The sequence below is a fragment of the Tyto alba genome, unplaced genomic scaffold, assembly GCF_018691265.1.
Source record: "Tyto alba isolate M040663 unplaced genomic scaffold, T.alba_DEE_v4.0 Super-Scaffold_22, whole genome shotgun sequence".
NCBI lineage: Eukaryota > Metazoa > Chordata > Aves > Strigiformes > Tytonidae > Tyto > Tyto alba.
The window spans coordinates 6,630,828-7,701,388 of NW_024881296.1; the positions used below are offsets into that span (position 1 = coordinate 6,630,828).

General features: G+C 40.5%; 7 protein-coding genes and 2 long non-coding RNA genes across 25 annotated transcripts; 7 read left to right on the forward strand and 2 right to left on the reverse strand.

Annotated features, from left to right (window-relative positions):
• The first annotated feature begins 13,392 nt into the window (after positions 1–13,392).
• Positions 13,393–199,337, forward strand: DISC1 (DISC1 scaffold protein). Of its 2 annotated transcripts, XM_033009509.2 has the most exons (13): positions 13,393–14,378; positions 17,943–18,012; positions 53,179–53,329; positions 56,692–56,821; positions 60,655–60,890; positions 76,643–76,697; positions 81,247–81,349; positions 93,784–93,972; positions 150,538–150,598; positions 173,080–173,323; positions 178,997–179,041; positions 188,913–189,030; positions 196,632–199,337. In XM_033009509.2, the coding sequence occupies exons 1-13, from the start codon at positions 13,680–13,682 to the stop codon at positions 196,778–196,780; spliced, it is 2,250 nt and encodes a 749-aa protein (XP_032865400.1). In that variant the 5' UTR covers positions 13,393–13,679; the 3' UTR covers positions 196,781–199,337. The 2 variants fall into 2 exon arrangements, with proteins under 2 accessions (XP_032865400.1, XP_032865407.1); XM_033009516.1 differs by lacking the exons at positions 178,997–179,041; positions 188,913–189,030; positions 196,632–199,337 and adding an exon at positions 177,275–177,352.
• A 197,137-nt stretch (positions 199,338–396,474) lies between these two features.
• SIPA1L2 (signal induced proliferation associated 1 like 2) lies at positions 396,475–676,774 on the reverse strand. 11 transcript variants are annotated; one of them, XM_033009172.2, is made up of 28 exons: positions 676,265–676,774; positions 674,031–674,222; positions 666,205–666,279; positions 551,717–551,835; positions 544,015–544,546; positions 512,203–512,273; positions 479,059–480,758; positions 472,745–472,878; positions 471,167–471,355; positions 465,382–465,556; positions 459,670–459,773; positions 456,894–456,971; positions 453,050–453,207; positions 450,960–451,536; positions 445,382–445,656; positions 432,915–433,172; positions 429,240–429,323; positions 427,634–427,737; positions 427,123–427,226; positions 424,566–424,954; positions 420,721–420,945; positions 417,966–418,119; positions 414,895–415,114; positions 407,894–408,025; positions 401,382–401,435; positions 400,311–400,434; positions 398,594–398,675; positions 396,475–397,712 (listed from the first exon to the last, which is right to left on the reverse strand). In XM_033009172.2, the coding sequence occupies exons 7-28, from the start codon at positions 480,521–480,523 to the stop codon at positions 397,566–397,568; spliced, it is 5,232 nt and encodes a 1,743-aa protein (XP_032865063.1). In that variant the 5' UTR covers positions 480,524–480,758; positions 512,203–512,273; positions 544,015–544,546; positions 551,717–551,835; positions 666,205–666,279; positions 674,031–674,222; positions 676,265–676,774; the 3' UTR covers positions 396,475–397,565. The 11 variants fall into 11 exon arrangements, with proteins under 11 accessions (XP_032865063.1, XP_032865055.1, XP_032865098.1 ...); XM_033009164.2 differs by lacking the exon at positions 551,717–551,835; XM_033009207.2 differs by lacking the exons at positions 456,894–456,971; positions 551,717–551,835.
• Positions 614,613–617,355, forward strand: MAP10 (microtubule associated protein 10). Its single transcript, XM_009976323.3, has one exon. It carries the CDS (start codon positions 614,795–614,797, stop codon positions 617,222–617,224), a length of 2,430 nt encoding a protein of 809 aa, XP_009974625.3. The 5' UTR covers positions 614,613–614,794; the 3' UTR covers positions 617,225–617,355.
• A 47-nt stretch (positions 676,775–676,821) lies between the features above and the next one.
• NTPCR (nucleoside-triphosphatase, cancer-related) lies at positions 676,822–688,589 on the forward strand. The gene is made up of 5 exons (XM_042795743.1): positions 676,822–676,902; positions 679,134–679,296; positions 680,394–680,490; positions 683,243–683,452; positions 688,200–688,589. The coding sequence occupies exons 1-5, from the start codon at positions 676,869–676,871 to the stop codon at positions 688,266–688,268; spliced, it is 573 nt and encodes a 190-aa protein (XP_042651677.1). The 5' UTR covers positions 676,822–676,868; the 3' UTR covers positions 688,269–688,589.
• A 5,925-nt stretch (positions 688,590–694,514) lies between these two features.
• Positions 694,515–855,019, reverse strand: PCNX2 (pecanex 2). Of its 4 annotated transcripts, none has more exons than XM_042795740.1 (34): positions 854,867–855,019; positions 848,355–848,560; positions 846,399–846,516; positions 844,109–844,145; positions 841,973–843,262; positions 833,163–833,310; positions 832,849–832,994; positions 831,542–831,635; positions 817,273–817,408; positions 813,923–814,065; positions 812,338–812,491; positions 812,212–812,244; positions 804,884–805,055; positions 799,815–799,925; positions 798,117–798,208; positions 787,213–787,322; positions 784,920–785,013; positions 778,196–778,288; positions 777,593–777,743; positions 772,275–772,416; positions 767,542–767,719; positions 755,017–755,125; positions 750,231–750,360; positions 735,424–735,482; positions 732,867–733,082; positions 721,347–721,600; positions 716,791–717,024; positions 714,513–714,616; positions 706,444–706,588; positions 705,004–705,234; positions 704,385–704,659; positions 703,157–703,344; positions 698,202–698,650; positions 694,515–696,172 (listed from the first exon to the last, which is right to left on the reverse strand). In XM_042795740.1, exons 1-34 carry the CDS (start codon positions 855,017–855,019, stop codon positions 695,999–696,001), a joined length of 6,369 nt encoding a protein of 2,122 aa, XP_042651674.1. In that variant the 3' UTR covers positions 694,515–695,998. The 4 variants fall into 4 exon arrangements, with proteins under 4 accessions (XP_042651674.1, XP_042651673.1, XP_042651672.1 ...); XM_042795739.1 differs by having other exon boundaries at positions 694,515–696,169; positions 784,917–785,013; XM_042795738.1 differs by having other exon boundaries at positions 784,917–785,013.
• Positions 855,020–856,114: 1,095 nt separating this feature from the next.
• LOC116965441 lies at positions 856,115–857,403 on the forward strand. Its single transcript, XR_004409355.2, has 3 exons — positions 856,115–856,202; positions 856,283–856,431; positions 856,985–857,403. It is a non-coding gene; the product is annotated as an uncharacterized LOC116965441 (long non-coding RNA).
• A 661-nt stretch (positions 857,404–858,064) lies between these two features.
• MAP3K21 (mitogen-activated protein kinase kinase kinase 21) lies at positions 858,065–899,386 on the forward strand. 3 transcript variants are annotated; one of them, XM_042796104.1, is made up of 11 exons: positions 858,065–859,707; positions 877,923–878,103; positions 883,019–883,167; positions 883,908–884,083; positions 888,519–888,759; positions 890,639–890,761; positions 893,414–893,554; positions 894,086–894,236; positions 895,304–895,398; positions 897,024–897,776; positions 898,820–899,386. In XM_042796104.1, exons 1-11 carry the CDS (start codon positions 858,966–858,968, stop codon positions 899,242–899,244), a joined length of 3,177 nt encoding a protein of 1,058 aa, XP_042652038.1. In that variant the 5' UTR covers positions 858,065–858,965; the 3' UTR covers positions 899,245–899,386. The 3 variants fall into 3 exon arrangements, with proteins under 3 accessions (XP_042652038.1, XP_042652036.1, XP_042652039.1); XM_042796102.1 differs by having other exon boundaries at positions 858,067–859,707; positions 896,991–897,776; XM_042796105.1 differs by lacking the exon at positions 893,414–893,554 and having other exon boundaries at positions 858,070–859,707; positions 896,991–897,776.
• A 75,350-nt stretch (positions 899,387–974,736) lies between these two features.
• LOC116965566 lies at positions 974,737–984,535 on the forward strand. Its single transcript, XR_004409473.2, has 3 exons — positions 974,737–974,819; positions 975,994–976,061; positions 981,890–984,535. It is a non-coding gene; the product is annotated as an uncharacterized LOC116965566 (long non-coding RNA).
• A 20,072-nt stretch (positions 984,536–1,004,607) lies between these two features.
• On the forward strand, positions 1,004,608–1,041,750 carry KCNK1 (potassium two pore domain channel subfamily K member 1). The gene is made up of 3 exons (XM_033009479.2): positions 1,004,608–1,005,570; positions 1,036,220–1,036,615; positions 1,039,136–1,041,750. The coding sequence occupies exons 1-3, from the start codon at positions 1,005,216–1,005,218 to the stop codon at positions 1,039,393–1,039,395; spliced, it is 1,011 nt and encodes a 336-aa protein (XP_032865370.1). The 5' UTR covers positions 1,004,608–1,005,215; the 3' UTR covers positions 1,039,396–1,041,750.
• The last annotated feature ends 28,811 nt before the right edge of the window (positions 1,041,751–1,070,561 follow it).

The window sequence follows — 1,070,561 nt, forward strand, 5'->3', positions numbered from 1 at the left end:
TGCTTTGTCAGGGATTCTCAGGTTGCTGTAAGGTTAAAAAAATCCAGCTCCTACTTTTTCCTTTGTATGTAGTGAGCACTAGCAGTAGGTTATTTGTTCTTTTAGCAGATTAAGAATTTTCCTGCTACAGCACCAGCTTTTGCCAATGATAGAGTTTTCCATGGGATTGTCTGGTCCAGGGCCAAGTTAGGAACCATTTCATGTTAGCTAAGGAGGTGTTCTCTGCCTGTCTTGACTATAGTTATGCTGCTTAGTTTCTCCAAAGCACATTTATTATCATCTTTTTCTCTGTGAGGTAGGACTGTGAACTAATAACCAGCATTGCAGTTTTGGGAAGAACAATCTGATTGCCCTTTGTGAAATCTGCTGGCTTGCCCTATTGTTCTTCAGGGCCTCCTGTTTATCCCTTGGAGCATAGTTGGTAAGGTTTTTCATCTTTGGGTTGAATAGGCTATGTATTTTCATGCCATTCACTTTCTGAATTAATTTAAAATAACTTAGCTTTGTTACAACTAGTGGTAACAGTGTGTAGCAACACTTTTGCTGTGTTTCTGGTGAGCTTGGCGTGTCACTGAATTTCTTGATGAGGGTCCAGACCTTTCTACTGTATCTGGACACACACACTTATGTTACTGCTTTCTGTGCTGCCAGGTCTTAGTGAAACTCCGTGTGCTTTGCTTAGGCATTAAGTTGGAAGCTGAGGCATTAAGTGTGGCCCTAGCAAGTTTAGATTGGCTGTGTTTTGAGTATTGAAAAGCCAGTATGACTGTTCAGCGCAAGCCACACGAGAAGTACATGGAGTTGCTGTCTGTCTTCCAGGTCTCTTAAGAGCAATTGTTCTACGTGTTAGCTGTCTAAAAATGATCTCTAATGACTTGAAAATCATGATATAAAATATAAGCTCAGTAGGAGATTATAATAGTAGTAATGATAAAAGCCCAAGCAGACCAGGTAAAGACAATACAGAGGACAACTTGAGGCTATTCTAGGGAATTCTGTGTATGCATCTGAAGCACCAACATTGCAAAGTAGTGGAAGAAGAGAGAGACGAGCCCCATAAATCCCTCAAATTCTAAATAAAACCAAGAAAGAGGAAATGTAGAAATAACTGTATTTGTGCACTCGGTTATATAGAACATATACATCTGTGTACCTGAGTATTCAGGTTTGCCTTTTTCCATGCCCATGTTATAATTAGACTTCATGGACCAGATAGGGTAGAAGCAGTGTTCCCTGGGCAGAAGTGGCCTTCCTCCTTCCTCTGCCAGGAAATTTGTGAGAGGCAGGTTTTGTTGCAGCTGTTCAGCTGTTCAGAGGTGATGTTAGCTGTTGTTTGTTTGTTTGTTTGTTTTTGTGCTTGTGTGTGTAATGCCCTTGGTAACATCTAAGGGATTATGTTTTAAAAAGGCAAGTGTCTTCAGGCAGTTATAGTCTTGCAGATGGCTCTGTCTTGTCGTCCAATTGGCAAGTAGCCTAGGAAAAGGTATCAAAATAGTTCTTAATATACCAAACCAAATAATACCTTGAGAGAAATGCTCTCCAATGTTTGTACAGCCAATAAAAAAGCCTCAGTAATAAACATTTTATGAAATAACTGCGGTAGATCAAAGTGACATTTAAGTGATGCTCATGAGCATCATTTAATCACTAGTTAACTACTAAAGGTCTGCTTCTGTGGAACAGTAGGGGTTCCTATGTTGTTATGTCTTACTGTGTCTGCCTTGCTTAACGTACTGACCATCATTGAAACTTGTGATTTCTCTGTGTGTGTGTATGGATGCTGGGTGCTTAAATGCTGGTTGAGAACCTATTTATTTCAAATACTGAACTTTATTCTTAATTTTGTTCATAGAAAGTCAGCTGTTTCCAGCTTCTAGGATGTGATGAAACTATTGTTTACTAACTTCCTTGTGACTCCTTTGTGGAGTTAAATTGGATAAATTGTTTTCTTGCAAAGTTGGATGTATCTTCACAGATGAAACTCTTGAACTTCTGTTGTGTGTATAGATAACTAGTATAATACTGCAAATCCTGAGACATGTATTTAAATCTTAGAGGTATGATAGAACAGTTCGGGTGGGAGGGCACCTTATGAGGTCTCTGGTTCAACTCCCTGCTCAAAGCAGAGCTGGTTCTGAGGTTGTACCAGGTTGCTCAGGGCTTTATGCTGTTGGGTCTTGAAAACCTCCAAGGACTGCACAACCTCTCTGGGCATCCTGCTCCACTGCTTGGCTGCCCTGAGTGAAAAAATTTTTCTTTGTATCCAATCTGAACATCTCTTGTTATGCTCATCTCCTTCTTGCCCTACCCCTGTGCACTGTTGTGTATGGATTACTGTTATCCTCACTACTGGTATGTAGCATTTTAGGAATATTGTTGCTAGTAGAGGGTAATCAGATGTCATTTATAACATCTTTAAAGGTTCTAGAGTAGCACACTTAGCATTCTTTGGTTTACTTTCTTTCCCATAAGCATAAAAATAGCACCGTATTTGCTGAAATTTACTGTTGCTGCAAATATATCTTTATACCCAAAGAGGGCATTCTAACCTTAAAGATGTTCTCAGTTCTGCCTTCATGTTTTTTTTCTGGTACAGAAGTCCTTGCTTATGATTCAGACCTTAAGTTAATTTAAGTTTAAGACATTTCATATGTTTTTGTTCAGTAAAGCGCTGTAACACTTTTACTGTACAGAAATGAAAATCCACGTGTCTTCTCAGTATCTCTGTTTTATTGGCACCTCTTTGTTTTTGTATGGCTATTAATGCAAGATGTTTGTGTGCACCGAGGGTTGGAGGGAGAGGATGCATTTTATGCTGTGAAACTTTGGCAAGTACCTTCAAAATACTGTGAGTTTTCCTTTTTTCCCCTAGTCAGGAGAGAATTTAAAAGGCTTCCAGCTTAAAGATAGCACTGTTTCACTTGGGAACTAGAGGAGCCAGTCAGTGAACTTTTTCTGACTATGGGTTTATCCTACTGTACTTGCTTGACACAGATATTTTGTAAATATACTTTACCACATCAGCTCTGTGGATTAGAATAGACTTGTTCAGATTTGGAATACAAAAATGTAGGCAGGCGCAAGTCATGTTACAGGTAAGTTAGGAGTCATCTAAGTATGATGTTTGCATTTACTTCAAATTTCTGGTGAAAATGTAAGTTAAACCTGAGGTTTCCAATGAAACTTCACAGTGCAGAATCTCACACAGAACAGTATTAGTGCAGAATCTGCCTCAGGGGGGACCCATGACTCCAAGGCTTGATAGCTTTGAGAATATTAAGATACAATTCTATCTAAATGCTGCTTTTAAAATCTCTAATATTTTTCATGAAGACAGGAGTTCTAGAGGTACAAAGTAGAGGTACAAAGCCTTCAGTGTATTCTCATAGTGAAAGTGCCCCCCCCCTTTTTTTTTTTTTTTTTTTTTTTTTTTTTTTTTTCTGTCTGTCTTTCAGGAGTCCTGTGTGAGTCCTTAGTTCTCTATTGGGTGTGCTTTGTGACTTGTGTAAGTTGTGTAGCTTTTCACGTGGTCTGCTTTAACCACAATCAAATGCAGCAGATTACTGTTGTACCTCAGGACTGATGAGATCAAATCAGTCCTTGAAAGGAAGCTACAGCAGTTCTGTCTGCTACTTCTTAATAATACTACTTGTCAGGAGTACTATGTGTAAACCTGAAAGAATCAAGGGAAGAAATCTCCTGCTGCTACTACACTACTACTACTCAGGGGCCTGTCCCATACAACTCAAGGGGAGAGGCAAATGTGAGCTACCTTGCACAGGACCCTGCTAATCCTGAATTCAGGTGTAATAAATTAAATTAAAAAAAAAAAGTATCGGAAAAAATGTGTTAACTGTCTATATTTATTCTGGAAAACAATTTGAATGACATTCAGAGTTTGCCAAGCTTTTTGTTACTAAAGCAGATCTTTTCAGGTGTGTCTGTTTAACACCATATGGTACAATCTGCACCTTTTTTATCCATTTAAAATGCTATTCTGAATCCCAAATAAGTTGGCCTGAAAAACTGTTTATTGGGTTATTTGACAATCTTCTTTTAATATAGAGAATATTTTTGAAAGATCAGTCTGATTTTTGCATTTACTTCTCATTATTTTTTAACTTTAAGTATTTTGCTTAAGACTTTATTGCAGTATCACAGAGAGTCCTTGGCACCCAAGAAACATCTGCAGGCTATCTCATGTAAGGGTATAGTTTCTTTGAAGATTAATACTGTGCTTTAGTTTACTTGGATAATAAAACCAGTCAGATAAAGTTCAACAAAAGGTGGCAGATCCTATGGCCTTCTACTTAGGTAGGAATACTTAAGTGAATTAAAAATAGTATGTGACAAATAAGTTAAAAAAACCTCTGGCAAAAATCCGTGCCTTTGTTGAGCATCATAGGCATATGTTAATAAGTGTAACCTGTATTATTAGCTAATATATGTTAGCCTGGGGAGACTGTCAGAGTAAATTGTGGCAGGTAATTGTCTTGATTTCCTAGACGTGAATAGCAGTGGTTTACAGTCACAGGAAAGAAGCTCTTACAAGAGTGTTTTTATTGAGATGATCTCAAAGGGAATGAACGCAGCCAGCGTGCCTTCAGCGTGGGGTTTGGTTTAGATGTTCATACAGAGTGTGTGTGTGCGCTGTGAAAGAGGTAACAGGAGCCCTGAGAACTGGCTGAAGTCCTGGTAGCCAAAAGGCTGAGCACCTGGAGGCAAGCAGTGAAATCAGTGGGCACAGCTGAAGTGGGGTTGGGCTCCTATTAGATGCACCTGGAGAAGCCTAGAAACTTCTGAGCCCTGCTGATGGGGCATGTGAAGGGAGTCTGCCTGGGAAGGGCTGGGGTGGTCTGAGCAGACTGGGGAGCTGGAGGGGCTGGTGGAACTCATGCAAGGAGGGTTTTCTGGAGGTAAGTTAAGATGTGCTTGTTTACTGTTGTAAGGGTAATGCTGTTAAGGGGCTGGGGAAGGCTTGTGCATGTTGGGGTTGTGACAAAAAGGGTAAACTGAAAAGGACCAAAGAGGTGGTACTGGGGAGTGACGCTAGGAAAGAGAGTATCCCTGTGTGGCTTTGAACATTGTTTGGGAGCTTTGTGGATAGTTATTGCTATGGTCTGTGTAGCGTTAAGTGTGACCCATGCAGAGTTTGGTCAAAGGTCCAGAGCAGCGATTGGGAAGAGTTCTGGTTCAACTGTCTATTTCGCTTGAGGATAAATAAGCAATTGGTTTAGTGAGAACTAACTGGGGACCAGGAAGAGAAATGCAGTGGAAACTGGTGGAATATAAAGCAGGGTTTGATGGGAGCAGTGGAAAGCATGGGCAGCACTGGTGTTAGTATAGAGACAAAAACGAGTGAATGACATTCAAAGTAGATCTGTTGGTGTTGATGGTGTCCTCCCTCAGCCAGGGATCTGACAGCCTGCTGCTTGAATGTATCCCCTGATCCTTGTCTGCCTCCTGTGGGCATGGCTTTTGAATGTGTGTGAAGACAGGGCTTTGGTCCTGTTGAGACTTTAGTCTCCAGTCGTGGTGTGAGGTGCATGGGGTAACTCTCGGCTTCTGCCTGGAGCCGAATAGGCAGTTGTTCAGATCTCGTGTGAGTTGTCATGCAGGCAGTCTGGTTACAGAGGCAATCTCAGAATTTCACCTGAACCATCTACTTTGTTCCTCCCTGCTAGAGGAAGAGGATATAGCTGATGTCTTCACTTTTGTGGTTTTTGGCCCAATGAAACAAACTTCTATTTTGGCTGTCTGCAGCCTTGGATAAGGTTTGTAAAGGCTGGGCCATATTCTCACTGAAGATCTCAAAAGGAGTGTCATGTGCATCTTTCCTGCTTACCAGTGTAAGTCTCTAAGGGAGCTGCACTTGGCTTACTGGAGCACAGAGGTTTGACCCCTTGCACGCTGTAACCTGTACAGACTGATGATGCTGAGTAATCTGTTTGACCTGATTAAAAAGTTGCATTAACTGAAGTTGTCTGTGTAGCTGTTGAGGAGCGGAGAGCACTGCTGCAGTCTGTGCCTCGATGGTTCAGCTGAGAATCTTCATCTTGCTGCTCAGACTGGTGATTTATTGTCAGCCAGCAAAAGCAATCTACACAATCGTTGCTGCAAAGAGCAGAGAATACCGGAGTACAGAAATTTAGTGGGAGCTTAAGGAATTGCAGGAGTTCGTGCAAAGCCCTGAGATTTTCTTTTTGGGGGAGCAGGGTGAGGGACCAGTGCTGCTCATTTGCCTGCCTCCGTGCTACAGGTGGGCTCTGTCCCATGCATTGCCCTAACTGCAGTTTGTGTGCATGCCTGGTGTTTTCAGTATCTTGTATTTAAGCTGCATCCTGAGGTGCTGTGCTTTCTGTGGGAAGTTATTGCTCAGATTTCCTGATGTCTGGAGCTCCATTACATCTCCCTTGTTGTCTAGACAGCATTGACATTGTGTCCTGACAGCCTGACTGAGGCTGTAAGGTAAACTTCCTTCAGCAGGCAAAGGAGGAGCATTTGTCCTGGGACTTTGATATTAAATTGTAAAGCTAAAAGCATTCTGAGTCCTCACCCTTGGCAATATAGGAACTGCCACGTTGTTTTATTTTCATTATATGTGATCACTACTGAGCTGTTAAGAGAAAATTACTTTCTATTTCAGTAAACTCAATTCTGGTTTCAGACTGACTGTGCATCAGATGCTTAATTTGGAACCCACTCTCTTGGTGAAATTAAAAATTCAAATCTCCAAGCTGGAGCACTCAAACTGTGCTTGAATTAGAAATTGACTGCTGTCAATGTGCTCTCACACGTCACTTTTTTTTTTTTTTTAATTCTTCCCTCCCTTCCCCCCTGATGAGTTTTATATTAGAGTCTTGCTGTAGATGATCTGACTGAGCAGAAGTAGTGGGAATCCACACTGTCACTCTGTAGACAGAGTGATGAAAGAGAAGTGTGGTGTGTTAAATAGACCATTCCTGAAAAGGACTGCTGTGTACTAATTTCATAGTTAGATGCATGTTTGGTGAAATACTTTTATGGGCTATGACTGCAAATCCATTAAGTGTTGTCTGCAAATTAATTCAGGACCTAACCAAACTTAACATTTTCTGTACAAAATCCTCATTCTCCTATTTCAGTGTAATATTTAAAACTGTTTTCAGATCTTGTCTGAAAGAACTAGAGCATTCTCTCCACTCAAGACATTTGCGTGGACTGCCTCTACAGACTTTTGCACTGAAATTGGGAAGAAAAGGTTTTTTCCCCAGGAATTAAAACAATAAACCTTAAAAAAACCCAAAACTCCTGAAATAAGCATTGTTTTTCTGTTGTGAGTGTTCTTTGTAGGCTTGCAACTTCTGTGTCCTCTTTCCTCGTTGGAAAGTGGATAAATTATTCTCAATTATTTAATTCTAAGTTAAAAATAATTATACTCACGGGTTTAAAACAAATTGGGCTGGATGTTTGTGGGGAAGTTAAGTGTCTTCTATTTTTGAGTGTTCTGAAGGTGCCTAGTGCTGGTACTGGTTTGTTTTCCCAGACCTGCTTGTGTTCTCCCCCAGGGTGTTTGGTGGTCCGTGGGATGGATGGCAGAGCTGGATGGATGGTCAGTGGTGACTGGAGAGCCTGAAAAGGTAACCATTATGTTAGTCAGCTGGTCATGTGAGTTTGGCAGCTCCAGGTAGTGTGGGCTGGTAGCGGTGGATCAGGTGAAATATATGAGTGAGCTGTGTAAGGATGTTTGGAGACTGATTGGGTTGAGGCTCATCAGCCAGAGATGAATTTTGAATGTGAGATGTAGTTAACAGCTGGAGAATGAGATGTGTGAGGGGTGTCTGTAACAGGATTACACTGAAGTTTATTGCAATGGTCTTGGGCTTCCCTGTGTGTGTGTTGTTGTTTTTTTGTTTTTTTTTTTTTTTTTTTTTTTGCTTGGGACTTCTGTAACAAACTGACTGCATGAAAACAAAAATGAAAGGAGAAGAAATGTAATTTTTTTGCTATCTAAGTGGTCCTGCTTTATTGAGACAGCACAGAGTCACCTGGCTGTTTTACAGTGAATCTGGCCACTTGCTTTTCTGGCAAATAAAATTACTTTCCATGTAATACCACAGTGGAGAAGTTGGGGGGGGAGTGTGTAATTTTCATTCAGCTTGGAGGAATTCAGTTTTCTGTAGCAGCCAAGCCTTGGGTCTTGGGTTGCTAGCCATAAGGTGTTGATTAGTTATCAAATAGGCCTTCCCAGTGCATCTGCATGCTTTTGCAAGCTGGATATTTAGTATATTTTTAAATTTGAAAAGATCAGAAAGGCATATTTCTATTCTTTTTTTTGTCACATCAAGGTGCTTAGGCACTGATTCAGTAAGGCACTTGCTTGAGGAAGAAAACCCCTGCTTTTGTGCATAGTCAATGCACTGCTGAATACTGATGGATGCAAATGTGTTTTAAAGTGTTAGTAGTATCAAACACAATTACAATATGTAATTGAGGAAAGGTGCTTCTCTTATTCCCCCTATGTAAATAGATGGTTGTTACTGACATGGGAAGTGTTTGATATTTACTAGCTCACTCTTTAATAGATATATTTTCTTCTTTCTTAGTGTTGAGTCAAAACCAGGTTTAAGACACTTTTTTTTTTTTCTTGAGGAGGGAAAAAAAAAGTTGATGGGCATATTGAAATGGGTATCAGCTAATGTGATTATTACTCTAGAGAGAGGTGCTGCAATTTCATCAAATGGCTTAAAATGAGTTGTTGCATTAAGGAGGTAAGTGGCTTAAATGTAAGAACTCAGCGACACGTACATTATGGGAGTATGTCGATAAAAATACAGTTATTTAAACACTGTCTAAGGAAGACCACTCTCAACTTGTATAATGCACAACTCACTGAAGTGTTTTTTAATGAAGAACATAAACTAACATGCATATAATGACTTCAGAGAATATTTTCTATGTGACATCTTGGAAATTTAACAGTTGAATAACTGAACTCAGCCTGCGACCTTAGAAATCACAGGAACCCTTGGTGAGGAAATAATTTGTAAATTGTATCAAATATAATACAGCTCAGCCATAGATTGTGTTCTATAGATACACTTTATAAAATGCTAGATAAATCAAAGTATAGTTAAGATTCAGTAAGTAAGATGAAAAAGCTAAATGAGACCTTTGCATTTTAAGAGTTATAAAAATATTCAAAAGTAACTTTATTTGAAAGCTTGCTTGTGTAAAGAGGTGGTTTGTTTTAATATAGGCTGTGTTGCAATCAGTGCCATCTTATTTTGAATATTTAGTGGTATCTTTGAAATTCAGCAAATGAGTCAAAGCATAACTGGTTAGGAACCTGCAGCACTTTACATATTTTTATGACATAGGAACTGAGCAGTAGTGGTTATTGTCGTGTCAGATTGATCAATCCCTGAGAATGGTTCATTTTTGTTGATAGGTTAAATGCTTGTGTGTCTCTGTAAACAATAAATATTTTCATCTCACTTTGTTTGTGTACAGTTTAATGCAGGTGTTTAAATCTTCCTTAACAGAAGCAGCACTACAGAATTGCTCAGAGCAGTGCTTTGATAGTTGGCTTTGAATGACCAAGTATCTTTTCCTCCACACCACAGTTACCACCCATAAATGCTCTGAAGGTGTTATTCTAATAAAAATCAACGGTGTATGATATAGGTGTATTCAGATAGCCAAGCTCTCTTTAAAACTGCATATATAATTTCTCAGTTACTTTCAGGAACACCTTAATGAGCTTTCAAGCATTCTGCATTATGTGTTTATAGCAGGGGTGGAGAGATAATCACTTTCAGAGTTTCTGTACCGATCTATAAAATCCTAGTGGGCTTTACAAAAATGTAAGGTAGTAACACCTGTTTGTCCATAGGTGCTACTAGGGCATTTGATAAAAAAAAACCCTGAATTGCTGCTTTTGTGGCTGGAGACAGACTGGTTATCTAAAAATAAATTAGATGACTGTTCTGCTGTCCTTTAGTGTCAGGCCAGGTACAGGAAAGTGTTCTCTTTCCATCAGTGGGAAATGCTCTTTGGCTTCACCTCTCCCTCTTTCATCATCTTACTGGTGCAACTAAGATGTGAACAGCATTGCTGGTTATGTCTTGCTTTACAGCAATAGACTCTTTTTACTCTTTTTTTTTTTTTTTTTAATTCTTTTTTTTTTCTTGTGCTCTGCCTTGGAGCTGTTTTTATGAAAAGTTGGTCATCATGAAAGATTGCTATGGTGAAGGAGCTGTTACAACTAAGTTATTTCTGGGCTTTCATAATTTGGATTAGAAGCATTTTGCACATAATCTGACATTAGAATGCATGTTGCATCATCTTCTAGAGTTCTAACACATTTTTAAAAAGTTGGTTTGTATTACTACAGTTGAGAGGCTCTTCATCCATTTGTGACTTTTCTCATTTTCTAAGTGTGTGTCTCATACAATGCATGACATACTATAATGTAGGTTTTTTTTTTAATTACCTTCAGTTGTTTCACAGTGTTCCAAGGTACCATTTTGATAGTCTTGTAGTTAATTGCCATCAGTTATTTGATATGCTTGAAACTGAGGGAATTATTAGAAATATTTGAGGCTTGCCTTTTTTTCAGCAAGCTAGCTGAATTGGTTTGGTGTAGTTTCTGTATCTGATGTGCAGGCAAAGCAAGCTATGGTTGGAAGGCTATGCAGAAAACCAAAGTCTTTGTAATTAAATTTCAGATATGTGATGATAAACAACCGAAATTACTCTGATCTTCAGAACAGGGACATGGCAGAAGGGTAAACAGCACATAGACAGTCTACCCAAAGCCCTAGTAACATCCTGGCTGGATTCTGTGATGGCTGAGGGCACTGCGAGTGCTCTCTGGCTGGAGCTGGGGGTCAGGCTGCGACTGCCTCCTCACTCCCTTACCCTCTGGGGAAGGCGTGGGTGTTTGTGGCGAGGTGCTGGTCCCAGGTCTGTGTCCATCCACTCCTCCTCTGCCTTCCACTCGGGTGCAGCTGTGCTGGGGCAAAGGACCTGCAGCACTCTGCTCATAGCATCCTCTGAACAGCTTGTGGCTTGCACTGTAATCTGAGTATAATTCAGGCTGAGGCGCTGCTCTGGTAGCCAGGCGAGGGACCTGGGCTGCTGGGCTGGCCAGAAGGCAAACCTGGAGTCCATAAAGGAGCTGAATGGTAAACCTGTCTAGGGGGTTACCTGCAATGTTATGAGGAGTGCAGAGATGATTGGGTTTTGTGTGGACTAGCTCAGGATACTGGAATTGTACCGCTTTGGCTCCAATCGTTTTTAGATTTGCATCCAGTTCACTCGGTGCAATTATCTAACACTTTGGCCAATTTAAACCTTACTTACATTAGCTTAGTTTAAATTTGGTGTTTGAAGAGCTGTAATTATCTGTCTGCTTCAGAAATTCAAAGTGATTTGGTGAGATCAGTTTTAAACTGATTTTAATGGAACCAGAGAACCTTTTCCATTTTACAGATGAGGCCTGTGACTAGCCTTTGTAAATGATGATAAAGTATATCCGGTCTTAGAATGACTTTTTTTCTGCATGACTGATTTCTTCTACTGAAGGCAAATTTAGGCTGTTATTTTGTATATAAACTAAAAGAATTAAATTCTAAAGAACATTTTGTTCAATTTTTGTTCCCTTATTCCATGAGCAGTTCCTATTTGTTAAGACTTCCATTAAATTACTCCCAGTACAGCATTTCACTGTCTTTTTATGGTAGACAGGCTGATGAACTTCGTGACCTTTTTTATTTCTGATTTCTGTGATGCTTTTTTAAATCTGACAAAAAAGAATGTAAGAGACAGCTAGGGTATTCTAATTTATGGTGATAGGAAGCAGAATACCGAAGCTTAGCTGCAGTCCCATGGTGAGATGTGCCACTATTCTAGTATGTGGAAAATGTATAAATTGCTTTTGTTGAAGGTTATTTGGAGAGAGTGCAGTGAATGTTGGGAAAAGTCTCCTGGGATGTTTCAGGTCTCACGCTTAAATTTTTGTACAGGATGTCATTGTAGTGAGGTGTGCATGAGAGCTGTGCTATGAGTTGTTGAGTTTAGAATATGTGCACATCTATCAATGTAAAAATTGACAAAGCATTTGATTAGACATGAACACTATATTGCAAGTAAATAAAAAATCTGAAATTTGTGCTTTTGGAAGAGCTCTGCGTGGGTGTTGAGAATAATTCTAACACCTGAGATTCTGACAATTGATTCTGTTTCAGTGAGTAGAGGGTAGCTAATTGAGGACATAATTCAGCTAGTCACTAGATCTCTTTGAAGGGTAATTTTTGGAAAATAGGTCTGGTCAATATGTTTTTGTGTTACAAAATGGATGATGGTGCAGAGCTTGTATTCCCATTGATTGTGTGCAGGACAGATGAATGGAGTACCTTTTGACTAGTGGTAAATCCATAAGAAACTGAAAGTAGTCACCATGTAATCTTTCAACCATGATTTTTTTTTTCCTAGAAATGTACAGAAACCAAAGACAATTTACCATGTTCTGATTTCTCACCTTTTAATGCTTGTTGTGTTTTTTTTTTTTTTATATTGATTCTTTTTATTCTGCTCTACGAACAGCAAATTTATCTTTACATCTGTGTAAGTAAGGTATATGCAGGGAAATTGAGCTAATGAGCAGAGGCTCCTTCTTAATGATATCAATACTGCAGTAATGCTACCAAGCATATGGTGGCATTAATTTTCTAGGACTGGTGGTCCTGCCTGTGAAACTTTAACTTTACATTTCAAAAGATAGATAGTACAGTAAATCCAAATGACAACTTACACAATACCTCACTAGACTGTTATCTGCAGCCATGGAGTGCTATAGAGTCGCATCTGTTCTGGAAGCAGAATATGAATCACTTGCTCATACTAATAAAATACGGATATGAACACAAGAAAATGGACGTGAGCAACAACAGATTACACACTGAGTTTCTTTGTGAGTGTGATTATCATCTTTCTGATGCACATTAAGTCCTATCCTAGATGTGCTTATAAGTCTGAGAATCATTCTGGATCAGAGAGACTTAAACAAGGTCTGTGCTTTAGTGTGCTGCTAAGCAAATTGAGAATGAAGCAGCACAGAGTGGCGCTATGAATAGGGAAGATGTGATTCATTGTATCCAGGTTTGTGTTCTGATGGACATGATTATGTAAGCAAGTTCACTTAAAAGCATGTGCAAACTCTTTAGAAAGTGAATGAATACACACAGTGTTCTCTTATCTGCAGTATGGTCAGTGTCTTTTTTTTTTTTGTTTGAAAGGGAAAGTGATGCACTGTTTGAAATTCCTGAAACTTATTCTCAGATGCTGCAGTATGTTAAACCTAGAAAATCACAAAAACGCTTTAATGACTTTTCTCCCCTCCCCCAGATGGTCAGGAGCACTTAATGCCTGCAGGCTCTCTTCGTAAAAAGAAACTGGCAAAAAGACCTGGATACATGAGGTCAGAAGCTCAGTGACAGATAGAGTTTCAGTCCCTGGGTGCCTGCAAACTGTTCAGGCCAGAGGAGCTCAAACATGGCAAGCAGCGTTGTGGAGACTTTGAGAACTTCTCTCTACACAGACGATGCCAAAATAACTTTGAATTCTTATGCTGTAGTGCAGTGAGTAGTACCGTGGTTCCTGCTAATGGGGTAACAGTGTTGGCCACTACTGGAGATATGGCAGGACGCTGCAAAAATTTTTCATGTTGCAAGACTCCACGGTCAGAAAACACAGAGATAGCGGCTTACCCTGCTGCAGAAACAAGCAAAGGAGATGTTTCTGCTGTATGCTGTACACGGCAGAAAAGCCATGGCGCTGAAGTGAGCAAGCCCCCAAACGCATATACTGTGGATCACTCAGAAGTGAATAACAACGGTGAATATCAACACATGGATGTTATTTCTTGTTCTCTTGGTGCACACGATAGCTTTACTTCAAGTTTCAGCTTCATACAGCTCTCCCTGAACTCAGCCTCTGGAGTAAGGGGTGCTGAAGGCAAGTCAACCGTCAAGGAAGCTGAGTATGTTCTGCATCCCAGCACTGCAGGAAATTTGCAGAAGCCAGAAGAGACGTCGCAAATTTGTGAGCACTTGGGAGCTCTGCATTGCTTCTCCAGGCCTAGTGAGGATTTGGAGTATGAAAATGAGACCACAGCAAATGATAAACTACAGGACTGTGAGACTGTGTCTCTGTCAGATACAGATGCGACACTTTCATATTCTACAGATTCCTTAGATGCAGCATCTGCTGGCTCTTCTGTCACCTCAGGCTATGAAAGTAGCTTTACTGTTAGTGACCATAACTGGGATTCTTTGATGAAAAAATATGAACCAGTGCTACAAGACTGCCTGCTTGGCAACCGCAGTACATTAAAGGTTAGTAGTCTCACTTCATCTTTGATTCCTCCTCCTGGCCCTCAAAACATTTGTATTTATAGTGCCAAAGTCACAGTTGATGTAGGAGTTGGGGTATTAATGGCTTTTGTGGCATTTGTTCATAGAGGTTTACAGTAACACTCAGCATGATAAAAGTGAGAGAACTGGTTTTGTTTTCTTTTTGGTTCTGTAAAAAAAAAAAAAAAAAGTGATGTTGCAGTACCCTATTCCTATGTTATATGGAAACTGTGATCCTCTCACTTCTAATAATGTCACACATCGGTTTCAGAATTCAACAAATAGCATTTTCTTTCACAGGTAGCTGACTTGTCTGCAGTTTGGAGTATATGTAGTACAAAATTTAGGGGTTGTAAGAAATCTTTTCTTGAAGCACCATGATTTAACAACGTTAAACTTTGTAACTGGAAATGTGATAGTTTAGCCAAAGATTTCTTGCAGTGAGTCACCTGTATGAGAGTAGCCTGTAATCTAATAGATGGTACTCTCCCCACATGAAGAAAAATGGGGGTCAAGTCCCTGCTCTAAATCCAACTGGGAATTGAACTTTTTTTTTTTTTTTTTTTTTTACCTCAGAGGAATACTGGGCTGTTGAGTCAGGAGTCTTTTTGCACATGTGTATACCTGCATGTATACGTACTGCATATGCAGGTAGTCTCATTTGCTGTGTTCTTCGTGGGATACGGGTGGGGAAACTTTAAGAATTATCAGTTATGTTTTGTTATACAGTTTTTGAGATGGTGGGGTGGGCTTTGGAGGGAAACCATATTGAGCTTACCTGCAATAAGGAGCCAAATATTGGCTTTATTGTGCATGTAGGAAGCAGCAATCCAGAGATGAATGTGGACATGATGGGTTTCACAAATTTAAGGTGCACTAAGTGGGTGGTGGGGTTTTTCTGTGGTGTTTTTTTGTTTGTCTGGGTGTTGCATTTTTTTTTTGTGGTTTTTTTTTTTTTTTTTAGTGTCTCACTAGTGCTGAGTTTCTGAGATGCCTTTCAGAAACCCAGGTTCTTGTGACTTCTCAGCTCAGACATACCTGCTGAGATGCACTATATTGTCTTTAGGCCTGATGCAGCAACCTGCTCTGGGGACACTTTGCATAACCCTCCTGTCTGGGTAAGACAGAAGGTTGAGAAACTTTTATTCTTGCTTTACTCTCCATGACATCTGACCTGATGATTCTCTCTAATACTTACTTTTCATAGAGGATGCACGTAGGACTCAAACTAAGTTCTCTTATTCACATACTTCATGCACATTGATGTGGAGCAGTTTCTTTGGCTTCGTGCCTGGAATGAAAATGTGCCCATAGTCTGGGATGGTTTGGGAAATTAATTCACTGCAAATTGGGGAATATATAACATAATCAAAACAGGAAATTATTTTTCTGTCTTTTCAGTATGCTTATTTGATAGGCACAAAAGAAACATTGCTGCCTTTAATTTCTGTATTCATTGAATGGAGAATTGGGGATTTGTGCCCTCAGATGTCTTTGCCCTTGGTTAGCCAGTCGTGTATGTTTAATTTGAAGCACCTTCCTATTGTAATGATAATGATCAAGTCTCAAACTTTTCAGAAAGGAACAAAGGCAACTGTACTCAAGAAAAGGAGACAATACTAAAGTTGTTTAAATCATGCTTTTTCTGCACTTACTGAAAAAAAAAAAAAATTGGTCATCACATGGTACAAATATAGGACATGCCACACTGAAGCATCTCTTTGATTAGTTGAGCTCCAAAGGTCATACCAGCCTGCAAATAGAAAGCACTTTACTGTGACAGCATCAGTCAGTTTGCTGTGGGCATGCCTAGGCTGCGGTACCCAAGTAGACTTTAAATGACCTGACACTGTGAGCTCATGATGGAATAAACACAGCAAACAGCAGCAGAGCTGTACTCTCAGTATAGATGGTTGTTATACATAATATATATGAAAAAAGTGTCATTTGAATCATTTCTACTGCAGGCTTCTTTGAAACTCTATCAAAAGTGTGGCATAAAACACAGAAAATAAATTATGGTGAAGATTCAGAGCTCCTCCCTTCAATATGTTACACATTCCTCACCAGCTTCAGGGAAAAAAAAGATTGGAGTTTCAGGTTGTGAAAAACAAAATAAAATAAAGCCTTGAAGAAAAGGGAGTATATACAATGTTGTTTTTTGTTTTCGTTTTTCCTCTAGGGCATCCTATAGCCTAGTGTTAATCAAGCATTTTTTGATTCTTTTCTGGCTTTATAGTTCATTTCTGACTAGTCCACTTTCACATCCCATATGACAGATACTATTAATTTAAATGTCTTGCCTAATTTGTGTGTTGATTGTGCAGTCATGATAACTGAGTGTTTCTATTAAGTTACAGGCTGGCTGTACCTATTTTTCTCTACGCAATTTAGAGTTTAAATATAGGGATTTAAATATGAAAGATTTTCAGGGAGGAGTGAGATCTTTTGTAAATGCAGAATGTCAGAAGTATGGATTTTCTTGTTTTGGAAAATGCTTTCCCAAGCGCTTTCAGGGTTTGGCCAATGAGAATATATGTTGCTGCTTTTTTCGGGCTTACCTTATTCAGTGCTGATAATGGCTTGTTTGGTACTGGTCATGTATAAATTTAATAAGAAAACACTTTTCAGTCTTGTAACTGTAGCCATGTTAGGCTGTGGTTGGCAAGGCAATGAGAGGACTCTCTACCTTCTAACCAAATTCTTCTAACAGTAAAAACTTTTAATGGCCTTTGAATGCACACCTGACCTTCCAATTTTTTTAGTAAATTCAGAACTTTGGTCCAGACCCTTTCATGTTAACAGAGAGAAGCAGTAACTTTTGAAATAAAACTTCATTATTATCACACTTTCTTTGGCTGTGAAAGGGCACTCTGTTTGTGGTAGAGGTATTCTTAGTGTTTTGCCTTTTTTCCCCATGCAGCATTTTTAGCGTGAACATTTCTGAAAATGCAAACTTCAGTGTTATGTAGATGAGTCTAAATGATATTTTAATGTAACTTCATTGGCTGCATATGAACAGAATTTTCTGTGCCACAACATAAGTATACCTGTTCCAAAATATTCATACTGTATTTTTCTTTTTACTTAAAGAAGAAAATGTAGTTTGTATATGGAAATCCTGGATTTGTTCTGTGCAAAACTCATAGGAAAAAAAAATGTTAGAATAGGCTCAAGAATGCACTGTTGAGTACAATGTGATCAGAAGTAGATGTCATGCTGCCAGAATCCTCTAATAATCCTTTCTTTGATTTATTCAAAGAGTGAAAAATATCCTGTGATCACATGATCTCTTTTGCTTTTCAAGAAATACTGTTTGTTATTCTCTGCATGTGTTTGGACTAAAGCCATGCTTGACTTAAGTAGCTGCAGTTCAGCTGACTTCCAAATAGGTCCGTCCACTTAACAAATGTTGGGGGTTAACTCTCAAAATTGGGCCATTCTAGCAATGTAGTAATTCCATTCAATTTATGTTATGTAGAGGTTAATTGCCTAAATATTTTAAAATGTAACTTCTTCATAATTAACTTTTTTCTCTTTGCATAGATAAAATCCTTGATTTTACGGCTTCAGAGGCTTCAGGAAAAAGCAATAGAGGAAGATGACTATGATAGAGGTGAGAGTTGCTCCCCTTGCTCCCCCACTGAATCACGCTGTTTTTTTTTTTTTTTACCTTCCCCCTCCTTCCTCTATTAACTTTATATTTGCTACATAGCAGTGTGTAGGTGTGGAAGGCAAGTTCAATGAACTGTATTGTTTATGCTGTCATATGACAGGAAACAAATTAAAGAAAGAAGTAGGTCAGCAGCAGGTAGCAACAGTTTTTATTTTCTTGAGCCACATCACCATGTGGGAAGGTTGAAATTCAAATATCCACCATCTGGATCAGCTGTTTTGAAGCAGCATGACTTTAAAAAATGCAGAAATGAATGAAAGCTTTGAAGGGAGAAAGGACAGGCACTGGCTGCTGACAGAGTGTGATTTGTTGCTTGCCACATTTAGTTATGACACTACAGCAGGGCTCAAACACAGAAATTAGGTCAGTAGCTATTATAAAAGTGAATGATACTGTCTTGTGGGATTAACTTGATGTCCACTGGGTTGAATCAAAACCAGCTAGAGAATATGGTGGTGATACAGCTGCTGGCAAGTATTTGAGTAGTGCTTTTCCTTTCAAATGCCTTTGCACTTCTGATAAGGTCTGTGTGTGCGTGCGTTAATAATTAGAGCATCTATTAACACACATCTCTGGTTTGTTACTGTTTCCTCTTATGGTAGTCTGTGTTCAGGTACTCGGTGTTTTGATGGTCTTGAGGTTCTAGATGAAATTCTTCCTGCTAAATCTGTATTCATTTGGGAAGCCCTACACCCTACAAACGTTTCAGTAAAATCTGCATGGGTCCTTCAGAGAATAAGGCTGGACAAAGATAGTTCCTTTCTTGCCGCCTTTTTAATCTCAGCTTTTGGGAAGCTGGGAAGTGGTCAGACTTCTGGTTTGCCTTTCAAAATTAATGTGTGAAGCTTTGCAGTTGTACCCATGGCTCTATTTCCTTGCCCCCAAAGGTGTCCCCCAAGACAATTATGTTATAATAGTGTCTAGGGAGTAGGTGTGTAGCCCTTTTGCAAGAGTGGTTCTGTTGGCCTGTTAAAGGCTTGCCTGTATGTAGGAGAAAAGTCTGCTAATGTCACAAGTCATTCTTTTAGTGTGGCATCTCCTGGAGGGGAAAACCTTTTAGGTATGTTAAAAGCTGAGGATGTTGTAGATATTAATGGGTTTAATCTCTGTCAAATAGACATTATTGATGTGTATGCTTTACATATGTAACACTCATAACTCTTCTTTTTTAAGTGCCTGTGGGTTGAGTTCCCAGTTGGAGACTTCCCAACAGCTGTGTACTCAGTACGCGTGGTTCCCACAGATTCCAGCTGGGATTCTCTGGGCAGTCAGCCACTCCGACAACAGTATTTTAGTCTATCAGGTGTGACATCTGTGTGTGATGCCACACAGTTGTTGACTACAGCAGAAAATGGTGTCTTGTCTAACCTTGCACAGAAAACTCTTGTGTAGTTTTCCAGGGTGCTAGTCTTGTATCTTTAAAACAGGACCACCTTTCTGCTGACCATCATTTTATCAATTACCCTTTTCAGTTTCCACCCTAGTTACCAGACAGGTAGCACAGAGGGCAGTTTGCAGAATCTTACACTAATTCCCTTCAGAAAAATGGTCTGGCTGAAATGCCATTTCACCAGGTGTCTTGGACACAGTTTACAGAGAGTAAAAGTGGCAGCAGTAATGGAGAGGAGCATCCACAGGTGGGTTTGCTCTTTTCTGTGCTAAGTCTGGTGTATATATAGACAGAAAACATTTGTCTTGATATAGGACTAGATACTGAGGTTCTTGAGAGGCTTTGTCATGGGTTCCTCCATGCCTTTGAAAACTGGAACTCCATCTTCAAACAACCTTTTTAAGAAAATTCCACATTCTATGCATGTGTGTGACCATGCATCTTTAATTTCATCAATTCCTAGTTTTTGAGTCCTTGACCCGCTTTCTGTCATACTGGTCTTTCTTCATTTTCTGATACAACTGTCAGCTGGGGTTTTTTTGTGACTACCTTTCATTATTTTCGTGGTATCTGAACTGGCTTCTTAAGTTTTTTCTTTTGTGAAACGTGGACAGCATATCTCCAGGGAAAGACTCACATGGAGAAGGTGCAGTGCTGCAAGAAGAATGAGCTGTGACCTTCCCTCCTTCTCTTGCAGTGGCAAGCCTTCCACATTTGCTTTTAGAGCTATGTCACTGCTGCTGGTGGAGAACAAAGTCCTGTCTGGCGTGAAGAGAAGTTTGAAAGCTTATTAAAGAGCTTACAGATTGGCCCAGTACCAATTTCTGTTCAAGTGAAATCTGTAATTAGCCTTCTTTAAAGGGATCTTATTGCCAAATATTGCTAGCAGGGGATGGAATTGCTAAATGTGCAGAGCTGTGATGTGGGGCATAAATGGAAATATATTATCAGGGAGTGGGAGAAACTGACACACTGTATGCGGAGGGCTGATGGCATTTTAACTATAATGCTAAAAAGAAAATTACTATCTCTGTAATTTGAGGGATGACTTTGAGTATAGAGCGAGTCCTCTGTTAAGAGCAGAACTGTTTTGAACTGGATATTGTGGTAGTGCTGTGTGTGTGGTGATAGCACAGGTCATGGGAGTGCTGCAGGGGAAGGAGAGATCTGGTATGGTGTGAATAGCTGTGAAATACCCAGTATGTGAGAGAGTAGAGGAGAGGGGAGGAGTATGGGTGGCTATACCCTCAGCTGGAAAACTAAATTGTCAATAATTATATTATCATTTGTAACTATGCTACTACTTCAGTAGTAGAGGCTCTTCTCCAACTTCAACCACAGACAAGAATTTAAGATTTTCTGCCTTTGTCTCTCTGAGAGCTGTCCAGTCGTGCAGGGGAGGGCTTGATTCTTAACAGGAGTGTGGTGGGAGAGAGGCGGGTTAGCACTTCAAACTCCTCCAAGTGTTCGGGACTGCTTTCTGCTGTCTGACACTGCAAACTTAGCAACTTAAGGGAAGGCAAGCATCTACTGTCTGACATTGGTGCTCTCCTGCTCTCCGGAGCTTTTTGAAAGCTCCCGTAGGTTGAAACTGAAGTGTAAGTAAAGTGGTGCCCCTGCAGAGAGGGGAAAGTGATGTACAGTGTTTTTGGTTGTGGCAACAAGACTAGGAAATGGCACAGAAATAAAGTCAAGTTTTTCCCACTACAAAGCCATTAACAAATACCTTGTTGCAAACAAGGATATATCTGTTTTGTCCCTTTGCAGAAACACAAAACAGATGCTTGCTGCTTGGGTCTGTTAGAGAACATGTGTGTTTTCTAGGTTCATGTTAATGAATTAACATTTATTTCCTGAACAGGTGATTATTTTACTTTTTTTAAGGGATATTTGGACCCACATCTCTCCATTGTTCTTTAGCAGAGAAGTGAATGCCTGTTTAAATCTTCAGCTTGTTTTTTTTTCCTAGTTTCTCCTTTAGATGATATTTGCTCTGTCTTCTTCCTCCCCTCAAGGTTGGGAGGTGTGCAGCAGAAATAGCTTTTGCCATTGGTTGTTTACCTGTGCTGTGTATTCTTAAAGACTTGCCTTGGCATGGTTAGGGTGTTGGTGTAGAGGAGCTTCAGTCAGTCATTCCAGCAACTACAGTTTCTTCTTGTATTTACCGGCAGTGCCGTGTGTGTGTGTGGGGGTGGGATGGGATGTTTGTTCTGAGAGCACTGGGGGGGCTGCTTGGGGCAGAGGCCGCCCTCCTGTCCCATGTTCGTGCTCATCTGCTAGAGGCCACCAAGCACAGTGTTGTGAGACCTGCAGGGTGCTCTCTCTTCATGCTGTAGCCACCATGGGTTGTTTCAGATGCAGATGTTCCTCGGCTGTGAAATGTTTGTGTGAAACGCATATTCAGTGAGACAAATCTCCTTCTCAGTCCTGGCTTATTTTTAAATAGGAACCATTAGGTTGTTATGTGTTTTATTGTTTGTTCTGTGTGTGTAGATGATGAAATAGCCAGTGTATTTACTTGTGGTCTCCTCTTGATGGCCACATTACTGTATATTTTCAAAGCAGGTACAGTACCATGGGAATATGATAACAGTGTTTTGCCTTGCGTAGCATATAGTAAAAATTGGTCTGTTCTCCAAGGATCACTTGGAGTGTTGTCATGGCTCATTATTCATGATGGAGCTTGACAGCTCCAAGGTTAAACACACTGCTGAATACAGGAGGTAAAAAAAAAAAAGCAGTGTATTTTTGTGTCTGTGGGAGTTGTGCTTGCAGTGGAAGCAAGTGTATTTTGCTCACTACAAATCTATTGCCCAAACACTTAAAAACACTTTTCCTGTTCTTCGCTTCTTGAACTCCTCAACTTTGCCTGGTACAAGAGGCAAAAGGACAGGTAACTAAGCATCAGGATTGAGTCTTGCTGTTGAACCCCACTACTGGTTCATGTGTCATCTTGTTACTTGTAAATACAAGTTTCTGCAGAATTACTGATTTTTATTTTTTTTTTTTTTTCTTAATTATTGTGTGCAGGAATGTGAGTGTACAGATTCACTGCTTGCAGCTGGCAATATCCCTGTGCAACCAGGTTGTATTTGTAGTTAAAGTTCTCCAGTGAACTGAGTAGATTGGAGCAACTCCTCATCAGTCCAACATGGCAGCTAGAATACAGAAACATTTACGCTTGTTGTAGCAAAACTTATTGATCTCAGCAACGAAAATTAATGCTGCAGATACATTTAACATCATGTGAGCCTTTGGTTATTTTAGTTGAGGTCTCAAAGCTTGAGCAATATGAATTGGTGAGCTGCAGTGGACTTGTGCACCATGTGCACTGCAGAAACATAGTGCTTGTATGTTTGTTTGGTTGGTTGCTTTTTTTCCTCGTTTTGCTCCTGCTTTTTGAGACCTCTTCATGCCAGTTGTCCTTTCCATGTTTCAGATCTTCAGGGCATCAAGGACAGAACCCTGTGCTGTGTGGGAGTTGGACTCTCATTTCACATGTTTTTTGTTAATCACAAGCATAGGAAGGAAAAGGAAAGACTTTGTAGCAGTTATCCTTCTGTACATTTACACTATCATAGGTGCTGTTGCTCACTTGAACCTGCTATTTGTTTTAAGGCAACTGCAGAGAGAAAACAATAGAGTGTAATGTCTGGGTTGAAAATGTCATTTGTTAAATGGTATTCAGAGGGAGGTCTTGGCCACTTCTTATGTTGGTACTTGAAAATGCTGAATTATACAATAACCCTAAATTCCTTGCCAGATGTATAGTTGTTTGGTCTTTCTAAATTTCTTTTTGCAGTTTAAACTGCAAAAAAAATATTTTTCCAGTTTAAAGTGCTATTTCTGATCATAGCTCTTAAATGTAGCTCTTAAACATTTGAACCAATCTGATCTTCAAGCAGGTGGGTGGTGTTTTTTTTTTTTTTTTTTTTTTTTTTTTTTTTTTTTTCCTGGAGGAGCTATTTGCAAATGAGGGTTGGATAGAATCCCTGCTTTACTGTAGTTCTAATATATTGAACTAAAATGTGGCTTGACAGATGGTTGTTAGGACACAGAAATGAAGGCAAGTTAGCTTCTTTCTGAGGAAGGACAATGAATTTGAAAGAAGCTGTGTCTGAAAAAACACATTCTTTGAGAGTTAACTTTGGACTGTACCTGTTTCAGGATGGCATATACCTTAAGCCCAGCTGTATTTTGAGTGAAGCTCTATATCTGAGGCTACTGATTAAATAAAAGGTGGTGGATGCTGGAGGAGCAGGATTTCTGTGACACAGGAGACTTACTGTGAGCTTGTAACTTGCAGTTGCAGACCATTGAGTTGGAAATGGGTTTGGGGTGGGTGGGACAAATAAGGCTTTCTGTTGTGCTGTACTGACAGAGCCTTGTTCCATCACAAGCTTGTAGAAGCTTCCCGAAATGTGTGGGTATGTCTTTCAGGGTTTCATTTTTAATTTTTATAACTTTCTTGTAAAGCTATTAAGAGGATGGGGGGAAGGGCCTGTAAATGTTCTTAAAACCAAATCTTCCTTGCATGGATCTTGTTTATCCTGCCTTTCTCTGACAAACTTGAATAACCTCCACAAAAGGGTTTGGGTGGTTAAGGAAAGTAAGTGCTTAAGTATAAATTAGACTTAATTTTCCTTGCAACAACGCATAGGCAGCACAAGCCTTGCAACTCTCCCACCTTGTCTGTGTTTCTCTATCAAGAGATTTCTTGACTGGTATCTCTAAGATACCAGTATGAAATAAAAAGATAGAACTGTTTTTGTCCATATCGATTTATTATTTGATGCTAGCTGAAACTGTAGACCAAGATGCTGCTGTTCAAATGTTTGGTTTTGACTTCTGTCTACTAGCAGCAGTAAGGACATCACCATTTCTTTTTATGCAGTCTATGTTGGGCTTATCCAGTTGCTATTGATTTTTCTTTTTTTTTTTTTTTTTTTTTTTTTTGTTACAAAATTGGGACAGGAGTTGAGCCAGTCACAATTTAAACGTATGAAACTCCTTATCTCACTGTTAGGTAGACAGATGAAGAACTGTCAGGGTTGGTTTTTTTTTTAATACTAAAAGAATATAGTAATGGCTAATGTTTGTGAGAGGGAGGTCTGGTATAGGTTTCTGTGTACTTTCACTTGTTTTTACTCACTGCATATGTAGCACATGCATCTTCAGCAACTTCTTGAAATGCTTTTGATGTGAATCCTCATTTCAGCCCAGTTGTTCAGTTTCCGTCACGTCAAGGTGTGTCTTTGAGGTAGAACAGCATCTTGCTGTTGATCTGCTTATTGCCCACACATTGAAAATGCAGTCATGTCTTCTGCATCTTTAATTCCTTAGCCAATATTGGAGAGGAAGCTGCTGTAGTCATGCAGTATCTCGCATAGACTGTGCAGGCTAAATATTTTTAGGAAGCGGTAGTATTTTGTGGGATTCTACTATGCTCTCTTATTTTAATCTTGGCCAGCGTGAAGAGGTTCAGCTACATCTTGTGTTTCTGGAAGCTGCTTGACAAAAAGAAAATTGCTGAAGTTTTGGCATACCATGTGCTTGGAAGCTTTCTCTACTCCCGGCCATCTGCTGTCTAAAACTGACACAGCGGGCTACCCCTCCTGTGATAGTCAGGTTCTATTTCTCAGTCCGTGATGCAGCCAAGCTGTTCCCAGACAGCCTGGCTAGTCTTTTACAAACAAACAAGCAACGAAGAAATCTGAACAAAATAAGCGATTATGGATAATTTAAGAGCTTACTTGCTGGATTGCAGTTTGAAGCATAGAGCTCTGATGCGTGTAACTTAGGAGAAGTGTTGATGTGCTATCTGGACAGTACCCACTGAGTGAGTGACATGGCTCTCCTGCTACCCAGCCCATCTGCTTACTTTGCACTTGCAAAATCATGCAGCCCAATTTTATATTCAGGACAGACTTATCTTTTCCTTGCTCTTTAGAAATATTAACTCCAGATCAGAAAATTGTGTTTCATTTGCAATGTGACCACTGGAGACAGTATGACTACTAATTCAACCAACAACCAGAAATTGGTTTTGCTGCCCTTGTCTTATACTTAGGATATAAACATTTTAAGGGAGTGGGAGAACACCTGCTCTTTTTAATTATTGTCTGTTTAATAAATGACTGGACATGGACAGAAGCTTCTAGATGGCATGATAATGCAACTTCTATCTAATTGGAGATTAAGAAGGTGCTAAATGACTGTTACTACCATTTGAAAGCAAGCACTAAGTCTTCCAGTGCAAGTCCTCTGTGGGGAACTGATAATGCTCCTTGGTGGTTGCTGTCTGGTCAAATTCCTTAATAGGATGCTTTTGTTGGAGATCTCTGCAGACCTTCCATCGCTTGCCAAACTTGTCTGCAAAGTGGGATTGCCTCAAGTCAATTAACTTCTCCTTTCCCCTGATATTTCCCTCCTATCTTCCCTGTACGCATGCCTAGACCCAATTGCCTGTGCTGGGGTGTGTTCATAGTTCTGCAGGCACGTCTGCCCTCTGATGCTTCCCTGCCCTGCCTTTGGCCTAGGCAAGATTTTGTGCATTCCTTTCTTATCTTTAGCCTGTGGAAAGTAAAAGTAGCAAGTGCACTGTTTTAAGGACATCTTTAGTCCTTTTAGGATTATTGACAATACCAAGTAAGTTACAAGTTTTACCTGCTTCATTGCATCTGAATAACTAAGAGAACACAATAGATAACTAAAATCACTAACTAGGGTTTCTTTTTATGAAAGAAATACTGAGCATGTATTAGAAAACTGGAAATTCAAAAGCAAGTAGTTTGGAATGTCCCATTGTGCATACCAATAATAGTAAAAGAAATGTTGGTGGAATTAAAAATACTTTTAGGGATGTCTGGATGAATTATTATTAGCAAATAAAGTTCTTGGGTGTAGCAAGTACTCGAGAAACTGTTTTTTCAATTTTGCTTTCAGCTAGCAGGTGTCTTGGAAACCACTTTTTAAAGATAAAGTTAATTGTTTAGTAGGAATTTTAAAAACTAAAATTAAAACATTTGTAGATTGTGTACATTGTTTGGCTGCTGGAATTCTTCTGAAAGCACAGGTGGAAAAGGTGGTGTCACTCAATGATTTGACTTTTTCATTTTTAGTTTTCCTTACAGAGGAGATCATCAGCCATGCAGTCACACTAATGATCTGTCACTTGCAGGATTGTACATATTTTGAAATTAATCGTGGCATCAGAAAAAGGCATACGGTTAAGGATGTGAATATCAGCCTAAATACTGAACTTACTTCTACTTTATCTGTTTTTGGAGTAAACTATTTTTAGTCTGAAGAGCTTTATAGTTTTAAATTAAGGTATAGGATTAAAAAAACCCTGAACAATACAAGCTGTAAGTGAATCTTTCCTGTGTTGTCAAATGCATATGAAATGCTTGCATGTATGTAACATTTCCTTTATTAAAAAAAAATAAAGGTGATTTGCTATTTTCATATTTCACCAATGACACTTTCTTCTCTTCATGTCTGGCTCTCCTGTGTTTATGGCTTGAGATAATAATTTCACTAATGTAATTAATTTTTCAGGAAAAATGCAAGGCAGACCCCTAATTATGTACAGACATACTGTGTTATCCACTGAGAATGTATTCCCAAACAGTATGCTATTTAGCACTGTGATGGATAGATAAACATTTTTTTTCCCATAAAGGTTTAATATAAGGGGGACTTTTGACATACAATATACATTCACAGGGACAGTGTAGATGATATGGCAGATAGAGCTGCAGAAAGAGGCCCATCAGTAGGAGGAGATGCTTGCTTTCTGGAATGTGTTGCTGTTCTAAGAGTTCTCGTCTGCTTCAGCCGTGAGACTGCATACCCAGCATTGCACTTTTAGGTCCTTCACCCTTAACTGGCTTTATTCTGAATCATTTCAGAAAGGTCATTAAAATGTTAACCGTTCAGAAGCAGGCAACAAGAATGCTTCCAGTAGAAGACTTGCATAAAGCCTTCAGTCTCGGGTGAAGCAGTCGTGAGCTTTATGAATAGCAATCCTCTCTAAAAAGCCAGCATTTCTTTCAGCAGACCATACTGAAGTTGCTGTTGTGCATCTCCATCTTCCACATCATATATATAGTCCCTGTGAACTTGAATTGTGTGTATTCAAGTCCCTGCATACATCCCTCCTACATTATATCGGTTCTTAGGGGAAGAAGTTGCTTTGTTGTCTGCTCACCAGAGCCATGTCATCTGTGAGACTGATGGCAGCTTGTGGAACAGGATATTAAATGATTGCTGATGGAATGCTAAAATAATGGAGATAAATGGCAGAGGCAGTAGGGTCTTGCGGTACAACGTAAGCCCTGTTTGACTTCTCAATAATCTTACAACCTGTTGGTCTGTCAGTGCATGGTCTCTCTTCTTTGTATTTGTTGGCTCTGGTGTACTGCATTGAGTGCTTTGATCATGCTTTGGTTGGGCCTAGCATTGAGTAAATCTAGGGTAGATTTGAGCATCAAGGCCCTCATTAGAGAAGAGGAGGAGGGATCTAGGTGTGAGCTATAGGTCTGGGGACATGTGTGCATTGGAGGAGATGACAGGATTTGAGCATCTCTTAAGACTATGGGAAATTCTGTAGCCAGGAAGCATAGGTTAGCATTAAGTTTATATGTGTGCATTGAGTGAAGTCCTATATATAGCTCGGCATTGATGGAGGTAGCAACTCATTTCTATCTCTAAACGAGGTCTGAATTATGAGGAGATGTTACAGCTAGGCTTCAGGAAGGGAAGGGATGAAGTTGAGTTACAGGAAATCATCAGTACATTTGGATTTTGTGGAGGCAAAGAAGAGTTCAGGGAAGCTGTAAGACTGCAATGAATCAGGCCCACATAAACTGCGATGTGTGTGACAATATCTGTCAGAGCTCAAGTAGCAGAGGGTGTGGTTCTCCCCCCCAAATGACATTCAAATGTTTTATCAAAGAAAGTTAGTTGGTTTTTTTTTTTTTTCTTATTCTTTTTTTCATGTTTCAACTTTTACCTGCCCAGTCCCAAGGGTATGTGTGACTCTCAGTACTGGAAAATACTCTGGTGTTGAACTGGAATGACTTTTTGGCTGCTGCTCTGTATGGGACTGCACCTGTGCTCTTTTCAGTATGAACCTCAAGCAACAGCGAGAACTTTCTCAGTGGCAGTAATCTGAAATTAAATGACTCCCTTAATGACAAGCATATAGAAATACAGAGAAAAGAGGTTCCTGCTGTACACCATCATGTAGTGCAAAGCCTGCTAGTGGGGTTTATTGCTGAAAAATCCTCATCTATCAAATACAATTCAAGGGGAACAATTTTTCAGTCCTTAATCTGATGAAAAGTCAAACTGGTGAACTGGAAGCAGAAAGCTCAATAGCGCATTCGTAATTCTCCTGAAGTCTTCTGTTTACAGGTTTAAGGAAGTAGCTCTGGTGACTTAAGGGTGCTATGCTAATCCTGACCTCCAAATGCGTACAAGCAGTATCTGCTACTCTATATTCATAGGCCAAATGCCATACTTTGTTGCCCAAGTCATTGAGAATCTGCTGTCCTGTCCTTTCCAAGAACAAAAAAAAGGAATGAAACAAAAAAAGATCAGCTCTTCTAAGTGCGCAGTAGTAACTAACATCAAACCCAAATTCATATTGAAGTGCAGGGGGTATTGGTTTGAAATATTTTAGTTATGACCTTTTCTTGTTGGGCAAAACACTTGAGCAAGAGCTGAAATTGCCCCAGTCTCAGGCAGGCTTCAACAGCTGGCTATTCTGGTGTTAAGTAATAATAAGAATGAAAATAATGAGAAGTTCTCAACAAAGACGTTCCAGTTGTGCTATGTTATCTGCCTTGCAGGACCAAGGGCAAGAAGAGTCAAGATGTATGAATGTTTTTATAAAAAATTTACTCTTTTTTTTTTTTTTTTTTTTAAAATGTCGTATAAAATGACAAGATATTCCAGGGAAAGAAATGCTGAAGATGCTGAGAAGGAGAAAGAATGAGAAATATTTGGAAAAAAAAAAAAAAAAATTGAAGTAGAATTATTCCAGAATTAAAATTTAGTTCTGTTTTAGACCACTGTGCCTGCACAAGCACTGGTACTGGAATAGCTTTCTGATATTAATTGTTATGCCATCACAAGTCTGTTCTTACTTGCCTGTAGATAAGCCTTCTGAGTTTTGTACAGTTTAGTATTTCCTGTCTCAGGTGCTTTTTTTTTTTCCACCTATAACTCCCAGGACTTGTAACGAGGAATGCACAGGATCCAGGAGGATGCTATTATTTAATTTAAATGACTCTCATGTTTTTTCTTGTGGACATTTTCATAAACTATCATGCAGTTCCAAATAAAGAAGAGGAGAGAAAACTGGCAGAGGAACAAACAACCTTCATTCCCCATGCTATGCACTGTATTTGTGTGATTATTGAATGTTTTACTTTTTTTTTCATTTATGTACCACTTTGCTTGTTGGTTGAACCTGCCTGTTATTGTATACAAGAGGTGTTTCTCGCTTCCCTCCTCCTGCTTTCAAAATACTTAGGCTCTCCTTACCTATAGGTGTTGTATTGACTGACCCATTCAGTCTGAATATTTAGGGGCAGCCTTACATGCTCAGCAAAACTATTTTATTGCTATTACTTCTCTTAGGGCAAAATAAAAAAAGAAAGAAGGGAAAAAAGCCCTTTCCTTTTAAATCAAGTAAGGAGAAGGCAAGGCTGCATGTCTGTGTGTGAATGCCTAATGCCTCCCCGGTATAAACAAGATGGGAGTTAGAAACAGTGTGGGTAGCAAAGCAGCTGAGATGTATTTGACTTACTTTCTTCTATTGTGGCACGCTTATTTGTTGAATGCAGGAAAAAAATAATGTCAAAAAAAGTGAAATGAAGCTTTCTTTGCTCGTTGAAGTGTCCTGAAAAATGTTGCTTTTGCTCAGATGAGGGAAAAGAAATAATTCAGTTCCTATGCAAGACAGAGCTCAGTTAGGTGGTGGCTACAGGAGGCATAGGTCGTGTAAGGGCTGGAGTCATTTGGGGGAATAATGCAGCAGGCCTGGTTCTGCTGAACAAGCTTTCCCTGGGTTGTAGCTTTAAGGTAGTAAACTTGGACTTTGACTTCAACAAGCCTGAGGTGAGAGGTTTCTTGTACCCCCATGTATGCTCCTATAGGGACTGTGCTGTTCATAGAATCATAGAATGCCAGGCTGGAAGGGACCTCAAGGATCATCTGGTCCAACCTTTCCTGGCAAAAGCACGGTCTAGACAAGATGTCTTAGCACCCTGTCCAGCTGAATCTTAAAAGGAGATTATTCCAGTAGCTGATTGTTCTCTTTGTGAAAATTAGTGGTGTTGGCCACATTTCCTGGCCTCCCTTCTGTGCAGGCAACAGCATCATGTCTCCCGTCTCTCTGGAGTTAGAGGCCAAGTCTGCCTTGTGTGATGTGCTTGCTTTAATTTGTCTAGAAGCCCTTTTTTCACTGCTTTAATTTTACAGGGTATAATTGCTTAATAGAAACTTCCTTATGAAGTGCCTCTAATTGTCTTTCAGAGTGAATGCTGTTAAGAGCAACTAATAATGAACTGAACGGTTGCCTACAAAATCAATTTTTATTTCAGAAGTTAGGAGGGATGGAAAATTAGTTTTTCAGAGAAGCTTACCCTCCTTGCTCCTGGAAGCTTTCTTGGCTCTCACTTTCCTCTGTGTTAGAATAGTGAACTTCTGTGCTCCCAATTCCCTGCTGCGGAGTTCGGCGTGCTGCCTGGCCTTCCCTGCACTTACCCAAGCTATTTCTTTCTGTAACAGATGTGGGTCAGTGGCTTGTGTACCCTCCCCACTGCTGGAACAGGGATCATAGCATCTGGGGTGTTCTTAGCCAAGATAGATGTTTTTTTTTCTTCTTAGATGAAAGGCAGATGCATGTGGGGTTCATATTTCTTTGTCTGTAGGAAGATCTAAAGAGTTGTTGGTAGGTTGTTCAGGTATGTATAGTTGATGCCTATGAGTTCCAAGGAATGTCATCTTTCTCATGCTTTTTTATATGATCTTACATTTCCTTTCCCCCATCCATTACAAAGATATTCTGTATGTCTGTCATGTAATGTACATGTTGTTCCTAATACCTCTAATGGCTACCTAAAATAAATGGGTAAATATTACCTGTGGTGCAGAATTTCTTGAAGTACCCTTGGGGAAGCAAAGAAAGCATTTATTCAGCCCTGGTAGGCAACCAGAAGGGCTACGTATACCAAAGTACACTGGATAACCATTGGAAAAATCAAGAAAACTGTGAAATACTAGATCTTTTTTTTCAATTCTCATCCAATTGACTCTTGACAGTTGGAGGTCTTTTTTGAAGTGATGTATCATGCACAAACATATCATCTCAGCTTCTAAGCAAGTAGAGGGAAGATACTGAGGCCAGCTAAAGGTCACAAAAAATACCAATCACCCTTTCTGTGCAAAGGGATTTAAAGCAACAGCCCAAACCAACTTGCAGGAGAGAGATACAGAAAGGCTTGGATCTTCCTTGATGTTAATATTCTGCTCAGGAAGATTAACTAACTGTTGCAGATTTCTTTTGAAGGTTAGGGTGAAGCTGTGGCCATGCTTATTTCTAGTCAGAGAACGTTTTTTTGGGGAGCTCAAGGTAAGGTCAAAAAGTTGAATGAGTTATTTCATCGCTGCCAACTCTCACAAAATTCATGACTGTCCTGCTTCCTCCTATCAGTGAGGAGGCCAGTTTGGCCATGAATACCTGTTTGAGAAACGTCCTGTAGATTTGGGATATGTTTAGCAGTATTATGATGTGTTCAGTGCCATACTGCCTGTGCATGGTCTTTGTGCAGGTGATGCTCTTGCCATGCTTGTTTTTCAACTGATCTTTAACCAACCTCTTCTTGCCTTATTGCTTGGCTGCTTTCAAGTATAGGCAACTGCTTGCTATTGAAATCTGTGGGAATGGCCATAATGAAACAAGGAGTGTTAATTACCAGGGTAACTCCAGTGGGAAATACGGATCTGTCAGAACTGCTGTCCCAGGGTGGATTCTGCGGGTTTTGCACTTGCTCATTCAGAAATACGCTGCTTAGAGCTCCTTTTTGGTGAAAGGGCTGACAAACGGCTATTTCTTTACTGTCTTATCTTTGGCCACGAGGAGTTGCCAGGACTCCTACTGTCCATATTCAGTCCCAGCAGATGCTGTTTTAAAAATGAAGAATTCCAGTCTTTTAGGCATGAGAATTGTGCATATCCTGCGTGCACATATGAGGAACTTTACTGACTAAGCTTTCTTTCCCTTGTCTCCCTCTCTAATGTCCTCTGTTCCCATGCCCTCATCTTACAACATTAGAATAATTCCTGGCAGCAACTTTTCTTCCCTCCGCTTTGTGTTTTAGGAAGATGCTTGGAAAGTGTCTTTTGTCTCCTCCCCTGAGTTACAGTTTCTTCCTCTCCCGTGTGCTACTTACGTATTTATTTGGCCATCAGGCTTTGTCAGCCTTTGTTGCTGCTGTTTCTGCTTGTCACCTGGTGAGCAGGGATTGAATTTGCTCCTTACCTGATAACTGTGGTCTCCTGGGGGTGGTAGTAGATGTTACCAGCCTGCTACTATGCTGCATTTCTGTGGTTGTAACTGTACTCTGGGCTGCAGGCTCTGAGCTAGTGCAAAATAGTCACTCTGCTGCCTCCCTGTAATCTGAAATCAAGATTAGGGGCATGATGACAAGGTGCATCTTCCTTGTCCCTTTCTCTCAATGAGTTAATTTTCACCAGACTGTAAAGCTATTGACCTTTTCTTAGCAGGTGGTGTTTTCCTGCATTGCTGTATTTTCAGCAGCCCTCCAGGAGCCTGAGGAATAACAGTGCATGTATGAGAGGAGCTGGAGGTCAAGCCACTGTGCTCTTCAGTAAGGGAGGGAGCCTCATGCAGTGTATCTGGATGCATCAAAATTAGATGCTGGTGGTTTGAACCTGTGCTCTCAGGAAACTGGTAAAAAGGATTTGGGTGGTGGTGGTGTGTGTTTGTGTGCTGTGTTTCTGCTGGCTCTGAATGGTTTGGATCAGATTTTGCAAGGCCATCCTCTGCTCCTAACAAAGTTCCCTGTCCTTTCCCAAGGCTTCAGGCCTTTATCTGTGATTGCAGGAGAAGAATTCTGGCTGGAAGGTGTAATGAGAGGTTTGGTTAAATTTACCCTTTGCCAGCCTGGTCTCTGGGGAGTAAGAGAACAGAACTGTACTTCTGGCTCGCTCTTTGCCTGTAGCTTTTGTCCTTGGGTTTACCAGAGCTTTGTATTTTGAAAGAACAGTGGGATTATTGTGGTTGTGTTATGGGTTGTTTTGTTTTGTTTTAGCAAATATTTGCATTAAGGTTTTTTTGCTTTCTTTTTTTCCCCAAGAGATGGTGGAGGATGCATGAAATGTCTGGCCTCAAATACTCTTACTCTACTTTTCTTCTAGCTTTCTTGCTGCTTTCTGTTATTTCCCAGCCTAACCTCTCACCTCAGCGCACATTCCTTGATACCTCTCTGCCCACTGCCTACAACTGCTGTCTTTTGTGCTTTCTGCCGTCCCTTCTACTGCAGCTGGCAACATTTGCACCATCTTAATCATTTGCATCACTGTTCCTTTCTTTCATTCTTTCTCTGTTTTTATTAGTTCCATGCAGTCGCTCTTTCTTCCTGTAGTATCTCCTGGAAATTCACAGGCTACCTTTAGTACTGGGAGCAGAGCACCTGTATTGAGCTATTGTGGAACATTTCTGCTGATCTGTCTCCCGAAGCTCACGCATATCTTCATTTTTTTTTTTTTTTCTTTCCAAGTCGCTGTCTGGAGCTAAAGCTGCTTGTGGTCCAACTGCTTCCTCAGTCCCTGTGGTGGCAGGCGTGCCGGCTGCCTGCAGGTCTGGGGTTCAGCTGGAATTGCCCCTTGCTCTAATCACACTGGGAGAGCTTCACACCCTGCCCTGATGAGAGCCTCATGGCCAGGCACCAACAAAATTTTAATCCTGTTTCAATCCTTTTTTTGCCAGAATTTGAGGAAATCTGTACTCATTTCACAGCTAGGACTCATTGTTAATGGATTTATGTAAGCAAGCCAAAGTCTTGTTTATATGTGAAGAAAATAAAGCCAAGCTAGGAAAGGAGAAGAAGCTATAGTGCTAGAGGATATCTTAATATCTAAATATCTTAATCCTTCCCTTAGAAAATAAGTAATTTAAAGGGTCAAGTAAAGTATAAGGACAAATGATGGTTTGTTTGGTTCCTAAAGGAAGATTTGTAAAACCGGATGGTGTGACCAGGAATGTCTGAATTGGTCAAGAGATATTTTTGCTACTTATAAAAGGTATTATTTCTAACTCTTTGGGAATTTCATGTTAATTCTCTTGTCTAATAACAGTGGAGGAAGAAGGTGAATATAAGTTAGAATGATGATAGTGCAAATTTAGAAGTGTCAGGGAGAACTTCTGTAGAATTTATTTGAAAAAAGAAAAAAGGCTTTTGATCATCAGTGAAGTTCAGTAACAGGGTTAAGAGACAAAGTAGTTGTACCGAGGGAAATATCCTATAGGAGTTTTCTGAAAGAACAACATTCAGACTCTTCCTTTCTTTATGCAAATACTTTCTTGCATTTTTAAAATTATGCTTTCATGTATTTGACACATTACCTCTTGTACCTTCTGCTTAATCTGTTTAAAAAAGTATTTCTGGAAAAGGTTTTGGAAACTTAGCACAGTGGAATTTTGTTTGAGGGTTTATTTCTTAACATTCTTCATAGCATAGTTGTATTAAGTATAGGGTATCACAGCCTGGTAATCCCTGGAGCCTGCTGATGAAATCCGTAAGATTTGCCAGCACCAGCAGAGTGTGCAGCGTTCCAGAGGCTGGCAGGCTGCCCCTGTAGGCCTTCCTCTCCATCCTTTGAAATGCTGAAACATCCAGTTGTCACTGCTACAGGCAGGATCCTGTGCTGGATAGACCTGAGTCTGATCTAGTCTGGCGATTCTTGTCAGTTCAAGACTTTGTTTCCTCTGCTGGCGTAGTATGCTCATGTTTTGTTGTATGTACTTACATGCTGCTGGATTGTGCTCAGAAAGGTATAAGGTATTGTCCATAAATATTTCTTTCTAGTCTCTTTATAAAAAAAAGAGCAAATTTTTCTTATGCATTTTAGGCTCATATAACCACTTCAGGTTGCGCATAGGCTGCACACTTGAGACTCCTGCTGACGTCAGTGGATATCATTCTTTAGATTATGGATTTTTAAGCTTTCACCTCCTCAGGTAGGAGACAGCTGACCAAGAGCAAATTTTATTTATGCGTAATGCATCTTTTTGATGAAGTTTCTGTATACACATAAATAACATTCCCCACAATAGGGGGGATATATTGTATTGTGTTAATGCAGTTACAGTTAAAGCATCTACATCTCAAGGGGCATTTGTCAAACACAGTGCTTTGTTAACCTAAAAGACTTTAAAATGATACTTCCTGTCTGTTACTGAACAGCTAGAAAACACAGATCTTCGGGACTAATTTTGTTTTCTTCTGGATGTGCGTTGCTGCAGCTGCTTGCAATCTAACATTGCGATGCTCCCGTCATTCATTGTGCTTGTCACTGAAGAAACAATCATGGCTTTCTAAGGGCTCAGTACTGTTGTTATTGAGTATCTCTGAATAGCTAGTTGAATTTGACACACTTAGGAAATGTGCCAAAGGGTAAAACAAACATCACTCCCATTCTTGCATGTGGCAGTGAAGAGGTCTGTGAAGAATGCTACCCTGTCCTTTGGCCAGCTTCCAGCCTCCCCTTCCCTGTGGAATTGAAATCTATGAAAGAAGCTATATGTTACTATGCTGTGCCAGATCTCTTTTTTTTTTTTTTTTTTTTTTTTAAATAGAGCAATAATTCTTTGAGAGATATGTGGCTTCAAATACCTGTACTGTATCTCTTACAGTACTTATAATCAGATAGCCTGATTCTGTTATTAATGTTGAAAATGTTAGAATTTTCATTAGCCTCATTCTGGAGACATTCGGGTATTTAATGTTTATTCTGTATCTTAGGGACAGAGTTACAGCCATCTCTGGTTAACTGCTTGTTTCTTTAACAAAGTTGTTTCTTCTTGATTTAATCTAAAGCTTGCTTAGGATGCACACAGTTTTTGGTTATATTCATCTGGCATCTGGGAAATCCAGCAAGACCTGGATTTCCCAGATATAAGTGTTGCAGCAAGTCCAGAAGCCCAGTGCTTACAGTCAGAGCGTTGATTGCACACTTTGAGAAATTTTCTTGCAGTTTTTTTTGCCGTTAGAATCCAGTGTGTAAAATATTTCTACTACTCTTCCCAGTAACTGCAAAATTTCTTCCAAAGTTGTCTTGATGATACAGGATATGATTCTTATATGCTAATGTTCAATTTTTAATCTTTCATTAATAATGGAAACTGGGAGTACACGGAGTTGTGTATGAATTGCTTTTGGATTGATGTAGTGAGACAAGGTGAACCTGAATATGTTCCTTCCCCTTCTCTTCCACCATTGCACAACACAACCCAGGCTTTTTTGGGTGACAAGATCCATGCGTTTCTGTAAGCCTAAGTAAGACTCACTTAGCCTTAGGATTTCAGCTCCAGCATTGAAGTGGCCTAGTACTAACTTCTGTATATGTATACATTAATTTTACATTTTACAACACACTGTAATGTTCCAAATGATAGTGACACTTTTTGTAGAAGCAGAAAAAAGTTTTGATCAGAGAGAATGAATTATTATATGGGAACAGGGAGCTGAAAGAAAAAAAAACCACAACCCACAACAGATTTCCTTTTGTGATGTTGGTTTCTTTGGGTGGCTTGTTTTTTTTTTTTGGTTGGTTGGTTTTCTTTTTTTTTTTTTCTTTTGTTTTTGACTACATGATCATATTTACTTTTTGCTATTTTAATTGTAGGCAAGCTACTTCAGTCTGCTTCGGTTGAGCTGTCCATAAAATGGTTATATCATCACTTGCCGTACTTCAGTCTCTTCAGAGTTTTACTTGAAGACCATAAAGCCCACTGAGCTCCTGTCATGATTGGAGCTTCAGAGTTGTAAGGTGTTACTGTCAATAAATGCTGACATTTTAATTGTCATGTTTTTATATAAAAGTTGTCCTCATGTAGCTTCATGTAGTATAATTGATGCACTTGTGAAAGCTATAGAGCCTGTAGGTTAAGCTGTTCTTGTTAGACTGTATATGCTGCAAGAAAATTACAGTAATGTTTGTCATGTCTTAGAAAAAAATTAAGGGCTCGAACTGCTTTTTTTTTTCCTCTATCATGTAGATTACAACAAAGTTATTTTCTGTAGTAGCAATTATTGGATGGAGTGACCTTTACCAATTTATGACATTGATGTAGTGGAAGGGACGTTTTTCCACTTGACCTTTATGCAATGTGTCGGCTTGTCCTGTAGCACCAAAGGAGTTGCAACTGACAGGTTTGATGGAATACTAACTTGACAGGAGCTTATTGTTTGGAAAAAGATGTGTGTTGAAATGTGGAGCCTCTAGTAAATAACATGATAAAAGTTATTCGCATGTCTTCCATCACTGGGGAACAACTTGCTTAGAAGTGACTGCTGCCTAAATTGCAATTTGAACATTGATTAACTGAGATTCTAGCAAAACAGTTATCAAATAGTGATATTTCAGAGTAAAATCTATTGTTTTAACTCTTTTTCCTCTCTTTGTTCTGTAACCAAATAACAATGTTTTTCTATATTTTAACCTTGCTTCTTGTCTTAACACCTCTGTCCATAAAAGGAAGAGGAATAAAAGTCAGATAAACAGTTTTCAGTGTATGACAAAGACAACATGTCTGCCAAGAGGATGACAGGATGTGTATGTTATATATACACTCCACCCGAAATTGGATATGTGTATGAGTAGCTTCTTTAGTTATTTATTAATATATTAAAGAAATAATGGTCAGATATAAATGAGTGTGTGAGGGTGGGTAGTGTAAAGAGAACTGTAAAAGAAGTCCAGACCGTCACTGCCCCACTGCTCCTGCCAGGAACCACAGCGGTCAGCAGCTCTTCAGATATGTCAAAATAAAGCAGGGAGAGGATTGTGCTTTTTGAGGAGAAGTTTAAAAACAAAGAACAAAAGTCAGTTATTTCAGGTGTTTTGTTATAATCCAGTTTCTCTTTCTGCCCTAGTTGAAGGTTCTGATACTTCCATAAATAAAATAATTCCACTTAACTGATAAGACAAAGTTGTAGTGGAACCCAGGAACTATCTGAGCTATTCAAGTAATGAATTATCATTGATTTTTAAAACTGTTGAGCAGCAGGATTGATAAAAGAGCAGCAAATACTGTCTGTCTGATCTACATATTTTACTATAGTTCTTCTCAGGCTGTCCAGTTGAGGTAAAGTAAAAGGGAGCTGAACAGGTGTGGGAGGGGAAAGCAGCTCTGCATTTGCAGGAGGTATTTGGAAGGGAAAAAAAAAATAGACTTTTATAGAAATTGCTGTTTTAGACACCTTAATGTAATCTCTACTTGTTATTTCAAAGTCAATCTGCTCAAACAATTTCAATAGAAGGGAATGCTGCTGGACAGAGTCAAGGTCGGAGGCTGGACAGAAATGTTTATTTTGATATGGCAAGGTAGGTGGTGTAGGTGTACTGGCATAGAGTGAAACTCATAGCAAGATTCACTACTGTTGTAATACTATTTAACTCATGAAGAAAGATATTAGTTATTGTGAAGCTTCATGCTAACAAAAACTTTATTTCTTGCAGTGTTTTCATTTGTAGTTAACACATGCCACAGAAGACAGTAGGCTTTAATGCAATATTTTATGTGTTTGCAGGAGATGTGTAGAAAGCTCAGCTGCAGGGCTGGAAGCAGAACCCATGTTTGGTGAGCTGCAATTCTGGGGCCTACAACAGGATCATACTTGAAAGATGTCCTGTTTTTTCTATGAGGGCTCATATTAAAATAGCAAATCCCTCACCCTTTCTGGAGCACCAGCTTTTCTGAACCCCTTCTGGAGAGCATGGCAATAGCCAAATTTCTTTCCCTGAGCTTGGATTCTAGTAGGCGCTCCTGCCCTTGCCTCTATAGGCCAAGTCCCATCGGAGCCCCACTCTGCTCCCCTTTCCCCTTCCCTCCTGGCTCTGATTCTCACTTGGCTCTCAGTCAATGCACGTGCTGCTCTGGCAGCTTTGATTTCCAGCCTGAGGTGGGGAAGCTGCTAGAGGCAGTGAAACTTCATGGGCTCAGGCTGGAAGAAGGCAGTGAACCTGTATTTAAAATTTTAAATAAGTCTCATAACGTGAAGCGTGGAGACCAGTGAAGGTGCCTTGGCACTGCTGTGCTCCACTCAGGTTGGACGTGCACGAGGTTCTTCTGTGGATCTGCATGCTGGAGGAGGTCGGGCAGCTTGGCAGTGGCTGTTGGGTGGGCTCTGGTGTTCCTCTGTGACTGCAATCCAGCTGGGCCTCTGACTGCGTTTGGTGGTCGATGGGATGTTGTCACATTTGTAGCTGCTTTGCTGAAGGGGGACCAAAGTAGGGTTGAAGGGCTGTTGGAACTTGCTTAGAGAGCCTTTTGGTCTTCTCCCCACTGATCTCTGCCAACATTCTTGGGTGCAGCTCTGTCTGCTGCCCTGTGTGCTTGAGGGGTAATTCCTATGCCTGAAACACTTCCAGGAGCTCTGTGCTGGGATAGTGGAGACAGCTGCAGAGCCAGAATGAAAAGAATATTATACAAGTGGAAACAGTAAACTTTGTGTGTGAAAGGGAGGAAGGTAGGGTAACAATGATTTAAAAAAAAAAAAAAAAAAAAAAAAAAAAAAGAAAAGACTCTGGAATCCTTTCTGTTCAGATAGGAAAGAGAGGCTGGGCTTTATCTGTTTTTGAAATTAGAAAATTAAGAGGTGACTCCAGGGTGTAATAGGCTTTTGTGGGGAACAGAGCCCTGTAAAAGAACAAAAGGGCACTAACTTTTAAGTAGAGGTCAAATTATGAAAGGAATAATACAAGGTTTCTTATGCAAGAAGCAGTTCAGATTGTGTAATTACAGCAATCCTTTTATCTGAAGATTTCACACAGGTGTTAATTAAGCCTAATGAGGCCCCTATGGAGCAATTGTTACTATCTAAATTTTTACAGACAGTGGACCTAGAAACTGAAAGAAATGGGATTAATTGTTGGAGAACCTGTAACACAGCACAGTAGAATCAGTGCTCATGGAGAGAATAGTCTGTGTAACTTCAAGCCACCTGGCACAGACAGGGGCAGAACAGAACCCTTTCCATGAAACCATGCTGTATATCCCTACTGTGTTTTTTTGTTCTTTTTTTTTTTTTTTTTTTTTCTTCCCTCCTGAATATGTAGGTATGTCTAGATGCATAAAAAGAACTTGTGGACTAAAAAGTTCCTCTTTCTAGATGGGCTGTCTTGACTATGCCTGTAACTATTCCTGTTTGTTTTGTTTTTTTTTTTTTTTTTTCCTTTATTTTTTTCTAATGCTATGCTTAAACTTTGCAGGTTCCTGTGATATTTTGGTTAGCATTCAGTGTTTTCAGAGCCTTATGGGAACCAGCAATAAGGAAAATTTACCTATGTTGGTGAGATTTTGTATGCTAATTCCTTTCATGTGTTCATATTAGTCTTTCCAATGCAGAGCGTATTGATAGATTGTTTTGTGAGCTTCCTGAAGGGAAATCAAACAACTCTTAATTGTTGTTTTTCTTCCTATAACACTGTTAAGCTGTTGATAATTCCTCAACAAATTCTGTTAAAAGTACTGGTGAATGGATGAGGATGGGGAAATAGAGAATTTTGAGATACTCTTACAGTGCTTTGTTTGTAGGGTGTTGGACTTTTGAGCAAGTCATCCAAGCTTTTAATCTGTTTCTGATCATACCCCACATAGTGTGGGTGGTTGCCTGCCTTTTAGTTGTTTTATTCTTTTTCCCTGGTAGTGGCATTTGGGCAGCTCCAAGACTAAGGCTGTCAAAATTGCCGTTGTTGAGTCTGGAAGCCTCCCTGATGGGTTGAATGGGTGCATTGACTCTACCACTACCATGATGTGTTGGTATAGATTGGTTTCAGAGAGGTGGTGCCCCTGAGTTGCCAGCTTTGTTTGCACCCTGTTGTCGTACTGTATTGACTGGATCTTTTATAAGTGACTGTGTTGCAGTGGAGATCTCAGTGTTTCAAGGCTTTGTTCCTCACATGCAGGACACACAGCTACTGTTTCAAGGGAAGTGTTTTATATCTGCTCATCTTCTGTAACACAGACTTGCAGGCCATGAAAGGGGAAATGGCTCAGCAAAGTAAGCTTTAGAATAAGAGCCTGCTGGGCTGTTTGTTTGTGTGGGTTGTTTTGTTTTGTTTTTCCCCAAGTGTTTAGATAGGTATAAATGAACATCAGTCTGTGAAAGTCTATCAGTTCCAGTACGGAGTCGTCATCTGAGAGGGATACCTGGGACCTTTGTTTACTGGTAGGCGTCAGCAGCTGGTCTATGCTACTTGTGAAAACATGACCACTAGGCAACATAATGGGTAAGAATCTGTTCTGGAAGGCTTGAAAAAAATTTAAAGCTAAAGACTGCTTGTGGCAGCGTGTATCCCTTCAATTTCTGTGCCTGCTAAGGGAAGGTCTCCTCATTTTCACAGAGTGGAACAATTCATAGCAGTAAGTAGGTAGTGTGAGGGCTGTAGCACAGGTGTAGGGAGTGGGAGAAGCCTTTGTTCCAGGGCAGTGCTTTGACGGAAGGTGGTGACTCAGTGCAATATGTTACACTACTGCAAAGCTGCTGACACAAAGCATGACTCGATAGCTGAGGAAGTGCCTCCTCGGAGGTTACTGCAGTGAGATGCAGCTTTGTTCCAGTTCAGCTTGAGAACCTGTTTCTGTGGAGAAGTTTACTTTGCACAGCACTCTGAACCCCACAAACTTTCTGAATATTTTTACAGAACTTGGTGCCATTTTGGGGAATGTCAGGAAATATTGAATATTTTGAAACTGGGGATCAGTTGGACAAATTGTACTTGAGATACAGTTTCCAGGAAAAAATAAAAAGGGATTTATAGCTTCTACATATGATACTTTTTTTTTTTTTTTGTCTTCTAGAGTTGAAGGCTCCAACTACAGTTGTCACTGCCCATAATTATTTAAATTGTTTTATGTTTACCCCATGTATGCTCTGGTACCAAAAGCAATCTTGGAAAGCAATGTTGAAGATGGTAGTTAGGAAACAGACAAGAGCTCAGTATTTGTACATGTAAAGCAAATAAACTGTGCATGTAGGTCAAATAGATACAAAACTTAATTTTGTTATTTTTTGTGTTTCTGTGCCCTCCCTCCTCCCCAGAAGTTAACTTTATTCTAACCTTTGCTCACAATCTGGAGTGTGGTGTGGGAAAAAGGAGTTTTAATGGAGGCCTTTGTGTAAATCTGGCAGTGTAATTTGAAGTCTAGCAGAAATCCAGGAGAAATTTTTGGGAAAGAAAGGAGACTGATGAAGCAGGTTCTAGCTGAGGTGGAGGGTGTGGGAAGGGAAGAGGATGAAGGGGCAGAAAAACAAGAGGGGGGAGAAACTGAGGTGTAAGTGTGTTTATGAGCTGCTGAGGAGAAGGGGATTGGCTTGCGAGGCCAAGGTCAGAGGGAAGGGCAGGAAATAAGTCACCAGATATTAACAGCAAATATTCTGTGTTTAAATTATTTCCTTTGCCACTGAATTGAGATTCCTTGAGCTGGTGGAAATTAGTGGATCTGACTAGATATAAGGAAGACAGTTTTTACAATGTAGGTGGGGAAACACTGGCACAGGTTGCCCAGAGAGGTGGCAGATGCCCCATCCCTGGAAACGTTCAAGGGCAGGCTGGACGGGGCTCTGAGCGACCTGATCTAGTTGAAGATGTCCCTGCCCATGGTGGGGGGTTGGACTAGAGGACCTTTAAAAGTCCCTTCCAACCCAAACCATTCTATGTTTCTGAGAAATTTTAAAATTTGTGAATTGATTTTGACTTACAGCAGGCAAAATAGTCTGAGAACAAATTACAAATGTTGTAAACTGTTCTTTCTTACTGCTTGCTTGCTTAGAATATGGCCTTTTCTGGATGAAATAGATCATTGTAACTTCTGGGTGCTAAAACAGTGATGGATGGTAGAAATTGGAAATGTGGCTAGGCTTAACTGAGTTAGAATCTGCAGTAGTTTTTAAACAGTTTTTGGTTTTTCATCTACTGATTCAAAGTGCTTGGGAATGGTATCAGCTTAATTTGAGAGTATAGTCTTAATTCTTGATGAGCACTGGGGATAAGGAAGGAACAATGAAAGAGGAAATCAGATGTATATATTTGAGATTATATAGAGTACTAAATCTGAGAGTAGAGACCTGGAATACGAGAAAACACTGAGCACTATTTTGAGAACTTGTGAAAGGGAATGCAAGGAGAAAGGGAGGAAGAAAGAAGATTTTCTTTAACCAAAGACAAAATTCTAGCATTCAGGTACTCATCTGTAACGAATGGATGTACTGTTTTAGTTCAGCTACCACAAAGGCTTCCCTTACCTTCCCTCTTCCCTTTTGTTTATAGAGCTAAGCTTCAAGTTCTTGCAGAGCTCTCCGCTGCAGTTTTCAGAGCAGTTTGGGGTTGTGTACACATATTTATATTCTCTTTATAGTTCTCTGTGTGTAATATCCATTCTGTGAGAAAGAATATTTGATACCTTTTCAACAGTGTGCCTTGACACAGAAGGAAGATAATATTGTCTAATTGCATTTTGGTTTTGGTAGTGCTGGTCTGTAGCATGTGGCTTAAACAGAACTGCAAGCCGATTTCTTCATGTATTATAGTCATTGGGGAATGTTGCACGATTTAATATACGCCACGTTTTGAAATCTGTGCTGTTTTCTTTCAAACTTCAGTTTAAAGCAACTCTACACCTATTCATTGGTGCTTCTTAGCCTAGACTTAGTGCTGCTTTGTACATTTTTACAGCATGGCTTTTAAAAGTATGAAGATAAACCTTTGTGGAACACTTGCTATCTATACTAGCTTTGGACTTCTGTCACAAAAAAATAAAATCTTTCAAACAGTGTGCTTTAGGATGGTGTTCTCAATATATTCAGGTTAGGCAATAACAAAGGAGCCTTTTCTTGTTTGACAGCTGGAACAAAGCACTTTAGATTCACAATATATGCTTAAATAGAGGCTGGCACAAAAAAATCTCAACATAATCTGACTGTGTCTCTAGTCATAAAATCCTTGATATAAAAGCCTGGATATAGTCCATCAGCTTTTTAAAAATTTCTTGTTAGATTATTTAAAACTTGCTTTATAAAAATGACTGGTATCTCACAATATAATGCAATTAGTGATAGAGTATTGCGTTGTTTCACTGTTAATTGACTGACCTGTCTTCTAATCAAACTGTGGCATTTATTCAGAAGCAGTGAAGAAAGGCAGATGTTGGTTTAGATTTTCCTGGAGCAAGGAAAGGGACATAATGAACTGGGACTGAATAGTCCTCAGTCGACATTAATATAGAGCTGACAGTTGTTCATGTATGTGAACTGTGCTGATTGGAAACCTTTACCAAAGCTCTTCCTCTACCATCTCCAATGAAAGAAGGAGCTGTACTGCAAGCCAAGGAGCTTTGCATTGATTTCTGCTAGCTTCCTTGTCTTGAGGGATCTTTTTAAGAGTGGAATTTAATTCAGAATAGGGATCTATGCCATTGTGTTGCACAGCCTTACTTTTTAAAAAATGCAGCCTGGAATCAATGGTACGTGTTTTTCTTTATTTCTGTACAATTTCATATGTAGTGACAGTACTGTCAGCACTGCTTACAAAATAATGTTGATATCAAATAAAGTGTACCAGCAATCAGTTTGGTTTTTTCTTTAATGTATCTTTTGATGTTACTGTAAATTATTTTTACTGTAAAGTCATACTGGAAATGTAGGCATCTCAGTGGTTTCATTGGAAATTTGATATTTACAAAAGAATATGAAAAGCAAATAGTTAACAGGGCACAGTTTATTTTGTATTGTGACTTCACTAAAACAGAAATGATGTCTCCAAATATGCTTATGGATTAAAACCCTTGTGCTGTTCGAAGGAATTTACAAATGTATCGGGTCTGAAGATAAGGACTGTGGGTAGACACTGTATAGAATTGTACTTTTGTTTCAGAGCAGTTACAAAGATGAGTTAAGGGGTTGTCACAAACCAACCCATCCGCTATTTCAGCAACTATTACAAATGTCAGGCACTTTAAAAAATGTAATTACTACAGCACGTAGAAAATTATGGAAGTGGGTAGTTTATACTACAGTACAAAATGCTTGCAAAGATCTTACTATTAAAAATGCTGTTATTCAAAATACTATAAAAAACTTAATGTTTTTCAGAAGTATCAGATTAAGAACGGGGGAGATTAATCTGCTTCTGGTAGACTGAAAGAATTGTGCATTGTTTTCACCCATAGTGTGTGTCTGATGCTTTGTTCTCTCAATTTGTGTTTTTGACTGTCATTTGTTTTGTTGATTTGTAAATTTATTGGAGTAGTAATTTTTTTTTTTTTTTTTTTTTTTTTTTGCTGTTGTCTGAGCCTAGTATGATTGGATTCTGGCCTCCATTGGAGGCTCCTCTGTGAGACGACAGTGGCAAATAATAACTACTTTGCTTTCAGGATAGTCACGCTACATGAAATTGTGATGTATGTTTATCCAGATAGTCCTGATGTGCCTTAAACTCACCTCAGAAAGAACAACTGTGAGGATAGTTCAGCCTACATCGTTGCAGGTGATAATGAGACATAAACAAGGAAAAGCAAAATGTTTTTAACGCTGGCCAAGTAACTTGAGATTAATCACCCAAGTCAGGACTCTGACATTTCCCACTGGGCTCTCACCCCCCTCCTTTCCCCAGAGGTGTGCTGGAAGAACCTTTCTGGCTTTGTGGCTTCTTGATGTCATCTTCCTGCTGAGTTTGAAAGTGACTGTACCTACACCCTCAGAAAACCTACTGAGTCCTACGGCTTGTGCCCAAATCACTGCTCCATTTAACTTGTTACTAAGAGACAGAGAACATGTTGCAGATCCAATCTGTCAGCGGTGTTGCTGCTTTGGATGTCCTATGAAATAGGGGCAGCGGTCAAAATTTACATGGAAAGTCTATACTATGCTTGCAGTAGTGCTCTTCTGGGAAGAAGCTTCATATACAGCATAGACTTTTCAGTGTTAAAATGTAAACTGAAGGTGGGAAATTTGGTGTTATGCTTTGGGGGAAGCATCTGTGAAACTTCTGAGAGTTTAGCTTTTTGTTCAAAGCCTAAATGAATGCTCTTAAATTCAATATGAATTAGAGGGAAGAAATCAATATCTGCCAATGTGTCAGGCTTCTTTTTATAAGTAGTATAACAGCTGAAATGTGTTCTTGTATTTTTTTAAAGCTTTCAGACTTCCTAACTGTGCTGCAACACTGACATTCAGTACATTAAATCCTGAAATGTTATATATGTTTTAAGGAGGCAGCAATTTCCTGGCTTGAAACTGGTATGAACCGATGGGGGAAAAATGCAGAACTTGCTGGGAGGCAGAGCACCTGCTTGAGCAGTCCTTGTAAGAAATCCTTCAGACAGTGTTCTCCATTGCTTCTCTCACAGGGGCTATTTTGAGTACCAGGTTTTCTTGACTGTCCTCTCCCATCCGATTTATGGATACTGGTGTCTCACTGCTAGCAAGGAGAAAGGAGCAGAGAGTTGGTACATAGGTGATGTTGCCTGCAGCAGAGGAAGTTTGTGGCATCAAACCTGACATCAGGTCATTGCTGTGCATTTTGGCTACTCTGCCTTGAGTCTGGCTGGAAATGCAGGAGACCTATTTACTCTTTCACTCTTCAGGCTACTGGTCTTTTAACTTTAAATAGCACCAGAATTGGAGGCGAACATCTATCTAACATCTCAGCAGGGTAAAGCAGGAATTAGAAGGGTTTGTCACCTGTACTAAGAGCGACAAATAACTGAGGAATATACACAAAACAAAGAATTATGGAATTGTAGCATTCCCTCTGTGTTTTGGCCCTTCTGCTTTAGAGTGAATTCTGTAGCAGTTGCTTCTGGCTCCAAAGGTGTTCAGCAGCCAGGAGTTTGATTTCCTTAGCTGTTCCTCAAGGTAGTCTTGACAATTCAAGAGCGCAACTGGAGTGCTGAATTTCACAAAGTTACCCTTTTGGTTGAAATGAAAAAAAATATAAGTGGTGGATAAGCAGTGTAATTTCATCTGCATTTTGCTCTAGCTCTTTATGAACTGACCAGGAACATTTGGCTGTGGTACCCAGGGGGTTGTAGGCTTGTCTGGAAAGCTTTAGCCTCTGCTTACTGGCCTTTCCAGGAGCTACTTTTTTTTACTGACTGCTGGAAGAATTCCAAGGACCCTGGCCCAAACAGCATTTTAGTTCAGATTAGGTGTGTGAACTTTTGAAAGGAATCTCCCAATTGTCCCATTTACCATGCTTTGCTTTGCATTGTAGAGCAGTCTTGAAGTGCATGGACTGGTTTTCTTCCAGGTGGAAAAAAGTCTGAAGATGTGTTCTAGAGGTATACCCGAGGAGCTCCAACTACAAACTGGCCTTTGGTCCATGTTGTCTCATAGATGTGCTCCTTTTATTCCACATAGTCAGCAGGGTAGGTGTAGCTCTGTAGTACAGCTGCTGCTCTTTTCGCTTCAGAGACCTCTTCCAGTGCCTGCCTCCAGCCCTATGCCTTCTCGGAGCCAGCCTTGCCAGCGTGTGTACTCTGACTCTGCACTGGGTATTTTGCTGGCTTCCCTATGCAGGGCTGAATGGAAGGTAGCAAAGGTTTTGCTCTGTACCAGTAACCAGACAGCATGTGGTAAGGGCTTAGCTGATCAACTATCCAAATGTAATATAAAGCGCCCTTTTAAGCATGTCCAGTGTGTTAGGACTTGCAAGGAATTGAATATTCTCTACTGTTTGGTACTGTTTAATGGTTAATTATTCTTAATTTAAGAGCACACACATATTCCAGTTGCTTGTAATGCCTTCAGTTCTTATCACAGTATATGTATTTACGTGCCATATTTGGATATTAATTTGTCTGCATGTTCTTCTGCAAGTAATTTTGTAGGAGGCCAATGCTAGTAATTGGGCTGTAGACACCTTGCGTACTAGTCTGTTCTCCAGCTGCATTTTGGTCATGTATTCAAGCTTGATATTAGACTCCTCACTTTCTAGCCTTTGTGGCATTGCTTTAGCAAATATAAGTGTCTCTGTCCTGGAAAATGAGCAGTGCAATTTAAGCGTGACAATGTGCAGGGAAAGTGAAGGAGGAATGTTTTGGTTTATTTACAGTGGAAAAAAAATAAAGCAAACATGTAATAAGATCGTCAGACTTGAGGTTTAAAATTACCAAGTGGGGTATGTGTTTTAAGTAATTAATAATTCCATTTTGAAATTCTCTGTTATATTATACTTTGGAGACCAAAAGGATAGATAGCCTGAGAAAAGAGGTTTCTGGTGGATTTATGTATACCTATTGGTGACTTTTTCTTTTATTCCTTTTCTCCTCATAGCAGTGAAGTGATCTAGGAGTAGTGTCCTGCTCAGGAAGTCTTTCAGCTGACAGACATTAGAGGCTCAGGAACAGTATCAGGGTAAAGGGGCACTTTGTCTCCTGGTTCTTGGTCTCCTCTCTAAAGGCTTGCTACTTGTGTGTGGTTGGAGACGTGCTAGAGGGTTCTTTCGATCTGAATTGGGTACTTCTTTAGTTCTTACAAAAAAGGTAACAATATATTTGATGCTGAGTATACAAAAACACTTCAGTAACCTTGGAAGCTTTAAGTTTTTAAGAAAGTGAATGCTAGGGAGGTTACCTGGATTTGGAATTATCTAGCAGGTAAGAATAAGATTTTTAGGGCTGCAGTGTGTGATTCACACATGTAAATCCTACACAAATCCTGGTTTAGCTCCTTCAGATTTTTGGGGAAAGGTAAGGATAGAGGGGGAGGGGGTTGTTTACAGGATTGTGGGACAGGATCAAATGGCCTTCTATAGTTGAACTAGCTGAAGAAGCACTTCCTTAGTTCCAGCAATTTGTAGAATAGCACAATTGATCATCATCCCACCTATCAGCAAAGAGGAGACATACATAAACAAAAACATATACAGTATGTAACAAATGAGGTTCTACCCTTACTGTGATGATTTTCTTAGATGTTTTTTAAATGATAAATATTTCTGATAAAGTGAACTGTGTTTACAAGGGAATAAAACCAATATCAGAATATGTAAAAAGTAGAGAATTAGACAGATGTTCTCATATGGTCAATTAAAAATTATGGAAATTGATTCCTTTACTCAAGCTATTACAAAACATGTTCTTTGGAGACAATACAATTCTCTGATTGCTGTCTGTTTAATTGAGAACAGTAGTAAGTCAGCATATTCCAGGCCTGTACTCTGTCTTGGCTTTAAATTGAGTGGGATGTCTGAAGTGCACCAGGCAGTAATAGATTGGGATGGAGGGTAATTTAAGGGTTAACTTTTGCTGTGTGCACTGCAGTAGAAGCTTTGTCTAGGGTATCTGTAGGTCTGCTGCAAGGCAGCAACAGAATATAATGAAATAAAAGGCTGGTGAAGAAAATTAAGTCTTATTCCAAATGCTTCTCTGTAAACCAGTATGTATTGAATACACTGAAGGTCCTTCACTTAAGAACTTCATCAGATGGGAAGATTGCTTTTGGCACGTAAGCAATGTGTTAAATGATATATTTTGAGATGAAGTATGGGACAGAGCAACAAAGCATTAAGCCTTTGCATGTGATGGAATTATCTGAGCTCATGTGGTTTCTTTCAGTGTCTCAGCCCATTGGTGAGCTCTGGGGTTCTGTGAAAGTCTTTTCTGTGTTGGAATAACATGCTTAAAAGACTAAAATGAAGGTAGAAAAAAAGTAATGGCTTTGAGTCTGGCTTACAAACAGCAGAGGCCTTCTGTGTCTGCTTCTTGCTGAAAAATCTTAGAAAATATGGTGGGAAGGTATCTCAGGAGAACACATTTGATCTTTCTGGCCTCAACCTTAAAAACTATGCCAGAGCTATTCCTGAGAGATGTTTGTCTGACCTGAAAGCCAATGCTGGTGGTGATTTTCTGTCTGTGACAAGTAGTTAGTTTTAGTGCTTTACTATATCTAATGTTTTCCCTCATCTCCTTTGCTGTAACTCAGGTTTGTTACTGAGGACTCAAGTTCTGAGGCAAGGAGAAAAGCATTGTATTACATACCAAGAAGCTGCAAAGAAAGCAGTAGTAGTACTGAGAGTTACTTCCCTCAGTCTTTTATCTCCAGTAGGCCAAGGAACCCTGCTTATTGCTCTCTTTTTCACACGTCCTATTTGCTAGGCTTCTGATTGTTTCCATTACTTCTGCTTGATCCAGATCTCTCCTGAGCTGCAATGATGAAAGCTGGACTGAGATGAGCCTTATTGTCATGGTTCCCTGCTCTGCAGCTGGCACTGAGGTGCCTTGGTCTCTCTACGTGCTGGAGGCATCAGCCAGGTCTCTTTTCCAAGAGAGGAGCCTAAAAGCAGAGTGCTGCACTGTTCAGCTCAATGGTGCTGGGATCTCTTGAGATGTAACCCCTAACTGCAATGCTGAAAGGATAAAGAAAATAATTTAGTGCTGACAGATAACAAGTGGATGTAGCCAGCAATAGTACTAATGCCAGTGGAACAAATTATTTAGAAATGTCTGTTAGTAGAAACTAATTGAATACTATGTAGACTGGAATATATAAAGCGGGATGCAGCCAAGAATTAATGAGAGAGAGAGAGAGAATGAATTGGCATGTGGATCCCCTCATCTGTTTCCCTCCCCAAAATAGCCTGTTTCTAGCACCAGGATGGGTAGGAATTTCTATTCCTATATGAACAACTGGACACACAAACACGGTGTGAACATGATTATGTTGAAGAGCAATGACAGTGTCCTTAAATGGCTGTAGAAGGTTGCCACAACTCCTGCTCAGGTAACACAGGAAGCCCAGTGATGAATGGTTTGAGTAAAAGGAGGTGTTTCCACGTGTTTTGGCATTCAGTGGTCACAATCCAACCCTTTCTTTTCTGTTTGTAACAGTGATATTTTTGATGGCTGTGTTTGAGATTCCACACAAGATGCGAATGCTGATACGTTTTTCTGGTCAAAATATGGGCTTGGAAGTCTCGTCCAGGCCCAGATTCCAGTTTTCTTGTGGTGATAGGGAATCCGTTCAGCTGCGGTCCCTGAGAAATGGTTCACCTCCACTGCTGAAAAGGTGTTTCTCCTTTGCAGGAAGAGTATGCACACATGTTCACGTGGTTGTTGGGGCAAGGCCTGGACCCTGCAGTAACTTGGGTGGTGATCATTTCAGCTAGAGCCTTCTGGCAGCATTTTGTACTCTAATACTAACAACAAAATGAATTTAACTACTCTGGAACAGTCTTCTGGTCCAGGGAGAAGATCTAGTCTCATCAGTAAGTTTTGTGTCTTTATTTCCACCCCGTTGGCACAGAAGCAAAAGGAAGATCCATACTAATGATAGATTATTGTAAAACTGAGTAATTTCATAAAACCAGCAAATGTAAACAACCCCTCTTCTTAAAACCCCTTTCAGGATAAAGAGAAAATAAGCAGTATAAAGCATGCACAGATGGATGTTATTCTGATAGTAACATGTTGTATTGAAAAATGTTAGAAGGGAAGGAATGCTAATCATGCAAAATTGTAGGCAGCGAGGTCATGAGGAAAGTACTGAACTGTAAAGGTTTTCCATTTGTGAGCTAGCTCAAAACTCTCTTATTTGACTAATGTATCATCAAAGGTGTTCTGGCTTGGACCACCTAGGCTTGTTATCTGTCATGTATGTGATTTTTCTAGTATACTGGCACTATAGAGAATATACATACCAGAAATAAGAATTTGTAATTGGAACTATGTTCCTTTGTTTTATACACAGGGAAAGAAAACAAAGAAAGAACTAATTTATGTAGAGAAGTGTTTAAGAAATTTATAGATCTATGATGGAGTCAAAGCACTCTCTTAAGGACTACTGTTATTTTTATTTAAAGATGAAAGTAAATCTTTCTGTTGGATGATAGATAAAATAAGCGTAATTCAACAGCGCCTGGAATAAGATAGTTGTTTAATTGCTATAATTGTGTGTGCGTTTTCTGCTGAAATATGTTGCTGAGATATCATATGCGATTCTTCAGTTCTTGACCTAATAACAATGCATTTTGTCAAAAGATCAGACTTTAAAATGTATAACTGCCATCTAAGTTTGTTTTAAAACTGGAGTAGTGAAGAATATGAGTTTTCTTAGAATTGAATTCAGAGCTGTTACTCTAGGAAAAGAGCACAGATGATAACTTTGAGTCAATTTTTTGGGGCCTTACCAAATTAAAACTCTGTGAAAGTGCTGGGAAGCCTGCAGTTTTGTCCTTGTCATATGATGCTAAGCTGCTTTCTTCTGGTTATCTGGTGTTTTTCATTGTAGTCTTAGCAATTCATCCTTGAGGAAAACATACCGATGTATTTTATCAAAAGGGGAAGAACCGTCTGAGGTAGATTTTACTTTTTGTTAATGGACCTTTTTTCTTCAAGCAAAATGGAACATTTTGGTCACTGTTAAATAACTTTTTTTTTTTTAATACTTCATTTCTAGCTGATAAATTTAGACAGAAACTGGAAGAACTGGAGAAAGAGAAAAGTTCTTTAAAATTTCAGCTTCCTTCAAGGCATCCTTCAGTTAGCAGTTTTTTGGATAGGTTCATTACCCAAGTTCAAGCAGCATTGCGCTGGACTGCCGATCATCGGTAAGTTTGTTGATTCCTTATTATATAAAATGATGCTTCTGTTTTTCTCAAAATGCATAATACAACTTATGAATTATTTTAATAAGGAATTTTAAGGACCTTCTAACATATTAATATGGAGCTTATTTATGAAAATTCCCCCCCACACCTTTTTTTTTTTTTCTTTCTACAATGCTTTCAGAATTGACCTCAGAAACATCGATCATGATGAACTGGTGAAGTAAATGGAACTTTTTTCACTGTTGTTCAGTGGAAATGGGATTGAATCCTTGACACAGCAGCTTGAGCATACAACAGCAAGGCAGCTTGAGCAATGGTTCCCTGTGGAGTTAATTCTGATGCTCTTTTTCAGGCAATGAAGGGATATTTAAATATAAAGAAAAAACAGATTCTTTTTTGATATGCATAGACCTTTGGGAGCTTCCTTTTATGCGTCACTTGTTAGGTGGCAGTAATGTGCTCAGCACTGAACAAAGTCGCAAAAATAAATTCCCAGCCTTGTCTTGAAGGGATAACAACTTCAAAGACTGGGGGAATGTGAGATGTGTCAGATGACCCAAGGGAGGTAGTTAGCTTAGGAAGAAAAAGTTGTCTCTCTTTCTAGGTCTTTCTTCAGCTATGCCACTGGTTACTGTTGTTACAAGTAAGAGAACTCTTCATAACTATTGGAAGCTACTCTCAAATGCAGTAGCACAAACGAAAGAAGAAAAACCTTTTGTTTTCTCTCAGCTTGTGTGTATATAAAAGCTGCAGTGTGGTAGTCAGTACGTTTGGTTGTAATCTTTGATATACATGAAAATTACTAATCAGAACAGATAATGGGATTTTATTGCAAAATTTTACACTTTTAAGGGTATTTTTAGCCTCTATTTTATAGCATTTAGTAATGAGGCAGGTTTAAAACAAACTGCAATCTTAGAGCTGTTTCCTTCTACTTTCTGAGAACCTAAGAAGCTGTTTTACCATTCCTTAAAGATTAAAATACAACATTCTGTATTTTGTCATTAAGACGTGTTTGCTTTATGCATTAGCTTGTAATGATTTTGGCTGTAGGGGTGGTGTTCTCTTTGGCGTCATAGAAATTGAGTCACTAAAGAATCCTTAAAATACACACTTTTCTTATTTTTTTTTTTGCTATATAATGTGTATATATAATATGTTTTTATAGGTATTTATATTTTTTAATATAAAATATACAACACATATACTGTATATAATTTATGAAACTGTTGATGTTCTTCAGATGATTATATCTGTAACTTTTCTTTGCACAGGTCTGAGAGCAGTGCCATTCTTCAGGGTCAGATGAATATCCTCTTCACTTTTCTGTCTTGTGCACACTCCTTTCTTTGAGCTTGAGTTTGAGTGTTGTGACACCTTTCTTTTTCTCGCTTGATACTTGCAGCCTTTCACAGTGCTTTGCCTGTGGTCTGACTGTTGTTGATGCACCAAGCATACCCTTTGTCTTCAGTAGGGGCATTTAAAAATTTTTCTGTTGTAACAGTATTTTTAGATAGTACAGGATGGAAGACATGACCACTTCTTCAAGGAAAATGCATAGGCTTCAGTTCTTATTTTCATTTTGAATCAGAACAAAACAAATATACCCAAGATTTCTTTTTTCACCTGGAAAATTAAAAAGGTGATCAGACTTGCCCCAGAAGACCAGATCATTGCAGTTTTACTGCAGTTAAGACAGTCTCATATTTTTGCAGGTGAAGAATATTTTAAATAAAGAGTGTCTATGGCAGGTTGCTTGTTTAATATGTGAGACTAAAATTCATGCCCTGGTTTTGCTTTACTGGATTAAATTATGAGATGAGTTTTTAGGTGAATGCATTCGGTTTTGACACAGGATATTGGGGGGCAGGTGGTAGGAGCCAGGTTTGGTTACGTTTAGTTTAAGGAACAGTACCATGTTTGTGTAATCACCCAGGTTTGGTGAGATTAGAGAGACCTTGTTCCTGTTTCCTCTTTACCAGATGAGATGGGATAGGCAGATGTATATGGGATTTCCAAGGTAGTTCTGAGAATAACCTATGTTTATTGTGGAATGTTTACTAAATTTTGACCAGCCACTCAGACATTTCTATTGCATAGAGCTCTCGGAAAGATGCAGCTCTTACTAAAAGAAGTTGGCTTCAGAGCTGCTGGGAAGTGTGGTTGGCTGGAGCCACAACAGTCAGTGATGATCATAAGACATGTACGTAGTGATGGCCTAGCACCTCATAGTATGGGTGTCTCTTTGATCTATTTTATTACAGAAATGCAGTTATGCTGTCATTATGTATATTTTAAGTATTAATGCCATTTATTTTAGTGGCAGGGGTTTATTTTGCATTTTCAGTACATTCTTCAGCCATTTTGAAGGGAGTAAAGCATGTGTGCCTTCTGGTGGTCCAGCAGAAGAGACAGGAACCTCTTTTTATACACTTTGTTAAACAGCTGCGCATGAAGATCATTATTGTGTGATTAATAATGCTTAAACCAGACTTGTTATGCATGTTTTGTATGTGGCATGGATGTATTTGTTTTGCAATATTACGATGGGAAATCATGCTTCACAAACATTCTTCATTTGAGACAAAGTATTTTTTTAAAACAAGACATTGAAATGCACCTCTACCCTTTATGTGGAAATTGTCTCTAGAGAGGGACACAGAGATGCAATTAGCCTTGCAAGTGTGCATGCCCTTATGCAGCAACATGCAAGATAAAATAGATTTTCATTGTTTGCAGGTGCATTTTGAGAGGCTGATTATAGACTTGACACTTAACGTAATGCATTGATTGCCTTGGGGTCTAATCATGCAGAGATTTACAGCTGAGGATTGTACTGACCATTGAGAGGAACCACACTGACTGTGATTTTCAAAGAACTCGCTGTGCAAGAGAGAAGTAAAATTTGGCATCATGGAGCAAACACTCCAGATGATCTATAATGTAGTCTCCAAAAGCTGACAGAAGCTGCAAAAGCGACTTTGGCAAGTTCCTAAACTTCTGTCTGAGAGATTTTTCTCTGTATTGATAGAAATTACATGCCTTAGTTTTGTCTCTTTCAAGGCAGTGATGGATAAATTTCTGAAATATGAAGAAGCTGGGGGAAGCCTGAAGCTATACAAGTTTTCCTTTTTCCTTCTTCAGCGTGTTGTAAAAACAGTGTAAATGTTTGAGATAATAAAGGAAGATATGCCAAGGAAAAATCCCTTGTTCTCTAACTGTATCTGTTTAAGATATAATCATTCTGGTGATGAAGTGCTATGACTCTGGTAACATGTAGAATTCTGATCTATTTAATCTTTGACATGTCAATATTCAGTGGTAACGCTAATTTTTAGCTTTTGTCATTTTTTTTTTCAAAGGGTTAGACATGAAGAAATGCAGCTTTGGCATGAAAATGAACATAAACTTTTGAGATCCACTTACCAGGAGAGGATGCAGGTTTCAATCACGAAACGAAACCAGCTTTTTCAGGAAAAGAAATGGTTACAGGTAACAGGACTACAAAATCATCTGTAAGAACCAGTGCTCTGTGGGGAAAAGCTTCTAAGTCATCACACAGAATTAAATAAATTTATTGTAATAGTGACTTTGCTTCTGTGCAGCAATTAGAGCCTTGGCTGTAGTCCAGTTGATAATCTAAGTGATGATTTGAGATGGCAGCCACAGGAGTTGTGTTAATCTCATTACGGAAAGCAGAACTGGAAGGCTTGGTGGCTTGTGTGCGTGCTTTAACTTTCCTCATTATCTTTAAGTGTGCTCTTTATGTTCTAATTTGACATTTTAATATTTTACTAATCTTCAGAAGTTTTTGTTCAAAGACAAAAAGTTTTATCAATTTCTAGTTAAAATTGACTATAAATACATGATGTACCACCTTTTGTTCCTGGAAGATGATTGATTCATTTCATAAGGATGAAGGAATCATCACGGAGCAGTCAGCTTTTGTCAACAATAACTTTACAGTGACACGTGATGTTACAATGTGGTGATTTGGCAACTGGAATGTTTTTTAAGATGGCTTCTGTCCAATTTTAAATCTGCAAGCCTTTTAAGCAGAATTTAGCTCTTCCTTTTCACTGTCCTTCAAAAATCTCAGTTACTGTCTAGTACAAGTCTTTGCTCCACCTCCTTTTAAACCTTATTGATCACACTTGTCAATGTGACATCTTAGACAGCTAGTAGGTCCAGTTTCCTTTTTTTCTTGTGGTCTTGTCTTGGAATTTCATTCTTTTTGATACTTTTCTTCCTATTGGTGGATTGGATAGTATAATCATCTGTGTGTTTGTATACAAAACCTAGAAAGAAATAGAGAAAAGCATCTTAGATGACCATTGCAAAATCTTACTCAGATGAAGAAATGTCTTTTCTATCCTAGTCATTACCTTGGTATTGTTTAGATTTATTTCATCAACATATAAGAGGACACATAGTGTAGTTCAACATTATCAGTGTCCAGAAAACTATTTTTGATAATCTGGACATCTATCCAGCCACCTTAAGATATTCAGCTGAAAACTGCTGTACTTAAGACTCTATTCCAGGTAATGTTTTTGTATTTGCTCCAGGTGCATCTTTATTCCTAGGTAATTATACTAGGGACAAATTAGCCACATCGTTGTACAGGCATGCTATTTATGAGCATTTGATCAATATTCTAATGAATTCGAGGTTCTGAAGAAGGCTGACCTGCGATGTTTGGTGGCTCTCGGCATCTCTTAAGGATTACTTCTGCCCAAAATCTCACATGATGTGGAATCATCATTATTATTTTATTTTTTTCCCCTCATCCATACTTTACTTTTCCTTCTACCCTCTCTTATGTTGGTTCTGCATTAGTCTTAAGGGATTTGAGAACCTGTGACAGTATCTAAAATTTGCATATTAATGTTTCTACTGCAATCTGTACTTCATGGAGAACACTAGCCCATAAGTGAAGCTGGATGTTTACAGTCACTACACATTAGCCGTTGTGTCAGAAATCTCTGTTAAAACTCAAATCCACAAAGTAAAATTCCAGTTTATGTTTAGTGAGCTGAATATAATCTGCTGGTCCATGCTGAGACTATAAGTCCTTTTTACCTGTCCCTGGAGGCTGACCAAGAGCACATTAAAGGCTTCATGGCATTTCTGGAAAAGAACGCGGGAGAATTCCAGTTTACTGACTAAAACTTCCATTTTCCCAAGAATGCTTGTGAACTATTCCTGAGCAGAACAGCTTTCTCTCTGTGAATGCAGATTGTGTGCTTCTGGTATCTATTTATGTTGTAAAAACATTTCAGTACTAGAAGTGTGTTTGTAAAACGAAATTCTGTTCATCTCCCTTTCTGTTGTCGCATAGGTTGCTTACTGCAGTGATTGCAATTACTACGTTTTCACAGAATATGAAGGTCTTTGTATTAAGTAGGACCTATTAAGATTTTGGCAGTATTCCCAAACCCATAACACAGAGGCAGAATTGTCCTTTGTGTGCCCTAAAAGCCTAATTTGAGACTGAAAGAAACAAAACTGATGTTTTTGGCCTGCTGACCTTTCTGTCCTTGACAAATGCCTGTGGGTTGAAACATGGGCCACTCTGTTCTCTTGTCACTAAATCTAAAACCAAAAAGGGAGGAAAATAATTGATGAATCTCGTGTGCAGCACTAATATAAGCTGAAATTTTTTAGCCAGTCAACCTTTTAACATGCAGGGACTGTTCCTTCTTGTTTTAAATGATACTCAGAGAGCTTGTTGCAGTGCAGCAAACCTGGAAGTATGTTTGCTGACAAAATGAGCATTACTGAACTAAATTTCACTTAAATTACATTGAAAACTTTAAAAGAATGTTAAGTTTCAAAATTAAGTACTCAAAAAACAAAGAAATTCGAAAGTTGGTTATCTGTGGATAGTATGTATGTTTTATGAGAGTCTTTTAATTATATGAATATGCCTTTTTTTTCCTGAAAGATTGCTGAAGATGGGAAGTGCTTGTTCAGGTATTCAGAATACCATTTTATCTTCATTACTCAATATTGTTCTCCAGAATCCTTTTACTGTATGTGACTCAAACCCTCTTTTGAATGCAGATTTATTAATTTGTGAATGGGCTCTTCATATACAGCATTTATCAACATGGCATCTGGGTGATTCAAAACCACTCAATTTTATCTCAGTTACATTGCTTCGGGTGAAGAGATAGTCTTATCACTATTTTACAGATAGAGAATGAAGATGTGAATTGCCATAAAAATCTATGTGGTCATTCCTAATGTCAGTTTTGTAATTCCTAGTTATTTACCTGAAAAAGGTTTGGTTTTTTTTAATGTGTTTTTGTTTTGTTTGTTTATTTTTTTTTGCTGGATTTTTGAATATGTAGTCTGTAGTATGTAGTTTTGAATACAAGTCTGTAGATAGCACTTCAAATACCCTTCTTGTTGGTTGTATGGAAAATGATGAACGTTCAGTCTGTGATTGTGGGGGGGTTATACCTTCAGTGGCTTGCAAAGTTTCACAGAGACTGCAAGAACCGTAGGAATAGAATAAAATTCTCCAGTATGGCATTCAACTACTTCAGTAGCAAGTAGTTCTCCTTTGATTTTTTTTGTGTTTTTTTGATTTTTTTTTTTTTACTCACTTTTCAAATTCAGGTACAAATGAGCCAAGGCCCGTGTATTAAATAGCTTCATTAACTCAGCAACCCAGACTCCTTCATGAAGTGCTCCTTCCTTGGGTCCAAGCTATCTGTTGGGGTTTCAAGGCAAAATTTGAACATGCTCTTGCAAGAAACACCAGTATCATAATGTACAGAGCTTGAACTGCTGGTAAGACAAGTGCAACTGAGGTTGAAGCTCTGGTCATCTTAAGTCAAGGGAGGGACTTTGTACTTTTAATTAAAATTAAATATTAATAATCAAAAGAACTGGCCAGCCAGTGATGCTGTATTGTAAGCCTAGAGAAACCATTGCAGGGGTATTCTGCAGGAGGACAGATAGATGGTTCATTGCTTTATCTGCCAGTCTGTAGCAAGATTCTGTTGTCATGGTTGAACTGAGATTTTGAGGTTTTTAGGGAAGTTTTTAACTTAGGGGAAAAAACTGTGTATTTCATAGGTAAAAGGTGACCGGTGTAATGGAGATGGGGAGTTTCAGACTGTGGAAACACTAGTTTCTAAATACAACAGATGTAGAATTTTTGTGTCAACAAAAGAATGTCGTCTCATTGACTGTTGTGCTAAATCAGACACCCTTCATTCATGCTACTTCTGAGATTTGTTCTGCGTTTTTCAAGGGGCAGAGGGGTTTATTTAACAGGGTTCATAGTAAACTCAGGTTTCTGTTCTGTGCAGAAAGAAATTGAAGACCTCCGAGCAAGACTGGCCATGTTAGAAGCAAAAGATGAACAGTTAAGAAGAGAAATTGAAGAACAAGATAGGCTTATTCAGTCACAGGATTGTGAACTGACTGCTTTACTTGGCTGCATTTCTTTGAGAGAACTACAGGAGATAAGCAAGGCTGTGGATGACACTTCAGCATCTTCCTGTCAAATTCCATTCAGTCTGGATCTTCCAGGGACAATAAAGAGGTATTTACATTTTTGTATGTTGTAAGTGATGTAGAGTCTTGTATCTTCCCCGATGTACTGTTGAATTGGCTGTCAGTTGCTTTCTTCATACTTGTGCCAGCTAATTAGCTGGATTCAGACACTTGAAAATTTTCTAAGAACAGATGTTGAAGTTATAATATTAATATACTTCCTTAGGAAGGAAGACTTTGTAGTTATTTGAAGGTCTTGCACTTCATATCTTTTATGGTAAAGAGCCACCTATAGAGCATATGTATCCATCAATACCCATCATCATTTTAAACTATTTCTTGTTAACTGGTAGAATTTTTTCCCTATCTTGGTAATTAATGCAGTAATTACAACATATTTCTCACAGCCTGAAAGTCTGCACTAGGCACCATCCAAATAAATACTAGAGATGCTTCTTGCTTCAGTGAACTTCAAATCATAATAAAGTCCAATGTGATGAGTGTTAGGCTCAGAGAGTGGACTCGAGTTAGTGGGGGAAGGGATGCAGCATGAAGACTTTTGGGACACCTCCAGTTAAACGCAAAGCATACAGTTCCTTTAAATGAAAAAGTAGCTACTCTTGTTAACCTTTTGGAAATAACCTCATCTTTATTTACAAAAGCAATAGAAGTGCTTAGGGCCTAAACTGTACTGGCAGTCAATGAGACGTTGGTGATGGAACTTTTGAAGTGTTACTGCTGCTGTGTCACCAGGACAAAATAAAATTCCTGTTTATCCTAACTTGCATTTCTTCCAGATAAGCAATAACTATGTTGCTTGCATTTTTTTTCTCCCTTCATGTTTATTGGATTTAGTTTGGTTATATTAACATTCATGAGAAATTGCTGCTCATGTGTGCTAATTTATACAGATTTTTTTTTAAAGTCAGCAGAACATTTTGTAGAGGACATAGTCCTCACTTCTGAGGTTTGTTTAAAATTTTAAATTAGGTTATGGGAAATAATTTATTGAATTAAGTTTAGTTTGTTTTTAATAGTATGTTATACCTGTGTTCCCAATATTGAGGAATAAAAGGTCTCAAGCAGTCTGTCTGAGAACCAGCGCTTTGATTTGATTTTTCTTAGTTTTCGATTTGCTTATGAAAGAATATTCAGATTTTTTTTTTCCTCACATTGCTGATGAAACATTTGAGTTGCACTTAACTCTTTGGGAAATTATTTAAAGATTAATTAAATTAGTACTGGTTCAGGAGGAACTTCATCCGAGTTCTTCGATCACTAGCACCATGAATAACACAATCACTTGAGGGAAAACAGGCCTTCATTATTTGAAGTAGGTTCAGAATTTTAATGAAGATCTAGAATTAATTTCTTTCCTTTGTATTCATTTTTAAAAGATGTCTGGAACAGAGCTTTTCTGTTTTGGTTTTGTTTGTTGATCGACTTTGTGTCAGCAGGGCCAATGATCAGGTGCTTCTGCTTTCTTTACCATAGCTGGAGTTCCCCTGTTGCAAGTCAGGACAAATACTGGTGGTTTGGGCTGCACAAGTAAGCATGCTTAGGCACACATCTGTGACAGCCTTTGGGAACTGTTTAAATGTCCTATATCAAGTTATAGTTGGGCGTTCTTGTCAAACCCCAAAGCCTTTTCTGACCAGGACTGATGGCAGTGATGTAGATGTCTACCTATGGCATGGTCCTATGGAAGCTAGACTCCTTGGTTCAGAACGTGGAAGCTCTGCATTTAGGTCCACTGCAGCCTGACTGGATCTGAACCTACAGCCTCAGAGCAAGCTCTTACCTATCAAGGAGTTCAGTGTCCTGGCAGGGAGTGCACTGCATAGTTCTGAAGCTGGGCATTAATGTATCAAGGAATGCAAAAGCAGAAATCTAACAGGCAAAAGGAGACCTGACTCTGGGAAAGTGGAAGTGGAGAGGAGTAATGGTTATAGCACTCAGCTGAGATGAGAGAGAGACCTGGTTGTCACAGCTGTTGAGGGAGTTGGTGACTGTCCATCCATGAAGTGCTAGATTTTTTTTTTTTTTTTTTTTTGTCTTCCCAACTTAAAAGCGAAGTGAGCTGATAGGAATGTGTCACAACCTGGCCGATGCAGCCTTTCAAAGAAACAGTGAGTGATAACTCGCTGGCTATTCAGCAGCTTCGCTTCTCTCTGCAGGAGATGGTGGTGCTCTCTGAATTAAAAATGTCTTGTAGATGTTTTCTCTACATGATGTGGCTTCTTGGTCTGGTACATCCTATTCAAAATCTGTCCAACTCCTGTATATGCTATGCCTGCTGCTCTACTCAAAAATGCACAAGCTATCTTGGGAGCACAGACTGAAATCTCCAGCCCAGCTGTGTGACTCAACTGCTTGACTTCATCATGTGGCCCCTTCCTTGCCTTCTGTTCTCAGATCTCTTCCCCCGAACCACCTGCTGCTTTAGGTAGCTGAAAGCATCCCACAGCTGTGCTTGTGTGATGATCAGCAGGCACATTTCCAGCATGAGTTCTCTGCCACTTTCAGGGCAGCGTATATATCCAGAGGGGCTGAGGGGAAGAAAATGCTCCTGCAGTGGTTGCAGTTATTTAACGGTGAGAATTAGTCTCACTGTCAAACTGAATGAAGTGATGGGTATCTTCCTTTTGAAACCTTCCAGTCCATCATACATCAGGTACAGTGATCTTATGTCTGCATCCAGTCATGTGCTGGTCTCTCTTTCTGCAAGATGAAAAAGCAGCAAGCAAATAGTAACACATCTGGTGTGGATATATGTATGTCCTGTGTGTTTATGGGCATCCCCTATGTTGTCATACAATTAGAGAATAATTTAGGAAGTCATCTTGTCAAACTCCTGCTCAAAGCAGGGCCACAATTTCCAAGTGAGATCAGGTTGCTTAGGACCTCATGTGAGTTTTGCATATCTCCAAGGATGGAGATTTTGCAACCTTGCTTAGGCATCCTACATTTCACCACCCTTGCTGTGAACTTTTTATTTTCATTTTGTGTCTAGCCAGAATTTCCATCTTTGCAACTTGCACTGGCTTATCCTAAATCAATACTTCTTGCGAAAGGCAATTGTATATTAGGTAACAGGTTAAAATATTCGATGTAGCCAGCTCAGCATATCAGTTTTAAATTCGAGAGTCTTGGGATATTTAACATGAAAGAAATTTTTATGAAAATGTACATTTTATTTTATGAATTATGTCACATAAAAAAAAAATTAGTCTTCTGAAGTTAGGGCTATCTGTGCCAGAAATAAAGCTATTATTCATGTACGTATAATAAAGACCAGTGCTTATGTAGAAAGTTGTTCAATATTGATGGGCTGTAAATTACAAGCTCCTGGCTATTGGGTTGCAAGATACTATGCGTGTATTCTAACTGCATTGTGCTAGTCAGTAAAGTACTGCTATAATGTGCTTTTGCATAATGATTTTTTTGGGTACATGAATAGCATTCAGCACTGGAATAACAAAGGGCTGATGTAAAGCATCTTTAAGACAATCTGTGCTATAATGAAGTGTATTGAATGGCTTGCAGGTCACTATAAAATACAAATTATTTTGTGGTCTAAATGCTATTAAATAGCAGCTTACTAAAGCAAACTTCAGGGAATGTGAGAGAACATCTTAAATGAAGAGTAAGTGCACATAGAAGCGTGCTGAAGCAAGAGAGCAAGTCAATGTAACATTGGGCTGAGCATTGTTTCAAAGCTTATTTTTCTTGTCAAATGTTGTTTTCAGGAAGATTAATAATCCTTTGTTTTGTCTTGGTTTTGGTATGTGGTGGACTTTTTGGAAACAGAAAGCCTTTGTCAATAACTATAGCATGTTTTGAGTTTGAAGAACTGAGAAATGTTAGACACTGGACCCTTTCTTGTGGGCTGTTGGAAGCCAAGGCTAAAACCTAGCCTGTTAATGCGTAGACAAGTATGTTAGCTTGTGTTTTGGTGGGGATTTTCATCAAGATTGAGACCACAGAATGTGGTCACATCCCTCATCCAGACAGGCCTAATTGACCTTGGTAAATGAAAGGGTGTAATCATTATTATAAAATGAGGAAATTGCAGTGCAAAAATCTCAGTTCACATGTGTGGGGTTGTGTGGAGATGTGTTTAAACAGTGGGAGCAGCTGGTGTTGTGTGCATCACAACACAGGTGTCTGTTTTAACTGACGACAGCATACTGAAATCGGAAGAAAATAGGTCTGAGTGTTTCAGTGTGAAGAACTTTCTCCTAGAGATTGCAAAAGGTAACAAAATACATAATTTCTATGTCCTCTACTGAAGAGGACACCATTTCAGAAATATATGTTTTTAACTAGTGTAACTTGAATTTCTAATTATAAAATAAGGCCATGTTATTTGACTTATTCTCTTCAGTACGTGTTGTTTCCTTTATTTGTTTCTTTTTATTTCACATTGAAAACTGAGGAAGTCTGTTATACTTCTGTTCATATTTAGTTTCACTTAGCATTTTCTCTGTTTTATCCATATCTACAGATGCATGTGACTGTACTGCGTGTCATCCTTAAAATAAATTGCGCTGATCCATCTGGACTATTGTCTGGGCACTGAATGATAGTTGAAAGGAAGGAGTTAAATATCTTTCAAAATATTTGAATACTCCACCTCTTCTTCCACCCTTTCCATCAATTTTTAATTAGTAGGAATTTGTTCCATGGTTGGGTGTGTGGGATCTTCTGAAGATAGGGAAATTCTCTATTCTGTATATTAGTTACTATAGTACTGTTGTGGCCAGTGGTGCAAGGAACTGAAGTTTTATGTAACCGGTTCACTCTGCTTTAGTGATGCCTGGAGCTCATCTGACAAAGATTAATTCAAAGTGAAATACAGATGCTCAGGGGGATGAAAACCTTATTAGTTGGAATATACTCAAAGCATTCAGCAGCTTCTGTTGAGGCTAAAGCCTGATAAAGGCAAAAAAAAGGTGGCATTTTTTAGAGAAGTTGATTTACTTAGGAAAAGTTAGGAAAAAAAGAATTATACGTAGTTTTACATATTAACTTAGGAAAAGTGGCATTCAGAATGGGCTGTTATTAGGAGAGACTGCTTTGTACATGTTTTGTTGTCCTTCAAAGTGTATGTCCACATGAAATTTCTAGTCAAATTAGAAAGCTATGTGAAATTACTGAAGTCTGAATGTAGCCATGTTTATTCGCATTGGTGGCCTTTCAACAAAAATCTGAGTTTTAAATAATTGTATTTAAAAGAAGCAAGACAAATTGCACCCTATCCTTTCAAAAAGATACCTGTTGTTAGCTAGATGACATGCAGTCTGTCCAGGAAAATTTCTTTTTAAATCTGTTGTTTGAGGTTTTCTTTGGCTATTTCTGTGAAAATGCATGCATATCAAAAATATCCTCTGGGAATAGAAGGGTAGCGCAAATACAAAGAGCAGAGGGATGAAATGGCTTTATAGCATCAAAGGGTTTCTACTACAGTGCACAGGCTGCTAATGTTCCTGACTCTCTGCTGGGCCTGTGTGTCGGACAGGCAGCAGAGAACTGAATTGTATGTTTAATGACAGATACTCTCAGAGTTTTTACTTCTGGGTTTAATTCTTGGGGTTAGGGGTTATTTGGAGCTTTTCTGTTGTCTGCACTTTTGCCTGATTTCACAACCTTTAGTAGTGCTTAATTACAAGTAGGAAGTGATGTTGGTAGGTAGGTTGGAAGCAAAAGAATCAAAACTTTTCTTTATTTGAGATCTTCCTGAATATTTTCAGGAGAGACTCCTATCCTGTGTTATGAATCAGACCAGGAAGACCCCGATGGTGTAGCAGACTTCTTAGCACATTGCATTATGTAATTACTTCTGGCCTCATTTGGTGCTGGGGTGGTTTCAGCTGATCCTGGGAGTGGCTATACATGGAGCTGTTTTCAACAAGTCACTGTTGATTTCAACTTCTCATGAAACTTAGTTTACTTCTGGGTCTTTCACTTGGTGGGTGATTTTCACGTGCTGCATCATCATGTTGCTGCCCTGGGAGGATATCAGCAATCCTGTGGTCCTCCCGTGGCAGAAAGCCTTTCTGCCCTGCTGACCAGACTTTCCCCCTCCTGTTATCTCTTGTCACTACCTAATAGTAACTTGCCTTCTCATATACAGTCGTATTTCACCAATGAAGCTGTAAGCATGTGTATTTGTGTGCATATGTGTCCGATCTGTTGTAAGATTCTTGCTCCGGTGCTGCATGAGAGGATAAGGCTTTTGGGTTCCTTCCTCTGTGCTGTTCTCTGCTTTGTATGGCAATCTTTCTTCTTTTTTCCCTTCTTAAAAATCTCTCTTACACCCACACCACACTATCTGTCCACATGGTACTTCTGTAAAATATCAAAAGTCCAGGGAAAGGATAATATTAAAAAAGAATGCAAGTAAGTAAAATAAGTGAGAGAAGAGAGCTTTTTCCCTCTGTTTCTCTCTTCTGAATACGCATGATGAAATGAGTGTCTTGAGCTGCCAGATATGCAGAAAAAGCAGTTACTTGTGTAATAGTCACTACAGCTAGGGCTTCATCACTCAGTAATAGGAGTGAAGAAGAGAGAGCTCTCAGTCACCTAATTCAGTTACTTTAGCTTTGCAGGTCTGCAGGAATTGAGAAACAGGGTTTGCGTATGAAATGTACCAGATGAAGAAGCGCTGCACAACCCCAGAAACTGTTCTTCCTGTTGTTCACCTCTGTCCCAGTCATAAGCCCTGGGCACGGGAGTCTTCAAGGCTTCTGACAGCTTCAGTTCCCCCCCCCGGCCTGTTTAGTGATAAATCATCTTCCATGACATGAGGACGATGCATAGGTCACTTTGATTATTTGCCTTACTGCCTTGACTTAGGGCCCTTTCATGCTGCTCATATTCTATTTTTTTTAAAAACTTAACACAGAATTTTAAAACTGTTTTCTGTGGTAGGAAACATGTCTCTGTCTATGCTACATGAGATGAACCAAAATGTAATTACGAGCTTCTTAAATTATAGCTGATAACCACTGCTGCTACTGTAGCTAGGTATAATGAAGATGGTATGGTGCCCTGTTTTTTTAGTTGTAGTTCTTTTGTTTAATGATCCATTGATCCATTTTATTCTGTGCACTACAGCTTCGCAAAAAGCTGTAGCAGTGGGATTGCAGCAGAGGAGCAGAGCCAGAGAGGATGTTCCCCAGCACCTGGGGGGGACTCTGCTTTGGAAATACCCCAAACCCTCCGGCCCTCAGAATGACTGGCTGCACAGCCAGCTTCCTCTACCACAAGGGGCTTTTTGAGGGGAAATTCCAAATTTCATGTCAAATGTCATACCCCAACCTGAGCTTTGATAATAGGATTGTCTCATTCTCAGTTAATCCCACAGCTGGGTTTGTGTTTTGAGGAGGTCATCATCTTGGCTTTCTCAAAGAAGTTGGCTGCAGGCTTTTGTGAAGAGGCTAAGACAAGTCATAGGTGAAAGCAGAGGTCTGCCTCTTCCTTTTGTGATCTGACTGATTAGGAGGCTCAGCTTTCTTTTTGTAGATAGATAGGTGTTTTCCTCTCCATTTTGTCTACCTAGGATTAATTTCATTCCTTTGTTCTCTGACTAGGATTGAAGGGGGTAGACTCCTTGGGCAAGTGGCTTTGTTTCCTTTCTTTTTTCTCAGTTGTGGGAGCAACTCTAGAAGAAACTGTGTACTGAAAGCCTTGGATACCATGCAATGTCTGCTTCAGCATGTGAAGTGAATTTGCCTCTTGCAAAGGTGCAAGCAAAAGTCATTGGACAAGAGCTGCCAGAGTTTAAAATTCTGGCAGAAGACTTCTTGGTTGAGTTGCCTGTGTCTGAGCTGAGTCCTTTGTTCTATGGCTCAGCAGTTCATAGTGACTCTGATCCCACCCGGGCTGGTGGGGACCCCTGTTGTAGGGAAGAAAAAGGGCTTCTGCAAAGTCTGCTCCTGCACCATAGGCACTGTCCTTCCTTGAGAAGGACGGGAGGAGACAAAAATACAGCAGGGAAAGGAGAGAGCAAACCTTTCAGTTAGGAGGACAGAGCCACTGCTAGCAACCTGAAGTATTTCGGAGCAATCTTAGAGGTAGTTTTTTGTCTTTCTAAGCAGCATTATAGAAGGAAGAAGTCTCAGCAGAAAGATGAGTACCACCTGCTTGAGTACCCACATGTGCAGTGTAATGAAGAATCTGGTTTTCCCTGCTGAGCATCTGTTTCCCCCTGCTTGCCTGAATAGCATCCAGTGGGATGTAGCAGCCTATAAAGTCCGGGCCACATATGTGCTGATTCCTCTGGGTATGCATATGATGAGATTTACTTCTCTTTGGGGAAAAATGACCAGCTGTCCCAATCAGTGTATGATATGGAATTCATTTGTATATAATAAAGAGAAACGGCTAACAACAATATCTAGGGACAGACCCTTTCAGTCAGTGAAGTACAATGGATGTTATTCTTAGGAGAATAATTGCAGCTGCTATGGGCAAGCTCTAGTTTTTGTGCACTCCAGACAGATGTAGCAGAAGTATGGAGATCTCTTAACACATCAGAAAATCTGGGGAAAGTGTTTGGATGTGATGAACTGCTGCTGCAAATAGGTGTTTGATTGTGCCTTTGTTTTCAGTCTGCTCCTGTTTCAGGTAGCAGCTGGAGCACTAACTGCCACAACTGCTCTGTAGCAGCAATTGACAGAAGACTGGTGGGAAATACAGCACCACATGAATGGTTGATTGAAACAGACAGCCAGTTCGGCTGTCTGAATGCTGTGTTATGGACCAGAAGATTTTCTTTTTTTAATACATGATGATGAAAATTCAGCTTGGAATCATCATTAAAGATGCCAGCAGCATCTTTCAAGTGACTGTGAAATGGTTGTTCCCGTTGGAGTGTTTTTAGCTAAAAAAAGCAGTTACCATACTACATAGACTGAGGTGCTGCCTCAGTCCTTCTATTGTGGTCATTAAAAAAAAAAAAAAATTCTTATTGATCATTCTTACAAAACATGGTGAAGTGTTATCTAATGCCCTGATTTTTCTGCAAGCCTCCCATAATTTGGGCTAGTGTCTGGCAGTACTGTGGCAAATCAGGGTTGTCTCAGTTTAGAGCTCTTGTGTATGTGAGAGCTTCTGGGCAGAATGACGAGTTATTGTAGTCCACTTTATATAGGTATAACTCTTGAAGAGTTGACAAAGACAAGTGCAGTCACCAATCAACCCACGAGTCAATGGGAAACCTTATTGGTAAGCTGAGGGTATACAAAGACATTGGGAAAGTGTACTTCTAGTTCTGCCTCTTGATAAATTCTGAGTAGGGGATCACATGTATTGAAGCAGTCCTTGACATAAAGCAACAGTGAAAAAATACTGCTCCACAAATGATAGCTAGAAGAAGTGCAAATTGCTGGAGCAAAATCAGCTCTGTGGTGGTTCAGAGGTAGGTGCGTAATTTTGGGTTCTCATTCATATGCCTTGGAGAACTCTGTAGATTGAAATGTGCAGAAGGTCCAATGCTTCTCTACCTTAAAGTACATCTCTTGACAATTTTTGTCTCCGATCAGATTAATTTTTGAGGTTGGAAGCTTTCCAAGGTGACACTTTGCATTTTACTTCTAATTCAGGTGACTAGTCCTTGCAACTGCCACACATTTCATTTTTAGTATGAATTAAACACAGCTATGCTCTCCTTCTACTTAGGGTCAAAGTCCATGCCTCAAGAGCACTGACAGGTTTAGATAGAGAAATTGGATTTTCACCACATCAGTTCAGCAGAAATTTTGTGTTTTTTATCATTGTTTAACCAGTTCTGTGATCTTACAGGTTTTCGGTGGGCTGCGTTATCTAAAGAAAAATCAGAGTTTGTTTGGAAAACCCTGACTTCTGTTTAAAGGATGATTTTTACTTCCTAACGCAGAGATATGCTGCTGTGAAAATTTCATTGTTTAAAGTCCCATGGATTATTGCATGAAGATGAAAAGGAGTTTACATGATTTACTGAAAAATTGCTTTACTGGTATGGTAATAACCAGATATGTAGCCCAGCCAGGCTTATGAACAGATCACATAGAATGAAAATCTTGTTATCCAATGTTTTCCTTGATGAGGTAGAATCAAGCTTTGTGGTGGAGGATTTAAAAAGAAAACAAAAAGTGCTGTTACACCTTAGTGCATTTAATGCAATCTAGTTCTGAACGTTCTTAACTGAGCAGAAAGGTAGGACTGTCAACACCCTTGTAGGTCTTGTCCTAGTAAAAGACTGGACATGGTATCTGTAATAATGAATCTGTTGATATTACTCAAGAAAACTTTGGGTACGTTTTCTTTTTTTTTTTTTCTTTTAGACCTAGTTGTACATGTCTAGCTTAAAGCTGCCTCTTGTTAAGTATAGTTTTGTTCAAAACCTTTTTTTTTCTGATTTGTCTTCAAAGCTTTCTGAGATATGCACATCAAGGGAAAGTAAAAGTACAAGAAAGTTATTGATTGTTTTATTTGCTTTTGTATTGTGGATTTCTTCCTTAAAGGCCTGGTGAAATGCCTAGACTTAAGATTTTTTTTTGGTAGATTTTTGTTGGATTTTTGCCTTGATGTACATTGTAGCAGATGTTTACACCAAATGTTCTCTGAATAGCACTTCTGATTTCTTTTGCAAAGGACTGGACAAAGGCTTTTTCTAGAAGGTCAGCTTCTGTTTGCTGTTAAAAGCAAGATTACAAGTGTAGGGCTTGGTTTGTATTCTTTTAGAAGTTGAAAATATACAGCTTCTTGTGACTTCAGAATCAGAAAAAGAATCATGTTAGAAGACTTAAAGTTGGAAAAGTCATGCTCTCTGCACACTGTGACCATTAGAACTGACGTTATTCTTTGTAGGCAGTCTCATTACTCTGGTGCAAATTCAGGCATACTGTAAACTGTTTAAATGTGTTGGTAGTCAAGAAAATACTCTTCAATAATTTATCTAGGAGGGAGTACATATTCATATGAATCGAGGGTTCAGCCCATCATGCTTTCTTATATGCATACAATCTGAGCATAGGCTTTTAGGCTGTTGTTCTTGAATTAGAAATTTACATATGGGTAATTTTAAATTGTTCTGACTTGTGCTTAGTTTTAAAGAAATGAAAGTGCTTTTTTGCTTAAGCACTGTATTGTAGTGTGGAAATAGGGAGTGAAATAACAGTATCTAGAATAATCTTGCAGGTGACAGTAACATAAAGAAGAATATTTGCTGTTAACTAGCATCCTTTTGTCTTTCAGTCTCTTCAAACAGAGATCAGAGATGGCTGCTTAGTTTCTTTATGAAAATAAGAATTGCCAGTACAAAATGTATTTATTTATTTTACACTGATACTACGCCCATTGTATGTTCTATTGTGAAGTTATGGAAACTGCATTCTAATTACATTTGTCACTGTATGTATGTAATTTTGTCATTAACACAGGAGCTGTTTCTGTTTAAGCAGTATGTGTATTTATATATTGTGAATGTAGAGAACAGCATGACTTGCCTTCTGCCCATTTTCATTCTTTGAATATTTTCTTAGGAAGTAAAACATAAATACACAATAGCCTGGTATGCAGAGGGAAGTATACTAGTTAAGTGGAAGGAAAGACATTCAGAAACATGCCTTCCTTTAGTAGAAAGCCATTCTTCCCAGTATTGTACTAGTCATCCTTCCTTTGAACAAAGCCACTTACTTCCATAGTATCTGTAATTCCTGCATGTAAATCATAACTTCTCAGAATACTATTTAAAAGGCTTTTAAAACATTTTCTGTTATATCGACTTTTAATATCCTCTGTGGTCATGTGGGAAGCCTGTAATAGAGCAAGGAAAACATGAACCAGACCACTCGATTCCTAGTCTTCCTTCTGTCCCCTATTACGTTGAATTGGCTTGCTTTATTTCGTCAGCACACCATTCCTGATTATGAACATCATTGTCTCAGCAGGTTTCAACTGTTTTATTACAATTCAACATACTCAGCATGTATTTTTTTTTAAGGTCACTAAAATCAGATACTTAAAAGGCACTGGCTTGTTTGAAGTATTTGAATCTTAAAATTTTTCTCGTAGTCTGTTACTACAGGCCAAGTCAGCCTCAGCTCACGCGGCATTCTCACTTCGTCTTGCAGTTCTCTATCTGAAGCCCATGTTTTGCCAAAGTAATACTTCATTTGTCATCCTGAAAGGGTAATTCCTCAGATCCTGTTTTCCTGTTCTGCTCTAACATATATGCAATGAGGCCCTAGGATGTAGCAAGTTTACATTCCTTTTCATTTTTCCTTGTTACGGATCCTAATGTGTGTAAATCCAATGCAAGCCATTTAAATGATAAGCCCGCATGGCCATCTGCCAGGATAAAGAAATTGCACAGGATGTATAGATTGTGATTGGTTCTGCAAGTGTTAAAAACCTTTCTTTTCCTGTATTTAGTCAGTTAAATTTGCATTAATTGAATTCCTGTCTTATTCTAGTCCTTCCATCAGCTGGGTCAAGAACTTTTGCTTTCTCTGTGATGGATTTAGCTTATACTGAATTTGAGAAGTAACTTCTAAATGGTCCTTATAATACATTTCAGAGACTGTGAGGACAAGAAGTCAAATTCTTGATTAGCTGTTCTGCCAGAGAAGAATAGTAATGAGTCAAAACTAGGGGCATCTTCCTAGGCAAGAATTTAGTGTTATTCCAATGAGCTCTTTTTAGAGCTATTTTCCCTGGAAATAATAAGTAAAGCAACTTTTAAGAAGACAGAATACCCCACTTAAAATGATATATGATACTCCAGGGTGGTGGTAAAAGAAAATACTATTTCTGCTTCAAGTCACATGTAACAGATCATGGCTGTTAAAGCCCTTTGTAGATAGAATGAATCTGTATTGACTGCCTGGTTTCTCTTGTGGGTCATTAGCTTGTCAGTTAATTGGAAAGCTTGTGAGGGGCTTCTCCGTGACGGTGTTTTGTTGTAGAAGAAAACAACCCAGGAATAAACTTAGTTAAAAGCTGTTCATAGTTGGTAACTATGGCTGTTTCGTACGTGGTTTTTGAATGCTGCCTGTGAATTGTATGATGGGCTAATCTCTAAAAGGGATAAAAGGATTCCTACGGTATTGCTCTGTAGGCTAACAAGGATTCGAAGCAGGATGCTACTGTGAAATTCATGTTAGAAATAATACTGATACACTTGTTAAGAGTCTACATGAATGCTGTAACTGTAACAAAAGGATTCTTTAGATTCAAGCCTGTGGTTAATGTGACTATCACTGGCTTGAGTGAAAAATGATGGTTTACTAATGGTATTCTTTATTGATACGTCAGATTAATGTAAAATTCTTTTTAAACTATAGTTCTGCTGTAATTGAAATGGCAGTATTGCAATTCCTTATTTATTTTTCAGTGACTTGATAGATGCTCATAAAAAAAAGAAATCTGAGTATAAAGAGGGTGTTTTCTCCCACTCCAGCACCTGGACCTGAAAGTCTGCGTGAGCTTGTGCATCCTTGTTAGGAATACAGATTCTACAGCTGGATCTTAGTTTGTAATGCTGTTTGGATGTATGGTTTAAAAAGAAATTAAAAATTGATCTCTCTTCCTGTTACATGTGTGAGTTCTGCAGAGGAGTGAAATGTTGTATGAACCTGGGGGGTTTTCTGTGAGGAAAGTAAACAGATAAGAGCAAAGGCACATGGAAGAGATTTGTTAAATAGAGGTGCCATCTTTATACTGTTGTTCTTCTGGCTATAACTGCACTTTACATTTTAGCATGGCCTGGGCCTTTAGAATTGAATTTTATAAGGCAGTTTCGGAACAATTGGCTCAGTCACCCATTATTCATTCAATTACACACCATATCCTTGCTGCTCCCTGTTGACATCTGTACACAAAGCCTAGCTCTTTTTTACATAACCTGACCAGCTCAGATACCGCTTGTGGGAGATCCTGAAAGCCACTGGGAGCTCCAGAGCCTGAGAAAAGAAATGGCTAAATAGTTCATTCCCTCTGGCATGCCTAGAGGCAGGCAGGAAGCTAATAATGGCATCATTACACATGTAATATTTTGTGTTTTGCCCACATATTGCTGTAGAAAAGGGAGAAATTGGAGACTGCTATGTGGGAAATGTTGTTAAAACACTTTTACATAGCTAGCCAGCTGCATTTATGTTTGTTGCCTTGAACAGGCATCGATTTACACTGTCATGAGCTATTTCTGAGGGAGCTGGCTCATCTGGAGCTGGAGGGACCCCCATGTGCTTGGATGGTAATGGGGTGACTGGTCTTGCTGGGCTGGAGATTGAAAAGGTGTGTGCTTCATGAAGCAGAGTGTTAGGGAAAGCAATGAAAATAGCTGTCTTGTTAATGTGATTAAATGATACACTGGACAGCTGAATTCTACCTCTGAGGCTGTCTCACTCCTGTGCGCAGCTGGACGAGATGGTCTAGCCAGCCTTTCTGTAGGTGGTCAGTAACTGAGTGCAAGTCCAACTTCATGTGCTTTGGGGTTCAGACTTACATAAATGTTGACTCTTGAATTGGGTCTCATTAAGTGCTCTGCTTGAAAAATACGAAGGAGCAAGTTCTCAAAAGAAAACTGAAATGCATGGCAGTAGGAAGCAGGGACTGCGTACATGTCAAAATGGGCACTTGGTCTTAATGTGCTTTTTGAATAAGGGACTTGTGTTTCTTCCACCTGTAAAATGAATACAATGGTGCCTTATCTTGCAAGAGTATCGCTGAAATCCAAGGATGCTTCTGAAGTGTTTGGATAATTCAGTGCCAAACACTAAAGAAAAGCTCAGAAATAAATTAATAGTACCTTATTTGGGAAGATTATCAGCAGTAGGCCTTGAAGGAAGTACAGTTTTTATAACACAGCTAAAAGGAAGAATTGAAATGCTGCTTGTGGGGAGCGATGATGGTCCTGTCCAGTGAATTGAGTTGTCTGACAGAAAAGAAAATAGTGTGTGATAAACTAATTGAACACTGTATAAAAGTGTATGCCTGTTAAGTTAGGAGGGAGGGAAATATTAAAGTTGCAACAACAATCTCTATACTAAATCTTAATGTTTGATTTGACTTGAATTTTTGAAATTTATGATAAAAATGCAGCTTGAGATTTTATTTACAAGCACCAAAGGCACAGGTTTCCGTTATGTTCAGTAATAGCAAAATACTAAACCTACCTATTTTTATATGTGGAAAAAAACCTTGAATTTGTTCATATAAGCATGGACGATGCCTCAGTTTCATCCCACCTTTGAATCAGTTTGGTACAAATATTTTGTAGGTTTTTATTAAGCTAACAAACTGAGTAGTGATATTTCATGTAAAATTACTGTGAGAACAAGTGACTAGAGTTGAACTTTTCCTGCCAGATTTGGAAACCGGGTTGTAAGAGGATAGTTAACTGCAAACTCTTAGTGTCAGAAGCACCTTTGTGTTAGGTGTTTGGATGGTAGCCTAGAAAAGCACCAGTCCTGGGTACTTCTGGGAACTTCTGAGATATTATGGTTACACAAATAATTGTATTTCAAATGGTAAGTAAAAAGCATATAAACTCATCAGTGAAGAACTGTAAAGCTAGTGTATGAACAGTTTTGCAAACAAACAGGATTAAGTGGGTAGAAATTGGGTGGAAAAAATACTGGTTAGTCACTATCAACACTGAAACCAAATATATAGATTTTATCCTTTTATTGGCTCTTTTGTGTTAGTATGAGTCATCTTAAAGCCTTTGTGCTTCCATGTGAAAATATGGCTTGTGTAGCAGACCATGATGAGCAGAGGTGATCAACTTTATTTTATTTTAATCCCTTCTAGCCTTCAGGAAAAAGAACAAACCTTCAGCAGGTCCATTAAAGAAACTACTGCCAAAGTAAGTACGTCAGTTTCCAGTTCTTCAGAGTATTTAGAGAAGCAGATAATAGCTTGCATTTTAATAAATTGTTTGTGTTTTAGAAAGTTGTTTTGTGGTGTTTATTCTAAATAGATTTTGCATGTAAATATTTTTAAACATATGCTCCAAAAAAAAAAAAAAACCAAACCCACAAAAAACCCCCCAATTTATATTTGTACAGGCCACAGAGATTATGCTTAAGGAAGCAGATGGAGGAATTTATTGTTTCTTGGCTTATGTTTAGTAGTGATCAGTCTCCTCACTCGTCTCTATTTAGGAACAGACTCCTTACCTTCATGAAATTAAAGTGAACCCTGCTCACAGCTGAATGTTTTTACTCTTAATTCAGAGGTTCTTACTTTCCTAGCTGACTGGTTTCCTTGGTGTGAAGGAAGAGCATAAATAAAGTATCTCTTCTTCCCGCCCTTTCACTGATAATAAACTAGCAATCTAATTCTCATCCGCCTTTAAAAATACAAAGAAAAGTGATGTGGCATATTTAGCATACCTTCGGTTTCTGACCAGAGGTTAATGCTTTTCCTTTAATTTTTTTATTTCTCATGGCCTCCTTCCAAGAAGGAGAATACTAAACTTTTTATTTTAGAATGCCACCGAGCATCTTTGCTTCAGGAGCGCTCTAGGAAAAAAAGGTCTGTCTATTGTAGCTAATTCATATAGGTCTATATGGAACTGGGAGTGGAAAATATTTCTGGGTTTTCACAAGTAATGAATTTATACTCTCAAGTTTATTTTTCATGTTCTTTCTCTAATAGCACTCATCAAAATTAGTGAAAACTTTATCCTCTATAATGTATTGATCCTAGATACCTTGACTAGCACTTTCAGCATGCACTGTTAAAAAGACCATTAAAGACTGCATCTCAATACCCCTCCCTCCTCCTCATTTATATTGAGCTTATTCTCCTCTATTCCTTGCTTATGCACACATCTTGGGAAAAAATAGTATAGACCATTATAACATGATGCTCCTCCCTGTATTTTTTTTAAATGCTATGAATAAAGTATCAAGGAAAAGTTTGTAATTGACCTACAGCTCCTCTACTAAAATGAATGAGACATTCAGTACCTCAGAGTGATGTGTTGTTTGAAGCTATCTGCAAACTAAAACATAAGTTACAGATTTTTTTCTCCCCTGAAAATGTGTGCTGCTTGAAGTTTTATTTATAACCTTAGTATCTAGAGACTTTTTCAATAAGAGCTGAGACATTGGGTAACAATTGAGAAGTCTGTGAGGTAGAATTCCACAGCCTGTTTGTTTGTTTAAAAATTCAATAGATAAAATATTATTTTAATTTCATTCCATTCGTATGTGGTGGCTTTTCTTTATTAGAGAAGATAAATAGGAAGCACGTAATGAGACTCCTCCAAATCATTCATTATTTTATTTGTTCAAGTTGACTCATCCTATTATTTTCTTCTCAAACTGAATAGAGCTAGTCTTTTAAACCTTTTCATTGTATGGGGAAAACACCGCTTTGTCAAAGGTCTTTTCCTTCCCTCTGTGTCACTAGTATTTATATGGCCTTTTCTGCCTCTTCTGTGTTGTTTTCAGCTGAAGCTGCAAAAGCTTAGATTAGCACGTTAATGAAGAGAGCAATCTCCCTTATCCACCACCTTTTTGCTAATAGCAAGATTGTGCTATATGGAAGATCCAGCTGGGCTGTCCTTTTCTTCAAGTAGTGTAAAGAGAATTTTTCTTTATTTTCCAATGTGCTGTTGTAAAGCAATGTGAAGGTTACTCAAAATTCATTTTTTTTCTTGAAATGGTTGGAGGAAGAGTAAATTTCAGTGCTTTATTCAGCATCCTTGTCCCTGTTTCTGCTGCTTTAGATTAACATCATATGCTGGCAAGATGGAAGAGGATGACAATGGGCAAATTTACTTTTGATATTTTGCTGCTTTTCACCTTGATTCCACCTGTCTTTGCTAACCAGCATCCTGCTGGTTTCAGATAGACTGCTTTTCTGAGTAGTGTATATGTGTCTGAACACAGATCTGTAGGGTATATTCCTAAACAAGAGCCTTTTTTGTTGTTGTTGGCTTGAAAAGTTTGAAAGTCTGCTTCAAAAAAGACCTGCAAACCACTGAAGAGGATTTTTAAATAGATACGGTAATATTTGGCTGTAAAGAACTCTGATACTGAAAGGGAGATTTTTTTAGACTTGGAACGCGTTGGTCCCTGTGGGCTACAGCAGAGCTGGTCACTGGGAACGGGGAAGGGGCATCACTGGGGCCACAGTCACAGGTGCTGGTGATCAGACGGGTTAGGGGAGGATGGTGGGTTTTCTGGGAGCAAAGGAGGAGGCTGGCTTTGTGCGTGTTCATCATCTTTGATAGCCAAGAAATAACCTCAGTAGCTGAGTAAACTACTGTAATGAATAATGGTAGCTGTTATTAAGATAAAATAATTAGAAAAAAATAAAAGAATTAGAGCTTGTAGAGTAGAACTGATGTAATGTTGAAGCAGTGCTGTTGGTTTAGAGGATGTTATATTATTTTGCCTTTCCCTGCTGCTCATTTAGTTTTGTCGAACTATGGCATATGATAGCTGTGAAGATTAATGTTGTTCGTTTATCTATAGAATGCATGTAACATAGATACAAGCAAAGGCTTGGTAACATCCTTATCTCAAGTTCCAGAAGAATTATCTATGCAAGCTAGAGGAACTTCCTTTCAGTCTCTGGTCCCTGAATTTGGTCCATTAATAAAGAATGCCAGTGAGCTTCGTTCTGACAGTAGTGTTTACAAAGTGGACAGTGTTCAATAGAAACTGATTAAACCTCCCAGCTTATTTTGCATAATTGCCAAACAGCTGTCTACTGGTAATGACTTTAAGTTACTACCAGCATGGGATATATTCATGCAGTTTTCCTGGAGCTGAAAGATTCCCCATCTAATTGCAATTCACTGAGCCGTTCAGTACTCCTAAAGGGAGAGTGCTGCTTTGAAAAAAGTCATTAAAAACTTTCAGATTTATTTTGGAGATGTGAGACAGAAATGGCCTTTGGGTTCTTTGGGCATGTTTGTTCACCTCTGACAGGTTTGGGTTTTTTTAAAACGTTTTAAGTGAATTAGCAGACAAGACACTTAGAAGGGGGGTACTGAAATAAGGTGAAGTATCTTGGAATTGAAAAATTATAATAGGTCCAGAAGTGATGAGATCTATGTGTTTTTAAATTAATAGGAGGACTCTGAAGTCTTTAGATAGTAGCAGTTATGGCTTGGAGGATAGTTTTGTTGACTCAAGAAAAAAATATGACCCATTTATGGTTAACAGATGCTCTCAGATAAAGCAAGAGGATATTATCAATTTAAAAGGACTTACAGTTAGTGTTGCATCTGAATTATGATACTTCAATTGTACAAACAGATAAGCTATTAGAGCTGTAAGGCTTTTGCTCTTAAGTGATAGCTGTGTTTCTGTTAATAAACATGGTATACGCACACTTGTTTTTTTTTTGGTGGGTGTGTGTGTGGGGGAGTCAGGGAGGTCAGGGAAACTTTCCTCTGGAGATTTCATTTCACATCTCATCTCTTCACAACTGGCCTATGCCTCTCTTGACTATTTCTTTACCCTTTGTTCCAATGAATGCAATGTCCGCTACAATTTTAATCAAGTGTTTGATGTCTGCATTCAGAACAAGATCAAGATATTTGCCTTAACTTGACAAGGGACTTTTCTGTTTGCTCATTTTGCTTTCCTTCAAAAATGATGCAATATGGAGTAAGAACCAACATTTTTGAATATGTGGGAATTCTGTGAATTGTGTATGCTGTATAAGGTCCTTCTGAGGTGGTAATGTACACTTAAATGTAAAGTATAGAAAGAGTTGAACTTTCTTTCTTTTTTTTTCTCCTGTCTTTCTCCATGTTTCTAATACCAGTCCTGATCGATTGCTGAAGGAACTTCCAGTTAAAAAGATAAAAAAGAGAGAGAGGAGGAGTCATAAAGCTGAACCCCAGTCAGCTGTGTCTCCTGATTGTGAAACAACGTACAGTATGGAGCTAGTATAGCCTTATTTATTGCCTCTGCAAATAATTAATGATGGCTGCTTTGCCTTTTTTTTTTTTCAGTTAAGATGTGTGGCATGGTATATTTTGTATAAAAATTGCTGTACATTCTGTATTATGACATCTTGAACTCCAAACAGTGGCTTATTTATGCTCCACTCCAGGCATCAATGTTAATGCTAAAATTGTACAGAATTTGTAAGATGGCCTTTCTTCTATGTGCAGTCTCAGCATCTAATAGTGAAATGCTGTCTGTCATGCAGGTAGCTAATGGTCATACTGTTCCCTATTTTTATAATAGAATGTGTGGCAAAGCCTGGAAATTTTAATTCATGTTGGGTATTTCTGTAAAGGCATCACTTTTTATTAAGCTTCTTCACATTGCTTTAGGATGTTATGTCTTGTCTATAAACCAAGAACATTTGAAGCCCTGTTTAAATTGCCTTATACTTTTACATGAATGAATTATATATCATGGCTGTCTGCCTCAATCTAGGTTTGTACGAGTCAGAAACTCTGCAGTACTTTGAGGAGGAAAGTGAGTGATATTGAGACTCAACTACCAGCTCTACTTGAAGCCAAAATGCTGGCTGTTTCGGGTAAGTTTTAAGTGATGAGGAGGACTAATGTTGATGAATGGTATGTTAGAGCAGTTGTTGACCTTTTCATAGCTAAGCCTTCTTAGGAAAAGTCATTGATGTGCACATGTCTAGATCCCTTGAAGGCAAGGCATGACAAGTCTGGCCAAACCAGCCTGTCTTGTGTTAAGGTACTGCAGGCCCCTCTCCATGGCTGGGAACTACTAGCAAAGTGGATGCTGCGTGGTAGGCAGTAAACATGCAAACAACATGATATTTTTCCAGAGGTGAAATTGATAAATAATTATCAATTATTATTTTGTAAGTCCAGTTTCCTGGACCTTACAAGTTAGATGCCTAGAGCTCTCTAGCTAAAGGCATAAATTTACAACAAAGGTATAATAATTACAAGTGTGGCTTTAAAATGGAATACAATAATTGGCAGCTTCTGCTGTTCAGATCATTAAACAACTAACGTTGGCAGCAAAAGAGCGATTTGGTCCTTGGTGCACTCGTGCATGTTATTTACAACCAGTAAAACACTGAAATGTGATTACAGAGCCTGATACATAACCGCTTTACATGCCACTTACTTGGGATTACTGCACTGTTCACTAAGGAAAAAAAAAGCAAAGCGCAGTTCTGTCTCTTAAGTTTGAAGAGGTGATTTTTCTATTTCAGCAAATTGTTTGCAGATGTGTAAGTAGGTGTCTCTTTGCTAGACACCTGCCTCAGAGAGGCAGCTGAATAGGAGGGAATGTAGACTTGGGCAGAAGGAATTTTCCCATGTTACACCAAGTAAAGAAAGGGTAGTGTTTTTTTAATACGTGTTAAGGTGACATGTTGTAGCTATCTGTTGGTGATTTACCTTCTCAATTAGATACAAGAAGCTACTACCAGCACACATAAATTATTTTAAAATGAAACCTTGTGCCGTTTCACATGTTTTGTTTGCCAGGAGTGTATAACGTCAGACTAGAGCAAAATCCTAAAGGAAATTAAAGACCCAGTCTTGTATTGGTGCTGAGCATGCTCAATTTCCTTGCTTCTCATAACTCCTGTTTGAAATGGAAACCTCTGTTTCTGTGTCCACCTGCGAGAGGTAAACTGAGCAAAACCCCCTTCTCTGCCCGTGGGCTGTTTGAATGTAGGTAATTTTCTTGCTTTCAGAAACAGAGTCAAAGTTTTCCCCAGCCATTTTATGACTTTCCTGAGAACAAAATAGCCCATTAACTGGACATGCGATTGCTTCATGCTGCCAGTAGGAAGTAGTTGGCCAGAAGAGATGTACCTCAGTCTGACTCTTTGAGAGAGTAAATGACAACTTGAGGGCGATTTCCAAAACATTCATAACAATATTCTGTACTTGTTAGCTCTTAAAGGTTGCTTGTTTCAGGAATTACTTCAAAAGACAATTTAATGCTGATGTTTCTAGAAACTGTTTTCATAGTACTGTGACTATGATTGCCTTTCTGTGCTTTTTAAGAAGTGTCAGTGCTATTTTGTAGTACAGATAAACATCACTGTTTCTTTTTTTTTATTCTTAATCTGGGAAAAAAAAAATTCTTACTTCAGGGATTTTTAATGACTGTGAATGGTACAATCCTAAATTGTTACTAAAGCAAAATTCTGGAGGGAACTGATTGAAAATCCAGGATGAAAGGTAATTTGGTGACAGTGGATACTGTAATTTTTTTACCGCATTGCAAGATATGGATACATTTACTTGATGCAATGACACTTGTTTATGTTAAAGGCAGAGTGATATGTGGAGGATACATGGGAAATATAGGAATTAAATAATTGGTGGTCTGGAGACCTGAAAGTGTTAAAAAAAAAAAAAAAAAAAGGAAAATATTTTAGTCTTAGAGCATGAAAAAAATAAAATCAGAAAAGGCAGGATGCACAATGAATCGCAACTAGAAGAGAAGCAAGTCAGGAAGAAAAGATTTGGTAATGCAGAAGAGGAAAGAGGAAGGAAGAGATAAAAATAGCTTGCTTTTTTTTTTTTTTTTTTTTACTTAACAAGGCGAAAACAGTGAGCAGTGGATAATATAGAAAAGTCTGAATTATTCAGTTTCTGTGTATTCCTGTGTTAGGCATAAATGAATGACACCTCTTAAATAAGGCATGGTTAAGAAGTAGGTCTTAACCTTTTAAATACTGGTTAAAATTTAAGCAAGATACTGCATGCATGTATCCCCTGAACTGTCAGGCATCTAATAGAATATGCTAGTGAACAGCTTGGATATATTAAATTGATAGAAGGCGAGAGAGTCTTCAGTTGTATAATACACAATTATGCAAGGACAGCCTTGGAATAGTATGAAATTTAAAGGGAGTTACAGGGTATGTATAAATATGTAGTAATAATAAAGTTTGGTGGTCATAGTTAGAGATTTTCATTTATTCTGGAAGCATCAGGCCAAGGATAAATGTCTGTTACTTCTGCTTTTTTACCGTAGCAGTTTGATCATTCATTCAGACGATTTCCTCAAGCAACAGTATTAATGGATGCTGAGAAAACTGTTTTTCTCTAAACAGATGTTGCATCATTTTTGTTTAATGTAGCATTTTCTTTGAGGAAGCAGTCAGAGTTAAGTGATTTTGGAACAGTGTCAAAGCAAAAAGGTAACTAAATGCAGTTGCACACATCTGGATTCATGTATCTCAAAAGTTGTTAGATGATCTTAAGAATATAGTTATTAAGTGTTACATTAGCTTGTAGAGCTTATGTGTGATGATGTGGAAAGCATGATATATACCTCAGCCTTTAGTGGCTACCTTGATAGCTTCAGACAACATTAATCTTCTATGTGAACTATACTTTCTCTTCCAAACACATTGATTTACAGTATTGGTGTATTTGCACTAAAAAATGTAAGAATATAACGGATCTTGTTTTGATAGAAAAACACCACAGTAAATGCAATGTAAGCATAACAATTGTATTAGTTCTTTCAATACTTTGGATTTTGAGACTGTATGTATCATAAACAATACTGTAAAGATGTAAGAGTCAGTGCTACATATGTAAGCATCTTTCTATTATTTCCTCCTTGGGAGAAGTGTAAAATTAAATTTGGAGGAGAAAGAACGAAGGTACGTGAATCTCTGGATTATTGAAGGCCATAGAATAAATACAGTAGATTAATTAAATCCTAATGATATTTCATATAGGGAAAAAAAAAAAAAAAAAACAAAAAAACAAAAAAAAAAAAACCAACACCAAAACACAAAAAACCCACCACACCCATACTTAAATGTTCAAGAGGTATTTCTGGCAACACTTACAATTCAGATCCTTTATATCAAAAACTCCCTTCTGATTGGCATTTGCCTGTTGTGATAAATAACTTGCAGTTAATACTCCTAAGATGCTAGTCCAGAATTTTTCTCTGAACATAATTAGTAGGATCTTATTATATTGTTCACAGTTTTTAAATCAGTAGCTTTAGCTAATTATAGCTAGCAAGTACTCCTGATTGCATGAGATGTTACTGTTGACATACACATTTGTAAATACTTATCGATGAAATCTTATGGTTTAGCATTTAGTGTGGTTTTTTTTTTTGTTTGGTTGTTTTTTTTTAAATTGAAACAAAACACCTTAATGTCAGTGCTTAGAAACCTACATGTGATTATAATAACAGTTCCTTCTTACATTCGCTCTTAACATGCTTATAAAAAATTTCTTACCAGTTATGGGAGAACATGGCAGTACATGATACTCTATTCTTTCTGTTAGCATTGTGTGACTATTTAGCGTGAAATTTTGGAGGGGAATAAGTTGCAGATGAAATAATACTAAACCAGTAAGAAAATTAAAATAGGGCAATATGTAAGCAAGTGTGAATGTAATGGTAGAAATATTATTAAATTTTATTTTCCTACTTTGGGCTGTTTTGCAGGAGAGCAAATCATATGTGAGAAATGGTTTGTTTCTCTTTTCCTTAGTGAGAAAATAATCTGGTAATAGGGAGGATGTAAACTAAAATGAATTTGTAGTCATCATTTCATCAGTTTTCTATATTTGAATAAAATAGGTTGTTTGATTATATTTTTACAATGTCTTCATAGACTCTGAGAACTCTTTTTTCCTATTGAGAATGCGTAATAGCATGAGACTAGATAGTCAGTGAGTGGCTAGCAAGGAGCTAAGCAGATGTGAATGAAATACTGAATTAATTATGTAGTTATGAGGTGCGTGTCATTAACTTGCCTTATGTCTTTGCAAATACAAATTAGATCCAAACACAGAAGTTAGGATGGGATGACTGGTAAGCAGTTAAAAAAAAAAAAATTCTGATCTTAAAACTGTCTATACCAGTAAAAGATCATGTGTCATCATCCTATAATTAGCACTATTTCTCTTTCATTAAATATCTGCAAGTGGGAGCTGCTTGGAAATACTGTTGTGGGATGATTTCCAGCAGTACAATGAGAAGGGCTTTTTCCTTATGTCAGTGTAGAACTGTAGTTTATAAAAAGCATGGCATAAATACTAGATACCATATTTTCACAAAACTTAATGCTAGGACTGTTGCCTCTTTGCCTGCTCTTTGATGCTCATTTAGGGAAGTTCTGCATGGCTGAGAAAGCCACTGTAACAAGACAACCCCAGGTTTCCAGCTTTAATGCTAAGCATTCCTGTTGGCAATGAGTGTGTTAGAGAGGGGACGGAGCAGTCAGGCTGGAAGATGCCAGTGCGGGCTGAAGGATATTTTCAGACATCTGTGCGTTTTGCTAAAGTGGATGTCTTGTTTTCATGCCTGTGCTGTATTCTGTCATATCATGCAGAAATATATATGTGCATGAAGTTCTTAACATGGTGTTGAGATCTTCCCCAGCCACGCTACATACAGCTCTCAATTTGTCTTTTGCCTTTCGTTGGAAGGCAGTGGTGGTCCTGTTGTTGTTTCTGGGTTTTTTTGTGTGGTTTTTTTTTTTGTTTGTTTGCTTGTTTGTTTTCTGTTTCCGAGAACTGTTGCTTGGTAACAGTTGGAGAATTTGCCTAGTCTTAGAGGCAAAAATACCAATGCCTCTTTGTGCCTTCTCATGAAGGCTTAGTTTTTTAATGATTGGAGACTGATAGAGGTCTGTGTTTTGTCAGATGACATAGCTAGTTCCCTACTTTCAGATTCTTGTTTCCAGCGGAGGTCTGGGTTGATGGATCAGAGGCATATTGAGATTAATTCCTCTTCATGCCCGTATCGCAATGTCTGGCTCCAGCATACAATGCTGTGTATTGGCATGTCTTCCCACAAAAGTCACTTTATGCTCCATGAAGTAAAATTTGCCAGAGTGTATTGGTGCAAGTGATGTACTTATTGGCAAGCCTATTAACTCATTTAAATAATGCCAGTGAGCCCCCCAAACTCTCAGTCAGTCACACAGATCTCAGACAGCTATGCTATTTGTCTTTTTCACTCATTTCCAAATGAGACTCCTGGATGTTACTTGCTTTCAGTGAACTTCAGGGATAATTTGTTGTAGCTGAAGTTCCAGCATATGTGACAAGACAGCAGAAAATCACTGATTCTGTTGCAGAAGTCAGTCAGTCAGTCATGTAACAACTTTTCTTCTCTCCTGTTACCTGAGCTGCCATCCCTGGAGTGGGAGAGAAGGTTGAGTAATCTCTTTGGCAGTTTTTTTTATTCCCAGGGTTTTTTCCTCAAAGGAGAAGTGTTAGATGGGGAGGGCTGTGAAGGTGTTTTGGTTTAGGCCTGGTTGGCAGCCAACCACAATGCAGCAGCTCTCTCTCCCTTCCCCTCCGGCAATGAGAAGGGACAGAGAGCCAGGCTTGGGGTTCGAGATAGGACTGGGATGGGGAAAAATCCCCCTTTTATGATCACGAGCAAAAGGCAGACTCGTTAGGGGAAGAAAAAAAAGAACATACATTTATTACAGACACTAACAACACATAACAGAGTAGGACAGTGAGAAGCATTGCCACATCTTGAGAACACCTTCCCCCCACCCCTCCCTTCTTCCCGGGCTCAGCTCTGCTCCCGATATCTCCACCTCCTCCCCCAGTGGCGCAGGGGCAGGGAATGGGGGGTGCAGTCAGCGCTGCCACTTCCTTCATCTTCGGTGAGGGGAGTGTCCGGAACTTGTTCCTCCTGCTCCATCGTGGTCCCCCTCTCACAGGAGACAGTCCTCCACAAACTTTCTCCAACATGAATTCCTCCCATGGGCCGCAGCGTTCCCCACACTGCTCCGTCATGGGTCACTAACTTCCTCTGACTGGATTCCCTCCCACGGCTGCAGCCCTTCCCGAGCTGCTCCGGTGTGGGACTCCCCCGCATGCTGCAATCCTCCCAGCGCTGAATTACAGCAGTGGGGCTACCTTTTCCCATGAGACCCCGGCCTTCTTCGGGCACAGAACCTTGTTCAGGCAAGCAGGAGCCACAGGCCATAAATCAATGTCTGCTCCACCGTAGATCTTCGGGGGGGGGCCGCCCTGCCGTCTCACCACAGGATACAGGGGGGTCTCTGCTCTGGCACACCTCCCCCCTCCTTTCTTCCTCCATTCCTCCACTGACCTTGGTGTTCATGCAGCTGCAGCAACTCCTCCTTACCAGTCCCACTGCCCGTCACCACGTCCCTTCTTAAATACGTTATCGCAGAGGCGCAGCCGATTGGCTCAATTTCCCAAACAGAAGTGGAGCTGACTTGGAGCTGGGGGAGCTTCGAGAAGCTTCTTACAGGGGGCCACCCCGATAGCCCCCTCCCCTGCCACCAAAAAACTCCACCACTCACTCAACCCAGGACAGAAGGGAAGGTGTTTTCGCCCCATGGAAAGTCTGCTGTGGTCTGGAGGGGATGTGAGAAAACCCCTGTGTGGTCTGTGGAAGGAGGGAGGCAGTTATGTTCCTCTTTCCACTGACCAGGGAGCCAAAGTGATAAACCTCTGAACCTCAGCATGTGCACTTTAGGTGCCTAAACCTAGGTGGCGTGAATATTTCTCTCCCTGATCTTTCTATGGTCTTCTTTACTGGCCTGGTTAGTAAAATGGAGGGTGATGATTTCATGCAGCCATCAAGATCGTGGAGATCAGGTCTGGGCTGTTTTCCCATGTCCCTTCCTCTCCACTGGTAGTGGTAGTGAGTGGAGGCAAAGGCAGGAGAGAGAGGAGATGTAAAAGAACCAGAGATTGAAAGGCATAAGGTGAGGGGGAAGGGATTATGTAGGGAAGCCCCTGTGAACACGTGTCTGTGCTATTGGGTGACCCTTGAGCCTTGGAGTCACTTTCAGTCGGGCATCCTTTACCATGTTGAAAGAGGATTATACATGACTTGCAACAACCATTTCTTGGCTAATGCACATAGTACATTGCTGGGACTAACATCCTCCTGGGCTATACTCATCACCCCCAGTGCAGGCATTTGAGAACATTCACCAGTAGCTGTTGCTTCTTGGAACAGGTTATGTTTCAGTATTGCTGAATTTTCCAAACATCTACATTTTTCTTCAGGGTTTTTGTGCCTTTTCTCATTGATAATTTTCATTTGAGCTTTTGAGTTGTTATTACTGATTTAAAATTTTGTTGTTGTTGGGTTCAGTCTGGGTACAAGAGGCTTTCTGTGGCAGAGAATTCCTCCTATAAATGTATGTCTGTGGGGTCTCTTGCCTGCCTCTAGATGGATTTTCTTACTTTACCTTTCAGAATCACATCAATCATTCAGTAGCATTATGCTTCATAAAAGTGTTGGCACATGTTATTGCTTAAAAACTATAGTTGTGATTCAGATATGCTGAAATTCTGTAACATGTTTCAGGAGATGGTAGACTGTCCATCATTTGCTATTTGCTTTTTTTTCAAAGTTGGAAACACACTGGCAGTGCTTCCAAAATCTTACATTTCTGTCATGTTTTTAGCTTTTTCCTTTGTGAGCAGCTGAATGATATTTATTTTCTTCAGTTTCTGTTCTGGTGTTGGAATCAGTTTGTATTCTCATTAATCACAAGGTGGAAGATTTTCAGCCTTGAATTTCAGTGCCATTGATAAATACCACGGTGGCAAATGCCTTAAGCTAAAATGTAAATTTTCACTTTCTTATATATTATTAAAGGTAATGTTAGTCTATGAAGAATTGGCTTATAGATAATGATAAATGATGACCAGTCTATTCTTTCCTACATGAAAGCCAATGTCCAATATATGCTTTACTGTAATGCAAAAACTGCTCCTTTCCTTGTACTACAAGGAACATAGTTTCAGAAGGGATGGGACGTACCTCTCTGCTTCACGTATGAATAATGGAAACTATGAGTGTATGTAATTTCTGGCATAAATATGAGGAAAAAGTGGGAATAAAAGAGTTGTGAGCCATTAACTTTGTCTTGTATTTTAAGGAGAAATATTTAACAAAGCTTAAATAGTAACACATTTGTTGGGTTTAATAAAAGTGGGACACATTTCAAACCATATTTTTAGTTAACTTATTGCTGGCAAATGGTAGCAAAATAATATGTTAGTTTGAGGCTTCTAAATGGGCAACAGTCTGCCCAATACAGTAAAATCTTACAATGAGCTGTTATAATGGACATGAGTTTGTGGCATGTAACTATGTATAAAGAAAATATACTTGGTATGCAGAGCACTATTTAGCTGTAGCACATAGCCATACAAGTGAAATTTTGGGAAGAGAGGAAAATAAGGTTAATATAGTATTTATATTTACAGTGAATAAAAGCAATTATATAACTACTTTGTGCCTTGGGATAACTTAAAAAAATAAAATACAATTTGGGTTGTTTGCTTGATTTGGCTGGTACTTTTGGCCTTAACAGCAAGCCATTGGAGCTTACCTGATGTCACTATCTGTAGAGAGCTGGGAATGAAGGATGTATGTGAGGAGAGATCCCCAGAGGGCAAGATTAAGGAGGAAGCTTAAATGAGGTTTTTGTTGCTGTTGTTTGAGAGAGGGAATTAGCATTACCCTTAAGTTACGTGTACATATTTGGCTCCTTATGACAGTGTACTGCAAGTCTATGTCACTCAACCTAATCAGAGCACTGGATACTTTGAATTATCTGGAAAGTGAAAAATACAACTTTCTAGTGTTGAACTTGGCTGAACTGATTGTACTTCTACAAGTACATGTGAAACAATTTCAGATTTTATTATAATTCCAACTTTACTTCACAGTTATTCTTCCCCTTCCTCACTCCGCCATTTTATCCAAGCACTGTTGATTTCCATGTATTTATTCCAGTTGAAATGGGATGGATTTAAGATATTGATAGAGCAACAGACTTTCTAGCCTGGACATTTATAAACAGTTTTCTGAACTTGTGGGTTTCCCCACTCAGTGTGCCAGTTTGTGCCCAGTGTGTTTATATGATCATGTATGCAGTGGCTAAAATTGCACATTACTAGTAAGGATCCTTCAGTCCCCTTCATAGAATCCCTGTCTCACTTCTTGGTTTAGACCAGAAACTTAGCTTTGGTCTTAGACTATTAATTCCTTAGTTTTGTTGTGTCTGTACAGATTTTCTGAGTGACCATTAGAATCAGTGATTTTTAAGTTTCCTGGGAAGAGTTAGGACTGACTTTATCTAATGATAAATAAATGACAGACTCTATTTAATCTCCCAGCAGTTATGGCTATATAAAACATAGCTCTGAGTGGTTGACAAAGTAACAGTTAATGTGTTCACTTAGGCAAAATAATTATTTTATCATCAAAAGGAGGAATTTTAATATTTTCAGGATATTAGCAGAGTAAAATATTTTGACACATGTCTTCAGAGTGTTTCTACTGCATCCAGTGTGACTTTGTCTCTTAACAAACAAAAAACCCCGGGAAGGCATGTTTTTTAACGCTGACAGCTAGGGATTATATATCAATATTTAAATCAACCTTCTTACGGCATTTAGAAAGAAGTTATTTTGGTTGCTGTGATTGAGGTCACTGATGGCACTTGTGGGGCATGAGTTTGTATATTCTCTTCTGAATTTTCACTGCAGACTTCCAGACATTTCTGGTGTCACGGGGGAGCTGCATCAGGCAGATTTGGCTTTTGGGTATGTATATTTGATGCCATTTCCTCATAGCCTCAGTTTTGATATAAACTTCCCCGCTGGGAATTGAGATCCATTCAATATGTATAAAACTTTCATATGTAATATCATGCCTTTTTCCTTGCTGTCTTCTGAAATGTAAGAGCAGGCTCTGGATCCTAATGAAGAATCTCTTGCCTTCATGTTTTATTAAGGCCAAGGATGATGCTTGGGATGAGTTCAAGTGAAGTAAAGGGGTGCTGTTTAATTTGTAAGACTTGTTGCCTTAGAAGCATCTGAATCTCTGCCATTTTTCCAGTGATGGTGTCTTGCTTATCTTGCTGCTGTGTTTTGCTCATTTGGAAACACGTGACAGATTAAGATAATAAAATTTGTGCTGTTGTTTCCCAATAAGTGCACTAGTAAGCCATAAGATCCTACTGTTTGTAAAGCACATTTATAGTCATTTAGTTGTATAATTCTTTGCAAGGTAGAACTGGCAAACAGGAGTTTAGCTGAGAATTAGAAATAAGGGAGTTTGGAACTCTTAAAAAGAAACAAAAAAGGTTCAGCTTTAACCAAGGAAAAGGGGTTGGCTGAAACTACCATAGCCTTGTGACTAAATTAAAAATAAAATCAAACAAGGCTACCATACTTAGTAATGTTTAATCTTTAAATCTGATTTGATACAGTCTTTTCCAAAATTTTGTAAAGTGCAGTCTCCCTTTGGTACACCTGTCCTCACATGGCCACTTGAGTTTGCAACAGCATCTTTCCTCCAGGAGGATGGTTGTAATTATTTGCTGGAAGTGCTTCCCTTCACTTTTATGCTTGGGATGAATGAAGCTGCTCTTGGCAGCTGGTGGTGGTTTGCTGTCCTCTGACCGCAGTGTAAATACCTCCATCCTATTCTTACTCCCCTGTCCTGAAAGAACGGAACAGCAGCCAAACCATTCCTAAGACTTTGTGACTAACACTTTTGAGACATCAAGTAAAAAGGATGCAATGCCACAATTTATAATACTCTGATATGGATTTGATGTTTTGGATTATGTCTTAATTTTCTAAAATAAACTTTTAAATTGATCTGTTATGTATAAGCAACAACTTATTATATTCCTGAAAAAAAAGCAGCAGATCACCTTTCTATCTGAGTAATGCAGGCGGTACTATAAAGTCATTTCAGGAGTCTAAAGTTATTGCACATGTTTCAGAAACTGATGAGATATCTTATATGTGTGACTGGATGTGCTTTACATTAATATTTGCTTCAAGGATAAATTTTCCAAGTGCCTTTAGTTACTAGATACCTGTACTTATTAGATCATGCCACCAAATTTTTGCTAAGGTAGTTTATAGATCTTGTGTTAGAGATCTTTTGTCTTATATTGGGCAAATCTACATGGAAATTAATTTTGTCGAGTAGTCTTTAGATTACAGTGGGTTTTTTGTGTTTTTTTTTTTTCTCTCTTCCCCCCCTTCCGCCCCCCCAGCCAAGTAGATGAGTTGTTGAAAAGACACAGGTACAGCTGTATACATTTAACATTGTAAGAGTTACTCTACTTCTGTTTAAAAATTTTTTAATAGCTGAGCATCTCAATGTCATCATGCATTTATACTGAAGACTTCTCTGTGTAGTAAGGAAATGTTCCTCTCCAAATTCTTACAAAAATGGTTTTCAGAAAGGTTAAGTGGGCAGATGTTACTTGGCTACACTGTAAACTATTTGCGAGTTGGACTTTTGCCTCCAGGTCCCTGTCCAAAGGAGACAAACATTTTTAAAAACTCCAGAGCAGTGTGAGCTGGTGATACTGAGGTATTCTGCCCATTCAGGGAGAGCCGGAAGTGGAAAGTTTTGACTTTTAAATATGTTCTCTCAGATGGTCTTTGCACAGGGTGCATGCCATTTAAGAGATGCAACATGTCCTTTATAAACAACCTTCTGATGCTTGTTATGAATAATGGTGTAGTGCTGCTTTGTTCAAGGAGGAAATACTTCAGGGTCTAGCAGGCTGATAGCATCTATTTCAAAAGTATTGTGAGTTGAGGTGTCCTCCAAAACAGGAAAATGGTCTGACAGATCACACCGCAATGATCAATGAATTACAGTATGACATTTTCTGAAGTGTGGACTTTAGAAAAATGTTTTCTCCAAAAATGTAAATTGTATCAATAATAAAAGTCTATTTCTGTGTGTATAAGTTAAATGTGCTACAATTATGATTCTTTTTGTACTATGTTAATGAAATGGATGCTTGCAAAGCAGGTTGGTTGTTTTGGTTTGGTTTTTTTTTTCCCCTTTTTTTTCCAAAATTGGTCTATCAGTTGCTGTTGGGAAGTATAATTGCTTAATTTCCCTTGTTTGTTCTGTAACCTACTGATGTTGCAAGTGTCTGCTTCATTGTCCCTTTCCTCTCTCTTCCCCCTGCCCCCACAAAACATGCAGGAAGTAATTTCGGTACTGCAAAGGACCTGACAGAAGAAATCAGATCATTAGCATCTGAGAAGGAGGGGCTGGAAAGACTTCTCAATGAACTGTTGGTTCTGAGTGCCAGAAATGTCCGAAAATTAGAGAGAATTAAAGATGATTACACCAGACTGAAACAAGAACTTGAACAAGGAGAGGCTGCCTTTGGTAAGTAGTTCACACTCTGTTACAGCTTTTGCTCAGTTATGAATGCCTGGAAGTCTGCTGGGTTTGATGAACTATCCTACATTTCATAAAATGTATGGATTTTTCTGGGGAAGGTTTGACCGGGAGCAATATGGTCTCAGCTGTTTCCTCTGGAGGGTGGGGGGAGAAGGGATATTCCAGCAATATGCAACTTTTGGAGATCTATCTTCGCCCAGTTCTTAAAAACATTATTTTCTAAGCCCACTTTTGTAATAATGATGCTGATGCTGTGCATTTGTTCACATACAGAGAAACATATGTAGTCTTTTATGTGGAAGCAGTACATGCAGTTGGCTGTCACAATAGAACGATATTTAGTATATGTAACTAAATGTTTAGTATATGTAACATATTTGGTGATGAGTCAGAACATATAAGGTAGAAATCTGAACCAGGATGCCTGGTTCTGAAGGCAAGAGTTCTCTTTGTAAATTTATGCTTGAGAGAGAGTTTAAACAACTTGCCAAACACAGCTCACCTGTAACTATAAGCAGCATGCTTGGGTTGTAGTGTCACTGTGGAATTGGGAAAGTTCTATACAATTACTGGGAAAGCTACTGACAACAAAATAGCAAAGACGTTCCTAGATTTGGCTTATTTTTTCTGCTGTACCTGCTCCTGAAGTTAAGCAGCTGAAGTGGCCTTGCTGCTTGATTAAATGAAAAGGCTGAATAACATTTAATTGACTACAAATGTACAGTTGCTAGTTACCTCTAAACAGCTAAGTATAAATCGGAGAGTTGCTTTAAAGCTCTGGTGGTTTGAAATGTCTTTCCTTTTTCAGAATCTTATGAGTAGTAGGTTGGTTGGAGAGGAAAGTGCCCCTGTTTTAAAAGTGTATGAAGCTTCTTCATAGGCAAGTGGATGGGCAAGAGCTATTTTAGAAACAAAAAGTTTTGCAGGCAACAGAATACGTCAAAGACAATATTTTAAAGATGCATGGAGGAATATATATATTTACACTCACACTCTACTAGATAAGAACTTTAGTAAAACTAGATGGTTACAAATTTTAAAAAATTATTCCTCCAAGTAGTGCATTGTTACCTAAGCTGTGTGATTTAAACCCACATCAGGCAATACTTCCTCATTGCTTAGATTTGCAGTGAGTTGAAGGGGAATGAATTCTGACTTCCCAATCTGTTCATTTTTTCAGTTCTTTGTTTCTAGGACAATTAAACTTCCTGTAATACACGTTTACCTCTCGTTTGTATTTTTCTTCAGCAAGGTTTTAAACAAAACCTGTGTAAAACTGTTGCTGAAGCAACAGAATTGGTTGCAGTTCACAGATTCTTTTTTTCTCCTTTGCATTTATGTAGCTGTAATGAGGTGTCTTCTTGGTCTGATTTCTCCTGTCCTACAATTTATGAAAATAAATAGCAAAATACTGGGTATTTACTATGTGGATTGTTCTTTTAATTTACTGTGATTCTGTAGGTGTAAGGAGAAATTTATCTGTGTGTAAATTAAAACTCAAACACATACTAGTCAGAGATACATAAATTGAAATCTGAGATCTTGCCTTTTCCTTGTCCCTGCCCTCTTGCATGTAATCTACACCATTTTCTCCTTTAACAAATGGAAACTCACTTAGATTTGACAACACCAGCATGACTTTGATACCAAGACATTTAACTGAATAAAAGCCCTCTGATACTCTGGAAAATAGTAGACAGATTGTATCTTAAAGATGGCATCCACTTCTACGAACCAGTTGTTAGCTTGTACAGTACTTTCATGTTTGTGGAATAAACCGTAAACAATCGGGATACCACTTCATTACTGTTGGTTTTTGCTGCTGTCCAAAAGAACTGGAGATAATGGTGTTGGCCTTGTCTGTGCTATGAAAGGTGTGATTTGCGTTGGGGCAGCTGAGCTGACTTACTGCACAGCCTCAGGCTTTGGGGGTTCATTTAAGCCGGTAAAATTTGTGTTGCTGCTGAGGCGAGTGGTTTTGCCTTTTCCTCCTGTTCCTGCCCCATCCCATACGCCAGGTCAGGGCTGACCAGAAACCTGATGTGAGCGGGGCGTTAGCACACCTGTGAGGTCCACCAGCCCGTGCTGGGAGTGTCGGCCTGGGCGTAAGGGACACAGCAGCGGTGGGGGGCTTGTGATGGGGAATGTGTTGACCCGCTTCTGTCTGGCAGGAAAATGGCTCCTAAAATGCTTCTGCTGCTTGAGCCAGAAGTGCAGCATGGGCTCAGCTGCTTTGTGCTGTGGGTTAAATTAGTGTGAGCGGTTGGTCCCGTTGCTTGGTGCACCCCATTCCTTGTTAGCTTGACCTCTCTCTTTAGCTACGAGCCGGGGAGAGAAATACTTCTCCATCTAACTCGACTAACTGAGCGTGTTACTGTCCTCTGGCTTTCTCTGCTATTTGTCTGCCCAGAGTTCATTAGGGAGCCCTTCAGGCCAAATTAGCCATGCTAACTTAAACAGTGAAAATGAACTGGGCTAGGCTGGCAGATCCATGTCCTGGTGTGCAGTAGGGATGTACCTGCAATTCTCCTTGCAGCACAGTTGTGCTACGCTTTGGCTCAACTCTTTATGAAATAGGTGTCCATCCATAAACTAAACATAGGTTACTGAAAGTAATGTAGAGAAAGAGGTCCCTTAAGCTTCCCATATTTGAAGGTTTATGCTGCTTTAAATAAGTTAGTGGGCGTGTATGTCTTCAAGTGTAGAAAGGAAATGCTTCCATTTTCTCCAGGAAAGGTAATGGGGTTGACTGGAGCTGTTGTCTCCTCTCATTCTTGCTTTTGTGTTGTTTCCAGGGAACAATATTCTTTCTCTGCATCAGGAGACCTCCCTCTTTTTGTAATATAACACCTTTAGACTTTCTGCAGAGGTATTTCTACATCATCTGGTACTTGAACCAGATCAGAACTTGAACATCTTTTGTACCTGTGAACTTCTTGAAAACTTGTTTTGAAATGTGGGGTTTTTTTGTTTTTATTTATTGAAGATAATACCACTTTGGAAAACATTAAACAAAGAAACAGAAATGCTAAAATGTGTGTGTATGTTTGTCTTTCCCTTGTGTATAAATTGATCACCTATTTTTTACTTCATTAAAAATTGTTGATTTCTCACAGTAATGCAGATATAAGAAAGCAGACGTCAAGGGAAGAGACTTAATCACACAATAATCAGAGCTGGAATTTTAAATAGGACAAATCATTAGCATGTTAATGAGTTTTCTCACTTTGTGCCAGCTGCCCAAGTATAAAAGATATTGCAGATGTAGTGCAAAAATCATGCTTGGCTTACTGTGCTGAGAGCTGTCAGTGCACCCTGTAAAGGAGATTTGACAAAAATCCTTTCATATTTTTAGAGATGCTCAAAAATATGTTTTTCTCATTGGATAATAGAAGCGTTGACAAGTAATGCTATTTATTAGCATTTTAGGATGAATAGTACTAATTTGCACTTTATACAGTAACTTTCTTCTGAGGGCATCAGAATGCTTCTATAGAAGTGATCAACTGTTACTGCCATTGTACAGATAGGAAAGCCAGGGACACACAGGTCACACCTGAAAGGGTGGTGAAGCAGTTTTGCCAGTTGCTCTAGCATCAATCATGATTGAATTAATCACTTGTAATAAACAGATTTGAAATCAAGTGGTATTCCGTGTGAGTTTTACATTCTTCCAGTTGCAGGTATTTCTATAGCCTAAGTCATAATCATTCTGGGAAAATCGCTGAAGGTCTTGTGCTTTACTGTTGAGCTGATCTGCCTTATAAAGTTGGCAGGTTCTGTTATGTCAAGGAATAGAACTGCTTTGCAGCCCAAAACAACCAAACCTGTGTTCGAGACAAGTGAAGCTTAATTACTTGCCTGTCTGCCAAACGGCTGGATTGCATTTATAAATCCCGTCTTGGGTTGATTGGCATTTGTAACCCAGGGCTGGAAAGGAAACCTACCCTCTTGTCTTGGTTTCTGCGTTACCAGTACTGACGGGCAGGTTTTCCTGCCTCATTTACTGAATTCCTTTTCTGGCTGCACTCAGCCTTTTTCTGCCCCCATTACACTTTTGGGAAAGCATCACCTGGTAAATAATGTATGTATGTACAAAACTAGGGGGGACTGTATTTCACGATCTAATTACTAGGTTTTGCTTGCCAAGTCACCTTAAGTAGAATTTCTATACTGAATTAATTACTAGAGGAAATATAAAATAAAGGCTATCATGCACATCAAAACAGCTTTTTAACCCATTTTTTTAAAACTATTGGTTGGAGGCTGATACTTCAGTCTCTACTGCTCAACTCTCATTGACATTGTTGAGTTTTATTGTCTTAGAAATTGCATGTGTTAGTCCTAACGCTCCTACTAGCCTACTTGCAGAGTAAAGCTTTCTGGAATTGAACAGATATATTCATTAAATAATGAATTATATGTAGCAGAGGGGGTTTCTTTGAAAGCTCGAATTTTCTTTCACACTCAGTTTTTCTTTCTCTTGTTCAATGCTCATACTCTGCATGCTTGCACAGAATCTCTCACAGATTTTTGTCCTCTAACAGAAGATAAATCTGTCCAAGTGCGTTTTTTAATTTGCCTTTTCTTAAAAAAAAAAAAAAAGTATGTTGTGGCTTAGCTACCTAAGAATAAAACATATTCAGAATGTACCTTGAAGAATAACAAAAATTCTCCTAGTCTTTTTACAGTCATTGATCAAAAAGCTGCATATTTGGACATTATGGAGGATGCAATTAATTAGTTTAAAGCTTAATATCATGTGGACAGCAGAAACCACTAGTGGTGCTACTTAAAGTAATACTGGCTTTGCATACTGAAATATTTATGAAAAGCAGGTTCTGTGTTTCATATACAGTTGCATAGGATGTGATTTACCAAACTGTTAATGCCCATTTACTGCGAAGCATTTTTATTCTCTTTCATTGTCACATTTTTATTCTGATAGATTCAACACTGAAAGTCTTATAATAGAAGCACAGGCAATATGCTTCCTACTGGGAAACCTTTCTTTTTTTTTTTTTTTTTTAGTTCAAATATTTGTTTTTAATAATAGCTGCTATGCAAAAGCTTCTGTATTTCTCTTCATAACTGGTTTTTGTAATGCTTTTTGAAAATGTCTAAAGATTATTAAAAACTTTATACTGCTTTTAATTATTTAAAAAAGTACCAACTCGGTATCTGCCTATGACATGACTAAAATGATTCCATGTTTTGCTTTACTGATGTTTTTCAGGTTGTGGTTTTAATTTTTTTCCTCAGTGCTGTTTTTTCTCTACCAAATAGGCTTTCCATATTGTTTCCACCGTTCATTCTGTGTCTGAGTGATTATCTGATTCTAAACTGAAAAGCTGAACCTTTTGATTGCTTCTGTTTAAATAAATCATTAAAGGAGAACCACATCGTGTGTAACAGATGGGCTTCCATGAGGAAGAAGCTGTTCTGAGTCTCATTGTGTGTCCACTTCTAATTTGTGCAAGGTCATTACGTTCTGTGTGTCATACCTATATGAAATGTTTGTTGTCATTCAAGTGAGTGGTGAAATGAAATGGCTTATTGCTTATGTCTGTGGCTACCTCTATTTAAACAGTGATCTTGTCAGATTTAGCCAGCGTTCACTCTATTTAGCTTTCAGAGAAAGTATAAAACCCGCAGTGCTGATGCAGGAATGGGACTGGCACTGCAGCTGGTAGCACGCTTTATTCTGAGCTGACATTCAACTGATTCTCCAAAGTAGTGCTCAGCAGCATTGTCAGTCAGCATGTAAAAGCTGGGTCCACATAAGAAAAGAAAAGGAAAAAACAACAGCAACAAAAAACCCCAAGAAGCCCAACCTTGCAGAGCTCCTTTTGTGTTGTCATGGCCAAATACAGCATGAGTAATTGCACTCTGCTCATCAGTATTCTCTCTGCTGTTTGATTTGAAAAATTGGTTTTTCTGCATTTGCTTGGACTTGTACTGTTATGCATATTGTGTGCTTGTCTGCATTTCCTTGATTGTGAGCATGATTCTCATTTTCTTGGGTCATTTTTAAAGCACTTGGGATCTTTCAGGTTAAATACACCCATATATATCTTTTGGTTTTATAATTCTGTAATGGTAGTCACTGTATTTCTAATTGTTATCAAGCTTTGAGGATCAAAATCAGACTAATGGTTTTCATTCTGTGTCATGCTTCCACAAAATCTATATAAAATAATTAAACCCACTTTTTAGTAACATCATTTCTGTTAGATAATGTTTAGTTGTAAGTAGTTGAAAGGTTTTTGTGTTATGGAATTGCCTTCTTTGATAAATATTATCTGTAGAATTTAGTAACACGTAAAGAACAAGTTCTGCTAAGTATTTCCTATAACTACAGTGTGTAATACATTTTTATTTTAGACACCAATTTTTGTTAGGATTCAAAGGATTGGGAACTAGTCTGTTTTAGCATAATTAAGTTTGCCATATGTTTTGAGTCACTTGTAATTGTGTTTCTTATAACGGTGATTATAAAGGTCATCTTGTCTGGTGGTGTTCATTTAAATATGTAAAATACTTTATGATTTTCACTTGGAGGATAGAGGTTTCGTTTATATAAATGCAATGGAGGTATTAAATTTAATCTGGTCGTTCAGTATAATTAGATGCAAATATATGTAATGCAGGAAATATGAAATCTGTGTTCAGGCAACTTAAACTGACACAGCAGGTTGGTTCAAAGCCAGCCGGTATCTATGGGGGTCTTTTGATCAGGCCATTTCTCTATTGATGCTCAAAAGTGAGTTTCTCTTCTGTCTCTTCTGAGATCTGATGGTATTAACTTTATTGGAACACTATATATACCTGTGTAGTATTCCTTCTTTGTAGACAGCAGTATGACCTAATTACGCACAGCATAACTACTCCTGAAATGACCTGGTACTGATTTTGGAGAATTAGGGGTGGTTATGTACCAGCTACAAGAAATAGAGCTTGGTCTGAAGTTTTATGCTGTCTCTCTTCAAGGAAAATGATGATCTCTTTTAATTAGGAGAAGCAGTAAAGATATTGAGGTTTCCTAAATTGTAGTGCTACAGGAGTATAGAGTGGCTCTGTTGCAATTGTGGAAGTGCAATCTGATGGTGAAAAGTGTTACTGAACAGCCTTCTGCTGCTATGAGGTATGGACAACCTCGACCCCGTAATGCAACATGCATACTTTAATGTGCTGGTGTACATACAAGCAAGCAAGCAGAAAGGTTTGATAGTATGCCAGGCAACTTCTTTACGTCTACAACACTGTTGCCAACTATATACACAGCGCATTAAACTTTTGGGGTGTGCGTAATACCAAGTTATTCTGGGTTTGACATCTTTGCTCTAGGCTTCTGCACTTTTTAGTTCAGCTGCTTCAGCTGATTGAGTTGCAACAGGATAAATATAAAGCAACACAGATGAGTGATTTTTGGAATGAATTTGGAAGTGTATACCACCAATTTTAATCCTTTTTCATTAGATTCTAATTCTGCAGCTGCATCTTCTGAGATACTGAGCTCAGATTGAACTTTCACAATTATTTTTTTTTTTTTAATGACTGTAGCTAGTTTCAGAAAGAATGAGGTGCAAAGTTGCCAGAAAGCTAGGATTAAAAAAGAAAGAAAAAATAAAGTATCATCTGCTCATCAGACAGATGGAACAGGTTCCCATATGCAATTCTAACTACTTTAGCACACTAGTCCTGGTGATGACCAGCAAACATTCTTTAAGTTTTGCCACTACTTCTGGAGTTTGAGCAGCTAGTACCACCATGTTACTGAATTTTCTGTTTTATTTCATTGTGAAGCTCTCTTTTTCCTAATGGTGTACAGGTGCCATTTCTACATGCTGTATTAAGAGAATTCCAATTTTGGCAGAAAGATAAAGTGTCTGATTGGAGCTGCTCAGAGGCAGGCAGGAAGGTGGAGCCTGTCTGAGAACGGTGGGGTGCTCAGAAAAACTGCTGATGTATGTAGTTACACTTAACAGATAGGATTTAATTACTCTTCAGAGAAAAGTAAATACTGCTTTCCTTGTCTCTCAGATGAGATAACTGAGACACTCAGGTAATTGGTTTTGTGGTTCTGTACATTTTGACATTTCATATACGTACTGCCTGTATGTATTTGTTCAGAACCTATTGGATGGGATTACAGCATGTATTTGCCAACTTGATCCTGAAGCATTAACAGGTTGGAAGTATGAAAAAATATTTGGCCTGTTAGAAGCCTGGACTTTTATTGAAAAAAGTCATTAAACAGTTGGCCTAGAATTCACAGGTTGCTTTATTTTCAGTTATATTCATTTTGGGCTTTGTTCTCAAGGTCATACAGCAGGCTTTTGCTTTGTTTTCTTGAGGGTTTTTTTGACATTGTTTAAGTTATGTTAACAGGGCATGATATTTTCAGGTCTGAAAAACATGCAGAGGGATCTTTAGGATGCTTTGCCTCATTTACTTTGAGGATGAGTACAGAGATGGATAGGATATTTAAGGAATAGTGTCAGTTTGTTTTCAAGTAGCACTTGAGCGAAACCAATCTCAGGCAGTTATCCTTCCAAAGATTCAGGCTTTCTGCAGATTGAAAATAAAAATAGTACAGCATTTAACATTCAGTTAATGTTTTGGATTTTATTTAATTTTTTTGGCTGTAAGCAAGAAAATGTTGCTTTGAGTCATCTGAGATCACTGATGTAAAATCGATGTCCTAGAACAGGGTTATACTGCAGCAGAACCAAAGTGTGAATATATTGTTTAACTTTGTAGTAACAGGTATTTTTTTTCAGATACATGTGTTTTGATTTGAAATGTTAGCACATTAATACATTTCCACCCAAAAGTTTTCATTTCAAGAGTTTTGGTAGTGTTCTCGAGTTAGTGTACAAGTCTAATTCTGTGTTTGGATAAAAGCATGCAATTTGTAAGGAATTGTACCTCCTTACATTGGTGGCATATTCACCTCACTAACTGAATGAAAAGTCAGATAATTTTCTGAGACATTACCTTTCATTTCTGCTTTGATATTGACTGGCAATATTCAGATACAGCATCTAGGAGTACGAACATCTAAGCGAAGAAACCCCAGGGATACAAAATACAAGATGTTCCTCATGAAATACAGGTTTTTTCCAGCTTTTGTTCCTGTTGATTGTCAGATGCAGAGTAGTTAAATCCCTTCTGCCTCATTGTTTCTTGTTGTTATTGGTTTAAGGTTTTCTTTGAGGTATTTGCAAATACAGTAGTAAAGATACAAACTAAATGAAGGTTTCTGTAATGAAGGTACTGTAAAATAGGGACGTTATCATCCTCCACTGAGTTTTCACTTAATAATTATATACTTAAAATGAATGAAATGACTGTCTGCTGTATAGTTTGTTACTTTAATCACCACAGGGTTCCAAGCATGCTGCAGGCTTTATACCTACAGATATGCAGAAGTATAACCAAATCTGGAGTAATGGAAAGTATTTATCAAGGGATGGGGGAGATATAATATCTGATGATAAAAACAGAATAAACCCACTGAAATTGTAATCTTCTCTCGAACATCTGTGTTTTGTACCCCAAATTATTTTAATGCTGCATGCATTATCCTAAAGAAGGCTTTACAATAGAAAACCTCTTCCAATTCACACCTTTTACCAAGATACAGAAGTGGAAATACAGAGAATTTAAATGGAAGAAAGAGAGATTATTTGTTCTGACTGTGATTCCCCAGAGAAAATGTGTTTACAGTTGTTTTTTTTTTCTGTCAGCTTTCGGTCTTTTTCTGTACTTCCATTAAATCATAACTGATTACTCTGAGGCAATGGAAATCTTAATATTTAGAGCAGAGTTAAGTACCTTGTATCTTCTGTTCAGGAATTTAAAGTTTTCATCCAATAATTTTTTTCCTCCCTCTGACCTTGGAGATGTAAACTGGAGTAAAAGGAACTGCTAATGCCTGGAGTTGGGAGCTGGAACTCTGTATCCTTCAGTTTGATTTCTCTTCTCACTGGATCAGGGACAGAGAGAGTTTGTTCATGTTTCAGTTGATTTGTGCCACAGTTTCCTTGTATGAGGAGGGGAGGTTACGATTGCATCTGCTACAGTTATGTTGTGAGGTTCGTGGTCTGTGGACTCAAGCACAGGAGATGGTAGTAGCAGGCATAGTGTGAGACCAGGGATTTTGTCACCTGTAATTGCACAGAATCAGTGGTCTGTATGCAGTGGTTAATATTATTTCTGATCACCTGGCAGATTTCAGCTTGTAGGCTGAGATCATGTAAGAAATACATCAAACTGGATATTTGAAAGACTACTCTTTTTCTTTTTGTTGTTGTTGTATTTGAACCCTGGTTTATTTCTTTATATAAAAATATTGTAATAGACAGAATATAACTAAAACTTTGGATGATGCTAACTGAAGATTCAGTCACCGTATTTGTGGAAGATACATTTCATTTGATGTGTATGTTGAAGGCTTGGGTAAAGATAAACAGGCAGTGTTTGCCAAGCTGCATAAGATTAGACAGTTCATTACCTGTTGGAATTATCAGCTGGAAGACACATTGCATAATTTGGACTACAACCTTTATACACTTTTGTCTGGATTATACCTCTTATCTAGTGAGGTGCATTGAAATATAATTAACAATGTGAGATGGAAATGACAGGCTGAAACTATGTGTATTTTTGTGCAGATAAACAATCCTATATCTAGATCAGAAGTCATAGTAACATTTTCTTTCCTATTTTTTTTTCCCAGTTCCTGTATTCTAAAACATTGTACAGAGAAAAATTATCTGTGCTCTGTGCCAGAGGAAAGCACATAGGCACCAGCCATGTTTCCTCTGGGCTTGACTTTAAGAACCTTTGGAAAATGTTAAATCCTACAGAAAACAGCAGGTATTGCAAATCTCCCGTATTAGTGATTTTGAATGTTTTGTTTCAGAGAGAATTTTGAAAATACACGGAGGCAGAAATTCTGATCCATTGATATCAGTAAGTTTTGCCTCCACTTTCATCAGAGTGTTCAGGGTTTAACCTCTGGCATTCTGCTCTATGGAAGCTGCAGTGTCCATTTCTGATCTGAGCTGCTTGGATGCAGGTTGTCTTACTTTGGAAGTGCTGTCCATGTAAGGAAGATCAGCACTTGATCAGAAATTCTTTTAACTAGGAAATCCTTCAGTTTTATCACAAAATGATACATTTTTCAGTTGATAGGCTTCTCCTGTTAAGAAACAGGTGTTTTATTTTGTATTTTTTAAACTGAAAGCTAATTATTTTGATTTTAGTTCAGTGACCTTATAGCCCTTTGACTTCTGCAATGGGTTGGGGTTTTTTTTAGTTATTTTTATTTTAAGACACTGTTTCTCTGTAGTTAGGAGAAAAATTTTTTTTTTTACAAGTCATTATTTGCAATGTGGTATTCACGACAGAATCATCTGTAGCATTTATTCTTGTTACTGCAGTAAAAGAATGTCATGAATGAGATGTACTGCACTCATATTTTCAGGTTTCCAGTATACAATTTTGTGGGTATATAAACGTTCTTGTAATTCTCATCTAGTGATCAAAATAAAAATTTGCATGTGACAGCAGAAAAATGTTAAAAGCCTGGCATGAAGTTTATTCTTTATGTATTCCTTCAGTGCCTGTGAAGAAAGCTGTTTAAGTACCAGTGTAACATACTATTGTTCATTAGTTCATGAAGTGGTCAGCCATATTCTTAGGTGGGATGATATTATTCCAGTGGGAGAGATGCCCTCTAAATAAGCCTTAGACACTGGCTGAAATATCCAAAATGGTATTGTTCTTATTAGCACCTTAGATGGCATTATAAAGGCATAGCTGTGAATATTTGTTAGCTTGGCTCTTTTTTCTCCATGTGCTTTCTGTTTACGTGCTAAGTAATGACTATCTTGGGAAAGCTTAAAAACAACAAAACTGTAGAGAGAGGGACACAACCATTCCTGCAAATTTCTAGTGCCTAACAGAGCTTTCAACAGTTCTGCAAGTACTTGGCTTAGCCTTCTGTCAGACCAAAAAAGCATGGGTGGTGTGTCAGTGTTGTAGCCTGAAGATGCTTCATGAGCAAATTGGCCAATACTGAGAAAGATTTTTGCCTACAACCTGTCTGCAGTATGGGTTGTAGACCAGAGGAAATTGAAGAATAAAGCCCATGTATCTGAACAGTTTTTGTCAGTGAGTCTGGTTAAAACCAGTTCCAGGTAGGGGCCTTCTTTGTTCTGCCGTTGCAGCCAGCCTGAGACAGTATTGTACTTCTGGTAGGTAAAAGCATTCTCTATTGCGGGGAGTTTGAGTGAAATGTGAGTGTATTTGCACTGATCACAGAATTAGTTTGGAGAGCTGTTGGAAGAAAAAAATATATTTGAGATTGTCATTTGAACCAGTCTTTTTATTTCTCTTTTTTTCTTTAATCATCCCCCCCTTTTTTTTTTTTTTTTTTTGCATTATGAGTAGCTGTTTCCCTAAGGTCAGCAAAAGATAGAACTTGTAATTTTGAAGCATATTTCTTTTTCTTACCTTTTGGAATGTCATAGCTGGCACTCAATGGTGGAATGAAGCCAGTACTTTCAAAAGTTAAAGAGAATTTGTAGAGCAGTCATTGGAGATTAAAGGGTTGGGAGACAGGCCTAGTCATGGAAGGCTCAAGGTGCTTAGTGCGTCTGCTCAGCTTAATTAACAGAAGTCTGTGATCACTCGATGGCAGTCGGCAACTGTCTGCTCAGGGACTAGAACTTGATAGTGGAAAGATCTTTATGGTGATAGACAAAAGCAGAAGTGATCACATCTAATGACTAGCAATCGAAGCTTGACAACTTTAGATTAAAAAATGAGTCATTCAGCTTTTAACTGGCAGGACAATTAGCTTTTGCCAGAGTTCAGCAAAGATCGTTGTAGAATTCCCAGTAACTGTTTGGGGTGTTTTTTTATACCTAGTTCCAGCTGGAATGAATTCAGAAATTTTACTGCCCGTGTTTTGCAGGTGATCAACATCAGTGAATGCAGTAATCTGTTAGACTTGTGTTCCAGAACTGTTGTTTTATCAATATAATGATAGCTGGACAAGCTATTCTTATTTTGGTATTTTTTTTAGATGAATGAAGCCCAATGCAGAATGTTATTAATATTTTCTATTAGTGTTACAATTCACTGGGTTCTGCAGTAACTCCTGGTTCTCTTCCTTTCCCCTTTTGTTCTTTACTTTTTCATTTACTAGCTCTCAATACTTTTTTCAATCTCTGCATGGTTTATTTTCTCATCCAGTTTATGCTATATGAAATTATTTTCTTGCAATTCAGTAATTCATTGAAGTTCTGTTCATCTGAGCTCCTAATCACGTGGAGCACAATTTCACACCTTTTCCAGGGTAGAGCACAATTCACTAGGGCCACTCTTTCTACCTGATTTAGTTATTTTTAAAAGCAGCTACCATGTCCAAGTCTTCTCTGACTTTAGTTCCTCAAAGGCACAGTATGTAGGTGTTATCTCATTCTTATGCTGCTTCCATTTTGCCTCTCATGGTGACCCCTGCTGAGGTTACTTATGTAGTGTGCGGGTGGATTGGTTAGGGAAATGGAGGCTGCAGAAAAACACAGAACACTCTGAAGTGTAGAGCATTTTACAAGCTGTCTGCCTGACCTTGAAAACCAATATTCACTGGTCTAAATGGAAGATGCATTCCCAGTTTTGCAGGTTATAAAGTACCAAGGCACCTGGATCTTTTCCTGTGTTAGAATATTTTGTCACAGTGCTAAAATGCTGAACTGCAGCTGAGAACTGCTGGGCTGGGCGAGCCGAGGACGCAGGCCAAGGAGGAAGAACGCAGCCGACTCAGTATGAGTGATAAAGCATGCTTCAATTTATTGATTTTCATTACAGCCTTTTATAATCCTTCTGCTTAATTATGCCTACTAGTCAATCATTGATTGGATAAAATACAAGCAAGCCATGCCAGGGCTTGTTGGCCCAAGCCCTGGGAAAGACCCAGATAAGTTAGTTTAGGAGAAACAAAGAATGCTCATTTCTCCATCCTCCCCTGATTAAAGAAGAACAAGGAATGCTTCCCAACCTTGACGAGATAGAGAATGTTTCATCTCAAAACCTTAGTCAGTACTTTCCCACGGGACTCACTCTTGCTGTTGTTCACTCTTGCTGACTGAGGCCTACTCATGCTAACTTAAAAGAGACTCTCGTCGCAAAGAGGATCTCTAGATCCATGTCCCTTTTCCCTTAGCCATTCTCCAACAGAGAACTATCAGAGTATATATTTATTAGTTAGTTCTGCTTCTGTAGCATCCCCCTAGGTAGGGTGCCAGCCATCCTCTTATGCCTTTCAAAGAAATATAAAGTAGGAAAAAAAAATCATTATTTTCTAAAATTCTCTTGGGTTTTGGGAGTTGTTTTAAAAGTTCTGAACCCCTAGAGTCTTTGGCATTCCTATGTTTATTTTATACCCTCTTTCTAGCATTAAGCATTCTGTGAAATGTGCTTTAATGCTTCTCCATCTCTGTTAAATGCCATGCATCTCTTCAGCAGAAAAAAAAGTTTTAACTTCTGAAATCTGCTTGTTGTTTACAACTTTACCTTTTTTTTTTCCCCATTATTGTTCTTCTTACTTTTGTTACTTTCATTGTAAGCCTTCAATTCCTCGTAAGTCCAGTTGACATATATTTTTCCTTTATTTATCTTTTATCTTTCCTCAGCTCTGTTCAAACCTTTTGCATTTGCTGTAGACTTTTTATTTGTATCTGTGTATGTACAAAATAATTTCATTTATTATGCTGTTCTCTCATTTCTAATAGTTTTTTTCTGATGCAAATGGTTCCTGAAGTAAACTGCATGGCCAGACTTTGCTGTTAATTTTGTTTTCTAGTCTGTAAATTATTTTTGTTGTTATCTTTAGTCTTCCCCAGATGTCTTGGCTTTGGAATTATTATTTCTTTCTTTCTGTCTTGATTTCCTCCATGGTGTTTTGCTGCTGAACAGTAGAACTGGTGATAAACTTGTATAGCTAAGATATTTCTGGAAATTGCATTAGCCATAAAGTTTAAAAACGCAAAAAAGATACATTTCTGAAACAACCTAACTAAAATGATTGTTTAATGAAGAGTTTTGCATCAGTACATAGGGTATTATTCAGGGAATAATTTGAGACTGAGTATTGTGAGCGTTTAATGTTACAGGTGAAAGGCATAGTAATAGAAGGGTTGCTGTTGTGGTAAGAGGTTAAGTAGGAAAAGTTATCTGTCTAGCAGTCAAAGGTCAATAGCACAGGAAAAACTCATTTAGCTTTTGTTCCCCATTCCTACTGTAGGTGATTGCCTTCTTCAGATGTTATTGTTATTTTGGCACACCGTGTGTGAGTGACAGCAAGCTCTTTAACTCTGCCCAGTTTTCGCACCCCTCTGCCTCTGAAATGACAGTCTCTCTGTAGGTTTTGATAAGGCATTCTTTAAGAGAGAGCTTAATCTGCCATCATTTATTTCATTAGATTGAAATATGTTCTTGCTGCCCCCTTTGCTGAGAGTTACTGCTTCAACAATCACAGGCAAATCTGATTTACTGTAAACAGCTGTAACAGCAGAGTAGGGTTGTGGGCTGTAAATTGTTTGGAAAACGGGAGCAATTTGCTAGCAGAGAGAAAGTAACATTAACTTAAACTGTTGTAGCATTCACTGGAGTCTTGTATCATCAGCTACGCTAGCTTAACTAAGTATTACAAGAAGCCCGTTCTTGTTTTGCCACTTACTTTGTGCCTGTGTTATCAGAGAGCCCTGAGAAGGCTCTTCCCTGCCTGGCAGGGTATGGTACTGGCTCAGCTCAGTTGTGACTGGTAGTAAATCAGTTGCAATGAAGAAGAAAAAAAAAGGAAGGGGGCTGTTTTTCCCTTGTCCTGAGGGGGCAGCTGTGATTTGGATACTGCAAATAATTTATTTTTCATTTTGTCTAATGAACTGGAAAACTGAGGGGGGAGGAAAAAAAAAAATAAAGCTTCAATGGAAGAACTTAAGCGACAGCAGGGAGGAGGCATAAACACAGAGGATATATTTGAAGAGAAGGTATTGTAGATTGGAAGAAGCTCTTGATTTAGTAATGCATGAAATGCTTCCTTCAGCTGAAATTAAAGCTTAAGTCTCTTGCCATTGCAAACCTCCAGAATCAGGTGAATTCAATTTTTGTTTTCCCCTGAAAGAAGTAGTGGAAGATCAGTGGCCCAATGGTTAGGGCGATATCTCAGTATCTGGATTCGTTTTCTCCTGTGTCTGGGCTTTCATTCCACCTCTGGCTCCCCTGACCCTCGGGACAGGGGCAAGGCTGGAGGTGGGTGGTGGGTCCTCAGCAGTTGAATGTACTCTGGAGGGGGTAATGTGCTATCACCTTTGTGTCCTGACTACCATACTAGAGCTTTCTCCTTTTAGGAGTTTTAAAAATCATCCCGCTTTAGCATTCATTGCTTTTCCTAGTGCAAACTGTCTCTGGAGCCATGGGAAGCTGTAATTATGCAATTTATATGATTTATGGCTTGCACTCAACAGCCACTCTGCACTGCTGTTTCCATTACTTCTGAACTGGATCCATTTAGAAGTCTGATATTCTTACAAATATCACATAAATATAATTACAGATAGGGTAACATTATTGCCCAGTCTCGTTTGGGAAAGAATCAGTTTCAAGAGAAAGTATTTTCAAGAATGATTTAATTTAGGGAAAAGCCTCACATTCGCCGAATTTTGTTTGGTGTGTGGGTTAAAGGGTCACTATTTTTGCACACGGGAGAAGACACCTTCCTGCAGGGCTTTACACTGTGTGGAGGCAAGCTCTGTACTCATTAAGGAGGCAAATGCCAAGGTGTTTTGTTTTTTTTTTTTTTTTTTTTTTTTTGGGGGGGGGCTGTGGTGGTGTTATTTGTTTTTATATATATATATATGTGTGTATATATATATATATATATATATATATATATAACTTTTTAACGTTATGCTTTCTTTTCCCCACCTAACACCGTCTGTGCTGCCTCCAGACGCTGCCCCGGCCTCGGCGAAAGGCTGCGGGGATGAACCCGCGGGACCAGGCACGGCGCCAGGGGGCGCTGTTGCCGCGAGGGACGCCGGGCGGTTGCGAGTGGGCTGGGGGGGGGGTGGTGCGTGGGGGGGGGGGGGGGGGGGGATGGGGTGTGTGTAGGCGTGGGGCAGCCCGCCCGGCCGCAGCCCCCCCAGCGGCGTCCCGCGGGGCAGAGCGGGGCCCGGCCGCGGCGTGGGTCGGTGGCCGGGCGTCCCCGTGAAACCCGGTTTGCGGCGATGGTGTGCTGGGTTTTGGGTCGCGGTTTTGGTGTGTCCGGGCTCTTCTCGCGTGCACACCTTGCTGTAACATCCCGGATGGCTGTCGTCTTAACAATAGATAAGAATTAAGAATGGTAATAGGGGATATTTGATTTAAATCCACTTCTTTATGTTTCATTTTTTATTCACATTCTGTTATACCCCAGTGCTGTATTCAAAACACTTGAGGATTTAACAAGGGGAAAAATAACCGTTTAAATTAGGATATTATGTTGGCACATGTCCTGATGGTAAATTTTTAAAGCAATAGTGCCGCATGGAAGAGCTGGAGCTGTTTCACATGGAGGAGGGTGTCTCACAAACTCAAAATTTTGTTCAAGTTGCACTTACAGGCAAAGAGTTAATTCTGAAAGAGGAAAAGACCAACTTACATAATTGGGTGGGAAAGTGTCACAAACAGGTATGCTCATGGACCTCCTGTGTTGCTAAGCCATACGACTGAGCTGAACCTTGTTAATCACGCTAATAATAGACTCTTAAAATCATCATAGGAGCACAGAGGGAGCATACCACACGTGTATTTTGTGCTACTTCTACCGCTGCATAATGGAGTAGTGATATTCTACGTTTCCTTATATACCTATTCAAAAACAGGGTAGAGAGAAGTGTGAGGCATTTTCTCTTTTGGCTGCTGAATGGAAGAGCACATGGTACAGGCTGTGTAATAAGTAGAACTGGTGAGAAGAGACTTTTTGTAAAAACTTTTTTTTTTTTATTTGTTGGAGCATCACAGAATGTTTTGCTGAGACTTCTGACTAAAACTTTCTCGAGCAAAGGATGCAAACCAGATAGTAAATACAGTGGTCTGGGAAATGGGATATCCCTGTGTAGGTCCATGCATGTCTTGGTTCAGAGCGATCTTGGATACTGATTTCTTTACAGAATGAGGTGGTGGAGGAATAGAGAGGTCATGCTGGCCTTTCTTGTCTCTGCACTAGATTTGCTGTGGTGCATGGTTCCACCTTCTCACTTGTAAACAGACACTTTGAGAGAATTAATGTTTCTTGAGACAGTGACCAGAGGAGTCTGGGCGTTTCCTGACCTGACTTCAGAATACCAGAAAGTTGCTTTGAAACTGAATTATTAATTGGTCAGTGCCGGTGATGCTGCAACATGTAATGAAGCCAAATTTTAAAATGTCTGTATGGTAATGAGTGATTGTCCTTTGCTTGTGGGATCTGAACTTGCTAAAACAGTTTATTTGGTTCGTAACAACTGTGCTTAGTTTCAGAAGGACATGCTTCAGGTAATTGCTAATGAAAGGCAAGCTCTTCTGTCCCTTGATTTCCATCTTCAGGATGGATCTGCTCAGGGCAGATTTCTGAGTTGTTGGTAGTCTAGAGAAAATGAGTTGTTGCTCACTGTCCACTTTCCTACAGCTCAACCTATCGTAGTATTTTATACCCTGCTGATAATTGCACATGAGAACTAGCACTGCATTATAAGCATGGTGATTGAATTCTATCTTAGGTTTGTTCCCTGGAAGTCAGGATCTAGGTTCATTGGAATAATGAAATGGAATTAGGGGGATGCTGCAACTGAGAATACTAATGCTCATGCTGCGGTGTCTATGCACCCTGACTTTAGAGTGTCAGAATTAACATCTTTGTAATCCATTAAAGTGACATACATTGTTAATGATTAAAATCACCCTCAGTTGTCTGTCTCTTGACTACTAACATTAATGCAAACTTCTGATTTTAGGATCTGTGTTATAAGTGCAATTCCAGTTTTCATGAATGTTACTGCTCACCTGTATCTTGATATGCCCATGCAACATAACCTGCTGATACAGTGTCAGGCTTAGTCCTTTGGCAAGAGTGAATGTATTATCCATCAATCTGAACTGGAACTCAGTGGCAGTGTGCTAGGATGAAAAAATATCTGGATTTGTATAAACAGGGAACCTGAAAATATCAGTGATTTGACAAATTTATGAAATATGTGTTGGGAAAAGCCATCCTTTGTGATACAGTTACTCTCTTGTAGAAGACACAAACAGCTGATTGTTGTTGATAAATCTAGTGTATCACGTTCTTAGCAAGGTAGTGGATATACAGAAGAAAAAAGCCTGTAACAAAAATACTTATTCTTTTTACTTAGCACGCACTACCTGCATGATTTTGGAGCTCAACAAAATTTCAGAATGTGCATGTGTAGCTAAAAGCTTCATCAGACTGATTGAAACATTTATAAAACACTCCAGATCAATGGAGTGAAGACAATGTGAAATATGTTTTAAGGAGAGATATTATTATCTGTGAGAATCAATACAAATGTTGCAGGCAAATTACTGTTTCGTAATATGATTTGTTATGTTGAGGTATGCAGCTGTTTTCCCTTCAGTGGTAGTGTTTAGCCATTTGTTTAGCAATAAGAGGAAAATGTGAATTTAGTAGTTGACTATACTGAAATGTTTCTTTTTCCTTTTATTTTTTTATGAGTTCACTTTATTAATTCTATTGTATGGAAGATAGGAAAACCTGCGATTGGATTTGCAGTTGGATTGAATTCCTCTCTGGACTTCTCTCTTCTTTGGAGAAAAATACCTGGTATAAGATGAAGTGTGGACAGTTTTAATGAATGCAGGTTTCTGAACCCTTTTTATGCACAATTAAAATGACAACTAAAGAAAGAATGAGAATAGCTCTTGCAAGTTAAGTCATTCACCCACCTATCCTGGAAATGTTGTGTAAGAGAATTTCAAAATAGTGGGCAGGATCTAGAGCCGCTGTGTTTTTTGAACCCAAAGCCTTGCAGTCAGCAATTTGTCTTCCCATGGGTTTGTGTGGCATGTCATGAGTTAAGTCTCTTTCATAAAGGACTTCTCATCAAGCTTTTTTTTTGAGTACAGCTCTGTTTTGCTCAGTACAATTTGTTTGGTCTGTATATGCTGGGACACATCTTTGTCTTCCATCCAGAAAGGTTATCTAGGTGGAAATAAATTAATTTAGGCAATTAAAAGTGTCCTTAAAAGGACACTATAAATGTACTTGTTTAACTGTATGCATGCATGCACATCAATCTAGCATATCCAAAATACCTACCCTGCTGTGCCCTGTTATCTCCAGTTCACGCTGAGACTGGACAAACGTAGAAATATGAAGCCAAATTTGTGGCTGCTGGAAAGCGTACACCCATACCCCTGCCTGTATACGTGCAAGTAGTTATGTCTGTTCAGAGTGCAATTATTGATGCAGCAATACCATGCAAAACTGCATTCTCTTCCCCCTGCACCCCCCTCCCCCTCTGCCCCCAAACCTAATTCTGTAGATTTGGCTGTTTCTGACTTGCCTTTCCCAAGGGAAGCAGGTGCTTCAGCAGAGGTTTTGGTAGGTGTGCTTCTTATGGACTTCTGACAGACAGCATGATTTCTACCAGGATCATAGAAATCAGTATTTGTTGTTCTGCATCTCAATTTTGAATGTTGTGCTGTGGGTACAATGAAAGCAATTTGTGAAGATCAGTTTAGGAAAAGAATAAACTCTCAATTACAGTGTAACCCCCTGAAGCACTTGGCTAGGGATTTGTATGGAGACGATGGGAACTTCTACTATCAGGGTGAAATGAGGGGGGCTGGAAATGTTAGAGGGTGATACAGGAAGAGGTTGGGGGTCTCTTGTGAAAACCATTAGTAAGCAGGTCACTGTGTTACGGTCCCTGTTTCAGCTGGATTTGATTCCTTAGGATCATGATGCAAAACAGAGTTCCTGTGGAAGCTGCTGTGAAGACAGCACTTTTTCATAGTTTGCCCAAACGGTTAGTTTTATGTAAAGATTTATAGAAGTCATTCCAAGAGTTGTGTTACTGCTTTTGCTGTCAGATATAGATGAGATTAAAGCTGTGAAACTATTTACAGAGATCTCTGGAATTCAGAATATGATTAAACTTTTCCTCTTGAAAGGTTTTTATGACAAAAATGCTTTTGGGGAGGAGTTTATGGAGTGTCCAGATCTTATGCCCAATAACTAATGTGTCTTATAAACTAGCTTAGCATGTAATGCAATATGTGCATACAAGGCATTAAATTGTGAAGTTATAGTCAGGCTAAAAATGATGGTTTGATCTTCATGATAAGTTTGAAGGGCTGCAAATCCTTGTGGAAAATGCTTATTAGTATTCATTGGTTTTGTCCAGAGGACTCCACTGAAACATTAAGTCATTTTTGCCTTTTTGCCACTTTAATTGTGAAAGTGGTGTGATAGCTCAGAACTTGGAAGGGCTGAATTTTGTATGGAGGATCTCGGGGGCGGTCAAAACAGTGCTGATGGTGGGGGTTTTGTAGGCACTGTGTGGGGCTCATTGGTTTCCCTCTGTCTTTGATTTGTCTTCTAGTTTTTGCAAGAATGTGTGTGTACTAACAGCATAACAGACAGCATCTCTTTTCTCTGTGCTGCTGGTCACTACATCCTTCTATGATGAGTAGGTTTTGATTTAGGTTCCCTTGTTATAAAACTGAGTTCGCATTAAATGCAGCTGTTGCATGCTGGTTTTCAGACTGGTCGAGCGTGGTGTGTGCAGGGCTGTCCTTTGAGCTCCAAACCGGAGCCCTACGCAATGTTTGGTTTCCTTCTTTAATTCTAAAAGGTCATGAATTAAAAGCAACAAAATAATACTGGTCATCTAACAACTTAGGCAATTGCTTCCACTCCTCTTTCCTTTCACCCATCTTCCCTCCCTGCATTTTTTTTTGTCCCTCTTTTGTTCAGACTCTGATGATCCTGTTTTGGTCTTTAACTGATTTCTAAAGAAAGAAACAAAGAATTGCTTTGGGAATCTTGCAAGGATAGGCTTTCCAATGCAATCCCAGTCTCAGATCTGTTTGTTGAGATTTGTTGCAGTTAGGCCCTTACTTGTTGCTGTGGTAGCAGTATGCTAAAAGTTTTTGGTTTAAGTGCAAGTGGCATATATTTAAGGCACTGTAAAAAAAGTATTTTTAAAAGTGAGGAAAAGAAGTCCCCCCAAAAAACTTCCAAAATATAACAGCGGTGTGGGCAAATATTTAAAATAATGTTGGAAGGGTGGCTTTAAATTTCCTTTGTAGTCTAAATTATTTAGAAGATCAGCTAGTCCGTAGCTTTCTGAGCAGCTGTTACCACAATGTCTAAGTCAGTTGCAGGGCAACATGAAAGGTGCAATTAGGTTTGACAAAACTGAATGTGAGGTTAGAAGTTTTTCATCTTCAGCTGGGCTTCTAATTTTTCTGGCAGCCACATAACCACTGTAGATGGAAATTCAAGCTAATATTGGACAAATACTATTAAAAATACTCAAAACCACTTGAGATGACAAAATTTATCCTTTCCTTTTTTATTTAGAGCTTGTTTCTCACCAGAGTTACAAAATCTGTTGTTGTGGGGGTTTTTGCCCCATCTTTTAGGAGTTCCAAAAAAAACGTATCTACCTGCAAGCTCTACTTGGCAGCTGAGATGGTGAAGGTGGCAGCAAGCTAGCCTGGGGTACTGCTGTGTGTCTTAAGAGTTTCCCTTTGCTTGGCTTGTCCAATGGAGTAAATTACCTTAAGTGCTGAAGTCCCATTGACTTGGACTAGAATTTAAGCTGTTTAATGACATAAGTGATTATAAAAATAAGGTTTACATCTTCTCTATATTGCTTCCAATATATTTTTAGACATTAATTGTTTAATGAAAAGTGAGTAAAAAAGGTGTTTTTCCATTTCAGTAAAGTATTGCAATATCTTTTTTAAAAAAGTGTAGTTCTCCTACTAAATGAAAATTTGACAGGAAAAATAAATTTCTGTGGACAAAGTCATGAGTTTTCCATCAAAACATGGGATTCATTTGATCAAGTATTAAGGATTACAAAACTGAGCCAGAGAAATGAAATTTTCTGAATATGTGTTTTAAATTCTTCTAGCTAATGTTATCCTTGGAAAGAGAAGCTACAGTGCAAATGTTTCTGAAGTTAGCAACTCTGTAAATGCACACAGCATTTGAAGGCTGTGGCAAATGAGGTAGGAGTGTTCATCTCCCTCACTGTACTACTTTAATGTAAATTACTTTCCTGAATATCCATTTTGCGTGCAGAGAGCAGTACACAACAGATGCTTCATATGCTTAACTAGGATCATTTAAAAAACAAAGCATCTCTGTAAAACCTGTCCCTTCCTTGGCCACCAGTATTTCATTTGGCACTGGCATGTTTCTCAGAAGAAGGTTCATCTAAGAGCAGCACAGGCAGTATCTTTGCCCCCAAATAAATGTTCAAGATAATGGAGAGTAAAGTTAGTGGTATGTGATTCCAAGCTGGAGTTTGTAACCATGAGGAGTCTGTAGAATATTAATACACAGGTCAAATATTAAATAATAAAAGGAGGAGTTTTAGAGGAGTATCCAGGTGTGTCATGCAGGCTGCCAGCAGTAACTTGCTCCCACTGATGTTATAAGTAGTCTGTGGCTTGTTATGTTTTATTTCAGAACACCTTAAAGAGCAACATATCAATGTATAACTGTGCATGTCCCTGTATGCTCTTTCAAAAATTAACTTTGGCAGATACTAAAATGGAAAGCAGACTTGCTGGCTCCTCAGACGGGACCTGCTTCTACCAGAGTTTTGCATGAGCCAAAGTAGTGTCAATAAATAGCACGAGCTCTGGTTGAAACATTTGCTTGAGAAATAGAGAACAACACTGATACGGTTGGTTTTAAATGTACCCCTGGTGATGAATTGTTGTTGTTTGAGAAGTGATGCCTGACTGTGCTTTTGAAGATGGTATCATGATGCATACAAATTGTCTGTATGTGTTTTTAAAGAGGGTCCTTCCTCACACGTGCTAAATTTTAGTCTCAATATTTAATTTATTTTCTTCCTTTTCTAAATAATTTGTATCCTCCTTGTCGCTGCTTCCTGCCAATTTCCATCCCTATCCAAATGATAGATTTTTCTTTAGTGTTCTGAGGCATTTGCTGTGTTTGTAAAGTTCTTTTTCTTCCTGAGAGAAGTAGGAGTTATTCTTCTACTGGAATGTATGTGAAGACTCACAGCTCTATTACTAATGTAAGGGTTCATCCCTTGAAAATAACACTGCACAGCGTGTGCTAGCACAGACTTCTTCCCTGCCTTGGAACTGGCTATTATTTGTTGAGCGCTGTCAACACACTCGGCACTGTGTAATATAAAGAAAGAGGAGGATGGGATTTCTGCCCCAAAGGGTTTACAGTCTGTTAGGTGCACAAAACAGATTAGATAATGCTAAATATGGCACCGGTCAGATGCACAGATTAGTCTGAAAATGCCACAGATCTTTTTAATATAACTTCCTCCTTTGATGGATGTAGTCTGTGTTTTAATGAAAGTATAAAAATACTCTTGGCTTCCCCAAAGACTTTACAAAAAGCTACATCTGAATAACTGACAGGTAGGATCTATCATGCCAAGCTTAAGCTTATTGCTAAGCCAAAATATCTGATAAAGATGGTTTGCCTACTGGCAAAGAATTAATTGGATTTCATAGTTTGAGTCCTTTCTTTCGCTCCATCATTATTATCATGGAGTTACAGGAGGTGGAGATACAAAAGACCTATTAAGTCATCCAGGCGGTAGACTTCTCAAAGCCTGCCTCCTATTACCCTTCTTTTTTTCTCAAAAGTCAGACCTTTCTTAATTCCATCTTGCTATTCCTAATTGTGTCTAGTTTTTGCCATCCTAAATAATTAATTTTCCTATTCGTGTATGTATCCTTCAAATATTTATTCATAGGCTGTTACTGTGTCCCCCAGAAAGTTGTTCCTTAGCCAACCTTTATGCAGTTAACTTTTAATGTCTTGATGTAATCAATCTCTTCAATCTCCACTTATCATTTCTGTTGCTTCTCTAATAACTGTCTCTAATGTGTTATCTTTCTGGTAATGAGGTGTCCAGAGCTGAAGGCAATATTTCATACGTGCCTGCGCCAGAGCTCTGCAGAGGGGGACTTCTAGCTCTCTGCTTGGAGAATTGATGCATCTGCAAATGTGGACAAAACCCCTCGAGCTTTATTGTTCTATATTGTGTAGCAAACAGGAGACCAATTGATTCGGATGACAATGGCTTTGTATCATTTCAGGTGATAAAACGATATTATTTATGTTTTTCAATGGAAGTGTGAATAGGATTGTCTAGATTTTTATCTCTGCAGAAGTGAACTACATTCACTGAAAAGATTTGTTTCTTTTATCCCCCCCTTTATAATGTAGACAGTTAAAAGCTGAACAGACAAGTGAGGTTAAAATAACACCGAGGTGATTGGCAGTGCTCTGCTGCCGATCTCTCCTTTGAACATCGGCTGGCACCCTTGGGAAGGGGGGGAATCGTTGGGGTAGGCATGATTTCTGCTGACTCATTAGGGTTTTTTAATGCCAAATTGAATATATTGGCAGCAGAGATGTGTCTGGGGAAGTGGCAGTTAGAGGAACCAGTGCTCTGTAGGTGTGCTTTATTTGCTTGTGATTAAAATAAATAAATCCTCACACTGGAAAGGGTGGGGGGGTTGCAATCAGGGTATGAAGTCTTGGGAAAGATAAAGGAAGAGTGCTCCTGCAGTAAACCCTCATTATTTTGAGGTGCGTTGAGGGCATTGCAGCTGTGGTTCGTACCCTCTGTGTAGCAGAAGATACGAGAGGATAGAAGGGCGATGAGGAGGGAGAAGCAGCTGGGGAAGTGCAGCCTGTCCCAGCAGCGTGCTCCAGGCCAGTGCCCTGTGCCGCCCAGCGCTGCGTCAGGCTGCTGATCCCAGCCCCCAGCTACAGACCCCAAACAAATAAATCGGGGTGAATTTAGAACCAGAGGGTGAAAAGAAATGGTCTGAAATTGGGTTTGATATTGTTATGAAGAGGTAGAGAACTGAGCTTGTTATGACAAGTTAAATACATTTTTCACATTTAGCTGCTCGTGCACAGAATGAAACTATGTCCAGTTAAAATTTTAACAGGAAAGTGCAGCCACTGATCTGAAGGGGTGTTTGGACTCCAAGCACCTGGGAGTCCAGTTTGTTTCCAACTGAACTTTTGACATCACCTTATCTTTCTTGCCTCCCCTGAGATCATTTTCTGTTTCAGTTTAGTGGCTGATTTATTGAACATGGAGGAACAGAGTTAAACTAGTAAGAAACTTGTTTCCCCTCTTCCAATCTGCAAATAAAAGCTGTGTTTGAACACACACGTCTGCCAGGGCTGTAATCTTGGAAGAATGTGAGACCCAGAACTGTTTTTGTCCACTCCCTAATTTGAGGCAATGTTTCATTTTGATCAATTTAGAATACAATTTTGGATAAACTTAGCTTCCTTTGTATGTGGAGAGCGTCTGACTGGTCCCCAGACTGGCAAGCTATGGTCTTTCTTGGCACTGCTTTGGCATAGTTTGTTCCCAGTCTCTGGATTAGTATCCCAGTATCTAGGACAGTTTTAATTCAGTGTTTAGTACTCTCCTTTGAGTACCTAGTTGGGGCCAGATCCTGATTTTGAACACAAGGCATGGTAGGATGTTCCCAGTGTTTTACCCTAATTTGGAGCAAGCCTGGATCTCCTGATAATACAAAAGGAAATTAAGCCTCTCAGCTGTACCTAGTTCTTTTTTTTTGTTGTGGGTGATCATAATCCACCACAGATGAGCAGGCATGCATTGTTCCCAACTTTCTGGCATGTTGACGACAACAGAGAGGAACAAAGGGTGAAACTGCTCGCCTCATTACAGTATAAAGTTTTAATTTATTCCTTAGCTTTTCAGTCAGCCTAGCATATACAGAATATAAAAACAGTGTGTTGAAGCAGTATATGCAATCATCAGCCTTGAACTGCAAAGCGTCTTCTACTTCCATGCTTTATTCAGTGTGTCTTACTGGGAATACACTGGAATATGCTAAGGGAAAAGGAGTCTGAATTAAATTAACTGAAGAAGAATGAATGCTTTGGAAGCAGAGTAGCATCATTCTTCCAAGTTTCTGAGGAGTTTTTTTTAAAGCACAAATTAATTAGTCTCTCAGCCCCTCTGAGATAAAGATCCTTTTACACAAGACTGAGGCCAGGAGAGACTGTTCCATCGTTTAGTCTGCCTTTGCCCTTAGTGTGTGCCAGCAAATGCTCTCTTAATATCTCTCGCAGACAACCTAATGTGACTTTTCCTACTGGTCTTCAGTAAGTTATTGAGGACCTGATCTGAAAGAACTGGATGCTGCAAGGCAGATTGCTGGCTTCTAGACGCTAGACCCTCCAGTGTGTGGTACAGCATGCTGTCATGCATCTGGGCATCCTCTACAGCGCTTGGGGAGAATTAGTGCCTTGGATGGGGATTTGCAGCAACTGCCTAGAGCTAGCCAGTAAGAAATGCTAAGGAGAGAGGTGAGTCCCCAGCCTTGTGTCTCTCCAGTGCTTAGGTATTTAGCCCTGACCTTCAGGGAAATGTTTCTTTCCATTTGAGTTCATAGCCTGCAGCCCTCCTCTGAAGAGAGGACAAAGTGATTTTTTTTTTTTTTTTTTTTTTTCCAAAACCCCAAGCAAGGCTCGTTGTCCTTTAAAGTATAGGCAGTATTTAATTTCTCTTATCTCCTGGAGGGATAGAGCTTGACACTTGACAGATTTCACTTCATTGGAGAATATCCAGACTGCCAGGGAAGAAAAGGGAGCCTGGGTTTATTGCCCATTCTCTTTGTCTCTAACCAATAGGATACACAGTAATATTTCCTGGTGATGTCTTTTTCTTCTTTAATGAGCAGTGAAACATTTTGACTAGACTGATACCCGAGATGGACGTTGAGCATTGTGCCCTTGCAGAAACAGGGATACTAAACTCAGGAGGCTTTAGCTCATGGCGGAACTCAAAGGTTAGTGAACTCGTAGGCATGTTGAGTGGCTTAGACCACCAACAAATTACCAGGTTGATATATTCTGTCATCAAAGAGCTTGTGTAAGTTTTGTAATGTAGGTTAAATTTTAGTAGAGATGAAAATGTTTGAAATGAATTATTTATATTTTTCCATGAACTGACTCCTCTTGGTTAGAAAGACCTAACAGCATATTGTGTCAGATCACTTGCCTAGAACGCTTTCTGCAAGGTTTCAGGCTACAGGTTTCATAAGTCCTTAATTACTTCCAGTTTAAAACTTACATGTTTTTAAAACATCAAAGAAATTCTAGAAACAAAAACTAATAACACAGAGAATACATTTGCAAAAGGCAAAAGGTTAGTTTCCCCTAGGCTTTTTCTTGAAAATATTTTTTCAAGTTTGTTTTTAAAGCAAAACCTTTGCCCATTAATCTCTACTGAAACATCATCAAAACTTACAGTACAAAGGACTGGTAAATTACTTTTGAATCTATTCTGTTCTTGCCAACTGAGTCAGTGCTGTCTGTCATTTTTGCTAAGATAGCATTGTATTTCTTATGTGACTACTCTAACATCCTATCTACAAATTACTGCAGAAATTATGAAATAAATTAAAATTATAATGTAGAAAAATATCCCCTGTAACGAGGATGCTTTTAATGTAAGACACAGGACTTTGATATCAGGATATACTGCACAAGGCTTGTCTATCTCTCTTGGGAATTAAAGTTACCATATTCTCAATGAAACCAGTTAAACTACGTGGCAAAAAAACAGCTGTAGTGTTGGAGGTAGAGAGAGAAAGACTTTGATATCAGGATATACTGCACAAGGCTTGTCTATCTCTCTTGGGAATTAAAGTTACCATATTCTCAATGAAACCAGTTAAACTACGTGGCAAAAAAAACAGCTGTAGTGTTGGAGGTAGAGAGAGAAAGGGGGAGAGATGGAGGTTTGTCTTAACTACAACCACATCTCCTGTCCTGAGGAGAGTTTTGTTCTGGCTAGGGATGTCTTAAAAAAGCATCTCTTAGCGACTGAGCAAAGAGGTCATGGCTTTCAAAAGGTCCAGTATGATTTGGAAGCTGAAGTCATACATGCTGAACAGTTTTGGCACTTCTGAGTACATCTGTGGATGTTAGTGCAGGTTAGACTCCCTTGTACCTATGTCACTTAAAATGAGAATAAGGCATTCTTTGGAAAATCTTAACCTTGGTTTTCATTCCTTTGAATGCTACGTTTTCCCCTGTCCCTTTGAATAATTTTTTTAAACACTGTTGGTTGGCATGACTCGGGGGCTCCATTACAGTACCAGTCCCTTCTCTCCCTGCTTTCTCATTTGTTCCTCTGGGCAAGCAGGTAGTTCTTATAATAATGGGGACTTTGGGGATTTGGGGTAATTACAACATCACTTTTTGGGATACTGACAACTGATATTTCAGAAACCTTCCAAGTCTGAAAAGGCTAGTATTGTCTCAAAAATCAGCATCTAATATTTTTTTTTTCATTCCTCCTTTATTATAGTACCATTTGGATTGTCACATAATGATTTTGTCATGTTCCAGAAGAGGCAAGCTGTGTAATACTTCTATTTTTGATAACTTAAGTGAGATTTCTGGCAAAATTGATCTTGGTGGTTCTGCTGAAGTTTGCTGATCCCTACTGCTTATTCCCTTGCTGAATTCCAGTCTGTGATACTGAAGAGTGTTGCGGTGGAAATATCAATGGCATTGTAAGTGAAGGGTGGCAACTTCAGAAGGTAAATGACCAATTGCAGTCAGTTAATTCCGTAAGAAATTAAAAGTCAGGACGTGCAAAATCATCTCTTAAAAGAGTAGCTGTCATGATCTGTAAGAGATTGTTTCTAAACAGATCAAACCTGATAAACACTGAAATCTAACATTAGATTTTATGGGAGAGGGATTTCTACTTGAATTTTCTCCCCTGCTTTTTTCTCCTCCCAACTGTAACTTAGACTTGTGCCACTAGTTTTACCTACGCAATATGTGGCTTAGGGAAGGGTGTTCAGATCAATCACTTCTGAAGAGAAACAGTGTCAGGAAGATCTTAATGAAATGGTTGTTTCACGTGTGATAGGACACTTACTGTTATAGTAGGGGAGCAATCAAGTGACTTCTCTTCTAATATGCTGGTGACTGCTTTGCTACCACTTCAAAATGGGTGTATTATCTTCTCATGCTTTACATTTAATGGTCAGATGAGCCTCTGCGCTGCAGTTTTAGTTTGTTTTTAGCATCCCCTTTTTAGTCATTGTTCTAGACAGCATATTTCAGATGAAGTTGCTTTATTGAATCTCTTTGGGGAAATTAGAGGAGCAGGAGATTAGAATTAAATTGTTAATGCAAAAACGTGCTTTCCTAAGTTACTGAGAGGTACTTTTGGGATCCTTATTGCTGCAGCATGTGTAGCTGTGAATGTATTGATCATGCACCAAGCAATCTTTTGCAGACCCTCCCTTGTTTTTTCCACAAAAAAAGAATATCTATTTATGTGTATGTATATCTTGGTTTTCTTTTTGAAAGCTTTATTTTCATCCTTGATTCTGTCACTCTTAGACAGCAGTGGTAGAGTTTTTTTGCTTTTACTCCCTCATTGAACAGCTTGGCATAGATGGGTTTTGAGTTATCCTTCAGTGAACAAGTACAGACCGCCACTTTCACACAAAAAACGCTGAATGAATCATCTTGCTTTCCTCCTTCTTCCTTTTTTTCCCCAGTCTTCAGCATATTTGTATTGCCTGAAAAACAGCCTTGCTGTGAAGTTTTGCAGAAGTTCATTATATAATCTCCAAGCTTGGGTTGCTGTCAGCATTTTGCAGTGAACTTGCCGTGGTTGCTTTTCTTCTTTTCCAGTTTGCTGCGATAATGGTTTTCAGTACCTTTTGTGATATCTTCTTCATTTATCTGGAACAACAGAAGCTGTTGTGGGGGTTCAAACTACGTGGTAGGTGAAGCCCATCGTTGTATTTGCCTACCTTGGTGGCAGTGAAGTAAAGAATAGTAACACACTTTTTTTTTTAACCTTTTGCTGTTTCCCTTATGTTAAGGGGTAATTTCCCTGCTCCTCTCCTGAAAAATTGTTGTGTGCAGCTCCAGTGTGAAAAATTTTAAAGCATTTGATTGCATTGATTGCTTAGGCAGAATTCATGTCCACAGCAGGAATCTGGTTTTCCTCTTTGTTGTTAATCCCTGTCAATTTTGCCTGATTAAAATCCCCTCCATTTTTAAAGGCTATATCAAATCACCAATTTTACTATGAATGTTTGTTTGAATCACACACTCCTTATTTACTTTTGAGATTTAACTATTGCTTCATGCAATAATGCTAATAATTAGCAATAACCTGAAAAATAGTGAAACTTGGCACTTCTCCAATATAAACAACATCAGAGCACCTGAATTATAACTTCTCATACTTTTCAGATGTCTTTTCAGTTTTCTTTCGTACTTAAATATCTTGGAGGTACTTCCTGTTTGTTTAGTACATAATTCTTACCTTCGTAACTCAAGGCACAGTGTTCTAAAATTGCATTTCATCCTGTCAGTCCTGCATCCTGGCTGCTTCCCTCACCTCAGCATCTGCGCCCCTGAGAGAAGTAACTGGCACAGCTGCTGATGTTGCCCCCCTTTCAAGCTGTCTACCCTTTCACCCTGACTTCAGAAGAGGGTAAGACAACTGACACTTTTCCATGTCCCATGTCCCATTTAAAAAAAAAAAAAATTAAAATTAGTCTGACACTTCAGTCTCTGTGAAGAGTAATTAATTTCTTACTGTCTCTCTTAATATTTTTGGTAAAATACATGGGTGGAGTGGGAATTACTTGGAAGATGATGCAGGCTGTTTTTTCAAATAAGGAATTTTTTCAGTGTTTTTAAAAAACCCACAACAACTACTATGACTATAATCTAAAGTATGAGTAATAACAAATTAAGCATGAAAGAATCATGTGCCAAGCAGCTCTTTGGCTTTCTTTCTCCTTCTGCTCCATCAGGTGGCCAGTTAATGCTGCTTGGCCGGAAAGCACAGAAGGTTTGTGATGAGTATAATATATTGCTGCATTATTCCCTAGTTCATGGTAATTATTAAATTTCAAAGTATCTGAAAGAGAAGATGGAGCAACTGTGTTTCTAATGAATCTGTAATGAGTTCTAAGGCTGGGTAACCATGCAGAGTTGAGGGATTTGCATAATAATTATTATAACTGGACTAAAACTATAGAGCTCTTTTCCTGAAGAAATTAGAATTGTCTTAGAATTTAGTGAAATTTCAGCTTTTGTAGCTTGGCAAGTGATACCACAACTGTAACTAAAGAAAAAGAACTGTAAGAAGGATGAAGTGATGGCACTTCACTTGTGCATGTGTAAAAGTGTGCCTGAAAGCAGTGGCTTTTGTGGCCTGTATAATTACGAAGAAATAAATTTAAATTTTATGCTAATTGGATGTCCTTCATCCAATATTAGGATTCAGAAGAGTTGAGTAACTGAGAAGTATAAAATGTAGGTAAAAACCTCCCCGGTGTCCTTACACACTGATAAACTGAGACGATTATTTAGTACGAGGATCACCAATAAAGGAGAAAGAGTCTTTAACTTCATTTGTAGGAGGAAGGTCTTTGCTTATCTCTGAGGTCTTGCATGCTAGCAGTAGTGGGTTTGTTTTGTTCAGTTTTACTTTCTAGTTAGGTTCTTACAGTATACATTGAATGCTTCAAAATGGCATTTATTAGTTTTCTGTAACGTAGCAAGAAAGAGCTCACATTTTGTATCTTGACTAGTGCTAGAGGATTCTGAGGGCTCTAAAACAGTGAACTGGAAATAATGATTTTCTTTCAATACTGACTTTGAATTTATTTTTCAGAAATACAGTTGTACAGTTTTCCAGGCAGCCAATGTTCTACAACAAAATTACTTCATCTATATGCTGCCTGTTGTATTGGCTTATTCCATCTTTTATTCTGTCAGGACCCATTTTTTACTTTGTAAAAGTGTAGCATTTTCTTGCTAGTATTAAAGAGCAGTATTAAAATGAACCCTGTTTCATCTCCAAATGCTGTGATTGGGGAACACTTGGTATGCAGTATTATGCTTATGATTTCAAGCACTATGCTGGCCTAATCATTTGCAATCACAACTGGGACTGCAAAAATAAAGCTCTTGTTATTATTCTCTTAGGTTTTCTTTCTCCTTCTGCTCCATCAGGTGGCCAGTTCATACTGCTTGGCCTCATCTCACAGCCAGGCTGGTTCTCTTTCTGTCAAGATCCTTTCTGCTGTGGCTTTCCGATAACACTTGCTACTGGTAAACTCACAAACTTTCTATGGCTTTACTGATCTGATTACATATCTCCAGAAAACGCTCCCTAGAGCAATTTCAGCTGTGTCTGCATTTTTCTGGTCTGACCCCAGGTGACTTTGCTGGACACGAGGTGCTCTGACAGTACAGTCAGTTCCCGGGAAAAGTTGGCAGACAGTGAGGGAAAGTTGCTGATGTTCAACCCCACCCCAAAAAATCCCCCCGATCTGCAAGGATGAATAGGACTCTCTAACTCAGTTATAAGCCTCTCTATAGAGTGAGCAACTCATGAAGGGGTGGTTGACCGACTCCTACAAATAGTAGAAGTAGGTCAATCATTACCCATATGTCCCAGAACTCATTCTTGTGCCTCAGGTTTGTTCTAATACCAGTGCTGGCTTAAAAAAAAAAAAAAGGGGTGGTGGGGAGGGAGGGGCAGGCAGTGAAGGGTAAAAAAGGGGAAAAAAATTCCAAAGAGATCCTGCTGTGGGATGGTGGATGTTGTCCAGCAGTGCAAGAGCAATCACTGATGTGTTATAAAAACCTGTGTAAATTCAGGTGGTTCGTCACCAGGTGTAGCAGGTATTGTCACATTTTACTCACTTCCTTTGCCTTTCACAGGTACTTAAGTCTGGCTTCTCCTTTTTTTTTCCCTGTGCCCTAGATGTGAGTGTACCATGGTGATCCATTACTGTTATGCCGGTGAAGGATTGAGGATAGCAGCTACCTACAGTGCTCAGAGCAGTTTGTGTGTCTGAGGTCAGCAAAACCAACCAGCCCACCTTGGCCTCCAGCTGCAGGATAATAAAATAGATCATCTCAGAGAGAGATGTATGTTGTCATTCACACTGTCTTCTTATCAGGGTCAGTCTGCTACAAAGACGCAAATTCCACTTCTGACCCCCTGTCTCCAGCCAGAAATCTTGAGGTCAAACTAAGTCAGCGTTGCATATAGTATCAGAAAATACATGAGTTAGCACAATGCTCATCCCAATCTCATAGCTCTAGAACTATACAGAGGGAGCTGTCATTTCCTTAAAACCTGTAATCCCAGAAATGCTGGTTTTGGATTGATGAAGTTTTTTTTGGAAGCTCCTTCCTGTGTTCCAAGTCTGGAGTAGCCTGAGTCCAGACATGGTGTTTTGAACTCACAAAAATACTTAATTCAGATTGATGTACCTCTACTACTGAGATAAATTGATCTGTTAATAGTGTCCAGAACAGTGAATGAATTGATTAGGAAGAGAAAATCTGATTGATAAACTTCTTATTTTATTGAAGAATAATATGTCTTCTTTGAAGTAGCCTTGCTTTTGAATCATTACCATGGTATTATTTCTGTCTGTGTCTGTACTCCCAAAACTTCTTTTTTTCCCTTTAAAATGTGATCTCTAACAAGCTGTATCAAATACTTCTTGCTTATGTGTAGCCTTAGGAATATTTTGAGAAGGAAATAGATATATTTTCTAGAAGTAAATGATAGTATTTTGAAACTGCCCATCAAAGTTTTTAGTTTATCTCAGTTGGAAAATAATTGAGTACTGTGTTCAGCTCTGGGGCCCCCAATGTAAGAAGGGCAGGGACCTGTTGGAGTGGGTCCAGAGGAGGCCATGAAGAGAAGGTTCTGGGGAGACCCGATGGTGGCTTTCCAGTGCTTAAAGGGGGCCTACAGGAAAGATGGGGGGGGATTCTCTATCAGGGAGTGTAGTGGTAGGATGAGGGGTGACAGTTTTAAACTGAGAGGGAGTAGATTAAGATTAGATACAAGGAAGAAATCCTTCACTGTGCGGGTGGTGAGGCCCTGGCCCAGGGTGCCCAGAGCAGCTGTGGCTGCCCCCTCCCTGGAAGGGTTCAAGGCCAGGCTGGACGGGGCTGGGAGCCCCCTGGGCTGGGGGAAGGTGTCCCTGCCCGTGGCAGGGGGGGTGGGAACTAGATGAGCTTTAAGCTCCCTTCCAATCCAAACCATTCTATGATTAGCAAGGCAATGATTTTTGTCCCTAATTCCCATATCAAAGCTGTTTGTGTTAACTAGATAAAACACATTCTGAGGCAATATGTATAAAGGCTTGTTTATCCGCAAGAAGTATAAAGTTATCCTCACTTGACCTGAAGTGGTTTTCTTTGTGCTTTTTCTGGATGCTTCTAAAACATTTAAGGGGAAGAATTATTTATATTTGAACTGCACTAGCATAATTTTATCTTCATTTTGTGTTTTATTGCTTAATTGAAAACAAATCTGTAAGAAGTAAAGGTAATATTAATAAAATAGTGCTTTTCTTTCAAAGAAACAGACTAATGCTACTGTGACTCATACATTTTTAAGTTTCATCAGAGAACAGTGTTATTCAGTAAAGAAAATGGTGACTTCCTACTTCTTAAAATTATTATAAACTTAAATCCATCTTATGATTGTTTGTATGAGAGTAGCGTGAAGGGTATTACACAAGAAAACTATTTCTGTAGGTTTGCTGTCTTATTTGAGCCATTTCTGTGTATCCCAGTTGGGCCCTGGAACCACTACATTTTGTATTTGACTTCTTCCATATGGGTTGTCATTAGGAGGAGTTCAACCCTCTGACCCCTGGCTCCATCCTTGTTACATCTTCTTGTGCCAGTTACCTACTGTGAACCATGAATGCTCATCAGGAGTTGAAGCAGTAGGCTTCCAGACTCTGGGAGTTTTATGCAGGTGGACAAAGGAGCTGTGATTGAGGCAAAGAGATTTTTTGCTTCTTTTTTTCCAGTGGCAGTATTGTGAGCACTATCTATTTGAACTCTTTGATTCAATCTGCAATGCCTCACCCTATCAGTAATTTGTTCTGGTGTTCTCTGTCAAAATGATACAATCTTCATGGAAGAGATGAGAGAGTCCTTTCAAATCCTAGAATGAAGAGATTTTGTTCCTTTAGAAATTCAGAGTTTTCTCCTTGTTCCTGACAACAATTTAAAAAGGATATTGTCTTTAATTGTTGTTATTTTTATACTGTATGCTGATGTTTTGGGGCTATTTTGAAGCAGAGCTTTAGTAGCATCACTGAATGCTATGGGAGGTTGTTGAACTCAAAATCCATTATTATTGGAGAAAAGGTTTAATTGCTCAGGAAGAGCAATTAAAGGGAGGTTTTTAAGTTGCACTTTTGCTCCCCAAGAGCTGGAAGTGCTGAGAAATGTTGATCTCAGCAGATGACCATGAGAAAGGATTCCAAGCGGAACACTGTCAGTGAGAGAATTAGTAACTGAAATTACTGAAAATGAACATCAGCGTGAGTAATGAGATAGGTGATTTTTTTTAAAGTTAATTTCACCAAGTGTGCACATGCCTTATCTGGAAGGAGGGGGCTTTCTGTCTCTTGTGAGGAATATCGCACCTAGATAACACGGAAGTGCTTGGAATTTGTATCTCAAACTTGGTTTGTGGGTTTTTTGAAAGATTTTGGTGTTTTTAAGATAGGTCAGTTTTAAAGACACTTGATTCTGTTGAGCTGGGTCCCCTGTGCTCTTTGTGTTTTGTGTTGCATTGATTCTTGAGGACAATCTGGTTTTCTGTTTATCTATTTGTTCCACTGATAAATCAATAAATGCTTCAACTTAGCTGAAGCTGATCAGAACAGGAATACATTTTTCAAGGGGATTTTGGGGGGGATCTCTTTTAATTTTTTAATTAGTTCTATTAGAAAGTCTGAAAACATTGTGCTTGGGGGTGGAAGAATTTCCATTAAAATTCTAAAGGGAAATGTGAAAAAAATATATCAGTAGGAAGAAATCTAAACAAAAGTGTTGGTTTGAAATATCATTTGCTTTGTGCTTGGATTGGGTGATCCTTATTATGCCCTATGGAAAATAACTTGCCTGTGGTGAGTTCTGCTGATGCAGCACTAGAAACAGCTGCTCACACTGAGGTTGGCCATTTAAGTATGTGAGGGGATAGTAGTGTTGTGCTGGAAGCATATAAAGTAATGCATCTAAACCAGGATTTTGTGGAAATTATTTCTATTAGCTGTTCTTTCAAAGACAGAGACACCTTAATGTCCATGCAAAACAGGGAAGTTTGTTTTGTGCCAGGGGATCTTCCCATTTCTGTTTTGCTGTCTTCACCCTTCTCTTCCAATAGCTATCTATCAGATTGTTGTGATTTGAGCTCAGAAGGCAATTGAGCACCATGCAGCTGCCAGCTTCCTTCTTCCCCCCACAGCACTGAGGAGGAGAAAATAAGCAAAGGTTTGGGATTTGAGATAAGGATAGGGAGGGATTAATTACCCATTACAGTCATGGGCAAAAGACCTACTCATTAGGGGAATTAAAAAAGAACGTAAATTTATTACAGTCACTAACAACAGCACTTAACAGAGTAGGACAGTGAGAAGCATTTTACTGCATCTTGAAAACACCTTTTCCCACCCCTCCCTTCTTCCTGGGCTTGGCTTTGCTCCCGATTTCTCTGCCTCCTCCCCCCAGAAGCGCAGGGGGCAGGGAATGGGGGTGCCTTCAGTGCTGCTGCTTCTTTAATCATGGGGGGAGGGATTTCCCCCTGCTCCAGTGTGATCCCTCTCCTCCAAAAACTTTCTCCAGCTTGAGTCCCTCCCACAGGCTGCAGCCCTTCTGGAGCTGCTCCAGCATGGGACACTCCCGCATGTTGCAGTCCTCCCAGCGCTGAACTGCAACAGTGGGGGCTGCTTCTTCCCACACGGTCCCAGCCTTTTTCAAGTGGAGCCACCTGAGATGATGTGGGGTCCCCAGCAGACCACAGGTCGGCATCTACTCCACCGCAGACCTCCATTGGTGGTGGTGGGGAGGGTGTGCTCCCTGCTGTTTCACCACAGGATGCAGGGGAAGGTCTCCGCTCTGGCACACCTCCCCCCACCCTTCTCACACTTTTCTTCTGACCTTGGTGTTCACATAGTTGTCACAACTTCTCCTCCCAGGTTCCCCTTCTTAATTACATTATCGCAGAGGTGCAGCCACCGTCACTAACTGGACCAGCCTTGGTGCAGAGGTGGGGCTGACTTGGAGCCAGGGGAGCTTTGAGAAGCTTCTCACAGGGGGACACTGCTGTAGCCCCCTTCCCCTGATACCAAAAAACCCCTACCACTCACTCAAACCCAGGACACAGATTAAAAATGAAGCACTTTGGTACCTTCTAACCCCCCTCTCTCTGAAGCAGTTCCTGTGTTCCCCAAAGGCTGCCTTCCCTACCAGCCCACCTTAGCTGCAAATGTTTTGCATATGGTTTCTGGGTTAAGGTGAATGCTGACACTAACATTATAGGAACGCAGACAGTTGGTGCAGATACTTAAAGCTGTGACTGTAGATAGATGAAATACCTTTGTTAACAGTCCTTTGAAGAAGGGTGAATGGAAGTGGAAAAGAAATGAGGAAAAAAGCAGATCAGAAGCAGAGCCCTGCTGAGAGGATGAGAGGAGTGAGAGTTTGTTTCTGTGGTATGTACCAGCTGATTAACTTTTTGCTTCGACCTCTGCAAGTTACAGTCTCCGTTTGAGGGGAGTTTGAGGCCCCCCTAGGTAGGCATTGTCAGCCACGGTTGGCAGACCTGCCGCCTGGGGTGCCCTGACCTCCATGAACTGTTGGTATGTCTCGGGCCTCCTCTGGTGAGGGGTGGTTTATCCCTGTGCAGGAGGCTGGAAAGTGATCTCTCTGATCACAGACCATTTCTGATATCAAGGATATTCTCACTGAGGTTCTGAATCATTCCGGTCCTTCAGGTGGCATGATGATCTGGCCCATCTCTTGTAGCAAAATGTGTATTGGCAGGATGCAGCATATCCTCTTTTACAGCCGAGGGGTGGGATTTGGTTTCACCTCACTAATGCTTTTAGAAATGAAACAGCAGAAATAACCTTAATTTTGGTTATGTGTTTAGCAGACTTAAGCTGTGGGTCTGTTGAAGCAGTGTGCAGTTCAGAGCAACAAACTGAGCAGTTGGTCGCTTGAATTCAGCTCCCATCTCTGCCTCCTCTTCTCTTGGCTGATGCTGACACAGTACCCACGTCTTTCTGGGTTTGTTCACGTAAGTGTGCAATGGTGAAACAGTTCCTCTCTCCGTGAAGAACACTGCTTAGTTTTTGGGATCCAGCAGCGAAGGGTGCTCATTTAAAGGCAGGAAGCTGGGCAGTTCTCTTGGCACAGGAACTTTCTCATGGAGGAGGTAACAGCCATCATCTGAAGGCTGATGGGTTGGGTTTGTCTGGTGCTGGGCAGAAACCTGAGTAGTCTGAGAGCTGTTCTCTTTTTGTCAGAAGATAATTCCCAAAGGGGTGTTCTATTAATTATCCTGGCCAGTCCAGAAGACACTTTATCCACTCACTGTTTTAGACAAAAATGGGAATCCTTGCTTTGTTTCACCAGTTGCAGTGGATGAAGCACACTTATAAGAGGCTGAGATTTGCTTTTAAATATAGTCCAGACATACAAGCTGTCACTTTACCCTAAAGGTCCTTGATCTGAAATAGTTGTGGTTCCCATCAGCTAGAATTCCCATTGTGGTAGCCAAAGTACATTGCTGCCTCCGTGCTTTTTGTAAGAAGTTTTTTCCTGAAATAGATTTTTTTTTTTTTTTTTTTTTTTTGAACAGTGAAGGATATTTTTCTCTGTTGTCCATCTACTCCTTCCCCCACATCTGGAATGCTATGATTACCCAGTCCACAGCACCAGAGATAATTTAAGAGTCTCGAAAAACCAGCAGAAGTTTGTGGAAAGGATTTATAGCCTATTAAGGTGCCTGTATATTTTTTTTCTCTGTCTAAAGAACCTTTGCATTATTGTGTTGTTTCTGAGGATGAAATTGCCCTTAGGGAAAGCTGAAGTCCATCATAAAAATGTACTTGAGAGTAGCATTCCTTTTCTAGAAATCACTGTAAATAAAAGACGCACTACAGGTAAACACTGAAACTGCAGAATCTGTTTTTTGGACAGTTTAGGTCAAAGCAACAAACATACTTCAAATAATTGACAAAGTAGGATAATGACTTTTATTTTTGCTATAAAAGAGATGAATTATATTTGTGTTGTTTTTTCTATGCCCCGGCAGAAAGCAGATTACATTAACACCTTTCAGAACTGACGAAGTCTCAAAACAGTACACATCAAATACCAGAAATCCAATGTCATTTAATGCCTTTGTTGCTAATTTCTTAGCTAAGGAGGCCAGGAGATAAAAGGTTAATCAGAAATGATTCTTACTAGACTACGAGGGGATTTTTATGGCAGGGTGGCAAGCTCGGCAGCTCTGTCCGGGGTCGGAGGCCGGGTGAGTTGCCCCCCTGCCCGGCTGCGGGAGGGGGCTGGCGTGCCCCAGGAGCTCAGGGCGGTGGGTCAGAAGGTGGCACTGTTCCCCCTCTGTAGGGCTCGAGTCCTGCCAGGGTGCTCCGAGCCAGAGACCATCCTCTCGGGTGCCCGCTGCGTAATGTGCTTCTGGTCCTGCATTTCCATGAACAAGAAATTCCTGTTTTCCAGGTAGAAAATGAGTGACTACAGTAGTGACTGAAGGCAGGATGGAAAAAAGTTTTGAGGAGAGCTCCTCAAACCATACAGAAAGTGGATTTTAAGAAATCCTTAAGAAGCCCAGGAGAAAGAGGTGGTGACTTCGGGCAGCAGGAGTGGAAGTGTCAGAGTTTTCTGAGATGACCGTACCTGGCCCCCTGTTCTCTGTTTGCCCAGTTTGGCTGGCCAGTAACTCTTACAGATCATCTGATTTGGTGGGAGAACAAGCGTTCAAAACTCTGTTAAAAAAATTATGACAATATCAACATGTTTAATGTTTTTCAAGAAATCATAGCTGTCCAAACATCACAGATCTTCCCACAAGAATGTATTTTGAGCAAAGATGCAATGCCAGAAATCAAGGTTAGGCAGCTGTATTTTCCTTTCCTGACATGCTCCACTTTGTTTTAGTGAAGCGGTGCTCGCTTCCTGCTGCTGATTGCAGTGTTCTGCCTTGTTTAAATATCTTCTGGGGAAGACCAAGGAGAATGAAGCTATTAAAAAAAAAAAAATCCCAGGTTCTCTGGGATCATTTCAAATGAATCACTATTAAGCAATTCTGCCTCACAACTTTTTAGAAAGTGAATATTTAATTGCTGCTACTGAAATGCATTTTCTTAGGGAACAGTTCCCCTTTGGACATCTCCTTTCTCTTTGGGTAATTGAGTTTTAAAAATGCTGAAAATTGGAACAATACATGATTAAAAATATTAGTTAAACCAGTCATTAGGGAAGTGATAGCAGACTGAGTCTCATGTGAAACACAGAGAAAGCAGAGAAGCTTTTTTTCTCCCTCTGTGCTTGCTCTGATCCTGAGTAGATGCATCTTGAAGAAAAGTCTGACACAAATTCCTATACATTTGTGTGCCTGTATATGTTAAAGAGAAACTTTTAATTTATGTTTCTGTGGGGATGTAGAAATGCAGAATGACAGATTTTTTTTTTTTTTTTTCCTCAGAATAAAATATTTGGCAGTTTCTCTGCCTCTTTAATGGATGTAAAATGCGATGGGAGTAACATTAGCCATCAGGAACCTGATGGAAAAGAACAGCAAATTGAAATGAACAGCTGTAATTGAAATAAAGAAAGAAAATAACTCAGGAGTTGATTTTTAAAAATTTGGAGAATTCAACTGCAGCTGAATAGTCCTTTAAAGACAGAATTTTCTTCACAGTAGATCCTATTGAATCTTGTAGTAACATGTTGCTTCCCTGCCTCTGCAAATTCATTTGTGCTTGTAATCTAATCCTTCTAAGGCTAATCTAAGCCTTCCTGTGCTACTAAATAGATAGATATAATAAGCAGTCTATTGATTTGTGCTATTCTACCTGGTTTCAGAAGCACTTATTATACCAAATAGCTTTTACTTTGCTGGGTACTCTAGCTCTTCTGTTTTTGCTTCTGAGTTTTCATGCAATAGTAAGCATCTTATAGTGCTTACTTTCTGAAATATGCCTTTTGTGTGTTTGTATTCTGACAGCGTATTAATTTTCTTTCAATTTATGTATAGTTTCTGATCTTTCATGTGTTACTGTCTTCCATCTAAAGCATTTTTCGCCCAGCTGAGTATTTATAAGTCCTTGCCAGCTATTTATAATTCACTAAAAGCCTATTTTCTGTTTCACACATCAGTTTGCATTGCAGGTAGGGTGGAATCTGTTATGTATTTGTGTGCTGGTTTCTCCCCAAAAGCATACCCAGTGTATTATACAGACAAATCCGTTTATTCTTACCACTGTCCATGAGGAGGTTACAGCTATTTAGCTGGTCATGTTTGTGGACCTGGAAGCATTGTGCAGAGGCCCATGACTCAAACATCCAAATTAATTTTCAGTGTCTCTTTATTTTCATACGTTCTACCTGGTTTTGCATATATCACAGTCACTTCTTCCAGGATTTACCAGAACTTTGGTGAATTCAGCCCCTGTAGATCCATTAGGAAGTTGCCAAACAGATGTGTTTGAGGTACGAAGAAAGAAATTGATAAAATCCTCTTCTCTGTCACAGCTATATCCATCCTAGTGTATGAGGACCGACCGTTTTTATGCAGTTGACTATGAAACTTGTCCATTGAATGATTTATTTTGTGTAGTCTGAAATCCCTTTGGTTTAAGATTACATAATTTTGGAGTCACCTGGATGTTATTTCAAGTATGCTTCTGCAGAGAATAATGATGCATCATGGGTCAGCATTTAGAGAATAAGCAGCTTTATAAGGCAGTTGTTTAGCTAAAATTTCAGAAGCTAACCACAAAGTTATCTAAAGAATGTATTTTAAGATCACCTGTGGTTGGGCAGAGTTATAGCCAGCGTACTGTGATGACTTTATGGCTTGATAAGACTGACCTGAATGGACTAGAGAGTTTAGACCAATCAGATGACTTGACCAAAATAATATCCTATGGCCCTTTCTTTTATTTTTATGTGACATCCTTTGGCTTCCCTAGAGTTGCAGTCCTGTGGTAGAACTTCATTAGGATAGCCCTTCTGTTGTGTCTATATGCTTCTGTTGCAGCTGTTTGCCCAAAAGGTAGGTAGTCCTGCAATACTTGTTACTGGGAACTCCCTGCCTTAATTTGTTGTGGGCCTCCTCTCCTCATTATTAGACTGTGACTTCTTGGTCTGTGGCTGTGGGATGGTGGTGCCGGGTTTATTTCTGTGGTAGAAACTAAATAGTTTTTCTGTGTTAGTTGAATTTTCATGTAAGCAATGTATTCTATGTTAAATTCCCAGATCCTCTAAGTTTTCCTCATAGTCAGCTGTTCTTTTAATTTGGATGGGGAAGAAAGTGTCTCTGCGGGATTCTGAGGATTTCTACACCTCCTGCAACTTAATTTTACCCCCTTCTTTAGAACAGGCCAGTATTGCTTATCAGGCATTGGGGTCACTGGCATCAGACCACACTGTTGTGAGCTGAGGCATTCTGTTTTTTCCCAGAAGCGAAACCAGACTTCTTTAGAGAGGCACTTAGCCCAAGAAGGGAGAGGATTTCCTAGGATTTTAATCATACCCCATATGTTTTCACCCAAACTAATGTGCTTTAGAGCTGTGCTAATTGACCTGATGTTCTGGTTTTAGATTCGTGGTAGTAACCCTCAGAGCTAATTTACACAATGTACTTTGAACTGAACTTGGTAATGCAAATACAGTGTCCTATTAGCAAACTACGAATGGTTCCTACTGGGATTTGTACAATGATTCTGAGCTCATTATTACTGTCATTCAATACTGGAGATGAGTAGAGGAAAAATAATTAAACAAACTAGTACTTGAAATCCCAAAAGGAATGTAAAATCAACAAAGTTGAAAACCCAGAAGTCTTAACTTGTGTTTAATATATACACTCTGTGGAAAGGGAAGGGGAAGCATGGGTATGTGTTAAACACTCAGCATAACTGCCCAGCCTAATTGAATGGAAAAATTGATACCCAGTGAATCATGTATTTCCCCCAAATGATTCCATATTTCGCTGAATTTAAGACTGATAATGTTACATGGAAAATAGTGTAAGAAGTATTTTATTCTAATCCTCTTTTAAATATGTCATCTTCCAAAAGTGTTGCTTGGGGATTTAGCCGTGTGACTCCTACTGATATCACTGGAAGTTTCACAGCTAAAATGCACACACAGTGCTTTGAAAAAGTCTCTTGCAGTCCAACACCGTGGAAGCATTGCTGCATGAGCATTTCTTATTTCTACAACTTTACCTGGTCTGAGCAGCAAAATCTATGGGAGACCTTAAAGTTCAGAAAACTGTTGAATGTTCCTCAACTTTGCATGCAAATACAGGCTGGTACAAGTCCACTGCTATTAGACTGTGGGCATTTTGGCCCAACCTTTAAAACTCAGCTGGGGAAGGGGGAGGTGGGAAAAAGAGACAGGCTAACCACTCTGACTGTTCAACTGATGTATCAGTCAGCCAAGCAAAGAGGTAGCGGCTCAGCTGAAAAAATACTGTCCAATCTGGTGCTCTATAGCACTTGACTCTAAGGCACTCAGTTCAAGTCTGAGTAGTGGGCTATAATGTGCTCGTCAACTGCAGACCAACTCAGACCATCAGAGTTCCTCTTGAGCTCAGTTCTTCCAGCAAGGCTTTCTAACCTGCTCCTCATTATGACTCTTTTTTTCCTATTTGACTCCATCTACTTCTTTTTTCTGGCACTACTCCAGTCTGTTCCTGGGCAGACTGTCACTCTTATACTGTTAACTGCCCAGTAATTAGACCAGATATCTGAGCAGGAAACCCAAGTCATCTTCTCTATGTTCAGGATGTGGGACTGGTGGAAAATTTAATTTCCTAGGTACAACAGCTCAAATTTGGTGTGATCCAGCTGGTGGCCTGCAGACAATTCCATCTACCTGGCCACCTTTTCCATGAGAGAGTGATGAGAAATGTGTAGATGCTGTCTGAAGAGCTGATTAGTTTCTCCTGGCCAGAAGAAGTAAGAGTTACTGCTGCTCTTGCACCCTAGTGAGAAGATTAGGTTGAGAGAGGAAGCATAAAATCCTAGTTTTGTACGTTTTGGAGCAGCCTCATAATACTGCTGTTGCTATGGGTTTTGGGATGTCCTGAAGATTTGGACCTTGACTTTTACCAGACTTGGACTTTTAGTTCATGTCTTCAAAATTTAAGAAATTAAAACTTTCCAGGAGCCCTCAAACAACAATTTGGTCATGAAGATTAGATCAACCGAGCATGTGAATTCATACCTAAAGAACATTTGTTATTAGAAAATGTTAAATTAAGCTACTGCAGAAAAAGTCCACATCAGCAATTGGGAAATTATTTCAACATCACCAGAATGACCAGTAAAGTTTCTACAAACTACCAACTTGGGAGTCCTTATTAGATTGTGCTAGAAGTTTTCTTTCTGGCAGTAACTTAAACACTGCAAATTTGGTATGGAGAGCAAAACCAGAAGTAAAATTCCTTGTGGTAATGAATGATTTACAGCTTAAGTGAAAGAGCAAAGCTGACAAGAACTGAAAAAGAGGGATTTAAAAGGCAGAGGAGTGGAAAGAAACAAGAATGATGGAGGAGAAAATGACACAAACAATGTGGACTTAAGAGTTGGGGAAGGAGAAAACTAGGGTCATATGGCAGAGAAAATGTACAAAAAGGAAAATCATAGTCAAAAGTCCAGAAGTTTCACCTCCTCCAGAAATGGTTCTTTTCAGTGGGGAAAAAAAAAAAAAAAAAGCCACTGCATTAAAGCATTGTGCTGCTTTGAAGAGTGAATCCCCTCCATTCTACTTAGAATATTGCAGTGCTGAGATTCCATGCCAACAGCAAGGTCTTTAATTCCCTTCTTTTATGGACATTAGTCAAACAGAGGTCTTAATTCAAATAAAAGATTTTTCTATTGGTGCTGAAACTGCTTCTATCTAGAAAGAGATTTTGAACTAGTAATAAGGCTGTTTTTTTCATCAACTCTCTAAGCAAAGTATGACTCAAGTCTCTTTTTTAGCCAGAAAAAGGGCTATGGGGAGCTCAAATATTTTGTAATTTAAACAGATAAGGGGAAAAGGCAGATTTATATCTGGCTCTGGTGACAGAAGAGGGTATCAAGGAAAAAAAGATATGAAATGCAGAGTATCATAGGTGGAAATTACATGGTAATCTGCAATGTAGTAGGTTTTGTCTTCCATTGGAATGTCATTGGAATCTCTTGTTTATGGTGCAGCTGAAAGCAGTGTGTGCAACTCATAAAATGTAATTCATCATACATTTTGTTTCCTATATCGTTATGGGAAGTCTTATGCCTTCATTGGGACCATTTTACCTTAGAGATATTAAACCTGTTGCTTTCAAGAGCTCTAGTGTAGCAGAGTTTTGCACCAGGAAGTTAACAAGAAAGCTAACAAAGATTTTAGGGTGTAAACAATATTTGTAAATCAGCCAATTAAATTAATGATCCTGTCTTGAAAGCAGCTCAAAAAATGCCCACTCAACAGTGTGCACTTGTGTCTGACTGCCCTTTTGGGTGCTCAGGATTAGTATGAGCACTTAGTACACATACATTCTTGTAACTATGTCTGTTTTGCTCAGCTGCTGTAATTTTTCCAATTACATTTTGTAAATCTCTGCTCTAGCTTTGTGTGTTAGTAGCAGACATCACTACGTGTTCATGCTCAAAAGCGTCATGTTTACATTGATATGTCAAGTATAGCCAAATATTACTGATGGGTTTAATGAAACTTGTAAGCAGTTGTGTGCAGGTTGCACAATGCCAGGAGGAGGAGGAGGTGGCAGTCAGGGCAGATTATTAGGGATTAAGGAAAGTGATATACTAATGCTGTCTGCTTTACTCCTTGTGCCTGGAATGACTACAGAACATGCTCTGCTCAGCCTCTGTGCTGGGCAGCTTCACATTTTTTCTTGTTTAGAAGCCCTGTAATTGCATTGCCGAAAAGATGCCTGGTGTAGCCAGCAGTGACCAAGTTGTTTACAAAGAGTTTCTGAAAACTGCAGTGTATTGGACTATGTGGGACACTTTGTGTCTCTATATCAGTGCTCATTGTCAGCTATTTTTCAAAAAAGAAATTGCTGCTTCTCTGTAGTTTGAAGACCTGTTCTAGATCCTTGGAGAGAACAGCAGTGCAAAAACGCAAGTTAGTGCTATTTGCAGTTATCATTTGTAAGCGTTGGTACAGAAAGTCACTGCTTTATTTGATGTCATTTCAAGGTTGTTAAAAAATAGCTTGCAATGCTGAATATTCCTTTTTCTCATTGCTATTGCAGTTTGTATTACTTCTAACCTTCAGTATATACCTTTGAGCTCTGCTTTGCTTTCTTTAAAATAATCTGAAGGACTGATGTTTTAGCAGCCATTTGTTCTACTGGAGTGAAGATAAGTGTTTGTCATTTTCCTTTGTCAGTGGTAACATTGGCCTTTTTTTAACACTTTTTTTCTTTTTTGTTGATTTCAAAGCTCTTATGCTTGTACTTGGCTCTTCCTTTCATCTCTTTTAGTAGCTAGATTCTGTGGCAGCATTTGGGAGCAAATTCCAATTTTTTTTTTTTTTTTTTTGGTCTGTGTTGCAGTGCTGTGTTTCTGTTACATAAAGAAGCATGTCTGAGCACAAATGTGTAAAATAATTGTACTTGTTGAAGCACAAAATATACTTTATTCTCTGTATGATGGCTGTTTCTTTCTAGGTGCCTGAGTTCTTGCTACTTTGACTGGCCAACATGTTGAGCTGTAGAAAACATAATTAGCAATATTAAGAGTAGCATGAAATTTTGTAGAGGCCTTTTGAAAGAAAATTTCTGGAGGGGTTAGGGTAATTCAAAGAAATCTTTGACCATCTTCCCTTTGTGACCTTAAATTAAAAGCCAAAATGGGTTACTCAGTATAATTTTTTGGTTGCAGTTCAGGGACTAAAACATTAGGTGTAATACTAAATACTTGAAAGTTCAGCAGAACGGTCACTGTGGGAGAACTTAAACTAGCTACTGTGTATTTTAGAAGCCTTGATGTTGCTCAGTGTCTCTGACATATGTCTGATGGATCATCCCTCTTAGCCATAAGGTATCCTGTTAAGCCCAAAATTGAATTGTGATTTCGCTTGTCTTGTAGTTTGTCTCCTCAGACAAAAAAATGTGAACTGTTCTTCCTTTTCATAATATAGGGATTAGGTGTTGTCAGTTATTGTCATGGAGCTTAGACCCTGCATAAAGCCTAATTGTTCTGTTATTTGTCTTATAGCTACATAAAATGGCTCATTCTGGCTCTTTTTGTTTTATCTAACAGTGTTAAAATAAATCTTGCTCTCAGGAAAAACTTGTGGCAATTTGAGTAACAAGTCTGAACTCTTTTGGTGCCTATGCGCATGTCAAGTCTGGCTGCCTTGTTAACTTGTGTAATGGTTTCCAGATGATCTCTTGTGACTGCTGACAATCTACAGAGGGCAAGTTGGACACATGGCTCTCCTTGATGTTCAGGCTTTGCTTTGCAAGGAGAAATGAGAAAAAAGAAAATGTTTTTGTTTTTTTTGGGGGGGTGGGGATCTGAACAGATGGTCAGCAGAGGACTGAAGTAGTAGGTTGTGAACAGGCAGAGAGGAAAACCAGGTAAGAGAAAACGTGAAGAAAATGTAAGTAGATTGTGCTCTTTCCCTCTGCCTTCTTCATTTCTCCCCAGTTGTTCAGTGAAGAATGGAAGGGAAATAGGAATGGAAAGTGAGAGGAAACATTCCTCATGGATTTTGGAAAGGATATGATACTTTCAGTGCTAAGGTACATTGATAAATTATTGTGTAATGTTCTACATAGAGTGACTTGAAGAGAATCTAGCAAAACAAGAGGGTCCTATCCATGGGATGGGGTGGGGGGGTAAAACTCAACCCTTGCCTTGCCTGTGGGAGAATTCAGGAGCCTTCGTCCTCTGAGGATGTTCTCAGTGTGGATCTCCAGCATCCTTCCAGAAGCGGTGCTGTGCAGTCACTCTGGAGCTAAAAATTGTGCGTGGTTCCGTCTTAACTCATTTGAAATGAAGTAAAACCCGTCTGTAATGAAGAAAACCTTCCTGGGGGAAGCTGAGTTATTTATGTTAGCAGTTTAAAACAGAGAGATCGTTTGGGCTTCAGTTCAGATTTCCCTGCAGTGAGAATGTTGCCATCCGGTACCAGGCACGTTAAGAAGTAGGAATGGTTTTCTCCAGGTCTGTGGCGAATTTAAAGCCCCATTTGGTGTACCCCAAACATTTGTAGCTTTTGAATCATTTGTGGAAGAGTAACCAAACCTGTGATAGAGCGTCTGCACCTGACCTGTGGTTACTGCAGAGGTATGTGCAGTAGAGAAGTTGGAAGGCCTGGAGGCTGCTCCCGGAACCATGGCTGGACAGGTGGGTGGTCTTGCACTAATCACTTCATAACCCTCCCCACACTTATATAGCCTCTTAAAGTATCAAGGTAGGCCTGTTGTCCTGTAACTTCAGTGCTGTAGTCGCTTCTGGGTCAACATTTTACCTACCGCCCCTTTAATTTAGAAGCAGTATGCTTGCTTTGATACTGCATCATAAAATAATTCATAACATTTCAGATTTTTTTTTTTTTTTAAAAGGTAGATTATTTACTGAAAGTATTTAGAAAGTAATTTGTGTCCTTCCCCCTGCTGTCTCCCACATGTAGCACAGGAGGAACCACTGTGTGTCAGGCTTGCCAGATTTTACAGAAATCTGAAAGAAGCTCAGAAACCCTGTGAAAGTATGGTAATTCTCTTCAATTTAGGCAATTTTAATCATCACAGAACTTGAAGGGTCACCTGTCTCTTTGGATGAAAAGTACCATATACAGTGAAGAAGGTTCATGAGGTAAATTCTGGGAATCTCTGTTCTTCAAATGTGCCTTCTTATGAAGGGTGGTTCCCCCCACCCTTTTCTATTCTGCAAACTTCTTATGCCATGCCCAGAGAGAAAGAATTGTAAAATGTTATAGGCAGAGTTGCTGGCACCTCCTGTCATTTATTTTTGTAAGGTCTAGTTTTTTGGTTTTATTTCTTTGTCAAATTTCTATTCGTGCTGAGATTTTGTATACCTTATATCTGCCCTGACATCTAACTTGAGGGCAGGGCATGGCCTCTTTGTTAAAAACAGTATTTTCTATATACTATATATGTTTAGCTGTAATTTTTTTTACTTCAAAGGCAAGTCATCACTGGACTTGTTGCAGGCTCAAATTAATTGTTGCACCAAGGCCTACAAATGAAGCTAGCTGTAAATATGTTGGGAGCCTTGTAGGCAGAGACACAAAGCAGATGGAGCATGTTCTTTGCCTGCTTCTGCTACATGTAAAACCCTGCCATCTCTCCAAATGAGCTGGTACTTGGCCTTTCTAGGGTCTCCTAACCAGAGGAAGCTGGTTGTCTTGGGTATTGCAGTGCCCACCCACTCCCAGCATGTCTAGAGGTTAGACTGTGTGCTTCCTCCTCTTCAGGATGTACCCATGTATTTGAGAGAAGTTAGCAGTAGGTCTTCTGTATCAACAACCCCCTCAGGGAACTTCCTGAGGAAGATCAATTGTTCACTTTGTACTTTTCCTCTTTTCCTGTTTCAGTGCAGCGTAAGTGGGAAAATGCTATGCTGTCCTGTGTTCTGCCAATTTTGTATTTCTTTATTACTCTTCATATATTTTTATTACTTCCCATGTTCACACAAAGGTTGAGGGTATGAAGTAGCAGTATGCTGTAAGATTTTAAATGTAAGAGTGAGCAAAGTATTTGAAGACAGTGGTGCTTAAGCTAGAACCTTTAATTGTTTATGTATCAGAAGAGTTGCTGTTACGGTATCAGAGCAGTTGAACACCTAATACTGGAGAAGCAACTGAACCTGGTGGCAGAAATCTTCATATGAACACGATGCAACATACTACATCCATCTGAGAGCTGTGGAAGCAGTGGAGTGGTGTTTGACAGTAGATCCCTGAAAGTCCCCTGTTGTCTTGTGGGATGGGATTATGACAAAACCAACATTACCAAATGACCCAGCAGTTGCTGCATATTCTCTTCCATCCAAAGGAATTCAGGCTGTCTAGCAGCCCTGCTGCATTCTCACAGCTCAGTTCCAGCAAAACTGCTGTGCTTGAATTACCCGCTGGTGGGACGTCACTGCAAAGCATGACTTTGCATTTGTGTGGCAGGACAATATCTTGTTCTCTAGGCCAGCTGCTTTCAGGAGGAGGAAGAAACCCTGTGGTTGAGTTATGGAATCATCTCCAATTAGGCAGATAGTATCTTCAACTCGATCAAGTAAGATTTGATTATGTCTTCAAATGTGTGGCTTCAATTTCATAGATGTTAATTACCAATTTTGTTGTTCCAGTTCACCTTTATGTAGTCTTCCTAGTCACAGAATAGCCAATCTATTTAAACTTCTCCTAAATTTTGGCCACCTTATTTGTGGTGGCAGTAATTTCCTCAGGCTAATTTTGTGCTGTCCTGCAATGATATTTAGAGGATTAGCACATTCCTTAGAACAAACCAAAGTTGCTGGAACTGATAGGTAGTAACTACATATCTCAGAGTTTACTTATTACTGGAAGACAGTCAGTGAACCAGCATAGAATTTAGTTGATTGACTTAACTCAGAATGTTAGCTTTTTTGGAGTATTTGCATGTCTTTATCAAGGCACGTATTTTCCTCTCTTTAATCCTGGCCTTTTCTTTTCTTTTTACTTGAGTTTCCTGGGAATAATGCACTGGAGAGAGGCTGTTGTTCTTTATGCAGAGCTTGTTCCTTGGGTTTTTCCCGTCTGTCTGCAAGATGGAAAATTCCTTACCATTCTGTAATCCAAAATCTTGTTACTGGGCCTTGATAAATCATCTTGACGTGTAGTTGAGCAGCTGAGATGTCATCTCTGAAGTTTGACTGGCTTTTCAAGTTAACCTTTGAATATGTCAAAGCCATTCTGCAGTTTTCCAGATCCCAACTTCACACATTAATGCAGCACTTCTTCCACAACCGAAAAGAGCCAGATATTTTCAACTAATCATGCCCTGCTTTCACTTTCCTTAGTGATAATTTCTACATTTAAAAAATAGAATAGTGACAGGATGAGCAACCTTGTTCACACCTAATTCTGCCCTCAGAGTTTATCCCAGGTGGATCACTGCATGTCCATGCAGTTACTTCTATTTTTATATCATTCTTAAGAGCTAAATCTCATCCTAGTTCCTTAAGTTGGGCAGAAATCTTACTGAAAGCAGCAGGAGTTTTGCTCTACCTGACTAATAAAGTATTTGAGAAGGAATGTAATGCTTGTGGATTGGAGAGGCAAATAGGCAATTGTGTAGGCTTCAGGTTTGTTGTGCAGGCAGGTAATGTCTGGCAGTTCTGTAGACCTGTAGGCTAGCGATTAAAACTGCTGTGATATTGGCTACCAATTTTTTGAGGCACCTAATTAAATTTTAAAGATTTATTCTTCTGTGGTGCCAACCATCCACATCTGGAACTTCCACGTGGACACTGGGCTCAAGGTGTTCTCCAGTCAGATACTCAGTTTTAGAGTTTTTGAAAATATTGATCATAGAATCTAAAACATATGACGTGGTCCATAGGTCTTTGTAAGCTCAATTTGTGGGGACCAAGACTGAAGAATAAAAATTATGATACACCTTCATGCTTAAATATTTGTAAGTAAGAGAGATGGCATTACCCCACTGGGGCAGCTTTCAGATCAGAAACAACATGTGATGTTATTTTCAAAGAACACTATGTAGGTTAATTATTGGAAGGTATTTATGCAGCTTGTAAAATGGCAGATTTATGCTCTGTAACAACTAAAAAAGGCTACCACAGGAGCTTACCGCTGCCCCTTAGCTCTGTCTGACCAAGACTGATTCCAAGACTGGACTTTGCTGCTGTAAAGAGGAATAAAAATATGTGATGAAATAAGAGAAAGAAATGCTGAATCACTTTTCTTCAATTAGGGCTTCACAATAAAATTCTATTTTTAATCTTAGCAAATACCCTGGTGTCTGATCTTCTGTGAGTATTTATACTTCTTTATTTTAATAACTCCCCCCGAGGCCAATATGAGCTAAGTATGTAGACCCCCAGAGAACTGATGAAAAAAGCAATCCCATTCACTTAAATGTAAAAATAAACCATTTGGCATGTTTATGCAGAAAAGAATCTCATAAATTATTATTACTTTTTTTTTTTTTTTCCTCTGTCATCTAGGACTTTCTTAGCAAGATTGAAGGCACACAAAGCTTCCTGTTTGCATTTTTTGCTTTGAAGTGATGGTGAACAGATTCATTAAATTAGAACAAAAAAAAAATCTGCTAATTTGTTGCTTGTCTTCTATTTCAAATGGATGATCTAAAAAGCTGAAAGTATTTCTGTGTTTGTGGCAGTGCTGCCTGCAGTTTGTTACAAGGGAAGTAACCTGCATCGGATTTTTAAGCAGTGTTTTCCTTCCAGCAAAATCTCCAGGTCACAGCTCTTCCAATTACATGCAGAAGGCGGCAAGGAGACAAAGCTAGTCTGGGGAGCTTTCTCTTTCAGCAGCAAAGTTTGCATTTCTTTTAATGTAGTTAAAGCATTTGACAGGAGAGAGTAGGGTTTAGTGATGTGAGGTGATTTCCAAATGAGTGTTAGCTTTTTACTGACCTACTTTTGACTGGTGGTGTATTCTTGTCCATTACTTTTTGTCATTGAATAATGCTGATATATTAAGCCGTGTGCTTCAAGGGCATTGTAAAATTGCATGTAAGGGCAGGACTGAACTGTGAAAGTGCGAATTACTCTATCAAGATCACACCCAATTAAAAAGTGACAAGCACAGCAGGAGAAATTGAAAGCAAGGTTTATCTTTCATGTAACATAAGAAGTCACTATATCGGTAGGAAACAAAGTGAGTGTGAAACAGATTCTCCACCTCTTCTCATCCCCCTCCAAAAATTAATAATATCTGCTGACTTCATTATCTGAAAGAATAAGTCCCTGTGTTGTAATGGCTCATGCTGAAGGATATTACAGCAATGGTAAGAGAAGGGGAAGTACAGCAGCCGTACACCTTTAAGCTATCTGCTTTCAAAGCATGCACTGGTCCTTGGGTCAGCACGTTGGGGGTTGACAGATAGGGAGTTTGGAAGAAGTGGTGCTAGTTTATATAAAGCTGTAGTGTGTCATTAAAGGAAGACTTGCAGTCTTGCAGGCTCTCCACAGTTCCTCAGGAAGCGTAGGAATAAAAGCAGGGTAAGGAAACAGAGCTTCTACTAAGCCCTGTAGTTGCTATAGAACTGCTACAAGCTAAGGAAATGTAGTTTCCAGTTCCATTCCAAAAATCTTTATATCACCTTTTGCATGACATTCACAAGCACTCTTCTAATGGTGAGATGAGCCTGTGAATATATAAACAAATGCAGTTGTCTATGTACAATATAGTCTTCCAGAATTCTGCTGGCTCAAGATGTGTTGCGGAACCTGTTCTGATGGTGAACCTGAATTCAAGACAAAATTACGGACAAAATTGTGGTGCTTTCCAGAGTACCAGGGTTGTGGTGGGTTTTGTTTTTTTGGTGTTTTTTTTTGTTGGTTTGGGTTGATTTGTTTGTTGGGTTTTTTTGCTTGTTTGTTTTTGTGGTTTTGGTTTTTTTTTTTTAGTTTCTTTTTGTTTGCATGGGTTTGGTTTTTTTTTTAGCTAATTGATAAACACTCTCATAAAATAAACAGAAAACCCACAAAAAGTAAATCAACTTTTCAAAATGTGTTCTGTAGTTGCTGTTGGGATGCAGACTGCTTCAGTGATGTGTGACTACTGTCTGACCAGGTGAACACCACCACCTGCAGACAGGTGATGTTACATTGACCCTGATGCTTACTGCTAATGACATTGCTCCAAGTGGTTTCAGTTAGTGAACTCCTCTGTGTATGAAGACAACTTTAGCACATCTGATTTGATTAATGCTGAGTTTTCAGATTGGGTTTTAGTGTGTGGCATTCTACTTTGTGAAATAAAAAAAAAATAGAAAAAAATAAAAGAGAAAAGTGAGAAATATGTGTAAGATGTGCTTGGAGGCATTGTATTGTAGGGAATATAGGAGGAGATGGAAGGGTAAATTTACAGGGTACATGATCCATGTAGCAAGCTTTGCCCATAAAGACAGTGATGCTCTGTAGAATGCATCTTCATATAAAATAAATATTTAACTGATATACAGCAAGTTAAGAGTTTACAAGCGACCAACTGATTAGCAGTCCTAATACACTTGGAGTGGGCAAGCAGCTACTGGGGAGGGGGAAAAAATTTATCATAATGTGAAAATGATTATCCTCTAAAAGCCTCTGTTTTGCTCAAGGATATTTACCTTTTCCCCCATTTGTACTGGTGATGGCCAAGGGTCATCCAAAAGAATGGCTTTATTATTGTGTGTTATGGTGAATAAGTAGTTTACTGGAATTTCTTCTGAGTAAATAAGTTGTACGGATTCATATGCAGGCAATATTTAGATCCCGAGTTTAAAAACAAACAAAAACTCCCAAAACATGACACCACAAAAATACCCCCAAATCTTGTAACAATCTTGAGTGGTAATTCTCTTTTCATTCTATACTGTTTCACTTCTATCAGAAGATGTTTGATGCAAGATTCATAACATTTTAAAAGACTCTTGTGCATGGACCGATGAATTTGTTAGGCTTGCTTGCTTCTCCTGAAAGTAAAGGGGAGGGCCTATCTGTGTGGGTTTTCTTTCTTTTTTTGTGTGGTGGGTTTTTTTTTGGTTGGTTGGTTGATTGTTGGATTTTTTGTGTGTGTGTCAAGAGGAAACTTCTACAAACGATGCCTTTGTTAGTCTTACCATTTTTCTGGCACAACCAGGAGGTTAATACATTAATTACTAGATATATTAATGTAATATAGATATGATAGGCTTTCAAGAAAAAGGGGAGGAGACACCCACACGGTAATTTGAATGTGGAAAAGATAATAGAATTCTCATTTCTAACTGATATATGTAAAATTTGTGGGTAAGAGAGGTATTGGTTTAAAAAACAAAAACAACAAAAAAAGCACAACAAACAAACAAAACTGTACAGTTATACTATTACCTAACATTGACTTTTATTTTGCAGTGACCAGTGTAAAAGAAAATGCTGAAAAGTACATGGAGATCCTGGAGGACAAGCTACATAGGTAAGGATGGTATCATGGAAACCTTTTAAAGTTTAAAAATGCTTGTTAATGCAGCATTGAGATGCATAAAAGTGTAGGGGAAAGTTTTAGAGCTTGCATTAGAATAATACTAAAAATAGTTCAAAGTTGGAAATCCCATAAATGTTATTGTTAAGACCTGTGTTCATGGTTATGTTCAGCAGCTTTGTCATCAGCCTGCCAATGAGTGCAGGTTAAAAAAAAAAAAAAAAAAGAATTTCTGTGTTCTCTAGTGGGTAGGACTGCTCTGGAGCAGTGGTGGCATGTCCAGAGAAACAGGGGCACGTGTGCGGTTGGTGCATCGCTCCAGCTCCGCCTGCAGGTGCGGCAATCCGCAGTGTCAGCGCTTGATCACCCGGAGGCCCTGAAGTATTGGGGATGTGACAGCTGGTTGAAAAATCACCTCTCTGTTCCTATTGAAAACCCAACTCTGAGCAGAGCCAAGGGATCCCTTAGCAGAATTCTGGGCATCTTTAACAAGTAATGACTCTTTATATAACAGTTTTGAAAGAATGCCATTTGGGGGGATTGTGGAAGGCAAATAGAAACCAAGACAACAATGGAGGTATTTTAAGAACTGAATCCCAATGCATGACACACTTATTTTTATGCCCCCCCTTTTTTTTTTTCTTAACCAAATACTAGCATTTATATTTTCTTCTCTTGCTGTGTGAAGGGGACTCTAGATCACCCTCAAGTTTTAGGCTGTTCCTTGAAATATGATTAGTAAATGTTGCTCCACTGTTGTAATGCAGTTTTTTATTATAGTGGACTTTGCCTTGCACAAATATATTTATATTGGAAACAGATTGCATAGGAAGTCATCAGAGTTTAGCTCTTAATAAAATGCAGGCCACCAAATTAGTGCTACTTCCTTTTCTATTACTGAGCAGGTATAATTAATAAACTCGTTGCCCTCATTATTTTTTGTTGTATTGATAGAGAGAGGGTTCTAGATCTTTAGATTTGCTCACTCATACTTTTGAATACAGAAGTATTTATTTTGCCTAACTCTCAAATTTTAAAGTCATTTAGAGAGCTCACTGAAAAATGATGGAAAGAGACCTTAAAGATCAAGCTATGTGTCTGCAACCTGTCTAACCACCCCCCCCTTAATAACATATATACTCCAATCCATAAGTGTAAGACAAGTTGTAAGAACTTTGTGGCTTGTCTTTTTGAAAAACATACTCTTTATTAAAAAAATAAAATATGAGGTATAACAACATGTATTGATGCTTCTAGGGCATATGGATTTAACTGACATAGGCTCCCAGAAGTAGTAAATTTATCTTTAACAATTAAATACCCAGTATAGACTTTTTTCTCTTTCCGAGAATTTATCAGGTGGAATTTGCAGTTGTGGCTTTTTAAAATTTATTTATGCCTTTTGTGTAATTTTTGGTTTGTCTACCTGGAATTTTGTGCATCAGTATCTTAAGTTGCAACACTTTTTTACGTGTCTTGATAGGTGGTGTTAATGAGCTTGCAGCATGCTTTTTTCCCTCTTCCTGCTCTCTGAGGGAGAAACTTACATGCTGAACTGCTGGTATTCATTCTTCTTCTGCGGCGAGTATCATTTTAGGGGAGGGATTAAACACTAAACCCTCTTTTTGGCATTGAAAGCATTTTTTTATGAGCAGTAGCTGACCATTTCAAACTTCCCTTAGCAGATTTAAGAGTTGTTGAATATTGTAATGCAGTTTGTTGCTTCTGTATGCAAGGGTTGCCTTCCTCAATACGACATAGACCTGGGCCTGTTTCAGTCTAGGTTCTCTGTTGCAACCAGGCTACAGGCTTCAAAGTTTTGCTGTTGGGAAGTGTTCTTCCCAGCCTGTGCTGAGGATACAAATGCAGGAGGTCCAAGTGTATCGCTGCAGCCATACTGGTGTATTTAACATGCATTTTAGAGCTTGCCATCAGCTTCTCTGTCTCAAACAGACTGTTGAAGTGTTGCCAAGCTTCTGAAATTTCCCTTCCTGCCCTTAAGAGTTTAAAAAAAAAAAACACCAAAACCTACAACAAAACCCCCAAAAATTCCCAACAACAAAACACCCTAAAACTCACCAAATTAACCCAACAAAAAACTCCCCCAAAAAGCCCATCATAGTGCTGGCCAAGTCCCCAGATGGTGAAGATTCAGTACCGAACCAGTGACAGTTTTACTATATGTACAGATGGTATTATTCTAAAAATAGTTTATCTCAAGTAATTAAGGACTAAGAATTTATTTTAATATTGGTGGGAAGAGAAAATCTCTAAGGGTTTTAAGAAAAAGAAGTACTACATCTTTAAAAGATTTTTATATTTATGCTAATAAAGTGCTTATAGATACTTGGTTTTTAAAGGTTCTTTGGACTTTAAGTAATTAACTCCACCTGCTTTACAGCTTGAGTAATTAAAAAAAAAGTAAATAAGAGCCCAAGAGGCTGCTTTTTTTTTTTTTTTTTTTTTTTTTTTTCCTTCACTCATAAGGGAGTAACTTGAGAGACTGTTTCTCTGGGGTTTTTTGGGTCTTCATATAGATGCTCAGATTACTCCTTATATATCATAACCTAAAGAAAGGCTCTCTAAGGGAAGTTTAAAGACTGTTTTAAGTTTGCATTGTAGACAGAGGTAAAATTTGCATCTGGCTCATGGATGCACATTTCTGGATGCCTTTGAAACCAATAGGGGATCAAGTCTGTGCAGCATGAATTCAAATAAGCTTCTAAAGTCTTTCTCCAGATGCAACATACAATTTTGCTAGCTGAAGTTTTAAATAGAAACAATCTAGATTCAAACCCCTTCAATTTAAGATACAACTTAAAAGTAAGGTAGAACTGTTAGAAGTGTAATTTTTGACCACTTTTATAGTAGAAAATAATTAATGAAGAAAGCACAGTCCAAAACAGCTTTAATTGAAGAATAAAGCTTTAAAAGTAACAATTTTATCAACTGAAATGGTTCCTCCGCCCTCCGCCTTTTCTCTTTTGTTTACTTTTCTTAAGAAAGTTTGGAATATATTTCTTTTGTGATTATTTGTTGTTATTCTTTTTTGGGGGGGAGGTGGGAAGGGAACCTAGCTTATTCACTGGAGTGTCTTTCTTTGGTGTGGTGTGTTGGTCTGTTGGTTTGTTGTTTTTTTTTTTTTTTTTTTTAAACACAGTGCTCTTGACTGCAGCTTAGAAAATGCATCTGTTCTCAAGTAGCTTAATACCTTGTTAATGTTAATCTGCTTGATTAAGAACAGTACTCTTAATAGCCTTGCACCTACATAAAAAGAAGGGAGAATCATTAACAAAAAAGGAAGTATTTTCACTCCAAAGAAGGCTAACTACCCGTTAACTATACAGATTATTTGACACTGGGTTTTCCTTTTAAAATATAGCTTGTGTTCTGAGCAGTGGATTGACAGTTGTTGAGGACAGTATCCTTCAAGAAAAGAATAAGGAAATAGCATGTTTAATAATCCTGCAGGCTGTCTCTTTCCCAGTCACCACTATAAATCAAGCCACTCCTAGAATTTATATGTTAAATTACTAGCTGCTCTCTTGAGAGTAAACGCCGTTGCCATCTCTTCTGTAGTAACCTGGCAAATCGCTTGCCTTTTATTAGTAAACCAGAAATGTGCAAAAATGGTCAGAGTTGGGATAATTAACCTGTGTTCAGTGAAGACATCTGTCTGTATGCATATCTGAAGTGCAAGAATTTTTGCTTAGATAACTTCAGTTTATCATAAGAACTATTTAAGAGGGATTGTACAGAAGTTTACTATAGTTTTCTGATCTAGCTCATTGAAAGTCAGCTGAGCATCTTCTTATGGGACCCTTGTTCTTCCACAGAAAGTGTATTTCTTAATCTCACTTCTTTCTACTCCAAGTGAAGGCTCTGCTGGGGTTTTATATCATTACCATGACTAAAGTGGGCTTCAACAATCCAACTCTTTCAAGAACCACCAAGTTGTCCCATAAATGAGCTTAAGTCATGTAAATGGTTGAGGTCCATGAATTGACCCCAGGAAAAAGAGTACTATAAAATCATAAGAGCAGAAGATTTGGGTTGGGATTTTGTGCTTAAATGCTGTCTCCTAAATCAATATTTTGCAAAATCTGGCCACTTTTATTTAAAATGTGCAGGGTACCGATAAACACCTTTGAAATCAGTGCAGATGGAGAGAGAGTACCAAGTTATGTTTCTTTCGATACTTAGATCTGGGAATCCAACTCTGTACATGGGGTTTGTAAATATCCACTTGTTTTTGAAGATACCAAAAAAATCACCTGCCTTTTAAATGGGTAAGAAATCTTTGATATATGTATTTCTGCATGAAAAATCATCATCTGTGTTATTTGCTAGATCTTACATATCTCAATGAAAGTCATGTGAAGCAAGAAATTGTGTGTTGATAACATTTTACATGTGCCCCTGTATCTCATTAAATCTCTGTCCTATCTTCAGTCTATTTCTCTTCCATTGCAGAGGGGGTTGTGAGAATGTGTATGTATAGAAAGATTGATCTGTGTGAGAACGGTATTTTGATAGCTGGGGAAACAATACCAAATGTGTGGAACAAGGTAAAATTAAAAAAAAATAATTATCATTTAGATCATTGCCCTTGCAAAAGCTAATAAATGTTCCACAGTAAATACAGTTATAAAGTGCTGTTCAAAACCAGGAATTTGGTTACACCGCTGAAACATGCGAGCAAAAGGCTTTGGTTCTTTCAGCTCAATGTCACCTTTGGTGACACTGCCGTTCTATTCTTGTAGTAGTAGAGGCAAATAAACCATTTTATTTATAAATAATATATATTTTTTAAAATAGTAAAATATTATTTTTTATACTTTTCTTTCTATACTTTAAAAATATTTCTTTATACCAAAGAAAACTAAGATCAAATTAATGGTGCAAATCAGCTTCATGAGATTTAGGGTGAAATAACAATGCTTTTATTTTTTAAGCATCCATCTGCTAAATATCCATAGAAACATATTTGGAATACATTGCCCTTGTGAAACTTATTAGAAACTGATAATCTGTGAAAGTTTGCATTCTTAAGCAGATGGAGTAAACGCTGCAGAATTGTTAGAGTGTCATCTGAGGATTTCTTTTTTCGTATGCTGTGAATGATTTGACATTTGCCCTAAGAACTGGGGTTTTTGGCATATCAAATATTTCCTGAGTGGCACTGCATGTTAGCATGAAAGTTATGCCTGAACCGTAGCCTGAACAATTAATGATAGATACGATATTCAATGAAGGAGCCATCTCACAAATGAAAATACATCTTTAGGGGAAAGGAGGCAGAGAGCAAATAAAACATCATGAGAAACCGAAGATCTTGAGATCATCATTCATTCTTCTGCACGCACTCAGAATGTAAGATCCAGACCTGTCACGGAGTGTTGAACCCCTGAGGCAGTAGAAATGCCCGGGAGGAGCTGCCTTCATCGCTAATTAAACAATTATCCATTAAAACATTTCTCAAGACTGTAATGATTTTCTGCAGTGCAGTGAGGTCCCTGCATCCAGGTGGAGCTTTTTAGCCTCCTGCACCCACCCAGAGCCCTGTTTGAAGGCTGACCCTGTGCTGTTGAAGAGCAGCCTGGGGTATCCAAGCCTACAAGTACAAGCTTGCAAATATCGAGCATTTTAATGACAAAGCCTCTCTGAGCCCGTCTACAGGCTCTTATCTTCTGTAAGGGTAAGATTTCATCTTGGGCTATTAGTGTCCTGTATGTCATTGTGTAGAAAGCCTGATGTCTGCTAGAGGAGAACTGCTGTTCGAAGGATGCTGAGTAAGGCTTTCCAAAAGCTTTTCCCTCTCCTATGCACAGCAGCGCAGGCATGCCTGGGAGCACCAGATGGCCGGCGGTAGTTTTGTGTAACCTGTGACCTGCCTCAGTTCAACTGAGGGCCATTTCAGCTGCTGGTAGTGTTTCAGGAGTGCACAGATAGGGCTAAAGTGCCATCTTTGCCTACCTCCCCCCAAGACCATGTGTGTTCTACTGTGTTTTCAACAGTGCCCACAGCCCCGTCCCTTGATGGATAATGATCTGATCTTATTTTTCTCACCAACAGTTCTGCTGCAGGAGTGTTAAATGCAGGTTAGACAAAATACTAGATCCTTCTTGTGACTCATTTAGTCCCTTTCTTCTTCACAGCTGGTCTAAGACATACACAGCTGCGAGAACATTAGCTCTGAAATTGTGAGCAGCAGACACTTTATATGCGGAGATGCATTCCTTTATATCTCATGGCCCGCACGGTGATGGCTTCTAAATCCCTTATCATAACTGCCTCAGGCTGGAAACAATTTTTCTGTACCAGCCGATGTAAAGATGACATTTCTTGAGCTGAGGGAATTTAATGTGATTGTACTGTTCTCCAGGCCTCAAAAGATTATGCTGTGACTTCCATTCATCACAAAACTGGGGCTTTTTAGTTGCTTTTGCTAATTCCCAGATAGGAATCATGAAATTATTTTGGGGGAATAATATTGTTCAAGAATAACTGGTGACAATTACACAAAGGTGTTTTATTGAGCTATTTTCTGTGTTATTCTGCAAGAATGGGGAAGTGAATAAATACACCTGCTAGTAATATATAATATTGCAACGACTGTGCTTTACCATTGTTGAATGAAATGGCACTTGGTAACTTTGCAAATGTATGCAAACCCTTTCTTCATTAATTGGCTCTCCTTTGCTATTTGTCTTGATTCATTTTCTGTTCAACAATGTTTGTTCTCACGTTAATGGTGGCCTTTTTTTTCAACTCATGGATGCACACTGTAGGAAATGTAGTGGAGTCTTACCCTGATGTAAGGTGTGCTCATCTGCACAGCTCCTTGTTCACTGAGGCTTGAAGGGGATTGTGTGTGTTTAGGACAACTTGCATTTACTGAAGAAGCAAAAGTTGAGCCCAAGCTGTGTTTACCTGATCTCATACATCTGTGATTTTTTTTTTCTTTTTAAGGGTTTCGATCAAATGTCACTTGAGTAGTTCAGAACAAATGTGGCTACAACCTGGTTGCTCAGACTGCTAGTGCATGCATGCATTCTGTATCAGAAATTTGCGGTTTTCTCATGCAGGCAATGCTTTTGATGCGTTTGGACATGTCATCTTCACTGAGCTCCATCCCTTCAGACAAGATGTCCAATGTCCTGAGAGTTCCATGCTATACGAGGAGAAGTCAGGATTAATTGCTACCACATTGCATTCCAGTTTATGTGAAGATGAACAGTCTTAAAGTAGTTGTTCTCTTCACTTATTATTCCTCCTGTTAGCTCACATACCATGTGTCTTGAATCTTCTTTATAACATACTAAGTTTCAGAAATGTTTTCGGGAGCAGAGCTGAGTGTGAATGTTCTGAATAGCACACTACACTGAAGGGACAGTGTTTCGTACTACTGATGGTCTTAAAGCTGGTCTAAGATGGTCTTGGAGCATACCAAAAGGGCTGTGTGTCCTTGCAGGTGCATAGCACTCTCATCTGGTTACAATTTCTCTACTGTTCCTGTCTGTAGGGGATTTTTTTTTTTTCTTTTCATATAACACTGATTATATAGGGGTAGTTTCCAGAAATGTGCTTGCCTGTGACTTCAAGCTGTTGCTTATGAGTGATCCTTATCTCCCTGAACAAGTGCCCTTGGATGACAGTGAAATCTCTTGTGTTGCCTGCCCTTGCAACAGAGGGCTGCAGGACTAGGCCCAGTATGATTATCTTAAATACTGAAAATTGGGAACATGGTTAGAAGTTGATGCCACTGAAGGTGAATATGGTAAATAACTTACCAGATTTGCAAAATTGGAAGAAATTTTTGCACGCTTCTGTGACATCTGAAGGCGTTCTGTCTCAGCTGTGGTTTGCTGTTCTTTAGAGTAAAACAGTCTCTTTTGAACATACTGTGTAGTTTTATCATACTGTTGGGTTCCCCAAAAGACTTCAACCACCGCCACCAACAAAACACTTGTCTGGTTTCAGTGATGTTGAAAAAGTATTGCAGTGTCACTAAACCCACATGGAGAGGATCAAACACATTACTTTGGAGAATCACTTCTCCTTGTGAACAATGCATTTGATTTGTTTCAGTTACCTTATTCTTCAGTCTACGTGAGAGACACTGTCACAAAACCAGGATTATTGTCGCTTAAAGGCTCGTGTTTTCCTGATATTCTTTTCCAGCATGAAAACAGCAACTTTTGTCATAGCACTTACTTTGCTGTGGAAAGGTTATGATATCATGAATTGAAGGATTATCACTTCAGCTGCATAACTGGTAACAAGAGCACAGGAACTTGTGAACAAACATACCATTTTAAATAGATTTCTATAGGGGAGGGGAAAATTGGCAAGATCCCACCGATCTTTTGTTTTGGTACTATTGTAGTGAGGGAAGTTTACTTGCCCAAAATATTTATGAATAAAAGGAGCTGTGAATAATCAAAAGCAAACTACTAAGTGTACTAGTTAATAAAATACATGTGATTTTTTGGTTTCTGTATTGGCCTAGACTTATTTGGGAGATATGTACTCATTATTTAATAGTTTTGGAGACTTAATTTCCACAATAGTGAATCCAATTAATACAGAAGAAAAACTTTTGTCCTTTCTTACTTCATTTCCTTCTTTTCCTCTGTTTCAGATGTTTGTGTGCTTTCTTGTTTGCTGTTCTTTAATGGCTCTATCTTGAAGGTAGCATTCTTAGAGAGGCACCTTTTTGATTCTTCTCCTGGTCTTTCCTTTATGGTGGCTTCTCTGTGTCCCTTCCACTTGTCTCACTTCCATTATGTAAATTCTCACCTTCTTTCTTTTGTTTCCAACTTAGCAAACCTATTTTTGTGTATCTCCTCTCTCTGTATCATGGGAAGGGTGTGGAAGTTGGATAGTAGGAATAAAAGAAAGCGCTTGATTCACAGAAAGCCTGTTCCCAACTTTAAAACACAGCGAATTATTTTTCAAGATATCTTAGATTGCAGTTTCTTATTAAATGTTCTTATTGTCTTCATAATCATTTGCACTGTATGTGAAAACGTCTGCAATGCCCTGACAGAATACAGTATCTTGTAAACTCTTAGTAAATTTAAATAATCTCACAAGAAATTTGATGGTATTTCTTTGTGGACATAGATTAGCCTAGATTAACTGGATCTGCTGTTCCTTTTGTTTCTGAACGTGGAAAGTGTAGCTAATGCTGGTAGAGGGTGGAAACTGAAATCATCTCTCTGGAAGTGCAGCAGATTAGAGTTTGTAATCATGTGTCTGCAGCATAATACTCATTTCATCTTCAGGGTGATCTGATGCCACGTGCTAGTGGAGATCCTTTGATAGACAAACCTGTATCTTGTGCCAGGATGCAACTCTTGGTTCCCAACCTGTAACTTGTGTCTTTCAGCACCAACAGAACTAATTTTTATACCTATCTATAGATGAAATACACATTACATGAGCAGTAAAAATGAAGGGGGGCAAAGAATGCAATCTGCTTCTTCCACCAAATTAGAAAATATATATATAAAAACAAACAAACAAACAAACAAAAACAAAACCAAAAACCCACAAAAAAAAAAAAAAAAAAACCCAAAAAAACAGAAGGCCTCTATTGCTTCTGTCTGTGACCTCTGCAAGATAGGAGATAATTGTGGTGATGGAACCCACTGTGTCTTTTGTGGGTGTAGCAAGGATCTTCTGAATCTGCAGTGATAAAATTAATGCTTGCTGCAAGGAATGGAGGACTTTGTTTTAATTTCTGAGGAATCATCTGCTGGCTGAAGGTATGGAGGGAGATTTTTACAGAAGGGGAGGGATGCGATGGGGTGGCTTTTGCATCCAGCAGTTGTCTGAGGGAAGGTGACATAACACAAAATTTACTTTTCCACTTTAAGTCCTAGTAAAGAGTTAGTATTACACCAGTGCATATTTGGTATATATCGTGACTTGAACATTTTTTAATGACTGTTTGGCTTCTATATGGGATGGTAAGAAGTGAAGAAGGGCACAAGAATTACAAGCTTAGCAATTGTTGTTGTCTTTTTTTTGCCGTTTTTGTCATTTTGCCTGTTCAGAGATGTTGGGTCACAAATATTGATTTCCTTTTTTCCTTTTTAATTGGGTGGTGGGGGAACAGTGGCACGTGATTGTACTGTTTTATGAGAAGTTGGGGAAAGCTCTGTTCTTCTTAAATCTAATCTCAGCATTGAAACTAAATCTTTTTAGAAAAAAAAAAAAAGGTCAGATTTGGGGCCAGTTTCCAGTCTCTTTTAAAGCTTTAGAAAAAGCAAAGCACATGGTCACACAGCCTTTAGCAAATCTCTGTCCATATTAATCCAGGCTAGGGCTTTTTCAGAGTTACTGAATTAACTTCAGTAGTTAGTGTGCAGCATTGGCAAAGACAAGGTGACAGGGGATTTTGCCGCTTATTCATGGAAAAGCTTGCCCGCTTCCCTCCAGGCTCTTTGTCTTCCATTCATTTTATACTTAGCATAGCAAAAATCATCAGAGGGAAGGCTGGGTCTCCCCTTCTAAAAACAGAAAGTATTGCCCTTGCTTAAAAAGAAAATGTGCTGAAAGTTCACAGCCTCTCTGGTTGGTTAGTAATTGTGCATTTTGTTAGGACCTTTTCTTATTCTGTATGCCTCTTTCTTACGCTGCATTGTTCTGGTGCTGGCCAGTTATGCCTGCAAAGCTAGAGTTGAACACTTTGCTGAAACTCATTAATGTCACAGTAGTCCTCTCTGCTGCAAACTCTTGCCTCATCGAGAATAAGTAATTGTACATCACTTCGCTGCTTGGTGTGTTGAGATTTTTGGTGTGTTGTATTTTGGAGCAGAAGTAATGTTTTTCTTATTATTTTTCAATCAGTTGTGTTCTTTCCTGTTTTCTCATCTCCTTCTATTGATGTAATTACATGAATTTTATTAAGAGTTTGAAATTCATATTCATATTTTTTTGTTTGTTTGTTAATCAGTAATACTTGTGAATGCGGAAGGGATCCCGTTTTGTGATTAGTGAATATCTAACGTGACTGACATTAGTCATACTAGTTTCTTCTTCCCTGAGAGTATGTTGTGCAGCTTTGACCTGGAAACCTATCAGTTTTTCTTGTAGATATCTCTGCTAATACGTGTTTGCATTGATGAAGGGAAGGCTGATACAGTGAGCTTTGGTGATTTGCTTTTAATAGTTTTCCATCTCCTATGTGAAAATGTTTTGGCTGTCAATTATTTCTATCTCATAACTACAGTGTGCTTCAGAGTGTTCAGCCTCTGACCTCATCCCAGGATTTTCAGAAGATGTTTGAAGGTAAGGTCCAAGATCATCAACATGAGGATGAATTTGCAGTGTGCTATGACTTCTGAAGAGTTACCTTTTGATACTCTGCCATGCTAAAGGGCAGTGGTTTTATCATCCCATCCAGATAATGGAGATGATGTGCAACAGGAGGTGCTAGTGTTATTTGCAGATGTGTAGTAAGAGCATAGTGTCCAGTGAGAGGCACTCTAGAAACTAGGGACTGAGCTTGAAAACTTGGTAAGATGACATCCACTTAAGCAGAAGACTGTTTCCAGTGATTTCATAGGACTTCTCCCAGTCTTATTTTTACTAAGAAAAAGGTGACTGTATCATGGCTGTAAACTCTTCAAAGTGCTTCTCTTTGCCCACCAGCATCACCTGTGCCTTGCCTGGCTCTGGCCTTCAGTTGTCTTCTCTGTGAGCTGATTTCATGCAAACTTCAACCTGTCTTAGTTGTGGAGATAAGACTACGTGAGGGAAGGGAGGTGCAAAGCCATTTGTCACCTCTGTGTCCATGGCATTAAGCTTATAATGTCTTACCGGGTCTTGTTGGTGACAGCATGTAGGTGCATATAAATAGTGACAAATACCCTGCTCCCTTTTGAGCTTGACAAAAAAACTGTTCAGAGATGGATATGTATTTTCCTATTGCTACTGGTTTTGAGAGCATCCCTGAAGACAGGACTTGAAACCAGTTTGTGTGTTTCTCAGAAGCTTTATCATCTCTCTTGAGCAAGATTGCCATCAACAGTAGTAATGGGTGTAGATCAGTCAGGGAAAATGAGGATGGAAGTCTGAGATCATCTGCCTGCCATATAGCAGTGCTGCTAAATCCTCCTGTCCTGTGTTTGGAGGGTACTTTGCACAAAGTCCTGACTGGCCAATTAAATACAAGCATCATGATACTTAAACAAGTAGAAAATAAATAAAGTATCACCACCTGCATAGCATGAGTATGAAGATGTAGGGATAGCTCTATCTGGCATGCAACCGGGACAGTCTTTCCACTAGCATTTGGAAGCATTCATTACTTAATGTACTTACTGCTGGGAACATACTCTGCCAGTTTGGGAAGACATGCAGGCCCCAGAAATTTAAAGTGTGCTGTCAGCAGCAGCGCAGGGTTCATTGTAGCTATCAGCGTCCAACCAGGGAGGATGTGTAGACCCTGCCCTTTCTCTCTTGGTCTCTTTGAACCAGAACAGGATTTGGCTCCTGACCTTATTTGACCCTGCAGCTACAATGGGTCCTATTGTGCCCTTGGACTTTTCAAAGGAACTCCGTAAGCAAGCAGCTATTGACATCTGTATTTGGCTAACACTCTCATTTTTCCAGGTGTGTCTTCCGGGTTACAGAGGTTGAATTTCAAGGTACATTCCCACATGATGACAATATGTCATGTCTCCCAATCTCTTCTAAAAGGGCACTTCATTGTCTTGTTGTTTTTAATTGTTATGCATGCTTAATTCCTGCTCAGTCAGTAGTACACAGGATGATTCACATTCCCAAATTCACTTGACACTGAAAATCTACATCTGTTATCCTTTCAGAGAGGGGAGTACATTATAAACTGTTGAATTTTATATCTGAGAACAGAGGTTAAATAAAAATGATAGGAGAATTGTAAATTCCTTCTGTATGCTTCCTAACACTTGAGGTCAGAGAATGTAATAAACAAGAGATCAGGCTCATTATTATAATTGCTTTGTGATAAGAGTGCATTCTCCTCTTGGTATAAATAGCCATGGCTGCTGTTGCAGCAGTGCGGATTTTGTGGCAGCTGGGAATGTGGCCTCAATGCCAACGCTGTGCTTTCTTCCTGTAGCATACTTTTGCAAACAAATGTACTTTCTTCAATTAGAACTGGTTGTGACTTTAAAAAGCCGATGAATTGCTTCAGTTTCAGTGGAAGTCACTAAAAGTTGAATCCTTTGTGGGGTTCAAGCTCATGAAAGTATTTAGGCGTGTGTAGCAATGCAACTACTTGAACAGAGCTTAGATGAATACGTGGATCCCGAGATGCATGCTTTCCAAATCAGGGCCTAATTTGTGCCTCTCCTTTAAATCTGATTTGGGATCAAATATTAAATAGTGCAGAAAAAATATTTAATTCCAGCAATTCCCAGTCCAGTCAAAAAAAAAAAAAAAACCAAAAACCAAACAAACCAAAAACCCAAACCCAAAAAAACAAAAACCCCAACCCAACTGTTTAATGACATTGTGGGGATTTGCTGTTATTGCAGGAGCCAAAGGCAAGCAGGATGCAGACTGTTATCAGAGTTAGTACCAAACTTGAAGGTGCTTTATTGGATTAGGAGTGAGGTGAATGATAAACTAGGGTTGAGAAGGTGGCTTTATGTGAACTGCTTAATAAGAAGAATTCCCTGGTAGCTTTCTCCTCATCTATCAAAGTTAAGTTTTTCACTCTTGGAATGGATTATTTATAATAGATATTTCAGTGGAGGTAGGGGCAGGGGACCATTACTCTCTTCCTTTTTTTAAAGAGAAATAAATAGCCCTGAAAGCAGGTAGTAAATTTTTACATTATAGATTAGATAATGTAGTAAAAATAAACTGTACAGTAAATGTAGGGACAAAATTGAGTAGTAAATTCTTACTACAAGGTGCCTTCCTTCTCCCCCTGTAAATTACTTAATTTCCTGCATTCGACATGTTGGTCCCATTCCCGCACCCACCTTGCATTCAGAATCAAAGTGAAAACCATCAGCTGCAGCAGTCTGTCATTTTGTGTTTCCAGTGGAGATAATTTAAGTATAACACAGTGACATTGACTATTGATAGAGAGATGACAGGCCATGATTAAAGTTTTGTGCTGGAGGATTGAAGAGAAAAATGGCAAAAATATTGTTCGGTATTGTATGGTATCTTGTTTTTTAATAACACTAATCAAATGCCCATTATTGGTTTTAAGCACTAGAAAAATTGTTCTTCCGCCTTGTTTTCGAACAGGCCTTTCAAGAAAGAAAAAGTATACATAAAATCTGTACATTTCACATAAAATACAAGGTGGTAGTTCTGTCCTTAAGATGCTGATACCAGGTTTTTTCTATGGGCAAGGGAAAGATGTCGTGATCCTTAGCAGACTGTTTTTAGATTTCAGTTTAGATTCTAATCTTTCACTATCCTGGATGCAGTAGGTAATGTTTTAGCGAGTAGAGGAATTTCTGGATAATGAAGGTAGCTGATAGGCTTAAATATTTTTTAATCATTTGGCAGAAAATACTGTCAGATACTTACTTATATTCTTCTCTTTACTGAGATCATTGTGAGGGGCCATGTATTTTTACATTAATATTATTTCTTATTTGTTGTTGTTAGCCTCTTTCTCTGAAAAATTCTGAATGTCTTAATGGGAAGGAGTTTTTTAAGAAATGTTTTATGAAGTAAGTTCAAGTTAATAGCATTTAAAAGGTCTGAGAAAATTCCATAGGAATCTTTGCACCCATCCATCATAATAGAATCATTTATCCATTTTTTCTTAAGTGTACAATTTATAGAATTGGTGGTGTAGCACATACATATGTACAAAATGTCCAAAACTGATTTAAAATATTAATGTGAGAGTGTAATGACTCTTCATGTGAGAAATATTTTGATGCATTACATATAATTTAGATTTTTTTGGGGGGTAGCAGGGTGGAATTTACGGGAGAGAGTACAACTTCCATCTGGTTCATCACTTTGTTAGCATACAGTTATTGCTGTAAAACATAATGCTTCAATAAATGAAAATCTGTAGAACCAGAGAGAAAAATGGAATTCTGGAATATCAGATATGCGGGTCCTACTTGTAGTTGGTCCTGGGTCGTGGTTAACTTCCAGCCCTCCCCCCTAATGCATGGTTTGTTTTGCCTTCTGCACTAAAGGCTATATTCTCAGTAATGTATCTCAGCTGCTGATAGAAATCATTCAGCTACAAATCCAAAGTAGTAAACTGCCTACACTCACAGCTCCCCTTTGTTTACCCAGCTTTGACAATTTGGCATGCAGGTTTGAATACTCTGTCCCTCACTTTGTAGCACTGTGAGATATATGATGGTTACATGGTATGCTGATTTTGCTTCAATGTCACTACCACTGTGTTAAAAGGAAAGTATTTATATAAGTTAAAAAAGCTTATTTCCTTCATATATGTACATCATCACATACTATGAAGTCCTTCACACAAGGATAAAACGATACAATTAAAATTATTTACAACTAGCACATAATATTTATAAACATAACATAATTTAGATGTTCTCAGCTAGTTAATTCTGTACTGCATATGCGCTTATTCTGTGCACAGGCTGTCATATGGCAGTGTTACCTGCTAGGTAACAGCACGGAGATGGGGAGAAAATAGAAGCAGGGAAAAGAAGAGTTAAGTTTTTCACTGGAAAGAGTATAGAGATCTGTGGAGGTTGTCCCTGTGGCCAGACCTACACAAATACACCGTCCCTGCAGCGAAAGTTCAGACAGGGGCAAGGCGAGATGAGAAAGAAGCGAGGTCCAGGCAGCAGCAGCCTGAGGGAGATTGTGCAGCGTTCGAGTGGTATAGTTCCAGCATGGCATTTTTCCTTCCAAAGTGGTTTTGTAACGTTTCAGTTCCATTCTGTAGGTGTTTTTTATACTGGGCCTAGGGTGTCTACAGTGTTAAAAATCGCAGACGAGCAGATGACTGCTCATGAGATGTCTCACAGGGTTCTCCACTAGAACGCTTCTCAAATTTGGTGGATGGGGTCAAGGAGGTAGTTGAACTGTTGCTCTTCTTTTTGCCCCACAAAGCCAAGAAGTGATAGCTCCTAATCCTGACATGATTTAAAAGACTGTGGTGGGTGCTCCCTAGCAGTCTCGTAGAGGGTAGATCACTCAACAAACATGCGGGAGACCTGGCTCCAGGCACTCTTCCTTCTGCACCTCCAGGTATACTCTACCTTGCTACAGAGTAGGAGAGGAGGATGCCATAGCCACCACAGAGAATGCTGGACTGGTGGCTCTGCTCACCTGTTTCCTCACATCTGTCCCTTTCTGCACATTTGCCTGCTCCTGGGACACTGTAGAAAGCAAGGCCACTGCTATCACCCATTCTTCCAGCTGCGTGAAAGTAGTGTCCACCACATCTCTGTGCTGTACTATCATGTCCTGTCTGGGTGTGCTGGATGTCTTTTGGATAGGACTGTTGTGCAGAGGACTTGTCTGTGGCTCATAAGGTTTAGATATTAGAAAAGTCAGCTCAGAGCAAAATTTTTAAGTGTTGAATATGTAGGAGTATGGAAGTTAAATGGGGATTGTGAGGATTGCTTTCTTAGGCTCTTACAGTTCTGGTCCAGAGTATTCTCCATGTAGGTCAAACATTGCATTGAAAGAGGGTCAGCTACTTGTTTTCTGGATAATATTCTATGTTTTATAAGGGAGAAGGCAAGGTCAGAGAAGAAAATTGCTTGTGCCAGAGAAAGGTACTGCAAGCTTCAGACTTTGTCGAGTTCTAGCTAGTCTCCAAGGTAGGTGTTAAAGCAGGTTGTCATCTGACCAGGGGAGTGTGGAGTCTCCTCATCTTCTGGGAGAGTGCCTTGTTTTTACATGAAGAAGTGCAATAATAGCACTGAACAGCAAACAGCTGTTATCAGTGAGCTTTGAAATAAGGGAGTAGGAAGAATGTCTCCCATGCTGGGGGACAGCCACCTGATGGGGACAATATGAAGTCAATTCATGCAATTTTCAGTTCCTGAGGAGATTGGAAAGGAGACACAATGCAAGGAATTGAATTGTAAAATTGAGGTTGTATGGAGGGGTTTATAGGATTAGGAAGACTTGCAAGAAAAACAAAACAAAACAAAAAGGTTTTGATTTCAGATGTTTAGAAAAGGTGATTTTCTAGTGTGCAGGACAAGGAAGAAAAAAAAAAAGTTGCTGTTCAGCCAGAGTCCAGGTTTTCTTTGTTCCTTTTCCTTCACCTACCTTCCTTCTCTCTTTTGCATTCATCAGCTGAGAGCCGTGATCTGATGAGCCCTCACTGCCCTTCTCCCTTATTAGCCTGCCGTTGCACACCAGCCAGATGGGGAAAACAAGGTTATGTGTCTCCCTCTCCTTAAAGCCCCATGTGATGCACTGAGGGGAACACTGTAGACCTTGGTTTGTTCAGCAGATTGGTTGTAGGCATCTTAACAGCTAAGGTTAAAGATCAAGAACTGAACAGGCTGGAAACCTTTTTTTATGAAGGAGAGAAGCAAAACATATTCCTGAAGTAGTAAATACTTGTTAAAAATAAGAAGGGCTATTAATACATGACTGTGAATTAATCTGATAAACCAAATCAGAGGGCTGGATTTCTGCTAACAGTAAAGCAATACGGTTGCCTTCCTTTAAGTATTATTGCTCCATACTTTCTTTTACTTGCTTTCTTTGTTCACTGCATGGCTGTTGCCTTAAGAAAAGGAAAAAAAAGACATAACTAAATGTAGGGTAAGAAGAACTGGTTCCTTCCCTGTGGTGCAAAATATCAATAGAAGCGAGTGACCAAAATGCAGAGAAACTTTCCCTAGTTTGTACAATAGATCAACAAAGAATGGGGATATAGAGCAAAGTCTTTTGATTTGCATTGCCATTTTCTGCAAGCCTCAAAACTTTCCAATCATTTTAATTGCTGTAATGAAAATCTCTGCTGTTTCTGTCAGACTATTTTTGTTGCTTTTTGTTTGCTTTCTTGTCAGAGAGGGTCAATGAATGCAGTGTTAACATGTGTGCCAGGTACTGAGGTACTGGGAAAAGATAAATACGTTCTTTCCTGAATCTGCGTCTTAGTGTGGCTCACCTAGTAGAAGAAAGTTGACTAGAGTATTTCTTCTTAGTGATGATTAATCTCCCCTCATAAGTTAGCTATTGTTTATGCAGTTTCTAAATAGAAGTCTTACTATGTAGCCTTTTAACTTCAGTCTCACTCTCTTGGATTTCAAGATGTGGCTTCATACAGGGATTTCCCTTAAAATGAGCAACATTATCTATCAACACACAGTGTTAACCCCAGGTTGTTATAAATCACTTGTTAACAATTCACTCACGAAGGAGAATTCCTAAAAACTAGAGATGATGAGATTTACAAGTAGTGTCACCCACCTCCCCATGTTGATTTTGATTTACTTTTGAGGAAATTTTGAGGGACTTTGTTTTGATTTCATTTTAAAAATAGGATTTAATATAAAATCTTTTGGCTATATTTACACAGGCATGTTTTCATTTAGGCTATAATGTTCAGGAACTGAATGTGCCTTTTGTGTGTATGCAGAGCCCTCAATAGGAAAGTCATGTTCTTGTAGTTCCAGTTAGCACTATAAATAGCTTTAGAATAATGTTGTGCTGAGAGCCCCCATTGATATCTCTGGGAATCTTGTGAAAAGTCAGAAGAGCAGTGGTCTTTGAACTTCAAGGAAGAGAAAGAGAATCCTTGCTGGATATGACTCTTGACATGAATTTCACCCAATGTTATGTGTAGATTAATGATATCCTCTAGTTTCCTTGTTACCCTCTGGTCTCCAGTGTTTCATAAAAAACTACTTGCAACTTGGTAAAGGCATCTTCAGTCACAATTTCAATTGCCACTTTCTGAAGAGAACTCAAAGATAAACCTTTCTGTTCCGCATTCATTTTCTCCTGTCCATAAACAGCTCTGTTTCTCTGACAGCTCTTCCGTCATCATCAACTTGACCTAATCCAGATTTCTCCCTGCGGCGTCCTTTTCTGTTGCTCTCGATGTCTCAGCCAATCTTCAAGTCAACTTAGGCCTGCTCTTATAGCGTCTTCTGCATAGTATCCTTGAGATAAGATCTGTGCCAGCTATCCTTCCAGTTAAAAAATTACTTGGGTTGAGTCTTGCATCTCCCTTACTTCAACATCCATTTCCCTGGCCGTGATTTGACAAAAGCAGTCTTGCTCTACTCTCAGCCATTCAAAGTGCTGTTGCCACTGCAATGACTGTTCTTTCTTTCTTTCTTTCTCTTTTTTTTTTTTTTAATATATTCTGTGTTTCTGACCATTTCACTTTGTTTGCTTGGTTCCCTCTATCCTGTCACATCAAACATAACTGCTGGCCTTCAATGTCAAGGCTGCTCACAGTCTTTTACCTACCTACTCAGTCTTTTCTTCCTTTTTTTTCTTTTTTCTTTTTTTTTTCTTTTTTTTTTTTTTTTTTACATATCAAAAGAGTGACTTCCATTTGCAGATGTTAAACCACATTGATATCAATCACTTGCCTGTTTATGATTTTATACTTTCTTACATCATTCCTCTCTGGAGGGATGGAGATCTTAGATATCCATTGATCTGTTTCATTGGACTGCTTCAAGTCCTTAAAGTGCTTATTTACTGTGATACCTCAGTGTGCTTGATAGTGATTAGGCTAGTTACTAATTTAACTAATTAAACTGTTGTACTGTAGCTAAGATGCCATGTTCAATCCACTGTTTTCTCAGTGCTTCTTTGAATATCCTCATCTGTATCCTAGCTCTTGTTGCTTGTTTTAAACTTTCTGAGAAAAGGGCCATCATTGTAATCTGTTTGGTGTTTGTACAAAGCCTGGCACTTTGCCCTCATGAGCACTCTGGCACTTGGAAGTTCACAGTCAGTAGGTGATTAAGGTATGCTTTGTTGTTGCTGGGTCTATATAAAAGGTGATGGATTGTGATTTGTTGTGGATTCCAGCAAATTGTTCCTGGCACCTCCACTGAACTTGCCACGTATGCTACTTTGATAGTAATGTACAGACATGCATATAACACTTAGAGGTTGATACATCATAAAATATTTATAAGTAGAGGAATAATATAAAACCTGATCTAATCTTGATCCATCATTTTGAAAAGTTGCATACCTGAAAAAACTTACTGTGTTCAGTACAGGCATCCGCATACTTTTGGATTCATGGAGACTGCAAATGCACTTTTAGTGTGGATTGAACATGAATAAACCAAACTATGAAACTCAATTGAGCTTGATTTTACACCTGATATAAAAGCTAAAGATTTTTGCATGCTGGGGACAATGTAATTTTTAATAACTATTTGATATGTGTTTGTGTCAGCTATTTGCAGCTTTCAAGTAATTTTCATTCCAAAATTGTGTTTGAAAAATGGTTCTAGGCACTGAATTTCAAAATACAGACTAAAAGATGCAGAGTCCTTGGGCTTAGTTATGTTCAGAGTATCTAAGTATATGTGCGTTCACTGATTTCAGTTGAAAAGTTCAGCGTAACATCTCGTACTTTAGTTCAAGATGTATCAGAGTTTTACAGATACAATGATAAAACGAAGATGTCCTTAAATAAAACCAAGCTATTAGCGGTATGTTCAGTAATTGCTGATTACTAAAATGGGTGTAAAACATAGATGCAATCAAAAGCATGTTAACTTATGAGCTGACTTATGGCCAAATAACGGCAGTCCAGGCACCCTTATGCTGTACTTTTATGTATGCTATACATCTTCTCCACTGTGAATACTACATAGATCACTATGTCTGCTCTAGTTTTGTCAATAGAGTTCTTCATTAAATTGAAGAGCCAAAACAAGCTATCCACTGAAAATTATTATTTAGGTCTCTAGTGTATTTTCTGAGCCTTTAATAAGCCATATATATCAGCAAACAAACTTTTTCAAAAAGCAAGTAAATGGGCATATGTATGTCTGCAGGGAAATATTTTGACTGTGTAACTGTGATGATGTGACTGACAAGCAGAGAAACAGTGGGGGTTAGTTTATTCTTCTGGCTTCGTAAGTGAAATGCTACCTGGATGGAACACAGAAGTGTAATCCAGTGAAGATTTTTTTTCCCTTTCTAATTAGTGATACTCTGAACTCCTTGGGGGAGACCAATTTGTGGACCTCATGCTGCATTCTGTCTTCAATAAACATACATACTGACTCTAAGCACGGATCAAATAGCTTCTGGAGCTTAATTTTGCTCTCAGCCTCAAAACATTGCTGTGTGAATTTTACAGCTTGGCATCTTGTAGAGTTTGTAGAGTTAATAATGCAACTTTGTTAGATTAATGAATTCATTGTGAGCAGTGTAGGTCCTTTATCCTTCATTTAGAATAATAGATAAGCTGGTATTTAATTTAGTCAGAAAAGTCAAAATCAAATAATTATTTTCCTTTAGTCACTTACAATTGCTTACAATTATATAGCGAATGATATAATTTGAAAAGCACTGTGAAAAAAATATTGTGGTTATTAGATAATAACATTCAAATCTTTCTGGAAGTGTGTACCGCCATGGGAATCGGCGTTTCTGTGTCCCATCCCAGGCTCTGCCACTGATCTGCTATGTTTTATTGGGCAACCTAATCTTTTGGCTCCTTAGAGACAACATATATTAAATGGAGACATGACTACATCTCTTACAAGCAGTGTGCTGTTAGTATTCAGTGTCTTGTTATGAAAAACTATCTATGCCTAGAATTCACATTTACTTCAGATTAAAATACCTATTGGATGAATCTCAGGAGCAGTATTTGTAATGTCCATGGACATCTCTGCGAGATGATCAGTGGGTTAAAAGTATGAAGAAGTTTGATATTTTGAATTTCTTCATACTTTTGGTTTTTCTTTAGTGGAATAACAAAGTAGAACAAAGCAAAGCACATTAGTTGAGAGGTAAGGACAACACTCAAAAGTGTAAGACAGAAGGAAAGGAAGAGTATTATACTTTAATCTAATCTGAATCACCACAGTTGCAGCAAGAATGTTTCAGTCTAACAAGAAATTGAGTGTACTTATTTTCCAAAAATTAGAGCGGATTTAATGCAGTAAATAGTGGTATTTTTCATACATGATCTTCTGCATCAAATTCAGGAAACCCATATGACTGCTTTTAGGATGACAGACCTGTGTATCCAACAGCATGAAGGAAGCTCTGGCTGTGATCGCAAGAGCCCTTGAACTTGTGTCTGATCAGGAGAAGGTCACATGTAGCCAGTGTACACAATTGGCGTTATAACAGGGCCATAATTTTACTACTTTTCAGTTTGAAATAGCTTGTGTTATATATGTGGAAGTATTTGAGCTCCTATTGTTTTCTTGTTGTTTTTATTTTCCTGTCTAATAATAAGCAGTCACCCAAAAAATTACTTGAAATAGCAACTATTCTTCCTGAACTGCAGTTTTATTTTCTTTTGGCTTTTATTTCAGCTGCGGGAGCCAGCTGCTCCAAAGAGTGTGGGAAGCTGACTTGGAGGCCTGTCAGCTGTTGATCCGAGGGTTTCAACTGAAAGAAACCAGTTGCTGTGTTTTTGAGGAAGAGGAGAACCAAATGGATGAGATGGAGATGACTACTGATGGCCCATCTGATTCTGAAAAAAGAAAAGAAGGTTGCTTTCCAAAGGGCACAGAATGGGGCACTGTTACCTGCCCCAAACACAGCGAGCTAAAAGAGGTATCTGAAATATTCTATAGCTGCATTTCAAGTCATACTGCTGGTTTTCCTTTTGAGAAGAGAAGTTGAATCTGGGTGATGGGTCAGCAGGGCAGGTTAAGTATGAACTTAACATCTGGCCTCCAATCTGGGACATGAATAAAATAGCTTATTAGCTTCTCAGAAGCCCTTCAACTCCTTTTCCTTTCACCATCAGTCTTTTTAAAATGTGGAAATTATTCAGGCAATAAGTACAGAATGGACATCAGGATTTAAAGGAAAAATTTTTAAGTGTTTAACACAAATTATCAGCTGTTCCTCATCTCACCAGTTTCACTCTGAGTTAGTTCTGCTGACTTCTTAGCCTGGGTCTGTGTTAGCTGAAGTGGGGAAAGATTAAGTTGTCCTCCCCTAGTGAAATGGTCAACGGCTTCCTAGCTTAGATTCTGGTAGGCTTTGACAAATTTCTTTTAAGTTTTCATGTTCTGTTCGGGAATGTCATCCTTGCTTGAAAAATGTACAGCTACTTAATAATCTTACAGCTGCACTGCCGAGGTAAACAAGCTGTTAAAAAGCTTCATCACCCAACAGTACCACTGTGACAAAAAGGCCCTCCAATAGCAATTGCCAGTTTTATTACCTTGGTATTTGGTTGACAAAAATTAAAGGTGTGCTTAACTGTATCTGATGTTAAGAGCTATTCAGCTGTGTGTTACATTGAAAGCTGGTGCCTAATTTTGCATTTATTCTGGCTGAGACCTAGTGGGAAGCGGGCCCTTACCTTATTGTAAAATCTCCTCTTGTTAGTAAAATTCTGTTTTTACATTGGGCTTCAACAGCATTTTGCAGCCTTTTCCTGGGAAAAATGGTTTACAGGCTGACTCAACATAAAGAGCATTTTTATTGTAAATGGTCAGATGTGGCTTTGATGTTATTTTTTTTTTCTTTCCTCTTCCCCCCACCCCTCTTACTGTATTCCTGATGAGTCTGCTGAAGTAATATGAGGAGTTCTGTTGGTTATGGAAAGCTGTGCTCCCCTTTCAAAACTGCAACTGAGAAGCTCTGGAGGGTTTGGGGGTTTGTGACTGTTTCTGTAGCACTCTTGAGATTTGTACTGTAGGTGATCGTCTATTTCACCCTGCAAACCCAGATTGTTTCCCTGGAAATCAGCATTGCTATCCTAGAATGACATCTAGGCAGCTGAAGTGAGGTGACTTCTGGTTCTGGAGAGAGGTGTAGGACTCAAGAAGAACAGGTTGCCCATATCTTTAATGGAAGAGGAAAGCATATTTGCAGTGCTTCACTTAAGCTCCTCCTTTTGAACTTACTTTTTGATAATTTCTTGCCTGTCCCCCTAACTTCAACTCTTCATCTGGGTGCTTAAACTTTGTGGTATAAACGCCTTTGCCTGGGATCTGGCCTATCCTGTTATCCTGAACAAACTCCATTTTGAGAACATGCCAAAATCCATTCGTAAGCTGATGTGTAAATATAAATGTGAAAATGCCCATCAGTGAAGGGCCTGTGGAGGTACTCCTGCATCTATTCCCACAGTGCTCCTAGGACCGACAAACTTGCAAGAAAAAAAGAAGCAGTTTTGTTAGTATAAGAACGTTCATTCATTTTCCAGCTTTTAGGAGGAGTTGAGCAACACAGCTATGTTTTATCATGACTTACTCAACTAGCCTTCTTCTGTTTCAGTGCTGCCTGCAGCTTTGACCATTGAGGCAAAGTTATGCATCAGTGATGACTGAAACCCACTGTAACCATAAAAAAACATCAACATATAGACTGTATTCTGGTTCTGGAATTAGGATTGGTCCACTTGCTTTTATTCTTTCAGGAGCTGGGATTTTTTCCTTGTTCTGGGCTATAGAAGCTTTAACCAAATTGAGTGCACTTTAGGTAGTAAAGCTGGTAGGATCTCAGTAGGAGTGATAGGCAGTATCTAAACTGTTAAGAGAAGAGCTATAGCATAACATTCCTTAACACCTCCTAGTAGTTTGTTAGAAGGCAGAATATAAAAACAAACAATCTCACACATTACTTACAAATCATGCTAACTTCCAGTTTTGAACTTGTTGAAATGCGAGATTTGTCTTGATTTGTAAGTGGACTTAGCTGAAAGAAAACCCACTTCTATAGCATTTAAGTGCTCTGTTATATGGTATTGTATTTTTTTTTATTTAAAAATAATTTTATGTTTGTGACAAAAAAACCCAGTGGTGTGACTTTTAGTCTCCAACATAGCCATTCATGTGACTTTCATGGAAAAAACTTACTTTTTTCCATTAGTAGAAGAGCATGTATTTGTCGAAGTATTTCGTTGGATATTACTTAACAAGGCCGTGGGGTCCCTGTGAGAGGAGTAGCCTGATGTGGTTGTCATGTTTCTGGAATGACTATTCTCTTCAACTGCATCACCTCTGTTCCCCATTTGGGAATTTCTGGAGAGATTTCTAGAGATTCGATTTCAGTTGGTCACTGAAGCAGAAGGAAAGACTGGCGTTCTTTGTATTGAGAGATTACGGAATTTCTTGCTTCAAATCAGTATAGCAAAGGGTAATAATAGCATATGTGCATGTATGCCTCGGAAAGGTACATTTCATCCCCAGGTGATTGATTTACTTTATGATGAAATGCTATAAATGAAGCTCTCTAGTTATTTATTATGTCATACCTGGCTAAGTACTACTGTGGAGTGGATATTGGTTTTGCTGATGTATACTGTAAATACCGTTTTCTTGCATATAACTATCTTACTGTATATGTTTAATTAGAAAACAAATAAACAAATAAGAAACATAATAATATGAAAAGCAAAATAGACGAATGGAGAGAACCCTTCACTTAGATACTCAGATACTGCTTTGCAGAGGGGCCGTTTTTCATTTTTAATTAAATATCCTCATTGGATCATAAAATATGACATGTTCTGGTCTAAAATATGTAAGGTATAAATTCTTTGAAAGTTCTGATATTTTACTGTCGTGTGTGAGCTCAGGTTTATTAACTGTCAACAGTTACTTTATAGTCTTCATAACTGTGTTTTCTAAGACAGTACACATTTTTTTTTTTTCCCCAGTAGTTTGTTTATGTGGTAGACTGGCATCCCAAAGCAATCCAGTAAATCAGGTTTCCTTTATAACACTGACTGTTACTCAGGGAATACAATCCCATGCTTTGGCAGCTTAGCTTGTTGAAACATCACTACTTATTTGTTGGTCAAAACTAAATAAAGTGAGGCCAGCAAAAATCATACTGTGGAACACTCTGAGTTAATTAAAAATTAAGATGTACTCCTCTCAATTACAGATAATTCATTAGATTACGGTATTTAAAAAAAATGCTGAAGTTATAGACAATATTATTAGCCTGAATCATGTCAAAGTCAGCTTGTTGTCTAATGTATTTGAGATAGATTCTTGAATTTTCATATAAATATACTCTCCAGCTGATAGTTATCTTGATGAAATTAGGGTGCCTTATCATTACAGTTCTAGTTTGTCTTTGACTGATTTGGCTTGATTTTTGCCCAAGTCTGAGGAATTAAAGATGGGTTCTAGTTTTCATCTCAAATGTTCCATGCTTTTAAACTGACTGCAAATTATTTTGCCCAGGTGACAGGTGAGTGAGGTAGAAGTTGCTATGATCATTATTACACAGTTAGGTACATATCTGGGTGATTTCTAAAATATACAGTAACATTTCATTTCTCCTCAGACATTAACGCCTGCTTGTTCCACTCCTTATGATATCTTGCTTTATTTTTTGCTTGTTGATAATGTATGTGTAAGCAAAACCTTTTTATAACACCAGAAGTACTGATGATAACTAATGGAGACATGTGCGTGTGCAGGGACCTCCCTAACACCGAGTATCTTGATGAACATGAGTGTGTGTGCACCTGCAGGCTTCAGTTCCTGACCTATCCTTTTTTCTTCTTCTTCTGCAATCTGGCATGCTGTGCAGTGCTCCCTCTTAATCACTATGAAGGAAAGAAACACCTACTAGATTTCAAGAAAATTAAGGTGATTAAAGTTACAAGGTAAAAATCAAAATTCAGTAGTGTTACCTTTTGTAAGTCAGCATTTTTGGTAGTTATCCCAGCAGAATTCGTTGTAGATTATTTCTCACTTTTTCACCATAAAAGAAGCGGAGAGCAGGGGTGAGAGTAAGGACTGCCGTCTTTTCCTTGCCTCTGAATACTTCAGTTTTGCCATCTGGGACAATGTTTCAGGGTCTTTTATAGAGTACTCTGGTGTTGGGAAGACATTCTATAATTGCAAAGCCTTCATGTGATTTCCTCGTTTTAAGATACTGAATGTTCTAAGTGATACTAAGTGCGCAATTGTGAAAAAATAACAAATAATATTTAATGTGGTGTATTTTAAAAAGAAATCATCACAGGATATGACACAACATTTTCTCCAGAATTTAGCGATAGCAAGCACCAAGAAAGCCCCTGTCAGCAGGGCTGTGGCTCATTACTGTGCATTGAGATAGCCTATGGTCCAGGAGTAAAGTCTGCAATGTGCAGAGGACAAAGCCTTTAGAAAGCTAAGTAAGCTGTGCATTCATTTGGGTTTTAATTAAACTTTGTATTTGTAGAGCTTCAAAAATAATTTGGAAACTTTAAATTTAATCTTCATTTTAAATGTCAGCATTAAGCATCAGTGAAAGTCAGCATTTGAGTGTTTTGTGTGTTAATCCAAGCTGGAAAGGATTTCTGTAGCAACAGGCAGCTGGCTTGTACACAGTGATCAGATCCTTGTTGTACAGTCGCACGCATTCTTGTGCAGTAAGATGCCCCTTAGCTGCATGTGATGCTGCTGTGTAGTATCTACTGGTAAAAATGCTAACTCTTTAGCTAGAGATCATAGCATCTTAGTAAGCTTAATGCAGCAAAAATATAATCAGAAAGTTAGTATTACAGGTAAAAGAAATCTAAACAACCTCTTTTCCGATAGATTACTGAAATTGGTATGCAGTAATAATAATGATTATATGGCAGAGTAATGATTTCGCACTTTATTATACATATATGTACATACCCGTGATACTAAGTATTGCCCTACCAAAGCAATATCCCTATCTGGTTTTTTAAAGATTATCAATACTGTTATTTGTGATAAGTATTAATGATTTCCCAATAATGTTAGCATCAAATTTCTTTGCTCCTCAGCCAATCAGTGAAATATTGGCTAATTTCTCATAGACTTTACAGATGAAGCAAGTTTTGAAAGAGGAACTGACTAGTTAGCACGTTACCAATGCAAACTATCAGTGGGGTCTCTCACTTCTCCTGCCCAAAATCATTATCAGGGTTTGTGTAAAAAAAAAAAATTTCTGTCGACTCTTGAATAGTGTATAGATCCATAAGAGCTTGATATAAAAGTTTGTTTCAATCTATCAATAGTCCTTCAGCTTGAGGCAGTATTCCTTGTGGGTTTTAACTGAGAAGCCAAAGGCAGGCTTTAATAAAATACATTCAAATTTAGCTTTAAATATTGGGTGGCTGCCACTGCTCCATTTTAAATGGAATTTAAATATATCATGAGTGTGAAGCAAAATGATGTAATTGTTCAGCTTATATAACTTCTTAATGTGCTCTATGGTTCTTACAAGTACCATTGAAATCTTACTGTTTATATAGCATGTATTATTGTATACTTAATAATTTATCTCTAACAGGTTGTGGAAGACATTTCATTTGGAGCAGAGGCTCATTTATCTGAGGTAAGTGTTTTCTAGGCAGTGTAAAGTGGTGATATTGTACAAACTTTTCTGGGTCTCAATTAGAACTAATGACACTTGTTTTTACAGTATTACCTTTGAGTAAAAATTGCTAGAGTATACGACCACATAGAAAAGCAACACAGGTACAACTAGAGTGGGCCCATTCTTTTTTTTCCATTGAAGATCACGGCAAAATTCCTGTGTATTTTGAGGAGTTTATAGTTGAATCCTGTGCTAGTGCATGCTAGCACTTATGACATACCAACAACAGGATGATGCTTTACTTGTTTCCTTGTCTACCACTAAAAATGCCTTGGACCTTACTTTTGAAGTATAAAAGCATACTGCAGCAGAATAGAGGGTAATAGGAATTTAGGAATATAATCTGAATAAAAATAGTGGATGTTTGTCATTTTTCTTTATTTTCATAAATGACGTGTAATAATATGTAAAATAATACAGATCCTCATCTATATATTTAAGAGAGTCTAGGATAATCAAGTAACATGAGATTCATTTCCTGTGGAGTAAGTGATGAGAATCTACATACGTACAAACTAAGAGTTTAGGTAATATGTGTGTAAGGAGACTTACACTGGTTCTAAGAGCTGTGCTGATTCAGTCTGATCCATTTTTGTATCAGTATGCCTTGGGTTGCAACTTACATATTAAGGAAATTTACTATCCAAGCATTGTGTCCAGCCAGCAAATTAATTACATGGATAAGTAACCTCCAGTTCACCTTCAATAACAACATACATGTCACCTGTCAAGTAGAAGTGACAAGTGCTCAGCCAAGCAAATACTAAATAAATAAAAATTGCAGGTTTTGGATAACTGTTCAGATAAGACATTTCTTTGGATTCTCACCAATGAATCCAAAGACTGTGGATCAGCTGGAATGCTCCAGGAAAAATAATCTAACTGCAAGACCAAACTCAGATTGTTGACCTTGTTTACAAGGAGACTGTGACATGAGAGCATGCTGGGGTGGACTGCTTGGCTGTGTTGTGAGTTCAGCATAAATAAAAAGAAGAATCCTTGAGAGTGAAGGTGAACTTTGCAGAAAATGCAAATAGCCTTTCTTATCAGTGAACTTTGCTGTGAATTAAAGCAAAATTGTGCAGGTGCTTGTGTCCACAGATGACATGAAATAGGTGCAGATAGTCCCAAGGGATAAAGGTAGCAAAATCCCTACTGCCAGCAGAGCAAAATACTGAGGGCACGTTGGTAGTGATAGCTGCCAAGACAGCAGAGTATTTGCTGGAAACTAAAAACGATGTATGGTCTGGACCAATGCAATTGAGCGTACAACTGCATGCTTGTGTCCAGCAGTAGCCTGCACTGAAAGCTGTCGTACAGCCCAGCCCTTGACTGAAGAAGTTGTTCTTTTGCTTACCAGGAGTTGTGCCCTGTGCACGTGTGTTGTGTGTGCTGGGTTTACAGATACACCAGAGCTCACAGGCATGGAGGGCTGCCGCTGCAGAAGTATTCACTAAGAGCTTAATATCTTAAAGTCCTCACAAGCAGAGAAACTTCGCCCTTTTGAAGTTTTGAGGAAAGAAAAAAAAGTGCACAAAGAGAATAGAGCGCAACAATACAAATAAAGGAAATGGAAATTTGCTAGAAAGCCAGGCTCTACCACACTGCCACAGCTGGATTGATGCTGACTTGTAGACAGCTCTAAAAAAGCTCTATGAGACTGTCAGCACCCTGTACCATGTCGAGGCTTTGCCTAAATGTTCATTTGATGCTCTGGTCCCCTAATCTGCTCTTGTCAGTCTCCTCGCTGCCTGCAGGAGAGCACCCTGTTAGTCATTTTGGATTGTTGCATCTTAGTGACTTGGGAGCAGAGATGGGAGCGAACAGTGCTAGGGACCACCTATAAATGATACCCAGCTATGCTGACTCCTAGCACAGCAGGGTGTGGACCCTAGCAAACAATTTGATGCTTTTGTTTCTTTTCCAAGTCCTGGCCCACTGTGAATTTTTATTGGTAAGTCAGTAAATAGCCTCATCCTCCCACAGCAGGAACTGGAGTTGTCCCAGTTTAATTAAATGAGCCAGTGCAGTGGTGTGCACTGATTTTAGGAAGTCTGCAGTCAGGGAAGATCTTCAGTCTACTAGAGACAAGAATGAGAAGATTGCTGTCACCCAGACCACAGCAGGGTGCTGGAAGGCAGTGGAAAGCTCTCTTCCTGCATAGATACTTTTCTAAGGACACTCCTCCATAGCTGTAATGGAAGATACACAAAGGGAAGAATTACCAACATCAGGCTGTAATTTTGTTGAGTCATTTAACACTCCCATGTGTTGTTGTATCCCTGCGGAGGAGGATCAGTGCAAGCAAAGGGAATATGGGAAAAGTGTGTGATGGTGGGGAGGAGGTACGTCACAGTTGCAAAACAGCTATCTGGAAAGCTTTATGCCTGAATTGTTGCATATGAGAAACTGAGGAGCATGTTGTAGTGCTGCAGTCTCCTAAATAGACATAAACAGGCTGATGGAACAAGCTAGAAGGTGATAAGAGCAAAAGTAATTGGGAAACAACCTTGATCTCCCTTCTGAGAAAAGGTGGGTAACTACCTCTGCGAGAAACTCACCAAAACAAAATCAGGGAAGTAATGGGTGAGTTTATGTGGGATGAACTCTGTAGGAGGAGGAATCAGGAGATGATCTTTGGTGCCCTCCAGAAGACATCATGATTATAGTAACAGCACCATCTTCTTTAGGTGCAGAAAAGAGCACACACAGTAACAAACTACATATCTGTGTCAGCAGCTCTTCTGTGACCCAAAAGAATTTTGAAAAGGGAAGGACAAAACTGTTGCTAAGGATGAGCCTAAAAGGGTGCTGGTAAGAACAAACCAGCAAGACCACTGTACGCACTAAGCTACTGTAAACGAAAGACGTGAAATGGCAAAGGAATTCAGGGACAAGCTGTATGTAAGAGATAGGTGAAAGAAAGCTTGCGTGTCTTCTAATAAGAAGAGTAAACAAGAAAATAATGAAATGAGAGCAGAGGGCAGAAACACTTTCTTATTTTATTTGCTTTCGATCTTTCTAAAAATGATAAACTCTGTCCATCTATGTAGTGCTCTTAGTATTCACAACAAGGTAGCAAGAGACAAACACAGTAAAGGATCCTAAGGCAAGTAAGATGTATTCAAGTCAGGCTAGACTGATGAAATATCTTCTGAGTACACAGGAGCCAAGAAAAACAATCTCCAAACCATTAACAAGCTTCTTTGAAAACTCCTAGAGGAAGCATGAAGTCCCAAGGGATCGGTAAAAGGCAGACTTGGTATTTGCCTTTAAAAAGGAGGTAGGCCAGGAGTTTATGTGCCAGTCAACATAATTTCAATTAGGATTAGAATTCCAAATGCTCTTGATAGATTGAAAGAATAGCCTGAAATCAATAAGATGGAATACTTTAAAAGACAGGTGCAAATTACATTTGAGGAAGAAAAATGTCGGATTTATGTATACAGATGGTAAATAGCAGCTAAGATGACAATGCTGCAGAAGCAGAATCTAGGGTTATAGTGGACTACAAATAGAGTGCGATTCATTATGTTCATCCTGTTGCAAGAAAGGGCAAATGTCATTTGCAGCCTCATTAATGGGAATGTCAGTTGTAAGACAGAAATAATTACTGTGCTTTAGCTGAGAATGTCAAAGCCTCCAGAGGACTACAGCACTGGTCTGGGCACCTTGCTCTGTAGAAGACAGGAACACACTGAAGAAGGAAAGGAATAATAAAATGTTTAGAAATCCTGGTCTGGTTGAAAGTCAAAGTCTTTAATCACATAAAAAATAATGATGAAGAGGACAACTGTTAATTATTATTGTGTGTTGTATATAAGGGTAGAATGAAATGTAACCATCTTGGTTCATAGCAAGGGAAGTTTGCAGTACAAAAACTTGTTTGCTGCAAGGGCAGTTTAGCCCTGGAAGCAGGCTCTACCCTGCAACCAGAACCACAAAATCCCTGTCAGCTGCAAAGATCTGTGTAGATAGGCACCAGCTGAGGGCAATCACAGTGGGCTTGATCGCACTGCCAGTCAGAGTGGGCTTTGGTGGTCCCTGGTTGCTTCCTGGTCAGCCTTGTCACGATGCTAGGATGGTGTTGGTCATGAGTAAACATGCATTGTTTTCAGAGTGAGAGATTAGGCCTGTTCTCTCTCAGTGGCCATTTTGCCTTGCTCATCTACAGGACCTGCCCAGGACAGTGCACAGAGGGCAGGAAATCTGGGATGCAGAGCAGGGACAAATGCTTCTTCCACCTGCACTTTGGACACTTCGTGGCCATGTAGCTCATTATCTGAGGGCGTGTGCCCGGAGCCTGCATGTGACTGAAGCATCTGCTCAAGCAGGACAAACATATGAATGTTCCCATTTTGTTTCTAAAAATTATTTAAGAGGTGCCCTGGCTGGATGTTCTGGAGTTTCAAGTGCTCACAATTTCCATTAACTTCTGCAAGGGGTGAGGCTAAGCATCCAGCACTTCTGCCAACAATAAGTCACTATTCTAAACCTTGTGCCATTATGTGAAGAATCTGTCTGCAAGGGCAACTTTTCGTAGTTATTGATGTTATTTTGAATTATTTTAACTATTACAGGAGACAGAGAATTTAGTACAGGTGAAAGAAATCTGGCTTTGTTCTGCAGAAGGTCTTCTAATGCTTTTAACTTATTAGGGTTATGATATTGGTAGTTGGAAGTAAGGCAATGCCTTTTTACAAAAGTTCCTCTGTAGGAAGAATGAATTTTAAGGATATGGTCAGGAAATCCTTCTTCTCAGCACAACCACCAAAGACCCTATTAGAGACTCTAATCCCTAATAGAGTTAGATTAATCTAGCTACTACAATACCGATTCTTCTATATAAAATTGCTGAACTAGATCCAAGATGGCATGGAAGGTACTTGTACTGGAAAAGCTGATCAAACATTTTCTGTCAGTAATGCTGTTGAGGAGCTGTTGCTCGTAGGTGACTAAAATGACTTTTAAAAGGGTAAAACGAAATGCAGAAGACTAAAGTGGAAGCCACTCCTGTTCTTAATTCAAAATGCTGATGCTCCAGCTGTGCATTAGCTGGAACATTGTCTGTTCTTCCTGTTTCTTGCATCAGACTCTTGCAGCTCTGGGAGAGAATGAGAATTTCTACTTTGTGTGAGAAGGCAGAATTATTTTACCTTAAAAAAAAAAATAACAAAGCACACCGACATTTGTGCTGTTTCCACCTGCTTAAGGATTTAGAGGTGAAAAAAAAAAACAATCCCAACCAGCTACATCCCCTGTTCACAGAAAAATCCATAAAGCAATATTGCATCTCAGCTCTTTCCTGACTCCTGCAATCTCTCCCAGCTACTTCCTAAAAATGCTGTTAGTGCAAAAATAACCAAAGTAGTCTTAAGACTTACAGTAGCTTGTAGCATTGACATAACCCACAAGCTTGGGCGAGTTGTATTTTATTAATATGTTGAGCTGGAGGCAGAGTCCACTCTCCTCTCAGAAATGTTGTTGATCAGTGTAAAGTGCCATTTTCCAACCAGGAGCAGTTCTGAATAGTTTGTGTGTCACTGACAGTGGTTTCCCTGCCTATGTAGACAAATGTCAAATAACAATGTTACCAGTGACATGACTAGGCATGAAAGACTCAGAGAGAAATCTTTCCTATCTACTTCTCTGGGTTATCAAAGTTTTTTTTTCAAATGAGGGCCTTAGGACAGAAGCTGTGGAATTGGTTGAATATTTAGAATTATTCGTGTGTATTTTTGAGAGTAGTATGTATTTTTTTCCATTCCATTTGTAACTCTTCTTGATGTTAAACTAAAGTTAGAGTTCTCTGTGTGACTGCATCTTTCCAATCTGAAATAAGAAAGGCGATATATATATATATAGATATGTATGTTCTGGAAAACCATAATTTATATGATGATCCTCCTGCATTTTTCGTGTGATGCCTGTAAGTTCCTGAGAAATGATGCTTGTCTAAACTATGGAGAAGATCCTAATTTCAAGTAGAAGGGCAGCTGTGTCATGCAGGTGCAAAAATAGTTTAGCTGTACACTGTTATTGCTGTATTAAAGAGTAATTAAGCTGCAAAATACCTATTAGGGGTTTAAGATTAATAGTATATAACCTCTACCTTATAGAGCTATTTTAGTTACACTGCAGTGCAACCATAGCCATATAGTTATGATTAAATGGGTTTCAAGAATTTAAAGACCTAAACGAGTTTGATCCAATTTTTACTTACTCAGATTTCCCTGCCTTCCCATATTGTGGTAACAATTTTGCTGTGAGGACATTTTCCTAGTACTCATTGTTCATTTATCTTAATTTCCAAAGTAAACAGGATTTTTATTACATTTTTAGACAATTCATTATGTACTCAAAGTGTGATCACTCAAAAAGAACACACTATATTTTTTTCACATGAGATAGAATGGACATTTTACTTTACGTGAGAATCTAAGTGTTCAGTTGACAAAGGAATTCAAGCCAGTGAGTTGAAAACAATAGTCTCTTATTTCTAAGCATGTTTAGTGTGAGACCAATGCACCAATAAAGTCCTTGCCTGGAATTGCAGCAGGGTAGAAGCTACTAGCCAAATCTTAGAACCCCGAAATACAGGTTAATACTGACGATGCAAAGCACCATGCAAAGCCTTTGCTACAAAACGAGTATTCATCTGAAATGCTAGGGTCTCGGGAGGTTGTCTGCTGGGTCTTCTGTCCTTCCTGGGACCTTTCTTTACTTGGCTGTAAAGTGTTATTTTAAAAGGGAAAAGAAAATGTCAAACATGAAATCAGAGTATGTAGCAGTACACCAGTAAGTGTAGTCATCGAACTGTACTGTGATGGTGGATTTCATATATATTTTATCTCAGGTGTTCAGGATCTGTGCACGTTAGAGCTAGGCCATGCTGGCAACTTGGAGCCTGTTTTGCCAACCAGGTATCTAAGTGCTGTCTCCAGCATCTTTTAAACCACCTGAAGTTCAGTGAAGGGGGTAGGTCTAAAAGGCCTGTTTTGCCCTGTACATTCACTGACACAGTGAATAGGGAAAAATTTGCAACTGTAGATCTTCACAGCAGGGCTAGACAAATCCAGCCAGTCTGCTTATCATTTAGATTAGCTGCCCAGTGAACTCCTGGTATTTGCACATATGAGACAGGAAACATGAGGGCAGTTTTAATGTGGATGAAATAGATCTTCTCTTACAGCAAATGATGATAGTACTAACTGGGTGAATGATTATCTGGCTAAATGTTCCTACCATCAACAATGCCCTAAAAAAGAAAGGGATACCCTACTGTAATGCATATCTTTATAATGCTTTTTATATTTAAATATATTCAATGGCATAGGTATTCAGGACTGTACTGTAACATTTACTTTAGTTTCTGTCTGCAGTAACTGATGATTTCAAATCAGCACTAGAAGTGTCATCTTTCTTGACAGTGTGAATGGGATCCAAAATCTCATATAGTAATAGTTCTTGATAAAAGCAGTGACTGGATCAGACTAAAGTATTCAATATCTTGATGTTATAAAAGCAAGAATCTGCTTTTTATGTGTCACTATAACATATCAGTTCTTCAGGATCTGTACAGGACTAACTCATTTTATCAAAATACACAGTCTGTAGAAAGAGTCTGGTCTGAAAATTTCACTTACATCTTTCGTCTGCCATAGAAATATGTAGGGGTTTGTGCCTGAATTAAAAGCTGTTCTTCCTAAATTATCAGTTCAATGACTGTATATCCCTGAGTGTTTTTTGTCTTGTTTTTCGTGTGTTTGAGATGATGGTTATGTGAACACCTGATTTTCTTATGTGTAATTAACTCTTAGAGAAAAATCAGTGTTCAGAGGTCAGCTTTTTCTAGACGGTTGTAATTTTAGATGTGCTTTCAGAGTACTAGGTTTTTGCAATTTACTGACTCTTCTAGCCTGAGAGCAAAGTTCTGTTAGACAACTGTCATCTGTTCTTGCATGCATGTCACAGAATGATTCCCTAAAAGCTTTCTATTGATATAAATTGCCTGGGTTATCCCACTCCCTAACAGCATGTGGAGTCCTGCTGGTGTACTGAATAATGATTTAGCAGCTGGATGGGAGACTTGTTCCTCATCTTCTGACCCTGGTCTTGAGAAGAGGACAGGACATTCCTAGTTGCCGCAGGGAGAACGTGTATCTTGTCCCCTGTTCTCATTTTAAAAACAATGGGTCATTTTTATGTCTATAAATTTTGTGGACTGCTGCTGTATATTCTGATGTTTGGTAGTGGCTCTGAATATGGTTGCTCGGGTCTCATGCACATAGCCAGGGACTCAGCCAGTTGGTTCTCATGCGCTTCTCTGTGTCTAAGCTGCGGGTGTTTGCAATGTGACCTCTCAGCAGCAGCTTACTTGTCCAGGATTCAAGCTGCAGCTGGTCGTGTACCTGTGCGACCTGCTGCATAGCCATGTCTGCCAGGAGACCTAGGAAAGCAGAAAGGTCAAAGCTCTGTGCTGTAGCAGAGGATGTGCCAGCAAGCAGAGCTCTTCTGACATTTGACTCCGTGATGCACTGTGTGACGCAAAGCGTAAGGATAGCACAGAGCTGAGGTCTGGTAAATGTGTTAAACAAAAATCAGATTGCTTCACAATGGGCAGTGTTCCAGCAAGTATTAGTGTCGTTTCTTTGGAAGGCCTTTGATTGAAGTCTTGACTTCTCTTAAACAACCACTGATGGCTGCTCTTGCAGCAACAGATCAGTGCAAAGGACTCCATGTACTTTAAAGGAGAAAAATTTCTGAAGGTTGTATATGGCCACATGCGCAGTTGGCTTTATGGATGAGTGTGCAGACTAAGTCTAGAGAAAATCCAGTTTTCTGGATTTCAGCTGATGAATGACTCCAGTTTTTCTGACGTGGCTCCAGCAGAACTTTATCTTGGCACCGTAATATTTTCCTTACAGATAACCCGTCATTCACTGTAGACAGCACTATGATGCCTTAGGAGGGAGAGGAGAGGCTTATCTCAGTGCTGCACAAATTGGTTGATTTTTTTTTTTTTCCTGCTCCCCCAGTATTTGCTGCTTATTTGGGTCATTTCTCAAAGTAGTACTTGATACAAATGATAAAAGATACAAATTACCCTTGTGCAGTATATCTGAAAGCAGGCAAACTCATTGGAAGTTTAGAATACTCAGTTTAAAATAGAAAAAGTGTTTTGCTTTGTAAGTCCTAAGTAGAGAAGCATTATTTTTGAAAATTTAATCTTGTTTCATGGTAACACAGTAAAAAAAGTGTAGTTCCCTCTTGTAATCTCTGAGACTTTGATGCATTTTCTCTGATCAACTGAGCAAAGTCCCTAAGTATTATATTCAGAATTTTTCCTAAAAAAGTAAGTACATTTTGTGTTTATAAGAGATACCAAAAGTGATGCTGCTTGAAATATTTAAATGGCCTAAAAGTGTAAATCTTATTTACATGAACATCATCAAATTTAGGAACATAAATGGTGTAGTCAGCATGAGATTTTCCTCCCTTGCTGTGGTGAGACAACAGGGAAGAGGGAGAGCAACTCAATCTTCACACGCCTTTAATCCTCTGCTGAAAGTGGGATCATGACTCTCTTCTGCTGGGAAATAGGCTGAGACCACAAGCTCATTCCATTTCATATAAATCACCAATTTATTATATAGTAAGAACTTTTTGTCTCTGTAATGGGAATTTGTTTTCAGGCAATGCCTTAGCACTGCAAATTATCATATCCCCTTACTAATATTTTATTTCCCCCTTAATTTGATGCAAATTTGGTGTAGAAAAATGCAGTCAGCAGCAAACATGCTTTCTTTTCTTTTTCAACTTCCTGTAGGAGTTCTTCATATTTTCTGCAGAGTTGGGAGAAAAATGTGAAGCAATAAGTGAGAAATTGGTGCATCTGGAAGATCAATTGCAAAGTTCCGCCTGCAGAGTTGATGAAGGAGTTATTCATATCCTTTTTAATATAGCTATAGATATTTATCAATCTACGTAAGTATATATGTAAAATACTTGCCTTTCAGGTTCACATGGAATACTAGTTGTTAATGCAGATTAAATCCATTAAGAAGGGAAGAACTGATTGTCATGATGAAGTGGTCATTTTTGTTGTAGCAAGTTTTCCTACAGAGCATTTTCACTGTGATCTGATCCATCTTTAGCTGATTTAAATAAAAGTTAGTTCTTTGTAAATTGAGATTAGGCACTGAAAAGCCTTTATTCTACTGTTAAAATCCTTTTGTTTGTAATGCTCATAAGTAAATACCTAGTGCACCGAAAGCTGCATGGATACAAGTGTCCACTTACCTGCATTTCCCAACATGATTTAGCTAAATTAAGTGCTACAGTATTGACTCAGACTGTGTATATTGTCACATGTAGTTTGGGATTTTTTCCTGTTAAAAAAAAATGAGCAGCAGATGCATCATGTGGCATTTTACGCAATTTAATCTGCCTCTAACACTCCAGTGCAAGTAACCAGATGAGATGATGTCTTATAAAGCACCCTTATCTCTTTCTGTGCTTCATCTGTCATTTAGTATCTGATTGAAAATTGCTTAACCTTTAGGAAGCATTCATTGGGCCTACACCTGTAGATATTTTTCAAAATTTAAGAGCACAGAGCATTGTATCATTTGTAACTTTCATAGAAAGATTTATCATAAAAGAGATTTTGTTCTTCTAGGAAAGGGAAAAGAGAATAAGAAGCAGTGAGGCTAAGGAAGATAGAGTACTTAGCTGGTTAGGTTTTAGTAGAGAAGAGGTGTCAGACAATGGAATAATGAAGAAAGATGAGTTCAGGTTGGAGAGATTAGCAGAGTAGCCCTTACAGACACCTGAAAGTGACTTTAGATGATGACGGTGCCAAGGAGGATTCAGTTCCTCCTAAGCTGAGGCAGGCAGTCCTGCAGGAGTAAGTTTAGAGAAAGGATAATAAATGGAGTGTGTGGAAATACCGCTGTGTTTTAGGTAATTGGGCATCTATTGCCAGTTCACTGCAAAATTCCTATTCTAGAAACTTGGTTTCTTTAAAGGTATCAGAATGATAAACTTTAAGCGGGGGTGGAGGGAAAAGGTGCTGGAGGGGGTTGCATCAGGGGGAAGAAATCAGAAATCCATTCACTAATTTGTTACTAATTCAGATCTTTCTTTTCTAAGCATTTAAATGTATGGAAAGAGTACTTTCTTATATTTACCACAGGCCAGTTTGCAATATTCTTTTAATTATATTTACAGCGTGTTTTGTGTTCCCCAATGCTATCTGTGAGCATTCTTTTCAGAGCAATACAGATGCATGTGTCTTATATGTGTGCAGAGCATCTAATTCCTTCCTCCCTTATGTATATTAGCTCTCAAATGAGCTTTTCTCATTGACCCTAATGGAAGAACACCGATGGTTGAAGTTACAGGTTCTCTGCAGTGGACTTAAGTTCATATTCAAATCAGTCAGTCTGATCATAGTTACAGTTTACTAGGTAAGGTGAAATTAGCTGGAAAACTGATTTTTTTTGATTCCTGAAAGAAAATACACTACAAGTATGTAAAATAGCAGTACTTGTATTTTCTATGGAACTCTCAAGAGTTGGTTGAAAAAATAAAATCTAATCATAGAAAGTTTGAGAAGAGTTGTAGATTAGTCTCATTCTAAGCCACAGTTGTCTGATACGGATCTGATTTCTTCCATCAGTGAAATTCAGCTCACGTTATCTGAACACAGAAATGCACACTCTGATAGCCTGGTCTGAGCAAGACCATCAGTCACAAAATAAGAAACCATGTTTAAAACACAGGGACACACAGAGAAGCAGTTCAGCAATTCAGCTACCCCTCATTAACATTCAGTTGCTATTTCAGAGGTAGTCCAGATCAATGTGCATAAAATGTTACCATCTGGTATATGTAATCACTGTGCTACACTTCAAAAAGGAATGAGAAAAATAGCTGCCACAATGCTGCAGACCTGTAGATTGTTTGGTTTTTGTTTTTTTTTTTTTAAATAAAAACTGCTCAGTGCCTATAAAATAAACTTTTACTCATTGGTAACGTGTATATTGCAGGAACTAGCATAGTGCTAATTATTAGTAGAATTTATGATTAATAGATGGATCTATATTTTTACACAGTACTTGATTTGGTTTTAAATAAAACAATTTCTCATCCTAAATATTGGACAATTGTGTGGTCTCCACTAAAAATCTGTAGAACTCTGAGAGCAGGAGCTTAAATATCTGGAACTGTAATGAAAGCAGGATACATTTTTCAAATACTTATTTGTTGGTTATTTTCACCCTTCCCTAATCCCCAAAAAGACTGCCTTACACTTGAATGTTACAAACTGTATTGGGTGAAAAATCTAACTGGGGGCTGCACAGATGTAGATTAGTCCTGTTGTCTGATTATTAAAAGACTTTTAAAGACTCCACTGAGAAAAATAAATTCCTGGTGCTCTCAAGCCATTTGCCAGTGTTTAGTGTGTTTCATAGCTTTGATTAATAATTAAGTTTGTATTAGAAGAAAAATCCCAGATGTCATTGTTTTTCATTCTACATTTTGATGGCATAGCACACTTAAATCAACCATGCTGCTCATTGTAATTGCCAGCACGACCTGAACAAAGGAGAAATCCAGTGATACTTCTTGGTCCTGAGTATAGGCACAGATCCACTTGGGATTCTCATTTATTACTGGAGCCCTTCACAGCAAATATGAAACTGTACTTTTGTATAAAAAGCATCAAACAATGGAGGGGGTAGAGAAAGAGCTCCTCTGTAGCACTATGACATACTTTCTAAATTCTATGTAGTATAACCAAATAAACCCACAAAACATTCAATTATGGTTAATCATTGGTGAGTGTATAAAAACAGTCCACATCATTAATTGGAAAAACCAAAGGACAAGAGGTGACTCATTCTGGTGTCTACAGAGCTGATGAGAGGTGTTACTTTCCTGACAGTGTAAAGGCCTGGGATTCCCAGTAAAATTAAATGGAGCCTATATTGCAATTTCACAGTCATTTTTGTTCTTAATTAGCAGTTACATTTTGATAGACAATTTAAATGCTTGTAACAGTTCCTCCTGGTGAAAATGCTTTTGTTGGAAGAAAACCTGACTGGACTATTTATTATTATAAAAGCAATCTCCATTCCTTGCCCTAAAATGGTAATTTTAAACAGTTAGTTTGATAATAGAATTTTGTGCCTAAAACATTCATGAGGCATTGCGGGTTGCCTTGCTAACCCTTCACCGTTGTTGTACAAGAGCCTGTCATACAAGTCTAGCCCTATACCACTGCAGGTTTTCAACAGAATCAGGAGTGTAAATTTTAGACCTGACTGTACCTCACTGAGGAATCTCACCCTTGGTGAACCGGTAGGAAATTTTGGGATCCCACAAGAGTGAAAGGTGGCAATGGTGCCCTCTTTGATTTTTATTATGGATGACAGGAGGGTGAGCCCTTCCCAGCGTGCATCATGTTGAGAGAATGTGGTTCCACTTGTGGTGTTTGTGTCATAATGGAGGTAGGTCAGTGTATTTCCACTCATGTGCTGCAGCTTCTTTGTCTTCCATTTTCTGCTGGAACAAGTGATGTGGAGACAGCCGATATCCAGACCACCGAATTGATCCATTTTTCAAAATGTTGCAGTCATTCTGTTGGAGTTTTTTTGTTTAGTTGTTTTTTGAGGGAGTATTTTGGTTTTTTTACGTAGGAGGGGTATTATGTTAGTTTGTAGAAACACATTCATGGATATGAAGGATGGAGACAGTAATGGAGGGGGGACATGGGAAATTTCTAATCTGGTTTCAGTACCACAAGCACCCCTGTATTTTGTAAGGAGAAGTGAGTGATGGACTTCCAAAGGCTGTTTTGCTTTCTTGCTGGGAGACCTTACAGGCCTCAATATAGGAGCAGTAGGGACTTGGTCAGTGTCTTTCCTCACTCTGAAGAGTATACTTCTAAGAGGCCAAAACCCAGGTCATTCCAAATAAACATTTAATTGTCTTGCCTTTTCATTGGTCCTTTGGCACATAGCACACACAGTCACAGAATCGTTTAGTTGGAAGTGACTTCTTGAGATCATCTGGTCCAATGCCCCTGCTCAAGCAAGGTCACTTTGAGCAGGATGCCCAGGATCACGTCCACTCAGGTTTTGAAAATCTCTAAGGATGGAGACTCCACAACCTGTCTGTGCAACATGTTTGAGTGTTTGATCACTGTCACAGTAAAAAAAAATGTTTTCTTGTATTCAGATTCAATTTCCTATTTTGGAATTTTTGCCTGTTGCTTCTTGTTCTGTTAGTGGACACTAGTGAGAAGAGTCTGGCTCCCTTTTCCTCGTTCCCACCCTTTAGCTATTTATACACATCAGTAAGTTATGTAGCAGGACATCTAGCTGAGTTTCTGTCTCCAGCCACTGTAATGTTCAGCTGTTGGAAACAAGCAGAACAGTTAACCAGGTTAAAAAAAAAAAAAAAAGTTTCTGATTATTTCTGTTCTTCAAGACTTAATTTCCTCTTTAGATGTCCAAAATTAGTTATTCTTCAAAATCCCATAGGCCCTTATGTCAGCTCTGCGGTAGTCCTCGACTGTCCTTCAAAGGCCTTTTGTCTTAACAATATACCCTTCATTTCTAACCTTACGTATAGGAAGGCAACTGATTTGTGATATCCACCTTTTGTCTCTTTTCCTTAAACATCGGTGCTGAGACAACAGAAGATACATTGATGAGCCCATTTTTTCTAAAAATTAAGTAAATCTACAGTAAGTAGACTCTGTCATAATGATCAAGTTTTTAAAGAGAAGTCATCAAATAGGTGAAAAGCTTCAACCAAAACAAGGTTAGAGCTGCAGCATTGTTACAGAATAGGGATTATGTTTGTGTGAAGCTGTTCCCAAGTACTTTAATTGTCAGTTTTTTTACAGGAAGAGAGCAGGACTGGAAAATGTTCCTAGTTGAAAGTTGTTTTGGCTCCTGCCTTTCATACTGGCTCAGTATTTGTAGCACTGGATAGAGATTTTAAGCATGAAGGACGCATTTGCCTGTGAACCCATGCAAAACTAAGTTTTTTGCATTTTTAAAATTAGTAAAGCTGTTCCATCCAGTTATAACCTCTCTATGTAGATGGAGATTCCATGCTCAGCCTTATATCGTATATTTTGCTTTGTCATAAAGGCTTATTTGACAGTTACTGGTCTACAGCTGGCTGTGGTGTTATTTATGAAACTTGCTGTAGGTAAACTATGCAGTCATGTTTCTTGTTGCTCTGTTTTTCCCTTGGTTAAGAGTTTCTTTCCCTGTATCCTTCATCCTTCAAGATTTCTGATCCACTGGCAGCAAAACATTTTAATTTTGCTTTTTCTCTCTACCTGAAAAGAATTTTGTAATCACTTGGGATATTACAAATAACAGCATGTAGTCAGAGCCTGCGCATCAGAAGTAATTAAATTTCAGAGACTTCATGGTGTTCATAAACTGAAGAATTTCTCTTTTGCCAGTTGGGTTTTCAGCAAAGCATCTTAATTAAATTGAAGAGTGGTGGACAGTCCAAGACTGTTTATAAGAGGATAATGTTTCTTATTTCAGAGAAGATGCAAAGCGTGGTTAATTTGTCCTTGTACAGTGCTTTGAGATCCTAGGAGAAGTTTTGTGTGTACTGTTAATACTTGTAATCAGAGATAGAATCCCTTTAGGTTAATAGAGCTGTCCAGACATTAGAAGTATGCATGAATACTCCTGGTGAATGTACTAAGAGTACAACAACAGTAAATGTGTGTAAACAACAACAACACAGTAAATGTATGTAAATACACAAAGATGAACTTTTGAGGAACTGATAACAGAATCAAAAGCAGCTGAAAGGCTTTTCAAAGGCATAGCTGTGACTGCCTGAAATAGCAGTGATTTGTACAGCTTTCCTGTGGTCCTCTCCAGTTGCAGTTTTTTCAAATGTAGCAGCTCACTTTTTATGTTCACATAACCTGAGGGTGTCTTTTTTTCGTGACATTGCATTGACATTGGGGTCGAGCAAAACAACATTTCATAATGGATGAGCTCTGCAAAGGATGAAGTCCTTGTGTGTGTTGTATTTTTGAAATTGAGTTGTTTCAGTGTCAGCCTGTTTCACTTCCTTGAAGTGAGTTTCTGGTGCTCTCGGAGATCGTTTGATGTCTTACTGCTAGAAATTAACTTATTTCTCTCTTCTTTGACCTGCTTGGGTTAGTCTTTTGGGATCCTTGCTCTTCAGCCACACCTGTGCAGGAGGCCTCAATGTGATGGGGTGGTCATAGACTTGGTCACTGGTTTAGAGCATCAGCAGGCTCTGACTTGTCTCATGCTTGCTTTGCTCTCTACATAGGTTAACCTGTGGAAGAGCATATAATATTGGTTGTCTCACTGAGCTACACCCAATCCTTGCACTTGATTCAACAACAGGTAGTCTCACTGATGCGTAAGATTATCAGCAGAAAGGCTGATGGATTGATAATACAAACTGTGCTAATTCCCAGGAGAGACTAGTCATCAGAACAAAAAGCTGTACTGCCTAGGAAGCCCAGCTACCTAAAAACTTGTGCGTGTCTCAGCAGTTGCCATTGTCTCCATGCCTGTCCTACCTCCATCTGCTGCACCCTTCCTATTCTTGGTGTCGGGTGGTGGCAACTTCCCCTGTCACTGGGGAGCTGGGGAAAGTCTTGTAATAGGCTGAGCCATTAGCCACCATTTTCTTTGTGAGTGCCTTACAGGAAACTTGAACTAGACAGCAGCAGCTAAAATGTGGAAAACTCTTGACCAAATAAAGTACTTTTACGGAATTATCAGATGCTTTTCAGGTGGCCTTTTTCCTTTTAATGCATGACAGCATGACCTTGCTACTGCTAATCTCTTTGCTTTTCAACTTGTTCAAAGCATTCACTGTGGTGCCTCATATAGCTTTGTATTTGTGTTTTCTATGCTATAATTATACTGATAATTCAGCTAAGATTAAAGCCTTCTGGAGGTAAGTAGAGCAGAAGCACTTTCTGTGCTATAAACTAATTTTGCTACTTGCCTAGATTCTCACCCCGCCTTGCAGAGCACACATTGCTGAGCTCACTGATGCCACCTGCACTGTGGTCACTTGGTTTATGTCTCAGCCTGGTCCCGCTGCCCCCACGCCTTCGCCTGGGGTGTGATCCACCTTGGTCTTTGGCTTAGAAATCCACCCTCCCTCCAGTGGGGAACTTGCAGCTTGTGCTGCTGCCTCCATGGTACAGTTTCTTCATCTCCTTCCTTCCCCTGAGAACAGTATCCAAGCAGTATCCCCCATCCCCTCCCTTTTTTAAAGTGCTAAATAATGCTACTTGAGAACTTCAGTTTGCCTGGATTTTTTTTTTGAAAGCAAGTGTGAGAAATGTATTAATATTTAATCCAAACAATTTGGAAGAACTTGAAGCTACAATTAGATAGCCACAGCCATCTGTTGTGAGCAGTAGAACAAGAATTTATTTAATAACTTGGAAAGAGAAAAGGGACTGCCAATCACCTATAGATTTGTTCCTTAATAAAGCTTGCACAGTCTCTGCAGAGGGAGATCCAGGTGGTGAAGGAGACACTCCAGACCGTGCTGGTGCAGCTTCAGCCAGCCAGGGAAGCAGGAGAAGAAAAGGCTGGAGACTTCCTCTGTGACAGCTGGTGTCCAGGAAAACAAGACTTGAAGGAATAATGAGCAGAAAGAGCTGGTAGGATGACATTAATTCACAAAGGACTGCTTTTAGTAACTGAATACTGTTTTACCAAGCCTTAGGGATCTCTTCTCTCCCTGCATAACTAATAACTAAATCAATTACGGAGAAACAGAGCCTGGAGGTCTATCATCAGAAGTATTCTACACAGCCTTACATGTTTTGGCACAGATTGGGAAACAGCTTTCAGAGCAGAGCAGCCCCTGTAAATGTGTGGCTTACAAATTGATACATTTCAAGTGAGTCTGCAAAGTTGCTTTTAATGTCAGTGAAATGTTCTCTTGAAGACTCGTAAACAGTATCTGTCTTCCTTACTCATGGATTTTTTTTCTTCCCTGATTTAAAAATGTAGTGTTAAAGCTGGAACATGTAGTATTTCTTGAAAAATAGCTGTAAGAATAATAAGCAGGTTTTTTTTTTTTTTTTCTTTTGGCTTTAACAACTTTCTTACACTGAATGTATTTTCACATTCTGGCCAATAATTAAATGAATAGGATGAAATTTAAACTAACCAAGTTGTTTCAACAGAAATTTGGACCTCATTTACCCTGTAGTATAGAGTAGAGTGGAGGTAACTAACAGCAGCCGCTATAGCAGTAGTTTCACTTGCTTCATTTAGATATTACTATAAGCTTGCTTTAGTATTGCAGGGGTTGTAGAGCACAAAAAAATTACTGTGTTGGTGATTTGCGTTCCTTATATTTAGATATTGTATGAACAATAAATCAGTTAAGTGTCCTTGTAAAGTTTATTACTATTATTATATTACTTTGATCTTCCTTATAAACTTCATAAGCAATGCAGAAATGTTTGCAATAGACATGTGTGTGTATCTATACATACTTAAACATGTCTTTTTATATGAAATAAAAGCAATGCTCAACTGAAGCCAACTAATATAAATGACCTATATTTAGATCATTGTTCAAAGCAGTTAATGCCTTTAGGAATTCATCATGTACTCTTACCTGGATACCAATATGCCTCTACTATCACAAAAAATTCTGTTTCTGCCACTTTTTGCAGAGGGATACTTTTAAAAATAGAAAGTATGTATGTTTGTTTGTTTTTTAAGCCAATAGATGAAGAAAATGTCTTGCAATTCAATACTGTACTTTTTTATACTATTTGTCTGACATTTTTAGAATTACTTTATTCTGCTACTTCAATCACTTTATAGCCACATTGCAATTTTGAATGTCACTGGACTACTAGCCCACTAAGAATGTGTTCCTTTTCTTGCTGTGTTTTAATACTAGTTGAAACTTCTACCTCAATGTTAAATACATAAAGAGGGAGGAAAAAAAAAGTGCCAGGCAGTCTGAGACATACAACAGGATTATAATTGCATCCAGGAGTATATGGTTGTCAAACCAGGGGAGCAGAGCTCAGGTGGTTTCTGTAGTAATCAGATCCTCAGGGTGGAATTACAACCCTGTAATTCAGAACACAGTTGACTTTTCTCATTGTGTAATATATGGGCCAGCATCCATGTTGCGGTAAAGACTTTGGCTCTTCACCTTGTGCGCACTCTGCTACTCTGTTCCCATTCCCAGCCTCAAATGGAGATCTCTTGCTGCTCTGCTTGACAGATTTCTTTCTCCAAGCTTTTTCTGGACAGTCCCTGTTCAATACCTACCTCCCCCTAGTAGATGGGCACTTTCTGAAAGTCCCCCGGACAGATGAGCAAGGCCTTTGTCTCTGGCTCAAGGCAACCTGACAAGCACGGGCAGCACCCTGCAGCACCCCAACATTCAGCCCATGCCTGGGACCTGCTCCCCTGGGACATTCTGGCTGGGCACACATAGCCTGGCTGCCAGAATGCACTCATAGAAACCCACGTGGGCTCAGGTAAATACAAGAGAAAGCACACTGAGAAGACAGATCTCTTTCTTACAGATCTTATTTCCTTAAGGTCTGTAGAAGCTCCTTGTGGGTTGACACCACAGCGGGCCTGGGTACTGAGTTACCAGCTGTGAGCATGTATATGGGACAGCAAGGATGCTCCCAGAGACGATGGCCAGTACCCTAAGGTCGCATGAGGGCGTATGGAGTTTGGTCCTTTGAAGAAGTAATGCCTGCAATGTAAACAGTCAAGGGGCCCTATAGGTGCCTTAGAGACAGGATCAGTCCCATCCAATGCATGAATTCTGCTTCCTTGCAGCAGCAAGGGCTCAACAACAGGGGTAGTAACCAACCATCCCAGGGGCAGAACAGCACCCTCATTCTCACTAGTAAGGTTTCTTGACAACATTTCCATTCAATTAAAAAACCTGTGTGGCTTTTGTGTTTCACAGCTTCAGAGCACCACTGTGTTTTAGTAAAAATTCAACTTATGCAACCACTCTAATAAGACACTAACTCCTGAGGAGAAGGGAAACTGAATCAGTCATCATTCATGTCATATTTTTATCTCTTAACATTTAATTTATACATAAATGGACTACTACTACTACTTTAATTTATTATTCCATTAACTTCACTGTTTGTTGTGGGAAGTTAAAGCCAGTAATCATTCCTTTTCTCAGACATGCTGAATAATAAGCATACTAAAAAAAAAAAAAAAAAGGTATACTAACTATGCAATGTATCAGCTGCCTTTTTTATCTGTAGATAGAAAACTTTCAAATAAAGAGAAGTATGTTTTTAACTAAACCAGTGTCTGTTTATGTTCTGTGCAGTGTACATAATTTTAGAAATTTTATTGGGGAGGAGGAAGGGGGAAATGGAGAAGGGAGGAAGGAGAAACCATGTGTGACTATTGTGCTGTTGACAGCAGTGATTCCTCTGCTTGGGAAATTCTGTGATGCCTTCTGGAAACAGTCTAAAGACACATTCAAGACTAGAGTCTCACAGCAAAATGTAACTATTTTCAGTGTGAAAGGGAGAGAAATACTATGCAGTGAGCTATACGAATAGGTAAAACATGTGCTTGAGTCCTGGCTTGGCTCAGCTGGTCTTGCTGTGCAGCTGCATCCTTCATGCCTGCAGATTAAAATGGAGAAGGGTGGAAGGAAGGGAATTACGACTGTGTACCAGCTACAGCAGTATCTGAGGTCAAAGTCATGCTCTCATACACCTTTGTTGCCATGATGAGAGGTAGCAGAGTACCCGTGGTGTCCCACAGACCATTTTCATTCATGCTTGCTAGGACTGTCACCTCCACAAGGACTGTTCTACCACCTGCAAACATGAATCTCACCAGAAATAAGCCCCTTTCCTGCCAGGGACACATGCTCTCCTTAAGACCCCCAGCCCTCAAAGGTTTGAGGAGTAGAGAGAGGGGCACATAGGCTTTTTGTGCAGAAACTTCAGCCAAAACAATAGAATCGTAGAATCATTTAGGTCGTAAGAGACCTTTAAGATTGAGTCCAACCATAAACGTAACTCTGCTAAGTGCACCAACTAAGCCATGTTCATAATCACCACATCTGCTTGTCTTTTAAATACCTTCAGAGATGGTGACTACCACTTCCTGGGGCAGTCTGTTCCAATGCTTGACAACCCTGTTGGTGAAGAAATTTTTCCTAATACAATCTAAACCTCCCTGTTACAACTTGAGGCCATTTCCTCTTGTCCTATCACTTTTTACTTGGGAAAAGAGACCAGCACCCACCTCACTACAACCTCCTTTCAGGTAGTTGTGGAAACTGATAATGTCTCCCCTGAACCTGCTTTTCCCCAGGCTCCACAACCCCAGTTCCCTCAGCTGTTCCTCATACGACTTGTGCTCTAGGCCTTTCACAAGATCTATTGCTCTTCCAAAGCACATGCAATGGACTGCTCAAGGAGACCTGCAAGATGAGGAAGCAGCTGATGTTGAGTAGTCCATTATGCATGCTTTGGAGTAGTTCATTGTGTTTCATACACATGCACCCCCGCTGCACAAACATATTCTCAAGGGACTAAAGAAGAAAATGAGGAGGGGACAGCACCCCAAATGGTGTTAAACTCCAGCCTAGTATTTCTTTTCACAATCAATTAGTTAATCCGTTCTTTTTAAAGCATGACAGCTCAGGCTTTTGCTTTTATTACTTGTTAAATCAAGATAAGTGAATCTTTTCTAGAGCACTGAAGAAGGCAGTTCAAAAATGGGTCCCAGATAGGCAGTAGTGCTGGAGAGAGCTCCAGGGTAAGATTAGAATAATCCTCATGTATCCTCTTGGTTTGCTATCCTATTAAAAATGAGACTGGGACCAAGAGATTTTTTTTTAGCCTCAGAGATTAGCAAGCTACAAAGAAGCTCTAAAATATTATGCACATGTGGATATTTTTCTGCACTGTTAAGGAAGATAATACAAGTTTCTGGAAAGATATAAAAAAAAAAAAATTAAAAAAAAAAAAAAGAAAGAAAAAATGCCTGTGAATATAGGAGATTCTTTCTAAACCCGAAAAGCAGCCAAGCCAGCAGCCACAGTAAAGCATTTCTCTGAAATTTCTAATGAAGGCTTGATTATGAGGCCTGGGAAAAGAACATCTGGTGTTGAGTGACTAAGGAAATGTCTGAGTTCTTCACATGCATGGCATTCAGTCACTCCTTGTTTTCTTGTCTGGAAGAACAGTGTCTTAGGGAAGGGGGTGTTGGGGCACTGTCAAAGACACAAAGTCAATACATCTTATAATCACCTGGAAAGTTGAACAAATAGTTTATAATAAGCAGCTGTACAGGAATACTAAGTGGACAAAGAGAGAGAATATTAAAATAATCAGAGTCACAGCTAGGAGACACATTGTAAGAGATCTCACTGGAGAAATGGATAATTAAGAGTCCTTTCCACAGTGACAATCCAATTTACAAGGAAAACCACCTCAAAATTATTACTTTTCTGACAATGAGACTGTAAAACACCAAAGGAAGCACCTCTGGGTTTTCTTGCCAAGTCAGCTCAAGATTTTAAGTGTATCAGCTTGATCCCAAAACCTAGAGCTTTGTGCTCACTCTCAGGCTTCCCCGTAGGAGCAGCCCCAGTGCAAGACTGGGGAGCAGCAGCCTGGAGCCCGGCACAGCTCCACCAGTGGGAGCTCCACCAGGACTGTGCAGGGAGTCAGTGTCACAGGGGTCGGGCTGGGGATACCAGGGCTGACCTGTTCCACTCCTAGGGGGCTGGGAAGGGCGGCAGGGACACATTCATCTTACCATTTCTGTGCTCTTCTAGAAACTTAGACGTTTTCTTCTCCTATTGTTTTTGCTTTAAAGTGTATTTGCAGAATGTTCCTCGTGAATCCTCTATGACATGAAATTTAAAAGGACCAGGATTGTATCATTTCTCCTGGCTCAAATACAGCAAGGTGAAGTAATGATACCTATTTGTTCTTAGCTATTTTCTGATGAGTTTGAATCAGTTTACTCCTTTCCTTTCAACAACATGAGTTCCTGAAGCAGCAGCTGACTGGTTGACCAGGCTATTTCCACCACCTAGATGGGCAATGTTGAAGAGCAGGAGCATAGCATTGCCATTCACACACGGCCCTGACAAGTCTTTACAATCACTGCCAATTCCACTGCCCACACAAAGCAAAAGTGGGCAAGGTTTCAGGAAAATAGGTACAAGAACAGTTGGAGATTAGGAAAAACTAACTTCTTTTCAACAGAAGACCAGCAAAGCTCAGTACAAGTAACTTAACCAACTAAAGACCAAAAGGTGACCATCTCATGTCCTTTAGTATTTGCACGGGGAAATATTTCCAATGCCTACTGGCTGTTTCATCTAGCAAAACCCTCCACAATGAAAAAGAAATAAGACATTCATAGCAGGGAAAGTAATTGACGGTTTGGAGCAAGAAACTGTCTCTCAAAATTAAAGCAAGATTGAGATTTTATTATTTTATTTTTTCAGAAATTGTGAAGAAAGCCCTCCTGCATCCCAGATATAACACACCTGATTCAGAAAACACCACAACACAGGTTTGTACAGCCTGCATAATAAGTATCCCTATGAGGAATAGTCACAGTGCTTTACCTTAAATATAGGCATTTTCCTCAATGGCTTTAAAAAAAAAAAAAAAAAAACAAACAAAAACCAAACAACCCACCAACAAAACCAACACAAAGAATAAATGCTTTGATAAATTGTTGTTTAGCTGCAGTTATGAAGTTGGAGGACAGGGCAGCTGAGCATCTGCAAGTTGGAAAAGCCTATTTACCTACTCTCTGATCTTGACCTTAGCTCAAAGGGGCAAGTGAAACCAAACGTTAAGGAAGGGCTTATTGTAAATCTTTCCTGAGATGTCAAGACTGAAGCTATTACAAAATGGTTCAGAGCCTGACTAGGCAGAAGCCTAGGTTTTCAGGCCAAATTTCCTGCCTCCCAGGGGCAGGCAGGTTAAATGGGGCCGGGGGTGCCTTTCACAGAGCAGCCCCAGGCAGGACGGGGTGACACTGGCACCACAACTCAGTGGCCGGGGACCTGAGGCAGCACCCCAGCACTCACCCTGAGCTCCAGCCTAAGAGGCAACACAGCCATTTGCAGCACTGCACAACATCCCCTGCAAAAGAAGAAAACCCAAAGAAACCCAACCAGCACCATAGTCATTGGGCACTGCTTGTCTTGGCTCATGGTGCTGGCATTTGATCAACCTATTGCTGCTTGTTTTCATTAAACAAGAAGGAAAAGGTGAAAAGAGCACCCTGCCTCTCACAGCCATACGTGATTTGTCATTACCAATTTTCTATAATGAGCTGTAGCAAGTGAAACCAGTCTCTCTCCATTAATCCTGACGGGAAATGTTTCTTCTTTGTCTTCCCATCAAGTGCCCCAAATTCTTTCAGAGAATATGTGCTACAGCTGTACCAAACCCCCACCACTCCTTAAAACTTCTCCCTAGCATCGTGAACAGAAGGCAGCAACATAGAACAGCTCTTTCAGCACAGTAATACTCCCTGGTTATGACATGGGAACAGTAAGGCATCGCCAGCTTTATTTCCTCTTTCTACTGTGCATATTTTTTATTATCCCGAATTGGAAATGTAATATTGATTGGGTCTGCTTAAATGTCAATGCTTAATAATCCTATTAAAATAAAGAAGACATTCTGTAGTGGAAAAAAAATGAAGCAGCAATGTTGCCTCCTGAAAGATAAATAAATCACCAGGCCTTGTTAATGTCTCATCTTCTGCCACCTTAGTTTTTGGGCTTTAGAAAGTTCTTCCCAGAAGATATATTAAGGCCAGGGGGACAATAATTCAGAGATTTCTTTATTCACTTTCCCTATCAATTGGTAACAGAGCCTGCTTCTCTTACACAAAAGATACTGGTAAGCTTCAAGTTTTGCCTCTAAAACTGTTAACAGTTACTGAACCATTTACTATGGAAGGTGGTATTTAGCTCTATAAGGTGAATCAATAGGAAAAAATAATCCCAGCTCCTGCGTACAGACAGTCCTCTTCAGCAACCTAGGCAAAGTCAGCTGAAGTCTCATGCTCAGGAGCTCCCAGGGTGCTCATCCGTCCCTCCAGCCAGTCCACTCCTGGGTAAGGGCTCAGGCAGACACGTGTGCTCCACATTCATCCCTTTAGCACCTTAAACATATGGCTTATGTGTGTCCTAAACAGTGCGCGGATTTGAAAGAAAGGAGCAAACTCCATACTGGAATTCAAGGATTTTTTTCCACCCACTGCTAGTCAGCTTTTCATTTCGGCTCTCTTCTTTGATCTCCCTGCACAGCGTCCTGCCCCTGCAGGGGCTGGCACCTTCAGCTCTGAGACACAGGTGGCTGTGGCAGTCCTCACCCCGGCGCTCTGCAGATGTGCCTGGGCATGCACACGCCTCCTCGCACACACGCCCCGTCAAAGGGAATAAACTGAGCCCAGATGCTTCACAGCAGCTCCTTTGGGTTGAAGCCTGCCGAGAGCCTGATGCTCAGGGGAGGCAGGCATGCCTGTTGGGGATTAAGGACCCCCGGAGGTTAGCTCCAAGACAGCTGTTTTCGGCAGTCTTGCACACATCTGCCTCTTCAGAGGTTGAGGCCAGCCAGGCACAGAGTAGAACCGTTTGTCTCTAACCACACGCCCAAAGCGTCTATAAATCTCCCTATCGCTGCAAAAACACTGACAAAACACCACCAGATTGGCAAGAAAGTGTAGTTTCACAGGTTGCAGCAGGAGGCAGAAGGTACATTTTGGGCAGGCAGGGGCTCGCCCCAGCAGTTCCCCTGGAGGAGGAACTGTGTTATCCCGTTGGCACCACGCAGACCTGAGCTACCAAGCTCAGGCTCTGACAGGGGCTTATCAGCTTCAGTAACACATTCACACGCCTTCTTTCCCATCTTTTCAAGGGCAAAGCAAACTCATCTGCCTGGAGATACAACAAAGTCAAAGTCAAGGATAGTCTGGTTCTCCACCTGGCCCTCCTGAAGCTTGTCTGCGTGATCACAGGCTTTCTGCACCTCATGGTACCAGGCTCAGCTAGAGTTGATCTATCAGTCCTGCGTGGCTACTGTGTAGCTCAGTTACTGGTTGTGAAGAACAGAAGAAGAGAACATCTCATACTCGATAGGCAGCTCCAGCCTATCTCAAATATTTAGTAGTGCTGCTCAGTGCTATCCACACTAAAAGGAGATAAAAGGGCAGAGGTCCTTGTCCCCTCAGGGCTTTTAAGAACATCAGTCATTTCAAGGATGTAAACCAAAGTCCCTAGTAAATTTTACTGATGTCCTTACTACAAAAACATTGCAGGCTGGATGGCAAGGCTGTTCACGATGAGCTTTCTAGTTGGTCTTTTTGCACTAATGCTAGGGTGAAATCCATGTGCTTCTAATTCTTGTCAGTCAGGTCTCCTGGCCAGTCTGTGGGAACCCCGTCTGCAAGGGTGCACTGTGCACCTGGCACAGGCTGTTTCACCAGGCCTGTTTTGGGGGATCTACATCTCTTCTAACTTGGGAGTCCAGTTTGATTTTGAAAATGCCTACAGTGTTTTAAAGAGGTTTGAAGTAAAAGAATCACAGTCATCTATAGTTAGGCAGAGATTTCTGTAATCCCTGGGTTAATGAAGAGGAATGACGCTCACAATACATCCTTCAGGAAGCATGTGCTGTAGGAAAAAACAGACTCTGTGTGACTACACAAACTGCAAAATTCAGCACCTGTTAGAGGTCAAGTCTTCCTTATAACTTGGTGACAAGATTTCAACCATATGCTCTTGTAAATCTGTGACACTGAATGCAGCTTAATTCTCACCCAGAGTGAACAAGTTGCCCCAGCAGGAGCCTCAAGTACAACGTTAAATGCCACTTCTTCAACCCGAAGCCATTGGCCAAGAGGTTATGGTGCCAGCATTATCTCACTAAGAGGTGAAACAACTTTCACCATGTTATTTTGGGATAAAAGGAGGACTCGGCACATTTTACTACATCTCACAGAGGAACAGTGTTTCTCTGGAGCAGATCTTGAGCTGGGAGGGACCTGGATTGAGTTTGGGCAGGCATCTCCACTTCCCACTGCTTCAGCTGTTCCTTAAGAGACTGACATTTATTTTCAGCTGCTCTTTCTACCTGCTGATGCCCTCTGGAGACCCTGCTTCCTCCTTCAGAGTTTCTCCTTGCAGATATCCAGCCTCTCTAGCAGGGGACATGGTATAAGACTTGATACCAACAGCTGGTGAAGGGAAACCTTTGCCTGCACATCAGTATATATATTTCTACCCCACTCTCTCCCAGGATAAACGCTGAGTCTTGAACCAAAACCCACCTGCCCTCCCAGGCCTGGTAGGCAATCTAAGAGCTTTCAAAGATAAATAAGAAGCAAAAAAAGCCCAGAAAGCAAATTTCACTTCTTTGCTGAGAGTCTCAGATCTGCTAGGTGTTCCCTGCCACTTTTAATCACAAGTCAAAGTAACCCCTTAAGAGGTTTTGCTGGAGGAAACATTAGAGAGTGCAGGATCATGTAAAGTTCTTCAAGAAGAGTCACAAAGTGATGAGGCAAGAGGCATGACACTGACGTGGCTCCCAGATTCTGCTCTTAAAAATGCAAGGGAATCCTGAGATTAGGCAGATATTCACACAGGATGCTTGTAATAGCAGCCAGTAAGTGCATTTCATTTCTGAATTGCATCTTTACAAGAAGCATTGACCCAAACATAAGATTTAAGCACCAGGAACAATTTACTGCCCCTTTTGGAGCAAAAGCTGAGCTGATTAAGGAAAGTTGGACCTAAGGTGACAAGATAAAGAGCTCTGAAGTCTGCAGCCGCATCCCTACAGCATCTGAACTCTGCTCCTCATGTGTCTCTCCCCTTTGAAACTGGTATAAGACAGCCCTCTTGGTTCATCTGTTTCTTGCTCATAAAATAACAGGAATGACGACATTTGTCACTGAAGCTTTGCACCAGAAGGTAGACATTGCAGAAGTACAAGCCTGGCTCCTCCAGCTCAGAGACAGATGTGAAGCTTTCAGAGGGTGATAGGAACTTGCTCTTCTTACAATAAACAGAAAACAGACTCAGGGCAGACACTGCAGAATTTCTACAAATTACCCACAAGCCTGACACTTTTCATCCAGTGAGTCAGGAGATACAAGACAGGTCCCTTCAAAGGACACAATTTAGCACAGCTTATTTCATGGGTCTCTATGCAAGGGCTTGAAAGACCTCAGAGCCCATTGTGCATTTCAAGGTGGCAGCACTGCCATCATTGGATTTGCCAAAGAAAATACTACCTTAGATTTTTTTTTTTTTAAATTTATTTCATCTGCCATCCAAAAAACATTGTGAACATTTTCCCCTCAGTTGAAACAAAGACCCTTTTGTAAATGGTGTGGGAGTCACTAATGTAACGATGCACACAACTGTTTTAAAAAGAAGGAAAGATGTAGTCCTCATTTTTAGCCACAATAACAGAATGAAGTCTAAGTCAGCAATATTAAAGATTGTTTGGGAAGAACAAGGTATTTATTTTTCCAAAACAGGATCTGTCTTTAGCCTAATTAAATATCGACAGCCACAAAGGGGTACAGACCCATCTTCTCAACAGCCCTATCATGACAGAGGTAGTTACATATGAATATGTAATGTAATCCCACACCACTCCACAGCATGAGTCACTGGTATCACTATGTCAACAGCAAGACGGTGCAGAAGGTGGTGTATGTCCCATTCCTTGTGTTAAATGGATTAATAATAATAATAATAAAGGAACAAAACCCCAACCTTCTTGCTGAAAAGAGGAGGGGAGGTAAAAGAAACAGTGATGTAAGGAGTTCAACCCCTGTCTCCTCACACACCTGGACTTAGCAGCAATATTATTCATGCTAGACTATTTTTCGTGAAACAAATTTTGTGTTTTATGCCAAATCAAGGACAGTAACTTCCTTCTCCCTCACAAGGTTTGCAGTCTTGCAAGCCTTGTATAAAATAGCCAAAGAGCCTCCTTTTACCCAGCTTTGCTGACCAAGACAAAAACCTTGTGCCCAAGCATGGAGCTAATCCAAAGAAACAAGGGTCCCCCACTATTTGCCTGGTCTGCACAGGAAGCTCTTACTGAAAGGGTTTCTTCCATCTACTGCTCCTTTCCATTCTGCGCCCCACACTGGAAACACCTTTCTCACTCCCTGAGATATCCTCTAACCCAGCTGATAAAATGAGTAATGTACGCTTGCAAAACAGCAGCCCACTCCAAGGCAGCAAAGAAACCCTCCGTGCCACCTGCTCAGGGGCAGGAGTAGGGAGCTCACCCTTTCCATCACTGGATCCCATCAGCTTCAGACCAAGAGGGGAAGGGAAGGATAGTCCCACCACTGACCCACCAAGACCAAGAGAACTGAAAGCAGAGATGAGCAGATATCAGCTCACAAACAGATGTACCATGTTTCATGTCGCAACCAGGGCAGGGATTATCTAGACCAGGGCAATGTAATTGGGACCAGGTGGCAGACCCTGCAATTCCCTCTTGGGAGGGCACACTATCCCCAGTTAATCTGCAGGGTCATACCCTCCTTCCCCACTCCTCAGCCCTTCAGTACTACTCATTCCTATCTGCACATACAAGATGCTGCTTTCATCATGGCATGGGCTAATTAACCAGTTCTGACACAGTAATTAGACAGTAAAAGTAGGTCTACATTTTCTTATTTAACACATAAATGCTGTGGTTCTTGCGCCAGGGAAGTTGCAGACAGCAACCAAGCACACGTTGGACGGCTGTGCCACCTCCTGCGCTGCGGCTTGCCCCGTTTGCGCAGCCCCACGATGCTGAAGAGCTGCTGTGCACATGGTGACAGGGCGCTCTGTGTCAGGAGAGGCAAGCAGGCATGGCAGGACTGAGGGAAAGTCCGTATCTGCCTCAGAAATCACTCCCCTGGCGCCTCCCAGACATCCTATTGAGCCAGGTCACACTTTAGCACATCAGACAAGTTTTGTACGAGCGCTCTGGCATGTCTATAGTTGTGTCATAAGATGCTTAACTAGTTTTAAAGTAACTCTTGTGAGAGTCACAGAGCCTATGAGCCTGTTTTGACTCAGTAGCCATGTCACAGGTGGTGGTGCCATATAGTCTGCAGACAAGGAGTAACAGCTCTATCGAGCCCCACTGAACCAGGGAACAGGATGCGCATCCCCAGGAGTGCTGGCAAAGCAGCATTTCACATGCCATTTTGAACCACAGATATCAGTTTACTCTGCAAATGCTGCCGAGTTTTAAATATCAAATGCTCTGCATGAACATGATATTTCTCCTCACTTCCCCCCTGCTCCCCACCCTCAGGGCCATATTGCCCTCTCTATTTCCAGCTTGCAGGCTTCTCACTGAAGTTTCAGTACTTCTCTTAACTCTGGTCAGCAGTGGATGGATAATATTGCAGACCAGACACTATCTTTTGCCCAGTGAAAATGTACTGTGTGACTAAAACAGAGGGAATGTCTTATTTTTGGAAGGAACTTCTAAACTTTGTCAGGATAGAGAATATTGACTATCTTGGAGCAAGCCAGGACCAAAAGACTGGTATCCACTTTAACACCTACTAGTTCACATACTCTGAATTATGAGGTGTGGCTGTTAGGAGGCAGTAAAGCACTAGACAGCTCCAGCCATGGTTCTGCTAAGCCAAGCAGGGCGGGATTGTCTGTCTGCACCCCTGTGCTGGGTGTCTGATGTGTGAGCCCATGTAGGCACGTCGGTCTCTCCCCTTCTCCTGTACCCCTCACCAGAGGTATTGCATCCCAGTGCCACTGAAATTAATGGTATTTTACAGCAGCTAGAGTCTGGGACAAAGGCCGGCCATGCTCTGGATCAGCTCCTGACTTTTGGCTTCACAAAGGACCTTTGGGGAGCCTGGGGAGGGTACTGAGGACTCATCCACATTTGCAGAGGAACACATGAATCTTGACAAGAGAAACCCTGTTATTAGCCACAGTGAAGATGCCTCCATCTCATAGCAGATGGCAGCATCACATGCTGAAGCATTTTTTAAAGTGCTCTATGTGCCAGGAAGCAGTCACATCAGGTTAGCAGTTCACAAGCACATTGGAGTTCAGAAATTAGTTTACCATTGTTCCAACACTTTCCAAACTTAATTTGTGAGCTCTGCTGCCCCTCCATGACTATATTGCTATTTCTCTACCCCCAATAGCTGCAAGAGGCATTTTGCGGGTTTTCTCCCCCAACACGGATTCCTACAACCGTACGACTTTTCAGAAAGACTCTGCAGGCTGGGTTACTCCACAGCACAACTCATCTGCCTTGCCTGTTTTTGTACATCTTTAAAGAAAACACATCGAATAGATCCAGGGTCATTCAAGATATGGTTGCAGGACCCACAGGAATGTGACCTCCATGGGTTGGCTTCCGTCCACATTAGTAATACAAACTCTGTAACACAAAATATAGTCCAGATACATATCGAGCTGATGTTATCTTGCTTCTGTCCCCCAGTTAACACGAAGTGTTCAATACTACAGGTGTTAGATGTTCACATCACAGGCCCCTCCAGCATACTCAGTTTCAGGAAGTATGGAGGGTTCTCAACAGATCAGTGTAAGGGTCAGTTACTTTAATTTGTGTCCTGATCCCTTGAGATTGATGATTTTTAAATTTATCTTACAGTCCCATTTAATCATGTGTAAGGTGCTCCAACTTGGCCACAATCTCCTAATACAGGTTGCAGGTGAATGTTGAAGTAGTCATATTTCTCAATAGCCTCTGTATTTTTTAGAGGCTTGGATGAGCATATGGAACAGTGACTCCTCTGTCCCAGCAGAGGCATTAGCAAGTTATGTCGGATAAAAGATTTTTAAAAGGGTACTGTTAGGGATATCTGAGCAATTGCCAAAGCTAAGAGGGAGATCAAGGATTCAAACAGTGGAATACCAGGGAACAGCCTGAATCCCTGTGGGTACTAGGACCCTGAAATTGTAGTATTAAGCCAGAGAATAGGAAGTGTTAGAAGTCAAATAGATGAAGCTGGGGTGAGTTTGTTCTTAAAGGTGAGCAATATAAACTGTGATTTTAAGATTGCATTCATTTGCATAACCAACACCGCAGTAAGAAAATAAGAACACATAAGTAAATTCCTAGATTATATTTAAAACAATCCCTGATTGTGCTGTCCCTTAAGGCAAGTTTAAAGGGTGGTGAGGTATTCTGACTCCTAAACATATAATTGAGGCTACACTCCAAGACAGAAAAATTGTTACTATCAACCAAAACCCAAACTGTGAGAGAGCAGCAGAACCTTACTAGAAAGGTCCTACTGGGGTTAAGAATAAACCCACAAGTCATATACTAGCACATCACAAAACAGTGTGATAATTCTGCATTTCTCTAATCCAACATCGCCGGGTCCCATGGGTTACAAATTCATGGGTTGGTACAAACCATACAATTGTATTTACAGATCTTTATGGCTCTTAGCAAGCTCTGCATACTGGCTATGTGTAGAACTACAAGAACTTCTCTAATCTCATTTTCTGATTTTTTTTTTTTCCAAAGAACACATCACCAAATCTTCCTTTATCCAGACTGAAGTTTGATGCTTTTGATCTGTCAGAATGGAAGACTGTATGCTGCCCAGCACAGAAGCTCATTTTCCTTATCTCTTCTTCCATATCCTTTTCAGTCTGTATGGCCACAAGAAAACATTCAGAGCAGGTGTCAGGCCATGAGACCTGTAATGCCAGTCCCAGAATTAGCCTGAGAGGAGCATGGTGTCTGTGTTAAGTGCCATGTGTGGTTATACCTGGCAAAACCTGGGTGCTGGGGACTGCTACCGTATCAGAAGTGGCTGTAGCTGGCCCATGCCAGCAGGCCATACAGGTCAAGACCTTCTCTTTGCCCTGTCCTCCCATCTGAGAAGCCTTGTGCAAGGGCTAGCTCAAGGCACTGCGAACACGAGATCAGGGGCACAGAAGAACGAGCATCTCTCTCCTACATTCAGGGAGGAAAGGGGCTGTTTTCTGGAAGGAATGGATCTCCCTGGAGGGCACTGTCATCTGAAACACCTTCAAGTGTCGAGTCCAAGACCTGGACAAACCTGTGCTACACTTGCCTCTGGCCCTACATGCATCTAATTTATATAGCTAAAACTCCTGTGTCATTTTCAGGTGCCACAGTTAACCCAGGATCTTCCTTGTAGGACCTGTGACTTGCCCCTAGAACAAGCGCAGGGGACTCTTCTGCCCTTGTATTTTCTCCACCAAATATGCTTCCAGTCCCTCCACTTGATCCCTGACCTGATATTCGGGTATTCCCAGTGCTGGAGAGGAAGATGAGACTTCACCATGCTGTCACACCATTGCAGGAGGGAGCATGTTGTTTAAATTGGCAGCTTGCCCTGGCTCCAGTGCCTAGTTACTCTGGGAAGGCAGAGAAGGGCAAGCTCCAAGCACAATTCAGCATCTCTTACCACCCAGCTCTGCAGGACGCCTACAGAGGCTGCACAGGTAACAAGCTACCGAGCGTCGGTTCACCCCAGAGGCTGCTTCAGGAACAGGCAATTAAAGAACAGCAATCAGTGGAAGTTTCCAGCCTGTCACCCATATCACTCTCTCAAGCAGATGTGTGGAGGCTTTAAATACTGGCAAAGGATGCTCTTTCGGACAGCCTCAGGTCTCGGTGCTCCTAGAGCAGACAGGGAGGTGGACCAGCTCCCGCTCGCACAACCAACACACTCTGTCCCCATGCTGAGGGGACACCTTCGAGGGGCACAGACAGAGTTCGCTTTCTCTGACCCATTATATTAATAGCCCCTGTGATGGAGGCAGACAAGAACTGTGCCAGTTAATAGCAATTATAATGAGGGAGAGAAACAATCCTTTTTCGAGTTGAGGTCGATAACAAGGCTCCCATGGGTACCTATAGGAAGTGGATTAGGACTGTTACAGGAAATTAAGATATACGCAGAAGAGTGTCAAAGGAACCCTGGAGAGGAGTTTTGAAATTCTTGCAGCCTGATGAGAAATGATTCATTTATTTTCCCAGATGGATTTTAGGAGAAGAGGCAGAGTTGCATGTACAGGAGAAATGCCATGCATTCACTAGAAATAGGTAAACCACAAACATTACTTGCTTGGCTCTAAAGCTCTTCTCCATACTCCAGTGGATGTAATTGCAGTGCTGCCACCTTCCCCTCCAGCTAATAAACTCCTCACTTGCAGTGAGCCTCACCTGAAATAAAGGTAAGGAGCCAGTAATGATTGGCCTTATTCTCTACCAACTTATTGGACGCAGAGTTTCTTTAGCAGAGACTCATGGCTCAGATGTGGGGACAGCAGAGCTGCAGTCCTGTTGCACAGACACCAGTGGCCCTAAAGCCTCAGCTCAGAACACTACTGTCAAGGCATGCTGTACAAGAACAAAGCTTTCTGAACCACTAGCACTTTCTGCAAGCAGAGAGGTCTTAGTTTCAGTGAGCTATGACATACCGTCCCAGCTGGAGAGACTTTACCCCTTCACAGTCTCCACTGGCCTCTGGGCTTCAGTTATCACTTAATGAATCATATCTCTAGCAAGCCCCAGTGGCCATTAAAGCAAATTCCATGCCAGCCTGACTTCCCCACTGCTTTCAGTCCAGTCAGCAGCAGAGGCAGCATCCCTGGCTTGGAGCCTCTCCTCTCCCAGCCCATGTGCCAAGGGCTCACTTGCCCTCCCTCTGCACGCAGATGGCCGGCTGCTGTGCCAATTAGCACGAGTTCCGATTTTGCTTCCTGATGTGAACACGTGCATTTGGGACAGAAGCTAAACAGCCTGCCTTACTTCACTGAGCTGCCAGGTCCCAAACAGCTGATGCTGCATTGTCAGCGAGGACCACAGGTATCTGAGTACAGGCTCGTTAGTTACCAGTCCTCCAAGCCATTCAGGGCAAACTGAACAGAAAAAGCTTCTGGTCTCTGAAGAGCTGCTCCTTCTTCAGTTCAAGACTCACCGCCATTCACTATCTTCCAACACCTGAAAAATGTTTGTTTTCCCCCTTGAAGTAGGGCTTTTCTGTTTTGAAAAGCAGGTGATGGATGCCATTTTTCAAGGTAGCTAGGTCAGGACAAACATACAACTCCTGTTAGGACAGAACTGTGTAGTTTTTCCCATGATGGTGAGCTTATCACTCCTGCCCAACAGGAGAGTGAAGCAGGTAGCATTTATAGACCCAGGAGCACCAGAGTGCACTGACACTCTGGGCTGCCACCACCTCCCAAATTCTTCTTGGACAACAACAGTAACCCACAGCAGTATTTCAAGTGAAAAAGAAGGACCTCCTTTGTCCTGTGTAGCAGCTCATTACTTTCTACACTCCTGGCTGCCAAATATAACAGCATAACCAGGGGGCTGGAGAAAAGACTCTGCTTATCTTTTATTCATGGAAGTGGGACTGCAGAGACAAAATAGAAGAGAATAGAAAAAACACTTACTGCTGCTCCCCTCCCCCCCGCCCATAAAACCTGTGATTAGATTTTCTCAGCTACCTCTCACTAGCATCTGAGATTCTATCCCTTAAATGGACAAAAGCTATGTTTCTCCTGTATTGTCTCCTCCTGTTTGGCTTCAAGGAGTCAAAAAGGCTGTACTGATTTTCCAAGGAAAGGAGTACTCAAGCCTCTCACCAATTTCTGTGGAATCTGCAGGTACTAGGACCTGTGAAGATCAGGCTCCACCATATCAGGTGCTTACACACATACTTCGAGTCAAATTTTTCAATTTAGCAACAGCCTGGATCAGGGCAGTCAGTGAAGGGAGGAACAAAATGACTGCAGGGCAGGAAAAGGCTTGGCAGTCCCAGAAAGAGCTATCTCTCAAAAAGGCTGGGAAAGAGCAGAGTCAAGTTGAGTGCAAACTCCCATTTTTGACCATCCAGTGTCACACTGAAAACATGTTCATTTTTAAGAACTATTTCATAGAAGATACTCAATTAGTGGTAGTAAAATCCTGCAAGTGCCTGCAATCTTTTAATCTGACTTTGAGTCCCTTCAGATTGAATTTCCAGGTATTGTTACACTTACAAATGGCACCTGGAAAACAACTTCTATTATGGGCTTTTGTTCCATCTCAAAAGTAATCTATATTTTTTTTTATTGTAGTTACTGGTGAAAAGAGATCCTTTGGAGCTTTTTTGAAATGCTGACATCAAAGCCTGTCTAAGATTAGCAAAGTACGTGCTTGTTATATGGCTTTAAGGACTCCAGCAAGCTTCTCTATTTACCTGCTATATTCAGCTCTCAAACATTGAGTAGTCTGTCTTACTCTTATAGCTATCAGGGGCAGATAGAGGTGGGAGAACAGAACAGATGCAGGGGATACCTAATTCTTTACCATACAGAATAGTAATAAGTTTCAAGTGAGATCTCCCATCCACACCAACCATACACAGCAAATGCAGCTGGTGAGGGGGGGAAGAAAAAAAAAAGTGCATTTGTGGCATGCAGGTCAGAGGCAATATGGCCCTCCTCCCCTTCCTCCACTGGCTCAGTCACAGATAGAGCATCTGCAACAAATTAATTTCCCTTGGTGCGTTGCAGCCCCCTTGGCTGCACACAGACCGCACGCTCAGCATCTGCTGCCTTTCCTCACAAGTTCATGGCATGCTTTCAACCAGTCGTCACAGTGCCTACAGCTGTGGACTTTCAAAGGCTTTTACAACTGGATACAAGATGGACCTTCAAACCTAAAGTCAAGAGAAGACCAGTATGTTAATTTTCAGACATTGTACAGATGAGAAATTGAACCTGGCTCTTCTTACAAGAAAAGCTAGGTACAAAACTTCAAAAGGACCCACATCCCTTCAAAAGCCATATCACTGTATCTTCCAAGGGAGGTTGGACGGTTAAGTTCCTACTGTGGAACATTGTTTTATTGAGCATATTTCTCTCTACCATTTCAAACCTAAGTTAGGATGCAAACAATTTCAATGTACTACAAGTTTTTGCTACCATAGAGCAGCAGCTATGAGTAATGAAGGAATAATGGTTTTGAAATTGCACCCTAGAAACTCACCAAAAGCACTGTTCTGTAAAGTTTTGGGAGTTTGTTTGGTTTTTTGTTTGTTTGTTTTGGTGTTCTTTTCCTCCCTAAAAAAAGTAAAGCACAAATTTCAGAGAGAGCATCAACCTTTGACAATCCTTTCACATGCAAGGTGCAAAGCTCAGATGAACCTGATATAAACAGGAAGAGGATGTAAGAAACATAGAACTGACAGATCAACGTGAGTTACAGCAAGTCAACCAGAGATGATTTTTCATCCCTTAAATTCATACTTCTCAAAGTTTCCTGCTGCAGACAGGCCCTTCCTCCTTTGTTAGCACCTCCTATTTGGTTTCCTTTGTCACCAGCTCAGAGGAATACCCAAGTACAGCCCACAAACACATTCCAGCTAGGAATTAACTCATCCAGCACTACATGCTAGGGGATGAGATTTCCCTTTCCCAGAGAGGGGATGCTGTTCTGCACGTTTCTGTGCCATCATCACTGGGAGGTGGCTGCAGAGTCCTGAAGGTAGAAAAACAACTAGTGAAGACAGGGGAAGAGGAGCAAAAATGAAAACTAGAGTGCTCCCTTGCTGAAAGGTCATGGTGACACGCAGCAGCCCTCTGGAGACCTGGTCTGCAAGCCCAAACCCACAGGCAGGAAGAGCTGCCTCAAATAACTGGCCTCACACCAAGCCAACTGATGTTCTTGGGCATTACACCAGTTGGCCTTGATAACCCACCTGTGAGGGACCCCTTGTTGTGGTTCTGTCCCCCAAGCTAGGCACAGGGCCAGAGCTCAGCACACCACCCCCAGGCTGGTAGGGTGGGCTGTGGGACATGCCCTTCCCTCTGCTCTTGTCCACAGGTTCAGTTTTCACCACTGGGAACTGGAACATCACAATTTGTTCAAGGTTGTGGTTACAGGACCCCAGTGGGGCTTATGCTTTCTTAATTTATTTTAGCCTGAAATAAATGAAGAAGCCTGGACAGGAAAGCCCAAATATTAAGCAAAGGGTCTGGGATATCTATCATGGCTTTTCCTCTAACAAACCTGAGAATCATGCTGCACCTTTAGTACATGCAGAGTCTCAGCTCCCACAGTTAAAAATGTCTCTGCTATCTAAACGTGTCCTCCAGGCATTTGTCCTTCCTGGCTGTTTCTCCAGCACAACCTTGCATAACTTTCTTCTCACCCAGTACTTCACAGTGCAGCTTACTACATAAGAAGGAGAGAGGCTTCATCCTCCTTTGCCAGGACCAGCAGGCCAAGAGGTAACTCTGCAGACATTCACAATCTTACAGCTGCAGAGAAAGCTCATGGTGAACAATTAAGAGTCAACAAACTACCACCAAAAAACAAGACCAAAAGGTACACCACCAGCAGTATTGCCATTTACAAGTTACATGCATGTGACAGTTTATACAGAATGAGAGGAGGCAGATAGCATTTTGAATTTCACTGGTAATACAGATGTAAATTGGCCTAGCTTTAATGGCTTTCATCTGTCATCTAATGCTTCAGCTTAGATCAGCAAAGGCTTCAGCTTCTCTTTTTAATGACATTTATTGTGTTCCATATCCATCTTTGCTGTGCACTAGAAATTGCTATCTGGGGGAAAGCTAGCAGGGCTAAGATCCAAGGGGGTTGGGGGGGGACACAAGTAAGTCTAGCAAAAAAACCACATTTCCTTGATGTAAGGCGGTAAGCAACATGGCTTTCTATTAGGGAGGATCCCCAGCAGCTAAGCACTGAGGCACAGGATTTGTTTGCAGGTTTATATGATGCCAGCGCCTGCTTGAACCAACCCGTACACGTGAACATCTACAGAGACAGTTCCCTACCTGGCTGGAGCAACCCAGCAGGGCCCAGAGCACACCCTGCCCAGCCTGTGCTGCGGTGGGCTGTCCTCACAGCTGTGCAGGAGCAGCAAGCAGCAAAACAGCACACTGAGAAGCTACAGAGGAGGCTGGGACAGAGGCAAGGACACCCTTCAAAAGTGACAAGTCATCCCTGCTCCTCCCTGTTACTCACTGCCATTCCAGAGTGCTTTCTGCTTTGCTGGTACTTGCTGCTCTCACCCAGAGGCAAGAGCCAAGTTACTATCATCTCTGAGGGAGTTGAAGGCTTTCTCTTCTCCACTGACAAGAGCACCAAGGCACAGGCTGCCATAAATTGCTTTGATGAACTTGGATGAGGGAATTGGTGTTGACAGAATAAGAGCTATTGGCCAAAACAAAGTTCAGCTCAGACTGAGGCTGAGCTGCCTTTAAAGCCTGGTTAACCACAAATATTAACGATAAAGCCTTCCCTTCCTGTGCACCTTCTGCCTCCCCCCCTGGATCCTGCGAGAATAGGGAGTGAACATAGATGAGACACCACCTTTGACTAGTTCTAGACTTGAGCAGGAGCCAGAAAATACCGGAAACAGATTGTTTTAAGGGGAATTATTTTTTCCTAGAAGTTTCCCAAACGTCCAGAGACTCTGCTTACCTGAAATACTGTCTGAACTAGCAGAATATTGCTATTAGGGGTGGGCAGGAAATACTTTTCCTATCCTACGAAATCTTCCTTTTGTATCCCTCCTGAGGAAATCATGCTTTGTTAATCTTCTTACTCAAGGAAAGAGAAAACAAAACAAAACAGCAAAAAATCCCAGCAATTAAGAAACCACCTGTGTTTCCCACCATAGCTAGTAGACAAGGAATTGTGCACTTCCTTGGAGTATGGAAAAATCAAGCTCAAATTCTTCACCTCCCCAAATCAGAGAGACTTTAGTCTTGCTCTTTCTACATCCCAATAATCACCTGTGTCTCAAGGCTGCTGATACTTCATTGACAGTATTTTCAGGAGTTTTGGACAACCTGAAATACCCTGCAGGGTGGCAACCCCCCCTGGAGCCTGACACACACTATTGAGTCAGAACATGGAAGTTCACAGAGCAGTTCTTGTGACTCAGAGCCATGGAAACTGCCAAAACAAAAACCAAAGAGCCTTCCACAGTGCTGATGAGACAATTCTAGATTCCTTATAAACCATGTTCTGAGTAACAAAGTGTGAGAGATCACCAGACTTATGCAAAATACCTTGCATCTCATGAGGAAGTAACTTATCACAGACAGGTAAGGAAGTGCCCCAGCCTGTTATTCCCACTGTATTCCAGTCCAAATGTATTCATCTTGCTTATGAATCTTGAAAGGCAGTTTCACACCATACAAATTCAGAGATTCTTCAGGCTCACGCCTGGCTTCGTAAGCTGAAATAAGTGAACCCCTCAGGCAGGATAAAACCAGTTTGGCAGCTTTGCATAGGGAAATGGTTGTATTGATAGGCAGTGAGCTTTTGAGACAGCAGAGGCAGACACCTAAGGTGTACAGCTACAATTATAACCAAGGTGTTTCGGAAGGACTTCTGAAACTACTGACCTAGAGGAAGAGTGCTGTAAATTATTTTTCGTATTGCTTTGTAGTTGTACAGGAGACCTGACAAGGCAGAACTTCCCTATATACTTCCCCCCCCTCCTTTACTCATACAAGGGGAATGCCAGGAATATCCTGGAGCAAGGAGTTCTGCAGGTGGTCCCGTATAGCGCTTGAGTAATTGTCACTTTTGTCTTAGACCTTTGCCTTATACGTTGAAGAGCACTGAGGACAACAGTGCATACTTCAAAGCATGCAATGCTCCAGGACAAACAGGTTAACATCTACAGGCAGAGAAGGAAATGCTTTAGTGTTACAGATAGCCAGATCCCAAGAGCAGATTGAAGTTCTTGGTTTAAGAAAGAAAAAAAGGTTTTATTCTCAGTGTCTTTAACCAGCCCATGAAGCATAAAGGCCTTTTACACAGAAGTTGTCATACATGCAGTTATAAGAAACAATAGATTTAACCTACAGATCAGAAACAATAGATTAATCTGTCCTGATATAGATTGAATCAGATTAGTGCCAACACACCACAATAAGAACTCCAACTACAGGCTATCCTTTCCATCACAAAGCTGAAATAAACTTGCACATTCACACATGCAAAGGTTCTTTTATATAACTTATGTAGATTCAACTAAGATGCATCAGAAATGAAACCAAGTATTTGTTCAGCCATATGTTTGTTAATGAATATATAAGTTGTCTCAGGTATCTATTATCTCTAAAATAAAGTGACATTGTATGATATTTGTTAGGGGATATCTAGCCACAGAACTTACTTTTGACTTGCAATGTTAATGTGAGAGTAGAGTAGTTAAAGGCAGTTCCAGGTAAAATTAGAGTAGTTCTTGATAAAATTTGCAAAATTCTAATTTACATATTCTTAACTGAGAAAAAACATTTTCAAATTTTCAAGTTGAGGGTTGTTTTTTCTGCCACCATAAGAGGTCAGAAAAACAGACTGTATTTTTATTATCTGTTCACAGGGGCATTTACTAGAGCTCATTAAAATGTGAGTGCCCATGATAGCATGACTGAGCCTCAACTACTTTCCCTCTGCCAATTCATGCTCCATGCAAAGTCTGTGCCCATTTCAAACTGGGGAGAAGAAAAATAATATCCGTGGGTTTAAGAAAGAGAGAAAAAAAAAAAAAATTGTTGACCCATGGACTTAGGGTCAAAGTTTCCAGAGGTTCTAAAACCTGACAAATTCAATTACGTTAAAGTCACAGACACTCAACCTCCCTGAAAAACCAGCATCTTAAACAGAATACCTAGAAGACAATCTGGTTTTAAAAACTCAGGTCAGGTACACCTCTGATTAGCGTTCTTGTTCACCATCTGCAAGGCTGTGGCAGTCATGAAGCCAGAAAGTTTGGTAGGTAAACCCCTTGAGACTTCGGCTTCATCACCCAGTGCTCACCTGTTGCCCATCATCATTGATGGAAGCCAGGAGAGCCAACCCCCTGACCTACCATGCCTGTAGCACAAGTTTCCTTCACAAGCCAACCAGTAACAACAGCCTTTTGAGTGGCTGTTATTTTAAAGATTGGTCATCTTTTTCCCTGCCTTATCCCCACCCTCAGTAGGCTAATTCTTTTGTTCAAAGCTTGTAGAATATGGTCTCCTTAAAGACTGTAGCAGGTGGTGAAGATGCATTATGGGAATAACAGCAAAGACAGTGGCATACACATGAGATCAACATGAAGGATCACTTGAATAGCAGCGATACTGGGCTGTGGCATCATTTATCATTGTAGAAGGCAAGACATAAGGTTATCTTGAGGGATTAATTGTTTGAAATCCCACTAGGTCTTTCCAACTGTTGCCCTGCAGTTTTGGCTATCGAGCAATTCCATTCCCTGCCCTTCAATCTGGCTACTTTGGCATCAGGGAGGTGCTTTATTGCCCATGTAGCTCTTTATACAGTGAGACGAGCAGCCTCACACAGTATTAAGAGCTGAAGAAGCAAGTGCTCTTAAAACTAGGAAAAAAATCTCAGGGAGAAAAATTGTCTATATAAAGGCACAGTGTAAAAACCAGGGGCAGAGCAGGAGTGAGGAGTTACCCTGGCCCTCAAGCACTACTAATCCCCCTGGACAGTGCTTATCCTCACTTGCAGAAAGATGAACAAAAGCAGTTTTCCTTTGAATGCCAATCAGCTCCTTTACCAGATACTCTTAAATCTAACTTTATCCCCTGATTGCTGCAATTCTGCCACATTAAAGCAATTCTCTGAAGTAACTCTGATTTATTCACAATACTGCTATTTAGCAGCCAGAGCATCAGAGCGGTACGGTTATGTTTTGATTTCAATTCAATTACCAACAGAGTAGAAGCCACAGCACAAAGCTGAGATATGCACAGCACAGCTGTGGCAGCGGTCACACACTGGCAGCTTGATGCCTCCCCTTCCCCAAATAAAAGACTTTCTGGAAATACCGCTCTGCCACATGGCCCTGGGCCAACACATGGGGGCTCACACAATTTACGTGGGTAGATCCCCAGGTATGAGAGGGCAGTTTTGCTTTCTGAGAAATGGATTGAGACCCCTCCATGCCAAGAGGGACAAAGCAGGTTTCTAGAAGCCAGTGTTTGAGGAAAGGGAAATACCACATCTCAGGAGGACACAGGCTCTTCACATGAAGTAGATCTAAAAGTTGAGATTAAAAGAGCCATTCAAAAGCAGCAGTTCTCTTTTCAGAGGAGAAAGGAGAAGTCACCTCAGACCAAAGCAAGAACAGCTCTTCCCACAGACTCATTTCAGCATAGCTGAGACCAGTTCCACTGAGAAAAGAGGATGGGTGCCCAAACCTCAGCAGGGTCAAGAAAAACCTGACCAGGAAAAATGACTCAGATTCATCTCTGTTGCAAACTTCAAATATCAGAGCACCAGAGCTTTAACATGCAAATATACAATTACCCCCTCTGAAAGCAACACTTCTCAAAGGACCCTGCCAATCAGACAGCAAAAGGGATGCTCAGTTACAATAAGAGGACACAGATGCTTCCAGCAATCAGCTTTTACCATGTTCTGTTCTGCTAATTGTAGCCAAGCTGCTTTAGAAGGTAGAAAGCAACACTCACCAGTACTTTTTAGCAGAGATTGATGAAGTCCAATCCAGAAAACTGCTTCTGTTGCTCTCACCACCTACAGCAGACACCCAAAAGTGATCAGGGCCCACCTCACTACTCAGCAGGACTGACCTCCTTGCTCTAGGCTGTGTGGCAAAGAGCCCTTCGCAGAGGCACCTCATCATTAGCTACAGCTGATGAGCACTCACCACTGGTGGAGGCTCCAGGGCTGGCAAATCACGATATTAATTACAGCTTTGACTACCACACTGGCAAATTAAATTACTTCCTTCAGGTGGCTTGAATGAGCAGAAATACCCCCACCCCCATGCACAGAGAATTAAAAAAAAACCCCAAACCTTCTAGAAAGTAGCAGCCCAGGTTAATATCTCAGTTTACCATTCTACCAAAAGTCTTAGTGTTTGTCTTAATCCCGTTTCTTTTTTTTTTTTTCAATGCCGCTGAGTAACCAAGGATTCAATTCTGCATGTTCTAGATGTTGCTTTTTACCCAGAGCTGAAGAAGCTCACTGTTTTGGGAAGGTCTGTATTTTACCTGGAGGGATGAGCTGCTTTTAAGTAGAGCCTGTTAATGTGACAAAGCTCTAGCACCAAGGACTTCACCAGTGCACTTTGGGGAAGCAGCTGTATTTCTTTACAGTCCCCCCGGGAAGCTGTGTCAGCTCTGATGGCTGCCCCAGAGCTGCTTCTGCAGTGCCGGGAGGCTGCTGTGGGCTCCAGAGAGCAATTCCCTCACTCTTCCTTTTCTTCTCTGTGCCTGGGAAAGGCCTTTTTACTGTAACGCTGAAGACTGCAGCTCTATCTAGGGTGATACCTCAGATTTTTTCACCCTTAATTTGAAAGTAACACTGTTAAAATAGAAGCATCCTGCCCTGCCGCCTCTTGGAGATAGAAATGAGGCCAAAGCCATTAATTAATTTCTGTTTTGGGGTCCCTGGGAGTTCTCAGGAGCTCAGCATCCTGCTCTCAGGGGCCATTCCCAGTCAGCTCCCTGATGGCTTAGTTTCTGATTTACAGGAGCAGTTGAAAACTCAAAGAGTAAACGCAATTATTCTATTTTACATCTAGGTTTCTGTGTGTCTCATGTTCCATGTAACAGAATGCAGTGATTTTTAATGAGGTAAAGGGTGTTTTCTTAGAGCAGGACTTTATGAACCAGTTGATTGTTTAAAGTAAATTCAACTATGGAGCCACAGAAATTCCCCTCACTAAATTTTTAGAGTTCTGAATCACCATCTGGAGGAACCGCCCTGCTGCGGAGGAGGCCAAAGGATCAAATTCAGATTGAAGGCCTCATTTGGGAAGACTAAAGTTAGGTGAGAGGAATCCCAACCAAGACACTGCAACAGCTGAGAGTATTTGTGGAGCAGCCACTGAATGAAATATAACACGAGTTTTTAATGGGATACACTGCTGGTTTTAGAAATTAAGCTTTCCAGCCCTGTTCCTGTTTTGGAATTCTTTTAACTGTAGGAGATGCGGGATGTACTTTGGTTCATCACCTCCAAGGCAAATAGGGGCCTAAATCCCAATGATTTTGGTAAGAGCTGAGATCTTCTAACTCTGGGGCTTTGTAACCCATTTAGTTTCCCATAACTGGTTTATCTGTACACGTAAGTAAATGTGAGATTTAAATCTTTACCTAAGGAAGAAACTGGTAGACTCCATGAGTTTTCTTCAAGCAGGATTCACTGAAATTTGGGAAAAAAAAAAAGAGGAAAAGTCCTCTCCTATGAGGTACGGATCTGCCAGTGTATGGAAGAAGATGTTGCTCCCTGCACTGTCCCCCCTGGCCCAGGCAGTGGGAGGCAGCAGCGGCTGGGTGCTGGGCAGCTGACCTGGCTGTGGACCACTCTACTGCATCCCTTTTGTGAGCTGATGCTGCCAAGCTTAGTGTAAACTTTGTAGGCTTTTTTTTTTTTTTTTTTCTCCTATCATATCCTTTTCCATCCAGTCATGCTTACCACTATTGCTGGATAGCAGCCATAAGTAAATTAACAGATTATGCTATCTGTGAGCTCTGAAATTATCTAGTTAGCAGTCATCCTACACATCCTGTTACTGCAGCGATATCTAACTGGTTTGTGTTCGGAATTACTTTTTGTCTGTTTTATCCCCCCTTGTGCATGCAGCCAAAAAGGGCAATAGTAGGTAATTGACCAAATAGTTTTCTGCAAACTATTTATGTGTTCAGTAAAAATGGGCTGTGCACAGCCCCTAAACATTAGATCGCTTGCTGACACTGCTATATTTGTATTTGGGATGTACCTAGGGTATTGTGTCTACATTTGCTGACTCTGAATGCTGTAATGTTCACACATGAGCCACGCTAGAAAGAACTGTCACTTCCTAGACAGCATTTATTGTAAGCATTAATATGAGAGTTTACTTCTACACTTGATACCCACTGGGGTAGGGTGAAGAGGTTTTAAAATTCTTATTTAGAAATCAGGAAGAGGAAAAAAAAGATCATTTAAACTATCTTCAAAAGATTCTTAACCTTCCCTAGGCAGTTATTTTGGTTGAATTTTCTTATTTTAAGTGTCAAGAGAAAAATTAAAAAAAAAAAAAACAAACAAAAAAATGAAAAAAAGATTAGGCATGTCACATTTGTGACAGTAGGTTAAGAAAGATCCTGGGCTGATCATTTAACTTGCAAAATCAGACAATATTGACTTGTGAAGTAAAAAAATTCTCAAAAAATGGTAATTCCCTGCAATGTTACCTTTATTCCTGACTGGCATGAAACCAATGAATGAGGGTAGGAAGCAGTGGTTAGACAGTAACTTGTTTTAGTAGCCTGTCAAGTGTTCACCAGATATTTGGGTAAACCAGCTGTCTATCAGGCATGGCATCATACAATTGCTGGATGTAGCTCTGCACAGATGGCTGCAGTGTTCTGCTTATAACATAACATAACATAACATAACATAACATAACATAACATAACATAACATAACATAACATAACATAACATAACATAACATAACATAACATAACATAACATAACATAACATTGCATCTTTTTGTATTTGCTGCATTACACCACACCGAGCACGGCGTGGCGGTGGCCCTCATTTCCCACTGCTTCCTACCAGGAGGTTATGTGGGCACAGGATGGCAGAAGCTCAGTCAGCCTCAAATGCAAACGGTAAAACAACAGCTCGTGAAAGAGACACTGTGTTGTAAACCATGACAAGTTGCACTCAGAAAGGAGCCCAGCTGGAGTTCAAATAAGACATGACTGCAGATTTGAAAAGGCCTTTTTGCTGGAAAACAGCTTGATCCTGCCTGAAAACACATACCAGACTGCAGAAATTTCTATAAGCAAAAGGAGAAATCTGGCTGTGAGCAAAGTGATTAAACAACAACTTTAAAGTTCAGTGACAAATTTCCCAGTGGCAACTGAAGACATCCAAGTGGCCTGATACTCCTTGTTTTACAGATTGCCAAGGAGAGAAGAAATGCCTTTAGAAAAGCGATAGAAATCCACTGTGTGTAAGAGCAAAACCAGGCTCATTCAAACACTTTGGGACAAATCCTTATGCTCTTGCTTACACTCAGCCACTGCCTTTGCTTCCAAAGGAAGGTCCTTTTTTAACCTCCTTGAAGCGATCTAACGGCAAAGCAGCTTGCTGCGTGCCAGAGCATGCTGGAGTCTGCGGTGACGCTCACAGTGGCAACACAAGCTGGAGGCCCAGCTGACCCCTCTCAAGCCACCAAACCTGTTGTCTTTGGGCTCATCTTGTTAATTTTTGAGGATTCAGTGAGATCTGTGAAAGTTTTCTGGCCTTCAGCTTCTGGAGCAGGGAGCAGTGATAGGAGCAGGAAGGCAGGCAATGGAATGGGTAAGAAATAAATTATTTATTTCCCTCTAAAATAAAGTATTGGCTGACTTTGGCTAAACTAAAAACACACACATGTGCACTCACATATAGTTGTCACTGACATAAGACAAAATAAAGGAAAAATTATCTCAAAAGTAGTTTAGCTTTTCTAAGTAACTAAATTAACAGAGTTAGGCTAGGACTTGATTTTAAAGCGGATACTAGACAGGCATGATATAATACTATTTTTGGATTGTTAAAAACTACTAAAATCTTTCTAAGACAGGAATTCCTCCAAAATGTCTTGCCCTGCTTGGACATGAACATTGGGAGGCTGGATTCTCCCAATGCATCTCTCCAGTCAAGGGCAGCATTTGGGGGCTGAGAGTCTGGCTGAGCCTTTCCAAGTATATAAACCATCTCCCTCTGGGCGTCACAACTCGGTAAAGCTCAGTTGACAGAAGAACCTGTAAGGTCTAAGGTTGGTGGGTGTGATTTATGACATGCTTTATATTGTTCTGGGGGATGAGAATTAGAAAAACTGGTTCCCTAATCTCCATCCTGAAAGGCCAGTTGAAGGAGCTGTGAGTCACTGCCGTGACAGGAAGCCTTGCTGACACTGGCTTCGTGGGGCAGAAGGAGACCTGTACCCTCCGTGAGGACTGGTGTCATGGACTCAGAAGGAGGAAAAGGAGATTTCTGTCTGTGCCTTACAATCCTCAGCTGCTGGGGCAGGCAGGGCATCACTCAGCCTTCAGTGCAGGCTGCAAAGCAGTACAGCTGGCTGCTCCGGATTCAGTTGCTACCGCATATTTTGAAACAAGGAAAAATGCATGGTTAGAGTAACCCCTGATTTGAAAACCTCATCCTCTAGGCTCCCTGGGAAGATCTATCCCTTTGGTTTTCAATGGAGCAGAGCTGCTGGTAGTGGCTTGGTGGTGGTGGGCTGGAGGACTGGACTTGGGCTTGCCATGCCCAAGGTACACTGCATTTGGGATGAGGTATCTGTGAGGCTGCTTCTTACCTGGGGCTTTGATAGAAGGGGAGTATCAAGGACTGCCTATTGCTGTAAGCCCCTTTCATAAACAGTGTCAGATGCTCTTATTTGCTATTTGTAATGATGCCATTTGTTCAGATGTGTTTACAATGTACGCTCCCCAGTCCAGGCTCTTGCCTGTTGCCTCTGGATGGAACTTGGCACCGTAGGTTTCCACCCAGGGCTGTGGCTGCAGGCACTGCAGTGATGCAGACTGTAACACCTCTGAGACTTGCTGGTGTGATGATACCTGCAAGTATCATCACACAAACACTGTACCTGGATGATGAATCAAATCCTCGATACACTCAAAGGGTGACTGGGATATCCCTGTTTATAGTTGCTTAATTATCTTGCGTGGCTTAGAACAGCAACTGCAACAAGCACAAACAAGCTAACCGTGACAAGGGATGCTTCCTACCAGCTCCAGGCAGCATCTACGATCTTTCCACAGTATGCGTTTGTTTTTGGGGGTAAATGAAGCATCTAGGTCAGGGTACGCTTTTAATAGGCAGAACTAGTTCAGGAAAGCCTTGTAATATGCTGCTAGTGACACGCTAGGCAGAAATGACAGTAAGATCATGGAAATATATGGAAATTCCACATTCTGCCTCTCCATCCCCCTCCCCACCCTCTGGTATGTATGACTTTGAATCTGCTTTCGAGAGCCCCTGCTGTGCAGGGGTTGTCCATCCATCTGGCAAGGTTACAAACACATTTCAGCGCTGTCTACAACATGCCTGATGTAACCTCCTTTCTATAGCCTCTGCTCTCCTCCTTGCAATCTTTGTTTGACGCGGAGGAATGAAGCCCTGCAAAGCAAAACCAATGAACCGTGAAGAATCACAAGGCCCAAACTGCTGGATCCCAAGAGGGAAGAAGGAGGGGGAAAAAAGCACAAAAGGAAGAGAGGGGAAAGGAGGTGGGAGAAAGAGCTAAAAAATACAAAGAAGATCCTACATAAGAGGGATGGGGGAGAGAGGATAAGGAGAATGCCAGCAGAGATGGGCTGAGCCCTCTCTACAGGGGTTTAACACTTGGTTATTGCTTGCTTTGCAGCTATGTTACATCTGTCAAAATCTCTGATTCTGCCTGTCAAGGTATTTACATTATGCTCACTCATGACAGCAGTGAGCCTGTCGTCAGCTTCTCCTCTCCTCTCTCAGACTGTTAAGGAGGGAGAAACCCTTAGTTTATTTGCCAATTGTTATTTTCTTTTCTGCTGGGAGACTTTCCCTAGTCAGGTCATGGAACGTACCCCCACTATAGAAATTAGGCACAACGACATTGCAGGTATTGGTGGTTGTTATGGCAGTTGGGATGAGATGTTGAGGTTTCTGTGTTAATCAGGAATTGCATTTACTTATTTAGCTAAGAGCTAAAGTGTTAATTTAGTTGTTCAGTAATTTATTTTGTTTTCTTTATGGCACTGAGGCAAACTATTCTGTACACATTAATCAGAAGTTCTATGGCCCATGACTTTAGGACATTTTATTATAAATTAGCTAACAAAAAATTAGGAACAGTCACATCTCTCTCTGATATGACTCCATGGAATAGCTGTTTATATGTTGAGAGCCAGTGCACTGAACACAGAATATGTGAGTCAGAAGCATTTAAGATTGAAACAGACTCTTGGTTTTGCTTCTCTAAGAAAGAAATTTAAATTGTCCTGATAATTTATGGAGGAAGCTTAGGTATTTTCAGCTTGATGCTTTTGAATGAGAGCATAAACAAGGGAAGCTCTCCTGAAGAATCTGCAGAGGGAAAATTTACCCTTAGGAAACACAAAACTTCTCTGCCAATTTATTGTGGGGTGGTGGGACACTGGGACACTGACAATGGCCTGATCTCCAGAAAGCCAGCTTCTGCTCTTGGGAGCAACATGCAGGCACTGTTCAAGTGCAAGTGCCAGTCTAGGCCGTCATACATCTGTAGCAGGGGAACCAAATGTGTTAGCAACTAATACAGGAGCATCTTTCCACTTTTCCACTGCAGTTGTTTTCAAGAGCAAGTCACACTGTGACTCAGCCTCACTAAAAATACGCCCTTCAAAAATAAAATATTCCCCTGTGCCCCAGATACTGAGACAGTGGAGCTTCCCGGCACAAGACCTCAGATGGGCCACCACTGACTTTAAAAAAAATAAATTCATTTCTTTGACCTTCACTATTCTTATGTTGCACTGCTCATACTAAAAAGGGAGCACCTAAAAAGGCAGGAAGAAAGGCTCTATGGCTATTGCTTTTGCTTTTATTTAGAGCTTCAAAGGCAGTCTGAAAAAAAAGGCAAGGGCTGCAAAACTCCCAGCCAGGTCTGCAACCTTTAGAAAACTGCAGCTGGAGCCAATGGAGCCATCTCCCTTGGTAACAGTTCAGGATCTGGCCCCAGGCTTCTATGTTTCAAAGGGGACTAATACGCAAAACATTCCTCATCCGTTTTGTAGGGTTTTTTGCCTTTCTTTCTACCTGGAATCGAAGCTCAGTTTTGCTTATTCTCTGCTGAAGCACACAGGTTACTGCAAAGTCAGAATCTGCTTACGTAACCATAGAGGAAGATCATGTAGCTACTTGCAGCCTTTCATATCTACTAAACTTAACCTGGTTTGCCAGGCAACAAATAAGAGATGGGATCACTCCTGTGCTGTATTACTCCACTTAAAGGCCTTTTAACGATTTGCTATTGTTTGAAAAAAATTGTATGTCATCTGTATTAGTCACACTCTTCCTCACAGGAACATAACCTTAATTACTGTTACTCGGTTTGTGTGCCTAATGTATTTGGTCCCAGTTATTTTGCTCATGAACCTGTTATTTTCAATCACTACCTTAAAAAAATAAGTACTTCATTATTATGGCTGTGTTGCTTCTTTACTAAATGCCATGGTATTTATTTTCCTCTAGGCTGGAAGGACAAGAAGAGTGTTTCGACTGCTTTGTTTGGCATGGTAGCATCCCTGGTTTTCCCTGTTATTCACAAACTATATATAGAAATGGTTCAAAATAAAAAAAAATTAAAAATGCCTCTGGATCATTCTCATTTTATGACTGGCTGAAACCAAAACCCTCACTCTTGAAATGGGAGCTTGGGAAGGAACATGGTGACAAATGCCCAACTGCAGCAGCTATGTGCTTCAGTGAGGCGCTCAGAAATAACCCCACTCACCAACAAATCTGAGGGCTTCTCATATATGCCTCACCACGCTCCCTCTTGGCTCCTTACAAAGAGGTGGCACCTTGATTCCTGCTGCAGGATGTACAGTGAGAAACTGTTTTTCTCTCCCTGTCTGCACCATGCCATGGTCATGATAACTTCTTCACCTCACTGCTGGGCTTTGTTTTGTTTACTTTCTGATTGTAATATTGTCACTTTAGTATGTGGCCTGAGCACACAGGGCTATTTTTCCCTCTGACTTGGCTTTTTTTATGATGTTTTTTCAGCTTATGTTGACTTTGCCTATAATGGGTATTTTGGAAGACATTCATACTGCTGCCACATTGGCTTGGTCTTCGCTTTTCCTTTTTCTGCATTTAATAGGAACTGTGTATCCAGATGCCACAAAGACTAGTTAGCTGGCCATCCCACACTATACAGAGACAAAATGGCTGGAGGAGATCACAAATCCTCTGACCCAACTACTTTTTTTTTTTTCTGAAATTATCCTGATTTACAGTGTTCCAATTATAATTTGTTACCTTAGTTGCGTAGCAGAAGTTTCCTACCTACTGGTCCCTTTCTTTCTCCCTATTGTGAGACAGATGCAACTTTCTGAGGAAATTCCATGTCTAATGCCCAATACCAGAGATCATGGGAGAAAAGGATCTGGAGATAAACGTTTGTTTTGATGTAAGACAATCCTTCAGATGCATTTTACCTTGGTCTCCAAAGGTGTCAGATTGGGACTACATTTTCCATCAACACTTTTTGCATCTCAAAGCCTGTCACAGTGAATAATTTCTTTAGGAGTTTAGATTATTTAACATGGAATTAGGCAATACTTGTACTTTTAATGTCATTCCAACCCAAAGGTGATAAATGTCTAATTGTGCTCAACACAGGCATTGTTTGTCTGAAGTCTCACTATTTTCAAGAGTCCTGATGAGTGAGGCAGAATATATTTTGCTTTTGTCCTGGTAAGGTGATGAAAATTTCCCAAATGCCAGTCATTACAAGGAAAAGCAACACTGAAAATTGTTATTAAGGTTGCCAAATTACATACTCAAAAAATTAGGTAATTAGGAATACATCATGTCTGGAATCACCTTGCCCACGTCTCTTTCCTTACTGTAAAGCCCATTGCAGTTACTATAGGTGGTGGATTGTGCTTCCTTGATGGGCAGATATTCAATATTTTCTGTTTCAAATGCAGCCTTCCGCAAATGAAACCTACTTTTCTGCAAAGTACACAAACCCTTCTCAGAAAGCCTGGTGATTCCTCATCTGGCTGTCTTCCAGTTGAGCACTACAGACTTTGAACCCATCGCAAATGTTGGTCCAACAATTCCCAAGCTGCTTTTCCCAGTACAGCCTTTCTGGTGAGCCCAGTAACACTCCTCTGCCTTCACACCGTGGCTGAGATGGCACGGTCTGTACGTGGCCTGCAGCTCTGCCGTATGGCTCCCAGCTCTGCGGCCGGGCTCCTGGACTCGTGGTGTGTCCCACGGGCCACCCATTTCCCTGCGGGATGATTCACACATCGGGACCGGCTGTGTTGGTGCCTGACAGCCGTGCTACGAGGGGTGGAGGCTGTCTGATCCCTGTTTCACAGATGAGGCATAGAAAGGATGAGGTCAAAAGGTAGCATTGATTTCAGCACCTCATCTGAAGCGATGAGGGTGTGATGATTTGGGCATATTTGGCAATTTAGAGCATGAAACATACCCACTAGCATTGTCCATTGTCAGCCTCCACAGCTGGGAGAGCTCCAACATCTCAAGTCAGGCACCGAAAAATAGAAAAAGACACGACGTTATCAGTGAACACTGTTGCCAAATTTGGTTTGAGTGGTGTGTCAGGCATGACACAGGATCTCTTTGATGATTGTAAAGACAGAACTGGATTTTTCAGAGCAGAGATCAGGTGCTTCAACCTTGAGATAAGCTTTTAATTTCCTGTACTTCAATGCTTAATTCACCCTGTACCTGCCGATTTCTGCAGCAGATGAGGCTTCTTTCCTTCCCCAGTCTTCTCCTCTCCATCAAATCCACTTTCTCTCCCATCCCATCCCAGTTTCTGCTCCCTGGGTTTCTCCTTGTGCCAGTGCCCTTGCCCAAGCTGCTCCTTTTCTTCAGTTCCAGTCTCCTCTCTCCCCAGGTCCTGGCAAACCTTACTGCTTCCCAGTGCCTCCACCTCATCTGGAGGGCCATCCCTCCCCAGCTCTGTTCCTGTTCCCCTTGCCAGCCCTGTCTGTGCTCTGTGCCAACTTTCCCTTCCCCCTCCTGCCCACCCCAGCTTGCCCACTCCATCCCTGTCTCCTCGCTGCAGATGGGGTCTCACAGGGGGACAGGGGCAGCAGCCATCACACCAGCCACTTCCCACCATAGAGGCGGTGTGGGATGAGCCTGTTGGCGACATGGGATGGGGTGGGATGACACCCTTCGCTTAGCATGGACTGCTGGCTTCAGCATCCGCAGTATCACAGTGGGCCCAGAGCGCAGCTCCCTGCTGCTGTTAGCAACTTAATAGTCAAACTAAACTAGCTAACTAAAATGGTTACGTGTACAGAAATACAAGCTGTTTCCTGCTATACACAGAGAGAACTCAAAGGCTACTTCAATAATAGTAAAAGTTGCCTGTGTTAGAAGTGTTGCAACCTGAGAACATATCAGAAATGCAAGGGAAGGTGCATGTATGTAAACTAAGACACATGTTCATTTTTAAGACGTGGCCATTTGTTGGTTTTTTTTCCTTCTAGTCATTCTCCTAGTCAGAAATATTTTATCAATGATAAAACAAGAGCAGAAATCAGAAAAAATGTGTAAGGTGATAAGAACAACAATATACAGGACTTAGTATTTCAAATTACTTGAATAATCTGCTCAAAATTATGAACTACAAATAATCACATGTATGGGAATAAAGATCACTTTTATCCCTCAGCAAACTGTCGTCATCTATTCCTTTCATCTCCCTACAGTTTGTACTGCGAGTTATGGCTGCACTTTCCTTTAGCTACATTCAGTGTTTGTTTTTCCTTTTTTCTGCTCTTGCTTCAGAATCATTCCCTGATGCTTGCATGCTTTCCCTTTGCTATTCTCCATGTAAATACTTTTTCCTCCTATTAAAATAGAAAAAACCCTCTGTCAAACAATGAATCACCCCACAGCAAAAAAAAAAAAAACAAAAAAACAAAAAAACAAAAAAAAAACAAAAAAAAAACCAACTAAACATAAGCAGAAGACTTTGCAAGAGTTTCCAGTTTTGAAAGAGTCTCCATAAATAGCTAACATGAAGAAGTGAGAAAGGTAATGAAATTACCACAGCTGTGTGGAAAAAAAAGGAGAAGTAAGTTGATACAAGAGTGTATATGATGTAGGAGTGGTCTGTGAGCATTTTCACTGACTTTTCCAGTTTAATCTTAACAATTTGATGAAGCAGAAGTTAAGCAATATTAGCTCCACATGCTCTTAAAACTTATTTGTGCTTCATCAGGTAAGCACTCCTCCCCTTGATAAAGCAAACACTTCAATGTACAGAGCTTTCTGCAAGACTGTTTTGCCGGGGAGTACCAGCCACTGATCACTTTCTGCACCGGGACTGCAGGACTCTGACCAAGGCATCCTGGTCCTGGGCCAGTCAAGACTTTAGTGGGCTTCAGTGCAAAATACCTGCCTTCCCTCTGATGTTCAAAATTTGGTTGGCTGGCTGAAGGCTGGCTTGTGCTAAGAAAGATGGCATGAACTGAGATATTGTAAAGGCAGACATCTATTCTCTTCTGATGCAGGAGTTATCTCCAAGAAAGGGTCATTAATCAGATGATGGGCTATTGTGAGGTGTTAAGCCACTATAATTGCTTACTGTATGAACAGTAAACAATGCCCTGAGTCATTACACAGCCTGATGAAACACTTTGAATACGCAAAGCATGCACTAACTGATACAAGGCTAGATCAGAGCCTAATGTGCCCCCTGAAAGAATCTGTGTCTGGCCTAGGCGGTCAGGAAATGACCAGAGATGAAGATGCATACATTGCTTCTCAGGTACCCCTCCAATGGTTATACCTGATCAGGGATAGAGCAAAGCTCTTCAAGCCTTAGTGCTCCTTTCCCAACACAGGACTGGGGCAGTATCAGTGACAACACTGCTACTGCCTTTGCAACTCTGAAGTTATACGTCTTGTTCACAGGAGCACAATGTGAGCAATAACCTGCCCTCACTTCTTTGGTCCATAACACCAAAGGTAGGTGGGTCTTTGGATATTTGTAAATATTAGAGCTGCAGTGCTATAACCTTTGGTCTGTCACAGGTGCATTCAGTATAGCAAAAGCAAGTCAGTTAATGGTACAAAGTCAATAAGCACAAGTTAAAGTGCATTAAACTCCCATGCAGATCCCCTCCTCTGGGAATAAAGTCATCTCCTAGAGAGGATTATGCTGCAGTGAAAATATAATACACTTCTGAATGAGTCTACTCTTCTGAGGATTTTACACACTCTACACCCTGTAATTTAGGTGCATTACATCACACTTTGTAGTCATTGACTGTGTCCCATGTTTACATGGTCATGGTGTGTTCCATGTGTGTACCTGCATGCTCTGTCCCTTCCTCCCCTTCTGTGTCTTGTGAAGGTAGATTTTCAACATCAGTGCCAGAACTGTCTTTTACCATGTATGTCTACACTGCCTACCCCTGACTCTGCATAGCCCCATGACACTACAGACCTACAGCCAATACATGTGGTGACCCTATTTCATATTAGTAATTTCGGGAAACAGGTCGGAAAGTGTGTCCCATATGGTATCCAGCACACATTTTGTATATAGCACTTCTAAGCATATGGACTGGAGTTAAGGCCAAGTTTGGTGCGTGTGAGATGCCACGAGTACTGTATAATAGCAGGTAGAGCACAGACACCCATCCACACTAGTTCCAACCCCAGAAGCCCTATCATCATGTCATTATTCTACCAATATTGCTATAGCTGATTAGTTCTGCTGACAGGCCAGACTAATTACCTGAGGTACAGCCCTGTTATCTTCCAGTTATACATCCTTAGGGAATCAAACTAACATTTTCTATTGCTAATAAGCTGCAGCCCATGTCATAAGGTGGCCAAAGACTAGTCAATGGTACCCTGAGACTCCTGGCACCGTGCTCATGTGTGAAATAGAGGTTACCCCAAGATCCCACTGAGCATTCCCCAGAGGCCAGCAGTGATGTTTTCCCTTCATCAGAGTCTGGGTGACAACTTTTGTAACATTTCCAGTAACATAATTTCAGCTCACTGGACAAAAACAAATCTATGTGATTTTTTGTTCTGGTAGTTCCCTTAGATATGATCAGAATTTTTTTTTTTTCCTGATGATCTATTGATCTAATATACTGCAGTTTCATTGCTATTCCCATGTTGATTCCACTCTTGTCTGGCACCAGAGAAACTTTTTCTTGCTCATGCAGTGTAAATTAGCTTCAGCTCAATTAACCTCTTGACATATGTCGTTTTTTCCAATTTCTTTTCAGACCTGCTAGTTTTCCTTCAAACCACCATCATTCAGCTCCTTTGGTGAACAGTTCCCTACATTGCAATACTGTGCTGTTTCAGCAGTGGCTGCTACAATACAAGGGCACAACACCACTTTACAGCACAGTTTTCTGAGGAAGGCAGCTGGGTGACCTGGTGCATAAAATTTTCTGGCCTCTTGGTCCAGAAACTCTGTATTAGCTCAGTGAAAACAGAAATTAGAGAATGGAAGAGCACAGAAGCTAGGGGGCCTAAAATGCAGTTTGTAAACTTACATTTCCATTTAATGCCTATGCATATATAAGAAGAATTTGTCCCAGTACTATCAGGGTTAGCTTTGTACAAGATGCAGTATACTGAAACAGTTTACCCTATTCATCTTCATTAGTTCCTTTCCTTTAATTTCCCCCCTAATTCAACAGAAAGCTGCACTCATTATGGACAGGAAGAGTATTACTGCATGTGAAGAACATACAGATTTCAAATGGTGAGCTCCTATTTAATTTAATTCAGTGAATGACAACACCGTGACATTGCTAAGATTAATGACTCAATAATTTTTGAGACAAGGCAAAACGTGAAGTAAATTGATTGCATTAATTTTATTTTTTTTTTCCATTGGAAACAGTACTGCATACCATCTCAGCAGTGTCCTGGAAAGGACGCTTTGCTGTTACACAGTGAAGCCCAGCTACCCCTTCTCCATTCAACTCTTGCACTCTGACATCGCTTTGGAGTAACTTTGAATATAATTTCCTAGTTGCAGAGATGCAGGCTGACAATAATTGAGCTGAGATCTCAGCAGAATAAATGATTAATGCAGAGGGCTTTTTGGAGTGGAAGCTTCAGTTATTATTAGATTATTCAAGAGAAGAAGAGAAGGTGTCAGAGCATGGAATGGGGGACTTCAGTGACTGCATATCTCACTCTTGAAAAATTACAAATAGATTTTAATTTCCACCATCTTGTTAGTAACTCTTATTCACATAAAAATCAATTCTTGCCTAAATGCAATGTCAGATGTAACATCTTGTTTAAAAAATCCATTTGCAGAAAATGAGATGGCTTCTCCTTTCCTACATGTGGCGTAAGTTGAAATGGCTTTTCACAGAGTATCTGTAACAGCATCTGTCAAAAGTGCCTCTGTAAAATGTAAAGTAGTGTTTGGTATTGTTCATCATCATCTGTATTATTGCATTGTTTTTTTATAAGATAGTCACAAAAAACAATGGTTATAAGCCTAGCGAGAAGACCGGGCATTGTTACACAGACATAGTGTTTAGTTTGTCTGCAGAAGACAGTGACAAAGACAAGTATTCCAGAGCTAAGATTTTGCTAATTAGGGTATAGATCAAAAATGTTAATCAAAGGATCTTGAGGAATAGGGAAGACAGAAGCAAGGTAACTCTTTATATGATGCTATGTGTAGTCCAGAAACTAATCACAGGTGGTGAGAAGAAAGTTCTCCCAAATAAGCTATGTGAAAACTAGGGTGTTTGAACTTTGGATGGCATAGAAAAACAGATTTAGCTTTTTCCCTCTACCCTTCCCTCCCTTGGGTGAATGGGGAGTGACAGATGAGACAGTAGTGGAAACAGCCATCTCTGACAAATAAACTCCATGTTATGCCAATAAAGGGAGATTCTGGTGCCTAACATAAGATAAAAGAAAAACATAAAACGGCTGAGATCCACAAAAGGTCTTTACCAGTAAGCATAACCTTAACAGTGGGAATTTTATTACTTTGTCTGTTTGTATCCTATTACATCACTGCAAATACTTTTCCCTTAAATTTTGTCTAATAGTTAAACTTACCGAGAGTTAGGTAACATATGACAACATGTTCCTCAGTCAAAGTTTTCTAACCTGTAGAGCAAGTGTCCTGGTATAGCTGTCCTGCTTCCCAACACAGGCCTTTCAGGAAGAGATGGCAGCTCAGGATCACAGAAGTTGTGCTGTCCCCTCCAGGATCTGCCTTCTCAGGGCTCATCAGGGAAGAAGGACCTCTTGGAAAGCAGACACAAAAGAAAACCTCCAGGCATGTCTGAAGGGAAGCACTTCTGAACCCCATGAGTCCCAGAGAAGGTGGTAACAATGCCATATTTCTTGCTATTTCCCCATGAATTCTCTGGGCTTCTCTGCTTTTAGTCCTCAAGTAGATCCAAATGCTGTGCGATAGTGCAGAACAGACCCTGCTGAACCAGAGCCTGAGAAGTTCAGGGCTGGTCACCACAACAGAGCTGTCAGTTCCTTTGGCAAAAATTGGAATGGGTCCATGACATTGCTCCTGTGACAACTGTGGAAGAGCCAATGCCTCTGAGAAACTGGGTCCTTAAAGGCTATCTACGTCCTTCTGGCTAGGGGCTGTCTTCTTGCAAAAGGTCTCTAGATGTGGGAATTTGGGTGGTACTTTGGCAGGAATAATAACACGGGAAAAAATACCTGAATTCAGGCCTACTGTGATGTGATGTGATGTGATGTGATACGCCTTTGAAATTTAATGCAAACCAGTTGTTCATTCAACTAATATTTGGGGGCACCTGTGGCCTAGTATTTCATCTTTCTTGTTTGCTGATTGAAGAGAATTTCATCACTGTAGACATTTATATGAATTGCTGTTATTCTTCTGCCCCAGCATGTCTTGTTTTGTGAGGGCCAACACTGAAGGAAAAAGAAAGTCTTTCCAGTCTGAAAATAGATAATTTTCTACCTCAATGGCCAAATATGATCTCCTTGTTTTACTGTTGTATCATTTACCTTGCTGTCCAATGGCAAGACACCTCACCCAGACCTAAATGCACAAGAGATGGCATGAGCAAGGAAAACTGCTTCTTTCAATAATATTGCAGCATCACAGAGAGTTTATGACCTTGAAAAGATGAAGGTTTATAGCCACAGAACACTGAATCATTACAAGTTTTGAAGGAAAAAGGACAAGGACGAGATTTCCCTGAACAATAAATAAACTTACAAGGTTCAAATACCCTTTGGTATGAGTCAATGATCAACACTCAGTGTCTGAGACTCCACTGCAAAGGCAGAACTTCTGCATTCAAGGATTTCTGCAGCACTGTTCTCACATGCCTGGACAAAGGTTTATTGCACACTTACAGTCATATTTCCATGGGTGCCTACTCCTTACTTTGGGATACTGTCAGTTGTGCAGTCCCAATTTCAGGCACTATGGTCTGTCTCTGAGTAGTGCTGGGGGCTCAAAAGTCTTCACAAAGTTTACAAGAACTGAAGTTAAAGATTGTCCCTGCAGGAGGATCTTTAAGGCATGGCTGGGGAAGCAGGGAACACAATGAGGGAGCCAAGTCAGCACTGGCCAAAGGCTCTCCAGGCATGTGGCCATCTATAAAAACAGTCTTATTAATCCTCCTCACACTGGGAAGTAGGCAGGATGAGGACCATTACTGTCCTTGTGAAAAGGGCTGCCCCAGCAGTAGCCACTGCCTTTTACACTCTTACTTTCTCTTCCTGGCAGGAGCACCAGGAGCCAGCCTGGTTTCCCAGGGTGGTGGCACAGGTAGAGCAGCCAGAAGGGAAACCAGCAAAGACCTGAACTAGTGGGATGTGAATCCCTTGGAGATGCCGTTCCCTCCCACCTCAATCACAGCTGGCTTTGTGACCTTCTTACTCTACCTTCTCCCTTCCCCCTCATCTATTAAAGTTAAGGATTTTGTTAAGTGCTTGGTTGTCAAAGAAGAACATCTCTAATGCATTCCTCATTAAAGTGACACAAGTGGGCAGCACTTCAGGAAGCCACACAGGATATATAGGACTCTGTGTTTTATTGCGAGACAAAAGGCCAGGGATCTCATCAGGGTTACATTTCCCGTCAATAATTAGCAGAACCAAAAATCCTTCAGCAGTGCTGACAGTTCCAGTTTTGGCTTTCTGCTAGATTTAGACCAAATGTGACTTGAGTAACAAGACTGTTGTGGAAAAAATAATAGTTGTTCCTTCTTATTTTGTAAGTGAGAAACCTGCAGATGCTCAGCTCCTGATTAAATAATAGTGATAGTGAAGTGTATTGGTGGAGGAGACGTTCAGATGTATTGCTGGTTCTTGGTTGTATGTTGCCAGATGTCTTCACTGACTTCAGCTCAACCGATAGCTAGTTTAGATGGAATGTTTCCCTTTGATTTTCACCCTAAACCAGAGGTGGCTCTGCTTTCTCTCCAGGGGCAGAATATGGACCACTGGTACCCTCTTAGGAAGGAGTAGCTGAACAACTTCCCATCACAAGAATTTTGAGTGCTTGCAGAGATAATTGAGGAACCCTTCTCTTGCAGTGATACCTGAGTAATCCTTTTTTCAGTGCTGGCCAATCCTCTCCCCTCTTCCCACCTTCTCCTCCACAGAAGCAGCAGCAGCAGTGATTCCTCAGAATTCTTCTATGGGCAAATTAGGACATGGGGCTAGTCTTTTTGCTGCATGCTCACAGGCACCTACCATAGATAAACACTGTGATGACACCCAGTCCTGACCACACTCTGCCTTATTTCATGATGCAGCTATGTTGGAAGGAAATGACTCAGAGAGTTCAGCCAGAGTCCCTTCTCCCTTTTCTTCTAGATGTTTGCTAAAAGTGACACCACCTATTCAAAACATTGTCTGACTTTCCTCTGAATGGGCCTGCACCCTTCAGGGCTTCATAGCCATTGGAATTTGTATGGGGTTTTGTATGTACCCGATTTTGTTGTGCCACAGCTCAGGATGGTAGACTAGCCAGTGCAGGAGTCTTGCAGTACTCCTATGGTACAAACCAACTGCAAATGCACCTTATTCTGCTGTCTAATGAGGGTTGTCCTTTCCTTTGTATCACCATGTGGAGCAGCAGTACCAGGAAGTCTTGATGAGCCTTGTCATATCATTTATCCAGTGGGGAAAATCAGCAACCGTAACATCCCTGGGTTGTACGCACCATCAAATTAGAAAGAATCTGTGACGTAAATGCTGACAACTGATTTATTTAAAGTAAAACATTCTTTTTAAATGTCCTGGTCTTACACTGATTGCACTAACTGTGGGACTGAGTTTACCAGTAAGAAAATTAAGTGGGCTCCAAGATGGTTTTACAAAGATTTCTGGCATCCATTTTCTTCTTGACAGTGTCTGCAGGACTCAGACCCATGAAGAGCATTTACACAGCCGCAATAAATTCTATTTTTATTTGAGGTAATTTGCATACATTTTTCCAAGTTCCTGAAACAATAGGCACAGTATAATTGGCCTTCAAGGAGTCTCTGGATACATTAACAACTAACAAATGGTGAGGATGTTGGTATTATGTGGTGTCTTTCATCCAAATAAGACAATGTTCTCAAAATATTGGGCAAGTCCAATACCACTGTACACAGTCATGAATTGCCTGGCTACAGAAATTTTATCTGTCCTGCAATCCATGAGGAAGTGTGGAAAGAAAGGTAGGAGGAGATGTATCCCAGAGCAGTGGGTCTGGGCTGTGCCTGGCAGCATTACAAACACACCCAGCAGATCAGGGAGCAATAGCTCATGCCAAGAAACATCTTCCAGCTTTGAAGTAAGCGGCAAAGGGCCAGCTGAGGCTAGGAGATCTAAGGCACACACGGGAGTGGGTATTCCTCTCCTTGTCTGTGTCCAGTGAGACTGTAGATGAGGCACGATACAAGTTTGTGTGCGATGTGTGTATGGGTATCACTAAACCACAATCTGCTCTGAAGTGGTAGATGGATGCCTCTAAACTGGGTGCATGTCTACAGAAAAGGTTTGTGATCAGTACTTCATACAAATAACTTATAAGGAAATTGAGACATGTAAACTGTAATAATGTAACGGGAACTCACCCAGGACACTCAAGGCAGCAACCTTTCATTACTGCTGTGAAGATTGACATGGGAGCTGGAAGAGCTCTTCAAATGGCTAGATGTTTATAGCTTCTTCAAAAGACTGCACCTCTGACAGCCAGCTGTCCCCTGGTACTATTTTATTGCATTGAGTGAGAAGGCAAAAAAAAAAAAAAGGCCAATTGCTGACCTACTTCTCGTGGCACCTACATTTGCTGTGTGCAATTCCAGGGACTGAAAAAGTCCCAAACTCACATCATTTACAGTATTTAGCTGTGCTTCAGTGCAAGGTTCATAGCTAAGCTGTGGAGGAGGAAATGCACAACTATAAAATAAAACGTGCTACAAATAAAATAAAATCACTGAGGCTAGAGGATAATAGTAAATGTCCAGGTAGCAAATAAATAATCATTTTACTACTTTGAATTACAACATATCAAGGGAATTGTCATTGAGTCCAGTTTTATTAATGCAATACATAACTGATTCAGAGGAGGCAAAATGCAAACTCCCTCCTGAATTAGTTTAACCAGTGTGAATTTGTGGGTAGACTAGGCCTCAGTCAGAACAAAAGAGAAAATAATCCCTTGTAATGCAGCATTTAACACCTAGCAGGCAGGTGATAATTGCTTCAGTCCAAGGGGATTAGCACATTGTAACCTCATTATAATGTAAAATGTAACTTCCCTATATGGGTTTGTCTACATGGAAACCTTATACTGGCATAAACAAAGGTATGAATTCAAACTGATTTAGTTTTTCTGCAATAATTCCTATTGTGAATTTATTTATTTGGAGAGAATAACATGTTTTATTTGTGGTGCTTTTTTTTTTTTTTTTTGAATTTTTCCTTTTTTTCTCCCTTAGTTTAGTCAATATTGTTTTAGAATTAATTTACAATAAATCAAAAACTACCACTATTATTACTGAACAAGAATGATCACACAAAAAGTCCAGTCTGATGTAAACTATGTTACTTAACTATACATTTTTTACTAACATAACTAATAAAATCTTTCTGCATAAACACCCTTTAGGTAAAATGAAACTTTGATTCAAACAGATGGTAGAGTTTCATGACATGCTTAAGCAGCCCTAGATTCATCTTGCTACTGCCCTGAGTAATGTCAACAGAATCTGGGGTCTGTATATCCAGACAAATCAGGTACTTTAAGAATAATCTTACAAATAAAGAATGAGGGGGAAATAAGAGGGGAAAGAAAGAGGAAGGATTCCTCTTCTCTGTTTTGGGGAAGGATCAGTCAGGGTAGGAGAGAGAGATGTCAGGTTGCCTCCATCTGGCAGGGGTTTAGACTGATGTCATCTGACTGTGAAACAACACAGTATTTTTCTTATATCCTAAGTAAGGTAACCTAAGCTACCTAAAAAACAGACCCCATGGTCTGAGTTAGTCTTTCAGATTTTTTCTGTTGTCAATGGAGAGACACAGGTTTTGCAGGGTCTTGACCTGCCTTAGGCACTTTGCTTGGTGCACCCTGTGCATTATTTGATGCTAAGTGAGATGAACCGCAACCTGAATGTCCAATAAAATATGCTGAAGCAGTTCAGTCAACTTCACTTTAATAAGTGTAGTGTTTTAAGAGTTGGCCCAAAATGGATGCCAGACAAGTCCCCCACCATTTAATGACACCAGAGTATTCTTAAACTAAAGAAGTACATGGTTTGGGGGAGTCAGTTTTTATTAACTAGTGAACTTCTTTAATTGTATAGAGCCAAGCAGTAATGCATTGAAGGAATGCTCATACACAAAAACATTAGACAAACATACTTTTTTTTTTTATTTTAATGGGATTTCTGATCTTAGTGGGAATTTTGGCTTAATTGCTGCTGCAGGATCAGGTACATGAAATACTTGTGAGATGAAACTATGTGAAAAAAAAAACAATTACCAGTGGTTCAGTGCAGAGAGAAGTCTCACCATGAGAGCTGGTGCCTGAGCTGGCTGCCAGGGCCCCCTTTGCTGCCCTGGGTTATCCAGAGCATGTCTGGAGCTGGCAGAGGGGCAAAATTCTCTGAGAGAGATGAATGGTGCTAAGAGCTTCAGTAAAAGCTGTTGTTGAGTAATAGGTATACTAACAATTTCATGCCACTCTAGCCACCCTTGTACTCTGAGGCTGCTCTGCTTTTTCTGATGGTGCAATAAAATGCTAACAAGTCCTGAGGAGAGTTTCCAGGTTATACTTTACTTCCTAATGTATTTCTGTTATTTATTGCATCAAGCCGGTTCAGTAGCAAATAGCAAAATCTCATTTTATCAAGGACCCTGAACCAACATTAATTGAGGCCCAAATCCACTATGAAAATATGTTGTGTTATGCTGATTTCATAAGTGATCTAAATGAGGAAAGGGGTTAAGAGAGCTCTGGCCTGCAGCCACAATGTGTGGAAATGGCGGAGTGCTGGTTGTGAGGGTCTTCTCCCAGATAATGGAAGAATCAGGAGTTTTATCACACACTTCTTTCCATTTATCCCTAAGGAGCAAGCCCCAATGAGGTCTCACCCAGCTGTCATTTTATGCAGAGCCAAGGTCACAACAAAGAGTAAAATATGAAAATCTAATCTGCTTTGCTAATGCAAAATAACTTCTTTCTGTATGTAACCTCACACAGAGTTCAGCCACTCAGATATAACAGGCTCAAGATTGCTTTCAAAGGCTTAATTCAATTTTGGTGAGCTTGCTGTGAACTCCCAAAGAACAATGCGGGTGCCTCCCTGCATTCCCCAAAAGGAATACATTGCAAAGCTCTCCAGGATGAGATCTTTGATTTCAGATGCACTGTTACACACATCAGTCAGCTCAGATGCACCTTTCAAATTTGAATCACCTGGGGATTTGGCCACCTTATAAACAATGTGTGTTGCCACTTATGAGACATTTACATATCATAGAAGCCTAAGGAAAATTCTTCCATGTGCTGTAAGCTTTCTCTTAGCAAGTAGGAGTATACACAAGGACACATGTTTTTCTAAGTAGGATTTCTACTATAGGTAAAATAGTATGTAGTAGCCCAGCTATGTTTTGCTCTAAAGAAGTAATCTAAGGTTCTTTGGCCCTTTTTGTACATGGGTGATCAAAAGCATTTGTTAATTATTCCAGTAACTTCTCACTGCTTGCTGCAGACAATGGAGTTAGGCACCAAGGATCATCCAAAAATCCAAGCTAGAGGTTTGCCTCTTTAACCGCTCTGAAGATATTGTTTCAAACACTCAATGTGCAGTTGTTTGCAGCTTCCTCTGAAGAACATCTCATTGATAGTACAGAATACTGGCTACACAGGTTAAGTTTTTATCATTTTTTCCCCTCTGTATATAATACTGATGCCAATGGGTGCTTGTCATTTTGGGATACATGGGATCAGCATCAAGGCCTGTATTACTTCCTGGTATGCCAGGATGACAAGGCAGAAATGACTGTAAAGATAGAAAAGTGGTGGTATAAATTGATCAAAGTGCACTTCCTTACATTGGAAGTGTAGTTGGGAACGCCTTCTCATCTTCCTGTTCAAGATCTTGTCAGGTGGCTTTATAGACAAATACATTCCTTTATAGTGGCACTACTTTCAAGTACTTAGGGTTGGCAATTCTTTTCATATAAATTTTAGCATCAGTATCAAGCAGTAAAACATCTGTAAAAAGAAACATGTTGTTCTATTTAATTGGAAGTATCTAAAGAATGTGATTATCTAGAAGGTATTTTGCCAGGAAACAAACACCTCTCTCCCTACAGCAAATACAGTTAATGGTTTGCTAATTATTTATAAGAGGCATTAATCTTTTTGTGCTTGTTCCCCCCAAACAACTGTAAGAAATTGTTTCTTTTTAATTACTCTGCAGCATCTTTATTACATTACCCAATTCAGCTTTAATAATAATAATAATAATTAGCACATACATAGCATTTTACATCTTCATAGTGGCCTACAGCATTAACTATTGCATCCCCAAAAATCCTGAGCTAAATTGAACTAAATAGGTACAATCTGCAGGTAAATGTCTAGTTCCTCTGCACCTTTGTGGTGTAATTCAAGATTACACAAACATAACAGAAATCACATTCCTGTCATATGTCTAGGACCAGAGACAGGTCCTAGGATTTCTCTCTATTCTTTTTACCTTCAGCTGTTGTTTGATGTAACTTTCCCATCGTATACTTCTGATGAGGAGAATAGCTCTTTGGGGATAAAGTATGTGCAATGCTCTTTTAGGAAACTATAAACTGGAGGCAGTTCTCCAGCCTGGGAAAGGAGATAGTTATTTTTACTCTTAAATTCCTCTGGGGGAGAGGCACTCAGATATGAGTGTGACGAGAGCCATACAAGTACATAGAGTGAGAGAGAGTGAGAGAAGGCAAGAAGTGATAAATGTGGCTCGGCTACTCTACTAGCCAGAAGATGAAACTGAACCAGCAAAACCAACATTTTGACAGAAAGATTTCTTTCCAATTATGGTCACTTTCAAGCTAAAAATACCAGCAGCACTATTAACCCTTGTTTCAAACATTTCTGACAATAGCCATCACCACCAGCTAGGAATGACTCCTCTTCCTAATGTAAAGAACTAGAGATAACTGGTACCAATCGCTCCTCCCAAGCTGCCCGGTATGCTCAGATCACTCCCCGGCTCCTCTCAGGTCTCGCTGGAAGTGGCCTGTCTCCAGGGAGGCCCGTCATAAATCAGCTGAGAGGCGATGCCTCACTCAGGCACCAGCTGCGAAAGAGCTGGTCCTCGGTGAAAAACGGTACAGGAGTCCCTGCGCTGTGCCACAGCCAGGACCCTTGGGCGCCGCATCCTCTCCCCTCCTGCTCTGCGGTGCTGCTGAGAGCCAAGCTGCCAGGTCTGGCCCCTGCATCCCCCCGGGCAGCACCACGTACAGCCCCGCCAGCACGGGAAACCGTGCGGGACAAACAGGCATATGCAAGCACAGACAGGGAGAGGTCATTTCTTCTAGGCTTTTGATGTGACTCCAGAGCAGGTGCCCTGGCCACCGCTAGCCCGCATCATGTAGGCCAAACAACTCTGACATCGGTAGTGGAGTAGTGGGCATGAAGAGAGAGCCTCGTAGCTGATTTTGCTTTTGGTTATTTAAAGAAGACAGAAATGTTTAGAAAGTTCAGGCAGCAGATTCAGCGGTGTTTCTAGGAAGGTTATGTATTTTTATGCTTTGTTTTTTTTTTTTTTTTGGGGGGGGGGCGGTATCTGTGAGACTTCAAACGTAATTAGTAGATGTATCAAACTGCAGCCTAAAAAACCCTGAAACATTTTCCACAGTGTGGACATTTCTCCTCCGGAGCTGTGTTGTGACTCACTGTTCCTGTCAAGCAGGTTAATGTGCCTCTAAATTTCACCTGACAGAAAATGTATCACAGCGTCAGCTGCATTAGGGGATGATGAACGCTGCCCGACAGTGGTACTGTTGGACACCTTGAGGTTGCTCTCAGCACCAGTGGAGGGACTAACTTGCCTCAGTTCCAACAAAACAAAAGGACGTGACCAGCTCGAGGACACACTACGACAAGTTCAGCAACTTGTAAAAGCACTGATTAATCTCCCTAAAATGAACCCTCCAGGTTCTCGGAGGGAGGGCGTGTTCAGGTGGAATTTGTGTGACCTGCTTATAAGCAGAAAACACACTTAGAAACAGCATTTCATCTCTGAATGGTGTCTGCTGTTTTGACATCATGTTCCTCCAGCCCATCGCCCATGGCAGGCGCAGGGAGCTTGCTGGCTCCCACGAGTGGCTGGGACATGCCAAAATGAGGCACGCTCTGCAGTGCAGGGGCCTGCATGCTGCAAAGGTGCTCGTGTTGCTGTTGACCTGAGGAGCTCCTAACAGCTTTCCCTGCTTTTGGGACCCAGCCTCGTAGCTGTCTGCATCATGGATGTGCCAGTCTTCCTGGGATTAGCTGGACATATCCCAGTGTGTGTCTATAAACTGTTACTGCCTCTAAGTGAGAAGACCAATGCTTTTAGCTCTGGGCATGCTGACTTCAGCTTTTGTATTGAAAGAGACAAGTTCACTCCCTGCACATATCCTATCTGGAATTAGCATCAAATGGGCCCCATCCAGAAATAGTGTTTATTTTTCTGGAACTGGGATTTCTGAGCCACAAGTATTCTTGTTTTCGTACTTCAGGTTCTTGGCTGTTACAGCCAGGACCAAGTGCCATCTCCTGTGCTGATGGACCCAGGGGCATGCTACACCAGTGACCGAGGAGATGGAGTCATGGATCTGGAATGAACTTGGGTGCAGAGAGGGCAGTATTCCAGCTCTTGTCTTCTCTGGCTGCTCTGGGAGTTGTTACAGTGCATTTTATTTGAGCTAAGACTGATGCCACTAGTTTCCACTGTGAGATTTAAGTTCCCCTGCAGAGCTTGGCTTATTTTCCTTATTTTTTAAATCCTTCTTAAAAAAATCTGAAGAGTGAAAAAAATATACTAAAACAATTGCAATCAGATCTCATTTATCTATCTATATATCTTTATCTATTCACTGATGCCTTTTTTGCATAGATCTCAAAAAAATGGATTGTGGATGCAGGGCAAAGAGTGAATGCCTCCAGCCAGACTCTAAAAAGGTATAGAGGTAAAAAAAATCACGTCTAAGCAAACTGGTTATGATCTAATAACAAAGGTCTAAACTGAACAGAGCAGATAGTCTGGACAGCCTGTCTGCACTGTGCTTGTTCTTCTTCATCCCTCCTGATGCAACACAGATGTCCAGCAGCACAAACCTCTGCCTGTGGCACACCTCCCCAGATAAGCTGCTGTGGGAGCTATGGTGGGTAACCCACAGGCTTCAGTCAGATTTGTGGTGAGTCTATTCCATGAGTAATCTGCGAAGTCTTTGAAATCTCTAGCTTTCTGGATTCCTTCAGAGTCCCTTCTATAGTCCCACTATAAACAAAGACAAACACTGTAAAAAAGATTTACTGGAACAATGGTATCCATCTGCTGCTACATGTCCACAAACCCACATTTGATAGGTTGAGATTAAGCAGTTGGCCAGACAAGATAGCCAATGAATCAACAAACAGCTGTAGCATAAATAAAACCAGTGTACGAAGGCAGTTAATAAGAAATGGGCTTGTTTCTCAAAATCCCTGAAGTTCTGTCCAGAAGCCTGAGGGGTCTTTCTCTCTAGCTGCATTCCTCCTGACCCAAGAACTGCCTTGGCACCTGGCCTTTTCTCTCCCACAAACAATCAGACTGGATTAAAAAACCACAGAATCAAACAAAAAGTTGCATTCTTTTCAAACTCAGTGTGTTGGGTTTTTTGTTTGTTTGTTTGTTTGTTTGTTTGTTTTGGTTTTGGGTTTGTTGTTTTGGTTTGTTGTTTTTTTTTTTTTTCTTTTTAATGTGAAAATCAGAAATGTGTCTGTTGAAAAAAAAAAAAAAAAAGAATTAAAAAAAAGCCCTCAACTGTTCAGGTAACCATTTGTTTCTACAGCTATTCTCTGATTAAATCATCAGCTATCACAAGACCGCGGATGAAAGATAAGAGTTGGCAATGTCAAGATGTCACATTAAATCACAGCTGACAGAGGAAGGCTGGACAGGGCAGCTGTAAGAGAGTCCTTCGAGTGCCTGTACCCTGGGGAGGGTCTGCTCACTGTTCGGGGTGCTGTGTTACACACTGGGGATCTGCACCTCAGAGGCAAAGGGAAGGAACTGCTGCAACCCCTATCAGATCCTGTGGCTCAAACCCATTTCTCACCAATCTCAGTGAGGATGCTGCAAATCAAGAGGAGAAATCCTCTCTTCTCGCAAGGCTATGCGGGGTGCCTTTCGGCAAAGCTGCCTTGGCCCCATCTCCTGCATGCATGGTGGGAGTGAAACAGGTTTAGAGACACACTCATCTGTCCAGAAAGGATGGTGAGGATAGAGCAGGCAAGCTTGCTTATCTGTCACCCACAGTGTTTCTGTCCTGTTGCCAGAAGACTGCACTTCTTATGCAGCAGAACATGGCAATAAACAAGTATTCAAAGCCTTGGGGGAAAAAATAAACACGCTAGTGCTTGGAGGAGGTTTTAGCCCACTGCTAGTGAGGCCCTGAGGAGAAGATGCTTATTTTTGTATTCATGTCTCAGGCGGGAGGCCAAGCCACCACTTCAAGGCAAGCATGCCACCAAGGCCACTGCCTTCCCATCTGCACATGGCGTATTCCACCCCGCCTACAGCCGTGGTGCTGCCTGCTATCTCTAACAGTGGGTTTGCCTTCTCGTGGTGGGGCAACTGTGTGTGCCTGCCGAGCACCGCTCATCACAACCAGTTTAAAGCCCACATTTGTGTGAAGTTTTCACTCTGCCCACTGAGAGGGAGAGGGGGGGGCTATGGAGGAGTCAGAGAGAAGCCACTTCACATCATCTTTGGTGTCTGTTGACTTGGGTGGATTTAGGTTACTGTATATCATTGTCTCTTTAAAGCCCCCGGTTCACAATTTCTCACTTTGTTGTTTCTCAGGACATCAGTTTAACCCTCACTGGCATCCCACTGCCCTCTACTCCATACACCCTTTACCGCAGAGCCATGGGATGGTGTCTTCCACTGCAAGCTTTGCCTTCAGGCCACCAAAGTGTTAAACCTCTAATGTGCTCACAGACTGGCTGTGCCTTTCCATCCTTGAGCGCAGATTTGTATTCAGGTCCAGATCCCACTTCCTTGGGCCACTCCAAAAGCCATTAAAGTTAGTGGAAAGGCATGCTGTAGACAGTGACAGGATCAGGTGGGCAACAGCTTCATAATTGAAAGGACTTTAAAAATTCAAGATCAGTTCATCAGAGGTGGCAACTCATTAGCAGGCAACTGATTTTTGAGATGGTGCCAGCCCAACTTTCAGGAAGCATCCTTAATTCCCAGTGTGCCAGCAAGGATGAGGTGTGTTTGGCACTCCTGAAATGAGTCCCAGGAACATTGTAATAATCAGCACCCAAAGGCGTTTCAAGTTTGGAGTCTGTGGAACTCAGAAGCTGAACTCATTCCCAAAACTTTTTCTCCAAAATGTTGGTGGAATTGCTTTGCCACATAGAAGTCAGATCTCTTTGTTGGAAGCCCTCGTGGTTACCCCTGCTGCTCTACTGAGCACACATTGTTACTATTTTTGAGAAACAGCATCTCACTAAGTTCTTCCCCTGGTCTAAGAATAGGAGGTTTTCAGGGAAATGGCTTTACTGCAGAGTTGCCTTGATGGAAAAATGTAACTGTCTCTGCTCAAGACAGAGGCTTTCCAAGTTTGTTAAAAAGTATATGCATTTGACAATTTTACTGTACGTTGTTATGAGTGTGAAATAAAATAGGGGGGTTTTTGTGGTTTGACTTGCATTTCTGCACTTATATATGGTAATTAAATGTAAAAAATGCCAATTAAAAACAAACTTTGGCAAGAGATTAGTCAAAATATGTGCACTTGAATTTTTTAGGGGCTTGAGGGGGCATTCCTTTGACATTTGGTTTTTTAAAAAATGCTTTAAAATATGACACTTGAAAAGCAGCTGCTTTGTATGTTCACAAAGCTGTTTCCATATGCAGATTTAATGTCGGATGTACAAATGTGTGTGTGCCCAAATGGCCATAACCATTAGTAATAGGTTAGATAATTATTTGCATAGTGCTTTCTCAAGGCTTGTGGATGTCTGTTAGTGCTCAGTTTATAAGAAACGATTAAGGACAGAAGATGAACCTTACCAGTAATAAATGCCCCTATCCAGTGCAGTGTGCTAGGAAATGAACTACTGTTGGCACCATGAAAAAAAAAAAAAACAACCAAGTGATCTTATACAGCTGTACAGCTGTCTGGATTTTCTGGCCTTTCTTACCTATTTCTGTGAGCACAACTGGGTCTTATCACTTTTCTGTATCTCATCTTCCTTATTTGCAGAGTAGGGATAATTGTCTCTCTAAGTGCTGTCCAATATAACAGAGCAAAGTGCACCAGAAGAGCAGGAAATCATTATGGGAAAGGGTTGTTCATTTTCATACATAAAAATTGCCTGATTAGCCAGTACTGTTGTGAAAGATAGGAAGGCAAAGTGCTCAGATGGCGTGAGAACTTATCAAGTTTTTTTGTTATTGCAAAGTATTATTTCAAATAAGCTGAAGGTTCTGATGTTCTACTGCAGGAACATGTTGTGCCCAGCCTGCCATGCTTTGTTTCTGTCCTGCGGGCCTTTGCTCTCTCGGTAGGCAGCAGCCCCAGCTATGATCTGTCTCCACTCCTGCCAGAAGGCTCTTTCCAGAGACAGTCCCACACCTGCCCTGGGGACCGCTCAGCTGCTGGGCTGTAACAGTTCCTCCTGTTAGAAAAAATGCAGCCTCTGAGAGCAAAACCATCTGCTCTGAGAAAACCCCTGCAGGAAAGCCAGGCGAGCGTGAGGTCTCATGGGGACTGGGAGCGTTAGTGCAATATACAGTCATCACTCGAGACAATTAAGAAATCTGCTCACAGGAGAAGCAATGGCAAGCAATGTTGTGTGCTACCCGGTGTTTATCACAGAGATTTTGAATTTAAAAGATAACGATGAAGGTCTGGTTTCATCAGAAACAAGGAGACCTGCCCTGCTTGTGCCAATGCATTTATGCACTTTGTTGCTGAGAACCCTTTGCTTCAATGCCTTTACTAGCCTACAGCTCCCTTCCCCTGCTCAGTAACCTACCTGAATGTGGAGGTATTCTCGGTTCAGCTCCTTTTATCCTCAACTTTCCTTCTGCTCCAAACCCCATAGCTGAGCTATTTGCTTTCAAGTTTGCAGAGCTTTCTGGCCCCTGGGGCAGTGGCACCTGGGTGCAGCTGCAAGCTGCTGGGCAGGGTGCGGGTGCCAGGGTGCCCTCCCTCTCCCTGCCCCAGGGGCTACAGGGTGAGCTGGGTCTCCTTTCCAAAAACTGAGCAGGTAAGAAGCCAAGTCTTCCCTCTGGTGACTTGGGGACTTTGTGACTGCGGAGGGGATTTGCCTCTTTCTGCTGGGCATGGGCAGGTGTATAACTTTGTGTCCCTCTCACAGTGCTAGAACTACATGACCCAGAATTGTTAAGTATAATCCCTCCAACAGGCCCCAAATTCTTGAGTCACACACTCGTTGTGAAGTCATTTCTCCTGTCAGCTGAGGCCATGCCAACACTGGGAGGTGGCAGGCTGGTGGATGTGTCCTCCACCTCTGCTTCTCCATGGTGTTTAGGACAAGCTGGAGTCTGATGGCACAGACACAGCCTCAGTGAACCAGCAGCAGTTGATGGGGGAAAACTTCAGCCTTCCCACCTGGCCCTGCCACCAAGGTGTTCCTAGTCTGCACTGATCTGCAATTCAAATCAACAAGATTGGGGCATTTGGGGAAAAAAATGGCAAATAACTAGACATTTGTACTAGAATAGTGTCTAGCAGATTTATATCAAATATTAATATTGATATAAGTATTAAATATCAAATATAATTAGCACAGTAGAATCTTCCAGTCACTAACTGCAAACCAGTGACCCTAGGCATCTTCAGAAATTAGGGTGAAAGCAGGTGGGTAGGGGGAGGAAGTAAGAAAAACGTTATTTGTAAAATAAGATTCAGACATCCCCATAATTAAAAGAGGAATACAACCTGAATATCCAACCACGGACATTAACACACAGATGAACATACTTATAAAAAAGATAATAAACAAATAAGGATGTAATTTCCCCCAAGCATTTTTGGCACATGTCTTCATTCTATTAGAGCCCAGAGGATTTGATAGAGAAGTTTTGTGGCAGTGCTTGGGAGGAATGTGTTGCAGTGCTGGAGGGAGGATTTTTCCATTCTGTTCTCTGTCACTCTGGTGGTGAGCACCAAAGAGGCATGTTTATTCCAAAATGTGTTTTTGGTTTGCTGGTTTTGGTGCCGGTAGTGCTGCAGGAGCAGTGCATTTTCCAGATGGATTCTGAAGGCGGCCTCTCTCCTGGCTGAGCCATCGGAGGTCTCTCAGGAGACAGGACCTGTCATAACCAGCTGGAGGAAGCATCCACTTGCTCAGGTCCCCATATCTGGTAGTCCTTTCCATGGACTGCTTAGGAGGGATACAGCAGTAATCATGTGGAAGGCAATTACAAACTGCACTGCTCCACATTTCCTCTTCATCTCTTTTTGAAAATTGCAGTGGAAGGAGGCTTCCCACATTCTTCAGAATTCCCTAATCCTTTATAACATTTACTTTCATCTTTTGGCAAAGAGCCTCACAGGCCATGAGCCCATTCTTTGGGAAAGCACTTTCGTTTTCCCTTTGTACTAGTTGGTTCACCACTCATGTGGGACCAGATGCTGAACTAGGAGAAAGCAGTTTAAAGCTTGTCCAAACTAAAACATTCTTTTAAAACTCACCCTTTCAGGCCTTGTCAGCAGCTCCAGGCATCGCCAGAGCATATTGAAAAGCAATTTGTGACATCTGCGTTCAGCAATTTAAGTCTGGGTCTTGCCACAAACAGCTTAAACTGGAAGAGCATTAAAAGGTTAAAAGGACAAATCTGCACAGAGCAAGTTCTCCCCAGGGATCCAATATTAGTTGGTTGCGTGGTCCTGGAGGTAGAGGGAGGTTAAGGAACAATTGCAGACATACCACTGAGTATGGCTGAACAAGTCACTCTCCTGCTGTGATCCTAAGCAGGCAAGGAAGTAGCTGAATCTCGAGAAAGATCAGCACTTCATCTTAGCTGAGCATCTTCACGTTTCCTGAGCAATTTAATTGACTTTCCTTGTGAATGAGCACATGGTGTGGATAGTGCAAGCTCATGGAGGGGGGAACCAATAGCATGGAGGAGCCAGATCCCATCCCATCCCAGCGCTGTGGAAAAACACTACCATCACTCATGATTTGGCCCCAAATAGCCATGCAGAAAATGAGAAGCAAGGAGATGCAGCAACCGCACAGTGGTGGAGGGGAGCCCTCTCCCCTCGCCCCTTCCTCCTGCCCCAGGCGTGCTTCCCTCCAGCCCCACACGCAGCCCGTTGGCTGTGGGGCCAGGGCTGCCCACCAGCCTTGTCCTCCTGGGTGACGCATGCTGCACGGAGCTTCCCTCCGAGGCCCCCATCCCAGCCTACTCAGGGCCTCCATCCCATCACTCCCACCGACCCTGGCACCCCCTCAGTCGCTGACAACCTGCGGTGGTTGCCCCCTGCAGTGGAGCGGGGCACAGGGGGGAGGCAGGGACCCCGTCCCTGGTGTGCTGCGCCTGGAGTGGGGAACGGCATGTTGGGAAACTTCATGACTGCGATTTTCCGTGCAGAGGGACAAGAGGAATCAGACACGGTTGATTTTGTTCTTTCCCTCTTTCCCATTGTACTGCCACTGCTGAGCAGTTTAAATAGTTTTGTTTTTTTGTTTTTTTTTGTTTTTTTTTTTTTTAAAGTGGATTTTGCAGACTAGGCTATGATCTTATTGTATAACATTTAATGAAACTATGTTGGTTAAAATTCTGTTGCTATAATCCCAAACTGAAATGTTCTTCTACATTGTTTGAAATCAAAGCCAGTTCTTTTCTCTGGCATACGGCAACTAGAAAAGCAGGAAAGAAAACAACAACTGTCCAAGCTAAAAAAAGACCATTCAACACTCATAAAATAAAAGAAAGAAATATCATCAGCCAGAGGAAAAGAGATTTGGTTTTAAAAGCTTGTCTCTGTCATTTGTAATACGGGTATATAATTTACTTAAATATATGAGTGTAAGTCGTCTTATTTCCACCCATACAATTGAAAACAGTTTGATCTCTACCATGTTATACATAACTGCATTACATACACAGGTTACATATAATCATATGGCAACAAACAGAAAACAAACTAAAGGCAACTTGGCGTGGGCTTGGAGTTTTCCTTCTGAGAGATGAATTTTTATTCCCCCTGCAAAATATGATTTCATGCTATGTGTGCTAAAATCATCACTTGTTTACTAGCAGGTACAGTTGGGAGATAAAAACAAAGAGCACAGGGTAATATCAATAAAAGTCCTTGTCCACCAACTGCCTGCAGAGACCAGCAAGAAGATCCCTGCACAAGAGCCAGCAAGGCGTGCAGCACTACTTCAGATTTCTTCTCTTCCCAGATATAATTTGTTCCACATGCTGTTTACCCACTGATTCTTCCAAACCACATCTTGGCTAGAAGGCAGGTGATGACAGGTCATGGGAGAAGCAGAAGAATTTTGCAGCTTGTCTTGGCTGTACCGATTATGCCCTCGTGCTTGGAACAAATCAAATGCTTTGTGCCACTAACAAACTGTGGCAAGTCCAGCGAGCCTTTCCTCCCTGGCAAGGACTGGGAAGATGCACCAGTATTCTAGACAACAGAGAGTTACGGGATGAGTTCAGTGCATTGACACTCACGTTGGAGGAAACAAGGTACTGGCTGGCTTTCTAAGGACAGATATGCAAGTGTGCTTCACTCTGGGTAGGTTGCCTGGGACAGGGAGAGATCGTTCTCCATGCCCAGGATGTGTCATGCGTCTTCCTCTACTGCCTGCTCTGGAGCTGCCCTTGAATAAACAACAGTGCCCTCATATTTTTCCAGTTTTCAAAGTCATCCACAAGCTTATCCAGCAAATTCCTTGTCCCACAAGACACTGGGGTATCACTTGCTTAAAGATAAACTCTGGGAAGTAGCTTCTGCAGTTGGCGAGTATGGCAGGGTTTACCTATTTCATTGTGAAAATTTCACAATTGCGCTAGGTATCAAAACTTCACAGCCAGGGACATCTAACTAATACCATCATGAAAATGCATAAATTACAGCCCATCTTGCACAAACCTAATCTTTAACAAGTAGACATGAGGAAAACTCCCTCTTTGCAAGTTGTCCTTAATCTGGAACATGCAAAGGGAAGGAATGATGTACTTCTGTCTCCATCAGCTCCCTTGGAGAGTAGAAGAGATATGTATTTTTTTGGTAATATCTTCTCTGCTTCTCTGGACACCACTAAGGGAAAGCCCAAGTTTTCACATGTCCAGGTGTGAGCAGTGGAGGTGAAAGGCTAAGAAAGCAGGGGAAGAAATGTGACAGCTGGAGGCAGTGTGGCTCCAGTGCCCACGTCTCTGTCCCTGCCTGCACACGGGGCATCAAGAAAGGGCAGTGCAAGCAATGGGACTGAGCCCGAGCATGGACTCAACAGCAGCTGAATAAATGCGCATGGATTTGCGTCAGTATGTTATTTTTGCTGTTGGACCCCACTGAATTTATTTGACCTGGAAGTCACCAATCATCTCCCCAGCTGGGAACAAAACTGCAGTGCATGGTGTGATCTGTATAAAAATCTAAGCTACAATGGCCGAGAGAAAGAGAGGAATTTGGTGAGGTATATTTATGTGTCTGTGTCAAAAGATCAAGTCTACAAAATCACTGGATTGTTATACCAGTATGATATGTCTCTGTAGCTAAAGATGAATAGAGACAGAGATGAAAAAATGCCTGTTGTGCCATGCAGTTCATGTAGTTCATCCCCATGACAATGTATGTCCATTTTTTACAACTCATTTCCTAGTTTTTGGCTAGTTTTTTAATGTCCCAAGAAATTAAACTTCCCCTCTTCACATAAGAAGTTACTTCACAGACTCATGGAGTTTATTTTGGTGGTTTTTTTTTTTTTTTTTGAAGCTCAGTCAAAATTTTAAACTTCATAATTTCATCTCAGTGCTAATAGACACATCATTCCTAATCTCACTTAATGACTGAATCTTTCAAAAATATTCAGATAATTAGCCCTTTACCAAAATGGTTCTTTTAATTGGTCTTTTCAGTGACAGAATTATGTCATCCTGCCTGAATTCTACCAGTTTTTGCCTGGTAATACAATGCAACAGTTCCTTAAGCCTCAGCCGCCAGCTACCCTGCAGGTTTATTTCCCACAGCAAGTCAGTATCTGTCATTGACTCTTGGCTGACTAAAGAGTATAGAATATCTTAGATTTCATTGGAGTTCATAAGAATCTACTTTTAGGGAAAGCTAAAATAATCCAGCACTTCAAAGGTGTTGGAATCCGGCCATTTATTGATATGAATATTCTACTCAGCTACACCCCCTTGCCCAGCTATTTGACATGTGCATTTCCCTTCCTGACTTAAAAGCTGTGAGTAGGTTAGAGATTGTCCAAAGGAGTGAGCTCACTGAACGCCATAGACCCACATTACTTGAACTTAGCATAGCCTTAACTCCCAGTCTTCGTCTTTCAATTTATTTCCCCAGTAGGACTTACTGGTGTGCTGAAATCCAGATGCAGTCATCCAGAATCCAGCTGTGCCGCTTCTGGGAATAATTCATAAAAACATGTTTCTAGCCTAAAACCTGATAAAATTCCTGCCTTCGAGTTGTCTCCTTATCAGGTTGTGATTGGCAGTTTGGAGTCAGTGTATCAGTATTTTCTTGCACGTGCCACCATCGAAGGGGAAGTACATGCTCCTGTCTCCAAATAAGAGACATTTTCCATATGTGCACTCTTCACTCTGTCCTGCCTAATGACTATACATTAAGATATTATGCAGAAAAGGTTGCAATATTTTGCAGCATATGTCTGCGCAAGCAAGAAGCATGTCTCACACCTGCTTCTTGGCTTTGGGACATTACTCCTCATAATGCTCTTACAGCCTGGCTGGCTTGCAGTGCTGGAGGCTTTGAATGGCAAGCTGGGGCAGCAAAGCAAGCCCTCCCCTGCTAGGGGTGGCAAGCTATGAGAAAGCCTGTGGTCTCTTCCCCAGTCTTGTGCTCACGGGGAAGGGGTGCTCTGTGAGAGGTAATGGCCAGCTCCCTTCAAAACAACACTGCCAAACCAATTCCAGAGGAGCCTTACAATTATTTGCATGGAAAAACGCTTATGACTTATTTTCTCATTTGAAATTCAGAGAGATGGTCTGAAATAGAAACTATTTTCCTTTAAATAACATAAGCAGTGCTGGAGCAGGACTACATCTGTCACAGATAAAAATGCTCTATTTATGCCTTATTGTAATCCATTCACCAGTTTATGGTCCTCGTGTCCTTCAGGGAGTGTTGGAAACCCACACAGCGTTCCCGAGTGCTACATTTCGCATTCAGATCTCCGATTCTGTTGACAGATGTGTACAATCACACGCAGCAGTCAGACAACTCCCTCTTGACTCTGTATCAGAGGAAGAGCGAGAGGGCAAATTATTTCAGCTGAGGTCAGCATTAACTTAAGCTCAAAATTACTCCCTCCAGATCCACCTGTTTCAGACAGAAGCATGTGAATTGCGGTGGTCTTTAGTGAATTCCAGCCACTTCCCTATTTCACATCCCATTTTGGGGCTCTGCCATCACAGATGTAGACAACACACATGTACTCAGTTAAACAAAAAAGGCTGCAATCATCCTGATAAATGAAAAAAAAAGAAAAAACACCTTCACTCTGCAAGTGTAATATAATGGGTTAGTAAACACATATTTCCAATTTTATGTATAAGCATTGAATATGTAAATACAGTCATGTTCCTGAGTGCTTTAGGAAAAATATTATCACTTTATTCAGAGTGGTCCATTAAAAAAAGAGACTGATGGTTGCAGTCATGTTAAATTAAACAAAGGTTTCTGAGAACATACCCTTTAAGCAAGAGAGTTTCCAGTTTCTCTTATAGTTTCAATTTCTGAGAGTATCAGCTTCCTTCTTCCCTGTCTTTCTATATCAAAAAATAACTTTTTTCATTCCTTGTGGTGGGCCATTCCTAATAAAGCTAAGTGGTTCCAAGGAAGCGCAGTGAATTACTCACCTTTGTTCCTTGTTGCCTAGCCATTGAAGATCCATCCATCCTTCAGGGCTGGGACTTTTCTTTGATCATGTTCCACTCAACCTCAGGTCAGAGGGCTCCTGGCCTGGTGGGACCATGCTGAAGATGTCAAGGAACATCTGGAAATAGAATCCGGTTCTTGCTGGTCCTCATTATTGATACTGGTGTGTACTAGATAGTGTCTCCCAAGCCCTTCAGGGCTACTTCTCAGAAAAAGTCACCTGGAGTTTAAGCAGAGGTTCTCAGAAGGGCTTGGGAAGCAAAACCAGGGCCCTGATCTTGGAACCATCACCACTCTTGATATAAGCATAAATCTGTTCTCCTTGACATCCACTTAAACAAAAGTTTAAATCTCGAGAACTGGGAGATTTTCCCTGAGTAACCACAAAGCTTCCTATAGCTGGAGGCCAAAGCTGAGGGGAGCTTTTTACTATCATGTTAACTTCAGGCAGCTTTGATATTTTTGTTGGCTGTGTCCTCAGAAAATAATGGTATTAGCAGCTCTGACTAAAATACAGAGAGCTGTGACTCCCTCACAGCAGGTAAGCAGTCTGTGCAATTGGGCACAAATGCTGATAACAAGGCCTCCTTCCAATTAGGAAGCAACAAAACAAACTACATCAGCAAAAATTCCTGCGAGGATATTCCTTAAGGCTTCTTTGTGCTCTTTATAAAACACAAACATTTTTACCATGCAATACCCCCAAATTCATCAGCTGCCCACAGGAATACTTAAGCACTGCTTCTTTGTGAAACTGCACAGAAAAGATTGCCTGGTGCTGTTGCAGCTAAACCTTGGGGTCAGAACCAGAGGGACACATTTACATGGGAGAGGAACAGAGTGACATGCACAGACAGAGAACTGCAGCCTCTCTGTGCAAGGGGAGTTTGCTAGGGTAAGCTAATACCTCTGTGTAGACATTTTAATTTTCAGAAAGCTGCTTGAATGAAATGTACTTGAAAAACAGATGTGTTTTGAGAGCAGCCAGAACAAATATCAAATATGGGTGATGTGTGGGTCTGAGATTGCACCATCAGAAACACCCCATCCTTCGTCTCCTCTGTCTGAACATGGAGGGATGGTTTCTAATGCTGCAGAAAGGCAGGAGTGCTCCTAAAGACATGCAGAACACAAATTTTGCAGATAATTTTTCATCAATGTCTACACAGTTTTCGAACACAGACAACTATATTGTTTGACCGTCTCAGCCATTTGTTACGTTGTCAGAGCTCCTTGGCCCACATGTGAGCCTCTCTGATGATGGTGCATCCAGTGGGTCTGTGATCTTCATCTTCCCCAAGGCCCAGTTCATGGTCATTGGCAGCATGTCTGTGCAGTGCATGTGCAAAGCAATTGGATTTCAACCTTGCACTGGAGTGGTGAGGAAGCAATGAAGGGAACCAAGGAGGAACTAAGACCATGAGTTACTGGACTCATGGTGAAACAGTCATTGACTGTATTTGAAGCTTATTCCCAGTCTCTGGAAGGTCATTTGTGAATAACATTGATGACTCTTGGAAAAATTACCAGGGAACAGTTAATTGGGATAAGACAGGGTTCGGGGGATAGAACACATCATCAAAAAAAGGTTAAAAAAAAAAAAAAAGACCAAAGAGAAGAGTTTATAAGATGACACATTACTTGATGTCAGCATTGGTAACTCTGGAAAACAGCTTTTTTTTTACAATGTGCAGTCATGGTCACTTTCCTCACATTGCCTGAAAGGGAGTTCCCACAGTACACTTGGATACAAAGGGCACTGTCAGAAGAAGAGCTCTTTCTGGGGCAGAGGCACCCAGGGGGTCTGCAGTGGGAGCAGGAGAGGGGCCATGGTGTGGTGACCTGGCAAAATGATCTTCCACTCCATTGGTGCAGTTGACCTAGAGACTTCCAGGCCAGAGATTTAATGGTGGGCTAGGAAGAAGCAGTTTTCCTAGCAAAAGGTAGTAGCACTGCCTCTGAGAGACTAGAGTACAGTGGCAGGGAATGCAGTTTGCCAAAAGGGGCTTTTAACAGCCAGTTTGGCTGTGATCTTGACAGACATTTCTATCAGACCGGGCTGATTCATCTCCAGCACAGCCCTGTCTAGGCAAGAGACATAAGATTTGTAACAACGTCTTGGAACTGTCTTGTAAGTGCTTTGTAAATGGCTCCTTTGATTTGCACATCACCTTGTTCAGTGGAGATACTGAGCATCATTCAAGTGATGCAGCTGTCTGTGAACTGGGTAAATATGAGCTAATCCCCTTTCTGGTGGCAAAGGCCTTTACTGCAGCTCACAGTGGGAAAGGTCCCTTCGATTATAGTAACGATTCATGATTATGTTGAAAGTTGATAGCTCAGCAGGCCTGTGTCTATGCCAAAAACCTGCATGGGATGTCTGGACAGTAGCCCAGGTGGGGGAAGGGAAATTGAGGTTGGCCTGGCTAAGACACCCAGCTGAGTCCCCAGAATTACTTTCAACTCAGATAGCACAGTAAGGCAGTTCAGGTTGAATACTTGTGTTTGGATATGGGTATGAGGCTTAGACACCTCTGCCATGTTTGGATGACTGTCTCACAATATTGAAGAGGGCTGGAATGAGTGGGAACTGTTCTGTATCAGCAAGACTTGCCCTTACACAAACAGTGTGGCCCTGTTTTTTTTCCACAGTAATTATCAGGTTCATAACCTTTAACAGTGAAGCATCAAGCAGAAAGAGAGTTCATGTGTATTTTCTGCATGAAGTTTGCCCTCCTGGAGGAAGACCCACTTGTAAGTACATAGCCCTTAAATAGTCAAGATTTTTCAGGGATGGAGTTAAAATTTCTTTTAAACATGGAGTTTATCACCAAGAGCACCTGAGAATCTACTCTGTGCATTTTCTGGACCTTCAGTGATTGAAGCTTGGGTTTTCCCACATGTGGACGGGTAGAGGATGGGGAGATAGCTGCAGTTTATCTCAAGGACAGTATTTATAGGGTGCAATGGTAACAACAGAGGCCTTCAAAGGTGTTGCACAACTAGTAAGACTTATTTTAATGGTCTCTTTCCTAAGGATTCCTTAAGGGTAATGAAAAGGTAATAATGTGAAAACAGCAAAAGAATTAGGTGGTATCAAGTGGCAGATGGATGCGAAGAAATGTTTTGTTAAAGAGAAGATGGAAGGCAGTCAGATATTTGTGTGAAGTGTGAGGTGTGACTGCTGAAAACCCCACTGGTCTTTGCAGGTTTTACAAAAGTGGGCTGTTGTAGAAAATTAAATGCTAGAGACATTTCTAAGGGCATAAACAAAGTCAAGAGCGAAGTTGAGAAAAAAATCCCAGGTTGTCTGATCTTCACCAAAGCGGCAGGGAACAAGACCAATCCCTGGATGGAAGGCTCCAGGACAGCAAACAGCACATGGAAGGACAAGGAAACAAAAGGGTGCACGTCCAGAGCCTACAGCAAGATGCGTTAGCCTGCTGCAAGAAAGTAAAGAATCAAAATCTATAAAAGGCTTTATTGAATAGGATGAAACAGATGCACCACCAGGAATTAATAATAAAGGACTGTTGTAAACACAGTTCATACTGTTGAGGATCTCCACAATTTCCTTTGACTAAAAAAAATAGGTTTTGGTGGAGCAGTCCAGAATATGTCTGTTGAAAAACACTCAGTCATAAAAATATTGTTTTAACAAAAGTATTTAGATGTGCGTGTGTGTGTGTGTGTTTGCATGTGCATGCCTGTGTGGATTTGGACTGACATGGATGAAATTCTCCAGGAAACAAATCATAGGTTTTGAACTGATCTACTTTTCAACACTAGTGCTCATTTTACAGACTTTTATTGCTTTTCAAGGATTTTTCTTGTACAAGCAGATTAATTGTAACAGTTCTGCACTTTTAAAGAGGTGTTCTCATATGATGTAAGGATTATTTATGTCCAATTGAAGATTTCTTGTGATTCTTTTTTTTTTTTTTTCTTTGCTTTTATTGAGTGTATTAAAAGAAAAGCATACAAGAGTTAAAAACTGATTTGATTTCCACACAGATCTTTGTGCCTGGAAGCTAACAGAGATACGTTTGTTATGAAAGAGGAAGCACCTTGTGTAGTGCCGTTGGAAATTTCCACTGATATATACCCAGGTATTCTAATTACACATGCTGCAGCCATGCAGTAGAAATGTGAACCCTTTCTTTCTTTTTTACCAGAATAATGGCAAGTAGATGACATGACTGAAATATATCAGTGAGACTCTTGTTATAACTGTGGTAGTACAAGGACATGGGTAAGACAAGGCATTTGTTTAGAGCTGCCTTCACAAGTATGCACCTCCGTTTTCTGCTCATGTCTTCCCCTGAGCTTTTCTCTGAGAGCCACCCTGCCGCAGCAAAGGGGTGTTTAGGAGTGGTGAGAGCTAGGTACCTCCCTACTCTCTGTAACTCTGAGACTTTCCCCCACGGGCTGTCTTTTATTAGACTAAATGGTATGGCTGGAAAAGATTAGACAAAGTTTCTAGCACATAACACCTTTGCTAGGTCTGAAATGCAGCAGCTGACTTCAGAGCTAAACCAAAACCAGTTGCTCAGAATTTGGTCCCGCCATGTACTTTGCTCCCTTATCGTAACATTGCTTTCAGTCACTTCCTCTAGCTTAATTCAGCCGGTATCATACTGAAGCCTGAAATATTTGCCTGAAAGACTCTGTTCAAGGGCAGCATTTGGCAGGGGACAGGAGCAATAAACAGGCCAAATTCACTACTCTGGGAAGCGGGCAAAATTTCATTGGTGCTGATAGTGAGCTCAGTTATGGGCATGACGCTGGGAAGGAGCAAGCAAACAATTAAGTGTATAAGTACTTAGGCACTAAGTGTATAAGTCCTTAGTCAGGCATTAGACATCATTCATCTTATTTATATATGTTTTAAAGGGGACAGCCTTGCAGCAAATAAAATTATGCTACAGAGTCTGTTACTGTGGTGCTTTTTTCTCAGGATGCTTCCCTTGATTAACAACAGGGCCAGGATGGCTCAGCAGCCCACTGCTCTGCTTCTGTAAAAGCAACCCCCCCAGACCGTCCCAGAAACCTTAAGCTTTCCTCTTTCTTAATGGGTTCCTGGCCCCTGAGTTTTCCCCACACTTCCTCAATTAAAATGTTCCGGCCATGGACATGGGAAGCCATGCACAGCTGCACGCCTGGCTTTCCAGCCTGCCGCTGTGATGGCTGGAGCTGCTGGCCAAAACCTTGAAAACAGATTTTTAATTTAGATTTTTGGCCAAGATGTGGCCTATTTTAAGCCTTTAAGAACACTCTGGATCTCATGCAAATCTCCATTGCCTTGAAGTAAACTGGCAGCAGCAGCACAACTGAGCTTCCCAGCGGCAGCCCTGGATAAAACAGGGAGAGAGGGGATCAGGATCCTGCCCATTGTTTTACTGTTTGCACAGAGGGTAGAGTATCTTCAAGTTTTTTTCCAGACTCTCAGCAGAGGCAGACCCTCTGCTGTTTTGTGAGTTTAATGGGAATTTAATGTATCTTTTTCTTCTCTCCAGTTGTGATAACTGATACATAGATCGGCAGCTTTTTAGTCAGATCCCTGAATGAATGTGCAAAGAAGATAAGGGTGAAAAAAGCTTTCCCTTGTCCTCTCCAGAACATATCACAGGCTGTCCCAACCCCCTGGGTGTCCCTGCTACCCATCCTGTTGCACTGAAGGACCTCATGGCCGGGCTGGGGAGGGAGTGCCCGGGGGCTGGCAGCACCCACACACCAGCTGAGACCTGACAAAGGGGCATGCTCCCTTTTGCAGATGTCTGTGAGCAGTCCTCTTGTAGGGCATCACAGCACTGTTATCAGCTCTCTCCCAGCAATCTCTGGCATTTTGCACAAAATAAAGTCCCCCTAACCCAGCGCTCTGTATCTGGCAGGGTAAGAGGAGGCAGTGGGCAGGGGAACCACATGAGCTTGACCATTGCCTACTGGCCAAGGTAAGTATTTCCCAGTCAGGAGTATCTTTGGTTGGGAAACATGAAGGTTTTTATGAAATCAGAAGAGTGAAATTCTGTGCTGGACTTTTAAATAGGACGGCCAAAGACTAAGCTCGTATAAAATGTAGTTTAGGAGATGACTGGGCTTACATGGTGTAGTGACCTGTGAGGCAGGGGACCCGGGTAGCTGGGCTGCAGAGCTCTTGGATGCCCCGTGCCCTGGTAAGCCAGCCTCTCCAGTGCAGGTGGTGCAGCCAGGGATAGGCCGGGTCTCATTGCCGCAGCCTCAGAGAGGTCTTCTGACAGAAGCAGTCTCCTCACAGGAGAGAAAAGCACTTTGCCTCATCTTTTACACATAACAAGCAGAGACATCAAACACTAACTTTCCTCTGCTGCCAGTGAATGGGGTTAGAGTTTAGATCAGAGACCTAAGGAAGATGGTCTGAACATGAACTCTGCTCCTCTTGTTACTAGCACAAGCTTTAGGGATGAAACTTGTCTCAGCTCAAACAAGTTCTTGGTACTTATTTGCTCTGTGACTAAGTTCTCTGCAAATGGAAACCTGTGACAATGACTGTGTTAAAGGCCTAAGACGGATATGAAGCATCACTCCTTTGCTCTGGGTGACACTATTAATTGAGCTCATTTATGCAGCAAATATACTGTTTTTTTTTTAACAGCCTACAGTTGGGCTGAGGTCTTTTGTGCCAGGCAGATTAAAATGCATGCAGTGTTGTTCATTTTCGGTTACTATTCTTCTCCTTTGCTGTTAAAAGGGGAGCATGGATCTATAGTTCAAATATAAAGGCTCCTGGTGACTAATATGTAGCACTGGCTTTCAGATTGGGTTATTCTCTGCCATCAGGGATGGCTGTGGAGGCTGAAGCATTGCTATAATCCGTAACATGCTTTTCTCTGTGAGTAATAACTGAATGAAGATCGTGAATGAATTTGCTGTGGCAGTTTTATAAATACCTCTGCAAACCTAACACTTACTAAGATTGTGTTCTCCTCAGTTGGACTTTCTTACAATTGTGTCTTGATGTTAGTATATTATGTCACCCATCACTACAGGGAAAATGACAACAGCCAATTTATGTATGATAGAATGATATAGGCTAGTTATAAGGTGTCCACTGTGATTCAGCATTTGCTGAACTGTTAACACATTTCTTTTCAGCTGACAGTGCTCACTGTAACTGCACGTCTAATTGGAGTAAGAAAGAGACTTGCACAAATCTGCTGTCCTATAAAATCTGATTTTGAAATCAATGTGCAGTACAGTCAGAGCCACTGATGTTCTGATTTCTTTCTTTGTCAATGTTTGTCTTTTAAATAGTGTGCTGCTTGAAGTGTAATCAGAATTCATACAGAAAAAAAAAAAAATCCAGGGAACATGAGTGAGACAATGCAGCTGCACAGCAGCCTTGAAAGCTCTGCAGATCCAGGCAAGTAAAGCAGACGTCTCATGATCGTCTGACCTAGCAACTCTCCCAGTAATGAAGAAATGTGTAATAAAAGCTTTTGGGAGGAATCAAGACTTGTGTTCTGCAGCGTTAGTTAGGATCAGATTTTAACACAAATTTTCATGTAGATTCTCCTCACCAGATTGTAGTACTGCCTGACCATGCAGGGTAAGATTTTTGCTCAGTGACAGCCACTTGCTCACTCCATCCCTATGGGGTGGCCCAGGGCCTCTCACCTATGGAGCTGCTTCTGGTCTGTTTTGGGATTTGGCTGGAGGAGTGAAAATACTGGGGCCTCAGGGTGGACATTTGGGAAAGGGATAGAGGGTGATTGAAATGGACCAGAAACTGGAAGCTGATGGTCCAGGAGAAGAAAGCAGAAAGGCAGTGTTGCAGGTTTGGATGTCAGAGGTGAAGTCATCAAAGGATATACAACACAAACCGATAGCTAGCAATAAATGCAGGAGCCCAAATATGGTGATTTGTAGCCAATAATTTTCAGTGAAAATACATATGGCACCTTTCCACAAGGGCAGCTATAACCAGGGAGGAAGTAATTTCACGAACAAACATGAGCAGGGATCAGCTCTTCAGCCTAGGAGAAGTGGGGAGCATGGTCCCTTCCAACCTTGAGATAACCTTGGCGTAAGGTCCAGGCTGGGAGGGAAACAGTGGAAGACAATGTGACTTGGCATTGACCATCGCCAAGGGAATGTGATATGTCAGACTCATTTCTAAAAATCCTGTCTCTGTCTGTCTCAATTATCAAGGACAGAAACGCAGGCAGTTCTTGTGCAGACCGCACAGGATGGGGCATGGAACTACAGTGGCTTCTCAAACCTGTTCTTTGGCTTTGCCAAGGTCTGTCCCCTCAAATAAGGACCACTTGTCCCTTCTTTCCTCCAAGGCATATATCTCTTCAGAAATAGATGGGAAATAGGCCACGGTTCAGCTGATCATAATTTTTTCCCTTCTGCCTCCACCTTATGATTCAGGCCTCAGGAAGGGATGTAGTCTCAGTCTTCAGCCCCAGCCAGGTTATGTGACAAAAGGTGAAGATACTGTACAGATACTGATCAGTAGCAGTGGTGGGGTTAAACTTCTACAGCAGCCTGCAATATCTATGTCTTGTCTTTAATTAAACAGTCATTTACCTTTTGATCTTCATTCAGTGCATAGGGCCGGGTGGTAAAGGATTGATACAAAAGTTTACCGGCACAGAACTGTAAATGTAGCCTTCTGAAGCAGCAGTTACTTCCTTCCTGTGTGCAAGTTAGTTGCTGGTTTGCATATAAAAGGGGTAGACTGCTAGTGTAAGGGTATTAAGTTCTAAACTCAAAAGAAGGTTTACTGTGGAGTTACAGGACTGATCAGCTTTTCCATTTTGCATTCATCACTTTAAAAACCAGAGGAAAGATTGCTTGCTTGCTTTCTGGTTTCTAAGAAATACAGTTTAATACATAAAAGTATAAAAATGTATTACATCTTCAAAACAACCTATAGTAAACAATATCTATTCATACTCTATGTAAATTCATGCCCTAGATATGCAAACACTAGTTCAGAAACTTGTTGGCAGGAGCTGCAATAGACAAATATACAGGCTATTGGCAGAAAAAGTACTTCCATTATTCATTTGTCACTGGTACCCAGGACTGTGATGTTATTCAAGGTAATGTACTGTCTCAAAATAAATCTCGTATCACTACTCACTTCAGCAGCTGGAGCTGGTGATGTATACAAGAACATACAGATACAAGGCCAAAAGACAGCCATATCTTGCTGGAACTGCTCTACTGCAGCATAGTTTTATTTAAATCCTGTGCACTGTTCTTTTGGAGTGTTTTATCAAGCTAATGGTCAGATATGTCTGCTGATGTGTACAGTGCCTTGTGTGCACAATATCTAATAAGTCACCTTTACAGTAAAGACCGAAATGTGTGGGAGTCTGCGCAAAGTAGTAATGGTGAATGACTGACAGCATTGGAAAAGGTGAAGGGATTTTGTGCTTCCCTGTAGTCTGGACCACAAGAGTTATAACAAGACCCAGAACAGAGAAGCATAAAAATAATTTTTTAAAAAAAATATTTCTTCTCTAGACTGGACTGATACCAAGTAAATGAAAACTCCTTTCATCCCTGAAGAGATGGAACAGTCTATGGTATTAATAATCTTGGTCCCAACTCAAGTCAATCTTATTTGAATCAGATCAGGTTTTTCATCAAATTTAGGTGCTAGAATAGCTTGAAAATTGACAAAAAGAAGAGCAAAATGTTTCTGCTGAAGTTTTGCATCACAACACAGGAAATACATATGCAAAAGCACATTTAACTACAATTCCATATAGCAAAAAACAGAATGGCAACTTTGTCTGTGATCAATAGAGTATTTAAGTTTAAAACTTAGCATTCAGAGTCCTTTATTCTGTCTGAAACATGGTGGAGGGGAATTGGTATGTGGAATCTGAAGCATAGTAAGGGAGGCTATTTTATGGTGTAGAAACTCAGGGAGATCAGAGGAACAAGGCAAAGAAAGATGGATCACACAGGGATTGATTCACTTATTTTCTAGTTAAGTGGTGCTAAAGGTCTCTGTACCAGGCTAAAATACTAAAATGGGAAGTACTAAATGCTTCCTAAAAAATTTTAGTGGAGATTTCATGCAATGATGGAAAGTAAAGAAGGCATTTCTTGTGTGCTTTGGGTCTAGTTCATAACACTGCAGCACAGACTTTCAAATGCAGTTGTATTCCTCTGCTGTCTCCTCCTCCAAACACAGAATAAGTGAATAAATAGTAGCAAGAAGAATAAAGGAAGAATTTTTGGGAAAAAAAAAAAGGTCTGTTTTTGAAGAGGAAAAGGAAAACAGTTGTGGGGCATGAGGCACACAGGAGGAGCCACTGCTCACATAGTCATCCTGGGACAGGAGGATGCTCCAAAGAAGTAAAGCTTGGCTTCAGTAGGTTCAGTTAGGGCTGGTGGTGGCAGGAGAAGGGGCTGTGCTTTGAGGAGGTGAAAGCAAGGCTGGGTGCAGGGGAGCCAGCAGCAAGCACGGAGTGGAGCATAAGCAGGTACGGGTGCTCCAATAAAATGCAGGTTATTGTGCAAACAGCATTAAAGTGGGTCATGAGTGGGACCACGGTGGGAGAGCACCTACAGCACTGAGCGTCTAGAAGAGGGAGGTTAGGACATATAAACTTCTCCTGCGTAGTGCTGCTTATGGCAACTGGAATTGCCTGCAGTGTGTGTCAGGCCACTGTCCCTGCCTCGGGATCCCCCATGCCCCAGTGGCTCACAGCAGGACCACTGTTCTCAAGGAACACCAGTCCATGCAGGGACTCTCTAGGGGCTTTTGCCTGCTTCCTTGCTGGTCCTTGAAGCACTGCCGGGCACTGCTGGTGCTGGCCTACACCTCTGCCCATTCCTTCCCCATGCCACCAGCTTGCACCAGTGCCTGCAGACATCACAGTGGGGCTGCGGCCCCACAGCTGCTCCTCATGAGCCCTCAAGGGGTTCCAGGATGGTGACCAGAGAGAGGAGTATTAGCTTCTTCCTGGCCAGGCCTGATTTTATACAGGAGGGACAGAAAATGGCAATTAGATATGCAGATGAGTTGTCTGGGGGCTAGCATATGCAGTGTAACATGCTTAAGATAATAGCATATGTGGTTCTTGGAAACTCACTCCTCCAGGGTTTGATTAACAAGAAACTCATTGCTTCTCAAAACGCTGATGAGGGAAGTTGACAGAGATAGTGTAGCTTTAATCCAGACAGGGAAAATATTGTCTTTGAAATTAATTTCACAGTTCCCATCATTTGCTGCAAAGACAGCAGCAACAGTTAGAGTCCATTTAGTAACAGTAAACCCCTTGTTTTTCTTGCCCAATTATTTATTTCAATATATAGATATTTGTCCTTCAAGATCCTTTGAATGCTATTCAAGTCTCCCTGTCAGTTGAAATCACTGTATTTATTGATCTTTTACATTTTAATTCACTGTTCAATAAAGTATGTAGACACCACAATTCAATAGTCTAAGGAAGAATCAGTGCCATGGTATAAATTTCTGGTCCATCTTCTGATGAGTAAAACAAGATTGCCCACTTTGGCTGGAGAGATAGTGGTCCTGCCTGTTCTGCTTCATGCCTGTGTAATCTAAAGACATCTGTTTTTTTGTGGAGTGTGACCATTTCTTCTGAAGGTGCACTCTGATATTGCTCCACCTCTGATGACTGGGCTATGAGCAATAGCTAAGGCCTCAGTTTTAACCTGCACTGCTAAGTCTTTTAACACAGGCAGTAGAAACATTGTCTATGCATTGGGATGATTAACATTTTTTGGTGGTTCAGATCACAGACACTATCAATAGGAGTCAGGTGAGACTTGGAATAGCTGTTCAGAGGAGAATTCCTGCATTTCAACATTAGTATTCTGAAATGAGATGTCAGATTCCTGTGGGGCAATACATTCCCAACAAGATGTACAACATCGGTAGGATCTTAACTTTCACTGGTCTATAGCTGGTTGTTTGTTGTAGACATGGAATGAATTGAAAGGATGGTTACAGAAAACCAGAAGCAAACAACCAAATTTCCATGCAAGTGGGAAGCCTCTTAAGCCAAACCTTGCAGCAACCAAAGATCCCACATTGAGGTTTTAAGGTGTTTGCTAGCATCTGTACAAACACATGAACAAAATGACTAATCAGAGAGATCCACTGGGCTTCCTCAAAGCTTACGCATCGTGTAGGCCTAGGCCATCTCAGCAGTGGCAGCTTCCCTGGAACAGGAGCAGGCTTGAGCATTTGCCTCTGTGCCTCATGGCAATCAGAGCAGCTGACAAACTCAAACAGGGCCTGGCAGCTGAATAATTGATTCTTCATTTCTCCTGACCTTGGGAAAAATGCTGGCATGGAGGTGGAGCTGATCTCCTCTGCTTAGGGGAGAGGGGATCCAGCTGTGGGTTCAGATGGCAGCTAAGACACCAGGCAGACCAGTGAGGCTGTATTTTGGAAACTGTATTTTTCTCCCCTGTGTAGCCTGGATGATTACCCAGGTTTTGTTTTTTTTTTTTCTCTCCTGCACTGTCCTTCCTCCTTCTTTCTCTCCCATCCCACCCTTACCTCACTGCTTGCCTCCTCTCCAGCCTCTGCAGCACCAGGAGAGGCTTTCTATTTGCCAATAGAAATTTTATTTTGCACATAAGATGTCTGTGGGCTACTAACACTCAAAGCCTGTTGTGGATGAGCACCACCACCGTCCAATGGTGCAAGCAAGTCCTCACACTTCCTCCAGCTAGCGACACAAAGCCAAAGAGGGCACAGCTCTTCTCCTACCCCACAGTGTGTTGCAGTGTCTGCTCAGGCCTTGGCTGTGAGATTCAGCAGGCAAGGTTGAGCTGACTGAAACTCAGACTGCCACACCATGTCTCTCTTCATTTTGGAAGCACCTTTCCCACTGCTTGTCCATGCATGTGACTAATCCAGTGGTGGCTTCCCAATGGAAGGAACATGTTTGGAAACCTTGTGCTTCTGCTGGGCTGAGACAGGGGTGCTGGGTGTCCTCAGACTCTGGAGAGAGAGTTGTGCAAACCCATTGCCCTTGAAGGGGAGGAAGAGAAAGGCTTCTAAAGAGCAGCAGAGTCTCTGAAACCCCAGGAGTACAAAGTTTAACACCAGCTCTGACAAAGAGCCACTCTTCACAAGAAAAGTCAGGAGATGCCAAGTGATGTACCAAGGGAACAAGAGCTTCACATCTTTCCAAGTAGGGATCCCACCATCTCTCAGTTGTCACAGCAAGGAAAGGGGATGGAAACTCCAGTGCTGCTGCTAGTTTTTGTCTGCTCTGTCTGGCATTGATGTTTCAGCCTCAGGGTCCTTCAAACACAGAGGACAGGGGAAATTATGTGCAGGTTATTTGGGCTGGCATTGCTGCAGTTGTCCAGTCTCCACCAGCCAGTGTCCACTTCTGTGGGTTCTGTTCCTGTTAATACCCAAGTCAAACAGTGACCTGGGAATTTCACATCTCCTGTGGCACTTCCTTCCTTTGGATCGTGATGGGCTGTGGTAGCCATGTGTCAGCCTTCCTGCCATGCAGTTCCTCCTTCTGCTACCTGCCCCTTACTTAATATTTGTCACTCTTGACTCATTCAGTTGCTTCATGGCAGTGGGGAGAGCCTTCTGCAGCAGTTTTCCATGCAAGCCCTGACCTCAGCATGACCTCTGTTACAACTGCATAACAAAAACTGGCTAAAATGGTCACAGTTTGCTTTGTGCTACTTCTGCAAATTTAAGAAGTGCCTTATGTAGCCTTACCAAATAGCAGGATTTTTTCAGAGAAAAAAAATGACAAAAAACAAAAGGAGAGGAAAACAGATAAGCAGAGGCAAAGCAGTCCCATGAGCTTACTGAAAGTTTGACATCAGAAGATATTATTAAGCTCTTCAAGCAGAAGATACAGATGTAAACATCTGGAAACAGTAGCACCTGCAGAGATACCCACTGCTCTGTTTCAGCTGCTACTGCCCATGAGGGACTGGCTATGCGTGCTACCTATCCTCTGCCCACACTCCTGATAACTTGCTCTGACTCTTTCCTGATGTCCTCTGCCTCTTCTTGGTGGTTCCAATGACCACAGTCATGCCCTCTGAGTGCCCCAATATGCATCACCACACACAGAATCATGAAGAACCTTCATATGCATACAAAATTTCTGTAGCTAGACCTGCATCATAATATGAACATAGTGTTTGATGGCCACAGAAAATCAGAAACCACCAGGTACAAATAACTGCCACATGTCTGTGAGCCTAAAGGCTACTGACCATTTGCTACAGCATCCATTCCTGCTCCTTTGTTGCCCTGGTTCAAGCCAGCATCCCTTGTTTGTGCTTATACCATTCAAGTGGAGCAAATGAAAACAAGCATTTCTGTGCTGTATTTGTAAGAAGGACTTAAATACACTGGGAACATCTTCAATGAGGAGAGAAAATGTGGGAGAGTATGGGCTTTCATGTGGCATCACACTAATTAAGGGATAAATGGTTGCAGAGAAAATGGTCTTGTGGGAAGCTGAGCTCTGAGCATATGCAAGTCCCTGGGCTCATCAGCAGCTTTCTGTAGTACATCGCTCCTACGTTACATGGTCAGGAAGTGCCATAGGGAGCCCTATGTTTGGTAGGGCTGTACTGATGGCTATTAATCTGACAAAATTGTCTTGTGTGGGAGGAGTCTGTGTTCCACAGCACAGGGAAGGCTCCCTGTGTGAAGCATGGAGATCACAGAGAGAGAGAGAGACCTGAATATGGGCCCTGTGTATGGATTTAAGGGTTGGCACCTGTGTAAGGCTGGATGTGTGGCCAGTGCCTTTCACCCTAATTGCCAAAAGAGTATTTCACCTTAAATATTCATCTTCAGATCAAATTGCTCATTCACTTAAAATGTTAAGCCTCACCTTCCATATCTCCATGCTGTCATGGGGTGCACCTCTGGGATGCTTTCACACAGTGCTGTACTACCCTTGCAGCCAGTTGCTTTCCTAAAGCTAATATAGTTTACTCATGTGGTTGGATTTTTCCCAGGGCTTAAGCTCATTTGATCATATCTGCCTCAGTGTGATGCATCCCTATGCCATGCCCATACATAACAAAAGCCTGCGAGGCATCTCCACAAGCAAATTTCCACCTCTCCACAGACTTAATTTCTGAGGCATTTTTGGCCTTTGTTTTATGAATCTGAGTCCTTGGTTCTCACTTTGATGACTGTATAATCAGATAGTTTAGCCTAAAATTAAAAATCTTAAAATGGCTCCAGAGGCAGGTCACAATTAGATGTAACCCGTCTACCTAAAACTTCTTCATGGTAAGAAATTACTTTGCTCTGTTTATGATATTATAAAATTTTAAATAAGAAAGCACAGATGCTAGTTTAAAATGAGTAAAGAAAGTCTAATGAACAGCTGCTAATCTAATCAATCCCCTCACTTAATTGGCTGTTCAGGTTAGATTTACACATCAGTAACCTGATGGGTAATATCTTATATCATAAGATATTTGGAATCCAGGAAATTTAGAATTCAGATTGAATTAAGAAGAAAAACAACACCAAGTAACTCAACAGAAAATATGTGGAAACTGCCAGCTCTTTCTCAGAAAACGGATGTGAAAAATTCCAGAAATACTGAAATACCTTGCCTATTCAGAACAAGAAGTGTAGCTGGTTCTGCCCAAGATGAAAATTCTTTGTAATAAACTGCCGAGCAGCAGCATCCACTAGTACTTTATTTCTAGCTGTACATACTGTGCTGAGAAAGACATTGTTGCTAAATAGTTGAAGCTTTTCTCATATACAGCAGTCTGGCATAATTGTATACATCCATTAATTTTGGCAAATGTTTTTCTTTCCTTTAAACAGGTGAATAAAATCCTGCTTTTTTGTTCATATTCCATACTCATGGTACATATAGGTTAATGGATTTTGAGCTTCATTTGGTGAGTTTTCAGAGCAGCTTATCAGTAAGAAAGGAGTTAAAAAATCACAGTACATTAATTGGTCATAGTCTCCAAAAGTGGTGTTGGTGCTGATGTAAGGGAAATGTTGTGCACACCACCTACCTCTTATATTTGGAAATGATAAACCTGAGAAAAACCCCACATACACACATGTACGCACACACACACACAAATCCCTGCTGCTGCAAATTCAAACAAAAACTGCTTCTGTGTGCAGTTTCAGTTCTCTGTGCAGCTGGGAGGATGATGAGGCCTAAGCATCGCTGGGGGCTGTCAGTCACTGAAACCAGTGCCCCAGGGACTATAATTACCCAAACCCAACTGTTCAGTAAAGGGTACTAAAAGCAAAGGCTTCTGAATAATGCCATCTTTCTAATTACCTAAGGGTTTCTATCTTCAAGAGACTGACTGATCAATTCTCTTTTCAGAAACTCTGAAGCTAAAGTTCATGCTGTGCTAAGGGAACAGCTTGATGAATCTGATCGTGTTTACTTTCCTTGAATATCTGCAGTGGTGAAAGCTATTCCTCATCCTAGTGGTTCTGCTAGAGAAGAGTAAAGTCCCAGCTGGAGGGTACTATATCTACATAAGTAATCAAACATCAGATGTTCTTTCAAAATGTATCTATAAAGTACCTCAGACTCTTGTGTCTGCAAATTTAGATGAAAACCTCATGACAGTAAGATTTTCTGTGAAATTTCTGAAATGTCTGCTCCTTAATAGGCCAGAAGTTCCCCATGAACCACCCTGACTGCTGTGCAGAAGTCTAGCCCCTGTTTGAGTCCTGCAGTACCCCTGACATTTGGGACCTCCTGCAGCGGCACATCCACATGCTTCATTAGGCTGTGGCTGGAAATGGATTCCTTCATCAGGAATATGTTATTTCCAGACTCTGTCCCCTTTTCCTTTTTGCTATAAAAAGGATGAACAGAAAGGCCTGAAATACTTTCTCCGTACCAGTAATATTTTTAGTTCATTCTCCCCTTTCTTTTCAGTATTCATTCATCCCTTCCTCCGCTCCTTATATCTGCTGTCTGCTCTGTCCTGTGCTGATGCTCTGTACCTCAAACTAGCTTCACCCTCCAGCTCTGACATGTAATCCTTCTCCCCAGCAAAGAAAACCTGTGATCCCCACTCTGCACCAAAGGGAGCCCCTCTTCTCCCCTCTCCCCAGCCCAGCCAAGTTGCCATTACCCCTTGCCTGGCAAGATCCCTCCTGCCTGTCCCCTCTCTCTCCAGCTGCTCCACCAGCCCCAATGGCTCTGGCTGTCAGGGGTACAGATGAAATGTCTGTCTGCACTGAAGCGCATCTCCCCATGGCCCACGTACCCAGCCCAGCATGAGCCATGGATGCAGTCCCTGTGGAGCATCCTCTTGGCAGGTGCTGCAGAGGGAGAGGGAACAGGCACAGAGAGGAGGCAGGACCATACCCACACCCACGGGTAGTACCGCAACCACAGGGCAGCCTCTGAGACCATGGTCACTCCATCCACCGCCCCATCCACCGCTGCCCATCCACCCCTGGCTCCCCACACCCTGTGCCTGTGGCTCAGGACAAACACCTCGCTCTCTGTCCTGCTGCCTGGGAAGCAAGAGCACCTGGGCCGTAGGGAGACAGGAGACACAAGGGCTGGCAGAGGCTCCAGGGTCCCCGATCCTCCCTCCTCAGCCTCAAGATCTGCCCTTGGCCTCAGCGCTGAGCCTCTCCCCTTCATGCAAACCATTCCCAGCAGCTAGGGGATTCCTAAGCTGCTCATCGGAACTGCATCCCTACCTGCATGCCATTATTTATTTGTTATTCAAAGCATGACAGGTTTGAATCTTTTATTCAAAACATTCTTGCTTCTGCAGTTTGCCTGGGCAAGTGAATCCATAGAAGCAGGCCCAAACACATCTGTCTCAATGCTGAGACAGTTTTACTCTTTTAAGGAAGCTTATGCAGTGATAGAACTCCAGAATGAAACACTACCTCATAATTAACATTCATTAGATGCATTTATGTCAGCGTGTAGCCCCAGACGTGTAGGTTGACGTTGAGTGAATATGTACAACTGTGCGTGTACTAAACAGGTGTTCAGTCGCTTCAACTCTTGATGATTTAAAGTCAACTTTAATGGCAGTCTGCATTTGCAGGTTGGTCTGGCTTGTAAGAATGAGTCACACACAATTTTTCAGCTGAAGGGATGGCATTTGATTCTGTTTCAGTGGAAAGATAGCAAAGCTCTTGTTGTCTTCTTTTGAGCTGGATAAAAAGAAGAAAGGAAAAAAAGAATATAGAGATTTTCCATGCCATGACTAATCATTGCAAAAAGATTTGTTTCTGATAAATTTCATAACTTTCATAAAACTAAAAAATAGGTGTATGAGTTTGATTCGAACTTTTGTAAAATGTTGTCTTTGGCTTAAAGGAAAACACACATAATTTCAACTGAAAATAAGAAATTTTCAGGCTTTTACAGGCAGAAGAAAGGAGAGTTTTATAATTGAAGTCCCAGAGCAACCTCAGCTAATGTTTTCTGTACCAAGGCATGATAGAAAGAGGAAAAGCTTGGGTTCCACATACACCAAAAGCACATTTTTAACAAGCTGTTCTTTATTGTAGTGAATCACACTGTTTATATGTTTTTCCCTCTACAAACAATTTTGTGTGCTTCAGACATAGAAGGGAGGAACAAAGAAATTAAGAAAAAAAAATCAAAACAAAGCGACTTATAAATGAACTCAGATTCATTCAACTGAGATAATCAACACATGCTGTACTTCAGAATTGTTGGAAAGGACAACAGAACGACTTCATTAGACAGGCTATTGTATAAAAAACAGACCAACTGAGGCAAAATACCTTGTGGAACCGTAGAAAATATGTATCAGCAATTAGAGCTGGGTTTCTTTCCCTGTGGTACATCTTGTCCTGAATGGACAAATGTGACATTTGGGTTGCAACCACTAACGGCTGGCAAAAAGGTAACCCATTTCACCTTGCATCCTTCTCAACAGCCCTTTTCCCAAATGTATTCCCCCTTCCTTCTCACTATGGTGCTTAACTGGCATTTTCAATGCAGCACTGCAGACTCTGATGGTTTTCTCAAGACAGTCACTGTTTTGGGCCTTAGGGAGCCCATGAGAAAGGCAACGCACATTAAATCCCACAGCTTTCATCCTGAACCACTGCTGCCACATATTTCCCACAGCAAAGAGAAGATCTCCCCCTGGCAAATAAAAGAAGAGCTGTATCCTTGAAAACCTACCAAACCCAATGATCTGCAAAGAGTAGAGACGATGGAACAACATGGGTTCTTTTGCCTGGTGTTCTGGTGGATGATATCTTGCTCTCTGGCTATTCCTCACTTGCCAGGCCTTTCTGGAGGCACGATGCCTTGAGAAGACATGAAATCATTGGCTCCTTCCTCTGTGATTGTCCACCAGCCACTAATTACAGAGATGTAGAACAGTAGGATGTTTTTAATGTTCATCTGACCAACTTTAATTATCTTGCAGAACTAACTCACAAAATTTTTTCCTCTAGTCAGCAATATTGTTTCACATGTGCATGGAGGTCACACAAAACCCAAGGAGCTTGTGGGCCAGGATGCAGTGAAGCATGAGATGGACTCCATCTCTGCACAGATCAAGGGCCTACGTTGGCACAAAGGGGGAAGAAACACCTGGGTCTCACTGCTTTAATAAACAACAGCTTGCAAGTGGTGTGGCAATGGGATTCATAGATGAATTTGGAAAATACAAAGCAATAATGAGTAAGAAAGAGCCATATGTTTTCCTGTGTGACAAGTGAAAAGGTGTGGAAGGAGCCATGACCTGCAGAAAACTGATTAATACAATGAGCTGTGCAAATTTTTATGTGGAACCCAGAAATACAGCTCTGATAGTCTGCCACAGAGGGTAACTGCTGCTCATAGCTGCTATCAGGTGCCAAATTTTACTAGGGAAACATGATTTTTACACGTTGCTTTAACTAGACTGGTATCTTTAAGGTAGCCCAGTACTTTGAAAGAAACTGCATTACACTGAGTATGGTAAGGAAAACCTGCTACATGGATAGAAAAAGTCATTTGAATGTAGCCTTACTAGAAGCTGCATGTAGGTCTGCTACACTCTGTGCTGATCCAGTGTGGAAATCAGTTCACAGCTGATTTAATAAGAGAACATCAGGGTATGCTTGTGAGGGCAAGGAACACAGCCGATGCATCTACAGAGCTGGTCATGCACAGTTATGAGACTGGAAACAGAAGCTGGGGGTTCTCAAATGTTTTGACTGGCAGGCCTGACAACCTTTGGGCTCTGGGCAGCCTTCCCCAGAGCGTGAGGGTCGGGGATGTTCAGGCAGCGCAGGGTGCCCCATCGTCGGCACTCTGGGCTGGGGATGCTCCGTCCTTGTCACAGTCAGCTATTGCAGCCCCTAATCTTAACCCAGGACTTGGCCTCTGCAGACAGCACAGTTCAGATGCACACCAGGCTCATTGAGCAGGTTTCCATAGCAGGGCACAACGGGAAAAAGCTACAGGTATACTTTGTGCCAGTGGTCAGGCAGCACAGGGTGGGGTCTGGTTGTCCAGCAACGTATGTTCAAAGAGAGGCTTTCCTTTATATATATATATTTAATCTTCCCTACATTGCATAATGTATTCTTTGTCACCATCTTCTATCAGACACCTACTTTACATTGTTTTAGTTGGCTAAATATCTATGCATTTAGCACATATGAATGTTACAATCACTAGCAATACCTTTACTCAGTTAGTGTCATATCACTGGATAATATATTTGAATATTGACGCATCCACTCAGTTTCCTTCACACAATACTTTGAGTATCTTGTGCAGACCCCAGCTGATGACAGATATCATTGGTCTATTATCAGTTGTGTTTTCAGGCTTCTTAATACTGCCCTTATACAACTGCAAGAGTTAGATGTCACATTTTTCAGATCGCAGTGCTTTCACCAGCTGGGATGACTTCTCCAGATTACTTGCAGCATTCGAGACAGTTGCTTGTGCAATGGTTAAAGGCAGCATGGGAGGACCTGGCACCACCTCTTCACAAGCAATGTAAGGATCAGAAATAAATCTGTATGAACAAATCACCATGTAGATGGTACTGGTAGCTGATGTGGAAGGAAGGATCATGATAAACCTAATTGTCCAAGCGGATGGAAGCTGAAAATTGATGAAAGTCAAGGTTGCTGAATATCCATCCACATGTCTTTTGCACCCAAAAAGTAGAAAGGAGGAAAATCACTGAACATCCCCAGATGACAGAGAAGAGAACTTGGGAATGCCCCAACAGTTCCTAGGCACAGTAGTAAGAAACCTGTTTTGGAGGCAGGGATAAGAGTAGAAGCATAAAAAGGTCCAAATGAAGTTGCCATCTTGTCTGTGAAGTAGTGACTTTTGGAAGTATTGACGTCAAACTTCTCCCTGACATTTGGGTACCCTCCCATTTTCCATCCGCAGTAAATGCCGGTATATACATTTCAGTCACTGGTAGGAAATGCAAGTGTGCACCAGCCCCTTGTCAGCCTGCCCTCAGGACTGAATCTGCTGTGTGTGTCAGGCAGGCTAAGCATAACAGATGGGACTGGTGGATGGATACTTGCCAGTAATAGAAATCAAACTAGGATCTGTGTTCCTGTGGCTGGATGAAAGACGTAAACAGGCAGAGCAACTTATAAACCTGCATGGCTGACAGACAACCTGCATCTCTCACGCAACAAATTCCTCAAGCCCTCCCCAGGTGGATGGGGCTGTGACTGCAGAGCATGTGTGCAAACATGTGGATCAGATTCTAGACCTGGTGAAAACGTAGGATTTCTGGGTCAAAGAGAAATTCAGTTTTTTAAAATGTATATTTTGTCCCTCTTGCACTTGTCTCATTTACTCTGTATTCCCTTTTCCACATATCCTCTCCATGCTTATTTAACCTATACACAGAGAGACAGAAATAAAATAAAGCACTCTCAAATCAATATGATGCATGAATATTTCTGCTTGCGTGTGTTAGATGCTTTTCCCAACCCTTTTCCTCTCTATTGAACTGTAACTTCTATGGGTCAGGGACTGTCAGGTAATCTTGTAGAAGAAGGATCCATCCATGGCTGGTCTTAAGACACTAGCACAATAAACATGAATAACGGTAATGATGATACATCCTGCACAGCATCACACAATTAGCTTCTCTTTGACCTATAGCAAAACAGTGAATCAAACTCGTGGCTTGGCCACTTAGTCTAGAGTTTCTTTGGGCTCTGCACCTTCAGGAAGCAAAGTTTGTTCCCTGAGCATTTTTGGGGCTCATGCACCTCAGAAACATCTCCACCTAGGTCATTAAAAGCATGATCTCATCCCTAGAAAATAGTAGAGATGGAAAATAATTCAGATTTAAATATGCTTTGGCAAGTTTTGCACTGGCTTTTTTTGCAGTGTGGTGTAAAGTGCATTTTAGCTAGGTGGCTCATGCCTTTTCCAAAGATTAAGAAACAAATCTGTTCCTGACAATCCTTTGTAACGCTATGCCAAGTTTCCTGTGCTGTGACTCAGGGGAATGGGAATAGAAAATATTTTGTCAGAAGAAATACAAACAGTATCCTGTGGTGTAACATTAAGTCAGCTCTTGACAGGGTGTTACTGCAGCTTCCCAGGGTCCCGTGGAAACAAGTCACAGCAGGGCATGGTTGGAAGCGCGTGAAGTGGGGTGGCTGTTTGTCCACTCTTCCAGTTGTTACCTGCTCTGCTATGGGACTGTTGACTGTCCAAAAGGAGATGGAAATCAATTATCTCTGAAGCAAAACACTTGCAAAAAGAAAATGCTTTCAGATGGGCCAAACCTCTGCCCTTTCCTAGTGTGAGGAAGGGCAGTGCATGCCCTCTGGTCCCTGTGCTCCCAGACTGTGGTGGAGGGGAGGTGGTGAGGGGGTCCTTGGGTGAGCCACGATGCACAGAGTGGTGGCAGTGCTGAGCTCCTCCAGGCAGAGACTTGCCCATGCACTGGGTAGGTGCGCCTGCCTGGGTGTTACTTGTCCACAACCAAGAGCAGTGGAAATTGCTGCAGCAGGGAGAAAGGAAGCCAGAGAGTCCCAGGGGCTCATCATTGGCATATCAGAAGAGAGGTCACCCTAAGTTATCCTGGCGTTGTACATCACTGCTGTACATAACACTTTGGACCCTGAATGCATGTGAGAGGTAGGGACACCGTCAGAGACTGAGGAGGTAAAAGGCAGTGCTGGATGGATGGCTCAAAGCAATTAAATGGTGGGGTTTGAGATGGGTTCGTGTGTTTCCCTGTAGGGTAAGGCTGTTTTTGATAAGTGAAAATTAAATGTTTTCTGCTAATCCCCTCAGGATGATGATACCTGTCAGACGTATCTGTAACTTGCACTCAAATCTCTCTCACTTCCTCCCACTCTTGAAAGTAATAGTTATCTTCAGCACCTCTGGGCTTGTATACTGTCACTGAGCTGGAAGAGACCTGAAGCTGCCATCTGCTGAAAGATGGACAAGAGGAAAGAAAAGGAAAAATAAAATGAAGGAAAGAAGATAAAAGAAAGGAGGAGCAGAGAGCCCACAAAGTTTTCTTGTTGGCAAACTTTCCAAGATGTTCACTGCATGGCCTTGCTGGGCAAGTTGTTCTATGGTCTCAGTATTCCCAGTACTGGAAAGCTTTTCCTGCTATCTAATCGGCATCTCCCTCAAACCTATTACTTCTTGTCCTACTCCTGATAGATTTCTAGATTCATTATCCCATCCCATTTTGCAGAACACTTCTACACAGTTGACGACTCCTAGCATACTTTCTCATTCTGAGATCTAAATCTGCCCTCCAGTGACTCACTGAACTACCATGCTGTACTATGCTGTTCAGGCCATTAACAAAAGCATCAAATAACACCAATGACAAGAAAGACTCTACCCCCCTGGTTTGTCCTTCCATTTCTAGCCCAATAGAAGCTTTCCCAATCATTTTTTTTTCACCCCTCCTATAGCATGTTTTCCCAATTTCCTTATGAGAATCTGTGTGATATAGTGCAAAAGCCTTTCTAAGATGAGTTGTAAGACAACAGTTCCTCTCCTATGTCTACAAAGCCCCAAGCCCTGTTGCAGCAGGAAATTAGATCAGTTTAACACAATTTCCCTTTGAGAAATCTACACCAGTTCCTATACTTCTTTTCCTTTCCTTTTATTTTTTTTTTCCCCGTTTCTTACAGGGATGTATAGATTCTCTTGCTGACTGGTTGTTGCTTTATTCTTCTAGCAACTGAACTGTCAGGTCTGTAATCCCTGAGATCCTCTTGTCCCTACCCCTTTCAAATAAGATGCACTATTCACCTTTTAACCACCTTCTAGTACCTCTCTTATTTTTCACAAGCTCTTAAAGACTGTTAATGACTCAGATCTAATTAGACAGGACTTTAAAGGGCCCAGGATGAAATACATTAGACCCCATGAGTGTGGAAATATCATTCCTCTTGGTGCATTGTAACCTAATCTGGCAACACCTCAGATTTTTGCCTTGCACTACCTTTGGTCTCACTTCATGCAAATTTGGATTTTCCCTGTCTTCAGCTGATATTCATCAAAATAAGGTTCTAATATAGTCAGAGAAACAAGGACAAAGAAGAGAGACTTCGTGACTTGGAGAATATTTCAGATTTTCACCCTTTTACTGAAGCTTTGCAGAATGGTCCATGCCAAAGAAGGCTGCTGGGCCAACGACTCTGGTGCTTCCCCAGCCCCTCATACTGCCAGGGAGCTGCCCCAGTGTGGGAGCATGATGCTCCATGGGACCTTATGGACAGCCTGTCATGGTGATGCAAAAAGAGGCACCCTTATCACTCAGGGGGTTTTGTCCATGGGCACCAAACAAATAATAAGGTCAAGTACCCCAAAAAGGAAGTTCAGAGCCTTAATCTGTGGCAGCAAAACTGAATCTCCAAAAAGAGGCAGAAAAGGCCCTTCTCTTACTAACATTGGATTCATTCACAGGTAATTTGTTGAGGTCACTGGCATTGCTCCTGGCATAGCTGCTCCGAGAACAAAGTTCCTGTGCAGATTTTATTACAAAGCATTTTGGGAAAGTGGAAGAGGGAGGCTAGTGCTTAGGGCAACCAACTGTCATTGACTGTCTAAAAGTACAGAGAGCACAGAGAAAATCTATAAATAAACAGTTTATAGAATAAGGGGTTTCTTGATCTACAGCTAAGAATAATCAGAGCTGCAGCCAAGGTGGCTAGAGATATGGGTGGCAGTAATTAGTTTCATACTGGGTTTAGAAGATAATGTATTAGATGTAATCATCAACAGCTCATGAGACGGCAGAGGACATGTTCAATTAACTGGTATACAGAGAAAGAAGGTACATCAGGTTAGCATTGTATGAAATAATCAGTTTTCCTTCTGCCTGGTACATATTAGTGAAATATGTACAAAAATATGCCCAAATTTGATGCAAAATTTGTTTTACTTATTGTTCACGGAACATAAGCTTTCATGCTGGGACCAGCAAAAGCTGCCAGTGCAAGGTTTCAGTTTCAGGCTTGACGTTGTTCACTCTCCCCAGTCTTTTAAAAGCTTTGTTTTATAAAGATCCAAGTTGCCCACTTCTCTGCTGAGTGAGGATCTTCAGCCCAGGTGCCCAGCTGGCTGTGGGGTTGTAGTTGGTGATTATGAATCGTCCGAAGATCCACCTCCCTGCTTCACCCACTCTGCTGCCCAGACAGTGGTGTGTGACACAGCAGTGCCAGCACTGTTCACACCAGCTCTGGGACAGTGAAGGACACTGCCAGCCCGGGGGAGACTACAGTAGCAAAGTAGGATTTAGAAGAGGATCTTGTTTCCCCTTATCACCAGAGCAAGACAGAGAGGATGGAGAATGCAGGCCCTGTGTTTCTGGATGACTACCTGGAGCACAGGAGGAGGCAATCTCACGCTGGGTTTTCTGTGTCACAGTGGCCTCCTGTCTTCCAGCCCTGCTCCTGAGACATGGCAGAGCGGGGAGGAAGGCAGCCCAGTACCAGCCAGCAATGGAAACTACTCTCACAAGGTGGTCAGGAATGAGGAGGTGAAAGCCTGTTGGTGCAAGCTGGAGGAAAATCTTAAAAAAGGCAGACAGTGTTAGTTATACAAGCTGGGAAGTAAGGCTGCTTCTTTTCTGAGTGAATAACAAGTACCCTGATTGTGGATTTTGGAGTAGTGAGGCAGTACTTTATTCAGATTCACATTCTTCTGCTCATCTCACAGATGACTTTGTAACCTTACTCAGCAGGATGAAAGAGACACTGGTGCCTGAAGAGATGTTGTGTGAACTGTACAAACTTGAAAAGTTTTCCTGCATGCACGGAATGTGCACAGTGTGCACTTTTTTTTTTGCTGGTAAGTGGAAGAAACATTTCTGTTTCCAGCAGAAAACAAGCAGAAAGTTTTCTTCTTGTGCAGGAAAGGTCATTTCCTTTGTGCTATATTCAGGTAAGAGAGAGTTTCAAAGGCAATAGCTACCTGATGTGAAATGGGTAGCAGGTATCAGCTCTGTACCATGTGTGGGGATTGTTATGTGTCCCAGAAGGGGATTCCCAATAGCTGGTAGGCTGGACAGGGCTGCCTTCATGAACCACTTACTTTCAGGCTTAGCTAACTAACTGCTATGCATAACTAGTTAGCTGAGATGTCTTTCCTAGAAGTTACCCTACGAGCTTAAAGAAAAGCATCTCAATGGACAAACTTAAGTTCCTGGAAGGATAGGAATTATCTCATGTTCCTTTGACGTACTCATTACCTTAGGCAGTATCATAAAGAAGAAGCTGAAGGTCACTGAAAAGAAAGGAAGATTCAATCTGAAACAGTTCCTTTTGTCACTCTGAAATTAAGACATTTTCTCCTTACTGCATGATAAAGCTTCCTAGATTTTCAAATCAAAATGTCTGTTATATTTCATTGATACGTAGCTTATCTATTTTCTTAGATTTTACTATTAACAAATGTGCTTACTGGGGTGTAATTTCATTACAGAATGATAGCAGAATGAGGCTTTTTCCTTGCCCAAGAACTTCAGAAGTCTTCCAGCTGCTTTGGAATTACACAGTAGTGATGCTAAGTGCACTTAGTCAGAGGCGCAGATGAAAAGCTCTGTTACCCATCATTGACTAATTTTTTCAAATTTTTTTCTTCAATTGTAAAAATGGGATGCATATAATTTTATATAATACAAAACGTGTGAATTAATGACATTTTGTCCGTTTCTATAGTTTGTTATTTGGACAACACTTTCCTTTTTCAGCTAAATGTTCCCATATTCTTTCAATGGCTTTCTAAATTACTCTTATACTACTACTAGCGAAAATATCTCTACAGAAAACAAGAAAGAACACAATATTGAGGGAAAAAAAGAAAATACAAAACATATGGAAAGAGCAACAAGGAAAATAGTCATGACCTTTTTATTTATATCAGGCAAAATTTATTATAAATGTTATATATACTCTATTTTATCAGCGCCTCTGGGACAACTGCCAATATACTAGCTTAGCCAATTAACGGGAAAGCAAAGACTACTCCTTGAACATCATTGTTGTAGCAAATTTTTCATCTAGCAAGACATACAGAAGATGAGAAATCCTAGACAGTGGGATTTAGACAGAATAACTGATAAATCAAGGGCCTGATTCATCACTGTATTGCTCTCATTTTACATTGGAATACCTCTGTCAATCTCAACAGATTTCTATAAATATAAAACCCAGAGAAAGATGTTGGTGAGTCAAGTGACCAAGACTGATACAATCAATACTTTTTTGTTAGTGTTTTTTTCTTAGTTCATTTGAAGTCTTTTCAGAGTGTCTTTCTGCCTCAAGGAAATAGTCATTTAGGACTTGATCCTTCCCAGAATATCTGTGGCTTCCACAAGCACTTGTTATGATAAAAACAGATCAAGGAGCCATGTATTAAATAGATTCACAGCAATCAAGTCATCCTGCCTGGTAATGGGTGTGAAGACTAAGAAGAAGATGTAAAATTAATGCCTGACCCAAACTCCACTGAAATGAGTGATTCAGGGAGCACAGAGGGACTTAATTCTTCTGCTGAGTTTAGAGGCTGATGCCTCACAAACATCACTTTCACATTTACATGTAGAACCTCAGCTCTGCAACCTCTGCTGCGCACCACACAGAGACCTGGGAGAAAAATGTTGTCAGTCAATGCAGAAAGGTGCCAGGCTATTTTAATCTAAGACAACTCTCATTTAAAAGTTGTGGCCAGCATCAAAGGAAAGGGACAGCCACAGTTTTAGAGAGAAATTAAAATACCCAACATAGTGTGTGGAAAAAACTATACCATGCAAGACTCGGTGCATTTTGCTACTAACAGTAGACCTTGATTGGTATCTGCTGACGGTCCCCTTGACTTCCTCAGAGAGCACAGTCCAGATTTCCCCACCATGCTCTGGGAGACCCAAGACATCTGGGACTAACTGGAGACTCTCTTTGACAGAGATTCCAGGGATTAAGCAATGTTTAGGCATCTAAACATTTAGGGCGTGATACTTGTTGTGAGGGTTTCAGGATACATAGACAATAATTAAAATAAAATTTATTTTAATACAATCAATTGTCACTCTAAAGATCATTCACAAATGGCAGATCCAAATATCCGTGAGAGGAAAAAACTATTACTGCACAAACTCCTACGATTTAACAACAATCCAAAATGCTTGGTCACTCACCTAAAAAGTGAGGGCTCTCCACTCCAAGGAATTTCTCTGGGCACCAGCCCAACCCATAGGGAAAATCTCAAAGAGTTTCCTTGGGCAATGTCCCATTGCAAGGGGAGAGTCCTCGACCACAGCACACTGCTCCAGAGGGGACAGGCTCAAAACGGCTCCCCCAGGGATCTCCATTCATACCCAGGCTGAATCTGATCTGTGATCGATATCACCCCTTATTGGCTGAAGGCCCTAATTATCATAAAATCCTGAGAACAAGGGCATGAAAAAAATTAAATCAATGGCCACTATATTTCAGCAGCCAGGAAGCCCCATTTTCATCGGGTGGGTGCACCTGCCACAATGCCAGTGCTGAAACACAGATTTCTGGTGTCCTTTGAAATGTCCTGGGATACCCAAGACACCCTCCTTGACCAGACAGACATGACACAGAAGAGTTCCGGGGAGAGTTGCACCCTCTGTGGCAGTGCTGGAGGCCTGGTAGTGTGCCCAAGGCATTGCTAGTGTCACCAGGTACATGTGATTGATGGCACCACTCTGTCTTAACTATGCTGGGGAGCCAGTCCTCCCATATAGTGCATGGACGGCAGTTACCTTGCTGCCTCAGGTTTCAGAGAGGCTGGGTCACTTCAGGAGCTTCCCATCACTTTCAGTTGAGCATGGAGTAGGTCAGAGCCGTAATTCAGATAGCTGGAATGTATGAGACTCCAATCCTTTATACTGCATGGGAGAACCTCATTTGTGAAATTATGAGATCAACTTAAAGGACAATTTTTACGGTGGATAATCTAGGAAAGATGATCTCAGTAATCTATGCAGTTTTCTAACTCTAAATTAAGCCACTTCACATGAATTGCAATGGAAAACAGTGGATGGGGTTTGTTTTAATTTTATAGTTCTCTGGAGACAAGTGGTTCAGACAGAGTCTAAGGTATCAAGTATACTGGTAACTAGGCATTTAAGTAAACCTTATTGTGGGACGAGAAAATCTGCAAGCGTGATGGTTTTGGCTCGGATAGAGTTAATTTTCTTCCTAGTAGCTAGTGTGAGCTATGTTCTGGGTTTGTTCTGGAAATAGTGTTGATAATTCAGGAATGTTTTAGTTGTTTCTGAGCAGTGCTTACACTGAGTCAAGGACTTTTCTGCCTCTCACATTACCCCACCATGGAGTACTCTGGGGGGCACAAGAAAGTGGGAGGGGACACAGCTGGGACAGCTGACCCCAGCTGACCAAAGGGATATCTTGTACTATATGACATCATGTTCAGCATATAAAGCCGGGGGAAGAAGAAAGAAGTTCAAAGTTATGGCATTTGTCTTCCCAAGTAACCATTACACATGATAGAACTCTGCTTTCCTGGTGATGGCTGAACACCTGCCTGCTGAAATAGTGAATGAATTCCTTGTTTTGCTTTGCTTGTGCACCTGGTTTTTGCTTTGCTTATTAAATGGTCTTTAATTCAACCCACAAGTTTTTTCACTTCTACTCTTCTGATTCTCTTCCCCATCCCACTGGGGGAGAGTGAGCGAGTGGCTGAGTGGTGCTTTGTTGCTGGCTGGGGTTAGACCACAACACCAAGGAATGGTGTGACAAATTTCATAGGCAAACAGAAATATACTGTGAAAAAGAAAGCACCTCTAGAATACTTGACATGGAAGAGGTTTTGAAGAACAGATGAGAAAAACACCTAACAGAAAGCACAGGGAAATAATTGATCCAACCACCAACTGGGAAGATAGATTCAGTGGCAAATTATAGACTTTCTGCTCCTTGATTAATTCCCATGAGACCCCTCAATATACCATGACATTACAATTTCTTATAATTTCTTTGTCCTATGGCTTCTACATAAAATATTACATTCACCTTTTGATACTTCTTTCAGTGGATTTCTTCTCCTTTTAAAGTGCCAGACAGTAATTTCTGTAAATAATATAAAGAAACAGAGGTTAGATCAAGCTATCAAGTGATTAAAGCTTATTTGTTGTTGTGTTGTGGGTTTTTTGTTGCTGTTGTTGCTGCTGTTGTTTTTTTAATAAGAACTGAGTGGAAAATGAAATAATACGCTTTGGATGGTAACTAATGCTTTTATTTAGTTAGGTGAACAAGCACAAAGGAACATACATTCAAAATATCTTATTTAAGATATGTAGGATGAAAATCTGCAAAAAATCCAAGTTATTTCACTTCACAGTGTACTACAGTGTGCTTCAACCCTTGCCTTTCTACTGTTGAGAACTGCATGGAGTGTGAACTGCCTCTGGCTCCGATTCTAATCTTACTTCTGTTAATGCAAATCCAGAATAACCACTCTGAATTCAGTTTAAATGCTGTAATTGAGATCAAGATTAAAGCTTTAGGGCCATTTTTAAATAGGGATTTAGGTACCAGTCTCGAAAATATCAACTGAAATCAGATTAAAATTTGACTCTGAGGAATTTATCCTGCTGTCAGTTACATGTTATGGTGATCCTAGTGACATTAAGTGCCTGGGTATTTCACAGACACAGCCCACATTGTCTCAATAAAAGCCCAGTTCATCTTCATACAATTTCTGACCTGCTGATGCAAGTGTTTACAAATCAGGTTTTGCCCCTTGCCTGGCTTCAGAAGTAAGTGTTCATTTTTGGTTAAGCTTCTTAAAAGCTTAAAGTCCCTATCGATACACATTGATTTTATGTAATTGATACACATTGATTTATTGATACAGGATGTGTACTAACACATGACATCTTTGAATATTCCTTTCATTTTTTCAAGGAAAGCTCAACATCTTGGCATTTTTCCTTAGCTGATATTTGGATGAACATACATTTCCTTTGCTTTGCCCTTTTGTCTGTGTAATGAAACTTGTTGACCTGGCAGAGGTGTTCAATTAGTAGAGGCATTGAGATTATTCACTGTAAATGAATTATCAGATAAGGTCAGCTTTCTCTACAATACTTCAGTACAGAACTTACATCTAAAAAATCTTTAATTATTTCCAAATATTCCCGATAGTTTACATGCGTTTATTTCAGCCTGCAGTATTTTTTGAATTCATTCATTAGACCACAAATTACTTATTATTTTCAGTGCACAGTGGTCACCTAGCATTATTTCTTCTCCCTAATTAGATAATTACATTTTTTCAAATCAGGAATTAAAAGAAGGCAGATGGGGATATTTCTTATTATGTTCAGATTTGGCACAAAAACATCCTTAATAACCACTTACATATTAAATCATAATTTCATTCCTGTGCAGAGTATTTGAATCATCTGAAATCTGAAGTGTTACTTTGCACGGAGAGATGCTGGTGCATGGTTGATCTGCTTTGTGTGATTTACCCATTTCTTCACAGCTGATAGAGGTGGCCGACTGTGGCTGCCAAGGGACCTGGGGCGACTGCCCCATGAGACCAAAGTGATGGGAGTGCAGCACATGCCTCAGCTGAAATGGGCAGATGTTGGGCAGACCCCTCCGGTGAGCGGCATCAGGGTGCTAACCGGCGTGATGGTGGAGGTGCAGGTCACCCCACTGCCTTCCACCTGGTGTTACAAAACCTGTTCTGTTTTCTCCCTGCCTGGCAGACATGGACAGTCACTCGGATGCACATGTCCACTCTTAAAATACAGATGGGCTGCACAAAGCTCCTGCTTTCTCCAACTGGTGTATTGGTTTCTGACTGGTGCCTTGTATTTGGCAAAAGGTACCTGTGGTCTTCTTCAGAAGGGGGCTGTTTCCCTTGTGTGACCCCATTTGTGTGTGAGGTGCCCCTTTGGCTCTGATAAGGTGGCTGACTTCCTTCAGGAACAGCCATTTTCATGCTGTTGGGATTTTTCCATATTTTTAATGAGGCAAGTTTGGGCAATAACTGTTTTCAGTATTAATTAAAGAATAAATCAGAATTCATAAGAATGAAGGAGTTGAAAAGTGAGGCAGAGCTCCTGGGCCATCAAAGTCACTTCAGTTAGTCTAAACTTTCTGGAATTTTTGAGTCACCCGCCTGCTGTGGGCAAAAAGAAATGGTTTTGAGTCAGGGAATTTCAATCAATTAAATTTATTGAAAATTAACATAAACCTCCGATCACTGATTCCAGTATTGAGGAAAAAAAAGAAACAACCAACCAAAAAAAAATGCTTATGGAAAATACCTTTTCCCTCTTGCCAGGGGAGGGGAGGAGAGGAGAGGGGAGGGGACAACCTGAGAAAAGCAGCACCTAGAAGTGGGTATACATGACTGGGGAATCTTTGTCAAATGAAATAAGAGATCTGTACCCTAAATTAATCTAGTGAACAGCACTGATGGGCAGAACACCCAGAAACCACTGCAGAAACTAATAAAAAGGTTCAAAAGTGTAGATTATGAAACTAGGTAGTGTTAAGATAATAGTAATATATCTCACTTGTCATCTAAATTGTAACACAGATATTGAAAAGTATGCATTGATAAGGAACGGCAGAAATGAAGAAAAATGTCATGGAGGAGTACTGCAATAATGCAAGAAATAGGACTGAAAGAAATCTGAAGAGAAAATGGGGGGGGAAAAGAATCTGTTTAAGTCAAACTCAGTTCAGAGAAGGACGGTTGAAAAGGTTTTAGCTCAATGGTGCTATGGGTCTCTGGTGAATTCCTACAGTTAGAAATGAACACAGATCGCAGTATTATTAGAGAGAAATACCGTCAGATACTTTGGTGGTATAGTATAGTGTAACTGGATGATTTTTTTCGGTTTGATCTTGGACTGCATGTGACTCACAATCCTACATTTTTCCCAGATAATACTAATATTACTGTTACATTAGCCTGTAATGTTGCTCATAATTTGATTACATTTAATCAGTCTCTGTAACTGGATAGGTTAAAAAAAGCCTCCAAAGTACCTTTCTAAATACATTATTATTATTTCAAATTGGCAAAATTTGATAAATTACAGGAAGTAAACGGTGAAGTGGATTGGATTTGCATTGGACTGGTGGTGAGCACAAGGTCCAGAGTGTCAGGGAAGCACAGAATTTCCTCAATCAACAGAACCAAATCTATTTGGACCTTGAACCTCCAGTGATGGAAAGAAGCCTGTATGTAAGGGCTTCTTAAGGATAGTTGCAGGGTATAAGGAAAAGAAGAGAGATGGCAAAAAAGCCTTCAAAAAAATCAGAACTAAGAAATATTTTTTTTATGTTTTAATAAAATATTTTTCTTATATTACATTCTTCTCAATTTTTAATTTCTTTGTTACCAATTTGCATGGCTTAGATTAACTTTAAAAATAAAGGAGAATGAAGGGACGCCATTTCTGAAAAGAGTTCTTGAGAGAGCTCTTAGGTTGTATTTTTCTTTTGTCACACTCTGTATCAGGAAGTAAATGTGAATAAATGGCACCAACAAGTGTCTGAAGAACCCTGTAAAGTGGAAATGACATTTTCCCAAGGCACTGCATAGCTGCCAGTATAAGTCTTTTCATATCTCTCCTTGGACCCATCATGTGGTATGAAAGTCTCAGGCAGATGGGGAATGGAAGTGAGGAAGGAGTATCTGCTCCCTGTAACTCACTCCCACAGCAGAAAGATGACAAAAGCTGGTGGTGAAAACAGTTTGACTTTCTCACATGTTTTCTCATGGTTCATGGGGACCTTTGCAGAAATAGGTTTGCAAGGAGAAACCCAGACACGTGAGATGAGCTTGGGGGATGCCAAAATGTCCAAGCCCAGAATATAGCTGGACAGGGATCCACTGGCTTCAGATTACTGCACTGTGCCAGGCCAGGCATTATAGCCCATCCTGCACAGATCCTCCCCAGTCACCAGCTCTGTCTGAGTATTTGTCGTGGTTTTTTAACGAGGGAAAGAGGGGGAAGGTAAAACCTTTAGAGGTGGAAGTTGAAGAAAAAATCTTATTAGCACTTGCAGCCTGCTCTGTGTTTTGAGATATCAGATTGTCTAGGAAGCCTGGAGGGGCAGATGCTCTCTCCTCCTTTGTATTGTTGCAACACTTGGCAGTGAGGATGAGCAGTTCCTGTTTGGGACATTTGGGAATAAGACAACACAAATGAGACTATTAACTCTTCCTTGGACAAATGCATCATCCCTTTAGTGTCTACTGGAGTCTGAAGTGTACTTCAAATAAAAAAAAAAAAACAAAACAAAACCAAAAACCACTCCTCAAAAGTGAAACTGATTTTGCTTTAAGAAAGCTCAAGGGTAATTCGTTTCCTTTGCCTAAAGGAAATCTCTTGGCTATATTGTCATTTCTTATCTTATTATGTGATTTCCCCACTAATTATTACTATTCCTTCTCAATTTGGACTTTAATTATAAAATATCAATTACAATTTCTGCATATTTATTGGTTGGAATGGCTACCTGATCCAACAATTATCTGGAGTACTACACTGAATTCAAGTTCAAAATTCAATCTCTCGAAAAGGAAAGAATAATATGAAAACCTACCAATCCCCTTAACTGACCACAGGAGATAACTCCTTTATACCAGTTTTGATAATAAACTATGAAAATTGACTTCTGAATATCAATTAAGGTGTTTTCCAAAGCAATTCTCCTGTTTTGATAATTTTTTTAATGGTTATTTTTATTGAAAGTATGGGGAACTATTAAAAAGATAATTACATAGCTTTCAGCATGGGGAAAAGACAATATGGAACATTTTTATTACGCAGATTTGAATATGTTCAGTTTGGCTGTTTCACTGCTTCATCAAATGCAGGTTCCAGGGCCCAGCTACTGCCGCTGGCTACACTGTCCAGGAAATGTCCACATTCATATTCTAGAGATGAATGGCTAAAAGAGCTGCAGGGTAAGTTTGTATTTTAAACAGAAGTCTGGCTTCATTATGTAAAACCACATGGGTATAGCACCATTCGCTTCAGAGGAGATTTTTGGATTTGCATTAGCAAAGACTATCGTCCTTGTTGGCCAGTTTTTGCTGTGCTTGGGATAAGCATTGCACCTGGGGTCTTCTGGCTGCCATGGGACTGCTCTTGCAGTAAAACAAGATTCAGCATGAATAAGGGTGGCAGGAACCAGTCCAGTTGAATGGATGCAGTGCTGGAGTCCTCCATACAAACCTCAGAGCATTGCCTCTCTTCTCTGAGTCTGTGTATTTTCTACCATGACACTACTGTCTTCAATTCTAATTAATTTACCCACACTTGTTTTGGTACAGTGTGACTGATACAATTAGAAATCTGTCCAGAGTAGGAGAAAAATACTGTCAAAGTTGTGCTGGCCTGGGGATAGGTAGGGATGGGTGGAGAAGTATCCCACCCTTGGTGAATTTTCCTGTGGCAATGGCTGGATGTACCTTCCTCTTCCATCTTCTTAATCTCACCCAATACATGTTCAAACATGCTTTGCATCCAGCCTTTCTTTTCCAGCGTGCTTGTGCCCCATGCCTCCAGTGAGAACTTGCCCTCATGTTATTCCTGCAGTTCCTGCCTTCCCACTCCGAAGGGCACCTCCCCGCCCAGCCCCACTTTCCTCTCTTGTTGAGCTTTTGCTGTCTCACCAGTGAAGCTCCAGGTCTATAACCAGTCATGCTGGGGGGAGCTGTGACAAAGTGAGCTAGGCTCTGCAGCCGTGATGCTCTACCCTAATGAAGCCTTTGATGCCATGCCATGATCCTTTCTGTCCTTCATCTTCCTCTTCCCCCTTCCTCCACTAAGTACTTAATGTTTCATGACTTTTAACAGATGGCCAGGAGTGCCTTTTCTCAGGCTCTCTGTTTACCCCTGCAGGCAGGAACGCAGCCATGGCTCCTGGCCCCTCCTGTTGGGGCTGGGTCCTCTGCTGAGATCTTGAAACACCACCTATGCTCCTGCCTTGGGATTTGCCTTTGGCACTTCCTACAGAAGTCCATCAGTTCTGCTGGTCTATGAGGAAGGAGTTGCCAAAGAGAAAAGGGAGGAAAGAGGGGACCCTCTGGATGATGAAGGAGAAGAAAGAATCAAGTGGAAGTTTGGGGGAAGGAAATGAGAAGTTGGACTGAGATTTGCAGAATGGGCAGGTTGGGAAGCTTGTAGCATGGATGTAATTTTGACATCATACTGCTCATCTCTTCCAACACACGCTGAGACTTCCACCCCTTCTCAGGGGTACCAAACAATATGAGTTTGTTAGTCAGTCTTTAGCAGCCAAAACCAGAGAAATCTCTCGTAGTGTTTGTTCTGCAAAATATCTGCAGCTACCACTTCAGCCAAGTATCAATTTTAATACACAATGTCATATGAAAACATTTGTATACAACAAACTTGGTAATCTGGAGCCACACAGTGATGGCAAAGAGCAGTGTTTATGTGAGAGAGGTTGGCTGAATATTCTCTTTAACTGTGGAAGCGCTTGGGCGTTGCAAAGCTGATGGTCACGTTGCCTAGCAGTCTGTGGAGTTGACAGACGTATTGCTCAGCAAATGGCTATATATGGATGGTGACATTTCATCAAGCAGTTAGATGAGAAGTATTTGTGGACAGGAGCCACCTTTTTCACTCTGTGTTTGTACATCTAGCACAGTGAAATCCTGGTCTTTTTTGTGGGTGGCAAAGTGTTGCTGTGCTACAAATGAATAACAAAAAGCACAGCAGGAGGAGCTGATTGTAGACTTTCCTATTAACTGTATGAACACATATAGATAACAACATACATCATGATTGTATCACAGCTTCTTGGGTGCCTTTAGCATGGTTGCCAATTAATCCTTTTCAGTGCCCGTGCTCATCTTTAGGTGTCACATTGTGATGGAGGCAGCAAGATTCTGTTTGCCACCAGTCATTCTGATATCATGCCAGTCTGAGCCGTCCCAGGTCTTGGCATGCTGCTGATGTATTAAACATACCCAGATGAATGGGACCACAACAAATGCCTCCATGATGTGAAATTCATAAATATTGAGCTGTATGTAGCACACAGCTGGAATCTGGTACTGTTATTGCTGTGCCTGGCTCAAGTGACAGACGTGAGAAATCTCTGTGTCTTGGCAAGTAACTGGCATTCTTATGATTGTTTGCAACACACTGTTGATGATGAATAAATGAGCGCGGGTGCAAACATGCTTCTGAGTTCATGACTGGACTGCGCCCTTTGCAGGCATGTTTCTGCCTGAACTGAGCCACAGCAGTGACTGCAGCATCTCCCCGTTGTTCCTGTCTATCACACCCACTGGCTCAGTGTTTACAGGTCATGGGAATAGATGGATGAGTTACTGTGCTCACTGGATGCAGAGTGCTCCAATCTGTGTATTGTAGTTTGCCACAAGTAGTCACCTCACAGCTCTGTCTAGAGACAACAGTGATATCTAATAGCCTTCAACCAGCATTTCTACCCTTGACATTTCTTTCCCTTTTCACTCCTTGTGCTGCTTCATTTTGTTCCAGTCACACTGAATTCAATCTGTTTGCCCTCATCTGCACAGACACCTCGGCAGCCACAGACCCCAGTGTCTGAATGTGATTGTGCTTTGCCTTCTATTCTTGGGAATAGTATGAGTGGTATCCAAATCTTCTGTTCCGCTGCAGTCTGACTTGTCTGACATCAGCTACCCTTTCAAACCACAGATGCAGAAATCACCGAGTTGTAAAAAATAGAGCTGAGAGGGCCTCCAGACCTCCCTAGACTATTCCGTGTTCCTTGAATAACACTTTCAAAAACAGGCTTGCATATGTTTGCCTGTACAGGGACCTCATTATCCTCAGAAATCTCTCTTACCTTGTATAAAAATGTGTCTACTAGTGATTTAGTTCATCTTACCTTCTCTCTTCATTGCCTGTTTGCCAGTACCTTTTTGGGACTCCTCACCCTCATTCTGATGATGAACCCAGACAAGGGTCTGAGTTCTCCTGCCAAAGTGTGGCAAGCAATTTGGAAAAGCTTCAGGGTACGATGCACCGAACTCAGAGAATTTGATGTCAGACATCCTGACACTGCTCTACAAGCATGATTGCAAAACTAATTTTGAGGATTCACTTTTATGGATAAGAAAGCAATTAAGAACATAAAAGAAATTAAGAAATTCTGAAGAGGGTCAGAGCAATGGACCCTTTTGCCCAGCATGCCATTTATGACAGTGGCACTGGGAGATGTTAATCTGGAAGACCACGTGAAGCTGGCCACTTTCTGTGGTCCATTCCCCTCATACTCCACTGGTATTCAGTCTCCATGATCAGAGTGGGAAAAAAAGTACCTACTCTGAGGAGATCCATTTCATCTAGGCAAAGCACCGGGATCTGGGATTTATCTACTTTATAGAAGATGAGAAGTGCTCACCTGTGACTACTTCCAAACTGTGACTTCCAACTAATCATACCTGCTCCACTGGGAATACAGCATATGCTACAGACAGACACATCACAGACTCTCCTTCGGAAATAGACCTAACACTGTCTTAAACTACTTAGGATTTTTCATTCCTGTAAGTCTGCTCCACTGCTGTAGCTGTCATCAACTTATCTCTTATTTCCTTCCCAAATTCATGACCAGCAGCAGGTGTTGACCTATTTTTTTTTCATATGATCTTCCCTTGCTGGTGTTTCCCAGCCCAGCATAGGAAGCAGTCTTCGACTTTCAGCTTTCATTTTGCTGGGCTAACCAAGACAGGCTCTTGAAGACTGTCTTTTTCTCTGGATAATATGAATTACCCTTCCTTGCCCTTTCCTCCAGATTTATTCCTGTCTGGAATGTTTTCTGAATTAGCCTGAATGTGGTTATGTCAGAGTTTAAGGGCTGGATGAAGATGACAAACTCATTTCATACCGGCTGTATCAAAAAAGGCTCCAGAGAAATGATTTTCAGTTACTAGCTTTGGCTAGATTTGAATTATCAAGCTGTTTGTCTCTAGTAAACAGCATCAGTCAGATTTTTAGGTCACATCAAAGTGGGCCAATCAGGAATTCATGGTTAAAAAAATGTACCCAACAACAGAAAACCCAGATGGTCTCATGAGGATTCCCTCACCTTGGGTGGAAGTCTTATGCAAACCACTGGGGCTTTTCTGATGTTTTTCTTAAGCTGCAGCTGTGTCCAGCTCTACACAGGAAAACAACATGACCTACTCCCCAGTGCCCATTCCTTTGCAAGCCTCACCCTCTCCACCACTTTTGGTTCCAACAGAAGACCAAAGCCATGGGGGTGGGTTCAGCTTTACATGGTTGTAACCAAACTATGGAAAAAAATTTTGAAAATTTTTCAGTTACAAGGATCAGATTTTGGCTAACATTCATTAACACTGTCAGCCTAGGAATCTAAGCTCACATTTTGGGGATAAGCATGTTCTCAATGCAAGATCTTGGCTGGAGAGAGTAGTGCAGATCTTCGGGATTTTTTAATCATTTTTCTGAAGAAGATTTTAATGCTGAAAAGTCTGGAGCTGCGCTATCAGACACTGTGGGTCACTTCAGCAAGGCTGTGAGGGGATGACCACAGAGGGAGGAAAACCAACAGAAATCAGGAGTGGCATCCTCTGAGGTAGAAAAAGTAGCTCTGAGGTAGAAAAAGAAACTCTGAAAATTTTTCTGCACAAATATCAGAAATCTCAGTCTATATAAAATAAGGCTCCTTTGTTTCCAGTAAGTCCATGTTTACAGAAAGGTGCACAGCTACAGAAAAGCATAGCATAGGTGGCCTTATCAGTGTGTGATAATACGACATGAAAGCAAAGAAGAAAAAGCAATTTTTTTTAAACACAAAGTATCTGATACAGGAAGGTATCTGTCAACACTTTCCTAAACCTCTGCTTCCAGAGAAGCAAGAAAGTTCATTGCTCAAAAAGACTTAACATTCCCTTCAAAGTCACAATGCCTGAAATTGTATTTATGTGTTTGTTTGTTTGTTTGTTTATTTATTGTGGAGATATGAGTATGGTGTGGACAACAAGGCTGTGCTAAGAAAGTCTTTTTGTCAACATTCAGCATACAATCTCTCTTTTCTGTGTTCATTCTCCAGTATGATACGCCTCACACAACAGAGCCATGAGTAAATCATTGACTTTATTTGAACAGCAGTTTTTAGTTTCATTTTATGGTAACTCACTCAGCTGAGAGTTTTCCAAGACCAATATAATTAGTCATCTGGGTATAGCATTTCAAAATGAAGGCACACCTGCATTTGCTGATTTCATCTGAAGAAAGGTAACTAGCTATTAACACTCCACCCAACTCCATTTTGAGCACATTTATTCCCATCCTCATTTTCTTGTGCAGTTTATCCAAGCTTTAGGGTATTGGGTTTGTCTTTGGTACTTATGTGTAAGAAAAATTGGTCACTTTTCAAGATTTATAATGCAAATTAAGAATCTTTCAAAAATTATAGGCTCGGAGTGTTTTAATGCCTGACCTGGAGGAATTAGCTGGGAGGTGGAAATGTGGACTCTGCAAACCTACTATTTACTGTCCATTACAGGGAGCATCTAAGAGTGAGCAGGGAATGCAACACAAGTTCTCTGCCATTAGGAGCCTAGCAGCTTCCCTCAGACCCTGGTTACACAGGCTCGCACACAAACACATGCACATATATCTATGTATACATATGTATAGGTATGTACATACAAGTATATGTTAGACAGAGGGAGGAAGAAGGAGAGATTTTGGTGCAGGGAGAGGAAAGGGAAACTTAACCCTTTCAAAAGAGTCATGCCCTTCAAAAGCTCCATAAAAAAAAACCTGGTGGGGTTTGTAGCCCCACTTCTGGACTCTCCATGCATTGGGGAGATAGATAAAAGACCCAAACTGATATTCGATCTCTGTTAAAGGAGGTAATGATCAGATTAATGTCTACATAAGGGATTCATTATTGCTTCTTGATAGTAATGGTGTGGCAATTCTAATTACTTCTGTAGCTCTTACTCCATTTACTATTTTTGAACAGAACAATTAGTTTAATTACACATTGTTTCCAAAGTGGCTGAGCACTGGTCTGGCTCTAAATGCACACAAAGGTTAAAGCGTCTCAGCTGTTCTCTCAGAATGAACGGGAACATCATACCCCACGGGGGCCAGTGCAGCCCCGATGAGCTCATCAGCTGCTCCACCCAAAAACTGGCTGCAAAGCCCAAACACAGCTCACTGCTTTCGAGCTCTCTGCGTAAAACACGGATGGGGAGTGAGGGCGAAGGAAAGGAAATGCTGTGTGGGAGCGATGAGCTCAGTCCAGAGCATCTCTCAGTTCTGGTGATGATGGGTTTGACTGCTTTTGGAAACACAGTGGAAAAGCGATGCCCGGTAGAGATGGCAGGGAAGCCCTTCTGCGCAAGCATGGGGAGAAAAGAAATCAAAATGACTGGGGTTTTTTGGGGTAAAACTGGGAACAGGTAGGGATTTGTTGTTTCACTTCCATAAGGCAGTGATAGCCCTACCAAAGCTGAGGAAGGGTAAAAGGTAAAGGAAGAATAGATGCCATGCTGAGGTTTCATTTCCTAAAGGCAGAGATAATCAAAAGGGAGCTGCATGAGGGGAAAAGATGGGCCTTTTGGGCTGTGCTTTTGCATCAAACATGAAGGATGGAATAAAGAAATGGAACAATTAAGTCCCTCCAAATAGCAGGTCCTCATCTGGGACAGTAAAAGCCGAGGAGGAAGGGTGTGCAAGTCTCAGGTTGTAGAAAGCCCTGGGAGGGAGGTATGGTTTGTGTAGCTGGATGATGTCTTCAGGATCAACACTGGGCTGTTATGTGAGCGCAACACAGGCTTTCCCACAAGCTGTCCCACAAGCTTGAGAGATCAACCAAAGAAGAGTATTTATCACTTGCTGTCTGATGCTCACATTTTACAGTGTTCATAACTTTTCAGCTTGCTGGACTTAATCAAATATTTTAATTCCCATCCTTCATGGCAGTGAGTAAGCATATGGTTTTTTGAGAGCCCATGCTTTACTTTGCCAGGTCTGTGGCAAATGTTGAACATGTGACAGGGTAATGGAATTCTGTAATTACTCCTGAGTACTGAAATCACCTCAGACTCCAGTTTCTAAATCACTTACACCCTATTGCCTCACGCTGGGAGAGAAAGGAGTTTGTGCATTGACCTTCAGTGCTGCTTCTGCAGCTGCTCAGCCTCATTGATGTCTCTGGAGGTTGCAAGGGACTTGCTGGAAAAATCCAAATACTTCAGACACAGGCAGATGATGGAGAGCAGGTGCAAAGACCTGCACATCCTGCATTCAGTGTGAATAAATGCCATTCATGGATGCCTGAAGACTTTCCCACAAACCTTCATTAAGCTTGCATGAGGGTATCTTATCAGAAGATCTCTGAAAGAAACAGGGTGTGTCTATTCATTCATACCAGTGGCAACCACAATAATGAAGTCATCCAACACGATGTGCAGCATGCAACAGTGCCTGTTCGCAGGTGCACTGTTGGAGGTGAACATGAAGTGTGTGCTGCAGCCACCCAGGACTGTTGTGCAGAGTTGCCACTTTACAGCACGTCATTCCAAGGAAAGCAGGCTGGAGAAATAACCCAGCCTTTCCACACTGTGGTGGTCGCAGGTCCGGTGAGTGGTTTTCCAAATGAAGACCCTGTCACTGTTTCCATTACCAAAGCTCTGCTTCATAATAGCAGCGTGAAATGAGTCTGCCTGTATCGTGCACATTCTCTCCCTGTTCTGTGCTGAGGTTATCTATATCTCTACCTATGCCACTGCTCTGAGGCAGGCCCCTACCCACTTTCTGCATGCCCTGAGCCAACTTTGTTTGACGTTGCTGGTTTATTTTTCTATCAAAATAGCTGCTTATTTCTGAGTAATGAGGAGTGAATGTCAGTGCAAGGAGGGATAGCCTTGACGGGGCTTTGCTTTGCTGGGGAGTTCCTACATGCGGTCCCTCTGCTCAGCCAGGCAGGCATCAGCTACTTCTTAATCAGCATTGCAAAGGGATCCCCACAGTTCAACTGGGCAGGAGCAAAGGAGGAGTAAGACAGGAGGACCTCAATACTTCACAAGCCTGAGCAGCTTTTGGAGAGGTGAGGACACAGGAGTGAGAGCAGCTGTTTGCAGCTTTGGCATGGATCAGCCACTTCCCAGTCACTGTCAGTTTGTTTCCCCAGGGTATGGAGTATGCAGCAGCAGAGGCACCCTCAACATCTCCTCCAGCATGCCTTGGACTCCCAGCTGGAGGAAGGATCTGTGAACTCTTTCACCCCTGTTGCCTCAGTCCCACTCTTCAGGGCCTAACTGGTTGAGAGGGAGATGGTAGTTTTCTGCAAAGGGCAGTCTGCAAGCTTTCAGTGAGGGAACAAATATTTCATGCTGGATCACTGTATTCACAGATGGAAGAGGCCAAAAGAGACCAGAGGGAGAATGGTGATCCTGTCACCCATGTTCACAGTGGAGCAGGTCTCACGAGGCTGATGATGTTCTGCTGCCCTTCCTGGACCCTCTGCAACAAAGAAGTCACACTCCAATCCAGAAGTTTCATCAGCTGAAGCATTTCTATTATTTATTAAGCCACTTGCTTGTTTTGTGGGTTGCAGTGGCAGAGCAGAAATGAAATCTCACTGGGGACACCGAGGAGAGAGGCTGAATGAAGCCAAAAGCTCACAGACCTCCAGGGACCTGTCTGGAGGTGGAAAGAGCACCTGACTCCCTTGTGGGCTATCGGCAGCAAGAGCTGATGAGATGTGCATGAGCTTTGCTGCCTTCCTGAGGCACCACAGCTTGGAGTAGAGCTTTGTACTTGCTTTGCAGTCAGTTGCTGCAAGAGAAACCCATTAGGAGCCTCTTTTTTATCACAAGGCTGCATTCCTACCTTCTGTGTTATTAATACATCGGTAAAGATTACTTGTAACGTTTTTCACCTCTGTAACGTTCTATCTGGGGAATCTCAGAACATTTTGCAAACATTAATTAATTAGGCTTGCAGCACCACTATTTAATAGGTAATTGTTGGTCTTGTTTTTAAAGAAGATTAGTTTCCGCCTGCTCTAGGTGCTCCATCTCCCACATCCAGAAGAGCCTATGTCAGGACATGTGCAGCAGATGGACATGGTATTAAAATGCCCACACTGCCCAAATCCCTTGTCTGTACTGTGGCATCAGATTACGTGCTTCAGAAAAACGATCTACTCCTAGAACTGAGATACTTGGATAATCAAAGTACTGTACGTGTTGTAACAGCTGGCTTAAAAAACAAATGAATGAGTTGGTGGCTAAATTCAGATTAGGGTTGTACTGCATGGAAAGAGGTTTTGCTTTTTGAATTATAAACCTTTTTTTTCATGGGCTTGTGTTGCCTAAATTGAAACTAATTTTTTTTTTGCTTCAGTTGACCTGCTAGTATTGGGAATTTTTAACCGTTTTTAGCAATGAATACAATTTGAAAAGGTTGTATTAATTATTATCTGTTAATTATGTTTCTCTATAAGCATCTTGTTTTTTCAGACATCTCCATTCCTCTTGTGTTTGTAGACCCTCTGTTTCCATACTTCTTATACAGACATTGGGATTTCTCTGACACAATTACAAAGAACAGTCTTTTATTTTTCAGTATGTTCCTTTATTAGTCTTCATCCTCCAAATTCAACACCAAAATTTTTTCTCAAGAAAGATATAAAGACTGCCAGAATTACTGTATTTGGTTCTTGACTGCTCAAACTTTAAAGTGATACTTTAAAGGCAGTTCCTCTCATGGTCCTGGGTTTTATTTTCTTCCCCATTCCTTTTGTGCATTTCTGCATTTCTGTGCTGAATCAATATAATGCCACATGATATGGAAAAAAAACAAAACCAAAACAAACCAAAACAAAAAAAAATAGAAAACAATCTATGGAATGATAAATAAATCTGTCATGTATAATCTGAGACTAAGCTTTAAAAAAGACCATTACCAGCATCTGACACAGAGGGAGAAAAGCATACTGCTGCTGTTGTTATTGCTGTTGAAACCATTTCTTGCTGTTTCCACTTACCTTGAGTGTATCTAGATTTTGCTGATGCCCCACTTCAGACAATTTCTATGAGCAAAAAAAAAAAAACCAACCAGTTTTCATGTCCCCGACTGTTTCTCAACAAAATATCAAGCCTCTTCCCCTCTTCTATCCCACTCAAGACCCACTGTTTCTGAACAGCAAGAATTGCTGGAATTGATCTGCTTTAAATGAGAAAGTCCTACTATAGAAGGAGCTGACATGCCACAGAAGGGCCACAAAGTTGAACTGTATCGAAATTCTGATTACTTTACCTTTTTTACATCCTTAACAACAGTTGGGGCAGTAGCAAGAGAGTCAGTCCTCTTACCCAAGCTCAGCAATACAATATCCCACAACAGCAGTAGGGTAATAGAAGTGCTGTGATGAATTGATGGGTTCATTAGTCTACAATCAATGGATAAGACTTCATAATAGAATAGACCTCACAGGAGCCAAATACCAGCGCTTTAATTGCAGCAGGTGCTCAGTGCCAGGGCATGTATTAAAAAGAAAAATTAAATGTTTCAGTGGAACAAAAAATCCCTAGAATCAAGTAGACTACGAGAACAAAGAACAAGTTGCCAACAGAGAAAAGAAAGAAAAGGGAACACATTAACCACCATGTTCATTTCCAGCTTTGCAAACTGGAGCTGTATACCTGAAAGCTGAGTATGTTGCACGTTTTCTGACCTCTGCTGCAGTAATATCCAAGTATATGCAACCTGAAACATACTTGTCCCCACAGCACCTTTGTGAGGCCGGGCAAGCTCTTTCACAGGCAGAGAAGTGGCAGCTTGGAGGCACAAGTGTGCCCAGTCCCTTCACCTCTGCTGGGCTGAGTGGGGACCCAGAGTGCAAGGGGTTGGGTGGGAAGGTGTGGGAAGGGCGGGGATGGAGCCCAGTCCCGCTGGCCCCCTCTGCCTCTCAGCACAATAAACTGCCCATTTGCAGGCACTGCCGTTTTGGGAGCAGAACATGAAAACAAGCTGTTGTGCTTCCTCTCCTGCAGAGATTTCAGTTCTCTCTGCGGTTCTTCTCCTTTACAAGATGTTCATTACAGACAGAGAATTAGGCTGTGGTTTTAGTGAGCTGCATCCTCTTCCTGCCTCTACATCTGGGCTTCTGTCCTCACCTCCAGGAGCCACTTTGCATCACAGCTCCCTTTGCATCACAGCTCCCTTTGCATCAGGTCCACGCACAGCGGGACCCTCACTTCAACTGGCTGCAACTGTAACACAGACTCCAGGCAACTCTAACAGTAAAATATACACCTTTTCCTCACTCAGTGCAGGTGAAGGACGTGTCATGTTGAGGTGTTTAGCCCCTGACTCCTGCCGGTGTGGTGGAATGATACAAACAAGTGGGAGAAGAGAGCATCATGTGGGTGGTGCAGTAGAGCACCAAGCTACAAGGAAGGGAGACATAAGTACTATCAGGTCAGGAGTTTGTGGTCTACAAGACACACTAATTATGATTAGAGAGATAATCATTCTAGCATTTGGGACAAATTCTCTTCTCAGTTACTCAGGTTTGCCCCTACCGAGGTTCTGAGGTGCTCGAATGCTGGTGTAGTTGGTCCCAAATGGACAAACCTAGCCCTGATTCTAATCACACCACTTACTTCAACAGAGGTTATGTAGTTTATACAAGAGTTGATTATTTCCTATGGTACACAGTCAAGTTCCCAAATAAATATATGGTAAAAGCACACTTAGAAAAGTTAAAGGGAACAAGCTAACAGCAGGTGTCCTTGGCGATGTCCCTTGCCAACAAAAATGTGGCTGAGTACAGTGCTTTAAATATAAATGCAAGAGAGGATATTTATATAAATAAAAGCAATCCTGTTTTTAAAAAAAAAAAAAAACTATGATAACTATACATATATGTTAGGGTATCTACATACATATGTTTTTGTGCTTGTCTATACATACATGTGAGGATGTTTATATATAGAAAGATATGTGTGTGTATATATATATGAACAATATTACAGTGTATATGTGTGTGTTTCTTTCAGAGTATTTGTATATATCCATATATAAACACACACACATAATGTGTGAGACTGTGATACTTATGAAGATGGCTGTTCCTGTAGTTATGATAACCTCTGTAGTGGAACTGCACACTGAGAATATTTTCATAAGATTTAAGTTTTTCATATTTCAGACCTTGGAAATCAGCATCTGTTCAATTTACTCAAAGCTGGCAATTTACCATAATGAAAGTGGAAATGAGCTGCTTACGACTGATCTCTGTCTCCTCATGTGGTATGTCTGCACATCACACTCTTGTACGTCTTAGATCTGCCAGTTGTCCATGGCATCTACTTATCTGTGGGCACCCATGGTGTGCTCAGGGACATGCTGTTCAGTTCTCTTAGCAAGGAGGGTCCAGTGGACGCACATCTGCTGTCACCATGAGTAAAACAGTCATCCTGGACATAGTCGAGATTCCGATCTTCCCAATGAAGCATCTGAAGAGCCTGATTCGCCTGGTTTTGTAGCCTTTACTGGTGTTAGTAGATCTGTCTTCATCTTTGGCTTCATATGAGTAAAGAACTGGAGAGATGAACTTTACTGCTGTGGGAAGAAAAAGGAAAAAAAGGTGATGATGATCCAGGCAGAGAGGACTTATTCTTTTCTCTGTCACAGGCTCTCCTTTTCATCTTCAGAGAGTCACTTACACCAGTGTTTTCAAAATGTGGCTACTGGTTCCTAGTAACAAATGTAGGGCAATTAATTTCAATACTCGGGTTTCAACACCTATCTTTGGCAGCCTGGTCTGAATAGTTATCCTTAGCCCTCAGTGCTTCTTATAGTGTTAAGAAGGCTTTACGTACACCATCAAAGACAAGAAGCAGTCGCAGTAAGAGATGCTCTTCAAGCACAGAGTGACTGGTATCAGCAACTACTGTATTACTTTATATGCAGTGTGCATACACTGAATATTATCCACTGCAAATTCCATTTTAGTGAGACTGCTGTGGGCAATTGTTCCTTTGTGCTAAGTGTCCTGGGAGAGCACAGCTATAGCTCACTATTGTCTCTTTCTTCCATTGTCACTCGAGTTCATTTTGTACTTTCTTGAGCTGATAGCTCTGTACCACTATTGGTCCAATTCAGATAGGGTAGAGAGGAAAAAAGACTTGGGATCAGCTCTACTTTTTCTAGCGCCCTACTGCATTTTATCAGTTTGTTGTTAACAATAGCTGAAGGCAAGGCCTAATGATATGCTGTTAGAAAGCATGAGCCTGAATGTGTGAGGGAGAATATCATAAAACAGAAATAAAAATAGGGGCAAGAATATGAATGTTTTATCTGCTATGAATCTGTTGAAAGATAATGGGTTGTTATTGAACAGCCTAATGAGAATGAATAAAATATGTATGTCATAAAAACAAAGGGAATAACTGAAAGATGTACTAACAGGGAGTGGGGGTCTGAAATGGAGCAGGAAGTAACTTCCATTCAACTTTATAAGAAAATGCTGTTACATGATTTGCTTTCTGCATGGCTGATGAATTCTTTTCAGGAGCTCAGTATTACCAGCAAAGCCTCTGCCGGCAGCTGGACATGGGTCAAAGGTAACAAGGATTTTCAGGACTGTGGCTGGGGAGCTCATGGGCTATTTAGCATTCAGGAATAGAAATGAAGGGAAGCTCTGGATACTGACAGCTAGAATAAGAAAGTGGGAAAATCTTGATTTTTATTTTTTGGGGGACAGAAGTGGTAAAATTTTCATTAGAACACTACAAAACAAATTATATTTTACCAGCAGGACAGTGCTTTAGTACTCTCAAGGTGGATGATAATAGGAGAATGAGCCCTAGAGACAAAAGAAAAGCTTCCTACAGGAAATTAAACCCAAGCTTGGCAAATAAGAACAATAGCCTACAATCCAGGTAAAACTACAGACACAAACGAATGAATACAAAATGAACATTAGCAGAGCCTGAAGCAGCGACACCTCAAAATACAAAAGAGAGGAGAGTGGCTTCACAGCACCTACTGAAACTAATTTATAACAATATGCATACTAATGAACCTGAAACGCCACTTAGTTTTTGCATCCATTATTCATTGTTCAGCTTTATAGGAAATGCAGCCATACAATGGAACGATTACAGGGAGCATCACTGGGAGTGGGATGATAACAGGGCGGAAACAGGAGAGGCATCTGTTCCTTCACCCTGGTCCCCTTGCATGAAAATTACCATAGCATTGGAAAAGAGAAAGGTTGCATGAAGAAAAACCAGATGAGAGGCTCAAGATGTAGAGCTTTTTTCTTTTCCCCCTGAAATCTATGGGATTGCTGTCCCTGAAGGAGCAGGAGGGGCCAGGAGATGAAAAGAAACATCCTACAAGGGCCTGTGCTCTCCCTTGGCTGTCTGGGCATGTGTTGGGGGGCTGATATATTCTTCTGAAAGCAGAAACTGTCTGTTGATGAATAAAGGACTTTATGTAAGAGAAACAGTATAGATAATGAGTGGAGCCAGTTCAGCCAGTCAAATCTATTGAAAGCTCATGGGCACAGGGAAGCTGGAGGAAGGTGTTCAGAGAGAAACAGACGGAGGCAGCAGTGATAGCCCAGGGTATCCCAAGTTCTTCCGTGGTTCCTGTCCCTTTATGTCTGCGCAGACAAAGGCTTTCCTGAGTCAGATTTCTCAGTCACTTGCAGCACTGCAGGACATGTTGAATCTGACCTGCTAGTGAGTTTACACCACCAGCCAAGACAGACCTATAAAGCATCCTTTCTAATGAACTGGGTCTTTTTTAGTCCTAGGCAAATTTATGAAGAATTATTTATATATACGATATATGTTTCAAAGTTTCTAATGTTTCTCCGAAACTATGTGCCTTTCACATTTTATTTTCTGAGTATCCAGGGCCACAATAAAAGCACAGGGGCCAACTCAGACCTGGTGGGATAACAGATACCTTTTCTGCACTCCACTGGCTTTATTTGCACCCCTTTGAGCAGACTGCAGCTGCCTTGTTTTAATGCAAGCTGGAACATCACCAGTGGGACTAAGTTTATACACTGAGAGCTTATTTTGCATAAATAAACTGGAAACAGAATGGCTGAGGTTGGAACGGACCTCTAGAGGTCATCTGGTCTATCTTTCCACAAAAGATGGGGCACAGGCTTCTTCAACTGTGAGGGCCACAAGGTTCCAGGCACTGTGTTAATGTTTCCAAATATACAGAATATTCTGCATGATTACAACTTTGGATGTAGAATCTGTGGCTAAAGTACAAAATTTAACAGGGAATATATGTTTTTTACCTGTCAAACTACAGAGAAAGGGGATAGGACAAACAGATTAATTGAAATCATAGTAGCTTTTGCTCAGTTTTGTGTTTAGTGTATCTTACAACATGAAAATGCATACCTTTGAGCGCTACACATTCTGCAGGCACACTCAGAGGGTTCATGGAAACTACAGCATCCACTGGTATAGGCATCAGAGTCAACCTACTGGAGCTTTGTAGCTGAAAGTGTTGGGCAATCAGATGTTATATTCACTGGAGTTCAAAGCTGTGCTGAAATCTCTGGAAAAGTTTTAAATTTTCATGAGCTGGAAAAATTTTTTCACACACCTGGGTTATACAAGCGTGGCTTGTGTATATTTCTCCAGGAGAACTGCTACACCACCTGGATTTGACATTGTAAGTTCTTACTGAAAAGAAATTAACTGGTTTTTGCAATTTCACATTTTAGAAAGCCAATATATTCAGGGGAAGGATTTTCTGACTTTGTTGTGTTTTTTTCCCCAAACCCAACAGGATTTCCAGTTTTTGACTGTTGGAAAACCCATAATGTTTTACTTGCACTACAAAATGATTAAAATCAATTACAACTAAAACTTGATATGACAATTATCATGTCCAATATCTATATATCATTGCTACTTTCTGTGAGAAGGTTTTGAGCAGTTTTACTGTTGAATTTTACTCCACTGCACTAAGCCTCTGTCATGCAGAGGTGTTTGCAAAACTATGGCTTCAGTCACTTTTAATGAGTGAATTCCCATTTAGTCCGATTTTCTCAGTAACAGGAAAAAACAAAGCAGGTGTATAATTCATGTAAAAAATGTTTCTTAACTTGAAGATATAGTCTGTCTGTCTGTCACTCTGTGTGATAGCATGCTTGCTCTCATGAAGTCTACATATTTATTTTAAATAAAAGACTAACTTAAAAAAAACTCCTGACATCTCAAATACAGTATACTAGGAAGAGAGCAGAAGGTTTGTTCTCGTTGGTTTTGTCTCTACTTTGTCAATAAAAACCCTCAATGAAACCTGGATTCATAGCATACAGATGTGTTGTTCATTATCTCCTTATGCATATAATGAATAAATCATAAAGTCCAAAAAAAAGTATAAATATTTATATTCAAGTAGACATGCAGATGGGATTGCAGTAAATCAGTATTATTTGCCCTGCCTTGTGCTATCATTTCATTATTATTAAATGTGTAGGAGCTGAGGAACTATGTATTTTCCTTCCCATCCCATTGCTACACTATGTTCAGATTTCCTGACACCTGCAATTTACAGAGTTTGCATTCTTGTTGTGAGGGGAAAAAAAAAAAAAAAAAAAAAGAAAAGAAAACTCAGCTACTTTGCTGATGGAATTGAATCAGACCTAGATAGATGGGATAGTAAAACGTTTTTCAAAAATCCCATCAGCTTGAATTACAGTTATACTCAGGAAATGCCTGGGGATGCCCTGCGCCAGTAAGCTCTGTCATCTCTGTGTGGGCTGCGGCTCCGGTCCGGGGAGACAGGCGGCCTGACACCCGGGTCAGGCACCACGGCGTCAGCCCCAGCCCTGACACAGGTTGACCTGGGGCCACTTCATCTCCCTCCCTTGCCAGCACATCACTGGTATTAGCTTGCCTATGTTGAATTTCAAGTGTCTTTGTGCATTCAGTTCCTAAAACACAGGGCTTTGGTTTTAACTGGGTCCCCCAGACCCTACGGTGATAACAAAGCAACACCAACTGGGTGCACACTTACGGGCGGATGTAGCCTATTGCCAGCCCTGAACAGCAGGGCATATACTTCTGCATCAGGTGAGGTGGTCAGAGATAGCTGAGGTTGAGTGTTTGGTATCAACTCTTTTTTGCCATATGTATACATTTCCAGAAAGCTTTGGGGAAAGTCTAGTTCTACTGAAGCCAGTGGCAAAGCCTCCTAGGAATAGGTGGGTTACAGATCCCTATTTTAGTTTGCAGGACTACCAGTGGTGAATAAAATTGTTTTTTGGTTTGCCATTGGGTTTCATCTGAAAATTAGGGAGAGTGAGTGCAGCAGCATGCATCACCATAGTGTAATTTTTCAGCAGCCGTTTTTTAACTCTGTGTCAACAATTAATGTCACACACAGCAAGTCATACTGAGTGTATTTTATCACCCCAGTAGTGCCATCTCAAGACCTGGCCTGATTAGTCTGTAGCCTCTCTGTATATTGTCTTTGTCGGACATTGTCAATTGTCTAGCCATATATGAAGCTGGAAAGAAAAACTTAAGTACTCCATCCTCACATGGCTGTTCATGCCTGTAAATCTTGTTGATTAGAAATAAAAATAGGCTGCTACCAATAACAAATACTTCTTACAGGTGACAGTTGACTACTGTGTGTGATGCTTATAAAATGATCAGGATTCCTTTTAGGAGGTAACTCCATCGTGCTCAGTGATGGATAGAAAAACAGACTGCCACTAAAATAAAATTCACATTACACAGCAGGCCACGGTGTGACTGAGAACAAACATTAAGAAGGTCATTCTGATCTGATTTGTCAAGTTCATGTTGTTATTCTGAATTTCTTGAAGCAGAAATCTGAATATTCTGATGGATGGTGGTTTAGGAACCTCCTTGAGCACAAATTTGTAAGAAAACATTCTGGACAAATTGTAATTTTGGGTTAAAATATCACATACTGCCCATGATTTAATTCCTCCTCCATATTCATGTGCAGAACTCAAAAGATGATGATAGCTGTTCATCTGCTTCAATAACTACATCTTCAGCTCTTGTTGTTTCCAGCGTTGTAAATACACAAATGAAAAAAGACATGCTGCTCCATTTATAACCAGCAATTCCTTTGCTTCTGTCTTCAACAGTGTGAAGGAAACTTTTTCTTCAGTTTCACGACTTGGCCTGGAGCAAGAGTAAAGGTAAGGGATGTGGTGGTGGAGAATGTCAGGCTTTTTTGAGGTTCTAGTGGTCTCCTCTCAGTGCAGTCACACAGGCTACCACTTACCTCTAATAGAGACCCCATCTCAGGGTCTCCCAGATGGCTAGGCAACCCTCCTATGGAATTATAGACTAGTGATGCAAAATGCTACAGTTATAAATATTGTTCTGACATAAATCCCAAAGTAAATGCAAAACTTCCCTTCCTCCACCTTACCTCCTTTACATGTAAAAGACTTTTTGATTGAATTACTCATTTCCAGTCACTTCCCCAAAACATTCCACCTTCACATTATCTCTCTTGAATACTGCATCCCACTTTCCTACTACCCTCTCTTCCTAGCCAACCTACCACTTTCCCTAAGCACTCCCAAACCCCACGCCAGCTGCTGTGACACACCATTTTGCACAGCTGTTTTCCTCCTGCAGCTGCCTTTCTCCCCAGGCTCCTTTTCTCTCCCTCCTCATCACCCAGTCCTGCCTGTTTGATTCTAGTTTATTCTGTGCTGGTTATACCACACTAAGCAGCATAATGCTTCACGGTGGTTCATTAAGCAATACAACCAACATCTGTTGTGTGCTTGCTCTCTCATCCCCTCCCCACAGGAAGATGTGTGCATAGCAAAGTGTTCTCCTCTGAGATTTTATAAATCTATGTACGTATATATGTATATAAATATATACATGCGTGTGCATACTTCTATATGTAAATATGTATGTATACATATATAAACACACACACACTTTGCCTTGCATTTATATGAAAGAAGAAAACAGCACAGAAATGTGCTTTGCCTGTAAGCACAGCAGGGAATGAGGGATGGGAATGTCTTTATTTTCCAGGGAAGCTTTTTATGATCATTTTGGGCTAACGCTTGAGAAACCTGTCTCTCACAGGACTTGGTTTTCCCTTGGTTGCATCAAGTTCCAGGTTTTGCTTCGGTTGCATCAAGTTCTACTGGGCCAGAGGAGCAGAGCGTAGATCACTGCCTTTGTCCCAGAGCTTTAGGCAGTCTTTCAGAGTCTTATGTCCTTTCTCTGAAATCTGAAAATTGAAGGGCATCTGAGAACTTGGGTCCATATTAGATGGGGTGCAGCACTACTCAGCATACAGAGCAGGACTCATTCCATAATAGCTGGGTATGCTGTTCTGTTATCTGCCATTGTTTCATTGAATGAGCGATATTTCCACCTAGATATTTTCAGGGCCATGTAAGGGATGAAAGAGTGCAAGCCCGCTGTTTTGGAAACCTTTGGAGAACAGCTGCTTGGCGAACACAAGTACAGTGTTTTTTCTACGCAGTTCACCAATTGCACACTTATTAGAGTGGAATAATTTAAGACATCCCAGCTTTTACTCTTTCCTCTGCTATCTTTGCCATTTTACTATGCTCCATCCAAAGCCACCTTCTCACCTTCTTTCAATATGGATCTGTGCAAGTCTGACACCTCAGACAGTGCCTTCTGTACTCTAGGGCACTGAGAACAACCAAATCAGGCTGGGTGCGTACACCTTCAGCTAGCTGCCTGCAGGGAGGGGTGCATTGCTCTGCATTGGTACACTGCCTTCCACTGATCTAAGGGCTGGTATTTGCAACCGACCCGCACATGTCTTTGCAAATGTCAAAACCCAGGAGTGGGAAATGAGCCCACCCACCTTCTTCCTGAAGTCTCCCTGCTTGTCCCGATGGCAGGGGAAGTGTCTGCAGGACCATGGTCCTTGCTTTTCCTCTAGTCCATGGGGATGTTGCACAGGCTCCCTGGCACCCCCATGCCCCTGACACCTGGTGCCCAGAGTGGTGTCTGCCCACGGAACAGTAAAAGTGGTGGAAGTCTGGGGTAAGCTGCAGGGTGAGGTTTGGGGCAAGCTTTCAGTGTGTGATTAGGGAGCTGCATGGGAGAAAGACAGTTTTACACAGTTACAGCCCTGGGTATAAGCTTCTGTTTCACATTAACTATGCTTCTGATGGTCATATACAAAATGCCTCACTGTATAAGGATATTAAACACATTGTTATCATCAAGAATAAAACGGATCCATTTTAGTTAGACTGTATCAAACGTATTGGCTGTTCTCCCTTCCATACCCTTTACTGCATACTGGATGCTTATCTCTTAAAAATACCATAAGCTTGGACAGGACACATGAAATTTTCCAATGTAGAAATAGGATAGGGAGGAAAAAAGGATTATCTCAAAAGTACATTTTTGCACATCAGTCTGCTGTTATACAGTATCAAATCAAGCTAATCCTTCATTTCACGTACGTTCACTTGGCTTCATTTCTTAAGGCTATATTCTTCCATCAGATTTACAGGGCGGATCTTAGATAAGTTAGAGAAATTAAGGATGTTCTCAGGCCTCAAAGTTCATCTGCTGCATGCTCCTAGACTCCAAGTAATACTTTTCTCTGGATGCTTTACCATTTGATGCTGTGGAGTAAACGGATCTCAGGGAGGGGCTATAGTTTCATGGAAACAGGGTATTTTTAGTTCAACACCAGCTGAAATTTTGCCTGTTTCAAGTGCAGAATGCCTGAGGTGAAATAATTGCCGTGCAGCCGTCTCCTCAGATGTGGTGCCAAGAGCCACATCAATGGCTACGCTGGACTGAGCTGCATGGCTGCAGCCTCCTTGAAGTCACAGCCACAGCCGTGCCACCCACCGCGGCTGGCCCCTCGCGGAGGGCACCCTTCCAGACGCAGCAGCCCTGACCCCCCGGCAGCTGCTGCCCTGGGCACCCCAGGAAGATGCTGGCTGGGTCAGCTGCATTTCCTCACGCTCCCTCCAGCAATGCCTCCTTGAAGCCACAGTCCGACGCCTGTGAACGAGGCCTGCCTGTGAAGGAGGTGGTTTTGGACCCTGATAGCTTTAGCGAAGTCCCATGGGCTCCCTCTGGCCCTTTCCACTTTTCAGGCAAACACAGTTTTAGCGAATAAACTATTTTAGGAGGGACCTTCTCCTTGTAAATGCAATTCAGTTTAGAGATTCTAAGCCAAATCAGGCTGCCCTTGAGCCCTGACAGTTTGGGGTGGAGGAGGAAGCACTCTACCCTCATACAGGTTCAAACTGAAAATCGTGGGCATATGAACTGGTAATAGCTGGGGCCAGACGCTTCAAGCTTGATTAGAAATTTTTTGCCTGTAGATTTCATAGAGAGCAAAAGCTAGTTTTGAAGAGAGTCGAGTTCAGCATTTTTAAAGCAGCAGTTATGTAAACCAAGCATTAGATAGAAGCACATCTCAGCATCTCTGTGCCTTTGTAAATAAATTTTAAGAGATGCATTTTTTTAAAAAAGTTCTGTAGGTGAACATATGTCTTTCCATTGATAAAATCCGGAGGCTCAACATCTTGAATAACTTTGAATCAAAACTTGTGCATGTCTTTGATGAAAATTCAGTATAAAAGGCGTGCAAAGTTAGTAAAACATGAAGTGACTTAATAATTGCTGCTACAACTGGGAGCACTTACTGGGGAAAATTGCAAGTTTTGTTCCAGAGGAGCAGCAGACTGCAGCTGCCTCCAGGGACCTGGTGGAGATAAGCCCTCCTTACCGCAGGATGTGTGGGCTAGGAGCCTCCTCCACTCCCATGACAGGCTGCGCCTCGGCTCCTGACTGGAAGCAGCATGCAGGAACCTCCAGAGGTGTCCCTGCCTTCCTGAGCACCTTCCACGGGCTTCCGAGTGGCAGGGGACGGTTTGACACAGGGGTCACAAACAGCATTACAGACATGAGTTTAGTCAGCAGCAGGTAAACATCCCCGTCCTCCTTGTACAGCTGTTCAGTTGGACTCCCAGCCTGGCTCCAGAAGCATCGGGGCTATAGCAATAAACATCCACATCCTCTGCAAAGAGGGGAATCTCCTGGGAATCAGAGCATGGTGTCTGACGAAGGAAAAGCTCACCCAGAGCCAGATTACAAGAAAAAAAATGATAGCTAGTGCTGCTTTGGACTGGCCAAGACAGTGCCTCCATGCTCCTGTCTTAGATTGGGTCTCCCAGGCACTTGCCCTGGCTGTGCTTGGGTTCATAAGGCATAGGAGCATCCAAGAGCATGGGCTGGGGTACTTCGGAGTGAAACAAAAGCAGAAGTCGCATTCTGGTTGCTAGGGGTAGCTCAGCCTGCTATAGAGTCACCCTCCACCGCAGAGAGGACATCTGCTTCTGGACACCATCTCTGCCGCTCAGGGGTCCGTCCCTGCTGCCCCATGCTGGCCAGTGGCACTGGAGGCACCACCTCTGTGCTCAGATCTCCTCTTTAGCTGAACCCTTATTCACTGTTCCCAAGGAAAATGTTGCACAGAGAAATGTGTGCCAGGACAGCACAGCAGAGCTGAGAAGATGGCCCAGGCCATCTTCACCTAGGACCAGACATCACTCAGTCGCTTTCCCCTGTATCTGTTCAAAACATGAACCTCCACAGACACTAGCTTTTACCAGGGAAAAACCCCATCAGGCAGGGACATTGGGGAAGCCCTCCAGGTGTGCCAGTCCCAGCCTGTGCCTGCTGTTCTGCTCCGCCCAGAGAGGGACAAGGAGCAGGGCAGCTACTGGGTACCTTTCTGACAGGGAAAACAAAAGGGAAGAGAAAGACTGAGAAAAAAAAAAAAAAAAAAGAAAGTCATCTGGACTCTACCATGAATGCTTCATCCTGTTGTCCTAAAGACAAGTTTTGGACCTGTAAGGCATCAAAGGCTTATAAATATCAGTAGAAGGATGGTCTTTGTCTGCTAGCTCTTACAAAAGAAGCTTGTGGGAAAAAATCTATACTTTTCTTCTCCCTAAAGGCACTATCTTTCACTATAGTTATGTGGCAGGTTTGCAGATTTCATCAGTGGGACAGCTTTTCTGCAGTTAATTAGCTATGTTCTTAATAATAGGTATAAAAGTCAGACAAAGGGAACAACAAGGAAGCCTTTGCATGCTTTTCAAGAACTCTCCATGGCTCTAAAACTTGAATTTGTTGACAGCAGACCTTTAAGAGCGTGCACCTATGTATGTGTGGTCTCTAGCCATGCAGCACATATTGCTGCATCTGTCTCTGTAAGAAGTGCAAGACACAAAAAATATTGTATGGAATATCTGGTTTTGAACTCTTCACAATAAACAGCAGCTTTAATGTGCTGCTTTTCTTCACAAGGTCATTGCTGTAGTAAATGCCCTCTGCTTTGATTTTCAGGTAGTACAACAATACAGATTAACAATTACAAATAAACTGCCTGCTCAGAATGAACAAACAGTGCACTGATAACCGGCTTTAGATGATATCTGTGTTTGGTGTTGCTCAGAGTCTGAGGATATAAAGAACACAGAATATGCACTTCAGCTTTTTCTTGCCCACCTTTTCCACCCCAAACTCCCAGTCTAACATTTTTGTGATTTGTGATAGAGGTCCATGGGAAGAGAGGAGCCACTGTAGTGACAGCTTTCTACTCAGCATCATACATCACTGTCTCAAGTTATTCTTAGTGATGCTTGGAAAGCAGTCAGAGCAATCTGTGAAACTAGCCAGTGATGCTGACAGCATCTTACCACTATTATGATGATGTATACAGTGCTAGCTAATAAGGCCAGGGGAAAACAAACAAACAAACAAACAAACAAGCAAACAAACAAACAAAAACAAAAACAAAAACAAAACAAAACCAAAACCAAAAACAAACAACCTCACAAAACCAAACAAAGCAAAAGAACATACTCTGTTTTCCATTTTTTTCAGAGGCATCAGCATGAGGGATTTCAGGGAAGGGAGGGATGGAGTGAGTTAGGACTGAGAAAGGACACTGAAAAGGACACCAAAAAAATGTCCAAAATAGAAAGCCTCTCTTCAAGCTCCCTTCTTGTTCATTATAGATTAATTTGATTGTCAATAATTCTGACTCAAAGAAATGAGAATTACTGGGCTGGATTTAGGAAAGCTTAAAATTCAGTGTGGTTTCAGAAACAAGAAGAGAGAAAAATTTGACCTTGTTATACAGGGAACTGAATGTCTCAGGGAGGTATCCTTTGCTGATGTACATGAAGGCAAACTTCATGCTTGGCAATGAAACTGTGCTGATTTATGCCAACTGAGGCTTTGGCCTGGGTAGAGGAATCTGCTATTGCATTCCTTCCACTGCAAAGGTTTTCAGAGCTCCACATCTCTCGTGATGCCCATTATAAACAGTTATTGTCAAACGATTATACTAAAACCTAGGCATAGAAAAACAAGTAAGCTACTGGCATGAAAAGAATGCAGGGGAGACATCAGTGAAAATACAGTCATGGTAAGATCTATTAAATTGTTGAATGCTTGCTCAGGGAGCTGAAAAAGCAACATTACTTGAATCTTTGGTCTTTGAGGGGCCAAATGCATATATTACAGGGAGGAATAATCCTGCCCCTGTGTCATGAAGAGGAGGACATCCAATTTTTTGCACGGCTGACTTCTGCTGTGTGTGGAACAAGGCGACTGGGAGAAGGATCAGTCAGCACGAGTGCTTAGTGAGCCTGATGTCCTTGTGCTGTCGGAGTTGGTAACAAGATGAGCAAGGCACAAGGCTATTTTCCATCCATGATAGTAAGACCTAAGTTCTGATTAAAATGTAGGATTTTTCAAGTAGTTTGTAGCTGCCTTGGGGGCAAAGGGGCTGTCCAGCAGAAGTTTGTTCTTATTCCAGGAGATTCCATCAGCAGTGCTGCTAAGGGGCTGAGAGCACAGTCCTCCCACTATACCTACCTTTGCATCAGACTCATCACAAAGGCCTACAGCTGCCCCATGGACACGGCAAGCATATCTTATTCTCTGTGTATAGACTACAGTCAGAGCCAAACATCTCCACAGGAGCTGATCAGATACTAGTAGCAAGCACTTCCCCAGTTCAAATCGTTATTGTTTGCTGAAAAACAAACAGCAGGAGCTAAACAGAGAGCTTCAGTTTGTAAGAATACGGTAGAGTCTTGACCTCATAAATCTGGAGGGACTGGTTCACCCCAGGCCCTGCGCACACTCTGTGGGATCTTACAGACACAGCATGCATTGAGTAAGGATTTCTAGAAACCCTGGTACACAGACTCTTTTCCAGCCATCCTTGGAAGAGGCAACCAACAACAGTAGACTGATCCAACAGTCCTCTCTGGCACCTCCATAGGCACTGGGAGCAGGATTCAGAGACCCAAAGAGGGACTTCAGTGATCTAAAAGTGAGGTGTTTAATGCAATCGGATCAGCCAGACTCCCTCCACAGTGCCTGGAGGAAGACAAGCACATCCAGAGGACATGTCTATGAGCCTTGGATGTCTGCTGTGGTATCCATCTAAATCAGTCTTCAGAGGTGGCTTTCCACTGATGACTGCAGGGCCTGAATGACTGATTGAGAAGAGATGCCTTGTCTTACTTTTATATAGCTAACATCAGATTAAATTAATTGTCTTCCCCTCTTGTGTTCCAGTTCCCCAGAAAGGAACGCAAAACTTATTGAAATCATGATTTCTGAATCAAGCCCATCATGGGGAGAGACAGACAATGTTAGAAGCAAAGAAACTTCAGCAAAGAGCACAAGTGACTCCAAATGATGTTCATCTTTCTCCTTATAGATTTCCTCATGTCTCAGGGGCAGCAGCAATGAAAGGTGTACAAATATTGGTACTACAGCAAAAGGCAGAGACATTTGGAATAAGGAGTTCACTTACTGTTACTCATATCAAGCACCATAGATTCACAGCACAGTTAGGAGCCCTTCCACTAGACAAGGCCAAGAAACACACATTTCCTGGCTCACCTGGAAATCACATTTATCTTGGCTTTAAAAATTCTAGCTCCCAAGGGACTGCAAAATCTGTAAAACGTTAAAGAGAAAGGGTAGCCGAATGCTTCTAATACTCCAGATGGCAACAGTTAAGCTCTGAGCAATGGCCTTGTTCATCCATCTTGAGTAAGTCTAGTGTCACATACCCGCTTCCCTGGGCATGAGTAAGAGAAGCAGAGGAATAGCACAGCCTGTCAACTTGGTGTGAGTTCTTCTGCCCTGGGAAAAGGTGATGCAACCTTCCTGAATACGTGACAGTTGCACAGGAGTGCCCAGTTGCTTAGCAAACAACACATACCTCAGTACAAAAAATCTGAACATGCATTCCATTTTACTGCTGAGGCGGCTCCAAACCAGCTGCTCTGTTGGAAAGAAAATGGGGATGTGTCTTCCTATTTTCATGATGCCAGTATTTAAAAATGCTGTGCCTGGACCCCATCGTGCCAGCTACTGCACAAACAAGAACAAAAAACAACCCCAACAGGCAAACAAACTGCCAGGAAAGAAGGAACAGCTACTCCAGTCCCACGAGGAAAGGCTGCACCACTGCATATCAGCCTGCTGGGTGGGCTGCCGGGCTCGCCTCCAGCCCCACTGCTCTTGTGCCCGAGGAGGGGGATGAGGGCAGGCTGGAAAGAGTACAAATGAGGTAACTTTGCAGGTGTTGGAGGGGAAGCATGGGAGAAAACCTGAACCCTCCAGCCGCTCACCAAATGGGACGTGAAGATCATGTTACCAGCCCTGGTTCATTCTCACAGGCACGCTGCAGCTCTCTGGTGCACTGCACAGCCCAGCCCCAAGCAGGATGATGTGGGTAAAGCATAGGGTGCTATGCCTTAACACGCACTTTCTCAGCCTTTGTGGTGGGTTTAGATCTTTGTTGCTAGCTTTTATGTCGAGTATGTTAGGACTTTTTCAGACTAATGAGTTTTCAGTGTGTCTTTGTTCCTTGCCAGCTCTACACACACACACACACACACACGTACATGTATACTGCAGCTCATCTTCCAAGTTCCAAGTTCAACCATTTCTCAGAAGGATTTGGAATAGAAACAGGAGATAAAGCACTCAAAGCAGAAAGCAGGCAGGTCGCTACAGCCCACTACTGTGGCAGCGTGGAGAGTACAACCTTAAGCAGTTAAACCAGCATGTGCTATTGAATTAATGTCCAGTCCTGGTAGGCAACCCTCTTCATGCTCTGCCCTCTCCTTCTCCTGGTGTCTACTAGTACAGGTGCAGCCAAGAAAAAGCCATTCCCAGAAATATCCAGGGTTTATTGTGAGCAATGGGCAACACTGGGAAAAGGAAGGTTTGACTTCTAGATAAACTCGCAAATCAGTGCTGGTGGAGGGCATGGAAACAAAGGAAGTACCAGGCACCACTCTATGGAGATAAGCCAGTGACGTTCCTCAGTAATGCTCTGTCTTGTTTTAAAGTTCAAGGGATACTGCAGATTAACTTGCTCCCCTTGACTGGAATTCATCACTGCTAATAGAGCAGAGCCACGGGGTGAGCTGTTAGACATGCACTGGCAAGAGCAAACTGTTACTGCATGAAAATCAGCCCACATTAATGTCCTTGAAGAACCAAAGTCTGGGTGGAGGATGCACTTCCCTGCTATGCCCACAGGGGTTTCTATTTACTAACTGGCTAGAGGGTCCACAGTTCCGTTTTTCTTGACTTTCCAGTGTCAGAGTTTGCCTTTACTACCCTCTGTTCAGCTGCACCTGCAGAAAAATTATACAAAGGAGAAATCACAACACTGAAGCTTCAAAATCCCCAGGCAGGGCATTTTATATGTGCTTGCATGTGCATCCTTAGAAGGACTGTAATACATCTGAAGGAAGAATTTCTTCCCCTCAAAGAATAGAACAGTTGTCAAATGGTTTTTGCAATGTTTACTTTTTTGACACATCTAATTAGATGCAGCGTTATGTCTGCAATCAGACATACACCAGGTGAGAAGCCTTTCCTGTGATTTGGAGATGAGTTGTAGCTTCAAACTGTGATGCTTTTTGTTTCCCGTGTACTTGCATTGCTATACTGCTAAGATTGCGACCGTGCTGCACAACAGATCACCCACTTTGTCCTTAGAGCTGCTGAAGCCTTCATACAGCGGAGATGTGCTGCACTCTCTCATCAAGACCTAACTTTTGTTCTTTTTACTTCTTTTCTTTCTTCCAAGTTAAGTCATAAATCAGTAAATAAGGTTGCTTGCTTCTTGATAGGAACTTTCCCTCCATAAATCACTGTGTCGCACAGAAGTCGGCCATCAGTGATACAGGCAGTGGGGCTGAGCATTACGGTGCTGTTGGAGCCCAGAAACCATGTTCTGGTGTTTGTTTATGTACAGTCACTTCCCTTCCTCCCCTGCACAAAGTCCTCTGTGGCTTTTAAAGCAAGATTGAGTGTTCTGCTGCAATTCCCCCAATCCAGGAACAGAAACACCCGCGGAATATCTGATTGTATGTTATTTTATCCCAATTATATAGCCTCTTTATACATTAAAAAAATCTATGAAAAACATCAACACAACTCCTAAGCATGCAAGCACTCCTTGAAAACCAATTTAAATTTGTAAACTCATTTCCCACAGCTTGATGTTGCAATATGGACTCTTTGAATGCAGATATGTTTAAAGTGAAGAAAGGAAAACTGTGAAACCAAAGGATACATGCATAGAAACCGGATTTGCACATTTGTGATAAACACTTTTAGCACCTTGAAAGCATAATAACATGTTCACCTTCAAAGAACACCTAAGCAGTGTATCTAAAACAGTTTATATGCCATGATTGATTATAAAGCTTTTCCTCTTGCAAACACAGCATGTTATAGGTAAATTTTATTTTTTGTATTAGTTTTAAAGAAATTAAGTAATTATTTTATCTTAACATGATTTATTATTTTCAGGTATATCTATTAAACTGCAGGCTGAATCTGGACCTGCCAGTGCTGTGGCTGATGATGTGTTTGTCCAGCATACAGCTTCAAATAAGGAAAAGCAGCACGCAACTACAGTAAGAAAAATCACAAATCCCCCTCAAAATCTGCCATAGAAGCAACATCACGGGAGATAATTAAGTCAAAGGCTCCAAGATTTTAATCCTAACTTTTTCAAATCTTGCGATATCTGTGGATACATTTTCAACTCTTCCTACTAAGAAGACCTGGAGGTGAAGTGCAGTATTTTAAAGCTCTACCACATGAGTTGTCCAGTGCTGGTAGGACTATGCATGACTGATCAAGAGTTTTCTCAATTGCCTAGGAAAGTAAAAAAGCATGAATTAGTGACATTTCCACGGGCCTGTGTGCCTCAGTCTCTTAGACATTATCGCAAATCACAGTCCTTCTTTCCACCTGTGTTAAATTCAGCCTCCATCTCAGGGGAGGATGAGACTGAAGGACAAGAAGAAGATTCTAAGCAACAGAAGAGACAGTTTTTGCCTGGCTGGGCAGAAGACATCAAAAAAAGAGAAAAGACCTGAAGACAGGGAGCAAAAGCAGGAAAGGATTGACATCGCTAAGGAATTCAACCTCCAGTCAATCCTTCCACCAAGGGAAATGAGATTGTTTTCTTTTTGTCACACAACAATATGCAAATCAATGTAACTGACTGCAAAACATGCTTTTATTGAATGTAAAAGATTTTCTTTCATAAAATTAAAAAGTGATGTTTAGAGAAAGACTTACAAAGACAACAGATTTTTTTTCCATCTCATTTAAGTTGTGATTTGCCATTCATTTACGGATACAATTGATGGCTTTTTTACGTAATATTTTAGTAAGAAATAATTAATAATATGTTCTGAAACAAGAAAATAAGTTAAAATGCACATTATTTTTCAATACCCGGGAGATTTAGAACATTTTTTTCAATGGAAAGTCCAACTATTTTTTGTAATGATTTATTTGTGTGCTAATCTCTTCAAGTGCTTCTGCATTTGTTAACAATTATTCAGTGCTGATTACTAGAGGAGTTTTGTTACTTTGTTCAACCCACTTTACAACCTTTTTCAAAAATGCCTCGCTGTTTTGCTGTCTGAGAAGGAATGCAATCTTTTTTCAGCTGACTATGTGGAAATTGATGAAATGATCCCCAAGCTGGGGCATGCCTGTGTATGTGTCAGGGAGACAACACAGACTTTCTGCAGTGTCACCTATACAGTGATTTCTGGAGTGATAGAGATATGATCTAGAGATGCTGTTCATGTTTGGACCAAATTGAGAAATCAGGATTGTGACCTAATGTTACTTTTCGGCCACATAAATCACCATCAGCACCACTGAAATTATCAGACTACATTCAAATGAAGGATGTAAAACTGAGATTAGAGTTTATGTTTATAATTAACCCAGGACAGCTTGACAAACAAATTTTAATGATAGGAAGTGCAAAATACCCAGTTCTATCATCTTCACTCTGCACATATCATCTGTTCAGATGCTCCAGATGTACTTTAAGATTTATATTCTCTGTCTACATATTCCTGTCAATTAAAGCACACCTTACTCATCAGTGAGAGTTATTATCTTATTGTATCACTAGGGCTTGGATAGTGAAGAATTATAAATTTACAATCTATTATGAAGTGATTTCCACCCACTGGGGCAAGTTGTTTTCAGGCAGAGCAATTATTTTTTGTGGGTTTTCAGTGGCATTCAAACCTTAGCCAGAGGTTGGCCTCTTGCTTGTGCGGGTACAGATCAGACCTAGAATCAGAGGGAGGTATGCAGGACAGGTGTTCAACTGCAGCGTTAAGATCATCTCATCTGTGTTGAGAACTGTTTTAGAACAGCTATTCTCATATGGGCCTTTCTCTACATTGTCAGAAGTGCAGCAGAATAAAAGGGCTCAACTATTCAAAGAGGTCATGAAGCTTTCGAGTCCTTAGCTGCAAACTTGCAAGCTTAGTGGTTTGCAGATATCTTTTTGGACAAATGCATATTGCATATTGTCAGAATAGAGCTGCTTAGTAAAGAGAAAAAAAACGACTAACTGTTTTTATTGTTGGAAATGCCACATGACAAGGTCAAAATGTTCCATAAATGGCTAGTTTTAGAAAGCTCTGGCAGAGCACAGGCCTGGCTGAACCCTGTCCCATTTTCCACCATCTCCTCTGCCCACAGGGACTCTGCTCCCTCCCAGGACAAACGGCAGCCTCGGAGGTTTCATTCCAAATCCAGACAAAACCTGCTTTGGAAATCCTGAAATCTCCTGACAATAGGATTAACCTGTCAGCTCAGCTTCCACTGTTTGATCTACGCTGACAAAGAGTGCTTAGGTAAAAGATTTAAGCTACAATTCACATCTGAGCCCCACTTAGCTCAGTCCCTGGGCTTAGGGGAGTGCTTTGTGCTCCCCATCATCGATGGCGTGAAGAAACAAACACACTGCCTTGAGTTAGGTGTCCAGGGTGGACATGGCAGGAGTGCCCAGGGACATCCCTGAGCTCTGTGTCCTTGCTGGGTAGCTCTAGGCAGAGCCCTGGCAGGGCACAGAGCTTTTGTGTTGTCCTACCAGGACTTCTCATTCTCCCAAGCAGATACCCTAGGAGAACCCAAGAGGGATAGAGATCAACAATTAAAGTATTCCTGTGTCTAAGATGGATGTTCCTAAACAGGTACTCTGCACCTCTGGGTCCCAAGGCACCTTTGACAAAGGAGCCTGGAGCATCTATATGGGCTTCACTCACTTCTGTCACCCATCATCCCAGGGAGTGGTAATGCACAGGTAGCTCTTATGACACCTTTTAATCAATAATATTCATATAGGACTTTGGCATCACTGACCTCATTTTACAGTTGAGGGAAAACAAAATTTGAGAACTGAAGTGAGTTTTTCCCCAAGGTCACCCACAAGCCAGTGGCAGAGGCAGAAGAGCTCCAGGTCCCCTGAATCCCAGGGCAGTGCTCTGTGCAGAAGAGAGCATCTCCCCCCAGAATCAATTTGGTGCAGACATCCAAGACCTGCTCGATCTGTCTGGGTTGCAAAGGGCAGAAGACAAACAAGGTATCTGCAGATTCCCACTTTCCATCATATCTCTCTGAGGTGTGAATTGTGCCTGTGTCAGCTTTCTTAAAGGGATCATAATCTAACAGAAAGGAGCAGAAAAGCTGATCTGGCTGCTGCTGCAAAATGATAATCCAGAAACAATTAGGTGTCTATCCACCCTTCTTTGTTAAAAGCATGAATAGCACATGTGGGGAACATACCCTCAGATGGCTGGAAAAATGAATTGTCTATTTTTACCAATCTTTTATTTAAATCTTGCAAGTAGTAAGAAAGCAATTTTAATAAAAAATGCTATGCATAGAAGAATTGCTCCTTTTCATCCGAAAAGTGGCAAAGTGAAGAATTTTTTTTATTTTTACTAATTTTCAATTTGATGCAGATGTGATTCCAATGCTAATTATGCCCCCCACTGCCTCTATGCTCCAGTGAAATGTGACTCCCTGATGTTTCTCATTGTCTTTTGTTTACAATTATAAGAAGTTGATTGAAATCATCTGGGTTTTGCTTCTGTACTGCTGTGGGATTTGTACAGCAGGAACCTGTCAAACGCATGACCTTTAGCATGAGAAACTGTGGCCGATTCAGGCTGCACTCACAGCTGAAATCTTAGCATTGGACTGTTTCTCTCTCACCCCCCATATATCTGTGATGAAACAGTTCCTGAATCATGGAAGGATGATTTCAAAGTTAAGGGGAAACAGTAGGATCTTCATGAGTGAATTTTGATGCCCAATTTTGTTAAATGTTGTCTTGCTCAAGACTGTTTTTTTCTTGTGTCTCAGTTTTCTCCTGAAAAAAAAGAGACAATAATGCAGATGTGCTGTAAGAATGATTTCATTAATGTTTCCAATGCTTTGGGACAGGCTGGAGACTGGAGGGCTCTCTCAGCACCTACACACTATCTCCAGAACCAGGATCCATTAAATGAGAATGCCTGTGGCCTGGGTTTGAGTGAGTGGTGTGGGTTTTTTGGGGTATCATTTGCTGGTGACCTGCTCGTGACGTTGCCCAGACTGGACTGTCTGTGAATGTATTCACATTTGCTGGAAACGTATGAATATACGAGACATCTGTGCAACAACCATGTATCTTAGGGACAAGCAAAGTTTACATTCTAGGAAGATAAATAATTCAGTTCACTATTAATTATATATAATGTACCTGGGCATCTTGTACATACACGTGCAACTACAATCTTTGTACTGGCAACAAAAGCATTACCAGGAAATGTTATCTGGATTTCAATGCTATATAGAGACCATTAGACAACTACAGCTCACTATCTAATGGGACAATTCAATTAATTCTATCACTTTGAAATGAAATATGTGGTAAAATTAACAACTGTCAGATTGCCTTCTGCACAGAGGAACAAGAGAAGGCTTTTTCCCTAGTTCCTAGAGATTTTTGTCCTACTTTTTCTTAAATCCTACTCCCTCCCTATAGTCCCCGGTTCCTCCACTATTCCCAGTGTTTCCCTTCTCCCAGCTAGGGCTCTTGGCTGGGTGAGGGCTGCTCCTCTGGAGAGACGGTTACAGCTGTGTGGTGCCAGTGGGCCTTTATTCGCCTTGCTCTTGCACTCTCCCACTGATTTTCACAGTACAGTTGGGAATTTAATGTCTCAGAGCTACCTCTAACACTTCATCAAATGTAACTGCAAAAAATCTAAGGGGGTTAAAAGTTTTTTGGGAGGGTAAATAATAGGCAGCTGTATAGATGGACAGAAAGGTGGGCACAGATGGGTGGATGAATGCTGCAAACTCTGTTTTCTTAGGACACCAAGCTAACATTGAGACAAAGCTGTCCATCAACACTAGTAAAATATATATATGCCAGCAAATGAATACTTACTTCTGAGTGGGAGCTTCAAAAAGCTTCACTGTGAAGCTGAAGTCTGCACAGGCTGGCAGAGACCAGCGATGGATGTGGTGGCAATGAACTCGTGACTGGGGGCAGGAGGCGGAGGGCGGAGCAGTGTGGAGATATGCTGCAAGTCCAGCAAGAGCTAAAACTGGATGATTGGGCACTGGGATTCCCTAGTGAAAATTTATCTCAGCTCAGCATCTTTGGTTACCCCTGACTGGTCACAAATGCTTTACGCAAAATATTAATATTAATAATGTCTAATAATAACAATGATGATGTTTCTAACTGCATTTCATAGGTTCAGTTGGGAGCACAGATAGCCAGCTTGGGTATCAAAGTCAGAACTGAATAAAGCTCGCTTGGGTTCCAACTTACTGGAAAAATGTGTCAGTCTATTTGAAAGTAGACAGACGTTCACATGACCCCCTGTTTTGGCATGTTCTTCCTCTAGAAGAAACCATGGACTGAGCCAACATGATGAATGAATCATTTCAAATCACTGGAGGGTAAATCTGAAAAGATTTCAACTTCATGATGCAATGTGCAATCATCCACTTTTCCACAGTCCCCTGAGACTGGAGGCACAGACCTTAAACTCACTACAGTTTCACACCGGTGGTATGAGTTTAACTTCAATGGATATTTGAGATTTAAACTACTGTAAATAAAGAAAGTCAGATACACTCCGTCTTAAACATACTAATGTACAAACATTTTATATTAATTTTTCCATGAACCATTTCACCAAAGCTCAACCTAATCCCTATTACAAACACACGTGAAGCAGTGGGGCAGAGGCAGCCTCTTCCACTGGTGAGCAGGCAGATGAACCCAGGCCATGCCTCTACATGAGCACCCCAGCACCAGGAGTGCTCCGGGTGTCTGCCCAGGGTGTGCAGCCTGCTCCCAACCAGCACAAAGTAAGAAAGATGGTGCAGACTGAAGTTCTTTTAATTCAAGCAAAATGAATTTTTACTGAAATTACTGAGTATCCGGGGACCCCCATTCCAGGAACTGACAATATCTTATTTTGTGATTTTGGGCTGGACTTCTCTGTGTCTCTATTAGTGCATTTGCAAACACATGGTGCTCAAACAGGACACTTGTGATCCATGTAATACAGAGCGTTTTACAGAGGATATTAAACACCATGGTTCTCACCCAGACAGTAGGCAAAAAGAGGCCCAGAGACTTTAAATGAATTGCCTAAGGTCAAACAGCAGCCCAGTGGCACATCTAGTATGCCAGATCTCCAAAGTAGTGTAATAATCCTTTATTCACTAGGTAGTATTGCCTCCCTCAAGCTAATATAATGATAGTCACTAATGAGGTTGTTAGGTTTAATTAAAGCTGGTAGAGTGCATTACGTAGCAGGAAAGAAATTATTGTTTCATTATTGTATATTATAATAATTACAGAATAGCTAGACTTCTGCATTAACCACAGAAAAAGACTACCCAAATTCTGTGTCCTATAAATTTTTAGACACATCGCATAGGAATTTCAATGGACAAAAGAACTGATGTTCTCAACATTGTGCTTAAGTACTTTCTTGAACTCTTCTGGCTTATTAATCACTGTTTTTTTTTAATAATGGTTTAAATAAAATTAATTAATTAAAAACTATTCACTGAAAAGACTGAGTCCATGAATCTCCAACTTGTTACTGAGGGTCTGTTGTGCTACATCTATGGACACCTGATAAAATACTTCGGGGTGGTAAGACTTTAAAATACTGGAATATGAGGTATGGCATTGTTTCATTTTTGAGTAAAAGGTTCTGCTTTGTTTCCAATTCAAACTGCCTCCTTACTGGAAAACGTAAGCAGAGCTTAAAGCAAAGCTAAAGATAAAATGGCTAAAATTGGAATAGAAGTTTTCTAAATTACTTTCTTTGGGTCCATTATAACTTTACAGTTGCATTAATACAGAGTGACGTGTGTTCTTTTACCAGATGGATTTCCCTGAGGACCAAATTTTGATCCTGTGTGTGTAACCTCAAAGAAAATAAATATAATTTGCAAAGGAAGATCTGTAGTCTTGGCTCATACTGAGAAGCCCCTTATTCCACAGAATTCCTCTCTGAGACTTTTTCTGCTGCTTTATGCAGGGAAGGGTGTCAGAATCAAATCCATAACTTACTAACTTAATAATTCCCTCATATTTTATCCCTGAAACTCTACCCATCAGACAGCAACAGCATACAATACATTCTTCACACATTGACACTCAAGGTGACAACTATATCCTATGGGATCAGAAACCATCCCAGGGCTCTTCCTTGTATGTAGCCACAGTGGCAAAACAGAGTAATGCTGCTTGAACCATTTTCAAATTCAGTGGAAGTGGCATGGAAGGAAATCATCAGCAGCCTATGGAGCATATAAATAGCGCCAGGTTTTTTGGTTTCCTATCCCTTGCATATATAAGAAAACCAAGAACAAGCAAGACAGCCATAAGACCATGTGGAACCATATTGCACAAGTCGCATTTTTATTATAGCAGCTAACAGCACAGGCAATTAGAAACTGCTAAGAAGACTTCTGCCCTGTGTAGAGTCAATGTTCACATACTTCAACTCTCCTCAATAAGGCAACACCCTTAAAGCCTAAAAAGACTTCCCATATTTACTACCCTTTTTGTTCATCTCCTTTCCTCCTGTCTATATCACAAATGGGGCAAGACTTCCTATTTCTGTATGACTGTTCAGATTGTTCTTGGTTCACAGCTGAGCCCCAGACATTTGTGGTTTGTCCTAGGCCCTCTCTCTTTAGCACATCCCTTTATTCTCCAAACACATTGGATCATTTTAGTCTTACACTGACTATGGTCAAAGACCATGCAGATGGAAGCCTTCACAGGCATATAAATAAAGAAGTTCATGTTCCTGGGTACATAGAGTAATTGCCTGCTCATGACAGATAAGGATGTGTGCATGTGTGTGTCTAACTGCTGGGTTTGCTCCTGCAGGAACATCTTTAGGTGTGCAATTTCCTACCAGATCTCTTGAAAGGCCAGATCAAAACCCCAAGAATTGCAGAAGCAAACTCTTCACTGATTTTTGATAGCTTTGAGTCAGGCACAGAATTTACAAAAGTAGCTCTTTTAATAAGCTTTTTCAGAAGCACTTAACTTTCCAGCTTAAGAACATGCTGTAGTCTCCATTTTCTACAGAGAGATGTAAGTTCAGTGTACATCAAGTGGGACAGAAATGACCCATAAATACCAAACATCTCAAAACATTTCACTGAAACTGTGAAAAGCCAGGGAATGTCCTTCCAGCCCCTGAAATGAGGCAGAAAGCAAGGCAGGGACTCTGTCTCCAACAAAAGGGTTATGTGATGGTGCAACATTCAGGGGTGCTCTTGCAATGTTTGAGCCTGGTTTCCCAAGTGGGATTCAGGGGTCCCACCGATGTTTACAGCATCTGCATCACAAAGCCAGAGTCTCAAAACCTGCCTGATGTCTCAGTCCTATTTGGTTTTGCAAGCTAATGTACCCTCCCCATTTTTTCAGCGCAGATAAGTCTAGTAAACACACCCTTGGGATGCCCAAGTCCTCATGGAGTGATGAGAAATCCCTTTTACATGGTCACGCTCTTTGGCCACACGAGATCAGGCCTTTGGACAAGTGCATCCTCACTTCCAGAGCAGTGCATGGCTCCCCGAGTTGCATGGCGCTGAAGAGCCCATGGTAGCACTGCCACTTTCCCCCATGCACCTGCCCGGGGGATGCACCAGGGACATGGTCCTGTGGGTGTATGAAACCCAGTGTAGACTAGTACAGCTTCAAGGAGAGATCCTGAAAACATCCCACCCTTGTGAGCAGTGAGATCAGACGAGGAATACCTGGGAAAGGTGAGACCCACAGTGCTGGGGGGTTTGGAAGCACATATCTGTTCCTGGAGAGAGTGCTTCACAGGCAGACAAACACCACCACTTTCTGCAAGAAAGGGCTGATCTAGATCAAAGGCTGAGCTCATGAATAAGTTTCATGCCAGATCCACCCCCCTTTCCTTAGTGTTTTGCTTCCTACCATCTATTTTAGGCCATTCCCAATAGGAGCGCCGGCTTTCGCGAATCCCATTTGCGGGTACCCGCCTCACCCCACGAGCTCAGACTTCTCCTCGAGCTTCTTTCCCCGCACGAGTGGCTGTGCCGTGGGCACGGGGCAGGCGCCAGGCTACCCCATTGCGCTGCAGACGGGGTGAGATGTAACCCCAGATAGAGCTGCGGGGGTAGGTGAGGCGGGAGGCTGCGGAGCGGGGCCCGTGCTCGGCACCCGGCCCTTGCCAGCCCTGTGCGTCCCACGGTGAATTCCATCAGGGCACCTGAGGTTACAGCACTTGGCCCAACCACCCGCTGAGCTAAACCTTCCTCTCTGCCCAGATCACTATCAGCCGACACTCAGCTCATCTGATGGATCCGTGCATTTAATCCTATTTCCTATACACAAGGAGCTGAGCAGTGTGTCACCCTGAGCCAGGAAATGCAGAGCTTTAGCAATTTGCGTTCATGCAGGAAATGTTCCTGTGCCGGTGGCAAAGCCACATCAACCCACAACCAAAAACAAGTTTTCAAGAGTGATGAAGATAACATCTTGTTAGCAGCAAATACAGAGACTTAATTTAATTAATTATAATATAGCAGCTTTTCAAAATGTCTGAGAAGCCTTACTGGAAAAAAAAAAGTACAAAGGATAGGAAAAATAAATCTGTAGGTATAAAGCAGGGGAAATTTCAGGCATCCACTCTTTTCTTTCTCTAACTCTGTCCATGCTTCCCCTTACTTGCTCTCCTCTCACTTTCATCTTCTCCTGAAACTGATTCCATCATTACCAAGATGAAAGGGAGAGAGAGAGGGAAAATGCTGAAGAAGAGGTAGATCACTCATAACTGTATACTATCGGGGCAAGGTCTGTTTAGCTTCATATTAAGGTTGGTCTTGCTGAAAGTGTTTATTTGTGACCTGGAGGAAAGGAAAACAGGCTAAAGCAGGCAAAGAACCAGTAAAACAGTTTAATTGAGAGTGCATGAGGAATGGATGGATCTCAAATTGCTCAGACATTTATCTCAGCTTTTAATGATTTATCTAGCAAGTTTATGGATAGAAGGCTGAGGTAAACAGTTGCTTTTCTATGTTTTTCAAGGCTTCCTGGCTTCAGTTAGACAGAGGGTTTGCAGAAAATAATCTTCTTACAGTATTTCCAGATCATTGTCATAGCTGGAGCCACAAGCAAGCAGTCGTATGTAAGGACTCATGTATATATGTGGCCATTTTCTAAGCTCAGAAATATCTTGAGCTTCATTCCATCTCTAAGTAAATATCCGTATCAACTATTATGCTGGCTGAGGGGTTGACCCTTCTGCATTTGTTTTTGGTTCCATTCTGAGACTGAGAAGAAAACCGCTGTCAGATTTACACCTGAAATATTCAATATCTTGTTCTTCAGCACTTGATATTTATAAAAGGAGCAAAATGTTGCAGTGAAGATACTCTGTGTGGCAAGGATCCAAGAGGGAATTTAAATTCATGACAGCTGTGATACAAGAAATGTATTTTGCTTTTATAGTTGGATTTCTTTTTCTCCTGAAAGCAAAAAAAAGCAGAATAAAATGCAGACAAAAATGTTTTGCTAGAACTGGGCCACCAGTAGTTATTTCCTCCAAGCTAAGCCTTCACCTACAGAGACTATTCAACTGAAGCACAGAAAAAACCTTTTCTTACATTGCACAATACCTCCAATAGATCAATTTCTTGCAAGTGGGTGACTTTGCACTTAGCACAAAATTCTTAAATCCACAGGGTAAATTTTGATTTGGTTATTCTGCTCTTCTTTTCTATGCTGTGGAGCTGAATGATGGCAATAATGGAGCAGAAAACAAAAATATTATGACTATAACTTCCATGACACTTGTTTTTGCAGCATTAACCACATGCGCTTTTTTCAGACCAACTTCAGCTAGATGGCTACAGACATAAGAAATGTCACCAGACTAACGCTATCGGTACTAATTGGCCAAATAATGAATGACTGCAGAGTCTGTACTCTCAGCATGCCTAGAGGGTGACTCTTCCAAGGCAGAGTTAAGACACATTGCCAGGGCACCAGCTGCATAGGAAAAAGCCTGCTAGGCTGTGCCGGCTCAGTATCTGAAGGGAAGAGTACCAACACCCAGGGCGATTCAGCACAGCCTCTCTCGGAAGATCTACATTTATCTAAATAAATTTCTTAGAGGGGTCTCTCACTGAGTTGCCACCTCTAGGTGTAATTCAGCAAGGTTTAGAATCAGATCCAAGTTTCTCCCCATACTTATTATTTTACATTTTCACACAAGGCTTCATGATTATTGGTTTGGAACATTAAAATGCAAATGATAGAGGAAGCAATACATATTTAAATGTACAGTGTCAGCTTCGTATAAAAGCTCTTCTGGAACAGAATGACACTATTTTCTTCAGTAACTTCTAAAAGTGGCAAAATAAAAATGAAAGGGAGAAAAAAAACTTCAGGCCTATTTGCATTCATGCTTTATTGGTCATGCTGAAAGAAAAAGCTTAGTAAGCTTGGAGAGGGGGATGGGGAGGAGAAAAGCAGTCATTAGTGTAAATGCAACCCACAGCTAACTCTGACTTCCCAGGCAGCATGAGGAGGAGAGAGAGCCAGGAGCATTAGATTTGAAACAAGGGTAACCTCCTCCTTACAGAAAAACAAAGAGGAGCTTTGATTTGATCTTGTCTTTCTCACTTCTGGAATCAATATCCTCTTCATGTAAACACAAAGGAGAAAGGATGGAGAAAGGACAAATCCAGGGCAGAATGCAAAAAACCTCTCTGCCCCCTATCCTATCCTTGTAGGATGCCCTGTTTTCCAAATTTAACTTCTGGCTAAGGAGTGACAGAAGGTCACTTATTCTCATGATGTTTTTTTCAAAGCTTGTGTGGTTACCAGGGCAATACAGAATGTTTCCAATTTTACTTTTTTAATACCACTTTACCACTGCCATATTCAGTGTTTTCTGAAGAGATAAACCAAGACTGTAAAAGCATGGAAGGCATTTTTCATAGTGTAAAGCTGTAGCTCACAGCTGTGTGCCTTGTACATTCCCCATTTTCACTCCAGAGTCAACATGAGGACCTCAGCATCTAATGTTATATGTTAACGGGTAAAGGAAGCAGGTGGCTGAGCTGTCACTACAAGCCATTTCTGCCCCCTTTACTCATGCTGTGATAAAATATCCATGCTAGCTCCATTTACCTCCTTGGACACAGTTCTGCTTCTCATGGAGGAACTGCAGAATTGCATTCTGCTTTAGCAATAGCAGGTGTGAATACAGATTACAAACAGCCCCAAAAGGTAAGTCTGTATTTAGTCTCTAAACTCCATGAGGCTGAAGAGCATCTGGACCCAGGCCTGGATTGGCTCTCTTCCACGGAACAGCATGTCTTGATGAACTGACAAAGTCAGCAGAAAACCTAATTCAGGCCCCCTCCTGCATGCACCCCCCCACACAGATATACACACACACAGGTACTAACAGTCCTTTTCAGGTAGAACGTAAATCAGTTCCCAGAATTTAGTCTTAACATGTTGTCAGAAATGTTTTTGCTGGAGGAGTTGTGTCTGCATGAGCTTTTGGCAGGATAGTGAGGAGAGATGGGAGAGTAACACCCTTGGTTGAGGGAGCTAATGAGCTGGCAGAACTACTGTCATGTGTACCAGCCTCTAGTGAGAGCAGAATTAGGATCTTTGAAACTTGTAGCCTTTGCAAAATTTACATTTCAGTTATCACAGGATTGGAATCCAGAAGTTTGCAGCAAAGTAAATTTGAAAAAAAAAGTAGGAAAACCCCCCTCTTTTTAGAAAGCCTGAAATTGTTACAAGTTAAGTTAAAATCCTGGCAAATTCATAAAGGGAACATACACTACTCACACCATTCAGATCATCTTGAAGTGGGACTGTATTACTTCCACAATTTTTAAGTTTCACTTGTTTCTAAGTTGAGGATAATCAAGCCCCAAAGTGAATTCGTTTGCTTGCGTTTCCCTTTATTACCACTTCAGCCGTCTTGTGCTCGCTCCAAGGACGTGGTCACTGTGCCAGGGCTGCAGCCAGCAGCTGTGCGTGGGTGCCTGGGAGGGGAGCTTTGCTCTTTTCTCTGCTGTTCTTTCCCTTCGGCGCATGGAAAGCTGAGCCGTAAGTACACTTTATGTCTCTTACCCTTCAAAAAGTCATCTTCCATAATGCCGATTTATTCTTTTAAATAGAAATTCATTCCAAATAGTGTCATCCACTCCTCCACCCCATCCCCACGCTGGCATTACACAAGTGAAAGGCCTCCTGTTCCCTGCTGTCTGAGCTCTGGGGTCTTCACAAGGGTCACCCTCGATTCGAGACAGGCAAAACTTGCTGCTCTGGGATTCCAGCTTCCTGTGCCAGTACATGAATCACACTGGAAAGTATTATGAGTGTGAATTAAAATAGCCCATGAAAACATATTAAAAAGCTCTTCTTCATTAGCCAAATGTCAAAACCAGGGTAATGGTCACCAAAGGGAATCTGATGCTCCACCCCAAAGGATCCAGTCAGTTAGCTAATGCCTTTCTGGAGGAGACGCCGTCCCAAAAAGAAGTCAATTAATTATTTGTGTTACACTCAGTAAGGGTCAAACTGGGTAGACACGATAACTGTTTCCTTGTAAACTAATAACCCCCTTCCAAAACATGCTTTGGTTTGACCTGTTCTGGATATCTTTACAGGTTCTTATTAATTGCTGGTAATAAGTTTCCTTCTGAGACCTAATTACAAATAGCACTGCCTAGAGTGAGGTTTAGCACCAACAGAAGAGGTTCCTCCTGTTTTCTTCATCCTAGAGGATTCTCACAGACCAGGGAGCATGGTGGTATTATGCTTAATTTCTACCTACATCTTTTGTCTTCAAAAGTTGAGCTTCTTATACATCTGCATATAAAGTCCTTATGTCAGTTCAGCTTTTCCCTGGATGTTCCTTAGTTTGCAGGGTTTTCATGCATCCACTCATCTGGGTGTCTTCTGCAGCATCTCTATTTCAGTAATCTAATCCCAGTCCTTGGATTCACACCTCTCAACCTCTTCAACCACCTTGTTTGACTTCTCTATTATTCCCTCTACATCTTTTATTTTCTGTTTCCTACCTGCTGCTGCTCTCTTCACTCAGTAACCTGCTTCCAATCCAAAGAATGATGGAAATGGAAAAAAGTCTATCTTGTATCCATATAAGAAGTCTACAGAGGTGCAGTTAGCAGCTGATTTAGTAAAATGGAGCAAACTATTGTTAACTCAACCCACTCTGTAATCCTATGTTAACGCAGTGTCACAGGAATGGAGAAGACAATGAGGTTTATCAACAGCCAGAATGTACAACTGGGGCACAGATTCCTACACAGAGGAGCACAGAGAGTTTGGTACCAATTCTATTACATGTTCTTGCTCCAGAAGAACAGCTGTTTTCATAAATAACCCATTGCAGTTTCTCAGAGAGTGCTAAAATACGGGTAAACTGTGGTAAATCTCATCCTCAGGGTACAGAATTGGTAGAAATACAATCTAGGTAATAATTAAGGATAACCAGAAGGCAAACCAAGTGTTTCTCTTTAGCTTTCCAGAATATGGGATGAATAGGACATCTGAAGCTGCTGAACAAAGCATTAGTTTTCCAGTATGCGTAATAAGCTGATAGAGATTTAATGACGTGATACCACTGAGACCTTGATTTTTAGAGTAAGGAAAAAGAGTCTATGTGTATATATGGAAAGTAAAACCACTCACAGTTACGTTAGATAAGTTTGGGATTTTTTAAGCAGGAATATGCAACTTCATCCTTCTATGGGTAAGGCAATGATCAGCACAAGTAGATTGAAATACTTCTATTATGAGTAGCTACAGTTCAATCACATAGCACAAGTACTGATCTCATTGTGTTTGAAACCAGGAGGGTAAGTATGATGGTATCCTTCACCATCAAGGACCTCCAGCGTTTGATGATTTGGGGACCACTTGCATGTATTAACCAGCAATGCTGCACTTCTCTGCCTGCAGCCTGGTGTGGCTTCTGCTCCCGTGTAGCTCATGCTTCCTCTGGGAAATGCTCTTAAGCTTATTTTGCTTTCATTTTAGGATCTAGTTCTGTTTCCCAGACGTATAGGGAATTGGCTGGGTGAGTCACAGGGAGACACACCAGCCTATGCATTAGGTGGCCAAATGGGCTGGCTCAGGTCCCTCTACTTCTTTAATCAGAGAAGACACCCGGGCTCAATAACCCCAGGGAGTTTCCTGTGAGCTGGGGAGCTCGGGGAGGGGGGGGTGGAGTCTGGCCCCTCAGCCAGCACACAAAAGGCTTCACCTCACCCAGATGTACCTGGCCAGAAACAAGGTCTCTCATCCCAGCTAGTGTCTGCTCTGCCTCTGTAGCCAGCGGCAGTGGAGGGAGGCAGCTCTGGTTGATTCATCCCCTTTTAAGCCAGGTATATGGATAGGTGGGATGAATCACTGTCTGGCACTGACTCCACTGACTGCAGGAAGAATAAGGCAACTAACTTAAGTCAGATGCTTCATTTCTAAGTGAGTAAAATTAGGTTAAATTAATCCCTCCCTTTGTTGCACTGTGATGGGGAAGGCTAATGATTGCACTTTATTTGGAGAGAGACTTATCCTCACCTCAGTAAAATAAAACCACTTTGTTATTTGTTTTCCAGCTGTGCTATATGTTCTGATGGGTGGATCACTACTCTCTAATACAGCAGGTAAAATGAGAGGAGACATCTAAATCACTGATGCAATATTGCCAATTGTTTGCATCTTATTTCTGGTCTCTCATGATATGTTCTGTTTCTTGAAGCCTTGGGCATTGAAAACAAATGAGAATACCACCTTCCTTTTTTAATATAAACCAGAAGTTTACACTTCTAGTCATCTGGAAAACAAGCGTGAAAAAGCATGATCTGCGTGTACTATACAAGAAAAATAAAAGTCAAATGCAAATAAAAAGTACCCAGAATATAATAAAAAAGAACAACTCTCCTTCATTTGAACCTGATTTTCAAATCTGACCCAAGATTTTCTTCCTTTTGCTTTCAGTAGTTTGTCTTTATCTATAAAAAAGCAGAATGAACCCTAAGAATTCTTGCAAACTTATAGTTAAAAAAAAAAAATCTTGAGCTGTAGTATCCATTACAACATGGTCAATGAATGGCACCAAAACCAGTAGCTTTGCCACCTGTTCCTTCATGAGCCAGACCCTTCAGGATTTTGCTTCTATTTTCTTTCACACACAGGGGCCATGTGCAAAGCTCAGAGACTGTCTCTGTCTGTTGCTTATTAATTGGGCAGTTGTGTGAAAATAGAAGAGTTCAAAAAAGGTTCCTTAGCCTGTTGTGTTTCCCTGCGCCACAACAAATGCAACCAAGGTTAGATGGGTCCCGAGTCACATAGAAGAGTCACACGGCAGTGGGCCAGACAAAATAGTCCTACTTTGACTTGTTACCTCATTAGTTATCCATTCCTTCAGTCACAAGGCTCCTATAATCAACAGCAGGTCAAAGCCATTTCCTCCCTCCTCCAAACAAGAAAATCTTCTGTTGTATTTCAGCATGTGCCTTAGGGTTATGCCCAAATCCTGAGGAAGCCAGTAGAATTAAGGCTTTAACAATGAGAATTAATGAAACGGTGTACTTTAGATATTGAAGGATGATTCAACAAGGTACAGTCATCCCAACAACAAGCAGCTTTCTTCACTCAGGGACTTGGCGGAGGGAAAGCATGCAGAAGTGCAGTCTTCAGTTTGGAAGCAAAACTTCATAAGCATGGGGGTGATGGAGTAGGAGTCAAAAAGGTTTATCCTACTATTTTGCTGACTTCTAAGTAGGGTTGCTGGTACATATTATGTCTAAAAATGAAATTAGAAAGATATTTGATGAGGAAGGAGTGTGCATATCACCCAGCAGTTGGAGATTCAGGAGTCATGCCTTGACAGTTGACTTCTGTTTTACTTGGGCAAGTTGCTGCTCTCTCAGCCTTCATTAAGTAGCTACACTTGAAATGGACCTGTTCCACTCTGTCTTTCACGGATAGTGGATATTTTAAATCATCCTTGAAACACTCTGTAATTCTGCAAGGCTAGGAATTATACGCAGTGCAAAATATGACTAATGTTTGTGTGAGTCATTGACTGTGTTACCAAAGATAGTTTTAGAGAAACGAACATGCACAAAATAAGGCTGATCCTGCAAAATCCACAGTTCTGCTGTGTACATGGTGGATGTGAGGACACCAGACGGTGTGCTGGGATTTTCCCAAGCACCTTGTGACAGACTGCTTCAGCCTCCTTCCACTGTTCTGGGAGGGAAAACTCTGACTGCCAGGTCAACATGGGGTGCTTTGGATGTCCCGCTATGCCTCCTCATGATCTGTAAAAAACCAAGAAACTCTGGAAATAAGAGGAAAAAGGTGTCTTATCCACAAGCAGAGGAAATTTTGGGAATACTGACCTCAGATGCCCCGCCTAGCCACGCTGCGCACAGAAGTGTGTTGATGGAGAGCTGACCCCGATGAGCTGGCCATCTGGTACACGCAGTGTGCTGCAGCAGGGAGAAAGGGGTGTTGTGTTCCAGCAGTACTGTGGCCAAAGAACCAGCAACAGTGTCAGCCAGGAAAATGGCCTTTTTCTTTTGGCAAAAGCCTCTCCATGTATACATACGTCTGTTCCCTCACCCACCCCCTGTCTGAATGAGAAATCAGGGCCTTCTTGACATGAGGCAGAGCACACCAGATGCTGAGCAGTCAACAAGACAGATGCTGCCAGGGGGACAAAAGAGGTAATCATATAAACACTTAAAAGCTCCTTTTAATCAAAATGTTCATTGTCCGTTTTAAAAGGAAGGTACTTTTTAATAGCTATTTAATTCCTTTTGAAGGCAAGAAAGGGGTGGAGGAAATATTTCTTTACAAGAATGAGGCACTTTTTTTTTTTTTTTTCCATAAATATAATAACTTAGTTGAAACTTTCTTCCTTTTCACAGTGATTTTTCCCCATGAGAGCTTATAAGGAAAGCAAACGGGGATACTTCTTTGCTCATGAATATATTGATCTTACAAAGAGTATGAATGGTGTGTAACTGAGGAAGAACCATCCCCTGAGGGGACAGCAGAACCCTGGAAGAAACTGATCCGCTGCAGCACCCCCAGCCTTCTGCAACACCCAGAAATCCGCTAGTTGCATTAGACCCATGGAAATCTGCCTGGCAGTCTCCTCTGTCCATATCTGCTGTTTGGTTTTGTATGTATTTCTAATCCATCCGTGGACTCCCAGTCCTGCTTTTAAGGGCATATAAAAGATAAGCCTCTCCCCCATAGAGGGTGAGAGTGAAGGGGGAATGCCTGCCTTGCCAAGCAGTGCCCAGGCCATCAACAGGCAACACAGCCACCACTTCCCCAGCGCCTACAGCCCCGCGCTCACTGGTGTGGGGTTCTGTGCTCCCTGATAGCCAGGCACCCTTACAGCTGCTGCCTGGGCTGCCGGGGAGGGCAAAGGCTTTAGTAAACAAGAAGCGGATGCAACACCCAGGCTTGATGCTCAGTCCTCAGACCAAGAGTCCTTGCTCTGAGGAAGGCACAGCAGCAGCTGTCTAAAAGTTCACTTTGATTTCAAAGTCCAGCTGCCCCCACAGTCTTGGGGAATGGCGGCATGGGCTTTGCCCTTTTCAGCTGTGTGGAGGAAAGGCAAAGAGGGATGGCACCAGAACGTGGCATCCCAAGTCAGAAGCGTTTGCCTGCTTTATCCCAGCCTGCCCACTCCCCTCCCCTCTCCCCAAGAGGATGCTGGCACCGATCATGAGCCCGCTGAGGTCCCGGGGGATGACACCATCTGCAGTGAGGTTGATGAATTAGATTCTGCACGCCAATGGCAGGCAGCAAAGACAACACCCTGCCCACTTGGCTGATGCAGAGGTAATGAAGGGGGAAGAAACCTTGTTTTGTCATTGTGTCTCTTCCTGAACATATTCCAGCCAAATGTTTCCCTACCACTTCTCATTTGTGAAGGCAACCCCCGCAATGACTCCCACAGCAAATTCAGCACTAGCAATGACAGCTTCCATGCACTGGTTCTTCTATGAATCCTGTCTTTATGATCCTACAAGGATTAATTTGGCTCTGCTAAAGTGTCTTACTTTGGGTACGTAAACAGCATAAGAACAGAGTCATGTTTTTTTTTCTCGGTCTGTCTCGCTTATGGGTTAAGCACCTCTTTCGTGTGGGACAAACAATTCAAAAAGGTGTAGTTTCGTTAATAGTCACAGTCATACCCAACACAGGTGCTCGTACTCAGGTTTTACGTTGCTTTTCACGTGGAAAGCAATGCCAAACTTCTAGCTGGTGACGGATTTTTTCAAACCTGAGGAAAACTTTGCAATGTGACCCCAGATGATTACTCAAGAGCATGTCCCAGATGTGTCACATCTCCATGACTGATGGCTGCCAGATGGTGGCTTTGGAGAGGGGAGAAACAGGTACCATTTTAACATGTTTTTGTCTAATGTGAGCCCTTGATCCTCAGGAGAAGGCAAGCACATGGTATGCAAGAGGCTGTGTCCCTGGAGATGTCAGATTAAATACAGAACCTCAGGAACATCTCATTTTGACTTGCACCATCGGCACTTTCTAAGTTTTGTCCCAGGATCGTGAGGGCTGATCATCTGCATACCCCAAAACAGACAAGCAGGGAGAAAAGGGAATCCAGGCTGTTCCCATCCTGACAGGAGCTAGGTCTTTGCAGCACACAAACCCTGAAAAAACCCTTTACAGGAAACACAGTGAGAACCACTGCTGGGGCAGGCACAACCCTCGGGGGCTGAATTGCTCCTCAGTGGTCAAGGGATGTTCTGGTGGTGTGGCAAGGGCACTGACAGCTCATGGGGGTCCCGCCATGCAAGAGGGGCATGATCCAGCTATGTGTTTTGGCTGGACTGAGGGGCTTCAGTCGTCAGAGTTCAGGTTTCTTCATAGAATCCCACTATGTATAGGAAATGTCACTCACAACACATTTACAAAGCAGGAAATTATAAGAAAACACCAGCTGATATGAATAATTAACATATTTATCAATTGCTGCTTGATTTCACACATGAGATCCTCTCTTCTGAGATACGGCCCCTCCCAAAATGCTTAAAATCTATATGGAAAAAAAAATTGCAGAAAATTTGAAAAAAATTCCTTGATTTCTCAGACCAAGGACTAGGTCATGATATTCCCAGCTAACAATGCCAATAATGCAAATCAGTTTGTCTTTCTGTGCAAACCTCACTACCAGCAGCTTGGGTGAAGAGACCATCTCCTTTCATTAGAGACACTGTGAAATAACAAGGGGCAAACCTTCCTGTGGCAGAACTTTCCCGTGGTAGGTAACTTCTTTTTCTGCTAGTTAAGTACACAAAGAAACCTTCTGCCTTCAGTGAACAGCCTGGTTTGATACGATAACAAAGAGCTGAAAGGTGCCTGTTAATAGCAGATAATCCTATTGTAGGTAAGCAGACAGCTGTTTCCACAAAACCTTTCAGAGGGATGGAACTTCTGCCCACCCTAGCCCATGCCTAGCTCTTTGTGCCAGGAGGTAGAGAGACAGCACACCTTTTTTTGCCTCCAGACCCTGGCTGCAGGTTCAGGTCCCTCAGTAGCTTCCTGCAGGGTCAGAATTCATTCCTCTAAAGTGAACACTCGGGACTACAGTGCCTTGAATTATTTACTGTTACTAATTTATATAATGAATGCAACTTTTTGTTCCCATTCATGAAGCCTCCGCGAAGAGGAAATGCCTTTTACAAGCATGTTCTTTCTTTACAAGAGTTTGCATTAGTTCATGTTTTGTTTTAGAGCTAACAGCTCTGAGAATTAGCAGTCAATTGCTGTACAACCTGTGACCAAAGCTGCCATCCAATTTTTTCTTTGATTGGGACAACCAAAGAATTTCAACCAAGACTTGCGTCCTCTCCCAGCAACTGCTGAGTAAATCTAACATGATTTTTAGAGTTGTTTTTTTTTTTTAAATAGACCCAGGAGTGCTATTCAGGCACAGCTTTTTTTTAATGATGGTATTTATGATGTTTGGTTTTTACAAGTAAGTCTTCAAGTCAGAATCCATTCTTGACTGTAAAAGGCAATAAAAGGGACTAGAGGCACCAGTGATGTAAGTCAGCAGCTTTTATTTTTACAGGCATTTCTAAATACTCATTTGTTGTATTAAGCAAAGAGTCTCTCTTGCCAAATAAACAAAAGGTGGCAAGTTGTAAGATAGAGTAAATACTATCACAGAAGCTGTATGAAAACCTTGTCCAACCAGATGGACAAGTTAGCAGCCTACTCAAAATCTTATGTGGTAGCTTTAGATACCATTTTGAAGTGAGTGTCCCTCCAGCCTTTTTGTCCAATACAAGAAGAATGTATGGGTCAGAAGAGGGGATCCAAACTTCATTCTTCACCTCTTAGTGCTCTTGATGATCGGGCACACACACCCCCATGCATGCACACAAACGCAAAGGAGACAGTTGCATACTGCATCACCAGTCTACCTGGTGAAACTGACTGGTTTCAGTGCAGATAATCCACATTCCTTACTTCTCCAAACAGCACAATAGAAATGTCAGTGACCCTTTGAGTAGTCTGACATGGACATGGCAAACTCTCTGTCAAAGTCCCATTGAATTATTGGGAGCTGGATCAAACCAGAAATTTCTTTCCCTGCTATTGGCAGCCTTTTGCAGTTCTGAAATGTGTCTCTTAAGGCCTGATTTCAGGTGCTGATGTTCAAGCCAGTGCAAAAACAAAGGCTGCAGAATACATGTATCTGCAGTAGCACATAACATATTCAGCTATTCCTTGCAGTAGGAGCCAGCTGATTCATGCTTCATTAACCTGCACAAAATTTGTAGTCTTCCCTCTATCCCTAAGCAATAATTAACAGCTGAGTGCTGTAATGACTTCATGTTTTACTAAGACTGCATTTTTTACTAAATATAAAACAGAACATTAAGGGGTATTACCATCAATAATTAAAAACTGAACTACCACTATCCAAATAAATGAAAAGAGTATGTTTTATAATGCATGATTCTTGCTCTTATATTGCATTTAGTCGCTTCCTAATTTGCAACACCTAGTGATTCACTGCAAATTAATGCTATTCTAATGCACATATGTTTTACCAATGAATCTTTAAACATCTGTTCTTATTTTCTCTCTGTCAAAGGTACCTGTGAGTGCAACTGGGAGAGAAAGCAATTGGCCAGCAGAAAAGAATGAAAGGTATAGAGACACACAAGAAACCCATAAAGCATGCAGGAAAAGTCTTGCTTCACCTGTCTTGTCTTTTAACCACCAGGACTCACCAGAATATATTTTGCTGTGCAGGATTTCTGAAACACTTCAGGAGAGCCCAAAAGACTGACTAAGCTTCATTGACTCTGTGCTAGTAGAAGGGAGTGTCATTGAGTGAGGACCCCTCGTGAGGTTCAGGGAGGGTGGTGTAGAACATCTGAAAAGGATGGGTGTGTTTGCAAGGCTTGTTCGTCAGGTGGAGTCGTGACATTGCCACACACCCCACAGGACATGGTGTGGGGCCACAGGGCTGCCCACTCGCATGGACGGACATCAGCTGCAGGGACAGCAGCAGTGAAGGGCTGGAGGGAACTGGGCCTGCCTTCACTTCCAGCTTTATGCACTGCTTCCTACATCGTGGCTGAGATGCTGCGCAGCCTGGGCGAAACACTTAAAGGAGCACCCATCCCCTGTTTGAAAGTGAGTTGGGCTCTACAGATCCTTAGCCGCAGGGAAAATCACGGCAGCTTCCTTAGGACAGGATATGACTTTGCACAGTTATTTAGATCAACTCATGGACTGAAAAGAGAGAGAAAATGTGACAAAAATAAGATTGATAATCACAATTAAAAGTCTATGAGACACTCATATACGATGCTTTGTTACTGGAGTAGGCTGTATTGTCTCTATGCCAGTGGAACTTAATAGCAAGTCATTAGCCATCAAATCACTAATACTGATTTTTAATCAAATACTGTCTCTTTGAGATTTATCTGTAAGAGCTTGGATGTCTGAAAAATAATTTGCTACTTAATCATTAGACCAATTAGGGGCTGCAGGTTAAATATGTTACGTAAAGGAGAGCCACTTTTTTCTGCAAGACAATAGGTCTGGTTCTGATTTCATTTACCAAGGGAGCCCCCACTAAATCAGATCTGTGAAATCAGAATTGGACCTACCCTTTCAGATTTTTATCTTTTTTTCACCCAGTGATTAAAGACAAGACCTCATTAGATGTGATCAGCTGCTGTGGCATACTATTTTAAATGTAAATCTTCCAAAGTGTGAGGAAGTGAGAAAAACAAAGAGGATCAAATAAAAACATGTGCCTTTCTTTTTTGCCTTCTGGTATAATTTACATATACTCACCTTCCTGTTTATATTGTAAAAATAGTCAAAACTAGTGAAAATAAAATCACTTCCTAGCTATCACTTTGAAAGGAAGCTTGAGCCTGGAGGAAATTTCACAGCTGAGCTGTAGGCTCCTGGGGAAAAGGAGGCTTTATAAAACAAGTGCTGCTGACACAACCTTCAGTTCAGTGATGCTGGCAGTTCTTATGATGTGTGCAAGGTCTTTTAGTCTGAGAAGTGTTAAAAAAACTTGAAGGCAGTGTGTTTTCAAAGGCATCACTCTCCATTTTATCATGGGCATGTCGCAGTTAGAGGGATGTGTATTTGCAATCCCTGATCTCTCTGACCAAGCCCTCTTTAGCTCTTTTTTCTCCAGACAAAATTTCTTTTGAAGTGAGTGAGAAACTCTGAACAGGATATAGTTATATACAGTTATACAGCAAAGCCCAAATTACTGAATATAATAGGGAGGACCATAAAAGCTGCAGATTCCTTCATTGAAGAGGAGAGAGAAGGAATAGATGAAGCAGCTCCTGTGTTTCCAGCATGGTACAGATTTTCCTACATGCTACATCCCTACAGAGGACTCAGCGCACTACGGTAATACAAGCTGGTCTCTTGTTCATTTGGGCTGTACAGTCCCTATGCATCATGTTGTGTGACAGGTTATTATAGCAGTCGCTGGAGGAAGTCCTGGCTACTCTTTCTTTGGTCAGTGAAAAAATTCCAGCTAAGGATTTCATCCCAAAGGTCAAACCCAGAGAGAAACAGAAGAGTGAATGAGGACGTGGATTTACAGAGTTTCATACTATGGCTTCAGTATTAAGGCAGGATGGTTCAGGATGTACAAATAAGGCACCTTTTGGTGCCTTCAAAGACACTGAAACACCGACAGCTGGCATTTCTTGTGCTCTTTTCTTGGGGGGTACCTCTAAGAGGCTTAATGTCACCTCACTGATAATCTGCAGCAGTCCTCCAAGATGCATTTGTCTAATTTCTTTTCTACAGCCCTCAAGGCAGAAAGAGGGGCTGGAAAGTGAGACAGGTGACCGAGACACAGAAGTAATCTTACATGATTTTAAAGTGAGATCTTTGCAGAGTCCGACTGGGTCTCCATGACAAAGAGTTACTCTGATATAATGTGTGCCAGAGAATCACTAATGACCATTCCCACATCAGTGCTCTGCAGCTCCACTGACAAACAGCAACATCAGCCACACAGGGATCCCTATTGCCCACTGGGTTTACTGGTTTAATACTTCAGCATGAACCATCATGTTCATTTTCCACTGGTACCTGCTTGTTTGCGAAGAGCCCTCATGGAAAGAATAATGAAGAACATACACCCAACCCACAGTAGTGTGTGGCACATGCACATTAAATGTGCTCCTTTTAATGCCACACAAGGGACTTTTGTCCAAATGACTTGCCATACATAGTTCCAGGCCTTATTCTTGCAGGAAATCTTTGTATCTGAACAGAGAGCTGAGCTTTCTTAAATTATAACTATCCACCGCCAAACCCACACTATATTTCATGATGTGGGCTGTGGGCCTCTTATTCTGATGTTTGTAATCTAGAAAGTAGAAATTAAGCATCCTCCTTACCTGCCACTTAGCCTCCAGTTTCAAAAGCACTAGCTTTTGTTTTCTTCACTGTTAACCATTTCCTCGTTATTTATCCATTACAACATTTTTGTGGGGAAACATTCATCTTTTGCACTAGCATTTCACATAAACCAAAGCGGAGCCTTGAGGGTATGTCTGGGACGCAGGCGATGTCTGCAGCGTCAGTTGGTTTCGTCTCTCTGGGAAGTCATGAAGCGGTGAAAGCCCAAATGGAAGAGCCCTTCCCTGTGCCTAGGGGTTATAACCCCGTCTGCCGCGCAAGCCGCTGACCTCCAGCTCCGTGCCACCCGTGGCCAGCACCGGGGGAGGAAGGGTGGGCAGCTCTGCCGAAGCTCCTGCCCCCAGGGCTTGACTGCAGATGGTCCGTGGAGCTGACCTGCCTCTTTCCCCTCTTGGCTCCATCCCTTCAGGGAAGAATTGCAGACCTTGAGCTGCAAAAAGATACAAGGACATGGTTTGTCCTTACCTTAACTGGGAAATGCTGGAAGGACCCAGCTGGCCATCTGGCTTCTCCATCAGGTTGCTAGCACTGTTTCACAGAGGAGTCTTTAAAGTCAGGAAGCGACCCTGGATCACTGGTGTGGAAAGGAAGGAGCTACTGGCCAAGTATTTCTGATTGCAGCTTCTTGTGACCCCAAGAATATCACAAATCTTTGCTGAGGGTTAAAAATCAGCCCATCAGAGTCATGACTTTTATTCAGAAACCTGTTACTTCAGAGATCTGGATTCTGGAAAGGCATAAAGCAAAAGCGAAAGATTTGTACTGCAGATTCCTGTTCAGCAATTATGCCCATCCATAGGAAGCCCAGGAGTTAGTAAATCTGTCAGAGGTGTCTTAATAACTCTCAGCTAAAGACTAATTCCCTAATCTGTCAATACAGCAAAGCTTTATTGCTGTGGTAAAGTAGATCCACCCAGTGCAAGCATGTATTTTGTTAAATGTGGGAGGATTATGGATACAGATAATCTCCTACATTTGCTGCTGGTTTATATTGTTAATTAACCGTCCACTTTTCCAAAAGCTTGTCTCTTGTCACTTGCCAGCTTTTAGGTGGAATTTGTAGCATATGTATAGTTATAGAGAGACACCTACACACACAGAATTACACATATGTGTGCACCTACATGTACAGTTTTCTACGTTGCAGAAAGTGCTGCCCAGGCATTTCTTTTTGAGAAAAAATAAATAAAATCATATTAATTGCTGAAAACTTTCTCAATCATTAAACTTTCTGGCTCAATTGTGGCAGATCTGAGCAATTTGCTTTATCTCTCCGCTTCAGCTCTGTGGCTGGAAATGGGGAAAACATACCCGCATAGGCAGCTATTCAAGGTGTCTCAAGTGCTTGAAGGAGAAAGTTGGAAACTCCCAGGTTAAAAATAGAGGACATGAGACATGTTCAAGGTTGCATAGGAAGTTCCTGATGATTGATACGGGCATTTCATCAGGCTCTGCCCGAGACACTGGGCTATGCATTTTCTGATAAGGCTAGAAAGAAAACCAGAACAGGTACACTGTTCATTGCACAGATGCAGAGTGTCCATCCTTCCAAAGGATGAGGTAAAGGTCCTGACAAAACAATTATGTGAGGGGTGCAGTGAAAGTCTGTATTGTAATGGGTACACACACACACACATGCAGGGTTACTGGTGTGAAAATTCCAAGGGCAACTTTATCACAGTCATTTCCCTGCAGCTGGCTTCGCAGCCTTGAAAACCTAAATGTTCTTCTAATATTGGTCTTCTGATATGGTGTTTTATGACTTCATTTGTCATATAGTTTTATCTTAGGTACTGCCTTTATTTGTGCTTTAAACCAGAAGATATGTGGAGAAAGGGCAATAACTTGCCTATAATAGGGGGCAGAAAGAACAATTTCCTTGCCTATTTTTGCACAAAACAGAGGCAAAATATTCAGTGTAAGAGAGTTTTGATGATACCTTATCTTTCAAGTCTTTCTCATATTTTCCAGTAATGGTGCTATTATGTATCTTTGATTCTTTTTATGATTACAGCCTGTGACATCCTAGTGCAGTGCATGAATTTATCCGTTTGCAATGATATTGAAGTTTTCATTTCCACTTCACTGCTTCCCCTATCAACCAGCTGCATGTCATTCTCTGTCTCTTTGGCATCTTCTCTTTTTCCTCAGTCCTCACCCCCCTCCCCCCAAAGAGAAGAAATCAACTTTCAGTTGAAAAATAATCTTAGTATGATAACTTTCTGACCCTGAATGGAAATACTTGTTACAAATGGGACCTGTTTGCCCTGTGTCAATGAAGGGGGGAGGTAAGTTAAAGACAGCACCTAAAAAGGAGAGTGTATAGAAGTACAGCAGATGTGCACCAAGACTACCTAGTGCAGGACTGGCAAGGCTGGAGAAAGTATGTGCCTTTGCTCACGTACATACTTTAATTACAGTGGCCAAATGAATAGTGGTTTTCTTTACAGCCTGGTAAGGACACAGGTGGCCTGGAAAGACTATTACTTTGGTGATAGGATACACATGAATAACAGTGATTAATAGATCAGAATGCTCTGATGCGTCCTACCTAAACCCAGATCCCTAAACTCCCCAAGACTGCTCTACATGCAGGGAGGGGGAAGAGGAAGGGAAAGGGGAAGTAGTACATATCATGGATGTGGCCCATTGGGCATGGCACAGAGCTGGGAGCTGACCTGCTGCAGGGTGATCACACTCTCTAGCTGCAGGCAGCTAGTGGGAGGGCTCTGATTTTTTTTTTTTTTTTTGGAAGAAATCCTCTCACCATTGACCGTGGACAGAGTCTAGGAACAAGTCTCTAGCCTTGACACATAAATTAAAGCACTGTAAGCATTTACCATTCTTCTCTCTTCTCTTCCACATGCCTGGACACCTTTTTCAGAGAAATGGATTTGTTTTCATAATCTGGTCTTTTTAAATAACATGGATAAAAAAGACTGAGGGAAGAGTGGGGCACTATTGACTTTATGCCATTAAAGCCACTGAACCTCCCAGAGGCCTGTGGACTTGAAACTCAGCCCTATAATCTGCCTGCCATGAGCTGCAGCACACTGGTGATGATGGCTGGGTTTGTAGCTAAGAAGCAGATGTCAGAGTTGGGCAACATGAGCTCTTCCACTGTTCCCCTCTGCCACCTTGGCCAAGTCACTAAATCACCCCCGGTGCCTCTCCTTACTGTTGTTTTATTGAATCCTGTCTGCTCAGGGGGTTCTTCACTGGGTTAACAGGTGATGGGAGGATGGTGCAAGCCACAGAGGACAGACTGACCACCACATTTCTCTGGTTCCCACCTACTATGGTGCCAAGGTAAAAGCAACCGCAACACCCTGGCAGTGGAGCTCCTCTGCTTCACCACTTGCAAATAGCTGTATGATTCACTTAGCAGCCTACAGACCACAGCCTCTCCTGCTGTAAAAGGCTGCTTCATTGATTTCAGTAAGCACTTCGATCCTCTCCCCAGGCAATTTAACCACAGGTGTATTTTATCTCCACATACTTTCCTGGAGTTACACATGACCTTCCCAGAAGCAAATTTGGTTCATTGGGTTTCACCCTTTGATATAAGCAAAATATAGCTCAAAAAGGTATATTTATCACTTTCTCAGTAGAATTGAAGAGAAAAAGCCACAGTTTATTCTGAGGGGAGAAAAAAAAAAGCTGCTCAGTCTTCAAAATTTTCTGGATGAAAATTAAACAATCAACGTAAGTTCTATTTCCTCTTCCCTTCCACAAAATAATATCAGTTTCTGCTTCCACAAAGCATATAGATCATCCTCAGCAGGAAGCACATTAAAGAATAAATGATATATTGGATTGGGGTTTCTGAAGAGAAGAGGCAATGCCTGGTTGGTCTAACCATGAAACATTGTCTGGCTGAGGTATGTTTAATCTTCTGCTATACAGACACCTTCTAAGCAACTTATCTTCTTATTGGATATTTTTAATAGCCTTTCTGGAAGTAATGAATAAGGCCTTTCTCAGTGTCATGCAGTGATCCAGTGTACTGCAAATCCTTCTAACTACTAGATGTGCACAGACCTCAGGAATTTCACATTTGCAATAAATATTTGCTCACTAAGACTTGCTTAGAGTTAACCATAAGGCAAGGTACTGCCCCAAAACAGCATTCTGTTCAATGCAAGTTCCATTTAAATAGATTTAAAAAAAAGGAGACAAAGTTTGTATCCCCATCCAGATCAAAAAAGTATGCCAAATTTAAGCAGCATTTGGCATGAAGGCCTTTTTAAAAACACACAGTAGTCACAGGCTATAGCTCAAATATAATTTCAAATAGCTGGTGGTCAAACAGGAGATGTTTATGTCTGACTCAGCATTGACTTTGGCCATGTTTCTGATGAAAGGTATATCCACGTCCTTGTGAGAATTTGAGGGGAGGAACAAAACAACAAATCTTATAGCACAAGCAATCCAAAAAGGTTGTTGAGTAAGAAGTGTGCTTCTGGGCTCCGTCTCTGTTTCCCCTCCCTGTTTACCTCCTCCAACATAAATCTGTGGACTTCAGTCTGAGAAGAAACCTGTGATACCAGACCCTTTCCTACCACAGCACGGGTGTTGAGGAAGGTCCTGGGTGACTCACGCACTTCCACCTTCAGCTCGTGCTCCCGTGTGATCCAGGGAGTGACCTCGTGCTGGTGCTGACTGTACATGAGCGAGTGCTACAACACACAGCTGGGAGAACTACAAGTGACAGAAGTGGATGGGTCGCAGACACATCTGGGCCAGCAACTTCCATCTGGCTGGTAAGCTGGTTTCACCCAAAGAACAGATCTATTTAATTACAGGCACCAGGCACCCTTGGTCACTTCATACATAGCTGTCATTATGTGGCCAGGCCTGGAGGAACATCTTTTCTAATAAAAACTGTAAAGGGGCATTTATGAGCTCAGCTTTCTTCTGTCTTGCTGCTGTTTTGGGGCATGATCCAAAATCATCCAAAAAAATGCTGGAGTTGGATTTGTCTGAGCCAGTTGCCTTTGACTCTCTCTATGCTCTGTGGAAAGAGTGAGCCATGTTAGGTTAGCTAGGTTTCCTCTGCTCCTGCTTGTTGACACCTTTGAAACAAACCATTGGTGACAGGCTACTGCTTTAATTGCCACCTTCCAAATGGGAAAATAGTGTTGCCTGTCTCCACCTCCCAAAGGTTATGCAAGATTTAATTCATCCATTCATCTGTTCACTCCTCTTGTAAATGGCTTTGCGATTCCTGAAGGGGAGGAAATTAGTGGGTATGTGTAAGGTCAGGTTAGCTCATCCACCCTTTGTTATCATGCAGCTCTGTGTGATCATCTTCTAGAGGAAATCTTGTGCTCAAACCAATGCTAAACTCAGCATGGGTGAAAAATCTTGCATCACTGAAGAAAGGGTATTTCTGTTTTGGCATACTCTAATATGCTCATTCCTCATAAGCATTCATGGTGTTAGCTCTGCTTGCCTTGAGATCTCAGCCATAAGGAAAAACATTACAAGAAGAAAAAAAAAAAAAAAAAGACCTTTCTGGACTGGTCTGTCATTTGAATTTTTGGTCTTGCAGTCTGTGTGTCGAGGTTTAGAGGTTTTTCCTGAAAGTTTATTTGCTCTGGGGAGTATCTTTTTTCCTGCTATGTCTTCATCTTTACAGCTTGCTGTGCCTTACCACTGCCTGGCCAGGGACTGCCTGAGTGCCAGCAACACCTAAAAGGTGCTTTTGCTCTAACAGCCTCCCAAGGGCCCAGAGATGCCAGCAGGTTGGCACTCATAGGACATCCCCAGCAATCGCCCCAGGGAAGTGTTAATGTCAGGAAGCATTTGCAAATGTTTCTTTTTTGGCTGCAGTTGGTGGTAAGGACAGGGGCACACTGGCAACTGGTGAAGCCAAGTGAAGCACCTGCTTCAGTCACTTCGGCTCATGTACCTTTCCCCACCTTCCAGTCCAGAATTTTTTCCTGCCAACATGGGAAACGGGGCTTGAGCTGCCATGCAGGGAGCTGTAGGGTGCCAGTGGCTGCCTACCTTCCCAGCTGCCCTGAAGCTGCTGGCTGGGATGTGCTGAACCCAGACCCACACATCTGCTCAGCCCTGAGGTCTCCCAAGGGGGCCATGGCATGGGGACCGCATGTTCCTTATGGGAGGTGTCCAAGCCCCCTGCTCCCTGAAGGCAGGCAAGTGATGCTTTTCCCCAGCACAGACCCTTTACAGGGTCTCTTTGGACCTTTGTGCATGGCAGAGCTCCTTCCTCCCCTATCAGCACTTGAAAAGAAGGAAAATAAGAGCATCATGTTTTAAACCAAGCCAATTCCGCCTTGGTGCCAATTTGTTAGCTTCTTGTGATAGAGCCACCGAGCTGGATCCTTCACCACATGCACACAAAGTCCCTGCTGGCTTCATCAGGGCCCTGGCTGGTGCCTTGGGTATGGGTGCTACCAGAAACACAGCAAGGATAGGGTCACAAGCCTTTACTCTTCTGTAACTACAGGATAAGAAAAGTTTATAGCCCCTATGCAATGATAACCTCATGCTACTTCTGAGAGTTCATTAGGTTTCTCTTCCAGCAGGTCCCACACAGTGTAGTTAAACCAACTGCAGTGAGGGGAGGGAGCACATACAGGGTCACAAAAAGTGGCCAGGATAGGGAGCAGATAGACTGTGTGTCTCTTGGCTTCCTGTGTATATGTGAATGACGGTGCCCCTCTGACAGCGTCCGCTTCTCTGTGAGAGGAAGTATGTACTGCCTGGGCACAACTCATCTTTTATAGGGGTGGGCTCTGGCTCTTGGCAGAGCTCCTGGAGTTTGTCTTGCTCCTGCATAGCAAGCCCAGGGAGCGCTGCTAACACACAGAGTTTTCTCAGGAAAGAAAAAAAAAAACCTTTTCAGCTGAGATTACCATTAGGAAACTTCCGCTGCCAGACAATATAGGTTTATAAGTATATGTATTTAAGGTATTACTGAAAGGAAATATACTAACATGAGGAAAATGTCCAAGGAAATGATGATGCACACTAACAATGTTCCAATTAATTAATAGTAAGTGACATGGGAAGGAAACATTTGATGTGGGACCATCTGCTCGGAGCTGTGGCAGTTCTGCAGCGTGGGGCGAGCCTGAGCACAGGAGCCATGAGTAAGCGAGGGCTCCCTGCTGCACTTTGACGCAGGTGGCTCCATAGCTGTGAAAGGAGATTTTTGAAGGACACAGGAGTTTACTAATTAAAAAGATAAATCTTCTGAACTGCACTCCTATAATTACATTGTCATTACAACAAAAGCAGCTAAATTAACTTACAGGAGCATGGCTTTTGCCTTGCCCCACTATGTTTACATACAAATCCCTTCATGTAGCAGCACCTTGACTGCTTTGCTGGCTTGTTCAGTGCCATATGTTTCATCCTGTACACTCCAATGGGCAAATCCAGTCATCTTAATAATCACAATAACAACATCACAAAGTCCAGAACATTGATTTTGGTCATATGGTGCTCTGTCTCCCTGGTGACAGGGGAGTCTGACTCACTTGTCTGAGCTCAGGTCACCTGTCAGAACTCATCTTTTCTCCTTAAATCATTTCATTTCATCAAATTATTCTTCTGCCGCAGCAACACACTCAGACTTTTTCTTCTCCCAAAGCTCAGCCCTGCTTCCCCTCAAGTTCTGTGCCTTGGGATTTTGTGCATGGCTCTTTGTGACTGTGATTTAAGTGAGGCTGGTTCACACCATGGGAAGCAACGCTGGTTTGTACTGAAGCTGGGGAAGAAGGCAAATGTTCAAACTGGGAGCAGAGGAAAGGAACAGTAATACCAAAGAACTGGCTTTGCAATGAGAAACGCAAGAATGGTTAGTAACAGCCCAGTTTCCCCTCCTGTCCCATTTGGGTGATGTTGTCCTCACTGCTGTCAGCCTGTGAGCTGGCAGGAGGGTGAGGAGCTGCAAAGAACACCACGTGGGACGGAGAAAGGGAACACCTTGTTAAATGTGTTTAATATCAAATGCTAGAAAAAAAGCATCTGACTTCCACTGAAAAACATACACGAGACAAATAACAGAACATTTCTAGTCCTCTTCCCTGCAAAGATAACATTGAAAAGCTTGACAGACTTAAACCATTATTTAGCACCACAAAAAAGGTGCTAAACTAGGCGTGGCCCAGGATTGTCCTGTAAAGCTAGGTTCTGCTGGAGGATGCCAAACCCATGGAACCTCTGGAAGAGCTGGTCTATTTGTGGACTGCCAGCTCACCTAGTGGCTCCCTGCAAGCCTGAGTTTTCCCAAGGCAACATCCCTAATTTGCCCCTCTGTACCAGGTTCCCTGCACTGTGGGTCTGAGGCTTGGCCACGAACTGAGGAGCCCCATGGACCACAGATGAGCTCAGTGCCTGGGCATTGGGCTCTGGGGTCCAGTCCACCTCAGCCAGCCAAGCCAGATCTTTACTGCTCCTGAGATGAACCAATGTTTTTCTTCCCAGGGCTCTGCAGTTTAGTGTGACCTCAAAAATCAAACCCCGCACCATATTTATTCGACACAAAAGCACAATGATCACCAGTTGTACAACAAGAGCTGGATTTCAATAACCAGCTTATGCATGTCAGGAGGCATGCATACTTTCATGTTGTGTTTGTGCTGCCAAGCCTGATGTCTGTCATCTTGTGCCACCTTGCAGCATGGGATGGTTGATGGTGCAGCAGTCCATGGTGGCACAAGTGGCCCTGGCATATGGGACTTGCTAGTGCTCTTTAGCAAGGGAGCACCAAAGCAATTGCCCAGGTCTGCTCCCTGGATCTAGTGGCTGCCTCTGACCACAGGCAAAGGTGATGATACCCAGTGGCTGCTGCTTTGATGAGGCCTAGAAGAAAGCTGCTAGAAGGAGAAAGATGGATGGAAATCACCCTCTTTCCTCTCCTCCCTCTTTCACAGTGCACCAGCAGCACCTCAGTCCCTCATCTCTGCTGAGCATGGTGAGGAAATGTGCAGCAACCAGCAGCCTCAGCATGACTGACTTAGAGGCTCCTACATGGTGTCTGAGGTAGGTGGGGTGAGGCCCTCAAGGTGAGGAGGAAGCTGCCAGACCAAAGCAGAAGGAAATGCAGAGAAAAAGGGGAAGAACACATGGCTGGTCCTGTCATTCTGGCCAAAGGCAGGTAGGCACTCCCTTCCCTGAGGAGCGTCCCCAGGAAGCAGATACCTGGTGGTGGGGCACTGCCTGAGCGGGAGACACCTGTGTCCAAGCTGCCCCTCCTTCTTAGTGGGAGCAAGACCTCTGATTCACACATGCTGACCAAGCCAGCGCTGCCTGCCCCTCTTTGCCAGCACTGCTGGTGGGATCCTGCAGTGGATTCAGCCTCTGTTGATGCCCAGCATGGTCCATCTGTATTTCCCAAGCCAGGAGCAGGGATCTTCCAGCGGTTTTGGAGCCATGGGGAGGGTGGAAACAAGCGCCTTGGAGGCTCAGCCACTGCCAAGCAGTGTTTTGAGGGCAATGATGGTTGTGCTGGCCAAAGCTGAGCTGGGAGAGAGGCAAGCACTGCCCTGACAGAGCCAAGCACTTCCCTCCCCAGCAGCCAAGCACCTCAAGGGCAGCAGCCCCAGCCGCCTGCCACTGCCAGTGGCAGCAAATGTGAGGCTTGGGACTGAGTCCTGCCTCCTTATCTTCCCTGAGCAGCCTTCTGATGGAGCAGAGAGGGAAGCCACTATTTAAGAGCCTTATTAAACTATCCAGGGTCACAGTCTGTAACAACATGAGGGGTTAAGAGTCACATAAATTTCCAATCCCAAGGCTTTTAAAGGCCTGGCATAAGGGAGGAGCCCTTCATTTCATGTCGCTTCATGGAATAAAATGTCAGTGCAACAACAGCTCTAAGCTCTTTGTATGTCTTTGCAGTTCTTTCTTTTCTGAAATGAAGCAAAACAAAAGGGAGTTGACTCCTGCTGTTTGGTTGGCTAGGTGTCAGAAATATCTATAGGTCAGCCAAGTCACACTCGTATGGAGGGAGACACCCTCACTGGCTGCACTCTTTTACAGGCACAGGATCTTGGTCCCAGGAGGCAGAATTTTATCCCTTGCATAGCATGCTGTTAATAATCAACAAGGTCAAATGTTCCACTAGGACTGGACTGTAGGTTAATCATGGCCTTTTGTAGCCAGGTTTCAAGAGGAGTGACATTGCTCTGCGCCCCTTGTGTTGCCTAGCAGGAAATGTGGGTGGATGGAGAGGAGAGAATGAGAGGGAGGAGGACAAGGAAGGCATAAAAGGGTCACAGTTCAGAAAGGAGGTGAACCTGCTACACCTTCAGCTTTTAGCCAGCTCTGAAATAGAGTGTAGGCAAGTTTGATACTGACATTCATTGATTTGCTCTTCAGAGGATCTCTCTGCTGAGAGCCACTCTGGAGGCTTCCCTCAGATGGTTTTATTCCTGTGTTCATGACAAGAAACAAAAGCTGAGTGGCTGCAATGGCATTTTTGTCTTGGGTGACTTTTGTCTGGCCCACTGTCTGCCAGAGCTTCCCATTGTGTTCAGTGATGGCAACTGCAAATTGTATCTTCTTCCTGGTATTTTTTCCTAAGGGACTCAGGGAACAGAATCATCATAAAGAAGAGCAGAGGGATCACCACCTTTCCCTTTAACTGGTGGAAAAATCTGTACATTGCACACTTCATTGCCCTTCAGTGCCCATGATAAAAGCAGATATATGAAGCTTTGCAACACCGGAGGTGCACAGGTACCATAAACTGGGTACTCATGAACACAAATTTCAATTCCCCTGTTTTCAGGAACCACACACAGAAATCAGAGAAACAACAGCTGTCCCAGCCTCTGGCTTCATATTTCTTCTCCGTAAGTACATCCAAACAGGAAAAAAACACAGCCCAGCACAAGCTTTTCAGCAGTACCTGTAAATAACCTGGAAATATCAAATTGTCCTGCTGTACTTGTTCTCCACTTGGCAAAGCAGAGACCTTCGTAGTTCCTCATGCTGCCACAATGATACACTTGTATGCAGTTATTGCATCTCTGCATTGCCCGTCAGCTCTCCTCATGAATCCCACATAGTTAGCACCATATGGATACAAAATAAAAGATGATTTGGCATACAGATGGAAGTAAAAAAGGCAATCACAGGTGAAAAGTCTGCTGTATGGATGTAATAGAAATAGGATTCTGGGCTGAAAGCAGTCACTGAAAGCATCATTCTTGTTCATTCTTCCTTCCTGCCGCAAGGCATGAGAAATGCTCCCAATTCCCCCTGGGCTGTGGGGTACATAAGGTGCTATTCAGAATGAGAAAGTGCCACAGGGGACAGTCTGCTCCCTAGTTGCCTTTGATCCCCAGAGGACCCACGAGGCAGCTGTCCCTGGCCAGGTCACGATGGCTTTCCCCCCCGCACAGCCCTGCTCCCAAGCCCAGCCACCAAGCTCAGCGCTGCTCACTGCTGTAGGTAGTGCCAACACATCAGCCAAGACATCCTCACCCACCCCACTGCTCCCCCGACCCACTGGTGAGGTGGGCTCAGGCCCCAGGAATCAGAAAGGCAAGCATGCCCAGCAGAGTCACCCTCTGGGGTTTGCTTTCTCCTCCATGGCAGCACGGTAAAGGCTTGTGCCCCAGTCCCATCCTGTGAGAGATCTGCAGAAGTAACCATGGTGCCTGGTGGTTTGCATAGTGTCCAAAACCAGATCCACCATCGTCACAGACTAAGGTGAGGGAACTCTCTTCTAAGTGAGAACTCTTTTCTAAGTGAAGTGTCTGTGTACCAAGGTATGTGTATGCATCTATGAATAAATACTCAGTCAATGCTGTTATTGTCAGACACAAAGACTAAAAAAAAAAAAAAAAAGGGGGAAACAAAGCCAAGCCTTTCCATGTCCAGCACCATCCAGTGAAGCAAGCTATGCATTTAAATATGGCTTCAGGCCTGGGTATTCTTTGATCATTTTTTTTACTTAGATCATTTCTTATTCATTTTTATTACATGTATTTTCTGCACAGTAACCCTGTCAATGAAAGGAGTGATAAGTTCATGTGCCTGTCATGTTATTTTGAGCTGTTTCAGGAGACTCCTGGAGATAACACCTTACTGTAAACCTTTGCTTTTTAGCATATTGTACTTCTGTTTGGTTTTGGGTTTTTTTGTTTGGTTGGTTTTGTGTTTTGTTTTGTTGTTTTTTTTTTTTTCCTGAAATGTATTTATGGGCTACTCCTAAAGCAAGAGTGTATCTGCATTGTTGTCATGCAACAGATTTCCCTATGGGCTGATTTGGCCAACACCAAGCTGTGTGACACTGCCAAAGCCAGTTGAATTAGTCCTGGCTCATGAATTTGCACATTAAACTGTGGCCCTGTCCATGTGGATATAGCCAAGGGTGCTGCCTGCCCCAGCCATGCGCTGCAGAAGTGTACGGCTTCGTGGCATGGGGAGCACTCCCACACCAGATATTTGGACTCCTGAGATCAAAGGTGGGAGCGGGGTTATCTCCAGGAGATGTGGCCACAGCATCAGGGGAAAAGTGTAGTCACCTTCCCCTCCTCCCTGGGTGAAGGAAAGAGCTTGTGCTGAGTCTTTCAGGCAAGTGGAGGAGGTGCACCATCTTGCAGAGGATTACCATCCCTCTGTCCTCCAGCATATCCACGAGCTGCTCAGCAGCGCTACCGGAGCTCCTCAGCACATCGTGGTGCACTTTGCAAAGCCCTAGGAAAGGGTTTCAAGTATGGACACAGCTCTGCCTTGAGTCTATAGCTGCTTTTTGCCAAATCACAGAGTCTGGTTCTTCTCAGAACTATTCAGCTCCAGTTTTCAGCCTGTATGGTCTCAGCTCACAAGCATATTGATAAGCAGTTGTGCACCTTGTCATAAAGGTTTTTTTAAAGACAGGGTGCAAAAGAGTCTGGAGTGTGTTGGAGGCCTAAGCCATAACCAGCATCTTGGGAAGGAAATGGTTGGAGACAGAACTGGTAAAGTTTTGCTATCTTGAGTTTGTAAAGGCAAAACCACACAGAGCTGTCATGCCTTTGTTTCACTTAGTAAGAAGTAGTACACTGGAATACTTTTTTTCTTTTAATATATTTGCTGCAGGTGTGCAGAGCTCGATAATTAAGAACAATGCCATATTCAAGACATATCCACCAAACCTTGATTACTATAGATGCTTCTCCTTAATTTAAATTCAGTTGAATCTATATTTAACAGGTTCTTGTATTATTGCTATTGTCATACAAAAGTTCTTGGCAGCTGCAGGGAACAGGGAGAGCCGGATGACTGAAAAGCAAGGCGGCGTCTGTCTCTTCCTTCATGTCCTTTCTTCCTAGCTCCTGCTTCCTCCCCTCCCAGAAACCCACACACTTCTCTCACAGGTGAATCACACTAGTACTGTAGAAACACAATCTAACAGAGTATATGAGGCCTTATAAAATATAATTTAGATGTATTTTAAACTGAACTGGTAGTGTCACTTATTGTTGAGACTACCTCATGCTTCCTGATATAACCCTTTTTTTACCTGCTGATTATAATTTCAACAAATGCTTTAAGGCTTTCAATCCTGAAATTTTGTGTCCTCCACACAGTGAGGGAGAGCTTCAGTCAAAAGAATCTTATCTGGTTTTGGAAAAGAAACCCAAAAGCCTAAAGAGCATAGCCAAGCAAAAATACTCTGCTGAAAAGTTACCTATTTTTGGTTTGGTTTAAAGAATCCACAGCAGCATAGTTCAAAGTCAAAGCCTGAAACCTGCAGCAGGAGTTTCCTTTTGTCAGGGACAAATTTAATTTTATCGTTCCCATAAAAAGCCACCTCAATTTGACCATAATGTCAGTTTGACGAAGCTCATTAAAGACTGCTAGCTGCTTGGTTAGCTGTGGCCAGGGTCTGGCCCTGGCAGAGCGTGCATTCCCACAGTGATGGATCTGTGCTCACAGCATCTTTGGCAAGCAGAGGTGGGCCCTGTCCTCCCCCACAACATCTGGCTGTCTTACACCAGCATTGTGCCCCACACCGAGTCCTCTGCCCCGCTCTGTGCAGCCCCAGTGGGGCAGATAGGGCAGAGCAGGTTTTGGGGCATAGTCTCTGCACTTCTGAGGCTCTGGAAGAGCTTGTGAGACCCTGTGGTGACTCACAGACTGCAACACATCACTGGTGCTATGAGACGAAACAGGGAGCAGGGCTGTGGCAGATGACCCTCACTCCCACAAGCCCTATCCTCCTGCTTACCTCTCCAGTAGCATCCTTCTTTGGGTCATGGTCACTAGAAATGAGGAGCTTGCCTCTTCTAGCCTCTCCATCTACCTTTATGCTAGTGTACAAAACAAGGTCAGGGTGTGGGCTCAAATACTAACCTTTGATCATCTGCACACAAATAACGTGCATGCTCCTTGGCACAGTGTTGGCCCATGGCCAACAGTATCCAAGCACAGTTCAGTGGCATGTGTCAGGGATGGTTCCCCACATGCAAAGCTGCTGAGGGGCAGGAGAAAGCTTTGGTGGTCAATACAAGCTGTGCTACACCTCTTAGCCTCAGGAGCAGGGAGATGTCCCCAGGTTGTATAGCTAAAACTTCAGCTGTGTCACTGCTGGGTGCAGGCAATGTGAGGCTGGGAGGGTACTGCCCAACTCCAAACAACATGGTCGAGGAGAGTTACCTGGGAGAAGGAGAAGGGAAGTCAGGAAAACTAAAAAGGTTTGGCCTTTTGCCTCACTCATTAATTGCATACAGTCTTTAGAGCCATTTATTCAGTCCCTGTAGCACAAGGTATATGGACATCTTATGGCTGCATCATGGCTGAGTAAATAGCGAGTTTCCTTTGGTGAAGAAATTTTGTAGTGAATGAGTGAGGGAAGGGACTTCAGGAGGAGAAGGAGCAATTTCATGGGGGTTAACAGATTTGAATACTGTCCAGGCCCTTAGTCCTGCCTTTGCCACAAGATTCCTGTGCAAAGCTTGTGTGAGTCACTTAACCCAAAGTTCACCGTACTTTCTTGTTTTCCATGTACCTAACTTGAAATCTAGGTTCAGTTTGTAGCAGAGATGAGCCCTCAGAGCCACAAAGCTTTTCCTCTTGTTCCCCCTTCCTCAGCCTCACAGGGCTGTTCTGGAAAGGATTTCATTAACGTCTGAAGTCTTCCCACGTCACAGTGATGAGTCCCATAGAAAAGCCTGGAGGAAATGAATAGCTCCCGCTTGACAACAGTGCTTACATGGCAAACTGCAAATAAGGCATGGGGCCACATAGCGAACAAAACACCAGGCAGTTGCTTCTGAAACCACTTCTGGCTTTTCTGTGCACTCAGGCAAGCAGGGATGTGTAAAAGCAATTTAAAACTTCTCTTCCTTGAAATGCCTGCAGGAAATTTGACAGCGATAAGGAGGCTGGTGCTCTAGGCTTCTGGCTTGCCTTGTTGACGGGTGCTTTCTTCCTCCACTCCCTTGTGTATGTATTTGGATCCATCGTTTGCCTCATCTACCACTTTGGGGCAGGGATGGGGAAGGGGATGGCTTGTGTTGATACAGCTCTGAGCACCACAGGAGTGCCAGCCAAAATCAAGTTTCAGAGGCTACTTCAGTGTGTATCCTTCGACTGCGATAACATAAACATGTACACAAACCTCGTGCCAGTCTTCCCTCTCTCTTGTGTAGTTTCCTCTTCGCCTCTTGTTTTCCCTCTTTGTTTTAATGAGGCTACAGTTCTGCAATGTTTTAACTCAGATCATCATAGTGCTTGGGCTTACAGCCAGCCTGGGAAAGAGTTGTGATGGGAGAGCTGGCCGGTCACGGGGCCACAGCAGTGGGGTGGGTATGGGAACGGGGGGCAGCTCCTTGCGCTGCTTACAGCCAGCATGCAGTAAACACCCAGTGTGAAATTTGTGTCTGACAGCTCAAGGAAGATTAAATGTGGGCCTCAGATCTTGGCCCAGTAAAACTTAATATCTCTTTTTATCTTCAAAGCACTTTCTAAATGTCAAAGATTTCACCCTCATAATACTACCCTGAGCTGGGTGGGGAAGTTAAAGGCTTGGTAGGGGCAGAGCTGAAGGAGATGGGCACTTATAATTCAGGCTAGAGTTTCTAAAACATTTAGAACCCCCCAAAATTCCTCAGCACGAGTCAGATTTTCAAATGGGTGTTGATTGCAGCTCCAGACCTGTAATGGGGCTTCAGCAGTGCCTCCTTCCCTCTGCTGGAGGATGACTTTTGGTGCTATTTGTCTCCAGCTCAGATTTGCACAAGGAGGTAGCACTGCCACCTCCCACAGGGGCTACATGCCCCTTCTCAAGGGGGGACTCCTAAGGCTTTTTTTTCCTGTAGTCTTTCCTGGCTCTCAAACTGCGAACCCCCTACCCCCGACCCAAGAGGTGCTGACCCCATCAGCCAAGCACTGCCTTGTGCTGAGCTTTATTACGTGAGTGCAGTGCTGACACCAAAAGGCCTCGCAGCATGAAAAATGTGCCCTCTGGCCTCTGGCTCACCCTGCCCTTGTCATCGAAGCGTTTCCTCTCCGCCACTCATCACGCTGTTGCACCAGCAAAGCAGAATCTCATTGTTTCTCCCAATTTCCTGCAGCCTATCTGCCTTCACACACAAAACAGGCTGTCACAGCCAGCAGCCAGGTACACAAAAGGGCCCGTGCTCTTCACAGGGGCTGCGTTCCCACCTCCTTCCCCTCACTCAACTGACAGGACACCAGCAATGGGAAAATACTCATGCCAGAAATATCCAAGCCAGGGCAACAAGTGCTTTGCAACCCCTCTCCAGCTTGCTTGCAACCCGAGGAGAGGAGAGACAAGACTTTGGATCTTTCTGTCCTGTGCTGCTTGCTGTTTGCTGAGTTGACTCCTGCCTCTTTCAACAACCTATTTTTTTTTTTCTGCTATGTCTCCCAGCCGCTTGTGTGAGTGTGTTTCTACAAGCCCATGTCCCTTCCCTGGCTTCAGGGCTTCCCTTCTCCCCGCAGGCAGGGTGCCCTCCTGCCTGCTCCTGCCCAGTGCCAGCAAGTGCCACCCCCAGCCTACCTCTCGCCTGGGCTCTGATGGGAGAGCTGCAGGTGGCAAAAGGTTTAGCTTTCTTTGGTGAAACAGATGCTGTGTAGCAGAGTCACCCCCTGACACACGCTCCCCTGGACGCTTGCTGGAGCAGTGTGGGATGTCATGCTCCGTTCGTTTTGCACTGAAGAGTTTATGGGAGGTAGGGCCGTGCCTTCCCCTGCCCACACACCCAGCACAGGGCAGCACGTTCAGGGTAAGCCTCTCCACTCTCAAGTAGCTTTCAGGGAAACTTTGCCTTTCTTTAGCAAGAAGAGCAGGATGTGTCTTGCAGCGGCTTTGTGCCTCAGATCAGGGAAAAGCCCATAGCTGAGGGAAGTCAGAGGCAACTCACACCTTTGCAGAAAGTGGCTGGAGACCTGCTGGCCTAGAGGTGCTCTCAGAGGCCCAGGCTCAGATAATGGTGCTGTGATCTTAGTCAGTTTTTCCCCTTCCAGGATGTAAAAATCTTGTTGGCAGTGCTTAAATAGGGCACTTGTTTTCCTCCCTCATCTCCAGGTTGACCTAACGGTGCTGAAGCAATTTCTATTCCACCCAGGAGCAAGACTCCTTCCCCTCACTTTACAGCTTGGCGGCTTCTCACCAGTGCAGAGTCCCAGATTTTGGCCTTTGGGAATGATAATAATTTCCAAATTATTTTCCATTTTGTGGAGTGAATCCTGAGCATGCAGCCCAGCTCAGGGCTCCTCATGTAACACTTGGGGCTGCTATTTCCTCCCATGCTCCCTGACATCCCAAGAGCCTCCTCTGAACAAAACCCCAGACAAACAGCCAGGGAGGCTTTTCAAGAGCCTGTGCATGCTCTGAAGTGAAAAGTACATTTTGTCTGCATTTCCCAGGGGGCCAGGGTGTGAGAGCTTTTGCACTAAAGAGGAGAATAAGCTGGGGCACACAAGGGGCTGCTGACCCTTCCCAAAAAAAAGAAAGGAAGGGAAGACATTACCAGCAGCTATACCTCAGTGGAACACAGCAGGTGGGATGGGATTTGGGAATATTGCAGTATAACCACAGGTACTAAACAGGAGGGGAGAGAGACTGGCAAGCACTGCAGCTTCAGTAGCAATGCATGGATCCAGCAGCCACAGAGGTTCCCATATTTTTTTGGGTGGCATACAGTAACCGTGGAGCAGGTTTGGAAGGGGTGAGCCTGCCAGGCAGAGACCTGCCTTCCCTCCACAGCAAGACCAGGAAAACAGCAGTGGAAGGCAGAGTCCCCTCTCCCCTTGCAGGGATCTCCATGCTTCTCTCAAGTAAGCACCCACAGACAGCTGTGCTTGCTCTGCAAAGGCACCAGCTTAATTGGTGAACTGGTTGTTTATCTTTAAAAATACACAGTTCCTCTTCCTGTCCAGCCTTATGTCAGGGAACACAACAGCTCTGATCTGACCCAAAACACCCTTTCCCTCATTTTATTATCAATAAAAGCTTTCCCCTCACAGGACCTCATTCTCTACCTGCCTTGGTGTGGTGCACTGTCCTGGCAAACCAAAGCAAAGTCAGCTGTACGACTCTGTGGGGAAAAGATGTTGCTGGCGTGCCTCATGGTGCTGCACTGAGGCATCACCGAGGGCTCTGCCATGATGGCTCTGCTTTCATTCAGCCCACGACTTAGGGATGGATTTTCAGAAATACTGACAGGTTGCGATTTACAGATAAGAAGCACAGGTTTTCTTGAAAATCCCCACAGCACCTATCTGCTCTAAACACTTGGGTTTCTAAATACATTTGAAAATATTGGTCCAGAGACATTTAAACAACAGCAGCAACTCCCCCTAACCTAACTAGCTTCCAGGCATTTCTCAAAGTGACCCTTGGCAGCTCCCAAATGGACTGAAATACGTTGCCTGGGCTCAGATTTTTAAGGAAACAAAACAGCAGCTGAGAACATCAGTCACAGCAAAGACTGTTTTGGAAACACAGAGAAACTCTGGGTTAGGTCATATGCAAATGACACATGTGCAATTACTCCTTTAGTTACAGGGTGAAATTTGTGTATCTCACACAAAAAGGACTTTTTTTTCCCCTCGACTAAGTATTTTTTGAGCTTTTAAGTTAGAACCGGAGAAAGGGAGCTGATGTGAAAGGGCAATCATCATGTAATGAAGTGGCGGTCCTGTCACATGTCAAATGTCTCATGTTAGAGTGTGTGGAGGAGAAGGAGGGACATGGCAAAAAAAAGTCTCTAACATCAGACCACATCCCCAAATACAGCCAGGCAAACATGTATGTGCATGTGTATTTATGCCTGTGTGTAAAAAACTGGCAGAATCCAGCTGTGCTTACTGATCCTCCCAGAGGTACTGTTACAGCAATGCTTCTAACCCGGAAAACTCTATGGCTTTAAAGCCAACAGAGAGACAGGCGGCAGTGGAAGTTAGGCAGGGGGAATGGGATCCTTTAACACCAGAGCAAAGTAAGAAAAGGGAGTTTTGCTTTCCTCTATCTTTGCAGAAATGTTGGCCTTGCACAATGCAATGCAAGGCAAAAAGGTTTTGCTCCTCCTTCATTTTTCTTTAAAATTTTGCTAGTGCAATGGCAGCATCCAGACCACTGTGTTTACAGGAACATCCATTACATAGCCCCTCATGTAACCAAGGTGTCCAGTGAAACTGCTGATCCATCACTTCTCCTGGGTGAGGCTGACACCTCACTGCCATCAACGTTTTCATGGACAGCCAGGCCACTGCAAGGAGCTGGACTATGCTGGGAATTCACTGCATTACCACATCTCTGCTCCTTGAACGGAGCTATGGGCTTGGCGCATTGTGGGACTGCTGATAAAGACACTGGTTTTGCTGGGAGTAATATCCAGGTCACAGTGTCCTTGGGAGACCGGCTGCAGCCCCTTCTGCCCCCAGGTCTCACCATCGCCCTACGCGATGGGCTCGGCAGTGCTGTGTTGCCTGGCTCTTGCCCCACTCACAGCTTGATAGAGGCATGGGGGGGTGGGCAGGGTCGTCCTCCCCATCTCCCGCAAGGTGTTTGTTTCTGGGAGGCTGCAGCTGTAGCTGGCCTCATGAGCTGGCCCCTGGCCAACACTATGGCTTTGGTGAGATCACTGCCTCAGAGGGATCAAAATAAAGTGGCCAGAGGAGAAGCGTAGAAAACAGTAAGATTTGCTTCCAAAAATACTCTCCTTCTATTCCTTTTTTTTTTTTTTAATCCTTTTTAACAGACGTATATTAATGGCAGATCTCTATTAAACTATTGTAGCAGATATGAGCCAAATATACACCAGAAGTCTGTGTCACAACGCTATTCCTAGCAAATGCTACTTCTGTCTCGCCATTCATTAAAGATACACATCAATGTTCCTGCATTGTCTTGCTGCTACTTAGGATGGAACCCTGTCTTTTGCTCCCCGAGCACCCAGATGCACAGCACGGCACAGGGTCAGGCCCTTGGGAAGCGCTGAGGGGCAGGGAGGTAGCAGGGAAACAGGGTATGTTTCCAAACCCCACAGCAGCCACTGCATGGAAAATGCATTTCTTCCAGTCCTGGCAGATTAAGGACAAAAGAATTGGATTGAACATAGAAGAGTGTAAGAGAAAAAATTCTGAGTAAAATCAGTGCTTTGTCATTGCAACTCCTTAGGATGAGCTTTCCATTTAATTTTTTACTTATTTATTTTTCACTACCCAGGTTTCATTTGTGTTTTACACCCACTGTACGGCCCCAGTGGTGCCACTGCCCTTCCTGCTGCAGGGATCTGGCATCCAGCACCCACAGACCTAGCCACCCGCCTCCATGGCCCTGAACAGGGCTCCTGGGAAGCACTGCTAGCCACTGGGCACCCCATGGGGCCACCAGGGGCATGGGAATTGAGTCGAGTACAGACCCAAGACAAGCCCAGGGCCAAGCGTCTAAGAGGCAAAATAGTAGCTCAGCAAGTATCTGATGTGCATAACACAATAATCGGGAGGTAAATCTGCTGTTTGGATAATGATGGCTCCTCCTTACGGTGTCAAACAAAATACCACTGAAAACCCACAGAATCGAATTACTGTCTAGTTTTTCTAGCGCCCAGCTGCAAGAAGATCCAAGATTGGTAATGGTTGGAAGGACATGGTACTGCAGCTCATAACTCCTTGAACTAGGAGCAATAAGTGTTTAGCAAGGATTTCTGCCGTGTGACTCCTGCCAGGAAAACAGGCCCCTTGGGCTGAAAGGCTTCCAAGCATCAGGATTCTAGGCTACAGCTCCCCTGAGCCTACATATTCAGTAGTACAGCAAAGAGAGGAGTGGTAGGGTCACCAAATGGGGACAAAAGGATGAGAGATGGGGAAGGAATCAGTCCATCACAAGCTCTGCCTGTTTCTGTATTTCCTCCAATGTCTTGGAGGTAGCACAGCCACCTCTCCTTGGGCCAGGAGTAACACTCAGGTTTGAACACTGGAGGTTGGAATTCACCTTTCTCAGGGGTCTAAGGTTTAGTCTTGGCTAGTCTTCACAGGCTCCCATCACAATCATAGGAGAACAAGATTCACTGACTTCTAGAAGTCAATATATGCCACCCATTTTGACAACCTATGTTATGAAGATGACCCTAGGTGGGCTGCTGCGAGAACAAGCTTCAGAAAGAAAGTCTAAAAAACTAAGAGTGCCTCCATAGGTAAAACAAGCTCAAACATGGGCTGTATCTCTGAGACCTCCACTCTGTCACTGACCACCAGCAGTGCCATGGGAATGTGAGTTTACAGTGACAAGATAAGCTCTAGGTATTGGTCTCTCTTCTTCACCTCCTCTAAATTATGGAAGAACAATTAAATGACTGCAAAATCAAATAAATAGCAAGAAAAAGAGAAGTTTCCATCTGTTATGCTCGCTAGAAGCCCTAGGGACACCTACTGGGTTAATGACAGACCAAAATGCTTTCTATTTGCCTTGGGAAAATGGCATCCACACAGCACACAAGCTTAAGAGAGCAACATGTGCAGGCTTAGCAATGCCATTGCAGTCACACTGGTATGCACAGGAGAAGAAAGTCAGTCTACCTAAGGGAAGAAAGGCAAAATCCAGGCAATTAGCTTCTGAGGTAGCACAGAAAACCTGGCAGCTGCACAAGGAAAGTGAAGAAATCAAGGGAAACACCAGACTGTGAGGGTTCAGCTGTGAGAAACACAAGCCAGTATGAAAATCTCTTCAATACTTCTCTAAATAAGACCTTGGGAACAAGTTAATCTGTATAATATTGATCTAATGTAATAATATGGCTGCTCCTGAGTGTATAGCTGGAGATGGTTGTGCCTGGGACCAGGAAAGAGCTGCCATGAGTCCACAGCTGTCACAAGGCAGAGCATGGACCAGCTCCTGGGCTGTGCACCAACAAGATCTGGCTCAGGACCTGGAGATGTAAAAAGCAAGGCTCTGAGTACACAGAGTAATTTCTTGCTGCCTGGAAGGTGGCAGGGCAGCAAAAACAGCTCCTTAATGTTCCTCCCTTACTTTGGATTCCCAATACTCACTTTATAGCACAGTTTGGACCGCTGCCGAGTGTAGACTCCTAAGCAGAACAGGCCACTCTCCTTTCTTGATGGTAACATGGTCTTCTCCCCTCTTTGCTGTACTTCTTTCACTGGGAGCTTCCCTCTTCTTCACCCCCCTAAGGGTCAGTGGTGCAGGATACTTGGGTTTTCACTCCAGTGGGAGGAGCAGCAGGTGTTGTGTCTCACCACCTGCTGTGGGGCTTCACCCAGGGCACCTCCTGCGTCCTGGACACTTCTCCTTCAAACCCCTCCATGAGGGGCCCAAGTGCAACACACTTATAGGGTGACTTTGCAGAGAACAAATAAGCTTTTGACTAAGAAAGACAGATTGAAATAAGGGAAACCAAGGAAGGAAGATCTGTTGGGTGGACAAAACCAGTGAAATAGAGAAGAGCAAGAAAAGTTCACACTGAAGTCAGAGGCCATCTGACTTGTGCACCCTTGATCCCATGCTGCCCAGACAAAAGTCCCAGCTACCTGAAGGCTGCTGTAATTTATTGTGGACTGTCAATAGTCCCGTGAATCAGCCACAGCCACTATTAGCACAAAAGAAAAGGAAACTGTGAGTGATGTCCTGGCTGTCAGGCAGAAAGAGCAGGGTGGGAGAGCAGTGCCTGCTCTGTGACATTATGGGAACTAGTGTGGCATTTCATCATGACTGCAAAGCTAATGATGAGCTGTTGTCTGCATCTCAGTCTTAAAAATACGGGATAGCTTCAGCTCCTGGGCTGTTGTATCACTTTGAAGGCTCTCAGGCTTGCAGGATGTTGGGATGTTGCATCTAGCCAGAGACAGGTACTTCGCACCACTTACCCCAGCATGTCAGCACAAGGCATAAGGAGATATGATTCAGACTGAAATTGAGGTGTTTACCTTAGGGGAAACTGCAAGGAAAAAAACCAAAACAAAACAAAACAATAAAACAAAAAACAGATTTAGAAAGCTTTTAACACCATAAATGAAAGTCGAGCTCACCACAACAGAGCTCAGGGTAAGTGCTGGCTGTGGGAATGTTCCTGGAGGGGAGGGCAGCGGGGCGAAGCCAGCATTTGGGAGGACGGGTGCAGTTTCCCCACCTGCCCCGCAGCAGGCAGACGCAGGCTGCAGGTGTGAGCAGCCAGCCTCTGGCTCCCAGTGGGCCTCCCCCGTCCCCCGGACCAGCGGGGCAAACGCCATAAACAGCTTCTTGGGTGGAGTAACCAGCTACTGCTGATTTCAAAGAAAGTAATTGGTGAAAGCTTTACCTTTTTTTCTGCTGTTCCCATGATATCAAGGATCACAGAGCCAGAACCTTACTTGCCATGATGGTGTTAACTCTGCCTGCGGAGCTGGCCTGTACCTCCAGCTCTGGATAATGGCGGCTCCTTCAAATGCTCCAAGGATCGCCAGCAAAGCTCCCACTGATGCTCACCTGCTCCTTGGTGCTGGTTAAGCGCAGAGAACATTTTCCTGAGGACTTTCTTTGCTGCCATTAGATGTGCCGTTTCCTTAGGAGCACAGAGGACTGCTGTGCTTTCTGGGGGAGCGTGACAAGCCATGCCTGGCAGCTCTAGGGGGACAAGAGTCTCGTTTCACAGTGGAGAGTCAGACAAGAAAGCGAAGGTATGAGTGACAGCCCAGACATCTAGCCCAAGGAGGAGAGGTCCCTCTGGGCCTTGCTTCAAAGAAATAGCTCAGAAAACACCAGAGGAGAGCAGGAGCAGTGACCTCGAAGGTGCCTGCAAAGGCAATGTCGGTAGGAAGGAGAGGGGAGGATGGCTTGGGAAGAGCCTGGGAAGAGCAGAAAGTTTTTCACACTGTGTTTAAATGGTACTTGGTGTCTCTGTAGCACCACATTTGAAATGTTCTGGTCCCTGCAAGCTGTTAATGAGCTTCACATCATTCGTTATTTCAGCTTTCATCTACAGCTGAACAAACACTGTTGCGAGTGGGCTGTGTGCAGCTCCCGAGGAAGGTGGTGAGCGGAGCCATGTTGGCTTCCTGGGGTGGGTCGAGCCTGAGGAGATGGCAGCACCTGGGTGGTAACACTGTGCCGGAGCAGTGTGGCACATTTCAGGCCTGCCATCTCTCACCCTCTGACATCAGTACCTCTTCTTTTTCGGGAGAGACTCTAGGCTCACTCAGAGGAGGCCTGGGATGAACTTTACGCTGCTGTAAGTGCCATTGCTTTCTTTCTCACGGGCCAGCAGTTTTGTGATTCCACTGAGGCTCAAAGCTCCCCATCAGCTGGGGTAGCCATCTATGGAGGACTCGCTGATGATATTCCCCTGTCTGTGCATGCTTTTATGTGTGTATTTATGTGCATCTTTATCCCATAGTGCATAACATTGAGGTGCCTTTGACAATTGAGGGAGAGTGAGGATTCGTATAGATACTGAGAGAAAATGAAGCACAATTAGACCGAAGAAAGACAGGCAATAGCTATTTTGAAGAAAAACAATAACAATTTTAACAGTAGCTGACATCTTGTTTGGAAAGACAGCAGGGACATTTGTTATCTTTTCTGCCAGAATGGCCAGGTCCTGGTTTATTGATGTTATCTTGAAGTTGCTATCTGAAATGAGAATCTGGGCTTTGAGAACAGCAGTTGACACCTTCTGAGTGATAGAGTGAGTGAAATCAATCACATTTTATAACTCTCAGCAGTTTCTGTAAGTAACTCAGAGATCCAACTGCCCCACTATTACCAGTTTTCCCTCAATGGCTACAATCCGGCTGTCAGAAACAGCTCCTCAGCTCAAGTTATCCTTGCAGTAATGGTGGCGAATGAACAAAGCCATATGACCCCTCCACACAAATGTCTGTCAAGGTGTACAGCAGTGTGAGGAGGCAGAGCTGACTGAAGACTAAACTGGATTTTTTCATCCCGATGACAAGGCATACAAGCCAAAGTACTCCTCACACATGAAGGGTAAGCTAGAGGAAGGAGAATAGACTGAGAGCAGGCTGCAAGTGGAATGGGAAGTGACAATTTGAACAAGACAGCCATGAAGTAATCTTGCATGGAAGGGGTCTCTGGAGTTCACCTAGTCCAACCCACCTCTCAAAGCAAGCCCAGCTTCAAAGCAAGAGCAGATTGCGTAGGGCCTTGACAAGTTGGCCTCTGAACATCTCCAGAGATGGAGATCCAGCCACCTCCAGAAGCAATATGTACCAGTGATGAATCATTCTCACTGAAATTTATTTTTCCTGATACCTAACTCAAATGTCCCTTGTTGCATCTTGTGACAGTAGCGTCTTCTCCTTTCTGTACCTTCAAGAAGAGTCTGTCTTTCTCTTCTCTATAACCCTCCATCAGCTAGTGGGATCCTGTAATTATTTCCACCTTGACCTGCTCTTCTCCAGGCTGCACAAGCCCATCTCCTTCAGCCTCCCTTTATCTGTTACATATTCCAGCCCCCTAATTGCCTTGGTAGTTGTCTGCTGGCCTTGTCCCACTCTGTCCAAAATAAGATATGTGGCCTCAAAAGTGCCAAATAAAGAGGCATAATGTCTTCTTCTGCTGTGCTGGTATGCAGCTAGTGCAGCCCAGAGTGTGGTTAGTCTTCACGTCTGCAGGGGGTTCTGCTGTCTGCTGTGCAGCCTGTTGCTCACCAGGGTCCCCAGTACTTTTCTGCAGAGCTGATCCTGAGGCAGTTGGTCCCCAGCCTGTGCTGTTGTATGAGTGTATTCTGCTCTAGATACAAGTCTATCTTGGTCTTCATAAAGGGTTTTATCAGTCCATCTTGTTGGATTGTGGAAGTCCCTCTGAACATCCAATATGGTAACTGCTCACCACCACCGCAATTTGGTGTCATCCCATCATCCCATAATCCTGATTTCTGCTGGTGATGCTAAATAGTATCAGCCCCAGTATCAACCCTTGAAGATGGGTGCTCATAACAAGTTGCTTAGACTTTGAACTGTTGACCACTACCCTTTCACCCTGATGGTCCAACCAGAAGAATCAGTCTTGATGCCCTCCCCTCCTCTCCTCCAATTTTTATTTTCCTCCATGTATAGTCTTTTACCTGGTTAGTATTGCATGTGAAGGTGGGGAAAATGACTGACAGAATGTGCAAATGTAGCCCAACATCACACATGTTTCCTTTAAAGTAACATCTCCATTTGTATGTCTCACAGTACTGCCTGTGCAATTCCCTTCTGGTTAATTAACACCATCGGCAGGAGACATCAAATATTCGTAAGAAATACAAAAAACATGACAGTTGTCTTAGCAGGTACCAGCCTCACATGCAATGCACATACTCTTCTCTATTGATAAAGCCAAAAAGGGGCTGATTATTAGTTCTTACCAACTTATTTACATAAATGCACACAGACATCCCACGCAAGAGACTCAAAGAACAACATTGTTGTTTATCAATGGTCCAAAGGCGGCAGAAAACACCCTCCAGCATGCGTCAGCTCTGACACCCAGGGGCTGTCTAAAGCATTCAGCTCCACGTCACGCAGGGTCCCACACTTCCACTGGGGTCATTAATCAGTGCTTTGCTATCATGGTGATGTGGGGCAGAGCTGAGGAGAGGAGCGCGAGAGCAAAGGTGCCAATTAGTGCTAGGTGGGATATGAGCTCCTGTCCACCGTGACAGGGACTGGGGCTTCATTCCTGCTTGTCTGTTTAAAATGTCGACTTGTGCTACCCGTTTGTACAACGCATGCCTTGCCAGGAGCACTGATGGAACTGATGGCGATCGAAGACGCCTGCTGTCAGATGTACAGCCACAGCCTGAGCTGATGGCTCTGATACTGTACCTCTGACGACTTCTGTCAGCAAAAAGTGACAAGGATAGCCTCATGGTAAATCCAGAGGGTTGAGAGAAAAACACCACTGTGGTCTGATATATTTGTGTATGGCAGCTCTTCACCATATACAGTTACCACATCTGCGCTTATGAAGTGCAAAGCCTACAGCTATTAAGCACGAGCATTTTGTTATTTTCACAATCTTCTTAGTAGCAAAGATACCCCTGTTTTATACCAGACTGAAATCAGAGACTTGGAGGAACTAATTTTCAGATCACACCGTGCTCTGAATCGGTTTTGAATGAGAAAAGGCTTCTTATCCCAGGCCCTCACCCTGGACATACAGGGATGAAAGCCTCCCTGTGCCTGGGCTGGTGTGTGCTCTGCAGCTGGTGGGGTCAAACACACCCGTCCTCTCAGCTGTGTCAGCTTTGCTTGGCTTTGAGGCAGCACACTGGTCTGTCAAAGTACTTGGATCAGGAGAAGATATGTGTGGGGCTGTGAGGAAAGCAATGTAGGCAGCAGCACGCTGCTGCTGCAGCTGCTGCAGTTCAGATCTCAGCCAGCTCAAATACAAATGCCAGCCTGCTCACATACTCAGCCTGAGAGCTCCTGTGAGAGAGAGAGGTGTGTAATTAATTAATTAGTCAATAAAATTATACACTTGGTTATTGTTTGTTGGTCACTACTCATCACACAGAGCTCTATTTATCCAACACCACTAGAAAGATACCACCAGAAAGACCCTGTCCCCACCCTCTTGACTGCCGACCTCAGCAGAGATGGCATCAGGCTTCGGGACTGCTGCATACCTGCATGGCCGGCTGCTTTGTCGTGGGGGGATGGTTGAACCAATCCAGACCTTTACTTTGGGGAAATCCTTCATTTAGCCATAGATCTAGTTTTCTCAGTCAATCTGGATGCCTTGAAAACCTCCTGGAAAAGTTGTGACCAGCCCTTTCTTTTGCATGGGCAAAGGGATGCCAGATCTTCAACTCTTTTCGTCAGCAGGGGTTTAGCAAAGTGGAGCCGATCACTCCTCTGCTCGGTGCTCCCTTTCCAACCTGCACAGGAGGATCAGCCCCACAACTGATGACCCTGGGAGCTTCTTAGAGAATACAAAAACCCCTTGTTTCTGTTGTGCCCTGATGCTTCACAACTGAGGCTGCAGTAACTAAACATTTTAACCCTTCCCATTAACTTTGCCTTGAAGAATGCTGTAATATTCCTTAGTAAGTTTTAATTTAGATAGGAACAGTATGTACTGGAATGCAATTCTTCTCATACTCTGATGCACTCTCTTAACTGTAATATTCAGGGAACTGAGTAATACCAGCAATGTATACCCCTAATTCAAACTATTTAGTGGAAGGGGGATCTAAATTGAGTTTCTGAACCTGTTCTTCATTAAATGCAGCTAGGACCAAAAAGAAATTGTTGGCTCACTGCAAAACAGCCACCCCAGAACTTGGCCTTATGAGTCTTGAGTTCCCTTTATCAAACCTCTGAGTGCACAGGAATTTGTTGGCTCTTTCCAGAGCAACAGTGGTTATCATTTGCGCTCAGTGTTTTCTGATGAGTCTGTTATACCCACGGTAGCATTTTTAATATGTGACTTTTTTTTTTTCATGACTGTGTTTCTGCCTCTATCAAATTGAGTTGATTATATTATTTATGACTCAAATCCAGCCAGAATTTTCAATGTGTATTACATGGACTTGGTACACACGATTTCCCTAGTAATTGAGTAATTACTGTGGATGGGGCATGCCTTCAAACATAACGCTTGGAGTACCTCTGTTCCCTTTGCAAGTCTCGTCATACATAAATGTGCCTTGTCATACCACACATCAGAAATTCAAGATGCCTGTACAAATTTGGAAAAGGAATGGCAAGCAAGCTGTAAGCACAGCAGAGGCTTAAACTGATCACCAGTCATTGGACTTGAGGCAAGAGAAACTCTTTGGCACTGCTTGACACCGGAGGTCAAACGTGGCAGATGCTGCACCCCATCTGAGCCTGATCATTTATGAATCAGCTATCTTACCCTAAGGAGAGCCAGACCTGGTCAATCTGCAGAGGGGGAACCTTTATAGAGCAAGACAAGATGACTCTCTCCCACTGAGAATGCAGACATCCTGATGGAGACATCCTGATGGAGATGTGGGCAGTGATGTACTGAGGAAAGCCCTACGTTCCCCAGAGGCTGTTGTCTGGCCACTCCTAAGGAGAAGTGCCAGACTTTAGAGTGTATCTATAGCTACAGTGTCTTCTGCCTCTGTAATCCAGGATAGGACTGAATCGGAGCCCAAGTCTAACGCAGCTGATCTTGGTACATGTTTATGTTGGGGTCACCATTTCAAACCACAACCCAGATGCCTGGAAGGTTTGAGAGGTGTGGGCAGTCTCCATCCTTCACCACCCCTTGTACCTGCAGGTGTTGAAACCTGCACCTCGCAATGGTCACGTCCACTTATTGTTTCGGGATGCTGTCAACTTTGGAGAAGGTTAATGAAGGAAAATAACATCCATCGCAGTTTATAAGTGAGCTAATTCTAAAACAGATTTCTGTAGGTGAAGGCAAGGTATATCTGTAGATAAACACCTCTCCAGATGCCAAATTCTAACGATCTGCTATTGGCACTGACAGAAAAAAAGCCTTTAAAGAAATAATCTCCTGTACGTGAAAGCATGCAGCAGCCCATCTATATAAGTAGGTATCAGCAACGCCCAGGCTGTACTATTTTAAACAAAAATTAGGAAACTGAAGAGGAAAGCACCTCACAAAGCTCTTGCTTTGTTTGAATTTCTGTGTTTCCAGTTACATGCAGAGAATGAGATGAAAACCTGTCAGTGAAAATCTACTTGGATATTTATTTTTTAAAAAATGTAAGTCAAGCTAGATTATATGTTGTCTTTGCTGGAATACGGACATTATTGCAGGACATTGTCATGTAGATTTGAATCTTCTTATTGAAGCCCACTGGATCTTTTCAGTAGCCCTCTTTTGAGTTACCTCCATAGCTGTGCACTGAGTGCTGAGCAGCTATGTCCCACAAACCCCGAATACGTGGCACTCCCACATGAGTGGCAGCAAAACCCTCATGTGGTCTACAGGACTTTTGTTGTTGCAGAACCATCTGAGGACAGAGTCCACAGTGCTGAACTAGAAAACTGGAGATGAGCTCTTCAGTCTGGCAGTGAAGAAGACCAAAAAAAAAGAAAAAAGAAGAAAAAGAGGAAGAAAAAAATATTCTTGTGAACCGTACAACACTAAGCACATAATAGTATTTTAGCAAGGATTCCTATGATGTTTGTGTCAGATACATCTTTCTGTATAACCTGCCCCCCTCCCAACACATATATATACACACTTTAAGATACTCAACAACATGACATATTTTTCTGTAGTTGTCAGGTCACACTTAAGATTGCAACAAGTAACTTTACTAATGTATTATTACTGCCATTATTCAGGCAATTCCTCCTTTAGAAGTTATGAAATATGGATCATTAATAGAATCTGAATAAGCACATATTTTCTTTGTTATGTTAATGGCCTGGCTGAAGTCCACCAAAACAGACTTGTGTGTGCAGCTGACTGTTTTGTTTCAAACCTCTGGATACTTTGCACATACAATGTAGAAATAAGGTGTTCAGCACAGATTTGCTCATTTGATGCGACTTCAGCCAGAACAAGAGCCGTGTTTGAAAACTGTTTTTTAATCAAGACATTCTTACACTAAATAAAATCATCTCATAACGGACACTTGGAGAAAAATTCACCTAGCAATAGGCAATGTGAGAGGTGTCTTTGGGCTCCTCCTATAAAATAGCAGTGACAATACATGGTCCAGTAAAGTTACAGGATCACACAGATGAGCCAGCTACTCTAATATGTTCTAGTTTCTGTGATGTGAAAACTTGACCAGACAATGAAAAAACAATTAAAGCACAAGCTAAGTAGATGGGTGAAATTTCTAAAGGTTGGCCACTAAATCCTTTCAAGGTATGCCCACCACCTTGATTTAGGAAAACTGCTGTAAATAGAATTTCTTTGAAGGCTCACAGCATTTTTGGCCTGATTTGAATAACACAGCAGTGAGAATATTCTCATTTTTCCACCTCCCATTTTGGTGTCCTTGTATTTTAGCCCCTCACCTGATCAGCATCCAGGACTATAATTGTGTTTTCTCAGACTGCAAGCTCTCAGGAATCTGGCAACAGACCATCATGAACAATTTTTTCCCAACACAGAGCTGGTCAGATCGTACAGCTGAGTCTCATGAGATGCTCAAACATCTGGAAATGGAGGACATCTAAGGTGGCCAAAATAATATAACTGCCCTTCGGTCTGAAAATTTCCAGGAGGATGCGAGATAGTCTCCTGAAGTGTTCAAATGGCAAGACCTTTTCATCCACAAAGTAGTCCCATGGACCCCGGGCATCTGCCATAGCCCTGGCAATTTGCTTTGGAAGAAATTCTCATGATCTGATTGCATCCAGCTGGATTAGTAAGAGAATCTACGCCAGGTAATGTCTCTTGACGTATGTGATGTTCACCTTTTTACATTCACTTAGAGTGTACTATCATAAACATATAGTTCCCAGTGCTCTGGGATTTTAGGCTGGTAAGCACACCAGCCGCCTTCACTTTTGTTTTATTTTACTGACATGGATTTGGAGCTTGTGAGAGCCTCCTCACTGCCAGCCCTGACTCAGCAGCACTGTGCACAGCTACACAAGACACGTGGAGCTTGAACAGACAGTGGATGAATTCCCTCACTCCTTGCAATGACCACATTTCACCTCTGAACTGGATGAAGCTCATTTGTGTTGAGTCTCCTGTCTGTAACTCAGCCTTTTGTCTCTTTCAAGACTGACAACAATAGTGCCCGCTAGCATCAGGTGTGATATTAATATCTTTTAGAGACATTTCTAAGTACCTAATTGGAGTATGACAACATACTGCCTCACCACATCTAGGCTACTGAAAAACCTGCTGCTTTCTTCGCTCCCTGGAGCTCAGGGAGGAGTGCAGGGAGTGGGGCAGGGAGGAGGAGGGAAGACTGCTGCTCTAAGCATGTAAGGTACAACCAACCCCTTGAATTCTCCTCTTTCCCCATCCTTTACTTTATTCTTAAGCCAGAAGTAGTTACTGTCTTTCTGAACACAGTGTTAAGTCATCAAAGTTGTTGTGCCTGCCAAATTGCTCACTGAAGATGGAGTTCCTCTGAGTGGTGTTCCTCTGGAGCCAGTGCCTCCTGAAAGCACCATGCTGACACCACACCAGGTAACTAAACAGGAGAACTAGTTCCCAAGGATTTACAGGCTGTGGGATCTGGCATCTGACTCTGCTTTTATACCACTGTGTAAATCAACAGTAATGCCTGGCTGTGAGTGACCTCAGATCTGGGCTCCTGAATGGAGACATTCCACCTCAGCTCCTAAGAGGAGCAGGTGCAAGCCCTTGAGCTATATAAGTGCAAACCATTTGATGAATTCTCCCATACAAAAGTTTCAGAAGACATAAATACAGACCTGCAATTTCACTTTGGGGCTGGCCAGAACCCATGTGTTCAAGGGAGGCACCTGTAAGTAACAAGAGAGAGGAGGAGTGAACCCGTCAGACCTCTCACCCAAAGCAAATGCCGTCTGCTGTCCAGGACTGCTGCTTCACCTGCCACGTCCTGCCTGCCCTTTTCTGCTTGCAAGATCCCGGTTGGAGCTGGAAGAGACAAGTGAAACTCTCTGTCTGAGCCATTTTGTCGGTGAGAAGCTTTCTTCAAGGGAGTTATCCTACTCAGGGAATCTGGCAGTCTGTAAATCACACAACTAATGTTCGTTGTAAATTAAGGCAGAATCAGCCAGGCAGAAAACTCCAGTGGTTGAACATTTCACGCATTATAAATAGGAATAGTTGCCTTGTACAACATGAAATAGCCAAGACACAACAGGACGTCCCTTACATTGTGGCTGTGGGGACTCCCTTCATGCACCTGGAGGAAGCACACACTGTAATAGTATCATATATTTTATGATCAATGCTTAGGCTTCAAAGACAAATTCAACTCCTTTTTCTTGGCTGCTCTCGGGTGAAATTGAGTTTGTTGTTCACTTCCTGCACTTAGAGAGGGAACAAAGCTTTATGCATTGTTCATCTTTTATCAGTGTGGAAGAGAAATAAACAGATTTCAATTTAACATTTCCCTGGCTCCAAATCCCATCAAAGTGCCACTGAACCTGCTAACAGATTGAGACTTAATGACATGCTTAGACCAATGGAACCACACAAGTCTGACTCAAGGCTTCCTCAGGGCCAAGAGAGAACCCTAAGGACGGGGCTTGGAGCAGGCTGTCAGCAGAATATATTGTGGGGATAGCAGTGACTCCAGTGGCTTCCAGGACAGGCTCCCCATCTTTTGCTCAATTTATCCCAATTCCCTCTCCCAGGTCTGGCTGTCCACAGCTCTGGCAGAAGCAGAGAAAACACTGACACAACACTCATTTTTAAGACCATCGCTACCCCATCTGTCTGCAGCTTGAAGCAGCTGAAATCAGCTGCTGAGAAAAGTGGTATAACTCTGGAAACAAGTGTCTGACATTAATGAGTTGTGTCACTGTTTTTTTGTTCTTAAAACAAAAATTGGTATGCCCTTATGCACGGTGATGGTGCTTGAGCCACAGCTGGCCATGGCGCTCTGCACGTTGGGTAACCCTGGGAGGTGTGACAGCCTGCTCCACCTGGGATGGGAAGCCATATGGGACCACCAGCAGATGTAAAAACACATCAGTCCAGAGCTCCAGGAGGAATAACTGAACAGAGCCTGTCACTCCCATGTTCCCCATTGCCTCCTTGTTGCTGTACCTGCACTCACATTCTCCTAACCTCCAACTTCTATTTTTTAAAAAGCTTTAGATATTCACAGCCAACTGTCTTTGAAGCCCCCCTGACATTCCCATGTATCCACAACTCCTACTGGTGTCTGAAATGATGAAGTCAGTGGTCTGTAGTGTGAGCAGCCAGGTCAGGAGTCTTCACTGCAGCAGTTCTACTTAGGTGGTAGGAAAATGCCATTCCTGCCAGGAAAATATTCCTCCTCATTCTCTATGGGTAAATAACAGTCTCACCACGTTTCTAGGGGTTCTTCATATTTTTTTCCTCACTTGTCTTTATGTCCCAGATATCCAACCTTTGCTCATCCATGAACAACACAGAGCAAAATCACTCTCAAAGTAATGAATATCGTGCTTTGCTCTCCCTATTTGCGATTACAGCAGCATCAGTGGGTCTCACATTGTTTGCAGACATGGGTGGGGTAACCCACATTCCCTGTCAACCACTGAGGTCTTCACAAAATACCCTTTCATGTCTTCAGTGCCTGATATAAGAACAGGAGTTCATCCAAGTCATTAGCAAACACAATGCCAGCTCAGCAAAAAACCTGATGAGCACCCTACTGACAGGCAAAGTGGAGGCAGAACATCCAGAGGACATGTAACCATGACTCTGTGCTGAGGAATCTGCTATCATTGCCCATCAGTGGCTGTACTGCTTTACATCACTTGCCAGCTTGACCCCCTATGTCAAGAACTGATGTGGTGTATGAAGGACCTCAAAGTCACAGCAAGCAAGGAGGTACCCAACTCCACTACGCTTGATGTGGGTTAGGCAAGGAGGACCACAGAGTTCAAATGCTCCTGCTTTAACATGTGCTATGTGGCTTCACATGAGTCCCCAGGATCAGCATAGGGCTCCTCAGATCTGGTAGCTGACAAATGTGGTGAAGTTACTCACATGGGCCCACTCAGGCTGTGTGGCTGCAGTCACAGCATGGGAAGTACATGGGACCCTGCACTCTGCCACAGGATGTTAATGGGAAAGGTGGAGATTGCACCTCAGTAAATCTGTCTGATCATTTACAGATTCATGGAGCAGGGGTTTTTTCAGTTTGCACTCTCCTACATGTCTGGTCCCAGACCTAGTCTTGGAAAACTCTTGTATTCCTTCCCTATAGGAGAAGAACCAGATATAGACTGGAAGCCAGGAACAGCATGGTTTCCCATTCTGAAAACAGGTTTCCTCTGCCATGACACTAGCAGTGTGTATTCATACTTAACAACAAAATCTGTTTTTTTTCTGCACTGGGAACCTAAAGCACAGCATTCAGGTTTCAGCTGGTTTGGCTTTCTTCCACAGCAATGCCTGAAACAGCTTTCTGAAAATGGGAAATGGACATTTTCTCAGTGATAATCAAAGAAACTCAGATTTCACAGAGACACTGGGACTTTGACTGTCATCTGTGCATAATGAGGCAAGCAAGAGGAACGGCATGTTTTATGCTACTTACTCTTTCAGTGTGTCAGCATATTCACCTATATATACACCTTACATCATCCTGTGTATATTGGCTCAAACATAATTATTTTAAAAAATCTGTGGAAAAAGTGTGTGACTGAAAAACTGAAATGTGGTATAATCCTAATAACTCCTTGGTAACCTTACATAGTTCTTATCACAATCTCTCTGCTCACTTGATTTTGCTACTAAATCCCTCATGCTTTCTCAGGCTACTTATCCTTGCAGACTGGAGGTCAGGTTGCACCCAGAATGGCAGATTCTTTGATAGCATGTCCAATATAAGGGAGACTCCCTGCCTTCAGCAAGTTTTTTAAATGAGATTATTGATTTCACTTTGCAAGTGAATCAGAGTAGATCACCTGACCGAGAGCACTGGGATTTAATTTGAGGGGTAAGGACAAAAGGTGAAGGTTTTTCTGTGGAGTGACGAGCAGAACAAGCAAAGACTCCTCTAGTTTTGAAACTCCCAATTCTGCCTTGGACATTATCAGAGAAAACAGAGAGCAACAGAGACCTCAGTTCTTTTAGAAGCTCATTGAGTTGTGATTGTTTTAAATGATGTAAGATTTTCCTTAAGACATTCACCTAATACAAGATTCTCTTCTTTACATTGGTTATCAGATCTATGCACTGAAACCTTTAAGTGCAAAAGTCCTTCATCTCTGAGTCTGTGGAGCACGTGGAAGGAAGGCCATATGACTTGAAATACAGGGTAGCCCCAAAAGGAGATTCCCCTGCAAGGTTTGCATATAAACTGTTGCACTATCTCATAACATCACTGTTCCTAAACACAACTCTGGGTAAGCTACTGGAGAAATACCCGTAAAAGAAGGAAAACTTGTAGGCTGAGGGTAGTCTTGCAAAAAGCAACTCATTTTGGAGAAACAAATATGATCTCTTCACAGTGGTTATCACACACACTGTTCCCATAATCATCATTGGATTAGGGGTCATTTGTATCCCTCAGGCCAGTGCCTGGCACCAGTACATTCACCTCTGGGGTAAGGGGCTCTGTCAGCAAAACCAAGGATGCCCTGCCCTCTGGTTTCTGGAGGGAGTGACAGAACTCCAGAGCTGGGCTAGTTTTCCTGCTACAACACCAGTTTATATCAAAGGTATTATGTTCTCTCCTGCCAGATTGAAGGCAGGGCCTTTCAATGCCTGTTTCTGTTTGGGGAGTGCATGTAGTTCTCTCCAGGCTCTGAAGAAAGGAGGCTAAACTCAACCAGCATGGCCTGCCCCAAGCACAGCCCCATGTTAGTAACTCAAAATAACGACATTCCCAGCCAAACACTTCCATGGGCATAAACAGGAGAGGGGGAGAAGCCTTCAACCTCACTAGAGATGTGTGGCTAAGGCACTCCAGCCTCCTGGGATTCAGCTCTAAGGCACATATCCCAGGCTGCAGCCAGGGAGCCCAGAACATGAAGAGGGAGAGGCAAGCAGAGCTGTTGCTCTTTCAGCTACTCTGGCTCTTGAGATCCTGGCTCTGTTCCCCAGCATAATTTCCATTACCTTGAAGAACGATCCAAACAACTCCAGTAGCATGATCAAAAGAGTATGGAAAAGGTCCAGAGGTGACTCAGTATGTTGGTGCCACAGAGGCATAAATGTATTGACGTATCTCAGTCGTCCCCATTCTCCCCTGCCTCCCACGCAGCCGGAGGGGCTCGAAGCACCAGCTCCCCTTGTAGTAACAGAGAAAGCACAAATTCCATAATGTATTTTCTACATTTGCTATATTTGGCCACTGATGGCCCCCTTTGGAGAGGGCAAACCCAGAAACATATCACTGTTTTACATTGCTGTGTCTTAGAAACAACATCCTCTGGAACCATATGAGTTAATTTACACACACAGTTATTGGGTATTGTATATTTTTGTTCTTTAGAGACTTTCATCTGTGGAGTCTATGATAAAGGCATAGGAAAAAAATTCATGTTATTGCCTACTTTTCTGTTTGATGATGCTTCTGCTTTGTAGCTAATGTCATTTACAAACTGATCATAATAATGAATCCACTTATTGGTTACTTGAATCATGCAGCATATTGAGTTTCAATACAAGTATGCAGAAAACATTTCTATTCAGATAATTCTTTATGGTTTTAATGTTTGAGGATCAATTTGTCTCACAAGATGAAACCGAAGTCAGAAATTCAACGCACTGTGACAACACTCTGTTATTCCACTTACTATTATGGCAACATGCACTGGTACCACGAGTGTTAACACTTGCATAAACATTCCAATTTTAAACCTCATATTTAGAGATCTGCAGCTCAGTCATAGAGATTGGCTCTAGGCAGAACTTGTCATACAAATATTCAGCCTAGAACTAATTTTCTTATACATGTTTTAACATCTTCCAAAACAAACAAACAAAAACTTCAGAACTTTTAAAACCACTGTTCTCTGTATCCTGATCAAAAACCAGGACTTGATTCAACAATGGGCAGCTCTAGTTTGAAGCTAATATAAAGTATAATAACATCAACTGAATTGAGTTACTCTAGAAGTAAACTAGAATAACACACTGGTAGATCAGGCTCAAAATCTCTTTATTAGATACTCTTTTAGAGCCTCTACTAGATTCTACTTTAACACCAGTTTGAATCCAGCTGACTTTGATCCTCATAATAACCTGTCCCAAAAGGACAGAAATCCTAGGTTATAAAAATCTGTTCCCAGATGATTATATATCATTTACTGAGGCATCCAACAACACTTCAAACTTGTCTCAGCCAAGATAAGTTAGGTGAGTGCATCTCACATCACCTGATCTCATTTATTCAAAATGAAAAATCACCTTTGAGGGATAATACCTTATACAGAACACAAACCTGGGCTGACTTCAAATAATCTGAACACTGATCTTGCTTGCTGGCTAAAGCAGGTCAGGGTGTTTCTCATTTTGTTCAAGATGTTAATAAACATCCATTTAAACATTAAATGCAATGAAAGCAATGAACAACAAAGAACTCTGGAAAACAGACTATACTGCGGAACTCTACACCTGAGCTCCTTTCTCAGTGCTCCTCTCATGTTGAAGAGAAAGAGGGCCTGTCAGTGGGTGACTCACTTCAGAGAAGCTCCATGATATTGTTCAGCTGAACCACCCTCTGCAAAACCTTGTTCTCCTTCTTCAGCTATTAGGAGAACATACATATTGAGTTCCGACGTAGGAGGCTTCATCCGGACAGACCCTCCTTGGGAATCTGTAGTAGAAAGACAAGTGAGAGGATTTCTACCCAGTACCCTTCTTGGATTTGTAGCAAATAGCAACAGCATGTTTGAAAACAGTCTTAAACTAAAGAATGTTTTTCCCTTTCAGTAACCACACTCCTCTGGGGAGTTTCAGCTAATGTGGATCTCACAGAAGGTGTATGTACGTGTTTTTTATTTCAACTTCTGCCCAACACTAACATTTTTGACTGTGTCTATCAGGACCGTGTGTGTATCTGTGAATATCTGTTCCCTTGTTGCCACCTCCATGGATGACATAAATAGCAATGCATCTCCTGTCCTCAAACCATAGCCAGACAAAATCCCAGATGTAACAAAAAGAAAAAAACCTTGCTGCATATCCAAAGATCGTTGGGGTTGGTGGGAAAAGGAAGGAAAGTGGAAGAAATTACAGTTATGCTGTGTGTCCCTGGAAATATGGGGTAATTAACTGGACTGGTAAGGTTTCAACTGGGATACTGTGTTCAGTTTTGGACTCCCAGTACAAGACGGATGGTAATAAACTGGAGAAAGAGAAGAAGAGCAGTGCTATGATGGTGAAGGGCCTTAAGCATATGGCCAAAAAGGGGAAACTGAGAGAAGTGGGCTTGTTTAATCTGATAAAGAAGACACCTTAGTAGTCTACGACTATTTGTGGAGTATTTACACACATGAAACAGCCAAAATCTTGATACTGACAGATGATAGCAAGGCGCAACAACCACAGATTGTAGCTTGGGTGGACATTAGTTAAAAAATAAAAAAACTTTATAATACAGGGTACCCATGGAGGTTGTGGAACCGCTGTCCTTGGAGTTTTGTAAGACTTGGCTAGACAAAACCATACCTAACCTGGTAAAGTGTTGGTGCTAGTTCAGGAGGTTGGACAGGATGACCTCCAGACATTCCTTCTAGCCAACATTTCTGTCACAAACTATAAGTCCTGTTAACTGACAGTAACTGAAACAGCTTCAAAAGGAAATGTGCTTGCTCAGAGGGGAGGAAAAAATGCCTATGCGTGTATGAAAAATGGACTCTGGACCCTGCAAATCCATACAGGCCAAATGAAGAAAATGCACTTAGAGATGAAAGAGAGCGTTTACTTTTCTGGCAATGTTGCCTTAGCAAGTTTAAGGTCATCAGATAATTTTAAGAGAACAAAAAGCAGCCTCGCTGAAAACTAGAGTTCTCCCTATTTCCTGCTCGGAGTTGGAATATAAAGCCCCAAACATACAAGGTTCATAGAGGAGGGATTTTCCAGACAATACAGTACCTTATGCATATTGAGGGTTAAATAAACTTTCAAAGGAATAGCTCTTCAGCTGTACAGTCAACTGCTTTGGATGCCAAAAAAGATGCTTCATTCACACTGAATATAACTCCTATGGATACTTCCAAAATAATCTAGGAACCCTGAATTTATTTGTCTGCCACTAGGTAAAGTTCTACAATCAAATTTTGATTCATCTCAGGGCTTCTGTGATAGTTCGTTAAAAACATAAAACCACATAAAAAAATTAACAATTATTCCTATTTAGCCAGTGAAGACCAGCTGGCTGAGGACTATAGTTATTCCTCAAAATATCTGAAGTTTCTTGTGGTGCTTGTCCTTGCAGATGACTTTAATGAGACTAAGCTGTTTACATGTTTAGAAACCCACTTTATTTTCCGAATTTCCAGCTGCAGTCCACAGTTTGTGCTCAGTACCAGTAACATCAAGTTGTCCACAGTTATCATTATATGACCACAAGCAAATGTTTCAAAAACACTTAGGTAAGTGGGAAGGATAGTATCTCTTGTATTTTGTAGAATCATAGAACACCAGATTGGAAGGGACCTCAAGGATCATCTGGTCCAACCTTTCCTGGCAAAAGCACAGACGAGATGGCCCAGCACCCAGTGTTTGTTCACTACTGCACGCGTATTGTGTGTTACGGACAGTTTAAAAGGCTACAGGAGGACAGCAGAAAAGCAGGCATGCAGGCAAGCAGCTTGCTGCAGCACATGGGGCAGGTAAAAGCCACTGAAAGAAGAGAGCAGGGAGCCTGCAGGATGGCTGGAGACTCCCGAGAGGAACGGGAGATTTGCTTGTAACAAAAACACTCACAAATAACCCACAGGCTGCCAGGGGAACAGACACTTTCCTCAGGTGTCAGAAGGGACCATGCAACCCAGGAAGCTGCTCGAAGCTCCACAGTATGAGCAAGATGAAAAAGCCAGCCCTCATGGCCAGGAATCAAAGTTTTGGTTGTGCACACTAGGAAAAAAAAAAATCTGCCTCCATCGGATCAGGATATCTGTCGGCAATTACCTTGTTCACATCTGTACCCTCATCAAATCAAGCATCAGAGACTGGATGCCCTTTTGATATTTCAGGCATATTCCACCAAGGAAAGGTGGGTGCAGGCATCTCTGCACCTCTGATGCCTCTGAGCATCTCAGTTTCCTGTCAGCAGTTTAGCAACCTCACTCTCATTCACAACACTGACTGAGGGGTTCATACCATTAACAGTAAGTGAGCATTTCCACATCACTTTAAAAAAGGCAGCTTGGGCATTTTTGAGAACCTCCCTAGGGATGAAAAATAGTGATTTTTATGGTGGTATTTTGTAAAACCTCTTGTAAAACATGTGGACAAGTCATTATTACCATATTGTTAGCCATTCACTGCAATGTGGTTTGCTGTCTGCATGACTTGACAGAGAACCTGTGTTGCATTCAGGAATTATACACTGGCCTGTTAAATATGCAAGCCTAGTTACTTCTCTAGAGAATTATTAAAGCATCTCTATGATATTATAAAAATGTTTAAAAAGGAGTCTTATCTGTGCTAGTCTGAAGATTGATTTCATTTTCTCTCCTTAGGTTTCTTTCTATTCTCCCCGGATTTCTTTCGTCCTCCTTAGGTCTTCTCTATTTCATGTTTGGTTTATGCAAAAAAAAAAAAAAAAAAAAAGAAAAAAAATCAGCAGCTGAATAACACTGGGTTGCTTTGCAATAACAAACTAGGATAGACTAGGAAGGAAGGCACTGACACACAGTCTTAGCAAGAATTCACACATCAAGAATCCAAGAGGATTTTATGCATGAACCTTAATAAGGCTATTTACAGATGATGAAACTCTCCTGTCAGCATCCCTTTAAAATTTCTCTGTATAAATATCAACAATCTTGCAGGACAATTGGCGAGACGTTGGGAGGCTTACTGCGTGCTGTGCTGTGAAGCTATCTAGTTTTAAAGAGCAAATGAATCATTTAATAGATATGGTTCTGTTGAAAGAACATTCTTCAAAGCTTAGAAAGAAGTTTAAACCACATTAACATTAGAACTCAATGATCCAAAAAACTGTGGACTACTGAGGTCATGGTTAATAAAAAAAGGCTTCAATTTTATTTTCATATCCTGTTTTTGGTCTAATCACTTGACCTCATTTTTAAACATGGTCTGGATGTAATTCACCATTCCACACAAAGAGAGTGATTCTTTTTTCCAGTTTTACTCTCTTCAGTAACTTCAATTATATTAAACCTGATTTACATTTGAGAAATTGAATACATTTGCTGATATTTTCAAAGAAATCAGCTACTCAACCACAAAACACAGTCCAATTTAATGGTGCCATTTGGATCTTTTCTGGCTACGTGATATACAGCTTCTGTTGGCTATGTGACATTAAAACACATAGGAACAAGCCCACTGTTTGCTTTCTCCTTTCAATGGCAGATTACTCATTCCTCATCATCCAAGTCAATGTAGACTGGAATTGATGGAACGGCATTTCCCTCATTGGAAACAAGGTTGCCACTGGTCTGTATATAGACTAAAAGCATGCTGAACAAATTTTTATGTTATTTAGTGCTTATGTTTAAGGTCCCCTATTCATACGTAAGCATTTCAGCAAACAGGCTTTGAATTGTTCAAGCACTGATTCATGCTGAAGTTCCTTTTTAAGCTTCCTGACAGAAGGTGGCACAGAAATGAACAAGATAGGATACTTGTACCTTTAAAAAACCCTTGATTTCCTACATAATGAAGACACTGCAAGTCTTAAGGAGTTTTTTAGTTTGTGCTTATTTTTACTGAAACCCCTACTGAGAAACACAGTTCTTTGCAGAGGAAGGGAAGACCAAGAATCTGGGAGCTATGTGGCGGAAGATAGTCAACCTTAATCACAAACAGCTCAAAGTTGCTTTAGTGCTAGACTCTGAGGGGGGTGAGGCCCTGGCCCAGGTTGCCCAGAGCAGCTGTGGCTGCCCCCTCCCTGGAAGGGTCCAAGGCCAGGCTGGACGGGGCTTTGAGCACCCTGGGCTGGTGGAAGGTGTCCCTGCCCGTGGCAGGGGGGTGGGAACTAGGCGATCTTTAAGCTCCCTTCCAACCCAAACCATTCTGATTCCAGTGTACCTCCTGGAGCACTGTTCTAACGCACAAGAGAAATATTTTGTTTTGAAAGGAAACACTGTGTCTTGGGTTCATGAAAGGAACATCCATCATTTTGAATAAAACACCTGTGCTGAGTGAGAAACACAACATTGATCAGAATGCAGATAACTCAGGTTTCCACAAATAATTAGTCAGAAAATATTATCTATCAAAGTTATGCCTGAGCTCAAAGCAAGACTGCAGTATTAGTGGTAACAAGAACCCCAGATAGACAGACTAGTATTTAGGACTGGACAACCATAGGGTCACTTATTTATTCTATTATTAACACTGGTCACTCAAATGGTCACACACTTTCACCAGTTTCAAAATGGGAATCAAAAAAGGAGTGAGCTTCTAACACTTTAAATTTGGGTTCAATATAACTAAGCCTCACTGCTTAGACATTGTCATAACTATCCAAGTACTGCAGACCTTGCTGAGTTCTGGTCAGGATTATCTCAAGACAAAAGTTTTTCCTGAGGTATTCTCACAATTGCTTTCTGGGTTCCAAACAGCAGATTTACAAAAGATAAACAAGTTACATGAAAATTTCCTCTTATTGAAGTTCAAGTATTTGGACATAGGGTCATCTGTCACCATAAAAGCACAACTCATATAATGCCCATGATTACTACTGGTGCACTTCACATGTCTCACTTTCTGACATGGCATGTTTTTATCTCCTTACTTTCCATCACCTCTCCTCAGATTTATTTTAAACACCTACAGCTGATAGCTAGACACAAGGACACCTGACCCAATATCAACAGCATATTCAATAATTTTTAAAATTTTTTTTCTATGACATTGGTTAGAAAATGCCCATCTGCTGTTTTTCAGCTTTTGAGATTTAGTGATTTGCTATTGTATAGTAGGAACACAGAAGAACATGAAATAGATTTATAGCCTTTCTGCAAAACTAACACATTTGTATTATTCATCAGCCCCAGTTTGTTCCAATGAGGACACAGTCAATATGACTGCTACTAGATTAATTCTGTGATGCTATATAGCAAAGAATCCTTTAAATATCAATGGTTAGCAGAGGAAAAAGGATCATGTTAATTAAATTGAACAAAGAACATGAAACTATTTCCCTAGAGAAGTCAATAAAATAAATAGGATTCCAACACTGGTATGTTTGAAACCTTTAAGTGATTTCTAAAATGGAAGGCTATGAGCAATTTGGCCTGATCATTCCATTCTCTGGTCCTGCTATGTCCCCATAAGTTGGTACAACAGCCAGCAATGTCGGTTGTCTGTCCAAAAGGAGAATCAAAATAAAACTAAGAAAATGTCCTCTCTATCCCCGACTGCCCTCTTTTTTTTTCCTTTTTTTTTTTCTTTTTTTTCTTTTTTTTTTTTTTTTCAATTGCTTCTCTGGTTTAGGAAATCTGCTAGAAACAATTATTTTCGAAATAGACATTCTTGACTAGTTGTTTTACCCATGACTCAAAAACTGATTCAGAAAGATAGTATTGTGGTAAGACAGTGAGTGACATCAGAGTCTTCAAAATAGCGAAGACTTAGATTTGTAAGACTGGTTGGAATTGTACCTACCTCACTTTGTTCTGCAGCAACTGTAGAGAACAGTGTACGAGCAAAGACTGCAAAATGTTTAGGACCCGTCTCTCCATGGCTTCGTCTAAACCCAGACAGAGCTCCCTCCCCCTGGCTGGCCAGGCCAGGAATCTATGGCAGAAATGATCCTTCTGGCTCATGTGCCATTGGATTCTTTGCTTACATTTTTAATAGCGGTCTCAGAAAAAATTATACATAATAAAATATAGTCCACATTGTGAGAAATGTCTCAGTAAGGATCCCTTCAATAATGAAAGATCAACATATAAATTAGGGTGCCAGTTCTACAAAATGCTCTACTTCTGCCTTAATTTTGCCATGACTTGTATTTGTCCCTTTTAAAGAAGTAGACACCCGTGCTGGCTCACATTTGATTTCTGCATCTCAGTACCTCACAGCATAGCCTGCTGTGCTGGGAGGAGCTTCTTGGCATTTAAAACACTTCCATATTACTGTTTTAATTCAGATCACAAACACGTCTTTGAAGTGAATTTCCCAATCATCCCCACTTAACTCTGCTTTGGTTCATATGGATTGGTCTTAGCTTTGTCTGGAAGCTCTGTGCTCTAAGCCAGAGCCCACCTAGCATGCTATTTCAGACACTAAAAGGTGTTGAGTCATGGAACTGGACAGAAAGAGCCTGAAAGATAACCTCCCACTCTCAAAACCTGGGTTAGCAACACCGAATTTTACTAGTGTCCATACTAGTTGCTTATGTTGACATAGTCTTTGCCTCCATGTGTCTAAACCAGACGTTTTTGTTAGCAAAATATCTGTGAGAGGATTATTCTTAAAAAACAGTTAATGAATATGTCCAATTAAAAGTCATTTACCTGCCAAAACTCTGTTATGGTCTCTGATAAATATTGTATTCACATGCCATTAAAACGTAACAGCCAGACTAAAAACTTTCCCATGGCGAGTTACTTAAGAAAGAACCATATGCCTCTGACACAACTGCTTTTGTCAGCAAAGGAAGTAAGAGATTTGTAGACAAAGTTTTCCATCACTTTTGAAAATCAAATGTTTTCAATTGGATGGGAAAAGAAGAAAGATAGCTACTGAAAATCATGTTTGTGCAGGTAGTTAGAATAACCCTTGTTTTCAATAACTGAGAGATAAGAAGCTAAAATTACTATTGGACTATAAACTCTTACACAAATCTAATAGCATCCCTTCACAACAAGGTTATTCTCAAGTTCATTTCGGTTAGCACGGCTTTTTAAAGTGGACAAAATGATCCTCATGGAAACATGTTCACAGACAAACTGCCCAAGTTGTTCAGCACTGTTATTTGGCAGGGTCTCCAGCCAGATGGGTTTCCTAATGACTCCTGTAAGGTGCTTAAATCAGAATCTAGCGTAATACGACTGCCATGTTTAATTACTCTGTTAATACATCTTAATGGATATTGTTTGATATGTAAAAGTCAGAGTTTTTGATGAAATATACAAAGACAAAATAGTCTTTTTCATTTGAATGTCAGGATATCAAAGCCTTGATTATCTGCCCATGTACAACCTTTCCTAGGAGCAGTCATTCAGAACAATTGTTACAGCAGAGGCAGATATTTGTCCAAGTTACAAAACATTTCTTAGCCAAAGTACACTAACAGTGGACACAGAATTTTACTTGCATTGGCTGAATATATTTTTCAACTATTCAACAGTTTTCTGTAGGTTTGCCTGAATGCATTCAGCTGCTGAAAGGAAACTGGGATACAACCATGATCTTGAGCTGTTTTGTTTTTTTTTTTTTTTTTTTTTCCTCGCAGAAGGATAAGTCAAATGTGCTCATTAGCTTCATTTGATTTTGCAAAACTACTTTTTTTGGTGTAGATTTTAAGCTCAGTACTATACACAGAACAGCTCACATATGTGAACACTTCCATCAATTCCTCAGTTGCAGGCACAAGAAGATGGCAAGCTATTTGCTCCTACAACTAATGTAAAGTAGTAAGAGAAAACTAGATCCCTTTTGAAAACTTTCTTTAGGACGTATTTCGGGCAACGCAGTTTTTTTCCCCGAGGTCACTAATCAGTGCCTGTGAACAGACAAAACAGCTTTTGTTCCTTGACCTGCAAAGACACCTCCTCAATTATAGGACAAGATGCACCAAAGAAATTAAGTTTGATAATGCTGGTAGCCCCTCCTTGGTAACAAGGTCTCATGAAAACTCAGGGGGGTTGGACTGTCTCTGGACTGAGAACCTAGTGAGTGGGCTGAACAGAAACCTGAGCTGTTACTGACAATAGTGATCATAGATAATACCAGATAAAATAATTCAGGTTTAGATTTTTAACATTTATTAAAAAAGCAGGATGTATGTTCATTTCAAATTAAACAGATAAAAATGTTAAAGCATACAAACAAATCAATTGTGTACTAGCAGCATCCAATTGTTAGAATTTTCTAGAACTCCTCAGTACAGTCTTGGCAAGCTAAAAATATTACAACTTGCAACCAACTGATCTCACCATAGTGCAGATAAAACAAACTTTATAAAAACAACAATTTAAGGTTAAATAAGCTTAAATAAAGGTGTTAAATACAAGACACTTGATCAAAGCTTCTGTACAAAGATAAACAAATTTGGCATTGTACAATTGATTGGCTGGCTCACACCGTACATGATTTCAATAGTTAAGCAATATAACTGTTTAGCTGAACATCAACTATACAAAAGTAACTGAAGTTGGGAGTGGGCTAACCCCAGTGAGCCATTTACAAGGCATGTGTATTTTTAGAAAATCAGAACACTGTTTATATTCAGGCACCATTTGTTCCTGCAAATAAATAATCTCTAATGTATCTGCATCCAAACTAGTGTTAAACACATCAGTGCTAACATTTTATAAACACAGCTCTGTGACTATTCACTATACCTCCATTCTTATTGCTATGACAATGTGGACTGTGGAAATAAAACTACTGTACATACAAAAAAATAGAGCACCTTTTAAACATTAAAGTTTATGTCTGGTTATTCTTTTTATCTTACAATACTGAAGCCCAAGCTAATGTAAATTGCTTTAACATCTTCACCAGCGCACCTGAAATGCAGGAACTAAAACCCCCAATATTCTTCTTCAGGCAAGCCCCAGCCAGAGCATTTCTAAAAATGTCTAAAATGACACTAAGGATTTTTTACATTCATCTGCACACAAACAAATATCTGCTATTCTCTGCTTTCCTCATATGAATTTACAGACTGATTACCACAGTTCTCTCTCCTCTCCAAATGAATAAAGCTGGATAGAGAATGTAGCAGAAACACCTAAAATGGATTGTGAACACAGTGAAATTATTACCCCGCTAATTCAAAAATACAGCTGTTACATTGTTCAAATAAGTATGTTCCAGGGGCCCAGTCATTAGGATTTTTTGTCTATCGTATTGAAAAACCATTCTGTAAATTTCCTCAGCTGAGCAGCTGCTGTTTGAGACTCCTCCTGAAGTCTCATGTTATCTTGTCTCAGATGCTGTACCTCTGCTTGGAGAACTGCCTTGTCCTGTTTTTCCTGGTTAATAAAGATAAAAGTTGAGTAACGTGAGTAGTTGTGATAACAGCATTTATTTTTGTTGTTAATATTTCTGTGCAAGTCATACAGCTATGTTTTGTTGAGCTCCCTAATCCATTCAGACAACTACTAACTGTAAGTTAATTCCCCAAATGTGCTCCAACTTCCTCATTCATTCTGAGAAAATATTGCAAGCTAAAAAGAAAACTAGATATTTTAATACAAAAATTATAGGAGTTTACTCCATTTAACAAAAAAATTCAAACACTAGAAGGATAAGAAGCTTCCAGCTATTACAAATCATAAGTGAGAGCCCAATCCATAAGGAACTGATTCCAAGCATACGCTGAGGAACAAAAATACCCAATTTAAAGATTTCTCCCTTAGATGATTATTTTCTTACCAAAAGCAGTCTCATTTCTACCAGTCCTGCTGGCATTGCCTCCAGCTCAGAAATTAGACAGCAAATGAGACATGAAGCAAGTCATTGTTACATGATCTAGATACCACAAGGCAACAAGGACAACAAATCTAGAGTGTTAACTACATAGCAGTAGTGCCTGTGTCCCCACCCCATCCTTTGTCAAACCCAAGGTACCACGAGTGGAGATAACATGCCTCGTTCTCTCTGGGCTATGACTGTATGTAGGACAGCTATTCTGGAGTAAACACCCATGAGCTAGCCTTGTGGCAGCTTGTTCATATAACCATTTCCACAGGACCTCCTGCACTGAGGTGTTCTGATCAACCACTGGGCTCTACCTTTCATTAATTACACCGTCTAGTTTAACTGATGTACTTTTTTCAAGCCCTTGATGAACTCCGCATAAAAATCTAACTATTAAAACCGGAAAGTAATAATATCTCTCATGACCTCTTACCTTTCTCAGGTCAGTTTGTAGTTGGCGGAGAATGACTTCTAGCTGGTTTACTTTTCCAGTCAGAGTACTCGGAGCATGTTCCCTGTAAAGTAAACCATTACCTTCACTCTGGTCAGTTATAAACATTTTCTCCCCCAGCTTTTGTGGAGTAGCATTTTTAGTGATAGCAAAGGAGATAAATTAGTTTAGGCATAGTTAGGAAAACACAGACAAAAACAGCATCAGCAAAAGACTATTACTGGAACGTAAACCCACTGCTGCAGTATTTGAAATATGACACTGCCTCTCATGCAAACCAGGTAGAAAATAACCTGATTTTAAGAAGGAATGTTTTAGGAATTATTTGCACATACCCTCACCATGCAAGTCAAACTTGCTGCTAAATAGTGTGCCGAGCACATTTGTTAACAAGCTCCCTTCTGATAAGGACTGTACTAATCCTGAAGCAAGCTGCAGCAGCAATTACTGTAAACCGAAAACACCAAGAGTTCTTTGGTCTGCAATTGTGTCATTTCCAGTAAAGGATAAACCTATGGCTTTATGGAAGCAAATATTTTGTTTAAAGATCAAAACATGAAATATTGCCACAGGTTAAACAAATGCATGACTGAAGGAAAATACTGATAATAGCTTCCGTTTCCTGTATGACAATGAGCACTGTGTGGGAGACAGTTTCATTTACGTTATAGGGGAAATCAGCCATAATGTGAATCATTTTGTCTATAAGAGAGAAACTTTATATACAAAGCTGAATCAACTGCTTCATGCAAGTGCACAAATCTGACAGATCTGTCGATGCTAAAAGCAGAACATCTTTAACAGTCTTTTGCAATCCTTACTGATCGCTAGGCTGGAGAAAGATGTGGATTTAGAAGTCATTACAATAAATGCGCTTTACCAGGTAAGTTAATTTGTGTAAAATTGGTTAAAATTAAAATGTGATAGTCTAACAAGCAAGAACTTTTCCCTCCATTTCCTGTTCTTCCATTCCTGAAGATGAAGAGCAAAACTAATCAAAGATGTGCTTTTCTTTTAAAGTGTGCTAGTGGACAGATTTTACTGCTGAATATGTGTTTTTAAGAAGCATACTCCTTACAGCAGGGAAGACGAGGGTGGGGGGGAGGAAAGAAAAAAATCTCTCCCAGAGCACTGGGAAGAATTTGAAGAATTGGGCAGTTTGGCATAAAAGTTTCCTGCAGTCCTCAGTTACAGGTTATTTGATTAATTTACCTCTGTATAAATGAAAACTTATGGATTTGCAAGTAGCAAATACTTGCAAAAGACAGGTAGCAACACCTGTTCCAAGGTTGGAGACATTTGCTGCAGATAAGGTTACTGCATACTAGAGTTGAAATTCTGTTATGGGTTCTATTCAAATGAAAATAGAAATAAGCGTAACACAAATTATTATTATATAGGAGGAATACAGTGAAAAATTTTGTTCGCTGAAACTCTGCACCTAACTGTACTCTACATCAGAGGCCTATTCTACAGAGAGTGCTTTATCTGACTATACTACAAATTTTCTAGATAGAACTGCTCAGAGGTTGATTCCAAGAAACAACATTTTTCTAAATTAAATACATGATCAGTCAAGGTAACAGGTCTGCTATCAAACTGCAGTGAAACATGCATACAAGCAATTTGACATGCAACATTAAAAGAAAATCTTTTCTTACAATATTTTTGTAAGAAATGCACTTTAATTCTGACATACCCAGTAGCCTCAAGGAAATCTTTTCCATCTGTGGGACTCTCATCCAAAGGTAACTCTTGTGTTCCTTCCAAGCCCTGAGCTTGCTGCATATCATTCAAGGTGCAAAAAGATGCTACTCTCTGATCTGTAAAAAAGTAATGTAAGGATACGTTTAAAGCTGGACATATACACAAAATAAAAGGCTATATTACAGCCATTATCCTGCTTCAGTTAGAGAAATGGATGTAGGTTTCTACATCACAGCTTTGAAGATAATCAGCAGATGTAAAGTATATTCCAGTTAGTTGGCTTCCCCACATCTGCATCCAAAGGCAACCCCAAAGCAATTTTTTTGCATCTGTCAGCAGAGTAAGACAGATTTGTTTGGACCAGTTAATGTTGATATGAACAGTAAATCGGTCTTGATGAAATCTGCAGAAAACCATTGGAGAATTCAGGGCCACAACCAATGATAATAATAATTCAGCAAAAAGGTGTGCATTTTCCATGGACTTTAAGCCATCAGATTCCTCAGAAATCTGCACTGTTCATTTCGTACTGTTTTACTGTCTCAAGCATTTGCAGAGCCTAATGGTAATCTGCATACTTTAAAAACAATAAATTCCCACTGTTTTTATCAATTGAGGTTTTGTTATATATAGTACTAAGGCACGCTTTATCTACATTGGATTCCACTAGAACATAATCTAATGAGCACAGATGTAATTACCTATGGATATACAGTGTGGTTGCCAAAATACATCAGTCACCACATAATAGAAGTATGCCATGCAGATCATCATTGCACAGAACAGGAGTAAATGATGCATTCATTAAGATTTAATTTGTCTTCTTAAAAAAAAAATAATCCATATTCTGTAGAGATTGATTTAGCTTAACTTATTTCTGTCAAACAAAATCCATGTCTGTACGCTTGTATAAAATCTGGCGACAACATGCCTGCCTTGCCCTTTCTCCCCTTGCTCTACCACCCCACAGGCCCAAAGCTTGCATTATCATGCAAACGTGCAAACATAGGAAATATTAAAGAAAGTTTACAAAAGGCATAAGTCATCAATCCCAGACCATCACCTAGAAACGGCGTGTGATGACAGAACGGCCCAAATTCTTCATCTGAGTCAAAACCTGGAATAAGATTTAGAATGTTCCTATAAACAAGACAGTCCATCTCCACTGGAGCAGCTGTGGCCCTCACGTACAGCGCACACAGTGCACGAGTGAAGCTCATGCTGGCTCTTACTCTCAGCCTTGCAACGTCATTTTTACATAACACCAACATTACAGTAACGCATGAGGCGTCACGCCCTGTGTCTCTAATCGTAATGCTCAGTATTGCAACACAGCATGACAACTTGGCATGATACATGAAAAGACAACCCTCCAAACTCTTAAGCACTCAAACAGTGAATACAGGCCAGGTATTTTTAACTAGGAAGGAAATTTTGGTTTACAAGTTCTACCAAACAAAAATAGGAAATCACTAACAAGCTCTTTAAATGGATTTTTAAAATGAATAGTTTTAAGGAATAGCAGACTGACCATTCTATAATATAATGAATAAAAGTTGCACGTCATTTTTTCCTCAATTTTAAAGACCACAGCTCATTTCTCATATTTTTATCCTTATTTCTGACTAGTGATGGATCTCAGCCAATATGAACATGACTTTTTCACATGTGCTGACAATAACGTAAGAATATAATTTTAAACACATAATCAATGACATCATTTATGGACTTGAAACTTATAAAGTAGAATAGATTTAATTAGTACAGATAAATCGAAACTAGTTACCCAGATCAAATGCAGTATGTAGGCCAGACACAAGACTTTGTACACAATCAGTTTGAAGACCATATCTAATTATTGGTTTAATTATTGGTTTCATCTTTATACTGTTCACATTTTCATTACCACGTGATAGAAGAAAACAAAGCCAGAAGCAAATGTTATAGTATTGCTATTTTTTCTATGGCCAATATTACTTGACATGTGACATTGTGTCTCAGAGGCCATTCTACTGTAATATAAAAAAAATCTGCATTTTTCTCCCTCTGTAGACTAAACTTAATTAAAGAGAATGGCCACTTGTCTGTTTTACTTTGTCAGTTAAAAAAAACCCAAACATTTTGCCAGTTTGATCTCTCCAGGAGGATTTGAAAGCACCTTTTTCCTGATGAATAAAAGCAGGTGCAAAAACAGGTACATGCAGCTGTTAATGAAATCACATGATCCCATTTTAAAACACAGTATTTTAAAATATTTTCATATATTATTTCAACACGTAACAAAAACATAAGAACATGGATGCTTGCAATGAAGATTAGCTCTTTCTTCCTGTGTAACCCCTAATGAATTTCAGCTCCACATAATTTAAAAAGAATATTAACATTTAGAGCAGGAAATAAATTGTTAAACCTCTTCTATTTTGATAGAATAACTTAAACATATTTTTCCAATATTCATATCTTTATAAAAAATGAAATCATATTCTCACATTCATCAGGTGAGGAATACAGTCACTACATGGCCATTAATAACCAGAAGTCTCCAGTCATATAACATACTATGTAAATTCCTGTGTTGGTCTTGGAAGAGCAGTTCCTTAATTTTCAAAAGCCACGTTAGTGTCAAAAATAATTCTCTGAATAAGTTAGTAACACCATAAATCTCTGTAATAACTAGTACACCAACAAGATCCTGGACTAGCAAAATATTTTGCCTTTGGATACTTTTCAAGTACTTTTAAAGACACATTTTTATTTTCAGTAGCTGTATCAAATCTCCCTGACCTCCCTATAAGTATTCATGCTTAGCAATAGTCTCCCCAATTTACGATTTAAATCAGAACTGTTTTTAAACCTGAATTGTGGTGAAGGTTGAACTTGTGCTTCAAAGAGCAAAATCTTCCTACTGATTTTTCTTTTATTTGTTCTTAACAGAATTATCTTGACTCTATATTCACAAAAATGAAATCAAAGTTACCTTCACCGACAGTTAATTTTTTGAAAGAAAAATCAAGTGTATTTCTGACTATGATGCTGTAGACATAAGTTCTGTTTCCTCCAAACTACAGGGGCACCTCCTATTCAAGTGATATGTGCCTACTGAACAGAAGAAAATACATGTAAATCTTAGAGCTCTTTTTTTTATCTGGGACATCCTTGTCAAAGCCCACATAGTACCCACGCATAGAAAACTATTTGCAAAAATATATTGGTGTTTATATCAAAAGTTTAAGCAACAGTTAACTTGGCAAGACCAAAAATGAGACAAAATTAATGTTCACTTTGAAGTAAGAGAATTGTACAGTTGTAACCAGTATGAATTTGAATCTAGATTTTCATTGTTCTAGGCCATTAACAGAGGCCAGAAAAAAATCCAGACAATTTTGATGCACTGGAGAGCAGAAAAGGTTGAAATGAGCATAGTGCATGAAGCCACTGTCTCATCATTAAGGCCAGGTCTACTCACAAACATATACTGACATATGCACTGAAGCAAAGAGAGATACACATGCATGCACTAGAAAGGATCAAATGTTAACTAAATATTTTCATTTTTTTTCTTTTTCTAGCAGTTTAACATACTAATTTGGTTAAAATAATTATCTCTAATGCTGAATGCTTCACTTCTTTCTCATTATGTGTAGCATTACTTGCATCAAACTATAAAGATTTTAAATGGAAGTATTAAAAGAATATTAATTATAGTAGCACAGATGTTTCTGCAAAGATAAATTGGCATTAGGAAACACTTTATTCTGATTGGCACTAGAATACCTTCATAAAAATAACCTGGAAAAAAAAATTAGAAGTTTAAACCACCTATTTTAATGAACTAAATCAGAGACATTAGAGGGACTTTCTTAGGCTGTTAATTCCCACAGTATGATTTGCCAAACACTAAACAGCTTTTTTTAAGCATAATAAACTCAGTTTAAAGTAGCACAAATAGTACAAAGATCTATTCATAAAAATAATCAATGTTTATGTTTGTGTCAATTCTCTTCTATAATGACAGTAACCGCTACGGGCATCTATAAAGACTTCTCCTTTTTTTCCCCCAGAACATCAGAAAGTTCCAAAATTAGCCATCAGCAACATTATACACATATTGAAAGCCAGTCCTTCCTCCCTAGCTTGGAAATCTATTGGAATGATAATACAAGGAGAATTAAAAAAATACATTCTCTCCTCTTCCCTTATTCTTTTATAAGATTTCTTTGTTCTCCTTTTTCTAATTCAGCTTTCCAATTTACTTTATAAATCCCTATCTTTATTCAGCTCAACACGCTTTGTATCTTTTGCTTCTTTAACTTCTCCTTTTTCACCCCAACTGCCCTCCCTAAAGCTCCACCTCTTTTGCTGTACAGTCACATCCAGTTTTATCTATTTTTTATTGTTTGCTTCGGGGATGGATACAAAAATAACACAACAGGGTACTTCTGGCATGTCAGCTGCTCCCTGGTTACTGTCTCTCTGCAGTCCTCAACAAAATAAGGGAACTGGAAGTAGCCTGTCCATGTATGAAAGAAATGGAAGGACACCCCTTGCTACTGAGCGCATGCATGCTAAAAATGATCCCTGGGTAAGTATCAGAGTCAAATCTATGCCCTGCAGAGGAAGGCAGTGCAATGACTTAAATAACGCTGCGCTGTGGTCCAGCTTGTGGACACTGACCCTCAACAGACGCAGTTCAAGCAAAACCCCTTACTGATGCAGCTTCTGGAGCCTGTGGAGTTAACACCTGCACAGCTCTCCATTGCACTGTGTAGACCTGTCTTAGGAGAAACAGAGAATTTTCAGGAAAACTCTGAAGTAAATATTCAGCTTCCCACAAAGGTTCTTGACAAGCAAAAGCAATGAAAATTAAATCCTCACAAAGCAAAAAGCATTATCAGCACACTTTCAGTAATAACTTCCTCCACCCTCACCGACCACAGCTCAAAAACTGCTGTTCTACATCGGACCAAAGCTTCAGCTGGATAAAGGCTAATATTAATAAACAACCTAGTCAACTGTTCATTTGGGGGGATGGTGGGAAAGCTAAAAATTAGATCGCTGTTCTTGTTACACACATGAGTAAACTCTGAGTACACATGATAGTAGCAAAAATCTTGCTACTGTATTTAATTCTTAATCCAGTTAATGCCAACATTATAAGCACCTAAAAAGGCTATATTTAACATTATTTGAGATACAACTGCATTTGAAGGCAGACAGATGAAGGATTGTGAGGATCACATTATGGATGTTGAACTGATCAAAATGCGTAGGTTGTCAACATACAATCTAGAGATATCACAGGGGAAAAACCCTGACCTTGGAATCAGATTGGTAATTCTAATAAACTGGTATTAAGAAAAGACCTTGTATAAAGAAAAAAACTAAAATTAAGTCTTGTATCCAGGCTCTAGAACAGAACACAACTTTGAAATAACAGGATGGCAAAGTCAAACTAGAGAACAACTCTAGCATTAATTTCTTAAATCAGTATTAAACAAGTGTTATCCATTTTGTGATCTTTTTCATTGAAGGTTTGGCAGGGTGGGGGTGGTGTTGGTGGTGTTTGTTTTTTTTTTATGAGATAGCCTTATATAAAATGTGATCATATTTCCATCCAGTTTAAAAAAAAGATCAAATCAGTTTTATATTCAGGACAAATTTTAGAACCATCGACTCTCTTTTTCACACCAATATAATGCAGAACAGTAGTTCCAAGCTATTTTTAAATAGCAAGTTGAAGCAACAGCTAAGTCCACAACATTAAAATACACAAGGAAACTGCATCTGCTAATTCATATCACACAAATTCCCTCTCAGTGATTTTTTTAATGACATGCCTATCAATTATTCTTTTTAAAATGACTTTCAAATTGCAAGACATAGGATAGAGAAAGCTGAACAAGGGCTTAACAATTCAATTCCTTGTAAAAATTTCAAATTGCAGAATTTAGTCAAAACATTTTATAAATAATCTAACATATACACAGATGTTTCTATTGCAGAGTCCTAAAAAAAAAGAATTATATTCCTTCATACAAAACTGAATTATTATTTACTACCTAAATTTTGACAATAGTTCAAAAAAACCCCAGTAAACAGTTTCTCTCTTGTATCTCAGGCCATCAGGTCTTCAGCATTATCTATAGATATTCTCCTCCCTAGGGTAGGGCACTGGAGATAGCTATGTTGCTCTACCTGTGTCTCTCAAATCCAAATGGTAGTTACACTGACATAACACTTACTAAAGCAAAATTATTGTCATCATGATATTAAGTAGTAAAAATAAGGAAAATCTATTAAAGTTTTCAAAGAAAGCTAAAAATACGGGAGCATAACTGGTACAGAATGACCTTTTAATCAGCTGAACTCAAAATTTTTATTAGTACTTAACAATATTCCTCAAGTACAAAGTTACAGAGCTAGTTATTTACTGATCCAAATCTATTTTCAGTTATTTAAGATGTCAGTAAGAAATAGCAATCAAACAGAAATGCATGGGAACAGCTGTCAGATTCTCAGGTCACGGTACCTCCTGCCAGCTACAACAGACATGTTTGAATAGTACTGAACAGAAATGAATGCATCTACAGTTAATCAGGTTAAGAAACAATACAGTACTTTAGATTTCTAATCATCACTGCTGGTTTGGGTTTTTAAAAATGCTATTTAAATCAGTACATTAAGTAGCTCCAAAGAGCTTTTGATCAAGTTGAAATTTAATCACTTCATACTTGGGGAAGGAATCGGGTACCAGAAAAATGATTCCCATGGTTGCTTTTAGTTAAAAAAACAGAAGACTTTCTCATCACTAACTTCACAACTGGTTCTCCTCATAAAGTTAAGACCTGTATCTTACATAATAATGACTGTGGTATTGTTATCTTTATTTACAGATACCTCTGACTTCCGACATATTCACTAATGAGAATAACACCAGTTAAGAAATGTCAGAAATTTTAGGACAGCACAGTGACCTAACCAAAACACCCCCCAGAAACAACACAACACCAACATTCAACTGTATACATTCATGTATACACTCAAAACAACATCCGCCTTTCTGTGTTTACATATTATATGTCGGCTTTTAATTTAATAATGCAAACCTGGTCTATAGCCTGCACCTCAAGTTCTGCTACTGGAAGATATAGCGTACATCTTGTTTTTCAAGGGCTTATTATGAAAACTGCAACATCATTTGGACTACACATACAAGTCTATAAACACAACACAATAAACTCAGGGAAGTGTTACTTCCAGTTTAATTTTAAACAGCTAACTTAAATGCTTTGAATGTCTCCTTCAAAGCACCTGCTTTTTCCAATTGACTACAGAAGGAACTTAGGCCCCTAGGTGGATGAATTGTATCTAAGACAGATACTGAAAGTATCATGAATACCCCAAATTTTCAGTGACAATCTTCTGCACTGAGAAGTGATATGGCCAAAAGAACTAAAGGGCTATAGAGGCAAACACTGGATTTTTGTAACTCAAAATGTGGCTATAAAATATATATTAAGAAAAAATAATAATTTGTGTACTGAACATTGATCTTTATTCAAATTTTCCTGTTACCTTCAAACGCTCGTGCAGCATCTACCAGGTGGGACCAGTCTAGCCCTGTGGCAGTGTCTGGCAGGGGCATCAGGCCAGGATCATTGAATTTGGCTTTATCAGATAAGGACCCATCTGAGAACCAGAATTCATCTAAACAATAAACACAATAATTAGTCCTCCTACAGCAATGGTGCACAATTAATTTTGAAGCTGTTATAATGAACTGTAAAAAAATGTATAAGCAAGGAGTGCTTATCTTCATTTCTCTTGTTTCTGTCTTTTCCTGTTCAATACTCAGTATGGGTGGAACAATTTTTAAACTTTGGCAGAATAAGATGGGAAGGGTTTTTAAAGGTTTTTTTGTGCCACTTTGCACATGGTGTGTTCTTTGCATTTTCATGTGAATGCTGTGTGAGTAGGCAGCATCCATTCTTAAAGCATACCATATTAAACCTGAGCACTGAGCAGAAAAGTTGCAAGCAGAAAAGTTACTAGATACACAGAGTTATATTTTTAAGGCTGTGAAACAACATGCGAGATATTGACATGCAGAGTTTTATTCTGAAACATAAATATTTTAATTCCAAAGCAATTTAAAAAATATCACCTGCTTTTCTTTTAATGAATTTACAAATTCTAGTCTATATCCAAAGCTCACTTTCACATTGAAAATACTACCCTACTAGTTTAGTATTTGTAGCTGTATATCTGAGGATGTAAGACTTTGTGTGTCAATCTCTAAGCTCCAGAGTGAGCTGTAATACATAGGATACTGTAGATAGATTGTACATTAATTGAAATGTATACGCTATAAAGTTTGTTAAAATACAGCTTTCAATTATGTAGTCTTTTAGAAAGGTGCTACAAACATACATCTTATAGGAGATGTTAATTTTCATAATTATCTTAAATATTTTTATATTTTCCTCATCTATCCATAGCAATCTTCACTCTGATCAATGTAAATACATTAAAATGAATACTGCTGAACAGGCAACACAGAGGTTCTTAAAACCGAATATAAACCAAATACATTATTTACAATCGCATTTCATCTTAACCATAAAGCTAGTGATACAATATTGTACTTTTATTACATGGTATAGTCAAGAAAAAAGAAATTTTGCTTCAGATGTATCTACTTCTATTAAATAAAAAGGTCAAAACAGTAATTTTCCTCAAATATTTCAGAAGGAAATTTCCATCTAGTTATTCCAGTGATTCCAACTATAATATTTATGAGGAATATTTTATCAGGAAAACACCAAACACAAAAATAAATGAAGGAAAAAATGCACACATACAAGTGGGAAGATAAATTACAGTTTAAGAAAATGGCATGTTGCCATTGTCCTGATACCAATGAAAAAGAATACCAAAGTCCATATGAATTAAAAATTTCTAACATAAAAATCCAAAAGCGGTAGCCTGTTACAGAGTATTCTACTGCACGAGGCAACAATTAGAGCATATCATATTCTTTGAAGAAAGTTAGTTTAAAGAAAAATAAAAATCAAGAACAGGAAAATGAAGGTTTGTAATCCTCTGTCAAAAATTAGGAGTCCCACAAAGCAAAAACAGTGCAGAAGAGGTAGAAATCCTTTTTACTGTGGAATTTATCTTGTTCTACAACTTAGATGCAAGATGCAGTATTATTACCACTGGAAGAGGTTTGACAAACCTCTGGAGAAGTATCTTTCTCAATACCCACTCTTAGTATGCAAAAGTAGTTGTCATATGAAATGGAAAATGTAATATACAAATATATTCTCCCCATACATCTGTACTAAGATTTTATGTTCAGTTCCTTACAAACATACATAAAATCCTACATCTGAGGTTACCTCGGGTTGCAAATACACTGGCAACTCATCAGAGCAGTCTCTGAACTTTTGTGTATGACCCGGGAATTATAAGAATCATATTTATGCAGGTACAAATGCTTTATACATCCCTGTTGTGGCAAATAGGCAGAATGCCTTATTTGAAAGGCTGGCTAGCCAGCTTTTGGTTCTAGACCAGTAGGCAGGCCCTAAGGGACAGCCCTTGCTTTTGTGTGATCAGCCTACAGAGGTGATTGTGAAGCCTGTCAGGAAGATGTCTGTTCCCAGTGTGACTCTGCTGGCTTTCCAAATTAAAGTGTAGGAGTGATACATTCACCAGTAGTCATCCTTCATTATGCATTGTCTTTGTGGGAACCTCAGTTCACCTTAGGGTGGATCCTATTCGGTCCTGCATAAGACCTGACAGAGCAACTCAACGGCAGAAAGCCTGACAGTGTAGAGATTTGAATACTGATAGCTCTGAAAACGCAAGTGCTCATGCTGATGGCTGAAATTATAAGTGGAATAACTGAACAGGCATGAGTATGCCAGCACAGAATAATTCATTTTCAAGATATAAATTATGTGTGCAATGAAGGGGGAAGGGGGCGGAGGGGGGAAGAAGGGGGGAAAAAAAAAAAAAAAAGCTCTAATGATATGGGCCTCTTTGTGCTTTTGAATTTCAGAGAATATTGTTTGTATTTCAGGAGTGATCTGGGTGAGATTAATTATTTCTGGCCTCCTGTATTTGCATTTCCTCCCTGCTCCTCTTACTTTGCTGTTAACTCCACTTTCCCTCTGTATGACTGCTGTGTTAGCAGCTGCAGGCTGCCTGCTGTATTCCTTTTTGATTTGTGCAAAGGTGGCAAGTTATGCCTGAGCATGCTCACCTCTGCGAGTCCAGGAGGATATGCCTATCTCATAGGCCACTATCTTCATTGCCCACAAGATTGGTTTTGAAGCCACTCAGGCTTACCCCCTTATTTTCTTTGAGGAAACAATGTAGGTGTTCTCTTTCAGTTTTAAAGATTATCTTATTTGCTGTACTCCTTTTGGCACAAAATCATTGACCTTGTGGTTTCTGGTCCTTTCAGTTATTTCACTCTCTTCTCACACTTAGGAATTTTCTTTATTTTTATTATTGATACATAAAAGTATAAAGCATTTTGAAAAGTCCTTATTTTCACCAAAATTATACAGTCAGTTCAGTTTCCATCATAGCTCCTCAAATTGACTGTCATCAGTCCCACATACCTCTGTATTCAAAGAGAAACTAATTATACAGAAGTAAGAAAGATTCACCTGCCTTAACCTTTTCTACTTCCAAGACAAGTATCCTGCTTCAGTTGGAACTGCTACTTTTATGTAGAGACTGTAGATCATGAAAAATATCTGCTAAGTACTCCTCACTTACAGTGCTCAAACTAGACATGTCATTTAACAAGTAGATTACTAAAAAAGATGTTGTAGCTGAAGGAATACATCAAGTCACATGCAGGCATAAATCCCACTGTCTGCTTCCTTCTTCTTTCCTGCAATCACCAATTCTATCTCTACGGTCCTCTTAAATAACAGCTTCTGCCTGCTGAACCCTTCCTTTCTTCAGTATTACCTAGGGTTGCCCAAAGTCTCCCTTCAAAGATGCCAGCCTGCTAGTACACTATCTCATGGACATAAACTCACATAAGTGAGACGTAACAGACGTGTTCCCAATAACTACTTTTTCCTTCCCTTTTGTTATTGAAAACAGTCTCATAGTATTCTGGATTATTCACTGTGAGAGAGTCTGTAACAGACAATATATGTACTCCTTCAGTTGCATGAATTATTTAATCAACGGCCTTTATTTGCTTACTGAAAAACTGATTTCCAAATTGTTCACGATGTACATCATCAATACACAGCGATGCTCTTCCATTTTAATACTGCTTATCAGTGAGGTTAGTTTTGGATTAAAGCTAACACTGGTAGTAAACCAGTTTTAAAATAGACTTTAATCTAATAACATTGTTGCAGATATATCAGCTGCTTTTCTGACAGCCTTTTCCCTGTTGCATGTATAATCTGAGAACTTTCAGAATTTGTTAAGTGTGTCATTGCAAAATACTCCTTTCCTTATGACCCCTTTCACTGCAAGTGTCCTGCACCTTGTTCCTTCCCTCACAGCACAGGAATCTCATGCCAATGTATTACTTTGAGCAGCTTTCCTTTCCCTATCTTTTTGTGTTTCATAATAGGAATGGACCATGGTGCCTGCGATGTCAGTCAGACTGCCTCTGTGTGTCATGCTGGGTTTCTGACTTGTGCTAGTACACTAGCTCTGTATCAGCAGTTCTCATTGTTTTCATTCTTTCCCTGCTGGTTCAGCTGTCATGAATTTGCAAGACAGAGATAGATTTGTACCTGCAACCATGTATGGCATGCTAGAGTCACTCAACGTGAACAGCACTGTTTCAGGGAATCTTTAATGTCCTTAAGGTAAAATTCCAGAGTTCTCAGCTACACGAGTTCTGCTTTCCGGTTTAAGTTAAAAAAAAGATAAAATGAAATAACTCTTTCTGCATTTGTGTACAATCAACAGCACTCAACTATCAAAGCTTGCATTTCAGGCTTTACTGAAAGCAACTCTTCTTTCACTTCACTCCCCCAGTGATAAAATAACAAAAAAAATCTTATAGCTTCATTTTCTCATCTCCTTCCCACAGTCAACATCACACATAGTTGAAGTTTCTGTTTCCGTATTTGCATGGCCATTCAGTTTGATAATTCTGATTTCACAGTAAACTGAAACCCTTCAGATCACCTATTAAGCTTTTGTTTTGGTGACTGCCTTGCTTACCTATTAATCACACTCTTTTCCTTGCTAAAGGGATCTCACGAGACTTGGTGTTGCGACAATATTTCATGTAATAGCATGCAAGAACATATCTTTCTAAAACGAAATCCAGCCAAACCCACACTATTTCCACTGATTTCTATAAACATTAAATATCAGTAAAATTAAAATGTTTTAAGATCACAAACATATGTATTTTACACAGACATTACTGTGACAGCTAAGAATCCTAGTATCTAAAACTACAACCTCGAGCTAAAATTATACATGAAAAAGAAACCGCTGCTATGGAATGTAAATACCTGCTATGCAGCAATTACGAAAAACTTCCTAGCAAGAGCCAAAGTTAGTTTCTTACATGGAGATACTGACTAATCTTATTTTGAAAACAAAGGTCAGCAAGACATGATGTGTTTGTTTTCAGTGTAATTACAGGTAAACAATTAAATCTTCCTTGAAACAGACATCATAAAAGATCCTATACCACTGGCATTGAAAGGTGCTTTTATAATACAAAACCAGAAGCAGAAAATAAGAGGTTCTATATGAAAATAGCATGAACTGCCATGGATATCAACAATTAGCTTAATTTTGACTAACAGGATACTGGTTTCATGTTTTCCCATGTGAAGCTACTTTCTGTATCTAAGAAGCATCAAGAATGGAGAATAAGGTGTTTAAGACAGAACTAATACACAAAACACTAAAATTTCATTGCTTGGAGGAGCAGTATACAGCTTGAATGTACACTGCCTTGTGTTACTCTTCAGAATAAAAGCACGCTGAGGGTTTCAATCCATTGCATATTTACCTTTACAAGAAATTACTCTAAAAACACAGGCCTATCATAGTAAAGGGCAAAAATATAATCAGGATGCCTGATTATATACATAGCTCCTTCACAGACTATGAAATCTACTGAATTAGTCTCAAATAAAACAAAATGGGTCTTCATTCTCTATCAGTAAAAGCAAAGGAACTTTTTATAGTAAATTTATGGTAAAGAGTTTCACTCCGATAGAATAATATTTTTCAAATAACAAAATGTACACCAAGCATGCATTCCCATCTGAAGCAGGAATTTAGCACTTGTTTGCGATACCAGTGTAAAATTAACCAGTGGTTAGTGACCCAAACTCACTTTCATAGCTGAGGCTACTATAACTGGAAAAGGATTTTGTATATAAGGCTTACTTAAGAAAGTTATCAAAGGACTGCTAGTTCCTGAAGACATGATGAATGACAGAGCCCTTTTTATTACTCTTTCCTTTAAGTCATCTGTCTACATTCTCTCTGGGCACGCGCCGACAAAAGTCCTTAATGCTTTCAGGAAATCTACCCACAGAGTCCACAATTGCTTTATGATTTTTTTAAATTGCATTCAGCTGTGATGCAATATTAAAGTAGCTAACTAAAAGTGCCTTTTTTTTTTTTTTTCCCCTAGATTGGGTGTCCCCTATAGGTCAGCCTAAAATAATTGAGAAGTAAAGAGATTTAGCATTTTTTAAAAAACTATTCACTCTTATTGAATATATAAATATGGATATGTAGCCTAAAGGTATGTATCTGGCTGTGAAGATTTGGGCTGTGGTATATAAGCATATATATTTTTCATAATTTCCTTTTTCCCCCTCCCCTCCCAAAATTACTACAAACTTTATAGTTCAACACTCCATATTGGTATTATTGCAAGATAAGCATATAATAAAGATCATGCTCATGAAGACCTCACAAGTAAAGAGACACTTTCATAAAATAGTTTAACACCTCAGACTACTCTTTTTCTGCCATTAAAAAGGAAGTGTTATTTTCAAAGGGTTTAATAACATGTTAAAAAAGTATCAACAAACTCAGTTTTGAAATTGGAGATGGCAACAACTATTGTGCACTCACTTCCTTTTAAGATGTTATGAAAAGGATCATCTAAACAGAAGCTGTCCTGTTTAGCTATTCCTTTAAATATATTTGTGAATATTTCATCAATTTGAATGCACACAAAAAATAAACAAAAATATTAAAATACAACAGGCCAGCTTGGCTTAATTAAGTCACTACTGGAAAATATAAATGGTAACAAGAATCTTCTTTGGAGAAATGTTTGTTGCTTATCACTGGTCTCATGAAAAAATTCTGTGGGAAGTAAAAGCAAATTCTATCTCCAAACATGATAAATCTGAATTGATCACTAAGGTAAACAAACATGCACTGCTGACCAAATACACTTTTACTAAGATATCTAGAACACTGATTTGTCATTTCATAACTTTACCTTAAATGTAAAATCTCATTTAATATTTGGTGATTTGTTTGAATTTATTACAAATATTCCAAACTCAGCAATGACAGAAACAACCACTTACTTCTCAGATTTCCCATTCCAGGAGTCAGGTTCATTCTGGGAGGCAATGTGCTGTGATATGGCGGAGTAGTGCTGAATAAGATATCATTTGGCAAGGCTTGGTCTAGCATTGAACTTCGAGAGCTAGCATATGAAGATCCTCTTCGATTGCTACATATACTCTCATCAGATAGGGTACGGTAAAGTGTCCTCCGTGGAGAAAGGTTTCCATAAAATGAAAACTAAACATCAAATTTGAAGATATAAGAACAAGTAGTACTGGTTAAATAATTAAATAAATAAAGTATTTATGGTTAAATAGAGTATTACTGGTTAAAATAATTCACACAACCATATCCCATCATTAGTTCTTGGGATTAATATTCTGGGAAGGCACTCTGGAATTCTTGTGCTAATACAGAAGATCAGAGATTTATTCCACCATATCAGATCTAACGGGGCCTCGAAAGAATTACTGAACTGGATTTTCATACTTCCTCTTGATATTTTGGAACATATGACCATGAATTTATTAGATACAGTATAGCTTTATTAATTCTGAAATGTTAAATGAAACCTCCATAGCCTTATGACAGCAGTGTTTTCCAAAAATATATGCCAACTCTGGCAACATTTATTCAAACTATACATAGAACTGTTTGATTTTAATTTGAAATGACTATGCTTTAATCTGAACATTCTGAACTGATACATGGTGTAATATAATTAATTGGACAATAAAAGTGACTTGTGACACTGCATCTCTCCAGATATCATGAAATAGGCTTAGAAAAGAAGATAACAGAGTTCAGTGAAAACTGTTTATGCATTTTAAAAAGTTACTTAAACCACAACTCAAATATCTACAGCAAAACAAGATGTTGCTGTATTGTAAAACTGGGCTGTTCCATTTCATAAGTCATTCGGCACTGCAAATCCAGTTATTCATCACATCTACAGATGTCAGTTATTGCCTTAATTATTTTAATTGGGTTGTCCTGCATATAACAATTTAATGTCCTGTCCTGTTTTCTTTGTAATTAAGTATGAGTTGCACACTCCCTATGCAGAATGTATGCTTAAGAGCAGTAGCTTTTTAAAACAGTGAATATAGCACAGAATTAAAGATATCTACATTGTTAGATTTCCGACAAAACTTGCTCACTGATGAATACTTCCAAAAGGAATACACAAAAACACTCAATCACGCCACAAGACACAGTCTTTACAAAATACTTAAATACACTTCATAGTGCTACTTCAGGAAAGCATCTATCTTGATGACAATACAGAACACACTCAATTGTTAGAATGCTTAACTGTGTCCCAGAGAAAATTGAGGGAGATATTCAGATTCTAATCTAGGAAAGCATCAAAATTCTACATCAGTTCTAGAGATTTGACTGAAACAGATATGGGCTGTGCAAATAAACATCGTCCAAAGCTTTAACACATGTGTAAAATAAGCATAACAATAGACATAAGCAGCATCCTTAAAAAAATATGGTATGCCTCTATAAGCAGTGGTTAAAGAATATCAAAAGACTCTAAGCCTAATTGGGCTTAGGGACCACATTGGGCAAAGGGTTAAAAGCTTTCATCTTCTGAATTGAAGAGTCTCTGATCCTATTTCCTGCACTCAAGATTCCCAGCAAGCATGCTGCTGCAATTCTTGGCTGTTACTCAAGTCTCAACCTTATACTCCATCTTCTGTCTATAAAGATTGTTCACTAGCTATCCAAACATGTTGAATGCTAATTGTGGGACCTTTACAGAGTTTCCTTTCAGGCTGTGACAAAAATGAAACATTACATAGAGGGCTCAATTATTCCCTGATCTATGAAGAAGGTAAACCAAAACCAAACGAAAAATGTAATTTGATTCTGTAGAATCTTACATATTCAGAAAATTCCTTCCTGGCTTTGCCATCAAAAACAACTGACTCACCTGTACCAAGATTACTACCCTCTATGAAGGCATAATCAAAGACTGGATACTGCCGAGTCCTACGGCTGGGGATCCCCTGGGACTCAGGGCCCACAGTCTCTCTCACTTAGTGAGCTTTTGTTTGGGTATCATGGTGGGGGGGAAAGGACAGCAGTAATTTATCTTAGAATGGCCACATCTCCTCACTCCTTGTTGTTTCTTATTTAGGTAGTCAGAAACATTGGTAGCTCTTGAAATCATCACAAAAAAAACAATTATTGTATCATTGTAAATCATAAAAACCTCTATGACATTATTCATGAGAATTGAAACACATGTAACGCATGTTTAACATACTGCATGTTAAAAAAATATATATGATCTGAATTTTAAATTTAACTCTGCACTTAGAGGATTCCCATGCGTTACTTTTGTTCAGACACAATGATTATGCTATTTAGCACATTGTATAAACACAGTGGTTTAAGAGAGCATTGAGTTAATATCAAAGTGTGAAAATTATCTCAAGTAATTTAATCGCTTTGTGCTTTATTCCACATTAAGCACAGAATTCAGAATCATGTATACTTTGGGGAGTAGTAAATTTTAAGTTCTCTATCCACGTTTTGTGAACTTTTACATATTACCAATTGTCTTCATACTATAAAGATCAGATATATGCTCTCCACCATCGCTGACAATTATGCCTTTTGAGCAGTTGCCACTGGTACCTAAATGAAATTCTGATTCAGACTTCAGACTTGTTGGTACTGAGTATCACAGAGAAGGGGAAAAGCAGGCTACTTTTATCCATGTGTCTTAATATCATATCAGGTGTGTAGGTTTAGGCATCTAACCTTGAAAACGTTACTTTTAATCTTTGAAATTATAATTAAGTAGCTCAACCTGCACCTGTCTGCTCAAGCTATGCAAAGACATATTTAAACAAATACCGTATTTCATACATAATAACAAAACTAGATATCATTTTTATATGGTGGGAAATTATATCTTGGCACTTATGGTCAGGATTAATAGCATCCCCATGGAATATACTTAGCTTATACAAAATGGTATTGCCTTCTCTATATCAATTTTGGGAATACCAGAAATTAATTTCTGAGGTAACTGTGTCTGAGATACACAAAGTTGAAGAAGGTAGCTAACCTTTCTTCTCCCCTCCTCCATAGAGAGGCTGTCTGGCAGCATCAACTTCAAAAAATCTTCTTTGGACAAGACTTGCTGGCTTTCAACAATGGCATTCCGCACAGAAGTTTGGAGTGGACTCGATGCAGACACAGCATCAATATCATCATACACTCTGTTGAGACAATTGGTGTTTTGAGCAAGAGAAGCAATTGTGCTCTTGGATTTGAAAGACTGCATTAATTTTCCATCACAAAGTAAAAATTGTTAGAATTCCATCCTGACACAGCACACTTACTTAGAACAATTTTCTGATCATTTTATATTTATGAAACTGTGTGTGGGTCCAAAATGAAATTCTTAAACCACTGAAAAATCAATTTTAGGAATTCTAAAGAACAAATTTAGAAAGCATAATGCTTGTTTCTCCTAGCTTGCATGTCTCTTTTTCACACACCACAGTTCTCTATTGTTAAAGATGTATTTATATCAGCATTTCCAATAATTCATCATAAAATAGTTTAACGTTTACTTCCTTAGCAAATAAGAAAATCAGTATTTTATAGTGTGGCATTGTATCCAGCTTCACGATCTGGCAAAATTACTATGGTCATCAATGGCAACGTTTGAAGTGTATTGGTAATGGATTATGCCATGTGGCAAGTATGTTTTATTATCAGCAATTTCATAAAGCTCTGTAGATAAATAAAACAGCTGTCTTCCTTAATTACCAGCATATAAAGATGTATTTACAGTCAACAAAATACTGTCAAATTGAATTATTATCTTTCAGTGTCCTTCCAGTGAGAGAGGAGAAAAGGAATTTTAACAGGTTTACTCTGGAAACACAATCAAAGGAACTAGAGATTCCCAATCACATGGAACATACATTTGAAGCCATTACTTACTGCCAAGTGCAGCATAATCAGTGACTCTGTCTTCAGCAGAGAGGAAACAAGCTTTGCTACGGTAAAGTGTAATTCTCAGTAAATTATATTCTACAGTGGCACAACATTCAGCAATTGACCTGATTTTCATCATCGTTGCTAATTAGAGATGTTATTTTATTTCAACATAATTATCCTCAGAGAGATGTTTCCTCTCTGTGATGTATATAAAATTTTCCTAGAAAGGAAGAGGTGAAGCAATGCTGTATGTCGTGAAAAAATCTGAAAATGTTTTCTGATATATGAAGTGCTGCCATATTCAATTAATATTTCTTAAATAGAACTAGCTCTTGAAGATACTTTTCTAAATTGCTGTGGTTTCAGTCTAAATACCATGGTTCATTATGCAATTTTGTTTTAAGGGTTCCATTCAAAATAAAGATAAATTGTTTCAGGAGTTCATCAACTTCAAAATGCAAAAATCTGTAGGAATCAGTGAAGTTACCACTACTTAGGTGCGATATTACTACGACTGAACAATTTAAGCAATTAAAACATTGGGGAGGAAAAAAATGAAATCAGTACAATAACACTTAGAAACACAAATAACCAAGACAGGAAGGTAGTAACATCACCTACTTTTGAAAATTAGGGACTTAAGAGTTTAACTTCAGGCTTATATTTCATAGCATATATATTCTAGCTTATATTTAAAAATATTAATCTTGTCGTAAATATGCACATACATGCAATATGAGATATTAGATGAAAATAACGCATTCCCATTAAACAAAGAGTAATCCCATAGTAAACATTTGAAAATCAGGTACTGAATGTCGCCTTGTCAATTTATCGAGATATATAGGGCTGACTATGATTTATTGAGAGAGAGAACTGAACAGCTTACACACAAAAAGAAAGGAGGTTATGAGAAGATGATTTTGAAGATAACAGGAATTTGAAGTTTAGTTTTAAACAGCAGATTCAAACACTACTTATTACTGCTGCAGTACCGAGAAAGTATCATCTCGATCTATATTTGAGATACTGCAACCTTTCCTTTGAGTGCAAGCCTTTTTCCTCCACCTAAAAAGAACACATTTCTCATGAGCTATTCCTGTGTTAAGCTGTACATGTAGCTGGTCGTTAGAACTGCTCTGAATAGCTATGTCTAAATGTCACTTGCTAGAAAAATACATGGTTTTACTGAAGCCTGCACACTTTGTAGAGTCTTGTGAAGAGAGGGTCAGATTATCCACAGTTAATCTTTGTCTTGAGGGGTCCTAACCACCAGTTTGTACCTGTTCATTAAAAATAAAGTCAGAAAAAGATATCAAAGAACCACTAACATACCCCCAACTGGCACTAATTTTTAAAAACTATCTACCATAGATCACTTATATGTTTAGGGTCATCTCTCTAATCTGTAATGTATTAGGCAATGTAATAGGCAACAAGGTAGTAAGGTTTAATACAGAAACATCAGGAAGTAAGCTTTTTTCAACTAACTAAAGTTCCTCAAGATTTGCAGAAAAGGTCTTTAAGACCTTAATAAAATTGTACCTTCCCAACTGTCTCCTAGAGGTTCAAAATGGGTATTCAGAATGTCTGATATAGCCATACATTTTTGCCTACACACACGTTCAAAAACTTTTGTCAGCTTGCTTTATTTGACACAAGGAAAAAAGATGCAGCTGAATATAACAGAGGAGGAAACAGCATTCTGTGCAGTCTTTTCTTCTTTTTTTGGATGCACCTTTGATACATAAAGGTACAGAAAAATTCCCAAACATTTGAAAGCAAAATGGAATTTTTAGTTTTCCTATTCTATTTTAGAATTTATTTTCATTACTCTTCTTTCCCCAAAAAAATTAAAACAGAGTTCTTACTCGTGGCATTCAGAAACTTCAGATTCTTCAGGTGTAGGACTTCCTTCTGATTTTTTCCATCCAATGACATATTTACTCACTGCTCCTTGTCTGTGGTATGGTTTTGAAACTGACCCAGAAATCTGTTGACTACTGTTCTGTGACACTATATAGACTTTAGAGGTATCTAGAGAGCCACTCTTTTTAGAGCAATGTGTTGATGGGCTTCCTGAATGATGTGACCCACTGAAAAGGTAAAGAAAACACACAAAAGAGAAAATGAAATTTGCTATACAACGACAAATCAAAACTTTTTGCCTGGTATGAAGCTATAATTCTTAAGTTTTTCTCACAGCTAAAATCAAGATAGCAATATTGGTACAGTAATTCTGTACATAGCAGCAGCACATACACTAAAGCTCTTTGAGAACACAACTGCGATGAGTTGCTAAACCAAGTAATGTATATAATTCAACTTGCTGAAATGCCAATGCAAACTGATTTGAACTAAAATTAAAAGACTAAGTTCAAAACACATATCAAATTTGTGTGTGCAATTTTAAGTAAATATGTACACACACATTCTAAATGGTATAATTCCATTTACATTAAGAACTATATAGGGAATTACTCAAATATTTCTCTAATTATAAAACTTATGTGCTTTTCCAGTTCATGTTAATTTTGCCAGTTCACACCATTTTAAACTGTGTCCTTCATTCAGTATCACTGAGAATTTCATATTAACAGAAGTAAATTTCAGTTCAACAAAAACAGTCCTCTGGATAATTTTAATAGGCTCTTTTATTATGAATAATAGCACTACTAGGCACTAATGAAACCTTTTACTAAAGACTCTCAAAATTATTTAAAATTAACTAAAGCAAACACTTCCTTGAAGAATAAATTTCTTCTTTTCATCTTGGAGGTGAAGTAAGCAAAGCATTCAGAAACTAACTGCCTCCCCTAAAATCAGAGGCTGGAACCTGAAGCAGCACCTCATAACTTTTATTGTTGGTTTATGAATATCAAATACAGTGCCACCTTTTAATCCAATCCCAAAAGCACTGGATTCATTCAGGGAGGACCAGATGTTGCTGAAAGTGTAACAGACACAGCTACTTTGGTGTCCATGCAGAGTCAAATACAAGAAATGCTCATGCATAGATGTCATTAGATCAAATCAAAATGCCTACTGGGGAAGAAAATTGAATCAATAAAGCAATGGATTAATAATTTTGATCACGGTTAGTCTGTGCATTTAAGCTTAAACCCAATTTATTTTCTCTCCTGTCATCCCTCTTTCTCCCCCAAAAGTAGAAACAAGATTATGAGGTTTTGGGAGAAGAATATAATGCAAGTGATTTTAAAAGCTTTTTTGCTTGCTGTCCTTGCAAATATGCAAATAAATTATGTAAAGATGTGGTGAAGAAAATAATTCGGTTATGAAAAATTGAAATCTAAAGATGAAGCAAACATTGAAGCACAATGTGAAATGCATATCAGATCAATAGCAAGGACATTATCCAGAGGATTAGGATATTTGTAAGTATTTGTAACTAAATTTAAGAAAAATTGAGCATCCAACCTTGTTCTGTAGGTTTTAAATAAGGGAATAATTTTGAAGTGAAGAAATAAAATACCTGTAAAAGATTGGTTTTGGATATGCAATGGTTGGAACAAGCAGTATATTGTTTTTTAGGAGCCAAAAGATGAAGCTAAGCTGTTTCAGCTACAGTAACATGAAGGTATTTGATAATTCACGTGCATAATTAATATCAAATAGGACAGATAAAACCATTAATAACAGAGATGTGAGACATAATGTTGTGCATATCTCAAGTCAGTCGTCAGTCTTGTAGTTTGAGATACTGCTTTCCGCAGAAGGTATAATTCCATAAATCTTACTTGGATACTATAGTATTAACTTTTTCAGGGGGTTCTTTATCCCATGATGTTAGAGAATCAGGCCAGTATCTTTCAACCAACCAACATCTTTGCTATGCATCTATTCAGTAAACAGAATATAATTTTAATAAAGAAATATTGCAATTATAGATCAATGACATTTTATCAGTCTGTGTGCTTGCTTCTTGAAGTTTTACACTGTTCAGCTACTATAGAACAAGTTTATTATTTAACATTCACAAAATAACTGAGAATTAATACCTCAGTAGTATTAGAATTTTATTGTTCTAGATTATGAAGAAATACAGACTCAGTGTCTGACCAGTTGGAAAATACATACAAGATTCAGCAGTAAATATCATACTCTTAAATGCTAACTCAAGTATCTTATGCCTATTTGAACATGTCAGTGTTGAAGCATCACAGTTATAAAATGAGGTATTTTTTAATAATGTATGCCTGTGGGTGTTGTATAGGTGATGCCAGCTTTTAAATCCAACTGCAAAATTATTTATCACTTGAATGTAATTTGAAGGATATGTAAGCAAAGTTTAAATAAAACAGTTGAGTCACATATCATAAATTTGACAATTTCCTATAGCAAAAGGATTTGGCACACAAATTAGAAGGTGCTCATTTGAAAACATTGCTATTGATGAAGTGGAATTGAGCAATCCTAATGTGAGTCATTACTTCAGCAATAACTGCTACTTCGGAAATGCCTAGGTAAACTCACTCACGATCTAGATGCCTTTATTTTTTTTTTTTTAATTTAATTAATCCATAAAATGTTTATTCAGAAGTGAGCAGCAGATTACTTAATGGCTGCCTGGCACTTTAAATATGACAGCTGCTACACAGGTACTGAGAATACATATTCTAGCCATTAGAAATCTATTTCAGCTCATTCTGATGAAGTCCTACAAACACAGAGCATATCTCTAGTGCTTTAGAAGTCTCAATATACAAAATTAAATCTCAACACATACAAAGCAGAGTAAATCTGGAGCTTCTGCATTACTACACAGCTAGTGAAAGCTTAATGTAAAAGCAGCACTTACCTAGTTTTCACAAGTCTGCACAATAGCCTATAAGATCTATAACTTGTGAAGAAAAGTATCTAGAAGTCAGATAAGTATACAAGACTAATTCACTCATATCAAGCATATAGAGAAACAAGGATACAAGGTATTATTTTGTTATTTTCCTGTATTGATTGACATTGAAAACAAGAAAATCAGAAGGAATGAAGAACAAACAATTTCCTTCCATCCTGCACAGAGTAAAAACCTTAACACATAGACCAAAACTTCAACTTCAAAGTCACCATAAAATGGGAACTGGGAGATAAAGGCAACCAGCTGTAAAGGCGTTCTTTCAAAGTTTGCTTTACAACAGATGTACCATGCACACATTCCACTGGTAACAAAAAAAAAGAGCTGAAAATCAATCAGAAATTCAATCCAACAAACAAAATTGTAAAGCATACATCATAATAATGTAAATTAGGGGGAAATGGGATGCAATTCATTTTCACTATATGTAAAAATTGTCCACTACAATTATAGTTTCCCTCAGCATTAACGCCCACGTAATTTGCTGCACCGTACTACAAAAAAAAAAAAAAAAAAGTATGTAAAATAAGTTCTAGGTGCAAGCTTCACTTTTACTCAGGGATGTTTCCCAACTTTTAAAACCTGAACAATATGCACAAGGTCACATACAAAGTCTCCATAAGATCTGGGTGTAGGGCTAGCTATTGCTTTTTAGGCAGACTCATCAAAAATTGCCTGACAGTTGCTCATACAGGCATTTAAATACAAAAAAAAAAAAAAAAAAAAAAAAAAAATCAGTTAAGTGCACTTTGAGATAAAGGTAAACAGAAAAACAACAATGAAAAAGCATTCTCTCTATGTTAAACTATGATCCATAATCCCTAATTTGTAAAAAACACATACCTGGAATGAGAGGAGATTTCACTTAGGTCTCCCATACTGCCTTCAGCTGTGTGACTGGTAGAAATAGCAGAAGTATAGCTATGAACAGCATAGATTTTAGCAGGATCATCATCTGGCCCAGGAGTTTCAGAAGACTCAGTCCACTGCTCAGTACGACAGTGCACTCCAGACCTGCTGCCAGCAAGGTGCAAAGGAGCCAGAAGAGGAGTAGGCATGCAGGGAGCTGTATCAATTCCACTGTCAGTAGAAGCCCCCTTTATATATGTTAATCCAAGCAGCTCAGGATCCATCAGATCTCCAGAACCAAAGTGTTTTTCATCACTGTTGCTGGATGTATTACTGGATAGGGTGTTGCTGCTTGAGTGGCTTGAACAGCTTTTGTCTCCAATCTTAACAACAAGAAAAGAAACAAAAGACGACCCCCCCTCAAGTTAATAGTAAAATATTTATTTTCACATAAATCACTGAATTTGTGCCATTCAAAGACCTTTTTTTTTTTTTTTTTTTTTTACAGGATGCTATAATATAACTGCAAAATATGAAAAGAGCTAATTATACCATCAGTTTCTATGAAATGAATTGAACAGCTGGCTAGACACATTAAAGGTTGATGTCACTGCAAATAAAAAAGCTTTAGCTTCATCTTCTATGGCAAATCTTAAGATCACACTTGAATTTTCTGATTATAGGACTTGCTTAACATCCATAAAATTGCATTGCTAGGCAGTTAAAATAAGCATTTGTTAATGTTAGAAGCATTGGTAATTATTTGTTTAAACAAGTTCTACCACAAATCTGAAAAACACCAAAGACTGAATTATCGTTTTTTTCTCAGTGTGGGTGAAATATGAAACTTATTGGATCAAAACCAATGGGATGTGTGGCTTGTTAAATTGAAGCCAATTGCAATGTATGTGTACCAGATGAAAGTAACTTAAGTCATAGGGCCTTAACCTAAGCATGGCTATTGAAGTGGAATAATTATGTCAGGCATTTGTGTCAATAAAATTGGGGGGTTTTGTTGTTTTTTTCACAGAGATTTTATAGAGAGTTGGATTAATTTACCTATGTGACAGAGTAGCCAGAATAAGGGCAGATGGAATTCTATTAGGGCAGATGGACTTCTATGAGGCAGAATCTAAGTGGGAAGGATTCCTAACTTTTTTACGAGACCCCTCTCCTAGAAGTTGCATAAAAACATAGCTGCTTCTCACATATTAAAGCAGTTAGACAAGGCAGCCTTTCCAAAAATGATACTTCTATTCCATATGGAAATTAACAAGCCTCAAAATTTGAGGAAATTATTTCAGAAAAAATAGGAGGAGTTACATTTGCATTCATTCTAACCTTTACAAGATGGCTGCCACCTTAAAAACAATGGAACAATTGATAAAAATACAACGAGCAGCTTTTCCAAGGAGAAGGACTTGGAAAAAGGTGTCTGGAGAAAAGGCATGTCACTTCTTACTGTAAATGTAAAATGTAACCAAAGTGGAAAGAAACGGGGGTGGGGAATAAACTCAAAGGCATAAAATTAGCCTCAGAAGACATATTATAGGTATGAACCTTCCCCAAGATTTCTTGTATATTGCTGAACATACATATTTAGGCATATTTCCTGAGCCTGCTGGAGGCAAAGAATCTGGACAACAGCTATTGATAGAGACATCTTGAACTGCTCAAAGCTCACTATGGCCATAGCTTAGGATAAATTTATGCATTTCCTTGTGCTAAGAGAAATTATTGTATGAAAGCTCAGCATGGCCCTAATTGTTACATGTTGTTAAAGACTGTGTCATGGATCAAGCTTTAAAAAAAATCCAACCCAAACAACAAAAACAAACCCCAAAGCCCAAAACAAACCCAAAACCATCAGAAACATGATATTTATTCCAGGAAAACAAAGAAACCTTGAAGATAGCCAGTGAAATTCCCCTCACCATCCTTCCCCCAAGTTAAAACTGATAAAAAGACAGCACAGATATTTTTTTCTAATGGTTAAATATTTTACAGAGTTCTTGTACATTTGCTGTAGCCCTCAGCATGAATTTCACTGGCTGGCAGAGAATCAGATGGTAAATTGAGCTGAACAAAAAGGGGATGCACAAGAGAACATTACAAGGTCCTTTACAAGGACCTTTTTTTTCTCTGTTTTACAGCATCTAACAACAAAATAGCCTCATTTTATTATCATTATAATAATGCTGGATCTTACTTTGTACAATATAGTTCTTAAATGCTTCACAGATTAAGCAAGCCAGTATAAATGAAGCTGTGAATACAGAGGTGAGTGTAGACTATACTAGTTTTATCTCCTCAGTGCCCCTGATGCAAGCTCTCTTGGAGTTCTTAGTTTATGAACACAGACTAAGCATACTCAATTCACCCCACATCTAGGTGAGAACAGTTTTTGTCTCCCAAAACACACAATGGTGTTCATAAATTGCTCAAATGTACTTTTAAGATGTATTCCTTTAAGTCCAGGGTGGGGGAGTGAGTTGGTTTGGGTTTAATTTTTTTTTTAGAGTTTTGAATGACATCCAAGTAAAAGACTTACATGTGAAAGTTTGTTTGGTGACTCCTTGCCACTGCCTTCTTTCTGTAAAGCCCGGTCTTTGTAGGAGCTCAAGACTTTGGTCGATGGTACATGCCACTTGGTTTCTGCCATAAATAATTGTGTTTTAATTTCTGAATGCTAAAAAGATGAGTATACTGTACAAAGAAAAAAGGCACATGGCTTAGCATCAGGTTTCAAACCTGTACCCTCTTTGGAATCAGAGACATGTACCTTCTCAGAATCTCCTAGGATCTAATTTTTCAATGAAAATTAAATGAAGTTCAACCTGCTTTCCATCATTCATGAGACTTTCCGAAGTTCAGGCATAGTTTGTTCCAAGTATTATCTAAATATCCCACATCATATTCTGTTACAGTCTGTAGCAGTCTGCTTTCACTGTCATATTACATGCTCTTTCTGTATCAAACCTCCGCATAAGAGGGTGGTTGTACTTCAACAGGCACCGCATTACAAAGAACATTCACTTTTAAGATACAGTGGATTTTATTACCAGAATGTCTATTTCCTTCCAAAGTTTCTTCTCGTTCTCTGCCTCCTTCACATTCCAGCGAGCCTGAACCTTGGTGGTGTTCATGAAGCAGAGGGGACTGGCACCTTTTAATGTAAGCAGAAAATTAAGCTGGTTTTTTTTTTTTTTTTTTTCTCCCTAGAAAACTAGTTACATGATGAACAACAACACTGTTTATTTTTCAAAGCAAATATTTTGTGATTCGTTTAAACAATCATCATCACTCCCACCAAGCAAGTATAATAACGTTTCCAAACACTGCATGGAAATATTTACATGCAATTTTTTCAACAGTATGCTGTTATATCTTAAGTGTGAACAGGCCACGAAGACACTGAACTTTAAGAAGAAATGCATTCTTAGGGCTATATATCCAAAGATTTTTGCAATGGAGAACTATGGTAATATATGCTTAACTGCTTTATGAACTAAGCCCCACAGAAAGTAACTGTAGTTTTTCAGGTTTTCACAGTCAGAACATGTAAGCTAGTACCAGGTCCATTGGTTTGTATTGTATTGCAAGTTAAATTATTTTACAAAGCAACACACTAAAACCAAGGTCGCTATTAGAAGTAACTGTGCTGGAAAAATGACACAAGATGCATTTTCACGTGTTTATTGTAGAAAAATTTGCTACAGTTTTACTTGAATTATTAGCATCTATTTAGCTGCCAGAATTTCAGTGAGTATCCTGAAATTCCTTGAGGAGTCTCCAAGATATTGCATATATATCTGCTACATGGAATATCTTGACAGTCCTGCCAAAGCAGTATTAAGCTTACAAGGAGTCAAGACGATGTTTTCAATATTCATATTTTTCCTGCAAAGTAGCTTCTGAAAGCCACGCGGCAAGTCTGGAATGCCTTTATATTATGCTATGTAGATACCTCCGTAGCTCAACATTTTATAACCGGAGTGCTTTTGACAGCTATATTTATATAACGAAGTGATAAATTTAAAGTAATTTAGAACAGATGTTTCACATAGTATTCTTATAACATGTACAGTATATCGGGGTGGCCTTTTATACACAGATAGCTAACCTCTGAAACTTCAGCACCAAGGGATTAACAGGGATATGAAGGAACCATCTATATACTGCAACTGCCTTTTAGGTAGAAGAGACTTCTGAAAGAGTGCTACTTTTTTGAGGAAAGATGCTAGAAAATGGATGCCACTGGAGCAAGAACAGTAGGAAATAAAACCTCTGAAGACCATAAAGATAATTTTTTTAAATCAAATACCCTTCCACTGAAGCAAAAGGAGCTATTACTATTTTATTCCAATTCTGAGTTACTAGCTGATTCTCGGCCTGTTGCTGGGAAAGCAAACCTAAGAAGTGTTTGTTATTTACCTGAATCGCAAAATAAAAATGTGGTCCTAAGGAGCTAAAGTAGTTTGGCTTTAAAATTGTATTGGCATACATGTTATGTTAAAGATCAGTAGACCTGTACATCTTAAAAATATACTAACAGTTTGCAAAAATAAATCTATGATACAGAACATCCGCATAAATTTTGCTTCAGAAAAAGATGCACGGGAGCTATAGCAAGATTAAAAAAAAAACAAAAAAACAAATCACCAGTACCCGTCATATCCCACTTGCTGTCTCCACTGGCTGCTCCCGCTGGGTCCTGGATCACTGGAGGAGGACTGGTTGCTCGGAGAACTTCTGTAATGTTGACTAGAGTCACTAACAGTGCACTGTGGTATTTGTGGGGTTTCAGATTTGAACTGGGCTGAGCTTCTTTTATGAAATACATTCATTCTTACAAATTATGAAGATGCAGTATGAACACTTAATTATATTCATTTTGGGAATTTACAGTTTTATCTTAGTTTCACAACACTTATACAGTCATTTTTAAAGTATATTATTAATTTCATCACTAATAAAATACATCCAACCAAATATATTAAAAAGGCACAAAGAGAGAAAGCCTAAGTGCCAAATCCTGTTTTCCTTATATCTAGATTTACTTCTGAACAAGTGGGATTACTCAGGAGTCAGAGCAGCTGGATTGGGTCTCTAAACTTATGTGTGAAAAGCTCTCATGATGGATCAGAAACGATTGTTAGTTGTTTTGCATGTATTCCAATTTTCAACATGGTAATTAAGAAGAAGTAATACCAGCATTTCTTTGATTTTATTGTCTTTGACATAGAAGAGCAATAACAAAACACTGTCATAAATAGTATTATTTTATACTTATTATTTAAACTTTTAAGCCTCATGTCTTAACAATGTCTCTAAACACTCTTCTTGGATTTCTGGACAGTTGAACGCTCAAATTTGGTTTTGATGACCCTCCTATCCTTTGCTTCTCTGCATATCAGTCCATAATTACAATACAGTATTTCCCTCAGTGACATTACCTTGAATTCCCCTTATTTCCTTTTTTTTTTTTTTTTTTTTTCTTAAGGCTATATGTAGAGATGAATGTATGTACTCAGGGAAAAGGTGAAAAAATGTAGTTTTGGATTTATGCACAACACTTTTACAAGGACATGACATTCAATAAACAACCCCAGCGTTCAGCTTGAAAATTTTAATGACATTAGCTGTTCTATTTTGTCTAACAGCCAAACACATACACAATTAGTAGATGGTGTAGTGCCTAATTTTTCAGCATGTGTCTCTGTGATAAGTATTGACAGGACTGAGTCTCTCTCAATCAAGTGAAATAGTCTATAGGGTACAGTGGAATTCAGTTTTATGTTCTTGCTTCTTACCACAAAGAACATTGCATTTCTTGCACAGCTTAAGTGAAACAGCATTAAGGAATGGGTAAGTTATGATCCCATGTGTTTCCAGCCTCCAGGCTGATGTTTAGGATATTGTCCTCAAAACTGGGACATTGGTTTGTACTACCCCAGGCTAAAGAATGTCTAGATCCCAAGTCTCTCATCTGCTGGACAAGTGTCTAGCCATTAGCCTACTAGACAAAAGGCGGCTACAAAAGGAGGATCACAGAAATCCAGTCAGTGAATGCCACATACAGTTCCTTTACAGAAGAGTTGCAGCTGCCTGCTCTCCAGACTGGATTCCAGCCTCCAGGTGAAAGAACATGCTCACCTACAAGTGCGACTCAAGGACAGAGACTTCTTGGTGTGAAAAAACAAAAGAGTGTGTCTAAGTGAAGTTTCACTCTTAGGCACTCACTATGAGCAGCTGTCACAGAATTAGGCATTTTGTAAAAACATGAGTAGAACTCAAGGATACCCATGTACTTCTTAGGGACTAATTAGAGGAAACTCCTTGATCAACAGAAAAACGTTTGGAGTGGCTTCTCAAAGCAGAACTCTTCTGTGGAACTGCACTAGAAGCGTAAGAGTTTAGTTCCCAGTTTTTAATTTCACCCCAGGGACCGGGCACTTAACTGTTACATGTCACAGTAGTTGAACTGTTGCTGCTTAAATCTTTAAGTACTATCTATCCCACATTACTGTTGTTTCTTCCTCTTTTTATCTCTAAAAACAACCATTCTATCACTGACTTCAATGTTGGCTCATTTTCAGATCAGCTGCTACAACTTTCCTGTTTTATCAACCTCCTTCTCCTTGCCTGCACTCTTCAATTTGTCTAAACTGATACTGGCTCCCTGACCGCCCCAAATCTCTTCACCATTTTTCTAGCCTGAGTATAAATTTTCACCCTTGCAGCACTATTTATAAGTACTAATCAAGCTTACTTCAAACTTCTTAGTTTTAAGCCCATCTCTCTGCCAATCTCTTCCCATGTGGAAAGACCTTGCCAATTAGGTACATTTCTTTTCATGTTTCAAGACCCACATGTCACAGTTCATCATTTTCCTCTCTTTTCATTACTTATACTCTGTACCATGTCTTCCCCAGAAGAGCACTTCTGCATGGCACTTGTTTTGTTTAAGTGATACAGGAATTTCTTCATGACAGGAGATAGCCGCTGTCTTTGCATTTTTTCACATGCTTCACTGAGTGTTAGAAAAAACGCAACTTATATTTGTGAAGTTTTTTGGAAATGAGTAGTATGTCAGAAAGCTTTCATTTTTTCCTCTGTATAGGCATACAGTATGCTTAATAAAGCTCCATAATCCCAAACTATTTCTAAACAGTTGATGCATTGTCTCCTTATGCTAGATGCTTCTGAGAATTTCAGTAAGAAGACATTAGGAAAAGCCTAAGTCCTATAATGGTATATACATGCTTACAGGAATGCACCTCTCCTTTTTTTGGGGGGGTGAGGAGGGGGCTAGGGAGGAAGGAGAATACAAATGGTCAAACAGTCATAACTGGGAGTCTGCCTTTCCCAGACCATGATATAGACATATTTTCAAGTATGTACTACTTTTACCTGTATATATTTCAAACAATGTAAAAAGTCACAAATTCTTCTCTACTGAATAAGACAGATACCGTAGCAATAGTGGTATTTCAGGATTTCATCCAGAATTTTTAAAAGCTACTTAAGACTAGTATTTTAGATTTTCATATCAATTAGATATTTTCAACATGAAGTGGTTTTTAACTTGGAAATTAGAAATACATTACCCCATAGAAAAAGGGCATAAGCAGGGATAATTGCAAACAATAAAGGAAAAAGAGTTCTGCTCAAGACATATGGTTTTCCTAAATAATTCAAAGGTCAAATGTATGTACAAATTTTTAACTTTAAAAATAAATTTTTATCTTAAGAAGAATTATGATTAAATTAGAACAGAGCTAACATTTAAGGATACCAGCCCATCATCTAAGAGGTGTTACATATTCAAATCACAAGCTCTGCTTTGTTTAATTAAAAGCAAAGCCAAGCATAAGGACTGGTAACAAGTTACAGACCCTTTTGAAATTATGCCAGTAACTCAGTAATGAGATTAAGTAATTCATTTTTAAAGGAATAAGTTCATTTTATTTACACTCATTATTTGTTTAAATAGGTTCCCAAAAGGTGGGGGACGGGACACTGTTTAGATCAAAAAGGCATAAGGCAGTTTCCCACTGATTTGATTCCCATTGATCTGGGACTAAAGGGAAAGGTTAGCTGTCCTCAGCAGTAGGATCCTCAGTACACCCCACTGCTATCACAAACAATAGAAGTCACTTGTTTCAAGCAGAGGGAACCGGGCTCAGTGAATTCTTTTAATACAGCCTCGGAATTAAAATTACTGTCGAAACTCAACAAAATAAGGTTTAAAAAATAAGCATACCAACATTCGAGAAAGCAGAAATACCTAACGTAAGGCACATTAGGAAAATGACGGGCATTAAACAGAGAGTGTATTACCTTGCGCCATCTGGCAGTTTTCTATCAAAGGAAGTGCTGCGAGGAATGGCTGTCTGAGCCTGCTGGAGAAGCTGCTGGCACTGCAGTCTGTCGGATGTTCCTAGGATTGGAGAGGCACGAGAGAGAGGCTGCCCAGCGGGAGTCGGCACCCGATGCCAAGTGGTATTCCTTCTGAAAGGGGTTTTATACTCACATGGGGTGCCTTCACTGTCAAGTTTGTATTCCACCATGGGTATACGACAAAGTTCTGAACAACCCCTGCGGGACAAATGAAAATGCTGATCAGTCTCACTGGAGGGAACAGAAAAAGAAACCTTGCATTCTACAGTCAGAAGTATAGGCATATGTTTCTTCCAGGTGCCCAAAGCTGTTCATATAGCACTGTACAGCCCTTCAAACATTTCAAAAATATGCCAACCAGGTAGGAAACGTTCAAAATAATGGAAAATCAAAATTTGCCCTCATGTGCTCAAATGATTTCAAACTCTCTCCTTGCCCTTCAAAAAGGAGAAAATACTAAGCTTTCATAACTTAATCTACAGCTTGAATTTTACATAATAAATCCCAGTAGAAACAAAGTATTCAAAAGTCAGAAAACATCAAGTTCTTCTATAACAGTTTTAGTTTGTTTAAACCTAATAAATACAAATAATGTCTTAATGTAAATATTTATACATACACCATTATAAAGCATATCTGTTGCTTTGCAGCAAACTAAATGTTTCTTAGTGGTATTAAGAACCTTCCTTTAGAATCCCACCTTGTCCCCACCAAATAACAGAGCGTATACACTGCAATGGAAATGATGACATGTCATCTAAATGTTTTTCTATTTGCTTTCAAAGTGTACTTTCTAATGTCTCTCTTCCTGGGGGTGTCTATGCCTGGAAGAGAAATGGGGAAGTGGAAGGAAGAGACAAATCAGAAAAAGTCTGGATTACAACCTCTGCTTGAAGCTTACAGTGTGGTTAAATACCAACAGTATTCCCAGAATGTGTAAATTCAGGTAAAAGTAGCAACAGTGTTCCCCAAAAGATCAGTCTGCCTGTGAGATATTTGCTGTACACTCGGGTTGGACTTAAATTGTGTTACTGTTTCAGAAATTAAACAGAACCTTCACACCCACTTTAAGCCAACACTATCATTGCAGATATTTTTTTATTCTCACATACCATCTCCATTATTTGTCTGATAGGCAGTGTGTACTAAATTAACATCTATAACTGAAGACAGGTCACTAGAATGCTCCAAAACAGAACTCATAATTCCTGGTTTTTTCAAGGTTATTCTTTGATCAGGAATATCAGAATTAAATGCACCAGTAAAATTTGACATGTGTAAACTCTGCTGACAAATCATAGATGGACAAGCTGGAAGCATGAGGGAATTTCACAATAATTACCTTCTAGTCTTAGCATTCCTATGGAGGTAAGACCACCCTGATAGTCTCCTCCCACAGAGAAGGAATGGAGCTACAGAGAAACCAATGTTATAAAATTATCAATTAATTTTAGAAGGTCAATTTGCTATATCTGTAGCCTTCCTTTCACCCTGAAAATGCCAGTTATCCAGTCCACCACATCAAACTACCTCAGTTCATGTATCTATTTTTTAAAGTTGTTTCACACTGCTGAAAATCACAAAACACACGTTGAGCTCTTAGAATGATGAATACCATGGAAAGGCCAAGTTAAGCGAATTGCATAGAATCGTGCAAACATTTCTACTGCTGAAGCATCCATAGAATACGTTTCTCCAGTGCAGTATTCAATTGCATATACCCTAAGACCATTCTTCTCTTCCTAAAATTCCCTGCCTCATTCACTGTCTGCAACAAATAAGACCAAGGTATCGGAGACAATAGCCTCCAGCAATGCAACCTTGATTCATTTCCAGAGCACGTCCATGTTACATGAACATAAACAGTTCTTAAAGAAAAAAACAACGTAAGATTGATTGTTCAATTAAAGACCTCCCTAAAGCTTTATATACAAAACAAACAGAACAAAGAATGCACAGATGACATAGCAAGGTTAATATTAGTTTAGTGCACTGCATAATTTTTCATGTGACCATATATATACAGTTTGTCATTATTTGACTGGGAAGTTGAACAATTATGTAGGCTACAATTCAATCACCCTTCTGCTGATTTCTTAGTGTTGTTTCACCCCCTTCTTCATTCCTATAGAGCTTAAGTGTTAGAAACAAAACATCCCCTCCCCACGTTTTATTATTAAGATATCGATTTCACAGTTTGTCTTGGTAATTGAGAAAGTGATAGCATGTAATTGTTATTGTATCCTTTATTAGATACTCCTTATAAAGTACTTTAAGTGCTGTAAAAATAGCCATGGGTTTTCAAGGCAAAAGGGATTGTTGCCACTATTCAGTTTGATTCAGCTCTCTAACTAAATAACTAAAGCATGATACAAAAATAGCTGAGAGCAATCTTTCCTGCAAAGAATAAGAATTTAAAATTTTGTAAAATTTTGTGTTTCTTTACATCTTGAAAATGTATTCTTCTGACAAATGAAAAAATTATTTGGGACATTGTGCCTGTAAAAAAAGGTTTACAAAACAACCGTATTTGAAATCACTAGAAAAATCTAACAACACTACTTTTAAATTCAAAATGGAGCCCAACATAACTGTTGTAACTGGACCCCCAGAAACTTCCGTGATTAAAATGGAACTACTTCATGTGGCTTCGTCACACAGACTTTTTAATTTTAATTTAGAAGTGCCAAAGCAATCAGTTCAACGTTTATATGAAAGATTATGCTTCACTGCTTCACGAGCACTGCCTAAAAGAACATACTGCAGTACACTGAGATATGTAAAGTCATAATTGTAGCTAACTCCTATACCAGAAACAAAGAGAATCAATTACTTCATGCCTGTGATCCAGTAAGGATCCCCATCCCCACCCTCCATCATGAGTCAAACTGCAAGTTATCGTGCATGAAAAAAACCCCACAAAATGAAATGTAATTTCCTATTAAATATTTAATTTGACCATTATCTAACTTCTATTTATAATATTGTTACTTATTCCACTGGATGAAGAACATACATTGGCACTGGTATTGAATGATAGCTTTTAATTAACTTTTTAATTTTAAAATTCTTAAAAAATTCACTTTAAAGAATATGTAAAGACAAATCCATATTTTATGGTCTTAAAAAGATATTTAAATTTATGTTAAACAAGCATAGGATAAACATATTTCCCAATGATATTTAATATAACATTTTGAAAAACTGACTCATGTTATTTATCAAGCAAATGTGACCAAGTCTTAACCACACATCAGAAATGACAGCACTCTGTGTCCTTCACTATAGTTTGGTATTAATTAAATCAATCCTTCAACATAAAGCACAGACTCCTACTAATATCTTTGGTTCAAGAGCCATATTATCCTATAAAAAATTTGGTTAATAAAACCCACTCTGCAATTACACAGAGCATGACTCTATGATGCAGTTAGCAGGTCATGACTGCATATTAAAATTTAAGAGTCCACTATAAAAAATCTGCAATATTCAAATGTTACTGCAAGGAGCATTATGTTCTGAAACAATTATCAAGCAGTCCATTAAATTTTTCAAACTATGTTAACCAAACCTTTCTATACTCATTTAAGATTCCATATAAAGGTTCTCTAAAAGGCTCTGTGAAGGGCCTATATTAGACAAGGACGCTAGTTAAAAAAAAGTAAATGTTCATCTCCATGGAAAAGTTAGAACCTTTCATATACTATAATCAGCAGTTTGCCACCTTGATAACTACACAAAAGCCTTCTTTTCTGTTATATCCTACCACTACCAACTACTGGGTATGACTTCAGTATTTGGACCCCAACTATCTACAGTTTTCATGCATCATTAATGACTTGTTAGGGTAATAACAGAACCAGAATAACTGGTCACAATTTAACTTTAGTTCATTGCATCATGGATCTGAACCACTAAGGGGATGTAGGGACAGAGAAGTAATCATTGGCGTTCACCAGTTGTACTACGCTGATAAATTATCCTTTGCTATCACCATTTCAATTCAAAACATTTAATCTTGCTCAATAAGGAGTCTTAGACTATATCTAGCAGTACAATAACTAATTGCATTCTTTTAATTCAAACTTTGTGTTGTGTTTGAAAGTAATCACTTCTATTACAAAGTGTCACAATAAGATTAAGGACTCATCGTGCAATCTATTAAATCCACATAATAAAGCATTGATTAAATTCACATAATTTAAGGACTTAACTGAAAAGCAGAATTCAGTAGCTTAGTTTTGCTTAGACTCACCATGTAGTTAAATAAAACATACATAGATCGTCCCTTCTCTGACATTCTGAAGTGCCTCCTGGAAGTAACCCCTTGACTCCAGTGACTCCCTGTATCAACTTCAGTGCAAGTCCAAGACATTGGATAAAATTCAAGTGATCTAAGATAACTTTGGTCAAAAAGTCAAAACAAAAATTCCAAGTTCTGACATCTCAGAAACCTATTAACAGTAGTCACACTGCATCCAAAAAGAAAGAGATGTCATTTGAAAAACAGTACATCAGTTTTACTTTAAAATAACTTCACAGCACAATAGATGTATGTCATTCATTATGGCAACCTCAGATATGGCTGCTGCCCACTTTATCACTCCTGGTTTAAGGCAAGTGATAACTATCTGGCAGTTCCTTCATAGTGCTGAAGAGTTGAAGCTGACAACCCTTCCTTATGAAGATACAGTCATTGTCCTTTTTATCTTTGTTACTATTCAGTTTGAAACAGAATCTTTGTGTTGGTGAGTTGACAAACAATTCAGAGGCCTCCTAAGAGCTTCTACATCTGCATTGCTGTATGAAAAGGACAAAAGAAATATGGACAGGATGTTGGATGAAAGGAGCCAGTAAAAAATAAAAGAGGAGAAAAAACCCCAAACCAGCCAAGGTGATTGGCTTACTTGTATGATCAGCAAGGCAGTAACAACCCCTGCAGTCTCTGCTGATAGAAACTAGGACACAAGCAGAGCAAGCCACATTTCCAAATCCCAGAGAATAGAAAAACAGCTACATCAAAAGACAACAGTTATGAGGAACAAAGGCTTGAGAAACTATTGGCAAGAAGGAAGAATCACTGACAAAAATAGAGAAATAGGAAAGATATTTGTTATGTTGAAGAGAAAAGCCTTCGAAATTCACCGTAAGATTGCAAAAGAAAGAAAAGCTGGAAAACCAACAGCAGGGATGTAAAAGTGGTATTATGTTCCAACTTAAGAAATGGAAATGACGAGTAACAGAGAGGACAAATGAAGTAGGGGAAACAGTACCAAATGGAGATTTAAGTCTTTGAAAGGATTGAGTTCAGAAAGAATCCTGATTTTGAAGTAGTCTTTAAGATACTGGAGAGACAAGATTAGGAATAAGACCACACATGATGAAATACAGGAAAACACAAATGATCCTCATAACAAAAAATCAAGCAGAATATGTTTCCCAGAGAGAGGTCATGCAGTCTCCATCCCCGGAGTTTTTGAATCCCTGACTGGATAAAGCCCTGAAAAACCTGGCTTGACCTCATAGCTGACTCCATTTTGAGGAGATAGTTGAATCACATAATCCCCTGCGGTCCTTCCCAACTTGGATAATCCTATGATTTCATACCCAAAAGGTCTTCAACAAGGTAAAGATCAAATTACTTGCAATTTCTGCAGAGATGTTGTGCATTCCAACCCAGACATAACAAAAATGGATCCTAAAATATTTTTAGATAATAGTACGTATCTATACCCCAAGTTATTTACAATAAATAACTTATTTGCTGACCAGAACTGAGTGGGCAATATGTTAGGTTTCAAAATGCCAAAAAGATGTGGTTCTCTTGAGTTTTTTCAATCTTGTTGAATGATAGACAGAAGGAAAAAATAAACAAACAAACAAACAACAGAAGTCTGGAACACATATTTACATCTCTCCATAAAGACAATCAGAGCTTTTCCTGGTATTTTTTTTCTGCTTGACTGTAACAACTGTACACATAATAATCTTTAGCAATTATAACTAACTACTGCTATGAGTTCATTCATAACTAGATGTAAGAAAAACTCAAAGACTTTTTACGTGGATGACAAATAAGATAAGCATCAGACAATTGTTTTCAACTATGTACCTTTTTAGTTTATAGTTCTTTTGTTAGACTACTACTGGGTGGAGAACATATGTTACATACCTTGCCTAGGTTTTCCTTTGCTTTGATGCAAATCAAAATACAAAAAGATACTCGTACAATAAAGTTTCAGGTTCCCAAGGATTACAGCAACGCTGCATACTTAGCCTTACTCCCTTAAGCACAGTGAATTTAAGGAAAGATGTTAAAATGCAAATTGTATATACTGGCATAGGCCAAGTTTACACATCTTTTCTTTAAAAACTATATTGGGAAGAATAAAGCTCAAAATAATTTATAAGAAGTGACAGAAAACTTTTTTTTTTTCTTTACCAATAAAAAAGTCTTTTGCTTTAATGCAGAAGAGAACCATGATGTTTTGGTTATTTAGAAAAGAGACAAAGCACATGGTACATGATATATTAAAGATGGGGAAGAGGGCAGCCCATACCCTATGCCTAAACTCTGTTGTTTGCTGGTGCTGCCACCCTTCCAAAGGCAAGAAGAGTGGCAGAGCCTTTACAGTGAGGAAGAGTGCCAGAAGGTCTTATAGTGACATTGACCTTTTATTAGGACTTGCACTTAGAATGTAATAGCCTAGGTTAAAATCTCTGATGCTAATCAGAGTTCTGACAGAGTTTGTTTTTGCCCAGAGTCTCCATCAGGCTAAATCACAGTGCATAAGTTTCGTTCCCTGAATCTAATAATGTTATAAGAAGTACAGTAATTCTGACAGTAAAGAAAGTTAAGCATTTGCCACCATTTTATTTTTTGTTGGGTACAGAGGATTAACTTTTGCAAGTGATATGGCTTCCAATTAATGTAATTATATTTTCTTAGTGCTGGTTCTTTCAGTTACCTCTAAACGACGTAATCGAGAGTTTTCAGGTACTTGCAGCTTTCTTAGGTTAGTAACAAGGGTGGTAATTAAAAGCTTTGGTACCTCCAAATTCTACTTTTACATCCAAAAGTTGTTTCAGTTTTCTTTGCTTTAGCCTGCCTCAAGTGTTGTTAGTCTGGCAGTATCCTGCCAATTCTAGATCTGACTTCTTTCTAGCTCGGAAGGCTTAATTAAAAAAAATTAAAATAAAATTAAATAATCTGAAGGACCTGTGAACTATCCCACCAGCTTATGGCAAACAGCCTTGGGAGAAGATATGAACTCGTCCACACACTAAACCCTTCCACTTCCTAAAAACACTTTTCTAAACATTCTATACTCTACTGGTTATCTGTTACTTAAGCGCTTGTGATTTTATTAGACAGTTGTGTTTCTAGGGCTTTTCTTAAGAGGAACAAGCATCAAGACTGGAAAATACAGAAAGTCATTACACCTATTTTATTTGTAATAAGGAGTTTGCAAAGTTCAAGAAAATAAAAGAACCTCAAAATAAATGTAATAGTACTTAATAATGTCCCACAGGCAGTTTCAGTCATAGTTACTAAAATATTTCCATTTTCAAAATTACCTACAACAGCATAAAAAAAAAATTGTTACTTGTCCAGACCAAAAGGTAGAAACTACCACTGTTATATCTCTTACAGTGATTGTCTTGAGCATCTGTTTCTCATCCATATGTGGAAATTTTGCTTAAAGTTTTGTTCATTTTCTAAACTTTCTAGAAATTGTTTCCTAAACAGTTATTAAGTAGTTTCTTTTCATATACAACGGTAGTTGAATTAAGACAGACACATAAGTTTCAATGCAGTAAGCAAGATTCTAGTGGAATTTACAGTTTAAAACAGATTTAGAAGTATCTGAATTCTTTGATTGGATTTGGCTGATTAAGGATATAATGTCCTTGAGCATTACTGTGACACCACCAGTGAAAGCAAATTAGAGTGAACATCATTATTCTCCTGTTAAAATGCGTACAGTTCAAGCTACTAAACTGCAGCACTAGGTAATATTGACAACAGTAGAACAAACTGACAATTCTGAAGGGAAAGACATTGCATAGAAACAAATCTGACACAAGGATACTTACTCAGATCTGAATACAGTGACCAGCATGTTTGTTCCAGTACTGCTTCATAATTTAAAGAATTTATGTTTTAAATAGCAGTTTCTTCTTTCTACCTAAATATCAGCCTTGTGCCATGCAAATAATACTGATTTCTCAATTTGCGCATGATTATTTAATTGCTGGAGCAAACTGAAAACAGCATGAGCTTTGTCTCAATTTCATTAATTTTACAGGATAGTAAATGAAAGGCCTTATTCCATGATTACTTTTGCATACACTGCTCTCAAGACTGCATGTAGAAGGATCTACATTAAGTAATAGAATACATTGATTGAGCAGAATTTTCCTCTGTTATTTCCTGATCACTCTACAACATTCCTTCATAAGCACCTTCAACATCCCAAATAATTATTTTTCATGCTGAAATAAATTAATACAAGACAGTTTTCAGCAAAAAGTAAATCAATTGTTAATATTTCGTTGCTAACATTCTCAGTGTAGGCACGCTTATACTTTGTTGGTTTTCTTTTAAAATATAAAGGGCTGATGGACTGAGGATGATTTGTGGGCAAGCTAACAGAGGGGGGGAAAAAAAAAAAATCAAGTTAACAACTTGAATAAAGATATCCAGCTGATATTTTTCCAAGGGACTGGGACTGCAACTGAAACACCCTTGCACACTTGAAACTCATTTTCATTTGAAGGGTATAATTCCCATGAGACTCCATGGCACTCATGTCTAATCTTTTATCATTTCGGTATTTTATCCCATCAAGGAACCGGTACCAATAAGCAACCTAAACTCCTCATTGCTTCATACTCCTAAAGGTCAGAAGGCAGAGCTAAGCAGAAAATACTCTTTCAAGCAGTGAAGATCAGCCGGCTGTCTTAGTAAATGAAAGACAGGTAGTAATAAAATGATACATGAGGATTTTTCATGAAACTATGAATTAATTTTTTTTTGTTGCTAAAATTATATTTATATTCTTGTTAATGTATGTCAACTTTTAATGCAACTGATTCTTGTAGAAATAAAGATGAATGTATTTTTATATCTATGCACTGTGGACAAAAACTTATTGGCTGAACTTGAAACACCAGATTATGGCATTTAGAGTACAAATTTTTTATAAACTACCAATATCTACCCTGAGAAATAATGCTGAAATACAGACAAAAAAAAAAAAAATCTGACTCCCAGCAGATCATATGCACTGTAAGATGAGTCAAATTTTCAAGGTACTTATTTCAGCCTCCAAATCGACTGTTCTACATATGTCACATAGACTGAAGTATCATTTCTTAGAAGAAACTCTCTAAAAACAGCTGTGAATGAAAGCAGTAATTATTGAAACATACATGTGAAGCTTTCTCCTACTTTCGAACTATCATTCTTCCAGACATGTGCAGCATGTGGGTCGAGGACTGATGAACCTCCAACTTTGAAGGAAGTATCTGTATGTCTGGTTTTGAGTATTATTTGATAGTTATTAGAGCTACCTGACAGCCAAAAAGTTCTCTTCTGATGAGCTGACACCCCTGCCTTAACTGTTGCTCACAGATACATGTTGGAAACCACTCAGAGAGACCCAATTCTATCTTATATAGCCATGCATGGATTCTCCGAGAACAGTGACATTTCTTGTTAAATGATAGTGAAATGCATTCTAGTTCTCCACATACTCCTGTTTTACATCAAAAACTACTGCCTGTAAATTTCTGGGTAAACCTGATACCAGGGTACAAGAGAGACATGAACTTACTGGAGCAAGTCCAGCAAAGGGCTACAAAGATAATTAAAGAATCAAAGCATCTGAAACACAAGAAGAGGCTGAGAGCCCTGGGATTGCTCAGCCTGGGAAAGAGAAGGCTCAGGAGGGATTTTATCGATGTGTATAAATACCCAATGGAGTGATGGGGAGAAAAGATGACAGAGTAAGACTCTTCAGATTTGTATCCGGTGAAAGCCCAGGAGGCGAGGTACACAAATTTAAATACAGGAAATTCCATTTAAGTGTAAGTTAAAACATTTGTTACTGCAAGGATGATCAAACACTGGAACCAAAGTTGTGGAGTCTACATCCTCAGAGATACTCAAAACCCCGTGAACGTGTCCTTGAGCAATCTGCTCTAGTTGACCTTCCTTTGAGCAATGGGGTTGGACTCAACAATCTTCAGAAGTCCCTTGTCCCCTCCAGCCTCACCTATTCTCTGTTTCTACTGCAAGATAAGACGTTGCAGATGGCTATGACAAGCAACTGAGTAGAAGACAGGGAGATGGATTTGCACAAGTTCTAACTAGTAAGAAGCCGTGATAGACTATCTTCTTTCTCAAAACCTCTGGTAATTTATGCATTTCTGCTTTCTCATTCTCTTGCTCATTAACATATTTTACAAACAATGTCATAGGTCATGTTTGACAACTGTAACTCTCAGTCTTGTCACCTGATATCTGTATTGCTGTCTGCTCTGTTTAGATCATAAACATTGAGAAAAGGCAAGCTCAAAACCTGGATATTATACCTTTTTCAAGTGAGGCAATCAAAATCACTAATCATATTTTGAGGATATAAATAGGAATATGAGGAGCTTTCTGTTTCAGTGAGAAGTTGATATTTGAGAGAAAGAGGCATTAATGATGATTTCTTTTTTTATACTTAGAGAGATAAGGCTGAAAAGAACTTAAACATAAATGCTTTGGTGTTTTTCGTATTTTAGAATAGAAACATAGTTTTAAAAAAATAATTTTCCTTAGTAATTAGTCACACCATTTTAAAAATGCAAAAAATTTATAAACAAGAACAGCTTTTGCAGATTTTTTCCCAGTTTGGTGGCACTCAGTTAAAACTCCTCCTACGCATAGACTGAGTGCCATGTATCACACTGATTTGGGATTTTAACATTTTCTTTCTAAAAATGTATATCAAAGAAGATACAAACAATTCATACAGCATGCATTTTTCCATCATGACCTATAAAATACACGTTTTTACCTTCAATATAATAGGATCAGCTCATTAGGCTTGTATTCTGTAAACAGCTTGGAAATGTATACCAAACAAGCCAGTGAAAATTCATACCCAGAAGCAGATGGTGAGAATAGCAAAGCTAAGCAAAGAGAGGCTTAATTGCAAATTCTATCCAACTAAGCAAAGAGGTGGTATTATACATTCACAGGCATTTTCTTCAGAAAGGAACCCAATTCATCATCATGCAGGTTGAGGCAGGGGAGGGCACTTCTGTGCCATTCATCAGGCCAATGACTACTTGGAGAATTGCCACCAATTAAACAGTATTCGTGTACAGTTGGCACCAACTTCATAGTGCTGCATGCTACGTAAAATTTTATGGCTTGTTGTCTTGCCAAAAGCAACACATCTAATGCTTTTTCTGTTAAATTAAAAATCAACAAGAGATTTAAAGTTGGCCTTCTACAAGAAGACAAGTAATTCAATTTACTCTGGTACAGTTCTCATTTAGAATGAGCCAAATTAACAGTGCCTAGACAAGGTATGTAAGAAATAAAGTCACATTATTATAAAGTTTTAGTATTTCCCTACTTCTTCTTCACCTCATAATATTCAAACATGGAGATAAGAGAAAAAATCATTTTGTGACCAAAAAAAGAACACTGATGAAAGAAAAGTGCATTTCATCCTTGAAAACGATGGTACAATCACTATAATAACCTTTATTGAAGCTTTTCCTGAGTGTGTGAGCATTTATTCCATATTCCAGCAAGATTTCTTTGCTTTAACTGATTATTTCATTGATCTAATTTACTATTTAACATGACTACACTAGATATCTTTAGAAAGCGAGGACTCCAAGACCTGGTACCATATCTGTCCAGAACCCAGTATGTCATTACTTTTGTTAAAATTTCAACATAAGAAAAAATAAAACAAATCTTTTTCAATAGGCAGGTGTCCAAGGAATGCCGAAGACAGACAAGGGACAGCTTTCAGAGAATGATTCCTTATTTTTTAAATTTAGTATTAAAGTATAAAACTCTCCTGTGAAAGAAATCACATCAGCTTTCATAACAGCTCAGTCAGATTGCACTAAAGTTTACTTCTTACTCTTTCAAACCCATATAAAAGTAAATTCCCCATTAAATTTCTTACAGGATCCTGTTTTATCTTCAATTACAAGCCAAGAGGGGTTTGGGGGAAAGGATTGCTTTAAGAGATTCAATAATATTATTACCAAACATGGGAGATAATATCCATTTCCTGAGGGCCTCTAATAAAAGAGCCATCATTTAAGCAATAGCAGAGGAAATAACACAAACAGATACAAATGTCACATTGAGAACTGTTGCTCATTACCTTCTAGGTGCTCCATCCTCATGTGGTTGAATAATCACCACTTTTACTGTTACTGATGTACGTAAAAGGTCAATCATTTGTTCATGAGTCAAAGTTGCCACAGCCACTTTACAGATCTCAACCAGACGGCTCCCCTGCCGTAGGCCTGCCTTCCATGCAAAACCAAAGGGCTCCACATCTGCCACTATCCCTTCAAAGTTCACGTGGAATCCAAGTTGGCCCAACCCATTCCTCCGAAGGGTCATTTCCGTGGTTTCACATCCTCTGGTCACTATCTAAAAAAGTATCAGACTGTTACACCATTGTTAGGACACTCACTTCTTTGGACACACAAACAGATCTGTTTTCAAATGCAACAAAGCCATACATTAAATATCTTTAATAAACTAATATTAATCATTATTTTAACATTTGTGGTTGAATGAAAGTTTCTGCATAAAATAAAATTAAATGAACAAAACATTTCTTAATGCTAAAAATCTTACATTCCCAGAGCAACCAGCTGACCTGTGTCAAGTCTCTTCCCTCTTGCCCAACATTAACATAATACCATTTATACCTTATTAAAAATTTAACAGCTGCTTTAGTTTCAAAACACAAAACAAGCAAAATGCTGTCCTGTCAGTTACTTCATTCTTGTTGGCTGACTGACTGCAGGTGTGCAGGCATTTTTTCTTCAGTATTAGACAGTATTAAACTTGAGATATAACATGAGCCAAATTGAGTGAAATGTTTCAGTTCTAGCAGCTTTTCTTCCTCAACAACATAGCAGTGAAGATAGTTTTGATTTATTTTGCCCTGTAGACAGATTCCTAATGACCACCATCTCCAGATGTGGACGTCACTATGGGAATTTAGAAACAAAAAAAATCACTTTCTTCATATTCAATGAAAAGTAATTCTGTCATTACAGAGAGTAGCCAAAATCCTTCAAATTCAGGCTTTGCTAAGCAAGCTCATTTCTATGTAACAAGTCCTCAACAGTTTTGCCCAGTAAAAAATAAACATAAAATAGTGTGTATGCTGGGATATTGTACCAGACTCTGAAGACCAAATACTAGTCCACATTACAAGGTAAGTTTGTGAGTTAACCCTAACATTCCCTTCTGCCAGTGTCATAAAACCAGTATGTATTTTAGCTCCATTAGTACCATTAGAACAAAAACTTAACCAGTATGAAACATTATCAAAAATCTTTGTTAATAATGCATATCATTCAAAGATCTCACACTCTAGCAAGGCAAATATCTGCCCTTTAGAGATGCATATGTCACAGTACAGATCCAGGGATCTTCCCAAGGTCATGCTGCATTAAGAGCAGTTCCATAGAGCACTTTGTTCCATTAAGATGTTCATATGGTTGCTTTTAGCATGCATTACAGAGATACACACATTACGCAACTTCAGGAATCTAATTTAAGGTGCTTAAATTAGGACGCTAGTGTCTTGCACAGTCAGTTGTACAGGACAGGTTTTTGCAAAAGCTGTTTTATAGCTTGAGCTATAATTCAGGAGGCTATTTTGGAAGAGTCATTTCCCACCTTCATTGTCTACTTGAGCCAGAACCTGGGCAGCCTAGCTCACTAGTTTATTGTGAGCTTCCCAGAGCAGCATGACCCAACGTAATCCCGGGCTGCATGGCAAGAGAGCGGGACTGTGCATCTAGTGAGATGTTGGCACTGTGACTGAGTAAAGCTGTCACAAAACTGCTCCTTTCAATACCTGAGTCAGATACAGTTGACTCAGTGCAGTTCCATGGGAGGTTTAAACTGATCTAAGACCCTATTACCACTACACTGTCCCTTGTACTGCATTAGCACTTCTGCACCCATGCAGATAGATCAGAGATGTGATACAACTGAAAATGAGGTTTTTTTTTTTTTTTCAATAGAGTTCCAAAGGGGTGGCAGGGAGGAAATTGATGGGACTGTCTCCTTCACTGGCAACTATTCTGAAAGTACGTCTCCATCATCAACAAAGGAACTTAACACATAGCAAATATTAACTTGTAAGTTACTTTTGTAGCTTCCTTTTTACACTTCCTGTTTAGACAAATCTTTTGTCCAAGTCTCTTATAGAGTCAGGGGTGAGAAGCCTAACTTCTACTCTTTTCCCAGTCCAATGGCTGGGCTGACTGGAAAAATTCTGAAGCATTTGTGTAACTTATGCTTGCAACTTGGTTGGTGACTGAAAGTCACAGTTTCCAGTACCTTAGTAAGTTTTAAAGCACTATTGTCTTTACAGAGTATTTCTAACATGGATATCTGTCACTCAGTAGAAAAAATTAGAACTTGCACACGTGAGAACAAGTGCCACAAAACCACAAGTTACTCTAAGTTTGCTGATCTGAGGGAGCTGATCCATGCTCATGCTTTTAACCTGCAACAAATCAACATAATGAACTACAGTTAGCCCCTGTTCATTAAGGGCTCATCTTCACTTAGCTGTGAATCACTGGAGAAAGATCTTGCAAGGATCTGATATTCTGAGAATCATTGCTTGGCAAATTTAGGCTACTTAAACTGTAGTGCTTTGATTTCATAAATCTTCCAGTTATTTCTGAAGATGTAGAGGCTTGAAAGTTAAAACGTGAAAGTAATTTTTGAGACATCCAAAATGTACTCTGGAGGTTTTGTTTCCAAAATCGTGTTCTGGGTCTTCCTATCAGAAAAAAAAACAGCTATTTCCTTCATCATTATTCAGCTCTGTTTCTGGCACCTTTTAGAAGCTTTGTATTTTAAACAGAACTTTGTTGTGTTTATAACTGTGTATATAGTATTAGAGCTATATGGCATGCTGATAGCACTAAGTTTTAACTCTATTTTTCCAGCTCTGAGGTTCATCTTCAGTCACAAATAATTTTCAACAAGACTTTCATAATTTCTGAACTAATCGGTGAAAATGAAATTTTCAGCTCTTTAGTTTCCCTACATGTCTGTCACAAGTTTCTAAAATATATACAATATTTAGTCATTCGGCGAAAAGAAAAACATGCTATTAGTCAGGAGCCCAGCTGAGGGATGAAATATTATCCATATGAAACTACACAGTAGTCTTCTGGGGTTAAAGACGCCTCTTTATCCTTATGTCATAATTATAGAATACTGCAGAATGAAGGCACCAGCCAAATTATATGGATTTCCCCAAATTAGAGCACTCAAAATCTCCTCTTCAAGTTAGTCAAATATTCACAAGTTAAAATAGAAAGAAGATAAACATTCCTGACAAAGATTCATCAATTCCCAATGGAAATGATTCCAGGAGATCAAATCCTCCACAAGTATATCCCCTAAAAGGTGACACTGCATGTTACATAGTAATGTCACACAAAGCATAGTGCTGTTCCACTTCAAAATAGGTCATTTGGCTTACTTGGTTGCTGTTTCACTGAACGTGTGACTGTGCACAAATCAAGAGCCAACTTCTCTGAATGCACTTAATACAGGTGAAATTAAAAGACAGAAATTTTGTTTACTCAGATTCTTGTCTAAAGGTCCATTCAGGGTTTTCATTTAATCTCCTATGTCTGCCATTCTCTGTTATCTGAAAGCTCAGAGCAACTGCTTTTTCTGCCTTCGAACACATCCTGACAAGTTAATCTATAGTTTGCTTTTGCTGCTCTTTCTACTTTATATCACAAGATATTTTCCCCAACAAATACAGATCTGACTCTAGATTGACAAATCTCAGCTCTTTTTTCAGTCCTGAACTGATTCTTTTGGTTCAAACCAAAATTAGTCTCAGCTCTTAATATCTTTGCTTTATCTGAATGACTTAAACCCAGGCAATAAAATGTAGTTATTTCTTTGACAATCTCATTTAGTAACTGCAACATTTTATTCACTGGTTTTAAGAAATGTTTCTACTAGTGACTGAAAAGGGTTAATCAACTGGTCACTGAAGTTTGATATTATGTCACAGTTTGAGATTTTGTCTTTAGCATCTGCTGGCACATGTGGTTGTTAACTTTCACTGTGTTCTGAGTCACTTAAAAGGTTGTTGAAGGATGCATATGAAGTCTGGAATCAGAGTTTTAAATACTTTTTAGTGGTTGTAATGGTCTCCTCTGAGCTTCTACATCAAAATGTATATAAGGACTACTTAGAAAGCATTCAATATCATAAACCAACTAGGGGATAACATCAATAGGCAGCTTTCAAAAGAGAAGAAGCAGCAGAGAAAAAGAAGAAAAATATGAGGTAAGAAACATGGATGAAAAAAGTTTTAAAACAAGTAAAGACAGCTAATTCTTTTAAGTAATGTGAAAGTTGGATAGGTGGCAGTGAAAGACAGAAGGCAGACAACGTTAATTGGAATAGATACTTGAAGCTAACGTTTGGGTTAACTTGACAGTAACTGATGATAACTTTTTGAGGCTGAAAGCCAATTTGTCATTATTTAACCCTAAATCTGACCATAAAAAAGAGTAAGTATTCAGGCAAATACAGATAACCATTTGATTTTGTGGTTTTAATTACTGAATTTTAAGGATCCATCCACAGCAGCTGGAATATTTCCATGTTCTGTGAAACCGAAGAAGTGAAAGACAGCAAAAGAAATTGTCATTGATGACAGAAGTTTTCACTGGAACTTTGAATCTTGCCTTCTATCTGTGTTAAGCAATTTATATTGTTCATTTAGCAATACTTACTAGAAATGAACTACCTGTACACTATTTTTCAGATGAGAAATATCTGCCTAAGGAAAGTGAAACTGAAGACCTCAGTGAAAAGGATAACATAATAGTGGCAAGAAGAGTTTAAAGACATTCATCTGTCGAAACATTAATTGTGCTTTGGAAGAAAAAGGTTATTATTTAGAGCATGATACTGAGCAAAGCTAAATGTGACTACAGAGGCCCTAAAACATCAGCTGCAATCCAACTGTTCCAGTGTAAAAATGGTAAGCATAACGATTTCAGTACTGGGCTTTCTAATATAAACAAAATTGAGACCATCCAGATCTCTTGAATTACTATCAAATGGTGAATGAAGTAGATGCATGAGCATTTTTACCCTGAAGCTCCTGTCAGTTCATTTGTACTGACTGAATTAGCTACAGGACAGTTGTGCTAACAGGGTCATCTAGGATCTGAAAACCTTTACCCAGTCAGCTGTAATAATTGGTCTAGTTTTCTTTACTTCCTGCAGTTGCTCAGTATAGAGGAACAAATCAGCAGAATCACTTATACAAATTTTTCTGCTAAAATTCACATGGGCTAATATAAAAAGTCCAAGTGATAAATTTTACACATTAAGGTTTTGTATCTACCTGCAAATGTATGACTAGAGGAGAGACTACAGCAAAAGGAGACAAAAGCTTAGTCTTTCAATCCTGATTTCAGCACCAAAACAATCCATGGCCTTGGGCAAAGCTATCAGATTCCTCAGGCCTGAAAATGGGTTGATAGCACTTATCTCATATGCTGTTGTGAGGATTATTGTCTGTAATGCTCTCTGAAGAGTGAAAACACTCCTGAAGTATAAACATAGGACATCTATAATTGTATCTCAAAGGAGATGTAGACAAGTAAATCTTTATAAAAAGTTTGGAATTCCAGTTTAGAAACTGTACTTACTTCAAGTCTTTGAACAATTTCTCTGATGTCTTCAGTACAATTATCTGCTGCAGACAGAAGAATACATTCTCCTCTTTCATAAAATATTTTGATGCTCATTAATCCAGACGTCCATCCAATAACATCTCTGCAGGAGCAGTTAAACACAACGTTTTTTGATTCCTTTTCAATCAACATGATAAACTCATTGGAGATTCCAAGGAGACACTCAATGTCAGCAGACTGGCCAAAATCTCGTGCAATCACATTCCACATAATCGCTCCAACACTGAATAGATGTGCATCTTTCCTTGGTTTCACTTTTTCCTTTTTTTTTGCTCCTAAAGTAATAAAGCTAAACTTTGCGGAAGTATCCACTGTAGCTGTGGTAACAAAATTTTCTGCCAGATCTTTCAAGTATTCTTGACGTGTCCTTGTGGCCATGGCTCGAAATTTTTCTGACTTATGTGCTGCATTTTCAGCATTAATAACTTTGGCTAAAAGGAAGTCCCTAAAGACTGCTGATTTGGGGAAAGTCACTCCTTTGGGAATGGGTGGACCGAATGGAGGTACATCCTTTGATCGTGAAACACCAACACTGGAAATAGAAAGAAAAAAACACAGTGGTTGATTCCTAAAAAAAAAAATCAGATGATAAGCAGAACTGTGATCTGTGCAGTCCATTTACGCAGGTAGGTTCAACTTTGACACGTCAATTTTCAGAGATTTTAGACACAAAGAAACTGATCAGCTTATCTGTTTTAAAATGGCTTTTTTCTTTTAAATATATAAAAGACATTATGAATGTATCTTACTAACACAAAAAATATCAAGGATGACTTCTTAGGGTGTCACTGTCTCCTTTAATTAAATAAATATAAATATGGTTTGCGAGATGTATTTTTAAAAATTATTTTCTTTATGTAAGTCTGACTATCATTTTCAGCTGACACTCAGCTGCATGATCTTAAAACTAAAAAATATATAAATAGAAACAGAATTTATTAAAATCCTTCGGACATATTGCTACAATGAAGTGTGAAGACAAAGAAACTGGTGTCAAATGTGTCCATAATGGGAGCATTCTGCACCTGTTTAAGTTGCCTGCTCTATGCTCATAAAATTAAAAAATACCTGTCATTCTTGATATGGACAGCTCACAGCAAGATGTAAAAGAAACACAAATATTTTCTCATTGATACAATTATACCTACAACTGATATCTACATAATGTATTTCAACTGAAAAAGGATTTCAAAATACTGTGCAAACTATGTACAACTACTACTAGTTTGACTGAAATGCAGTCACATTTGGGATGACAGACAGACATCATTTAGTAATAAGAAAAACGTAACTTATGAAATGTCATGTATCATTAAACACAAAAGAGCTACTGAAACAAAATCGAGTTCTAAGAGATAGCTTAAATTCTAAAATACAGCAATATGACCCGATCTCATAATGTATTTCAATTTGATTCTAACCAATGAATTAATAACATTTATACATGCTAAATCTATGCTATTATGATTCAGGTCCTTATCATTATTTGCACAATTCCCAATCAGTTCAGAACTATGCTTCCACCCTGGTTATCTTGCTAGAATTCAGGATGCAGTAATTTAAATGTGAGAACTAAGGTCATGTGAAATTTTAAATGCTTTTATACTCTCCAAAAGTCCTCATTCATGTGCTTAAAGGCCATGACTCATCCCAGTAACATACTGTCATACTCAGGGATTTATACAGGCTAATAGCCTTCCAAAATACTTTATTTTAAATCACTTTTTTTGAAAAAGGAAATGTGCAATACAAATTCTAAATTAATTTCTATTGTTATGTCTGCAAATCTTATTTTCACTAACTTGTTATATTCTCATTTTGTGCCTATAAATCAGCAACAGAGTCCTGCACATACCCACTTAAGTCTACAAACTGTCCTCCATGACTCTAGATGTGTGTGAGGGAGACATTGGGGTTTCAAACTCAAAGAAATTGTAGCAGAAGTTTTAAAATTGTATACATAATATCTCTAGGAAATACAAAACTGTTAGAAGAGGCAGTTCCATTGTAGTCTTAACAACAAATAGTTATAAGGCTCTACTCACCTATAGCACACATTTTCAGTGCAAGGATTATGCACTTTGACTATGACAAATACATGTTGAAAGTGGGAACGAATATTTTTTGGAGTAAAAGGAAGTGCTCCTGGCTCTTGGAAGACAATGGTAACTATGTCATTTCCTATATGCCTTTTCCTTAGCAGCTAGACAAGAAACATGCATTGAAAAATTAGTTATAAAAAAAAAATAATCACAATTTCTTAATTTTAGAAAAAAACCCAAACAAACAAACAAACAAAAAACAAAACCAAACCAAAATAAATGAAGCTTAATTTTTCAGAAATAACTCTTAATTAATCATATTCCCGATAGTTATAAATAAAAGATACCAGACTGAACTGCAAAAAAGATAGGGAAAGGAAACTGAGCTAAGTTCATAAAAATACTAGTGAGTTCTCTTGAATCCCCACACTGGTTCTGCAAAGTTTCTGCTTATTTCTCTCTTATTCTATGAGAAAAATATATTTCTCTTACTTTAGCACATCACTTCAGTAACAGAAAAATGTTATATCACTTGACATTTCTCACTATCCAGAGAACTCTACATCAGTTCCCTCTTTATAGTGTAATATTTGCTTCTATGTGAAAAATATAATATTGCTTTTCTTTCTCAATAAACCTTCCTTTCCCATGTTGCATTTTTATTAAATGTTGCCCTTAATATTATGATCTAATTTTTTTTAAAAAACAGGTTATCATGAGTACTCATCACCAATTTTAACAGCTGCATAATTGAGGAACAGAGTTAAGACTCATGGAGAAACAATAGCTATCAGGAACTCATTAATTACTCTTGTAAATGGTAGCTTTCATCATCAAAATACAATTAAGGACTAATTTAAAGTACTAAATCATTGTTACTGGCTAAAACTTAATAAAAACTACAAAATATGTCCGGCAATAAAGGACCACTTCTCTGTCTCCCACTCAGAAAAACCCAAAACAACACAGTAAAATGATGTTCTTAAATACCTTTGCTTATAAAACATCCATGTATATTACCAGATGGAAAAAAGTAGTCTAGCATGTGCTACATTTAAGTCTGCCAAAGACCTTGCACTGAAAACTAACAGCATACAGACACTTAAAGCTTTACCTTAGCTCGTGTCTACCTAAAAATGGTATAATAATAAATGTATTTGAAAACTTTGAGAGAACAAGTAAAAATTTCTCTATTGAGCTGATTTTACAGAACATTTCTAATAAAAGAGTATTTGCTTGTATTTTCTCAGTTCCATTAAAAGTTAGAATTTCAGCTACCAACAAAATAAGCAAAGTTGCACATGCTAAAGCCTAAACCCCATAAATACGTATCATTATATGTCTTAAAATAACACCAAGGATGCTATTCTAAAGGTAGTAAGAAGGTCCAAAGCCACATTTTTAAAGCACTCAGTATATCTGTATTACTTTAAATATAATAGAAGTCCCAAATGCAGATTAAAGAAATAAGACTTCTGATGAAACTTTAAAATGGATATAAAATCAGAAAATAATATTTGGTATAAGTCATGTGGCTCATGAAGTTTTCAGGTTTTTAAGACTAACATCAAAATAACTGGCTATTTGAGCAATTTAAGATATACATCCTGTTGCATACAAATTACAGTGGAAGTACACTACGTGGAACTGATCACAGAATTAAGTGTGTCAGGTATACTTTAATTTGCTGAGCTAGTGAACCATACAATTAGATTGTAGTAGTGAAGCACATGTTCATGTTTAGAGGTTATTATTATCTCACAGGTTGGAATTTATACTGCAGTCCAATTTGTAAGAAATCTCCCAATTATGAGGTACAAGGTGATTAATTTCTGCCTTTGTTATATAACTAACTGCCCTATTACTCTTTCTCGCTATAGTGGTTCATGCCTATGCCTATATGTTTCCATAGAAGAAAATTACAAAAAGTGGAAAGCAACAGCCTGTTTAAAGTTCATTTTATTTCTCAAGACAATCACCATTTTCAATAATATTTTCTGCTTTTGTAGACCTCCTTAGGAGGTTCTGCTTGCTATCATAGGTTGCTTAAACAAGAAAAGCAGTCACTTAATAAGAGGTAAGTTTTAGAAATGTTTGAAATTTTACTAGCAAAAATAGTCTTTTCAAAATTATGACAGTTCACATATCCTATTCCTAAACTATTTTTCAAGAGCTTAAACCCCTAAGAGGCACAAAAGTAGGAAGTAGGAAGTCATGTCATCATTTTTTAAGAACCTTACCAATCTTGCAGAGATCTTAGTGACTTCTTCAACGTTTTAAAATAAAATCAGTGTAACGCTGTTATAAATAACTGTCATGCAAAAGTGGTTGGTGAACTTCAACACAATGCAAAGGCAAAGCACAGTCATGGCTGTGCAGAGAATATCATAATGCAAAGAAGTTGGAAAGGGGAGAGAAGTAAACTGAGGTGATCTGGAAGATGGAAAGAAGTGCTCTGGATAGGATAAAGGAATAGGAAAAGAATAACGTATCAAGTGGAGAAGAAGGAGGGAACACATACTTCCCTGGGAAATGTGAGGTAAGGATAGCATACTGAAAATGAAAAAGGAATTGAAGGAAACCGGAACTAAGCAAAAAGATTTCTACCCTTTTCTAGTTTCCATTCTATAACCTAGATTTTCCTCCCAACTTCTACTTCCTTGGTTTTTTTTTCAGGTTCTCAGTTTCCCCTTCCTCTCCCATTTTGAGGTCTGCTCAGGTTTGGGGGTTTTGGGGGTTGTTGTATTGCTATTTTTTTTTTAATCTGCCTTTCTACCATACTCTGAAGAGTCTCATGCCAATGCAGGGCACAATAAGAACTCTTAACAAGGTGCACAGATCACAGAGAATTACTTATAGTAAGGAAACATCAAACACAACTTGACATCATTCTATTATCAATCTAAATTGGCATAATAGAATTTGAAAATGAACCCAATGAAGTACAATAGGCAGCCAAAAGGAAATCACTGAAGTTTTATGTAAGTACAGAAGACACGCAAAGAGGAGTCCAGTTAGGAAAATATGTTAGAAAAGCAGAATCCATTAGATTAAAATTATTTATACCAAATAATAGTTACTATATTAATTTTGAGATTGTAATTACTCAATTCTTAGTTTGCAGATATGCATCTCTGAAGAAAAGTACTGTCTTAAAATTTTAGCATTTTTACAGGTTATGCCCAGCCACAAAAATCTATCCACTTCTGTGGAATTTTAATTGCCTAGTCAAACCGCAAAACAACAAGGAATTCTTGTTGAAATAGCACTGAAATGTATTCTTTATTCAGTTAAATGATGAAATGTTAGAAGTCAAATATAAAAATCTTCAAACTTATTTAATACGTTTCTAAAATAAGTGGTTTCAGAAGTTTTATTTTTAATTTGTGTTCTTAACCAGTACCAAAACCAGAAACAACTGGCAAAAGATATTTCATCAGATCTGGTTAAACCAAATTTGGTATAACCATGTCTTGTTATCCCACCCATTTTAACAGTAGCTCAAATTCAAGAAGTTTATTTCATTATTGCATATCTGTTTAATTTTTAATTTTTCATTGAATCAGGTGAAAACTGATTATTTGAACTAATTTGGATTAATCAGGTCTGACCATGTGTACACAAGCAGACTGCAAATGTGTGAATGGGAGACTTGCAAGGGAATGTTTTGGAAAGGGACATTGCAAAGGTAAAGTTTAAAGGGGAAAGCCTTGAACTATGATTTGAAGAAAAGGCCAGTAAAGGAAAAGAAACTGGCCACACCAGGGCTGGTAGTCTTTTCTGTCCTAGGGAAGGAGCAGCTGACTTGAAAGTTCCCAGCCTATGTTGCAGCCAAAGTGAAAATTACCTTGCTCTTTCGATCTCCTGCTGGCTCTAAAACTAGAGGGATGTCCTGATCAGGGACCAAGCAGGGCGTAGTTATGTCCTGGAAGAAGCAACAAACAATTCTGGTGTGGCCTATTTTTGGCTCACAGGTATTTGGAATCTAAGCAATGCTCAGTACTTGCTTGTTGAAGATCATAGTCCTAGATGATGAAGAGGGACTCAATACCTTGCCCCGTCATTACCAAACAAGGGACATGGGGATAGGACACCATAACCTTATTGCCAGTACATACACAATATGCTAGCAAAAAGTAACTATTGAATGGGGGTCTTCATGGCTAACATAACCTAAAAGGAAAATTACCATGGGGTCTAACCTCCCCCTTATTTGGGTATGTAGGGTTAGTGAGCTGAACCCTGAAGAGACAAACAACATTCATATTCCACAGCACCTGTAAGTCTCTCTCTGTCTTGAACACAACTGTTACAACTGCATCTGTGGTCTTCAACATCTAAAATGTCTCAGTGAAAAAGAACTAATTGAATTTTATCGTAGCTTAAGAGAAATAACACTGTTGATACACACTTCAGTATGTATTTTGGAAATAAACATTAATAGAAGAAAATTAAAAAATCGTTAGAGATCCCCTATGCACATTAAGGCTGGCTAAATTCTGGTTGTTTGGGTGCACTTGTCACATTTGATTAAGACAGTGTCCATGCTGTGCAAATACCGCTAGATCTCAGCACTTAAAAAAATAATGTGGTGGGTCTTCAGATAAGCATACTACTTGAACTACTTGGAAACTGCCACTTTATTTTGATCCCAAGAAAGCCATGAATAACAACATGGTGATTCTACTAAATATTGAACCTGTTAAAGTGATAATGACGAGAGCTTACTAAAACACTGTGGAAGGGAGTGCTTGTTGCCGGGGAAAACCATGAAGTTAAAATTGGAAGATCTTGCTGTACACAAGAATCGTCACCTGACTATAAAGACAGACACATAAGGAAATTAAGAGAACGAAATGAAGGCACAGGAAGAATTGAAAGGACAGTAATAGAGGGTGGCAACACAGCAGTGAAGCTGACAAACAGCAAACAATTATGAAAATTAGTGAATCCTGGCAAGAGGATATCCTGTTCTCACAAACAAGGGAAAGTCATGAAAGATAACAACAAAAGTAATAAACTCCAAGTAAGGCCATATTTATTGTCAGTGCCTGTGATTAGCTATGAAAATATTATTTTTTCCTTTTAAGGCAAGCTCATTCAGTGTATTATATCTTCTTAAAAGCGTACAGTTTTCTCTATTTACATGTGCTTTCCAGTCAAAGATTGCTATGACTGATTACAGACAGAACAACTCCTAGTGTGTTTACTAAATTAATCTTGCATTGTAATAAGGTATAAGTGAAAGTTTAGAGAAGTGGAACAATCTCAAATCAGTGATGATGATGCAATACCTTGATTAATAGCTATTGGCACAGTTGAGTGCATGAAACAGCTGAACATTCTGACTCCTGAAAGCCACACATTTTAAGATGTGAGTCACCTAAACATTCATATTATTCATATGGTGAAGAGTTTCTGTCTCTTGCTTTCTAATTTGGTTTCTTTAAACCACATCTAAATCCTAAGTGTAATGGACTAGAATTTGCAGTTGTCTTAACTGTTCACTTGAAACAGTTCTTCAAACAGTTCAGAACATTACGCACTATTTAAAATACATAAATATTTTTTTCTAGCTCGATTCGCATTGATAATTTCTCAATAATTTTAATTGTTTTATTTTATCTTTTTCTTACTGCCTTGACATATCACTTTTTTCCCACAAGACCTATTGATAGGGTAGACATGAAAGATACAACTCATATATGGTTTAACAATCAGTAACCATTTTTTGTATGCTCTTCAATAAAAAAGTGAGATGGCATCTTTATTTCATGACAACCCTCCAAAATGACTGAAATCTTTGTATCCTGCATGGCAATGAGACAATATTCTAAAATTAACTAAATAAATCCACCTTTCATTTCTGCAGACCTAGAAAAATGTGCAGTAGTAGCACAGAAAGTTACGAATCATCATTAGTCTGACCTATAAGCAATTCTACTGCCTTTTTTTTTTTTTTTTATGTGTAAATGTTGATATATTATACCAAATGTGCTTGTACTTTTTAATTTAGTCACAAGAAATATCAGAGACAGGCAAGACAGAGTAACCTTACTGGTGCATTGCACACTTTGGATGTTGTGATGGTTTTTAGCCATCCTTATTACATAAACAAAGGAAATCCTCTACAAATAAAATAAGCACACTGAGGTTTTCTGTCTTCACAAGCAGACACCTTGAAGGATACAGTTAAGCATTTATTACTAAGCTAACACATTAATAAACATTTCAAGATCTGTAATGTAAGGATTAAGTGTAATTGTTCTAGAAATCTTATTACATGCATATTTTAACCATAAGACTATTTTCAAGCTTCATTCCATTCAATGTTTAAAACATACATAAGATGTAAATCCAGTCTGAACTTGAATTAATTCATTCACCATAGGCAACATTACTTTTTAAGAATATGAAATGGGGGAGATAGAATAAGTTCCTGAATTACATAATATAAAAATTCCATGAGATTTCCAATGCCTTATAATATTTCAAGGAAAAAACCCACAATTGAGTCATACTTCATATAAACCAATTCAGTTTTAAATCAGTATTACTTTAAAAAAAATCCTCAGGGTCAACATTTATAATGTAAAATTACAATGAGAGTTTAAAATACATACCTGTTGCCTGTTACTGGGCATGTATGGAAGCATTGTTGATACATGAAACATTAATTCATAATCTTTATAGGTAGTATAGAGGGAATGAGTTCCTGTTGAATCAGCTGAAAATGAATTTAGTCACAAGAAGGTCAGTAAAATAGAACATTCTTACTACTTTTTAGGACACCACTCTGCATGCTATGATTTAAATCTATTAATTTAATTTAAAACTTTTTTTAATAGAACAAGAACAGTTTGCATCAGCTAAAGATCTACTCTTTAGCTTCATATTACGACATAGGAGGGTCCTGCAAGAAACTGCCCAACAAGTTTGCTGTCTGAGGCCTAAATGATCTATTTTTTAATATACTGGCATTTCATGAAAAAAGAACAAAGATTTAGCTACTTTAGTTTTATATAATATATATATTTTCATCATTTAAAACATTAATGACGACAATTGATTAATCCCATACTTTACCAAAAATAAACTGACAATACTACTTCAAATCTGATATTGACACACATATTGTAGGTCAGACATTTTAAAAACGTAAAACATTACATAATACATTCTAGAACAATGTCAAATCATTTTACTGGCATTTTCAGATCTTTTAAAATTAATAAAATGCATTTAATATAAAATATTACTTAATATTTTAATCTTTTATTTAGCATGTTTATTAATAGTATTTCAGAATGTTTACAGCAAATTAGATGAGTTTTACTCTGTAGTCATAAATTAATCCTTTTCATTCACCTTCTTTAATATGTATGGATTATTTAAGTACGTACAATTAACTTTAAAGGAGGAGGTTGGAAACATGCTATTGAGTCAAAACAACTCAAATTTTCTTCTCTTTTCCTCACTCTTTTTTATGCAATTTTATATTTTCTACACCACTAAACATCTTCAGCACACTCTTCCACACACTGTTTAAGGTTTTGGGGTTTTGTTTTAAATAGTAACTGTATTCCCCCAAAAAATTGATTTGCCATGTTACTTCTCCGGTTCAAAGTATATAAACATACACAGAAGTGTAAAATTCAACAGTAACCATACTGTATCTGCAGCCCTAAATCTGAAAATATTTATGTGGGTGTATAATTTTGAACAGATTCATATTACAACTGGCTTCATCAGTTATGTTTGTACAATAATAAAATTAACTTCGTTCATTAATATTGATGTAATATAATTTAGTTACATAAGAAATAGGAAGCATAATTTCCACTGAAGTGTCTTACTTAAAAGTTGCTACAAAAAAAGAGCAAACATTATTGCACTCCTCTGTTTTAAAATCTTTGTTGAAAATATAATTCCATTACAACTTTTCCATGGCATTTGAGAAAGACAGAGTTTTGAAGAGATAGAATGAGGAAATAAATTATATTGTGAAATACAAATATCTGCCTAAACTACATTGATCTCAGCAACCCTACTCCCTGACTCCTTTTGCAATTAGATATTAAATAAAGTCAAATTACCTTGAGCAGACATGTCACAAAACAATCCCTTTAAATATTGACTACAGAAAGGCAGATTCCTCACCCTTAAATCAACTCTTTCCTAATACAAAATCCTACTTACTTCTGATTTAGCACCTTGACTTTGGAAATGAGCTAGCAAGATTTTATTCTGAAATTTAGTCCCTTACACTAACCAAGCTAAAATATTCTAACTTGACAGATGCCTTACTGAACACCTACTAAGGCTCACTGTGATTAAATTTACATAATGGTTGCTACTACAAACATTACTCTGCTGACAGTTTTAGTAGAAAAAAAAAAAATATATCTGGGCTGACATTTTTGCACCTCGTTCCTTTCTGAACATTAGCTTTATTTCACAAAGTTTGAGAAAAATTGGCAAAACTTTTTTTTTTGAGTTATGAAACATTTCTACTTTTTTGCAGAAAAGCACCTTTTACCAAGCAAAAGTGAAACTTCACTATTCCTCTGTTGATAGAAAATTCCAACGTTTCCTCCATTTCTTTCACCTTCATTTTTCTTTTACAGATATAAGGAAATGAAACACAAACATAATCTAGTTTGTCCACAATATAATCCATAACTGAAGTCTGAACATTAGAAATGAGAATATTAATGTTCAAATGAGATATTAATTCCTCACTTCTAGTAAATTAATATGTTTTAAAACATATACGAAAAAAATTATCTAGTTTTGAATTGGTAAAGGTTCCTCGAATATTCTTGTTTCTTGATCTTGGGATTTAGAATTGCATGCTATTAAAAATACACTAAAGAAGGGCAGAAAAGACTTTGTAGTTAATATATTCCACACATTCTTCACATTTGTACTGGATCTAGCTTGGTTGGAGTTAATTTTCTTTGCAGTGGCCACATGGTGCTGTGGTTTTTATATGTGACCAAACAGTGTTGATAACACACCAATTTTTTAGCTATTGCTGTATACAGCTTGCATAGCATCAGGGCTTTCTCTGTTTCTCACACTGTCCCCCCACCCTACCCTGGGGAGTACAGTACTGGTGGGCAAGAGTTTGGCAGGGCATGCAGCCAGGACAGCTGACTCAAATTGACCGAGGATGTATTCCACACCATATAATGTCATGCTCTGCAATAAAATCGGAGTGGGGGAGTTTTTCCATTGAAGTTGTTGCTCAGAGGCTGACTGGGCACCAGGCTAATGATGGGAGGTTGCAAGTGATTGCCTTTGCATCACTTGTTTTTGTGGGTTTTTTTAGTTAGTTGGTTTATTGCTGTAGCGGTGTGTCTTTTCTTTGCTGCTTTTTTTTTTTTGGGGGGGGGGGGGGGGGCAGAGATGGTGGTGTTTGTGTTTCTCATTTCTTTCCTTCACTTATTGAACTGCTAAACTCAACTCACAAGTTTTTCTTGCTTTTGCCCTTCTGATTTGCTTCTCCATCCTGTTGGGGGTGAATGAGCAATCAAGCGGATGGAGGCTTACCTGACAGACAGGTCAACCCACCACAACATTCTACATTCCATAAAAAATGGCCCAACTAATTGCTTATCAAAATATTAACTAAACAGACCACATTTTTTAAAAAAATAACATTTTAAAGATAAAACCTGGAGCTAGTCAAACATTTAAGAACAGAAAAAACTTAATAAATGTGAATCCTACAAAAACTGAGCAATAAGTATTACTGAAACGTTATGCCTACCAAAAATGCAGCTACTAGAGATTAAATTATTACGCTATTCTGAACCTGTGGGCAGTCAGATCAATGTATTATCAATTTATAAATAAGACATGCAGTAATACTTGTTGTGCCATTATATTAAAGAACCTAGTCTAACACAAAAAAAAAAAATACAATTAAGTCAGTATTTTACATTTAGATAAAACTAAAGACTGTAGCTTTGTGAATTCTTAAATCCATTCTGTTTATTGCAAACTATGAGAACATATTAAGACAGGCTAGTCTCATTAATGGCACATTGCATTAGTAAAACATTATGTTACCAAATGATATGTACAACGTACATTCATACTGAAGCATGGCAAATATAGAAACTGAATTTGTTTGACAGACTAGCATATATTTTCATATGTAAAAATTACTAGGTGATATTCCGTCATGCTCTGACTGGGGGGGGAAAATCAAAACCAAAACACCCCTTATCCTTTTGGATTTTTCATCCCTATTTATCAATTCATCCCACAGGTCTGACATCCACAGTGTGTTAATAAATATTTCTACACAGTAATTTGAAAAATGAGTTATTATTCTGTACTGAAATAGGATGCAATAGTCTCTATCAAGCCTGAATTATTAAAGTGAAACAAGCATGGATTTAAGCAAAGGGGTAATAACATAATTGCTTATGCAATTTGATAGGGCTACAGAATTGCAGCTTTCTGACTTTGTAAATCATAAATTAGAACCTGTCATAGGATTCAGATCCTTTTTTTCACCATTTCCCACCACTGCTAGAGATGGAGAATGTTGAAGGTTTCTTGAGTGGCAAAGCTGGTCTCCCTTCATTGCGAAGCATGAGGTTTTATCACCAACATCGCGTATCATTTCCTACTGGAGACTGGCCTAAGGACAGTTTATCTGCATTGGGTACCAACCACAATGTACATGCACTAGACATCTCCAGAAATTTCTAGTACAAGTCGTTAAGTCTCTCTCCTAATGCTTTACAGGAGATGACAGTCCATCAGGGCACTACTGGTTTGATAACAGAAGATAAATCCTTTTATGACTATGACACTGATCAGTGTTACAATGTACCATTTTTAAAAAAAATAAAATCCAGATGTATTCCAGTTAAATGAAGACTGATGTTGAATTAGCAAAACCATGCAAGAGATTCCTAAGAACCAGGCTAGATCAGGTGGATAAGTGGCAGGAGGAAAGAGAAGCAAATAAGAATACGGATCAATTCCTAGGTCTCTGTGACTATCTGAAAGGCAAAATATCTCTTGCAAGGAAAAAAGATCTTAATTCCCTTTAAGTACACCTAAGCTTCCGTCTTGGCAGCCTAACTCTAACAGTTCAGGGAACTTTCCCATTTGATTAGAACAGCAAGTGCAATACACACACAAGTAGCAACATTTGATAGTTTAAAAATATATAATTTATCTTTCCTTTTCTGTCATACACAGCCCATATACAGTATATATAAAATAATTCAATTTTCAGGATGTAATATGCAAGCTACAGCAAAATTAAGGATACAAATCAAATCACAGAATAGTTTGGGTTGGAAGGGACCTTTAGAGGTCCTCTAGTCCAACCCCCCGGCCATGGGCAGGGACATCTTCAACTAGATCAGGTCGCTCAGAGCCGCGTCCAGCCTGGCCTTGAACGTTTCCAGGGATGGGGCATCTACCACCTCTCTGGGCAACCTGTGCCAGTGTTTTGCCACCCTCACTGTAAAAAATGTCTTCCTTATATCTAGTCTTTATATCTATAAAAATAGTATGTGACAATAAAGTAGATCACAGCTCACTGCGATCAGCTGTCAAAATCCTGTTAAAACTACATTAAACTGAGAATGAGTTATGTTTAATTTAAGGGCAGTGAAAAGCAGTGCTAATAGAGAAGCATGTTAACGTATCACTGGCTTTTTTAACAGCAATATTTCAGTTCCTATTTTTGCTACAAAACCCAACAAATTTGTACAATTAAATTATTATACTATTGTACTTAGGAAACTGAAAGACCTGAGGCAATGGCAGTAATAACGCAGTTGTTAGGTAGATGAATGTTTATCAACTGCTGAATGATAACATGCTTACTGTGCATGTGTGAGAAACTAGAAAACTGACAAAACTTGATTGCTCCTCAAATATAAATACCAATGTTAATTAAAAAGAAGCACAAAAGATTAGTTGAAATAAGGAAAATGGTCCGTTGTCATGACTCCATATTTTTTAAAAAAAATTTCTTTTGCCTTTTTAAGAATAGGATGTTAAAGTGTAGCTGGGAACTTCTGAAATGTGTAAAAAATATCACTCACGTAGTATAATTTTAACTAAGTCCAAACAAATAAGTTGCTTTGATTTCCGCTACTACCAATGCCACAGAAAAAGTACATAACCTTTCAGACAAGGTGTGATACATGCTCTTATCATATGCTTCATCTTCCCCACTTACCATATAATCTTACTAATCAAAACCCATATTCAAGAGCATGAAAAGACAAAACAGGATTTGCAGAAGATCAACTGGATAATTATAGCTTCTACCACATGTTGTAAACTTAACTTACTTTTATTATCTAGCTGAGCCCTGTATTTACTAAATCCTTTTAGCCGTACTCTCTGGCCCAGCAGATCAAGAAACTCTTCAAAAGCTGGTCCTGCCATCTCATTGTTATACATTTCTTCCTCCGTGCTTTGGCCTGCTTTGCAGTAAAGGATACCAATCTTATGTTGAAAACTCAGCTGAAACAAACAAACAAACAAATAAAAGAAAGGAAAATTACAGAAGCAAAACAAAGTCAGTACTAGAATATAAACAATTAGAACATTAACACTGTTATAACCCCTGGCAGAAGTTATCTGAAAGTGAAAAAATAAGTGTTCTGACTTGGGAAACAAAGTCACCGCAGAAAAAAAGAGAAGAAAAGAAAATAAAAACAAAACAACCCCCAACAACTATCTTGACAGAAAACTGGATTGTCACTATCCAAACGTAGATAAAAGTAGTACACGGAGACTTTTAAGTCAGTTATCTATAAAAGCACACACTACTGCATGTTATGAGAACTTTAATTGGCAATTTTTGTATAACTATCATCTTAGGTTCAAAACAAGGTGAGCTTATTTTTCCTTTATTTCTACCCTTTAAAGTTCAGTGCTGTTGGCCCTCAGAACAGTAATTTCTATTAGAAGTGATCTTTTGCCATCCCCATAAAATTGTCCATTGTTAAAAATGATTCCCCATTTTCAAAATTATACTTCAATCTAGAAATCAGTTTGCAGTTGAATAGTTTTGTTAAACAGACTAGAGTCTCAATTCAAGAGCATTAAAAAGAGATAATAACTTCTATAAAAAATAAATATAAAAACTATAAAAAGTTAAGCATAGAAAGAGATGATTACTTCTTGAGCAGAGTATTGTCTTGTTTTCTGAGCTTTTTATGCATACTTAAGACAACAAACAGGAAACCTCCATCTGAATAGATTAGTCCTACTATTCTTAACTGACAACTTTTAGAGCTTCACAAACTGACAGAGACCATCAGTCACCACATTTATCTATATTTATGATTCGAGTCAACTCTCCAGCTGCAGACTTCTCTTAATCTAACTTCATGATTACTGTATAAAATGTGTGTTATGCAAAGACTGTATATATTCCTATTACAGCAAAGGTGACCAGAACAGTCTGCTTCACCTTAGTCATATGTAATGGATTGTCTGCCATGTTAAGTATAATGTAAAACTCAAATCCACAGACATGCTACTGCATTGATGTTTTACCACAGCAATTTTGAGTAAAAGCTATGAGACAACCAAAAGGTACAATCAAGAAAACATACACAGAAAGAAGGAAGTGTCAAAGATATAATTCCAGACTTCAAATAATCCTTAACCTTCCCTCTTCAATAAATGCTCCATTTCTCCATTGTAAATTGAGACTTGTATATAAAACAGTTGCCAACAGTCAAAAAAACCCCTAAACATAAAAAAGAAAACCATTACCCGAATCCTCATTATCCCTGGTGAAAAAAAAGCTTTCACTATGCTTTTACTAACCTAGTCTTCTGGATTTTCATGATGCTACTGCTTTTTTAAGCTAGTATTCTTTCTTTGTCTCCCATGCAATCAAAGATTTAGCTTGACAGCATTCTTGGTTTGACTGTTTACCTTCACGCGCAACCAACAGACAAAAAATCCCCAAGATGTCCAAGTTAACATAGATTTTTGAAGGTCTTAGATAGAATCACTGACACTAAGAATCTCATGCTCAACAGGTAAATAAATTAAAATATATTAAAATACAGGGAAATGCTAGGCTACTAAAGTCAATAGCAAAACACTTCATAAGATCAATTGGGCCCAGAGTTCTCTTACTATGAAGTTAAGCCTGTCAGTGGGACAATTTCTTCTCATTTTAACTAGTACAAACAGGCCTAACTCCATGATTTCAGCACATCTCTATTCACAGCAATGCATACTACAGAATCTGGTCTACTGGTGTAGAAAATCTGCAGCATAGCAGGAATAAGAGTAATGTATGGGAACAGCCCTCCCACCTCTGGTGAGCCCCAATCCATCGACTCCCTTTGATACCTGCTTTATGCAGGGATGAGCCCCTGTGGAACATACTCTGGCAGGAGGCCACTGACCATGGAGCAGTTAGGAACAAAGAACAGGCTTAGTAAGGACATGCATGAGGAATGGTGCTGCAATAAGGTTTCACCCGGGCAGCACAGAACACAGAAGAACTAGGACCTGTGCCAAAGTCTGATGTGGAATGGGAGGGATGACCACCTGAACTAAAAGGAGATTCTGGGTTAGGGACGCACTGCAGGAGCTGCCTGAGTCAGACTGCTGAACTCTGGAGCAGGCCAGGGTTAAGATACCAGTTTGTTCTTGTCATTTCCTTTTGACTGGCATTAGATGCTATTCATCCAGAGTGCTTCTTTATTTGATCTACATTTTGAAGCACTGCCTGGAGAGAGAGTTAGGTATTTAACAAAAGGTTCCAGATTGCACACTGGTGACTATTTTATCAGGGGCAAGATAACATGAACATTTCATGGAGGAAACTGCAAGAGAACTGCTCATGTGAACATTAGATTACAGGAAGCAGTGCTGTTACTTGACACTTCCCAACAGAGACTTAAAATGATTATGAGCACACTGCCACCTCTGTCCCAGCTCTGTGTCAAATAGTTTAGCTGAAACCACAGGGAATTTAAGTTAATTTCCTTGACTTCACACTAGAATTGAGAAGTGCAGAAGTTAAATGCTAATTGAGCCACCAACAATAGAAGCATCAACTAACTGTAGAGAAGCACCTGGGCAAAATATTCAGTCTAGAATTATACAGTCACACTCCTCCATTCTTTCTGAGGACACCAGTCATTCCTGAAGGTGTTCATGAATATCAATACAGTTCTGAACAGGAGTGAAGTATAACTCTATCTTCCAAAACAACCTACCATCTCATGGCTTACACATTGTCCTAGGAGACACTGAAGATGAGGATCTGAATCTCCCCAGCTCAAGGAATAAATTAATCCTGGGTTTACACATCATGAACAACTACTGTAAACACTAGGCAATTATGTACAAATTTGATTCTACCAATACCACTATTCCTAAACAAGGCAGCAGCTGCAAGCTCATTTACAGTAATCTGAACCTCCTACACGTGTGCTAGAAGGACTCATGACTATGAACTTAGAAGACTTAAGCAAAAGGACTCTCATGCCAAGACCATGGGGACTGTGCAGAAGCAGAAATCAAGGTACATTTATAATGTCAATGCCTAAGAAAGTAACTAAATGAGATTTGGCAGGATCTTATGTGGCACATTTAACTGGCATGAAAAATTATCAGAATATTTAAAACTGATAAATTTTGCCAGATTTGAAATGGTACCACATGCTTATTCAAGTCTCTTTAAGGAAATAATTGCAGACAGGGTTCAGATTTCATGATTTCTAAGTTAGAAATTTTACATTTAATGTAACACCAAGAACAATTTAATAATGAGAAAATGATTTCTAAATTCATTTAGTTATTTAGGTATATGATATGTATTAATGCTGCATACCAGTCCTTCCTGACTCGAAATTACTATGTTCTAGTCAGAATAACTCATTACTGAAGCTTGGCATCTTGGCATCTTCTTGTACAGTATAGATTCTTTATCACGAAACAACAACTTGTTGACTTTCATCATGTGAATATTTTAGAGTTTTTCTGGCAAGGAACCTCAAAACATCAGGCACTCAATAGCCACTAAGTATCACTTCAATCAAAGCTCCTTATTTCTTTGGGCTTTTTGTAAACTTTAGCCTTTGGTCTAGAGAGGAGTGAACATTCATATGCCAGAATAAATTGGGAACATACAGATTGTTCATTTCTATATTCAAATTAGGTCAATCATTCAATTTGCATCTACTTTCTACTGTCATTATAGAGACAAACTTCTAGCCACACATCTTTCCTCCATAATCCATACTAGATTTCACTGAAAACTATGAAACTATTAGAAAATTAAATCAAAACACTAAAACAGTCTTCACTCTGCTGAGGTTGCAAAATTTAATATAGATTGCAAACATTTAACACACTGTTATGCAAAATGAACATTATTCTGGTGACATTACTAATCCTCTAGATCATGGTTCATATTTTTAATTTCATGATACTTCAACCAGTCATCACCTTCAGTTGCCAAGCATTACATGTTTTGTATTTGCTTGATTAATAAACTGAAAGCATCAAGTACATAAGAGGATTAAAAGCATAAATGGATCGCATGCCAGTTCTATGCACAGCTTTCTGTTTATGTTCAAGTAATTATCTCATAATAAGCAGCACTTAAGATACATTAATATTACATTTTGCCTGGTGACAGCCCATTTCATAACAAGATTGAATTTTCAGAATTGATCACCCAAAATAAAAATAAGTGCTATATACTGTTGTTTCTCAAAATTAGGAGTTGATGATTAAAGAATTACTTTGGTCAGTTCAATGGACAATCTCCATTTCCAATTCTGAGGAAATACTTATAGTGAATTTGGAAAATATTCAGGTCATGTTAAATAAAGCAGCACTCTATACTGCCTAGAACATACTGCCCCTCTGTGCAGTGTGTATTATGTATTAGATTAACCTAAGCTCACTCTGGAGCTCAAACAGGAAAGACAGAGTACAACAGACAAACTGTTAGATTCAGAACTGACTGCTTCTAATAACCCTTCATTGTTTTACCAAAAGAACTGATAAACACAGAAGAAAATAAGGACATCTGGCAAAATGAATTTTCAGTTAGAAGTCCTCCTCAAAGACAACACTGAACAAAAGTAGTAAAATATACATACAAAACTAGCTTAACAATCCACCCCAAAAAGCAATTCTCTTCCTCTGTCTACATTTACTTGGTTTTGAGCAATTGTTACGGTCACAAGAAAAGACAGAAGAATTCTGGTAGACACCACCAATGTTAGATGCAATCACTACAGTCAAAACTGAATTAACATTAAAAAACTAATTATACCACCATCATAATCAATAGGATCCATCAGCTGATTCAACTTCAACAGATAGATACTGACTTTTGCTTAGAAAGTGCAATCTTCACTTTAAATTAACATTATTTAAAAACATGGTTTTAAAAATTGATTTAAAAGCCATCACAAGCCTGTCCTCCACAAAATATTCAGAAGCTATACATTTAATCGCTAGCTTTGAATTAAGGAGATTCACTTTATTGAACTCAAGAAGCCTCACCATTTTCTCTCCAAATTTAAGCCATATGAATATCTCATTGCCATGCAGCTTATTCAGTAGTCTCAATCATAATTTCGGTTGTTTGAACTCAAAAGCATTCTATTAAGACTACTGCAAGTTAATCAGAAAACATTATTGTAAAAAACAACCCAAAATTTTAGATGTAGTCTTAATACATCATATGCTTTTGTCTCCTTACCTATATATAATATTAATAAAAGATTAGATGTATTTTCGTTTGTATTCAGCATTTTTACACATTGAAGTGCAAATACAGATTGTGATAATCAATTCTCACCAACATTAAAAGTTTAGTTATAATAGTTCTCTCACTCATCTAAAGAGAATCTTCATAGACCGATAACTTTTTTCCTAACCTGCGATGTATTTTTAAAATAATTTGATTAGAAAAGGAAATCTAATTTTCTCAATGAAAACACACAAGTAGCTGCAGTACCAAGAAAGTGAACGTTTTGCATTACAGATCCAGCTTTATTAACATTGCCTGCAAAATATTTAAGATTATTTATTTTCTTAAAATTAATAGTCTTTAAAGAAAAGTAATTTTCTACATACCCCTTGTTCATCTAGTTTAAGCAGTTGATCAGGTACTTTGGGTGAGTTGGAAGCCTGCCTCAGACACTGAATGCTCAGCTCTGGTATTACATACTCTAGTACCTCTTTGAGAGGCAGACCTCTTGCTGTGCCATGCCGGGCAGTGGATGGTATAGCATCTTCTAAAATTGCTCCTCTAAGCGTAGTAAGCTGCAGTAAAGGTAAAACACACAAAACATTTTTAGTTCTAATACTACAATGACTTTTAAAGATACAAAATTCAGGTTTTAGCAAAAGCATGGGAAAAAGAATGGGAAGAAAATGTTCCCTGGTTTTATTTTTTTTAAGCAGTAAAAAGATTACTAAATAACTTTTAAAGAGGAGACAGGCTCTTATTGTCTCAGTGACAAATATATTTTTTGTTTAAAGAAACTCACTGATTACATCATTAACTTATTCTAATTCTGAAGACTATTACTTTTTAAGGAAAAAATACTTAACACAAGAGGAGAAAACTAAAAAGTTTTAATTTTAAAGCCATACTATCCTAGCAGATGCAGTAGTTGAATGTGAGGTTGGACAGGTGACATAAGCCACCGCAAATGACACCTTCATTTAACCCATCCACCTATTTTTTAAATCTTGCTGCTTCATCTTCATTGGATTTGGCAAGAAGCGAGTGATTTCTTACAAGTGAGTCAGCTGAATCACCTCTCTGCACATAGATACAGAGACATTCCTTTTTTTGGCAACAAAAGAAAAAACTAGTCTCCCTCCCCACAAGTTTATATAAATCTGTTTCTGTATGTATTTGGAAAAGCATATGATCACAGAGTTATTAAGAGGTCTAGATAACACTTATGTATGTCTTATTCCCAATAAAGAGCAGTAGTCCCAAGGATTATGAAAATTTATATTTGCTTGCTACAATAACATTCTGTATTTTCATACAAATCAAAGCTAGTTGCTGTGATAAAGAATAAATTAATTTTCAAAAGATACTAATTCACTTGAAATAGAAGTTATGAGATATGTCCTTGCACAATGACCACAAGCTAGCTATTCTTCCAAATAAGACCGCTATTTTTATCAACATATTAATATTCCTTCCAAAAATCGTGTATGTAAAAGTATATAAAAATGTCTCATGGAAAAAAAAACTTCTGAGAAAGTATTCTGAAATGAAACAAAAGATACAGATAAGTCATAATACTAGCTTTCATATTTTTCCTGTCCCTTTTCCCCTACATTTCTTAATCGTTTACTTCTATCATTAGAAACCTAAGATCAAGCAGCTTGATCCAAACTTATCTTCAGCTTTGTTCTTGTCATCTCTTCCCTTGCTTGACCCTTGCAGTTCTCTTCAGCCAACTTACCTCCTTTTGGGTGCCCACTCAAAAAGAGAAAAGTCTTATGCAGTATAGAAGAGGAAAACTTTGTTCCAGGAGCAATTACATTTACTAATGGTACAAGAAACATCCCTTTCCCATTAACAGATTTATTTTCAAAGTTAGCAACATATCCACAGACAAATAACTAGTATCCTAAGCCCTAAGTTAACTTTGCCATTCCTTTGCAGAATTACTGAAGGAACATTACCTCACTTGTCCTGAAAACTATACGATAGTTGAACTGAGATCCTTCTTTCTCCTTGACATCTTCAACCTTCTCCCTCCGAATGCTGATTGCTACAGGTCCAAGATTTTCATCTATTCCAAAGTAGTTCTGATGCTCTTTTGCACAAGAGTGAAGAGAGAATAATGAAGTATGAGTGTCCTAGAAAATGTTCATCAAATCTCATTAAAAATTTCTGCAGCCAGAAAAAAAAATGTTATTTTTAATTAAGTTCTGAGATCTGCAAATACCCTGGCTTGCAATCTTCTGAGCTGCACAGTAAGTATATAAATCACAAAATACTGGCTTTGATGAGCAGAATGGTCACTCATATCACATAACCCAAATTACTGCAACTGCTTTTACTATGAAATAACATAGAATTATTCATTTTGCTTGATGCTACACGAAACTACTTTGGAGAAACTATATCTACAGTAAGTCTCCAATGGAAGCTAACAGTCTTCAAACAAATAAGGTGCTGTGTAGTTTCCCTCATTTCATTCAATTCATTCCAATTTAAAGCTCCACATTCAAAGAAGCAACTCCATAATAACAAGTGAAAACTGAGGCTAGTAACTTTTCAGTCTTTAGTGACCAGTTAAATTCATCCTTGAGCCAACTGGCCCAGTCTGGGAGAGTAAGACACTACCAACAGAAGAGGAAGAGCACATTAAGAGACCATTTAAGCAGACTAGACACACTGAAGTCCATGGGACTAAACAGGATACATGTTGAGGGAACTAGACAGAGTCACTGTAAGGCCACTCTTTACCACCTTTGCAAGGTCATAGTGAATGGTTACATCCACCTTTAAAAAGGGCAAGAAATAGGGTCTGGGAAGCTACAGACTAGTCACCATAAACCTCAGTCCCCAGGGAGATTAAAGAACAAATTCTCATGGAAGACATTTCCAGGCACGTGAAGGACAAAAGGACACTGAAAACAACCTGCATAGATTTACCAGATGTAAATCACACATGACCAACCCAGTTGCTTTTTACAATAAGATGACTGACTTTAAGGATGTGGAAGGAGCAATGAATGTCACCTACTTGTACATTAGCAATGCTTTTTATGCAGTCTCCCATAGTATCCATGTAACTAAACTGAAAAGACATGGTTTGGACATGCGAATTACAAGGTAGACATTAACTGGCTGGAAAGCTGGCCTCAAAGGACTGTGATGAGTAACATGAATTCCAATTAGTGCCCAGTTACTAAAAGGTTTATCAAAAGTTGATAGTGGAGCTGTTACTGTTTAATAGTTTTTTAAATTATCCAAATGATGGAATGGAATACACCCTCAACAAGTTCAGGTACATGACCAAGCTCAAGGAGAGCAATTCACGTATTGGAGGTTAGGGCTGTTGTTGGGTGCAACAGATGAAGGGGAATAACCATCAGGCTTTTAACAAATAAGTAATATGTACATAGGGCATAAACTGAAATGCATAAACCTTGCAGTATTTTACAAAAGCTGGCAAAGGCACTTAACGCATCCACACAGGTAGAGTCCTACAGCTGTAGGGTGTCTGTGCTTCACCTCCCACTTCCCCTTCTCCTGGAGGCAGCTGCTGCTGAGATGGGACAGCTGAGCTGCACGTGAAACAGCTCCTAACCCACTGAAGTTTTCAAACTGACACGTTAAAACAAATTCTCCCTTTGAAAATCTGAGCAAATGGACTGACCAAAACCTTATGAAGGCCAGAGCAGAACAAGCTCATACAACAGCACAGGCTGGGGACCAACTGCCTCAGGAGCAGCTCTGCAGAAAAGTACTGGGGACCCTGGTGAGCAACAGACTGCACAGCATCCAGCAGAACCCCCTGCAGACGTGAAGACTAACCACACTCTGGGCTGCACTAGCTGCATACCAGCACGGCAGAAGAAGACATTATGCCTCTCTATTTGGCACTTTTGAGGCCACGTAAGTAGTGTCCAGTTTTGGACAGAGTGGAACAAGGCTGTCAGTCAACTACCAAGACAATTAGGAGAGGCTGAAGGAGATGAGCTTGTGCAGCCTGGAGAAGAGCAGGTTAAGGGGGGAAATAATTGAAGAATCCCACTAGCTGATGGAGGGTTATAGAGAAGAGAAAGACAGACTCTTCTCTGAGGTACAGAGAGAAGGGACAAGATGCAGCCCTTCCTTGAGGGGAATCAAACACTGGAACAGGTTGCCATGAGAGTTTGTAAAATCTCCATCCTTAGAGATGGTCAAAAGCTAAAGGGCAACTGAACAACCTATTCAGAAACTACCTTTAAAGGCAGCTTTAAAAAGGGAATTAGAGTGGGTGACCTCCAGAAGTGTCTTCCAATCCAATTTATGCTATAAGTTCATATTTTAAATAACAATGAATAGGCTAATTTCTCCTTTTAAGACTGGATTAAAACACACTTTCCTAGCATTTTTGAGCTAGTTTGGTACTTTTTTTTTTTTTTTTTCTTTTATATAATGTATTTATAGAATGTGTAAGGAAGTTTTTGCAAGATGTCTTTCACTGAGAAGTCATCCATACTCTCAGAATGGATACAAAAAGATAAAATTATCTCTACATAAGTGAGAGTCTTATTTGTCAAATCAAGTTTAAGTTTTCAGTAGGCCAGTTTTCATGCTCACCCACTATCTTCCTTCCCCAGCCTGAGCATTCTACCTGCATAGATGAATTATATCTCATGGATTTCCCAGTATTAAATTAAAACTTTGAGCCTTAATGGGCAAATTTATCAAATGGAACAGGATTTTAAAGACCAGAGAGAGAGAGAGATTGATTCAGAAGCCAAATACTTTCAGCAACATAAACAGTCCCCACAGCTGCATATTCAGGCTTTGACAAAAGGTAAACTTCTCAGTTATGGTTTCTATAGCCTTCCATTTTGATGTAAATCTAGAAAAGGGTATTACACAGTTACTAGATTTCTTGCTTGCAGTATTACTGAGCAGAAAAACGCAAGCTTTGCAGATACCTGCTTATTCCCTGTACAATATGAAAGACACAAACCCAAAGACGTAATTTATGTACATTTAAAATATAATATATAAAACAGTTTCTAGAATGGGACTTAAAGAAAATGGAGTAAATTAAAGAATAGCATGGCTACTGATATTCTGGGATTTGGGGAAAACATTTTTAATTCAAGATTTTTTTTAAGTTTCATAAAGTACAAAGTCATTAAGCTCATCTAAACGTATTTATGTTGATATACAAATATTGACTGAAGAGAAGAAAGTAAGTCCTGTTTGCTGGCTGATTAAAGAGAGGTGATAAAATGGTCCTCATTTTGTACTTTTGCATTTTGAGGAATAATCATCAACTTTTCTTCTAATACAGAAGTCTGACATACAAAACTGAGTTAACACCAAAAACTTGCTAAGACCCTACATTTCTTCTAGGACATTTTTTCAGTTTCATATAAGCAGATGGATAAAATAACATATTAAGAACAAGCATCCCTCAAATAAAAAGCACAGCAGTAATAGTCAAGTTTCGAGGTATTATGAAGATAATTGCACAAGGTGAAAAGGGCAAATCATTGATAATAAAAGCATATTTCAATTATCTTTATTAAAAATCATCATAGCTTTTTTTTCCCCTCTTATCCATTTTGATTCCATAAAAATATAGTTCACTAAAGGACACCATTAATAAAACTATGAGATAAAATAAAATATTCCATCTTTTACAAACGTTAACTGAAAACTGAGAAGATATTTTCCATAAACATTAACATATTTTACATCAGTCATGTTGGATTGGATGTTAACAATAGTTACAAAGCTTATAAATATGCAGTATAAAACTACAGCTCATTTCAGAAGATACTGAATTCCAAATCTCGCATTTCTTGAAAGGGAATAGAATAATTAGTGCTACACATGCCAGGGTGTTTCTTCCATGCATCTTAAAACAGAAATAAAACTTGTATGCTGACAAGTGCCAATTATAAAACTCTGAATTAAATCAAATATTCAGAAAGTTATTTCTTTTTCATAGATATCTTGTTAAAGGCAAAGAAAATTGGTGGCATTACATATGTCTCTATACAAGTGACTATTGTTTTCTAAAATTTTTATTTCATCCTTCCACAATTATTTTGCTAAACTCAACTCTGCTATTAAATCTACAATTTAATGATCAGCTAGGACAGCTCACTGTCATGGAAGAGCATCAAGTAAGACTCAGTATGCATATAAATGTCACTTTTTCTTATACGGGAGATCAGCACAGCAGCAAGACATTTTGGCACCCAAAGCAAAATGCCTGTGTTTTTTCCTCTATCCCCAATAAACATTGCTTAGGTGAGAACTGTGTTCAGCTGGAAGTAATCTGGAGATTCCTTACATGCTTGATCCCTTGAGATAGTAGGTACTGAAAATTAAGTTTTTAGTTTCATCCACATTTGCCCTCACTTGCTATCTATCTCATAAGAGCCATGCAAAGCAGATTTCTCTCATGCAGCTTCTGTTACAGCTCTATAGAAAGATAATAGAGAACAGGGCATGACATATATCATTGTAAAGGTGAGAGGCTAACAATTCATTACTGGATATTAAATGTAATTACATCATATTTACTTTGGAAGAACTCTATCTACACAACAGTTAGTAACTAGGACAATAACAATTCAAGTTGCCTAGTATTATACTATGTGGGATAAAACTCTCAGGTACTATTTTTTAACTTTTTAGTACTATATCAATATAAGTATACTTCACTTTTAGTCATGAGATAATATATACATAATAGCAGAATAGAAGTTAATTAAAACTAATTACATTCGCATCAACTTTCCAGAAAGGTCATTAGGTTTGTTTATGGTATATTATTTAAAGTGGTTTTGAGTATTTTTTGTATTTTCATTTTTTAATCCTTCTGACAAGATTTTTCTTAACAAAAAAATGTTCAGAATCTGTAACTCATCCATGATAAAAGCATTTCACAAAGAAGCCTTCTTTCATTTGACTTAATTGCTGTCTTTTTTTTTTCCCCTATACTGCCACCACCTTTGTCCATTGACAATCTTCCATTCATTTCCATCTATGCCAATCTTTTACTCTCTCTACCCCTCAAAAAATAAGCCACTCTTTTGTTACAAGTTTCCCTTCATTCTCTTCCACTCTGACTACCTCAACACTTTTTTATACTTTACAACCTGCCTAGCTTAAAAGTCATTTTGAACCTCTGAATTTACTGCCCATTCCTTCATTAGCTCTGGGTCTTTTTCTTCCTCTTCCATGATAGATCCAGATTCTTTTCTTCCTTGCCTTTTAAATACAGTGTTTATACAGCCAATATGTTCTAGGTGTCTACCATTTTATGAAAACAAGTACTGTACTGGATCTTCTTTCGAGTCCCTTCTTAACAGTCACAGGAGGAAGCAGTACAGCACAGGGCTTATTTCCTGCTGTTCAAATATAGTTAGAAAGCAGAGGAAGTACAATTTCAGGAAAACTCAGGCAGTAATAAACAATCTTTTAAGGACAGAAGCACATTTTTTTTTTCTTTTAATATCAGCAAAAAGACTGAGCTGTAATTCATAATACAGAAAGGACAAGAACAAGCATTTTGGGGTTCTTCCCACAAAACCAGATATTTCACACACATTGCACAATGAAATACTGACTACAGACAGCCAAAGTGGAAACAGTTTATCTGCATAACAATTCATGCCAAGATAATTACTCTGCTGAGAAGAGCACCCTGGCACTTTGCAGTGTGAACATATCCTAAAAGAATAGGGCAAAAGGCTAGGAGAAAGGCATAGAACAATATTCTCTAAGCTGAAAAACTAAATATCATCAGAAGCTCTCTGTTTAAGGAGTATGTATATCTGTATATGGAATGAAAGACCCCCAGAGACACCTGAAGACAGTAGAACCTAGAAGAAGGGAGTCAATAAGTCTCAATAATAAAACATTCTCTTTTGGAGGCACCTTTTAGGAAAAATTATTTCCACTCTGGGTATCAGTATTTCCAATGCATTTACTGCATATAAGTGTCTTTTCCTCCTGCCCACAGAGAAAGTTTGGTTCAAATAAGTTAGTTTACATAGTAATTTAAATGACCCTACACTTAGTGAATTTAAACAAGTATTGCATAACTTTATACACAACCCACTGGTTGTTGAATATCCCTCTGGGAGAGCAAGAAAAACGGGCTTAATTTTAGTAAAAAATTTCAGGATCCCCTGTAATACTTAGGTCTCTCTACAAAGAAGAAGGGGAAAAAATAATTTTTACTAAGCAACTTAAATCTAGTGCATGAATATCTCAGAACAGTTACATTAGAAAAATTTACCTTTTCCATAGAAGAACTTGCGGTAATAATATGCTCCAAGATCAATGTGTTCTATGATGTAACGCTTCACTTTCTCTCTGTGAATGGACTGGTTTTCTCTTGGTACTTCCAGTACTGAAACACCAGCATTTGTGCAATGGGAACTCAGAGATGACTCAAAAGAACAACTTTCACCTGAAGAAAAAGATGCTGAATTTGCCCTAGAAAGTGCAATCCGTCTATCTCCTTCTCCACCAGTTTCATTCCTGAAGTAAGGGCAACTCAATACTAAATCATTGCTTTTCCCATCACCCTCATCAGCATCTAAATTCTCTTTTGAATTGAGGTCCTCTTTGCTTCCCAAAGGAGATTCACAGTTTCCTGTTTGGCCTGCTGGCATCTGAGTTTGTGATGCAGCTGAAGCCCCAGTGGTTATATTTTTTCTTTTTCCTACGTTTACTCTGGTAGCCATTGCTTCATTTATGTTAAACAAAACGCTCTGAACATCATAATGTGCAAAACATTTCTGACAGTTCCAAGAACGAACATTTCTGTCAAGTCTATCATCCAGATCAGATGAAAACTTGAAAGTTTCATGCTCACTTTTAACTGTTCGCAATTTTCTAAATAAAGATGTTTCCACTGCTTCTGATTTCAGTCTCCTCTTGAAAGATTTCTCCCTGTCTCGACCAATAAGTAGGGCACTATCCATATAATCCAAGCCAGAAATCCTGACAAATTCTCCCCTGGAAATCTGCGCAGCAGCATGTAGACTTGGAGAAACTGTAGGATCACAGTGGAAAAACTCAGAAAATCCAAATGGAGCAAGGGTTTTATGTTCAAAATTTTCTACTCGGTATCCTCTTAGCATTGCAAAAAAATTTTCTCCAGACAAGCCTTGTCTATCAATTGAAGAGGTACTACCATATTCTCTGTGAAGAGCTGCTCCAGTATTTGGGTTAACAGCATTCTGGTCTAACACATCTTCAGCATCAATATCACTTATTGTCACATCACTGTTGCTTCTTTGCCTTATGGGATGAAGCCCCCTTTGAGGGGAATGTACAAAAAGATCTCCAATAGAGTATTTTCCCTCCGTAAATTCCAATTCTAGCTCTTCTTGCTGTCCATCACTTTGGTCATTTTGTCCATTTGGAAGTACTGAGCCAACACCTTCGTAACTGGTTGGAGGTCTGTTTTCCCAAGCAGCTTTACTCAGCTCTTTAGAACAATCCTTTTTAGGAGGCCATTCAGATACCCTTGCTCTAACACCCATCTTAGGCACAGCTGGTGTACCATTTGTTTGATTATTTTCAGTTTTGCTAGATGCATTTAAAGAAACAGGAGGACCCATGCTACCATTCAAAGCTTTAAGTTTTCTAGCAAAATAATCATCAGATTGCATGCTTCTTGAAGACTCCCTGAACTTGGAGGAAGTTCTACTAACTTTGTGCTTATCTTCTTGCAAAGATCTTTGATCACTCATGTCCAGTCAGTGGGAGGGGAACCGCTACTATTGCATAAATTTACTGTTACTTCTGTTATTACATTGTCTTTTATGGGCCAATAAACTGGATATAAAAATACAGTCTTCCCAGAAGCGCACGTAGAAACCTCAGTGTACCATTTTTATACAACTTCTGTCAGGAGAGTAATCTTAAAATATTTCCTTCAGTTCAGATGCATTCAGTTCAGTATTAATCCAGACAAATTTCTTTTATCTGTTCATAAAAAAAACAGAGAAAGTATATTAAAATGTTTACAGTCAATAACTGTAAGCTTCCAACATTGCTTGTATATACACAATACCCCATGAAACTGGAACTAATGAGACTTGCTTTGCATGGTTTTCTATATTCTGTCTCCTTAAAACCAGACAAATGCAATAATTCCAGTTTCCCATGTGATGCCTACAGAACACGAGCAGTTTGAACCTGCATCTCTCTCCCGGGCTAACCAGTGCACACACACTGAATAGTGGACCACATTATGCCAAGCAGACTAGCCAAATACAATTCTCTCTGTGTTTCCTTCAATACTGACAGCAACTTAGATGCCTATTCTCTGTCTAATCAGAGCTTTTTTACGTAACATGAAAGAACAAAGCCATCTTTGAGACACCATTTTCAAGTTTGCTTGAAACTGGCTAATACACACAGGAGCTACTGGGGCAAGACTGGTAGGAAACATAAGTAGAATATATGAAACAGAACCTCAGGCAAAGAAAAGTGTTTTGTCCCATTTAAAATATAAATAACCTCTCCACTATGATTAATTCAGTGAATAACTGTATTTCATGCTTTTTTTTACTCTCTCTCCCTAAAGGAGATTTACTTACATTCCTTTATTTGGAGTGTAAACTATTATTTAGCTGTGTAGAACAATTATAACTGTTTCTGTTACACGCTATTCCTCTGATTGGAAAACTAGACTGCTGACTCAGTTACTGTGCTAAAGAACACGTCTGTTGTCTTCCGCAAGTAACAAAAAATAGTAGCCCTATTGATGTGTTAATTTGATTACAAAATTGGAATTGTAAGGATATAAAAATATTCATCAATAGCTTTAATCGTCTTAAGAACGTTCATGACTCTTGCTGTGAAGACGCATTTGCAGGCAGAGCCCATCCTTTAACCAATTCCATAAAACTAGACTACAATAAGAGGTAAGACAGCATGTTATATACTTCCTTTTCAGCTTGTGTTCACTGAACAAACATGCCAACATAATGATCTTTTAAGATGCTGCAAATAAGCATAATATACATCTACCAGAGTTTTTTAAAAAAAAAAAGGTCAGGTCAAATTAGCCTGGAATATGAATTCTCCCCTTATACTTTCACCGAAATAAAGTGATAAGAAGAGCTCAGAAGGTAAGTGTTTTTTCCACTATATTTAATGCCATAAAAATTCTCAAAAAAAACCCCAAAAAGGAGTGAGGCAGGGGGCAAAGGAATAATATAAATCAAAACTTGATTATTTTTCTGCTTCTCAGAAATCAACATGAAATTGTATTTGATACAGCACACTGTAGGACTCTTCTACCATAATGGGTTAATAAACAAGTTAGAGTCACAGTGGCATCATGACTGACAGGGCTTCTATGTAACTATTACTAGGAATGGGAAGTCATAACAATCTATCATTGCAGCTTACTTTCACTACATACAAATTCCTCAGAACTCCTGCTTGATGGTCAACTATGTCAATTAAAACAAAGTTTTTGGTTCCTTACAGGAGTCTAAAAGATTGTTTAAACAACTGACATGTTTATGAAAACAGTATTTCAAAAGCAGCATGTAGGACTTTTAAACATTGACTTTTGAAAATATAGTACAAAAAGGAAAATGTCAGTTACAGAATCATAGAATAGTTTGAGTTGGAAGGGTCCTTCAAGGTCATCTGATCCCAAACCTCTGCCACAGGCAGAGACATTAGACCAGGTTGCCCCAAGCTCCATCCAACCTGGCCTTAAATCCTTCCAGGGAGGGGGCAGCCACAGCTGCTCTGGGAAACCTGTGCCAGTGTCTCACCACCCTCAGAGTGAATAATTTCTTCCTTATATCTAATCAAAATCTACTCTCTAAGTTTAAAACCATTACCCCTTATCCTATCCTTACACTCCCTGATAGAGTCCCTCCCCATCTTTCCTGTAGCCCCTTTTAAGTACTGGAAGGCTGCTATAAGGTCACCCCAGAACCTTCTCTTCTTCAGGTTGAACACCTCCAACTCTCTCAGCCTGTCCTCACAAAGGAGGTGCTCCAGCCCTGCCCCCCCACCCCCCCCACCCCGATCATCTTCATGGCCTCCTCTGGACCTGCTCAAGCAGCTCCATGTCCTTCTTATACTGGGGGGCCCCAGAGCTGGACACGGCAGTCTAGGTTGGGCCTCATGAGATCAGAGTAGAAGGGGAAGAATCCCTCTATCTGCTGGCCACACTCCCATAGTAGTTATCCTTTAAGGTTTTTCTCTTTGCACAGTAAGAATTTGGCAACTCACAAACATAATTTCCCTATAGATGTTCGTACTATTTATTATAAACCAATTTTGTTTGCTGAATTTAATAAACTATTACTTCCACAAAGAATGCTGTCAATATGACCATGAGTACCTTTCTCTTCAGGCCTGTACAGTCCTTTTGGTTAAGTTCTTCACTTCTCTCTCTTCAGCTCATCCTAGCATTTACAAATGGAATCACTGACAGATATGGTCAGAAAAGAAAAGCTGGATGCCTACCCTGCTGTTGTGCTCCTGCCAACCCTTCCCACTAAGGCTGCTGGATGTTATGCAAATAACTTAAGTTCCTTCCACACAGCTACAAAGACTTCCTTCTGAGCTCAATACAGCAGCTGGTTTGTTAGCCACAGTTACAGTTCTTTAACATGGAATGATTCCAAGTTTCCTGGGGACCTGGATATATGCCCACAAATGTTCCCGTGCCAGTAGCAGAGCAATGAATAAGAACTTTACTATTGGACTATCCTGTCAAAAGGAGGCTGTTTGGTAATGCTGCCTCATGTCAGCCTTGATAGATGGAAATGAATTATTTAAGAAGTCTTTCTGTGATCATTTTGTTGATCAAGACTTTGGAAATCTGCCCCTATTATTATGTAATGTTATCATCCTAAAAAGAATGCATAATTTGGATGAAAGCATTAATCTCTACTATTTATCAAGATGACAATTCTATAAACCATGACTCTCAAGCTCTACTAATCTTAAAAAATTGAAAGTGCAATTTGATAAAATAGGAGCATAGGCAGGAATAATATGCTAAAAGCTGAAGATCAGACATTTAATTTGCATTCAATTGATTCTACTCAGCATCTTCTGTGTGCTCAGAGTTTGGTTAGTTTCCAGTCTTCAAAGAAGCACATAGTAGGTAGCAGCGTTACATATTTTGCCAGTAAAGCAAAGTAGCAGTTACAAAATGGCTACTTTATGGGAATCCCAAGTTTGCAATAAAATTCTGCTTTCAGGCCCATACTTTTAAATGAAGAAAAAAACCCCAAAACAAACAAACAAAAAAACCACCCCTACAAAACAAACAAACAAACAAAAAAAAAACAGTGCAAAGGAGAAATTAATATGCTTTGTAAGCTATCTGTTTTCACAAGTTTTGGACCAGATAACCCACTGAACAAATCTGTCATGAGATATCATTTCCTAAAAGTAAGGTTGCCACTAGAAAAAAAGATAATTAATTTCTGAAAAAGAAGGAAAGCATACAAAAGAAGTTTTTTAATGCTAGTTCAAATTTGTTTCAGTTTGCTTACTTTTGAAAGCAGACTACATTAGCAAATGTTTTTAAATTTACATATTTTCAATATATTTATTAACAATATCTATTTCTTAACGATTCCTAAATCGGAACTATCCAATTTTCAGAAGCAAAATGAGGGGTATGCCTGATTTTCAAGCCATACTACTTATTTGTATTCCCAAGTCAGAAAATTCTGGTCACAGTGAACTGTGATATCATATCATAGGCAGTTGATTATGATGTCACACAGGAGAATTATTACTGCAGATAGGAATACAGAAGAGAAAAATGAGTTCTTCATGCATTTGTTTTCATGCAAATGTCTTTAGAAAAGCATGATATTTAAGCATAATTGTCTTTAAATAGAATATTTCTGTCAAAGTTTTCCATGAGGCACAGTGAATATTAAAGGATAACACTAACTATAATTGAGCCATTTATTCATTTTGCAGCTGTGGAAAATGGATTGGAAATAATACAATGAACAAATTATGAGCACAGTTCATGAAAAAAAATGGTTCAAATTATTATACATCAAATTTACAATTAAAGCTATAACTACTACAGTATAAATGGTTACTTCTCATATGCATATTTCAGATACTTGATTAATATGCAGACATAGACAAGAGGCAGAAGCAGCATGGGAAGCTCCTCATTTGACTAATAGCAATATATATGAGCTGCTGTATAGTGAGTATTTGTTGCACACTTCCTTAGTTGTGCTGTATTTCTTCACATTTACAGTTTTGGCTTGCAAGAGAAATTCAAGAGTAGAATCTGAAAAGAATCCTTTGTTGAAATGACAGTTACAGAAATGTATCTACAGAGTAATCCACCAACAATCATTGCAGAGCTTAGCTAATTTGGGGTTTGAGGGGAAAGAGCTACAACTAAGAGTGACAACAGCCTTCATGATTCTCAGTGCTGGTGTAAGACCATCACATTTCTTATCAAAACAGTGGAATTGCACTAGTTTGGGACTGGTGCAAGACTTGGGGTAAAACTAACTAACTAGCTAAATCTTACTCGTTCTTCAAATACAGTTCCCCTCTTCAACAAAGAAAATGGCAGATACATGTAAATATTGAGACAGAGATGCAACATGTAATTTTTCAGCAATGGATCTTTGGAACAGAACTTTGAATTCCACAGCAGTTCGGTACTGTTCAATGAAAGGTTGTTTATTTTTAAGAATGAGACCTCCAATCATAACTCTTCTCCTTCATTCACAGGCTGAGAAAAATCTCATCATCATCTACGGGAATAATTGTATAAGATCTAACAGTAAAAAAACCAGACTCCTCAAAAATGTTATACTTATGTTTATCTTGTTGTAAAGATTACCCACTTGTCACACTGGCTTTTCCAGAGAAAATAATTTAATAACTCACACCACTTTCCAACTACTAAATACTAAACTGGGTGTTTGTTTAAAAAATATGCTACAGCCATTTACTAAAAGAACTAAAAAAGAGATTACGAAATATATACTTGCTTTGGTGTAACTCATTATACCAAAGAATACCTATCACAAAGCTGTAGCGGTTTCTCTTTAGCATATCTTCCATTATCTTCCCTGAATATTCTCTCCTATACATTGTATCTCAATTCTTGCTTTGTTTCATTAAAAACCACTCTTTAAATTTTTCTTCAAGCAACCTAGGTTATCTCTCAGTGATTAGCAATGTTTTATATAGAACTATTACTGACTATAGCATTACTGTCACTGATTTTAAACTTTGATAGAAATCACCTTCTGTTACTGAAAAACATATTAATCTAAATTTGTGACTGTTTTAGCACTGTATTTTCTTAGAATATTAATATTGTTCCATTAGCACAAGTTTTGACACTGAGATGCATCAAGGCTAATTCAATTTCCAGAACAAACTGGATATCCTCCTATCCTTACAGCTCTATTATAAACAGTTCAATTATGCAGCCTATGTAGAGTTTAACTATGAAACTGGAATTGAAGTTATATCCTGTTCAGGTTGAACCATGTAAAGTAGCAGAGTAAAATCACAATTATGTTGAAATCAACAGCAAAATTACCACTGACTAACACACTGAAAATCTGTCATTTGTACTCCTCCAATTCAGTTCAGTTACTTTTAACTGAAATTATGGAACCTAACAAAATACAGTAAAGTCTACAACATAATGTAATTAGTGAGGTAAAAAGGAAACATCTTAATATGGAGTTCTTAAACCAAGGAATTTTTCCAGAAAAGGGTTGAACCAACCTCTTCATAGAATATTAACCAATATAATTTTTTTGCAGTCTTTAATAATTGCAAATAGAAGCTATATACCTGTCAGTCAAATTCTTGTAGCAGTAAAAATGTTAAATAAACAGAATCCAAACTGTCTTTGTTTCCTTTCATTCTTTCCATTCATGAACCTAGGTGTCAAAGGGAAGGATAACAAAAAAGAACCCTATTTATTGCGCATTAAATAATCTGTTTTCTACAGGGAGACTAAAATGACATCCAGAACAAAATTTAAATGCATGTGCATTATCTCTTCAGGACAGAAATAAGTATGGCAGACTGGATGACTCTACGACATTTCCCTACCTTAATGTATTTAGATGTACTATCTCTATGCCTCCAACATTTCATAGTAATTACAATTTCCTTGTAAATATATTTATCCTTAAAATACTGATAATACAGAATTTTAATTCCAGTTTCATCTTTGAGAATGAAGTGTCTTCAACACATAATGATACACATGTCATAAACAAGATTCATACAACGAAATACCAGTCAGAAAATAAATGTAAGTAAATTTTGTATAATACTTTATATATTCAGTGTAGTTCAAGAGCTTGCTAAGTAAGGAGTAAAAATCTGTTTGTGTGACATGTATTTTTCCTCAGCTAGTAGAACATATTCAGTAAGACAGTTGAGAATAGCCAGAGCATGAATTATTCTGGAAAAGTAAAGACGATTCAGTTATAACACTGAAACATTGCATTGAGGCAAGTTCCACTCAAAAACAACAAAAAAGTAATTTTCAGTGGTCTTAAGATAGTTGGACAACCTCTGAATCTTCAAAAGAAACAGTACTGTCTACAGGCTCAGAAATTGTCATACGTCCACTGATTCTTGAATTGCCTCTTCCTGCCTGAATGCAAGTATTCTCATTTAAATTGTACAATCCCCAAGGCAGGGACTATTTCTTTGTCCTGTTCCAACAGGATCCTCATACGATGACCCCACTGTACAAGATGCTAAATACTATGATAATCCAGTTGGTAAACAACAAGTGTATCAAGTCACTTTCAGAGGCAAAGCTCAGAAAGGTAAAGACAGGACTTGTGCACCACATTTACATCATTCAAATAGAAGGAAAAGGACTACCATGTACTGACTCTAAGCAGTCATTTGCATAATCCAAAAGGAGAGTCAGTAGTTGCTGAATAACCAGTTGCATGAAAATGAGCTTTTACCAACCAATTGTATGCATTGGGATAACGCTCAAAAGAGAATTTCAGCATCTGTAAATCGATTAGCAGAAGATTATGCAGAAAGAAAAACATTCATACTGTATATTGAGAAAAGAACATACTACATCTGTTCAATTTCAAAACAAATTCTTTACCATCAAGTTGATAATACACATTGACAAATACTAAGAATGCTATGGGTTTTTTATGTAGTTTTCATAAAATACTCCTAGAAGCAAAAAGCAGCTCAGCAATTTAGAAGAAATAATGGAAGCATATCGCATTATTTTCAAACAATGAAAAGAACCTATTCTACCTTTTTTGAGAATTAGTCACATCATAAATTATCTTTTTTGTTATAATTCTAGCTCAGTGCACAAAATGAATTTTGAAATTCCAACAGAAAAGCACTCTGCCCAAGAGTAGGTGTAGAGAAAACCAGGGGCAAAGAAAAAAACAACCCACAGAATATTAAGAAATGTCTTGTCCCTTTCCTAAAAACAAAACAAAAACCAAACAAAAACAAACAAACAAAAAAACAAGAACAAAAAAAAACAAACAAAAAACCAAACAAACAAACAAAAGAACTGTAAGAATTTTTGCCCTCACAATATATAATAAATTGCTACACATGGAATGATGTGGTAGAAAAATTAGGAATTGTTAAATATTATCTACACTTACCAGTCTACAAAAATTTGAACAGAGGGGGAGTTCTAACATAAAAATATCTTCAGTTAATTTCTCTAGAAAATATAGTGTTAACACATTCAGCCAAAGTTATCTCAAATCTTTTTGGGGATATGCCTGTAAGATTGTTTTCACATACTACATAAAATCATTTTTGATTATTCTGAAAAAAATTAAGAATATTGAAGTTGGCACCTCCTGGGGTATCTGAAGAAATGGTTTTTAATTCAAGGTTGATAGTAAAAGAGAGATGTGCTAACATTTTAACCATTTTTCACACTCAGAGGTAGAAATTTGGAAGCCGGTTCAGAGGCTGCACTGAAGTTGAATAAGGAGTCAAGTACTCAAAGAGGAGAAATTGTTCAGTAAGAGAGAGTAAGATTGCAAACTTTAACTTCTCAGAGTCAATATGCCACAAAAATTCCAAAGAGGCAATTCCACTTTTTAGAAGTCTACTACAGTAAGACCCAGAATAAAGCTTTTTCATCCACTCAGTGAAAAGATAAAACAATAAATCTATTAAACAGCTGAGGCTGCCTATTCCACAAAGCAGGTTTCAGATTCTGACACAGTACTCAAGAGAGCTTTTGATACATACAAAGGCATTTTTAGCCAGAACAAGAAAGTTCTTTTATATGTTTCTATTATAACTGTTTCACGGTAAAATGATGCTTGAGGCTGGAGCAGAGATGAAGCCTGCCATGTTCACACTGGAGAGGTCAGACTATTTTCATTGTCCTAAGCACTTGGATTCCACAGTATGAGCTCACAAACCCATACACTGGACATCATCTTAAGAGATCACCAAATTCCTCCAAAGTGCAAAACACTAGCACTAGAACAGTATTAATGCTACTTCCACCAAAAATCCTCTCACCCATGCATCATGAGACATACTGCATATGACTTTTAACGGCATCTAATTTTTTGAAGTAGAAAGAGCGATCCTCCTTAAAGCAAAAGACACACACTGTACATCCATCAGTAAAAGAGATAACTAAAGAGGGTACATGAATTTTAATCCTGGGGACACAAACAGCTTGATTCTGAGGAACAAAATCCCTGTTCCATTCCAAAAATCTTCTGTTTTGAAAAACTGAAAAAGGTTGAACTTTTGTATTGTTTATGTTAACAAGAAATTAGTATGTCATCCTACAGGTCTCCATATACTTATTTGCAGTAGACCTTACCAGCTCAAAATAATCAGATTTTTGCATTTACAGTATATGTACAAGAATGTATTTTACAGATAACCTCCCAAAGGTCCATCAACTGTATAAAACTACAGGTACTACAGAACATCTGGATATGACATTAATACTCAGTGCCTACAAAGTTACATTATTTTGTTATACATACTATTTTATCCCATTTCCTGTTATACGTAGATATCTGAGAGAAAACTGCAGTGATTCAAATAACATTTGAAAACCTTTGCTAAACATAGATTTGGTTTAAATTTGTCCTCATATTTTCCCCCCAATATCAAAGACACATTCGTGTTCTTTGTGAGTTTTCCTGTAATAACACTGTATCTGATGATACTCAAGCTGGTCTACCAGAGGACTCCAATTTCTGTATTTATCAGAAAGGCTCACACAAAGTTAATTGTTCCAGCTTCTTTTGAAAAAGCACCCAAACTATTCCAGAAAAACACTATTTTGGAGGTGCTCTAGAGAATTCCTACGGACAGGCCTTACAACTGCAGGCCTGTGACAGCAAGAGGGTTATCCTCCAGCTCTTACCTGTTACATGACCAGGCAAATCACAAATGTGCTATACAGCCTCTCCACATATATGCAAGCATCATCCAGTGATTCCTCAAACAATCTACAGCTGCCCAACAAAATGCACAAATGCAATGTGCTGATCCCCTTCCCTTCTGCTAGACCTATTCCATTCACCTGACATTTCCAAACATCACCTGGCACCAAACAATACAGTTTGGGCAAAAAGCACCTCTGAGACAGACAGCCTAGAGGTCAGTAGTTCTACACCTTCATACAGTTATTACCCAGTTCTTATCAAATGAGTATTTATAACAACAAACACAGTGTTTCTCAACATTTTTCAGAGTGTAGCTCCTGTTAGAAGTCCTGTCTTTGTGCCATCCCGACCAGCCAGTTCCTCTAGGATGGATGAAAACAACCTGTAATTATTAAATGCAAACATAGGTGTTCACTTGAATGTTCTTCAGAAACTGAGCTGCTGCAGCTAACACCAGTTTTTCTAACATTTTGAAACCTCTGGTCAAAGAGTGAATCACAAAGTGGATAAATACAGTTTTAGAACTTCAAGTTAGTTAATTTCGGGGGGGGGGCACATGGCAAAAAGATCCACTTCCTTGTTAAAGCAAAGAAGCATTTGAATAATCTCACCTATCATGAAAGTTCACAACAATGGAACAAACCTAAAAGAACGTGCTCTCCCACTAATTAATAAAGAAATATTTAACACTGCCCATAACAACAGATGGAGTGTTCAAAAACTGAAAACACCCTAGAGCTTGGAAGAGATCTGAACTATTCAGTAGGAACACAGTACAGAAGCACATTCTATGGAAAAAATAGAGATACTAGCTTTGCTTCTGTTTCTTATGTTTTCAAGAAAGCAAAACAGAAAATAAGTTTTATGCCATGTCATTTGGCAGTAGAATGGCTCTGATGTCATAGTTCTGAATTATTTTTAGTAGTAATGAAGTGGTTGATTAAAATAAGTTTTAAAGAAAAAGGAAACATTAGCTTTTTTTTTTTTTTAATTTTTAAATGGAAAATGTTTTAGTTTGACCTTGGTTCTTTACTGACTGGCAGGAACTGTGAGGTAGCATAAACTGACAATATTTCTGACCAGTTTTAAACTGTCTGGGGTTCCGCAATTTCAGATGTCATCAAGTAATTTCTCATGTACTTCTGCATTGCTTTAGAGCTGTACAGTATTTTTTCCTGTCACTGCACATCAAGATATTTTAGAGAAGCTATTTTCTGAGAACAGAGATTTTACTTTTTTCTATCCTTTCTCTGAATCAAAAGAGCAGAAATTCCATACGGAAAGGAAATACGCTGAAATTTATGGTGATCATAATACATTTAATTCATACAGTCTTACTACATAAAAATAATTTTGTTATTAATTGTACAGTTTAAATTTCGAAAGCAGATTTCGCAATATTAACAAAATACATTAAATATATTGGTAGTTACCAAATAACTTGGTAACTTGTGTCCACATGATGTTTCCAAGCACATGCAACTGGACCACCTGGCACCAAATAATACAGCTTAGGCAAACAAGTGCCTCTCTGAGACAGCTAACCTACAGGCCAGTTGTTCTACAGTTTTGTAGAGTCACAGTTCTTTTTCAATAAATAAAATCTTTTCACATAATTCTAGGCATAAACAGAAGAACAGCAGCTGGAGTGAGAGAGTTGCTAGCAGAATGTTGTTCTTCATTTTTCAGCAGTCCACTCAAATTGAGCACAACTTGATAGCAATAAAAAGTCATTACCATCTGTTCAGTGATCATTTGATATCTTATCTAGAATGAAATTGTTGTTGATCTAAAAAACTTGTTATCAGTGAGACTTAAAAGGGTCGAAACATAAAATAATTTTGGTTAAAGTTTTATGTAAACTTTATGGATCACTTCCTTCCACTCCACCCGCCAAAAAACCCACACAAACAAACAAACCAACCAACCACAAAAAAGCCCCAATAAGATAGCTTAATCATTGTTCTACAATTTTGCACTTAGTTAACTGAAAGCATGTGTCAAAATGTCAGAGAATTTTCTGTAATTGTTCTGCTGAGAAAATTTATTATGTACTTTCATTTCAAATAGGAAGAAAATAACTGTCTTCAAGATTATAGTGTAGAAACACAACTCCAAATTTCTGAGCCAGATCAGCAAGACTTAATTTTCCTAAATTGTAAAGAAGACTTCTCATTGTATGTATGCATTTTCCAGATAAAGTCATCATTGTGAATGATGTTAAGGAATGTAGATTCAATGTTGTATTCCTTCCTGTTACAGAGACATTAAATAAAATGTCTAAGCCTTTCTTGATTCTGAGCATGATGACAATGGAGTAAAGTACAACTCTAAAAGTAAGCTTTAAATATTTCACAAACCGTATTTCTTTGCCCTCCCCCCCCCCCCCTTCCCTCTAACTATTCTCAGTCTTATCTCTTTCTTTGGATTTGGAAAAAAACCTCTCATACAGGGTGACACATGAGATGATAGCTACAAGCTATCATAAGTGTGCTATCATCTTCCTAATGTACTGCTTTATGATGAGGGGCCAAAAGGCAAAAATTTTGGAAAAAGAAGTCTTGCTTTAAGATGACTTACTGAAATATTCAGTAATTTACCTTAAAATAGCTCTCTGAACACACTAATAAGAAATAACACTATTAGGAAGCACAAAAAGTATACCAAAACCAATTGGTCCACTTTTGGTAAGCATGGGGAATGTTAATTATAAATTCACATTCATCTGGAATAGCTTGCTTTTATAGGGCCAATTTAGTTTTAACTTTTGCTTTTAAAATTCTGATTACATAACACCCCATCCAATAATTCAGACACTGAATTTTATATTTGATTTATCAAGTTCTGCTCCTTATGTAAATTAAAACGTTCAAATAGGAGGGTATAATTAACCGATCCAAAGTGTTCACACACAGGCATAGTAATGCAGTGTAGGCATTGTAAAAAATCTGCCTCTGAATTTCATTATTGGCCTTGATTTAGCATAAAGTTTCTGGTCAGCCAACAAACTGTATATCATTCATGTAGACTGCACATTTCTGGAACTGTTTTTACTTGGTGTCAGTGCATATCTCCCTCTTTTTTGCAGCATATTTGCATTATGGAGACTACAGATTTATTTTGAATTTAGAACAGAACAATCACATTTGCTAAATTTCTGACTCTTGGAAAGCTCATATTAGATAAGAGAAACTACACAGTTGACATATAACCTAAGTAAATGGCATTCCTTCTCTTTCCCAATGCATACTTATCTACTTTATCAGTAAAATCCAAAAATTATTTTTTCCCCTCAAATTCAGGATATTATCAAATAAATTCTATTTTCTTTATACCTAGAGAAATGTTTTCCCCCTAAATTGGACTCTGACTGCATATTTGTCAACAAATTATAAATTGCTTACAAAAGATCTCAGCTATTCATGTCAACATAATGCATGACCTTTTAAGAAAAGTATCCTTATCTAGGGCAATTCATAATGCAAGTGATTTTAAAGGATTTTCTACAGAATCTGTTCAGCTAGCTTTTCTGTATTTTTAAACAAATAAATGTACATGAGAGTTAAAAACCAAACCAAACCAAAACTACCAAGGCAATTAAAGATGCACTAAAATATCTATACAATAAGTTAATGTGATTTCTGCTGGCTTAAATAAAGTATAATCAGTAGTCCTCTGCAATGCAAAAGGCAATAAAAATCAAAATAGTCGAAGACTTACAAGCCATCAACTGTGATAAATTATTTTTCACCTTAAAAAAAAAAACACCGAAACAAAACAAAAAAAAAAAACAACCAACCACCCAAGCCCCAACCCCAAAGATATCCAGATTCTTAATAAATACTTATGTTTCTATGCAAGTCTGTAGTTCAGTTATTTTAATTTCTTCCAGCCAAACTGTATGGGAGCAAAGTTTTGTGCATGTTCAAGGCTGCATTCCTCAATATAGACACTCACTCTACAGTGTGTGCATAAAGTAAGCAAAAATATTTTCGCATACAAATGCATCCATACTGTCATTAGTCTGTAAGTCCATGTTAATAATGATTTTACAAAAAAAGTATATGTAAATTTTAGTACCATTTTTAAAGTTAAATATAATCACAAATTTCCTTTCATCTTGTTTGTTAACTATTCTAACACTGTTTTATAGGCTTAAATTGAACTAAGTAGAGATTACATAGAATATTTTAAGACTACGGTATCTAGGAGAAAAAAAAAAAAAAAAAACAACTCTTCTTCCTAGATGATAAATAGCTTTCTGAAAATGCAGACTAAATTTCTGGTCAACAGTTTTGATTTTACATGAAGCAATAATTTTTCCCCCCTTAGCTAGAGAACTATGTTAAAATAAAAAGCTTAGGCAGCAATCTGCACAAAACAGAGGGGTGCAAACTTGCTAAGTAATTATCTAAAGCCATATTTAGAAAAATTAAAAGGCTACATGCTCTTCAGACGGCTTGATTACATGAGGCCTGCGTTTGCAGTGACACAAATTTAAATTAGTAAATTGTAGCAGACTGCTCTGAGAATGGGGGTGTGGGGAACACCCGCTAGAACTATGTTTTAAGGAACCATGTCATCCCCCTTAAGAGGGTTGCACAGCTTCAGTCTGTTTTTTTCTTATTAGTCCTATTCAGGAATCCGCTCGTATTTTCTATCCAAAATGCCAAGTCTTGAGGGAAAAAAGTGTCAAAGTCTCATGAATTGCTATTTCAGCATATAGCAGCCTTTAGCCACATCATTAACTAGGTTGTCCACATTTCATTAGGAATATTTCATAATGCAAATTTATATTTACAAAATAAATAGCATGTAGATGGTTTTCCTTCCATTCAAAGGATTTGTTAACTTTCTGAAAAAGTGATGGTGTGCATCTGCATGTCATGTTTGCTGCATACAGCAGGAATTCTTTGCCTCTCATGATGTAGCTTCCATCCATATCTATTCCAGTGTTTTCCTTCTAATGCAGGAGCCTTTCGGTCTCCCATTTTTATCTCATATGTTGAGTATGCTGTGTGCTTCTTCACTTCCTCTTTCCTTTATTTCCATATACTAGGAACCATGTATTCACCAAATGATACCCAATTCATGTGACATTTTCCTTCTCAATCCATGCTTATATCATCCTCCTTTTAAGGAGCACAAGCCAGACAGTTTATGTGTGTTAGGACCATGACACCCTTTCGTCTAGAAGAAGAGTTCAGGCGTAGCTATTCAGAACGTAAACAGGACAATAAGGTAAATTAAGATGCCCAGCAAAGGTATTATGGTAATGGTTGTCATCAGCCATTTATTTAATTTGCAGGCAATTACAGAGATGGAAAAGCTAGCAGCTCTGCTTAACACCAGCCAAAAGCTCCCACATGTCCACACTATCTTCTTTCAATTTTCTACCCAAATAAATTGGTTTCTGCTCACTGATGCCTAAAACCATCACAGAAAACTCAGAATTAATCCAACCCCTCATTCAAAAATCATGTTATCAAGAAGTGATCTATCTGGTCTTGTCAAGTTCAGCCTCCTATAACATCTTGAAATCAAAAGAAACATCCTATATCATTGTCCCCAAGCCCATTTCTTCCTCTTTTATAAATATCCTTTTCCTTGTCCTTTCCAAGGTCTACTGCACTGACAAAAGGTCAGCTTTCCAACATGGCATTTGATTTCATCTGACTTTAAAAGCAAGGCTCTTTGCTTTAGCCTTCTTATCTAGAAATATTCACTTCAGGTTCCACTTTCATTCCGAAGTTTTACTATTAATTTCCTCACTGAAAGCTTTGTCCTCTTTGATGTCACTACTGTTCCTATACTTCCGCTTTCTTCACCTCAATATTTTTTCCTGTTTATTAATACCTTCCTAAAGTATCATTCATCAGTTCCTTTCTATTCTACCAAGATACATCTTTGTGGTATGCAAGACAGTCACACGAGGCACCGTACAACATTACTAGCATCAGTTACCTTACTTTCCTTTATTCTTCTTTTCCAGGAGAGTAAGGAAGCTATGGGAATTTTTAAAATGTTCACTATGCTGTATGATTATTTAAATGTTGCTTCTTTTCCTTTAAATAAGAAGTGTCTGTACCTACACTCAACAGTTAATACCATGCATGACACTTAGGTGCCTACACTTAGGCAAAACAAATACGTACTTCAATGTGTCAGCAAATGTTCTACTTCAAACAATAGCCCAGAGAGAATTCCGAGGAACGGAAGGCCCTCAGAGAACACACTGTCAGCAGCCCTCTTTCAATTACAAAAACTGACAAGTCTAGTGAGAAAATGAGTAAACACAAACAAGATGTTAAATATCACAAATTACACATTTTTAGTATAGGTAAACTAAAAGGAAACATTAATGTGGAAAACAGAAACAGAATGTATGGTAACCCTATGGTACTATATAATACTTTTTTTAAATCTAAAATTATTTTTAATGTTTCACTTCTCATCTATTATTTTTAGAGGAAATAGAAATATTTAGCCTTTGCTTTTGAAAAATAATAAATAAATACTTTAGAAACTGACTAAAGCTGCTTGAAAGCATTCAATTAATCTTTGAGTTTAAATAATATGTAAAAACCTCAAAGATGCATATCGAAGCCACAAAATAATTTGAATGGAACATCTATGAAGGAAAAAAAAAAAAAAAAACAAAACAAAACAAAACAAAAAAAAAACCAAAAAACAACCACCAACAACTGTATCAAGAGAATAACTGAAATAAGTGTTCTCGATCAAACTACTTTATGAATGCAAGAACTCATCCTGAAGATGAAATGGGAATGCTGCATTATTTTGCCACATCTTCCTGGAAACCTGTGTCTCATAAAAGGAGTAATGTATTAACTGGAATTAGTTTTCTGTTGCTAAGACACTTCAAAAATACCATTTAATAATAAAGACTAGACTTAGTGATCCAGTCAAAACAATTCTTCCACTAATTAAGTGAAACTGGGGTCTCCCTATGCTTACTAATAAAACTCCTCGTGAAGGAAATGAAGTCCTAACAACTCACTAGTCAATCAGTTCTTCCATTCTAATAATCAGTGTGGAAGTCCTAAAATATCTGAAACTAAGCCAAATATTATTCCTTGCCAATAGCTGCTAGTTAGATAGAACTAACAGTATTAGTTGTAGAAAGAGGCAGCAGACTAATTTGTTAATCTTTGCAGAAACTTAAAAACAAATCTATAGTCACATTTCTCAGGTAAAACACTGCCCCTTCCCCATTTGCTTGGTTTGTAACTAAGTTAGAAAAATGTGTATTATTAAACAAATGCACAAAAATTGAATGCAATTTGCTGATATACAATTAATTGTTCCTACACACACAATGACTCTACATTAGAATGAGAAAGAATTCAATACATGATGCAAACTGCTTTACACATAAAAAAAAGTTGGGTAGAACTACTATAGTAGCATATTGTGCTTAAGCTAAACAAGACAGGCATTATTTCCATTGAACTCTATAGAATCCCAGTGACAGTGTGAAGTGACTGGGGAAACAGTACACATTAACATAAAAATTCTGAGCCTACACGAGAAAAGCAGCTTTGTGGAAAACTGTAGAACTGAAGTACAAATACAGAAAAAGTTATGGAGAGCAGCTATTCAGTACAACACAGTAAACATCTTCCTACCCTCAAATACTCTGAGAGAAACTGAATTTGTGTGAGTTTTGTTGGTTGTGTCTGTGTTGTGTTTTTTTCTTTGAGTGTTGAGGGGGAGGGGTGTTTGGTTTTTGTTTTAGAAAAAGCTTATTTTCTTAATTAAAAAAATTTAGTGCAGTCTGTCCAATATACAGCTTGTTTTCTAAGCAACATTTATAACTAGGTATTCCTGCTGTATTGCAGTATCACTCAGGCTCCAGTAAGAAAAAAGTTCTCACTTCTCTGTGTAATACAGGGAAATAAATTCAATCTCATTGCAACAAGTCTACAAAACAGAACCTCAGCAATCAACACCTCAAAATATATACCAAATAAATACCAAAACTACCGAGCAACTAGTGACCTCAGAGTGGGAAAGCATCTAGAAGAATGTTTGCTGATCTCCATCCTCACCAAATACAGAAACACTCAGAAACCAAAATATCAATGTAACAGGAAAAAAAAAATATTTCTTCCCAGTTCTAGCTATCATCAACATCTAATAATTGTAGACAAGACAACGGAAGTGTATCCCAAGTCTCAGTAATGGACATGTAGGCAGTACTTTTCTGGAAACGTTTGCTTCCAGAGAAGGAATGAATACCACTTGACAGACGACATATGTGGTCAACAAAGATTTTTTTAAACATGATTCAGTATCAAAACCAGATGTCTTCTGATTCAGTTAGTAAGTAGTTTTCATAACAATTGAATAAAGAAGGTAGCACGTATGTTACAGAATAAATTAACTGTGAATGATACACAGCAAAGATTTGTCCATAGAATACACACAGACACTTCTATCCTGCCTTTGTAATTTCATTTTTTGTAAGTGAGCACAAGAACTGAAAGTGCTCAAACAAAAACAACAACCCACCCCCAGCCCATCGTACAGATAGCCTTTGTAGGAGGTGTGGGATACCAGTAAGGCCTCCTTCCATTCTATGAATCAAGGTCATTTTACAACATTCTCCATTTGTGTTTAAATTACAGACACATCTGTTTACACTGCACTTAGCTCTACTTCTGCTAAACTAAAGTAGTAAACACAAGTAAAAAACTATTTTAGTAAAATCTTCACTGAACAGTATGGCCAACATAGTTGGGCAGTTGCTGGGCTGAATACTTAATAGAAATGGACCATGTAAAAAGGACAGAGCATCAAGGTGGTAACACTTGAATCAGAATAATGGGGGTTACTGTGTGCATGCAATTCAGCATGGTTATTAGGGGCTGAAAGGATAAAGGAAGTATATTCTAGTCAAAGCTGACACTTAGATGTGAGTAGGAACAATAATAAAAAAAAATAAATCTGTCAGTTAGAAAACTGAAGTTGTATGTTAACAGTCCAGGCATGGAGTTGGCAGAAGGAGGGAAAAAGAGGAAGAAGAAAGTAAGTTAACTGTAAAGAGAACTGCTAGAGGAAATAATTTTTAATAGGACTAGACAATTAAATTAAGCACTACCATTTCTAACTAAAATTATGATTTCCTCACCAGTGTTTCTCTCTAGCTCTAAGTTTACACAACATCCAAAACAAATCAGTTTTGCAGTCCCAGTTCTACCCACTTCTAGCCTGAGCAAGACCGGATTGCTTGATCCATCAGGTTCTGAAGCCTATGAATACTTATGCCTAAAATACACAACAGATATAAATGTATGCACCAGTAGGGCCAGGAGGTTTGCATGTGTCAACTGAGTTCAGTTCTCTTCTCTTTAGCAACCGTGTCAGTCATGTGCATATAACCTTGTTGCTTAACTAAAGCAAAAGGAAATAAGCTGTTGGACAATTATTTTATTATTTTAGGGAATGAATAAGAGACAGGGGGGAGTATTGCATTACTGGCTGAAACAAAGAGAAGAACGAGTATGAGAAAGCTCCAGAAAAGGGAGCTGACGATGCACACACAGTAGAATGCAAGTCCCAACAGGATGCACTCTATCACCAGCCCCTTGTCACCCAGCCCTTGAGCTTATGGCCAGCACTGGGGTGGGTAGTATGAGGGACTGATTTTTTTCTGGCAAAAGAAATTAAAATAAATTCAGTTTAGTTAAGATTTATTCACATTTAATTCAGCACCAAAGTAATAGATAAAAAATCCAAAATAATTTAAAATCAACCAGGTGAGTGAAGCATTAATATGACACCATCCGCTTCAGTTGAATATACACAAAGAAGAGACACAAGATATTATGGAGGTCTTACTGGGATGGAATTCTCATTTTATCTCAATACTCCAAAATACCATTATTTTTGATAGCGATCTACACAAAGATCTATAGCTCATGTGACCCCGAACAAAATGCCTTATAGCCATATATCCATCCAGAATAGTTGTTTGATTATATTTCTACAAGATCCTTCTAAAATAGTTACCTTTATTCATCCTCATTCTAAAACTAACTTTTAAGTTTTAATGTCCTTGAACTAAAAGAAAGATTTTAAGTTTTCTGGATGATGAATTTAAAAGTTTAGAAACTAACAAACTACATCTCTGCAAAAAGTTAATAAATATACCCCAGATCACAGCAGCACCAAAATACTCTAAAGTTTTCTTTTTTTTTTTTTGGCTTCAGAAATACAGTCACAGGTATAACTTTGCTAGACCCTATACTTTCTGTAGACTTGCAGCTGTTCCACTGGCAACTGTCATGCTGTTTCTCTGCCATGAATGTATCTGGTTTCAAATTGTGCTTTAGTTCACTTCTGTCAAATCAGGAAACCTGAAGCTTCCAACAATGAAATAATTACTTCAGTATATAGTTCTAGAAGCAATGCACACAACACCTCATAGTAAGTCACACACACCTAACACAATGGAGAGTTCTATTTTAGTTTCCTGTGTGAGCTTAATAACAAAAAAATACAAGGGCAACAGGAATATAAGCATGGAGGTTCATAACAAAATCTTATTTCATAAAACACATTTGTCAGCTACAACATAATTTCAGTACGCAGTCTGTCAATTTTTGTATTTTCACACTTCTTTAAAGAGACACTGCTAACTTCAAAGAAATAAAAGAAAAAAACAAAGCTTAAATTAAAAAAAAGCTTTAATTTTAACTTTTTTTAGTTACATCACTTCATTAGCTTGATACAAAATGTCAATCTCAACAATTTATTATAGTGGTAATAATCCTATGACAGAATAAATTTCCCATCTACCTCATCCAGTAACACCACACTTCAGTAACACAAAATATATCATGGTTGCATACACTAACCTGTTCAAGAAAAATTATTTCAAACACTTGTTTCTATTGTGTAGTTTAAGAACACTGTTTCAAAGTCAAACTATATCAAATGCAAGTAAGAGAGACCCAGGATTACCTTGCTAAATCTGAAAGTACTGTAAATGTTGGCTGCCCTTGAGACCAAGTTAGCTGAAATGCATACAGCTGTCATGTAATCCACACACTTCCTCCTCCTCAAAGCTACCAACTGCCAAATGTAATCTAATAATTAGCATATGTAAAGCAAAAGGGCTAGACTCTGACATCAGTTTGCCTGCGCCTTAGAAAATACTGTTGAATTAAACCTGCAGCCCACTCTGACCTTCAGAATTCTAGGGGGAAAAAAAAAAAAAAAAAAAAAGCTTGTCAAAGGAACAAAACGGGACAAAAACCAAAGAAATCTATTTGCAGGTGTATTCTACACTTTAAAATGAGCAGGAAGATATTTCTAAACATTCTCTTAAAAAAAATCCCCACAGCTACATAAATCCTACTTTAGGGAAAGATAAAAACAGAGTCAAAAATCAAAGTCACATTCAAAGCCACAAAGTGTCTGGCTTCTAAACATGATACGAGAGGAACATTCATCACTAAAGAAGAGAAATTAAGTAAATATCTGGGAATGTTGCTTTTGGAGCGAACTGGAAAATAAAGAAGGGCAAAATAGAAATAGACAGTCTATCTAAAATGTCAGTCACCCAAACATAATTAGCTGTTATCATCAACAATAACGAAGATTACTTTTCTACAACCTCCAAAAGACAAAAGGAAGGATGTCACATGCAGAAATGGCTGAACTCCTCCTTTATTCCAAGGAGACAGTCAGTATATATGCTTAACAAAGTACATGAAATGGAAGCATATGTTCCTGCCCCTCTTAAAAATAACCGCTTCAAAAAATGTTTACAGATTTAGTTTATATTTTTGAAAAAACTTTGTTATTGCAGTAGACTTTGATCCTCAGCATTTGTTGGCATGTAGCCCTGCCCTTCCTGAAGTTGTCCAGAACAGTTAATGTCACTGGTCTTAAAGATGACAGAGAAATCTCAAAAAATTGCAAGAAGAAAGTCTTCCTGGTTTGTTTTTTGGGTTTTTGGTGAATTTTTTGTTGTTTTTTTGTTTTGAGGTGTGTGTGTGTCTGGTTGTTTTTTCTGATTTTTTTTTTTTTTTTTTTAACTAGGATTCCTTTCCACCCATATCAATAAGATGAATCTGAAAAACTGTATAAAAGTGGACACTAGATGAAGCGCAAGATCTGGGGAAAATTTTGTATTTCTCCTTCCATCCACCCCCTCACCCCCACCCAGGCTGCCATGCATGACAGAGTACACACTCCATTCATAAGGAGGAATTTGATGAGGCAGCAAATCAGGTTACTAGGCTAAATGACAAGAGTGAGATGGCAAGACAAAAACCTGTAAAAAGTCTAACAGGTAAGAACTACTAAGTATTGTTCGTAGCATATGAATAACTTTAGAGGTCTAGCAAAGACAGAGTACTTGTAACATTTCTGGTTTTGAAACTAGATGCTTCCTTGACTCCCTCCTCTCTCTCCTCCCTCCCCCACCCCACCCCCCTTTGCAAATAGAGAGGGCTCAGAGTGTGCTGGGTTAATAACCAGACCAGGTCAGCCTGCAAGAGATTATTTTAAGCTGTCTGCATTTTTTAGATAGGAGTGGATGTGACACACTACCCAAGAGACGACCAAATATAACAAGAGGTCATCTGTATCATATTATTTATATTTTAAGACTAAAATTTACTGAAAACAAAATCTTAGACATTCTATAGACAGGGTAAAAATATTACAGCATAGCCAGCTTCATAAGATCCAAAGCACTGATAGTTCTTTTAGACAATCCATTTTAAGCCCAAAAAATTATTCCAAAACCTCATTAAATCTTTCCCCTCTAATGACCTGAGCCTGAAAAAAAATTCTGATGTCTATTACCCTGCCATCTAAGCTCACTAACCAACAAATAAATGACCTGAGCTTTTTCCTCATAAATTGATTAAGAGATGAAAGTGTCGTTGATTTATCTTTTTAAGTAAGGGAATTTTTCTGTATGTTCTATAATTTTTTCTGCTTGGAAAATACATATCAAATCTTCCCCTCCTCCTCTAAATTTTCTCACAATTACACAGAATCACTGAGTAGCTGAGGTTGGAAGGGACCGCTGGAGATTATCTAGCCCAACCTCTCTGCTCAAGCTAGGTCAGACAGATTGGCTGTTCATGGCCATCTCCAGTCAGGTTTTAAATATCTGCAAGGATGGAGGATCCACCACCTCTCCTGGAAGCCTGTTCCAGTGCCTGACCACCCTCACAGTAGAAGTCTTTTTTTATGGTCAGATAGAATTTCATATATTTCAATTTATGCCCATTGCCTCTTGTCCTGTCACCAGGCACCACTAACAAGAGTCTGGTACCATTCTCTTTACACCCTCCCTTCAAGTACTTATACATTGAAGAGATCCCTCTGAGCCTTCTCTAGGCCAAACAGTCCCAAGCTCGCTCAGCCTTTCCACATGAGAGATGCTCCAGTACTTTAACCTTCTTTGTAGCCTGCACTGGATGCTCTCCAATATGTCCATCTCTCTCTCGTACTAGGAAACCCAGAACTGGACACAGTATTCCAAGTGTGGCTTCACCAGTGCTGAGGGGTAGGAACACCTCCCTCAATCTGCTGGCAACACTCTCCCTCATGCAGCCTAGAACATCACTAGCCTTCTTTGCCACAAGGACACATTGCTAGCTCACGTTCAACTTGCCGTACACTCAGATCTCCAGGTCCTTTTACACAGTGCTGCTTTCCAGATGGTTGACCTCCAGTATGTACTGGTTCATGAGGTTATTTCTGCCCAGCTGCAGAACTTGGCATTCTCCTTTCTTGAATGAGGGAGGTTCTTCTCTGCCCATTTCTCCAGGCTGTCAAAGTCCTTCTGGATGGCACCCCAACCACCTGAGGTATCATACACTCCTCCCAGTTTGTGTCATCAGCACGCATTTTGTGTAATTTGTACATACAGTCCCATCATCTAGATCACTAACAAAGACATTAAACAGTACTGAACCCAGTATCAGCCCCTAGGGTACACCACTAGTAACAGGCTTCCCACTGGACTTTGTGCTGCTGATCACAACTCTCCAGGACTGGCAGTTCAGCCAGTTTTCAGTCTATATCACCATCCATTTATCAAGTCCATCTTCCCTCATCCACCAAGCCAGCCATCTCATCATAAAAGGCTATCAGGTGGGTTAAGCAGAATTTTCCCTTCCTGAATCCATGCTCACTACTCCCAGCCACATTCTTGTCCTTCGTGTATCTGGAAATACCTTCCGGGATTGCTCACTCTGTCACCTTCAAAAGGGACAGGCAAGGCTGATCCACCTGTGCTTCCCCAGATCCTTATTGGACATTTTCTTTTCTCCAGTCCTCAGGAACCTCTCCAGATTGCAATGACCTTTTGAAGGAAATCAAGAGTGCCCTCACATGGACATCAGTCAGCTCCTTCAGCATTCATGGGCACATCCTATCATGTCCCACAGACGACTTTATGCTCAGTTTGTTTAAACAGTCCTTAATTTAATCCTCTTCCACTAAGGGTAAATCTTCCTTTTACACTTGCCAGATTCCTGAAGGCCAGTCTCACCAGTGAAGTCTAAGGTGAAAGATGTACTGAATACTTCAGCCTTCTCTGCATCCTTTGTCACCATATCCCCTGCCCCATTCACCAGTGGGCTCACATGTTCCCTAGCGTTCCTTCTACTGCTTATGTACTTGTAGCAGGTTTTTTGTTGCCCTTCACATCCTACCTTTAATTTCAGAAGGGCTTCGGCTCTCCCTGAAACATTTTCAAAAATTCTTGTATTCTTTTAATTTCTCTTTTTTCCTTTTCTGTTACATGTTCTGTTTTACCACTTTGCTGAGATGCCTCTCTTTCACAAATGCATACCTCTTTTTTTCAGCTTTCCCATGCATACTGCACAGTTCTGGTACCAACCAAAACCAAGCTCATAGGATATGTTTTCGACCCATTCTTCAGTCTATCTCTAAAAGTATTTGCATTAATTCTTAATTATTTCAAATATTTCATTAGAGATCTTTTTCTGCATGAGTCAGAAACAAAGGTCTTCAGTTATTTATTGTAATCCTCCGCTTTGTATAAAAGAACAATACACAATTCATTTTGCTGAAATAAATTAGATTATATGAATTAAGAGATCAAGATGGTATGCACTCTCTCCCCCCTCCCTCCCAACATACTTTCAGTTCTTTTTATTTGGTTATTAGGGCATTTGTTGTTTTCTTCTTACATCTTTTTAGTTAGCACCAGTGGTGCATCAGCCTCTTCCTCAAAGAGGAAATACATACTGCACTTGCTGAAGGCTAGGGAAAGAAGGTTTTACAGGAGGTTCTCCCAATTTTTTCAAAATAGTCATCTCTTTCCCTTCTAAGACTCATTCTCCAGCTCTCGATCGTAGCTCTCCTTGCCTTATACCCAACCTGCCAACACTCCCTCTGTTTTCCCCATGCCCTCTCCGTAACAGCTTGTATAAAACACAAATTAATAAGCTCTTCCATTTTATTAACTTGCATGTTAATCCACCTTGACTTCTACTTTCAGTGAACCTCACTAATAATGCATGCCTTCACAAGTGGTGAACTAGTGCTTCTTACTGTTGCCTCTATTACTTAGAGTGATATGGCATTTGAAAAGGTGAGAGTCCTACTACCTTCCAAGCTTCAGTAAGCTGGACAGATCCAGCCAACCTAATATATCTTGCCAGAACCACAGACTTTGTGAAGCCCAGTGCAGAGAAACCTATCATAGCACAGGTATTTTTTTGGCTCTCTGCCTTTAGGAACCAAAATAGCTCTCTGCCTGAACTGGTAAGTCCTGCCAGATTTATGTCAGACAGAAACGAGACTGGGAAGACCAACTCTGCAGTCTGATATGATTTTATAAAAACAACCAACCCACCCATAGCATTAATAGTATTTTGTAGCATGTGTTCTAATAACATTTTGACAAAATATTGGATCACTTACCTGTGACCTTTCCACCTAGGTGACAGGAATGAACTATTTTGACTCCACCACTCCAAAACTGAGGTATACAGCATACCATGCCTTGAGAAATAAAGCAGCTTGATATTTTACTTATACCTGACTAAGTATATTTTCATTCTTTTCACAGAGGAAATAAAGGGTAACGATTTGGAGATTAAAAAGGGATATTTGAAACATCAGACATCATATGGAATTACTGAATATATTACATTAATATTGACAAAAATGCTATGTGCCTATCGGCATTTCTAGCCAGTTATTTTTATTTTTCACTTAGTAGTTAGAGCTAAAATTCTATCATTATTCCTTCATCACATCTGTGTTCTGGGTTCCCCAGTACAAGACAGACATGGAATTACTGGAGCAAATCCAGTGAAGTGCCACTAAAATTAAGGGATTGGAGGAATCACATGAGGAGAGGCTGAGAGCTGGGACCATTTGGCCTGGAGAAAAGGAGGCTCACAGTGAATATTAACAGTGCCTGATCAAGGGCAATGAAAAGGGAGCCAGACTCTTCTCACTGGTGTTCAATGACAGGTTAAGAGGCAATAGACACATGAAACTCCACCTAAACATAAGAAAACACTTTATTACTGTGAGAGTCAGACAACAGAACAGGTTACCCAGAGAAGTTGTGGAGTCTTCACTCTTGAAGATATTTAAAACCTGACTGGACTTGGCCCTGAGCAAACTCCTCTAACTGACCATCCTTCAGCAGGGCAGTTAGACTACATGATCTCAAGAGGTTCTTGCCCACCACAACAATTCTGTGATTTGTCCAATATAGTTCAGCTTCAGAAAACAATTTTCTTTGCACCAAATGCATGCTATGTTTTCCATGAAAAAGTTATATCACGTGACATATTACTGGATCAAATTTACTGCTATACATTCTTTGTTTGTATTAAGTTTCTGAAAATATAGTATGCTTATGCATGAACTACACTGTTCTATCTACCCCAGTATCGTAACTATCAACACCATATACAAGCTGTCAATAGCTTAGGTTTTCATTAATTCACATAAATACATAAGCCTTTAGAAGCAGGTTCTTTCCCAGATCACAAATATAATACCAAAATACCAAAATTCAAGATTGCGTAAGTTGTCCCATGTACCTGTATCCCTATACAATAACTATCAGAAATATGAAAGGAATAGCAGTTCAGTAACTAGTGGTTCAGTTTATCAGTACCTAAAGGTGAAGATGGGTGGACTTACTTTAAATATATTTATTTATTTATTATTATTAAAAGGGAATACGTCACTGGATGCAAAACTAAGATCAAATGCTGCATTTAGGTTTACTGATTCTATATTCACTTCATATATTTGGACATATACTCCCAATCAAAAGGTCACCCAGGAAGCAGATGATGACTTTGGCAAATACGGATAAGTTTATCATTTATATCTGACACTTACATATTCTATGTGGATATACATCCTCTAATTTTATTATCTGTTGCTCTGCCTTAACAGTACATCTACAGACATAATGCAGGCCCATGCAGTTGCAAGAGCTAAACAACCCAATGTAAGTCATTTAGATTCCCTTTTAAATAGTTGAAATTGTAAACATTTCTCAAATACTTAGCTTTGTATGAACATTTTTAAGATACCTCTTAAATGGAAACAAACTGCAAGTGTTTTTTACTTTTTAGTGTTAACATTCTTACAAATGTTTAACTTCCTTTAGTTATAAACCATTATCAGTTTTCTACAATGAGAATAATTTCCTTTCTATCTTCTTAAGCCTGTACTTATGATAGAAAAAGAGTGAATAACTTCTTATGGTCTACAAAATACTCTAGGCTTATGTATTTCAAAATCAGAATTACCAAAGCTGCTAATCAGTACCAATGCTACCATAATTGAAAGCTATACTCAGAGAATTATTTTGGTATAAGGATTTTAGTAGGATATATGGAACAAAGACAAACAAAAAATAAAAATCATCATGTACTTAGTTCATGGATGAGCAAACCACAAGTTTCTTCTTCCTGCTGTAAAAGGCAATACTCCTTGTATTACATACCTTGCAAATTATGAAAGAGCAATGAACCTCATTAATGTAGCAGCACATACAAGATTAGACATCTGCAATCTTCATTCTTTTTGTAGGTTTATTGTATTACAACTATTACTTTGATACATAGAAAGAGAGCAAAAGAGAATTACAAGTTATGTTTTTCAGCTTCTTCCAGATTTTTTTTACAAAACTACTATGCCTTGGCTAGCTACATATCCAAAAGATAAAGCAAATGCAGTACTGTAAGTGGTTATCAAACAGTACTAGACCAGATTTACCAGCATTAAGTTCTCATTTGCTACATAATTAGCATTATTCAAATGAAGACACTCTTGATAACACAAAATATGTTACAATATTGTCCTCAGTCTGACTATTTCTGAAGCAAAACACACTGTTTATATGAAAAGTTGTAGGTAAGATTTTCAGAGGTATGTTCTACACTGCCATTAATATAGCAGAGCTTCATCAAGCTCAGTAACACAGGAGTCTGAGGATCTTATTTCATATTACAGAACAGACCATTTATTAAAAAGTGGAGTCTTAGATGAGAAGGAGAAAGAAACTGTTAAGTTGATGTGAGCAAAGGAAGCCACTTAAAGCTGGATAAAGGATACCATGTAGCTATTGAGCATCCACCTAGTTTAACTGAAGTAGCGCACAGAGGGCAGAGGGGCTCAGGTGGCTGGACAGAAAGTTCAATTTTGTTTCTTGCATCAAAGCATAAGCCAACTATGCCAAACCACTGGCAAGGAAGGCCAATTAATCAGACTCTCTTAAATCTATGATTCTTTCAATAGTTTGACAAACCTGTACAGAATCCAAAAGCAGTTATCTTACTCCATACAAATCTCTGAATGCATAATAAATGCAAACTAAAATTAAAAAAAAAAAAAAAAAAAATCAATTCTTCTTTCATATTTTTTTTTTTTCCTGGAAACAATATGTAGTTGGAAATTAAAGTTAGAGGTTTTACTGGTGTCATCAATACAGACAGAAAACTACAACACTGGGGAAAAAAAAAATGTACAAAGTTCAATGTGGAGTATTATGAAGTATAAAGCAGAAATTATCTTCAAGCCTACATTTGGAAAACTTGGAATATTCTGGAAGGACAGCCCTGTCCTGTATCTTCAACAGGCACTGGTACTTCACAAGCAGCTGCTAAAAATCCTGCCCTCTCTCTGCTTCGTCTCCCATGTTTGTCTGGCCACCCTAGTCAGATATCTCGTTCGTGCTGAAGATGTCTGTCATGGGAACTGTATGACTATACCTGGCTCAATCAGAAAGAAAACTATTGCTTCATACCAGATACAGCCTAGTCCGAAAAGCTGACCAGTAGCATGGACATTAGATGCTTGAACAACAGCTCTTACAAGCTTAGATTGCCTCCTAAGCAAACATAGCTTAGTGCTGAACTTACAAACAGTAAAAGATTTTGGGATATTTCCAATTTAAAAAGAAATAAATAGATTCTACTTTTATTTTCCTGCCCCAAAATAAGAATACTTTCGGAAAAAAAAAAAAAAAAAAGAGTCATAAATAATAAGTTTGTCAGAAAAAAGAAGTTTCTAACCAGCTTCAGTAATGCTCTTTTACATTCTTCCCATGTAAAAGAATGTAGAGTGGTGGAGCATTGTATTAACTGCAGAAGTATGGTACTTGAAAATACTGGAAATGAAGAGACTAGAATGAATACAGTAAGAATATTAATTGTAACTTTTTAAGTATAATTTCTTTAGGATCATAAATTTTATATAAACAAACTATAAATTATATATCGACTCTTATAAAATCCAACATTTCAGTTTTAAAAATACTCAGGAAAAAGCTAAATTGGACTAGTTTTTCTAAACATTTACTTTTTTTCCCAAGTATAAGGGTATATAAAGAGTTTTAAACTGAAAAACACTAGATTTAGATTAGATGTAAGGAAGAAATTCTTCCCTGTGAGGGTGGTGAGGCCCTGGCCCAGGTTGCCCAGAGCAGCTGTGGCTGCCCCCTCCCTGGAAGGGTTCAAGGCCAGGCTGGACGGGGCTTTGAGCAACCTGGGCTGGGGGAAGGTGTCCCTGCCCGTGGCAGGGGGGACTGGAACTAGGTGATCTTTAAGGACTCTTCCAACCCAAACTGTTCTATGATTCTATGATAATTCCTTCTTTTTGTGCTTTGTGCAAAAAAAGAAAAAAAAAAAAAAAAAAAAGAGAAAAAAGTGACTACTACAATAATTAGCAGCCTAGCTTAGAAGTTTTATGTAAACTTCTCTGTGTCTGCTTTTAACCCAATTTGATTTCACATTGATCATATCATCATATTATTAACATAGAAAGAAGGGAGGTAGAAGTTACTCACCTTCCCTCCCCACCTCCCCCCCATATCTGCCCATTACATAGAAAGAAGGAACATGAGTACAGCACTTCTTCTTATGATACCCATTGAAGGGTAATTTCAGTGCTAACATGAAAGTGGCGAAATTTTGAGAGCTTCTATTAAACAAGTTTCCAGCATTTTACTTTCTTACTTTCTCCTACAGTAGCTATAAAACTGAAAACCCAAGTTGTATCAAAGTGTAACCTTAAATCTACAAACATTCATTACATTTAACTTTTAATTTTTGGTACACACTTCTGATACATGCTTGACATTAGACTGTCCCAGGAATGTTCAGTAAGCCACAAGACATATTGTGGCCCTGTACTGTTCTATTTCTTCTCTACAAAAGAAATCTCCCACAAGTATTTCTCCTTCTTGCTCCACCTTGTAATATGAGAAATCCATATTGATAATTTTGCATACATATCATTGAAGAAAACTAACGTGAAAGAAAAGCAAACAGTTTACAAAAGACTGAAGATTTTTTTCATCTGGACAACAAGCAAGTAAGCATAATTCTGAAATGCTTAATCAAGTCTCACACAATTATACACAATTTATTTTCTGCTTTTTATCATTATCAGTATGATAATCCATCCTCCAAAAAAAAGTAGTTACAGTACATATTTACAATGTCTCACAGTGACCAGACTAATAGTTGTATTAACTGAAGAATTATTTATGTGGTGGATTTCTCTAGATTATAGTATTCTTAGTAAACTCATGAAGTGAAAATAGAATTAATTAATTTGATCAAGTTTTTCCAGTTTGTATTGAAATACTTCCCAAATGTTTGCATGTTGTTGAAAGTAAATTATAAATTCCCCAAAGCAGGGTTTATTCAGGAGTAAACATGCATGCACACATGGACAGGAAGGTGCTCATCCCCCAATAAATTATTTATTTGTTCACTGTACTGCAGGGAGCATGTCTTCATTAGATGACAGATTGTGTTCAGCCAACGTGAAGTATTTCTAAACCTGAGCCATACGCTAGAACTATAAAGCAATCCAGTTGGACTAGATCAAGGAGGTTGCAGAATTAGGAGCTATAGGGGGATGACTGCACCTCTTAATTTCTGTTGCAGAAAATATCAAGATGTCATGATTTTTGGCAACTGTAGGCTCAGAATTTTCTACAAGCAGTCTAATTAGCCCTCGCAAAGGACACTCTTTCAGAGTATTATGCTAGTGTCTATTTCTGGTCATATTAGCTCTTTTCCAGAGGAAGATTACCAAGCTAAGAATTTTCAAATCACCAAAATTATGATTTTATTTTTGGCTTATCCAATGCAGTAAGGAATGCAATCACCCTTCTGTATAGTAACATCTGTATAATAAGCATTGCCTCACAGTGAGTGTGCCATACTCTTCAATATTAATGAGAGGCAATCTGCCAAGTTACAGATTTCAAAAAACACTGAACTTCACTTGTATGCTGAGCCATATAAATGATTCTATTCTGGGTTTATCAAGACGCTTTAGATATCCCCAAAAAATTCAGTTTGTGAACTGTCAAACATCAAGCCAGACGGTAGCTAAGCTATCATTTTATTTAAAATGTAGTATAATTCTACAACATACTAAAAATATATTTGTCACCAGTTAGAAATTATGCTTACCTTTGGCTAGAAGGATTCCCAAAGGATGCCAACTTGAGTCACTTTTTATGTTTTCAGTAAAATGTAGATACCTGCAAGTCAAATGAGAAAGGTTTCGGTATTTTTAGGTGAACATGTCCACTAACAATACTAAGGCATAAGTAAAACCAATAATCTTAAATGAACGCTTCTGTAAAATGAGGCTCTACTAATTTATACATTAAATTAAAATATAAAAAAAACTCAATTACTTTAAAATTCAGCATAATGTAACACATACCATATGTGTGTGCTGAAACAGATAATTTAAAGCTGTTTTCTGTGTAAATTCCTGGAAATAACCAGAAGAAAATCTTTGCTAGGGGAAGAGGTCATGAACCAGTAGCTGCTGAACCATCAGACAATTTCATTATGGCTCTGCTTCAAAGTTCATAATAAAGGGTCCACAGCTACTCCTAAAATTGTATTATAAAAAGCAAGTAGCTTAGTAATATTTTCAATTACAAGTATGAGAAAAATTTTCAAAGTTCCATAAAATGTTTTGAAGGAAGATAGTAGTCAGTTCATCCAAAAAGTTTAGAAACAATCAGTAAGAATCTGTGGGATGACTCAGAGACAATAGACAGTATCTAACCATGTAAACTTTATATTTGACATTTTTATATTTACTCCTGAACGAAGTAAAATAATACTATATGTAAAGTAAAAATATTTTACATAGGTCTGTCTGATCAACATACAGAAATATAGAACATAAAACTAATATGCACCAATAAGGTGATTTGCTTTCTATTTCACACCTGTGCCAAGACAGTTTCAAAGTGAGTTCATTTTAGCATGACCTCAGATAGTAAAATCTAGCTTGAAAATACACAATGTAACATTCATATTGAAAGAAAGGAAAAAGAAAACACACACAGCAGGAACAGATGTTATTTCCTGTACTAAATCACCACCATAGGGATAAAAATAATTCTAGTAAGTATTTTACAGAATAGTGCATACAATGGACAAGAACACAAAGCCTCAAAATCCTAAATCAACTGTAAATCTAGGCATTATAGACACCAGTAACATAAACAAACGAAAGTCCATTCAGATGGAATGCAGGACGGTTTACTACTATCCTTACTTTAGGCCTAGAAAACCTAAGCAGCCATTAAAGTCTACTTTTATCAGTATGCTCACAGTAGCAAAAACTTCTTGGTGTAGTTATAACCTAGAGCTGAAGCAAACACTTTTGCCAGTGCAGCTTTTATGGGAGAGCTAAAACAAAACTAAACTACACCAGTAGTAGTGTTGCCCAACATCATTAGATAACTAATCTGTTTGCCAACAGAAGACACAATTGAAAAACCAGGTTATTAAAAAGAAAAATGTCATTCCTAACCTAAAAATTGTATCTGAAGAAGACAAATTTCAAACATAAACCTCACTCAAGTAAAAGCTGAAACTAAAGCCAGAGACAAAACTTTTTTATTCATGAATCCTGGAAGAAACACAGTAACAACCCATAAGAAATATGAGTATCCAAATTCTAAACAATCCTTGCATATGGTAAAACAAACAAACAGCTGAAGAATGAAAGGAAGTCCAGCGGGACAGATTTGTTTTCTCACCTAGATTATTGCTGGGAGCAAAACTATGTATCTTTGTACAAACTGTAGGCATGTATTTTATCATGTAGGCATGTATTTTAGTCTAATCTGACAAACTGAAGACAACAATTTAAAACAAGGATTACGACAATTTATAAATGATACACATACTTTCTATATAGGTACAAGTCCATAGTGTAGTCTCATAGTGTCACTGCAAGATGGACATTTGTTTCAATGTAAAATTCAAATTGATTCATAAACTAAATCAAATATATATATATAAACACACAAAAATATTCAATAAACCTTTCCAGACAGATAAGAATAATCAAAATCCATCCTTATTTTCTAGTTGGAGTGTCTGGATTCATAAATTATATTATCTGGATAAGAGGAAACATCAGCCATTAGTCAGCACTGAGGGATAACCATAAATGTAAATAAATAAGAAAGCAATTGCAAAAATGGAAAATATTTTTTTTAGAATGGCTATGGAATCTGGTCAATTTCCCAAAAGAAGCTGGTTTCAATTTTCTGTAAATAATTTTATGAAAATATTATCATTATTAGTGTTGTCTTACAAAAAAAAAAAAAGGTATCTTCATACATTGAAAATCACTAGAAGAGCAAGCTTCAAAATATCTGTCTCAGAGACAACTTCCAGATCGATTATTTATGGGAGTAGAAAGTGGAATCAATGATCCATAGTTTAAAGTAGGATTTAGAGGATTATGTAGCTCTTTTGTGAGGCAGTCAAATAGGAAAACACTAGGTTTTGTCCACAAATTTTTTTTTTATATCAAGTTGTTACACAGAACACTGCATCAAGAAACAAAATATATTTTAAAATATAAAAGAAAAAGAATTTCCTATATTTTTAAAATTCATGATTCCATCAGCATTCTAAGAGTTTTCTTCCTAACATTTTGCCCCTACATTCATTAAGATCTACAAATGGGAAAAAAAAAATACTCAAAACATAAAATAATGTATGCTCTTTTAAACTCACATAAAGTAACAAATTCTGAATCAGAAATCAGAAGTAACTATGCCTATTTTCTTAAATGCACTTTAAAACTTATTTGCAGCATTAGATGCCATAAGAATCCTGTGTGTAAGGCGATAATCATACATCTGTTTTTCCTGGACATCTCATCTTTATTCTCCAGAAGTAATACATGCATTTCATTTGCTGGTTTGCTAGCCTTTTTGTTTTCTAAATGTCCTCTGGAATTGAAAACTAGAGCCTTGATTCTACAGGGAATGTTACTGAGGAAGCCAACTTGGCCAATGACAAGGCAAAGAAAAGTTCACATAAGATATCTGAAAACGCAGGGAGAAGTAATTCCTAAATAGACTAGGATGGCCAATCCTCATTAGTACTCCTGCTTGGCAAAAGGTGAATTCATAACTGTTGCCTGCCATATACTGCACTTCATTTTCAACTACGAAAACATTAATTTTCTGCATGAATCTTTGGTATTACTTATGTCCAAACTTTTAATATTTTCTATTCCTATTTTGTTACCACAGGAAAAGTGGAAAGAGAGAATAACATCAGTACCAGATGTCCGATTTTCTCTGGGCAAGTTTTCTTTCTCTACCCAAAATAGTTTTGGCTATGCAGAAGAAACTGATTCCAGAAAGAATGGGCAGCATCCTAGTCGGGAGAGTCTATTTCGAAGCAGACTTCCTAGTGCTCTGAAGCACCGTACAGATGGTCACTGCAGAGATAACCTCCTCAGCAAGCTCAATAAGTCCAAAGTATCAACTTGCCACAGTCTACACAGTAAATCTGATGTACCCTGGACATGCTCGACTTGTATAGGATCCATATTTCTGCTGGGATATCTGAGGGAAAACAGGAGAACTTTCATGGGGAAGAAGAAGCAGCAGTAAATCTCTGAAAGATAAACCTAGCAAATCTACTATGAAAGTTTGATTCAAACTCACATACATACAAAAAGAAGATAGATTGATTACATTTGCAAGATGTATAAGGAAAGAGTTTCTTACATGTGAAATATAAACCTAAGAGTTTCCTCATTAAAGAATACTCAGGACAAGAATCTAATTCTATCCGAGATCCCTTTCACTTTGAAAAAAACATGATGTTCAGAATTATACATAGTCTAGCAAAATAAATTGTACATAGTACCATAAAGACTAGCTAACGCCTTGTTGAGTTATTGAGTCTAGATTGTAGGATACTATTGCCATTTGTTTCTTCAAGACTCCAAACTTTTAAGAAGAAATCTTATGCTTTCCTCTATACCTAGACAAAGTCTCATTCATGACTGCAGTAGCTCTTCTGGTAACACTTTACCTAGAATGAAGAAATAATTCAAAAGTACTAAGAGAAAACAAACAAGCAGGCAGATATTTCTGGCCTAGAAGAAAGGAAAACCAAATATGAGCAAAGGAATCATTCCATTTCTTCTGTAAGGACAAAGACAGAAGACATGCTGCATTCACTGAGACATGGTAGAAGATAGACCACTCTCAGTTGCCATTTACATACACATACTCCAGTCTTATTTGCCAAATATCCAGACATTAGGATTTCTGTGTGATGAACTGGATTCATCATGCAGGGGTTAAAAAAAAAAAATTCTATAACAGGGAACACTGCTGTTAAGGCTTTTTGTATTTAATACCACTTTTGAAACCAAAAGTGGAGTTCAGAATCTATTAAGCAAGCAAGATTTTTTACTTTCTTCATTTCCATGTTTACAATTGCCTTTTTTTGGTATTCAAGTATTAACTACCTTTAACATATGGAGCAGAAGAAATGATACAAACCGCTACAATAAATTTTCATTATCAAGTGTGACTACAGTAGAAGAACTGCAGATAAAATAGACACAGCTAATGAACAAGTAATATTGTATGCATATTTTTCTCTAACCTGCTCAGTTCTATTGGCAAAGCTATTATCTGTCCCATCAGCTTATATATACACCGGAGGTTTCAAGAAAGCCAGAGTATTCTATAAGGCTTAAGCAGAATTTAGAGTTGAACATCTAAATCCACAATTCTTACTGGTGATAAAGGTTATTGCTAGTGCTACAGAAGGTGAATGAAAATCAAATATCTACTCACAGAAATGAATTTTCTAACACAGACAAGAATAAGATACCAGAATTATAATTAATATATTTCAAAGGAGTAGCAAAACTTTGAAAATATATACACTCTATATGTACATTTGAAACCATTACTTTAAAGAAAAGTCCAATCATGACATTTCTCTAGCAAAGGCAACTGTATTTCAAAGACAGCCAGCTGGAGGACAGATGTACAAAAGTAACTTGACCCAGTAATTAAAAGTACAAGAATCAAAAGTGCTTGTTTTTAAATAAAAGCCACATTCCATAAGCTCTTTGCTTTTATTTTGAAGTGTAGCCCGTATCTTATCAAGTTCTTACAATGATCACAGGTTACACATCGGATTTGGGATCAAACCAAAGCACTCCATGTCCTAACTCCTGCTTTGATTTCAGCAACTAACGAGGGGATCTAGCACTTCTTAGGGTCAAGACTCAAGTGATTACATGTATTTTGCTGTTTATTTCCCCTCCAAACACTAAACTGAATTTAACTCCATACAACTTCAATACTCCCAACACAATAGGCTGATCCCTGTAAAGGCACTTTTCCTTCCTTTCATAGAGAAAATATCCTGTAAACAGCCTACTTCCCACTCTCTAAGTGACTCCTTTTGTTTACAGGAATGAAAGACAACAGAAATCTTGCCATAAAACAGTGAGAGCTAAAAAGTTCTGTTTCATTTCCTACTGTGCAGGTGTTTCATACATGAAATCTACTGTAGTTCTTCATTTCAGAGAGAAAACATGATGCTTCTTTTTGAAATACAGACTGAGAAATAGAAAACAATAAGGTTAAAGAAGTCGCAGCATGCTTTACAGTGAAACAAAACAAAGATATACAATAAACAAGCTATAAACAAGATTGACAATGTATTTTTTCCCACCTTCACTCTCTATAATGAGACACAGAAAAACGAAAGGCACTAAGATTTAGAAAGTGAAATGTAATAAAAGCATGGACTCAAGTAAACAGCAGATATCCCTGATCAGGCATTCACTTTGTATTGCTTTCCAGTTCTCCCAAACTCCACCCTTTGTCTTTCCTTTTGCCCTGTAGTTCCTGCTGCAACACACAGTGTTTTTTCAAGGCCCTAAATGTAAGCTATACAAGGCAGTATCTTTGCTTTAAAACCTGTAAATCTCTGGCTTCAGACACCACAATTCTTGTATATGTTGACTGGTGAACTGGGTTTTCCTTCTAAATCCATAAACTCTTTCTTAATTGTATGCTGCCCAGATAAACGTGTACAAATCAACATGCCAGCCAACTCTTGACTACAGAAAAAAAGTAAATCCTCCCTTACCTGATAAGTTTTTTTTTTTTTAATACAAATGCTGGTTGCAATGTTACAATGTCTACTGAAAACCCAAACTGGAATTCCCCACGTACAGATTTTTCTTGGGCTCTGTATTCTGAACCACTGTACCAAAGCCATGATCACAATGAAAAATATTTTGTGGTGGTCAGGATGCCTAGCACATTGATCTGTACACCTGTCTGTGAGTTTCAAAAATACCAACATCCACCATAGTAAGAATTACATTCATCTCTCTAAGTTCTATAATTCTCTATTGCCCAGTGGCGTGCAGAAAATCAGTTTTAAAAAGTCAAGCAGATGAAGGCACTAATCATGTAGAAGGCTATCCATATCACTCAGTTTAAAAGGGAACTGAGAAATTTATCACTATCACATACTATCACAGCACATATATCACAAATGCTGTCACAATATAAAATTATATAAAGTATAAAAATACTATCACAAAGTTAAATTTGCCTCTGTGGAAGGGGTACCTTATTTGAAGCAGGCTGGCCTAACTTCACCAGCAACAGGTCAGTTTGCAAATATTTCACTACACACCAGCCCCTGTGCATGCAGCAATGCGTTTTCAAACTTTGAGCATCTAGCTGAGTGTAGCACAGGGAACAGCATTCAATTACCAGAGAGCACGCTCCCCAAACACCCGTCTTAAAGCAACAACAAGCCAGCTGGAAGGACTGGGTGGGCCCAAGACAATCTGAGGGTCATCGGATCACCACTGTTTCAATCCAAACACTTTTCAATAGAACATGCAATTACTGGGAGTTTGTTAAAAGCAGCCTTCCATACCAAGCTGAACTGTCATGTTATGCTATCTGCTACCTGGGAAAACAAATTACATCACTGCGGTCTGAATACTTAAAGAAAGATTTGCTAATTAAGGGCAAATAATTACACAGCAGTACTAATTTGAAGAGCAATATCTATTCAGCTTTTGTCTGCTTAAGTCTCAGATTGACTGCTGAGGAGAATTGTTTATGGAACCTGCAGAGCAACCTGTAACTTTGGATGATCCTTTCTCTAAAATGGATAATAAAGAGCACTTATTAAGAAACATATAAGGTGCACGGTGCAATATTCACTATTGGTTCACTCTCCAGTGTAAGTAGCAGTGTTAATAGGTCTATCCTTAAGCCATCATAATTTTCTTATAAACACTCAAATGTAACTATACCTTTATCCTAAAGATGAAAAATGAACTAACCCTGCTCTGACCTGGAAGAGTTCTATCATATTTTGATTATTACCTCAAGTAAAGAATATTCTTCATTATGAAAACAGAAAATGTAAGCAAGACTACCTTCTGAACTTCCTTTTCAGCTGGGAAAGGTTTTGTGCATTATAGCAAAATTTGTCAGAAGTGAACAGAACACCCCACATTGCCCATCATTTCACTAGATGTCTTTTAACCTACAATAAACTGGCAATTAATATGGAATTTAATTATTTTTAATAGAAGGTAATAAACAAAGAGCTAAATCATTATCATTTATACTTTCAACATGCCACTTCACATACTGCCATTCACGTACATAAGGTGAACACCATCTTCATTCCTACTTTTTTATTTTTCTTCTATGAAACAATGTTCAGGTCTAGACTTTTTTTTCTCCCTTTGCAACACCTCATTTTGACCACACAGCAAAAGCATGTAATAATCAAGACCACAAAGAGAGTATGAAACATTATCAATTCTGGCACTACAAAATATCATGCTTAGACCACAAATTACAGGAAATCCAGTAGATAATATAGAGTACATTGTATAGACACTTTCAGATCTATTCTGTCTGCTGCTTTTCTGTTCTCTGCCAGGAGTAGCTCAGCATTTAGTCCTCATATTCTTTTTTTTTTTTTTTACTTTGTACTATGCCAGACTTCATCACAGAAATTAAGAGTTAAACAGCTTAAATGTGAATGGCTCGGTATAACCACGGCAAAGTTGAGTACCACACTCAAATAAAACAGAGGGAATAGAGGATGAACAAAAGCCTAATCAATTTAAGTTTTGAAGTGGCTGCAAGAGACTTCTACAAGTCATGCAGTCCAACCTTGTGCTCAGAGCAGGACTGTCATCAACACTAGAAAAGGTCAGGCATGTCTATCTCGCCGAGTCTTCAAGATCTCCAAAGATGGAAAATTCAAGAGCTTCTCCAGACAGCCTGTTCCAGGGCTGTATTGGCTTCTCCAGTAGTGTTCTTCCTCATGTCTAATCTGAACATACCATATCACAGTTTGTGGCCAGTCTGGTGACACTGAGAAAAATTCAGCTCCACCGTTTTTTAACTACCCTCCAAGCAGCTACGGAATGCTCTTGGGTTACCCAACAGCTGCTTCTTTGTCAGCGTCAACAAGCCTAGCTCTGTCAACCTTTCCTTGCAGATCATTTGCTCTAAGCAGTGGGCCTTCTACCCATCTTATTGGTGCTCCCCAGTTTCTTAACATCCCTCTTGAACTGTGGGGAACAAAACTGGATATTTAACATAAATCAAGATCTTCAACGTACCATCCAGCTCTCCTACTGAAATATCTGAAATTTAAAGAAACTAGTTTGCTGCATTTAGAACTGAATTTGATCATTTCTTTTACATAATTATAACCTCACAGTGCTTTTCATACACACTGAACTTACGCATTTATTTGAAAATTTGATTCAAAATTCTGTACAGTCCTCTTTCAACCTTAACTCTGAAACAACACTGAAAAGGTTGACAATGTTCAGAATTGCATTTGAATGTCTTCCATTTCCCTTCGAATAGCAGAGACAAAAAATAGTATAATTGGTCATCAAATTCATTCCAAGAATACGAATCTCATAATTCACTGCCATTTCTTTTTTAGTCAACACTCAATTACATGGTGTAATAGTGGAGTGGAATAAGCCAGATTAAACACACACACACAATGCAAAACAGCGAAGCATATATAAGGTAAATACACAAGAGAAAATAAAGAATTAATGGTGATACTTTTGAGGAGTACAGAGATCCGAGCTATCATCTGAGTTGATAAATACATTATAACATACTGTAACAAGAACACTATTCCTCTTTCAGGTCCAGAGGGACTAACTTGGAAGCAGCCCAAAAACTCGCAGCATCCCAAATACCATTAATCCATATCCATAGATCAACAGGATTGGGTGACAGACTTTGGGTACATGTTGATTCTAGTTTCTCTGAAGTCAAAGAAAGTTTGTCATAGACAAAAATCACTATGATTTCACTCATTAAGGGAACTGGGGAAACTAATACCTTTTATGAAGGCTCTAACTGAAGCCCATGAAAGTGTAAATTTTATATAACAATTTTGATTTGAATAAACACATTTTGGAGGTTAGAATGAGGTAATAGATCTTCACATACTTTACAAAATTATAAATGGATTCTTCTTCAATTACTGTGACTAAGGAAGCATTTTTACTGCATTTTGGATTCTCATTGCAAGTAAAGCCCAATATTTATATATTTACACTGCAGTCTATGGTATATTCTGTTTGCCTGACCAAAGACAAAAAAAAGAAGAAAAATCTGCTCACCACTCTTTCATTCATCCACTGCTTCTGTCTGTTACTAAATAAATAATTGATATTACCTGTTGGGGGCCAGGGGAAGTTGTTGGTTTAGGTTGGGGTTTTTTTTTTGTTTGTTTTTTGTTCTTATCCACCCCCATCTCCCTGACAATGCTGCAGAGAAGGCTCATTCACAAGCATATTTAATACAGGTAATTGAAATTTCCCCCTCTACTGCTACTTCCCAGCCTTTTGTTCTTTACTGAACCGCAAGACAGAAGAATAGTCAGTGAAGAAACTTAAATCTAAAACTTGGTTTCTGGTCAGGATTGCCTCATTTTGATTCCTTTGTCATTTATGTCTGACAGATACATTTCTCCTATTAAAAAAAACCTCAGAATTCTGATTGTACAAAATTTCCAGTTTAAATCCTTAAGACCATTGTTCTTGTAGATGAAGCTTCAGTAACTTACTTCCAACATGGCATAGTTTGTGTGGTTCTGAATGAAGAATGCACAGTCTGTATTTCAGACATGCCTAAATATGCCAGGCTGCCAATCAAACTAGAAGCATCCCAGAGGCACTACTGCACAAGAAGAGAGATGAGGAAAGACATGGATGGTAGCCTGCCTCCTGTAAAACAAAAATTTACTAACAATAAGGTCTGTTTTCTGTACAAGAAAGAGGTGAGAGCAGTATTTGTCATGGGCTTTTATAGACTTTATTGTCTGGGGAAAAGAAAACAAATATAATACATCTAAATTACTGAATAATTAACAGGACAACAGTTTCACTTCACCATGTGCCTTATACAGTAATCTTCTTTCCATCTTCAGTAAGATAGTACCTGGGTTTGTGTATATAAAGAGGCCATCTGCTGCTGAACTTTTATAAATGTCCTTAACTGTGGAGCAGTTACAGCTATTTAGTATTTGTGAAACAAGAATAATAGCCACTTGTAAGATGGAGAAAAAAAAAGTTGGCCAAGAGACAAATCCACTCCCCATATTTTCACACACAACTTAGAAATCAGCATGCATCACAGAAATAAAAACAGTGCTAAAAAAGGCATTTACAACCTCAGTTTATAACTCCACCAGTTAAAAATGAAGATTTCAACATGATTCAGATATGACCTAAGATACTTCTAAATAAAACAACAGTAAGTAGGTTTTTAACGTATTTATTTAAGAGCTTCAAAATAAGCATAAATATAAAGCATAAATCAGGAGACTGCATTAGGATAATACAGTTAAATTTATTCAAACAAGTTTTCTGTGAACCAAAATGCAAATGACTACAGAAAGAGAACAACTCAGAAACATTAGACACTGAGAGAGTAAGTCATGAGTTGTACTTTTTTTTCCCCAAACATTAGTTATAACAGCTCTCTTTTAAGGTTCATGCTCCTAGTCCATGCACAGAAGAGACTGCAAATTAAAGTAATGAGTGCTGCTTGTACCTTAATTCTGACTTAAAAGGACATCAAGTTTCTTGCCACCTTTTGTACCTAAACATTTTATAGCTAATATTATTTGAGAAAGACAGCAAGGGTCTGCACCTTCATGCATTCTGCTAGCTAGCATAGGCTGAGCAGAGCTCAATAGCTTTGACACCATGCAATGCTGCATCTTCTGCCTTAAAGTAAGTCTGCCTCACTCATTCAGTATCTTGATCTTCAGCGTAGCCTTTTGGTCGTGTTAAAAGCATTTAGTACCTAAGAGAGATTTAACCCAAGCTGAAACAAACTTTCAAGGTTGACAAAGTTCTAGAAACACATTCTTTATCTCAACTGCTGAATCAAAACTAACTCAAGACAAATACTTCTATAATAAAGCTTCAGTTGCTACTAGGAAGAAGGCTGGAGTAAAATACTAACTGATTTACAAGGCATTTTGAAACTGTGTGAGCCACCATACAGTTTCATCTCAACAATGCACTTCAACAATTTACACCCATTAAGGATGCTACCTACATTATATTCCATTCTAAAAACTGCAATAGGATGAAAGAATAATGAAAACCAGCAGTCAAGTAGTATAGCGTTTCCACCATGAATAGATACCTAGCAATTCAAAAAAACCACACGCACTAAATCATAAACATCACAGACCAAGGACAAACTGTCTCTTTCTGCTGACATAAAGCCAAGATCACCAAAATAAAAAAATTTGGTTCTCTATTTCAGATCTGAGAGTGTTTTGCTTCTTTTCCACATGTGGAACGTACAATGAAACAGTCACAGTTATGTTTTATTTCTCTTTCTACATTTCAGATGTGTGCACAGGCATGTACACATACACACCCCATTCATTCACCCCTCTCATCTGGCAAAGATTTCCCTGCTCCCCAACCCAACAGCATTACCATTTTATTTTATTTCTTTTTAGTAGAAGGTTCCACCCAACACATTCCTACCACTTACCTAGAATGTTGAGACTGGCTTAACAAGAAAACAGCATATCAAGTCTGAGCAGTACTGAAAAAAAGCTTGAGACAACAGTACAATTGCAATATACACACCTTGCAGCTATCACAAGTATCCTGAATACCACCCAGGCCTTCCTTCCCCTTCCCACAAAGGGATTAGTATTTCTTGTTTCAGTCTTGATTATCAGCTATAGGATTTTTAAGCAGCTCATACTTTTAAGAACTAAATAGGTACACAGCTGCTTTTTGCTAAAAACATAAGTATTTTCAAGTTAAGGTGTATAGACAAAAAGAAAAAAAATAACATAAGAGACCATATAACATATTTTTTTAGTATGAAGAGAGCAGAATGTGTGTTCGACAGTTTTTTTTATCGCCCACTACAGGAGAAAAATAGTATCTAGTGTTGATTGTTGGAACAAAGATACTTTAAAAACTGTCAATAAACTTACAAAACAGAAAAAAGTCAGGATTCTAGAACATGGCACTGATGGGACAAATGGTCGATAACCTTGCAGGTATCAGACTTGGCTTTAGATAAAAATCAGACTAGGATAGCAGGAGTAAGCCCAGGCACAGGCTGCATCTCTTTTGTACTGAAAGCGACAGCTGAAAAGGGTCTGTATCAGCTAAGCAGAGCAGTGACAGTTCTGTACAAAGAGAGGCTCACTTTGCAAGTTCATAATTTTTCTCAAATATCACTCAATTGCAAAAGTCAGCATTAAGTTTCAGACATCTTTTTGTGTTCTGTTAAGGCTATAAAGTTAGGCCATTCAGCCTAGTTACTTGTGAACTCCTACACAAATAGGTTATCATTTTGTCAAACTGCTCCCAATATAATAATGGAAAAGTAGTCTTGAAAAAAAAAAACAAAAACCCACAGACATGCAAAGCAAGCTTGAGGTTTGCTTAGTATAGAGTCCAAATTCTCAGATATTCAATGATCATAAAATATAGATCTGCACTCCCATCTGTATTGGTCAAACAGCCAGGAAAGAGCTGAAGGGGATTCTTTTGATATAAGAAAAAAACTTATCTAAATTAATCTGATACAGTGCTTAATATCTAACAATGAAACTTGAAGTGGACTAGTTTGTTTTTTGTTTTTTTTTTTTTTCAGATGAACAATTCTTTTAATCTAACAGAAAAATTGAGAGCATTTTGTAAATACGGAGGGTATTCTTAAATATTCTCATATTCCACATGTGTTTCTATTCACTTGGTCTTCTCACTCTTCCTTCATTTAAGAGCATCTTGAAGGCAATAAATACCCACATTTTATATAAGGTATATAAATGTGGAGAGCTAAACAAATGAGGACCTATTCTACAGCCCATTAATTTGTGGAGAGAAACTGCTGTTAATATATTAACTTCCCAGGTAACATAACCTTACAGCTTGTTGCCTCTTAAGCATGAGTATTATCAACTCTTCTAGCAAGATAATGGCATCTTTATTAACTTACCTTCTCTATGTGCTAGTAGTTTGTAAGTTTTACAAATTGCTCATCTTTGATTATAAAAATATTATTAAAACATATCAGTGACTATGGTAGTGACATAGGAGAGAGGAAAAAAGGAAAGTAAAGGAACGAGGAATCTCTGTCAAGGATACCAGGATTATTATTAAACTTATGAGTAACTTCCAGAGTATACATACTAACTGTACGTACCAGGCAAGATATTAAAACAAGAAAAAAAGAAAAAAAAAAAAAAAAACACCCCACTGATCCCACAGGACACAAAACCCCTCAGTCAAATTATTCAAAATATTGATGACATACAGAGCTCAGGAGGCTTTCATCACCATCATACCTGAACATCAGACTGTTTATTTACTTTAATATTTCATCCATGTGATAAAGGGTGCTATTCCTGTAGGTATCAAATAGAAAAAGAAAAAAAAAAAGCGCCAAGACTTATATCCTGAAAAGTGCTTAGTCATTTAAAAACCATTGAATAAATAAACAAAAAACCCACCATCATTGTGAACCATATATAGACTTTCAGATCTCTGGAACCCCTTGTAACGTTTTTATTTCCTCTAACTGATGAAACAGAAAAATCATTTAAAGTCTAACTAGCTTGAAAGGACTCCATAAATTTAGAAAAAAACATACCACCATCTACTATATTGACTGGACATGCTATCACAGCAAAAGCTCCTCGTTCTACTCTGAGATCTCTTACATTACCTACTGCTCAATTCCCATAAAACACATAGCTGGAAAAGGAATTTCACTAATTTGCCAATGCTCATGGGGCATGCCCTCTTGGCAGCAGTACCTGTGAAACCCCCCAGGCAGGAAGCAGACGTGAGCACACGCTGCCCAGCCAGAAGGTACACGGGAGCTTGACGGTCAGCTGTCTTTCACCCGCAGGTACCCACGGCCTCCAGCCTCTGGAGGGGCCAACAACACCCCGTGCCCCTCTGGGCACCAGGAAACACCCAGAGCTTAAGTGACTTACGCTGTTGTACCACAGGCCTATGCTTTTTAAACAAAATAGCGATTTTTTTGTTCCACAAGTGGGTAACGGCAAGTCAGTAGAGAGGTGTGGGAGACAGAATAGACCGCAAGTGAAGGGCATGAAAAGTTTTACTGTAGAATGAAAGACTGTGTGGGAGGAGGAAAGTTTTAGAGTAGAAATTATGTTATTACAGTTTAAAAAAAAAAACTGCATTCTAAACATGTATTTTTAAATTTATTGCCAAAAAGGTTGAAGACCATAAACGTTTTATTAGAAGCTCAGGTTTTAGGTTTCATAATATCTCATAACTGCTAGGCTTTACTGTGGTCAGCTCAACTATGAGAATTTTTATATTATTGCTATAAATCAGCCAGACTACTGGCAATTAGTTGCCATTTTTTTGAAATCTAGTTTAAGTGAACAAAAAACAACAGCAAAAAAACAGTAAAGAGATAGAAAAATACAAAGCAAATATAGGAAGCTGTATGTTTATTTTGGTGTATGTAACCAAAACACTGGTATTTGATCAGATCCGTGAGTTAAACTATTACAGCAAGGAAAAGCTATAAAAATTAAACACTGAAAAATGTAACAATTACAAGATAGTAATCTGTGATCTTTCCATTAAGAATTTAAAGGACAGCCATACTGCCTTCAGGAGGAGAAAAGGGAGGATGAATGGGGGACAGCCCAAGGGATACATGTTTCTTCCACCTCAAGCTGAACCTTAAAAAAAAAAAAAGAGCAAAGTAGGTGCCGCTGATATAATGCTTTTAAATCTCCAGTACAACAGTTATCACATTTCCATTCTAATGTGGGGGTTTTGATGGGTTTTGTTTGTTTTGCTTAAGTACCCTTCCCGTTGAGTAACTATACCTCAGATAACTCAATTTTAGTAAGCCATCCAAAATGAAGACGCAATACTTTTTATAATTCTGTTCAAGAAAAAAAAAAAAAAAATTGACTTCCTGAATACCTAGAAATTACTGTGCAAACTCTGTTTCCTTTTGTTATTTGCTTTCTTCTCACGTATTCATCTTAAATTTTTGCAAAGCGTGTCACCTTCATCCATGTTGTTCTTAACTTCCATTTCTCAATTACTCAGTCACACTGTATAGCATTCAGAATTAGAAATGTAGTTTATGCTAAGGTCAACATTTTATTTGTGTTAGTTTCATTACAAAATAATATAATTGACATTCTCTGAAACTACTCCATCATGCAAACAAAATATAGGTAAGTGGGAAGATCGGGAAGTTAATTTCAAAAAGCTTAGTCCTGCTCTGAAAATAAAATGCCAGCAAGCAGACTTTTTAAACTCACTAATGAATGGAAATCATGAGTAGCTGACTTAAGAATCAGAGTCAGAAGCCTTAGAAGAAAAATAAAACTCAATGCTCCCTGTAAGATAATTTTCAGCATAATTTACAGTTTTCCAGATGTCTATAGAAGTGTTTGGTTTTGTTTTGGTTTTTGTTTGGTTGTTTTTTGAGGTTTTTGGTTTTTGTTGTTTTTTTTTTGTTGTTTTTTTGTTTTTGTTTTTTTTTTTTTTTTTTTTTACTTATTTGGAATTACTTAGTTCCAATGGTTTTACAAAACGCATATACTTACAAAAATCTGCAACTCTGCTCTATCTCATTTGTGAGCTGACCAGCTGCAGAACTTGGTTTGACATCATGTTCCAAGGACTGCTTTGTCCTGTATATTCCATTAGCAATTGTACCAGCCTTGATAAAAATCAAAATATTAGTTAGACCACATGGAACAACACAGTTTATAGGAAGGAAGCTCACAGTTCACAACTATGAAAATTCTAGGTAGACTGTTTAAATTTTCAGGTGAAACACTCTTTGGGACTAAACCTAGCACCCTTCAAGAACTAGACGGATTAAGTGGAAACCCATAGTTTACCTTCTGGCTTTCCAGTTTGACAGCATCACTTTATACCCTTTACCAAGTAGCAGTTACTGTGTTCCATATTCCAATGTATATTCACATGTGGGAAAGCAGATCATTGCAAAGTGAGCAAGTACTTACAGAGTGTTCAAGCTTTTTTTTTTTATTATTATTTTTTAGGTAAAGGTTTGAGAGTACACATCAGGTAGAAACAGACAGTTACTGATTCTGGTATCAGCAGCTAGGATTAGGTTCAGTAAAGGTGAGGCAAAATTACTAGTTTGCAAAACACAGAATCAGAAATCAGGATTCATTATTACCGTTTGAAGGTTCAGTGTCAGATTATGTCAATATACTGAGACCTAAACAATACTGGAAGCTACTCTGCATGTGAAAACCTCATTCTTGCACTAACCAAGGCCACACATTAGGACACCATTTGGCACTTAAGGTACTATTCTGCATCAAAATCGTAATACAAGGGCATTAATTTGGAACATATCTGTATTCATGTCAAAGCTGGAAGAGTGTTTTAAATAAACAATGACTGGTAAAATCAAATCGTTTCAAAGACATAATTCCATGCTGATTTTGGAACCTGCTTTTCATGGATTACTTTCTACAACTATTGCTGTGGTGAGGCAGCCTTCCATACTGCTACCACTGTATTTTAAATTACTATACTGTCCCTGCTTGGTACATAAGCCATACTATTTAGGAACTCAGAAAGACCTATTGCTTCAGCTGGGTTCCCACAAGCATCAAGGAAAGACTGCCTCAGGAGCTGCAGCTCTACACAGTAGAAAGGTTCCCTGGATCATAATTTTTATAGCAAAAAAAATCCTGTTGGTACAACCTGGAATTAAGAAAGTATCTGTACAGGACCATACTGAAAACAGAAGTAGTAAAGAGACAATACTCTCCTGAAGAAGATAAAAAAATTAAAGCAGTTTATTAGATGAAGCCTAAGATCAATCTTGGAATCAGTCTCACCTCATACTTTCAGTAATGACTTTGACACAAAGTGGAAGTTACTAATGAAATCTGAATACAAAACCAAGTTGAGAAATACTGGCACTGCAAAGGAAAGTAAAAAAAACATATATACAGACATAACTAAGAACAAAGTAAGTAACAATTTCATTCCACCTTTATTTTACTCTTGTAATCACTCCCTCAAGAACTACAGGATAGAATTTTGATCACTCTGGTAGCTGATCAGCAGAAAACACCAGAAAGAGAATAACCATGACATCATACTCAACACGAAGACACAACTGCACAATATTTCCAGCAGAGACAAAGCTTTAATGCCATTTTATTTACCACAGACAAGACTGTGTAGAATGCTGCTTAAATTCTTATTAGCCATAAGAAAAACATGAACAGAACAAGCATAGAGAAGGGCATTCTGTTCCCCAGCCACCGTACTGTACAAGAGAAAGCTAAGTAATTGTCTTGTTTAAAGACTGGCTAAAGTTTGGCTAGATTAACCTCCAAAAAATGAAGTCTGACAGAGCAAGCTGTCTGTAAGTATCAGGAAGAAAAAGTATTTAAGTTAAACAAGCATATTGGTAAAATCAAACAAATGAACTCCACAGGTTCATACAGGTTAGAAGAAAATTCTAGTCCTCTGTAAAGTGAGTCCCTAAACAGACTTCCACTACAAGTATGAGATGGGAGAAAACAAAACAAAACCAAAACAGCAACCCATCAGTAAATCAAAATTGAATGCAACTGATTTATGGAAGAGATCGGTGATGTAGTTGTTTTCTATAGCAAGTGGATTAGAAAATTCAAGTCCTCTCACTCTTAGCAAAAAAATCTTCCGAAGCCAAGTCATAACCCTCTCTGCCAACTGACAAGCACTATCTATCAGGGTTATTTCAACTTTATGGAATTTTACCCTAAAGGAAATTCTTTCATTTGCCTTTCCTGTTTGTTATGCTTAACTCAGAATGCATTTACAACCTCTTTCATACCGAAGCCGAATGTTATACAAAACCCTGAATTTTTAAACACTTAATAAAATGGATTACCAAAACCAAAACAGGGATCTGAAGGTCTGGTTCATCCTTCGGTAAACACAGAAATACTTAAAAGCATAATTACTGTGAAGTTGGATGAGCAAGAACAAGAATCATCTCAATCTTCTGAGGTTCCGCTGGCTCTTGTTTATAGTTAATGAAGCTAAGAGGTTGACTGAACACAAAAAGGTACAAACAGCAGCTGTTTTCAGAACTCATCCACTTTAACTTGGATTTTTAAATACTTTGACAAATTACAACATTTTTTTTTTCCAGCCACATGGATAGCATTAGCATAGATTAGCAAAAGTTTCACAATACTAAAATTAGTAGTCAGAGCAAAAGAACTAGATACAAATGTAGGTTTGACTGGCTGAGATCCAATTTCAAACTCGTATGTCCTGCTCTTTAAGAGTAAAATAATCTTTTGGAAGAGATCCAATGGAATCGCTCAATAGAATTTCACACATTCAAATTCTAATATTGCTACTCATGTTTTAGAATTCAGTGACAAGGTGAGCAAAGCATATCTGAAGTCAAATCTGAAAGGATGCTATTTTCTTTAAGTGCTTATTCTTTTGTTAAGTACTATAGTTATAAAATATTAAAGTGCCAATAACTTATTTGAGAATTCTTGTCAACTGGTTTAAACAAAGGAGATATGAGTACATAATAGTCTTGTAAAAAGATCTTCCCAACATCATAATAGAGAAATAGTCTGTACAAATACTCCGTAGTATAATAAAGTAGAATCTCAGTACACAGGAATATCAACTAAAATTCTCAATTATCAGATGAACTATCATTCAAAAAGTTGTAATATTTCACAGAGTAATTCACCCTGGAAGGCACCACAGAACATCATCTAGCCCAGCCTCCTGCTCAAAGCACTCAATTTGGACCAATTTGCTTAGGGCTTTTGCCAGTCTGGTCTAAAAACTGGCAAAGATGTAGATTTCAAACCTGCCTGCACTACCTGTTCCAATTCCTCGGTGTCGTCAGGGTGATTTTTGTTTCCTAGTGCCAAATCAGAACCTCACCTGTTTTAGACTACGACCACTGTCTCTTTTTCCTCCTGCCATGCATCTCTCTAAAGGGCCTGGCTCTGCCTTCTTAACAACTTCTCAGGTATCACCTTATGAGGCAGCTATTAAGTGTCCTCTGAGCTTTCTGTTGTCCAGGCTATGCAAAGCCAGCTCTCAGCCTCTCCTAATGTGCTCCAAGTCCCTCGTTCTGCTGGCTCTCCACCAAATTAGCTTCAGTTTATTCAATGTATTTGGGGAACCAAAACTGGATGGGGTATATCCAATGTGGTGGTCAGTTGCTGAATACTGGCAGTCCACTGGCTATGCTCCTGTTCATAAAGCCTAGTATTTTCATAAAGCTAGCATTTTTCACTGTCAGAGTGAAGACTGACACGCTGACTCATGTCTGCCAGAACGCGCAGGTCCCCTTTGGCAGAGCTGCTTCCCAAGCAGTCAGTCCCCACCCTGTAATGCTGCAAGGCGTAAGAATGGGCATTTATCCCTGTTGAATGTCACCAGGTTCATTATGGTCCATTCCACCAGCATCTCTGAACTGCAGAGCACTGTCCTCGAATGTGTCAGCTACTCCCCTAATATGACGTCACATGCAAATTTGATGAAGATACACTTCATCTCCTCCTCCAGGTCACTGATCAAGGTACTAAACAAGATCGGTCCCAGTACACCACTCCCCTTGTAACTAGTCTCCAGCTAGAATACGAACCATTAACTGCTACGTTTCAAGCCTGACAATCAAACCCATCCTCCCATGCAAACCATAACATTACAACTTAGTTATACAGATGCTGTGAAAACCATGCTAAAAGCCTGGATAAACTCAACGTAGATGATGGGCAAACTGCCATAAACAAAATTAAATCTAATCTGGTGGCATTTACAGTTTCAGCAATACACAGAAAGGTCCCAGGGACTATCAATAAGCATATAAAAGATACTCAGGAACTTCACACAAGGCCATTTTAATTACTGTTTAGGGGAAAAAAAAGAAAAAAAAAAAAAAAAACACCACACAACAAACAATTGCACTACATATCTTCCTATTATGGAAGAAAATGTAGGACTAAAGAAAAATATGTTTATGCATATAACAAAGGTTTTCAGTTTCAGAATCTTTAAATACAGTCCATGAAAATAAAAATCAATTTCAACCACCCAACCAAAGTCATTATCCCCTTTACACGTGAATGATGAAATGGGAAAGACTTCATACTGTAACAAACAAGGCAATACAAAGAACTACTTTAACTTGCATTTAACTTATTTATCAATGTAATTGATGAGTATTTCATATACAGCTGCAACAGATACATTGACCTCTACTTAAGGGATTTCTAGTGGAGCAGATTTTCACACAGTGACCCATAGGAGACTAGAGTCTGTTAAACACTTGCTGAGAGTCCATGAGGAATGGTTTGTCCAGTGGAGTTGTTTTTTCAACCCTATAATCTGTTGTTAAATCACAGACAGGACTATCTAACATATTTTAGATGTCTCTTATTATTACTTTTCCCTATAGTAATTCCTGTAACTGCCACAAAGAATTCATACAATTGTACCGAGAGATGTGGTTGAGACAGGTGTTACAGAAAAAAAGTGGTTCATCAGAATCTCAAACTTGCAACTTCAAACACCTCCAGCATACCGAATGTTGTAAAATGAGTGAACAGGAACATTGACGCTGCTGAGTACAGTCTACATAAAAAGAAAAACATTACCATTAAGCATCTATTCTCCCAGGAGAAATTATTATTACTATGCATATATGTAAATATTCTATGTTAATGCTCAGCTACAGTATTTTCATAGGCACAAAGCAAGGCAGATATACAATTAACTATTTGTGAACACAAAGACACAGTTTGTATGCCCATTACCAGGCACAAAGGTACACTCTATACATTGATAGTCCTAACAATCTTACACATTTAACAATACTTTTAAAATGCAGCAGTAAAATTCAAAGTAAAACCAAACCACTTTACAAAATGCAGTATTCACTTGCTGCAGATCAGTACGATGGAAAGAATGGTCAGCTATTTTTAAGAGTTATTTTCTAAGGAAACAAGCCTTATGCAATCACCCAGTGCAATACCTCCCTCCATCTCAAGATTTTTTTTTGAGCCTGTTGTTTGACTCAGCAAAATTTGATAAAAAACAAAGTTTACAGGGAAATTATGCTCACAGAAACTTCACTTAAAGATACACAACCACAGAGAAAAAGCACAAAGCATCCCAAGTGTGAGAGAAGCACTGACATTAGCAAAATTATCAAATCTGACAGTCTCTAGGACTAACAATGTACTGCTTGCCTTTCACTCAGAAATCTCCACCAAAAATAATGATTTCCAACATTAGAGGCCAACAAATGCACAGAATCCTGGAAAACCCCTCTGCTTTAACAGTAGAAGCCTCATCTCATATAGAAAACATTGCTGGAGCTCAATTTATATTTGATAGCCTGGGGTTTTTCAGTGTAGAGCAACCACCTGTACAGCTCTTGACCAAATCAGATTAAATTACCTGATTCCTTCTTGTAGAAAACTGGTCAAATTCTACATTTGACGAGAGGTAGAAGTGAGCAAACTTGGTCCTACATTGTTATGTATCACATCAATCACTATATTTACCCCACATTGTCTCACCAGCTTTAAAAAGATACATTTGAAACAGTTTCCTATGCAAACAAGGCTGTGTGATTCAAACAGATGCACAAATATACTAAGGAAGTTGTTGGGGGTGGTGGCAGCAAGTAGCAGACAATCTGAGAGGGGGAAGACACCCACCTCTGGAATACTTGCCTGATCTCAGAAAATTGGCAGCCAGATAAAGGAGAAAACATTTTGAGCATTGGCAAGTTTATCCCAATAGCTTCTGTTAGCCAGCTTCCACAACTGAATGCAGATGCCTATGTATCTCTGCCAAATTACTCTGTGAATGGACTGTTGTTTCAGTTGACTGAAAAGGGAATTTGAAATAGAAGGTTACTGTTTTAATAAAGGATTTTAACTACCCGGACATCTTAATTGACTACTACAGCTCAACAACAATAAAAAGGAAGCTATGGAAGTGCCAAAATAAATTTTTGGCATATTTTATGAAATAAAAAAAAATTTCCTCAAAGTTGTTGGAGTTGTTATATTTCATATAATTCTCCCTACAGAACATCCCAACAAGTTTTCCACCCCTGAAGATGCCAATAATCTAACACTTATTTCAGCTGAAATTAGTGCACCTCTTGCATATAACGACCACATTCAGAGAAGCACCTTTTTAGTCATTTAGCTTGCTATATGTAATAACAGATATTCTTTTTCTCATTTACCATGTAACAAGAATAGTAGCTCTTTTAAATGACAACACTAAAACAGTTACAGTATGGCTTGTCATTGAACACCAACTTCATACAATGTTTTTGTTGAAGTCATGACAAACTAAACCTAACAGAAATCCCCAGTGGCTTCACTTGTTAGCTCTAGTGTCAGACTGGAGCATACTGACATAACATAGCCTTAAACTAATTCCTACCTCGTCTTAACTCATACTATAGGTTCCATACTGTCAAACATAATACGTTTTTCTCTGAGCCTCAGATGGAAGAGAACAGAGGAGTAATGACTATACTGCTGAGAAAATACACCATGGGTTTGTAAATACAATGGGTTGTTTTGCATTAGTCCAATGAACAAAATTATTCTCACACTGGGTTTGCATTCATCATCAATTAGGATTTTTACATGACAAACCCAGAGCATCATGCTGAACCCAAATCACAGCTGGCAATCCTGCAGCCCAACGTGGCAATGCAGCCACTCTCTTTGAGACAGCTCCCTCCATAGCTATAGAGAAAAACTACCAGGAGCAACAATAATAATAAGCTGTTGTCCTGACAACCTTACAATGCACAACCAAGGCTTACTTTACTACAGCAGAACAGCAAAGACAACTCGATCAGCATAAAATGCTCCTAATTCTTCAAAGGCTACTGCAATAGGGAAGACCAACACAGCAAACTACGTATGCTTCCCTGCACACTGTAAATGACATCCACATTATGCATGAGAATGCATGCATATACACAGACACACTTTTTTTTTTCCTCCACTTTTTTTCTACTTTGTGTCACACTAATATGGCAATGAGATTTCATGCTAAAAGTCAAGTATTCATTTTCAGTTCTGAGAGCCTAGAAAAATACTTAGGAGTGCTCTTTTCCTTGAATGTACAATGAAAACAACCAGAAAACAGTGTGATTAAATAACTTGTAACTCTCAAGTTAAAAAAAAAAAAAAAAAAACAACACACAGAAAACACACACCACACAACACAAACCCACAAACAAATTAAGTAAAACAAAACCCCACAGACTGGAATTTCATATCTTTCTTAAATGCCTTCTACATAAAATATAGGGGACAGAACTGCTTTTGCAATTACAGTTTTATTACCTATGCGTTAATTGCAGGATTCCTTCTTACTCCCCCACATGAAAGGAAAAATAACATCAAAAGTATTTTAACAGTACGTCCATTTATAACACCTATAGAAAACTTTACTCTGTCCTCACTCACCATAATTGCCATTTCATTCTCACATCATTTCACAATTTATCCAATTTGACTGAATGTAAAAATCCAACATGAAATACAAGGTGGCCCAGAATCTCCTTTCTCTCCCATATATATGGAACAAAACAAGTGTCAAAGAAAATAAAGAAAAAACAGCAAAAATACAACCCACCATAAAAATGTTATGAAGGTGTTCAAGAGCATATACTAGATTTTAAAAAAGCATTTTATTCCATTTGAATTAACCTGCCACAGAACCTCTAACGTTCTGAGTACCTTTCCTTATAAATACATTTCCTTAAGTACTGCAATCTGTTTATGTAATCTGTAGAAGAGTTCTATAGTTTCATCACAGATAGTATCAGGTTTAAAATAAAAGTTGGCAAACCAAAAGGGGAATGGAAGGACAAATTGTTGAGTTGTACAAGAACTTCATATCTCTATTATGTGTACTCTAACACAAATCCCATCAAATCATTTTCATGTAACTTAAGCCTGAAAAGACATATTGTGAAATACCTATGATTCAAAAGCCTACCTAAAAGACGAGGGAGCAGGCAGACATTATCACAATCCATAGCCACTGTGCCAGAGAGAATTCAGGCAGTGAAGGGAAAGGGGGAGGGAGGAAGGAACGGCAAATAATATAGGAGGATTATACAAATATCTGCAGAGCTGGATATGTCACTTGCAGGATTCAGTACAACAAATGGAGACATTATATAAGAAAAGATTCAAAGTCAATGGCAAAACTCCAATTCCTGTGCTCAGAATTTCACCTGAGCTGCTGAGATGGAGGGGAAGTCATGACAACTTCAGCTACCACCACCTTCCAGCCACTACAGGACGATTTACTGTCTTTTCTCCAGCCTCCTTGATTCCCTCACTTCCAAAACAGCTACAGTATCTTTCTACATTACATCTCTCAGCTTTTCAAAAAAAAACCCCAACCAACCAAAAAAACCCACACAAGTGAATAAAGTGAATACAGGTCATTTTCCTAAGTAACACAGGATCCCCAGTTAACAGCAACTAAACCAAATGCCTACCTCCTTTCAAACATCTACTATTCTTAAACTGTTTTACAAGCATCAGACCAAATAAAGCTGTTTGCTTGCAGATCCAAGATGGGACAGCAGTTGCTTACATTTATTAGGTGTTCAGAAGACTATCTCCATGAGGATTCAAGACATTTTTTAAACAAAACCTTTAATTATATATGAACTGATCGCTATTTAACAAACTCCAGAAAAGCAGTAGAATCCACTTATAAATCATGAATAGCTAACCGCTGATGTAATTGCACTTTCATGATCCAAACAAGAGTCTATATACCTTCTAGTAAGAACAATGGTGCAGTATAATCACAATGACATTTCTGCCTACCGCTCGTCCTGCCTTTAGCTAAAAGTTAGACGAGGATCACCAACTATAAGAATCCTTCTCAATCTTCAGTTCATTCAATTTTGCCTGAAAATGGCTTTAAATCTGGGGTCAATGCTTTACTACAAAGGAAGTCAGGGTCTCATTTAATTGTCAGGATAAATCAGATGTTTAACATTAAGTTTGCTTTTCCACAACAAACTAAAAAAATAAGACAGCTATTCATGTGAAGTCCTAGCAATTCTTTTAAAATCTAACCAGTCATACAGCATCACTGAACATCATGAGGAATTAATGTTATTCTTAATGCAATCTATCTGAAAAAATGGTATTTTTAAAGTTAAAAAGAAAAATGTGAAACTTACTTTTCAATCTACTAAATACAAATTCTGTAGTCAGAGCTATACATCGTAATGGTCCGCATGAATTCTTACTGGATTCTTGCATTTGGGAGACGGTCCTCACAGTACTTCCTCAAAATTATTCAGGTAGAAAAAACAGGGTAGAAAAAGACTGTGAGGGTCACCCCTACTCTAAACTTCCTGAACTGTTCAGTTTTATAAGAGGATGAAAATTCCCTTAAAACTAACAAGATAACCTGAAGTTTGTATTAACTTTGCAAGAGGTAATGTTATAAAGAATCAGATATAAATTATGCTACATAACATACCAAAAATTTCTACTATGGAGTACAATATTGCAATACATAAAGTAAACAGCCATCTCCTCTCCACTTCACTGAGTCACAACCCAGCTTGCCCAAGCATTTTAAATTGCAAAGCAAAAACTGCATGGAAAGAGAAAAGAGCATTCATCAAACCACGATTTCATTTCAAGCTGTCAATACAGCTACTGTTAGTAATCTTGGATGAATAACATGAGAAACTAGATAACCCAGCACCCCACCCTCTTTCCACAATCTGAAACTTGTATTTTCAAAATAACATAGCATTTCTCACTCAATATTACCAAACTAGATCACTCATCGGTAAAAGGTATAAACCTTCTAAATATGATCTTAATTCCAGCCAAAACAAGGATAAAATATTTACTTCCTCCTGCAGTTCAAACTGCTGATCTGCATGTAAAAAGCTTAGGTGCAACATCTGACTACTATGTCCAAAACGAAGTTGAAAGTGAAAAAACGAACTGCCTCAGTTCCCTTGTGAAGGTCAAACAGCAAAAGAAAGGGATGGGTTTGCCTGTTTGACCACTGCTTTGCTTAGTTCCTCATTTGACTCTTCATTTGCAAGAGTATTTCACAACGCACTTAAGTAATGGTATGTCAGTTAAAAAAAAAAAAAAAAAAAAAAACAGAAAACAAAAAACTATATTATCTTTCTTTCAGAAAAATAGAACAGAAACCTTTAAAAGTACTGATTTTCACAGTAAGCAAATACCAGCTACAAAGAACTGAGGTTTTGTTTAGTACTAGGTTTCATGTTATACCCCTGGCATATATGAATGACTTGATCTTTAACTGATCCAATACGATTGGTGAAACAGTCTGGCATCCTTACAGGTATTCCTGTTCGCTATATCTAAGTGCTGCATGACCTAGTAAGGTAACCCACTGGGCATGTGAAACCAAGACAATACATTCAGGGACTGCTCTGAAATCTAGCTTTATATGAATGCTACATAAATTTTACATGAACTGTTGTGGAGCCTAAGTGATGTTTAAATATCCATACTGCATTAGAGCTCTTGATGCTTTAAACATGTTTGCATTAATAATAAAAGATATTTCAAAGATCAAATTTAAGACTGAAGTATTTCAGAGCCACTACTGAAGAAGCAAATGGGGGGGCAAAGAATGCATTCCACTGACAACAGGCACAGTTTAAGAAAAAAAACATGAGAAATAGATTAGTAAGGCATCAGGCCTTGGCATTCCTATATCCAGCAGACTGTGATGCATTATGTTTCTGAATCCAACTCCAAAATACTTCAGTCTAAGTTAGGTACAGAATCTGGGGAAAAAATAGCTGAACAAACAGTATTAATGCACTACAGTCCTTTTAAAATAAGTCCATTCCATCAAACTAACAATTGAGACCGAATCATTTGTGTTTTCCCATTTTCAAACATCCCTCCTTATCCAGCTGCCTTCCTTTAAAGCAACCTAAATATTTTGCCGAGTTACCTACCAACCAAACAAACTTCCTTTAGATATTGGTATCACATACATAAAATACTGTCTAATAAACAGCAAGATGAACTGATAAAAACAATGAATTATGTCAGCCAGCAAGCAAGCTTCAAATTCTGCTCTGGTCTAATCAGTGCAGAACTGATCAAGAAGGTAGTTTACTATTCACGCAAGGAAAAAAAAAAAAAATAGACAAATACAGAAATAGTAATCTGTCTATGCAGCCTACATGTTTCCCTCCTCTGTTGGATATCTGATATAAGAAAGCCATCTAGTGTTAAGTTTTAGAAGTGAAAATTGCGCACAAAAGAGCTCGGGAAAATTTACATGTGCAATTCTCTTTAACTTTGCATGTCTTCTGCATCATAAAAAAACAAAGCTCCTTTTCTCTAGTAATAGCAGGCTGAAAGCAAATATTCAAATCGCTAATATGTTAAAACAATCCAGCACCAAGTACTTAGCTAGATTACTGACCCACTTCGTGAACGTTAGTATCCGTACCTGAAATTTGTCAACTTCAGAGTTGTCTTTGTCAGGACTGCGTAACCCTACTTCCACATTCACACGGACGTACATGCACCACCTCAGCAAAACGCTGCCGAGCACCACAGAGAAGGGACAGAGCCGGGAAAACAAAATCTAAAGCAAAGTTGATCTCAACTATCATTTAACGACTCGAACACCAAGTTTGGAGAACGGACCACTGAACACGTATCAGTGTGTTACAAGATAACAAAGAGTGCAAAAAAAGATCCAGGTTGCGCCTCGTACACAATAACTCAATAAACAGCAGTAAAACCGCGGGCTGAAGGATCTTCCCCTCTGCCACCCCAGACGCTTGCCGGTCCCCATTGCACCGTCTCCGCTCCGAAAAACAGCGATACCCCAGAGATGTCCGAGCCCGGCAAACTTACTCCGTAATTGCCATTATTCTTTCAGCGGGCTTCCGAGGCGGGGGCAAGGCGGCTGGGCGCGGAGCCGCTCCGGCCGGCGGCAGACCCGCCCTGCAGGTGACTGGCGACCCGCTCTACGCCCCCGGTCGCCCCCACGGCCACGATTTCTACAGCCGAGCACAACGCTGTTTTATAAAAGCGAAGTGCGGGAGAGAGCCACCCCACCGGGCCGCGGCGGGGACGGGGTGCTAGGAGGAGGGAGAGGGGGTGGGAAAATGGGAGCTCGCGGCTCCTCGCCGCTTCCACCCCGCCCCCCCCCGCCCCCCCCCCCTCAGCCCTCCGTCCTCCCGCGGAGCCCGGAGAAGCCGAGTCTCCGTCCCAGCGGCACCTGAGGGGAAGAGGAGATGGGTCTCGCCCCACAGCAACCCCCCGCCTCCCAAACCGCTCCCGAGTCCTTCCCGGGAGGGAAAACACCCCGCCCGCGTCCCCCGCCCCGCCGCAGGGCACGGGAGCCGCTCCTTACCTGCTGCTGCTGCTGCCGCCGCCGCCGCTCGCGCCGCTGCCCGCGCTCCGGCTGCTCCCGCCGCGGGACCCCCATGCTCACCCCGCCGTCCCTCGGCGCTCACGGGCTCCTCCCCCACACCCACCCACCCACCTCCCGCGGGACACGCCGCCCGCGGGGCGCCGGAGACATTAACGGAACCGGGTTGGGAGGGTGGGGAGGAGCGTCCTTTGAGGGTCTCGCGGGCTGGCACCGCGCCGCGCCGCGCCGCGCTTCACTCTTTCGCCTGTCGTGCTCCCACCCCCGCCCTGCCGCCCGCTCCCTCGCGCTCTGCCCCGCGCTGGGTCTGGCGCGCGCCTCCCCCGCCGGACGGGGAGAGGCGGCGCGAGGGGCGGGGGCAGCGCCGGCACGCTCCCGCCTGCTCTCCCACGCCCCGCAAGCCCCGCCCTCCGGCCACGCCTCCCACGGGCTACACCGCCCCGGCCCCGGGGGCGGGGGGGGGGGGGAGGAACGGGGCGACCGCTAACTCCGCATTGGTCACTCTCGCTGTCGCGCAACCAAAACACCGCCCCCGCGGCGTGTCCACCGCCTCCCACCTCCCCCGCTCCCCCCTCCCTTCTCCCCCCGCGGTGGCGGGAGGGGGATCCGCGGGGCGCCCCGGGCCCAGGCTGTGAACGGGAAGCGAGCAGCAGGTGGGGCGGGGGGAGCGGGGAGCACGGGACCCGGGAAGGGCCCGTGCCGGGGCAACGAGCCGGTGAGCGCGGGCTGCCGCCCCGGCCCGGCCGGATCGGGCCCCCGCCAAGCCCCGGCGGAGCGGTGCGGGTGCGGCGCGGCCCCTGACCCGCACGGGAATGAGGGGGGCGGGGGGGGGGGGCGGGAACGATGGATCCATCTTCGTTTTCAAGACCCTGGACAACGCCGCCCGGCCCGGCCCCGCCCGCCCTCGGGCCCCTGCGCCCCCCCGGCTCCCTCCCGCGGGAGCCCCGGGGTGACCGGGCCGCCGCGTCGCCCCGCTGGGTTCTGCGTTGCCTCAGCGAAAGCCCCTCGGAGCCCCTCCGGGCTCGCGGGGGGGGGGGGGGGGTGGGGGGGGCGACCCCCGCCAAGGCTTTGGCTGCCTCCGGCTTTGTTCGCGTCCCGCGGCGCCCCGGCTCACCTACAGCTTTAAACCGGAGACACCTCTAACGAAGAAGCGGAGCCCTCGGAGCCGTCCTGCGCGCTCTGCCCCCTGTATACCGCTCTGAAACTGCACACGGTCAGGAGCGGCAGTGCCTTCCCTCTCTGCTGCGCGGCCCTGAACGGGTTTAGTTTGTCTGCCAAATAAGCCATGGCTAGGTAGCCGCATTTCCTCCACCTCCTCCACACGTTCTGCTAAGCAAACCAAAGTCTGGTTTGGGAATTCGAATTTCCCTATTTCTACTTTGCGGGCCAGTTCTGCAAGGGACTGTATCTGCAATCATAGGGCCCACTTCTACACAGAGGTTGCAAAATAGATGTTATCGGGACCGATGCGGCTGCTCCCATCTGCTACCCCAAATTACAAGGCCTGCAACATCATTGGAATAAAGTCTACTCATCCAGAAACAGCCCAGGATTCTTTTATGTTTTTCCAGTCCTCTCTCGCTTGCTTTCCCCTCCGCCCGCGCCCACCTCTCGTGGGTACGTAACTTTCTGGTTGTACCAGTTCGCTCAGCTCTGGGGAGCAGGCTGCCTGTTGACATTTACAAGTCTTCCGCTGCCTTGTAAACTTCTCCTCACTGTCTACCCTTTGCTGGAAACAGAGCAGAAGGCTTTAGTGGAAAGGAACTGCCACGTGTATGCCAAAGATCCAAAACACCCAGGGTAGGCCAAATTTTAGGTTACTGTGCTTAACTGTTCCTTTTATATACTTTTTAATTCAAGAAATACAGTCCACAATCACAAATTTAAGCATAGGTTCACCCAGGCTTATTAGAATAAACTTGAAGGTGTCAACGCTTCCTCTAAAAGCACTGGCAAACATTACATTAATTGGTTAGTGTTTAGGTGCCTTCTTGAGTGCTATTGTTTTAGTTAAAATGATATTTTTGAATGTTACAATTTCCACCCAAAATCACTAGTCCAGGTAGGCATCAGACCGTCTCTGTAGTGAAGCATGACCACAGGAATAATATTCCTGTCTTGACAAAGAGCCTCAGAAAAAAATACACTGTAAGTGAAAGGAACAGTGTATTTTTCCACTTTAATTGTGTTATAGACAGCATCTTTCTTGCAAGGATCATTCCTTATAAAACCAGCCTGGAAAATGTCCATGGAAGGACAGGGAACGAGGAGAGGTGTGAGTGCAGCCCAGAGTGTAGCAGGCAGTCCTTGCCTCCCATTTCTGTGCTGGCCAAGTGCTCGTTACTGGAGTGCTCTGGCCGCTTATGTCAACGCGCCCCTTTCGCTCCGAGGACAAGCTGCCTTCTGGAGTTCAGACTCTTTGCAGCGACTGCTGAATTTCCTCTCCTTGCTGTCACTCACGTTGTACGCTGCCTCCCTCGCTCTGGCGGAGAACTGGATGCCCAGAACAGCTGTTCTCCCCGCTCTCAGGATCTTCTTGAGCAAGAGCCCTTCCCGATTTCTCTTCTCCTTTTCGCTCTTCGCAGCTAGCCCTCACACCCACCCACCCACCCACCGCGCTATGTCTCCACGTCCTTCTCCTCAGGTCTGAAACCGCCCCTCTGCGCCCAGCCATTGGCACCCCCCACCCGGGAAGCGCCCGGTGACCCCACGCTCCATGAAACACGCGTGACGGAGCGCTGCTCCCCGCGCTGCCCGCTCCGGGCTGGCCGCTCCACCTGACCGGCTGCCTCCCCCCCCCCCCCCCCAGCCCCCGCCGCCGAGCTCCGCGCAGGGGCCGGGCTCTCGCTGTGCTTTGCTAAACTTGGCCGGTGCAAGGCCTGACCTACCTCTGCCGCGGCTGATCCGCTGCCGCCCGTATCGTCAGGGAAGAGAAATTGTTCTTTGACGAGCTCGGCTGCGTTTCACGTGCAAACTTAGGAAGCTGACGGCGTGCCACGCTGATAGGTATCAGGGCTCTAATAATTTGTATGCGAAGAACAATATTTGCGTTTACTGAGTTTCCTCTTAAAGGCTCGCTTTATAAAGTGCCTTGGATGCAAACCAGTTTTCCCCACGAATACCTCCGTGTTTCACCTACTATCCCAAAGCACGCTATGCTTGAAAAAACCTGACTGAAGTTATCTGTAAGTCACGGCGCTTCCTTATCCTCTGAAAAAAAACGCTGGTCAGCCCCTACCAGACTGCAGCGGTGAGATTAACTCCTTCCTGCACGTAGGGCGAACTCACCCCTCTGCACCCAGTGCCCACAGCCTGTGTAAGCGGGCTGTGCTGGGACGTGGGAAATGCTGAGGCATTCTGCTCTGCGGTGCTTCTGAGGCTGACGTCCACCATTAAAGAAGAGACTAACCGTGGCACTGCCTGTGAATAAAAAAAAAAATATTTCTCAGCTGACAGTACTTCATGACGGAACTGTGACACCTTACTTAATAGGTCTAAACATTTACAGCCAACAAGCTAAATGTTGTTTAGGTTGCATTCCCAAAATGATACATTACCTGCATCTTGACAAGATCCAGCACACTGATATGTATTAGGGTTTTGCTGTTAGGAGAGTCTGGAGGCTTGCTGTGATCACTGCTTTTTTTTTCTTTCTTACTTTTTTTTTCCCTCTCTCACTTTTTTTCCCCCTCACTCTCTCACTCCTCCAGTATCATTCCTTTTGGCTTCCAGGCTACCATCTGTGTACCCTCAGGGAGTCAACAAGAGAAGAACAAGGGCCAGAAACAAGGACACAGGTGAAAAGAGGTAAACAGGAGCTTCTTGCAATAATAAAGGGCTGTTCAAGCCTCAGGAGCAGAAGAGCAAATTAGATAAGAGGAATCCCTTGCCCAAACTGAAAACTGTTAAACAAAAAAAAATGTAATTGAAAAGGGTGGGGAGAAAGGAGGAGATTGATTTTCCCTTCAGCTTCTAATTCTTCCAGGTTGCATGTATTTTACTTGAATTGTCTCATGAAGGACACTCACTTGCCACAGATTTGGGGAAAGTCCCTTACAGCAGGACAGTCCAGTCTTTGACAGTATGGACCCGGAAGGTGTTGTACCAGTTCAGCTATGGGCCAGATAACATACAAGCAGAAACTGGACAGGAGACATCCAACAGGCCACAGCCTGGGCAGCTCTGGTTAAGAGGGGTGCCAACTTTTTCCTGCAGTATCTTTTCTTTACTTCTCCCCTTCATATTTAATTTCAAAGTACCCAGCTCAGCCACATTTGAAGCCAGTCATCAGACACTATTAATATGCAGGGAATTGTTCCAACATCTCCTACAGACTGTTTGTTCCCAGTGATGCAGACAACTCTAACGACAAAAGTGGACTTTTCCATTCATTGTTGGGGAAGTGGGTCAGAGTGGGATCCTTGGAAGTGGTGCAGGAGGTGGAGAAAACATCCGGTAGCCACATGATGAGGCACGTTTTGCTGACACAAGGCACTCATGAATAGGCAAGCTGAAGAAAGTTTAAGTTTGTTTCTCAGCCTTGGGCACAAGCCTAGAATCCAGGTGAAGTAAGTAAGCACTGAGCACAAGATCTCACCAATGCATAAAGATGTCATCTCACTCACCAGTCTTTTTGCTGACACTGCTCGGTATTTCCTGATGCAGTTAATGAGGTGAGGTGCTCTATAAGGGAATTCTGGTTAGGTCTTTGGAGCAACCTCAACTCCCGCTGGTCACAGCAGAGGAGGGCTGTGAGCAGTAGCAGGGAGGCAGCTGCCGGCGTTGCACACTGCCTGTGAATCACCGTGCCATCCGTGCCATCCGCAGGCTGGTGCCAAGGTCAGTGCTGCAGGCAAATCCACAGACTTCAGGTTCCAGTAGATCCAACAGCCCCGGAGCCACATGCACATAGCCCGGGGACACAAGAGCTCTTATTCCAGTAACCACGACTGTTTTGCAGTTTCTTGAGTAGGCTGAGGGTGGATTTTGCTCTTCTAACCCCAAGCTGCCCTTTCATTTGGACATTACGTGGGTGAAACCATCTACTCACACGCTGTGAAGTGCCTATTTCACATGTTGCTCTTGAAGAACAAGCGCAGTTTACCACAATACTAATACTTCATCCCAGTGGCTTCCCTAGACTACGAGCAATTCAGTGAAACAAAACATCCTCTGTATCCTCTGAAACTGGTTTTGAAAGCCCAGATGGAAGAAAATACTATTGGTTTTAATCAGCAATATACTTCACATGAATCCCCTATTAACCAAAGGCGCATACTATATTTCATCTCACTTCCTCTAGTTTACTTAATACTGCCCCTCTTCTCTGTGGTTTACCAGCAGGAAACCACTGGAGGGGACATATCCAGATAAGATTAAACAACATAATATTATCATCTTTACTATAACTAGGCTGGCAGTTTTTCTGCTAGATGCTGAAATGAGATTCACAGCCACTTTTGCTTCCATTCACTGTGGAAAGAAGCTGTTCTTTTAAGTCCACACTATTTCACGAATTCCCCAACTATTTCAGTTGTGACCACTTTATTTTTGTTTTGTTTTGTTTTGTTTTTCACTGAAGTGCACTTCAGACAATAAGCTAGGTCCACCCTATTTGAATGTAACAGGAAGCAGAACCTGGGTGTCTTGACAGTGGATGTATCTCCAAGGGTAAGACTATGGTAGAGCAAGGCAGCTGTAGCCTCTCCTCCGCTGCAAAGCTCTTGGGAAGCCACCAAATGGCTTTCTTCTGGTGGTGCTGAGACAATAGTGTGCCTGGCTCCATACATTTCTACCACAGGTTCCACCTGAGGGTCTTTCAACGGACACAAAGCCTTAAGAGTACAGATGTGAAAGAAGAGAGGCAGACAGAAGCAGGAAAAATTTCTCTTGCACCATGCTGATCTCACTGTACCGTGGATATTCCCAGTCTGGATTCTCTATGCATTGTCATGCCGGGTAACATATACCACTCCTCAGCAGTGTGAGTTGACTTGCATAAAACCTGTGAAATTTGCAGCCGTCACTTTTCACCGGGACTGGGGCAATAACAGCCAATATCTAACATGAATATTCAGTTCCTACTTGCAAAAAATCTCCCATAGTCTTTCATGGGATCAGTACTCTCCCGCACTTCCGGCAAAGTGCTGCTGTGCTCTTTATCAGAAACCTCCAGTGACTTGAAAAGACATCTCTAATCCCTTAGCTGTTTCACAGATCCTGAGACTGCATTCATTCCCAAGGAATTCCTCCTGCCAGGTAACAGAAAGTTCACCCAGCAAGAGAATCTCCTCACTGTAAATAGGTTGCAACATCCAACTCTGCTGAGGAGGGAGGGGAAAGGACTGGAGTAAATTGGCATGATGCGGCTTGTGGGTGAAGTCAGCCAGGGAGAAAAGACAGCCTGGGCACCAAGAGGCAGGCTGCTTCAGCACATCTCCTGAGCAACTTCTGCTGGCAGGTCTCTTAATGTCTGCATCTTAGGTCAGGCAAACTGGTAACAGGAACCAAAATTCCTTTCTAATTATCACTGAGTTCAGTTTTTAATATGACCACTCCTTTTCTGGTTGCTATTAATTTGACAAGCATGTTTTCTGGGACTGACGTTTTCCAGACTTTGTTTTAGCATGTGACAAAGTTTGGGGTATTTGAAAGATGAAAGAAAGTCAGCAGGGCTATTAAAGCATGTAAAAATTATTTTCCACATGGTCCAACCAGAACTTTTGCACTTGACTAACTCAAAAAAATCTGAAATTAGAAACTGTAAACAAAGTTATTTTGTAAAAATACTTAGCCCTTGATAGAAAAATGTTCAGAGCTAATTTTTAAAGAAGTTTTCTTAGTTGGTAGTTTTACTGTGTTCATTAAAACTTTCATTTTAACATGCTTTAATTAGATATAATTGGATGGGCTCTTTCTCAAATGGAATAAAAGATTGTATATATTTAGGCTAGATAGTTCTTTCAATAACTGAGGCAGGCTGAAAAAGAGAAGATGCTGTGAAATCACTATTGATCTCACTACACTAATCTAATTTATTTGGAAAAGACTTAAGACAGTGATGGAAATTATGGAAAATCCATTGATAGATAGAGAGATTGATCTTTGTTAAAGACATTCTACTGGAAGAATATTTGTTAATATCTTTTCAATCTCCCATAAATTCTCAGACTTCAAAGCCCTAAAGGCCTATTTGTGATAATCTAGTCTGACCTCCTGTATATGACATGCCATTGAGCTCCTGTGAATTAATTTTTGTTTCAGCTGTCTTTAGAAAAATCTCCAGCCATTCTATATGTATCCTCATTGATGGAAGAATCAGTGAAGTCCTTGGTAAATTGTTTCAATTACTTTCACTGTTAAAAATGTGTGCCTTATCCCTAGCTTGAACTGTCCACCTTTCAGTTAATGCATCTTGTTATACTTTTGTCCATTATACTGAAAAGCTCATTTATGCTGTGTGCTTAGTGCTGGTATATAGAGACTGTAACTCTGTTACTCCTCAATCAGTTCTTTTGTGATGGAAATAGATAGCGTGCTCAGAGTTTTACGCTATGATCTGTTTTTCATTTCCCATAATAATTCTCATGGCTTTTCTCTGAATTGTTTTCCCTCTGAGCTCATTCTAAATTCCTTCCTGAAATACAGGAGAATGTAGATGCCATACTGTCAAGAACCCCGGGGACATGTCTTCCTCAAGCATGGATCTTTGTTAAATTGCCATTGAACTGTTTAGTTACTTTTCAAATTGTGCAAATATAATCTAAGCTCTCATTCTACCTTGCATCTCCCAGTTCTCATTAAGGCATTCAGTTTGAAACAGCTGAATGACAGGAACCGATCACAGCTTATTCTGTGGGCCTATTGTATAGCATTGCTCTGCTGACCAACATTTGGAGTTGAAATACAGAACATTTTAATTTACAGGCTGATTCACAAATCTTAGAAAAGTTATTTGTTTTAGTTCACCAAACTATATCAGTGTAATAAAAATGCAAATTCACTTACTTTTGGTGGTTCACACATGGCCCAAAGCTGTATTTAACTCTTTATCTTTGGGGTTATGTGGTAGATGATGAAGCCTTACTTGGATCGCATGCACATGAAATGAATTTCACTGGTAAATCTGGCTCACGTAAGAGAAGCAAAGGTGAATAATCTTCAACACGGGCCTCATAATAACCTCTGAACTTCTGCTCTTGTTCTGTGCTGTGGCATCCCACTGATAGGACTGTTTTCTACACTTCGTTATCAGGAAACACTTTTCCCCCATGGAATTCACAAAGGATGCAAACTGAGGATTACTAGAGCCTAAATGTTTGCCTTTCATTTGTTGCCAGATGCAACATGTATCTGATGTATCTACTAGTGGCCTTCGGAGAAGGCACCTGCTTCTGCTCACCGAAAATGACTGGAAAGAAAGACAACTCAGACTTTAATTGCTCGAATGTTTGAAGAACCTGGACACACCCTTTGCCCACATAGCGTGTCTCCTGGTATTTTGTAATTGCTGTATCCTGTCTTTCATCTACCCCGCAAACTGTGGGCATTTTTCACAAATTATCTCTTCTTTGTCATCCACAGCTCCATTTTCTCGTTTTGCAGCCTGCTAAATTGGTAACAGTGTAGCAGGAAACAAAGAGTTTCTGAGTCATCTATCATGAGACATCTAACAGTTTGGTGAGGTTTGTTTTTCTGCTATGACTCTTCACCCGGCACTTGGAGTAGTGTAACAACATTACCTTTATGTTTCTTCTGACGCTGCATTAAAACTTGTGAATTCACCCAGTACTCTGCTTCAGAAATGAGCAGGCCACAGAAGAAACACTGCAAATACCCTCAGGCTTCTTTCCGCTTAAGTTATAAGGGATTCAGACCAAATTCTGGAGTTTTTTGACCTGATTTTGTTCTGCCCCGATGAGCTACTTGCACGACTTTGGCAGCAAGGCTTGGCATCCCAGCAGACAAGGGCTTGCAGACTTTCTGCACAGGGGCAACAACGGGTTTGAGCGGTTAAAAGTTTGGGGTAGTCAACCCAAGAGGGAATGTTATAGCAGAGGCTTTACTGCTCAGCCAGCTGGTGTCAATTTGAGCAGCTCTGCTACCCACAGCTACTCAGGTGGCCGGAGACTGCAAAATGATGCAGCCGCCAGGAGATGCATTTGCCCTGCCAGGCTCGGAGAAGGGGGGCATTCCAGGTTCTCTGGGCTGGCTGACCACACGGGTGGGGCTCCGTGGGAGAGTTATGACAGGCACACATGGCAGGAGCTGAGCCCTGATATTTTCAGTTGCAGCTCTTCGATCTTTAACTACTTGTGTATTTGAGAAACTTAAGAACACATCAGCTGTTGTTTTTTTTTTGTTTTTTTTTTTTTTTTTGTTTGTTTTGTTTTGTTTTTTTTTTTTTTTTTCCTCCCCTCTCATTTATCATTTCCATTTGTTGCTGTTGCTTTTCCCATTTTATGCTAGAAGGTTATTTTATGTCAATTACTGGATTTGACAGCCTGCCACTGTGGACATAGGAGAACTGGAGCAGCCAGGCAACAACATAACCCTGCTCTTTTGGCCTGACTGAAAGCTTATTGACGTTGTAGGAATCTTTTAGTCTTCTTCAGTGAGTTTGCTATTGGAGTCTTACAGCAAGAACCTGGTGCACAGAAAAGGAGAGAGAGATGAAGTACACAGCTTTCAAATGCCCAACAACATCGGTCTTTTCCATCTCTTCTCCTCCCTACGTGAAAAATGTCACAGAGCTTGTGTACATTTGCAAATCGCCGTGGAGTTGCCCTAAGCTTGGAGAGGCTGCCCTAGAGCCAGAGCAGGAGGTGCAGTGCAGTACCCAAAACAGCAAGCCCTGCTGAGGGGTAGGTCTGTGGGGTCTGGTAGCATAATGGTCACAGGGCTGTGCCATTTTCAGGACACATGGGTCCACGCAGTGCTAAATTTAGTCACATGCCTTTAGCAGTGCAAACTTGGTCAAAAGTCAGTCTTTGCATGGTGCCTCACAGAACAATGCAAACATCCCCATCCCCTTTTTTCATGGTTTTAGTGCTGTTATTCTATTTTGCCTTCTCTCCTTTACAAATCAGATGCAGGTGAAATGAAAAGAGCATTCATCCATTAAATAGATCAGTGGAACGGTAGCATTCACCATGGGTTTTTGCCTGTTTTACTGGTTGGTTGATAATGTAATTACTCTTTGCATAATAGCCAAAAATGAGCAGGCATGCAGCTCAAGTTTCCAGAGAGTTTTCCACAGATTCAGTAAATGAGGTAGTGACACTCGGGTAATCTCCTAATTCTTGTTGCTTTTGAAAGGCTGGTATTTTTGTAGATACTATCTTCTCAGTTTTGTCGAGCAAGCATGACTGTACTAGGAGAAAACTGTTTCTTTCTCTGGCCTACTTTCCTTTTCACATACATTACAAAGGGACATTCTGGCTACTCAGAAATTTCTCCCTCAGTACAGTGAGCTATACTGTCACTCACCTGTCAAAACGACATCACTCCATGGTGAGTTATAGAAGAGCTGTAAATTGGCTTTTGTTTTTGCACTGTGTCTTTTAACTTTCCCAAAACAGGAACTCCCACCTCATTTTGCATATGCTGCTACTGTGGATGGAGCCAAGCCCAGGTATTCTCTGCAGAAGTGATCACCAGCTCTTAAACTTCAGGTTACTCCAAAATTGAGAAGGGTTGGGAAAACGGTTCTGAAAGACCATGTAACTCCACTCAGTAAAGGAACAAAGACAACAGAAAATAAAGGAAAATGCATTTAGTCTGGTTGTTTGTTTTGGCAGTTGAAAGTTAGTTTTAATTATGCCTAATGCCTCATGAAGTGCTGTCTTACAGCCAGTTGAAACAGGCCACTGTCAAAATAATGAAGACACAGTAACATGAGATAACGCTGCTGTGCATAGTCCTAAATCTGTCCTGAGCAGTGAGGCAGATCCCTCCTTTCCTCATGCAAACTGTGGCTCATGCTAGCTAAGTGCTAAATATAGCAAATCAGCTTCAGCTCTGCCATCTCTGTCTAGCTTCTTGAGCACGGCTGCTTTCACTGCATGCAGTGTGGCAACCTGGGTGCCAACCTGCTTTGCGCAGTGGTGAAGAAAAGGAGGGGGCAAGCACCCTTTTCTGCATGGTCTGCTCCCAAGGAAGTCAAATACAGTTGTCAGCCTTGCTCACAAGTGTGGCACAAGGCACCCCAACTCGGGGCAGGGCAGCGCAAGGACCTTGTAAGCAGAGAGCGTCTCCCCAAGACTGGCCTACAGGGGTCTTGTCCCATGTGTGCTGGGAAGCTTCTTGGAAACAGTCTAATACCGGGTTCATGAGCAACCAGGCAAGTGTCACATTTAAGGCACGGAGCACCTTCCCCCCTATTCCTCAGCAAGCGGCCTCAGCTCTACCACTGCCTCCTGCAGTGCAAGGACGCAGCAGCAGCAGCATTGCGGCAGGGCTGCAAGGCACGACGTACTGGAAGCGGTGCTGGTGCAAGCAGCATGGGTGCTGAAGAAGAGTGGTGATCATGGGGGTGTAAATCAAGGACTCCAGCACAGGCAGTGGCCCTAAGACAGGTTTCCAGGGGACTAGCAGTGATCCTTTGGGAAGGAGTGCAGAGGAAGACAAAAGCACCCGTAGGGGAATGAGGCTTTCTTGCAGAATGGCTTAGCGAACCCCAGCATGGGAGGCTGATTAATTTCTGCAGTCTGCCCCTGGCTGACTAGTCAGAGTCCTGTGTTTTCAGACAGAAAGGTACAAAACATGCTTGCCTTCCCCAGTGCTCTGGAAGTGATTACCTAGCTGGCATTGCTTATCTTTAAATGTCACTGCTAGCTTTCTCACCCCAGCCCAGATCCCCATGAAATTAGCAGCAAAGCTCCCATCACCTCCAATTGGAACAAGATCAAGACCAGGAGAGAGATGACTTTTTGAATCTCCAACGACACCAAAATGCAGCTTTTTGTTTACATAGCATGGTTTTCTTTCAAATGGCTACATGCATGTTTTGCCTGAAGTCAAACCCCAAGAGATCTGTGACCAACAGACGTTACCCATGAGCTGCCTGTGCCTCGCTGTTGGGTTCCAATGCATTGGCAGGGGAGGAGAGCTCTTTTAACAAAACTATTTAATTACAAAACCAGGAGCACCTCTAGAATAATAAGGAATACTATAAAAAGAAACTGGAATAAGCTTTTACCTCTCTAGAAACAGGAACTTCTGTTCCACCCCTCTCATAAATTGTATTACCAGCATTATTACTTTTTATTAATAGTATTTGAATGTTTTCTTGGATTTACCTTCACAATTATTCTGTGAGGAGCTGAAACATATTCTCCCTATTTTACAGATGGAAATAGTAACAGAAGATAAGTAAGGCACATATTCAAGGTGACAAGAAATCCTTGACTCAGCCAAGAACTGAACGCAGGTACCAGTGTCTTGCCCTGCTTGCCCCCTCTCCCAGGCTGCAGGGCCAGGACCCAGCAGGGGCTGTGCACAGGGCAGCGCTGGGCAGAGAAACCTGCAGTAGCATACTGAGCCACGGTGTGCTACCCAGCAAAGCTTCCTCTGGGTCTCAGCAGCACACCATCTCTGTCCTGCCTTTTATTTTTTTTTTTTTTTGAATGTTGCTTTCAGTACCTAAAATAATTTCTTGCGTATGTCTATCCTAGTGCAGCTGCATTAGCCAACCTCCTGCAACTCTCCTCCAGCCTCACATGTGGATGTTCTGTACACTGGAAGATCAGACAGCACTGAGGAACCTCAAGGCCATGTAAAATCAAAAGTTGTTGCATCTCTAACAGTGCCTAAATGTTACACCTGACTGACAACAGGTTTTATTACTGCAAGACCCCAGCTGGAAAGATTTGGAAAGTCAAAGAGCGGTAACAGAAAGTTGTCCTAGAGGACAGGACCTGCTGTTGAAACAACTGACAAGACTATAAGAAAATCAAAGGAGAAGAGAGAAATGAGAACGGAGAAAGAGAAGAATAAGGTGTACTGGACGAGCCTGAAACAAGTTTACATAAGGCTTGATGGTGATACTCTTATTCATACTTAATGGTATGTTAGCACATGTAGGGTAAATTATTACTGACTTGAGGGCATCAAAATCAGACCCATCAGGATCTAGAAGTAAGAAAGCTACTGTCTGGAAATATCCTCTAAAATTAACAGGTCAGGTAAACTGCTTTAGCATGGGGAAACAGGTCAACCTGCTTTGAATTTGTTAAGCAGATGATGCTTTGAAATGGCCATGGTTGATGCTTTTAAGAGTGATTCACAGATATGCTTTAGAAGCAATGCTTGAATTGAGAAAGAAAAGGGACTGCACACTAAATGTATTCCAAAAGAGACAGCACACCCAAATTTAGCTTTAGCTTTTCTTTTTCAGTCATCTGGCAGCAATGGGAAACTATGGTGGGTACAATCTTTTCATACAGCTTAAGCTGTCCAAAAAATAAAAAGAGAAATTGAGAAAAAAAGCTAGGCACTGTATTTTGTGTCTAAAATATTCTGAGTCAAGGCAGCAGATGACACTGATATCTGGACATCTGCTATGTTGCATCTGGTGGATCCTCCAAGTTGAAAAAAAAATTTGTCCAATGACCTCTCAAAAAAGTTGGCTCAAGCCCTTTAGCAACTCTGATTATGCACCTTTGAATTTTCTGAGACGAACACTGACTCTTTTGCCAGGAGGCTGCAAGGAGTGGAGAAGAAGGTGTATATGTTGCATTTTGGTAAATAAAACACACAAATGGCACTGTGGAAGAGGAAGACATATTTAAAAAAAAAAAAAAAAGTGGATGCAAGATTATCAAAACTCGTAATTTCAGCAGCTCTCCGCATGAAGGAATGTGTTTTCCTGCAAAAGAGATTTATAGTAGGACTACTCATTTATCCTCTTTTTATGCTACCTTATATGGATTCATAAACTGCAGTCTAGCCAGCATCTGTTTAAAAAAATTATTAATAGTAATAAATAAGCATAGATGTGTTTGTGTTTTCATAAGTGTGTGTTGTCAGCTGTTTGATTTGAAAATTTCAAGAGGAGAGCTCAACTAATTAATACAGAAACCATCTCCAAACTAGTGAAATTTGAGTTCAAAAGGACAACTCAGATGAGAGGACATTAAGAGACTTTTGCTGGAGTGCCTGTCAGAGCAGAGGAGTGACAGGCCTCCTCTCCCACATCACCGTTAAGGCATCATCTATCTATTCTCCCTGGTACACACCGGGGAGGCTGCCAACCCACCCTGCAGCGCTGGCAGCCCTCTGCTCCTCAAACAAAGCCACAAAAGCGATGTTGAGACCAGTGGTTGGCACCAGGAGAAAAGCCAACCACCCCAGTCTGCCAGACAAGATAACAACAAATGGGGGAAGATGTGGAAAGCATTGTTAAAATGGTTGGGAATGCTCAAAGTGAAGAAACCAGATAATTACCGACATAAGACCTGATTGTCCTGTCATGCTGGTTTTATGATAGCATAACTCTGCTGACTACGAAAGAGTTCCTTCTGATTCAGACTGAACTAAGCACTTTGTAAGAATAGTGATGAGCATCATGAGAAGGTCTGAGCTTGCTGTTGACCCTAGTACACCTCTGTGTATCTGAGTCACGAGCTGGTATGGGAGTCAGGACTTGAGAATCCTTGACTTTTCCTCACTCACTCTTCTGACTAGACAAACCAAGCCTGTATTCAGGGTGCTCTCTGCAGAGGGACCAGTTAAGCCCTTTCTGAGAATACTTGAGATTGAAGTGCACTTTCTTTAGTCTCTACAATGCAGAACCAAGGCCATGGCCAGTGAATTCCTTCATCTGGCTCCTTGCTCTTGGTGCCTCCTGTGTACCAACACCAGTGTTGGGCAAGCACATGCAAGTGACGCAGCAGACCATACTTTCAGGTGAGGTACCTTCCAGCTCCATCTGTTCTCCCATCTGATTGACCATGCATCGTATCAATGTTCATGTCACCACAAAAGAGGCAGCAGCAGGCACAGATGGTTGGTGAGGGTTATGAGGGGGAACACGACCCCATGGCAGCACAAATGGCAGCACAAGTTTATGTCAGGTTAAAGCAACCACATCAAGCAACACACTTCATGAAACGCAAACTTTTTTCTTTTTTTTCTTTCATCAGCTTTTGAGAGAACTTCTGTGGTTACAGTTTTACTAGTGTCCTGGAGACACTGACAAATTTTGCCTTGTTTGGAGGTTCCACAGCAAGGGCATTTCTTCTGCTTCATCCCCCGGGACAGTTGCTTGTATTGAGCAGCAGTAATATCTACTCTTGTGTATAGCTATGCCATTTTAGTGGTGAAAAGGCCAATGAATGTCATGACAGTCTTTCAACTTCTCCCTCCTGGTTCTGGTTGACAGACCATAAATTCAAAGAACTGGTCAGGCAGAAAGTGCCATTGCTAAATTCTACACCTACTGCAACAATCTGAACTGATTCTTCTATTTTAAAGAGGAATTTCCTCCAGGAATAAACTATTCTAGTCCTCTGTGTCTCTCTACCAACACCATCACGTTAAATAACACCTATAACAAATGCAGCTTCAACTGAAAATTAGCACGCATTGAATGTGTGACGTATCGAGACAACTAAGATTTTCATTTCAGGTTTAAAAAGCCAGAAATCCTACATTTTGTTTATTTTTGAATTGCAGGCGCATCCTGAGGCAAATAACTCAACCAAAGGATTTCCAAGAGCCAGCTCTTATCTAGAGGACATGAAATGGAAGTGTTAATAGCACCAATATATAGGTGTCAGTGTCACTGCAATAATTGCACTATAAGTCAGAGGCTGACACCTTCATAAAAGAAAGTGTCAAAACAGTAGAAATCAAGGCTGTGAGATTTTCTTCACTTAGGAAAACAGGCCTTGAACAAGTATTCAAATGTTTAACTGAAATTTGCTACTATATTTAAGACAACAATTAAAACTGACCTCTTTTCACTTAAAAAAATGCATGGAATTGTTATATCAGCATCATCAGGATAGAAATAAAGGCAGTAAGTATCTGCCTGAGGTGACAAGCACTCATGGTCTGTGAGCCACATGTTCCTATGGAGGTATGGCTCTTTCTCACTGTGGAACAAAGGCATTTCCAATGTTGCAGCTGGAGTCACCTGGAGACCAACATTTTTTGTAAAAAAAAAGAAAAAAGAAATGCATCAGCAATTGCAAAAGCAGAAACATTCACAAATCTATGGAAAATGCAATTTTATCAAAATGGGATTTGTAATTCTAAAGGGGGACTCTTTGATTGTTTAATTATATTCTTCTTTTAAACTGTGTTGTTCTTATTTCCTCTGATCAGAACTGACCAGAAGGGTTTGGACTTCAAGAATGACCACCTGAAAATTTGAAAATAAATGAATGCTAATAAAAGAAAAAAAAAAAAAATTGTTTGAAATGTTTTGATTTTGACAAATCAGAAAAAGTCAACAGATTCAGGATGAATAAGCTTCTGTCTCCCTTCAGTTAGGCTTTCACTAAGAATTTATTGTTTATTTTGCCTAACCACAAAGAAATTAATTACTCTCAACCTAGAATAAGTTGGTAGAAATTAGGATCTTAGCCCAATTTGAAGTCAAATGACTACTGTTAGCAATAGGACTGTGTGATTTTCTGATCTTCTCAAGGCAAAATTGACATGATGGACTGAGATAGATTATTTGTCTGATCATTTCCCTTGACCTTTGATGCAAGCATTGATTTCTGTATGGAAGTCTTTTGCATTCACCCTGGTCTCTGCAAATCAAAACTCATAAACAATGGTAATTTCCTTCAATGTAGGGAAATAAATCATGGGGCAGATGGGATTATCAGACATGATCAAGAGAGAAAAGCAGAAAAAACCTGCACATGTTTTAACTCCGCAAATGCAGCTGCTGAGAATAAAGAAGGGCACATCTTCATATTCCCTGCTTAATTCTGCTCACTGGGGTGACAAGCTGCGATGGCATTGCAACAGCAGTTCACAGGCAGGGAGCACAAGCCCAGGGAGCACTTTGTAAGGCCAAGTTTTGTGTCTGTGCTCTGGCAACTGAACTATTTCCACAGAGTTGCCAGGAGATGCCATCCTGAGGCAAGCAAGGTTTTTAGCAGTTGACAATACAGGCAGAGGGAGGAAGTAGGGGAGCAACTTGTGAGAGTAAGTAAAAAGAGGGAGGGAAAAAGAGGAAAATAAGGGGGAAAGGTGGGAGAGAAAGGTTGAATGGGGACCCATTTGTTGCTTGGCACAGCAGAGCATAATGAAATCAGGGAGTCCGTGGCGTCACTTCCAACATCCACATGGGTATGCCCCAGGCCTGTCTTTGCTTCCACCCTGCAGGCTGCTGGGTGAGTAAGGGACCCTTTCTTCATTGCCTTTCATTTCACTCTTGATTCCTTGAGTTACAAAGGCTAACGGCAGGTAACAGTTACAAACCTAAGTCCATCCTTAGTGTAAAAGCACTGACTTGAGGTATGCCGGCATGAAGCTGTTCTTGCCTTCAGAGCACTTCTCAAAAGATCCTTGTAACCAGGAATCCACCTGCAGCATCTGTTTGCTTTACAAAAACTCCAGCATATTTGCAGAGCCCCTGAGTTAAGTCACTGATGCAAGTCATTAGTGTGCCACTCCATGTACGCCACCTCCCAGAAACACCAGCAAAAATATAAACTAAGTGTGTGAGGGGGGTTGCTTTCCTGGTCAGCTAGGTGATGACTTTTTTCATATATGTCCCTGGCTGGATGCTCAGAAAAATGCAGACATCCCTCACCCCATCACTGTACGCTGTACTTGAAGAGTGCTCGTGAAAAAATGGCTCTTTCATTTAAGAGACTAATGGGCATTGAGCTCTTTAAAGAATCGAGGGAATCCTGTTGTAGGCTAATTCAGTCAGATTGGAACCCATGAGACATCAATTTTCATTCAGATCTCACCTGTGCAATTAAAGAAATCAGTGTCAAGAACTTTGATTAGTGCAGAAATGGGGGAGCAGCGGAAGCGCGATATGTTTCACAGGTAGCAAAGCCCATTCTGGCCTCTGCAGCGTGGAACAGATGGACGCTTTGTGTGAAGGCAACACCTACAAAAGCAGCAAATGGAGAACTGCAAGTACAACTCCTCACTCCCCAGACCCAGCTCTGTTACTCCACTGGTGAAATAGGATTTACTTCTGGATGCATTTCTAAAATGAGAAGTTGCTCCTACATTTGAATATATACTAGAAAAGAAAGCTGTGAATGGAAAAAACTGCCTAATGTGCCCCGACACTGCAAATGGCCATTACATTAGCTTCCAAGGATGCAATTACGTTTCAGCTAGGTCTGTCTTGTAGCCAAAAATTCAATTGTGAGGTTTATTTGAATTTAACATTTTTTCCCAGCTCTGAATATTGTACTGTGTAATTCTGCAGATTAAAAAAAAAAAAAAAAAAAAAAAAAAAAAAGCTGTAAGCACTAGGTTCAGTTTAAAAAAAAAAATAAAAACAAAACAACAAATCAAACCAAAACTGGCCTGGATTTTCACAGAATTGTGAGTGGATATTCTGTTAGTTGGTGTATTTATACTTGGGATTTGCTATGGATTTCACATATCTCACCACTTCATAAGGATTAATCAGTTTATCTTTACAAAACCAAGTGACATAGCCTGGTTGCCTTGGGTCTGTGTGTTCAGCCTATCCCTTACAGTAACGTCTGTCTTTCCTTTCATTTGTTGCCTTCTGCACCTCAGCAAATGCACGATTTTAGCAGGATTCATTTGCTGCAAACAAGTTAACCCTCTGTCAATGCTCCTGTAAGGCAGGGCAGAGCTCTTACCCCCAACACTCACAGAGACACTGAGCAACTTCTCCAAGATCAGAAGGAACATCTGTGGCCTAGGCAAGAGTTATCTTGTCTCTCCTGGACCTCAGTACAGTGTTTTAACCACAGAACTCTGTTATCCCAGTAAATAATTGGTAAGGCAGCAAAGTATTGAGGGAGAACTTTCTAAATCTGACTCCTAAGTGCTGACTGTGCCGGTACCTCTTGGCCAAAGGAGAACAGTATAGATGACCGTATATGCTACAGATTCTTTTATCTGGTTGTCACAGCTCCAGAACAATAAACTCAATATATTGTTACTGCCGCATGCCTATATGAAGCTCTGCCCTAAATAAACTGGTGGCATCAATCACATACAAAGTAAATAAGTGGTCAAGGTGCAGAAGTTACTGTCACAACTGGCGCTCACTGACACTGATGAATGATCACTAAAGAGGCCAGGGGTGTGTGGACAATGCAAAGTGGTAATCACAAACAACGTGCCAGGATGGAGCGTGGAAGCCTGAACCTATGTGGCCAGTGTCACAGCTTTCGGTGCATAAGTAAAAGATGGACCAGCATAAGTATCGTGGACAAGGAAGCACAAGCACAAAGTTCACCCCAGTAGAAAAAGGAAAATTGAAAAATTAAAAGAAACAAACCAAACAAGGCAAATCAAAGCCAGTGCGTGACAAAGCTAGCGAGTTTCCCAGGAGAACTGCATGCAATGATAGTTAGGCATTAGCAACGCACAAAAGCATTCATTTCTTGAAAATCATTTGGAAGCAAACAAATGTTCTTTGACCCACAGAGAGCTGCTGCCAAGATCTCTATATACAAAATATCCAGTTGATTTGCACAAAGATGAACAGTTGGCATTTTGTCTTCCTCTAATTAGACTGTCCCAAATCTGAGCATGGATCTTGAGTCCTCCAGCTTCAACATCTTTTCCCTCTAAGATGCATGCTTCGGTTTCTCATGCCCATGTTATTCTACAGTCTCTGCCCTTCCTTCCTTCTAAGCTTTGGTCTTTTTCAAATCATGTAGAAGAAGCATCATCTGTAGTAGAAAAATCTTTAGCTGTCTCATTCATTCCAAACCATCACTATCCAAATGCATAGTAATAGTTAAATCAGTATGAGATCCATTGACCTCAAAAAAGTTACGACTCATACCAGTTGAAACACAGTCCTGTGTTTCGAGACAGTATGAAATACAATTTTCAAATCAACATGGCATTTAACATTTCCTACCTCAGTTCAAATATTTTACCTACTCTGTTGTGGCTTGAAGGGTTGCAGAAGTTCACCATTTATTGTGATTTTAATGTAGCAATCCCCAAAGGCCTCTACTAGAATCAGGATCCTGTTCTCTTTAGTGCTTTTAAACATACAAGAAAAGGAAATGGGTTGGGAAAATCTTACAATCAAATGAGTAGGCAACACCATCAGGCTTATTCTAATGAGGGAACTGGGAAGCCTACCAACAGTTCATGTTAAGCTTGAAACACCATTCCAGTTGGTAAAATGGAAACGAGAAGGAAGATCTGCCAGCTCTTTTAAGCAATTGTATGCGCTTACCCAAAAAGCAGGACTTTACACTCCAACTCAACTTACTGAGTAGAAAATTCCTGTGTAAAAAGAGATAAATTAAAATATTCCCTCTCTCTAGAATTGTCCACTCAGTTTCTTATGAAGAATGCCATAGCAAAATAATTGTAGCTGTAAATAGGTCTTATTGGTGTAAAATATGAGGACCTTTTAAAAGGCAAGTATTTAGGTGGGAAAGAGACACAGAGGCGAAGGAACTTTGCCTAAGATCTGTCAGCTGCCCCTGGCATGGCCAAGGTACCCACTGATTTGCAGGGCAGTACAACAGCAACAAGATCACATCCTCCCTCTTTTTAAAAACAGATGTAGTCTAGAAGGTGCAGACAGTATCAATAAAATTTTGCATGAAAATGCAACTCTTTTTCAGGTACTTTTCCCTGGATGCTAGTAGCATCAAATACTTCTGTAGTCCAACCTCATCAGGCAATAAAGCAAGAAGCTTATTTTCCTATACTTAATCTTGCATGTCAGTGTAGTTTGATTTATGTACAGGGAAAACAACAAGACCATTAAGGATGAAAATAATTGAACACAAGGGCAACGAGGAGGAATGATATAAACTTACCTGATAGAGTGATTTTTCTCTCCTTACAATCCTTACATCTTGCATGAGATTTATGAGCTTGAGGAAATCATAAAACTAAGGGTACAAAGAGACAGACTATTGGGAAGATAGCCTTTGTTTTAGCCTTTGCACCCAAAGAGCACAGAAACAATGATCTTATGTGTTATTTTTCATGTACAAAGGGATTTGCATTATTGCCTAATTCATCCTCATTACCACTCTCAGAGTAAATAATAATGTTGTAATGTGGTTACAACAAAGGCTTTGAAAATTGGTTCCAACACTTTATCTGTAACAGTAGATAAAACTACCATCTACTTATTGCTTGTAACAATTTAAAATCACTCTACCTATGATGCAACGTTTTATACATGTGAGAGTTTGACAGGTTTGGGGTCTGAGTGCTTTGTCCCATGGCCTGCTTAAAGGTGGATAAGTCATGTCTACATCAATGAGATATCAGTTCATCAAGTAACTAAAGTATATGATAGCTTCAAGTTATGCACTTGATTCAAACTGGGACCTCTTGAAATCATTTTTCCATGTTATCTGGAGGCTAGAGATAATTCAGGAGAAGGATTAGGAAGATTGTAGGAAAGTATTTCATAGCCAATGAACATTGCTATCTGACTCAGTTGCAGGCATAGAGAGGGGTCCTGGGACAAGAGGTGCAGGGGTAGCGCTCACCTCCCTTAACTGTAGAGGATTGCAGTGTAGACGTGTACGCCTCAGCTATCCTTCAGGGTCTCCCTGTAGTCAGTGGAGAAACAGGCTTTTGTAAGTGCAGCTGTGATCAATCTCATCCTAAGACAGATGGTGTGACAGGGAAAACCAATCATGATTCTTAGGCACCTCTTTCTCTCCACTTTTTATGAAGGAGGTTATCCCAAAAGCAGGCACCTACACTGCAGTTGTCTAATATTAGGTGAGATTAGATCCCTTTCTTCTCTCCAGGAGGAAAACTCTTACTCAAAGGCCTGGAATTACATTTGTATTTTCCTTGAAATAGTTTCAGATCCTACTTTTGCCTCTAGTCAACCATTCTACATAGGATCTAGCCTCCCGATCCTATGCCATTAAAGATCCCCAAATGTGAGCCTGACACTGGCAACATGTACTTGCGCACTCTTTATTTCATGACAGTGGCACTACTAACTGCAGCTGCCAAGACCAGATGTGTCCTCAGTGTTCAGCTAGGAATTCTGCAGCTGAAGAAAACATGGTAAAATATTTAGAAACAAAATGAATGACTGTCAAATCCAATGAAATGCATTATCACTTGTGTAGATCTATACTCTTCAATACCAAAAATACAATTCTGTCAATAAATACATGAACAAATAAATGGCCATTTGATTCCTACGTGTGACTTATTCCTACTTAAATTCAAAGCATTTATAGAAGAGTCTACTGTATCTTGAGTACATTTTATCCTGGTGATTCAAATTGCTCAATTCAGTCAAACAGAAAACCTTTCTTCTGAGATATGATTAATTTCCCCGGTGAAGTAACACTTAGTCTAGAGCTGAATGGAAACTAGAACCCAGTTTTGGGGGGGTTTAGTGATATATTTAAAATATGTATTTTTCAACCTGGAATCTAAAACTCTGGCTGTTTTCAGAGACTTCTACAGGTTCTTAACTGTACTCTGGATATCTGTCTCCACAGACGTCACTAGGATTGTGCACAGTGCCTAATGTTAATTGTGAGTATGAATCTTGTCAGATTGGGTCTTAGATACTCAATCCCACAAGGTTCTGGGCATTCGGGCCCCAATCTATCAATCAGAAGAATTATTCATGTCATCTACTCTTTTCACTGTAGTAATAAAGATCCAGTAAGTACCAAAAAATCTGTGATTCGAGATATAGTATGATTTTCTATGTAGTCAAACAGTAGCTTAGAGCTCATTCTTTATATGGTAAGATTTTCCTTCTGCAGAATTCAAACTGAACTGTATGAAGTTGAGGTGAATAAATGAGATGTGTTGGTAGCAAAATGGACAGTGTACAACAATGTTTATTTCCCAGAAGAAAGTACTCAGCAAGGGAATTGCATCAGGAGTGTGAATTTCAAGAAACACACTCTGTATTCTTTCCATATTCACTGAAATGACTTTTATTCAGTACTCTGATAAGTGTTTTGTGCCATAGCTAAACCAAGTTTGTTAAAGTGAAGGCATGCATTTTATAGACAACTTAATTTTTCTCCTGCCTTGTCAGGTATATCAATTTGCATCCTACCAATTTTAACATAACTCAGCAGCTTCCTCATGTGCAAAGTACATGATAATACACAGGTGCACAACTATATGGATGCTGATTGTGTTCTAAAAAACAGGAAGGTCAAATGCGGTCATGGGAATTTCCTTTAAACCTATATAAGGCATCAGCCATATGTAGTCTTCTGTGACAATTTTATGCTATATCAGATTTTTTCCCATGTCTAAAAATGCCCACAGAGAACAGGAAACATCATGTTCTTTTTGTGCTGAGTGTGATGTTACTAGCAATTTGCTGAATTAAGGCTGATTTGTCAGTTCTGTCTAATTTGAACAGCTATTCCCTTGTTCTAAATCTGGGGTTGGCGCTTCCTGCAAACTGTAAGTATCCTCAGCTCCCCTTTGCATCCTTAGAGCTATCGAGAGTGGGATTCACCAGACCTTCAGGCATCTGTCAACATACATTTACAACTGAGCTAAGCTAAACTAGGTCCTCTTCATATGCTTTGGAGAGAAATCAATAGTTTTAGGGAATGAGTCATCTACTCAGTTTTGGATACATGAAAGGAAAACACTTCTTATTTGACTTTAAGGAGAAGTTAAAGTTACTAACTCAGGGATACCTATTCAGAGTAGCTCTTTACTAGTGTCATTTATGAACTACCTCTATCACTTTCTCATGTCTCAGCACAAGTTGAGATTGATTCCCTGGAAGATGGAGTTTACTTTCCCATATGCACATGCAGAATGACGTAGATTCAAAGATGGCAAGCATCCAATCTGTACAACCAATGCCAAGCAAGGCTATATCCTGCCAAGGTAACTAAAAACTAAGTATGAAAAAGAAGGTCAGAAAAGTCTTTCATTTTGCTGCCTACTATTTCTCCCTCTCCTATTTACAGGATCCCTCAGCAGGACTTTCAGGCCCTGCTTCTTTACCTTCTGAGAAAGCTGAAAGCTGCATAAGGTTCAAATGTGCATTTGCCAAATAATTCTCAGCCTCAGCAAGAAATGGCAGTCAGAAAATGGTACTGAGCTCGCAGATCATAGAAACATTCAGGTGACACCAGAGATCAAAGGGGAGCACAGGAAAGTGATGGTGTCTCTGCCTCCATTGCTAACAGCAAGGCAAAATTATCTCCCTGTGTGTATAGCTAATCTGCATTTAACAACTATGCTCTTGAATGAAAGTGTGTTTCCAAACCAAGTGTTCTTCTAGGCTTTTGTCAGTAGTTATTTCACTTTTTAATTTCTCCTTCTTAACAAGGAGAATCTCAGAAAGAACATTCTGGAAGAAACACCTAAAGGCAATGAAAGGTTTACTCCACGATCCCAGTGTTGGTTGTAGAACTAATGAAACAAACATGATTTCTTTAAATAAATACCCCATGATGCAAACGTCCCACTAGGTCAAGTACCATTCAGGATCAATGCCAAAGGCAAGCAGGCCTAATGCACTGTAAACATATTTCACAAAAAGAAAAAGAAGAGTTAAGTCTTGAAAATAGTTAACCAAACAAACAGCCCAGCTGCTGTGTGATGGAGACTGACCTCAGAAGATACTTGATTCTCAAGCTAAGAAGAGATCTGACAGGTAATGAGAAAAATGAGGACTATTAGGCAATAAAAGAGTTACTTCACAATTGATATTTCATTTAAAATATCTTCCAGCAATGACCTCTTTCCCCTTTCAGTGAAGAAACCCATGGATACATCAGTAGAAGACGGGCCCCAAAGAACCAGATGCTGTGCAAAAAAAATCAGTTTCCTCTACTCAAAGATATGGATGCATTTCCCATTTGCATTTGCATTAATTTCCCTGGGTATTCACAGATGAAACACCAGGCACAGCAACTATTTTTGCGGGTTTTGTTTCTTAAGGTCATTCTTTAAAAGCCAACTTTCTTTTCCTCTACATTTATCATTGTTTGCCTGCAAGGAATCTGAGAGCAAGCCACGTACAGCTGTATATACTGTAAGTGTGGCTAGCCCTTTTGCTGTAGCGAGTGAGCAATAAGAAAAAGGAAATAAATAGATAAAAATAACCACAAAAACATCCAACTTATCAAGCCAGCAAGAACTTTCAGACAGGGACAAACACACTTCTCCTTGTTTGCACAAATCCATACCTGAAGGAGTGCTGCCAGTGTATTGTGGCTTTATTCCAGACTTACATCACCATAAAATGTGAGTGATTTCTAGTGTCCAAAAAAAGTTGAACAAAACTGGAGCAAGCCCGAGGCTCATGTAACATGCTGAATTGATATAGTACTGCACTTCAGAAGCATTGTACCAAAGCGTACCAATAATAATCAGCCATTAGCAGGGCATATTCATCAACTTAAAGCTTTTAAGGCCTTGAACTGGATGGCTCACTGGTATACATTGCCACAGCTCCATTTAGTTCAGTGAAATTGCACTGACTTGTGCCACCTTGCAGGTCTAGCCTCCTCTTTTTTTATTGCTGATTCTTAAATCAAGGTAGTGAAATCAGCCAAATTACTAAGGGCAAGCAGGTTCCATATTCATCACTGGTTTCTGCATATGGTTTTCAATAGCTTTTTCAAACCTCCTAGAAGTTTGGCTGGCAAGAATCAGTGTGCCATACTCCTCAGAACAAACTTGCTCTAGACATTGAGGTAATTTCCGTTACGTATTAACACAGAGCTTTGAATATAGAGATGTGGCTCTTTCTCATACCCCAGAGGAGGCAAACATGCACAAGTACCAATACTCAGTCTCCAAATCACTGTCTGCCGAGGTCTTAGGACACAAATCACGTGCTGTCACCCATGGCTTGGCCACCACAGCACATCAAACTACACTGAATCCTGCAGTTACAGGGCAAAGCGAGCCCTCCTGTATATGTATACCACAGTGACTAAATAGAATACAGTGAGAAAGTTAGGCACCCCTCAGACAAGCACCTTTATTCTCTCAGTTTAGGTCAGTCCACAGCCTTCCCAAGTACAAAGGCTATCTGAAAATTAACAACAGTCAAAGCCCTGGTCACTGAAAGTTGCGAGAAAGTAAAGATCTAAAGATATTCCTCGGTATACATTAAAGCAGACATTACTGCTACAGGATTAGTTAAGGAACAGATCCCCACCCCACCCACAAATTCTTCCCAAAAAGCAGCTTGAAAGCTACTAGAAACTGGTGAAGCTTTGGAATGAGGCCCAGAAATAGGTTTTTGAGTTATGCCTATCATTGAGAGAGTAAGACAACTGGTGATGGGTCTGCAGGTAACTCCTTCGGGGTTGTATCAGGACTCATTAGGGGCTCCAGGGGACAGTGAGGGATATTTGGGGCTGAGGACACCAAGCTGCTTCCAGGGACATCCCATTTCCAGGACTGTCATCTTCAGGACAACACTTGCTTGTGTGACCAGATGTAAAAGTACGGCTTTCAAGATGAATTTTGTAGCCTGGCTCTCAGGTTGCCATTTCACCCATGAGGTGGCTCTGCATGAACATAGCTTTGGAAGCCTCTATCCTGGAATTACTTCCACTAGGATAATGTGTTAGCATAGTTATGTAGTCCTCTGCAGCCACACAGGTCCTGCTTTGACATCAGCAGCCTGGTATTTTCATCATAAGTGAAAATGTCAGGCAAGCTAAGGCAGCCTAGTGACAGTCATACCAGTGCTGACTCAAGAGCAACCTTGGAATTCCAGTTTCTGAGTCAGTGGTGACTGGACACATTACACTGGTAATGGGCTTCTTATCTGCAGATGAGCTGCCATCCTATTGCAGCAGCCCTGTGACTCATCCCGAGAGTATCTGCGCTACTATTTGTCTAGCAGGGAATGCTGATAGTTAGCAAGGGGCGGGGGGGGTGGGGTGGGAAATGGCCTTGTTCCAAAGGAGTAAAGTAATGGTATGATAGTAATAATAATTTACTTCTGCAAAGTGCCTCTTATTGTGAAGAATCACTCAACAGATTATATACGTGTATATGTAGGGATCAATCAGTCCCCTCTGCAGGGGACATGGTAAGCATTCTGCATCAGCAATGCTGCACAAAAGCATTTTAAAGGAGAAGTGAAGAGCAGCTTCTCCCAGTGAGCACACAGAAAGAGGATATTGTGCAGGGAAAAATACCCAAGACATATTTACAAATATTTGTCTCTTCAAATAGGAGGCTCTCTTATCTTCTGCTTTCCTAATGTCAGGGCAGTGCCAGGGCAAGGCTTTGTGTGAGCTTTAAAAAACCCAAATGAAGAGAAAAAACCCAAGGCACAAAGAAAAATAATAAATACATGCACATTTGAGAGGTGGAAGCCCAGCAGCCTACCCGCAGTGTTACATTCAGTCTCACCCCCCATGGACCCCCTATTCTCTGCAGCCACAGAGCTCACCACTGAGCCTTGCCTTGACAAAGCAAGAAGGCATCACAGCTTCCCCCCTGCTCCGAGGATGCAGTTAGATGGGATCAGCAAAGAAAGGGGGAACCCCAGGTGTGAAAGTGTGCCCTCCACCCACGCAAGAGTGGCCACCACCTCTGCCTCACACGCTTCCCCCTGCTGCTCAGCAGTGCTGGGTTTCACACAGCCATAAAGAGGCATAGTTTCAGTTCACTGAGATGGGGCAGCTCCTCTGAACGTCGTGATTTTGTCCCAAGTTAGGCCAGCTGAGGATGTCACCCCTCAGCTCTCCTCCCCCGCCAAGGGAGGAGCGCAGGCGGGCGAAAGCCCCCTCGCCCCAAGCAGCCGCCGCGCAGCCCCTGCCCTGCCCAGGGCAGCAAGCAGTGCTCTTCAGCTGGGGCCACCCCACCCGGGACCAGGGGCCTCCTGCGCCCTGCCATGAGGTGCCCAGGCTCCTACACCCTTCCTAAACTGTACTTCAGCTTTACGGCTGCTGTGAAAAGGGGTGAGCCCACCTTCCTTCCCACCTTGCCAAACGCCCCACTCCTTCTGCCGCTCTGCCATTCGGGATCATCTGGCTGCGGGGTGACCAAGGGAACGGGGCAGATCCAGCTCAACATAAATAAAATGAAATCAAATTACATTTAACACAAAAGTTGTCAACTCTTTCAGTTCCCTGACCCAACTCACAGCGCAGGAGTACTTATGCTGACACAGCACAGCCTCTGGCACCTGCCCTAGTCCGCACCCTCTGCTTTGCAGCAAATGAGCAACCACAACCCTTGGTCTAATTCTTACTCACACCTGAGGCACCTGTGAGGATACCATAAGTAGGTGCAAGTCACCACTAGATAGTGTTAGAGTGCCTCAAAGGAAGGTTATTTCATATCTTCATGGCAAACTGGTATTACCTTTTTTTTATTATTTTTTTTTTCACAATAATCCTACAGGAAAGCACAGTAAGGTTCAAATAACTGTGCTTATTAACGCTGTACGAGGTGTTACATGAATAGTTTGCAGTGCTAGCAGTCTTTTGAACCACAGTAGGGCCAGGAAACAGGTTGCATACAATTTAAAAGAAAGTTGGCCTATTCTCATCCATTACAAGTAGGCTTTAGTATAAGAATTACTGCAGTTAATGTATGTAAGCAACCCAGAACAAAGGAAAAGAAGCCAGTAGGTTTTTCAGGACAATGCCAGCCAAGCAAACAATAGACATACACAGTGTGGGAATTCAAAGACAACCAACAGTGACCTAATTGTTCTCCCATCAAAGTCTATGGGGGTTTTGCTATTGATTTCCAATATAGCTACTGTTTGCATAGGGCTGGAATATAACAGTGGTGAAAAGAGCTCTCCTCCACCTTCAGTTTTACAGACTGCCTCTTCCTGTTCATAACTGTGGAGTCCTTTTTTCATGTCAGCTCCAAAACTTTTTTTTATATAGAAAAGTCATAAATATTCAACCGTATTGAATTTTCTCTTGGTGCGGTTTGGAAGCTGGAAGCAAGGCAGGAAAACCAGTATCACATATTCAGAAAAAAAATCAGCAAACATTGCAGAGTCCCTCTGCAGCAAACCACATCTACTGTCTGATTTGTGTTTTTTTCAGAGCGTTGCAAGAAATTTTAACCTGGGATGATATGAGGTGGATTCAAGGAGTGTCTGACTTGTTTGGCAGAAAGAGTAGGTAAGAGCCTAGACTGTGATGCTATTGTAGTCCAGGAACCATTGAGATCAAAATCCTATCAGATTACTGGTATAATTTAATTAAGTGCTCAGACATACACATACTCGCCTTTATGTATACGGGACGTTACACCCCCAAACCTCCTGTGAAAGCATATTAGATATTCATATTGCAGTAATGGCTAAACAGTGTCAGCCATGGTACTTTTTCATTTGTTCCCTGCCATTAGGAACACCATGCAAGATGGCATGGGAAACAATCCCCCCACTACAACTTAGGGCAAGGACAAGACACCCTGCAAGGAAAGATGAGCGAATTAACAATGCATGGGTATTGTATTTTGCCACCCCCTCTGTTTGCACAGTACAGCTCACCACCTGCCCAGCAGATTTTTTTCATACGTGATTTAGAATAGGTCAACAAATGCATGTTTATGTATAAATGTTAATTTTGCCAATGTAAAGGAAACCAAGATGATATTAATGATCCTCTCTGCACTCCGCTTTGATTTTGTTTTCATTTGATTCATGGAGTTGGCCTCGCTGTGAGTCGCAGGGTGGCTGAGGTTTAAAAGTGCACATGATGGATCTCTCAGGCTGAACTACCCAGCAGCCTTTGTAGCGAAGGTCATGTCTTAAACCATTCCTTGGCTCGTAATCATGTCAGAGTCAATAAACATTTATATCTGAATAGCAAATGTAGCAGTGCTGGTGGTTTAGATTAGGGAGGAAGGAACACGGGTCAGGCAAAGCGACCGCTCTATTGCTTTTCTCTGTCACAATACCTTTGATCAATACAACTAACATCTCTCACCACCTGTCCCATGACCTGAGAATATCCTACCTACCTCTGGAGAATAGCCTGCTGGAGTCTCTTATAAAAAAATACGATCACTCTCTCGGTATTTTTACAGAACCTTGAAATATGATCTGTTCTGGTCCTTCTTCAAGGTGAGACCTGATCTTTTCAGCCATGAATTTGCAAAGCTAACAAAACAATTCAGACATGTTCATGAGGGTGTTTCCAATGTCACCAGGACAGATCATAAATTTTGCCGCTTCTGCCAAAAAGAGGAGATAAGCTCTAGGCTAAATTGCAAACTCAGCTTAGTCAGCTCAAGGCTGAGCCCGAATGCTTCTGACACCCCCGCACATATGTTGAAGTACGCATAGTTAGCCTCTGGCTTTCAAAATTGGCATTTAAGTAGATAGAGTTTGTGCTCCTCTGGGTCTCAAATAAACTTTACTGAGTGGAAAATAAAGTATGTAAATTATTAGTCCCAAGATTTGGGTAATTAGAGGGTTAGTCAATTTATATCAGCAATTGCAACAACAAACAGAATGCTGCAGTGTGCCTTCTGCATCTTGCTGGACCAACTGGTGCTTAGTGACAGCAAAATTCAAGGTATGCTGCTGACACACCAGCCCTCCTGAGTGACAGCTGGAGTTTGTGAACTGCCTTCTATGGTTTTTCTGCCAATGCTGTGTGCAGGTTGCTTTAAATGTCACCTTTGTGGGAAACTGGGGAAAATGAGGGACTCATGACTGACAACATTCTCAGACTAAATTTTGTCTGAAGCAATGGCTGTTTTTAAGTGGTTTCAAACCATCCACTTAGAGCAGTCGCTGGAGGGATGGGTTCACTGTGGCAAAACAATAACGGTTTAGGAAATGTTTTCAGTAAATTTCAGTAAATTTTGACGACCCTTCTGTGTGTCTTTCCTTTGAGTAACTGATGATCTAGATAATCTTAGAAGACAAAAGTAGGGAAAAAAGAATAAGCTAAGTTTAAAATCCCAACGCGATGCAGCGTCTGTTGCAAGCTGGGTGCCCCAGGCCTAAAACAAAAGCTATGGTGGCGCAGCCAAGATGGTCACTGTTATGGACCTTTCATGCCAAGGAAAAATTGTGAAAATTACCCTCCCGCTTTGTAACATCATACAGGATCCCTTCTGTGCCAGTAGAAATACCAACATAAAATGCAGAGTAGTAGCAATCCAAGCTGGTAGCAGTGATGGACATTCACCTGAACTTCAAACATAGCTCACCTGGACCACACACATCTCTGCTATCAATTGCTATTTACTCACATGACAGTCCATTCACCTCAAAGCTCTGGAAGCCCTGGGAACATGGACCGGTGCTCACTCTCCCATGATGGCAAAGACACCAATAACAGCTGAAGGTAGGTCTTCAGCTGCCTTGAAAATTCATACCTCCTGAGGATTTGGACCCATCGCCTCCCCTTACTGGTGTTTTTTTATTTGTTATGCTCTTCACTAAGTTTTACCCATCAGAACCATGTAGTTTGGTTAAATAATTCCACCCCATGAAGTAGATAGTTTGAACACCATGGAAATTTGACATTTTCTGTCATGTTAGTAATAGTTGCATTTAGGGGGTTAAAAAAAAAAAAAAAAAAAGAAAGAGAGGAAAAGAGAAAAATTTGAATTCCCTAATTGATTCACAAACCAAAAGGATCAAAACCACTTCGGATTATTTATTCACAGTTAACAATTTATCCATCCCTAATTACAGCTGCTAGAACATTTTCTTAGCTGCAATATTAATTATACTTCTTTCATGGCTGCTATTTATATGAGCAGAAGATGAAATATGCAATTAGGTGATCAGATGCTACAGCGGTATCACTGATAATATTTTTCACAATAGGTATCATTATCCTCTTAAAACGGTGCTAAAGGTTGGGCGTAACCGCTGCCCGTCATTCACCAGGGAGTACAGAGAGTTCCAGGAGAGCCCTTGCAGAACCAGAGGGCGGGTCCAAGGCATCCCCTGTAGCACAAGCAAGCCCAGATCACCCAAAACAAAGGCACATGTGTGCAGAAAGGCTTCTCTATCTGCAAAGGCTTGAGTATCAATTAGAAACACAAAAGGAAACAGAGAAGCTAAGGGAGAGGGCTGCCAAGAAACACCAGATCAGAGTCAGAACAACACTAGGTGCACAGTCCTGAGAAAAACTAAAACAAAGAGAGTTCTGCACCTATGTGCTGAGAGGAAAGGGGCTCAATGCTGCAGGCAAGGACACTGACCAGCTGGAATCCCTGTGCCATCAGAAAAACAAGACTCTGGCTCGACAAAAAAAGAAGAAATGAAAAGAAACCATTGATTCCATCACTATTTTCCCCAGCTATGGAAACAATCTATCATGACACTTTATATTTAGCTGAACACTTGCGTCAAAAAGAATAAAAACAGGAAGAGCACTAATACCTTGGTCTTTGATACTGCTCCTTGTATACTGCTTTTCGTAAGAGGTAACACGTTATTTCCATTTTGTGAGTAGTAAAACTGAAGTGCAAAAGAAAATAAAAATATGCTAAAGCATTACTGTACAACACAACAGAAGAAATAATATTTCCATTATAGAAGCTCCTATAAAATCTATTAAAGCAATAAGTTCTTAAAATTACTTTTTATGGCATGTTAAAAAAAAAAAAAAAAAAAAAAAAGGGGGAAAAAGGCAAATACAGAGATACAGCATATTTAGTTCCATAGAATCTTGGAGTAGATTATCCGTATGAAAAGATCCATATTAAAATTTGACAGAATATATACTGGCATTATCTCTGCTTATTTCACATCTTTACATCTCATATGTTTTCTTTCCATAAAGATCTTCTTCCCTATAAAAGAACAGAGGAGACCTATCCCAGGGCTTCAGTTTTCTTCCTTGCAAGTTTAAGAAGGAGGGGGTTTGCAAACTATTTTTTATCCTGTTCTTTCAGCAAAAGTCTATTTTTGTCAGTTTTGTGAAACTGACTTCTAAGGTTAGTTGACTGTTTGCTCTTTCTGTGTGGAAAATGAGAGCGCTACCACAGATTCAAGGATTTCCTTTTAGAAAGAGAAGTATAAATATAAGAGGATTATCACGCTTACCATTTAAAGTTCCAGCAACCTGCAGGATTTATTTTTATGAGTCCTGTTAATTGCCACAGTTATAGGAAGCAGTAAACTTTAACTAAATGAAATGAAGCTGGTTTGCTTGTTTTTTGCAATGAGAGGATAAAGTTGAGCCAAACTTTTACTTACTGCAAGTGTGCGTAGTTTTGAAGGCCCAAAAAGACAACGTATGTTTGCAGAAAGTAAAACAATTTGGTCTGTGATTTACTGCTCTGGAAGGGCAGCTGTGAGGCTGAATCTCAAACCAGTGAGAGGGAGACTATCACTTGCCCTTTTTCTGGAAACACCATTTCACAGAGTAATGGGCAGCAGTCAGATTGCTGGTAGGAACACCCCGAGCCCACCACGCTCCAGCAGGATGCAGTTGTTACCCTAGTGTTGGTTAAAAAATATTTGGTGGCCAAATGTTTCTTTAAAGCTTCTCCAGAAGTGAAACTTCTAAAGGGAATGTGTTGATCTGGGCCAAGATACAAATAAGTGAAAGCTTAAATAAATAATTTCCACAGCTTTGCGTTTACATCAGCTGTTCCATCCCGCTAATGCCAAATTGTTTTTGTGAAGCAAAACTTTACATTTAACCTGATTATTCAGACTTTCTATTTAAAATACTAAGTCGTTATGTTTAATAATTGATATTAAACTATCGTAATGTGACCAGAATGAGACAACTAAATCTTTTCAAATTCATTTTAAGCAGGAATTTCCTTTTCAATACTTTTTAAACTCTGATTCCTACTCAGATATGAATTTTCAAATATTTGAATTTCTATTTTCTAACCAATTTTGACCTGTCAAAATGCTTTATAGTTTTATAGTTCGACCTAATTCTCACTGTTTCTTTGTCCATTTAATAAATCATACCTCTTCCCACAGCTCATTCAGAGTTCATTGCTGGAAGTATATTTCTGTAGGGAGTTCTTTTTTTATGGATGTGACACATTTCCTTCCAAAATTTAACTTATTGAATTCCTTTGGTTTCCTTAGCTGGCCTGGGCTTGCCAGGGAGAAATATGTAGCTTAATATATTTGAGGCAATAAGAGCCCTCACGCAGCTGATGAAGCAGCAGCACTGGCTAAGGTTAATGGGGAGAAAGAATCCCCTTAGAGCATGCTCGGTGTGGTACCATGGAAATTGGAACAATTTTGCTGAGCAAAGATGACATTTTTCTTTGAACATTGTCTCCTTCAAAGCAAACTAAACTCCAGTCCCGCTCCTCAGAACCGTGCACTACTTTCTAAGGCTCAGACATATGATGGATGGCCCACATTGTTTGAAGACAAAGCTGTTTATAAATATCTCAGCCTACGACAAAGGGCCTGATCTCACTTATACCAATTTTAGCCCAGTTTTACATTAACTTAGGTGAAAGAAGATCCATAGCATATAATCTCCGGAGACTAAAGTTTTTATCAGAAATGTGATCTGCTTCCTGTGTGTAAAAGATATTTATGCTTCCTCTGTAGCAAGCTGGAGTCTGCAGGGATTTTTTTTTTTTCCTGAGGAAAGATTGATTTATGATGCTCTGTTCATGCTGCTATATAGTCAGTCCCCTTTGCATTTAGAAGGTCTTTACCTTTTTACCTTCACCAGCAGGATTTATCAGCAAATGCATACAGAAAAAGGGGATCGCCAGGATGAGGTTCTCACCTGACGACATCTGGGCAGACATGATGTCATGCACATTTCTGTATCTCATAATACAGACTGTGAACAATATTGCTCAAAAGACCAGGTATGTGGATAAAATAGCCCCTGCTCTCATTTTAATGAGCACAAGTAATTAAGATATCTTCCCAACTCATCCTTCTACACCCTTGCAGCCCACTGCCTGCTTGCCCTCCTTTCCAGGATTGCTTGAAAGTTTCTCAAACGTGTACCACTTAGGCTGATGGACTCATGTGTCCAAAAACCAGTGATGAAGGCAAGCTGGAAGATTAGAGAAATGCCACAGTAGGTCATCCAGAAGAATCAGCTCTGGAGGGGAAAGTAGAGTCCATTAATAACAGACTTTGTTTCTTTCCACTTCAGAGCTCTCAAGGTGCAAAGCTTCAGATGTGCAAGACTTGACAGGCCTGTAGCACTTACAATTAGGGTGTGTAGACAGGGGCATTTGGCACCAATGAGATAGTTTGTGGAGAAAACGTACTATTTCAGTCACCTGAAAATGTGATTGTTAGACACTTGTCACAGGCAGAAATTGGAGGGAGACAACAGCCAAACAAGGGCCAGGACACTTGTAGCCAGGTCAGTGAGAAGCCCAGAGTTTAGGCAGTGGGAGAGGAGTGCCTTGGTGATCAAATACCCAGAGAAGAAACCCAGCTGTGAGGAACGTCACAGGGGAGCAGCAGTGCAGTTGGAAGAGGGGTTAGTATTGCTGAGCCAAAACATGAGACTTCTTAGGACCCAGAGGAAAGAGCCAGTGAAGACAAAGCTGAAAACCAGCAGGCTCCACTGTGGCCAGAATTACAAAAGTAGGGAAATCTGGCGACTTTCAAGGTGAAGCAAGGGCTCAGCTCTCCACAGGTGAGTCTCTGAGCTGCTGCCTACCGGGATGTGAACGGCCCGTGCCCAGCTCCGCTGCTGCGCCCACTCCCAGGGAAGCAGCTCTGGGGCTCCACAAGAGGCAAGCACGCAGGGGCAATGCCCAGTTAGCACAGGACTGATGGTTCTGGTTTCTCCAGTCTGAAACTCACTCTGAGTAAGTTAGTGTCTAACATTTGTGGAGTTAAAAAAAAAAAACAACAAAAACAAAACAAAACAAAAACAAAACAAAAACAAAAACAAAAACCACAAACAAAACCAAACAACCAAACAACAAAAAAAAACCCAACCAAACAAAAAAAAACCAAAACCAAACAAAAATCCTCAAATTTCACACCTCATACATAAGCAATATAATATTAATCAGCTTCTCATCTGAAATACACTGTAGGACTCATGATGCTTAGGAAAAACTCACCAATACAATCTCCATAATAAAAAAGAAATGAGATAACTCATTGAAACAAGCAAACTCTTTGAAACTGAAATTGCTTACTTAATTGTGAATTATTTTCCCCTTCAGCTCATTTTTTTTTTTTTGATTCCTTATTTCAATGTGACACGAATTTGAATTTTGGTGGGTTTTTTTTTAACCTTTATAATCTCTGCAGGGCTAGATTTTGATATCACCTTCCACACTAAGGTCCTGTTGGCTTTGTTGGTCTACAAGTAGTAAAGTTTACTTTACAAGGTAAATCTAGTTTGATCCTGATCTTTCTCTCATTAATATTAACAAAAGATGGCTTCATCTAAGTCAGCTGTCTAAAACTAGTGAAATAGAGCAGACGAAAATAAAACCTCCACCCACTACTGTTTTATTAAACCCTGGTGAGACTGAGCAGCTATTTTCTCCGTCATTACTACTTTAGCAATAAGTTCCTAGCCAACCCCCTAAAGCCTAGCATTATGTCTGCTTTTTTAAAAACTACACCATATCAAGGATTTAAACCCCATCTCTTGAATTATCTTGGAACATAGACTTGACTTGTATCTGCCCAAGAATTCTTACTTTAAGGCATCTAGAACATGCTGGTAGAAATACATCCTGTATCAGGGAAAACAAACTGCAAAGATTAGATTTGATTTTATCCATGAAATGAGTTAACATAGCATGCATGGTAGCTATATACAAAAGGACTTCCTACAGAAATGTGGATTTATTTTACTGCAGGAGGAAAATAAGAGAGCATATTAGAGCAGCCAATGTGAGAAACACAGATTAACAGTGTGTTTGGCACTAAAGTCACACTGATGTAAAGTTTATTCACCTCTGATTTACATAAGTGCAAATTCAAACTGGCTGTGATTTTTTGGTTAATGTGACTGTAAAGCTCACTAGTCACTGATCTGAAATGTTTGCCTCAGGGCAACTGTGACAGAGTGATGACTTCAAGAAGGCTGTTATCATTATGGCTGTGTCTCTTACTGTCCATAGAACAAAACGAGCTTCAGAAACCTGAACGATTAATTAAACCATTGCATTGTGGAACTGGAAAAAAAGAACATTGTATGAAGAAAATAAAAGGCCTTGCACCTTTATACAACTATTTTCTGCAAATAATGCAGGTGGAAGAGAGTAAACTCAGACCTCCCCATTAGACTATGTAGATAACAGTTTTCTAAATCATCTTTATACTTGTTTCTCGCTGGTGAATCACTTCCTGTGTTCTTGCTACATACTCTTCAGTAATGATGACGTAAACTACTGCTGTAAATGATGGAAGAAAAAATATTTCCTTTCTTTTGACAGAAAAGTGGAAGTCCTCATAGAAAAGGAAGAGCTCTGACTATTCGGCATCTGCAGCTATGGCAACCTGCCAGCACGATCATCTAATAAAGGACAGAACAGTGGTAAACTTCTATTGCAGTCTTCCCATATAAAATAGATTTTCAGCATAGAACAACACGTACCTAAAACTCTGCAAAGTGGTGTGAGATTGCAGCAACAAGCAAAATCAGAGCAGTATGTCACAAGCAATCACACGTCCTGGCCAGTCTTCCAGAAGACAAGCAGACATTTTATCTCTCAAGAGGGCAAAAGTAATGAAAGGGCTTAACCCATTCATTCTGTACTCAAACGCAGAATCCAGTTCTAGCATAATAACACAAGAAGCATCTGTTTCAAGTTGGCCATCGGTCATTTGTCAGCATTTAAGCCACCATAAATTCATCAACCTGGAACGCACCTGAGGGAAATCCTAGGACTGGAAGAGCAGGAATGTTGCCGGTCCAGATGAAGATACAGTGACAGCTCTAGGTCGGGAAGGTCCCAAGCCCCAGTGTCAGGCCCCCTCCTTTTAAACATGTGCTACCAGACCTCATCCAAAGCCACGCATATGCATACCACGCAAAAAACTAAGATCCTTTCCTGACCAAGGAGAAAATGGCCTCCTCAGGGCCCGTCCAGCCTGGGTGACTCCATGACCGCACGGCGTCAGTTCTTGCCGCTTCCCGATGCTATCAATTGCACCGGGCTGAGCAAACCTGAGAACGAGGTGCAGTACAAGGCACCTCTGGCGGGGCCAGCGCCTGTGGCTGCTCCCCGATTCCCCGGAGGTCCCCAAGCAGAGCAGCCGGCGCTGCCCTCGGTGCCAGGGTGTGCTAGGTTGGCACAATTTCGGCCTTTCCTTCCGCTGGTATGAGGAAGGTGTCCGCACACTGGATATGAAAAGTAACAAATACACTGGCGCTGCAGCACTTTCTGTCGTTAATAAGCACGTAGGAAGGTAGGATGGCTGGACTGCTGCTGCTTCTCCAGACAACTAGGTTTAATGTCAGGTGTTTAAAGCAGCCTAAATATTACTTTGCTGGGGCTAACATTAGGTACTGCCATCTGTGACTGCTGGCCTTAACTCGGCGATCAGACTGACCAGTTATATTGGAGCAGGTGTGGAGTTACATTCCTGGAATAAATGTCCTACAGTACCTCCCTTTACAGCGACAGTTCCCATGAATGCTTTGCTAAAATCAAACTGCATGTGCGTATACCAACAACCGAGGAAGCAATGACTTAAATTCATGAAAAACACTGAGTTTACCCGCATTTCTGATTTCACAGTTCCCATGAGGCTGACATTAAGTGCACCTGGGATGACTCCGATCGCAAACTGAGCTGGGAGGCAGCTAGGAGTGACTCTCACCTTCCTCTGCTCCACCCTGCCTGTCCGGCCACCAGCCGAGCAGCAGGGCCTGCAAGTGCCACCCAAACGCACCTCAGGGTGCAGCGTGGTGCTGAACTGGAAGTCTCTCCCAACAGATTTGGCATCGGTACATCAGTGAAAGCTTCTAGAGGCAGCCTACTTACCATCTCCACTCCTCACAGTTCGTTTTTAAAGGAAGCCAAACATGGTGTTACAGAACAAAAGTCTTGAAAGCTCTGTTGTACTTCAGGGATTTGTCTGCCCTCTTCCTCTGCCCCAGAAAAACTAATGTTTCCCTATATATTTGTCATTCTCAAGAAAAGAGTGCACATTTGGTGCACTCGGAATATTTGACTTAGAATTCATATGAATAAAAATTCACTGAAATCCCATTTGCATTTACTGTTTTTTTTAATACAGGAAAATATTACTGATATTATGCAGGATGGCAAATGTTTAAAAAGATCATTCCACGGGTGCTGGAATTTTCCAAAAAATTGGATTTTTTCTGTTGGGGTGAGATATAAAGTATATTAGACATATCCAGCACCATTTGAGACCTCCTATGACATCCAAGCCACATCTGACACAGGATTTCTGGGAGGCCACTGACTTCTGGAGAGGGAGGTAGGAGGCTAAGTAGAATACTGCTAGACCATCTCAAATGATGCTAGATTCTTGCAAATTGCTGAATTGTTTCCCAAATCTTGTTTCTTCCAGTGAAGAAAAGGAGACAGTTTCCTAGCTTAAAAAATCTCTGCCAACTATCCCAGGAGACTCCACATCCAACCCCTCTCTCCCTCTGCTTCATTTTAAAGTCAATTTTCCACTAGGGACAGAAAAACATTTCCTTAGCTGCTAAGTTCATTTGTGTGTTCAAAAACCTGGAAACCCCTCAGTCCATATAATTTAGTTTTGAGCTGCCACTGAGCTCTTCGCCTTCAGAAGCAAATTAAAAATCATAACAACCTCAGATAGATAACTCATTATAAATGTACTTTCTCAGATTTATGGATGCACGTGCAAGAGCTCTGATGGGTCTTGGATGCCTCTGTGTAAAACAGGCCAGGCCATTTAGAAATTTGACATTTGCCAAAACTGCTTATGGGTGCCCCAGTATATTGAGTGATAGTCTCATATATCCAGGTAGTTTTACTATAGAGGGCAAAGTTCTATTGAAGCTGAAGGCAAATGTTTTACTTTCATAAAGTGATGGTTCCTGGATCTGAATCTCACTTATTCACAGTTATTAACATTTCTCAGGCTAAGTGTATGTCATTAAGAGTATAACAATGTCAATGTAACAACACATAACAAGTAACAAACCAATTTCAGTGAAGCATTTATAATGATGGATTGTTACCAATTTTAAAATGCTTGTCATACTTCCTTATGTCTGGAGTTAGGAGATATCTTCACAGGCCCTTTGACTGATTTAACAAAACACAGACCTTTATCCCTGTGATAGCTGCCTTTGGTCTCTGCACAGACAGGGGAGCAAACAGACACTTGAGGGGCACGATGCTCGTGTCCTGGTATGGGTGCCTGGAAACGGCAAATGAATGGAGGCAGAAAAGGGCCTATTTCTTCCCTTAATGATAACGGCTGTGCAGGGTGATCGGCTCAGCTCGTGGAGACTGTTCAGCAAGGAGGGTCCCACCAGGAACGCCTGGCCGCCTTCATTTTGGTAATGGCCCCAGGCACTATGACAGATTAAAGGGGAAGATATACAAGCAGAAGGCCAAGGGCTTGGCCTAGATTATCTGAGACATGGTAAAGAAGCACATTCCACTCTTCACATACATTTTCTTATTTTTGAAAAGCAAAAAGTGAGTATTATTATTTTTTAATGTGGGTCTCTTCCCATTAACCTCAACCAAGCTGAGAAGGACACCTGAGGTTGAGCAGTTACACTGAAATACAGGACATGCTCTGCTTTCTCCATCCAGTAGGCAAGGCTGGGATGTTTGTAAACAGGAAAACAACTTTGATTTATGCTCTTCAGGAAAATGTATTTGTCTTTATAACTGGAAATGCAGCTCTTCATAAAGTCAAAATTTCTGTGGGTAAAAGTAATTTTTCACTTTTTCATTAGAACACAGAAATGAAATGCCTCTGAATCATGCCAGCCTGAATAGAAACGTCTCAGATGAATTTGTGGTGTGTCAGCTCAGCACTAAGATGCATCCACTTCAACTGCTGCAGTACTACACACAAGATTTCAGGACAAAATAAGCTCTCTCAAGAGGACAGTTTCTCACGCTGCCCCTTTGGCTGAAACATTACACCCAGATGGGCAGTGCATGACTGTGGTGTGGCTAAACAGGTTCAGTTCAGTCAAGGCACTCCACTCGTAAAGACAAATAAAAAGTAGAGGAGCTGGAAGTAAAGGTCCCACAAGACTCGGATTCTCAGTCTTCTGGACACATTAAAGGTGGGGGGAAGCAAGCAAACAAACAAAAAACGACAGATTAAAAGAAGCAATTTATTTCGGTTAAAAAGTGCTATGAGTAAATGTGAGACTGGAAAGTTTGGGACTTCCCCAGACTGTCTCAACTTTTCATTCCAAGTCATGAGGAAGAAAAATTAGAAGTATCAGTATTTCCCACAGGATGGAAATCCTGGTCATATGCCCACCTACAAGAATGACCTCAGGTTTTCTGCATTTAAGATGGATGTGGACAAGAAGTGAAAACATTAGATTTTTATTTCTCAACATTAATATTTCAATTTATCAATGACCCCAGAAGAACAGAGTCTATTGATACACATTCAGAGACAGCTTTTTAAAAATAAAAATAGCTAGCTTTTTTTATTAGATGAAAAGTTATATTTAGCAGAAAATAAAAGATAGAAATCCTGCAGTATGTATTTCTAGGAGCTATAATTATAGATCACCTCTTTTCAAGAGAAATCAAATCCATGATTAGTATTGCTTTTTCTAAGAACCAAAATGGTATTTAGACCATTCTGTGACTCTTTTTTATCTTGTTACACATCTAAAGATGAGATGCTTTCACTCATGAAATATTCCCTGAAGGACAGGTATTTATAATGGAAGTGACAGTGAGAAGTCGATGATTTTCATGTTAATTTAAAAAATAATGTAAAATCATTTAACACTAACTCTCTTTAATTATAAAACAAGAACATATTTTTCCTCTGATTTTGAAACAGCACAAGCAGATCTGTTGCTTTAAATTGATGCTTGAGGCAATCTCACACATTTCCTGATCACCTTAACGTTTCATATACGGGTGGTATGTGCATCTACTCGCACTACATGCCCAAGGGTCAAGGTACGGTATAGGCTGCACAATTAGAGTTATCAAATATTTATGCAGATGTATAACTCTGCTGGATATGCTTCAAGTGCTCCGGTGCAAGAATCAAAATATGTGTGTGGAGGAAAATAATCTGCACAATACAAATGCTATCCACATGCAATAGTTGATGGGAACTTTGTTCAAATAGCAGTACCCGCCTTATGTTGTTTTATCCCAGGCTGTCCAAGAAATTGTATTACTTAAAAAAAAAAAAAAAAAAAGGTTGCAGATCCTAGACTTCTGCCTCACTTAATTCACTCCTTTCTAAACATCTATATTCTTAAGTGATATGGCAATACTTTTCTTCTACTTCCTGCTGGTGTAACTTGACACAGTGATTGCACATACACAGATAAAGTATTGAAGTATGTGCTGTCTTGATCATAGGTAACTTCATATGTCTTGCCAAAAGGCAATAGGTTTCCCCCTCTGGGATGCAGAGTCAGCCACAGCTATTTCCAGATAATTTACGAAACAATTTTATAGTCTCAGGATCCCAAATTAAGGTGTAATGAGGTGGAGGAGATCTATGTGCTATCACAACATCTTGTGATAAGTAACCTTCAAAGGAGTGTTAGATAAAATGGTCAGATGCATACTTTACGTGCATCGTTTCTGGGACCTATTCCCAACTCTCTATGTCTGGAAAAGAGCAACTGGCAGACTACTTGTAAAAATGAGGGAGTTCCTTGGTTAGTGACTAAGGGTCCCTGGGAGCTACCCCTGGGAGCATGGAGCTGCTTAATCAATGGCAGGAATTAATGCCTGGCTAAGGGACTTCCAAAGGGCACCTCATCATGTAGTGGCTTTCAGCCTGGGATCTGCAGACCTGGGGCATGCAAAGTATCTTCCTAAGGTGACCACGAGGAAAGGTTAAGGAAAACAAGACTATTAATGTAATATATGTAATGTACATACCTCAGTACCTCTCTGCTGGAGGATGTGTCTGGTCCATCACATAAAAACAAAAACCCCTCTGCCTGCTCTAAGTGAGTGTGTAGAACAGCTCCATCTTATACAGAAAGGTAGAAGGATTGCCTTCAACAGAGTTAGAAAAAACTGACATTTAATGACAGTTGTTTCTAACATGTTCTCTGGAATAACATCAATCTCATCTTTTAGACTGCATACCATTTGTTGTCCTGTCATCTTGCTGCTGTTTTCGTATCAGAAATAACTGTGCAAATTAAATGTTTGTCACAAGAAGCAATGGAAGTTTCAGTTTGGTGTCTAGCTGTGAAGGTTGACTTTTTCACCTAAGTGAGAGTCGCAGATCCTTCTGACTTTACACAGCTTAGTTTGTGATCAGTAGGCACAATTCTTCGTGACTACTATGTCTGCCATAATCTCGAATATTATGCATGCCCACTCTATTTTGTAAAATACACAGTGACTAAACACTGGACTGTCTTTGAAAACCCCCCCGACCCTCATCAACTGAATACATTTTCTGGGCTCTTTGCCTACATGATTGAGTTCTGCATACCACCCTTACTCCCCCTGAATTTTCACTGACTTGTTTTCAGGGTCAATGCCCGCCTAGATAGCTGCAAGCAAAATGGATGTGTCAGAAAGCACAAACAAAAGTCTAAGGACACAGTGACTCTGGTAATTGCCACTCCTGAGGAGCTGTGCTTGAGGGGGCCCTTTGTAACCCCCAGAGCAGGGTAGTTGGTGTGACCAGGTCAGAGGAGCAAACCTCTGCTTGGCAGTTCTCACAGCCACAGCTGGATGGAGCAGAGGACTAGCAAGGGCTAGAAACCTTCTTTCATATCATATCTATTTCCCTTCTCTCTCACAGAGAGCAGAATAGGACTTATTATCCCTGATAATTAACAAACCCAAGGGACCACTGCTGAACAAGTACTATGACCAGCTCTGGCATAACCTGATTGCAATCGCTTCTGCTTGGGCTTGCACTGAAATTGGCTCTCACGTATCTCTATGGGAACAGTGCCTGAGAGGCAGAACTGAAAGCACTGCACATATCTTTTGGAAGAATCAACACTTGACAAAGTATCCTGAAATGTGTTTCTCTGCCAGAAGTTATACAGTACCAGGTTGAACCAAAAATTCCTTGTTGCTATGGTTGCCACTTGCTCTAAATCTCCTTACTACTCCTTGTTGAACAGCAGCAAAGGAGAATAAAAACATATACAACACTTGTAATTGCCTGGTGCATATTTTAACATTTCTCTTTGGTGGTTGCTTTAAATTATGCAGCAATATTGCTGGCACGTTTCTCCAGTCCCTCTTCCCTAAGAGGATACATTTTACAGTGCTGAAATTGGACACTGGGTGTAAGAATCACACATTTGAATATTTTTTTCAGTAGCAGATGTGTCACATGCAATGTATTACAACTCAAGCTGTAAAAATTAAGTGGCATTTGCATTCATTAAGCATACACGAAATCTAATTCCATTAGGTCCAGCAGCATTAAGGTCTGTCTGTTGCTGCTGATGTTACAGCTTAAGGACATTATATCTTCTGGCTAGATTCTGTTTCATAACCTAATAAAGCCAGGAATTACACCCTGGCTTGATGCCTTTGCAAATCCAGCTCAGCGAACATACAACATGAAAGCTGTAGATGTAAATTATTTATATTCATCATTGTCCAAAATATTAATTTACCAAAAAAGGTTTAACAGATTAAGCAAACTACAGGCACCATGCCCACAGCAGAACTAATTTAAAAGACAACAATATGATTTGCTGAAGCCAAAACTCACTTCTAATCTTCCCTCTTTGTTACAGATACGATACAGAAGAACAGTTAACATTTCATCAAGGCTATTTAAAGAATCAAAGGCTTACAGCTACATTTCAGTCAACTTCCCAGAAACGTTGATCTGCACAATCCCCCAGGAAAATCAGTGATACTTTACTTTATAGATTTTGATGTTTTTAGCTGACATAGAAATTATAGGTAAAGAAAAGGAAGGCAAAATGTGAAACAATTTGAATTGCAGCTTTTATAATTTATTCTGCTGAAAGGATAGTTTGGATGCAGTACTGTAAGTACAAGCCCAAATTCAGCAAATAAACCAATGTGGACAAAAATCACTTAGGTCTGCATGTAGTTTCACAGAAGACATCATGACTGAGAACACAAGACTGCCCGCCTTACTACTCTGAAATCAAATCTATCAATTAAAAAGCATGAACTGAACTTTTACTGGCATTTTCTGTGAGGTGAATCCAGGTGCCAGTGTTTGTTCTCATCTAGAGTCCTTAATTTCCAACTATCAAATTAACAAGGGTTCATGAAGTAAAAGTGATTATCTTCCAAAGTCTTTGATTTCTTCTCTGATTCTTAGTGGCCTCTTCAGGCTAGTACTCCTGATGGAAGTACCACCAAAATGTTTATTTTTAATGATCTGAACAACAGATCTATTTCCATGGAGATGCGAGAAACAGAAAGGATTTACTTAATTATGTACAAATGATGCCTTATTTTCCTTTAAGTAACTTCCCAGTGGTCTGAGATGTTATTTTTCAGAAATCAAATTTCTCAGCTGTATCTACAACATAATGGCATAAGTGTCCACCGTAAACAAGAGATTATTATTTTTCCCCATAAAGGACTCTTCGTGAACAATTTTATCTTTGTTTCATTTTAAAATGTGCTAAGTATATATATTTTATTTCTGTATATAAATATAAAAAATATAAAATATAAAAAAATATTTTAAAATAATTATATAAAATTAGAATATAAAATGAAACTAAACCCGTGGCAGCTTTACTTCCATTTCCAAACCATTCCACCATCTCTAAAAAAATCCCTCAAACTACCAAGATAGCCTTTGAAATTCTTCAGATCCAAGCTAAGTCACCCGTATCTTTTTCCTTAGTCAATGGAGAGAGATAAGAACCCTCAGAAAACAGTTAATCTCATCTTAAAACAGGTGGCTTAGATAAGAGAGCTGAGCCATTTTTGAGGTCACTGTTTCCCTTTAGGAAAGCATGCATTGGACAGCTTAAGTCACTAACTCTTAGAAAGCTCAACTTAACTGAGGTCTCACCTGGTATCTACTTTAACTGGAATCCGCCCGGTGAGCTCAGTCTCAGCAGTATGGTACCTATTAATTTATTGCAACATTGTGGGAAGAAGTTAAGCAGCTGTACATCTCTATTTACGAGTCAACGTAAACCATATAATCTATAACAAAAAAGCACGCAGGGGATGACTTAGCAACAAAGAGTCCAGGCTGCCTTGTATCCAACTTAGAGAAAAAGCCATAAAGTCCCCATCATGAGAAATTAAATAAATGTTTTGTTATGAAGTTGGAAAAAAAGTTATATTTCATTTTCCATTTCCTAGTTGTCATGTTTTTATGTTGTTGTCTGTCTGGAACTTGACAGACCACAAAATATGAACCTATTTCCATGACACTCAAAGCTGGAGAAACGCAGAAGGCTGTGATCAGAGGCTCCAGCCGCTTTGCACTGCAGAAGTGGTACAAAACATGCAGAAAAGGCCAGTTGGGGGAAGCTGAGTTTGCTCCCATCTACAGCTTCTCTGCAGTGTTGATCTCTATCAGCTGATCCCGGCCCTTCCACCACAATATTCTGTGCCAGACTGGCATAAAAACATTCGCCTCAACGCAGTAGGGACCTTGAGCTGGGAAACATTTTGGGCCAGGGTGGTGGTGGAGGGGAGGAAGATTTTTCATGAGTGCTCATGGCCCAACATAGGAAACTGCTCTTCATTTACAGAGTGCACTTACCTTCCTTCTCTTTTCCCCTCTGGCCCAGCATAGAGCTCCTGTCTATAACGAGAGAAGCATGTTTTATGTAAATCACTTCCCAATAAAGTCACACATTATTAATGCAGACAGCTCTAAAGGGAGAAACCCATGGCATTTAGCAGCAAGAACTGTTAATGAAAATGTCATTAAAGTAGTCAATCTGCAAGCCATGAAATGGCCTCTCTGCCTTTTTCTTTTTTTCCTGCCTTACACACCTCTGCATCCCTGGGTACATTTCCCTCGAGTCAATCTTTTTTGACACCAAGTCACAGTTTTACCTGGGGGGGAGCATTAGTTTCTGGTCATATTTGAGAGGAGGCACTATTTAAACATTGTGGAAAAATGTCAGAAATACATTAAGTAGGTATGGGTCTAAATGGCAAGGCTGAGGAAGCAGAGACTCCAATAACCAGCTCTATATTAGGCAATTTCCAGCAGCACTGATCTGGAAGTTGCAATGTAGCCCTGGTTTGCTATGTATTTTGCAGAGTTGATGACTGAGCATCTCACTTCCTCAGACCTTGCAAGTTCTTCATGACTGAAACTCATATTGTTCACTGGAGTATCTTTCTGGTCACATCTATGTTGTAGGAATCCACTTATCTGATTCAAAAAGCCTAATCCAACAATTCTGCTAAAAATTTCCCTACTCTTTCAGACCAGTTATATCTCAGCATAATGGACTATATTAACTAGAAGCAACTGTCTGATAAACTGACCCAAACTGGCAATGAACACCCCTTTTTTCACAGTTTCCTGGGGACTTTTCATTTCCACATCTGAATGTTGAGGGCTTTCCTTTGGAAAAAGCAGCTATTGGTATCAGGGAGGGGTCACTTTGATCTATCTGCACATTTGCTGGTTCACATTCATAAGCTATAAAGGAATTAGTTACCTTTCTCCTTCACTCTGAAGGCTCTCAGGATCTGCATTGTATGCAAGTGTTTATATTAAGCCAAAAAAAGAATTTGTGGATAAAGTCAGTATCTCTTATTAAAACGGCCACCATATTTATAAAAATACCCAAGATTTAGGCACATAGAACATGATGAAAGCTTATGTCCAAAAGACTGACCATTTTTTTTTCCTAGCAATATTATTGATGTATTAAAAGATAATAGTACCCTACTCACAAACCTTATCTCCTTTATGACCTGACAGAACATACAACCTGTAACAGCCTAAAGTCCATAATCACAGGATAGAAGGTTTGAGGCTAGAGGGGACCTCTAGAGGTCACCTTGTCCAACCCCTCTGCTCAGGTAGGGCTACTTAGAGCTGGTTGCCCAGGACTGCGTCCAGACAGCTTTTGAATATCTCCAAGGATGGAGACTCCACAACCTCCCTGGGCAACCTGTGCCAGTGCTCGGTCACCCCACAGCAAATAAGTGTCTCCTGTTGTTTAGATAGAAACTTGTGTTTAAATATACTGTTTAAACTTTACATCGACCCTTATTTGTGCTTAGTACACACCATCCTGGCTTGCCAGTACATTCCTTTTCCCATCAGCTTGGAGACAGATTCAGGCTTTTACACTGCAGTATTACAACCCACTGGTGGTAAAAGGGAAAATGACGAGTCTGTTTTTTCTCAGCATCAAGTGGCAATTCAACAGGATGTGGCAAAAAATGGCAAAAAAATGAAGATTCATTTCCCCATTCCACAAAGAAGTGGAGGCACGGAGAGAGTGCCACCGGCCTAAGTCTGTTCCCCTTTCCCCTGTTAGTGCACTTGGCAAGAAGAAGGAAAGAGTACTGAAAGTGTTCACACCAGGCAATAATAGACAGCCAGTGATGGGCGGGGAAAAGAAAAGCAAAGCTGTTTCTTGCTGAAGTGTTAAGAAATAAATTAAAGTCCAACAGACAGACAAAATGTAATGAGCGTTTCAGAACGCTGCTCTTTTTGCCTTTGAAATTTGCAACCCAGTTTGGCAGCTGGCACTGGGGGAGGCCACAGCACGTCCCGGCTGCCGTGGGATGCCCACGGGAGAGCTGGCAGTGCTGTGTGATATAGCCCGCAGTGATTGCTGTGCATCGTCCCTGCACCTGACTGCTGTTTGTTGTGCAGGACACATGCAACGTTATGGCTCAGTGGATGTACTTCACCGTCATGCCTGATCAAAAGTGTTGCCTTGGAGTGATCTTAGCTTGAGAGACCCCAAGCAGTTTTAGAACTAAGAAGCCACCTCAAGGTGACACTTGAGAGGAACAATGCTGAAGTGTACTCATCTCTCTTGTGTCCCTGGCTACTTCAGAAGATCACAAACAAAGCCTCGCTCTGCTAGCTGGTGCTTGGAGAGTAAAAGGACCCTTATGCCCTCGTTCATGTTCTATCAGTGCTTCCTAAGTAGAAAACTAACTAAAAATGCTGGTTCTAGTCATGAACACTGGAGTTTTAAGTAACAATAGTTAAAAGATTTATTTTAAAGGTATTTAACCGAAGATAAAAACATGTAAGCTAGTGAGCTCACTCTTTCTCAAATCCAGGGAGAAACCAATGGCACAGAAATGAAAATTCAGGCCTGATCTCAAGGCACATAACAGATTAGTTACACACAGAGCAGCCATATAGCCATGCACACATGCAGGCAATCCCCCTGAGCAACGCAAGCTGCAGTCCCCCAAGTATTTTCCTTCAGTTCTGAGGAAATGTCTCCATTGTGCATGGAGGTGTGGAGCAGAGATGTCTGAGCTAACTCCGGAGCCAGCAAAAGCACAGCCAGTACAGGGCAACACAGCATCTGTCCTGAAACGCGTGGCTGACACAAGCCAAGTGCATGTTTTCCATATGCAGGGCTGAGGCACGGTGCCATCTCTGCACCACACTGCTACTGTTCAGCACAGAGACGGTCTCAGCGTGGAGAGAAGGAAATGCTCGCCCCGTGAATCCACTGCATGCAAAGAGCAGACAGTCCTTTTGAAATATCCTTCTGGTCACCGCTTACAGCATTACTGCCAAGACCACTCTTTCTTGCTCCTTGATTCAGTCTGCCAACAGTATCCTCACTGGTCTATCTAAAATTATTTTCTCCCCATTGGTACAGTACCCACAGGCAGACAAACAGATTAAATTCTCTTTATGCTTTTGTTGTCTTCTTCCTAGGCTTATTCATAGAAGTCAGGCTCAAGTGTTGTCTTACAGCCCTCAGTCAGCTCTGTGTCCATCTGCTGAAACCAGGAACACAAATCCCAGATGACGGGCTGCAGCCAGCAGTCAAGAATGGGTTAAGCGAGTCTCTTGGGCAAAATATAAAATGCTGCCTCTCTGTTAGTAGCTGAGATAGGACTTGTCTTGGGCAAAAGCACCTGGGATGGGACTGCCAGTGTTATTTATCTCCCCAGTCTGACAAACAGCTGAAAAGAAGGATTTGTTAAAGATTCACCAACCTTTCCCATTTGCTTAAGAACTGAGAAATCCCACGCAGGAGCTCCCCTTCTGAAGTAGGGGAACGTCCTCCAGTGAGAAAACAAGCAGGGCAGCTTGCTTAGGAGCAGGAAGAGCCACACTTTTCAGGTAGCATCCACTAGAAAGAAGCAAAGCAGGCCACCTTCTCCTTTCCCAACCAGGTCAGCATGGGCTGACCATGTGGTGACCATGACCATGGCAGAAGTCACCACAGACACTAGAACGGCCTCTCTGCTTTTAATCTGCCCATGTGGTAAAGCCACCAAAATTATCCTTAGTCATCAGTCAGCCCAAAAGCCTTCTGTGGTGTCAAGTATCCTAATAGATTTCTCTTAATTTGCTCTACTGAAAATGGGAGAAAATAGCTATTTCCTCTCATTTTTCATCCACACGAAAGTGTAAATTTTTCATGCTTTGGAAATTCTCTTTCTTTGTACTACACAGTGCACCAAGGTCTTGTGTCCCCAAGTCCTCTGAAGAGCTAAGATATCAAAGATGTGCATCAGATACTACGAAGCTGTGTAAAATGGACCAACTTGAAAAAAAAAGGTCTTTGGAAACCTACCAAAAGACTTTGCAAACCACAATACAGTAAAATAAATTTAATTCTTCTGAGCTTGCTGAAAGATCCAATGCTGCCAAACACTTCGAGATAGTTCATTAAGTTCTTAAATTAAAGTCTGGGGTTTTTTTTTCATCAGAAAGTAGCAAGTGGCTGAAACAAGTGTTTTGCAGGGAAGCATAGCAGCATTGCCAGAACTTTTGTCAGGAAAGATTTTTCATCTCTAGGGTGTGATTTATGGTCAAAACCCAAGAGAGGCTTAGAATTGACAATAGCCTAAATTCCGGCACTCTCACAGACCTGAACTTAGGACCCCTGTGCACTCAGCAGCTATTAAAAATCACCAAGCTATTAACTACCTACCAAAGTCAGCCTCTCACTTTCACAGGTTGGCACTGCTCCATTTTGCATAAAAAAAATTGAAGATTGCAGAGGAGATCCCTGATATTTCTGTGGTCAGAGCACTTTTCTGGAATGTGGGAGGCTGGCAATGTTGAATTTTTTTCACCTGATGTGAGTTGACTAATGAACTGCTGGCTATGCTAACTGAGGATCTTTCCTTCTGCATTTTTTCCCCCATAGAAACAGAAGGAACTGGGTTTCAGCCCTATATGGAAGAGAAAAGAGTTTGTTTTTTTTTAAAAACCTCAAAGTTGTGTACAACTAGAAGATCAACTCTCACTCAGCTGTTAGAGATGACTCATCCCTGTAAAATGGCTGTAATTTTCTTTTGGGACACTCGGTAGATTCCAGGTGAGCAGCAGTGAACTTAATGGGCACATGCTGAACTGTAGGAGCTTCTAAAGCAAGCCTGGCTTAAATGAGGCTCCTAGGAGTCTGGGAGCAGAGATCCAGTTTTAACAGACTTAGAGGGAGAGAGCTGCAGGAGCTGGGAAGTTGCAGCGTTTATACTTCATCTGTCTCTTTACCAAGGCTCTATTGCTCCATGCTCAGGGGGGATCAGGATTCAGAAATGAGATTTTTTTTTTTTTTTTTTTTTTAAGCAGCCTGATTCAGATATGGGCAATGAAATGAAACATTTGTTGCAGGAGGGCTATGCAGTTTCACAGTTTGGGTGGATCTAGGTCCCATTTTAGCCTTAAATCAACCTTGGGATATAACAGTTCATTCTAGTCTAGTGCCCCCGCATTCACCTTACCACAGGTTAACTGAGGGCCATCATACAACCAGTTATTGTTTCTTTTAACCAGCAATAAAACTACCTGTCTGGATCACTGCACACTTATATATCAACAATAGGACGTGATTTAGGAGTCCTTGGTTCTGCCGTTTCAGATATCAAACAGCAATGAAGCGTAGCCACCATGTCAAAAGCTGCTCTCGGGGCCAGGGTTTGGGCAAAGTGGAGCATACCCAGGAGATTTCAGCTTCACCTATGCAAAACAGCTGTTTCTGAGTTGTGCCATTACAAATACAGTCTGCATATATACATATGTGCACATTCCAGCTAAGTGAGGCAGGAACAACTGCCTGCAGCCCGGAATTTTTACCTTTGAGCATCCCACGATGGCTCAAAAGATGGGCAAAAGAGAAGCAGGCTACCTCCTGCATCCTATGGGCAACAAGGTATCTGCACAGTCCAATTTGCTGTGTTTTCCCATGTAAGCAGAGCTGGAAGACTGTGTAGCATTAAGCTTCTCACAGCTCTTCCCAGAGTACTTTAAACCTTCTCCTCCTTCTCAAACCCAGGCAAACCTTCCTTCACAGGCTGTGAGCAAGATGCCTGGCCTCAGGTCCCACCAGCTCCAGGAGTATGTCACTTCCATGTCAATTCTCTTGCAGCCACTCAGCAGGCATAAGAGCATATCATGCCTGGATGTATATTGTCGCTCTTGTCCCTTCGCTCTTTCACCCCCATTTCCTCAAGCAGTCACGGGGAAAAAAAAAAAAGAACCAGTAACTTTATTAAAACTACCTGCTTCACCTGTAGTGGGAGTATGTTCTACTGAGAAAGTATTCCCTTTGCAGATTAAAAGTCAGTTGCACAATTCTTTAGGATAGAATAAAACCGAGTCCCCTCCAAGCAAGAACATACTTGTGTGTCTAGGGATCTCCTGAAAATCTCCAGCTCATCAAAGCACAGAAGTAGGTAGAGAGCTGGAAGAAAACATGGTGAAAGTAGATGCTGATCTACCTTTTCCAGTCAGTCCCCACCTACATCAGTCCCAAAAAAGAGCATGTAGCTGCCCTAGCATTCCTCCAGCAATTACTTAACCTTTTCTTGAAGATTTCAGATGGCTGAAGGCCCACCATCTCTTTGAAAAGCCAATGACACTTGTTCTTCCCCTTTTGCTCCTCCAAAATAACAGTTTTAGACTGGCTCTTGCAAACATGAAATACCATTTTTCTTCTGAAAACTTCCCGTGAACATGCAATAACTCTTAACACCCGGGAGTTGAGTAGAAATCCTCTGGGATGTAAACGGTGCTGCCTTCATCTCAGATGTGCTAGCTGACAGCTGACATATACTGACAGTAAACATGAAATAATACAACTGTTTGTCTGCACATACTGTTTAGCTCATGGCCATCATCACAGTAGGTAAAGCTCTCATGTCCCATCTGAAGAGACAGGTAAACAGATTTAGCTTAAAATAAGAATATCAAGCACCTACAGTATTCCTGTGTGACACACTGTATGTGTGCATATGTGTATGACAGATAGTGCTGGAATATTTTAAACACTAAACTGCCACATCCAGAGATTGGTAAATTAAATAATCATTCATTAGTTACCATAGCGATGCAGATGCAATCACAGTGAACAAAGAAGGAATGAGGCAGAGAGGGGGGCGGGGGTGGAAACAGAACAAATGCTGACAGGAGCAAGACCCTGCATTGATTTTTGTTAATATATTTTTATTTATTAAAATCCCCTGACTGCAAGATCTTGTTCCATATTCATTAGTGTTTCACCTGCTTGCAAAGGGAAACGGCAGATTCTCTGATAGAGCCCGGAAGATCCAAATCCTGATCTGGAGCAAACTGGTATAGCTCTTATAGCTCTATTGACTTTGGCAGAGAGCAGCCAGTTTATGGCAGCTGGGAATCTGGCAAAAAAAAAAGAGCATCTAATTCTCTTTAGCTTCTGCAGCAACTGAATACTACTGCATCCTCTGCTAGTTTATAACTTCTTGCAGTATTGCTCTCCAGTAAACAAGCACAGACAGGGGGAAGCCATCTTTCCCAGAGCTGGTAGGTTTAGCCGTATAACTGTCATTAATTTCAATGGCAGCTATATAGCTCAGTCTTTTAGTCATCTCATCAATAATCCCTTTGCTGCTGATAAGAGAAACAGCATGGGGTTAAGTGTAGCGCTCATCAGGCAGGGTTTGAGCAGAGGGGGGATGTGCCAGGGCCTCCTGCTCGCAGGTAGCACTGCACCCAGCTGGGTCACCCGGACCCCCGAGCACCCAGGCACGAAAGCAGCAGCACTCACCTGCAGAGGCTCGAGGAGAGAGAGAAAGAAAGAGGGCTCTGCCCTCCTTTGTGCCACTGGCAAACACGCCCATGGTCAGCTACCTGATGACAGTGCCAAGCGACCGGCCTGCTGAAATGCCAATTAAAAGTCCTTCATTTATTTCTGCATGTGTATTTCGATAGGAGAAAGTGTGCTGATAGATAGAAACTGTGCTGAGACTGATGCCAAGGTCTGGGCCCAAACCAGGGCAAACTGCCTCAGCCCTGTCCTCTGCCCTACGTCCCCTCGCCCCAGCCGGTGGCAGCGGCCAGGTGAGTGCCTGGCCTCCCCCTCTGCCCAGCAAACCAGCAGCCAAGGGCAGTTCGCACTGAAACACCAACAGCAGCACCTGACATGGTGGCAGGTCTCTTTTTTTACTCCACCGCCACTTATGTGCTGGTGATAATTATGACAAAGGAATGCGGCGGGTGGCTGGGACAGTAGCAGTTCGGATGCAGCAAACACAAGAGGAGACACCAGAGCATGTGTGTCAGACATGGAGTGGCCTTAGAACAAATCCCCACCGCAGCCTGAGTTTGCTGCTCTCTGGGCTTCTGACACCCCTCCAAAGCCAGCGTAAATCTCCCAAAAGCTGTGACCAGAGTCAGCTTTTGGCTAGTGATTCTCAACAAAGTACATATAGAATGGGTGACCTACTGTGATACTTTTTAGCAAGTCAAATATATCTCCTATATATCAGAAATATTATGTAGATGCTCCAAGAAAAATCATTAACAACTCAGAGGCAGAGGTGAAAGTGGGAAAGTCTAGATACCCACTGTGAGATCTGGCACACTCCAAAATGTAGGAAGAAGGAAACCAGGCTGAGATCCCTTCTCCCAGCTCTAGATCGGTGCTGTAAGAAAGAAAGGCCACAGAGGCGTGAAGGAAGCACCAAAATATCCAGTGGCTACCCCCACTGCAAATGGTGTAAGATGCAGCTGCAAGTGCCCCTGCCACCCCGCAGCAGGCACTGGCAGACAAGCCCCACACCGGAGGTGCAGCCTGAAACTGCGCAGTTCAGCGGAGGCTGCCGGAGTACGGCTGATGAAAGGACACTGCAGCATGAGCCAGGCACTGGGAGCAAAGCAGCCCTGCTGCACTTTGGGTAGCAATTCAGTCTCAGTCCCTTTTCTTACACTATTAGTCAAAGATATCTGCTCAGTAATGTCTTAAATCCCTCAGCATCATGTAGCTTTCGTTTAATCGGCCAGTGTTCTCTAGCCCTTTATATAAGTAGGCATTATTAAATCTACTTAGACATCTTGAATACAGTAAATAATAGCCATCTTTACATAGAAACCTTCTTGATGATTATCCCACTGGAAATTACCAACCTGTTTTATCTGGAGATAAGAGAACCAGTATTAAGCTTTTACCTACTTCAGTGAAACAAAAAAATACCCACTTCATTGCTATATTGTGAGCTGTGAGAGGAAGAAAGCTTATGTTTACAAATCGTATTTTGTGTTACATTTTAGCTGGCTGTAAAGACTCTTTATATATAGCCCAAGTCCTATAAACAGGACTCTCTGCAGAAGAGAACAGTCTGAGGTTGTCGGCCTGCATTTTTTTATTTCTATTATATGTGTAAGTGGCTAACAGCCTCAGAACAACCTCTTCACATTCACAGCACTCTGAAAAGCACAAAACCTTGAAAATGCGGTTTTGCTTCCACAGGTACTAACTGAGAGTAATGCTGCTGGATACAGGAGGAAAGGAGCATCTCCCACATGCTCCTGTGGCTGCTCTGCCCATACCACCCCGTGGACATCACAGCTCCCCGGGGTTGCGGCCTTTTACCAGGATTCACCCCTCAGGCAGAAATCCCTCCTCCCCCCGCAGCCATCAGCAGCAGCAGATTAAACAGCTCCCCATTTCCACTTGCAGCAAAGCAAGCGCCCCTCCGCAGCCGGGCTCCGTCCGTAGGACTTGCTGTTCTTCTCAGGCATCAGCACAGCTCAGGCTGTGAACACTCTTCCCAGTATGAGATGCGGCCCGCGCTCTTACCCTGTGAAGTCACAGAATGGAACCACATATGGGGAGCACGTTGACATTGTTAAGGTTAATGATATAACAACAGAAAGCACATTTACAGGCAAACGGATTATAATAATTGCTGGAGTGAACAACACAAGCAACATATTGCAAATTGGCCTTTGGTGTGCTTTAGCAGCGTTGTCGTCATCATCCTATTTTCACAACGGGTAGTACGCTACCTCTGATCCTGGGGGTCGTGATACTTTCCACAGAGACTCTCTGTACAAAACTGTTGGCCACATGCAAGACAAACATGCACCCCATACCTTACTGTATACCCTAAGGCACTGTCGGGTGCCCCTCCTGCAGCTCTGTGGCATTCAGAGAAAGAGGCGACGTGGTTTCAGCATCACGTGTCTTGCCTTTGACTTCCCAGCCAAATGATCAGCCACTGATTGCAGGTGTTTGGCAGCAAGAGGCCTTCGGCGTGAACCCAGTGAGGCTTTAACCGCTATAGCGCCGTGCGCTGAGGGGGCGCAGAAAATAAAAAGTGCCTAAAACAAGAGATTCCCCTCCCCATCTGAAACCCAAGGGAGGCTGCTTCTTGATTTCTTGAGATGTTAGTCCTCTTTCTGGATCTTTTCAGTAGCGGTCATGGCTTTTTAATGGTTTTCTATGATGAAAGCCTTTGACAAGAGCATTGTGTCACAGCAAGCGCAGTGGTGAACCATGGCTTTCATATATATGTTAACCAGCCTTTATAGCATTACAGGGCCTGGGTGACATGGGAGTAATTCAGTTAAGCTGCAGCGAAGTATACGGATTCTGTACTATACATCAGAAAATGGAGGAGCATGGGACTGAAAGGCAAACAGTCGGAGAGCAGCCAGCTCCACGGTGTTCCACAGCACACGGTTAATATGGAAATGCTGCTGTGCGAAGCACGTGGGGCACACTCTGCTGGGGACAGTGCTGCTGCTGGGACTGCTGCGTTGGGAAAGCAGGCTGTGAAGTAAAGCCTTTCCAGCCAGACAAGTGTTTATGCACAACTTAATGGTGAAGTGAGAATTCGGGACAGCTTGAAGTGCTGAAGAATATCACGTTTCTGCTACAGATAGCCAGATTTGCCCACAAGCAAAATTCACTCGGAGACATACACAAAGTAAATTTGCTTTTCTGTCTGATAATGTCCCCCTCCTCCTGCAAGAGGAACCTCTGGCTGGTGTAAATCTGTCTTTGAATGAAACTCATGCCTCTAAACTCCTTAGGAGCCTTTTTGAAAATCTGACTTAAAAAGTCCTGGTTTCCACCAAGATAACAGTTGTCTTATTCAGAAAATGACAATAGACTCAGCAACTGTCCACATTTGCAGTCTCTAAGGAGAGCTACTGAATAAATCCAAGTATTTTGCTTTGTTGTTTTTTTAATCTAGTATTTTCTACAGAGGTTTAAAAAGTACCACCTACTATAACACAGAATTTTGAGATGAACAGAATAGAATAACACAAAATCAAACATTTTTGAGGTTAACTTAGAGCCATTTATTGGATTTCTATTTCTAGCCTTCAATTAGAGTAACATAATTTGTAAAAAGCTGAACAGGTAATCAAATTGCAATCAGCAAATCTTCTTTTAAAAAAAAGAGACAGAGAGAGAAAAGATTCAAACAACAAGCTTTACAGATGGAAGAATAAAAGTAAATTCACTTCTACAGCCCCATGGGAAAATCTAGATGTAATCAATTCAGGTTAAAATTTAATTAAAAGACAGAGCAATGGGATAGGGGACAAAATTCAGGTATATAGGAAATCTTTGAGAAATACTCCTGTGAGAACACAGGAAGATCATTGTTATTCTGCTCGTACAGTTGAATCATATCAGTAAGCAATCCATATACATGCATCACCCAACTTACAGGGAAGAAAAATAGACTCATTTTCTCCCCCTACCCAAGCAACTCCCAGCGTAGAGGCCATAACAACTGCTTGATAGCATTCCAAATATTTCTGTGCCTATCCCCAAAATAATAACTGGTTTATCAGTTCTGCTTTATCTAAATCTTAGCTCCTCACTGGTCTGCCACATAATTTGGGTTGAAAACGACCTAGAAATTAAGCATCATAATAATTACAAAAGGGAGAGAGAAAGAGAGGGGACACTCAGGGTTTTCTTTAACTAAAATCCAGTATTGAGCTCCCTGAGAAAGAAAACTTATTCAGTAAGGCACATAATTCATTATTAAAGACAATCTTGTAACTCATAAGGAACATTATGTTAATGTACACTACTAATAGCAAATAATGTAATACAGCTTCAACTATTATATACTTATTATAATCAAAAGTTTATACAGACCCCTTAGAAAATACTTGGGAAATGCTAGCCATTGAAAGATGGTGGGAGGAAAAGAAATGAAACATAACAAAAATGGAAAGGGGTCTGAGGTAGCTCAGAAAGTGTTACATTTGATTTGAAAAGCATGCAAAAATAAAGCATGAAGTGCCAAGAGATAAACTGATTAAATCCTTCATTGCAAAGTGCAGATTATATACTGCATTTCATTTATTGGACTTTTTTCTGCCGGGACACTGCGACGCATGATGGGTCAGATCCTCACCCAGTGACAGTTGTTACCAACCTGTGACTCAGCTCAGGTACCAGCACTGCCCACAGGAATGCTGAGAGTGGACCAAACAACACCACGTAAGCAGTTCAACACCAAGGGCATGCAAACAGAAACAAAAGGCAGCTGGTAGGCTGGTCAGATACCTCCAGCGATCTGGAAACAGCACACAGCACCTCTGCAGCCATGCTACAAGTCCAGACGAAGACCAAAAGAAAAAATTTAGTGTTTCAAACTTCCACCCGAGCAGAGAACATTTTGTCAGGATTGTAAATATGTATTTCGTCACTCCTAGTAGTGAGAATATGCAGGATGATTTTCACAAGGCTGGTTGGTTCTGCCAGCTGTGTGAGGACACTCAGTGTGCTATTCCCTGGGAATTCTTCCAGTGCAGAAACAAGCACAGCCAGTGGTCCCAGGGCTCTTCGTAGTGGACTTCTGTGGTCACTGCCCAAAAATATAAATAGCTCCTATCCATCACTCCCACTCCTTGTGGGCTACTCACTCCCCAGTGTCTGACTTCCCTGCTCCTTCCCTGGTATATCTGTGCCTTTACAGAGGCCTCCAGGTCACGCTGTAGCATGCAGCTGCAGGAGGAGGGAATTTGTGGGTGAGAACTAGCCCCATCCACATCAGACCTATTTTCCAGATAAATATAGGGTTGTCTAAAGAGTAACCACTGAGATTTTCAGATAAACTAAAAAGCAAAACAAAAACCCAACCCTAACTTCAAAACAGCTTTACCGCTGTACACCTGTGACTCCTGCACACATACCAGAGTTCTGCACCTGTATGCTTGGCCTGTGCCTTCGTTGTACAAGGACAGGGAGCTCAGTGATAGGCTGTAGGGAAACCTTGAGGCTAGGCAGTGAGAAAAACATTGTCAAAAGGAGGAAGTAGAAGTGAAAAATAAGGAGAAATATATCTCCCTAAGCGCTCAGTAAGTTTCATGCTGTCCTTGTAACAGTAAGAGGTAAAACATTTCAGGCACAAATGTAGTTGTCTAAGTTGAGAGTGCTTCTTCAAAACTCTGTATTGTGATGATAATGAAGAGTCTGCTGTTTGTGTTTTCTTGGCAGAGGTTTCCAACTTCAGAAGGAAAATGAGAGAATTTGCAGAAGAGAGATTAAAAAGTCCCTTGTTGATAGATGCAAAGAAGACATTGTTCTGTTTTGTTTAAATGGTCTTTATAAAATGTTCATTGCCTATCAACTGATGTATTAATTATTGATAGGGGAAAACTAGCAGGCCGCACTGCACTCAGTTTGATTGAGGGTAGGGAAATGTCCTGGCTTGTACCACCAAATGCAGAAAGTGACTGATCCATGGGAAGCTGTCCCAAATGCAAAATCATTTTTAAGGGGAAATTTCTACATGAAAGGATGACACTGGTAAGAATAAATCCCGTTCCTCTCTCAGTCCCACTTTCTCTGAAGACATGCTTATGCTGTAAGGCAAAATGGTGTATCACATTAATACACTTTTTCAAAGTCATATCCTAAATGCTAGGAAAACAAAAGTGAAAAACAAGTTAAAATCACTCAAAAAGAAATGAACCGCAAAAACCCTAATGGCCAACAAAGGTTCTAATACAAAGCAGAAGAAATACAGTATACAATATTTGCTGGAAGCTTGCAGGAATTATGGATGTGCTGGAAGAGCCACAGTCAGATTTTGGTTAAAATCAGACTACAGTTCAGTGTGCCATGGGTTAAACTGTGTGTTACAGAAACCTCCTAGGATTTTAGGCCTAAATAGAAAAAACTCACGACACCAGCTATATGTAAGAAATTTTGCCAGCATGGTGAAAAGTTCATCTGAATAAAAAGTCGAGGTGTATGCTGTGTGCGTGCTGGATAAGTAGTGCCTATTGCCCAAACCAAGATGAGTTTTGAAAGCTCACTCTCAAAGACAACACCGGGGATAGTGTTTTTTCCAACCTAAAAAAATCCTTCTATTAATTTTCTTCCCTTTAAAGAAATCACATGCCTACCACATTTCAAAAGAAACCGTCCATCCTGCATAAGCTCTTGTTTTTCTGTGGTTGCTTTTCCCCAGGTCTCAGTAGGGGTGCAGCTACACACTTGGAATGTGTATACAGCAGGCCAGCATGTTGCTCACCCACTGTATAGTCAAAATCCCTGCAGGCAGGCAGGCTGGCCTTACTGCAAACATCAACTGCAGAATAAGAGATTCAGAAGCACGAATGAAAGCCCTGATGAAGAAACTGAAGAATTTTTCAGACACTATAAGCAAGCAATCTGTAACCGGGTGTATAATTACACATCATGGTCACACACAAAGTCCTACCTAAGCTTCTGGCCTTCCTGGCCTTCTCTGCACCCTAAAATCTTCCTTCTTCTTTTTTTCCTTTCTCTCTTTTCTTCCTTTCTTCTAGATAAACTGTGTACTTGGCCTTTGAGCAGATTTACAAGATCTACTCCCGACCTACTTTTCGATTGTTACTCCTGCAGCTCTCATCAAGAAACTTGGCAGAACCAAAAGGCTTAGTAGCAAGGCAGGGAAGTCCTCTAATGAGCTACATCAGTGAGCAAACCTTCCCTAGCCTCACCCTGCCCTTGTTTCAGTTTCTTTGTCATTCAGGTCAGGAGCAAGCTCTCAAAGGAAGAAGCCTGATGTCCCTCATGGAGCAAAGACTCCGGAACCAAGCTCTTGAATTTAACCAGAATAGCAGCCCGTGCAGGACCGTAGGAGCAAGCAAGGACATTCTGAACTTTTAGGGAAGAAATCAAACTCACTCGTTCTATTTGGAGACTTACAGCTTTGAAGCAGAAACTTCTGATGTGGTGTAACACGCTTGGAAGCTGGTAACATGACAAAACCTAACAATAAATGCAAAGATTCAAATACAGTCAAGGACAAGGAAAAAGGACAATGAGGTTAACTTGGATATCACACTTGTCCAAAGAGGTAATAAAGAAAGTGACAGTGAAAATGAATAGTTCTGGGTTTCCTTCTGCTCATTTACTTTTTGCATCTGGCAGAACTTTGTTGCTTTTCACTCTTTCATCTCTCAGCTGTTCTCCATCCCTGCAAGATAACCCATACATCAGGTGCCCACGTGTGCATACAGCTCCCCCAGGGCTCTGACAGGCCTGTACACCAGCACAGAGAGGCACCCCATCAGCCAGCAGGCAGGATTTCCAGCATGATTAATATGTTTCACCCTTGCTGAAAAAGTCCTTTACAAAGCTCCACCAACCTCTACCATTCCTAAATAGCAAAGGAAAAAAAAAAAAAAAAAGAAACTGAAAGGAATTTTAACAAGAGAAGTTGGTGCATGCTCTTTTTTTACAGGGTGTTATACTAGAAATGGAAATCTTTTGCAACTTAAAAAGCAGCTAGACATGGAGCATAACCAACACCAACACTTCTTACACTGGGGAAGCTTCAATTCCAGATCTGGAGCTTTACATTATCTCTAGCCTTTACACATCCCGTTACAGCATCAGGGCTCCAGAAGGTGCAATCACTGGCACAATATAAAGGAAAGTTTTTGGCTGTCTGGGCAAAGTTGATGTTTCCAGCTTCCCCATATTCTTGCTAAGTTACAAATATAAGCACTGTTCAGGAAGAGAAGTCCTTTATTATGTACAGTACAGCAGAGCACAGTTTATTTTCTTCAAGCAAACACAGAATATGTGAAAGTGGCCAGAATTACTGCTGTAGAAGCTAAAGTACATTTTCATCCACAGTATGAGTAGACTCACTGACACCATGAGCTGCACTTGACCCCTAAATTGTACTAATATATATCTCGATCCTGAAGCAAAGGGAGTACCTCTCAGCAACACACAGAATTTTTGGCCATAAGGGCCTATTATGATAATCTAACTTGGTCTCCTGAACAGCACTGACAATGCCCATTAGTCCTTTCAAGAATACCAGCAGAGAAACCAATTAATTTTGTTTGTGACAGCAGTGGTTGTTTGCAGAATACCACCTCTCGCCTACTAACAACTTCAGAGCAGCAGCCCTCCTTCTCTGGGGCCAAGCCCTTCAGCCCCCTTTTCTCTGGGACCAAGAACATCCCTTGGATCCCTGTGATGGAGTTATGGAGCTACAGGCAAACCTGTGAACAATAGCTGAAACTCTCTGTAAGTAGTTACTGGCTCCCTTTGTGATCCAATATGTTAGTAACAGAAAATCACAATCAGCATGTTTTCTTTTAGATGGCTTTAAGTACCTGCAAACTCTGATTTCCTATTCTAGAAAGAACGCATATTCATGGAGCTGCTAAACTGATAGCCTCACTTATTTAAGCTAATACAGTCTCCTTTTTGCCTGTGTGATTTCAGAGGAGTTTCCAACACACTTCACCACATCTATGCAAATTTTCTGCCATAAATTATATTGATGATCTATCTTCCACCTTGCAGATCAGATAAGAACGCAGCACATTGTTTAAAGATCTGCCTTTTATACAACCAGAGACTGCCAAACAGCAGTCCATTACAAAGCAAAGCTTTTGTTTATAAAAGAAAAAATAACACCCCCCCACTGGAGATCACCTTGTTGTATACATGGGAAATTATAGCAGTAAAATTAGACCAGTATATTTTACTAATTAAGGCTATACTCCCAGGGTTGACATTTTTCTTGAATTATATACTTATTACTGACCCCCTTAATCTTTTTTCACAGGGATTTAAGATAGACTATTTTACTTCAGGTTCGTTCAGTTAAGGGTGTAAACATGGTCACTGAGACACAAGGTTCATCAGTGCTCCTCAAGGTATCAGCATCCATCAGCTGTGTGCGCCTGTTCACGTGCTCAGGGTTGAGCTAATCGCTGGGTTTGGAACAGGGAAGCAATCCTCTCCCAGATTCGCTCATCAGAGGCTGCTGGGTTTTGTTTGTTTTCCTCTGCAGCATAGTGCGTGGTCCAGAAGCATCTGCAAATGTCAGCCAGCAAATCTCCCGCTAGCCGGGAGGACTTAGAAATGCCCTTGGTCTCTCCTGTCCTCCTCCTGTGGGACAACTGTTGTGGCATTTGGTCTTCTAGCGCAGACTTGGAGTCTGTTGTGAGAAGGCTGAAAATGGACAGCATCCCTGGGGTAAGATGAGCTACAGAGCACAGGACTGCGCATCTGCAGCATGCCTTTCTGCAATTCAAGAGGCACTGATGGGCTGAGTCAGGTGGTGCCCTTCAGTCTTGTACCTTTAGTTCACCTGTGTGGCTGATCCTTTGCTCTGGAATGACTGCCGCGGAGGGAGCTCTGCAGGTATTGTGGATGCAGTTCACTTACGTATCTCTAGATGTACACGACTACCCCTGAGCTATTGGCTCTAGGCTCATTTTCAGTGTGAGGAGTGGAAGAGTCTTTCAGGGTTCACCCCCATCCCTCTCTGTGTTCAGTCTGTACTTGGTCAGACGAGTTCCACCTGCTATAATGACACCATTTCAGCCTCCAGCTTTAACTCCCAGCATTGATGTAAGCAATGCGCTGCGCTTTGCTTCACACTCTGGTTGTGAAAATGGCCCTTAAAATTTAGTGTAAGAAAAATAAAGCAACTGACTGCTCTGTTTGCCTGCCAACTTTACCAAAGATTGAACTGTGGAGATCAAGATCACCCCACGCAATTGTAGACATTTAACCAAGCCAGCTAAGCAAGCCTTGGTTCCTGTACAATCAACAGACAAAAAGAGGCTCCTCAGAGAGGGAGTCTGTTGATCTGAAGATCTGACAGCTCTGGAAGAGCCTGTCTCCCTCCCTGGAGCAGAGGGCAAATGTGACTAGGTTCCCTCCGCTAAGCAGGGTGAATGAAGGCCTTAGAGTGGAGATGAACAAACTGGGAAGACATACAAACGAGAGAAGGAGAGAGTGAAACGAAAGCTGCTGCAAAGCTGACATCTGTTTTGTGCAGCTTGTGTTTCTCTCACACAGATTGGAGGTGCAGGGGCTGCCCTTCGCTCACCCCCCGCTGAGACGCCCACACAGCCACCCATGTCTCAGGTGGGCTGTCCCCCCACTGACAGACACTCCCACGCCCTTCCAGGTCCTGACACCGTGTTCTCGGTGCACTCAAGAGAATGAGCCTTTCTCCTGTTTGAGATCAGGCTGCAAAAGCACAGCTGAGTTTTCAGAAAGTATTTTACCCCCTGCCTGCTTGCAATGATACAGATAGCTTTCAACAGAAGTGAGAAAGTATTGGGGGGAAGGAATCGTCCTCTGAGAATTTCCAGTGTTAAGGCCTTCATGAAGGATGTCATTATAAAGAAATGAACGAATGCATTTGTCAGCCTCTGGGAGGTTTCAGAGTGGCTTCTATTTTTATCTCTTTTTATCCCTTGAAGGAACTGAGAACTAATATTTGCGATGCCTGACTGAGGATATTAATGTTTTCAAAAAGCTGCCATTCCTTCCAGGGCAGGAAATAGAGTAACCTGTTTGGGTTCTTTCACTGGTTTGTCTCTTAAAATTAAATTCTGCAACTTTGTTTCCAGTAAGATGTGCCTGCAGGACCATCCAAACCTTCTACTCCTGTCTATTTATCCAGCATGGAACCTCAACAAATATGAATGATGTGTGACCAGCTAATACATGTCCAAAATACACTTCTTTTTCTTTTCTTGCAGTATTTTTGCTATGCTATGCTATGCACTGTTGTTTAGTTTGGACTTACAGACAGCCCAGAGACCACAGGTTCATGTAAAATCATGATATGTGTTTACTTAAGATAAAATGATGAGAGGACAAAAGAAAAAAAAAAAAAAAAAAAGAATGAAAAGGATGTTTTCAGAGCAGAAAAATCTCATAGCTAACTGTTATGTCCGTACCAAAGTCTCTGAGTGTAATGATTTGCCTGCCCGGAGCAGAAATATTTCTAGTTGTAGTTAGCAGAGGGGGAAATCATTAGTCCAGTTACTGGTACATTCATGCCTCACGCAAGCTTCCACAAATACGAGAAGGCTTTTTGAAAAATCTTCATCCGCTACTGCAAGACTAGATGAGACTTGTCTAAAAGACTGTTGATGTTGCATTTGATGAAGCAGATGGGTCACTGCTGAGCACACACTATTACCTTGCCAGAGGCTAGGCGTACTGTCAGAGCAACACTTCTGGCCTCCATTGGCCCGAACAGCAAACGATCTGCAGCGGAAATTGAGACTGGAGATCCCATCAAAAGGAGATGGCAAAGAGCTCACTGCATAAGGTTATATTAAGGACCCTTCCTTTATCGAGCAAAGATTTCATATATATTTTTCATTCATTACGTTTCAAATTTCACTCTTCATGACATGAAACCATTACCATGACTCACACGCTCACTGTCTCAGGACTTAGCGTGGGGAAGAGGACAAGACACTGCAACCTCTGAGTGCCCTGCAACAGAAACAGGGCAGGATTGCATTTTTCAGAACTTTTTCTTCTTGATTATTTCCTCTGTAAAATTAAAATAAGCAATTTAAAGGCAAATTTGAATTAGCATATTGAGGACAGTTTATTATTTATGAGATGGAAATCAGGATCTTGGATGACTGAACTCATTAAAGACCATTTGGAATAGTTCCCATCTATTTCTTCCACGGTACCCACACAACAAATAATTCACAGAGTAATTAATGCCACGTCTTCCCAAACAATACATGCTTCCGACAGGAACTGTTCAAATAGGAAATGCACGAAACTGCACTGAAATAGCAATCAGCTTAAAATACTTACCAGCAAAACCAGGAAACTTTATGTTAGGGCAATCACAGCTGCTTTAGCTGAACTTACTGGCCCAAAGACACCCCTGAACTAGGTCAGAGAAGGTCAGTGGAGTTAGACAAGGGCACATTTTGGCTGACCAGGCCTCTGCACTGGCACCTCTCTTGTCTGACCTTGCGCCAGGGGCTTACAACAGACAGTGCCCTGCCTTTCTGCTCACACAGACTACACGGTGTAGCATAAGCGACACGAGCCTATTTTCCTCCCTAGCTGTAGCCCACAGGGCTATTTGCATAGCAGTGAATTAAACACTTTTCCAGCATTGCGACTACCTGTGAAAAGTTCCTACAGGCATAGCTACGGCCTGCAATGCAGCGCAGATCCCCCGGCCGGGGCCAGCTGAGGAACCGGCAGCAGGACAGCTGTGTCAGCACAGTGCTGTGCCTGGACTAGCCTTCTCAAGAGCTGGGGAGATAATTAGCTCCGGCAGGCTGCCACGTTTTTAGCACCTAAGTGCCCTGCCTGGCAACACAGCGAGCTACGCAGACGCACCAGCCTCAGAGCGTCTCCCCTTGTGCTGCAGTGCCCACTCCTGAAAGGCGGGAAGGAGCTGGTCGGGTCTTGCAAGAAGGAATCGCTCACTTCCAAACACTCTTCACTGCTTGTGAAGGGCAGGTGGTCTCGGCGCCAGGCTGTGGTACTGCATTTCAGGGGCAAGGAAAACAATCCCGATGATAGCCGCTCGCCATCACTCCCCAGGGCAGGGGTCTGGGGGCTGACAGAGGTGCTGTGTGCTCTGTGAATCCCAGAGATTTGCTTCCTTCCAGGGGGTACTTAACCACTCAGCATCTCTATGAAACACTGGTCGTGTCTTATGAGAGGAACTCAAGCACAGAGAAACTATATCTTCCCGAGGAAACCTATAGCAAAAGAGAGTTGAAGCTAGATCTCCAGATTCCCACTTTTAACATCCTAAAACATACCTTATTCTTTCCTTCTAATCAATAAAGCATCGTAACAGGCCACGATTTTGCCCTGTCTGTACATTTAAGCTTCACATCACAGCCACCACCATGGCAAGTAAGAGTCAGCAAGCTACAGACATTAGCAGGACACCAGTGGGAAGTACGTCATACTCATCACCTGGCAGAGTAAGAGTAAGGACAGAAGCTTGAAGGGATGAAGTATGCGGGAGGGACACTGCTGTAGAGATCCCTGGAACAAAGCTGTTAGCCAAGACAAATACATCTTTAGAGTGGAAATCTCAGGGAAGACATGGACAAACGCTCATTAGAGAGCCATTTTTCTCACAGGCCACCTTACTGAACCATGGGATTGCCATCACATCTCCTTGGAAAGCAAGAAGGGGCACGAAAAACACAGGGCTAATTGGTTCCTCTTTTTGTGAACTCCACAAGCAGCTTCATGCCTCCTTTTCACTAAGTGGGATGGAATATTTCTGCCCCCTTCCTCCCAGGCACAGGCACTTAAATATCACTCAGCAGCACAAGCAGTGAGGAGGATCTGGTCCAGCTCTGCAGCTCTGCGTAACAACATCCCTGGTTCTTTTTGTTTTGCTCACTGTAAAGGAGAGCTCTCAAAGCAGTCAAATTGATTTTAATTCGTTTTTAAAGGGAAAAAGAGAAACAGCTTAGAGGTTGGAAATGTGCAGTGAACAAAACAGCTGTACTGTGAACCTCTGAAAAAACATCCTTTACAGTGGTAATTATGACAGATTAAACAATGAGTGTCATCAGTGTGATGGTACGATGCACACAACACTAACTGTTTCCTACTCAAATATTTGCAGACATCTCCAATTTTTTATTTTAATGAAATCTCATCTAACTATTGAATTGACTTTAAGAACCATCCTGAGGCTCACAAGAGCTTTTGCTGTCAGAGGCTCTGTCAGATATTTGAACTGCAATTTGCCCCCAGTGGTTCCCAGCTTGAGCTAGAGGAATGCTGCAAAGGTAGCTTTTTAGGAGGTGGCGAGTCTGAAAATTCACTGCCCACGGAGAGAATGCTAAACCCTGAGAGGGGCTGAGGACCTATCCTGCTCTACAGTTACAACAAGAATTGTAAGGACCCCCACACCTTGAAGAAAACTTTTAGAACAGATTTTCACCGCTTTTCAAACATATGTACACAACTGTGCTGCTCTGTGATTAAGCTGTCCTCTTTGGATGGCTGAGCACCTGGAATCCTTTCGTCATTCAATATATACATGCATGACAAGTATGGACTGCAACCATGAAGCCAAAGAAAATAAATCAACCCCTTTGAGAACTTTCTGAGAGCTTCCCAGCTATTGGATGGGAAGTAACAGGATTTAAACAATGATACATTAATTAATGCTAAATGACAGCATGCAAACCCATGGGGTTTCCATTAATACCAAATGAGTTCATGATGGTTTATATCAAAAAAAGGAAAGACTGATGGTAAAACCTCCATGTGCTAATGACACTCAGTTATTTAAGGAAATTGGCTTTGCATGTTGCTGGGCATTATGCAAAGAATATTCAATGGGCCGAATCCTGAGGTTGACCCTTCACTATTGTTTTCTTTTAAGCAAAAATGTCTATTGGCTTTAAAGAGAACTTTTTTTAAATGAAGGAAATCACCTCAGATGTGACCCTTCTGGATATGTCTCATTGTCGTGTTCAATATAGTTATCTAAGCTCCTGTATTTGTGACATCCTGCTTCCTGTTGGCTTTCACAGTGTCATTCTCTCTCAAGTATTTGCCAGCTTTTCCCATGTTTCCTCTAAGTGTCTGTTTGGACTGAGTTTCCCCAGATTCAAGAAAGATGATGAGGACTGCTCAGTACAGAAGGAGAAGCTGTGTTTTGTCGCAGTTCCATTAATCCTTGAAGAAGTTTGGAATCAGAAGCCAAGCTGGCATGGGTTGTATTTCCAAGCTGGCTGTGAAAGCCATGAATTCACACATATCTTAAAGGCCAACCATTTCTCCCCCATGAGGTAATGAGAAAACAATCCTGCATGCCACCCCTGCTGAATTTGCAGAAGTAACTGCCATAAACCTTAATTCTCACCACTCTGAGAAAGTAAAATACTAAAGGTGGCAATGAAATAATTAAAAACACAGGAAACAGACTGGTGTTTACCAAATGGAGAAAGGCCACACGACTAGGCAAATAATGTTTAACACTCCCAAAGTCTGCTAAAGATAGTAAAGGATTAAAATAAACATGAGAGCTATCATACTGAAGAGGAGTTAACAAACATCTTTAGGGTAGCAACGGGAGATATTTTGGAGGTGTACATCCGAATAGATTCTGTACCAGCTGTTCTGACCACCCAACTGATGGGGCACTTTGTGGACAGGAGGGTACACTCTGAGAAGTGGGGATAAACCATGGTATCCTTCATTTTGATGGATATCAATATGCCTGTGCCAATAATAACACTGCAATTGTTCCTAGGCTGCTCCATACATCACTAGGTCTGGGTCAGCGTAAAATTAAGGATAATGAAATAGCATTTGGACACAGGAAACAGCAAAGCTCCATGAAAAACTCTGCACAATATACAGAAACCCATGCAAACAGTAACTTCTGAAGAGATTTAACATTCTCATGTGACTTCATCCCTTTCAAAACCTTTTCTAGGCTCTTCAAGAGAGAAACCTAAATATATTGCAAAAGCCTCAAATGCTTTGCTCATGTATTTTATAATTTTTCATTCTTCCTGAACTGAAGAGAGTTCATGAAAGCTGAGAGCATTACCAAAGGCTGTCATCCTTACTCCTGAATTTCTTCCTGTTTATTGCCCTTTCGCAAGTGGGTGACTCAACAGACAACTGAGAAAAGACTAAGTAAGTCTTCTCTGGGTGGCATTTTAAGCTGGAGTATTTTAAGAACTGCTAGTATGTTGCAGCTGAATATTCCAGCAGACTGTCTGACCCCCTTCTGAATCAGAGTGCCACCAGGCTAAATATTTGCACAAGTTCCAAGCATCGCCCTGCAGATTCTGCACAGACAAGAGCAATTTTATATCCAGGTGAACAATGGCTCTTTACTGCAGCATTTGATCTGTAAAAAATGCAATCTTTAGAATGACACCAGAATAGTAGATTCAATTGTAGATCTACCAAAATCTGTGTTTTCTCAAGATCTTTTTTTTTCCTTTAATAGGCATACTTCTCCATTCATAAACAAATATAAAACTGTATAGAGAGATATCTTTGTGTAGAGATCAATAAATATGAAACTTTACAGAAATTAAGGGCAAAAGAAGGCATTTCAGAGCCTTCAAGAGATAGATTTGAACTAAAGTTGCTGAGTTGCTGCTAATGATACCAATTGTCTGGGCTGAAATTTTCTGAGACACAATGTTAGTACTTCAAACATACAAATAAGGACAGTGAAAGACTTCACTGAATCAGCAAAATTCCTCAGCCTTCCAGTCTTTTAGAAGAAAATGGAAAAATTGAAGTCTAGTTCTAAGAAAGGAGCACTGAAGAGATTGCACTGAGAAGAACTAGAGTTATTTTAAAAAGATTACTAAATGTAACTAATGTAGATCCTAACTATGTACCTGCTGTCTTTGGGGCAGTAGCAGGTAATGAAACTAGGCTCCATAACCCTGCCTCTCTGAGGCATGCCTATTTTCTAAATCATTCTTTTGTGACATGCAACCTAAAGAAGTGTTATCATAAGTCTCCTTAAAATGGTGGTTAGTAGAAACTAGAAATATTGGAAAGAAAATGGTCTTTTTTTTTCTAACTTGCAACTCAAAACCCCCAAATTTTGTTTTCTGTTTATTTTGAAGAGAAATATGCTCTTGTGACCAGAGGATTGACTTAATAAAACACACCACTACCACCACCAAACTTAAAAATCCATACCCCATTCTATTTAAATTGTTTTGTCACTAATTCACTGACTGATCTTACACAGCTTATTAACACCTATAGTTTTCACAAGTACTCCGTAATTTTTTTTATATTGTCTGTACAGAATGAAATACAGGAATAGGGCTGATTTTCAGGGACATGAGATTGAAAATTTCAGTTTCACATGAAACTGTTGGGAGTGCAGGGGCTCAGCATCTTAAACCCAAGGCTTTGGTTCCTCCATAATTTACCCCTTAATTCCAGTCACCGTTACCACACACAAAGAGATGTCTTTGCCTATGCGGACTGGAAGCTTCAAAATCATGAGGTTAGAAATTCTGGACTAAACGTCACAGTCAGAGTATGCCAATCTGTAAAATGGAAAAAATGCCTTATTCATTGCCTTCCTAAGGGACCTCGAAAGCAACTATTTGACCACTGTTAAATACATCTGTCACTTTCAGTGTATCAGGGAGTCTTTTGTCATGGTTCCCTTATGGAGAATGACAACTAAACTGTCAGCCCCTCCTGGGATGGGAACTTGCTTAAGTAAAAGGAAACACAAGGAAAGCAGATGACTGATGGCAGGAGATGAATGTGGCAGCAAAACAAACTGGCCGTTTGTTTAATCTGCCACAATGCCAGTACAACGGCAACACCGGAACACAGCCTTGACAGCAGACTACTTGTAGCTCTTAGACTCGTGTGCTTAGAATAGAGGCAGTGGAGGAACGGAGAACAACTTAATTATTTACTTCTTTAGCACTGGTCACAATTCAGAGGTCAACCTCCTTAACTCTGTTCTCAAACATAACCACTAATGAAGAGTGTCCTCTAAATAATAATAATCAAGGGACCTGACCAACAGCAAAGGGTTGGACTCTAACCATTTCCTGATGGTTTCTGCTCTTGTAAAAAGTGATTGTGATTTGGCAGAGGAAGGAAAGGAGGGGAAATGCAGGGAATAAAAAGAAAGGGAGAGGGGATTGGTTTTTCTTTTAGTCACTTCACTGGTAGTAACTAGGTAGGTAAATGGTATGGTAATGGTGAGGATATACTGTAAATTTAACCGAACACCAGCAATTTAGGATACACTGTTTTTGGAGTCAACTTACTAACTGAACAAAACAATTTTCTTCTCAGCTGGGCCAGTATTTGCTATGCCTGTAGCAAAGAGACTCTTGGTGTAAGGGAAGGGCACTCTCTTTGCCAGGCAGGTGGTAAGGAGTGAAATTCTTCAGTGTCCACTGCAACTCCCACTTTACATGCAGACAAGAGAGAAAATAGGCATTTATCCATGCATGCCCAAGGCACTCAGGCATTACAGAGATGGAGACATTAAATATGACAAGGTGACATTTACAGCTGATTAGAAAAATCTAATTAATGTAGAACCACAGTTTTAAAAATCTCAAATATGTATGGGCCCTTGACCGTGGAGAGACTCTTCAGCCCACAGCCCCTGGCACAGGCCTCGATGTTTCTCTTGGGGTGGGAAGAGGCCACAAAGGTGCAGGAAACAGTTTAACGTCCCTGCCTGCCTCCACAAGCACTCCTGCTGACTGATGGAGCGCAGTGCGCCATCCCGCCCTGCTCCTGGGGCTGTTACTCGATCCAGGTGGGAAAAACACGGCCAGGGCCTCGGCCGCTGCCTTCAAAGCCGAGGGCAGGGGCGCGACAGCAGCCGCCACGCCACACAGGGCGCTTGTGAGCAGACACCGGGGAGCACCTGGCTTGCACCGGCTGCCCCAAACCCGGCCTGTCCCCGCAGCCCCCGCCCAGGGCAGGCTGCAACAAGGCTGCCGCGAGTCCGCCGCGGGGGGCACGCAGGAGGACCGCGGAGCACGGCTCAACGACCCCCCCCCCCACACACACCCGTGGGATCAGGGGCTGAGTAGCCCCTCGGAGTCCCTGGGTTCTGCCGTGCGGGGGGGTGGCGGGTAGTGCCTCCCGTGCCTGCCCCGGGACGCCGACGCCCTCCCGGACCGGACTACAACTCCCAGGGGGCTTTGCTAAGGCGCGTTGCCGGGGGCAACGACGCCCCAGGGGTTGGGGTGAGCGCCGCTCCTCTCGCGAGAGGGCCGGCGGCCTCGCCTTACCCAGCCGCACGGCTCTCGCGAGAGCCTGGCGCGCCATGGCGGCGAGGGGCGCGGAGGAGCTGTTCGCGCTGGAGCTGTGGGTGGAGGCGGTGCGGGTGGCGGCGCCGGGCCCCGCGCTGCGCCCCGCCGTGGCGCTGCGCCTTTTGGGCTTCCCCACCCTCCTGCTGCGCCCCGCCGCCGCCGCCGCCGCGCCGCCCCCGCCGCCGGGCCGGGCCTTCCCCTTCGGCCGCGGCAAGCGCTGCCTCTTCCGCTGGCGCCGGGGCTCGCTCTGCGCCGCGCTCCGCCGCCGCCCGCTCCGCGCCCTGCTGCTGGCGCTGCCCGCCGGGCTGGCCCCGGGGCCCCCCCGCCTCCTCGGCGGCTGCGACGTCTCCCTGGCCCCCGCCGCCGCCGAGCTGCTGCAGCGGCCCGGGGCGCCCGCTGCCTGCGGCCGCCGCGGCCGGTTCCCGCTGCGGGACGCCGCGGGACGCCCCGTCGGGGAGCTGGTGCTGGGCTACCGCCTCGCCAGCCTGGGGGCAGGCGAGGAGCCGCCCCCGCCGAGCTCCGCTAGCCCCCGCGCTGCCACCTCCCCGGAGCCGGGGGGCGAGGAGGAAGAGGAGGAGGAGCTGGAGGGCAACATCTTTTGCCCTCCCACGCTCTATTACAGCCGCGAGCCTGCTGACCCTCATCAGCCGCCGGCAGCGGCGGCCGCAGGGCAATGGGAGCGTGTCGAGGCCGGGAGACAACGGGAGAAAGACGAGGGCCGGAGCCCCCCGCGTCCCAGTGGCGGGCCCTCACTGCTGCGCCCCTCCAGCCCTCAGCAGCTCCACGGCCCCCTAGGGCAGCTGCCGCTACTCCGTGCCTTGCTGGCAGAGCTGTCGGTGCTCACCCACAGCGCTACGCCTGCTGCTGTCCACCCCTGTCTTGCCTGGCTCTACCAGGCCCCCGGGAGCGGTGGCATGGCCTCGCAGCCCCCCTGCCCCCGCTGCTCGTCTGCCCTCAAGCCTTCAGAGGCACCTGTGGGCCCTGGTGGCAGTCAGCCCTCAATTCAGGCTGGAGCTGCCAGCCCTCAATTCAAGCAAGGCCAGCAAGAGTCCACCTCACTGCTGCGTTCTCAGGCTGGGAGAGGACCTAAGAAAGCTGTACCCCAGGGAGAGATGAGCTCTGAAAGGAACTGTGAAACTAAGGAAAACAGACCTCCCAGGAAGAAATTGTTGTACGGGCTGACGAATACACTGAGGCTACGGCTGCAGCAGACCAACCCTGATAAGCTCATAATTCATGAAAGGAGAGAGCAGTACAGAAAAAAGCAAATGGAGATGCTGAGGGAGAGAAACCCTTTATCCAAAAGAAAGCTGGTCAGAAATGCTGGAGAACAGCATGTGGTTTCTCACAGGCATTGTAGCAAGGCAGACAGTTCAAAGCAGAATAATCGGTTTGATAAAACTGTTGAGACTTCATTACAAAAGGGTGCTCTCACAGAGTGCGTTTCTGTGACAGGAGATGTGTCCCCGGGCCTGCAGAAACAAGCTATTGCAAGTGTATTGAAGAACAATGAAATTGCAAGCAAGGAACGAACATGCAAAGTAACTACAGCCCCCTTACTGGAGGAAACTGTATTAAAATCTGCTCACAAGGAAAAGTATGTGAAAGCCCAACTCCCAGCAGCTTTCCCATCAGATGCTAATGCAAAGGGAAGCAATGAGGAAGCAATACACTTAATCCATCGTAAAACCACAAATGATGATGATGTGTCAGTTCTAAGTGATCACCAACCAAGCCCCAGCGGGAGTCTTGAAAACCGCTCTGAATTTGTATACTCAGATGACTTTGTTGCTAGTCCTGAGAACACAGTTTATTCAGAAGATTTCACCAGTGCTGAGTGTATAGGCAGAGACTCAGAAGCTCCTGACAGCAGTCCTGAACCTCTGTGGCTTGAAAGCCCAAAGCAAGGCTGGTCAGATACAGAGCCGGAATCCAGCAGGTCCAGAATTTCAAAGACAAGTCAAAGAGCTGGAAGTAGTTCAGATCTTCTGCCAGTTCCTTCAGCTTCATCTCCAGTCCAGTCTTTGAAGAGAAACTGTGACTTGAAAATGAGCAAGAGAACTAGGGGTGAATCTGTTGATTCACCGAACCTTTCTCGACTGGAGGCCTTGTTATTAGATGAAGAGCAGGAAACCCAACAGATCAGCAAGGAAGAGAACAGCGGTGATCAGCATATTAAACAAGTATCTACACTGAGAAGCAAACAAGATAGCTCTGATATTGATCTGAATGTAGGAAAGGGGCAGACATTTGCAGGAAGAAACCAGTCAGTAACTCAAGTTGGCTCGTACTTGCCATCTGACATGCGTGATCTTGAACTTAGTGTCCTGGAAAACAGTACGTCAGACAAAGAGGGTGATTTTCTGGGAAAACTAAGTGTTCCTAATCAATACAAAGACATCAGTGAACTTGTAATAAACAAGCTTCCAGGATATACAATGTAATTGCAAGTTTTCACGGTCTGGATTAAGATATATTTTAACTTTATAAGGCCTGATACATTTAGCTGCAGTATATACAAGTTAATTTAAGACTATCATGCAAATTTAATACATTGGTGAATTTACTTAAGTTTTAAAATAAACTACTATTTGAATCTCTAACGAATGATTCTTAAGTGGTACCTACAGCATGACTTCAGCATCAGTATCTTAATACAGAAGTAATCCAAACAGCACAAGAAACTTGCTGTCAAAAGCAGAAATTAAGACAGAAGCAGCAAATGCAGTCAGTACACACAAAACTTGCCCAGGGTAGAAGTAATAACGTACTATAGGAACAGCCAAGTACAATCTATGTTCCTAACTGAACATTAAGTTTTTATTTCTCATTAAAATAGTTCCATGCTTCATTTTCATTACAAATAGTTATTTAAAACACAGTCACAGCCAGTTAACAGCACAGATTTATCAGCTAAGGTGTATAACGATGTGTTTGTTTCACTGTTCTATCGCTAAATACAGTAACCAGAACTAGATGAGCCCTCTTAGACTTTCTCAGGTTGAAGTTTCTTATTTAAGTCAGATTTTCACAATTTATTACAAAATAGTTTAAGAATTATTGATGACAGTAAATCTATATAATCTGGGAGAGTTTTGAGAGGTTGATGGAAGTTACTTGACCTTGAAGACGAAGGGTGTGCAAACAGTAGGGAAGAGCTCAGTAAATTTTCAACGCTTCACAACTCCCTGATTGCATTCTCTGACACTGGGGAAAGGTGGGGGTCAGCACCCACAGTCCAGAAATTCAGAACAAATGAGTGTATTGCATCATGATTTAAGGGTTTGATATAATGAAGAATTTGCCATGTCCCCTTTTCTGTTCCATTGGTTGAAGTACTAGTACCTGCCACATCCCCTTTTCCGTTATGATGGTTGAACTACCATCTGATGTTCACTTTTGATTTCTGGTTTGGTTTTTGTGACTTCCAGTTTGATCACTGAACTTAACAACCTTTATTTTGTTTAACTACTGAGTTTTTTAGAGTCCATATCCCTATTACAAGTTTCAGAGATGTTCTTTGACTTGAATCTGAAGAGAGCTCAAAATTCCTTAGTTTTTAGATCTCTCTTGACCCCGTCTTTCCACTCTGTGTAGTTTGTCTCATTTGCCAGCTTTACATTCCTAACTATCTCATCACTTAGGAATTTATCCTCAGGGTTAAATGACAGACTTAAAATCTCCCTTTTTCCTTATAATTTACAATCTTACTTTTTCCCTCAACTTCTTCATTTCTCACTGTAGTTCTCCATGTACTTACTGCAAGAGCCTGTGTTTACACTTTAACATCCTGGAGGGATTTTTTTTATTTCCATCCTACTATGTGTTTATTTTGTAGGAATGGCAGTACCTCTCCTATTTAAAGTAATAACATCTGTGAGGATTATTCAAGTATCTGGTGTTGACTTCTGAGAACACCACTACTAACATTTTTATTCTAAAGGTAAGCAGCATTACCCATATATCAAAGGAATCTCTGGCCAGAGCAATTCTTAAATGTTTAATTAGAGCGCCTCTGTTTCATCAGCTCCAATTCCAGACCATTTTTTTTTTTCTTTTAATACCATGGATTTCTTTAACACACATGGATTCAGACTGTCATTTATACATGGCAGTAATTCTGATTTTACTGATTGCATAAGATCTTGCAGTTCTCACAGGCAGAACTGTCATTGAAATACAATGCTGCCCAAACATTTTTACTGTGCAGCTATTTAAATGAGTTGCTAACACTAAAGTCCACGATTTGAAGATCATCACTTAAGAAAAGTTTATTTTTAAAAGAAAGTTTATTTTCAACCCCAAATGGGTTGAAACTCAAGGGCAAATTCCCAGGCTTTTTTCTATCCCCAATGCCATCTTCACTTCTCAACTTCCAGAAGCAAATGTGGTAGGAATAATATTTCTTTTGTTTAAATAATGAAACTAATTTATTTTCAGCTAATTTTATTTGGGATAACATTTATAATGTTTGTTGTTTAATAGCGTTTATGATTTTATCAGGAGACTGATGAAAATGACAGAAAATGCATAGTAGGAAGACAATAGGAGACATTGCACATGAACAGCACATAAGCATCATGGTTACATGTCTTAGCTTGGTTTTGTCTTTTCACATATAGACTTAAGGTAGTTATTATTGCATGGAGAGGTTAACAGATACTTTCTACCCTCTGAGATAATAATCTTTTCAGATACTATCTATGTTGTAAGAGTAAATGAAATTTTACTTAATATTCAAACAGCAACTCTCAGTCAACAAAAATGAGAAAGAACTTCATGTCACCGGTTTATCATTGAAAACTCACAAACCAATATATGGGCAAGAAGTACCTGCTAATGACAGGAGGATTCTATACATCAACCCAACAGAGCAAAACAGAGATATTTACTATCAGTATAAAACACACACCAAAAAAATGGCAGCAACAAATTCCCTTTTGTACAAATCCTACAGTAATCTGCACTCAACTACATTATACTAGCTAGCCAATTTTGTCATAACTTGCATCCTGTACCCCTGTGATCAAGTTGTTAACATCAGAGGTTCAATAAGAGATTTCTGTAATGGAAAGTATTACAATAATTTTTCATAAAGACACCATTTCTAAATTGTCAGGGCTAAATCGCATGGAATACGTTTGTGCAGGGGACATGGCAGTATGCTGGGAGAAACACATAATAGCATATCCCCTGTGGTTGTTGCACAGCCTTCCCAAAAGTAGCATAGCTACTTAAGAATACGTGCCTGTTTTTGAGATACCCCATAAGCATCCCAAGAAGTGGAACCATAGTGGTAGAGCTGGCACGTCCAAGTGAAGTAGCAGAAGTGTCAGTACTCTCTCTGGTAGCTCTGAACTATTCTGATTCAGGCCTAAGAAAGCCAAAGTGTTGGAAAACTACTTTCCTAGAAACACCTCTACGAAAACTGTTCCCTAAGGACTGCTTCACAGACTAGAAAAAGAAAAGATTGGTGAAGTATCAAATCTTGTCCCACTGCACCCGAAAACCCTGATTTGAAAACTCAGCTTTTTGAGAACAGCAAATTTTTCCACATGCATTCAATCCATGGCTCTTTGCCAGTGTTCCTGGAAAGATTATTAATTAGTACTCATTACAGTGTGGGCCCTTATCCACTGGGAGACTGACAAAACCAAAATGGTTTCTTACAGCCCCCCCAGCCATCTGCTTTTAAGTGTTTTCAGTCGTTACTGAAGGCTGAGCAATCCAGATAAACATGCAGTCTCTGTTACAGATTTGATACGTTGCTTGTCAGAGCCAATGGCTAGTCACAATGCAAAGTGTCACAAACCCAAAATATTTACTAAAAGCTCCTTATTTCCTGATTTCCCATAGTCCTCAGAGATTTCATATATAATCACATTTTGACTGAGTTTGCTGTAGTTTTTGTTTTGGTCTCATGGACTCATTAACTAAAATTTTCTTTGCTCCACACTATTAAGCAGTAAACTGTAGTTACTACAAATTCAAGTTTTACATTGCTGTTAGTTCCACTTTAAACTTTACTACAGTGAAATTAAAATGTGAGGAGTAATTACCTAAGTTTATTATAGATCCTGACTAAAGAAAGCCATCTAGCTTCTTACTTTTGACTTGTTACTTTAACAACTGATCTTTGCTTTAAATCTGTACAATATTCTAGAAATAAAATAGATGGGTGTTCAAAACGATAGTTTTATTGCTTAAGATAAGACTGATTAAAAGCTCAAATAAAATTGAACTTAATGTTTCACCACAAGTCACAAACTTGAGAAATAAGCTCTTAGATATACACATTAATTCCTTTCAGAATTTATGACCCTAAACCAAGTGTGCTATGACTGTCTTTTAAACAGTTATTTCAGCATACTATTTATTAAAATAAATTTAGATAGCCAGTACTATATAACGGATGGTGCAACGGGAAGAGCTGGATACCAAAAGCTGACAGTTTCGGTCACTTTACCTCTTCTACTGTAATGTTTTCCTGCTGTTAGGTAGTTCTGATTAGTCTTTTTACTCAGAGTGACTAGGAGCAATTTTAAGAAGTCCCAGCCAGGCACATTTCCTCCACTTCATTTTTTATTCCTCAGCTCTCAGAACTTTGATTAGATGACACAGTTTGTGATTTCTCTGATGATAGTTTCTCTCACCTATTTTACAATTTGTAATCCCTTCATCATCCTTTTCCTCAGTTTTTTGAAATCACACCCAGCCTTGCTAACTGTATGACTGAATTTTTTGACTGGGTTACTCATTTTTACTACTTTAATTTTTCTGGGTCCTCGTATTTTATGATGCCTGCTATTATAATACTTTTGTTTTGCTTTGTGTAAGTGCTTCTTAGAGTTAAATGCTAGTCATTATTTGCAAATCTTTGGTACTATTGCTTTCCTTTTCTCAGCTTTTGTCACCAGCATCTACTTTACTGCTTGCTCAGCTTTATCTAGAAAGAAGTCAATTCATTGAATCTTACATTCACAACCTTATAAGGTTTTGTTGACTTCTACATGCAGGATCTTCACCAGCTCCTGTGAAATGTAACACTGCTCATTCAAAGCTGCAGAATAACCATCCAGGACTGTGAACATTTGCCCATGGTTACTATCAGACACTGGGTTTCTCTACCTCTCTCAAACCCTGCCATTAATCCTTTTCTAAAGTTTTGATGTCCAAACTAACTTTTAAGATGACTGAGGCCATCTCTGTGAGAACAGATACTGGCTTTCATTTAACATGCATTTAGAGCTAATAGCAATCACATCTGCTATAGCTAGTGTTTGCTATCAGCTAGCTGCTTGCATTTTCTATCCTCCTTTTTAGTCAGTATACTGTTCGATTTTAATTTCAGTTTTGCTCATATTCAGATTCTTCCCTCATTTTGAATTCCTTGTATGTATGCAGTTCTGTTATGTTGAAATCACTCAGATGAGCTGCAGCTTCACTGCCTTTTTCTTGTTTGGCATTGACATTCACCTGTATTAAACTGTTTTTGTCTTGTTTTGGCTTTTATGATTTCATGTGTCTGAATTTTTTATGACAATTGTAATGTAAACCTACCCTGACTTCATGGAATTGCTTGTATTTTCTCAGAAGGGTAGTCAGTGTTCTCTATTGGTTTCTAGAGGATGAATTTGAATGTCTCATGCTGGAGAAAACAGTATTAATCTTCAGTTCTGCAGAGACCTCTGCAAGCGATTCACTTACCAATTTTTTAAAATAACATGGCTTGGTAGAGGAAATGTTTAAATAACAGCTGAGATATACATTACTCCTAACTAAATTAACATTTAAAGATTGATTTAGGTACAGTTAATAAAAATAATAGAAACAAACAAACAAAAACCTAAAATGTTAAGTGAAAAAAATTCAGATGTCTATTATATGTATTTATTCTAATCATAGACCTTTTTCAAATGTTTTGGGTGACAGCCTAGTAAATTTCCTTCATATATTGCAGTATCTGAGGTAAATCAGTGAAGAATTGGGTTTTCTATGTACCCATTAACAGAAGGTATCCGGTTTTCAAAAGTAAGTAAATGTATTTACATGATCAAATCGCCTGAAATTCCACAGGAATTAGTCACTTCAAAAAAAGGTTGCAGAATATAAACCCGTGCAGAGGGCTCTAACAGTATTATCTCTTGGAATGCAGAAAAGTTTTTGAAAGAAGATAAGTCTGCTTCAACAAATATTTTCAGAGTCATTTGGAAAGTTTAGTGGTATCATGATTGAAAGCAACTCCCTTGGTATTAAGGAAATTCCAGCTCTTTTTCTCTTGTCTTTAACTGTTGGCAGATTCAGTATTTTTCCTGTCCCTTATGGTTATGTATTAAGAGTACATAACCTTTGACTCTCTCCTAAATTTCAATGCCACCACGCAGTCATGCCTGTTATTCCTCACAGTATCTCCAGAAACTTTTCAGGGACATCTCTTCCCACCCCCAAATCCCTGTTGTGCCTTTCACCTTCATGCCTTGCCTGTTCCACCTTCTCCTCAACACATATTTCATGCCACCTCTAGAACACAGCTTGCCCTACTTACCATTCAAAAAAATCTCCAAACACTTGTCAGACACCTTCACTGGCTTGTTCTCACCTTTGATATCAAACTGAAGCTCTGCCCATTATCTGCCAGGCTCTTCATGGTTTATCCCCTTCCTGCTTCCATGCACCATAGTTTTCTGCTATGTGCCCATTTTTATGTAACTGTAACTTCTTCCATTCTTAAAAAAAAAAAAAAGTAAAAATCTGGAAATTGCTGTATATCTGTGTTTCCTTCCTTCATCTCAGTCCTGCTCTTTCTGCCTGTGGGTAGCTGCATTGCTTGGAGTTCTTGTCCACAGGAACATGCCAGACATGGAATTTAAGATAGAACCACCAGACCATGGTCTGACCTTCTCCACATTTCAGTCCTTAACATTTAATTTGTTTGCTCCTGACTGCTGGTGTCAACACTGGGATACAACTATACTAATGATAATGCTGATCAAGATTTAATGGTATATGTAGTGAAGGAAACCCTTCAGGAAACATGGTCAAGCCTTGCTAACCTAGAACACAATATAGGGGAAGCTCTGATATACCATGGGATGTGGTCTTAATTTTCTTATCCATAACTTTAACAGGACTCAGCAATAGAATTATAGTATGTAATAAAATCTGGTTTCTGATTCATAGCCATAATTCATAGCCATTGTTGTACTCTTCTGAAACACAATTAACAGCCTTTGATTGTTGCAGGTTTCTCAACTCCTACTGCTCCTGTAATGCTACTTTACAGCCCTCCAAACATTGTGCAGTTTTATTTGTAAAGTGGAATAGATGCATAGGGTTTCTTCAAAACAAGCATCTAACCAGTTGTCCAGGGTCCTCCAACAGAAAGGCAAGAACCAAAAGGTACTTCAGTACATTTCCTATATAACTATTTTTAATAACAAAATATTGGAGTAGATTTTCCGTTATCAAAACCTTTTATCAACAGGAAATCTGGCTCATTTTCAATGAGAGCAGCAGATTCACTATCCTGCTGCTTTCATGGTATTCATCACTGTTACAACACCACTTTAGCTGTTGATTGAATTCTGTCAAATTACACACATGCTGTGTGAATTTAGTATGGGTTGATATAGTCAAGGGCTGCATCGAGGAAGGCATTATTCACAGTAGAGTCCTAACAAATTTGCTTTCCATTTTTCTGAAACCTTATAGCAGCACAGGTGTCAGCCAAAGATACATCTCTTGTCTGCTGCTGGCATTTATTTCTGGACATTTATATGTCCAGAACAATGAGACATGGGCAAACTTAGAGAAGTTTGGTGTCGAGTTGGAGGCTAAGTTTCAGATGTTCCTCTGAAACTTTATTTGCTTCTTTTGAAGTCCTAAAATGGAACTGAAATTTTGTTTTCTCAGCCTCTATGAGGTTTCTAACAAACCAAATTTTCTAGAAAGTATCCCTGTCTTCTTAAACACACCAAACAAGAAAGCTATTCAAGGAATGTTTACAGAAACCATTTGAGAAATATTTCTAAGCACTCTCCCATTCCACTTAACATCCCGAATAGTTTGAAAACAGCTTCCTTTACTGTATTTATTACTTCTACTTCTGATCTCAATAGGAAGAACTGTGAAGATATGCATTTTGTTTTGGTTTGAGTTTAGCAATAGTGTAGATCCCAGCAGTCCTGCTTTTACTGGAGCCATCTCACGCAGGCCTGCCAACAGTTCTGCAACTGGAGTAAATACCAAAGTTATGGATCAGTTGTACAGCATAAAGCAGAGTAAAGCTGTAATGATGCAATACTAACAACAGGAGTTTGCTCTCTGCACTCCAGGTCAAAGAAAGTGTGTCTTTCTGGAACAGCCCCACAGGCCTTGCATTTTGACCTGCAAGACATTAAAATGAAGACAGGAAGGAGGGAGTAAGTTTTAGGGACAAGTCCCTCTTGGAGGGACCCTAGGTGCATTTGCTTCTCCCCTGGCTAACTTAACCATCTCAACTGGTCTCACAATTACCTTCCTGATTGCACAAGGATGAGTTTGTCTTTTAAGACAATCTAGATAAAAATTACTTATATATCAGAAATGACATCTTGGGTTGGACTCTTAAAATGAGTAATAGCCCATCCCTGCACAAACCACCATAACTTGCTCATCTTTTACTTTTCAGTTTGGGAGTTGTTCTGGACAAAGAGTTAAAAACAAGCAGTACACATAGAAAAACACACACCACCGAATACCCTTTGCCACCCCAATTAAAGACAATGAAAAAGTAGCAAAAGCAACGAAAACAGCAAAGAGGAAAGCCCTGCCACTTGAAGTTTAGAAACTGCTATAAAGCCACCAGTGGTGACAGGGATTACTTGTGCTCTCTTTTTTTCATCATCTTCCTAATGGCTGTTGGAGAATATCAACAAGAATTTTAGGCACATCTGGAGGGTAAGTTGAAGCATGTCACTTGATCTCTTGATGCAAACGAGTTGCTCAAATGCATCAGCTGGGAAACCTCCGTCCTCAGTCCTGCAAGTGGTCAGGAAGTCCTTCAGGCACCATACCATCTATTATTATACTCTGTTTTCCAAAACCTGTCTTTGTGATTGTCCTCAGTTCCAATGTCTAAGCAGGCAGCTGGTTCTGCCATTCAGTACCACGCTTGTTACTCCTGAAGGGACCTAAATCATTATGTCTATTTCTGCATGAAAGCTCCCTCTCACCGTTTACTCAGAGCAGGCCTGATTCTTGCTCTTAGAAGAATTCCTCTGCAACCCCTTTACCTCCTACTGCTTCATCATCCCACATGCAGTCAGAACCAGCTACGAGGAAGTGGCCAAGATACCACTTCTTCATGTATATGACCAAAAGGGAAAAGACCTCCAAGGACACAGGCAGGCAGGGAAGCAGGTTCCAACCCGTGCCTGTAACTTTAATGGGCTTCAGTGATCATCCTCCCTTTCTGCCATGGACAGGCCTGCCCTGCTGCAGTGAGCGAGCTCATGACGTGCATTTTCTAAGCCCAGCACAAGGAGTGTATTTCTCAACCCAAAAGGTCCTGAGCAAGAGTTTGAGAAGTATGAAGTCTGTTGATGCACATCGTCCCTGTAGGTATCCTTTCTTGCCTTTCATAAACCTGCGATGGTTGGCAGATCTTCTCCATTTGTTTGTCCTGTTAACATCTCCTACATCTTCCCAATTTGGGTATCCCATCCCACATCCTGGAAGCCATTTGCCTCAGGATAAGTGTTACTTATGTTGCATGTATTGATATGATGAGACAGTGTGACTTGAATTACCTCCCTGATCGGATCACAGCTTTTACAATCTCAGAAATTCTGATTTTTTTCATAAGGACCCACTAGTTTATTGTGGTTAAAAAGCTGTTAGAGTTCTATTTATGATTTAGAAAACAAAACTACCAAAAAATCCCAACTTTAAGAGTTCCCTGTGAAAGTTTATTACTTTACACTGGCTAATAAATACTGAAGCAATTCTTTTTATATTATTTAAACAATAAGATATGTATATTAAAAATTTGCAAAATACATGTAGCAGTTGTCCCAGTAACATTAGCACAAACAACGTCTGCTGCAATCCGGCAAAGAATATGGGCTATAACAATTAGGAACCATCTGGTGACCTGGCACTTGCTGGTACAGGAATGAAATTTCAATTAAGTTTTGTTATCAGAAAGTATAAGTGACAGCTCCAACTTGAAACCCCAGAGCCAGTAAACTGTCCAAATAAAGAGAAGGATGTCACCCAGTTAATGGGTTGGATCACACTGCTTGATTACATACTTTGGAAGTAATGTGCTCCCTTCCCATGTTCTTGGGCACAAATTACTTATGCAGTTGGATTTTTAAGAAGAACTGGCCATATGGCAGGTAAATTGGGACTCACACTGCAATTTACTGAGAACAGGGCAATACAATAGATGAATCAATCATTTCCCAGGTTTGACAAGCCAGGATTGCATCTGGTGCAAGATAAAAAGAAAAGCCCAACTGAAAAACTGTATTTTAACAATAAGGCCATGCCAGCTAGCACTGAAACTGTGTTCAGGTTTACCTGGAGCTGTGAAACAAAACTCAGAAGTGCAAGGAAAAAACTTCTCTCCTACCTCAACGCTCACCTTACTATCAGACAGTGATTCTGGTGGTGGTCTTCAGGGTCCCAGAAGAAAACCAGCCCATCAGCACTAGATGAACAAGCCCTAGTTTTCCTGTCCTCTCTTGGCCATTCATAACTATTATTGCTATGATTGTTTTCTTTAATATTTAGTGTGTAACACCAAGGGTCTGTCAGAAAATATCAGTCACCTCATCCAAAAATGCTTAATCTTTTCTACATTACAGTTGAGTTACAATTCCAGTTCCATTAAAGAAATTGACTCTGCAGCTACTGACCCATTAAAGTTATTACAGATCTCAATTTTGTAGTCAAGAAACCAATTTGTGATACAATCACAGCACCTGGAGAAGGTCTGTTCTGCTTCAACCAATCTCCAGTCCTCTAAACCAGAATCAGAATTTACAAATAAGAAAATTAAATCTAGAATGTGACCCACTGCACTTTGTGTTCATTCAAGAGCAATTCCACAGACCCACACTGCTGAAGAGAGTTAGTCTCAATTTCTGGAGAATTTCTCCACAGTGCATTCACAAATATGCGGATACACTTGCCTTTGCAACATTAACCACTGACCTTAGAGCGTCCATCAGCCTAAGAAGGAAAGTAGAGGATTTCTATCAGCTTAAAGTTTCAGCAATTTTCCTCTTTTAGCAAAGGTGACCACACAGACAGAAATCACTGCCATCCTCCACACAACCAAAGCATGAAAGCCTTTAGATTAAGCTTCGTTACACAAGTCAAATATTGGTTATTGTTTATATTTATGCTTTTGGGGCACTTTGTATTATGTAATATATTTTTCACTCATAAAATTATTTATCACAGGCCCTATGTTTAGTTTAGTAAGGCAGCAAGCTTTGTACAAACAGAAACTATTCTCAGTGTTGAAAAACCCTAACATAAATTGACTCTATACTCCTAAATTCAAGCAAACATCAGTAGCATAATCCCGTAAGCTCTGTTTAGAAACTAAGTGGCCAAAGTGCTCCCAAGAGCAACAATTAGTATTTTAGCCAGTGGAATCATTTGGGGAGACTCTTGTAAATTTAATGAATTCCCCAGTAGTAAATCCATCATAACCACTAATATGCTGTTATACTGCTACTGTTAATGTTCCAATACATTATAAGCCCTCATTTATTGCCTTAAATTTTAATTCGGTGAATTCTGCATGTGCACTCTTCTCAGGTGGTGATGCTTTGTGCTAATGAAATCATAGATGGGCCATTTGAGAGTATAACGAGACAACTCTGTACACTTGGCAGGATGTCACTGGGAAGGCAAGACGTTTCTCACCCAAGCTTCTGTTCTTTATCTCTTGCCTCCCTAATACTTGTGCCTCTAAACTGGAACATAATTAGAACCTCTTCTGGGCTTCACTTTATGGATTAGAGGAAAGCACAGGGGAGAGGTCTGAGTGAAAACTTGGGCTCCTTATGTATTCAGCCAGCTTTTAGACATGAGTATGGAAGTGCTGAATTCAGCAGTTACATACAGAACTACAGATGATAGTGCTTGAAGGACTCAAGACTTCATCTAACCCATCCCCTTGCCCTTAGGCAAAAATCAACTTGTAACTACATCAGTCCTGACAGATTTTTGTCTAGCTCATTTTTTAAAAAACACAGGAAGAGAGATTATGCATCTTCCCCAGGCAACATGTTCCAGGGCTTAATTATCCTGAATGTTCAGAGTTTTTCCCCATGTCAAACCTCAGTGTTCCCTGATAAAATTTAAGACCATTATTTCCCATCTTACATGCTACAGACAAAGAGAACAAATTATTCCCTTCCTCTTTAAGGAAGCTTTCTGTGTCTATAAGACTTGCCTTTCCTCTTGGTTTTATCTCTGGACTAAGCAACCACAGCTCTTTCAGCCTTCCCTCACAGCCCACTGGTCATTCTTGTTGCTCTCCAATTGCAGCCATACACATCTCTTGAAATACAGTACTCTGAGCTATACACAGTCACTCCAGTGGACGTTTCCCTAGGACCTTGTAAATAGGAAGAACTAGCTCACACACCTTTCAGTCTCTCCCTGTTTACTCTTATTGCAAGTGTAATACACATCCTTCCTCTTCTATCAGTTAGATGTTAACGAAAATACTGAGTATGCCCACAGTCATACCAGACCCTTACAGTGCCTCACTACTCCTTATTTCCATTTGGACAGTGACCCATGGTGAACTATGCACTGACACAAAACCAGCCACATGAGAAATTTCACATCCAACTTATCTGCAGGAATGTCAGAACATCCTAATGTCAGGACTCGTGACATCTGTTGATTCTCCCTTATCCAAACAGCCTGTTACATGGTCATAATAAAAAATAGATTAATCTGATATAATTTGTTCTTGACACATCCATGCTGGCTATTACTCATTTCCTTGACAACTACCAAGCACTTACAGGATGTTTATGTGATTATTTGTTACAGCATTTTTCCTCTACTATTTCAAAATGAAAACAGTCAGGCAACATGCAGGTAATCAGTAGTAGGAACAATCTGTCCAGAAAAACAAATGGTGAGTAAGGGAACACAACATACCTCAGTGGCTTAGGCCTAAAAGCAGCCAAAACTCTAACAGATCAAAGTACAGTTGAATAGCAAAAGAAGAAAAAAACCTTTAAACTGAGGCTAAGGAAATCCTTTATGTTCCTTACTCATCTTTACTCGCTGTTAAGAACACACAGAAACTTAATAATGATAGCATTGAGCCATAGCAGTATGATCAGACTCATTCAAATCCCTGAACAACTTTGCCTTAACAGGATAACTTAACAGTTACAAAACTACACTAACAAGACAAGCGGTTCAAGATGCTCTAAAGAGAAGTAAGTATTTACATGAGTCAGAATTGAAGTTGCATTTCCACTAAGTAAAAACTGCATTTCTACGTGGGCTGGAAATGGCTTACGCTACAGATTTCTCACCATCAGTGCTTAGGAAGAAGTTTCCTTCTGGGTAGAATCAGGAAGAGGATTTTCATCATCTGTGAAGCATCAGGCACCAGCTCTTACTGGCAATGGGAGAACTCAAATCAAAAAGAAATTCAAATGCTTATGGAGACATAGTACTTGGGCTCTGTAAAAAATAATAAACTAAGCAGGGTCAGGGCACAGACCTATGCCCTGGTAAATGAACGACCATGCTGTTTAACAGCCTGCACGTCACCAGCTGGGCTTTAGTTGCACCCAGCACCCCTGTCCCACATGTGCAGGCTTGGTTTGGGGGCAGCACGGGCTGGGGGCAGCTCCCAGGAAACAGACCAGCTAAGACTGTCCCTCTCTAGAAGGAAAAGAATGTGATGATACTGAAATGATCACAACTCTGCCACTTGATGATGGGCTGGAAGATAGATCTTGGCCTGCTGTGTTTCCTATTATACATGTAGCCTTGGAGACCAGCCTGGAAACAGAAAAGGTTTCCCAGAGGGGTGTAAAGAACCTTACTGAGAATCTGTGACAAGCTCAGAGCATGTCTCTACCCAGCCCCTCAGTGCCGTCTCGATGTTGGCTTAACCTGGCAGCAGCTTTGCTCTCTGCTCATCACATCGAGAGGCCAGGCTAGGCATCCAGTGGTTCATATGGTGAGAGCAGGGAAAAGGACCCAAGTCCCTACAAGGCTTGCCCACAGATCCAGTGCACGCCTGGGTAGAGGAGCACAGCTCCCTTTTTTCCCCATTCAGGAACTGCATATCTCGCTTCAGCTTATGGCAGATCCCAGTCTGCAATCTGAGAGATAGAGGTATAAGCCCATTTTCCCTAAGGAAGAGCGTAATGTCAAAGTGATCTTTTTCCGCAAATGACAGAGCCCATCCAAATTCCCACGTTCATAGTAGAGAGTCTTGAATGTAGTTGGAAGGGCAGCTATATTTCACGTCTTCATATAAACTTAAAAAATAAAGCAGAAGATGAAGCTGAAATGTGCTTTCAAGACTCCACATCCTACTATCTCCAATCTTTGCTTTCTTTTTGGACCTGAGACCTCCAGAACTTCTCTTCATTCAACCCAGTAGAACCAATTTACTTAATCATTGCTTTAAACCTCCCGCCACTATTTCCTTTCACTCACATATTCCTTGATGACATTTTACCTTCCTACCAACATTTAAGCATTCTCTTTTCAAATTTGTACAAGCTCTTTCTGAATTTTCACAGCTGGACTCAGATTATATTTCCCCCAAATAAAAAGCTGCAGCATCCTTGCCTCCTTCAATTTTTAATACTGTTTGGATTCAAAGCTGCACCAAGTCACACAGCCCATGCAAAAGACAGAAGCTCTGCAAAACTTCTGAGTTTTCCATTCATTCATTTTGACCATTCAGTTAGCACTTTCATACCTAGAAACTATTTTTTTAAACAAACATATTTTCAGTTTATTGTTACCTGACAAACTGCTGTGCATTGAGCTGAGTGACAGATAGATTGATCAAAGGCAAAAGTCAAGCTTTATGTCTCAGCAAACACTAGTGGAATCTGTAAAATCTAAAAGATTCTTTGGAGTGCAAGGAGACAGTGTTTCAATAAATGTTTTTTTTTAAATAATTCCAAATTTAAACAATAATATCGTTAAGCATATGGTATAACACAGACGAACCAACATTTGCATTTCAGTAAAGGAAGAGAGAAACGTAACTGGGGAATGGCTTTAAAAGTTATGAACATTAAAACCAGCAGCAGAATTTGCAAAACCAGAACAGAGCTACAGCATGCCTGCCTTCATTGCCTATGCATGACTCCAGCTTTAGCATGCTTAATAAATCATTTTGAACCTGGTATTCATACTGGATTTTTAAAAAGATCTATCAAACAGAAAGTTCTTTACCTTCTGTATTCAGAATCAGTTTTGCTTTCACCAACCAAAATGTATCCTTTAAATATACACTTACATATGTAACTATCAGAGTAGAAACCGCTATTTTTAATTTTAAATTTACCCCACAACCATATTAGTCCATTCCTATTCCACAAGGGAAAAAAACAGTACCACCCGTAAATGTACTTTGCATTTTCTGATTCAGTTTGACTTCACTGTTCATGGATAATCGTTAGATAGGATGTAAGAGCTTAATACATGTTTTCTTAACACTCTCCCTACAGAAAGTTAGTCCACAGCTGCTGGGGTAGCACAGAATATGTTTGTGTGTTGTGCTCTTTTGTTGCATGGTCCATGATAAGAAATTAACTTGGTTTCTGTTCTCAAGAGGATAAAGTACAATGATCCAAATCTGAAGTGGATTTGCTTGGGTGTCTTGGGATTGCAGTAACTATTGCTCTAAGCATGGATATGGGGCTTTTAATACCATTCCTGTTACATTATTCAGGCTTGAATCTACTGTCAAAAAAGTGAATTTGTAATTTGTAAACAAGATTAAAAATTTCTTTACTAAGTTAGATTTCCCAAAAGCTTGGACTGGAGACGTCTTGGCAACAGCAAGAGCTTTGTTCTCTCCCTTAGGCAAAAGAGATGAGTTACGTGCTTTTACAGTGTGGAGATATATTTATTTGATGTTGATTTTTAGCTGGAACCGATAAGATTTAACCACGGAGGCAACTTTGAATTCCAGGAGTAAATCCTTACTTAGTTGAAGCAAGGAGGGAGGGAGGTGCCAGATCTCAGTGTTACAGATTGGCAAAAACATGGAGAATGTGTCATCTTATGAAATAGATTTAGTAAGAATATTTTTTGAGTCAGCTATTCTTAATTTTCTTTGGTTACACCACATTTAAAGGTGTTAGCCCTCAGAGCATAAAAATTCAAGAGTAAGAAGTTGTAAATTATGGAACAGATCTCCCTTCAACAGAGGGCAAACTGGAGAATTTATCACAGAGCCAGAGCACAATAAAGCCCTGTCTTTCAAAGATAAGCTGAAAAGACCTTTCCACTGGGAACTAACCACTTAGTTAAATAATGATATGCAAGTTTTAAAAGATGTTTTATCTAGGACTTTACAGAGTGGCTGTATTGAGTATAACTAAAGGTCCAGTAAAACATATAAGAAAAGGGCACATGTACAGTAGCCCTTCCTCACTGTATTCCCAGCCTTGCTGGATGCATTGTCCTAGCAACGCATCCTTGACAAGATGCTGATGATCCCTGCAGCACTAAAGTAATGATTTCAGCCAGCTGCACCCCAGACACCCTTGGCTCCATTGATTCTGTGGGAAAGCACACATGGGGCTCTCTCAGATCCTTCTGACTTCCATTATTTTCCAAGGGCCTGTGGTGGAAGCAGCTCTTCTTCTAGAGGAGAGATGGAGAAACCAAAGGATGATTCACAACACACACCTTGGTTAAAATTTTAGAAGATAAACAGATCAGGCTAACTAGATTTGTAACACTGCAGATACTTTTAGTCTGACCCAATGGTCAAGATACCTCAGACCAAATAAGAAGGATTATACATTTAAATTAGGTTATTTTAAATTATAGTTATTGTTCTCAGCAATCTACACATACATTAGTCAGCCTTTATTTCCAGTGATGCTGCAGTGAACCTTGGAGCTTGAGACCGCTAAATGGATAAAGGTTGGATGAATCGATAGAATCGTAGAATAGTTTGAATTGGAAGAGATCTTAAAGATCATCTAGTCCCAATCCCCCTGTCATGGGCAGGGACACCTTCCACTAGACCAGGTTGCTCAAAGCCCCGTCCAGCCTGGCCTTGAACACTTCCAACAACTTCTCTGGGCAACCTGTTCCAGTGCCTCACCACCCTCACAGTAAAGAATTTCTTCCTTATATCTAATCTAAACCTAACTTCTTTCAGTTTAAAACCATTACCCCCTCATCCTATCACTACACTCCCTGATAAAGACTCCCTCCCCATCTTTCCTTTAGGCCCCCTGTAAGTACTGGAAGGCTGCTATAATGTCTTCCCAGAGCCTTCTCTTCTCTAGGCTAAACAACCTCGACTCTCTCAGCCTGTCCTCATAAGGGAGGTGCTCCAGCCCCCTCATCATCTTCGTGGTCCTCTGCAAGACCTGCTCAAGCAGCTCCATGTCCTTCTTACGTTGGGCACCCCAGAGCTGGACACAGCACTGCAGGTGGGTCTCACCAGAGCAGAGCAGAGGGGCAGAATCCCCTCCCTCGACCTGCTGGCCACGCTGCTCTTGCTGCAGCCCAGCACACCGGTGGCTTTCTGGGCTGTGAGTGCACGTTGCTGGCTCATAGTCAGTTTGCCATCCACTAACCCCCTCAAGTCCTTCTCCTCAGGGCTGCTCTCATTCCACTCATGGCCCAGCCCATGTGCAGGACCTTGCACTTGGCCTTGTTGAACTTCATGAGGTTTGCACGGACCCACCTCTCTGGTTTTAGAATGGCTGCTGGTAACAGGAAGGCTCAGTGATCAGGCATCTCCATCACTAGGTTCCCACAATGCCCCAACCTGCTGTGAAGCTGTGAAAGGCTGTGAAATTTTGCAAGACTAACTGAAGGGGAAAACAGATCACTGGGCCTTTAAAATGTCTTCAGTTTTCTCTGTCATTTAGCACTGGTTCTACAAATAGGTGGAATATATAGTTTTACCAGGCTGTTTTAGCCTCCTGAGAGTCCCTTAAGCATAAAAAGGAGGACATTTATTCTTCCCTTAGATACCCAAGAGTTCAGAAACAATACAGGTTATTCATCAGTGTCAAGTTTTGAGCTTCTTGCTCTTCACAATAGATTTTCAAATAATAAATATTCATTTATTGACCTAGAAAATCTGACTTTTTTGCAGTCTTTCTCACTCCCGAGATCAAAATTGAATACTGCATTTTCATATGGATATTCTCCACCCTCAAATACCCATCCCCCTTTAAAAATTCTATGGGTAACAATAGTAATAACACAGAAGTAGTCCCAAAAATAATCCAAATCCTTGTGTAACTTTCAACAAATCAAGGCAGAAGGGTTATTGTGGCAAAGGAATTAGACCATGAGGGACCAAGAACAGGGTTATAGGATAAACTTCCCTTGGGCAAATGTCCCACATGGTCACTGAGTCACAAGTGTTCCATACTTATTCATAAGTTATATCTGGAAAGACACAAAGCTTCATAGAGAATGTAGTTATCCAGGTAAGCCAAGTAGGTGAAAAGCAAACACTTCAGTAACTTTTCAAAATCAACCCAGCTGAGTAGTGGTGAGAGCTAACTCCAGCCTAACTGCCTTACGGCTCTTCCAGTTCCCTCAGTATATGGAAATAAATAGCCTAAGACCTACAGAAACATCCACTAACACTTCACTCCAGCAGCCCATCACCCTGCCCTCACTCAAAGCAGTGACTTCTTCCCTGGATTTTGACTGTCACCACAGGGACAAGCCAGCACATGGGCCTAGCTAAGAAGACAATATAAAGCTGGAGATAAGCATTGCTGCAACATTACTAGAGCAGGGACTGATGGCCCCAAGGGCTGAAATGGGGCCATGGGCAAGGTGGTCCCAGGTAAGGCTTATGGGGCCATTAAGGTCTGTGGGTGCCCCCAGGGCCACGACACTCTTCCAAATATCTTTATCCATTACAACATAGATCTTACCACTGCAGACACAGCTGGTGTCAAATTCAGAGCCAGACTTTGGTGTAGGTCTTCCAAAGACCTTTCAAGATGAGATTGCCTAAGGGGTTGCAGGGCTATATCCCCATCCACACAGCTACCCCCAGCATGAGATGCCTTCAGCCATGTGATGGGGAGCAGCTGCAAGATTCTTCTTCCTCATCCAAACCCATCTGTGGCTGCATTCACTCCTGGCCTTTCCTTGCCCACTCTGAGGAACGGAGCCAGCATGAAAATCCCCCTTCACTCCTCCCCTGTAGCCCAGGCTGGGGTTTGATGTGGCACACCAGCCTTAGGCACTGCTCTGAGATATGTTCGCAATGTAAACGTTGCTGGCTGGAACCTAGAATGAGCTAGGCTACAAAACCCCATAGCAGAATACTGCAGCACAACAGTACTGACCCTTGTAATACCTGTCTGCAGATTAACCCTCTCTGCTTCATCACCACAGCACTTGGCATACTATATTAAGCACTTACTTTTTCCATAGCTTCCCAGAAACCCAAGCAGGGGAATGGCAGTGACAGTAGCCATTTGCCATCAAATGGCACAGGGGGGTTTCCTGCAAATACAGTTTACCTAAATGCCATCTGCTCTCCCACACAGTCAGGAATGTTTTTCTTGTGTAAGGAGTTATCCTGGATCTAGTTTATGTAACCCTCTGAGGCACATTAAGCCCAAAGCTTAATTGTTTTGGAGATGAAGACATATTGTTTAGACAATCAGGGTCTAAAATTATGTGTTCTGAAACCTAGTTGTGGTTAATTACCAAAAAAGAAAAAGGAGTAAAAAAAAAAAAAAAACAATTCTCTTATTTTTTCCTGGCTTTGCCTCTGTCTGAACTCCCCCAGTTTGCTTGTGCTAGCTCTCCTGTTTATAGTTAATGTGGGTCTCACACTGGGTTGTCCCAAGATGCATTAATATTTCCAAAGCGCTCTGTTCTTCTGTGTATTCCTCACCCTTGCTAGAAGAGCGTTATTAATCACCTAACAATCCCATATGTTTCCAAACTGAAGAGCCTGTCACTTCCTCCAGAAGCACCTTCCCAGAGCCCATCCTCCCTGTGCCTTCCTCCACTGACCCCAGAACATGTACAAGTTGTGCTGACTTCTTAAAAGAAATGACTGCAGGTGCCTAGCTCTTTGTTTATTCTGGCAAGGCTGAAAATAGCAACTGCTAACAAATATTTTGCCCTTCACAAGGCTTCTCACAGAGATGCAGCTGTTATCTCATCTAGTAAAAGTGCCAGCCCTAAGGGGAAAACAGACACTTAATTAGGTTAGGATAAGCTTCAAAAAGGCGACTATCTAAAATTAATACCCATAATGCTGTGTGGGCTCAGATCCTTAAACTGAATACTCACTTGTGTGGTAGGGAACAATGATTTCAAGATTTTTGTTTCCCATACTTGCTTCTCATAGATTGATGGCTCTGTTTAATCATCAAAAGCAGCATGTAAGAGGAAAAATTGTGGCTCTGTCAAGGTGGACAGACCCCTGGGACTTAACATCAAGCTTCTGGGGAATATATCGCCTTCTGGATTCTTGAATTTACAAACCTGCCAAGGCAAAGTGCATCCACAGAGAGTCCAGTGCAGGTTTTACAGTGAGACCAACATGTTACACAGAACTTCAGGGTTTTTTTTCTGCTCCCTGTGAAAATCCACACAACAAATGGTGGAACCTGTGACACCTTTTCCCCAGTAAATTTCAGCACCCTAACATGAGAAGCTTCCTGTAATTAGGGACACGGTAGTTGGTGCCAAATTTGCAAGGAACAGATTCAGGACAGATTCAGTTATTGATACACATTCCAAAATATATTGGGCTTTGGATAAATAGCCTCCAAAGTGAGATATGAAATTTTATATTCTGAGCCTCTACCATCCACACCAAAAGAAAACTTGTTCAAGCACATTGCCATTTTCATGAAATAACAATTAAAATAATACTAATACAGAATACAGTTTGTTCTGGAAATTAAGCCACATGTGAGAGCCCCACCAAGGAATTTCTATCTCACAGTCCACTGCAACTGTCTACAGGAAAAGCTCCAACAGAGAGACTAAGCAAAAGGTCATACCAGAACATTTATTATGGCTTAGTCTGAAGGATCACAAAGCTCCAGGTACAATCCATTAATCCATTTTGCAACACCCCATCATCCCTTTTTATAGATACTCAAGAAGAGAGACATAAATCATGGGCCTTCTGATTTATTTTTTACATTACGGCTGCTCTGAAGGCTTGAAAGCTTGCCTCAAAAGTTTATGAGGACAATCAGGGCGGTCTGTCAAGCCTATGTTTCCCTGTTCACGTATATGAAACTATTTTTAAAATGATGGGGTACTACAGCCTGGTTAAGAGGCAAAAGGGATTAAGCCTGATTTAAAACACTTGAGGCTAAACAATGTTTGATATTTAAACTGAAATACCTTCCTGGGATTTCATACGGGGCATGTCAGTTATATCTATAGTTTCACATAAGCACATAGACACACATTCAATAACTTACTGCAGCTAAAAATAAACACGCTGAGTCCTTGCATCAATCCTTGAAAAAGCAGATGTAAAGGGGACTACAACCAAGAAGTTCTGGGTTGGTAAGATATTATTTTTAACAGTTTTGTCTATTAATGCATAGGTTGAGAGAAGATTAGAAAGCCAAGAACCTGCATCAAATAAGAAAAGACGCCTCAACACTCAGATTCCATTTTTGATTGTCTTTCTGTTTTTCTTCTAACCTGCAGAATTCTGTGCCCCACTGTTCCTCCGGCAAATGCTTGTAATAAAGATGGACGTATTCCCTTGCCACTGCCCCACGTAGTGTATGGAAATGAAAGAAATTGCCTTCTTTTCTCTGGATAGATTCCAGCCTCTGTACATTTTGATAGTTAAAACAACAATAAACATTCAGATCCACCAATAAAATGAATCATTAAAATCCCACAGTTTCTCCTCTCTCACCAGGGGAAGAAATTCAGTCTGAAAATAGGCATTGTTATAGAAGATCACAGGGTAAGTACAGCAGCTTCTCATCCAGAGAATTTTTTGCAACTGCGCAGGGCCATGGCTCTGTTTTTTTCCATGAAAAGCATACAATAGAAAATGCACGGACAATCAGTCAGGATCTAGGGCCACATATTACAGAAGGGTAATGCGCATCACAACTATCCCTTTTGTAACAGTACAGCTCAGTCATCAGCAAGAAGGGCTGGAAGAAGCTGTGGCTCAGAGCTCCCTCAGGCCAAAAGCAACACCCGTGGGTTGCTCTACAAACTTAGCTTATGCTGGATGATAGCTCACGTAGAAGAGCTGTCTAGCCCAGTTTCTATTGCTGTTGCAGATAGCAACCCACAAGTGTTTCAGTTGCTCCATCTTATTCTCTTCATTTCACAATGCTGTGATTCATGACTGGATGGTATCCAGAGTTCCCACTTGTAAGGCAGTACAAAATAATGAGCAAGGGCTGTTTGAGGGGTCCTGACTGGCCTGGCTGCCAGGCACACTGAGCCCACCCTAACAGTCCTGTTTAAGAGCAACAACAGAGCTCCAAGCATGGTCCATGCTGAGCACGCAAGGGGAAATAACCCCACTGCTTCATGGAACTCATACAGCTGCAAAGGCTTCTGTGCCCAAGGACAGACAGATCCTGATGTTGTAACTCCTCAGAGAGCTGGGCAGGACACATCTGTTTCAGTTTTCGAGGATATACCTTGGAAGAAGTCACCATGTCACAGAATTTGAGAAATTCAGTAGCAAATAGTAAGTCAAAAGCACTTATATTTACTTCTGCCAAGAGGGATGGTGGAGGTGGAGAATAAGTAAAGGGAGAGCCTTAAAATGTTCTGCAAAAAGTAATCACTGCTGGATCTTGTCTGTAAAATATACATTGCTGAGGTCAGCTGAAAACCTCCGTCACAAACTTTACTGAGCCTTTTCCCAAAACCACATCGAATTTCAGACTTCACAGTGAGACCAGCTGAACTTTGCCTGATTTCTAGTTTTTGGCACAACTATTGGACAGCTTTAGTTATCATAAGCCAAATAATTATTCTTTCAAGATAAAAGGTAACATGGATCACAGTCATTCATGCTGCAAAAGTACAGAAGTGGCTGGAGTTACACTGGGGAGCAGTCTGACCCACCATCTTCCAGCCTTAAATTAATTACATGAGAAAATTTACCATTTTTATGTTTTACTTTTACAGGTCATTAAATACCAATGTAATTGCTGCGCTGTTTCATTTCTAGAACATGAATTCTAATTAATAGAATTGCAGTAAGTTAATTTAATATGGTAATAGCTTCAGAATAGCTTAATTGTTGTCATTATAGAGCACCTGCAGATGTTCAGCCAATCAGCTCATTCATTATCTGACCATTCTCATGCATCCATACATAGATTTGCCTGCAGGAAGGGTAATGAAATGTATCCAGCATTACTACTGGAAAAAGCTTTGCCTTTTTTAAGGGTGAAAGGTCTAAGGGGAAGGAGGTTGTTGTAGCTATATAGGAGAATTTTTTTTGACATCACTGACATTTTAGGAAATTGAACTATCTCTCAATGTCTGTAACCAGAACATGCTGTCCTATACTGCCTTCCACCTGCACAGCTATTATAATTGTTTAAATTCAGCCTCATGTTGCAAATGCCCACAAGCTCCGTATAAGTCAACACTGGGCCATTTCTACATCATTTCAAGCAACTTCTCATGTGAGTATGATTGGGAATAACCAGATGGCAATATTCTTGCTCCACTCAATGGTGCCTATCTAGATGAAAAAAACACGTAGTTTCTGGAGAGCTAGAAGAAAGGGGAAAATTGACAAATATACTTTATAATTTCAATCCCTCTCATCAAGAAACCTTTTTTTTTTTAAGGTGTTACAGTAGTGTCAGAATATTTGAACTACTGGCCTGCATTTTTTTCAGGTTTTTCCTTCCTAAAGAGTGGCATTTTCTTTATGGGTTGTATACGTCGAAGTGCACCCTTGGAACTAAAAAAGACAATCAAAATGAAGGACACAAGTTTAATGAAAGTAAAATACTATTTCCAATATGAAGGTAAGGAAACAGAGGCACAGTGAAGTGACTTTCCACAGTCACTTTTGTTAAGAAATAACATACGTAAAAATCTGTAATCAAAGAAAAATTGAGGTGGGTCTGGAGCTTGTCTAGTCCGACAACCCACTCCCTGCAGGGACACCTTCAAAGTGGTAGCAGGTTGCTTAGGGCCTTGTCCAGTCAAACTTTGTATACCTCCAAGGATGGACACCCTCTACCTTCCCCGGGCAACGTGTCCCTGTGCTGCACCCCTCTGGCTGTGACATTTTTGTCCCTGTACTGAGCTGCCGTTCGTCTCATTGCAGTGTGTGACTGATGCCACTGCTGGGCCTGTCACTGTGTGCCTCCGGGAAGAGCCTGGCTCCATCTCCTCAGTCCTCCTAGCTGGAGGCTGCAATCAGATCTCCCTGAGTTTCCTGCAGGCTGAACAGACCAAGCCCCCCCCCATCTCACCATGCGCTGAAATTGTTTCTATTCAGAAGTGAGCGTGCTTTTATTTTTGGCTAGAGCTATACAGATTTGTCTGTCCTTGTTTTCACATAGCTTTTCGGGACTGGCATGCAAAACTGTACTTTGCTTTCCTACGTTAGAGATTCTGTGTGCTGGTAGGAAGCCAGCAGGAGATGCTTCCTCTATGGCAGGTAAGACAGTGCCAATCAGCCTACAAGTGGTACCAGGCCCCTTTATGAATGAGTGGCTCCTGGTAAGTGTAGGTCCTGGGGCTCCTCTCCTTCCCAAATGCTGTCTTTCCCAAAATGCTGCAGGCCCCAACTCTTTTCTCTGCTTAGAAATTTGCTAGCAGTTAGTGCTGCCTGAGCTGCCTCCCTCATGACTGAAATTGATGTAACCTTGTTTCCAAAGCATGCTGCCGTTATGTAAAGCATGAAAGGACTGTTCATCTCTTTATGAAAAGCAATGGGAGTTCTTTACAATTTATTCAGGTTCTTACTCTGCAAGTTAAAACCTACAACGTTAATAGAGGCTCTAACCTGACAGTCTTTAAAAAAGAAGGAGGACAGATGACCTTTGAGGCATGAGCTTCTGTAGCACAAGAAACATTATAGCATTTTTAGGAGAGACGAGACAAATTTCTGGCAAAGGAGCAAGACTGAGTAAAACAAGCTGAATTTGCCTTGCAACTTTCTCTCCTCAGCCAGAGAGATCTGAGATTTGTTCAAATACATTAAAACAAGAGCAGAATTCAGCAAAGGATAGACTCTTAATTCACAGCTAGGTAAATATGGCCTTTATTCTGCTTCAGTACTGAACGTCCTTATCTATATATTTGACATCCAGGTTCACTAAGTCCAGGGACTGTTGTGCAGCAGAACTATAAAGGAACATTAATTCTGATTTAGTTTTGTAATTAATCAGAGGTCCTTGGATCTAATTCAAGGCCATCTCACTCTCTCAGCTTTTAGAAGAGTTGCTCCTATTTTATATCAGCATGTGTTAAAGAAAATATTGGCCTCTTTTCCTGGAACTGGACTTGTGCAATGCTTACATGTAAAAATAATCCCACTGAGACCCCCATAGCTGCTTTGATTGCAAAAAGCCAAATGTTCCTATCTACTAAGCAGCGAGGAAGGGAGAAAAGGGCTCTGCAAACTGGAAGAAAGGACAAGACTAAAGCACAGATGAGATGGAAGAGAGCTTTGCCCCATATTCCTGGTGCAGAATCTCTTCCATATTAACACTGCAAAGTTTGATACCCGCACAGTTCAGAGGAGCCAGCAAGGAGTCCCTGGCAAGGGCATAACCCTTAATGACCAGCAGGTTTTTTCAGTCAAAGTTAATGCCCCTTGCAGCAATGTTTGCAGCACCTCAGTGCAGCTGCAATTGCCCAGGGCAGCACAGAGCAGCAGCAAAACAGCTCTGGGAGGAGGGATTTTTAAGAACAGGGCTACCACTTCTTGGGATAGAGAGCAATAGCAAACCAGTCCCACTGCCACGATGGAAATAGTGCCCTACTGAGTCTACCTGGAACAGGCGTCTCAAGCCAAGGAGAGCCTGTGCCAGGTTACAGTACTGTGCAGAGGCGAAGGTGAAGTCTCCTGAGCAGCCACAGTGCACACGGCATAGCCCTGCCTCTCATTTCTTGCTGCAGGGAAGCCTTGGATTTGCAGCATGTACAGTCTATTTATGGAAGGCTCTCCGAATCTCTCATGCTATCACAAACCTCTTCCTGCTTCGGGAAGGTGCTTTAGGTTTATGTCAGTTTCGCAGAGCATTTCAGATAGTTTCTCCTTTCTACCGAAGTAGGAAGGTAGGAGGCATTTCACCAAGATGAGCAGGAACTAGCACAGAAGCAGAGAAACGACTCCTTGCAGTTTCACGGGTGCTAAAGTCTGACCAGCTTTTGGCTGACAGCTAGGAAAAAAATGTGAGCGATCTGCTTTCTTTGCCTCCTTTTGCTCTCAGGAAAGATCTTGAAAGGTCTAATTTCAACGAGACTGGGAAATTGAAGAAAAGAGGCAAGGGAGGTAGAAAAAAGATGACCCCAAAATGACTGTTCATTCTCTCTGTGATTCATTCCAACTCACCCACCTGACCTTCAGACAACCCCTTTCAGAAAAGGGAGGAAAAAATCTCTTTAAGGGACATTTTTCTCTGAATAGAGAATGCTTAGTCATCTACAGTTTGCTCCCTCACTGTGTGAGAGATTAGAGTCCAGAATGGAAACAGGACGCCTGTCATGGCATGAATGGTAAATAGGGTAAGTTATCTGCCACCGAAACAAACGGTGTCTCAAACTGAGGGGAAAAAAAGAAACATGCAAAAAGAGAAAAAGAGATAACCTGACAGATCAGACATGAACACAAGAGTCATTACTTCTCTGAGAAAAGTTACCTGTGTTCTGCCTGCTATCTCATTAGAATGTCTGAACTATCTCAAAGGGAAAGAACAAGTGTTAGCATACGAACAAGAAAAGCAGTAAGAGCAAAATGGTGAAGCTCTGTGTGACAGAAATCAGAAACTCAGAGGCTTTCAGGCCAACACACAATAGTGACAGTCCTTTCCAGCTGCCCTGTTTGACATCAGTCCCTAGGTGCGGTCTGTCCTGGGTATGTTCACCACTAACTAGCTGGTCATGAGAGGTGTCAGGCTGAGAGCCAGCCAGCCGGACGTACCTCCACTGTAGTGGCCTCTGGGGAGGTGGCTGGAGGTGGAAGGAAATGCATGGAAGTGGAACTGCTTCTCCTTTCATTTAATAAAATGAACAAACAAACAAACAAAAAATTATGATAATAAGAATAGTAAAAAAACAACAACAAACAAACAACAACAACAACAAACAAACAAACAAACAAAACAACCAGGAGGTGTTTCCCACCCTCTCCCTTTCCTGGATCTGGGCAGAGAGAAAGCTAAAATAAAATCTGGTTCAAAAGGATAACAGATTTTCAGTTCCAGTGAATTATCACTATCATGCATCATTTTTACTTAATGATACATTTCAAACTACTAAGTGTGCACATTACTTTTTGTTAGTGCACGTTAGTGCATGTGAGAAAGTAGAGAATAATCTAATCTTAAATCTTAGTCTTCCTTAAATGTATGTCTTGTATTTAGAAAACCTTGTAATACTTCAAGCTTATACATGCAAGCTATAACATTTATTGTACCATACTGTATTTTGCTCCATCTTAACACAGTTCTGCAACAGTCAGCAAAGAGTATTCAGAGATCTTCCCAGTTCCAAATTTTCCAAAGAAAATTCATTTTCCAGCATCATTTAAAAAATATATTATATTCCAAGCTGTTGGAGGACCTTTTTTCTTTGAACTGATTTCACTCTTTGTTCTCCAGCAGGCAGCCCACTTGCAAAGAGTATTTCCAAGACTTGTTATTCACATGTGAGATCCCAGCAACACTGCAGAACCCACCACTGAAGATGTGTGATATGGAATCTGCTCTCCAGCAGACTGACCAAACCTCCATAAACATGTCATTAAAGGTAACTACTTCCATCCCCCATCTAGCAGTCTGCACACAGAGGGAACGTTAATCTTGAAGGCTCTCCATTTTATTCTCTGGGAATATCTGAGCAACTCCAAGTTGCGGCAACACTTTAAGTGACTATGGAAAGATGTGAACATAGTTTAAGTAATTGCTCAAGTGCCAAGACTATTTTTTTCTTATTCTGCAGCCAATTCTCAGACCCCTTTAACTGATCAAAATACAGTTGTCCCTTGGGATTTGGAATTATACCACATGCCGCAGATTCAGCTAAAAATGCCTTAGCTGCTGGACTACAGTGTCATACAAAGCACATGCCAATTCCCTGAAAAACTGCTCAAGCCTTAGACAGGCCATTTCTTTTTCTAACCATGATAACTGACTCGGTAGTGAGTGATTCAAATGGAGAACAGCAAATACTGTGTCATGGCTGCGAGAAAAGCTAAATCTGTTCATCCCGTGGCTGAATTTTCCCTTTCTGCTATCAGCCAAGGGTGACAGATGAAACATTGTGTTAACCTGATGTAATTAAAAGATAGACCTGGGGGAGACAGTACAAGCGGCAGCTGTCAAAACAGAGTTCAGGCACAATATTTAAGCATCTCTTATCAGTGTTTATTCATTCAAAGGTTGTACTAATAGAGAAGAACTTGTGTACAGCTGCACATGCATGTCTGTACTTGGGAAGACAAGCAGCCCATGCAAGCTTTTCATGGAGCTGTGCAACACTTTAGAGCTGGTTGTTCACACACCAGCTCAGTACTTTGTATCTAAGCCTACCTCTAGACAGTGTTTTATGTTTGTAGTGTTATGCATCACAGAAGTGGATCCCAGAGATTCCTTGCTCAGCAGTCCTGCTTCTCCATCCCAGTGATACCCAATGGGCTTAGCTCAGCAGAAATTGTCCCTCTGGATACCTTCAGCTTACACAGTTTCTGGCCTGACAGTGCTGCCTTTGTAGTTAAATCCAAGTACTACAAATGAAGAGTGTTTGGCTAGATTTCACTCTCTGTAGCAGGGATGGTCAGGGGGACCACTGCCCCGTCTTACAACGGTAGCTTGGCTGATTCCTTGGCAGCCCTGGGTTGGCAGGATTCATCCTAGTTTCTTTGAGCACAGTTTCTTAAGGAGTACTGCAGAATTTGATCCAAACTGAAAAGTAGTCTTTCACACTTCAGTCTGAAGAAACAAATTCTAGTGTCTGAGCCATTTGCCTGACTCTAGTCACAGGGAATGCTTCCTGGTACCCTATACAGCCCAACACAGGGAAGTTATACATGATCTACTTGCACACTGCACGTGGCACAGCAGCCACAGGTCTGTTACAGTACAACTCTGTCACAAAAAAGAAAGGTCATCCTTAGATGGATGAAGCTAAATGTCATACTAAGCTATATAAATAGATTAAAAGACATTTCTAAAACTTCTGCTCCATGAAGTGCTGGTAAGGCATGGTCTGGATTACCACATTCCATTTTGGTGTCCCACTTCAAGGAAGAGATCTAGAGAAAGCATGCAGCAGGGTATGATCAAAGGGATGGGAGAGATTTAATCTGGAAAAGAGAAGGCAGAGGGGAAACTGTAAGCTTCGTGTACACAGAATGCTACTGGAAAGCAGGGAACTGACTCTTCCCAATGCCTGTTGCAATAGGACAGAATTAATGGATTTGATTGCACAAGAGGAATGCAAATTTGACATTAGGAAAGCCTTCTAGTGGGAAGGTTAGTTTAGCACTCAAAGACTGCCTGGGGAGGATGCAGAGTCTCCATCAATGGAGGTTTTTAAGAAGAGATTAGACAATCATCTGATCAGAACAGTTAGGGGGAGTGGATTCATGGAGCTCTCATAGTCTCCTCCGATCCTATTTTTGCAGTCATAGGAAAGATTTTTTTGGTTTGGTTTATCTGCAACTGTCTGTTTCAGACTCCTGCTGGCAGGGATGACATTTGAGAAATGTGATGGGTAACACACCTCAAAATGGATGTTTTTACATTTGCTTTGCATACTACCATGATCACTGAAACTCCCCAAACTTTAATGTGTTAATCCATCAAAACAGTGTTTTTTCGTTTCAAAACCTGTGAGTCTGTAGTGGAAGAAGGGATGGATGTTAGGCATAATGAAACCTTAACCATAGAAGCTCCTGAGTGGTTTTCCTTGGATTTTGTGATCATAATAAGGTTTAGACACACACACACAGAGGTATGATACAGATAGAATTAATGATATGCTTTTATAGCACGAAAAGTTCATTTGAGCACAAAGCATTCATGGTTTTCCTCACAAAGATCTCAGTTCCATAATCCTCACTCACACAGGTAATCCCCTTGAAATTGAAGGTGCAGAACCCATGAAGAAGACAGGACAACTCATCAGAACTGGAGTCAGGACTACGAGATTTGTAAGGCTAAGGCCCCAGTTCATACCAGTAAGCTACTACCCTTGCAGGACATCCTTGTAACTACTGGCAGCTGGAAAAAGGAAGATGTTATCTGGAATGAAAATCAGAGATTAGGCAAAATTTATTTTCCTGCTGCCAATGAAAACACCAACACAGGAGGCCAGATTTTAAAAAAGAACATGTGTCAATATGTGGATATGCATGTGTTATCTTTTAACACTGGGTGTTCCCTGCTGCTGTATGTAATTTAAAGATCTGTTGCCATCAATAACTTAGGTATCCAGTCTTGCTTGCGCTCCATTGTTACATCTTACTGTTCCTATTTTCAATGACAATTTAACATTTTGATACATATCTTTTTAAGGGAAGCTGTACTTTTCCTCTATTTTCCTCTATTTTCTTCTGAACTTTTAACCTAAGTATAGACTGATTTTAGGTTACCATATTTAATGCATGTATCAAGACAAAGTCTCATCTGAACCTTTCTCATCATCCCTTTCCCACACCTTTTTCCCTAGGCTTTGCGTTAGATTTCAGGATTTAAATTTTTGTATGTGACAATACAAAGTGAGTCACCCTTTGGAAACTCTTCCTGCAGTGGTATAGCAGTTTCAGTGGTAGTGTGATGTGCCTTCACAAAGCATGGACCAGGAGAATCTCTGTTTTATGATTCCCATTTGCCCATGCAGCACACATTTCAGTACACATTGCATGCTGAGCAAGGGATCCTCTGGTCTTAAAGTGTAATTCCCACTTACAGCTGCATGCATTAAATTAAATTAGCAGGTGGCAAGAAGTTCAAACCAAATAAAAGATTCTTGATGATACAATACATAGTTAAGCTGCAAAACATCTTAGCACAGGAATACATGCAAAAACATATGTATGTTCAAAAAAGGTCAAATTCACAATGAAAAATCTGTTAAGGACTCTTGAATACAAAGATACCGCCACTGTTTTAGGGAGTCCCTCAGCCAGAAATCCCTAGATCTTGGGAGAGTATTGCTAAAGGCTTGCTCTGTTATTACACTCCTCTTCAGGCTTCCCCCATTTGGCTATCACTGGCAACAGGCTTAGGTGACTCTTTCTCCTGGCTTCGGGTGGCTTTTTGCATTTTCTTACACAGAATTGCCTGTATAAGATACAGGATGGACTCTGCCTCATACTTTCTAGTTTCACACTGACAGATGACTCTCACCTACAAAGTCGACAATACAATGCAGATCCCAGCAAATATACTGAGCTCAGGACCTACTCTTTGCTGAGAGTGCAGCCTCTCACGTGCTTGCAGCACAGAGCCCCATCGTGCTCGGAGACCCCCACAGTGCACCAGCCAGCCCCAAGGGCAACGGCTGTGCTGAGTGGCTCCACCTGGCATGGGAGGGTCCTGGAGCAGCACAGACACCAGCACTCTGCATCGCAGGACAGGAGGTATCTTGGCAGGGCACACTGCTCAGGAAAGGCACACAGAGGTCAAAGGCTAGCTCCCAGCTAGAACATATCTATCATATAACCTGGTGTGACCATTCTGGGACCCCTGAGGTCCAGAATCTGTGCCTCAGTTTCTCCTGAAAGTAATGCAGACACAAATAATTAGTGATACCACCTCTCTGGCTTGATATCATTTCAAAGACACTCAGAAAACAAATGAAAAATCCTTATCATAGCAACTACCCTGTTGCTAACCCAAATCTGAGGCTGCTGAAATCTGTGGTCATGGGTATTTTGCCCTGGTTCTAGAAATGCTGTGATTCCTACTGATACCAACCACATCCCCTTCATTCAAAGTCATGCACAGACCAAGCATGGTAGATAGGAAGAACCAGAAGAAGAAGGTCTCCACTCAGGAAACCAGCAAACCATTCCTTCAGCAAGCTGCAACGGGCCTGCTTCACACAGTGTAACTGCACACAGACAGACAGCTCTCTTCAGATCCTTCTACACAGTGGAGAGAAAAATCTAGCCTTCTCAATTAGACAGCTGCCTACCCTGCTGGTGCTTGTCTTTTTGCTCTCCTGTCTTCTCCTCTCTCTTACACAATGAACACTTTGGAACAAAAAGTGAAGCAAAAGCAAACATCAACTTAGATCAAGAGTTTGACATAGGAGAGTTGAAAGTGAAGCTCCCAAATTCACAAGCAAACATCTACTACACTTTCAAAAGCACTGTTGGGATGACTGCTGCCTCAGCCTCTAAACAAGGAACAATCACACACCATCAGTTACAAGCCCAGCCTTGAGAACCTGGCCCCCATGACTGGGTCTACACTGCATCACCTCCTTGAGAGATCAGCAGTGGAGAGTAGGCACCCACTTCATGAGTGTCTGATGGCTTTTACTAAAGAACATGGATGAGCCCCAAATCCAGAGATGCAAGTCAGTGAGAGCAGTTAATGGAAGCCTCTGTTCCAAAGTGCACGACATAAGCTGCCTTTATCGTGTTAGGGGAATTCATTAGTCATATTGTTCTGGGGATACTGTGTCAGGTTGCGTTCAGCCTCAGAGCCCTGAGCCCCAGTCAGAGTATGCTATTTGGAAAAGCCAATTTCAAACCATTTCCTAAAGAACAAACTCTTATTTGTGCATATTTGCCCAAACAGACTTAACATTAATTCCCAAGTCTTCGTAGACTTCACACAATTCATCAATTTCTCATGATCAGTCTGGGGAGGTGCAGAGGAAGGCTCATGGTACTTTCATGTTTTCTCATTAAAAAACACCCATTGGTACATTAATAAGACAAGAGCATCTCGGCAGGACATATAGCTATGTGACATTTCAAGCCTTTTGAAGAAAATGCACAGAAAGGAAGTGAATCCCAGCAGCTACAGTCAGCAAGAAAACAAGTAAATGAGCTTTTGGTGCAGAGAACAAAGAGGTAGAGAGCCTGGAACGGATAACAAAAGTGCAGATATGACAGAAGAGGGGAGATCATTCTGCCTGGGAGCCTCATTAGTATCAACAGACTTGAAAGAATGAAAGACTTCAGAGGTCAAACTGTTCTGATGTGTCCACCTCACTTAGACTAGGAAAAAAGACACCAAAAAAGCACTGTCCGGTTCTTTTCAGCTTATCTTAACTTGTAGTGAGCCCCATTCTGAAAGGGCTAAACAAACCGGTTACATTTATTGAGTGTATGTATTATGCCCTGTTTATTTTTTAAAGTTTTTCCTTCAGACTAGCCCTGCAGAGTAGGACAAAGAGGAAGAAGCCGTGTCTCACGATAGGACTCTAGGAACCAGTACTCCTAGATGTAGTCACAGTAAAGCCAACACATCTCCATCTTTTTGCAGACACCCCTCCCTGTTTGGGCCTATCCATGTGATTATCCTTCCCTTCTTTCAAACAAATCTGAGACCATGCAAACCATGCCTTTATGGCTATCAGCAGTAAATCCCCCACTTTGATGCTACTGCCATGTTGATCAGCACTTCTCCACCGGGAGCAGCCGTTAAGACCCACCCGGCTGAGGGAGTGAAAAGCATCTGCAAATACTGGCTGCAAGTCTAAACACTGACTCCCCTGCTCCGGAGCATGAGCAGCTGCTGGCAGCAAAGCAAATAAATGCATGCTTTCCTGAAGTATTTACTAGTAGTGAAAAATAGTTTTTAGAAAGTAGATTCAACTGTTCAAGATTGCCTTTCCATGAACCCCATAGCTTGAAAAATACAAGTTTAGTGTGTACCTGGCCTAATGCATTCCTCACCACACTGAACCTGGTTCACCTTTATTAGAAGAGTATCTCGATTTTGGAAGAGGAAAACATAAGCCTTTTTTATACTCCCTTCAATAGTTTTCACTTATTCCTGTGTGCTTGACAGCCATCCTTCCAAGCAGCCTCTGTACTTTGTTAACATACTAAGTATATTAATCCCATTTTACAGCTTGCTGAACTCACCCCCTCTATCTCCTCACTTTGACCAAGCAATTCAACTTTTATAGTTAAAAGTAGAGAAATATCTTAAAATCTTACATTTTCCATCATACGTCCCCAGGCCTTTTAGATATATTTGCATATTTTTTGGAATATAACTTTTTGGGGGGAGTTCCCATAAAACACATAATATTCTTGCTTTTTTTTAAACTTTGGGGTTTTTTTCAAAGTGTAGGAATAAAATATTCTCACAGATATGCCACATAGCATAACTAAATCTTCCAATGTATTGTACTGTTTTGGAAATTTTCAGTCAGCAAACCAGACAGTATCTGTTTTAGCTGTCTTAGAAATACCGAAGTTTATACATTTCCAAAACATTTTCCTCCTGATCTAAAAATATCCACATTTAGTCTCTGAAAAATGATAGGGTAATTTACTTGCACAACTTGGTCAAATTGCCTTCAGATTTTAAAAAATATGCTTCAGTTGATGTTAAAAAAAAATGCTTCAGTGCTATGATCTTATAAAACATACCTCAATAAATAAACTTCAAGATATGTAGATACATTTTTTTTCATATAAAGGAAATCAGAAAGTGAAGGTGCTTGAACCCACCATAAAAACAAAACAAAACAAAAAAAAAATAAAGAAACTGCATTGGTAAAAGGTAAAAAACCAGAACTTTTAATTAAAAGATCTGCTTTTCCCCTTAAAGAAAATCCCTACATAGTTGTGGGACTTGGGACCTTTTAGGGTTGTTTGATTTTCATAAAAATCAATCATTTTCATCTATAAAATTATTTTCATGAGGAAAATAAGCAATTCTCTGACCAGTTCTTTAAAGCATCTTGGATTATCTATCCATATTTGTCATGTACAAGAAAAGAATAAAAAATATCCCACAGGTAGCTTCTTCCAAACTGACTCTAATACAAAAATGCAAATACACAAATTCAAATAATTAATTTATGAGATGATATTTATTGTCATTTCAAGGTGATTAGGAATGTATGTGTGAAGTAATGGAACTTACTAGCCTTATGGAACCATTCAGCATACCCTGACCCAAAGCACAGCGCTCACATCCAGAAAACCCGAAGACAACTAGCAGAAAAAGATACCATGAACAGGAAGCATTTCAAAATAGTATGCCTATATCAAAATTAAGTTGGAGGAGAATAAATACTGGCTTTTAATCCTGTATGATATTAAGAAACAAAGGGGATTTTTAATACTAAATACCCTTTGGTATCAAGCTGCAAATAAACTTTCAGGAAGAACTCCCACAAATCCACTACTGATAACGGAACTGCTGACAGTCATTGGAGCAAGAGTTTACAGTATGTTAGGCTGGCAGACCACAACTACAGATAATATGGTAAGCATACTGCCAGCACAACTATAATGTGTAAAAAGAATTGTTTAGGTAATACCTAAGCTTGTTTTCCTCAGATGCACAGTCAGAAAATACTATTTCCTGAGCGAACTCCTAGACAAAAAGTATTCACATTTTTCTTCCTCAAAGTTATGCTAATAAGGGGATGTTATTATTAATAATGTTCTTCTGACAAGATTCTGATTTGCTGAACTGTCACCAGAAATTGTCTATAGATACCAAAAATGCCACTGGTTTTGATAAGTAATCAAACTAAAAAGCTCACTGAATTATTTTCCTTCCATTAAAAGAACAGTGACTTCTGTGATAGTTTAAGGAAGCTGACAGTCTGTTCTTACTCAACAGGTACAATACAAACAGCCCCCACACCTCTGGTTAATGGCAACAACCCTGGGAACTGCTTCTACTCCTAAGTAGAGAGACTAAAGGAAGAAATTGTCTATGAGGGTGCCAGGCTGTGGAGGAACTTTTGGTAGTTTGGACATTTGAGCTAACATTTCCAAATTGTTCCCATTTAGCACTAAATGGCATTATTTAGATAACAAAGTGGAATCCAAACCACACCTATTGTCCTTCCAGTTGTTTGAGCTTTATTAATGTCCCCCTTCAGATAGCAGCCATCACTTCCTGCAAGAAGCCACACCAAATATCCATTATTCAAATATCCTTGATTTATCCTTGTGGCAATTTGAAATGGCTGCAGAAAAAGTCCAGAGCAGAGATATAATGAAGTTGGTTAAAAACAAGGGAGGCAAACACTACACAATACCACACAAGGTGCTCTAGAGAGCAGCACCTCTGGGAGGAGCTGCATTATATTGATGCTACGAGCTGAAATAGGAGTATGGTGCTGTCCCAGAGAGATAACACATCAAACAGCAAGAAATAAAATTGGGCACAAAAATATATTGGTCTCAGTTGCTGTGTTCTGAGAGTACTGCCTCATACTAAGCTGCACTCTTCTGAATAAATGTTTTATGATTATTTCCCTATCTTTGTTCTTTGATTTTTTTAACTGTTGACACACAGGAAGTTTGCACTATGCACTGCCAGTTTCAAGAGCCATCTAGTTTACATTTTGAGTCAGGCTTTCTATGTGTATGTCTGTCTTCCATGTATCTTTTCAATGCCTTGGACAATTTGAAGCAAATTTGACAAAGATGCTGATAAACAAAAAAAAGCAGGCCACTGGGTAAGAGAAGAAGACCACCAAGAGTGCGATGACTGAGGGAAAGGAGGCTGGGTGATCTCACAGGTTAATGGACACCAAGGAAGGCACATGGGAAAGTGAGACATGCCTAGTGCTCTCCAATCATGAGAAAGTCTGAATTGCTGCACTTTCAGTTCAATCACAATAAACAAATCCAAGGGGCTCCTTTTGGAACCAGACCTCAGTTTATGGTCACTGGATTGTCACAGTGCCACTGAGGACACGTAGCAGGGGCTTCCACACAAACACTCTTGCTGGGTCTCCGGATCTCTGCTTGATGCCTGGAGACATCCTGCCAGTAGGACCAGCAGAAAGGGAGGGCACAAGGTTATGCCATTATTCCAGCCTCCCCACTCCTGTGCTCTCCCCCTCCCTCCTTCTTGTGCCATTCCCTGGGAGTCTTTGGGAGGGTCTGTGCTGCCCAAGTTTTAAACCCTACAGAGTTCCTCCTTCTCGCAGGTGTGTCATTCTACAGTTGCACTACTGCTTTACTTAAATGGATACACAATATTTTTAAAGTAAATTTTAAATACTAAATATTAGTATCTGGTCAGTCAAACTGCTTGAAGGGAAAGATTTGAGTACATAGAGTTGGGTGTTGCTTCACAGTTCTCTGCTGTCCTACTGATCTCACCAGTCTGCCGAGGTGGGAAATCCCTGTTAATGAGGGGACCCAGAATGGTAAAATTGGATGGTCCCATCAGAACAGATGAACCGAGGAACACCTCCACATCCTCTGAGAATGGGAGATGAAAAATGAAAATATGTATGTGTCCTGTAGTCCCAAAATGAACAGAAATGCTTTTCTTCATTCTCAGAACCTCCATTAAAGGAAATTACTGCAATTGTATCAATATAAACAAGCAGTTCCACAGGCAGCAAAGGTCATCAACCCTATTTTACTATGAGTTCTGTTTTGTGGTTGGATCTGCTGATATTTAATAGGATGGCAGAGCTGCTTATATAACCTTTTGCCATTAGGCCATTATACTGTTTTTCTCCTATGTGTACTCTCTGGTGTCTAAAATGGCACAAATCTGTACTGCAGATTTTTTTCTTGTGGAGACACTAATAAGGGCTCTCTCTCTCCACTCCTCCTTGGCTTCCTCCTGAAGCTTGTAGTATTATAACACCTCTGAGATCAATGCCCTCCTGACAACATGCCTGAACCTGTTGGTTCATCTCTAAAGTTGTTCACAGGGAAGGTGGGCATGACCCCAAAAACCTTCTTGACTTAAAAAAATGCTGTAAGAAGACAAGACAGCTGTGCTCACTTTTGCAGCTTCATTGAGAGGTAGAGGATGCTCTTGTACCCCTTCGCACTGCACAGATATGTAAAAAAATCCTACGGAGTTTTCTTCACTGAACTTTCTTCTGAATGAAGAGGGGAAGTATATGATTGAGGTATACAGCACCAGAAACGTTTTCAAAATTCATTCTGAGAAAATAGCATGACACAGCATTTGTGCTCCCAGATGAGAAAACTGACTAGTTTTTTCTACAGCCACACCACCCACACCATCAGTGGGATTTGTGGTTGTGTTTTGTGGCTGCTGAGATAGCAAGGAGCCAGAACTGGCAAACCAGCTTACGGAGTCAAAAAACAAAACACCCTTCCCCCCCCCCACACCACCACCCCAAACCCACTAGACTTTTACAGCAGGACTAAGTTGTTATTTCTCAATTAACTGAACAGGACTTGCAATTTCTGTCATTAGTCTGACTTCTTCCTTGCTATCTCCAAGCATGCATCCTTGCTTTTACTTAAACATTTCCTTCATTGGCTGAAGGGGCCAGAAAAATTTCTTTGCAGCCTACGTCACCCTGTTCTTCAAAAGCTTGCTAATATAATAAAAATTGAACCCTAAATAGCCAGCATTGAATGGATTGGCAGAAAGTCTCTATAGTACAATACAGTAAATCAATACTTACTGTGTGACAGTGTGATGGATGCCCCAGAATCGTGTAAAACTCAAAAAGAATTGTATGAACTTTCTGACAGCTGTGTGTACAGCCAAGGACTACTTACTGTCTACAGAGCTAGAAAAGCAAGATAAAAATCCACTTCCTTCAAAGACTTAAGACAGTAAGAACCAGTTATTGTAAATCCTCTATACCAAAATAAGGAAGATAATAAGTCTTTTGAAGTTTCACATCTTCACCTCATAAGAAAAAGTGTGTAATATTTTGACTAGATTCATAGGCCTCTGTCAGTAACACCTACTGGTTTGAGGACAGTGAGTCTCCATTAACAGGAATGAACTCACAACCAAGCAGAGCCGGCTGTGCGCAGCGCTCTGCGGTGGTGGCCTCTGAAGAGCCCTGGTGAAAGGCAGGGGACTAACTGCTAAGCTATGGATGCTTAAAAGAACAGGGGGTTACTCCGAAACATTTTTGTTCTGAAGAGATAATCATCTGGTTTATGAGTCCTGACAGGTCATGAGCAATACTGTTGATTTAACTTGTGGTTTCTATGGCAAATCAGATCTCTCAAGGTAGTCTAGGCACATGTCCACAACACACACTGGCAGCAGACAGCAGAGATGCTGGAGAGAGAGCAGAGACCTCATATGCTCTGTATCCAGATGCAGTGCAAGCATGTCAGCAATGCAAAATACCTGTCTGCAACTTAGAGCCTTGTTAAAATACAAAGATTGTGCTGTTTCTGCCTTCCAGAGCTATAATCTGCACATGGACAAGCACAGAGCAGATAATACCAACTCAGGTCATTTATAGCTTTGTCATCTCCACGCCACAGTCCACTGCAATTGTAGAGATGCATCCTCTGAGAACTGCAGACAGGCTCGGCCTGGGATTACACAGTGGGGAGAGTACAGCAGGACTATCCAGCAAGGGAGACATCCTCCTTAGGTTGCAGCAGGGGCCACTGGGAAGTCAGAGATGGAGATGCAGGTAACTTAGATACTACAACATATATCACTACACCCATGAAGGTGAATGGATGATTTCCTCTTCTCCTGTATCATTGCTTCAATCCTGAAACATGATTAAAATGTGAACTGAACACAATGCTGAACAGGACTGAATGAAAAAGAAAGGCAAGAGTCTCTTTGAGACCCTTTCTCTGAACCCACTCATTAAAAACGTTCAGAGGGAAAAGGTGACTTTTTTTTTTTTTTTTACTGCACCACTCTCTTGAGTGATTCTGGGCAGCGTGGGGAAGATACCTTACACAGCTTTGAGAACTAACGCATTTCCCTGTGTTGGGGACTTTACCACAGACAATTTTCTCCAAACCAAGCTGACCAAAAAACCACTCATTTTATAACATCCAAACAAACAAAAACCTTGCTGTGATGAACCACCAGCAAGTTAGTCCAGAAACCACAATATTAAAAGATTTATGGTACAGTAGTGACTCATAAAAGTAGGAGAGATTACTCTGACAGGGAGTAAAGTGGTTAGCTAAAATTACAGCTAATAAAATCATTCCCTTTACAGATATTTTCCTGTGAGATGGAACAGATGCAACTAAACCTGCTATAATATTGGATGCTTTGCTATCTTTAGTTGACCAGTTCAGCCAAGGTCAGGTTCAGGCTGTTTCTGGATCCTACCAGAACTTCTTCTGTGCCCACAGAACTGATGGGGGCGTCTCTTGTGGACAGGATCTCTTCAGCACAGCAGGCTGAACTGAAGCAGATGTGCAGAGACCAAAAGTAAAATAAAAGCAGGGGCAGCAGGGGGAGAAAACTGTAGGCACTATAAGACACATTCTCTCTTGCAAAATTAAACAGGATTTTGATTTTCCTGGAGCTCCCTCTTGCACTGTTGAGATGTGAGATGGGTCACTCCTATCAAACACGAGCCTATCTATGGGAAGGACACCACAGGTTATGTTGTGTTCCCGCAACGGTACAATCCCATGCAAGTAACACAAGTATCAGAGTAGAATGTGTCCCCCCAGACATCCATCTCTTTTGGGATGAAAGGTAATTTCATTACTTCCCCTAACCACTGCAAATTATCTGTGCTGAAGTAACTGCAGCACTTGCCTTCAGTTTGTTATAGTCAGCTTTGAAAAAAATATACTTTTACACTTAACAAAAGCGGATTGAAAGCTACAGTTAGAGAAGATGGAGTTGAACAACTTCTCCTGAATTTGCAGCAGCATCTAATTCTTCCAAAGCTGTATATATACTTTAAGAGGTTTGAATCTGATTTCCCATTCTGTCACACCAAAAGTACCATTGCAGCATTCAGTGGAATTTACAGGACTCTCTACTAGGGCTAAGTGGTGTAACAGTGCAGGAAATCATGCTCGCATGGTCAAGAGCTGCTGAAAAATAGTAGCAAGAAGACAGCGATCTGCCAGGTCTCACTGGAGATCCAGTGAGGACGTAGGTGATCGAGATGAGCAGAGATCACACTGAAAAAAGTATTGCTGCCTGAGACAAAAACCACAATGAGGGAGAGTATTTCCATTCCTGCCAACACAGGTTCCAATGATCTGCCATTTTAAAGGCAGTTTGTACTTCCAGTAAAATTGAACATTGGAACTTTCTGCAGACCAGGACTGTACATCAACTACAGGTAAGTTTAAAACAGAACATACTCATCTAGCCAGAGCAGACACCCTCACCCAACAATTTCCAACTCACTTTAATAAGCTGCAGTCAAAACTAATTGTATGGAGAAGCACACAATCAGATTTAAAGGTCTTGGAAGTGATGGAAAATCCATCATGACTGCTATGTCCCAGGAGCTAATTACCTGCCCATTAGAAAATCTGGCACTCTATTTCCAATATAAGTTGGTCCAATTCCCCTATTAGAGCTCATTAAATCTGCCTTACTACAAATCTTCCTGTGCATATTAAGAGTGATTAAGTCACCTCCAGTCACCTGAATGGGTGAAGTTGAGACCTTACCTTTTATTAATGAGTTTGCTACAACACCCTTCTCTCGTCTCTCCCCTCCTAAGTGTGTTAACACCAGCACAGGATGAGCAAGCCCAGTAACAGCTGCACCAATGCTGCATAATGGCAGAAGGTGCTTCTCCATCCCTGCTCTGGATTCCCCCTGCTACACTGTCAAGGACTCTGATAGCTACTCAGACTCAGCATAAAACCAGGAGTACATGCTCAACCAATTAGCCTGCAACCTCCAACCCTTCCCCATCCTTCCTGAAGCTTTCTTTCTCAAGACACAGCCCCACTGTGTGAGATCTACATCTTTTTGCTTCCAATACATGCAGCCTTTCATTTGTCATGTGTAAATGCACCTAGTTCATATTGAAGTACCAGCTGCTCTTCTGAAATGATCTACCTTGCTCATTTTTTTCATTCCACCAATTTTTATCATGTGCAAAATTCCATGCAATGGACTTGTATTTTCTTCATCTAACAGACCAAAACTAATCCTCCAGATAAGGCATTAGTACTTTCTTAGCCTCAAAAAACTGCAAGCTAGACTTGTACCTTTCCTGTACAAAAGATGGCCAGCAGCATAAAGGAAACCAGTCTTTCTATTGACACAGACATGCCACAGCTCCACTAAGATATCAAACACAGTACAAAAGGCTGTTGCTCCATCCACCCCTCATAGATCATTTCAATTTAGGTTTTTTTTTTAGGGAAACAACTCTAGCCTCACAGTTCTTCCTTTGGCTGCGGACACTGCCAAAAGTGATGTTCGGTGACTACAACCTGCAATAAGCATACAAAATTCATAGCTGATTTTAATTATAAAGAGTTTAAATTTTGAAGCTATGCATTCTCTGGTATTTACTAGGAACATAAAATATCTAGGAATGAAGAAAGGGGAGAAAAATTACTAACATCATCTTTATTATGGGATATGTCCTGAAATAGCTTTTCTATAAGTACAGACTTTTCAAAATCACATGATCTTACAAAGGAAAAAGAAGACTGTTACTATTCCTGTTGTGGTTTTGTTGTTGCTGGGTTTTGATTGCTTGTTTTAACATACACTAGAAAACCCTTTTGGCAGAAAGTTCCACAGGAAAGTCAAAGATGGTTTTCTACAATCTGTGTATTTTTATGATATGAAAATACAAACAGGTATATAGAATTTATTGTCTGTCTGCCATTATCTAAAGTGTATCTTGCCACCAGTTCTCTTTTTCAAACTATGTTCTGTGACACATAAGAAGACTGGAGGAGTAGATTGAAATAGACTGATGATCCTTAACAAGAAGTTTCACTGATTTGCATTTCCCTCAATTTGAATGTTCCAAGCAGATTATTCTTCTAAAGTCTGGTTTCCTACAGATAATTATTTCCCTTACCTGCCTCTTAAATAATTCTTCTCCAGTGTCAAGGAGAACACTCTCTTTTCTAGATAGTTCGAGACATTTTGTTAGCAACTCAGCCACACCGTTCTCAGGTTCCTTCAGAGCCAGACCAATAATGTAGCTCCTGGTGACTCGCTGCATTCCAGTTTTCCTGTGCACTCCAGTATGTGTTCTTGTTCAGCGTATTCATACACTGGTGCAGCTTCAATGCAGAGCAGGAGGCAGCACAATGGTTCAGATGTCCCCTACTGCATGCCCCTAAGTGCCTACTGTGTCAGACTAGTAATGGCAAGGAGAGACAGAAGCTAGGACACAAACTTGTACAGCCTCTGTCTGCCTAAACCTGCCCCTCCATCTCACAGGACAAAATATACAGAAGATAGGTTCTTCCAGTTCTACATGAATAAAAAGCAGGGAAATAGAAGATGTTCTGCCATCCTGTCAGAACACAGTGAGCCAAATTTTCTGCTCAGTTTCACTCCAGAGGCCACATTCTGCCTCTTATTTTTGGCTTTAGTGAGGCTGTAAAGTGCATAAGCTATTACCAGACATAAGAGACGGAAGTAATTTTTAATCCAACTCTGTGTGAAAGGAAGAAAAATTACAGGAACACAAGCTTTTAAGTGTTTTTATAGACCAGAACCCCTGAAGACCTACCCCAGCAGAAGATTAAGGAGCAGAAACAAGGCTGAAAAGGAAATCTGACACTAAAAATAGTTTGCGTGGCTGTTTTCATTTCAGAGTGCATCACTACAAAGACAGAGACAAGTCAAAGAAACCAACTTTTCACACCCCACAATTCTTCCGGGATTCCACATACATCCAGTGCACCATAAACTGTAATTGTGGAATAAATGAAAACACCCAGCTTTGTTCATTTCTAAGCACCTGAAGGTCTCTCCACTTGTACCTTCTCCCTTGCCTTGCTCCTGCTGTTGGCTGGGAGATGTCATGGAGAAGCAGCTGAACACAAGAAACATCAAAGGAATAAGAAGTCACAGGTAGGAATAAATAAGTCAGAGTTCAGTGGCTCCTATGAGATAATCAGTGCATCACACTTGCTGGAGGCTAAGATCAGAAGATAAAAAAAAACCCCAAACCCACAGTTTTGAAGTGGTAAGTAGTTCAGGAAAAGCTACGTTGTGAAGACTGAAAACCATCTGCAAAAACTTCCTCCCATGGGTTTTATTGCACGTGTTTGGGTTCAGCATCTTACTGAGAACCCTTTATGATAAGAAGTCAATACCTTCAACAAACGGTAAGATACCTCTAAAACTTCAGCTACAAAACTAAAGATTGCTCTTTCCAGTAAGAAAAATACATCAATCCAGTAAGTTTTTACTGTGCAAGGGGTGAAAGACTGTTTACATTAAGCAACATTGAGCTTGTACACTATTTTTAGCCTCTTTAAGTATATGCAACACTTAGCAATTATCCTGACAAAACAGCAAAAGCCTCAGTAACACCTACAGATTTCTTTCTAATTCTTATTGATGTTCAGAAATCTAAAATGAACAAATAAGCATTGTTCATCATCTCTGTGATCTGTGCTGGATTCAGTCCAATTTATATGTCATCATGAATTACTGACACACTGTAACACTGATTTTCTGTGTATGACAAAGATAAAAAGCAATATGTAATTTGCTGACTCATTCTCAAAAATCAACCTTTTTAAATGCCGTCTGCTTTGGAGAAACAATGATAGAGGAAAGAAAATGTATGTCACAATGAGATTATTCAAGTATTAATGCCACAATTATGAAAAAACGTGGTCAAAATAGGTTGTCTAATGCACACATCTGCATGGAAGTGGACATGCAGCTGTGAAACTTGACAGGCTAGAGACACTGTCACAAGGTTAAAAATTTCTGTAAATTCTGGGAAATCATCTAGAAGCTGCATTGCTGGCTCAGTCCTGACCTGCAGACCACAGACTCTGTATACTGAATGTCTCAGCTGAAAAAATAAAACTTTTCACTAGCAGATGAACTTTCCTAACACTGACCTGGATAACCAAGAAAGGTGTAAAGAAACTTCTTATCTCAAGAGGAAGAGGAACTGAATTTAATGTCTCTTCAGTGAGGAGAGACAAATGGAAGAGTGGCCTATGGACAGGCCAATGGGATTTGTGTGCAGTTTGTTCATTGTTTTGAGGATCAGCATCTACATTGTTAACACTAGAAGTGGGGTAGATGTAAGAGGACGTACAGGCTGAGGATTGCTGTGAATATGATGTACGGAGTGGAGAGCACTGGAGTTGTTTTCACTTTATTTCACTTCATTGTATGGTACGACTATTTGTGTTCTTTCCCTTAAACATTAATTTTCCACTTCAGCAAAACTCTCCAGCACTCTGAACTGTAGCATTAAGCAGATGATTATATTCAGCAAATTATGAGAGTTTTCTCCTACCGACAAGATAATCATCATCAAATCAAATTGTCCTTATGGATTCCAAAAGCCAACTTAGATGTCACATTTAAATCAGACTTCTTAAGGGGAACAGAAACCTTCCAATCTACCAACATCTCCATCGTGCACCATCATAGCAAAGCAATTTGAGCCACACACTGCAAACGAGTTAAATTAATTTAGGAATTTACTTAAACTGGTAAAGAGTATTTTTTAACTGTAAACAGACATCTGTTTTGATACTGACAACCATTCATTAGCCCTGGTGTTTGCCAACACAGTGCAGCAGATGTTATTTTCTTGTATATTTTCATAAGATGTGGTCATTGTTTAAGCTACATTCTAACAAGGTCTCAGAATTAAATGAAACTAGTTAAATTAAAAATGGAATGTTATTCTCCAATATGAATTAATTACAATGACACACTGAAGTGAGAAGAAACAATTCATGTTCTGCAAATAGCTGCAAAATGGTGGTAATGTTAACATTTGGCTGATATTTATGCACAACTGGAAATAAGAGTATACTGGAAATGCTTGTTATTGTGTATCTGAGCATTCTTATATAACATAAATGTGTGTGTAAATAATGCATATTTGACAGAAGCATATATATACATGCACATATAAACACAGTCAGGTATTTAAATTCTGGATAATTGTCCAAGACGGTGTATTTAGTGGGAAAGGACAAAATAACTTGAATAAATTCTCAGTCTCTCTAAACTGAAATGCAGCCCAGTGTGTTAAGGAAACCTCCCAAAGTTCAGACAGTTTACTTCCCATTTCTATTCTGATAGAAAAATGGTGATATGTAATGAAGAAAGTTGTCCTCACACTATTTAAGTTTAACAGCAAAGGATGTAAACCTATGTAAGATATCTCCCTAGATTTGAGTGGCTCACATATATATCTGATAACAATCTGAAGTGCTGGATGCTCATTTGGACTGAATTTTAAATCCCTGAAGGTTCATCCATCAACAGCTTACAGTCTACAGGAACAAGGACACTATTTACTTCATTTTTTTTTTTTCTTATCTTTTTTCCGATTTTACTGCTTGTGAAAGGTCCAAATTTACTGTAACTGGAGACTAGGCTGGATAAAAAGATGTTGTCTTTATCACTAGAAAAAATGCTCTACCTTGTCCTCTCAACAAAACTTAAGTCTGAAACTTAAAACCAGCTGCCAGATCCTGACCAGTAACATGTCTTTCATCATTGTGCATTTAATAGAAACTTTATGGCCCAGTTTGAAGCTCCCTGTTCAGCATTCAAGGAATACAGAATACGTAAAGAATTCTACATCTAAGGACAACACAAAGCTTGTAGGTCAGTGCAACTTCTTTTATTAGACCGACAGGTATAGCTTTTTGAAAAACTTGAATAAGCTTTTGGACATGCAATCTCTTCTTTGGGTAAGAAATATCTAATAGAAACAGCCTACTTAAGAACTATATAACAACAGAGAAAACTGAGAACCATGACAATTACAACAAAACACTGCAAGACCATCCAAGACACTAAATTTTGCTCTTTGAAAGTGAGACTATACAAGATAAAGGCAGCAGCCAAGTTAAACATGACATCTCTTTCCTAAGAGATCAGAGACACTGCTATTAGCCCTACAGTTAAAAGCACATGACTAAAAGCCAGTTCATGTCTCAGGCTGTGCAACTGCTATTCTGTTGCTATCTGTAGAACTGTAGTGTCAACTTTCTACCTGTTTCACCAGAGCAGGCTCACACCAGTTACATTAATCTGTGTAAATCACATATAGGACTTCAAAGGAAAGAACTGTAAAGTACAAAGGATTGTATAATGAATAACACTTGAAAGAAAAGCAGAAAGAACATGCAGTGTTAAGCCCGAAATATCCACAATTATCCGATTGTCAGGTTTTGCCTCCAGCTAGAGTTCTGAACAAAACTTTGGAAGAAAACAGTGGAAGCAGAAATCACAGATGACATAACAGGAATGGACCTGAAGACCATTCCATTTATTGAGATCAGTGGATCTTGCTGAAACTACAAGATCTGAGCCAGTGCAGGTGAGAACGGGAGAAAACACACGTTTGGTCTAATAAGCCCCTTCCCTCCCAGGGTCAGCAAGCACAGCAGGCTATTTGGAGGGCGCAGGGGCTCAAACTTGCAAGCCTGCTGCTTCTCACACTGATGGGAAGTAACTGCAGTCACCCAGAGTTTCCAGCCCTTGAGGCAGGCAGCTTAAGTCCAAGGTGAAACCCATCTTTTGTTTTGATTCCAGTTGCTGGGAAGGAATGACTTTCCAGAAGCTTTAGTTATGAAGTAGGAAGCAACAAAAAAGGACAATAGGAGTCAAGAGGCAACATAACAAGTTAGTAGAAGGACAACATGCAGGATCGATCGATCTATCTATCTATCTATCTATCTATCTATCTATCTATCTATCTATCTATCTATCTATCTATCTATCTATCTATCTACCTACCTACCTACCTACCTACCTACCTACCTGTGTGTGTGTGCGTGCCTGTGCTGCACTATTGCTTCCCATAAAACTTAGCTATATGACAGAATTTGGCTCACTGTTGATCATGATAATTCAAGACATCAGTGACTGCTATTCTCAGAGGACATTTAGTATCATTGTTCACGATATATAATGCCTAAATATCTTTCCATCCCTTCAGGAATTATATGCCAAACTTAAGATGTAAAGTACTTTAAATAGTGGTATATTCTTTGCATGCAGTTTTGATTGATACAGGTTTTATAACAGCTAATAGCATCTACTGGAAAGGTTCTGGGACCAGCTTGTGCTGAATAATGGTTAGCTGCAGGAGCCAGGATTCTCAGCTTATTCTCTTTAAATAAAACCCCAAAACATTAGGATTAGAGAAGAGTAGGAAAAGCTCTGAAGAACTAGCACTACCAGCAAGGAAAAAGTGTCAGAATTATATTTAAGACTCTCCAAGCAACATTCAGGTTTTTATAAGAGTCTTGATAATGATCTTACATCTACAGAGCATCTTTCATCCAGAAGGATTCATTTATGGGCTGTATGCATACCATGGGAATATCTGTCCTCCCTTCTGCCAACTTACACAGTGAAATGCTGTTTACACATCTGGAGGAAAATGTTGTGCTGTGCAAATTGCTACATCACAACCAAAATGGATTAGGACAGTCAGTGCCAAGTGCTACAACAGTCAAATACAGAACATAGTAGTGAATTTGAAAGAATCAGAACATAAATAATCAAAACCATGTTCTGGTCAGGACACTGAGATTAACAGAGAAACTTTCAAAATGTATCATGGTATTAGTCATCGAACATTTGCTTTTAAATTTCCATTGGACCTTTTGGGTCTCACTTTGATTCTCTCAATGTATACTCACACAGGCTGCTCTCTAAAATATTAGCAACCAGCCAGCTGAGCTTGACAGAGCTGTTTACAAAACTTTAGATAGTTATATTACATATAATACATGGTAATGACTGGCTTTTTGATTGTAACCAATGTAAACCAAGGATTTTAAATCAATATCAAGAACAAAAAGCATTTATAGAATAACATTCATATTTTAAATGCATTAGGATAATTCTCTCTAGGTCCAACTACCCTCTTTAATTCAATTTGTTTCTGACTTAGTCCCAGCATTTTTACTTACATAAGTTGTTTTTTCCCATAAACGTGGAAAAGAACATGATTGTCCATCAAGATAACATGAGCAAACACAGGACTCCTGCAACAGAAGAAAGACGACAGGAAAATGGTATTGACTGCAACACTGTAATTAAGGCTGGGGTAAATTTGCACTTGTCAGGGTTCAGTGGGGCTTTGTGGGAGTGGATATGGGCTGAGGCCAGGGCCCTGGAAGTGCCTAAAGCAGAGACTGAACTCCTCACTTTGTCACAGGGCAACAAACTTTATGGTACAATAAGGAGGCAAAAAGCCCCAACCCAGTCTGAACTCCTTTAACTCAGTTTCCAAGCAGGGAAAGTGTTCCACTTTCACTCAGCAAGGGGAAGCAAAGCCTCAATAAAGCTTTTCTGGCCTTGGGTTCAAGTGACCCGGGGCTATACCCTTCCAACCAACCAACCTACCTACCTATAAAGGCCCTGCCCACAGGTTAGGCACTCAGGACAAGAACAGAGGAAGAACTGTTCTTGCTATTCTTTCAGCACAACACTAGTCTACAGCACAATCCAGGTAAATACTATAATCATTGATCTATTAATTTAAGAGCATGGGTCAGGAGACTTATGACTGAGGGAAAAGAGAGCATCTCCCTGAGCCTTAAGTGTTCCCCCCACCCCCATGTCTTCTTCCTTTCATGGTTTCCCTAATTAAAAAAGGATTTTGTCACATCATCTCCCATCAGCTTAACAAGTCAGAGTAGTCAGATCTCCTTTTGACACCAGATTGCTCAGGTGACCTTTAGATGTTACTTTCCAAAATGTACTTTCCAACCATTAAACTTAATTCCAAGTTAACAAAGATTTAGACTTTCCCCCCCTCTGAAATAGGAATACTACTAAATGGGGGAAAGTTTCCTAGTGCAAAAGTAGGTATTTCAAATGGGATTGGAAGAAAGGAGCCTTCCACCACTCCTAGGAACAGGCCATGGTATTGCTGGTCCATGGACCTATTATGACAACTAACAGTGGCAAGACTGAATACAAATCCAGGTGCCTGCAGGATGATGGCCAGTCTCTGACACAAGGTCATAAGGCAGGGATCCATCCTTTATTAAATTTTAAATGTTAGATGTATTGCCTTGCTATGATATTTTGACCCACTTGGTGTTGATCCACTTGATTCACTCATGAAGGATTTTTACTTGAAAAACACCTAAACTACAAATGGATCCAAATATCAGTCATGCAGGCAAAGCACGTATTACAAACAAGTAAATAACAAGCTTTTCTTCTGGGAAGAAAAAAAAAATCCTCAATTCCTGGCAAAGAGGCAAACCACTGTTCCTAGCAACCAGGACTTCAGAACAACAATCTAAACTGATGAATCAGAATTTGTAATAACAGAAACAGAATTATACACAGCCCTCTACAAGAGTTTATAGGAGAAATTAAATATAACTACATTACCAGTAACATGACAAATGCAGCTAAGCTAGAAAACACATGATAAAAAATAGTAACTAAAGCAAATGGTAACCATGAAGATGGTTTTATAATTTTAAAAATAATTTCATCCATCTGATTGCTCAGATTACTTTTTTTTTCCCCCTAGTAACATTGAGCTGAATTGGCTATTCAGCAATTTCAATACCATTAACTGCTAATGCTGAAATAGGGTTTTGTTTTTCACATGAGGCAAGAAATGATTGACAGACATGCCAGAGTTTGTATAGATTTTAGCACAAGAGAGACTGTTTGTTTACTCTCTGTGTCTTTCCTCATTGTAGCTGGGCAAAACCACAGGTGGCACTAAAAAGAATTTATTTAGCAAGTAGAATTTCTTTCCTTTGTTCTTTTCTTGGTAGAATGGCTGTGTGGTGTTTAGCTGCTGACCAGGCTCAAACCATGACAGAAGGAATAGAAAATTAACTACCAGTGACTGAATTTTCTTGGGAAAATGTGTTTGTTCTTGTAACAAGAGCAAGGATACAGTATCTCCCTTAAACTAACAACTAGGGTGAGGGGGGAGATGTAACAAGTGAAATGTACAGGCATTTCTTTGATACTGGCACAAATGTAAGCACACATAGTATCAGATTAGTAGCTTTTAATTAAACAAAGACATAAGAAGATTCACTGGCTGAAAAACAAAGCTAGAAAAATCTGAACAGGAAGAAAAATGTAAATTTAAAATTAAGCTAATTAACTGCTGGAATATTTTACTGAAATGTGTTGGTAGATTCCTCAGCATCCCACTTGCATAGCTTTGTAAAAGATAAACCCTCAAACAACCATAATGTATTAGGCTTCACACGGAATAAGTAGGTAATATTTCATGGCATCTGTTATAACACAGATATGAGTAGATGTGCATAATGGTCTTTGCTGACCCTGAATGATTAAAAGCTTTAAATCAAACCGAGTATACAAAAGAACAAGAAAACAATTTATGGATCCTTCTGCCAACTTCATTTATGCTGATTAGTATCCTACTGGACAATAAAATCTAACTGAAATAATTTCAAAGTATCACTAGTATGAGTAAGCCTGAAAAAATCAGAAACTTCCTGGTTTATGGAAATCAGATTTTGTAGTTATGCTGTCTCTCCATTTCTTCAGACTTAATAACTTTTGAAACTAAAAACTAATTTAAAAAACAAATGGGACACTGAGTGTCTGGGAAATTAAATTCTTGAAGCTCAGGGGCCAGGTGTATAATTTGCTTTTCCTCATTACCAGCAAGAATCAACCTATTGACATTACCCATGTCTGGAGACACTACAAGAATGTGGTCTCTGGTCCTGGCAAGAAACCAGTCATATTTCACAGATCTCCTGGATTTTGTTGGGGCACATGAAAATAAGTAAACCAAATTACAAAGCCTATTTGGATTTCCAGAAGGCCTTTGAAAAGGTTGCTCATCTAAGGTTTTTGAAGAGACAAACCACCATGGAATAATCTTATTATGGATAAATAACTGCATAAAATGTAAGAAAATAAAATGTAGGGGTAAATGGACATTTTTCACAGTGATGAAGTTCATCACCAGATATCCATCTGGATATACACTAGGGGTTATTTTATTCAACTTCATCACAAATTATATAGACAAAAGTGGACAGTAAAGTCACAAGTTTTGCTGCTTATGCTAAATTATTCAGGATGAAAGAAAACAAAAGCTGAATGGCAAGCATTACAGAAGTACTTCAAGATACAGAATGGCTAGCAATAAAATGACAAATATGGGGGAAAACAATGCAATTCATTGTAAATATGCAGAGTCAGAGCAAGAGCAGATCTAGTTTTGCAACCAAACCTGAATGACAGGCAGTGAAGAACTTTACTACCTACAGATCCAGCCAGTGGGACAGGACATTGGATCCTTTTGCTCATTTATGAAAGACTGAAGTAATTTTACCTAGCAAGTGGTGGGATAGACTGTATTGCCTCCTGAAATGCTTTGGGAGGGCAGAAAAAAGCTTGTCTGCTCACCTCATCTGTTCAGTCGTGATTAAAGGCTTGTCTCCATGCACACAAAGGAGCACAGAGGTACGGTGGCAGGCAGGCGAACCCAGATAACCTGATCAGAGGTACCTGCCTCAGCTTCTCCAGAGCCACCACAGGACAGGAATCAGCCCACAGGCAGGGTGTGGAGCCTCTCAAGGTGAGTCAGTGGAAAACTTCCCCCAGAACACCTTACAGATTGAGGGAGGTTACCACCTACAGAGGTATGCGACTCACTATGGGATGTAAGGGAAGAAAATTTTGGGATTGCACCAGATTTATGGGATGAACAAAAGGTGGGGGAAAAGCAAGGATGGAAAAAATAGAGGGATAAAAGGGGCTGGTTGTATGTAAACAGGTTGCTGGTCATCACTCTTATCTGTCCATGCCCTGCACCTGATCAGCTCAGTCTGTCCCATCTTATTACTAAGCCCCATTTTAAAGTATTTTCTTGGGTGAGGGCACCCTCTATTCTGTGTGCCATTGTGTGTCTAAGTGCCAGCAACTGGAGCCAGACCACAGGTCATAAGAGCAACTGCAGAGACTAGAGGGAGTGAGGGGTCTAAGTGCCAGCAACTGCAGAGAGCACCATAAGGGCCACTATGTCTGGGGTGCCAGCAGATTGGAGCATATGGAGGTCTAATTGCCAGCAACTGAAGTGAGAACCAAAGGTCATACTGACCAGTGTGTCTGGGGTGCCAGCAATCATAGAGACCAGAGCATGTGCATAGTTTGTGGGTGCACTTGTCTATGCATGCTCATTAACTGAAGCTGGGTTACCCTGCAAGTAGGAAAAAGAGGCTTGGGAACCAGGTATCAAAGTAGCCACAAGACTGCACCAGATACTGGAAAGACCAGAGTGTCTGAAAATAGGCTACTGGAGGAATCCAGTAGTCCAAGCCAGCTCCTGGAGAGGCTGTGAAATCTGTGGGTCAGCTGAGAGACTCGTTTGCATTTATGTGTCTGTGCACAAGGCAACTGGAGACAAGAGGATCTGGAGCCAGCTCCTGGATAGACTGAATGTTTATGGCCAGTTCCTTGAGGATCCAGTGTGCCTGTCTGTGCGTGAGTGCGTGCATGTGTGTGCATACACAAGAGGGTGTAACAGCAACTGGAGTGGGGCTGCAAAGCCTCAGGGGCTTGTACATCCAGCTGCCAGCAGTTGGGAAGAGTAAAAGCCAGCCAGGAGCCAGCTACTGGACAGACTGAGTGGCTAAGGCCAGTTTCTGCATGGATCCATATATTATATGTGTATGTATATAGGTATGTATATTTTCTATTAAAGGGCTTCACCCCGATCAGCTGGAAGGGAACAAGATGAATCCACTGCTACTGTTTATGCTGTGTTTTCTGGCGGTGTTGACCTGCATGGCCAATCATTTGTGTATTTATATATGTACACTGTGTGGGGGTGTGTGTCTATTGGGAATACGTGCTCACTCTCACTACTGGCTGAATGGGGGAACATGGAGCAGGAGCTGCCTTTCCTCTCTCAAGATACCAGATTCAGCAGCTCCTAACAGCCTACATGATCACTCCATATTTGCCCTCTTCTGTGCAGATGCCAAAGAAACATGAAGGCCTTCCTAGAACATCTTCACACTTGTCCACCAGTATACTGCAGGGCTTACCACTGCATCCTTTATGCATAAAAGCTGTTAATCAAAAAAGGAACATCTCTGAGAGAAATAAATCTGAAAACTACATTCTTCTAAATACATGTATATCTATAGCTTGTTGGACTGGTTAAGGTTTTCTTCTTATTCTCTTAACTATTCATGCCTGTTAACTTTGATTTTTTTTTTTTTTACTGCATTAAAGGAGATTAGGCCCCAGTGGGAGATAATTTGCTTCAGTTTCCTGTGATTTTTGTATTCACTTCATCCTATGGTTTCACTGATTGAACTGTCTTACAGGAATTACTGCCTGATGCACTTGTTCCAGTACAGCAGCTTGTAGCAAGCACTCTGCCAGCTGTCACTCAAAGTAATATAGAAATTCACTTATGTTCCTGACTATGTAAACCAACAATCACAAAAATGACATTTTCTTGACAAAGCTGTTACACCCTAAAAAGCAGCAGCTGAAAAAATTAGCCATACAATCAAATTTATTCTCCACTGCAGTGAAGTTCCTCCTCAATTACAGATTATTCCATTGACATCTAACAGACAGCAGTATTCAGTTGAAATCTGAAATCTGCAGGTGAGTATTTATGTCAAAATAACAGATTAACGTAGTAATTTTATTTTTATCATCCCATAACAACCAAGCTGGATTTTTTTTTTTTCCAGAGTGAATGCTTCTTGCTATTTCTTTTAAAAATATAAGAATACCATACAAAATGTCATGCAGTTTCAAGGAGACTATTCTCTTTTTGAAGAAGTAGGAGGTGGGAGATTACTGAAAAGAGCAAACAAGCAAACTGGTTCATCGAGAATGGGAACAGTGAAACCTGGTTTCCTATGGATTTATGCTATGGGTTGAGCTCTATGTGGCTTCTCTCCTGCCTCATAAGGATTCTGCTTATGCTGCATAATTCCCCTCAGACCATTAAAAGGGTCTTCCCCTTATACCCAGACATGTGTTTAAAAAAAACATATAGCAACTTACTAGATTCTTTACTTTCTCCTCATTGTCAAATTGGCTACAATTGCCCGGGAGGTTCCACAAGCTATGCTAGCAGAGACAAAGGACTACATTCTTTGAAGGTTGGTTGGTCTCTGTTTACAACAGTAAATTGAATTTCACAAATATTCTCCATCTTCCATATAGAGGATATTTACAACATTTGATATAATTTATTTCTTATGTCTCTATTTCCAGGAAATACTTTTAGGAATTTCTTCTGTTCTGGAGAACACAACCACTGATGGAACACAAAGGATTTCTACTGCATGAACCACACACAAAAAATCCGAAGATAAATCACTGATAGAGGGAGTACCACAGTTTTCATCCAGAGGAGGCCCTGCATATAGCTAATGGCTTATCTCTCTAGGAAGTTTAAAATTAAAAACTGGCAGGCTGTAGATGCTCAGTGCTTATTCTCGGGCACCTGCTGATGCCATGATTATTCCACAGGCAAAACAAAGTCAAGTCAGAAATACCATCACTAATATCATTAGATGGCCAGTGGCATACTGCTAGGTCCACCAACTGTGAGCAGGAGCATTTTTTGCAAGTAAGAACAAGGACAAAATAAGCAATGCTCTAAAATTAAATCTTAAAAAAAAATAAAGTGTACTTCCCTATCCTGACGTAAGCAAAATGCATTACAAACTTAAGGTACCATGAATCAAAAAGACAAGTTCTGTTGGAGAACAAGAAAAGGGTTTCAACCTAAACATTCTCTCTCCCATGAGGGAAAAAAAAACAACCCCAAACCTAATACCAAATATAAACCAAGGGCTGAAACTCTAACAATTTACTGAGCCTTTCTTGAGGCTAAGTGCTGAAATGTAAACGACTGCCCAGTTGAGGGTGCAGGTCAGAGATGGTAGATACAATCTCATTCCTTCCAGCTTCTACTCTAGGGAATGTATCATAAAGATCACATATGACCTCTTTTCTTAGCCACTGCTCTGGAAACTTGCAGTTAATTAATTTTACCCCATTCAACATACAGGTCTAGGACTCTACCCAAGTGTTTTTTAGTGAACATCCAGCAACAAATGCAGGCTTCCCCACGCTTAGCTAACAGTTTGTAACAATGATTAGCAGCTCCTTCCAAGGTCTCCACAAGTCACTCAGAATCACAGCCTGCCCCTGGCACTCTAGAGGGGGTCCTTTCCAGGCACCAGACTTCTGCAAGTAGTAAATCTTTGACAAAATATACATAAAACTTCCAATTCATTTACCCAACATAGGGTCTTCTTAACATCAAAACTCTACAAAAGCACAACTGGCTTAACTTCTTCATGGTCTTGGTGCATGTAAATTACTTCAACCTAGACAGAGCATCCAGAGGAGAGAATATTTTATGGTACAAATTACAATGGATATCAAAGTGTAATGCTAAATTGCAGCATCAGGGTTTAAATACTTTACTTACACTTTTGTTTGCAAGACCAAGGTCTTAGCCACAGAGTGAAATAACTGTCAGAGTACTGTATCTGAAAATAGGATGAAATGGTTCTTAGAATATAGTACCAGAAATCAAGGGTTCTGTCAAACAGTAGTAATAGCCCTAAAAATCTCCACATGAACTTCTGAAAATGAAAGGTTGATTTATAAAACCTAGTAAAACTCTATGTCAAACAAAACAACATTGTCTAGGTCTCTTTATGTGGCCTGCCTGGGCAACCAGCCAATAGACTGAAATAGTTTAATATTATATAGAAAAACCTACCTGTAAAATCAATCACAGTAAGCTCTGTACAGGAAGTTCAGGGCAAGGGTGAAGTAGCCAGTTATAAAGCGTTGTTCTTGTGTTAATCATCTAGTAAACATGCAGTTCTTCTCTGTGGTTCTTTCTTTAGATTAAACATGTCTGACAAACACCCACAGGAAACCGTAAGTAAACATCACCATTTCATTGCTCCTGAAAAAAACACAAACCAAAGTATCAGAATATAAACTATAAAAATGCAGTTTTCATTTTAGATGGCATGGGAAGCTGTCTTTGTTATCTACATGTTATCCCGCCAAGAAGCATGCCATTGCAGTCAAATTTTTTTAATTATTTAAGCATGAAACATGTTCCACACTACTCATATGAAATGAGGAATAAGTCATTATGTTTAAGAGCAAGGTAAATTAACTACATCTGCTTACTGGTGAGAGTAAAGAGCAGGCAAACAGTAACTTGGAGTTATGACCTCTCCTCTGAAATGACTTCTGGCCAGATCCAGTGAAGTAGTTAGGCCAAAGAAAGGTACAGATGTTCTAAACTATGATATGAACAATCTCTGCTCTGCTCGGAAGTAACACTTAAATTTTGCTTCTGATGACTCCCCAAATTTTACATAAAATGGAAGTGTACTGATCATACATAATATATCCAATGACTATACAATGCTGTTGAGGGCAGAAACTAGGTCTTTCCCCTTCTACATTAGCATCTTAACTGTGCTCTGTCTGTCCCAATCAGCTTGAATCTACAGCTGTGCCCTGTCTCAGCCTTAATAGGAAAAGCCTGTGAATTTGGTTATAAGGATACTCCTCTGGCAAATGGACAATATGGATTTCAACTCCCTTGAGGCTGCAGTTGAAGAGGATACATGTTTCCTACTACTTGACTAAATGGTAGCCTATTACATAAAGCAGAAGTGTTTCACTTGCAATTATACAGCAGCTGTAAAAGGTTCTGGTTTATAAATCTCAGCAAAAGAGAAATACTCCTCTACCATCCTAAAATACTGCACCAGACTTCAGGGTAGGAGGAAAGCATCCTCCCCACATTTCCTACTGGCAAGCTTCCTTTCCCTCTGTATTGTCTTGGGATCCTAGGCATCAGCTCTGGTTTTCCATGCCACCCAAGGGACCAAACGTGTAATTTATCAACCCCACCTATTAAAATCTATTGCAATTTCTCCTTCTGAAAGTAGTGATAATTTCTACCTCACAGGAGTGCTGACCCTTTACTGGAGTGTAAGTAGAGACCGAAAGAAACTTTTGCTTTCCTCAGAAGCAGAGTAGTACAGACTACTCTCATTATACAGTGAAATAGCTGATTGCATCCCTCATGCTTTTAGATGACCCACCATTCTACACAAACCCCAACCCTAGCTGACCTGAAAGTATTATATATTTAAAGATGCAGACCCTCTAAATAGAGGGTTGCTCTTCATCCTGCTAAGAATAAAAAACAATACAAGGAAGAGTGGTCATATGTGATGTACACATCAGAAATATTTTGTTCAATTTATGGAAATACCTGTCTATTGTGATGTACATGTTACCTGCTGATCTACACATTTCATCTGGCTGAAAAGGATACTCATTATGTTTGTGACAAATAACCTTTAAATCCTTGGGAAATCACTGAAAATGAAAGCCCCACAAAGACGTGCTGAACCTGAAGAGATCCATTCTCGCTGAAGCAAGCAACAACCAGGATGTATCCCTATCATAGCTCATTATTTCTGGGTAACCATTGTGGTGCTTACAGCCAGGCAGGGATCAGCAGGCCTTGGTGGCAGGGCATCACTTCACCCAGACTTCTGCCTGGGCACTGCAGCTCTCCACACAAAAATCCTTCTTCCTGCTCTTCCAGCTCCACCATTGCTCGAGCCTAAATAAGGCGGGCACATGCCTTTGGCGTTTTGGGATACAGACAGATGTCTACCAGTGCCTCTGTTAAATCTGCCAAGCCTTTTCATTTCTGACCCAAGTCGCTCAGCTCTGTAACAACCCCCTCGCTGTATATTAAGCCCCTAGTTACATTTGCTGTCTCCACTGAGGTATCCGACAACCCATTCGTCTTTTGACTGGTTTGCAGCATCCTGGATCACCTTGTTTACTGAAACGGGTAAAAAGCTCTAGAGAGAGCTTTCTTAATATATTCAGAACTTAAATAGGTCAAGACGACTGGACTAAGAAAACGCTGACCCGCATTTAGGAAAATTTTTCCCCTCTCCTAACCTTAGATAACGTCCGTTTTCTGGGCCATACCACGGCAGCGGGCCACCCTCGGAGGCGGCCACAGCCGGCAAGGGCCCGCCGTCCCTCGGCGCCAGCCGCCCCGGCCCCGCGGCGGGAGGGCCCCGGCCCCGCGGCGGGAGGGCCCCGGCCCCGCGGCGGGAGGGCCCCGGCCCGCCGGCAGACACCGCCCGCCCGGGGCCGCCTTCGAGCCACCCCCGCCCGCGGGTTTCCGCGGGAGAGGCCGGGCTCCCCTCAGCGGCTGGCGGGGCTGGCGCGCAAACCCCCGCCTGGGCGCCGCCGCCCCCTGACACCCTTCTGGCACCCGCCGATTAAAATGGCGCGTCGGCTGCTGCGACACAAGGCCCCACGAGCCGCCATGCCAGGCACCGCCGGGACGGGGCCGTGGGCGAGCACCTCCAGCGGCGCCGCTGTGGGGAGGAAGAGGGTGGGCAGGGGGGCAGAGCTCCAGGCCGCTCCGCGGCACAGCGACCCGGCCGGCGTTTCCCGGCGGGCAGGGGAGGGCGGCGGGGCGGGGCCGGGGGCGGGGCGAGGCGAGGCGGTGGCGGGTGGGGAGAGGGCGGAGCGTGGGCCGTGGTCCCCCGCCATGGCCAAGCACGTTTTTCTCACGGGACCCCCAGGTAACGGGGGCAGGAGGAGCGTGGGGAGCGGAGCGGGGCTTGGGGGGGGGGCGGCCGGCCGGCCCGGCCCGGCCCGGCCCGGCCTGGAGGTAGGCGGCCGCCGGCGGGGCTGTGAAGTGCTTAAAGGGGGGAAAAAAATAAACTCTGGTATGGCTAATCCTGCTTCAATTAAACCGCAACCATTAATAATTTCTGAGCATTCATCTCTTCTGTAACTTAATTGTAATGATTTAGTGCTTCCAAACCTAAATGATCAGTTACAGGGTAATAATTGGTGTCCCAGATGGGCAGGCCCTGATTGAAGCAGTGGAGTTGTTTATCATGAGAGGGGAATCTGATTATTGCAGAGGTAGAACGGGATACAGTATGAGGGTCGAACTATAAGGTTGATGAAGAAATAAGCCAGTTACGATTGCAAAGCTTTCTTTTGTGGCCTGGAAGTAAGGCAGTGGGCCTAACTCTCCTTTCTGTGAGCCTATTGCAGATGCCTGTCTTGTCTGGAATTAATTTAAAATGCTACTGCTAGGCTGAGATAGCAGTACATTCCACCCACTTCATTCTGCCTTTCAATTCATTTGAATAAAGACAGCCCTCCGGGGGAGGCAGAGGTTAGGCCTGCTTAGGCCTCCCCTCTGTCCATTTAACTGAAGGTGAATGTACTGCTTTGATTAGCTAAATGCATAATGTTAAGCTTTCTTAAACTTAGTTTGAAACGTTTTCACTTTCTTTGACAATTTACTGAATGGAGGTAACCAAATTAGAGATAGCAAATCTATTTAGACAAATTAGCGTAAAGTCATGTCCAGAAACAAGGCCTCGGGAAGGTGGTAGATACTGGTGGTGCCACATTTGTCATTTTATTTTTCAAATGTCAGGAATCCCTTTGGCTACAGTGTTGAAAAGTTTGCTTAATAGTTTGACTAGGTGCCCTTGAAGCCACAGAATATTTTGCCATTGATATTGACTGTTAAGAAAGTAGTTCCTAAGTCTACTTAAAATCTGAGGGAGGAATTCGGTATATGCATATTGGAATGATTTCTGTTGACATTTTTAGGCACCTCACACTTGGTCTATATTCCTTGTCTCTAGGATTTTGAAGGTTTATTCTGCAGGATATTTTCTATCTTCTGATTTTTTTTTTACAGCGATGATTAAAAATTAAGTAGTAACACTAAATTTTGTGAGAGGCAATAAAGTTGAGTTTAAAAGGAGATTGTCAAGAGATGTACTTGTGCAATGGCAAAGGAGAAGAAATAGCTCCTTTGTGGGAACTGAGAGGATGTCTGGAACATGGCCAACATTCATGTCATAGAAGATACATCAGACTGTGCTAGGAGACATCATATGGTGAGGGTTTTGGGGATATGTCTTAGGGTAAGAAAATGGATTACGGGACCACAGGATAATTGATGTGAGAAAGGACTTCAGGAGGTGTAAAGGAGGGTCAGCTATGAGGCCAGACCAAGTTGCTGAAGGATTTTATCCACTCAGGGCTTGAAAACCTCAAAGAATGTGAAGACTGCATAGCCTCTTCGGGCAACCTGCTCCAGGGTTTGATTGTCCTTGAGATAAAGAAGCTGCTCCCTGTATCTAGTCAAAACCTCTCTTGCTTCAACTGCTATAAGAAGCATGCTGCTTCTTTTGGAAATACCTTCTGCCATGTAGGACCCGATATGTCGGGGACACTGGGTGCTTCTGATTTCTAGGACATCAGTGGAAGTAGTGTGTCCTTTGTGACAGCTAGGCTCCTGGTAATAGCAGTCAGCTTTGACCTTACGATCTAAAAAGGGGATGAATTCAGCTCTGATCTTAAAAAGTAGTGAATAGAAGTGGTAGAAAGGGAGATTCATCAGTCAGTCTTCAGCTAGCTTGGATATCAGCTCTGTAACAGTAGGGCTCTCATATATTTATGTGTCTTGGGGCAAGCTTTAAGGTCTACCTGTGCACTATCTAAGCTAACAAGTTCAGTGGTCTCCTTGGATATTTGTACCATTCTGTTTTGACTTCACTGTAGACATACTTCTTAAAGGCTAATGAAACATGACAGTGTCAGTACAGGATGAACCTCAAAAGGTGCTTCTGTTCTTTCCTACCATTAAAAAAACCAATTTGTAAACTTAAAAAAGTAATCAATATTCCTGCTGAACGAAGTCATTACTGTGGTGTTTAGAAATAGGCTTTTAGTGTAGGAGAATAATGCTGTGTGCTTTTTGTTTTATCTTTATTTTTAGGGGTTGGAAAGACTACTTTGATCCAGAAAGTCACTCAAGCTCTAAAATCCTCAGGCGTTCCTGTTGATGGATTTTACACCGAGGAAGTTAGAGAAGGTGGCAGGAGAACAGGATTTGATGTTGTCACTTTGTCTGGAGAACGAGGACCTTTATCTAGAGTCAGGTACCGAGGTTTTAATAACTGTAAGGGGCTTATTGTTTTATGTTTGTGCTCTGGTCTGTCAACATGTTAAATGCTCTTCCAGAAGGTCATTTCCAGCACACGTATGACTTTCATGGTCAGGTTCTTTGTTCAGTTCTTGTGTCCTGACTGATAACCTGTATTGTGTTTGTAGACAGTGAGTATATTGCATAGTGAAATATTGAAAATGTGCTAGGGAAGGGTGTTTCTCTTACTGCCTATTTTACACCAAATATAGAGGAAGCACTGCTGAGCCTTTTATTGTGAGGCCAAGTCCCTGGGATACAGCAAGTAGCTTATTGTAGGCAGAGAGGAAGATTTTTTGTTTCCACCAGCTAAGTTATAGAGATGGAAGTGGAAAATAAATGGGAAATTGCATATGACATTGCTTTAAAGAGCCACTGACTGGCCCACAAAACCGACATGGGAGTTTTAAGAAAAAGAGGGTTTCAGACCCCCACTAAGAAGGATGCTTCTGAAGTGCAGAGGGGCTCACAGTCTCTCCTGATTCACTAAACTTAGCTTTTCACCCTTTATGCAAAACTTAGTCTAGGTCCTGGTGTGACGTTAGCACCTCGTTCAGACATAGTTGATCTGACTAAATAGTTTGCACACTGCTAATAAAGAAGGTTCACCTAGGATATAGCATGATGCAGCACATGCAAACTGAGTATTTTTCCAAGATTGGTTAGGGGTTTTATAGGCCATATGGAAATTTGGGGTACTGCTGTGGTGCTGTCTGTAGTGTCACATTACCAAATTCAAAGATCTGAGCTGCGGGCGTGTATTTTGATTTCAGTGTAAATAAACTTAATGGCTTCTAGATCCCATTGTCCTTCCGTACACTGTTCAAATTTGAGCTTACATAGTTGTGAAGGTATCTTGTGGTATATTTATTATCTGAAAGAATGGTATCTGCAGTATGACTTAATGGATGGATTACAGAGTGTATTTCCTTTTCTTAGAACTAAGGGGATTTGACTTTAATAACTTCTCATAAATCCACCTGAAATGACTGCAGTGTATTATCACTAAATTTAACACTTAGAAGGAATTGTGTATCTCTCTTTCAAATTTAGTTCTGATTCTTCTACTTCAAGACGTGAATATCGGGTCGGACAATATGTTGTAGACCTTGTTTCATTTGAGCAGTTGGTTCTACCGATGCTGAGAAATGTGAGTATTCTATGAAAGCTGCTGAAAAATGGATGCTTTATGATAATAGGTGTTATTGGAAGGCCCTTCTAGAGCCCTAATTTTTGATATTAATAAATGGCTTGTTTGTTGGTTATCACTGCTTCTGTCTGACTTCAGGGTCAGGAAGCTGGTGGGGCAAATCTGTCTTGTTCTCTTGTGCTTATTGTGGTGTTGGAGAGATTGCAATTCCCACCTCAATTCTTAATCCGACATTGTCCTGTGAGCAGGACCTCCTTGGCCTGAGAAATGGCTGAGAGGAGGTTTCTTCCTATGCCACTGTCTTGTATATTGGAAAGCAAACAAAATGTAGAAGTGGCTTAGCATGCAGAACTGGATGGAGTCAGTGGGTCAAAGAAAAATGCTTTTGCTGCTGCTTTTCTTCTTTACAGCCTTTTTTCCTCCCTTTTGTTCTGTTTCCCATCTTGTTCCAGTAGAAGCATTAGTTTCTTGAAACCAGTGGTTATTTTTGATGACTACTGTCTAAGTACCTGCAGACTGGTAGTTTTTAACTGAAAATAGCAGTGTGATAGTTCAGGATTTAGCCTGCTGCACAAGGAGTGCTCTGCCTGTGAAAAGACTTTCCACACAGTCTTTTTCCTATCCTCCTCTGACATTCTGTTACTGCCTTTTTCCTTCTCCTTCCTCTCTCAGTCCAACCTTTCCCCTCTCCAAAATTAAACAAGAACAGATCTGATTTTGGCAATAACATATCACAAACAGTGTGCAGCAGCTGCTGAACTGTACTACTACGAAAACCCTATTGTGATTTTTCTACACTGCCAAAGCTCAGGGGGCCAAGGAAGAAGGCACTGCTTAATGAACTTCAAAAGAACAAAATGCCAAAGAGTTGCAAGGAGCAAAAATGAGATTGAGGATCTGATTCTTGTTTTTGTCAAGGAACATTAAAGTCTGAGAGTAGGGAAGCAGAGACGTTGTGGGCAAGGGAAAAAGGAAATATGAATAAAATAGGACAATTTTTATATGTTTAATTTTACTGTAACTTGATTTACTATGTTAGTAAATAGAAGGATAGTTTAATAAGCCTTCATTAAGCCAGTGCTGTACTTGGAATCCTTTTACTGCTGCATTAATACGAAGTCCAGGAGAGATCTTGCTAGAAGGGTGTTAGCAGTATTGAATTTTTCTTGTTGTTTTATAGCTTTCTGCAAGTACAAGAGAAGAATAAAAGGGGCCAGCAGGGTCGGACAGTACATGGCCCTGTTCTCATTGAAAGCACTATTAATCAGTTTTATGGGAATGTGGTCGTGCGTGTAGGTGGCACAAAATGGGAGAGGAGGAGAGTGAGGAAGATCATAGAACTGAAACAAGAAGAGGCAAATGAAGAATGAGGGCAGGAGAGTCACAGGTATGGTCAAGTTTGATCAGAGAGCAGCACAGAGTGGGCATGTGCCCATTTAGTTTTGAGAACAGCTTCAGCTCTTAAGGCTTGGATCTCCTTCATTCCAGTGAGAACAGGGGTAGATCCTACAATGGATGATCCCTCTGGTTCTGGAAACTTTACCAGGCAGGACTGAGGATTTTTTTTCAAAGCAGAATGCTCTGTTTCTGAGTGTGTGACCTAGTGACTAGTATTGGCTTTTTAGCTCACTGATCTGTGAAAGGATTTTAGATAAAACGGTTACTCAGCAGGGACTTAGCTTGAAAAGATTTTTAGGATGCATCTTACACAGTTCTTCCACTTCCCCAGAAGCAAAATACACAAGGCGAAGCATTTAGATTTTTTTTTTGTTTTTTTTTTTTAGATTCTGTATAATATGGCTTATATTGGTATATATTCATGGATCTACAGTGGCGTTTTGACTTGAGGTGGTTTCCTCCTCACTTCTATAAATAATGGAGTACGTTCTTGGTTACTTTTACCAAGAGAGGGTACTTCCTTCTCTGTTGAGCTTTCCAAGTTGCCTTTCCCTCAGTGGGATGAACTTGTGTTCTTTCCTAGACTTCCCTGCTGCTCACACCAGTCAGCAGCACGGTACTATTCGGCACAGTATTCACTTCATGAAGAACGCAAACATGCCACGAATGTGGTTAATCGCTAGTACGGTGCCTATCCTATCTATGATCCAGGGGGTGAGCTAGGACTATAGAGTAAACTATATCTTGACAAAGAAATATATGTGACTGTTCTAATGTGAGAGAGGCTTGGAAGCGTCTTGATTGTTATCCAGATAGCTTTGAAGCAAGCTAGTTGTTCAAAGAGAAATTCTAGTTTTGATCCAGCTACAAGAGGAGAAACTTCCAAAGCTAGATTTAATGCAAGTCTTTTTTTTTTTTTTTTTTTTTTTAATACTTGTGTGGTGTGGATATTGATCTATTCTAAATGTATAATTTGATGGGAAGAGTGAAGTTTTGAAAAATTGGTGTCCTTCTGGTTAGAGAGTGCTAGTAACCAAAGTGAAATTCTTAATTGTCAAATAGCTCGTGTGGGACCACTGTGAGAATTCTACTTTGAAGAAAAACTGATATTATGGCTGTTTCATATTGTAATTGGTATTTGTACTGTACGTGTATTTTTATCTTTCCAAAAATCTGTGCTGAAATAGAAATGTTAGATTTGTAAGTCTGTCAGCTACCAGCAGCCGCTTTCCCCAGTATTGCAATTGAATTGATTTGGTTTGGAGGTCCTTTTTTTTATTAGCATAGAAATTATTCCTGTTGCTTGTTCTAAGTTCTGTGTTGTTTACAGTCTCTTGATACACTTTTCCCACAGGTAAACCATGGCAATGATGCAGAGAAAAAAATTTGTGTCATAGATGAGATTGGTAAAATGGAGCTCTTCAGCCAGGCTTTTATTCAAGCTGTTCGTCAAACGCTGACTTGTTCGGGGACCATGGTGCTTGGAACTATTCCAATACCTAAGGGAAAGCCACTGGATCTTGTTGAAGAAATAAGAAGTAGGAAAGATGTTAAAGTGTTCAATGTGAGTAATATTTAATATCCTTAAAGAGCCTTCTGTTCTAGGTTGCTGGTTTGTATTTGGCTCTGTTTAAAAACTTAACTGTTACTACCAATGATAGCTGTGGGTAGCTTGTATGAAATAAGTTTTTTAGTTTCCATTTTATACTTAATGGGCAGGTGTTCACCTTATTAAAAAAAAAAATCACATTTGGCACTTACTGTAGCAGTCTCACACAGCTGGCTTTGCTTGTGAGGGGCTGTAGAAGTAATGATACAGTTGTTTTAAAAGGTTTTCTTGCTATAGTATTATTGCCATATAAGTATTCATTATTCCTAAGAGTTAAATCTTTTAAAATGCAGTCAGATTTCTTTTTTTTTTTCAGAATAGCTTGCAGAAATATTGCCAGTAATCATATTCAAGGAAAAAAAAAAAAAGGGGGGGGGGGCAGAAAAAGGCAGCAGTCGATTTTGCAGAAATGATTTCTAGAAGAAAGACACTTATAAATGGAGTGTACTTTTTCTGGAATCAGTGAAGCAATTTTGGAACTCATGTTATTTTTATAGACGTAATTTTCATAATATTGTGGCCTCAAAGTGCATTTCTGATAGGTTACAGGGAGGTTTTCAAAACTTACCACAGCAAAACATAGCTTGTTCACGAGAATACATGCATCAGGTTTTCTTAACATCTGTAAGTGTCCTGGATGCAAAAACAAAACCAAGCTAAACGCAGCCCCCACTCCTTTGATTTATATGTCTGCTCAGTGCATACTATTTGTAGTAGAGAATAAAGATACATATCCAGTACTGAACTGTGTATCTCTATAAATTATAAATTCAGTAAGTGGGACTTACATATCCTTACTTACTAACGGGGGTAATATGCTGTAGAGCAGTATGCTGTTGCAGCCTGTTCTTTATCAGAGGCATGCCACAGTGAGAATGCATACTTTGTTTGCATCCAAATGAATGAGGAAGGCAAAAACACTATCTCAACAACTTTATACTGGATGATCTTAATTACTGCAGAGAAAGCAAAGGCTCCATCATTTATTTTTCTCTTCAAAGTGAGATTAATAAAATTGCAGTGCTCAGAAAAGTTCCTCAGCTTTCTTTTAATTGGTGGTCCCATCATCATCTTTAATTTCTGTTTTTTAAATTAAATACTTGTTTAATTAAGTGCTAAAGCAATCTTAGGAGCAAAGATGAGAGAAAATTCCTTTCTTCGTGTAAGCATTCAATTCCTACCAGTGCTTTTGGAGATAAAACCTCAGGTTTCCCACTGGCAAGCTGATGTGTGTTAGTTGTCAGGCTACTGAAGAGGGATGCACGCCAATGGGAGTTTTATATGACTTGCTTTACCAGTGGTAGGACTGGGGAAGAGGGAATGGAGAATGCCTTACTGAAAGTAACAGTCATTCAGTGCTTTGGCCGCAGTCATGGCGAGGCAGGAGTGTGCACTTGGCCCTCTCAGGGGAGGAAACTGAGTGCTAGAAAACAGCATTTGGCTTTTCAAGAAGCTTTTGAGGCTTCCGCTCTCTATCAGGTGATGTTCTGAGGGCACGTGCCACTCAGCCCCAGGTTCTTAGCTGTGTCTACCTGCCGATACATGTTTCCGTTAAGTACTGGCTGCAGCCAGCAAAAGTCTTCCTGAAATTTCAATGGAGCAATGTTTTCTCTACCAAAAAAAAAAAAAAAAAAAAAATTACTAAAAAAAATGAGCCATCCTGTTTGTGCTGCTGAGATTAGGATGTGCAGGTTTCTCTGTTTAAGTAGAGTTCTCCGGTGAATCCACTAGCCAAAAGCATGGATGTGAAACGTGTGACAGACTACAACAGTTCCAGGGTGGCAGAGACCTCCTGTGCTGAAGGCTCGTGCAGGAGAGCGTCTGCCTCGCTTGCTGCAGTGACGCGCTGCGTGCTCTTTCCTGGCTAGTTAGAACGTGTACGTGAGCAGGAGCAGAACCTGCCCGTGGGGAGCCAGAGGTGTTACTGGCTGAAGTAAATACGGAATTGCCATCTCTGTTCTTCAAGGGCTGTGGCATGGTGAGAACCTGGAGTGCCCAAATGCTCATGGTCAGTTATTTCTTACTAAATTTTATGGTGCCTGGAAGTGTGCAGAAGTAGGTGGCTACCTTCCAAAAAAGTTCTGCCTGCTTTGTTACTTAATACAGAGTTAGGCTGCATTCAAGTAACTCAGCAGAGTTTTCTCATCCTTCTCTTAGTGTCACAAGGACAGTTGTGATGTTTGGCACTAATTGCAGAGAGACGGCTGTTTGGGGTTTTACAGTCCCTCTGCTTTGAAAGCGTATTCAGTTGGTGTAAACGGGCCCAGATGCTCTAAAAGCAGCCGAGCATTTGGTCCCAAATGTTTATTATGTTTAGAGCACTTCACTGTAGGAGCTCTGATATTTAACACGTTTCTTTCCATTGTTGCCCAGTTCCATTTTGCTGAGAGCTAAACTTTCCAATGAAACTACAGAGGCTCATTTTGCACGGCCCAAGTCTGTGTCGTTTTGCAGACACAATGTTATAAATAGGATCAGATTACCCTTAGCTGCTGGCACATCTTCATTTTCTCCCATTTTCCCATCTATTAATGTTGATTCCATTAAACCCATTAGTGAAGTTCGGGTGCATATATGCCTTCTAAGAAAGAAAAGAAATAATTAAATGGATCAGAGGAAGAAAAGGTTCCATTTGAACAGACTGTACAAGAGAGGTTTCCTTGACAATACTTTTTTCAACAAGTAAGGGAAGAAAGCTTTTGTCCTCTGCAGTTACTTGCTTAGAGTCTAGGTAGTAGTTTCTTCCCGATTACCTAAACGCTTAGTATAAGCAGCATCCACAGTTATTTTCAACTCCCTGTCTAAAAATGTACCCGTCTGTTTGTACCTTCAGTAGTGATACTGGGAGATTTGTTCTCTCTGGGAAAGCTGCCTGCACAAAATGTCTCCACAACTTAAGAGGAGACTTATATCTATCAAAAAGCCTTTGTAAAACAGTTGTGAAAATTTCCCAGCACTTGGCACTTTCTCCTTGCTGCTCTCACTGGGCTTCTGGCATGGAGGTATGGAAAAGGGATAGATAAAATGTAGTATTGTTTTTGTTGGCTGTGAGACAGTGAGAAGAGCTATTAAATGTTCTGAAGGTCCTTTGAAAGTCAGGATATCAGACACTTGCTGTGAGATTCAGAATTTGGCTGATCTATGCTCTGTGCCTTGTTTACCTTGGGGTGTCTCAATGGCCTTACGGAAGAGCTGTTCCATTCTTTGTTGTCTGGCTCTTATTGTTACTGTGGGGTTTTCTGTTTATCTTATAATAGGCTTGGAATGATACTCGATAAAGACAGCAACATTTTCAGGCAGATCTTCCCTTTCATTCCCTTTCTTCGGTTTGGTTTCTTTTTTTCATCAGACCCATGTTGATCTGCTCTCTTGAATTCAGGTGATGTAGGTGAGACCGCAGTCTCCAAGTTGGTTTCCTGCATTTGCATAGGTTGTCTGTGACTGTACATAGCAGTAGGCTCCTAGGCCCAAATTCTTCAGGTAGGACTGTCACCTATTTAAAAATAACAATAATACTCTCTCCTGCTTAGTATTGACTGTAGTACTGAAAGGGATACAAACCCTTGTGCTCAGATCTGAGATGCAGCTACAGGGAATGCAGTGAAACCTTGCTGGTGGAGAGTTTTGTGCCATGGGTAGTGTGGTGTCTCTCCTTCCTTGTCAAACAGCATTTCTCAAACTTTGTTAAAAATATGAACTCCCTTACTTTTTTTTGACTCGTCTGCCTTTGTCTGATTTCTTCCTGCCCTCTCTGCAGGGATCTGAACAGTGGGGAAAATTTCTTAGGCTTTCTAAAATGAGGCTTTTGCTGACACTTCACAATTGCATGTTAACCCTTTCACCACCCCAGCCATCTCCCCAGGTTTTGATTGAGTTAGTAATGCCTGGCACTGTGGGTCACAGGGCTCTGTATCAGGACCCAGTCTATCAGGAAGGGGTAATTTACACCCCCAGCTCCCTCTGTGGCCCCCCCAGCTCTGTGCTCTATCGTTGCGGCACCTGGGAGCTGAGCTGACTAGCAAGTGCTAACATTTGCCTGGCAGTTTACAGTAATCTGCATGTGCTGCAATGCAGATGGGCCCAGCAAAAGGCAGGACACTGGACTATATGGATTTTCACATGTACTGGTCTTAAAGCCCAACATTTCCATGGACTGGTCAACCAAAGGTGTACCTTAGTGTGCTACAAAAGCCCCCCAGCTTTCTCAGGTAGTCTTATTTCTTTTTCAAAGTGTTTCTGTCCTACAATGTTAAGGTTTCTGCTTTAATTTTTTTCACTGCAGATGTTTTTGTCTAGGTCTGTTATCCTAATAAATACAACCCTTTCAAGTACTGAAGGCATAAGGACTCCACTTTGTAGTAGGAAAATTGTATTTAGTAATTAAAAAGGATTTCTAGTAAATGACAAAAGTACATGCTGGTTCTTCGAGTGATTCTTGCTAGTTATTCAAACCCTGAATAATACTGCAAAAAAAAATGTGTAATTAAATCAAAAACATCACTGAATGTTCAATTTCATATGCAGGTTTGTGGGGTTAGCTTTATTATGTTCTCAGTAGCAGAAGGCAGCAGGTGTTTGACACTCATCATTCCTCCTCTGAGAAAGAAATGCGTTTGAATTTCTGCTTTGTTTGTTTTTGAAGTAAACACCGATACAGAGGTTATTCATCAAATTACATCAGTTTTAATTTCTCTTTCTCTAGGTTAGTAAGGAAAACAGAAACAGCATTTTGCAAGACATCTTGGCAGCTGTAGAATCCTGCAGAAAATGAAGACCTTTTCTTGCCGTTAAACACAAAAGGTTTTATTTTAACAGAACATTACAATATTTTGCGGATGTTTTGGAGCCTGTCCTTCCTGCTTTAGCCCCTGGAGGCTTCACTGGAGCCTTCTGGGTAAGCAAGGTAAAGCTGGTAAATACTCTAAAATGTGAAAATGAGATAGCAGGATTCTTGTTTATTAGTTCACAAGCTGATCCATTCAGAAAATTGAACGGATGTGTAGTTAACGTCCAGTTCTAATCTGGGTATTTGGGAGTTAGGCGGTCTGACTCTGGTCTTAGTTACACCAAGTAAAAGCAATTAACTGTCAAATCTATTGGAGATCTCAGTCTTTCAGAGTGTGGTGTGGACTGTTCTGCCTGGAGGGCAATTGCCTATCTGGAGGGTAGCCCTGGTGTGACAGAACAGAACCCTGCCCAAGGCGTGTGCTCTGCCCGGTTTATGTAGCAGTGTCTTTGCTGCCGGTGTCGCAACTTTGGCGTGTCCCTGTGTGCCTCAGCATGGCTGCTGACGATTCATGAGGTAGAAGGAATAAGCAGATGCTCTGCCCCTACCCTCAGACCCCCTTCTCTCCAGTTGCAGTATAATAAACGTTATCTAGAATTTCAAGGAAGTTTCTTGGAGTTCCAAGTGACATTTACAGAATTCCACTTCAGGAGGAAAAATAACCAACTCTACCCTTTCCTGAGTGGCCCAGACAGTAGTTGAGGGCCACATTTTGTGTTTATTTTCAAGTTTCTGGTGGCAATTCTGCCTCTCAGCCCCTTAAACATATATATATATATATATAAATCTTCAAGTCCATGAAGTTCAGTCAAATCTTGACTTACATGTTTCATGTAGAGTATATTAAGTCAGGATTGACTTAATACTGCATTTGTCTATATGGGTTTTACAGTCTGTTATGTTTATTGATACTTTTTGTTTGGTTGGGCTTTTTCCTTATTCAATTCTATACATATTTAATGGTGAAATAAGAAGTGTTTGAGAGTATTAGACAATGTGTTTCCATATGAGGTGTGCAAATGTGTTCAGGAAAAGTGCTGCCATTTAATCAGAATTGCACGTTGTGAAAACAGAATTCCTTCCCAGCTGTACACTTCTTCATTGTAGAATTTATAGTCACCTCTGGCTGTAAAAAGTTGTTAAGAATTCAGTTGTTTCTTTTTTTTCTGTTCAGCTCAACAACTGTTAAAATGAACAAACTATTTAAAGACATTTTCAAACACCATTTTAGTTACTTATTTTTGTAAAACTGACACCCAAAGCTGTAGGGGGCTGGATGGGGACAGGTGTTTTTACAGGTGCCTTGGAAACACTTGGGGCATGGAGGAAATGTCCTTTCACTTTCCTATATTCAGAACAAGGGTGTGGTACAAACATTGTGCTCCACAGATGGTAGGAGGTGGGTGCCATGTTAAAGAATGCCATGGTGTTGTTCCCTGGCTGCCCCGTTACACGTTCTGCCCAGATCTGTTTGGGTGGCAGTAGCGTCTTCATCCTACTTGGCAAAAAGAGAATTCTTCCTGGGATCCCACTCCTTTGAAAGTGTACTTGGCTGCTTTTTGCAAAATAAGGCTGTGCCCTGAAGGTATCGCTAATCCATTATTTACTTCAGGCATCCTGCTCAGACAAGACACCTTGTTAGAGGTGCTGAAGGACTCGGGACCAAACTTCAGGGCTACGTGCCATAGACTTTGAAACAGAAACCTGTCTGCGCTTAAGTGTTGGGTGTCCTACTGTTTCAATGTCAAGTTTCTTCAACTGTGAAATATGCTGCAAAAAAAAAATCATTCTTTCAATAATTAAATAATTACCCAAAGTCTAGCAAGGTTTTAATGGAACTGCAGTTGAGTCTCACATGAGGACTGACCTCTAATGCTAAGAAAAATGGAGATATTTGACACTTCTCTGTAGAGGCTGGGGAGGGGAGCTCCTTCAGGAGTGGTGGCAGAGTTCAGTTTTCCAAATTCCAGTTCAGCCAGTATTGTTGGGAGTTCATCACTTATAGTGGTATTTGTTCCTCCTAAAAATAGATATATTGCCCTGCATATAGTGCCATGATGCCTACTGTAGTCCCATCATTTAATAGGCTGGAAAAAAAAAAAAAAGTAAAAAAGAATCATAACAAGTTTGGGGAGCTTTCAGCCAGTGCACTTCTAGTACTTTTAAGCCATTGTCTCATTGTGCAGGGAAGCCCTTCTGTAGCGAGGGTGGTTAGTCACTGGAGAAACTGGATTTTTCCTTCACTGGAACTGTGAGTGAGGTTTCAGCCCTTTTAAATCAAAGCGTGTTTTTGCTGTTGACATCAGTGGTTCTTGCTTTCTGCTACCTATCTCAAGATTGGTGAGAGTCTTTAATTTGTTGTTGTACTTTCTGAAAGCCCATCTTCTCCCTGAGCTAAAGTGCTTTTCAAGAGAAATAAAGAGAAATTTTGTGGACCGTGTTCAGCAGGAGATCCTAGATGACCTTAACAGTCATGTCTGGCCTTTAAATCTGAGACAGGCCTGAAGAAATGATTTGCCTGTTTCAAATATACATCGAGTGAGTGAGTGAGAAAGTAATATTTCCAATTGAAGTTAGTTTTTTATGATGCCCTGTGTTTACTTTTGGAGGTAGAGATTTATTTTCTGGTCTTGAACTAGTAAAATATTTGGAAGGCCTTGAGAGCATTGTAACAACAAACAGAGCATTTGCTATTCCCCTGATGGGCTGATTTTACTAATAGCACACATTTGGTGAAAATAACCTCTGATGTACCAGCAAGATTCCAGATGACAACATTAGTGCACCTGCAGGTTTTAATTGGTGCAAAAAAGGGGAGACTATGAGGTACCAATTATTCTCTCAAAGCCTAAGAATCAAGGATGTTTTTGGCAAGGAGGCTTGTAATTCCAACATAAAATTGCACACAGCATGGAATAAACAGGGCCTGCATTATTTATCATGCATTAGACAGTTTTTGACTTGTAAAACTCTGAGAAGGCTGAATGAGAGAGGTGAATCTTTAACACTGGACCTACTGCAAAGTTAATTAAAATAATATGTCTGTGTTGCAGATTTCAGGATGTACAAGCACTAGTGAAACATTGTAATTAAATACCAGCTCCCAATCCAGGGAGTAATCTAAATATGGCAATAATTGGGTAGTTAAAAAAATACGCATTGATGAGAAGATGATTATTACATGCAGGAGAATTTCACTGGTAATTCTAATGTTCTAAAATGAGCTGCACAAAATTCAGCTAATCTTTAACTTAAATTCCCCAGCAAGAGAAGAGCAGTCAGTTGGTGGGTTGGAGCCAAATGCAGATGACATTTCTTGCTTTATTCTAACAAATAGCTTTTAAAAAAAGCTGTGAATGACATCGCAGAGACTCCTAGGAACTTAATAGCTTCAGAATGTCATTCATAGATACTGAGAGTATCTGGCCATCTTGTCGTGGGAAAAAGACTCACAACAGTAAGTCCTTCTTGCTAACATTTGTCTTAAATGCAGTGAATGCCAAGATTTTCCATCTATGGGAATGAGGTGAGATTTTTCAACAAGAACTCCAGTTCCTCACACAGAAGTTTGTATGACACTTCAAAACGGAGGGAACGGCAGGATCTCGAGCATTTGTATTTTTGGATGAACGGAAATGAACTTGGTACACTGCACCCATCTCTGTTTCCCACTCGCTCGCTGCGGCGGGAAGCGGCCGGGCTGGAGGCCAGGCTGGAGGCCAGGCTGGAGGCCAGGCTGGAGGCTTGCCAGCGTACCTGGTGGGGGGAGCAGTTCAGCAGGCTGTGGTTGCCTTTGGTAAAGTGCTGCTAAAAATCATCTCGCCAGATCTTCGGGCCGTGCTTCAGCCTTAGGAGTGTAGCACCTGGCTTTTACCGTGTGAGGGAAACAAGAGCCTGGTAGCCAGAGGAAAGTTTAGGAAAACAACATGGGAGCGGGGTAAGTACCCCACATTTGATGCAAGGGCTGAAGCCCTGTCTTTGTGTTTGTTTTACCATCTACTCATTATCGTCCTTCCTGTAGCCTGCTGTACTGTACGTGTTCCTCTCTGGTTGTGAGGGCCCCGCCGAGCCCATGTGCATGAAAACACTCTCAGTGTGTCTTTTCAGCTGTGGTGATGTTATCTGGGGTTAAGCTGGGGGGAGGCAGAAAGGCCCTCCATCTCTTCATCTCCTCTGATACTTCTATGAAAGAACTGCACGTACCTAATGCTCTTGTGAATTCAGTGCATCATTTCCTCAAAGGATGCATTCAGCTCGCTAACGAGATGGGAGTGTCACTGCTTCAGGTTGTGGAAACAAGAAGGCTCTGGGCTGGCTGAACGAGCATTGAGCAGGTTTCTGCCTTCAACCCCTGCTCAATAAGCAGCCTCTGCAGCTCTGGAAAAATCAAAGCGTAGCACCTGCATCTTCAAAACTGACACAAAGTGAAACTGCATATAAAAGGTAGTCCTGTGTTGGTGGTGGCCATCCTTCCTGCATCACAGCTGTGGTAAGAGATCAGACGTGCAATGCAGGCAAACTGTTCAGCCTGAGCAACTGCAGGGCCAAGCTTTAACAAGTGTCATGCTTTGTGAAACCCGCCATCGGTGCCACAGCTGATTTAACAGCAGTGAAAGTTGCCTTTGCTTTTAATTCAGAGCCCCAAACTGCCCAACAAGGGGGGTGCTGGACGTGTCACAGGTACCTCCGTCTTGCAACTCTGAAGCACCTTGTGCGTGAGGTTGAGTACCCAGCTGTCGGGAATAAAAGTGTGGCTTAAAGCTGTTGTGTGTCTGTGGGCACTGGTGCTGAGAAGAATATTCCTACGGACTCAGGTGACTTTTGGTACTGTGCAGAGCTGTTCTGAGCAGCTTACTGTTGAAATTATGCCTTGGGTAAAGGTTAGGTATCTGTCAGCTTTGTGTGCATCAGAGCCTTAAATGCATCTTCCATCGTGTACAGAGTAAACGGGTCTTTCTCTACCTCACACCAACTTGGGGAGAGGTCGAAGATGTGTTTAATCAGCATGACCTCATACCTAGCGCCAGGTTTGATTTCTAACCATCATGTCTTAAGTTTCTGTAGGATTGGCCCATATTTACAAACACTGCACACAGCAGCAGTCTTATTGATAACAGCAGACTATCTCCGAAATTATAGAGAAATGTAATGCGAGAGCGTGTGCTGTCTTTGTTACTGTTGTTAATGGTCACTCTGGGATCTTTTCAACCCACTGTGCTACAGTAACAACTCTAGGGCAAAACAAAAACTGTGGAAGACCTGGCTACCAAAAGGAACTCATTTTTGAATCCTACCTTGACTCCTGCTGTGCCCTGCGCCTCAAGGAAGGAGTCAGGACGTGCCTTCTGGCAGCCGTCCCGTGCAGCAGGAGGCTGAGCTTCATGGCACACTGCCGTCCCCAGGGAGTTCTTGGCGTAAGGCAGGGACTGTGAGGCAGCTGCATTCTCTGAGGGTGCAGTCCCAGAGGGCACGGAGATGGGGGTCTCCTACAGAAGATGTGGTGCTGGGCCGCGGCTTGCCGCTGGGAGGGTTTGTGCAGCTGTTTCCCAGTCTCGTCCAGTGCGCTTGAGCGGGATACCGAGAATAATTTAGGCTGATTGGGACTACTGGAGTTACTGATTTTTGATGGAAATTAATTCAAACTTAAGTTAAAGATTTGAAAATTGGAGGCCTAAGTGAGGCTAGCGAAATACGGGAAGGTTTTTAGTGCTTTCCATGGCTGCCTGTTTGCCCTGCCTCCGCACAAGGCAGGGTTTAGGAAGACAGAGCAGCGATGGTTTATTTTAGTAGACTGCCATGTGGAAGCCCCCAGGGCAGAAGTGGGGCTGGTGGCTGTTAGTAAGTGCCCTCCGCCTACCTGTATAACCTCCAGCCTTCATTTGTAATGAAGCACTTCATGAGCAGGGTGGTGGGAGGGGAGGTGTGATCTGCCAGAAATGGTCAGAAGGGAGCAGCTGAATTCAATTTCTTCTTCCACATCACACCTGGATGCTGGAGGAGGCATTAGCAGGGCCTAAACTGCACTGCTGCCCGTGTGGCTCAGGGGGCTGTACCTGAATACTCTGCTTTTGCCCTTGGGAACATGAGCAGAATTTTGCCAAGGTTGGGCTGAGCTTTAGAAGCAAGCAATTCACCAGGATCCGAAGCGAAAGAAAAACAATAGAATTCTCAATTTCATAAGGCAGAAAGCAAGTGAAGACAATTCAAAACAAAAAAACAGAACCCAGAAACTGCTGCCACACAAAAGATACTTGGATCATTTTATTTTCACTAGGTGTTATTTAGTTCTGCTACTTATAATCTGGAGTGTGGCACAGTAGGAAGCTCGGAATGCAACAGTGTATTGCCTAACAGTAATGAGACGTAGCTACAGCATCTCTTGTTAAATCTTTCTTGTTAATTGGGACAAGACAGCCTGGCTGCACCTCATCGTGTTGAGAATTAGAAGCAATCTATGGTAGTTACAGTAAAGAGGAACAGCAAGACGCTGATAGCTGCGATTTTTTTAATTAAAAAAAAAGAATGAAAACAGGCGCGTGTATGTTTAGACGGTATAATAGAGGAAGGGTTTCTTGTAGCCTTTTGGCTTCCAAAGTAGTCATGCATTCCTGTAAATCGGTGTTTCTCAAACTTCATGAAAGCGTGGCCTACCCTGTTTGCCTCATCTGTCTCCATGCAACTATTAAATTGGCAGCAGCTCAGTTTCTCTGGGGGGAGGGAAATCAGAAGGCTCTGTAATTACTGGCTACAAGTGTTTGTGGACACTGAGCTGTGTCCAGCAATTAAAGGCATTTAGCTGTTGCCTTCCTAATACAAACACTTCCAGACAATAATTACAGCCTGCTTTGCACTTTCATGTCCTTGAGGAGGATTCCCCTGGGCCCTTCTGCAACTCCCAAGGGGGCTGTTGCCTGGAATTTGAGAAACACCGCTGTAAACCAAACAGGAGCACGAGATAATACCTAAGAGCAGCTGTTTATGCAAAGCTGCTTTCTTTGCAAATAAAGTGCACTGTATGCTTTGAAGGCTTTCCATGCACTGGATACTTTCTTTTCTCACACTTGACTTTTGTTTACCTGTGTAGCATGGCTTGTTCATACAATAATTCATTATGGCTGCATGCAGTATATCAGTCTGTGATGCTATGTTGCTATTCAGAATTACCACCTGCATAACGTGTTAAAGAAAAATAAGAGAGATTTGCTGTTGGAAAAAAAAAAATAATCAGATTTAGCAGTAATGTTACAGTACATGTTGTACTGTCCTTTTCTGTATTCACTGCTTCTGTTCAGAGTTGCCTTTTGCTGTACATTATATATCAAATGCCAATTAGTTTGCATGCAATCAGCTGTTCAGTTGTCTTGTGTGCTTTTCAGTGAGTTGTATTAATATTTCCCACTGTATTCATTTGTGATTCCAAGTGTTCCAGGGGAAGGAACGTTAAACAGGTTGTATTCATTGTTCTAGGATTTACAAGAACCTGAGATGAAGTGGCACTGTGTGTTTTTTAGGACGTTTTCCAACCCTACCCATGCCAAGGCCTTTAGCTGAAGAACACCTGCCCCACAGTATTCTTGTGTAGAAATTAGAAAAATAAACATTTCGAGGTTGCTTGTTACACTTGAAAGAGCCTAAACCCACATGCAGCTCCCTGACCTAACTCGAGTCTTTATTTAATTCTAAGAAGCACGCGGCCCTTGCACCAGGCATCCTCCTTACTGCTCCTCAGACAGGCTTTGCTGAGACGCGGTGTCCTCCAGGGCCATATCTTCTTGGCTGGCCCTTCTGCACTCCAGGTTCCGGCCCACGAACAGGGCGTGGGCCGGGCCTGCCTCTGGCTGCCCTCTGGGTTCCGTAGCATCGGCTGCTTCGCAGGTCTCGGTGAGCTGCTGGGAAGAGAGGAGGAAAGAGTCAACTAGTTTAGGAAATTTCTAAGTAACACTTCAGCTATTTTTTGAAGTGACAGGTGAAAAAAGTTAAAAATTGATTTAGGAGTGTCATTCTGTGAAACTGCATGGGATTCTTAACATGCATTATTCACGAGGGACTTCTGAAGAGATACTTGTCACACTTTGTGTAACGCATAAATTTGGAAAGAAAAGCAGACCAGGAGCTAGAGGTTTAGTACCACAGATGTACATGTATAGAGAGCTGTAAAATAATTTGGCTTGAAAAGGACTTCTGGAGGTCATCCAGTCCAAACCTCAGCTCCAAGCAGGGCTGACTTCTAAAAAGTTAAACTGGGTTGCTCTGGGGCTTGCTTTATATGCCAATTTTTAAATCCAACTTACAAAGAAACCTGTTCATCAAAACTGGAAGGCAGTTTTCAGCCTGAAAATGTTATGTGTAGCGTCACCCCATTGTACAGAGTCCATCAGTATAAAAGCTTTCCAGAACTGTGCTGTGCTAACATTTAAATAAAACACTTCCTCCTTACCACTTCCAATCAAATAGGCACCTGGATTCTGAGCTGTTCCTTTGTCCAGGATTCACCTCATCTAAATTTAACCACGTAGTCTTAGTGTATCATCTAGGCTGTCAATGGTTGGCAGAGACAGGAGTGTTCCAGGGGAAGATTTCTTCCTGACAGCTGTCAGGATGAAGTGGATTGTCCTCTCCACTGAATAGAGGCACCACACCAACAAGCTACAGAGATTTCATGCCCAAGTTTTAGGTGGCTTAAAGTTAGACAAGGTGAATCCTACCATTAGTACTCAGTACTGCAGGCTGGCTGAGTTCTTGCAAATTAGGCTATAAACTCTTGAGAGTTGGATTTACACCTTGTCATCTGGTATGTTCAGCTGTACATGTAGAAATATTATTAATGCTCATTAAAGTAATGAAGCAGGATTGGACCCAGATGAGTAACATTCAGTCAACTTCTGTCAAAGTTCATGGCAAAACTCGAGGGAACCATACCATACATGGTATTTTTGGGTGGAGAGCAAAATACACACAGGCTGAGGAGCTTTTTTCCCTTGAGGGTTTGGAGAATTCTTTGAAAATTAGGGAAGTTCTACACCGTTCAGAATGATCGTAGCAGAAAAGCATTTTGGACTTTCCATATCCAAAGTCTTGCCATCTTGCCAATTTGGTTTCCATTTTGATAGGCCAAATGTGAAAGTCTGTCTTAATTATGTTGTCACTCAGCCTCCAGTTGCAGTCGCCCTTTCTCTCTCTTCCATCTTCTCACATTACTGCTCTCTACTGCTGAGGTGAAAGTTTCAAAATTCAGGAAAGCAACTGATGGCAACCAAAGTTAAATAAATATAAAGCAGTAACATGGCTATGTGCATTGAATTTTCGAGGGAAGATGGGACTAGAACTGGAAGTTCTTTGTGTGCACTGTTTTGCTGTTAGAAACCGCTGAATCATAGGGCATGCAGGTTTCCTCTGGGAAACATTTGCTTTGACCAACCCTTTCAGCAACAAGGTTTTCAGGACCTGGATTGAATTTCTGGTCAGAGAGAGAGGCAGAACAAGTGCACTGTTCAGTGGGAACTGTTCATCTTTGTACAAATAATTAAGTCCTGTGTAAGCAAGCAAGGAAGGAGCTATTTAGTTTGCTTATGATGGTCTTCATCACCTGGGCTGCAGAAAATGGAGACCCAGGTCCCCGGTCTGAGTGAAAGCAAGAGGGACTTTGGCCCAGTTGCCAATTTCAGGTGCATGTTTAACAGCCAGCCTGTCAGTTACTTACAAATACATCACTCTCATACACACACCAATATTAAACAGTCTCCTTGTGATGCAGGAAAATCCAAAACAAATGCCCAAAACCTGACGCTGTTTTGGAAAAGACTCTTTCCTGACCAGTGAGAAGGAAGAAACCAAACAGTGGTGAGGACAGGTCAAGAACCTGACAGGAAAGCAGTACAGGAGCTCAGCTTAGTACTGCTGTTTTGGCTTCAGCCTTACCCGAGCTGCTTGGCTTGCTGCTCTAGCAGATGGACCCATGGCAATATTCATACTGCTGGATGACTGGGTGTCACTGGTGTTACCTCCATCTGCGGCCGAAAGCCCCGAAATCACCAAAGCACTTGAAAAACTTCTCTTGCCGAACAGCAGGCTGAGAGTTGAGCTGGTGGAAGAGGCCAGGCTGGACCTGAGCATTGCCGCGGCTCGGTCCTGCACAGTCAGCTGGCCAGCCACAGGAGCAGCGGGGGACTGGGAAAACACCGATGTTGCCGAGTTGTGGAATGACAGCTGACTACTAGAGAGCCTCTGGGCAATTTCGTGGGCAGATGTAGATGTCTGGATGAAAGGCTGGCGGCTTTCTGCAATTGCTCCAGAGTGGCTTGAAGCAGGGGGCCTTTGGTTTAAAGCGCTGTGTGCCTGGACGGACTGGCTCCTGGGTTTTCTCCTGCCTTTAAAAGGAAGATTAATATATTTAAGTAAGTGGCATCCTGATGAACTCCATGCTACTGACAGTGCATATTACTATTGGCATATTACTACTGGTTTTATCAGCATAAGAGTCCCAAGAATAACAAATAATAAATTGCTAAACCTGTGAACCTTTCTGTGTTTTCCGCTACAGGGGTTCTGACTTTTAGTCAGAATAGCTCCAGTGGTTCTGCATTGAGTCAAAAGAGAGGAAAATGAGAAGGCACCCCAAGGTAACTACTCTAATCACAGGCTCACACCTATTCTGCCACGTATGTTTTAACCTGGCCCGTGAATGATTGAGTGCAGTGTTGCTGTAACTCCACGCCCCTTTGACAACCACACTAAAGTAGGAGATGTTGAATATCCACCATAAATGGCTTGGTATAATTAAACGCAAAAATAAACCCAAAAAACTGTGAGTTAAAAGAATGGCACATGAAAAAGAATTATTCCTGCATATGGGGAAAGAGAATTTGAGGATTCAACCAAGTGGAAGACCAGAGCATTCAAGTCACAGGACTGTTTTTAAGATTAATACTAAATTACATCCGAGTTCCATGAGTGATATTTACAGTATATCACAGACTGCAACAATGTGAACACCTCTAGTTAGGGAAGTCTGTTGGAGGTCTGAACGAGGCCCACAGAAGGTTCTTGCCCCGTTCTGTGAAGCGTCTCAATGCAGCCACTGATGGATACAGAGAGTAGATGAGATAAGCTGTTCTGACAGGCTGAGACAATTTCTATCTTCCTGGACATACACACCCCCATTTTGAACATTTATGTCAACACCTTATATCATTCAAACAAGCAATTCTTGTGTTTCTTGTGCTTGCATACTTAAATAGGCATAGAGTGAAAAATACATCAACTTACTGGCCAGGGAACCCACCAGAGACCTGCTTGTACCCAGGTCCTCTGCAAATGGCATGCAGTGGGCTGGCACGGGCCCCGGGCCCCGAAGGAGTTCTCAGTTCCTGCAGACAGGCTCTAGCCCGGGCTTACGCAGCAAACGCCCCGTCACACGAGTGCCTGCTTGGCTTTTTTGCTTTCCGGGAAACTCCAAACACTAACGCGAGCTGGCATTTTGGTTTCCTAGCTATAGCTATGGGGTAGAGAGTTGATGCCAGAAAATCTGTTGAAAGCCATCAATGCAGAAACAAGTTTTTCTGACAGGCGTTTCCAGGTTGTTGGTAATTTTTTTTGCTCTGGTTTCTCCCAATACCCCAACTATGCAGGGGAGGGAAGCACTGAAATTCCTCCAGGTACTGAAATTTTGCAGGCATGAAGGAATATAAATCTCCCACTGTTTTCTAGAAACATGACTGCTGAATTCACGAGGGTTCCAGTAATGCAGAATTTCATATCCAGACCATTTATATTATATAGCCGAATTTTACATCCACAGACCAGCCTTCCAGAGGCTGGTATCATTAGCCCCGTTTTTCAGATGCTGAAGCAAAGAGAATTTAGGTAACTTGGCACAGTCAGATGGCAGAGCTGGGCCAGAACCTAACTGGAGCTCTTTAGCTGGACTAAAACCTCGTTGGTTTGGCAAATGCTGGACACTCTCACACCCCACTTACAATGGATCTTTAGTTCTACTTCTATACTCCAAACAATAAAAAAATCATTTTCCTAAGATGGCACACAGAGCAGCATTCTCTGCAGTGAGAGCCCCAAGATCTCTGCTTGAGGGACAGACCCGCACGGCTCCTGCGTGCCGGTGTGTGATGAAGAGGAGGGCAGGCACCGTGCCGGGGGTCAGGCCTGGCTGCCGTGTGCCCGTCTGGCCTCTGCAGGGATCCAGGTTCTTCGAACTCCGGGATTTTAAGTGCTTTGGTTTCTCCATCTGATGGTTATTTTAATGTGTTACCCTTTTTAAATAAAAAGAGCGGACTGGAATTAAGAGCAGAGGGGCTGTGGTGTGTTAGCTTGTGCAGGGGCTAACGTGGCCAAACATCTGTTTGTGATTTAAATTGCCAAGCTGACCCCTGTCCAAAATTATTCTGTATTCATCCCAAATGCAGTGGTTAGAGCATTGGACAGGAGACCACCCGCGTCTACACATAAATAACTCTGTCCCTGAAAACACTTAGAAACAATGGCTGTTCTATAAACTGCATCATGAAACAAGGACACTTTGGGGGAGAACCCCTCACGCTTCCAGTGCTCCCGATTTTGGTCGCACTTTTATACAGGGCTTTCATTGCATTTTGCAGACTCAGTGGCACCATGCTGCAAATGAAATATGAAATATGAAAACATTAAATGCACTTAATCCATAGATTATGAGTCTAGAAGGGATTTCTGTGATCATCTAGTCTGCTGTGCTATATAGCATGGGCCACAGAAATTCCTGGAATTAATCCCTGTATGGTATTACTGATTACTACGATTGTTTTTAAGAAATGCATCCAATATCCCCAATCATGGAGAACCCATCTTAACCCTTAGTCATTTGTTTCACCGTTTATTTACCCTCACCATTAAAAATGTGCACTTGATATAAAATCTGAATTTGTTTAGCTTTGTTATATCCAAGTCTGCTTGAATCAGCTGTCTTTGGTCACCTTTTGCTGCCCAGGTAAGTACTTACAGACTACGATCAAAGCATCTGTTACTATATAAATTGTTTGAAAGCTCCTAATCTTTCACTGCAGCAGGACACATTTCCCAGATCTTTGATCATTTTTTGGCTCTTCTTTGAACTCCTTCCAAATTAAAAATGTCCTTCTTAAATTGGGGCACTAGGACTGTGCGTGGTAGGCCAACAGTGTCCTGAACCAAAGTCGGATTGACAGACATGCATTTCCCAGGCCAGCCTATTCATTCTGCTTTTTTAGCGACAGGAAGAGTAGAAATTCTTTCCCGGTCCTCTGGTATTGCCTCAGTGTCCCGATACTTACTGAAGATCAAACAGAACTTGCTTTTTAACCAGCTCTCTTAAAAACCTTCTTCAATGAGAGACATACGGATTTGCTCAATTAAGCACACAGCTTTGATAGCCACTCTTTCATGTTCTTTGTAGCTGTTAGGATGGAAGGAACTACTTCATGATCAGACCACAGAAATAAATCATCTGCAGTTGTCCCAATACAGACCAGACATTTCTTTTCCCATTCCTACGTTACTGGCCACTCTGCCTTTCTATACAGTGACGGATCGTGATCACTGTTAGGATTTCTTTTGTTTCTAATACCCTTTAAAAATAAACAGCCACAAACCCACTTTCATCTTTTTGTCCCTAATGGTGCTAGCAGGAAACTTCTCCTTGTTTAATTCTCTTATTAATGGTCTCTCAGGACTGAATACTGATTTGCATTTGCTATTTTCCATTTCCTTGCATTTGTTGTGCATTTCTTCATTTACCTCAAAGTCAGGTTGCTTTTCTTAACTGAGTGTGACCTCCTCTCGATCGTGGTTTTCTGGGCAACCAATACATTCTTTTAACCAACCCTCAATTAACTTTCCTTCTTGTATGGCATGCTCAGTATCATTATTTTACAATTAAGCTTGCCATTCTGATTACTGCAGTGTCAAGTTATGAGTGTGCACATGGGGATTCCTCTAATGCTGGACTCAATTAAAAGCAGCAGTTATTTTATTCTTACAGCATGATTTATATTCGGGGCAAGATTTTCTCCAGTCCTGTCCATTATCTTTAACGACAGGTCAAAATGATCTAACAGGAAACAAACAAGTGTGACACCCCTCTAGTTCTCTGCTTTAATTTATACAGTGATACCACACCTTACTGAAAGGTTGTGTTAAGTGGCTTTACATTACAAGTCCTGATCCCACAGTGATGGGTCTCACAGTGACCCACTGTCAAACTTCACGTGTATTTCCAATGTGAAGGCCAGTGGTTCTACCTCGTGAATGCAGGTGAAGTACTTTCAAATCCATAATTTGAGGAGGGCTCAGGTGTTAGTTGACAGAATGACTGACAACGTTTCATTTTCTCCTGATAACTGCTGCATAGACTTCAGAAATTATTTCCGATTTGTTTGTTCTCCACATGCGCTGATGAACAGCCAAACCAATTCCTCAAAGAAATCGTGGTGGTCCTTCCAAGATAATAAAGATTTTTGCATACTTTCACTGATGCTGTTCCCAGACAACAACAAGGACAGGTTCACTGTGGTACGGGCTCCCTGCGTCGCACGGGTAGGCTCCCTCCCATCTGCATTTCTCATTCTGGCATTGTTAGTGGCACCTCCTAGTTCAAAGGTTACAAAGAAAGGAGTTTGACAGTGGAACCCCTGATGAATCACATTTATCTTCTACTCTCCCAGTACATACCTGGAACAACATCAGGAAGCTGTCTCCTACATTTGCTTGGTCACTGGGAAAGACAAAGCTTTCTCTTTCTAAAATTAGTTTTCCACGGGATGTGAGCGTGCCCCAGAAGCATCTGCTTACACGGCCCCTCGGAAGACTACCAAAAAAGCCAAGTAAATTGTGAAGTAAATTGTGCATACCTGCACGCTGGACCCCTTGAGACGAAGCTTGCAACTGAGGGGTTCCATCTCTGGTGGGCTGGGAGCTACTGCTCTGGCTGGAATTGCCTGTGGAACGGCTGCTAGACGAAGACCCTCCTCCTCCTCCGCTATCCACCTCGTCAGCGTTGCCTCTCTCGTGGTGAGCGGCGTGGCAGTCCTTCCGCATCCTGTGTGCAGGGACACACGCGTGCTCGGCCATTGGTTATGTATGAAAATTTGTGCCACCGATATTAGGTGCCCTCGAAATGTGTAATTGTGCTCTCTCACACTGCTGCAGGCCTTCTGACGTTTTATGAGATAACAAAGGTGATGATGTGGTAAGCTTACTTGGAACAAAATCGTATATGACACAAACCAAATCCTCCCTTGTCTGTGTTAAGTGGCTTTGGAGCTCTGCAAGACCTGAGGACCCTTTATCTAATGTTGCAGCGGTCTCTAAAGATCAACTTTTGCATGAGGTAACCAAGTAGCAAAGCAGAGGAATGGGCCCGAGGGAGATCAGTGGGAATGAGCTGCATGGTGGGAAACTAGCATATTAAGCCACTAGATTTAATCTGGGAATTTTAGCATAGGTTTTAGCATGCAAGCTGGCTCCCATAGTCTCTGCATGGTCCCCTGCCTCTCCTCAGCCACAGTGGTGACAGGGCAGGTGGAGGGAATGAGACAAGAGCGAGTTACGGCTGTATGGAAAGTGCACGTAGGATTGAGAGATGGAATGTGTCAGATACCGGCCGTGCATACCTAGGGGGTGTCAGGCAGTTGTGGTGGATAGTAAGTACGTTTTCAGATGTGTTTTGGTCAAGAACAAGGACTTGGGGATGATCATCTATACTGCCAAAGCTTTGGAGCGTAACCCACCGTTACCCACCACCACATTTACTCATGTTCTAACATGTCACTGAGTTACAGAAAAGATACCCTTGTTTGCAAGGCATACAGAGTAAAATTCCCTGGAAAAAAGGAAACGTCTGTAGTATTAAGTGATTTGATAATGAATCTTGCTGAACATGTAGAAATATTTACTTAAAAGACATGAATGAGTTAATGAATTTGCTTTCTACTATATCTGTAAGGCTATTTTGTTATACTCTGAGTTATTGGCAGTTACTTCTTCACTCATAGATAACAGTATGGAATAACTCTCTTTTAACAGAAAATACAGTGGAACTGAGGCTGCATGGTCTGGATAGCCAAATTTGACACCTACCTTAACCATTTGGACCGGAACCACTTTTTAATGTTGTCCAAACTGACAGGTCCCCCCCAGATGTTCCTCAGTTGGCTGTGTGTCCCAAGGTACGAGGTGGTTAAAGGGGAAACGTACATTGGATATCCCAGTGGCTGATCGCATGAAGAATTAATTAAGTTCCGCAAGACCTGTTTATTGTTCTGGATGCTTCCTCTCTCTGGGTTACGATTGCGTAAGAAAATCAGTTCCTGCTGCTGCCCAGCCCAAAGCCCTCTGACGCACTCCTTGTTGACCTACGGGTAGGTTAGAAACATGTGGATCAGGTGAAAGCGTTTGCTACTCAAGATGCGGAACTACGCGATCTGGGTAGCACGGCGGTAGCTGTGTGCCCAAACACCTCCTGTCTCGGCAGCAACAGGTTTTATGAACCTGTGCAGCTACACCCCAGTAAAGCCTGGAATGTTACTTCAGATACACAAAGATACGGGCACAAAATGGAAGTCAGCTGAAGAGAGCTCTTTTAGCCTCCCATCCCTACTCCGATAACTACAGCCAACCTCTCCTCTGTGGCCAGAATACTCAATATTAGTTACCACGGCCCAAAATTACTGCAGTATTAGAAAGATGGTGTATGTACCTTGATAACCTTGAAGCTCAGGTAGCTTTTGTGGAGCATGATAACTTTATATTCATCTGCTCCTTCATCTACCACGTGCCTCAGGGTTAGCAGCTCCTCTCTGTTGGAGAGCACAGCACTGCGCCAGGCTGGGTCCCCTTCGTGGCAAATCACAACCTTTTCTTCAAAAGATTGGATTGCTTCATACAGAACGGCTGGGTCCTCATACTCATCTGGGCAGGTGAACTGGTCCTGGCAGTACAGGACAAAGTATTGGAAAAGTCAGGTATATTTGTGAAGACACAAACACCATTAACAATAACCCAAATCCTCTCTTTCAAACACTTGCTGACCCCCCAAGTGACTTGCCATTGGATGCAGCGTGTCTCTGGGGAGGTACAACAACTAATTTAACAGTAATATAGAAAGGTACGACTTTTGTTTTATTGTAACTTGTTCTGATCTCACGTCTCCACTGGACAAAGGCACTCAGAGAATGGCAGCTTATTCACTTTCTTTTTTATAAGGCAGGAAACCACAGGAGGCAGAGCTTTTGGGTAAGCTGGAGGGAGATTGGCATCACCTGGGGAGTTCCACAGTTCTTATGGAAATCCTTATTTTTATTCACGAAAAAACACCAACAAAAGCACAGGCTGGGAATACATCAGCAGATACCACAATATTGTGTTACTACACACAGCAACACGGCCAGTGATAACATGAATAAAATTATTGTGTCAAATTCTCAGATATTAATGCACAGCAGTTCCACTTCAGTTACACTCAGAGCTATTATAAATATCATGCATGATAAAAGCATATGATACTAAATCATAACACGGCAGAGCAAGAACAAAATCAACTCCAAGCTATACAGGGCTTGACCTGAAAAAATTGGAGCAACTTCAATGGAGACATGCCAGATTTTTACAACTGAAAACAGAACAGGGTCAGAAACAGCCTGACATAATCAAACAAACAGTCGTGACACTAACGCTTCAAACCACTCTCCTCTCAGCTGCGTCTCTTAACGTATGTGAGCGTTACATGTGAACTGCCATTCGTGAGAGGACTGGTAAATTAGCAATGAAGTTAGTCTAATCAATGTATTTCTTTTCAATCTAGAAACCACCTTTATAGTATCCACGCAAGTAAAACACGACGTGACCATCAGTTTTGTTTTGTTGAAAAATGCAGGGTCAAGCTCTGCAATAGGAATGGTTTCAAATGGGCAGCTACGGGGTACAGAAAAGAATATCAAGTGAATGCAAAATAAATAAATCCTAAGCTTTGACATTTTGGTTAAGGAAGTTTCTTAGAATAAGGCAACAGATACTCCGTTTCCCCTTATTTTTTCCGCCCCCCTGCCTCTTTTGGACAGTTTCTAAGGTTTCCTGTGTTTCCCTAAGAGAAATGATGCAGTAGTAAAAATTAAAAATAGAAATTAGAATAAGACCCTACCTGGTGTAGCTTCAGAGACATTCGGATTGCCGGGGCAACAACCGTATGCAATAGATCCATATCCGCAAAGACCCACTCGTCCTTCGCCGCTATCCGGAAGTCTCCTTTGAACAGCGCGTGGAGCCCATGGAGGAAGGAGTCCAAGCTGTAAGAAGACAGCAGCAGTCACTCCCAGGAGTCACCCCCCTCTCACCAAACCAGCCCCCGGCCCCTGGCTGAGCGGCGCAGCAACCGGTGCCCTCCGGCGCAGGGCGAGCTCCCGCCGAGGGGATAAAGCAGGGGTCACACTGCCCATCTCTAACGAAAAAACCCATTCCTCGGGGCGGGTGGTTCTCCTTCTGCTTGCACTGCAAACGACTGGCCATGGCGTGAGCATGGCACCTGGAATGAGGGATGTCCCAAGGACGGGTGGCCGGGACACAGGGTGCCTCAGGGTGCTGCTTCCCTGTGGCTCTGCCAAAGGGACCAGCCCAAAGAGTGCCAGCAGAAGCTGCCCCCTCCTTTGAAAGTTTATTGATTGGCCCCATTACCTGTTCTCCTTGCAAGGTAAAAATTAAAAAAAAAAAAAAAACAAACAACCCAAAGACAAACCAACAAACCAGCCGTAAATAACATTTTCAGCAAATCCGAGGCTTTTGTCATGAAACGCAAACCCAAACATGAACATTAAACCAGATGCACTAAGAAGAAGACTGAGTTTCAGGAACTGTTCAGCAAACCGTGTGAGAGCATGACTCTAATGACAGGCTTTTCATACTGAAACAATGAGCTCCAAAGCAAACGTGCACTGGGTTTCTCTTTTCTAATACAAGAAACTAGATGTAGCCAGTTCTGCCTGACCTTGGGTGGCGGTTTGCCTGGACCTGAGATTTAAGCAAGAAATAAAAGGTACAAAATCGAGTAGTAGTTAGAAAAGGGATGCACGAGGGCCTTGTGAAGGGAAGCGACCCAGGCATCAAGCTCCAACCTGCACCCCGAATCACGAGCTTCCCACGACGACACCACAGCCACTTGTGTAACGCTTACGCAGCAGGGCTGCTGCCCTAATGCTGCTCTGAAGAAGTGATCTCGAAACTGAGGAAAACAGAACCATCTGTTAAAAACAGGCATCTCTTGCAAACCCACAGGACGTGGTTTCATCTACCTGCCAAGATTTTGCTCACTCTTACAACAGCTGATTTTTCAGATTGTAAAGGCTCTGAGGAGAAGCTGCATTAAGATGTTGGTGGTTTTCATTAGCGCCCAGGCTTTCTCTAGGGAACGCATAATCTTTCCATATAATTGAGCTTTCTTAATTATTTTAGGAAAAGAAAAAAAAAAAAATATCTGTGAAATTTTTTCCCTTCTATGAGAAAGGGAGAAGAGAGATCGGGAGAGTGTTTGGCCTGCCTTCAGCCCAAACACATTCTAATTTTGCCCTTGGTGGGTAGCATGTTTTAGAAATTAAACTGGAAAGATATATGTGTTGTTACCAGAAAAACAGCTGGATACTGATTTTCTCCACAAAAGCACTGTGTAAGACAAATCAACTAATCAGTGGGACCAAGGCCAGTCAGGAAGGCAGGGCTGCTGTCGCTGCTGGGAACATGAAGAGTGCAGGGAAGCTCTTGTGAATTCTTAACTGATTTGCATTTATTAGTACTAAGTTACATATTAAAACATACCTACGTGAGACAGGCACTTACACTCAGATCTTCGAAACATTCAAGCATTGATTTCAATGGGAGTTATTATGGGTCTTCAAGGGGTGCGTCCTGAGCCCCACTGACTTCAATCATCTCCACAGTTTAGAAGATGGTAATATACCCAAATCTTGCTTTATAGCTAGGCAAGCCCTAGAATAAACCAGTTAGAGGGGGAAAAAAAAAATGGTGGGTGCAGCCAGCGTGGTGAAATATGTGCCCATCCTCTCTCTTGAAAAGGCCAAAAATGAGGAAGGGTCTTTTCACTCACCCACCCACTGGACAACACCCAGCATACACAGCTGAATCCTTGCCTGGAAAAAACACTTCTCTATCTAAATATTCTTCTCAGGATGAAACTGAAAAAAGCCACCCTGAACTCTGCACCCAATGATGATCTGTAGTATAGTTTTTCCCCACATAACACCCCCTGTATTTGCTCTGAAAACCTGTCTGGGACGAAGGGAGGAGTAGGCAGGAGAGAGAACTGGTTTTTACATCATCAAAGGCTCTCAGAGCCAAATCTGAACACCAGAGCAGACAGTGAGTTTGCATCCACATCAAAGTGTCTCACGTGCTGCACAGGCTGCTGTGAACAGCAGTATCTGGTGAAAGCAAGGCCAGGACTAGGACAGGTATGCAAACTACAGCTGAGCATCAGCAGAGGGAAGCACGTACAGCTCTCGTGCTTAGTTAGGGAAGACTAATCCATTTCTCATCCCTCTGCATAATAAGTTCTCTAACAAGTGTTTTTAAGGATAAATATGACTTCTACAAGGAGCAAAGCAGTGGTGTCAGTAGTTGTGAGAGGCTGAGAGTCAATTATTTTATATATTGTATTTTCCACCAGAGAGGCCTGGAGGAGGTTGCTGTATTCACAAAACCATGGACATCTTTTATTCTCCTGCCAATCGTAATGCAGCTTTTGGGTACATTCTGCCTATAATGTGACACTACCTCAAGCCATTACTTCTGTAACAGGCAGCCCTTAATCCACATGAGATACAGTAGTTGTTATTCTTCCCATTGTTATGCTCTCTCCTGAAGACTCTTATGAGATTATAAGGAAGCTGTAAAGCCAACAGCTTTGATCTCAGGCCTGGCTCAAGGTTGTTGCTGCTTTCTTGGCCCAGTTTTAACATACCTCAGTTAGTAATCTGCTGTAGTTACAGGCGTGTTCAAAATATTTTAAAAACTGGTTAAGGTAAATTCACATGCCAAAGAAACAACATTAATCAGGAGAGACATAACTCCTATTTTTGGCAGCGTTTCTAATCCTCTGAGCTAAGAACCTGAAAAGCTGCTGTCACAACTGTGAGCTATTTTAGAACAAGACTAGTAGGTGTGTGGGAACCGTCCTCCCCTCGAACGTGCAGAAAGGAGGGGATTAAGTAGCACCACAAATACCAGAGGGAGGGCAACGGAGCCAAAGCAAATACTCCCTCCTACTGCACTCCTTACGTTGCTCCAACAGCTGAAACTAAGAGCATTTGATGCAAGCCTGAATAGAGTACGGAAGAAGACTAATGAGCTGGTGAATACATCTGTGTCTATTTTGCACAACAAAACCCATCCTCTGCACTTTATAGACCTTTCCCAATGGTAACTGTAGATCCATTTCAAGAATAAAGAAACAGGCATGCCTGTGAGCTGGTAACGACCCGAATGTCGTAGCTCACCTGAACGAAATACCGTCAACGGTAGCCCTTCTAAATTTGATATTTTAGACAACAGTGGTTGTGAGCCGAGCCCAACTTTCCTCCCCTGCTCCTGCCCTGCTTGGCCCCGGGAGACACAAAGCTGCACCGGCTGCCGGCACCCCTACCAGCCGCGCCGCGGCACCGCGTCCCGTGCCCCCACCTCCTTCCCCTCAGGTGCCGGGCAGTGCAACCTGGCGCCCAGGAGGGAAGGGGCAAGCGGGGCCAGCTGCTTCCCCCGCCTCAGCGTGGGCAGCGGCTCCTCCAGGCAGAGCTGTTCGGGGGGGGTGACCCACGCTGAGTGACACCCCCCCCCGAGGGAGCTGAGGGGACCCGAGCATCCAGGCTTGGTAGTGTTGGAAGTATCTGATGAGAGATGCTTTATTAAGAGATTTTTATGGTTTTCCAAACTTGAAAGGTATACTAAACATTTATGTATCAGTAGGTCTAGTGGCTGAACGGGATTATTAAGTAATTCTTTGCAAATGCACATCTAAACATATCACTCGTATTTGAATAAATGAATGGTAATGTCACATCGTTCTTCAAATTGCATTTTGTGCAGGATGCTTCCTAATGACAGTTTAAAAGAGCAATTTGATTTGCATAGCAATGTTCTGCCTTCTTAATGAATGCATTTATTGTGTAATCTAGTGTTAATGTTGGGTTTCTACTGACATTTACATGAACAGGTACACTGAACAATTATTTACATACATTATATAAGAGCATTTCAAATCCTGGTTTACACAGTGACATTTACTGATTAATAGATTAGACAAAATCATGTGTACATGAGTGCAAATTGATAGTTTATATACACAATGTAAACTTGAATCTCAGTTCTGTAGTGCACAGGCTCAGTGTAACGTTACCTTTGGATTACTATTTCTGTGCAGCAGTTGGATGACTATCACTCCTCGAGACACAGCAAGGGCCAGACTTAGTCTGGAGGAAGTCTCCTACCACCTGCACGGCTACCCCAGAGAACAAAACATGGACCACAGGGCACAGGTTCTTGGCTAGTTTGCTCACGTTGGGACATATATGAAACTGTTCATAGAAATAATTGTGAGGAGGAAAAGACTACAGTGCCTCTCTGGCCGTTACATCTCAAACTCATCACAAAACCTCCAGGAATGTTGTACACAAGATGCTTCGCAGTCAGAATTAATAGCAAGTCCTCATATGACAGGATTTGACTTGCTGATATAGCAAGTCATTTCTAAGTGCCTATTGGAGTAATCTAAATAATCTAAATTTTTGTGATCCCACACTTGAGTGTGACAGAGCATGTGTTAGGAGCCCTGATCTCTTACCAAGTGAGCCAGCTCCAACAGCCGCTCACGCAGCACAACCCCTCACACACACGGCTGGCTGTGGGGCTGTCTGTTCTGCCACCACCTCTGCAGAAAAAACATCTTCAGCACCAGTAGGCTCCAAGAGCCCCCCAAAATACCCTGGCACCTCTTCAAGGAAAAGGACAGTGAAGCATCACCTAGAGGAATGACTCCTCCAACTTCCGAGGACCTTCAGTACTCCTCCCCCATCTGACTGAATGCAGACCTGCAGCAGCCCCGGGGCCAGGACCAGCAATAACGTCCTAAACCACCCCCCCACCACTGGAAGAGCTTCTGCATCACCACCAAACACAGAGAGAGGGGAGGGAGATCCACCTGCAGGGCCCAGACCTGGGGCACATCTGCTGGCCTCCGCAGCGTTGCGGGTGTGGGGCAGAGCCTCCTTGCCCCTGGCACGCCGCCCTATAGCCGTGCTCCCATCGGAGCCTCGCCCACCGACAGCTGCTTTGTGTTCAAGGAAGTTTTGAAGATCCGTGTGGAGCAGTGAACACAGTAAGTACGGTAAGAACTTCCCTCTGTGCCCAAGGAAATGTATTTGGGGGATTTTTGCTGATAAAGGTCTTGATGCCAGGGGATGGCATACCCATCTGGCTCCTTAGTTAACTTCTACTGAAGTATTTTTGTCAATTAAAATAAATATATAGATTATTTAAGACAAGAATAAACGTATTTCACCAAGCTAAAGTCATGTTTTGCCGCTGTAGCAATTTATAACTTGAGTTGTGCTACTCAGATTTACTTTTTCGCCCCAAATCTTTCTGACAGTTGAAATGTATTAAAGGTAATTTAACCAGGTGGGTAAGTGACACAGTTTTTCCACAGTGAAACTTTTCTAGGGAACGCTTTTGTGAAGTAGCACTGAAAAAGATACTGACAGAAGCTTCCACTTAATCCCTTTTATGTCACAAAACACATTTTAAAAATATAGTGATTGAATACTGCCCTAGAGCACTTGCTTAATAAAAAGAAAACCAGGATGTAATTAAAGATATAGGATTATATAGAATAGATTCAGAAAAACAGGGATAAAGCTGTGCACTGCATACAACTACTGGATTTTTTGCCTTTCTACAGACCTTCTCTCCCCAAGAAAAGTATTTTTAAAGCATGGAGTGTCCGCTCACCAAAAGAGGAACTAACTTGTTTGACTGGTAATTTTTCAGATTTTGAAAAGATATAGTATAGCTGACTCCTGCAATTATTATTATTATTGAAATCTGTACAAAAGACTTAAAAAATAATTATCCTCAACATTCATACATTCCATGTTAAGCTTTAGAAAGTCTCTGATAATATTATCTCTTTGCAGTAGCTAATAACTATGTAAGCCAATACAAATAGGTGACATTGTTACTGTATTTGTACCAGTGCCAAAAACACTGTAATGAAGATTTTAAGATCTGGCAGAAAGTACCTGCAACATGATGACAGTTTTAGGAAGCTTTTGTGGTATTTTTAGATGCATTTCTAATCTCACTGTGACATATCTATTGCAAGCCCAGATCAAAATCACTTTAATCTTTTCTCAAAAAAAAAAAAAAAAATCATAACTGCACATCAACTTTTCTATCATGTCCCCAAACTCCAAAATTTGAAACATGAAAAAAAATGGGGCAATTTTAGAAGTATCAATGACTTACTAAACATCACACTAATTTGAGTGCATAGAAATGAAGGAAGAGGAAATTCAACTCAGAAGAAAACTACTGCAGGAAGGGAATGTGCAAAGACCAGTAGAAAAGAGATGACAAATGCCACTTTAGAAAGCAGAAAGAAGCAGCACAGCAAGAAATAAGCCGTGTGGGCCACAAACATTTTGTGTGACTGACTGAAAGAGGAAGACATAAAACCAAGCATTACAAACGTCTCAACAGATAACAAAGCTAGAATGAATATTTAAAAGGACGTTTTTTTGTTATAACACAAAATGCATTCAGAATCACACATGCTGTCTTTGTTTGCTTGTTAGTAAGACAAATCCTCTCTAAGGAGCAGGTTGATAGAGGGCTAGCTAGCTTTGCTCAGGGTTTTGTGCCAATATAGCAAGGTCACTTAGAAACTGTATTTACTCAACTTCTCTACTGTTACTGAACTGCTGTGAACACAGGGAGTTCAAATGCATCTAATAAAAATCTAAAATTAGGTGAGAAATTAGACTTTATTAAAATAAAGATTATTTCGTTAATAAAATGCCTTATCTAAGTAACAGTGTAAACGGTACTTTATAAAGCTCAAACAACTCAGAACTCCTGGTGAAAATGGAAAAATCCCTAATGAAAACCTAAGATGAAGAGCATACTCAGAAACAGGGTTAACCCAGCATATTTTAATTAACCAGACTTTCTAGGAAGAGTGTTGGAGAATGGCTAAGGGAAAAGGGACATGGATCTAGAGATCCTCTTTGCGACGAGAGTCTCTTTTAAGTTAGCATGAGTAGGCCTCCGTCAGCAAGAGTGAACAACAGCAAGAGTGAATCCCGTGGGAAAGTACTGACTAAGGTTTTGAGATGAAACATTCTCTATCTCGTCAAGGTTGGGAAACATTCCTTGTTCTTCTTTAATCAGTGGAGGATGGAGAAATGAGCATTCTTTGTTTCTCCTAAACTAACTTATCTGGGTTTTTCTCAGGGCTTGGGCCAACAAGCCCTGGCACAGCTTGCTTCTATTTTATCCAATCAATGATCGACTAGTAGGCATAATTAGTAGGAGGATTATAAAAGGCTGTAACGAAAATCAATAAATTGAAGCATGCTGTATCACTCATATTGAGTCGGCTGCATTCTTCCTCCTAGGTCAGGTCCTCGAAGCTCGCCCAGCCCGGCAGAAGAGGTGTTTTGAATGAATGAAAGAATGAGTAAGGTAGACTGAGAACAGACAAAGCTGTGGTCTCACGAGATGTGAGGTTCTCCCTCCTTCAGTCACCAGAACGAAGTGGCACAATGAACAAGAACACAGCCCTGAGGAACCCAGGACCCTTATGGATTTATTATTATTTAGCTAACTAGATCAGATGACTTAGCAGTTTCTTGCTCTTCTGGAGGAAGCCAGCACTCCAGTAGCCAGGCCAGGCATGAGTGAACACAAGCAATAACCACTGGTACCCAATTCTTTCAATGCAAAATTTGCTTTGCCCTATGGAGTAAAGACTGGTATTAGTCATTTACCAGCTACCAAAGTAAAAGGTGTCTGGGAATGGCAGAAAACAAATTATTTTATGGAGGGAAGAGACTTTTCACCTTGATCTAATCTTCTGTCGAGATTCCACACTGAGTGAAAAAACACAAACAGGTCTTTGCTTTAAGATGAGGAAAAAGGATTCCTAAAAATTACCTGATGGCCATATTGTGAGCTGCAGTTCCCAAAGCTCTTCTACCCAGTATACACAAGGCAAAGGAAAGTGTCACTAGAGGTGAATCCTCATCGCTGTCCAGGTGCTACAAAGTTTAAAACCAGCGTGTTATTCTAAATGCAAATACCATCTTTAAAAGCACTGAAATACTATAAATGGTAACATTCATAAAATTTGCATGTAGCTGGACCTACACACAAAAACATTCTTTGCAACTAAACAGAACAAGAAGGAAGATCATCGTCATCAGAGGCTTTCTGCAAAATGCAAGCTTATTTTGCCCACTGGCTAGAAACAGAGTATTTCAATCTTGGGTGGCAAGATCCCAAGGGAAGGGACCTTTGGTGGTGGTGGTGGGGTTGTTTTTGTTTGATGTTTTGGGTTTTTTTGCTTTTTTTTTCCAGATCTGACATTCTAAAACAGAGCAGAATCCTTACTGCTGAGAGACACTGCAACTGGAGGCAGCCAAACACGTTTTCATCCAACACAGTGCCTATGAAATGCCACCACAGATTCCAGAAGAATCTGTCTGGAAAAGTTTGGAGGAACACACTTTTAGTGAATAACAATATTCATCTAAGTTGTATACCATTGATAACACTGACCTCATGTTTTAACAAGCAGTCAGTACATTTCATTTACATTTACTTGCTCAGAAGAGTTTCTTTACTGACTTTTTTTGCAAAGAAAACTTTCCTACCAAGCAGGAAGAAAAAACTGAAACAACCTCTCCTGAATGTGAATCCTTAGGAGGATACAGACTATTATTTCAGTCCGTGCAATGAGTGATTTCTTACAGCTCTCTTTGACTGTAAAACTGAAACCAATTATAATGGAGAATGTAGCTCCTTCTATAAAATACACTGATTCCCAGGGCTATGTGTACAGTAAAGCTTTTTCTACATCTCATGTCCTGCATGAACTTCACTTCTATATAGTCAATGAATTACAAAAACAGAAGTAAAAGATGTAAAAAAAATGCATAAATAAGTGTGTGTGAACACTGGTGCAGTCATTCGTTTGTCTTTTTAAGTCTAACTGGTAAGTTTCAAGTCTACTGGGCATCCCTAAACCTTTTATTCTATTTGAAAGTCTCAGCCACATAACAAGTGAAAAAGCATCATTTAACAGTGGCTTTCCCTGCACTGTGCAATTCTTTGTGTGTCAGAACTTGGGAGCTGAGAGATGAAGATGGGAAAGAAAGGAGGTGAAGTATTTCCAGTAGACGGAGCCGGTGGAGAAGGCTCAGAGGACAGTTCATTGAAAACAGCATCAATGCAGTGATGTGCAGAGGGACTGGTGGAATAGTATTCAGGGTTAGAGACATGAGAAGGAACCGAAGCAGAGGAGGAACATTAAGATTCAGCACTGTTATGTCAGCTAAGGTCAGTGGTAGCAAATGGGATGCGCACTCAGCGACCCTGAATGAAAAATGCACAAATAACAGTGCATGGTGGCCAGGAAATACACACTTCTCATTTGTTACCACTATCAGCAATAATCAGAAAACTAAATCAAAGGAATATGCATGTTTGAAACTGTATTCTCTCCCTCTGGACTATTTTGAGTATTCCATGGAAATACAGTAGTGCATTTCCGACAAATGACTGCTGGCCACGCGTGATCTTAGTGGCTCAAAGCACGTGAATGTGCAGCTGTAAACCTGCCCTTGACCTCCCAGAGCTGCGAGGTACTTTCACACGGTGTTGTGGCATGGTTCACGTTCCAATGACGAGCTCTCAGAGGTGACCGATACCACCAGTGAGCTTATTTATGCACTTCCCTACCATTTGGAGACCACAGCCAGTGTATCCTTTGGGAAGGATATGCAAACACCACAAATGTTGGGCAAGTGTACCCAAACACTGGTAACACTGAAGGAACAGTAATGCTCTGATGACATTCGCCGAACTGACCTTGCTCGAGCAGTACTTCTGCAAGCACTTGTTATATCCACACTTGCTAGAGCTGATGAAATTAACGGTGTTAGAAGAGTGCACAATAAGGAACTGGCTCAGTGTTCAAAGACTAACAGTCCTTAAAAGTCTAGTTTTTGCACAAGGGTGGTCCCCAAAATACGTTTTTTCCATTCCACAAAACATGTATTTTCTTTTTAAGTTAAATCTGACAGCTGAAATGAAATAAATTTTATTTTATTAATCCTGAGCAAGCAAAAGAGTAACCATGCATCATATAACTCCTATCCCAAGAACTAAAACTACTACTGCTAAAAATAAATAAAAAAAAAAGCAAGCTTACCTCCACCCTTTTTCTAGCACAGAACTGAATCCAATCCAGATAAACACTGCAGAAACTGGCCCTTGTTATTCCTTGGAGACATGGAACATAATCTTCATCTATGTTAATGTTAAACATTGCAAGGTCACGTTCAATATAATGCCACTTTGCATAAGGCTGCAGTATCTTTTGGATGGATTCATCTTTTATCCAGTCAAGGACTTTGGGAGAACTTGCTGTAAAGTATATGATACTCTGTTGACAAAATGTGCAAATGTTAGTCACTCTCTGATTAAAGCAGATCTATTTTACACAGAAGAGAATAAATCGAATGGGACCACATTAACTACTCATAATGGTACATATTTTTCCTATTTTTTACTGCTTGGCATCACTGCTTCACAAAACTGTTCAAGTTAGATGATAATAACTGATATCTAAATAGCAGACAACAGAAAAAGAAGTAGTATTTTCAATACCCTTCTGCCTCACGGGAAAATTAATACAAACAATAGACTATGATAAGAATACAGAGTTCTGTCATTCAAATGTGTTAATTACTGAATATTAGTGGGGTTCTAGAGTCTATCACCAAGTAGGTGATACTGATAAAAGTTTAGGCGTGTTTTGAAAAAACAGTAGTAGATGGTCACATGCTCAAAATACAACTCTTTCCTCCATGGACTTCCCGTTTTTTGGAGACAAAGCTTTGCTAATTCTTTAACAAAAACAGTTCCCCCATGATTTAACCACAAACATGAGATCTGGCAGATGTGTACAACAAAAGTCAGAAAATCCCTGTTAGAATTGCTGTTTTCTTTCTGCATTTAGTAGCATCACTATTTTTGTTATTCGTCAATGAGGCCAGTAAAGAATAATGGATTTTTTCCTTATATGTCGGGTTAAGAAGCTGGTAACTGATGTAACTGTGTTTGCTTTTCAAGCACTGAAGGAGGAGCGGCATTCCGCAGAAGTTCTTTTACCAAATGCAGAAATACTAGAAAGCAGCAACACTTGCATCTCATATCTGTGTCTCAGTTCTTAACTTTAAGTTGTTGTAACCGCTATGCCTGGAGCCATTAAAATAAAATAAAATAAAATAAAATAAAATAAAATAAAATAAAATAAAATAAAATAAAATAAAATAAAATAAAATAAAATAAAATAAAATAAAATAAAATAAAAAATGTAAAAAAATAATCTATCCAAACCAAATTTAAAGCATATTTTCAAAAGAATATGAAACTTAAGGAGAAGTTCCACTGCTGCAAAGGAAAATGGCATCAGCTGGAAAGTCCCATTATGATGCTTTATGATTATAATTCTTGTTTTAATAAAATATATTAATTTAGAATTGGAATCCAAAGCAAACAAGGGGCAAATGAACATGACTGAAGATGATGTAGTTCTACTTTACCCATGCACTGGAAATACTATGAACCAAATAAATGTATAAAATAAAAATACAATGGATTAAAAAGGGCAGAAGCACTATCAGCCTTTTTAAAAATCTCAGATGCCTCCCACAATTCATCTTTCAAATCTATTTGAAATACATAAGCAGGAGGAGAATTAAGCTCCAGATGAAAAAGACAAGACAGATACAGACTGAGGATGGATCCTTAAATTCTGGGCATGTGGAGAACAATACACTCTTTAAAAAGATGCATGCAGAAACAATAGGAGCTGAAAACACAGCACTCAGTGAATGCAGACTTCTTGAATACTAAAAGACGTTTAAATAAGAATATATTGAGAAGACATGGAGGAGACACGAGGGAAAAATATCACAATAGTTGGGCAGGAAATGATTTCAAAATGTATGCAGAAGGGCTACAGAAGCTGACCCACTGTATCTGTGGAGAATAAAAATCCTTTCATAAGAAGAAATATGGGCCTTTCTAGGCTGCCAATGAAACTGCAAATGAAATAAATACAGTAGGAATAAGACACTCAGTGCAACTCACTGGAACTCATTGTTTAAAAGACCAAAAAGGTAATTATTCTTGAAGGATAGGAGAACTGAAACAAAGCAAGATCTTCATTGATTGTCAAAACAAAGATTGCTTTTTTTATTATTCTCACCTGTGTTTACAAAGAAGCAGTTTCAGCTGAGAAAAAAAAAAATCAGACTTGCAATCAGACATAAAAACAGCAAAAACTTCTGCTACCTAATTAAATTCTGCTTTTAGTAGCTCTTCCTAGATATGTTTTGTGCATAAGTACATCCTCAACTATATGGCAATTCAGAAATAGTATGGTAAATATTTACAATACTGTAAGCTACAAAGAATAAACTAGAAGTACTCCCAGTGCTAAGTGCAATGGAAGTGCAGTTGCTGTAGAAACTCCGGCCTAAGTGTTTTCTGAGCTTGTGATTTATGTGACCTGAATACTGCATTAACTAGAGTTCTTCTTACAATTAGTTTCCTACACAGTTAAAAAGAAGGTGTCAGGGCTTTGAAATGTTCACAGTGAAATTGCACAGGGTCTTCAGAGCTCAATATTCCCCCATAAGAAAGAGTTGGGCAAGGAATGAATTCTCACCTCTGTTTCTGATATTGTTTGTCTGGAGGTAAGTACTAAATAAACAGGATGAAAGTTGATCTGATACATAATATAATCTTCTCACCTTCTGAGGCTGTACCAAGGATTCTACCACATCTTATCAAAGATCCTCTTTATGGAAGAAACTAATAACTTGAAGAATAGGAGAAGAATATCTCCACATAGCTTTCTTTTGGAAAGTGTCATTCTAAAGAAGGGATCTCCTGAGCATGCTCTCCCTTCTCTCCCTAGCCCAGGCTAATATCGAAGCTGCCAACAGGTTATTATTATCTTCTGTTCATCCTTCCCCGAGAAGCAGATGAAAGGACTGACACCTTTCTGAGAATGAAGATCTGTCAATGCAGTGTTACAGTGCTGGCTCAACTAAATCCAACCAAAAGAGATTGGATTTTCACACCTTCAAATCCATAGGTGGTGGACATTAACAAAATCTGCATATAGTGGAGATGGACCCACAGCATAGCTCCGTCGGGTGGAGATCCTTTAACTTACCTCCCTTTTACTCAAAACAAGATAATTAACCACACCTGTATCACCAGGGACACAAGTTTGTCCAAGCAATCTTACCCACATCAGCTGCTTCTCAGCTATGTCCAGAACCAGAAGCCCTACACTACCTTTCAGCTAAGTTATACTTCCCATGTGATGAACTTCACACTTTACATAAGTCCTCTACATATTTGTTGACTTAAAGGCACTAAAACAGTTCTAGTTTACAAAACACAGTTCTTTACCGCTTGAAACTAATAAGCTGCTGATTTGATTGCAGCTTAGACTGGGATATTTTTCAGTCTCGTTCGCCGTCAAAAGCCAAGTCAAGTTTATGTTCAGGTTATTCAGGTTGCCTTTTAAAGTAAAGAAGTGAAGCGATTGTAGAGACATACTCATTTCAGTTTAAATAAAGGTTTGATTTTTTTAGCTTAGATGAATCGCTTAAAAACTACTTACTTTATAGCCACAAAACCAACTTCTAAGATTAAAAAATCATGCTCACATGCAGTTTTGTTTCTAATTAGTTAATTAAACAAAGCAGATTGGTTACCAGGCCTTACTGCCTGTAAAATTATTTTACAAAGTAATCGACTGCACGATCAAAGCAGCTTTGTGAGGCAATGATCTTGTTTTTACTGCATTAGCTCACTTGCAAAAAAAACCTGATTAGCTTATTTACAGCAGGTCTCTCTCTAAGGTTGACAGTATTTTTACAACTGCAGAGATGTAAGTAGGAAGGAGATGGTAGGGATGATTGAGAGCTTTAGTGACTGCCTTCATAGCAGTACCAGTGGCATAGGAAGCAGCATCTGGCTCTTGTTTCAGTAGAAGACAATAAAGCGCAGACATTTCTTCATTTTCTGGACAGAAAACCATTTGGCAGAGGATGAAAATGTCTTGCTAGACTATAAGGTTCAGTTATTTTAACAAATTAGTATCTTGTGACCATTGTGTTCTTAATAACAGTGCAAATATAGAAGTGATGTAAAGGAATTACCGTTTAATCAATTGAATAAAACAACTACAAATGTGTTGTGGTATATATACTAAACAGCAGGTAATTTTTTTGTGCTACTAAAAAAGCACATTTGAGAAACAGCTCTTCAGAGATTTCCTAAGAACCTCATGCTTGTTGATCTTTTTTTTTTTTTTTTTTTGCCAGAAAAAACAGTGGAAAGGCCAAGTCAAGAAGAAATAACAAACTGTCAGTGAAGTTTTGCTGTGTAAGAACACTTCCTCTGACTTTATTGCTTAGAGGATGTTAACTCTCTTGATTTCTGCTTAAGCATGCCTGCGATCTTCTGGACTAACTGTAAGTATAAGTGGTCAGAATCAAATGTAGCGAAGGGAGGTATGAATTAATTATCCCTGTCTAACATCAAGTCAGCCTGACTGCTGGTAGTGCAAACGAATAAATATAAAGCCAAAAACTTCAAATGCTTTTTCTTCTATAGACAGCCAGCACTCTATTTGACAAACCTGCCTAGGAATAAAGTACATTTACCCAACGAGTTTACCTTTATATAGTATCTGATAAGTATTCTCCGCAGATCGAACACTTGCAGCATTGTTGCAGCGTTGTTATCAATGATGCTATACCCTTCCAGGATGTACTGGGTTCGTGTTATTTCCCACGTCAGCCATCGGAGGTTGAAGGCTGCATTACATGATAACAAGTGAGGCAAGTGCCCGGGCTTACAACAGCAGCAGCCTTCGTTGTCTTCATCTCCTTCTGTTATAGCTTCCACTTCTCTCTGCTGGCAATATGTCCCTTGGCAGTGAGGAAAAGAGAGTATGCTGCCAGTTATTGGGGGAGGAGGAAACAAAGGACTTCTTACAAGCTGAAACACTATGATTGAAGGCTCTATGCACTTAGCAAAATTCTAATAGAAAGAGCTACAGAAACAAATTACATGTGCCAATTGATTGATGCGCAGCAGCAAATAAAGGGCTGTACATCATTTATTTACCATCACCTACAAAAGCCAAAAGGACCTGATCTAATGTTCTAGGCATTCGGTTCTGAGCTGAGCTAAACTACAGACCACAGCTTCTGCCTTAGTAAAGACTCACCAGGAAGCAGCACTGAAGAGTCCTGCTCCATCAGGCACATTAAGCAAATTGATCCAGGTCTCAGTCTGCCTCTTCAAATAACGTACAGGATGCAAACAAAGACTTTACAGTGTGTCAGAGCACTTGTAAAATCTGGGGTTTAGAAAACTATCTTGGAAAGCAGGTTCCAAAAATAACATCCACCAGGTTGTTCTCCCTCCCACTGGTGTAACAGCTACTCTGGATCAGACATCTCTAATGAATAGCACTAGCACCAGTGTATGATGAGGACAGAACATCTTTCTAATTAGCCTATTAAACAGGCTATAGATCAAAATAGAGTAAATCTTTCTGAAAAAGGCACGTTAACTCAAAAAGAAGTCATGAGACAGATGCAGAAGCATCTATCTGCTCTGCAGACTCTGCATTTCTGGCCTGTGCTGTGCACACTAGCTGGTCAAGCTGAGCCCTTCAGAATTTGAAATCTGTGAGTGTGGCTTCTACACTATGTAGGGCACTACGGATCAAAACTGAGGTGGACACCTATCCTCTCCCTCCACTGTTCTCAAAATACATGAGTTCTATGTTCTGCATGGATGAACCTTTTTAAAATTTGCTCTCTGTGGGCTGTTGCAGAACTTACTCTCCACTGAATTTGTACACAAACCATCTTTCAAGGCCATCTCCTATGATCCAAGTCACACATATGTCTCGCATGGGCCTTCTGCCAAAGGTTTAGTATCACCCCACGAGAGAGCTGGCTCCGCCAGCTTCCAAATGGTCTCGGTAGGAGAGGAAGGTGCTAGACACTGTGCTGCAGTTCAACAGCTATCAACCCCCCCTGCCAGGACCAACAGACCCGTTCCGCTGTGTCACGGTAAATGGGAGAAGATTTTGGCTATGTTCATCCTCTGAGCGTTGGACCAGGACAGAATAGTGCCAGCTCCAATCCCCCTGCAGTTTGCCAGCACCCCGAAAGAGAGCCTGGAGCAAGGCAACATCCCAATGGCCTTTCTGTGGAGCGTCGTGACAGTCGCCGTGCCCTCGACTGTCTGTCGCGGTCCCATCACAACTGTCTGGTCAACAACCTGTGGACTTTAGCTTGTACCGACAGAAGTAGCACCCAGAAAATATTCCTTTCTCTGCCCTAAGAAAAGCCTTTCAAAATATAACAAAATATGTTAAAGTATTGGTTACCACCTCTTTTTTTGGCTGTACACCTTCTAAAATGTATTCAGCAAGCAAAAACACACCAGAAAAAAGAAGAACAGGAAGATCTGAAGGAAATGTGTGAGAAAAAAACAGGATTGTAGCCCTAATAGATGGGAGAAAAAAAGATCCAGTATATTCCAGCATTCTCCGTTCAATCTTCTATAAGTGAAAATTTACACTGTCTATCCAGTTCTGTTCACACACTGATATGTATTCCTCTTTGGACTCCAGAGATATACAGTATGACAAATTATTAAATGTCTTCAAGTCACCCAAATATAAACATCTTTCCTTTCAACACTGCCATCAAGTACAAACATGGCCTATCAAGCTGACATTTTCAGTTGGACTGGACATGCACTGGACTGCTTCTGCTTCGTATTTCACAGATTTCTACATGAATTAACACTTATTGCTCAACAGCAAAAAAGCAGCAACTTGTCTGGGTCAGTGGATGCTTTTCTGAAGTCAAGTCAAAACACATTGTACTCAAACTGAAGTAGGGAAAGGCATAGTCCTTGCACATAGCTCAAAGAGAGTAAAATATCTACTCCATGCTGGTGCTGTTACCTTTTAATAGAGTCATGTTTATTTTTGAAAGTTTAAAGGTCCTTCAGTATTAAACTGAATTTAAGAAAAGATACATTTTCATCCCAGGTGCTAAATTAAGTATTGCCAAATGTTTATAAGCGATGAAAAACACAAGCCTAATAATCAGCTGCCACTGATCCCCTTACAACTAAGGGAATTAAAGATGGCTTTGCTCAGTCTATGTAACTCTATTTTATAATATTTTATTTCTATTTTAAAAGTCTATGCAACTCTATCATATTATGTAAAAATATTTTTTTTCTTTTCATACGGAAATATCACATTTCATTCCTATGGAATGCTGACTGTTTCTATGTGCTTTTTGTACTATCTCTATTAATAAATACAAAATACTATTACTGCAGATTCTGTAATTACTAGTTCTCTTAAGCCACATATTTTGTAAAATATGGGGCCTAAAGCAGCTGGCAAGGCAAGTAATAGGTGAATTTAAGAGACCCTCAATGTTTGAAGGAAGCTGTCATCACATGCATAACAAACAGAAGATGCCAGAACAATTATTTGCATTCTCATCTAAGTCAACAGGTAAAAATGTCTCCAAGTCATCTTTGTAACATCATTTTAATTAACTAAAGTTAAAATTATACTACAGTGGACACCATCGACGTTGAACCTGAGGAGTGAGAGACATTCTAACTGGGACCATGTTATTACAGAAGCTCTGGGAACCAACCAAAGGTCATTTTGCAGATTTATTCCAAAGAATGAAATCAGGGCTGTGCTCTTCAACATCTGGCAAACACGCACTTGCTTAACAAAAGCTCTTTGATGGACTTGGGTACTACCACCTTGGAGATCTGGTGTCTCTTGACTTCTTGCAGAGCCTCTGGGGTGCCCCTGTTAAGTGTAAAGGTATAATCTGAGCCATGGCCTGTGATCTGACAAAACACCAAATCCCTACTATCATGCTGATGATGAATATTTCCAAGCGATATCTAATAAAAGGGCTCAAGTCTGCAAAGACAAAATGCAGGCTTGATGCTCAAGTGCACGTTGGTTCTCTCCCAGTTCTTGCAGTCAGTTCTAGAAAGACTGCCAGTAATCTTCTCTCATCTTCAATTGAGCCTTACTTTAATCCATAATGCACTGGCTGGACTTCAATGCCACAGATTTGCATGTTACTGCGAAATTTCATTTTACCAGTGTCTACATCAATCGTTTTTGGTTCATTACTCTAGACACTGGCACTGCAGAGACTAAGAGCATGTGCTCAGCTTTATGCATTGAGCCAAAAGGGACAAGTCACAGTAAATGAAGTTAAGCATTTATGTACATCTTTTACAGAAGGGTGACCCTAAACTTCTGTGTACATGTTATAAGCTGATGATTTAAATGACAATTTTTATATTGCTTCTCAAAAAATTATGAAGTTCAAGCCACTCAGAGAAAATTATTCATAAAACCAAAGAGCAGGGAGCAGAACGTGCACTTCAGTTCTGCAATATAATTAAGTGTAGTGCCATTGAATATTAAAATACAGGAAAATGTTTTCACTGTTAATTAGTCATTTTAAAATCTGAGGGAAAACATTTTTTTTACATTTCTTTCTGCAGTAGAAAGAAAATAAGCTCTCGCACTTCACTCAAGCTTAGACATTCACTGTGATCCTTGCGAGTATAGATGAGACCAATTCATTTGTAAGATATCTAACACTGGATGGCTGCCAAAAATCCATCAACGCAAAAACATGTGCCAGCTGAACAAAGCAAGGTCAATCTATGTGAGTTCAGGAGAAAACCAGGGTGAGAACCTGAAGCTCCTGCTATTTTCCTGACACATCAAGACTCAAGGACTGACTTGGGCTCTGACATAATGATCTGACCTAAATGGAAATGGGAAAATTGAAACTGAAGACTGTAATCTCATTTCTAGAGGATACATAAAATACACCTAAATTAATGACCACCCAGCCTTCCAGAATTTAAGGCTGAAATCAAAGTGTGCTTTTGAATTAAATTTTGAAAACAGTGAGTGAAAAGAAAAGCAATTTTCCATTTTGAAGGGCCAGAAAAAAATGCCCTAGCACAATCACATACTTCTAAAAGCAGTTTTGATTTCCATAAAACACTTCAGTTTAACAACGCATCTAGAACGGGGACTAATTATTGTGGCTAAAGGTAGTGAGTGATTGCTTGAGCACTAAGGATTGCTGACATACAATAAGCAGCCATGGTGCCAACGTACACAGAAAGGGCTGATAGGGCTTATGCACTAACCCCAACCCAACGATGTTCAGATGATCATAAATCGCTCTCCTGCACTAGGCACCTCAAGCTTTAAACTCTGTTACCCCAACAATCAGTTTTGCACTAGGGGATTTAATTAGGTGTTAAATCTGAGAGATGGAGCTAGATGCGGAGGTGGGAGCCATGAAGATGGACTGAAGCCCAAGGTAACTCTGTCCATAGGCCACAAAGAGGTCTCTTCATCTACAACTCCACAAAAATGCCTGGTTGCTCACCATTAGTTTGGCAAAATCAGGCAAATGAATATTTTACAAATAAATACATTACACTGGAAACATCTAACTCTGCTCTACCAAGATCTGCCGCAAATCTGAGTATTCCCAAATTCTGATGGATAAGGCTCAGGATAGCAGCTTAATAAGCAGCAAGTTATCACCCAAACGAGGCAGAAAGATCATAAGTACAGTCACTGAATGGCCATCTGCTCCTGAAATGAAAGTGTCGTATCTAACTCCAGAAACACAGAAAAACAAATACTTCAAAAAGAAGTGAACCGAGCTCAAAAATGGAAACTCATGAACCCCAGAACTGGACATGTTCTGGAAACCAGCAACTGTCTTGCCTCCTTCCTGCTCTTTTCCTTGTGGAATTGGGATTAAGAACAGTAATTTACTAACTCTGATAGTCTCAGGTTGTTTAAAAGAAAAATCTCAGGACTTAAAAGACAATATGAATTTCTCAAACATCAGAGATATTGGTTATGAAACTGTGGTTTGGTTTTCAGCTGCTTTAGGTGACTGTATGCCTGAAAAATAGTGTGGTTTTCAAACCAGATCAGTTGGTCTAGTAACAGGCATCCCCCTTTCTTAGAAATCTTTCCTTTTCTTGGTCTATAGAGAGACATTATGGAAGCCCAGGTGGAAGAAAGCATTCTCTAAGGATGCTAGTTGTTAAACTTTCAGCTACCAAATACCAAGAAAACCTCTCAGTTCACCTCTTTTGGAGTGCAATGCAAGAAACATCATCTTGTTTCTGGCAAAGACTTTTTTCTCAATAAAAAGGTTGCAGTGCACCAAATAACATTTTCCTTCCTTCCAGAAGTCTTCTCCAGCGCACCTATATATACATAATAAAATTGTGTAAGGGAGGAAAGGAAAAAAAGATAACAAATATTTATTCTAGCCTGTGTTACAGAAACTATTCTAAGTCAAACTGAAATTCATAGATGGCTTCCACTGCTGGAGCACTATTGTACACCTAGAAAGATTTGTACATCACAGATTTCCTGCATTCGACAAAGTATCATCTTCCCTGTTTCATGTCATTTTTCCCAATTAAATCTCCAAGATTAAAGATACCCTTTTGCATCCTTCCTGTTCATGCCTCTAGTATTTCTGAGCATTGTGTCTCTCAGCCTTTGTTCTTTCCCACAAATAATACACTCTGTTTTTTAATCTCTTCTCCAAAGAGATGTGTTAAAAATGGCTCTTTTTCTCTGAACTCATTGTAATTTATTGATACCTTTAGATGGTCTGGTGCATACATTGAACATACTTCAAGTGTGGTCTCAGGAAAGAAATGAAGGTGGGCACTTTTATTTCCCAACAACAAGAAGTGATTTGTAAAAGCAAAAAGTAAAAGCTGCAACCGCTCTTTAAATAAAGAATGATTCTTGCTAGTGCTGCAGAGCCTTCAGACACAAAAATCAGACACCAATAAATACTCCTTACACTGGTAATGTAATTGCTACTGTAATAAAACTATACATCGTACACATACACTGCAGAAATGAGTAACTGTCCTTATTTCTTAGATGACTGATATTTTTTCTTAGATATACTGTGCCTAAAGTGTATACCCTAAACTGGCTGCGTTCATACACCATTTTGCGTGTGAAATCAGCTAGCTAACACATAGAAAGCCCCACGGGCAATCCCATCCTGCTGTCACAGCTGCCTTCCACTACATACAATTACATCCGTGTCTGCTCTGCGCTTCTTTCCTTGATTCATCTAATGAAGTTCCAAGTGAAGCATGAACATTGCGCGTGCAACAGGCAGTAACAAAAAAACCACAGCAGAGATTTAGAAGTTAATCACATGATTGAAGAGTATCGGGCATAAGTTAGAAAGCAGCTCTTCAAGATTTCAGCATCACCATCCATAAGTAATTTCTGCACATGTAACACACCTAACTGGATATTCTCCAAAAGACATTTTGTAGAGGCACAGACTAAACAGAAAAATATTTTAAGTCTTCCCTGTTCTAGAGGGAACTCACGGGAGCTAGATATTTTGACGTTCTTTCTGCTTGTTCCCTGATTGCGGGTTTTCCCCTGTCTCTTCCTTTCAAATTAGATGATACATTATGCATTTCTTCCAGCAGGCTGCTTTTAGCATACCTCTGTGGTCTAACACAGACAGTAGAGTTAAGTTACCAAAGGGCTTGATTATCCCACACCAACATGCAGCCACCTGAAAGCTTTCACCTAACCCGAACTCATTACTACCCTATCTTCATTTTTGGTAAAGGAGGAGTTGGGTGTCTTCTCTCAATGCCCAGAGGTATTGAGGCTCCTCCCTGCTTAATACACAGGATGAATGACACAATGGAGGCACATCCCCTCTCTGTCTGTAGAAAGGGAGTGCAAAGAACCAATTCATACAAGGTGCTTAATCTGAACAGGACTAAAAATGGATGAGAGGAATCTCAGCTTTGCTGGCACCTTCTGCCCACAGTACACTTAAATTCGGAAGACTCTAGGACCCCTTCTTCAGGCACCACTGTGGCAGTATTGCCAACACAGCTTTTCAGCTACCACAATGTGAAACACCCATAGGAAAACCCAGCACTCCACAATGCAAATATTGCTTTTGGTTTACTCATAAACAGAAAACAGTCACAGACACAGAGAACACTGTTGTGATTCACTAATTTCTAAAGCAAACATAGACTTCCTATTTAAGGAACAGCAGATTTTTAGGCCCTCAGTTAAAATTACTTGTTTGAAATTGAAGTCAAGCAGCCAAAGCTCAAAAATCACAGATTTCAAGTTCCACCTCTAGCCCTTTTTTTTTCCCCCCTTGTGGGAAAACATTCTGTACAATGAAAGGAATCAGGGTCCTATGTGAAAAACACTGCATGACCAGACAACTAAAAATAGGAATGTGAGATGCCCAAAGCAGAGGAAATGAGCCTAGTGCTTAACAACTGCCTCTTGACTTCATAACCACCAGGTTCTTTCAGGGCATACACTCTTCCCACTTACGCCAAAAAAAAAAAAAAAAAAAATCCTACTGTATTCAGTGGTACCCCACACCAGTCATTTGCAGGGTTTGAAAGGGGGAAGAACATGCCTAGTCGATGCAGGAGATGGCTCTTGGTGCTGCATGGGGGCAGCCCACGCTACCTTCCTGCCCCTGCAGGCAGCGATCCTGCTTAAAGGAAGGAGCCAAGAAAACCTGCTAAGGAAGAGTTTCAGCTCAGTGTCACCTTTCACAGAGCCTCCTTGGGACAGCCCTTGGCCTACCCCCTTAGGCAGCTTCTGCCTTCAGGTCCCGTGTCTGGGCACCCCTGCGTAACCCCTACGGCCCCACCAGAACAGCCCGGCTCCCTGCTGACGTCAGGACAAAACCTGTTATGGGAAAGGCATGATGCTGCAGCATAGTTTATCTGAAGCACACCAGTCCTGATGGGTTACCTGGAGACACAAACAAGCCTCCGGTGTCAGCACACCACCTCAGCAAGGCTCCACTGGGCACACAGCAGACTATCTGCCCACACTTTGCAGTCCATGGAGCTCTGGTATTAGTCTGCATCAGACAGATCCATCTCATCTGGCTTGTGCCTGGTTACCCTCTGGGCTTCTCTGTTCTTCCTACTCCATCCTTAAGCAGGCTTGTAACTCCTGTGGTTTCTCTGGCACCCATTCTGCACAGTCCAGTGGGGTTCAACTCTCACATGGCATGCCAAATTCTATGTGTTTGAGCTGTTCTTTCCTCAGGTATGTTCCTTTATTCAATCCTACCTGACTTCTCTGTTCCAGGCCAAACAATGTAATAACGATACTCACACACTGCTAGTTTCTCTTCCCATAACATCTCCTCTACCCAGAGAAAATATTCTGAAAACTGAAGTAACTTCTTTATATACCACATCTGTAAGGACACAAATTAATGACACATTTTCTCTTATTAGAATAGCATCATCCAGTGGATTCAGAGAAGAGAACTGGGGGAGCCCGTTTCCTTCCCATTTCCATCCTTTTCCTCTCCTAATATTGGGGAATCTCTTCCCTCAGTGATACTCTGAGGGTGAGGAGGAATAGGGAACTGGATTTGCACTGACGATGAGCTAAATCTAGGTGAGATTCCCATGCCCTTTTCCCAGTTCTCCTCCAGTAACTTGTCTGTGCTTTCCCAGTTCAAGGTTTGCTGCTGCTTTCTTGGTCCAGGTTTTTTGAGCACTTAGGTAAGGGCTCAGACCCAGCTGAATTTAAAGACCTGTTGCAGCCAGCAGACATGTTGGATCTATTCACAAAGCAAACCAGCTACGGTACTAACACTGAACAGCATTAGGCAATCTGCATGGAAAGGTCCATTTCCACACCCATTTGATTACTTAAACTGTGATTTTAGGGAACACAGGGATGCTCTGACAGGTGGCACACTGCAATTTTTGAGCTTTACTTTCAGATCCAAACGCAAAATGGCACTTTCATGGTAATGAACCATCCTGACTCCAAGTCAAACGGTCTTCCCAAACCACTTTGCAACAAAACTATCTAGTTGTTCACCATTCAACTTCCAGCTCATTATGCCCATCTGCTAGGCCCCATATCTTTTTATCCAGCTAGCACACGATTTGAGGATCCTCTCACATTTTTTCATCTGTTTCCAACATTTTTCTTGAACTGCCTGTGGTGATGATGGAGAGGGACCCAGCAGTAAATGGCAACTGCATCAAGGAAAAAAAACACAAAACTCATGCAATTTAAGCATGAAAGTGATTTTTTTTTTTCTTCTGTGTGTTTCACATGCTACAGTGAACTATTTTAACACAAAAGGATGATCAGCAAAGATAATTTTCTGAAATTAGAATGCAAGTTAATAGAAATGTACATGGTCCTGCTTACTCAAAATCCCAACAAATCTGAACAAAATGTCAACATTGTCCAAGAGATGTCTCTTCTTTAACACACATAAATCCCTCCTGGAAGTCACTTTTCTTTCCAGATCTGCAGAAATGAATGAACTATGTCTTGCCTTCACAGGGTTTTCATAAAGAATTGTAACTGAGCAACCTAAGAGGAGCCCAAAAATGACAGGCTTACTAAAACTCTCTTAATAAAAAAAAAAAGGCAATTATCTCAGAGATTTACCAGCCTGTGAAACCAGTGGTACTGTAACTAAGAGATATGAACTGCCACACTATTTAACTGTTCTTGCAGAACACCATAACTCTGCATTTGTCTGGCATGGATTTGAAAGAAGTAATAACATATTCCAAATCTACCCAAAAAAAGCTTTCCACCTGTGAACTCTGTAGGGTACTTAGCCTATCCCTCACACAGCAGCACCACTGCTTACCTTGGGGGCACACCAGAGAAGATAATACTTACACTGATGTCTTTGAAGAAAGCCACACAGCCACACATACATCATCACCATCATCATAAACAACAAGAAATTATAAGGCTAATAAACAAATAATTTATTTTCCTTTCCAGCTGCTTTTTCTTACAATTTGCCTTTATACAGAATAGCTATCTCTTCAGGTACTACAATATCAAGATGTTTCAGGTATTCACTGTTTTCTACACAACTTTTCTTAAGATTCAGGAGTGTCATCTTTGTCCCCACTATACAAGAAGGAAAGTGAACATTAAGCATTTACCACAACATGTTCCACATCCTACAGGGAGTCTGTCACAGATTGAAGACTTGAGCCCACACTTGTTATTTCCTAGTCTAATCTTCCCACACCTAAGTGCATTCGAAGAGCCAGTCTGTCTCTTATTTTCTCATACTCAACCTTGTTGAAAAGTTGCCTTGATTATACACTCCTCCACACATTGCCCATGAGATGCTTAGCCCTTGAGCCTGGGAAGCTATTTACTCTGGTATTTCAAAACTCCCATTACCTATAATTGCAAAGTGGTATCTTTGAAAAGTTACAAACCCAAGCAACAAACCCAGGCAGCCAACATGTACAGCACAAGCAAAATTTAAAAGCTGTTTAAAAGTTTTGTGGTTTTACTTTCATTTTTCTTCCTACTCTAGGGACAACAACAGACAAAACAACAGGAGTGTGACACTACGAGCAACTGGCCTCACAAAAGCTACACCACCGAGGAAGGGGATGCAAGAGCCATTCCTTAAAGAGGAGTGTCCTGACAGAGGAAGATACTAAACAAGAAGAAAGTGAGGTCCTTACTTCAACAGAAGTCCAAACTTCCTAAATAAAATAAATATGAAGCCCTCATTGCTTTGCTTCTCCTCTCCTGTTCTGCTGTGACCCAGACCATCTCAGCACTGGCATCTTGCATGATCTGACATAAGAAGTTATCTGTGGGAGAAGTCCTATGATATTTGGGTTTTTTTCAAATACAAGTTTTGGTGGGTTGAACAATTTTAAGAACAACTTTGGTTGGGAAAGAAATAATCTGAAAATACAATTAAGCGTAACCTAAAAGATCTGTGAACCAAGCAGGTAACTCAGCATGGCTTCTTTCTGAAAGTCTTATGATATTGCAGAATATGACTCCAAATTTCATAACGTTTAGGTCTCAAAACATTGTCATTCAAATAACAATAGAAAGGACTAAAGAGCTTTTAGAGAGACAGACAAATATCTAAAAAGAGAGAGAGAAAGATCCATAAACTCCATGTCCTACTATAGAGTTGTGATGGATTAAAAACCCAGACAGGGTTTGTTACTGTTTTTGTTGTTATTTAAATCATCAGGGATCCTTACCTCGAAATTCCAGCCCCCTGAGCTGAAAGGTGACAAGGCCATTTCCAATTTCGATCAAGTGCACAAATGCATTTAAATAATCCGATGCCAGAATAAAACAGTCTCCTGTGTTGTAGTTTCCCCAGCGGCCCAGAATCAAATCTCCACAAAGAGACTCCTGCAGAGATCTTGTCAAATGCTCATAAAAAATGGAGTTGAGATTATTGTCATCATTTCCTACAACCAAAGCAGCACACATTTGTAAAGAATAAAATTTATAATACACTAAGCCATTCTGCATAAAATTCCACATTCTTTTTTATTCCTGCATAAAGCTTCTTCCTCTAGCTGGACGGTATTTTCCTGATACTTTATACAATCTACATTTCCTAGGTAGATTTTAGCCCTTCAGAGAAACTGAAGCTTTTGTTTAATATGAACAATATTGTAAATAGAACATCAAACTAGTGATAACACATATTTCAGACTGAATCAAGTCACCTCCACGTTTTGCAACATCAAGCATTTTTTTGCTCCACTGAAAGCCTCTGCAATGCTAAGTTAATGTCTACGTATTTTTCTTAATTTTAAGAAACAAGAATCCATTATTATTCCAGAACATAAGCTTAAATTTGAATATTATTTCAGAGATTTTTAAATAATTCAGTCACACAACTTTCAGTAATTTCATTGGAATTTTTTTTCTTTTAGTCCTCCAGGATTTTTTCAAGTCTTTGTCCATAAAGTATCTGTTAGTACTTAAGATGAAGATACATATTTTAAAAGAGTTCACTTAGTATATGGAAAAAGAATGAAACAAGGTTCATTCACCCCTAGAATTGCTACCACTTCTTTAAAATAGTAGCTGTTCGATTACACATTGCGTCGACCAATTGTCCAGGTGAAAAACACCCCATCACAGCCTAGAAGTGTCATATCATAAAGGTCTATGGCGTTTAACTGGGTTAAAAGTAGCACTTTATGATGTTCATCTATGAAAGGCAATGAACCTTTCACAAATGCTAACATGGTGCCACATAACCCAACGTGGCGTTCATCTTGTGCTTGTACCCTTTTACATAATACATGCTTGACATGAGAACTGCTTTTATATGATGGATCGGTGTCTCACCTTCAAGACTTTTAAAATGCTGGTGCATGAATAGAAATACATGCACAAACCAACATCTTGTAGGTGTATCTGCATACATGAAAGTGTATGTGGATACGTATGTACAGCTACACATGAATATTTATGTATGTGCATATTTAGGAGCTCATCTAACATGGAAGAAAAAAAACAGAGGACATCAGGCAATAGCTTCCCCTACAAATAGCTCCTCAATACAAGAGCAGCAGTGGGTGTGTTACTGAGCTGTTTTACATCACCACGGCCATTATGTATCCAGCCCTGGTACGTATGTACACGCAGGTGTGTCTGCACCTACAGACATACTCAGATATTCACCTTCAGGAATATATTTGGTAAAAATCTAAACGAGTCATAAAATGAATCTTTTAAGCACACACACAAAAGGAATATTTTGCTTGAGCAATAAGCTTTAAAACATAATTAACTTATTAGCATATATAATCATGCTAAAGGTTATTGCTATCAGATGACAGAATGGCCTTGGGAAACATCTTAACCCCCTGCCTTGAAATGATAAATAATGAAAGAACACTATATATGCCTCAAACTGCTAATAACTCTCTCGCCTTCTTGGGACACCCTGGATTATACCCATTACTGCTTGAAGATACATATTTGTTCATGCTATTGATGTAACGGATAAGGATAAAAAGGGCAAAATAAAATCAGAACACTAAAGTGGAAGAAACCCACATATGTAACCCTGGCCTCTCTCACTAGGACCAGGACTTGGCACGAAACACTGGTATCGGTTTCCCCAAGAAAGGGCTCTGTCCCGCCAGGCGCTGAAGAGCACCAGCTGAGGTACCACACGCTCTCTGCATCCTCTGACTTGCCAAAAAATGTTCTTGCTTCCCAGTCTCATAGGAACCACTCAGTGCAGCCCAGGGAGGTGCTTTACATTGCCATGGATTGGGGCTCATTTAATGCCCCGATACCCAGAGAAGTCCACCATCCTTCCTACTTCTTCCTTTTACCCCCTCCTGCAGATTTTCCAATTTCCTTTTCCCTGCTCTCCAAAAAAGGTTTCTCTCCAGGGAAGAGGAGATACCTGTCAGCCCAAACTGCTCAGCAGTAGGGGAACCGTTAACCTGATGCTTTTTATCAAAACCTTTCCCTGCCCACAGTTGACCTTCAAGTCTAGTCAGGGTGTCTGCTGCATTCTCCACACAAACAGCAATGTTAAGATTAACCAAGCAATTTGCAGCCCAGCAGCTCTCTGATCAGCTACACAGAACTAAAGACTGAATTTATTTATCAAGTCACATGACTTAAACTGGTGCTCTGCTACATTTAAAACATTCTGGTTTGTTCACACAACATTTAAACCCTTTGCATCTCTTCAGCTTCCCAGGCAAAGCCTCGACAGTGTAAATACCTTACATTTTGCAAATCAAGCAAAACATTCAAACTCTGAGGTCATACCTGCATCCTTTTCGATCTGAATTGCCAGTCTGGTGTTGGAATGGTCCGATCTTTTGGTGCTGGAAATAAAGACATGTTGTACAGCCAATTCTGTTTTTTTTTTTTAAATAAGATTCACTCAAACCCACATTTTTATTTTTTTTTTAATTTATCTTCTCATTTTTTGTTTATATCATTACGCAGTTCACACTGTAATCCGTTCATTAGTTTACTCGGAGTAGGCATATATAGTTATTTCAGTTCAGTACTGCTATCAGCACACAAAACAAAAGTGTTCGTGTCCCTTCCTCCTCTTACTCAAACTCTTCCTTCCTCATTTTCCTTCTTGTGGGGCAGAATCCATTCAGAATTTGGCATCTGTGATAATACACAACAGTACATACTTAAATAATTGAACTGGCTCCAGAAGCACATCAGCCAGGTGCCACCAAAACAGCAAATAGAAAGAATATTAACTCAATCTTCCTTCCTTCCTAAGCCTTAAGAGAAACAGCTGGACTCAATGAGTTTTCTTTTTGCGAAAATATATCGGTGTGTGTGTATAGCACCTATGGGAAAATAACAACAACAAAATTCACTTTACTTAGTTTCACATTTAGCTAGGCAGCAACAAGAGAGTCCCTGGTCATTCTTATCACCTGGAAAAGAGTAAATTACAGGGTCTTAGTCCATAAGACTCTCCATGAGGGGAGCACAGGGCACACTGGAGATTTTGAATGGGCTGATGGCTGGCCAGTCAACTTACAAAGCCTGAATTTGGCTACTCACTTTGAGAACTTAAGACATGCCCCCAAGGAGACTGTGCCAAAGAGGGTGTAAGTTATATGGGAGGCTTTCAAACAGCTTAAATAACACTGAAAAAAGGACTGTGTCAAGCCACGGTAATGTTGTCTTTGAAGCACAGCAGAGAGTCTCTGAGAGCCTGTTTGTCCTCACTGCAGTATTGGCTCCCAGGATTTTGTGTGTCAATATACAGGTTATTTAAAACATTGGAAGTTTCTGAGCTGAAGCTCATGCTGAAGCCAGCTGGGAGAAGGATGCCATTGATGTCCCTAACGTTAGAAAGTCTCTTCATCCACCCTCTACAGCCTCCCCCAAAAAGCTGTGGAAAACAGACCAACAGAAATTCTGCATGCAGGCTTCTATGTAGTAGTCACAAGAGGAACAGAATTGCTCTACTTCTACTCCCCCAGCTTTAAAAATCATGTTCTTTACTTTGCAAGAAATATAGTTGGAGAGAATACAAGTCTTAATTAAAATTATTTGTAAGTAACATTAGTACATTATCTACATAGATTAACATTTTATTTGATGTATTATTTATCTTCTTGCCTTTGGTTGGCTTAGCTTATTGTAACTGCAGTTTTCATTTCCTATGCAACAGAAAATGGGAATGAGGGGGAAGGTCTTCTAAACAGTCCAGAATATAAAGAATGATTTTATTTCAAAAAGGTTGTCAGAATCCTTCTACCCTGATATACATCCACCTGCAATTGCAGCATATGCAAGAGTAAGCATAAAGATTAGGTTATGGAATTCAATCAATTTTCTATTCTCAGCAGAGAAATGCTGCTGATTTCCAAACGCGTATGTTTTAAGATTATGAGACTCCTTATTAACTTCAGTCCCTCTGAAATCAGTGTGGCAGTGTAAGGTACAAGTCAATACTATTCTTTACCCCAATTTTTTACCGACCTATAAAGCATTTCTGTTCTTAAGGCATACTGAGACCCATACAAATCAAGCAACACTTCAGAAAATTCTAATCTATAGTAAGTAGAAATCTTTTTGCCCAGCATGCAGCTCCGGCTCAATTTCTCTCCATCTTTTTTTTCTTTGAGAGAAAGATTCATGAAACAATCTGGGAAAATCAGGAGTGCTTCAGGACACTCCGAGAGGGATAATGCAGCCTGACTGGGAAGAAGGGAAGGAAACAGAACAGCTCTCACAAACACAACAAAACCAGGCTCCCTTCTGGCTTTATCCTCCCTTCCAAGCACAGTAACAGTTTCTTAAGCAGCTACAACATGGGCCTAAGGACATGACAGAAGAAAGTATTTACTTTTTCAGACACTACCAGAAAAACTCAAATGTTTATACAGACCTTTCGAAGCATATTTTTTTTTTCTTTTTTTAAGACTGAGGATAATATAGACAGTGCGTAAACATCTGTCCCAAAATTCAGTTTCGTTGAATAAATTCAGTCAGGTAGTCCATTTTGAACATTAAAAATCTTCCACAATTATTAGTACCCAAAGCTACGCCTGTACCTTCTTGAAGGCAGTGGGAATTTGCATAGCATTAAACGATAACACGCTGCACCTAACAATCAAACCAGCAGTGCCTTTACTCCTCGGCTTTTCGCTGTCACCTAGGACCTCTCAAAGTGAACTTTTGAGACTACTGGGTGATTTGGGCCTTCCTCCAGTGGCCTCTTGCTTTAAATTTGGTTGTTACCACTTATCCAAGGTGATAATTAGCTTAGTAATTGGATTTCTTCCTGAATTGCATTATTCTATGCAAACCGAGTGCAGGTCCTTTGGCACTTGCCCTAGAGAGCAAGTGATTGTGTTTGAACGTCTTCAGCAATTTTAAAGTCAACATCCTGCATAGTTCCTGAAATATCTACCTCATGCTCTTTCAACCCAGAATTTACATGGGCACTGAGATAATTCACCGGTTTGCATAGCACTGTTCATGCCATTATAACTATCACTTCCCTCTGCAAAAGGATGAAGTCACTTCCTATACTTTCCTTGTCCAAAAATACTGCCTCACTTTTCAACCTGGAAAGACTTTCTTCTCCCACTTTAGTCTCCTAATTTTGTTAGAAAGGCAGAAAAAAAGACTGAGGGGGAATTCAGGCAGCCTGGGGAACATACAGTGGGTGGTGAGAATTGGGCAAATTGAGAAGGATAAAAATAAATAAATAAATCATTGCTATGCTTATTTATAGAAGATGAAAATCAAATTGCAGCTGTTCTATCTGCCTTGATGTTGCTGGGTTCTGTCCCAAAACACAAACTCAAAATTTCCAGGATTCCAGCTGTGAAGGAGGGGATCTCTACTTTGACAGAACAAAACAAAGAAAAGCCGTTCTCCTCTGGGGGGTGCAAGAGATGCCTTTCTAGGGTAAATGCAAAGTTTTTCTTTGTCTGTGTCCATTGAATTTTAATCCTTCTTTCCATGACATCTAACAGGCAGATCTAACAGATAAACTTTACTGTGCTGCAGCCCTGTGATTATTCATGGGAGTCTGGAAAAAAAAATCCTCAACACTTCCGTGTGAATGCTTTACGCTGCTGGCACTATAAATGGAAGGCTTAGCATTAAAAACACAGTAGTAGTAGCAGGCTACAACAGAGAGGCAGGAGGGAGAATGAGGAGATGGCAGCATAAGCAGGCATCCATGAATATTTGAAGGACACTAGAGGCAAAAACAATGGTACTAATTGGAAACACAAGGATGCCCAAGCAGTTTTAAATTAATTTCATATAAAACACAGAATGATTTCGGTGTGATTATAACAGCAAAGGCTGGCAGCCCCTTCGTGCAGAACCATGCACAGGTTTTCTGGGGAGCCGGATGAAAGATACGCCTTAGGTTTAACTCACATTAATAAAGAAAGATCTCTTAAAAAGGAAAGCAACTTCTCCTTCCTGATTTTTATTTTTCATGCTTTCTTCCTCCCCTCCTTCCCTGACTGCTCCAGTGTTTCATCTAACAATAATAAAAAGTGGCTTTGATTGCACACTAGGAAACTGGGGAAAAGCTAAGGTATAAAAAGTTCCAGTTGTTAAAGACAGTGGTGTTGAAGGATCCTTTTAAAGCACAGGAAGATCTTATTATCAATAGCGTTTCCTGTTCTTAGGGTTTTTTTACTTTCTTAAGTGTTTTTATATAATTCATTCTGAGAGCTTCTTGGGTTTGATTCTTTTGGGGTTTTTTTGATGGGGGTGTTCGTTTGTTTTGTTGTTTTTGTTTTTGTTTTTTTTAAAGTAGGTGTAAAAATCAAAATTGTGGTCATTTGCTGAAATAGTACTGAGCATGTTTATTTGACATATCCTGAAGCCTTTCCTGAAGAGGAGTCTTCTGTGCTTCTGGAGCAATAAGGATGCAAATGAGGTGTGAATTTGAGATCAAAAGATGAGTGCCCAAACATGGATTAAGCAGACTACCTAAGTGCTCTGACATTCAAAGGTTTAGCTGGGAAGCCATCTCTTATTTGTAAAACAGGTCATTTAAGCATCCATGTACTAAAATATTTAAAATATTTTTTAAAAAATTAAAATATTTAAAGTATTCACTAATGCTTTACCAAAACGTCATCAATATTCCTACTTTTGTTGTATTTGTTTATCTTGCTACCTAATTTCCTTCCTCTTGTCCAAGTAAGTTTTTTCTTTTAAAAGGCATTTAGTCACTAACTTCAGATGTTTTATTCTAAGCAATACAAGAATCTTTATAAGTAGGATTATGCCAACTGCACAGAGATGTTTGTGCTCGCTCTTGTGTCAGTAAAAAAGGGCTGGGACCCTCACATTCCTGTAAGGATGGGGCTTAGCCCAGGACCCTGCATCACAGCTACACCTCACCATTTGCAATTCATAGAGGTACTCTTAATTTAAAAGCAAATGACTTAATTACACACAAAAACATGCATTTGAAACAGTGCAGATGAGTTATTTCTCTGGTTTTCCCATCATCTGCCAGTGCAAACATTATAGGAAAGGTACGATGCTGTGCCCAGCTCTGGGTAAAGTGCTGTGCAGGACTAATTCACTTGGGCTGTGCGCTGGCCCGTGGGCCCATGAGTGAAGCGACAGGAGCCTGAGAAACTGTAAGGAGCTGGAGGGTAGGAAGGAGGTGATGAGGAATATCCTGGTGAAGTTTTCACCGGCAAAAGAGAGTGAGATCAGGCAAAGAAAACAAACAACCACCACCAGCAACAAAAAACCAAAACAAAACAGAAAAACCAAACCAAAATGTTGGGAGCTGCTTCAGCAAACGAGGCCAATATGTTTACCTCCTTTATTCCATGCAGACATGCACATGTTGTTTAAATATGATAAAAGGAGAAAAGGACAGCAAGGAATTTCAGAGATCATTCTTAGTATTCTTTATTGCTGATAAAGTACTCTTATGCTTTTTCAGTGTGCAATATTAAAGTAGCATATACTTAAGATGTTTTAGTTGTCACTTTCAGACTCGAGGTGTCTGCTTAAAAATAAAATTAGGAGGTAGAGATGGCAAGAGAGTATGAGGAAATACAAGAATAAGACATAGACTAGTAAATGATGTCTTGCAAAGAAAGCCTACATCAGAAATACTAGTTTAGTTTGATGCACTATAGGGTTTTCCATATACATATTTCTCACCAAAAGATGAAGGGAGGCAAAATGGAAGCTAACCAAGTCTTTGAAATTCCATAAACCAGCGAGTGCAGTATCAGTGATACTACACTGAAGAACAAGACAACTACTACTGCTACTGTGCAGTTGTACAAAATCCAGTCAGAAACAAGGATAACTTTTAATATCCCTGTCTTTTTCATTGCAAGGACTGTTGAGAGTGTTAATCATTTACAGCAGTTGTTATGATAGTCTCTACAGTACTCTTCATACTGAAAAAATCTCTGGTATTTTGAGAGCAAACACTGCTAGTCAAAGGATTAAAAAAAAATAATCCCTCCAGCATTCATCCAGTATTTACCTAGTCCCAACTAGCACAAAGCTTCAGAGACTGCTCTGAGTGGCAGCGGCGACATAATTCTGCATTTTGCATTATCTCAGAAAGAAGCCAGTGATATTTTACATTTTGCTCTTACAACCCCTGAGGCAATTGGGGTCCAGTACATAACCTTGTACGTCAGGAGACAACCAGGACTTGAGCAAGCATGAATTATTCCCTGCTGCTATCTGTACACAACTTACATATCCCCTCAGTTAGAACCGTTACACTTGCTGAACATGTCCTCTATGATCTCAGCTTTTCCCCTGTCTTCACATCTTGACAAAAGTTGCTTCAGTAAGCATCTTCTTGAATCAAAGGTTTGAGTTTAGTTCTCCGAAAGTCAAACTTACCCCAGAATGTTTGACCCTGTTCAATCTAAAAAAGGAGGTGATCTACATTATCCAAGTAAATAGGATGAAGGCTTGCTGAGAACTCTTATGCTTATGAAAAATCAGTCAATCCATTTCAACATATTTCCAATGCCCAACATGACAGAAATGTCATGAGTTTACCTGATCTCATTAGATTTACGTAATTTGGAAGCTAAGCATTAAATGAACAGCTTATAAAATTTTAGTGCCAGTGTGTATCCACATAAGCCCTTAAAATATTATTACATGCTTCCTATTTCTGACTGATGAGTCCATTCTCCTCTTTCTCTTATGTCCTGTTGCTGTCTTCCTTTCCAAGGATCTTTAAAAGTCCTCTTCTATCATGTTCATGATTTCTTTTCCTCTATAGGTCTGCTTATCGATGTCTGTTGCATTATCCTCTCAGATTTTTTACTGCATGCCTTTTCCTTTTTTGCCCATCCCTTTCCCTTTTCACTTGTGCTGCTTCTGGTTTTGATCTCTGCTTGTGTTCCTGCCTGGCCTCAGCATGCATTCCCTCTCTGATGCCTCCCTTCTGTCTTTATTCTGTCCTCTTAGAATGATTCAGTGAATTGGAGTTGTGAATGCATCTTTAACTCGGCAGGGAACTACAGAGCACTGAATCTGAATGCACTCCCAATTAATTATCACACATATGGCTCCTATTCAATTAGCCTCAATTTGTTTTATTGACTGCCAGGGGCAAAATTTGAGAAGAAGAGATGTTACCAGTTAAAGAGATACTGCCAAACCGTTAAAATAAAACTTTGAATTTTGTATAGCCCCCCTTGAGTATGAAACACTTGGCAACTCAAGAAACACTTGATTAAAGGTCCCTGGCTTTCCTCGCCTGTCCTTTACCAGACAGCTCTCACATTTTCCCAGTTCAGTGTGACTCCACACATGGAGTCAAGCAACGAGGTGAGGACTAGGCTGGAGAGGAGATGTACAATATCTCTGTGCTGCAGCAAGTGGCCAAAGGGAGACACCTACACACAGGGTCACTTACTCCAGGGGAGACCAGAGTTCAAGATACTGAGGGGAATGTAATTTCTAGCAGGCCTTCTTTTAGCCTGAGGCTTTACCTGAAGCAATACCTCCCACACCTCAATGCTGTGGCTTTGGCACTCCTTAAAGCCCTACCAGCCTGCTGAAAAGGATTAAAGACTCCCAAAACAGGCAAGTGTTGCAGGTACAAGTCCATGGGCAGTACTGGTAGTGTGCAATGTGAAGATAGGCACCACAGCAGGGAGGAGACAGGGAAGGGTCTTGAGAAGACAGTCAGATAATTAAGTCTAATGAATAATATGTCACTTCAGAAGGCTCATGAAGAGCTAAGGCTGAAGTGCAGACCAACATGTTCCTTGTTCAAACATTTTTTCTCTATTCTCCCCCTCAATGCCAGAACCATGGCCACACATGCACCTGGAAAACAGGGTGCAACTTCCCAAAGACCAGTTTATACTCATTGTTTCAATAGAAGAACATTTCCCGCCCCCCCCCAAATCTTTAAAAAAATCTTTATTGGAAAATCTGCCAGTTAGAAGAAGACAGTAATGAAGGCAAAATAGCAGCAACTTGGTAACGTTTCAGCTTTTGCATCACAGCCAGCCAAGGTGTGTCACTACAGTCATCAGGAATGCTATACCCAAGGGCACCCAAGCCTGGCCTAAGCATGCCTCAGTACCAGTCCAGGCTGGATGCTCAAGGATCTAAATCCCTTTGAAGTCTCCAGAAAGACTCTCACAAAATTCCACATGCTTTGTGAATAGGACCAGGCAGCCCTTCTGATTTGAAGACAACACACCAAAAATTCAGACTAAAACCCATTCATTCATGGGTCCTATTTACTTTGACTTCTCAGGGCCAGGCAGTAATAAGCACCCATTTTGGTTTTATCTACATGCTGATACTTACTATACTAGTATTTTTCTGACTTCTAAATTAACTTAACACTCAATAAAAGCCTAGAGCCCTGAGGCCAACTCAGTGAAAACCTCTCTTAAAAGAGCCACGGTCATCAAAGGAGTTAGCATTCATAAAAACTAAGTAATAGCTGATAACAAAGGAACTAGAACCTCTAGAGTAAAGTTGTGCAGTGGGAATACAGTGCTTCTTTCTGGTCAGTTCATAAAAACCAGTATAGAAATAGAAGCAGCCAGAGAGAAACACAGAAATAAGCAGAGAAAGAAAAACAGTTCAAAAGAAAATAAAACAATTGCCAATAACAGTAAAACTCATGGCTGTAATGTGACTTTCATGCCAGGTGGCTGGAAGTATTCAGAAAAGTTTGAACCCTAAGTAAGGAGAACAGGCAGCGACAGTAGTCAGAACATAACATTTCTGAAGTGGTATTTCTGAAAATAAGGCAAAGACTTACTCCTGTCAATTGCGGGGGAAAAAGGTTCTCCTATGTTTAGGTTATGCTCCAAGTGTTAGCTTCAGAGGTTAATCTACCTTTCTTTCAAGTATTCATTATAAATCAATGTCCAAGGCATTACTGAACTATAAACATCTGCTGCAGTTGTTCCTCTGTAAACACCACCACTATGGAGGTCTAAGAATACGTGAAAAAAATCAAACAACATAGCAAGAAAAGACTGAAAAAGAAATGCAGCCCTGAAAGGGAGAGCTTGAAAGGTCTGAACATGCAGCTTCCAAACAAGGCCCATAGACAGTTATGGGTGAATGACATTTTGAATCATAGAATCATTTAGGTTGGAAAAGACCTTTAAGATCATTGAATCCAACCACTAACCTAGCACTGCCAAGTCCACCACTAAACCATGTTTCTAAGTGCCACATCTACATGTCTGTTAAATACCTCCAGGGAAGGTGACTCAACCACTTCCCTGGGCAGCCTGTTCCAACGCTTGACAATCCTTCTGATGCAGAATTTATTCCTAATATCCAATCTCAACCTCTGCGCAACCTGAGGCCATTTCCTCTTGTCCTATCGCTTGTTACTTGGGAGAAGAGACTGACACCCACCTCACTACAATCTCCTTTCAGGCAGTTGCAGAGAGTGATACGGCCTCCTTTTCTCCAGGCCAAACAACCCCAGTTCCCTCAGCCACTCCTCACAGGATTTGTGCTCTAGGCTCTTCACCAGTTTCATTGCTCTTCTCTGGACACACTCCAGCGCCTCAGTGTCCTTCCTGTAGTGAGAGGCCCAAAACTGAACACAGTAGGTGAGGTAGGGCCTCACCAGTGTCAAATACGGAGGGACAATCACCTTCCTAGTCCTGCTGGCCACATATTTCTGATACAAGCCATGATGCTGTTGGCCTTCTTGGCCACCTGGCCACACTGCCGGCTCATATTCAGGTGGCTGTCGACCAACACCCCCGGGTCCTTTCCTCACGAGTGCATTGGTGTAGATGCACTTCAGTTGGTCTACTGGTCCTGCCACCTTTTGCGGAGGAGAAGCCCTAATTCCTATGTGACCATTCCCAGGCACTTCTGTGGCTTCTAATGCATCAAATAACCCCTGTGTCTTTGCTGCTGCACGGATCTCCATCCCTTATCTCCACTGAGTCTGCAGACCAAAGGACCTCGTTTTGTGTTCGGAGCAGGGCTTGTAGCAGCTTTAACAGATGAGCAAGCTCACAGGGAAACCAGATCCACTAGGATGTATTAAAATAAGCATTTAGAAGTGGAAAGCCTGTTATTTTATGAGGAAAACGGAGGGAGCAGATAGGTACTTTTCACAGCTCCTTTTCCCACACATAATGTGGGATCAACCCAAATTATGTCTACACTAGGAAAACGCTTCCCATTCCACCTGCAGGCTGTCCACAATAGGCAGGTTAAGTGAGATGGGAGGAAAAAAGAAAATGCCAGCTGCACCAGATCTGAGGCAGGGCAGGTTTTCCTCACCCTACATTCCCAGCTGTATTAACCTTACAGATGGCTATTTTCCAGACCACAATGACTGCAGCAATAACACATTGATACACTTTTTACGAAGATGGGGAAAAGAAATGCTTGCTCACATATTCTCAAAGACAGAGTGGTGTCCTGTAATGCCATTCTGAGATAACTGGCAATTTAATCACAGCCTCTTTAGAGACACTTAATTCAGTTACACCACATTGTAATTTACTCAAGACCCTTCAAAGCAAATGCAAGCTGTGCCTTACCCAAAAATAGGCACTGAACCCGGTGACCAAGAAAGAATAAAAGCAGGAAGGAGCAGGAAAGACAGGCAGCTTGTAGGCCGCAAAATCTCCAGATTCCTGGTGGCAGTTTGTTGTTTTGTGGGGACAAGTCACAGCTGCAGCAGAGAACAGGCTGCTCGATGTGATCCAGCAGTTAGACCCACTGGGGAATGAAAGTAAACTTCCTACTCTGTTCTGTCCATTGCCATATCCAAGATACAAAGCAAGATAAGAGGAAGGGAGGAAGGGGACAGAGTCAGGCTTCAGCGTGACACAGTATTTAATAAAAAAAAAGCAAAGCAGAGGAATGGAACAACAGTGTTTGAACAAACACTTTATGCTTTAAAGTGCCTATACATTAAACAAGATTTACTGCTATTTCCTTTTCTCTGACATCTACAGCCTAATCATTCCCACAGCTGTGAAAATAAAGACTAAAACAGGACTTTTCAAAGCGGGAAGCAGGACCCAAGCTAATGACAGGACAAAGGCAGTGTTGCATCAAATTACTTAAAAAAAAAAAAAAAATTCTCATAGTAGGACTCCCACAAGGCAACCAGCTCATGAGCATCAGGTCAGCTTTCTGATTTTACACCCCTCCCTTTTCAACAACAATGGCAGCAAAAGCTGTTAAAAAGTGGTTGCATGAGAAGTTGTTCTTTATTACTCACCTTCTTTATTGCCTTTTTTTTCCTTATTCTTAAAGTCACCCTTCCCTTTCCCCCCTGAAAGATCCTTGACCCCAGGGATGTATTGATGCACTAGACTGCACACAGTGAGCACCAAAGTGCACACTATAAACAAACAGCATCTGCTGATTGCAAGGAAGAACAGCCATGCTCTGCACACACACCACAAGAGCACAAACAGGCACAGTAGGACTCCTGAATTTTGAAGAGCTTGCTAGAAATTTCACAGTTTGCTTACTGTCAAAATGAGTAGGTTTTGGTTTGTTTTTTTTTGTTTGTTTTTTTTTTTTTCTTTAACCTGCTGGAATTCCTCCATCTCCTTAAAAAAAACAAACAAGCCATCATCTTAATTCTCTAAGACCTTCAGCTGACATCATTTAGAATGGCAGATACCCAGTCAGAAACATGAAGAATCAAACTCCTCTTTAGCCAGCAGAAGTGGGACTTAAAAGAAACACTGGAAATGCAAGTTGTGTATGTGTGCCCTCAGAAAACACCAGGTAGAGACAACCAAACCAACACTTTAAGGAACAGATGGAGCAGTTTCTCACTACTCAGGCTGCTGGCCTAGTAGCCCAGCTCTATTAATAAACATGGTACTCTCTACTTGCTACTGTCCACAGCGTCAACTTCGGATTCATTTTACAGAAGATGAACTGGATGTTTTTTCCTCATCTAGTTTCACACTGTTGGCCCAAATGAAATGCAAAAATAAGTTGTCCTTAAGCAAAACAAAGTAAAAATGAAGTTTGCTTGACAGCAGTGAAATGCCTGTATACTGATGAACAGAAATGACATTCTAAGAAGGCAACCTAATTTATGACTTGGAAGAAAAACAAAACCATGATATTTTGGTATCTAGACTGCTTGTCAAAATATTTCTTTTAGTTAGTCCAATTAAGAGGTTAAATTATAAAAACAATATTACCATGAAATTGACTACCTCTAACTTCTTATAAATGTAAATGAGTTTTTGTGTTGCTAATATAAATGTTATAATTTAATGTAGTCATCAATACAGCAAGGAAGTGTTTGAAAATGAGTATGCAAAGCAGGCAAAACAAAAAAGCTATATAAAGCACATTGAAGGTGGCTTTCCCCTGGGCAAAAGTTCCTGTCAACAGACAATGAGTATGGAAAATAGCAAAAAAAATCTGCCAGAGCCTCTGCTTCATATGAGCATATCTCAGACTGCACTGTAGTGAACCTGTGACTTTCCATGAATACCTTGAGCTGAACTTGGCAAAACTGATTGTCAGTACACTCCAGAAAGGAAATCTATACACCAATTTGCCCATCTGTTCTGTTTTACCTTACAGCACCCGAAAACTCAGTGTAGAGCTGGTCATGGGGCACTGCAACCCAAAGATGGGTCAGTGCAGGAACCAGAACAACTTTCCACTCCAGCTCAATCTCTTGATCCCATTTAGCGTCACAGCTCTGAAAGAAAGCACTTATGGCTATCACTTTGAATTTTTAGATGTTGAGGGTCAAGATTCAAAGCAGTAAGGCAATGCCCACCCCACTTCTCTCAATTATTTTAAGTATTTTGTAGAAAATTTCCCTCCTCCCAATACAAAATTACTCCCTTCCCTTGCCTTTTTATGTCTTTTCACTGTGTCCCTTTAATGAACCAGAAGTTTTTCAGTCCAACACTCACTCGCTCTTATCAGTTCTTCATGTGAGCAATTAAATGCTGAAATGGAATCAAGGCAAAGGATAATCAGAAGTGCTAAAACCAAAATGACTACAAATTTAGGAGGGGTCATTATATGTACATATTGCAGGATGCCACACATTCGTGCCAACATTTATGCACTTTGATGACTATCTGAAACTTCTACAAGGCTGTCTTTTAGTTCTGAAAGGTTTTTGAGGGTCATAGTAGTGGGGTTTATGTTTTAAGTGACAAGATCATAAAAGATACATTAGAATTTCTAACAAACAACAAAGCATGATTTTTTCACAAGGAGTCTAACTTAAGCATTCATGTTGAAGACAAAGTTGTAGTTACAGCTCATTCGAAAGGACAAGTAGCGGTGGTTTAAAAGTATTAGAAAGGTTAGGGTTTTTTGCACTTGGGGTTTTACAGTTTATGGGTGAAATAATTATCTTTGCTTTCAAAAATTATTAGCACCAACCTTCTTCTCTTCCCTTAGTGGGGGTCACAGATCCTCAGTACTGACAAAACAAGACACACACTCTCCCCCTTATTTAAGTATCAAGCATCAACCATCTTTTGAAATTTCCTTTAAATATCTTCTGTTCATCTCATCCCAAAAGCCTTAGACAAGCCAAAAGAAAATGAGAATGGTCCCTCCATTTCCATCTACAATAACCTACAGATCCTACACTAACTTAGCTATATGGAAGTGATGTGCCTACAACCGAGTTTGATTCTCTGGCTTGTACCTAGAAAAAAAGCCACGTCTTCAAAATGCTCTGGTGGAAGTAAAATGTAACAGATGTTAAATCTTTACTTCCAACTTAATATTGTTCAAAGTTTCCATCCAAAAACTTAAAGCTGTCTGGGGGATTAGTGGTAGCTTCCTGCCGTTCCATGACTCCCCTCAACTTCACTCCTATGAAATAATGACCCTGTTGACCGCCTCAGAAAAGATGTGTGAGAATTTTGTCAAGATCTGGCCCCGGTGTACACAACTCAGCTCCCCTCAAAAGGTTTCCACATACCTCATCATATTCAGAAACAAACACAAAGCCTTTTTATATGAGTTGGCTTTATCTGAGTAATTTCTTTATAGATGAGTACATACTCACTCACAGTCAAAATCAAACAAAATAAGACTCTTCAAACTAATTAGACTCTTTCCCGTAAAAGGTGGAAAAATCAATCACTATAATTTTTAGTTTTGCATTCTCTTGAGGTGCTCATATACATCAGTGGCACCGATACAATAAGTGTGGTAAGCATACAGCACTTCTCACTGGACCAGCCAAGTGCTGATTCGGCCAATACAATTTTTGCTTTGTGCTTCAAACCGCTGTTCCGCAGCTGCAGTAAGTTACTCCGAGCCTCGTTACAAATTAGTAGGGGGTAAAGAGCTCATGTACTGCCCAGAGCACAGGACTCAGAGGACCCTCCCTTAGTCACTGAATCCAGCTCCTAATGCTGCAGGCCCCTCAATCATCCCCTGCAAAAACTACCTCCACCTGGAAAGGGAAGTGTTTTCTGTCTCCAGTAATCTTGCTGGGAGCCCATTAGATCCCTGTTATCAAGGGCTTTGAAATCCTGCCAGGTAAGAGGAGCGGAAGCACTTTATTCAATCTTTTCAATATTCTATGTTTATGCCCTTGTCAAACTGAATGAATGGCAGCTAAAATCTGAAAAAAACCAACCAATTCTTAAATCAAACTCTAAGATCAGATGTAGCAAGTAATGACAATGCACACTCATCATCACTTCACACAGTTACTTGCCACAACCCAAACAGTAACATTTAATCAGGCTAGCATAAAACACATTAATGCAGCCCAACTTCTAGGGCCCAAGGCCTCATAGATTTAGTTGCTAATGCTAGCTAGCAAGACAAAAAAAGGCTGAGAAGTGGGACTTCTATTGATTTTTTTCAGTTTCATTACTGTATGGCAGTACAACAAATGCAAGGTGACATCTCTTCTGTAACATACTGATAATTGTTTAAATACATTTTCAGAAATAACTAAATAATCATGAAATAGTAAAACACCAGGATCAAGATTCAAATATTAACCTCTCATGCCCTACAACAATGTAAGGATTATCTTAAGAAAGAAGAAAAACCTAAAGATATTAAACTAATGAGAGCAAAACCTTTACAAATAACAAGTGTAGAAAATTTTTGAATAGTCTTACTTGTAGTTTTTCTCCCAGAACTTGACTGGTCTTGCGTATGATGCGATAAAGATGACACTACCAAGAAATGGACTCAGTGGTGTAGAAAAGACTGAAGTGGCCAGAGTTTGGAAAAAAAGCATAGCAGAGTCTGAAAATTGCGAGTTAAGGTAACACGAATGACTTCATCATACTTTTAAACCATAGTTGAGGCAGCTGTTTGAACTACTTATTTTTGCTTTTTCATAGTTATTTCTTTTACCAAAGAGGTGGTAAGGAAAGGAAGGCAGACAGTGCCACACTGCCAATTACCAGCACGTCATCGGTGGCTCTCCATTGCTACGTGGTTGTAATGGAGGTGACATGTCTGAACAGAGGATGTTATTAGCAGGGTGACCCTGTCTAATCTCTGCCTGAGGACAGATACTGAGCACAAGTAGAGCAGAAACTGCCCTTTTCAAGCTACCTAGTGTACCTTCTATAACACAGAGTGCCTATCCAGAGTCTGACACAGTTTAAAACACAACCCCTTCTAAAATATCACTTCCTTGAAAATTCTTTGGTCTCTGCACTGGCATCTTGCTCCCAGTGTGTCCAATATTCCTTTCTGTGAGTTTCCGCTTATTTTGGAATGACCTAGTACTTGAAGAAACAACTATGCCTCTATAATCCAGCCTGCTGGCTTAAAATCATGCTTTCATGTTAATTCTTACTGACAATTTAATACTCCATGCTGACTGAAAGGTAAAAAATGTTCACCATTTCATACTTTTTAAATATATATCAAATGAGGTGAGGACAGGGGAATAGTAAATATCACACATAAACATCATAATGAATGCCTGCAACCATAGCTTACTTTAAATGTAAAATTGCATTTCAGATTGCTGGAAAGCAAGTTAGGAGATGGATAAGAATACTGAAAAAGCAGCAAGTTAAAAGGTACATGATAAAAAAAATGCAAGCAAATGAAACACTAGGCTTTAATTCTTCATTAATTCATAACACATCCATGAAATCTCAGGAAAAATGTTTCCACCTTGGTATAAGAGACCAGTTATCTTTCCTTACACCCCTCTTGGGAGGAAGGAAAGTGAAGAAGTCATGAACTAAGGAGCTGCTATTCAAGTACAGTGATCAAGTACATCTTAAACTAAAATTAAGATCAAATCACCCAATAACCTGTCTTTTAGCTTACCCTCCTATAGTAATATCCTGTATGTGTGTCCCACAGTCTCTAAGACTTACAAAAAACATTTTAACACATGTAGCATCATTCATGGTACAGTATTTCCATAGAAAGGTTAGCTAGCCATGCCTTCAAAGCAATTTGTGAAACCTACAAACACGTATTTCCCAAAAGATCTCTCTCAAATCCATCAAACTTATTAAAAGAGAGTGGTCTGGAACAGTGTCTCTGTGTATTAGAGAGACTGGAAAATGAGCTGCCCTCAGAGTCTAAAGTTCAAAAAGCAACAGAAAGCACAGAGCAGGAAGCAAGTGCATCAAAAAAGTTAAACTGTCACATCACAATTTAGTCATTGTCTGTGAAAGATGAACAAGTACTTGCAAGTGTCAGGTAAGGGAAGGAGGCATGGGAGCTGAAAAGAAAAAAAGAGAACAAGGAGAACAGACCAGGACAGCAAATCAAGTTTTCTAAATAGAGTTCTAAAGTCATGATTGATTTAAAATTGTTACCGTCATGAATTAAGATGTGTAGGACTCCATTGTGTGCCCAAGACATAACCAGTAACAACAATTTTATTTTTGCTAAGACATAATGCTCTACTAAATGTACACTGGAAGACACTTTTCATTTGACTTGTGAAGAGTGATTTTAACTGTTTCATGTGTGTCATGACAGCAAGTAACAGCACCTGGCTCGCTTACATATAGTTGATGTGTACAGTGGGCAATTATCTGTCATCACGGGTTTTTTATTTGATGGTGTTCAATTTGATTTTATTAGGTAATTCTTTTCTTTTTTTATACCAACATTTTAATTATGTCTAAGTGAAAAGTATAAAAGGACCAGCGCTTACAGGCATACTTTCCTTACTCTATGTCCCAAGCCTATTTTTCCTATGTACCATCTTTGTTAGGTTATACTGTGTAGAAGTGGAACTTGTTTCTTTGTGAATAATGGTTTTTCTTTTGAAGATGGCCAAAATCAAATTTTGAGAAAAAAAATAACTAAAAGCTCTTCAACATGAAATAAAACATTGTATTTGAGGATTAATTTTTATGATTTAAAAATCTGTTTAAATTCAAATCAGCCGCAAAACAAGTAACTGAAAGACTCACATTTTCAAAACCTTCCATCCCCTTCTTTTAACACAAACTATGCAGTAAGGCCAGGCCAAATCATCTGTTTCTGAAAACCCACATTTTTAATTGCAATTACTGTAGGCCAAAAATGTTTCGTCACTTCCAGGCACACGATTGCCTACAGGATGGGAGAACTGAGTGTCACAGGGCTTCCTTTTCTGGTGTTAGAGCTGTAACCCTGAAACAACCAAAGCAAAAACTCTCATAAACAGGTTTTTCTGAATTACAAAATCCTTTCTTTCCAAATCTGTTCACTTATTAGGTGAAACCCTCCTCCGACTACAATCTACACTGACTTTCTCAGCGCACTGATAATTATAAACACATAACCTCATTTTACCCATTTAAACATTGGGAAGCGAAGTTGCAGATCTCTCCTCAAGCCAGAAGTCCATTCCCGTTCAAGGTCTTTCGGGATCAGGAGGGACTTTGAGGGCTCACCTAGTCCATCTAGCAGCCACAAGGCAGGATCAGCTAAACCTCTATGACCCCTGATAGACATTTGTCTAAAATCCTGAAAATATCTTAATGGTGGAAGCTCCACAACCTCCACCAGCCAAAGCTCTGCATGTGTTGCCCTTCACGCCCTGCATGCTGGAATCAAATGCATTAAAGCATGCAGAACTACTCCTATCACTGAGCTCTATGGCAAAAGTTCACCGAGGCACTGCGAAATTTAAAAATTTATGTCCCATCTGCAGATGTGATTTAGGCAATTAAGAGCCACAAATAATTAACTCTGCAAAGAAATGGAAGGCTTAGTGCCTCTGCAATCTGCAACATGCATTCATCATTACTGTTTGCAGGGTTATGGTAACAACAAATAAAAATACTGTGCAAAAAGGCAGAGTTATTGTTGTTGTGGGAACAGTAACTTGGGCATTTAACCAGTATCTTAATTGCAACATTGTCTTACAAGACAGATTTGCATTTACAAAGTATACTATAAATATAACTAATAGAAAGCTAATAGCAATAACTGTGTAAACAAACTAAACCCTGCTTAGTTAACTACTAGCCATTTTGCAAAGCTTAATTGGTACTTCTATCAAGAGTAAAGTTATCACTGCACAAAATATTTGTGACCAAAGGGAAACTCGCTGAAATATAGTCTTAGTTCTTAAATGTTTTGCTAAATAACCATATATACACTTCTCCTGCACTTCACACCTACAACAAAGATGAAAATACCTTTTTGTTCTGAAATTCTCTAATACTTTGCTACAAATCACTCAAAAATGTTCAGACAGAACATTGTTTTTATAATGCTTTCCTTTCATAAGCAGACATTCTAAAGCTTTCTCTCTGGGAGTTATTCTGTCTGCACTTGCCTCTGTCCAAGACTCCCAGTTTATTCTTCCTATCTAGAAACATAAGCATTGTTAATCAATGCTGCATATGATTCAACATATTACAACAGAGAGCAGAGGGTAGAAATCACTCAAGGGGAGGGAAAAACACTGTGGGACGAAAGAGACAAAGACTTAAGTGCGTATATCTAATAAACAGTACAAAGTAAACACTTCAGTAGGTCTGAACTAAAACCACTTTGCCAACTCTTCTTCCACAACTTTGGTTGGGGGGGAAGGAAAAAATGAAAAATTAGTCTCTGAAAATTCTTTAGATGTCAATAAAGTTAAATTTGTTTAGTTAAAGTGGTGGGGTTTTGTTTTGTTTTATCTTTTTCTTGTATTAAATCAAGTTTCTAACTGAATTAGACAAAGCTGAAAATTTTTTGTCTCAGAAATCCAATATATATGTATTTTAACCCTACTGACATCTGAGGGTCACTGAACTCTGTGCTTTATCCTCCATATCCACAAATCCAATGTTCACAGACCTGGAACAGGCAGTGAAATGGACTGCTTCCAAAGGACTGCTCTGGTGTTGACAAACATATATTGTTACTCATAAAACAGAGTAGAAATGTTAAAAAGGAGAATGCTTCTCAGCAACACAATGACAAATGTACATTAAAACGTTAAAATCCAGGTGCTTCTAAAATGGAAAAAAAAAATAAAAACAGGACAGTTGCAACAGAAATCGGCTCACTGAAATGAATTTTCATCTGAGATACCAACTGGAAGTAACTAATATTTAAGAGCTCAGTCAGCCATGTGCCCAGCACTTTACGAAACTAGCTTCTGCATACATAAATGTCCACCCAGGTTGGACCTAATATGTCAGTCACAGAGTTTCCTTCTTGATGCATCAAAAGTCTGTGATGAGGACTGTGTAAGTAAGTGATCTGCAGAATGTTACTGGGTGGGAAGTCAGGCAGCATGAACGTCTAGACTGGTTTGAGTCAGGGTTCAGTTTCCCAGTTTCAGATCCCATGCAGCCAAGAAAGAGAGAAAACTCTATTTCACATTTTAAAATAAGTTATCTAGGAATTCTTCACCTTGTTCAAGCACTGTAATTAAATTACATACATGAAGAGGAATTTAAGAATAAAGAAAAACAAATCTATAAAGGATATGAGGTATTGCAAAGAGCTGAGCAAAAACATGGAACGATGATCCCCAGGCAATCTGCCAGGGAGCAATGTATGTCATGATGAACTGCAACTTCTGCAGTAGGTCCCACAGCTGAAAAGGAAAAAGAAAAACATGGTGACTTTTCAGGCACTGAAATAGTTTCAATACTGATACCTGAAAGTGACACTTTTTAGAACTGTGCCTTGGAATTAACATGAGATAAATGATATCATATTGTTAGCTTTCATGGGCATTAAGGCCTCACTTTAGTAAGGCACAAAAGTATATTCTTCATCTGAAATTCAAACTTGCAGTGAGGTGCATTTTTAACCACCTTACTGAGGTAACTCCCAGGTTACCCTCCTTCAAAAGTATGCCTGCTTTAATTAGGAAGTGGGAAAACAGGTTCTGATATTTACTGCATATATCATGCTGCCAGTCAGATGGTTACAGAAGACTCCAGGAGAAAGTGGATACAGCGAACAGAGGATGATCATTGTGCAACATGTGTGGCTCTGCACATGAAAATCTGACTTATTTCTCAAGAACACGACGTTTTCATTTGTTGAATCAATGGGAGAAGCCATCATTATGTAAGCATATGCTCGGCATTAACCATGAATTGTAGCTGCACTTCCAAGATCAAATCATACTACCCTAAAAACACTGCAATATAAATTCTTATTGTTGTGCGGTACAAATTGCGAAAGACAATTAATTTACTTTTTCTTCCTGTAAAATAATTCCTGCTTCCTTGGCGCTGCAGCTAGCAGTTTCTGATTCAAGAATGATGTGTATTTATTCCCTAGAACACATTTTTTTCTGCCAGCTCTCCTGGCATCAGGCCAAAACAGATCTTCTGTCTCATCTTCATTCGGCCATCACATTCATATTGCAGAGCAGATTCCTGACAAACTGTCAGGAAAGATTTGGCCGTCAGTAGACATTAGTGCTCAACACACACAAAAGTTGACAGTGAAACAGGAGTATATGCAATATTTCATCCTCATATAGCAAATATATGTTGAATTTCCTATAGTAAATTTTTTTAGTTAATGTAAAACAAGACATTGCCAACATCCTGAAAGACAGCAAGGCTACACTAATACTCGTATATTATAATGCTTCCAGGAAATGTTCCCAGGCACTGGTATTGTGTATATGGTTAAACTGTTAGAAAGGTCCCTGGAAAGGTTTCAGTCTGGCCCAGCTAGCACTATTCCAAGCAATCCTCAGGCATCCTTTCAAATGAACCCCCTCCGTGGCCCATTACCAGGTGGCAGTTCCATACTTCCACCCTGCCTATAGACTGGGAGAGTTTATCAGCATGGACACAAGCCTCCCCGTGGCAGCTGGCCTCGGGGACAGAGCCCGGTCCGAGGCACACCCCACACACTGATATGTCAACAGTCAAAGAGGATGCACCTTCATTGGCTAACTCATTTCAGCGGTCCTTAAGTTCCTACCCCTGAAGTAACACTTGGCCATCTGTATCCACATTGGCAGTGCACTTACAAGATGTTTCATTGAGCTCCTCTATGATTTGTTGTAAATAACTGCAAATGAATTAGGAGGGAGGTAAGAACAACTAATAGCATTAATCTGTTTTGGTCTTCATGCTACCAAGTGATCACAGAAGCAGCTGCTAACTCCAGTTATAACCAGTGTCACGCTAACTTCAGTTACAATTGATAAACCTTCCAGTTGAGATGCAAGCAGTGCTTCACATGCTTTCTGTGCTTTGGCATGACTCGAATTAGGAGCAATATGCAAAATACAGATTATGTTAGCTTTGCACAGGCATACTATTTAAAACCAGCAAAGCCCTGATAAAAACAAGCTGTTACGATCTCTTCAACGCACAGCCTGGTCACCACTGTTTAGTTTATGTATGAGAAATTAATATCTTGCCAACTTTTGTTTTCTCTCAAAAATACTGCACGTGACTTGAAAACTACAACCTTAGATAAAGTAGGCAAGTAAAAGTGAAGTGAAAATAGAACAGACTTCTATCTATTTGAACCTTGTTTAGACGCTTATGGAGTTGCTTTGTTTTGCTTAGTTTTTATTTATCTGAAATGTCTAAATGAAGAGCTGGGAAAAAAAATGTAACTGCTAAAAGATTTAAGTGAAGGGCTGAAAAAGCTAATGACTCCCATCTGAAACCTCAAAAACTCAAAACTGCAGCACAACCCCGCAAAATTCAGCCTATTGTAGATTGAAATCACAAAGCCATAAATCACCCCAGCTGTGCTCAAAGCTCAGGGTTCATCAAAAGGTTTTCAAACCTCAAATAAAATTCAGGTTTTGCATTTGCTAGGAAACCAAATCCAGGAAGAGACCCTTCTGGCTTCTTGTTCTACTACATCATTTTAATCATTCTTTAATATTTACACATTCTTGCAAAACAGGCCATGAAGCCCAAGTTCCCTGTTGCTCTAACAAGTCCAACTACTACATTCACCATTGCTTGAACTTGCTGTTGTTTCTTTCAACACTTGCCTCTTGGCTCATGTTTCTACAAGACACACAATGAAGCTTATTTCCATTTGTAAGAACATGGTACATAGTAAACTTCTTGGGTTTTGAGAGCCTTACAACACTGCACCTAAAGGCCTGGAAAAGTGCGATTTTCAAGCTACTGCTTTCATTAAGAGTTGTCAAGTGCCTCTATTACCTCTTAAATTACTGCTTCCAGTGCATGTTCTGCAGAACACCTTAAGCATAATATGCCAGTAGCATTTCACATACCTAACTGTAACTGCTAAAAGTGATGTCACCTAGCAACTATAAGATAGATATTTAGGAAGAGGGGACTTGGCTTTACATTTTCTCATTTTAATTTTGCTAGAACCATCTGAAAAAATATTTCTCCTTGTCAGTTTTACCCAATTTACAATATGCTTTCTCCTATATCTGATATAGGAACTCCAAGGATTCACAAAGAGCTATTGCTGTACTCACAGAAAGAAACTGAAGCTGCTAAAAATTGTCCTCACAAATAGGAGGAAGTGGATCCTCAGAAACAGTCATTCCCTTATTTCAACTACAACTAACTGCATTTCAGTCTTCAATAATTGTAAGATGCTAGCTGAAGAGGAAAACCTTCAACATAATTTTTAAATTGTCAGAAACAATATAGGATTAGAAATGGTCAGAAAAGCCAAAGCCCATCTGGAGTTGAATCTGGTGAGGAAAGTAAAAGGCAACAGGAAGGACTTCTACGGATATATCAGCAGCAAAAGACAGAGTAGGGATAAAACCCATGGACCCTCTACTGAATGGGGCAGGGGACCCTGTGACAAAGGGCCTGGAGAAGGCAGAGGTACTCAATGCCTTCTTTGCCTTGGGCTTTACTGGTAAGCCTTCAGGAATCACAGGCCCAGCAGACCCCTGTGAGAAAGCACGGAGAAACAAAGACACCCTAAGTAGCAAAGGATTAAGAGTGCATTTAAACAAACTGGACAAAAACACTTCCAGGGGACCTGATGGGACACCTCAGACCTTCTGTGATTCTGTGAAACATGCAATTTATCCTCAGTAAAGTTTGGTTTGAACGAGGGTAATAACTTACTACTGAGGGTGTTGCTGCAAAAGGATAAAAGAGCAAAAATTTACCAGATGACAAAACCCACAATGTTTCTCATACAATCTGTAGCACAAAATCTAAGTTTTGTTCTGTAACCAGGATCACAGTATGTAACCAAATGATCAGCTGTTAGAGCAATGGCAGAAACAGATGATTAATCTTGAAACAATCCTAATATTATTGTGAATACCTGACAAAAAGTAGAAGCCTAGGTAGGATTAATGGGAAGCAGAGAGAGCAAACTGCAATGAACTGTCTGTCTGCCAAATAAGGAACGCTCCCTATGCGGAAACTAGGCAAAAGTTAATTCAGGCAGGGGTACATCGCGACCACCAACACCGATTACTCAATTACTCAGACTCAAAAGAAGGCGGAGGGGGCAAACAAGGCATGCGTGCTAATTTACATGCTAAGCGTAGAGATTATGACCAATCACTTTGTAAATATGTATTGAATATGCATAAACCATGTGTATAAATAATCGTAGTTTTCGGGACCGTGGTGTGCCATCTTGGGACAGGCATCCATTCATGCACATCTATGTAATAAATAGAATTATCTCGACTCTGTGTGTTGATTGGCTCTTTGCACATCGGATGAAGGACTCCCGTTTTTAGGACAACAGTCTGAGGTATATTTTTTACCAGTGCCAGACAGAAAGGGGGGACTTTCCCTTCTCAAGTGAAAGTGTAAAAAAAGAAAATAAAATCTGTGATAAGCTTTAACACTCTCTTTATAACTATTTCCTTAAACATGGATAAAAGATTAATTTTACATTAAAACTTCTGCATCCCAGTTTAAGATGATTTATAAAAGCATATTTTTCTTAAGCCTTCTTAGATCTTCAATATTTTCTACAGTTCACTAAGCAGAAAAATTATATATTATTTAGGAGACAAAGTTCTAATATTCCTAGATATCTTTATTCATGTGACAGTTGTGCACAGTAAACAGTTTTAAAGTCCTTGATAAAGCATTTAAATTATCAGTATATTCAGTGAATTTAAACCACCACATTCCCACTACTGTCAAGTGAAAATGCAGAACATGCATCCATATTGCATATTTACTTTATGTGGACACACACATTTTATCATATTAATCATCCTTAAGTCTTTTATGAGTTCTGAAGCCCCTACATAACTCTGGCACATATGCTAGTCTTCTATATATCTATAAAGAAAGCAAAGTCAAAGACTTAGCTTTTCAGAATTTCTTTTAAACCCAGTTATTCTCAATTAAACAAATTTAAGTAACATTACAAGCTATAAGTTAATGAAAATTATTAACATACATTAAAAAAAAAAGATTTGGGGAGTCTGAAACATCACTAAAAGGTGATCTCATTTTCTCACTTTGGTAGATTTCAGTAAACTAGCCAGAGATTAACACCTGAATTTAAATGACACTGAATGTGAGATGGAGGCTCTGCAATGCTTTCAGCTTTTGGCAGCCTTACTATCTGTTTAGCATCTGTTGGGACTCTGTGTGGGCAGGCTCCTTGGCAATACTGGGACTAAATGCATAAACATTAACATTTTCTTGCTAAGCTTGAATTTTGCTGTGTTTTTAAAAAAGTGTATGTACAAACTGGTTTTAAACAAAAATAACTGTCACATACATATGGCTATATGCTCTATGTGCAACGCAAAATTGAGATATTAAAAAAGTTAAATGCAGAAAGTAATTATTTCCCGCTTTGAACATGTATTTATTTGTATTCCTGTTTAGATCCTGAAAACTTCAGACAGATTTGAACTCAGACTCTCAGATGCCAGCTGGATATTTAGTTTTTCATGTTAAACTAATTCCGGTCAATTGGTAGCTCCAAATCTTGGAAGTAAATCCTAATACCTATTGGTAATTTTTTTTTATTTTTTTTTTTTGGTGCATCAATAAAAATTAAGATACATTAAAAAGTTGTGAGCATGGAGCATGTATGTGTTTACAGGTATGAAATTAAACTTAGGTGGAATAATTTTATTCTAGTTCATGGCTTTGCTTTGCAAATCATTGACTTGCTGTTTTTTACTTAATGGCATTTAAAAAGAAATTTCACCTATGAAATCCAATAAAACAAGATTTACTAGAAATATTAATGGCTTTTAATGTTCATGTCCTAAGTGATTATGACATTCTATTGGTGTATTTGAACAGCACTACGTTTGAATCTAGAACAAATACTTTCCAGGATGTCTTTATTTGCATCTGCTTACAGACATCTGAAGCCTTTATGTTGTGGGATTTCAAGATCATTGTCTAATGCAACACGTGTAGGAGGATCAAAATATAAGCAGGCCAAGGCTCTGCTATCAAACCTTGGAGGAATATATTTCTGAAACACAGTGTTCAGCACTTAACATTGACAGTGTTAAAAAAACAGGCATGTTTTAAACAGTTTGAGTAACAAGCCTCAAAAGCCTTACATTTGAAGTTAAATGTTAACCATCAGGCAGAAGTACGTATGATGGGTATTATGACAATAAGATGATGATAAAACCTAACAGCCCTGGATCTGCTCATGGCAGATGCTGCTTCTTCCTACATTGTCAGCTGACAGCAAGAGCACAGGGAAGGAGCCTGTGTTACTGTAAGAAACAGTCTCCAGTATTTCCCAAGGTGGGCAAAAAGGACAGGATCAGAACTAACCAGCTTAATTTGCAAACAAGCAAAATAAATCAGCTGGGAGCTGCACTGACCCAGCCTCTTCAGTGAAGCCTTCACAGGCATGGCTTCTGTCAAGACTGTATCTTCCCAGAAATATCCTTTACTAAAAGTGGACATGAAAAATGCCCAGGGTAAGTTGTGCACTGAAGTGCCAGATACTCAAGATCTCTCTTTCAGTGCCTGCATCAACAGATACAGAACACTTCTCCATCAGCATGAACGTACACAAATGTAGTCCTCAGTGCACAATGAGCCAAACTGACCCAGAGAGCAGGTGCACACTTTCCTGCACTCTGAGTGCATTTGTCCCTTTCTAAAGGAAAAACACACACACACACAAAAAAAAAAAAAAAAAAAAAAAAAAAAAAAAAGAGAGAGAAAATGCAATTTGGGAATAGTGTCAGGAATGAAGTCTGACAAAGAGGTCAGTGACAGAAGGCTGAATGAAATCAATTAAACCATTTCTCCAATATTAAAAGGAAACATGAACTGTACAGTGCTCAAGAGAGTTAAGGAGTCTATGGAAAATACCACTGGGATTATCCTGTCAAATATCAGATGTAGCCTTGGGTATTTTATTCAGCAGAAAGTGTCTTAACAGGGTTTATATGCCAGATATCAGAAGTTGAGGAAACGGCTGTGAGCCAAGAGGGTGCAGCTGATTAAGACATTGGATTTCAGTATGCGCAAATGGCAAGAAACAGATTAAAATATGAATTAACGACTTAGTGCCAGAAGCTTTGAAGTGAAACATCAGATTTAGAGAACGATGAAAAATCAGATGGGGAAAGGAAAAAGAGTGAGGCTTTTGACTTACAAGTAGCACCTAAATCAATCAATGGGACATGCCAACTAACCAAGAGTTTTATTGCCACAACGGCAATAAAAAGATCCACTAGATTAATTACTTGACTTCAGCAAAACACCAAGAAGGTCAATGCACTTGGTATCACTTTCTCATAAAATGAAGAAAACCAAGATGACATGCATAATTATTTCTTTCCTGTCCAAGGGATTGTGTTGTGGATGTTAAAAGTTAAGCCTCATCAGCACAGGTCTGGCAGGTTGTTACAAACCGGCTGTTTTAGCCAGAGTCACTTTGATATGAAGATCATCTTTCATAAATGTGTGACATTGTATACGATGGCAGAAAGAAGTATACAGAAAGAGAAAAATTCTTATTAAAAATGTGAGTTCCTTATTAGCTGGAAAACGTATTCTGAGAAAGAAGAAAAAATATCAGACAGGGAAATTGTATTCTTAAGTGATCTCAGCAGGGGTAAGAGTACTTAGGCAAATGAATTCAGTGTTAATGAAGGCAAATTTAACAAGCTCTAGTTCTTTGATTATTTTGCCTTATGCGTGAAGACAAATTCAGAACCCTCAGAGGACTTGACTATAAGAAAATATAAGGTGATTTCACATTTTAGTATTGCTAATTAGTTCATCCACACACACAAATTAAGAGGCCATAAAATTGCCTGCGAAAGAGACAGGAAGTTGTAATCCTATATGTTAAAGGGTTAATGACACTGGGTCTTATCACTTCCATCCAGATTTGTGTAGCAGATGAGTGTGTAAGCTTGGGATGCTCTTTTCTTCAGGGCTTAAAGGAAGCTACACAGGTTTGTCAAAAGTACACATTCCAAAGTACAGGTATCATTTCCCAGTTGTGCTCGATAGATGAAAGAGTTGCTGGTAAAAGAGCCAGTATACCAGTTTGGCATCCAGGAATCTCCAACATGATGCTGGTTGCTCCCAATAGTGAACAGACCAGCAAAAAAACCCCACCAGTTTTTTGTAGTAGCCAAGAGCACACTACTGCCAGAAGCATCCACATTTACACTACCAATCCTTTTCCCCTTGGCTCAACATCAGCTCCACGTGAGGTTCCAAAAGCAGTTCAGGGAGACACTATAACCCCTCTCCACCAGTAAGATTTAGAGGATGCACATGGCACTGAATGAAATGGAAAGCCACATCTTTAAGAGAACACAGCAAAAGATTTGGGGACAAGCCTTGCCCTGAGCATCTTTGTTAACACTCAGCCAGTTCCAAACTGATACCCTTGCTGTGTGAACAAATTGCTTTGGTTTTTACTTCACGCTTAACAATACCTGTTCGTTCTTGCCTTCAACAGCTGTTATTCCAGACATTATTTAAAAGCAGCTCACACATCTGACAAGGAGGGAAGTGCTGGGCACATTCCTGTTTTACTTATTTATTTATTTATTTATTTTTAATCACACTGAGGAAAGATGGACTACATGAGCTGTAACATGCACTTAACGATTCATATGCTTTCCCTCTCATACATGTTGCATGCATTAGAGTTTTTCCTCACTTAAGTATTACATCAGTAGACATCAGAAGGGTGGGGTGGAAGAAAGACCCATCCTTTCATCATACCCAAATAGTCTACTCAAACCAGTTAATATTCCCACATTTTTCACCCTATTACAGAAAAACTCTCAGAGTTTTTCCTATCATTAGAAGTTTAGGAAGAAATCTCTTAAATGCTGTTATATATTCCATCATAGGCATAGTGAAGATGGAACACATTCTCAGTTACATGTGATTTTCCATTTTCAACTAATACGAACATTCTTATTAACCTCTGCACTGACATCATCTCCTAAAAAGTCCAGGGAGAACAACTGGCTCATCTGAAAAGTTTACACAGAGTCATGTAGACCAAGAAGACTGTCTTGATTATCTGGTTTGACTTCCTGTAGAGTATACATCAGAGCATCACACCCACAGTTTTTCAATGAGCAACCACATATTTTTAAAAGGGTACTAAGCTCTAATTTAAATAATACAGACAACGGGAGTTTTGGACAGAAGAACCCCCTCTATAGCCAAGGTCAAACTGGGCTGGCTACATGGAAAGTCTTAGCATAAGAAAGATTGAGAAGTCCTGTTCCACTTGAATTGAAAGCTGCACTCATTCTTAAAAATAAATAAGAAACTCTTTCCTAAACGTTTATCTTGCTCCCTTCCCAAAGCAATTTGAAAGACAAAACAGCACATTCTGCATATGCCTAATCAACTTTTAGCATTAAGTTTTCACATTCCACCACTTGTCAAAATGTAAACAGATAATGATTTTTTAAAAAGAAGTGAATTAACTATGTCGCATTAGTAAGTTCTATAGAGTTTGAAAAACAAAAAAAATCCAGGTTGATTAAAAAAATCCTCAGGAATAGAACTGAACAGACTTTTGTTCTCTGTGTTATCCCAGTGTGGGTGGCTTGGCTATTTGCAGAGATAAAAATCTGTGAGCAGCAATTCGGACTTCTATGCCTCAACTTGTTCAGGAAACAATATGCTAATTTGGAGCATGTGATTTAACTAAATTACATTAAATCAACAACACAATGGGGAAAGTGAGTAAAGCACAATCAGTGAGATATTCAGAAATATTCTACCCAACATTATTAGCAAAGTTTTATTCAACATATCTGCTTCAAGAGTCACTAATGCAGTTGTGAATGTCTGTTGAATTTAGATGCCTTCTTCAGCAATGCCTGACAGAATAAAATAAATGCTTACTACCACAGTGCTTTGAGAGTATGCAAATATTTTGGGGGGGAGGGTAACCATGCTTAAAAATTACCATCACTATGACTTAGGCACAGGACTTTTACTGTTCCCTAATTCATGAGGGTGGTAAGTTGACAGTTTCAATGAGTAAGCAGAAATCAGTCACGCCTGTGTCACAAGTTCTGCATAGTCAAAGGTCATGGTAATAGAGACCGTTTCAATTTTTGTTTTTCTTTTTAAAAATAGTTGCAAACATAAAAATGACTGAACAACAGATGGACAGAATCTGTGAAGACCCATCAAGCTTTTAGGAACAGAGGTGGATGCAGCTTGCTTCCTACAGTATGGAATAAACACACATCCTCTTTATTATCCTCTAGTGATCATATCCTTTAGTAAAGTTCCATAATACTGAGATAATTAAAGCTCAGACCTTAATGAGAGTAAAGAAAGCTTATGCCCTTTACGATGTGAAATTAATTGCTATCATCTGCAATGCTATTTTTGGCTTTAATGATAATTGTGTAACTGTGCATGTGCTTTTGTAATATAAATAATTCAACCGTTTAATTCCAATTTTTTAACATGGAACATGGACAAGTCCACTTGATGAACTAATGACCTGCAAAATTTCAGCTATTATGAGATATGATGAAGATGGCAGATCAATGCTAAAACTACATTTTCAAAACATGTCTGTACTACAAGCTTTCAGACTAGTAGAGTAGCAGTTATTCTAACAAATATCTCTGCTTATATCTATATAAGCAATATTAATATATTTGGTATGCATCCTTAGTTATCTCATTCTTATTGCTATCACTAGTCTTTCTACTGTAAACAGTAGCTTCAAACTACCCAAGCAACTCTGAAAAAAAAAAACAAAACAACAACCAAACCACAAAAAAGCAACTGAAAAGCCTTTACATCCCTCTCTTCCAAAAACATGGAATAATCCACACCAGTATTTCACAATATACTCACAAGCTCAATATTTTCAAAAGAATTAATGAGTAGTGAGACCTTCAATTCTGGGGTGCTAATTTTTTGATCCTGTGAAGAGGTTTTTGGAGTATGAGTTGTAGGACTAAATAAACCATTACCCAGACATGGGATGTCCACTAATGCACATCACTGACAATCTTCTCTGGAGACAGAAATTCATGCCTTACTCTAGGGAACATGGTAAGGCAACAAATACTGAAAACTGCCACAATGCTACCAGCCTCCACATCACTTTCACTGCTCATCTTTCAGTCTAAGGTAAGAAGCTTTAAAAATTACTCTAACCCTATTTTAGGATCACAGAGCATAGGGCAGAGGTTCTATTTAAAGCAAGGCTTTGTATTCATCTCTTCTACTTCTTTTCTTCCGTCCTTCCTCCCCAACCCAGCAGAGAGAACGGAGAACAACAGGTCTGAGGGTTGAAGGCTTGAAACCGGTGAAACTCCTACTGGAGCCTGGTCTAAGGGTTCAGAGAAAAGAAAGAGCCCAAGTCCCTTCACTGAGCTGTTATTCCTCTCTTCTCCTCCTCCCTTACAGCAGCACAGAAATAAAGCAGGAAAAGCATTTAATTTCTGCCTCACTCTTCTCCTGAATGACTGGCAATTCCCAACATTAACACTAATGAACTGGGCCTTTCCTTAGGAAGCCTGAAGCTTTCAGGAGGGCACGGACAGCAGTGTGAGCTGACGCTCCTTGTGTGGAAGGGCTAAATATCTCCAGAGCACAGGAAGCAATCAGTATGGAACCACGTCTTTCTCCTCTCAGAACTTAAGTGGTGCTAGCTGGGTCATACACATGTAGTAGGAATATTCTAGAAAAAGAAACCAACCAAACAAGCCTGACAAAAAACAAACCAAAACAAACAAAAAAACCCCACCAACCACCACCAACAAAAACAAACACCTCACCAGAGTTACCTCTGGACAAACAGTATCATATGTTATGGCAACCAGGGACCAAGAAGTTTAAAAACAAAACAAAATACAAAAGAATTGGTAAAATGTTTAGGCAAGTCTTTAATACTTTCTTGGGGTTTATCAACATATCAGTTAAACTTGCTTCTTTCAGTGAAACTGCATACATAGCAAATCAAGACAGGATCTGATCTGACTGATGCAGAAAGGTTTTCTTTAAAGTAAATTCAACTAGAGCACACTCCAAGAGTTAACAATGTAAAAGAGAGGAAGGACCTCCGAGGTTAAGGTTAAGGGCAGCATCACAAGGATAACAGACTGAAAATAGGAAAAGAAAAATGCTAAGGTTGACATTAGGAAAACATTTATTATCATGAGGCTGATTAGATAATGGAATAATTTCCCAAAGGAAGTTGTTGAGTCAAACACTAGAGGCATTCAAAGGAAACCTAGATAAAAACACCAGGCAATCGATCTGGAGGACAGCCCTGCACTAATGACCCAAGAGGCTCTTTCCAGCTCCTTGAGGATTTTCCTCTTGAAAACAACAATTCTGAACTTTCTATGGCAACATGTGAACAAAAAGTAAATGTAAAGCATTGCACAAAACCAGAGAAGACATTTAACTGCAACCTTGTTTCAGCTTATAGATTTTTTCCTCTATAGTATCAATAATCTATGTCTATATATGCTTTCACTACTTCTAAAAAATCCTACCACATATTGATCAGCACAGTGACACTGAGAAGATAAATAAAGCTGTGAGACATATTTTCCAAAGAAATGTCAGAAGCTATAAAACTTGCCTTATGAAACACAATGGACATCACGAAGAAATCCAGCAAGAAATTTTCTGAAATGTCTCTATAGTCAAATCTGAAGAAGATTACAGTGAAGCTCAAAGTAACGAATTGATTAATAGGATTACAGAATGAGGAGCGGAGGAGTTTCATCCCAGCAACTGTTATGAGGATAATATCACAGCTGTAAGAAAGGCAGAAAGAAAAACCTAATCAAGTCAAAGTCATAAAGCATTAAAATATGAAGCTCTTAAATACAAATAGCTGTACCAGATGTATTTTAGATTGCTATGTATATCTAAATCTACACATCTTACTGATTTCTGATATTAATCCTATGTTCTTTTAATAATCACATTTATTTTACCCATGTGCAACTTTGTACTTTTCCTTTATTATCACACAACTGTAATCTGTAATACAGAACTCTGTACTAAAACCAGTAGTATTGACTATTCAAAAACAAGAATCTAGAAAGAATATTTTTGTATATCTCTTAAAATAAAACTTCAGCTTCAGAAATATCTAGGCACTTCCATTAATACATTACTGTAATTTGAAAAAACATCTTGAACACGCTCCAGTTTTTTTATTACTAGAAATTTCATTTGACAACACAGTCTATAATTATTCTAATTTCATTACACACAATGCCAAAATTCTGGATAGAAACACAAGTAGACACGAAGTGCTTGAAATTCTTACCATTGTTCTTGATCGGAAGATCAATATAGTAATTAACTCATCAGTTGAAAAGAAATGTTGTGCTGCATCTACATGTTGTACAATGCATGCGGTCTTCATTTTACTCTCCCTTACTATGTTCCAGAGAGAGAACTCTAAATAGTAAGTGACCACACAGAAAATCAACAAGTCCAATCTTTAAAAATTAAAGTGCTTGCTGCTCTATCTCCAAGAAGATAACACCCCTCTTTTAACTCTCCAGAAAACTATACAGTTTTCTGTGTAAGAAAATAAAACATAATTATATGACAAGGAATGATGGAGGTAACATGTCGGCACCCCTTCAGTTTAAAAAAACCACTCCAGTCTCTGGATATATATCTGAACTTACAGACTTGAGGTTGTTCACATTTTTAAGTTTTGTTTTAAAGATATTTTACAGAATTAGAAAGATGGTCTTGCTTGGACAGAAATTCTGATCTCTTGATAAGAGAGCCTATTCTGGGGGTTAGACCCTAGAAAGGTCTCAGACACATTAATTTTTGTACCATCTGGGTAGACAGGCACTTCCCTGAGATGCGACACAGTACGGGGCTCCAGACCATGAACACTCCTATATGAACTTCCTTACCATCAAACCAGGAGGAATCGGGAGCAAACCTGCCGTAGACTCTACTTTCTTGGTAAGTGCTTATCACTTGGGCTCTTGTTAAATGAAATGGGCAACAATACCTTCTCCATCAAGGTTTTGAAAAGGAAGGAAATCAAAGCAGTATTTTGTGAATTCAATCCTGATCACATACTGGGGATGATCCAAAACCAGCTCTCAGCTCGTAACTTTTGGTTTTCTGGGTTCTAGTCAGGATGAGTTAAGAGACAAGTGATTTATTCAGAAAGCTCTGGGCATGTTTAGAACTCAAGCCTCTGAATAAACCATCAACTCAAATTCAGGAGTATTTAGTGATATTAGGTACCCTCAGAGTTTTCTGGCAGCTGAACAAGTATATTTAGATTGCAGTTTTGCACGGTGATGCCCAAGAACCATACTGGATCTATTCCTGAAAAGACAACCCCAACCTAATAGGCACATACAAGTAACTCTCTGTTAATTGAGAGCCAGGTGACCTCTTAAGTAAATTAAGCACTTTCACATTTTGGGAGATGCATCAGGTTTTTTGATGCTGGTGATAAAAGATAGGGTCCTGAGTGCATAATGAGTGACTCAAAGTAGGCCAGGTATTTGCAAAATGCATGGAAGGTTCTCCATCCTGCTGCGATCCAGGAGAATACCTGCTGCCATGACTGACACTTGACAGGCCAGAAAGCTCTAAAGAGGTTTTTATAATTCTAGAAAGGCTCATAAGTCTGTACATTTCCAGGCTGATTTTACTTTATGTGGCATTTATTCAATATTATGTATCTTCCTTAATGCAGTTACAACTTTATTTGATCACAGGTCATTCTAAAGGATCACCAGGACATCGCCTTTGGAATGAAATGCCAACTTGACCTTATTTCTCACCTTGTCAAAGCTGCTCTCTTCATTTTGCCCCAGATAAATGAATGGAAGACCTAGCAACTAAGCTAAATCTATTCCGAAGCCCCTAGAAGCCATCCCAATGTGTCCTATATGAACTGGTTAGATCTCACATTCTTCAGAAAGAATAAAAATCTTGCAACATGGAGGAATTTTCACATGGAAAACTTAGAGATCATAGAGCAAAAGGAAGACTTCTTCCTCACCGGATCTGTTAACATGCAGAAAATTCCACAAAAAAATTACGTTTTATAAAATAATGCTCTCAGGGGTAACAGAAAATAATTTGCTCATTATCCCTTTCCTTTAAGGATATTGCCACACAAGATGCTTTTCCTGGGGCCTTAACTCCCAGCAGAGAGAAAGCAAGAGACATAGAGAAGGGGGGCTGCTTTCTGAAGCCTCTGTGGCAGGTAACGTGGGGAGGCTTTTCAGCTTGTCGGCATGGGTCCCATTAATAACCAGCACATCAAGGTCTGAAAAGCTCAAGCAAACTCCTGACTGTGAAGGAGCTGTTCTGTCTCCTCACGAAGCTAATCACTTCAGTCCTTTAAATCACAAAGCAAGATGAAGGTTCCTTAAAAAAAAAATACATTCAAATTGAGAAAAAACAAAATCAAATCATGCAAAATGTACCACCTCAGACATTTTCAGACACAGAGCAGGGAGTGCCACCTTCCCTTCGCTAAGGTACAATGCGGCCCAATCTTTGGGTGGTAAATAACTAAGGAATGTTCCAACAACAGAAAAGGTGTATTTATGTATTATAGCAGGGAACGTACAACCCTCAGTAATGCTGTATATGGAAGAAGCGAAGAGAATTCAGGATCCCTCACAGGCTTACAGAGTTAAAAAGTAAGGTAGGATCTGAGGACAAATTCTTTGTGTGTGGCATTTACATTGCAGCTTCAGGGGAAGTGTATTAAAGAGGACTGCCAAAGAAGAGAGACTGAGAGCGTTGTGGATAGACCTCAGTTACAAGGAGAAAACACAGGTTTTAAACACCGAAGGTGAACACACAGACACAAGAGGGATGGGGAAGGAAAAGATTGTCATGGTATTCCCCTACAGGCCAAACAATCAGAGGCAGACAAATGTAATTACTTTCTTTAATCTCAAGATTTCTGGGGGACTGACTCACTACTTCTGAACACTTGAGGGAGGTGATACTTCAAAGTGCAATCTAGCTTGAAGGAACTAGTATGTAAAAATAGCACCTTCCTAACCCTACATATTTGCTCTGTGCATGTATTCAGTCACGTCTGCTAACTAGTGAGAAATGACATTTTGATTACTTTTAAGTTCTCACAGCCTTACAGAACCAACTAGAGGGATGAGTGTGAACTCAGTTTCACCCTAGACAATACACTTAAACTCCTGAAACACATTGGCTTTAGCATCTCCCAAATGCCTGGCGGGAAGGTCAGTGGAGAACTAAGGCTACCATAGAGTGACTGGTGGGAGTCTCTCTGGAAAAGCAGTTGTCTGGGAGGAATATGTAAAAAATTTGATGAATGTCCTAGTCCTAGTTTCAGGCCATAAAAGCAGGGACCACCTTTTCCTTACAGTTATGTAATCCCTAAAGCTGTGTTGCTCTTCAAGAGAAAATAATAATTAAAACAACACACAATTTTTACATCAAAGTTCTTTAATATTTAAAGTTAAGAATCTAAAGTATTATTAATACTGAGGAAATCCCCCTCCTCCAGCAGTTTTTCCTGCTGCTGGAAACTTCCTGAACACAGACTGTTTCTTTGTTTTTATCATCTGCATCACTGTCATTCTGATAAAAAGACTGCAGAAACTCTGCTCACTGAAGATACCGCAGTCACTAAGCCTGCTGAATATCTGCAGTAGGCAAGTCACTGACCAAAATATTTACCATAAAAGGCTGTCTGCAAGGATCATACTGTGTTTTCATGGATCAGCATCACCAGTTCTGCTTAATATCAGACACATCAGACTTTGGAAAAAACGCATATCCCTACCTTTCTCAAATTGCTTTTAATGAAGGAATACCCACTGCTCTACACTGCCGAATATTTTATTCAGACTTGCCTTGAAAGACTTGTGTGGTGAAGCTTCTAATAACTCCTTTGGGAGACTACGCCATAGTCTTAAAAATCCCCAGTTAGGAAATGTTTCCTGATATCCAGCCTAGATTTCTCATTTTTATCTGATTAATTTTAGTTACCCCACTGTGTTTATGCCCATCAAACACCTGCAGTCTGGCATAGTGTATCTTCCTTTTAATTGACATTTAGACATTCCCTATATATCTATATATAGCTCTTTAATCTTTTAATTTCTCTCTCACTGGAGTCATGTCTTAGCATGTGCTAAGGTAGATTTGTTTTTTTCTTTCAGCAGAGCCAATGATTATTGTATACTGAACTACGAATGCATGAAAGCAAACTGTGACAAGCAAACAGACTTAAGATACAAATTTAATTTCTCAGTCTTCAGTCTAAAATCAAATATTCTACTAATCACATGCTTTGAGTTATAATCTACTTACTGTGTACCAAGCTTCTTGTATTTACTAATTGAGAAAGCATCAATGGTGAGGGCATTCAGTATTATAGCTGGATACAAAATGTATTTCTCAAAGCACTGAAGCCACACATAGAGCCTTTCAAACCACATCAAATGAGCAGCATCTGAAACAGAAATTCAAGTAACAGATAATTTCATCCAATTATCAGCATTTTTTGCATTGCAATACCATAGAAGTGAGTTAGCTCACATTAATAAATATAATCAACAAACTAATTTATGAAACAATGGAATTCATCATTCTTTTGCAACACGGAAATTATTTTGTTCTCTGAATTTAGAGAGTATCTGTTTTGCTGCTTGTAACGGCACTCATGAGAAATGCTCAGAAATGAAAAGAGATGGTACTTGCTAAATAGTAGTTTCCACATAATCCAATTACTAGTCACTATACTAAATAGCACTTTTAGTGATGTAATGACTCTGGAGAGGCCCTCTTCAGCTCTGGCACTGATGTGGTAGATGACCTAGGGAACATAATTTGAACTCTGTGCCTCTCCTTCCCCATCTTAGTGGCAAAACAGTTCGTGAGACTGCAAAGTATCATTGACCTTACTGATAAGTGAAATATCCTTTGAGACCTAAAGACTGAAGAATTAACAGGAGCTAGAAACCACCACAGACGTTCCTCAAAACACTTCAACATTGTAAAAAGTATCTGCCAGGGTCACATCATTCACCAGTAAAGAATACTTTTTTTTGCAGTGGACTCTTAACAACATCACAGTGCTTAATATGAGTATTAAACAAGAACTGAATGCTCTGTGCAATTCAAATGCTATGAGATCTTAGGTGAACTGGGTGCAGAAATGCTTGTGTACAGATAAAAATTATGTCTTTATTCTCAACCAAGCTCAGCTAGACAAGGTTACTGGAAAAACAGTGAACACAAAAAGGCAGAACTTGGTATTGACTCAGAAATAACAATGCCAGCTACTGAATCTCCAACACTCTTCCCTGCAGAAATGAAAATAATTATATGTATACACATCCCACCCTCCCACACACACCTTTTCAATGAGAGGCAAAGAAGACATGTTGAATCAACAGATTTGTATGTTCTACAGGCACAGTTGTATATTTTATAGGCTCACAGAGAAAGATCTAAAAGCAATTCTTCCAAATTAGCTTTAAGTCATGCTTTGCCAGTATCTTAAGCTAACGCAACGCTCTTGCAAAAATCTGCCTTCAGAAAATACGATCAACTTCTGTTTCTTGTTACAATGTAAAAATATTTCCTTCTCTTATTACCTAAAGGCCACCTCCTAAAAGTTCATACACACAGCAAAATGTCCATTTTGGAACCTAGCTGTTATTCTCTGTTTCTCTCTCCTCCTCCTGAACTACAGATTGCTCTCAGAACTCCACTCAAGAACTTCATCCAGCTGCCCAAAGCTGAGCGTTGTGTGTAAGAAGTCAAGCTTGACTGTGCATGTCAAGTAGACCTAAAAGAAGGTAGCTGCAGGAGCAAAGACATATGTGTGGAAACAATGCAGACAGAAAAAAAAAAGCTCACGTTCAGAGGGGGCCCAGGGAAAGATGTGGATGATGTGAAAATGGCATACATGAATCAGTGAGGTATAAAAGCAGTGGTGGGGAGGAAGGAGAAGAAAAAATAGTCTCTAGTGTTTCAGGGTTTCTTTCTCACCAGTCCTGCCCTACTATCTACACATCTATTACACCATAAGCTCATACATCTTGACCTCAGCCTTTCTTCCTGCAGTCAGGCAAAACAATGACAAGTAATAAATGAGCCACCTCATACAGGCATCATGAGAACTGGTCTAATAATTGCTATTCTGTTGAAGGCCTGAAAGTTTGAACAGCTCATCCAGAGCCTATGAAACAAAGCCAGGAATAAACTTGTGGAACTGTCAATACCAGCTGCTAGTCTAATTGCAGGCAATCATTTGTTTCCCCATAGCAGTACACTTGTCAAAAATTAGGAAGCTGAAAATTAAATTCTATGCAGTAAAAGCTTCTCATAGACACCTTGTTTTGTGTACTTGTCCTTTCATTGTCCACACCTGACAACAACAGGATACTGTCCTTTTCCAAGCTTCTCTTTCTTTACAACCAGGGAACCTTTAAGTTTAGCTCCTACATTTTTCTTACAGGGTAAAAGAAAGAAGACAGTCTGTCAGACATATCTATCAAAGGGACTACACAACCTTTTCCTCAGCCTGCCTCATCTCAGAACATGATAAAAAGCCTCTGCAACAGCCTAAGGGACTGAAATACATATATATATATATATATATATATATATAATTTTTTTTTTAAACTCTTGTTTTCCAACACACAACACCAGATACGTTGCAATAACACTTAAGCCCAAAAATGCGGAAATGGACCACACATAATATTAGGACTGCAAAAGAAGGAAAAAAAGCCAGTTGCCCGCAGCAGGTAGCACGGGAAATGCAGTTTATCTCAAAGCAGAAGGAAAACCATCTGTGGAAATCAGCCTGGCAGATCTGTACCCTCAACCTTTTCAAAAGCTGAGTCATTGCATTTAGGAAAACAATGTTTTCTAACAACTGAAGACAGACTTAATCAGGACAAAGGAAAGAAAACCTACAGTAGTCTTTCATGATTAAGTGATGTAACAAACAATAAAATTTGGGTATTCATCAGAATTACTGATTATCAGTGAGAGGAAGACCTGAACACTGTTTTCAGTTGGGCATGATCCTTAATAAGGTTTATATTTCTACCACACTTTCCTTGGCATATTGCAGTAAAACTTCAAAGGCAACTTTCAATCAAGTCTCTTGAGTACTTTTTTCATTCTCAAATCTTGTTTAGAAAGTATTCATTTCAAAAGACATGCTTTAAAAAAAAAAAAAAGATTTAAATCCTCAATGTATGGTTTTGCAGAGAGTGATCTGAACTCTTTTGTTATCTAGTTGAAGAACAGACTAAAGTCCCTCAGCAGACTGTGTTCTGACAACACTGTCTTCAAACACCTCAGGAACATATATTGAGAATGATTAAGGCACAGGATCCATCAAGAAGTGACAAGCAAGCTTTTGGCTGGTAGCAAAGGCAAGATGAGAGCTGGAAGGGGGCGGGGGAAAGAGGGGGAAGCTGTGCTTCTCAAAGTACACTGGCTGCTTGCAGAAATAACTGTATCAGAACAGGAAATCAGACTTTACATACTAAAACATTTACCGATACTTGCATGTGTCAGGGCAATATTCACTGAAGCCAGCAGACATTAGCAAGAACTAATCTTCAAGAAAATATCACTGTTCCTTTCAATTGTAAATGTTTCTCTAGAAGTGTTAGAATGGAAATTAAAACTTTAAGTTGCACTACCCTTGCTGTTCAAATGGATGGTTGTACTCAAAAGAGTTGTGGTCAACGGCTTGATGTCCAAGTGGAGAGCACTGATGAGTGGCGTTCCTCATCGGCTGGTATTGGGGCCAGTGCTGTTTAAACATCTTCGTTGGAATGGGATCGAGTGCACCCTCAGCAAGTTCACCAATAACACCGAGCTGTGTGGTGCGGTCAACATGCCGGAGGGCAGGGATGCCATCCGGAGGGACCTTGACAGGCTTGAGAGGTGGGCCTGTGCAAACCTCATGAAGTTCAACAAGGCCAAGTGCAAAGTCCTGCACATGGGTTAAGGCAATCCAAGCACAAATACAGGCTGGGTGATGAGTGGATTGAGAGCAGCCCTGTGGAAAAGGACTTGGGGGGGTTAGTGGATGGAAAACTGACTATGAGCCAGCAACGTGCACTCACAGCCCAGGAAGCCACCCGTGTGCTGGGCTGCAGCAAGAGCAGTGTGGCCAGCAGGTCGAGGGAGGGGATTCTGCCCCTCTGCTCTGCTCTGGTGAGACCCACCTGCAGAGCTGTGTCCAGCTCTGGGGTGCCCAACATAAGAAGGACATGGAGCTGCTTGAGCAGGTCCAGAGGAGGCCATGAAGATGATGAGGGGGCTGGAGCACCTCCCTTATAAAGACAGGCTGAGAGGGTTGGGGTTGTTCAGCCTGGAGAAGAGAAGGCTCTGGGGAGACCTTATAGCGGCCTGCCAGTACTTACAGGGGGCCTAAAGGAAAGATGGGGAGGGACTCTTTATCAGAGAGTGTAGGGATAGGATGAGGGGTAACAGTTTTAAACTGAAAGAGGGTAGATTAAGATTAGGTATAAGGAAGAAATTTTTTATTGTGAGGGTGGTGAAGCACCAGCACATGTTGCCCAGAGCAGCTGTGGCTGCCCCCTCCCTGGAAGGGTTCAAGGCCAGGCTGGACGGGGCTTTGAGCAACCTGGGCTGGGGGAAGGTGTCCCTGCCCGTGGCAGCAGGGTTAGAACGAGGTGATCTTTAAGGTCCCTTCCAACTCAAACCATTCTCTGATTCTATATATAGTTATATGTCAGAAAGCAGGAAAAGTTCTTCCTCAATTTCATCTATCATTTACATTTTTAAATAATATAAAACACCAGTGTATTAAGCATGACCTATAACGTATCAGGTAACACAGCAAGTAACAGCACTGTAATGTAAAAGCAAAAGGCAGATCAGACAATGGCTCATTAAAGACCACTTAGGGTCAGTAAAATGATTAAGGGACAGAAGCATCTAACATGGGAGAAGAGACTAAGAGAGCTGAGATTGCTTAGCCCTGAGATAAAAAGGTTCAGGGGGCATGTTATTAATGTTTGGATTGGGAGCATTTCTGGGGTGTACATACCTGATGGGGAGGGTAAAGTTGATGGAGCCAGACTGTAGTACCCGGTGTCAGGACAAAAGGAAATAGGCACAAACTGAAATTCTATTTCAACATAAGGGAAAAAAAAAACAAAACCAAAACAAAACCCACAAACAACAAAAAAGCCTCCAACAAACTGAAAAGCCCCACAAACTAAAACAACCTTTTTTACTGTAAGGATGACTGAGTGCTAGAACAGGTTGTCCAGAAAGGCTGTGGTGTCTCCATGCTTGAAGATATTCAAAACTGGACACAGCCCCAAACAACTTGCTCTAGCTGATGCTGCTCTGAGCAGGGGAGTTGGATGAGAACCTACAGAGGTGTCTGCCCAGCCTCAGCCCTTCTGTGCAGTGGCCTCAGGAGACAATTTCTATGGGTTCACAAATTTTCTGGTGATCAAGGGAAAAAATAGAAATGATGGGCTATGCATGCTATTCAAAAGAAGGAAACATAAAGCATCATTTATTCTCCCTGCTCTGTTCCTTCTGGATTATTATTTTTTCAAACCAAGACAAGCTGCAAGTCATTGCATCCACTGTTTAGAAAAGATTTTATTACTAACCTCTCACTTCCCGTTGCTGGTGCTCTTTGCTTTTAAGTATGGGGTGGGAGATCCACAGCCAGGGGTGATGCTTGCGAAGCTGAGGAAGTACGTAATGTGTTACAAATCCCACAGTCCATGCTAAAGCAAACAGAACAATGCTGAGAAATGGCTGGGCCAAAAGAGAAAAAACAAAACATGGTTATAATTTGCAAACAACAATTTTTTATAAAACATCTTTAAACAGTTCCTATAATTATATTTTTGTGCAATTAGTTTTTATTCCTATGTTTTTTGCACTCACAATTAACCAATTTTTTCCTCCCTAACTGGCGGAAAAAAGGCAAATGATCAGACTTATTCATTCTGTCTCTCAACATTCCGTATCATAAAAAAAGCTGTGGATAGGCAGAGGTTTGAGGAAAGAGATGTCAAATAAGTAACACAAATTAATACAAATATCCATAAACTAACTGCCTTGCACAAAAAAATGTTATAATGACCAGTAAATACATTTTCACTAGCTTCTCTTCCCACAATCTCTGTTCTTTCCAGTTAAAGCACCCTGTGGTTTTGCATAAAATAGATAATACCTTGGGGGGGTGAGGAAGGACAGATACTCACCCTTAACGATAGAAACACAGTACTGGCACTGACAGCAAATGACAGAACAGCAGCCACTGTGCAGACAATAAGATCCGATTTCAATATTTCTTTCTGTGAAAATAAGTATTTTATACAAAATTAACAAGCCAATACTATTTTGACCAAAGTAAATGACTCTGTTCTCAATTACTCACAGTCTGCATTGTGATAGGGCTAATCAGCATTCCCTGATACAAAGGTATTTTCTCCACTCTGGTTTGGGAAATTATTTCTTCACACTCTAGGTTTGTCAAAGTAATCATGTTTAAATTCATCATGCTTAATTTTACATTATATTTTAAAATAACATAGTTTTAAGATTGGGGAAATTAAAGCAATGCATTTTCATACCAAGTCTGATTCTGTTTAAGGAATATAACTCTTCTACATTATGACTTTTTTATTTTTGGGAATCAAAATTCTAGTTCTGTTTCCTATTTGCAAGCATTAACATTTCTTTAGATTTACTTTATCCTGCACTACTGAAATGACCCAAGCTTTTCTGTAATGTCTTCAGAGACACAAAGTTAATACATTTATTATATTCTAAAGTGACACATCCCATTCTCTGATCTTCTATATCTGAAGCCAAATTTTGGCAAGATTTTATGGATTTTAGACATGGCCTTTTTCACTGAAATGATAATGAAGGGACACGTCTGCCTTTACATAAAGATCTATATAACTAGGGGTAGGAGTAATTTTGTTTCTAAAGATTGGACAATATCACTGTCTTTCCAGCCCATTTTTCTTGTGATTAAAATGTCATTCTCAGTAAACAAATAAACAAGATAGCTTGTGATGTGTACGATCTTCTGAGTTGTACTTTGGAGGTCACCAAAATATCTTTGTGAGTAAATGAAAATCTTGTCTTAGATTTACGAGAGGTCATTTAAGTTCAGCACTCGATACTATTGCTAAGTTATCAAACGAGTAAGTATTTGTAGTTCTTGGTTTAGAAACTGACTTACGCTTTAATTCAAAGACATCTAGGAACAACATGTGGAATGCAACACTTGTTAAAATTAGAAGCTCATTCTATTTCCTGGTGCTGCAATCTAGGTAGCCTTCATGTATTTCATGAGAGAAATAGAAAGGAAATGAAATATAGCAAACCTACGAATACAGGAGATAAAAAGAAAGCAAGCAGAACAAGTGAACAACAGAAGGGTTGTGAATTACCCAGAAAGCTGGTAGCAACCACTATATTTAAGCTGCCTATCACTCCCTGTTATGAAAGATGCTTCTCAGTAAAAGGTCACAAGCATCAGCACTTTCACTTGCTGCAGCAGGCCCTTGGAAATGCAGCAGGACTAAAAAGCCTTCAGGCTCAAGAATTACTTCTGCTTTGTCCCAGGAAACTTCAATTTGGTTTGGCTGAATTCTCAAGCCATCACCACCGTCCTTCCCTTTCCCAGGCTACTCAGGAGCACATACCTCCAAAAGAACCGTGCTCCCGCCCCTCCGAGAGCTGTGCCCTCTCCATACAGCCCTGTACTCCGCATGGATTATAGGTGGGAAGGTGTAGGAGCAGAGTTACGTCTTCCTAACTCTTCCCCACCTTCTTTTCAAAACATAGCCCTGTTGGCTTGAGCCTTGGCCATCGTATGCAACAGGAGAACTACAACATGATGGCCCTTACAGGAAAGGTCTTCTCTTCCCTGAACAAACTTTTGATCCCTGCCTGTCCCCACAAGGGCTCTCCATTCAGTTCAGACCTTCTCTCACTAGAAAGCTGTGTATCCATCTCTAACTCAAGTGGTTTTAGTATTTGGAGCAGTACTGAAAAATTGTGGTCAAAACCCTGATAAAGATGGATAAGTGAATTATTACCAACGCATGTAATGGAAATAAGTCTTTTTTTAACATTTCCAAATTGTTTTAAAGATGTTGCATACAAAAATCTACGTAAAGCAGCTGTATTTAGCTTGTAAAATTCAACATCTGAGAAAGTTAAGCAGTGCCAGATTTATATAGAACTATTTCACCCTTTCGTGAATATGTATTTTGAAAAGTCTTGATTAAGTATCATTCTCTGCACAGTTGAATCCAACTACTCAATAATCTAAAACAAGCTTATAAGAACAACAAACACACTTCAATCGTATTTTCAAGCTCTTCTCTACAGCCAGAAAGGGATTACTATTAAAATTACTTATTTTCTCAAAATCAGGTAACTGAAGAAGCTGTCATTTTAAGTATATCAAATATCAAGAATTTAACTGTAGAATCAGCAGAGGTGATAATAATGGACATTTTGGGGCAAGGCAGCATCCTAACTTTCCATGCTGTGCCAGGTCACCAAAGATAATCTTTTCAAAAGATTACATTCAAAAGAGAATTGAACAGATTATATTGCACAAGACTGATATTTCCCACCTTTCCCATCTTTGAGTTTGTAAGTGTTCTTTTCAGGGTGCTCTCACTGCTTTCAACACATTAACAATCCCATACAGGAGAAGACCTACGTTTTTAAAACAATGATTATTATTCAGGTATTTAAATCCAGATTTCACAATTGCATTCCAATTCTGGCAAGATCTAAAGTATTTGAAGTATGATATATGCCCAGATTTGCCCTTTTACTCTTGCACAGAACTGCTTCAAAATATAAACATACTGCTCAGCTGCTGATTTGCACAACGGTCCCCACAGGAGCTCCTTTTTGATGGAGCAGACACATTTAAGTTTCTCATAATTTTTTTTTTTTCCTTCCGAAAAAAAAGGCTGAGCAGTAGTTGTTTCTGTGTCATGTCATAGCGGTAGGTCGGGGCCCCTCAGGAAATGGCTGACCCCGGGGCAATTATCTCTGGCTGAGGAGGATTCAGAGCTACCTTCCAGAAAAAACCTTGGACATCCACCTACAGGCTGCTGTGGGTGAATCTGCAGCTTCTACTCTTCCTGCTGAAGGCATCCAGCTCCTGCAAAGCACATGCTTACTTTGGATGCAACTGCTCCCCATCCTGCACTTAAACCCAGCTGTTTAAAGCAGGATTCTGGATTCCATTCCCAAGGCCAGGCACTTTTGAACCGAATATTGAATAGCCCTATGATCTGGTGCTTGAGTTCTTCCCTGCAGTTGGTTCAAAGTGGAAAAGTTAAGTTTTGATCACAGTGCAAAATCTCTGCACTGAGATAATCACTGTTATAAGTTTGGCCTGAAAGCAGGTGTTCTTCTTCTCTTCACTTTATACTCAAGGAAGAAATAGAAACCCCAAACGAACATCACTACATTTGATGTCTTGGATTTTACAAGCAGAATATACTATAGTGGTGGGGTTTTTTAATTATTATTTTCAATGATGCTTTTGGAGCTTTGTACAAATCCTTTTACTAGCTATCTAAATGTTTGTATTAAAGGCCAGGAAGGAAGCTGAGCTTGAAAATAACACATTAGCACCCTCAGGTCACTGGTTAATCTAGTAATCAGCCATGTGGATGCCTATAGAAATTAATTATAATGGGAGGAAGCTCCATTCTCAAAGTTGAATGGTCAATTATCCATCACAGCTGCCTTATAATTCAGGCTTCCAAAGCTGGCAATTCTTACACAGCTATTCAAGCAAGGGAAAATAGTAAAGGTCATGTAACTAAACATTAGAGATGCTGTATTTATTATTTCTAACATCAGTGCAAAGCCCCTACAGAATACAACACATTAATTTTCAATATTAACCTTGTTTGCTTTCAGCTGCTCAAGGAAGTGATTTGGTTCTGTATGCCTCAGGACTTCTGATTAAAACAGGTCTTATTTAAATGGCATGTTATATAGACCATATGTGTGTATATAGACCAGGACAAGGCTGGCTGTTTTGTTACATCCTGACACCTCTTGCCACTGAGAAGGGGTTAGGAATACTCTCCTCACAGATAAGCACTCCAAGAGGGGAAAAACAAACAAACAAACAAACAAACCAACCAACCAACAAACTACCACCATGGAATCTCCTTCAAATACTGACATATCATTTCATCCAGTTTCTGAACTGTTTGAAGAGCCCCTTGCAGAAGTTCTGGAAGCTATTTACAATTGGCTTTTAAGAGTCAGATGAGTCCTACATCCTAAACACAACTGCTGTTGCTGAAGCAAGTCAGCAGAGACTGTGGCTTGATTGTGCTCCTCAAACTTGAGGCACACACATTCTCTCCTGCCTCAATTCTTCCCTACTTGTTCTATTAGCACTGCACTGTGAGACAGCAGTGGGAGTCTCCTGACAAACTGGTTAGTGCTTAATTGAGACAGAGGAACCAGATAACACAGGGGTTCAACAAAGAGCCTGCATTAATCAGAAATTGCCCTCTCTCCAAGAGATCTCCCAGTGTGGAAAAATTAGCACCACTAATTGACATTGTAAGCAAACACATTTGCTTACAGTTTTCATACAGATTGAGGGAAGCCTGGACAGGAAAAGAGAGGAAAAAAAAAAAAAGGCAGCAAAGAACTAGTGAGCTCCAGCAACACCGAAGGAAAGCAGTCTGTCTAAAAGCAGCAGCAGCAGCATGAAGCATCAAGTATACAGAGCAGAAGTGTGTCAATCTCCAAAACCAGATACATTCTAGAAAGCAAAAGGTACCAGGAAAAAGGTACCAGTGGCAAAACATCACAGGAACGAGACATGGTGAAGAGAAGAACCAAAGTGCTATGTCTGGCTAGTCCCACCACAACCCTCCCTGCACTTCTGCATCTTCCATCCCAGTGGCTCAAGAGCCCAAGCGCAGTTGTAAAACATGGTACCTGTGCTAGTGTAAGGCATCAGATCCCTGACTGACGCAAAAATAGGTCGAGAGTCTGTGGCATGACTCCATTTTGAAAATACAGACAGGATCTTAGATGCTAATTTGTTCACTCTTTGGTTTTGGTTTTTTTTTTTTGTTTTGTTTTCAATATATTGACGCCTTGCTCAAGGTTTCCCTCTGCACTGTGAAACAAAAACAACTGACAGCCACAGTAACTGCTTCAGTCCCCTGGCAAGGCTCCATCTGCAGAACAGATGAGATCAGACTCTGTTCTGCTCCAAGAAGGGTACTATCAGCAAAAGATGTGAATGGGATACAAATACTGGGGAATGAGAAGCTTTCCATTACATCTGCCATACAGTGCCAACATACAAGAATGGGCTGACAGTGAACCACCCCAATAAACTACACACCAGAAATACCACAAAATATAGTAAAACTTTAACATAAATACTTTTTTTACTCTTACTAGCTGGACATTCATATTGCAGTGTGACTCTGTTGTAAACAGTTTAGTTTGCAAGAAACTGTGGCTGAATACAAGCAACAAGAAATAGATGTATCACTTAAATCTTATGTGGGCCTTAGAGTAAGCAGTTGAAAATAACATTACACATGGTGGAAAATAACAATCCAAGCAGCAGATTAGCTAAGAAAAGTAGAAATCATTGGTAGCGTGGGATCAACTCATGTGCTGAATGTAGGCTGTGTAGCACCTTATAAAATATCCAACGAATTATTCAAGATGTACGGGAGATGCACCCCTTTGAAGGGACATCTGGAGGCCAGGCTAGCTACCCACTAGCAACCTGTACCACTCGGCACTATGGACTCTCAGGTCATGTTTAAGGGTCAAGAGAAGGCAGTCTGTCTTCCAGGCACTCTCTGAATGCTTCTTGCTTCTCCAAGCATTCAGGAGTTTAAGAATAATTGACTAGATTGCAAATGCTCAGATGCAGGCATCAGGGATGTGGTAAGGAGGAAGGGCTGTCTGACAGCTGGGAAGCAGGACAGTTCATGACTCTAACAAATGCCAAACAACCCTTAATATTTCTGGAAACTTGACTATTTTCCCACACAAACTCTTAATAAGATCAGTCTCTCCTGGGGAAAAGTTAGCAAGCTGGGGTTTTTTTAATGTATAAAGAGACACAAAAAAGAAGGTGGGTCACTTTGGATGTTTAGGCTAAAGTGGGAAATAAGCTGACAAATTTAGAGCTACATGCCAGAGAGTAGGAAATAAACAGCCTGCCAAACAAAGAAGAGATGATGAGATGGCAATGCTTGGCACCAGACAGGTACCTCCCTCTCTCATACTAGTCAAGTTTCACATGCTTCTTCCACCTCTAGGTGCCAAGTCTGGTCTGTGCTCCACCTGGCTTGGCTGGGGTGGAGGGCATACAGCCAAGAGTATTTTCTGGCACGAAAAGACATTCCTGAAAACCAGGTCAACTACTAGCCATAGAAAAAAAATTAATAAGGGCTGTTTTAAACACACTCAATTCTGTGGACCAAATCCTGTCTGCCTTCAACATAGACATGGAGTTTGGCAGGACTGCTCACCTTTTCAAATGCTTGTTGAACAATCCAGCCTACCTTGCACACACCAGGTTGCCAGGCTGCAACTCTCTGCACAGAACCTGCACTAGCTCCCTGAGTACCAGGATGAGATGCCCCATTCCCCAAGCCCTAAGAGTGTATTTCCCATCAACTACATTAAGGAACCAATGTTGCCAAGTCCTTCAAAGGAACCCTTCAAAAAGAAAAATTGCAACATCCCCCTTCTCCCTTCTAGGTCTCTCAGTTTCTATCTGTGGTTTTAAAGGAACAAGATATATAGCCTCCCGTTTTCTGTGCTTTTAGTAATTTAAATTACTAAATGAGAATATTTAAAAGGTTCCTCAATGGAGAAAATGGATGGGAGAAAGCTATGAACAGAAAGTAATGAAAGAAAAGGTCTCACCACTGATTCTCTCATCTTTTCGGGGAGTGGATCTGCTGATGAATCTTCAAGCTGTTGACGTAGACAGTGAGGGACATATTTGCATTGAGTAAGGGACCTATTAAAAAAAAATCCTAGTTAGGATACTTCTGAACATGTCCAACAGATATGAATATTCCTGGGGGAGCATGGGAGGAAGAACAGCCTCAGAATTCCTTCCTCATGTATGCAGTAGCTATCTTATCTCTGTATAGCTGGAGAGTGTCACAAACCAGCTCTACCTGTGATTGGGATAGAACTTCTTCATAAAATGTTAAGGAGTCTCAGCAGTCCAGTCAATGTGAGAAATGAGCAGAGGGTCCTGTTGCATTCATGCCCTTTATTAACATTTCAGCTAAGCTGAAACCAATATGGGAGCTATTTAGACCCACATTACAAAGGCCAAAGAAACTATTTCTGTATAAATTGTATATTAATCCTCAGTTCAAGATTTATGGACTACCTCCTCCCCTCCATCTTGAATTTTATGCCACAGGCCATCCCTTAAATACTGTTTCCAACCTCCTTAACTTCCTTTAATTAAGGTTCAGAGCTGTTTAAAAACAAATCTTAAACCTCTTTTTTTAAGGATTGTACATTTTTATCATGATTGCACAATAAACATTTGATGTTGTTCTACAGATATCCTTAAGATTAATATAGTTAACAACCATTTCAACTGCTGAAGATTTGATTAAGAACATTATGAAATCAGTAACTAGATTTAAAAGTTAAAATGGATTTAAATGTTTAAGATTACTTCCTTGAAACTGAAGTTTTAAGGAAAGACAAGTTTCTCTTTAATAAAAGAAGTTAATGAACTGGTGCGTCATTCCTGGGGAGTGGGAGAGAAGAATACATTTAAATTACTTCAAAATTGAGAGAGCTCACACTTCCATGCTGATTTGCAATCTACCTGCGTATATTTTACTCCAAGGCTAAACGAATCTCTCAAATACAGTGCACAGCTTCAACTTGCTTCCATATCTGAATTCCATACTTAACAGTTGATGAACTACACGCTACCTACACAAAGCTTGATCCAGGTCTAATTGGCATCAATGCCAGACATGGTAAGCTTTGGATAAAAATAATGGCAATAGATATAAGCAGTTCTTGCTGTTTTGCCACATCAGAACCTAGCAGTCTATAAATATCAGATTCCCTGAATCTTCTTGACGGTAGAGAAGAAATTTCTCAACTCTTTAATAAGATTTACTGGTATGCCTATCTTCTACTAGTGCCCTATATCCTTCCCTTCCTCATCAGAATTCTCCTTTTCCCAAGTTTCTCCCCCCAGATATAATCCTGAATGACCTAAAAAGCCTTCCACTTCCCCCTTCTCTCTCCTGCATTACAGAATTGTGCATCCAACCACCATGACTTACCATATGTCTACTACAAAATTCATACACTAAAGAGCCTCACCTCAAGACACATGCAACACACCTCATGAACCAAAGGAGTGACTGTGGGTTTCCTCACAGGCCCTCTGCACTGTTGTAGGATAAGACCAAGCTGTTTGTGAAGCAGAATCCCAGATGGCATGGTGTTACCAGCTACACAAAGCCCATTTGCTTGCTTAATCCCACAGGTACACATGTAGATACCCAGGCTGCTTGTGGACCAGCACAGCCCCCATGACAACTCTATAGCTCAGCTGGCACACAGGAAAACTCACATCTGTGCCCCTGAGCTGACGGGCCTCTCGTCACCTTAACCTGCAGATCACAGCGGTGGGACTTCTCCCCTGATCTCCCTTGTTTGCAATGTCAGCTCTTAATACACACTACCTTTCCTCAGCTCTAGCAGACTCTGTCAGAGCAGAAAAAGAAGGAGTTAATCTCAAACAGAGAGGCATAGCCTACTCACAGTGTCCCTCAGCAAGACCTGGAATTGATCCACTGTCCCAGCATATCAAATGTCCTTCCTCTTTGCCACAGCACTATCCAATGCACATTCTGCAACTCCAGTAGCCTGAGCACCCTCTCAACTAAATCGCTATCCTCCAACATGGCAAGCACACAGTTTCAGAGGGTAGAATCTGCTTCAGAGAATTCAGATAGTACTGTTTAAAGAGCACCAACTTTACTGACAATATGACTGCAGCACATTCATTTATTTACAAGACTGATACCAACCAGGCAGAGATGTTGAGGAATTGCCACCTCACCACAGTACTTTCAAGAGACAATCCCTGTGGTTCTGAAACCCAGGCATCACTCTGGTTGCGTGCTGTACAGGAATAATCAGCAAATAACATTCGCAGGCAACTTACATCAGTACAGATGGGTCACTGCTTTGTCTGCTGAGGTGATAAGAAAGTGCAACTAGCAGACCACAGAAAGCAGAGAACAGCGCTGGAATATGTTGTGCATCCCAGGGTTCCTGAACAGAAGGACAGAAAGCAAAGTATTTGTAAGTCAGAAATGCAGAATTGAAAAAAAAAAAAAAATTAGGTAGGCTAAGCCATACATGAAGTATTAAAATGCACAGCATCTAAATCTGTACATCATCTACCAAGGACTGAAAATCTTTTTTCATATCAAAGTCTATTATTGTGAAAAAGACTGCGATTAGAGGCATGTTTTGTGATCATATTATATAATTCCTCTATAATCAGCAATTAGCTAGGAAACCACATGAAAGGCAGGTTTTCTTTCCTCTTTAATGAAACACTGGAGGGAAATTCTCATTAAAATGAGATGCAAATGAAATGAACTGCACTGTATTTGTCTAAACTCTCAACTGATACGTAGTTACTTGACCTGCAGCCAGACTGGATGCAAAAAATACCAGTGTCACCTGAATCAGGCAGGGGTGTACAGTTCTGTCATCTCACTCCAAAATCTTTCTGCTGCTTTGTATGTTACATCCAGGCCCTGTACAGGATGTACACTGAAGAGGGAGAGAGCTTGCCTCTGTATGTGGAATCCTCAAGTAGGGAAACAAGAGAACATTTACACACTCCCCTGCACGCTCTGGGCATAACCAAGATAAGAAACTGTCTCTGGGTGACTTAAACAGCTAAAATTGGCTAGAAATAATAACAGAAAGAACACGAAGCTTAAGAACACAAATTAAGCTTCATCTGTGGAGTTCTCGGCTACGAACTAGGGATCCTAAGACATACTTGCAAGTCCTGGCTGCAAAAGACACAAATTTTGGCTGTGAAGGACACAGAAATTTGGTGAATCAGATCCACAGGCATTTCACTTACCAGATTTGTTCAATGCCTCCACACAACTTCTACCTGATCAACTGAATGTGAGGTTACCAAATCCTGAAATCACAGCACTTTCTGGGTAGGTTTTGAGAAACAATGCTTGTAGGATCTGTGAAACGCTAAGCTAGTACAAACAGGCATCTTCTGCACTGTATCTGTTTCTTGAAAAGCTTCACAATTTGTACAGGATCAATGTTTTCACAGAATAAAGTAGGTTTATTAGTCTTATTTTTCCCAGTGATACATGTGATTTCTTAGCAAAGCTGACGTACCTTCAGAAACACTCCATTTCTTTCAGGTGTAATGAATACTTGAGTAAGACAAACTAATTTTCTTTTAAGGGACAAACATCCACCCCACTGCAACATAAGGCTTCTCTGGAATTGAACCCTGAAATTCTCGTTATCCTAAGAAAAGTATCACAGGAGTGAAATTTATTTCCAAATATCACCTTCCCCTCATCATACTACTGAACATCATGGAGATGAACAAAAGTGACTAGTTCTATCAAGCAATCTTACTCAAAACAGTCATTACAAACAAAGAGAGAGTTGCACGTTATTACTGAAAGAATCCAGCAACATTTGTTTGACAAGTTAAGCTTTGCCATTTGATTCCACTCTTCATTTCATTGTTCCCAGTTTTGGGGCCAAATACATTTTGGGTTAGCTTTTCCCATGCTTAGTCTCAGGTCAGAAAATCATATTCTTCAAAACATTAAAGAACACTAACTGAAGCAAAAATGTTCTGAAAATGGTTGAATCACAGCCTATCCAAATATCCATTGCATTTCCAGGGCAATACAACTGCACTCAGATCCACCCAGCAGCTTCTAGTGCACGACTGCCCCTTTGCCCTGCAACTTCTTTTAAAAGGAAATTACTGTAGAGAGCCCAGCAACATACCTGGTTTTGAAATGTATCAATAGTCAGTTTGAGCAATCATCCTGCCCTCCTTCTACTGTAAAACTGCACATGGCTGATTTCTCATATTAACCTCTCAGGAACTTTTTACTTCTGTATCTTCTGTATATTACACACAGCTTCTGCATTTGGCTGGCCTGTGCTCCAGTCAAAGTGTCCTTGTCCCCTCAAAGCTCAGCTGTCAGGGAGCCAGGAAGGCAGGCAGGACAGGTGTCAGTATTTGCTGTGTGTCTAGAGAGCAAGATCTTCCAGAATAATGCTACACAATGTTGTACAAAAGATGAGAAGGAACAAAGGTGTCATCTCTCCAACATCAGTGTGATGCACCCTGCTCCATTTTGTCATTTTCCTCCCCCACTAATGATGCCTGGTAAAGCTTTAAATTAAAAAGATGAAAAAACACAATATAGCTGATAATTGGACAATGATTCTTCTCAGTGGGAAAACAGGAATGACAGGTTTTAGTCTTGGAAGCTGGTATTATCTGTCATACTAGACAGGGAGTTTAACTTCCTACGTTACCTCATTTGGTTGAAGTGACATGTAGTGCTTTCATATACAGTTTTGACTTTGATGCAGACACTCGCACAGTCATTTTTAAAACAAGTGAAATGGACTTACAGGGTTAAGGATCAAAGTGATGAGTTACAAGAGACCCAGTGGTCGGGGGGTGCTGTTCCATTCCAACCACAGAATTGCCTAATCCCAAAGCAATCCACTAAAAAGGAAGATAAACGTGTCTTTGAACTTACAAGCCTTTTACCACTGGTAGAGGTGGGGAGGCAAATGTATTTTTAAAAAGTGGCAATGGTAGTTTTCTGTCCTACATTATTTATCCTTTTGCTTCTTTCTTCCCTTAAAAAAAAATAAATGCATGTAGCACACTTATCTTTCAAAGATATGGTCAAATAAATCATACGTCCTACTCAAGAGACAAAGAGGTGCTCTGAACAGATAGCTATTTGTGGTAAGTAGAAGTTCTTGTTACTTCCCCCCCACCCCACCAAATATTCCTCTTGACTTTAAAGATTGCTGCAGCATTAACATCATTGAAGGTGAAGAAGTTTGGCCAGTGGCTGGCTTTTTAAACACGGAGACAAACTCTAGTTGCTCTTCACAAAGCACACAAACCTCCTGATCTTCCACTCTCCTGTGATTTCATCATTATTCATAGAATCATAGAATGATTTGTATTGGAAGGGACCTTGAAAAGTCTTCTAGTCTAATCCCCCCTGCAATTCAACCAAACTTTTTTTGGTCCTTCTCCTTACCTCCACCCCCCAGCATCATCATGCATCTATGATATTGCTCATATCCAACATCACACAGGACAGCTGTTGACAGAGAGCCATTCCACACATGCAATGGTAAATCAAAATAAATACTATCATCCTATTTCTGAGCATATAAAATATTTTCTGAGTGAGACTGTAAAAGGGAATCCTCCCCGCCCCCGAAGGTAAGATTAAACGATAACAACTTGTTCTCTGAAAGGTTAACTATAAGCTTAACTATATTACCACGGATACCCATTTTCAGTGAACACTAACAGCCAGGAAATGTGGATTATTCACAAGCCTCGTGCTACACTGGCTAGAGACAAATTCTAGGGAGAGATGCCCACAAGCCTTATCTTCCCATCATCCATGAAAAATAAAACATTACTTTCCCAGAAGAGCTCCAAAAACTTGACAAGTGATAAGCTACCAGAATACTGATATCACTGTCCACTCTGAGCAACATTCTCTCTCTTTCTCTGCACTCCCAGCTGCTATCCATGACCGTATTTTCATTGCTGAAATTTAAAATCCATAAGGATGGGACTGATGCAGAGGTGTGCATGTGTGTGCGCACACCACTTTACACAACAGGATCCCAGTCTGTGACTACGATTCCTCACCTAGAGAGTAAGATGAGCAAGAGCTTCAGGCAGGGGGAATGGATACTCATGTTTCACAGAATAGTGAGCTTATCCTAAACATGAAGTGCAGATTTCTACATTCCTATACAGTTACATACTTCTGTAGGAGTAATCCTAGGCCATATCAGACTCTGCAGGCATAATTTACTTTTTCTGTTAGATCTGGACAATAATTTCTTAATATACACAGAAAACTAAGAGCATAACTACTGAAGTTATGCCTAAAGTGTGAGTCTGACTATGGCTGCAAACATCACTCACCAAAATGCATATCTGACAACTCTCTTCAAAATTAACACTCCTAACATGTCTTGCTTGAATCTCAGGGGTCTCTAAATTGGCAAGTGCATAAAACTGATGAGCCTTGTCTTCAGAACCTCCAACAGGGCTGGAAGTCTTTTATGCAGTAGAAACAAAGCTGTCTAATAATCCTATACTTCTATTTTTGGTCACTTACACATCCAGGAATTCTGTCTATACACATGGGCCCATTCAGTGCTGTTTAGAAATTTATTTGGTCAGTCTTAGCAGATTGAGGGAGATACATGCTTGCAATTCTTTCCCATTATAAAACCCTAAGACAAATATTTCAAAATTATTAGTACACAGACGAAGCCTGTGTTGTTGAAAACAGGAATCAAGAAGCATTGTTATTCTGATTAATGAGTTTAAAACTCATTAAACAGCAAACCAAACTATACCAATGTGAGCTGAGAATGTTTTAAAATACACACAGGAATTTTAGTAACTGCCCATTGAAGTGATAAATAAGTTAGAGAAAATACTTTCTTCAGGTATAAGGTAATGGAAACTATGTAACTTTCATTAAAAAAAGTATGCATTTACACAGAGGGGGAAGAGGCAGCTGTGCCACATATGAACACATTCTCATCAGTTTAATTTTTCTGACCCAAGTCCAAAATCTATAATTTTTGCAGGCTGATTAAGGTAAACTGCAAGTTCCTTAGCAGTTTTTTTGGGTTTTTTTGTTTTTTTTTTTAAAACCCAGCCAAGCAAGCAACCAACCAAGCTGGATGACAAATAATTAACTAGTTCTGGGTAAGTTTCAAATCCAAACCAGCTGATTAGAACAGAAGGCAGAAGGACTGACCGATTCTAGAATCCTTCGGGGATGTGCTCTTCTGCCCCAGAGCAAAACGATGATGCACTGGAATTCAAGATGGCTAAATGCCAGACTGAATATTTGTGGAAAAAGTAGGAGGGCATACCTAACTTTTTTTCATTATGTTAAATATTTGAACACAGACCACAAAACAGATGGAGCGGGAGACAAAAATCAGCACATCACGTAATTCTAGTCAAGTGAAAAAGATGGCACAGAAGTTCCCCTGTCTCCAATCTGATGGATGTAAAATCTGAAAATAAAAACACCTCCTCCAAGGAAAAAGAGATAACCCTTTCATATATCAAAGGTAAGGTAGCTATTAGAGCTGCCAAATTCTGTTCAAGATTATAGGACTGAAGCTGAGATCAGAAATAAAGCCAGACTGAAGTGAACACAGATAATTTTAAACTAACCTCAGTTATCCAATAACTTCAAATAAGCAGCAAGCTGAAAAATTGTTGTTATTACATGTAACAACCCGAGGAATGACCAAAAGAGGTGATAAAACCGTGTCTAATAAAAAGTTCTAAATCCTAAACAGAAGTAAATGAGAGCTTATGGAGGACCTGGAAAGAATTAGAATAAGGACTGATGATATCATTAAACAAGTCATGGGAGACAAAGAAAATCTCAAAGCAAGCAGGAGACATTCAGGTGTTTGCACTTCAGAAGCTAAGACATTTACCGTCTCTCCTGTCTGAAATCAAGTTTACAGTGTTGTCACATATAAAGCTGGAGAAGCAGCTGGGGTCCTATCACTCGTGACAGGGATATGTCATGGGGTAAGATGTATGAAGAGATGTTTTACAGAACCCGAAAGCTGTAGCCAGACCACTTTTGCATCACTGGGATAACATGACCATAAAACAAAAATCTATCCAAGTGATTTTGTGTCATCACCAGAGGGAACAAGTGCTGTTCACCAGCTATGAAAGTGACTTGAAAACATGGTCCACCGACAATATGCTCCTTTGACTGACAACAGTGATCAACAGTGTCCTGTCCATCGGTCCTCAAGGCCTTAAACACATGGACTGAGACCTGGAATTCCAGCTATTTTGTGTTTTGGGGTTTTCTGGAGAAGTGATCTGTCATAATTTTAGATGCAATACTCTGTACTTCTAACCGTAAACAATTTTGGGTTTTTCCTTTTTTAATTTGTCAGCTTTAAACAAAAAGAAAACTGATCAGTCCAGCAGTAGCACCATCAGAGGAGGTCCCGACAAACTGCAGACCCACAGTTGCTCCTCACAAAAATGAAGCAAGGGCCAAGCTTCTGAGGAGCATCCTGAGGAGAGGGACTGATCACTTGGCCACAGCAGGCAGGACCCCTTCACTTCTCAGCCACCTCCAAACAACACATCCCTTTCCTTCTCCAAGTATCCAAGTCACGCAATGAGTTTGCATCTGGCCTTCTACCAGATTCTCCCTCATTTTAGTTGTGTGCAAGGTGCATGTTTGGTCACACAGCACCCTGTGTCCGTCAGGTGAGTGGTTTGCAGCCACTCCCCAAAACACTTCATACGCTTCTGATCGAGTCCTCTGATGGGACATGTAAGCAGCCTCCCACATGATCCAGCCTGCACGTCCACTGTTAGCACAACACTAGAGATCTGTCCATCCTCTTTTGGGTGATAGGCACATTTTATCCATCAGAGAAACATTTCTGGTGATGAGATGGCAAAGATGCTGCAAGGTCATTCAGAAAGAGTGGCAGGGCCAGATGAATTCATTGAGCGTGCCAAATTTTGTCTATAGATCATAGGATGAACTCTCAATTGAGAATACTGCATAATAATTTTCCTCAGGCAACTCATCTGAACAAAAATCAATGACAATCATTAAGTTAAACTAATGATACCTCTATACCACAGCTGCTTTTTCATAGAGACACTCAGTAGGTTTTGTACAACATAATTCAACAGCAAAATCAGTCTGGGCAAGGCACAGGATTTCAGCACAGGCCTACTTGTCTCAGTTCTCAGAGATGATATTCACATGTTGAAAGTTAACTTAAGTACTTGCATTATTTTGTGGACATATCCCAAAACAATTGCTCCATTCTTTTTATTATTTTCTAAAATTGCAGTTCTAGAGCAAATAATTAATTGCTGTGAATTTACTATTCTAAAATAACTTCCAAATTTAACCGCAACTAAATCAAACTATTGTAGGGATGTATATGTAGTTTCTGTTCTAAAAATGAATAAGAAAACTCAAGAAGACAGATCTATTATCAAATGAACATTGTTTATTTTAATAAAAAAATAATATTTTATGGTAAATTAATTATTCTTCTAATGAACTTCTTCAGGAATAATATCTTTCCCTTTGGAATAATTAATGTACACAGAAAAATTAGACTAGACTACTTCACCCTTCAAGATAATAATTAGAACACAAGAACCACTTAGGAAAGGAAAGGCTCAAGCCTGATATCACTGGAATGAGTCTTCAGCCTGGGCATTTGATGTGAGCAATTGTTCACCAGTAAAAAGCACACAACCACTTAGAGATCCATTCTCCTCTGCAATTTATTTCAGGAAATAGAACTCTGATAGTTATACCCGCTGAGCTCTAAGATGTTCTGCCAATAAATAGAGTTTACATTTGAGGATGCTACATTTCAGCCAAAAAATAAGCTTTGCAACCTAGAAATCCTGTGCCAGAAAGACTATGTTTCCCTGCCCTGAATCTTTCTGATTATGATGATTTTTTGACCTCCATAAATATTGAAAATTTTGCTCTGTTGGTTTTGGCAAACTGACTAAAAGTGAACAGTAAAGTAGAAATAAAAAATAAAAAATAGCTGTAAAGTGCAAGTGTGGAAGAGATGCCACTTCTATCTTAAAGAAAACCATATACTTATCACCATTGTGCAAACACCTCAATGAAAGAAACTGTATCGTTTGCTAAGTTTTGAGTTAAACTCTGCAATTTTTAGTGCACCAAAAATCCAAACCTTCATTTGATAAGGATCAGAAGTTGTTCCTCACTACACATCAAAATTATTTTAGTTTCTTACAGGGGTATTACACCACCTTCCACAGTGGTCTCTATTCGGGATCAGATTCTTCTCTTAACATTTAGGCCAATTCCTACTCCTCCACCAACTAAATAATCATTCTCTTGCAACGTTATAGACAACAGTCCAAAAGAAAAAAAAAAAAAATCTCTGTGCATGTCTGAAGAACAAGGAGGGTTAACCCAAGTGCTTATTTCATACCTTCTACAAGAAAAAATGTATGAAATTTCAAGCACCCCAGTAGACTGAGATTATGAGCTGAAGCAAGTGGAATCATCTTCACATGCTTTAAATTAACCTCCTCAGAAGTGCCTTCATAAGAACAGTGCCATAAAAATTCAAATTAACTGTAATTTTTGTGTGAACAGAAAGTCTGCACTTAATATTGGTAATTTACAACAGATATCTTGTAAATCTTTCACAGCATTCTACAACTTCAGGGTAGCATTAAAAGCATATTTCTAAGCAGTTTGAAGTTTAATCCATGAGGAGATTGCTTATCTACAAAGCCACCTGCATGCTGTAATTTAAGGTATTATGATGAGAAAGGAGCCTGTAGAATATTTTGAGAAGCTTTTCTTGTTGTTCACAAAAGCATTTTTTAAAGTATCCACCACAAAACTTCATTACCTTCAACTATTGAATCACCCTCTGCTAACCTTAGGGGACAAAAATTATAATTTCCCCAGATTTTTGCCTGTTGAACAGTAATTTAACTCAATTCCTCCCTTCCATACAGCTCTTCCCATTTTTCTCAGTGTTTCTCCCTCCTGTTATAGATTTTTCGCAGTCTGTTCATCCTTACAAAGAACCATCTTCTCCATCCCAGTTGCCAGTTCCCAAATCATTAATATAGCTGGAAAACAGTAGCCGCATAAGAAGCAGTTAAGCTTTCTAGTATCACACAGCTGGGTCAGTTCAAACCAGTATGACTGATACACTGGGTGAGCCTGGCAACAGCAGATTCCCCAGGAGTACACCACATGTTCAAAGACATTTAATTTAAAGTGTCTTAACGCAGCACCACTCAGCAGCTGCATTGCCTTAATTTATTCTGTATGGACTCAAGGCGCGCAGGGGCAAGATGAAATGGTGGCTTAACACATTTTACCTTACTATTGGGAGTGGTTAAGAACACATGCACAGCCAGTTCTGATCATCTGCAAGAGACTGTTACGGCATTATAATTGACCTTTTTTGATTTAAGGCTCCCATTCAAAATTTTAAGCAGAAAAATGTTAAAAGCCATAATAGAAATGCCTATGTTCCTTAAAGAATTATCTTACAGAAACATCTGATCACCCCTCTCATATGTGTAAATCGCCAGCCTGGGTGTTGACATGATACAACCTTGGCTGCTGTAGAACCTCATACTGGGATCTGTGTGTGTTATGCATGTGTAGCACCACAAAGCATCACCTCACATGAGCCCACCAGATGCTGAGAGCAGCTTGTAAATCACTGCACACCTTGGTGCACCCCTGCATGGGCACTGACAGCATCTAGCCTGTAATGAAAGATTGTCAAAAGACTGTCCCTTAAAATATAAAATTTATCACAAGCCTAAGATGAAATTCTGGTCTTGCTGTAGTCACTGGGAATTTTACAGCAGACTTGAAGGCAGACAAAATTTCATTGCTCTTTCTTAAATAAAACAAAAAACCGCAGAGGATACATATTAACTGAAAAGCAAACAAACCAACAAAAACCAAACCAACAAAAACCAAACCAACAAAAACCAAACCCACAAAAAACAAACCAACAAAAAACAAACCAACAAAAAACAAACAAGAAACAAAAAAACCAAGCAACCAAACTTCAGATCGAATAAGGCTCAACATGCAGCATCTGCCAAAACCCCCCAAAACATTGGGCATCACTGGGAAGGATACTGAGAACAAGGCAGCCAGTCATTTTGCCAGCATATAGAGCCATGGCACGCCCACATCCCAAGTACCATATGCAATTTACTGTCCGCATCTGAAGGTCACAATGGAGTAAGAGAGGGCACAGAGTAGGGTGACTAATGTAGCTACTCCTGAGAGCAACTGCTCTACAAGGAGACAGTAGGAAGGCTGAGAATCTTCGGTTTAAACAGAAGATGGCTGGGGGGGATATGGCTGATGCCTACAAAACTGAGAAGGCAGCGGATACAGTGAATGGAGAACAGTTCTTCCACAAATCCTGCTATGCTAGGCATAGGGAAGACTTGGTGAAATTAGCCGATCAATTTAAAACCAATGAAGGACAGCACTGCTTTGCACAGAGCACAAGAAGCATCTGGAATTTGTTGGCACAAAGCTGTAGAGACAGAGAGGATGTTCAGGAAAGGACTTGGCAAATTCAGACAAATCCAAATGAAATAAGAAGGGACACACTCTCCAACATCCCTAATCCAGCAATTGTGGATACTGATGGAATATTAGGGAAAAGAGTAACAGCCAGGTGACTGTTTGCCAAATTCCTAAATTGCACTTCCCTCTGAATGCAGACACATTACTGGGTTAGATGGCCCGCTGGTCTGGCCAAGCTGGACATTTAAGTTCTTAGGCATACTGTTATGAAGTAACAACAAAATCATTTACTTTTTTCTTTCAGAAACATGGACCTCACTAGAAATTTTGACCAAATTGAGACTGGCTCATGCAGGTCAATAGGATTTGCAGCTTTTTAAGCCACGGCTGCTGTTAGTCTATGTAGGGGAAATTCCAGTGGATCATTTCAGACTGACACATGTAAGAAGCAAACAGTCATAGGTATTAGACACACATTTACTCCAGTATTTATACTACAGTTTCAATCTATTTCAGTGTAGCTAATAGGCAGAACCTGAAGCACAGCTTGAAAAGCTTATTTTGATAAACAACGTCAATGTAGCAGCAAACAATGTTGGTCTCCCTAGATTATATGAATTTTCAGCTTGAAATTTTGAATGTTTGCAGGGTTGTTTTTCTGGCCTACCTTCACTGCGCTGAAGCAGAAAGCATATAGGACAATCAGAACCACTGAGCTTCGGGAAATGCTGTATAGTGCAGATACGAACCCAGCAGCAGCTGAAATACAGACATTATCTGTTAGATAATTTCCTCCTAAATGAGAACGTGCAATCAAAGGAAAAAAATGAAACACCTCTTGCATCACAAGAGTTATAGAGATTAAAATCAGGTATCACAAAGCTGACTGTTGAGAGAACACCTTTAGTGCCCCAAGTAAGTTCACAAAACTGTTTGCAGCTAAGAATGAAAGTCTGATGCCACTGTACTCCATGTGTTTTCCATTGACCTGAGGTCCCACACTATTGCTTTTTGTACTGAACACTGTTTTGCCAAAATATTAGTATGCTTCTTCACGTTGCTTTCAGGAAGGAATGAAGTTATCTACAAAACATGCAGTTTTATAGTCAAACTCCATGTGGAGTTTTCCTCCTTCCATTTGCTCCTCAGACACAGGCTGTGGTATCATTCAAAAGCATCCTAACTTGCTCTGTCAACCATGATTTGCACCATATTAAGACACACAAACGAACTTAAAGTGAGAGAAGATGCCAGCTGATTTCTTGCTATAGCCTCCTTTGAGAGCTTCCAGAAGCAGGGTAGGAAAACCTGTCAGACCAAATCAGGAGTTCAGCAGTCTCAACAATGAAGACATAAGGGCTGCAAAACAGTGCTTTAATTAGGGTTCAACATACACTGGAATCATCATTATTGATAGGATGAGGACTTTATCCAACATGTTATTTCCTCCAGGTCTGATACGTTTTTTATGAGACAAAAAGCAAAGAACACCCGTATCAGCTGCACTAGTTTTAACCACTTGCCAAAGGCTATGTCTATAGTAGCAAGTAGAATGATGCAGCAAGCGTGGGTCTGTGGAATGAAAAGCGCTGAGGATGTTATCTCCATGATAGACATACATGTTTGAGCTGCCTCACTGCAGACTATCACTAGTCTGGTCGCACAGACTCTATGCTCATTAGTGTTTGGAGTGCAATAGGTGCACCCTTACAGTGCACCTTTCTCTTAAGCTTCATCCAAATGGAATCCAGTTTACATACTCTGATATCATTCTATGATGCAAAACAACATGTGGTAAGTGGGAACAAGGAGGAAGTTTGTTTCTGATCCAAACTGATGCAAGATGACAGTGTAGATGCATCCCAGTCTTCTCTGTTACTTAAGCTATAATGAAAAAAAAAAACCACCACTACCAACACAATGATGCACCATCTCTCATGGGCCTTGTTTAATCTCCCACTGAAAAAGCACCCCAAAAAAAATAATTCACAGATCCAATATCTTGTGAACATGCCTACCTATGCAACAACGCAAACATTTCTTTATTTTTTAAATTGAGTTTTAACAGAAAAGAAATATTAACATTTTTCTTTTTTATAAATATAGTACAGATTCACCTCGTCATGCCAGGAAAGAACTCTTTGATGTCAACCACATTCTGCAGCCTATAGTACAACTTGTATGTAACTTCTCAAAACAGAAATCTGATCAAGGGGGTCTTATTAGCATCCCCCCCCCACCGTTACATTAATACCTTTAGCTGTTTAAGCTTTAACATGCACTGTGCTTTAGAACATGCAATGATATACTCTAATCTAAGGTTAAGCCCAGAACGGGATAGTTCAGGCTGTAACTGGCTACTTACCAGAACCGCCAAAAAGCAACATGTCTATTTGCTCCAAAAGGTATATACAGAAGGTGTTGATTTGAGGGAAAAGACCAAGAAGCGAAATTGCAGGAAAACAATATAAAAAAACTAGAGAAAAAAAGATATATGTTAGAACACAGTCATACATCACAACGTATGGAGAACAGAGAAATATGCATCATACCAGAATAAGAAATCATTGCAATAAATTCTGAAGAATATTTAAGTGAGTATATCTTGACCTTAGCAGCAACGATTACACTTTCCTTCTCATGTATTCAACATAAATTATGCTGTTTTACACGTAAGAAACTAAAGCTCAGAAGTTAACTTTAAGCTTTATTTTGGACAAAAGCAATGGCATAAAAAAATAGCATTATGTAGCCTCCTTACTGCTTCTCAAGTACTTTCAATGTTATATTTCTTTAAAGAACTGAGATTTTAATTTGCAGATTTCAGAACTTCCTCCTTGAATCAGAGATGGTTCAAGCAGAGGTATAACAATTCAATATAAACAAACAAAAAATATTTTAATGGCTAAGATCCTAAGTATCTTGGTTATCACAGTATCCTGCCTCTGCCAGCAATCAACAGCAGACATTCAAAGCAGCATGTAAAAATGGGACAAACCTAGAGTGAAACCTCCCCAGAATATTTCCCCAGCTTCCAGCAGGATGGACCTTGGCTTTTCAGCAGTGAAAGAACATCAAAAACAGTAAAGAAACTCAGGGGTAAAACCCAGTCTGACATCTTTACATAGTTTCTTTCCAAATAGAAATGCTAATTTAAATGGCTGCCTTACAGTCAAGGAAAAGCAGGAGTCGTAATTCAGGTAACTGTGCTGCTACTGTTCTGTTCTGTTCACTTCCAGCCACTCCTCCTTCCCACCCATTTACTCTTAGCTCCACCCTACAAAATGCTAAGCGCAGTTGTCCAGCAAAGCACCTAAACACACACGTGACCCCAGTCTCCAATGCTGTCAACTTTCAAGGACATGCACACGTTTAATCATATTCTTACTGCTTCGTTATACTAGTACCAGAATGTTCTGTGCGGTGAGGAAGAGAGATGTCAGCCACTCTTCCTCATGAACAAGTATGTATTTGTTGGTTTACATGCTAGGAAGACTGCCGTTTCCTCCTATTCATTCTCATATAAAGCAGATTAAACAAATCACTAGTACAATTTATTCCCCTTCCCACCCCAGTCAAATTTAAGAAGGTAACAATAGGATTTGTGTTCTTTGTTGAATGCTAATTTAACATTTTACTCCCAGCTCCTCTTACTAATGCATCTTGTGCTAAAATAAAACAATACACTGAGTCTGATCTGACAGTTTTTATCTTCATTGTATTATACACTGCTGCTATCTAATATTCTAAGTCTTGCTGAGGAATTCAAACACGGAAGAAAAAAATTACATACTCAAGTGTTAAACACAGACAGGGCTCACTTAAGTATACTTGCATTCACAATGCACCCTTCATCACAACTTCCTGCTGCTGGCACAAATTATACATACACAAGAACATGAGGAAACACTGTTTTCTCAATCTTTTACATGCAAATGCCATTATTAATCTCCTCTTCCTTTACTACCCTGCTCTTTTAGATATTCCACCAAGCCATACCAAGCCAAGCAAGGACACTCTTGAAGACAGACAATGGCATGACAGCGAACTGCCCAGCAGACCATGTGGACTCACCATGGGATCAACTATCCCCAAAACTCACTGCTGTAACTCACAGGAGACCTTGTTCCTTGGGCAAAGGGCTTGCAGAACTGCCACAACTCAAATTACTGACTCACAGTCCAAAAGACTGCCTTTGCTGTAGTAACCTCAGAAAAAGCTTAGTAAGAACAGAGGAAGGAAGGACAAGACCAGAGACATTATCCTGTCAGTACACCAAAATATATAGGGGTCAATGTAAACAAGGAGGGAAAAGTTGGTTGGCTACAGCAATGTCCTCACCTCACCCTCCCTTTATTAATACCTTGAATAATCCTAACAATTTCTGTAGCTAAGGTAGCTTTGTTTATCACATCCTGCACAAAGGAGCATACCAGAGAGGAAAATAAACAGTTGTCACTTACAAAAGGATTGAATTTAGGAGCAGTGGTTTCCCTTGTGGAAAGCAGACAATGAAAGTAACTGATTAATCAGTTGGAATTGCATTATGAATTCCAGAGAGAATTTGCTTAAGCATCACACATTTCCATACAGAACACCACCTTTAAGAGCTGGACTACTACTAAGAGATGCTTATGTGAGCTGCTGGCATTTAACACTGGAGTTTTAAGGTTTCCTCTAAACGAGTAGCTACCAGGAAAGTGTAGGAGGGAAACACAAATTTTGACTTTGGAAACTTTGGGTCTTTTGAGAAATGTAGAACAGTAGCTCAGTGGTAATGTCACTGAAAATATTTTAGAGGTCTAGAAAATTATTGTTTTAAAAATATATATATATGAGTACTAGTCCATTTATTGTGTAATAATACATACTTTTTCACAGGGAAAAAAAAAATGCGCTATTTCAGTGAGAAATAGTCTCTTTGTTCTTCCCCTCCTGAACATAGCAGAGAATAATGTTCAGAGGCTTTTTTCCCCTCACAGAAGCTCAGTCATCGTTGAAAGTAGCAGGCAGAGGACTTATCACAAAATTTTGCCACTACCAAACATCTCTCCTGAGATATCTGCGAAATAATTTCACTCATCTAACGAACAGTTTCATCACAAAAACTATCATACATTAAGTGCGTAACTACTTTTGTCACTAACCACACCTGTAACACCCAGTGACTAAGGTCAGCTCTGTCTTTGCCCTTATTTGCACTATGTACCTTAATCTAGCAAAAAAGTCAACTGAAATAAGGAATTCAAGATGAAAACCATAGTTAGAATGAATTAAAGCCATAATCCCCCAACTAATATAAATCACTAGCAGAACCACCATCAATTTCAAAACAGAATCAGTTCCTAGATAGATTGCTTGCACAGGAACAGAGCTGTTAAAAACCACATTTCTTAAGTAATTAGGTTACACATCTAAAGTTTTCACTGATTTTCTTTTATAACTTCGTTTCAAGACTTTTAATGTAGTATGTTACACAGCACCACACTCTTCTTTGGTAAGTCCTTTATATGATTTCCATCACTTCAGCTTCGTACCATAGTAAGTATCTGAAATAAGACCTTCTCTTTCCTTGGTATCTGTAGTGTGTAGTCAAAACTCCCTTGATATCCCAACGTATCAACTCTGAATACTACAATCAATTCTGAGTAAAATATAAATTAAAAGGTTACCATATAATGACAAAACAATAAAGAGATATCAAAAATACCTAGGAAACAGGCTAAAATGCTAACCAGAAACACTCCATTGGTATTCAGTGGGGCCAATTTCCCTCCTGATTTTACTGCTGAAAAGAAGTATTTCTGTACCTTCAGTGCCTAAGGAAATCTATACTCCAAGTGCTGCAAGGTGCTGGAGGATGCCAGACTGCCACGGTTTACAGAAGTAGCTGCACTGTGAACACGTGCAAGGATTTACCGCAGCCAGAAGTTGGGACTCCCATAAAGACAAAACAAGGAATAGCCAAAGCGCAGCACCAAGCATCACTTGAACAAAAACACCTTGGGAAAATGAGAACAGGGGACAAGCAAAAGGGAAATTGTTTCTTTTCCCTCTCTCATTAAACAGATGCCAGGTGGGGAGATGAGCCTGTATTTCTTCTCCCTCCAACCCCCTCCAGGCTGTTTCAAGAACCTGCTCTACCATCTCTTCTGAGGCCAGCCAAAATTAGCACATTTATAACCACACTTTGTTTTCTTATACTGGTTGCTATAGTTTTTCATTTATCTCCATCCCAGGCGTCATTTAAGATTCTTGTTGAATTATTTATCAGCATTTTTACCATTCACCTTTGACAGGCAGAGAAAATAAGATGTAAGAAGAAACTTTAATGAGACCAAAAGAAACTAATGAAAGAAGCTAATGAAAATAAGTGAGATGCAGGTCTTCATTATTCCCTTGTTTCTGTTGAGAAGGATTGGGAGTCAATGAACCCATATAAAGGACCAGAAAGCTTTCCTAAAAATAGTATGCCTTTCAGGCAGCAATAGCCTGACTTGAGTATAGCAAAAAGCAGGTACAACAGTAACAGGCAAAGAAAGACCACAGAGGTCATACAGTATATCACAGTTTTTTCCTCTACTACAGCATGTTTTCCTGGTTCTAAATTCACAAACCAACAGGTCATCTTTGGTACACTACAACACATATCTTGGGAAATTTTTACAACTTTTACAGTAAACTTTAACTTTTCTACTTCATACCTAACAGTGTTTCACTACTTGACCAGAGTCTAGTTCAGCCCTTGTTCCTGTAACACAACTAGAGAAGCATCACAGTTACAGACTGCAAATGTATAACAGGAAGAAGTGTGCTGACAGAACTGAGTATTTCCAGCTATGAACACTCCGAATTAGCACCAAAGGATCATCAGTCCTGTTTTTGGGCAATATCTGAATGTGCTCAGACAGCTCAGAACATGATTCCGGAAGGAAACAGGTTGAAAGAGCTACTGCAGCGTGGCCGCTCCACACTAACTCATCACACGGACAAGAAGATTAAACTAAACCAAGAAGCAGCATGTTCTTCATGAGTGGAAGAATGTCCATCTGAGGACTTGTCACAGATTGGCTTCCAGGCATTAAATTTAAAACTCCGCTTGTTTTGCAGTAACTACTCCGCACAGACAAGCCCTTACAAAGATTAACTGCATTTCACAGATGATGGCTTTTGCTAATAACATCAGTGACTGTTAGTTTTCTATAGAGACTTTTCTATGAGCCTCATTTCATTAAGAACTATTTTTACGTGAGGGAAGGTTGCCAGCTGCCCCCGTCCCCCCGCACCTGTCTTAAGTCATTCCAAATGTTTCTATCAATTTGACTTAGAGTTGTGCCTCCATAACATGCATTTGATTGCCAACATGGGAAAACACAGACTTCCCTGGCTAACACTTAATTCATTTTTATAGTCCTAGGAAAAATATTGACTCACCTATTACATGGTCTCTGGCTGACTGGAGAGATGTAGGTGAAAAGAGCTTCAAACCATACATTGTATAAACTGGAGGATTTGTGTCTTTAGATCCAGCATCTAGCAGCAAAATAAGGCCACACAATATACAAAAATATACAGGTCTGCTGTAGGTTATGATTTTATTGTGCCCCTGGAAAAAAATAAAAGAAAAAAGTGTTTGAATTTTGTATTCATTATCCTACTATGTGCAGTGCATTAAACTGGAGAAAGGGTCAGGAGCCAGACAAAATATTTTAATGATTTATACATACTAATTAATAATAAAAATGTTACAAGGTATTTTATCTTCTCCAGAGGAAACTTTCAAAAGGCACAAAAAGCAGTTGAGACTAACTCCAGCAATCATTTACGCCTTTGAAAATCTAACCTTCTGGACCTTTCAAAACACACTAGTTGTAGAAGCCACCATTTTCTGTGGAAGTTAAAAAAAACAAACAAACAAAAAAAAAGAAAAAACAAACAAACAAACAAAAAAAACACCAAACCAAACCTCAATCTGTCCAAACCATTCTTTTCTCTATATTACTTTTATTTTAACAAATGTTTGCTTCAGGTATCTTGGCTTTTTTTTTCCCCCTTTTACTTTATGAAATAGAAAATTATTTTTTAACTGCATCCTAGGAAGTAAAAAAAAAAAAAATATAGTAGAGCTCCTGGGTACAGTGTGAGGCACAGAGATTGATGTTTTGTACCAATACAAATCAATTTTTTTTTGTTGATTTGAACCACCTGACAGCAAATCAGTGTCCCTCCTGGAGGGGGTGACACTCATCAGCAGTTTCTGGTCTCTCTCTCATGAAGCAGTTTGAAATGATGATCCAAAGGAATTATTATGTGGAAGGATCCTTATCTTAACGTCTTTCACACACATATCTCACATGATTGATTCGCCCTAATCCTACAGAACACCGCTGTGGGGCTGACGGCCAGGGAGAATAACAGACACTTAAGAAAAATATTAATAGTTCTGGTAGCAAGCTTAAGGGTAAATAAGACATTTGAAATGCTGGTGAGTCAAAAGATTCCTTGAGTGTGAAGAGCCAAGAGCAAAGTGACAAGGATTCAAGTTTGCCTTGCATAAATCTGCTGTGAAACTGTTCTTATTTGTAAAACGTGATTTAAGTGAGTATAATAAAAGACAATTTCTTTTTTGAGTCTACTTATTTGAAACAGCAGCCATATTAGTTTGGCTGCTAGCCAAGCTCATATGTTAGCACTGCTATTAACTGATCTGTATTCTCTTTAGGGATCAATCAGTTAACAAGGTAGCAGATTGCAGGGAACTAGCAGGCTTATATTGCACCTCACATTCTTGGTATATGAATCAAGTCAGACTGACAAATCCTAGCTGTTTAATCAGAGTTTCAATTTTACTAATGTCTGGTGGGTTTGTTTTTTTTTTTTTTAAATAGGACAAATGCCCATGAAAGAAATCAAAGGAAAATTAAAAAGATAAAAATCTGATTTAAAAAAAATACACTTAAAATATTACTTTCTGGCTGTTAATTTATCATAAATATGAGCCATGCCTTAGCAGAAGAAACCAGTAAATATTGCATCTAAACAATTGCTTAATGATTTATATCCTGACATGCACTCCAGATCAAAGTCTATTTTATCGTGATGTTACATTCTTGTCTTATCTCTTGAATTACAGAACCCAGGTTTCATTTTTGCATGGCAATTATTTGAAGGCAGTTGGGTAAGACCGAGTTGATGACTGGAAGTCTAGAGATTTAACTCCACACACCTTTCCTATCCAAGGAGAACACTGACATACTCAATTAGGTATACAGTGTATATTTAACTCCTAAAGTAGCTCACGGTGCCCTGGGTGAAGACCTGGCGGAAGGGCAGCGCTCAGAGGGCTGGAGTGCACGGGGCTACATCTGGCTGGTGACCAGTCACCGGGGGTGCTCCTCAGGGCTCAGCTGTAGGGCCAGCTCTGGATGCAGGAGCTGAATGCACCTTTAGCAGGTTTGCTGGTGATACCAGACTGGGAGGTGCTGTTGACTCTCTTGAGGGACAGGAGGCCTTGCAGAGGAATCGACAGATTGGAACACTGGGCAACGATTAACGCGATGAAATTTAATAAGTTGGACTGTGCACCTAGGATGGAGTAACGCCAGGCAGAAGTATGAATTAGGAGAGCAGTGGCTGTCGAGCAGCCCTGCAGAAAGGGATCTGGGGGTGCTGGGTGGCAGCAGCCCGATACGAGTCGGCCGTGAGCCCTGGCAGCCGGGGGGAAACCGCGTCCCGGGGCGCATCAAACGCAGCGAAACCAGCCGGGAAAAAGGGGATCATCCCGCTGTACTCGGCGTTGGTGCGGCCTCACCTCGAGTGCTGTGTGCAGTGCTGGGCCCCACGATTTAAGAAGGGTGTGAGGGTCCTTGCATGCATCCAGAGGAGGGCAACCAAGCTGGTGAAGGGGCTGGAAGGCCTGTCCCGTGAGAAGAGGCTGAAGACTCTGGGCAAGTTTGGAGAGGAGGAGGCCGAGGGGCGACCTCACGGCGCTCTGCAGCTTCCTGGGGAGGGGATGTGGTGGGGAGGTGCTGAGCTCATTCCCCCCATTAGTGGGAATGGTTCAAAGCTGTGGCAGGGGAGGTTCAGACTGGTCATTAGGAAGCATTTCTTCACTGAGAGGGTGGTCAGAGACTGGCACAGGCTTCCTAGAGAGGTGGTTGATGCCCCAAGCCTGTCAGTGTTGAAGAGACATTTGGACAATGCCCTCAGCAATGTGTTTAACTTTTGGTCAGCCCTGAAATGGTCAGGCAGTTGGACTAGGTGATTGTTGTAGGTCCCTTCCAACTGAAATAGTCTATTCTATTCTAAATAAATCACTCTTACCATGCTAACAACAATAATGCTAGTTAGGATTGAGGAAATAGCTTTCAAAGGCTCTCTGAACAGTCTGAAATATATGAGCAAATACTACCCCCCTTATTTTTCAGGTGGCAGTGGGGAACGAGACCGAATCCTCAAAAGGAAATTTTGCTTACTATCAGATCAAGAGGAGCAAAGCAATGCAGCAGCGATGCACTTGGAAGGACATGGGCTGCACAACTGTCCCACTGCTTGGGATGCACTCGACCTGAATGAGCTTCCCAGAGCACAGATATCCAGTCCCCATATCTGGGGAACAGGCAACACAAGAAAGAAAAACTGCTGTGAGTGTTAGCACTTCATTTCACTGTCATCTACATCCTTTGTGTGAGGGGGATTATTTAGGATTGGTTTGAGGACAACAGTGGACACCTTTCAGGAGAGAGAGAGGATCACTGGGACAGTGCATCACCTTCTGAAAGCCACAGCCAGGGGATGAACATTACACTTCCTCTTTTCACAGTTTTAGAAACAAAACCAAACCAAAATAAAAAATGGGGGGGGGGGGGGGGGGGGGGGGGGAGGGTGAAGCCCTCTTGTGCCTGCCACCAACAGGCCAAGCTAGGCAGCCCTTCACCAAAATGAGCACAAGGCAACGCAACCTACCAAGATATTGTTGATATTAAGGGCTCATTTTGTTCTACTAGACAAACTCATCACATTTTGACATGCAAAACTAATTTAATCTTGGTGGAACTACTCTACTCTGCCTTCTCCTTCAGAAGAATTTAAGTAATGAAGAAGGATTTCTTTTATATTTTACATCTCATTTATTGAACAATCATTTTTTTTCTCCGCTGATAAAAATTTCAGTGAAAATGCTTCCTTTCCCTAAGTCTGCCAAAAAAATGTCACTGACTTTTTCAGGTCCATGTTTCTCATGAATATGTTTCAGAAACATATTCACATCCTACAAACACAGCATTGGTCCATCTCGTATTTTGATAACAATAATAATATTTTCAATGAAGCTAGAATAATTTTATAAACACTTGCATTTATTAAAATAGCCCTTTTGACTGCAAAGCAGTTTGACGGGGAAATTTCAGGAAGATCTAATTATTTTGGAGGGTTTGAGTGCACACATGCAAGAGGAAGAAGACAGAAGGCTTTTTATATAAAGAAAATTGTGTGTGCTCAGTTCTACAGAAAAGATTACAGGGACAAATTAAAAATACTCCGAGTGCCTTATGGGATTTATGAAACTGCCTATGGTAGCTAACTGAGTTCACTACCTGCTTTGGCAGGTAATGGGACCGAGACAATGAAGTTATGCAAGCAATTCTGTAAATCCTATGAAGAGCATGACCGCAGTCTTTCAAAGCTCAAATGCCTTTATAAACCTGAGCTAGATCCTGAGCTATAAAGGTGGCTTATGAGGGACCTACAGACCAGCCCTCATGATCCTTCCATATAGTCATTTACTATAGACACAGCCTTTACTGCCCAATCTGCTGCTGCCTCCAGCCAATATTAAGAACCTGCAGTCAAAGCCACTTGTCTAAAACCTTGAAATGCACACAACAACGGCCTCTTGGATCTCTGAATTTAACACCCTGCAGTCACTGGCACCTGCCTTATATTCTGCTGCTAATAAACTGATACAACTCACACTTGGGATAGACTTTATCTTCTTTCCACCACTCCAGTGAGGAGGCTGTTTCCAAATTTCACCATCCCAGAACCACATACCCCTGTGAGAACAGCAGATAAAGGCTACCAGCTTCAAGCAGACCAGAACTGGAAAGGCTGAAGTACAGGCTGACAGGAAAATTTGATTCTCATCTTGTAGCAGGCAATAGTACTAAACCTGCAGCTACCGTAAATGCCAGTAGCCAGCATTAGCTGTAGAACCTGGGTAGTTCCAACTTAAACACCAAAGCCAATCAAAACAGAACTACTATCACAATTCAGTGAGTATCAATTAATATAAAAATTCAGAACATTAGCTACAATAGGTTCTTCCCTATATATACACTGAAACTCATCCCTTACCACAGTGACAGTACACAGACAATACAGGGCGTTCAACTTGGAGAACCTAGCTGTCACAGCATGGTATGGAGGGCAAGAAATAAGATTATCTCCAATAGAATTGTACCAGACTACTAGCCTTTATAGGGTTTAGTTAGCCAGCTCTTCCTCAAAACCAGGAAGTAAATACACTGGCACTCAGAAGGAGTTCAGAACAAAAGCTTATGCATCCCTAGGCACTGTATTTTCTCAATTCACTGGACGGTATTTTAAAGCAGAGTCTTTCAAAATGGTATAGGCTAGAGATGACTAAGTCACATCAAACAGTAACAAAGTCTGCATGTGAGAGATAGGGAATAAATGTGGAACCTCCTTGGCAGGCCTGGATAACGTAAAGCATTATCGGCTACTCATGGATCCAAGACTAGAAATTAATTCAGTGTGCAAGTCTGTGGCTCACGATGGTTTGTTTCACACTGAAAAATCTCATCTGCATTTTTATTCATGGACATGGTGCTGATCATTCTTTAATCCCTCTGCTGTTCTGCATCCTTACGTTAACATCAAGAGATGTTATTCTCTTTAATTTTAATGTAGTCACATGAATTATGAAACAGTACATGGAGTATCTTTTCTTGCATTCTTGTTGTCTTATTTTTGTGGTGCTTACTAGCTCAAGCAAGCCTTTACAAATATCTATTGTGTTAAAAGGATATAAATCAGCAATAGCTAATCTTCTATCTTAACTTGATCTATAATGCCTCCCATCTTTAAAACCCTCTGTGGAAAACTCTCTAAATTTTATTTCCATTGGAGTCTGTATAGTGCACCAAAACGTTCGCAAGAAAACATCCCTGAAAGTTTTAGAAAAGCATAAGAAAGATGGGAATATACCTATTGTTACTTCGCTACACTGATGCAAGACTTACAGAATACAACATGGTGAATAATACCTGTAACAGTATTGTGAGAGTCTGAAATGCAAACCCGGATTCTGCACAAAATACGTTCTGTTTAAACTTCATTAGCTACTTTGTCTTTAATACTATAAAAAATATGGGCAAGATAGGTTTATAATGAAGTTTTGATTAAACTGTATGCCACCCACTTTAAATAAATGTACACATTACTAATGTCTGAATAAGTGCAAACTATTTGATTACAGTTCACATTATTATGTCTAGACACATGCCAATTGAACTGACAAATGATATTATTTTAGTCCCCAAAAACCTCAAGTTTTCACTGAAGTAGGAGTATTTCTTTAATGCATTGAAAATATTATCCTACAATGTATAAGTTCCTTATTAAGCAACTTATGTAAGTTATGTAAGTTTATTAGCCTTCCCTACTTTTTATGCAGGCAGGTATTTCCTGTTAATGCATTATAACCAACAATACTGTAAGCTCACCCCATAACAACTGTCATGGAAAAGAAACCAAGAAACTTCTGAAATCCATCTCAGTGAAATGTGTAGCATACACTTGTAAATAACCTCAATGTCAAGTTCAGCCTGTACTTCTAGCCTCTAAACTGACAAAAATAATTGCTCCCTGCCAAAGGGAAATGATCCAGCAGACCTGCAGTTTTTAACATGCTGGTTTTGAACCCTGAAGGAAGAGAGGGGGTCCTCAAAAACATTCGAAGAGCTAAATAGGAGATGTGAGCAACTAAGCAGCCACTGTATAATCAAGCAAGGGACCGCACAACCACGGGAAAGAATCTGGAAAGAATCAAAATTTCCAAGATCTGGAAAGAATCAAAAATTCTGAGACACAGTGAAAGGTGGAGGGCTCAGGTTGCAGTTATAGGATGATGCTCCTAAACCAGTCCTATGAGGACAGAGTTGGGTAAGGAACTGTTTCTTTGCAAGGTGGTTGTCACCGTCATAGTTCAGTTTCTCAGAGATGCTCAACAGATGAATAGTAAGCAGCAAAGGTCCTTACAGCCTGCATTCACCCACGGATTTGGGTATTTCTGCAGGACACAAGCACAGAAATGGTGACCATATTATAACAAAGGGAAAACACCTGTGCCATTTGATGAGCTAGTAATACTACTGAGAAATATATTTGCAATACCAGATTTAAAAAAGAAATAAATAACACACACACACACCCCCCATAAAAATCAGTCCTCAATTTAAAGACCCAACTGACCAGTGGCTGAGCTGCTGGAACTAGTCCAGCAAATTCGTGCAGATGCATTTGTTTTTACTGCATATTTTAGCTTAAAGAAAAAGCACTTTTCTAATAGCAGCGATAAATTCAAATAGCTTAAAATTAAACACAGTACAGAGTCTCAAAATCACAGACAACACCTTGCTTATTTTCATAAATCACCCAAAACAGCAAACTAATTATACCTGTGTTTCTCTGAACACAAGTGATAATAAAGGAGAAAGACTTTTCTACTGGCTGAGACTTACATGTATTGGCGAAGCAGGATCAGGCTGAACACTCTGAAAACAAAACACAAAAATAAGTTTGCTTACAGGATTTTGCCTTCATAGAAGTTACAAGAAATTCAGCAATTGCATATGAACTTGTTCTACCTTTAGGAGAGAATACTGGCAGCTGGCCATCACAAGACAGAACAACAGAACCCAAATGTCTTTACAGAAGCCTTGATTCAGAGTTAGGAATCCAAGAAGTGAAACAAGAATTACTAGAAGGACAGCAAATACATTCTCCTTTATATCTTCTGTCCTATGTAAATAAAAGTGTTAAGAGAATTACAATTATTTATATATTCATTAAAGCAAGGCAGGTCCATCCGCAGCTGATGTTAACTGTCACTGCTGGAGCTATCAGAATTTACACAATCTGAGGTTTTACTCCCCAAACTACATTTCTCTGTTCGATGATATTTCACTCACATGCCAAAGACCTTATCCACGATGATAGCTAAAAGGTATAGAGAAGGTGGCATATACACTGAAGTCCACCTGCCTCCAATCTCACTTCCCAAATAGAATTCCATGGTGGAGCTGATTTGAATGTAGGTAAGTGTATATTTATTTTTAAAAGTCCAACAAAACAAACAAAACAAAACAAAACAAAAAACCAAACAAACAAACAAACAAACAAACAAAAAAACACCACACACAAAGCCACAGCAATAACCACAAAAAAACACCACCACCCAAACACTTTTAAATGAGGAAATAAGGCATCCCTTTAATAAAAAATCTATGTCTAACAACAAAGAATTAGATGAAAGACCAAATTTGTCATCTGATGTTCTATTTGTTTTATTTGTTCTATGAGAACATGGAAGCTGAGATAAAAAACCAAAGTTACTATTCAGGCTATAACAAAAGAGTTTATCAGCAGATGCTTTTCATGCAATTGAAACAGAGATAAGACACCACAGATAAGTAAGCATCTGCTCTGGACCTAAGCTCCCTGACTGTATAGCCTGATTTCTGCAGCATGTAAAACTGTCATCTGAAATTTCTGCTGTGGAGCACATATCAACATGTATGGCATAGCACCCATCCAAAAGCAGAGACAGGAGAGCCAGCAGCCATTAGGTTTGCAGGCTGACATGTTTGAAAGTCCTAGTAGTCCAGCAGATTGCCACATGAGCTCTAATAGCAAAGGGTACTGCCTGCAGAGTCGATGCCAAATGAAACTGAGGACTAGAAAAAGAAGAGATGCCGAGCCAAGAAATTTTCTCTAAAGAAATAAACCTGAACCGGAACAGGAAGCAACTGAAATACCTCCTGAATATCACAATAATTCTTTTTTTAAAAAAAATTGGAGTACTTTGTTTACAAATCCCTGGGACCCTTCGGTTGTGTATTTTTGCACAAAACCCTGATTTTCTCATCAGAAAGCTCAGAACCATTGGATCCGACAGCTGAGAGTCAAATTAAAGACTATTCTACAGGCCTGATGCTCACATGAATTAAAGCCCCTTCTTGAAGACAAAGGGTAGCAAGAACCACCAAAACCAACTCTGAAGAAAAACGTTTCCTTCAACTTAAAGTAAACATGCATCTATCTACTCAACCTGAATACTGGACACTAAAACAATGCTCACATTTTCTTTCTCCAGTGGCCTGCATTGCTCTATGGACATGTGGAGCCACCCACTGCAACACTACATTGAGTTGCATTAAAAAAAACCCTTACCTGTCCAACAATGCCAACAAGGTAAGACGATCATACCAGACTTTAATCCATTTGCCAGGGAATATAATAAATCTGTAGAAGTGCCTGTTCAGTTTCTGTTGTGCTGAAGAACATGAAGAATCCTCAGGGTCCTGGCTGGGTTGCTTTAAAAGCAAACAAACAAACCAGAAATACACAAAACTCTTTCACATTGACATATGGCTGCCAGCAAAACAGGTGTTTAAAAGGCAACATTTACATGAAGTTTCAGGTTCAGTTGGTTGGTTGGTTGGTTGTTCCCCCCCCCCCCGAAAAGGGATTGTGGGAGCATATTTATTTTCTTCATTTTAAATCAGAAACAAAAATATCACACCAGCTTAATTACTGCAGAGGGACAGAAGCTATAGCAATTGTGGAGTTGAACAGTGATAATATGCTTTAAACATAAATACTAAATATTCATTTAAAAAATAATTATTTTTTAGTCCAAATCCACTACTTGTCTGAAGTTTCCTTTTGAAGATTTTTCCATGCATCAGGCTATTTATAGCACAACACAAAACCACACGATAGAACAAATCCTTGGTTTTAATAAAAAAAATTATGTACGCTTTAAGGCCTAGTGGTGTGACTTATCAACTCTCCTTCCAGAACACAGCTTTATCTTTTCTGAGATGGTTCTAATACCCCATCAGATGTGCATCCTCAAGAACACCAAGGAGAAAAAAAAAAAAAAAAAGGGCAAAAAAAACCACAAACAGCATAAACATCACTAGTCTCTAGTCTTACCATCACAATTATAAATTCACCCTTTTGAATACTGCTTTTGTCAGATTCTAAGGCCTTTTCTTCTTGTCAGTTTGAACTATAGCATTTCAGATCTCCTTCAACTCTACACCTGTACTCCTTCACCAACACTTGTGGGGAAGGGAGGCTTATCTACAGACCATCAGCCAGGCCTGAAAAGCTAGACAACAGAACAAAAAAATCCTCGACAAAGTTGTGATTTCTCTCCAAGGTACACCAGTCATTCATGGTGGGGCTGGGGCGTGGTGTGGAAAATCCCTTTTTCTTTCAAGAAGAATTTGAGATTTCTAGTCACTGTAAAGTCTAGTGGTTCTCAACCTCCTTCTAGCCCCTATCCCCATTGTTAAAGAAAATTAATCAACATTAGATAACAAATATACATATTATGGAACTCTAGGCAATGTTTACATTAGAATTATTTGTGTTAGATTAAATTTCCTAGTCAGAGAAGGTGATTTCTGTGTGAAGTAATTGATCACCTTCTCGAATGGTAACTGTTAGCAAAACAGTTTTTTAAACAACCTGTCCACCTGCACAAGGAAATTGTTAAATTTTCTCTCAGATTACTCAATTTATAATCTACACTTTCCAGGAAAAGCAATTTTACACATAATTTACACGTGACTTAATGCACTGCTACATGTCAGATGGGAACCCACTCACTGATACCCTCAGTCTGCTGGCAAATGTGAAGTAAAACAGGCTAGCTTAAGCTGTAGAGAAAGAAATTAAAGTTTATGCATTTTATCTCGTGCTTCCAATTGACTGAAGTGTACAGCCACGCAGCGCTGGGTAGCTCAGCCTCTCTCAGCACAGGACAGTAACTCACTCATGTTTCTGAGCGTTCAGACACGCAAGAGGATGCCAGGATGTTTGGCATTCTTTCATTTACTAACAATTCCAAGTAATTTAAAAGCTGTGAGACTGATTGCAATCCTTTCCCCACGCTGATTTTAAAATTTAAAAGTTGTTTAGGTACTCCAAATTTTAATATTTCTACTACCACTTTAAAAAGTTGCTTAATTATGGAGTTAGGGCATTTTTCAGGAAAAAATATTACAGTTGCTAATACTGGCACACTTTTTTTTCTCTTGGGTCCTCTTTCCCAACAGAAAGTAATGTGAAACAATCAACTGCAATCATTAACTTCACTCATCTAATCTAGATTGCTCACTATAACTAAATAAAAAAATCAAAATGGTGGCAAAGAGTCCATTAAAAACACCTGAGGATCTGATTGTTCAGTCCTCAGAACAGCTTAACACATATTTAACTGAGTGCGTAAGTGAACATTTTGGCTCCTGAGGAACTGTAACGTTTGGATGAAGTCCATTACATGAGGCTTGCAGTATTTGGGCTGGAGTCAGATTTTGAAGCTGTATTTGGGAAACTCTATGACTAGCCTTGAGCAAATCACTAAGTCTAATTGTGCCTCCTATCAAAAAGGGGCTTACAAAAATTCACTTCATAAAATTATACTGTGTCAGACACAGTCTGAAACCCTAGCTTCATTTAAATCAATGACAAAACTTTTCCTAACTTATATAGGCTCAGAATTTCATGTTTAATATAAAGAAAATTCAGAAACCATAACATTATGAAATTACTGCCTGTCCTTGTTACAAACTTGCTATGTGATCTTGAGCAATACATTTTACTTCTTAATGGTGCAGTTTTCTCAGAAGAGGGGAAAAGAAAAAAAAAAAAAAAAAAGAAGGAAGGCAGCATGATAATTGTTCTCTAATTTACAGGCAGTTTACAAGTTTATAAATATCTGGAAAACATCAGAGCCTTTAGACGGAAGTTTCCATCCAAATCTGAAGTACACAATTCAGGACAATTTCCTGATTTTTAATTTAAAATAGTTCCTTGATACAAGTTGCTTGTGGCTTTAAGTTCCCGTGCAAAATCTATGATGAAAGTTAATTTACTGGCATTCTAAGGTTATTCATAAATATCAAACTAGAATTTGTCATGGAAGAAAAGAGAAGGTTAAAGTTATTATAAAAGGAATTGTAGAAACAGATGACAGCCTTAAGCCATTGGTCACAGACCCCAAACACTGTAAAGTTCAAGGATGTCCACATACTACCATACAAACTGAACTCTGAGGGCCTTTTTCTTTTACCAGCTGCACTGAGGAGGTGGCTTTGACATTCCACAACAGACATCCAGAAGTCTGGTTGCCCAATTCAGAAAAGTGAAATCAGACATGAGGTTTTAGGATAGTAATGAATCTGGAATAAACACTTCGTACTATTAAAACCTGGTGGTGTGTCTAAAATCCTAACAGCTGTGTCCTCTTTCTTTCAAATGACATAAGACTGAAGACAGATCAACTTTTTTAGGTGATGGAGTCTTTAAGTACTCCCCTAGGACACTACTCAGTGTCAGCTGAAAGCAGCTGAATTGCATCCATCAACATAAAATACATCTTCTCCCACATGAGCAATACCAGGCAAAGTAGTATAGAAAATCAACAAAACTGTCTCAGGAACAAGCCTGCAGCATTTGCTTATAAAGCAGTTTATCAAAATGCTAGAAACTGAAATATTACAATGTACCCGTGGGCTTTCTGAAAGTGTCCTTCGTGCCACCATCAGTAGGAGCTGCTGCTGAAGCACGCTTGCTGCTTGATCCCCAGAAGATGGTTCTTGGCTCTCTGAAGTGGTAGTACTAGAGGAGCTGAACTGCATTTCACTGTGCACAGAGGGGATACAGGAAAAAAGACTGTTTTAAGAAGCAGTATTTTCCCAGTACTTCTGAAACATTACAGGAGGAAGCCTGTAATTACATTACTAGTTGGCTTACAGGACATGGAGCCTTCCACCTCCATACCTGAAATCTAGCCCAGGCCCACAAAGCAGTTAACACCCACATTTAGATACACATGGTCTACTATATTCATCACAGAGAAACAAATAATTCTGTATCATAATTTTTCTCATCCTGAGATGAACACCTACAATGAATCACACTTCAGAATTGCCTTTTTCTGTCCACAGACAATAATTCAGGTCAAAAGCTGCATATCTACAGAGCAAAACTGCAGGGTAGCTACTGCAGAGGTCCTGGATTAGCTTTCAAACAAGCTCACTTAGGTACCAAGCCAATCTGGCCTCATCTGCATAGAATTCGCTCAGTACTAATTTATCCTACTGAGAATTTAAGATACAAGAACTACCCTAGCAAGATGACAACAATACATGAGTTAGTTCACATAAGGCTAGCTCAGATATCCCGCATACTGAGCATAAACTCACTCCGGGAGGGCCCTCAGCTATTTCCCCCCCTGCCACCCCACCCCGTGTTTACTGCTTTATGTTGTGGATACAACACTTAAAGAGTTTACTTGAGGACACCTGCACTTACGGCAGCAATAGCTGTTGGGTTGCAGAAATGGTGTGCTACTATGACATGACTGACTGGGTCTCAGTAAGAACTATACTGAAATGAAATAATTGTTACTTGAGGAAAAGATTTATTTTAAATACTTCTTGGCTCTTCTCTTCAAAATGGGGTTTATACATCAGGCACCCTGCTCTGAGCATATTACCACCCTGCCTCTGGATGCCTGCCTTGGGCTCTTATTACTTCCATAGCTGCATGAGGTGAAAGCGCCTCAGTGCTCATGCAAGGTACCTCAACACCTATTGTTCCTATTTTCCATAAAGGAAAGACAAGCACAAAGACACTAGAGCGATCTGCCTACTGTCAGCTGGGAAGCCTGTGGCAGGGAAAAGAATAAAACTCTCCTCTTCCATATCCTATGCTTGTCCCCAAGCCACATTATTAATTTTAGTTAACTCAACCTTCCTTGCCTTTGGGTGCCAATTCCCAAAGCCTGTCATGTAACCCTTGCTAATCTCAACAAAAGGGGCTTTAAATTGTGGTTGTCCTGCACATAAGTGGCTGTTAATTTACACTGCAGTGGCTAGTGCTGTGCTGGAATCAGGTTCAATGTCTGGATTACTTAGAAGCAGGGCTAAAGAGTGATGCCAACAGCTTGAAACGCACACACTCTCTCCCTTCCTCCAGGACTTGCTAGCTCTGCTTGGACTAACAGGAACACCAGCAGCCGCAGGATGTCACCAGAGGAGCCATCCTGCCTCTGGTCTCTGAGCCAGACACTTTATTTTTTTCAAAGCCTTGATTGCTATCAGGCTTGGATCCCAGACCTGGTATTCACCATCTGCCACTCCAGCGGAGCTATCAGCTGAGTAGCAATGAGAGCGCCCAATGTTCCTGACCCTAATAGCTTCCCCCACACTCCCCGCTCCTCCTGCTACAGGCAGAAGCATGATCTGCTCCACAGAGTCAGGACAGCTGTCACGTTCCCTTTGGACAGTACTAGGAAATGAGGACTTGGTCCAGCACAACCCACTTGATGTCCTGGCCACCAGGCAACCCTCTGTAAGAACTATCTCTTTCGTGGGTCTTGTTTGGCACCTTGTCAGCAGTCAATAACAAGAGAGTACAGAAGGGATGGGAACAGATCCAAGATCCTGGATCACAATCAACAGATTTAGGCAGGCAGAAAGAGGAGGAAGGCTAGAGGCATGCCTCCCAGGTGGAAGATTCCCACAGATAAGGACTACAGAGGACAGGCATCCTTTACTCATATTCTGAAGGGCAACCTTGTCCAGCTTGAAGGAAGGCAATGGATTTTTTTTTTTTTTTTTTTTTTTTTGTTTCCTCAGGATGAGCTGTCCTGTTCCTCATCATTGTGGGTGCAGCACTGGGACTCCTTGTTCAGAGCAGGAAAAAGACAAGCATGGACTAGGGTATGCAGGAACACTGCCCTGGGAATACCTGTCCAATAAAATAACCTGACAAAACAGCAAGGTTATAGAACAGTGGCTGCTCATGCCTTCCTAAATGAAGAGTTAATCTTCAATAACTTACTGCATCTTTAGCTGTCTTTCTACAAAAGCCAACTGCAGTCAAGAGTATTTCTAGATTGGACCATGTGTTTTATTCCATGTTTACCAAGAATAGAAATGGCAAAAGGACAGATAGATAGGTCAAGTTATTCCCCTGGTACTCTGCTCTATCAGTTCTGAGAAATCAAAATTCTTTTACTCATAAGACTTCCTCCAAGAATAAACTTGAGAGAATAAATCATCTCCCATCAGACTTGAAGATAACTGAAAAGTCAAGAGAGCCCATAGTCTGTTTTCTGTTTACACACAAAAAAAAAAATTAATTGCTCCACCTGTCAGCAACTGGCAAAATAGTCCGCAGGCAACTGGGACACTGATTGTGGGAAAAAGTCAAAAACTTCATTGGCCTGAAAAGGCAATTAGGGCAGAGAAGTTGGGAAGGCGGAGCTAGCAAAGCAACAGTTCCAAAATCAGAGGCTATCATCTGGCCTTCATCTGCCTCATCTCTCTGTCTTCTTACTCTTTCCTCATTTTCTGTTCCCCTCAGCTGCCATTTGCTGTTTTTTTCTTCCATATCCCTACTTTCCACACAACCTGACATTCTGACATTCACTTGACTACCCCCCTGATGCTGAATCGCTTGCACAGCTACTTAGAAGCTATATGTCTCATCAGATGATGTTGTTATCACACAGAGCAAATACCAGTAAGAAATGCAATGGCGTTGTGTTTTTGTAAGCCTATAAACTAGATTCCATAAATTCATTACCATATAGAAATAGGAGCAAACACACTCTAATAAAATCATTGTAACAGTGATATCATAGTATAACATGGAATCTTGCCAAACAGAAAAACGGTTCATTTGTAGAATCAAATTAATGTTATCAGGATCTACTACAGTAAACTGCACTGCTAATGTAAGCAAAGGTACAACCGAACTAAATTTTGAAAAATAAATTAACTAAAAATATCTTTGATAAACATACAACCTATGCAGATCACATGCAAAAGATACATAGTACCCTCTACTGGTAACTGGTAATAAAGTCAGGGATTCTTTTTCTGGCTCATAATTCAGTTTTATAAGCACACTGAGTAAACATAAGCTAGTTGAGCAATCATACAACAATGTGAATGTTTTTGTATAACCACGTAACACTGGAAAAATCTTTCTTCTCTCTTCTGATTACTCTGTAACAGTTGCCTTATACCACTGTCAATTAGGCCCAAGCCATTCAAACATAACACTGCCTAGTCATCCCTTCTGTTAAGCTTTACCTAGCCTTGAGTCTGAATATCTCTCAAGGTAAGTTTATTATACAGGCACGCCACAAAGAATTACCCATTAATAAAGTTGTTTTGCAGGTCTTGGTTAAATTTCTTTTTAACCTGCATATAGGAGAAAGGACTGGGAACTTTATAACCAATGTCACAACAGTGACAACAACAAAGCACCTTCCCCTTGGTCCTCACATGCCTAAAACCAGACTGATCCCACCAGACTGCTTCAGGCAGCTGTCCGGGTCACAACCGAGCTTAACAGTGTGTCACAATTATCCACACAGCGATAAAGCTACTTGTAGTACTCAAATACTGCTCAAGTCAAAGCAGCTACAGCTGATATCTGAAGAAGAGCCGGAGTGCAGCTCAGCATTGGGAATCCCCCCTCCTGCACAGTCAGCGAGCAATCACCTCTGAGGTATTGGCCCGAGGTGCGTTCGAAGTACTCACCGAACTGAGACGTGAGCAATCCACTTGTACAAGAGCGAGCTAGCAATAACGACATTAGCAGGAACTCCAAATGCCCTTACTTTTGTGTCCTTCCAAAACAGTTTGTGGTATAAACGTAGGTGTCTGAACTGACATTGGAAGTACTGGACCAGCAGCAGCCCACAGCTCGTCAACGGTGCCTCCATTACTCAATGCTGTGGCTGATGTCTTCCTACCACCACCTCAGCAGCTTTGCTCCTTCTCACCTAAAATGGCCTCCCTGCCATTTCATGTCCCAACTGCCTTTACACCTCATCACACAGGCCTCTTGCCACATCTCTACTCATTGCTTATCAGGTCTCCACTACAAAGCTGCCAGCATTAATCTGACCACAGTATTATACAATTCAGGACTGAGATTAAATCCACTAGCTGTGGATATTGCCTTTTTCAGTAGCAGATGATTTACATTTCCCAATTGCACTACTAAATAACAAGACCTGAAAAATTAAAAAGCAACTTAAAGTACATAAGATAATGGAAATATGCAAAAGTGAGAGCAGCAATAAGATTGGATAATGATGTGACAAATCCAACCATAGCAAACATAGAAAAAACATGAGGGAGGCAATCTTCACTTTTCTGGTAAGAAAATAATAGCTTCAAAAAGAATACCATTAATTCAGAATGCACTGCACCCTTACTTCTCTGTACTCGGATTTTTATTTTTTTTTATAACAAGCATGTAAATTGATAATTTGTAAGCCTATTACATTTCAGAGCAAAGATAAACATACGAGCAACTTTAAAAACAAACAGCATGTTCTAGCTAATAAATCAGAGCATGCATTTGGAATAGATGCAGCTTTACTGGAATTAATGTATTAACGGCACCCACGGTTCCATTATCTCCAGAGCCTTCTAAAATCATCCCTTTTAGCTCTCCTTATGAAAGGGTGGGGGAAGAGAATCCAGCCCCCAAAAGCCAGAGGAAGCTCCCAGGCTTGAGCAGGGTTCTGCTGCCATCATGTGGCAGCAGGGCCCCTCTCACCTCCGAGCTCGCCTCCCTCCTGTGTTCTGGGTGAAAGAGGGGCTAGAAACCCCTACAGATACAGGAGGGGATTTTAACTGCCCAAGCTAACACAAGGGTTTCCTCCTGTCCCTGGCAAGCCAGCAGGAAAATGCTACCGAGTTTGTAAAGCGCAGTTCTCAGAAAAATCCATGGCTTCATTATAATTCAAACGTAACTGTTTTCAGTGCGCACATGCCCACACCACGCTCCCTCCGGGGTTCAGGCAGCACTACGCTCAGGTCACCAGCTCATCTGAAATCACAGAATCCCAAAAGGAACGACATAATATTTGTCACATCCGTTTCAAAATGTGCTCGGCTGCAGAACTGCACAACCTGCCAAGCAGCTTCAAGAAACCTTAAAGAGTCAGCAGCCTGTTACTAGAGCAGGGGGTGATCTTATTTGGGTCACCTTGCTAAGAAATATAAAGATGTTTTAGTGATATAGTTATTTTGTCATTCTTAAATGGCATTTTGAAACACTAAAAATGAAGAAAAAAAAAAGTCTACTTGTAAGTCTACTTTCTCCTATCAGGAATAAACCTCAAAGGTTCTAGGAATTTTCCAGCAGTGAGCATAATAAAGTATTAATGGATTTGTACAAGAGACATACAGTACCGCTGAGACATTCAGATAGATACTTTCACATAGTGTAATGCACTTAAGCAGCTTATTCAGGGGTGCAAATGTAAACCAAGTAAGTTAACTTATTGATTTGAAGTTCTTTCTTTTGCCCAGGGCCAGAAACACTAGCACTCCACAGCTGTACTGGCAGGTAACGGATTATTTTCTTGGTACTTGTTAGTCACTATTTTTGCTGCAACTACTTCATTTTTAACCTATTGGCCCCAGTGTTGCTGAAAAAAAAATAATATTCTCAAAACAAACAAAAAAGATTAAGTAAACATTTTTTTCTTAATAGAGTTCTTTATCAACTGCAAAGCATTTTAGACTCAAACTACAATATAGCTTCTTAGAAGCCTGGTTTTAATGTCAGAGCCTCGTCTAAAAATGTGAGGAGTTTAGAGGACCAATTGCTCAGGCAGAACATGCAAAGTGCAGTATGAATGCATTAATCATACTGGTATGGATGAACCGCGTGTAATAATAAAACATAAACACAATTGCATACATAAAATTATGTTAATAATTATATACATGAATTTTAAAAGATATATGACTAAGAAAGCAGGAGAAGGCTCAAAGTAGAATATTTTTTAAAGGTGTATTACAAGTTAGGAGTATATACAATCTATTTCAAGTGAAAGCCCAAGTGTCACTTAAGCAGGAAGGAGAAACTACAGCTAAGGTAGAAAGATGTGGTGTTTCTCAGGGCTGGGCAACCATTCTTTCTGCTTCAGTTCTCAGATATTTCAGCTGCATGCCACACATCCATTTCTGCAGCCTATGTTACATATTTATTTTAAACTCCAGCTTCTATTACATATACGCAGCACAGTAGCCTCCTGATGCAATTTATAGTTACTGCTGACAGTTGCCAGACACACAAAGTGATAAACCACAGCAAGAAGTCCAGCACTTAAATCTATATATGCACTTGAATGAATTAAATGGTTTCAAAATACGGAGTTGTTGTCAGTAAAAAAAAACTTGAGATTGTTCTAAAGAGACACCGACACTCTCTCTTTAAAATCAATTGTCCTGGGTTGAGTGAGTGGTGGAGTTTTTTGGTGGCAGGGGAGGGGGCTATCAGGGCAGCCCCCTGTGAGAAGCTTCTCGAAGCTCCCCCAGCTCCACTTCTGTTTGGGAAATTGAGCCAATCGGCTGCGCCTCTGCAATAACGTATTTAAGAAGGGACGTGGTGACGGGCAGTCGGACTTGTGAGGAGGAGTCGCTGCAGCTGCGTGAACACCAAGGTCAGTGGAGGAACGGAGGAAGAAAGGAGGGGGGAGGTGTGCCGGAGCAGAGACCCCCCCTGTATCCTGTGGTGAGACGGCAGGGTGGCCCCCCCTGCCACCCGTGGAGTTCTACGGTGGAGCAGACATTGATTTATGGCCTGTGGCTCCTGCTCGCCTGAACAAGGTTCTGTGCCCAAAGAAGGCCGGGGTCTCATGGGAAAAGGCAGCCCCACTGCTGTAATTCAGCGCTGGGAGGATTGCAGCATGCGGGGGAGTCCCACGCCGGAGCAGCTCGGGAAGGGCTGCAGCCGTGGGAGGGAATCCAGTCAGAGGAAGTTAGTGACCCATGACGGAGCAGCGTGGTGAACGCTGCGGCCCATGGGAGGAATTCATGTTGGAGAAAGTTTGTGGAGGACTGTCTCCTGTGAGAGGGGGACCACGATGGAGCAGGAGGAACAAGTTCTGGACACTCCCCTCACCGAAGATAAGGGAAGTGGCAGCGCTGACTGCACCCCCCATTCCCTGCCCCTGCGCCACTGGGGGAGGAGGTAGAGATATCGGGAGCAGAGCTGAGCCCGGGAAGAAGGGAGGGGTGGGGGGAAGGTGTTCTCAAGATGTGGCAATGCTTCTCACTGTCCTACTCTGTTATGTGTTGTTAGTGTCTGTAATAAATGTATGTTCTTTTTTTTTCTTCCCCTAACGAGTCTGCCTTTTGCTCGTGACCATAAAGGGGAATTTTCTCCCCATCCCAGTCCCATCTCGAACCCCAAGCCTGGCTCTCTGTCCCTTCTCATTGCCAGAGGGGAAGGGAGAGAGAGCTGCTGCATTGTGGTTGGCTGCCAACCAGGCCCAAACCACAACATCAATAAATGTATATAATTATACCATCCTGCACAGAACTGGGAGTTTCAATATGTTTTTTTTCTTCTCAGGAGTTTAACACAGGAGAGAAGGAAATATAATCCATCAAGAATATGAGCAGTATTCTTATAAATTGCATTCACTAAAACCGAGAGTGTTTCTTGAAAGAAATATATATGGCCAAATGCTTCCACAGCCTCTGTGGGCACAACTCCAGTTGGCTTTAGAAGGTCTAATACTGGATTTGAGACAGAGTTGTCCTATCCTCAAAAAGTAGCTCTTAGCTTTTCTTCTACTTAAGACAAAAACCTCCACAAAAAAAAACTTCTTTCCTTGGAGCTATACACATCTCATTTTTTCAGTTGACACAGAGACCACTCCCAGGTTGGTATAGACATACCCACAACAGGATTTTGTGTGCAGACCACTTCCTGTAGTTTTTGAAGTGTAGTCAACCATAGCATGCACATGTCTGCACACACACCAAAGAAATTTCTGTGCTTTGAACAAAAAAAGGGGGCAAGAATGAAAAGTGCTCAAAACATCCATAAATACTGTTCAGTATCTAGCATGACCCTACACTGGCATGCTCTTCAGGGATGTTTGATGATCTGTTCTCATCTCAGACTTGAATACTCATCAACACGTCAGAGATGGACTACCATATACCTGAGCAAAGCAGCATGGGAAAACTGCAAAAGGATTTTTGGAAATAAATCCATCTTTTCTTGAAATTAAATTTGTTCACACTATCTAGCAAAATGTTATGCTGGAAGAGAAGTCATGGCAATAGATCATCAGTAAAACTTACGGAGGAAAACATCTGAGTTTCACAGTGCTATCGTGCCTATGAACTGCTTCAGGCAGTTGGATAGTTTATTCCTGATTGGAAATATTTGCGAAATTATTTGAAGCCGAAAAACAGAAAGAACAAATAATTTGAATGCAAAATCATGAAAGCATGTCACAGATTATCATGTGAATATAGCCAGTTATTTAACAACTTTATACCTAACCGCATTATATTTTGATATTGGATGTTGTGTTCAAGGTTTCTCCAAACACTGTTCCTTTCACTACCAAGAACATAATTTTACACATAGTAAACATTTAGAATAGATTTTTGGTAGGAGTAAAACTACATAGAAACTATCAAAATCATAAAGTGTGTTACACTGTAGCCCTCAAGTTTATTGTAAGCTTACTTTTTCTGTCTTTCACAACATAAGCAAAAGAAGCAGATACAGGCTATACATTCAGGCAGTAAACTATTTTAAGTGCAGTTTACATTAGTCAGAGTTTTTCATAGATGTGAAACCAGGAAGGACAACATGCCTATAGACCAAACTCCTATATTTAAATAACTTAGAAAGACAGATAAGTATTTCATACACATGTTGAGGACAGCTACATTACTGAGAGGTATCAAATACTGACATGTTTTTCTCCAATATGTATGTACACACATGCTGAAGATGCTCAGCCTTCTAAGCAAGAGCTCCAGTATGCAAAGAATGCACATTTGGAAAAGTAGTGAAACATTTAAAAATGTATTAGCCTTGTACAGCAAGTGTGCACAGAATACATGATTGCTGTTAAATTTATATATTGGCATTCATGGCCCTATTAGCCTCTGTACTGGGACAGATCATGCAACTCATGCAAAAATTACTGTAGTTTCAGGGGTTTATGCTTTCACTGGTATTTATGAGCCATTTCACATGTAATGCCTAGATAACATGATAACTAACATTTATCTTTTTGACTGCTTATCAAAACTCAGTTATTTAATTACAAGAGAAATTCAAAATTCAAGGTAATTAAATAAATTCCTGGGAAACAATCTGCTTTCCATCACAGAGTGGCAGACAGAAAAGGTGTGTCAGTGACATCTTATTTGTAAGACCTTTATTATCTCAAACTTGTTTCTCCAGACCCCAGAAAACAGCTATACACCTCAACAACACTTTAACGTATACATTCTTTCACCTCATTTTTTTTTAACGATGTGTGCTTGTTAATGATTGTAGGTTTTACTTTGTATTGCCAATCTAATGGAAATAATTTTAACTTGAAATTGTAACTGTTCTATGCCAGTAAATTGTAAACCCAGGGGCCACTTGGTGCGAAGTCAAACTAATAATGCAAAAAGGCAGTTCATGCTTATACCAGGCCACTGTTTTACACAAGTGTGAACTTTCTCATCCTTATCTGCCTTGTCAGAAGCCAAGCACATATCCAAAAGACACAGCTTAGAAACATTTAGGATTCACTGTAAGAGAAACAAAGGCTGGTAAAGAATTTAATGCAATGGGGCAGAAGAATGGTTTTCAGCATGAGAAAGCTATTTCCAATTTCTCACTCCAAAATAGATTCAAATGGTGTTCCTGTAACTAGTTTCAAATGTAATCCATGAGCTGATAATACAGTTTACACTTTGTCTTGTCAAAGCCTGTCACAAAGCAATTTATGGCTAGAGGTGAAGTTGGCAAGGTAATAGGAGCATCAAATTTAGAGGCAATTAGCTCAGCAGGGAACCCATTCCACAGAGGCTGCTGGCAAGAGGCATTGCTGGCAAGATAACAGACAAAAGTGGGGTCAGGGTAATTACATGGACAATAATTGGGGAATTGATTAGCTACCTGCCAACATTTAAATAACTTACACAACTCAGTAACAAGAATCACCTGCCAAAGGAAAGGTTAAGATGAAAAAAGGAATTACCTTTTTTTTGTGAACATTAAATTTAAAGGAGGTTTTTATGCTCTAATTTGGCTAACAAGTTTTTAAGTATTTTAAAAGCTGGACTGCTGAACCAGTGAGAGACAATTTGGTGAGAGACAAATATGGAGACAATTTGAAACAATTCTAACTCCCAGTAACCTTTGGCAGAATTTAGAAATTATTAATAAGAGACTGTTTATGCTACATTTAAGAAGCTCTGAAAATTTCCAGGACAAAGACTGCAGATACATGAAATATCTTTTATTAGGACAACTATTACAGTTGAAAACACAAGCAATAAAACAAAAACAAAAAAAAAAAAAAAGAAGAAGAAAAATTATAACTTGGTGGAATACTTATTAACATCGATAAACTGGAGAACACTCCAAAGATCATCTCACAAACACTGGAGAGGCAAAAAGAGGTGATGGACCACTGATATTTAACAAGACAAAGTGTAATTCCTTCAAACAGTATTGCTTCTAATGTCAAGGAGCCTCTGAAGGCAGAGAGCACAGGCTCCTTCAAACTCGGACATCTGCTTTCTCTGACACATTGTAATCTACTGTTGTCCATGTAGCCCTTTACAAGCAAAGGAAGAACAGGAAGCATGCAAAAGCAAAGAACAAAAAACAAACATAACACAGCATCACTTCTGTAACAGAGTGGCATTGTTAAGATTTTGCATTATTTGTGAGAACAGATTTCAGAAGCCAGACCAAAAAGATACTATAAAATGTTTACAGGCCATAGAAATACTACTTTAATTTCAGTTCCTAATAATCTGTTGCTAAATGCCAGACCAGTTAGGACTTTACTACTGGAGGAGACAACAGAAGAACTCAATAGACACCAATAGCAAGTTATAATTTGAATTTCAGATTGTTAAGCATTAGTTAGTCTGCCTCAAGGCTTTCTTTAATGGCTTCTTTTAGCAATATTTAAATACCTTCTACAGTTTTGCATAACTTAGTTAAAAGGTATTTACCTGTGGCCAATTCATAAGGCAATTACATTATTCTTGACAAACGAGCCAGAGTTCATACCCTCCCCAGTCAAAATTCCTCCCCCTTCACCAGAGGCAGTGTTACCCAGAAGTGCCACAGCTCCTAACATGCCAGCGCCTCTGATCTGCTGTTTCTCCCAACAACACCCCCAAAGCAAGAGGCCTCTTGCCATCACCTGGCCTGGGCCAATTCTCCTCCTCATAGAGGAGCACAGCAGGGCTCAGTCCATGCACATCCACATAGTTACCCTACTGGTTCAACTCAGTTTGACATTTTCCCTTTAGATGCAGCTTAATCTTAACACTATAAAGCAGGCATGATTGGTGAAAAGTGTTTTAAGAGCTTATACACATGTACTGCAGACCTATCCGTTGTGCTCCGTAAACATATTCCAGATTCTGAAATCTGGGCTCCCCGAGATCAAAACCCTATCCTTCCTATTCATGGGAGATGCCACCTCTTATGCCAAGGCATTCATTTTCTCCTGCACACTTTGACCTAATAAAACCTAGTTTGGATGGCTTGTTAATGGATTCAGACACCAAAACTAAAGCTGCTGTTTCTGCACTCTCAAGTACTCATGAAGAAGCACTGGCAGAGTCACTGTCTTTTCCTCAGTTAACTTTCTGATGGGATGAGAGATAAGCCAAGGACACCTCAGAGGTGCTTTCCATGTCTCTTTTCTAGTATGCTTTCAAAACAACAGCACCTGCTGTTCGTACAGACTACTTGCACAATGAACATCACCACCAGAGGAGAGGCCACCTTCAAGGGAATAATTTCTGTGAAGAGCTATCCACAGATAGACATAAAAAAGAATAACTGAAACAATTACTGACTATACCGTGTGTTTTGTTTGCCTTTTGCTTCAGTAACAAAAATATCACTAGTTAATAATGGTGATTATTTGGCTTATCTTTAACCACGGATAAGAAACTAAGCTGACATAAGTGATGTGCAAACCAGAAGGTGGGGATAAGGGAAAGAGGGGAAGGGAAGATGCCTCAATTCCTGAACTGTCTTTAAACCAGATTTGCCTCTCTATTTTCCATATGCTGTAAGTGTTCCATATGGTCTAAATACAGTTACTTGATGGTGAACACCCAAAGAAGGAAAAAAAAGTAAAACCCCTTTCCTTCTTGTGCTACCCTTCAATCTGTGCAGGGATGGTAGGAACTGTCCATTGAACAAACAGCTCTCGCTAATCTCTCTGGCCTAAACATATTACAAACTGCCCTTGCAAAAAAAAAAAAAACCAAACCTGAGCATGCTTCATGCTTCCTTGTTCTCTTTCCCTGTTTTTTCATGTGAACTTCTGCATTATACTTTCCTTCATACTGCTCTGTTCTTGGATGAGATCTTGTGTTCTGTCCTCCCACTGAATCCCATAGAGAACCAGTACTGGGAACCTACTTGTCTTTGCTGATTTGTCTCATTCCCCAGTCTGAACTGTTACTGGACTCTGAGATTTCTGGCAAAGGTGATGATCTTTAGAAATTAAATGCATGTAAATGGCTGCAAACAATATCAGAACTTGCTTTTGTTAACAACATTTAGCAGACCCCCTAAAAATAATTCACATCCCTAGAGGTCTGCAAACCACAAACCAAAAAACTGCACTTAACATTGTACAGGAAGACAGAGATGTCACGTAAGCATCTGGCAAAATATGAGAAGGAAGATTGTTCTTTTGATAAAAAAACAGATCAACTGATAAATGTCAGGGGACAGTAAACTATTTCTGAATTTAGGACAGATTCAACTTCATAGTTGTATGACTGGGGAGGAGGGGAGTATTCTGTGCAAGGTGAAACAAAGTTGCAAGAGTTAAATGGCCCCAAAATAGTAAATTAGGGTTTAGCTCAAAACCGAACGAGGTTGAGTTTTTTTATTTTGCTAAAGACAGAACATTTCTACTGTAGATGAACTCAAATTATTTTTTTTTAAATCTTCACACACTGACTACTAAAAGCATTATTCTCGTGTCTCTCATAATAGCATCCTATCTAAAATGCTAACACTGCTCTTAACATCGTCCCAGGCTTTTCAAAAGTCACCACTGAAAGCCAAACACTTGAAGAACAATAATTACTATTAACAATGACCCTTCTCATCCCCTCACTCAACTTTCCCAAAACCAGTTATGAATAGTTAAAATTCTTTTTTTTCAGATATGCAAACAACAGATCACATTTCCACTCTGAAAAGACCTTTGAAAAAAGAAAATTGCTCATATACCTTTTCAGAGCAGCAAACTATCACTAGAGATTTGATGCAAGGTGAAAGTCTCTGCTGCTAGAATCCACAGGAGCAGTGTCACTGACTGATACTGATACAGCACTGAAAAGCTACAAAGGACCCAGCAGGCATGGGAAGTGAGCAAGACAAGGTTGAGAGAAGAGCTGGTAACAGTCCCACTTTGTTTTATTTATAATCCCATTTATAATGATCACACTTGAATTTAGCTAATCCTTGAAAGTAATGAAAGCACACTGGATAGTTGTGGTTTTCTTTTTCACCTTTCCTTATCAATATTCTTGCAAAGCAGTCACTGTTTTCACATAAAACAAAAAAATGCATGCTCTGACATCTCTAGAAGACGTTAGCACATTTACTCTCCAGTATTCCTCTTCACATGCATCTTTCACAGCTACAATCAGTTTTATAGCTTCTAGCAATGAAAACTTTAGTTTCTAAAAATAAGGGCTTACTTACTGAGCATTTGAAATGCAATCACAATTTGATAGCTGATGTCGAAAATTTCCTTCCTTCTGACAGCCAGCCTTTAAATAACAGGATCTAATTTCCCCTTTAGAAAACAGAGGTAAAAAAAAAAAAATCGGTTCAGTGATATGATCATTTGCTTTACACAAAGAGTTTATAAGAAATACATTTTAGGTCAGGCACATTGATAAATACAGATTTCAGTCTGTGCACTAGCTTATTTTAGACTTCAGAAGGCAAATTAACATTTGAACAACGGAAAACCTGAGACAAATCAAAACACAGAAGTTACAATGGAAATCTAAAAGGTATGTAAAGTGCAAAGCCCATCTATCAACGGAAGTTCACTGTAAACTGTGAAATCATCAGATTTTTTTATTTCACTTCACAAAGTTGAGATCAGGACATCCAAAGCTGGGAAAATTTCTGCTAAAAGCACTGGCACCACTACTCCCTCCTTGCACATGCAGCAAAATGCGAAGGGTCACTGCTCATGGACCCAGAGGTCATGCTGTCTGCCTGACCGGCAGGGGTGGCTCCCAGCCCCACAGCCCACCGGGAGCTGCAGGGCTGCAAGCAGGGCCAGGAGGAATCGGCAGAAAACCGAAGCGTCTCTGCGGTCACAAACCCAGCGACCATGAGCACTCACTGCACACTGGTTTTGAAGGCAGCTTTAAGGGAAACACGGCTCTGGGACAGGCTGCTGCTTTTCCGAGCTATGGGCCGGTACCTCACAGGGCACTACACGGAGTTCAAACAAACCACCACCAAGTATACTACGACTTCAGCCTCTAGGATTAGCTGCAGAGCAGGGGCATACCAAGCACAGGCATGGGGCAAGACTCATTAATTCTCTTGAAAGGGTTAGCAGACCACAACTCCGAACAAGAGCAACCACCACGTGATCAGAAAGAGTTCAGTCTGAGCCAACCGAAGAACAAAAAGAGTAAAAAGGAGGAACGTTCTGCCCAGCCAGATCAGTGGAAAACTCCTCACCAGGCAGAAAGCGCCAGGGGTTCCTCTGCAAAGACAGAAGCAGTCTTCTAGCCTAGCCAGCAGTTTTGAGGATGATGTTTGGAAGATAAACTTCATGCAGCGTGTAAGCCTCAGGTCTGTAATGGTCACTGGTAGATTCTGAAAACTCTAGCTATTGCTTATCTGACTTTAAATTACTTTTCTTTCACGCACACAGAAAAACATGCAATTGCTAACAAACAGGAGAAACATCCTTGCAGGGCTTCTAAAGTTTCTTTAGAAATTTCCTCACACATTGTAATTATTCCAAATAGGAAACTTACCATTTTCATCTATGAACACATGCATTGCATCCACGGATAGTTCATCTTGCACAGACGCCTCAGGTCCACTTATTACTTGCAAGACAGAACTGTCTTGCTGAGAAGTTACCCGGTAGATTATCTGCCTTTGCCTGTTGCCCTGGTAACTTGACACAAAAATGTTTCAAAACTACTATGAGGAACTTTTTTCTTGTTCTCAATAAAACAAAAAGAAAGAGAGGTTAATTAAAAGTTTATGTCATTTCTACTCAGTGAAACAAAACAGCTTACATCATATCTTTGAAGTACAAAATTGTAAAGTAAACTGGCCTTACAGTGCTGCAAATTTGGCAGGCTCTGGTAGCACCGGACTAGTACTAGCACGATCTTGGCTTTGTACATCTGATCTTTCCTGTTTAGGAAGTTGCTCACAGTGCTTTTCTGTTCCCACCATTTCTTCTTTTCTCTCCGTCATATGGCTATCTGGAAAACAGGGCAGTGAAGTGGAGCCACTCTCCACAGATGACTGTCAAGAGTTTCATTCATTAACTACTGAACAAGAGCATCTAAAAGAGAAAAGCTAAAATACTACAGAAATCACTGTTTTTATGGAAAACACTAAAATTACTGAAAACAGTACAATCTCAGAAATCTGGATGAGGAGGTACTCTAACTCAAGGAGGCTGTGTGAATGGGTTGTTTCAAGAACAGGCTGTGTGAAGCAAAGCGCAAATGAGAGAGAATTTCTGCTTTGCTTCTCCTATTGTTTCACAGGGAAGCAATCTGTCCCTAACCTAGAATGGTAAGAAGCTGATTCCCTGGGGGCCATAATTTGTTCCCAAACTGTATATGACGGCAAAGGAAAAACAGAAGCACTGGCTCATTCCCCTTCTACAAAAGGGAAAGCAGTACTTTCAAAGGAAACAGAGCTCTTGGATGGGAAAGCAGGTAGCTGCCTAATCCCTCTTTCCCACCGGCCACACACCTGATACGGGACAAAGGACAAACTGGATAAACAATTTCACAGTAGATTTTCCTATGCTTGGAGAATAGAGAACTATAGATTTTAAAATACATGATGAACTTGTCTGATTCCTACCACTTTGAATGCCAGTTTGAATACCAATTATATTACCTCTCTACACATTTATGTCATTTACTTATATGTGTTCAACTTTCAAGTAATTGTCTCTTAGTTACTAACATTCATGTTGAATAGTGAAACGTTTTGCAACTGTGCTTTGACTGTAAACTAAAAAAATTATCTGTTAGGATTTTAAAGTGCACCTAATACAGTGATTTCATCACCATGTGCAGTCGCACAATTAAATGCTTTAAATAAAAAAAAAAAAAGTTTTTTGGAAATGCTTCAGTGAGTCCTGTAGCTTCTTGCACTAAGCAAGGTGTATTGAAAAGTACTTACCCAAACTTCTTGCGATGTCTGCTGTTTAAATGCCTTAGAAATTTAATCATCAATAAAAAAAAACACAGAAATTCCCCCACCTCCCCCCCCCAAAAAAATTCCATTTATTAAACCATATTTCCTACCACTCTAATTACCATCCTAACCTGCAAGAGTCACAGTCAAGAAATAGTGGTGTCACCACTAAATTGGTCTAAGGATAAAACAGATTCAAGGCTTGTAGAGACGCACTATCTTTTATTTGGCCAACTGATATAACTGAAAGAAGCAAATAAGATTTTGGATATGCACAGCTTTCATATCATCAGTCTTGTTTTCCTCCAACCGTATCAGCTGATCTAATAACACATTACTTCTAAAAACAAACATACCTTCAGCAGTTAAGACACCCCTACACCAGTTTCAATTCAGAGGACACACCCCTCTAATACCCTAAAGCCTCAGACAGTCACACATAACTACTTTTCACTGCAGACACCACACAGTTACTGTGGGGGGTGGAGGGGGGGAATCCAGAAGTGCAAGAACAACTTTAATTGTAGCACCACATCTTGTCACAGCAGGTCCCGGCCCTCAATGCGAAGCACAACAGGCACCACCAAGCCTGAAGAGTCTCACCAGGGCTCCAGACACTCACCAGCCAGGGGACCAGAAGCAAGGGGGAAAGGGGCCGCAGAGATAAAGACACCATGTCACTCTTGCCTGGAGTATCAGTGTTCCTTCAGCTTCCACAAGGAGGGGAAAAAAAGAAAACCATCTCACAACACCACTGTCAATGCTCCAAGTCTCCTGCTCTCATTCTGTAGCACAAGACAAACAAGGATCCTGACTTCTTGTGCAATAAATACAACTAGCGTAAGTTTGGTTTAGGGAAATCTTTTGTATATGTTGTGCATAAAGACAAAATTCAGTAGGCCTTCCAGACCTACCTACTGCTATTTAGGAAAAAAAAACAAAAAAACCAAAAAAAAAAAAAAAAAACCAAAAAAACAGTAGTAGTGAGTGGAGTGGACAACACTTTTTTCCTTTCCTAAAGATTTAAACTCCATTTTAAGCAGAAACTGTGGCATTACTGAAGTATCCCCTTAATGATGTAACTGTACCTGAGGGAGGTGACAGAGCCACAGATACCTAATTGAAATCACTTTCCTAAAGGCTTGAGCTGTTCAAACTGTAAGAATAATTGATAGAGATCAGAAACTGTGGTTTAAATAATCTAATTGGTCCCATATTTCCCAAAACTAGCTCTAGGGCTGGAACAATTAAAAAGATTTTTTAATGTGATTATCTAGTGGTTTTAGAAAATGCCTCTTTCTTCTCCATTCCAAACCACAAGCCTTTCAGACTTCTTTTCTCTACAGTGGCGAAGAGTCATAATAATAAAAACATAAATATACTTCTCCTTACAGGCTCTATATGCCAATCAGAGAACATCATGGTGACGAGCACTTCCAGCACTGGAAAGGTGGGCCATGATAGGTTTGTGACTGGCCTTTGTGATTACTACTCATTTTCTTCCAAGTGACTTACGCTTTCAGTGTTTAAATGGAGATAGAGATGTCTAGACTAGGAGTGTTCTGCCAGGGTATGTAATTGGCTCTACGTCACCAAATGCTCCTTGCGTGGAAATTCTGCTGGCAAAGGTCAAGTTACCAGGAAAAACCCTCTCCAAGAGCAAGAGAAGAGTAAAAAGCACAACACGGCAGCGTACCTGCACCCTCCCTGTGGCCTCCTACCAGAGCCATTTACCCCGAGCTACCGATCCCCACGTCTCTGGCATATACACAGCTGGGCTCACAGAAGCTCCAAGCTCAAACCCAGGCTCTGCAAGTAACTTCATAATTTATCTGGGAATTATCTGCCACATGACTCAGATGTGCGAGGCGTAACTATCAGGATTCATGGATAAGCAGGCTTGGGGAAGGGTGATTCAGAAGAGTCCTGCACAAACAACCAAGCTTTGGTCTGTACACCATTTTTGTATTTTGGTTGAGCACAACATACATCCTTTAGTTATCCTGTAAAAGCCTTATCAAGATAAACATTTCTTAAGTGTCCCCTATGGGTATAAGATACTTCCTGTAAACATTTTGAATTGCACTAAAGAGTTGTAACAGCATAGCAACATTACTTAAAAATATAATATCCCAATGCTGACAAATGAGTTCCTAATTTAAATGCAGTTATACTACCAAAATTTCCTTTGCCATGTAACTTTTTCATTTGTGGAACAGATTTTAGGTATCCCAAACCATCTTTGTAGACAAGCCTTTGGTCCACACTGGGAAGAGGCTGAAAACAGTTTCAGTTGAAATGGAGCAGCCCTTGTACGTATAGTAATCACAGTAACTGTCAGTGTACCTCCACTTTAAAGTTGCCTTATTATTAGATAATTAGAAAGAAATTTTATTGCTCTGTAACTTTTCTACAAAATATTTTTACTATTTTGTTGCCTCTCTTCAGTCTCCCAGAGTTTTTCCTTGTGTCTTACTTGTATATCCCTATCCCAGTCAGCACAACTCACTCCTGTAAATTAAAATGCCACTGTTGTCATAATTCCAAATGCCATCTGGTTTGAAATCTGGTCAAGCAGAATTAAGCTAATTAAGCCTGAGTCTCTTCTGTTCATTAATTGCACTGGTACAGAATCTACTTCCTTCCACACTATACTCCAAAATAGAAAGCTTCACTTCAAAATATATTTGTTGCCCATTCTGCAGAGATAACGGATTTCAAATAGCTCTATATTCTTGTCAATAGCATCATGAAACAAAAGTTCTATGTGTTGTGAACTGCCCCATTTGTATCTTTGGAGAATATAACCTAAGGACATTCCTAACCCTTTCTTCACTGACTGCTGTAGCAGAAACATCTAGCTTATGTACTTTATTCTCAATTCAAATTTGCCTCGTATGCCACAAATACATTAAAAGAAAAATCTGACATTAAAGCCAGTCACCCACCAAAGAACAAGAGTGCCCAGGGAACCTGACACAGTCCAAGCATTGTTACGAAAGTTCAACACGGGCACTGAAGAAGCACATGGGACTATCCACTAAACAGGAATACCACATTACTTCTGAAGAGATAGGAAAATTAGCAATACTCACTGTACCTGTTACAGTGTTAAGGGAGATGTAAGCACAAGTGTGACTTGCTTAAAACAATCTCCTAGGCCAGCAGCAGACCTGGTAATAAAATCAAGGTTTTTGAGGTCTCAGGTAAGTAGTCTGATCATTATACCTAACAATTAAATCAGAATACAGACCTCTGAAATAGCCTTATAGTTTCCTTACAGGTGCCAGCCTTGTCATCAGACATACCATCACCTCTTTGATTTAAAGACTGAAATTTTAAAACTTCAACCCATCAGGCTTTATGCATCGAGTATCAGATTTAGAGAACTGAGTTCTGTACCCCATTTCCTCCCCATCCAAAGAGAGGCATCTAGTGCCACATGGTCCCTCTCTGGCAGGACAGTCAGGGACGGCACACAGCCGCTCCGACAGAAGAGCTAGCTCCTGGCAGGGCTGTGGGTCCTTGGCACTACCAAACCCCCCCACTGCCGCCCCCCTCCACCACTGTCCTTCAGGCTGGTGACTCAACACACAAGATCCCTCTTCTCCATGATTACATGGAAGGTGACAGCCCTCCTTCTCACATGCAGGGGAAAAAAACAAAACAAAACAAAACCCTAAGGAGTCTAAAAGTATCCACAGGAGTACATTTTAGCTTTTTATAGGAGAGAAGGGCAATTGCTTGGGATCTAGAACTCACTCAAGGTTGTGGTTTGCACACTGCCCAGAACGATGAGTACCTTTTCTAAAAAAAGCCTGCAAAACACCTAAATTCAGGCCACGCAGTCCTGGTTTAGGCTCTCCCACACCAGTCCCCACCACTCCCACAGCAGGCTTTGCTCCCTGGGTGATAACACTGCCTGTCCTAGATTACAAACCAGAGGGGACATACATGAGTTTTTGCCCTGCCTAAGTCTGATGCACAGCTGCTCTTACTCAGCTCCAGACACATCAGAGGGACCCAAAGCAGCTGTTGAACCCGGCTTTCCTTACGCTTCTCAAAGACCAAAGAAAATTTGCAGTTGCCCTTCAACAGGCTTTCATTACGTGGGTGGTGCAAGTTTGATTCAAAACCAAAAGGACACTGGTCTGAAAGTAATTTTTAGCAACAGTCTCAGTGGTACTTTCTCACAATCTAGAAGAGGCGGGGTAGCACCAGAACAGCTCTTAGCTTTTTTTATGTCCTGTATTTTAACACATTAAATCTGGCATCCTTGGTAGCGTAAAGCAAGGCTTTAATTTTCTTGTACTGCATTTCACTGAGATGTCTCCTGGCAAAAGCTTGTGTGGTCAGAATGATCACTCTTCTGTTTCCACAGAACTCAAGTTCTGTGAGGGTGCACCCATAACAAAGACCTATCTGTGACATTTGCTCACTTGCAAGACTGTTCTGATGAACGCATTTCTTCGCCTTCTCCAAATTATGCAAAGTGTCAGTTTTCTTACTCACAGCTCTGAATATCCAGCTTTCCAGGAATTTGCCAAGTTTCTCACACTGCCTAATAAACACCTTTGTGGGGTGCATTTCATGCTCATTTGGACCAGGCATCTATTATTAGCTTTTGGCAATTAGGTAGTTTGCAAGGTTAAAAGAACAAAAAACACACACAAGAAAACCTCCTCCCTCAAAACAACTGGCACATAGCTTGACTTGCTCTGTATTCCCCACACATACACACACTTTTTTTTTTTTTTGAACAACCACTTTAATGTGGGAATAATGTTTATTCAGATCTGTTCTAAGATGCTGTTTTGTTAAAGCATATTTGTAATTGCAAGGCTGTAAACAAATTAGAGTCTTTCTCATTCCTAAAATCCAGACTTACTGTGGGGAAGCTGCCAGTAACGACAGTAATTTATTTTAACAAACAGCACGTTCTGACTGCGCTACAAAACAAAGCCTACTTGCTCTTAAAAAGAACTGCCTTTGAACTACCTCTCCCTAGCTTAAAGACTTCCAATTTAATCTCCTTTTTCCCACAGCGCCATCCGAGGTGCAGGAGACACCTCGCAGCGACAGAAGCTGCAGCCACCCCACCATCCCCGATCCTGCAGGGCTCCCCTCTTCCCGCTCCTTTCCCAGGGTGACACGTGCTGGGCCCATGCCAGAAATGAATGGGGCCACTGAACCACTCACGTATGCAGCTCAACTTCACCATCCCACAAACATGCGGATTTAAGAAAATAGTAAAGTAGGGAATTCAGTTCAGGTTGCTTTAAGTAACACCTTGGTTTGAGGGACAAGCAGAATCCTGTTTCCTCACGATCTTAGATTCCAGTGAGAAGAATTTCATTTGCCAGATCTAAAGCATAACAACTATACATACACTAATAGTTTTGGGGTTGGTGTGTTTTTTCTGGTCACCGCAGAATCCAAGTGATTTATCCTGATCACCCATTGCTTTCTTTTATACAGCTATCTTCGACACTCATATCTGAGGATACTTGTCTGAAAGCCCTTTCAAGATTAGCTGCACTCTTTCCTTTTTGTAATATAAACTTACCTCTGAAATTTTTATCATTTCTTTTTCCCAGCTAAATCATGCCACATGGAAGTCAAATTACGGTGTAAATACTCATTTTTACAGTTGAGGGGTAGCAAAAGTCGCTATCTGCTTGCTGTGACTCTCGTATTGCTGTGTGTGGTCGCAGAGGGAGGCGACCCTGCACCCCGGGGACCTGGCAGGGCTCTCACAGGGACTCAGCTGAGCAGGCCCCAGTGAAAAGCAGGGCTTGCTCAGCACACGTCTTGGGCAACCACAGAGCACAGACCAGAGCCAGCAAATAAACTCAATAGAGCAGGACAGAAACTGCTCTGCAGAACAAACAGTCTGAGAAGGCGGGAGAGATGGGTAGAACAGACCAGAAGACAGGCACCAGGCCCAGGTGGAACAAAAACTGAACAGGGGAATGGAGAGGAGGGTAAGTACAGGAGAAGTGAATGCAAGCTGTGGGGAGACAATGACTTTAGGAGAGTTCAAGAGAGTGGAAAAGCCTAGAAAAGCAACAGTGGGGATTGCTAGGATGAACAGAGGGAAGGATGAGAGAGAAGCAATATGAAGAGGAAGGCAATTAAGGAGGTTGCATAGGAGGGGAGTGGCTAAACTGAGAAGGGATACATGGGAAAGGGAAGGCACAGAACAAGAAACACAAAGTGGAAGAAAAAATGGACACAAGTGAAAGATGGAATGAGATAAGGCTGTAATGCATTGGCTAGGACAGAGAAGAGGAAACAGGAAAGGCAGAGTGAAAGGTAAATCAAAATCTACACAAAAAGAACACACTGGGAAGATAAATTTACTTTTTTTTTTTTTTTTTTTTTTTTTTTTTTACAACAAGGAAAAAGTGAAAATTTCACATCTGCTTTTAAAAAAAGCTGACAAACTTGGAAATCAGCGGTGCATTTTTCACGTAATGGAAGATTCTTGCAGGAACGAGCCAGGGGAGCACAGACTCCACAGAGTCTGTCTATGGACAGGGATACCATTGTAAAACAGCAGTGCCAAGCTGTTCTGCTGAGCGCCATTAAGTTTCTTACCTTCCATGCAAAATAGGTATTGAGATTGCATCCTCTTAGGCTGTCTTAGAACAGCTTATTATAGGATCTAAGATAAACCAAACATTTTGGAGAAGGGGAAGATATGGGTTGTCTTATTTCACTTTGGCCCAGATCTTCTAAACTGATTGCACCGATCACTTGGCAAGTACCCTGAGATTGCATCTACCTTCACTGCATTGGATCTTGCATCCTCGCAAAACAGTCCTGCTAGTTTTGCCTAGAGAGCTGCTAAAGACAGTACAAACAATATTCCTTCCTAACAGAAAGGGGTCACAGAGTTAGGTGACAGCAATGAGAATGCTGATTAAAACCAGATGTTTCCATATAAGACCTATAAATTGGATTGCATACAGGTTTTAAAATCAGCTGAGATTTTAAATAGAAGCCCTTTTGATTACATAGGAACTTGCATGGGAAGATACCATCTATTATTAAAATACCGTGGCTTTCATTGAAAACAGTCACCAAACTTTCCTCCTTAAAACCCAAATATTTTAGTTTCAAGCAAATACAAAAATCAAAACTCTTCCTATTGACAAAAAATATACGGGGTTTTTTTTTAGCTATAAACTAACCCATGACTGTGCAGAAAATTTAGGGATGTGTGAGTGCACATATTAGCTGAAAGTTGAGCCATCACCAGTGACAATTTCAGCTTTTTACATACTTACAGGCACATACAGACAACTCTCCAATGTGCACCCGATAAGATGGGAAAGGGCAGGTGTAATGAGATATACACATTTTTGTGAGATATATTTGTTATTTTTGTGAGATATTTTGATGTTTTGCATGCTATTCTAGTACAGAATACTAGATACATACCGGATGCCCACTGAAGTTAACATTAGGCTTTCCAAAGGAAAATCTTTAAGAAAATAAAAATATTCAAAGAACTGCAGCTGACAGTCACACTTTCACTAAATCACCTTGTCGTACCAAGTCCAGCCCTTGCCTGGCCCCATTAGCAAAACCAGTTCTCATCTCGTAATTTGCCCTACTGCAGATTTCAGGCTAAGCTGCTATAAATAACGTACCTAGTCACAACTTCTTTATTCCAAAAGAGTTGTAAACCATGCATCATACCTCCAACAAGGCCATTTTCCTTTGTCATCTCCATTTTGATAGTGGATTGATTAGACGCCTTCATCTTTGAGGTATTAATGGATTCCAGGAGGGAGACAAACTCTAGAAAGTTAGATTCATTGGGCACCTGTCCTTCTTTAGCTTCTAGATCAGATTTAGAAGTTGGTAAGGTCTTTTCTTTGTCAGATACCTCCATGAAATTCTTACTTAAAAGCACGTCTGTCCCACTGTCTACACTCAACACCCGCATGTGCCTCTTCTCATGAGTAGTTCTACAGGACTGCGGGTCTAGGTTCTGCAGCTCTTCCTTAGATGTTAAATCCAGAGTCTGGTCGTTTTCAGAAGCATTCTCCCGATTTGGATCTGAAGAAGTGTTAGTTTCTAAAGGAGTATTTGCTGGGTTGCTGTGTTCCTTTACTGCATCACCCGATTCATAGCCAGAGCACTGGTTGGATGACAGCTCTGCCTTGAAAATTTCTGGAGTTCTATCGCTTTCACTAACTTCTGGGTACGCCTTACCTTTACTGTCATCAGACAAGTTGAAAGTAATAACAGGGATTCTGAGCTGTTCATTAGTTTGCTGACTTGGCCAGCCTGCTGTAACTATACCAGATTCAAGGGCTGAGCTCGCTTTCTCAGTTCCCAGAGCCTTTAGGTGGACAGAGCCCGCTAGGTCACTGAGGGTGGTGTTTGGTGTAGTACTCATTGTGATGACTATTTTAATGGGCTCACATAGCTGGTCTCCAGGAACAGAGTTGTCCACAACCGCAACAGCAGTCTCACTGTCCGAGTAATCAAGGTCCTCGTGAGTATTACCAGCACTGCAAGAACTTTCTGCGTGCTCAGGATCTTTGGTTGCAATGGCATTGCACTGGGGGCAGTTACTGGTGAAGCCTGTCTGTGGTGATCCATCTGGCAATTTCTCTCTTCTGTAGCTTTTAGGATTACTCAAATGGTCTGAAATAACTGAGTTTTCACTGTCCCATGGCTCTGAAGAAACTCCAGTCCTTAAAATATCACCTTGTGACAAAGAAATATTGGAGAAGTTTTTAACTACATCTTTGTCCACAAGAATATCTTGGGATCCATGTTGTCTATATGGCTGTCTGCTCCCTCCTTTTTCATTTATTCCATTACCAGAAAGTGTTTCCATAGCAGCTGGTTTTGTCACTATTGCTGATGTGGTGGCACCTGAAACAGAGGCTGTAGAAACAGGTAACATATCCGCTTTCATACAGGGTGAGGTAGATGAAACTGGTGGTGCAGCCTGGTCTTCTAATACCATAACACCTAATAAAAAACATGTGGGAGTTAGGTCTCACAAACGTCAATACTGTGCATTGTTGAAGTGTAATCTTAAACTAGCAAAATCTGATCCAGAGCAGAGCAAAGCAAGGGTCTTTTTTGTTAGCTACATGCGAAATACCATAAAAGGAAGCCGGAGTCCTTCCAGGTCAGGTGTAGCAGCATGTCTATTTAATTTAAACAATCAAAATAGCTCAAGCAACAGCTAATATCAAAGCTGAAATGTTTTGCAGAATTATCCCCATTTAGGGAGAGATGAAAGAAAGAATAATCCAGTGTGGCAGAAGTTTGTTACATCACTTTGTGCAGTTCCTAAATGGTCCCAAAGGATATGATGATCAATCTTAACAAAAAGGAGATAAACTATTTTAGGAAATATATTTTCTATATTACAGTTTAGGAACTGTAGGCAAAGCAAGGTGTGCTGAAGTATATACTACAGAGCCAAAGGTCAACAATCACAACAGGAGTCTGCAGTCAGATGTTTAAGGACTTTAGGATGTGATCTGAGTGTTGGCTTCCTGATTTAAGGCTTTACAGAGACACAGAGCTTCCCAAGAGTGTGGGAGGAAGGCTCCTTCGCCTCCTCGTGCCAAAACGGGGAGAGATACCTGCATGCTCACCAAAAGGCTGCATCCCAAACAGCCTGGCTGACAGCTGAGGAAGCTTAGTCTGTTAGAATTCCCTTGAGATTTCACTCTCTTGAGCTTTTCCATTCAGCTCCTAATATGAGCTACAGCAGAACCTGCCATGGGGTGCTCTGTGTCCCTTTTTTTTTTTTGCAGCAAACAATGATTAAACAAAGGTTTAAAGGTAAAGTCTTTAAGATACCTCTGAGATCTTCAATAGTTTCCCGTGTTGGCAGCTCCTAAAAATAAAAAGAAACACACAAAATTAGCATGGGCATTTATTAAATTCTGTTGAAAAAAACACTTATCAGTGCAAAAGCTATCTAATCAAAGGTTAATTACAGCATTGATAAATTGCTTAACATCACTGAAATTTGGACACGTACCTTGCACAAAATGCAAGGAGTGGATGAGGGAGATGGTTATAGAACAGTCATGCTCTGAACTGCATCACTGCAACTGTGTGTGTTTGGGAAGGGGGGGGAGGGGAAAGTAAGAATTTTATTTTAAAAAAAAAAAAACAAACATTTTGCAATGCCTAATTTGGATTTTTTCCTCTTTTTTTAATCATTAAGGAATACATTGTGTTCATCTGACATTTTTCCAGCTATGTGCTTCCAAAGCACTAAAATTAAAAGTTTGGTCTCCAGCACTTGGTAACAATTTCTCAGTGGAAAACTAGACATCAAAGCCATTAAGTTATCATAGAATCATTTAGGCTGTAAGAAAGTTTTGAAGGTCATTTAATCCTAATCCCTTCCACCATATACACACACTCAAAGCAGATACAGTTAGAGCAGGTTGCTCAGGGCCACCTCCAGCAGAGCTTTGAATACCTCCAAAGATGGAGATTTCACAACCTCTCTGGACAACCTCTTCTAGTATTTGACCACCCTCTTGGTGGGGGGGTGGGGAAGAAAAAACACACACACAAACCCCATAAAATCTAGTAACTGTAGCTTTTCATGGCTGCAAGTTGCAGCCACGGTCTCTTATCCTGTCACTGGGCACCTCTGAGAAGAGAGCACTCAGTCTTCTCTGCATCTTACCATTAGGAAGCTGAAGACAGCAGTAAGCTCTTCTAGTCTTACAAGTCTTCGTAAGGCTAAAACATCCCATCTGCCTGTCCTCATACATCATGTACCTCATCCCCCAGTCACCTTTGTGGCCTCTGCTGGATTCTCATCAGCAGGTCAGTGTCTGCGGAAACTCACTGGGGAGCCCAAAACTAAACACTATACTCCAGAGGAGTACTTTGGGAGTCTAAATTCAACAGCCTAAGTGCGTAACTAGAAAAAAAGTTATTGGATAAAATTAACGTGGCTCTACTCTGCCTGACAGGCACCAAAACCAAAGAAAATAATTATCTCCTAAAATTTCATGATGGCATCATGGCAGCAAAAACAGAAGACTAGGTTTGACAAGACCCAACCTACATGTTTGGAAGTGGGAGACTTGAACAAGATCCCAAGAAGAAATGGGTTTGCAGAATAGACAAATACAAGAATACTGGGGACCAGAACAGAAACAAGGTGAAAAATATTTTACCTCATGAAAGAAAACTGTTAATGTCTGTGAATCATACAGATGCTACAAAAAGGTAAAAACACTCCAGGAAATGAGGAAATAGTTCTGATTCAGACTAGGATTTGAATAGTTTGCAGTAAATAGGGACACAGGGTGGGGGTAGAGGGATATGAAGACAGAATGAAGTATCAAATAGCTACTTATTCAGAGATCACTAACCATCCTCTGCACTGACTGAGGCAGGAGTCCTGTGAAAAAAATAGCATGGGATCACATAATTAAAGATTTTATCACAGTATACATGGGAGTAGCTTAATATTACACAGACAGCATTATTCCGTTTCTTAATTTTTTGAATACTTAACTCATCAACTTTCTCATGGGTGTTTCCTATTTTTTCTTTAATAACATCTACATACACCCCTTTCATACACTATTGATTTAGAAAGCACGGCCAATGGCATGGCATGCACATACATGTATTTTTAGCTTCATGTAGACATCTCCTAGATTTAAATAATTGTTTTTATGCTTTGTTTAAATACTCAAGAGACATGTTGGGTTCATTTTATAAGTCTAGTTACACAAAAAACAAATTATTAATGCTCAAGAGCAGATCCCTTCTAAGGCAATGAGGCTGCTCTGATTGCATTAGCCTCTCCCTCCTCTCAAAGCAGCCATGAAAACTTGGCAAGATTTTAAAAAACCATTTGCTATCTATAGAGCAGACAGACTCCTCCTAAGAACTGCAGAATTATGTACACCAGTTTCAGCTTTGCAAACCCAAACCTTTAGGACAAGGCTGACTGACAGCAGTGGTATCCCTAGTAGATCCATGGAATGACCCTTCTTCCTCAGGGCAGACCTACGCTTCAGGGGATCAGTACCTGGCAATACAAAACTCCGCGTGGTAAGCTGTGGACTTCACAAAGTGAGGAGACTATTACAGAAAACCTCGTACTAACCGCTGCACCAGGAGAGTTCTGCAAGTGCAGAGCCTGTACTCTTGAACTGTCGTGAATTGTTTGGGTAGAGTCATTTTGGTTGCTCTCACAGATGACACCATTATCCCCGATATTATTGCTGAAAAGGAAGAGAATGAAAAATAAAGCAATGCTTCCTACCACAGGGGATCACAGTGAGTTTGGGGAAGAAGCTGAGGAATAATAATAGGAAGTAGCAGCACAGCACAATGAAGCGATAGCATGTTTTTCCCCTCCAATGCTAAAAACACAGGCCTGAAAAATACTGTAACCCCTTTTTGCACCTAATTCCTCACCAAGACAACTCGCTAAAGATAAATAAATAAAAATCCTTCAATATAAAATGTTTCACATGTCTTGGGAAGTAGAGCATTACTATGTGAAATACGACATCTCTTCAAGCTCCCTATGTGTATATAATGTCATTTAGCCTGTCTGACATGCACACAGATTTACTGGCACAAAAGGCTGTTTGGGACTTCTCATTAGACATATAATAGTCAAACAATACTCCTTCCACAATTTTTGTTTGTTACATCCTTGGACTGTACTCTTGTGTACACATTGCTTATCTGCCTGTTTATTTGCAAACCTACCATCAAACAACAATTTGAAATGCAATACATAATATAAATTAATATAATCATTAGACCACAAACTAAAGTTGCTTCTCAGGTTTCAGTCAAGGCAAACATATAGCCATTACTAATTTCATATGTTGTAAGGCAACTTGTTGATCACTTCCTTGGTGGATGCGTTCAACTGCCACTAACTCTTTTTACACGTATTTTCTACTAGCTCTTCCATGGATATAAGCAAGTATTTTTGGACAAAGCAGCACAGACATACACAAACAATCATGATACTACTTAGCTTGCACAGAGCTAGCAGTAACAACTGCAAATACACCAAAAAATACTCAAAGTTAAGTTCTCTTATACAGAGCTCTCTGTTGAAGCTTGACTGGTAGTCGTAACAAACCTACTCAGTTTACGCTTTGTTTGGACATCTCTATGCTGCCATCACTATTGGATGTACCTTATTTCAGCATTTTTCACATCTGTCATAACCCTTGGGAACACTGGAAGCTGCTTGCCAGCTTCATTTGTTTGTATAACTCAAGCTTGAAAAACCAGCAAGAGAGGACTCCATTTATTCCAGAAAGTGTAGAGTGGAATATTCTACCTACACACAAATCTGGAAAATGTCAGCACTAGTCTTTAGCCCAATACTATCTCTACCTTTAATACCATCTCAACCTGGAAGCTGCCTTACTGACTTAGATTGTTTCTCTGCAGCAAAGTCATAGTATTTGGCTCCTCAGTAGCGAGGCTGCAAACACCTACCAAACGGCCCCGGAGAAATAAAAGCGGTTGTAGCTTTCCTCACAAACAGGACCATGGAAGCATCACAGGCAGTCATAATAAAACATAAGGGGGAAAAGCAACTTACACATCTAGGTTTGACCTGAGAAAAAAGTTGCTATAAGCTTGGGAAGGCAACACAAGCTCAGGCTTTCAAAGCCATGGTGTTAAAACATTTTCTTTGCCAGCAGATGCGTGACGCTTCCTCTCCTCTTCCTGGCAGGTAAGCGCAGCAGGAAGAGGGAAGAGCAAGCGTTTAAGGCTTCCCCAGAAAACTTCTCCCTGGTTTTCTCCAGGATCTTGTATAGCACCTCCCAGACAGGTCTCTTGCTGCTGCCTCCACGGTGCGCGGCTGCTGCCCCACCTCCAAGCCAGGTGCCCCTCTGCCTGCTTCACTGCAAGCACGCTGCCGCCGCCAAAAATAAAAAGCACCAAGCAGGTTTTTTAAAGTGCCATTCCTCACACAACTGTAATGAGTTTTTCTACAGTCAACAGGCATTTCTGCTATGCAGGACCACGATGCAAACTCATCCATTTTACAGAAAGTACCAGCAACGTGCAATGAAAGCCTTACCTATGATTTGAGGGCTGAACCGTGTTTCCTTTTGGAGCCTCTGTATCTTTACATTGCCTTCCATTTTTTCTTGAGAGCTTTTGTTGAATTACTTCGCCTTTATCAAACATAAGGTGCAGGCGGTAACTGATCACCTTTATCACTGTGAAGAACACTGTCACCGAGCTGCAGTACACAAAAACCGTAACTGCATTTGCTGGAAAAGCCTATAGAAAGAAATAATAAAGACATAATCGTAACAATTTATTTTGAGAAGATGCTACTAGAATTTTTAAAGTAATTTTCAAACCTTTTATTTCATATTGTCTATTATTTGTGCATCTCCTAAGTTTTGCAAACACAAGAATTAGTGTATCTTCATATGGTATACTTGAGTTCTGCTCACAAAAAAAGGTCTAAGGATTTGTTCAAGCTTCAAACCATTTTACAATATTTATTCTTCTTTTGATTAGCTGTGGATATTATTTCTTATCAAAATCGGTAAAATCTCACAATTGAAAAACATTGTAAAATGTCTTAAAAAACTGCATTGCCAAGATAATGCAGCTGCAGCCTTTCCTAAACTATGAACTTACAAAAATACAGACACACAATGAAACAGTCATCTACAAACAGAGAACACCTTTTGAAAAACTATGTCATCTTACCCTGTTTCTCAGTTATGATTTAACAGTAAAATGCTCTATTTTGATCTTCTTTTTCTAACACTTCACAACATGTTCCCATGTATCTTTACCACTGAAGAATTTTAAATAATTAATCAGGACTAGTAAAAACAAATCAATAAAATGCATTTGGAGAGACAGCCTCTTTGAATTCCTTTTCTGAAGTTCATAATTGTTAATTTGCAGCTGTGTGATCTGTTTGCTGATCTGTGATGACCACCATATTTCTTAGTCATTAAAATTAATTACAGTTCAACTACAGCCTGTAAAGTTCTTTCACAGACATGACATACTAACAACATTTTTATACATAAATACTTCCTTACAGTAAAGGACAAATTATAGCAATGGGCACTTGCAGTTATAATTGAAGGGCTGAAGACTTTATCATTAGTCATGGAATGCCCTTATGGATTGTTGTCATGCAGTTACAGTCTCACAATGAGTTTAATCTCTTCTCAGGTTTTTGTTTTTAAACAGAAGGTTACTACATCCCTACACAATTTGTAGCAGGGGGAGTGGGGGGTGTGGTGTGGAGAAAGGAAGATTTTCAATGCTCAGGATTTTCTAAAAGCCTACTAAAGTTAATTTTTAAGAATGGTCTTTACTTTGGGCTCAGATCTATCATTTTAAGTATCAGTATTGCAGGTCAACGAGCATTTGGATGTAAAATACTAGAAGTCTTATCAGATTCACAAATAAACTACAATGACCACTTTAGGTGAAGGAAAAGAAGGAACAAAGCACACTTACTTCATCTCTAGAACAAATCACCGTACTTATCTTGATGTTGAAATTAGTATGTTGAATCATTTTTGTGTTATTACAGACAAGTAGGTTGCTATTTTGCTGCTGCTTCTGGCTTAGTGAGACTTCATACCTTCAAGATGCACATGTGAAAATTTTCAGGCAAATCTTTTTTTATGACTATTCTGATTCATATACAAAGCTTCTATTGCACAGAAGCGGAGAAGCCATCTAACATGTAGGTACTACTAATGATCCATAATAAGGAAGACATTACTTTCTACAAGTTGAGGCTTAGTGTCTTAGGAGTATATCATGGTACTATGTATATACTGAAACTAAGCACAGCCTTCACTTATGCAGTGAATCTGGTCCAGAAAGAGGATCAGTTGGCAAGGCCATGATCTCAGGGTGTAAAGTCTGGTGGATGAGGCTGAAGAATGTGTGGTTTATGACTAATGTATTTGCAAAACACAAGTTAAAAATTGCTTGGTTTCACAAAGAATGATAGCCAAGTGTCTGTAATGATTTGTTTAAAAGAGACATTTGTTCACTTTCCAAGGAATCTCTTCAACTATACACTAAAAAGGACAGGCCAACCACTCATGAAGTAACAGCTCAGAATGAGCCACCAGAAAAGATGCTCTGTAGGCGATGTTCATAAAGCTTAATAAATATTACATGAATAATGTCAAGAGGACACAACAAAAATAGACATCCAGTAATGCAGTCTATGCGTGCATAGAGCCTGCTAGAAGAGAGCATCAAAGGAAGCTCCTAGATTTCAAAGTGAAAAAGAGGGCCAGTTTTAGCAAATGCCAAGTACCGCACGTCTTCACCCCTGCCTTGTGACCAGATCCACTGGAGATGTGTCCCGAGCCTGCCTGTGGCCTCCCTGCCCACCCACCCACGACGTGCAGTGCTTCCCCCACGCACCTGCCATGCACACTCAAAACCCCAAGCCCGCCTAGGTAGAAGGCCAGCGCATCCTTAACAGTCTGAATCCTGGGGCGAGCTAAATAGCACAAGCCAGCAGCTTGCTCCCTGTCCACGTGAGGAATTAGGAGAAAGTTGAAGCTGAGAATGGAAAGCTCTCCATTTTCTGAATCAGGCCTCTTGCATAAGGATACAAGTGTCATGTGACCACAGTCAGTGTTCCCAGGTACTAATAGGTGAAAGCTACCAAATCTGCTTGAGCTAAGAAGGAATTAAGTTACAAACCACTGAGGAATTAGATATTCGAGAGATTCACTTTTGATGCATTATAGTTATAATTAGCCTAGTCTCCTATGGAAACGAGGTTTTATAATCACACCATGTGTCTGTGTATTCATCCTCTCTCCATCCCCTCTGCTGAATAACTTTTTAACTCTTCGGCCACTTTCAACTAACTTTGAGAGAATGCACCCCACTGGGACAAGGTCACAGAAGTACACCTCCTGCATTAACAAAGGGAACCCACTCAGCTCTCTGGCCTTTTGAATGTGCTGCCCTAGTGACAGGAAAAGCTTCAATTGAGCTGACATCATATTAGAAGCTAGGAAAAAAAAAAAAAAAATAAAAAAAAATAAACCCACACACACACAAAAAAAAAATCAACAAATACAAATTTGTTAGAAAGAAGGCTTCATGACATCCCAGGGGTTTCTGTGGGAGCTGTAGCTCTAGATTTCTTTGCTCTCGCCCAATTACAAACTCTACCAAAACACAGGTCTTCCTATGTTTACAATTACAAACTCTACCAAAACATAGTAGCTTCCATTGTTATACCCCACACCAGAACCGCGTGGGGTCACAGGCAGAAATGCAAGGCTGGCGTGTTCCCAATGTGGCCTCACTTACCACTGCAAACCCAACAGAGCTGACCTGCCCCTGCAGGGAGAGCCTTTCCCTGGGGCTTCTGCCCACCCAGAGATTGCTCTCAGGGGAATGGCCAGATTCTTCTTCACATATCTACTAACATTATGTGAGTTGTGCAAAGGCAGAGGTGACTGAGGTATACACTTCTTAATATAAAGGTGTGTAACCTTTGAACAAAATACCACACCTTGTAAATTGGAATGACTGATTAAAGTACATTAGACCCAGATGTATCCCACCTGATGCTTGAGCACCTGAGGCACCTAAAGCAAGATGGTGCTGCGCCTGGGTCTCACTGTCTTTGTGTACCACACAACACAAGTGAGGCCACTACCAAATAAATACACAGCCAGCCACTGCCACCAGGCTTGCAGAGGTACGAGTGAGCAATTTAATACTGGAGCCAAAGATAAATATTTTTATGTTAATTTAGCTGAATTAATAACAAAGAGATGTCCACCACATAGAATAAAATGTGGGAACACAGGTAGCAGAAAACATTCCAAGGGTGTACACTCAGTTGTGAGTGCGCATCCTATCACACAATAAATACAGCGTAGCTTACCTCTTTTACAGAGGTATATATAACCTTACTTTTACAGAGAGATAAAGTGGGGTAAAGTGTGGCCAAATGGGACTGGAAACAGCTGACACACTGCAAGTTTTATTACAGATTACCTGTGAGTAATTTATGTGCCCACACCCTTATACTGCCATGCTGTACTTCTATCACAGCATGATTTGAAGATGTACTTCGTAAGAAGTAACAACCCTGTAAGTTCAAGGGCTTCCTGTCTCACAAAAGGCAGAAGAAACACTCACTAAGACATTCTGGTGACTCACCAAAATGTGGATGTCCATTCTCTTGTGGCTTGTAAAATAAACTATGGTACCAGCATTCCCAAAGTTGCATCTCTACTGTTACCAGTCTTTCACTGCTGGTGTATTCAGCCCAGTGGCTTTGTATAACAATTACCACTATTTCCATGCACAGAACTCCTGGGAACCCTGAACTGTTTGGTGGAATGAGATAACTTTAATTCATAATCTGAGAGTTGACATGGCAAAGTTAGAAGAGATCTTGTTACAATTTTGAAAGTAGATTTTAGCAGCAATGGTGCTCCAAGTAATATCCAACATACATTTTTAATTGCATATTTACTACTGCAAAGGATAAATGAGAAAGAAAAGGAAGAGATGTAAACACAGATCTGCATTTTCAGGGTGAGGAAGCTAATAACGGAACAAATAGTACCAAAGTAAACTATGCTGACAAAGCTAGAGAATGAAAGCCTTGATCCACGTGACAACTTGCCAATATAAGCTTCCTGACTACTGTCAGCACCTCTACGCTGAGCTAGCATGAAAAATCTAAAGACAGCTGGATAAGTTCTGAATTTCATTCAAACCAAACTGTTTCAGAGAGACTGACTTTGATGACAATGTGATTAAGATTACCCCAAGCAAAGGAAAAATTTTAAGTACTAGTACTCTGATTTGACTTTGCCATTTCAAGAAATGGCAGTGACCGCTTTAGCTGAATCCAGAAGTATTGGTGTTGTGTAACATAAATATCATCCCAAACGTTACTGAATGTAGTATTATAAATGAAACTCCCCAAAGAAAACCTTTCGTTAAAAAGCAGGTTCAAGTTTCTGAGTGGAAAGAATACACGTCTTGCACAAAGTTTACAAAGCCCAACTGCTTAAAAGCAAGAAAACAAATACTTAAGGACATCATTACTCTCAAGCAGCATAACATATGCATTACACTTATCAAAGATAAAGAATTCCCATAGCAATACATTAGCTCAAGAACACGAGTCCTGCATTTAACCAGATGATTCATCAGAAAGTCAGCCAGTCTGCAGAAAAAGCAAGTCCATCTAGACAGGCAAAGACAAAGCCAGAAAGAGAGCTCAGTAGATAAGCCAGGTTTTCTCCCCCTCCCTTTAAATAATGTCTTTCTTTACCTTAGCTCTGACCTACAATCTTCGTATCCAGTGTTCTTTCGTGCAACTCTGCATGCCTTCTTCCATGCTATTAGTTCAGAAGTTTCCCACAAGGAAATACATACCCTTTCAGATACATACTTATATCAACTGGAAAAAAATTCACCTTTACTCTTTTTTTGCTTCTTCATCACACATACCACTTTGACAGTCAATCATACAATATAAGATTCTCACTAGTTTGCATAGGAAATAGACCCTGTCAATCAGAAGAAAGCATATTGTTATCGTGGCTCGTTAACCCCATGACCCATGCTTACAAGAATTCACTGCAACCTGAAGCGACAAAATAAGTGTGCCAATTGGTTTTTAAAAATACAAGGTTTGCTTTTTACTGGGATTGCAAAAGGACTTGTGAATGCTCTTTGCTTTTGAAAATCAGGCCAATATCTGACCGTAGGGTGAAGCGACCTATTTAGAAATTTTATCCAACAAAACAAGAATTCTACAGAACTTAGTTAAGAATTTAGTTTAGTCACTGTGAGAACCAAAGGGATAGAAATTGTTTCCAATGGAAGTAATATTATGCTACAACCACTGAGGAACACAGCAGTGAACAGATGCAATGATCCAGCAAACTATACTTTTAAGCTTTTCTCACACACTAGGAAAACACATAGAAATAGAGCAAAAGTTTTGAGTTTTCACGGAAAATTATCTTAAAGTCTGGCGACCACATTCTAGTTATTAAAATTATTTATCTGCAACGTTTAAATTCCAGCACAAAGGGAGCTGCATACCACGAAAAGCCATGTGACTCACCAGTGACATTCAGTGAGGCATATTAATTACCTGATATTTGAATTTTCCCAGTTATTTACCCTTCTCAGCAGGTAAGACTAGAGCAAACTTGGGGAAAAAAAAAAAAAAAAAAGTCTCTAAAAGAGATTTTTTTAACCAAACGACCCCAGGGTCAGTAGACATTCGCTGGGGGCCAGCATCGCACCCCTTTCCCACTCACCCCTGCCCAACTGCTTCACCAGGGCTGCGGTCCGGCCCCGGCCTCACGCTCCCAGCGCACTTACTCCCCCTCAACCTTTAGGCACAAAATCTTCACAGAAAACCCGAGATGCCGAGTTTTTCACCTTTCCCCGCTGAGGTCAGTTCGCTCCGGGCTGCGCTCACGCCTTGGCCGCTGCCACCTCCAGGCTGAGGCCCGCGGCGGCCGCCCCCCTCAGCCCCCCCAAAACCCCCCGCCAGCCCCCCCACCCCCCGGGGCCGGGGCTCACCAGATGCAGGGCCATGGGCAGCGTCAGCAGGAAGAGCCACAGATAGAGATGGCAGCTGTTGGTGAAGGCGCCCTGCTCCGGGTCGTGGTACCAGCCCCCGGTCAGCGCCGCCCACACGCCCTGACCCACCAGCCGCGCCGCCGGCGACACCATGGCCGCCGCCCCCCCCCGCCGCCACCGCCGCCGCCGCCGCCCCTCAGCCGCCCGCCGCCGCCGCCGCCATGCCGGGCGCCCGCGGATTCTCCCATGGTGCCCCGCGACGCCGAGCATCCCGCCCGCCCCACCCCGAACCGCCGCCGCCGCCCCCCGCCCCGGGCACAGCCACCCCGCTTCGTCCCCGCCGCGGGTGGGGCGAGATGCGGTGCCACGGTGGGAGCGGGTCGGGGGAGCCGCGCCTGGCTGCCGGTAGCAGGCCGCAGAGGCGGGGAGAGGCCGGGCCGCGGCGAGGGGCAGTTCTGGCGCGGAGGCGTCCGTCACCGCGGCGTCCCGCCCTGGGCGGCCCCGAGGTTGGTTCACAGGTGCGAAAAACGCGCGGCAAAGAGGCAGCACCGGCGTCAGCTCCTCACACACACACCGCCCTCACACACCGGGGCCCCCTCCCCAACCTTCGTCTTGTTTTCAGTGCCGGTTATTAATTTTGCCTGACACATCACGAGTTTTTGAGCTTTGAGCTCTGCCCAGCTTCAGCACTGACCTTTTTGCGCTGTTTTGAGCTGTATTTTGGGCAGGCAGGTGGGAAAATGCCATCAAAAATACTGGGTTTCTTTCAAAAAGGAGTTTAGGGCAAAAGAGTGCTTTGCGTTGAAGAATTTGATGGCAGCTGACCTCAAATTAGCAGAGTGAAGAGGTACAGGGGTGAGGTGGGATGGGGGGGAAGCACAGGTGTGCGAAGCAGCGGGGAGTGGAGCAGAAATGGAGGATAGAGCCCCGTGGAAGCCTTGAGCAGGGGCGGCCAAAGGCAGTGAAGGATGTGGGGCATAAGGGCACAGGGCATATCCCTACAGGATGCCCCTCAAGGAAGGGGTGTAAGGCTGGGCTGCGAACACCAGATCTGATCATACACAGCACTCCTTCCCTCTCACCCTCAGCCATCTGAAAATAGCCATGAACTTCAATTGCACGTGTCCCATCAGCCCCTTACAGGGACATTCCTGCACGTATAGACTTCTACTGTGGTCAGTTTTCTGAAGGATGCATGTATGAAATGGAGGCAGCCAAGCAGCTTAATCATTACTTCACCAAATTTACGCTACTTTCATTGTTCCTTGCTGTGGCTACAGTTTCATGGACTAAACACGCTGTTCTGGTGTGCTTTGTATGGATTTTTTAGACAAAGGTAAGAGACCAAAGATGATACTGTACCACTGTAGTTGTGAGCTAACGAACCCTATCTCATCCCGCTTCATGCTGTTGCAGGTGCTGTGGCCAGGCTGGGTGCTTGTGTTGGCTTGCTGGGAGGGAGGATACGGCTGGGAGCAGGGGAGGAACGGCACCGTTTCCTTCAGCGGCGCAGGCACCCTCGGGTGTCTGTGGATCTATAGCCACAGGACTTGTGTACTTGCTTGGTGAGTCCTTGGCAAGCAGCGAAGCCTCTCGACCTGTACGAAGGAGGCACGGTCCCAGCAGTGACTCCTGCGCTGCCCCTGTGCACCCACCTTACCCAAGCCTCTCCCTTGTTGAGTGGAAATTTTTTATTTTACCCTGTGCAGATTCTTTTCAAAGATGACAAAGCCTGTCAACACAAATGTAATGATTGAATCAAGTGCAGTAGCTGGCTATGAATAATATTTTTGATGTGTGATAATTAAAAATGTTAATTTTTCATAAACTACTGAAGTTGTTTTCCACATGTGTACTAGCAAATAAGATCATTCACATGTACAGCTCCCAAAAAGAAAGATGAGCAAGCAAAGGTGGAAAGGGAAAACTTCAAAACCTCATCCCTTCTGTTTTTTGAGACCTCCTATTTGGAGGTTATTATTTGGAGGCCCCAGGTAGTGCACGATTCATTGGAATGGATATAACAACGAGTCTTATTAGGATGACTTGTCCGCCCATTGCTCAGACCTTCCAACTCTTCCTCATCTTTGGATAATGGGGTTTTTTTCTTGGTATCAGGGTACTTCCAAGCACGAAGGGTTCCTGTGATTTCCAACTCAGGACAGGCGTTCTGGACACAACGCAGACGCACAGTACCACACCTACAGCTGAAGGAGCACCCAAGAGGACAAACGTGACCACTCTTCGAGAGAGAGAGAGAGAGACAGAGAGCCACTGGTGAGAGCCGGAGCAGAAAGCCTCGCCCCACGGTATGCCGTTCCTCCCCGGGGTGAGTAACCCTGCTTGGTGGTGCCGTCAGAGGAGCGATGGGCGCTTTGCAGGGCTCGCTTCGACATCATTTCCATCCCCAGGACTCCTTGGAACAGCAACTGCACACCGAGATCCTAAGCGCGGGGTGATGCAGAAACTCTGAACAAAGAATAACCCAAGTGTAGCAATTGCTAGTGGGTAATGGTACTTCAGAGAGCAAATTTTGGAATAATAGCTCTAAATAAATATTTAAACTTTTCACTGTACTGCAACCAATACCGTGTCTGGCCCAAAACATTCCACACTTAATTAGTTCCTGCAGATTCTTTTAGATAACAGATACAGTTCAAGGTGGAATTTGTGTGGCAGAATGCTTGTATTACAACATACTTTATGGCTTTTATAATAAGGCAAATATGCAGATAAGGAAAAGGCTTGTAATTATCTCTCTGAATAGCTGCAAGGCAATCCCTTATATTAAAGGAAATAGGAAAAGACTCGATAGACATGCTGCTTCTGCATTCTTTATTTTTGGTTAACATGGTTCAGGAAGTCGCTTTCTGCATGATTTTATTTTTGCCCTGCGTGTGCAACTACAGACACTGTTTAGACTGTAGGATAAACAAGGATTTATGACTTTCGGATACTGTAATTTTAATTTTTTTGAATTACTGCCTTTATATTGGAACCTTAGTCCTGCGACATCCAGCCGCCAACCTTGCGTTTCTGTAGGGGCGCGCAGTGCCTCGGCCGCGGGATTTTGGGCGAGCAGCTGAGACGCCTTCCCCACGCCAGCTCCTTCTGCCCCCCACCCGCAGGGCTTCCGCGGGCAGGTGCCGCGGCCGAACCCGCCTCCCCCCTCCGGCTGCCAACCGCGCTGCCGGCGGGCGGGGGCCGCCCCCCCGCCAGCCCACTCGCGTCCCTCGCACTTGCGAGGAAGCGGCTACAGTCGCTCGGGAAGCGGTAGGGTTTTTCCACTTCAGGCCACGAAAGTCTTTCTCTGGAAATAGCAGCCGTACGGCGTTCGCTATTTCCAGGCAGCGCCCCGGAGAAAGAACGGTGCGACCGCGCCGCGCAGAGCCCGGGCCCCCCGCCCATGCGCAGCCAGCACGGGGGGGAAGCCCAGGCGCGGTGGGGGCGAGCGGCGGAGGCAACACGAACCGCGGCCGCTTGGTTTCCTCAGAAACCGCCTGGCTGTCATCCCGGTGAAGCTGCCGGCGGAGGCACCAACCCTCAATCTGCTCCGCCGCCCCGAGGGGCGGAGCGGGCCGGGCCAGGAGAGGCGGCCTGCACCCGGACGCCAGTAGCCGAGCGTCCGGGGGCCAAGGGCACCGCCCGGCTCCGGGCGGCGGGGGGGGCCGGGGGTGCCGTTACACCGCCCCCCCCCGGCGCTGACCGGCGCCCCAGCCCCGCCCACCGCGGCGGCCGGAGCCTGCCAGTCTGCGCGCGTGGGAGGGCGGGCGCGGGCGCCTACCTGCCCACACGCCCGCCCCCGGCGCGCGGCCTGCCCCACGTGACGGCCGGCGGCCAATCCCTGGGGCCAGGGAGCGGGACAGGCGGGAGGGCGGGGGCGGGGCGCCGCCACTCCCCTCCCCGCCTATCCCCGCGCGCGCTTGCGCCCTACCTGACCGAGACCGGTGGCGGCGGCGGCGACCGGGCCACGCCCCCTCCCCCGGCCACGCCCTTTCCCCTCCCGCGGCTCCCGCTCGGCGGCGGCAGGTGAGGATGCGGCTGGGCCGGTGCCCCCGCGTCGGCGGCGCTCGCGGCCGCCGGGGCTGAGGTCGCTGCCATGGCTCTGCCGGGCGCCGGGGCGGCGGCGGCCGCCGGTGGTGGGGGTCCGTGCCCGCTGTGGACGGCGCTGTACGATTACGAGGCGAGCGGCGAGGACGAGCTGAGCCTGCGGCGGGGGGACGTGGTGGAGGTGCTGTCGCAGGACGCGGCCGTGTCTGGCGACGACGGCTGGTGGGCGGGGAAGATCCGCCACCGCCTCGGCATCTTCCCCGCCAACTACGTGACCCGCCAGCCCCGTAGCGGGGCGGCGGGGGGCGGCGGCGGCGCGGGGCGAGGGGACCCCGCGGGGAGCCTGACGGAGATCGACTTTCAGCACCTGGAGCTGCAGGAGATCATCGGCGTGGGCGGCTTCGGGAAGGTGTACCGGGCCACTTGGCGGGGCCGCGAGGTGGCCGTGAAGGCGGCGCGGCAGGACCCCGACGAGGACATCACGGCCACGGCGGAGAGCGTGCGGCAGGAGGCCAAGCTCTTCTCCATGCTGAGGCACCCCAACATCATCGCCCTGCACGGGGTCTGCCTGCGGGAGCCCAACCTCTGCCTCGTCATGGAGTTCGCCCGCGGCGGCTCCCTCAACAGGGCCCTGGCCGCCGCCGGGGCCGGGGCCGGGGCCGCCCGCGGGGGCCGCCGCATCCCCCCGCACATCCTGGTGAACTGGGCGGTGCAGATCGCCCGCGGCATGCTCTACCTGCACGACGAGGCCATCGTCCCCATCCTGCACCGGGACCTCAAGTCGAGCAACAGTGAGTCCCGAGCGGGGCGGGGGGTGGTGAGGAGGGGCCTGCGGAGGCGACGGCGAGGGCGTCCCGGTCCCGCTCCCGGTCCCTCTGCCGCGGCCGGGCTGCAGCGCGGCGCCGGCCCCCGGGGCTGTCGGGGCCCGGTGCTGGCGGTTGCCGTGGCCGTGGCCGTGGCGCGGGGGGCGGCTGCCCGAGGAAACGGGCGGCCGGGCACGGCCGAGGAGCCCCGTGTCACCGGGAGAGGTGGGCGTCGCGACGGGGGTGGCGGCAGGTTAGCTGCCGTGGCTGTGAGCCGGTCACGGGCGCGCTGTGGGGAGGGCAGGGAGAGAGTGGGCTTCACTTGCAATGCAATGCTGGGCGAAGTCCTGCTTTCTCGGGTGGGAGCTCGCTTAAAAAGCAAAGCGAGATGAAATCCTGTGCACAGCCACAACGTTTCTTTTACCCTGATGTGTTGTGTTAGTCCTAGCTTTTAAGAGTTTCAGTAAAGCAAGCACCTTGTAAGGGAAATGTTTAATAGGGGTATCACTTCTGTTCTACTGCCAACCAACCATATGTGTTTCTGGTTTTCATTGCACGCGTTTAGCATTGCTAAAATCCACCCGCTTAGCGAACATTGAGACAGAGAAGACAGTAACTTAAAAACAGTAGAAACTCTTGTGCGGTTGCCAGATCTGCTTTCAGCCGTTGGCATGGACAAAAGCACCTGGAAGAGTGAGGGAGTTGCTCAATTCATGCTTAATGGATCCTTGGTCCATCTGTCAATACAAGAGCATCTAAGATTTTGGCAGTTGTGTTGTTGGAAGGCTGGCTTACTAGAATAGAGGTGTTTATGACTTGCCTTTATAATTGTGTTCTGAATTGGTGACCTGAACATGGAAATCGGCCTGCTTCCATAAATATCTGAAGCCATCTCGACTCTCTCTTTATTCTGAATGTGCCAAATGCGCAGCAATATGTTACTTTTTTTCCAGTTAGGAATCTTTAAGTAGTCCAGCAGAAATAAAAAAGCTTCATTCAAGTTTGAAGCACTTTGTTTAAAAGGCCTTTGCAGCGTGTCTTGAAGGTCATCATGCATGGCTTGTTAAGAGAAGGCTCAGTCATGGGACTGTTCCCGAGAACACTTTCACTGTTTGTTTGATAAAAAAAGGACCTAGCTCAGCTACATTTGTGGTTCTGTCTGTAGCACAAAACAATGAACTCTTGGAATGTACCTTTAGGGTCATGGCCAGTACCTTAATTTCTAGCAAGCTGTCTGTAGGCAGCTTGTGCCCTCGTAGTTTGCTGCTGTGTTCAGAGTGAGCTGCTGTACCTTGAGTATTTAGTGGCTTTTCCCAGACAAAGTGGGTTGCTGCATGCTAGCCTCCTAAATTGACAATGGCAAAGTCCGTATCTGAAATGAATTCATAACCCTGTGGTTTAGCGTAGCACCTAGACCTGAATTGGTTACTGCTATGAACTGATTACAGTTATCATCTAGGTGAATGTACCTAATGACAGGACGTTTTAAAAACGTGCTTTTGATTATAATCTCAACATATGTGGCTATTCAGCTTTCATTACTGATGCCTGTTACATATGCGCTTAACTTTAGCTACTTAGTTTTCTCACCCATATTTCTTAGTGAAGTTTGAAGACAGTATTGAATACGTTAAATAGAATTATGTCTCTCAATCATCCAACTAAATGATAACACCAGAAGGCGATGGTGTGCTAGTGGCACAATCTACTATAGTAATTTTTAAGTTCAATAACATGAATTTAAAATGACTGTGAATCATGAGTGTATTCCCTGTTCTGATAACTCATCTGTTCATTGAAGATTTCGCTTGATTCTTTTACTGTAGTCTTTTCCAGACTTACATAGTAGGAGTGGAAAGCTGCCAGGGTTGACTGATCCACTTGCTTGGTGTGGATAGTAACAGTGCAGCAGTGGCTATAGCTGCAGAGGGGGATCTGGCAGCACCCATTCCTCAGATGCTCATCGCTGTTTTCCATGGACTGCTAATGGTGGTGGTTCAGTGCTCTCCATTAAGCAGCTCTAGGTAGCATACAAGATGTTTTGTGCTAACTCAGTTATTTTTGTTAAGAAGTAAATTTTCATCCTTTGACAACAAATTAGAGAAATGACTGCCCTTAACGTGGCATTGCAAGGAATGCTCCCGAACTATTTCCCTAGCAAATAGGCAGGAACTAATTTTTCCAGCCAGGGGAAGGGAGCCCATTCCATCAGGATATGTGATCCAGAAGGGATGTGTGTCTGGGCTCGTGGTTGGCAGACAATAGGCAAAGCAAGCATCTCAAAGGCAAGTGTGTTACTTCTCCTCAAGCAATTTTGTGGAGTTGGGATCTATAGGACACCATATCTAGTACAGTTTAGCTGATGCCAAATTGTCATGGCTGGAGAGGAGGTGCCACAAACAGAAAAGCCATGAAAGCAGCAGGATTTTATTAACAGCAGTGACCGCCTAGGTTTGTACATACAAGTTTACTTGGGCTCCTTTTGGGAGGTGGGAAAAGATTTTTGTTTCTGCCAAGGCAAGAAAAAGCAAATAAATAGCTATGCAAATGTCTTCTATATTGGGAAGAAAAACTAACAAACTTGGTTGGGAGGGAAGAACAAGGAAGTAAGGGGTAACTCTCAAGTTTTGTTGGTAGCAGAGTTTGTTCAATTCTGGAGTCTATGTGAAATAATATTTAAAGGTTATTCAAAAGTAAATGAAACAAAGGTGTAAAGAACACTTTTAGCTTTAGGTATGTCTGATAAAATGAAACATAGTAACCATGTTGATTTGCAAATTGTGGGTGCTTTGTAAAACCTTGTGCAGGTGACATTAGGAGAAGTGACTCTGAAAAAGAACATGGTCTATTTTGAGAAAAATTACCTCATAGTCAGTTCTTAAGTTCTTAGATACACTTTCTAGATTAAAGAGATAATCTAAAATTAAGGAGTAAGAGGTGGACTTTACCTATCTAAAACCTGAAGAAAAAATTTGAAAGAAAATTTGAAGTTTTTCAAACCATCGTGGATGGTCAGGGAGTTCTGAATTAAATGATACGTTAACTGAAAAGCAGATACCTTAAAAATTGTGAAAATACTTGAACATTCTTAACTGTATCTCCTGGGTGCAAATTTAGCATACCATCTGATTATGAAGAAGTTAGGTTTCACTGGAAATAAACAGGAATTCATCTACAAGACTGTACAGTAATAGTTACATGTGTATTTTTAGCTCATCTCAGCTGTTTTGCTGACTCTTTGAAAGGGCAACTTTTTTTCTCTGGGGGAATCAAATTGCTTTCTTCTGGTCAAGGACACCCCATTAGTTACGAGACCTGTGATTGTTTAAGAGCTCAGTACAGCCTTTCTTGATACTTTTTTAGTATTCTGAGGAAAGCTAGTAACGTGTTCAGGTTGAGTGTGTAAGTTTTTTACTTTCTCAAGTCTAGTGTAAAGAAAGCAGAAGTTTGTGTTTCTGGGATTGATTTCAGACTGTATAGAACTTCTGCCTCAAAAAAAAAAAAGGCACTTTAGTGCAGCTGCTTTGTTTACGTGTAGGACATTACAAAAAGTTCAGAATATCTTGGTTATGGCATAGACTGATCCATGAATACAAAGTAAAGCACGAAGTTGATTGTGCAGATTATGTGTACTAAGACAATACTGATAACGTACTCTGTGCTTGTTTGTTGTAGATGGATATGCGAGTAGGGTTCAGTTTGCTATGGCTTTCACCAGGTCCTCTGACATCCCAGGATCCTTTGCAGCCTTTGGCCCTCTGAAGGATGTTGCGTTTATATTACTTTTTGAAATTGTCAAGGACAGCTTGAGTTTCAAGGATTGTTGAATAAGGCCATGGACATGACAATGCTAACAAGAGCAATACTTGAAATTTGAAGGAATCAAACATGCAAGTGAACAGTGAAACTGCAGTTAGACAATCCACTTTAATATGACATTCTTCAAACTTGTCTCATGAAAAGCAGGCAGAAAATAGAAATGACTTGGTTTTAAAACCTCAAAAGGAAGTGTGATGTGGTTTGACAGAACTGTTGAATCAGTTGTTTTTGATGAGGGAACGTGTCCTGGAGTTTGAGATCAGCAAGAACAATTATCTCTGATTCCTTGCTCTTACAGGTTATTTGCTGCAGAATCGCTCAAGTTATGCTATTAAACACCTTTAAAATAAGATGGAGATATTTTTCAAGAACTCATAAAAAGTACTTTCTCTCCAACTTCTCTGCCTAACAACTTCAGTCTAGCTGTTCGGGGAGAGGAAGAGAAAGAAACTAGATTTAAACCTATCTGACATCTTCTGATCAGATTTTATTTATTCTGAAATCACTGGGATGCATTATTTATCTCTTGACTCTGTACTGAAGAGGGAAGACTTGCTTACATCACAAGAAGAGATGTAAGGGTTACTTATATGTTATTAAATGTTTGAAATTCAGGATCTTCTAATGTACAGTTACCAAGAAAAAATCAAAATTAAATTCTATTACAGTTGTCTTTGGTAGTTTTGAGGGAGAAGAGAGAGATGGCTTTTCAGCAGATTTGAGCTTCAACCTAACTTTCTTTGGAAATAAAGTTCCAAGATGACCTCTAATGGCAATGAAACTTGGAGTTGTTTCTGTCAATAGCACTGTGCCAATTACTGCTCACCCGTTATATTGTAATGCAACTAAAAAACCCCCTGATATTCTACGGGTATGCATTCTGCATCTCCCTCTCCTCATCTGCAGCATTTCTGTTCTCCTGTTCCCTTCCTTATCCTTTGTGTCCCTGCTGGGCTAAGCCTGGCTGTCCCAGAGTGCCCACCTCCCGGACTGGGTGACTCCTGCACCTCCTGCAGCAGGCTGCCTATGCTCTGGTTGGTTTGAAACTGCTTGTGTTGCCAGGCTAGCTGCTAAGCACCTACTGGCTGGCCTCTCTGAGGTCTGGAGAGGAATGAATGTTTTTTTTTTTCTGGCAGAACTAACTGAAGTTCCTCATCTGTAAGGCAGTTGACTTTCATGAAACCCATAGGAACCTTATCTCCAAGGACCTGGTATCACTTTGACTAATGTTAGTCAGATAAAGCAGTGGGCCAGAGGATATTTAGCAGTTTAAAATTGTTACTAGTTTTCCATGCTGTGTTCATATAGGAAATCATGGCAATTAAATGCTTTGCACTATTCTTAATTACTTAAATTGCATAAAGCTAGAAACTGTTTCAGGTACACCAGCTTCCTATTCCATCCATCTCTGTGAGTGGCAGTAACCCTGCCTTGTGCTTTGCTGTAAAGATAATGCTGCTACATTACAACATAAAAACTGGTCATACATCCTGCAGCATCTGGAAGTGTATAGCAGGAAGAAGTTCTAGTTTTAATAACACTGTCCACTAGTATTCTTTTTTTTTTTTTAAAAAAAAAAAAAGGATGACCAAAAAAAAGCAAAATCAAACCACCCACATGCAAACTGTGGTAGGATTGCAGAATTTTGTCGATTTGGGAAATAGCATCTCTTTTTGAAGGTGATGATCTATAAAAAGTTAGTGGGCCATTGAATTCTAGTAAGTTTTTCTCTTGAATGTAGTTATGTCACATGAAAATGTTGCACTTCGTTTCATAAAATGTTGCTCCCAGTAATTTGTTTCATTATTTGATGTGAGCTCAGACTATGTAGATATGGTTTTTATTCTTTTAGAGACCCTGAAGGCTGTTTGGATTCTGTGGGAGCAGCAAATGCTTAGCAGCCTTGAGCGATAGTGTGTCTTCTACCAGTTCATCGAAGGAAATGTTTTGTGTTATGCCTGTTTCATACTCACTTGATATATTTACTTGCTGCATATAAGTATGTTGTATATTTTGTGTTTAGAAAGATACTGGAATTCAATAAAGGACAATTTTGAGTAACTGATTGCTTCAGTTATCTCAATCCGCAGTAGAAATAACTACCACTAAAATGTCATAGAGGCTAATTTCCAGTTGAAGGATGTGTTTCAACACTTAAAATTAGTATTCAGGAACTTCATGGTTTTAATACAATATCTGTCAAATGAAATTTTGTCAACTACTGCTCTGTAGCACGATATTTGTACAGTCTGTAAGCTTCCAGAGGAGGAGTAACATCCAGCAGTTATTTTATTTGTCGATGAAGACTTAATGGCAATAACTATTAATTGGAAAACCAATGTTAATTAATTTAGAACAAATTCCTTCAAAGTTAACAGGGCTCAAGTATATTTACATACAGTCTTTAATGCTGAAAACAAGATTCTAGGCTGAAACAGTAGCTAAATGTAATACAATTAATTAAAAACCCATGAAATTTTAATACTCCTATTTATAATTCATTTTTAATACAGACTTTGATTTTAATGCTTCCCCAACTATGTCCATCTGACAAGTGTAGTGTTGTTCTTTATTTGGTGTTGAGACTCTGCATCTTTAACAGGTAGGATTATTAATTCAAGAATAATGTTACTTCGATCTTTTTCTGGACCTTACTTGGTTCTTCATATCTTTCTCTTCTCTCTGTCTTTTCTTTCTTTCTCATTGTAAGGCACCAAGTGATCAGGTTTACAGCTGGTGGAAGTTTTTTCTTTTTTCCTGCTCAGTGTTGGACTCTTTCCTAGCAGGCTTCTGCAAGAGGCTCATTTTCACCAAGATTTCCAGTGACCTCTTCATGTTCAACATGGGTAGTCATGTCACATTTGCTGACTGTCTTTGAAAGAGTTTTGTTTTGGCACAGCATGATAAATTGAAGTATAGGACTCTGGATTAGAGTGTTTGTGTGTAATATTTGTATATATTGAAGAAGACTTCAAGCATTTCTTGGCTCAATTTTTATTTTAAAGCTGCCACCCTAAGGATACGGTCACACACGTACCTGCCTCTGAAAATTGCACTGAGCTAGCAACCCATTTCCATAGAAGCCAATGGAAAAACAGGCATCTAAATACCTCCAGTGAGCTGTTAAAATACTGACATAGTTTTATTAATTCCCCTAAACTGTGGGAAGTTTACCTGCTGACCATATCACTTGTGAAATGAGGTATTCTACTTAAACAAAAGAATGCAAAATGGGGATGTAATTTGGGCATTGATAGTGTTAGCTGAGATGTGACTGAGTTTTCGGTTACAGATTTTTTTTTTATTTTTTTTTTGCTTCTCTTGGGACTGCAAGCACAGTGCATGCCTTTGGACCCTCTTACCAAATATTAAAAGTTCCATTGAAAAGTTATGTTATGCAGCCTCAAAATAATAGACAAGTAACATATCACTGAACTGTATTTGGATGTTGAATGCTGTTTTGTAGTTTCTTTGACCTTAGGAGAGAATGGCTTTTTGTTTGCAATCTGTAAGTTTTCTTATCACTAAGCATAAACTTTCTTCTAAACATGTTTCAATGTTTTGAGTTCTGAAACACGATGGCCTTGTACAGTGAACATTTGCAAGGAGTGTTTGCAGCATGGGTGATTTCTGTCCTTTAATTTTATTTCTGATGATTTCTCAACATTTAAACTATGGAAATTCATCTAAGTGACCTTCAGTAACAATGCTTCTAAAAAGTGCAGTGATTTTTTTTTTTTTGTGAGCTTTTTTTGTTGTTCTTAAAGGCAAAATTATAGCATTGAAGTCAACAAAAATAGAACTAATAATATATATAGATAAAAATAGGTAAGTTATCATAAATACGAAATGACTTGGCAGTCTGTAGTAGCAGTACCAAAATAAAAACTTCTGTCATAAGTGTACATACCTGGATTGGGAGTTTAAAACTAATTTCACCATTTTTGCCTTGTTTGACCATGTAACTAAGAGCTAACCTCAGATCAGTAACTGAATGAAAGTGGGTGTTTAAATGTTGACACACTTAATGCATCTTAAAGTCATGGGTTATATATGGTAAGATGGAAAAGTTAGGTATTTGTATAATGTCACCACAGAAGTATTCTTCCTTCTTGGAGCTTCCTGCCAAGTTTAACTTTTTTTTTTTTTTTTTTTTTTTTTGTGTGGGGTCATAGCTCCAGTTAAATCAGTCCTAGACATGCCAGTGTTGGCTATATAATCACGCTTTGTTCTCTTCATAGTGACTAAAATCTCTGTGTTGGCAGGTGTGCTATTAACTTGGAGCTGATAAGTTGGCCCTCCCTCTCGAAAATGCGGGAGTAACTGCTTCGTTGCTGTGGTTCATTATGGAACAAATTAACCCTTGGAACTGGTTATATTTTAGTTCTAGGTGCTTGGGCAGTTTTGTGATTTTTCTTTTCCATTATGATTAGATGCCATTGTTCTCTCTGAAACTAATGGTGTTTATTTCCTTGTGTGTTATGTAAAAAGGAAAGAATTGTACTTTTTAACTCATTACTGAATGTTATGCTAATTATTGAGTCAAAAGAACAGGTTTTCCCTTCCATTTTCTCCTCCCAAATAGAAAGAGAGCACTGCCAAGTTTTCAGAGTTCTCATTTTAAAATAAGTGTTTTGCCTTTGCTATTAAAGAATAGAGTTCTTGGAAATGCAGAGTCCTGAGGGGCTATTGCTCAGCTGCTGAAGAAACTGCAAGGACAGATCTCGGGAATACTTCTACCCCACAGAATATATTTCGGGTTTTTTTTTTTTTTTTTTCACTCCCAAGTTTTGTATTAAAAAAAAAAAAAAAAAAGTGGGCTCAAATTATATGTGTTTTCTTTTTTTCTGCTTTGTTTTGAAGCAGATTGTTTGGCAAAAATTGCTTTAAAGCACTCTTTAATACTCTTTCAAATATTCTGATAAAAGAAGCTGACAACCAAAGTCAGAATTCTTTATGGAGTGTAGCCTAGTAAAATTGCTCATAGAAATTATATTAAAGGAGTTTCATGTTAACTGATGAGGTTCTAAGGGAACTCAAGGACTAAACTTGACTAAGCATCTAGAACCAGAGTTTGGATTCATACCAGTAGGCATCTTCAAGGCACAGAGGAATTTTTTTTGTCTTCAGTTTATTCAGCTGGTCCTTTTCAATAGTAAATTTCATCAAATATGATGTTATAATGGAAAGAAATAGCAAAGCTGGATTCTATCTTTAAATCTCTGACTAAAACTAGATGTAAAAGAGTTAGATCTATTAATTTTGAAATCTTGCTTGACTTCTCAGTACAGCAGGTGATGTGTGGCTTCATTTATCAGCTAGCTGGGTGAAGAGGCTTCCCCACCCATCTCTAGGCACAGGTTCTCCCTTCTTCCACATGTCAGTGGAATCTAGTCATCTCTGCCTGCACAGTCAGGAGGTCTGGGTTAAATCAGCTGAGGAATCCATCAGGAAACCACTCTTAAGCTGGCCTATTTGCAGGCTTAACTTTCTGCTGTCTGGCTAGTTGAGTCTCCCAAGACTACCCAGTTGCTAGATTCAGTGCGGGGGGGAAGCTGTGAGGATGGAGGGCTACAACTGGAGAGGAGGTTAAGTACTTTAGTGATAGCAAACTCTTACGGTCTCGGTTGTGACATCAGCCTACACCCTTATGCTTCAGTTTGGTTAGTAAGTCACCTTTAAAGGTAGAATGTGTTTTTCATTTTTTATGTATGTATCTATATAAAACTTTTCTAAGCTTCCTTTGATTTTGAAGTGATTTTCTTGTGCATTAAATATTCTAATTTCAACACATCAAATGCTCCTTGATATAGATCACAAAAAATAAAGCAACAAGGAAGTGTGTAATTGTCGAGTGTAATGTGTTACAATCAGGAAAAGTATGTCAACTATGTAAATACTTGTGTGTTTTCAGAAACCATGTATTCTCCTGATTAGTTTGAAATAAAAAATTGTATCAAGTCATGTTCTGTTTACTTCAAAAAATTAACTATAAATCTAAAACAAAGTTGAATGAAATAATCTTGTTTTTTAAATCTTGAAAAAGGGATTTGACTAATGATAGATAAGCTAACTTGTTAGTTCTGAAGAAAGGTAACCTCTGTCAGTTCTTGCCACTGCATGCCATTTTTGAGATTATAAACCTCAGATGTGTTGCCCTGGTGAATGCTGTATGTTGTATGGCGTATGTTGTTTTCTTTAGTTCTGAAGAGAATGGCCAGGTGTTGACTTTGGAGTTACAGTGGCAATTAATACATTTTCTGGAAGTTTCTGTTGGAGGAAACTGTACCTAATGCATTATATATTGGCTAAGACTCCCTTTGCAATTTGAATATAATAGCTTTAGCTTGCCTTGCATTTTTTTTTCCTTAGGAATAGGAAGAAATTCCTTAAGATATATAAATAAATCACTCTTTTATAACAAAGGTAGTGTTCTTTAAGGAATGAATACACAGCCGCTTTGTTCTGTAGAATTTGAAACTACAAGATTATCGTAGTCAGGAATGACTGATTCACCACCTAACTATTATTACTAGTTGTTCTTAACATTTCCTTCTAATCTACCTGCATTTTGGTCACTGCTTTTATTGCATAGCTGCCTTTTATAAACTAATAGCAAGCGAAGAAGAAACACCTTAAAAGAAAGTAATTGCTGTTTCAGATAAGTAGGGAAGTTGTTGCTAGATGATACATAACTGAGTGTTTTGAGTTTTAAAGCTAAGTTTCAGTGTTGACTGATTTCCATGTCATTGTAAAACTATGGAGGAATTGCTGTAATGAAGTAACTTTTCTTAAATGTACTATTAAAATAGGAGAACTAAGCCTAATATTTTATTAAACAGAGAATTTAAGAATGTTTAGTGTGCAATCTGCTTTTAATTTTTTTGCTGTTGCAATATCCAAATTCTGCATTTTCAGAAATTACTGTTTGAATGATTATTATTTGAATGTCTAATTATAAACGCTTGTTACCTCTGGTACTTCCTCTTATGGCACAATAGAAATTTCTGTTTTGCATTACAGAACTTTCTGAACAGCAAGTGAAGCACAAATGGCAGGCAGTAAAGTAACTTGCAGCATCTGCAGCCTGTGCCAGAAACTTGTTAAAACTGCTTCTTTCTCTCAAGTTTCCATTTGCCCAGTTGCTTTCGTAATGGTTATTAAAGAAGCGAAGGGGAAGCAAAAAATGGTGATGCAAGGTGTGTTGAAGCTGTTGAAATCTCTCATCCCTCTTTCTTTCTCCTCTTTTCCCTTCATCTCCTCCAGATGGCCCGGTGACTCGCTGTCATTCTTATGCTTTGGTGATTTTTCTTGTGCCACATGTCCCGCTATGGGGTGTGTTTTTCGTATGGGATTGGTGTGGATTTGTCAATTTGTGCTGTCAAGGTCTTTTTCTGTCAAGTCTTGTCTTGTTTTGGCTTTCCAGTTGGGAACACTTTGCTCGGGATTTTTTTTTAATATATGTTGGCTCCTGTGAAGTAGGATTATTTTTTACTTTTTTTTTTTTTTTTTTAAAGCTAGAAGTTTTTAGACAGATACATTTAGGAACAAGCAGTTGTTGAGTTCCTTTCAATTTAGTGTGAAAATTAAGAAGTGGTTGTGTGCTTGCTGTAAAGGGAAGTAAATAATGGAGCAAAGTCTCCCTATAGTAAATAGTAGAGAAATTCCTCTTGCATATGTAATCAATGTTTAAAGGATGAAATTCCCTTGCTGATGGTGAGCTCTAAACTTAATCTAGTGAGATGATTGTAGACAGCATCTGTCAGATTACAGAGATGAAGGTAACAGTTGTTATCCTGAGAACCCATAGGAGAAAAGCAAGGTATTTAAGCAGCAGTGCTGTATAGGCAAGTGTATCTTTTACATGTATTGAAGATGTCCTGATCAGTTAAAGTTTTCACTGTGATAGTTAATTTGTGGTTTAAAAACTGCACATAGCTTCTATAAGCAGTGTTGAACTTTTAATTTCTAATTATGACCAGAACCAAACAACAGCTCCAAATAATGGAGGTACGTCTCATGACAAGGTACTTGTTCTGTTAACTGAATATGCAACGTTTAATAAGTATTTTTTTTTTGTGCCCATTATTTCTCAGGTAAAGATACAAGGTTGCCCTGAATTTGTTGACCGCTGATTTAGTGAATTAACAAGAGCCAGATTCACTTACAAACAGTCAGAGAGGGGAAGTGACTGGGGAGGCAGGGGCCAGGGAACAGATGACATTAGCAGCATTATCTGGGTGATCTCTATTTGCAAGTAGAGGTATATGGTATAACATCTTTCATTTCTGTATGGTATTCTCTAAGAATGACTTTATCAGTGGTGGTAATTGTAGTGGGCATGTAGGCAGTCTTAGCTATAGTCATAGTAACTTAAATAGCTATGCTATTAAATGGCTTTATATTTGCAAGAAACATGCTAGTCAGCTATTTAGCAAACTGTAGATAAGGTGGCAAGAAGCAGTTGGTGGCAAATAGCTAACTTGTGAAAACATGGTTGCCTAACATTTTTTCTTTAATAGTAACAAAATAGAGAATAAATAGAGGGTATAGTAGAAGTTACAAAGAGGATAGGAGGGGTAGAAAGGGCTTGAGTACTTAAGAATGATATTGTTTAGTTTTAAGCATTAAAAAATTGATTCCAGTACATCTAAGCTACTAAAAAGGTGTTCACTGCTTTGACTTGGCTTCTTTCAGAATACCTTGTTTACTCAATTGGTTTGAATGGTCACCTGAAAGTTCTAGAATGCATTATGAAATAAAACTGATTTTAACTGCATAAAGTATTTGGATTTCAAGAAACATGTAAAGTGGGATGTTGTGTTAAATGGGGACTTTGAAATAGATAAGGTTAGAGACACATAAACTATATGTATTTAGCAAAAAACTCCCATCAACTAAGACTGTAGGAAATAACCTGCATTAGAAGAGCAGCACTGAAGAGCTTAGTGTTAGGTGGAGGTTTCCTGGGTAAGCTGCCAGCTAAAAGGTCTGTAGAAGCTTCTGCAAATACTGTTTCTTAAACTATATGAATTTTAAGAACTAAAAAAGAGAGAAGCTGAGGCAAGAATGTGAGCCTTTTGTTTAAAATTATGCTTTAAACAAAGCACTTGCAATTTAAACAAATTCTTTCAGTTCTTCTCTAGAATTTCAGCTTACCCCTAGTGCTTTCAGGACTATAGTTCTGGACATGTCTTAATCTGGTAGAGCAGGCACACAATCCAGAAATCTTATTTGTCTAAATGTGCTCTTTTCTATTATTTCTTGACCGGTTACAGCTTTTTTTTTTTTTTTTTTTTTTTTTTTTTCCCCTAATAAAATTTCAACCTAAGCTCACAAGAAAAGAAAATCGAGCAGAGAAGGCAGCTCTTACCCAAACCTGGCCACACCTGGCCTGCCACTTTATGCATCTCTCACCTGAGCTGTTGCAGTTGATCTCTTACCTTTTGCTCTCAGTAGCTCAAAGCAAGTGTTCCTGCCAGAGGGGAGAGTTTTTGGAGATGGGGCTGTGGGAAAGGAAGCAGACAGGAAAGCGGGGAGACTGGGAGCCTTTGGGTGGGATTTTAGTGGGACTTCTACCTCATTTTTAAGCCTAAATTCTCTGTGTTTCCTGACTGAGAACAGCTTGCATGGGAACAGAGATATATTACTGGTTCTGTTTTAATTAGAGGAACATGGACTTGGGAAGTAGTGGCTGGCTCAGCAGGTCCAGTTCTGTTGCAGACCTGGGCAACTGTGTGATAGACTTTAGTTTTTCTAAGTATGCAGAACACCTTGTCTTCATATTGTTACACCACGAAATACTTGTAGTGTGCTATAAGATTAGTAGAAAAATACTCCAGCTGTAACTATGATAATGCAGAGAGAAAGCAAGAAAGATTAATGGCATTGCTATTTCGGGAATGAGTAGGTTTCACAGGCGTGTATGTTAGATCTTGTGACTTTTATGAGGAGTAAACTCTGCCGTACGCTGCAGAGGAGAGCCAAAAGGGGGATGGGAGAAAAGAGGCAATATCCTGAAATCTGATATGATTCTTTACCCACCCCAGTAGGTCTAGATCTAGAACTGAGTTTATTCACGAGTATGCCAGTAAGATGGATCAGCCAGGGCACCTAGGAAAATATTTTGTCAATAAGAGCACTAGTGCTGTAGGTCTGCATCCTGTTTATCTATATGGATAACTTTTGTTCTTGTAACTGTTCTCAACATTTGTTTAGCCTAGCAAAAAGGACAAGCTCTTCTGAATTATCTAAATAAAAGACCTTACAGGTTCCTAAGTATTCTATTTCAATTTTCTGCATTTGCTCCAATTTAAGTTCCTGTTGTTGAACACACACAGTTCTAATATTTCATCTCTGGTCTTATGCTTTGTACACTTCTATTGATACTTTCATGTTTCTACTAAAAGAAACCTTTTTGGTGCCTTTTAGGATTGCATGAGCTAGTTGTGCAATTATGTGTAGCTGCTGTTTTGGTTTTCTTCCTGTTAGCCAGAATAGCCAGCCACTTCTTCCTTCACCTTTGCTTTATAGATGTAGGTTTTATTATCAATCCCTTCCAACTTTGCATATTTTCTAGTATGATGATCTGATTTTCTTCAGAGTGGGCAGTATCTTCTGACTTTGCTGTCAGTTCTTGAAACACACCTTGTATTTTTTACTCTGATTGCAAATTGGCATGTGAAGCAAACATGCTTCCTAGTGATGATTCCTTTTAATCCTGATAACTTGTCTCTTAAAATTTTCTTTCATATAACTACTGTATAGAATTCTTTGATGAATCCTTAATCTGTCTGTAACATTAAACTTCCTAAAAAGTAATCACATCTGCTCAAGTCTGCTACTTTATCCCTTTATAAGAAACCACCTATGAGGACAAATTGGGATTACTCTGACATGAGTATTTGTAATGTAACTCTTCTATAATTCTGCTGCTTTTTCTATGCCTTGATGTCCCTAATTACTGTCTTTAATTTTCTCTAAAGTCTACTATAAAATGACATTTAAGTTAAATTTATGTCTGTAGTTGAGTGACTACAGTACAGTTGTTTTGAATATAGATAGTGTTTACTTTTATTCTGTCATAGTGCCATAACTTTACAGATTCATAAAAATGTTTGATGGTAGATTTACAGTTTTTACAACGTTAGTCCTTCTCTGAGGGAGGGGTTTGAAATCCTGAGGTCTGTTCCAACCTAAATTATTTCATCATTCCATGAGCTGCTTCCTTAAGTGACCTAGGATGAGTAATACTTGGATTTCCATGCTCTTTCTAGTTACATTAGACAAGAATGTAAGGTTTTTTCCTCTCTATGGTTAAATAGCAGTATCTTTGCTAGAATTGCTATTAGAATTTTCATGTACTCTTTCTGCTTTGTCAAAAGTTTCTTTTATTTTTAGGCAATGTGCAAAATCCAATCTAACAGTTTTTATACCACTTAACAACACAGCATTTGTATTTTTTCATTTTTCTCTCAGACCTAAGGAATTTTTTGGCTTTTACCTTCAACCTATTGATTTATATTTCATGACATTATTGAAAATAACATGCAATAACATCTCTTTATTCCGCAGCTGTAAATAGTTCTGGGCATGTGCTGTCTATTATATTTAAAGAGTGCCCAGTATATGGCACCCCAACCTCTGCTGCTATGATGTTAATAAATTTACTTTCCCCTTGATCTTACTTCAGAAAGGTAGAGTCATAAAAGGAGGTGTGTTGAGTTAAGTTGAGAATTGAGTTGAAAGTGGTGTAACTGGTAGGAAACACAAACCACCTTAAAATATTTAGTCAAATGTTTATTTCGGGCTGTAGCACATGGAATGTGTAAATAACAGTCCAAGATGAAGTTTTATGATAGTTTGCAACAAGTATTCTTCTCACATCCAACTTAGTCTTCTTCTCTTAGATTTTTTTGAATCATTCAGAAAGTCATAATCTCTGATTTTGCTTATGTCAAACTAAACGAGGTGGACATAGAATTTTCCTGCACTTCTGCATACCTAATCTAATTCTCGGGTTTTTTGCTAGGTTTGAATTTATTTTCAAATGGGCTTTGTAATTCTAGACGTTTCAGGCTGTGTTTGTCAGAATGATAGCGCTAATGTAAATGTGAACTTTGCTCTTTGTGGAAAATAAAAAGTTTGAAAAATGTTAAGGTAAACCAAAAAGTGCTAAACTGGTTCTTACCCAACTTAACACTGCAGGTGTATTGGAGCCTGAAAAAGCAATTTACAGGATTTGAAAAAGAAACAAGTGGGGGCTGAGTGAACAGGGTAAGCGTGAGATTGTAAACTGATTCCTCACAGGTTAGCAGCCAGCAGGGGCTGGGAATCTGTGGCAGTGGCGGAAGGATGCTCTAGTAAAGGTTGCTAGGCTACTGCGAGGGAAGCACTTACGGAGCACTGCTCAGCTATGCTGAGCATTTTTACTACCCAGCTGCTACGTAATCTGTGTATAGTATTGCTGTTTTCCTGGCTACGGGCTGGAAAGGGAAGTTTGAACTGCTAAGAAACATTGTCCCTTTGTAGGATGAAACTTGGTCACATTCCAGTTATTACCTTTTGCAAGACTGACTGTTTTTGGTTTCAGTCACATTGACTGACAAGGAATGTCAGGAATTCTGCTGAACATGTTTGAAATGGAATAGCAAACAATAGGTCTTTGATTCAAGTATAAAAGTATAAAAACTCTTGCATGAATTTAACTTGTTCTGGTGGTGCTGACTGATGAGCTCTTGGTTTATCTGTACCAGTTTGGCCTTCGTTTCTTCTGCTCTGTTAAGAAGCTTACTGTAAAGAGAATGTGGCTTCTCTTTTCTTCATCTGGATTTTATGTCATTTTTGAAATATTTGTAAGAGTGTAATTAATCTGTACCAGTAAAAATGATTTATTGTAATTGCAAATGCAAGGTCATTAGTTTTTCCTCTGCAAGGGAAGGTAATTCTTTATCTGCTTTTTTATTAATGGGTTCCCAGTACTGGGTTTTGCCATACATATGGTTGGGTAACACATGTGTTTATGATTCTTTTTATTTGTAGTTTAACCTTTGATCTTTGTCCCAGGAGGTCATTTTAACAGAAAGTTAAAGCTAACAGTTGCTACCACAGACAGTGACAGAGGAACTGAAAAGTGAATTAAAACTACGGTGTGTTAATAATTATTCCTTTGCATCTGTTATCTTTCTCCTTGTGAGCATTAATACAATAACCCAGTTCTCTTTTAACACAATTTTGTGAAAGTGTATTACAACTCTGCCAATACTGTTGTTACAAACAAGTGAGACATTGAATATACACTGTAGGATGGAACAGCAAAAAAAAGATAATTTACTCTTTAACATTCATGACAGTGCAGTGGATATAACATAGTACGGATTTGATCCAAGTCCAGTGTCCTGTTGCCAGCTGGGGACTCCCAAGGCAAGCTAACTCCCCTGGTATACAGTCTCCCAACTTGTACTGATTTGAGGCCCAGGGATTTCTTGAACTTAAACCCATTTTTTTTACATACTCTTTACGAAGTAATTTTCCATTAATTTTTGTAGGTGCTTTTTAAATCTATGTTAAATAGTAGTATTCACACATGATGCCAAGAATTCCAAAGTTCACCTACCTGTGTGTTGTATGAACAACTGCCACGTGTTTGATTCTTATCTGCTAATTTTGTTCAATGATGCCTGTTTCTTGTGTTGAGAAATGGTGAACAATGGTTACCTACAGCTTTCTTCATTCCATAAGTTTTATTATAGATTCTGCTCTCAGATGTTTCTTTTCCCGGGGAAGACTCCTTGTCTATTAACCATTCCTTGTAGCTGCGAATATGCTGTTTTGGTCTCCCTGGTTTTGTCCTTCTGTGTGCCTCTTTCAGTTCTGTTATGTACTTTCTGAGATGAGTAGGGGCCAGGATTGGGTACAATATTAAGGATGGATTTTATACAGTGACATAATGTGTCCCACTTTGTTTTCTAAGTCTTTCATAAGAATTCTTCAAATTCATTTCTGTTCTACTGCTATTTTTATTGCTTCAGAATCTCATTCCAAGGTGAATACCTTTTTCACAGCCTGTCATCATCTGTGGGATGTTAGGATTCTGGGCTTTCTTAAACTTACGTGCTTTACTTTGCATCTCTTGTGCTAGTGTAGTATCTACTCACACAGTTGCATAAAGAACTCATGACACTGTAGGTGTTCCTTTCTTTTATAGCTTAGAATACTTAGAATTATCAAAAACCTTTTTCATGTTTATAAAAATTGCAGTATTTTCGCAACATTTAAAGTATACAATTATCCGTGCAGTACAAGTTGTATGTGAAATTAGTAACAGGATTGGATATTTTGATTTGATTCCCATTACATGAATTTACAAACTAAATCTTTTGCAGTTTTGTTGCTAGAGAAGATGGAACATGATGACATTTGTAATAAAACTCTGAAGATTACAGACTTTGGTCTGGCTAGAGAGTGGCACAGAACAACCAAAATGAGTGCAGCAGGGACTTACGCATGGATGGCTCCAGAAGTTATCAAGTCCTCCATGTTTTCTAAAGGAAGTGATATTTGGAGGTAAGTTTGTCTGCTGAAGACCGTGCTTAGTAAAATTATGTTGAGGTTTTTTAATGAATTTTTATTTGATTTTTTTTTTAGTGGCTTCCTAGGTTATTGTCTCAACATATGGCAAGCATAGCTGTTCTAAGAAACATACTGATTTCTCATCATCTATTTCATAGATCTTACAATTCATGACTTACAAATTGGTGGAGGGAGAGGGAAAATAACAGAAAAACTTTTTTATTTTTTTAAAGAAAGCAAGATCTCATTGAGAGAAGCCTTTAAAATATCTATTGGTTAATATCCCTAAGTACTTTATCTAGAGTCTTAATCTAAACAGCCATATGTTCTTGATACACTAACGTATGATTGATCTCATATTGTTATCTCTATAACATGTCTGAAAAGTCTCGTTCTGCATAAAGAAATGGGACCAGCCAGCTATTACCTTATATTTCTGATAAATAAAAATAAGAGGCAAACCAGAACTTTGTCAAGTGTTAACTTAAATTAGTGCTATTTTTAGGAATCTAGAATGTCATCGTATGTAAAAGTGAACATCAGATCTAAGTTTTCACATTTATAGAGATTTTGCTACCAGTAGCTGGAGTGAGGATAGTGTATTCAGCACAAAATTGTTTTAACTTACTCTATAATTTGAAAGGTGGGGAACTTCCTATGTTAAACTTGTTAATTTCTTGTTAAAGACATGATTGTGGATCATATACATAATATGGCTCTCAATACTGATGCTATTTTTGAGTGGTGTAGTGTGAGATACATGTATTGTAGAAAGGTTATTTAGCTTTAATTTAGTTCTGTTCTGTTTTCTGTGGGGAAAAGTAGTGATTGCACAATAGGCTCTAAAAGCTTCTGTGCCTCACCCTAAGAAGTCTACATTTCCTTTATTTTTGAAATGTTTTCTCTCTGAAGGATCCAAGATAGCTATTTGGGGAAGGAAGGGAGGACTTTAATCTGTTTTCTCATGCCTTCTTATGCATGTTCTGTGTTGTATAATTCTTAAATAGGGTCCTATTTTGCTTAGATGCCTGATATTCTACATCATGAAGTAATACTTTTGGTATTCTCAGGATGATTCTATATCTGCACTACTGTTTTGTGACACCCGTTTGTCTTGTGTCTGGAACCAATTTTCAGCATTTTGTTTACATCAGTCTGAGTCGATGGCCAGCTGAGAAACATCTTTGGCTTCATTCTTTTTTTCCATTCTTTTTTCCTTTTTTCTTTAATTTTTTTTTCTTTTGCGGGGTGGAGGTTGGGTGTAGGCGTTTCCCTAATCAGCTGTATTCCATGCTTAATTACAGGTCCTGTCCAGTCTTGTTGCTGTGATTTTAGGTATCTGAGGGGGTATGCTTTGGTGCAATTAATTTATATTCTGCTGCAACATTAGTTTACATTTTTGGAACCTACAATATTTCTCTTCTTCGCCTTCTCTCCTGCACGCCTCTCTTGTAAAAATGTAAGTATTTAGCTCAATGATGGACGTCTACCAGGAGAGGTTTTTAAGTAGAAAAGGCTGTGTTGTACAGTATAGTTTAGGCCTTCTTGGCTTCTAAAGATTTTTCTGCTTACTGCATCTTGATCTATTCTGTTGCTTATCTTTACTCTTTCTTTAAAAGAAAAGCAAATAAAGAATACCCTGATTATAGGAGTGGGTTTTATTTTAAGCAGCATTCAGGTTACAAATTTAAGTATGGGCCTCTCTAAGACAAGAAAACAGTATATTTCATAAAAGTTCTAAACTTGCGTTATACATACTAAGTACTGAGTCTCCAAAAGATATCTGCAGACCTATTATTATTTTTTTTTTTAAAAAAAGCAGTCGAGGCTGCTCAATTACACTCACACTTGCTGCTAGTCTTCAGGAATCAGGCAGTGCTCGGAAATGTGGGAGTATTTTCATGCAGAGCCCTTCAGGCTGCATGTTCTCAGGTGTCACCCTAGACAGCAGGACTGGTGCTTTCCAGGCCCTGAATGTGTATCCTCTTGCTTCCCAAACCAGCATTATACTACTGCATTTATTATTCTTTGGCATATGCTTCCAAATTCCCAAACAAGAATTCTGTTCTTTCAGCCCTACCCTTCTATCGATCACTACACAATGTCTTGGTTTTGTGCATGGAGCCTGAAAGTGCAAATATGCCCACAGATTTCCAAGTGCTGATGGTGTACTTCAGCAGTGGTCTTTACGGTAATGCATGCTTCCATTGTACAAGCTCTTGGCAAAGCTAGGAGGCACTTACTGTGCAGCAGAATTACCGGTTGCTTTTGCCTGGGACATTCATATAATTTTGAAGTGATTCATGTAGCAACACTTGGTAACCTCTGCTTTAGAAGATAGGGTAAAATGAACTTTAATTACCTTAATTTTTATCAGCTTTTACAGTATGTAAAAACAGCAAGTTATTGCTGAAATTAGATACAGGAAGGTTCAAATCACATTTGATGGCAGGAGAATAATTTTTTAATAATGAAAATACTTAAAAGGACATCTTTTTGAAAGTGTATTAGTTTTCATGCTTTAAAAATATATAATTGAAGCATATTAGGCCTGTATTTTTGACCTTTTGCTGAAGATGGAAAAGGACATGGCTTTTGCTCTTTCTTTAAAAGCTATTTCTTAGAAGCTCTGACTGTATGCATAGGACAACTGCACATGGACTGGTGAAATTTAATACACAAAGTAGCTACTTCTGTAGTTGAGAGAGTTAGCAAGTAGTTCTTGTCCTAGATAATGATAGAGTAGTACCTCCCGAAAGCTCCAACGTGGCAGGACTAGCCATGTCTCTTGTGTTTTTCCCCACAGTTTTCCCCCCACAGTGCAGGCTCTTAGGACTTGATGTTAAGACTGCTTTCATTAAAAGACATGCTTTCAGGCTATTACTGTGTTGGTCATTTAAAATTTTACAACCACCTCCTTGGCACTGTTGAGAATGATTTAGGATTAAAGGCTTGAATTGTAAATATAACTAAAGCTAACAGTGTGACAAAACTTTTTATAAAAGGTTATTTCTTCTTAGTTACATTGTTCTGCTTCAGAGTTCATGCTAAAATATGTATAGAATAGTCTGAACGAGGGAATTCTTTAAGAACACTATGCTTGCTGAGAGAGTATGACATTTTTACACTTTCTGTAAGCACACAGACGAGATGTAGTTCAGTAGAATTCCTCCATCATGCATAAGATGTACTGTAGGAAGTGTTGTACTCATTATTGTCAGACATACCACTGATTTAAAATGAAATTGGAATTCGTTATTTTATCCTTGAGTATACAAGCGAGTGCAGAGATTAGACTCGAAAAAATCAGGAGGAAATTAAGAAGCCCAAGACTTTTTTATTCTATTTTAATTTTTGGGGGGGAATAGACTGTATTCCTCAGCTTTTGATTAACTGATAGCACTATAAACTTATTAATTTTCCAAGATTTTATGATAGACAAAACTTCTTTGATAAACAGAGTATAGATAAACAAAACACTGCTAATATTTGTGCCGATATTGTGTAGTTTATTGGTTTTATTATTTAAGTGATGTTGTAAGGTCTTGTACAATGCTGAATGACTTATTAAGGAGAAAGTGATAGAAAAACTTAACTAGCGTGCATTCTTCTCCCTGTCACATCTCATGTAGTTGAGATGGTATTTCTGGTACCAAGAGGTGCACAGTAAAGGAAGGGGTACACATGCTGCATGGATTTTTCCTCATGTAGGAGAGTTCAGTCCAGTCCTGCAAAACTTGCAGGTAGTTTCTTCACACACCTGGAGAGAAAGGGCAAGAACAATATTTTGTACTCTGTTTTTTAACCCTTCACTTGCTCACTTTACTATTCAAAAGCAGCAATAGGTTGTCCTTTGTATTCTTGTTCTACATACAGATAGTGGTTCCCTGGCAGGAAGAGAAGGGGGCAGGGGATGGGAATGGGACCAAACCCAGTCATAAAGTCCATTTTAGGCTTACATTCTGGAAGGCATGTAATTTCTGCATCCACAAAAACAACTGTGAAAGCTGTCCATTTCAGTGATGGTGGAATAGGAGCTCTAGAGCAACAGCAGTAAGTGTACTGTCCCAGCCCTTTGTAGAGGCTTGGATCGTTTGAGCAAGACGGGCATCGGGCATACAGACCCAAAGAAGGTAAAAGCAACACCCAGCTCTTCTAGAGCGGAGAGCATAGCAGAAATTCTTGCAATAGGAATTACTATGGTTCTTGATTTCTGTACCTGATGCTGAGAAAAGATCTATTCATGCCACCACCATTCACTGGAGACAATGTTGGTTTGGGCTTTTTTTTTTTTCCTAGTATGGAGAAATTAGTTGTGTGTGTGTGTGTGTAATGACTTCTCAATCTTCTTTTATCTTCTGTGGGAAGTGAAAAGCTAATAGGCCTTTATATAACATACAAGGGATTAGAAATGCAAACTTTTAAAGCAAGCTGGGGCTTTTCTGGTGTTTTTTGTTACTATTATTTAAAAAAAAAAACAACCACATGTACATCTAGGTAAATTGTTGTGAAATGTTTAGAAAGGGGAATGGACTGAATGCTCTGCTGAGGTTTTTTTGGCTTGGTTTGGTTGGTTGGTTTTTGGTGGGGAGGAGGTTGCTTGTTTTCCTGTCATTCAGACTTCTGATTGTGAGATTTACGTGATATTAGCATTTCAATACAAGTGACTTCATTGGCTACATTGTGAATAGGAGTGTGAGCCAGTCTTAGAAGCACATCCAATTTGGTTAATCACTATTAGTGGAAAGGTACAAGATGTCTAAAGTAGAGCTGACTCTTAAAGGCATTTGCCTTTGACATGGGAAATCCTCATGAATTTCAGTACATGGTTGGACAGATACTTGCTTGTTCTTGAGTAAATGATGTGTCAGTAATCATAAAATAACTGTTAAAAAATTACCTTTTGTAGTTATGGAGTGTTGCTGTGGGAACTGCTTACAGGAGAAGTTCCTTACCGTGGCATTGATGGCCTTGCTGTGGCTTATGGAGTTGCTGTAAATAAACTTACTTTGCCCATTCCATCCACCTGCCCTGAACCATTTGCAAAACTAATGAAAGGTACCTATGTTGTTTCTGCCTGTGTATTTAAATAGTGACATTTTGGGGGAATGTATCCTTGCCTGTAATAGTGATGTAGATGCAAAATAAAGCACCTCATTTGATAATGTGCTGTGTGCAAAGTATTTTGTTTGTCTTTACACAGCAATCTGATGTTAGAGACTGTTGAGTGTGTTTCTGCAGAAGTCATACAGTATTACTGTGTACCACATCAGTTCTTCAGTAGTGACAGAGTACTTATTTTTTTTGTTCTGGTTTTACTGATTTCCTTTTACACTCAAAATGCATTAACTTTCATTAACTACAGCATATACTGCAGATCAATACAAGATCAAGATTAAAATTCCAAGGGGAAGAGCTACAAATGCCATTTTTTGTCATTATTCTTCCTGTCAAAAGTGTTTTGGAAATACTTTAGAGAGAAATAAACATTGCTTGCTAATGGCTATTTCCTTGTGTTTAATAAATTTATTTACAAGTATCCCTTCTGTGCAGTACTGCTAGTTTTGCTATTTCAGACCTTAAAGATGAAAAAAATTTGACTATTAATACAGAATCAGTCCTCTGAGTACAGGTAGGTAGATGTCATTTCTGTAAAAGGAAAAGGAACTATGGAAGCCTTGCAGGTAAAGAGAACACATTAGAACTTGAAGTACAGTACTAAGTAACTTGAAATTCATGTAGTTCTTAAAAAATTTCTATGTACTATTAAAAACTGATGGGATTTTAATAAATTCTAGAATGCTGGGAGCAGGACCCTCATATCCGACCATCGTTTGCCTTAATTCTTGAACAGCTTACTGCCATTGAAGGGGCAGTTATGACTGAAATGCCTCAAGAGTCTTTCCATTCCATGCAAGATGACTGGAAATTGGAAATTCAGCAGATATTCAATGAATTGAGGACCAAGGAAAAAGTAAGTTCATTTTTTCAATTGCATGTCAGTGAAGGGAAGGGTATGTGTGTATGCGCATTTACGTGTTACATCAGTTTTGAGCTGTTGAATTGTGGTTTACCAATAAAATACTAGAAACCTGATTTAGTAGTGGAGATAGACTTGAGAGGATAAACTACTTGGAAGAGAGGATTGACAGGAAGCTGAATGTTATTGTAGTGAGTGTTAACATATGAATGGTTTATTCAAGAATTACAGGCAGTTGAAACAGAAACATACCTTCACCTGTCTCCCCACATGAAACAGGCTGTAGATCTGTAAATGTGGTATGTAGGCTCTTTTTAAAATGTGTTATTTTTATCTTGGATACTTGAATATATCCCTTAACAAACAAGCCAGAGTTTATTTACCCTTTAGCTAATCTTTATAACTATTACAAATTCTCAGCTGCAGCTGAACATCCTCCTCAGCTGTGGGAGTGAAAAGCTTTTCATCCTGTTATATGATTGTATCATGTGGGTTTTTTCCAAAAATGAAATATTGCTTTTATCTCTCTTCTTCCTGAACAGACTGATAATATTTATCTTTTTCAGTGTTGCAGTTTTGGAAAACTTCTTGCCATATATTATTAAGATTGATTAGGTCAAACTTGTACTCATGAATCAGCAAATCCAGTTTCTCTCTTATCCAGATTCCTGTCACTGATCTTTCCATATTCTCATGTAATGATATGTTTGTGGTAAATGAGTGCTCAATGTTAATTCTCTTTACCCTCTCTTTTAGTTACTTCAGCTAGTTTTTAATCACCCTGAGGTTTATGTTTTCCTTTAGACAACTTGATAAAGATAGCAGTTGGAATAGGCCAGGTATTCTCTTGAGTTCCTGTTAGAAGTGCTTCTGGTAGAAACAGATTCCTTCTTTGCAGGTCAGTCTTGCAGTATAATTACTGCCCAGTACATATTTGTTGTTATTTTTCATTAAGTGGTAATAAATGAAGAAGAGAATTGAGATGCCATGCCTTGTGGAGAAGTCTTTATAAAAGATGTATTCACTTAAATTTGACAAAAGCAAAAACTAAACTCTTGTCTTGCAAGTCACTGTCAGTAGCCTTTGTCTTTCACTGCTTCTCACCAAGAGCCACAACTGTCTGTTTGTGGACTGCTGGCTGGTGATGGGTCTGACATAACAGATCTACTGTAATATCAGCATATGCAGTATCGGAATTTATTGATCACCCTGAGATTGCAGTATTGTCGATAATGATCTTACATACTTCCTATCTGCCTTTTCTTCTGCCCTGTGCTTTTCCCTCTTCCATTTCGGTGCACGGAACTGGGTCAGTGTTGTCTGTGTGCTCTCTGTCCTGCCTGCAGTGAAGATGCAGGTTGCTGGAGCTGGGCTGTGTGCCTCTGTAGCTGTCAGATCTCTTCCTTTCCAGGTGGGTTATAGTCCCTCTACAGGGAGTAGAGACTTTCCTTTTTACTTGCCATGGGGTCACCAGCCACTGTGTTTACCTGCCACAGCCTACTATAGGGCATAACTCTCTTTTCTGCCTCTCCAGCAACTGCTCAACCAACCATTTCCCCCTTTTTCCTTGGGGAGCAATTGTAACAGGTGTTCCCATTCAGGTTTTTGTTTATTTTTTTTATTTACTGGAGGCATTAGTCCAGTATGAGATTTCCTATTGAAAAAAATCTGACTAAATAAAGTTTAGGATTAAATAAGTCATTGAAAAGCTTTGGGAGAAGAATCATATTTTTGCTGTAAAAGTGAGTTAAGCTTAATTAGGTAGAGGAAAAGATAAAATAAAATTTACTTCTCATATGCCAAAGTAAATGCATCTCCAAAGGCATTTGCCCTAATTAGGTAAAATTGTTTAAGAATGAAAACGTAAATTTGACTTGGACAAGATTTTCAAATGTGCAGTCTTATTTAATTTGGCACATTATCAATTTTACTGTAAGGTACTAGGGAGAAAGTAATGTCTATGAAGTATTTTATATAGTAATAATAAAACAAACAAAAATGCCCTGCATGGAGTCACATGCCCTGTTGAAGAGGAACTTCTGTAGCTGGAGGAATTTCCTCAAGGGCTTGCTGTAAATGAATGATGGTAACGCCCACTCCAAGAGAAGATCACAATCTTCTTTTGACAAACGTTCTTGAGCAACTTAAGTATAGAATTCCTTCATAGCTTCCTTACAATGGGTGTTTTAATTGTAGAGTGGTGTAGAAACATTGCATAACTAATTGCAGTAAGCCTGTTTTTAATTAGTTTATTTGGAAAAGAGTAAATACTTAATCTCTCAGTGAGGAAGCACTATTAATTTTTCTAGTCTGACTACCTTTTCAATATGGGCACTCAATTTTTCCCTAGTTACTGAGCTTTATGAAACTTGGATTTGAGGACAACAAGAGATGGATAATCAGTGTATCCTAATACATCTTTATTACTATACTAGTATAGTAATTGTAATACTGTATTTTACTAATTTATATTACTATACATTACTATACTAATATAGTAATAAAGATCTTTTCTACTTAAACTCTAAAGTACCTTTATTCTAAATTTGAACTTGTTCAGTTTCTGCTTCCAACCCTTTTTTTAGGTTGTTCAGTTTTGACTGGATGGGAGAAAGAGGAAAGTGAGAATTTGCAGCAATCCTTAAATTAATTATCTTAAAAAAAACACCACAACAACAAACAAACAAACAAGAAACAAAACAAAAAACAAAACCTTATTTGCTGGTGTAAAGATAGGCGCCTTCTGAATTTCCAAGAGGCAGAATTGCCTTTTGCAAAACTGTGCAATAAGCAGAGTGAATTTAAAACAAACAAACAAACAAACAAAAACAAACAAAAAACAAAACCAAAACAAAACCACAAAGCAGTAAATTTTTTCAAATATTGTGTTGAAACAACCTCTCTCAAAATTAGCAAACCGTATGAAATTTGTCAATCATTTCAATTAAATTTGAAAGTAGCAATAAGAAGTGTGGCTATGTTGTAAAGGAAAAACAAGTATCTTTCCTGAGGGACAGATAATTCTCACTGAAACAGTTTGCTTTAGTGCTAACCTGTCTTTTGTCATCCATAGTCTTTTTGGCAAGAACAGAGAGGTTTTTTCCCCTCATTTGAACACACCAAAGTAGTATAGTTCAGGAACTAATTTAATCAAGACAAAGCAGGAGTTAAAGAGCAGAAAAATTGGGGTTTTTTTTTTTTGCTTTCACTGTATGTGATAAGCAGTTGTGCTGGCATACAACATTGCTGGATACCGATGAGAATAATTAGGCAGTCTGCTCTGGAAAATAAATTTACACCACAATTATTAAATTGTACCATGACAAAAATAATGCATTTTAAATAGGAATAAGATTCTTATATTTACAGAACTTTTAGCTTAATTTTAAATGCTGGTTTTCTATTTTGAATTGAATTTCAATTTCTATCTAGGTAGAATTTACACAAGTGTACGTAACAATTTAAAAATTATGTAGTGAAAAACATACAGTATCACTCGCATTGTAGCTTCTCCTTTTCCTGTAGTCTCTTTTATTGGCAGTACCGACTACAACACTCCTGGGTAAGTCTGTTTCATGTATAATACACCCCAATCTATGAAGGGAGGTCTACTAAAATTTCAGATATATTAACAGATTTTGGTAGGTGAAGATTAAGATAATTTTAAGATGGTAAATTTGTACCTGTTTAGCCTTGGGGATTTTTTTACTCGGAGAAATTAACTAGCTTCCTTACTAAAACTTCTCCATCTCCAATATAGAAAATAATAAAGGGAGAACAACAACTACTCTATGGGATTGATGGTTGGAAAGTCTACGTGGTACAATTCAGCGGTTAGTAGCAGTTTGATGTTATGCAGATACCTGCTAGATTTTAATTAAGAAACAGCTGTCTTCTGCCTTATGACTTGGTTTATCCTGTTACACTAATCCTCATCCGGTGTAATACTGATTGCTTTTCTAGATAGAAAAGTGCTACTTAATACATGGCTGAAAAACAGGAAAGGTTAGAAAATTTAAGATAAAGGCATTCATTTGTGTATTTGTCAGGTCCTTGACTTTCTGCTAGTGCAGAGGAGCTATCTAAGAGCACCCCTCATGCTATGAAAGTCTCTGATGTGAAGTAGTTGGAGCATGTTTTCTGTTAGGCTGTAAACTGATAATCTTTGGTTGGATGCATTGTCCCTGTTGCTCATACGTAGGCTCCTTAAGTAAAATGACTCAAGTTAAATGATTGAAAGGAAATTTGTATAATGCTTGATTGAGTCTGGATACAGAATCTTGGTTTATGCAGGACATAGGACTGTCAGAAGGCCATATGTGCATCATGAAAATAGATCAGGAAATAAAGCCTACTCTGCACTTTATATATCCTTTAATACAAACTTCACATTATTACTTAGTTTCACTTGTGTGGATCTTATCTTCAGGAGCTTCGATCACGAGAAGAGGAGTTGACAAGAGCAGCTCTTCAGCAAAAATCTCAAGAAGAATTACTTAAGCGCCGTGAGCAACAGTTAGCAGAACGTGAGATCGATGTATTGGAGCGTGAGCTGAATATCATGATATTCCAGTTAAATCAAGAGAAGCCCAATGTAAAGAAGAGGAAGGGCAAATTTAAAAGAAGCCGCTTAAAACTTAAAGATGGACACAGAATTAGTTTGCCTTCAGGTTTGCAATTTTTTTGAAGTTCACAATATATATTACGATTAAATACGCAGGATTCAGTTCCATGGTTGGTGTTTTCAGTATTGGCTACTATTTTAATTCATTGCCAGGTCCTTCTACCCTAGTAGAGCAAAAGGGTGTGGTAAGAATTGTATAGTGCCCTCCCCTGCCCCCCCAACCTTTTTTTTTTTTTTTTTTTTTTTTTCCCCCCTAAGGAAGCAACTTTCATGTTTCATGTTCTTGTGGAATAGTCCTCATTTCAGCTGGAAGAATCTTTCACCTGATTCAGGTAGAAGTCCATTGTGTCTGGAGGGAAAGGTTACTAGGATGGGATCCAAGTGTTTAAAGAGTGTTTTGAAGTTCAGATTTTTCCTATCATCTTTTTTGTGCAGATATAAAAGTACCTTTTTATCACATCCCAGAACTTTCGAACATGATCAAATGTTAGTGCTGTTTGCCGTAAGCTTGCAAATACATAGTAGAAAACCAACACTTCATAATGGCTGGAGGTACAGGTGTGGTACGTCCGAATTCCATGCTTATTGCAGTCACAAAATACAGCACAGCGGTTAAAATCTTCAGTGCCTTACTTCTTCTAAGAAAACACTGTGTAATAGAACAGAAGATATTACTTCAGTGTGCAAGTATGGTATCATATGAATGTTAGAGTGTTTAATTCCACCCGTGAACACATTAAAATTCCCCCTTTACGGAGGAGGTGTGCTGTACAGAGTCGGGGTTTTTTAGTGTCAGGGGCTGCTTTAGTGGTGCCTTTTTAATGTTGCCACGAGATGGCACTACAGAAACTCAAGGTTCCACCAGTGGTTGGAAAGCCTTCAGTAGAGGTACCAGCATCCTGCTGTTCATAGGCTTCCTTCCACTGGCTTCCAGGTCAAGTCTGTCAGTTTATTACTAATGCAGTAAGAACTGAATGCCACGCTAACATAGGTCTGAGGATATCATAGATGTCTGGTAGATGGAAAGAGAAAAAGAGGACAGTAATATTTAAAGTACTATTTCAGCACTTGTGAAATAAGCTTATTTTAACTTTAACAATAACAGTAAATAAAATAAAATCACACTACAGCCTCCCAGACAGGCATACGAGATTGGGTTATGCTGGATCACAAGCTTAAACTAAATATTTGGTCCTTTGTTTCAAGTTCTTCTCATATTTAATTTGAAAAAGTGATAGAATAAACAGTTTTACTCAGAATACCACTTAGCTCTTTGTCAAGAATCATCCAGATGAACTTGTATTTGAGACAATTCTGTTGTAAGAATAGCATGCAATCTAATCGCACTGATGATGGGGATTAGAGAGGGAAATAAATTTTATTTCATAATTTTTTTCCTACTTGCAAATATTTGTTCTTGACTACATTTCTATAAATATTTGTTTTTCTGTAGTTTGGTGTATTGTTTTTCTGACATGTTAATAGATGTGAATTTCTTGTTAATGATACTTTTTATGTCGTGTATGAATTAGATGTTAAAAAAAAAAAGGCAAACTTGATTGCCATGAATATTGATTGGTTTAAGATGAAATATTGAGATTTTTCGTTCCCTGTGGAACAACCAACAAGATTGAATGATGGCTTGTGATGTCTATGTGTCTCAGTTTGGGTCTACTTGGACCTACCTGCTGTTGTTGGTGTTACTGCAAACTATCATATAGTGTCTGTAAAGGTGTGAAATCCTGCCTGTGTGACTCAATATCTAAATTATTACATTAAGAATTAGTTTGTCAGTGGTTTTAATATGAACATCTCTTACACTACCAATTCTAATTCATTACATAGCTTTATTTTTTTTTAAGTAAAGCAGTATAATCTGCTCAAGATTTTTTTATTTGGAAAATTAAAACTGATTTGTTTTACAGATTTCCAGCACAAAATAACTGTGCAAGCATCCCCGAATCTGGATAAGAGGAGGAGTTTAAACAGTAACAGCTCTAGTCCATCAAGTAGCCCCACAATAATTCCTCGGCTTCGAGCTATACAGTGTAAGTCTCCACCATTTCTATTTGTTCATTTGGTCAACAGAGACTGGTTGCTCCATACACTCACTGAAACACTGGTCGTAGTATCAGATTCCAGAGAGATTTCTGTCTGATCTACAGGTTCCTTAACTTGTTTTAACATTTACAACTTGTTCTTTGATGGAAGGGATAATCTTGCTAAAACGTTAACTAATTTTCATTAATTCAAAACGACTGTGAATGCTTTAAATCATATATTTCCTTAATAACTTCAGGAATTAATCTATAAACTAACTAGGATAAAACAGTGAAGAATGAAAATTCATAACGGCAAAAGGTAAAGTGTCACATTTAGGACCCATGTAAGATGGAAAAAAAGTTTTTATTCGGTATTGGAGTTGATAAAGGAAATCAGTTATGGTCTATAAAAAAAAATATATTCAGAGAATGAGGGAGTCATGGAGTCATGTAAGATGGAAAGGTTGAAGAATCAGCCAGCAATCCAGCTTGCTTATGTTAAAAGAGAAGTAAGCTTTAAGCAAATACAAAGACAGAAGGAAATAAGAAATCTAGCTTTAGGCTTTTTGAAATCAAGAGAAAGAAAAGATAAAAAAACCCAACTTGTGGGTATGATTGTAGGCCTACACTATTCTCTGTAGTGGAGGTATCATGAATATGGGAGAAAACTGATCATATTATTACAGTGAAACCCACATTTATATTTGGGAATGATATGTGTAGAGTTAGGAACAGGATTCATACAGGATTTACTGCTTGCATTTGTACTGCCTGATCTATTGTGCAAAGTAGATTGTCTAATTATCCATATTTAGTGTGGAATGCTACGTGGCATGAAAAAGCCTCAAGTTTTTCTCTCTATGTGAAATCAGTGGAACCCGTTCCAAGTGATTGCCCATGGACTGTGACTGTCTTCTCATCCGAGAGTAGTCACTTCTGAAGGAAATTACTTCAGAATCTGGCCTTATCAGATGTAAATGAGGAGGATGCGAAATCAGAATGCATGGGGATTTTTTTTTTCTGTTTGCTATTCTGTAGCTAGTTTAAAGATATTTTTATTCTTTTTTTTTTTTTTTTTTTTTTTTTTTTTTTTACCAGCCTGAAAATTTGTTTAAAGTTTGGATAGAAACTGGATATCTCATCTCTTCTGGAATACCTCTGTCTTATGAAATCCTTTTCATTATTAGTGTCTAAAGGAGAAGTGATGTCTTTTCTGGCAGTAACTTTATTATTTGCTTGAACTGTAACTAATACAGTTCCCTGAGTGAAGGCCGTTACTACCCATATGTTGTGGATAAAGGAGAGAGATGGACAAACCGCGTCTTTCGTAATGAAAATTTGAGATGGAAGGAAAATGATATACAGTGTTTTTCAGAAGTTATCTGACACAGTATCTGTGTTGATAATGGTTTCCTGATTTCATACTGTTTGGTGGGGTTTTTTGGTTGGTTGTTTTTTTTTTACTGCACTAAGGCAAGAAAGGTTTTTCTTAGTCAAATGTCATAATTACACATAAACAAGACTGTCTCATTTTGATTCTCTTTGCTCTGTATGGAAATGCTTGGAAACGAAGCAAGTGACAGGTATTGTCATGATTCTGAACACTTGAGGGTTGGGTTTGGTTTTTTTTTTTTTTTTCAAATGTATATCCTTAGGTAAGCTATAGCAGTGCCACTCCTTGCATGTGTGATAAATGCCACTGGGGATTCTTCTTTTCTTTTTTTTTTATTTGAACAGGCATTTGTATTTGTAGGACTAGAACATACAGGACAACAGAAAGGCTCTCCTTTAAAAGAAGTACCCTTCTGTTTCTGACTTTGGATCCCTAAGCTTTACCTAAAAGTTTATCAGATCTCTCAGGAGTATCTAGCTGAAACAATTTTGCTTCCACACCCATCTGCACCTGTGCAAAATAAATTCTCTTTCCCACAATAATGTTTTATCTTGATTTAACTTCAAAGTGTCTTTGTTTCAAGAAGACTTGCTGAAATACAGATGATTTGAACAGGCGTATCTGACAATTGGTTACTTGATTGCTTCACTTTGTCATGAGTGAGTCAAGCTTCCAAATCTAAAAGTTTTTTAAATAAAAAATAAAAATCTAGTTAACTGTAAATCTTGTTATTAAAACAAATTCAGCTGATTTAGAAAGGTTTTTTTAAGGGAGGAGGAAAACCAGTAAGATATATATTCCATAGGTCCTGGAATGTGGTTGAAAATGGGAGTGTAAAGAAGGGAAGTGCCGTGCTGCAGGGGAAGCCGTGCTGGCGAGGAGGCGTGCGGTGAGGCAGGAGGACAGCACTGTGCAGTGGGGCAGCGGCAGAACCACGGGCATGCAAACACACCTCATCTGTCACGCTGTTATAACTGGCAAAGTTGTTTTTCTCTTAGGTGTCTCCATCATAGCTGTAAGTGTGCTACATTGATAGCAAGTTACTTTTCCAGTTAGTCAGTCATCTACGAAAATCTACTTGCCTGAGTCTGGTCCTAAAAAGAGGATCCTCTAAACCCTACAGAAAAAAACTGCTATCTCAAGATCCTTGGTGCATTTATAGATATGGGCTTTATGTCCCAAAGATGAAAATATAAGGGAAACAGTTCCATTTCTGAAATCTACTTGACTAAGATCTCTACTACATTCTCTTAATTTTTCCTCAGTGATTCCCAAAACAGATACACACACAACTAATGGCCGAAGAAACAGTGTATATGTGTACCAGCAAGATGTAGATATCACAAGTGAATATGAACTTCCCAGTGGGGTTATGAAAAAAGGCAAGATTTCATTATGTTTCAAAGGTGCTGGTTCTGTTTAATTTAACAGTTGAGACAGTGACAGACTAAGCATTTAATGAAGGGTTAGACACTTTAAAAGTATAATTTGTTTTGGTGTAGTGAGAAGGAAAACACTAATTACAGTCACAATTGGAATATTTTGTTTCATTTTATACCAGTTGTTCCACAGCATTTCTTTTTTTCATTGGAATTTAAGTGCTCAGTCTAACTCACTTGTCTGAATTACCTGAATATAAGGTTCTTAGTTAAAGGAAGCATGGAAAATATGATTGTTTTACTGCTTTATCTTTAATTTGGGTCTCTTGGCAGCTCATAAATTATTTTTCTTGCTTGTTCATCTTTTTGGATCAATGCAGTTTGAGTGGTGGGTTTTGTAAAAGAAAAAAAATCTCAAATTTTGTCTACTTCTCATTGTGCTACTGTGTCAAAATGGTTTTGCAGTTGAGAAAATATTCTGTTTTGTCAAAACATTTTGCTTTTAGGAATACTATTTATGACTGGGGTTTTGTTTGTGTTTTTAAATCCAATCTCTAGTAACTTCAGATGAAAGCAACAAAACTTGGGGAAGGAGCACAGCTTTTCACCAAGAAGAGTTTGAAGATGTGAAGAGAAGTTTTAAAAAGAGAGGTTGTACCTGGGGACCAAGTTCAGTTCAAACAAAGGATCGTGCAGATTGTAAGGACAAGTATGTCTACTACATTTTGTTTGTTTGATAATACTAAGTGTTCTTCGTAACTGAATCACTAACATAGGTAGTGAGTAAGAGAAGTTCTGCAGTCTCTAGTTTACAGCTAAAACTGAGTGCTACCTTTCAATTAATTTAGGAATTACGTTAATAATGAATAGCTTCCCCATATAGGCTTGAGAATAAAAAGCTTACTTACCTTATTTAGTAGCTTTTATCAGTTACCCTTTATCTCTGGTTTTTGAGGCTTGGAATATGCTGGGATGCTGAGCTACTAATGCATACCAGACGTTCACAGCTTCTCTATCTTTCTTGCCTTTCCTAAGATGGACTTGGGGAACTGCAAGCATGGCCCCCAGTGGGCACTCCCAGTATGATTACCTAAGACTGATTGACTTTGCATAAGCAAAGCAAAATTCACACCAGCAACATCATTTACACTGACAAATACAGGGTGAAGCAGTTCTGAAAATCAGTTGGACGCCTTCACTTTCAGATTATTTTTTCTGATTGTTCAAAACTGGAGATTAGCAGTTTTTCTGAAGCAATAGATCGTTTTCCTTGTTTCTTCTAGTATATATAATTATTTATAGCACCTTTTTTTTTTTTTTTTTCTTGATAGAGACATCCACTCATTTACCTGCAGCAGCAGTTGGTTCCAGACCATCTATTGGAACTGGCTTTGTAGTATTTTTGTTTGTTTTAAAGTCACTGTTTCATAAATTCCCAATATTCACATAATTTCTTTGACACAGTGAAACTGTTGTCCAGGTTTTCACCAACTTTTGTTCTTCAGTGGGTAGTCAAGGCCTAGTTTTCATTGGCTCTCTTAGACCTGAAATTTTAATCCTCTAAAGAATACCCAATACAAGACATGTATCAATTTATAACTATATGACTGTGCTATTATTTACAGGGCTTTTTTTTTAACCTTTGGAAAGCCTTACTGTTCTCAAATTACATACTACATGGTTATAGTTTAAAAAAAGATGGTTTAGCAATTTTCTATTCAAGTGTATATAGGCATGATATTTTCTATAATATCAAAATAACTACTGTTATTTCAGAATAAGACCCCTTTCAGATGGCAGCAACCCTTGGTCAACCCTTTTAATGAAAAATCAGAAGGGTGTTCCATTAGCTTCACTATTTGTGGACGAAGGTAAGAGCTGTTTTTCAAAAAGTGAGTTACCTTATAGTGGCATTAAGTCTACCTCCAGTGTTATAAATTCTATTGCTTTAATTTCTCAAGGATTATGCAGATTGTTAGAAAAGTAGTCATGCTACTGTGCAAGAAAAAAACTATCTATAAAAAAATGCAAGTGTTAACATCTTTAGATTTCCACCATTAGCAGCTAAGAAATATACTTGATGTGTGAGCAGTACCACATGGAGATTTCTTCTTTTTCCACGTTTTTGGGTTGCAGGCTGATCTGTAATTGAGGTCCGCAGTCACCACTTTTTAGTTTCTTTTAAAAAGAAATAAGTAAATCAGTCTTGAAGTTTAAATGATCATTAATGATTTTTATTGTTAGCGGGCTCTGCATAGTTGTTTAAAAACGCAGAGTTGTTTAAAAACCTGTAAGCCCTGATGTATTCCTAGATATTAGTTCCCTGGTTTTTAAATGAGACTTATTCTCTAAATTTTCAAGAAAAAATAGGGAGATTTCAAGTCTTAAAGTTGTTTAGGCAACATTTTGGGATTTACAAGTAAATCACAAGGAAAAACATACTTAATCCTCTTAGGATCAGGAACATAATAGCTGTATGTTGCTTTATATGTCCATTACTATAATGTGCTGTGGCTATACAGTATTCATAATAATTTTAAAATTTGCACACTATACTACAGATTCTCATATATATACTAGTAAGGGTATAAATCAAGGTTTCACAAATAGAAATTTTATAGATTTATTAGCTTACTACTAAACCTCTATATACAGAGAAGATTATACAAGCTTACATTTCAAATATTTCTGTGTTTATTGTATAGCATTCAGTAGTTTACAGTAGAATAGCACATGCAAGTCCAATTATACCTTCCATTTTATTTCTCATTAGGTATGAGAAGTCAAATTTACTTTCTACTCTAGACCACCATGGCCTAATGAATTAATTGTAAAAATTTATAGTAACTCACTGGATTTTGGAACATGGCTTAACTGAAAGTGTTGTAAAGAATGCGTTCCAGATCTTATCTGGCAGTTTCTGTATAGTAAATTACTGTAATCCACACACAGAAATGTTTGCCATGTTATTTGAAAAGCATTACTGAAGTGTTGCAAATCCTCAAATATCACAGAAACTGCAAAGACAATATCTGCTCTTCAGCTGTGTTGAATGCATAAAAGTTGGGAGATACATTATGCCTCTCTTAAAATAAAGGTAAGTCTTTCAGATGTGGAAAAAATAGTTGTTTGCAGTTAACTTGTATACTCAGGAAGATTGATCTGCAAGTTGCTTCTAATAGAGTTTGCTTCTGAGTTGCTAAAAAGATGAAAATATAGCAAAATGGTACTTTTGCTATTGTAAGGACTATCAAGAGTATATGAAGGGGATTTAGGCTTAGGATGTATTTCTGAATCTTACAATGTTGCATCTCTGAGCTTCTGACTGAATCCAAAGGGGGTGTGCAGAACACCTCAAGATTAATACTTGTGCAAGTGAAAGGAAATAATGGTGTACATATGCAGACATGCAATAGAAAAATAGCTGAATTGCAATCTTAAAGTATACTGTAATGTTTTATAGGTGTCTGTACTGATAAGAAACTTCTCCCTGAAGGTTTGGACAGTAAAAGACCAAAGCCAATTAAGTTGCCGAATCAGGCCTACATTAATCTACCTCTTTGGAAAGATGATCAGGGTGAGAATACAGTAGAACATGAGAGCTTTGAAGAAGGAACCTCTGCTAGCTCTACAAACAGTACTCCTCAAATGACACCTACAAACAGTCTAAGCAGGACGCTGCAGAAAAAGAAAACTGATTCGGTGCTGTATGGGTGTGCTGTCCTTCTTGCATCTGTTGCCCTGGGCTTAGATATCAGAGAGCTGAACAAGACGACGGGTCCAGATGAACTCTTGCCTAAAGATGAGAAGAAGAAGCGTGATGGAATATTTCAGCGTGCTTCAAAATTTCGCAGGAGTGCTAGCCCTACACGACTGCAGTCCAAGAAAGAGGAAACAAGTATTCCATCCCTAAATCCAGCTGCAAATACTGTGAATCTTCTCTCTATGCCCTCCATTTCCACAAAATGCCTACTTCAGTCTGACAGTGAAGACGCCCTTATAAGCACTGTGGTTGGTGACTGCGGTCCATATAGTTCCACAGATGACTTCTCATCTGAAACCTGTGAAAGTAAGAGAGAACAGAGGTTAAAGTTGGCTCCTAACACAGTTTCTACACAATTAAAACATCAGCCTTTTAATCTTTGTCTGAAACAAGAATCTCAAAATGTGCCAAAAGATTCCTGGATGAAGTTAAGTGTGTTGGGTCACAGACGAGCCTTATCAGATGGGAACGATTTTCAGACCACAGGTGGGTAGTTAGGAATTTAAAATGTAGGGGATTTTAAGTATAGAAACAGAAAATGTAGGGAAACCAACCATTCACTAATGAGTTGCTAAGATTTTTTGTTACACTGTTATGTATTAGCTGAGCCGCCATACCTGTATGTGGGTAAGCCCTCTGTGTCTGAATCCTAAATAAACTGCCTACGCTTGGATTAGTACCCTCTTAAGGAGTGTGGATATGAAGATTTAAGGGGAAGAGATGGTTCATTTTAAGGAGAGATCTATTTTTCTCAGGTATTGCAAAAATAGGCTTCCCTAGTCTTTTCATATCAGCAAGAAGCTGCTTTTTGTGAAATGTACAATACTAGCATTATGTCTGAAATAAACTGAGACCGTGTCAGGTGCATGCATTGTGTAGTTGTGGACTTCCTGAGACTGGGAGTACAGTTGTTTAATAGTTTCACAGACCATGTAGGTGAGTGAACATCATTTTAGTACTGCACATTTATTAACTTCAAGAAAAACAAGTCTGGTAAGTTTTTGTTTGCTTGCTTGACCTAGGAGTAATGTCACATGTTCTGCAAAGCCTTAAGTTAAGCTGTTGATAAAAATTTAAGCTGAAAAAAAAAAGTCTTTAAATATGGTTTCCATGTAAACAGATAAGTTCTAAATTTAAATACTGATATTATATGGTGGCTTAAATGAAATATTCTTCATGGTACTCTATGCATATGCAATTAGTCATAATAACCAGACAAATTTGGGGGGCTTTATTCCACTATTAAAATGTATCCAGTTATGGGTGGTTAATGCATTCTGTCTGCATCTCTCTTGTAGCAGTAAAAAATAAATGGTTATAGCCTCTAGCAGAGAGTATAGGTGCAAAATCTTTTTGAGCACTGCTGGTCCTCACTTAGGAGATTGTCCACAAACATATGAGCCTCTTAATTTTTCTGGAGGAATAAAAGCTACTAGTGTTTATGGCAACCTAGTTTTACAAATGGCAAAGAAATCAAGAAGTTACAAAAAAAGACAATTTAAACCATGTTTGGCCTTTCCTTCCCCTAGCTAATGGATTCACTTCAACCAGTGATGTCTCCCCATTACCAGTTCTGTCAGTTACTAGAACTCTGCACTCTCCATCTGTTCAACAACGAAGCAATCACAGTGGTGTTTCAACTGAAAAGCAAAGCACTATCAATATTATATCAAGGCCTCGACCTTCTTCTCTAAGAAGTAAAATCGATGCATGGCAGATTATTCCACGTATTATTAAACCAAACTCTAAAGACACTGAGTATTTAGAGGGCAATGTAGATCCAGATGTTAACTTCTTGGCAGATACTGAGGAAAGAACTAACTGCCACATGCCCTCATTACTTGATATTGATGTGGAAGGTCAAAACAGAGACTGTACTGTGCCTTTATGTAGAATGAAGAGCAAAACTTGTCGGCCTTCTATATATGAACTGGAGAGAGAGTTTCTGTCGTGAGTGCCTTTCATTTTAAAAATGTTTGCTTTTTAAAGGGGAACAAATGTAAAATTCTTGTCCATCTAATGCTTTGTGCTGCTGTTTTCTGATGTACTGTGACAAATAGTACCAAAATCATTAAAATGGGCAGCTAATAAAGAAAGTGTAGTAGGTGCCTTTTTCAAACATTCCTTGGAATCCTAGCTAGTAACTCTAAAAGCACAATGCTGCAAAATCGTATTCTACATGAACTTCATAAGCTTATCTTGAATTACTAAAATAATATGCACACCTCCCTCTGCAGTGTCACAGAAGTTTTCCTTAGATTTGAGAGGCTTTGCTAGAAATTCAAGATTTGCACATTGAAAAAGTGAATGTCATACAGTAAGTTTGTATTCTGTCAAGAAGAGTTTCATCTAAGTGGTTGTTTGCATCTTGCTTCTGTGGCCTGTAGAATTAGTGAGGGGTTCAGGGGATTTAATGTGCTGGTGCAGGAGGCTCTGTTCACTCCTCATTAAGGAGCTGGTTACTTTTTGGCATTTGATACTGAAATTGGTTAAGGACCAACAGCTGAATTTGCAGTCTTTGCCCTTGGTTTTTGTGCAAACTTTGAACTGTGTGCATTAGTTTCTCCAGAAAGTTACACTGCTTGTATAAACACTTAGGTTTCAGCCACCATATTGATTTGAGAGGGTAAACTTTTAGTATTGAAATTGGATTCAAAGCATTTGACATACTTTATAATGTGAAGCAACATTCCTTGTAAGTAAGGATACACTGGAACGTAAATATTTGTACTCAAGCTTTTGAAGACTACAGTGTTTGCACTGAAAACAATATTCTTGGATTGGGATTTTTTGTTTGTGGTGGAGGGATTTGCCCTTTTTGTTTATTAAACTCTGATGCACCTTGTATTGAGGAAAGATGATGGGTTTTAAGTATAATTGGTATTGGTTTTAAGTGAGCCAATGGTGTGTTTTACTGCACTCAAATTTTAAAACTGCGGTAATTTAATATTAAATCTTTCAGTATAATCTCTGCAGTTTTTCTTCCTAATGTTACTACTGAGTGCCCAGTTATTCATCTTTAGGAATTAAAGGACAGAAACAGTTACGCTTAACTGATTTTCAGTGATAGAAAGGTTTCAGAAAATTCCAAGTAGTTAATTGTGGGGTGAGGAACATTTAACCTTGATAACACTGATAGTTTAATTTTTTACAGTATCACTTACTGATTAAATAAATCCAAATATACGGTATGCTTTCCCTGGTGAAAGCATTTCTAGAATTAAAGGAATATCCCTGATATTTCAGTATTTGAAGTCCTAATTTTAAATATCATTTGACATTTAAATAGTATTTATAAATAAAATTAGATCAGATTAGAATAAAACTACTGTGTTTCCATTACAACACTCTTTTGTTGAGACCTTTGTTTTAAATGTTTTCTTCTCCTTTACTCTGGGGTCTGGGAGTTAAGTTGTTAAATAGAATATACAATTGCTTAAAGCTTCAAAACCAAGAGATTAAAAAGGGAAGTTTCTGTCCTAAGACTGATATATGCAGTACACTGGCTACCCTGAGGATGACAAATAATTAAACACAATAAAATCATGAAGTCTCGATCAGACAGAGCAGAACATAGAAAATACAACTTCCCAGCTCTCAAAGTGAAAATAGAAAAGGATTTCCTTAAAGTATTAGTTTACCAAAAGTAAAAACATAACCACTGGTTATCTGTAAAACTAAATGCCTGCACAGCAGATCTGTAAGTTATTACACTTTGTTCAAACATATTTCTATTTCAGTATTCTTAGTTCTTTGTTAACATGATTCAAGTTGCATACTGTTCTTTGTCTTTACTTTAAACTTTATTTTCATCGGAATACTTTAATAGATTAAGTCTATTCCAGCTTTAATACAAAATGTTTTCATAAAATAAAGTCAATTAGATAATGCACATGGATTAAATTGTAAGTGTAGTTTGATAGCAGATTTATCTTCAGGGCTTAATTAGAATTTTGCAGCACTATATGTATTTCAATTCTTGATTGATTATTCCTATGTAATACTGAGAGAAAATGAGTTGATTGTACTACATCTTTCTGAAGAAAGTATCTCTGGCTTTCTACAGGAAAATCTCAGGTGCTGAAGTGTTTTGATTTGTAAACGTCTGTTAAGTTCTATTCTGTACTTTTAAGGTTTATATGATTTTAAATGTTGAATTTTGCACCCTATGTTTTGTAATCAGTAGTATCAGCATAAAAAGCCTTTTGTGAGCTGTATTGTTTTCACTTACCTTTGGATTATCTCTCTTGTAATTGAACAAAGATTTCTATTCCTGTTCAGTGGGTAATTTCCCATAAGAGTGGAACATATGATATGACCAGCCCAGTGTGTTGTAACTAATTTAGGAGTTTGTATCTCACCTCCTATTCTGAGACAGTTTAGGTAAGCCACCTCAAATATTTTTCATACATGATGCAGGTTTTTTAAGCTATAGTCTATAGTGTTTTATCACTGTTTTTATACTTCTAAATTATAGGCCAGTCTTCACTGAAATTAAAAAGAGAAAAAGAAAAAATTATTGCAATCATGGTTTCACAGTCTGTATTTCACTTGACACCAGAGAAACTTTGTATAAAGGTATGGTAATCTGGTGTGCATTAAGTGATCTGTCTTGGTTAAAAGTATATTTATTTCAATGTAGTTAATAGCCTGACCAAATAATAAATTATGTTGATTGTTTTAGCATAAAACTGCAGGTGCTTACACTACAAAGATTAAGATAAACACTTGACATGCTGTTTTATAAAACCTGACGATTTAAATGTTTTTATTTAAATAATAAATGTTTTGTAGCTACTGTATTGCAAAGTGACCTGAATTTTCTTGTAAAATATATTTTAATGCTTTCTTAACACATACAAAGGAGTTCTCTGGTGAATAACCAGGAACTATAGACTATGGACAGCCTGTTCTTGGAATATTTGAATGTAATTGTTACTTTAAGATAAATTATCTTAACGTTCCTGTAATTTCTTGTAAATGGTGTGAGCAGGAACATGATATCAACTTTTTCTTTCTTTCATATGATCCTAATATGTCTTTTAATGCTTTTACAATGTTGGCTGGGTATCTTAGAGGAGGTAGAGCAGTGGATATAAATAAATTCTGCATCTGAATCAGCATCAATAATACAGGTAAGGAATAACATTTCTGTTTTTTTGGGGGGGAGGGTTTGTTGTTGTTTGAGGACATTTGGTACTTTGTTTTTTTGTTTGTTTGGTTGGGATTTTGGGGGCAAAAGAAGCCAGTATTTTCCTTGTAATATTTTCTAACACCTTTTGTGAACTTTCCTCTTCTCCTCTGCTATCATGCCATGGGTGCATTAGCCTGTCCTTCAGTAAGAAGAGGAGGTACCCATTTGCACAGCGGCAGCAGCCAAGATATAACAAAATCTCTAGCGGTGCAGTGGAGTTCAAAGCTGTAAACTCGGTCTTATAAAGACATGCCTGAATGGATCTTTCAGTGCGGCTGGCTAGATAACAAATATTTACATGGCTTGTGAGGTCCAGTATTGAGTCCAGATTATAAACCAAGCTGCACAGACACATTGTGCATAAAATAAAACATTATTTTATGCACAATGTTATAATGGTAATATTAAAATCTGCATATATGTGTGTGGTAATGAAAAATATCCCCTTCTCACTAGCCACCTCCATTTTTAATATAACGATTCACAGTGAATGCATTATGATATTCTGCATAATGAGATTCTGTTATCTAGTACATTTTTTGATGTAAATTGAGGTTGATTAAGATGGCATTATTAGGTATTCTACATTAAGGCCAGAGTCCTTGCAAGCATGTAATGGATTTGTCCCTGAACATAAATGAAAAGGAGCGAACCAAATACGAGTTGTCATCTCAGTACTGTTAGAAATCCAGTATCCTCCATATAGCTAGTTTGATAAAATCACATTTTTAACCAAAATAAATGATTTTGCTAATAGCCTGGAGAATAGACCTACAAAGCTAGGCAAGTAGGATATATTTACTTTTCTGTTTCACAGAATCCCAGGATCATTTAGGTTGGAAGGTTGGAAGAGACCTCTGATTATAGAACAGTCCGACCTCCTCTGCTAGAGCAGGTTGCCCAAGACCATGTCCAGTCAAGTTTTGAGGATCTCCACAGATGGGAGACTCTACACCTCCTCTGGGCAATCAGTTTCTATTTGATCCACCCTCATAGTAAAAATATTTTCTCATGTTCAGATTAAATTTCCTGGGGTTTGGGGATTTGATTTTTTTGGTTATTTTTTCTTTGTTACTTGTTTGGGGGGGTTTTTGTTACTTGGGTGGTGGTGGGGGTTGTTACTTGTTTGGGGGGGGGGTTTGTTACTTGTTGGGGGGGCGGGGAGTGTTGTTGTTTTTGTTTTAGTTTGTGCCCATTGCCCTGTCTTTGGACACTGGTGAGAAGAGTCTGTTTCCCTCTCTATTCCCCCTAATCAAGTATTTATAAACAATTATAAGATCCTCCTGGATCCTCCTCTTCTCCAGGTTAAACAGTCTCCGCTCTCAGCCTTCCACATATAAGAGATGCTCCAGTCCTTTAATTGTCTTTGTGGCTGCATTTGTTCTAGTAAGTCCATATCTTTCTTGTACTGGGGAGCCCAGACCTGCGCCCAGGACTCCAGGTGTGCCCTCACCAGTGCTAAGTGTCAGAGAAGGGTAACCTCCCTCAGCCTGCTGGTGACACTCCTAATCCAGAATGTCATTGGCCTTCTCTGTAAGGACACATTGCTGGCTTATATTCAGCTGCTTGTCTACCAGAATCCTCATGTCCTTTTCTGCAAAGCTGCTTCCCAATTGTTTGGCCTGCAGTGTGTATTGATGCATGGGGTTGTTCCGCCCCAAGTGCATTTTCACTTCATGAGATTGCTCTAAGCCCAATTTTCCAGCTTGTCCAGGTCTCTCTGGCAGCACAAATATCTGGTGCATCAGCCACTCCTCACAATTTTCTATCATCTGCAAACTTGCTGAAGATACACCCTGTCCCAGTATGGAGGTTGTTAATGGAGATATTAAACAGTATCAGCCCTAGTATCAACCCTTGGGGTACTCCACTGGTGGCTTGGTGACATTTAAGCAAGTTTTAGTTAATATCATCTCATATTTTATTCATGTCATGTAAAACATTTCTCCTAAGTGATGTAGGTAATTGCTATTCTTCAATTACTTTCAAATGCTTTTTTTCGCATTTCAAAAATAAAGGCATAATGACTATTCTTACATCTAAGCTTTAATAAATTGCTTTCAGTAGTTGAGATCTAGCATCAGAGTGGCCGGGTTCAATGCTTCTTAATGTAACAGCTTGTATCTGTTCAAAATCTGTAGTTTGCTTTAAAAGTAGTCATCAATGCAGCCTGGGTGACCGAAGTGGTCAAACCTCAGCCAAATGTCTAATTTGGTGTTATTCCTTTGAGGATTCATTAATATGGAGACTCATGCTCTGCAAAACTGCTAAATAGACTTTTAAAAAACATTTGCATTATATCTGAGAACATCAGTCTTCCCTTACACCACACCGAAGTATGCAGTTACAGGGTCTGACAGCTTGAATCTCTTGTGGCTGCTGGAGACATTCATGAATACTTTGGTCTCCAAGGGGGAGATGGAGAGAGCACAACAATGAACTCCTTGGCAGAAAGCTGTTAATGCTTCTCCAAAGCAAGCTGCCCAACGCAGCCATGCCTAATGTAGCTGCTGAGTTCTTTGCATGCCAGAGAATTTATGTAAGTGCTGTGTTGTCCTTTCTCCCTGCCAAAAGTTCAGATATACCTAGCTAAGATCTTTGATGTACTAGTAGTCACTATGAATAGTCTAGTCATCTGAGGGTTTGCCAATCATGAAAGCAGGTGGGAGTCTGCATATTTGGAGCCCAGGAGAAAACAGAAAGAAAAGGACTATTCATTCCCCTCACTGTTTTGCAAATCACTTGAATAATTCAAAAGCTTCTAAACTGCTTTGTGGCAGACAGGATTAGGCAGTAATATTTTACCAAGCCTTTTTACTCTCTGCTACCTTCCAGACCGAAAGTGATGTTTGTTCCTTGTGTTAGATGCCCCTTATTCTGCCTGATAAACATTATCAATAGTCAGAGATTAGTCTCTGACTATTGATAGTCTCACAGTAGCCTCTGATGGAGAGCAGTAGTTGTGCTAGGAAGCAGATGGATCAAACATCAGGTGTATCTGCCCATAGTCCAGGTCAGTCAAAGACATATACTAGATCTATATTGTCCAATGATTTAAGCTATTTTGAGTGCATGGTTCCTGACAGTGCTGGGTAATCTCTTACAGGCTATTTTCAGAGGCAGGGTATTCAGCCAAAGGGAAATCCACTTCTGCTCCAGAAGTGGCCTGCAAGTGGTCAGGTGCCTTCTTGACTGTTGTTAGGGAAAAGAGTATGCATCTCCATCAATGCATGTGCCACCTGAAATGTTTAAGGAAGAAGTAGCAATGGTGATTCTATCATAGCTACCGTAGTTCTCATCGAAATACTTTTCTCACAGTGGAACCCCTGAAACTATTCGCATTGCTGGGTCTGCTCTTGATATTGGAAGTTTTCATCACTGAAGTCCTGATTCCTTCTTGTTTGTGGTGCGGCTGTTTGGCTGGCTTTGGGGCTAGGATAGAAACACCCTAGTTTACCCACACAAAATACTTGTTAGATGTTTGTGGGCAAGGGAATCACCTTGTCTAATTTTTATTATACCTTAGCCAATTTTGACCCACTGAAAGTGTATCTTGTAGCTGTTTATCCAGGTTTGGGTTTTTTTTACCATGACTGATTTTTGGCTAAGCAAATTCTGTTGTTTTATAGAACCAGACCATTAAGAACACCTTTGCTGTCATAGCTAGATGATGTAAGGAACAGACACTGTCTACATCAACTGTGTAAGGCATATAAGATTGTCATAGTATGGGGTCATCACCTATGATCACTTTAGCAAGTTTGAGGAACTCCACAGAATATATTCTTCTCTCAGGCCTGCAGAGCTGCCATGGGGTATAGTTTCCACAGCTCTGCTAAGCATTGCACATTATATTTAGAAGAAAAGTGTGCCTGGCACCATTTTTTTTTTTTTTTTAAACGGGGATTCAGAATCTCTTCCAGAAAGTCTGGGGCACTCTGTGTTTGCATGTTATGTGCTTGTAGATACCAAAAGGAAAGAGCAATTCTCTTGTAGCTGTAAATATGTTCCTAGAATATTTTTTCCCCTTTTACCTTAAAACCTTTTAACACTTTCAGAATTTTGAAGGAAGAGGAATGGGCACTACTCTCCCTTCCTAGCTGTATGTGAGCCAAATAGAGAGGTCTGGCTTATATGTGCCCCAACAGATACTGCTGAAGGTAGTTTGATGATAAAAAGCACTGTGTAAATGCCTATACTGTATGAATATAATATAGTTAATGCTTTTCTAAAAAGGACAGTTTTCTCAACTTTTGTGTGCAATGACTATGGTGCTTGTTTTGGTTTTGAAATTTTTTTTTGGGGGGGGATACCTGATGATCTTGTGCAGTTCCTGTAATCCACAAAAGCCTTAATTGTAAAATAAAGTACACTAAAAATAGCAGTTCAAACTGAGTGTGAGAAGCAGTGAGATTAATGAGATATACATACTGCATATGGAAATCTACCAGTATCTAAATCTTATAATGCAAGCCAATTAGCTTTTCTCATTGGAAAGAAACTGAAAGGATCAAAACTAGAAAGTATTCATTCATCATGGTATAACAGAAGACAACAGATATGCAGGAGACAGATTGTATTATAGAGACCAGGTATTTATTGCCCTTTCCCATTTGCAATTACAATATGGCTGAACCTTAATTTTTGCGTTCTGGGCAATGCCAAAGGATGTCCTACAGATTTCTTCTGATGTTCAGGTTGTGTGCACCACTGTCATTGCTACGAAGGGAGGCAGGAAAATGAGTTCACTTCTTGTCCCCTGCTGTAGTGGATGTAGTCAAAGCATCACTCTTGACTCAAATCTGTTCTTTCACAAGTGCAGCTGTGCTTCCTGGGTCTCCTTCAAAAGTTTCTCTGAAGCCTGTTTCTCTCTGTTTTGGGAACTATGCCTAGAGACTTGGTTTAGGACTTCTTAGGATGGATTGATCCCTCAGATCAGTCAGCTTTCATCTAACAGCTCTGCTTCTGTGATAGGAGGCACCACCAAGATGTTTGCTCATTTCTTTTTAACAGTGATCCCCTATTGTAAAAACACCTCAGTGTGCAGCAGGTCTCCTGGGGTTACAGACATGTGTAAGCATCAGGAAGAAAAAAATCACTTTTGTGGTCTACCGCTCTTCAGCAGTTCTTGTAACAGCAGTTCAGCGGCTGATGCAATGAAGTGTTGTTTTCCAGCATTAGATGTGCTGGTGGGCTTGGAGAGGAGGTTTAATTGTTTGTTCTGAGAAAAACTAGAGTATGATTTTAGCAGAGATGGCTATCCTTTCCCTGGGGCCTCATTTTGTCAAACTTTCTGGAGTAACCAGTATCGTTCCCTTACCCCAGACCATAGACAGACACAATGCTCGACTTGTTCATGCTTGTCTGCTAAGGAATAAAAAGCTGATCCTGTAGAGTATGCTAAAGAAGAATTTTATAGTTGTCTGTTGCTAGACATGGCCAAGTGGAAGTTTTTTCCACTGTATTGTGAACTGAGCTTTTTACAGCACCATCCTGGCTGGTGCTCTTAGAGTGTGGCTCATCGATGAGAAAACTATTTGCAATGACAGGGGAACAGATTGTTTCTCTCCTTATTGCTAACAGTCTCTAGGTTTATCATGTTCCACCTGATTTTTTTTTTTTCTTTACTAGGGTAAACCATACAATTCCTTCAATCTTTCCTCCTGAATAACTTCTGAGAAATAAGATCCCTCTTTGGGCTCTCTATCACATTCACAATATGGAAGGGAGGCAAAGCAGTGTCCAAAAATCTCCAGCTGAGACCTTACTTGCGTCATCTGTGACAGTGTTAAAAGCCTTGTCATGGTCAAAATACACCTGCTGCTTCTCCTGCTGCCTGACGGCTCGTTATCCTGTCTTAAATATAAATTAGGTTAATTTGTCAAGTCTTGTCAAACATATAGTAGCTCTTACTTGTCATCTTTGAGGTAGTCTCAAAGGGTTCTGATTGTATTTTCAAATGTTTGAAGGAAAATTGAAGGTGAGCTGGCTGGTTTGTAATGTACTAGCTCTGTTTAAAAAAAAAAAAAAAAAAAAAAAAAATAAAAAACAAACAAACAAAAAAGCGCCAACCCACCCTAGACAAAGTGCCACCATCTGTTCTTTCCACAGTCGTCTTTTGCTTTCTCGTGGTTCTAAGAAATTACTGCTCTAATCAGAACAACTTCAGAACAAAGTTCATCAAGCCCAGCTAATTAGTAATGTGGGGTTTTTTTGCTTTTCTAAGCTTTCTCTAGACTGCTTTTTACCTATTTAGGTTGAAGTCTCACCTTTACATGTTGATCTTAATTATGCTTGTAACTGTTTAACATCCAACCCTTTTGCAAAAGATTCATTCAAATTAGATAATATGATTTCTTGGCATTGACTAATGAGATCATGGCTCTGCCTGCCTGCTGGAATTGTATCACCACTTGTGGGGTTTTGTTTGCTTATTGTTTGTATTACTACTGTATTTATAATATGACTTACCTGGGGGACTTCCTTCCAATTTCACCTCATTTTGTCTCCATGTACTCTTGCTATTTTTTAAACTTCTTTTTCTACAGGCTTTTGCCTTGTATTTATATCAATAAAGAATTCACAGTTTACCCAAGTCAGTGGTCTATAATTTAACTTCTCTCACACTGAAATAGTTTGAAGTCATGCCCTTGATCCAAAGTTTCCAATTTATTTTTCCCTTATATTTTTTAGCCTGTAGTTAAGTTCTTGGGGTACTGAAGTCTAGTTTTGTCAGTTTGGGGAAGGGAGATTGAGGAATGTCCCCTTTTGAAATAAATTCACAGAGATTTTTTTCAACACTTGTAGTTCTCCTTATATTTTGGACTACTGAACAAGCATATGAATCTTTGATAAGTAAAGCAACATTTCCATCTGTTCCCCATTTTTTAGTAAGTTTTTTTTTTTTTAATGATTTGTATTTTGGTCATGATACTTCTCATAAATTATGCTAATGGTCTCATAATGTTGTTCATTGTATTAAGAATTTCAGCTCTTCCTCATCCTTACTGTGGTTTTATGCAACCATCTAAGACTAGTTTCAATCACTCTTCCCTCTCCTTGCTTTACTGTGACCATATTTATAAATAAATGTGTGTCCCCTCATTTTTAGGTCCATGTCCAGGTTGCCTTCTTATCTTCCTGTGTGCCTTTGTCAACTGTGCCTTTCAATCCCTACTTAAAATCTTCCTCACTAGGTTAAGAGGTGAATGTGCTAGATGGAGTCTTTGTCTAATAGCTTGTCTAGGTAGGCATGTCCCCAGAGGTGTCTGATAGGAAAGAGTTAAAAACACTATATCTGAGTGTTATCAGTTCAGTGACCTCTCCCATGCCACTTTCAACAATTATTAACAGTGCTGTTTCAAGGAAGATTTTAAAAAATTGTACCTATGTAATTGCATTGAATTGATGCAGCTGTTTTAGTTTGCATTTGGGGTTATAAAATTAAAGTACTGTAGGAGTTCTACAATTTATTTTTTTAAAAAGGTCACTTGGACGTTACCTTCTGAAAATGTTATTTACATTTGATTAAAATAAATGGTATCTTTTTAGTTTGTGACATGTTTAATATTTTGTCTTTAAAAAGTAATATTGGACAGCATCTTCTAAAATGGCTTTACATTTCTTCAGTTTTCAGCGCAGTGGGTTCAGCGGGAAAGTTGTAGCTCCAGGCAATACAAACTGGAGATCAGACCCTTGTTCTGGGACAAACTTGGCATTTGATCTTGGGTGAGTCAGTTAACATCTTTGTAGCTTACACTGTAGCTGTGGTCTGTAAGATGAGCACAACAATATCATCTTTTTCTGTAAAGCACTTGGCTACAGTCAGACACACCATGTTTTGCTGGTAAACAGCAGCTACGGTAGAGTTTATGCCTTAACTTTACACACAAAGATGAGCTCAAACTCTTAGCCTGGGAAATGGATACACTGCAGCTGTACATACTTTTCTTTCAAAGCACAGTTCCTTGTAAGTTAAAGTTTAACTTTGGTAAGGAATAATTCCCGTAACAACTGGCTGCAATGATTTAACCAGTAATTGCCACATTAGGGAAATAATTACACAAAGTTTAGTGAGGTTTTTTTTTAAGATTATAATGATTGGCCAGAGCTATTAAAATTTAGCATTGATTTCTTGTTTCATACAAAAAATGCTGTTACATTGTTCTCCCCCACCCTAAATTCATCAGAATGCTAGGTTTTTTTTTTGTCCGAATAAAAAGACTAGATATTTCAACCATTGCTGCTTAGGACTACTCTTGTAAAGCTGCATTACCTGTTTGCTCTCCATTTATGAGGGGTCAGCAAATATGCAAATATTCCCTAAAGAAGAATGATGTTACAGTTTAGTGGCCTAAGTGTCAGGATAAGTTCCTTATGTTCTTCTTCACAGTAACATTCTTGGAATGGCTCCATCTTTTACCTGGAGATAGAATTTAATAAATTAGTGTGAAACATAAAGATGAGGGAGGAGAAGGGTTACTCCATTATCTAGATTTAGGCATCTGACTATACAGAAATAAGTATTTACTGTGAATTGGAAGAAGGGCGAGCTCTGAATGTCTCTCTGGAGGTTGTCGACGGTATAAAAAGCCTTGGCTCATAACTGAGCTGCAGAAATGGAATGCCTAAAGCTATAATGTAAACCTCATCTCCCTAAAATACAGATTGTGCAGTAGTACATTGCAGAGCTAGTGGGAGAAACAGTTCATGACTACCAGCATTCACCACCACAGTATCTGCATGCTTTAAGGGAATGAAGTATGAGAAGTCAATAAGGTTGAAAGAATGTGTGGTTTAAAGCCTTCAGCTTCAAATTCCGAGGGAAAGCAGTTGATGGAATAACTGCACGGCAGCACCACATGATGCCAAAAGTCAGTTCTTCAAACAAGCCAAAATGCAGTTCTCTGCCTTTAAAGCTAACCACCTAGCAAAGCTGAGGTGTTTTCTATAAAGTCTGTACTGATTAATAGTCACCTTTTTGTTATCTTTACTTTTGAGCACGTGGCCTTCAGTGTTTGTGTGGCTGTAACCTACCTATTGTGTTTGTTACACAAATGGCAGGACATTCATGGGCAACCAGGGACCTATAGGAAATCACAGCCAGTCCCTTTTGTTTCAGTGATATATTGATTTTAGTTACATTTAGAAGCAGAGCAGGCTGGGACTTATCAATAATACCTTTTTGACAAAAGAAAACTGTCAAAGCCACAACTTTTTGTCAAAGTATGTTTGATAACCAGTCTATCCATGGTTTATCTCTGGGATCCCAAAGATTTCCCATCACTGAGAAATTATAGACCTCTTTATTAAGCTAGCACTGTCTTAAAGGGAAACCTTGCATTTACTTGAACTTCATGTATCACCTTGGATTTCTTACATTACAACTGATTTTCCTATCAATGGAATATTTTGAAGTAAAGTTCATCACAGAAAAGCTTGAAATGGATAGATGTCCAAAGCTCTGAGTCTTTTCACACCAGACACAACAATTCCTAAGAATCGTCTTCAAGAGAACATATTTTGGATAGGATGCTAAAACCCAATTTCTTTATCTCTCTTTCTTAAAGATAGAAACACAGCACTCAAATCCTGGCCAGACTCCAGCATACTTTTAATTCCCTACTGGTCATAAATACAGATTCTACTCTTACTCTGAACTACTGTAGAGAGTTGATAGCTGAGCCATTATATTGCAAGGTACAACTGATTGCATTTCAGCAATAACTTGTTTCGCTGTGCCTTCAGCTTTGTACATTTGTCCTAGGATTTTAAATAGTCATAAATGCCTTTTGGAAGGCGTTACAGAAGCATAAGGTTTTCTGGATTTAATGATGCTTCAGTTGCTCCCTCTTTGGTATGCTAGATGTGCTCATTTTGACGGACAAGTATGCTAGTTTTCCTAAGAGTTATTATAATCAACTTTCAGATGTAATTTGAATCATCATGTGATGAGTAGATGAGAAATAGTAAATGAAAAGTGATATCTTATAAACTCATGGATTTAAAACCACCTACCAGAGATGAGGTTTTCCCAGTGGCACTTTATGCAGTAGATTAACTTTCTGGGAGACTAAAGAGGAAATCAAGATTAATCTGCTGTCCTTGGAGAACCTTGGAGACTGTCCAGATTACGACAACTACAGTTGCTGGGATGTAGAAATGCTGAGGTTTTGCTGTGGGGAAGAAAAAAAAAAAAAGGTACCAAAAAAACATACCCTCCAGCCTAGTTTGTATCTTGTAGACCTTCTGGATAAAGCTAAATGGAAGATGCCTAATATTTAAATGGAGAATAACCAATAAGGGCAGACATACACTCAGTCTCTCTGTAAGATGTGTCAAGTAACTTGCTAACAAATAAAAAATTGATTGCAAAGCACAGACAAGAAAGATTGCCAGCCTAATTGTGTCTCCAATCTGCCTGGGTGGGGAAAACTGAAATGTGTAACTTGCCCAGCATCACTGGGACCTCTGCTAGACGTGGGGCCAAAATCAGAGTCTCAGAAGTCTTGATCGCATTCCCGCTCTACTCATCAGCTCTGCTTTTCTGAATAAGACTGATTGAAAAGAATAAGTCTTTTGAACAACATAAAGCTGTAAGAACTGCATGTGTTCTGCTCCTGCAGAGTTAGTGTGTACAGCTGCTTCCCATAACTGAGAATTGAAATAACCAAAATAAATCCTTTTCCTTCAACAGCTTTTTGTGATGGCTATTTAAAACACTGATCTTTTGGTACCCAAGGCAGCCATCAGAGGTAGATGCTGCTGCTTCTTCCCCCTGCCCCATACTGGTAGTGGGTATAGCAGCAGAGTGCAGCTGGTTTCTATTCAACACCTGCTTGTCCCTGCTGATTAGGTGGAAAATTGAACTTTGACACATTCAATTAGCAAACCCAGTTAGACTCCTTATTCCTCCAGTAATCATGGGAATTTCCATAATACCAAATTCCTCTGCTGCTCATAGTGATGAAGTTGGGAACAGCATCATCAGCTGAAGTAAATGGTTGTCTTTGCACTTGGAAAGGTAAGGATTATCTTGCAGATTAGCTTCAGTGCAGAACATTGAACTTTATGCTTCAGGTAATTAACTATTTGAGCATTTAACTGTAAGGTAAGAATCCTGACAAAAAAAATCTATTAAGAATTCCATACAATGATGTAGCAACCCCAAAAGCAGTTAAAGAAAATCAGAATTCCTTTACCCAAGATGATTAATAGGCATGATGATATGTATGCAACAGGATTATTAATTAACCTACCTTTGCAAGTGGGATAAATAAGCAAACTAGGATTGCATTACAAACATAGTAGAACTAATTGACTCAAATGTGGTTTTCATTTGTTATTTAAAGCTCACAGGGGTGTCTTCCTGCTCCTACAGAATGGTGTCATTGGATTACCTAGAGGTAATTACACCTGAGTTTCCTTAATGCTTCCTTCCCTGCAGTCACAGCTAGCTGAACCAGGGCATTTGTGGTTTGAGGAGAGGATGACCAAGAGAAATTCCACAGCATTAGTTCAGGGTCTCTTCAGTCAGATTGTACGGAGTGGGAGTGTACTGGGAGCAGATTTGCTGGGCGAGGAATGAAGGCTGTCTGCATACAGTTCCCATATGAGGGGGTGAATCCCTACCAATACCATAAGCTGGAAGACCACCTGCTGACTGTATAGAAAGGGATGGTTCGTGGAAGTCTTGCTGCTGCAGGGGACCCGGGGGCCGGACTCTGGAGTGGAGGGAAATAAGAGGCACACACGTAGCTGGGTGAAGGGTCCAGCTTCTTTCCCTGGACTGTGGCTGAAGGGAACTGTATTGTGTCAGCATGGTGGATGCATAATACCACTACCCTTGCTTTGAACAGTGTGTCTGAGGCTACATGAAGGAGGAACGGCCCAGTTTTTCTGTCCTGCTGCTTTAATTCCCTTTTAAAACTTTTAAAGTGGCTCTGTACAAATAATCCTCTTGAGAACTTCACTAAAGTGTAAGATACCGGTCCCTAAGCACATGTTGCATAAATGCTTCTGGGGATAAATTAGTGTGGAAATTCTTGTTTCAAAATACTTCTAAGCTTCATCTCAGTGAATTGATTTTTTTTTTTTCTAAAATAAAAAGGAATTAATAGAAGAAGCATAAAATTGCTACATTTGTAGCCTTGCAGTTCCAAAAATTGCCTTTAAGTGCCTTTTGTAGCTGCATAAAGATCTCTAGCTTCCTTGAAGCTTCAGTCCTGTGTTTGAATTCTGGGAATACAAGACTAATAACTAAGGCTAAAAGCTTAACAGTCTTGGTTGTGTTAGATAGATGAAAAAGAAGCTGGGGCTTTAATCCTGAGACGTTTTATAAAACATTTACCTTACCTGCTTTCCATCTATCTTGTCCAAGCTAAGTAAGCTAATTTTCCTTGCAGGATCTGGCTATTCCATTTCAGTCTACCAGTTTGGCTGGAGACCCCCTCCTCTCCAAAAGGAAGCAAGTGGGGAGAAGCTGGAAGACAGCAGCCAGAGCTGGGGAGACAGCCCTTCTGATAGAGGAATTGCCCTGGGTCCTTGCCACCAGGGTGGGTTTGCTACAGGTACTTCAATTCACCACTTGCAAGAAAAATAATGGACTCGCATAGCAAATAAACTGCACAGCTTCTTTTCTTGGATGTTGTTAAGTCAAAATACTTTCAAAACCCCATCCCCTGGGATAAGAACCCATTCAAATGATGAGCTTAATTGCTTATGGTTATTATTTCTCATCCGAAGAGGCTTGGCCCACTTGAATCCAAATCTATAGGCAGAAGGCGGAAGTACATGCAAGTAGCATAATTTCATGGCAAAAAAATTAACAATTTTGCAGACTATTTTTCTTCCCCAAAAGCCTGCTATTTTAAAAACACTTGTGCAATAGTAGATTGCTTGTACTTTTAAAAGATGATCAGGAGGACTTGTCAGCAGCAAGTCCTGGTGTGAAAAAGGAGGGAAAGCAATGCATAGATACCTATTTCTGCAATATTGTTTGGTATCTGAGGAGCTTAACACTGTAAGATGTTAGGTTTGGTTTCAAATTTGAGATATTTGATTTCATACCAATGCAGAAGTTAAGCTCAACAGACTGAAGGCAGCATTTTTTAGAGATAATGTAAATCAAAAACTATTTTCACGTGCTGAATTATTCAGAAGCTGGCTTGACTCTTAAGTTTCTTATGCCCACTAGATGTCACCAGTGTATGCTGTTCCAAATAAAAATTACTTCTATCGTTGCTGAAGAGACTTTGGTTTACTGGAAGATTTGTTAAAGTTTGTGCTGGTGGAGGGGGGGGTTGGTGTTTATTGATAAATAGGCAGGTAGCAGATGAAGCCATGGCAGGCAGAGTGGTGTCGCACAGAATGAAAGCAGTGTGTTACCGTTTTGAGTAAGGAAGTGACCCTTCTCCTCTGGTAAGTCTCTACCACGTGCTTTGTGTACTCTTCCACCTCTTCCCTATCTCTTCCCCAGGACATTCACTAATTAACATAATCAGAAGTGTGATTTCCTGCATACTCCTGAGGATCCAGAATTGTCTGGGGGAGCATACATACACATTTGAAGAGCGTTTGCACACTTCACTGTTACGTTTTTTTACCATAGGTGTATACAGTATTGGGTAATGATGTTAACTAGCTGCAGCAATGACAGGGAATAAGCTTCAAAGTTTAAACAGAGAAGAAGGCAGGACAGGCTGGGTCTCATAAACAGCGAAGCTCTAGTCTTGGGCAAGTTCCTTTTGCCTTAGCTGCATTCTCCGGAGATTAAGAATGGCTTGAGGAGATGCCATGAGATTTAGTTATCTCAATTTTCCAGTTAAGTTTCCCTTTGATTTAAAGAGAAGCAGCATTAGGCTTAAGGGTAGTAAAGGGCTTTTAAATATGGACAGGAATATTAAATCCTAAGTATTTTCATTTGAAAAGATCAAAAAGAAAGAGGAATTTTTAATTAAGACTTTCTCTTACTTTTTCTTTAGTGAAGGAGAAAGAGGTCATCTTGCTGAAGATCCCATCTGGAACACAGGAGATACGGATTTACTTCAACTTCTTTTATATGACTTTGGGAGCAAGGTTCAAGGAAGAAACTTGAAAAGAAATTTAGCGAGGGTCTGTTTGAGGAAAACAAGTGCTCAGACAACTTTTTTTTCTGTCAATGCCCTCATCTCCTGGACTAACTAGTTCAGATCAGGTCTGTCTCCTAATCTTTGGCTTTTCTTGAAGCAACCAGAGCTATTCTTTACTTCTTTTCTAGTCTACCTGGAGAAAATTATGTAATGTTACTATTATGCTGCAAAACTCATTCAGCTATGCAGGCTGCTTATCAGTGCTTGTTATGCTTTGCAGGTACACTGTATGTTCTGGCCACTCTCAAAGAGCCACTTTTCTCTCTCTTGATTGTTGTTGCTTTTCAATCCTTTAAGGGCATCTGCAAGGCTTTCAGATTTACTTAATTTTGTGGAGAAATTAAAGAAAACGGACTTTTCTGTTCCTTCATTTCTGCAAGGATGAAGATGCAGGTACTTCTCTTAGACCATTGTCCTAGCCTGTCTTATTTATTCCTGTGCTGAAATTTGACATGAGTTGACAGAAGAAAACAAGTACTGGCCAGTACAGTAGATCACATGATTTTTATTTTTTCTTTTGCATACCACGGTGACTTTCATGTGTCCTTAGAAGCAGGTCAAGCTGTGGTGCCTCTGGCAGCACTTTTCTCTCACCCATAAATATCAAGCCAGCAATTACGGAAAGTCAGGGTAATTTGAATTGGTAATGTAGGCTTGGTATGTAATTCCACAGCCATCCAAGAGAATGAGCCTTAATGACTTTCTGCAATTATTTCATCTTTTATTATCATTTCTGTAAATACATTCCACGTTGTTTCTGTGATTAGTTAAATCTTAATGTATGCATGGACGTCGCATGCCTTGTGCCATTTTCCATATGGTTCTCAAGAACAGATTGATCAGGTGCTCTTAGGAGCATGTCTGCCATCAGCAGCTAATGTTGCAGTGCTGACGAGTCATACAATAACAGTTGAAAAAGACCAGTTTTCTCAAGGTGTAATTCTTCTCTATGTAACAGTATTGTCGTTACCAATTTTTGGCAGAAGTGGTCTCCACTGAATACGCCTCTGTGCCTGTGTGCAGTAACACTCTATTTCAGGAAGTTTTCTGGGGGCATATGTCACTCGCAACCAAAGTTCATCATATTCTTGCACACGTACTGTGCCTTCTGTTGCCTTTTGAGGTGTCTGCAGAAAACTTGCTCTGTATTTTGGTGTACAAGCATGCAAGGATGATAGATTCATTTTAAGCCTTTTAAAGCAGAGAAGTCCCTTCTCAGGGGGATATTGCAGCTCCTTTTCTCTGTACAAGGACATGGAGATGAGCACAGGCTGACAAGATGGATATGAACGCTCCTCTGAAGTTCAGTATGCCTGCATGCCTCTGCATTAGTTGGATCTTATTTTCGGTCTTTTTCCTAGTGATATTATTTATATGACCTTCAAGTTATCTCTCAAATTTCAGTTCTGCTCCTTGAGCCCTGTCGAATGCTTTCTGCAGCCTTTCATTCTGACCTGTTCTCTTCCTTTCAGGATGCTGCCAATAGATACCTTGCTCGGTATTCTTCCTTCAGGAAGCTGTGATACTTTCTTCTAGGGGAAAAAAAGTACCAGGAACAGATTTTAGATCACAAAGCAGCCTGTAACAGTATTTTCCCCCATATGGCATATTGAAAGTGCATACTGAACTCTCCTTATCCAGGGGAATGTGCCAGAGCCATCAGAAGTTGTTTAAAAATACTGAGCTTCAATCATAATGATAAGAATGTCCAGCTAGCTGGATGCAATTCCATTTATCAGGCATTTAAAGTCCTAAATATTTACTTCAGTGACTTGCTACTTCTCCCTGCTACAGCTGGTAAATTCAGCTAGTTATTAAATGCAGTCAGTAAACTTTTAAAAAACATTTATAGAGTTAATGATAAAGGATATTCCTGGCAGTGTGAACTACTGGGCAGTGGAGTGCTAAAAATCTACATGTCACACTAAAGATTCATGAGAATTAATTTTGTATACATTTTTTTGTTCCTTTATGGTATGAATTCGCTAAATCAAATCCAGAACTAAGCATCCTTTAAAAAATATAAATAATTCTGATATTGGTTCTTTGTTCTCAGATGTAACAGACTCTTCTTTTGCACTGTCATTTTTTTTTTGTTTGTTTGCTTTTTCAGTTCAAAATCAAATTATTCACATAGTAGAAATTGGATTCTTTATATCCATTCTCAGTTTTTCTGTTTTTTTTTTTTTCTAAATTCTATATTTCTCAGAACCTGTGCTTATCAGGACGTAATTTGTTTCTCAGGAAAGAGTTAACTGGGGGGATATTTCAGCTCTTGCAGACAGTATCCTGCCATAAAAGTGTGCCCTGCCACCTGTGCTGCCTCCTGATACATACAGCACGAGTGTGTTTGCTGGGTAGTCCTCACTGCACATGGTTCCAAACATGTGCAAAATTATTAACTTTCTTCCAGTGTTTTCCAAATGCTGGAGATATTCATGCTCCCCTGTCTTCCACACTTTTTTTATTTCCCAATTCCTAGCAACTGGCTTTTTGAGGTATCTTCTGAAGTTCTTTGCTCTGTGGTAACTGTGTTTTTCAGTTTCCTTTCTCAGAGGTGCTCCTCCTTGAGTGTTTTCATTCTCTGCTGAAGGAGCCAACAGCTTGACAGCCTTTCCCGTGGAAAAGCCTGTCCCTTCAGCCATCTGGTGTTACTGTGAATCTCTGATACCTGATTAAGGAATCTGCCGCATCTGGCTTAATTCAGTCACAAACGCATAGCTATAAAACATTAAAAGGGCTTTGCTGTTACTGACCTTCCAGCCGTTTCCTTTCTTTGGGAAGAGAGGATTTCTGAAGCTCGTTTCTGCCGGTGTCGCGGTGTGGCTGGCGTTGGCTCCCTGAGCGCGCTGGCCGCGGAGCCTGCTGCGGGGGTGAGTCACTCCGTCTCCCCCGGGAGTCCCGCTTCTCCTGCAGCCCCGCTGGCGAGCCATCCCTGCTGCCGACAGGGCAAATCCACCCCGTCCCCCTCCTGCAGCCCCCCGTGCCCACAGCCCGAGGCCTTCGGCTCGCTCCGGGCTGTGGGTGCTGCCGTGGGAAGCAGTGTGAGAAATTATGCGTGGCCCCTTCGCTCTCACAGCATGCAGGTGCTGTGAACCTTCCCTGACCCGAGACTTGCTAGGTTTGGGAAGTGGTTCACTGATGAGTGTAAAAATAATTCTTGTATAGTTTAGTTAAAGCCAGCGGTATACAAAACAGTTGTGAGTGCAGTGTGTGTGCACCAGAGGAAAATGTTTTAATAGATTACAGAGCTGTACAATGGGGAGAATTAATTCAGCAGCATGTGATTAACTGCCTAAAATGAAGACCATAAAAAGAAATACAGCTAGTCTGCAAGGCTTCTTTGTAAGTTACAGCACTTTCTGTGTTGTAATAGAGAAGTCTTTTTAGGAAGCTAATTAAAAGTTTATCTGTAATGGTATTTTTTTTGGAAGGGCTTGGAGATATTTGAGTGCTAAGATTATTGAAGATGTGCTGGAAGAAGAAAATCATATTATTTTATTATTTCATTTGGGCACTCCTCATGGACTAATCTTTTGCAAATGTTAAAGCGCTGTAGTCTGTTTTTCCTGAGTACCTTTTAATAGCTTCACATGGCATCACAGCACAGTCTTAATCTGAGATATTAAAATGCTCCTTTCCACAATTATTAAATGGAAAATACTTGTTGTGTAACTCTTATGTAGTTATGCTGATGCAGCACTTTGGATTTTTACTTAAACTCTGTTGAAAATTTTCTAATAAGGTTTCAGAGCTGCTGCAAGTAAAGTGGCTTGTTTTTCATAAGCCTCTTTTTTTTTTTTTTTTCCCCTTTTGCTATCCTGTGCTACCTCCTCCCACTTCACTTAAAATATGCATACATTCAGCATATGATTTAATTAACATGTGCAACCTAGGCATGCAGCAAGGAATGACTTCTTGACCAAATGTCCTACAGAATGCAAGAACTGGTTCATCTTTAGCCCAATATTCTCTGAGGACATTTTTCTTCCTGGCCTGTGTAGGAGCAGCTGTACAAGGTGGTAACATGTGAACGGCATCAGCTGTGCCCATGGGCTGCTGTGTGGGACCCGGTGGGGCTGGGGCTGCTCTGGTGCCCCCGGCTGCCCTTGGCCAGTGCTAAATTGAGTGGGTGTTATCTCTTACCCCCCTTGTGCCATAAAGCCCCTGGTGGTATGACACCAGTGTCTCGCAAAGGAGAGGGTGGTGTTTCTAAGCAGTAGAATTACCATCTCTGCTACAACCACTGCTGATAACCACTGCGAATACAGTGATACACAGAGCTGGTAGATGCCAGAGACATGCAGCGGAATAGCAGCGTATCCTTTCCCCTGTTTGCAAAGAAATGCTCAGTCCCTGATGAGAACTTGGTGCCGGAGTGAGATAATTAGCTGCAGCAAAGTTGAAGGTTTGATGAAGCACTAGCTGGGGATTTGCAGAGTTGTCTGGCTCTCCCTGTCCCTGATAAAAGAGAAAACATTTCTCAAGGAGAGCAGACTAAAGGAAAAGGTTAGCGGACTATTATCTACCAGAAACTTGCCAGTCTCTTTTCTGAGCCCAGCTATGCTTTTGGTCTCCACAATATCCTGGGACAGAGATTTTAAAAATTGAATCTTAAGTTACATAAATATGTATCTCTTTCTAATAATTTTAAGCCTAAAGCCTGATACCATCACTAGGTTTTCCATAATTTCGTATTCTACCTATAATAAAGCAGTCCTTCCTTGCTTTCCCTGGCCATTAAGAAATTCAGGCATCTCCACAGTCCACCTCCACCACTCATTTTCCAAAACAAAGAGCTTTGTATCAGCTAAAGCAATGCTGCAGAGGCTAGAAGGTGCAGAGTCAGATGCAGCTGGACAGCAGCAAAAGCACAGCTCATTTTGGCATTTGTCAAGCTTCGTGGTTGCAGACATGGCCACTGAAGGACGAACGAGCCACCTCTGCCTTCTGGCATGGGGCTGTATGGTGGGGGGCAGCCCCGTGGCAGCAGCCACAGGGGGTTGCCCATGCCTGCGGTGGCTGCACAGATGTCTTCTGCATCTTCAGGTGACGCAGAGGGGCAGAGAACTGGAGAGACACATACAGTGAACTGCCAGCTACGACCAGTCAGTGAGCAGCCTGAGTCTGGAGTGCCCTTAGTGGGCACCGTCGGAGGGCTGCTGGCAGCTAACGTGAGAAGATGTGAAAGGATCAGCTGTCACCACAGATGTGACAGGAGAAAAAAAACGACATGAAGGTGGAACACTCACTGCTGAAAGGCTGACTGAACCGTCTGTTGTGGTTTGGGCCTCATTGGCAGCCAACCACAATGCAGCAGCTCTCTCTCCCTTCCCCTCCGGCAATGAGAAGGGACAGAGAGCCAGGCTTGGGGTTCAAGATAGGACTGGGATGGGGAAAAATCCCCCTTTTATGATCACGAGCAAAAGGCAGACTCGTTAGGGGAAGAAAAAAAGAACATACATTTATTACAGACACTAACAACACATAACAGAGTAGGACAGTGAGAAGCATTGCCACATCTTGAGAACACCTTCCCCTCACCCCTCCCTTCTTCCCGGGCTCAGCTCTGCTCCCGATATCTCTACCTCCTCCCCCAGTGGCGCAGGGGCAGGGAATGGGGGGTGCAGTCAGCGCTGCCACTTCCTTCATCTTCGGTGAGGGGAGTGTCCGGAACTTGTTCCTCCTGCTCCATCGTTGTCCCCCTCTCGCAGGAGACAGTCCTCCACAAACTTTCTCCAACATGAATTCTTCTCATGGGCCGCAGCATTCCCCACACTGCTCCGTCATGGGTCACTAACTTCCTCCAACTGGATTCCCTCCCACGGCTGCAGCCCTTCCCGAGCTGCTCCGGCGTGGGACTCCCCCGCATGCTGCAATCCTCCCAGCGCTGAATTACAGCAGCGGGGCTGCCTTTTCCCATGAGACCCCGGCCTTCTTCAGGCACAGCACCTTGTTCATGCGAGCAGGAGCAACAGGCCATAAATCAATGTCTGCTCCACCATAGATCTTCATGGGTGGCAGGGGGGGCCACCCTGCCGTCTCACCACAGGATACAGGGGGGTCTCTGCTCCGGCACACCTCCCCCCTCCTTTCTTCCTCCGTTCCTCCACTGACCTTGGTGTTCATGCAGCTGCAGTGACTCCTCCTCACCAGTCCCACTGCCCGTCACCACATCCCTTCTTAAATACGTTATCGCAGAGGCGCAGCCGACTGGCTCAATTTCCCAAACAGAAGTGGAGCTGACGTGGAGCTGGGGGAGCTTCAAGAAGCTTCTCACAGGCCCTCCCCTGCCACCAAAAACTCCACCACTCACTCAACCCAGGACAGCGTCAAAATTTGAGAAGAGCTGTTTGCTTGTCAAATGAAGAAGAGCAACACCGTGGGGCTTTTAGTAAGGCTGTTTTTAACAAGAACCATTGTTCCGATGAAACTGGTACTCCCACTTGCTGCTTTGCAATAGTATTCGTGACCGCTTCAAAAGCTTGTATCTTCTGTCAGATGCACAGAATCTGAATAGTGGTGGTGCATTTTCACAATGGAGAATCATTAGATCTTAATGGAATGCATTTGTTTGAGGTCTAGTAGCGCTGGTAACTGTCACTGTGATTGACATTGGATTGTCATCTCTTTGGGAAAAATACAGTCTATTCATGTCAGAGGAAGGGAGAAAATTATAGAATTGCATTTTCTTCGGGTGCAAATAAATAAGATCAAGTTAAGCTCCACAGCTGACAGGAACATTGTAGAGGCCTGTAGCACCTTATTCTATCTCCCTTTATCTCTGTGGCTGTCAGCATGATGGGAAACATGTTATTTAAATGATCATGAGATTCGGATTCTCTTTCCAGTGATTTTACAATATATTTGTTACCAGCTTCTAAAATGTTCTCCTTTTCTTGTAGAATAATTTCAGACATCGTGGTTTTTGATTGACTACCCAATGGCCTCAATCACCACCAAAGATTCCCAAGTCAGGTTTGGCTAGATGTCCTCAACAGACCCCTGTTCTGTTGCCACGATAAAAGATCTTACACTAAACAAACTGGGAAAGGCTCTTCCCGAGCCTCTTCTGCCAGAGGCCAGCGAGTGATCTACAGGGGAAAGGCACGTGCTACTAAATGGAATAGTCTGACTAGCTGATGCAAACATTGTGCTTAATGTATTGATGGATAATTGAAATGAGGTCAAGAAGAAAAATTATAATCTTCCCTGCTCAGAGTAAAATTCTGCCCCTAAAAAGGGTGCTGAAAAGCAGCAAATATTTCACTGACTTCCATGGTGCGTGACAAAGACTGATGTAACCACCTGTGGGTGTTTCCCTATTGCAAAAAAATCCCCAATTTGGGCACATTTTTTCGTTTTCTAAACCACCTGGTAATATTATTTCAACGTGACAAAGCAGAAGAGCATTAAAGGACTCCCCTTTAAGAAAAGTGATTTTAAGGACTCAGTTAGCCAGAGATAAGAGGTATTACTAGAAATGTGGCAGTCAGTGCTGCAGCCAAGCTTGAGGAGGAGAGACTGACACCTTCCTGCTTCTCAGCCCCAGGAAAAAATAAACCTCTGGACTCACAGGTTTATGCCACATCGAGTCTGCAGGAGCCTGTGCTGGTGTCAGGAAAAGGCAGGCGGTGGCCTCGCTGACAACACTGACCTCCATGCTGAGCTCACCGTTGATGCTGGCACTGAAAATGGGACTGACATCGGGGCGGTGGTTGCAGGTAGTGAGGGGGGAGCTGAGCTGCTCCCAGAGCTGCCCCTGGCTCGTCCCCAGGCAGTTTGCAGAGAAGGGAGAAAAGATTTTGGTGCTCAGGTGTCCAGGGCAGCCCTGGACCCCAGCCTGCCCCCATTTCATCCCTAGCAAACCCACGTTTACTCCTGCACCATGAAACCCGCGGCAGAGCCCCAGCACGGCCAGTGCAGGCTGCTGGAGGGCCGGGGGCAGGCTCAGCCCTGCGCTGACGGAAAGCTATCTCACCCATTTTGTGCCCAAGACAACCTGTTGCTTGCAAAACCGCTGTGCCGCTGGCACACAGACCACCTAAGCTAATAAAGGTCAGTTTTCCAAGACTCGGATTTCATCATGAGCTGAAGTTTGAAAGGTTTTGCTGAATATGGCAGGAACTAATATGAGCATTAACCGTGGAGTAAGTTTGCGGTCCCTGAAACAGACTAGTGGTTTTCCCCTGCGCTTCGAGCTGATCCAAACTGTGGCAGAGCACACCTACATAACACTGTGCAATTCTTCAGCTGCTGGAAAGGTAAATATTTTTTTGTTTGCTTTACTATTGCTATTCAGTGTAAATACGGATGCTTTCAAGCAGACTTTTTTGCAGCATGAATTTTCTTTCTAGTCAGTGTGAAGCAATCTAGCAACAGTCAGGGTCCAGCTGAGGGGAAGGTACTGCAAAGTAGTAATTAATTAGCCTAATTGAAACCAGGTTGGTCTTAATGGACCATAGATCTGTTGGTGGTGGGCAGGGCTGAAACAGCTGATGATTGTGTTGTTCAGCGTGTGCTTTGTTCAGCTTGAGAGTCAAGGTGTGTGTGCCACCCTTGTTGGGCTGTCCCTTGGGGTGCTTATCTGTAGTAACCTTTAAGTCCTTCATTCTGTAGATACTGAGAAATCTCTGGGTTTTCTGTGCTTCACTGAAGCTGGTGGGATTTACTGAGCTGCAGGAGTTTCAGTCTCCCATGTATCCCAAGGGAAAGTATGAGGGAAGCCGGGCAGCTCCCCCAGTGTTCCTCTGCTGAGGGTTTTTTGTAACTTTGTTTTTTTCTGCTGCTTGTTTTAGGCTCTCAAAGCCTGAATTCAGCCCTCTGGCTATACAAGTCCTGAAAGAGATGGATATGTTTGTGTGTGTGTAGTCATGTATTTATACATGCACATGAAGCTATGTGTTAGTATGTATAAACTCATGCCACCTCCACAGCTTTTTTTAATCACTCAAAGTTCTGGAAAGTCTTCTGCCACAACACTGTAATGAATGAAAAATATTTCATTCGCCTGTGAAGTATCAAGCGATATCCTGTTTTCCCGAGCTGGATGTCTTGTCAAAAGATAAGGTAATATATTTATTTATTTTCCTTTTTTAAGAGTAAATTATTTCCTGTGATAGGGAATGGTGGAATGGTTTGGGGGGTTCTCTCTTTAAAAATGCTGTGAACTCCAATGTTAAGAAGGTGAAATTTCTAAAGAGGGAGAGGAAGGTAAGACAGGGGATGAATGCGTGAAAGAAGCATTAGCAATTGCTGGCTCGCTTGTGAGCACCAGGGGAGATGGTGCGCTCTAGCCAAAACAAATGTGCTTGTATCCTCCTGAGTGGGCTTCAGGCTGGTGCCCGGATCCACACATGCTCCGCACTGGACTGCGCTGGCTTCAGCCGATTGCTGCGGGAGCGAATCGCAGAGCCTGTGCGTGAGCCCAGTAGAAAAACACACGTTAAAGATCTTGTTTCTCTTCACTTTCCCTTTCCTGGTTCAGAACCTTGGTGCTAGTGGTGGATCTACAAGTCTTGACAAAAACGTTGTTGTAGACTAAGCCTTGAAATCACGCGTGCTTCTGTGAGGTGGGACTGGCAACCCTCCAGCCCTTTTTGGGGTCATTTCAACATGTTTGCATGTTGCATAGGAGAATGGATCTCAGTAGGATTGCTTAGGCGTTATTGCAATGCAAATATTGAATTACAATTACGCTAACAAGCACAAAAATGCAACAGATGCTTTTTCACTTGAAATTAGAGCTCAGCAGAGCTCCTGTCTTCAGCATGCGTGTCACACAACCGCTATAGCAGTACCAATCTTTCTGTGGAGAGAAGAGGGAAAATGAATATTCAATAATTGTTTTAGTTAAGCTGATTCTACTGTGGACTCTGTTCTTTCTTTCTCTCTGGCTTATTCTTTGAAATGCAAATTTTTAAAAAGCAGGGAAATCAGGAGATGACAATCAATCTTTTTCTCCAGGGTAGGAGGAATTTTAAAAAAATAATTCGTTAAACCCCTGTTCTCTTTAAACGTTTTTTGCTATGGAAACACTGACAATATTCTTGGGGGAAGGGTGCACAGAAGCATGCATGTATCTGGAAGCAAACCACTTGAACTAGGATCAGAGCAATGATTATTAGCTGTAGGAAGACATCCAGTCTTTCTGCTGTCGCCTCCGTGACTGCTCAGAGTTACTTTTCCTCTGAGAAACCCCAGCCAGCCACCCAAACTCTTCACCTTGTTGTCAGCCTAAATAAGTGTGGTTACGGTCTTGAGTTTAGTCCTCCCGCTGTTCTCTCCCTCCACGTCGCCGACCCTAGGAAGGGGGCAGATCCCTGGTAAAACGTAGTGGTTTCTGCTCAGTGCCGTCTTTCCCTGTTGGGCCCGTTGGCAGCGGAGGGGAAGCCCGAAGCAGGGGGCCAGGGAGCCCTGCCAGGGTGCGTGGCCAGGGCAGCTTCACGCAGTGGGGGGAGCTGTGCCTGGGCGCTGCGGGGCTGGGGTCCCACCGAAAGGGCAGCACGGGCTAGCGCCCGGGTGTTTGCCGGCAGAGTGGCCGCCCCTCTCCTCTCCTCGCCTGGAGCTGCCCTCGCCCTCCCTGCACCACTGGCCTGGGAGGGGTGGTGGCGAGTATGGGCCAGCATTTCTCCAATAATTTTTTTTTTTTGGTCGGCATCCTAAGTCTGTACTGTAGTTATCTTAAATTAGGTTCAGGCACTGCATTTCTCCTGTTCCTGGCTGTGCTGTGTTGATGTGGGTCACCTGGCCTTGCTCTTTGGTAGCCCACCGTGAATAACCCTGCTCCATCAGAGGAGGTGCTCAACTGTTAGCAGCCACTCTCAGGTGGTTGGTTTCACAATGACTTGTGGTCACTTCTAGGAAGGTATGTAAGAAAAATGCAGGTATGCATGATGTTTTTGGTTCTTTCTCTGACAAATACAAATCTTCATAAAAGGGAAAGCAGTAGATGTCTGAAAAGGGTTGTTTGCTGAACTCCTACTTATCTCTCATAATCCTGGGGTGCTTTACTAAGAAGTAGATATGAAAACTTGGTCCTTTGTCTCTTTCTGTCTGATTAGTTTACCTTTATCGGTGACTGTTGTTTAAAACTGCATGACATCTGTTCTCACCTATAAACTTTACACGGAAGAGGATGAAGTCTATTTTCTTGTCATCCCAGAGATGCCAGGAGATGTCCATAAGATTATATAAAACATTATAATTGCACCTATTAATACTGAGCTAATCAGTATTTGAACTAATCAATCAATTTAGAGTAATGTGTTACACAAAGGGACTCCAATTTGTCACAATCTGTCTTCCTGAAAGACAAAAAATGTGCAGGAGTTTTTTTTTTACAGTATATAGAAAATAAGGTCCAAAAGGGTGGTTAAAAGGGTCCGTTTTGTCATCATCTGGACTAACATTGCCTGGAGTATTGTGATAGAGAATAAAGAGGGTCTTGAGACCTTCTTGACCTTGAAAAGAGATTTTCTGTTTATGGGGAAAAAATTGCTGCGTTGGATGTGCATGTATGGAGGCTATGTTTGTAACAGTTTCCACTGGTTCTAGGTGTTGGGGAACAAGTTACCTTTCTACCCAAGGCCAGCCTGATGTAAAGCAAAAGGTTCTTAAAAGGAAGTATTTCACAGAGCTTCTGAGTGTGATAAGATTGATTGATACTGGAAAACAAATAAAGCAAAACTTTATAGAAATGAAAGGATTTGGAAAGGCAAATGGAGACTTTGCTCTTGTGAAAATGTTTCTATTTCCAAAACGTCCCTTTCTATGGCACCCAGAAGAGATGACTGGAGTGTCCATCCATCTGCTGCATGTGCAGACACAGTGAGTTTAGGGCGAAGTGCTGAGGTGATTTAGTATGTTGGTCTTAGCTGCAATTATCCATCTACTCAGCCACTGAAAGGGCATTTCTGCTTCTGGATTTGGCAGAGTCTGTATCTATCTCTTACTCCCCAGAAGCAGAGGACTGAAGGCTTTGTCCCTGCCTGTCCTGTGCTTTCCCTCCCACCACTTCCACTGGACAGAAGGACTTTCTGAAACATCACAAAAGCGTCACAGAGTTTCCTTCTCCTGTCTGTGCTTCTGTTGTGTTTCTGACTTCTCCAGCTTTCCTTCCCTAATGGGAAAAAACCATTTGGATGTAGGCATGGCCTAGGTATTGCACCACAGTAATCAAACCAAGAGCTGTTGTCAATCCTTGCAGGCAAAAGCCAGCACAGAATGGGTGAACTGATAATGATAGAAAGCAGGATTCTTGTTCTGTCATTAAAACTGTGATTAAGGATTTCAGTACAAATCTCTCTGGGCAATTATGCAGAAATTTGCTTCAGTCAGTCTATTGCCCAGGACCCCCAGGCACACACCAGCAGCCAATTGTGTACTCTGTGCCAATTAGCATGCTGAAGTTTATCCTGCTAGAGATGCAGCCCACCACCAGAGGAACACTATGCCTCTCCAAATCCATTTAACAGCAATACAAAAGGAACCTAGGGTGCTGGGTTCCTCTGTTTCTGAATCCATCTGCCACCCATCACTTAAATTGTTTGAGAGACTGTATGTTTTATTGCCCATGCTAGGGAGCCTATAGTGATTTAAGTGACATTCTTCAAGGTATATTTAAAAAAAAAAATAAAAGGGGAAATAATAACAGGAAATAAGCACGTTGGGAGATACGCATGAAGACAACTATCTGCACATAAAAGCAAAGAGGTATAGGACTAAAGTTTAAGCGAGGAGTGTATGATTGCATTCACTCTTCCACGGATTACGGTTTCTCACAGCTACAGCTGCTGTGTTGCTGCTCTCCTGCCTGGGGCTGCCGGGAAGACTGTGTGCGCTAAATCTGGGATTTGCAGCAGAGGGGGCCATCTCTTGGCCTCCAGAGCCAATTATTGTAAGCATCAATTTCGTGCCTAGGCACAGGGAAATTTAAGAGATGGCTGAATTTAATTAACCTATTCATCTATGTTACAGGAGTTTTGAGAGGAGGTCTTTGTTTTGCATATATTCTGTTACACTGGGAGACTATGGCCCTTGCCTTACAGCCAATATCTTTCTGTCAATGTTGGGGAAGGTGGGGGGGAAACAGGTGGGGCCTGTGACTCACTTAAGAAAGCTGTTGTTCTTTGCATGGTAACAACCTAGAAGAAAGAGACTTGTTGTCTTGACGTACACAGAGCAAGTGAATATATTTTTCTGCAGGGAACTGAGTGTGTTAAGTCTCAAGCACAACAGGGCTGCATTCTGACAAGACTTAAATGCTGTTATAATACTGTACCGCTGTGACTATACTAAAGTAGCTGCTACAAAGCTGTATTTAATGCCCAATTATGTAAGGTATAACTAAATGTTTCAAGCCATTATGATGTTCCTGCAGGGCTCCTAAACTCTCCAAAATGTATAACTGTTTTTAAAATCTTCAAGAACTAATATTCTAGGATTTGTGGGGTTTGTGGTGTGGTGGCTTCTTTGGTTGATCGTTTTTGCTGTTTGTTTTTCTTTTTTTTTTTAACCTGCTATAGAATGGCTGTAACTAGTTTATTGGGAGTTAGTCTCCTGTGAATTTCTACTCATATTACAGAAGAGAAGAAACTCGAGGTTTCTTGTCAGTACATTGTGATGCCATTAGTTTCCCCTTCAGATTTCAGGAGCCATTTAAAAGCCTAAGGGCATTCTAGTATCAGTTGTACAATGCTGGTAGTAAAAGTCACATAAGCCTTAGTTTGAGTATATGCTGAACAGCATCTAAAAAGTTGTCTGTCTTTCTACTTGGGTTGGTAAGACTGCAATTGCATCCTGAAGTATTTTGCACTTAGTACTTATCATCCATTTGCCATGATTCTCTCCTTGGTGCAAGATGGAGTAGCTGCTTCTGAGCCTTTCAAATTCAGCTGTGCGGAGAACTGAAGACTTGCCTGGAGTTTGACCCAGAATTCAGGTTCAGCTTATTGCTTGCTTGTGCTTTCAAAGTCTGTCCAGTGCTTTGGCCACAAAAACAGGTCTCGGGGGGAGGAAGAAAAAAAAAAAAAGAAACCACAAAACCACATAAGTGTCTTCTCATGTCAATTTGTTGATTTTTTCCTTGGGTGTTTGCACAATATTCTGGTTTATATAATTTTGGGGTTTTACATACAGAATTTTAGAAGAGCTTAAGTAATCTTTTTAATAACATTGGAACAAAATTTTTTTCCTCTTTTTGTGAAAGTTTCTAAGATACTTGCTTTTCAGTCTATTTTTGGAATAAAAGCACATTTTAAAGTTCAGGGTTTTCCTCAGGGAGAGGGAATCTCCTTTTTCAATCGGCTCTACCGAGGATGATCCTCTTGGAGCCTTGGAACCAACTCCCTATTGTCACAGATGCAGACATAAAAGAAAAATAGGTAGAGATAAATTCATCATGTCATGGTCCTCTAATTCTTAAGGGAAACCCCCTCTGTCTCCTCCAGTCACTTCCCAAACTTAGTAAAATTAAAGCTCTTGGTAAAGTAGAGTCTTAGACATTAAGTCTTCAGTTTGCTGACCTTTTCTCCTTGTGCTGTGGCTGGAGCAGCAGGGTTGGGGGAGGTGAAGGCACGCAACGTACTGAACCATTTCTAGGCTGCAGCTCTGGACTCTGCTCCCTATGTGCTCTCTGGAATGCTTTTTTCAGGTTCATAAATGACAGGTCATGAGCCAAAAGCACAAACGTACTTGACCAACATACAGAGGGTCTTGAAAGCTCTGTACTTGAAAAATGATTCATTGTATTTCTAACACCTACCATATCCCAAGTATAGTGTGCCATCATGACTTTCCCTTCTTAGCACCTATTAAAGAGAATCCCTGGGCTAATCCTTCAGAGATAATGAGCAGAATGATGGTAGTCATAGAAACTGCTGCTTAAACATCTGTGTTTTGTACAAACTCCAGAGTACGGCTAATTACACAAGTGATGGAAATCTGTTTCAGCCCGGTATGAAGCACTGCCATTTTATTAGCTCTAAGCAAGTTTCCTGTTCAAAAATGGTATAACTGCAACTCTTCTTTAGGTGGGCTTGTTGGTAGTGAAATTAAGGGGAATTTCTAAACACAGTGCTTGTGATTTATTGGTAAAGGGCTTCTTGAACAAATCTGATTCAAGGACAAAAAAATAATTGAGGTGGCCATAGAAATAGGTGTGTCATACTCGTATCATAAATAGGATCTGAATTCAGTGCATCATGTTTAAAACTGCTTTTTCCAGTGAGGGTTCAGATCTGATGTAGCTCTCAGAGCTGTAGATCTGCTGGTCATGTGTCCTTGTAGTTTCAGGCTGGGAGAATGGACTGATTTTCATCACACCTACTAAATTATTTGAATGTTAGAGGATACTACTTGGGGTAAACGAACATGGTGATTGGGCATGTTTAATGATCCCTTTGCCTACAAGGACTTCAGACTTTTTGGCTTCTTCCCAAGTTTGTCTAGTTTCAAATTCTCTTGCATAGCCCAGTACAGCTGACAGACTACTAAGCTCAGTTTTATACCAGTGTTCCCATGCCAGCGCGAGGGAGAGATCAACAAACTGGAAAAAGCCTGGCAGAGTGTGGCTGAAGTGGCTGGGGGACCACAGCATGAGATGTACAGGGAGAGGCTGAGGGAAAGGGGGAGGTCTAGCGTGGAGAAGAGAAGTTAAGGAAGGGGCTAATTTCCATCTCCCAGTGACTGATGGAGTGTTGCAGAGGAGATTCAGCCAGGCTCTTCTCAAGGGTGCAAAACTAAAGGACAAGAAGCAATTGTCACAAATTGCAAAAGGGAAAATTTTGCTTGGAGGTAACCACTTCTATTGCAATAAACTTAAGCACAGGAGTAAGTGCTCAAGGGGGCTCTGAGCCCCTGGGAACTTTCAAAACTCAACAAAACTGAGCCCTGCATAACCTGATCTGGCTTTGAAACTAGCCTTGCTTTGAGTAGGAGGTTGAACTACAAGATCTCCAAAGTGCTAGCCTGTGTTTTTCTGTCCTTTTGTGAAAACGAGGCAAGGAACAAGGAAGTTAGTTCAGGTCATGCAACAAACTTGTGTCCAGGTCAAGAACAGAGAACATGTATCCCTTAATTTCAAACCAGTGTTGCACTAAGTAGCCTGTATTATCTTTCTGGCACAGCAGTATTTCCCTGATGAGCCTGATTTCAGAGCATTCATGATCTAATATAACAAGCAGCTTTTTGTTCTCTTTTATAAAAATAAATAAGGGGATGGGTAAAAATATTTAAGCTTTCCTGCCTCAAGGGTAGCTTAAAGAAGTGATGCTTTTAAGCCGTGTGCTTTTCCTTATGGCTTTTGTTGTGGAATTGTATCAGACTTGAGTAGGAGTCCCACCTATGTTCTAAGAGGGTCATCTTTTTCTCCAAAGACATTTTTCTTCATAAATAGTAATGGTTAAGGTGCATCTGCATTCCTGGAAATTTTATTTTAAAACAGAAATAGTAAGTATGTTCAGATGCTAATATTTTCTGGCATGATCCATGTCTTGGTTATCTCTAGTGATGACATGGAAGTTTTTATTAGCAGACAGGAAATCTTTCTTTTTCCTGTGGTTCATGAGGTGGCTGGTATTATTTCAACTGTTGTTGCTGAATTTTAGCCTGAATGGGATCATCTAGCTGTCAAGGTAAATTACAACAAAGTGTTGGGAATGTGTGGGGTTATTTTTTGCTGTATTAAAATATTTCATCAAATACAGCCCCATGAATCTGGGTTAGTAATTATGAATAGTGTTAAAATTTATGTAGACAACTGGTAATAAAACTGCAACATCTCTAAGTCGTGGGGGCGTGGGGAAGAACCCAACAAAACCCCACCTGTATTGACTTTAATAATTTTTTATTATCAGGTTACTGCACAGGTTTCTCATAAACTACATTTGCTGAATTTCCCCTTTACCTATAATACAGAATGTGTGTCTTTACCACTGCCCAGCCCCTTTTAGCTGGCATAATAAGCCTTACCCAACCATCTGCACTGATTAGCCTCAGGAAATATAACACAGGTTTTCTTCCTCCATCTTGGCAGAGGCTTTGGCTGCACTACAGCGTACTCGAAATAAAATAAAAATAAATCATTAATTCTACAGATTAAAAGAGACTAAAGGAAGAAATAAATAACTTGCTTATTGACTACAGCTCTCTGATCAGGCTGCAATCCTTGCAGCGTTTGCTGGTCTGTTGCAAAGGTCTCGGTCCTGAAAAGGGAGGGATACCATGCGCGGCTGTAAGACTGTTGGTGAGGGAGCTGGTGGCAAATCTGACTCCCGCCTCTTGTGCAAGACCGGGGACAGGCCAGACCTCTCCGTCTCACAGCGTGCCCCCCCCAGTCCAGCTCTGGAGATGGCACGTAAGGTCAGCACACTTGCTTTGCTGCAGGGCTTTGAGCTTTCTGCAGCATTTAGAAATCTGATAACTTTGTTCAGGCTCTCTGAAGGGATCTGTCGCATCGTGGACCCCATCCTCCTGCAAGCACTTTTGCACCTGCTTAACTCTTTAGTTAAGAATATCCATGCTTTAAAATCTTTGAACATTTGTAGCTTGCGAGAAGGCTAAATTTCTCCCCTGGGCCACCATTCCAGCAACTGGAAGAGGCACTCTGAAATGCCTTTGAGCGGGAAGGGTATATTTTGCACAGAGCATAAGCTTTTGAGCTGATACATATTGCAGCTAGCTTGGATAACATCACTGAGGTGCAAAAAGTTATTCAAGAGCACTTTTTTTCATTGCTTTATCTTGTCTGAAGCAGTTTAGGATATTCCTTCTGTGGATCTAAGCACTATGAGGTGACCTGGAGCTTACTGACCTCATGGTTTTACTGTAGGGGAAATACTAGAGAAATGGCAGGTAAAAGCTGTGAAGTTTAAAAGTTAGACACAGCTGCATGGTGTCTCAAGTAAGCTTTCTCTTGGTGTCATGATGGAGGGCAAAGCTTGATATTTTTTTTTTTTTAAATCCCCCACAGGTGATTTCAATAAAATTGAATCCTGAAGGTGAAAGTAGTTTGGTTTTTAAAAAATTTTTTAATTAATTTTTGGTTTTATTTCTCAAAGGGTGGCATGCGTGTGTGTTTTCAGTTTTCCCAATTTACCGGGGAGGGTTGAACTGCACTCATGGCATCTATGAAATCTTAATATTGAGTTGTTTTAATGACATGCACAATCACTTTGACACTTAGACAAATATGAATTAGGGAGAACAGATTTAAACCTGTTCTTTCATGGGGAATAATCCTTCATTATGTAGCAAACTCCTTCAGGATCAACTCTTCAAACCTAGGTAAGTTACATGGGGGTAACCATAATGAAAAATAACTTTGCAATGGACCTTACTGGCCTCTGAGAAGTTCTCACTGAGCTACAGCCTATTCCCTCTGAGGGGGCAGGGAATGGGAGATAAAACCAGTGCTGCTCTGCTAAGCATGGGGACCCTTGGCTCAGTGCGGGCACTGACTCACCTCTTCTGGAGGGCTGTGGGCTATAAGTGCAGTTAAGATTTAGCCTGAAGATGCCTGCAAAATAAACTTGTCTGCTTGGTTGATGACGATATCCCCATCTGCCACAGCCCAGCTCTGCTGGTGAAAATGCTCAGGCGATCCCTCTCCAATCACTTCAGTCTGACCCAGCCAGAGAGTAAGCAGGTCTGAGCTCAAGCTGTGGAGAGGTGTCCTCCTCTGGAGCTACCTCTAGCTGTACCTTACTCCACGTGCTGATCACTGTGCTTGTCTCTGCCTCTCCTCTACTGCTAGAGGCTGCTGCCCTCTGCTCCCCTGGACTGGCTGATAATATGAACTTCCATTGGGCAAAATCAGTTGGGTTAGGCTAAATTTAGGCTCAGCTCCTCTGAGGTGCTTAATTGCCTTGGATGTTTAACTGCCTCATTAGGCATCTGCTATCCATCAAGCAGTTACCCAGCTGCCACCTAATCTTCTGCTGAGCACTGATAGAGCCACCTATGCCGTGGTTATCAGCAGTTTTAGCACTAGCACAATCTCTGAAGACTTTGACTGGGGTTTTAAAACCACCTCACCACCATCCCCCAAATTACCACACCGGTGTCCCCAGAGAAAACAAAACCAGAAGATGGTCAGCCAGGACCCCAACTTCTCTTGGGAGGCTTATAGGAAGGGTTATGTTCAAACTATCATGCTGACTAGGATGAGATGTTTCTGGTGTCTCCCTCCTCTCAAGTGGATGCCCTAACCTCATGTTTAGCAGTGATCTGCCTTTCCTCTAACTGCACAAAACAACTTCTGACTAGCACTCAAATCCCTTTCTCTGATCATTAAAGGAAGTAAAGTTATGTTTAAGCTGTTGACTGTACACTGATATTCCCAGTGAAGGCAAGCAGCAAAATAACATTGGTGCCTTAACTGTAAAGCCTACCTGGAAGCACAATGTGAGACCCACATCCATTGAAAGCCAAAATTTACTTGTGGTCCAGATCCACTGATGAAGGGCAAGAGAGGAATTCAGGTACAGTGCTTAATTCCTTGAATCCTCATCCTCTCTTCTTAAATGTTTTGATAAAAAAGATAATGATGTGGAAAGGACCAAAACGGAGACAAAATTTTTTGAGGTCTGAACTCTCTGCTAACTTGCCTATTAGTTGATGCACAACTGACAAGTGAGTTAACTTTTGAACTGCACTTCATTAGTTACAGGAAATAACCTGAAATTTAGTAATGTATACCTTACATCTTAAAGATAACACTTCCCAATGCTGGAAGGAAGAGCACGTTTTTCCCCCCAAGGCATTTTATTATAAAACTTTCATCTTCCCATATATTACAAACCTACTGATAGAATAATCCCCAATTACAATATGCAGGAGTGTTTTGTAACTAAACTCATTGGTGGTAGGTTTTATTTTATTGGTGTTTTGTTTCTTTTTAATCGATTCTAGAGGTACACCACCAAACCCCGGTTTACTTAATTTCCTTATGCAAAAAAAATACAAACCCAGGATATCAAACTGGAGGAATCCACTGCAATAGTGGTTTTCTTTCTTCAGAAAGTTAATACTGCATATTATCTGGAATATAGTATTTAGCACCTGCTGTTTAATATCAACCTGTCTGATAATGTAGCAGTAGACTTGAAACTTCCTAGACAGTTGCACAGTGCTCAGTGACATGTGTCAGTCAGTCTGTACTGGGGATTAATCTAAACAATAGGCAGAGGTTAGAAGAAATTGCAAAACCCAAATCATGAGCCTTGAGCTAACTTTTGCTGAGGTTTGTCTCCCTGTGTAGCTAGGAAGTACTTATGATTGCAATATGTTTATTAAAAAAAAAAAAAAAGGTTAGTTGTAAGTAGCACTGTCTACATTATTTAAAAAAAAAAATTCATTTTCTCACAGCTCAACAGTGAGGACAGAACTTTGCACCAAGTAATTGGAAGTGCATGAAGTCTGAGATGGTTCAAACATCTTAGTGTTCCCTTTGCAGCTTAGCTTGATTGCAAGATTTACAGAGGACTGTAGGTCTTTGCTATACTTAATGGGTTTTGGAAAAGCAGACTTGTGTGTGAGAACAGCCTGGAAAGGTTAGACAGCTGACATTTCAGGAGGAAGCAAATAACACAGGTTGATAATGTCAAGGAGCTGGTGCAAACAGTCTTTTGAGGGCTACAGGTGGGTCCCAGATAAATGCTACAATAACTGGCAACTTCGATTTAAAAATTATGTTTTGGGTAGTAGCATTATTTCCTGTTTGCCTGCGAGACTTGCCAGAAATGTCAGACAGGGATGGTGATATTTTACATATGACATTTTTCTTCCTAGCTCTTTTCAGGGGTCGTAAATATCTTCCTTGAGGACAGCCTGTATTCCGTTCCTTCCTGCATTTGTGAGCAGGAGGTGCTTGCAGAATATAGGCAGGGTATTTAGGCTCCTAACCTACCCGCCAATACTGGTGCTGATCCCACACAGATACCTGGTCTTGCTACGAAATGAAAGTGCAGTGCTATCCAAAATCACACCATCTTATTGAATGCTTGTGCTACAGTGTACAGCAGAGCCCCCAGCACATGATTAAACACGATCAACACCAGTACATAAAGCTGGCTTGAAAAGAGAGCCCTGATAAGGATCCAGTGCTATGCAAGTCTTTCTTAAGCTATACCATGGAATTCTGTGTTCAACGTGTAATTTTGGTGTTGAAAAGTGAAAGCTGAAGACTTGCATCCTTTGATGTAACTGTACTCAAATACCTGGGGATAAATCTGTCAGTGAGTAGTAAATTCTTGTCTGCCTACCCATTGCATCCAAATATATTTCCTAGAAGCTGCTAGAGATGAGGTGGAGTGGGAGACTTTAGTCAAGCAACGTAAGTGGTGGATGAGCTGTGCATTCATAAAAGGTGACCTCACCATAGTGGGTCCGAGTTACACCCCCTCAGAGCCAGATACACATTCCTGCTATAAACACCTGTGGCAAGAAGGTGATACCGCTCCACCTTCATGGGGCACCCGTTGTGGGCTCTTTGGTTACAGACCTCCAAAGATCTGCAGCCACTGGGTTCTGATGGCAAATGTCCAGTGAGTTTCCATCAGAAAAGGCCCCCTTGCTTTCAGTTCCCTGGAATGCTGATTTTCTCAAAGTTGCCATTGATACTAACCTTTCTGACTAATACTTTGCTTTTGTCCTGTGGTCAAAGTTGCTATCAAGTTTTGAAGGTTATGACTTGGTAATTGGAGCCACCAGTTTTTATAATTGACTTCAGGTGCAATAGATGATGGAGATCACTTTTTATTATGTATGTCAGTACTTGTGACTGCAAAGCTTGACAGTCACTGTATTCAAATCGTTATGGCCAAATGCACTTCCATGACAAAGACAAGTTGCTGTGCTTGCATTTGTAAACCACCTTGTCAGTAAAGTTCACTGTCTTGAACAGATTGTGTGAATATGCAAATACCAGAAATGTGGACACAGCATCTTTTTGTCTTAAAGAAACAATATATAAATTTCTTTTTATTATACTTATAAGCAACATTCTCTCTGATAGGTACATACTTATGTAGCTACCATGTAAACGCTGTTATGTGTTGCTGGGTGTCAATAGTATTCACAAATTAGTATGTCTCCTGGCACTCTCTGGGAGAGAATTCTGGATTTGTGAAAAAGCTGGGCTTTGAGTATGAATTATAAAAGGAAGAGTTAAATTTCTGCTAGTGACTCAGCATTGCCAGAAGGTTAGTTTTTATTTTAGATTACTGCAATTGTTTTGTTTATCAGGCTTTACAGAAAAATGTGACTTTTTGAATATTAGTTAAAAATAGAATGGAAAGACATAAAGCTCTCTGAGTTTGTTTTAACCAGATTCATTACTTCCCTTCTCTTATAAAGAACAGAAATTACTTTCATATAGCATCTGGCTCCCATGGTATTTGCTATAGCTGGTGCAGGGGAAGAAAGATGAGCAGCAGAACCACAGAGATACAGGACTGGGCATCAGGTAACAGGCAGTGTCATCTCATAACTGTATATCAAGGTATATATTGTAGGTGTATACATGTTAGTTTCCATTTGCTGAAGTTCAAGAAGTTTTTCCCAGTGGAAGGAGAGTCTGTCAGTGGAAGAATTATGTTACAACTACCGAAGGAAAAAAACGTCTTGCTCCTTCTCATACAACCAGATAGTTTATTGCTCTTGAAAACCACCTTTTTTGCTTGTTATAGGCATTGATGGAAAGCCGTGGTGGTGACTCAGCTAGCATGTCAGTTGAAATATGAAATACTAATGAGTTAAATAGATTGTTGAACAAAATAAAATAATTTTTGTGACAGGGCAAAGGGGTTTTTTGTTTGCTTGTTTGCTTTTGCTATCCTGAGTACCTAGGATACTCAGAAATCCTATCTTTCACGTCTTTGCATCATCTTTATTTGCTCTGATGTTGAAGATAGGTTGTTGGCTAGCCCTCTCCTAAATATGGTGCCCTGCAGTTCCTCAGCAAAGCCCACTGCAGTAGCTTCCTTGGAAGGTCAGCTTTTTTGTTTGGCCTCTGGATCGAAGGCTCTCTGAGACCCTTGGTGTTCTGCCACCTTTTGCAGGAGAGTTGCAGTGCTCTGATGGCTGAAGTTGTACAGCAGCCAGAGACAGGAGAATTTTGACCCAGAGAGGTGGCAAACAAGGTGGTAACCATGTACAGTCTGGGCCTGTATGTATGTATGTATTATAGACTGATATGGTTAAAGCTGTTCAGCTTGTTGTTACTGAACAGTACTGAGCCTGTGGGGAGAAACCAGACCTGTTAACCCTTGATATCTGTATATTTATCAGCAGTTACCTGAGTATGTTACATCCCAGCACAAACTTTAATACTGTTCTGGAAGCATAGGTCTGTGCTCAGAAAGACAAGAATATCTATTGTATTTCCAGCCCTTGCTTCCTGCACAGCCAGCAGCCTCCATTACCCTTGTCTGGACACCGCCAGCTGCACTCTGCTGCTCTGAGTTTGGCAGGGCACACGGCTAAACATCTAGGAGTTAGATTTCTCCTCCAGAGACCACTGTGTCCGTGGCAGTATGCTTTCTTGTCTTATTTTAGTTAGAGCGTGGGCCTAGTGCTGCTCCCGTCCCGGCTGGCCTGAAGCCTGTGTTCGTCGTGGTTGGTGCCTGAGGCAGCAATGAGATCGCTCTTCAGCAGCGAGGCAGGAGGGTGCAGGAAAGTGCACGTGTCTCATCAGGCAGGAGTAGTATTGGAGGCAGCAGGTATATTTAGAACCTTTTAATTTTTTTTTTTTTTAACCTCTTGCAATTATTTGGTTGACAGACTCCAAAACATCATGTTTGGGGCTGGGAGGGTGGGTAGTGGTGTCATGAACTTTGTATAAATGCAAACTGGAAGAGATAGCAGAGTTTCTCTGCTGATGTGGCCAACTCCTCCTGCCCAGGTCTTCCTTATCTAGTTGCAGTGACTGGTGTCTGAGCTTTCCATTTAGTGTCCCCTCCAATCCTCCTTATTGTAAGTCATTGATGTGCAGTTTGATGCCTTTATTCCTATGGGGTGTTGCAGAGTGTTTGTTTCTTTTCTTTTTCTTTTTTTTTGTTGGAGGTATCATTTCAAACAACAGATTTGATTCCTTGGTTTATGACTCAGTTGAGGAGGTAGGAACCTAGATGTGCTTGCTGCTACCTTTTATCCAGATAACTAATATACTTTTTATTTTTTTTGCATATTTGTTTGTAAAGGTTCTGCTGTTATAACTGTGAAACTGGTTTCAGTCTTAATATCTGAGTAGTTCTCCATGAATTACATGATGATAACATTGAAAATGTTGCCTCCTCCTGAAATAGTGTAGTTGAATCAGAACTTTAAGTTTGCAGGAAGACGGCCAAATAACATTTCAGTGCTTTGCCACATGGTATAATTTCATCATTAGAAACGACACAAGTTGAACTGCAATCTTCCAACAGAAGACAACTGCACAGGCAGGACACTCCTACACAGCATCTCCTCTCTATATTTACTGTAACCAGTTTGCGTTCGTCATTTATGTTTGATTAATGAGTTCACCAGTTCTGGAGCTATTTGTACTTCCGAGTCCTCCTTGACCATCATGCAAGGACACCTTTAAGGTCCCTTAATGTGCCCCTGTTCAAAGAGAACTGTTGCTTGGTGGTAGTTTTGCTCTGGAACGTGACAACGTTCATTGCAGATGTTTCTGAAATGATACTGAAATCCCCTGTGCCCTGGGAACTGTTGGCTGCGCAAAGGACACGAGTGGTGTGGGAGCTGCCTGCCCTGGGACGTGGTGGCTCATGGACAGGGAGCAGGCTGGGCTGCACTTCTTTGCATGGGAAGATTTGGCAGAATGAACACAAAGGCCAGAGACCATTTTCATTCCACTGGATCAGCAGTTTCCAAAAGAAAACTATTGTCTTCTAGTTAGCTTTAGTGAACATTACTTCTGCTCTATCAGTTGATGTTTTGAATTGGGATGAGGGAATACTAGATGTGCTCAAACAACTCTTTTTACTTAATAAAATTTGATGGTAGGATTTTGTTCTTTTATATGGGGAAATGGAAAACTATCTCTCTCTTACAGTATCTTTTTATATGAAGTTTATGGTGTCCCCCACCACATAATGTCTTGGAGTCTTCTATGACAAAATAATTGCAAGAAGTATAAGTAAATAAAGTTCCAAAGTAAATGCAGGAGCCAAAATTTTAAACAGCCCATTGCTGGATTTGGCATGTGTAACTTGGGACATTTGATGTCCAACTTTTCAGAGCAGCTCTTGCTAGTTTCCCCAGTTCTAATCCACATTTACCTGCCTTGCAGAAGAGGCACATGACACAAACATGAAATGAAGTGTTTTGGTTCAATCAATCACTTTGTCTACTTCAGCATCAAACTGAAAGAACAACCTATTAATTCCACAGTCCTGGGATGTGGTGACCTGCCAAATATACACTTTGAAATGTAAGCCACTGTTCTGCATTGTAATCACTTAAGAGATTCCTGGAGGAAGGTGTAACCTCAACTGAGAAATGACACCGCTCTTTTTCATGCTCAGAGAAGTCATGCCTGCCTCTGAAGTCAAGGGTGTTGACATGTCCCTGGTAGTGTATCACGGCCAGCAGCCAATGCAGGACTGTATCAGGAACTCTTCAGAGAACAGCATCACAAGACACTTGTTAAACAGTGATTTCTGGCCACTGACATGCCTCTGTATTCTGACCTTCAGCTCACAAATAACTGTGACTCTTGGCTTTAATCATCTGGGTCAGATTTAGGATGGCAGTGGAATGGGACTTAAAGGTCAGTGTTCATTTCTCTATAGTATAGTTGACAACACAGAATTGGACTCTCTGTCCATACAGGTTTCGTAGTAAATCCACTGTTATTTACTCTTAATGTAAGGTGCCTGGGAAGGTCAGTGAGGGGAAAAGCCAGCTCTTTCCTACCCTGAACTCCTCACTCTGTTCATCAAGAAAAATACAGTGTTTATAGGGAGATGAACTGAGAGAACCTGCTACCCACCTGTAATGCCCTTGCTATCTGGTACTAGTATATGTGGCAGTGAGTCACTCAGTCCTGCTGACCTATTCTGTTCTCATTTGGCTCAGCATCTTCCTAGTAGCTCCCTCCCTTCTTCCAGTCCAGCTTTCTCTCTTCAGCAACTCCTCACTTTAATCCTTTCAGAACCTTCTCCAAACCTTGGCCAACTCGCTTTGAGCTCAACAATATCCTGAACATTTTACTGGTTCAATATCAAAGTATCACCTTCTTTCCCAGAGCAGAACAGACCTAGGTTTGGCAGTTGCCTACTTCATTCCCAAGCACATGAGAAATGTCCCCTTTGGGTTCTTCTCTGCCTGTCTTTCCTTGTACAGATGATATTTTATCAGTGGTGTGTCACTGTGGAAGATGACATGTGCAGAAAACCAAAGTCTGATTCTCTGATTATAAAAAATCAGTCTCTGTGATCATGCAAAGTTCTTGAGTGTCAAGGAGCTTGTGCTTTATGCAAAAAACTAAGCTAGCTCCAGCTGAAGTAAGACTTCATCTAAACTGATTCAATCAATGAATGAGCATTGGTTAAAGCACATTTGGATCACCATTGGGTCTATCTGGTTGTGTGGCATCCTCACAGAAGTTGTTTCCTCTCTTTTCAACACTTACGTTTTTAGATATAGATCATACTCTATAAAGTTTGTGCTCTTACTTGTTCTTCAAATACTGGGACAAAATAGTCTTTTGTTTGGAAATATTACAAGAGATGATGGCCTTGGAGGAAAGTAATAAATTGAGTGTGAAAGGCTGAAAAGGGACAGAGAGGGTGATACTGGGAGGTATTTATACCCCTTGGGGACAGGGTGTTGCAGCCACAGGAAAAGATAGGGTTGAAACCAACCCAGTCAATATTGTTCTCAACTCCTGAGTAATGACTGGACCAAGGTGAAACTTTGTGCAGGGGAAAACTGTGAAGGGAGTATTATCTTGGAGAAGCAGAAAATTTTCTCTCAGTCAACACTTAGATGGGATGTAAAACATACAGAGGATAGAAACGGCTGACCTACATGCCTTTCCTGACTTTTCCTAACCTCTTGCCTTTATGGGTGCTGGGAAGAGATTTCACCCTGGGAAAAGACTGTCTTGCTTAGCTCTGCTTTTGCTGAGCAAGGGCAGAACACTGCTCTAGATGCTCCTTTAAGGGTAAGAAGCTGAGATAGCAAGGGCTGATTTGTTCCTTTATTCATTACTGAAGCTCAGCAATTACTGGTTCTGATGCCTCTCACAAATATATGGCATCCCCCTTAAATAAATAGTGAGGACTTTAGCAATCCACAACAATCCAGTGGTGAATGTAAGTGGATTTGGCTGCGAAAGGATATCTGCCTCTTGCTTGAAAGAGCAGAACTGGAGACTTTAATGGGTTGCTTTGCAGCCTGTTGTTCTCAGCAGGGGCCAGCTGGAGCACAGCATCCCCCTTCTCGCATTGTACACAAGTGATTGATGTCTGCCAAGTGGTGAGAGGAAGGATGGGTCTGTACTACTTTTGGTGTAGTGGTCATGTTTTGAGGAGAAAAATTGTTCAAACAGTCCTCCAGAGATGAATACCTCCTATCCAGCTAAGGCTTCTGGAACATGTCTGATACCTGAGTGAATAAATCATTGTGACATATCAGCCCTGTTATTAATCTCAGAACGAGCATTTCTTCTATTCTAATGGAGAAAACTCACAAATTTTCAGAGAGGAGGGAGATATGTCATGTTTAGACAGTATCCAGTTGCTGAGAGAGGGTGGAGGAAGTGAAGACTGGTTTAGAGTGGGACTGCAAAAATTGTGCAAGATTCTCTGTGCTGTAGGAAATGTTGATGGACTGTTCTATTTTATTCACCATAACTAGTTCATCAGGTTAAATAGTTCTGAATTTTTAGCATGGGTCCATAAATACCTCAATTAATAGAGGAATCAAGAGAATGTGAATGTGTATTTAATGTGGAGAAGCTAAAATAACTGTTAAGACCTGATAGACAGAGTCATGGATTTCAGTGAAACAGAAACATCTTTCCTGGTGAGCTACTGTATGTCTCTGTAGTGGTTGTCATTCTGGGTTGCTAAGGAACTTTGGTTATCTACATTTCTGCCCTTAACATTTGCTTTTATTCTCATACTTCGTATGAAGTGTTTTCCCTCTGTATTGATGCTGACCTTTTTCTTCCCCCTCATTATCAGAAGCAACAACTGTGCTACATCTATCAACTGTAAGTCTGTTGCTTCAGTGCTTGGGAACTAAAATATAAAAAACCTTTAGTCCTGCTGACACTTAATGATATGGTCATTATGCACAGTAATACAGTGGAGAAAAGTGGTTTGAAAGGAAAGGGAGCTCTGCTTTTGTTAGCAGTTGTAGTGCAGGCACTTAGTGTCCTGGGTTGAGTGAGTGGTGGAGATTTTTGGTGGCAGGGGAGGGGGCTATTGGGGCGGCCCCCTGTGAGAAGCTTCTCAAAGCTCCCCCAGCTCCATGCCAGCTCCACTTCTGTTTGGGAAATTGAGCCAGTCGGCTGCGCCTCTGCGATAACGTATTTAAGAAGGGACGTGGTGACGGGCAGTGGGACTGGTGAGGAGGAGTTGCTGCAGCTGCATGAACACCAAGGTCAGTGGAGGAATGGAGGAAGAAAGGAGGGGGGAGGTGTGCCGGAGCAGAGACCCCCCCTGTATCCTGTGGTGAGACGGCAGGGTGGCCCCCCCTGCCACCCGTGGAGTTCTACGGTGGAGCAGACATTGATTTATGGCCTGTGGCTCCTGCTCGCATGAACAAGGTGCTGTGCCCGAAGAAGGCCGGGGTCTCATGGGAAAAGGCAGCCCCGCTGCTGTAATTCAGCGCTGGGAGGATTGCAGCATGCGGGGGAGTCCCACGCCGGAGCAGCTCGGGAAGGGCTGCAGCCGTGGGAGGGAATCCAGTTGGAGAAAGTTAGTGACCCATGACGGAGCAGTGTGGGGAACGCTGCGGCCCATGGGAGGAATTCATGTTGGAGAAAGTTTGTGGAGGACTGTCTCCTGTGAGAGGGGGACCACGATGGAGCAGGGGGAACAAGTTTCGGACACTCCCCTCACCGAAGATGAAGGAAGTGGCAGCGCAGACTGCACCCCCTATTCCCTGCCCCTGCGCCACTGGGGGAGGAGGTAGAGATATCGGGAGCAGAACTGAGCCCGGGAAGAAGGGAGGGGTGGGGGGAAGGTGTTCTCAAGATGTGGCAATGCTTCTCACTGTCCTACTCTGTTATGTGTTGTTAGTGTCTGTAATAAATGTATGTTCTTTTTTTCTTCCCCTAACGAGTCTGCCTTTTGCTCGTGATCATAAAAGGGGGATTTTTCCCTATCCCAGTCCTATCTTGAACCCCAAGCCTGGCTCTCTGTCCCTTCTCATTGCCGGAGGGGAAGGGAGAGAGAGCTGCTGCATTGTGGTTGGCTGCCAACCAGGCCCAAACCACGACACTTAGAAGAAATAATGTTCCAAGGACAGATAAAATATGGTAATCCAAATTACTGAAATCACAGAAATCAGTCTCCAGAAGAAATGTCAGGAGACCTGCTGCCCTGCTTTGAGATGCCATTAGCTTTAGCTGTGTAATACCTGACAGATGTCTGTCATTTTTAAAGCAAAAGTGGTGGTTTTTAAGAAGAAATTCATCTTAATGCCTTCCTTTCCCAGGTGGACATGGTGTATAATTTACTGATTGCTGTCTCTCTTGATAAAATCCCTTTTATGTTTGGAGATTGTTGTTCTGTTCCCCTCTTGCTTTTCCTCTGGACATTAAACAAATACAGCTCTTTCATCCTTTCCTTACAAATCATATTTCTGAACCTTTGATCATTTCTGTTGCTCCACTCTGGACACTTCTATTTTTCCCCACATTTCAAAAGACTAGAAACCTTATTGTCTGTGCCCATCCAGTACTGAGTAGAGGAATAATCATGTCCCTGATCTTGCAAATGACTTTTTTGCCTCATGTACCTTGAATCTAATACCTTCTTCCAACAAATATAATTTTTGTTGATGTCTTTTCAGCTGGTAACTATATGCCTGCTATAGTTCCTGTGCCCATTCACTGTAATACTGCAGTCCAGAGGAAACCTCCCCTTCCATTTGAGCACAGTTCATCTTCTTTCCTTCCCACTCTGGTGTGGCATTCTGCACTTCTCAAAATCAGTTCCAGTTTGTTGATTTGAGATTGAGCTTGATAAATAGGAGAAGCTCTCTGAATTCTAATCCTGCCCTTAAGGAGGAGTAAGCTGTGGTCTGCATTCTTTAGAAGCTTATTTAATAGTCCATCACTCAAGTCAGTAGCATATAGTAGTTTCAATAGATCTGCACTTGGCCTTTTTCCAGTCACAGTTAAGGTGACTAATGCATAATTTTACAGGGCCATCTTTTTCTGCATTGATTTACTCTAACTTGATGGGAAGAGAAAGCATCATAACCATTGCTGTGCGATCTTTCCCGCCCTCCAGAGTTCTTCAGGACTGTTCACAGAGCGTGTTAGCTGTCTTCATAGTAACTCCTGGGTGAATGCCATCCAGCACCTCAGGTAATCAGAGGAGGGAACGCAGGCCAGGTAGAGAAAGGACATGTTAAACAATGTGTAGGTATCTGGCCACTATTCTATTTTCTTGTGAAGACCAAAGTAAAAAGGATTTTATAAATTCAACCTTTTCTGGACATAATTCCTCCCTTTTCTCAAATTTACAAAGTTACTGAACTTTATTTCATCTCTTTTGCTCCCTTGTGCTATCAGCTCCTCATGTGACTTGTAATGATTCATCCCCACATACCCATGCCTGTGTGAATATTTTAGAGCTGTCATTAATATGTCCTGTATTTTATATTTTCTGCTTAATTTTGCTTAACTTTCAAAATCTCATTTAAAGAGTTCCTTGTGCAGCTAGACGGAGTGTGTGCTTATACTCTCCTCTTTACTGGTTGTCATATCAGTTTTCTTGAGGGTCAATGAATAGGAAAAGAACAACCAATCTTGCTCCTTGGTTTCTGTGAGGTTTTCCAGTTTTGACACTTACTTTCACTTAAGCGGCTTTTCCAATCCAGTTCACCACAGATCTTTGCTATTAGTCACAGTCAAATCCAGAATGGTTGCTATTCAGTGACTTTGCTGACACTTGCAACAGACAGCTTCTGATTTTTGGAAAGGACTTGGCAGTCTGCAAACTGTCAAACAACTTTTCTCTCTGCTTCCTCCTTCCACTTACTAGCCATTGCAGTAGCCCTTTGCAAAAAACCTCACCATAGGAAGAGATGCCAAAATCTCTCCACTTTAGCAAAATCAGTGATGTTACATTCTCTAAATCTTCTTTTCTGAATCAGTATAAACAAAACAAAGTGGTAAAAAACGGAAGAAGGATTATTTGGGACTAAAGCTGGCTGAAGAAAATAACTTGTGATACACTCTCAGGCAAAAAAAAAATATTAATTCATGCAAGATGATTCTTCCTTGAACAGTTGCAGACAACTGCCCTTTGGAATGGACAAATATAGCAGCACAAGAAAATGCCAGGTTCATTGAGCAGTAAGGTGTATGTCTTCTGGCTCTCATCAATCACACAGGGATGCTTGAAAGCCCTGAGAAGAGACTTCAGAACATCTGTGCTTCACCAGGTTGGAGCTGGACACAGTGCCTGGAGCTCCTGCAGCAGAGCTGAGAGCTGAACCTGTTGCTAGTCTTCTGATTTCCTTGGTCCCAAGGCTGCCTTAAGAAGCCTTGGGAGCTTTGGCATAGCTTTTAGCTCCTGAATCATTCGCAGTTCTAATGTTCCCACGACAGGACCCAGACACCTTAAATCCCTGCTGGTGAGTCTCTTCTGGCTCTGAAGCACAGCAGCCTGCAGGATCTGTAGCCTTTGAGGAGCACTGAAGCACCAGCTGGGCGAGCAGAGGTCAAAGTCGCTTTTTAGAGCTGCTGCTTTGCCATGAAAAATAGATCAAGCCACTCAACCTGTCAAAATGTATTTTGGAAGTATGTTATCAGTGCTAACCTGCTTCCTCTTGGAATTAGTTCCACTCAGTGTATTTTTCAGAAAATGTGTTCCTGTGGCTTGCAACATTTGATACTGTTTCAAGGGCTCATGCAAAACCTCCTTCCTCAGAGACAGCAAGGAGAACCTGAAGGAGTATATCAAAGTGGAACAGTGGAATCCATTTCAAGGGATGTGGATGGAACACAGCTTAGATGTATAGCATTTTAATCCTTTTAAACTACTATCTCTTCCTTGCTCAGTACACATCATGATTCATAGTGTGTCTTCAAGCTCAAACCATGCTTTATGAGTTGAATGGGGGGGAGATGGATTTATGAATTGGAATCCAAATCCTGTTGAAATCTGTGGGAATTCTTATTGACTCCAAAAGATGCAGGGTTTGGTGTGCAGCTGAAAGCAGAGCTCCTCCTAAAACGTTTGCAAGTAATGTGCTCTGAATATGCCTCTGTCCATCTGAGATGAACAACAGCAGTTAGATTCTCAGCAGCACTGAGAATTTATGGAGCATGAGGCAAAGGCTGGAGGAAGAGAGCCACGATTCTGCTGCAGGCTCCATCTGATCCTGGGCACAGCATGGGTTTTTCTGTAGCACTGGGCTTTGGGGAGAGATGCAGCCTCACCCTGGCATGATTTTTTTGTTCCAGGTCAGTCTACGGGGGACTTGGCTCTGTTACTTCAGTGTCAGCCTTCACACCCTCTTCTCCACGCTGTGTGGTTACTGTCACAAAGTTGGTCAGGGTTGCAGCCACTGTGCGTTTCTGCTGCATCTGGCACTCACGTTGTAGCTGTGCCTTTGCCCGTTGCTAACTGTGGGTTACATCTGTCTGCTGCCCCTTGTCAGGAAGACCCTGTCTGTAACTGGCTGCCAGCCGTAGGTTAGCTGAATTTTTAAAACAGCATTTTCAAAATATCTTCCATTTAAGTTGTTTTCATGGTAGGTTAGAACATTTCCTTCAGTGACACAAGAGCTTTTTTGTAAACAAGAGAAGCAGTTCTTACAGATTTTAACCATACAGTGTGCTTTATCCCCTTCCCCTCTCTGCTCCTCACTAGTCTCCTTGTACTTTACACTTAAAACAAGCTTCTCCAAATGTATCTACAAAAAATAAATAAACAAACATCCAGACTTGCTTTCTTGCTTCAGAAAGTGGAGTTTCTGGGAAGTTGGATAAATCAGTGAGAAACTGAAATCACAGCAGGATGGAAAGAGATTTAGTTCAAACTCCAGGAGCTGCTGTATTTGATGGAAGCTGAATGCTAAGTGAATCATCATGACTCAGTAAATAGGATAATGGTCTCCCCATCCGGGATTTCTATTCCTGCCTGAGCAAATAGAAGCCTTGCTAAACCTGCAGACAAGTGAAACCCAGCCTACTCAAGTCTGACCTGCAGGATGGCTGTACCCAAACCATTTCACCTGCTGCCACGTTCAATAAGTCTAACCTGATCTAATACCATCCCAGTTTGATCTGGATGGGTCAAACACATACTGCGCATCTACCGCCCACACAGCATTCTTTGTCTCATATGTAGAGGAGTCTGAAATCCCTGCTCCTGTAGTAGCAGGCACACCATGTGCTACATGCATGATGATAGGGATCCTGTGGTCTTGAGGTTCCCTTAGCACAGACAAGTTTAGTTACTGATGGTGAAAACTGCAGGAAACAGCAACCCACTTCTGTACAACTTTGAGTTGTATTTTTTGAAAGCATGTAGAATCCCAGATTCAGAAGAGAGGGAGAGAGAGGAGTTGGCAAGAAGTGGGGATGGGGATAGCTTAAGAGACTGAAAGACAGAGAAAGCACTCATGCAATGAGGAGAAACCGAAATTCCATTTCAGACAGACAAAGCTGCAGAAAAAGCACTCAGCATGCATAGCACTGCAGACAAAAGAGCAGGGGATGTTCACCTGGAGCAGTGGCAGCAAGTCTGCATGGACTGATAGTGCTGCTACACCTCTCCTGAGTCACCTCTGAAGGCTGAGACTACACCAGAAACAACCCAGTTTGTTTAGTGCTGTGTCTTGTGTGCACTCCTGCTCTGTTTGTTGTAGGAAGATGCATCTCCATTTGCCCTATAAAAGGAGGGCTACGTTAGTCCTTTGCATCTAAGAAGTATCCCATATCCCTTGCTTTCTCTGAGAAGTCAGGTATGCAGATAAAGCAGCACCTACGGAGGCTGAGAAGCCCACTGCCAAGTGGGCCTGAAACCCACTTTAAGTGTTGTGGTTTTTTTGTTTCATTTTCTGATTGCTCTTTGGCAAAGTCCTGCTTGCTGGTCTCTGCCCTCTGGATGTCACTGTTGTGCTCATTTAGATTCCTCTTCTTTACAGGCCTGGCTTATTTTGCCTTAAGTATGTGATTAAAAAAGCTTGTAAGAAGTTAGCTTCCCTTCCTCATTGGCCTCTCAGGACCTCTTGGCTGCAAAATGGGAGAAAGTATCTGTCCAGACCATATTGTGCAAATAATTTTAAAGGGCAATTGTCCTCCAAGGATCGGCTAAAGCATACTGAAGGCAAGCACAGCACCATCTGCTCCCATCAGAACATCCTTGGGTTGTCAGAGCCATAGTCATCTTGCAAATGCTTCCCCAAGGCTTCCTGTTCTGGATCCTCTCTGCACAACAACTTGCTCCGCCCAGGCAAAGAGGTGATATTATGAGATAGAATAGCCTTCGCTATGTCTCCGTGTGGCTTTAATTTTTTTTTTTTTTGTCCCCTCCTCAGATGTGTCTGAGTTGCACAGGAGCAAGATCATGCGCAGCCCAGGTTTTCAGCACTGCATCTGTGGGCAATAGAAATCTCACCTTGATTTAAGCTTCTAAAGAGTGGATAGGAAAAGAGGTCAAAATCCTGCTCCTCCAAGAGACTTAACCTTACCACAGCAGAGCCCTTCATTGTCCTTTTGTGCTGAAGAAACCAAGCCACAAGGACAGGTATGATTGCAGACGGGGATCCTAATTAAAGATCAGACAAAGTGGAAGACAGTGCTGGTTGACACTCCTGTGGGGGCAGTAGTGAAAAACAAAGGGAGATTTAGTGTCTAGAAAACTGTGAGCAGTAGGGGAGCAGAAGATGCATTTCAAATCTATGTTTCAAAAGCAAGACTTGTCAGGGAAGGTGCCTCATTTGATTAATTTTTTCTTTCTCTCTTCATAATGTTCTTAAACGACTGAAATACTTTCCTTGGCCAGATTTTCTGCACTGAAGGAGGAAATTGTGTTTGGAGGAGCCTTTAGTTTGATTACTTCTTTTCTACTTGTGATTTGCTATTTTATCAACAGTCTGTAGTAGTTTCTTTAACATATTTCTTACTGATCCACATTGGAAGACCTTTCCTCTCTCTCCCTCTCTCATTCTGTCTCTCTCCCTGCTGAAAAGTATGGGACTTATGCTCACAAGAAGAGGCATCCAGCCCTGCCTCTGGTCTTTGTATGTACAAATGGGCAAGACGCTTTGGGGTGGGAAAGCAGGACAGTGAAAAGTTTTGAGAAAGTAGAAGCTTCTCCCAGGACGTGCACATTCTCCCCACTTCTTTTTTGTTGTTGCTTTTAAGTATATGAAGTGCAATGATGTGAAAGGAGCCCACAATCAACTGCTCTTAAATTTCACTTTATAGGAAAGCTGGCTCTTTGCCTAGGCAGCTGCTTTGGGTAGCAGCCTGCAAGGGATGTCAGCCTGAATCTTGGAGCCTGAGGGGAGAGATGCCAAAGAGCTGTCCCAAGCTCTGTAGGCTCTTGCCAGGGCAGATGTGCACAGTCTGGTGGCTCCACAGGGGCTGCAAGGGACAGTTATCATGCCATAAACAGCAGGAACCAGTAAGTGGTTTTTTTTCCAGAGTTCCCCTCTGGCCTTGTCCTGGCTCTGGGTCTCCTTTCACCACAGGGTCAAGCCATGGTTTTGGTTCTGGTGGTGGGAGCATTTTGGGAGACAGGTGAGGGTAGCTGCTTATGGCATCTGGATAAATGTTGCCTGGCAGGGAGAAGAAATAAGGAGGCTCAGTCAACCTCAGACCCAAAGGCCATTCTTGCGGATGAAAACATTCACTACCAGACTCTGTATAACATGATTTCTTTTTTTTTTTTTACTTTTGTGCACTTGGTAAAAGTACTCTGTGAAATGTGTGTTGCTTAACTTATCAACATAAAGCTGCTGCCTGCCCACGGCACGGTCTCTGCAGTGCCAGTGTGAAAGTGATGTCGTGTCCCTGGGTGGACCCTGCTGGTCTCCGCTGGTGTAGTCTTTCCAGCCAACTATCAAAATACACTAATGGAATTCAAGGTACTGTACTAATGTTGGAAAAATATGGTTGGGAAAGCACGACAGAAAATAAACCAAGGCTACATAAGGACCATTATGATTTAGAGTAGACACCTATAAAAAAATCCATTGTGTTCTTACATTGTTCCATGTGCAGAGATGATTACCATTGTAAACAATCTGAGACATTGTAAACTGTCTGTTGCTCATTGTCTCTCAATTATTTAATGCACCTGCAGTTATCTCAGATTTACAGTATTTCTGCTGCTTGTATGAAGTAACATTTCCATTGCTCTCTAGTGTATTGTTGTGTTGCCTTTTTGTTTTACTGGGCTTTAAACATCCCTATTGCTCAGAGCTTGTATCTCCAGTTTCTTCTGCTCTGCCCCATTGTTCTCAACCTGTTGCCTAATTTTTTGAAATATATTTAAGATGTTTTCATTTTACACTCTCCAAATATTCACTGTTATGTTCAAAGGAAGTATCAGCCAATTAGCTCTTCCCACCAGCTAACTACCTGATGAATAAATGTATAAGATCATCCTTGAGCCATATTTGTTCGAGTGAGGTCCTTTTACATTGAGACCAACAGGTGGGTTTTTTTGGTTTGTTGTTTTTGTTTGTTTGTTTGCTTGCTTTTACTGGCATTCTTCTCTTCTCCTGGTTTTGCTCTCTTGCTTGACTTCATGTCAGTGTGATATGTACTTATTCTTTTGTCCATTCAGGGCGATATGCAAACAGATGATTTAAAGGCTCAAAATAAGACAGGCAGCAGAACAAGAACATATTTCAAATAAAGGCCACAGGGGTAGTCCTCCCCCTTTGCAAATACCTATTCACTGTATGCAGGAGGTGGATCTTCCAGTTTCACTGACGGCAGTTGCACACAGAAATAATGATGGATTTTAGATATAATGGTTCTGTGATGATTTTTCACTTTGTATCCAGATGGGTTCTCATTAAAAGTTTCCTGAGCCCTAGAACTTGGCTTTTCTTTTTCTGGCTTCTAACATAGGTAGTTTCTAAATGGAGTAGAAATCCTTTAAAGGTCAGGGAAAATCTCCTTTTCAAATGGCTAGATGGTGCTGATACATTTATTAATTAAACTGTATCATATTCTGGTCATTAGGTGCAATGATCAATTATTTCCTCAGAGACAGCTGTTCTATTAAAAATACATCAGTATTAAATGACCTTCTCCAAGGCTCCTGCTGTAAGATGTACCTAGCAGCTCCAAGAAGTACCATTTTAATAAGAAATGTGAGTTGTTACAGTTGAAGCTTGAGACCAGAGCTTTATCCTCATGTGAATGCCAGGGCTGGCGATGGGCTGCTGCCACCGAGTTTGAGAGTGTCCCTTGAGCCCTGTGCTCTGCTCCAGGGCCACCACCCGTTCACAAGAAAATCCTCCCGTGACAAGGACCCGTTGCCATTCTCCATCCCTGTGAATGTCCTCCCTGGAGTCCAAGTATAATCTAAGCAGGTCATGCAGACCCTACAGCCAGGTGGCCAATGTGCAAAACAGGTGAGGGAAACAATCCGTCCTGTACCCAAGAAGGCTGTAGTAGTCATCTGCCTCTCAAAAAATAATAATAATGTGATACTGGGATTTTGACTAGCATGAAATGCCCCTGTCTGCAGCATCATTCAGCACTTTCCTTCCCTCCCCTCTGAATAATAACTTATTCTTGATGGACTCTACCCACCAAAGGAAAACAAGGAATCTATGTGGCTGGATGATACACAGATTTTAAAAGCGTTGACAACTTTGCAATTCTTCAGTTTCACTTTGATAGGTGGCTGGTTGTACAAACACTTCCAAACTTTTATTAGCTTAAAAAAAAAAGGTCTAGGAGATTTTTTTTTTCTGGATTTTTTTTCAAATATTTGGTGGTTACATAAAAGGCCCAGCAGGGAGAAGAGTGAAAAAGTATAATATTATCTTCATCCTCTCATTCCTGGGACTTCAATACAATGGAAAATTGACTTCTTTAAAGTATTTTTTTGCATAAGAAAGATTTCAAACAAAAAAAAATATAAATATTTTGATCTGTTGGTACAAATACGGAAAGAAGAACAGTGAACAGGATAAATGTACTTTGAGATATTTAATTTTTTTTTTTTATTTCTAATTTAGCAGCAGGAGACATAGTTCTCTTGATTAATCAGCTCTTAGAACTGAAAATTAGCAAACAGCATAGAGAAAACACAGAAAGCTAGTGGTCAAGGATGGTGCTTTGCTAAGCTCAGCTTCATATATATATGTAGCAAATCAGGAAGAGATGCTTTATGGTTGTCCTATGATTGAAGTGCTTGCTTCAGCAGGACAATGCCTATTTGATGACATTATTTGGTTTCAGAGTGTGGGGGAAATCTTGTACATAACTTTCACAATATTGCAATCATTACATTTCCTTGCTTTCCCTTGGTGCATTAAATGCTCTATACCAAATCCATACCTATAGAAAACACCTTGAACCTATATGTTTTTTCCCAGCAATCTGTGGTGAGACTGTGCCATACCCTTCAGAAAAGTGATTTATCTAGAGGCATGATTGGCAGAAAGATGCCATCTTGATCCATTTGTGGTTGTACCCATTTAATTTCTGTTCTAGTTATTTGAAAAAATTGAAGCATATTCTATAAGACTCACAATCTAATTTTCTAACTAATAGTTGATTGGTCCCAGCTGGGTGAATATGGAAAAAAAAATGCAGATTTCTTTGGCAGAACACTCATCTCTGTTGCATTACAATGCCCATGATGGGTGGGAAAAGAGAGTATAGTGCATTAAAATCCTGAGTTATATCGTTCACTGGGGAAAAAAAAAAAAAAAAAGGAAGAGTTTGAACTGAAATAATTATATTTGGGGAGCAAGGGACAAGAGCTCTTAGATAGTAAGATTCTTATTTGTATATTTACCCACTAAAATGCAATCAGCAATTAAAAGCTGCTTTTTAGAAAGGCACTTCAGTACAGTTGTTGTCATATAAAATTTTGTTCATTTATTGCAACAGTTATTGAAGAAGCAATTAGTTGTGGTTAAACCTGAATAAAACAAATCTTCACAGATGTGAGTTTGTTTATTTACTGCTAACTCTTTCATAATTAATGGAGTATTTTCTAGTTGAATCAGTGACTCAGTCACCCAGGAGAGTGAGAGCCATCGTTCCTGCTGTGTTCTCAGCCTCTGGAAAGCACAAAGCCGAGAGAAAACTCATGCTGGCTAATGCTGAGGCCAGTCCAGCACTGGAGATGAGAATGCTTAAATAGATGAATATTTGTGAGCAGAGCAGCCTCTGTGAGGAGAAAGGAAAGCCTATTTAAAACCTGAAGTGGAAAAAACCCAGTGGCAATCAATCAGAATAGGTAATCAGAAGCAGAGATTTTGTAACCAGGTCCAAATGAGGTAAAAGAAGGTATAACGCCCTCACCCAATTAAACCTCAGGACATACTTTTGCAGAAAACAAGTGCCACTGCACTAGGTTTTGTAAAGTGTCACACCTTTCTCTCAAAATGAGATAATGATTCAGCTGTCATGGAGAGAGGAGAAGGATATTAAATGTAATCCATTGCTTAGCGATTAATGTGGAGCAGCTGATTCTTTTGTAAAGGCTAATCTGGACATTCATCCTAAATGTTCCAAGCTACAAATATTAATTTTGAAATAATTTGGTCTGAAAGGGACATCTAGAGGTCATCTGGTCCAACTGCCTGCTTAAAGCAGGGCTTTGTCATTAGAGCAGGTTGCTCAGGGTCTTGTCCAGTCAAATTCTTATTTTGTCCATGCATGGAAATCCCACTGTCCCTACGATGATTCAGTTTAATGAACACAGAGCTCAGGAGGATGAGGGAAGAAACAAACAGACAAACAAAAGAGTGTAAGATTACTGTAAGCACTAAGACAAAGACAGGACCAAATTATGACTGATGTGCTAAAGAGAGAAAAGAGGGGATAGAAAGCTCTTTCTCTATTCCATAACAACACAGCAATCAGGACTTGTCTTGGACCAATAAGAGGTATGTGAGGTACATGGAAAGGGCTGTCAAACACTTAGAAGATAGTTGGAAAGAAGAGAGGAACAGACTTTTCAGTGGGTACACTACAGGTGTAGCAGACAAGGAGAGGAGTATGTTGATCACTGGGGAAAAGATTTCTAATCGTAAAGACCGTAAAACTGGAGTTCTGTCTCGGTGTGGGCTCTCCATCACTGATAATTTCAAATAAAATGCCAATCTGTCAGAAATGTCTTATGCACAGCTAATCTGACCTTGTAGTAAGGTGACAGACAAAGTGATTTCCCCTTTCTGCTCCATTTTCCCTGAGTCTATGTTGGAAGAACAAGAACCTCTTATAAGGTCTTCTTGAGAGCTATGACCCATGGATTAGGAAGCAGCCGGCCAGTCAGCACTATAGATGGAAATGCATAAACCAAGCCCTATAGGCCTGATTTACATTTGCCAAATTGACTCTTTTAGGCATAGAGAAAGTTCCAGCTACATATTTAGCAACGGTTGGTGTACCAAAAAAAAAGATTTTGAAATTAAGTTCCCTTAAAGAAGGGTCTACTCAGTGATAAAACATAATTTTTGAGGGTTAGAAATCTCTGACCGTTACCATATCTTTGTTTTGAAAAACAATGTGTCTTTGATCTTATTTATAAAGCTAATATTCTTCAGTGAATGATGAAACATCCTGGCTCTGCACAGTAGCGACTGAGTGAAAGGACTGGTAAAGCAATATAGAACATCATTATTCAAATCACTGCACCAAATTCTGCCTTTCTAGCGGGTTAAAGTTATTTTTTTGGTCTCTGTGAATACAGGCAATGATGTTATTTGCACTCCTAGTGAACAAGCACATAGATCGCAAAATAACCCTGGCAGTAATTAATGTCTCTGGCAGTCCCAAGGGAGAGACCAAGGACTGAATGGGCATGTAGCCTGAATAATGTGCTGTAAATTCCATATGGATGTATCTAATGTAGCTTCTTGTTACCAGAGGATCCAATGTACAGTATTCTGCAGAAATGGGATTAAGAGGGTTTGCAATTGAGTTGTGGGTTCCCTTGAGATCTACTCAAATGCTCAGGTCCTTAACAACTCTTCTTCCTAAACTAACATTGTTATTAAAACAAATCTACGGCAATTGTAATATTTTGCAAGTGTCATCAATGACTCTGGAGAAGAAATGCAAATTGTAGTGCAAAATCTTAATCCTGTAATTAATGAAGCAGGTTCTTGAAAACTGTGACATTCACCACCGGTATAAAAGTTCATTTGAGTACAGTCACTGTCTGAATAAGGATTAAAAAGCACTTTAATGTATGTGAAAGTGAATATGTTTGAAAGACAAATTTGTACCCTGTGTTCCAGAAGAAGATGACATTTTAGTAGAGATAAACACATACAAAAACCTGCGTATTGCCCAGCAATGTTTGTCCTACATCTTCACTTATAAATCAGATGTCATCCATAGGTACAAGGAGTCACAGAGCAGTGTAACTCAGAATTATTTGTATTACCATATTTCTAGGAAATAATACATGACTTTGGGAAATCACTATTTTGAGCTGCGGTTACAAAAAAAAAATGAACAAGACCAAGCATCTACTTTTCAATTACAAAGCAACGTAAGTTGTGCACTCTGTTTCACCAGAGTTCAAACGTGCATAAGTGAAGCTTGTAAAGATTACAAGGGTGTTGATGAGTGTATGAATGAATGAAATATGTTAATCTTGAAATAAAACTTATGTTTTTGGAGGTAGGATTGTCTTCACGATTTTTTGTACTGGTTAGTTTTGCACTAAACCCCATGTTGTGGTGATGTATAAAACAGGGAGAAGGTTTTGTGAAGATAGGCCAGAACCACAACCATATGAACTGTTTGTTTGATAGGGTGGGGGTTTTTTGTTTGTTTGTTTGTTTGTTTGTTTGTTTTGGTTTTTTAATTTATTGAAGTGCTTACAGTGAAGATGTACTAGAATATCACTAAATATTAGGAAATTCATTGCAACTAGCCAGGCTGGATGCTGCAGGATCACACTTCTGTCTCTACCACACTTTTGGTCCCAGGAACATTATCTCTGGAAAGTGCTATAAATATACAGGACATACTGTATTTCTTATATTTGAAAAATAAGAGGCAGGGAACTGCTAGTTGTAACAACATTTATAATATTTATAACAAGTAACAAGAGAGGGTGTTTTATTATGGAAGTGGACTTCACAGTGGCACCCTGCAAAAGAGAAAGCAGTCTTTGTTTCTGTTGGTTTTCCTACTCTTTGCCACTTGTCTTTACCATTCAGGATAAAAACTTCCCCATGAATAGAGGGTTCCTTATTTTGGTGGGTTTGAGAAATTTCACTCATTTATGGAGAGAGGAGATTGGGAGAGATGAGAGAGTGGTATATACATTTCCTTTGGGAGAAATCTTGAATAAAAACATTCTTCATAATAAAATGCATGTTGGAACTAAAATCATAGACTCACATCATTACCCCATCAGCAAATAAACACAAAGCACAAAGGGGATTTGTGTTCCTGCTGAGTCTCCCATCTCAAAGGGAAAAGATAGATGGAAAAAAGTTTTCCTGCTCTTCTATTTTTGCCTAATCTTGGCTTCTGGAAATGCTTTACTGTTGTTGTTGTGCTGTGGAGTGGTAGCAGCTCAGTCAGAGTTTGCACCATGCTTCACAAGCAGAAAGACAGAAAAAGTGATTCCTCTCTCAAAGAGCAGAAACATAAAAGCAGACAAAAGACAGCAGATGGATGCAGTCAGATGAGGGGCTAAAATTAAACAGTAAGACAGCATTGACTGCTGTGACAGCCAGCAATTCCCAGCAGACCTGCATCTTAATTGCTGTTAAATTTCTTAGTTGTCACTGTTAAACTAGAAAAATAGCAGAGGAAGGATTTAAAGGCGGCGATAATTGGCTTTGCCTATGTTTTTAATTTATTCCCTCCAGGCATAAGGGGGCACACAAGGGGCGTTAAAATGCGTCTCCTTCAAAATATTACAAGGGGATGAAGATGTTAGGGGTTGACCTAGGGTGGAAGTCAGTACTTTTTGGCACTGTTTATCAATAAGTTTGCACACAGCTGAGCTAGAAATGGTGCTCCCTTTTAGCTTTCTCTTGCAACCTCTGGTTTATCCTACCCAGTACCTCTGCTCCTGTGCCTGGGAAAAGGTTTGGATCCAGCTGTGGGATGTTTTGTCAGCTATAAGCAGCATGTTATGCCAGCTGCTTTTTAAAAGTAAACCATTGTGTTATGTAAGTTTGGAGACTACTATAGTTTTCTTCTGAGAGTTAGAAAAGCTTGTTTTAAGTGATTAACGTCAAAGTCTTTCTTCATCAATTCATGTGGATCTGCAAATTCTTTTCCACTGACATTTCTAGAGAATGTGGAAGGTTTCTACCACACAGCAGAATTTCTTATCTACCTTTGCAGTTTTCCCTCTGCTGGTGACAGTAATCTTATTATAATCTATTCCGGCCTGTAGAAAATTCTAATGAAATATCTTCAATGTGCCTCAGCACACTTGTTAGAAAGGCAGGGTGACTCACATGCTGAAGTTTTTGAGCGGTGTTTGAGGAAGGAGAGAACTGGATAATTCAGAGAATTGACAAGGTTATAATGACAACTGTGTATGTTTTGAATCTACAGAGAATAAATTGAACTGCTGTGGGTTGCTGACTATTTATGCTGGGCAATGTCAGGTATGATACCTTGTCTTTGCTTGAGTACCTTTTATCCAAGAATTTCAAAATGTTGCATGGGTATTCAGCCATGGAGAACAGAAGGAAGCACGCAGACTTGAGAGGAAAACATACAGGGAAGACCTCTATAATAGACTGAAATCAAGGACCATGATGCAGTATTGTTGAAAAATACTGTGTCAAGCCTGCAACAAATTTGCTTGCATTTCTTGATCTTACACTGATGACTAATTAGGCTTAATGCATTCAGTGTGCTCTGAGTGAGGTATTAAATGCACTGAAGAATATGTTTCAGCACTTAAAACCAATGGAAATAATCCTAAGGTGCTTTGGCCAAGTCCCTGGGTGTCATGCATAATGCTGGAAGAAAGTCCACTATGCTGAATTATGTTTCCTGCATACATAGACAGGGCAATATTTTTTTTGCAAACCTAATGTGTAACAAAATCAGCAAGGAATCACCTAGAAAAAGATCCTACTTGCTTGTTTCATAGTATTATTATTTTTGCATAATTGAAATCCCATCTACTAAGCCATATTAATAAATTGAATCAAGCTTAGCAACATTCCTAAGGGGAAAAACATTTAGATAATATTCACCAGACACTTATTTAGCTAAGCGTCTCCATTTTATATCCCTGTGTCTTCTAATGTTCAGAGTATTAGTAATTTCTTTTGCTGTTTAAATTTTACTAGCTCATGCAATTTAAAATAACTATAATCAGATAAAATACCTGTAGCTCAAAACTTTCAAGCTTATTACTTTCTCAAGGCTCTCTGATGCTGAATGAGGAACACTTGTCCTAACCAGTTAAGCACTTTGGAATTTAAACATGATGATTATATTTTCTAAGAGGGAATAAACCTAGATCTATCTGTCTTCTCTTATTTAACATAAATCTATCTTTACAGATTCATAGAAATCTTCTATATAAAAGGTCCTTCTAAGCAGAAGAAACCACATTCCCCACTCCCTGACCCAGTGAGGACAGTGCAGTATACAAAGCAGAAAGGAGGTCTTCAATAAAGATGACACCAAGCAGGTTCTTACTAAGCTAATGAAAATTGCTTCATGAAAGGTTGGAGAGAAATGAGCCTATTTATCTTCAATAGCACACCTAACTTAACCTTCTTTCCCCATTTACTGATCCCATTACTGCTTCGATGATGCTTATTCCATCCCAACACCTTCCTGGTCATCTTCTGACCTCAATCACACTCCTTTCACTGGAATATGAGTAACTTTAAAATCACGGTTGCTATTGTACTCTCAGATAAACCCAATGACCTGGGATTCTCAGCGTTCTCTAAGTAATTTTATATTATTTCAGAAATAAGCAGGTTCTATAAATCAAGCTATGGACAGTAGAAGATGATTTTTTTTTTTTTTTTGCCATGATAGTGTAAATGAGAGGCAGCCTTTCGTTTTTCTAAAGGGAAGAATCAACTTGGATGAGCCTGAAAGCAAGTACAGTCTCAGTGTCTCAGGCTGCTTGTAATGGCTAATCCACACTCAGATAACTTTTTAAAGTAGAAATAAAGTGTAGGCATTTCTTCCCCCAGTACTCCATTTCCTCTGCTTAAATCTGTGTGGCATAGGCTTTAGATTTAAAAAGTCTTCTAATCCTACTGCCCACTGGGAATCTGTTAATAACTTCAGGAGTGACTGAGGCACGTTCTTGCCCAAAGTTGCCCTCAAATATTGTTAAACTGGAGAGTTCGTCAAGCTGTTTCTTCTGTCCTCATGCTGTGACCTATTTTATCCCAGCATGAGCAAGTTGCCAAATCAATGTTACTCGTAGAGACTTCTGGCACCTTTCTCATTTTCTCTTGATTTACTTTCGTTTCTGTCTGCCAAGGGTAATTTCTAGTTTTAGTCATTACTTATCTATAAAAATGTCTCACCCTTTTCCTAATCTGATTTCACACTTGTGAAATGAAGACTGCATCATCACCATAAAGGAGTGGAACAGACTTAGCTGGAGGTATCAAGAGCAGTCTTACAGGACTGATTTCAAACTTGCTTAGGTCTAGAACTATTGTAAATTGCTTCAGTGCTGCAATTTTTTTTTTTTTTTTGTCTCTAAAATACACATTGTGCTGATGAGAGGTAGCAGTCTGACAATCCTAAAGCATATGGATGCATGAAATCCTCCACTTTGGTCTTTTGCCAGTGGCATGTGGGCAAGAGTGGATCCACTTCCAGATCGAAATCTTACTAATTTCTAGACTGAACTTGGTAACACTTTCACCTCTAGATATGGAGTTTGAAGTCTCACTCATAATCTACAAACTTTTCAGAGTACGGGGCAGCTGTACTCAGTTTAAGAAAACAAAAATTGCTGCCATGTACAAATAATTCAGGCTGAACCAGACATTTGGCATGGAAAATACTAACAGGAAGCTAGATGGCAGGAACCCAGGCAATCCTTCCTGATGTCACCACTTGCCTTGGTAGTAAATGGCAGAGTTATAATATATAGAGAGAGCATTAGAATCAGTTTCAGTGCAGAGAAGGGGCTCCAAAACATTGTTGGTAGCTCAGTGAGAGACCTTGGCTTGCTTGCAGTTGTGCTCTACGTTCAACCAGCCTCACAGGTAACTGTATTTTGCCCTTTAAATCTGGATTGTCATGCGGCTAAGATTTATTATCCTGTACAAAGCAAGGACTTTATTGAACCTGGCAGTATTTTTCATTCCAGCCAACTTACTAGAGGACCTTATGTTCTCTCAAAAAAGGTTCCCAGCATTTGAAATTCAGTAACTAACTTTGTTGCATTTTTTTCAGTGTTTTTTTTTTTTTTTTTTTTTACAATGGTTTAACCTTGTTATAAAGTCAGTGGTAAAATTCCTCAATCAGCATTAAGCACCAAACCCTGCAGTTCAGATCAAAGAAGCAGTCAATGTTCCCTGCTTTCACAAGTGGAAGGGATTGAATTTTGATAGTCCTCACAGCTTTTTCTCTTCTGTTCTGTTCATGCTATCATAAACCTTCTCCTTACAAGCGTTGCACTATTTCACTATGTATTGTTACAGTTGTGCTTTTGGAAATGTTTTCAGTCACCTTTGCAATCATTCTTCAAAGCAGAATGTTGATAAATTGTTCCCCTTAGCTTTTGTTATACTTTTTCTTTTACCTCTTCAAAAAATTACAGTTGTTCATTTGGACATCTCCTTGGTTCCTGTCATGTTTATTCAATAAACCTTTTCTTGTTCTTTGCCCTATTTCGTTCAGACTGTGCTTTTGCCAGAAAGTTTGACCCTTCCAACATGGTATTCTATGATTCTATTTTTAGTTTAGTTTAGTTAGTCCTATTTTTAGCTGTCCTTTATAAAACAGGGATCAGTCTCTTTATTTTTACTATTATTTTGAGACTTAAGTTGTCTGGTTACATTTAAAAGTTAAATAGCTGTTCTTTTGACTATTTAGATTTTACTTCTGTTACTGTCATCATCTGTCATTTTACTACATTCTTTTAGATTGTGGGAGGCTTCCTTTCAGCATCCAAATCTGGTTTTTGAACTATCTTTTCCCTTCAAAGTGATGCACTCTTCAAAGCTAATGGCACCAGACAGGAGTGTCTGAGGTTTAATGTAGCACAGCCATGTTTCCTTCCTTTCCTTCTTCATTAATGTTTCAAATGTGGTAATTTTAATTTAACTCTATGCCAAGATTCTGATGAGAGGAGGAAGGGAGGTACCTTCTACACTGGTCTGTTCCTTGAAATCTTTTAAATGCAACATACCTAATCCTTGAATAGCAAAAGTGCCATCATCATAGATCAGAGTTTTAGTCACTGATCATACAAAGTTCCTTAATGAAAAAAGGGTAACATTTCTACATCGTATTTTTCCTTTAAGTGGTAACTCTGGCAGTGTCTGCATTATGAATACTCCAATTCATATGCTTAGTATGTTTTCCCACCTGTTGTATTGGATGTAATATTACAGCCATACAAGCATACTAGCTATTCAGTGTGATTTTTTTTGTCATATTGTTCAGATCATCTACTGTAATTCTTTTTGAATGAGTCCCTTGTGGGGGACGGTGATTGCAGCAATTTTATAGCCTTTCAAGCCTACAGTGCATAACAGAGTTAGGTGCAGAACTATCCATTATTTTAAGTTGACTGGCAATTGTTCTAAATTCTGCCTGATGTTCTTTGAAACAAGAAGGGGCATGAATAACACATTTTCTCTAGCTCTATGAAATGCCTAAATGGTTTTTATCTTTCAGTGGATTTCATTATTTCTGTATAAAAAAATAGAAGCAAAAGAGGTTGAGGTCTTAGCTGCTGTAGGCTCTACTGTACAGAACATGTCAGATCTACATTTGGTTTAATCTCAAGTAAAAAATGGAGAAAAACTAAAGTGCTACAAATGGTAGAAAATATTAGATTGTAATACATAACATTAACCGAGAAGATGTCTTTGAATATCACTGGTAATCATCCTCCATTAAATGCTGTTTCTCAAGCTGTACGGTATATTTTCTGAGGTATTTCTACCACCCAAAGTGCACATGAATAACATTTTGTGTTATTTCTTCCTCCATACTTGTGTTATTTAGTCATTTACCCAACAACCAAGCATTTTCAATCACTTCAGTCATTTAGCCCTACCAACCTTTCTGCAATAGCTTTCAAAGAATGAAGATGTTACAGTCACAAACTTCAAGTGCACTTTGACTAGCGTCTGGCAGGTACCAATGAAGCTACTCTCATAAATGTAAATACGATGTTACTGTGCCAGCAAACAGCCTATTGTTTTAGACTGTGTAAGCACCACTGGGCTTCAAGCCTTGCCCACAAGCGCCAGAAGTTTCTGTATGTTTATCTAGAGTTGTAAAGAAAAGGTATTGGAGAAACCACATATGCTCACATAAAGAAAGTTACAATTGGAAATACGCCCATGGCCCCAGTAAAACCTTTTTGCTTATGGAAGTCTTCTTTTCTTTTCTTTTCTTTCCTTTCTTTTTATGTCTCTTTGCTTTTCAAGGTCTTGATATATGCTTACTGGTTAGCAATAAAAATTGACGTTAGCTGAAGTAAATTTTATTCTTTCAGAGCATTTGGCCAAAAAGCATGAGAATTGTGTTGCCTGGTCCCAAGCTGCGCCAACAGTAGGCAGATGCTGCCAGGGCTGAATTAGGGCATTGTTCGAGTTTTCAGTATTTGAGATGAAGGCTGAGAGGAACAGGCATCTTCCCAAATATCAGATCATTACTGCTTCGACAACACTATTTTGTGCCATTGAGTAAGATGGTGTTGTTCAAGACAGTTGTCTCCTAGTGTGTCTCTTACAACTGTAGCATCAAGGTGCTGCTCAGCTGTGCTACAATTCTGACTGAAACTGAAAGATGAGAGGAAGAAGCTTTAGGAGCACAAGGGTGAGAGGTTTTGTGAATACTCGGAAATAAGAAGTGTTGATGACGGTAATCTGAGGGCCTTAATTTATTTAGCTCACAAAGAAAAGTAAAAACCCAGTGATTTCAGTTCCCTTGAAACTAGTCTGCAGTGGAGGAAATAAGTAAGAGAAGTGTAACTGTATGTGTTCTATACCCACGCTCTGAAACTCCTGTTTGGCTTACAGCTTCGTAAGCACACCGCTATCCACCTGACCCCTCTGATGAATGCTGTAAGGTTTGTTTGCTACTCAGCTGAAAGATGAAGCTCTGAAATGCAACCCTGTCCAGGGTGAGCCGGGGTGGCAGTGAGATCACGTTGTAGGACCTCAGGGCTGGGCAAAGTTGAGGTATTAGAGACAAAGGGAGGTTGCACCTTTCCAGAGCACCCCCAAAAAGTCAGGCTGTGCCAGGGCATGTGGCTGTGTGAGGCTGTTTTCTGTCATCGGCATCCAATCTGGGATTGATTTGTTTGCCAGAGCTGGGAAAAGGTGGAAGTGATGATTTCTGACCTTCCGGTTTGGCTTTCAGAAGTGCAAGAAAAAATGTTCCTTGAAAGGGATAAATCACCAAGCAGACTCACCCTTCACTTTGGCAAGGATCTGTGTGTTGGGTTCGCATGGGAAGATTCTGGTAGCAGGGAGGCTACAGGGGTGGCTTCTGTAAAAAGCTGCCAGAAGCTTCCCCCATGTCTGATGGAGCCAATGCCAGCCAGCTCCGAGACAGACCCACCGCTGGCCCAGGTTGAGGCCATCAGTGACGGTGGCTGCACCTCTGGGAGAACGTATTTAAGAAGGGGAAAAAAAAAAACATGCGGGAGAAAAATTGCAGCCACAAAAGAGGAGTGAGAATAGGTGACAGCAACAACTCTGCAGACCCCAAGGTCAGTGAAGCAGGAGGGGCAGGAGCTGCTCCAGGGGCCGGAGCAGAGATTCCCCTGCAGCCCGTGGGGAAGCCCACGGTGAGGCAGGCTGTGCTCCTGCAGCCCGTGGAGGTCCATGGTGGAGCAGATCCCCACCTGCAGCCCCGGGGAGGACCCCACGCCAGAGCAGGTGGGTGCCCGAAGGAGGCAGTGACCCCATGGAAATTCCATGCTGGAGCAGGCTCCTGGCAGGACCTGTGGACCTGTGGAGAGAGGAGCCCACACTGGAGCAGGTTTGCTGGCAGGAGCTGTGACCCCATGGGAGGGACCCACGGTGGAGCAGTTTGTGAAGAGCTGCAGCCTGTGGGAAGGATTCACGCTGGAGAAGTTCATGGAGGACCATCTCCTATGAGATGGACCCCACGCTGGAGTAGGCGAAGAGTGTGAGGAGTCCTCCCCTGAGGAGGAAGGAGCAGTGGAGACAGTGTGTGATGAACTGACTGCAACCCCCATTCCCCGGCCCCCCTGTGCCCCTCTGGGGGAGGAGGTAGAGAAATAGGAAGTGCAGTTGAGCCCAGAAAGAAGGGAGGGATGGGGGGGAAGGCATTTTAAGATTTTTATTTATTTATTTCTCATTATCCTACTCTGATTTGATTGGCAATAAATTAAGTTACTTTTCCCAAGTTGAGTCTGTTTTGCCCATGGCGGTAATTGGTGAATGATCTCTCCCTGTCCTTGTCTCTGCCCACAAGACTTTCATTATATTTTCTCTTCCCTGTCCAGCTGAGGAGGGGGAGTGACAGAGCGGCTTGGTGGGCACCTGGAATCTAGTCAGGGTCAACACACCACAATCTGATTAAAGAAAGCTAAGTGTTTCCTAGGCTCATAAAAGTGTGTTCTTAAATGCACTAGACCTTGTGGTACCAAATGGCACCATTTCCTTCCCCAACTGACTTGGTAGGTGTAGGGAGGCATGAACCAGCCTGTGAGACATCTGCTTGAGTGATACTGCTCTGAGGGAACACCAGCTTCCTTTCTTCAAGCTGTTCCTTCTAATGCTCTGAGTTTTCCCAAGGAAAGAGGTTTCAGACCCTCCCCCAGAGTCAGAGAAGTCCCATGTCTTCCACAGACCTTAAAGCATCCACCTTGACGGGCTGTGAAGGAGCCGAGAGAGCCTTCTGCTGAGCTTTCACTGTCAGCACTGGACTCCATAGAGAGTGGTGATACATCTCTGCCTTCCTTTCGGAGGGAGAGACCTGTTTATGATGCCTTCTGTCCCATCACCCTGGCCTTGCTCTCTGGCAAGCTGGTAAGTAGACAGGTAGTGGTGTATCTGCTACCCTGAACTACCCTGCTACCTCCAGCAGCTGCTCATGAGGGTTGAGATGTGGTAGGGTCATCCACCCCACCTGATTTCAGCACCAATCAAGAGCCAGGGATTCTCCTTATCACAGCGAAAGCTTGATGAGAGTCTGTTTCATGACTCCTGCTACACTCCCCTTGGCAAGAACCTCTTCACCTCGCACAAAAACTGACTTTTTCCTCAGTGAGGCAGCAGCTCCAGGCTGCTGGTTCCTGCTGAGCTCGCTGTTCAAGTGGCTTTTCAGCACTGCTCCCCTGGAGTTCAGAGTTGTACTCAGAGCTGTATAAGAAAATGTCTTTTTATTAGAAAAAGCCTTTTCTCTTTGTTTGAGATCTAATGCATGTTGAAAGCATTCAACTAATTTCTAATTTCTTATGCAATTTATTTAACTGCAACAAAAAGATTTAATATTGGATGACTCATTACAAGACTTAGAGCTACATCCAGAGCTCATTCAGCCTTCACTCTTGAATGCCCTTCAGTGCAAGGTGCATCAATCATTTTAATCTTGGAGCTGCCTGTGCTCCTCAGAATTTATTTTTATGTTCACCTCTGCTCTTCAGAATTATTTAGGTGGGAATAAAGATGAAAACTGAGTGGATAGCAAGAGTCACCTAGTGTAGTCCAGGGATTCTCTTTGATTCAAGAAACTTTCTCCCTGCAAGGTCTCTTCTAGAAAACGATCTGTTGATTGTGAGCATGATGTCTGGCCTGTACTAGAGGAATTCACTTATTTCTATATCACATTCTTTCTATCATTTGGACTTTTTTGTATATTGTGTACCATACCATGTGCCTTGGATTTCCCCTTCAGAAAGGAGACCTTTTTGAGTTCTTCAGAAGTTTCATTTCAGTTTGAAAGTACACAAGAATTTACATTTAAAAATGAAAATATGAAATATTTATAGAGCTTCAAATGAAATCTCAAGGGAACTCCTTCCTTTGATGCTGAGATTCAGAAAGAGGTCACCATCACATGGTCTCACAAACCACAGTTCATAAAAGCTGATTTCTGATTTCTAAAGGACTTGAGTTCCCAAGCATGCATATGTGTATTATAAACCCAGGACTTCAAACTAGCAGATGCAAAAGTTTCAGAGCCAAGCAGGGGTTCTTACAGCTTCCAGACTTGAGAAAGAGGGTACAGGGGTAAAGAAGGATATGGATCCTTTCAATTAAAATGAATTCAAATAATATGTGCTAATTTTCTAGTGGGAGTTGAACACATAGTGCCAGGTGTCACCAGGAACCTAATAGGGAAGAGGATGGAGCCAGCCTGCTCTCTTTGTCACGGTGTCCCTGGTCCACACCTGCATCCAGACAGGAGGGAGCAGTGAGAGATGCCACCGTGGGATAGCGTGGGGCTGGGGAGAGGGATAGGTGTGTAACAAGAATTGTCATTTTGCTGAGTCTGTCCTTTGAGCCTCCTAGGTGCCACCATAGGAACATCCCAGTGATTCAGATTCCTACAGCCACCATTCAACTTTTTGTGTGCTGAGAAACCCGATCAAAGGCTTCAGAAGTCTTGTCACTAGGGATAGGACACAAGACACAGCATGCCTGCTCTCCCATCTTGGAGCAAGGAAGACAAGAAATTAATTCCAAAAGTAGTGCTGAAGTTAGTGTCTCTCCAGTCAGAGTTTATTCTTCTGACCTTATTTGCCCTAGATCTCCATTCCCCACAGATACATGGAAATAAGGGGAAAAATATGCCATCGATGTGCCCACTGAATTTTTTCCATTAAAGCACAGTTTCATTAGAAACATATTAGTTCATTGAGCTGCCCAGCCTTTGTTCAAAACAGGCTCATGATGACTCATGACCAGGGATATGTACATTTGCACTTCAAAGGCACGAAGGAGAAGCAGATCCAGTGTACAGAGCAACCTTAACCCGCGCTGTGGCGCTCGGACATCACTTTGCTGACTTGCAACACTTCTTCATAAATACAAGTGGGAAAATGCCAAACAATTAAGATTTTTTTTTTTTTTTGATGGGCTAATGGCTAGAAAGGGGTAGGGGAAGGCACACAGATGAAAAGAAAAGGGAAAGGCAAAGAGGACAAGTGATCAAGAGAGACTCTAGTTTCTCCTTCCCCCCATTTGTTTTCTCAGCACCTGTGCCGCGTGTGGCTCAGTGGAGATGACCTGTGTTTGCATCCTGATGACCCAGGGCTAACTAGACACGCTTCTGCGATTGGAAAAGTATCATCAAAAAAAAAAAAAAAGACTTGGCCAAGCATGAGCATAAGTTTAAAATGGCAGTGTCCCACTGCTCACTTCTAATGTAGCAGAGGTTTATATAGACCTGCTCTCTCACTGCTGTTCCTTGCAGATGATGTCGTGCAGGAAAAGTCTTTTGATTTTGGTTTCCAACCAGGGCACGTGCAGGCTTGCATGGCAGAGAGGCTCCAAAGGTCACCAGCTGTCTTTAATAAAATGAACACATTAGTTCAGTAAATCCCCATCGAAGCTACATGGGAAATGTCTCTTGACTTTACATTATTTGATTGTATTTAATATTCTGTTAATTTGCCAGATGCTTTCTTCAGAGTTTTGACAGTGCTTCTGCTGCAGCAAAAATCAACACTGCTGCTGGATCTGATTGCCTGTTTCAGCACTGTACTGTGGAAAACTATCTCACATCATTTAACAGTTTCATTTGCTGAAGACCTTTGAACAAATTCATTTAACAAGCACTCACTGGCACTGAATATATATATTAAAAAGCTTTCAAATAAAAATGCCCGAGAGAAAGGCCAGGCATATTGATGCACTAAAACCTAGGAGTGAATAAGCAATAAGGGACGATATTTAAAGTTTGGAAGTTGGAAAGGTGGGTGAGACCTTAGTAGAGAAGAAAAGGAAAGTCAGGGAAAGAGAGAAGGCGGTTCTGCTGGGAAGCTGTAGCCTTCTCTCCTCCGATCCTGGACTGGTGTCATTTAAGTCCCAGATAAGTTATGTGGCTCCAGGCCACACGATTTCTTTCTTATTTGCTCAGGGCCCTAGCCAAGGGCTGGTTTGACCAATATGTAATTCATAGTGCTGCCTGGATACCCTGCAGCCTTTTAATCTTATCTCCCGTTAGTTTTTCATATCCGTTTTGACAGCAGCTACTCTTGTACAATTGCAACTGCACTGAAGCAGGAGCTTTTTGGACTACTGTGGAAATCCACAAAATCCATCAAAAAATCCTATTCAAATATAAAAAGAGCCAATTTTTTTTTCAGTGAGATCTGACACTGGACTTCAATAATACTGTAATTGAGCCTGCAGGCCCAACTTCTGTCATTCCCTTCCTCTTTCTATTCCTTCAATTTTACTGTCCTTCATCCATTGCTCAAGTACATTTTTGATTTCTCAACCTCTGCTGCTGATCCTCCTTTTTCCACATGTAAGAACTCTTCTTTTTGCTGTTTCTCTTATGCCTTACACAGTCTTTCTCATTCCTTTTTTCCCCCTACCCTTTCACCACCTTTTATTATTTTTGCTGAGACCTTTCTTTCTTTCCTTCCCTCCCTCCTTCCTTCCCTCACCACTTCTGGGGCTCAGCTGCGGCCATCGGTGACTCTACAGCAGATCCCCAAGTAGCTCACAGCCTTGCAGGGAGGGGGCCTGTCCCTGTGCTCCCCCTGGATCAGCCTGAGGGCAGAAAACCCTCATATTCCCATCTCTCCCCATCGCTTCTCCTTGGGGAAGGCTGAGCAGAGGCTGGGATAGGTGCCCCTGGGGTTGCCTTCCAGCCTGAGCAATACTCATGTTGAAGAAAACCTCGTTGCTTTGTCCTTGGATGTAGGGCACAGCAAATAGGGTGCAGCGGTAGCTTGCTGTAATGTGAAGCTGCAACTAGGGCACGTGGGCAACCGGAGCTCATGCTGATACTTGGACCTCTGGTGAATTGATTTCAGTGCTAAAGGGTGCTGCTGGATGTTGCATCCACTCATTGTGTCTTTGGGGAGAGGATCTGTACTGGGAGGCTGATTTAAAACTTTTCTTCTCTCGCAGTCAAGATCAAATATCTTGTAACAGGGAACATTTCTTGCCTGAGGGGCTTGACTGTGTCCTGCTAATAAGAATATTCCCTGAATAGATTTTAACATATTTTTTTTTCTTGTTCATTTAAAATTGATATTTGAAAGTTTCCTTTAAATGCATTTAGACATTTCCCTGGATGATCAATTATCTCAATTCATGTAATGTTCTCATGCGTAAGCATTCCCTATGATGGCAATAAATGAAATTCAGTAATAAACTCTCATAAATTTATTAAGGTCCCACAGCCACAGATCACCATTGTCAGTTCATATAATGCTTCCCTAGTTACTTAAAAGCTATATTACATGCCATTACATTTATAATCCCACTTAATATTAGTCCACTTAACAACCTTTCAAACATTTGGAACTGAATTTACAGTCTCTCATCAGTGCCTCTCTGAGGTTTATTGCAACATTTCCTCTCTAAATGTTTTTGTGGTCTGAGAAAGGATTATTCTCACTGAAGTGTCATAAGCTTCGCTCAGCAACTCACTTATTTCTTCCTTCTTTATGTCTCTCTCTTTTTTCCTCACAGCTCAGACCCTCCTCATTTCTTCTGTATTCCACTCTGAGCTAACCCCTCTCTATGCAGATGACAGCCTTAGGTCCTACTTGTAAATCTTCAATGCCGATAGTCCTAGATCTGGCACGCTGCTTGCAGCAGCAGCAAACAATAACTTCTGGGAATGTCATTGCCTTGGTAATATTAGCTGCTGTTATCTTGTAGAATAAACTGTACATCCCTGCTTTCCACTGATTATTCCTAAAAATACATGGCAGTCTGAATCTGCACCACTAAGTCTCTCCTCTTTTATGAGACCATTTCCCCCATTTTATTCTCAGCATCTCTCCCTGACTAACGACCTCACGTTCAGGTGAGTCAGGCATGTTGACAGACCAGGGCACGAGTTTCCAGACTAAAATATATGACCAGTTCTCATCTAGTGTTGTTGGTTAAATAAAGTTCCGATAGGCTTTGCTATTAGAAAAGCCTCTGGAGCATACAAACCACAGTGAACTGGAACTACTGGTTTGTGCTGTCACCCTCTGATTTAGATCAGAGTGGTTCTGAATTTGCCAGGTGAGGCGTGACATGGGTTTTACCCTTTTATCATGCTTTCTGCAGCCAGTTTGTGCAGGAAATGTCTGACAAAATTCCCCCGTCTGAACAGTTTCCTGGGCAAGGATTTAACTTCTCATGTTTATGGTTTTTCTCTCTGTAATGCAGTATAACAGTACTATATTGTAACAGTAGCAATCCATTAACTCTACAAAATTGTGCTTTTGGAAGGACTTTTGTAGAAAATCCTAATGAACCTTGTGTTTGCCAAGAGCATGAATGACGATCAAGGATCTGCTTTCTGAGGGCCAAGAAAGATGGATCAAGGTAATTGCTGATCCTGCCCGCATTCTTCCACTCATCCTGTCCCCAGCTTCCCCCCCCCCGACACCGCACTGGGCTGCGGGGGTACAGGCTTCCCACCTCTCACAGACCTCGCTGCTGGGTCAGCCCCATGGTCAGATAGGGCTCAGCCTCTCCTGGGCTGCTGCTGCCTGAGACCCGACACTTCTCATCTAGCTGACTTTGTTATGAAATAAGGCTTTACTGATGAAACACTCCAGCTTTCGTGGAAATGCAGGAGCACATTGTACGTGGTGTACGGATTGGAAAACAACTCCTGCCAGGCAGGCTGGTGGAGAAGGCGAGCATTGCTGCGCAATCAATACTGGCCTCAGCTTTCTGCATCTCTGCTCGGCAAGGGGTAGCCAGAAAGCCTCGAAAATCACCAGCATAAAGCCACTAACACTATTAAGACCAAAGCATGGCTTTCTATTCCTATAGCTGTACAGAATTTTAATTAGAGCTGTGTGGCTGAGGGGATTTTTTTTCTCCCTTACTTGGCGTTGTAGGCTCCAAGATAGTTTTTTCATATTCCATGACAAAATGAAATGGTGTCTCGACAAGACACAACAAAAGGGAAGGAACATCTTTTTCAGCAGAAGAAAACCAGCCCGATGATTAATCTCCGCCGCCGGCGCAGTTGCTCAGGTGCAGACACAGCCGGCCGGCTCCGGGCACGGGCAGGCGGCTGTCCAGGCAGATGAAGCTGGAAGCTGGGATTGCCCCTCCGACCCCTCCAGCTGCAGGCAGCTGCCCTTCTTCTGCCAGAGGTTACTGCCTGCTACAGGGGAATAGGCAAAGGGGAACTACATGTATTTGCCTCTCAGTTGCTTCCATGCAAAATCTGGCTGTTTAGTTAAAAATGACAGTAAAGGAGTGCTCGTTGCAGACTTCAAGGAGGTTTGGGGCTACGCCTTGCTGTCCCAACCCCGCTGCACGGGCAGTGCTCTCTGGCAGAGAGGCCAAACATGCAGCTGTGGTTGGGATCCCATCAAGCCTCCGCAGCCTGCTCTGGAGAGCGGTCCTGCAGCCTCGCCTGCCGTGTTCACTCCCGTGGAGACGCTTCTGGTCCCATCTGGCTTGGGCCAGCTCCACGGGCAGCAAGCTGGGCTGGAGCTCCTCCCGGGAAGCAAATGGCAGAAGGTGGGCAGAGACAGCGCAGCCTGGCACACTCATCTTTTTTTTTTTTTTTTTTCCTTTCCGGGGTGGAGTGGGTGGGTAATCTGGATTGCCACACAGAAGGTTGTATCACCTGCAACCTATCTATTGATAGAATTACACTGGATCAAAAGGTAAACCTTTTCTGTATAGATAAGCTGTAGCATTAGCAATTTTGTGATTTCCTTGTACGCTTTCCTCGCATAGATTTCAATTAGGTAGATGAGGATATAATTGTGATCTCTTTGTTTTGTCTTTGTGGATGCTACAGAAGGGATTATTTTACTTCTTACATTTATTTTTTTGGCCTTGGTATTATTATGCTGAGGCTTCAAACATCTGAGTTGCCTGGAAATTCATATTTCCCCAGAAGAATGATTTGGCTTGTCTGCTGATGGCAGAGAGTGCAAGTTGGCACACTTACAAAAGAGAAATCTGATTTTACCAGCAGCAACTTCGTCTTTCATTCAACCTGGAACAGCAGACAGAAAATCAAGGGACTGTTGAAGAAGCAATTCCAGGCAAATTATGATCTGAAATCAGCTTTGAAAGAACTGTGATGGAAAGTAACTATATTATTTCTTTCAGTTTTTCTGTTCTGTTGCCATTTTTCCCTCTTTTTTTTTTTTAAAAAAAAAAAAAAAAAAAAAGAAAGAGAATACTAGAATGAAACCAACCTTCATTCAGAAGGAGAGTATATTGATTCAATTTTGTGTCTTCCAGCTTCTTCTCCTCTCTGATTTGTGAGCTCCTAAAAGGGCACTTTCTGTCACTTTGGTGAGGTGATGTGTCCCGTATTTGAAGTTTGCGCCATTTTGGTTCCACAGTGATTTCCACAGCTTAGAAGAATTTGTTTTTTCTTAAAGTATTATATGAGAAATAAGCTTTTGTTTTGTCTAGAGAGATTCTTTCATTCTTTTAATGAAACAAATTTAATTTTAATGTGAGATAATCTTCTTGATTCTGTCACAACTTTATTTCTACTGAATGGAAGACTGTGCCCTGTGGGTACGCTTCTCAGGAGGGAAAAAGTCACAGGCAGCAGAAGGTACAAAGCAGTAACGCTGGTTAAACAGTCCCTGTTTCCTCCCAGTTGGTGATATTTGAGAAGAAACCAAATGTGTTACATGTGCTGATTGCTGTGCCTTTTTGTGTGTAGATGTGCCTTTTCCAGTTTATAATGTGCCAGAATTTGGTGGAGCAGAGAACTGTGCAAGAGTTTGAAAGGTAAGGACTGAGACAGTAAGTGCAGTGCACCCGGTGTCTAAGTGGTATTATTCTCCACCAAGAGATCAATTTTACAGTTTGCCTTTATGGTCTTTGATTATAATAAAAGTCCTGAGGAGGTGAGTGGGGATGTGCTTCCCCACATGACGGTGCTGGCTGAGGCCGCAGACCCCATCTTGCCTGGGGCAGGAGGATGCTGTTGTGGTGACTCTCCTGTCACGGTGTTTGCTGGAATTCATGTCCTAGTGCAGTGACTTTGCTGTGCAGAAGTAGGCCAGGCCCCAGGCGGACTGTCCCAGGAACATGGACTGGGCACCCTGGTACCCAGCTCAGGGTAGCTGCACTGCTGGGGGCATGATGGACTCCTCCAGTTGCTCCTCAGCATCTCAGGGAGCTCAGCATCTGACACAGACCTTCTATGACTGTATTGCTCATGATACCAGTGCCTGGAATCATCCCATGGCAGCATTATGAAGACCATAGTTAAGATATAAAAGTAACTATACTGGGTGATCCCAAAGGTCCACCCAGCATCCTGCCTTCAGCTGTGGCCAGCAACAGGTCCTTATGAAAGAGCATAAAAGGCAGGGCAGATGTAAAGTGGTACCCTCCCAGCTACTGTCTTTTTTAGGGTCTTTCCGAGCCAGAGGTTGTATCCAGACAGTCACGTTCCCTCACCACTGGTGATGTCATCAGACATGAATTTGCCTGATCCCTTTTAAAATTCATTTTTACATTTGGTCTCTGCAACTTCCATGAGCGGTTAGTTTCACAGTTTAATTAGATGTTATGAGAAAAGGTATTTCTTTCTCTTTGTTTTAAACCTGTTGCCTGATAATTGGGGTGCCTTCTAATTCTCATAGTGGGTGGAAGATTGAGTAATTGTTCTCTGTTTACTTCAGTTATCATTAGAAACCTCTATTATCTCCCCTCTCAGCTGTCTCTTCTTTTCAGCTGAAGAGTCCAAGTCTAATTAATCTGTCCTCATTTCAGCAAGGCTGAAATCCAGCTCAAAATAATTGCCGAGTGCGATCCTAGCACACTTGTCTAAATCATACCTACAAACCTTTGGAGGTTATTGTGCTACTTATGAAACCAATGGACATCTTTATAAGACCTGCTATGAACGCAAAGGGCACATACAGAGTACTCAGAGCTGAAGGATAAAACAATAAATATGTAACACTTTTTCACATACTGTCACTTTTGATCAGATATAATGTGAAACTGAATATTCTGGTAAAGATTGGGTGCTTTTGTGTATTCAGGAAACTTGCATCTGGCACAGAAATGCCTGAGAAGATGCCAAGTAACATATGCTTCAATTCTGATTTCTGCAGAAGGAGAAAAATTAGGAGAGACAGACCTTTAATTGGCAAAGTTCAACAGTGGGAGTTCTGTGGTGGTCTGTTGTTTTCTGACATAGTTAAATCCAGTTGCCAAAGATTAGATTGGGTCATTGTACATCAAAAGCTAAGGTGCTTTGATAGGCATTTATAAGTACCTGAATATATTTTCAAGCTGTCAAGATTATATAAAATCATACTAGTAAATGAACCACAGATAGAAGAATGAATAGTTTAGATGTGCTTCATTTCAACTAGATGAATATCAAAATCCAACCTGGCTTTGACTAAATTCCAAGGAAGAGTGTTCTGGCCTTTCATGATATTCTCCTCCATGTTACAGTCTGTGTTCTTTCAAACTAATCTTTTAATATTCACATCCACTACAGTATGTAAAAAAGAGGCAGGTATAACTTACTGTATATATGCATACACACTTTACAATCAATTTATGGTTCCATAAACCAAATTAAGAATGAGATTTTGCTGAGCATAGGTGGTTTCTGCAGTCATGAATCTCCAAATCTGCTGAAATATTTTGTGTAGATTTCAAGTGAAGTGGACTTTTTTTAGATTTCACATGTAACCATAGCACTGCAAGGTACTATATATTCAAAAATAATCTCAGCAGCCACAACATCAGTTTGATTAATATTATGTATAAAATTCTTCACAAAACCTGATCAGTGTCTGAACTCTTGTTCAGAAGCCACTTTTCCATCTGACAGTAGCTGTCTCCCACCTCCCATACGCACAAACTGTGTTTTCACTCCCTGGGTGGCTGTGGGGGGAGCCAGGAGTTTGGGTAGCTCTGGGCACTCGCAGGGCAGCAGCTCTTCAGCCTCCGGGGCTCCTGGTCCACCTCAGTGTAAGCTGTTCCAGTTTGTAGAAACTTTGGAAGTACAAGGGGACCGTTCGGAACTGGAGGAAAACCACATTTTGAAACATCTAAATATTTTGTGAAATAAAACTGTCTTTGCTCAGCTCTAATGATGAGGCAGATTTCATCTGAGCATTTTATGATGTGCAGAAATTTAATAACCTTTATAAACCAGAGATTTCATTTCTGTGATGAGTCCCAAAGTTTCAAAAGACTTTTAGATTTAGAATACGAGAGTTGTCCAGGCTGTGTAAGAGGGAATGGATGGAAAATCCTAGATGGAAATGTTGTATCTTAAAAAGAAAGAAAATACAAGCTAGACACTGCTATGTAAAGAAAAACAACAGGCAGAGATAGGCAAAATAAGCAAAAATTGAAGGTGTGCCGTTTATAAACCCTGACGACTAATGAACATCCAGATCTTGCAGCTTTGCATGTGGAAAAGTAGGATGTGAAAACACAGACAGGCACCCGAAGAGAGATGCTCTGCTGGCTCTGACCTTGCTTCTCATGGGCCTCTTGTGCGGGGGCAGAAACCGGGCAGCGAGGAGTGGGGCAGCCCGTGTGTGAGCACCCTGACTTTGTTCACAGAGTCGCTTAGTCCTGGCCACCTGGAGCAGGTAGGCATCTTTCAGGAAGTTTCTTCACCATGAAGAAAACACTTGGTGGACTTAACCTTGGCACTTCTGGTTTAAAAAAAAAACAAAACAACAAAAAAACAGGTCATACTTCCTTGCCTTATTTCCCCTTCATTGTCTTGCACAAATCAAGTGCAGCTTCATCCAACCGAGTATGAATTATCTCCTAGCTAGTCAGCAGTGCTTAGAAAAAATCTTGCTACAGCCAGCATCTTTTAAACTGCTTAATATTTTCCACATTGTGAAGGTTATTTGTCCAGTGGCTGCCACCTGCCTCCTCCTCATCCTTCTTTTAAATTAATAAAAACCATGGCTATTAATATATCCAAGGAACTTGGTATATTTAGGAGACATCATGCTACTTGGTTATGAAAAATTGATTCACAGACTCCTGAAACCGAAAGAAAGCTGCCTAATTCAGCAAAACCAATCATCCCAATGTTCATACAGTAGCAAACTAAAAATTAATTCAGACTTTGGGATAGAGTCCCACATCACTCTTTTCTTCTTTGCTTTTCTAAAAGCAATGTAATGTCTTTATTTATGTTAAAATAACTTTAGTAAGCTTCTTGTTCTGGAATTGGGCTACATTTCAAGGCACACATTTGAGGAAATCTAAATTCTGATATATCAATGGTGGTAGGCTGAGATATCACCTTTAGGATTCAGAAGGCTGGCACAGGGACACCAGTTCGCCGTGAGGCTGATCTCTTGAGTAGCCTACAGCTGAACACAAAACCTGCCTCTTGCAGGTAGCTGAAAACAAAAATCCTGAGGCTTCTGAGGTGTGGGGCTACTGATGAATGACACGTGAAAGCAGATAGAAATGTGCTGGTCTTGAGCTTTCATCTGCTAGTTCCTTATGAGTGCAAAATGGATTTGCAGTGCAGCTGAGGACAAACCAGTTTTACAAGCACTGAGCACTGGTGTAAACAATTACCCAATTACTTGGGCTGGGTGTTAGCAGGAAACAGATACTGATGTGGCAGGAATTTCTTAGCTCCTCCCTTCCTTTCTGCTCACCTGAGTACCAAGGAACGAATTGGGATACATCAGTGGCTCACTCCAAGCCCCATGGAAATGTCTTTCATCTTGTACATGTGTCGCTATATTATGGAGCTGGTGACCTGCTCCCTCGATCTCTGTTTTGCTTTGTTTTTCAAGTATGAAGCATTACAGGTGTGTTGCACAGTATAATTACTGCGTAAAGCAATAAGGGAGAAAAGAATCAAAGCCAACATGCAGAAGTAAGAAATGCATCTATCAGGGAGTACAGCCTTAATCTGCGGTGGGTTTGTGCCTGCACTGATATTTGTCGGTGAGAAGTGTATGTTCTTACATGCATCCGCATGATTCCTGGTTGTTTTTCTTTTATGTGTCTGTACAAAGACATGGTTTTCCCTGTATTAGTGTGCCCTGGATAGGTGTGATCCTCCAACAAGGAGACAGTGAGGCTGTGTCAATATAGCAGCAGACACGCTGGGGTGGCAGGATTGTTATCAGCAACTGCTCATAATGCAGCAGGGCAGCTCTCAGAAACACCTGCCGAGTGCCAGGCCCTGAGAAAGCTGCTTCTAATATACCCTGAAGCAAGCAACAAGGTTTATTTTGGTCAGTCTGTGGCTCTTGTAATTACAGAAGATGCTGCAATTTTGGAAAGCAGATATCTTCTTTATTAAAAAACCCCACAACTCTCCACCAAGTACACACAAAGGTGTAGAAACAGTGATGTGGAACACAAAGTGCTGGAACATATAGCTTTTATATAGTGATCATTTTGTGTTAATGGTCACGAACTTCCATGCACTGAGAGGCAGATTTTCCTTGCTGTGCTTAGTGCAGATATAGCACAAGGAGAAAAATAATGTCTATTGATTCACTGATCTGGTAAGTAATAGATTTTTTCGGCAATCTTTCCAAGAGTAAAAGAAAAGAATGTCATTTATTGCATGCTAGAGATGCAACGCGGAGACAGTAGATCCAGGAGACTGCGTGTCGTACTCATTTCTATACAGCTACACACGTATTAGTAGTTTAAAATTTGAGCTTTAATACATTGCATTATCAGTATCTCACCTTTAACTCAATTACCCACTAATTAGACCTTCCATTAAAATACAATCAGAATCACAGGAACTTCTATAAATTTTAAAAAAGTAAAGTAGTTTTCACTTTCTATTTATATTATTTCAAACAAGCATCACAGGATAACTCAGTCACTGGATTAAGGTACAGAGCTGTATCTTAATAAAAAATGCCAAAAACCTGCTGTGATTTATCCACAGATGTGAGAGGGGAAACTGAGAAACCAGCCTCACTTCCATTTTAAAGGCTCTCTGTAAAGATTCCCCCTTGTACAACAGTGCCCCTCCACAGACCTTGTGACCCTGCTCCCACAGCAAGGGGTCTTCTGGCTCGTGCAGATCACACTAATGAGTGGGTCAGTTCTCTGACCCATCACTTACGTAAACTGAGTCATCAACTCCACCGCGGATGAACTGATGCTTCCCTTCCTCATGGTGCGCCGGGAGGCTAAAGATCCCCCATGAGTAGGTGGGACTCCTCTACAGGCAGAGAGCATCTACACACAGCCCTAAACCAGGCAGGGCAGAAGCTCTGAGGGCTGCAGCTCTTCTGCTGCTGGTGTTTGCAGCGGTGGCCGATGCACACCGTGCTGCAGGGATGCACTGTGCAACTGCCCAGCCTCTCCTCCCCTGCCTTCCCACCCTAGTTCACCTCTCCCTGTGTCCAGCTCAGCAAAGACCCACCTTTGGAGGAGGCCACTGGGGCTGGTCCACTCAAGTAAGTGAAAGCAGAATTGAATCACCAGTTTTTCAAGGGGCTTCCCTAGGAAAATGGCTTTGTTTACATACAGCTGCTGCTTATGCTCAAAATGTATAAGCTGAAGAAGAGCATTTCTTTGTCAGCAAGCTCTGGCTGAGAATTTACTTTCTTCCTTTGCAGATCCCCCTGGATCTACTCCATTTCCTCCTGCTCATTGTGCAATTATGAACTGCAATGGGAAAGTGATTGTTCAATCCAATACTGAGGCCTCTGTGGATGGGCACTTCATTTCTCTCGTATCTGTTGTAAACGCAAGTCCCCACATCTATTCCCCTGGTGCAATGCTCTCCTGTGCTGCTGAGAAAGTCATTACCCTTCTCAGGGAATAGCTACGTGGCATGCAGTCGTCAAAGGCCTAAAAAGACAAAAAGCTGTTACTTTTGAAACAAGAAGAAAAGAAATAGGAAAGCAATTTTTGGAAGCTGCAGCAGTTTTCTCAAGGACAGCTGTAAATGGAACTCACTGCATACAAACAGAAGCCAGTACTGATGACAAGAAAGCAACAAATAAACAAGTCAACAACAATGCCAACAAAAAAGTATTTTGCTGCCAAGAAAATACTTTATTTCTCATTAGCATAATTATTGCTTAGAGTTTCAACTCCAAATGCCACAAACAATTTAAAAGTTATGTTATGCTTAAATATTTAGTCATTTTTTGGCAAGAAGGCAGGCTTAGGGAGAGCAGAGTATGAATAGCATTGTTGCCTTGTTCTATAAAGTCATCTCCCTCATTAGAGGAATTACCCTTTTGCATTGCCGGGCTGATGGCAGCTCCAAACCTGATAGAAACCAACATGAGCCCCTTGAAGTAGAGCTAGCCGTGCCAAGTTGCAGTGGCAGAAGCTTTTAGATTTTAAGACACAAGATGCTGAAAACGGAACCAAGGATTTCCACCAAAAAGAATTTCACACTACACTTTTCACTCCCAGGGAAAGGTTGGGAGAGGCACAGAGCTAAGATCTAGTCAAGGAAAAGCCCTTAGATTTTGTTTTAAATAGATATTGCTTCATCTACTTCTCAAACCTTATGGTGTATGTACACACAAACTAGACATCGAGATGGACTGTGACCTGAAGTTTGGTGTCAGCTCAGAAGGAAGCAAAAGAACGAGCAGTTGGAACTCCCTTAAACCAGAGAAAAGAGAGAGGACTGCATTTCCCAGTCTTCCCAGTCCTTCTCGAGGCACTGCTTTCAAGTGTGTCTAAAATTACCACATAACTCTCCAAATGTAAGCTCAGATTTAGGCAGTGAAAAATCTACACAAAGACAGTAATTTTTACCTTGCCGGATCCATTCCCTTTAACTAGGAACATAGATACTGGTGTTTTGAGAAAAAATTACCTTCCTGAGTCTTTTATTGGACAGCATATTTTTGCCTATATGCTGCACTTTTTGCTCCTAAGGCTGGTCCACATCTTTTCCAACATAAATTGAAGGAAGCTTTGCTGGTAGCTTCCCTAGGATTAAGGTTCTGAAGTTGAGCGAGTCATGTACAATAGATCTACCTTCTGAGAAGTGCCATCAATTAAAAACAAGGTACGCCGGAGGAAAGTGCTCTGGCAGTGACTCACCATAGGAAGGACCTTTCAGAGCCAAGTCCACCCTTGTTTTATTTCAGGGGGCTTCTGGGGCATTACCTTTGAAAATCGGTTCTTAGACATGACAAATGCTATCAGCTTAAAGAGCTATGGACTATGGTAGGCACCGAATTGCTGCAATGCTGCTCTGGCTTTTTCCGAGTCTGTTGATAGCTGGTGGCTATAATTAACAGAGTCCTTTATGCAATTACCATGTCCCTGAGAGAAATCAATGCCACAGCATTGTTTTACCTTCCTCCCTTTACCTAGAATTCTGTAAATTCAAATGCACACGCAGCCACGAACATCAGGCTTTGAACCATATTTTATAGAGCTTCACTAATGTATTACAGTGTTTCAGCTGTAGTACAAGATGATGGGGTATAAATATGTATGCTCGTATAATTGCCTGGGGAGACTTCAGGATTGGAAATCTTTAACAGATTAGACAGATGTTTATCAGGTATGACACAGTATCATTTATCCAGTTGGTTGGTCTAGAAGCCCGGTGGAGGTCCCTGTTTTCCTTATTTTGCAATGATTCTGTCCATGTGGGATGATCATGTTACCTACAAATAGTTTGGTAAACCGGAGGACCAATAAAGCTTAATTGGACTCCTGTGTGGATTCCCTTACATCTAATAAAGTGGATGGTACTTACAATTTTTTCAGAAAAATCATGTACAGAAAATACTTCCTCCACATAGTTTTCTGTTGATGTAAATCGTACAGGACCAGAATACCTCTGAGACCTCCAAAGATGTGATTGAAATTGGCTGTTTAGTACAATAGTTATTAGACAAGGGCTGACACACCTACACACAAGCAAGCACAGAGGGTGATCAGGCGAGCCTTATTGCACCATGAAATCAGGCTGAAATGCAAAGCTGATGCAGCAACCTTATCTGGCAATTTAACAAATGACTACTCTGTGGGGGAAACAGGAAGCTGTACATAAGGTTTTAATTATACTGATTATGGAGTGGACTTTTTAGTGCATTGCAGCCATGATCTTGTGATAATCAGACAATGCAAAGCCATCAGAAGCTCTTCTTAACAATTTGTCATTTATTTTGTGTCACTGGATTAGGGTAAAGGAACCCGAGTGTGCCAATGTATCTGATTTCTTTATAGTAGGCATCACTGGTAAAACAACTAAGGACTGTAATATGTACTAAGGCCTTATTAAATGGGATTAAAATAGGATATGGATTAGTAGCATGAATTTTATGTGGAATTTTATTTTTGTATGCTTCAACACCTGCACCAGAAAGCAGGATGAGCACTGCAAGTGATAAACTCATGCATGAGTTCAGTGCCGATGATTTCTGTTTATAAGTGGTAGAAGTTTTGGGGTTGCATTTGAACTTCTGTGTAACAATGCAAGACATCTCCTGTCAGAAAATCACAGGAGAACATACTAAGGAATGTTAGTTACCTGTTGTTTTTCATAAAACTCACACTCAGTAGTGACAAATAAATGCGCGAAGTTGAGCGGGGAATTTTCCTGAATCTCAGGCGTTGTTGCAAGTCACCATTAAAAAGTGGGTCTGATCCCTGAGAACATGAAAGAGGGATCACATCAGGGAACAGCATCCTCGTTAAGGCAGAGAGTGATGCACGTCACATCCTGTGGAGGAAGAAACTATGCCTCTTTTCCCATATCTTCTGCTGACACAAGAGGGAAAGCCAGTAAAGTCACAGGAATCACAGTGAGACCAGGTTAGAGGAATTAATGGGGCACTGTGTGGAGCTATCTAAAAAAGTACAAGGTATTAAACCAAAACTGACCAAGAGATTCCAGTTTGTCTTCCTGCTGTGGTCCTTCCTGTTCCCAACTGGTGCAGGGCTTGCTTTCTCGTTTATAGAGTTTCATTCAAATTTATCTCTAGGGTTCCTGAACAAGAAAGGTGTAGATGACCAAGGGGTGTTCATGGCAGAGTTAGATGGGAATATTTTGCTCAGCTGTCTTTCATTTGCCTGCAGTAGGTCTTCCCTTCTGACTAAATGCCAAAATGCTGCCTGTAAAATAAGTGGGATGTGCATGGGAATTCAGAACTGCAAACAGGCTAAGGAAAAAATATGCCACTGATATCTGCTGCAGATTTTTGCAGAGAGGCTAAAGCTGTTTAAACTGCCACTTAGGCTTCTCCTGCCTTCCTCTGCACACATGCATTAAGAGGCATCAACCGGGGGAAGCCACTGGGATTTGATGTTCCTAGCCTGATTCCAGCTGATTAAATGAGTAGGCTGAAAGCCAGTGGAAGCAGGCCCTGGAAGCAGAAGTTAATAAAGATTATTTGCCCATTCAGTGGCTTGGGGTCTTCTGTTGTCCCATCTTACCCACTGATGGCCTTTGCTGGTCTCGGAGATGGAAGGTCATGAGGCTGAGTACCTGTTTCCAGACTGAACGGGGACTGTGAGATCTCTACTCTTACTCCAGCTCAAAATGGTGAGGGGAAACGTGCTGTCTGTTGTCCACCCCTCTGCCCTTCTCTGGGATGTTTCTTCAGAGCTGGAAGGATGAACACAGCATGATGCTGGGAACGGCAGCACACAGCCAGCTCTGTCCCGGCTGGGCTGCTTAGGAGGGGCAGAGCAGCGAAGAAGATGCTTCCTTCTGCTTTTTTGGCATGTTTGGTTTTATTAGCAGTCTATAGGAAAATACTGTATGGAAAATAGTTTTTCCCTTGCTTTCCTAAACTCCCTGGTGCCACCCTTTGATAGCGCATGGTGTACTTACGCTTGATACAAGCCCACAGTAGCTGGGGTAGGTAGTGTTTTAATATTTCATATGTGGTCTGCTTGTCAGAGCTGTTTTCTCTCTCATCACACCAGTACACCGGGGCTTTTCTTACGCGATGACTGGAACGCTTCCTCCAGACCACCCTGTGTACAGTCTCTCCGTGCTGCTTTCAGAGCCCAGGCAGCGGGTGCAAATGATCAAGGATGCATAAATCTTCATCAGTGAGTGAAGAAGGCAAGGCTGGTATGCAATGGAAGGGTGAACCACTGGTCTCTGGATATCTCATTGTCTTGTCCTCCAATGGCTATTTTAGCAGATTGATCCTATTTCAGGAGCTTTTTGAGGTATACCTACTCTACAGTTCTCTGCTGGTTCCTGTTAACAAAACAGATTCTTGCCAGGGATCATTTCTGATCAAAGGATTAAGGCACAAGGATGAAATCGAGAGGGAATCACTTTTGATTTCCTAGTCTTTAGATGCATGAAAGATGGTTTCTTAGCTCTGGAGTCAGGAAAACCTTATCTGTGCTGATATGTGTTATGGCTTCATCCAGCTGCTGAAGAAAAGAGGCTTCACTCCCTTTGAAGTTTACCCGTCTGAGCTTAGTGCTGGTATAAGCAATGGAAGTGGCAGCTTTGCCCTTTGAAGATGCCTCATTTCTGTCTCAGAGTTTCCTTAATTTCTTCCCTTGGAAGCTGATGGAGTTAAGGGAATACAGAGCCAGCAAGAACTCAATATCAGGAAGGCTCTAAACGTCCTGGTAATAAGCACACTGTAATAACGTGACTGGAGCAGTAGCATCAGCAGCGGCAGGTTTCATCGCATCCATCGCTGGTGAAAAACACTTTTATTTCCCCTGGTCTCTCCATGGAGTGTTGCAGTGTGAAACAAAGGGGGATTTTCACATCATCTGCAGCCAGGCACTAGTTCAGATACCCAGATGAATGGGTTGCCACCCCTCAGAGACTCCTGGATCTTCATTTAAACCACTGTCTTCTGGAGGTGACTCCCTCGCCATGACTACAGAAGGACATGTCTTGTAACTTAACACTGCCATTAGGTACATAAAGCCAGATGTTGCAAACACCCTACAGCACAACATCACAGCAATTCAGACTCCACAATTCCTCTAGCTCCTTTGAGACAAGTATTACTGGACCCATTACATCATATATTTTACTTTTTTCATTTACTCTTTCTGTGTTCTTAATCAGCAATTATTTTTACAGCATCATGCTTACTTCCTGATCATTCAAACTTCTTTTCTTTATTTAATACACAACAGACAGATGTAAAAAAAAAAAAAAAATAGTCAGCCTCTTCCAGCCATTTTGAATCACCATTAATTTCATCCGTTTCTCATTTTTAATTGTCCTGTTATCTCTTTAGCTCCATTCCCACTCCAATATATTAGGAAAAAACAAAACAAAACAAAACAACCAAGCCAACCTTCTCGTTTCTCCTAGCCCCTTGGCTAACGGTAACTCATTCTGGGGTTTTAATTACATTTTTAATTAAGGCTGCCACAATCCTATTGGCTCCAAGGCTTTCATCATGCACAGTATATTTTAGCATGCAATGCAGTACACTCTGATCAGCAGCAACAGCCTCTCACAGAGGCTGTAGGGACAGAGCAGAGCACGTAACGCTGTCTGCTTTAAGAACCTGGGCAGGGAATAAGGAGATGTTAGTTTCTTATCTGCCTCATGTGATTGGGTTTCATTTAGCCACCTCATCATTGTCTCAGTGCTCTGCCTGTAAAATACCCTCTCTCTCTCTCTCTTATCTGCTAGTTGCGTGATTTACCGAAACCCCCCATGCCTTGGTTTGATCCCCCTGCTGTTAATCAGCGGGTTCTTTGCCCCGTGCCCTCTCGCAGGCACCAAACAGCCCTGCCCTGCCCTGCCCTGCCCCGGCGCTGGCACTTCTGGCCCTTGCAGGATGCCGGGCCGGCCGCCTTCTCCCACGTGCAGCTGCCTGCCCGTACCCGAAACCCTCATCTACTGCACAGAGCCTGAAAGCAGATGGAGCGACGTGGCTGACGGTCCAGACCTAAACCTTCCCCTTCCTCTACGTGTGTCTGCGCATCCTTCGTGTGACCCCGGACGGGAGCACGCGCTCTCTGCTGCGAGCACACAGAAACCCCATCCCGGCCCTGCTGAGCGTTGCGGCTGTGCCACCTGAAGCAGAGCAGTCATACACCATCAGTGCCTAGCTAGTCCGGAGCACATCTGCTGGAGGTGGGTTCAGTGACTCACTGCTGCTTCACTGTATGTGACTCATCTCTCTGACCCTGTGTTAAAGTCCAGGTTTGTGTCAATAGGAGTCGTGTTTAAACAGTCGTAAGTGAACACCCTTGACACTGCGGTCATTAAAGGTGGCATTATTTAATTTCCAAGAACGTACAGACTGTAGCTTTCATATCCTAGCCAAATTCTAACTTGAGTATTTACTTTTTGCAACTCCAAATGGTTTCTGTCATTTTTACTGGCAACTACAATTTCACTTCCTACCCTAAACCATACCAGGTTGCTCATATACTGTATAGTGCCACATAGAATGGAGCTTCTAGTTTTCTATTTGTATATTTGGAAAACATTTTGAGCAGAAAAGACAGCATGTAATGTTTAAGAATATTTCTTATTATTAATTTATATATTCCTCCAACTGTTCTGAGAGGTACCGGTGTTTATAAAATGCTCTGAGTTTCTCTGATGAAATGTGAGCTGTAAAAAGCAGTCACTGCTTTTAATCACAGATGAACCCAAGGTGTCATAATTACTCTGGCTCCAGATTCAACAGAGTTTACAATGCATTAGAAAAACATAACCAGCTATATGACTGCAGGGTAATTCAGTAAAAGCAAATGGACTTCTTGTAAAACAAGTTAATATAATTCATTTATTTCAGCTTCTTCAGGAAAATCTCTTTAGGAAGAAATTAATTACTTAAGTTTCTCACTGGCAGCCAGGAGTTTATGACAACCACTGAGCCAGGGGCTGACTCAAGCACATCATTCAGGGCACTGGTATCAGATCAGCCCTTCCCATAGTGAACCCCCTGGCCAGGCTCTGAGGAACAACTGGTCACAAGTTGGAGCCCACAGGTTCCCCCTGCCTGACGGGGACAATCCCAATGATGAGGAATGGAGCAGCTGCACAGAATAATTCTAGGAATAATTCATAAATAAATTTCAAAGAATTATTAACATTTCAAAGTTAGTTTCCAGAGAAAACCTGCCCACTCTGGCAGCAAGGTTTATTCCTGTGAGTCTAGCTCTCAGAAGATGTTTATCCAACAAAAGTGTCAGGAATTAGACAAGTCCCAAATACCAACTTTTCAGTGGCTGTTGTTATCCCCTGGAGCCATTCATAGTCACAGTCATTCCCATGAATAAAGAGACATTTTTCTTCAAGCAAGAAATAATCACAGGCTATGGTTATATAACTAACTGTAATATCAGTTCTTTCTCTTTGCTTTAAATGCATACAGGACCAGATAGAAAGAGTTTCAAAACCCAAACAGACTTTCTTCCAGGCAGCAGAATACCGGGATACAATATGTGAGGCTTATCCATTCATCACAATGAGTTTTTCTCAGATTGTGTAGACAGCAGGCGTTTTATCATACCTTATACGATCGTGCTTTGTAAGAACTTACTGAAGCTACCACTAAGCTCCCTAGGTTCCTCACTAGAATCACTACTGAAGTACAACACTTAAACTTCCCTTACCATGTAAAAAACAACAACAAAAAAGAAAGTATGGGTGCTCTGGAAAAGAATGAGGAATAAATAATTAAAGGTAAGCTGCCCTCTTAACCAGAAACTAAACTGAGCTCTATGCTGAACCATGAATAAGGCTCAGTGACTATAAAGCAACAGATGGTCACAGTATTTTGGCTCATCAGACTTGGTGCTGCAGAGAAGAAACATATGAGTTGAGCTGGTTTCACAGGGAGACTTAACATCCCCTAACAGTGCACTTGCAGGTCTTACCAGCTCAGGTACAAATCCCTCTAAAAATCACTGCACTGCTTCTACACCTAGGCTTAACACCGACATACATGCTGTTCAGCAGAAATCACAAATCAATCCTTATGATGTTGTCCAAGATGGCAAATCCAGATGACATGCAAAGAGCTTTTTTTTTTTTCTTTTGTAAAGAATATTTGTGCCTTCTGAGCTGCTGGGACAGATAGATGACAGCAGTATTTATAAGTAAAATTTTTGGCCCCTGTAGCTTTGGGAGGTAATTGAGACAGTCAAGTTTAGTGATATTTCTTATAACTTCTACAAGACACTTTAGAAGCTTTTAATGTGTAATTATTTGTAGATCGCTGTTATTGATTCATTAATGTCATTAATTTCTTTATCAACCCTTGAGTTTCTCAATATTCACACTTACTGATACATGCATACTAAATTTTTTCAGCTCTCTTCTTTCTACTTTTTCTTGATAGTGAAAACTTTGCTAAGTGGTTTTTTTTCATTGCTTTTTTCTTTGAAAGACCATTTTAAAAGAACTGTTTGATACAATAATATTTATTAGAAAATTATAACCCTTGCAGTCCTTTGAAGCACCCTGTAGAGTTTAAAGGAGAATTGCGTCTTCTGCAGAATGTTACAGGAAGTCCCAAGAGTATTGCCAAAGGATCTTCATAACGATTCAGAGGTTTTAATAGTCATTTTCTGTAGAACCTTTTGAATGTGTCTATGATTCTCTCGTAGCTTTAATAAGGCCTCTTGGGACAATCTTATCTCATTCTGTTGATAGATTTGTTGTGCTCCATTTCCTTGAAAGCTTATGGTCTGAAGGCTAGACTGCTACATGTCTGAGAACCCTCCCTGTACATTATTTGGGCAATATTGATGGTCCTTAGCATGAGCATATGGGTAAAAAAGGAAATTAGGTACTATCTATTTGTGTATGAGAAGACACAAATGGTATGTCTGAGAAGACACACAGATGAGACTTTCAGAGTTGAGGGAAGGAACCACTCCTTTGGTTTCAGTGCGCGTTGAGCCAGGCTGTTTCTGGAAGAAGTTTCTTTTCAATTTTTCCACCTTTGAGTAATATCTGTAAACTTCTCATGGCTGCTTCCTGTCCTTTGCATTTTATTTGTTCATCTATTTTTAAATAACCAGACAGACACACTGTTACAGTTCAATTTGTTCTTCAATATTGATTTTTTAGGCTGACATATGATTTGCTCCCATGGCTGTTCGCAGTGACAGATCTTTGGAGCCAGGAGTTCTTGATAAAAGAAATTGCGTTGTTTCATCCAGCCACATTGTCTGGAAGCCAGGAGGGCCAGGCAGGCTAGGCCACCTGAGCTGCTCATGCTGGAAATGATGGCTGTACTTACATGACGATTTAGTGAAAGTCCACTGTATATGTCCTAATTAGACTTGAAATAGCTGAACTCACCATTGTATGGTAAAAATGCGCTAAAATGGGAGATGCTGCCTTACCTACCTAATATAAAAAATGCTCTTTTTTTTTCTTTTTGTGCCAGAGTTTGAAGTTAACAGTTTAATTAGGTTGACGTTTCAAGTACAGTCAGAATTCATTTGGGCTGAGGTGTGATTTTTCCTGTTCATTCCTGGCTAACAAGGGGAACTATTTTTTCAGAAAATCTGAAGTCCTGAAGGGAAAATGTTTCCACTGCATTGGTTTAAACATGGTGCAAGTGGGGGTGCAACTCTGCTCTTCTCAGGGCTGGAGGCACCCGCATCTAAAATGCAGGTGGGGTAAGACATCTACATTGGTCTTGTTTACTCTGATCGATGCTGGCTAATGATCTGACCCTGTGCACCTCTGTCCCCCATCCCCTCCACTCCCCATCACTGCTCAGAGATCGATCTGGGGGCCATCCCTGAGCTGGTCAAATGTTAGAAGTGGACTGGAGGACGAGGAGGGAAGGATCACGGAGGCTTCCCAGCACTGTGGCTGCTACTACGGGAGTGCAGACCCCCAGGACACAGGGCAGAGAGCTGAGGTGGCCAGGGGACACAGCAGCTCCCTCGTGTCCCTCCCCTTTCCCCAGCTAGCCACCCCATTCGCACGCTACATGCTGTAGGTGTACCCAGAAGGCATTAAAGCACAGCGATGTCCTGATAACTAGATGAAACATCAGTATGGGGTCAACAGTTTCTTTAGGAGTCACTTCTTACTCTTCAGTTTCTTTTTCAAAAAAGAAGCTTCAGTTTGCAAACAGCCATCACAAGTGGATGAGTAAAAAGCCTAACCTTATAAGTGACGGCATTATTGTGGTATTGCAGACAATGACAAAACCCAACAACATCTGGTCAGTTAGCATCTTTTCTGCATAAGCACAGCCATATAAATAGCTTTCATACTAATAATATTTTTTCTTTATTTATATAGTAAGACCACAGAACAAAAGAAACTATTACAACTGCTGAAATTCCACTAGAATAAAGTGTGAAATAGAGAGTAAATAGCACTTCGCATACACAAGCATCACTTGTAAAATATGAAATGGAGACATTTATAGTAAAATTCTGTACTATCCTTAGCTACAGATGAATTATTTTCCTCCCAAATTTACAGCACACAACAATACATAGAGAAAAGCAAATTATAGAAAATTCTGCTAAAGGAATGAGAGGAAACTAGTCAACAACTGCATCAACTATTAGATTATCTTTTATAGCTAATATAAAGACATACTCTCCTGAAAGCATGCCACAGGGTCATAATTTTGTAAGTGGAAGGCTATACTCTGAAACTATAGGCTTCATAAGGACTACAGTCTGCAGAAATGCTAAAATGTGCTGAAAGGAGTGACATTTAAATCTAATTATAGACAGATTTTCAAACTCAGCAGACAATGTAATTTCCTCTGTAGTTTAGTAAAGCTATGTTTAAAATAGTTTTCTTGATTATTCTACTTTCACAGCCAAAACCATTTCAATATAAAATGATGAGGTGAAAATTCAGTTTTCTGCTTTAACATCAGGCAGAAGAAATATGTCTTAGGGAGTTCATTTGCAGGGCTGAAGGGGAGATCTTTTCTGGCTGCAAAGCATCGTGCCATTTGTCAACAACGTAAGATATAAAAGAAGTACCTTAGGAGCAAAGTCACAAAAGTATATTGTGCAACTGTATATAAAATGCTGTGATATATGTATTTTTCATAAATATATAATGCTTTAGGATAGTTGCATCCAGCTTTTCTTTCCATCTGATCTTCCCAGAAGACAGGCAGGATTTATATGATCCTGTGGTAACAGTACATTTTGTTCTCCCAAAATCACGTCTGTCTATCTATCACAGAAGAAGAATGGGAATGTCTAATCAGACAGAAGCCTACAGCTAAAAGTTTTGGAGTGCTTACCTTCAAGTTTCTGAGTTGGTGTTTAGGCAGCTGAGCACAAGCCACCTGGCTTTCCTAAGCTGTTACAGGTGCTTTTGTGTAATGCTCCTTCGGGTCTGCCATCCTGTCCCCCTTGCCTGTGGGGAGCCGTACATGGGCCACGTTTTGCCAAAGGGGGGGGCAACATGACAGCAGCTGGGGTGTCCCCCACATGTCACACAGTTCCAGCACAGCCTGGAGACCGGGGAAGGTCACTAAGGCCAGCTCGGCCAGAGGTACTATGCTGGAAGGTAAGAACTGCACACCGAAAGGATTTTTCATCTATTGATATTTAAACTGAAAACGACTGCTGTTTCTTAGTGGGGGCTAATGGTGGAAGACACTGCATCATTAGCAGGGGAGGGTGTCAAGCAGAAAGGGCCAATGGTGACTGGCAATAGAGCAACTGGGGCAAGGATGCGTTTTGGACATGCCTGCATGCATACAAGCACCCAGAGAAGCCTGCAGGAAGTACTGACAGAGATAAAGAGCGTGGCCTGGAATAGGAGCAAGGTAGGACCCCACCAGGGGACAAAATTTGCTGGCAGAGGCCAGCTGGGCAACTGGACATCCCTTCCACATGCTGTAGAAAAATACACTCTGCCTGTGCTTTGTACGTGGACTTACTTGCTGGCAGCAAACACCTGATTCCATCTCTTGCTCCTCCAAGCAGTGACTTCAATCACTGGAAATTAGAGCTTTAGGAGGCAGGTAAGTCCTTCATGAGATTGCAAAAATCATATTGCTAGGAACTGTACTTGTCAACTTCTTAATGATTTCAGGAGGGTTTTGCTGGCACACTTGACCATGTTACTAGATGCCTGTCCAATTCTTATGGCAACCGGGGTTCAAAAAGTTATCTTCTGTTTCTGTGACTCCATTTTCCAGATATAAAATGAGGAAAACAGAATTTCCTCACTCAAAGGCTGTTAGGAGATTAAAAGCACTGAAATTTTCTCTTTTCAGTACTCAAAAACATTAAGCTGCTCAGTAATTATGGCATGATAATAACTCTGATAAATTTGTTGGGTGAATACATTTGATATAATTATGCAGTAATATACTGAGGAAAAAGTTCTTTGCAACCTTGGACCTAATTGCTGTGGGTTTATGTAGTAGGAACAGCCATCATCATTTTCATCATCAATATAATCCCTTCTAACATCACACATTCTGTGATTCTTGTCATTATTATTAGCTGACAAGTAGTACTTCTCTTCTAGGTTCCTTAAACAGTTCAGGACAACTCCGCAAGATCCTCTCACTGGTTTTGGCTATGGGAGACTTGTCTTTACTGGTATTCTGACAGGAGAACATTCAGCCTCTAGCTGCTGGATGTATATGCTTCTTGTCTTCTCATGATTGCTTCCTTTGTGCAACTGGACTGAGACTCCTTTGAGGACTGAGGGGTCTATTCAGCACTAACCTAAGTGCTTAATATCAGTGAAGCTTAATGCTTAATATATACCACGACGCATCGTTCTTACAAAAATCTTGCTGAAACCTTCTTTTATTACAGTCTGACTCTTCTCTGGTTTGGCTTCTTGGGACATATTGTGTCTCATGTTTCATTATTGTAATCAAACCTGAGATTAACTAAAGAAGAGTATACAGCCCCTCAGATACTTCTTTGATAAACAATACTTTCCCTTTCTATTCAAAAACGGATTTTGGAGGTACTGAATTTCATCAGCAGATTTGCTTTTTCTCACCAACGCTGGTTTTCACCGTTGCAGGTAAATTGTACTCTGCTGATAAAATGTTTTCAAAAAGAAACATTTCATGCGGTGTGGTAGCCACACACCATATGAAAGCCTTTGTATTTTGTAGAATTTAGCTGTTGTGAAACAGAATATGTCAGTACAATGTCCAAACAACTTATTTGTCCCCATTGACTAATAATATTACACATTATTCTAATACACATTAATATTAGAGGTTTATTCTTCATCTTTCCTTCTCTGTGCACTGCCCAGAAAAATACTTCCCTTTACTAAGTAAACACAAAATAAGAGTAATTGTCATTGTGGCAATATATATGATTACTAATAATTATAACTTTAATATTAATTATTAATATTGTGATCATTTTATGTTGATGAGGGATCTGATGTTGACCTGAAGAGAAAACAAAGGTCCATCTACGGCACAAAGCCTGTCAGAAATACTGTTCCTTACACTAAGTTGTACATGTACTGTCCCGAAATTAATTTCACATCAGTTGAGTTTCGTTGGAAAACCTATGCTAATGGTCAATTCTTGAGCCTGCTTTAAGATTTTATCATTAGCTATTTGCAATGAGGTAATGCCTAGGACTTCATTAATGAAAGGACAGCTTGAAAAAGATACATAGTGTTAATTTTATTTCATTTTCCTGTTTATGAAAATGTAGTTCTAAATTCACTTTATGGGGTGTGTAGGAGAAGAGGACTTTAGCTAGGAGCAAGAGCAGGCACAGATATCATTAGTTTAAACAAAGAAGTGGGGGGAGGTAGAGAAAATCATAATGTAGCATAAACAGCTGGCAATGCTCAAAAGGGTTGCAAATGTTAGTTCCCAACCTCATCTTCTCAAAACATTTTGTAGATTTGTCTTAAAATAAGGTGTGAGAGATCAGAAGAGAAACAGTGGCAGTGTGAGAAATGTTTTTTCCCTGGGAACTGGCTTTTTCAGTCGTCTATTCTTTATTCCTGGCAAGGTTAAGGACTTGTTTGAAGGATAACAGGCTGGATTCTGGGAAAGAGATTTCAAGAGGAAGGAAGGAATAATCTTCTTCTAGTATATGCTGTAATTGTTTCCCATATATGTCTCATCAGCCAGACAGAATAGGATCAGGTCACTGATACTTGTTTTGCCGCAAGAGCAAGAAACCAGATTTTGGTGGTGGGGGGGTGGTGCTGCTGTTTTTTAATTGCTTCGTGCATTTCTGAAAGTACAGGGGGAAAAAAACTGTCAGGTTTTTAACTGAGGTTTTTCTGGACAGACATGCATTTCAAGCCATTTCTTTTACAGACTGTAGGCCAGACAGGTTTTGTATTTCTTTGTCAGCATACATGCCCTCATGAATATCTGGTAAACGTTGTAAGTGTACACTGCACTCTGACAGAAGTGGATAAAACAATAATACTATTGCATTATATTAAAAAATAAGCAGCCTGATAGCATAAAATCTCATATTAAAGTTGTCTTAATTAACAGAACTTTTTCTCTTGCCCTGTGATGTTCTTTCTGTTTAAGTGTATGTTTTCAGGGAAAAGTGTAGAATTTGGCCCTGCTGAAGTTGTAATTTTTCTAAACGTTAAAATGTCTCACATGACTCAAGATTTGCAAAGGTATCTTGGGCTGAATGACAAAACTGTCCTTTTGTACTTCTGATAGGTTTGCTAGGTTGATCGAGAGTCAGTGGGTGAAAATAGGGCTCAAATTAAATTTTGATTGATGAGTCAGATGACACAGTTGAGAAAAAGTAGGACACTGCAGCTTGTGTTCCCTCTAAGTGGATAAAAATACAGGACTAAATTTTCAGAAGATTCAGGTCACTGAGGTAGATTTTGGTATTCTTTATAGCAGGTGCATGTGGCAATAGTACCCATGGGCTGTTCCGGACATTGGTTCAGCGAGGCAGTGAACTGCACTTATTAAAATTTAACTCTGCTGAGGCAGAAGGGTTACATGGAAAATGACCCTGTCCAAATAGCGTGGCTATGTGGGACTATCACAAATTAGATGGCTTTGCTTGTGTTTCCTCATCTGTGAATAGTAACTCCTGCTTACTTCATTGTGGTACCGTGAGCCTTCAGCGATGAGGAACAAACACTGTGGCTGAGGGTTTCTGGTACGGTGTGTTGGTTTATGCTGCACTCCCAGAGGAGAGGTATTAGGCCTCAGAGCTATCACGTCTAACTGCAGAAAGAGATGGATTTGTCCTGCGGGAATGACGAAGGAAGGGTACCAGCTTCAACACTCACCCCCACCACGTGCTAACTGTAAAGCGTGTGCCCAGGGAAGAGGGTTGCCTGGGTTCTCCATCCTGCTAGGACAGTTGTAGGAAAGTATTAGAGCTTGTGCCAGCCTACAGATAAACATTAAGCTCTTTCAAACCATAGGATCCATCCAGCACAGGAAATATCCAATGTCGGACACAGGGTTTGTTTTCAGATATAGCTGAGGATCTGGGTTAGAGTGTGTTTTATGTTTTAGAGACCGGCAACGATATGCAAGATGGGTGTCTCTCTGGAATTTAAATTCTCTAGGAGTCTAGAGCCCTGAAAAGCCAAGTTGCTGTACATCTTAGCTATCAGCTATGGCTTCAGCAGGAAAGAGAGATCCCTTCCCAGAGATGCAACCCTACTTCTTCGAGGGTCCCTTAATTCTTGGGCTGCAGCCAGGCAGCACCTGAAGGTCATCCCAAGAACCTGCCTTGTGGCCCCTCTATGATCCACACAGAAGCAGCCACATCCAGCACCAGGCTTCCCTACTTTAGCAAAGTAACTTGGCCTGGAAGCAATATGTAGTTACCACAAGGTCTCATATGGGCCAGGATGGCTGCAGGCATTGTAAAGTTTACTGTTACAAACAACAACAGCTTCAAAACCATCTTCAGCCACCTGAGCCCAACCGCCCAACACAGAGTCAAAGAGCAGTCAGTGTCAGGACCAGGCTTCGGCACACCGACTTGAGGGCATGAAGAAGTCCAAGCGCACACACCATTCAGTCTGAACTAATTACCCAGGTCAGGGAGGCCTCGGAGAGCAGTGCTGTGCTGTGTATGCACACTGGGGCCCAGGAAAACAGAGTCAAATGGACCTGAAGCTGAAAGCTGTTTTGGCACGTTAACGTGACCTTTCCATGAGCGGGCGAGAGGGTGTGTTAGTTGTCAGTGAGAACGTCACCACTGCTGGGTCTGGGTTTACATCTATGTGACCCACCATAGCACAAGTCCAACTCGGCCTGTTGCATAAAATTGATTATACGAATACACAAATTCTAAGGCAATGCAGACTGGATTAAAACAGGCAAAAGGACCTACCCATACTTCCCAATGGCAGCACTAAACTAAGAGACTGGGACTGGGCCTCAATTAACCAAAACCAGAAATCATGAAAATACAGCCTAACTACTGAAAAAAAGTAATTACAGACAGGCCATTTAGAGTATAACCCTTTCTGGGGCTGTGTGTTTTGAAAGTGACCCAGAGAGAGCTGGTGGGCTTTGCTGGCACCATCATTTCCTGGGTGCCCAAGAACCAGCACGACATCTCTCAGACAAAACCAAGATCAGTCCCAGAGGTGATAAGATCAGGAGGGAGGCTTGGAACAGCTGTTCGAGGTCACCTCAACTACTGTGTTATTTTATTTCTCTCCATAACCACCTTTAACACCAGGCTGCCAAGAAGGGGGAAGAAGTACTACAAATTCTACAGAGTAGAAGAAAGAGATATAAAGTGTTTTGTGAACCCTTATTTTCAGTACAATGTATTGAGTATCTTAACTGGTTTTCCTCTTTTCAGCATCTTGAACAAGAGGTTAAAAAGACTGATTCTGCTGGCTGACTGCACAGGACTTAAGAGGGCAAGGTCACTTTATTTAAAACACTGAATTTTATTTAATATAATGCTCTAATAAGGTCACGTTGACATCCTGAATTCTCTGAGCTATTACATTCCTTTGGTGTTAACACAGTCCTACAAATCACGGGTAATTACCTTTCTACTAAGATATGGCACAACTTAGAATAGAACAGTGAAAAGTTTGAGGAGGCAAACTATAAATATTATTACATAAAACCATATATGTATATAGATGAATGCATGTATTAATGTACATATATGCAGCCCTCATCCCCATTGGACCTATGCCTCTTAGGGTGACCAAGTTCCTTTTTAGATAATGCCATTGGGTAAACCTGACAGCAAGTATACATTAAATTACTTTTTCCATTACATAAAATGCTTATCTTATTAAATCAGTTATCTATCAGTTATTCCACTCAGACATCGAGATCATTGGTTAAATATGAATACTTATTGCAACTCTAAGGAAAATTACATTTATGCTGAACAAGGCATGACTCACTTGAGAAAGAAATTGTGCCTGACCATGCATATAAGCTTTCTTGATTCTAAGTAACACCACTCCATGACGTAAACCTTCCCTTAAATATAGCCCCCAAACCAGGCACATTCATTCTTTTGCTATCACAGATCAGTGGTCTTAACCTTTGTGGACAGTGTTGCACCATGAATTTAACAGCATAAAATGATTTTTCTGAGGAAGCCACTAAATCTCAAGTCTTCTTCCCTCCCTCTCAAGTAGAATGCAGCCAGGCAGGATATTGGAAATGGCATGGACACAGACTTTGCTGACTCTTTTTCTTCCACAGCAATATTTCTACTGTCACCAGTCTGCTTGGTGATAAATTTTAAAGACCTAAATATGTCTGCACTCTCCTACCACATTTCCATCCTCCTGCCACATTAAGATGGGAATGAATCTCCTCTTCAAAGATTATTTATTTCTGTAAAGTCAGGCCATATTGTTTCAATTTTTATAAGATTCACATTATTTGACCCAAATCTAGATGATTCCCTTTAGTCAAAATAGAGCACCTTACCCACTGGAAACAGAACACATGGTAACCCATCTGACTGCTTCTCAATTTAACTACGTTTGTGTTGGTGCCTGTGAGGATGTGATTCTTCTAACCCCACACCCTGCCTGCCCACGGGGGTACGACATTCAATCAGAGCCACTAGACGACCTTATATTAACTTCTGCAAAAGCCCACAAATTGCACGTTCAGAAACAATCATTCAGATTTATTTTATTCTGCAACAACAAATGTATTATGTTCCAGCCTTCATTTATCAGATACAGCAAATTATGAAGGATTCTACTTCTTCTCAGTTGGTTAAAAAAAAATATTTATGGAAACAGTTAAATGTGCACAAATCCTTAATGCAAGTGAATTCAGAGAATCTTACACTTATGGCTACCTTTCTTCATGTATGCATAATTTAGGACAGATCAGTCAGACTTTAGACTTGCTAGAACCACTGAATTTATACTCATGCCAAATGTGAAGAAAAATCCTGAAGGACAAATCAGTTTCCTATTGCTACTCGATATTCAGCTGTCAGGGTGACACAGCTTTGATACTATTTCATGTTATCCACACATAACTGTTTCCTGGCTCCCACACTATCCTGGTTCATCCCACTCTTCCCCATTCCCCCCACCACCCCACCACCTCCCCCCCCACACACACACACCTTCTCCGTTTACTGTACTGTGAGCTCATGCTATAGGTATGCCAGAGCAGAACAGGTTTGTCAGGACAAGTAATTGCCTAGTAACTGATTTTATTTACCCTGATTCTCAGGACTTACAGTTCTTCAGTGCAATTTTTTTTTTTTTTTTTTTTTGAGAGGAACAACATTTTCTTCTGACTGATGTCAAAATATTTGTGATTTTGACATGAGGCTACTCTGAAAAAAAAAATCCTTTCAGTCAACTTGAAACTTTCTATGTATTTGAGTCATTTTCAGTTATTTCTTTTTGGTGATGAAAATACTTTATAGTCCTGATATTAGTAACAGTTCCAAACATGGTTGTTTCTGCAAGATTCATCCCTGCCTCAGGGTCTAGATCTCAGAGATTAGAGCAACAGAGCCCCAGCATCAAATCTCCTCTTTGCCATACGCCATTCAGCATGTGCCAGTCTCTGGCACTGGAGCACTGTTGTGAGCTATTGTTGCTTTTCACTGAAGCTCCTATTTTTGTCTAATGTCATTTACACTCACTGGACAAAAGACCAGAGTACAGTGGTGCCTCGCTCTGGTCACTGGCTGCCACCAGGCTGTCATCTCCCTCCAACCTGCCACTACCTCCTCCTCTCCCAGTGTCTGAAGCACTTCAGCATTTAATTGGAAATGTCTCAGGAATAAAAGATTTTTTAAGTTAACCAGAAAGCTCAGAGAAAAATAGGCTGCCATTAACACTAAACCTCTTTATTTCAGTTTCACCTCTCTTAACAGAAAATGTCAGATTCACACGGCTCTGCGAGGGCCTTATATGTCTGATGTACAAAAGGATTTTCTCAGCCTCTGGACCACACTAGAGAAGCTGCTAGTCCAGTGATGTGATAGGGGAGCTGTCCTGTCTCCCCAGGCAGCAGAGTTAGAGAGAATACTAACTTCATCTACGGTTTTCTAGCACCCCAGGACACAAACGTGCTTTCTGTTTCAGTTCTATGGGTGAATTAGATTGCCTGTCTTCTCTTCTACTCTTGTAGACAGGCAGCTTGTACTTGCATTTTCTGTAGCTCAGAGGGGAGTTTGGTGTGATAGAGTGCACCAGTATCTACCAATAGTGGGTTTCTTCATGCTGCTTGCAGCTGGACATCTCCAGGAGTGGCCCAGTCATCACTGAGCATAGTTAGCGGATGAGTGATGTGATGATGTGGTATGCTTTATTAATTGGATTCATGTTTTATTAAGAGGGATGATCACAGAAGAATGAAACTTCTGCTGGAAAAATACAGTTCTGTGACAGCCTGTTCCAGAATTTCAGTCACTCCTTGCTGCAGCATGTTGTGACTTTTTGTTATACAATACGTAACACTGAATTTAGTACACTGAATCCTTCACTAGCTTGTTCTTTGACGAGCAAAACAATGTGAAAATGGCCATAGCATACTCTGGAATGACATAATTGCACTCACATATAATATTATCACGGTAAATATGATCACTTGAAGTCAGAAATCTGAACGCTATTACACCTTTCTGCACATCTATCCCAATGAAATCTGTAATTAAATGATCATCTGTGTTAAGGGCTCTGAGTTAAAACATGAACATAAACAGTGGTGGCTAAAACCCGGACTGTCCAGACATTTGCTTTGGAAGCAAGAACGTGAATGCTTTGGTGACACAGCTGTGCTGCTTTGATGTTGTTTGCCTTGTGCTCAGGCCTCCAAAAACCTGTGGGGGAAAAATCAAGTTGTAAGAGCAATGCAGGTTCTGTTCAGCAGAGTCTCCTCCTTTTTTCTCTCGCCCAGCAAGCCTCCAAGTGTGAGAGCCTTCTAAAAATGGAGAATGAGTGATTCATAAAAATGGAAAACTGAAGGAGGCCAGTAAATAATACTGTTCAGCTACTCAGCCACAGTTTCCTATTACCACTGAAAAGAGGTGTGTTCTTAGGTAAATATTTTCTAACCTTTAAGCAAATATTTGGCTTGAAGGTCGGGAAAATACAGTTTATAGCAAAGACATGCCCATTACCTATCACAAATGCAACTGTACCTACCAGCTGTTGCCATAAATTAGATCATATTATGAAACCTATTGTATCTGGCAAACTGAGTACACTTGTTCAAAATGGAGCCCAGTATGTCACACATATTGTTTTAAATGGCTTTTCTATTACAGATGGAGGTACTCAGTCATTTGGAATTTGAGGGGACAAGCGATTAAGTAATTGGATGGAGTTAGCCACGCATACCAAATTGGCCAGTGAGGTTCCTTGACCTCTTTTTCTGTAATGTTGCTTAAATGCACGCTGTCTTAGTGCGATGCAATCAAATATTTGTTTGGAATCCTTCCTTCAAAAGCTTGTCTGCACTACATTATTTCAGACAGTATCCATTATTAATTGTCATTGTTACTGATTTAGATCGCCTTTTTCCTACACATCACTAATTTACAAAAAAATAATACATTTTAAGGATACACTGATGCTGGTGAAAGGTGCTGAAGTGGTGGTCTAGGGACGTGACATCTCTGCCTTTGTCCTGACAATTAACTTCTGGACACACAGCATACATTTTCTTCAGTTGCTCATTTCAAGCCTCTCCCCTGATTTAATTGTGCTGCACCTCTGTTTGGTGCTACAATTCCTACATATAAAGAAGAACTATTTACTTTTCAACAGTTCAGGAATTCAGCTGTGAGGGAAAAGCCTGTCTTCCCACCAAAACACCAAAGTGTCCACGGGTGCCCCCTCCCCAGTTGTATGATCAAATGTGCATGCAAAAGGTGCACACACACACACGCACACGCGATGGACACCCATCTGTAGGCCAGAACACGCGTGTGCTCCTGGCACAGCATCAAGAGCCTGCTTGCTCGGACTCTCTCACGTGTACCTACCACATCCCCCAAGTGCACCATTCGACCAAGCGTTCAAGCTGCTGCTTTTTGCGTTGTTGAACACATCTACATTTTGATCATGAAACCAGGGGCAGGGGGGTGGGGTGGTTAAGCCCCTGGAACAACTCAGCAGTAGCTGGCAGTGGGGAATGGGGCCGGGAACTGGACGAGCCGTTCTGCCAGGCCAGATTCATCCCGCAGCCCAGTGTAGCTGTTGTATAAAAGAAAACGTTGACACATCGTTTTCAGTTTCTAGCATGAAAAATTGTTTCATGCCTTTCATTTCTGTAGTCTTTTCTCGTTTTAGTCCTTACAGCTTAGAGGGGTACCTCCAGGCTTAAGCAACATTGCTGGGTTTGATATACTCTGTCCGAACTCACTGGCTCACCCCCAGTAAGTTCCTAACTTACAAACTACTACTTTGTCCCTGTGAGCGTAGGAGTTGCCCTCAGCTGAGACGTGGAAGGAAAGCAGCAGAGCCCTGCAGGATGCGGCCAGGGATTCCCCTCGCCCTCCTTCACCAGAAGCTGCCTTTAGTCACCTTAAGGGTCACTTCGGGAAGCTACCGTTTTCACTGCTCCTTTCCACGTGGTGGGAAACTTCTTTGCAGGTTAACTGTATGATCGCTGGCCAGTCTGAGACGGATGAACAAAGAGGGGTTTGAAGAGGAACTTGAGGAGGCGGCTGGTTCAGACCACACCGAGGGCTGGCTGGGCAGCGCACCCGTACTCCTTGTGGGCACTGCCCTGGGCACTAGCCTGGCGCTTCACACCATTACAAAATCATTATCTCCAGGAAGCCAGCAGAGAAGCAAAGACCTAATTAGCTTGCAAAGGGGTTTCTGGAAGTCACTTCGTTCAAACCGCACCCCCATACAGGCCCCATTTTGAAGTTTTGTGCCGTTGGACCCGCGGGAGGACACTAATGCCTTGCCATCGGGGTTCCCCCTCGAACTGAAATTCAGCCCCGTGCCTCACGCTGCTGCACGCTCCGGCGTTACCTTGCTCCGCTTTGCCCGGCGCCTTTTGAAATGTGCAAAAAACAAAACCGGAGGGGGAAAAAAAAAAAATGCTGGGGGGGGTGTGGGGGGAAGGCAGCGAGGGAATCTCCAGACACTTCTGTGCGAGAAAGGAAGACGAAACCTCGGCGAGGCGCGCCCGCTCGCAGGCGAGGGGGTGGGGGGAGGAAGAGGGAGGGGTGTGTGCTTTCGGTCGTCTTCACCGGACCTTGGCTGGGGCCCCCCGCGCTCCCACGCGTTACCCGGTGACGGGAGACGGCAAGCGAGATGACGCCGCTTTAACCGGCGGCAGAGGCGTGAGGTAGGGCGCGGCGGCGGGGCCGGGCGGCAGCAGGAGCAGGAGCAGGAGCAGGAGCAGGCCGTCCCTCCCTCCCTCCCTCGCTCCCTCCCTCCCTCCGCAGCCGCGGTACCTGCGCGGCGCCGCCACGTGAGCGCCACATCAGCGCCGCTCCGCGCCTGCGGAGCCAGCGGCCGCAGCCAGGGCAGGCGGCGGGGTCTTCCCCCCCCCCCCCCCCCGCCTCTCCCCGAACCCCCCGTTCCCCCCTTGGGCGAGGCGGCCCCGTGTCGGGAAGATGCTGCAGTCGCTGGCGGGTAGTTCCTGCGTGCGGCTGGTGGAGCAGCACCGCTCGGCGTGGTGCTTCGCCCTGCTGGTGCTGGGCTACCTGCTCTACCTGGTGTTCGGCGCCGTGGTCTTCTCCTCGGTGGAGCTGCCCTACGAGGACCTGCTGCGCCAGGAGCTGGGCAAGCTGAAGCAGCGCTTCCTGGAGGAGCACGCCTGCCTCTCGGAGCAGCAGCTGGAGCAGTTCCTGATGCGGGTGCTGGAGGCCAGCAACTACGGCGTCTCGGTGCTCAGCAACGCCTCGGGCAACTGGAACTGGGACTTCACCTCCTCCCTCTTCTTCGCCAGCACCGTCCTCTCCACCACGGGTAAGGGGACGGCGGTGGGCCAGGCGCGGGAGGCCTTCCGGGGAGGCCCGGACCCCCTCAGGGCCGAGGGGCTGGTGTGGGGCCGCTTTCCCCCGCAGCGTGGGGGCAGCCAGGCCCGTGGGCTGGGGGCCGGGGCCTGCCGCCCACCCCTCCCGCCCGGGGCCTGGGCCTGGGGGGGGGGGCGGCGGCGGTTGGGCTCCGGAGTAGTCCTTACTTCCCAAACTCTCTTGTGCGAGAGGAATATTTTACGCAAGATGCATCACCCGTATTTTTAAACCCACCCTGTGTAGCGTTAAGAGCCAGATTGCCGGCTACCCCCCCCCCCCCCGGCCCCCACCTCGATAACTTTGGCGCTTTTGAAAATCCGGCGAGGTGCCCATCTCTTTCTTTGAACTTTTAAGTGCCTTTAGGGGTGTCTCCTTAAGATCTTGGTCTCCTTCGCACATCTTTCAGTCTGATTTGGGGGGGGGGGAGGGGGGGGGGGGGGCGGCCCAACTGATAACCTATGTATAATAGTGAAATTAAATTTCAGTTTCCTATTTCACTGCCAATTTGCGTTTAATATTTGCATGTAAAGGACTAAAAGATAGTGCTTACTAGCTTCCAAATAGCAGTTTTCATTCATATTTTGAAAAACTCGAGGAAATGTTCCTTTGGCCATAGTTTTTATAAGCACTTATTTTTATAGCAGTTGTGTTTCATACAAGATTGTAGTGACCAGCCTTCTCCTAAAGGATGAGTGCAGACATTTGTGCTGGGATGCTGGGCTGTTGTGGTTGGAATGTGGCTCACTGAAATAAATAACACAGGTTTCTCAAATAAGAAAAACTTTAAAAGAATTGACCTAATACTAGTCCAACCAGAGGGCTTTGAGTCTTGGCAGTACGTTGATGCTGCTATAAAAGATGTAGTGCTTTTGTTCTTTCCTGCCCCAAGTAAGCACACTTTCTATTATGGGCAATATAATCAGCTGATATCAATAATGACTTTAATAATTTACTTACTTGAGTTTATTTTAGTGCTTCTTGACTGATTTCAAACAGATAATGCTTGTCATAAAAATAGTTGTCATCAAGTATACAGAACAGATTGTCTGCTTGTTATGAGGAAGTTGTTTCTTTAAAAAAGTAAAATAGGGTTGTGGGTGTCCCTGTAACACCCTCCAATAACTAGAGTTACAGTTTGTAAGAACAAAGTGACATGCTTGTGACAATTAACTGCTTTCAGTGAATAAATTTCTAAGCATTAATCAATGTGTAGTAATACCACTGGTGAGAAAAGCATGGAATTGTGATCATATTTCAGCATGTAATTTTTTTTTTTTCTTTTGGTAAAGCCATAAAGCACTTTAAGTTTAAAGCGCTGAATTGACCTTATGATGCCTGTTTCATTCCTAATCAATTATGCTGTCTGGTACTATAAAATGTAAATTACTTTGTCCGAGGGCTATTTTTGTATTCAAATTATTTTTTCTATAAAATAACTCACATTTTCAAGAGGAGAATATTAAAAAAGGTCCTGTTTTTCTGTTTGTTCTCATACAGTGTAGTGTATGTTCTCATTTTTTTGATCAGACAAAAATCTAATCCACAATCGCTGCAATTTATTATTTTTAAATCTGGCAATATTTATTTCAGAGATGAATCAATCTAAAAATGTTCACAGTCAGGACAGAGGGGATGGGACTGAGTTGGTAACACTCCAGTACTGCCTGCTAAGATGCTGCTACAGGCGGTTTGGATTCGGTGGTACCATTTGGGCAGAGGTACCGCCTTCCGACCGCACATCTACTTAAGGGCAAGGCATAACCTGGCCCTGCATGTTTAGCTGATTTGATCATAGGGGCCCTACAGGGAAAGTATGGAAGACACAAGGCACCATTGTCCAAACTGAAAACCTTTTAGAAAACTCCACTTAAATGGCATATGCTTAGAAAACACAGAGGTCTGAAATGCATGCGTTATCATTATTTCTGTGAATTTCGGAAGCAGAAATTCGTCTAGTCATCAATGGTGTAACAGACCAGGCATCAAAAGGTGGTACTTCCTTCTGTGTCCTACAGTCCTTTGTGTCAGGCCACTTTCAACAAAATCCAGCTGTTTCTTGTTTTATTAAGTGGCCTGTGGCTTTGCTTGTTTTGTATTTAATAAAAATAAGCACTTGTACATGTAGACAAGTATAAATCCAGACCAATATCATGTGATCAATACTTGTTCAAATTCTTCCCAGAGCACACAGATTTCTGGTGAGTTGCATTTATTCCCTCAATTTGCTCTGCACCTGTGCAAGAAATATTTCAAGTCTTTTGAAATGAAAGACAAGCCAGAAGCAGAACCTACCTAGTCATCTCAAACAGCTGTTTGGAAGTGTTTGAACATTCAAAAGATGCTGTATTATTACAGACTACACCTGAAACATACTCTCTGCGTCAGTTAAGGACAAATGCAGAAAAGAGAACCCTGGTACTGAAGGTACCAGCTGAGGGTTGCTTCTGTGTGTAAGTGAAATTGCAGGGATCACTGGGATGTTCCTTGTGTTCAGCTGACTGAATTTGTTATTCATCGTGTAAATAAGTGCACACCTATCCTTTGTACAGAGGACAAGGCTTATTTCATAGCCTTTTAGTTTTCTATATAAAGCACATAGGGAAAGTGTTTACTTTTAGCATCCCCAACTCCACTTCTTGCTCCTTCTCATTCTTATTATACTATGAGGCTTCTTACTCACTAGACATTCCTTGAAGAAAATTATAAAGCCAGTTAAGACTTTGGAAAAATTCTTAAGTGGAGGGAGTTTGCAGAGTAAACACAGTAAGGGAAATTGTTACTTGAAAGCAATTTATACTGCTGCACACATGGACTGTCACAGGACTGTCACAAGCTGCCTGAAGGACAGGCAAACAAAGGGCAGTGAAATGGGCTGGGGGGGGGGCGGGTGGTGAGGCTTCAGCAGATTATAGCAGTGACTGGCAGCAGGTTTCTCTTCTAACAACTTTATTCCTCCCTATGCAACTTAAGCAGTCATGCATAATGCCATACAAGCAGTGTGCAAGAGGAAGCAATTTGGTCATTAATCATTGACAACATAAACACTAAGAGTATACAGTTGTGTGCATTTAAATAGCATCCATCTTGGAAACTCTGTAATTATGACCTTATGCACATCTCTGGTCATCACTCGTCTCATTGATAGATGTCATGAATGATCTTGCTGAAGCAGTTGTTTCTGGCTGGCTTTGTTGTGAGGCCATCTGTACAAATATGTGTTTTACTTCTAACAATAAAAATGAAGTCATTTTTTGTGCTTGCTCTCCCAGGTAGCGTGCTTTCACTGTTCTTGGCATGCTGTTAGGCTCTAAGATCTTATCCCATACTGATGCAGTATGGGAATACTGCACTATGTGAAGCAGAGTGGAGTAAAAAAAGGAATTGATATTGGTTGTGTTGCAAGATAAGAAGAATAAAGTGGCTTCTGTTTGTTGAAGGAAAACAGGGAAGGAAAGGAGATGCCAATTCTGGAATTTAGGGCCTGTTTTTTTATGTTTGTTTTTGCAAAGAGTCTTTGCAGGGTGAGGACATCCCACAGCCTTTTATGCAAAAGGATCGTACGTCTTATTCTGACTGTCCAGCTTTGAGTATTTTTTGCCTCCATCACAAATATGACTGTACATTTAACATTTATATACCAGAGGGATACTGAGAAAGAGGAGCTTTGGCTCATTCTCTGTTGTGATAGAGTTGGCAAGATACCCATTACAAGGAAGCTAGGATAGCCTTGTCCCGATCAAGGGATTTGCAGAGGAAGAGTGAGGAGAAGTTGCATCTTCTGTGATGGCAGTGTGCGTTTTTCATTTTTTGGTTAAGATCCGGCTGGACCCTCATGTGAGTGTCCTGGTTTGGGCTGAAATAGTGTAAATATCCCTTTTTGGGAACTAGAAGAGTGCTGTGGTTTGGATTTAGCTTTGGGTTTGGTATGAGAAGAATGCTGATAGCACACTGATGTTTTCAGCTGCTACCGAGACTTCAAGGACTCCGACTCCTCATGTCCTGCCCGTGCACAGGGGCACAGGGAGCAGGGAGGGAGCACGGCCAGAGCACCTGACCCTAACTGGCCAGTGAAATATTCCATATCATGGAACGTCATTCCCACTATATAGGGGAGGGGTGGTCAGGAAGGGGCTTTCTCTTTCTCTCTCACTTCCAGGATTGCGACTGTGGGATCTTGGTATTTCGGGATCGCTGGCCGGGAACGGGCTGGGTATTGGTCAGTGGGAGGTGAGCAATTGCACTGTGCATTGCCCGTTTATATTTTCTATTACTGCCATTGTTTTCATTTTATTGCCATTATTAAACTGTTCCTATCTCAACCTGTGAGTCTCCCTTTACCCCTCCAATTCCCTCCCCCATTCCCAGGTCAGGGGGGAGGGTGGGTGAGCGGCTGCGTGGTGCTTGGCTGCCGACCAGGCTCCAACCACAACAGTGAGCCATAAGACACAAGAGAGTTAGAGAAGGGAGGAGTGGACTGTAAGTATTCAGTCACTATATTCTGAAGCCCATAATGTGGTTCTCTGTGTGGTGGTTAGTGCATATCAGCATCTTTTCCAGAATTTAGTCTGTACCCGTTTCAGTGTTGGTGCTGAGGATGGGTGAATTACCCTGTATTGCAAGGAATGACGCCTGAGATCCATGATGTTCTGAATTCAGGTTTCTGCTTGCTGTATTCTGAAGAGAGTAAGGAACATCTGTACAGTAGTTGTAGCTAAATGCTGACAGTGGCTGTTACCTTGAAACTGCTTGGTTGAAGGACTAGTAAAGAAATAACATGGCTTTCAGGGCAAGTTTTGCATTCAAGTTAAATAGCTTATACGAGTCTTACTGGCAAGCAGTATGAGGCATTAATATTAATGCGTGTATCATTTGATTTTTAAGGGCGTTCTCTGTTAGGTTTGAGTCTCATAAGCCTTGCTACTGATGACTTGCAGGAGAAACTAAGCTACACCTTTATTTATGAAAGGTAACAGGCTGCGAGATTGTGCTGGAGTCAGTGGGTGTGCTGCACAAGAAGGTGCAGTCCATATGAAGAGACCAGGGAGAGAGAAACCTGTCAGTCTGTCATTTTCTCCATGTTCTTCTGTCAACAAGTGGTCCTTCTTGCTTTTCTTTCCTCTCAGGGGAACAGATTACACATCCAGTGCATGTTTAGTGTGCAGTACAGATCTTAACAAATCCATGGAAGATTAGGGAAGGCCATGAAAGCATCATGATGTCTTTGTAACTCTCCATTGTAAGATTCATAGGCTATTGCAGTAGAGCCCTTGGGTGGAAGAGGCTCCTTGGGTCTTTCACACCTGATGAAAGAATATGCATTTAATTTAATTAGAAAGACGGTAGCTCACAAAGGCTTTAGGGAAAGCAGAATTTTTGTATCATACTTGAATATCATGTAAAATGCAAATTTTATTTTGCTGACATCAGAACATGTAGCCTGTGTCTGTGAGGATGACTGTATTAGCTCACTAATACACACCAAATAGATACATTTCCTAATTCGTACCAAATGTAAGTCTGGAGACCTGTTGAGATTCTCTGTTGCCTCTTGTATGAAAACATACAAATGCTGTGGTGGTTTAAACTCAGATCTGTCTCACTAGTAGTCACCTCTTGACTCTAGCAGAAAACTGAAGCTTCATTGTACTACTGCTCTGACTGTAGCACTCATAGATCATTTAAATATCTGTGAGAAATTGCAGCTTTTTGCCGAGGGTGGGGATGCCAAACTTTGTGAAGGAACTTTGTTTCTTTTTTAAGAGTTGTTTGTTCCTTAGCAACTGCATCTACAGGAAAAGGTAATTTGCTGGGGATGATCTAGGAGACAAGTGAGATTTTGCTGTGCTCTGCAACAGAGTGTTTTTTATGCTGGAGTGCTGCTAAGAAAAGCAAAGGAAATGAAGAAGTAGGTTGAGAAGATTCCAGAGGAGAAGGATTACATTCAGTAGGCCAACTGTTTGGGTACTGACTCTAGGCTATGAGAAGCCACGTTCTTTTTCCCTCCTTTGCCTGAAGGGACTTGCGCTTGTGCCCCAGCAGTGGGTGAGTGCTACTGGGTGTTCTGGGACAGGGTAGTCGTAGCAGCTGTCACCGAGGCTGTCCCCTTCCAGATAGATCAGTAGACTGTCCTGGAACCAGGCGATGCACCTCTCAGATTAAGTAAGACAAAGTGAAAGAGTCATTCTGTCTGCCCGTGTGTCTGTTTTCCTGTCAGGAAAACTCCTGTATTTTATACAGTGTAGAGCAGCTCCAGACTTGCTGCTGCCATATTCTGGTCTGGCCCCAGGGCTAAGGTGCAGTCTCCTGGGATGTGGGAGGTTTCAGCTGAGTTCTGCTTAATGCCATTCTCAGGGCAAGGATCCAAACTAAGGTTTTCTAGCTGTCTTTAGGAAGAGGAGCCAAAGAGACTACTATCTAGGGAAGCTGTAATAGGAGGCAAGATGAATATCTATAGACTAATACTGAGAAGGTGGATTGGATGCTTCTGGTCTCCCTGTCTTACAACACAAAAACATGGGAACATTAAACAAAATAAATTAAAAAAAAATCAAATTTAAAACCAGAAAAGAAGGGAATTAACAAGTTTTTTTTTTAAAAAAAAGAAGCCAAAACACAAGCAAACCCACCAAAACTCTGACAAACCAAAAATATCTTGTATGAGTAGCTCTAAAATACCTGTATTTATCAAAGTTAATGATAATAAATTTTTTGGGAAGGATATTAGGCTCTTTGCTTCAGAACACAAGCCACTCTTTAGTTACCAGAGATGACAGTCACAGCCAACAGGCTGGTCACAGTCTCTTGTATGTCCAGGACAAAGGGACATACAAGACATGTTTTCTCTACTGAAGTCAGCAGTAGTAGAGAAGAAATACGGGTCTGTCCCGTCTTGTGTTCCAGGCAGAGTGGAAGTTCCTGGTTTCTTATGTGAGTACAGCAGTCAGCTATGCCAAACTCCTGCTTGTGCTTGCTGAAACAAAGGGTGTCAGGAGTAGCTCTAATCCAATGTTTATGCTTTACAGGCCAATGAGTACTAAAAACCATCTCCTGGCAGAAATCGGAGAAGCCATGGAGTAGTATGACTGTATTATTGCTTGGAGAAGTGCTGGCTGCTGATGGATGGCGTGTCTGTTTTACAAGCTCCATTGTCACTTCTGCATCCCACTGTTCCACCTGCCTTGCTAAATTCCCAGTGATGAGGAGCCAGCCCAGCACTCTCCACAGGTGAAGGACTGCAACTGCTGCCTCTGTAGCCCTTCTGTGTTGAGTCTAGGGTCATTCTTCCTCTGCTGAAATTAATTAAAAAATCCCCCAAAACTAAAAAAAAAAATCACAAAACCAGCCCACTGAACTTGGTATGATACACAGAGTATAACTGGGGTCAGGACTGAGTTAATGGTGTTCTGCCCTGGGCTTATGAATTGACTCATTTTTTGTAAATAACTTGGCAATTTCTCTATAATTTTTTCCTGATTTAGCTATGTTAAAATTATTTGCTGCTTGTCGTAGATGGATTACATGGCCTCCTGTTACACTGTTACTATTTCTAATTATTAATCTGTTTGGTTTTATTTTGTCCTGTGATATTTACATCTTTATTGAAAGGAAGAGAGTAATCTCTCAAAAAATTGCCTTTCATTAAAAAGTTTCTATTTGGAATCCTTTTGTAAAGCTGGAATTTTTATTACCATTCTACAGACATTTCCAAAGCAAAAACTAAGCTAAAAGTTATATGCGCTTTCAGAGCAGAACTTCTAAAACTTAACTATCAATGCTGCAGTTCATGGCCATTTCTGAGTAGGATTTTCACTTATATGTGAATGCAATTCAAAATAAGTCTTCATTCAAATCTGAAGTTTCTACTGTTTTAATTTATTTGTTGACTGGTTTTTGTTCTTTTTTTTTTTTGTTTCACTTTGGCGCACTGCATCATCATTTTAATAATCTGTGGGGTTTTTGGGTAGAGGAACATCATAATCTATGGAGAAGTGTCTACTTTAGGCACTGCTCCAGGTGAATTATAAAGTAGGCCACAAGCTGCTAAACCATATGAAGACCAGCATATTTCTTGGCATGTGCAGAAGTGGAATTCTAGTAATTTGAGAAGAATTATTAGGATACCCATGAGAATTTTAATGCCTTCAGGATTAAAGAATAGAAATAAAGTTTCTCTGGAATTAGCTACCTACATTCCTACTGCCTCTCCGGATCTGAATTCAGCTTCTTGAAGGCTATGATATTTGTACAAAATTCAACCAGAGTCCTAGAGTAGTTACTGATGGTGACCCAGAAGACCCTAAGGGAAATCTGTCAGTTTGCTTTTCACATAAGAACCTAGCTGAAACCTTAAACAGATTGTGTTTCTTATGAGGACAGAACAGCATTGTGATCCTGGTTAAGAGCAGGACTGAAAGGAATGAATGGAGCAAAGCTTTTCAAGTGGCTGTGCTTCAGAAAAATATTGGAGTGGCTTTTGCAAGAACATATGGATTTTCTCTCTTCTGGAAAGAAAAAAACCCACATTCATCTGTGAAAACAGAGTATGAAAACTTCCTTGCAGGATAAGCACATATGAATCAAAGTGCTACACCAGCTGTCACAGGACCCCACATGTTTACTAACTGATGCTTCCTAGGTATTACCACAGTCTGTACTCTAAACGGACTCTGTGCCAGTAGCTTCAGCAGCTTCAGAAGGTATCAGCATCCTTGAGGAACTGGGGGAGTGCAAAGGCAGCAGCAAGGAGGTCACTTAGGCAGTATTCCCTGGCAGCATCAGGGGCGAGGAGATTGGGCTGGGAAACAGGTTTTCCCAGCGAAACAAGCCAACCCAGTACAGCTGGGTACAGCTCTGTGTTCGAGAAAGTGAGGCTGTGTCCTCTGACAAAGTTGCATACTATTTACCAGTAGACACTTTAACAGCACTTTTCCATCTTTCTCCTGAAAATCATGAGTCCAGGCTGTTGTTACGCTAACAGGGAGTAGAAAGGGATGCTTTCTGCATCATTTTACTGTCCTCTATTACAAAGGGAAAACTTCTGGGATAACCAGAACTACACAGAATGTTTTCAAGCATAATTCAATACCTTTGCAAATGCAGTTTTTGAGAGAATTGGTGCCGTGAGAATGTGGTTTTGTCATCTCTTTTGCTCCTCATGCATTTCATGTTCCACACCCTGAATGTATTGTCTGAAGGTGTTAAAAATAACTCCAGAAGCTAAATTGGAATGGTTAAAATGTACCTCTGAATTTCATCCTACATGAAGTACATGTCTTTCAATCCTTTTTCAAGACTGTTTAAATCAAACCAGCTAAATAACCTTAAATACTTTAACAGTAGCTATTTCACAAATGGTTTCTAAGAGTAGAAATATGAGTTGGTTTAAGGGGGGAAGGGGACCAACCAGAATTAGATACTGAAATGATAGGGTTAAGACATACATTGTACTGTGCTTTGCATATATTTTTTTTTTATAAGTAGAAGCTTAATTCTAATGATAGATGAATCTAGCTTCAGAATTTTGGCTTTTGCAATAGAAAAGTAATTTCAGGCAGCACTTAGATTTTGGGACTTTGTTTCTTTGTTGTACTGGCTGTATGATACTGCTCGTTGTAGTAGGATGAAATGACCATAAAAGAAATTATTTTCCCAACTTTACTGAAAATATTTTATTTAGAGGTTGAACACTCTTCATTCAGTGTTTACAGTAAAGACACTGCATTTAGTTGATATGACTATATGTCATTAAAATAGCAAATAAATTGTATATTTGCTTCAGTGTGTTTCCTGCAACGTTGGTAAAAGCTGTGTACCAGCCTTTTCATACAGAAATGTGCAATGAGACGAAAAGTATGAACACATGGTCTGCTGGGGAAAGAAAAAAAGTCTGTCGTACAGAACACAACTATGAAGTCTGCTGGGAATTCTGTCACAAGTGCACATCTGCTTTTGCATATTCTTTTCTGTAGTAATGTGCCTAAAGGTGACATGCGTACCCTGAAGCTAAACTAAACACAGAATTGCAGGGAAAAGGTCTCCTGCCTCAAGGCAAAAGGAGACAGCCAGCTCAACAAGGATTTTAAAATTTACTATTGTTTCAGAAAGGCCTTCCCCCTTTTTGTTACATGCAATGGTTAAATACATACTAAAACTGTAATTATTTCAAAATGTGAGAAGATTTCTCAGCACTGAGGGGCAAAAGTGGTCCTTCAGAAGACCTCAAATGATGGCAGCAATGGCTAGAATGGGGCTTGCACATGTTTTTATTTTAAAGCTCTTATGTGACACTTGGGTCCTTTACTCTCTTTGTTATTTTAAACCTACATGGCACACTGAACACATACTTTGCTCGGTTGAGCTTTTAAAATGTGATTGACAGGCTTAGACATTGCAACGTGCAGTAGTAGTACCAAAGTCCAGAGGCAAACTAGAGTAGGTATTCTCCTTTGTTTACAATACAGTTTGAAAGGGGGTTTGTTACTTCAAAGTCAACAAATGCAAAGGCAAGGCAAAGATTCTGATTTTACTTCCTCCCCAATAGGCCCAGATCATGCTATACATATATTTAAAGAAAGCTGTAGTAAAAAACCCCCTTGTGTTCAGAAAGTAGCAATATGTTCAGAGATCTGCAAAAAAATTGAGGAGCTTGGATGCTTAACTCCTGGGGACTTCATTGTACAATCCTGTATGTCTGACTTCGTAAAAGGGGAAAGAGAGCCCTAAAAATTGCTTATTGTATTTAAGATTAATGTGAGAAGGCCATGAAATCCCTACTCTGTATATTATTTAAGTAGCTACTTACCCAAGTGTGTGCTGTACAAAGAGTGGCATAGACCTTGCCCTTTGAAGCCTGCAGCCTAAAGGAAATGAGAAAACCCTAAAGGAAACCAAAGAGCTTCCATCTCTTGCAGAGTTTTGGAAGCTCTGGGCTGTATGATATGGGAAATTCAATTTTAAACACATCACAACATGTCTTGTTACTTATCTTCATGGCTATACTTTTATTTAGTATTGGAATGCTGACTCAGTAGTATAGCAACAGCGACTAAGGCTCAAAGATGTATCACTGTGTTACTATTTGAAAGACCTAGCTACTGTAGACTGTAAGAGTGATGCACAGAAATGCATGTAAAATGCTGTAAGTAATTTCAGTGGTTAATAGTTAGCAGTTAGGCCCTCCTATCTGAGGGTAAGAGATTGTTTAATTTACTTATGTGCATTTGCATGTCTGTTGAGAAATCTAGGCCCCCAACCTGGCTTCTGGTCCACTGCTGCAACTCCAGTTGGGCAAGCAAAGAACCGTGTTAACATTACATGATGTTGCATTGCATGAATCAGCAATTCATGTTGATAAGGAAAGAGTAAATCTAAGGGCAAATTCCTGCCTTAGTTCATTATTGGAGTTATTATGCATTTACATTCTGCCTATCTATAGTGCAAAGATAAATCTTTATCTTTCAGTCATATTTTTTAGTGTAGCTATTTGTGCTTGCTGAAGCCAGTTGAATCTTCAGGTCATGCTTTCTGGGGGTAATTGCCACCTGACAGAATTTTGTATGCTGCTTCAAGGAAGATGTCATTTACAGTAGAAGTTATCATTAGCCATGAATCTCAACCAAAGCAAAAGGTAGAAACTCTCTCCACATCTCCAACAGAAGTTTGAGTGCCAGAATTTAGCCTGGCATTATACCATGTCCTTAGATGCCATCAGGGAGATGGCAGTAATCTTTCACATTCCTTAACCATTTTTTATCAGTAGATCCTGAGGCATGTGCATACTAGGAGCTGCTTTACTGATTAGAGCAATTCTGTTATGTTCTGCATCTTGTGCGATTTGAGTGATATTTCTATATGTATTTTGCAAAAGGATGAACTATGACAAAGAGGAAAAACACTTGTGAAAGATCACGTAAAAGCCATTAGTATGGTTGAGAATAGGAGCCTCTGAATTTTGTCCTGCAGTTCTCTGCTTCTACTGCTAGGCTGCATTCCTATACAGTAAGCTGATTTCCCATCCTGTGGATGCACTTCAGCATGCTTTCATTTTCTTGCATTGGATTTTTTTTTTCTTTTCCTTCAGTAATAGTTTTTGTGCTTAGTAGTATTACCTCTAATATTGCAAGTACTTGAATAGGGACTTACAGAAAGCATATCCAAGTGTGCAATGCACATTTTTATATCTTTCCTTCGGTGGAGACTCCAGAAATACTGCCACTTCTAGGAAATCCTTCAGTTGTGTACTATGTATAGGAAACAAAACTAAGCATCAGTTAGTACAGCCCACATAAGCAAATGTGTGAGTAGTCTTTGTGGGAAGAAGGCAGTGTTTGTTCTGCTTTAGCATGTTGGTTGCCTTTCCTTATATCTAGTAAAATGTTTGCTCAGGGTGATGTGAAACAAAATAGGGCGAGTCTACTGAACAGTGCTGCCAGTGGAAGGAAGAAGATGGCTTGGACTCCTGATTCCCACCCTATGGTTCAACCTTATTCCCTGTGCTAGGACTGCTGCCTCCTGGACCACAACAGTAAGCCAAGTCAGTTTATCAGACTGGAAGAAACGTATTCACTTTCTGCTGGATTAGTTTGCTCTGAGTTATTGCAGTCAGGTAAACTACAACCAATGCAAGAGGGAGTAGACCCACATAGAGAAAAGGGTCTTCTTTGTCAGCAGTAATTCTGGGATTAGGTTAGAGATTTCATGTAACAATTTGGTGAAAGCACAGAATGAATCAAAATTGCATGGCCAGATAAACAACACACATAAGAAAGACGCTGGCAACCTAAGAACGTTTCCTGTAATGATAATGTATTTGACAATCGCTGGCTGCCTCATCTAAAGGAACGTTATTTCAAGCAGGATTAAAATGACAGCTGGCAAAACTGAAAGAATTTAACAGGACTCTTCTTTGTTAATACAGATACCACCACTAAAATATTTTTATCTGGTATACCTCAGGTACGTGCATGCTCAGGTGAACTGTATTTTTTCCCACTGGATAACTAGTGTTATGTGATAAATTGCATCATCCTTGAAACTAGCAAGGAAGTAATACAGTCATACTGTTGTGTTTAGTTACTGTAACTGGTTTACAAATTCTGATCATTGACAATTACAAGAAATTGAATGTGTTTGTAGGGCCAGACACTTGCAAAGAAATTGCTCACTTGAAAAGATGTGTTAAGTATCAATTTATGCATTGCTGCCCAGGCTCTTCAATGCTAGTCCTTTATTTTGGAATTACCGAGCATTTTCCATTCCCCCTCCCTTTATATTGAGGTCTGAGAGATGCCGCTTAGAGCATCCCACTTTCCTTAGAGAGTCACAGGTTGCATCGGTCCAGCCTTTTCCATACCAGCCATGGTTTGCAAATGCAGGCACTGATGGGAAGGTGCTGAACATGAGAAACCTTAGTATGAATCAGTCTTCAGCCTGGATGTTTGCCAAGTGTTTCTGGTATGTGTGCTACCTTAATGTAATGGGGTTTAAGGAAATGGAACTCAGAATCATTGGTCAGTGTTGACAGTCTTAGAGTGACATGGTGGGTTCAGAATTGTGATTGAGCAGTTGGAGCATTTTTTAATTGACCTATTGATTTAACGTTGCCTGCTTTCATTATATGCAGGGCTATCTTATTCTGTCCCTGAGAGGTTAGACTGGTGTATTTTCACTAGGAAAATCATCCTATATTTGTAAGAATTTCTGGAAACATCAAATATTACCACCAAGACATATTTATCTAACAAACTGAAGAAAGGTTCACCATTTTAAAAGAAATTGCCATTAACCTAAACAGACAATGTAGTGTTTGAAAGCCACACAGTATTTCAGTTGCTCTGTCTGTATCTTTACATCGCTGGCTAAATGTCTTGTATTTGTAGTTTGCCTTTCTAAATGCTACATCACTATTTATTTCTAAATAACCTATTCTAGATAAGCAAAACTGTCTGCATTCAAGCCTCTTATGAACATAAATAGTATGTGCAACTTTCCCTTTACTGGTAGGACATACAGTTGTGATTATCCTGGATATCCTGATTCCAGTGTAACTAATCAAATTTATGGTTCCCATACTTAGTGTTTGATATGCGGGATGTCCTAAACATATAAATGACTCAGTAGGACTAGTGTATCTATAATATTTGCTTATGGCTCAGTAACGTAGTTCTCACAACAGCTGAAGTAATTCCCCATTGGGCCTGGCAAATTAATTTTCTATTTTGAGCATGAAACTGTGAGTATATTCAACTAGGCTACGTTCAGATGGCAGAGTACCATCAAGCACCATATTTAGGACTGTGATTGAGAGTTTAGACTAAGCCATCTCATCTGAAAAAGGATCTCACTTTGGCGCTTGTGTAAATATTGCTTCTTAATTTCTCATGTTATTTTTTAAGTTAGAAATTAATATTCCAGGTGGAATATGCCACGTGTAAAAGTGGAAACTGATGCACTTGAGTTCTGTGTGGTTTTGTTAGTTGCTTTAGTGATTTTTGCTATATGTGTTTAATTGATTTGCTTCTATTTTGCTTTATGTACTATTGAATTCTTCAAGTTTATGAGAAATAGCTATTAAAACAGAAGACAGAAATAGGATTTATTTGTATGCAAATGCATTGTGATGTCTGATTACATATGTGTCCAGGTTTTGGCTGGGATAGTTGATTTTCCTCCTAGTAGCTGGTATAGTACTGCGTTTTGGATTTAGGATGAGAATAATGTTGAAAACACACTGATGTTTTAGTTGTTGCTGAGCAGTGCTTACACTAAGTCAAGGACTTCCCTGCCTCTCATACCACCCTGGAGCAGGCTGGGGTGCACAAGAAGCTGGGAGGGGGCACAGTCGGGACAGCTGACCCCAGCTGACCAAAGGGATATCCTGTACTATATGACATCATGTGCAGCATATAAAGCTGGGGGAAGAAGAAGGAAGGGGGAGGACACATTTGGAGTGATGGCATTTGTCTTCCCAAGTAACCATTACGCGTAATGGAGCCTGGCTGTCCTGGGGATGGCTGAGCACCCGCCTGCCCGTGGGGAGTGGGGAATGAATCCCACGGTTTGCTTTGCTTGTGTGCGTGGCTTTTGCTTTACCTATTAAGCTGTCTTTATCTCAACCCATGAGTTTTCTCACTTTTACCCTTCTGATTCTCTCCCCCGTCCCACTGGAGGAGGGGATTGGCCGGGGGGGACAGACACTGAGCAAGTGGCAGAGCGGTGCTTAGTTGCTGGCTGGGGTTAAACCGCAACAGTACGAAATACTGAAGTATCTTAAAAAGATAGGTAAGGACTATGTGTCTTTCTCTGCTAAACAAGGGAGCTGATGCTGGTAATTTCTCTGAGTTGCACATTTTAAATCGATAACAAGATTAGAAGTATAAATTCCTCTTCCCCTGCTGTATCTAGCAGATAACATTTTCTTCCATGTGAGGTTGCATTTTAATGCAAAGATGCTGCTTACAGATTTCATTTTAACTTCACAGCATGAAATGGCCTAATTTTTTAATGTTGTGTGATAATTCCTTACTGCCCACAATACTAGTTTCATTCACTGTTTTCATGCTCTTTTCTTTCTGATGGTGCAATAAAGCAATTTTTGTTTCAGAAGTGGAGGTGGGAAGCATACTAATTCGCAGCTGGTTGGTTTTTTTATTCCCAGATGGTAGGAAGAACAAATGTGGCTCATTTCAGTGGAAGAAATGATAACTTAGCAAGACTAGATAGGCATTCTTCACTAATTGGATATGTAATTAAAGCACTGCAGTAAGTGCCACTGCAACACGTTCAAAGCTTTTGACACATCCCAAGGTGCATTTGGGATGGTAACAGGTGCAGATTACCAATTTTTAGAAACCTCTTCCCAGTAAACTGCACCAGGCTTCAAGCAGGGTACCATACTGCAACAGGTGCTGGGCTCAGCAGCAGCACCTGGCACACCCCTGTGGTACAGCATGCATAAACAAGGTCTTTCAAGTGGTGGGAGGCTGAAGTAAATGATAGAACTTTAAAACCTGTTACAGGAAAATTAGAGGCGGGGGGAGGGGAAGGGAAAGTTGCAGAGTGAAATGAAACCAGGGTTGCAGAGCTTTTCCGGAAAGCAAAAGCTCCATCTTCTACCAGTCTCTTCAGCAAGTGTGTGTCCTTTCAGTTTCACTGCCAGTGAGATGCTCAGTGTGGCTTAGCTGCTAAAATAAGTTCTTCTATAGCTGCAGACTGCCATATCTGAAGACAAAATCTGGAAGCATTACTGCTGTGTAAGACATCACCTTTATGCAGCAGTCAAGGTGAAAGTCTCATCATGCTTTTTACCAAATTAACATGAGAAATGAGATGATCACTGTCATGGACTAGCTACGGGCTAAATCTAATGAGTAATGTTCTTTTCTCTTTCCCACCTTCTCTGCCAAAACGTTGTCTATATTAAGATTTTTTTCCTACTTTGAATATTTCAGGATGTGAATTCCAGGAAGAATTGCAGAAAGGCTTGTACCACTTTCAGTGCCTTGAAGATGGTGTTGAAGTTCTTAAGAAGGTTTTTAATGAACTTGTTTCTTTGATTGCATGTTAATCTTGGTGATCTGTGGCTTTAAAAATCCATTATTGTAGGAGTACTGCTGCACATGTGTTACTAAACATAACAGCGCAAAAACCCTTAACAAAAGACCAGAACAAAACCTCGTCTTGTTTTCTAACATTTCTGAGAACTATGAGTAAAGCTTTCCTAATAAAGCTTGTTTGTATTTCTCTTTTATCATATTTAAGTTTCTGAGACTTACAGAGTTCATTCTATGAGGAAACATTCATAATGAAGTAGTCTGGTGGTGGGGCCCCTACTCTGGTACAGATTTTTGACCATCTGTTGCCTAGCGGGCAAGTAAACCAATAAAAGAATAATTGGAATTTTCCTGGCTGAATTCTCAGAGGAGCCCTTAGGAAGTCTCACCTTGCTTTTGACCTGTTGGTTGGGTTTTATTTAGCAGGCTTTTGTCATTTTCAGGTTTTTTTCTCCCATTGAAAAATGAATCAGAGATAACAGGGAAAATAGCTATTGAAACAGGATACAGTGTTCTTTACTTATGCTAAACCTTTGCTAGAAGCAGATCTAAAGATGTGATGTTTGTGGTTTGGATTGGTATTTCTAGAAATGTGCTGTTATTGAGATATATGTGGGGAGAAAAATATCCCAACACCAGATGGATCCTGGTTTGATTGCAGTTTAACCCTTATAGGGTCAAACCGAGGATGATACTAAGAGGCACCAATTTCTAGTATAAAGACTTCAGGTTTAAAAAAAAAAAGTGCTGTTAACTTTAAAAAACTAACAGCAACAAACCAAACCCAGAAATGCATGCCTTTATCTCTTTACTGTCATCTGTGCTAGAAGCCTGAGTGCTTTGCCACAGAGGTTTAACATAACTCCATCTGCTGAAGGCACTTTCACATTTAGTCTTTGCTCCTGCTTTGAGCCCAGTGTGAAGCACAGGGAGGCCACGAAGTCTTCAATGACACATCACTTCAAAAAATGTGACTGATGGTGTCAGGGCTCTGTGGGAGCACAGGTCCAGCCCACACAAACCTCATGTCAGGATGAAGGTTTAGCATGTTACAGCAAAAAGGAGTTTCTTAATGGACAGTTTGATAGGAGCTTTGTAGCTTACATCTAGGGTTTGAGAAATCTGCTTTTGCAGGGTAAGTGGGAAAGCTTTGCCAGCTGAGAACTCAAGCTCTTCCTGCAGAGAACGCGTCCTTTCTAAAGGCATCTTTACCAGGCCTGGAAGAGAGTATGTGCCTCACCTGGAGGAGTCCTGCCACCCTTGTCTTGCACGTTGTAGGTCCCTTTTTAGTGGCGAGCAATGCACGCTTTTGTGTAGACTGTGCTAGAAGGGTCTAATAGTTCCCTTGGGTTGATAATGTCGGCTTTACTCATACATAATTATCCAGGCAGGATTAGCAAGATCCAGTGTCAGGCAGTGGCATGAAAGAATGCTATCATTTTCCACTTAAAGTTATTATCTTTCTGTATTTCTCTCCAGTACTACTGTTGAGAAGAGATAGTATTGTGCGAAACAGTTGCTAATAATCATCTCAGATGTGGGGGGGACATACTAATTTCTGTACTTGCTCTTTTGTCTGCATTTGGTTCCTGTGTGGGGGATTCCATCTACTGTTGTGCTGCTCTAGTACAACACATCCTTCTACTCTGCAGTGTCTGGGCTGAGCACCTCCTTATAACACCCTGCACCACCACCCTATGGATCTTAACTGCTGGTGTGGGAATGACTCCATCGTTAGCATCACTGCTATACAGTTGTAATGTTTTTCACTTGCTTCATTAGCCAGTAAGTGTGGGTAAAGACTGGCTAAAACAGCAGTTGCTGTAAACGGTCAAAATGTTACTGCTTGCCAGCCACTCAGTATGCCCATCAGACTGTAGTCTGTGCCTCTGACATGCATTGCCTTGGGAGGTGGTGTGAGTGAGAGATGGATGAACTTTCTGATGAAAGGAGATGTAGAATATCTAGGTCAGAACTAGAAAATACTAGCATTTGTTTGGTTTGGCCCAGAGTTATATCTAGTTTCCCTTTACTTCATGGAGCATCCTTGTGCGCCTTGTAGCCTCACAGACTGTTAATACTGTTGTTGTTGATCTTGCTGAGTCATGATGGCAATTCAGAAACTATAAGGGAAAGTCTTTCCTACAAAAAAAATCAAGCCTGTCAGGGAAGTGGAAACACTTCGCATATGGGGAACAGTACGTTTAAGGCACTCGGGCATAGCCCTGTGGAACACGAGTGCAGGAGCTGATGCTAGAGGAGTGCCATTAACTTACATTTCAAACTGAAGGCAGCTGAAGTCTGCTAGTTTTCTTGACCCTGCAGTAGTGTTTTGGTTCAGATCAGGAGTGCACTGCTGAAACAAATCTCCAGATCATTCCCACTTCCCTCTTTTGATTCACACATGTGGAGCAGTTTTGGAGTTTGCAGGCTGGATTTCTCTTCAGTGGAACAACCTGAAACAGGCACTCCTGGAGAGCAGTGAAACACACCTCAGCTATTACTGAGCATCCAGTCTTTGCAAACAGAGTAGAGCAAATCTGAAGTGAACCCTGGCTTCCATAAATATAATGATGAATTTAGGTCCATGCTACCAAGTATTCCAGTGTACGGATCCACATTTACTGTGCTGAAATACTAATGTAAACAAGGTGACTATGTAATTTTTTTTTCCTTTTTATTTAGTTTATTTGTTGGTATACGTTACGTTCTGGTAGTCAAAATAATTGGTTCTGGGCAGGAATTGGCAGATACTTGATACTTTAAGTAATATGATCGAATGTTGCTTCTTTTTGTTACATACAGATGAGATTTTGAGAATAAGATCTCGGCTCCTGTTGCAACCAAATTATTTTCATGTTTTCAAGGACTAGTTTTGCTGACAAGCCCTACAACACAAAACTAGTTTCTTCATCATGACATCTTGTAATTTCTCCTATTACCTCTGTGGGACGTGAAGAGTATCAAAAATGATTGCATTTTTTAAATGGGAAATTACCAACCATAAGTATATGTAATTTCCAGGGGTTCCCCTGCACTGACTGCAGCTTTTGTCTTGCTAATGGAAGTGACAACATGGTACTTGTACTTCTGTATGTTTTCTCATTCGAATTTGATTGAAAAATGTTTTTAACATGCATTTTTTATATTAGTATTTGTGGATCACAAAAGCAGCTAACTCACAGGTGGAACAAAGCAAATTTATTTATCATCAGTCTTCAAGAACATGGATTTTCTTCCTAGTTTGAAAAGACATGTCTGTACTTTATTCTCTACATGAAAGAAAGTATGATAATTCACATGAAAGTATGTCAGAATTTGAAGAAAGAAGTAAAAGATTATTTATGCTGTATTGTCATTTGTTGTGACTGTTTAAGGTGACAACAGTTCCTCCTGCTGCATAATTGGTCCAGGAAAAAAAAAAAAGGAATCGGAAAGACATGCCCAGCTCACAAAGTCAATACTACCACCTCCTCTATCTCATGTTTATATATAAAGGTGCACAGCAACCTTAACACAGGACAGGGTAGAGAAATTTCTCCTTGAACAGACAATTCTTCAGCATCAGCAGCTAGGTTGGAAAAAAGGCAACAACCACCTTAACACATTTCCTAGCTGGAGAGAAAAAGAATATTCCTTGGAGATCATAGAAATAGGTTAATGGTGAACATGAATAATGTAAGGAATTCTGTGCCGTAATTTTGGAATTATACAATGTGTTTTGGAACTTGGGCATTCCTGGGACTGCTGAGCTGCAGAAGGGGACAGCATGTAGAACTCTAGAAAGTTCTAAGTGGACTTATAATAGCAAAAATGGTACAGGAGTTCTTGTTACAAACAAATGGTACTGTAATTTTTCTGTAGTTAAGAAAATAAATAGGTACACAATGTATGGTTTTATTCTGGTCCCAATTGTTTAACTTTTAATCTCCCTTGCATAATTAATGGCCAAAGGAGAGCCAGCAACATGCCCCAGCAGCAAAAAGGGCTAATGGTTATCCTGGGCTGCAGGAGGAGTGTTGCCAGGGGGTCAAGGGAGGTGACCCTTCCCCTTTGCTCAGCACTGGTGAGGCCACCCCTGGAGTGCCGGGTCCAGTTCTGGGCTCCCCAGTACAAACAATATATGGAGCTGCTGGAGAGAGTCCAGCGAAGGGCCACTGGGACGATGAAGGGACAGGAGCGTCTCCCCTGTGAGGGGTGGGAGAGACTAGTACTGTTGGGCCTGGAGAAGAGGAGGCTCAGGGCGGAGCTCATCAATGTATATAAATACCTGAAAGGGTAGGTTAAGTAGTGATGATGCAGGTGGCATATGGATGCTGTTGTGTCGCACACTGCCCAGTATCATCTAATTCTTTCCCACCTTTCCATTCGTGTTCACTTGCTGCCTTATATTTCACACGGAAGTTGTATGTTTTGAGGGCAAGAAAAGATTTTTATTCTGTTTTGGTAGCACAATAAGTATACAGTAACTGAAAAGAATATAAACAGTAGTGTTACTTAGTGGGGTGTATTAGTTATATATATTAGTGGGATATATGAAATACTTTCATACGAGTTTTAATTTAGTTTTAAATATTTATGTATTAAGTTTTAAATGCTTATTACATTTATTTAAAAAATAAAATATAATACTATATACCCAAATTATTTGTTAAATACTGAATTTTTAGAGTATTTTTATATGGGTCATTATTTCTACAGAAGTGATTTTCCACCAGAAGTGCCACCCTGTGCATGAGTCCAGGTCAGTAAGAGCTTTTACTGTCTCTTCATGTGAGACTCCCGGAGAAGGCATGATGTTGGGATTGGGTTTATTGCAGGAAAGGGAGTAACTTTTCAGAGGGTGAAGAACATACTCAGTAGGATATTGGAATCATTACTCCTGCTGCTCCTGGCATGAGAGGTTTGGTTTATTAATGTATTTATTTTTGATTAACAGTCACCATGCTTTCTGAATGTGGATGTGTTACATGTCAATCTGTAGCTGTATCCAGTGTCACAGTGGTTATTTAGGTCTGACGCAAATCATATTAGTCAGAACAGGAACTGAACATCAGTGTTTTGCCAGCACTGGTACAAATCCTTGGGCAGTTGAAACAATACCAAATATAAGACCATAAAGAAATCTGTTTATCTCAATGTATTTATATAAATAGTGTGGAAGTATCCCTTGTCCTCATACAAACACTTCGCGCAGTTTCATTCATCAGCGTCCCCTTTTCCCAGCATCTGTGGATGCATTTTCTAGTGTGGTTTCTTCGGGCAGTTGAATTATTGCTTCCTGCGCAGCAGTAGATGTGGCAGACTTTGTATGCTTTGTAAGATATACATGTTCTAATGTACAGCTGTTCTGTTAGAAATTGGTTTTGAAACTGGCTTTGAACATAGAAGGCAATATATCCATGCCATTTCTTGGGTTCAGGTGTTGCTGACAGCCAGCCAAATTACCATTACAAACTTATTACTAAACTGGCTGTGTTCAAAGTCGTTTCAGCCTTTCTGGGTTCAGCAGGTGACATTTGTGAGCTGATTATGTAAACCTAGTCCTTTCCAAGGCAACTCTAAATCTAACTAGCAAGGCATTGATTCTGAGGAATTAGCAGTCTTCAGCTTTGATAACTAATGGCAGCAAAGGAAATCCATGTAGCATTAGTAGATACATGCAAATCAGTGTGTTGGAGTATCTCTTTTTTTTTTTTTTTTAAATTGGTGGAAGAAGTCCTTTGACACTAGAACACTAGAAACTGGCAAAACAAAACAGTTCTGATTAGTGATTTCTCACCTAATCACTTCGGAGATCTAATCTTCATGATTCATGATTAATTTGTTTAAATACGGTTTTACTACTTTTATTCTAGTGAGGTTTGAGGGATATATTATTATTGAAGGGAGCTGGAATAGCACCCTACTGAATCAGAACAGCTTGAAGTTTAAATCACTCTTACTGCTGCTGTGTGAGGATGAACCTAATGAATGTTTTCTTCAGCTGCAGAACTGGTTCAAGAGGTTTCTGCCACACCCTTCATCACCTCCCACATTTTGCAGATGCAACTCTGAGGACTGCAGTGTAAGCTTTGATTAGTGAGATGAACTAGGTTTGAAACAAATCTCCTCACTTTCACTCCTTTTTTTTTTTTTTTTCTTTAAACCCAGATAATTTCATCAATTTAATTTACAGCACCTCTTCCTCCTCTCCCCTCCAGTGCATGCAAACCCAGTTCCATTAGGTCAACTGAGGAGGTAGCAAAATGTAACATCCAGATGAATTTCCTCTGCTTAAAAATGCCTATCATAGTGGATTTTTTCCCCTCCTCCTTTCTGCCATAGAGGGTAGCTTATCTCAGCCTGGCTGGAGATCAAAGTTCTCAGGTTTGTTTAACAAAACTGTTGGTGAACTTTTAATTTTTACCCCTCTTTAACATATAACTCTGTTTTAATGTCATGTTTTAATGGCATTGCTGTGTCTCAAACCTCCAAGAATTCTGAAAAGTTTTCTAGCATCACAGTGTTACTATTTTGCACATTTTCAGCTGTGGACTGGTTTTCATGCCTGTCCACAGTCCTTTACATTCGTTTTTGCATTTGTATTTCAGGGAAGAAGGGCTATGTGCAGTGGTGTGCTAAAAGGCTGGTTAAGTGCCTGCCTATCAGCCATCTTCAGAGCTGGTCCTTCCCGGTGCACACCTTATAGAAGTAGAAAAAGCAAAATACCTTTTTTGAAAGTATTTGATTCAGAGCAGATGCTTTGGCATGTGTAGATATGCTGTATAATAGAGCATTTCTTTTTCTAATTTCTTTCATTCTGTATGGTAGGTGCCCTTCGCCTGAAAATTTATGGCCCAGTCAGCTGCCATACCTTACATAAACTTCCTAATAAGCTACTTCAATATAATGTTGTTGGTTTGAACTCTGTAGGGCAAGTTTCTGATCACTTTGGTTATTTCTGTGCTCTTCCTTGCAATAGAAAAAATATTTGAGACTTACTTGTAATGTCTCTTGCCACATGGATCTACTGTCACCTGACATTTCCTTTTTATCTTAGAAGATAATAGACCAGTTATGAAGAAGGATGTATTTCACTGTTAAACGCAGTGGAAAATGTCAAAGGTTTATAAAAATAACAGTGTAGAAATTATGTAAATGTTATCATTGACCTTCATCATCATCATATTCCAGTGAGTCATGTTACACTTGGGATGAATGAAAGATTTTTGCATAACTTTAATACATAGCACATGATTCACTACTTCTGTCAGGGCATTTTGACATTATGAGCAGACTTAAGGGCTGACTTCTCTTCAGGGACACTGACTCAAACCAGCAAAGGGATAAGCGTGCTGGTTGTGTTGTGCTGCCCCATTGGGGTTGGGTGTTACGACTCTGGCATCTGAATGGGTGTGTCAGGGCGGACACTGGATGTGCTGGAGATAACCCCTTCCCTGCCCAGGGAAGCTTGGTGGTGCCACATAGGGCTGGTGGTGTTGCAACAGGTCACCCTGGGGGTAGGGGGACTTGAGGGAGCAGTTGCTTGACAAAACCTGTGGTAGGAAAGAGGGAGAAGAGCACCTGGCAGAAGAAAATAGACAGTGAAACCATTGGCTGTTTAAGCGGTGAAGGGAGAGCGAGTGAACTTCCAATGCTGTGGATGATAGTCCCCATTCACAGGACGAGCCCATGACAGCAATCATGGTTGGCCAGTGCCCTCATGTGTAGCAGAGGGGCAAAAGAAAGAGCCAGTGCTGCAGCCTGTGTACACACCTCCCAGGCTTCATCACCATAGCCTGGGAGAGACTGTCTGGGGGAAGCTTTCCGAGGGCTGTGGTGCCTCTGTTTGCGTGTTGTTTGCCTCACCTGATGTCTGATCCATTTACAACGTTCAAACATCCACCCTTCCAGGGCAGCCTCTGGGGACGTCGGTGTGGAAGTCCAGGCTGGGCTATCACAACACAGAATTGCAGCACCTCTGCACTCTGGCACTAAATGCTCAACTCAGGATCCCAAGAGACCTGTAAGAAGGCCATTGTTTCTTAAAAGACCAATTAATGAGCTACAAGAGGGACTGAACTGTGAAGAGACAAAGCTGTGATGATACAGATTGGTGAAAGCAGTATCTGAGAAGGATGAAAGGAGAAAACACCAGTGCCAACAAGGGCCAGCTAACACAGGGTTGAAGAGTAGCGTGAAATGCTCATACGCAGTGCTGAGTTTGACAAAGGCTGTTACGAGTTGGACATTGTTGTAAGCTACCTAGAGGGAAAACAAAGTGTGATGGGATATAAAAATGGAGGGAGAAAATGTATCTTACATGGAATATAGTGATCAATTCTGACTATTTATCTACAAAGTGATCTAACAGGAACAGTTAGACACAGGTAGGACAAAAGAGAAAATAACTAAGAGGAACTTGCACAAGATGGATATAAACCACTAAAAAGTATAGAAAAGTCAAGACCAAGCCTTTTTAGAAAGATATAAGAGTGAATGACTGACTTGAAAGACAGCAAATGGAAGAGTAAATGTTTTATTGAACACATAATTGACCTGTATAACTCAGAACACCAAGATCATTGTAAAAAGACTTAAGCATTTTAAATTATTTTTTAAAATAAGCACTTTTATAGACTATGATGACATTCAAAATTACATCAGAACAGATAAAGACATTTTATAAATGTAAACTTGTAGCAGTAGAAGTCTTCCAAGTCATAAGAAAGTAAATGACTTTTGACACTGTCCTGCATGACATCCTTTTCTCTAATTTGGAGAGATATGGATTTGATGGATGGACCACTTGGTAGATAAGGAATTGGCTCAGTGGACATGCTGAAAGAGTTGTGATCAACGGCTCAATGTCCAAGTGGAGAGCAGTGTCAAGTGGTGTTCCTCAGGGGTCAGTACTGGGGCCGGTGCTATTTGACATCTTTGTTAGAGACATGGACAGTGGGATCGAGTGCACCCTCAGCAAGTTCACCAATGACACCCAGCTGTGTGGTGCGGTCAACATGCTGGAGGGCAGGGATGCCATCCGGAGGGACCTTGACAGGCTTGAGAGGAGGGCCTGTGCAAACCTCATGAAGTTCAACAAGGCCAAGTGCAAAGTCCTGCACATGGGTTAAGGCAATCCAAGCACAAATACAGGCTGGGCATTGAGTGGATTGAGAGCAGCCCTGAGAGGACTTGGGAATAGTAGTGGATGGAAAACTGACTGAGCCAGCAATGTGCACTCACAGCCCAGCTTTAAACTGAAAGACGGTAGATTTAGGTTAGATATAAGAAAGAAATTCTTCACTGTGTGGGTGGTGAGGTTGTGGCTGCCCCCTCCCTGGAAGGGTTCAAGGCCAGGTTGGACGGGGCTTTGAGCACCCTGGTCTGGTGGAAGGTGTCCCTGCCCATGGCAGCGGGGTTGGAACTAGGTGATCTTTAAGCTCCCTTCCAACCCAAACCATTCTATGTTGCTATGATTAAGGAAAAAATTCCCATATGTGAACAGAACTGAAACCCAACTGTCTAAATCTTGTGGGTTTTGCTCTTTGTGTAATTAATCAAGTATGGTCTGTTTCAAGACACTGAGGTAGGTGGAACATTGACCTTGTTTAATTTGTCAAATCCTGCTGGTCTTGCACGTGTTTTTTTTTTCCCTGAGCTTTTTTGAAGGAATAGTACCTCTAAACTATGAATAGACAATACAAGGGATTATATGTGAGTAATATCCTTTTATCTCTGGTGTCACTTATCTTCTGAATTTGGGCAGGTTATCTGAAGGTTTGACTATTTCAAAGGTCAGTGCATTTAAACAGGTGATCGTTATCTGATATTTGCATTCCATACGAAAATAGATTATTCACTAAATCTTGTCTGTCTTCATAATCAGTAATACAGTTATCAGTTATGCTATGTCGGCAATTTAATCCTAGTCACCCATAGCAAGTCTTCTTGATAGAATAAAGAACATCCTCATAAATAGTCCCCTTTTTTTGTGAGCAACCTTTTCTTATAACAAAAAGAGTATTTTAGGATTTTAATTGTAGTGCTTTTAAACATGCTAGTGTCCACTGAAAAAGGCAAATAGGCGTACATTTTATTATCTGTTATTTATGTAGAACTAGCATGTGCTAGGCACTTTATGGAGGGATGATAGAAGGGAATTTCCCTGAAGAGGTTGTAGTACAAAGAGTTTGCAAAAAGGTGCAGGAGCAGAGATGGGAGGCAATAGAGCTCAAACGTCTGAAAGCAGGCATGGAGTAGCCCCTGCCTCAGATCTGTAATTTCCTCTCTTTTAATGTATAGCTATGTTGGGTTTTTTAAAATTACTTTTGCACAGTAAGAATATAGACATTGTTAAGAAAAGTCACATAAAAGCTATTTCATACTGGGAAAAAGTAGGGATCTTGTTCCTCCCCGCTTGCCAAAGCCTCATAAATTGTGACTGTTTTAGTTCAAGCCTTTCAGTATAATCATTCCCAAGCAGTGACTGTGTATCCTGAGTAGCAAGCAAACATTGATCACTCATCTATCTTTTGCTTTTGGAAGATGTCATCCTCTTACTGCTGCTGGTTGAGTGGAGCATATATTCTCTCCGCAGTCTGAAACTGTCAGCCCTCTTTAGTCTTAGTTCCTGTAATGGTCAGCATCTGAGGAACAGATACACAATCCCCTCTGCTCTGACTTAAGTGATGTGACAACCTCACCAGAACGGCAGAGCAGACGTTAGAAGGTAGCATCTGCTTCAGGCACCTCAACTAATTCTGTGAATTGGGAAAACTTCTGTAAGGGTTAACCAGGCAGGCTAGTCTGAGCACTCAGTTTAATATAACCTTGTTGCAAACTTTCCTGTAGTAAAGACTTTCTCCTTCTATACTTTCCTCTCAGCCTGGGTGCATACTGTATAGCACCTGGAAGGATAATGTCTGTCCTTCAGAAGGAATTATGAGAGAAGTATTGGAGAGGTAAGAGAACCCCTCCTCATGAAGAGATGAGCTGATGGCTGCCTGGGTCAGCGCAGAGGCTGGAATTAAATCACCATCAGCCTACTCTGTGCATAATGAATCGACAAATGTGTCAGAGTGGTGTGGTTTGGGGTTTTTTTGTACACAATACAGATGTTTGAGTTCAAATTAATGAAAACTTGGATTAATTGTACAGTGCAAATATGTATTAAATTTAGGAACCTGAGCTTGCAAGGGGCTTTCTAGGTCTGCAAACTCAATTTCTGCTTGCTATGTATAGCCTCATGATATTGCACCATCCATAAAGTTACCAAGCTTCATCAGACTCCATATTAAACATAGATGGATTCTTTCCCCAGTACTGAAAGTGGATGGCTGCTCCAAAACTCTTCTCCAAAGCTCAAAAACCTTTTTCTAATTTCTAGATTAAGTTTTATTTCCTGCTGCATCAAAGCTATTTGTTTTTGTGGCAGTATTATTCTTCATCTAAAGCATTTTTTTTCCCTTGATAGTACTTGTATGCTGATGCATTAATAGAGAGATACTATATCACTTTTCAGCCTCCATTCATCTGTGCCGAGGAAGCCAACCACTTTTGGTTGCTCTCACATCTTTCTCTCACAAAATAGTCTCTCTTGCCCTGGTGGTTTTGGTAACCTTTCTCTGCTCCTCTTCCAGTGTAAATTCATTCTTTAAGCATAGATATACACAATGAGGTAGATTAGTCCCGATGAGGTCTGATCTGCATCTTACTCAAATAACGCACCTTTAGTTCTGCAAGACACCTTCATGTGATGGAGCATTGCAGTTGCCTTTTTTGTGTTTGTGTCACATGGGTCAATTTTAGATACCCTATGATCTACTCAAAACGCACATCTTCTCTTCCAAACCTGGAATTGATTGTCTCAAAATGCTTTCAGGAAAACTAAGCAATTGGTGCTGGTCTTCATACGGATGTGAGATAAGGGAAGATGGAAAATAGAGTAAGAGAAAATGGTTAGTTTTTGAAGTAGGGGAATGTCACAAGAGTTGTTTCTTGGAGGCTTGTGCTGGGGCTTGTGGTGTTCAACGTATTCATAAAGAACCTGGAGGAGGGAGGTAACAAAGTTTACTAAGGACAGAAAATCATTTAAGGCAGTAAGGATGATGGAAGAGCCACAGGGCAACTGGGGAATAAAATGGCACTTGAAAATGAGCACAGATAAGATGTTAAGTCATGCACCCAGCAAGATGAGTCATAGTTTCACATGAAATGATAGGATGTGCACTGGTGGATCCCCGGGGTACCTCTGAGGAGCAAGATCTTGGGCTTCTGATAGACAGGGCCTAGAAAGTGTTAGCTCAGTGGTAGTCAGAAATGCGAGTCAAATGTCCAGCATTATTAGGGATGGAGTAGAACACAAGGTGAAGAACATTTTCTGCAATTTCATAAATCTGTTGCAGCTGTGTCTGGCACTTCCAATTCTCTTATCTCAAAGGAGATAAAGCAAACAGAAGGTGAGCAAGAAAAAAAGCCATTAATTAATACAATTTTGGGGGGGGGGTTAAAAGACTGAGCTTGGGTAAATTATTCATAATGTCATTAAAATTCAAATACAACTTAAGTTTCCTGTCAGGTTAGCTAGCATGGAAAACTAAACCTCATGTATTTCTTCGCTAAGACTTTATATGTTGCAATGATAAGATGTCTTACCTACCTTTCATCATAGGGAAGTGTCTCTGTGCATCTTAAATAAAAAGAATATTTCCTTTTCTTACTCTGCTGGAAAACTGAAAAGATGTTTCTACTATTAAATTCATTAATGTCAAGGGGAAATCTCTTGTGTTCACATAAAACCTGACAGGGCTTGCAGAGCAGCTGGTTTCACAGGAGAGCAGGCAGGGAGTTTCCAGGAACCCTGGGGGAATATCTGCCCTGTCCAGCGCTGCACTGGGCAGACTGGGTGCTTGTAGAGTGAGCCCAGTTCAGAGATCAGAAGCAGCATAGCCCTGTACACACGGAGCTTTGCCTGAGCTCCTCAAGACACAGCTAGTTGCAGTCGCTCGGGAAGATGCATCGTTGTACAGCACTAACGTAACCCGAATGAGCTGGCAGGTTTGGGGCTGCAGAATTACTAGGGCCTGTCTGCACTTTCTTGGCTTGATGTCAGTGTAAAGACTGCCCAAACTAGATTTCAAGAGATTTCTTCTTCCTTGCTGCAACAAAAACAAAATACTATTTTTTTTGGTTGGCAAACAGAAGAAAGCATTCCTGGTTTATGCTGGATTTACTGTCCTTTCCTGTGCATATGATTTACATTTAGAAGCAGGCTGTCTGGCAGAGTGTGCTTTGGCAGCGTAGCTGCTTGCACTGGGTGCAAGTGTGATTGCACACATTTGTGGAATTGAGATTGCTGGCCACGATCAGCCTGTACACCAGTGGAAACGTTCCTCCACTCTGAACAGATCACTATTGATATTTCTAGTGTGTAAATGTCTAAGCAAAAATCCAGCCACGGTGGTTAGATACCAGCAGTTTTTATGTGAAAATATTTGTTCTGGTTTTAGATACCTTTCATGGTTTATCATCTAAACGCTTCGCAGAAGCATGGAAGTATATAGCACGGAATGCTGATTATAATACTTCTATGTAATTTAAATGATTTTCACAAAAGGTCTCAGAGTATATTACTGCAAAATAGATGTAGGAACTTTCTTCTGAAGTATGGATTATTTGATGTGACAAGGTGGGTAAAAGAAGTTACATCACTTTGTAAAACTAAACAAAAAAAGATCATCAGGAAACCCCAGAATAACACACAGATTTTCTGGCATAGGTTTCTACTCCCCATTAGGCATTACTTCCTGCTCCAAAATAAGTATTTATACAATTACGTTCACAATTTTGAAATGTAAAAGTATTTTTTTATTTTTACTTGCTTATTGCTAGTACTTAGGCTTTGTTTGCCTACTCAAAACAGACCTTTGAACGGCATTTGTCAATAATAGCAGAATTCAGAATTAGCAATGGTGAAGCGTTTTTTCTCTCACACAATGTAGCCAGTATCAAACTGGTACATGATCTCCCAGCTTTAGCTCAACCTACACCTCCTCTGCTTTGTTCCAGGTTATGGACACACAGTGCCTTTATCTGATGGAGGAAAGGCTTTCTGCATCATCTATTCAGTCATTGGGATCCCGTTTACACTGCTTTTCCTGACAGCGGTGGTACAGCGCATCATTGTGTATGTCACCAGGCGGCCCGTACTGTATTTCCACATTCGCTGGGGCTTCTCCAAGCAGATTGTTGCAATCATCCATGCTATAGTCCTTGGGTTCATCACTGTCTCCTGCTTCTTCTTAATCCCAGCAGCAATATTTTCTGTTCTGGAAGATGACTGGAATTTTTTGGAATCTTTTTACTTCTGTTTCATTTCCCTGAGCACCATTGGCCTCGGAGACTATGTGCCAGGAGAAGGCTACAATCAAAAATTCCGAGAGCTGTATAAAATTGGAATTACATGTAAGTGCCAAACTAACCAGATAAACAATAGTCATTTTATTAAAAAAAATAATCAGACTTTCCCTTTCCATTCTGTGGATGGTGATTGTTTTGTGAGCTATCAGCTAATGAACTGGGAATTGTAGGTAGCTGTGCAGAGTAAACCTTTAAATAAGGTCTCTCTTCTTAGTTAATGAACAAAAAGCTAAAACAAAAATTCCATTGTGGTAAGCTATAGCAATTTACTCTCTTATTAATAGTAGAAAAAAATGCTCTCATTACTGTTATGAAAATGGTTACAAGCATCTTGGGCTAAGATTTCAGTGCATCACAGAGCCAGGAAGATGATCCTTGTAACACAGGGTTATCTCATAAGGTGAGATTACAGGCAGACAAAGATGAATCAAGTAACAACAGAAAATGAGGCAGAAGAGCAAAATTTCTGACTCCAGTTGTAACAGAAGGTAGCTGAAGCTGGCACTGGTGCATACCAGGTGTCAGAGAGAGACAAGTAGACTGAGATGGTAGCAAAACAAGACCACAAATGTTAAATTTAAATTGTTTAATTATGTTTGACACATAAGAGAGGTGAAGTGATCAATGATTTGATCAAAGTAGAGCTAAGAAAATTATGTTTGTGTTGACATTCTGAATAAATGTATGCTGAGGGCAGTATTCTCCAGTGACAGTGTTTTGAAGCATCCCAGTTATCTGATACGGCTTCAGTCTGCACAGCCCTTGGTCACCAGGCACACCAGTTAAAAGATCTGAATGGCCAAACCAAACCTTTCTGTCAGGTCAAGAAAATGTTATGGCTCAGGCTATCCTTTTTCAAACTTCAGAATACTTAGGAAATAAATTGTAGGAAATACTAGAAGGAAAAAGTAACTTTTAGGCAAAGTTATGACCTTAAAATATTTAATTTCAACAGTTTTTAAGGTCATAACTTTTAAATAATTATTTTTCCTTTCATGTGAACAATTCAAGGAACCAAACAGGATATATAAAAAGTTTCCTCTTGCTAAACCTGAGTTTTCTTTGAGAAAAGTTTTGAAGTTTTACATCAGAAAATGCTTAATGAGTGCTACATGCTTTTCAATAGTTTTCAGGAGAACACAAGTCCCATTCTAAATCAAGTGGTGATCAGCTGGACTGAGTTTTAGAGATAATTACAAAATTCTCTGTGCAGATTTATAGATGCCTTTTAACTGGCATAGCTTTGTCACTTCTTCCTTGAGTTAATGCATAGCTCCCATTTGATGTCATGAGATAAAGCTTAAAAACAATTAATAAATTTTAGCTGTAGTGCTGATTTACATCAGTACTGGTTATTGCAGTATTGATTTAGCGGTGCCTCTGAAAGGAAGAGGAGAGTGTTACTGCCAGTGAATAATCTGTAACTACAGGTGAAATACTTATGCCTTTAGGTAACAAAACAGTGACCATATGTAGATTGTAATAATTAATCTGTGTTGATCTTTCAGCACATTTAATGTTCAGCCTTTGGATGATCATGTTGTACTAATAATTGTACACTTAGCTTCCGCTTGATTTACTTATTGAAATGATATAATATTCAAGTAGTCATGCTCCTCATTAAATTGTAATGATCAGTAGCAGGGATCTAATGAAACACTGAGATTAAGAAATGCTCATTTTAACACCTTTCTTCAAATTCTAGATGAATATGTTTGAAGAGGAAAAAAAAAAAGAGCACAGTGGGCTGTTAACCATATGAAACTCCATTTTCAAGAGCCTCAGTCTATGAGAGCTGACTATTACCTTTAAAAATCAGAGTCAGTACACCACCAAAGTCATCACTAATATAATTTAAATAACACTTCCAAGTTTGGATAGTTTATGTATGTTAGTAAAACATTGCAAATAATCTTCAAGGTGTCATCAGATATACTAACTTTGTCAGGTTTTTAAAATATCAGCAGTAATTTTACAGTCATTTTTCATTTTGATTTTATTGGTTTTGTACAAATTTCTAGTTGCTCTTTATCCACTCATTTCAGCGTATTGGGTATCTTCTTATAATATTAAAGGAAATCAATTCAGAAGTTTTCATGAAATATAGGTGATTTGTCCTGCTAAACTGGTACAAGCAACACGTAACCTTAATTAGCTGCCATATTTTTACTTCTTTTTGTAATATGTAGGAACACTAAGGGAAAAAAATCCTTTGAAGAGCACTTAATCATGAAGGTCATAAGTGGGAGAGCATGCACATGGTAAATTGTAGTATTCTGTTTCATTTAATGCCTTTACATATTTTTCTCTTGTACAGTTGTAACAGAATTAAAGCCACTAGGATTACTTTTTTTGATTATGTGGGATCTTGTTGATAGTAGAATGAAAAAAGAAGAAGAGGATTTGACAGTCTAAAGTGGGTTACAGAGCTCTGAAACTGGGTCAAAAAGAAAATTAACATACTATTCAAACATGACAGGGGTGGGAAAAGCTACTGGGTTCAAACGGTTCCAGACCTACTTAATTTGCTAATAATTAAAACTTTTTTTTTTTTTCTGTACCCAGGTTATCTGTTGCTGGGCCTTATTGCAATGTTGGTGGTTCTCGAGACTTTCTGTGAACTCCATGAGCTCAAAAAGTTTAGGAAATTGTTTTATGTGAAGAAGGACAAAGAAGAGGACCAAGTGCATATAATGGAACATGACCAGCTCTCCTTCTCTTCCATCTCAGACCAAGCAGCCTCCATGAAAGACGATCAGAAGGCAAATGAGCCTTTTGTGACTTCCCAGTCCCCAACTTCCAATGACAGCTCTCTAAACAATTAATACAGGGCTATCCATACTGTTGTTTTGGTGCATTTATGCTACTTACCATAAAAAATAGAACGCCTCATAATTTTTTTTCTGGAAATATAAAAGCTGGAAGACTGTGCTGCTTTAACAAGGATTCATCACTTCTGACATAGAAAAGACTTCTGGGAAAAATGTGGGAGCCACCCTGGGAATAGGGAAAAAATGTAGGATGTGGCTGGGAACATTAGGCCGTTTTGCTTGAGGGTCAAGGAGTTAGGTGTACCACTTTCAGAGGTGCCGCTGAGAAAGACTTGTACAAACAACTTCTTGCAGTTAGGAGAGTAGGCCTTCATTGACATCCAACTCACTTAGCTGCACATCCATCTTGCAATTGGGTGACAGCAGATTTTGAGATGTTCACATTTGATTGTCAGAAGTGTAATCAGATTTAGTCCAAGCACACCAGATATCTTAATCTGTGAAACATTTCCAGAGCAATATCTATAGATCTGCTGCAAGGGGGAGTATCTAGATCATCTCTCTGTGGCCCAGTAACTTTCAGGTGTAAATAATAATTCTAGGAATATAAAAACAAGGCTCCGGTCCCTCCTTTGGCCATGCCATTTACCTTCGTATTTCCTGCTTCCTTATAAGGTCCCCTCATCACAAGAAAAATGTTGTCCTGAAGAGAGTGTGCCTTGAGTCTTCCATGCTGTTTGTCTTTGCATGAAATACTTCTGTAACCTCTCGGAGACAGCAAGACCGGTTCAAAGTGCTGGGTGAGATGGCTTTGTAGGGAGAGGAGGCAACTGCATTTCAGTCCCCTGTCCTCCAAAATGGGCAGGAGTGGGTTCTTAGCTATGTGGAATGGAATGGAAAAGAGTCAGCATATGCCACGATCGGCATAGCCATGTGCTTATGGCATTCTCCTAGGAGAAGGGTGAAATCCTCTCAGCAGGAGGACTCGGCGCTGTTTCTTCCACAGTCCAACCCAGTGTATGCTTTCTGCTGAGCTGATAGGTAAGCGAAGGAACAGAAGTAGTGTCACCTTTGAACGTAGCCCCTTTCTCTTCTTTTACTTTTCTATCTAGTACTCAGATGACTTGGGAGGAGGAGGGAATGTTTCAGGGCAAAACAATTTTTCAGTTTTTCATATGGCAAGAAAAAAGGAAAAACGTCACATTTGGTTCAGATGGAACCGAAATTTTTTCCCCTTGGGAAAAGTCACTAAAAAGTCAAGATCTCACTCAACTTCTGAAGCTGGAACCTCTTTGGCTGTAACAGGAGAGGCGTTTTAGTCCAGCTACCAGTCACTGTGCTGAATGCAGTGACCTCAGAGTGAATTTCAGTGAGCAGGAGGTGAGACTTAAGGGGTTGTAGTACTCTCTCTTCTGGCCTTAAGAATCTACGATATGGGAGTCTTGATAATGCTTTGCAATGAACAAAAGATCTGGAGCACAAATAGCCATATTAGGACAGCCTCCCACATAGGAATAGTGTAGAGGAGAGCCTTTTCCCTGCAGTGCAAGCATGCCAGATTGCCTGTAATTTGGCTTTTAGTGTTTAGAGCTGAATAATATTTTACTGTAAAAGAAAAAAAATGCAAAGTGTCTAGATTTAGCGTACATGGGAAAAATACTTGAAAGTAAATAACCCAAACTATACTGTGTTTGAGCTTAATTACAGCTACCATCAAACAGATTTTATATCTTTACTGGAAAAACTTACTTTATGGTTGAATCAGCTGAAAGTCTTCAATTAGGATTTATATTTATAGAAAACCAGAGCTAAAGGTTGTTTTGGGTTTTATAGATTAGGTGAGAGCATACTGTGTTTGCATGTTCCCAGGAAAGTGGCTATTTTTATACTGCCTAAGTTAACACAGTTCTATTTATAATGAATGTTAACCAATATATATGTACATATATACATAAGTATATTTATATACTGTACATATATCATAAATCACCAGAGTTTAACAGACTTAGGAATGGCATTTTAGATAATTTTTTTTCCCTAGGCTTCTCTTTATACAGTCAGTAATTTAAAACTATGCCATTAAAATGACAGTGACATAAAAATAAGAGTACTGTACTACAAGAAACATTTATACCGTTTTTTTTCAATGGAATTTTATCGATGGTTTTCAGTAACTAAAAATTCAAGATTTCTTTTCATTTTAGTATAACATTAAGTTCTAAAGGATATGCACAGATGCTAAACGATATACAAAGTTAACTTTGCAGTGTATACAGAATTGCAAAATGTAGACATGTGAAATGAAAGCACAGAATTCAAAGCAGAAGCGATAAATAAGCAGTATACTCTGATGTAGGTGAGTATTTGTTATTTTAAATTTAAATAAAAAGTCTGGCTTTTGCCTGCCTGCACTATGAAGTGGGGAGTATTTTCTTTAGTGGTGTGTGTGTGCGCGCATACTGTGCAAAAATCCTGTCTGCGTTTGTCAAGATTGTACATCCTTTAGTTAGCCTTCCTCAACTCAAGGAGGGATCATTAATGCCAGAGTGTGTTACTTAACCTTGATATTGTAGCTTAGTATTGTGTCTATTATTCCTATAGAAAAAAAAGTGTCCCAAAGTGTGTTTTTGTTTCAGATGCTGACTGATTATAGCAAATAAAAAAAAGTGGCATAACATTTACTCTGTCTTTATAACCTACCTACTCCATTACTTGAGGAAATCTGCAAAACTGTCCTTGGATGTTATCAGTACCACCGATTAAAATAATGGCCTTCATTTCCTACAGCTTTTATGTCTTGATATGAAGCCAACATACAAGATCAGAATAGTTAAAACTGGAATCCAGATTAGAAGGAGAAAGATTATCATGCAAGAACCTTAGTATAAAGTGCATATCTTTCCCAGAGGCAAACTGAAGCTGGGTGTGTGTAAACCCAAATGAAGAGCATAGGTCATCAAACAACAGTGCTGAAACAAAAATTGCAAGAGGAACTAAGAAAGGTGAGCAGATTACTTGTACACAGAAGAAAATTGCATGCATCCTATCCTCACTCTCCTGTCTTCAATTGATCGAGGCATGTATCCCATTAATAGCTCTATTCCCATGCTACAGCTGACATTTGCCATCTTCTCTTTATCTTTCAGTCAATAAATATAAATGTGTTTTATTACTATTTCAAGGGAAACAACTGGCAGACCATTCAGTTGTGTTGGGGGAAAGAAAATGAAAGAACCCACTTGAGTTTTGATCTTGGAGTGGAGTGACAGCCATGTCTGTCCCTTTGAGAACTTGTCCTCTTCCTTAAGAGTTTGTTCCCAATGTTCACCAATGGCATCTAGTGTGGGTGAACACAAGACTTGCTGAAGGTTGAAATGAGTAAATTTCTAAGCAGGCAACTTCAGAGACTTGAGTGGTGTGCAGCTTTAATGATAGCACTACAAAAGTTACCTAGTTGGGTGTTTATGTCAGAGTATTTGTATAAGAGTAGCAGTTCTGGATTATATTCAGCGTTTGTCTAGCCCGGTTTTTTGTCTCTGGCAATGGCCAGGAGCAGACAGGTGTGCACTTGTGTAAGGAGAGGGCAAGCATGTAGCAACAGTTCCCCAGAATATTCTCTTAGCTCCCAGCAATGTGCAGCTCTGGATCTATGATAGTATCTAGGAGGTGTGGAAAGTCAGTGTAGGTGTGATGTGTAGAAGATGCGCCACGCTGATGTGCGCGCGCTCTGTTTTGGTCAGTAAGAGACTGTCCCGCACAGGATCGAATGAAGGTTACCTACTAGTTTCCCACAAAGCAGTTTCAAGTTTAGGGCTTTGCAGTAACCAGGTGGAATAGCAGTAGCACTGTGACTGCGTGGGATGGTCTCCTGAAAAAGGGAAGAAAGGTAGGGGAAGGCCTTTTACATGCTGTGATTTGGACATTGCTGTCCTCTGGGGAGATAGGAACATACACAGAACCTGTTTGCTGATGCTGAGTCTTGCAACTCCACATTACCATTTGCTTTGTAAATAGTAGTCAGAAATGTACTGAGATGAGACATAAATTGCTAAAAACTTTACTGCCCTAATGTTATTCCATTATTACTGATTCTTCTAGATTCTCCTTTCTGCTGAAGTTACTATAACTGGAAGCAGTTTTTCCAGATGTACACCAGTACAAAAGAATGGGGTTTCTCTTTTCTGCACTGTTAACTGTCATTATTGTAGTGTATATCAAGAAGCTCCTATATAGCCAAAAAAAAGTGTGTATCTTCATGTTGCTTGTTTCAAACAAACGGCAATTTTTGAAATCATGGTGACCAGCTCTGCAAATTCACATGCTTGCTAGTGCATACTAGGTACTTGATGTGTGTAATTTTTAATGCCTACAGTGTTAGTCTCATCACTTCCTGTGTTACCATTCTACTTGCCTTTTTATCATGGGTTTCTTGTTCCAGTTATCTTCAAAGGTCATCACGTTGCCACTGATAATGAGTGCTGTGATGCAGTTATTTTGCTGGTGACGATGCTGGTTTGTCAGAGCTGTTGCCTTAGCTGACAGTGAGACTTCCTCATATGCGACAGTTGGGGCCAAATTATAGGTTTAGGTAATAAGGAGTGACAGTGTGGCTGGGAGCAGGTGCATAGGCTGACAGCCAACATCAGGACAAAATCATCCTGGCAGACTGCTAAGTGACCACATAGTTTTCACCACGCTTTGTTGCCTGTCCCTAGGAGCAAGAGGAAAATGCTTCCAGAGGAAGGAAGGAGGAAGGACATTGCCAAAAGTCATCTGAAATGGAGTTCAATGGAATTAGCTTTTTCACAATTTGTCTGTAATCTGTGGCTCTCTTTTACTTCAGCTGCACCATATATACTCTGAAATAGAAAAACTCTTTGGCATTTCCTCAGTATAGATGGTCCCTGTGCTTCCTGAAGCAAGTTACCGGTTACCATAACAAGTTTTCCTGTATTAAGTTCACCGAGTGTTCAGACCCGTGAGCAGGAGTGTAAATCAGTGTCATTGCTGAAAGCTTCCAGGGGCAAATGTGGCTCAGTGCACTGCCTGGCCCTGGGGCTGCCTCCTTTTTGAGAGTACCTGCTGTCTGGAAATAGAAAAGTGAACCCTCTACCTTCACAAGTGGGGAACGCGCTCTCCTGGGAGACTCAAAGCTCCCCAAATCCGTTTTGTGCTAATCCCAGAGATTTTGTAGTTTTGAGCATATAGTATGTATGTACAGGTCTCCAGAGTAGCACATGGAACAGCAACTCGGTTTCTCTCTGCCTAATTTTTTGAGACTGATCAACCCACTCCACGTTCTGAATTTATATTCCCCATTTAAGAATGTGGCTTAGTATTCACTAACTGTCCCTAAACGCTCACTGGCACCGAGCTGGGCCGCTGCAGCAGGCAGCAAGGTGAGATTAAGAGAACAGAGGGACTTGTATACCATCTGTCCCAAGCAGGAGCAGCAATGGGAATAGGTGAGGGGACAGGGAGTCACTGGGAAAGCCCCATCCCTGCCAAAGAGTATACGTTAGCTTCATCTGCAGTGTATCAGTTTATTTCTAAAACTAGTTCCAATCTCTGGCATGTAAGGACTGTACAAGTCACCCCGCTGCGCTCTGCACATCAGCCAGGGTTCATGCTGCAAGTAACATAATGACTATAGAAACTAATAGCTCATCTAGAAGAATTAAATTATTTTCTTTTTAAGTGCATCGTTGCTGTGCCTCTGGGCATTATTTAGACTGATTTTATTCTGGCCTGCAATGCCATGTTATCCTACAGCTGTAAAGCTTCTGTCTCAGCCACGCATGGGCAAAAATTAATTAGCGTGCTTGCATAAACAGAAGACAGCAAACTGTAGTATTAGTTTAAATGGGAATTAGCAAATCCTAATTCTGTATTCCTGGGCTGCTTTCCTGGTTATGGGCAAAGATCTGTTAAATTTGTTTAGCAATTGGAAGCTGTGATTTGAGGCATGCTTTCTGAACAGAGATGCAAAAAATATTGATGTCCAGTAATAAAGTACAATATGACCTTTGGGATTAAGTCCCCCAAATGTTTAGTTAGCTGCTTTTGCAGATTAATCCTATTTGCATGGGGTAATAAGGCCGTGTTTGAAATTTAGTATGCAAAAATTAAAATCCACACTCTGTTTAACTCAAATTCCTACTACACGTTCAGGGAAAATAAAAAATCAATACAGAAGAAGATGACCTTATTTCATACCCCGTCTCCCAGGGAACTTGACCTGGTAGCGCTGCCTCATGCTCAGAGCTGAGAGCATCCCCCGGCTTTCCAGGCCCATGCAGAGCACAGAGGCAGGCAGTCCTTGCCCTAGGAAGGTTTGCAAGCAACATCCTTGCCCAGGGGAGTGGTGAGGGGAGAGCAGCCCCCGTGGGACACGAGAGGAGGGACCGCAGCTGCTCTGAGGCTGAAGGGAAATGGCAGCGGAGGCGATCGGAGGGGATGCGGTGGGGCTTGGAGCGTGCAGGGGCAGGCAGCCCGCTCCAGCCCCTGAGGAAGGACCTGCGCCTGCTGCAGTGTGAAGAAAGGAGTGAAATAATTTGATATCAGGATTATCAAAAGTGGGGGTGTTGCTTTTTGAAGCTACTTAACTTTTACTCTTCCACAGTGAGTTGTGGGGAACTTTGAAGTGTACTGAAGAGAAACACAAAAAAGCAGGAACTAGTGGATCTGTAAAAATGAGGAGGTGTTGAGAGAAGAGATGCATTTATGTCTTTTAAAGGCAGAAGTGACCCTTTGTGATGCTCTTCCCTGACCTCACACAAGACCCAAGACGCATCAGCAGTAGCTGTATTAGAACAGATCGGATTTCCAAGTCTGACAGAGACTGTCCCAGCTCTCATCCCCTCTCCCAGATGCTAATTACCTTCTCTGCTAAAAATTTCCTCTTTCCTTTGTCTGGCTGCACAATTTCCAATGAATTGTTCCTAAAGCAGCATTTCTATAGGGCTTTGTTATGTTTTTGTCTGCTAGGTGACAGACCACATTACATTAGCTATCAGCTTGCCCTGAGAAGATGAGCATCCCTCAATGTCCTCTTTAATAGGCGAAGCAGGCTGAGCTCCTCTGGACTCTGAATGCAAGCATCTTGTCAAAAGCTCAGCTCATTCCTGGTTGAGCTTTTCGACATCCGTTTTTCAGCGCAGCACTGAAACCAGGGTGCCACACTCCTGCCAGGCCCCAGGGTGGTACCTCTGCAGAGGGGCCGGGCTGTGGCCATGGGGCAGAAAGAGGAGATGGCATTAACCACCATGCCCCCACCACCGTGGTTTCCATCTCCCTGGGGACCCCCAGGTTTCCCCTCTCCTGACCCAGCTCCTGGGGGACAGCCGGTGCCACAGCTGGGGCCGCAGCACAGGGTACTTGTCCCTGCCCCTGCTGACCCAGGGCGAGGTGTGTGGGGACAGGGGAGAGGCTGTGGCAGCACCAAATCCTCTCTGCCCCAGATGGTCCTAAGTGTCTGAAACGGAAACACTGATTTTAAACATGATCTGCTGTGCTGTACAAAAGCCAGGAGCTTTGAGACCCCCTTCCAGCCCATCTGCTCAGACTGCTGGACAGGAGCTGTTTGCATCTTGTCTTGACCCTCAGGATGCAAGAGGTGGTCAGAACTCGGAGAAACATGGGCTGACACGCCAGAAGGGACAGCTACCTGTTTACCTCAGGCAATCTCAGAGCGCTAATTTTAGGCAGTAGGGGTAATTCATCCGTCCTCCTGGCAGCACCTCGGGCATCAACAAGGTGCTGAGCACACATCTGAGAATATATATGCACCCTTGGTCAGGAGTGAAGCACCTTGCAGGGAGGGCATTGCAGAGAGAGAGAGGTGATATATTTTTATTAACGTCAGGATACAGCTCAAAAAAAAGAAAAAATCTGTTGCATTCACTGGAGCTACCTAGGGCTGTACCATCCCCCTGTGATAGACAGTGCCCCTGTGGTGCGCAGTGGGAACACTTGTGCTGTGACCCCCTTAGTGAGGCCTGGCTGTGATTAAAATGCAGCTGAGGCTGCAATTTCCTTTTAGAGATGAGACAAGAGACCTAATTCCAGGATACCAAGGTGGGTAAGGCAATGTCCTGAGTCAGGCACCGAGGACCCACTATAAAAACCTGTGAGTGCCAAGTTACTGATAATTTTGATGGTGCAAGTATTGCTCTGTCCTCACAGAAGAGGCTAACAAGGTTTGTTTTTCTCTTTGCATGTTAGGCATTGAAACAAAAACTAATCTCAAAATGTCAATAGTTTTTGCAAAGGTTTTAGTCCTGAATGCCCTTAAATGTGAGTTTGGTGACTAAACAGAATAATGTATTGATCTGTACGCAGACAGGAGACTGACACTGAATGCTTAAACAAAAATAAATCCACTGGGCAAATAGTTACCCAAGTCTTTCTTGCCCAGCTGCAAAATGTAAACCTGGGTGAAACTCCTGGAGATGATAGCCAGAGCAGAGAAGCAGGAATAAATAGAAAGCACACAACCCCAGTTCAGCAAGACCTCAGGAAGGTAGTTTTGCTGCATCCCAAGAAACAAGAGGATGTGTATGCACCGAACTGAGCAAGCGGGGTAGCTAACACAACCATTTTCTTCTGCTGTTTTTCTGCTTTTATCACTGTTATGCTTTGCAGTCATCCTGTAATCCAGGGGGTGCCACCCTTCTTGAATGGAATCCAAGTTTATTTTAAAATCATTTTTAGAGGCATTGCATCAGCAACATGATGGTGTCCTAACGTGTTGGCAACTACATGAGGCATTCCCTAAGGCCACGTGGTCAATCTGGTATTTTAATAACAACTCGGATCTCGTGAGGTGTGAGATATAAAATCAGTAGAAAACCCATGTGTTGGATAATACAAGGAATTACTGTTCCAATTTCAACCAGTAATTTTGACTCTGTCTCAAAAGGAACCAAGTTTATCTTGATTATGGACTTTATAAACCTTGTTGCTGATAGATCATGGCTCTGTCACATTCTGTAAATGCAGTCAGATTCTGTCCCCTTCATATTTGTGCCAGTATTTTACCAGAGGTGAAACTATTCACAAACGCAGTTTACCCAAGAATCGGAAGTGCCTATGAGACCTGGGACTTCTCCTCAATCCCAAGAGCCCAAATTCAGCTCCTGAATGACAAACTGGTCTCTGAAGACTATGAGGAAGCAAAAACAGGCAGTGAGCTGGGATGTGAATTTCTGCTTCTCTCTTGCTTTGATTCAATTCATATTCTTGCCCCCATGCAGCAGCCACAGTACATACTCCCATGGGAGTTTAGCAATTTTAACATAAATCTAGCCTATTTAGAATCCAAACTTTAATGCTGCATACAAGCCATAGCATTAACAGCTCTTCTTCTATATGATACTGTTTAATCTGAAGCCCAGCTAAATGGATTACAGGAAAATGTATGTGACATGCTGGGAGGTACTGGATTTATCATCTAGAGGGACAAACTCAAAACAAATAGAGACTTAGGCTTCATATCAGCTGTAGGTATCTATTAAAGCCACGGCAGAGCTGTATATGGTTTTGACAGGCTTAAGTCTTACTCAGTTATGGGTCCTCTGAGAGATGCTGCTGTCAAATGGTTTAGTCTGAATACATCCAGTGTGTTTTAATATCTGGTCAAGACTGGTTCTGAAGGATGTTTTGAGTAAACGGTACTTCTGCTGAGGAAAACAAGGCTTCATGCCCATTTACACTGCGTATTAGCAGCTGGAAAATATTCCTGAGTAGAAAATATGTACTTTAAATAACATCTCATTTGCTTATGTTTAAATGGATTGTTACTTCTTGAGGTATTTATATGCAATGTTTTCTATTTGTTGTCTCTTAATAGGATTTGGTTCTCCTTTTCTAATAAAACAAGAAAGCCTGGATGAGCATTCAGCTTGGGAAGGGTACAGTCTAAAAGCCCCGCTTTACAAGTACTCGTGGCTTCTGTAGGTAAATTTCTTCCAAAATCTGAGGGTCTCTCCCAAGCCAGATGTACCGACTTGTGGAAGTGTTTGCAGGACTGGGCTCAGTCCAGGTCTGAGGAAGAAATCAATCAGTTACAGGGGCTTAACAACTGCAGATGTCAATGCCTTTCTTCATCATATTCTTTCCTTCAGGTTCATACTCTGTCAGCTGCTAAACGTGAGAGTCTTCCCCCACCGTATCTATTACAACTTAAAATTTCATGGAAAATAGCAAGCAAAATTGTCTTAGCTGACCTGGACCACCCTGGGATCGGGGGGGACACAAACTGTTGGGTTGCCTAAATGTGATCTCTGTGCCACTGAGGCATCCATGCACCTGGACCAACACCCTGTTGCTGCCTGCAACAGCTATAGTGCCCTAAAGAAGAGTAAAAACAAAACGAACAGCGTCAAGCAAGAAAGAGAAAATCTGTTCTGGGGCCTGGGGATAACCAGGAAACCGGCCTAGCATGGAATTGAATGGCTAAATCTAGTGTCACAAATACACGTGACTAAGTCTCCTTTCAACTGAAACTCTGAATAATACTAAAGGAATTGAAACCCTGTATCTTAACACTATCATTTTCAAAACGGAGAGCCATCCCTGTGTTCACACAATCTCTTCTGTAACCTAATCCGACATTATCTTGTAACAGTCAGATACCCTCTCCCAGCACCCCTGTTCCAAGGCTGCTCTGGCATTTTTGTTTCTTAAATATCATCTTCTTTCCAACCCAAATTCTTTCAGGGTCAGTGTACACCTCTTGTAGCAGCTTTTGTCTGAATGGAAATAATTTCTCTCCCTGCATTTATTGCTCAAATGTAATCTAACCCTCTCTCCGTCTTCTGTTAACACAGCTGCACAAGACAGGCTGTTTAACCTGCCCTTAAGAAACAGAATCATCTCTTGTTTCTGAGTAGCCCTTTTCCCATTTGTCTGTTCAAAATCATCTTTTTGAAAGGCAGGTGATGAGAAGTGCACACTGGCAGCTCGATGAGGCTGTTGCAGCAGAAAACATCTCACCTGACACCTCCTGGCTCTGCTGCCACGTCCTCCCTGGCTGTCGAGCACGGGAGCTAAGCAGCAGCATATCGTTTTCCAGTGCACCCAGATCACCCTCCTCCCCAGCACCCCTTGATAGCATCTCAGCACGTGGCAACAAGACTTTCTTCTTTGACCTCAGGTGAATTATGCCACACTCTTTTTCCATCACATTTCGTACTTTTACTAGCCACAGGGCTACTTAATTCTTCCTATGAAATAATCCCATCATCCATTATAAACACAATTCTTGTCTCATGCTGTAGGAGTGAAGGGAAATTGGCTAATTTGTGATTTGAGATACCTCTGTGTGCTGGTAACAGCCTTACCAATTAATCTTATACTGTCCGCTTCACCCAAACCCTTACACTGCTTATAATTCTTGCAGTACCTCCCAGCTTTACAAACAAATCCTTGTGAGTCACTGTACTAAATTCTTTTGTAGAGATGAGGCCAACCAATCTGTGCTATCGACCGGAATAACCTTTTTTGCATCACTCTCCGTCTGCATGCATTTGTACATAATAACTAGCTATTTCTATGATCACGTTTTCTAATTCTTTTCAGTGAACATGATGGTGGTTGTTACCTGCCTAACTTTATCCCTGCTCATTGATAAAATGTAACAAAGGAGACAAAAAATACTGACCATGTGTGCTTGAAAGGAAAAGTCAATGGCTTGATGGATACAGAAACACTGTCTTTCTGTGTCATGAAATACAAGATCTGATATGGTTTAACCTATTGGGTGTTTTGTCCTGTTATCCTCCCTTATCCACCAGTAAGAAGAGGTGGCCACACAGAGCCTGGACATGCCGCTGCCCAGGCAAACAGTGCCTTTCATTTGCACGACAGCTTCGGCAGGTCCCCAAATCCAAATGCCAGTGCTCAACAGCTAGATGAGATCCCCTGCATGAGAGACGTGGGATGAGTGGGTCTCACTTTCCCTTGCCCGTGAGCAGGGACGCTGCCCCGGGCCAGGGCTGGCTGTCGGCCTCCTGCCTCTCCATCACTCAGCAGGCAGGGCCGCAGATGGTCCGGAAATCAAACCTCCTTCCATGCCGGCCCATCTCCCTGCCATGGGCATTAATAAAAGCACTTAGGCCAGTTTTCTCAGGAAGGTCAGACATATGCTGGCTAACGGCTAACACCAACTCATTTTCCCCCTGCAATTTAGAGTTGCCATTTGCTGGCTTTCCCGGTCTGCCAGCTCACGGCAGAATTTGCTTCCCACAGAAGGCGGCTGCAGCTCCCTGTTCGTGCCGCTTTAATCATTTCCTCCATGGGGTGGGGGGTTGTTTGTTTGTTTGTTTGTTTAATCATCTCCTGCTCTGTTGTGCCGAGCTCTTTCTCAGTGCCTCGCACTCCCCCACTCTGTTCCAGTGCCTGCTGTTATTCTTGGCATCTGAATCAATGCTAACTGGTATATAATCAGCCTGTGTTTTACCAACCAACATTTGTTCCACTGTCAGCTTTCATTTCAGCTTCTGTTCTGATGCCAGTTACTGTTCTGCTTTCCAGTGTGGAGCTCTGATTGCTTTGTTGGGTGCTGTACATCACTCTTTGGGCTACTTCTAATTATTTTCATGTCTGTATCAGTGCAGCTTGTTGCCCAGTGTCGAATCTCGCTTCTTACTAATCCGCACACTTGGTCCGCTTCCACTCTATATCTGCATGTCCCAGCTTTTACACTTCATGTTCATGTGATTGTAATGCTGTACAGCATATTTCTTAATTTTAAACCCAATATGATAAAATATTAAATAAATTACTCCTGACAGGCATGCTCATATATTATAAGATGCCAGTTTGAGTGTTTTGGCATAGAACTACTTCATTACATTCTGCGTGTGATAACCAAAATGCTAAAAACCTGTTTCACTCAATCCCCACTTTTCCAAATGTGTATTGTATTGATCACTAGAAGCATGTGTTGTGCTGGACAAATAGAAATGTAGGTAACTAGGCATTTACTTACATATTGTCCATGCTATGGTTGGATTAAATTGTATAGATCAGGCTTTGATTATTGTGAATAAGAGGCCACAATTAAAATAATCTTAAAGAAAATCTGGCTTCTAAGTGTCACAATTCCTCCTCTCCCACTCAGCACTCTATCAGTCACTTTTTTAGACCACCTGCCTGTTTTCTAAAGAAGCATCTACATGCCAAAGTCACCTTTGAAAATGTCCCACAAACCCCACAGCGGCTGCCCAAGGTGCGGCAGCTTTCTCTTCTCCTGGGCTGCAGCTGCGACCCACGAGTGGCTGCTGATGCTGACCGGCCATAACGCAGCGGCCACACAGAGCCCACCCTGTCACAGACAAGGACAGCTGGTGAAAGCCCTGGAGATCAAAGAATATTCAGATGCCAAGGGACTAGGAAGGCTTGTACGGACACCCATAAACATCTAAAAAAGATCCGCAGTCCCTTCATGACACTCACAGCAAGAGTTCTTAAAATTTTGTCCTAAATGCCACTGCCTTTGGTGTTTGTCCCAACTCCCAAGACTGTGTCCGAGCCTTGTGACAGTGATGTACACTGACGGGCATGCTCTCACACACTGATAGGCATACGCAATCCTACATGCAGAGCAGGGTGCACCTGAGAATATACTGTATTTCTTTGGTCTGAATTACTGCCTGGAGACTGCAAACCCCATGCACAGATATGTTGTGCTTAGATAGACAGCAGTTATTAACAAAAACTGTGTCAAGCAGGGGGTGGAAAGGGCCTTGGTGTTTGGGCTGGCAGTGAGGGTGTAGTGGTCAAGGTGTTAGACCTGTGGTTAATGAGGCAGGAGAAGTGGAGGAATGCAGGAGGTAGGTTCGTGTATCGCCTGTTCTGGTCTCTGGGAGTCCTTCTCCAACATCAGGCAGCTGATATGTTCAGGGCAAACTGGAGGACATGGCATTTTAGCATCCAGCATACAAGAAAAGTGTGCTGGAAAGAACTGAGCAGCTGGGAAGGACACTCACACCAGAGAACCAGAATAGGAAAGCTGAATATAAATCGGGGTTTTTTTAAAGTTTCCTCAATTGAAGAAGCAGTGAGCTAAAACACTAATAATCAAAGAAGAAGAATCACAATTCTTTCCTTTTAATGTAATGAATAAGGAAAAGATACAAGAGTCAACAGAGGATAAAATATTCTAAAAGAGATAAGATGCAGCAGTTCATTTTATAAGAATTACAGATGACAGCCTGGATACCAAGATAAGGAAGATGAGGGTACAAAAGGAATCATCAGCTCAGTAAGAATCTGTCAGCTCTTTGTGTGGCCTGATGTGTTTTCAAAACTAAACAATATTGTCTGTTGGGCAAGTACCAACGGAGAGTAAACATAGCTGTATTTTTTTGCACCAGATAAAGTAGATATTACCTTAAAGGGGAAGTTATTACTCCTCAATGGACCAAATCCTGCCCCCAAAGCACACTCAATTCTATCTTTAAGATGTTGTCATTTTCTTTTAGCTAAACATGTTTGCTAACTTCACTGGATTAAATGTGAGTGAACAGGCACAGAGTGATCTGCTGAGCTTCTTAAAGAAAAAAGTGTATCCCCTGAGGTTCAGACAGCTCTCCCTTTAATTGAGCCCAGGCATCTGAGGTAGGTAATGGCAATCAGTGGCTGGGTGGGGAAAGGTCTGTGGTTTGAAGGGCAAGAGCTTCTCTGCAGAAGGTCAGGCTAGCTGAAAAAGAATATCACAAAAATCCAAGCAACGTGCACAGGAAAAACACTTGGTAAAACAAGTCCTGGCAGCTTTACCTATGGAGTGAGGACTTGCAGCAGAGAGTGATGGTGGCTTTTATTGGTGCTTGGAGGTGTTAGCAGCCTTGCAGGAAGCCTATCTAGGTCAGTGCATCCATGTATGTGCAATGGCTCTGGCCTCACTTATGGAGAAAGGTAAGACCCAAGCATGCATCTCCTGCTCGCTACACCTTTCCCCAGCCTGGGGCCAGAGCTGTGGAGCAGCCTGGCGTGATCTGGGAGTGCAGGGACTGGTGGGGGGGATGTACGTGCTGCTTGCGGTGGGTGCAGCTGTAAAGGACTGAGGGTAATGCTGTGGAGCGAGGAGCTGAGACTAGAGAGAAATCAGGTTTGTGTTGGGAGTAAGCGTAAGCCAGGACATCGGTTTTCTCTTTAGACTCTCACAAGTGCTGTTTGGAGACCTAGAGAAAAAGGCTGAACTGCCCTGAGACTAATGCATAAGTTTCCTGTCTGAGGGGAAATAGCAAGGCAAGGATAAAACCCTTGTTATGAGAATAGCCAAATATATTCCTTTGATCTATCTGGGTTTAAACCTCATCCATATGTTTATTAGCCTCTTCTTATCTGAGGCATATCCCCTCTTGCAGCTGCATTTCCCTTATCACACAGCAGCAGAAAAGACTCAAAATGCCTAAAAAGCCTGTCACTCTTTCATATGTTTCATAAAATCCCAGCTGTCACCCATATCACTGTTCTAAGTCCATAACTGCCATAAGTCCTCCTTACTTTCCACTTGATTGCCCACTCCTTTCTCCTCCCAGTCTTTCCTTCACCCTTGGCCTCCCTCTCTTCTGGCCACCTCCTGCTGCACCATCCCCTTCTGGGAACCCCTGGGCTCTTGTTTCCTCTCTCCCTGCTCAGTTTGCCAGGTGAATGGCTGCTTTAAAACCTGTTGGCATGCAAAAGTGTCTTCAGGGTGAGTCTCTGGCACCTTTAGAAACCCAGCTGCTAGGGACACTTCTCAGGGAAAGGATGCCAAGTGAGTGCCAAACAGCTGACTGCTGTGGGATGTCGGAGGTTAGGGATGAATGCTGATGAAGTGCCAAAAAATGAAGCAACCTTCAGTAAAATGTAGGCTGAAAGAAACTGAAAGTCTGATATGACCCTATTATACGTATTTGGAAGAGATTTTTGCATGGAGACATTCCCTCAAGCCTGTGGGGAGGTGGAGGTATATGTTGATGCCCTAAAACGCACCTGTAATGATATGACCTCCATTTGATCTCCTCATAAAGCCAGTGCTTGGTTTAATTTAGGTTGAATGAAATGTCATACAGTAAATGTATTTCCTGCATGCAACTGTTCAAATGCATTTCCTGCTTGGTGCTAACCCCCAAAAGTAGGACATAAGAAACCTTGAGATACGTATGCAGAGCTTGTGAGAAGTTGGTGATTGTCTAGGGATGAGGCATAGGAGTGTACAAAAGAGGAGACACCCTGGCCAGGTTGTTTCTGAGCTGGTATGAAAAGCTCAGTGTGAAAACACAGTGGCTTGTGGAACGTGGGGATGTGTGCTGAGGCTCTGCTTGACCCCACAGCCAGGCAGGAGCTACAGCTATGGAGGGGGGCACAGGACCCAAGCACACCAGATAAGCATGGGCTGCGGACAGGATCCTGCTCTTGTTTCCTGGAGAAAGTGTATGTCCCTTGGCCCGTGGTGCTTGCTCTGTCATGGCATCCTGGCTGAGGGTGTTCTCTGAAGGGGAAGCACCAAGCCCAGTCTCTGGTGCTGCTCCTGGGGGCACAACACAGGGCATGATGGAAAAACCTACTTGGAATACGGGTTTGAGACTTTTTGGAGGTACCATGCACGGAAGTAGGGCTTGAAGACCTGCAGGTGCAATTACAGGCCTCCACCTGCATGTAGCCCTTCTCTTTGGTATGTTTTTCTTAAGGGGGGCTCATGCCATACACCCATCTCACACAGCCTTAGCTGGGGGCAGCTATGGCTTGAAGAAAGCCATGATGTTGGAAGGATCTCTCTGCACACAAGGCCAGAATGCCCCAGGTGGCTCCTCACACCAAGCACACCTAGCAAGGGAGTCAGGGATTTATTTTATTTTTTTGCTATCACGCCAAACTTCACCAAGGGAATCGCCTGAGACATGCAAAATTGCAGCTTTTGTGTGATTGATTTGTCAAACCACCCTTTGCGTGACTGGACTGGGCAAGGATCACACTGCATGGCTGCAGCCTGCTGGAGATGCAGCTTCTGAGTTTATCCTTAGCTCCCTGACAGCTACAAAAGATTTTTTTTTTTTCTCCATCTACAGATTGTTTTTCTCTCCCAAACTTTCTTCATGGGTGAATTAACAGAGTGATCCACTTACTCAAGTAGAGACTGATTGTTGCCTGTACCCCCAGGAGTTCTCTATATTGCTGAAATCTCATTTCTGGTCTGCTAAGCAGGGAAAATATTTGACAGGGAATAACGTGGAGAGGAACACACAAATGTGGAAAGAGGGCAAGGGCACAGACACAAGACAGACTGACACAAACTCCTGTGTACTGCTTTGCTGAGGGAAACAACTCCAAAAAGTGTCCAGTTTTGGTAAGTCCTTCAACCTTTCCTGAGCGGTGTATTAATGAAGGAAAACAAGTGGGACAGCCAGAACACCAAGGTGGTGTTGGAACACGGCCATTGCCCTCATGGCTATGCTCAGCCAAGGGCTGCTGCGAAGGACAGTGTCACAGAAGAGTATGAACAGGCTCAGATCAACAGTCTGTAATAACATAAAGTACTTCTAAACACCTCTTCTTGCACCAAATCCTCATTAAAATGAAAATAATAATAAAAAAAAAATGGGTATATGTTTAGGAAGATTGATTAGGACTCCTGTTGTTAAAGGGGTCTTCAGTCTCTCCTCCCACCCCTTCCAGCTTGACATTTGAGGAAACCCTCTGGACCCCTGTGACAAGGGAAGCAAGCCTGATGCACACAATATGGTTACAAAAACAGGGTTATTGTCCTGCTCCAGGTTGTGTTGATCAACTGCACAGATGTTTGACAGGTAACCCACAGAGCCCCAAACACATGAGTTGTTTCACCTGGCAATCCCTGTTCACACCTTTCCCTTTCCCAAATAACCCACCTGCCTCTATTTAATCTTTCTCCGTGGGCCCCAGATTTGCTGATTTGGCCTCAGTGACAGCCAATAAACCAACATCTCCCTATCTCTTGTGGTTTCACCTAAAGGGTGTTCCTAATGCTCCTGTTTCACTCTCTGAAATGCCTGGTGGATTTTCCAGTTCCTGTTTGATTAGTGCAGTCCCAGGTGTGGCTGGCCAGCTGCTTTTCCCCCTTCCATTCTCTTTTGGCTCTTTTCCACACTGTTTTGCTATTAGTTCAGCCTTAGGGCTGGCCACCTCTGTGCAGACCTTAACAGGCGATGCTTCCTTCGAAAGACTGCAGAGTATAAACCCTTATGGTTGTATTTAGGTTTGTTGCTTTCAAAAATGGTGCTTTCCGTTCTCTGTTCTACCAAAAAGTGAGGCTGAGTGAAGGGAAAAAAAGCAAAGAAATTCTGAATCCTCTGAATTTCATGTGTATCATGCCAGTCTCTCTCAAGCTGTTCAGCTGGCATGAACAGTACACTCGGCCTCAAGGTTTCACACATTTGCAATTCGTTTTGGCTAAAACGTATTCGCTTTCAAACCCAGATCAGACTTTATAATAAATACCTGGTGTTCACTGGAAGAATTAAGGTCTTCTCAGGCACTATCAACTGCAAGCTTTCATGATGTCAGCAGCTGGGCTATTTGCATCTTGTGCCCTGTGTGGTCTCACTTGCTGTCTGTGCTCTGTGTTTGCTGTGGGACTAATTGTACCTTGCCTTATCAGAAAGAGTTTGGGGGCTCTTGGGTGCCATTCTCAGCAGAATCAATCATTTTGATTTTTGATCTTGGAGATGGTAAGAGAGAAACCACTCTCTCTGGACTTTCTGCCCAAGTCTGTAGCAACTGGAAATGTTCATTTACTTTCTAATGTGTTTGGGAACAAGTGTTGCATGAAGTATTAGCAGAGCCAGGGTGAGGTCCTCTGGGAATATCCAGTGGAGCAGGAGCCTTCAAACACTGAGCATGCGGCTGAGGGGAGCAGGAGAGAAGGATGGGACAGGATGGGGCACCAAGGGAAGAAAGACTAAAGACAAGGACCATGCCAAAAAGGGCCACAAAGGAGAGGTAAGACATGTAGAGAAGGGGCACTGATTTGACCTTTTGTAACTGGCATGGAGAGAGACTTCCATTCTCTATAGTTTACTGTTGCCAGTGACAGCTTCTGGAAGATAAGTCCATAAGTTGTTGCTTTTCTTGGGACGATGCAGTTTTGAGGGGGAGATATCACAAAATCCACATTCTAAGCCTATGTTAGAGGGAGCTCTCTGGCAATGAGCTGCTGACATCAGGTAAGCAGCTGCCTCCACACACTGAGCTCCCACCTGAAGCACTGCTTTGGGACTCTGCCGGCTCTGAGGCACTGACAAAGAGTGGCCTCATTTTAGAATTGCCGCGCATAGCTGCTTAGTAAACGTGGTGTATTTGCTCCTGCAGGCCATAAACAGAACCATAAATAAAAAGCGTTGCCTGCATGCATGGGCCATAACTCAAGAGCATCCACAGTCAGCCAGGTCCTTCCCCAGGTGACATATTGAAAGCCTACTTGAGTCTCCTTCACCCATGGCATCAGCCGTCCTAAGTCGTTTGTGCAAAAGCTGACACACCTCATTTTGCTGTGCAGACAAATACTTTCATTTATACCCCCTATTTTCTGATGTAAGACAAAAGCACTTAACACTCAAACACTTTTAAATAGCTAAGAACTGGACTTCAGAGCTAGAGATCATGCCTAGATGATGGGTCCCTGGGCTACAAGAGGAATGGTGTTCACCTGCATAATTCAAATACTGTAATCCTTTGTGGCTCTCCCAGCACTGCTAGTTTGCCTAGAATATCTGAACTAGTTCAAGTGTCACCATGTCCCCGGCACAACTGTTTTTATAGAACTACTTAATTATCACATATTACAAGTTTGTATAATGTAAGTGCTCTAAAAGGAGCAATCCTACCTGTCTGAATCTCACCATGCAATGAATAGGTGATCCGACATTTCAGTTTCTCTTGATCCTTCACCTGTAAAAAGGGAGAGAAAGCACAAGTCCCCCAGCACCAGATTGCTGTGACGGTGAATGTGCACCTTTATATTATGTATTCAGACACTATAGTGTGAGTGCACAGAAAAGTGCAGGAGAAGCCACGGTTCTCCTGTCATAAAAGAACAGAAATACCATGTGATTAGACAAGACACTGAAGGTGAGATAAAACATTGAATAGCTGTATTAAGCAAGCTCATACTTCATTCAGTGTACAAATGGGTCCTGCAGAGAAAAGCAAAGCAAAAAGCAAAAAGCATCCTGTAATCCAATACATTGTTTGACCAAATGACCTCAGTTGCAGTGTCTCCTAGCACCCAAATAGTTCAACCAATCTTACAAGACCATTAACGTCATAGGGTGTGTTTTATTATACCCATAATCCAAGAAAGGGGAAGGAGAAAAGAGATTTGTCAAAGGCATGTTCAGTAGAAATTCTCTACAAAGGTAAATGGCTGACATGCCGGGAGATGGCCCATCTCAAATTTATGGCACTCGCCCTAGGATTGTAGGACTGAGCAGTGTCTGCCAATGCTGTGCAGTGTGCTACATATTTGGCACGACAGATAAAAGAAGGGCTGTAAAGAAATATGATAGAGCTGAAGCAACAGCTAAACTGCATTTTAGAAACTGCTTTCAGTGTGGGAAAGTATATGATTTGAGTGACAGGACCTGATTGATAGAAGGGGTAAGGGAAGAGGCAAGGAGGGGTTGGATGTGGGTCTGGTTTGTCTATTCATCACTCACCTCCTCTGTACAGTCAGCACCACACAAACAAGAGTTTCTCATACAATGGGTCATCGTCTGCTGCCTACCATCTGGGTGGGATTGATCATGGATTTGGGTTCTTATTCTTGGTGTGATGACCAAATGAAAAAAAAAAAAAAGAAAAAAGTACTTGAATCTGAAAGGAAGCGTTCAGGTTTGTTGGCTCTTGACAAGACTGTCTGATATGAAAAGTAATCCTGTTGTGAGGGGGAGCTCTTAATCACTCTTTTCTTTATTGAGTATTAGCACGTAACAGTTATAAATTCAATCTTTTAAAATTATCTGAGGAGCTTTTTTTAAATTATACTTTTAAAAAGTAACCATTTCTGAAACAAAACCATGTTTATAATCCCACTTATGTATTTTTAATATGTTCAAAACTAACCACTTACTTTGACCAAAATTCATGAATGAAGTTCTCCTGGAGCTTCTTTGAACACTGGGAGGGATGTGGGAGATACCGCCTGTATCTCACCTGATCACTTTGGGCACTTTATTGTTCCCTGCCCTTGTCCTCAAAAGGTGACACATGAAGTGGGTAGAGGCTTGTTTCTGCATCTTACCTGAAGGCTTTCATTCACCAGCAGGTCCTCAGTACTAGTCTGGGAGCTGTGCCTTCACACCTTGACCTCTCTCAATTAGTTGAACATACATGATGCCATAACTTGCTTCCCAGGAAGCAAGTTTCGTACTTATGTATGAAAAAAAGTAGTTATGCTGTCCTCATCACTTTGGAGGGAAAATGTGTGTCCATCTTCACTTAGCCCAAGTGTTGTACACATTTTCTTATATAAATGTGTTTTTCTCTTTGAGTAATTGATAGGCTGAAGTTTTCAGGTGCTCTTATCCTGTTACTCTTTACCAGTCAGTTATGCTCCCTTTTACTTTAAACTTCACAAAGATGATTCTTGTCAAAATGATGTCTGTCTGCTCACAGATTGCCCTAAAAATCACTGGAAGGTTATTCCCAGGCCAGCACTGTCCTGGTTTCACTATCACAGGCCCCCTCTCCTTCTGATGCTTGGGTCATGTATCTCAGTGCTCCTTTTCAGTTTTAACATGATTTTGTGTTCAGTTTGACCTGCTAGCAGATATTTCCACCCTTTAGTCACAGCTAAGAGACTCTCCTGCTCAAGTTGAAGCTTTCTGGCACACACACAAACCCCCCACTCCCACTCCCTGTCCCTTACAGGCAGGCTGAGCAGCCACCTTCGTTTTTTTTCCAGAAAAGCATGGCTCAAAGTCTGTGGAATATGAAAGTACCATAAGGCACTAGTTTTGATGATGCCCAGTGGAAGTCATGTATTATCTCTACTTGTTTTATTCCTTTCTTTATGCTCATAGATGAGGGGCATAGGTGCATCTACTTAGTAAGGATGGAGAAGTTCACCTGCTGGGAAAAAAAAAAATACAGAGGTGAAAACATACAGCTGATGTTAAAGCTGGAAATAAGTAGCCAGAAACTGTGCTCATGTGTATCTAGTATATAAAAGTGGCATGTGAAAATAGGATTTATAAATCCCATTAGCTCTTGAAAGGAAGATCTTCTGGGATTGCAGTTTCAGTTGCAAGCTTCATTATAAATATGAGACAAACAAGTATTCAAGTGAGAAAGTAGCCTGAGGTTCAAAAGCTGCAGACCACTTGTGGTTTTCAGAAGTCTAAATTAGCTGTTGAGTGTCTAATGAAGATTTTGAATAACAAACTCTGATAAACAAGTTGGTCTGTATAATAATATTTGGAAACTTTCATAAGCCTCCCTTCCACTGATATAGAGAAAGAAATCCAGTAAAAATTACATGCCAACAGTTTCCATAAAGTCATAACATGCTGGGCTATCATCTTCAGTTTGACATAAATCTGATCTATTAATGTGTTGTTTGTTTGTTTGTTTTTTTTTTTTAAATATACACTCCCCAAGCTAAGAAGGGAAAAGGTGGGCCTCCAGTGAACCACTGGCTGGTGAAGGGCAGAAGGGACTGGCACTTTGCACAGGGTGTGGTTACCTGCTGTAACTATTGACAAATTGAAAAGAGAGGCATAGAGTACCCCTGGTTCAGTGATGGGACTTGCTGCCAGGGAGTCTGCAACCGTGCCCAAATCAGGGGAAGGACCTAGATAAGCAGCTCCTCCATATGCAGAAAGGACCTGCATTATGATGGGAGATTTCAAGTCTAAAGACACATACCATAGGGCTCTCCCTGCCAATGGCAAAATACCTGTTAAGTCTCTAAATAGGATTTTTCCAAACAAGGTATTGCCACTGGCTCAGGATTATTCTGTGTCTGCTAGATAGAATTATCTCTAAAAAATGTTTCTGGTTTAATGATTAATTCCTACAGCTACCTATGAGCCAGGCATGATCACAGTACAGCTTCATGGAGGCAAAGAATGTGGTTCTGGAACAAATAAGAAAAGCTCAGGGGTAATGCTCAAAAGGCAAACGTGCTTCAGGGAGAAACTGAGTGGGGAAGAATTATGTCACAAAATATCTATGTTGATAAAGATTTTTAAAGTCATTCTTTTGATACCTAAAAATGTCATTATTTCAGATTGATGTTATGCCTACAGGTACATATTTAAAATATATTAATATACCTATTAACATACCTATTTTATAAATGCGTATGAATATATATGTCATTGCTATTTTCTACTTCCATTTTAAAGACATTTGCATAATGGAAGCATGAATAGAGGGAGTATTTAGTCAAGATAATAAACTGACAGGTACAGGTATGGACCTGTCTCATATTCTGTAAACAGTATTTAATTTGGAAGAAAAACTCCAACAACAGTCTATGATCAATCAGTATTAAAGACAAAGAAAGGGATTGAAATCTAATTAATTAATGGATTTGTGTTTTGCCTCCTGAGTGAAAGGGAATCACACAGCACGCTGCTCTGGTGTGCACTGTAGCACTATTCAAATACCTATTTGTGACAGTAAAGATTCTGCCTGGCACTGTGTCAAAGGATATATGAGCAGGGGAATATCACATGAGTAGAAGGAGCACATTATTTCTGTACAGGATAATAATACCACCACTGCAGGAATATAACAACCTGCTCTAGGGCTAATACTCTTTCTTAGCATGCTTTGTGCTAAAGGATTCAAGAAAGATTTTAAAACAGGAGGAAAAGGATATAAAATTTGATCTGTTTGCTTACTGTAGTTGAAGGTTAGGAGGTGACTTGATCATGGCCCACATGTATGTGAAGAAGAAAGGGATTTGAATGTTTAGGGAGGAAGCCAGAAAAAAGTAAATCTTCAGTGCTTTAATGATAAGCTGTCACATCTCTGTATTCCCTAATCAGTTTAAATTCAGAGAACTTCTGCAACCTAGCCTGTAGTCTATTAATACAGATGTGAAACAATTCTGAAATCGTCTTCTTATCTCATGATTGTTCAAAGAAATATTAAGCTGTTAAACTAAAGACATCATGAATTAGGTGAACAGAAGCATTCAAGTATAAAAATTATGTATCTGTCCAGTTTAGAGCAGAGTCTCCAAAGACCATTCTTTAATTCTTGGTCTTGTTCAAACATCATAAATCAGGTTGAGTTCTGGACAAAGCTAACCTGTCATCCCCCTGGCTAAAGTGTTTCCTTGTACTTTTAAAAGCTCTCTTTCAGGGATTTATGAGAAATATCTGAGACAGGGGGAAATGCTGGTCTAGAAAAGGTACAATGAAATTTGTAAGCTCCATCAGCAAGTAGGATTTTCAGAAATCTCTTTGGGTCATTGAGAGCTCTTGTTTAAAGTCTGTTTTAGAGCTGTGTAGGAAACCAAACAACACAGAGATGAAAATCAGAATTTTTTATTCTCTTCTATGGTGAACTATTGAGTGTTGTTCCCTGTAGAATCATTGTTTGCAGTGTGGAACAAAGAAAGGAGAATTACGGTAAAGTAAGAAAAGCATAATAATAAGAAAAATTATTTTTAAGCATTCTGGTACTCTTTTCTGCCTAATTCTTTAAATAAGATCTTACAGGACAATGGAAGGAATTAGCAGTGTTCAGAGCTACACTGCTGTGATGGGTAAAGAAGCATACTGATAGATGAAGGATGATTTCCCACGATAGTAGGGAAAGACAAGCAGATTTATCTGTGAGCAAACTGGATGACAAGCGGTAGCTTTGCCTGAGCCCTGGTTGTCCTGGCTGTGCAGCAGGCACCACCATGACATGGGGAAAGCAAGGAGTGGGGAGGCATTGTAGGAAATGTCAAATACTGAAACCACAACCGAGCAAGACAGGTAACTCAGCAGTGCTCTGAAAGAAGAGCAAGGGCCTGCGAGTTAGAGACCTCAAATTTTTATTTACTCTAAACAAGTATTTGTCCAGGGCTGGGCTCACTCGGCAGAGTAGGTCTGAAGGGCAGCTTGGAGGAGCAGGGAACAGCCAGGTCCTCATAAAATATTATCAACAGAACAGTAATTACCACGAATCTGCAAGTGGAAGACTTTTCTGAGGAAAAAAGGGAGAAGCTTGAAAGCGGTCATTAACTCGAGATGGAATGGTTATCAAACATTGGTCCATGTGGCCAAACCTGCAGGCTGGAGTCTGCAGAGAAGTCCCTAGACACATGCTGCTAGATTCTGTAACATCTGGATGAAGAATTAATGCAAGTGTGTTCCCTAACTGGTGTCTTATTTGTCTGGAAATGGGTTTACTTATATACTTTTAACTCTTCCTGATACCAGCAGCTTCCCTATACAGTGTTCAACCCATTCACTCTCTTTTCTGTCATCTTGGTGCAAAAATTCAAGTAACTTTAAAACCTATACCAGTTAATACAGCTCTACAAAATTGTCCCCAGAAAGTACCAGTTTAGATCCTAAACATGACACATACTTCATCTTAGTCAGATGCAAGGGAAATAAATGCAAGCAGCTCAAAAGATTGCTGTAGGTTGTTTTCATTACAGGTAAACTGTGCATCTCTTATGTGGCTGGGTCTGGCAGAAAGTTCTGTTTTCTGCCAAATACAAACTACAGCCTCATTGAATATACATTTTAAGGCTGATTTTTTTAGATATTTTAGGCTCAAAGTTATCCTTTTGGCAAGTCTACAAGAGTCAGTGTGATTATTTGTGGCCAGGATAATTTCTCTACCTACATAAATGTTTTCTGAAAGAATAGTGCAGATTATCAGCCTTTTCTCATGTGAAAGTGTTAGCTATTCATTACACATTTTCAGTCTGATACATATGATCGGATGCTAATTAAGCTCCTGCTATCTGTGCTTCTGTGAAAAGTGACTCCCTGATGTTTCTTGCTGTCTTTCATTTGCAATTCTGTGAAATCAAAAGGAATTGGCTTTTTCTCTTTCTTTTATATCATACAATTTATATTCTTAACTTGCACAATGGTTATCTGCAGAATTGACATGATTGCTCTGAAAATTGCACCTAGCTCATGAAAGCTACAATTGATTTAAAAATGGTGACTATTCTCACTTCCTGTGATCTTGGAGCAGGCTTGAATACACTAAACTTTGTCTAAATTTGATGGGCATCTCTGTAGAAGTATTTAATTTATGAGAAGCTATGGTTTTAATTTGCAAATTTTTATGGGTCTGTGACCTGTGATAGCAGCTTGGATCTCCCATTGAAACTAATGGGAGTTGCTTTGAGAGAGTAATGGCTTCCTAAGAATACCTGTGTGCAAAGACTTTCACGCAGCTTGTAAAGGTGGCTCTGACTTGTATTAACACCCACAGTGCACAAATAAATACTGTTCAGACAGAGCATTTCTGTACAAATTGGCTCTAATCCCCACTAGAGGTAGCCATGGTTGCCTACCATATTTCAGATCTTCAGTCTCCTTTGTTTTATTGTCTCCTCTAGCCTCAGAAGCTGTAAACAGCTGTGAGAGAGCAAAATGTATTAATCTAAGCCCATCTGGGTATGTGAGTCTTGAGCAGTTTTGCAGAAGAGCTCGGGTCACACACACAGTAGTTCAACATGGCTCTGTGATGTCTTGTAGAAAACCCCTACCAGCTGAGCGAGACCTGCCTGCCCAGAAGCCCTGTTAAGTCTTCTCATCGTGTTAGATTTTATACTTCAGGACCCTAAACTGGGTACCAGGGAGTAATTAAAAACCTAGCAACTGGACTCACTACTCAGTCAATACAGCCACTGATACGCTTGACCAAAACCTCCTGGCAAGCCCAGCTTAGCTGTATTTTTCCCCTTATCAATGCATAGCAAAATGACATCTCTATACTTTAGCTTTGCCTCAGGGTTAGTGCGTCTCTGGTAAATGTTATGCTGCAGTTGTTGCCTGAGCTGCAAATACAGTGCTGTTCTGCTACAGCTGAGGTATTTCTCTTCTCATGAGTTGACTGGTATTTTGATGCAGTGTTCAAATGTGCAGAGTTATGCCAGTTGCTGTCTTCTTGCTGATTGTGTGTCTTCTGGGATGGTTATTTCTTTTGGCCAGCACCTTCACGAAGGACAAAATTGCTTTTCTCATACTCCCTGCAGAGCTTGCCATGGCACTGTTGCAATAGCCATCTACATGAACAGTCTCTTTGCAGTGACAGCTTGCCAGCGCAGATTAGCTACACACTGTTAGCAATGGACATTTTGTGTTGGGTAGATCAAATTCCAGGCGTGCTTGTAATGTAATAGGTGTATCTGGAAGATCTGACCCCTTTAGTCATAATTACAACTGCATTGTACCGTCTTGTACGTATATCTGCTGCAGTAGGGTCCAAACATTATATTGATGGGATCGTACGACAAGAGGTGCTTCCCTTCCTGCAGTGTAGGTAACACGGGAGGTCGCTCCATAGAGGTGTGGTGTGTGGTGTGGTCCAGAGAGGCAGGTGATGCCGGGACATCCAGAGAAGCAAAACTGTTGCTGCAGTGAGAACTTTTGCACTCGTGGGCACTACGGGACGTGATGACAGTGTCTGCCCGAGGAAACCTGTCTTAATCCCTGCTTGGCTTTCGGAACATCAGCCAGGGAAGAAGACCAAGTTCAACGCAGGAAGACTCTTCTGACACCTGGGTGTAAAGAGCTTCTTACCCCGCAGTGACTGTCTTATCTCCTGCTGCCAGATGCAGTGCTCTGAGCGCGCCAGGCTCTGGGCTCGGCCATGTGCCAGACAATGCACTCTGACCAGCAATTTCAATCCCATTTGCTACTTTAAAAATCCCAGAGACAGCAGTGGGTACAGTCTTGAATGGTTGGTAGGTTCAAGGAAAACACTAAAAAATTTTCTGTGGTTAGTCATCTTAGGATCTACACAGGAAGAGAAAAATAATTTGGAATAAAACTCACATCTGTCTTTGTACTACTGTATATATTTTAAGAGTCTGAAAAAGATTTGCTGTTGCTCTTTGTCTGATTATACTGCAGCTTTTAGGATTATCAAACTTACACTGAACAAACAATCAAGGCACTGCATGAGCTTGAAGAAGTAACAGCTTACATAGTACGTGAATTACTAGGAGCATTAATTGTTTGCAACACGCAGGACCTGGTTGTGTAATTCACCTGGTTGGTGAATCTGTGCCCTCCAAAACAAAAGCTTATTGAAAGCTGGCTAAATATCTGTAAAGATTTCTATTAATATTATACATACAATATTCTGCAAGGATAAAAAATATTTTTAAAATTGTTTATCAAATGAAAGTGTTTGCAATTAAGAATAACTTTAAAATCAAAATAGAACTTCTAACTTTTCTGAACACTCTGAAGTGAAACCAATGATGTAGTTTAGATTTCTGCCCTTCCCATGAATGAATATTACTGATACATCTTTCACACGTTGTAGGCTGTGATATACGTGGGTTTTAAAGCTCTGTCTCTGCTAGTGCATGCTTCAACAGCATAGACTTTGGACAGCCAACTTAGTTTCAACTGCAGTAAATTAGTAAAGTTAGTCTGGCCTGAAACTGTTCCATGATTTGAAACAAATAGGATTGTTCTGCTACAACAAAACCGCTTTGTTTCCTAAATTTATTGTGATTATTAAAATAATAATATTGTCAACTGGACTCTTAAATATTTTTGTTGCTTATAAAAGTTATTTTTTAAAAAATTTATATGAATTCTGTTATCTGAATTAAAACAAGATGACAATGTTCACATTAAGTACTTGGGTTCAAATAAATAAGTAAGGAACTGTGAACTCTAATCTGTCTGCTTAACCAGGTTTTTAGTCAGCTTTCATATCTTCTTCTGCTTTCTTGTCCCTAAAATAAGATCATTGCCTCCCATTTGCTTGAAAGACTCACCTTTCTTGGAAATATGGAGTGCATTCAGGAAAGCTGGAGAGTGCACAGTCTCAAAAAGGCTTATGAGAAAGTAGTACCAGGAAAAGCTACATATGAAGGCACAGTCTTTCCTTTCTGAATCAGGTTAAGGCTAATCAAGAAGATTCAAGTGTAATTTGTCTTTATCTAGATACCAGTTTGACTTGCAGTTTATACAAAGCCACCTTACGCACCCTCTGCGATGTGGGCTAAAGCCCACTGACGTCAGTGGAGGTTGGAGCAGAGCTTGTATGGAGCAGGGGATCGTGGAAGAAAATGCAGTGTCTGGCATGACTTTGTCAGGTGAGCAGTACAGATCTTGTAGCTTGAAGATCTGTGTGCAATTTGGTATTGCACATCCCCCCATATCTTCCCCCAAAGTATCATTTAAAGTATTGTTTTAAGATAATGACTATGTTAAGGCATCCGTAGACAACATGACAGTATTATAATTTCACAGTCCGTCACAAAGCCAAGGCTTCCTATACATTGGTGTTCAGCTTGCAAAATAGCAGTATCCGAATGCATTTTTCTAGCAGCACAGAGGCTACTGAGGCTGGAAAACAGCTGAAGAAAATTAACTAAGGTCTAATTTAAGGGTACTTTTCATTCTACTGCTGGCTCCAGGCTAGATTAGAAAGTGTTGTTTGGGCAAAACAAAACAGCTAGCAGCTATAGCAGCTCCTCCATACCGCTTACATCAGTGCCTTCAATGTGGAAATTTGTATTTTCGTGGTGTTAGAGAGCTCTAATCTATAAGCATTGCGGTCTTCATGTTCACAATATAAACTGGATGAAACGTGGAAGGGCAATCCTGAATATAGAGGGACCTCTGCACATTATGGCACGCAGGGTTTTTCCAGCTTGAAGCAGTGAGGGGTCAGTGTGACTGTGGCCAGCCTGGCTGTTTGAGCACGCGGTGCCGGGTGTGCTACCACCCTTTGCAGCTCAGCCCTTGGGCAAATTGACCCCCAGATCACACCAAGTGCAGCTTATTAGCGCGTGCAGAGTTACGGTGGGTGACGTGTGGCACTTCACAGAGTCATCTATGGCTGAGGCAGTGATAGAAGAATTGTACCCTGGGCAGCATTAATCTGCCTTAGCTGTGAGCTCATCCTTTCTGATTCATCCACTGTGTGCTTTCCAATTGATACAACAGGCACAGGAGTTGATTTCAGTCCTTTTTCCTTGCACAGCCTTGACTCACTCCATGAGCAGCTCCATTGTGTGATTTGAAAGAGGAAGGTCCTGTGCAGAGTGCTGCCTATGAACACATGCCACAGCCCACAATAAAGTGTGTATATAAACACACCATGGTAAGGCTGCCAGGGCAATGTTAATTCTCCCAATTCTTGATTTCCAAACGCTTTTCTTTCCAACCCTCTATTCCTACATACTCTCTGGTGTATAATGACTTTAGGTGTAATGTCTCACCTTCCCATACCGAACAGTCACTGCCACTTAAGTAGTCCAAAAATGAATTAAATTGTGCTTAATCAAAAAATGAAACCTGCACTGGCCAGGATATGCCAGTCAAATTCTTCATCTATTCTATTTCTTGCTTGGAGGATTTTACTGCGTCTCCGAATTCCTGCTGCTGCTTCAGAGACTACCATGAAGAAAGACAATAAAATGCATCCAAGTATAATATTCTGTGCTATAGGCAGATGATTACCATTATACTTTTAAATATCATTCTGTCTTATGCAGAACACATTACACTCAAAATTAAGTATTATTTTTATATGATGAAAATCAATGAAAACATGCAATGCAAGTATGGGCTTATACAGGCATGAAATAACTGAATGAGTCACACAAAATTGCTTTTGATAATATTACTTTTTTTTTCTTTTTTTTACTTAAGTCTGTCACAGCTTTCTAACTTCATCCTCCCTCAGATAATGCTATTTGAATAAAGGGTTGTTTTCATGAAAAGTCTTGTGACAAGGAAGAGTTATATTAAAATGACACCGGTAACAAAGGCAGCATAGTCCTTTATTTTGCATGTGATGTTGGCAGTTTGAAAACCTTGAGCTGGTCGTACACTTTGGCACTGGTTTACTTAATGGCTTAACAATCCCAGCATTTTGCTTTTTAATGCCTTAAAATAGGCAGGATAGTTTAGCTTACTGCTCCCTCAGAGGCTGGTGTGAATTCAGTTAGAGCCAGACTCAAAGCAGATTCCAGCAGATTTCAGGAGAAAGTGAGTTGGGATGTTTGCTATTTGGAGAGCAGCTGGGATACC

Coding starts and splice junctions, on each gene's coding strand:
- MAP10 (XM_009976323.3), top strand. CDS start 614,795: ATGGCGGCGAGGGGCGCGGAGGAGCTGTTCGCGCTGGAGCTGTGGGTG.
- DISC1 (XM_033009509.2), top strand. CDS start 13,680: ATGGCAGGACGCTGCAAAAATTTTTCATGTTGCAAGACTCCACGGTCA. Junction 56,822..60,654: donor AGGAAAAGAAATGGTTACAG/GTAACAGGACTA, acceptor TGTTCTGTGCAG/AAAGAAATTGAAGACCTCCG. Junction 60,891..76,642: donor CTTCCAGGGACAATAAAGAG/GTATTTACATTT, acceptor AATCCCTTCTAG/CCTTCAGGAAAAAGAACAAA.
- PCNX2 (XM_042795738.1), bottom strand. CDS start 855,019: ATGGTGTCGCCGGCGGCGCGGCTGGTGGGTCAGGGCGTGTGGGCGGCG. Junction 714,617..716,790: donor GTGCTAGAAAAAGGGTGGAG/GTAAGCTTGCTT, acceptor TAAACTTTGTAG/CACCTGGACAGCGATGAGGA. Junction 704,660..705,003: donor TGAGCTTCAAGGTTATCAAG/GTACATACACCA, acceptor ACCTACCCGTAG/GTCAACAAGGAGTGCGTCAG.
- SIPA1L2 (XM_033009164.2), bottom strand. CDS start 480,523: ATGAGTGATCAAAGATCTTTGCAAGAAGATAAGCACAAAGTTAGTAGA. Junction 427,227..427,633: donor GGAAGGAAATAGACATTCTG/GTAATAAAATCC, acceptor TATTTATGGCAG/AAACCAAGTGGCATGTACCA. Junction 398,676..400,310: donor GATTTCCTTGAGGCTACTGG/GTATGTCAGAAT, acceptor TTTACTTTACAG/GGAACATGCTCCGAGTACTC.
- KCNK1 (XM_033009479.2), top strand. CDS start 1,005,216: ATGCTGCAGTCGCTGGCGGGTAGTTCCTGCGTGCGGCTGGTGGAGCAG. Junction 1,005,571..1,036,219: donor CACCGTCCTCTCCACCACGG/GTAAGGGGACGG, acceptor GCTTTGTTCCAG/GTTATGGACACACAGTGCCT. Junction 1,036,616..1,039,135: donor GTATAAAATTGGAATTACAT/GTAAGTGCCAAA, acceptor TTCTGTACCCAG/GTTATCTGTTGCTGGGCCTT.
- MAP3K21 (XM_042796102.1), top strand. CDS start 858,966: ATGGCTCTGCCGGGCGCCGGGGCGGCGGCGGCCGCCGGTGGTGGGGGT. Junction 894,237..895,303: donor CGTGCAGATTGTAAGGACAA/GTATGTCTACTA, acceptor CTGTTATTTCAG/AATAAGACCCCTTTCAGATG. Junction 895,399..896,990: donor TTCACTATTTGTGGACGAAG/GTAAGAGCTGTT, acceptor AATGTTTTATAG/GTGTCTGTACTGATAAGAAA.
- NTPCR (XM_042795743.1), top strand. CDS start 676,869: ATGGCCAAGCACGTTTTTCTCACGGGACCCCCAG. Junction 680,491..683,242: donor TTCTACCGATGCTGAGAAAT/GTGAGTATTCTA, acceptor CTTTTCCCACAG/GTAAACCATGGCAATGATGC. Junction 683,453..688,199: donor AAGATGTTAAAGTGTTCAAT/GTGAGTAATATT, acceptor CTCTTTCTCTAG/GTTAGTAAGGAAAACAGAAA.